This window comes from Anabrus simplex, chromosome 4 (genome assembly GCF_040414725.1).
Source record: "Anabrus simplex isolate iqAnaSimp1 chromosome 4, ASM4041472v1, whole genome shotgun sequence".
In the NCBI taxonomy this organism is placed as follows: Eukaryota; Metazoa; Arthropoda; class Insecta; order Orthoptera; family Tettigoniidae; genus Anabrus; species Anabrus simplex.
The window spans coordinates 414,281,071-415,434,503 of NC_090268.1; the positions used below are offsets into that span (position 1 = coordinate 414,281,071).

At 39.5% G+C, this 1,153,433-nt stretch overlaps 5 protein-coding genes across 23 annotated transcripts; 2 read left to right on the forward strand and 3 right to left on the reverse strand.

Moving 5' to 3' along the window:
- Positions 1-23,581: 23,581 nt before the first annotated feature.
- On the forward strand, positions 23,582-354,231 carry kon (chondroitin sulfate proteoglycan 4-like protein). The gene is made up of 15 exons (XM_068227423.1): positions 23,582-23,951; positions 147,412-147,575; positions 195,614-195,756; positions 229,697-229,886; positions 246,488-246,603; positions 252,768-253,359; positions 257,330-257,593; positions 258,646-258,843; positions 266,895-267,470; positions 275,431-276,957; positions 279,711-280,220; positions 303,433-303,625; positions 311,071-311,226; positions 338,590-338,999; positions 352,243-354,231. Exons 1-15 carry the CDS (start codon positions 23,582-23,584, stop codon positions 354,229-354,231), a joined length of 7,398 nt encoding a protein of 2,465 aa, XP_068083524.1.
- A 24,063-nt stretch (positions 354,232-378,294) lies between these two features.
- On the reverse strand, positions 378,295-496,347 carry CPT2 (Carnitine palmitoyltransferase 2). Of its 4 annotated transcripts, none has more exons than XM_067145874.2 (13): positions 496,227-496,347; positions 482,801-482,856; positions 482,666-482,709; positions 480,775-481,173; positions 475,642-475,783; positions 461,980-462,136; positions 443,145-443,415; positions 432,001-432,197; positions 421,675-421,844; positions 411,344-411,457; positions 395,407-395,518; positions 395,125-395,317; positions 378,295-382,887 (listed from the first exon to the last, which is right to left on the reverse strand). In XM_067145874.2, the coding sequence occupies exons 2-13, from the start codon at positions 482,834-482,836 to the stop codon at positions 382,755-382,757; spliced, it is 1,968 nt and encodes a 655-aa protein (XP_067001975.1). In that variant the 5' UTR covers positions 482,837-482,856; positions 496,227-496,347; the 3' UTR covers positions 378,295-382,754. The 4 variants fall into 4 exon arrangements, with proteins under 4 accessions (XP_067001975.1, XP_067001974.1, XP_067001976.1 ...); XM_067145873.2 differs by having other exon boundaries at positions 495,998-496,265; XM_067145875.2 differs by lacking the exon at positions 496,227-496,347 and adding an exon at positions 488,277-488,286.
- A 9,192-nt stretch (positions 496,348-505,539) lies between these two features.
- pch2 (pachytene checkpoint 2 protein) lies at positions 505,540-677,162 on the forward strand. Of its 2 annotated transcripts, XM_067145887.2 has the most exons (9): positions 505,540-505,918; positions 506,002-506,158; positions 542,188-542,382; positions 580,851-581,078; positions 630,214-630,407; positions 654,287-654,440; positions 654,739-654,851; positions 676,281-676,449; positions 676,695-677,162. In XM_067145887.2, exons 1-9 carry the CDS (start codon positions 505,875-505,877, stop codon positions 676,695-676,697), a joined length of 1,257 nt encoding a protein of 418 aa, XP_067001988.1. In that variant the 5' UTR covers positions 505,540-505,874; the 3' UTR covers positions 676,698-677,162. The 2 variants fall into 2 exon arrangements, with proteins under 2 accessions (XP_067001988.1, XP_067001989.1); XM_067145888.2 differs by lacking the exon at positions 542,188-542,382.
- Rift (Riboflavin transporter) lies at positions 629,802-885,870 on the reverse strand. 9 transcript variants are annotated; one of them, XM_067145886.2, is made up of 3 exons: positions 762,118-762,301; positions 749,087-750,416; positions 629,802-629,895 (listed from the first exon to the last, which is right to left on the reverse strand). In XM_067145886.2, the coding sequence occupies exons 1-3, from the start codon at positions 762,150-762,152 to the stop codon at positions 629,887-629,889; spliced, it is 1,374 nt and encodes a 457-aa protein (XP_067001987.2). In that variant the 5' UTR covers positions 762,153-762,301; the 3' UTR covers positions 629,802-629,886. The 9 variants fall into 9 exon arrangements, with proteins under 9 accessions (XP_067001987.2, XP_067001981.1, XP_067001982.1 ...); XM_067145880.2 differs by lacking the exons at positions 629,802-629,895; positions 762,118-762,301 and adding exons at positions 709,655-717,984; positions 885,753-885,870; XM_067145881.2 differs by lacking the exons at positions 629,802-629,895; positions 762,118-762,301 and adding exons at positions 709,655-717,984; positions 885,508-885,742.
- Positions 885,871-996,371: 110,501 nt separating this feature from the next.
- On the reverse strand, positions 996,372-1,123,196 carry Dhod (dihydroorotate dehydrogenase 2). Of its 7 annotated transcripts, none has more exons than XM_067145893.2 (7): positions 1,123,007-1,123,196; positions 1,122,496-1,122,567; positions 1,112,611-1,112,820; positions 1,088,123-1,088,322; positions 1,062,480-1,063,172; positions 1,016,493-1,016,564; positions 998,008-998,143 (listed from the first exon to the last, which is right to left on the reverse strand). In XM_067145893.2, the coding sequence occupies exons 2-6, from the start codon at positions 1,122,505-1,122,507 to the stop codon at positions 1,016,507-1,016,509; spliced, it is 1,173 nt and encodes a 390-aa protein (XP_067001994.2). In that variant the 5' UTR covers positions 1,122,508-1,122,567; positions 1,123,007-1,123,196; the 3' UTR covers positions 998,008-998,143; positions 1,016,493-1,016,506. The 7 variants fall into 7 exon arrangements, with proteins under 7 accessions (XP_067001991.1, XP_067001990.1, XP_067001992.1 ...); XM_067145894.2 differs by lacking the exon at positions 1,123,007-1,123,196 and adding an exon at positions 1,122,695-1,122,980; XM_067145895.2 differs by lacking the exon at positions 1,016,493-1,016,564 and having other exon boundaries at positions 998,017-998,143.
- Positions 1,123,197-1,153,433: the final 30,237 nt, after the last annotated feature.

The following is a 1,153,433-nucleotide window of genomic DNA, read 5'->3' on the forward strand; positions in this document are numbered from 1 at the left end:
GCTTCACATTTCTACCGCACAAAGCTTCCATTCCGTCACTAACCAAGTTACATATTTTTATTATTCTCATGTCAGAAGAATACTTACACAGTTACAACAATCTTAACATTTTTGACCAAAACTTGGCTGCCTCAAAGTAGATCAACATCTATGAAAAAACATGAACACTGAAACACGTGCTTGACGGTTTGATATTCTCCACATTCGCACTTGATCATGTCGGCATTTATGTAGCCCCACCTCGCCAACTGATCCCCGACCTGCACATTCCTCACCTCAGCCTTCGTATTCAAGGCAGTCTGTTAGTTCTGCACTTGTTCAGAGAAAACTCTTCGTTCGTTCGTAATCTGTTTTCCCTCCAGGGTCGGCTTTTTCCTCGGACTTAGCGAGGGATCCCACCTCTACCGCCTCAAGAGCAGTGTCCTGGAGCTTCAGACTCTGGGTTGGGGGATACAACTGGGGAGGATGAACAGTACTCGCCCAGACGACCTCACCTGCTATACTGAACAGGGGCCTTGTCGGAGGATGGGAAGTTTGGAAGGGATAGACAAGGAAGAGGGAAGGAAGCGGCCGTGGACTTAAGTTAGGTACCATCGCGACATTTGCCTGGAGGAGAAGTGGGAAACCACCGAAAAACACTTCCAGGATGGCTGAGGAGGGAATCGAACCCCCCTCTACTCAGTTGACCTCCCGAGGCTGAGTAAACCCCGTTCCAGGCCTCGTACCACTTTTCAAATTTCGTGGCAGAGCCGGGAATCGAAGCCGGGCCTCTGGGGGTGGCAGCTAATCACACTAACCACTACACCACAGAAGCGGACCAGAGAAAACTCTTCCTAGACTTAAGTCTCTGCACGGAAGGTTCAATGTCCTTGTAGCGGATTCGTACTTTCATGCTTCACTTTGGATTTCTCTTTGTTCGAATAGGGTGATGGTAAAGCCTTTCGACTGGAGTCAACTTTAAGCAGCCTTTTATTAATCTGTAGGTCTCGTTGAGAGCTACGTCCAACTGTGTGGCACGAGTTGAATAGTACCAGACTGGGCGTGTGTACTTTCCAGCAGAATAACAGAATAACAGAGTAACAGAGAATGCCACTGCCGAAGATCCAACAGTTTGAGGTTGTGTACCCAATTGTTATCCAACCAATTTTCTCACTAGATTATTCCTGGTTGAAACTTTCAACTTGCAGTTCACACAGCGTTCCTTGAATGTGAGAGCTCTGTCAGGGGTAACTTCCAGGTGTTTTAGTGTGTCTCAATTTTTCAGCTTAATATATGACCATATTACCTTCAGCCTTGATTATAGGTTTTCTTGTTCCTTAGGTCGAAGGCACGCACTTGTGTCTTAGCACGGTTCATTAGCTCCATATGTGAATCGCTGGTAGAGTGCCTCCAGATTCCGAGATCACGGGTTCAAACCCGACAGGAGTTGGAATTTTTGAAGGTTGAAAAGAAGTCCATAAGGCACTACATGCGGAATGATGTCGCCGTGTAAAAGATCTCTGGTAGTATATTTCACGTTTACATAACAAAATTAATAAAAACTGAGCCAATGGTTGTCCAAGAGACGTCTGGGCTGTCTGTCATTTGGTAGAGTATAAGGGAGCATCAACATTGAGACGGAGGTAGCCTAAATGGAGCCAAATACAAATTCCTGCACAAGGTCTTCTTGCATCGTGAGTCCTGAGATTGTTTGACGGCGGCGCAAAGAGCTCTTCACCGTTCTGTATCCTGGGCAAGTTTCTTCAGACTTGTGTAAGAGTGACAGTTGGTGTCCTTCATGATCTGGTCTATGTATTACAACCTCGCTCTTTCTCTCCACAGATCCTTCAAGAATTATTGCCTTCAACTTTCTTCCACGCCTTATAACATCGACAGATTCCTTCTCTTGCAAATTAGGTTCCACAAGCACCTTATGCAGTATCACTTCGTCCGTCACTTTGTCCATTCAAGAAAGTCTTAAGATCCTCTGATAACTCCACATTTCAGTGGCTGTAATAATTTTTCTCGCAGCTAACCTGAGTGTTCAGGTCTCACTTCCGTATGGCAGCACACTCCATACAGAGTGACTTTTAGGTGCTTGTCCATGCTGCTTCAGGTGAAGACGTTACTCCTCCTCTTAAAGGAAGAATTAGGTTGGTTTATTTGGATCAAAATCTCATTCTTTGACGAAACAAACCATGTTATCCTGCATCCCACATATGTGAAAGCCTCCACGTTTTCCAGTTAGTATATGTGCCGTGTCTGCTTCCCACAAGAAATTTAATATTCATGTTTTTAATGTACATATTAAAGATGTTGAAAAAGGGTCCATCTTCTCCAGGAACCTTATCAGATCCTGATCACTTTTAACCAGCACAACGATGTCATTGCGAATCTCAGCCAGGTTACTTTCTCTCCTTGGATCTTTACTCCTCCTTTCTCCTGAAGCCATACTATTATTACATGGCACAATATTTATTTATATCGTGCCAGATTCAGAGTTACATACATACATATAACGATGTACAAAAATGTCTGCAGAAAAGATGAAAAGAAATAAAATTAAACCGTGCACCAAAGGTTCATACTGTGGTGCACCAGAAATTAGCAACGTCGAATATGTTCTTTATCGCCTCAAGCAGCTCTTTCTCAGTACATATGGCAGGAAAAAGATGGCAATCTAACAGATGGGCCGTAGTCTGCCCTTCACTACAGGCACACGAAAGAGAACCCACCGAATATCCCCACTTGTGCACATTGGTCTTGCACCTAGCAACACACAAGTGCAAGTCGTCCTGTACTTCATATGTCCGGCTGGTAATTCTTCATGAAGTGTTTTCCATTGTCCAAGATGCTCAACCCTAGCTCGCCACAAAGTGAGTCTTGCTTGCTGTTGTGTTCCTTCAAGTTTCTGTAGGGTCTTCAAGAGAGTTTTGCGTGAACTTAACCGTGAGGGTGCTGGTTGGAGTCCAAACAGTGGATAGACTTGGGATTTTAATGATGTGGTCTTATCCTGCTACCTCGAGTCGGATATCAGGAGATGCGATGCCAGTTAGAGAGTGTTATATACAAGGAACTTAGTATACAGTAACACAACATAAAGTTTATTGCTTCAATAGTTTTTTACAGTACTAGCTGATGTACCCGTGCTTCGCTACGGAATTCTCAGAAAGACTGGCTTTGTGGTTTTCCTACCTGAAGTCGTCAGAAGGAATGTAGTGATTAAAAGCAATGTTATATAAAATACTCGATCAAATTAATAAACCGCACATTTTCGCACTTTTAACGAACAGTACTACGGTGCCGATCTAACAGTCCAAAGTTCCAGTGCTGCAATGACCAGACCACAGACAGCCGTGAACACTTCTCTGCCATTATTCCGTTAAATATGCACACTGCTCATTCCAATCAGTGCCTCAGAGTAGGAATTGAATAGCTCGAATGCTATGATGAACCAGTTTGTTATGTATCAGTAGTATCAGAAATGTATCTAACTCCCCAGCAACTTCCCGCCAATTTTCAGGCAGGCTGTTATACTCGGTACGACCGGGTGAGTTGGCTGTGCGGTTAGGGGTGCATAGCTGTGAGCTTGGATCCGGGAGGTAGTGGGTTCGAACTCCACTGTCGACAGCCCTGAAGATGGTATTCCGTGGTCTCCAATTTTCACACCAGAAAAATGCTGGGACTGTAACGTAATTAACGTAGGGGCGGCTTCCTTCCCACTCCTAGCCCTTTCGTATCCCATCGTCGCCATGAGTCCTATCTGTGTCGGCGCGACGTAGAGCAAATTTTTAAAAAAACTCGGTATACAGCAGTAATCCCATCTATCGGAGATGAATGGCAACAGAGACACAAAGCAAATCACAACAAACAATGGTCAATGTAAAGTTATTGTTGGTCAATGTTATGAGCTTTCTGTATTGTAGGCCTTCACATTCAGTTTTCTTTCGACTCTGTAATATGTACCACGTTATCCCTGGTAGCCACTTTGTTCTCGGTGTTCAGGCAATATTTTCTATTTATTTATTTATTTATTTATTTATTTATTTATTTATTTATTTATTTATTTATTTATTTATTTATTTATTTATTAGTGTCTTTTTACAGTGGCGAAGTTTCTATAAGAAAGTGTGTGGTCTAAAGTAAACCCGAGATATGCCCGGCCCCACGGTGTAGGGGGCAACGCGTCCGCCTCTTACCCGGCAGCCCCGGGTTCGATTCCCGACCGGGTCAGGCGGTTTTAATTGTAATTATTAATATCCCTGGCCTGGGGACTGGGTGTTTGTGACGTCCTTAATCTTCCTTTCCTCACATTCAACATTCCACCCTACCACCATTCCAATCACACGCAGGTTCATACAATATGGTGCCAGTAGGTGCAAAAGATCCACATGGGTCAATGCCCCGAACAAATAGCATTTAAATAGCATATCGTGAAGTATCACAATATGTCAGCTTGATCCCTCCGCATGTGATGTTCAGGAATCTAGCAGCCTGTTTACCCTTCAAATGGAAAACACAAGTTTGGGTTTTTGCGGAAAGCCTCCACGAAAGGTTGTATATCACTTCGAGATTGTACATCTGGATGTCTCCTGGGCAATGCACTAGGACATTTCCTAGACGGCTGATTCTCTCACACCAGAAGCAAAGACGTCGTATGGCACAATTAAAGAATATCTGTAAAGATAGGACAGTTACATTGAATATTAAGGAAAGTCTAATCCACTCACTTGTATTATCGATCTTCCTGTATGGATGTGAAAGTTGGACCGTAAAAGCTAAAGATACAAACCGAATCAGCACCTTCGAAATGTAGTGCTGGAGAAGGATGTTGAAAATACCATTGATAGCCAGGCGAACGATTGATTCTCCCACCCAGGAAGATGGAATTCATGACAGTTTATGCCAAGTTATTCACCAGTGAGTCTTGCAATTCTTTGGTCACATTATGAGGAGAAGGGATGATAACCAGGGAAAATTAACGGTCGAAAGAAAATTTTATGGCAAAAGGTCATGAGGACAAGTTGCAAAACGATGGTTTAATAAAATAAGACAGATCACTAACTTACCATAGAGAACTACTGTCCGGAAGACGAAAGATCGAAAGAATGGCCCCAACTTAGGAGAGTAACAATAACGTTCGTGGGTCACGATACTCATTCGTGAGTGCAACGACTAGAAAGAGATTATTATTATTATTATTATTATTATTATTATTATTATTATTATTATTATTATTATTATTATTATGTTAAATAATCCTGTTACTATCTCATTGCTTTCTCTCCATACCTTGGTATCATCCCCATCACGAGGATCCGATGTCTAGGTTGCTACGACCTTTTGAACAGCAATCATCATGAGTTCATGATCATTATCAGTCTGAAATGCGTGCATTGCTTCGCGGAGTGTGGCAACTACCTGAAACGTGAACGCCAGGAAGAGCGGAGCAGTGTCAAGCACTGTCGTTATCAAGTTCTAACAAAACTTAAGTGAGAGAGCCGCCTACAGGGCCATTATTAGTAAACGAGGCCTTTGGGAAACTAAGTTTGTGCTTCGCAGTAAATCAGCCGAACAGAGCGCATCTTACTCCTAAATCAAACAGGGTTGAACAGAGAACGTCTTGCACACGTGGAACAAATTATTATTCCGATATCTTTTACAAATTAAGGAAACCTCTGTTACCTGGGATAGACTGACATTAAACATTCACCTGTCATGATTCACAACTCAAAGTTCAGAAGAGAAGTACAGATAGCAACTTCGCGTGATCCCTCTTGTTATACAGGGAAAGGCAACCCTAAAAGCTCTTACACGCGACACAATCTGTTGGGCCCCATCTGCATGGATGACCATTCATGGAAAGCTTCTAAAATCGACATTTAATCACATTAGTACTAGTAATTATTTCCCCAGTAATAACCACTTCTAGTCGAATAGTTTCTCTTTCGCATCGATTTCGGTGTCAAAATGTCAATAAAATTCCTATTTTTTGAAACTACGCGGAAGGTGCGAAATCTGAAAGTAATGGTGGGGGGGGGGGGAGGAGGATCGTAGGGCTTAACCATTAGTGTTTATTTCAGGCAGGGGACGGGGTGTATAATCCTCCAAAAGCAAAAGCAAAGTCACCTCCGAACAGGCCATAAAGGCCCTTGGAGGAGTGGAAGGTAAAGGCTTCCACCTGATGGGGTAGAGTGGTTAGCTCTACGCTTGGCCGCCTTTGCCCCCAGGAATTAACCTAGTACTCATTTTTGGTGTAGGCTGAGTGAACCTCAGGGCCATATGCACCTCCGGAAGTGGAAATCTCGTTTCTTAAATTTTACGACTTCCTGACGGGGATTCGAACCCACGTCCTTCCGGGCGAATCGAGCACGCCTTTACCGCCTCGGCCAGGCAGCCCCCAGTAAGTAAAATATCCCCTCCCCCAGAAAATTGTACATTTTAAATATTTTTGATTGGATTGTGTTGTTATAACAAGAATGGAAAGTTATTCCGTTTGTACGCTCCTTAAGTGAATGTTGTCCTATTGGCTACCTATCGGAAACGCCCTCTCCAGGAAGTACGGAAGTGGTATAAGCAAGAGCTGCTTAGAGAGGTGACAAGGGAGAAGAGCTTCAAGCCCGGGTTTCGGATAGGCTTGCGAAAGTGAAACAGGAACAATAGGCTGCAGGTGCGGAGTTGTCATTGTTACGTTGCTTTGTTGCTCAAGGTCTTCAGCCATTTTATTATTTCTATATTATGTGTACTATTGCTGTTTCTTTTATTCCGACTCATTGGCTGAATGGTCAGCGTTGAGGTCTTCGGTTCAGAGGGTCCCGGGTTTGATTCCCGGCCTTATCGGGGATTTTAACAGTGTGTGATTAATTCTTCTGGCTGGGGGACTGGGTGTTTGTGTTTGTTCCAACACTTTCCTCTTCATATTCAGACAACACACTACACTACCAACCAGCACAGAAACACGTAATAGTAATTACATCCTTCCATATAAGGTTGGCGTCGGGAAGGGCGTCCGGCCGTAAAACAGGGCTAAATCCACATGTTCGACACAGTTCGCACCCGCGACCCCGTAGGTGTGGGAAAAGTGTTACAAGAAGAAGAAGATTGCTGTCGATTTTATGAAAATGTACGCAGTAAAAAACATTACTTTCAGTAATATATGTATTCTACATTTTCATCATTATTTTAAATGAAAGACCACCCCTCCCGGGCAATTTTAGTGGGGAGGAACCTTTGAGATAAGATCGTTGGTGTAGGGGGGAGCCCTACCCTTCCCCCCGCGATTTCGCTCCCTGATTGATGCGTGTTTTCAGAGCAGAGTAAGCCAGCCAGCCCTCTGCAGAAGCTAGGGACCGTACAGATCGGGGTCTCCAGGCTTGTCGGGATCGGACGGGCCGACATAAATCATGTCGGGTGATTGGTTGAGGCTATCTCATAGTCTCTCAACTCACTACAGACATTCTATCAGATTCGCGGGAACAAAAATCAGCCTAGTGTTTTAAATAATGTAGATTATTATTATTATTATTATTATTATTATTATTATTATTATTATTATTATTATTATTATTATTATTATTATTATGTTAAATACATTCTGTTACTACGTATATTATCTATATATTATGACGGGTTTAGGGTGGTTGTGCTATTCATGGCTGAGTTGGTATCAATTACCTCACCACCGGAGAGAATAAAAGAGAAACGAAGCAATTAGGTCCAGTAGAACGGACGGACGGATTTGCCAAAGCTTTTTTTAGTAAACTCTTTTAATATATCGATTATTCCAATCGATTTTTGAAACTTTCTGCGAATGGATAGTGACACTTTCAATGAACTATTCTAGATCTTGGCGCCTCTAATAAAGAAACAGCGCACTGTAACGAGGGGAGATGTGGGTGACACATGCTAGGCGGCGGCGAGATAATTGATACCAACTCGGCCGTGTGTAGGACAACCACCCTATGCCCGTAATATTAAAAGAAGCGTTTTGACTGATAGGGCTGGAGGGAGCAGCATTGCACGGTATTGCCACATTCCTACATTTCTTTCTCCTTCCCTTCGCTTCCGGCTCACGTTTTGTTCAGACCACTGTGTTCTGTAGTACGTAACTCAGAAGTGAGAAGTCTGGCAAACTACAAGCAACATGAGCCGACCAGCAGGCTTATGTCCATGGCGACCGCAGAGGGTGAGGCCACCCACGTTTCCGTGCCAACCATACCACCTACTCCCTCTTCCCCACCCACACAAGCAGTAAACGGACATAGCTCTAAGAACAGTCAGAACGCATCTTTCAATATAAAGACTATGCACACAACAAAGAAACAGCGCTGTCGTTTTTATGAGAAAGTGCACAGTAAAAACCATTACTTTCAGTAATGTATGTGTTCCACATTTTCATCATTATTTTAAAATGAAAGACCCCCACTCCCGGGCTATTTTAGTGGGGAGGAACCTTTGAGATAAGATCGCCGGTGAATCATGAGACATTGATAGGTCTCTAGGTTCAGCCAACTTTGAGTAATCATAAAATCAGAAATGATCACTCCAATAATTACATGCTGAGGCTTACAATGCATTCTATACTAAGTAGGCTGCTAAGCGACTAACACTTTCTTTAATATTCTGATACGTGATTTTCATCCTTAGTAATGTGATTGTAAATAGCCATATTTGATTACTACTTTCCAAGCCAGAGAGTATACACTTCCTCTGATCACGGAAGAATACTATTCGCTGCTAGATACTCTTTGATTCTTTAATCTTTCCCAGCTTCCAGATATATTCAACAGATGGCAGAAGGTTCCTAATAACTTATATGCTGCTAAGAGAAAAAATGTCTACATACAAACAGACTCCATCATAACATACGCTTTAGACATTATCTGGGAACACCTATCGAAGGATAACCTAGCTACACTAGAAAGAGTGAAGGCCATGTAACTTAAACAATTCTCTGAGCGGCAAAAAACGTTCCTTCGAGACTGACCTATGCGCTAACAAGACAACCGTTATAGATAGAAGAACTGCAATTGAAAATACACTACGACACAATACCAAGCTTCACATCAAGAAATGCAGGATAAAAAAGCGAAAATATGGATATATTTTTTACCAACTGCAACACATCATAACGCGCTTCTTATCAAATGTTCATAAAACCATCGAAAAGGGCAGGCAAACAATATGACTATGATAGGGATAACAAGACAAGTTATCTGATCTGTTTATAACAAATGCTTCAGAGCAGTACGGGTCCTCTAGTAATAATAATAATAATAATAATAATAATAATAATAATAATAATAATAATAATAATAATAATAATAATAATAATAATAATAATGTTGGCTTTACGTCCAGCTATCTACTTTTACGGTTTTCGGAGATGCCGAAGTGCCGGAATTTAGTCCAGCCATAGTTCCTTAACGTGTCAGTAAATCTACTGACGCGAAACTGACGTATTTGAGTAGCTTCAAATACCACCGGACTGAGCCAGGATCGAACATGCCAAATTGGGGTCAGAAGGCCAGCTCCTCAACCCGACAAAATCGATTGGATCTACTCCTTTAATTATATTTGAATGACTATTTTTTCTCTGTAATTATCACTTGTTAGTGTAGTCGACTTCAGTGACAACAAAATCAGTATCAATCAATCAATCAATCAGTCAATCAATACTGATCTGCATTTAGGGCAGCCGCCCAGGTGGCAGATTCCCTATAGTTGTTTTCGTAGCTTTTTCCTAAATGATTTCAAAGAAATTGGAAATCCATTGAACATCTCCCTTGGTAAGCCATTCCAATCCCTAACTCCCCTTCCTATAAATGAATATTTGCCCCAGTTTGTCCTCTTGGATTCCAACTTTATTTTCATATTGTGATGTTTCCTACTTTTATAAACACCACTCAAACTTATTCGTCTACTAATGTCATTCCACGCCATCTCTCCGCTGACAGCTCGGAACATACCACTCAATCGAGCAACTCTCCTTCTTTCTCTCAATTCTTCCCAGCCCAAACTTTGCAACATATTTGTAACGCTACTCTTTTGTCGGAAATCACCAAGAACAAATCGAGCTCCTTTTCTTTGGATTTTTTCCAGTTCTTGAATCAGGTAATCCTGGTAAGGGTCCCATACACTGGAACCATATTCGAGTTGGGGTCTTACCAGAGACTTATATGACCTCTCCTTTACAGCCTTACTACAACCCCTAAACACCCTCATAACCATGTGCAGAGATCTGTACCCTTTATTTACAATCCCATTTATGTGATTACCCCAATGAAGATCTTTCCTTATATTAACACCTAGAATGCAGGTCCTATTTTTTGAAACAGAGAGAATGAAGGAAACATGATGACGCGTGTTTTCAGAACAGAGTGAGCTAGCTTTCTGCTAGATTGAGTCGTGTGGAGAGCAGCGCCCAATTTACGGCGCCAACTGTCTAGCAGGTCGGAGCCAACAAACGGTGTCGTGTGTAGGTCCCTTAACGCTCAGGGGAGCTCACGCACTAGAGCAAGTCTCGATTTACCGACAGCGCACGCGACCTCACTCAGGAGAGCCGTAACATGATGCAACCGACGAATTATTGCACTGAGTAGCTTTTGAAAATATTCACCATTCGTATCCGATAATAATAATAATAATAATAATAATAATAATAATAATAATAATAATAATAATAATAATAATAATAATAATAATAATCGTAAATATAATTTTGTCCGCCTCTGTGGTGTAGTGGTTAGTGTGATTAGCTGCCACCCCCCGAGGCCCGGGTTCGATTCCCGGCTCTGCCGCGAAATTTGAAAAGTGGTACGAGGGCTGGAACGGGGTCCACTCAGCCTCGGGAGGTCAACTGAGTAGAGGTGGGTTCGATTCCCACCTCAGCCATCCTGGAAGTGGTTTTCCGTGCTTTCCCACTTCTCCTCCAGGCAAATGCCGGGATGGTACCTAACTTAAGGCCACGGCCGCTTCCTTCCCTCTTCCTTGTCTATCCCTTCCAATCTTCCCATCCCCCACCAAGGCCCCTGTTCAGTATAGCAGGTGAGGCCGCCCGGGCGAGGTACTGATCATTCTCCCCAGTTGTATCCCCCGATCCGATGTCTGAAGCTCCAGGGCACTGCCCTTGAGGCGGTAGAGGTGGGATCCTTCGTTAAGTCCGAGGAAAAAGCCAACCCTGGACAATAAACAGATTAAGAAAGAAGAAATATAATTTTAACAGTAATAATAGCCGAAAGAAAATAGCAGTAAATATTTCTTATACTAATTTTTGACTGAGAAGACCGACGTCAGGCTCCAAACCCGTGCTGTACTTGCTGGTTGTACCATTTGGAGATGCGTTTAGGGATGATCAGCCTCTGTGGTGTAGTGGTTATTGTGATTAGCTGCCACCCCAGGAGGCTCAGGTTCGATTCCCGGCTATGCCACGAAATTTGAAATGTGGAACGAGGGCTGGAACGGAGTCCACTCAGCCTCGGGAGGTCAAATGACTAGAGGGGGGTTCGATTCCCACCTCAGCCAGCTTCGAAGTGGTTTTCTGTGGTTTCCGACTTCTCCTCCAGGCAAATGCCGGGATGGTACCTAACTTAAGACCACGGTCGCTTCCTTCCCTCATCTTTTTCTATCCCTTCCGATCTTCCCATCCCACTACACGCCCCCCCTGTTCGGCATAGCAGGTGAGGCCACCTGGGCGAAGTACTGGTTCTCCTTCCCAGTTTTATCCCCCGACACAAAGTCCCATGCTCCAGGACACTGCCCTTGAAGTGGTAAAGGTGGGATCCATCGCTGAGTCCGAGGGAAAACCAATCATGGAGGCTAAAAACGGATAAAGAAGGAAACATTATTATCATGACCTTTTCAGGGGGAACGCGGGGGCACGCGTACCCCTCAAACATCTGAACACTGTTTAAGAAATAAATATTGATTCATTTCTATCTAGTCCGGCAAATATAACTTCCGACTTGAAAGTTCATCGAACAGCTGACGTCAGCGCGCTGTTCAGAACAGCTGGAGAAGATTTCGAGTGATCTTCGAATAAAATCTACTTATCGAATCAGTTTCTCTTGGTCGATAACTCGGCACTAAGCAGCAGAATTGAAACATTAGGCCATATTATTATTTGCTCGACTAAAGCTTTATAAGTGCTGCTTTATTGGAAGGAATTCTACTCTTTTAGGCAAAAACAAGTATTTTAGTGCCGTATGTTGGCTGTACAGTTAATGTAGGTACTGGCGATCACTGGATTTTGTCTGATGTGATACTGGTGCCTTCCAATTATCTTGAGTATGCGATTTGTTATATGGTTTGCATTTACGAGCAAATTAAATTTTGAATTTCTTAAGGGCATGTGTAACTTTAAAGAACAAGAAAAGTATTAGACTGTGTTGATAATCTGAACACCTGAACAGAAACGATTTGAGGAATACCCAATGTCCCTCCTGCCCCTTTTGAACACTATGAACAGCTTCCCAATTTCGACAAGTTAAATGTGAAAGAGGCTTCTCACGAATGAACTTGATCATGACTCCAACAAGAGCACCATTGCATCTGAATACAGTAGCAAATCTTATGTCCATCAAGTTGGTTGACCCTCCACGAAGAATTTTCAAACCTGTGGATTACGTGAATTCATGGTTCCTGAAAGGAAGACATCTGGTGACCGACAAGAAAAGCAAGGAAAGGAAGGGTGAATATGGCAGTGATCACCCTCTTTTAACAGTGTGGAATTTACTATGAACATGTCAACAAAATGAGACACTACCACAGTGCTTATATTAATGTGTTCCCTTAATTTTAAAATGTAAAATGATTAGAAATAATGATTTCAATTACCACTTTGACAGGTTGACCACAAATAAAATAGCGACCGGGAGAGTTGGCCGTGCGGTTAGGAGCGCGCAGCTGTGACCTCGAATCCGGGAGATAGTGGGTTCGAACCCCACTGTCGACAGCCCTGAAGATGGTTTTCCGTGGTTTCCCATTTTCACACCAGGCAAATGCTGGGGATGTACCTTAATTAAGGCCGGGGCCGCTTCCTTCCCATTCCCAGGCCTTCCCTGTCCCATCGTCGCCATAAAACCTATCTGTGTCGGTGCGACGTAAAGCAACTAGCAAAAAAAAAAAAAAAAAAAAAAAAAAAAGCGTAATGAATTTTTCTATAAACATCTCAGTCAGAAAAGTGATAACCGGAGTGTGCGAAGCAAAGCAAAGTCATCTCCGCACAGGCCATGAAGGCCCGTGGAGGGGTGGAAGGTAAAGGTCTCCACCATCCGTAGCCTCGGCACTTGATGGGATAGAGTGGTTACCTTTGCCCCCAGGAATTAACCTGGTACTCATTTTTGGTATAGTCTGAGTGAATCTCAGGGCCTTGTGCACCTCTCATTTCTTAAATTTTACGACTTCCTGACGGGAATTCGAAGCCACGTCCTTCCGAGAAAACCGAGCTCGCCTTTACCGTCTCGGCCAGGCAGCCCCTAACCGGAGTGTGCATAATTGCCGAAATTTATTAGATCGTGATATTTTGCCGACTACAACTGATTTTTTAGAAAAAAATAAGCACTGATTATTACTATTAGTTTCTCTTTCGTTTCGACCGTCTATAGACCACGTTTGACAATGCAGTATTTCTAGCCTTTTCATTCTTTCTCCTATGTTCTCCTTGTATTCTTCTGCATATGCCTTCGCTGGCGAGATATAGTGTTTACAGTGCACTATGTGTTCTGGAATGGGCTATATCAAATTTGTTACTTTCATTGACTTGTCTCACTCTCATCCTTGGCTTTGACTATATGAAAGTGACTGAGGTATGAGCTATGCTAGTAGTACCATTCCTTATACAGCCAGTTCCTGTAATGAATGCTGTGAAAATATCGCTTATAGGGTCGGTTGGTGCATGCATTCAGTGGGCTTGGCAGACTGGCCCGGTGAAGAAAGCAACGGAAAACTACCTCACTCCTCATTTCCCTAGTACGCCTCTTCAGTGACGTCTAGGCTATTTATGACAGCTGTTGGCGGAGCTGTGGAGGATCAAACCAGCATTCGGGCTGAATACCCAACATACATTCTTCTGTATAGGATCTCCCTTTCCTTACTAGTGTTTCCTCAGTTTCCTGGAAACCGCGGGATATTTTGACGAGTTGTCTAAATCGATTTCTGTCTATGATATCTTCTGTAACCCCCATGTTAGTCGAGACGTACCTCAGTTCTCGAAACTATTTCAGTTGCGTCTTCCTCTTCCTGAAGAATTCGGAGATTCTTTTCGTGAGTCCGTTACTGTCCAACCTCAGCAAGTGTTCATAGAACTGTAACCTTCCCTTCCTCATCAGTTCAACCACTCCTTCTGTTCTTTGATACAGTTCTTGTTACATTATTATTATTATTATTATTATTATTATTATTATTATTATTATTATTATTATTATTATTATTATTATTAATAATATTATTATTATTATTATCATTATCATTATTATTATTATTATTATTATTATTATTATTATTATTATTATTATTATTATTATTATTATTTTGCTTGGTGGGGTCGTAGCTTCGAACTGTGTCGAACTTGGCTCTGTTTTACGTCCGGATGCCCTTCCTACCGCCAATCCTATTTGGAGGGATGTGGTCACCATGGTGTGTTTTATGTGGTAGTTCGTAGTGTAATGTATTGCGAGTGTATGAAGACGAGAGTATTGAGAAGAACATAAACACTTAGTCCCTTGGACAGACGAATTAACGATGAGCGATAAAAATCCCCAAATTACCCGGGAATCAAATCCGTGACCCTATGAACCGAAGGCAACGACGCTGACACTACTTATCCAAGGAGTCTGACATATATTATTATTATTATTATTATTATTATTATTATTATTATTATTATTATTATTATTATTATTATTATTATTATTATTATTATTATTATTATTATAATATTTGTTTTACGTCGTACACACTACGACAGGTCATACAAAGGGGTGGGATAGGGCTAAGACTGAAAAGAAAGCGAGATAGTGGCTTGAATTGAGGCTGCTCTGAAAGTGAGGAAACGTCAGAAAACCATCTTCAGGGAACAGTGCATCCAACTCAAATATATATTTTTTTAATTCAAGCTGCTTCACGTCGCACCGACACAGATAGGTCCTATGGCGACGATCGCATAGAAAAGGGCTAGAAACGGGGAGGAAGCAACTGGGGTCTTAATTAAGATACAGCCCCAGCATTTGCCTGGTGTGAAAATGAGAAAGAACGGAAAATCATCTTCAGTGCTGCCAACGGTAGGGTTCGAACCCACTACCTCCCAAATGCAAGCTCACATCTGTGTGCCCCAAATCGCACGGCCAGCTTGCTCGGTAAAAAAACTCGATTATTATTATTATTATTGATGATGATGATGATGCTTGTTGTTTAAAGGGGCCTAACATCGAAGGTCATGGGCCCCATTATTATTATTATTATTATTATTGTTATTATTATTGTTATTATTATTATTATTATTATTATTATTATTATTATTATTATTATTATTATTATTATTATTATTATTATTATTATTATTATTATTATTATTATTTTACCGGGAGGTACACCTCAACACCGCACATTTAAAAGAAGCGCCTTAAGGAACACTATCTATCGACAACTCTTGAAACCGCTAATGCATAAAGTTGGGACATTGATCAGAAGATGTCACTACTGAATAACTGAGTAATACTTTATTTTAAAGTTTCCTAACCTGATTGGATTTATTTGTTTTGTTTTGGTGTATTCTTCGTTAAACCATGGGAAATTGTTCATAAAACTGAGGTAACTGAAGGAATAGTTGACCACAAGGCTGTAATAACGGATGTAAGACTCGTACCAAAAATGCTTAATAAGAGGGTCACACAAGACAATAAATTACACAGAAAGTTGATGAATTTGGAACTTACTTTAAAATCGCAATTCAGTTGTTGGTCAAGTGAAGGGAGTAATGTGGATACACTTTGGGCTAAGTTTAAAGGAATCATTTGGCAAGGAGAGAAGAGATTTGTACCGGTTAAGAAGGGTAAAATGACCTCAGAGCCTGTTTATTATACAAGGGAAATAAGAAAATGTAGAATAGTAAACAGGAAAACCAAAAAGGGTACGGAGAATAAAGAAACTAGAAAACAGTTAATGAGGGAACTGAATAGAGTGAAAAAGGAAGCAAAAGAGAATTATATGAATGGCATAATTCAAGAGGGTAATGACCACGAAGGGAAATGGAGAAAGATTTATTCATATATTAGGAATCAAAAAGGAATCCAAATTCCTACACCGGTGGGAGAAGGGGGTGAACACTATTTAACAGATACTGAGAAAGCAAATCTATTTAGTAGGGAATTCAGAGATTCAGTAGAAGATTGTCAGGAGTTGGAAACCGTAACAGAAGATAGAGAGGGAGAGACACAAAAGGAAACGAGAAGCTTCTCATTCTCAAATGAAGATATTTTCAGAGAAATTGAACTGCTTCATCAAGGAAAAACAGGAGGAAGTGATCAAATTATTGGGGAGGTATTAAAGACAATGGGGTGATACATAGTGCCTTATTTAAAATTTCTCTTTGACTTTGTCATAAATAATAGTGCAATACCAAAGGAAAGGAAGGAATCTATAATAATACCAATTTATAAAGGAAAGAGTGATAAAAGGAAACCAGAGAACTACAGACCAATCAGCCTGACCAGTATAGTTTGTAAAATACTGGAGAGATTAATAGCAAAGTACACCAGAGGGATATGTGATAATAAAAATTGGTTCATGAGGACCCAGTATGGATTTAGAAAGAAATTTTCTTGTGAGGCACAACTGGTGGGATTTCAGCAGGACATATCAGATCAATTGGATTCAGGAGGCCAGTTAGATTGCATAGCCATAGATCTTTCCAAAGCCTTTGATAGAGTGGAACATGGAATATTATTAAAGAAATTGGAGGAAATAGGATTGGACGTAAGGGTTATACGTTGGATAAGAACATTTCCAAAATTCAAGGGTTCAGAAAGTCAAGGTAGGAAATAATCTATCACAAGAAGAGAAAGTTTGGAAGGGAATTGCACAGGGTAGTATAATCGGTCCGTTACTTTTCTTAATATACGCAAATGATTTAGGGAACAATATAACATCAAAAATAAGATTGTATGCAGATGACATAATTGTTTATAGGGAAATAAATAATATTGAGGATTGTTCAGAATTACAAAGGGACCTTGAGAGTATCCATCAATGGATTGAAGAAAATAATATGAAGGTTAATGGAGGCAAATCAACTGTTACAACATTTACAAACAGGAGCTTTAAAACTGAATTTGAATATAGTTTGGATGAGGTAGTTATCCCAAAAGGTGGCAAGTGCGAATACTTAGTTGTGAGATTTGAAAGTAATTTGCACTAGAAGGGTCATGTTGATGACATTGTTGGGAAAGTATACAGATCGTTACATGTCATAATGAGGCTACTTAAAGGATGCAACAAAGAATTAAAAGAAAAAGGTTATTTAAGTATGGTTCGTCCATTATTGGGACATGCAAACAGTGTTTGAGATCCTCACCAAGAATACCTAATAAAAGAAATGCATAGTGTGCAGAGGAAAGCAGCAAGATTTGTAACAGGGGATTTCAGTAGGAAAAAGTAGTGTATCAGAAATGTTAGAGGAACTTGGGTGGGAAACTTTAAGTAAGAGAAGGGAGAAAACTAGTCTTATAGAATTATATAGAGCATATACAGGAGAAGAAGAATGGGGAGAAATCCGTGAGAGGCTTCAGTTGGAAAACAATTATATTGGCAGAACTGACCGCAAGTATAAAATTAGAAGGATTTTAAGCATAAGCGATTGGGGTAAATTTTCATTCATTGAGAAGGGAGTGAAGGAGTGGAACAGTTTACCAGGGGTACTGTTTGATTCTTTTCCAAAATCTGTACAGATATTCAAGAAGAGAATAAACAGGAAAAGAGAAAATAAATGAAATGTTGGAGGGCATTCGACCAGTGCAGGCTACTGTAAATAAAAAAATGTATGTGAATAAATTAATTCCATCCCCTGGTCTATGGAGTTCAGACAGCCGTAGTAGGGAACTGTCTGTAGGGGTGAAGTACAGTGGGGACTTCGAGGGCCCTGGGACCGCTACGGTAGCTGTGAAGGCCCTTCAAGAACTCTGAAAAGTAGTGGGAAAAGGGGCTCTGGTTAAGACGCAGCAGGTCGTTATGCTACTTAGGTTCCAAAATGAGTAAAAAATTAATAAATTAATGCAATGCAAATTTTAATCTTATACCAGTTGTAGAGTATTATTTGAAGTAATTCCACATACTGTATATGAGTTGACTATGTTTGTAAGTACAGGAGGTATTATAAGTAGAATTTTGTAAACAATATAAATTTATTAAGGATGAGTTCTGTGTTTAATAGAAAAAATTGTTAGTGTAAATTGTATAATATTGTATTCTAGGAAAATTTTCTTCTTCTCTTGTTAATTTAAAATTTAGTGCTTGACAATAATGTATTTTAGTGTACCATTTGCCACCGAGGTAGACACCTAATTTGCAAATAAAGAGATTTTGATTTGATTTTAATTTGACATCAAGAAGTTTTAACTTTTCTCCATAGATGTCTCACAAGGTGGTACAAGGTGGAAGAATGCGTAATTTAAAGAAGTTTTGTGTTTATAGGTCTTCTCAACTAAATTTACTTTCATTTATTTTGATACTTCAAGGTTTGCAACACTTCCTTCTCGTCCCGCCAGCTTTGATGTCTGGCCAATTAGAACATTTCTGTATTTATTTTTCTGCCAATCAGAGGCTTCTTGTAACTTTTTATTCTGCCAATAAAAATGAGAGGATGTGTCCGGATTTAGTCCAGAGCCTTCTCGAACCCTCCCCTCGGGTATATAAGCCGCGGCTTTTTCAAGTTACCTTGTCTTATTGATCGTCGGAGTTCTGAGTGTGTGTGTTAAGACAGGAGGCATTCTTCGGCAGGCAGAACATCAGCCCAGGTAATGGCTACCAGTTTTCTATCTCTGTAGCTATCGCCGCAAACTTACCTGAGGGGAAGGTTCTGATCTTTAACTATGTAACCACCTGTTTTCTAAAATGTAAACTTTCTTTCGGCTAATGTAAAATTTCATAAAAGACTTAAACTGGGTGACAGGAAAGAAGAAGTCATTACGATTTGGCATCCCTATGGTCTGGCGAGAGCAACAGGATCATACAGAAAACTGCTACTTCTGTAACTCTGCTCTGGGATGCTCAATGAGTTTGAAGTTACATTTTTTACATTCTCACCTTGACTTTTTTCCTCCAAACCTGGGTGCTGTAAGTGAGGAACAGGGTGAAAGGTTCCAACAGGGTATAAAGGACATGGCACGACGAGACCAGGGAACTTGGGATGTTCGTATGATGGCCGACTACTGCTGGATGCTTCACCGTGAGCACATAGAAATGCCCCATTAGAGGAAAAGCAGGGGCCACGCCATGACAACTAAGAAAGCACGGAATGAATTACGTTAGAGCATGTTTTTATCATATTCTCTGTATGCATCTGTTCACTGTGTGCATATTTCAATATGTTGTTGGTTTAAACTTGTAGTCTAGTTCAGCATGATTCGTGTGCCATATATATATGTACTACTTCAATATGTGATATCATTATTGACAAAGTATACTTTTTGTGCCAAAACTGTGGGTGATACGATATTTTTCAGTGTCATTTTTGGATTCAGGAGGCAGAAATACGTAAAGTATACCTACTTTTGTGAAAAAAGTTTTTTCCCTGTAGCATAGTGTTATTATTATTAAACCAGTTTACCGACCAGGGTTTCAGCGACGGTTCCCACCTCTACCACCTCAAGAGCAGCGTCCTGGAGCCTGAGACTTTTGGCTGGGGATATAACTGGGGAGGGGGAGAAGGACCAGTACCTCGCCCAGGTGGCCTCACCTGCTATGCTGAACAGGGCCCTTGTGGAGGATAGGAAGAGTGGAAGGGATAGGCAAGGAAGAGGGAACGAAGCGACCGTAGGCTTGAGTTAGGTACCATACCGGCATTTGTCTGGAGAAGAAGTGCGAAACCACGGAAAACCACTTCCAGGATGCCTGTAGTTGGAATCGAACCCCCTCTATTTAGTTGACCTCCCGAGGCTGAGTGGATCCCGTTCTAGTCCTCGTACCACTTTACAAAGTTCGTGGCAGAGCCGGAAAATGAACTCGGCCTTCCGGGGATGGCAGCTAATCACACTAACCACTACATCACAGAGACGGACTATTATTATTATTATTATTATTTATCATTATTATTATTAAAATTTAATGTACTGAAGAGGGATATTTTGACTGCGCGGGAGATTTTCTGCGACCTCTGCCTTTCCTGGGACCTGGCAACACTGCTGTTGAAAACTGCGAGGACGTGTTTTTCACTATCCTTTTCCCTCGAGCGTTTCGTTCAACATTTATCATGCTCGTCGACGACGGGCACGACAGCTAGTACTGTAGATAATAAAATAATGACTGGAGCCAGTACTTCCGTGACATGCCATATTTTTATGCTGCCCTCATTCTACAAGCTTAAGTTAAATTGAGTTTATTTCTAACTTTTTAACACGATAATAGGTTTTTATTGGTCGTATAAATAAACATGACCTATATGGTCCACAGTTTGCTGTCCTCCCCTACAATCACAAATTATGTTCATTTGTGTAGTATGGCTTAATATCCACCCTGGCCACTTTTGAAACGGTTTAATATTCTCCGTTCGCAGAAATTCTTGATGATGATGACTGACTATTATTATTATTATTATTATTATTATTATTATTATTATTATTATTATTATTATTATTATTATTATTATTATTATTATTATTATTATTTGATTTACTGGAACGTTGAAGAACTCCTGCGAATAAATACTCCGGCACTTCGGCGTCTCCGCAAACCGTAAAAGTAGTTAATGGGACGTGAAATCAGTAACATTATTATTATGTACAGATTTCTGCCGATCGGCCTTGCCTACACCCACCTTACCCCTCCCAAACATTCTCTGTTCAGTGGTCCCAACGGCACTGTTACTAGGTAGGAATTTTGAGTAGTCAGTGACTCTGTTAACACAACCCTCTGCAGGGAAGAAAAGTTGGACATTTTCCCTTTTTCCCCCTTCATAATCCTTTCAACTTCCCTTGGAGTGAGGTGTGAATTAAATACAGCTTGCTAGAAAAACTTAAGTTCCCAGGAGGGAACTATAATTTAATATCCGACAACAGAATAGCATTACGAAAAATTTGCGAAGTTTGGGCTGGGAAGACTTAGAAGAAAGGAGACGAGCTGCTCGACTAAGTGGTATGTTCCGAGGTGTCAGTGGACATATGGCGTGGAATGACATTTTTAGACGAATAAGTCTGAGCGGTGTTTTTAAAAGCAGGAAAGATCATATAATAAAGATAAACTTGGAATTCAAGAGGACAAATTGGGGCAAATATTCGTCTATAGGAGAAAGAGTTAGGGATGGGAATAACTTACCAAGGGAGATGTTCAATAATTTTCAAAATTCTTTGCAATTATTTAAGAAAAGGCTAGTTAAACAACAGATAGGGAATCTGCCATCTGGGCGACTGCCCTAAATGCAAATCAGTGGTGATTGATTGATTGATTGATTGATTGATTGATTGATTGATTGATTGATTGATTGATTGATTGATTGATTGATTGATTGATTGATTGATTGATTGATTGATTGATTGATTGATTGATTGATTGATTGATTGATTGATTGATTGATTGATTGATTGATTGATTGATTGATTGATTGATTGATTGATTGATTGATTGATTGATTGATTGATTGATTGATTGATTGATTGATTGATTGATTGATTGATTGATTGATTGATTGATTGATTGATTGATTGATTGATTGATTGATTGATTGATTGATTGATTGATTGATTGATTGATTGATTGATTGATTGATTGATTGATTGATTGATTGATTGATTGATTGATTGATTGATTGATTGATTGATTGATTGATTGATTGATTGATTGATTGATTGATTGATTGATTGATTGATTGATTGATTGATTGATTGATTGCGAATATTAAAAGTATTCAAACTCTTCCCGTCTTTTCAACCATGATATTACCAGCGTTTCGCCTCAGTGTGGCAGCGGGCTTTTCAGTTGGATTACCACGCTTTTTCAAGATGTTGGCGGCTAGTGCGCCATAGTGCCAGTACTACAAGCCTGCTTTATGTTGTGACGTTGCGCTAGGGGAGATGTATACCTCAATTTTTTATGGAGTGAATAGTCTGCTGTGGCCAATAGTGTTAATAGTCATCATTGTTTTGCTAGAAAGATGGAGGAAAATTATCTCTAAGTAATTTTTGGGCAATATTTGATTTCTTTTGAGTCATATTTCCTAGGTTTGCGTCATATTTTGGTATCTCTTAGGACATATTTGTAGATCCGAGCGAGTTGGCCGTGCGGCTAGCGGTGCGCAGCTGTGAGCTTGCATTCGGGAGATAGTGGTTTCGAACTCCACTATCGGCATCCCTGAAGATCGTTTTCCGTGGTTTCCCATTTTATACCAGGCAAATGTGGAGCTGTGCGTTAATTAAGGCCACGTCCACTTCCTTCCCACTCTTAGGCCTTTCCTATTTCATCGTCGCCATAAGACCTATCTCTATGAGTGCGACGTAAAAGCAATTTTTAAAAATACATATATTTTTTTTAATCTGCAGATTTTAAGTCCTTGAAATCCTAACCCTAATAAAGACTAACTAGAAATCAATATGCAGCAACCATCTACACTCATTTGCATAACAAGCAAAAAACAAAACAAAAACAACCTCAGCATGAGTGGATCATGTGAGTACGACGAAGGTTGTCACTTAGTATCGTCTACACTGACATGTCTCTCATTTGCGATTAATGCTGATTTCATGCGCGAAAGTGCAACTAGGTGGCGTAAATATCTCTCCCTCATTCATACATGTATGGCGTCGAATAAGTCCTCACTATCAGTGTGAGCCACTGAACTACTAGTAGTATTCCCCGGTGGTACATTCGACAAGCTTTTGACTAGTTTCAAAGAGGCCGCATTATCAGAGTTGTTTCAGCAAATTAGTCGCCTCCCGAACCGTTCTGACTACGGTGTGCGTCAGTGTTGGACTCAATGGAAACGTAAGAGTACACACGTGCATCGAGAATGCGCCAGTCGACCCCAACAGACCATCAGCATGGAAATTCGTTTCATAGTACGACAGGATGTAAGCACTCCATGGGCATCGCTGCGCGCCGTTGAGAGACATGTCACGGCAGCTAGAGATATGCCTGTGTGCATCAGTACTATTTCCAGGCGGCAAGCTGGATAGATTCTATCGTCACGGTGTCCCATACGATATCCGCCATTGCGATACGTTTGACGTTTGACTTTTGCCACGAACAGACAGCAAGGCAGCTTGCGGATTGGCAACGAGTGATATTCAGCGACGAATACACACGACCGCCGAAATAGATACTGGAGACGTTCTGGCCAGTGCAGTAAACCACGCTGTATTGTAGAGCGACACACCGCCCCAGTGAAACGTGTAATTATACGATGACTGAAGGAATTCAAACGGAACTCAAATATCGTGGCGATCCTGCAGAAAATTATGCGACCGTATGTCCTTCATTTCGTGGTGCAGCTCGACAACCCCATTCATCACACGGTACGGGTATCTTTCTGGCCTGCCTTCGTGATGACAGCATGATCCCTTGGCCATTAAAGTCTCCAGACCTCTCGTCCATCGAGAAAGTTTTGACTGGACAGCAAATTCAGCTAGTGGCAAATGGGGCAGATTTAGTAAGTCAGTTGTGCCAACTGTGGCAGAATCTTCTACAGGAGAACATCCGACGTCTATATGCCTCCATGCCTGACCGTATCACCGCATGCCAAGGGTGGTCCAACACCGTACCACTTGCATCCGGCAAGTGTCCCTTACTCTTGTTCTGGTACAACATTTCGATTCTTTCTTTATACTACCATGTTCAGTGCCTGTGCCTCTGTAATGGCTCGTTGGTGCGCATATACATGTGCAAATGAGTGCATTTCCCAAATGCATATGGACAGACAAATGAAAATGAAAAACTATAACCTATTTTCCAGTCAGTGACCTGGTCAGGGATGGAATGAATGAAGCTCCGATCTTGCGGCGAGGTAGGAACTGTGCCGGCTGCAGAGGCCTGTTGCACTCCACTGGGGCAATGATTAATGACTGACAGATGAAATTAAATGATAATGGAGAGTGTTGCTAGAATGAAAGATGACAGGGAAAACCGGAGTACCCGGAGAAAAACCTGTACCGTCTCCGCTTTATCCAGCAGAAATCTCACATGGAGTGTCCGAGATTTGAACCACGGAACCCAACGCTGAGAGGCTGACGTGCTGCCGCCTGAGCCACGGGGCTTCATATGGACAGAAAAAATAAAATCAATAATAATGTGGAACTCAGAATGGGGTAAAAATAAGTTGCGCGAAGAATGCCCGCATGTTGGACTGCTTAGCCAACGCAGATGACATCGCCCTGGTAACAGACACCCTCACACAGCCAGGAAGTGGAAAAACTAAAAAAATGTTGCGGGCAAAACAGGATTAAATATTTCCTTTGAAAAACAGAATCCATAAACTCAAACAAAGCAGATGGCACTACAGGATTGTGTCTCAGTTAGGGACATCTATCGCGTTCATAAATTTAAATGCCTAGGAGAAATATTTGCTCTCAATGGAAATGAAAGGGAGGCATTCGAAAAGAGAAAAGACACATACAAGTCCAAGTCCATCTCCATTAAATCCAAATTAAAACATCAGTGCACAGTGGTTAGAACGGAGTGCCTTTGTGGAGCGGAAACACTGACAAAGATGGGAGATTCAGACCGTGTAAAAGGGAAAGAAGATTCCTTCGAAAAATCTTGGGTCCGAAGAAGTCGTAAAATTATCACCATAAAATCCGGTTGAAATCGAACCATAGACAAAATTAAGTCGACGGTGAGGAAAAGCAGACTGACTTTTTATGAACACACCAAAACAGAACCTCTCAAACGCCCAAAATCTCACGCGTGCAAACAGAGGCGCAGAGTTTCTGTGTACCGTCCATCGGTCCGACTCGGCTAATCTCGGTTAAGCTCGGCCCAACCCTGCTCGAGAGGTGGAGCGTGCGACAGAGGCAAAGCTAAAGAGTGGGACAGCGCTATTACTCAAAATCCTCTGGTCAACCTACAGAAATGCTCTTTTGCATCTTGCGCCGAGCAATGCACCGATGTATGCTCTTTGAGAGGCACTGCGTTAAAAGGATGAATGAAGGAGGCCTTGGTGGCTCACACAGATGCACGAGGACCTAGAAGAAGTGAATGTCAAGGTGGAAGAGATACAGAACAGAAGAACGTTTAAGAAAAAGGCTGCGAGAGTGAGGAATGCACCCGAAAAACCACTGGCCAAGCCACGGGATATTTCGGAGGAAGAGCGAGAAAGGAGAACTATACCGGGTGATTCACCTTTGTAAGTTGTCCACCTCAAATACATTCTGTTTTTAACTTATTAAATTGGATGAAGGGACTCACAAAGAACTGTCCTATTCCTCTCGATCACAAACGTTATTACCGAGAAACAGGTAAAGACTTTGTTTTTCTAAGGGACTATACTAATTTCACCCCATAGAATAACTAAGAATAGAGCGAGAAATTCAGTGATGTGCATACTTTACAAAACATACGAGTATTTTCGGACATATAAAAGGGTTCGAAATCTGTGGGCATTAGACAGAAAAAGATGCGCCACTCGCTGTGATGTCCAGTGTATTGGCCTCCTGCATGACTAACGCTTTGTTGATATACGCACATACAGTACGTATTCCATACATAGCATATTGTGACGATATTGTGCAGCCAAAATGTTCGATGGTCAGTCATACAGGTAAGAATAAAATTAGAAGAGACGTTCACAAGGAACTGCACTCAGGTTCATAAAAACCAGAACACCTTGAAAGACTAGAGGTATAATATTCGCAGGACATGTGCAGTAGTATGTTCTGAAGAAATGTTTAGCGTTTGAACAATGTCGGCCCTTAGGTTCAAGGTTCACGTCGATACATCGGCGCACCACCAACGACTGGTAGAATGCGCCTGTCACTATAAACCTAAGGTAATGGATCAGTGTGACTTGAGCAGACGTGCAGGAAGCCTCGCACACATATGCGAGAACCGTACCATCAAATGAGTGAGTTTGAAAGTGGGCGCATTATTGGCATGAGAGAACGTGATGCATCCATCCGCGAAATTGCTGCTCATGTGGGACGAAGTGTTTCGGCAGTGCCACGGGTGTGTTCAGAATGGTTCACGGAAAGCCGTAGAACACGGCGAGAAGAGTCTGGTCGCACAATCCAGACGACCCCCGAAAAGATCAACTCCTCATAACAACAAGAAATAACAGTTAATGAGCTCTTCAGCTCCCACAACAACAGTGACTTGAAGTCAAGAATCAGGTACAAGCAAGGGCGCCCATACCCAGAAGCAAGGTGGGGCCGCCCCCCACCCCCTAGCTCACAGAGAAAGGCAAAAATCTAGTCTAGTCAGGTGTTTTCCTTTCAATAAAATGATTTAAAAGTCAGTATTACGTAGAAGCTGTAGTACCGTTCCCCACCAACAGGCAGGGGATACCGTGGGTTATTCTACCATAGAATACAAGTCGCCATTTATCTTCCATAATATTAAAAATACTACGTACCCCCAGTGCTTGCCCCCCCCCCCTACAAACTGTCATATGGGCGCTGATGGGTAAAAGAATTGGTTAGAATTATCAACCAGATAATAGATCAGGGATGAGCATTGTAGCTCTGAAAGTACACTATTTTTATAAGAGAACATTTGCTCCAATCACTTACATTCTAGGAGACTGAGCTCCAAAATTTACTACAGTCCAGCCTCTCAGAGGCACAAGCTTCTTACAGAATTGCTGCTAGAGGCTTTACGTCGCACCGACACAGATAGGTCTTATGGCGACGATGGGATAGGAAAGGCCTAGGAGTTGGAAGGAAGCGGCCGTGGCCTTAATTAAGGTACAGCCCCAGCATTTGCCTGGTGTGAAAATGGGAAACCACGGAAAACCATTTTCAGGGCTGCCGATAGTGGGATTCGAACCTACTATCTCCCGGATGCAAGCTCACAGCCGCGCGCCTCTACACGCACGGCCAACTCGCCCGGTCTTACAGAATTACTCCAGATAAACTTCACATACTGTGTTCATAGTCACTTCTGCTCAACGGTCATTTACACATTTGTCTATCGGTAATTACACTTTACACGGGGGGAATGCCTGCCCATACTAAATGGCCTTAATGCAAAAGTAAAAGGTTTAAGACAATCGGCCATGAACAAAAGGCTAGGAGGCGAAACTCTTGCACTCCTTTTGAAAAAACACTTAAAATCCTAAATGGGCTTATGGTCTGAAGTTACAGAGGCTATACCACAGAGGAGTGACTAGATGCGGAATATTAAGTACTAAAGCAGTGTGAAGAATTGAGAGGTTTAGAAAATCTTAGTCACCCCATACCAAGTTGAATGGGAATTAACAGAGGGTGAACACTCTTCATTCCATAAATTACATGTTTCCCAGCAGGGATTTGAACAAAGTCCTCACACTTGCGGAGAATTTACATTTAAATGGTTATTTTAGAACCTTACATTAAATAAAGAAGTTTGAAACCTTCGCCTCAAGTTGTCTCCCTGGAGCTATCACATGTTAAGAGATGTGTACCATTACCTCGAGTTGTAGGGCCTTCCGAATGTGGGCCTACAGTCCCTGCCTCTTTATTACGCCATACACACACTGCACCGGAGCGATGAAGATGACAATACGGCCCCAAAGCGCCCAGCTTTTGTAGCATCTGAGAGGGGAAAATTCCCGAACTCTCTTGAAGCCGTAGGAATGTCGACAACTTTAGCAAATGAAAAAAACAATCTACAAAACTTAAGCTTTACAAACACTGAAAATTTAAAATTCTCTTAAAAAGTAATAGTCCGTAATCCCGCCAGAGGAGGCACATAGGCCGATAATAGAGACATCTAATGGTTAAAAGTACAAAAATCTTGAATGATATTAGGTCGGGATTCACCACACAGATGGTCTTCTCGAAGGTGCGCAGTTCAACGGGACGGAGCAGGTGTACCCCCGGTACAGTTCTATTGGGTGAAATTGGTATATTCCCATTTAAAAAACAAAGTTGCTACCGGTTTCTCGGTAATTACGTATGTAATCTGGAGGAATAGGACAGTATTTTATGAGCTCCTTAATACAATTTAAGAATCTGAAAACGGGAGTTTTATAAATTTAACGAATCAGAAGATCTTTCAGATGGACTGCTTAGCTGAATCACCCTGCATATTAACATGCACGAAGAAGAACTACCATTTGTCAGGAAGTTTATATATCTGGGTTCACACGTACAGAGTGATGCAGGACTGCAGGATGAAATACAGCATAATGGATGGATAAAGTGGAAGAAATAGAGTGGAGTACTGCGAGATAAGAAGGTCAGCTGCAAGATGAAAGGAAAGCTCTACGAATTTGTGCTGAGATCTGCGATGCTTTATAGTGCAGCAACTTGGCCGATCATAAAATCCCAAGAGAGAAATTTGGAAGTGGCAGAAATGAGTATGCTAAGATGGATGAGTGGAGTTACAATTAAAAGGATAGAATAAGGAGAGATTACATCAGAGGATCAATGGAATTGGGACCCATAGGAAAGAAGGTTCAAGAAAGTAGGCTAAGATGGTATGGACATGTGCTAAGAAAAGGGGAGGACTACGTGGGGAAAAGAGTTGGAAATCGGAAATCTGAAGAGTCAATGATGAGAGGAAGACCAAAAGTGAGATTGAAAGACAAGGTAGAAGGGGATCTAAGAGAAAACAGGTTGACGGAGGAATCATTGGATGGACATTTGTGGAGGAGAAGAATCCAACAAAGCAAAGTTGACCCTACGTGACGTGTGGCAAGGCTGAGATAAGGAAGAAGAATACCGAGAAAGGAGAAGCCAAAGACTTAAAAAGATGTTTGGTGAGAGTGCGAAGAGAAGAACATTAGTCTGCATGACAGAAGAGTAGGTAGATTTGGCCCACAGACGTCATTATCGAAGAATGAATGAATTAATTAATGTGATAATTGCATATAGTTTTAAGAATACTAACTTAGAGATAAAGGCCATTTCTATTTACATCGAACCGAACAGAAATGTTGAAAGATGATGGCTATTAATGAGAATTACATCAGCTGACGTGTGGAATACAGTCACCACCCCGCTAACTCCAGTCATTGATCTTGGGGCCTACTGTAACTAATTTCCTGTGTTCTATGAGTCTATACTTTAGTAAGTGGAAAGTAACAATTTGTCTCTCGTTACGGGGAGGAGATTGTAATGGTAGTAATTCCATTAAATAGGGCAATCCATCAAATTACCTGCACATTCGTGAATAAAATGAGCGTGAGCCGAGCTCTTAATGAATTCATGTTCATATTTCTACTGAAAGGGCTGCAATCTACGGATGACAGCTTAGCATGTAATCATTTTGCATTGATTTATTCTGAGAAGCTCTTCTGCACTCATTCTGAAGTACTTATTTAAGTACTGCTGTGAGAGTCTATACTTCCCAACCGCTAACATCAGGGGACCAGCACGTTAGTAATTGCACTTTTACATCAGTTTATATTACAATAATGTTTCAAAAGGTATTATTTATTTATTTATTTATTTATTTATTATTTATTTATTTATTTATTTATTTATTTATTTATTTATTTATTTATTTATTTATTTATTTATTTATTTATTTATTTATTTATTTATTTATTTATTTATTTATTTATTTATTTATTTATTTATTTATTTATTTATTTATTTATTTATTTATTTATTTATTTATTTATTTATTTATTTATTTATTTATTTATTTCGCTGGGACCATCAAGGACCACGTTAAGTCTTGTTGCATTTGACACTGAACTTGGCCTTCTTTAGAGCCCAAATTTCCCTAATTCTTTGTGAGTGGGCCTGCAAGACTAAAATGGCAATGGGTAGGACACGTAGCTCGACAAGACTACAACAGGTGGACCTCTAGGATTGTTCACTGGAGACCATGGGGACACAAGAGAGGCATTGGAAGACCCCTGAAGAGATGGCTCGACGACATAAAGCTGTTGGCTGGAACACGCTGGTTCCAAGTGGCTCAAGACCGAAGACGATGGAAGCACATGGAAGAGGCCTATATCCAGCAGTGGATTGAAATAGGCTAGAAAAGAAGAAGAAGAAGAAGAAGAAGGGCCTGCTTACGCTCCTCTGTCCAAGGGGCACCGTGTCTTCTCTTCGGTTGCTCCTCTCGGTTTAGCCCGTTCGTCAATATTTATTTATTTATTTATTTATTTATTTATTTATTTATTTATTTATTTATTTATTTATTTATTTATTTATTTATTTATTTATTCGCTAATTATCCAACTAGGGACCACGATAATTGGCATTTATTCAAGTTTCGTTTGATCCAGCAGCTTGCTGTGTCGAGCGCCGCATTTATCCGACCACTTTACACCATTTGTCCATTCTTCTTCTCGGAAAGTCCCAAAACTTGTTTTGAAAATGTCGCGTTAGAATGTGTATTCTGGTAGTCGGCCTATTTCTTTGAGGACTTTCTTGACGGTAAAGTACCAAGAAATTGTTTTTGCCTTTGAGTCAAAATTGTTAAAAAAGCGTTTTGTCCATCGTGGGTCATCCATCCGTCATAGATGATCGTCTAAGTGAATTCAGCGTTCACACATTATGTTCGTGATCTTCTGAATCTTCTTGTCTGGATTTTCTTATGCCGATCCCGTTTTTGTAGTTTGGGCCAAGTATGTTATGGAGAAATATTTCTCTCTTCGTTGTTCTAACTTGACGAGCGCACATTTCTGTGAGAGGATAGGGCATTCTGACGCATGGGGAGATACCGGCTTGACGAGAGTGTTGTAATGAGGAGTTTTTGTTTTTCATAGGAAAGAACCCTTTGTTATAGATACTGCACTGAGTGACCATAAGTCATGGGAAGACACTGAATGTGGTGTTAATAACGAGTTGCTCCTCCGCGAGCCCTCAAAACGGCAGCAATACGGCAAGGCATCACCTCTACAAGGTGTTGGAATCGTTCTGGAGGGATCTGGACTCACGCCCTTGCACTGCTACCCACAGTTGGTCTTGTGCTGTTGGTGTGGGGTTCATGGAGCGTGTGCCAGCATCGACAACATCCCATAAATGCCCCATTGGACTAAGATCGGGAGATCTGGAGGGCCAATGCATGATCGTAACTTCACTGTAGTACTCCTCCAACCACATGCGTGCCAGCATAGAGTGGTGATATGGCGCATTGGGCTGTTGAAACATGGCATCCCCATCAGGGTACTCTAGGGCCAGAAAGGGATACCATCTGGTCTGAAGGAATGTCCACGTAAAGTGCACCTGTCAGCGCTCCCTGCAGTCGGACAATGGGGCCTAGCAAGGTAGTTAGAGTAAGAGGTAGGGATCACGCGCAGGTCTCCCCACCACGCTTGGCCGTCGATGACGTCAGCGTGAACCCTCAGCGCCTTGTCTTCTGTATGAGGTAGGCTAATACACAGCTGTAAGCTATCCTGTTTTAGCCACAAGTTAGAGATAAGAGAACTTCATTGACATTTTAACATCACCTAACAAAAGGCAATCCACTTCACTATTACGAGAGTAATAATAGGAGATCAAATACAGTGTGAATCCAGCAGCGTTTCTGAAGTATTTCGATCTGTATACAAGGTTGTAACAATGCTAAGACTATGATCCCAGTGGAATGGCCATTCCATATGTTCATGTTCTTAACACCCATGATAACAGTAACAAGGAGCTCTAATTGTTACAGACTCGAACATTAAAGCTTGATGACTGCAAGAAATATGTCCGTTGTTACAAGCAATATTGGGAAACTATATACACTGTCAACAACACAAACAGCAAATGTTAGGAAACTGTCCACAGAAAGGTACAGTAAATGTTCTCCTCCAAGTGCCAGGAACTGACAAATTCCACGTTAACAATATATAGGCCATATAAATTAATGAGCCTGTATACTAACATTCTTAGCACTGGTTTCATATACAACATAATAAATTGCCTTTCATAAAAAAAATAACAGGCTTGTTATTCACAAAGAATAATGCTGATATTTAAAAAAAAAGAATATCAAACACACGTATCCAAAGCATCAGTGGAATTTCTTTGCTTTTCTTTCTTTATCGGTATTGTATTAACTGAAACCCGGTCTCCATTCGAATAAAAGATCGGCTTCTCACGAAGCAACTTGCAAGCTCATAAATTTCGGGGAATTTCTTCTTCAGGATATCCGTAAGGTTTGTGATGATGTTAGAACCCTCTTTCAGTTCTTTCCCGAGCTCGATAGATGCAGTTGCTTAAGTGCGGCCAGTATCCAGTATTCGGGAGGTAGTGGGTTCGAACTCCAGCCCTGAAAATGGTTTTCCGTGGTTTCCCATTTGCACACCAAGAAAATTCTGGGGCTGTAGCTTAATTAAGGCCACGGACGCTTCCTTCCCACTCCTAGCCCTTTTCTGTCCCATCGTCGCCGTAAGACCTGTGCCTGTGCAACGTAAAGCAACCTGCAAAAAAAATGGAACTCTTATTGAAATCTAATTTCCACCCCTTGTAGTTTGACCTGTTTTCTCTCCGTAATCGCTTTCTATGTCGAGGTTCTTCTTCTTTACCATAAAAGCTACAATACAGCCAGTGAAGTTTTCAAGCAGCTCATCACGATCCTTGGTTTCACGACTGTCCTCGAGCTGTTTTACTAGCTCTTCAAGGGCTTAAACGAACCCTTGCTCATTCTCCGGTGAAGAATTGGATGTTGTGGGCTCAACGCTGGCCTTAGACTGGCACACGATATCCGAGTTTTGATCGAGTTCATCAGTAGCATGTAACATATTTGGGCGTAGTGTTTCATAATATTCCGGAGAACAGATGTAATTTCTTATCGCCTCGGAAGCATTGAGGGTAAGAAGCAATGATCTCACCTTTCGCGTCACAGCTGTCGAAAGAGGATGGTCATAAAGCCTTCCGAACCCTCGAAGAGGAGAAAGATAGCTTTCGATAATGACTTGATTACTTCTGTCACCATTTATTTAGGTCAGTGGCTTTAGGTAATACACGAAAGTGTATGTTTCGTTCCTTCGCGTGCCTGCTATGATTTGTGCAGCCTGCAATGGCATGACAAAGCATACTGAAAAGTGTACACTATTACTGCTTTTTACGTTTTATCACATAAAATAAACACACACGGTGTCTTATACACCACAGAAGCTAGCTTCTGCGTGTACAGCGATTCTTATTCGAACTACCTCTACCTCATTCAGAGCAGATTCAACGCGAGGGTCCTGCGTGACGTCACAGCTCTGCTTTGCTGCTGCGCACCTCTCTCGTGATCCCTACCTCGTTTTCTACGTACCTTGGGGGCCTAGTTGCGGTCATTATAAAGCCGCCTCCCGCCTGGACACAGCCTTGTTGACACACAGGATCCGTAGCTTCATGGGGCACATGCCATACTCCCACACGTCCATCAGCTCGCTACAACTGCAACCCGGATTCATCGGACCATACCACACACCGCCATGTTCCATGGTCCATTGCCGATGTTCGCGGGCCCATGCACGTCGTTGAGTTCTGTGTTGAAGTGTCAGCAAAGGGATACGAGTTGGTCGTCGGCTGGTGAAGCCTATGCGGTGCAGTTCTCTCCTTATATTCCTGACAGAAATGGGTTCCTGACTCCCAGCATTCAATTGGGCAGCGGTCTGGCTCACAGAATCCCGTCGGGCGACCAATATGCTTGACGGAGGCGACGTGATGTCCGTTCGTTAAACACCTGTGGTCTTCCCCTGCTACGGTTTACGCGGATGGTAACATTCTCCCTGCGATATTGAAGATCCACCCTCGACGTTGTTGACCTCGGCAACCCGAATTCGCGTGTAATCACCGCAATGCTATGACGCATGCGCCGTGCGCCGATGATCATCTCAGGTTTAAAGTCTCTTAACTCGCGACGTGTTACCATCTTCACGACACTGTTGTCTGTGACAGACTGCTCAGCTACGCCGAAGCTAGCCGCAACGTTCAGGGGCCATACACGGCACAGTTTCTAATGGGACACTCCCGTGACTTTTGTCCACTCAGTGCATGTTCATGGTAGCTTGGAAAGCTACTTTCAACTTTTTTCTTTGCTCCGGCTGCTAAGGCGACTGTATTTAGTTCGTATGATTGCAGCCATTCACCAAGGTACTTAAACTTATGTACACCGTTTATTGTTCCATACTTGGTGTTCAGATTGCTCGTGTTGTGTTTGATGTTTAGCGTTATTTCCGTCTTTTCATGGATATCCGCAAGCCTGTTTCTTCGGCTACTCCTTTCAGCACGTTAATTTCTTCTCTCGCTGATTATTATTATTATTATTATTATTATTATTATTATTATTATTATTATTATTATTATTATTATTATTATTATTATTATTATTATCTAATTCGCCGGGCTCATCAAGGACCACGTTAAGTCTTGTTGCATTTGACACTGAACTTGGCCTTCTTTAGAGCCCAAATTTCCCTCATTCTTTGTGAGTGGGCCTGCTTACGCTCCTCTGTCCAAGGAGCACCGTGTCTTCTCTTCGGTTGCTCGTCTCGGTTTAGCCCGTTCGTCAATATTTTCTTGCGGAAGAGATCTCTGTTAAGAGCGTCTTCAGCTGAGATATGTAGCATTTGCAGGTCTTCTTTGGTATTTCTAAACCAGGGAATTGTGGTTTTGGGGTTTGAATCAAAAAAGTGAAAGATTTCTTTAGTTAAATTTCTTCCGTCCATTCTTTTCAGATGACCGTAAAATCGTGCCCTTTTCTTTCTGATTGTGTCGGTAATTTTCTCTATTTTGCTGTCGACTTCCTTGTCGGATCTCTTTTGATGAATTCCATTTCTGTACTTTGATCCCAAGATTCCTCTCACAATTTTGCGTTCTCTTTTCTCCAGTTCTTCAAGGAGTCCTTTGTTGGCATTTAGAGACAGAGTTTCGGCTGCAGAACTGTTTCATAGTGACGTATCTTGGTGTTTGGGGAAAGGCATTTTTTGTTGTAGATTGTGCGGGATGTTTGGTAGGCTATTTCCAGTTTGCGTACTCGCTCCTGAAGTGCTTCTTTGTCCAGTCCATTTTTCATGATGATCTCACCCAGGTATTTGAATTTGTCTACTCGGGTGATGTCCCCGTATTTTGTATGGAGTTTTGGTGGAGCCTCTTTGATGTTAGTCATTACTTCTGTTTTCTCAAACGATATCTGCAAACCAGTTTGTTCGGCAATTTCCTTTAAAATTTCAACTTGAGCTCTAGTGGTTTCTATGTCGTTTGAGAGAACAGCAATATCATCAGCAAATGCTAAGCAGTCTGTTGCGATCCCCTTTGATTTGGTTCCTATTCTCAGTGGACTGTAGTTGGTTTCCTTTAATCTCACCCGCCAGGTTCTGATGATCTTTTCAAGAACACAGTTGAAGAGTATCGGGGATAGCCCATCACCTTGTCGGATTCCTGTTTTGATGTCAAAGGAATGCGAGAGACATCCGTGGAACTTCACCTTGGATTTTGTATCGGTCAGGGTGGCTCTAATTAATGCCAGCAGTTTCAAATCAACTCCAAATTCATTTAAGATGTTTAGCAGGACTTCCCGGTCAATGGAGTCGTACGCTTTCTTAAAGTCCACAAAGACAGACACATACTGCTTGGACCTTAGTGTACAATATCTGATGATCGTTTTGAGATTTTGGATCTGTTCAGCTGTTGAGCGACCTTTTCTGAACCCTCCTTGGTATTCACCTATTTGATGTTCGACTTGTGCTTCCAAACGCTCCAGGATGGCAAGTGATAGAATTTTGTAAGTCACAGGTAGCAAAGATATTCCTCTGTAGTTGTTGATGTTTTTCAAGCTGCCTTTTTCGTGTAATGGATGGATCAAAGCTATTTTCCAATCTTCGGGTAGGGTCTCCTTGTTCCAAATTTCTTCTATTTGCTTTCGCAAGATATCAAGTGATTCTTCTGGGGCATATTTCCATAGTTCTGCTACTACTGAGTCTTCCCCCGGCGCTTTGTTATTTTTGAGACGGGCAATGTGGCGCTTGATTTCATCTCTGTCGGGTGGTCTGGAATCTGGGTACCTGAGTAAGGGTTCCTTGGTCTCAATGGCGCTTTGCGGTTTAGAGCAATTAAGTAAATTCTTGAAGTAATCTGCCAGAATGCTGCAATTTTCTTCATTTGCCGTCGCCAGAGTACCGTCCTTTCGCTCAAAGCATAGAGATGATGGTTTATAGCCAGTGAGTTTGCGTTCGAAGGCTCTGTAGTACTCTCTGCTTTCATTCTTCCTAAAGTTTTGTTCTATATTTTCAATGAGAGATTTTTCGTATTTACGTTTCTCAGTTCTGAACACCCTAGCTGCTTGGGCACGTTGGGTTTTGTAGGTTTCCCAATCATTTTCTGATTTCGTAGAGTAGTACTGTTTCCACGCATTGAGTCTTTCTTGGAGGACTGATTCGCAGGTACCATTCCACCAGGCATGCTTTTTGCTTCTCTTGATTTCTGCAACGTCTTTGGCGGCCTCAACAAGGAGACTTTTGGCGTTGTTAAAGTCACAGTCATTTGGTCTAGCCTTCTCCTGGAACTCCTCGACCCTTTGCCGAAGTTTATCATTGTCAAAGCCTGTGATCTGTTTGGTTGTCTTCCTTGTGTTTGCGGGAATTGGTTTGAATTTGATAAGAGACATATAATGATCTGAGGCCACATTGATGTATTTCTTTACCTTGACATTCATAATCTCAGGGCTGTTTCTCCTAGAGATTGCAACATGATCAGTTTGGAACTCTCCGAGAGCTTGGACGGGAGACCGCCAAGTCATTTGCTTTCTGGGTAGATGGCGAAAGTGGGTCGACATGACCTGCAGGTTGTGATTTTCGCAAATGGACACCAGTCGTTTGCCGTTGGGATTAGTTCTCTTGTGAGCAGGGTAATTTCCTATAACTTTCTTGTATTTCTGTTCACGACCTAGTTGGGTATTGAAGTCACCCAAAAGAAGCTTGACATGGTGTTTGGGGATTTTGTTTAATTTTTCATCCAGTAGGTCCCAGAAATTATCAACTTGGTCTGGATCAGAATTGTTCTTATCGTTTGTCGGAGCATGTGCGTTAACTAAGGCGTAGGTTTTGTTCGCGCACTTAATTGTGAGTATAGACAATCTGTTATTCACTGGTTCGAAATTTGCAGCCGATTTAAGGATCTTGGTTCTAACAGCAAACGCGGTTCCAAGCATCACGGCTCCAATGAGGATTCCCCTTTGCGCTTAGCTCTTGAAAAATGGGTAGCCTTCGGATTCAAAAATCTCTTCATCTGGGTACCTTGTTTCCTGTAGGGCCATTATGGATATCTGATTTTAGTGAAGAGCTTTGGTGAGGGTTTTCAGCTTGCAGTTTGTGTAAGTGAATTTATGTTGAAAGTTGGTAGAAAGGTTTTAGATTTTGGTCTGAGTTTTTGACTCTTCGGGGTACACCGAGACGCTCCGACTCGTCTCTTGCATGATGTCGAGTCTCCCCCAGAATCCGAACGAGACTCGGGTATGTTTCTTGAAATGTTGTGCCATCATGCTTTTTGACTTGACTTTGCTTTGGACGGGTACTAATTCTTTTACAACTAGGGTTGTTAGCCCTATAGGTTGCCTCAAGATGTTTTCTGGCTTCTGGTCATTTACCAGTCTTCGCCGTAATCCTGGCAAGGGACCAGTTTTTTTTTTTTCACGGTGGTATTTTATTTCCCTACTACCCTCTGACTCTGCTGGCGGCAGAGCCAGCGAGCTTCCCCAATTCCAATGGGACGTGCCCGATGGAGGTAACCGGTAAATCCCCACACGGGTGTTATTATTATTATTATTATTATTATTATTATTATTATTATTATTATTATTATTATTATTATTATTATTATTATTATTATTATTATTATTATTATTATTATTATTATTTAGAAAGTCAAGGAGCCTATTCCACGGGAATACTAAGCGAAGCTACATCAATAATGATGTATATTAAACATTTGTATTTGTTAAGTGGATGTTTAAGGATAGTTGCTTTAGGCTGAAGGCAATCCAAACTGCACATTATGATTTCCGTTTTATGGTGGTGTTGAAAGTTATTGGTAAGGCGTAGCTATTTTGAAAAGAAATTTCGATTAGTAGATGAACAGATCCCAGGGAGTTCCGTCGTGTTTCCCAAAGAGAGGTTGACAGCAATTGCAGCAGGAAATATAGTTTCATCCACTACCGAAGGTCGATGTCCATGGAGAGCCTTAAGGGTAGGACAGCCATTGTTGAGTCTAATCATATCTTGAAGGGGTCCATAAAAGGGCATCCGCAAGCTACACTATATACGTCAAGATCTCAATATATTATATACTGTACTTTATACGGAGGTTCCAAGTTGTAAAATAAACTGCACCAATCTGTAGGCTGAATACGTGATAGACAATAGATAGATATTAAAGTAAATTCAGCCATAGGAAGAAAGATACGAGCAGCAACAACTTGGAAGGGCAGAACTCCGTGAAAATAAGGCATATTTCGATGTGACGAATACTGAAATGAAATGGTGTATGGTTTCTAGTGCCGGGAGTTCGGTTCGCCAAGTGCAGATCTCTCGATTTGACACCCGTAGGCGACCTGCTCATCGTGATGAAGGTGAAATTATGATGAAGACGACATATACACCCAGCCCCCATGCCAGCCAATGACGGTTAAAATTCCCGATCCGGCCGGGAATCGAACCCGGCACCCCTGTGACCAAAGTTCAGCACGCTAACCATTTAGCCATGGAGCAGGACGTAACGAATACTGTTGTCCACTAGCACATAAATGCATCACCTCTATCTGATCGCACAACAGTATATCGAGGATAAACAACTTTTAGTCCGCCTCTGTGGTGTAGTGGTTAGTGTGATTAGCTGCCACCCCCAGAGGCCCGGGTTTGATTCCCGGCTCTGCCACGAAATTTGAAAAGCGGTACGAGGCCTGGAACGGGGTCCACTCAGCCTCGGGAGGTCAACTGAGTAGAGGGGTTTCGATTCCCACCTCAGCCATCCTGGAAATGGTTTTCCGTGGTTTCCCACTTCCCCTCAAGGCAAAGGCCGGGATGGTACCTAACTTAAGGCCAAGGCCGCATCCTTCCCTCTTCCTTTTCTATCCCTTCCAAACTTCCCATCCTCCGACAAGGCCCCTGTTCAGCATAGCAGGTGAGGCCGCCTGGGCGACGTACTGGTCATCCTCCCCAGTAGTATCCCCAGACCCAGAGTCTGAAGCTCCAGGACACTGCCCTTGAGGCGGTAGAGGTGGGACCCTCGCTGAGTCAGAGGAAAAAACCGACCCTGGAGGAACAGATTACGAACGAACGAACAACTTTTATATCTGCGTGAATTACACTAATAAATTTCGTGTTGCGTTCCGTATTTATTTATACATACATATATACATACATACATATATACATACATACATACATACATACATACATACATTATCATTATAGACTCATGCCTTTCAGCGTTCAGTCTGCAAGCCTCTTTGAATTTACTAAACGTCGCCACAATCCTCGATTTGCAACTAGTGTTGTGGCCTCATTTATTTCTATACCTCTTATCTTTAAATCGTTAGAAACAGAGTCTAACCATCGTCGTCTTTGTCTACCTCTACTTCTCTTACCCTCCATAGCAGAGTCCATTATCCTCCTAGGTAACCTCTCCTCCTCCATTCGCCTCACATGACCCCACCCCCGAAGCCGGTTTATGCGTACAGCTTCATCCATCGAGTTCATTCCTAAATTAGCCTTTATCGCCTTATTCCGAGTACCCTCCTGCCCTTGTTCCCACCTGGTTGTACCAGGTTGCTACTCTCATGTCTGTTACTTCTAACTTATGAATAAGATATCCTGAGTCCACCCAGCTTTCGCTCCCGTAAAGCAAAGTTGGACTGAAAACAGGCCGATGTAAAGATAGTTTCGTCTGGGAGCTCACTTTCTTTTTACAGAATACTGTTGATCGCAGCAGCGAGCTCACTGCATTAGCTTTACGACACCTTGATTCAATGTCACTTACTATATTACCATCCTGGGAGAACACACAACCTAAATACTTGAAATTATCGACATGTTCTAGCTTTGTATCACCCATCTGAAATTCAATTCTCTTGAATTTCTTACCTACTGACATCAATTTAGTCTTCGAGAGGCAAATATTCATACCATACTCATTGCACCTATTTTCTAGTTCCAAGATATTACACTGTAGGCTTTCGGCACAATCTGCAATTAAGACCAAATCGTCAGCATAGGCCAGACTGCTTACTACATTTCCACCTAACTGAATCCCTCCCTGCAATTTTATACCTTTCAGCAGATGATCCATGTAAACTACGAACAGCAAAGGTGAAAGATTACAGCCTTGTCTAACCCCTGTAAGTACCCTGAACCAAGAACTCATTCTACCATCAATTCTCACTGAAGCCCAATTGTCAACATAAATGCCTTTGATTGCTTTTAATAATCTGCCTTTAATTCCATAGTCCCCTAGTATGGCAAACATCTTTTCCCTCGGTACCCTGTCATATGCTTTCTCTAGATCTACGAAACATAAAATCAACTGCCTATTCTTCTCGTAGCATTTTTCAATTACCTGGCGCATGCTGAAAATTTGATCCTGACAGCCTCTCTGTGGTCTGAAACCACACTGGTTTTCATCCAACTTCCTCTCAACGACTGATCTCACCCTCCCTTCCAAGATGCCAGTGAATACTTTGCCTGGTATACTAATCAATGAGATACCTCGATATCTGTTGCAATCCTTCCTGTTCCCTTGCTTATAGATAGGTGCAATTACTGCTTTTGCCCAATCTGAAGGTACCTCACTAACACTCCATGCTAATTTTACTACTCTATGAAGCCATTTCATCCCTGCCTTCCCACTATACTTCACCATTTCAGGTCTAATTTCATCTATTCCTGCTGCCTTATGACAATGGAGTTTATTTACTATCCTTTCCACTTCCTCAAGCATAATTTCACCAACATCATTTTCCTCCTCCCCAAGAGCTTGGGTGTTCACAACACCACCCGGGTGATTTCCTTTTACATTGAGAAGATGTTCAAAATATTCCCTCCACCTCTCCAGTGATTTCCTGGGATCTATTATGAGTTCACCTGAATTACTCAAAACACTGTTCATTTCCTTTTTTCCTCCCTTCCTAAGATTCTTCATTACTGTCCAGAAAGGTTTCCCTGCTGCTTGACCTAGCCTTTCCAGGTTGTTACCAAAATCTTCCCATGACTTCTTTTTGGATTCAACAACTATTTGTTTCGCTCTGTTTCTTTCATCTACGTACAAATACCTGTCTGCCTCGGCCCTTGTTTGGAGCCATTTCTGATAAGGCTTCTTTTTACGTTTACAGGCTGCTCTCACTTCATCATTCCACCAAGATGTTCGCCTTTTCCCATCTTTACACACAGTTGTTCCTAGGCATTCCCTTGCTGTTTCTACTACAGCATCCCTGTATGCCACCCATTCACTTTCTATATCCTGAACCTGCTTACTGTCTACTGTTCGATACCTCTCACTAATCATATCCATCTACTTCCGTCTAATTTCCTCGTCCTAGAGATTTTCTACCCTTATTCGTTTGCAGACAGATTTCACTTTCTCTACCCTAGGCCTAGAGATGCTTAGTTCACTACAGATCAGATAGTGGTCTGTATCATCGAAAAATCCCCGGAAAACTCGTACATTCCTAACAGACTTCCTGAATTCGAAGTCTGTTAAGATATAGTCTATTATGGATCTGGTACCCCTAGCCTCCCATGTGTAGCGGTGAATAGCCTTATGCTTGAAGAATGTATTCGTAACAGCTAAACCCATACTAGCACAGAAGTCCAGCAAACGCTTCCCATTCCCATTAGCTTCCATATCTTCCCCACTTTTACCAATCACCCTTTCGTATCCTTCAGTTCTATTCCCAATTCTCGCATTGAAATCGCCCATTAGCACTATTATATCCTTGCTGTTGACCCTGACCACGATGTCACTCAACGCTTCATAAAACTTGTCAACTTCATCCTCATCTGCACCCTCACATGGTATATACACGGACACAATTCTAGTCCTAATTCCTCCAACTGACAAATCTACCCACATCATTCGCTCATTTATGCGCCTGACAGAAACTATGTTCCGTGCGATGGTATTCCTGATAAAGAGCCCTACCCCAGACTCTGCCCTTCCCTTTCTAACACCCGTCAAGTACACTTTATAATCTCCTATTTCTTCCTCGTTATCTTCTCTTACCCGACTATCACTTTCTCCTAGCACATCCAGATGCATCCTCTTTGCTGACTTAGCCAGTTCTACTTTCTTTCTTCCATAAGCCCCATTAATATTGATAGCTCCCCATCGAATTCCATTTCGTTCGCCAAGTTGTTTCCAAGGAGTCCCTCGCCTGTCAAATGGGAGTGGGACTCCGTTACTCCCATAGGTCCGAAGCTTGCTTAAAATGTTCTGAGCTCGGTAGATTCATGAAGCAGGATGTTGCCCTACTTGCACATAGTCCAAGTGAGGATCTCTCCTCTAACGGGTTATGGACTACCGGTGAATTGTATAGTCCTAGCCGCCTGAGCACAAGGGGGGCCATGACTCCTATTTCATGCCCACTCCCATTCCATAGCAACTGGTATCCCGACTCTCAGGACCACTTACTAGGCCACTCAGCCGTTGACCATGGTTCACGAACTAGGACGTGACTACAGTAACCCACAAACATGAATAATTAATATAAAATGTCTTTAATAAGTAATTTTACTGATCAAATCCACGTAATTCACACTTTATACCAACGTTTTTATCGATCATGTTTCGGTCCTATTTGGACATTTATCAGCTATCAGCGTTGAATAAATATTGATTATTAACATTGCCTTAGTTATTAATAGCCTATGGGGCATTTTCTTCTGACGCCGCTTGTGTATTCCATACAGAATGGAGATTTATGAAATTCAACTTCGTATTTGTGTACTATCGCATGTTCATGTATTGAATAACGTATTCATGATGGTAAATAATCACATCATCTTAACAATATGTAGTAGCCACAGGCCAGTATGCAGTAACCAAAGGCAACAATAAAAACGTATTCACATAATAATATTCCCCGTATGTGTATAAAACTGCACTATTAAAATTATAAAAGTATTCAACAAAACATATGCTGGGTGTTGTGTTCATTTCGCTACAACATAAAATTGAGTATCAGGTCTATTCTTATCTAAATATGTCAGAAATGTGCATGATTTATGCAAGAAGAATACAACAGTATCGTAAGTATGCAAATATATGAGCCATAAAACTTCACAAATGGAAACAGAAAGCCTTCGGTTTCCGTGTCATATGTGAAAGCAAACTAATTATTCATTTGCATTTACATTCAGCGCCTATTCATAACCTTTGTTATTCCTCTGGGTGTTAGAGAGCTGGTCGATCAATGCGGTGAGCTGGAGTGCACAGTAGTCGCCTCGCTCTCGTTTGACCAACTTGCCATTTAGTCTAACGATCCGAACGTGGTAGTTAAAAACGAGCAGAAAGCAAAGTTGTGTCCACACAGGCCCTGGAAGGTAAAAGCCTCCACTATCCACAACCTCGACTGGAACAGGAAGGTTAGCTCTATATCCTAGCGCCTTTGTCATCAGATATTACACCTATACTGGATTTTTCTTTTTCCTTTTTTTTTGCTAGTTGCTTTACGTCGCACCGACACAGATAGGTCTTATGGCGACGATGGGAAAGGAAAGGGCTAGGAGTGGGAAGGAAGCGGCCGTGGCCTTAATTAAGGTACAGCCCCAGAATTTGCCTGGTGTTAAAATGGGAAACCACGGAAAACAATTTTCAGGGCTGCCGACAGTGGGGTTCGAACCTACCATCTCCCGAATACTGGATACTGGCCGCACTTAAGCGACTGCAGCGATCGAGCTCGGTGATACTGGATTACGCTGAAAGAACTTATGGAACATATGTGAACATGAATATGCTTTGGGTCTGGGAGTCTGTCTGGAAATAGTGTAAGCAATTTGTGGTGGACAAATCTGCGCGTGCAAGAAAACGACACAATCTTACGTCGTATTGATGGAAGAACTACGCCATTTTGGTGGACGGAAAGACTTGTTTTTGGAATACGTTGATGTTCGACGTAGTAGACCTCTAAAGAGAGTCTATAAACAAAGCAATGGCGAATAATTTTAATGGGAAATCATTAACTTAAATTCTGAGCACTGCAGAAGGAAGAGAAAATTATTTATTGGACATAAAATCATGCGACCTCTACCAATAGCAGGTCCTATTCTATTTTCTCATAATGGCATAGTTATCTTCTTCGCAGCACCGTGACTTCCTGATTCCGTACACCAAAGTGGCGTCGTTCTACCGTCCATTGTCTATCACTGTTTACGATTTATTTTTGTGCCCTTGTTGGTAACGCCAAAAACTTAGAAGAAGTGCTGGAGCTAGGTAATTAGTGATGGGCAGAATCGATTGCTGTGCAACCGAGAATATTTAAGAATCGAAACTTGCATTCGAAACCATGTTCTCGAATCCTACATAACTCGTGTAATGGTACGAGTATATACTTAAGATGTCTTCGAATGTTTCTCTCAGACTGAAGAAAGACAAGTTCTTGAATAGAATCTTACTGATTGAGGTTATACGCTAATATCAGTTCAGTTCTTTGTGGTGCTGGAGCCTGTGGCTTGGAATTTGTTTGGAACGAAGAGCAGGTTTTATGAAATGGTTGCTGGTTTACCACAGATGAACTGCTGTGACTGCTACATGGTTGTGAGTTTAATTCCAATGGTACTACTACTAGATGGCTGTGATAGCGTAATAATACACATTATCAGTTTATTTGCTAGTGGCTTTACGTCGCACCGACACAGACAGGTCCCTGCCGGGCTGAGTGGCTCAGACGGTTGAGGCACTGGCTTTCTGACCCCAACTTGGCAGGTTCGATCCTGGCTCAGTCCGGTGGTATTTGAAGGTGCTCAAATACGTCAGCCTCGTGTCAGTAGATTTACTGGCACGTAAAAGAACTCCTGCGGGACTAAATTCCGGCACCTCGGCGTCTCCGAAGACCGTAAAAGTAGTTAATGGGACGTAAAGCAAATAACATCATCATCAGGCAGGTCTTATGGCGACGATGGGATAAGAAAGGCCTAGGAGTTGGAAGGAAGCAGCCTTGGCCTTAATAAGGGTGGTGTGAAAATGGGAAGCCACGGAAAAAGATCTTCAGGGCTGCCGACAGTGGGATATGAACCCACTATCTCCCGGATGCAAGCTCACAGCCGTGTGCCCCAAACCGCACGGCCAACTCGCCGAGTCATTATCAAAATAATCAGATTCTGCACGCCTACTACATGGTTAAAACCAAGTTTGGCGAGGTCTTTTCAAGTACAATTGTAAGAGTTTAGTATTTCCTAAATATTTACGATACGTTTTACATACCTAACACGTCACATATTTTTGCTCTTCATGATTATTTGATCTTCAGATCTTCTCGAAACTGACCTCATTATGTATTATATGTATTAAATAGAAGCACTAAATAAATTTCAATAAGAAACTGATCTCAGTACGATAGAAATCGTTGTTCGTATCTGTTCGGACTTCAGAAAAAGACGGACTTAATGCTTTAACCACCAAATGTAGCAGACAGGAAGTAGATGAAAACAAGAGGAAAACTTTTGAAGCAATTTTCCTAATTACAAGTATATTACGTATAGAAAATCGAAAAATTCACAGTACATGCTTGAATATAATTCAGCTGTTGAGTTATTAAATAGTATGATGTACAGTAATTAGATATGTTTTGTCTAATATTGTTTCAGTGTTGACATCTTAATACATGATGCGCATTACTCTCTTTACCCACTGAATCCCCATCATTAATACAGAGCTAGTTCTGAATTACTGTTCTCAGATGTTGAATTAAAAGGGACAACGTCGTTTAGGGATAATCATTAGTGGATACCTCCAGCGGAAGTATTCGAATACTTCTACCACGGTTCGAGATATCTCGATAACTTGAAAGAATCGAATTCTTCGACATTTTGGTCTGAAATACTCTCATCACTATAGGTAATGAATGGTATCCGAGCAGTGCACTGTAGTAAGTAATATGATACGCTATAATATAAAAATTTTCAGAAGAACCACACATGGATTTAAAAGTAGGAGATACTAAAAGTCCAGTGTTAGAGCTAGTTAATGGTCTCATAAATAATAATATTTCTTCATCTATGTATATTACGCCAGTAGCATCATCTGTACGGTGCTATAATACAGGGCCTCTCAAACGTCCAAAATCTCACGCGTGCAAAACGAGGTGAAGAGGTTCTGTGCACCGTGCATCCGTCCGACTCAGCTCGTTTTGTCTGGGCTAATCTCGGCTCGGATGGCGGTGCGCTGCAGAGCGAGTGAGGAAGGGGGAAACAGGTGGAGCGAGCGAGACAGGCGTGGGGAAACAGAGAGAGATAGAACTATTGCTCAAAGTCGAGAAGTCTGGTTAACCTAGCGAAGTCGCCTTATACACCTTGTGCAGCGCAATGCACCGGTGCATGCACCCTGAGAGGCCGTGCTATAATAGAATGCAAGTTCTCAGTAGCACGTTGTTTGCCCCGTTATAATGTTTCTATCGATTTATTGGAACTCTTTGTCTCCCTTGTGGTGGAGTGAAAGTAGTAGCTCCTACATATCGTAAGAAGCTACTTGGAGGGAAACAAATAAAGAAACTATACTCGCTGTCTCTTCTTCTAAGCTCTAAAACATTTGTCCATTTTTCTGTTTCTTCGTGTAGCGGAGAAATTTGCAAAGCCTACACTTTTTTCCCCGAAGTGGGAGTTATATCCTCGTCGCACCTATAAAAACCACTACCGGAATGTGATAAATAGAACAATGACCAGAAAGGTTCTGTCATCTAAGGTTCAGTACTGCACGAACTCTAGCAACGAATTTTCGTTCTATGTGATACATGTGCTGCAGGTCAGTATTCCCGATAACGGTATTTCAAGGCGCAACGACAACATCCTAAATTTTATCAGATTGTGCTGGAAGTCTGCAATGTAATATCTTGGAGCATGAAAACAGATACAGTGAGTATAGCATGAATATTAGCATCTCCAAGTCAAAAAAGGAATGTAAATCAGGCAGAAAATAAAAAATAGTGCCAAATTTCTCTTTTAAAAAATCAATTGGTCATCAGTATGTCTTTCAATATCTTATTATTATTAATTATTATAATAAAAAAAGAATATCCACAGCCTGTTTCAAGTCATTCAACAGGGTCAGGAATGCAATGAATGAAGCCCCATCCAGCGGCGAGGATATGAATTGTGCCGGTTGCCGAAGCCTGTCGCATTCCTCTGGGGCAATGATTAATGAATGATTAATGAAATTGAATTATATTGGAGAGTGTTGTTGAAGATGACGGGGAAAACCGGAGTACCCGGAGAAAAACCTGTCCTCCCTCCGCTTTGTCCAGCACAAATCTCACATGGAGTAACCGGGATTTGAACCACAGAACCCAGCGATGAGAGGCCGGCGCGCTGTCGCGTGAGGCAGTGAGGTTCCTTATTATTATTATTATTATTATTATTATTATTATTATTATTATTATTATTATTATTATTATTATTTGGTTCATCAGTCCATAGACTGCTTTGATGCAACTCTCCGTGCCACCCTATCCTCTGCCAACCTCTTCACTTCTACATAACTACTACATCCCACATCTACTCTAATCCGTTTGTCATATTCATACCTTGGTCTACCCCTGCCGTTTCTACCGCCTAAACGTCACTCAAAATCAACGGAACAAGTCCTAGGTGTCTTAAGATGTGTCCTATCATTCTATCCCTTCTTCTTTCAATATATGAAACTCAAATTGAAAAGGGTGAATGTATTTATATCATTTCACAAAAGTAGCAACCAAGCAGTCGTGGCCATCCATCAGTACTTCACATCACAGCCTGCACAGTTGCTAGGTAACATCGCGTGGCACATTATGTATCGCTAAAATCGTGACGTAAATTTTCGATGACTTTCAGCCGTAAGATATATTATGTCCAAATCTTGAACAGTACTCCAAGTACCGGGCGAGTTGGCCGTGCTGTTAGGGGCGCGCAGCTGTGAGGTTGCATTCGGGAGATAGTGGCTTCTAACCCCACTGTTGGTTTTCTGTGGTTTCCCATTTTCACATCAGGCTGTACCTTAATAAAGGCCACGATCGATTCCTTCGCACTCCTAGCACTTTACTGTCCCGTCGTCGCCATAAGACCTTTCTGTGTTGGTGCGACGTAAGCAAGTTGTAACAAATACTAAGCCCTCGAGCCAGAAAAATTAACCAGATGAAATTAAAATCTCCGACCCAGTAGAAAACTGAACCCGGGACCACTGAACTGAATACCATTACGCTGACGATTCATCCAAGAAGCCGGACAAAGTCTAACTTAAGAAAGAATTCGACGAACGAAGTTGTGTGTATAAAATGACTTCGATAGATATGAGGGGGGGGGGGAAGAGGAAAATAGGCTACATAGCAGAATAATAGACTAGGTCATAGAGGGTAATAGAAGCAGAGGGAGACCAAAACAGCGATGGTTAAGGTCAGTTTTTAAGATTTGAAGATACGAGTTGAGGACTAAAGGATGACGATAAATAGAACCAACGCCCTTCTGAATAAGCAACATAGTCCTTCACCACAACCGGGCGAGTTGGCCGTGCGGTTAGGAGCGCGCAGCTGTAAGCTCTTTGAATCCCATTGTTGGTTTTACGTTGTTTCCAATTTTCACACCAGGCAATTGCTGGGGCTGTATCTTAATTAAGGCCATGGCCGCTTCCTTCGCATTCCTAGGCCTTTCTTGTCTCATCGTCGTCATAAGACCTATCTGTGTCGGTGCGACGTAAAGCAAATAGAAAAAAAACCTTCACCACATTGACACAACAGTATGTGGTAGTAAGTTCTTACTTATCCATTGTTTTTTCTGAGAATCCCAGATAAATAATACATTTGCCGCGTTATTGCTGCAACATCATATTAAGAAATTGTTTATTGATTCTTTTTCTTCTAAATAATAATAATAATAATAATAATAATTTTGCCTCCCACTAACTACTTTTACGGTTTTCGTAGACGCCGAGGTACCGGAATTTTGTCCCGCAAGAGTTCTCTTACGTGTCGTTATATCTACGAACATGAGGTTGGCGTATATGAGCACCTTCAAATGGCACCAGACTGAGCCGGGATCGAACCCGCCAATTTAATCTCAGAAAGTCACGGCTGTACCGTCTGGGCTACTTCCATTTATTTTTTCCTCATCTATGAAGCTTCGGACATCATATTCAACAGCCTTGGGGTACTTACGAGGAACCCTTCCAACTTGGACACCAGGAAAGCACATCGTTGTTGATGTTACTGATATAGTTGAAAACATCACCCAACACTCAACATACAGTTCTCTTACTCAATATTACCTGCTAATAGTAAAGCATGGCTGCAGGAGAACGATTTAAATATATTTTATCGTTGATTGGTGCGAGAAACATATCGTCACTGCTGGAACAAAACCTTGTATCCCACAATGCCCTTCCTACTCATTATTTTTCTTAAGACTGGTCACGCCTCCCAGCCACACATGGATATGCAGTACATCAGAACAATTTTCCTTGTGTTCATTTTCCTATGCTGTTGAATAAAACCATACAGTTCGGTGCTGTAGGAATGTATGTTTGCATGACGTATTTACGCACTCCTATAGTACAATGTATTTTAATTTTCCTCTATATACAGTCGAACCTCGATATCTCGAAGCTCCATGACTCGAATTTTCAGTATCTCGAAGTGACTTAAATTTCCCGCCCGTTTGTCCTATTCTTCACGTGTATTCACGGGCGCCCGCAAGGAGTGGCAACGGGGTGCGCTTGCCACCCCCCTCTCCCCCGCTGGACTTCTAAAACAGATTATTTCATAAACTGAACTTACTGACGGTCATCTAACATCTGTTATAACCGGAAATTTCTGTAAACAATTTAATGTTGCTGACGTTATATTGGCTTTTCAAGACGGAAATTTCTGTAAACATTTAATGTTGCTGACGTTAGATTGGCTCTTCAAGACGGAAATTTCTGTAAACAATTTAATGTTGCTGACGTTATATTGGCTTTTCAAGACGGAAATTTCTGTAAACAATTTAATGTTGCTGACGTTATATTGGTTTTTCAAGACGGAAATTTCTGTAAACAATTTAATGTTGCTGACATTATATTGGCTTTTCAAGACGGAAATTTCTGTAAACAATTTAATGTTGCTGACGTTATATTGGCTTTTCAAGACGGAAATTTCTGTAAACAATTTAATGTTGCTGACGTTATATTGGCTTTTCAAGACGGAAATTTCTGTAAACAATTTAATGTTGCTGACGTTATATTGGCTTTTCAAGACGGACATTTCTGTAAACAATTTAATGTTGCTGACGTTATATTGGCTTTTCAAGACGGACATTTCTGTAAACAATTTAATGTTGCTGACGTTATATTGGTTTTTCAAGACGGAAATTTCTGTAAACAATTTTATGTTGCTGACGTTATATTGGTTTTTCAAGAAAATATCATGCGGGCGCCCATGCGTGTATTTATTTTTCTATTACTCGAAATTCGGTTACACGAATTTTTCGATTTCTCGAAGCAAACATTTCCTCCTTGAAGCAAAAAGTACTCTGTCACTCGAATTTTGAGCGACATTAACTGTGCAATACTGCATTTGTGGTTCGTGAGGAACAGTTAACAAGTAAAGAAAGGGTTACACTGATGCTGGCAGCTAATATGACTGGAACCGAAAAACTAAAACTTCTAGTGATCGGAAATTCGGCGAAACCTCGCTGTTTCTCGGATGTGAATTAATTACCGGTCACGTACGAAAGCAACCCTCGGAGATCGCGGATGTTAAGCTCCATTTACGAATCTCGGCTGCGTGGTATTGACGAGAAGTTTCAACGTGAAGGGAGGAAACGTTAACCGTTACAAGCAGAAGAGACTAACGGATTTTTCCCAAAAGTGTTAAGGGAGATATGTTTCTTGTTTCAGGACTGTATGTAGGGTATTCTGTGTTCCAAAAAGTTACTATAACAAGTGTTATAATTAAAGTGATGCCGTAAAATAGAGTTTATTTGTGTGTTTTAAGTACGGTACTGTTAAAAATATTGTTTTCGTATAAACCCGTAGATACATTTGATTCAATTAAGTGCTTTACATGCTCAGTAACGATATTCTCTATATCTCGAAATTTCGATAACTCGAAATAGGTGATTCGATATATCGAGGTTCCACTGTAGTAGCATAGAAAAATGAACTCAACGAAATATGTTCTGGTGGACGTTATATCATGTGTGTCTGGGAGACGTGAGATGCCTTTCCCGCAGCAACGATATATCTCTAAATAGGAGATTGGAGTGCCGGACTGAGTGGCTAAGAGGTTAGAGAGCTGGACTTTTGAGCCTAAGTTAGTGGGTTCGATCCTGACCGACTCCGTTGGTACTTCAAGGTGTTCAAATACGGCAGCCTTGTATCGGTAGATTTAGTAGCACCTAAAAGATCCTGTCGGACAAAATTCCGGCACATTGGCGTCTTCGAAACCTGCGGAAGTAATTGGTGGAACGTAGAAATAATATCATTAAACTGTGTGTCAGTGTAGTGGAGGGGAGAACAGTATGCGTCAGGAGCAGAACAAGCATCCACTGCTCTAGCCAGAGGAAACGAACCTATGACGGTACAAAGACCATAACGCTGACCATCCAACCTCGGAGTCACACAGTCCAGAATTACAATCCTTGGTTTAGCCAGGAACTGAACCTGAAGTTTCTGGGTAAGAGACAGGCGTCTCCTCCCCACCCTCCATGGCGCTACAGCTCTTATGGGCCTTGGTCTACCAAGCGACCGCTGCTGAGCCCAAATGCCTGCAGACTGTAAGGCGAAGCGTGATCAACGTGACGAACCCCTTATTCTGAGTTGAATATTCGATCCTGGTTCAGTGCTGAGGTATATGAAGGTGCTCAAATACGTCAGTTCCTTATCGGTAGATTTAAAGGCACGTAAAAAAACTCCTGCCAGGGAAACTTCCAGCACCTCGGCGTCTCCGAAAACTGCAAAAGTAATTAGTGGGTCGTAAAACCAATAGCATTATTACTATCATTCTAGAAGGCCGAGGCCGCTATCACATGGTCAGGTAACTCCTCACTTGTCTTCACGTATGTTGAATGGACCTCGAACCAGCTCTCAGATCCGGGTAGAAGCTCTCGACCTGGCCAGGAATCGAACTCGGGGCTTCCAGGTAAGAAGCAACCTCACAACCCCTAGATCGCGAGGTCGGCTGAGGTAGACGCACGATTTGGCAATAGTAATATTCTTCTTCGTCTTCTCCTTCAGTATTCGGAAGATAGTAGGTTCGAACCCCACTGTTGGCAGCCCTGAAAATGGTTTTCCGTGGTTTCCCATTTTCACACCAGGCAAATGCTGGGGCTGTACCTTAATTAAGGCCACGGCCGCTTCCTTCCCACTCCTAGCCCTTCCCTGTCCCATCGTCGCCATAAGACCTATCTGTGTCGGTGTGACGTAAAGCAACTAGCAACAACGTCTTCTTCTTTCACTGTCCTTCAGACACCCTGGAGGCGTCGTGGGTGCGAACTATGTCACAAATGTGGAATTGGCCCTGATTTACGCCCGGATGCCCTTTCTGATGTCCGCCTTCAGTTGAGGGATCTATTCACTATTACACGTTTCTGTGGTAGTTGGTTATGCAGTGTATTGTCCATAAATGAAGAGGAGTGTACTGGGACAAAACGAGTACCCAGTCCCCGAACCAGAAGAATTAACCAGACGCTGTTAATATCACCAATCTGCTCGGGAATCGAACCTGTGTCGTCTGAACCGAAAGCCTCGATACTGGCCATTCATCCGAGAACCCAGACGTCAGTAATAATAATAATAATAATAATAATAATAATAATAATAATAATAATAATAAATGGAACCTCTGGCTGCGTGATTCTTATCGTTTGTTTCCTCTCTAGTCTTTTAAGGATTGTTGAACATAAACAAGGTATTATACTGCAGGTGTTATTAATGGAAGTTTACTCTGAAGGGTATGCTAATTTGTAGTTCGCTCCAGTTGGGGGGGGGGGGGTGAGTGCGTTAAACTTTCTCAATATTTCCCTCCATTATTTCATTAAAGTGGCAGGAGGTGCGCCTTGTAATTTGTAGTGTTGGGAACAGTGAAAGTTGATGAAAATTAGTAACAGTCCTCACACTCCTGGTAATTACGTGCGCATATATAAAAGTCTCTCTTACTAACTCATAGCTGAACCTTGGAGACAGGGGGTCAGACCCTTGAAGTGCTCCTTCTAAATATTAAACTAAAATGCTAATAAGGTTAATAATTAATTCTTGGAATAAATTTAGTCAACAAAGGCATTAGAATTATCGGTAGAAATTCGGTAACTATGCCACATGTTTCATAATATTATAACTCGCTTTTGCTCGTTGGGGCTCTGTCCCCTCAATACCTCTACGTTAGAAGTGGTCATTCGGAAAACTATTGTGATGAAACGGTACGTCGTACCGAGAAACGGATTGCGCCGCCATACCGTCCATTTATTTGCCTAAATGTTTGGTCCAATAATATTTTCACTTATATTCCCGATTTACAGCAATGATTGACGTAATCGTTTCGACCTGATCCAAATTACGTACGTTTTTCACAAGAGGAGAAGTTATTTTCCTCACCTAATGGACAGTTATAGTCTTGAAACCTGGTAGGCGTAACGTGCTTGAAACGATCAACATTTTGGTTTTTTGACGTTTTGTCATATCTCCTTCGGCTGTATCTTAGATAGCTTCAGAAACATAGATTAGGCTGAAATTGCATTACAGTTTCGGCATATTCCTTCCGTTTTCCCATAAATGTATCAAAGCTATAACGATGAAACTTGGTTTACGTATGGGCAATAGACGTAGTACGGGACGTGCCCAATTTCTTGATTCTATCTATCTTATAAATGTTTCAAGAAGTAAAATAATATATGGAAAAGAAGCAAAATTGAACCAAAATCGGAAAATGAAGCTCAATCTGTGGTAGAAGGAGTCGAGATACAACAAAAGTCACAGGATCAAAGTTGTAGGTCTCTTCATTTTATGATTGGAAAGTACTATCCGTTTTTGATAGCAATTACCGTTTAGCCACAAAGTACCTGGGAAACCAGCAGACGACCCAGCAAGCCACCGTCCAATTTCACTCCTCAGCGTTTGCTATAAAATTCTGGAACGCCTAATTTACAACAGAATATAGTGCACACTAGACAGCAGAATACCGCCAGAACAGGCTGGATTCAGGGAAAAACGAAGCTGTTGTGAGCAAGTCTTAGCTTCAATATCCTTTGTAGAATTAGGTTTCCAAAGAGGATTGAAAATATCCGTGGCTTTCATCGACTTAACTGCTGCGTATGATACAGTGTGGATTGATGGATTAATGTTGAAGACAAAATAAGCACTACCATGTAGAAGAGTCACTGCCCTGTTATCTACCATGTTAAGGAATCGTTATTTCATAGTGTGTTCAGGTGACAACATGAGCAAGTCGTACACCATCAAGAATGGCCTCCCTCAAGGATCTGTCTTAGCCCCATTGTTCTTCAACCTATATACAAGTGATGTACCAGAAACAATGTCCCGTAAGTTCTGCTCTGCTGATGACTCTGCCATAGCAATTTAAACTAACCATCTTGAAGAAGGAGAAGAAATCCTGACACAGGATCTACAAAAACTAGAAAACAATTTCAAACAATGGAGGCTTTGTCCAAACCCGTCAAAAACGGAGGTCACAGCTTTTCACGTTAACAATAGAATCTCCAAACAAGAGCTAAACATTACATTCTGCGGAAAAAGGGTGAGAAACAATCCTAACCCCAAATACCTGGGAGTTACTCTGGACCGCTCTCTGACTTACAGAAAACACCTCGAGAATACTGCAGGAAAACTTAGGACCAGGATTAACATAATTCGCAAACTAGCCGGCACAACATGGGTTGCTGATGCAAGTACTCTTCGTATGGCAAGCCTTGCACTGGTCTACTCTGTTGCCGAATACTGTGCACCGGTATGATATAGAAGTGCCCATGTCCACAGAGTGGATACTAAGCTCAATGAGACCTTAAGGATCGTAACGGGCACATTACGATCAACGCCTGTGCCATGGTTGCACGTACTGGCAAGTATACCTCGTCCACACCTGAGAAGACAACAAGCTGCTGCTGTCCTGACTTTAAACACCTTCCGATTCACTCAGTCCTGAGTAATCCACCAACCATGCGTCTAAAATCCAGGAAGCCTATTTGGGATGATAACATTATTAAGCGGCCAGGGCCTTTCAACATCAACAAAGTCTGGAAGGAAGGGTGGAGAGATTTCTCATCATCTCGTCAAATCCAATTAGATGATCCTTCCCAGCATGTTCCAGGAACTGATCTACCAAGAACTAAACCGCGTACGAACTGGTCATGGTAGGTGCAAAGCAACGCTGCACAAATGGGGATGGATAGATTCACCTGCTTGCGACTGCGGATCTCAAGAACAGGCGATGAACCTCATCATTCGGGAATGTCCACAGCTTAGATTCACAGGTGTTTGGAAAGATTTCATGAAAGTATCAACTCCAGCGCTTTCCTGGCTGAAGGGTCTTGATTATCATTTTTTAATTTATTACGTACATATTTGTGTTAAATAATGTAGATCATTTGTTCCATACGAAATATATATATATACACCTCGAAAGGAAGGTCTGCACCGTCGTTAAATTTTCCTTAATATTACGATATTTTTCGGAGCTAAAAAGATAAACATTGGAACCATTTAGAATTTCTCCGTCGGTTATAGGGTAACAGCCATAATTTTGCCAAATTTCAATTCTCTACCGCACCCGAATTTTGAGTCCGCCATTTTGTTTGGGAGGGTAAATATTAAAAATATGAACTTTATGGAATTGTTCCATGGGTTACAACCTAATAGCTATCAGAATGCCGCATTTGAAGTTCTTATGTCATCTGGAAGTGGGTAAACATTAATGTCATTGAGTAAGTGAGTCAGCCTTCTGGCTTTATATAATAGGGATGGATTTGGAATAGTACATCTCTTACATGGAATACCTTGTAGATGAGAGATGTGTTCACTGCGACAGCCGGGGATCCACGCCTCGGTCCCCAGAAATACATTTACTCTCATAACCTAACGTAATTTAGCACGCGCCATTCTCCATTGCTGAAGCACGCATTAGCATTTCCATTGGCTGAGACACAATCGGATTTGACGTCATTCCCAGCAATCAAATCAAATGCATACCCTTATCAACCCGCGCACAATAAAAACACAACTAATGCTGTTGTCACTAGCCGGACCTAACCAATCCAGACCAATGGTTTTGTCACTAACCGGACCGAATCAATCCAGACCAATATTTTGTCACTAGTCGGACCTACAGTAACTAATCCAGACCAATGGTTTTGTCACTAACTGGATCTAACCTGTCCAGATCAATGGATCTGTCACTAACCGGACCTAATCAATCCAGACCAATAGTTTGTCACTAGTCGCACCTACAGTAACTAATGCGGACCAATGGTTTGGTCACTAACTGGACCTAACCTATCCAGATCAATGGATCTGTCACTAACCGGACCTAATCAATCCAGACCAATAGTTTGTCACTAGTCGGACCTACAGTAACTAATCCAGACAAATGGTTTCGTCACTAACCAGACCTAACCAATCCAGACAATGGTGTTGTCACTAACCGGACCCAACCAATCCAGACTATGGTTTTGTCACTAACCAGTCGAAACCATTGGCTTCGTCACTAGCCCGAATGAAAAATTAAAGTTCAAGAGTTGGCAGCCTTGTGAACCAAACAATCACGTCGAGCGCGAGAAGTCCGCGAGGAAGAAACAAAGGACAGTGCAATCACGCCTAGATGTGGCGCAGCAGTTGAACTTATGCCGAATTATCCAGAATGTATATTGGCGCCAGACAGCAAACATTCGAACTGACAAAATGTCTATATGAAGAATGAGAATGAAAATCCACAGCCTGTCTCCAGTCATTCGACCGGGTCAGAAATGTAATGAATGAAGCCACATCTAGCGGCGAGGATAGGAATTGTGCCGACTGCCGAAGTCTGTCGCACTCCTCTGGGGCAATGATTAATGAATGATTAATGAAATGAAATGGTATTGGAGAGTGTTGCTGGAATGAATTATGACAGGGAAAACCGGAGTACCCGGAGAAAAACCTGTCCCGCCTCCGCTTTGTCCAGCACAAATCTCACGTTGAGTGACCGGGATTTGAACCACGGAACCAGTGGTGAGATGCCGGCGCACTGCCGCCTGAGCCACGAAGGCTTAACAAAATGTCTGTATCTGATATTAAAATTCGGATAGGTGTGCGACAAGGATGTAGACTGATCCCGGCCCCTCTTTGTTTAACCTTAGGCCAGTATTCAGATGGAATATTCCAAGAAACTTTTGAAGGTTCATGGCTCGGTGTAAAAGGTAGCTAAACTGCTAAACAAGATCAGTCTCGCCGGTGTTAATTGGGGACTTACATTCTTTTTATTCTTCCTGACGTTTTCCTATTACCTGTGATTGATCATATTTAGTGAATTCAGTCCAGTTTTATGGCTGAATGCCCTTCCCGACGCCAATCCTAAGTGGAGGGATGCATTCACTATTGCGTGTTTCTGTGGCGGTTTGTCGAGTGATGTGTTGTATGTGAATTAAGCGATGTTTATTAAGACGAGCCCAAGCACCTGGCCTGTCCGGAAGTCGAACCTGGAGTCCTCTGAAACAAAGGCCATTATGCTGATTATTCAGCCAAGAATCCGAACAGTTGGGACTTAACATCAGTGTAATAAAAACAAAAGTCATGGTCTTCAGCCATCAACCACATCGAGAGATATAAATAGCCAACAAATTGAAAGAAAGAATACCTTTCTTATTGTTGGCCGGTACTCTTACATGGCCTCCGAACGGGCTGTCTGAACGAGGCGGCAAAGGCGTGCTCGATTCACTCCAAAAGGCGTGGGTTCGATTCTCCGTGAGAAAGTCGAAAATTTAAGAAACGAGATTTCCACTTCCGGAGGTGTACACGGCCTAAGGTTCACTCAGCCTACAGCAAAAGGTGAGTACTAGGTTCTTTCCTGGGGACAAAGGCGGCCGGGCGTAGAGCTAACCACTGTGTCCCAGCAAGTGCCGAGGTTACGCATAGTGGAAGGAGTTTGGACAGCCCAAGTAGGGGACTGCCTGTAGGGGTGAAGTACAGTGGGGACTTCGAGGGCCCTGGGACCGCTACGGTAGCTGTGAAGGCCCTTCAGGAACTCTGAAAAGTGGTGGAAAAAGGGGCTCTGGTTAAGACGCAGCAGGTCGTTATGCTACTTAGGTTCCAAAATGGGTAAAATATAAATATGTAAATAAATTCAGTGTTAATTTTAATCTTATACCAGTTGTATAGTATTATTAGAAGTAATTTCACATACCGTACTGTATATGAGTTGACTATGTTTGTAAGATATTATAAGTAGAATTTTGTAAACAATATAAATTTATTAAGGATGATGTGTGTGTTTAACAGAAAAAATTATTAGCGTAAATTGTATAATATTGTATTCTAGGAAAATTTTCTTCGTCTCCTGTTAATTTAAAATTTAGTGCTTGACAATAATGTATTTAAGTGTACCATTTCCCACCGAGGTAGACACCTCATTTGCAAATAAAGAGATTTTGATTTGATTTGATTTTCCTTCCACCACTCCACGGTCATCTGTTCAAGATGTTCAGCCGGGCACAAGCACATCACTTGCACTGACAGTGTACATGTCAGATTAATTACAATCTTTTACAAAAACTGTTCAAAAGTTCTTCGTCCTGCTTCAACGCACGTTCTGCCACGACGTGTCATTGGCTGTTCGAGAATCCATGCGTGTGCTGGTGAGAGTACGCAGTATCCACCCGGGATCCAGCTGGAGTCTCATACACTCTGCTCTACACGAACGAAAATGTACTGCGTTTAGTCACAGCATGGACATTGTATTCTGACGTCCTTACATGTTTAACAGAATATGTTATACCAGGGACCCGCGCGAGAAATATCGCATGTACATAAAGTACGTGGTGCAGTAACCCCCTGGTGAACTTAGAAATACACAAATCAGTACAATATTAGACATTCTTACTTACCACTTAATGTAATCTTGGATATTTTAACATTTGTGGTATCCACTTGAACGGAAGCAAATGTAAGTGCATTACTATACTGACGAATGTTCCGAAAATAATTTTTGGTTTTACTATCATTCCTTTCTTAACTGATAATTACAGCATATTACAGTGACATAAACTGGCCGTCTCAGGGGCCAATATGTGAAGTGGACAGCAATGATGGTGCGTATTTTCCTACAGCAACAGTATTTGCAAATCGCACACTTCGTACATTTTTGTAAATTCATTTTAAAGATATTATCGATATTTATGAAATGAGAGTGCAAATCGTCACTGCTAATGTCTATTTTATTTCTTTTGAATGCTCATTTGTCACGATCGGTTACTTATGAGCGCCGCAAAAGGGATCTATACTACTGAAATAATATGTATGATTGGCTAGTATGTAAAGTACAGACAACATTCTTATATTACTTATACAGATTCAGTATTAATCAATCATCAATGATCTGCATTTATGGCTGTCGCCCAGCTGGCAGATTCCATGTCAATTGTTTACTTAGCTTTATCTTTGAAACATTTTCTAAGAACTTGGAAATTGATCGAACATTTCCTTTGATGATGTATTCCCGTCCCATACTCCCTGTCCTCTCAATGAATATTTGCTCCAGTTCATCCTCTTGAATTCCAGCGTTATCTTCACATCCTTCATCATTTGAAAAGCTTCGCTCAGGCTTATTCGTCTACTAATGTTATTCCACGTCAGAACTCCACTGACAGCTCGAAACATACCACATAGTCGAGCATCTCGTCTCCTTACTTCCAAGTCTTCCCAGCGCAAAGTTTACAACATATTCGTAACACTACTACTTTGTCGGAAATCACCCAGAACAAATCGTGCTACTTTCCTTTGATTTTTTCCAGTTCTCGTATCAGGTAGTCCTGGTGAGTGTTCCATACACTGGAGCCATACTCTAACTGGGGTCTTACCAGAGACACACGCCCTCTCGTTTACAAGCCCTAAATACTCTCATAACCATGTGAAGAGATCTGTATTCCTTCTTAACAGCCTCGTTAATATAATTACCCTACTGTTGCAGGACGATTTTATTCCTCGCACAGTCGATCAATACCACAAAGTAAGATGTGTATGCAAGCGTGTCGGCGAGTTAATCCAGTTTGGTTCCTTTCCCTTAATTTATTTTCAAAAATTGTATTTATTTTTTGTTCAATTTAAATGTAATACTTCCCAACCTCAATAAAGTATGCAAATTGATTGCAATCCTATTAGATATAATTATTCCATTGCACAAGGGCATGAACTTTAGAGGACTGTGGGCAGAATTTATTAGTTATATGAAATTTTAAAAAAGCAAACGACAACACAGTACTACAGTAGGACCTATATATAAATTAGAAAAGAACGCTAAATTTGAAAAAAAATTCTTAGTGCGACTCGGAGCACTAGTGACAAAGGTCGCGTGATAATTCTCTCCCCGTAAAAATTCTCAGACTGTTTCCAGTCATTCAACCGGGTCAGGAATGGAAAGAATGAAGCCCCCATCTAGTGGCGAGGATAGGAATTATGCCGACTGCCGAAGCTTGTCGCACTCCTCTGGAGCAATGATTAATGACTGACAAATTAAATGAAACGATATTGAAGAGTACTGCTGGAATGAAAGATGACGGGGAAACTTGAGTACCCGCAGAAAAACCTGTCCCATCTCTGCCTTGTCCACCACAAATCTCACATGGAGTGACCGGGATTTAAATTACAGAACCCGGCGGTGAGAGGTCGGCGCGCTGCCCTCTGAGCCACGGAACAATTCCCTCCCATTACCTTTCCAAATTCTTGTAGGAAATATCATAAGTTATGTTTCGGTAAAAGTGTACAATAATTAAATTGAAAATAGGCGACGCTTTTATTAACGGTTGAGATAGGGCACCTAGTGGCTGAGAAATCAGCTTAAGGGGGGAGACCTAGCTCAACACGGGAAAAAACAGGCCAATATTCATTCGATTGTTAAATATGCTACAAACGTTGTTGAAAAATTCTGCACGTATCCCAGTATTGGCATGCTTCCTAGCAATCAGAAGCAACTGCAATAATTTCAAAATTCCAATTATAACATCTTAAAATAAAATTTCCCGCCTTTTTAACAAAATATCACGGTTTCCTTCATAACTCTCTTACTGTTTTACGGATAATAACGATTTTTCAGGGTTTCCTCCCATAGTGTTGTACTACAATCTGTACCTCATTCAGGTCAATGGGATTTATATTAGATTTTATATAAAATATTTATTTTTAGTATTTTTCAGGTGCGCGGAATAACAACTCGACAAAAATATCTAAATCACAATCTATGTTAGTGATTGAGGTTCATTTTGTAGGTGGGGGTTTGATATACACTTTAAAAAAGGAAAAGTACGAAAATTCTTATACACTTGGAACTTATAAGGGAAACAGTGATATTTTGTTAAAAAGGCGGGAAATTTAATTTAAGATGTTATAATTGGAATTTTGAAATTATTGCAGTTGCTTCTGATTGCTAGGAAGCATGCCAATACTGGGACATGTGCAGAATTTTTCAACAACGTTTGTAGCATATTTAACAATCGAATGAATATTGGCCTGTTTTTTCCCGTGTTGAGCTAGGTCTCCCCCCTTAAGGAGGTAAGAGCTTAAACACCGTCACCATTTACCGGATTATTTACAGCTAAATTAATGATGTAACCTACAGTATATTTCGCTTTCACATTATTTACAGTTATTACTCTACAGAGCGATATAATTGACAAACGTGAGTTGTACCTCAAACCAGTTGCTCAAAATGACGGCCACCGTCAATGCAAGCTTGACATCGGCGTACGACAATCTGCAGCACCCTTTCAAATATTTCTGGCGTGTTTCGAATTACACCCCAGGCGACTAGAATCTTGACAACTAATTCCATGTCGGTTTAAAAAATACAAAAATCAGGGATAGTCATAGCCCACATCCCCTTAAGCTGGCTTCTCAAATGCTAAATTCCGTACCTCAAAATAAATTTTCGCCCGCTTTTACTGAAATATGAACAACAGTGTAAGGGTTTCTCAGTAGCTTCTTGCCACAAATTGAGGGCCTAGAACCGGCTACTTGGCCCTGTGTGCTTGTCAGCTGAAAAAAGGAAATAAGTTAAGCACTCGTTCAAGCATCCTAGGACAGGTTCTCCATTATTTCTGACTGAAGACAATCCTCAGAATGTTCCCTAATCTGAAGGCCTAGGCCGCAGGCCGTTTCCTTTCCAGTCCTGAACTAGGGTTGGTTCCCAAGTTTGCTAGTTGGTGCCGAACCATTTCGAGGAGACATCCCACAGGACTGCCGACAGTGGGATTCGAACCCACTGTCTCCCGGATGCAAGCTCACAGCCGCGCGCCTCTGACCGCTCAGCCAACTCGGCCGGTGGCCTGCAGATTACGAGGTGTGGTGTGGTCAGCACGACGAATCCTCTCGGCCGTTATTCTTGGCGTTGTAGACCGGGGTCGCTATCTCACCGTCAGACATCTCCTCAATTGTAATCACGTAGGCTGAGTGGCCCTTGAACCAGCCCTCAGATCTACGTAAAAATCCCTGAGCTCGACGAGAATCAAGCCCGGGGCCTCCGGGTAAGAGACAGGCACGCTACCCTACACCGCGGGGCCGACAAAATATTGTTGTACGCTATCAACATTAATTCCCTTATTTCGTAAACAAATGAGACGTTAATGAATTAAAGTATAAAATTATTTTCAGGTCGTGGATGGAGAAAATTAAAAAAGACGTGTTGCAAGAATGAATAGCCGGTTATACTGGCTTCTTTTAACCTTTCAATCCACTTGTTTATATTCTCTTGAAATTTCTTTTAGGTTTGGTTTTAACGCTGAAAGGCATAACAGTCTTTTAATGATAATGTATAATGTTGGTTTCAACGTTGCTCCTTAATTTGATGTAAATGTCGGAGTGAATATCCTTGAGGACACTAGTCAATTGGAATATATTGCGGTGCGGAGCGTAAAACTGCCCAATCAACTTGGCACTCTACCGTCATGATAGTTCATCATCATTAGTGTCAATCATTAAATTGGTTGACAGCAATTCTCCACGTTTTTCTACTCTGGGATTCGCTCTTCACTTGTTGCATCCAGCTCCGTTGATAATTTGACGAATGAATTCACCACAAACCATTGTTAAGTATAACTTCAGAGTGTGAACAGTAAGTCCACTTATATGGTACATATCTCAAAAGAGCAAGATTTGCTGGACATGTAATCAGAATGAATATGGAGAAAATGGCTAGAAGAGGTTTTTGTTTTTTTTGTTTTTTGCAAGTTGGTTTACGTCGCACCGAGAGACAGGAAGGAGGTAGGAGTAGGAAGGAAGCGGCCGTGTCCTTAATTAGGTACAACCCCAACATTTGCCTGGTGTGAATATGGGAAACCACGGAAAACCATCTTCAGAGCTGCCGACAGTGGGGTTCGAACCCACTATCTCCCGAATACTGGATACTGACCGCAATTAAGCGACTATCGAACTCGGTCTAGATGAGTATGGGAGACTACGGGTGCTTGACTTATTTCCTTTACTACCTAGGTGGAACATAGGGCCTCGACGAAATTTACTCCAGCTTATTCTATCTGCCGCCAATGCTTTAACATCTCTCCACGTATTGTTGACTGTAGCTATCTTCGTGTCTATGGTTCACTTCCAGGTAATCTTCTGTCTGTCTTGCCTGCGGATTCCAGCTTAATGCCTGCCTTGTGATACTTTCTTGTGGTCTTCTCAGGGTGTGCCCAATCCATCTCCATTCTTTTCTCATTATCTGTTGCTGCATGGGACCTTCACTTGTGACATCCCAATGATCTTTGTTTGAGATGGTCTTTGGCTGCCATATTGTTATAATACACCTCAAGCAACGATTTCATATAGGTCTGCAACCTCGTGGTAATGTCTTTGGTCACTTTTCATGTCTCACTTTCATACAGTAACACAGATTTAACATTTGAACTGAATATTCTTAGCTTCGTTTTTATGAGATGCTAAAAATTGTGATCTCCTAGATGTTTAGTTTTTAATGTTATGCCCAGCGACTGCTGCTCAGCCCGAAGGCCTGCAGATTACGAGGGTCCGTGTGGTCAGCACGACGCATCCTCTCGGCCGTTATTCTGGGCTTTCGAGACCGGGGCCGCCATCTCACCGTCAGATAGCTCCTCAATTCTAATCACGGAGGCTGAGTAGACCCCGAACCAGCCCTCAGGTCGAGAGAAAAATCCCTGGCCTGGCCGGTAATCGAACCCGGGGCCTCCGGGGAAAAGGCAGGCACGCTTCCCCTACACCACGGGGGCTGGCATTCTTTTTATTACATTTTGTATATTAATTGATACATTTTAAGTTACAGTGGCAGTTAGTTACAGCCAAAGGGACCTCTGGTCCTACTTGTAATTAACTTTAAGTAAATATATTTCTATTTCTGTGTCGGTGCGACGTAAAGAAACTTGTAAAAAAATATTACATGACTCATTTATCTATTTGTGTATTTCTAGCGCTGTTAAGGCAAATAATTGCCTGTCATAATAAAATAATATCAGTTTTATGTCCTATTGTGTTGTTGTGACTCGGACTTGTGGATACATTCTACATTTTATGTTTGTTAATATTTTTTGGTTTCTGTTGAAATGTATAGGTGGCATCATCAAAACTCGGTATAGTCGCAGATGTATCATACACGATATACCCCAGAATAACCTTTAAAACCCGATCGAAATAATTTTCCAAAATACTGTTTAATGTTGAAAACATTTCTTAGCAGACAAAATAGGGTCCCCATACTATGAAAAACGTATAATTAAGCAATTTACTCAACTGTGTCAAAAGTTGAAGCGCTAAAGGGCCCAGAAAGGTTTCAAGTTGTGAGTCTTGGATAGCTCTATAAAATTAGAAATAAATTCGAAAATTACTTCCATCCTAAATGCAATTCCAGAAAAGCAGCTTAAAATCGCTTCTTTTACTCGTTTTATTTGTTATTCAAATCCTAGCCTATTAACTTATTTACATAATTCTTTCTGCAATATGTTCCTTGCTTCAATACCCTCAGGCATTTTTTATTTTTTGAAATATGTCCATACCGAATGCAGTTATAAGAGCGTAAGTGAAACTCTGGATTGACTCACATTAACGCTCGTAGTGGTAGAAAAAGGCAAACAGCTAATCTAATCGACCGGATAACGATGATTAAGAAAAGGATTGTTTTAGGAATAAATAAACAATATATTCTGATACTTTATTATGTGTATGTGATTCACCTAAAATTCGTAGCTGATATCCCTAGCATGTTTTCAACATTGAGTTGCTTGCCTGAAGAACTATAACTGTGGATTTTTTACAGTATATCGTATTGTGCCCCTTAAAATCAAATTAAACAGAAAACAAACAGTGCTAATATTTAAATTTCCCACCACCATCACCGAAAAATTGTTTTGCAAATTTGTTTCCTAAGAGCCCATTAAACACAAAAAAAGTTTATTAAATGTCTAAATTTCACCTTGGTTCTTCAGAGGATAAACATATTGTAAATAGTTATGTAATATTAATAAAATTATATCATGCCGTATTTTTCCCCTTGAAATCAAATTAAACAGTTGGTAGTTGATACTTGGAACAAGTGAGTTTCTCTAAAACGGAATGAGTAAAATAATTTGTCTCTTTCGTTCGTCGGCTGGTGAACGGTGAATAGTCATAGATGACAGACTGAAAATATGGAAATTACGTGGCTTGCAATTCAATGTTCTAAAACTATGAGTAAATGAATTAAGCATGACAGTTTGTTCCATTTATTTTTACTTCTGAGAACGATTACTATTCAATACAATTGCCAAGGCTACGACCACAACAAACAGTTCAGTTAGGAATGTGTGAAGCTATCCGTAGAGAATTCCCTGACTATCTACTCACATTGGTCTTCCGGGCTGTTTATTGTTATAAATACAGAAGAATGAGTGGAGTAGGCTTTGGTTCTAACAGCAGCTACCTTTGACTAGACTTGCAGCTCTGCAATGGGGGAACAGTAGGCTTTGGTTCTAACAGCAGCTACCTTTGGCTAGACTTGCAGCTCTGCAATGGGGGAACAGTAGGCTTTGGTTCTAACAGCAGCTACCTTTGGCTAGACTTGCAGCTCTGCAATGGGGGAACAGTAGGCTTTGATTCTAACAGCAGCTACCTTTGACTAGACTTGCAGCTCTGCATTGGGGGAACGGAGAGGCTGGTCCCCACCGTTTGCTGTTCTGAAAATGGTTTCTATAGTTTTCCATTCTCCTGCACTAAGGCAAATGCCGGGATGGATCCTTTTATAGGCCACGCCACGAACCTACTACGCTGGCGTAGCAGGGGAAGAGGTGATACTCCCACGTGGTGCGTCCCAGGTGGCGGATAGGGGGGTCCTAACTGGCTTGCGGGCGGACTTGAGGGAAATAAAATACCTCTCACGGACCAAACACACAACCCTATTTTAGTGGGGGACGAAGAATTCACACACGGTATCTCCTGCCTGTCGTAAGAGGCGACTAAAAGGGGCGACCAAGGGATGATCAAATTAGAACTATGAAACTACTTGTGATTAGTACCACCACGCGGGGGACAACTTGGGTCGCTTTTACTTGCGCGTACTACCACTATGTTGGATACCAAATAGGTTTGTGATAAGTAGCAAACGAGAGCGCGACGGCTTTTACAGTACCTGTGATTAGTAGCACTATATGAGCGACACTATGGGATGAGGAAACCCATGGTTCTGGCTTGCCTATCATTACTATCCACTATATGAAGATAGTACGAGTCCCTGTGGTTAATACACTTAGGTGATGAACACCATATATTTGCGCTGACTGTAAATGGCGCCGCAATGTGCGAAACACAGTAGGTCTGTAATACATGTGCGAATTTCATTACCTGTGAGTAGTACCATAATGTGTGGAATACCGCGAGTGTACGCTACTCTTGATTAGTACCGCAACATGACAACTACCATGGTTCTACTTTCCTAGCGATAAGTACCATTGTGAGGAGCCGCTGACTTGGATATTGAACCCCTTTCGACTACAAGTATCATCGATTCAGTATTGTTCTATAGAAGCCATCCCTTGGTCAGTAATACTATTGTTCTACGCCATACCGGGCGAGTTGGGCGTGCGGTTAGGAGCGCGCAGCTGTGAACTCGTATGCGGGAGATAGTGGGTTCGAACCTCACTGTCGGCAGCCCTGAAAATGGTTTTCCGTGGTTTCCCATTTTCATACCAGGCAAATGGGGCTGTACCTTAATTAAGGCCACGGCCGCTTCCTTCCCATTCTCAGGCTTTTCCTGTCCCATCGTCGCCATAAGACCTATCTGTGTCGGTGTGACGTAAAACAACTAGCAAAAAAAAAAAAAGTTCTATGCCAACTTCTGTGCATGTGAGGCACTGTGGGTCGGTTCCACTGATCGTTTTAAATTCATATCAAACAATCCAATTTCTTCGTCCTCACGTTTTGAATTGTGGTCAGTGAATGTTTTTGGGCTTTTAATTTGTCATTTCATTTCGTCTCATTTCGTACCATTAGGGGCCGATGGCCCCTTTAAACAACAAGCATCATCATCATCATCATCATCATCATCATCATCATAGGCCATGTTCTCTTTCTCTCTTACTCTTCTTCCCCTGTGGGTGGGAGCGGTAGGATAACACCCACGGTATCCCCTGCCTGTCGTAACAGGTGACTAAAAGGGGCCCCAACGGTTCTGTACTTTGCTGCGTGGGTTGGCGACCACGGGGCCGTTATCTGAGTCCTGGCATTGCTTCTATTTACTTGTCCCAGGGTCCTGCCTTTCATATATCCTATCTGACCTCCCTTGGTCAACTCTTGTTCTTTTCCGACCGCGATGGTATTAGAGCACTCGAGGCCTAGGGAGTCTTTCGTGATACTTGCCTTTCTTTTGGATATAGCTTCATTCTTCAAAGCACAGCAGAGGTTGTCCAGTCTTAAAACATGAATCACCAACATCACTGAAGGCTTGCAAGGTGGAGCAAAGGATTAGTTGGTACCATATCTGTCATTAATTGCAGATAGATTAAGAGACAACGACAAAGGATTTGCTACCTTTTCTACCGGCCCAAAACTCATAGACATGCACGTTAAGGTCACGAGCCGACTGGCAGGCTCTGTATGCATGAAATACAGCTGTTGTGAGGGCTAGCTCGGGACATTACCAGATAGCGCAAGTCTGGAGGGGTGTACACGCATGCACAGTAATGGTGTGTCGATATAAACAAAGCGTGGAGTCCCCCCCACCTCCTCGCTTAACACACTGCTGCAGGTAGACAGCTCGCTACAAGACTGTTATGATTAAAATGGGCACAGTGGTGGATGTATAGCAATACACACAGTGCCTTCAGCACTACCCGCTCGCTCCCTTCCCCCTGTTTTGCAATACTGGAGTGTCCCTTAAAAGTATCCGTTCACTCCCTTCCCCTCATTTTCAGTACTGGAGTGGGAGAGTGTTGATTGTTTATGTCGGGACACCATTTCTGTGCATGCGTGTACATTACACATTCGTAACTACATTGTATGTATTCTTTCATATAAGAACATACATAATTAAATCTGTTCAACACGGCGTTTGCATAAAATACGCGAAACACAGTACTCTGTAATTACTGTGTATGTTCCAGGAAAATAAATAATTACTGCATAGGTTGGAACAATGAAGTACAAAATAAAAGACATAATTTTTTAGGGGCTTAACTATTCAACTCTCCTATGAGCAATTATGAAGTAGCATAATCCGAATACCATCCCGCTGCTTTATCGCTTCTGTGTCCGACTCGTTGGCTGAACGGTCAGCGTACTGGCCTTCGGTTCAGAGGGTCCCGGGTTCGATTCCCGGCCGGGTCGGGGATTTTAACCTTAATTGGTTAATTCCATTGGCACGGGGATTGGGTGTATGTGCTGTCTTCATCATCATTTCATCCTCATCACGACGCGCAGGTCGCCTACGGACGTCACATACAAAGACCTGCACCTGGCAAGCCGAACCCGTCCTGGGATATCCCGGCACTAAAAGCCATACGACATTTCATTTCATCGCTTCTGTAGCAAAACGTCATGTTTTTATCAAATTAGACAAGAAATCAGGCAAGCAACTCAATGTTGAAAACAACCTAGGGATAAGAGCACCGAATTTTAGGTAAATAAAATATAATAAAATATGAGAATGTATTTATTCCTAAAAATTGCAATCCTTTCCTTAATCACCGTTATCCGGTCGATTAGATTAGCAGTTAGCCGTTTTTTCTACTACTACGAGTGCTATTGTGAGTGAATGCAGAGTTTCACTTAAGCCCTTATACATAACTACATTCGGTGTGGTCATTTTCAAAAAATCAGAAAAACACCCGAAGGTATTGAACCAAGGAACACATTAAAGAAAAATTATGTAAATGAGTTAATAGGCTAGGATTTGAATCCAAAAAAGAAAAAAGAAAACGACCAAGCTCGATAGCTGGAGTCGCTTCAGTGCGGCCAGTATCCAATAATCGGGAGATAGTGGGTTCGAGCCCCACTGTCGGCAGCCCTGAAAATGGTTTTCCGTGGTTTCCCATTTTCACATCAGGCAAATGCCGGGGCTGTATCTTAATTAAGGCCACGGCCGCTTCCTTCCAATTCCTAGGCCTTTCCTGTCCCATCGTCGCCATAAGACCTATCTCTGTCGGTGCGACGTAAAGCAAATAGCAAACAAAACTATTAAATAAACAAGCAGTTTTAAGCTTTTTTCCGGAACTGCATTTAGGCCAGAAGTGATTTTTCGAATTTTTTTTTCTTTAGTTTGATAGAACTGATTGAGGAAATTGCTTAATTTTACGTTTTTTATGGTATGGGATCCCCTACTTTGTCTGGTAAGAAAGGTTTTCAACAGTAATATAGTGGACTGTTATAGAAGTAGCATCTCTTCAAGCAACCGTGTTGATACAAAAATACAAACAGTCCGTACGCCACACCCTATGTACCCCGTTTCAACCATGAAATATTGACCAAAACACGTAACTAGAGCCTGTAATTGATAGGCGTGTAGACCGCAGAGTCAGCAACGTGGGGAAGCAAAATCCGACTGAAACGAGGCGACTTACCTCCGCTTGCATAAGTATTTCTAGCATAGGGATTGCGCCTTTTTTTTTTTTTTTTTTTTTTTTTGCTACTTGTTTTACGTCGCACCGACACAGATAGGTCTTATGGCGACGATTGGACAGGGAAGGCTTAGGAGTGGGAAGGAATCGGCCGTGGCCTTAATTAAGGTACAGCCCCAGCATTTGCCTGGTGTGAAAATGGGAAACCACGGAAAACCATCTTCAGGGCTGGCGATAGTGGGGTTCGAACCGACTATCTCCCGAATACTGGATACTGGCCGCACTTAAGCGACTGCAGCTATCCAGCTCGGTGGCACTGCGGTTACCGCGGGCAGAATTTCACACCCGTATCGTACGGGAATGTACAGTACCTTTGTTTACAGCGAAGTGCTCCTAGCACGGTGTGCTGCGTCAGGATGTCTGCTTTTGATTTTCAGTACAGCTAGAGATCATCGGGTAAGTACGATGTGTAATATTAACTGGAATTCGGGGACCATTCAGGTTCTAGTTTACCAAGTTGCACAAGATCACTAAACTCAGGATGACCTGGATCGCGCTGCTTTTCGGGAAGGCACACGACAAACGCCGCGTGAGTAGACTAAAGGCGGGAAGACGAACACGCTACAAACACTTCTTCTCGCCAAGTATGAGTCAGCTAAGGCGTACAAAAATACCGAGGAGAAACCCGGCGTCATCGCGTCCGAAATAAAGTTAAGGCCAAGACAGGATGAGTGTGTGTCGCTCTGAGAAATGAATGAGGCTTCCGTACCAGTGGCAAGTCACGTGGAACGAAGTGAACATCGCTTTCTTGGAAGATTGCGGTGCTTGAGGTGCATCGTTTGACACATCTGGAAAATGATGAAGGAAGGAATTCCATCTCACACGTTAACCGAGGAAGCTAGGGCCATGGCTAGGAATTCTTCACCATACCCATCTTTACGTTTATTAACTCATAATGGCACAATGTTCTTGTTCGTCTCTCTCTCTCTCTCTCTGTCTCTTACCCATAAAAATCTTGAAGGTGAGGAATATTCAGTCTGTAACATATGGCAAAACTGGTGATTAATTCAATGTTGAAAACATATTTTAGCAAAGTAAAATTAAGCAATTTCCTCAATTGTGCCGAAAGTTGAAGGGCTAAAGGGCCCGGAAATAATTCAAAATGTTTGTCTTTGATGGCTCTATCAAACTAAAAAACAAATTTTGAAAATGCAGTTCCGGTAAAATCGCTTGTTTCTTTAACTTATTTACATAATTCTTTCTATAAAGTGTTACTTGGTTCAATACCCTCAGGCGATTTTGACTTTTTGAAAAATGTTCACACCGATTGTAGTTACAAGGGCCTAAGTGAAACACTGCATTGACTCACATTAGCGCTCATAGTGGTGCTTAAGTGAAACAATGCATTGACTCACATTAGCGCTCGTAGTGGTAGAAAAAGCAAACTGCTAATCTAATCGACCGGATAACGATGATTAAGAAAAGGATTGTAATTTTTAGGAATAAATAAGGAATATATTATCATACTTTATTATGTTTTCCTTACCCAGGATGTTTTCGACATTGAGTTGCTTGCTGTGGATTTTTTAATAGTAAATGCAACTGGGCAACCATCCGCTCTGAGCATTAATAAAAAGAGAAAAAAGGACGAGTCTGACACTTCGCGAAAAATGGATGTATCGGAAAATGAAAGGAAACGGCCACAAAGAGCATGAAAATGAGACTCCGTACGCTTGGCAAAGCTAACACCGTCGGGGTTGGAAAGAACAAGTGTTGACCAAACGTGGTCGGATAGGGGAGGGAGAGAGTGAGAAGTTTGGCACAAATAAGTGGAAGCAATGCCAGGACTCAGCTAAGGGAACCGTGGTCACCAACCCACGCTCCTAAGTTGATCCTCTATTTAGTCTCGTCTTACAACAGATAGGGGATTCCATCGTTCCATTCTACCGAGAACAAACGGCCATGTCCAGGATAAACCTTGTGCTTTATACAAACCTGCATAGGCCCCATCTAAGTCAGCAAACCACCCCAATATCCTGAGAATTTTGAGTACATACACTATCTATTTAATGGTATTGATAGGAGGGGGTTCAAGGTGGTGCTCTTGCATCCTCCCGTGGCTCATGAAGGGAAGTGGGTTGAAGTGAGAAAATAGGTTGTGTGTTATACAATTGAACAGAAATTCAGTGCTTGAATTTAATAATAATTAATTTAAAGTGTAGAATTGTGCGTGTCCGCCTCTGTGGTATAGTGGTTAGTGTGATTGAGGCCCGGGTTCGATTTCCGGTTCTGCCACGAAGTTTGAGAAGTGATACGAGGGCTGGAAGGGGGTCCACTCAGCCTCGGGAGGTCAACTGAGCAGAGAGGGTTCGATTCCCACCTCATCCATCCTCGAAGTGGTTTTGCGTGGTTTCCCACTTGACCTCCAGGCGAATGTCGAGATGGTACCTAACTTAAGGTCACGGCCGCTTTCTTCTCTCTTCCTTGCCTATCCCTTCCAATCTTCCCATCCCCCAGCCAGGCCCCTGTTCAGCATAGTAGGTGAGGCTGCCTGAGCGAGGTACTGGTCCTCCTCCCCCGTTGTATTCCCCGACCCAATGTCTCAGGCTCCAGGACAATGCCCTTGAGGCGGTAGAGGTGGGATCCCTTGCTGAGTCCGAGGGAAAACCAAGCCTGGAGGGTAAACCGATTAAGAAAGAAAGAAAGAAAGAAAGAATTTGTTGGTTAGATGTAATTTCTAGTAATACTTTGTTTTCGTGTATTTCTTTCTTATGTAATTTGTATTTTCATAGAATTTCGTTGCTATCTCATAATTCAAATGTATTTTATTATAATAAGTGGCACACTAAGACAGAGTTTACTTGAGGTATGGTGGCCAAATTATTTCCATTAACTTATCAATAATCAGTCATTTAGGAATGTCGCCCAGGTTGCAGATTCCCTATCAGTTGATTACGTAACATTTCTTAAATATTTTCCAACATTCCCTTTGATAAGTTATTCCCAGTGAAAGGATTTTTAAGGTGGAAAGTATGGTCAGAAAAAGTGGGAAGGGGAAGAAGGTTTTGAAAACTCATACAAAACGGTGTTGGTAAAGTCACTTTATTAAGGTTTAAACCAGTTAAGTGAAATTTATTTATCCCATTCGCTCGGTTCTAAAAGTTAATGAACATTTCAATGATCTTGACAATCAACTATAATATTTAGTTCGCAGACGACACATCGAAAAATGATGCCATCAATTTCAATAAATTGCATCGTCAATTCTTCTGAAAGTGCATACAACTTCCCCTTCTTACCCTTTCGCATGATTTTGTCTTGTCAAGTAATAGTTCTTGTCAGGACTGGTAAACACTAACGATGCCAAGAAGAGAGTATACAGTCGGTAAGTGGAGCCGTTAAATTCATGCCAGTAGTAACTGAACTTTGTTTAAATTGTTGCAGCATCATTGTTTATATATGACTTTGATTGTTAGGCAGATAAAAGTGGGGGGGGGGGAGGTGACAAAATGTAGTAATCTCACAAAAAAAGTGCAACAAATTGTGTTTATTTCGCTTCATGTCATGTACCCAAATGTGTGTGTATATATATTGAAAGTCAGTAACTCGCGAAATGCAGAGAGAGGGAACAGACGGGAGGAATTTAATGACCTCTCTCATGATTGCCCCAGAAAGAGCATGGAAAGTGGGGAGAAAACATGATGTATTATGCTTCAACCTATGACGATAGTACCGCGTGCACCGGGCGAGTTGGCCGTGCGGTTAGCGGCGCGCATCTGTAAGCTTGCATCCGGAAGATAGTGGGTTCGAACCCCACTGTCGGCAGCCCTGAAAATGGTTTTCCGTGGTTTCCCATTTTCACACCAGGCAAATGCTGTGGCTGCACCTTACTTAAGACCATGGTCGCCTCCTTCCCACTCCCTAGGCCTTTCCTATCCCATCGTCGCCATAAGACCTATCTGTGTCGGCGCGACGCAAAGCAAATAGCAAAAAAAGTTACGCGCGCCCTTCTCCGTGGCTAACTAGTTAACATGCTGGTCTTAATTCAAGGGATCCCGCGCTCGATTCGCAGCCTGGTCGGGTCTTGTGATTAGTTCTAGTTTCCTTAATGTTTTCTCAAGCCTTCCAAATATTTTACCTGGGGACAAATAACAGTGATCACGAACCGATAAATAATGTTCCAATTTTTCAAAACATAATTTGATTCAATATGCAGTAATGTAAACTCGTGTCCTCACCCCGAGGTGGTGCAGCTCTTTCCAGACACACCCCCAATGGAGGGGAGCTGCAAGTACCATTTCGACCACATACCAGCCATTCTGACATTCTTAAATTTCTGACAGTACGGGGAATCGAACCCGGGCCCCCAATAACGGCAGCTATAACACTAACCGTTACGCTACGGAAATCTGCAGTTAGTTTAGAAAACATCGTTTGTTCACTAAGGCCATTCTAGGAAATCTTTCACATTTCAACATGTATGTAAAATGTGGTCCGCCTCTGTGGCGTAGTGTAATTAGCTGCCACTCCCGGAGGCCCGTATTCTATTCCCGGCTTTGTCTCGAAATTTGAAAAGTGGTACGAAGGCAGGAACGGGGTCCATTCCATCGAACCCGGGGCCCTCTGAACTGAAGGCCAGTACACTGACCATTTAGGCAAGGGGCTAGACGGACAGCCGCTATATTATGAATACGATTTGCTATACAGGGTGGTCGATAGCAACGTAAACCGGATATGTGAGCCCAAGAAGGTTGGTCATACTGATAAATAATTTGACCGAATTAATTTGATACCTCGTGACGTCATTTTATGAGCTAGTCTAACACAAACACACCGAGGCGTACTTGCAATGGAGCGATACTGTCAGCTCAGAGCTCAGTGTTCAAATCCCTTACCGGGTGAAGTTTCTTTCTTCCATGGTGCTCACAGGCCGATGTTAAGCCACGTGAAGCTTCAGCAACACCGCCTCGCAATGTTCATTTCAATTCGCCTGAGAAAAGATTTGATTGACTAAGTTTAGCAGCTCATAAAATGGCAACGGTGCGAGATATCAGTATTTTTTAAAATTATTTATCAGTGTGACCAACCCTCTAACACTCACATAGGCCTACTCGGTTCACGTTGTTTGCGACCACCCTGTATATCCCAAGCATATGCGTATACTTCGTGTAATTCCGTACCAGTTGGCGCGAGCGCTTATGTAATAAGTCGTACGATTCCGTGCGGTTACAATTTGTGAAGCTCAAGTCTGAGAACTCTAAGGTGCCATGGTTCAACTCTATTCCAATTCCTCTTTCCATTGATAGCAAACACGATAATGTTTCAAAATATTTGGACCGAGCTCGATAGCTGCAGTCGCTTAAGTGCGGCCAGTATCCAGTAATCGGGAGATAGTGTGTTCGAGCCCCACTGTCGGTAGCCCTGAAGATAGTTTTCCGTGGTTTTCCATTTTCACACCAGGCAAATGCCAAGGGCTGTACCTTAATTATGGCCACGGCCGCTTCATTCCACTTTCTAGGCCTTTCCTATCCCATCGTCGCCATAAGACCTATCTGTGTCGGTGCGACGTAAAGCAAATAGCAAAATATTTGGTAATTTTCGTAATTCCATGCACCATGCAACTTATCGCCAAATTGTTCTAAGTCTGCGGCTCTTAAACCCACAGCCTGCTTCCAGTCAGTTGACTGGGTCATGAATGGGGTTGAATGAAGCCCCCATCTAGCGGCGAGGAAAGGTATTGTGCCGGCTGCCGAAGCCTGTAACAGTCCGCTGAGACAATGATTAATGAAATGAAATAATACTGGAGAGTATTTAAGGAATGAAAAATTACAGGGAAAACCGGACTAACCGGAGAAAAACCTGTCCCACCTGCGCTTTGTCCAGCACAAAGTTCACATGGAGTGACCAGAATCTGAGTCACGGAACCCAGAGTGAGAGACTGGCGCGCTATCTTCTGACCCACCGAGGCTCTGATGCACACATCTTGGATCGAAATTAACATTTAAATTATCTCAACTCTGTCCTCTAAGGTCGTAGAGTAACCATTATGTCACCACCACCTGGGACTTGAAGATTTTTAACAGCACTCTACTCGAAGGGTCAGAAATATTATTTTAGGAGGTCAAATTTACATTTCTTTTTAACTTTCCAAGAAATTTCGGGCCGCTCGCTAACCGTGTTATACTTTTCGGATTAGGACTATTTTGTTATTTAAACGTAAGCCGTTGAATCTTCTCTCTTCAGACATATTCAAGACCCTCGTAAGTCTTCTGATTTTGGGGTTAGTAATCACAAACCAAATCATGTAGCGGTAGCTCAAAATCGTCACTTGTTTAAAGAATCCTGCTCTTTTCACCGTGTACATAAGTTAGGCCCCGCGAGTGTCACATTTCATCTCGTGTTCGTACTGCATATCCAGTCAAACGGTCCCTCAACCGTTCGGATCGGATCACGTAATACGTAACCAACATTGTTATTTTTGACATGAATATGTCTTATGGCTGGGGTCATCCGCAAATCTGTGTAAAGTAACAAAATGTGTGACGGAAGTGGCGTCACATTAGTCGTTACCGTAGGCCTTGGTCGTCAAAGATGCTACAAGTTCTTTTGACGTAGAGTGACATAACATTGAGCTTCATTTATGGAAAGACATATCCATGATCATTAGCTTCTCGCAAAGGAAAAGTTTATTTTTTCATTATTCTGACTCCTTGGCTAAATGGTCAGCGTACTAGCCTTCGTTTCAGAGACTCTGGGTTTGATTTCCGGCCGGGTTGGGGATTTTAATTACGTGTGGTTAATTTCTCTGGCTTGTTTTCGTCCTAATACACTTCTCTTCATTCAGACACGACACGCCTCACTGCTAATCACCTCAGCAGCACGCGATCGTGAATACATCTCTCAGCGTAGAGTTGTCTTCAGGAAAAGCATCTGGCCGTAAAACTGGGCCAAATCGTGATGAAATGCCAACAACTCATCACAACTGGAGAAAAAAAGGTCGGAAAGAAGATGATTGTTATTGTTTTCAATTCACAGCCTCGCTCCGAACATATCTTCTGTTGAACTAGTCCGGAACATGGCCGCTGGGATGGATAGCTCAGATGGCAGAGCGCTGGCCTTCTGAACTCCAGGTTGGCGGGTTCGGTTCCAACTGATACCGGTGGTAATTGAAGGTGCTCAAACACGTCACCCTCCTGTCGGTAGATTTAGTGGCACGTTAAGGAATTCCTGCGGAACAAAATTCCGGCACCTCGTCATCTCCGAAAATCATACAAGTAGTTAGTGGTACGTAAAACAATTAACATTATTATCACACTCATGGCCAATCTGTCGCAGTAATCGAGAACATATTGCAGGGTCATCGATTCATTATCAATAAAGTAACAAGGCACTGTAAAAACTTAAGACTTAGACTTTGTAGTCGAACAAGAGCAGTCGTATGCATCTTCCATGTAATGGTACTGTAATTAAGAAGCTCGTATGAAAATTATCAAACTCGCTTACACTCACAAGCCCTGATTTCTATGCAGTAGTAAGTTAGAATGCAAACTTACCAAAGCGAGTATCAAGTAAGGTAGGGGACCCAAATTCCGTCCGTGCAAATAATTTCGTCCCCCTACGGATTTTCAGTTTGCACGGTTGAGACCTAATGTTTAGCCGGGCGCCCACGCGTAGCCTCATCCCGTTGTCTTGTTGTGAGAGTTGGTTGTGCGCACCATGTTTAGTTTCCGTGTACAATGAGGATTTATTTTTCATGATGAGCTGAGTTAGTGCAACATTCAAATTAAAAGCCTGTTATTCCTAGAGTGAGCACTGTATGCTTATGAAATACTGGACTGCAGTTCGTCCTGTGGTGTAGTTCCTGGCGCATAATCGCTACAGTGGTGGTTGGCGGGAGTTACTGTAGCGGCTATTATAATCAATCAGGGAATGTTCGTAATTTCACCCCCTTCATTTTATTTGTTATTTATTAAGTCTATTATTATTTTCAGATCGTAAAACGCAAGCAGTGGGATAAGGAGGTTATGAGAAGGGCTATTAAGTGAGGGACAAGATAATTCGTTACAAACGTACAAGTAAAGCGTTTAACATCCCAGGAGGAACACTGAAAGACTATGTTAAAAATACCAAGGAAACATTTTTCATAAATGTCCTTCAAGTAATTCATTATAGAGAAACTGTTTGGTAAGGTCAGAAAGGAAAAAATATATTTAAAATAATTGCACTCTTCATAAATTTGTGGGGGACGAAATTACGAACATATTTTGGTACCTTAGTTTTTGCAGTGTTTATGTTTATGCCAGTTACTGATTACCTTACGTGATAACGGTTTCATTGTTACTTGCCCGTAAGTGGAGAATATAGTCAATAATATATAAGCCAAATTCTAGCCTTGTCCGTAATATTCCTGAATTTCTACTACTCCAAATCTGCTAAAGGGACGAAATATGGGCCTTCTACGTTATATTCTAATCTGCACAACGGTTATGCCATGAGCTCTGCATAAACATTAGGGGTGCGGCCCATCAGAACCCCTAGAATTTATGTAACTCTTCCTACATTACTGAAGAGCGGACTAGATGACACATCCTAATAACCAAATTAGTTTGCATTCTAACCTATTACTGCATAAAAATCCTGCTCCGCTCCATTCAGCTGCCTCTTATCTGCAGAATGTTACGAACCATCAGTTATTACACCTCAGATGACTCCACCATTGCTGCCGAGTGTTTTACCGCTGGATGGTTCAGTAAAGAATGATCTCATACCAGAATGACAGAATTTTTTTGAGCGCCGTAGATTGATGTGTTCCGAGGGCTACAGTACACGGATTCCTGGCCACATCCGCGGTCGTTCATCTTCAACATTGTTATCATTATCACTGTGATAAATATCATCATATTTCTTCCAGAAACTCACATTTTGATGTTTACATTGTGCTACTGTCGGCCACATGTCACGTGTGAGTGAAATATATCCTTTTAGTAATATTAAAATGTTGATGGAGCTTGTCAAATGACTGTACATGACATTGTATTGTTTGATGGAGCCTGGTAAACGTTGCAGTGTCGTTCAGCGGGAATTTTATAGGCCGCAGAATATTTTGTTTCTCTTCGTATGGTGCTATATCTGCTCCTGGCTAAAAAATATTATACTACTACACCGCCATTTGCATTCTGCTCCTGCGTTCAGATCTCAGTCAGTGCATTCGAAATTGATTGTTGGACAGCATGCAGCGAGGATCGAGAATCAAACCCTGGGACTATTCATTTGACCGCGAGACCACACGCAGGATATCCAGTCAGATGGTATAAATATAACCCCATAAGTAGGCCTACAATTTGCATTCACATTCCACCGACACAGACGTCTTATGGCGATGATGCGACAAGGAAGGGCTAGGAGTTGGAAGGAAGTTACCGAGGCCTTAATTGAGGCACAGCCTGGTGTAAAAATTGTGAAAAACGGAAAACCATCTTCAGGTTTGCAGACGGTGGAGTTCGAACCCACTGTCTCCCGAATGCAAGCTGTTAGCTGCGTGACATCACAAGATGATTGAAATATTAAGAAGTATTAGTATAGATGATAAGGTTCTACGAATCATTGTCAACTTATTCTGGAATCAGACTGCTTCTGTTAGACTGGGAGAGGAAAATACGGAAGACGTACATATCCAACGGGGTGTACGACAGGGTTGTATAATGTCTCCATTGCTATTTAACATCTATTCCGAATATATCTTCAGGGAAGCATTGGATGATGTAAAAATGGGAGTGTTTTCAAATGGACAATGGATAAAAAAACATTCGATATGCGGAGACACTGTAATATTTGCAGATAGTTTAGAAAGTTTACAATATGTAATTGAAAGAGTAGCATTCACTAGCCATGGATACGGTCTTGACATTAATATAAAGAAAACCAAAATTATGGATATAAGTAAAACTTTATCCCTGCATGTCATCTAGTAATTGACCATAAACCTGTTGAACGAGTCCGGAAATTTACATATCTCGGCACCATCGTTAATGATCAATTGGATAGTTCCGTTGAAGCGAAGTCCCGCATTGGAAAAGCTAGGACTGTGTTCAACAAAATGGGAAAACTGTTTAAAAGTCGTGACTAAACACGAGTTACAAAAATGAGACTCCTTCGCTGCTATGTATTTTCTGTTCTCTACTACGGTGTTGAAACGTGGACTTTAACGAAGTCGCTCGGCAAAATATTAGAGGCCTTTGAGATGTGGCTGTACAGAAGAATGCTAAGAGTGTCATGGACAGATCATGTCACAAATGCAGAGGTCCTTCGAAGAATGAGAAGAAATAAGGAAGTACTGACCACTATAAAAACGAGAAAGCTACAATACCTCGATCACATCATGAGAAACAGAAGCAGATACCATCTATTGCAAGAAATCCTGCAAAGAAAGATACCTGGAAAGAGAGGTGTTGGCAGGAGACGAATCTACTGGCTATGAAACCTCAGAGACTGGACTCTCAAGACGTCGGTAGAGTTACTCCAGGCAGCTCACAACAGAGAAGACACAGCCAAGACGGTTGCCGACATCCGGAACGGATAGGGACTACAAGAAGAAGAAGAAGAAGAATAAGCTATGTGGCCCAAATCGCGCAGCCACTACGTCCAATGAGTTCACCCGAGTAGGTAACTTAGCTGTCTGCTCACTGGCATGAGAGCCCCCAGGGAGGCTTCGACTACTCGTATCCTCGGTGTACAACAACATGGTACAATCCAGGAAATAACTAAATATTAATTTAACAGATCGTGAGAACTTCAAATCTAAGATACAAATGACACAACACTGATTTTTTTTTTTTTTGCTAGTTGCTTTACGTCGCACCGACACAGATAGGTCTTATGGCGACGATGGGACAGGAAAGGGCTAGGAGTGGGAAGGAAGTGGCCGTGGCCTTAATAAAGTACAGCCCCCGCATTTGCCTGGTGTGAAAATGGGAAACATCGGAAAACCATTTTCGGGGCTGCCGACAGTGAATTAATACCGAACTCTATAGAGTAAAGAAAATGCAATTTCTAAGAAGCATTTTAAAACAGAATTTCTGTAAAGTACTTAATAGTTTACCTAATAGATAAGGTTGAGATCCGTATGGATCTTCCGCTTCACTTCTCTTCATGTACTGCTTGACGGGCATTTTTGTCATGTAAACCTTCAGAATGGTGTCTCAGTAAACCGTATAAGGAGTTACTGGGATGTAAAACTGATAACATTATTTACAACTTGAGAGTGGTCACTGACAAAAAATTTGGCTAGAACTTCCACATATTTCTTTAACGTTTGAATTAATGACTTTCCATACTTTCATCAGTCAGTCAGTCAGTCAGTCAATCAATCAATCAATCAATCAATCAATCAATCAATCAATCAATCAATCAGTCAATCAGTCAGTCAATCGGCCAATCAGTCACCACTGATCTGCATGTAGGGCTATCGCCTCCGTGACAGATTTCCTATCGGTTGTATACCTAGTCTTTTCTTAATGATATCAAGAATTTGGAAATGTATTGAACATCTCCCTTGATAAATTAAATACCGAGCTCGATAGCTGCAGTCGCTAAAGTGCGGCCAGTATCCAGTATTCGGGAGATAAAGTGTTCGAACCCCAATGTCGGCAGCCCTGAAGATGGTTTACCGTCGTTTCCCATTTTCACACCAGGCAAATGCTGGGGCTGTACCTTAATAAAGGCCACAGCCGCTTCCTTCCCATGCCTAGCCCTTTCCTGTCCCACCGTCGCCACAAGACCTATCTGTGTCTGTGCGACGTAAAGCAACTTGTAAAAAATTAATTTATTAAATTGAGGGAAATACTCGTTTATAAGAAGACGAGTATGGGACTGGGCTCTAATGTTATCCTCATATTATGATTTTTCCTTCCTTCAAAAACTCCACTCAAGCTTATGGTCTACTAATATCATTCGAATCTATCTCTCCGCTAACAACTCGCAACATTCTGCGTAGTCGAGCAGCTCGTCTCCTTAATTCCAAGTCTTCCTAGCCCTAAGTTTGCAACATTATTGGAATACTAGACCGACTCCTTTTTATGAAATCACCGGCAACAAATCGTGCCACTTTTCTTTTTCATACAGAGCGAGTTGGCCGTGCGGTTAGGGGCGCGCAGCTGTGAACTTGCATTCGCGAGATAGTGGGTTCGAACTCTAATGTTGGAAGCCCTGAAGATAGCCTTCCGTGGTTCCCCATTTTTTCACCAGGCAAATGCTGGGGCTGAACCTTAACTAAGGCCACGGGCGCTTTCTTTCCACTCCTAACCCTTTCCTATCCTAGCATCTCCATAAGACCTATCTGTGTCGGAGCGACGTAAAACAAATTTGTAAAACAGACTTATCTGCGTCGGTGCGACGTAAAGCTACTTATAAAAAAATACTTTCCATTTTTTCCAGTTCTCGAATCAAGTAAACCTCGTGAGGATCCCATACCCATATACTAGAACCATACTCTTATTGTGGTCTTAACACGCCCTCTCCTTTACATCCTTACTACAACCCTTGAATAACCTCATAACCAGGTTAAAATACCTGTAACCTTTTACGTTTACGATTACAGTTACATTATGTTGTCTTGGTTGTACGAAAAGAATCGATCATAACTGATCTCCAGGTAATGGTCATAGTGAATCGAATAGGTGGAATTGGGCCTGATGTAATGCAGTGAGAATGGCTCAATGAGACAGTTCGCCTTTCCTATGATTGGAGATTATAGTACTTCTCCGACATTGTGTAGAACGCTTGACGAGGCATCAATTCTGTGGCTTGGTTCTAAAAGGTCCAATGTCAAAAAACCTGTTTTTGAGCTATGAGCATTTGAAGTTTTGCTTATAGTTTTCCAATTATTTTTTTCAGCAACTAACTTTAAATAACTTTATACTTTCTTTGTGGAAGGCACCTTATTAAACGCTATTTTTTTCTATCGTATTCTTTAAAAATCGCCAGGTCACGGACAGAAATTTCACTGGAGCATTGATTGCTACATGGAGTGCTAATGAACATGGCTTTAGCCAAGATTAGTGCAAGTGCAACACATGCCACATATTGGATTTGTTCGTTACATAGCCGCACACATAGCAAAACAGATCGAGTGAATTTATGCAACCCCATAATGTCCACTGTCACTGAAGATAAAGAAGCAACCAATGAAAATATTCGGCTTTGCATGAAAAATAACGAAAAACTATTAAAACAATTCTAGATGAACACTGTTCCATGAAAAATATAACTTTGTCAGCATCTTCAAAATCTGACATGATAGAGCAAAACGGTTTTCTTATTTGAAATCAGAATGAAAAACTGCACCGGAAACAGTAAACATCATGTCAGATATCTAGTCCTTGTAGATCAGTGTAATTGTGCAATGTTCGATGGCATATTCTGAGGATTCAATCAGACTCCAGTATAACAGCTCTCACCTCTTGTTACATGCCAAGTAGGTATCCTGCCTTCTGAAGTACGTTTCTACCCGTGCATTTCCTCCACTGGAATTTATTTTTCCCCCATACAATGAAATCCTAGCTTTACGAGGGATGACATGGCTTTGTGAAGAAGACGCTATTATAGAGAAACAGTCGCAGTGCATTGGTTGTTAGGGGATCTCGTCTAACAAGCTGTCGGCTTTGTGAGGTGAAATCCTCTTTGAGTTGAGGCCAAGTATAGCATAATGGTGCAGATGTGATCCAGAGAGAAATACTGCACTTCCCATATCTGTTCTGTGTAATCATATGTTTATAGCCAATCGCAGTAATGGACAAGGAAATCTGATAGATTTATACTTTATGAATCGCTAGGCTGGAACTCTTGAACAATAGGAAAGAGGAAATTGGAACAATTTTTCTGAAATCAGCAGAAACAATTAATGTGCTTTATAATGAAGTACTCTGTAAACCTGACTTCCGCAGCTGAAACTACTGTGTGAAAAGTAATTGCAAATTCTAAATAATTATTATTATTCTCTTTCTTTCTTTCTTTCTTTCTTTCTTTCTTTCTTTCTTCGTTATGCCCAATTAAGGCGCTTGTTTTACCTTGGTAGCTTTGTTCTGACGGCTTCGCCTCTTAATCCTCCCCTCCCAACATATCTTCATGAAGCTGCTATGTTGTTTCCTTCGTTTTTCTGTCCACTGCTTTCAAATGGTGCTTTTAGCTTTCTTCTCGAATGTGTGATTTGTAACCAGAGTTCCGAAGGCTTCACAATTTCTTATGGTATCGTCAGTAGCGTTTGTTTCCTGTAAATCCTGCTTAATTTCTTCTAACCAGTTGATTTCCACCTTCTTTGAATTTATTATAGTAAATTGTTTTTAGTAAATTTAATACTGTTCATTCTACAGATGTGACCATAGAATTTCAAGCGTATCCTAGTACGGCATCAGTAAACTTACCTGTTCCTGTGTAGAGGTCTGTAGTTTTTCTTTTAATCCATGTGCCATTTACATGGGTGGTACCATACATTTTTCCAAGAATTTTTCGTCCTTACTTTCCGATATCATCAGCTTTAGAGTTTCATCCTAGGGATGTAGTTTCTGAGGCAGATAATGCTTCCGGCAAAACAACTGTTTTCAATGCCGAAGTTTCGCATTACGCGATGTGACTCGTTTATTGCAGTGATGCCAGGTACGCTTTCTGGGCTGCTTTTTCCGAATTGGCCTTTCTGTCCAGCCCAGGTGGTAATATGATTTCTCCGAGATATCTGAAGGAAGACACATGAAATTTTCCCTCATTATTATTATTCTCTCTTTTCATCGGTTCGTTTCGGCCTACTAGGGCCCACGGGGCTCGTCTTAACTCTTAGGTAGGCTCTTCTGATTTTTCTTGACCCAGTGCGCTTTCAATTTCTAGCTGTGTGCCTGCTTCCTCCAATCGATACAGCCAACTGTGGACTACGGTTACACAATCTACTTGCCTCTCTTTCTTAGACTTGCATCTTCTTGTTTACATTGTTAGCAAAGGTTTTTCAACCTCACGCTCCTTTTGAGCAGTTCTTCCACCGAGATGTTCCGTGGTTTAGCAGGTCATTTCTCTTGATCATACCTCAACCCCGCAACTTTCTTCCTAAAGATGATCCTCCTCATTATGTCCTCTGGTCTTATATCATTTACCTGCATGCCTTTGTGCACCTCCTTCAGCCAGCGGGGTTGAGATTGCTATTTTCCCTGTAAAGTGAGGGGAGCCTCCGTTGCTCAGCCGGCAGCGCGTCGGGCTCTCACCACTGGATACGGTGGTTCAAATTCCGGTCATTCCATGTGAGATTTGTGCTGGAAAAAACGGAGGCAGGACAGGTTTTTCTCCGGCTACTCCGGTTTTCTCCGTCATCTTTCATTCCAGCAACACTCTCCATTAACATTTCATCTGTCAGTCATTTATCATTGCTCCTGAGGAGGCACATTTCCTCTCCTCGCCGCTGGATGGGGGATTCATTTATTCCATTCCTGACCCTGTCGAATGACTGGAAACAGACTGTGGATTTTTTTCCTGTAAAGTGAGAGATTTGTGCGCCACTCTCTCCGGATTCATTCTCTTCAGATCATCATACAAGGTTAACTTCGTTTCTTCGTAACAATGATCTTTTCCATTCTCGTTCCTTGTTTGACCTCAGATGGAAAACAAAACCCTCGGGCATTTTCTCAGGACCCAAAAACTTTCTGAGGAACTTTCCTTCCTCTTTCTCGGTCGACATATTGCACCCTTGCTCACCGAGTGTCAACATCTGCCTCTGGCTCTTATAATGGTAAATTCTTCTATTCTGAACGGGTTCCGGTTTCTTCAGTCACTTGTTGACATGAATCGGCGGGTGGCATAAGAAAATCTAATTATTACTTGAAATAAAATTGAAGAAGTGGGTTAAAATGGATTTACTATTTAAACAATTAATACTAAGCTCAATAGATGTGAGGCATCGAATTAAAATTATCGACATTAATGAAACACCTGACAGAAATTTGACCCAAATGTGGATAAAATGAAGACCTTGGAAAAATTAGTTTTATTGTTATTGAGTTAACGTAAATTGCCACTGCCGGAATAGAATTCAATAACAGAAAATGAAAGGAGAAAACCTGAAGATTACTATCGGATTACAAGTAACGCCATTGTTCAATTCACTTGGTCCGTGAAGATTCATTTTCCGCAGCCGGACTCCGAATTTTTTTAAATAAGGTTATCCACCGATTATAAAACCACGTAGGATATCATCAGCCACCGGATGGACCCTTCATCAAACCTATAAAACCTCCGGTTATATTTGAACCGATTAGTTATACACAAAAAGGAATTTACTTCACAGGTTAACTTGCTCCTTGGCAAGACTTGGTGTTCCAAAATTCAATGTTATCAGTCGCTGATCTCTCTGTAAAAATGCATGATCGCACCATGGTGTATCACAACCAGACACCCAGAAATAAAGTTACTTTAATAATTATTTTAAATTATATAGAATACTGTTCCACTGAACTGCAATATTTATAAAAATAAAATAAAAACTTGAGTTTGTATTTAGCACACAAATAACTTTCAGATTATGTTACTTTATAAGGCTAATTTCGTCCGAAAGGACGTGGGTTCGAATCCCCGTCAGGAAGTCTTAAAATTTAAGAAACGAGATTTCCACTTCCGGAGGTGCATATGGCCCAGGTTAATTCCTGGGGACAAAGACGGCCGGGCATAGAGCTAACCACTCTACCCCACCACATGCCGAGGTTAACAATGGCGGAAGCCTTTACCTTCCACTCCTCCAAGGGCCTTCATGGCCTGTACGGAGGTGGCTTTGCTTTTCTTTTGATAATAGACTAATTTAAAATAAATAAACCAATAAGCACGGATATCCGAAGATTAATCTTATCGCTCACTGAATAATAATTAAATTAATTTAATCCGACCGTTAATTAACGGTACCAACAAAAAACACGAAAAAGTAACGTCAATGGACGGTGTCATAATAACCATCACCACATTGTCTATAGCAACTAACGCGAAATTATATTAAGCATGTTCTTCATTAAAATGTGAAAAACATAGTTCATTACAATAATCATGACCACTGCTGTGGTAAGAAACAAGGTGATACATCTCACTCATATAAAAGGAAGATTCGCTGTTCAGTTCAGTAATCACAACCATCAGCATGACCATTGGCAAAATGTGCTACTCAAAAACTATGATCAGTACTTTCAAAAACAGAATTTAATTTTATCTTAAACATTTAACTTCAGAGATCAACACCAATAAAAACCAACTAATGCACTATCATTGCAGACTAAACTGATCGTGTAATGGTTATCCACAAAATGTCAACTATCCCTGGAATAAACTAACCACTGGTTCTTGCAGACAGAGCTAACCATCTAATTGATCTAATGAATGTCGCTAAATCAAATAAACACTGATCATTGCAAACTGAACGGGACGTCTAATTTGACTGACAGCCAGCCCTGAAACAAACTAACTACAGATCATTGCAGGCTAAGTTGACTATCTGACTTGGATAATGATTAACGCCGAAAATAAACTGAACAATGATCATTGCAGACTAAACTGGATGTCTGACTTGGATAATGATTAACACTAAAAATAAACAGAATACTAATCCTTGCAGACTGAACTGAATGTTTGACATGGATAATGATTAACACTGAAAATAAATTCAACACTGATCATTGCAGACTAAACTTATCGTCTTATTTTGGTAACAACTATCATCAAAAATAAATTAGCTTTGGAAACTAGTGACCTCTCCAGTGCTGGATGTTAAATCATTGTTATTCGTCAAACATGGAATAATGACATGATAAATCATTCTTGCTTGGTTGTGTCTCTTAACCCTACAGTATTCTAATTATTACTTACGGTTCGAACCCCACTGTCGGCAGCCCTGAAAATGGTTTTCCGTGGTTTCCCATTTTCACACCAGGCAAATGCTGGGGCTGTACCTTAATTAAGGCCACGGCCGATTCCTTCCCACTCCTAGCCCTTCCCTGTCCCATCGTCGCCACAAGACCTATCTGTGTCGGTGCGACGTAAAGCAACTAGCAAAAAAAAAATTATTACTTACAACAAATTATCCCATGTGGTCGGCTATACCCAACCATCTTCAGTAAACACATGTGATTCAAAGCCACACTCACTGTCACGCGTAATTACACGAACACTAACAAAATTATACAAAATTAAATCTCACAACGAATATAACGAATCCACGAAACCAAATGAGAATCGAACCGATTCGATAAATAACGAAATCCAAATATTTATTCCAACATCAACGAACAAAATATTTCTTCTTCCCAGACTAAGATGTCCTCAATGAATGCCGCAAATCGAACATCCTTTAATCTTATTTAAATCCTAAAATGATATTGCCACATTTGTGGAATGCTAAAATGTAATATTAAACTTTCGTGTCCATCTGCAAAAAGCTTACGGATAACATTTTATTTCAGAATCGCAGACCGTTGGCTTCTCGCTTTCCTTGCCAGTTGAACCAATGACCTGAACACTTGAATCCCCTTGAAACAAGCCATACATCTCTCGTCCACCTGATGGTGGAAACATTCTCTCAACAAATTTTGTGACATCAAAATATCTTAGGTCACCTAGTGTTAGCCACAAAACATTTTCGCACCGAATCCGAACCACAGTGATGATAAATGCCGCATCTGACATCCCACTACGTACTTCCACGGGGCATTACTTCCCGAACTTCAAAATCATATCAGGGGTATTCTTATCCACGCTGCCTGAATAATTAAGACATAACCCAACAACAATTTTTACGTGATAAAATGTTTCACTGATTATTGATAAAAAGAAAAATGTTCCCAACACTCGGAATACTTTTATATTATTTATTTTTCCCATAAAATCTCAACATATACATTCTCTTACAACAAAACCACGGAGTATAGCCGATCTTTACCCGATAACTTCACGTATAAATTTTACAGCCCTTAACTGAAAATATGAGATTTGGATATCGGACCTCGCACACGATATTTCTGCCAATAACCACACAAGCTCCATCTTGACTCACAAAACAATCAATTATTTAGCAAACAAGAAAAACAAGCAAACAACACGATATCAGCCTGACACTTCGACCATTTTTTATGAAACATAACGACGCAGAATACACTTAAATAACACAACTTAAATAACACAATTCATGCCATTAACCTTGTTTGTTGAACGGTGGACGCCATCAGGCGAGGCAATTCGCCTGTGCTTATGACGCTTACCCCGTCATTACACTGCGCATGGACAACCTATTAAAAATTCTCCTCTCACTTTCTATCACACTAATAATTTACACTTGTATTTTACAACTTATTCATATTTTTTATTACAATAGAAACAAAATATTTTCTTCTGTGATGCAATTTTATATCTATCATTTTTCTTATTTTTACTTGGCACTTCGCAACATATATTTAATTTTACACTGCTTAATATTCTTCTCTGTTACTTGAAAACAGACTGGGCTCGTAGCTTGCACCCAGGATTAATATCTTATGGTTGACAGCGGATGACTTAGAATTATCATAAAAACCACATAAATTAGCACTTCTCTGTTACTTTAAAACAGACTGGGCTCTATACCTGCACCCAGGATTAATATGACCACTTCCACCAGCACTCGATATGCATTTTTTTTCACTTCCGCACAATTATTATGGATCATAGGCGAACGCAGATCCTAACTCGTAAACCGCCGGCAGTCGAATGAATGGCTACTGTTATGAGGTCCCTTTATACACCCAATTTTTGGCGCGAGGAGTGACAAGATTTATTGCGTACCATTTGGCATAATTTTCCATAATGATTAGAAAAATTCAAGGATCACGGATTTTCTGATTTCATAATTTTAATTTGCCTCTAAAAAGTCAAAAATGCTGAAGCGTGGGTCGAATAAATAATGTTCTCCCACTATGACGACATACGCGTGTGGCTTCGAATCTTCCCACGGCCTAACGCAATCTTTCCATCCTTGGCGAGAAGAGAATTGATAACATGATAATTTCTTCCAATTTACTGGACGTTCCACTGTACCAATCCAAGTTTTAATTTACATAATGGATAATCATCGTATTTTAGAAATTAGCCACGGGTATACTCGTATTCACCCGAAATTCTCCCCTACGATCTTATAAATCTGGATTCCTTTCCTGCCCAAAGAGATTACAATCCAACCTCAAAGCTCTTGTCTCGTGGATACGAAACGTGAAGAAGACACAGGGTAGTCCTCAAGTAATGATGCAAAAATGGATGCTCCTTTCCCAACAACATATCTCGCGGCTATGGTGGCTAGTAAGTTTAGGGGTCCCTTTTGAAGACTGCGAATGATGGTTTCAATATCTTCGATTTTGCTAGTGTTTCTGCAGCGTAAAGGCATTCCAGTCTGACTGCTACGAAGTAGTGTCTCTGTTTAGCCTATTAGGAGATGGATTTGGATCTGTAAGTATAATTACTCATTTTAAATACCAATTCCATCTTCCTTGCTCTCTCCCCTCGTTTCTTCCTATTCATTGTCATTCGGGGTAATGATCTCACCAAATGTTATGGTCTTCCGGACAATGCCATAAGCCGTCTTAATGCTGTGAGTGGAGTCTGACTTTTCCGAATCCATATACTCGGTCTTTTCAAAGGAAATCCGTACGCCCGTTTTAGCAGCTATTTCTTGAAGAAATTCCACCTCCTTTGCTGCTGTCTGAAGATTGTCTGCTAGGAGAAGAACATCGTCCGCGAAAGCCAAACAGTCAAAAGTGATTCCTGTGATTTTGCACCTTACTTTCACTCCATTTTGAAGATCACTTTCGGACAACTTTTTGCTCCACTCTCTGATTACCCTCTCCAAAACACAATTGAACAAGAGTGGGGGGAGACCATCTCCCCGCCTCAGGCCTGTTCTTATCCCAAACGGTTCCGACAGTTCACCCAGGAGCTATAATACTAATAATAATATCTACCGAAGGAAATTGAGAAAAACGTCGGCCTGCAGGTATCTTTTGAGAAGACAGAATACATGACCTGCAAAAAACAAGCACCAAAATCCATGGAGACAAAATATGGCAAAATTAAACGAGTATCACAATTTAAGTATCTTGGTGAAACAGTTCATTAAAATGTACTCGAAACAAAAGCCAATTAAATTAGATGCCAAAAGATGGAAACTGCTAATCGATTAACCCAAGATATAGGGGCAGGTCGGGAGGTATCGGACGGCGGCTGGTATCGGACAATTCACAGATGTCTTTGTTAGCAGCATGTGGCAGAACCTGTTTAGCTACTCTCAGGTCCGCCTGCATGTTTGAAGGGTGGGTACATCCTATTCGTCGAAAGGCAGGGTCGTTTATGAGTGGTGGTGTACTTTTGTCCTTTGTGTGATTTTCGGCCGGCACGGATTTACTTTTACCAAGAAGTAGCAGCAACAAGGATAAGTTGCATTGAAATTTAAGTACATTAGCAGAAGCAGTATTCCTTACTCTGTAATATCGTGGGTTTAGAATCAGTTTCTTTTCGAACGTTCTCGTTCAGTTCCAGTTCTTTCTTAAGGGAGTCATTCGGGTGGTATCGGACACGAAACTGGCGTGCGGTATCGGACACACAGGTTGCAGTTCCGTCCGCGTTACCGATAGTACTATCCTTTGTTTTAGGTAAGCATGGGGAAGATACGAGGATAATGGGAAGAAAGCAATATAATATTAGCCGTGAATAGTGTCAGGGACAATAGAATGGGTATTAGAGAAGCCAGTCAATGTTCCTCTGTTCCACAAAAGCACGTTAGATGATAGAAACAAAGCTCTTGAAGCTGGTAAAGAGATTCCAATAAAAGCGTGTACGGCGAACAGTGAGACTTTTCAGAGAACATTCTCAGATGAAGAAGAGAATGACCTGTACATGCATATCAAGGCCCCGACAGTCAGCTCATGCCACTCATCAAAACAGAATTTTTAAAACTTGTATATCAATTTGCTGAGGAATTGAGAGCTGAACATCGGTTTAATAAAACTAAAATGATGGCAGGAAAGACCCTTTTTATGATTTTATGAAGAGGCATTAAGGCCTCCGTTTGAGGACGGCTGAGTCTATCAGCTTGCAGCGAGCAGTAGGCTTCAACAAGGAGCAAGTGGACATATTTTTGATAAATTAAATGATCTTGTGACTAAATATTTGTTTAGTCCATCAAGAATCTTCAACGCTAATGAGTGTGATATTTTCAGAATGCCTAAACGTTAATTTGTTTTATTTTGAATGTGAAAAAAATAAATTTTTGTTAAAAAAGATTGACGTCCGATACCACCCTCCATTTTTCAAACCTACGAAAGTGTAATGACCTCCTTAATTTGTTAATATTGTCCGTGTTTTTAATTGTGATTAAATATATTCTAGTGAGTACGTTGATACAAGAATATAGATGCTTATAAAATGCATTACATGAATTTTTTCCTATTCCATAAACAAATTATGGCAGAAAAGTTAAACTATCCGATACCTCCCGACTTTCCCCTATATATAACAAAAAATGTATCTCCTAACACACAAAACTAAGACATTACAATACAGTCGTTAAATCAAAATGTCTTTATGGATCAGAAACGCTAATTCTAAACGGGAGAGCAGACATTGAAAAACATTGAGAAAAAAGAAAACAAAATCGTAAGAAAAATTGTAGGCCCAAAACTCACCGACGGACAATACTGACTTAGAGGCAGACAGGAAATCAAACCATACACAAATATTCACAATGACATTAATAAACGCAGGCTAAGATTCTATGGACATATTAAAAGAATGCGTCCAGACAGACTTACCAAACAAATAGTCGAATTTTATGAAAACAGGAGTAAAGCCGAAATTGACACACTGAAACGAATTGCCGAAATCAAAACATTCAGGAATTACACCAGCAGATGTCCAAAACAGGGTAATCTTCAGATCCAAAATTCACAAATAGCGAGTTGACCAAGAGGAAAGACCAAAGAAGAAGACTGGAACAACCTGGTCTGAAGACATAAAGGAAGCCAACAGTAAAATATTGAAAGAAATATGGGCACAAAGGAGGTAAAATGCACTCCTCTAAGTATGTTGCGTAGTCCTATATAATAATACTATCTGACCTCTGTCTTCCTTCGTGCAGAATACTGTTGATCGTAACTGCGAACTCACTGCATCACTGCGTTGGCTTTGGTGAACTTTGATTTAGTCTCACTTACTATACTAGCATCCTGGGAGAAAACACATCCTAAAAACTTGAAATGATCAGCCTGTTCCAGTTTTGTATTCCCTACCTGACATGCAGTTCGATTCACTTTCTCCCCTACTGACTTCTTGGAAAGGCTAATTTTCATGTCATACACACTCAATGAAATTATCGAATACAACATGATAGTATGAGAGAGAAGTTTCGACATTCAGTACTTTTATGATGTTACGGGGCTGCGGAATATATCCGGCCGGGCAGAGTGGCCCAGACGGTTGAGGCGCTGGGCTTCTTACCCCAACTTGGCAGGTTCGGTCCTGGCTCGGTCCGATGCTCAAATACGTCACCCTCGTGTTGCTAGATTTAGTGGCACGAAAAATAACTGCTGCGGAACAATATTCCGGCACCTCGGCGTCTCCGAAAACCGTCAAAATGTAGTTACTGGGACGTTGTTAGTATTATCAGAATATATCCTCATTATACCCAATGGTGCCGTCATCTTGGCAACCAAGGGGCCCCTAGCAGAGTCTGCCATTGCTTGTATTACTTGTGCCAGGCTCTTCACTGTGATATTTCTTATCTGACCTTCCTCGGTCAGTTCTTGTCTGTTCTCTTCTGTCCCTGGATGTTATTGGATTTGCGAGGCCTATGGTGTATTTCATTTACACATACATAGAGGCTCTTATTTATTTTGCCGATATCCCGTTCTTCGAAGAGGTCGACCTCTTCCGTTTGTTCCTCTGATTAGAGGATCATTTTATAGCTGCACTTGCTCTTAAACAGGCATGTCAAGGCTGACTAACAGCTCTACGTGCATCAGAAACAGTGTTACGAGCGTTTATCAGTAGCGATGGGAATTAAAGGCACGAATACGTTAGACTGCAAACGTATTTAAGCGAGGCGCAAGTGTCTGCTACCCGCATGACGATTCTGTAGTGAGATTTGCATAAATATTACCGATCTGACCTATCAGAACCCCTAAAATGTATGCAACTCACCTACATAACTTAACCGTCTAGATTACATTTGCACCTTGTTCAAATACGTTTGGATTCTAACGTATTCGTGCCTATAATTCCCATCTGCAAAGTCATCTCCGTACAGGCCATGAAGGCCCTTGGAGGAGTGTAAGGTAAAGGCTTCCACCATTGTTAAACTCGGCACGTGATGGGGTAGAGTGGTTAGCTCTATGCCCGGCCGCCTTTGCCCCCAAGAATTAACCTGGTACTCATTTTTTGTGTAGGCTGAGTGAACCTCAGGGTCATATGCACCTCCGGAAGTGGAAATCTCGTTTCTTAAATTTTAAGACTTTCTGACGGTGATTCGAACCTACATCCTTCCGAACCGAGCACGCCTTTACCGCCTCGGCCAGACAGCCCCTCATAACTACGATACTCCATGCAATACATATAAATCCTCTTAAGTCAGGACGCACATAATTAAATGTCTTCAACCCAGCGTTTGTATAAAATGTGTCGAACAATGTAATCACTGTGTACCGAAAAAATAAATGATTACTTTAAAGGTTGCCATACGTACTGAAGTACAGAATAATAGGTATTTACTTTTTAGGTAGCGAAGCAGAATAGTAGAGAATACTATACCGGGAAAGAAGCAAGACTGTTGTCAAATAGACATTAAGACTTTCGCATGAAGTAGTGGTCTTATTATGAGAAAACATGATTCACTTGAAAAGACCTTAATGCTGGGGAAGACTGATGGTAACAGGAGAAGAGGGCGACAACGGATGAGGTGGATTGATGGCATCAAAGGAAGCCACGGCTCTCAATTTAGAAAGACTTCGGAAAATAGTTCATGACAGGAAGAAATGGCGCACTTTGGTCTATGGGGTCACGGAGAGTCGAAAGCGACTAAACGACTAACAACAACAACAGTGGTCTTATAAGTCAGCACAGAAGACATAGTGAAAAGAGGACATGCACATGTAAAGTATGTGATAGAGAATTTCCAGCGGATAATAAGCTCAAGAACTTAAAAGACACGTCTACAACGTTGTGAGGAGAAGCAATGGAGGAACGAAATGTGCAAGAGTACACTTTCTCCAAGAAGAAATCTCAACTCTCCTTGGGGTACAATTGTCAATAATGTAATAATACGTTTTCGCGAATTGTTGACCTCGAAAGACACAATTGCATTCACTCGGAGGTGAGACTACACAAGTGTACAACATGCAGTAACACGTTCTCACGAAACAAACTAGGAAATAAACCAATATAATAATGCTCTTCAGGACCTGCACACCTGATGAGCTAAACTGAACATTGTCCCTCCATTGCAAAAAAATAAATAGGGATTTTTTTTGACATTGTTCCTGAAATCGTGGCAGTGAATCTCTAGTTGAGAAATGCGGCCAGTGTTCTGAGTCGTCGCTGTTTTACAGGACCATTTGAATGCTTCGTTATTGCTACCGTTACGATACGGCTGATCGCTCGCTCCAGTAATGTAGCCATTAGTTAAATGTAGTGCAGTAAGAATCGATCTTCTCTGTAAATGTCGCTATCGCTAATGTCTCGTGAGCTCTTTCATTAGCGGCGTGTTCGTGGAGAGGACTGAACATTAGCTGTAAGAGGTAATTTACCACGGCGAGGTGTGAATGTAGTACTGTATACCTATGAGATCTATTAGCAGCGCAGTTCGTGTTTCTTCCAGTGGTTCTCAAGTAAATAATAATAATAATAATAATAATAATAATAATAATAATAATAATAATAATAATAATAATAATGACCGCCTCTATGGTGTAGTGGTTAGTGTGATTAGCTGCCACCCCCGGAGGCCCGGGTTCGATTCCCGGCTCTGCCACGAAATTTGAAAAGTGGTACGAGAGCTGGAGCGGGGTCCACTCAGCGTCGGGAGTTCAATTGAGTAGAGGTGGGTTCGATTCCCACCTCAGCCATCCTGGAAGTGGTTTCCCGTGGTTTCCCCACTTCTCCTCCAGGCAAATGCCGGGATGGTACCTAACTTAAGGCCACGGCCGCTTTCTTCCCTCTTCCTTGTCTATCCCTTCCAATCATCCCATCCCCCACCAAGGCCTCTGTTCAGCATAGCAGATGAGGCCGCCTGGGCGAGGTACTGGTCATCCTCCCCAGTTGTATCCCAGACCCAATGCCTCACGCTCCAGGACACAGCCCTTGAGGCGGTAGAGGTGGGATCCCTCGCTGAGTCCAGGGAAAAGCCAACCCTGGAGGGTAAGCAGATTAAGAAAGAAATAATCATAATAATAATAATAATACTAATAATAATTTTACGGGGTATCTGCGGAACGCAGAGGTGGAAGAAGGTGCTGGTAGAATGGGTCTATCTACGATACCAAAAATTAAATTAAAACTTTAAAACAAAGGTTATATTTCTTTACAAATCACAAAACAATTTTTTTACAGTGAAAACAACAAAATCTCAGGTACAATGCCAATTTTGCTACAAGGGTGGAACACCCCAGAAAAGGGAATTTAACAGCTTCGGGCTTCAAGCCCCAGATTTACAAGTTCTGAGCTACCAGCTCTAGTTTACAAAATTTACAACGTCTGCAAAATCTCAATGTTTATGCAAGGACAGGAATATCCCAATTTAAGAGCACTTTGCTCCAACAAATTTACAGCCTTCCAGAGGCACCCCTCAATATTACAGATGAATTTAGAAATCACAGAACCGAGCTCGATAGCTGCAGTCGCTTAAGTGCGGCCAGTATCCAGTATTCGGGAGATAGTGGGTTCGAACCCCACTGTCGGCAGCCCTGAAGATGGTTTTCCGTGGTTTCCCATTTTCACACCAGGCTAATGCTGGGGCTGTACCTTAATTAAGGCCACGGCCGCTTCCTTCCCAGTCCTAGCCCGTTCCTGTCCTTCCGTCGCCGTAAGACCTATCTGTGTCGGTGCGACGTAAAGCCAATCGAAAAAAAAAAAAGAAATCACAGAAAAGAGCTTACATGCTCTCCCACTTTAACCAATTTGTTACAGCCCGCTTAAGCCAACATTACACAAAACCTTACCATCTCTGGCCTCTCTAGGCACAATTTACAATTTAAAATTTTTACACAGGGATATCAATTACCCAAACTACTGGGCCTTCGTGGAAAGAAGAACAGGTTAAATTTCTGGCCCGTACACACAATGAATGGAGGTGTACACTTGCACTCCTAGAAAATTAAAACTCTAATTGGGCTCTCGGCCCGATGATGCAGAGGCTAATCCCAAGCTATTGAGGTGACTCGAATGGTGATTAATCTAACACTTTACAGAAAAGAGAAAAGGTTGCAAAATCATAGTCACCTCAAATTAAATTGAAGTGGAACTCGAGAGGGTAACGCACTCTCTGTCCCCGATTTACAGTTTTAAGAATTTATGAAATTTTACATTAGCCGAAAGATGGTTTACATTTTAGAAAACAGGAGGTTACATAATTAGAAGTTTGAACCTTCTTCTCGTGTAAATCTCCGGAGCTAGCTACAGAAAAATAAGACTGGTGGATATTACCTTGGCTGATGGACTGCCTAGCGAAGAATGAGGTGCCCCACCTCCTTTCTTAATACACACTCTCTCAGAAATACGGCGATCAAAAGGCAAGGTACCCTGCAAGGCCGCAGCTTATATACGCGAGGGGACGGTTCTAGAGGGTTCTGGACTATTCCGGACACACCCTCTCAATGTTAATGGCAGAATCAAAAGTTACACCCAAAAACCAACAAGAAGCCTGTGATAGGCTGAAAAATAATTACAGAAAATTCCTTATTGGCCACATTCAAAAACTGACGGAATGAAAAAGAAGTGTTGCCAACCTAGAAATAACAAAATAAATGAAGGTTTAAAAAACAAAATATCCCAAAACTTCCTTAATTAATTAATTCTTTTACCTTGCACCGAGTGCAATACTTCAGTTTTTTATAATGACATCTATAGAGAAAATTTCAAACTTCTTGATGTATACCAAAATAAAACAAAATAAACCCAATCAGTTTAGGAAACTTAGGCCTGACAAACTTCTCAATTATTCAGTAGTGACATCTTCTGATTAATGTCCCAACTTCATGCAGTAGGTGTTTCACGTTTTGTTTGCTAGATAGAGTTCTTTAAGACGCTCCTTTTGAATGTGCGGAGTTAAGGTGTACCTCCAAAATTGCTAGGAACACATGTTGGTTCAATCGAAAGGGTAAAGCAGTTCAAATATTTGCGGGAAACAATCCAAGAAAATGCTATGGAAAAATCTGCTACAGAGGCAAGGAAACAAAAATGGAAAGAACATATGGTATAACAAAAAATACATACAAAAAATTGTTTATCTAAAAATCTTAAAATAAAGCACTGCAACACAGTTGTGAAACCAGAATACTTATATGCCAGCGAATGCTTAGTACTCAATTATAAACTTGAAATATTGGAAGTACTAGAAAGAAGAATTATAAGAAAAATATTAGGCCCTCTAAACGACAGAATTTTGGAAATTAAGAAATGATAACGAAATTTATCAGAACATAGAAAACATATCTATAACAGTACGGAAGAGGAGACAGAATTTTTTGGACATGTTTACAGAATGGACGACAGTAGACTAACCAAAAGATCTTCACGTAACTTTGGAAGAAAAAATCAACAACCACCTGGATTCAGGATATTAAAAAAGACGTGGAAAGAAACAAGATCAGAGAAGAACTAATGGAAAGATAAATTTTCAGGAAGAAAGTTTTAAAAATGGAAGGATTCCAAGGAAGTGAGACAAAGAAAACCGGCACAAAGTGGTCTGAAGAAAGAAAAATAAACATAGTGAAACAATGAAGGAATATTGGAAGAAAAGGAAGAAACAACAGCAAAGGATGAAGAATTGAAATTGGAACGTGGTACCTAGTAAGCCCTAACGCAAGAAGATGATGATGATGATGATGATGATGATGATGATGATGATGCTTGTTGTTTAAAGGGGCCTAACATCGAAGGTAATCGGCCCCTATAACGCAAGAAGAAGAAGAAGATCACCAAGTCCAACATAAGTACCTATAGTTTTTATTTCCTTCCCTTCAAACATCCAATTACCTCTTTCAACTTTGAACCTACGATCTTCGGATCTAGAAGCCGACACTGTACCACTGACGCAGACGGTTACAGATAGTCGTCCACCAGAGCAGCCCGATGTAGACGGGCATTGCCATTCACTAGTAGTGCTACGAATAAAACAGTGCATGTTTTATTACTCCAATGTATTTCAGGATGACCCAATAAATGTACACACACACAATTATATTTAACCGTGAATAGCAACACTTACTAATTGCTGTCTATTTATACACAGCGGGCGGGCGGTCCGGCTCATTATTACCCGAGAGGATTTTAATCCTATTCACAAGGCCGCCTTGCTTTCATTTTTCCAAGTTCAGTCCCCCTGCACAGCAACTGCGTGCAGACAGCTAGATTTGAACAAACACAGTGTTACTGGCTACACAACACATGATGACAGTTCCTTGGTTCGATTCTAGAAACAGTCTAGTAATTCACACCGTCACATGCACTGAACAATTAAACAGCAACCGCTCAACAGTATTCAACAGCAGGGCAATACTCACAACAGCGAGACTATTAACACAAATCCAATTACACCCACGGCGGTTCTCAGTCCACAGAAGTTCACATACACGCAGTACTGTAAGGCAGCAGTACACAGTCTTCTGTCCCGTACGCCGTCCTCAGCCCGACTACTTGCTGGACACTCCGAGACAACAACAGCCACAACTCCTCGTTTAGATCTTTGTTTGCTATTTGCTTTACGTCGCACCGACACATATAGGTCTTACGGCGACGACGGGACAGCAAGGGTCTAGGAGTGGGAAGGAAGCGGCCTTACGTTAGGTACCATCCCGGCATTTGCCTGGAGGAGAAGTGGTAAACCACGGAAAACCACTTCCAGGATGGCTAAGGAGGGAATGGAACCCCCCTCTACTCAGTTGACCTCCCGAGGCTGAGTGGACCCCGTTCCAGCCCTCGTACCACTTTTCAAATTTCGTAGCAGAGCCGGGAATCGAACCCGGGCCCCTGGGGGTGGCAGCTAATCACACTAACCACTACACCACAGAAGCGGACCTTAAGCTTTTCAGTTTAAGATTATGATTCGTAGACACAGTAAACTTGGTTTTAATTTCAAATTTGCCTACATTGTTTTCTTCAAATATTCCGTGGTCGCCGAGAAAGTTCATTGCGTGATTTGGTTCACATAGCTGTAAGATTGCATTCGGGGAATGGTGAGTTCGAACCCGATCATCAGCTACCCGTGGTTATATACAAATATTCCGGCTGCAACGTGCGCGACACACCTCAGGGACGAAGTTTCCAAGTAGCTGGAGAGATATTACACTGTTAAATTTCAGTCTTCATGACTTCTCCCTGTCGCTAGAAATCATAATATTTTTTTCTTCTTCAAGAATGATGGTGTCTCTCATGTGCGTCTGCTGGTTCTCAATGTTTGGCCGAATCGTCTGCAACAGTTCGAGAAAACAAGAGTTCGTAAAAGGTTGACATGAGAAAGTCACTGTTTATCTCTCAGTTATGTATTCATCTACACGCGTTTCTTCGTATTTTGTTTCATTAACGCACAATAATGCTGCAACAGCTACAACCACTATCGAACTTTTACGCTGGGCTGTAAATTAAAACTGGGCAATGTTACGTACTATTTTCAATTCCTTGTGAACTTCCCAGTTTGGAGTATGGTAACAGTAGAGCCAGTCGGGTTCGAGGTGGGGATTTACTTCGTGGACCGACTCGCCGACCGACTAGACTGTTAATTATTTACCCAAGTACCACCGAATCCACCCCACCAAGCATAGCGTAAGAAGCAAGAAACCTCGCCTCACTTCCTAAGAAATGGCCCAGCCTTCTCAACAGCCAGCCTAATAACCTAACAACAGCAAAATCCTCACCCAAAGTCAGCACATCCACAATAAACCAGCACCACCACAATCAACGAAGCACTGGAAACACCGGTAGCCGAGGCGGAAAATCAATAAAAGCTGCAATATCAAATGCTGTCTTTCTAAATTTCAAGTATCAATAAGTACAATACAATACAATACAATATTTATTGATGAACAACACAGGCGTTTAGCCCCAATACATGTTCCCAATAGAGTCTTACCTAAGCCACCCTACAACTAAATAAATAGCTGAATAAATAAACAAATAATATAATAATATAATAATAATAATAATAATAATAATAATAATATAATAAAATAATAATAATAAGGGAATAATAATAATAATAATAATAATAATATAATAAAATAATAATAAAGGAATAATAATATTAATAATCAACTGGCCAACGGTAGATTCCCTCTATGAACCGTTTGCCTTACTTGCAATATATCACATATGTGATCCCGGAGCAAGATTACACCTTCCACCAACTGTCCTTTCTTACTCAGCACATTCCCACACCGCCATTGTTTTTTCTGTTTGACCTACTCTGCTTTGGTGTGCTCAGGCCAACCATGCCTATGTTTACCTTCAGCATTTACATCAGCTTTATTGTTCCCTGACCTACTCCAAAATAAACTACCACAGCAACATTACACGAATACATACCAAACCAGCCAAAATAACAACAATATTCCGTCATTACATTCCAATCCACCATACCACAACTTTCACAAAACCTCGGTAATATTGCTTCATTTCATTTCATTCCGTCATACCACTCCATAATAACATTGAAATTTCGACTCCTAACTCCTACGAATTCAGCCGTAAATAAACCATCTCAATACCAAACCATACATCACCTCATAACCACATTTCCAACACCTCCTTTCTATATATACCACTTCTACTTCTCCGACAATTACACTCACCTTCTGCTTTCCACTATCTTATATCACCACTTCCAACTTCTCTAATTTCAATCTATTTAACAGACATATCACATATCATAACTTATTCAATTTACCATACACTCATACTCCTCCTATTACCCATCATAATTACCTACCGAAAACTCCATCTTCCACCAAACCAAAATTTACAAATAGCCAAATTACATTACTACAACTTCATACTTTTCCAACACCACATTTCAACATCCACAAATACCACCCACTCATATGCCATCATCACGAGTACACCCCCACTTCTCCATACCTTTCCAACACCACATTTCCACATTTACCACCTCTACTTCCAACACCACATTTCAGCCCTAGCACACACTCGTCATCACAACATTTAATAACTTACTTACTCGCTATATTACAAACAAACCAAAAATTTCAAACACCAATACAATATACCACCTCCCAACTCCCACGCAATCATCCGTAAATAAACCATCTCAATACACATAATAGCAAACCATACATCACCTAATCATAAATACTAGGCTATCAGCCCTAACACACACTCGTCTGCCATCACTCCGCATTTATACCAGTCACCAATACAATACAAAATGATAATAAACTCACCTGTTTCCAGCTCCAAAAATTAAATAGCCATCAACACCACATTTCAACCCTATAACATAGCATAACTTAAATACTAAGCCTTCAATACTTCCAACACTACACTTCACCCTCTTATACCACCATTTCTCCCACACCACATTTAAACTCTGTAACATATCATAATTTGCTCAATTTGCCATACACTCATATTCATCCTATTACCCATCATAATTACCTCCCGAAAACTCCATCTTCCACCGAACCAAAATTTACCAATAGCCAAATTACAACACTTATCCAACACCACATTTATCATCACTCCTCCAGCTCCAAATAACAACAAACTGCCATCCACCATATTATACCACCACTTCTCCAACACCATCTTTCAACCCTTTAACATATCATAACTTGTATACCACTTCTCCATCACAACATTTCAGCCTCCACGCCCTTAATTACTTACTTACTCACTATATTATTGTTTTTTACTACTTTTAACCTAGCTCTCATCATATTGTCCGTATATCTTCTATCTCTCCCTATGCTCAAACTCAAATTCTGTGCGAGGTACTCATAGGTTAACTTTGGTCTTACTTTTATACCCTGATCTTGTCTAACTACACCACTACACCCAGCTCTCTCGGCTTCTTGTTGCTCGTTCTCCTTTCCCTCATTACCCCTTTGTTCTTCAGCCTCTCTCCTGCATTGTCCGTCCACTGCTCTTTCCTTACCGTTGTTCGTACTTCCACTTAGCACCTCGCTCTGTCTCTCTTGACACTTTTCAGAACTACTTCCTATAATTACACTTACACTGTTACTTCTTGTATTTTGCCTATTCTCTCCACTACTCGCTGCACTGCTCCCTTCTTCTTCAGCCCGCTTTGCCTTCATCTCTAAGTCCATACTAATACTGATATCACTCCTCACTTTCCTACCTTTCGTTGCACTACTCACTTTTTCTTCGTCTTCTTTTATCCTCCTGTCTAAGTCAATCAGTCCATTTACAGTCCAAATTTTCTTCCAATTTCTGCCTGCTACCACTAGCTCTTGCCCTTTAATAGTCGCTCTCAAACCTTGATTTATTGCACGAATCTTATGTTTTCTAAGTATTTTCTCGTTCCTAATCGTCTCCCATCCAACGTCTCTCTTGATCCATATTTTCTCTCTCTGCATGTTACTCGCATTTCTTACCACAGCATCAGCCATCAACGTAGAAAACAGTTCTAGTTTGATAGGCCTTTTGCCCCTAATTTTTCCCACCCTCTGCACATCATCTATATCTACTTCACTAAAATTAAGTTTCAACTTCCCCTGTATTAAATCCACAACTTTGTAAGTTGTCAGTACTTTGTCTTCTCTCAACTCTTCAGGCACACCATAGATAAATAAGCACTTCTTTCTTCGATGTAAAGTATTTGCTTCCACTTCTATTTTCAGCTTCAAGTTTTCCTTTTCTATTCGTCCTATTTCTTCCCTTAATGCTGCCACTTCTCCGGTGTTATGTCTCACTTGTACTGTTATGCCTTCCGTTTTCTCTCTTAACCATACCTCCATTCTTTCAAATTCCCTGGTTTGTTCCTTAATCATATTTTTAATTTGCTCAAAAGGGCCAACTTCTTCCACCACCTCTTTTACAGCTCTTTTGAATGCGTCCATATTTTCCCTTTCTTCATTTCTACTAGGGGTCGGGCCTGGGTTCAATTCGACCCCCCCAATACATAGCAAAATTAAAATCACCGCCGCTGATAGCAATAATTCACCTTTTCTCTCCAAATCCATATAACACCTTCCTAATTTCATTTCTTCTTTCTTCATTCTTCCCTGCCATCCTCCTACCGTCGCCCTGTACTGCTCTATACTAATCATTGTCGGCACACTTCTCCACAACCTTCCAGCTCTCGGCACTTTCACCCACACCTCCCACTCCCGGGACCCTCCGCTCAACACGACCTCACTCGTCCGTGGCTTAGGCAAGACTGTCAAGTATCAATAACACCTGATACACATGAATATAAATATATTCTAGAACACAACCCAGCGACAGGGCCCGATACAGTTAAGCAACAAACATACAAATATTCCGGCTTGACCATCCGGGCTCGACCCCTGCCGCTGGTCCGAAAAAATTTAGATAACCTCCTAAACAGCCATGGCACGTGCCGAATAATGTTGCGTTTTAACCATATCTACAATTACAGTACACACAATACAGTAAAAACTCCACCATTTTATCCTTATTATTATTATTATTATTATTATTATTATTATTATTATTATTATTATTATTATTATTATTATTATCAACTTGTATATATTTATTCCTTTTATGCTTATTTTCACAAACAGGCCAGGTGAGGAGCGCGGCATAGCGCACCGGTATTGGCACCGCACAAGGCACCCCCTCGAGGGTGTCCAAACTGACATATGGAAAAGGAAAGTTATTCCCTGAGGTGTTAAATAGTAATTTTTTTTGTTTTTGCGTCCCACTAACTACTTTTGAAGGATTTCTGAGGCGCCGAGGTGCCGGAATTTCTCCCGCAGGAGTTCATTTTCGTGCCAGTAAATCTAACGACGCGCTGCTGACATATTTGAGCACCTTCAAGTACCACCAAATAAAAATTTTCAATAGAAATGTTAAATCAGTCCTTCTGTATGTTTGTGAAACTTGGAAGGTTACACGAACTATCACTAACCTCTTGCAGACATTTATAAACCGTTGCTTACGACGCATCATAAACATCAGATGGCCTGAAATTATATCCAGTGGAGAGCTATGGAGAACAACAAACCAAGTTCCAGTCGCAGTGGAAATCAAGAGGAGGAACTGGAAATGGGTACGTCATACATTGAGAAAGCCAGCGGGAGCTATAGAACGTACAGCATCGGAATGGAATTCGCAAGGGGCACGGAGGAAAGATCGTCCTAGGAAGACCTGGAGGAGGACTCTAGAGCAGGAGGCTCTTGAAGCAGGGAAGACTTGGAAGAAAGTTAAAGCATCGGCAAGTCGACGACCACAATGGAGACGTTTTCACGGATGCCCTATGTTCCAGTGGGAACGAGTGGAATTACGTCAAGTTAACTAAGTCAAATACCATCGGGCTGAGCCAGGATCGAACCTGACAAGTTGGGCTCAGAAGACCACCGTTCTACCGTCCGAGCTACTCAGCCTAGCGAAGGCATTCACATTAACAAGGTTGTAAATAAGGGTTGTAATTGTCTTCGTATGATTATGAGGGTACCTACGGGATGTAAAAGAGAGGGTGTGTAAGTTACTGGTAAACCCCAGTTAGAGTATGGTTCCAATGTATGGGACCCTGACCAGGATTACCTGATTCGAGAACCGGAAAGGATCCAAAGAAAAGCAGCGCAATTTGTTCTGGCGGATTTCCAACTAAAGAGTAGCGTTATGAAAATGTTGCGAATTTTGGATTGGGAAGACTTGGGAGTAAGGAGACGAGCTGATCGACTAAGCGGTATGTTCCAAGCTGTCAGTGGAGATATGACAGTAGTAGACGAATAGCTTGAATCGAGTTTTTAAAAGTAGGAAATCTTACAATATGATGATAAAGATGGAATTCAAGAGGACAGATCGGAAATCTAATAATGCAACAAGGGAGATGTTCGATAAATTTCCGATTTCTTTGAATTATTTAAGATAATAATGACGGCGTGTGGCCGAGTGCAGGTCTTTCGAGTTGACGCCGTGCAGGCGACCTGCGCGTGTGTGAGGATGTCGCCCTAGGATGATTTCTAATGCTGAAGACAGCACACATACCCAGCCATAGGAATTAACCAAGGAAACTTAAAATCCCCGACCCGGCCGGGAATCGAACCCGGGACCCTCTCGACCAAAGGCCAGCTCGCTAACCATTTAGCCATGGAGCTGGACAATTATTTAACATAAAGAACTGATAAAGGAATCTGCCACCTGAGTGACTGCCCTAAATGTTGATCACTGGTGACTGAATTAGTGGACTCGGTGTGGGATGTTATGGAGGAATTTTGAAGCCATTTAATTTTCATAAATCGTAACAGTTTAAAAAAGAAATATATATTTTTCTCTCTTCTTCGATGATGAAAGTCCACTGACACCATAGCAACTCTGAGAAGGTGACAGTGACACTGAATTCTTGTCTCACTTGTTCATAACATCAAATCACGATCATTGACAAGTTCATGCAGCGTAAACAATATTGTAGATGTATTCGCATGGCTTAAAGTGATTAAATAGAATCTGAGGATGTTCTTACAGAACGAAACATGTCATTCTTTGTTTATTAGTGCGCGTTTCTTTTACAGGTATTGTGACTTTTCACGAATCTCTTAGTTCAGGGTTCTTGATGTTAAAGCTGCGCCTCGGCCGGTATCAGCGAAGAAACATGAGTCTCTACTCAAGGGACGAGAAAGTTCATCGAGTTGGGTCACAGAATCATATGGTGGATTTATGTTGGTTCGACTGACGTGAGAAAACGATTGCTAATTACTATCCTAGTCTAGGTTATTATCATGACGTTCCTTATGCTATGAAAAAATGAGAACACCGAAAATATAACTTTCATGGAAGGATTTTCCGTTTAATGACTAAGAATATATTTTAAATAACAGCTACAACATTAATAAAATGAAAACAACACAAATGGATATAGAAGTAATTGAATGCACGTTAATTAAAAGAAAAGAGAATACCTAACTTCCAACTCTTGTTAATATCGCTTTTTATACTTCAATGATAGTATTGATTTTTTCGGAAAAAATCAAAAGAAATCAATATCTCAGTGCTGAAGGCTTAAAAATTAAAATTCAGTCCATCATTCACTACATTTTTGTCTTCAAACTGATGGTCAAAGATTGTTAATTCTTGTTGGCTTGGCACGCCTATTCTGACTCCAGTAAATGTCTCAACATCCCGTCATTATACTCAAATCATCGCTAAATTTGTTGAAAATGTATCTAACAACTTGAACACGCCGGTGATCTACGTTCATGATCATCATACAGGTCGAGAAAATGATCAAATAACATAAGACAACATCGTAATCTGTCAATCAACAACATTGAGCAAATAAGAAATGAACTCAATCTCTTCAGGGTTTCGCCAGCATCTGCACCTAAATAATGGATATTTGAAAATATAATCAACGCCAACTACAATGATTTCAAACTACGATGACTCTGCAGCTCTGGTATCCTCCGAGAAATCAACCTGTAAAACCACATCAGCTCTAAGCGTCAAACCTAATAGGTTATAAAAGAAATTCAGCTAGCAAGAGGAATTGATTTACTCACCGTATATGAATGAAAATCATACACATCCCTTGTGACATGGTTCTCAACTATGCAGTAATATAACTTCGTAAAGATCTCATGTCAATCCAATACTGTGCGCAAACATCTACATTGTATCTTATTAATATAATTTAGACCATCATACTATCAGTGTTCTCGAAATACCCTGAAGTATTATTATAAATACCGCCTCATGCCTAAATAATTACCATTCATTATAGCAATATCGAATCCACACGCATGACTAATTCTATTCCTACCACAATAAATTTCATCAGGACTTCTATAACGCATCATTCTATAACATGCATAACCCCAATGACACATTCACGACAATTCATATAACATCAACCATTTGCATATTTCGACGATCCTATCATAATAAACATTTCACCACATCATTCATATGTCATGCTCAACGAATTCTTATTTCATTAGGAAAATATATTCAGGCACTTCACGTTACGAAGACTACTAATCCCATCGCCGTATTAACGCAATATTATCGTAACAACGTCACAATTACATTCCCGAACACTGTACTCAACGTAAGAATATGATCGCTGATGACTCTAAATTACGCACATTATGATTATCAATTCCTTCTAATGTATTCGAACCACGAATTAGACTAAGATATATTCATAATGGCACTATTTAATACGAATGTTATCCATGCCAAAGTCTATCTGTATAACCTTGCTAGCGTTCGCTTAGATTTATATGACACAGTGCACAATATCTCGCGATTCAGGATCATTTACGACACGATTTTACAACACTCTTATCCACCGTGAAGCAATAATTGACAAGTGGAACGGTCGCCTTCAAGTTGTATAATTTGGCATGTCATAAATTGACATAAATAAAAACATACTACTCTACTTTAAAAAGCTGCTACATAGCGGGATAGTAAGACATTGACTTGGAATACTCATCCTTCGTCGGCTTCGTGAAGAAGACACCTCTCATTCACCAGCGTTTAAATTCTAACCATTGGTGTCCATCTCAGCTCTCGTCAGACCTTTCGAGATCCTATGGAAATTATTTGGTCATGCTGGGACTCATAAGGATCTCATAATCGTATCCATTGGTTGCTGGCTTCATGTTACCTGAAACTTATAATTATTCGTTAGAGTAAGGTTACATGCATTAATGTTATCTTATAAATAAAGTTGTTCGTGTCTGTTTGTCTGTTTATTTGTTTGTTCCACCATCACGTCGAAACGGCTGGATAGATCTCAACCAAACTTCATATTTAGAGCATACTCACCCCGGGGAAGGTTTTGATATGCATATCATATTAAAATCTTTGAAAAGACGGGGGTTTTATAGGAAAAATATAAAAATAATAGGCTAATATAGGCAAAATATCAAATTTGTCGTATAAGGACGAGACAAAGCTCAATTTAATCCTCTTGACGCAAAGAACAAAACTCGGTAAGCTCTACGGGCCCGAAAACCATGTTTTAAGGCCCTAAAACCAACCGTTACGGAGATATTGGCACCACACTACCCCTGCTCTAGGAATCGGATAAAGAAATGAACTGCCGTAACCATGGCAACGTCAGCTCCAGGATTCTAGAGCAGTGAGATTATGTGTGTACGTTTGGGAATAGCTGCCAACCAAAATTGGTACAAATAAGACTTAATATCTGGAAAAAATATACTGTTGTGTAAGGCACTCATAGGACTCCTTTGGGCGGGGATGGAAAGGGGGTGAAGTACGAGTATAAAAATCTTACTATATATAGAAATGGAAGTGTACGTGTAAATGACACATCTTCTCCTAAACCACTGGAGCAATTTCAACCAAACTTGGTACACGTATTACTTACTATCGGGAGACGATCACTGTGGGGGGTAAGCCATCCCTAGCGCCCTTAAGGGAGAGGGTCAGGGGGGGGGGGGTAGTTACAATAATAATCGAGAATAGTGTCGAATTCATAGTTTTCGGGGTCGCTGAGTTGAAAAGTAATACTCTTGAATTTTTAAAGTCCATCCCCCTTTTAGGTGGGAAGCAAAGGGGGGGGTGAGATATAGAAATAATTAAAAAACAGTTTCGAATCCATAGATTTCAGGGTCTCTGAGATGAATGGTATTACTCCGGATTTTTTGCAAGTCCAAGTGGGGAGCGTAGGGGGTGAGATATAAAATTAATCGAAAAACTACATATAAAAATATTATCTTCTTTTTCTTACTATATATATATAAATTGATGTATGTGTGTGCGTGGGTGTGTGGGTGTGTAAATGACACATCTCCTCCTAAACCACTGGAGCAATTTCACCAAACTTGGTACACTTATCAGTTAGTATGAGGAGACAAACCGCGTGAGGGTAAGACACCCCTAGCACCCTTATGGGCAGGGGGCGAGGGGGGTGGTATAAAAATAATCTAGAATATTATCGAATCCATATTTTTCGTGGTAGCTGAAATAATTAGTGACACTCCGATTTTTTTAAATTCATGTTCAGCCCCCTTTGGGGTGCCCGAGGAGCTCTGAACTTTGGAGCGTGGGTTGGCGACCACGGGGCCCTTAGCTGAGTCCTGGCATTGCTTCCACTTACTTGTGCCAGGCTCCTCACTTTCATCTATCCTACCCGACCTCCCTTGGTCAACTCTTGTTCTTTTCCGACCCCGACGCTGTTAGGTTTGCGAGGGCTAGGGAGTCTTTCATTTTCACGCCCTTCGTGGCCCTTGTCTTCCTTTGGCCGATATCTTCATTTTTCGAAGTGTCGGACCCCTTCCTTTTTTCCGTCTGATTAGTGTTATATAGAGGATGGTTGCCTAGTTGTACTTCCTCTGAAAACAATAATCACCACCACCACCCCTTTGGGGTGTGGGTGAGGGGGAGTGAGATATAAAAATAATCGAAAACAGTGTCGAATCTACAGTTTTCTGGGTCACTGAGATGAATGGTGACAATCCAGATTTTATATCTCTTAGTGGTGGAGGGCGGGAGGGGGACAGTCTCATTGACAGTTGAAATCCTGTACATCGTATCTATAGTGCGACGGCTAAATACATATAGTTATCACTTATTAATTTTTGACAGGATCAAATACTTCCCAGTCGATTCGAGCTTCCATAAGGACGAAGTTTTAGTCGAAAATTAAATAATCTAAAACTTGAAATCAAACACATCTAAATAATTTTAAAACTACATAATAGATCATAACATATCAATCTGCAAGTCAAAAAGGAATTCTATGAAAATTCACATCACACATAACTAACTGGTAATGCAAATCTTAAAGGTAAATATTCAGAAACTATCCTGGCAACGCCGGGTACTACAGCTAGTTTACAATATTCGCATACAACACTTGCCTTAGTATTATGATAAAACAAAATAAGTATTTTGTTGTACAAAGGTTACTCTCGTTATAATCTATCAATATCGTATTGTGATCTAACTTCTCGTCTGATTTCTTTCGCTCCGTGTGCAACGACTCTAATCCTCTTTGAGTTTTTAACAGAACTGAAGTCTACTCTTATTTTTAAAACAAAATCCCATACCACATTACAATAATAACAGCCGGTTTGCTTTGTTTAGCCTTCTCCCTATTTCCCAGCTTCCATAGGTTTTTGACAGTCAAACACTTGACTTCTTAATGCAGTGCGCTCTTGTATGATCATTTACGTCGGCAAAGGAATTCGTTTAACAATCTGCCACATAATGTTTTGGTTATCAATCGACAATTTCATTACCAGTCTCGATCATCGAGTCGTATCGGACTATATAAGCAGGATATGGCCCTCATATACAGATTTAATTTAGCCCGATTAATTCAACTCATTCCATGGCCTCCGATACATCTCAATCATTGATATTCTCGCCATTTATTCGCATTTAACAAACTTTACTTGAGGAAACTGCAATATTCACTTAATTCTGTATTACGTGCCATGACATCTCATTATCCGCCGTAATTTAACGAGATACCACGGGGTTCAGAGCTTGTCGTTTTTGCCGATACCTTCAGTCCGTTGCCTGTCGTTCATATAGTTGAGCGAGTGATTTAGGTTTATGACATACCTGGACGTATAGTAATCGGACATACGATTTCATTGATATTGATTTCACCATAAACTTCCAATATCTTCACCAACTCCAATCTGACATTCATTGGAAGGTTATAGTTTGTTATAGTGTTACATGTGCTATAATTAGTGAATTAATAATGAATAATTAATGAAAAGCGTTAAGTTTCATAAACTCTGTCAATACCGGATAGTATGGTTTCGCTCTTAACAAAATATTCTCAGAACATCACTTTCCAACTTATGTTCATTTTCACAAAACATATGTGTCCTAGTTATTTGGAGACGCCGAGGTGCCGGAATTTTGTCCCGCAGGACTTCTAATACGTGCAACTAAATCTGACGTATTTGAGCACCTTCAAATACCACCGGATTGAGTCAGGATCGAACCTACCAAGTTGGGGTCAGAAGGCCAGCGCCTCAACCGTCTGAACCACTCAGCCCACCATGTGTTCTAGTCTCTTCTACCATTCACAGAACAGGTGGTGGTGATTATTGGTTTAAGAGGAAATACAATTGGGCAACCATCGTCTATTAATACTAATCAGAGAGAATAATGGAAGGGCTCCAACACTTCGAGAAATGAAGGTATCGGTCAAAGAAAGACAAGAGTCACGAAGGGCGTGAAAATGTAAGGCTCCCAAGGCCCCGGAAACCTAATACCGTCGGGGTTGGAACAGGAAAAGAGTTGACCAAGGGAGGTCCGATAGGATAGAGGATAGTGAGGGATCTAGCACAAGTAAGTGGAAGCAGTGCTATACTCAGCTGGGAGAACCGTGGACGCCAACATAACGTTCCCAAGATAAGAGCGCTTGTTCCTCCTTTTAAGTTAGACAAGGGATACCGTGGGTGTTATTCTACCATCGCCACCCACCGAGGGTCTATCCCTAGAAGTTTGGCTACTGAATTTTGTTACTCCCGATACAAATTACTCTCAGACTTCCTCTCCCGATTGTAGAACTGAATCCTGAAACCTGTCATTGCCGAGTGTCTAAGCAGCTCTCATACACGTAACAATACAAGAACAGAAAAAGAAATTCAATGCTCGCACAAACCCTTGCGGCGGGATATAGAGGCCATTCACATCCTCTTGGTGGAGGCATTTTGCTAAAGCTTGGAATTGGATATCGATCGTAGGGAGCTAATGAGGGCCAAACAGCCGGCAGTGTTATCTGCAGCAAGGGAGTCATGACTGCGGTCGGACTCACGATTGCTGATCACATTCGTGTCTCACAAATATTATTTCTTCACATTCACTTACAAGGGACCAGTCTGGAATGGATCAAATACACTTCAAGGGAACTTGCGCGAATGACCAATTAACAAATTTTTAAGTTATTGATAATAATCGTGTTGTGATAAGTCAGGCTCTTTATCTGAATGCTCAGCTTTGAGGCCTTCGGGTCAGAAGGGCCGGGTTCATTTCCAGGATGGATCGTGGATTTTAATCGCATCTGGTTGTCCGGCTCCATGGCTAAATTGTTAACGTGCTGGCCTTTGGTCACAGGGGTCCAGGGTTCGATCCCCGGCAGTTTCGGGAATCTTAACCATAATTGGTTAATTTCGCTGGCACGGTGGCTGAGTGTATATGTCTTCATCATAATTTTATCCTCATGACGACGCGCAGGTCGCCTACGGGAGTCAAATCAAAAGACCTACACCTGGCGAGCCGAACTTGTCCTCGGACATTCCCGGCACTAAAAGCCATACGCCATTACGTTTCATTTCATCGCATCTGGTTAATTCCCCTGACTTGGAGAGTGGGTGTTTTGTGTTTGTCCCAACACACTCCTCTTCACCGAGCAAGTGGCCGCGCGGTTTGAGTCACGTAACTGTCACTTTGCATTTGGGAGATAGTGAATTCGACCCCACTGTCGGCAGCCCTGGAAATGGTTTTCCATGGTTTCCCATTTTCACACCAGGCAAATGCTGAGGCTGTACCTTATTAAGGCCACGGTCGCTTTCTTCCCACACCTTGCCCTTTCCTATCCCATCGTCGCCATAAGAACTGTCTGTGTAGGTGCGACGTGAAGCAGATTGTAAAAAAGTCCACTCCTCTTCATTTTCACACAACACAGTACATTACCATCCACCAAAGAAACGCATCCCTCCATATAGGATTGGTGCCAGGAAAGACATCCGGCCGTAAAACAGGGCTAAGTCAACATGTGCGACGCGGTGATTTGGGGGAAAAGCAGTAGAAAAAAAAGAAGAGTCGTTTTCCTGTAAAATCAACGGCAGTGTTACTATAAATTTCTGGGAAATAACCAGGCAGCTGGGAGAAGTTAGCTGATGATGCCTTGTATCTGAACTTAAAAATATAATGATTACTTCTGTTTTAGAGTTACGTAAAAGACTTCACACCAAAAATGAGATTTTGACAATAGGAATAGAACCCACGCTCTACAAACCCATTTCACTAACACACTCGATAAGCATGTGAACTCACGCCTAAAGTGCAGGCAACACAGCATACACTTGCAGAGCTCCATATCGCCCCTGAAGATTGTCGCCGTTGGTCGCTATGTACGTCCGTCAACGTCGGTATAGTTGCTGGAATCATTACTGAAGTATATTACCGGCCTGAGTAGCTCAGACGGTGTAGCGCTGGCTTATGAGTCCAACTTGGCGGGTTCGATCCTGGCTCCGTCCGGTGATATTTGAAAGTGCTCGAATACGTCATCCTCGTGTCGATAGATTTACTGGCACATTAAAGAACTCTTGTAGGACAAAATTCCGGCACCTCGGCGTCTCCTAAAACCATAAAATTAGTTATTGGGACGTATTATTATTATTATTATTATTATTATTATTATTATTATTATTATTATTATTATTATTATTATTATTACATTCGTTTACGGCCATTTGAGATCACGTTAAGCAACAATCACACATTACTGGAAGCCTTATTTTCAGCTCAAAATCGTTGCATTCTTTCTCTGTCCATTCTGTTAATTCAATTTCTGCTCGTCATGGAAGCCTCTGAAACTGTCGATCACTGATCTATACTTTGTTCTGTTTCGGATGTCTCCCCGATTTAATCCAGACTGCTCAAGATCCGTTAACCATTTGTCTGAAACTTTAGATCTATTGTCAAATGTTTTAAAATCCTGTTTTGTCAGCCTCTTCTCATCCATTCTAAGCAGATGTCCATAAGATTTGGGTCTTCTTTTCTTCAGTGAGTCATTCACTTTCTGTAAATTTCTCCCCCTCTTCGTAATCTATACTGGCCATCCACGATTTTTGGACCCATTATCTTGCGGACGACCTTCCTCTCAAATTCCTCGGCTTCTCTTCGTTCCAACATTCCTGTCATTCAGAGGCATTCACTAGCCATACAGACACTCTGTTATGATTACTGTATTTTAGTGTCTTAGTTTAGCTCGACTTGAGGTGGCTTTCCTCTAGTACAGAGCGCGTGTCCTAGGAAAAGCAGCGATCATCTTCTCTCGCCTGGTGTAGTTGGCTTCTCTCTCGCTAGTTCTCAGATGTACTCCGTGGTACTTGAACCCGTCATTCCTTTCTATCTTACCATGCTCTGTCTTCAAGTGGTTGTTTTGATATTGGTCATACATTTGTTTTTTTAGCAAATTTGGAGTCCTGCTTTATTTGCTTCCTGTTTTAGTATACCCTGCTCTGTAGCTGTGTTAGTGTTTCTAGACAGGATCGCGAGGTCACCTGCGAATGCAAGGCAGTTGATCTTTATGCCATTTTTTGATCCTCCAATATGTCTTGGTTGATCAGTCCTTTCTTGTCCAGTTCTTTTTACCGTTCGCGTATGATCTTCTCCAAAACACAGTTGAAGAGAACCGGAGATAGCCCATCACTTTGTCTGACCCCTGTTTTGATTTCAAACCCTATGGAGAGTTCCCTCATGACTTTTACTTTATTATATTTCTTTTTTTGCCAGTGGCTTTATGTCGCACCGACACAGATAGGTCTTACGGCGACGATGGGATAGGAAAGGCCTAGGAGCTTGAAGGAAGCAGCCGTGGCCTTAATTAAGGTACAGCCCCAGAATTTGCCTGGTGTGAAAATGAGAAACCACGGAAAACCATCTTCAGGGCTGCGGACAGTGGGATTCGAACCCACTATCTCCCGGATGCAAGCTCACAGCCGCGCGCTCCTAACCGCACGGCCAGCTCGCCCGGTATTATTATTATTATTGTTATTATTATTATTAAAATATATTGGCAAGAAGATCCTATACGACTGATCTTGTAGCAGTAATGATTTCTTCGGCGGAATGAAATCCACGCTCACGTAATTTTGCTTCCAAATGATAAACGAGAAGCGTTTCGTGATGGGAGAGGTCAGGTGAGCATGGAGGGTGTGTTAAACCAGTGACCTGTTGACTTGCCAGTTCCTCATGGATAAGCACTTGGACTGGCACTGTAGTGCAGCAAGAGTTGGTTCTTCCTAGACCACAGCTCAGGACGCTTACGACGAATTGAATCACGTAGAAGATGGAGGGTGGCCTGTTAGCTTGTTTCTGTTTACAATTTCTCACTGTGCGATGAATTGCATGTGCTCAGAATTCCTGTCGTGGTGATACGAGCGATGTCGGCTTCATCACCTCAAATGTTTTCCTAGCGGATTTGCTTAATTTTTGGCATAACTTAAAATTTGCCCGTTGTTTGAACTACGAAATTCTCAACTTCTCAATTCTCACAAGGATGGTCCTCTGTTGTGCACCACGAACACTATGTATGAATATATTTAAAAAATTAGATTTTTAATACTCCTGTATTGTTTATACTGCCTGCTGTCATTTCTTGATGGTTACAGTACTTTTGCATCCATCTCTTGGCACAGGCCAGAGCAAAGTGTAGCTTCCAGTGAAGCTGTGACAATATGGAAGCTGCTGGGGTATGGGTGGTGCTGATTAATGACATTCAGAGCACAACCAGTGTGTCTGAGTGTCATGAAAGGTGTTGCTCATAGGGTTAGTTGTGCTACAATAGCACTGTCTGACCCAGTGAGGAAAGCAATGGCAAACTACCTCACTCCTCATCTTGCCTAGTACGCCTCATTTTGGTACTGCCATTGGTTGTTGTGGTCTCCCTATAACTGCATAGCCTTTGGTGATGCTATTTGAGGATCCAACCAGCCTCTGGGCTGATGACAGATTGTTTATAATGGACGTTAAAATATTATGTATTATGAAATTTGGTCACGTAAACAGCGTGTATCATAACTATACTGACAAAAAATCAGGAAAGTTTTTCGTGTTATGTTAAGAACCATGGTGTAATGGGATTGGCGGATATTTGTTTTCGAGAAAATTAGATTACATTGTTACTTCCGGGCGTGCGATTCAAATTGACGAAATTGCCGCATTTAGTATGCCAGAGAGGCAGCCACTGTCTGTAGCTGTGCGTCAGGGGAGGGAAGGGAGGCGAAGATTCGAGGAGTGGGGAGTCTGCGCTCTGGTCAACCTAGCAAAGTCGTCTTATGCACCCGGGGGCTGGGTGTTTATGCTGTCCCCAACATCCCTGCAACTCACACACCACACATAACACTACCCTCCACCACAATAACAGACAGTTACTTACACATGGCAGATGCCGCCCACCCTCATTGGAGAGTCTGTCTTACAACGGCTGCACTCCGCTAGAAATAGCGACACGAAATTTAAATTTAAACCTTCTACTTCCAATATTCCACAAACACACGGCACATTCCCGCAAATTCACTTCACCAACTATACAATAAAAAAATTGTATTTGACATAAAGCTAGGTTATGATAACCTTCTATCAAAGCTTTGAAAATATATGACATTGTCAAGGTCTCTGATCCACTCACGGAAAATAAATAACCCAGCGCATGCCCTCTGCACTCTGTTCAGTAAACTCTGCGTGACAGAAGGACTGGTAGATTGTGTCAGCGTGGTCCACAAATGGTCGTATCGCTAATAATAATAATAATAATAATAATAATAATAAATTATTATTATAAGTGTGTGCGTCTACGCTTTAGTCCCGTTTCCTGACACGGAGTCGGGTGTGAGGCGAGGTGAAATTAAATGGCATGTTTTAATACCGGATGCCCTTCCTGACGCCAAACATATATGGACGGATGTATTCAATATTAGGTATTTTCTGTGGTGGTTTGCACTGTAGTGTGTAGATTAAGAGGCCACAAAACACTCAGGCCCTGAATTAAAGGAACCAGCCAGACGCGGCTAAAATCTCCGACCGGCCCGAGAATCGAATGCGGCTCCCTCTGAACCGAACACCAGTACGCTGACCACTCATCTAAGGATCCGGACAGAATCTAAATGAAACTAAGCGAGTCTAATGACTGAAGTGATCATTATATCACAGTTCTGAAGAACACGGACACAACACGAGAATGCCTATGGTGTGCTCAATGACGATGCAGCGAATATTCCATTTAGTATAAACTGATGCCTGCGAGTAAGGTTGATAAAAAAAGAAGGTCAAAGGCTATCGTGTACCTTTTAGAAGAGAATCCTTTGTTCTGCATAATCAAAGTAAAGTGCACCGTCGGCGGAAAGTTCAGGAGAATGTCTCAAAGAAACACGTTACTTTTAAAATGTGCCACCAGCTGTCTCTCATCTTTCAAGTTTACTTAATGTAACTTAGTTCGTACTTAAGCTTCAAGAGCCAATTAGAAATTCTGTGCAACTTGTGCATTTCGCTAGAAAATTAAATATGAGCTCATTAAACTGAATGTGGCATCCAGAGCAGCGCTAGATGTAACAGTTAAACGTTGGAAGCAGAATCTCTCTCTATTTAGTGATGTTGCAGTTAGCATTTTAAGATTAACCTGCATTAGCCCGCATATCCATTGAGACGCGTGGTCTGTGTGAGGTAAAGTTAAATGTCAATTCCATAATGGTCTCAATTGAACAGACGGGTGACTGGAACTTTGAACTTTTAGAGTTTTGATTGTATCATACATATTTGAATTTTTTTACGTTTACGGCCGTTAGAGATCACAATAACCAACATTTTGAGAAACTTTCTTTGCAGCCCAATATCGTTGCATTATCTTTTTGGTAGCCTGTTTCCTTTAGGATGTCCACCCGCTGTTTTGCTGTGCTTCTTCACGATCTTGATCTTGAGTCGGTATTTGGTTCTCTTAACAATGTCTTCACAGTTTAGTCCAATTTTTTTCAGATCTTCCTGACCTCCATGAACCACTTATCATATGGTTTAGGACTTCTTCTTCTTCTTCCTCTTTTCTTCAAGGGGTCTCTAAATATTAGTTCCTAATTAGAGTCGACCTCTAAGATCTCTTGCTACCATGTTTTCCTTCCTTCCCACCTAGATATACCTGCTCCCTTCACAAAGCTGCAGGTTGTCCTTATTGGGTCTTACTGAATTTTTCCTCTCTCTTCACCTGGTAGTCCTAGAGTGGAGAGTTGATTCTACCCAGCGAGCGACTCACATTCGAAAAGTATGTGTTCAGCTGATTCCTCTGCTTCATTGCATTTCCTACATATGTTGTCTCTTATTACTCCAATTCTATGTAGGTGTTTTATTTTCCGATGGCAGTGTGCTCTCAACAGTCCTACTACCCAGCTTATATTTTCTCTGCTGAGTTTCAACAGTTTTTTAGTATGATTCTTGTTTCGTCCTCTTATCAGTTCCTTTGCAAGCCTGTATCCTGGAGTATTTTTCCAGTTTTCCATTTGTTTCTTTTGTACCCATTTTCCTATGTAGTCTCAGACTTGTCAGTAGGAAATGCCGCATACAGGTTCTGGGCCTACAAAATGTGTTTCTGACCCGTTCCTGGCCAGTTTATCTGCCTTTTCATTTCCTTCTATACCTGTATGCCCTGGTACCCATATTATTTTGACAATGTTGTACTTTGAGAGCTACAGAAGTGAGTGGCAATACCAGACAATTCTGGATATTATCCGGACTGTCTCTAGTGCCCTAATGGCCGCTTGACTGTCCGTAAAAATGAAAATGTTCTTATTCATGTAGTTTATTTTCAGATGTTCTTCAAGACATGTTGTGATAGCTATCATTTCGGCTAGAAAGACTGTAGTGTGTTTGCCCAGGCTCATCTGAATTGATCTCTCAGGTATTCCCCCGTTGATCCTTCCTCCTATGCCATCCATAGTCTTTGAGCCATCAGTCCACCACACTATATCCTCCTTTTCAGTATTCCAGTTGTTGATATTCCAATCTTAGTTTTTTATTATCTGGGTCTCAAACGGTTTTTCAAAGTTGTACTTTGGTGGTTTAGGTCTACTATCAAGTATGGTAAAAGTTTTCTTAGTCAGCCGCTTGTCATCCATTATAAATAGGTGGCCTTAGAACTTGAGTCGTCGCTTCTTGATGGATTCCATCAGTCGTTCTGTTTTCTGATATAGTTCCTCTTACCTTGCAACCTGTATTGTCCAGCCACAATCTTTGGGCCCATTATCTTTCGAAGGATCTCCCTCTCAAACTTCTCAGCTTCTCTCAGACCAGCCTTTCCAATAACTCGGAGGCATTCACTTCCATAGAGACATTCGGGTTTAATCACCGTGTTGTAATGTCTGAGTTAAGCTTGCACTAATTTTTTTTTTCTTATACGGGTCGTGTTGTATGCGAAACGCTGCAGCCATCCTACCTCACCAAGGTGGTTTCAGAAAAGGAAGATCATGCATTGAGCAGATGTGATGTTTAAAAAGAGTTATGGAAAATTACACCTCAAAAGATCTGGTAGTCGTCTTTGTAGATTTTCAGAAATAGTACGATTCAGTCAGTCATAAAGTTTAATTGACATCTTGAGTGAATTTGGAGTGGATGACAAAATGACAGAAATTATCAAGCAGACCCTAACTCTCACCTGCTCTAAAGTAAAATTAATGGGTGAATTTTCCAAAGAGTTTGAAATTAAAACAGGAGTAAGTCAGGGTGATGGACTATCACCGACTCTCTTTAACTGCGTGTTGGAGTAGGTTATCCGTGAATGGGAAAAAGAATTTAACAAGAAACCAAGTATACAATGGTGCTTCAAAGAACGGTGTCAAGATCAACTGTCTAGCTTTTGCTGATGATTTAGCAATCCTTTCTAGAAACACAGATACAGCTGTAGAACATATAAATTTTTGAAACAACAAGCTGAAAAGGTTGGGCTTAGGTTCTCCTTTGAAAAACAAAGTACTTGGCTAATATCCCCACAGCTCCCCCAACAAATAAAGACAATTGAATGTTTTATTAGCCGGTCCCGTGGTGTAGGGGTAGCGTGCTTGCCTCTCGCCCGGAGGTCCCGGGTTCGATTCCCGACCAGGTCAGGGATTTTTCTCTCGACCTGAGGGCTGGTCCTAGGTCTACTCAGCCTACGTGATTAGAATTGAGGAGGTATCTGACGGTGAGATGGCGGCCCAGGTCTCGAAGCCCAGAATAACGGCCGAGTGGATGCGTCGTGCTGACCACATGGCTCCTCGTAATCTGCAGGCCTTCAGACTGAGCAGCGGTCACTGAGCAGGCCAAGGCCCTTTCAAGGGCGTTAAGTGCCGTGGGGTTTTGGGGGGGATATTTTATTAAAATTGACAAAAGAACATTCAAATTACACCATAAAAACATTTTAATTATACACACATCATTGTTGCAGTGTGACTCTTGGTTAAATAGTGAAATCACATGGAAATCGTGGCGACCTTAACAAATACACTCATGTCCATTCAAAAACAGAACACTTTGAAAGACTAGAGATAGGAAGTTCATATTCACAGGACATGTTCATTAGTATGTTCTGCAGAAACGATTAGCATTTCAGTCACCTAGGTTCAGCATGTGTCCTCTTGCCTAGTAGGCACTGGGTCCTCCAAGTGCACTGATAACTTGTTCCATGCTTGATAGCATGGACGTGTATCAGGCGCGAATGGCGTCCTGGTTATACAGCTATCCATGCTGCATTCACCTGGCTCCACAGTTCACGTTTGGTGGTTGGCGTTGGGTCACAGCGCCGCACCCGTCATTTCACCATATTCCACACATTTTCGATTGGCGACAAGTCCGGTGATCGGGCGGGCCAGGGCAAGTCTGACATCCTGTGACAACAAGAAGGCACGTGTTCGTGCAGCAACATGTGGTCGCGTATTTTCCTGCTGAAATATGGCGTCTGGGGTGTCGTGCAGAAAGGGTATGCCTACGAGTCGCAGGATGTCATTCACGAAAGTCAAACTGAACACAGTGCCCTGGACACGCACGAACTGTGATTTGTGGTTGTACCCAATAGCGTTGGCGCTGTATGTCTTCTGTGAATGCAGTCAATGTGATGCCTCTCCCCCTCTCTGCGGCGAACCGAAAGGCGGCCATCATTTTCAAACAAACAGAACCTGAATTCGTCCAAAAACACTATATGCTGCCAATCATATCCCCAGTGACGTCGTTCCATATACCATTGCAGTCTAGCATGTTTATGCACAATAGTCAAAGGTAGGCGGAGAATTGGACGACGTGCCGGTAACCCAGACCGTAATAAACGGCGACAGACTGTCACTCCTGATAGTGTACCATGTGTTACACTGTTGCACTGTTACTTCCGAGCTGAGGAGGACGCAGATATGCCCTCCAATGCCATTCGGATGTGGTGTCGATCTTCTCGGGGGTCGGTGTGTGTGGTGCAACCTGACCCATCTCATCGTATTCTACGGCCTTCTGTGAACCATTCTGTACACACCCGTTGCACTGCCGACACACTTCGTCCCACACCAGCAGCAATTTCCCGGATGGATACATCACGTTCTCTCATGCCAATAATGCGCCCTCTTTCAGACTCACTTTTTTTTTTTTTTTTTTTTTTTTTGCTAGTTGCTTTACGTCGCACCGACACAGATAGGTCTTATATCGACGATGGGACAAGGAAGGGCTAGGAGTGGGAAGGAAGCGGCCGTGGCCTTAATTAAGGTACAGCCCCAGCATTTGCCTGGTGTGAAAATGGGAAACCACGGAAAACCATTTTCAGGGCTGCCGACAGTGGGGTTCGAACCTACTATCTCCGTATCATATTTGGATTGGATGAAAACAGATGCATTTATTTGACTAGCGACTCTTCGATTCTTGATCCCGAACCGGAAGAGGGCGATATTATCTGCCATACACTGGAGGCATGTATTTCTAAAGATCCGACATGTCCCTTTCTTTGTTTTGCAGGTCTAACGCTGATGTATCGATGCTGTTAAGGAGGGGAAACCGATTCTGAGTCCTTGTTTGCGCTATTTGTTGCTTGCAGCTCATAAATTTCATTTTGGGTTCCGCATTGAGTTATAACGTTGTTGGACTCAGTTCTTAAAATGAATGTGTTGTTGTTGTTGTTGTTGTTGTTGTTGTTGTTGTTGTTGTTGTTGTTGTTACATCTTTCTTTATGTCGCACCGGCACAGATAGGTCTTATTGCGACGTAAAAAGAATTTATTATACAGTGCCAATTGTTCAATACTTAATCATAATGATTTTATTAAATATAGGACATGTCTCGGCCCTTTTGTGGCCGTCTTCAGCTAAAATAGGAATTATTTGGTCACTCAGAAAGGTGATACTGTATAAAGCTTTCCTATGCCCGAACTGCCTTCTACCAAAACAGTTAGTAATTTCAAAAATGTGTCTAATATAATCAGAAAGAATTCATTCCCAGAACTTACATGCAACACATAGCAACTGACTTGGCTGTAATTGTGTGCTTTCTGGTAATCAACCTTCTCTTTGTACACTGGGGTTAGTATAACAACTCTCCATTCATTTGGTATTGCTCCTTCAAGCACACAGTAATCAAATAGGTACTCAGATATGGTAATTTATCCCACCCCATTGTAATTATTATTATTAATACAAATTCCCCCATGAGGAGGCTGCCACAAGTGCAAAGTATACCGGTTACAAATTATTAATGTCTTCCAAATCATTGGTGAATTTTCTGGAATATTCCAGACAGAAAAGATAGCAAAGAACACGAGAAACAGAAATAAATTTGGAAATATAACATGATGTAAAACTCGTCAAATGCTATATAAATGATAGCGGAGTATGGTTATTAAACCTCTTATTGCAGCAGTGGTGATGTGAAGTCGTGTGCAGTTGAGGTCAAGACAATCCCACAGCTGTACAAGAAATTTAGGGATTGTGCCTCGAGCTCCGATCGTGAGTCCATGGACGGAAATGTTGTCTAGGTGATATTTGCTTTTATAATACTGTACGGTTGGCTGGTAAATCGACTGCTTTTCGGCGTCCACCTCTTCGGGCTGGCCAACGTGCGACTCGAAGCGTACTGTCCTTGCTTGCTAGCTGGTTGAAAGTCTATCATGTCAATAGGCCTGGCACTCCCATCGGTAGCTAAGCCAGAAACCTCTTCATGCAATGTGAAACCGTGATCTCTCACCACCACCACCACCACCACCACCACCACCCCCCACCCCCCTTGTGGGTTGGGACGCAGATGAAGAATACACCCAAGGTATCCCCTGTTTCACGTAAGAGGCTACTAAACGGGCTCTCCAACTTGGGAGCATGGGTTGGCGACCACAGTACCCTTATCTGAGTTCTGTCATTGCTTCTACTTACTTGTGGCAGTCTCCTGTCCGACCTCCCTTGGTCAACTTTTGTTCTTTTCCGACCCCGACGGTATTATGCGAGAAACACCACGGGGCTACGTTACCTAGGAGCAATATCATTATGTGTGGCGCACCACGGATCTGGGCGTTGCCTGTGATTAGTACCATCGTGTGCATTCCACCGTGGCGGAGGAACGTGCGCTCGGTTGCATACACTAGCGTCTAGCTAGAGTAGGTGCCGAGCGCTGCGCTCGAATGTGTTGGTTCCACTGTGTTCAGAATGGGTCTGCGCTACCTACAAGTAGGACCACTATGTGAGGAACACCATGGGCCTGTGTTGCCTGTGGGTGGTACCATTATGTGTGATACACCTTGGGTCTACATCGCCTTTTTTTTTTTGGTACCACTATATGAGCAACACCGTGAGTAGTGCTGTGTTTAGTACCACTAGGTGAGGAACACCATGAATCTGCGTTGCTTGTGAGAGGTGCCATTATGTGTGACACACCATGGGACCATGTAAGGAACACCATGAGTCTGCGTTACCTGTGATTAGTACATCGACATATAGGAGGAACACCATGGTTCTGATTTACCAGTGATTAATACCATTATGAGGGGCCGGTGACCTGGATCTTGGACCTCTTTAGATAATAACCATCATCCCAGTAATTAAGGCATTGTGAATTGGATCCACTGATTGTTCTGGTTTCACGATCAGTTTTCATCATCAGTTGTTGTAGATTCCAGTCAGTGGATACAGTTTAAAATTTTCATTTTCATTTTTTTGCACCTCGTACCGTTAGAGACCGATGACCTAGCTGTTAGGCCCTTTAAGCAATCATCATCGTCGTGATCTCTCAGAGAGTTCGCAATCATGTGCCGTATCGAATGATGGCGGGAGTTTCTCAATACCTCCCCGTGAGGACAGGCACCCAGGACATGGGCATGGGTTTCGTGGTCCCTGTGGCAACACAAACAGAGGGTGTTATGCTGGTGTGGGGGAAGCCCATGGGTTTGTGGTCTCCGTAGCAACACCGACAGAGGGTGTTATGCTGGTGTGGGGGAAGCCCATGGGTTTCGTGGTCCCTGTGGCAACACAAACAGAGGGTGTTATGCTGGTGTGGGGGAGGCCCATGGGTTTGTGGTCTCTGTAGCAACACCGACAGAGGGTGTTATGCTGGTGTGGGGGAAGCCCATGGGTTTGTGGTCTCCGTAGCAACACCGACAGAGGGTGTTATGCTGGTGTGGGGGAAGCCCATGGGTTTGTGGTCTCCGTAGCAACACCGACAGAGGGTGTTATGCTGGTGTGGGGGAAGCCCATGGGTTTGTGGTCTCCGTAGCAACACCGACAGAGGGTGTTATGCTGGTGTGGGGGAAGCCCATGGGTTTGTAGTCTCCGTAGCAACACCGACAGAGGGTGTTATGCTGGTGTGGGGGAAGCCCATGGGTTTGTGGTCTCTGTAGCAACACCGACAGAAGGTGTTATGCTGGTGTGGGGGAAGCCCATGGGTTTGTGGTCTCTGTAGCAACACCGACAGAGGGTGTTATGCTGATGTGAGGGAGGCCTTTTACAACAAAGGTCAATTCTGCATAGTATATTTTCAACACCGCTGTTAGAAAAACAGGACGATTCAAAGGCAATGGTAATAATATATCACCAATTCTTCAAACAGGGTTGATCGCACCAAGATTTTTACATAAACAAAATAGCAACGAGCAGAGTAACAGGAAGCAATACTGGGGGATAGAGGGAGAGGTTCCGTGGTAGGTACCCTATAAAAAAAAAGGACCAGCATTCGATAGCTCAGATAAACAACTATGTTAGAATAATAACTTTACACACTACACACAGATTAATATAGGATCTAAATAGGTCCAAGATAAACATGGATGAAGACCATTAATGCAATTCCTACTTTCATTAAGGAGAAGAAAGTTCGACAATTCACAAATAAGAGGGGAGTAAAAAGAACTACTAGCCAGGATTTCTTACAATTTTCAAAATAGTTCACACATTATCATATCATATAACAGACGTAAACTTTTCAAAGAACAACATTTTTCCATGACAACAATAATATTTGGCCACAATTTCAATCCAACACCTCCAGGGTGTTTTACAAAAGTCTGACAATCCAAGTGAAAGAGAGAGGGGAGGGAAAAGAGGAAGATAATAATAGCAAGGATAAGAGAGGAAAGTAAAATAGGAATCCGACTGCGCAAACTACAGAGAGTTCATCCACCCGTTACTGCCTTTGTTAAAAGCTTGAGTAAATTATGTCGACGATGGTCACCCTTAGTCCACATTAAAACTTTTCATGTTGTGAAAATTTGAATCAGGAGAAAATAGTAACAGTTCAGGCACAGATCAAAGCCTTCAATAAGTAGAGTAAATAAACAGCTAGCTAGCCTGAAGGGCTAATTTAGAGTTCCAAAAAATAGCATGTGGATTTTTTGTTCACCCAGATCCGACCATATTAAGTTTCCAGTTGGACGGAATAGAAATACGCAGCGCACGGCAAGCCGCACGTGGTCAGTGGCCCCTCCACTCACACACACTGTACACAAGTCGATGCCAGGCTGGTTAGACGAGCGAGCCCGTCCATTATACATACGCAAGGAAGCGAAGACTAGTATTTTCGAGAAGGTTTAAGTGACGTAGCAGATGACATAGGTAGTAAAAGGTGGACACAGAGCGACAGTCAGTATGCAGTGAGTTACGGGAGCGGAGAGACGGGTGAGCACAAAATATGATTAAACCAGTAATACGAGGAAGAGTAGATGGCAAAAGCAGGTTAGAATATTTAAAGTAGAAAGTAGATGATCCAGTAGAAGCGTAGATACGAAGATATTGCCGGAGTATGTAGAGACCTAGATGCGAAGATGATTCCAGAAACTCGTAGAAACGTAGATACAAAGGTTATGGCAGGAGCATGTTACACTGGGACCTTCGCGGCACCTGGCGAACGGCGCACACATTCGTGACCTCTCTCCATTCCCCACAGGATAATCCTCAGTGATCTCTTATCAGTTTGTTCCCTGACGTATATTCCTGGACTAAACCAACGCCCTTTCCTATGTGCGGCAGCTTCATCTATGACTGAACTTCTCTGTCTCGTAGTATCTGCCGGACCTTCCTTACATTGGGAAGATTGATACTTTTGGACATAACTTGATCATTCATTTCTATACCAAGATCTTGCAAACAAGTTAGACGTTCTTGCTCCAAGTTCCTAGTTTCATTAACATAGCCGTTAATATGCTGCAGTTTGGCTTCCCAGTTAGCGCAAAACAGACCGAGGGCTGTATACTTACTTTCGATATAAACCACGTGATCCGGAACGTCTGCAGGTTGTTGTAATATTTATTTGGTTCCTCTCTTTCATATTTTATCCGCGTCTGTCAGAAAAGTTTGAGGAGTCTTGCTTTTGGGAGTAACTTGGAGTGGGTAAATAAAAGTAGTTGATATTCAACTATTTAAAATTGAACATTTCTGATCGGATTGCACAAATGGTGAGCTAACAAGGGTGTCAATCTTGTTTTGCGTCTTGTCAAGTACAACTTGTGGATCCAGTTTAAGTTCATTAATGTAGTATATTACCAGAAATATTTCAAGTTCAGCTGTTTTTCTAGCTTTCAACTTTTGTTTATTTTTGTAAATATCTTTATTATCTGTATTATCATGGGTAAATATCAACACTTCACTAGTTTTTAACCCTTCTCTCCCTGGATATTGTCATTATATCCGACTCTGCTGACTAAATACTTCTGCCTTCGGTAAATTCTCACATATACACTCCCCTTGGTCATTTACGATTGCTGGAATGTCCTACAAACACCCAGTCCCCGAGCCAGAAGAATCAATCAGTCACGATTAAAACCCCCAACCGGGCCGAGAATCGAACCCTGGACCCTCTGAACCGAAGGCCTCAACGGTGACCATTCAGCCAAAGATGACTGCCAACACATCACTTTATAAAAAAAAATCCCTGCCTAAAAACAGTTGGGAACAATGTATATGCTCATAAATATAAACAACATCATCTTGGCGTATTCTTTTCCCATTTCGACAGAAAAGTGCACATATACGATACCAGTATCTGTATTTTATTCCGGAGTTTTATCGTTGCTACTTTTATTGAAGCGGCACTTTCAAGAGCCTCTTGGTCGTAAAAACAGCGCAATGGAAATACAGAAGATGTGGCCATTTTCTTATTAAATGAATTATCAGTCGATACTTCCAAAAACCAGAGAAAAAAGACGTTTTCTCGAATTGCTCATTGTAAATACAGTGCGTGACAAAGCTATGTCCGCAGCGAGGTGGGTACGCTAGGACACTCAGTTATACTCAGTTGCGTTGGCAACGGATCCCGCTAAACTTAGCGACATATTGTCGTTGCGCATGAGAAAACCGCCATGTGAAATAGTTCGCCTTAGAATTTTGGCCAGTAACGTTTTGTCATTTAATTCATCAATCAATCACTATCAGTACCTACTGATCTGCATTTAGGGCAGTCGCCCAGGTAGCAGATTCCCTATCTGTTGTTTTCCTAGCTTTTCCTTAAATGATTACAAAGAAATTGGAAATTTATTGAACATCTCCCTTGGTAAGATATTCCAATCCCTAACTCCCCTTCCTATGAACGAATATTTGCCCAAAATTGTCCTCTTGAATTCCAACTTTATCTTCATATTGTGATCTTTCCTTAAAGAAACCACTCAAACGTATTCGTCTACTAATGTCATTCCACACCATCTCTCCACTGACAGCTCGGAACGTACCACATAGTCGAGCAGCTCGTCTCCATTCTCCCAAGTCTTCCCAGCACAAGCTTTGCAACATTTTTTTAACGCTACTCTTTTGTCGGAGCCAACGGCCGTAGCCGTGTTGAAACATCGGATCCCGTGAGATCTCCGAAGTTAAGCAACATTGGCGTGGTCAGGAGTTGGATGGGTTGCCACGCGCTGTTGGTGGGGGTAAGGGAATGGAGGAGCGGAAAGGAACTGGCCACCCTACCGCACGTAAACTCCGGCTCAGGAACACCTCTGCGGAGGTTCGGACCTGCCTTCGGGCATAATAACCCTTACCTTACCTTTTGTCGGAAATCACCCAAAGCAAATCGAGCTGCTTTTCTTTGCATATTTTTCCAGTTCTTGGTGAGGGTCCCATACACGGGAACCATACTGTAGATTAGAGAATTATATGCCCTCTCCTTTACATGCTTACTACAACCCATAAACACCCTCATAACCATGTGCAGAGATCTGTACCCTTTATTTACAATCCCATTTAATGTTCAACACTGTACAATTTCAAACATTTTTGCTCGTATTATATAGGCTGAAGCCGAACTTCGCTGACCAGCTTTCGAAGGTTATTCAGGGATATCTTCTGAGTATATTGGTGTAAGGGACCCGTGGTCTCCGGTGGCTCGTTATAGAGTAATAAGGATTTATTCGGTTTGTTACCGCAATCATAACCACTTATTAATACGTATACAACTAAGCTGAAATGCTGTTCATTTCAAGGATAGTACCTGCTTGAGGTACAAGGTCAATACTCCGTTGCCTTGTTGTTGCGACGGTAAGATTCGAACCCACAGTCTCGAGAATGCAAGCTCACAGCTGCGCGACCCTAACCGCACGGCTAACTCGCTCGGTATGGAAGTTCTTAAGTACACATTATATTGTAAGTATAATTATTACAGAGGTGTGAACATTATTAGACTCAACATTTTTTATTTATTTCCATTGTCCCATTACGTATTGCTTGCCTTCTACTACTGAAATGTTTTCATTTCTCCCCTGAAGGGGGAGGCGGGCCTCTTAGACGGTGACGCCGTTTACTTGCCTGTCCATTGAAATCTTTTTATGCTACAGTGGATCTGCTTTACGTGTTACTTGTTGTCAGTTTAAAGTAAATTATAGAGCACAAGTTACATTTTCTTCCAATGACATTGTCAATCGATTCCTTCATCAATAAACTCTTCTTCTTCTTCTTCTTCTTTTCCTACCGCTTTTCCCACACCTGTGGGGTCGCGGGTGCGATCTGTGTCGCACATGTGGATTTGGCCCTGTTTTACGGCCGGATGCCCTTCCTGACGCCAACCCTATATGGAGGGATGTAATCACTATTGCGTGTTTCTGTGGTGGTTGGTAGTGTAATGTGTTGTGTGAATATGAGGAGGAGAGTGTTGGGACGGACACAAACACCCAGTCCCCAAGCCAGAAGAATTAATCAGAAGCGATTAAAATCCCCGACCCGGCCGGGAATCGAACCCGGGACCCTCTGAACCGAAGGTCAGTTCGCTGACCATTCAGCCAACGAGTCGGACCATCAATAAACTCTAATGTTGAGAATTATTAATTTCTCTTCGGAGTGTAATTAAATAAAATGGAATTACATGAAGTGGTTCTGCTATATTTTGCTGTTAGTTGATCGCTCGTATAATTCACTGTGCTTTGTACTATTTACTGTCCAAATTCTTGGAAATTGATGTTGTAGGATTAGCAGCACACCAAACAGAAATATATAATCTTAACCTAATATTTTTAAAAATACGAATAATTCAGTATTTCACAAACTTTAGTAAGTTGGATGATTATTTGACTGAAAGGGAGTTCTGTGAAACAAATTAGAAAGACAAGTGGGGGCAAAAACTAAAATTAAGACTTTTTTCGTTCTTTTCCTCTGAGTCTAATAATTTTCACACCTCTGTAAAATCAATATGTTTGTTCATACTTAAATAGATGTTACATAAAGGGATTACAGATAATAAACATTCTTACTGCATAAATGAATCTTCTTTCTTCTACCGAGCAAGTGCCCGCCTGGTTTAGGTCACGTATCTATCAGCATGCATTCGGGACGTAGTGGGCTTGAACCCCACTGTCGGCAGCCCTGAAGATGATTCTCCGTGGTTTCCCATTTTCACACCAGGAAAATGCTAGGGTTGTAACTTAATTAATGCCACAGCCGCTTCCTTCCCACTCCTAGGCCTTTCCTGTCCCATCGTCGCCGTAAGACCTATGTGTGTCAGTGCGACGTAAATCAAAATTGTAAAAAAAAGAAGGTAAATGTATACATATCAGCATAAAGTGGTTATTATGATGCCTTTATTTTGAATTTTGACCGAGCTCGAAAGCTGCAGTCGCTTAAGTGCGGCCAGTATCCAGTATTCGGGAGATAGTGGGTTCGAAACCCACTGTCGGCAGCTCTGAAGATGGTTTTCCGTGGTTTCCCATTTTCACACCAGGAAAATGCTAGGTTTGTAACTTAATTAATGCCACGGCCGCTTCCTTCCCACTCCTAGGCCTTTCCTGTCCCATCGTCGCCGCAAGACCTGTCTGTGACGGTGCGACGTAAAGCAACTTGCAAAAAAAAATTATTTTGAATTCATATTACAAATGAGTTTAGAGCCTCTGTGGCTCAGGCGGCAGCACGCCGGCCTCTCACCACTGGGGTCCGTGGCTCAAATCCTGGTCACTCCGTGTGGGATTTGTGCTGGACAAAGCGGAGGCGGGACATGTTTTCCTTCGGGTACTCCAGGATTTTCCTGTCATCTTTCAATCCAGCAACACTCTCCAATATCATTTCATTTCATCTGTCAATCATTAATCATTGCTCCAGAGCAGCGCGACAGACTTCGGTAGCCCGCACAGTTCCTATCCTGACCGCTAGAGGGAGCTTCATTCATTCCAGGAATGAATGGAAACAGGCTGAGGATTTTCATTGAGTTTCTTTTTCAAATACAGTGAAATCTCGATATCTCGAACCTCCATTACTCGAATTTTCAGTATCTCGAAGTAACGGCCGTTTGTCCTATTCTTCACTCGAAATTCGGTTACACGAATTTCTCGATTTCTCGAAGCAAACATTCCCTCCTTTGAAGCAAAAAATACTCTGTAACTCAAATTTTGAACAACATTAACTGCGCAACACTGCATTTGTGATTTGTGAGGAAAATTTAACAAGTAAAGAAAGGGTTACAGTGATGCTGGGAGCTAATATGACGGCAAGCGAAAAAAAAACTTCTAATATTCGGAAAATCGGCGAAGCCTCGCTGTTTCACGAGTGTGAATTAACTACCGGTCACGTACGAAAGCAACCCCCGAAGTCGCGGATGCCAAGCTCCATTTACGAATTTTGGCTGCGTGGTACTGACGAGAAATTTCAACTTGAAGGGAGCAAACGTTAACAGTAGCAACCGGAAGAAACTAACGGATTCTTTCCGAAGGTGTTAACCGAGGTACGTTTCTTGTTTCACTACTGAATGCACTGTATCCTGTCTTCTAAAAAGTTACTATAATAAGGGTTATAATTATAATGATGCCGTAAAATAGAGTTTGTTTGTATATCTTTAAATACCGTTAAAAATAATGTATTCGGTACAAGTCTGTAATACATATGATTCAATTATGTGCTATACCTGCCCAAAAACGGTATTCTCTGTATCTCTAAATTTCGATAAGTCGAAATAAAATGTAGCCCCCGAGGTGATTTGACATATCGAGGTCCCACTGTATTTCATATTCTCCATGATTATTGTTGCTGTAGAAGCGTAAGAGAGGACCTTGAGTCCTAACTTCTCCACTGAAATGAAATGGCGTATGGCTTATAGTGCCGGGAGTGTCCGAGGACAAGTTCGGCTCGCCAGATGCAGGTCTTTCGATGTGACTCCCGTAGGCGACCTGCGCGTCGTGATGAGGATGAAATGATGATGAAGACGACACGTACACCCAGCCCCTGTGCCAGCGAAATTAACCAATTAAGGTTAAAATTCCCGACCCTGCCGGAAATCGAACCCGGGACCCCTGTGACCAAAGGCCAGCACGCTAACCATTTAGCCATGGATCCGGACAACTTCTCCACTAATAAAGACAAATATAAAATCACATATATTTCATTTCCAGAGCAAAGTATTCTTATCTAACGGTGCGGTGGACTCTTTAAAATGAAAATAATCACAGCATTTGTGAATGAATGAGGGCTCAGATCTCGCAGAGTGTCTTCCGTAATTAATCATTCATCCCTTTAAAGAAGAAATCTTTGAAAGGATCTTTCTGTGCTCCTTCATCGGTTTCCGACTTGCTCTTTCATTAAAGATAGTGCGGCTCTAGGGACCACAGATACTGTATCTCTTAATTACAACCAATCACGACATCACAGCGCGTAAATCAATGAACGTTCATTAATGCAATCCAATTATCGTGTCACATTATTATTAACTCATATCCGTAGTGTTGGTCTCACAACTCGCGTGGCACTGGCCTGTCTCTGCAACCGGCGTGCAATATCGCATCAGTGTATGTGCAGGCTCTTCCAGTCCACCAGACTTTTAAAGTTTCCTCCTTCTTCTTCTTCTTCTTCTTCTTCTTCTTCTTCTTCTTCTTCTTCTTCTTCTTCTCTCATCTAATGGACAGCTTTTGAACTCAAATTGTTCGGTTTAATCCCGTAAAAATAAAGCGGCCTCCAATGGGAAGAAATTCCGGCACCTCGACGTCTCCCGAAAACCGTGCAAGTAGTTGTATCTATGTTCAGTCTTCAGCCCTAAGGCTGGTTGGATCCTCAACAGCTCCGCCGTCAGCTGTCATAGATGGCCTAGGCATCACTGAAGAGGCGTACTAGGGAAATGAGGAGTGAGGTAGTTTCCCGTTGCTTTTCTCACCGAGCCAGAAGTTGCTATTACATATCAGCCTGCCAAGCCCACTGAAATGCATGCACCAACCGACCCTATGAGCAACATTTTCACACCATTCATAGCAGGGACTGGCTACAGGAGGAATGGCATTACTAGCATCGCTCGTACCTTAGTCACTTTCATATTGTCAAAGTCAAGTATAAGACAAAGACAGATCAATGAAAGTAACAAAATTACTCTAGCCCATACCAGAAGACATAGTGCACTGTAAACACTAGGTCGTGCCAGCAAAGGCAAGCAAGTAGTTAGTGTAAAGTAAAAACCAATTAAATTATTTCTTCTTCTTCTTCTTCTTCTTCTTCTTCTTCTTCGTAGTGGGCATGATAGCTGAGTGAAGTCATCCCTGATTTCTCACCAAGGCGGCTATAGTTCGAATCCAAGTCAAGTGTATGTAGCATTATAAAAGTGAAATGTCAAATTCTTGTGGTTCAGGTTTTACGTGAAGGTGTAGGTCCTTGACTATAATCATGATATCAACAGCCACATTCAACAACAGGCTTTCTTCATTGTTTCCTTATCTTCTATAGCCTATTCTGATCCTTCTCTAAAACATTCTTGCATTTGCCCTTGTACAGTGCCCACCTTTTCCACCCTCACCCTCCAAATGTCTACCAATCTGTCTCCGCGTCAACCAATCAGAGTAATTCGGAGATCCCTTGTTCAACTTCTATAAGATAAGGCTTCTCTCTGTCCGTACATATGTACCTGTGTGTCGGCGTTCCGTTGTAACTTCAGAATCGCTTGATATACTACTACACAAGTTTTCATTTTGTCCCTGATTGAGACGGTGGGCGTCTAGACTGTAAGGCCGACCCTCAGACAGGGAGATTTCATTCTTTGAAGGAGATGTTCGGAGAAGGAGAGGGGATTGGTGACTGTGGCCTAGACTAGGCATTCCCCTTAGTTCAGGAGAAAGGAAAACCACGAAAATCCATTCTGAGGTAGCCGGCGGTGGGGATCAGCCCCCTCCGTCTCCCGAATACAGAGGAGTATAGCCACGGTAGAGCTGTGGCCACCGTACGGCCGAAAACGACTCTATATCTGTTAGCAAAGATTTAAACTAGAGGTCTGGCGCTTCAAAAGATCATTCTATTGGCAGGGTAGTTCGCTAGATCTAGATTAAGATTGACGAAAACAGTTAAAGACCGACGCCTGTCATGGTTGAACCATGCCCTACGCCATTCACCTATATCCGAAATTATAGCAGAGAGTTCCATTACCGGAAATAAACCAAGAGAAAAACCAAGGAAAACAATAATGTAACAATGTTATTAGTTTTATGTCCCACTAACTACTTATGCAGTTTTCGGAGACGGCGATGTGCCGGAATGTTGTCCCGCAGGAGTTCTTTTACGTGTCAGTAAATCTACCTACACGAGGCTGACATATTTGAGCATCTTCAAATACCACCAGACTGAGCCAGGATCGAACCTGTCAAATTGGGCTCAGGAGGCCAACACTCTATCGCCTGAGCTACTTTAGCCCGGCCGTTTATAAAACAGATGAAGGACACGGGCACAAATAATTACGTAACAATGATGAGAGCTGCCAACGATCGCGCCACTGGAGAAATTCCATGGCAACGGAGTGGTCTTATCAGCGTTGCCAACCATACATTTACGGTTTTCAGTCCTCTATGTGCGGTGTACGGTTCGAATCTCAAACCCTACGCATTACATGTGGTACTGCGAAAGTTTTAAATGAGCATTTGTTTGTTATTGGAAATATTACGATCTTTATGCATTTTTGTCTCCTCTTTGAACATACGTCATTTTCTGGATATTATGAAGTGGCCTCCATTTCTCTACTAGGGGATTCCCAAGCTTTGAATATTTTGGTTCACCTCTGAGCTGGTTTCAGACTATCCAATGATGCGTCTGTATAGTGTGACATGTGTCTCACTCTGCTGCTGGGATTGCACTACTTCAAATTTTATCAACTGTAGATGTTGTATACCGTGTTCACAGCCACACTCTTTAATTAGATCACACCGAACTCCGTCAGTCCTTTCTTAATCAGCCATTGAAAATGTGAAGTATGGTGTAACATCAAACGGGTAACCGTGCAGCATCTAGTTGTAAATTTTATGGATAATGCGATTTTGTCGCTCCTAAGAGTAATATTGTGATGCACTTACAAATGCTTCTGCGTGACGGCGCAGTGCTTCAGTTTTGTATGGGTGAGCTTACCATGTGTTAATTATGTTAATAAATTACATAAATAAATAAAGTTAGTGTTCACTTCTGATTCAGAAAGTGAAGCAGATCCTTCGACACAAAAAGCTTTCAGTTAAAACACCCAGAAGTAAAGAAAAGTACAGACAGTCGTGGGAGAGTATAACGAATGGTTGCGTCCTGATCCAACACGTGAGGATAGAGCAAAGTGTAAGGTTTCTAACGTGACATTTGTCTCGGAATTCAGTAAAATTAAAATACACAACAAAAGCGAAAGCACATCAAAAGCATTAAGGTTGTGTCCGTTACCCGTAAAAGCAATTTCAAGGGCGTTTTCAACAAAGAGACTAAATTAGCGAGTGCAGAAATAAAACTCTCGGGGTTTTTCGCGGAACAATATACTGTTATGGACCATTTACAACGTACTAAAACAGGCATTTCCTATTTTTATTTGATAAAATTGCTATTGCTAATATTCTATGCATTTTAGTGTATTTGGGTGAAAATCAGCACCGCACTGGACGGTTTTACGTTAAAGAATACGGTGTATTTATAATTTCTGTACGGTATTTCAATTTTCGGAGGTTGGCAATGTTGGGTCTTATAGGCCCGAGTAAAAGCTGGTATCTTGGTCTAAAGCCTATGAACCGAGATAACGGTTACATTTGTATTCACCGACGACATTATCTCGGATAATAGGTATTACCTTGGTTTAAAATTTTACCGGAGAAAAGGTTGGCCTATAAAGTAGGAAATCTACGATAATAGCGTTCCCAAGATGACGGCTCGTAGACGCTGGAAGAGAAAATCTGAGCGACGAGGAATATGACCAAAATTATCCAATAAAAGTTCTAGGTGGATAAAATTAACGCTCTGCATACTTTGAGGACTACGATGACACTGTCATTCTTATTCATGATCGAACATAACCTGGAATTCCTAACCACATAGTTAGGCCTAAGGTGAATTTTTGATTATATCTTGTATGGTACACGACTGAGTATGACTTTTTAATGAACGACTAAGGAATATTGCTTATTTTAGTGAAATATATAATTTGTAGGCTATAATTTGTTTTCTTATTCTCTATGATGTTAATGCTTTCTTCCCACAAAATTCATCAATATTCCTGCTCTTGGAACGTCATATTAGTATTTTTGTGTTCGTTTCTGGTCAATAGCGGACATAATTTATGCAAACAGCGAATGTAATTAAAAACGTGTTTACATTTCGATAGTGGAGGCAGCACGTAATCATCTGTTTCCCGTGCGTCACTATGAAAAATGTAAGGTTCAAATTCAGATTAAAACGAAAACTTAGTTTTGGTAAACTGAGGTGGGGGGGGGGGGGTGTAGAAATAAGCGTTATCCGAGATAATGACATTATACGAGTTTTGGAAATTTAAGATTTAGGCCCGTATTTCCAAAACTCGATAATGTCGTTATCTCGCATAACGCTTAATTCTGTATTACTAACTCACGGAAAACAAATGACTACATGCGGCCGCCACTATCGAAATGTAAACAAGTTTTGATTTCATTCGGAGTTTGCAAATAATCTATCATAAATTATGTCCTCTACTGACCAGACACGAAGAAGGAACCCCAATATGACTTTCCAAGAGAATGAATTGTTATTGAATTTGGTGACAGAAAGCTTTAACATAATCGAGAATAAGAAAACAAATTGTAGCCTACACATTGTATATTTCGCTCAAAAATAAGTTAGTATTCCTTAATTATTGATTTAAAAGTCACCCAGTCGTGTACCGTACAAGATATAAGCTACGAGAATTCATCTTAGGCCTATCTTTGTGTTGGGAATTCTAGGTTATGTTCGATCATGGATAACATTGACAATGTCGAAGTTTTACATAACCTAAAATGTATTTCAAAATTAGTGGCATCGTAGTCTTCAAAGTATGTAGCACGTTTATTTTATCCACCTAGGACGTTTTATTGCATAATCTTGGTTATATTCCTCGTCGCTGTGATTTTATCTTTCAGTCGAATACTCCAGCAGTCTACGGGCTGCCATCTTGAAAGGCTGTTATCTTAGATTTCCTGTTTCACCGGCCAAACTTACCCCGGGAAAATTTTAAACCGATATAATAACCGTTATTCGAGATAATGTAGTTGATGAATACAAATGTCACTACTATATCGGTTTTCTTAGAGGTGGTAGTGGTGATTATTGTTTTAAGAGGAAGTACAACTAGGCAACCATCTTCTATATAACATTAATCAGAGAGAAAAAATGGAAGGGGTCCGACACTTCGAAAAATGAAGGTATCGGCCAAAGGAAGACAAGGGCCACGAAGGGCGTGAAAATGAAAGACACGCTAGAACAAGAGTTGACCAAGAGAGGTCGGATAGGATAGATGAAAGTGAGGAGCCTGGCACAAGTAAGTGGAAGCAATGCCATGACTCAGCTAGGGCCCCGTGGTCGCCAACCCACGCTCCAAATTTCAGAGCCCTTTCGGCAGTTTTCTTAGATTTAAACCCAGATATAGTTTTTACTCGTGTTAGTGAATACGAGCCTTAGGACTGAAAACAAGAAAGGAAAAGATTAACAGCCTTTCCTTAGTGTAATCTGGCTTCGTTCTCTAGTCCTTGTCTATTCCCGTGATCGATATAATCGATAAAAGGTTGTCCCTACTTTACCGCTAGTGATCTCTCACGTGTAGACAGCAGTTCATCCAACATTCATGCAAAGCGGCCATCGCAAGAGGGGGGAATTATGTAACATACAGTCCGGTATCGCCCGAGTATGAGAATAGACTAACAGGATGAACTCCCTACAGTTGGTCCCACGAGACTTGGAGTCTGACGTTTGAGCGGTGAAAGCAGTAACTACGAAATACGCTGCGTTGTCATAGTTACCTTCATATCACCCTTTCATACAGGCTAAGTATTTAATAGTCCGACTCGTTGGCTGAATGGTCAGCGTACTGGCCTTCGTTTCAGAGGGCCCCGGGTTCGATTCCCGGCCGGGTCGGGGATTTTAACCTTCATTGGTTAATTCCAATGGCCCTGGAACTGAGTGTTTGTGCTGTCCGCAACATCCCTGCAACTCACACACCACACATAACATTATCCTCCACCACAATAACACGCAGTTACCTACACATGGCAGATGCCGCCCACTTTCATTGGAGGGTCTGCCTTACAAGGGTTGCACTCGGCTAGAAATAGCCAGACGAAATTAATAATTAAAAGTATTTAATAAAACATGTAGACTTAACGCAATTCAATAAACTTTGACCCGTTCCTAAGATCATGCTAATAATTCCAGCATTTAAGATAGAACACGTCACTGCTGATAAATATGAGATTTCACAATGACCATCAAAATCAACTATTTCTGACGGTAACCACAACAAATTCAAATATTCAATACAGAATAGAACTGTGCAACTTTCAACTGATTAACTTACAAAACATTAAATAACAACGAAAATAATATTCAGAAAACAAGCACGTAAATACATAAAGCAGCAACAAGTAACACAGCTAACACAGTAACACTCCAAATAATATCTCAAAAGCGACTGAGAACAAGCCAACCCACGTCGTGATAGCTTCCTTAAATGTGGCATCGCTGTTATCGTTGCCATAGCAACCGAGCATTTTCGAGCAGCGTTAGTCAACTTTTTCTCGCCGGTGGCGTTAAACGTCCGACTCCAACTCTCGTAGGCCTCAGTATACGTACACTAGTGGGCTACGTTAAGGATGAAACAGGTTTCCATTGGTTGCATCTCGCAGCGGTCATCTAGTTGTGAAGAAAATCTTACCACAGGAAACATGTAACGTAGAAAAATGACGATGGAAACAGCACATAACAGACGAGCGAATTTACAACGCGGTATGAGTTGTGTAACTTAAAGCTTGTATTTGGGTGATGGTAGATTCGAATTCCACCATAAGCAACACTTATGATAATATTCCGTGGTTTCCGATTTTCACGGCAGGTAAATCGTAGGGCTGTACTTTAAATTAAGGTCGTGGTTGCTAGCCCTTTCTCGTCCTTGCGTCGCCAAAAAATCTTCGATGTGTTAGTGCGACGTTAAACCACTAGCCAAAAAGAAGAAAAGAGATAAGAAGCTGGAGTTGGCCTCTCGACCGACTCGAAACACCTACAACAAGTTATGCTTGTCACGAAATCTGAATTTAAAACACTCAACAAGTTATTTATGTTAGCGTATTCATGTTGAAAGCATTTCTCAGCACACAAAGTAGGGGTCCGCATACTACGAAAAACGTAAAATGAAGCAATTTCCTCAATTGTGCCCAACGTCGAAGGGCACGGAAATTTTTCAAATTGTGGGCCTTGGATAGTTCTATCAAACTTTAAAAAAACAAATTTCGAAAAATCACTTCCGGCTTAAATGCAGTTCCATAAAAAAAGACAAAGACACCTCCGGACAGGACATGAAGGCCCTTGGAGTAGTGGAAGGTAAAGGCTTCCACCATTGTTAACCGCGGCACGTGATGGGGTAGAGTGTTTAGCTCTACGCCCGGCCGCCTTTGACCCCACGAATTAACCTGGTACTCATTTTTGGTGTAGGCTGAGTGAACCTCAGAGCCATATGCACCTTCGGAAGTGGAAATCTCTTTTCTTAAATTTTACGACTTCCTGGCGGGGATTCGAACCCACGTCCTTCCGGGCGAACCGAGCACGCCTTTACCGCCTCGGCCAGGTAGCCCATACAGCTCCATAAAAACAGTCTAAAATCGCTTGTTTCTTTACTCGTTTTTGCTTTGATCCAAATCCTAGCCAAATTAACTTATTTACATAACTATTTCTGCAGTGTGTTCCTTCGTTCAATACCCTCAGGATCTTTTTGATTCTTTGAAAAATGTCCACACCAAATGTAGTTATAATGATTTAAGTGAAATTCTGCATTCACTTGCCTTAGCGCTTGTAGTGGTATAAAAAGGCAAAATGCTATGATCTAATCGACCGGATAACGATGATTAAGGAAAGGATTGTAATTTTGAGGAATAAATGAAGAATATATTCTCATACTTTATTATAATTTATTTACCTAAAATTCGTAGCTCATATTTCTAGGATGTTTTCGACATTGAGTTGCTTGCCTGAAAGGCAAGAACTGTGGATTTTTTGGTTCTTTTTATTCAGGACTGGTGCAGTCTCAAAATATCCGAACATGAAATTGACAGAAATCAGTATCAAAATATCCGAAAAGTGTAGGTACCTACATAGGCGACAGGGACTTGGAAAAAAAAACATTTTCAAGTTTTCTAGCTGGGTGCTCGTATTTCGCTACGGTGTGGGTGAATTTTTATTCACTTTATTTAAAGGATATTTACGACTTCTTCGACGATCAGTTGCAGGACAATCCGCAGATGTCACTTATTCTGTGAAATCGTCATGGGAAACGACACCGAAGAAACAATCTCACTGAAGGATGGAATTCTAAGTTCAACCATCTGTTAAAAGTACCTTGCCCCGCCAAAAAGAGCTGGTATCTTGCTTGAAAGAAAAGAACAAGCTGAAACATCTGATTTTCAAATAGCCAGGACTGATATGAAACTTGAAGTTTCGAAGAGAAGGAAGAAATGTAGCTTTTTAGATGAAAGAAACAAAATGTCTACAGGTAAATATGAAGAAACTGAAGACATCGAAATTATGTTAGAGTCTCTTACGTCATCAAACTGGACTAAAACCCGGGGCAACATTCTGAAGAAGAATTTTTGAGTAATTTCTTAGTAAAATTGGAAAATAATTAAGATTCTGCGTATGTGAGAAAGCAATAGCTCCATTTAAAAATGGAACTAGGCCTAACTGAGTCTACTGAGCCGTGCCGTATGTGTTTGTGCGAGGCTATACGGCAAGCCTACCTTAAGATTGAGAAGAGAGCACGCAGTTCCGGCTGTATTGTATTACTGCGTGTTTATAATAATAATAATAATTGATGCGGGGTTTCCGTAGTTTACAGAGGTGAAAGAAGGTGCAGGCATAAATGGTTCAAGATAGAACAATCAGAAGATTGATTTAAAACTTTAAATGTATGGTTATGTTTCTTCCTCATTTTTCATCATCATCATCTGTTTACCCTCCAGGTTCGGCTTTTCCCTCGGACTCAGCGAGGGATCCCACCTCTACCGCCTTAAGGGCAGTGTCCTGGAGCTTCAGACTCTTGGTCGGGGATACAACTGGGGAGTATGACCAGTACCTCGCCCAGGCGGCCTCACCTGCTATGCTGAACAGGGGCCTAGTAAGGGGATGGGAAGATTGGAAGGGATAGGCAAGGATGAGGGAAGGAAGCGGCCGTGGCCTTAAGTTAGGTACCATCCCGGCATTCGCCTGGAGGTGAAGTGGGAAACCACGGAAAACCACTTCGAGGATGGCTGAGGTTGGAATCGAACCCACCTCTACTCAGTTGACCTCGCGAGGCTGAGTGGACCCCGTTCCAGCCCTCGTACCACTTTTCAAATTTCGTGGCAGAGCCGGGAATCGAACCCGGGCCTCCGGGGGTGGCAGCTAATCACGCTAACCACTACACCACAGAGGCGGCTTCCTCATTTTTCAGAAATAAAACTTTACAAAATTCAGGTACCAAATTTTACTTACAAGCTAACTGAACAGCTTTTAGAAAATCGAATAACAAAGCTTTGAGCTTGAAGCTCCACAATTATTCATGAGCACTGCGGCTCCTTTCAAAAAATAGTAAAAGAGACGAACCTCCCATTTTCTTTTACCACACAAGGAGACAGAGTATTCAAAATACCCAGTGATTCAAGAGCACCATCTGCTCTACAAAATTACTTACCGAGCTCGATAGCTGCAGTCGCTTAAGTTGGGCCAGTCCCCAGTGATCGGGAGATAGTGGGTTCGAGCCCCACTGTCGGCAGCCCTGAAGATGGTTTTCCGTGGTTTCCCATTTTCACACCAGGCAAATGCCGGGGCTGTACCTTAATTAAGGCCATGGCCGCTTCCTTCCAATTCCTAGGCCTTTCCTATCCCATCGTCGCCGTAAGACATATCTGTGTCGGTGCGACGTAAAGCAAATAGCAAATAAAAAAAATTACTTAAGAGAACACTCTCCAAACATTACAACGTTACGACCTCCCAAAGGCATCATTCAATATTTACACTAATATGTGAATAGAGAGAGCCTCTATGCTCTACACATTTTACATTTATGAATCTATTTCCAGAAATATCCAGGCCTATCAAAGGCTCAATCTACATTTTACAAAATCCAAGAGTAGGCACTGTCTTATGTGCTCAACAGTCTACCTTTTTACACAAAAGAAATGACACGGGGGTATAGAGTACTCATTCTACCAGACCTTTGTGGAAAAACAACAGGTTCAATTACTGGCCCAAAAATAAAAATCAAGTTGAGGCGAACACTTGCACTCCTAGAAAATTACAATCAAATGGTTAAAACCCTATTTGGGATCGTGGTCCGAAGTTACAGAGGCTAAGCATATTACTACTGAGGTGAAAATTTAAGCTACTTACAGAAAACGGTTACAAGGTCATAGTCACCTCAAAGTCAAGTTGATAGGGAACGCGAGAGGGTGTCACCTCTCTATTCCCGGATTTCGGCTAAGTTCTTTTGACTAGTTTGAAAGTCACATTTTAGAAAATTACAGTTACATTAGTAAAGTTTGGAAACGTTCCCCTCGAGCTAGCCTTCAAAGACTGTAGGACTGCCATTACCTTTAGCTGCTGGACTGCTTGATGAAGGACGAGGCCCCCGCCTCCTTAATAACCACACACACACTAAACTGGAGCGATGAATAAGACAATCGGGTCTAAAAATGTGTTAGCTTTTATACCTGAGAATAAAGATCCAGAAAACTCTGAGCTAAGGCCCGACACAGCCCCAATTTCCATTGGGTAATGACATAGGTACAAGATGAATATTATTGGTAGAAAAATACATACACAAAATTTCCTATTGATCAATATTTGAAGTTGGCGGAAAGAGGTAGAAGTGTTGTAAACTTTAACATACCAAAAACAAGGAAAAATCACTTCCGGCTTAAATGCAGTTCCATAAAAAAGCCCGGCCGCCTTTGCCCCCAGGAATTAACCTGGTACTCATTTTTGGTGTAGGCTGAGTGAACCTCGGAGCCATATGCACCTCCGGAAGTGGAAATCTCGTTTCTTAAATTTTACGACTTCCCGGCGGGGATTCGAACCCACGTCCTTCCGGGCGAACCGAGCACGCCTTTACCACCTCGGCCAGGCAGCCCCTGCAGTTCCATAAAAAACAGTCTAAAATCGCTTGTTTCTTTACTCGTTTTCGCTTTGATCCAAATCCTAGCCTAATTAACTTATTTACATAACTATTTCTGCAGTGTATTCCTTCGTTCAATACCCTCACTCTGAGCTCCGTGCCTTTGAACGGATCACAAATCTCCAGTATAAAAGCCAGGTAAATAAAATAAATAAATAGCCTTGTGGGTCCCCTAAGGGCTATGGGCTCCTACAGTGCAGGGAGAGTGCTCAGTTCAGCTCATCAGGTGAGCAGGTCCTGAAGAGCATTATTATATTGGTCATTTCCTAGTTTGTTTTGTGAAAACGTATTGTTGCATGTTGTAGTCACACCCTCGAATGGATGCAAACTTCCATAGCTTCTCCTTCCAATGTTGTAGACGTTTCTTTTAAGTTTGATAGAACTATCCAAACCCACAATTTGAAAAATTTCCGAGCCCCTTAGCCCTCCGTTCGAAATTCTCTGTGACATATTTTACATTCTTACATTAGCCTGCTTCCCTTGATACTCTGAAATCGAATCTCGGCTGCGAATCCCGGCTGCCGTTTATCTGACAGTCCGCCGGTTCGAGCGTTGGGGAGGTCGGTACACGACAATGGGATTACCTGATTCAAGAACTGGAAAAAATCCAAAGAAAAGCAGCTCGATTTGTTCTTGGTGATTTCCTACAAAAGAATAGGGTTACAAAAATTTTGCAAAGTTTGGGCTGGGAAGAATTGGGAGAAATGGTATGTTCGGAGCTGTCAGCGGAGGGATGGCGTGGAATGACATTAGTAGACGAATAAAAGTGAGTAGCGTCTTTAAAAGTAGGAAAGATCGCAGTATGAAGATAAAGTTTAAATTCAAGAGGACAAACTGGGGCAAATATTCATTTATAGGAAGGGGAGTTAGGGATTGGAATAACTTACCAAGGGAAATGTTCAATAAATTTCCAATTTCTTTGAAATCATTTAAGAAAAGGCTAGGAAAACAACAGATCGGGAATCTGCCACCTGGGCGACTGTCCTAAATGCAGATCAGTATTGATTGATTGACTGATAACAGTTTCATTCACCATCATTCAGTTCGTCTTCATCAGATCCTCAACTGAGGTTGGCATCAGGAAGAACATCCAGCTGTAAAACATGTAATCATCTTACCTCATGCCCGACCCCGTATCAGGAAACGGGACTAAGGAGCAGACATACACACAATTCGACATCGTCTGCGAAAACTGGCAACAAACCACACGTATGGTAGGTTATTGCAAGATATTGTTGCAGATAACTGATGGGCCTGTGAAATTGCAGCAACAAACTCAATAGTACGGAGGTGAGAATCGATCTATTGATCATGAGCTGGTGAAGCGGCGAGCTTGCTCGTAACTTGTTGTGGGAATGTGTCGCGTTATGGTCCTGTGAAGCGCTCCCGAAATATTCAAAATTCCTTTATGTCGAAACTGAGTTGCGCCTTGCTATTTGAAGTGGCGAACGTTCTCCCCATGAATATTCAGAACGGAACAAATCGGTGGGGATACGATGGCAAAATTGTTAGTTCAGGAAACAGTTTATTACCTGTCTTCTTCACCTCTGAGATGAAAATCCTCAGCCTGTTTCCAGTCAATCGACCGGGTCAGGAATGTAATGAATAAAGCCCCTGCCTAGCAGCGAGGATAGGGATTGTGCCGGCTGCCGAAGCCCATCGCACTCCTCTGGGGCAATGATTAATGACTGACAGATGAAATGATATTGTAGAATGCTGCTGGAGTGAAAGTTGACAGGGAAAATCGGAGTACCCGGAGAAAAACCTGTCGTGCCTTTGATTTGTCCAGCACAAATCTTACAAGGAGTGCCCGAGATTTGAACCACGGAACCCAGTAGTGAGAGCCTGACGCGCTGCCGCCTGAGCCATGGAGGCTTTCACCTCTGATATGACAGAGAAAAACTTTTTGTATTAGATTTCTTGCTACTCGGTCCACATAGCTTTTAACTGGAGATCTTGAGGTTGATTTCCAAGAGTGTTGATCATATTTTCTAAGATGTATTTAGAAACAGCTGTTTCAAGAGAATTTTAGGTAATGTATTAGGAAATTGTGAACTTGTTTTGTTTATACCACTCTGTTTTCGTGTGTTTCAGCCTCGTTCTACGGAGCCAGTTACATCTCATATCCGCTACAAGATGCTAAGAGCACGACAGACCTTGCACTCAAGTTCCGCACCAGACGCGCAGACGCCATGTTGTTCCTGGCAGCTGGACGTACGGATTACTGCTTGGTGCGTCTGGAGACTGGGCGGGTCAAAGTAAGTACCCTACCGCACTGAATATGTCTACTTTTACAGTTTGTTTTACATTGCACCGACACAAACAGGTCTTATGGTGACGATGGAATAGGAAAAGTCTAGGAGCGGGAAGGAAGCGACCGTCTTAACTGGGAATATAGAGAGTCTGGTTGTATAGGACCCGGTACATCATTTTTTCCACATTGAGCGCGTGAAAAAGGAGGAACACTAATTTCTCATGTACCGCCTGTGGGTGGGGGACGCAGACACCCACGGTATTCCCTTCCTGTCGTAAGAGGTGACTAAAAGGGGCGATCAAAAGGGGTGATGAAATTAGAACCATGAGACTACTTGTGATTAGTACCACCATGTGAGAAACACCATGGATCTTCGTTACCTAGGAGTAGTACCCTTATGTGAGAAACACCACGGATCTGTGTTGCCTGTGGGTGGTACTATAATGTGTGATACGCCGTGGGTTTGCATTGCCTATGAGTAGTACCATTAGGTGAGCGGTCCAAGGAAATACGTAGCCTGTGATTAGTTCCACTATGTGAGGAACACCACGGGAATACCGGGGCCCGTGATTAGTCCCACTATGCGAGGAGCACCATGGGTCTGCATTGCTTGCGAGTGGTGCCCTTATGTGAGGAACACCACGGGTCTGTGTTGCCTCTGATTAGTACCACTATGTGAGGAACACCATGGGTCTGCGTTTCCTGAGAGTAGTACCATTATGTGAAGAACACCATGGGTCTTTGTTGCCTGTGGGTAGTAATACGCCGTGGGTTTGCATTGCCTATGATACTACCTCCAGGTGAGCGGCACCAAGAGTATACGTGGCCTGTGATTAGTTCCACTATGCGAGGAGCACCATGGGTCTGCGTTGCTTGCGAGTGGTGCCCTTATGTGAGAAACACCACGGATTTGTGTTGCCTGCAAGTGGTGCCATTATGTGCGACATATCATGGGTCTGCATTTCCTGTAATTAGTAGCACCATGACCATGAGTCTACGCTACCTGCGATTAGTACCACTAGGAACACCATGGTTCTGCATTACCAGTACTATTATGAGGGGCCGGTGACCTGGATTTTGGACCCCTTTTTATAACAAATATCATATCTGAAAAGAAGGCATTGTAAATTGGATCCACTGATTGTTTTGGATTCATGGTCATCTTTGCATCGTCATTCGTTTTATATTTTAGTTCGTAAATATATGTTAAAGTTTCAGTTATCGTTGCACCTCGTACCATTAGGGGCCGATGACCTATTTGTTAGGCCCCTCTAAACAACCAACTAAGGTCAGATAGGAGCCTAACGGAAGTCTTCTTCTTCTGCTTCTACCGCTTTTCCCACACTTGTGGGGTCGCGGGTGCGAACTGTGTCACTCATGTGGATTTGGTCTTGTTTTACGGCCGAATGCCCTTGCTGACGCCAACCCTATGTGGGGGGGATATAATCATTATTGCGTATTGCGTATTTTTGTGGTATTTGGTAGTGTAGTGTGTTGTCTGAATATGAAGAGGAAAGTGTTGGGGCAAACACAAACTCAGTCCCCGGACCAGAAGACTTAATCAAAGGGGATTAATTCCCCGACCTGGCCGGGAATTGAACCCGGGACCCTCTGGACCGAAGGCCTCAACGCTGACCATTCAGCCAATGAGTCGGACAGGAGCCTAACGGAAGTAAGTGGATATAACGTCGGACTGCTAGGAGACCTGTTGTTAAAGAAAAAGCAAGCAATTTGTACCTGCATTTAAACTACAATTTTAACCAGCGTGAATGAAGTTATTTATAGCTTAGACAGTAGTGCTTTATTCCCCGACTTTACATACCGATTGTCATTAAATTCTGTTTCTCCATTTTTACGTGGCTCGGCATCGATACAGACTTAGTATCAAAAATCGAAATCCATGAATATCTCTTTTATCATAGCCGGTACGGTAAAAATGTGTAAGACACAAACGATCGGAAATTTAATTCTAATTCTAACTTTAATTGTTTAGGATTTATCGATAGGACCATTATTGGTATAGATTTTTGACAATTGAATTTTAGGCCTTCCTCTGAACTACCACTTCACTCAGCGTGAATAGAATTATGTATAGCCTACAGTATATTGTAGTGTCTTATTCCCCGACTTTACGTACAGAGTTTCATAAAATTATCTTCAACCATTTTCTCGTGAACCGCGCACATACATACATACATACATACATACATACAGACAGACAGACAGACATGACGCAAAATTAAAAGGTGCATATCCCTGTCACTGTGAACACGACAGATACAGAAATACCATTCTTTTTTAATTCTGAACAATGTAGAGACAAAACTCTTTATTTTATACAAGAAGCCAAAGTAGGAAATTCATTGCAGAAACCGTGCCTTAGATTGTGATCGGACTAAAGTGGATGTACCCTATTTAGTCCAGTAGCTAATAAAAAAGCACTTACTCTTGAGAACAGCATTTAGTTTATTGCAAAAAATGCAGTTTTATTATATTAAAATGTGAAATTCATATTCCAAACAATCACACTGCTGATCTTCATTTATTTGTTTGTCATCTTCTTCATAGTTTTTATTATCCTACAGCAGGTTCCTGTACCACTATTTAATGTCATCAAAGATTGTGAATGATTACCCCTCTCCTTTAAAAAACAAAATCACTTTCTTCATATCAATCAATCACTACTGATCAGCATTTAGGGAAGTCGCCCAGGTGCCAGATTCTCTACCTGTTGTTTTCCTAGCCTTTTCTTAAATGATTTCAAAGAAATTGGAAACTTATTGAACATCTCCCTTGGTAAGTTACTCCAATCCCTAACTCTCCTTCCTGTAAATTAATATTTGCCCCAATCTGTCCCCTTGAATTCCAACTTTACCTTCATATTGTGATATTTCCTACTTTTAAAGATGCCTCTCAAACTTATTCGTCTACTAATGTCATTTCACGCCATCTCTCCGCTAACAGCTCGGAACATACCGCTTAGTCGAGCAGCTCGTCTCCTTTCTCCCAATTCTTTCCAGCCCAAACTTTGCAACATTTTTGTAACGCTACTCTTTTGTCGGAAATCACCCAGAACAAATCGAACTGCTTTTCTTTGGATTTTTCCAGTTCTTGAATCAGGTAATCCTGGTGAGGGTTCCATACACTGGAACCACACTCTAGTTAGGGTCTTACCAGAGACTTATATGCCCTCTCCTTTACATCATTACTACATCCCATAAACACCCTCATAACCATGTGCAGAGATACGTACCCTTTATTTACAATCCCATTTATGTGATTACCCCAATGAAGATCTTTCGTTATATTAACACCTAATACTTACAATGATCCCCAAAAGGAACTTTCACCCCGTCAACGCAGTAATTAAATCTGAGAGGACTTTCCCTGTTTGTGAAACTCACAACCTGACTTTTAACCCCGTTTATCAACAGACCACTGCCTGCTGTCCATCTCACAACATTATCGAGGTCACGTTGCAGTTGCTCACAGTCTTGTAACTTATTTATTACTCTGTACAGAATAACATCATCCGCAAAAAGCCTTATATCTGATTCCACTTCTTAACTCATATCATTGATATATATATAAGAAAACATAAGGTCCAATAATACTGCCTTGAGTAATTCCCCTCTTAATTATTACAGGGTCAGATAAAGCTTCCGCCTACTCTAATACTCTGAGATCCATTTTCTAGATATATCGCAACCCATTCAATCACTCTTTTGTCAAGTCCAATTGCATTCATTTTTGCCAGTAGTCTCCCATGATCCACCCTATCAAATTCTTTTGACAGGTCAATCGCGACACAGTCCATTTGACCTGAATCCAGGATATCTGCTATATCTTGCTGGAATCCTACAAGTTGAGCTTCAGTGGAATAACCTTTCCTAAAACCGAACTGCCTGCTATCGAACCAATTTTTAATTTCGCAAATATGTCTAATATAATCAGAAAGAATGCCTTCCCAAAGCTTACATGCAACGGATGTCAAACTTACTGGCCTGTCATTTTCAGCTTTATGGCTATCACCCTTTCCTTTATACACAGGGGTTACTATAGCAACTCTCCATCCATTTGGTATAGTTCCTTCAACCAAACAATAATTAAATAATTTAGATATGGTACTTCAGTATATCCCAACCCATTGTCTAGTATATCCCCAAAACTCTTATCAATTCCAGCCGCTTTTCTAGTTTTCAACTTTTGTATCTTATTGTAAATGTCATTGTTATCATATGTAAATGTTAATACTTCTTTAGCATTGATCACCTCCTCTATCTGGACATTGTCCTTGTAACCAACAATCTTTACATACTGCTGACTGAATACTTCTGCCTTTTGAAGATCCTCACGTACAGACTCCCCTTGTTCATTAATGATCCCTGGAATATCCTTCTTGGAACCTCTTTCTGCCTTAAAGTACCTATACATACCCTACCATTTTTCACTAAAATTTGTATGACTGCCAATTATGCTTGCCATCATGTTATCCTTAGCTCCCTTCTTTGCTAGATTCAATTTCCTAGCAAGTTCCTTCAATTTCTCCTTTCTTCCACCGTCATTTCTAACTATTTCTTCGGCATTGATATAGACTTGGCATCAAAAATCGAAATCTATGAATATCTCGTTTATCATAGCCGGTACGGTAAAAATGTATGGAACACAAATGATCGGATATTTAATTCTATATAACTTTGTGTATTTTTTATCGATAGGACCATAATGTTAAAGATTTTTGACAATTGAATTTTAGGCCCTCCGCTAAACTACCATTTCACTCATCGTGATTAAAATCATGTATAGCCTACATTGCAGTGTCTTATTACCCGACTTTACGTACAGAGTTTCATAAAATTCTCTTCAGCCATTTTCTCGTGATCCGCGTACATACATACAGGCAGACAGACAGACAGACAGACAGACAGACAGACAGACAGACAGAGATGACAGAAAATTAAAAGATGCATTTGATTGTTACTGTGAACACGACAGATACAGAAATACTTTTTTTTAATTCTGAACAATGTATATTTTATACAAGAAGCCAAATTAGGAACTTCATTGCAGAAACCGTGCCTTAGATTGTGATCAGACCACAGTGGATGTACCCTATTTAGTCCAGTAGCTAATACAGAAGCACTTACTCTTGAGAACAGCATTTAGTTTATTGCAAAAAAAAAAGCAGTTTTATTATATTAAAATGTGAAATTCATATTCCAAACAATCACACTGCTGATCTTCATTTATTTGCTCGTCATCTTCTTCATAGTTTTTATTATCCTACTGCAGGTTTCTGTACCACTATTTAATGTCTTCAATGATTGTGGATGATTTCCTGCTCTCCTTACAAAAACAAAATCACTTTCTTTTCTGAATACACTAATTCCTTCAAAGTATTTTACTTGAATAATGTTTGTCTCATTTGTCCTTTTTCATGAAATATCCTGTTGTTTTTCTAATAACATAGCTGGAAACTATTTTTCAGAAAATAAGAAGGTACTCGGATATTTGTCTGCAGAATGAATGCGATGAGAGTTCCTAGCCGCCCTCACACATGCAGATTATACCGAGAGTCGGTGCATTTTATCGCCCCCACAATCCTCGCGGACGCATATTTGGAAGTTAAAACTTCATTCGTATCTGGGACTCGGTTATAGTCTCGCAACCAAAGAATAAAGGAATATGGGTGCATAAGCACTCCACTGACAGATCTTATACTTCAAATAAACCGAAGAGAATTCATCCAGTTCTAGCCTAACTGACTAATGCAGCAAAATCTTGTATTGGTGACGACCATGTAAAGAATGGGTGCGCTTTGTCGCCCCGAAATACTCTCGGACTCGCACATATACCCAATACTTATTTCCTGACATTTCCGAGGGACTGAACCTCTGGGCTGTCACCCCGAGGACATCATCAAATACGATGAGGGGATGTTGCTTCCTTGGCATAAGACAGGGAGCTTTTATAGCGGTGACGGCCCCTCCCCGCCGTCACCCGTGGCGACCATCCAAAACGTCGGTGCGCTTTGTCGCCTCCGGAATCCTTTCGGACACACACCGCCCCTGTGAATGCTTATGTCGTTGCTTTTTCTACCCCTAAGAGAACAACTGAGCAAGCATCATAGTGGTGATGGCACCTCCCCACTTATACCCGTGGCGACCATCCAGATAGTTGGTGCGCTTTGTCGCCTCCGGAATCCTTTCGGACACACACCGCCCCTATGAATGCTTGTGTCGTTGCTTCTTCTAGCCCTAAGAGAACAATTGAGCAAGCATCCATAGTGATGACGGCGCCTCCCCGCCAATACCCATGGTGACCATCCAGATTGTTGGTGCGCTTTGTCGCCTCCGGTATCCTTTCGGACGCGCACCGCCCCTATGAATGTTTGCTTCGCTGTTCCCTACCAGAACACAAAATTCTTCACTTCTTATATAAAATGAATGCGGACTGCACAGTAAGCGACCTATTACGCTAACATGTCTCTGTCTTGTAGGTATTATTGTTAACCGTAAAACATCGAATTGGTTCTGACTTGAGAGCAGAATGAAAGCTTCTCCTAATCCTGCTATTTCCTATGAGAACTTAATAACATATAACTCGAAGGAATAACGTCGTAAGAACCGAAAACTGAGTTTATCTCGTATATTATAATTATTGTTTTTCATCAGAGAATTGATGATATAGGCAGTGAAATACACTCCTCTGGCAGTCCACTCTGAATATATGTACATTTTAGGATATCTAGCGTCACTATCTCATTCAGGTCGATGATGCATCACGCTCAATTAATATAAATATAATAACATTGTATGTATTAAAATCTATCTTATTGCACACAATAATATATTTTGTTGTAATAATAGGTTAGTGCGTTTCCTTAGAAACGGTTTCGTTATTTCAAACTTTAAAAAACTGACCATAATTATTTTCAGTAATTCAAAACGCTGTCTTAATCATATGAAGGTCATATTACGGCTTTCACGGGCCCAAACGTCCATACATATTTATCGCATGTAATCGAAACATCTACAAGGAATGTACCTTCAAATACCACATACAATCGTAAATTACATTTTACATAATATGTAGGGTTTGAGTTATCCTTTATTGCGGTTATACCCCGACAGTATTAGGGTTGCGAGGCCTAGAGAGTCTTTAATTTTCACGCCCTTCGTGTCCCTGGTCTTCGTTTGGCCGATACCTTCATTTTAGAAATTTCGGATTCCTTCAATTTTCCCCTCTGATTAGTGTTAATACGGGATGGTTAGGTCAAGTTACTTCCTCAGTCACCACCACTACTTTATTACGGTTAATTTAAAGAAGCATCAACTGGCATACATTTCGGTAATAACCTGTTTATGTAAATCTTTGATATTAACGAATATCACAAAAGTAATTAACTACGTTGGTAGAGAATCACTATTCTGTTCCATTCTCTTGCGGGTACAACTATTTCAAGATCTAAAACAGGGAGTCCTTAACCTGACCCAGGGGCTCTAAACTTTGGAGCATCGTCGCCATAAGACCTGTCTGTGTCGGTGCGACGTAAAGCCACTAGCAAAAAAAAAAAAAAAACTTTGGAGCGTGGGTTGGCGACCACGACGCCCTTACCTGAGTCCTGGCATTGCTTCCACTTACTTGTGCCAAGCTCCTCACTTTCATCTATTCTATCCGACCTCCCTTGGTCAACTCTTGTTGTTTTCAGACCTCGACGATATTCCATATGGAGGTCTAGGGAGTCTTTCATTTTCATGCCCTTCGTGGCCCTTGTCTTCCTTTGGTCGATACCTTCATTTTTGAAGTCTCAGACCACTTCTATTTTTTCTCTCTGATTACTATTATATAGAGGATGGTTGCTTAGTTGTACTTCCTCTTAAAACAATAATCACCACCACCACACCACCTTAACCTGAGCTGCGTGGATGATCTTCAGGGGTTCCTTGAAAGTCACATAAAAATTTAACATTTTCATTGATTATAATTTTGTTTTAGTTTTTTCAGTGCATGGTAATAGTATCATACTTTATTAAATAATAAAAACTGTTAAAAGTCAGGTTATATTAAATAACTAGCTACGGTATTCTACATTTATACAGATTTCTACGTAATTACTGTACACTTAAGATTGTATTAAGCTGCATGTCTCTTAGCGTTATCTGAGAAATACCACGGGAGGTCCCCATACGTTGTTTCTGATGTAAGGTAAGCGTCGGGGAGTTTTGATGATAATGGCAGGCCACGTTCCCTGCTGCCACTCACAATCGAGTTCGTAGGTTTCTACTATAAAGGCAGGATCACTCATCTACTGCCATTCACAATCGACATGGGGAGTTTTCATAATAAAGACAAGCCCCACTCCTAATGCCAGCCAGTCGAATTGGGGGCCCCAGGGGCTCTGAACTTTGGAGCGTAGGTTGGCAACCACGGGGCCCTCAGCTGAGTTCTGGCATTGCTTCCACTTACTTGTGCCGGGCTCCTCACTTTCATCTATCCTATCCGACCTCTCTTGGTCAACTCTTGTTCTTTTCCGACCCCGACGCTATTAGGTTTCCGAGGGCTAGGGAATCTTTCATTTTCATGCCCTTCGTGGCCCTTGTCTTCCTTTGGCCCATACCTTCATTTTTGGAAGTGACGGACCCCTTCCATTTTTCCCTTTGATTTGTGTTATATAGAGGATGCTTGCCTAGTTGTACTTCCTCTTTAAACAATAATCACCACCACCACCAGTCGAGTTGGGGAGATTTGATTATAATCGAGAAATAGAACTCTACCTAACGTACAAGGGATCTAGATACGACAAAAAATTACAGGACCAAAGTTGTAGAATTCTCCAAATTAAGCCGCGATTGTGCTATCTGTTTTGTGATACGACTTACCGTTTAGCCAGCAATTATCCCGAAACGAAAGTCTACACCGTCATTAAAATTGCCTCCATAACTCGATATTTTTCTGTGCCCAGAACTTACACATTTGAACACCTTGGAATTCTTCCTGAAAGGAAAGTGTTCAGATTGCGGGATTAGCACTCGCGTACATAGGAAGAAATTAAGGAAGAAGGTAATACACTTAAGAAAGTTGACATTAATTGAAGATAGGATAATAACTGAGGACGGCAGTATAGGGGAAATACGTAAATACAAAGTGGATGTATTGGAAAATGAAATGTCCCTCAGTAAATTGTGATGATATGAGTGAGAGATTTAAGAAAGCGGTAACAGAGGAGAAATTTAGGTGTAGGAATTCTTAGGTAATCAGAGAAGAAGATGACTTATAGTGTTATTACTTAAGCCTAAGGCAGAGGCAAGAAATGAAAGCAGAAAACGGAAGTAGAAGCGTAATGCTGTAAAAATGTACCAAATGCCAGAAAACGCCTTATGGCGTGAAATAGTGAGTACTCTGTGGTACTGTTCAAATATTAACAGCCCCCGCTAGTGCTATTCGAAGACTATTGTAACCTCCACTGGTATTCCGCAAATATCCCGCAGGTGGTGGTGGTGGTGGTGGTGGTGGTGGTGGTGGTGGTGGTGGTGGTGGTGGTGGTGATTATTGTTTTAAGAGGAAGTACAACTAGGCAACCATCCTCTATATAACACTAATCAGAGAGAAAAATGGAAGAGATCTGACACTTCAAAAAATGAAGATATCGGCCAAAGACAGACAAGGGCCACGAAGGGCGTGACAATGAAAGACACCCTAGCCCTCGCAAACCTAATAACGTCGGGGTCGGAAAGAACAAGAGTTGACCAAGAGAGGTCGGATAGGATACAGGAAAGTGAGGACCCTAGCACAAGTAAGTGGAAGCAATGCCACGAGTAAGCTAAGAGCCCCGTAGTCGCCAACACAAGCTCCAAAGTTCAGAGCCCCTAGGGCCCCTTTTAGTCGCCACTTACGAAAGGCAGGGGATACCGTGGGTGTCATTCTACCGCCCCCACCCACAGGGGGTATCCCGCAGAATGGCAGTTTGACGTCTCTCTCGTTTTCTATCCAACCAACAACCACGAATCTAAGGAATGATAACGAAAATGGCATTACGTTATTTCCCTGCTGGCAAGCAACCATAGACGTTGCAATGGTAACCGGTAGGTTCGTTGTCGGTCTGCAAGGGTGTCCGTCATCCAACGCAGAATATGAAACCCGCAGAAAATAGTAATTTTCTCCGTCATTTGAAGAGTAAGCGAAATTATGTAGATGACAAAAATTAAAAATGAAGAGGCGGTTTACGAGGTACATATAATAGACAGATTTTACAGAAAATAAATACCGTATGAGAAAATATCGAATAACTCGTGTGATCTCCCTATAAACGTCCAGTTTGTTCTGTGATTTTTAAATCACATGCACATAAAAACCTGCTCCTGGATAGTGGTGGGTGGTGGTGATTATTGTTTTAAGAGGAAGTACAACTAGGCAACCATCCTCTATATAACACTAATCAGAGAGAAAAATGGAAGGGGTCTGACACTTCGAAAAATGAAGGTATCGGCCAAAGGAAGACAAGGGTCAGGAAGGGCATGAAAATGAAAGACTCCCTAGGCCTCCATACGTAATACCCTCGGGGTCTGAAAAGAACAAGAGTTGACCAAGTGAGGTTGGATAGGATAGATGAAAGTGAGGAGCCTGGCGCAAGTAAGTGGAAGCAATGCCAGGACTCAGCTAAGGGCCCCGTGATCGGCAACCCACGCTCCAAATTTCAGAGCCCCTGAGGCCCCTTTTAGTCGCTTCTTACGACAGGCAGGAGATACCGTGGGTGTTATTCTACCGCCCCCACCCACAGGGGGTGCTCCTGGATGAGTGTACTCTAAATATGAAGTTTGGTCGAGATATATCCAGCCGTTTTGCCTTGATGGTGGAACAGACAGACGGACACGAAAGCTAAAAACCATTGATACGGTCTTTAGTTGACCTAAATCGGATAAATATCTGAAAAATTGGCAAAACAAACGAAATTACAAACATGGGACCCTCTACAACTTTATGGTAAGTTTTAGTGCAAACTCAAACAGCCTGCCTGGTGGCCATGGCCGTTCAGCTGTCTAGTCTACATGGTCTGACGCTGTGGTTGCCAGTTCGAGTCCCTTCGGTGGAAAAAATGTTGGCAAAAATGTTGGCCGGCTCTGTACAAGAGGTGGAAGAATACAGTTAAAAAATAGATTCCGTTATAAAAGTCAGATACAATTCCGAAACTTGCCCGCAGTCTTCATATTGAGTGAGGGCATAGGACGATTGATTGATTGATTGATTGATTGATTGATTGATTGATTGATTGATTGATTGATTGATTGATTGATTGATTGATTGATTGATTGATTGATTGATTGATTGATTGATTGATTGATTGATTGATTGATTGATTGATTGATTGATTGATTGATTGATTGATTGATTGATTGATTGATTGATTGATTGATTGATTGATTGATTGATTGATTGATTGATTGATTGATTGATTGATTGATTGATTGATTGATTGATTGATTGATTGATTGATTGATTGATTGATTGATTGATTGATTGATTGATTGATTGATTGATTGATTGATTGATTGATTGATTGATTGATTGATTGATTGATTGATTGATTGATTGATTGATTGATTGATTGATTGATTGATTGATTGATTGATTGATTGATTGATTGATTGATTGATTGATTGATTGATTGATTGATTGATTGATTGATTGATTGATTGATTGATTGATTGATTGATTGATTGATTGATTGATTGATTGATTGATTGATTGATTGATTGATTGATTGATTGATTGATTGATTGATTGATTGATTGATTGATTGATTGATTGATTGATTGATTGATTGATTGATTGATTGATTGATTGATTGATTGATTGATTGATTGATTGATTGATTGATTGATTGATTGATTGATTGATTGATTGATTGATTGATTGATTGATTGATTGATTGATTGATTGATTGATTGATTGATTGATTGATTGATTGATTGATTGATTGATTGATTGATTGATTGATTGATTGATTGATTGATTGATTGATTGATTGATTGATTGATTGATTGATTGATTGATTGATTGATTGATTGATTGATTGATTGATTGATTGATTGATTGATTGATTGATTGATTGATTGATTGATTGATTGATTGATTGATTGATTGATTGATTGATTGATTGATTGATTGATTGATTGATTGATTGGAGACGTTAACCCTTCAACAAACCCGTTGGTGTTATTCGAGAGAAGTAGGCTATGTATTAACACCGGGTTTCAACCTCTCCATACCGTACCTCATTATTCTCATCACCACCACCTCACAGTCAGACTCGTGAGTCGCCCGCGGGCGTCAAACAGAAAGATCTGCGCCAGGCGAGCCGAACTTTTTCTCGGAAGCTCCCGGTATTAAGTCTAAAGCCTACCCGGCGTTCTCAGGTTTATTTTATATACCTTACAACCGTTTCCTTTAAAGACTTTAATATTATGTTTTTCTTTATGTTCTAGTCCAGATCCATGGCTAAATGGTTAGCGTGCTGGCCTTTGGTCACAGGGGTCCCGGGTTCGATTCCCGGCGGGGTCGGGAATTTTAACCATCATTGGTTAATTTCTCCGGCACGGGGGCTGGGTATATATGTCGTCTTCATCATCATTTCGTCCTTATCACGACGCGCAGTTCGCCTACGGGTGTCAAATCTAAAGACCTGCACCTGGCGAGCCGAACATGTCCCTGGACACTCCCGGCACGAAAAGCCATACGGCATTTCATTTACGTTCTAGATTACAAAGAACAGTACTCTTCCAAAATGAAACATAGCTAAAGTAGAGACTTGACACGTGAAGGAAACTGTATACTTACATGACAGAGCCCTCTTCAGTACTCCTACGCCCGGCACTAAAAGCCATAAAACGAAATCAAACCCCATGGCGCAACAACAGCGAAGGATCATGTCCTACAAAAGCGACCGCTCTTCAGCCCGCAGGCTTGCAGATTATGAGGTGTCGTGTGGTCTGCACGACGAATCCTCTCGGCTGTTATTCCTGGCTTTCTAAACCGGGGCCCGTATCTCAACGTCAGATAGTTCCTCAATTGTAATCACGTAAGATGAGTGGACCTCGAACCAGCCCTTTGTCCAAATCTTTGTCCTGGCCGGGAATTGAACCCGGGACCTCCATCCAAGAGGCAAGCACGGTACCCCTACACTATAAGACATAACGCTAAGTGAAATAAGTACTGTCTCAGTACTACTGTGACGTACCAGTACGCCTCCCATGCTCCCAGTGCTCCATACCGAAGCCATAAAGCAGTAGAGGGGTAGCAAAAAGGAGGAAATGTATCCAGTGACGTACCGGTACGGTATTTGTACATATCTTGACATGATTGCTGTCATTCCTGGGTGGAGCACAGAGCACATACAAGAGCTCCCTCTCCCTTTGACTCACTTTGCTGCTACTGTATTAATGGTCGCTCAGTACTTCCTAACCGTCACCTCCTTTACTTCCTCTTTGTAAATATATGTTATATCCTGCTTTATTGCAACATTACATTGTTATGCAGTGGCATAGATATGACTTTTCCTTGGGGGGAGTAAGAAGAAGATACACGCGCAGGTCGCCTACGGGTGTCAAATCAAAAGACCTGCACCTGGCGAGCCGAACCCGTTCTGGGATCTCCCGGCACTAAAAGTCATACGCCACTTCATAATAATAATAATAATAATAATAATAATAATAATAATAATAATAATAATAAATACAGGATGGACTGAACGACGAGAGGATGAAGAGATATTGGGAAGAGAAGAAAAGAAGCCCAAAAAAAAGTGCTAATAAGTGCAAACGCGCTCCTTAGTTGGGCATAATGAATCAACAAAGAATAATACGTCCGCCTCTGTGTTGTAGTGGTTAGTGTAATTAGCTGCCACTCCCGGAGGCCCGGGTTCGATTCCCAGCTCCGTCCAAAATTTGAAAAGTGGTACGAGGACTAGAACGGAATCCACTCAGCCTCGGGAGGTCAACTGAGTAGAGGTGGGTTCGATTCCCACCTCAGCCATCCTGGAAGTGGTTTTCCGTGGTTTCCCATCCTCCAGGCAAATGCCGAATGGTACCTAACTCAAGGCCACGGCCGCTTCCTGCCCTCTTCCTTGTCTATCCCTTCCAATCTGCCCACTTTCCCCCCGCAATGCCCCTATTCAGCATAGCAAGTGAGGCCGCCTGGGCGAGGTACTGGTCATCCTCTCCAGTTGTATCCCAGACCCAGAGTCTGAAGCTCCAGCACACTGCTGTTGTGGCGGTAGAGGTGGGATCCCTCGCTGAGTCCGAGGGAAAAACCGACCATGGAGAGCAAACAGATAAAGAAGAAGAAAGAATAATACATAGGTCTGTAGTAAAACACATTTTAAATGGACGTTTTGCAAATAGAAGTTTTTATTGTTTTCTTTCTTTCTTTCTTTCTTTCTTTCTTTTTTCTTTCTTAATCCGTTTACCTTCCATGGTTGGTTTTCCCTCAGACTCAGCGAGGGATCCCACCTCTACCGCCCTATGCCAGTGTCCTGGAACGTGAGAATTCGGGTCAGAGGATACGACTGGGAAAGAGAACTAGTACCTCGCCCAGGCGGCCCCACTTGCTATGCTGAACAGGGGCCTTGTGGGAGGATGGGAAGATCAGAAGGGATAGACAAGGAAGAGGGAAGGAAGCGGCCGTGGCCTTAAGTTAGGTACCATCCCGGCATTTGCCTGGAGGATGGGAAACCACGGAAAACCTCTTCCAGGATGGCTGAGGTGGGAATCGAACCCACCTCTACTCAGCTGACCTCCCGAGGCTGAGTGGATTCCGTTCCAGTCCTCGTACCACTTTTCAAATTTCGGGTAGAGCCGGGAATCGAACCCGGTCCTCCGGGAGTGGCAGATGATGACACTAACCACCACACCACAGATTTTTTTTTTTATTTTTACCGTCGTAAAATTATAAATGTATCCATGAGTACCGGTACAAGCGCCTCATGGGCGGGGGGGGGGGTATATATCTCCCTTATCCCCGTCTTATATACACCACTGTTGTTATGTTTAAATGACCTGACAACGCAATTTATTATTGCATTATTAAACTGAACATAACATGGGCAATGTGCAGTAAATGTACATTTTAAATGTTTTAACATTCGAGAAATCTAAGTCTCAAATTATAATCTGATAATCTGATTATAATCTGATAATCTTTGCTTTGGTTTGCATTCATTCAACATTGAAAATAGTTGATTGTAGACATAGACTTATGTCGAGCCGAAGATGTTCAACACTACTGCAGCAAACTCGTGCAGACAGGGAGATCGTTTTCGAGGAAAATATTTGTGTCTGTATTTTTGATCACACGGCACATCGATTGACTACAGTAACTGAATATTTTGTAGCCAAGATTTGAAAATTAAATTTTAAAAAATCATTAAATAAATCAATCGATCCATCACCACTGATCTGCATTTAGGACTGTTATCCAAGTAGCGGATGGTGGTGGTGATTATTGTTTGAAGAGGACGTAAAACTAGGCACCGTCCTCTATATAACACTAATAAGAGGGGGAAATGGAAGGGATCTGACACTTCGAAAAATGAAGATATCGGCCAAAAGAAGACAAGGGCCACGAAGGGCGTGAAAATGAAAGACTCCCTAGCCCTCGCAAACCTAATAGCGTCGGGGTCGGAAAAGAACAAGAGTTGACCAAGGATAGATGAAAGTGAGGAGTCTGGCACAAGTAAGTGGGAGCAATGCCAAGACGCAGCTAAGGGCCCCGTGGTCGCCAATCCACGCTCCATAATACAGAACCCCTGGGGCCCCATTTAGTCGCCTCATACGACAGGCAGGGGATACCGTGGGTATTATTCTACCGCCCCCACCCACAGGGGGAATCCAGGTAGCAGATTCCATACCAATTGTTACCTACCAGGTGTATGCATGTCTTTTCAGGTTTCGCGAAGAGATGGCGCCAGGCGAACAGTATGCTGCGTACGAATTTGACACATACGTCAGTTTGTTCGTCTGACATTAACCTACCAACACATACAATTTGAGTCCGCCAAACACTAGGGTCTGTGTTTATCGTTTAGTGATTATACCCTATGTCGACGTCTGTGCCTGAAAAAGAACATTTGCGGCACGCATTGCTTTTCCTATTTAATCAAAAGAAAAATGCTGGGGAAAGTCATTTGCTGGTAGAAACATATGGTGAACACGCTCCATCGATTAGAGACATGATTTCAACAATTTAAATATGGTGATTTCAATGTGAAAGACAGTGCGCGCTCTGGATGATGACCCAACTCAAACTCAACAGCCATTGGCACAAGCATTAAATGTGTTACACGAACCAATCAGCAGACGTTTACGAGCAAGATTAGTAAACTCGGTAAATGGGCCCCACGCGATATGAATGAATCGCTGGTGGGACCAGAGCGGTATTGTGTATTATGAACTCTTGACGCCCGGCGAAACAGTTAATGCAGAACGCTATCGCCAACAAATTATTAATTTAAATCACGCATTGATCGAAAGACGATCGTAATGGCCGGAAGACATGGAAAAGTGATTTTGTTACACGACAATTCGCTGTCTCACACAGCAAAACCAGCTACATCTCCGTAACACCACTCTTTTGTTGCAAATCACCCAGAACAAGTTTTGCTGCTTTCCTTTGAATCTTGACCAGTTCTCATATCAAGTAATTTTGGTGCGAGTCCCATACACTTGAACCACTCTCTAATCGTGGTCTAACCAGAGACCAGAGAGGATGTAAAGGAGAGGGCGTATCAGTCTCCAGTAAGACCCCAATTAGAGTATGGTTCTAGTGAATGGAGCCCTCATCAGGATGACTGTTAGCATAACAAGATGGCGTTTCTACATGCATCTTCTCCACCTATTATAATGTGCTCAAATCAAGAAAGTGAACTGAGGGTAAGTGGCTCAAAAGCATCGTGCCGACTAGGTATGCGGCTCAGATCTGGGGCTGCGAATTAGTGACTGCATTGTGACAGAATTTTTTCTACTTGTTTAACGTCGCACTCACACCGAAGGTTTTCGATGACGGAAGGAAGGGAAAGGACTAAGAGTGGGAAGGAAGCGACCGTGACCTTAATAAAGGTACAGCCTAGTGTGTAAGTGAGAAACCACGCAAAATCATCTTCAAGGCTGCTGACGGTAGAATTTGAACCCACTAAGTCCCAAATGCCAACTCACACCTGCGCTACCCTAACCGCACGGCCAACTCACTTGGTGCAGAATTTCCTGTTTGAAGGATAAAGTTCTCTTTTTACATAAAAGAGAAGAGACTGGAATGTGATCAACGTTCACTACAGGTTCGCTTCCGTAGAATAAAAGGAGAAGTGACTGTGTGAGGAGATTGTTCATTCATTTATGCACGAACACGATTCGACCATGGAATCATTCATTCTATTCAATTCATCCATTCGCCCATTCATTAAATTCAATGTATCCATTCATTCATGTAACTCTATCGCAAGTTGGTAGCTATCCGTGACTGGGAGAGAGGATTTTTATTTTTTATATAGTTCTTTCATTCATCCACTCAATCATGAATACTCTGTCCCCAGGTGGTGACTATCCGTGACTTGGTGACAAGAGTGTTTATTCATTCATTACCGGGCTGAGTGACTCAGACGGTTGAGGCGATAGATTTTTGGCCCCAATTTGGCATGTAGATCCTGACTCAGCCCGGTGGTATTCGAAGGTGCTCAAATACGTGAGCCTCGTGTCGCTAGATTTACTGACACGTAAAATAATCCTGCAGGACTAAATTCCGGGACCTGGGCGTCTCCGCAATCAGTAAATTTAGTTAGTGGGACGTAAAATCATCATCATTATTATTAGTAGTAGTAGTAGTAGTATTAGTATTATTATTATTATCCATCCACCAGCACAATTCAACCATGAAATCATTCACTCACCAATTCATATTGTGCCCCATAATGCCTTCGTCAACGTCAGGTCAATGCTGAAATCTGACCAAGTACGTTATAGTTACCAATACACTCACCGCCAGATGAAACACTTTGGCACATAGCTTACCTGCTCAATAATCCTCTTCATCAGCTCCGGCGTAACAGCAATCGTCAGGGAGTGTCGGATAAGCAAAGGGTCAACGAAATAATTAAATTTAGTGAAGAGGAATAAAAAATGAGCAGGTCATGTACAGATCTAACCAAACTAACAACGTTTGAGCTGCATCTTCGGTTTTAACAAACTGGTATATTACAATAAACTAAAATTCTGATAATGAACAAATATCCAATGAAATTTACATAACTGGCATAACTGTCATAAACAAATCTAACTGATTTCTTGACATCAACGGGTAACTCAATTGATGTTATAAACTGTGTGGAGGAGATGTCTTGCATCTTCGAAACATCTGGCACTGCAACAAGCAGCATAATGGTTACGTCAAATGAAATGAATGGAATCATAAATCTGCTCGTAGGCAACTCATATCTACAAAGAACATAATCTATTTCTAAAGTGAATCTATACCTCAGTGCTCATAATTACCCTACAAGTTCTAAACAAGCATCCAATAAACACTTTACTCTCTGGGAATCGATCGCGAGACTTTCGCAAGTACAACAACCATATGACATTAAATGAAATGAGAAGAACATATTTACATCATGCAGATATATATATGAATAGTTATGTGCCTCTTTGAATGACACTGACAATCGTGTAAATATCGTCTACCGGACCCTAATATCAAAAGGTCACTGCTCTCCCGTCTTCTTGACAGACAAACACACAGTTTCCACCTTCAGACTTTCGTGTCATGACGCCAGAAACGACCCACATTTGGCCCTTCAACACCTCGGCTTCTTGTATAAACTGAGCATCCATTCCTTTCTGCCATAAATATCTCCCTCGGCTGACAGCAAGTAAACAGATACAAGGGGCGACTCTCCCCTCTCTCTCCGGCCCATGAATCTACCATTGCCCTCATTATAATGCAGTTACAATAGGCCCTTTTATTCCTTGGAGTTCAAATTCAACACTCTAGCACAGATAAAACTGAAATATAACAGGCCCGTTCATTAATTATCACTGGTGCTCTCTGCGGCACATTCGTATACATAACCTGGCCTTCTTATCGGCACTCACATTCACAAATTACTACGTAACTATTATTTCTCCTGCTATTTAGGGCCTCAACGCAATACTCTGGGCATAATAACATTATTCCTCATTTCTTATGGGCTTCCAACGACATGAGTTGCTCAGCGTAATACAAAAATCCGAGTGTATTCAAGAGATATAGAAGATATTAGGCTTTCTTCATTTGACAAATAACATTACAGGCTAACCTGCTCATGCACTATGCTAGTTCCTAAACTGCCTGTCTTGGTTACACTTATATAAGACCGCATAGGTCCCGGTGAAATGAAAATACACGAGCTAAATTCCCTACCTTGAACACAATATCTCTGCAATAATGACATTAACGAAACAAAAGAGAATAACAACATGCAAATATAAACTATCTAGCTAAGCTTGAGTCCTGGGCATAAATTCTATTTACACGGGCATTCATATCCCAACCTATTTACATATTGGCGGAAAGCCAAATCTACCTACAGCTGACCTAACCATTATCATACTGCTGCATGCTTAAACGATGGAATTATCTGACCTGTGCCTGATGATATAACTGAACAGTCCCGCTGTGGACATTGCGAATTTACGCCATCATGTTGACGTTAGAAGCTGGTGACAGCACTCGTGGTTCGACGACTGGTGACATCCTGGCTGGCTGTGATGTTCTCGGCAACTCGTTCAGGTGGCTTGATTATCGCCTCCTCGATGTCGTGATGATTGGACGTCGCTGATGGTCCTCGTTCACACCTCGATGCCGTGAAGAATGCTCTGCAGCTTCGGTCCCAATTACCGCTTCAACGCGCCGGATGAGCAGTGTCCAGTCCACTCGTGATGTAGGAGAAACTGTAAGGAAAATCAGATTATAATGTGTCCTCAGTTCGATGCGTATATCTCCCCTCTAACCTTTTCTTTTAATCCCGTAATATCAGGTCACATTCTGAGTGTTATCCTTGTAAGACAGTTACTCAATTCTCACTGTAATTTACTTTATTCATGACCACTCTTTCTACTGACCGAATTGAATTAATATCGATCTTATAAGCCTATACTAGTATGTGCTATTCGTTTAGGACAATATAAGCCTCAGATTATGCAATGTGACTATGCGTGAACACCATTACTAGCAGCAGAATATTCTCACAGGAAAACAGGTCAACACTTGCTGTACAAAGTTCTGATCTCTAATATAACTGGTTATTACTTACACTTCCCAAATATAAGGTGAACTGTGACTGCGTTGCTTGTAGATAAAGGCGGTCTTCTCTTCCCTGAGTAGCGGCGTGACAGACACCTATCTGACAGCGATACACACAGTGAATGACTCTCGCGCGCTCGGCAGTCGTATATATTAGCGATCTCACATCTACCCTACCAAGCTCTACGTGTGTGGGCTCCATGCGCGCGCCCGCGGCGTGGAAAATTTCTCCCACGATATGTATATTAATTACTCATACCTTTATTGTGATAACTACTAGAGCCATGCAGCATATCAAAATTTTCAGAAAAATATCCTGAATGTAGTTCTTGTATCCAATCCTCTGCATTCATCTTGTAGTCGAAGATATTGAATAAATTATTTTCCCTCCAACCTAAACTTCCCGCGATATCTCACGGAGCTGCGTGCGTCCCGAGCTGCAGGTGAAGAGGTTCGCTGGGGTAATACATTTTAATGAGCATGTAGAAACTTCAGCTCGCTTCTGACGCTAAGTTCTCACGAAAATCGCGCAATCCCAGCTACTATTACACAATAAAATGCCACCCAAGGCGCTTTCTTTGTGGTCTCATACAATTCCCATAATTATTATTAAATCAACATTCTTTGACCATGAACAGAATGGTTCAGTATAGGCACTCAGTAATTCTTTCAATAATTCAGTTCATTCAAAATCTATGTTGTAATTGTAGGATTACCCTATAAAGACTGATAATACAAAAGTCAGCACTAATACAACTTAGGGAGAGTAAGATATACGTTTGTCCTGAACTACATAACTCTGTTAACGTCTAGGACAAAATAAATAAATCAACTCTAAACAAAAAACTACAATGTAGGAACTGGATTGAAATAGCTTTAGGACCCGTGGTGCTCTGCAGCATTCGTTATGAACAGATCAGGTAACTCGTCTTGATATGACTGTCGTATTCATAGTTTTACCTGCCCTTGTAAATGGTTTTATGAACATTTAATAAGAAGCGCGTTTGATATGCCGCAGTTCGTAGTCAGAATTCATCCATTCTGACGTCATCATGTCGTTTGTTTGGTAAAAATCCATCCGTATATTAGCTTCTTTTCATCCTGCAGTTCTTGATGTAAATCTGGTATTGTGTCGTAGAAGGCAATGGTATTTTTAATCGCAGTTCTTCTATGTGTGAGTTCATAGGTTAGTCTCAAAGGAGCGTTTTTCGCCAGGCAGAGAACTTTTTTAAGATACATGCATTTACTCTTCTAGCTAGGTTATCCTCAGACAAGTGTTGCCAGTTAATGTCTAAGGCATATCTCATAGTCATGATGGCCTTTGTACGTAGACATTTTCTCTTAGCAGCATGTAAGTTATTAGGAACGCTCTGCCATCTGTTGAATATATTTGAAAGCTGGAAAAGGTTAGAAAATCAAATAGTATCTAGCAGATAATAGTATTCTTCCGTGATCAGGGGAAGTGCTCTCCGGCTTGACAGGTAGTAATCAAACATGGCTGCATGTAATGACATTGCTAAGGATGAAAATCACATGTATCAGTGGGAAGTATTAGTCGCTTAGCAACCGGCTAAGTGCAGAATATATTGCGTTTTAGGGTAAACTTCGCCTGCAATTGTTGGAGTGATCATTTAATGATTTGATTTTATGATTGCTCAAAGTTGGCTAATAAATGTATTTCCGTCGACCTTTCAAGAAATGCAAGATTTTTACGATACTATTGAGACGATTTGGAATATTTTAGTACAACTCCCTCTTATTAAAGGGCTTGAGTTTTGTGATATATACACGTTAGCGTTATTAATGTTTAATGTTGTAATAGGGAAACGAATACATGTATCAAAACACATTTTGGATTGCAATTAATGATTACTGCGTCCTCAGTTTCAGGTGATCCAAAACTGGAGGATAGGAGTACCGTATTTTATTCTATTCTATTCTATTCTATTCTATTCTATTCTATTCTATTCTATTCTATTGCCTCAAAACACTGCCTGAAGCAACCCGTTCATGATTTAAACCTTCCCGCAATGATTATTTTGAAACAGAATCTATCAAAAACTATTTACATGTGAACTAAAAAGGAGCAGGTCCAAAATAATTCAGGGTGACTAACGGCATTTACCCTTTTGTTCACTCCGCTTGAAGATAATTCCTTTTTCCCCGCACTGTCAGCAGCTGCTCTGTTCCTTTTGTTTTGCTTGTTGCGGCTCTGAAAAAGTAATTACTTTTTCTCTAAATATAGCAGTAATGTAGAAATCCCTTTTTTAAAACCCGGAACGGGCCGACCTAGGATCAATAATATGGCAGTGACCTCTGCGGGCGGGGTATAGAAACGTAGCTCTGCTTCCTTGTCGGCGCTCTTTTTTGTAAGGGTAGAAACGGGCTCAGCGTCCTCGCACCATATGTGGTTCATACGACGACATCATTAGCTTTCATTTAACTTTCACTGGGCAAGTTGGTTAGCAGCTGTGAGCTTGCATCCGGGAGATAGTGACTTCGAGCTCCACTGACGGTAGCCCTGAAGATGGTTTTCCGTGGTTTCCCATTTTTCACACCAAGCAAACGCAGGGGCTGTACCTTAATTAAGGCCACGGCCGCTTCCTACCCAGTTCTAAGCCTTTCCTATCCTATCGTCGCCATAAGACCTATCTGTGTCGGTGCGACGTGAAACAAATTGTAAAAATAATTAACCATATGTCAGTTTGGACACCCCGTAGGGGGTGCCTAGTGCGGTGCCAGTACCGGTGCGCTATGCCGCGCTCCTCACCTGGCCTGTTTGTGAAAAGTATAAAAAGAATAAATATATAGAAGTTTATAATAATAATAATAAGAAGAAGAAGAAGAATGGTGGAATTTTAACTGTATTGTGGGTGCGGTTGTGTGTAATATGGTTAATCATAACGTTATTGACCGTATTGACCATGGCTAGGTGTTAATAAAAATTTCTAAATTGTTTTTGAGCCAGCGGTAAGGGCAAGGCCAGGGTGGTCACCCATCCAAACCTTAGCCACGCCCGTTGTTACTTTGATTCAACCGGGCCTTACCGCTGGATTGTTTTGCTAGAATAAAATTTTTATTCACGAGTATCGGCCGTTTGAGATACTTTAAATTTAGAAAAACAGCATATGAAGTTGCAGCTTTTTTGAATATCCGCCTCGACTTCCGGTTGTTTAGAGTGCTTCTTTAATTGTTGTAGTCTGAATTTTTAGGAGATTGTACTGGTTTTGATTGGGTGCTTTGGCTGTGTTAAGGTATAGGTGGACTTGATAGGCTAGAAGGTTGCTTTTAGGAAGTGAGAAATTTCATGATTCTTGCTCTTGTCTTGGTGGGGAAAAATGACTTGGTGGGGGCGGTTACTGGGGGGTGGTATGGTTTTGCGGGGTGGGCGTGGGTAGTGATCCGGTTTGGGTTGAAATTAGGTTGAGTAGGAAGAGCTGTAGGAGTGCGGTTATATCTGGAGTGGGCGGTGCTGGGTGAGTAGTCATGGGTCCTGGGTTCGGTTGCTTAGGTGGTGGGGTCGGTAGGTTGAGAAGTGGGGGTGGTTGGGTGGTATGATGCAAGTGTCTGGATAGTCTGTAATGTGCTTTAATTGCGCTCTTGATGTATGGGCAGCCAGAAAACATGGCGGCATGACTGCCTTGGCAGTTGACACACCTCGCCTGAGCTCGTGGTACCTCGCAATCTGTGTGGCGGTGAGAACCACCACACCTATTGCATCTGGTAGATTTAGAGCAGGAATTTGCTACGTGGTTTAATTCCAGGCAATTAAAGCACTGTGTGATGAGGGATGAGTGTGTAGGTGTCTGGGTTCGATGTTTCTCTCGAGACTACTAAGCTGCGTCAGTGTTGTGTTGTTGAGCCGCTCACTGTTTGCAACCGCTGACTTGTTGTTGCTGATGATGATGATGTTGTTATTGTTGTTCTAGTTAATGAATCATTAAAGTAGCTGAGGAATTATTTTGTTTTCATCCCTCTCTGCCTGTATTTGTGAAATCCACCTGCATGATAATTCGTGTGTTTGTAGTAGTCAGGGGCGTAGCCAAAGAGGTGTTTCTGGGGGTTAGCGCACACACACATGGAAATTTCACCAAAAAAGAAAGAAAATGACAATAAACATTTACAAGCATAATTGAGGACCAAAGAGAAAGTGCCAGAAACATGTTTTCGCGTAAACGCCAATAATAGAGTTCCCGATGGTACTTTCACCTTTGTCTACCAAAGGATTACCTACGGCCTTAGACGTGCAAGAATAATATAGGTCTTTTCTGCTCTGATGGCAGTCGGCTACATTCTGACAGGGGAAGCGGGGAGCGGGGGGCCGACCAAACCAGAACGACGCGTGAGGCCATTACGGGAAAGAGACATAGGCCACTACCACAACATTGCCAGGAGTGTCCGCGCGCGCGTTAAAAGTGTGTTGAAATCCACATAACCATGAAATACAGAGCTTCGTATGTTATAGTTCGCGTATGGCCTGTGGATGAGTATTATTACTTTTATTTATTTATTTTATTATATTTTTGATGTAGTAAGATGCAAGTTAATTAATAATTAATAATAATACGGTACCTTATTCCAGCTGAAGTATCCGTGTTACAGCACTCCGACACTCATCATCATCACCAGGGCTGTCACCGGAAATATCCTCGTCACTCGACACCTCACTGTGGCTGTCGTCTCACAGATTTACTGTATGATGATATCCTTGACCGTGCCCAATAGGGAGCGTGCACGGCCGCTCTTAGCGCCTCTAGCGGAAGAAATCGGCAACGTTTTGGTGATCTTGTCTTGAGCGGTCAGTCCAGGCTGTGTAACTGTGGGTGTGAAATTGTGGTGGTAGTAGTAGTGTATCAAAATGCCTAAATCAAATAGAAACTGTTGTGCAGTGAACTGCCACAACACACAAAGAAACACGCATGGAAAAGGAATTACATTTCACACATTTCCTGGTCGTCCATGGGAATCGGACAGACGCAGGACGTCTATTTCGGCTATGGGAAGAATAAAGCAGGTACAGTGCCTTATTTCATTTGTGACGTAAATCACACATTTCATATCACACATTTAAAACATGCCAGGTGTGCCAAGTCAAGAACACGTTCATTTAAGTACACTTTGGAATAGTACAGTTCATTTCAAATATGCATTGCAGCAGGATCGTATGTGTACATTCAAGTCCTTCCATGTGCACGTGTCTTGACTACGCCCAATATTTATAATAATAATAATAATAATAATAATAATAATAATAATAATAATAATAATAATAATAATAATAATAATAATAATAATAATAATAATAATAATAATAATAATAATAATAATAATAATATCGGTAATAATAATAAATGTTTTCCTGCATTTCAGTGCAGATGGAACTCCATGGAAACCCACCAAATGATTCTTCATTTGCAGTGAACATTTTGTTGGAGGAAAGCCAAGTAATATTGAAAATCGTCCATCATATATACCATCTGTGTCTTGACTACGCCAAATATTTATTATAATAATAATAATAATAATAATAATAATAATAATAATAATAATAATAATAATAATAATAATAATAATAATAATAATGTTTTCCTGCGTTTCAGTGCAGATGGAACTCCATGGAAACCCACCAAATGCTCCGTCATTTGCAGTGAACATTTTGTTGAAGGAAAGCCAAGATATATTGAAAATCATCCATATATATATATATAGGTTACACACACACCATCTGTATTTCATGAGAGCTATAAGAAGAAACCGAAAAGAGAATGTGATGTATCCCGATTTGAAAGAGCGAGTAGACGAATGAAATGCTGAAATATACATACGTCTTCTAATAATACGTCTTCTAATCAGGAAACTCATGAATTTATTGTGAAAAATGAGTGTGAAAAACTACATAAGTCGGTGCAAGCAGCATTTGAGACTGAAGCAACGACTTTCGAATTCACTTGTGTTTTTAGTGGGAATGATGTAGGCACACAGTACAACTCAAGCACAGTACCTCCAAGGATTTCGGAGAAGGTGACTAAAGTTTTGAACACCCCACTGGACATATGCAGAGGATTTCATGGATACCAGAGGAGATAAAGTGAGGCACAGTTGAAGGATTTAAGAAGTGTTTCATTTAAAACATTCAGTTTTTCCTTTTTTCTTTCTTTCTTTCTTTCTTTCTTTCTTTCTTTCTTTCTTTCTTTCTTTCTTTCTTTCTAAAGTGTCTATAAATATAAGTAATAACGACGTCCGTTTACTCTTTTTAATGAAAATGAAATTGGGTATAACCTTTGCTGCCTTGGCAGTCATACTTGGTGTATATCGGACTACTGCTGCGCGAATATTTTTACTGCTCTCGGAGTAGTCAAGAAACGCACTTCTAATTTTATTTTCTCGCCTAGCAAACTATCCGTGTAAAATACTTTGCCTCGCGCTTTTAAAACATTTTATCCTGATGCACGAGTTATAATAGATTGCACAGAAATGAAATCAGAAACGCCAGCAAGAATAGATGAGATATGTTACATGTATCCTTCCTACAAGTAACGTTATACATTTAAATTTCTATTAGCTGTGGCCCCAAACGGAACTATTGTTTTTGTTTCCTCTTTTTATGGTGGAAGAACTGGTGATACTTTTATTGTTAACAATTCAGGCTTTCTAAATCTTTTGAGTGAAGGGGACGTTATATTAGCCGAAGAAGCATTCCCAGGTATTAAAACACACTCATCTCATTCTTTACTTGTTATGCCGCCTTTTCTTCACAGTGGGAGATTTACAGAAGATGAAGTGTTACAAACTCAGAGTGTAGCAAGTGTGCGAATTCATGTTGAAAGATGCATATAGAGGGTGACAATTTTCGAAATCTAGAAAAATATCCTCAAGATCTGTTTCCGTATATCAGCTACATTGTTTACGTAGCCTATGTGCTAGCAAATTTCTTGCCATCAATAATAAAGAACGTAGAACTGTAACACATGGCCACTGTCAACTAGTTTCTGCACTTTATTCACTGTTGACTTGCGACTATTTTGGAAGTGTTTGTACTCAAACCCATATTATAATACAACTTTCATAGCACTACTTCATATCTTGAAGAGAAGATGCAACGATATTTTTTGCCGCAACTATGACGCAAGTCTTCACTTCAGCGGAACGCACTCTCACCGTATTAATTCTCGGAACTCCGCCAGAGCGCTCTGTTACTAGTACCGTGCACGCTCCCCATAGCATGTCCCGTTTGTAATCGTCCACTTGTTGAAATTTTTCAGTATGTGACACACAAGCCTCCCACTCCTGTTCGGTTACTTTATCCAGCTCCTCTTCCATGAAAGATTGGACGTCAGCTAGTTCGAACGTTTTCTTCCTTTTCCCTACAGCAGTTTTAACGTCTCCCCAGTTCGGCCCCGCGGTGTAGGGGGCAACGCGTCTGCCTGTCAACCGGCGGCCCCGGGTTCGATGCCCGGCCGAGTCAGGAGTTTCTAATTGTAAATGATTAATATCCCTGGCCTGGGGACTGGGTGTTTGTGTCGCCCTTAACGTTCCTCTCCTCACATTCGACACTCCGCAATTCCACTTACACGCAGGTTCCTATCTTATGGTGAAAGTAGTGGATAAAGAACTACAGAGGTCGACGCCACGAACAAATATCTTTTTTTTTTATCTCCCCAGCTCTATGGGGTTATATCAGTGATAGGGTGGCAGGCGAACAACCGTATGACCCCTTCTGCCAGCAAGTGTATCAATTTCGTACATGTTTACCTTTGGCTTGGCTAGTTTCACAAGAGACAACAGTTCGACTCTGGCGTGATTGCTGTCATGAGGAATATTCCTAGCAGATAACCACGATATAATATCAGCTTTTCGTGTGTTCGTTGTAGGGATTCGTTTTAGCTGTACTGAATGATAGCTGGCATTGTCCATTACAATCACTGCGTCTTTGATGTTCCCTTCATCAAGAGCGTCTAAAAACTCAAAAAAAAACACTCTTTAAAAACCATAGCGTTCATATCAGTGTGGTAGTCATCACTGATCGATTTCATCTTTGGCCTGAAAACCAATTTATATTCCTATAGAAAACCAGTGTGACTGAAACCTACGTGACAAACGATAATTCGTCCACCTTTCCCCACAGGAACTTTTAAACCTCCTGTACCACCTTTATCTTGCCAGGTTTTCGTTTGAGCGTAATTCTGATGAATGTGTCATCTAAATAAAATACATGGGGCGAAGGGTCGCTATTCCTCAGAAGATGCATTTTTCTCAAAACCGTTACTCTAATTGTTACTATATCGGCTCTCTCCACTAAAAATCTTCTCCTGTCGTTGCTTTTTTTATACCGGAACACCTAGACTTCAGTTTCCTCCACAATGAAGTAACTCCCCATTGAAAGTTTATATCTCTTTCTACATCACCACGCAATGTGTTCAGTGTCGGGTATTCACCCTTTACGTAATTACTGAGGAGAGTTCTTCTTATTACATCTTTATGGAATCCGTCGATTGCCTTTGTTATACAGTTTCTTTTGATTCGTTTGCGCGGTGATTGAAATGAGATGGAACCAGCTGACTCGGTACTGTCTTTACCTTCCTTTACTATACGCTGAACGGTTCGCGTACTAACTTGACAAGCTTCCGACACTTTCTGCTACGCTTTATATACACTCGTTAAAGGGCCATTATTTTCTGCTTCTTTTTGAAAATATTCATGAACATTGCTGATCATTTTTCTAACTTGGCTCCTTATCTCCTTCCTCTTCGCCATTGTAAAATATATAGAACAACATAGAACAACGCAAATAGAAACAATAGAATAGAAACAAACTAACGTCACATCACATGCCACGAACACGCTAATCGATGAATGTAATGAACAAAACGCGGCAAGAATTACTCATAAAACAAGAATAATCCTAAAACAAACTCGTCAGACAAGCTCTTTGTAATACCCACACGCACACTGTAAGACTACTCGGCAACACAGCAGTTCGTAGAGCGAAGTGAGCGCGGCAAACTCCCCGGACGACTGAGTAGTTCCGTTGCCTACGAGATGCATCTCGTAGGCAACGGTAGTTCTCAGTGCCACCGCTAGACGATCTTTTGTCTGATTGGACAGTGACATACTGCCCGCACCCCAATCAATCAATCAATCAATCACTACTGATCTGCATTTAGGGCAGTTGCCCAGGTGGCAAATTCCCTATCTGTTGTCTTCCCAGCCTTTTCCTAAATTATTGCAAAGAAATTGGAAATTTATTGAACATCTCCCTTGGTAAGTTATTTCATTCCCTAACTCCCCTTCCTTTAAACCCCACTTCCCCTGACAGCATGTAGGCCGCACGCCATCAGAGCAGAAAAGACCTATACATCCAATACAATTTATATAATTACATAACAATATTTACTTCTATAAATTTAATTTCTTTAATTAAGTGGCTCAGGAATTAGAGAATACATGAGTGATAGTACACTGACGCAATAGACAGCAGAGAAGAATTGCAGTGCGAGACGCTGGCACACTCACCCTTCTCCACCAAACTGGGCACATTGGACTGTGGCTCTACCTGTTGAACTTCCTACCAACCTCAGGAACATGCACAAGCTACCACCATATGCGGCATGGCTATTACATCCCCTTATTACAAAAGAAATCATATTTCGGCACTTTCGCCCTTTTCCATTTTTGGTCCTCAAGTGTACTGCAGAAACAACAGATCTATTGAATCTATATTCTAGGAAGCCTCGAGAGTTGGATTTACGATTCATTGTAAAACTGTTGGTTGACCTTGATCGTATTGTTCTTGATCTGTATTTTAATGTAAGATTTTGTAGTGTACTGCAGTCTGAATATCATCATTCACTTGTATCACTGTAGTGTCCGACTCGTTGGCTGAACGGTCAGCGTACTGGCCTTCGGTTCCGAGGGTCCCGGGTTCGATTCCCGGCCGGGTCGGGGATTTTAACCTTAATTGGTTAATACCAATGGCACGGGGGCTGGGTGTATGTGTTGTCTTCATCATCATTTCATCCTCATCACAACGCGCAGGTCGCCTGGCGAGCCGAACCCGTCCTGGGATATCCCGGCACTAAAAGCCATACGACATTTCATTTCATCACTGTAGTCATTATGACAAGTATTGCACGTGCGCACTGCACACGCACAAGCACCTTCATTGTGTAACTATAGTCCCCCCCCCCAATCCGTCGATCCAAGCTACGCTACCGGTAGTAGTGTTGGCTACCGAATGCATGATTCGAAGCAGTGTATCGATTCATTCAAGTGTTCGAGTGAATCGATCCAAAGGAACGGCGAGCTCACGGCACACGATTCAGCTTACTCTCAGCGGACAGTGATGAGTGGCGCACTCACGACTCACTAGCGGACACTGGACGTTGGAGGGGAGCCGAGCTTCCGCTGCAGCGAGACAGTGAATCATGGCACACCGTAAGAATCGCGTGCAAACACGGCTCAGTGAGACACAAGATACACACGGCCCCTTATCGGCACACTGGACACTGGCGGAGAGCCGAGCTTCCGCTGCAGCGAGACATATAGTGAGCCATGGCACACCGAAAGGATCGTACGCAGTCACGGATCAGTGAGACACAACACACACACACACACACACACACACACACACACACACGGTTCATTATCGGTACACTGGACATCGGCGGGGAGCCGAACTTCCTCTGAAGCAATACATACACAGCCATGGTACAATGAAAGAATCGTATGCTGTAATGGACTCTCGAGCTCAGCCCGTTTGAAAATAATACCCACTTGCATTCACTGTCCTCTTCTTACAGGGAGGTTTAAATAATAGATGGATTTATTTGCAGTGTTGAAAAGGTCGTCAAAACATAATTCTAAAGTAACTAGTAAGTAGGTAGGCTATTAGGTTATACTATTTATTAGTTTAATGAATCTTAGTATTATAACTTAGTTGACATTTGGCAATTAATTAAACTCGACTCTAGCCTGCCCTATGACTATGAGTCATGTTCATGACCACTCAAAAGTACCTGTTTTATATTGGGAAGAACGGCTCAGTATTCTCTCAGTTCGTATATCACATCGTTGCACAATACTTCAATCATATGTGGACAGTAAGTGAGCCGACTGACGCAATAACTTAAACCAACAGTATGTTGAATCAGAAAACCAGTGGACTACTGTACATCTCGGGTAGCCAATACAAAATATGACGATTTAAAAAAGCCTCTGCTGATAGAAAAATACATACTTTCAAAAATGACTGAGCGAGTTGGATTTGCGGTTAGCATCGCGTAGCTATGCGCTTGCATTCGGGGGATGGTGGGTTCGAATCCCACCTTCGGCAGCCGTTAAGATGGTTTTCCGTAGTTTCTTTATGTTTTCTTTCTTTATTCTTTATTATTTTTCTCCAGATCTACAGTAAAAAAATACCCATTTGATCTGATAAATGAGAAAAATAACAATGTCCAGCTTATAGCCAGAATAAACTAAAATGAAATGAACAACAGATGTTGATATGTGGTTCATGAACAACTCCTTATCGGAGATCCAATGGCCATGGGACTACGGCAGTAAACGGCACATGTAGTTTACAAACCTACATCTCTACAATGACAAACAGGCAAAATAAAAATGGCAAAATAGAATGGCAAACTTTAATACAATAAGGCAAACTAAAATGAAACGTGCCGCTGATAGAGGTAAAACTAAAATGGCAATGAGCGACTGATGCTGATAACCAGTTGACTTAATAAAGTTGCGCACCCGCTGGAGTTACGTAACATTAACCGTGACCCAGATTTGCTTGCCTGAGTAAGCCAGTCTGGCAACACAATTTCACTCCTGGCGAACCCCGGCAAGATCACGTTTTCTGCTGAGTGCGCTGATTTTTCTGTTTACACAGGATAGTCCTCTACCATTTAAATTTCTTAATGTCTCTACTACACTTACTAAATCTGCTGAGCTGTCCTATCTCTATTACCACACAAGCACTGCACTATTTAGAGTTCCAACTTCATACTCAATTGCGCAGTAAGAAAGCAGTCCAACGTTTCGAACTCTTAAACTAAATACTCTGCGAAACAAACTTACTCAATATCTACCCCCACACTGGAGATTAAATTTACTATACAGACATAGCACTCACCTTCATACTCAGTTGCGCAATAAGAAAGCCATCCAATGTTTCCAACCCTTTAACTAAATACTCTGTGAAACAACATTGCTCTAAATCATCCCCAAAAATAAAATTTACTATACAGAATTATATCACCATATACCAACTTAACTATAAACATGTCTCCACGTCACACTTCACCAATACGTTCACTCTATAACTACCACCGTGTGCCATCACACCACCTCATTCACCTCCTCTATTTAACCATAAGCATTGCACCAATAACTTCACCCTCCAAACACTAACAAACCTACATCTCTACAATGACAAACAGACAAAATTAAAATGGCAAAATAGAATGGCAAACTTTAATACAATAAGGCAAACTAAAATGGCACGTGCCGCTGATAGAGGCGGGTGAAGTTATCGGTGCAATGCTTATGGTTAAAGAGAGGAGGTGAATGAGGTGGTGTGATAGCACACGGTGGTAGTTGTTGTAGAGTGAACGTATTGGTGAAGTGTGACGTGGAGACATGGTATATGGTGACATAATACCACATTTACCTTAACAGTCCAAATACATCACTCCCGTCTCTACATTCAATTACCATTGAATGACTTCTTCACTCTTAGCTTACTAACAATTAATACACATTCAAGACACTAGGCCTTTCATATACAATTACCTCTTAACAACCCAAGGCAACTCAAATATACACATATCGCCACTTACTAATCGCTCTCACTTATAACTCCAAATCACATTTCACCAATAATTTCTTCATCCAAACCAAAACCGCCATATAACACTATCTCCTAAACATGACCAAATACCATTTGCTAATTTCAACTTGAACCACTGCTATACGGTCTTATTCACTTGAATACCATAATACTTTCACGCTTTTCTCCACCCAACCACCACATAACCTAACAACACCCTTACCGAAGCAAAACCGATTACACCACTCTTAATCTCCACCTTAAATAGCAATTCAATGACTTCCTCACTCTTAGCTCACTTACAGTTAATACTGTACACACATTGAATTACTTCCTTGTATCATTTCTCATTATACTATCTACACAGGACACTAGGCATTTCACATACACTAACCTCTACACTTTTCTCCACCCACATTTACCGTAACAGTCCAATTTCATCACTTCCAACTCTACATTAAATTACCATTAAATGACTTCTTCACTCTTTGCATACTATCAATTAATACACCAAGACACTAAATATTCCATATACAAGCACAACTCCAAATCCCATTTCACCAATAATTTCACAATCACTATCAACGTCTCTATTTACTCTAATACTGTACTCTTGTATCCAGTGCATCTGCTCTGATAATTCACCACTCACACTACTACCAAATACCACTTGCTAATTTCAACTTACACACCACAAACCAACTACACCTTACACAACTAACATAAAGATACCACTCTCACTCCTTATATTGTCACCCTACCTTCTGCGACAATTCTCTTACTTCTTGCTGACTTTATTAGCGCTTTTACTTCTTGTAACAATACCCTCATCATTTCCTCTTACTCCCCACATGTAACTTAAAGCTTCTGCTCCCCCATCGTTCCAGTACCGCTCTACTCTCTTCCAGGTTGCCTCTGAACATTCCTTTCTCCTCTGTGCCTCCGTTTCTTCACTGTTTCCACTCTGGTGACTTCCCTTGTTTCTAGCTGTGACCATATCTTTATCCCTGGACCTTCCTATTCTCTCCCCATTATCCACTACTCCTTCCTTATCACTGTTTATGAACACATTTTCCCTTGGCACCTCTCCCTGTCTTTCTTCGCACAGCTCACTGTTTCTTTTGGTATTGACCTTACTGCCTTCCCCGTCTTCTCCAGTATTAACTTCCCTATCTTCCCCACTAATCACTATACTCCTCTCCGTTACTTCGTCTTGTTTTATCTTCCTTTCTAGGTCCAGCAATTTATTCACAGACCATATTCTATTCCAGCTGGCGTTTGACACTACTAGTTCCTGTCCTCTGATAACTGCTCTTAATCCTTAGTGTCTAGCTCGTATCATACGTTTTTTGAGAATTTTTGCATTCCTGATCGCTTTACTTCGCACGTCCCTCTTCATCGTATTTTTTTCCCTCTGCACGTTGCTCGCATTTCCAACCACAATATCGGTCATCGACGTAGAAAACAGTTGTACTTTAATAGGCCGGTTACCTCTAACGCTACCAACTCTCTGCACATCGTCTATGTCCACTTCGCTAAAGTTAATTTTCATTTTCCCCAGAATTAGGTCCAGCACTTTATAAATTGTGAGCATTTTGTCCTCCATTTTCTCCTCTGGCACACCATATATACACTGACTGACAGAGCAAATGCAACACCAAGAAGGAGTGGTCAGAACTTTATGCCAATTTCAGGGTAGACTGACGTCACTGAGGTATGCTCATGATTTGAAATGCGCCGCTGTGCTGCGCACGTAGCGAACGATAAATGGGACACGGCGTTGGCGAATGGCCCACTTCGTACCGTGATTTCTCAGCCGACAGTCATTGTAGAACGTGTTGTCGTGTGCCACAGAACACGTGTATAGCTAAGAATGCCAGGCCGCCGTCAACGGAGGCATTTCCAGCAGACAGACGACTTTACGAGGGGTATGGTGATCGGGCTGAGAAGGGCAGGTTGGTCGCTTCGTCAAATCGCAGCCGATACCCATAGGGATGTGTCCACGGTGCAGCGCCTGTGGCGAATATGGTTGGCGCAGGGACATGTGGCACGTGCGAGGGGTCCAGGCGCAGCCCGAGTGACGTCAGCACGCGAGGATCGGCGCATCCGCCGCCAAGCGGTGGCAACCCCGCACGCCACGTCAACCGCCATTCTTCAGCATGTGCAAGACACCCTGGCTGTTCCAATATCGACCAGAACAATTTCCCGTCGATTGGTTGAAGGAGGCCTGCACTCCCGGCGTCCGCTCAGAAGACTACCATTGACTCCACAGCATAGACGTGCATGCCTGGCATGGTGCCGGGCTAGAGCGACTTGGATGAGGGAATGGCGGAACGTCGTGTTCTCCAATGAGACACGCTTCTGTTCTGTCAGTGATAGTCACCGCAGACGAGTGTGGCGTCGGCGTGGAGAAAGGTCAAATCCGGCAGTAACTGTGGAGCGCCCTACTGCTAGACAACGCGGCATCATGGTTTGGGGCGCTATTGCGTATGATTCCACGTCACCTCTAGTGCGTATTCAAGGCACGTTAAATGCCCACCGCTACGTGCAGCATGTGTTGCGGCCGGTGGCACTCCCGTACCTTCAGGGGCTGCCCAATGCTCTGTTTCAGCAGGATAATGCCCGCCCACACACTGCTCGCATCTCCTAACAGGCTCTACGAGGTGTACAGATGATTCCGTGGCCAGCGTACTCTCCGGATCTCTCACCAATCGAACACGTGTGGTATCTCATTGGACGCCGTTTGCAAACTCTGCCCCAGCCTCGTACGGACGACCAACTGTGGCAAATGGTTGACAGAGAATGGAGAACCATCCCTCAGGACACCATCCGCATTCTTATTGACTCTGTACCTCGACGTGTTTCTGCGTGCATCGCCGCTCGCGGTGGTCCTACATCCTACTGAGTCGATGCCGTGCGCATTGTGTAACCTGCATATCGGTTTGAAATAAACATCAATTATTCGTCCGTGCCGTCTCTGTTTTTTTCCCCAACTTTCATCCCTTTCGAACCACTCCTCCTTGGTGTTGCATTGTCACTGTCAGTCAGTGTAAATAGGCACTCCTTCCTGCGATTTAGAGTGTTGGCTTCCACTTCTGCTTTAAGTTTCAGCGTCTCCTCTAGTCGTCCTATTTTTTGCCTTAATGCTACAACTTCTTCGGCATTTTTCCTCACTTGAAATGTTGTGTCGTCTGCCCTTTCTCGGAACCATCCCTTCATTTTTTCGAGCTTCCTCGTTTGCTCTTGTATCATGTTTTTGAGTTGCTCAAAGGGGCAGACTTCTACAACCACCTCTTTTACAACTCTTCTGATTGCTTCCATGTCTTCTCAACTCATATTTCCACTGGAAGTCGGACCTGGGTTCAACTCAACTCCCCCAATCCATAGCAATACTATAATCACCGCCGCTGTCAGCATTAATTCTCCTTTCGTTCCCATTTCCATTCTACACCCTCCTGGTTTTACTTCTTCTTTCTTCCCTGCCATCTTCCTATGATCGCCCTGTATTACTCCACACCAATCATTGTCAGTAAACTCTTCACTTCTTTCCTGCACTCAGCACCTGCGCTCCCCTCTCGCTCTCCCGGGACCCACCACTTAACACGTCTGCGCTGGTCAGTGGCTTAGGCTGTACTGTTTTCCGTAGTTTCCCCATTTTCACACCAGAAAATGCTGGGACTGTACCTTAATTAAGGCCATGGCTGCTACCTTCCTAACCCCAGACCTTTCCCTTCCTGCGTCGCCGGAAACCTTCGATGTATTAGAGTGACTAGCGTTTTTGTTTTCTAAGAAAGGAGTTCATAGTATGAAGACCAGATGGCAGCAGCGAGCACTGAATGCTGTTGCTGCTGTCTTACCAGTACATACTACGCAGATGCAGTAGGAGCGGTGACGCTAATGTGCCGTGAATCGGATCACTGTATCGATTCAGTAACGTGAACGGAATCAAATGAACCGATTCGGTAAAATAAATCGAATGTCCCATCACTAACCGGTAGTAGTAGTAGTAGTAGTAGTAGTTCGGAATGTCATTCTGCATACGGCATGGGTGCCCACATGACAGAGTCTAGAGGGGGGCCCAGACCTGGGGGTACGAGTAATTTTAATATTTTGGAAGATAAATGGCGATTTGTATTCTGCGGTAGAATAACCCACGGTATCCGCTGCCTGTCGGTGGTTGACGGTACTACCGCTTTACGTAATACTGACTGTTAAATCATTTTTTGAAAGGAAAACGCGTGACTACACTAGATTTTTGCCTTTCCCTGAGAGCTATGCCAGCAATAAAAAAACGTCTCTCACAAAAGTTCGTCCGAGTATATCCGGGAGTAAAAGGACGTTGAAGAGTGGCAACCTGGCAACACTGTAACCACATGTAGGGTAACTATCTCTGTCAGAACACACACTAGTTGTGATGTACAGTTGGTGCAGTGGATAGAGTTATGGGCTGGCATGCACAAGTTCGAGGGTTCGATCCTGGGTTGAGTTGCACTTTTTTATTTGCTCATTTCCATCGGATATTACATACTGTAATACAGTAAGACACCGTTTCTTAGGTCACATGTATCCTACATTTTCAAAATGTAGTAACGCTGAACACGTTGTAACGCACCGAGTAGATGAAATGGTACGAATAAATTCACGCCCACGACGTGGAAAGGGCGTCTTTCAAAGCTGACCAATGAAAACGAATGTTCGTGCCTTTCTAGGATCGTAGTATGTAAGTGCAAATGGTTTCTAGAGGACCCGCTGCAATCGCTGTTGACGATTAAGATGCCAGATACCGAGATACTATACCACCTGGACTACATTTACGAAATAAAAAACATACGCCTCAAACCAGGATCGACCCCTCAACCTCCTGCATGCTAACCCAAAACTCTATCCACTGCACCAACTGCACAGCACGGCTAATATATGCTGACAGAGGTAGTTACCCTACATGTGGTTACAGTTTTGCCAGATTGCCACTCTTCAATGTCCTTTTTCTTCCGGATATACTCGCAGGACGAACTTTTGTGAGAGACATTTTTTTATTGCTGGCATGTGAGGAGTCGCGATGCGACGCCCGAGTGCGCAAATTTCGCTTCGCCCTGTATATAAGAAAACATGAAGGTCCAATAATACTGCCTTGAGGAATCCCCCTCTTAATTATTACAGGGTCAGATAAAGATTCGCCTACTCTAATTCTCTGAGTTCTATTTTCTAGAAATATAGCCACCCATTCAGTCACTCTTTTGTCTAGTCAAATTCCACTCATTTTTGCCAGTAGTCTCCCATGATCTACCCTATCAAATGCCATAGATAAGTCAATCTCGATACAGTCCATTTGACTTCCTGAATCCAGGACATCTACATCTTGCTGGAATCCTACAAGTTGAGCTTTGGGGGAATAACCTCTCCTAAACGCGAACTGTCTTCTATTCCCTGGCATTTTTAGGTGACTGGTGGTAAACTGTATACAGTTTATCAAGGAAAGATTTGAAGTGGTTTACATGTGAGGGGAATTTTTGACTCACATCATCGCTTACGGAAATCTCTAGCCTATGACTGGCACAGTGCCAGAACAATATATTGGAAACTGTTGTTTTATTAAAGTAATTACACCCTTCTTCTTTCCCACTATTACTGCAGTCCCATCAGTTGAGACTGCATTATGTTTCAGAAAGTCTTCATTGAACCCCAGTGGTTCCAAATATGTCATCAATGCACTAAATATAGGCTACCTCGCAATTCGATAATTCACCCCAAAAAATGTTGGTTAGCTGATCCATATCTGGAATAAAATTGTTGTCCTCAAGTACACTATCAGTGATGACAGCTGACTGAGTGTAATACTTTCATCTGTAAGGAGGGCAATTTTACTATTCCCATGCTATATGAGAAACAATATTTATGGATGTGTTACCTGAATGAATAATGCGGACCCATATAACACTACTCAAATCCTGCACGTCAATTTCAGTTTCGAAATCGTGAAAGGCTTGATTTTCTCAACTACTGTATATGCCGTTCGAAATACATTGGCAGTTATTTCCTTTTCTCTTTCGAAAGCTTTAACGCATGTAGTTTCCAAAGTCTTCAGTCTTGCTGCTTTTAACATTTTAAACTGCAGCCTGATGAGCTGAACTCTCTTTATGTTTAAATATTTTCTTGCGTAGAGAAAGCATTTGCTGACATTTATTTTCAGTTCCAGCAGTTGCACAAATAGAAACTGAAACCCAGTGCTGTGAAATGTTCATCCCTCGTGATGTGCTTTCAGTTCGCAAGTCGCCAACTTCTTTATAAATTTTGAGGCCAAGTTTCTTATTTTTTACCACCAACCATTCGTACTTACTGCAAAATTCCAGATTTTTTTCAAAATCCCAACATTCAGGAATGTATTCCGTCCCACTGTTACACGCGGCTGAAAGCTCTTTGTTGTGGTCTCCTTTTGCATCACCACACGACACTGCTGGCGTTTTCCCGTCATTGTTTACGTTCGAATAATTAACTTCCAGCTCGTTCGATGCCTGAGTGTAAAATAGTTTGTTAGTTTCTTCGTCCTTCAAAACTAACCACACACACACCCAAACTAACAACCTAACTTGCCACCAAACACTAGCTTATGTACTTACAAGAATGAAACTTCCTTTTTTCACGATTGTTAGAGTACCGTATATACTATCAAATCGTTTCTGTTCAGGTGTTCAGACTACCAACACAATTTGCCTTCTTTAAAGTTACATCATCATCATTATCATCATCATCAACAACATCATCATCCTAAACCATCTCCAGTTTCCCGGGTGTGGTATATGAGCCTCCTCCATCTCATCCTGCCCTTGTACCATTCCTCCTCCACCAACTTGACCCAATCATGACCTCTCAGCAGTACATCGTTCTTAACCAAATCTATCCATTTCCTTCGTGGCCTTCCCACGGGTCGTCTTCCTTCTACTTTTCTGTCAAATTCCTTTCTTACTGTTCTGTTAACTGGCATCCTCTTCATGTGACCAAACCACTTCAGTCTTGATATCTGAATCTTATTGAGGAGAGAATAATCTATTCCTACTTCTTCTCTAATTTTCTCATTCCTAATCTTGTCTTTCCTGGTTTTCTGGATCATAGTGCGTAGGAATTTCATTTCAGCTGCCTGGAGTTTGGAATTATCTCTATTGGTCAGTGTTGTGGTTTCGAGACTGTATGTAAGAATTGGTGTATAATAGGACTTGTACAATGTCATTTTTGTTTTCATAGGTATTTGCTCATCCCACAGCAGGTGTCTTACCTGGTGGTGGAATTGTGTTGCCTTGTTGATTCGATTGTTCACCTCATGTTTTGCTAGGTTGTCATTTGATAGAACGCTACCCAAGTATTTGAAAACTGGAACGCAGTCCAGTTGGGCTTCATTTAACATGATTATTGGTTCTGCTCCTTCCCCATACACTTTTATCACCATCATCTTGGTCTTACTGATGTTTAATCCAAATTTTTTAAACTCCTCATTCCAGCTTTGCATTCTCTTTCCCAATTCCTCTTCTGAGTCACTCCAGATCGCAACATCATCTGCAAATGTGAAGGCTTTGATATCTCCATGTTCTTTCATTACTACATCCATCACAATAACAAATAGAAGTGGTGACAATGAGCTGCCCTGCTGCATTCCTCTCTTTGTTTCAAACCAGTCCCACAAACCACGTCCTACTTGAATACAACTATTCCCACTATACAACATTTTTACTTTGTCTATGAGGCTGTCTCGCACTTGAAGTTCTTTCATGCATTGCCAAATTCTTTCCCTTGGTACACTGTCGTAGGCTTTCTCAATGTCCAAAAATATTAGAAATAAAGGCTTGTTCTTCTCCCAGTATTTTTCCATTAGCATCCTAATTGCAAATATAAGGTCTGTAGTTGACCTTCCTGGTCTAAACCCATACGGTAATGCTCTTCCTCCAAAATTGGTTCAATAATATCTCTGATTCTGGTCTCTATTATTTTTTCCAATATTTTCAGGACATGAGAGTGGTATGTAATACCACGATAATTAGTACATTTTCGTCGGCTTCCTTTCTTGAACAGAGGTACAATTATGCCCATCTTCCAGTCCTCAGGAATAGTATTTTCCTCCCATATCTTGTTGAGCAGTCTATAGAGCCATTGGATTCCTGGAATTCCCATCCCTTTCAGCATATCTGCACTTAGTTCGTCTATGCCCACATGCCGTTCAAAATTCAAAATCTAATCACGAAAGATACACCGCTTTTCAAAGAAACCATGCAACAAATCACATACTCAAGAAAATTGAAAGGCACCGGTATCACATCAGACAAAAGCCAGCGATCGAAAGTATCTACATTAACTGCACAGCCAGCATACGGCACCAGAATACTTATTTTTTCCTAAACGAGTAAAATTTATGCGAATAAGGTAGCAATTACAAAGCTTTAGTCAAGTAGATAATTATTATTATCGTATGGCATTTACAAGCATAATCTGTAAAAATATACAATTAACATACACATTAAAATATAGAGGTAATTAAACCAGAATGTCCAGCTTCGACAACCAGTCCACTGCACTTGGTGTCAATTCATGCAGAGTCCGTAAACCGTCCTTAAATGCTGACAGTGGACAGCTCTCAACAACATGAAGCAATGTCTGCTTCTCAGCACCACACTCACACGCAGCACTTTCACAATATCCCCACTTTTTCATCATATATCGGCACCTGCCGTGGCCTGTTCTGAAACGGTTGAGTTTTGACCACTCATGTCGAGGAAGATCGAAACCTGGCACTTTCTTCGTTGGGTCTTTAATCAGAAAGGCGTTAGTGGGTGGACATTGTTCCCATAGCTGTCTCCATTCTGCTGTTACACTGAATTTTTCATAGGAGTGTAGATCAGTCCAGAGTGGATTCCTGGATTTTAACCTCATCACAGGTGGATCTCGTAAGGCATTGAACAAAAGTGAGTTCCTGTGTGCAAAGGTCTTCTTGAGCAACTGTACTTTTGCTGCTTTTCTCCTCAGATCTGGAGGAGCAATGTTTGCTAAAACAGGCAGCCACTGAGTAGGAGTCGACCTCACTGTACCAGTAACAACTCTCATGGTTTCATTGAGCTGTACGTCAATCTTGCTCGAATGTACGCTGTTTTCCCACACAGGAGCGCAGTACTCACCAGCCGAGTATACTAGAGAAAGTGAAGCAGTGCGAAGAGTGTTTGCATCTGCACCCCAGTTGCTGCCCGCTAGTTTATGCAGTAGATTTACTCTTGTACTCAGCTTCTTTGACAAATTCGAGCAATGCTGTTTGAACGACAAGGACCGATCCAGTGTGACACCCAGATATTTTGGGAAGAAGTTGTGGGAGACTTCTGTTCCGTTAAAAAGCACATGTAGCTTCCGATTAGCTTCCATGTTATGCAAGTGGAATGCTGTTACTTCCGTTTTACTAGGATTTGGTTGGAGTCTCCATTTGTGAAAATAGTCACACATGGTAGCTAGGTCCTCTGTAAGTACATCCTCACAGTGTGCCAAATCCGTACTCTGAGTAATTAAAGCTAGATCATCTGCAAACTGTATCTTCTTTGAAGTTGTTCTTGGCAGGTCATGGATGTAAAGATTGAATAGAATGGGAGATAAAACTGCCCTGCTGAAAGTTACAGACGACATGAGACGCGCTATGGACGAAAGGCAGGTGACGTTACTTACACTTCTTGATTTTAGCAGCGCTTTTGACACAGTAAATATAGACGTACTGGTTGCTAAATTGAAATCGCTTCACCTTGAACAGACAGCCCTAGAATTCTTTCTCTCATATCTTACGGAACGAAAACAACGCGTAATTATTCAGAATAGGTCATCCGAATGGGTAATGAAATTTTCAGGAGTACCACAAGGCTCTGTACTTGGACCACTTCTCTTTGTTATCTATATTAACGATATATCGACACGGCTAAGACACTGTAAATACCACTTGTATGCTGACGATCTGCAGATCTATTACCATTCCAAAATTTCAGACATCAATCAAGCAATAGGTTATATGAACTCTGACTTAAATAATATCTGTGCATACGCTCATGAAAACTGTATTTTAATTAATCCATCAAAATCTAAAGCTATTATTGTTGGGCAAACGAAACAAATCAGTGCGGCAAAAAACAAAAACATTCCTCCACTAACTTTATCTGGTAAAATTATTCCGTACGAAAACTCGGTAAGAAATCTTGGGGTAATTATAAACGAGAATCTTAACTGGGGAGAGCACATTACAAATATCTGTAGAAAAGTGTACGCGTCCCTTCACCCACTAAAATATCATCAAAATATGCTGCCACTAAACATGAGAATTAGGCTTATAAATACTCTTATCCTCCCTATATTTTCCTACTGTGACGTAGTACTAATTGATGCCACGAGAGAACAACTAAACCGATTACAACGTGCTATGAATTCGTGTATTAGATTTATATTTTCCTTACGCTATGATGTTCATGTTACCCCTTATTATCGACAACTTTCCCTTCTAAAATTTGAACAATATAGAAACCTCCACGTGGCAGTATTAATCTTTCGAGTATTAAAAGAGAATATCCCATACTACTTATCTTCACAACTCAATTTCCTATCCTCTTTCCACCAGCATAATACACGCTCTGGCAGTACACTTGCTATCCCTCTCAGCAGGTCAGCAGCATTCAGCCGTTCCTTTGTTGCAAATGGAGCTAGAATATGGAATTCTCTCCCCCACAACATTAGAGCCATACAATCCTTAAATTCCTTCAAGTTGTCTTGCCGTGAGCATCTCCTCGATATGTGCCGCCAGGCTGAATGAATCTGGCAGAGTGAATGTGTGTATGAATGTACGTTTACTGTGCTTAGGGTATTTAGTGTCAATCAACTTTTAATTTGTAACGATAGTTTAAGACATGACTAAGAATATTTATAGAGTTTATGTTATTTTGTTTCTAGTTTGTAATGGTAGTTTTAAGATAAGATTATGAATATTGCTCTCAGATGTACTATGTTAATGAAGTGTGGTTAAGTGTAAGAGAGGACCATGAGTCCTAACTTCGCCACTACAAATAAAGGCAAATATAATAATATAATAATAATAATAAACCATTATTTAGAGATCTCCACCTGCTTCTTTCACCATTCAGAAATACAGCAAGTCGACGGTTGGATAACATGTTGTTTAGTAAGCATGCTAGCTTCTGACAAGGGATAACTTGAACAAACTTAAGCAACAGTCCCTCTCTCCAGACCGTATCATAGGCTGATGTAAGGTCGACAAAAGCTGCAGCAGTCTTCAGTCTTTTCTGGAATCCTGCTTCAATCTCTGTTGTCAGTGTTAACACCTGATCACAACAACTACGATTCTTTCTGAAACCCCCTTGCTCAACTGGGATGACTCTTTCTATTGCTTCCTGGATACGGTTAAGTATCATTCTTTCAAGCATCTTGTAGATTACACTAAGGAGTGAAATTGGTCGATAATGTGAAGCATCAGTTCCTTCCTTTCCTGGTTTCAAGACTGCAATTACTTTGGCTTGTTTTAACAACTTAGGTAATTTACCAGTTCGTAGAATTTCATTGAAGAAGTTGACTAGCCATTGTTTTGTACCAGGGCCTATGGCCTTCAGAAACTCCGGATAGATTTTATCCAGACCCGCAGCTTTATTTATCTTTATCTTGGATAGAGCCTTGTCCAGTTCTTCAGTACTGAAGTCACAGGAATACTCCGGATGGGATGTCAACTGTGATCTTCTCGTTCTTAGTTGCTTCTTAACACTCCTTGCGTGTACCTTGTCCATCTTCGCTCTAGAGATTTGTGTCAGTCTGGAGGCAATGGTGTTTGGGTTCATTGGCAAACTTCTGCGTTTCATTGTAGGGTCACTACCAAGTTTTCTAATGAGGTTCCAGGCTTTACGACTAGAGTGTGTGAAGTCTATCTCTGCTGTAGTTCTGTGCCACTTCTCTCTCCTAGATTTATTTAGAGCCCTTAGCAACTCATCAGCTGTTGTTTTATTAGGAGAGTTCTGATATTCGGTGTAGAGCTGATTACATTCTTCTGACCATCCTGGTATATACGTCTTGCGATATCCCCGGGAAATGAACTTCCTAGCATTAGCTTTTATGGCGTTGACAAATCTATTGTAATTTTCAGGAACTGGTCGTATCCACTGTACAGTGTTATCAAGTCCTTCTGCAAATTTATCCCACTTTGCTAGTCGAAAATTCCAACGAGGTTGTGGTACTGAAGACACAAGAGGGATCTCAGTGCCATAGTAAATAATAACTGGTCTGTGTTGACTGTGAGGAAAGGAACTGATGACCTTTCGTTGTACCATGTGATGATTCTCAGGAGTTGACTGTGACACTACGCACAGGTCAGGAGAATAATCATTTAGCCACCTGCCAGAATGAAATGTGCCAGGATGTTTAGCATTGTAAACGAGTTGTAGGGAGTTTGCTTCAATCCAGTTATTTAGGTTGGACCCATTGTCATTTTCAAATTCGTATCCCCATGCTGGGCTATGACTATTGAAATCCCCGACGTACAAAACAGGGTGATCAAAAACTTTTAATGAACAGCTGGACCAACTGACTGCTGGTGGTTTATAGATATTCACAACAGTAATGCCTGAGATTTCCACTGCCAGGACAGAGATATCTGTTGAGTTGTCTTCATAAACAACTTTAAAATCAGTTAACTGGGATCTGATGTAAGTTGCGATCCCATAACGTTCATCATTGATTGCTCCAGCAAGATTGTAACCACCTATTTTTCCTCTTCTGTAGAGATCTTCACTGTCACTGGTATGTGTTTCCTGTAGTGCTATCAAATCCACGTTGTTCTCCAGCATAAGGCGAGACAGATACTGACTCTTTGGTGGTGATATGGATTCGATATTTAAGTGACAAATGCGGAGATTGTTACCAAGTCTGATCGACAAGTGTTCTGGTTGGTCCTGAAAAGGATAATAATATGGCCTAACGATTCGATACTGCTGCTTACTGCCGAGTTGCCGACCAAGAAAAACTGATTCGATAGGTCACTTTAAATCTAAGATTATTCGAAATATTTTCCAGCTGTTGTGAACAGCGCGTTCACCCCAGCTGATCGATGAACTTTCAAGTAGGAAATTATTTTTGCCGGACTAGATAGAAATGTACCAATATTTTTTTTTCTTAAACAGTCTTCAAATATTTAAGGGTTCGCGTGCCCCCTCGTTACCCCTGAAAAAAGCTCTAATCAAGACAATGGAACATCTGATATGTGCCGATTTGTTATTATATCAAATATTACTAAGCATAGTTCAGCTATTTCAGTGAGATAGCCTATGGAGTGATAACATGTTAAAGTTTGGTTGAAATCTTAGTAGATTCATTTTGTAGAAAATTACAACCCAATAGCGTATATTCATAACTATAAATGAGAAAATAATAGTCTACTTCATTCAGGAACTCACAAACTTCGATTGATGTCTAATGTTGTGTATTTCGGTATCAATACAAGACAGCAGATCAAATTTAGACTCCATATAGCAAATGATGTGGCTGTGTGAACTATGGATAAGTTTACGAACAAATTTGCAAGTAGTTTCTGAATTACAGTGGCGAGCTGAGTTTCTTCAAAATAATATTCTTCCTGCGAATAGCAATTGTCTTCCATACAATTTGTATTATTTTAGAAGTTTCTGGTAGATGTCCTGGCACAATCCGCTGCCGTCATCCAAACTGGGGAGAGAATGAAACTCTTAGTCATGTGTTAGGATACTGCCGCAAAGGAGAATTGCTCTAGAACACCTGTCATCACAGAGTGAGGGCAACCTTAACCTCTTCACTGGGAGATTTGAAGTGGAGAGTTTATAAAGAATACACTGCATCTCTTCCATGGGGTCCAATAGAAGAGCAGATATTGTTGCCATCCACCAATAGACTCGAACAGCTGTTATTTTTGATCCAACCATCCGGTTCGAAAGAGACTTATCCCAGGCCAGGAAGTTGATCAGGAAAAGAAGAACATTTATGAACCATGCATCGCATATCTGAGTGAGAGTCATAACATTCGCCCAGAAAAATTGTTCGTGATGGGTCTGCTATTTGGAAGCGGAGGCAGTGTACCTAAACATACGTGGGCAATATTGAAAAAGCTTGGAATCCAGCACACGACTTTGGAAAAAAATTATAGTGGACATTTTAAAAGATTCGGTCACAATCTTAAATCATTTCAATCACTACTGATCTGCATTTAGGACAGCCACCCAGGTGGCAGATTCCCTATCTGTTGTTTTCCTAGCCTTTTCTTAAATGATTCCGAAGAAATTGGAAATTTATTGATCACCTCGCTTGGTAAGATATTCCAATCCCTAACTCCCCTTCCTATAAACGAATATTTGCCCTAATTTGTCCTCTTGAATTCCAAATTCATCTTCATATTGTGATCTTTCCTACTTTAAAGACACCACTCAAACTTATTCGTCTACTAATGTCATTCCACGCCATCTCTCCACTGACAGCTTGAACATACCACTTTTAAATGATAAATCATCTAGTGTTTCCTTTCTGTACTATAATTTTAATATGTTCAGTAATCATCGCCTAAATTGTAAAAATGTAGGATCCTTGTGGTCATTCACGCTTTGTGAACTGGCGTTTTTGTAAATATATATATATATACAGATAAGTCAGTGCATCAGGTAACGAAATGAAGGATTTGTACATATCATTGTGTATTTTATTCATTATAATTTAGTTCCAGAAGTTTCAATTCAGTGAAGAACTATCTAGCTCATATTAATTCATATTAATTATTATTCTTATTTTCTATTGAGGGTAAATCGACCTTTAATATTTTGGCTCATTGGTATGCACAGTTAACATAATTTGTCTCATTGCAGGTCCATATCAATGTGGGGGCCGGTGAGCGGGAAGTTGTCTCGCCTAAAGGTTTACGACTCGACGACCTGACGTGGCACGAGATTGTCATCACCAGAAGTGATGCTGCCTTCACTCTTAAGGTTGATTCCATTCATGTTGTAAAGTAAGTACGACTGGTTTGAGTATCTAGCTGTAAAGAAACTCTGGCAGGATAGTAAATCTACTGTTTGACAATTGATTATATATTCTGTCTATAACATTTTATTACTCACTGTATTGAATTTAATGTCTGTATGTGACAGTTTCATATACACACAAAGTTCACTTCAGCACGGAACAGGCAGGAAAGCCAGGCTCCTTTAAATACGTCATAAAATATGTAATTACAATCAGTGATGAAGAGGCATGTGCTGCATGAGCTTCCTTAACCCAGGAGTGCCACAAGTTGCTCGAGCATCAGAGATTGCTCATGGATGTTTCCTCCGGGATGGTCGAAACAAGGGACGTAACTAACAGGCTCACAGAGCCCGCCGTGTGGGGGCGCGGGGGAGGGGGTGAGCACGAAGTTATTCTACAGTATAAGCCTCTACACACGACCCAATCTGCTGGGCCCGATCTGCATAGTCCCTGCAGATTGGGTGGTGTGTAGGCTTGTCGGAACCGGTCGAGCCGAGATAACTCATGTCGGGTGGTTGATCGGGGCGAGTACACAATCTCCCAACTCACTATAGCGACACTTTGCAAGTTGGGTCGTGTGTAAGGCGGTTGTACAACTCGAGCCGATTTGTCATCAGATGTCTCGCGGCCGCTTAGTACGTATTACGTACGGTATTAATTGAGTGCAGTGAGTAGAGTAGTTCAATTATATTAGTAGATTATTACAATCGATGATGTCGGAAAAGGAGAAAGAGCTCTGGAAGGAGATTTTGGAACTATGCAAAGACATGCCCTCTCTGTGGGATATTTCAAGTTGCAATTACCTCAGTAGAGATATGCGCATTCAAGTGTTAGAAATTTTACTTAATAAATATAAACTGGTCGATGAGGATGGCTGCACTAAATTGCAAATCATCGTAACTCGCTCCGGTCGCTAAAAATCTTAACCACGATTAATCGCTTTTGAATACTCACTGTTTCCCTCATTACAGTGTCTTGTTCCTTAGCTGTCAGTAGAGAGATGGCGTGGAATGACGTTAGTAGACGAATAAGTTTGAGTGGTGTCTTTAAAAGTAGGAAAGATCACAATATGAAAATAAAGTTGGAATTCAAGAGGACAAATTGGGGCAAATATTCGTTTATAGGAAGGGGAGTTAGGGATTGGAATAACTTCCCAAGGGAGATGTTCAATAAATTTCCAATTTCTTTGTAATAATTTCAGATAAGGCTAGGAAAACAACAGATAGGGGATCTTCCACCTGGGCGACTGCCCTGAATACAGATCAGGATTGATTGATTGATTGATTGATTGATTGATTGATTGATTGATTGATTGATTGATTGATTGATTGATTGATTGATTGATTGATTGATTGATTGATTGATTGATTGATTGATTGATTGATTGATTGATTGATTGATTGATTGATTGATTGATTGATTGATTGATTGATTGATTGATTGATTGATTGATTGATTGATTGATTGATTGATTGATTGATTGATTGATTGATTGATTGATTGATTGATTGATTGATTGATTGATTGATTGATTGATTGATTGATTGATTGATTGATTGATTGATTGATTGATTGATTGATTGATTGATTGATTGATTGATTGATTGATTGATTGATTGATTGATTGATTGATTGATTGATTGATTGATTGATTGATTGATTGATTGATTGATTGATTGATTGATTGATTGATTGATTGATTGATTGATTGATTGATTGATTGATTGATTGATTGATTGATTGATTGATTGATTGATTGATTGATTGATTGATTGATTGATTGATTGATTGATTGATTGATTGATTGATTGATTGATTGATTGATTGATTGATTGATTGATTGATTGATTGATTGATTGATTGATTGATTGATTGATTGATTGATTGATTGATTGATTGATTGATTGATTGATTGATTGATTGATTGATTGATTGATTGATTGATTGATTGATTGATTGATTGATTGATTGATTGATTGATTGATTGATTGATTGATTGATTGATTGATTGATTGATTGATTGATTGATTGATTGATTGATTGATTGATTGATTGATTGATTGATTGATTGATTGATTGATTGATTGATTGATTGATTGATTGATTGATTGATTGATTGATTGATTGATTGATTGATTGATTGATTGATTGATTGATTGATTGATTGATTGATTGATTGATTGATTGATTGATTGATTGATTGATTGATTGATTGATTGATTGATTGATTGATTGATTGATTGATTGATTGATTGATTGATTGATTGATTGATTGATTGATTGATTGATTCTCCACCATATCGAGAGGTTCACTGAAAGAGTCTATACCAAATCGTAGAAGGTTTCTAAAATCGAATCGTTGTAGTAATATTTGTATGACTAAATTCTTTCCTCTGCAATAACCAATTTTTGGCCCAATATTTTCTCTTTCGTGTCTACTTCAGTGACAACAAAGTCAATGCAATTCCTATTTTTTTAAACATAATGAAGAAGCCATGATCACGCACGTTTTCAGAGCAGAGCGAGCCAGACAGCGTACTGCAGATCGGGCCCAGCAGATTGTATCGTGTGGAGAGCAGCACCCGATTTACCGCGTCAGCTACTCAGCAGATCAGACCCAGCAGATTGTATTGTGTGGAGAGCAGCACCCGATTTACCGCGTCAGCTACCCAGCAGATCTGACCCAGCAGATTGGGTCGTGTGTGCAGTACAGTAGGCCCTACACCTGAATACGTAATTTCATTTACATTTGAAATGCAATCAGCGAGCGTATTCTGTGCCGAATTAAATTTTGCATTGGAAAAATAATGTTCTTGTTTTTGTATTGAGGTAACATATAATCATTATCTACGTACAGAAGTGATTTACGTTGCACATGATGGTGGAACTCTATTAGAATGTTGCGTATACTGATGTGACAGAGGGTTGATACAATTTGGTGAATTCCCGAGCTGTGTAGGCTGTTAACAAGCAACTGGGCTAGGATGGGATGGAACATACACGTCCTAGCATAAAAATATTAAGGCAGTGAACCTGATCGTCAGTCAGCGTTGTTAAGTCCCCCGAGGTACTTCCCCGCATTTATTGTAGGTTGCAGGCTCGGATCACATCACCTCTCCCCTCCTATTGAACTCAAAACTCACGCTTGATTTTATTGTATCATTCAAAGGAAATTTAGAATCAGATCAGGAAGATAATTCACAGACAATTGTGGTCAGTTCAGCTGGTTCCATGTTTGGCGTGTCGTTTGAAAGTTCCGGGGAATGCAATGCAATGTCTGTGTTAGTGACATTTCAGCACAGAATGATTTTTGAAGATTGTGTTAATGATATATCACAACAGAGTGATTTTCAAACTGATAGTGCGTAAAGTATAATGGATAGGCCTACTGACGAGGCCTGTACAATGGTGAGATAAACAAAGATTTGAAAATAAAAAATGTCGGACCTTTTAACTGTAAACAAATTGGCAGAACTTCTGAGAGCTGAAAACTCGGTTATCGCTAGTAGTGTCCCTGATTTGTGTACATTTCTGCGACTTTATCTCACTTTACCGGTCATAGCAGCATCCGCCGAGCGATCGTTCAGCAAACTATATGTCTTTTCACGAGAGTTTAATCCTGATGTAAACATGGTATGTTCACGCCTCCGCCAAAGAAAAAATTGTGATTCGCTGAGCGTGCAGTACCGACCTCCACCCCTTCAACGTCTCGTGTTCGGACGTACAGGGCTGCGCATCGCATACGACAACAGTGCGAAGATCTGAACTTCTGAATAAACGACTAAACCTGGATTCTGTTCACTTAGTGTATTGAACACATTCACAATGCACTATGGTCACTTCTGTGCGGTTTTCCTCTTTTGTGCTTCACTACACGCGACGGTCTTACCTCTTGCTCCATTTCTCTCACTATGAATACCGACACTGACTGCTGCTGCAAGATGCAACACCGTATCTCCACGCTATACAGCTTGGGACTTACCCTCACTACAAGAAGACTTCCTGTATTACAGTATTCTCACGGGGTCTCTTCCCGCATCGCGCTCACTTGTTTCTCTCCCTGGCCGTGACCACCGAACGCCCTGGCCGCCTTCTGCGTGACGTCATGTGATATGAGACAGCGCTCGCCCGTCTTGCTGACACGTATTACCACTTCAGTCTAAAATGGTCATAACGTCTGAAGCATTCATGCAAATAATGTCCTGACAAGGTTATTGTAGTCCTTATAAAATACTGGAGGAGGTCAAACAATTTATTTTGATGAGGAACTCGAGGATAATATCGAAATATTTATTTAATTTTGAGGAGTTTTTAATACCACGGACTGTAGCATAAAATCGCTTCTAGAGGGCAGCCGGTTGGAAATAGGTATGCGCCATCACGGACTTTTTTGTAGAGGTTTCTATGCTCTACAATTCGTACGCTTACACTTGGGGTCTATCGTTGATGGGTTACGCAGCGTAAGCCAAGAAAGCAAGTGACCGACCGGCCGACATTTTTGTCTATTTCTACGTATTTACCGTATATCGGATCACGGATACTGTATTATTTCACGAGCCTCGAAATATATTCAGAAATATAAGTTATTAACACATAATAATGTTAATGTTATTGGTTTTACGTCCCACGAACTATGTATTTGAGCACCTTCACTACCGGACTGAGACAGGATCGAACCTGCCAAGTTGGGCTAAGAAGGCCAGCGCTCTACCATCTGAGTTGCTACTCAGCCCAGCTATTAGCACGTGAACAGTGCTCGTGTTGTCAGTGTCTGAAGTACACTGTACTGATTAAAATGCAGTCAACGTATTATGGAAACGTGTGTGGTGCTATAAATTGTCGGCACGTAAAAGAACTCGGCACCTCGAGTCTCAGAAAACCGTAAATGTTGTTAGAGAGACGTAACACAAATAGCATTATTATTATTATTATTATTATTATTATTATTATTATTATTATTATTATTATTATTATTATTATTATTATTATTATTATTATTTTGCATATTATAAAGACAATAACGACAACAACCAACATAGCCAGTCAGTTTGCTGTTGTGATGGCATAACAATGCTTCCTCGTCAGCAACGCTTGGTTGTTGATACACTTTGTAATAAACCCTTGAATATCTCCATTATTGTAGCTCGTACGGTAAAAAGTTGTCAGATATAAATGTCTGAATGAAAATCATATTATCTATAATTATTGTTATGTGCTAATAGCCGGGCCGAGTAGCAGCTCAGATGGTAGAGCCCAACTTGGCAGGTTCGATCCTGTCTCAGTCCGGGGGTGAAGGTGCTCAAATACATAGTTAGTGGGACGTAAAATCCATTAACATTATTATGTGCTAATAACTTATATTTCTGAATATACTTCGTAGCTCGTGAAATAATACAGTATCCGTGATCCGACATACAGTCAGTACGAAGAAAGAGACAAAACTGTCGTGCGAGAAGAGACATGTTACTGGATCTCGGTTATTTCAAAAGGGAGCCTCACACATCCCAGACATGAGTGGTTAAAAAACATAGCATAATTCGAAATTTCATATGGTGTGTTTCACGGTAAGACTGTATCCAGATGCAAAAACGTAATGAAAACTCTTATTTCTATTATTAAGTCAAAATTTCTAGTATTCCATGACAAAATAATTTGTCTCTACGTAAGGACCAGGACATCTAGGACATTTATTAGGATATGGCATTTTAATGCAATGAGTAAGGAGCTAGCACTGAGAAATATGCCAATAAGAAGTCTAAGCTTTGGGCTGGGTCATCAAGTTATTAAGTCTCCTGACACGTACGTTTTAATCTTCTTATAAATAAAGTTGTTCGTGTCTGTTTGTCTGTTTGTCTGTTCCACCATCACGTCGAAACGGCTGGATAGATCTCAACCAGACTCTGGGATGGGTTTAAAGAAATTGTTGAGGAATGCAAAAACAGGTTTGTACCTTTAAGGAATGGTAAAGACCCACCTTATTATAATAGAGAAATAAAGAGACTAAGAAGGAGGTGCAGACTGGAAAGAAATAGAGTTAGAAATGGCTGTGGAAGTAAGGAGAAATTGAAGGAACTTACTAGAAAATTGAATCTAGCAAAGAAGGCAGCTAAGGATAACATGATGGCAAGCATAATTGACAGTCATACAAATTTTAGTGAAAAATGGAAAGGTATGTATAGGTATTTTAAGGCAGAAACAGGTTCCAAGAAGGACATTCCAGGAATAATTAAAGAACAAGGGGAGTGTGTATGTGAGGATCTTCAAAAGGCAGAAGTATTCAGTCAGCAGTATGTAAAGATTGTTGGTTACAAGGATAATGTCGAGATAGTGGAAGAGACTAAGACCAAAGAAGTAATAAAATTTACGTATGATAACAATGACATTTACAATAAGATACAAAAGTTGAAAACTAGAAAAGCGGCTGGAATTGATCAGATTTCTGGGGATATACTAAAGACAATGGGTTGGGATATTACACCCTACCGGGCGTCGAATGGATGACCCACGCATAAGAATGCCTCCACGTAACGGGGTAAACACCCACGGATGAGATTGGATTGAAGAGCGGGTCGAATTGCTTAACGAGCTTCGGACCGCTCCCCTTCCTACTTTCTGTGCCGGCCCGGCAGCCTGAGCACTTGGGGAAGTGGTACGTTCAAGAAAAACAAAAACAACAACTACTTAAGATGGAGTCTTATGTCTATAATATGAAAGTAGGATCTCTGGGTTCAAATGCCTATTGGATACTGCTTAACACTGCTACAAATGACAAGAACCATTTAATAGGGGTACGAATGCAAATTTATTCAAATATGACAATTTAAAAAGGTTGATACAGCTCTATACAATGACTCTCCACATATGGGAGGAAAAGAAAATAATAATCATTTTAAAATACGAATCGCCCATGGGCGTCGTCTGCATAACGGTATGATTGAGGTTTTGCGACTTGCTATCGTTCATTTTTTTCTCATTAATTCATACCGTTCATGACATTTGTACATTATTCTGTCGATCACACCGTGAGATGAACTGATGTCCCGATACACAAATATTACTAGCTGTTCTAAGCACGAACATAACCGGGGCCTACGCTACATAATATCATATTAAAAGACACATTTGCACAAACAAACACAAATACCATTTTTGCTAAACCCCGGACTTCTCATCTGTCACCAAGACCAAACAACGTGCACATAGGTTCTGTTTGAACTCAAAAATATGTGCACATCATTACGAAACATACACAAAACATATGGATATATACACTTCATGCACTCAGGAGAACCATTCCTAGAAAGAAACAACATGGTTATCACTGTCTCCGGCCCAAAGCGCAAGCGTGAATCAGCTCGCTCATGGGCGCCACCATAATCCGGCGTCGAACTGGCAGACTCCCGACCGAGAGGTACTGTGGGTTTCTGTAGATACCGAGAATAGCGACAATCTCATCTCGCCGGATATCTGGGGGAATCCCTATTCATTTATTAAATACCTTTTAAAAGAAGTTACCGTGATATTATCATTATACAAGTATTCTTAGCTAAGCCATATAACCCAAACAGAAGAACGTGAGCAGACCAGGCTCCAAGCCCTAACACAATGCGAGACGGGACCCTTTTGTCCCGATGGCGAGAGCTAGACCTTCACAAAAAATAAAGGAGGCCGGTCATTCACTTCGCACGGCCATTCAGATTCTTCTCTCCCTCAAACGTCACCTTCTCGTCTCAGGGACACATCCACGGCCCATTTTATTTGTTTATTCATATTATTGTGGAATTCCCACGAAATACTCTTTTATTCTCTCTCATTATTATCGCTGAGCGCCGGCTATGGGCACAATCATTTCTAACTCATTTCATCGTAAATTACTCGGGCATTCAGCCGTCCCACTATGTCTCGTATCGCGTATCTTATTCCCTTGGGCCTAGGGCTCTCATGGCTCCTCGTTCATACCACATAAATACACTTATATTTAAACCTTCTGACCAAAGATTAGGGATGGGCCTCACCCCGGCTATAGATTAAAAGAAAAACTCTCCAAACCATTATGGCCAATTAATCAAAATCACGGGAGACCTGCACATGGTCCCTCACCTATCTAGATCACACAGTATGTACCTCTCCCGGTCGGGATTTTCTTCATTCTTGATGTACATGCACGGATTATATCTGTAAGCTAGGCATGCATTATCTGACTGACCCATGAGTTTCCCTGGCATATTTGACAACCTCGTGGGACAGTGACTACCAATATTTCGACATGTTTCCCTGCTTGCCAACACTATTTTTCCAACCGCCCCTACGGGAAACTCGAATATTCTCCTAACCTTGTTCCCATATTTGCTAGGACCTTCTACATTTTACTAAAAATATAACCCTCACGATAAGCTAATCATTAAGAAAGAAATATGAGTCGTCCGGGAATTTAGCCCCTTGAATTTTACTTCAACATTATAAAAATCAATAAAAATTCCGTATAGGACATGCATTAACTTACAACATTTGATATTTACAAAAGAACGCTAATCCTATCCCCGGGTTATGTCATGCTTAGAAATTAAATTTGGACATCACTCATCTGTTTGGTGGCCGTTGTCTCTTCCGCCACGGGAGACCCATGGTGAAGTTCTTAGTACTCCATGACCACTCGGCAGGTGGCGGGCGTGCAGTCCTTCATCCCTGGTCCATTCAAGTCCGACATCCTGGGAAACTCGTCACAGCTGAAATCTTACAGTAATCCAATTGGGTAACACTTTTACACTCGTCACACGTCCTCTATTTCAGAGCTTACACCCGCGTTCACAGTAAGAATCGGGTAGCTCACGAGACTCGAGCCCCTGATTCGAAGTAACACTTTGGGTGACACCTAATTATGAATTTCACTGACTCATTAAACCGGCAGTTTCTCAGCCGAATTCTAATACTTGTTCGAAAATTATGCTCGCGGTTTTTACTAGTTTGACACGTAGCACAGAAACGATTCACCTAGGCTCGTTTGGCCTCCCGTTCACTACACAAAGGCTTTTGTACAAGGGTTTCTGACTGTAACTGGAGCACCGCGGGACGCAGTGTCCGTCTCACGACCCGTGAAAGAACAACTGTCTCTACAATGGCCTGCCCGGCTTATATTATCTTACCCGCCGGAAGCTCGGGGGCGTCAACGTTCACGGTTCATTAAGAACAAGAGCTCCTTTCGTACCAAGAATTGACGATATTTGAATAGTGCATCTTGTAGCCCTCTGTCTCCTCTTTCATTTGAGCCAGGCGTGCCGGATCTCCGATCAGCAGTTTTTATGTAATTTGCTTCCCGCCTTTGATTAATTCATAGCGTCCTCTGGGGGGTGGAGCTACCTCCTAAGCGCGATTCTTGGCGTGGGTGACGCCGCTATGTCCACATGTGTTAGCGATATGTTACATCTTGACAGCTGGTGACCTCATTTCTTCCCCTGCATAAGTTATTACATATTTTTAGTCTGGAGAACGCAGAAAATTCCGCTCTATTCAATGGTGTGTCTCACATAATTTTCCTATGTCTGGATAAAAATATCGCCCCGTTTTACGCGACGTTGGCACCCGTGACATGTGCATAAAAAACCGGAAGTTCCTTATGTTCGTTTGGAACTCTGGGAAGCTAGGCCCCACCTCGGGGCGTATCTGACTACTCCAGCATCGCGTCCCCTTTCTATCTCTCTCTGCACGTTGAGAGCGTATTTCCGCGAGGGCTTGGCTGTTCCTTTGTCTTTCCATTGTCTGGCAAGTGCTCTTTTCGCGGGTTCCATTCTGGCAGGACGCCGCTCGATCCCCTTCGCCCATACTGCTACCACTGACGCGACCTTTAGGAGTAATTTTAATGGAGTAGAAAAGCCCATATCATTCCCATGGAGCTGTACAGGACACTGTACGGTTTCATTCTCCTCCTACTTCATCAAAGAAAAATCACGAACTCGGGATTTTTCTTTCCCTTTAAACTGTCTCGGAAAATAGTCACTGGTGATGGTCGCGTAACTTGCGGACCTTCTCGGTCAACTCTGTGTTCTCCAGTTGTATCTGGTAGCATAGATTAATTAAAGCGTTCCTAAGACCGGTCCTCTCAGAACATTCTGGACAATCTTCACAGGCTGATGCCTCGGACTCGCTCCCTTCTTCCAAAACAATGTGATTCACGGCATCATCTTCTTCATCGGCTTCCATTTCTTCCATTGGATCCGGGTTGTCCTCGTCATCCTCGGCTTCTCCTGCTTCTTCTTCCTCCGGACCTTCTTCAGGGTGTTGTCCTGGGGCGTGGTACAGTTTGAGATTTGCAGCATTGTAAGTGGCCTCTGTTCTTCCATCCATTGACTGTACTTTGTAGGCATTATTCTCTAGGTTCTGGATTATCCTATACGGCCCGATGTAAAGTTCTGCAAACTTGTGGTAGTACTTCCTCGGAGGGTCGGACATGGCTGGTCGTTTGACTAAAACTAGTTCTCCCACACGAAGTGGCCGATGAAATCTCCGGTTTCGATGACGTCTGAGCCTCTTCTCTGCCTGGGCTTTGAGATGGTCCAAAGCTATCCTCACACGAAGTTCAGCCGAAGGCCTGGGATCTTCTGGGCACTGTAGCACGCGGTGCCACGGTCTCTCTGGTTCCTGATCAAAATGTACCGCTATCGGGATCTGCCCCGTAGATTCATGAATCGTCCCGTTGATGCACTCCATGATGATTGGAAGAACATCAACCCATCGCCAATGCTGTCTGGCACAATAAACTCTGCAAAATTTCGCTATTTCGCGCATGATCCTTTCTGATGGATTGGACTCGGGATGCCTAATAGAACTGAAGACATGCTGGATTTGGAGTTGCTCGATCTCGCGTTTGAACATGGCGGACGTGAACTGAGACCCATGGTCACTCAATATCTTATCTGGCTTTCCCATAGATGGAATGATCTTATTTCGGATCTGTGTCAGTACCGACCTGGAATTTGCCTTCTGTACTGGGCACAGCATCACATACTTCGAGAAAACATCTACGCAGACCAAAATGAATTGTAACCCTCTAATTGCCTTGGGTAAGGGCCCGTAAAAGTCTATCGCAAATAGCTCTCGTGGCTTCTCTGGCAACAGCGGCTTAGGTGGTTGCCGCAGGAGATAGGTATTTGGTTTGATTCGTTGACAAGTATCACATGTTGTCAACACGGTCCTAATCATCCGCCTCATTCTCGGCCAGACAAAGGTCTCCTGTAGTGTCGAGGTAACTTTATCGATTCCCGCGTGACCGATGGAATGATGTGCGAGCCAAATCAGTTCCACTTGCAGCACGGGCGGAACAACAATACGGTACTTCGTATGATCTTCATCGATGAACTGGTGAAGGATCCCGTTGAAATAGTTATATTTTGGTGCCTGCCTCTCACTCTCCTGGTATTCAGGCGTTCCTGCTGGTATCCTCTTTCGGAAGAAATCGATCAACCGTCTGGTTGCGGGCCAATTCTCTTGCTCTTCTCCGATGCGTTGCAGCCTGTCCAACGTCTCACGGTCGCCCCCGCTCAACTCTATGTGATGAAGAACTGGGACTTCCGGTTCGGGGTTTCGGCTTAATGCGTCGGCAATCACGTTGTCCTTTCCTGCACAATGTTCGATCTCTAAGTCGAACTGTTGGATGAATAACGTCCAGCGGTTTACTCTCTCGGATGCCATCGTCGACTTCAAAGCGAAGGTCAAAGCTTTATGGTCTGTCCGCAGCACGACCGGGAATCCGTATATATACTTCCTCCAGTGACTGAGGGCTGTAACAATTGCCAACATCTCTAATTCCGTGACGGTATACTGGCATTCATGAGCCCGAAGTCTACGACTCATGAACGCGATGTAGTTTCTGCGTTTTTCCTGATCCGGCGTCTCCTGGTACAATACCGCCCCTACACCTATCATGGATGCATCGGTTTGGACTACGAATTTGCTCGAAAAGTCGGGGTACCCAAGCTTGATGCTGTTGGCAAGTAATTCCTTTGTCCTTTGGAAAGCTTCGTCACAGTTTGAATCCCATTTCCATCTATTATTCTTCTTCAGGAGGTCCTGAAGAGGAGCTACCGCCTCAGTATAACTGGGGCAATGATCGGCGAAAAACCCGCAGATTCCCAAAAACTGCCTGATGTGTTTGACTCGTGTTGGTTTGGGGAAATTTTGAATAGCTTGAATCTTAACGGGGTTCGGAGTGACACCCTCCGAATCTATGACGTGTCCCAGGAACAAAATGCTTTTCTGGCAAAAGTTCGACTTATCCAAATTAACTTTGAAGTTGTTTTTATTCAATTCTGCTAATAACAGGTTCAAGTGTTCCAAATGCTCCTCCAGAGTCTCGCTCGCAATCAAAATGTCGTCCACATAACGCACCGTAAAGTTCTTCACCTGCTCGCCCAAATTCCTATCAAGTGCCCTTATCAAGGCCGATCCCGCGTTCTTGACGCCGAACGGCAAACGGTTGTAGACGTACGTCTGTCCGTCAAACATGAATCCCGTCAGTACCTTGGATTCCCCTGACAACTCAATGTGGTGGTAGGACGATCTCAAGTCGACCCCAGAAAAATAATTTTTGTGACTAAATTTCTTCAAAATATCCTTAATGTTTGGTGCCCTATCGTACTCTGGTACCAATCGCTCGTTAATGGCACGTGCGTCTAGGCACACCCTCAGCGAACCGTTCGTCTTCTCCACGATGACTAAAGGGTTTAAGAATGGCGTCGGAGACTTGGAAATTAACTGGTTTTCTTCCATATCCTTGATGATAGGTCGGACCTTGGCATAATGTTTCTCGGGAATCGGGTACGGATTCCGTCGAAAAGGTTCCCAACTTGTGACGACGAAATTGTATTTGAAATTCGAAATTTTTCCCGGTTGTGACCCAAATGCATCGCGGTGGCGTTCCAAGATTTCTTTCAGTCTAACTCTTCCCTCTTCACCTATCATTGCTTTATTAATTTTCGATAGCACTGCCTCCTCAAATGTCGGTTCTTCCTCTTCCTGTTCCAAGTTCGCAACCATTCTCTCGAGTCCGATTATTATCTCTTCTTCCTGATGTTTCCCATCCAGACTCTGATCAGGACGGACTTCCTCGTTGTAGGTCACTTGGGTAGTCCAAATCCTCTCATCGACTACGCAGTCTCCAGTTTCGTTTAGTTTCACCCCTTCGGAATGCATGTTGATCTCGAGCCTGATCTCATTTCGGTGCATGTCGATAACTGCCTTATAGTCCCTCCAGAAGTCGGCGCCTAATATAATGTTGTATTCCATCTTCTCGAGGATGATAAATGGGTGTGAAGTAATGGCTTCTCCGATCTGCAATTCTAAATAAACCTGAGCTTTGCACACTGTTGTGCGATCTGGGATGATTCCTCGTACCTTCATGTTAGAGACTGGTAATAATGGGATCTGCTCCTTCGATTGGATTTCCCGTATGAGCGTTCTAGATACGACGCTTACGCTGGCTCCCGTGTCTACAAGAGAGCGCACGCGCAATCCATTAGCTCTTATGTACACCACTGGTAATTCCCTGATAATCCTCTTATTCTGTCGGTGTGCGTCTTCGATCAAATCCTCGGGTTGGATCACCCACGCAGCTATGGTAACTGACGTCCTCTGTGAATCGAAAGAATGGTTGCTCCCCGAACCGCAGGCTATCTCCTCACTGGTTAGGCGAAATTTTTTTTTTGCGCTCCGGAGCTACTGGCATACTCCGGAGCATGAGGGTTCAACTCTCTTCCACGTCCTTCCTTCTTGTGGGCTTGCAGTTGCAGCCTTTCTGCCCCTTCGCACATTCCCGCGGCGGCCATACCCTGTATGGGTCTCTGCCACTTGTCAATACCGGGCGGCGTGTTTCGCAGTTGTTCCACATACTGTCGTGATTCATTCCTGCGATCTCGGATGTACTCTTCCCTTCTTCCTGGTCGTTGCCCTGTCGACCGTTGTCCGCTCGGTCCCCAATTCTGGTACGGCCTCCTCCGCTGTCCATACTGGCGATACCGAAGCCTTGGTCCCTGATTCATCCTCTCACGGGGTCCTGGTTCGCGGGTGTTCCAGCCCTCCTGGTATTCCCGTTTCGGTCCATTCCATGTCTGGGGACCCCAATCACTCCTAATTCTCGAGGGGTACATCTCCCGAACTTCATTCGTACTAGTCCCCTGGTTCTTCCTTTTCGGTGGGCTTTCATCCTGAGCTAAGTCGACAACATGGACTGCCTCGCTATGGCGATGTCGCGCCTGCATTCCACTCGTTTGATCGAGCTGCCTCAATATTTGTTCGGCATCGACCGCATTTCGGACATTCGCCGCTATGAGCACCTTCTGTACTTCCGGTGGGAGCTGTTTCCCGATGGCGGAAATCAACTCTAGCTCTGTGGGAGGACTATCCAGTTCTTTAAACTTCAACAACTGGCCCACGAAGTACTCGCAGAAACGGGTCTGCCCTGCACCCGAATACCTTCGCGAATACAATTCTAGCCTCAAATTCTGTTGCGTCTCGATCCCCCAATACTTCTCGAGGAAGCGCCGCCGGAACTCCTCATACCCATCGAAACAATATTTGAACGCCCGGTACCAGACCAAAGGCTGATCCGTTAAGTACCGTTCGACTACTCTCAGTTTTCGGTCCGCTGGAACTCGATGATCAATGAAGTATTGGTCTACCTCAGCAAGGAAACCTTTCGGGGTAAGATGAGTGTTTGACCCGAATTTCTTCGGCTCGTCATTCGTCATCCGGAGGAGATTATATACCGGAATTGCTCCACTCTCTTGCGGGGTCGATTGTCCCCGAGGTGCATTATGCACTTGTGCATTTTCATTTCCCTGCGAAATGTCAACGTTGGCCTCGTGACCAATACTGCTGGGCGGACTCACTCTGTCAACGCTATCCTGCTTCTTGAGGATCGATCGCATCACGATCTCCCCTCTCGCCTCTTGGAACTTTAACAACTCGACCTCCTCCCGGATCTCCTTAATAAGCTCCGTGTGGACTTCTACTTGGACGGCAGCCTTGTGAGTCTTGTTGCCCCACTCTTCCACCTGTCGGTTCAGGCCTTGGATTTTCCCTCGGACTTCTTCTTGTTCCGCTTCCATCTCTTCGGTCACCTCCTTCCGAAGCTCCATCACTTCTCCATGGGCCTGAGTCTGGACTTCCTTGAGCTTAGCGGTCGCAATATCCTGCACTTGGGTCAGGCGGTCACTGACCTCCTTCGCCACCTTGTCGAGGGCCTCCGTCGTCTGTGTCCTTAGTTCTCGGACTTCCGTCTTGGCCTCCTGCATGTCTCTTGCAACATCCTCTACGCGGGTGCTCACCTTCTCCATTTCTTCCTCGCACGCGCTTACCCTAGTGTCTGTCACGTCGATCCTATTCGTCACCCTAATCTCCACTTGCTTTAATTGCTGGATGACGTCTTCCAACTTCCCCTCTAACGCCTCAGTCATCTTTGCCTCCAGCCTCGCGGCGTTCTCGTCGCTACGTTCACGACCTAATCTCACATCCTCTGCGAGCTCGTCTAACGAAGCCTTATTCGTAGCCGCCTGAGCCTGGCAAAGCTCTGCCTGCGTGTCAAACTGCGCCTTAAAGCCTGCTGCCTGTTTGCCTAATTGTTCTTCGAAATGTTCCTTTAAACCTTCCTCGTGTTTTGCCAATAATTGGCACATCATTTCCCTCATGACCTCCACGTCCATATTAGATTCTATCTTGGAGAAAGCGGATCTCCCGTGGGCAGAAAATTGACCACCGGTGATCGACAGAAAGCATAGATGCATTCAAAAAAAAAAAATATATATATATATATATATTTTTTTTAAATATAAATTTCAGCGTGACCTAACTTTACTCGAAATTCCAACAAATCAATCCAAACTGGGCCTACAAACGGCTTGTGTCACGCCCCCTACCATATTAATGTCATAATTCATTGTATAGGAAATTTCGTCATATCATTTGACAATAATAATAACAATAATAATGCTGATTCTACGTTAGCCCTTTTATCCTGGAATAAGTTTTCCGGTCACGCGCGCGGCCTACCGTGGGCTCGATTTTACGTATGCCGGAAACATGGCATACCCCAGTCACTAATGAATGTTATCACCTTGAGATTGGTAAGATGACGTTAGCAGACAATTACCCGTCTCAAACTGGCAACATCGCATCCGTCACTGCGCAAAAATTAGAGCCTGGGTTGAGGTACCCTGCTCTATCCGCGGTGTCTAAAGCCCTCTCGAAAAAATATTTATATTTGCCAAATGTTGTTACCTCAGCGCACAATCTTTGGCCGATACCCGTAACTGGCGAAATTTGAAGAATTTTGCCGGCCGTTTTAACCTCACACTGAGAGAACCATAACATTATCTCCCAACGAACTGACAACTTCATAGTCTGTCCCGGGTATCCATTTTGAATTTATGAGCGACACTCATGCGGATTTCCACTTAAACTGGACACATGATTTTTCTGTTCTTGTCATTTTCCTATCCTACTTATTATTCACGTCGCTCCCTTTCATGGCTGATCTTGTGTGAGTTATCATCACGAATTGTGACTTACGCACACCCGTACGATGACCATGACAGTCCTGCTGAGTATCACACAATCTGAACAACCCTTGCAGTATCCAATTTATAATTATGAATCTTAGCACTTCGGACATGTGCTTAACGTCTCCATCCGTTCGGTTACGTGGCGGGTATTCCATTCCAAATCATTGCCAACCCGTTCGATACCAAATGTAATCAGATTGTGGCACGAACCTGGCAATTTGACTCCATCATAGCACACTATCCTCCCTGTGGGTGGCCTATCTATTACTCACAATGCTCCAGCGTACACTATAAACAATGCCCTGCCACGAAGGGCGCCAAGTATACACCCTACCGGGCGTCGAATGGATGACCCACGCATAAGAATGCCTCCACGTAACGGGGTAAACACCCACGGATGAGATTGGATTGAAGAGCGGGTCGAATTGCTTAACGAGCTTCGGACCGCTCCCCTTCCTACTTTCTGTGCCGGCCCGGCAGCCTGAGCACTTGGGGAAGTGGTACGTTCAAGAAAAACAAAAACAACAACTACTTAAGATGGAGTCTTATGTCTATAATATGAAAGTAGGATCTCTGGGTTCAAATGCCTATTGGATACTGCTTAACACTGCTACAAATGACAAGAACCATTTAATAGGGGTACGAATGCAAATTTATTCAAATATGACAATTTAAAAAGGTTGATACAGCTCTATACAATGACTCTCCACATATGGGAGGAAAAGAAAATAATAATCATTTTAAAATACGAATCGCCCATGGGCGTCGTCTGCATAACGGTATGATTGAGGTTTTGCGACTTGCTATCGTTCATTTTTTTCTCATTAATTCATACCGTTCATGACATTTGTACATTATTCTGTCGATCACACCGTGAGATGAACTGATGTCCCGATACACAAATATTACTAGCTGTTCTAAGCACGAACATAACCGGGGCCTACGCTACATAATATCATATTAAAAGACACATTTGCACAAACAAACACAAATACCATTTTTGCTAAACCCCGGACTTCTCATCTGTCACCAAGACCAAACAACGTGCACATAGGTTCTGTTTGAACTCAAAAATATGTGCACATCATTACGAAACATACACAAAACATATGGATATATACACTTCATGCACTCAGGAGAACCATTCCTAGAAAGAAACAACATGGTTATCACTGTCTCCGGCCCAAAGCGCAAGCGTGAATCAGCTCGCTCATGGGCGCCACCATAATCCGGCGTCGAACTGGCAGACTCCCGACCGAGAGGTACTGTGGGTTTCTGTAGATACCGAGAATAGCGACAATCTCATCTCGCCGGATATCTGGGGGAATCCCTATTCATTTATTAAATACCTTTTAAAAGAAGTTACCGTGATATTATCATTATACAAGTATTCTTAGCTAAGCCATATAACCCAAACAGAAGAACGTGAGCAGACCAGGCTCCAAGCCCTAACACAATGCGAGACGGGACCCTTTTGTCCCGATGGCGAGAGCTAGACCTTCACAAAAAATAAAGGAGGCCGGTCATTCACTTCGCACGGCCATTCAGATTCTTCTCTCCCTCAAACGTCACCTTCTCGTCTCAGGGACACATCCACGGCCCATTTTATTTGTTTATTCATATTATTGTGGAATTCCCACGAAATACTCTTTTATTCTCTCTCATTATTATCGCTGAGCGCCGGCTATGGGCACAATCATTTCTAACTCATTTCATCGTAAATTACTCGGGCATTCAGCCGTCCCACTATGTCTCGTATCGCGTATCTTATTCCCTTGGGCCTAGGGCTCTCATGGCTCCTCGTTCATACCACATAAATACACTTATATTTAAACCTTCTGACCAAAGATTAGGGATGGGCCTCACCCCGGCTATAGATTAAAAGAAAAACTCTCCAAACCATTATGGCCAATTAATCAAAATCACGGGAGACCTGCACATGGTCCCTCACCTATCTAGATCACACAGTATGTACCTCTCCCGGTCGGGATTTTCTTCATTCTTGATGTACATGCACGGATTATATCTGTAAGCTAGGCATGCATTATCTGACTGACCCATGAGTTTCCCTGGCATATTTGACAACCTCGTGGGACAGTGACTACCAATATTTCGACATGTTTCCCTGCTTGCCAACACTATTTTTCCAACCGCCCCTACGGGAAACTCGAATATTCTCCTAACCTTGTTCCCATATTTGCTAGGACCTTCTACATTTTACTAAAAATATAACCCTCACGATAAGCTAATCATTAAGAAAGAAATATGAGTCGTCCGGGAATTTAGCCCCTTGAATTTTACTTCAACATTATAAAAATCAATAAAAATTCCGTATAGGACATGCATTAACTTACAACATTTGATATTTACAAAAGAACGCTAATCCTATCCCCGGGTTATGTCATGCTTAGAAATTAAATTTGGACATCACTCATCTGTTTGGTGGCCGTTGTCTCTTCCGCCACGGGAGACCCATGGTGAAGTTCTTAGTACTCCATGACCACTCGGCAGGTGGCGGGCGTGCAGTCCTTCATCCCTGGTCCATTCAAGTCCGACATCCTGGGAAACTCGTCACAGCTGAAATCTTACAGTAATCCAATTGGGTAACACTTTTACACTCGTCACACGTCCTCTATTTCAGAGCTTACACCCGCGTTCACAGTAAGAATCGGGTAGCTCACGAGACTCGAGCCCCTGATTCGAAGTAACACTTTGGGTGACACCTAATTATGAATTTCACTGACTCATTAAACCGGCAGTTTCTCAGCCGAATTCTAATACTTGTTCGAAAATTATGCTCGCGGTTTTTACTAGTTTGACACGCAGCACAGAAACGATTCACCTAGGCTCGTTTGGCCTCCCGTTCACTACACAAAGGCTTTTGTACAAGGGTTTCTGACTGTAACTGGAGCACCGCGGGACGCAGTGTCCGTCTCACGACCCGTGAAAGAACAACTGTCTCTACAATGGCCTGCCCGGCTTATATTATCTTACCCGCCGGAAGCTCGGGGGCGTCAACGTTCACGGTTCATTAAGAACAAGAGCTCCTTTCGTACCAAGAATTGACGATATTTGAATAGTGCATCTTGTAGCCCTCTGTCTCCTCTTTCATTTGAGCCAGGCGTGCCGGATCTCCGATCAGCAGTTTTTATGTAATTTGCTTCCCGCCTTTGATTAATTCATAGCGTCCTCTGGGGGGTGGAGCTACCTCCTAAGCGCGATTCTTGGCGTGGGTGACGCCGCTATGTCCACATGTGTTAGCGATATGTTACATCTTGACAGCTGGTGACCTCATTTCTTCCCCTGCATAAGTTATTACATATTTTTAGTCTGGAGAACGCAGAAAATTCCGCTCTATTCAATGGTGTGTCTCACATAATTTTCCTATGTCTGGATAAAAATATCGCCCCGTTTTACGCGACGTTGGCACCCGTGACATGTGCATAAAAAACCGGAAGTTCCTTATGTTCGTTTGGAACTCTGGGAAGCTAGGCCCCACCTCGGGGCGTATCTGACTACTCCAGCATCGCGTCCCCTTTCTATCTCTCTCTGCACGTTGAGAGCGTATTTCCGCGAGGGCTTGGCTGTTCCTTTGTCTTTCCATTGTCTGGCAAGTGCTCTTTTCGCGGGTTCCATTCTGGCAGGACGCCGCTCGATCCCCTTCGCCCATACTGCTACCACTGACGCGACCTTTAGGAGTAATTTTAATGGAGTAGAAAAGCCCATATCATTCCCATGGAGCTGTACAGGACACTGTACGGTTTCAATATAGTACCATATCTGAAGTACTTATTTGATTATTGTTTGGCCGAAGGAGCTATACCAGATGAATGGAGAGTTGCTATAGTAGCCCCTGTGTATAAAGGAAAGGGTGATAGACATAAAGCTGAAAATTACAGGCCAGTAAGTTTGACATGCATTGTATGTAAGCTTTGGGAAGGCATTCTTTCTGATTATATTAGACAAGTTTGTGAAATTAATAACTGGTTCGATAGAAGGCAATTCGGTTTTAGGAAAGGTTATTCCACTGAAGCTCAACTTGTAGGATTCCAGCAAGATATAGCAGATATCTTGGATTCTGGAGGTCAAATGGACTGTATCGCGATTGACATGTCTAAAGCATTTGATAAGGTGGATCATGGGAGACTACTGGCAAAAATGAGTGCAATTGGACTAGACAAAAGAGTGACTGAATGGGTTGCTATATTTCTAGAAAACAGATCTCAGAGAGTTAGAGTAGGTGAAGCTTTGTCTGACCCTGTAATAGTTGAGAGGGGAGTTCCTCAGGGCAGTGTTATCGGACCTTTATGTTTTCTTATATATATAAATGATATGAGTAAAGGAGTGGAATCGGAGGTAAGGCTTTTTGCGGATGATGTTATTCTCTATAGAGTGATAAATAAGTTACAAGATTGTGAGCAACTGCAACGTGACCTCGAAAATATTGTGAGATGGACAGCAGGCAATGGTATGTTGATAAACGGGGCTAAAAGTCAGGTTGTGAGTTTTACAAATAGGAAAAGTCCTCTCAGTTTTAATTACTGCGTTGATGGGGTGAAAGTTCCTTTTGGGGATCATTGTAAGTATCTAGGTGTTAATATAAGGAAAGATCTTCACTGGGGTAATCACATAAATGGGATTGTAAATAAAGGGTACCGATCTCTGCACATGGTTATGAGGGTGTTTAGGGGTTGTAGTAAGGATGTAAAGGAGAGTGCATATAAGTCTCTGGTAAGACCCCAACTAGAATATGGTTCCAGTGTATGGGACCCTCACCAGGATTACCTGATTCAAGAACTGGAAAAAATCCAAAGAAGAGCAGCTCGATTTGTTGTGGGTGATTTCCGGCAAAAGAGTAGCGTTACAAAAATGTTGCAATATTTGGGTTGGGAAGAATTGAGAGAAAGAAGAAGAGCTGCTCGACTAAGTGGTATGTTCCGAGCTGTCAGCGGAGAGATGGCGTGAAATGACATTAGTAGACGAATAGGTTTGAATGGCGTCTATAAAAGTAGGAAAGATCACAATATGAAGATAAAGTTGGAATTCAAGAGGACAAACTGGGGCAAATATTCATTTAAAGGAAGGGGAGTTAGGGATTGGAATAACTTACCAAGGGAGATGTTCAATAAATTTCCAATTTCTTTGAAATCATTTCGGAAAAGGCTAGGAAAGCAACAGATAGGGAATCTGCCACCTGGGCGACTGCCCTAAATGCAGATCAGTATTGATTGAACCAAACTTCATATTTAGAGTATACTGACCCCGGGGAAGGTTTCGATATGCATATCATTTTAAAATCTTTGAAAAGACGGGGGTTTTATAGGAAAAACGGTTTTCCTCCATTTTCTCTTATACTATTATAGGCAAAAATATCGAATTTGTCGTATAAGGACGAGACAAAGCTCAATTTAATCCTCTTGACGCAAAGAACAAAACTCGGTAGGCCCTACGGGCCCGAAAACCATGTTTGAAGGCCCTAAAACCAACCGTTACGGAGATATTGGCACCACACTACCCCTGCTCTAGGAATCGGATAAAGAGCTCTAGGAATCGGATAAAGAAATGAACTGCCGTAACCATGGCAACGTCAGCTCCAGGATTCTAGAGCAGTGAGATTATGCATGTACGTTTGGGCATAGCTGCCAACCAAAATTTGTACAAATAAGACTTAATATCTGGAAAAAATATACTGTTGTGTAAGGCACTCATAGGACTCCTTTGGGCGGGAATGGAAAGGGGGTGAAGTACGAGTGTAAAAATCTTACTATATATAGAAATGGAAGTGTGTGTGTAAATGACACATCTCCAACTAAACCACTGGAGCAATTTCAACCAAACTTGGTACACGTATCACTTACTATCGGGAGACGAGCACTGTGGGGGTTAAGCCATCCCTAGCGCCCTTAAGGGAAAGGGTCAGGGGGAGTAGTTACAATAATAATCGAGAATAGTGTCGAATTCATAGTTTTCGGGGTCACTGAGTTGAAAAGTAATACTCTAGAAAATTTTAAAAGTCCAGCCCCCTTTTAGGTGGGGAGCAAAGGGGGGGGGGGTGGGGGGTGAGATATAGAAATAATTAAAAACAGTTTCGAATCCATAGATTTCAGGGTCTCTGAGATGAATAGTATTACTCCGGATTTTTTTGCAAATCCAAGTGGGGAGCGAAGGGGGTGAGATATAAAATTTATCGAAAAACTACATATAAAAATGTTATCTTCTTCTTACTATATATAAAAATTGATGTATGTGTGTGCGTGGGTGTGGGTATGTATATGACACATCTCCTCCTAAACTACTGGAGCAATTTCACCAAACGTGGTACACTTATCAATTAGTATCAGGAGACAAACCGCGTGAGGGTAAGACACCCCTAGCACCCTTATGGGCATGGGGCGAGGGGGGGGGGTGGTATAAAAATAATCTTATAAATAAAGTTGTTCGTTTCTGTTTGTTTGTTTGTTTGTTTGTTTGTTTGTTTGTTTGTTTGTTTGTTTGTTTGTTTGTTTGTTTGTTTGTTTGTTTGTTTGTTTGTTTGTTTGTTTGGCTTAAGTGCGGCCTGTATCCAGTATTCGGGAGATAGTAGGTTCGAACCCCACTGTCGGCAGCCCTGAAAATGGTTTTCCGTGGTTTCCCATTTTCACACCAGGCAAATGCTGGGGCTGTACCTTAATTAAGGCCACGGCCGATTCCTTCCAACTCCTATCCCTTCCCTGTCCCATCGTCGCCATAAGACCTATCTGTGTCGGTGCGACGTAAAGCAACTAGCAAAATAAAATAAAAATGTTTGTTTGTTCCACCATTACGTCGAAAGGGCTGGATAGATCTCAACCAAACTTCATATTTAGATTATACTCACCCCGGGGAAGGTTTTGATGTGCATATTATTTTACATTCTTTGAAAAGACCGGGGTTTTATAGGAAAACCACAACGGTTTTCCTCCATTTTCTCTTATACTATTGATTTTCTGCAAACTCTGTGGACCGTATGTGAAAGGTCTCTTCATCATAAACAACTTTCGTTATGTTCATAATTTACCTTACTCTTCAAATGACGGAGAAATTTACTATTTTCTGCCGATACCATGCTCGGCATTGAGTGACCGACAGAGCGATAACGAATATATGGGTTACCATGGCAACGTCTCTGACTGCTTGCCAGCAGGGAAGTAACGTATTGCCATTTTCCTCATCATTCCTTTAAATTCGTGGTTGTTCCTTGGGTAGAAAGCAAGAGAGTCGTCAATCGGCCATTCTGCGGGATATTGGCGGAATATCATTGGAGGTTATAACCGTCATCGAATAGCTTAAGTAATAACACAAATATTCATCTTCTTATCTGATTACCTAAGAATCCCTGCGCCTAAATTTCTCTCCGATTACCGCTTTCTTATATCCATAACTCACACCAGCATAATTTATTGAGGAGCATTTGATTTTCCAATACATTCACTTGGTATTTATATATTTGTCGTCATCCGGATGTCCTCAGTTATAATCCATTTTCTATTAATTTCAACTTACTAAACTGTATTATTTTCTTCCTTAATTACCACGTATGTATGCGAGTGCTAATCCCAAATGCTGTACACTCTTTCCTTTGAGGAAATATTCTAAGCTATGCAAATGTATAACTTTTGGCCCAGGAAAATTCCGAAATATGGATGCAATTTTAACGGCGGTGCAGAACTTCATTTCGGGGTAATTGGTGGCTAATCAGTAAGTCGTATCACAAGTCACAAAGCAAATGGCGTTTCATTTTGGAGAGATCTACAACTTTTGTCCTATGACTTTTCGTCGTATTTCTATCCCTAATACATTAAATACAAGTTGATTTTGTACTTTTACACGTATATGTTATCATTTGGCACACTTATGGGAAAGGTAGAATCATGACATTCGGCACGCACATTGACATGACCATTGGCAATGTTATAGCTAAATTTTATGATTCTAGCTGTCACATGAGAATCAAAAATATAAAGTAGCATCCATAAACTGTACAAGATTTCACCCCATTCAATGACTCTAACTCAATCTAACCCATGAATATAGGAGATACGAGAAGATGTCATAGGACCAACCACGTAGAGCACTGAAAGGGGCGTCTGATGGTGAAGTCCGTTTGTAGATACGTCGTACAGTTACAAAGCAGTAACTATCGAAATAAGGTCTGCACTTCTAGAGTGTGTCTGTACATTGACAATTTTGGCGAAATTTCCGTACAGTTATTCGTTTCAGGTGTAATAATGACCATCTGCATATATTCAGTTTTGGTGTCTGTCTGTTTGTTTGTCTGTTTGTCTATAACTTGGAAACTACTGGATATATTTCCACCAAACTTGATATTTAGAATCCACCTGTCCTTTGGTAGGTTTTAGGGCAAATATTGTTTCTAAATCCCTGAATTGACTGGGGGATTATACGAAACCGAAACCGTCATTTTGCATTCTCACAAAATATAGACAACCAAACTTAATGTAAATTTACCTGCCTTCATGGAAATTCATTTTTAAGCCTTTTTCCTCATGTTCATCATTTCAATACGAGGATTAATAAGGGAGATATCATTAACGGACCGTTTTCCGGTACAAGTCCCACCGGACTTAACTCAAGAGCGGGTGCGTGTAAAGCGTAGGGCCTATGTTTTACAACTTGAAAACTACTGAAGATATTTGAGTCAAACTTTACATTAACATCCACCTGTCAAACGCTACGTGTTAATCGTCAATAACATTTCATGTTCCCGGAATGGACTGGCGGTTTGTAGGGAACCGAAATGGTGATTTTACTCTTACACAATATATACAATACAAGACCAGCCTGACTGGAAATCGACCATACGTGATGGAATTCCATCTCTAAAACTTTTTTTAATGTGCAGTTTTTCGACAGGAGGATTAATAAGGGAGATATCATAAACGGTCCGTTTTTCCGGTTAAGTCCAGCGGATATAGCCCACAAGGTGTTGTACGTGGAGCAGGTTCCTTATTTATCTATGTAAATAAAATCGTAACTACTGTGTGCCTGTACATTGACTATTTTGTCGAAATTTTCGTACAGCTACACGCTTAAGGGGTAATAATGATCATCTGCATATTTTTTGGTTTAGTTTCTTGAAAGTCCTACTTTTTACACTTCTCACCGAAAACCCAGATTGCGGCATAATCTGCCAGTCGAGAAAGAAAACTGAAATTTGGCAAAATTTTACGTTTTAGCCTGTAACGGGAGGAAAACTTACAAGAGCTTTAAATTTTTCCCTTTCTATCCCGAAGAATATCGAAATATGGAGGCAATTTTAATGATGGTGCAGACCTTCGGGAAGTATTATCACATAACGGATGGCACAATCCCCGTTCAATTTGGAGTGATCTACAACCTTGGTCTTACGACTTTTTGTCGTATTTATATCCATTTTACGTTTGATTTTTCTCTATTTCTCGATGTTAAGTAAAGTTGTACTTTTCACATACATAATTCATACCTTCCATCACTTAGAGGAAAGATAGAATCATCATACTCTACACGAAAATTGGTCCACCCAGTAGCCACATGTGAGCCAAATGCTATGTATGTAGCTGTCACTTAATTATCCGAAAAGCAATGCAATGTGAGATAATCTTACACAAATTTTACCCTATTCCAAGTTTCTAACTCAATCTGACCCATGAATAGATGAGATATCATAAGACCAGCAATTTAGGCCGCTAAATCCGGCGTCTTATGGTACAATCCTTTCTCGATATGATGTACCGTTTAGAAGCAGTTAATCTGTAAATGAAGGTCTGCAATATTGTAAACAAGCACATACTTTCGTATGTCGAACTATATATATTCACTGATGTCGATTTTGTAGCGATCGAGAAAGGGTGTGTCTGCTATTGTAATCAGTACTCCGCACACCGACTATGACTGGCAGTAGGAATGGAGTCCTTCTCCAATTCCTGTGTAACTGGCATTAATGAGGCAGGCCTACCATTGTAATGAATAATTCACTTCTCGATTTGACTTTCAGAAGACAAGGGAGCATGCAGCATACAGTCTTTGGCTGTAGGCAAGCGTTCCCGCGGTTATAAACAGATGTACCCATCTAAAATGTGACTGGCATTAGGCATACTGGCCTGCTATTTTGATGGAAATTCATCAACTTGGTGTGACTGGCAGGAAGCTAGCTGGCAGTTGGAAAAGGGGCCTATCATTATAATGATAACTGCACAACTCAATTTTGACTGGTTGTAGGGAAGTTTCCTGCCATTATAATAAAAACTCTTCAATTTGTAATATGTCTGGAAGTAGGAAAGGGGGGCTGCCATTGTAACGGAAACTCCCCAAATCGATTGTGACCGCGCAGTAGGCAATGGGGCCTGCAAATCCGTAACAAGCACTTTACACTGGAAACAACGTATGGGGACCTCTCCATATTGTTACTCGGATAACGCTAAGAGACATGCTATTTTAAAACAATCTTAGTTACTGCATGTACAGTATTTACTTCAATATTCGTATACAATGCAGAATACCGTAGCGAAGCACGGGTACATTTGCTAGTAATTTAATATAATTCCATAAAGATGTCGATATGATGTATGTTTTCTTATGCCATTTGATATAAATATTTACTTCATCAGGAAATAAATTAATTATTTTGAGTTGCATGGCAATATTTTTTTTTTTTTTTTTTTTTTTTTTTTCATCATGTTATATGTCATGTATTTGATAGTTGATGTTCTGCCTGCTCAGCATGTGACGATATTTAACGCATTTTCACGTTTTTAAATCTATTGGAAGTGCCGTTACTTATCGAATCGGACTAAACCAGACTATTATTTGATGAAAGATTGAGATGTTTCACAGGCACGAGAACTCACAGGCTTGCTGTACTGCGACTGTGTACCTTACTCGCTATCGTTCATATCGCGTGACGTCTTAGCGCTCCAGCCAATGGAAGCTTCAACCGCCGGAGTAGCCTACCTAGTATTCTAGTTACCTTGCTGTATTACACTACGCCTTGTGCCTACATTTCTCGTTATATAATTACTATTTTATATGTAAATATATACCAGGTGGCTCCCGGACGCCGTACTTTCTACTTATGAATGTCCCGCATGCATAAGTGATAAGTGGGTGTCTACCACTTACTTTTAACAGGGGAACGACTGCCAGCGGGCAGGTTACGTCAGAATATGAAGAGATAAGAAACAGAGTCACACTCGCAGCATGTTACTCAGCGTTCCCGGTCGAATGCACCCCTTGCATTAGTAAACATCGTTTTCGACCGCATACTTCTAGGCTGGTGCATGGTACAGCCGCACTATATTTACTGTCTGTATCGACAATGGCTAGTGTGTTCAGCAGCGATGAATACACATACATTACTTTTAACTGGACTGCCAGGTCGGAATGCAACCGAAGCTCCAAACAGACATATGCCGTCTACACAAGTATTTCACCGAACAGTACCGTGTTTGTTTCATACAAGCAACTCTTTTATCGCGTGGAATGTCTACACGTGTATAAATTAACACGTTATTAAATTTCCTTTTCTGCATCTTTGGCGTGTTACCAAACAGTTGCGGCGATTAGAGGGTGGGGCGAGAAGGGAACGTCGCCCCCGCCCCTCGCCACTTTGTGGAGTAAACATTACATATTCACTTTAGCCACCTGGAACTAGGAATTTTTTTTTTTTTTTTTTTTTTTTGCTAATTGCTTTACGTCGCACCGACACAGATAGGACTTATGGCGACGATGGGATAGGAAAGGCCTAGGAGTTGGAAGGAAGCGGCCGTGGCCTTAATTAAGGTGCAGCACCAGCATTTGCGTGGTGTGAAAATGGGAAACCACGGAAAACCATCTTCAAGGCTGCCCACAGTGGGATTCGAACCCACGATCTCCCGGATGCAAGCTCACAGCCAATTAGTTTTAAAAGAAACGTTATCTGTACAAGCCTTTGTGTCTTATCTGCTAATTCTTTCCTTTATGTTCTTTAATTTTATTAACATAATGTTTGGCGGAAATAAGCACCAAATGCTGTTCGTCGCGGCTAACCGATTTGTATAGCGCTACGGCAAGTAGTGGAGACTTTGCATGTGCTGTGGGGAAGGGTAGTAGGGGTATAATGTTTTTGCCAAGGTCGTGGACACTGAGTTATAATTCACCCGTATGACGCACGCATTCGTCAGTCTGGCAGCCTCTTCAGTGTCTGTTAGTTCCTTAGTGTGTATTAAAATACTAAATAACTTTTAATTGCATGATCATGCCGTACTTCTATTTAATTGTACCTGCTGAGCTAGCCGTGGAGTTAGGGCCGCGCAGCTGCGAGCTTTCACCCGGGTGATAGTGGTTTCGAATCCCACTGCCGGCAGCCCTGAAGACGGTTTTCCATGGTTTCCCATTTTCACACCAGGCAAATGCTGGGGCAGGTCACCTATGGATGTCAATTCAAAAGAATTGTACCTGGCAAGCTGAACTTGTCCTTGGACACTTCCGGCACTAAAAGCCATATGCCATTCCATTATTTCATGGTGCAGTTACGGTTTCCACAGGGTATGTACTGGGACTAACATTTTTTAACTTAAAAAGCCTAAGCTAAACTGAATGAGCAAAATTTTGCAGGTATTTTACCGTCGTCAAAGTTTTACAGTTTCACTCGCTTATTGAACCTAGATACTGCAACAACAAACGAGGGAAAATATTCGTCATGACGTACCATATACCATTCATGAAAAATGCCACTGAACTCGCGAAAACTTCACATATAATCCAAGAGAACGCTATCAAAATTCACAGTATACCACCATTACAACCACACCCACTCGCACAGAGCAACCAAATATGGAATTCTTGTATTTTGCACTTTGCTCTGTGTTAATGCTGAGCAACCTAAATACTTTTCCATGTGCATCGAAAAGTATACTCTTCACCTGCCATCAGTGAATTGCTCCCAAAAACTTCATACATACTGAAACGAAAAAATGAAATAAATACATTTATTACAATTGATTTCATAAAATGGCTATTTTTATTAGCAAGACTATGTGCAAGTGGCTATAATATTTTTTCTTGTAGCCTCTTGTGTGTGGCACTGAACACTTTGAGTGTTAGCTATTACAGCTAACATGTACCTAAGCTAGCTGCTCCACCACCATTAAGACGCTGTGAATCTCAAGCGAGGACAACAGCAATCACCCCGCCTCCCCAAGATAAGAAGCCTTAATGGGTATGCATCAACCAAGTGATTTGAACTTCACTGGGGTAGCTCTGTAGTATAGGCTTAGCCTCTGCAACTTCAGGCCATAAGCCCATTTAGGATTTTAAGTGTTTTTCAAAAGGAGTGCAAGAGTTTCGCCTCCTAGCCTTTTGTTCATGGCCGATCGTCTGAAACTTTTTTTTTTTTTTCACATTAAGGCCATTTAAAATGGGCACTCATTGCCCCTGTTTAAATTTTCATTATTTATAGACAAGTGTAGAACAGACTGTCGAGCAGAAATGACAGTGTAGACAGTTTTTGAAATTTTTCTAACATAATTTGGTAAAAAGCTCGTGCCTCTGAGAGGCTGGACTGTAGTAAGTTTTGGAGCTCGGTTTCCTAGGACATAAGTGAGTGGAGTAAATATGCTGTTGTAAAATAGTGTACGTTTAGAGCTACAATGCTCATTCCTTGTAAACTATTGTGTCAAAAATCTTCTCTATTGTACCTGATTTGTGAGTACTGCAAAAGAAGGCACCTATTTAATGAAACTAATACTGTACGTATTACTTCTGTAATGATTAGAATGATTAGACTACAATATACACTGTTGTTTGGAGAAAGCAAAACCCTAAGACCCAGAGTTGTAAAGACAATGCAATTTATTCCACAGATTAGGGACATGACAAGACACAAATGATTACAATCACAGGCATGTACATGCACGATGACTGTGGAACTACAGTACGGTTTAACGCCACCACACACAACAATCAGAGCCGCTGGACGTCGTGGCATGGAATGTAAGAGCGCCTGAATATGCTACTGGAGAATACTCTGCCACGCAGTTTGTAGGCCCGTCCACAAATCATCAACAGTGGCTGCAGGAGGACATGAACGAACAAGTTGCCGACCGACCATATTCCAGACATATTCGATGGGCGACCTGTCAGACGAATGGGCAGACTAGGGAAGCAGTGATATCCGTCATTCTTCGTAGAAGTCTTGCGCATTCCTTGCCACATGCAGCCGGGCATTTTCCTGCTGGAATATGGCGTGTGGAATGTCCTACAGGAGGAGCAGTGCCTCGGGCTGTAAAACCTCGCTGATGTAGTGGTAGCTGTTCAGATTTCCCTCAGGAAGTAGCAGGCGAGATCACATGTTATAGGCAATGGTGCCCCAAACCATCATACCTGGCGTATGCCCGTTATGCCGCTGAACAATACAGTCCGCCAGATTGCGTTCACCATGGCGGTGTCTAACATGTATGTAGCCATCACTGTAGGACAAGTTGAAGCGGGACTCATCTGAAAGCAGTACGTTCTGCCCCTCGGCACGCCAGTCTCGGTGTTCATGTGCCCATTGCAGTCTGCAGCGTTGGTGGTTGCTGGTCAATAGAATGGACGGAATGGCATGCGTGCCACCCGTCCAGCCCTCAGAAGACGGCATCAAACTGTCGATGCAGAAATGTCCACACCCATTGCAGTGCTTGAACATCGAACTAGCACTGTGCACGACACTGTTCTGTCCATTACGGCCAAGCTGACAAGAAGTCGGTCATCTCGTGCTGTGGTCACATTGTGTTTCCCAGTACCCTGTCGATGCTGTGTACGGCCCTGTTCTCTCTTCTCTCTACTGGTTCCACATACGCCTCATGTTGAAGCTGCATGTTCTGAACAAGCCGCAGTGTCATGGAACGACAGGCCCACCTTCCAGAGCCCAATCATTCTGCCCTGTTTGAACGCACTTGAATGCTGATATTCAACCCTCTGATGTCAGTGAGGCATAGTGGCAGCTGGGTACACTTTTCGACTTCGTATGACGGCCCCACACAACTGAGCATTTGCATAACACTGATCTGGTTGGTCACACACAGGAGGGCACTGCTGGCCCCACGTGCACGCTCATCATCATCATCATCATCATTTCCCTTTATCCAGCTGTAGCCGAGTAGGGGAAAATATGGTTCCTCTCCACTTTCTTCGGTCTTTCCACCACTCCTCCTCCAACACTGAGTCCAAGTCCAGGTTTCTTTCTATAATGCTGCGTTGGATGGTATCCTTCCATTTCAATCGTGGTCGTCCACGGCCTCTACTTCCTTGGATTTGCATTTCCATCACCTTTGTTGGCATTCTTTCGTCGCTCATTCGCTGTATGTGCCCAAACCATCTTAGTCGGCTCTTCTCTATTCTATCATTCATTTTTTCCACTCCAATTTCTTCCCGGATTTTCTCATTCCTTATTTTGTCTCTTCTACTCTTCTGTATTATACTCCTCAAGAACTTAATTTCGGCTGCCTGTATTTGACTCTCATCCTTCTTTGTCAATGTCCAAGTTTCTGCTCCGTAAGTTGTTATGGGTACGTAATACATCTTGCATATAGTATCCTTTGCTTCCGTTGGCACATCTTTGTCCCATAACATGTTTCTTACACTATGATAGAAACAACTTCCAGCTTGAATCCTTTCACTAATCTCAGCATCCAGTCGAGCATTCTCCATTAATTCACTCCCCAGGTATTTAAACGTTTCCACTACTTCCAGGGGCTTGTCTGCAAGTCTAATCTGACCTTTCCCTTCTTTCTCCCCTCTAGTCATAGCAAGAGTTTTACTCTTTTCTACACTTATTTTCAATCCACATTCTTCAATCTTACCATTCACCACATTCAACTGTTCTTGAACCTTCCTGTCGTCTTCTCCCCAAATCACAATATCATCTGCAAATAACATCATGTTCATTTCTCTTCCTCCAAATGCTGCTTTTGCTGTTCTCATGATGTCATCCATTACTATTGTAAACAGGATTGGTGGTAGAACACTTCCCTGTCTCAGCCCACTAGTTATTTTGAACCAACTTGTCCTGCCAACTTGTGTTTGCACGCAACTACAACATTCCTTATACAATGCCATGATCATTTTTATTAATCCCTGTCCAATTCCTTTTTGCACCAGCCTGTCCCAAACTTTCGTCCTGGGGACACTGTCATATGCCTTTTCAATGTCAATGAATGTCATCACCATATCATTCCCATACTCCCAATGCTTTTCCATTAGTTGTCTCATAATGAAGATGGGCCACGTGCACGCTATCTCTCCGAAATTTAAACCACTTATTATGGTTCCACTGTTCGAGTCATTCCCTGATTTTGGTGTGTTTGAGACCATTGCTTCTGAGTGTTTCACTTTCTCCAAACAGCAGTGTATTTTGAATATAAAGTTGAGTTAAGGGTGCCTCTGCCATACCTTCATTCATTGTTGTCATTTGCTCTTTCAGCTGCATGTGTGTTCAGAGAATTATTTGCCAAATTTATGATATGATAATTATTTGGAAAAGCTAATTCACTTTGCAAAATAAAGACTGGATGAAATAAGTCATGAACATCCCATAGAAAGGTTTTTACTGACTGTTAGTTCAAAACTAACTCAATCAATCAATCAATCAATCAATCAATCAATCAATCAATCAATCAATCAATCAATCAATCAATCTATCAATCAATCTATCAATCAATCAACCAATCAATCAATCGGTCGCCACTGATCTACATTTAGGGCAGTCGTCCAGGTGGCAGCTTCCCAATCTCTTGTTTACCTAGTCTTTTCTTAACTAACTGCAAAGAATTTGGAAATTTATCAAGCATCACCCTTGGTAAATGAATGTGCTGAGCGAGAACAAAGTTGTTGAGTGACTATTGTAAAACCTAGTTTATTATCTAATGCCCATATGGGTGAACCTTTCTTCTTAATAATAATAATAATAATAATAATAATAATAATAATAATAATAATAATAATAATAATAATAAATGAATATTTGCCCCAATTTGTCCTTTTGAATTCCAACTTTATCTTCATATTGTGATCTTTCCTGCTTTTAAAAACACCACTCAAACTCATTCGTCTACTAATGTCATTCCATGCCATCTTTCCACTGATAACTAAGAAATGTCTTTGAATATTTCTCCATAGTCTACAGCTCTGACGACCTCTGCTACATTATATTTTACTAGATGACTCCAAATTTGTATGAATCATTGTAAACATGTCCTGACTAAGTGTAATATTTTTTTGTCATATGTTGGTACAGATATACATCTAAGAATATTTTCCTGAAACTAGATTTATTTATGTGTGCTAAATTGCTTATAAATTAACACTTGAAATACAATAAATGAATGCGAATTCTGTTTTCAGGGAGAAACTTCCTGGGAGGTTCTTTGAGTTGAACATCCACTACGGACTGTTCCTGGGTGGCCAGGGAGACTTCTCAGAACTTTTTCTCGGGCACTTGGACAATCTCCGTGGTTGCCTGGCGGATGTGCGTTACAATGGAGTGAACGTCCTGGCTCGGGCTCGTGAAAGAATCGGTCAGGTCGATGTTCAGGTCAGTTTGAGAATTCCCTTACTTACGAGATTTTAGAGCTATAAGTAGCTATAAGTAACCTATTATGACTGTGAAAATTAATTCATCTCTCTGCACAATCACCATCAAGGTCAGTGGTCAAGACTTTGTGAAAACTAACAACTTCCATATTTGAAATCTGTCTGCACAGTGATGGTGATATTGATCAGAAAGTGTGTGTAAGAGTAATTCAACGTGACTTAGATAGAAAGGATTCACGGGAGTACCTACTGAGCAATAGGCATATGTCGGTCCACCTTACATGAAAGGTGTATTGCATTATGGTTCATCTGGTCGCTTATAATGGGGCTGAGAGCTGGCGAGCAATAAGTAGTGTTGAGCATCCTCTACATCAGTGGTATTCAAAGTGTGGTACATGTACCACTAGGAGTACATGGAGTCCTCTCAAGAATACACAAATTTATCGTAGCTTCTAACTATTTTCAGTGATCATTTCAGAAAAGAATTCAGTCTATTCATTTCCAATAAAATCTTGTTTTGATTTAGTGTTTTTTGTTACCAGTACACAGAATCCCCTTTCTGAACTATTAATTTTAAAATATGTGTCAGCTTATACCTTCCATTGACTAGGTATGTAATAATGCTTAGGCCTGACCCTCGTGGAGCGACCAGCTGTGATTTGCTTGATATTCCCAACCTCACTGGGTCCTTAATCTCAGTTTAACTTGTGGCTCTTAGAGTGTGGAACTTTGGTTTTATTTGGTATATATTTGTTCTAATTTACATATGAAAATTGTGGTGGGTTTATTTACATGCGAAAATGTTAGCAATTGTTAGTTGGAAGGTTGTGGGTGGGTCTTGACAGGGCATGCAGTATTTAAAAATTTTGAAGTGAGTAGGGAAGGTTGTTGCTGTACAGTTCATCATCATCATCATCATCATCATCATCATCATCATCATCATCATCATCATCATCATCATTTCCCTTTATCCAGCTGTAGCCGGGAAGGGGCAAATATGGTTCCTCTCCACTTTCTTCGGTCTTTCCACCACTCCTCCTCCAACACTGTGTCCCAGTCCAGGTTTCTTTCTATAATGCTGCATTGGATGGTATCCTTCCATCTCAATCATGGTCGTCCACGGCCTCTACTTCCTTGGATTTGCATTTCCATCACCTTTTTTGGCATTCTTTCATCGCTCATCCGCTTTATGTGCCCAAACCATCTTAGTTGGCTCTTCTCTATTCTATCATTCATTTTTTCCACTCCAATTTCTTCCCAGATTTTCTCATTCCTTATTTTGTCTCTTCTACTCTTCTGTATCATACTCCTCAAGAACTTCATTTCAGCTGCCTGTATTCGACTCTCATCCTTCTTTGTCAATGTCCAAGTTTCTGCTCCGTAAGTTGTTATGGGTACGTAATACATCTTGCATATAGTATCCTTTGCTTCCGTTGGCACATCTTTGTCCCATAACATGTTTCTTAAACTATGATAGAAACAACTTCCAGCTTGAATCCTTTCACTAATCTCAGCATCCAGTCGAGCATTCTCTATTAATTCACTCCCCAGGTATTTAAACGTTTCCACTACTTCCAGGGGCTTGTCTGCAAGTCTAATCTAACCTTTCCCTTCTTTCTCCCCTCTAGTCATAACAAGAGTTTTACTCTTTTCTACACTTATTTTCAATCCACATTCTTCAATCTTACCATTCACCACATTCAACTGTTCTTGAACCTTCCTGTCGTCTTCTCCCCAAATCACAATATCATCTGCAAATAACATCATGTTCATTTCTCTTCCTCCATATGCTGCTTTTGCTGTTCTCATGATGTCATCCATTACTATTGTAAACAGGATTGGTGGTAGAACACTTCCCTGTCTCAGCCCACTAGTTATTTTGAACCAACTTGTCCTGCCAACTTGTGTTTGCACGCAACTACAACATTCCTTATACAATGCCATGATCATTTTTATTAATCCCTGTCCAATTCCTTTTTGCACCAGACTGTCCCAAACTTTTGTCCTGGGGACACTGTCATATGCCTTTTCAATGTCAATGAAGGTCATCACCATACCATTCCCGTACTCCCAATGCTTTTCCATTAGTTGTCTCATAATGAAAATGGGCTCTATTGTTGACCTTCCACTTCTGAAACCAAACTGATTTTCCTGTATCTGATTCTCAACCCTCAACCTTATTCTATTTTCCAGTATCCTTTCCATTATCTTAGCAACATGAGATATTAGAGTAATTCCCCTGTAGTTCTTCAAAACTTTCTTATCACCTTTCTTGAAAATTGGGATAATTATTCCTTTTTTGCCAATCCTCAGGGACCTCCTTATTCTCCCAGACATTCCTGAGAACTCGATATGTCTACTGCAGGCCTACAGCTCCAGCTGCCTTTATTATCTCCACTGAAATTTCATCTATTCTAGCAGTTTTTCCATTCTTCATCTTTCTTACTGCCATTTCAATTTCATTCATTGTAATTTCTTTATCCATTTCTTCATCAACTAATTGCCTTTCCTGGTCTTCCACTGAATGACTGTCATCCATTCTTATGTTCAGCAGCTTCTGAAAATACTCTCTCCATCTATTTCTTATTTCTTCTGGCTTTGTACTGTACAGTTATTTACAATTATGTACAGTGGTGCTGTGTTTTAGTGTGATTAGCTTACTTCCTTTGGTATTTACAATATTTACATGGTATTTATATTTGAACTGAATATCTTACTTCCAAAGGTATTTACAATAAGTACAGTATTTACATGATATTCTGTGTTTGTGTTTTCTATTGTGCAATATTTACAAGTGGTTTTATGGAGGTGTATTTCTTAAGGGGGTTTAGTCGTTAATTAGGGTTTTAGGGTGTTTATAACTGTAGTACACACCTTCGTCCATTTCATGGTGTTGCTGTATTAGGGGATTAGTGTGTTCTTGGTCTGAGTGGTAGAAATGTTTGGCAGCCTTTTTGATTTCTTCCTTGATAGAGGTAATCTTTAACTGTCTGTGGATTTCTGTATTCCCTAGATGGTAGGGGGCATTAACGATCAGTTGCAGGACTTTGTTTTTGAATTTTTGCAATTTTAACACTCCTTGGCTGTGCCCCATACTATGGATGCATACAGTGTTACAGTCCGAAGTAGTTGTTTTTGTATATTAGGATCTTGTTCTTTACGTCTTTTGTTAATGAGGCATTCAATAGATCTGACCGCTTTCTGGAATTTATCAAGGATATAATTGAAGTGTGATTTATATTGGAGTGTGCAGTCTAAGATTACACCTAGGTACTGTATTTGGCCTCGGTTGACTACTGAATTTCTTCGCCGATAAATTGAAGTTTGGTTTGGGGCTTTCTTTCATATCTAGCGGTGTAATATACTGTGGTCGATTTGGTGGGGTTGGTCTTAATCCTCCGCATACGGCACCAAATTTCTAGGTGTGCTATGGCAAGCTGCAGATCTCTTATTACAATTTGCGATTGGAAAGATGCATTAATGCAGTCAGTGTATAGTGCTAACTCTGTTTTTTGGGTGGTTGGAATGTCTAAGCAGTAGAGCAGGTACAGGTATGGCCCCATTATGGACCCTTGGGGTACACTGGCCCTCACTGTTTTTAGGCCTGACATTCCACCTAATATTTCAATGTAGAACTGTTGATTTGTTAGGTAGTTAATATCAACATAAATGGTCAATTATTGGACATTATAAATTTTCCAGCTGTCTAATAATGGACCGTTTATATTGGTATTATACATTTACTCATTTGGGAATCAACATCTTATCATGTTAGGTAGTTGGCGATAAGGTTCCAGTAAAATTTTTGTAGTCCTTTCTGGCTCATGCTGCATTGCTCTTTTCAAATTTTCTGTTTCGAAATCCACTCATTCATTTCAATATTTTTCAGTAGCAGTGTATATAATCATACTCGTGTATATATCGTTGCCAGGCAATGAAAACCTTGTAATTCCACTCACGAGAAGACCACATTTCTCCATCTGTCTTGTTAAGGCTTGCCGCATTGCCTGAGAACGGAACAAAAGACTCCAACGGTTGAATAACTGGGCAATCATTAAAGAATGAAAATGCCACGAACAGTTCTCCGGCCATTGTTGACCGCTCAGTTTTGGGCTTCTTCCGTAAACTTTACTCCGAAGGAATTACAAGGCTTCCTTTGCCCGGCGATGATTCAATACATTATTGTAATTATTGGAGATCTTGGTGGTGTAGCGGCTTAGCTGCTTGCCTGTCATCCCGGCGACTTTGGTTTGATTTCTGGTGTTGCTGAGGTGGGATTTTCATTCCATGGTGTCAGGAAGGGCATTCAGTCTTAAATCTCTGCCACAACTCTTTCATGCATCAGTGCATGCAGGGACATCGAGCAAGCGGGATAAGCTGCCGAAGATGATGATGATCATGATGATGATGATGATAGTAATTGTTGCATTAATAATTATACTCGTGATGATGTTTAATATTATTTGGCATCCAGCAACAATCATTTGTTATTTCTGGTATAATCATAATATACCATACTTCAGGGGTACAAAGGTAAAATAATTGGATTTTGGGGGTATACCAACCGAAAAGTTTGATTGAAAAGGTTATTCTTGTACAGGCCAAGAACTCCCTTAGAGAAATGGAAGATAAAAGCTTCCACTACCCATAACCTTGGCACTGAGGGGAATATCTATACATGGCTGCCTTTCCCAGAGGAATTAACCTGGTACTCTTTTTTGGCATAGGTCAAGTGAACCTTAGGGACGTGTACATCTCTAGAGTGAAAATCCTGTTTCTAATGTCTTTGACCATCTCTGTTCCTTTCTGTATTATATCTCTTCCCTTTTCCTGTGTTTGTCTGGCTTCCTTCTTATCCTACACTTCCCACATCAAAACCAAAAATTTTTCGTGATCAAGGGCGTATGCAGAGGAAATACTGGGGGGAAAATTGCCCCCCATCTGCCCCGCAATTTTGAAGTTTAGAACTTGTGATTAATTGTGGCAATCATATCAATGAAGATTTTTAGGTGGCTCGTTGTTTTGTTTTAATTTGAACTACGTATTTACCAACAATGTTTTAATACTTCCATTAGTAAATATAAATTGCCGGGCTGAGTGGCTCAGTCGGTTGTGGCGCAGGCCTTCTGACCCCAACTTGGCAGGTTCGATCCTGGCTTAGTCCGGTGGTATTTGAGGGTGCTAAATTCTGTCATCCTCGTGTTGGTAGATTTACTGGCACGTAAAAAAACTCCTGCGGGACTAAATTCTGGCACCTCAGCATGTCCGAAAACCATAAAAATAGTTAGTGAGATGTAAAGCAAATAACATTATTATTATTAATAAATATGTATTTTTTCTTCTAAAAGCAATCATTCTGAACCAGTGGATTTCATTTCTGCACTTAACATTTTGTGACTGAAATTTTCCCAATGCATAGAGTACTGAAACTGTTTGCTGTCTTACTACAACCATTCTGATGTTGAACTGTTCTACGTAATAAATGACGATGATGTAATTAAAGGTTTCTTCTGTTTCTTAAAATTTGCTTCAAGTTAGAATATTGACAGTTAATTTATTAAAATTGTTGTTCCTCTTCGTGTAAAATCTTCTATAATATCAGAGTTTACAAATGTAGATTAAATTAATTTTAATGCCGGCCAGACCATTGAGTGGAAATGTTGCGCGACATGAAATCTAGAAGGAAACAAAAAATTACTAACATGAATATTAACACAAGGAAAGAAAGATGTAGGGAAAGAAAAACCATATAGATAAAAATATAGAAAAAGAGACATAAAACTCACATTCAACAGCTCTGTGTTTGCGTCATATCATAACTGTACTCTGTCAATGTCAGACACATTCTGACTTCATCATGCTACAGCAAGCAAGTCTTTCATCTAATGATGTTTCAGGATGCACCTATTTTAATTTAAAAGTTTATTTATATTTAATTTATGTGTCCAGGATATCAATTTCACATAGTTAAATACAGAAATCTGTAAGTATACAAACTAACACTAAGCTGGTAGCTTCAATACTAAGATTTATTAGCTACGCGCTAAACTACACAAGACTATACAAAACTTTTGCTCATAACACACACTTACACAGTTTGCGCTCTCTCTCTCCCTTAGTTTCTCACTTGTTCTCACACTACACAGTTTCACATCCACACACAAGGTCCCACGTCGTATGGCTACACGTTCTCTCCTTCGCCGACAGTCCGCACTGTAGCACACTAGTCCGATAATCACGGCAGTTCACATACTTCACTACACTGTCATGTCGCTCACGACTGAACCACACCAACTTCTAACTCAGTCTAACTCTCACTCCTGCAGGCAGGTCGTTCCTCTCTTATATACCTGCGCTGGCCCTTCTGGAATCATCCGGATGCTCGATGGATCCAGGAACAACACGAGATGGAAGACTCTAGATTAATCATGGAGTCATTTCCATACTCCTCTGCTACGGGACTGCGAGCGGAAGCGAGTGGGGCTGGCCTAGCACTTAAGCGCTGCTTGTGATCGGCGCGGTTGAAGCGTAAGGCGTGGGCCTATACGTTGCCGGGCCAGGCCCATAGCCAGTTGGCATGGCGGACGCCATAACCATTACAGTATACCACATGAATGCAAATTGTACTCATGTTTTGCAACTTTCAATACATTAATTTTAAGTTATTTCTAGACAGCTGAAGATGGCCTAAAATGGCTGAAACATGTACTGTTGTTCTAATGATGTTTTACAACTTTGAATTGTAAATAAACTTACATGTATTGACTAAGTGCAACCAGTACACTAGTTTTTCAACTTATATAATTGTCAATACAGATCCAAAATGAAATTTATGTCATCTATTTGCTTACATAAGTGACTGATGGGAATGAGTTCTTGTTAATTAGTCATTCATGATGACGTTGTTCCCCCTCCAGTTTTTGGAGGTTGATAAAAAGTAAACATTTCCCATATCATGTGTTTCTTTTTCTTTCATGGCCATATATGCACTCATAAAACGGGCACTCTCCGGGTCGTCTCGCCTGACTCGGAGAGAGTATGTACGACATCCTTGCACTAGTTATTATTTATAAATTTCATTTTCCGTATTGACAGACTCAAAGTATAGATAAGAAATGTGTTTTTCCACCATTCAATACACAATTTATTTTAATAGATTAAGCTAGTACCGGTTTCGGCTCTTTAACGGCCATCATCAGCTAGTACATGTTTTGTTTTAGCCATTAGACAATACACAAGTTGTTATTGTATTAGGCATCCGGATGTCTAATGGGGGATGGAATAATAGCATATAATTAAAATATCAGTGGTCAGGTTAAAAAGTTATAAATAGAGCATGAGTATGTAAAACATATTAAAAACACACAGGTCACAATATATAACATTTAAAAAGTTTCAACACATTAAAATTGTACGTATAGGTAGACACTTGTTAAAATTTTCCAATTTATGTTATATGGATTCCATTCTTCTGTCCTCTGTGCAGATCCTTCTAAGTAATGTTGATTTTAGTTGCGTAGGGTAATCTTCGAGGACATTTTGAAACTAGTGTACGTCTTATTGATGTGGGCCTTTGTCATGATGAAATTTCGTTATGTTATATATCCCAACTTGTGATATACTATGGCAAGTTTCAATACAGCAAACAGCAGGTCTCGAGCATGTATTTAGAAGTAGTCGGTGGTAACACTTCTCTCGTCTATGTTTGTTCTTGTAGTCTGTAAAGATAAAGTGATATAAGTATGCCGGTAGTGTGTGCATGAAGGAATGCCTAGTGTATGTATGGAAAGAGTACTTACTATAGTTGTTGTGGAAGTCTTGTGCTGATGTGTTTGAAGGCTTGTTGTGTTCTACTGCGAGTGAGTCTGGGGCTCATATTAGCTGTGGAGGGGAATGTAGGTGGAGGGGAAGAAGGAGTGGCCGTTGGAGAAGTAGGGGCGGGGTCAGGCTTGTGATTCGTTGGTTTGTTAGAGCGTGTGTTTACTATTTTGAGATAATCATTCTTTAATATCGGAATGGCTTTGTCAAAAATAATGCTGGTTTTTTCATTAATATCATTAATGTTATGATTGGGGTTGGCGTACTGGTCTAAAGAAATGTAGAAATCTTCGGTTATGTTGAGCAGGGGGCCCTTGGAGTTTATATTTAGTATCGTCATGTCGTTGTTGATGTTTGTGAAACTATGCTTGGATTCTTCTACATGTTGGCCTATTGATGAGAAATGGTTATGTTTTACTGCATTTACATGTTCATTGTAGCGGATGGTGAAGTTTCTGCCTGTACGTCCTATGTAACTTATGTCACAGTTGTTACATTTGATACGGTAGACACCTGATTGGTTGTATTTATTGTTATTATTGACTGTTTTAGTGTTATGTATAATGTTGGTACTATTGTGTGTGGTTTTGAATACTGTTTTTATGTTGTGCTTCTTGAAAATATTAGTTATAGTATATATGTGGGTGTTGTTGAAGGTAAATAGAGCATAGTCTTTTTTGGGTTTGGCTGTTTTTGCTGGGCTAGATCATATTTTGAGCAACACCAATTCCAGTGGGTAGATGGTGGGGACATAAATGCTTCATATGCTGCTTTATCCAGATACATTCAAAGTGGTCTTGACTATGCATCGACAGTTAGAAAATTTCATCATCAAAATGCAAACACCATTCTGAATGCATGGTGCACACCAGAACTTGCATCACTCTGCAGGCATAAAGCACTTCTCTACAGTAAATTGAGAAAACACCCACACAACAGTATAATTAAAGAAGAATATAAAAGTTACTGCAATAGAGTTACAACCCTGAAAAGGACTCTCAAGAAGTCGTACTATGATAATCAATTTAAAAACAATCTACACAACACTAAACACACCTGGCAACTCATAAACGAAGTTCTTGGTAAACCTTCAAAGTCAACAATCAATATTACACGTATCAAGCTAGGGAATGAATGTTTTGAAGACAAAAGTGACATTTGTAATGCCCTGAATAATAATTTTATCTCAGTCCCTGCAACACTATCTTCAAATATTGTTCCACATCCTGAACATACTGCTACAATCAATAATCATCCTAATTTCAACATCAAAAAGGCTTTCACGGCCGCAGATCTTATAATCATCTTATAACCATGTCCTCCAGAAGAAGTGTCTACAATAATCAATTCTCTCAAACATGCTCGCTCAGTTGCTAGTGATGGTATTTCCAGTAAACTTCTCAAAATCTGTAATCGAGCACTCTCTGGTCCAATATCTGAATTTATCAACTGCTCTTTGGCAAAAGGCATTGTCCCTGATTCATTAAAGATCTCTAGAGTGGTTCCTATACACAAACAGAATGATAGATCCGACCCTGGAAACTACCGACCCATCTCAATACCACCTGAATTATCTAAAATCTTAGAAACTGTTGTCAAAGTTAGGCTTATTAGTTACCTCGAAAAATGCAATTATTTTTTCCAGATTTCAATATGGCTTCAGAGAAAAGGCTGGGGTGAATCCTACCTTAATGGACATTATAATTGAGCTTCAAAATTATATTGATAAAGGTTACAAGATTGCTGGGCTGTTTATTGATTTAAAAAAGGCTTTTGATACTGTTAGCCATGAACTTATGATATACAAACTGGAAAAGGCAGGTGTGAGAGGTCCCTTGCTGCTCTGGTTTAAGGATTTCTTATCAAATCGACAACAATATGTTCAGATTGGCATGAATAAAAGTGAGCTACAAATGATCTGCTTTGGTGTACCACAAGGTTCCATATTGGGTCCAATTTTGTTTCTTATATATATTAATGACATAGCCCTGTGTTCTTTTAAGGGTAAAATATCACTTTTGGCAGATGATACTTCACTGTTCTATTCATCAAATTCTGAAGATGAAATAGTTGCAGATATCCAGCATGACTGTTATATCTTAGATGAATGGCTGAGAAAAAATCTTCTAACAGCCAATTACTCAAAAACTGTCTGTATGATGTTCGATAAATCACAAAATGACCTAAATGCAACTACAAATATATTATTTGGCACTACGAAGTTGAAATGGGTTAAAGAAGTTAAATATCTTGGACTAATAATTGATAGTGCCCTCTCCTGGACACCTCATATATTAAACGTAAAAAATAAAATCTCTGTCTTGGTTGGTATCATTGGCAAGATTAAGTACCTACTAACAATTGACACTCTTCGTCTAATTTATTTCACAATGATACAATCTCGACTTTCTTACTTGTGTTTCATTTGGGGCAAAGCAACCCAAAATAACTTAAATACTTTGGAGGTCTTACAAAACAGGGTTATTAGATTTATGTATGGATTTCATCAACTATATTCTCGAAATAAATGTACTCTGAAACAAATATATTACCTCTTAAGAAATTAATCTCATTAAACGCATCACTTCTTATTCATAAAGTCTTGCATAACAAAATGTTCACCAACTCTGAATTTCCTAAAGTCACTGACATCCATTCATATAAGACAAGGCAAAAAAATAAATTACATGTTCATCAAAATTATACAACAAGGTTTGGCACTAAGGGAGTGCAACACTTACTAATATCTGAATATAACAGCATTCCTGACAACATAGCAATCATCTCTAAAGGCCGGTCTCCACTGATTAACATTTAACAACAACATGTTAAATGTTAAAAGTGTTAAATGTTAATTGGTGACACCATCAACATATTAAATGTTAAATGTTGAATACTGTTTCATTTAACATTGTGTCCACACTTAATAAACATGTTAAACTTAACTTTCTTGTTTATATGTAGGTAGTTCATCATATCAGTATGTGGTAATAAATTTAAGTGGTGTATAATATTTTCAAACAAGGACAATGGACTCAGATGAAAAAGTTTTGGCCTTTGTTATTGCCACTGTTGCTTCTTGTTATGATTTTCAAATGCAGTTTTATTAGACACATTTCCTCCCCTCATCCTGCTGATTGCTTCAAAAGCAAGATACTATGAAGTATAAACTTCGTTCGTTCCCGCCCTTCGACTTCAGACTTTTTCTGGTTTTTTGCAATACTCGACTGTACTGGGAGCGGAGGTACGCTAGGTTTTTTTCGATGCACTGGCGGGAATAATTATAATATAGAGTTCCCGGAAACTGTCGGCTTTCTTCGCTTTATCTCTGTATTCCTTTGATGAGACATCCTACAAACAAGGCCTTTCTATTATATCATTAATTAAGTCCAAAGGAATCTTGCTCCACTCCATTTCTGACTATAAATTTTAGTATAGTGCAGACAGAACGACACGCGTACGCATACCGGTACTGGTACTGTATTTGTAGCTTATAACAAAGAGAATGAGTGTTGCGGAGTGTTGTAACTATAATCCTACTTCACGAGAAGCACGTCGTTTGCGTCGTTTGGCTATCTGTTGACATGTAAACGGCAAGGAAGTTGCCGAAGCTGTGCCAACATCTCACGAACAACGAATTGACTTGACATGTTTTCCACTTGGAGCGGAAAACACGCCAACATGTTAAAAGTGTTAACCTCAACATTCTGAGTTAACATGCAAAGTCAATTGGAAGACACAGTCACAATATACATGTCAATTGTAACATGTTAAATTTAACATGTTGGTGTTAAATGTTAATCAGTGGAGACCGGCCTTAAAACTGTGCCATTTCGTAATAAGCTTAAGAAGTACCTGTTAGGCACTATAAATGTGTAACAGTTATTTCTCTGATATTTTCATTTCCAAATCTTAAAAGTCAAAAAGTTGTTCCTCATGTATTGTTACTCTGATGATAATCCACTTAATATAATCCTATCCATTAGATAAATTGTGATACTTAAAGTATATGTAAAACCACTATTATTACTCTTTCACTTTTAGACCTTATGTGTTAATCCACCATTGTTGTGATTATCTATGTATTGTTCCTCTTGACAGAGCTCTTGCTCTCTGGAACCCTATTTATCAATAAATAAATAAATAAATAAATAAATAAAAATAAAATAAAAAGGTTGTGATTTTATTTTGTGAATGATTTTGTTGACCATTTCTTTGCTGTATCCGTTGTGTTTAGCTATGTCGTGGATTAACTTCAATTCATTATTTTGGTCTTCTGTTGTCATTGGGATGTTAAAGGCTCTATAAATCATACCGTACTATAATAGGCTGCTCTTTTATGTGTATTGGGATGAATGGAGTCATTTTTTATGGTATTTGAGGTGTGTGTGGGTTTCCTGTAGATCTTGTAAGATAAGTGGTTGTCGTGTCTGGTTATTGTTAAGTCTAGGTAATTTAGTGCACGGTTATTTTCGGTTTCTTTGGTGAATTTAATTTGGGGATCTAGAGTGTTAAGCTTATCTAGTATAGTATGTGCGTCAGTGGATCTATTATCTAAAACTACGAAGACATCGTCAACAAATCTGCACCAAAAATGTATATTCTCTATTTCTTTGATTGACGTGTATTCTAGGTTATCTATGTATATTTCTGCTAATATTCCGGAGGCAGGAGACCCCATAGGTAGGCCTTGTTGCTGATAAATGGTATCGTGAAATCTGAAATAGTTATTGTTTATGGCGAATTCAAGTAAGTTTATGAATTCGTTTATTTCTAAGGTGCTCAAGTTGCTATTGTTTTTTAGGTTAGATTCTATTATTTTGATTGTTTGTTTAACAGGAATGTTAGGGTACATATTTATTATGTCAAATGAAGCAAGGGTATGGTGTTGTTCGATCTTTAGCTCTTTGGTTCTGTTGCAAAAATCTATTGAGTTTAGTACCGGTATTGTTTTGTTTGCTAAAAATGTATATTGCTTTTTTAATTTTTTTTGGATGAATTGCGATAATTTGTAGGTTGGACTGGCTCTATAATTTATAATAGGTCTCATAGGTACGTCTTCCTTATGTATTTTTGGGTAGGCTTTCGCGGTCGGTAATTGGGGGTTCATTGTTATGAGTTTAGCAGATTCAGTTTCGGTGAGAAGAAAATGTGTGTTTTTAAGTAAAATTTTTAAATTCCTTTGTATGTTATTGGTTGGATCTCGGCGTTTAATAGAAAAAGTATTGTCTTGGAAACATTTTTTAGTCTTTGTTATGTATTCATTTTTATCCATAATGACCGTAGTGTTGCCTTTGTCGGCCTTCGTTACTAGTAGATTGTTCTGTTTTATTTTATTTTTAAGTTTGTTTAAGTTCGATCTATTGGTGGTATTCATGTTTGGGTTATTATTGTGGACGCTATTGATGTATTGCGGGATCTTTCTACTGATTTCGTGTCTTGCTTCGTCTCGTATGTCATATGGGATCTTTTGTAAAGCAAGTTCTGTTTCGGTAATGGTAGTTATAATATTCTGGTAGGATGATGCATTACCCCAGTTGTGTTTGGGTCCCCTGTTCAATATATCCGTTTCTACGTCGTCAAATACGGTTTGCGTAAGATTTTTTTTTTTTTTTGCGTAAGATTCCATCCGCCTATAAAAAAATCTTACGCAAACCGTATTTGACGACGTAGAAACGGATATATTGAACAGGGGACCCAAACACAACTGGGGTAATGCATCATCCTACCAGAATATTATAACTACCATTACCGAAACAGAACTTGCTTTACAAAAGATCCCATATGACATACGAGACGAAGCAAGACACGAAATCAATAGAAAGATCCCGCAATACATCAATAGCGTCCACAATAATAACCCAAACATGAATACCACCAATAGATCGAACTTAAACAAACTTAAAAATAAAATAAAACAGAACAATCTACTAGTAACGAAGGCCGACAAAGGCAACACTACGGTCATTATGGATAAAAATGAATACATAACAAAGACTAAAAAATGTTTCCAAGACAATACTTTTTCTATTAAACGCCGAGATCCAACCAATAACATACAAAGGAATTTAAAAATTTTACTTAAAAACACACATTTTCTTCTCACCGAAACTGAATCTGCTAAACTCATAACAATGAACCCCCAATTACCGACCGCGAAAGCCTACCCAAAAATACATAAAGAAGACGTACCTATGAGACCTATTATAAATTATAGAGCCAGTCCAACCTACAAATTATCGCAATTCATCCAAAAAAAATTTAAATAAGCACTATACATTTTTAGTAAACAAAACAATACTAAACTCAATAGATTTTTGCAACAGAACCAAAGACTTAAGATCGAACAACACCATACCCTTGCTTCATTTGACATAATAAATATGTACCCTAACATTCCTGTTAAACAAACAATCATAATAAGAGAATCTAACCTAAAAAACAATAGCAACTTGAGCACCTTAGAAATAAACGAATTCATAAACTTACTTGAATTCGCCATAAACAATAACTATTTCAGATTTCACGATACCATTTATCAGCAACAAGGCCTACCTATGGGGTCTCCTGCCTCCGGAATATTAGCAGAAATATACATAGATAACCTAGAATACACGTCAATCAAAGAAATAGAGAATATACATTTTTGGTGCAGATTTGTTGACGATGTCTTCGTAGTTTTAGATAATAGATCCACTGACGCACATACTATACTAGATAAGCTTAACACTCTAGATCCCCAAATTAAATTCACCAAAGAAACCGAAAATAACCGTGCACTAAATTACCTAGACTTAACAATAACCAGACACGACAACCACTTATCTTACAAGATCTACAGGAAACCCACACACACCTCAAATACCATAAAAAATGACTCCATTCATCCCAATACACATAAAAGAGCAGCCTATTATAGTACGGTATGATTTATAGAGCCTTTAACATCCCAATGACAACAGAAGACCAAAATAATGAATTGAAGTTAATCCACGACATAGCTAAACACAACGGATACAGCAAAGAAATGGTCAACAAAATCATTCACAAAATAAAATCACAACCTAAAACTAAATTAGCAAAAACAGCCAAACCCAAAAAAGACTATGCTCTATTTACCTTCAACAACACCCACATATATACTATAACTAATATTTTCAAGAAGCACAACATAAAAACAGTATTCAAAACCACACACAATAGTACCAACATTATACATAACACTAAAACAGTCAATAATAACAATAAATACAACCAATCAGGTGTCTACCGTATCAAATGTAACAACTGTGACATAAGTTACATAGGACGTACAGGCAGAAACTTCACCATCCGCTACAATGAACATGTAAATGCAGTAAAACATAACCATTTCTCATCAATAGGCCAACATGTAGAAGAATCCAAGCATAGTTTCACAAACATCAACAACGACATGACGATACTAAATATAAACTCCAAGGGCCCCCTGCTCAACATAACCGAAGATTTCTACATTTCTTTAGACCAGTACGCCAACCCCAATCATAACATTAATGATATTAATGAAAAAACCAGCATTATTTTTGACAAAGCCATTCCGATATTAAAGAATGATTATCTCAAAATAGTAAACACACGCTCTAACAAACCAACGAATCACAAGCCTGACCCCGCCCCTACTTCTCCAACGGCCACTCCTTCTTCCCCTCCACCTACATTCCCCTCCACAGCTAATATGAGCCCCAGACTCACTCGCAGTAGAACACAACAAGGCTTCAAACACATCAGCACAAGACTTCCACAACAACTATAGTAAGTACTCTTTCCATACACACACTAGGCATTCCTTCATGCACACACTACCGGCATACTTATATCACTTTATCTTTACAGACTACAAGAACAAACATAGACGAGAGAAGTGTTACCACCGACTACTTCTAAATACATGCTCGAGACCTGCTGTTTGCTGTATTGAAACTTGCCATAGTATATCACAAGTTGGGATATATAACATAACGAAATTTCATCATGACAAAGGCCCACATCAATAAGACGTACACTAGTTTCAAAATGTCCTCGAAGATTACCCTACGCAACTAAAATCAACATTACTTAGAAGGATCTGCACAGAGGACAGAAGAATGGAATCCATATAACATAAATTGGAAAATTTTAACAAGTGTCTACCTATACGTACAATTTTAATGTGTTGAAACTTTTTAAATGTTATATATTGTGACCTGTGTGTTTTTAATATGTTTTACATACTCATGCTCTATTTATAACTTTTTAACCTGACCACTGATATTTTAATTATATGCTATTATTCCATCCCCCATTAGACATCCGGATGCCTAATACAATAACAACTTGTGTATTGTCTAATGGCTAAAACAAAACATGTACTAGCTGATGATGGCCGTTAAAGAGCCGAAACCAGTACTAGCTTAATCTATTAAAATAAATTGTGTATTGAATGGTGGAAAAACACATTTCTTATCTATACATCCTTGCACTAGATCCAGCAGCACTTCATTTTTCTTTAGAACAGCCTGAACTGTTTGTTTCCATGTTGCCTTGAGAGTTGCTCTGCCTCTCTTCAGCTGTACTAGATGGTGTTCATCACCTCTTCTGACCTGGCTGTACCAACGGAGTTATCTTATGTCACGTGTTTAATAGAGTTACTGTGTTCCCTGTGAATATTCAGTTGCTCATTCAATTGCCTTTTTCACTGTAAATTTACAATTTTTATATTACTGTGTTTAGTTCTCCACCGGATTTTCTCTATATTTTCTTCAGGGCATTACTTGGACGTGTGCTCCAGAGTTTGATGCTGGTATGGACAAAGATATCAGCTTTGTTGAAGATGGTGCTTTCATGGCTCTTCCAAATGTCATATCTAGGACTGGAGTAAGGTACGTATTCATACACTCCTTTGTTAGATGAGTGGAACCCAGTGCTTTATCCTGTAATTCCATTTAGCAATGATAGGATGAGTACACAATACTCTTCTTGCAGTCTGCCCTCAAGCCAAACATGATAAATAGTCAACTGAGTCAAGTCACTGTGGCACCAAGTTTGGTGAGGCAGGGGGGGGAGCAGAGTACCATTTTGCCCCACCAAAACTTCTCCTTGTAGATGTTAAGTCCCTTAAAATATGGAGTATGGTAGTTTTTGGAGGCTGCTGAGACATTAAATCTGGAGAAGGTGGTAGATGATTTTATATCAAAAAATGAGATTAGAAAGCAGGAATTCCTTCAGAGAACTATATCTCCCAATGGAGACTGTTCAGGTGGTGAAGCTTTGCACATTCCATATCATGAAATGCATAATGTACAATATGGTAATATGATATTTATTAAGAAAATGTATTTATGAAGCAAGTACATACATTTTTACTTGTGATTATTTTTTATAGTTTTGTACATAAAACATTCCTTCAAAATATATGTTCTATTTATGAATCAAGTCCTATTTTTCTGTTTACTTGTGAATATTATTGAAAACTCCATACATAAGACTCGTTCAAAAATGTATTTGAGAAACAAGCTTATTATTGTTCTGGTTTTTTTCCCGTTTGTAAATATTGTTATTATATAGGAATGTTTGCATTAACAGTTGTTTCCCATTTCACATGCCTGTGTTCATGTTAATCATGTCTCCCCAATAATTACCCAAAGTCGGCAAATTATTTGTTTTCACCTGTAGAAATAGCCTTGGAAGCATATATACATGTGTACTATATTCTGAATTGTACCTGTTATCTGCTTTATTATTATTTGTGTCCAAGTACGGATAAGGCAATACGGCTTGTGTCTAAATGTTAAGAAGACTGAGGAGTATCTGGAAACTAACCTGAGAACATCTGCCGTTACAATCAATGGTCAAGACTTAGTGAAAACTAACTGCTTCCAATATTTAGGATCTTTCCTGCAAAGTGACAGTGGTACTGATCAGAACATGCAGGCTAGAGTGAATGCAGCATGGTTTAGATGGAGAAGAATCACAGGAGCTGCGTGCGATAGGCATGTGCCAGTCCACCTCAAATCAAAGATGTACCACACTATAGTTCGTCCAGCGGTGTTGTATGGGGTCGAGACCTGGTCTGTCACCTAATGTTCCGAGTGCCCTCTGCACACCATGGAGATGTTTATGTTATGTTGGTCTCTTGGAGTTCCACTCCTTAATCACATAACCAACGACACAATCCAGTAGAGGATGGAAGTTGTTCTCATTCGAGAAAAAATGCAAGAAGGGCATCTGAGATGGTATGACCATATCCTGAAAGTGGCAAATGATACCATTGCCTGCGATATGTACAACTTCACGTAAGCGCCCACGAAGAAGGCTGAGACAACAATGGCAAGACACCCTAGCTACTGACATGAAGATTGGTCAGCTGACACCAAATGTGGCATCTGATCACTTCAAAATGGTGTTTGTCAATCTGAAGAGCAAACCCTGTGGGAAAATTCTAAGTTGAAGAAGACTATATTCTGAATTGAGCTTATAAATTACTGTTTGACCCATGTTTATTAAACTCCGTGTTACGACTTTTGTGAATGGACGTATTTATAATGCACTATGTAAGATGTGTGCAGAAACTGATAGAAGTGATGTTCTCAAAATAATATAATACTAGGTCAGTTAAAAGTTGATGTACCAGCTGCTAAAGACAGGTTCAAGCCACTTCATTGTTCAGCTAAAAAATGTTTAATAAACTGCCATCAGATATAAAAGAACTACCATTCAATATAATATATATTCAACAATAAACTAAATAAAGTGGTTAATCATGCATCCCTTTAACTCAGTGCTGGAATATTTTGAAATTAACATATTTTTTATAAATTAAAACTGCATATTGTTCCAAATTGTGTATGTACATTTATGGTTTTATTTTCTTTGTCAGTGTCTATTGTGTGTAACACACTTAATTACTGAATAAATTCTATTATATTATATTCCATGCTTGACTGGGTGGTTTTGTAATAACAGAGATGAGTGGCAGTGAAAGAAACAGAACAAACCTCAATTAACAATTGTCAGTTAGTCAAACGATATTATTGATTAGTGACTTATGATGTTACAGATCTATCACTCCTGTAAAACATGTCTAATAAAGTATGTTACTGTGTTGATTGTAGAAGTGTGTCCAACTCCTGTCAAATTTCTCTATGGGGTCGCGTATGAGGTGAGATGAAATCTGTCGTGGCAGGTTTTTATGCCCAGATTCCCTTCCTGATGTCAACCTCATAAGAGGAGTTAATGAGATGAAATGAATGACCTGATATATGATAGTAGAAAGGGAGAGCGTATAACCTGGTGCTGACACATAGCCTACTCCTGTCAGATAGCACTAATGAGTCTGCTCAAGCCTTAACGTCCCCATGCAACAGACGAATCACCGTCAACAACGTCATATGCCCTCACTCCATATAAGCACTGCGGAGAGGTTTGGAATTTAATCCGGGCTTTCAGCACGCAATCTAGTGATTAGAAATTGTATACCACCACCTACCCTACCCTGCCAGCTAGCATTCTGGTGGTGAAAATTATTTCAACCAACGAGACTCGAACTGGCTAACCACGGTGCCAGACCATTTAGACTTCAATGCCTTAATGACCGTGGCCACCAGGTGGGCTATGTGTACAACACTGTAAATATAATTAGTAGGGCTAGGGTTTTGGTATGTACCTTGGAGCTTGAAAGAAGATACTGTCCCAGCATTTTCCCTGTGGGTGTGGAATATATATATATATATATATATATCTCAAAGGCATCTTCGGATTTATAATAATAATAATAATAATAATAATAATAATAATAATAATAATAATAATAAAACTAACCCCATGGCACTACAGCCCTGAAGGGCCTTGGCCCACCAAGCGACCGCTGCTCAGCCCGAAGGCCTGCAGTTATGAGGTGTCATGTGGTCAGCACAACAAATCCTCTCGGCTGTTATTCTTGACTTTCAAGACCGGAATAATAATAATAATAATAATAATAATAATAATAATAATAATAATAATAATAATAATAATAATTGTTGTTGTTGTTTTCCTAGCCTTTTCTTAAATGATTTCAAAGAAATTGGAAATTTATTGAACATCTCCCTTGGTAAGTTATTCCAATCCCTAACTCCCCTTCCTATAAATGAATATTTGCCCCAGTTTGTCCTCTTGAATTCCAACTTTATGTTTAGCTACTTATAAAATAGGAAGCAAAATCACTGCAGATGGCAAAGTTCAGCCTACATAAGGGCCAGAATTGTACAGGCAAAGGTAGTCTTTTACACGAAGAGGGTGCTGCTTATGTCAAGGAATCTAGATGCAGATAACAAAAAGAAATCCATGGAGTGTGGCCTTGTATGGCTTGGAAACATGAACTATAGGTGCATGCCATTGGGGATGTCTGGAGGCATTTGAGATGTGGTGATGGAGGAGAATATTCAGTTTTGTTGTCTACCCCCCCCCACCTCACTATATTCCCCAGATCCCCAGCCCCCCCTCCCCCAGTTTCTAATTCCCAATCCCCAATCACCATTACTGCTATGTTCTTTCATCTAAGGTTTAATACCATATTGTTCAAACTATAGCAAAGATTTCTCTGACAGCATTTTTAAGATAGGTACAAGGTTTTCATGGGGATTTTTAAGTTATTTCACACACACACACACACACTCTCTCTCTCTCTCTCTCTCTCTCTCTCTCTCTCTCTCTCTCTCTCTCTCTCTCTTGTGGATTGTGCAGTTTGGAAGTTGCTCCAGTTCCTATTATATTCATTTATACTTTAGTCTTTCAGAGAATTTGTACATTAATATAATTACCGATATTATTTGGTCTCTTGACACTTTTAGGATATTTTCTCTGGAAATTCCATAAAGATTCAGATTAGATATTCATTATCCTTTTGATTACTACACTTATACTGAGTCATTCACTATTTCACCTATTAAAAATCCTACATATGTACTGATATGTTTAAGGAGATTTTTACTTCCTTATTAATCGATCAGTCATTACTGATCTGCATTTAGGGCAGTTGCCCAGGTGGCAGATTCCCTATCTGTTGTTTTCCTAGCCTTTTCTTAAATGATTGCAAAGAAATTGGAAAATTATCGAACATTTCCCTTGGTAAGTTATTCCAATCCCTAAGTCCCTTTCCTATAAATGAATATTTGACCCAATTTGTCCTCTTGAATTACAAGTTTATCTTCATATTGTGATCTCACCAAACGTATGATGATATCTGCAATATGGCAGTAAAAACATTTCTCTCTCTGCTTCTGAACACTCCATACATGGGAAACATTAATAATAATGTCTGAAGCCTCTGTAACTGACCATAAATTTGTAAGCAACAGTAGCAGGTTAAAATCACTTACTAAAACAAAATGAAACTTTTTCGAGTCATAATTAGTGCCAAGTCAGATGGTGACAAAAATGACAGCAGGATATTTGTTGAACCAAACTCAAGAGAGAATATAGAATCTTTTATTTTAATCAAACATTGCTTCAGGTGATCATAAGACATTACAAATCCTGAAATATCCACATCCTTTGCTGTGTTTATTATTGAAGACTCTTTATCGGTGCCAAGCCCATATGTTTAAAAGTCCTTAAAATGTTAAACAAGGGATGGTCAAATAATGCTATATTCGTTCCAATTGACTTTATACTACATAGACTTAGCCTGTATTTTTAAAAGATGAATGGATGTTTGAAGGTTCTTGCAGGTTGGGTTAGCATTGGATCTTATCAACATAATGTCATACGAAGGGCATTTAATCTAGGCCAAGAAGCTGAATCAGGCTTTCAAGATGGCTGTCATTGAATTATTCCTTGCTGTAGATGTTCAGCTCAATTATCATTCAAGCAATGGAAAGGCAAACATAAAAGTGACCGGGTGAGTTGGCCATGCGGTTAGGGTTGTGCGGCTGTGAGCTTGCATCTGGGGGATAGTGGGTTCGAATCCCACTGTCGGCAGCCCTAAAGATGATTTTCCATGGTTTCCCATTTTCACACCAGGCAAATTCTGGAGCTGTACCTTAATTAAGGCCACGGCCGCTTCATTCCAACACCTAGGCCTTTCCTATCCCATCGTCGCCATAAGACCTATCTGTGCCAGTGCGATGTAAAGCCACTAGCAATTAAAAACATTTAAAAAAATAAAAGTGATGAGACAAATCATATAACAGGATGCTCCACTACTGTTTTTCACTTCAAATTTCTTTTAACTAGCTGAATATAGCAATAGGCAAGGTGAATAACAATAAAGGGCACATGGGGGAATGTGCAATGTGTCCCATGCTGTAATAAGGTCTGAGGAAGCAACACCAAGTTGTTGTTTGTAATTGAACTAACCCCATTTGTCACATATGTAGTTGATTGTTGGCCGTCGTATTCAATGATGTAATTATATCCACAATCACACATGCAACACTGGTGAAAAGGAGTATCAAAATGTGTGCATTTTCAAATGTGGCACCAACAATCTGATTGTTGAAGATATAGCGAGGATAATGTGTCAGAGACTGTATGTTGACTATCATCAGTGACACAAGGTATGAGTCCTACGTAGCCTGTATCTTCTTCACCTTCGGGCTACTAAGTCCTGTCTGCACCACATTTGAAAACATTTGAAAAGGACACTGAAATCATACAAGAATAAGGATAATCACCGCATCATTATTACACTACTGTCTTAACATAGATGGGTTCTGTCCTCATGAATACCAATTCTTCTACCTGTATTTCTTCTCAGGTTGAGAGGTCTTAGAAATTGTAGTGATAACTGTATGTAGATATATTTTAGACTATGCTTTATCTGGTTTTTCTCCTACTAGATTACTAACGTGCTATAAAATTTTACAACATAAATTTCAGGTATTCAAACAAAGACAGAAATTCTAAACATAAAAACAGATTTGGAAGAATATAGAGTGGCTCTGCTGTGAATAAGTCTTTTCTGCCCTATCATAGAAAAGATCACTTCCTTTCTCAGTTTATCTTACCCAGATAGAAAAATAAATACAGTATGCAATGAATCATAAGGAAAAATTGTATGTTTCAGATGGCACTTAGACATGAAGACCTCCTCTCAGCGTGGTGTACTGTTGTACAACACAGGACTTACCTCTCAGTCGGACTTTGTGGGAGTAGAACTGTTAAACGGTCGTATCCGCCTCTTGATGAACAAAGGAAATGGTCCTACAGAACTTCAGAATGAACAGACAGTATCAGATGGCAAGTGGCATTCTGTTGTGGTGCAATTCAATCCAACATTCATGGAGATTAGTGTGGATGGGACAGCGGTAAGCCTTAGGTTACCCCAGGGAGGCAACCGCTATTTGGACCTGGCAGAGACTGTTTATGTTGGTGGCATTGAATTAAATAAACGATCACGAGCTTTAAACCAAGGTATCCTGACCGCTAACACAGGGTTCAAGGGTTGTCTGCGAAATATGGATGTGGAAAATCAGAGACTTGGGATACCAAATGCTCGCATCACTCAGGGCATCCTGCCGGACTGCGTGTGGGAGTATCCCTGCTCCCAACAGCCATGCGTGACTGGAGCTCAGTGTTTACAGCAGGGAGTTGATTCTTTCCGCTGTGAATGTGACCAGCCACTCTGTGTCAAACCCGACTACAGCTCCACATACAAGGTACAGCCATGATAAATGGGAATGTAGACTCCTATGCTGACATTTGAATGGTTTGGAATGGAATGGATAGCTAAATTGCTATTTCAGATTCTAAAAGTCTCATTTCAGATGCCTATTTTGTTATGAAACAATTGCTGTATTTACTTGTGTATATCTCATCCCTGCACATATCTCACACTGTTTGGTCTTCAAGTATCAATGTAAATGGGTCAAGTATACACCCTGTACCACACATGTTCATGCACAGTTAAAGTTCTAACAGTCTTCCCTTGTTTAGATGAGAGGCAGGTACATCTTGATAGTATTGAATGATCCTCAGGTATTCCCTGGCCTAATGAACTAGATGGAATGTCACACTGTTAGACAGTCTGTAATTTCAGTATAGCATTATATGTGTTAGATACATGTTGTAAGATTGATTGCAGCATATTTTCTTCCCAATAATTTGCTTTAGAGCATGACTTAGCTTGTCAGTGAGTTACAGAAGAGCATTCAAATGTTTTGCAAGTTTAAAACTCGAGTAATTAAATTCACAGAGAAAAACAGTAATTGCACATTGATTAAATATTTAAACACCTGTCTTGAAACATACTAAAATGGAATGTATTATATGAAAGTACAATGCTTTATTAACTTTTAAAAATATGTTAGTTTTAATCAAGTTCATCTTCCTAATTTCAGACATATTTTTAAACTTTAATTTTTTAAGGAAAAAGTGTGAGATATACATGAGTAAATATAGTATTAGAATTTTTTAATGAACTTTAATTATGTTTACATTCATAAGTAGTTAAATACTATATGGTAATTTTAAAAATAGTTCACAAAAATATTTTTGAAATTAGTCCATTGATTGATCCAATACAGCTTTCTTTGTACATTGGACTCCTCCTGCCATTGTTAATCCAACTCCTGTGTGCCCTCTCACCCCTTCCCTTCCTTTCTCTCAACATCTCATTATTTTGTTATCCCCGTCAAAACCAACATGAATGAGTTTCTTATTTTGCAAGATTTATCCCATGAATCCCTTTTGTATCTTGGACAGATTTGACATCTTCTCCTCTCACCAACTTGGTTTGGTATCTGTTTATTTGTGATTTAATTTACCCCTCTCAGCTCTGCAAGTAAAGAGAAAGCTGTGAGTAAACTTACTATGATGGCGAGTCAAATGAAAACCTTTAAAGTGGAACAAAAATTTCAAATGCCATGCCTGGTTGTGTCTATCGGGAGAATGGTTATGCAGGCTTAATGAATATCCTATAGGCAGGAACCCTGTCCAGACAAGCAAACATCATCAGTGTACCAGTGTTACAATGGTCTCCCCACTTTACACATGCACAAAAGGACAGCAGCGGTCTGTTATTTGGTTTTGAGTTGTGAAGATGTGAAACTTATTCACATTTATCAGTGAATGGTAATGCAGCATGGTGATACCTATCACAGTAGGAACATGAGAATATTTTGCCCCGTATGCCTGTGAACAGTTGTGACCATCCACGACCTTCATTTTGAATGCCTTCTATATCCACTGTATTAACCAGACCTTGCCTCTAGTGACTTGGACCACTCAAGGGAAAACTGGGAGGACGAAGTTGGTGCACAAGTGTGTTAGCAAACAAAGAATTTTTTCCAAAGGAATCCATGCACTTTGTAAGTGGTGGATGACTTGTATTGAATACAACAGAGACTACGTAAAAAAAGATACAGTTGTGTACCATTTACTTAATAAAATAAATTGAAACAAATATTTAAGGTTTTCACTTGACTTGCCTTTCTATATGAAATAAAAATAACTATGAACAAAATATTTGTTAAGCTATTTTCAACTTCCAGCAATGTATATACAAGTGTTTCATAACTATACTGAAAAAAAATCAGGGTTATTCTTCGTGTTATGTTAAGAATGATGGTGCAATCAGATTCTTGGAGAAAATTAGGTTACTTTGTAACTTTTGGGCACATGATACAAATTGACGAACTCGCCATATTTGCTGTCCCAGAGCACAAGCTGCTGCCATGCTTCAGGAAAGAGAAGTGAAGGGAGGGGAAGTGGGGTGTAAGATGGAGACAGAGATGATGCTCCGTGCATATGCGCAAGTTTCTTTCTTCAACTTGCATAGGATTATATTTGTCTCTTACAGCCAATATCCACAGTTTTTTTATTAAACAGCCTTAACTGCACACAGAATACAAGAACAGAAATGTCAGTCAAAGAATGCACCAGATGGTTTTTTCTCTTGTCTGTTGGTCGTAGTAACATTCTTTATTATTTAACATGCTCAAAGATGCAACGCTGCCACCCCTCAATTGGTATTCTTTCACTCACAACATTGTAAATGGAATGAAATAATGAACAAAGGAAACAATATGCCCAATGGTTTTAACAGTAGATGTTCAATATGCTCCCCTCCTACTTTGATGCACATTTCACAATGGTGTAGTAGTAACCTTTGGACTTGTTCGGCCCCACAGTGTAGGGGCAACGCATCCGCCTGTCACCTGGTGGCCCCGGATTCAATTCCCAACCGGGACGGGGGTTTTTAATTGGAAATGATAAATATCCCTGGCCTGGGGACTGGGTGTTTGTGTCGCCCTTAACGTTCCTTTCCTCACATTCAACACTTTACACTTCCACCATTTCCAAATACACGCAGGTTCCTCACATATGGTGTAAGTAGGGGCAAAAGATCTTTCTAGGTCAACGCCCCGAACAAATAGCTTTTTTTTTTAAACCTTTGGACTCTATTCAGGATGTGTGGTGTGTCGCAAATGACCTGGAAATCTGCCTGTATTATTGGTACAAGTACATCATCTCTTTCTACGGGGCTCGCAAAGTAGTCAATTTGTGCAAAAATCTGTACACTGCCTACTGGGGCTGGGAAGCGACTATGCAAAACAAACTGTCCACTTCATGGCCGTATCAATGAGTATAATCAACAAATTAATCTAAAAAGCCACCTAATCGATACTTTATTTCTTTTGCCTTTGGCAAACTTAAAAATACATTAACAAACACAGTACATGTTTTGACCACTTAGTGGTCATCTTCAGCTGTATATAAAAAATAAAAATAAAAAATCTTAGATGATAACATTTAAAAGCAAGCACATTGGATCTTAAAACTATATCCCATGGGAATCCAAAAACTATTGTACTATATGCTTTAAATGAAATGGAAGATGGGGGGGGGGTTGGGGGTAAGGAGATTTATGTGAATGATACTTAAATTACAGTATCGTTTACAATTGTGTTTAAAAACTTAAATGATGAAAAACATATTTAAAATATTTAAAAGCGTCTATGGTAAAATTCTTTTTGATAACATTAGGTGGCGTGAATAAAAAGTTCGTGTTTGTAATAATCTTCAGGCATTTGTGAGAAAAATTATAACTTAATTAAAATTCGCGTCTGTGGTGATGTTAAACACTTTGTTTTTAATAAACATACTTTAAAATATTCTAAAGTGTCTATGGTAAGGCACTTATTCAAAAACACTTGTGCTTGAATGAAAGTTTATGTCATATGCACCAGTCTTCATGTATTTATCGTTTATATTTAATAACTTCCTTGAGTGATATTCTTGTTGATTTGAAAAACAAACGAGAAATTTGTGCATTTGCACCAAACATTACCTCTGTCTGCCACTTCCATCTTCTCCTCCTTTCCCTTCTCTCCCCCTTACCCCCACCCCCCCAATGCACAGCTACAGACAGTGGCTGGCTCTCTGGCATAGTAAATACGGCAAGTTCGTCAGTTTGAATCATGTCCCCGGAAGTAACAAAGTAATCTCATTTTCTCTCAAAAAATTTTCCGCCAATCCGACTGAACCATACCATTGTTCTTAACATATCACGAAGAGTATCTCTGATTTTTTTGTCGATTTACTATAAGCACACTTCATATATTGAATTTAAAATATAACATTTAAACAGTGGAAACAAGATCATGAAATCAGTAATGTTTGCGTCAGGTATTCTCCAAGCCGACACTGCCTCTAGACCTTGAGATTCTTGTACTTACTCCACTTCATGTGGCTGAAGGAGACAACACTCTCATCACAACCAAGAACATAGACATTGTGTTGGACTATCCAAAGTTCGGAGTCCGTGACTCCGGCGTCCTGCTTCATGTGGTGGAGCCACCTCGCAATGGGCGACTGGCAGTTGAAGTCTGGGAAAGAGGAGGTAGTAATCCAAGACTGGCATTTACAATGCTAGATCTCGCCAAGGATAAGGTGAGATGCTTTGCAATTGTAAAGACATTGCTTCTTTTAGAAGGAGTCCATTTGGTAGTGTATAGAGGCCTTGGTTATTTGAGCTTTTAAATTTGCTCTCTCTCTCTCCTTCTTAATGCACCATCTACTTGTACTGATTGGCCATTGTTCATTTTTTTAAAATCTGGTCCTATTCAAGTTGAAGTTGAAGTTCACTGCAACATAAAATAAGACTGATCCACACCACAGGAGGATGTTTATCCTAATTTAAATGTTTTTATGCACTTTGTTATATGTGACACATAATTTGGTTCTCACTACATCAAGACCTTGTGTATCAACACATCAAATAACAATTTTAAGACTTTAATGATTAGCTTAACCACACCCGGGCGACTGGAGTGGAACATTGATGATGATGATGAGTGATTAGCTTGTCAGAATATGTGTGATGTTTTATAAATTGATAGATGCATTTTCTGTTCATATTTTAATCCAATGTTTCTTTTTAGATAAATATTTTGGTTTAATAAAAATTGTTTCAGACAAACATTATTTCCTTTACTGCATAAAACCTGAATCTGAAAGGAAAATTTTAGGATTCCTATTTTTAAAATTGAGTTGACCTTGAAATGACCTTGAAAACATTTATGAAATAAAATGAACCCCTCAAATAAAAAAATATTTGCTATTAATTGGTTTCTTGAAAATGTGTTGCTTTCAAGATACACAGCTGGAAATATTTTAAGGGATAATGTGTATATATGTATATGTTTTTTGTTTGTTAATGTAAAGTAATCTTTCACTCTGCATTATTCTGATCCAGCTTCATTTAATTCAAAGGTGGCATTCAGTCCTATTATGAAAAAAATGTGTGTTTGTTTGTTTGTTTGTTTGTTTGTTTGTTTGTTTTCATACGCTACCTATGTTATAGATGAGATAACTAAAACTATAATATTATTAGTTAAAGAAACACAGAGCAATAACTCATCAGGCTAAATGTGGATGACGGAGCACAAACAGAACACACATGTCATTCAGAAATAAATGGTATTCATGTCTTTCTGTTGAAGGTTCGCTACTTGCATGATGGCTCAGAGAATCTCCAAGACAGTATCATGTTTGAACTGGAACTATCAGCAGGCACAGGATTTATTCTTCCCAGCTACCTGCAAGGACGACACAGATTTGTGTTGCCTGTCAATATCACACCTGTGAATGACCCACCATCACTTACTCTACCTGCAGGGAAAGTGCTTCGACTGGCACAAGTGAGATTTATTATTACTGGCATGGGTAATTGCATCATTCACTGAAATGATTCAGCCTCAACTGAAGTATCTCTTTATTTTCTTGTTGCATGTGGATGTCTGCATCAAGTAAAAAATCCAGAATTCATAACCTGTAAGGTGACAAGATGATTATGGATAAAGAATGACCCTTGAAAAGAATGGCACTTTATTTTCTTTGTTCATTCAGAGAAGACTATTTACCTTGTCAGTTAAGAATAGTTCTCAGTGACATGGAAGGGAGTAAGAAGGACCCTTCATAAGAATGAATTGGTTGTAGGCTGATAGGCAATTTAACAATTGGTAATTTCTGCTGCATAAATGCCCACAGTAATGAATATGGTGCAGGTGCAGGAATCAAATCCTTCAAAGGTGAAGCAGATCTGTTTGCACTAGGATGTTCATTGGGGAACATTTGTTATGGTAGATATGAAGGGTTCAAAATGAATGTTTTGCTGGTAATTGTTGGCCTTAATATGGACCATGGTTTGGATAGGACACCAGCAGATGGAGAGATTGATAACCAGGTAGTATATGACATATATAAAATTTATAAAACTTGAATTTAGTCAGTGAAGGAACAAAGGCTTTCCAGGTTAGAAAGATCTAAACTATGAACCTCCAAGAAGCTAAAGGAGTTCCCTGATATTGGAAGACATGTCGTTAGACATGTCGGGAAAGTGTCTGGAGGAAAGGGTACCAGGGTAGAGTGTTATTCAGGAATTCGGTTAAGGCAGATGTTGAGGAAAGTAGAAGAGAAGGAGGAGGAAAGGGAGAAGGTGGTAGTGTTTCATGTTGGTACTAACAACATAAGACAAGCAGGTATAAGTACCAACATAGTTGGGGTTGTGTGGGACCTGGTAAATGCAGCACAGGTGTTTAAGGAAGCGGAGTTTGTTATCAGTGGAATGCTGAGGGATACTGACTGGAAGGTGATTGAGGATTTAAATGAGACTATGGAGTGCGTATGTGGGAAACTGGGAGTGAGATTTCTAGATCCTAACAAGTGGGTAGGAGGTAGGGATCTGTGCTCAGATGGCATTCACTTAAACCACAATGGTACATATAAGTTAAGGAAACAGGGCGGCCTAGGGAGTGGTGTTAAGGGAACAGGGAACTGGAAGTCAAGTAGGGATGAAATAAAAGTGCTAGTTCTCAGCTGCAGAAGAATTGTAAAAAAAAAAAAAAAATAGAATTAAGCAATTGAATAGATTACCAGATATTGTAATAGGAGTTGAATCATGGCTGAGAACTGATATAATGGATGCAGAAATTTTCTCACAGAACTGGAGGGTGTATCCTAGATATAGGATACAAATGGTAGGAGGGGTGTATTCATTCTGGTGAAAGAAGAATTTGTAGGCTACAAAAAAGTTAAAGATGACAAACATGAAATTCTAGGTGTAAGGCTCATCTCTAAAGCTAATAGGCAACTTGACCAGAAAAGGGTAGCACAGATGCTGATTCAGAATTATTTGATAAGATAATCAGCTATGTGGGAAACAATAAGGAAAGGAACAAGATTGCAGCGGGTGATCTCAATTTACCAAATGTCAATTGGGAAGGTAATGCGAACGACAGGAAGCATGACCAACAAATGGCAAATAAGTTAATATGGGAAGGGCATCTGATTCAGAAAGTGATGGAACCAACTAGACATTCTGGATGTGGTGCTGGCAAAACCAGATGAGCTCTATAGAGAAACCAAAGTGATAGATGGTATTAGTGATCATGAAGCTGTTCTTGTGGTAGTTAAAAATAAATGTGAAAGAAAGGAAGATATTAAAATCAGAAGTATTAGGCAATACCATATGGCTGATAAAACAGGCATGAGGGAGTTTTTAATAAGCCACTATAATCGGTGGAAAACGGTAAATAAAAATGTAAATGGACTCTGGGATGGGATTAAAGCAATTGCTGAGGAATGTGAAAATAGGTTTGTACCTTTAAAGGTGGTAAGGAATGGTAAAGATCCACTATATTATAACAGAGAAGTAAAGAGACTAAGAAGGAGGTGCAGGTTGGAAAGAAATAGATTTAGAAATGGCTGTGGAAGTAAGGAGAAATTGAAGGAAACTAGCAAAATTGAATCTAGCAAAGAAGTCAGCTAAGGAAAACATGATGGCAAGCATAATTGGCGGACGTATAAATTTTAGTGAAAAATGGAAGAGTATGTATAGGTACTTTAAGGCAGAAACAGGTTCCAAGAAGGATATTCCAGGAATCATTAATGAACAAGGGGAGTGTGTATGTGAGGATCTTTCAAAAGGCAGAAGTATTCAGTCAGCAGTATGTAAAGATTGTTGGTTACAAGGGTAATGGTCAGATGGAGGAGGTGACTAATACTAAAGAAGTATTAAAATTTACCTATGACAACAATGACATTCAGTAAGATACAAAAGTTGAAAACTAGAAAAGAAGCTGGAATTGATAAGGTTTCAGGGCATATATAAAGACAATGGGTAGAGATATACTACCATATCTGAAGTACATAGGTGGATCAAAAGATTAGTTGCACTAATGCACCACAACAGCACGCTGAGTGTCGCAAACGTGGGCACAGCGGAGAAAGGGACAGTCACTGCCCACACATCTGTTAAGCAGGTCGCTGTGGTGTCTCGTCTAGTATTGTGTGAATAGCGGCCAAATGCAGTGGCGCATCAACTGGACGTTTACTCCAAATATGAGGTGCGTGCGACAATCCAATTCCTATGGGCCAAAAGGAAGAATTGCACGGACATTCATCGTGAAATTAGTGCTGTGTATGGGGACCAGGCCATTTCTCGGCAAGGTATTGTAAAGTGGTGTCAGCAATTCGGAGCCGGACACATGGATATCACGGTCAACCATCGCGAAGGCAGGCCCGCAACGTCCAGGAGCTTCTGATAAGTTCACCTGCATACACCCCAGCGTCAGTGGGTAGGGTCTGACACATCCCACTCTGAAGAGTCTAGTGTCAGACCTAAGACGAAACGCTGGTTAATAGAGCAAACGCCGGAAAAGCCATCCATCTAATTTTGATCTGATTTTTGATATGCTCTATTGGTGGAAAAGAATCTAATTCCCTTCATGGGAACTTAGAATTTCCATTTGCAGCTGAACATGTCGTATGGCAGTGTTTCGCCATTGTTCACGAGGACCTTGGATATTGTAAGCTGTGTCAAAGATGGATCCCACGTCTTCTCACCGATGAGCACAAGGGACAACGTTACCAATCCTCTCTGGCATTTTTGCAATGCTATGCCGCAGATGGCAATGGGTTTCTGTGGCAAATCGTCACAGGTGACGAAACATGGGTCCACCACTTCACCCCCGAAACGAAGAGAACATCAATGGAATGGGTGCACCCCTCATCACCACATCGAAAGAAGGCCAGGGTTCAACCTTCAGCCGGTAAGGTTATGGCGACAGTGTTCTTTGACATGGAGGGTTTGCTGCACGTGGAATTCATGCCGAAAGGAACGACAATCAACGTGGCGTCATATTGTCAAACGTTGCACAGGTTGCGCAAAGCGATTGAAGAGAAGCGCCGGTGTGATTTTGTTGCACAATAACGCAACACCTCACAAAGCCCGCCAAACGAGAGAACTGCTCCAGCGTTTCAAGTGAGACGTCTGGTAACATCCACCCTACAGTCCCAACCTAGCGCCATGTGACTTTCATCTGTTCAGTAAGCTCAAAACGGAACTCGGTGGTCGATGTTTCCAGACCGATGAGGACGTGAAATCCGCTGTCTCCGAGTGGTTGCAGAACGCTGGAGGAAATTTCTATTCATCCGGCATCGACAAGTTGGTTGTGCGTTCGCAGAAATGTTTTGAGTCTCTTGGAAACTATGTGGAAAAGTGACATTACGGTGTATGTCGTTATAGTCGTGTTGCTGTTGTATAGGTGGTGCAATAAATGGCCATAACTGGGAAGTGCAACTTATTTTCTGATGTGCCCTCGTACTTATTTGATTATTGTTTGCATGAAGGAACTATACCAAATGAATGGAGAGTTGCTATAGTAGCCCCTGTGTATAAAGGAAAGGGTGATAGACATAAAGCTGAAAATTACAGGCCAGTCAGTTTGACATGCATTGTATGTAAACTTTGGGAAAGCATTCTTTCTGATTATATAAGACATGTTTGCAAATTTAATAACTGGTTTGATAGAAGGCAGTTTGAGTTTAGATAAGGTTATTTCACTGAAGCTCAACTTTTAGGATTCCAGCAAGATATAGCAGATATCCTGGATTCAGGAGGTCAATTGGACTGTATTGCGATTGACCTGTCTAAGGCATTTGATATGGTAGATCATGGGAGACTACAGGCAAAAATGAGTGCAATTGGACTTGACAAAAGAATGACTGAATGGGTGCCTCTGTTTCTAGAAAAATAGATCTCAGAGAATTAGAGTAGGTGAAGCTTTATCTGTCCCTGTAATAATTAAGAGGGGAATTACTCAAGGCAGTATTATTGGACCTTTATGTTTTCTTATATATATATAAATGATATGAGTAAAGAAGTGGAATCAGAGGTAAGGCTTTTTGCAGATGATGTTATTCTCTATAGAGTAATAAAAAAGTTACAAGATTGTGAGCAACTGCAAAATGACCTTGATAATGTTGTAAGATGGACAGTAGGCAATGGCATGCTGATAAATGGGGTTAAAAGTCAGGTTGTGATTTTCACAAATAGAAAAAGTCCTCGCAGTTTTAATTACCGAGTCGATGGGGTGAAAGTTCCCTTTGGGGATCATTGGAAACACCTAGGTATTAATATAAGGAAAGATCTTCATTGGGGTAATCACATAAATATGATTGTAAATGAAGGGTAGAGATCTCTGCACATTGTTATGAGGGCATTTAGGGGTTGTAGTAAGAATGTAAAGGAGAGGGCATATAAGTCTCGGGTAAGACCCCAACTAGAGTATGGTTCCAGTGTGTGGGACCCTCACCAGGATTACTTGATTCAAGAACTGGAAAAAATCCAAAGAAAAGCAGCTCAATTTGTTCTGGGCAATTTCCGACAAAAGAGTAGTGTTACAAAAATGTTGCAAAGTTTGGGCTGGGAAGACTTGGGAGAAAGGAGACGAGCTGCTTGACTAAGTAGTATGTGTAGAATTCTAAAAAATTTATTTTGTCACCTATACAATACATTAGAAATTTTAAACATTTAGTCCTTTATTATTATTTCCATATCACACATGTTTCGCCCTTCTTTGAGGGTATCATCAGTCATAGTACTACCTCAAGGGATAAATCAGGTACCTGATTTGTAATTAAATTGTAGATACTAAGATATTATGTTCCGAGCTGTCATTGGAGAGATGGCGTGGGAGGACATCAGTAGACGAATAAGTTTGAGTGGTGTCTTTAAAAGTAGGAAAGGTCACAATATGAAAATAAAGTTGGAATTCAAGGGGACAAAGATAGATAGATAGATGGACGGACGGACGGACGGACGGATGTCCTATCTCTTTATCTGCAGCCTCTGCGTGACTACATACACCAAAGGGGAATTGGTATATGCAACGCTTGAAGCTTGTGACCTGGCAAAGCACTGGTCACAGTGTATTTAATTTGCATTCACCTCCAGTTTATGAATATTCATCATGTTTATAGTACCAGTTTTTAACTACTTTTTTCTCTGACTTGATTAAATATATCTACGACTTCAGCTTCAATGTATAGGCTTTTTAATTTGTTGCCTGTAGGCTGCCTGCATGTCAGTTTTGATATTCTGTTTTACTATACTAGATGCCATAGAAACTATTGCATGTCCTATTGCTAAGTTTTATAATTAATTTTGTTCATTAAACACCAGATGTTTGATAAGAGATCTTTTACATGCCGACATCATACAAAATGGAGTATCAAATGAACTTCTTTCTACCCTTCAAAAATCTAATTACCAGTGGCAGCTTACGACATAATTTTTAGAGGACTCACAACATTTTTGTTTACGTCCCAAATGTACCGAAATATAATGCAAATTAGTAAAAAATAACATACCTAGATCATTTCACTAAAGGTACTTCGTATGATCTCTTCTCTATTCATAATATGGTAGAACCCCTATAACTGAGGATCCATTTCATCTGAGACTAATCTGTGAGTGTACAAAATGTTTTCATTCCGAATGCTGGTGGGGTAAGGTGAGTGTTCTAGAGCATGACATCTTCTGTCAAGCCACGAGATGTATTGCAGTGAAGGTGAGAGGGAAGCAGCCGTGGCCTATAAACAGAATTGTTCCGGTATTTGTCTTAGTGAGGAGAATGAAAACAACGGAAAACCATTCTCAGGACAGCCGGTGGTCGAACCAGCCGCTGCCTCCCAAATGCAGAGGTATTCGAAGGTAGCTGAAGCTACTCTGCTCGGTGAAAGTAAACTTTGCTACAGTGCTGTACTTAGCGAATGTTAAAAGATGTGAGCACTGTTCTTGGTTTTCACAAAGCACAAAGTTCAGCTAGATATGACAAAAAGCATAAAATTTATGTGCCCACATTTACCAGTACTCAGATTAATTCTTGAAACGATTCTCTGCACACAACGTCAAGCAAACATCTTCCCATGGTTACAAACACCTGTCCAGAATAACTAGGGAAATCTTCTGGATAGGTAATGCAATAGTAACTTCTGGGAGGCTGCAGCTAACAGTAGATAGGGGAGATGATGGACCCTTGTGGTCAAGTGTAAGACTACAGTATCTCAGTTAGATGGTAAGGTACATACCTTACCGTGCTCCTCGCTTATGGGGATATCTATGACATCATCTAGATGCGCATGCGTATAGTCTTCACGATTGTAGCACAAAATCCAGTGTGCTCCCTGCATTGTCAGTCAAAATGAACACCTGTCAGTGTAATGGAGCTTTGATGTAAGTCAAATTCTTTGAACGATTGATGAAATCAGTTGATACAGATGTTAATTCCAATAACGGACCAACTATATTGGTATTATGATGAAATCAGGTCGAAACAAAGGAATAATTTTAAATTATAAATGAATGCAGGAATATGGATGAGACTGTTGAATGCTAATTAGTTTATTAATATATCACCTATTCAATACATAACATATTGAATTAGCATCCTACAGTATAGTATCTTCAATACGGATCCATAATGATATTTATCACTTGCAATATGCATGAGAACTGGGTGTTCATGTGCTAATGTGCTTTAGGGAACTCTCTGCTGCTGCTAACTACTTTAGCCTGGTTTGAACCCACAGTCTTGGGATCTGAAGACTGACACTCTATGACTTATCCAGAGAGGGAACTTACTAAGACATAATTTTGAATGATATTGAAAATAGATTAAAGTTTCTGAGGTTTTAAAATACTTATTTGTTTCAATGTATATATTCCGTTTTGTTTAGTTGCATCTCCAGGAAGCATTGAAGTGAGCGTAAGTTCTTTGAAGCATGGTCTTATCCACCCTCCAACCTTACAGGTCCACCCTCTAAGTGTCACAGGTGGACATTTTCGAAATAAGCATTGCTACCAAATATCTTTCCTCCTCCACAATAGCTAGTATCTTAAGAAGTATGCATGTGTTTTAGTTCTCTTGAATGCTTTTAGGACTTCACATAACTCTAAGATTATTGCGGAAGCCTGAATTTAATTTTATTAATGTGTATATGAATAGATGTCTTTCTGTAGAAATGATCAGCTTAGCAACAACTTGCTACTAGAAGCCTGGAACTCCCCCTGTCCTAATACCCTTTACGGTGTGCATTGAAACAATTAGTAACATTATTTGTCCAGGAACATTAGCTATCCATTTAGCAGCTAATATAATTTCTGGTCACCTCCTTTAAACCCTTCTTGGTAATAATGGTCCCTCGTTAGTCCTCTCAACACTTTCTATTCGTGGGAAGCAAGTGTTCCACTACAACTCAAAGGCTGCTTGCTATATTAGACAAAGTTGTTTAATTTACTGAATGACTACCTGTCTATATTTCTCTATAATTCTGTATGTCTAAATATTCCCTAAATTTCTACTTCAATTTTATTAAACTCTTACTTTCCTCTGATATGTTTGTGTAGGGAACAAAGAAGATTCTGACTCCTGATGTACTACATGCAGAAGATCCTGACAGTCCTAATGCAGACCTTGTATATACAGTATTGAGCCAAGGAGGTGACGAGAAAGGGTTCATAGAACGAATTCAGAACCCAGGGAAGCCTGTAGACAGCTTCACTCAGTTGGAAATCGACCAGGGGCTGGTAGCATACGTTCATCGTGGCGAGGCAAATGGAAATTCAAGGATAGCATTGCAGGTGTCAGATGGCATAGAGACAAGTTCTGCAGGCTTCCTGCGTGTGTCTGCATTTCCTCTTCAGCTGAGACTAGTCAACAACACTGGGCTCATTATAACTCATAAAGCAGCAGCTCGAATCACAGCAAGTAATCTGACCTTCACAACGAATGCGGAAGATCCTAACCTAGACATACGGTATGAAGTAGTCAAGCCTACTCAGTTCGGTCACCTCCAGCGACTGCGAGGAGCTGGGAGTGAAGCCCAGTGGCAGACCATTGATCACTTCATGAGTCATCAGTTAAACAGAGACCAGATACGATACATTCATACTTCTGGAAATCCATCCCATGATGAGTTTAAAGTAAGTAGCTAGAAATGATTACATTCCTTGTGTTCTCTTAATTATTACTAGTCCTGAGAATTATATGAACTAAAACACTTAAGATATGGTATACACGTAAATATGCTCTTAATAATCTCAAGATATTCAGTTAAATAAGCACTTAAAACTGAAACTTTCCAGTGTAACGTTGAATTATTTAGTGCTATTTCCTTTTACTAACCTAACATGACTATGTTATTTCTTATATCATACTCATAAAAAATTGAAATCGTAAGCCTATATCAAAGCTGGCTTTTGAAATGACTTTATTTCTATTTGTATGTATACATCTTAGTCCCATTTTTCATATAGGATCAGGGATGACGTGAGATTAATTTATATGGCATGCTTTTTTTGTGGTCAAATGGTCTTCCTGACCCCAACCTTGGTTGAAATGACTGAAGACAGTGAAGACAATGGCCCAAATGGTGGTAGTGGTGCATACTTAACTGAGGTTTCCCTTTATTGTTGGATAACAGAAGGGTAAGGGTGGAGTTGCACTTAACAAGGAAGGAATTTTCTTTACTTCATAACAACACAGATAGGTCTCATGGGGAAAATGGGGTAGGAAAGGACTAGGAGTGTGAAGGAAGCATTATTCGTGGTTTAATAGTGTGTTTTCCTTGTTTAATAGTATGTTTTTTACAAGTATATTACAGTGTAATATTTATATTGAACTTGTGTGTTTGGCAGACTGAAAAGCTTGTAAGTTACATTTAACTGAGTCAAGACTGGAAAATATGGCTTCCTTCTTAACAAAATATTTGCCTGGAAGTGAAAATGTCAAACCATAGAAAACCATTCTCAGTATAGCCAACAGTGGCATTTGAAGCCACATGTCTCTCAAATACAGAGCTTGGCCATAGTACATTAACACAATCAGCCACACCACTCGGTGATTTGATTTATATTTCATTAATCAAAATAAATATGTGACAATCACTAGACAGCATTTCAAAGTTTTGGAAATACAACTTTAAGGTTAAGGTTTAAGGTTTAAGAACAGCATTTTATCTGCAACCACTCAACACAATTGAAGACTGATGAGAAATATAAAAATATTAATAAACAAATAAATAGGCCTATATCCTTATTTGTTACATTTTTGGCAAAAAAAAGTAACACTTCCATCATTTGTAAGGCCAATTGTGATACAAGCATTTTTTAGCACATTTATCTCTCAGCATCTTCGCTTCACTTCCTGACTGATGTGATGAGTTTGCAGGTATCAGAAGACAGTGGCTCAAATGGGGGGTGGTGCATACTTAATTGAGGATTTTACCCTTTTTTGTTCGATAACAGTGAGGGTGGAGTTTCATTTTTTTTTACTTCGAACTTATGGAGAAAAAGAGCCTCCGTGGCTCAGACGGCAGCGCGTTGGTCTCTCACCGCTGGATACCGTGCTTCAAATCCTGGTCACTTCATGTGAGATTTGTGCTGGACAAAGCGGAGGCGGGACAGGTTTTTCTCCGGGTACTCCGGTTTTCCCTGTCACCTTTCATTCCAGCAACACTCTCCATTCTCATTTCATTGCATCTATCAGTCATTAATAAATCACTTTGGGAGTGGTGACCCCATCGTACTAACAGCCTATATCTGCTTCATTCATGACATTCCTGCCCCGGTCAATGACTGGAAAACAGGTTGTAGGTTTTTCACTTATGGGGAAAATGAGATAGAAAAAGCTAGCAGTGTGAAGGAAGCAGCCATGGCCTCGATTAAGGTACAGCCCCAGCATATGCTTCATGTGAAAATGGTGAAACCACGAAAAACCATATTCAGGGCTGTCGACAGTGGGGTTCAAACCCACTATCTCCCAAATGTAAGCTGACAGCCATGTGACCCAAATCATGCAGCCACTTGCTCTATAGAAGAATTTGGAATGATGAGGACAGTTCTTATTTATTTTAACGTGGGAAATGTTTTTGCTCCTTTGTGTTTTCATGTTTGTCCTTACCACCTTTTCTATTTTTTCTCTCTTCCTAAACTGACCTGTTTTTTATTATATTTTTTTTTAATAATTGGCTTTATGTCTTACCAGCACAGATATGTCTTATGGCGACAATGGGACAGGAAAGGGCTAGGATTGGGAAGGAAGTGGCAGTGACCTTAACTAAGGTACAACATATGCCTGGAGTGAAAATGGGCAAAAATGGAAAACCATCTTTATGCTGCCAACAGTGGGATTTGAACCCACTATCTCCCAAATGCGAACTGATAACTATGTGACTTAAACTATACAGTCACTTGCTTGTTAAAACTGACCTGTCATTGTGTTGAACCTTCCATATGTTCCTATATTTCTATGCATGATTTGAGAATAAAGAAACAGGTGATCTAAATTGATGGTTTGAAATCAGCTAATGACTGCAGAAATGTTGGTCTTGAAAACTATTTGACTATAATGAAGCAGAGTACCTTGCTGTAGAGAATCCATACTACCTGAAGCAAAAACAGAGTGCCCTTAGAAATAAAAATTAAATTCCCCATTCTTCAGATGTATGCATGAACCAATTATGCTAATATGGTCAACACATGCAAGAATCACATTTAGCTGTTTGTTGTTGAATAGTTATCCTCTAGAAATTCTCAAGAAATTTTCTTCAACTTGTTCTAGTTGTTCCTGAGGTCGCTGGAGCCACCCTGGCTCAATCTGGGTTTTGGCTGAGAGTTTAAGACCATATGGCCTTCTGATACCATGTCACTTTATTAGGTGCAAATTTTACTCTAAGATCCATTGGAATTTGAACTTTGGTTGCCAGGGAGGGAAGGTCAACAACTAAACCACTGTGCTAATTGTGCCCCCTTCTACAAGCTTTTCTAAAATCCTAAAATTTAGTCAGCTTATGAGATGAAGTATGGTATATTGTTAAATTCCTTCATTCTAAAAGGTAATGACTGTAAGTAAAAGAATGGTCACAGGAATTGTTATAGGTATTATAACTGAATCACATTTACAGTTTTTGATTATTTGTCAGTTCTATTTGATAGAGCATTGACTTTGAAAATTTTTGGATTAACATTGAATTGACTGATGTTAAAAAAGAAAACACTGAACTTGAGGTAGAGTCATCAGCAAGTTCAGTAAGATTACTTCTAGTGAACTATTACTCTGGTCATCTGGGTCAGGCTGTGAATCAAGGATATCCACAGTTGTCTATCTCTCCACCTCTCCCTTCCTTCCTCCAGTAGTTCTTCTACTTTTACTCCTCTCCTTCACTGTATCCATCCACCTCTTTCTGGGCCTTCCCATTGTCTTCCTCCTATTATTTTGTCTGTAAATACTCACTCTGGAACTCTATCCTCTTCCATTCTCATCATGTGCCCATACCATTTCAGCTTGCTGGTCTCTATATTGTCTTGCAGATTAGGGAATAGAGTTTTCTCTGATTTGTACCTTTCTGACCTTATCCCTTCATGTCCTCCCCATTATTCCTCTAAAACTCAGCTTCTTGGATTCTGCTTTCATCGGTAAAACTGACCTGTTATTGTGTTCAACCTGTCATGTGTTCCTATATTTCTATACATGATTTGAGAATAAAGAAACAGGTGATCTAAATTGATGGATTGGGATCAGCTAATGGCTGCAGAAATGCTGTCCATGTGCCCCCTGCATATGTCAAAATTTGTTTGTAATAAACTGAGTGCTAGTAGAAGAACTATCTAGAAATTATCCATGGTAATTGTTCTTTGCCTTTGAATGCTTTAGAAACTGTCAACTTAATTTCATTAGTTAGATTATTATTATTATTATTATTATTATTATTATTATTATTATTATTATTATTATTATTATTATTATTATTATTGTGTTGTTGTTGTTGTTGTTGCTGTTGCTGTTGCTGCTGCTGTTGTTGTTGTTGTTGTAATGTAAAGGTGCAGACTCTTCCTCTTTTAAGCTACTGTAATGTTAATATTATAATGCCCAGTTTCATCAACAGTTGTTACTAAGTTACTTAACAAGTCATTAAAGCAATTTAACATTCAAATGACCAAAACTGTGTTCCATCAACAAATGTTAACAATTTGCTAAACAATGCGTTATGCTCCATCATCTTAAATGTCTAACAGTTGTTAACAGTTCCAAAATGGCTGCTGTAAATCATGTCGATTTGCTGTATTTAGATTTTTTAAGAGTATTTATGACAGAAGAAAGGTTTTGCAATGTTTAGACTTTGAAATTTGGCAGATGGAGAATTTTGTTTGAAGCTATAGAATATAGAAAACAATAATTAGGAAGTTGATGAAATTTGAGTTAGCTTATACAGGGTGTGTCTAAATTATGGTATACTGGCAAAAAATCATGGATGCTCTTCATGTTATATAAAGAAGGATGGCGCAATCGAATTGGCGGAGACAATTTTTCTTTTCGAAAAAATGAGCGTACGTTATTACTTCTGGGCACGCGATTCAAAATTGACGAACTCACTGTATTTGCTGTGCCAGAGCTCATACTGCTGCCCACTGCTGTGCTTCAGAGAAGGGAGGGGAAGTGGGATGAGAGTGCTCCGTATGAATACACACATTTCTTCATTCAACTCACGCTGAATTGCCCTTGTCTCTTACAGGCAGTATCCACAGTTTGTTAATTAAACAGCCGTAATTGCACACACAGTAATTTAAGACACTCAGTGCACCCAATCATTTCTGCTCTCGTCTGTTGGTCTCGATGTATTCACAAAGATGTACACACAAAATGCTGTCAATTATGTATACCATACTGTTTTATTTACAAGTTATTTACACACATTCTGTACACATGTACTAATGAACTGCCATCTTGAAACAAACACTTGACTGCACAGAATAAGAAGACTGCAACACTTGCATGTCAACCAACTACCAACCCAACAAAGTTTACATACTTGACTTCAAACACTCAACTAACACGACTTCCACAAGTCTCATTAAGACAACTCAATTCTACCCTCAAGACTGCCTTGTTATATAAGTTGCCTGGCCAGGCTTCTAAAAGAATATGACACAACATGTTTTCTCATAAATTCTAGAGTCTCCAATAGCCTATTTACAATGTAAGGGAGTTTCTACACAATTTGAGTCACACATTGTGTTGTTCTAGACTATTACAGTGTTGCACAATATTGCAATAGATTATACATTATATATATAGGTAATAATAAATTATATACCATTAATTACGTGTTTTTCCATTAAATAGACTCATATTAATATATATACAGCAGATGTTTCATGACATAACCTCACAAATAATACGATCATGATTACATCAAATAAAGTTCTTACACAACTATGTAAACAACTTCATGGCCACAACTCACTAGTAATAATAATAATAATAATAATAATAATAATAATAATAATAATAATAATAATAATAATAATAATAATAATAATAATAATAATAATAATAATAATTCCATTATTTACCCATGGGTTAAAGAATATTTTTTCCAAATGATATTAGTCTATTACACTTGCATCAGTCTCAGTAATGTTCTTTATTATTTAAAATGCACAAAGATGCATCACTGCCCCACATAATCATACATTCATTTACTCACAACATTGTAAAAGGAATGGAATACTGAATGAAAGAAACAATGCACCCAATGGTTTGATTACAGTAAATGTTCAATATTTTCCCCTTTCTACTTTGATCTTCACGTAACAAGAAGAGTCCATGGGAGTTAAACTGGCCCACCAGGGCTTACCCATCTCGCTGGATAATGATAATTTAAGTGCTGTGTGACACGGCAAGTGAAATGCAGAGGAGTGCCATTACGACACAGCCAAATTCGCTGCTGAATATCCAGATGAACATCTTCCAATAAACCAGACAGTGATTCTACCAAGAAACGGTAGCATTCCTTTCTGTTCAGGCAAGGAGGAAGGACATGCAGCCCAAATAAGTAGTCACCAATAATGCCAGCCCAAATATTGGCACTAAACCAATACTAAAACATGTGCACTACTGTCACACAAGGGTTTTCTTCCGCCCTCTGTCGCTTGCCAGTGGGCATGAAGTTTGAATGATGAGATTGGCGGCAATTAGGGATTCGGACGCCATAAATCAGTGCAGCTTCAAAACTGCCTCTGTGGATCAGTGGTAGAGTGTCGGCCTCCAGATCCCCACATAGTAGGTTCAAACCCGGCAGAGGTTGTCGGACTTTTGAAGTGTGGAAAAAGTGCATTCGACACTCCAAGTCGTACGATGTCAGCCTGTAAAAGATCTCTGGTGACACATTTGGTGTTTTCCCAACAAAATTAATTAAATCTCAGCCATAGACACCCAAGAGAGTTTTGGTTTATTCAGTCTGCCATCTAGTAGGCCTAGAGTCAAACAAGACATCGAAATTGATAAGCAGACAGCCAGATGGCATCAAATTGAAATGTGTGCACACGGTAGCCGAGGCCATAGGATTATTATTATTAGTGCAACTTCTCTCCCTTGCCATTTGCTGCGCCATAGGCTAGGTGCATGTCAGCCATTTCTTCACTGGTCTACTGAAATGGAGCCATTCTCACCAATTTACACCACAGACTTCGTAGCCAATATGGACAGAACAGCCTACTGGGGCTGGGAAGGAACTGCACTAATTGAACGAGAAACTTGTGCAATCACACGGAGTATTATCACTCCATTTCCCCTCCCTTCACTGAAGCACAGCAGTTGGCAGTGGTATGCATTCTGGTGCAGAAAATACGGTGAGTTTGTTGATTTGAACTGTGTGCCCAGAAGTAATGTAGCAGGCTCATTTCCTAAAAACGAAAAATTTTCTCTCTCAATCTGATTGCACCATCATTCTTTACATAAGACAAAGAACATCCCTGATTCTTTTGTCGGTATAATTTAGATGCACTCTGTATATTCCATGAGCAGGTGCTACTTCTTTATCTCATACTGAAAACACTGATTTTTTTTGGTTTTATGCTACTGGGTCTTTTGTGTAATGTTTGGAGGCATCACTGGGATTTCAAAAGCTCCAGTTAGTAGGATTGTTACTAGAGTTTCTGCAGCTGGAGCATCCATGAGAGGAGGCTATCTAACATTGCCTTTGGTAGAAGAATGTTAATGGATTATCCATGAATTCTATAAAGTGCACCGTTCTCCTGTTAATGGATTATCCATGAGTTCTATGAAGTGCACCATTCTCCATGCTAGACATTGTACACACACAGAAATTCAATCATCTATAGGCAATAGAACTGAAATATGTCACAATCAGTAGGATTACTTATCGTTTCTTGTTTGAATGATCAGTGATCCTAGACTCAAAAGTAAGGGATATACAGCAGTTGCTAGATCACCAGGGTCGATGATCTTAGATGTTAGGTCCCTTTAAACAACAAGCATTATCATCATCATCATCAGATCACTAGATTCTGTGTACAACAGTGCAATATTTGACAATTCTCTCACCAGAGCACAGTTTGAAAAGTAGGTGCAGTTAATTAAGGAATCCTGATAGGTGATAGTGGATACCCTTTCAGAAAGTATCTTCAGAGTCTTCACATATCCTTTAACTAAAAGCAAGAGCTCAATACAATCATAATACAGCACAAAAGAGGGCACAGAACTGTGGGAAAAGAATGATAGGAGTCTGAAGAAGATGATTTTTCATTCCAAGTTTGGAATTGCAAATCAAACATCAGACAACTTTAATAATTATTGTGGTGACAGCTGTGTATTACAGCTGTAATCAAACAGAAGTGCATCGAAGCTACTCAAAAACTGCATGGTCTGCCTCTTGATTCTTATTGTTCACTAACCTTGTGAGAGTTAGCTAACATTTCTCAGGTAAAATTTGAAAAAACATGAGAATCTAACATATTGTTTAATTCTGAACACAGTATTATCAAACAACTTGTTTGTATTCATTTAACAACTGTCAAAGAAACTGAGCATAAGTGTCACATTATTAACCAGTTCTGATCAAAATATTTCTTCTTTGTTCAGTTCAAGGTGTCTGTAATGGAAGTGCAGAATCCAACAGTATACGACTTCAGAATTACCTTCACTGAACTGAGGCTGGCTTTAGTTCACAATTATGAACTGCAACTAAATGGAACACGTGAAGCACTATTGACTGAGAAATATCTAGAGTACAGGACTAAACCTTTACCCAGTGACAGTTCTCGTATAGTGTATCATCTCTTGAGACCTCCAAGATATGGAGCCTTGCACACTAGTAGTGCAAAGCATCGTCGACTGCAAAATGGGGACAGCTTTACTCAGCAGGACCTGGAGATGGGTCGCCTGAGGTATCGACTGCACCGCAAGGCATATTCTCACGTCAGGGATGATTTCACCTTCCATGTGTCTGCTCCAGATTGTGAAACTGAATCTGGTACATTTACTCTGCTGCACGTTCCATCAGGGAAAACCAAGGAGGAGGTACGAGCCACACTCGAGAGGCTCCAAGTATCAGAGGGAGGACGCCAAGCTGTCCTTCGTACCCACTTAGACCTAGAAACTGATGGTATTACAGAGCTCATGTATAATGTCACCCATGGTCCTCATCATGGAAGACTTGATGTAATGGACGTTGGTCTAGTTACTGTTCTCCGTAAAAATACCTTGTACTTCTCATCGAGGGAGCTTCTAACCGAGCGTGTTTTTTATATTCATGATGACTCTGAAACTCGACGTGATTCTTTCCATTTTGTTGCACTGTCTAGTGAAGAGGAAGACTTTCAATATGTGGGAGTGTTCCATGTGGATGTACTTTTGAAGAATGACAACACACCAGTGAGAGCTGTCGACAAAGTGTTCCATATTGTCACAGGTGGGGAAAAATTACTCACAGGCCGGGACTTAAGGTACTCAGATGCTGATATCGATACTCAACCCAGTGACATTGTTTACACTCGACGTGGAATTCCCAATGGTGGGATCTATCAAGCAACAGATCCTTCTGTGCCCTTGTTCGAGTTTTCACAGGATGATCTCGACAACAACCGTGTTTTGTTCCGCCATGAAGGTGAAGAATATGGTAAAGTCGGTCTGTGGATCACAGATGGCCAGTTTTATGCGAATGGCATTTTGGAAGTTCGAGCTTCTCCTCCTTTTGTGGAAGTAGCAAATAATACTGGTCTGATAGTCCAACATGGTGGCTCTGCCTCTTTGACTCTTGCAAACCTGAGTGCCGACACAAACCTCAATCTGTGGGGAGAGCAGATTGTGTATGAAGTGTTGGAAGGTCCTAGCCATGGTCATCTCCAATTGGAACATCACCCCAAATCTCTGAACCGCTTCACAGAGGTGGACCTTCAGCAGGGACATCTCTTTTACTATCATGATGGAGGAGCGTTCTACAACGATCATTTCCGTTTTCGAATTGATGCTGGAGGGACAACCATTGATGGCAAGTTCAGCATCAGAGTGTTTCCTGCCAGCTACTGGGAGCCTCTTATTGTTGCCAACAATCATTCTTTACATGTGGAGGAATCTACCAGTGTTGTAATAACATCATCTGCTCTCAAGGTAGGTGCACCTTCCACCACTGGCATGTTTGACTTTCTTTATCAACATCGCAGTCATTATAGTGTTATGCTTTTCAGCATTTCAGTCTGGAACCCTCTCTGAACTAACTTTGTGCCTCCACAGACCTTTATTTTTAACTAGTTCTGTGGCCTCGCTTAATTCTACACCCTTGGTCATTAAACCATTAAAAGCTGAGTCTAGTGATCATTGCTTTGGTCTCCCTCCACTTCTCTTAACCTCCAAGGCCAAGCCCATTACTCTCCCAGGTAACCTGCCCTCCTCCAACCAGGAATCCTGATAGGTGATAGTGGATACCCTTTCAGAAAGTATCTTCAGTGCCTTCACATATCCTTTATCTAAAAACAAGAGCTCAATACAATCATAATACAGCACAAAAGAGGGCACAGAACTGTGGGAAAAGCTGGTGTATGCATACAGCTCTATCCATCTAATTTATTCCTAACTTAGCCTTTATCTCATTCAGAATACCCTCCTACCAATGTTCCTCCCTGTTGGAACCAGGAATCATTCTCACTACCTTCATGTGTGTTACCTCCAACTTATGAGCTGAGTCCACCCAGCTCTCACTTCTGCACAACAAAATTAGTCTGAAAACAGATAGTTTGTCTGAGAACTTTCTTTATCTTACTAAAAAAATACAATTCCACAATGATTCATCAGTAGGTAATCTGTAATATAAGGAGTAATGAAACTCCTGGGTAAAAGTTCAGAAATGAATTCCTCATATCAGGGGTGTAGCCAAGGGTGGGGGAGGGGGGGTACTGGGGGTTAGACCCTCACCCCATGGAAATTTTCCAAAAGAAAATAAACAGAAACTGAAAATAAACAAGTGAAAATCGACTCAATGTGTTGGCTCTTTTGAACATTCACAAAGACGTAATTGTAAAACCAACAGATCTCTTGATTCTATGTTCTAAGAAGCCTCAAAAGTTGAACTTTAGATTGTAATCTGAACATACCATTTGCTGTAAAACTATTCACCTTGACCATTTTGTTCTTGTTCTGTATTTTAATGTGAGAATTTGTAGTGTACTGCAATCTGAATATCAACATAATTCACTTGTATCGTATCCTTATAATGAGACTCATGTATGCGCGCACCACACTCACACAAGCACCTCCATTATGTTTTATCATCATTTTGTAACTATATCCCCGCCATCGGCCAGTCCTGACTACACTACTGCTTTATATAAATAGAACAGAAGAATGTTACAGCAATCTGGGTCTGGAAATGCATAATTGCTGAGTTATATGTAGTACACTTTTCTGCTGGAATGAAAGTGATGTTTACCAAGACACATCTTCAACAACCTCAAATGATTTCTGTAGTAGTAGTTGTAATTGTAGCAGTAATGGTGCTCTTGCACAATTCAGCTTTTCTGCCTGCAGGTAGGCTAACTCTATACTCATTATCATAAGCACTGAATAGCTGAAGGCAGACTTTTGCTAGGCCCCTATGCTCTCTTGATTTAAACATACTGGACGTTTTCCTGTGGCTGTACTTGAACCATTTTGTGTATTTGACTGGTGTGGATGATGTTGCAGCTCTCTGTGAGTGAAGTGTGCCTGCCTGTTAGACAGTACTCGTTACACCACGAATTTGCAAGCATGTTCAGAACAAGTGGCTGTGGGGAGGCAAAGAGGAGGGGGGCAGAGAGAAAAGTTAAATTTTGATTCCATTTTAGCCACCTGAAATAGGGAATTATACAAAAAGCAATTTATACAAACCCTGTTATCACCTAATTCTTTCCTTTAATTTCTTTAATTATTTAATTATACAAAAAGCAATTTATACAAACCCTGTTATCACCTAATTCTTTCCTTTAATTTCTTTAATTATTAAAAATGTACTTAGCAGAAATATGCACAAAATGTCATTTGTTGCGGCTACCCTATTTGTACAGCACCACAGGAAGTAGCAAAGACTCGCACACTAACATGTAGCATGTGCTGTGAGGAAGGGTAGCAGGAGTATATTTTTGCCAAGATCATGGACCCTCTTGCTGCTCACATTTGTCAGTCTGGCAGTATCACTCAGTCAATGTGTCTGTGTAATTCTATCTAGTCTCTGTTGCTTTGTTAGTGTGTAGTCAAGTATTAAATGAGACTTTTTAAATTCTATAATCATGTTGTACTTCTATCTAATTGTAATACAAGTGTAATTGTTCTTTTGGTGAGAGTCTTATTGTATAATATTGAATCAAAATCTCAAAAATCTATTATTAGCACACTTAAGTTGGTAAATTGTCAAGCCTTTACCTCTCTGTCAAAATTCACTCAAAGAACATGGTACGAATAACATTTTTTTTTTAAAATTTGAATTATACCAGTACTCTCCCCTGCTATATCCCCCAAACCCGGGTACTTTTTGTAGTGTATATATGTTCATGCATCTCCACTTCTAATTCCCAATCACCACTATTGTTCAGAACACAATGCAAGGACAAGCAGAGGCCTGTATTCTGTTTGGAGGCAGACATTTTAAACATTTCATAGACATTTCAACAGTATTAAAGATATATTCAGTGCAACATCTTTCATGACACATGTTAACAAATATATTTGTGACTAATAAAGTCTGATAACCCATTTATTATGCATTTCTAGACCCATATTATCATCATCTTTTACTCTCCTTTCTATATGAGGAATCCACTCCTGAAGTTTTGCCCAGGGGTTTCATCTCACCTTATAAAATAAATCACATTTGTTTCTGATATCTGATGCAGGTGATGCACCCGCAAATCCCGGCGACAGACATCACGTATATTGTCGTGGAACCTCCTCTGTATGGTTACCTGGAGGTGGAGCCTGTGTTAGATATTGTAGAAGACCAGGGGGACTTGGAGGAGCCGCGACCCAGTTCAGTGAACGTGTTTGAGCAGTCGTTGGTGAACGAGGGTCGGTTGCATTACATACAGGCAACAGCCAACCAGACTCGTGATCAGTTCGTTATTGACGTCACTAATGGTATATCGTGGCTTCGAGGACTCCAGGTGAACATTGTCATCATTCCAGAGTGGCTGTACATCGGAGGAGGAGAAATACGAGTCGTCGAGGGAGACACTGTCACACTCTCACCAAGTCTGCTACCAGTACTAACAGAGTATTACAAGGGGCGAGTTACAGAGTACAGAGTTCTCAATTTCCCTCAAGCAGGAGTACTTCAGTATTCCAGGGAGCCTGGTCAGCAGCTTCAGAAGTTCACTGCTGCCCAGCTTAAAGCAGGCCTATTACAGGTGAGTGTTTAAACTTGTCAAAAACATGTCATGAGTTGTATAGGCTTTCAAAAGTTAGCTACCAATTAAATATGAGAGGGAAAATTGTTAATGAAGTATTTTATCAGAACAGATGTCTCCTTATCCATGGTGATTTGTACAATTAAACTCCAATCTTACATCATGTGAACTTAATTTATTAGATTTTATGACGACATTTAACCAATCGTGTATCTAACAGTTGGAGTGACAAACAATGTGCCAACAGTCATACATTTGACCATTAGAGATTGTATGAGTGTAGTTGTATTTTCATATTTCACAACCAAATCATGGCTGATGGTTCACTGTATGATCTATGATATGTTAAAGTGACACACAAGCAATGTAACAGCATTTAACTATATCTAACTGTCAAATAGCATCACTAATTGTACACATTACCAATGTATACTGTATTTCCACTCCATATTTCATAGCCAAATATAACTGACAGTTCACCATTGTGTTTTGTATTACCTACTACATTTTGAATATGCTAGCATGTTCAAAGTTGGTCAACACTAAACATCAGAATGTAAATACCACATCTTATTATGTATTATACAGTTTGATTTCTAGATTATCTCACTATTGTCCATATTATCATATTATTGTCATCAGTAGTTATTATTAAGTGTTCTAGGTTAAGACTGGTTAAGTGTAAGAAAGGGAGTACATCCCTAACTTTGCCAGGATAAATAAAACATATTACTTACTTACTTTACAAGGGGAATTCCTCAAGGCAGTATTATTGGACCTTTATGTTTTCTTCTATATATATAAATGAAATGAGTAAAAAAGTGGAAACAGAGCTAAGGCTTTTTTGCAGATGATGTTATTCTGTGTAGAATAATAAGTTACAAGATTGTGAGCAACTGCAAAGTGACCTCAGTAATGTTATGCGATGGACAGTACGCAATGGTATGATGATAAACAGGGTTAAAAGTCCTCTGAGTTTTAATTACTGCGTTGATGGGGTGAAAGTTCCGTTTTCGGGATCATTGTAAGTACATAGGTGTTAATAAAAGGAAAGATCTTCATTGGGGTAATCATTAAATGGGATTCTAAATAAAGGTGCAGATCTCCGCACATGGTTATGAGGGTGTTTAGGGATTGTAATAAGGATGTAAAGCAGAGGGCATATAAGTCTCTGCTAAGACCCCAAATAAGAGTATGGTTTCAGTGTATGGGAACCTCACCAGGATTACTTGATTCAAAAACTGGAAAAAATCCAAAGAAACGCAGCTCGATTTGTTCTGGATGATATCCGACAAAAGAGTAGTGCTACAAAAATGTTGCAAAGTTTGGGGTGGGAAAACTTGGGAGAAAGGAGATGAGCTGCTTGACTAAGTGGTATGTTCTGAGCTGTCAGTGGAGAGATGGCACGGAATGACATTAGTAGTTTGAGTGGTGTCTTTTTAAAAGTATGAAAGATCACAATATGAAGATAAAGTTGGAATTCAAGAGAACAAATTGGGGCAAATATTTGTTTATAGGATGGGGAGTTAGAAATTGTAGTAACTTACCAAGGGAGTTGTTCAATAAATTTCCAATTTCTTTGCAATCATTTAAGAAAAGGCTAGGAAAACAACAGACAGGGAGTCTGCCGCCTGAGCGACTGCCCTAAATGGAGATCAGTAGTGACTGATGATGACCTCAACTCGGGTTGAAACTAATCCCATATCCATGTATATGTATAGATGTAAATACCCTAATTGAGTGATTTAGTAAATAAATTTGCATTGATTAGGTAGATCTAACCCCATACCACAGAAGTATTTTATTGCAAGAAAATGTAGAATGATGAAGGCTAACTTTCTTTCTTTTTCTTTCCTTTCTTTTTATAGTGGACTGTAACTATAGTTATAGTTTTGACGTAGTTAATCTATAACTGTTAGGTTCTTCAGTCTGTCAAAACTAATTTATGATTATATCAAATTTAGTTTTTTAAAAATGCCTGAAAAAGAAAACATTTTCAGATATAATCTGTTGTTAATTGTCAATGCATTGCCCCGCATTGCACTCCTAAGTAGATCAGTGAGGGGAGAAGGACCCCATGAGGAGTATTTTATTACTAAATAAATTATAACATTTCAACACTTATTGGAAGAGTGAACACATGTCTTAACATAAATGGTTTCACACCTCTTAATAATATTCAACAATTCATAAAAATAATAATTAAAATTATGTACGCTTCTGTCGTGTAGTGATTAGTGTGATCGGTTGCCACCCCCAGAGCCCCCAGGTTCAATTCCCGGCTCAGCCACGAAATTTGAAAAGTGGTATGAAGGCTGGAATGGGAATGAATATTTGCTTCAATTTGTCAGGTTTTTTTTTTACAATCTGCTTTACATCACACTGACAGGGATAGGTCTTATGGCGACGATGAGATAGGAAAGGGCTAGTAGTGGGAAGGAAGCAACCATGGCCTTAATTAAGGTACAGCCACATGAAACCATCTTCGGGACTGCTGACAGTGGGGTTCAAACCTACTATCTCCCGAATGCAAGCCATGATCCCAACCGCATAGTTAACTCGCTCACTCCACAAAAAAAGACATTTGATGAATACCATGCTGGTTCCATATTGACTTTTTTGTTAATGGAATACTATATTTTTTCCACCATACAATATTTAGGGGCAATTGAACAGTGGAAAATATATAATACTCTATTTCAAGGAAACATAGTAAACATAGTAAACATAGTAAACATAGAAGGCATGACATTGAATAAAGAGGCCATATTACAGAAAATATGCCACACACACACACACACACATGCAACATTCTTTGTGTTCAGGAAACTCATAAAAGTAGTACACAAAACCAACCAAAAGTACCCACTTATTGCCGAGAGACCTCACGGAAAATATGGCAGTGCCATTTTTGCAAGCCCTGAACTCAATATACTATCAACCTCCGTTTCTGAAGATGATGATATAGAACTGATATCTATAGAATTATCAAACTGTATGATAATGTCAGTTTATAAACCACCAAATGTTCCATTTCACTTTTCCCAGTCTGTTAATCTTCTAGGAAGTAGGATCCATTTTGTTATGGCATACTTCAATAGCCACAGCTCCATTTGGGGATATAGAGATGACAACAAGGATTAGCTGTTATAAATTGGGCTGAAATGAATCACTTGTCTTTAATTCATGACAGCAAGCTTCTACCGTCCTTCAATTGTGGCAGATGGAGACGTGGATACAATCCTGATATCATATTTTTTAGTGATATCATATCCCATCAATGTGTAAAGGAAGTCTGTGAACCTATTGCTTGTACTCAGCACGACCAATTAAGTGTCAGGTGCGGTTAGACCTCAAATAATACCCTTTCGAAGAAGGTAAAATTTTCAGAAAGCTGACTGGTATAACTTCACCGAGAGTCTAGATGAAGCGATCTTGAACTCTGATCCAAGTTCAGAATCATGTGATGAGTTCACTGATGCTATCAAGAAATGTTCACACAAGTCAATCCCATGTGGTTGCAGAACACAGTACATACAAGGTTTAGATCCTTGTGCAGTAAAAGATCTGGAAAAGTACATTTCGCTTTTTGAAGTGGATCCTTTTACTAAAGAAACAATACAGGCTGGCAATAAACTGATAGCGACTGTTGGTAAATTGAAAAGGGGACGTTGGATTAATTTGATGGAAGAATTGGATATTACAATTGGATATGTCGCAGAGCAGCATGAAAGCCTGGAGACTACTAAAACGTTTGAATAATGACCCCACCAAGGCATCTGTTCATTATAATGTATCTCCAAATGAAATCGCCCATCAGCTTTTGTTGAATGGCAAAGTTAAACGCAGAGCTAGACCACCAAAATTTCTAAGGAACATTGAAGTTGAAACCTGTGAAATATCCAAACCTTTTGTTTTTGAAGAGCTGGAAAATGCCACCAAGATGTGTCAGAACAGAAAAGCACCTGGTCTAGATGACATTCTAATAGAGCAAATTAAACATTTTGGAAATGCTACCAGAAAATGGATACTCCAACTCTTTAATAACTGCCTGGAGCGCTGTCACATTCCAAAAATCTGGAGGAAGGCAAGAGTAGTTGCTATCCTTAAACCTGGCAAGGACCCTAATGACCCTAAGAACTTTCGACCAATCTCCCTTTTGTGTCATCTCTACAAGATCTTTGAAAGAATGCTTCTTAATCATCTTGCGCCATCTGTGGAGCCTTTCTTAATCTCAGAGCAAGCTGGTTTTAGGCCAGGAATGAACTGTACTGCACAAGTAGTAAACCTAACACAGTATATAGAAGATGGTTTTCAAACCCAAAAAATCATAGGAGTAACGTTTGTAGACCTTTCTTGTGCCTATGACATTGTACAACATCAAATCTTGTTACAAAAACTGTACAGCCTTATAAAGGATTTCAAGCTTACCAGAATTGTTGCTGCCCTTTTACAGAACTGACGATTCTTTGTAGACTTTCAGGGTCAGCGAAGTTGATGGAGAATGCAAAAGAATGGTCCTCTTCAAGGAAGTGTGCTAGCTCCCTTACTTTTCAATATATTTACCAACGACCAGCCACATCCACCTCATACTAAAAGCTTCCTATACACCGATGATCTGGCCGTGGCTGCTCAGAGTGAATGCTTTGAAAGAGTAGAAAACAATCTCATTTCAGCATTGGATATTTTGTCTCACTACTATGAGACCAATAATCTCAAACCAAACCCATATAAACTCAAGTATGTGCTTTCCATCTGAAGAACAAATTAGCCTCAAGGAAGCTGCAAGTGAAGTGGAAGGACAAAGTTCTAGAACATAATTACACACCGAAATACTTGGGTGCTATTTTGGATTGTTCTCTAACTTACAGAGAGCACTGTTCAAACATCAAGGCAAAGGTCTCCTCTCAGAACTCCCTGCTCCATAAAGTGACAGGTTCAAAGTGGGGCGCCCACCCTCATACGTTGACAAGAGGCTTAGCACTTTGTTACTCAGCAGGGGAGTATGCTAGTCCCGTTTGGTATAAATCCACAAATGCCAGAAAGGTCGATGTTGCCCTGAATGAAATATGCAGACATATTACAGGATGTCTGAAAACATCACCAACAGACAAATTGTACTCCCTTGCAGAAATAGCCCCTCCTGAGATCAGACGCGAAGTAGCTGCAAATGTGGAGAGGTTAAGGGCTTCTACCAGCTCAGCCCACCCCCTACATGGACACAAACTACCACCAACTTGATTAAAGTCCAGGAACAGTTTTATGCACTCCTCATCTCCAACTAGTGCAGACGCAAGGAAGACCAGACTTCTACTCTGGAATCAGAAGATCCCTTTTTATCCAGAATGCTTAAAATTGGAGGAAAAGCTTCCCCCTGGTCATGAAGAAACCTGGACTACTGAACAGACTAAGACCAGGCTTTGGAAGATCAAAGGACAATATGAAGAAATAGGGCCTCCTGAAGGGCGATCAGACCCCATACGAATGAGGCGTGATACAAACGACAAGGCACCTTATTAATTGCCCTCTATGCCCTGTTAAATTTACAGAACTTGATCTGGCACAGGCCAGTATCAGTGCTGTTAACGTGGCCAAATTCTGGGCCGATATTTTGTAAATAACTGATTAATTTTATGTAATATTGTAATTTAATATATTTTATCTAATTTACATCTGTAATCTATATTGTGCTTCTGACACGAATAAATTAAATTAAATTTTATTAAGCAGTGTGTTCTGAGCTGTGGAATGATATTAGTAGATGAATAAGTGGAGTTTTTAAAAGTAGGAAAAGTCATAATATGAAGATGAAATTGAAATTCAAGAGGACAAATTGAGGCAAATATTAATTGTAGGAAGAGGAATTTGTCATTACATGTAACTCTTCCAATCTTCTTGAACTAATGTACTAATGTACTGCATTCAGAAAGTCACACAAGTTTCTTTGTTTCATCTGTGGAAGAGGTAGGTCGGTCGGTCGGTCAATTCTCTTCCCAGCCATTCTTCTCTCAAGAATATTGCAGATGAAGTTGCTGTGCCATACAATATGACCAATGAACTTTCTTTTCATGGTTTCACTGAAGAGGCTTCTCTTGTCTCCTACTTGGCAGAGTACTTCATCATTGCTTTGTCTTTTCTGTCCAGCTTGTGCAGTTCATTTTCGTCCATGTCCACATTTCTCCTGCCTCTAGCCTTCCATTTTTCTTGTTTGTTTGTTCAGTGTCCCAGCTTTTACTCCCATAGAGAAGAATCAATCAATCACTGCTGATATGCATTTCAAAGAAATTGGAAATTTATTGAACATCTTCCTTGGTAAGTTATTCCAATCCCTAACTCCCCTTCTTATAAACTAATATTTGCCCCAATTTGTCCTCTTGAATTCCAACTTTATCTTCATATTGTGATCTTTCCTACTTTTAAAGACACCACTCAAACTTATTCATGTACTAATGTCATTCCATGCCATCTCTCCACTGACAACTCTGAACATACCACTTATGATAAAGATGTTGATTCCCATAGGCAATCTGAAATATTTGTTCTGAATGAGTAAATTTATAATACCAATATAGTTGGTCCGTTATTGGACATTATAAATTTTCCAGCTAACTTATTCCTGGTATATACGTTATGCACTAGCCATGCGTCTTGGAGGGTGTGCTATTTACCAACTGATGAGCCCAACTTAGTACCCTGGGGCAAAATGCTGGCAACCAGCAATTAGTTAGCTGGAAAATTTATTATGTCCAATAACGGACCAACTATACTGGTATTACATACCACTTAGTCGAGCAGCTCGTCTTCTTTTTCCCAAGTCTTCCCAGCCCAAACTTTGCAACATTTTTGTAACGCTACTCTTTTGTCGGAAATCGCCCAGAACAAAATCGAGCTGCTTTTCTTTGGATTTTTTCTAGTTCTTGAATCAAGTAATCCTGGTGAGATTCCCATACACTGGAACCATACTCTGTTTGGGGTTTTACCAGAGACTTATATGCCCTCTGCTTTACAACCTTACTACAACAGCTAAACACTCTCATAACCATGTGCAGAGATCTGTCCCCTTTATTTACAATCCCATTTTTGTGATTACCCCAATGAAGATTGATTGATTACGCCAAACAAACATTTAAAATAATCATTAATATTTTAAACTAATTGTTGTACCTCTTATTGATGGGACAGTCATTTATCATGAATATGATTACATTTTTTTCATCCTTCATGTTGTTTCTTCCTTCCACTGGTTTTTTGTGATGTACTCACTTCCTGCCTCTCTCTGGCCCTTTGTACTTTTACCTTTTTTTTTTTTTTAATTATTGCTGCTCCTGAATTGATCTCTCCCTTCTGGTATAGAAACCAAATATGAGGTTAATATTCAAGAAGATTTGCAAAGCCTTTAAAACATTGCTGGGATGATCTCCGTGAAGTCGGTTATCAGCTTTTAGACTTTCATCCCCCCTGTGTGTGAGGATGATAGAATACATCCATAGTATCTCTTGCCTGTTATGGAAGTCAACTAAGAGAGGACAAAGGGGCTTTCATCTTGGGAGCAAGGGTTGACAATCATGGGTTCTCTAGCTGAGTCCAGCATTGCTTCCACTTACTCGAGTCATACTCTTCACCTTCATCATTCCTATCTGACCTCGATTTACAAGGCCTAGGGAGTCATTTTCACGCCCTTCATGGCCCCTCATATTCTTTTCCGATATCTTCATATTTTAAAGTGTTAAAGCTCTCCCATTTTCCTTCTGAATAGAGTTAATAGAGCATAGTTGCCCAGTTGTACTTTCTCGTAAAATAATAATCACCACCACTTCACCTCTTGAATTTTCTCAGGTCTGCCGCTGATTTTTCCTTATATTTCACTGCATTAGGTGTATAGAACTAAAAAATTTGTAAATATTATTCTAAATAAATTTTGTCAAGGGCTATTTTCATGTAAAATTAACAGTGAAAGACATACATTAAGTTTTTTGTTTTGGGATCCCTCTGAACCCTCATTCCTGCAGAATTTGTTTGAACAATATAAAGCTAAGTTCTTACTTGTCCACGTCTGAAACTTAAATATGTAGCAAGTTCCATGAAAATCCACTCTTCCATTGTCCCATGATTCTGGAACAGATAAAAATTAAACTAAACCCAACATTACTTGTTATGTCTAGCATAAAAACCTAGTACAGTAAAACGAGCTCAAAGCAAAACTGGAATAAAGCAGAAACTTGTCCATTGCGGAATATTCTCCCAGTCCTGGTGAAGCTTACTGTGTTATAATGTTCTTACTTTTGTATAATTCGGTATCTCCTCAATGTGGAAATGAAAACAGAAACAAAAACTGTAAGAACCCTTTAAAATCTACTTGTACAATGTCAGTGGCGGCTCGTTTGGGAGGCGCTAAGGCGCGCGCCCCCCACGGGGTTCCATTAAATTAGGGAATTTTAATCTTAAATGTTAACAAGCGAAATATTTTACTATTATTATCAAGGGCGCGAGTTGTACTGTACTGCGGCCCGATGCGCTGCTGGCCCGGCGCAGGAGGGCGCTCTCTCAGAGCGGACCAAATACTCCGAGTCTCGCTTGACTGGCCTTGAGGGAGCCAATCAGAGGCACAGTAGAGATGCGCTGTTCTAACGGAGATTCCGGCGCGTTTCTGCCGCGGCCCATGGTTGCAGCCAACCTACCCGAAACATTGCTGATTTGATTTCTATTTAACAGGGGTCAGTTTGTGCCATTTCTCTCCTAAAACTAGGAACTATTTTACTGAGGCACTTACCTGAGTTAAATGTGCCGGTGTAGTCTTGTAGTTTTTAGGATTATTAACCAACGAAACGAGTAACGACTGTAACTACTGTCTCCTCGCACTTGACTCATGTTGGCCATACTCACTGGAGAGCGCGATGTTTAGCTGTGTGTTGATGAATGATCTCGTGCGGTGACTGTGACGAGGTGAAATTAGGAGAAAGGTTGTGATTTATATGTAGGCGTAGTGTTATGTTTGCATTTCGTACAGTATGATTACCATCGAACATATTAAAGAACTAACGTTTTCTTCTCTTTCTATCGAGAAGAAAGTCGAACTGAAGGAGTGTGGTAGGCCGACACCAGACTTCTCGTTGAAAAGACCGGAGACCAAAGGAAATGAAAATAGAGCTTTCCAAAGACAAATTAATTCTCCTGACGTATATAATAAGAACGCGCGGATATGTGGAAGTGATATCTCAGAAACCTTTTACTGCATTCCTTGCCTGCTATTCTCCCGTTCTGGGAAAGGAGATAAATGGATCACCACAGGGGTGATATCAATAGTACCATGGACTTTGAAATGCTTGGTAAAGTCAATGTCGTGTCTTGTTTGAGTGATCACTACAGCGAAACTATTCGTAAACGTAATTCGATCGTGGACAAGAACAGGAAAATGTTAATAATAATAATAATAATAATAATAATAATAATAATAATACAAACAAAAGCGGACATGAAGAACGCACAAATTCAACCCGAAGACATTTTGAATCGAAACATATATAGAAAGAAAATTGACACGTGGGAAGTTACTCCAGAGAATGAAGTACCAAAAAGAGCAGGTACCAAATGGACGTAAGAAAGGAAGAGGATCTTTAGTCAACAGATAAAAGCATATCATAAATAAAGCTTCGTGTGTTCCAAAAGGGACCATTCACGCATAATAATAATAATAATAATAATAATAATAATAATAATAATAATAATAATAATAATAATAATATATGCATTGCACCGTATAGTGTTCGAAGTGTGTATCTTGATGACGTGGTTTGAAGAACTTGAGATATATTATGGAATTATGAAACTAAGGCGCGCCCCCCAATGCTCATATCCACGAGCCGCCACTGTACAATGTGAAAAATATTAGGAACTCATGATACTTGTGTATTTCTGGTGTTGGTATGATCAATGTCACTGTTGGATAAACTGATGCATGTGTTTGAAGAGAGTGATAATACAGATTGTGGAAAGAATGAAGTGCTTGAAACATGTCGACAATATACTGCTTGTGTCAAGCAAGAAACATTCCCTGCGAGGCAGAGAACTTCATTCAAAGTGATGAACAACTTAACAACACACTATATTTTCAGATCGGCTACAGCCTGTCTAGCAGTGAGAAAGGCTAAGAAAGAGGAGAAGATGGAAGAAGAAGGAGACAAGCAAGAAAATGAAGATCAAAACAAGATTCAAAGACACGAACAGGCCCACAGTGCTCTTGTGATGTAAAGCAATTTGCCGTTACATATAACTCTTCCAATCTTCTTGAACTAATGTATTCATTCAGAAAAACATGATTAGAAAGAAGAGGACACAAGTTTCTCTGTTTGATCTGTAGAAGAAAGCTTAGTATTGTGAAGTATTGTATAGAGTTTTACAATGGAAATAAGTTTAAGGAGCATGTATCCAGTGTTCTGAAATAATGTAATATAGTTTCGTGATAGTGCCAAAATGATATACTGTGCCCTGGTGGGGGTGTGATAGGCGTCATTCAATTGTAATTAATTATTGAGGAAAATATATTTCATGTTCAGAAGCAAGAATATCTTACTTTACATATTGTAAGTACAGACCAGGCCGAGATGGTATTGTGCAACCTGCCACAGACTGTTGTCTCCACTAAGATTAAGAAATACAATGGCCAGCAGAATTAGAATTCTCAGAAATTGTAACAGGGGGAAGAGACAGGCATGAGTTATTTGAAAGTCAGTACAAGGGTTTCAGAGCCGGGGGCAAAATTATAGTGCGATACACCAGATGGGCCGTGTGCAGACTTCCTAGAAATGACGTCAGGGGAACTCCAAGGTACTAGCGAGAGCTGAACGCAAAGTTGGTATTTAAAGAAAAAAATATGAAACTTCTCAGTCCCGCGTGAGCTTGGACCAATCGTAAAATTCGCAAACCAGAAGCAGGTATGACAACTTTGTATTGTAAGAAGCACTGTCAACGTTAACTCCACGGATTAAATTTATAGAAATAAGTGGATTATCAGTTCGAGATAAGGTGAAATTTAGAAGCCTAACCATATAATAAAAGTTATTGATTGAGGGAGATTGACTGGTGTAATTCTGAAAATTCATGGACGCTATCCGTTGATTGGCTGCAGGCAAGAAACGCTACAAAAGGGTGTGAAATCCTAGCCTGAGATACAGGAGCTAAATTCACGATTATATCAATTACCAGCGAACGATATTATTTGAGAATTGGCATAGAGCTAAAATAACATATAATTACATCAGTGGATCTCAAGTTTAAGCCACTGGCTAGGCCGCAAATAGTGGTATGAGGATATTGGAACTTCCTGCCCTAATATGACCTCTCATGAACTCGGAGGAGAGGGGAGTCGAATATAAATACGGGGTCGTGGAGACGGAGGTATCTGACTTGTGAAGAGTTGTTCGAGCCGTTACTACGCCAGGGTGCGTACTGACTTGTGATAAATTGTTCATGCTGTTACTACGCCAGTACGTATGTGTAGTCACTCGTGGAATATTGTTTGAGGCATTATAATGTTACATAGCACGGTGAACCATGACGTGAAGTAGTCCATATTACAGTCTTCAACAGTATACCAGCAGGAGTTCGAATATATACAGAACTCATTAAATCAACACCTACGGATAGGAGTGTGAGGTTCCATATCAAGAATAGGAAGTATGTTATGTGAGAACAGTCGTGGGTGTTCGACGGAATTTCACCAAGTAAACAGTCAATTAATAACTGATACCTGGTCAGCTACGTGAACATGAGACGGGAGAAATCGAGTGCGCGCCGGGCCGCTGAAAGTGATACCAAGGTATTACGTGTTCCTAGTGTCCGGGAAAGGAACGAATAATGTATATTTACATTAAGTGGACTAGATTAAAAGCCAAGAGTGTTAAATTTATATGTTAAAGTTAGAGTGTAAATTATTACAAATGCAAAGGTTATTTGTTTTGTTTTTATAAGATTTAAAATGTGTAAGAATAAAAAGTGTCAAGGATTACCTCTTCAAGCTGGCATGAATACCAGTAGGATGCAGTGCTAAAACTCGGATGGGGCTAGGCTCCTCGTCTGGTTTAGCAAACTACAGGCTGAGATGAGTACCCCTTAATATATATTTGTAGATTGCTATCGTTAGTGGGAGGAAATCATATTCTTCTATTATGGTAATTTGATTGTGAAACGAACTGTTTCCGGCTCATATAAATTCAGAGATAGATAAACAAAGGGACAAATTAATATGTACACAATTAGATCAAGCAGCCATCATAATTTTGATTATTTAATAGAGTAGAGTAGCATTGATTTGTTTATTCAAGTGCTTGAATTGTTTGAAATTATATGGAGCACGTTTCACGTAAAGATAAGATTAATATTCATTTTCGAAGTGCTCAAATGTGGTTTTCAGTTGTCGGAAACTTTATAGATATTAAGGCATGTTGTAAGATTATCCAGAGGTAAAGCATGCCAAGTGATTTTAATGGTTGTGGGACGGAATGAAGTCCATTGAATTGTCTGTAATTATCAATAATTATTTGTGCCGCGAAGTTTCGCCAGTGGACAGAAATATAATAATCAGTAAAAGTATCAGAGTGATAAATGAACATGGGTAATGTGTAAATGCGTGTTTATAGTAATGCTTTGTGAATAATGGCACGGGCCTAAGTTGATGGAATGATTGCAAGTTAAAGTAATTTCAATGTGGAGATGACATGTGGCGTGTATACTTTAATTCGGGCAGTAAACTTGATTTTAACCTTAATTGTTGATTTAACGATTTTGGACTCCATAATAATCATAAATATTTGTTTAAAAGTGATGGAGGCACTTGCATATAATGGTCACGCTATGTTGACAGCCCAGAGTGGTTTGAGCCAAATTTTGAGATCGGAAGTCATGCGGGACGAAAATCCGGCATGAGGTGAGAATTGACCCGTACTGTTTTTGCTGATGAAATAGATATATCTCGATGCTTACGTCGATATAATATGCCGATTCGGTGACATGAGTGGCAGGAGTCCACGCACCGAAGATTAATGAATGAATTAAATGTTTGAAGAGTTCCAGTAGAATAAATGGACTTCAAAAAGAAATGGAAGGAATAATTTAGCACTTGCAGAGATTGGAGGTATTTGCCCAACTGCAAGGTGCCATGGGAGTTGAAATTTGTCTTGGGAGGACATGGTATTCCCATAAATTACCGACAGTACGAAAATAAGGTTGCGGGTTCGAATACCTTTATTATGTCCCGAGCAATATGAAATCGGATCTTGGTGGTTCATATTTGGGAGTTAACATATTTGACTAAGTTCTAAAGATTGAAATTAAAATATAAAATTTCGAAATAATAATAATTATAATAATAATAATATTCCAATGTCTTAATTGATTAAGTGCCAAACTAGATCGGAATTGCAAAAAGGGGTTATGCGTTAAACATAATAATAGGTAACTGCCATGTAACAATTAAAATTAAAATATAGAATTTTCAAACTAATAATAATAATAATAATAATAATAATAATAATAATAATAATAATAATAATAATAATAATAATTAGGGATGTGGCGCCCCCATCGCCCAGTGGGAAACCACTGCAATCAGCCACTCGAGTACTGGCGGGAGAACCGAAGTATGGGTTATGGAGGAAATGCCATCTTGAGTCGAACACCAGGCTCTCTCTAAGGCTTACAACATTGGAAGTAACTTGGTCGATGTAAAACTACACCGACCCCAAACTACAAGTTTTCAACTGCAAAGCATGGAGGAAAATTCAACAGGAAATTGTACCCCAGGTGGTAACCAATCCACCGTCGCCTTGAGTGACGCAAGCAGGCCTTCGGATTCTGGGGAGCCTGCACCTACAAGCAAGGAGGTATCGGAGACTCCTAGGAACAAAATCAGCTACAAACACTGAAATTATTTTGTTACCTTCAATGCCAACTGCCTCTTGAAAGTTGGTAAACTCAAACATCTTACGGATGTCCTCTCCCATCATGAAATCCTAATTACAGCAATTTAAGAGTCAAGGTTTACTGATGAACATGCGTTTGAATCACAAGGTTATAGAATCTTCAAAGGGAAAACTGGCAAACGTGTGATGAAAACTGTTCCACACCTTGGTACAGGATTTATTGTCAGTAGGAAAATTATTGATTCAGTCACTGATTTCAGTTCTCCTAACAGCAGGGTCTCGATGCTTAGCTTTCAGAGTATGAACAACGTACACACGCTTGTGAACGTACATGCACCAATCAACCAGGCAAACAAGAAAGACCCAAAGGAACAGACAAATTCTGGGAGGACCTGGAAGATGTTATATCAAAAATTCCTGACAAACACTTGGAGACTTCAATGCCCAGATTGGCAAAGAAAGGAAATTCCAAAATATCTTTGGAAACTATCCAGCCCACAGACGAACCAACCGAAATGGGGAAAGGCTTATAGAGCTTTGTAAGGCATTCAACAGCCTTCAAACATCTACCGAGAAAACAAAAGACATGGATATCACTAAATCCTCACTTGGGAGAATTTCAAATAGATCATGTTGCCGTTGCACGAAAAGCAACACAAGAGATCCAAAATGTTAAAGTCCAGAGAAGTGCTAACCTTGACTTAGACCACTATCTATCCAAGATCAAAATTAAGCTTCATCCAAGAAACACCAAAAGAGTTAAGAAAAAGAAAACTAGCAAATTTGATACAGAAAAGCTGAAAACCAGCGAAGAATACACCCAGAAACTTCAGTCTTTGGACACAGAAAATTGGGAACAACTGAAAAATGCCATTGTTGAAATGGCTGAGGAGACAGTATTGCTAAAGAAACCAAAGAAGCATCCATGGTGGACTCAAGAATGTGATGAAGCCATAACACAAAGACAAATCGCTTGGCAAAGATGGAATTCCCTGAAGAATCCAGAAAGATATGAAGACTTTCTGGAGGCTAGGAAACATGCAGTGAAAGTGGTCCGCCAAGTAAAGCGCGCATTTGACAAAAACCAACTGACACAGATCGAGCAGGACTTCAGTAAGAATAATACTAGGGATTTCTATAGAACCTTCAAAAGCAACCTCACCAAGTACACCCCACCAAGTCTACATTTCCGAGATCACAATGGAAAAGTTGCCTACAACGACAAGCATAACTGCCAAATCTTGGCTAAATATTTTGAATCTCTTCTTAACTGCGAAGAACCAGAATCAGAATTCACCTTTGAAGAATCCAGACATCCCAACCCAGACTCTTCTCCCCCCACAAAAGAGGAAATCAAACAGATAATTACATCATTAAAGAACAACAAAGCATCTGGAGAAGAGGCAATAATTGCTGAACTCTGGAAGTCTGCAGGTGAAAAGGCGATCGATAAACTAACTGAGATCATTCGTGAGATCTGGGAAACAGAGAAGTTCCCAAATGATTGGACAGCAGCCCTGATTCATCCCCTACATAAGAAAGGTGACAAAACAGATGTAAGCAACTATCGCGGCATCTCCCTTCTCTCAGTAACATACAAAATTCTCTCCAAAGCCCTTAAAACTCGGGCAGAAGAGCAACTTGATTCACAGTTGGGTGAATACCAAGGAGGCTTTAGAAAAGGACGATCTTGTGCAGAGCAGATCATGAACCTTAAGTCTGTCCTGTCGTACCTAAAATCCAGGAATAAGAATTTTGTAGTTACTTTTGTTGACTTCCAAAAAGCCTACGACTCCATAGATCGACACACACTCCTCCGCATTCTGAAGGAAATGGGCTTAGACAACAAAACGAGAGCTATCATTTAACAGACCTTAACCAGCACTACGTCCAGTGTGAAATTCAGGGGAGAAATTTCGAACGTCTTCGAAATCAAGACTGGTGTTAGGCAAGGGGATAGAATATCACCACTTCTCTTCAATTGCGTTCTGGAGAAAATCATTCGGGAATGGCGCAAGGAGATGTGCAAGGAAGAGGTTGAGAATGGCCTTAGAATAGGATATAAGAAAGATAATCTTATCATAGACTGCCTAGCTTTTGCAGATGACCTAGCGATCTTTTCTGATTCCCTAGATACTGCTGAAAAAGAAATTAACTAGCTGAGAATCCAAGCAGCAAAAGCTGGCCTCCAAATCTCTTTCCAAAAAACAGAGTTCATAACCAACATCAAGCCAGCTCCCAGAGAGCTCATTGTGGAACAGGGAAAAATCAAGCAGGTGGAAAAGTTTAAGTACTTAGGCGAGTGGATAGTACCTAACAACTCTGAGAAAGAAGCAATTATGTGCAGAATCAACAAGATGGAGGTGGCATATCAGCTGACTAGGAATGTCTACAACAAAAGATCAGTGTTCATCAATGCCAAGCTTAGGCATTATTGTTCGGTTGTACGCCCGGAAGCACTGTACGCAGCAGAATGCCTTGCAATGAACAGAAAAGGTCTGATGGAGAAGCTAGAAGCTAAAGAAAGAAAAATCCTGAGAGAGATTCTTGGACCAATCAAAGAAAATGGTGAGTACAGTAGGGTTGGGCACTATGTCCCTGTTTCGGCACAAGGTGCCAGTGCACAGTTATGTTCCGCTGTTCCAGAACACCGAGTGTCAATTGTTCCGAAACATTCTCAAGCGAGCCGGAGACACTGACTCGCTGTCCCATCAGAAGCGCCACTATGCACTTCACTGCCTTTCGCCTACTAGTTGAACTGTGCAGCGGGCGCATGGGACGCGCGACTGTAACTGCACAGTGTAGAGAGAACTTCGAGAGGCAACATTACATGGTCCGCGCCAGTGGGAACTGGGAGTGTGCCTGTACGGAACGTGCTGTGTGATGTGTGCCTGTGTGTAGTTATGGCCATGGTCCATCATAAAGCTGCAGGGAACGTGAACGAACAGTCAGAACACTGAAATTCGCGCTCAATAATCACGTTAAAGGCTGCTTTTAGGTTAAGATTTTTCCGGTCAATATAAAATACACATAACACGGTTACAATGGCAGTGCAGGTGTTTAAAAGTAACCAATTCAAGAATATTTTCACCAGTTGAATGTATTGGCCTGTATTGTGAGTAATTAGTGAGTAATTCATATCTCGAAAATTTCCCTCAACACTTACTCGGGGATTGACGTTAAACATTAATTTGGACTTTAAGGAAACTTTTAAGCCCAAGAAAAATATGGGTCGTTGCTTTGGAATTAAAAATATAACTGGATGAATACATTGTTGTACTTTCGTACTGTTAGGCCGGGCGCACATTGAGAAGCAGTTGGGCGCAGAGCAGGGAAGAGCAGAGCAGAACAGCGCGAAGCTTACGAAATTGCGAAGTGGACGTGAGCGCACATTGCCACGCAGGGTCTCGTCGGTTTTCAGAAATAACATGTTTTCTTTAGACTCTGTGATACTGGGGCATCCAGTATAAAGAGGCTCTTTTTTCTTTTTCTTCAAGCAATCGCGATTTTTCTCATTTTGTTAGTCATCTTCACAATTTCCCTTGTGCTGATGGCAACGCGGTTATTCAGCTTAAGACAATTGCAATAGAAACAACCACCTTCGCCAGTTTACAAGACTGAACAATATTTCTATGTTACCGATGTTCAGCGTTCATATGGACTAAGCAAAGAATTTAATTCATGATTATTTTTTATATTTTTTACGTCGCACCAACACAGATAGGTCTTATGGCAATGATGGAATAGGAAAGGGCTAGGAATGGGAAGGAAGCGACCGAGGCCTTAATTAAGGTACAGCCCCCCAGCATTAGCCTGGTGTGAAAATGGGAAACCACGGTAAACTATCTTCATGGTTGCCGACAGTGGGGTTCGAACCCCCTATCTCCCGAATGCAAGCTCATAGCAAGGCGATCCTAACCGCAAAACCAACTTGCATGGTAAATTCATTAATAGGATTACAGTGGGGGAGAGGGAAAAATATGTATTTACAAATGTACTGCTAGATTTTCATCTAGTTGTCACAAGACACAAGATACTAAAATCAATCAACATTGACAATCTGTTGTGAACGCATTTGCATTTATATTTGACAAGACATGATGAATGATTTTCCGTATTTATCTCTTCACATAAATGTGATGGTGGATGACGGCGACGGAGTCGGCGATGATGCTCTCCATAATCAGCATTAGATCTATGTCTTAAATTCTATACGTTGCGAGAACTTGGGTCACGGATTGTTTCATAGATATATGAGGATTACATTCTTTTGTTTGCTGTTTGTTTAACGTTGCACTAACATATCAAAGGTTTTCGGCGACGGAAGAAGGGTGGAAGATTGGGAAGGTAGCGGACGTGGCCTTAATTAAGGTACAGCCCCAGCATTTGCCTAGTGTGAAAATAGGAAACCACGGTAAACCATCTTCAGGGCTGCCGACAGTGGGGTTTGAACCCACTATCTCCCGAATGCAAGCTCACAGAGGCGCGACCCTAACCGCACGGCCACTTGCTCGGCGGATTACATTTTAGGCCTTTCTCTAAACTACCTTGTTACGCAGCGTGAATAAAATGATTTATAGCCTAGACTGTAGTACCTTATTCCCCGAATTTACATACCGATTTTCATTAAATTCTGTTCAGCCATTTTCTCACGTACATACATACATACATACATACATACATACATACATACATACATACATACATACATACATACATACATACATACATACATACATACATACTGCATTGCAGTTCACATGATTCACATTGTACCTACAAAACATGGTGAGACTGAATGGCTGTGGTAATTTTCTCCTCCATTTCTTAACTAACTGCGTGACACGTGCGCAGGAAACTGTATTTCGAAGACTGCGCGTGGTAGGCGGAAGTAGGTGCAGAACTGGCCTGCTCTGCTCTGTCCTGCCCTGTCTGTCAACTTGCGATGGTGCAATGATTTGTGTGGATTACAAAAATCTGCTCTGTGCTGCACTGCTTTAGCTGCTTCGCCTGCGTCCCAATGTGCCTTATGCTCTCTGCACTTCGAATTCCTTCCCTCTCAACTTCCATTTACTTTCTTCAATATCTCGAAAATTTCCCTCAACACTTTATCGGGGATTGACGTTAAAAATTAATTTGGACTTTAAGGAAACTTTTAAGCCCAAGAAAAATATGGGTCATCGCTTTGGAATTAAAGATATAACTGGATGAAAAAATGTTGACACTCCAACACAGGGCGGCACACAGCCGGTATCGACAGGCAGACAGCCAAGGCCAACTAATCTATGTAGTACGGCCTTGGCACATGACGTTCGGTTCAGGCACATTCCAGCTGAAGCGGAGCATGTCCTGTTGCCTCTCGAAGTTCTCTCTAGGATGCAGTTACAGTCCTGTGTCCTGTGTCCCGTGTCTTGGCACTCTGTACCGAAACACTCCGCCTCAAGTTCCTAATGTTGCGGAACAAGTGAATGTTCCGGTCTGCCCAACTCTAGAGTACAGGAGATGACACAACAGCGATCTGTACCAGCATATGGAGAGGATAACGGACACGATTCGGAAAAGGAGGATTAATTTTTATGGCCATATAGCACGCATGAGCACACATAGACAGACCAATAGGATCCTTTCCTACTTTCTTAACAAGAAAACCAAGGGACCCTGGTTTATCGAAGTTGAAAAAGACCTTCAAGAAAAAGGAATCACACTTGAAGACATCCAGAAACGTGCTCCTCTCCAGAAAAAGCTCCAGGGATACAAGAGGTTCCAAGAAAGGCCAAAGTTGAAAACAGGCAAGAAGTGGAGTGATGAAAGAAAGGAGGCTCACAGAACGAGAATGCGTGAGTACTGGGGAAGAATTAAAGCTCAAGGATGCAAACGGTTGAAATAACGTGGTCCACAGCAGGCCGAAATGAAGAAAGAATAATAATAATAATAATGTGAATAAGAATTTATTATATTATTTCTGAGAATAATAATAGTTGTGGGAATTGAAATTGAAAATTAGAATTTTCAAACTAATAATTATCATTATTATAATAATTTAAATAAGAAGAAGAATAAGAAGAAGAATTTCTTAAATTATTTTTGATAATAATAATAATAATAATAATAATAATAATAATAATAATAATAATAATAATAATAATAATAGTGAAAAATGAAATTGAAACATTAAATCAATGAGGATTACAGGTTACGATAATCATGATCTCTACCACTACTACTACTACTACTACTACTACTACTACTACTTACTTTCAAGTTAAGGGATCGAAGAAGCTTAATGATATCACGAAAATGGTGTGGAACTATAATTGGGAAACTTTTAAAATTGCAATCGAGTGGATGTCACAAACTGTAGATACAGTGCAACATACTCTAAAAGATGTAACTGCTGTTCTTAAAGATGCTTGTAGGACCAGCCGATTGAGGGGATCTACAAAATATAAAACACGAGTCCCTTACTGGTGGAAAATGCTGGTCAAAAATGCTTTTAACACTGCTTCTTGGAGCATTATTTTGAGAGAACTTCATAGGATGAACATTTCTCAGTATCTACAACAAATAATCGTTAAGTACTTCAAAGGACGAAGAATACGATTTCATGATTTAGAAGATCTTGAAATGAGTGCTGGCATTCCACAGGGATCTGTCCTAGGACCCACCTTGTGGAACATTCTATATGATGGTGTCTTACGCCTGCAGCTGACAAAAGGGACAACATCTATTGGTTATGCAGATGACCTTGCAATAGTGGTAATAGCAGAGAATGTAGAAGAACTGACCTTCCGAGTAAATGAATCACTGAGATGAGTTAACCTTTGGATGGTAAATAATAAGTTGAGATTGGCTCCACATAAGACTGAGGCTGTAATTTTGAAAGGTTCCAGGAATTGGAAAAATGTCTGTTTCTTATTAAATGATACAGAGATTATCCCAGGAAAGTCTGTACGATACCTTGGGGTTCTTATTGATAGGAATTGCACATTTGGTGCACATGTGAAGGCAGTAACCCAAAAGGCAGAGAAGAAGGCATCGGCATTAGCCAGACTTATGCCTAACATCGAGGGACCATGAACAGTTAAGAGACAGATTATGTGCTCTGCAGTATATTCCATTTTACTTTATGCTGCACCTATCTGGCACAATGCACTCAGGAGGAAGATTCACCGAAGAGCTATGGAAAGAGTACAGAGGAAAATGCTGCTCAGAGTTACCTGTGCATATCGAACTGTTTCGACAGCAGCTTTACAAGTTGTAGCTGCCAGTATTCCCATTGACCTCCTCGTTGTAGAGAGAAAACTTTGGCATGAAACGGGTGCAACTATATCTGCTGAAGAAAAGAAAGCCTCGAGGAACCAACTCTTACTAGACTGGCAAGACCGATGGGATGGCACAACCGATGTTGGCCAATGGACAAAAAAGCTAATACCCAACATAGGAGACTGGCTTAAATGTAGACATCGGCAGGTAGATTACTATCTGTCGCAGATCCTGACAGGACATGGAAGATTCGGCGTATACGCCATGAAGATGGGAAAGACGCAGGGAGATGGTTGTCGGTACTGTTCTGAAAGGGATACAGTAAAACACACTTTTTTCTACTGTGTTCGATGGGAAGAAGAACGAAGGAAAGCCTGCCAACAACTTGGCCGACGACTCACGCCAGGGAATCTGGTTCAGATTATGTTAGAGAGCCCGTCTGCCTGGAACACAGTAGAGGCAATGGCGACAAGCATTATGGGGATGAAGGAGAAAGAAGAGAAAGGAAGAACTTATACATCACTCCATTCTGATGTCATGCCGACAAGCAGTTCCAGAATGGTCTACTACTACTACTACTGCTGCTGCTACTACTACTACTACTACTACTTTAATTTTTTTTTTTTTTTTTCGGATGATGATGTTGAATGATACTAGGGAAGTCAGCTGGCGAAATAACGTAGTAATGTCAAGTTGTTGTAAATAATAAGTTGATATTTGTAATGTGACGGCAAATCCCTACATCTGGACCATTAGGTTAGAGTCTCTTGGTCGTTTCCTTCAGTTAACGATTAGCATATCTTGGTTAGGAACCCGGGAAGAGTTTTGTGGTGTCCCGGGTTGGTCTCATCTCAATAAAAGTGGAGGCGATGACATGATTCATGTGATCGCGCCTACTTGGCCAACAGGTAATTGGTCCATGACAACTGACACCTTCAGAAAGCAACGGTTCCACCACCCAAATGGATGGGTGGTCAAAAGTGTAAAATATTATGTAAAATTTTCAGGAATGATTTGCCAAACAACCGGCAAATTAAGGGTCAACGAATTTTGTTGTGTGTAATTTTTTTCAATTTAATAAAATGCTCCTTTAGCATTTGCAAGGAAACAGTCCCAGGTTCTTGTTCTTGTAGCATAGTAAACCCTTGGTGACCGTTTAAATATCCGTCCCCATTCCTAGGACGGAGCCTTCATATTTTTCCCTTTGATCTGATTTAAAATATTTTCTATGTGCTTTTTTTATGATGAGCCTTAAAGTTAATGATTAGAGTGTCCCGTTCAACCCTGTAGTACTGATTGCATGGCGCCCATACATTTAATTGGAGATCTTATATCTTCATAATTTTTTTTATTGTTTATTAGTTGCGATAGATTCGGACCGTAACACCCCCTGAGATAAATGCTGGTTGGGACTCAGGCTTTGAGCGGGTACAATACTGTGTATAATATTTTATAATACTGTATACTGTCTTATGTTTTGTGTAACGGTGGTGGTGACTGGTGTTTTAAGGCAAAAGAAAGCAATGTTTTGTGTAATGCAAAAACTTGTCTACTTCGGAAAACAATTTTGGTTCCTTGCAATTCCTCTTTGAGCAGTTTTTACTGTATCAGGTTCATCATCCATCTCCCTCATCCAGTTCCCACCAAACTCGGTATCTGATTGATACTCAAAACTTACAGACTGAAAAATGATGTTTCATATATATATATATATATAGAGAGAGAGAGAAAGAGAGAGAGAGAGAGAGAGAGAGAGAGAGAGAGAGAGAGAGAGAGAGAGAGAGAGAGAGAGATTGAGATGTACTAATTCCCTGCTCCTGTTATTTAAGCATAATAAATTGATAGGAATAATGTGTTGTTTTAGAAACCAACGTCACACTAATTTCTTTTTTATTTGATACAATATTATATTATTCATATGAATAACATTTATAGGTATAGCAATTTGGGTATGAAAGTATTTTATGAAGTAGCTTCCAGGACGTCAGATCATTTTGATTCTGAACATCACCACCTGCTTGTTCTTCACTTAGTACCAACATGATGGCAGTGAGACTTTGAGGGACCAGTTTGTGGTGATGGGTCTGGCCGGAGAGAAGAAGAGTGCCCCCGCCACACTTAAAGTCCTCGTAACTCCCGTGAACGACGAGCCTCCTTTCCTTGTCAACAACACTGGAATGAGGATGTGGGAGGGATCCATATCCACCATCACATCTTCACAACTCGGTATGTGCAGTCCTTGGTTCTCTTCTAGCCCTTATCAATAGAGAGGTTTGAAATATCCAGAAAACCATAATTTGAAGTATTAGTTAAGTTACATTTAAAAATTTATTTTAACTTCCAAAATTAAGTTCAAAACTAAGTGTATTTTATAATACTAATTATTATTTATTTTTTAAATATTACTTAATTTATAATATTACTACAATAATTATATTTGGTTGTTGGATGCGCTTATGAATGGTTGGCTGTTGAGTGAGCTCTTGCATTATTGTAGTGATAAAATAGTTAAAACCTATTGAAACTGTTTAAATATTTTTGTGTGTGTATGTTTTTTTTTTTTCATTTAGTGCTATTTATATATTGGTGTTTAGTGCTTGTTGGTAGATATTGGGAGTAGTGATATTTATTTGAATTTTATAACAAGGAATTCAGTTGATGTTGGGTAGATTACATTTTCTAGGTTAAGTAGGCTAGCTAGGTGTACCTTGTTTTGAATTTAGGTTTAGGAAATACTTTAGGTAATAATATTAACTTTTAAAGCAATATTTTTAAATATCTGTAGATTCGTTAGAATAATACTTACATAGGCAGATTATCACAAGGAGTTGTAACTCATTGTAAATTCCGCCGAAACTTTTCCGATATATCATGTAGATATCCATTCAAACTATCACGAAGGTAATAATTTATTAAATTAAATAACACAATACATCTATAAACTTCAATTTAAAAAGAGAGAGAATACACAGTAATTTCACTGGATAATTACGGTACTTAACAGTTTTAGGATTGTTGATGATTCTATTAGAATTCTATTAGAATTGTTGACGATTGTTGCTACATGCACATGGTAGTTGTGTAAATAAATACAAAATCAGCTCATTACTTTATTCTGATAATTTGTAGTCTTAGTTCCCTGCATACTTTGTACTTTCCACCTTCATTTATTCATCGAGTAAAAGTTAATAATCAAATTCCTATATCGCAATAATATTGCAGTTCAAGCCCTCAGTGTAGTTTTGAGAGAAATTATTGTAGACAACCTCTTATGTTTCAGCATTTAAGGACACTTTTATTCTCTGTCCCACGTAGTAGGGAAAATAATTGTAATCCACCAGTGGTAAAAATTCATATAACCACATTTCAGCTGAGAATTGTGGTGTAGATACAATATATTTAGATAGTACCGTATTTTGCCTGCTATATTCATGTGTATCTTTCATGTGTATCTATTAGAGCATAGTACTAATAATAACCTGTATAAGCATTTAGCTTTGTTGGTAATCTTTGAGTATAGTAGTTCTTGCAAAATTCAAACTTGCAATTTTCATTTCTGTTTATGCTTAGTGGTGACATACGGTATGGGTATTGTAATTAGGATACGTCTGAACATAGTTTAAAATTATTGTAGTGTACTGTACAGTGGTATACGAGTAATATCTTATTAGAATTTAGTGTGCTTATTTTATTATTGTAAAATATTTGTGTAGTACCTGTATAGTAGAGGTATCCATAGAAACTCTCTTACTAAAATTCTGTTGTTGTAATTAGGATAGGCTTAATTGCAATTTAGAATTGTGCAATTCTTGTGTATTCCTTTCAGTATTCAGTAATTAACAGCAGTTTTTATCCTGTTAGGGTGTTGTATGATAAAAGTAGAGTTCGACTAAGTAGTATCGTAGTGTAGTCGTATATTAATTACCTTATTGTCGTGTGATCTTTGAGTACTATCCCACACAATATATCCCTCCATTAATTTTTTTGCACATAAGTTATTTTATTTTTCCTTTTCTTTTCATTTTTTTTTCCATAAGGAGTGGCTAAGGAGTGCAAGTGTAGGAACTGTGGGTATGGCAAGGCATTGAGGGGTATGAGGGAGGAGTTGAAGAGTTTGATGAAGATAATTAGGATTCTCACAGAAGACAAAAAGGAAGATAGACCTCCTTCAAACAATGTACAGTTTACAGTAGGTGTACAAGAGGGAGAGGAAGGAAAAGGGGGAGTTGTAGAAGACGGGTGGTCTAAAGTTCTAAGGGGAAGGAGATTGCAGGCTAAAGGCTCTATTCAGGATCAGAATTCAGGACTGCTGTCTGTCCAAAATCGGTATGAATCACTCCAGGTAGAACAACAGAGGGAAGATGAGGAACAGGGAACTGTTGCTGAGATGTGTTGAAGTAGGAGGAAGGGAAAAGGTAGGAAAGGGAAATGTAGAGTAGAGGATAGGAAAAGACAGGTAGAACAGGGTCATGGGAAGGAGAAAAGGGAGGAGGAAGTAGCTTCTGCAGCTATCAGGAAAGATAGGGCTAACCAGGAGGGGAGGGGATCAAATGAGGTGGCTAGAGTTGAGGCTCTGGTCATGGGGGATTCCATCGTTAGACATGTGAGGAAACTGTGTGGAGGAAAGGGAACCAGGGTAGAGTGTTATCCACAAATTAGGTTGAGGCAGATGCTGTGGAAAGTAGAAGAGAGGAAGGAAGGGAAGGAGAAGGTGGTAGTGTTTCACGTTGGTACAAACAATGTAAGGCAAGCTGATATAAGTACCAACATAGTTGGGGATGTGTGGGATCTGGTAATGCAGCACAGGTGGAATTTAAGGAAGCAGAGATTGTTATCAGTGGAATACCGTGTAGGAGGGATACTGACTGGAGAATGATTAGGGATTTAAATGAGACTATGGAGTGGGTATGTGAAAAACTGGGAGTGAAATTTCTAGATCCTAATGGGTGGGTAGGAGATAGGGATCTGCGCTCATATGGCTTTCACTTAAACCACAGTGGTACGTATAAGTTAGGAAATTTGCTTGGAAGGGTAATAGGGAGGTAAATTCAGGGAAACGGGGTTGTCTAGGGAGTGGTGATAAGGGTACAGAGATCTGGAAGTCAAGTAGGGATGACATAAAAATGTTAGTGTTGAACTGTAGAAGTATTGTAAAGAAAGGACTAGAATTAATTTAATAGATGTATACTTACCATATATTGTAATAGGAGTTGAATCAGGCTAAGAAATGATATAATGGATGCAGAAATTTTCTCACGGAACTGGAGTGTGTATGGTAGAGATAGGATAGGAATGGTAGATGGGGCAGTGAACAAAAAATTAGTAAGCTACGAAAAAGTTAAAGATGACAAACATGAAATTCTAGTGTAAGGCACATTTCTAAAAATAATAGGCAACTTGATGTCTTTGGAGTGTACAGACCGGGAAAGGGTAGCACTGACACTGATTCAGAGTTATTTGGTAAGATAATAAACTTCACTAATCGGGCCGATGACCTTAGATGTTAGGCCCCTTTAAACAACAAGCATCCTCATCAACAAGGAACTTCACTAAAATATAGTGAGAGCAGAGAGAGTGCCAACTGGTGTAATTGTGTGTTCTGCGTAATGTGTTATCAATTAGTAACCAATAAACCTTAATCTTAAAATTTAATGCTACCAGTGTTGTGTTTTTATTATCACCCCCAACACATCACAATAAAGAAATCTGGTACAAAGTATTCAAATAAACTGTGAACTGTAAACTGACTGATGCATATTCTATTTCACTTGTAAAAATACAACTTCTCAGTAGCTCTAGGAAGAATTGCTGTAACACAAATCACAAACAAAATTTGTACTCTTGCATTTCCTGCATTCTTATTTTGATAGTCATCCACTTCCAGTTGTGCTGGTGAATGTTGTGCATCTACATCTTATGGATGGTCCTTAGGATGATTCATCATCTTTTTCTTCTGCTGTGTAAGGACAAAATGTTTTCAGACTCTGCTGGAGGTCTGTGGGCATTCCAACAGTGTTCGTACTTCTTCGGGGAATTTCTTCAATCACCAGTTCGTGGGACAGGAACAGTCTTCTCCGCATTCATTCTAATCCAATACTGAGGTAGATAACCTGGGCATTCATACTGCTTTTATTCAGCACTGTGTAAAGTATGGCCATCAGCCATTGCTTGATTTTTCAATATACAGTGCATCGAAATAACAGACATTTTGTCTGTAGTTTCAGCTCCTCCCTTTGTTGCACAATAGAAGGTAAGTATGTTTGGTTTGTGTTTCTCTCCAGAATCCATTGATTTATCATTATGAAGTGTGGACACAACAATGACATTCCTGTATTGTCTTGGGATGTATGACACTAAGGTAGTTCCCTTATTGAAGCCAAACATGATAGTACATTATTGTCTACCTTTGGTAGCAACAAACTATAGTCTCTCTCTCTTCAGTGTATCAAGAAAAGACAAGATTTTTTCTGTTTAGTTCCTCGACAAGATCCAGGTCACTGAATCAGTTATCCACAGTTATGTTATGACCAGAACTGAATCAACCAATCATTGAACTACTTCAGTTGGCTTGTAACTAATCATGAAATGCCCTTAAGTTTGCTTCCCATTATAAATTTTGAAATTATAGAAATAAAAAATTCTTGAATCAACAAGAACATAAATTTTTATTCCATATTTGTTTGGTTCTGATGGTATGTACTGTCAAAAAGGGTATCTACCATCAACATCCAGAAGCATTCAGTCAATTGTTATGTTTTCCCCAAGACAGTAACTGCTCTGTCAGTTGAGGACAAAAGTGGTAAAAGATATCATGAAATGGAGCAAGCTGATCTTCTGCTTTTCTTGCTACCCTTGTATCACAATCATTAAAACATAGGCATTGTATGAGAGTCTTAAGCCTTTTACTAGTCATCAAAAGACCAAATTTTTTGATTCCATCACATTACTCTTCCAAAGTTCCTCAAGAATATGTCTGTTTTCTCTGTAGGCCCCTGCTAGATACAGTAATCTTATGAACACCCTTATTTCTATAACATCCATGGTTTTTATGTCCCTTTCTCTGGAAAAATGATCTTTAATGTTTTCTATGTACGTACCGTATTGATTCATGTACAGTATCTAACGAGGACTACCAGTGGGATGTATTCTTATAAAAAAGAGGAATCCACAACAAACCATAATTTTCATGGGGAAAATATTAGTGTGGTTATCTTAAACAAAAAAAAACAAAAAAAATCAGTCTATTTACTGCCACATCATCATTTGTAGAGGTTATGGTATATTGCATTTACTCATATGAATTGAATAAAAATGATAGCAATAGAACAGAAATTCATACTGTATCTTATTACACAAAAGCATATTAGGAATTCAATAATAATAATAATAATAATAATAATAATAATAATAATAATAATAATAATAATAATAATAATAATAATAATAATAATAATAATAATAAAAAATTGAACATTGCTGATAGCATTTATTTATAGGTTACTGTATAGTAATAAACTTAAAAGCTGTCCACATTTTTGAGATATTTCTCTTGCAATCTTCTTGTACACTGCTGTTTTATTCATTTTATTGTTTTACTGTATGGAAACTACTGAATATCGGCAGGGATGTGTCTCATACTTAGTAATTAATACATACATAACATACCTTGGTCATTTTTTGTTTTGATTCCCAGCAATCTCAATATGACTAGCGGCCTAGCGCGCACCATTAATACTCAAACGAATTCAACGAATTCAATCACTCAAATTCCATTAGTCAGTTCTGTCACAGATTTCGTAGTTCTTGGAATGTTTAGAATACGTCCTAATTCATTTGCAAGACTTTTGAAAACTTCTCAAGACTTTTCAAGTATTCCAAGTGATTTGACAAGTAGATTTGTGAAGTAATGAAAATACTTGTGATGTCTTAAATTTGACAAAAATTTGATCATTTACGACAGATTTTATATTTACCCACTGCATTCCTTTTCTCCTTTTATGTTTGTCCTGTGTATTTTTACCAACTGTATTCCTCTTTATTTTTCTATCTGTTCCCTTTTCCTGTATCTATCAGGCTTTCTTCCCTGGATCAAGACCAAACGCTTATCAAAGAGGTCCCTCAATGAGTGCTGATGCCCATCCTCCTGATGAAATTCAGAAGTAGAGCTGAGCTTGACTGGGTCTGAAAATAGATGGATGTAGAAAGACTGAGACTGATGAGGAGAGAGCCTATCTATTCTAAATTATCAGAGTATGAAGATGAGGAGATTGTCCTTATCTCCTCTTTCTGTTGCTCCCTCTTCCCACAATGACATGATATTGTCGATTTCATCTTGTGTTTATCCTATTATCTCTCTCTCTTTCCCTATGACTAGATCTTTCATACTGTGAAATTAAATGGCATTTGGCTTTTAGTGCCGGGAGTGTCCGAGGACAAGTTCGGCTCGCCAGATGCAGGTCTTCTGATTTGACTGATGCGACCTACGCATCGTGATGAAGATGAAATTATGATGAAGACGACACATACACCCAGTCCCCGTGCCAGCGAAATTAACTAATTATGGTTAAAATTCCCAACCCTGCCAGGAATCAAATCTAGGACCCCTGTGAGCAAAGGAGCACACTAACCATTTAACCATGGAGCTAGACTATCATACTGTATTGAAATAGTACTGTGGCTAATCTCCTTTAGTAACCTATTCAACAAAGCAATCTAATATAAAACCCTCACTGTGGTGTTGATATATAATGGTATGTAGCCTCCGAAGAGGCCTGGTAGAGGTCTTTTGGGTTGATGCCATATAAGCGACCTGGGGATGTATGAGGATGGTGCCGTACCTATGATGAATTCTAATAATGAAGATGGCACATACATCAAGCCACTAAGCCATCGGAATTAACCAATGAAGGTTAAATTCCCTGACCCGGATTGGAATTAAACCTAGGACCCTCTGAACCAAAGGCCAGCGTGCTAACCATTTAGCCATGCAGCCAGACTATGGTGTTGAATCTGCTATCTGTGCCTCAAAGTCGCGGCAGCTTGCAGGTACAGCACGAGTAACTACACTAATCTACAAACATTAGTCGTGATAAACAGTGCAAGCTCTCTGAAAGAGATGCATGTGTTCATTACTCAGTACTTATGGCAGATGTGTAACTAAAGTGCAATTGCACTGCCAATTTAAAACTTCACAGCAGTATCTTATTTCACAAGAATCACTACGGACAGAACCAATGTTTATTATAAGGCCTTGAGACTTGAGATCAACGCATGCACAATAGCCATATTTACTCACCGCACCCCTTTAACCCCCATGCACGCGACTTCTCATCAGACGACCATAGTACAAAGACAGCATGAACTGTAGTTTGTCAAGAATACAGTTTTAGCAACTAAGCCTCTCTATTGATTGTTGGTGTTGAATGAAATCTTGATCCTCATGTTCAATGCTCTCATCATCATCATCATCATCATCGCTTTTCAATTCCAGTTTCCTGGGTGTGGTATACAAGTGCTTGCCATCTCCCCCTGTCTTCATACATCTTCTGTTCCAGGACATCTTCCCATCTAAGACATCTCTCCTCCACATGTGATTTTACTGCCTCTATCCAGCATTCTCTTCACTAATATGTTTCAGCTTGTAATCCTTGTTTGTATCTGTTATCTTTCAGCTGCTGTTGACAAGGATACTGCCCCTGAGAATTTGACTTTCAGCGTGTTTTCTCCACGAAGAGGATATGTAGCTTTCGTGTCTGCTCCAAGCATTCCAATCCAAAAGTTCACTCAATCACAGATCAACAATAACATGATCACCTTTGTTCATAAAGGTAAGTATTCTTAAAGGATAGCTTCCCGTAAAATGTCATTTAATACTGCACCCGCCCATGTAGCGGTCAGTGCCAAGTTATCCCGGTAGCTCGATTTCTTCTCAGGGTATTCCAATTTCCGCTCATAAAATCTGTGATTTTATATTGTTAATTATTTTACGTGGTTTTGGATGAGAATCAGTCCGCTGGGATACGCATCACGGGAGTATCTACACGCTCAAGTAAGAACCTGTGGCTGATAACTTCAAAAGAATCTCTTTCCATATGTGGAACTAATCAATTGCTTATATCTACAAAACTTATTAACTAACTTACAAACTAGCCGTTACCCAAACAGAAATTAAGACACAGTCACTTACTAAAAGAAAAATATAAGATTATTTATTGAATAAATAATGTTCAATGTAAGATAAAGTGAAATCTGGGTAGTAATATCTGAATAATATTAAAGCATGAAGGATTAGAGTCAGCGCTGGCTCAAATAAAATAAAATAATTAAGGCTTAAAATATTTACATTCTTTCTTATTTAATATTCAAATTCTTATTAATATTTACTTCAATATTCGTAGCCATGTTCCGAAAAGTAATTGATTTTCCCCAATTATATTCAAGAGATCACTGAGCAATCACAGTATCAATAAAAATACTCGTTGTGAATACGGTCACGCTAATTATTTAAATTATTCTCACAACATTTAAGTCATTTGGCTGAGATAAAAATGAATGGTTTGCTACTTGAAACGTAATAAAATTAAATGGGAAAAAGTCAGATTGTAAATGTAAATCTGCTCATATCTTCACGTAAGTATTTCCCAAACAAACTCTTGCGTGAGTATTAAATCGTAAAAGTGTTCTCTAACTTTTCCATTCATAAATTTGAACTCTGATTATTTGGTCACATATATCGAGTACGCACAAATAACAATTTACGGGCTAAGACAATACCTCCCTAAAGCCTACGACATATGGCTCCTAACCAACCATTATCATATTCATCATATTTAAAATACTTCAATTGAAATCATTACTGCGTGAAAAGAAATAAACATCTATCTAACTATTCAAGTAGTTTCCAATCCACACACTCCTCTATCAACGGCTCAATGTGCTTTAGCTAACTGCTCTTTCTCAAGATTTCATATGTATACGAGCTACTCAACTTGTATGGACAGTATAGAATGAAATTATTACGTATTATACTGTAACGTCAGCGCACCAAAGAATATCAGATGTATACTAAGTCATGAGCCTAGTGAACCGTATATTAAGGTACTCTCTTATACTTGGTACCTGCCATTTACCAATATCAGATAAATACAACTGTTACGATACACAATTCTACCATAATACATGTCAATCTTACCTTAAGATGGTCATCTGCGCGATGTTCACACTTTGACATATTCTTTCCAATATGGCACAGAAACTCACTTCGTAATTCTAACACAACGTTTCCTCGTCGAATAGCAATTCTTACTCTTTCCGTAGAATATAAACAAACCTCTATACTTCAACTATTCATCAATATACTCCAATAAATAATCACATTTCAACGCCATTCCAATATACATTAACATAACACCGGCATACATATTGCCGTATGCATATAGCCAATTACACCCAAAACTATATGCCAAACGTTCTAGAATTGCCTTGTAAAATACGCATTTAATAACCTTTATCTTAAAAACAGCAGTTTGAGTTCAATGCCCTCTTTCTATGAAGAAAGGAATACGTAACTTGAAAATATTCATCTGTATCGCGCAGGTAATTCGTGACGTAATCTATGTACAGGTAAGCGAGATTAATCGAAATTTCACTAGTTAAATAGACTCATTGCTACTAGGTCTTCACAAGTAACACTTCTTTCTTTTATTCAAGCTAATTTCTACTGTATGTATGCAAGTGCGGTAGCCTGTATATGTCATAATAGAATTCTAAATCTAGACTTCCATCTTATCTTATAGCCTTAAATATCTCACACTTCACTTTATATTTCACACACGTTCTTAATTAATTCATAAATATCACCAAATATTCAGCACATGCCGAGTTAGATTGAGGGTGTAGATTACAAGAAACTACTCTACTAAAGAAATGTATGGACTTAGCTCGTCAGTTGCTACGATTGGTCTGGTTGTTGCTCCAATCCTCGGTTGTAGTTAGACCCTCCGACAGGATCTGGATCTCTGGTTGGATAGCGTCTTCCTGGTCATCAGCTGGTCACATGGCTCGCCGGTCCACTCCTCATCGTCCGGTCTTTTGGCTGGCCGGTGCTCATCCTCATCATCATGTCCACTGGTTGGCCGGTCCAATCATCATCAGCTGGTCTTCTGGCTCGACGGTGCATATCCCCAGTTCAGTCCATCATGTAGATTTAGCAGACAGTCATCATTTCAAATCTGCAGACAACGAAGAAAATTCCTTTTGCGGAGCAATCAGTCATGATATATTCCATATTTCTATTACTTATTGTAAACGACGAAGTTTTCTTCGGTTGGAATAATTTCTCCGTAAATATATATTAAGTTTACTACCACAGTGGTAACTATCTTCTCTTATGAAATTATCAGTTCTGCAATATGGTGAGTCCCTTTTTCTTCAATCGTGGAGTGGTTGCTCACGGATCCAAGTCAGACGTATCTCACCACAAGTTATTTATTTATATAATTTTCGTCTCTTTTCTTAGCATACGCCGGTGAATTATTTAATCGTATGTTATCGCCGATTGTAAATAGTTAATATCTTCTCTGTAGTTTAGAATATTCTTCAAATGTGTAGCTTCGCTCATATCTGCGTCTTACTTCTGCGGATGCAATTTTTAGAGTATATTCTTAAACAATCCTTCCGCTGCTATATTTTTTTTTAAACAATTCAAAATGAGCCTCTACTGTTCTGCAGTGTCTTCCAAATCAGTCCGTTCCGTGATGTACATAGCCTCCTATATGCTGTATTAATAAGAAGTTCATTGCCTTAGTAGATCGCATGGGCCGTACCTTCCTACGCTGCCATTTTGTAACTGGTCTACGAGATGCGAATGGGCACAATACTGATATTCCATCTTTATCTATGAATAACAGCTGTTAATGAATGAATTTAAAAAACTATCTCAGAAGTCTCTGCAAAATTAAATGAAGAAGTGGAGACAAGTCACTTTCACTATTGACTGATAAGAACATCTTGTCTGAAGTAGGGATTTTAGTTTCCTAAAAAATAATTTGTAACCTTCTGCAAAACAATTTCCTTCATGAAGGAATCATATCTCTTAAATAATAGTATCACCCTTTACTTGAGAACCCTATTTTCCCAGCAGGTTTTCATTCCTTTTTCATGCAGTAATGCTCATAAGAGAAATACCAGTTGGCTCTGTCACTAACTTCATTGTCTCCTTGAGAGAGCACCTGGATTTAATTTACAAAATTTGTACATTTAATACACTTTGATTTTCCCCACTTTTCAATGGATTTAATGTTTCACATGAGAAGGTTCAGGCTACTATATAATAGTAGTTTTTTAATTTTTATTTTCTTTACAATTTGCTTTACGGTGACAATGGGATAGGAAAGGACTAGGAGTGGGAAGAAAACGGCCTTGGCCTTAATTAAGGAATAGATCTCTGGTGTAAAAATGGGAAACCATAGAAAACCATCTTCAGGGCTGCCTTGTATGGTATGGTGTACACACATATGAAAGTATGACACTGACACAAGCCAACGTATGTTCCTCATCACCGGATGTTTCATTCCAGGCTTGTGTCAGTGTTATACTTTCATATGTGTGTACACCTGTTAAGTTATGCGACTCCCTCTCAGACTGATGCTGATGGTTCCGTCAGCTTCTGCTTTGAATGCTAGTGCTGTACCGCATACAGTGAGCCATCTGGTGACGAATGAACGTACCACTTCCACTTCTGTGATTAACGTCTAAATTCAAACTTCGTTCTTGGAGAAGTCTTCCTCATGAACAGTCAAGATTTTCCCCTGAAGACGCAGAGCAAAGTTCTCTGCAAAACATAAAGAATTTCACCTTCTTTTCTTGATATGGCATAAGCCCCAAAATCTGTATCGTGTCTATTTTAGTGTTATTATCATGAAAAAGACATAATAGTGTATTTTGAACTTCTAGTGTTCTACTGCTCGTTTATAATCATGTAACACTGGAGCATACCACTCGGTTGCTGTGGAGTGCCATATGGGTTTGTGACATCCTGCGGAATCGAGTGCTCGCATGGGATTCAGCGCTAATCCAGACAACCCTCGCACACGACACTACGTGATAGTCATGCTAAACATTTAAACTCCGATATAATTGATTCAATTATGATGACAATAATGAAGATTTATCATTTAAATAAACAGATTTAAAGTATTTACATTTTAACTTGGAGGACCCAATGACTTTAATATGTACTAGCAAATGTACCCGTGCTTCGCTACGGTATTCTGCATTGTATACGAATATTGAAGTAAATACTGTACATGCAGTAAATAAGATTGTTTTAAAATAGCATGTCTCTTAGCGTTATCCGAGAAACAATATGCAGAGGTCCCCATACGTTGTTTCCAGTGTAAAGTGCTTGTTACGGATTTGTGATGATAACGACAGGCTCACTTCCCTACTGCGATTCACAATCGAGTTGGGAAGTTTACATTATAATTGCAGGCCCCATTGCCTACTGCGCGGTCACAATCTATTTGGGGAGTTTCCGTTACAATTGCAGGCCCCCTTTCCTACCTCCAGACATATTACAAATTGAAGAGTTTTTATTATAATGGCAGGAAACTTCCCTACAACCAGTCAAAATTGAGTTGTGCAGTTATCATTATAATGATAGGCCCCTTTTCCAACTGCCAGCCAGCTTCCTGCCAGTCACACCAAGTTGATGAGTTTCCATCAAAATAGCAGGCCAGTATGCATAATGCCAGTCACATTTTAGATGGGTACATCTGTTTATAACTGCGGGAACGCTTGCCTACAGCCAAAGACTGTATGCTGCATGCTCCCTTGCCTTCTGAAAGTCAAATCGAGAAGTGAATTATTCATTACAATGGTAGGCCTGCCTCATTAATGCCAGTTACACAGGAATTGGAGAAGGACTCCATTCCTACTGCCAGTCATAGTCGGTGTGCGGAGTACTGATTACAATAGCAGACACACCCTTTCTCGATCGCTACAAAATCGACATCAGTGAATATATATAGTTCGACATACGAAAGTATGTGCTTGTTTACAATATTGCAGACCTTCATTTACAGATTAACTGCTTCTAAACGGTACATCATATCGAGAAAAGATTGTACCATAAGACGCCGGATTTAGCGGCCTAAATTGCTGGTCATATGATATCTCATCTATTCATGGGTCAGATTGAGTTAGAAACTTGGGTAAAATTTGTGTAAGATTATCTCACATTGCATTGCTTTTCGGATAATTAAGTGACAGCTACATACATAGCATTTGGCTCACATATGGCTACTGGGTGGACCAATTTTCGTGTAGAGTATGATGATTCTATCTTTCCTCTAAGTGATGGAAGGTATGAATTATGTATGTGAAAAGTACTACTTTACTTAAGATCGAGAAATAGAGAAAAGTCAAACGTAAAATGGATATAAATACGACAAAAAGTCGTACGACCAAGGTTGTAGATCACTCCAAATTGAACGGGGATTGTGCCATCCGTTATGTGATGATACTTCCCGAAGGTCTGCACCATCATTAAAATTGCCTCCATATTTCGATGTTCTTCGGGATAGAAAGGGAAAAATTTAAAGCTCTTGGAAGTTTTCCGCCCGTTACAGGCTAAGTCGTAAAATTTTGCCAAATTTCAGTTTTCTTTCTCGACTGGCAGATTATGCCGCAATCTGGGTTTTCAGTGAGAAGTGTAAAAAGTAGAACTTTCAAGATACTAAACCAAAAAATATGCAGATGATCATTATTACCCCTTAAGCGTGTAGCTGTACGAAAATTTCGACAAAATAGTCTATGTACAGGCACACAGTAGTTACGATTTCATTTACATAGATAAATAAGGAACCTGCTCCACGTACAACACCTTTTGGGCTATATCCGCTGGACTTAACCGGAAAAACGGACCGTTTATGATATCTCCCTTATTAATCCTCCTGTCGAAAAAATGCACATGAAAAAAAGTTTTAGAGATGGAATTCCATCATGTTTGGTCGATTTCCAGTCAGGTTGGTCTTGTACTGTATATATTCTGGAAGAGTAAAATCACCATTTCGGTTCCCTATAAACCGCCAGTCCATTCCGGGAACATGAAATGTTATTGACGATTAACACCTACCGTTGGACAGGTGGATGTTAATATAAAGTTTGACTCAAATATCTTCAGTAGTTTTCAAGTTGTAAAACATACGCTTTACACGCACCCGCTCTTGAGTTAAGTCCGGTGGGACTTGTACCGGAAAACGGTCCGTTAATGATATCTCCCTTATTAATCCTCGTATTGAAATGATGCACATGAGGAAAAAGGCCTAGAAATGAATTTCCATTACGGCAGCTAAATTTACATTAAGTTTGGTTGCAAAATGACGGTTTCGGTTTCGTATAATCCCCCAGTCAATTCAGGGATTCAGAAACAATACTTGCCCTAAAACCTACCAAAGGACAGATGGATTCTAAATATCAAGTTTGGTGGAAATATATCCAGTAGTTTCCAAGTTTTAGACAAACAGACAAACAAACAAACAGACAGACACCAAAACAGAATATATGCAGATGGTCATTATTACACCTGAAACGGATAACTGTACGGAAATTTCGCCAAAATTGTCAATGTACAGACATACTCTAGAAGTGTAGACCTTTATTTCGATAGTTACTGCTTTGCAACTGTACGACGTATCTACAAACGGACTTCACCATCAGACGCCCCTTTCAGTGCTCTACATGGTTGGTCCTATGACATCTTCTCGTATCTCCTTTATTTATGGGTTAGATTGAGTTAGAGTCATTGAATGGGGTGAAATCTTGTACAGTTTATGGATGCTACTTTATATTTTTGATTCTCATGTGACAGCTAGAATCATAAAATTTGGCTATAACATTGCCAATGGTCATGTCAATGTGCGTGCCGAATGTCATGATTCTACCTTTCCTATAAGTGTGCCAAATGATAACATATACGTGTAAAAGTACAAAATCAACTTGTGTTTAATGTATTAGGGATAGAAATACGACGAAAAGTCACAGGACAAAAGTTGTAGATCTCTCCAAAATGAAACGCAATTTGCTTTGTGACTTTTGATACGACTTACTGATTAGCCACCAATTACCCCGAAACGAAGGTCTGCACCGCCGTTAAAATTGCATCCATATTTCGGAATTTTCCTGGGCCAGAAGTTATACATTTGCATAGCTTAGAATATTTCCTCAAAGGAAAGAGTGTACAGCATTCGGGATTAGCACTCGCATACATACGTGGTAATTAAGGAAGAAAGTAATACAGTTTAGTAAGTTGAAATTAATAGAAAATAGATTATAACAGAGGACATCCGGATGACGACAAATATATAAATACCAAGTGAATGTATTGGAAAATCAAATGCTCCTCAATAAATTATGCCGGAGTGAGTTATGGATATAAGAAAGCGGTAATCGGAGAGAAATTTAGGCGCAGGGATTCTTAGGTAATCAGATAAGAAGATGAATATTTGTGTTATTACTTATGCTATTCGAGGACGGTTATAACCTCCAATGATATTCCGCCAATATCCCGCAGAATGGCCGATTGACGACTCTCTTGCTTTCTACCCAAGGAACAACCACGAATTTAAAGGAATGATGAGGAAAATGACAATACGTTACTTCCCTGCTGGCAAGCAGTCAGAGACGTTGCCATGGTAACCCATATATTCGTTATTGCTCTGTCGGTCCCTCAATGCCGAGCATGGTATCGGCAGAAAATAGTAAATTTCTCCGTCATTTGAAGAGTAAGGTAAATTATGAACACAACGAAAGTTGTTTGTGATGAAGAGACCTTTCACATACGGTCCACAGAGTTTGCAGAAAATCAATAGTATAAGAGAAAATGGAGGAAGACCGTTGTGGTTTTCCTATAGACCCCCGTCTTTTCAAAGATTTTAAAATGATATGCATATCGAAACCTTCCCCGGGGTGAGTATACTCTAAATATGAAGTTTGGTTGAGATCTATCCAGCCCTTTCGACGTGATGGTGGAACAAACAAACATTTTTATTCTTTTTATTTTGCTAGTTGCTTTACGTCGCACCGACACAGATAGGTCTTATGGCGACGATGGGACAGGGAAGGGATAGGAGTTGGAAGGAATCGGCCGTGGCCTTAATTAAGGTACAGCCCCAGCATTTGCCTGGTGTGAAAATGGGAAACCACGGAAAACCATTTTCAGAGCTGCCGACAGTGGGGTTCGAACCTACTATCTCCCGAATACTGGATATTGGCCGCACTTAAGCCAAACAAACAAACAAACAAACAAACAAACAAACAGACAAACAGAAACGAACAACTTTATTTATAAGATTATTTTTATACCACTCCCCTTGCCCCCTGCCAAAAGGGTGCTAGGGGTGTCTTACCCTCACACGGTTTGTCTCCTGATACTAATTGATAAGTGTACCACGTTTGGTGAAATTGCTCCAGTGGTTTAGGAGGAGATGTGTCATATACACACCCACACCCACACACCCACGCACACACATACATCAATTTTTATATATAGTAAGAAGAAGAAGATAATATTTTTATATGTAGTTTTTCGATTAATTTTATATCTCACCCCCTTCGCTCCCCACTTGGATTTGCAAAAAATCCGGAGTAATACTATTCATCTCAGAGACCCTGAAATCTATGGATTCGAAACTGTTTTTAATTATTTCTATATCTCACCCCACCCCCCCACCCTTTGCTCCCAACCTAAAAGGGGGCTGGATTTTAAAAAAATTCTAGAGTATCACTTTTCAACTCAGCGACCCCGAAAACTATGAATTCGACACTATTCTCGATTATTATTGTAACTACCACCCCCCTGACCCTCTCCCTTAAGGGCGCTAGGGATGGCTTACCCCCCACAGTGATCGTCTCCCGATAGTAAGTGATTCGTGTACCAAGTTTGGTTGAAATTGCTCCAGTGGTTTAGTTGGAGATGTGTCATTTACACACACACTTCCATTTCTATATATAGTAAGATTTTTACACTCGTTCTTCACCCCCTTTCCATCCCCGCCCAAAGGAGTCCTATGAGTGCCGTACACAACAGTATATTTTTTTCCCAGATATTAAGTCTTATTTGTACCTATTTTGGTTGACAGCTATGCCCAAACGTACATGCATAATCTCACTGCTCTAGAATCCTGGAGCTGACGTTGCCATGGTTACAGCAGTTCATTTCTTTATCCGATTCCTAGAGCAGGGGTAGTGTGGTGCCAATATCTCCGTAACGGTTGGTTTTAGGGCCTTAAAACATGGTTTTCGGGCCCATAGGGCTTACCGAGTTTTGTTCTTTGCGTCAAGAGGATTAAATTGAGCTTTGTCTCGTCCTTATACGACAAATTCGATATTTTGCCTATAATAGTATAAGAGAAAATGGAGGAAAACCGTTTTTCCTATAAAACCCCCGTCTTTTCAAAGATTTTAAAATGATATGCATATCGAAACCTTCCCCGGGGTCAGTATACTCTAAATATGAAGTTTGGTTGAGATCTATCCAGCCGTTTCGACGTGATGGTGGAACAGACAAACAGACAGACAAACAGAAACAATTTTATTTATATAGATTAATATTATGTAACTTGCCACATATCTAGGTTATATTAGCCGGGCGGTCTGTAAAAATGGCAGGGTGGTGCGCCCATTAAACCTCGGGAGAACACTGCTTAAGGATGTTGTCAAATCTCAGTGGAATAAATTTGATTATAGGCTCCGTGCGCTGATGGGAGAAATGCACCGCTGCGCTGCGAGTGGCGAACATTGCTAATGTGTTTCACCGTGCACATATCCACTGTCGTCTCACCGCGTGCTGCCATGGCCGACTAAATAATAACAGTGGAATTTCATAGTGTTTTATGCAACAACAATTGGCCACATTATTCCAAACTTGCATAAAGTGGTCATGTAATAAATTTACAAGAAAAACAGTTCTCAGGAAGTTGCAACTGAGCAATAACTGCAAATGTAATCAGAAAGAAAATAATATTGGTTGCCTAGATATCCTACCATTTCACGATACAGGCAACGTATTAATTTATGCATTTGTAGTGGTGATAACAAGATTAGTGTTCATATACACATTCAACAATGCTGTCTTCAGAAAAATATCCTTGGTCTATTTCTAATATGATATCATGTTAGTGTAGGTTATTGTTACTAGGGAGGCAATTAATTTTAAAATTTAATTTTAATTAGTTTTAAATATAACCATGTTTTATAAGGAACGCCTTGGTAACAATCATTATTTCATGAAGGCGAATAGTTGTTTCCAAGAAATGTAACCATATTTCAGCTGTTGCTTATGCATTCTGCTTAGAACATGTCACCTCGCGTACTGATCGACCATGTGAATAGTCTCGACCTCGCATCTCAAACGTAGGGAAAGAGAACTACAACAGGGGGAAGAGAGTAGAGGAACTTTTTCTGGTAAAAAGGCTCAAGCTTGATGTCGGACCTATTGAAATTCCTGATATTGAAACTGCATGTACCCTATAAAAAATTATGCATGAGAAGAAAAGTTCAGAATCACTTAAATTTACCAATAAGTGATTATTTATATTGTGTCTCTGTATTTATAATATGATCAAGTCCACTGCTGTAATATAATGGTTGGCACTACTAGCTGCCTTCCTCGGGGGCCCGGGCTTGAATCCTGACACTGCCAGAAACTGGTATGTGGTTAAAACGGTGCATGCAGCTCATTTCAATTAGGGGTGTGCTTGAAAAGAAATGCACCACCTTGGGATGAGGACATAAATTCACGGATGTAAAAGGCGGTATTTCTGTGAGCTATTAATATTGCGTAATGAAGGCCTATATGTATAATTATAATTATTTGTCTATTGCCTTTCCAAATCCATTTCATTAGGTTGTAACAGAATACTATAAAATTGCACACTTTGGTCTGTAGTACAGCATTGTTGTTGTTGTTGTTATTATTATTATTATTATTATTATTATTATTATTATTATTATTATTATTATTATTATTATTATTATTATTATTATACTGGGAGGTACACCTCTACACTGCACATTTAAATCTTGTGCCAATAAGAACTCCTCTACAGGAGAAGCACTGAACTTGAAACTAGACCTACTTAAACTTTTACTCAGAAGATGTCACCACCTTAATTTTGTGATTGTGAAGTTTCCAGTACTGTATAAAATTCTGCGTGTTTTGTTTACCATTTATCAAGAAGTTTGGACTTTCTGCAACAGATGTCACTACAAAAACTATGATCATGCAGCCTGGTGCGAAGTGAAGGAACTTTATTTGAAGAAATTTTGTATTCATAAGTTTGTTCTTTACTAAATTATGTTCATTCATTTTTGGGTTGGCGATATTGATCTTTTCTTTCCGCCAGTTTTGAATTCAGCCAATCCCTAATTTCTGTAATTAATTTTTGGCCTATCACAGGCTTCTTCTTCGATTTGGTGTGTAACTTTATGCTAGCCAATAAAAGTAAGAGGGTGTGGCTTGATTATTCATGAAAGGTCTCGAACTTTCCCCGAGGGTTTATAAAATGCGGATTTTCACGGCTCTTGGCCACTTGATCAACATCTAACTAAGTGTGTGTGTGTGTGTGTGAAGCAGGAGGCGGGTGGTGCCTCTTTCATCAGGCAGCAGTTCTTCAGCAAGGTAATGGCCATTTAACATCTTTATTTCTTGCTAGCTCAGCAGTTTAACCCGCAGGAAAGGTCCGAAACTTTTACCATGTAACCTACTTTTCTAAAAGTGTAATTTTCTGCCGGCTTATGTAAAACCTTCATAAAATCTGTAACTGTAATTCGGGGATAGAGAGTGATTCACCCTCTCGAGCTCCCCTTCATATTGATTTGAGGTGACTACGTTTTGTAACTGGTTTTCTTCCTTTCTGTAATGTCTTAAATTATTCTTATACGAGTCACCTCCATAGTTTGGGAATAGCCCCTGTTTCATCGGCCTAGTGCCTTTTAGGTTTTAAGAATGCATATTTAGGAGTGCAAGTACACGCCTCCATTCATCTTGGTGTTTCTGGCCATTTACTTAACCTGTTCTTTTTCTGCTAAGGCCCAGTAGGTTGGGTACGAGATACCCCTGTTTCATTTGTGTAAGTTGTGCCTTGATGGCAAGTAATTGCAAAGTCTAATATTGCCTTGAATAGGCTTGAAAAACTGAGAGCGTGTCAGCTCTTTTCTAGTGTTGTAAAAATGCCTCTGGGAGGCCTGATATTGTAATTGCTGGAGCAACAGCTCCGTGTTTTAGGGGATTTCTGCCCTTAAGTAAAGTTATGATCTTTGTAAATTTGAGCGTGTAGCTCAGGAAATGTAAGCGAGGGGCTCGAAGCCCAGGACTTGTAGAATTCACTACCTTGTATTTTACTTGACTCATTTCTAACTTGCCTATGGGACATGTTATATTGTTATTCGTTGATTTTTGAAATTCTAAAAAAGAAAAGAAAATATAACCTTTATTAAAGTTTTAAATTCCATTCTTGACTTTGTAGTTAGACCCGTTCACCCCGGCACCTTCTTTCACCTCTGCGTTCCACAGGTAACCCCGTAACAATTATTATTATTATTCATTCATTCATATCATTTTTGCCCTTATGGACAGTGTTTGAACTCGAATATCTCATGATGACACAATTTTCACTTCTTTCTCTTCTTCCTCTTCTCTTCCCAAAATCTCTTCATCCTTTGGCTGTGCTCCTGTTTTCTTTGTTCTGTCCACAATGTTCCTGTCATCTTCTTCTTCTTCTTCTTCTCATTTACTATAAATTTTGTATTCCTAATTTTGTTTCTGAATTCTTTTCTGTCTCCTATCATTTGCCTGTTGATCCCCACCTGCCTTAAGTCTTCCTCTATTTCATGATACAAATTTGTTTTCTTGCTTGAACTGTTTACTACATCAAAGATTTTCTTTGTAAGTCTGTTGCTGTCCATTCTCTGAATGTGCCCATAAAAAGTTAGTCTGCATTTCCTGATCATGTCTGCGAGTCTGTCAGTGTGCTGGTACAGCTCTTCAGTAGGTCGTTTCATCCATATGCCATTTCTGTGTATTGGTCCAAATATTTTTCTGAGAATTTTACATTTATTTTTTCTGTCTCTATGATGCCTGATGCTCCAATTGTGGTCGGTATTATTATTATTATTATTATTATTATTATTATTATTATTATTATTATTATTATTATTATTATTATTATTATTATTACACTGACTGACAGAGCAAATGCAACACCAAGGAGCAGTGGTTCGAAAGGGATGAAAGTTGGGGAAAAACAGAGACGGCACGGACGAATAATTGATGTTTATTTCAAACCGATATGCAGGTTACACAATGCGCACGGCATCGACTCAGTAGGATGTAGGACCACCGCGAGCGGCGATGCACGCAGAAACACGTCGAGGTACAGAGTCAATAAGAGTGCAGATGGTGTCCTGAGGGATGGTTCTCCATTCTCTGTCAACCATTTGCCACAGTTGGTCGTCCGTACGAGGCTGGGGCAGAGTTTGCAAACGGCGTCCAATGAGATCCCACACGTGTTCGATTGGTGAGAGATCCGGAGAGTACGCTGGCCACGGAAGCATCTGTACACCTCGTAGAGCCTGTTGGGAGATGCGAGCAGTGTGTGGGCGGGCATTATCCTGCTGAAACAGAGCATTGGGCAGCCCCTGAAGGTACGGGAGTGCCACCGGCCACAGCACATGCTGCACGTAGCGGTGGGCATTTAACGTGCCTTGAATATGCACTAGAGGTGACGTGGAATCATACGCAATAGCGCCCCAAACCATGATGCCGCGTTGTCTAGCGGTAGGGCACTCCACAGTTACTGCCAGATTTGACCTTTCTCCACGCCGACACCACACTCGTCTGCGGTGACTATCACTGACAGAACAGAAGCGTGACTCATCGGAGAACACGACGTTCCGCCATTCCCTCATCCAAGTCGCTCTAGCCCGGCACCATGCCAGGCGTGCATGTCTATGCTGTGGAGTCAATGGTAGTCTTCTGAGCGGACGCCGGGAGTGCAGGCCTCCTTCAACCAATCGACGGGAAATTGTTCTGGTCGATATTGGAACAGCCAGGGTGTCTTGCACATGCTGAAGAATGGCGGTTGACGTGGCGTGCGGGGCTGCCACCGCTTGGCGGCGGATGCGCCGATCCTCGCGTGCTGACGTCACTCGGGCTGCGCCTGGACCCCTCGCACGTGCCACATGTCCCTGCGCCAACCATCTTCGCCACAGGCGCTGCACCGTGGACACATCCCTATGGGTATCGGCTGCGATTTGACGAAGCGACCAACCTGCCCTTCTCAGCCCGAGCACCATACCCCTCGTAAAGTCGTCTGTCTGCTGGAAATGCCTCCGTTGACGGCGGCCTGGCATTCTTAGCTATACACGTGTCCTGTGGCACACGACAACACGTTCTACAATGACTGTCGGCTGAGAAATCACGGTACGAAGTGGGCCATTCGCCAACGCCGTGTCCCATTTATCGTTCACTACGTGCGCAGCACAGCGGCGCATTTCACATCATGAGCATACCTCAGTGACGTCAGTCTACCCTGCAATTGGCATAAAGTTCTGACCACTCCTTCTTGGTGTTGCATTTGCTCTGTCAGTCAGTGTATTATTATTATTGTTGTTATTATTATTATTATTATTATTATTATTATTATTATTATTATTATTATTATTATTATTATTATTATTATTATTATTATTATTATTATTATTATTATTATTATACTGGCTATAATTAAGACTATGACAATATAATACAATGTGTATCTATTATGATGTGTATGCTCTAAAAGAGATGGCCTACTTCAGATCGCTTTGCAGATATAACATTGCTATAATAATTTAATTTTAATTGTTAACCTATTTGTAAAATGGTTCAAATACATGTTGTAAAGAGTTATTTTGTATTAATTAAAATGTATAAATCCCGACTTACTTCTTGCAATTTACTGCTATGACCCACCGTCTTTAAAAAATGCATTTCATGAGGTCGTGAAGAAAACCTTTGTATCACAGTATCTATTAATGCAGCCAACAACAAGCATATAGTTCTGCCCGAACGTTATGACATTAAAAAATAATCATCTGAAGACAACATTGTAAAATTCTTCTTCTTCTTCTACTTATTCTCCTTCTTGATTTATTTATTGGGTTCCACTTTCATGTTATACCCAGCCACTAGTCGTTTTATCAAGTAAAGCCAAAACTATGAACGATGATATATTCATTGTAAAGAGGGCGGATATGAAATTAGCTGAAAAAAAAAACATACTTAGGTATCTTATACTGTGTCAAAAGCAAAACAAAACAAAACTTGGGAGAAAAAAAAAAAAAGAGCACGTATAGGGACACAAGGTTACATCACGGTGGCTATCTACATCACAAACACGACCGGATCGGCACATAGGGAATATGGTCTTAAAATCTAATAATGGCTTCAGACAAAAACGTAGACAGGGATTCAGCTATAGAGGGCCACTGTAAAATGATTGAATATTTGTATGTAAATGTCACACATATTCGAGCTTCTTATTGTCACCTGTTGATGAAGGTGCCCCTAAGTAGTTCTCGTAATTTCCACCCGCAGCAGCACATTGCTATACGCACGGAGCCTACAGTTGTGAGCATCTGGTATATGTCTTACAGTGCTACGGTATTTGTAATAATTACTTTCCCAATTTTGCAGAAAAACTTTCCAGTAAGTTATTCAGGCAAGCCTACGAAAGGAATTGAAAGCTCAGTTTAAACTAACTATTCTTTTCTAAAAGTCAGAAAATACCTACCTGTATCTTTAAGACAGCTGGTATGTCACGAGTAGTGAATATTCTGAAGACATTTCTTAAAATCATTTTATTATCCTGCATGAATTATACTTTAATAGTTACAGAAGGAAAATGGAAAGTTTTGTTATACTTTTTTAAGATGCTTGTGTAAAATCATTACATGAAATGAGTAATAATAAAAGTCAGTTATACACATTTTCAGTTCTCTCTATATTTTTCTCCAGTATGTGACAGATGATAGAAAAGTAATAAGAATGTGGTAGAAAAATGGTGATGACATTCCTTGCAGTAGAAATGGCAGGCAATAGCCTCCCCAGAGCAACAGTATGGAAAATCATGAAGAAGAAAGGAACTGTAAAACAGTAATTGAATGCATGCAAGCAATCTGCAACATTTGTTGCAGCAGACTCCAAATCCCTGTGGGTAGGACAGAAATTATGATAAGCATGGAAGAAAACGAGATAATGATGTTGACTAGAGGAATGAGAGAAAAGAAACATACATACATACATACACACATTATCATTATAGACTGTTATGCCTTTCAGCGTTCAGTCTGCAAGCCTCTGAGAATTTACTAAACGTCACCACAATCCTCGATTTGCAACTAGTGTTGTGGCCTCATTCAGTTCTATACCTCTTATCTTTAAATCGTTAGAAACCGAGTCTAACCATCATCGTCTTGGTCTCCCTCTATTTCTCTTACCCTCCATAGCAGAGTCCATTATTCTCCTAGGTAACCTATCCTCATCCATTCACATCACATGACCCCACCACCGAAGCCGGTTTATGCGTACAGCTTCATCCATCAAGTTCATTCCTAAATTAGCCTTTATCTCCTCATTCCGAGTACCCTCCTGCCATTGTTCCCACCTGTTTGTACCAGAAATCATTCTTGCTACTTTCCTGTCTGTTACTTCTAACTTATGAATAAGATATCCTGAGTCCACCCAGCTTTCACTCCCGTAAAGCAAAGGTGGTCTGAAAACAGACCGATGTAAAGATAGTTTTGTCTGGGAGCTGACTTCCTTCTTACAGAATACTGCTGATCGCAACTGTGAGCTCACTGCATTAGCTTTACTACACCTTGATTCAATCTCACTTAGTATATTACCATCCTGAGAGAACACACAACCTAAATACTTGAAATTATCGACCTGTTCTAGCTTTGTATCACCAATCTGACATTCAATTCCATTGAATTTCTTACCTCCTGACATCAATTTAGTCTTCGAGAGGCTAATTTTCATACCATACTCATTGCACCTATCTTCAAGTTCCAAGATATTAGACTGCAGGCTTTCGGCACAATCTGCCATTAAGACCAAGTCGTCAGCATAGGCCAAACTACTTACTACATTTCCACCTAACTGAATCCCTCCCTGCCATGTTATGCCTTTCAGCAGATGATCCATGTACAGTAAACTACGAACAGCACAGGTGAAAGATTACGGCCTTGTCTAACCCCTGTAAGTACCCTGAACCAGGAACTCATTCTACCATCAATTCTCAGTGAAGCCCAATTGTCAACATAAATGCCTTTGATTGATTTTTATAATCTACCTTTAATTCCATAGTCCTCCAGTATAGTGAACATCTTTTCCCTCTGTACCCTGTCATATGCTTTCTCTAGATCTACTAAACATAAACACAACTGCCTATTCCTCTCGTAGCATTTTTCAATTACCTGGCGCATACTGAAAATCTGATCCTGACAGCCTCTCTGTGGTCTGAAACCACACTGGTTTTCATCCAACTTCCTCTCAACGACTGATCGCACCCTCCCTTCCAAGATGCCAGTGAATACTTTGCCTGGTATACTAATCAATGAGATACCTCGATAGTTGTTGCAATCCTTCCTGTTCCCTTGCTTATAGATAGGTGCAATTACTGCTTTTGTCCAATCTGAAGGTACCTTACCAATACTCAATGCTAATTTTACTAATCTATGAAGCCATTTCATCCCTACCTTCCCACTATCCTTCACCATTTCAGGTCTAAGTTAATCTATTCCTGCTGTCTTGTGACAATGGAGTTTTTTTACCATCCTTTCCACTTCCTCGAGCATAATTTCACCAACATCATTTTTCTCCTCCCCATGAGCTTGGCTGTTTGCAACACCACCAGGATGATTTCCTTTTACATTGAGAAGATGTTCAAAATATTCCCTCCATCTCTCCAGTGATTCCCTGGGATCTAATATGAGTTCACCTGAATTACTCAAAACACTGTTCATTTCCTTTTTCCTTCCCTTCCTAAGATTCTTTATTACTGTCCAGAAAGGTTTCCCTGCTGCTTGACCTAGCCATTCCAGGTTATTACCAAAATCTTCCCATGACTTGTTTGTGGATTTGACAACTATTTGTTTCGATGGTATCACAAACCATCACATTTAGTGTTGCCATCGATGCTTTCATGGCCTGTACTTATAGACATGATACTGTACAGGCTTTTGGGCTTATGCCGTGTCAAGAAAATAAGGTGAGAATTCTTTATGTTTTGCTGAGAACTGTGGTCTGCGTCCTCAGAAGAAATCTTGAATGTCCACGAGAAAGGCTTCTTAAACAATGACTCTTTAAAATTTAGACGTTATAATAGAAGTGGAAATGGTACGTTCATTCGCCACCAGATGGCTCCCAGGATGTGGCACAACGCTAGCGTTCAAAGCGGAAGCTGACCGAACCTTAGAATCAGTCTAAGCGGTTTACATAAATGTGTGTACGTAACATATGACATTGACAGGTGTATGATATAGACACAAGCCTGGAATGAAACATCTGGCGACGAGGAACGTAGGAATTTGGAAAACACCGAGACGATATAACAATAGTGAAAGGAGAGGGAAGGGAACTACCTACGTAAATTCTAAATGGCTGGCAACCAGGTATTACTTAATTAATAGCCACTGTCCCTTTTGAAATTGTTAGGATTTCTACATATTTCCACAGCTTCCCATATAATCCTGGACGTGTAGTGTCTAGTGTGGGTAAGAGCTCAAGCATCTTGGAACATGACATCATGACCCGACAATAGGGGGTGCTCAGCTATTGCCGATTTGTCTGGTTGGTTGAGACAAATATTACGTTCATATTCTTTGATACGGGTACCAATGGACCAGCATGTTTGGCCGATGTATACCTTACCGCAATACCCCAGGATGTATAAGTGGGGACAATTTGTCCTTGGTTTTACTCAGAGTGTGAGCAATTTTAGTAGCGGTGCCAAACACGGTTTTTGTATTATGTTTGCAGAGGACCTTGGCAATTCGATCTGTGGTGTTGTGAATGTAAGGCAAGTAGTCAGTTCCCTTCAGAAAAGAAGGCATCCATCTGACTCCATCCCCATAGTGAATTTTATTGAAGGATGTTGCTGATTTAGGTGGTTTAGAAATAGATGAAGTTTCTCAGGACCTTCTGTCCAGACCACAAATGCATCATCAACATACTTCCACCATATCATAGGTTTGACAAGCGCCAAAGCAATAGCCTTCTCCTGAAAATATTCCATAAAGAAATTAGCCACTATGGGCGAAAGTGGACTTCCCATAGCCACTCCGTCCATCTCTTCATAAAAATTCCCAACCCACAAGAAAAAGCTGGACGTCATGCAGTGGTAAAATAGCTTAGTAATGTCATCAGGGAACAGATGTTCAATGAGAGACATGACCGAGTCAATCACCACTTTAGTGAACAAGAACTCCACATCGAAACTCACCAAAAGTGCATTAGGTTGAAGGGTTATGGTTGACAGCTTGTTGATGAAATACTGAGAGTCCCTGACGTATGACTCAGTACATCCTATGTATGGCTGAAGCAATTTGCTTAAGTATTTAGCCAGAGCATATGTAGGGGAACCTATCGCACTAACAATAGGTCTGAGGTGAACATCTTTTTTTATGGATCTTAGGCAGTCCATATAATCTAGGTGGCACTGCATCCCCCGAGGACAGATGTTTTGCCTCCTCTTTTGGAATTGAAGATTGCCTTAAGAGCATCACGGTGGAGTTGGACCCACGAGTGGTGGGGTCACGTGAGCTCAGTCTGTAAACAGGTTCTGACAATATAGCCGAGATCTTATTCTTATACTCGTCAGTGTCCATAACCACTGTCGCATTACCTTTATCAGCTGAGAGAATGATCTGTTCAGAATCATCTCTAAGTTCCTTCAGAGCTCTCCTTTCGCCTCTTGTTAAATTGGGCGCGGGTACAACAGAAGACCTTATGAGTCTCACACATTTCTGTCTCAACTCCTCAGCCTCATCCGTAGGTAGTTTGTGGATGGCTGCCTCAACTGAAGTAATTATCTCCTCAGTGGGAATTCTAGAGGGAGCGACAGAAAAATTAAGACCCCTAGCTAGAACTGCCGTTTGGTTCTCGTCCAAGGATTTCTTGGAAAGATTGACGACAGTTTTACTAGCATTGAGGTTCGTGCGAGAGACCACCTGTTACTGAGCTAGACAGAGGAACTTTGATTTCTGTCTGAATGACACTTGGTTGAATTCTCGTTCAGCCTGTATAGCAGTAATGCGATCGAAAATCAACCACAATTCCCGCGAGAGAGTGTTGCTTCACAGCAGGTGTAAACGGAACAACTCTCAGGAGACTGAATCCAGTTCCTTACGAGTGTTATGCACTCTCGATCACAAGAGCCTTGCTAGTGCATTGATATATTCTTAACGTGAGCTTCAGCTTCACACAGTTGGAAATGATGTTATGGTCCCTGCATCTCAGTAGATGCACAAAGAAGAATAGACGTCTTTCTCCTTAATTTGCTGAATTTTGAAGCCTTCTTAAAAGTATCCTCCCCATAGAGGTTTTTAATGTTGCCATTGATGCTTTCATGGCCCGTATTTATAGACATGATACCGATTGACTCGGTCATGTCTCTCATTGAACACCTGTTCTCTGAGGACATTACTAAGCTATTTTACCACTGCATGACTTCCAGCTATTTCTTGTGGGGTGCGAATTTTTACGAACAGACGGATGGAGTGGCTATGGGAAGTCCACTTTCACCCATAGTGGCTAATTTCTTTATGGAGAATTTTGAGGAGGAGGCTATTGCTTCGGTGCCCGTTAAACCTGGAGGTATGTTGATGATGCATTTGTGGTCTGGACAGAAGGTCCTAAGAATCTTCATCTATTTCTAAACCACCTAAATCACCAACATCCTTCAATAAAATTCGCTATGGTGATGGAGTCGGACGGATGCCTTCCTTTCTTGGAAGCTCTAGTAAGAAAGAAACTGGACGGCTCCTTAGGACATACTGTCTATCATAAGCCTACCCACACAAATTGCTATCTTCATGCAGATTCTCACCACCATCCAGCACAAAAACAAGGCATTCTCACGACACTCGCCGAGAGGGCGAGGCGAATTTGTGATTGCGTGATAATTTGCTTATAATGAATTTGTGAGCCATCACATATCCAGGTGGAGATGGACACACTCAAAGTCGCGTTCAAGGGTAATGGTTACAGCAATTTGCAGATTCATAGAGCCCTGCATCCCAGAGAAACAACTAAGCAAAGCTCACAGAAGGAAGAAGTGAGGGGAACTGCTTGCTTGCCTTGCATTCACAACACCACAGATCGAATTGCCAAGGTCCTCCGCAAACAAAATATAAAAACCGTGTTTGGCACCGCCACTAAAATTGCTCACAGTCTGAGTAAAACCAAGGACAAATTGTCCCCACATTTACATCCTGTGGTATACAAAATTCCCTGTACTTGCGGTAAGGTATACATCGGCCAAACATGCCGGTCCATTGGTATCCGTATCAAAGAACACGAACATAATATTCGTCTCAACCAACCAGACAAATCAGCAATAGCTGAGCACGCTCTATCATCGGTTCATGATGTCATCTTCCAAGATGCTCGAGCTCTTACCCACACCAGACACTAGACGTCCAGGTTTATACAGGAAGCTCAGGAAATACGTAGAAATCCTAATAATTTCAACAGGGACACCGGCTATCAATTAAATAATACCTGGTTGCCAGCTATTAAGAATTTACGTAGGTAGTTCCCTTCCCTGTCCTTTCACTATTGTTATTTCATCTCGGTGTTTTCCAAATTTGTACGCTCCTCGTCGTCAGATGTTTCATTCCAGACTTGTGTCTACAACATACACCTGTCAATGTCATATGTTATGTACACACGTTTATGTGAACCACTTAGACTGATTCTATGGTTCGGTCAGCTTCCGCTTCGAACGCTAGCGTTGTGTCACGTCCTGGGAGCCATCTGGTGGTGAATGAACGTACCATTTCCAATTCTATAATAACATCTAAATTTTAAAGAGTCATTGTTTAAGAGGCCTTTATCATGGACAGTCGATAATTCTTCTGAGGACGCATAGCACAGTTCTCTGCGAAACGTAAAGAATTTTCACCTTATTTTCTTAACACGGCATAAGCCCAAAAGCCTATACAGTATCTGTCCATCGCACTTAGTATTTGTCTGCTATGCCGCTGAACAATGCAGGCTGCCAGATTGTGTTCACCATGGTAGCGTCGAACATGTATGTGGTCATCACTGTAGGACAGGTTGAAGCAGGACTCATCTGGAAATGCTACATTTTGCCACTCAGCACACCAGTGATAGCGTTCACGTGCCCATTGCACTCGGAGGCTTTTGTAGTTTCTGGACAGTGGAAATCAATGCAATGGCATGTTTTTAACAAGTCCAATGTCCGAGTCCATGGCTACATGATTAATGTACTGGCCTTAGGTCCAGAGGGTCCCGGGTTTGATTCCCGGCCGGGTTGGAGATTTTAACCTTAAATGGTTAATTCCCTTGGCTCTGGGACTGGGTGTTTGTGCTGTCCCCAACATCCCTGCAACTCACACACCACACATAACACTATCCTCCACCACAATAACACGCAGTTATCTACACATGGCAGATGCCGCCCACCCCCATCAGAGGGTCTGTCTTACAAGGGCTGAACTCTGCTAGAATTAGCCACGTGAAATTATTAGTCCACCAGTCCAATCTACAGCAGACTGCATCAAACTGTTGATGAAGACAGGTTGCAGTGCTCCAGCATTAAGCCATGGTTCATGGTGTGGGTTATTGTAGTCACGTCCTAGTCTGTGAACCATGGGCAACGGCTGAGTGGCCTAGTAAGTGGTCCTGAGAGTCAGGATACCAGTTGCTATGGAATGGGAGTGGGCATCTCGGACATATTCTGAGTCATGGCCCTCCTTGTGCTCAGGTAGCCAGGACTATACAATCCACTGGTGGTCCATAACCCGTTAGAGGAGAAATCTTCACTTGGACTATGTCTAAGTAGGGTAGGATCCTGCTTCATGAATTTACCAAGCTCAGAACATTTTAAGCAAGCCTCGGGCGTATGGGAGTAACAGAGTCCCACTCCCATTTGACAGGCGAGGGATTCCTTGGAAACAACGTGGCGAACAAACTGGAATTTAATGGGGAACTACCAATATTAATGGGGCTTATGGAAGAAAGAAAGTAGAAATGACTGAGTCAGCAAAGAGGATGCATCTGGATGTGCTAGGAGTAAGTGATATTCTAGTAAGGGGAGATAACGAGGAAGAGAGAGGAGATTATAAAGTGTACTTGAAGGATGTTAGAAAGGGAAGGGCTGTTTATCAGGAATACAATTGCACGCAACCTAGATTCTGTTAGACACGTAAATGAGCGAATGATGTGGGTAGATTTAGCAGTTGGAGGAATTAGGATGAGAATTGTCTCAGTTTATTCACCATGTGAGGGTGCAAATGAGGATGAAGTTGACAAGTTTTATGAAGCATTGAGTGACATCATGGTCAGGGTCAACAGCAAGAATAGAATGGTGCTAATGGGCGATTTCAATGGGAGAGTTGGAAACAGAACTCAAGGATATGAAGGGTGATGGGTAAATGTGGGGAAGATATGGAAGCTAATGGGAATGGGAAGCGTTTGCTGGACCTCTGTGCTAGTATGGGTTTAGCAATTACAAATATAATCTTCAAGCATAAGCCTATTCACTGCTACACATGGGAGGATAGGGGCACCAGATCCATAATAGACTGTATCTTACCCGACTTTGAATTCAGGAAATCTGTTAGGAATGTACGAGTTTTCCATGGATTTTTCGATGATACAGACCACTATCGGATCTGTAGTGAACTAAGTATCTATAGGCCTAGGGTAGAGAAAGTGAAATCTGTCTGCAAACGAATAAGAGTAGAATATCTCCAGGATGAGAAAATTAGGCAGAAGTACATGGATATGATTAGTGAGAAGTTTCGAACAGTAGACAGTAAGCAGTTCAGGTTACAGAAAGAGAATGGGTGGCATACAGAGATGCTGTAGTAGAAATAGCAAGGGAATGCCTAGGAACAACTGTGCGTAAAGAATGGAAAGGGGAACATCTTGGTGGAATGATGAAGTGAGAGCAGCTTGTAAACGTAAAAAGAAGGCTTATCAGAAATGGCTCCAAACAAGGGCCAAGGCGAACAGGGATTTGTATGTAGATGAAAGAAACAGAGCGAAACAAATAGTTGTTGAATCCAAAAAGAAGTCGTGGGAAGATTTTGGTAATAACCTGGAAAGGCTAGGTAAAGCAGCAGGGAAACCTTTCTGGACAGTAATAAAGATTCTTAGGAAGAAAGGAAAAAAGGAAACGAACAGTGTTTTGAGTAATGCAGGTGAACTCATAATAGATTCCAGGGCATCACTGGAGAGGTGGATGGAATATTTTGAACATCTTCTCAGCGTAAAAGGAAATCTTCCTGGTGGTGTTGCGAACAGCCAAGCTCATGGGGAGGAGGAAAATGATGTTGGTGAAATTACGCTTGAGGAAGTGGAAAGGATGATAAATAAACTCCATTGTCATAAAGCAGCAGGAATAGATGAAATTAGACCTGAAATTGTGTAGTGGGAAGGCAGGAATGAAATGGCTTCATAGAGTAGTAAGATTAGCATGGAGTTTTGGTAAGGTACCTTCAGATTGGACAAAAGCAGTAATTGCACCTATCTATAAGCAAGGGAACAGGAAGGATTGCAACAACTATCGAGGTATCTCATTGATTAGTATACCAGGCAAAGTATTCGCTGGAATCTTGGAAGAGAGGGTACGATCAGTAGCTGAGTGGAAGTCGGATGAAAACCAGTGTGGTTTCAAACCACAGAGGGGCTGTCAGGATCAGATTTTCAGTATGCGCCAGATAATTAAAAAATGCTACGAGAAGAATAGGCAGTTGTGTTTATGTTTCCTAGATCTAGAGAAAGCATATGACAGGTTCCAAGGGAAAAGATGTTCGCCATACTGGGGGACTATGGAATTAAAGGTAGATTATAAAAATCAATCAAAGGCATTTATGTTGACAATTGGGCTTCAGTGAGAATTGATGGTAGAATGAGTTCTTGATTCAGGGTACTTACAGGGGTTAGACAAGGGTGTAATCTTTCACCTTTGCTGTTCGTAGTTTACATGGATCATATGCTGAAAGGTAAAAATGGCAGGGAGGGATTCAGTTAGGTGGAAATGTAATAAGCATTCTGGCCTATGCTGATGACTTGGTCTTAATGGCAGATTGTGCCAAAAGCCTGCAGTGCAATATCTTGGGAACTTGAAAATAGGTGCAATGAGTATGGTTTGAAATTCAGACTTTCGAAGACTAAATTGATGTCAGTAGGTAAGAAATTCAACACAACTGATTGTCAGATTGGAGATACAAAGCTAGAACAGGTCGATAATTTCAAGTATTTAGGTTGTGTGTTCTCCCAGGATGGTAATATAGTAAGTGAGATTGAATCAAGGTGTAGTAAAGCTATTGCAGTAAGCTTGCAGTTGCGATCAACAGTATTCTGTAAGAAGGAAGTCAGCTCCCAGACGAAAATATCTTTACATCGGTCTGTTTTCAGACCACCTTTGCTTTACGGGAGTGAAAGCTGGGTGGACTCAGGATATCTTATTCATAAGTTAGAAGTAACAGACAGGAAAGTAGCAAGAATGATTTCTGGTACAAACAGGTGGGAACAATGGCAGGAGGGTATTCAGAATGAGGAGATAAAGGCTAATTTAGGAATGAACTCGAGGGATGCATAAACTAGCTTTGGTGATGGGGTCATGTGTGGCAAATGGATGAGGATAGGTTACCTAGGAGAATAATGGACTCTGTTATGGAGGGTAAGAGAAATAGAGGGAGACCTAGACGACAATGGTTAGACTCAGTTTCTAACGATTTAAAGATAAGAGGTATAGAACTAAATGAGGCCACAGCATTAGTTCCAAATAGAGGATTGTGGCGACGTTTAGTAAATTCACAGAGGTTTGCAGACTGAACTGAAAGACATAACACACTATAATGATAATGTATGTATGTATGTTGATGAAGTAGTACCGGTATGGTCCGTTTATGGCCATGCGGACAAGATGGCGGTCATCCCATGCTGTGGTCATGTTGCGTTGTCAGTACCCGCTCGTCACTGCGTGCAACCCTCTTCTGTCCACTGCTTCCACATATGCATCACTGTCGTAGCAGCATGTCCTACATGAGCCAAAACGTCACAGTATGACAAATCCTCCTGCCGGGGACCTATCATTCTGCCCTGTTTAAATTCATTCACATGCTGATATTCTACCCTTTGATGTCGACAAGGCATACTCGACCGACCGACCGACCGACCGACCAATACTGATATGCATTTAGAGTAGTCGCCCAGGTGACAGATTCCCTGTCTGTTGTTTTCCTAGCCTTTTCTTAAATGATTTCAAAGAAATTGGAATTTATTGAACATCTCCCTTGATAAGTTATTCCAATCCCTAACTCTCCTTCCTATAAATGATCTTTCCTACTTTTAAAGACACCGCTCAAACTGGGACTTAGTTTAGTGTTTCCACCTTGTTTGACAGTACTTCACTGACTACACCTGGCATAACACTGTCCTTGTCGGTCAACATGACAGGGCTCTGCTGTGCCTACATATGCCTCTATGCAATCGTAACCACTTACTGCTAGCACACTGTTCTACACATCTGATGAGTTTGGATTCGTTTGGGTGATTCTTTCTTGGTGTTGCAATGAAATGAAACATGTCAACAGCTGAATCTACTGACTGGCAGTTAAAGACTAAGATTAATATTTAAAACGTTATAATCTCCATTCAGAAATTAATAATAATAATTACTATATTGTTGTTGTACAAAACAATTCATGAATAGACCAGTACTTACATCTGATATTTTCAAAATGAGAAGTCAGATGGAACTGTGTGTTTTACCTCTAATGACTTTTGATTATCAGTCTCATAAAACCCTAAGTTCGCTTTCTAGCTATATCATGTGCAATGTGAGAGTCTGTGTGTCGCAAATGACTAACTCTCTTTCCTGTATATGTAGGAGGAAAAGGTGCAGGATTTGATCTGACTGTGAGTGATGGAGTGAAGACAGCTGGGCAACTCTCCTTCACAGTAAGTGCTTGCAAGGTACGACTGAAGCACGCGTCGGACAATCACCTCCATGTATTTCCTATGCGACGGCAGGCCATAACTCCTGCACAGCTACTAACAAAAGCTTCGGATCATACTCGGACGATCCTGTACACCGTAACCAGCCCGCCATCTCTCGGCCGTCTCATGATGGAATCCATACCTACAGGGAGTCCACAAGAGGCTGTCAACTTTACCCAGCGAGATATCAATGAGAGTCGCATTTTCTATGAGCATACACATCCATTCTTTGGTCTCTCTACTAATGACTCCCTGGTTTATGATGTTCGAGCAGACTTCACGGAACCCATTCTTGATCAGGTTTGTATTTTAAGCATTAATAATAGTTACTCTCTACTATGAGCCCTGATGATATGTCCTATTGCCCACTTCTGCTAACAACTTTAGAATGACCTGATTTATAAAAATACCATTAAAAGAAACAACACTGTGATGCATGAAAGAAGTGAATACAAATAAGAATACTTATGCAGAGAGGTAAGTGCAACATCTCTATGAATAAAATTTACCTTCCACCGGCACATTACAAAAATGATCATTTTGTTTGACTGAAGAACCTTCCCACGCCATATAATGACCTAAGAGATCACTACTTATAAATTGTATGTATAGTATGTTTGTTTGTTCTAGTATAAAGCGAAAATGACAGTATTTATTTATTTATTTATTTATTTATTTATTTATTTATTTATTTATTTATTTATTTATCATGATGACAAAGTATACACACAAAAAAGATACATTGTAAAAGTAATTGTGAGTTTATTACATAATGGTTGGTAAGCACATTTGACATACTGTATTGAACCGTACCCTGTCCTAAAAATTGGGCTATACTCAGAGGTAAGAGCATGTGGTGCTGTTTGGTAAAAATAGGCTACCAGAAAAATCTTAAAAATAACTTATAGTGAATAAGTATATGGACAGGAGTTATGATTACATTATTCTAATGAATAAGAACGCAAAATATCAGGGCTAGGATAGATTTATTCATCTCAAAACATAAATGTCAATCACACTAAAATCAAGCTAGATAAAATAATTAAACTGACGACCTCTAAAGGGTCAAAAATAACATATGCGCTGTGCGCATAAGTGACTATACATCAAAATAGTTACAAACAAATTACAGAACGATGAGGTATCAACCAGATAATGAACAAACAAACATAATTACAAGGGAAAACAAAAACAAAACAAAAACAAAACATGGATGATGTTACATTCGAGTGGTTTATTGCCTCAGCTAAGTTTTCTAAATCCATGCCCAAGGGCGAAAATATCTAAAACTGTCACTGTGATGCCACATTATCAAATAATATGCTAGTAGGCAAAATAAACTCGATACACACTCTGAAACAAATAATTCGGATATAAAAACAAATAAATGTCTAGTTAAGGCCATCCTAATACATCCCATCCAAAATGTACAGATTCTGAATATGCCCCGAGCCATATGCAAATTAGAACGGTTCAAAGACCATCGACCAGAAATTTAGCTTACGGGTTAAAATAACCAAAAATTAATCAACGTTGGTTATTATTAACAAGACATAAACACATAAGACAATAGACAAAACAGAAATATAAAAATCACACACACCAGATATCTGAAAATAATGACAAATAAAGTATACACTGCATGGTTGACTTATCAGGATAAAAATTCTGATAGGTGGGCGTTGTCATGTTGTGCCAAGCAAGGCACAAATACTTCTGTCCTTCATTCTTACTATCCTTGTGATCTGGTTACTATACACAGCTGTGACACACAAAAATATGCAGGATTGGCTGGCTAGGGGGCTGCAAGATCCTTGGAATTTAACGGTCTCGCCCCGTAAACATTCTCCTTGAAGGGCGACAAGCCATCAGCTGATCCTCTCTTTATCTAACGCTGGGGAGCACAAAACAAAACTTGGCCTTGGCAGGCACTAGTCTCCGTACACGAGAGACGAAACTCATTCTCAATAATGAAGCCCAGCTCCCACTTTCAAATAGCAAAAACAGAAACTAATTCACTCCTGGCAAATACATAGGGGCTTCCTACCTATCACAAACATATCTGGTTTCACTAGCCATTACAGACTCCACTGGCCTCGGGTTCGACCCTTACCATAATCAACTCAAAAAAGGCGCCTCTGGCCACTCAGCTAAATTCCCTAGTTGTCTCTCCTAGATTAGGCCCTTCATTTCTAAATACATAGGCATCTCTAGCCTCACAACACTTATAACATAGGATCGAACCTAAATGGTCCCAAAAATCTGCTTTCCCTGCATATTAAAAGATCTTATTACAAACAACGTTGATCACAGCTCTGTTGCACATCACGTTGTGGTTGCTAAAATACATGCTGCATGCATAGATACTTTTTAAAAAAAAGGAAAAACATCCTGTACTAATTCTGTAAAATAAAACTCTTACCCACGTGACATTAAAGGCAAATGGCCTCATTACTATGTGAGGACTCTATTCATAAATTCTCTACCATAAAGTGAAATAATGTGAAATACACAACTGAAAGACATGAAAACACAAAAACACACCTGTATCTATACTAACTCATCTCTTCAAACCCATCTATCTAACTTAAATGCACTAGTCCCAAGCTAGATCATGCACTTAGCTCTGAACACATTTACGTTATTGAAATTAAAGCAAACAATTGCCTCTCTGGCTTACATTCAAATATGCAAAAATATTTACTTGAAAAATCTAATCTGCCTAGTATATCTTTGATGGCTACAACATGCTAATGGACATTAGAAAACTTAGCTTTGATGACAGGTACCACCAGCGACACTCACATGACCGCTAGTGTCATTCGGGCCTTAGCCCGACATAGCAGCGGTCTCCTGGATTTGAAGCATCATCCTGTAGAGCCCAAAAAACGGCCATGATTGTCCTGAAGGTGCTGGACTCTCCTGCAATGTGGTCGTACTGGAACTCGTCTTCTTCACCGCTTCGTAGTGCTCATGCAGATGGATTCCACCCTTAATGATAGGCTGCGATTTGCTACAACCTGTGCAAAAATTTACAGTTCAATCATGCACCATTAAATTACGGGCACAAAGCCCGGGGGCAGTTATCAGTCCTTCACAGCAGCAAAATTAACAACGGAGCGCACTCGACATACATGCGATCAGCATACGCTACCCGAAAGTTTATTGCTAACGTAAATAATGTACATAAATGAGATAGCTTGTAGATACTGAGTGTACCACTCACAGTCAATAGTTAGCAACCTAACAGTTTCTTGCCAGCCTGCACTCTGGCGTCTACTCAGATTACGTTATTTTGGTAGAGGAAACTATCTAGTTCTTTATTTATAATTTCAAAGTCACATATTTAGATTAAAATTAAGCACTTACACTGTCCAGCTGATATTTCAATTATAAAGACTTGGCTCGCTTCTGGCAAGCGGCTAAATTTTAAAGTGTCTCAACGGACAAAGCGGATACATGACTGACACAGGTTGAATCAATATGGTCGAAAACATCACAAAGAAAAATGAGAGCTGCTCCCCCACCTCAGGTCCTTTTAAGGCCTCACACTCTTCTGTTACTCACGGGGATCTCTGTGCGATAATAGCTTCCGGTCCAACGACCAAGCAAGTTCAATTTAAGGTTATAAACTTCATTGCGCAAGGTTTTGTTTGGTTCCCTTTTGAATTGGGATTACTCCTTTGCACCACAACAAGATTCAATTTACCTCAAGATACATTCTACAGCTCTGACATCTTTTAACCTCCGTTCTGGACTTTTGAACAAAATTTCCCTCTGCGCAATGTTGATCCACATCTTCTAGAACCTAACAGAAACTCTGGACTTTGTTTATATCTGATTCAACCAATTTAAATGTGCAACTCCGTCAACTAGAGCTGTTTATTCTATTGGAGATAATAGTGATACTACTATGTTTTTTAAAGATTTTATTGTCACTTTTTAAATAATTTTGTCGTATCCTACTGTTCTCATTTATATGTATATCATTTTCACCCCATTTTTAGGCCATCATTTCACTGCATGAATCTGTTTTAGCAATATAATTTACACTTGTCTTGGCTTGGCTGATGATGGTTCTTAACAGAACCGAAACTAGTACCTAATAATATTGTAATGTTATTGTAAACATTGCAGGATTGGTATGTATTGAGAAGGTGGAAATAATTTTTTGTATTTACTTTACGTGTAAGCAAGTTCAAATCGGGCCACCAGTTTAAACGCAATACACATCAATTGGACATAATTAATCAAGATTATTCTACACAGGTGGACGATAATTCTAGTCTCGCCTTCTCCATAGCATAAAACTGTGGAATACGGCTCAGTGATGGGTACTTATTCTCAAGTTCCAATGAATTTACTCCTGGATAGTTGAGGTTGGTTATCCTGCCATCGCTGTTTGGCAGCTCTTGAAGTTTGAATCTCCCCACTCCAGCTTATGGTTGGTTGAAAATTCGAACTGGTGGACATAGCATCCTCACCTACCACACCACAACGGCTTGGTTCAAACTTGAAAAATAAACGTATATCCAGGCTTGGTATCGACTTCCTTCTAATGTAGGCGCAGTCAGCTATCTATTGACCTTTGTCCTTCTGCATGCAATGACACGTTTAAACAAAATCAACTCACAGTGTTGCTCATAATTAACTGGAGCATATGACGATATGTTTCAGTATGTTATTGCTTTACATAATATTAGCCTCATTCCGTATTGACAATGCTGAATTATAACAATATAAGTTTTTATTCATCCTCCTATTCAATACATATTTAAACCTCCTTGAGGGGCTTAAAAGGTCATATCAAAAAAAAAAAATCATACATGTTTCAACCCTATTTATGGGTCATCTACAGTTTTTATTTTTTAAAAATCAGCTTAAAAACTTTACAAAGGTACAAGTGTTACAATTTTATTTCATGTTTAGTTAAAATCTTTAAAACACAATGCAGAAAATCATTGAGCTTATTATACAAAAAGCTTATTGATTAAAATGGTGTAATTGAAAAAGTTAATACCGGGGGGAGTTGGCTGTACGGTTAGGAGCACGCAGCTGTGAGCTTGCATCCGGGAGATAGTGGGTTCAAACCCCACTGTTGGCAGCCCTGAAGATGGTTTTCCCTTCCTTCCCATTCCTAGGCCTTTCCTGTCCCATCGTCACCATAAAACCTATCTGTGTCAGTGCGACGTAAAGCAACTAGCAAAAAAAAAAGTTAATGTTCAATCTTTTAACGTATAAGGACATTGAATTGTCTTTTGAAATTAGCAACTATGGTTGTCTATGACTGTAATGTTGTGAGTTTGTAGTTCAGTCTAGGATTGCAAATTCTAAATGTACACATACTGTGGTACATGAACACATAATATACGTATAAGTTAATATATTGTTGCATTAAAAAGTTTGGAAGATATTGTTCTTCAGGATTTGGATTGAATGTTTTAAGGGCTCATATTTCTCCTTCTTCTTCTTTTATGACTGCATAGGATCACTTTAGTCAGTCCATCATTCAGGTCTCTTTGAAGGGATTGTTCAGGCTTTGGGGTCCTCCCATTACTTCTTCAGATGCTCCGATCTTCGTGCCCTTTCCTCAGTTGAAAATATGCATGTTGTTGGTTTGTTTCATGTAAGGGTAAAGTGGAGGTTTGTATTCTTGAGTTCTGTATTCACTTTTATCTTATTTGTGGTGTCTTCTGTTGTAAGGCCTATTTCCTTCAGATCCTCTCTTACTTCTCTGATCCATTTACTTCCTGTTGTGGTATTTTTTGAGATGAGATTGTGTTGTACTAGTTATTTCAGAAGTCTCGAATCCTGCATCCTCATTATATGTCCAAAGAATCCCAGTCTCCTCTTACGCATAGTATCTGTAATGGGTTCTAGCTCTTTGTTAGGTATTATCCACCACTGTCTATCTTTCTGGTATTTTTTGTTGATGCAGGTTCTTCCAATCCTCCTTTTCAATTTTCTGAAGTCTGTCAGTCTTTGATTGTTTATTCAGGTGAAAAAGTGTTTCTGCTGCATATGTAGCTTCCAGTTTTATAACTGTGTTGTAGTGTTTTATTTTTGCATTTAATAATAAACATTTATTTTTGTAGATATTCCATGTTAATTTTTGTGCTTTAGCTAATCTATTTCTTGTTTGGATTGAGATTTTTTCATTTAGGTTATGTGTTATTACTTCTCCAAGATATTTAAATTGAGTTACTATTTTGATTTTATTACCATTTATGGTAACTTCTTTTAGCTGTGTTGGTTTTGGGGGCATAATTTCTGTTTTTGCAAATGATATTTTGGGGCCAATTTTATTTGCAATGGTTTGAAGTTCTGATATCTGGGGTTTTGCTTCTTCTATGTCCACTGCTAGTAATGCTAAATCGTTGGCGAAACCCAGGCAATTTGTTTTGATTTTTTGGCCAATCTTTATTTTTGGGGGACATTTCCTAAACCATTCCCTCATTACCATTTCTAGAGCACAATTAAATAATAGTGGTGAGAGCCCATCTCGCTGCTGTAGTCCTTTAATTTCAAATTACTCTGATGTTTCACCCCTAAACTTCACTTTTGATTTGGTGTTAGTGAGAGTCAATTTTATCATGTTTATTAATTTGGGGTGTAGTCCAAGGTGGCTCATACTATATATCAGCACACCAATAAAAATCCTACTTCCAAATGTCATTCCATCTGTCTTTCAAGACTTTCCCCAGACACAAACAAACACATTCACATACAAGAAGGCCACATAAGAGGAAGGCTCAGAAGTGGGAAATGAAGCTGTAAGCTGTAAGAAAATTGAACTTCGTGAGAAACCAACCACATCTACATCCAGTGAAGAAAATTAACAAATAGAGCACAATTGTAATAAAAGATCATAAATGATATTACAGAATATACTTCAAGGAACTAGTGGTCTTTGAAGTGAATCTTTCTCATAAGTTCTATTAATGATATGGCCTTAATTTGTCACTGTTAAGTCATACACTATTACAAAGTGGTAGCATATAACTTATACATCGTAAAAATGATTTGACACTTATGGTGCTGAAACTAATAGTCTAAAAGTGGATTTTCTCACAGATTCCACTGATAATGGCCTTATTTTTGACACTGTTAAGTTATGCATTGTTACAATTGTGCTCTATTTGTTTGTTCATTAGTATGTAAATACATTCATACTTTTAGAATCCATATAAGAGGCACTACTTTAGCACTTGATCTTAAATATAATCATCTCATAATGGCCTATTAGATCATATTGTTTTATCATCTTTGCATTTACACATTAATTTTTAGCTTGTAATTTCATCTATTTTAACACAATGTCTTATTTAAAATGTTGTTTTAGGACAGTTTGACTTAATTGTGTAAATGTGTATTCACGGCTGATGATGACCCCGAGTAGGGTCGAAACTAGTATCATATTATAATGTAATGTAAACATCTGCATTGAAAATTTACTGTATTGAATAGGTGGAAAATCTAATTTTAAATAAATCATATGTAATCTCAGTTCAGTACGGACCAATTGGAATGTAATTCATAATTCTTCATGAGTCCATGAACAGAGATATTGTCTAGGTGATGTCTGTCTTTATAATAATTCATGGTTAGCTGGTAAATCGACTTCTTCTCGGCGTCCACCTCTTCGGCCTGGCCAATGTGCGACTCAAAGCATATATTGTGGGATCTAAGATTAGTCCTTGCTTGCTGGCTGGTTGAAAGGCTATCATGTCAATACACCTGTTACTCCCATCGGCATCTAGGACAGAAACTGCTTCGTGCACTGTTAAACTGTGATCTCTCAGCAAGTTTGCAATCATGTGTCATATTGAATGACGGCGGGAATTTCTCAATACCTCCCCGTGAGGACAGGCACCCAGGACATGGGCAAGCATTTCATATTCTCTGATCTATTTAATTTAATAGAGAAATGTACACTCAAGTTTGAGCATTAAATAAATTTCACATTTCAGTCTTTGCTATAGTCTGTTATTGTCCTGGTTCTTTCCGTGCAAGTTATGATGTGGTATCTACTACACTTCTGCCCACACAAAGTGCACTTACAATCTTCGTCTGGCTCATGGGACTTCTGGTTTACGCATATCTTGTGGTGAAACCCATGTATGGAGAGTCGTGTTATCACGTGGCGCTGTGTGTTGCACTCTCTAGTCCATCTATCGTCCGTCATCGCTGGTGAGGTGTAGTAGTCTAGGTCAATTTCACTTTTCTTCCTTTCCCTGATGTATACTAGTGCCCTGCTTGCTTCCATTGATTGTAGGTAGAATTGTGATCATAAGTCTTCTATGAAATATGTCTCCCGCATCATTTTGTATACCATCCGGGATGGCGCTGTCTTTCCAACTCGGGTAATCCTCTTCATGAACATTGCTTTTATTCTTTCTATTCTCATCAGGTCTCCAATCTTCAGCTTTTCCCACACGATCTCAATTCCATATGTTATCACTGGCGCTACTGTAGTCTTGAAAAGTCTCATCGCAGTGCTGATTGATAGGTTTGAAATGTTTTGGATGCTGTATGAGGCTCTGATTGCTGCTGCCGTTCTTTCTTGAATATGTATACCAAAGGACGCTGCTGTTGTCTGTAGTGTTATTCCCAAATATTTGTAATTTCGTACCTTTTGTAGTGGCTTTTGGTGTAATATTATGTTGTCTTTGGGCGTTAATTTCCCACCTTTTCTGTAGGTCATTTGTACTGTCTTTTCTTCATTTATCTGTAGGCTGTTTTCCTCCGCCCAGGTGTCTAGTCTGTGGACTACCCTTTGCACCTCCTCCTTTTCTTTCGCTCCGATCAGCATGTCATCTGCGTATAGGATCAGCTCTGCTTTTGATCCTTCCTCTACTATGCGGTTCATATCTGCTGTATAAATGTTGAAAAGTGTGGGACTCATGGGATCCCCTTGCATAACTCCGTTCGTCTGTATTATGTCTTCAGAAATTTCTACGTTGTTGTTTATTCGGATTATGTTCCTCTGTAGACATGCTTCAACTCTTCTCACTAGTGGGTCTCTCTCGCCGATTGTCAATTTCATTTTCTCGATTAGCTATCGTCTGTCGATTGAGTCGAATGCCTTCTTGAAATCAACAAATACCGCGTGATATTTCCCTCCTTTGTGTCTTAAGGCTTCTTCTACCTGATTTATTAGGTAGTTCACTGCCTGGAGTGCTCCTGCTTTTCATAAAACCGAATTGATTTTCTGGAATGTACCCACTGAAGGCTTCTAGTAATCTTTCATTTAGTATCTTCGTGAAAACTTTAAAGGATGCATTTTCAAATGCTACTCCTCTAAATGAGTCTAGTGATGTTCTGCTCCTCCTTTGAACAGTATCTTTAGAGTCGCTGTGTTCCATCCCTCTGGTATTTTCCCAGTCTATATACATTTGTTCATTAGGTCTTTCCACAGTTCTTCCATCTCGTCAAGTGAGTCTTTTAAGTGTTCCATGTAAATTTTGTCTGGTCCTGCGGATTTCTTGTTTCTCCCTCCTTGTATTGCTTTCCTAATTTCATACATTGTTATTGGCTCCAGAGCATGTGTGGGTTCTGCTGTTTCTATGTCATATGCTTGCTTCAGCCCTTCCTTATTCAGTATGTTCGAGAAATGATGTTTCCACTTCTCCATATGAATTTCTCCTGTTGCAATTGACGTCTTCTTTTTCAGTGCTATGTATGGGTCTGATTTTGCTTCCTCGGCTTGTTTCCTTCCTTGTTTCTCTCTGTATTTTCTTCTTTTTTTCTTTTTATTAGTTCTTTATATTTTTTCCTTTTCTCTGCATATGCTGTTAGGTCGTCTGGGCATCTGTATAATTTTGCTGCATTCAGGGCCTTTAGAGTTGCTTTTCTTTCCTTGTAACACTCTTGGTCAAACCAAGCTTGTGGATGTCTTCTTTCCTTTACTGTTATAGCTTTCATTATTACTTCGGTGGCTGTTTCTAGGGCTTCTTTTAGTCTTTCTTCTTTTATTAGGTTTCTCGCTTTCCCGATGTCTGCCTTGCTTTCTTCTATTGTTTCCCGCTGGATTTTTCTGGTATATATACTTGGCGTTTTTGCTTCCTTCCTCTTTTGTTGGATTTCCATACGTAGGCGTGTCATTATAGGTATGTGTTTCCTTATTGGTGCTGCCGATGAGTTCCATAGGCCTTCTTGTTTACACAATTGTAGTTGTACTCCTCTAAAAAACAGTAGGTCGATGGCGCTATGACCGTTCTGTGCAAAGTAGGTTGGTGTTTCTTTTTTGTTCGCTATTCTGAAGCCTTCTTCTTCCAGTGTCTCAAGAAGGATGCAAGTTTTGGTATTTTCTTTGTCTATCCTGTAGTTAAAATCTCCAGCAAGTATTACGTTCTTTTTTGCTTTCGTTTGTTCTATGGCTGTAGATATTTTATCCATTATGTTTTCTATAGGTGTATTTGGCTGAATGTAAATTCCTATTATTGTAATTTCTGATGTGATTATTGTGGCCATGTTTTCCTCCTTGATGATTCGCTTGATATCTCCCAGTTTCCCTTTTATGAAGATTGTAACTCCCCCTGCTGGTCTTCCTTCTGTCGGGGTTGCTAGCGGGTGTATACCATAGTAGCCTTGCAAGTCCATAGGTTCCGTGAGGAATGTCTCTGTCAGTATCATAACATCTGTGTCGTCTATTGTCTTCTGTGATATGTGGGGTATTGCATTTCTTATTCCCTCTACATTCCATAATAATACACTTATTTCCGTGCTTGACCGAGGTTCCTTCTTGTTTGACAATTAGGTGAGATGTTTACTGAAGTTCCACCCCTCGTTCTTCCTCCGGTCTCCTATCATATCTCCGAAAGCGAAATCTTCTGACTTTTATTCCCTGTGGCCAGAAATCCGCGCTCTGTGCATCTTCCAGATAGATGTATGGGAAACCGACCTTAAAAGCTTTTCTGTCTCCCAGTGTATGAAGTTCTTCACACTCTATGTGTCCTATAATGCCATTCCTTTCCAAGAATTTTCTTATATTTGTTGCAGTGGTGCTCTGTTTAAGCCGACCTACGTACAGCCATGCCATTTTTTCTGCCGCTTCTAGTTCACCGTCATCCTTTTGTCTTTGATTGGTTAAGGGCAATATGTTGTTCCATTCGTTTCTCGTTTCCCTTATTGTGTCTCTCTGGTGATTTTGATTCTTTTCTTTGCATGTACTGGTGCTTGTTTCATCGAATGCATTTTGTGCTGTCCTGACCGTGTGGTTTATTTCTGTTGTAGTTTTGCTTTTTAGTCTTTGGTTAATTTTTTGCTCAATTATTTGATCTAGCTTGTTTTCCAGGAATTCCATTATGTTTTCTAATTTCTCATTTACTGTTTCAACATTTATTGTCGTCTGCTTGACTATAGCGTTATTACGTTTCTTCCCTTGTGTTATTGGGAATGTGGGATTTGCTGCGTGTTGTATTCTTCCGTGGTGGTTTTCTTCATCATCAGCAGATGGTGTGCTATTCTGATTCTCAGTTGCACTTTCATTTATGCGGCCGAGAGATGTCCTCATGTTATTTGTTTTCCCGAATGTCTTCTAGGAATGATCTATACCCTCTATATCTATACTATCCGGATTGCTGCTCTCTCCGGTAGTTGGCGCCTTTGCCTGGTTGTCTTCCCCTCGTGTTTCTTTTGTTGCATCTATAGATGGCGCCACCTGTTTCGCGCTGCAGCTTTCGTCCCCTTCTTCTTCTTCTTCCAAGTCAATGCGATGTTTTCTAACCTCTACTGTTGTGTTTGCTTCGAAAATGTCCACACTATTTCCTGGCTTCACTTTTTCCTCTAATGCTTTTATATATTCTGTTATAGTACTCACTGCGTTCAGAATTTTATCTTTGGTGTCCTTCTTCATATATCCTCCCATTTCAGCTATATTTCTTAGTTTTTGTAGAGTGCTTTTTGCTTGCACTTCCATGACGTACTTCCATATACCATTTTGTAGAGCTAGTTAAGATCTATAAATCATTTTCTTAAAGTTTTTGTTCTATCTGCAATTGTTTGGGAATGCAGAACTTGTAAGCATCAAGGTCAAACATTTTTAGTTACTTTTTCTATTTTTTCTGCATGTGCCTTGTTTGAGTTTCTTTATAGTATATAGCCTAGTATTTAAGTTAAGAATGCACCTAAACATTCACCAAATTTCATTGAAATATTTCCTGCTATTTCTGAGTTACAGTGTCACAAACCCACAGCCAAACATTATTGTCACTTACAGTTCAATGACCGAAAACAAAATGGTTGCAATTCAAAATCCATGATTATTCCAGAGAAGAGCTTAATGTTTTAGCAGTTTACATCATTCCTTCTCAAAAATACACTTGTTACACAATTTTAATGAAAATTGCTTTGTAAATAGTTCTAATATCACTTATATAATCTACAAAAGAGTTACAACTCAAAATAACTCTTTCGAATTAAGCAAAGCAACTAATGTCAGAACATTGAAAATCATTAGAAGTGCTTCCTGGCATGAATACATTAGATTTTTTGTTGTAACACTTTTGTAGGTTGTAAAGCTCAAAATAAGATATATAAGGGGCAGTCAAATGGAAAACTGAACACCCACTACAACGTGACCAAGGTATGGTTTTATTCAAAAGAAATTACCAAAGGCATTAATACATTTATCCCACTGGGAGACGAGACAATCAATTCCAGTTTTGTAGAAAGAGGTAGGTCACTGATAGATCCACAACTGCACCCACTCTTGCACGTCCTCATCTGAATGAAACTGACATCCATGAATGTCTTTCTTCAGGTCACCAAAAATGTGAAAATCATGAGGGGAAAGATTCTGACTGTACGGAGGATGTTGAGGTGTTTCCCAACCGAATCTTTGAAGCATAAGAGTAATGGCTCAATGGGCTTGCCCTGGGCGCGCATCATCATCTCGGAATCTCCTATGCCACTCGTGCATACTCGTCATGGACATGCAGTGTTCACCATACACAGTAGATATGCGACAATGAGTTTCATGTATTCCAGCACCCTCAGCCACCAGAAAACGAACCACACTTCTCTGCTACTCTTTGTTAGTCTCCATTTCTACAGCTGGACAAACACACTAGACCAGTCCTTGTACCGACAAAGACATAACCCAACAACTGCGTTCACCTGTGAGTTGTCACTATGCACTTCTCCTACCACAGCATGGCAGTATCAATACTTAACAACAGTTTTGTCACCTTTTGTGCGGAATGTGTGTTATGGCGGGTGTTCGGTTTTCATTTGATTGCCCTATATACATTGATGGTAAAATATCAAAAATGCATTATTTTTTTTTCAAGTTGTAACCCTTTCGTTCTCAGCCACTGAGTTTTGTTATATGTACAGATAATGATCTTCCATTTCTGACATTTTAGATAGATACTCTACAAATTAAATATAGTTATACAATTGTCTGCACTATATTTATGTACTTATTTTTTCATTTCCAATACTGATATTTATGCAGTTTCATATATCATTTTATCTTTCCTCTTGATTTGTTAGCAAATTAAAAATATATGAGGATTTAATATTTGTTTTATCATTTCAGTATCTCCACATTGATATCTCAGTGTCATCTGGTGGATTGGACCAGTTTCTTGTGCTCACACCACTGGAAGTAGAGGAAGGTGGATCTGTGGTGGTCCGGTTCAACACTTCTGGTGTGGTGGACTTCTTGGAGACGCATGCAGATGTTGACATCCCAGGTGTCATGGTGCAGCTGTCAGCTTCCTTAATGCATGGAGAGCTTTGTGTAGCTGGGGAAGGAAATGCCACAAGCTTCACTCCAGCACAGATGGATGCAGGCGAGGTTGTGTACCAACACGACCACTCTGACACGCTGTACGATGAGCTGCAGTTCTCTCTACTGCTTGAACCTGGTGATGTTGTGCTCTGCAATGCAAGTCTGCCAATCACAGTGCATCCTATTAATGATCAACCATTCCATCTCATCACTCAAGCACCTCACATATCAGTGGTGCAAGGCCAGGCTAAGAACATCACGCAAGATGATCTGCTCACAGAAGACCCTGACACTCCTCCTGAAGAGATCATGTACATTCTTATAAACGGGCCCACACAAGGTCGCCTCACATTCAGAAACAACAGTATGAATGACTCTGTGATGATAGTGAAATTCACACAGGCAGACATTAATGCTGGTCATGTCATCTATGAACACTCGGGCCGTCTCCTGCCAGTTACCTTTTACTTCCGGGTATCAGATGGTCGTTTCAACCCAGAGTACACAGTTTTCAATGTCCATGTGCTCCCAGTGTCTTTGAACGTTACTGTTGGTACTCCTGTACTACTCCAGCAAGGCTCCAGTGTGGCAATGATAACCAGCGATCAGCTCATAACCGCCTCAAATGCTCGTCTTGATAATGTACATTACAACATTACACGTCCTCCTCAACATGGTATGATCTATGTGCATGATGTGGCTACTAAAGAGTTTGGGCAGCTGGATCTCGACAGCAAGAGAGTAATGTACATGCAGACAGACATGACTACTGCAAGTGATTCTTTTGAAGTGTCAGCTTGGTTGCCAGAGGGCACTGCAGTTGTTAATGGTTTAGAAGTAAAAGTGAATGTTGAACCACTGCTAAGAATTGGTAACTTCAGTCCAATTGCTGGAACAAAAACACGCATCAGTTTGGATGTTCTGGATGCCACACCTTTGGCAAAACTTACAAACAGCAACCCTAGTTTCCAAGTACTCCGTCACCCACGTCTTGGACGTATGAAGAAGATCATTCGTAGCTCTGGTGAAAAGCGTAACATGAAAGAACGTGAAGTGAAGCATTTTTCACATGAAGAAATTAAAAGTGGTGTAATTTACTATGTGGTAAGACAATTGCCAAAACAAGAATCAGATGGTGCTGAAGATAGTTTTCAATTCCTTTTAGCAGCATCCATCTTTCAGCCAGCCCTGGGGGAATTGAGGTTCAGAGTACGACCAGAATATGAGAGCGACATGTCAGTCGCTCCAACAATGACTGCCCCCTTACCCCCCAGAGCAGCGGGACCCAGAGATCCGGAGGGTCACGAGGGGGGTTTGTCCGTGGCTAGTCCCAACATGAGCAGTGACTATGTTCTGATTGTCAGCATGGTGTTAGGAGTGGTGGTGTTAGCTGTCCTTGTGATTGTGGTCGTCAAGTGCAGGTCGGTTCATGTAGGTCGCGAAGAATCACGAACCTGTAAGTCTGACCTGTCTGGTGTGCCGCCCGTCCCACTCCCACGGCCGCCCGATGACTTGCCGCCAACATCCCCTCGTCCTAAGCGGTTTGCATCTAATGGTTCACCTACTCCCGTGAACAATCCACTTCCAACACCAGCCGCCATGCTGCAGTGTAAAGTGATCCCATTAGAGCCCGTTGACTCTGTCGCTAGCTCAGAGCCAGACCTGAACTCAAGATACCCATACGGTGTCGCAGATGAGCCTGCTGAAGACTGGAGTAGTTATGATACGTCAGAACTTGCATACCCGCCCAGAACAACTAATCCCATGCTAAGACGTAACCAATACTGGGTATGAGAATTGCAGGTCAGTACCGTCCTGTAAAGACATCCCTGTGAACTTTAGGGAAAATACTGAACATTAACCAAAGAGACACTAAATTCTGGCTCTAAAACTGAATATAGCCTATATTGTGGAGTAATACTTGCAGCAGTTTTCTCAAGACAAGAAAGAAGTATAGCCCTATGTGACTGAGATCTCCAAACTTTTCAAATAAAAAAAGAAAGAGAGAAAGAAAGAATAAAAAATAATAATGTTAATAAATAATTAAATCTGTTACCAGTCACAACTTTTATTAATTTGTATTCCACAACATGTTTCATAGTTTATACTGTATAGTCAGGTGGTGAAATGGTGACATTTAATATTGTTGCTCTATTTGATACACACAGAGTATTCATCTTTCATTCAGCCCTGGGGGAGTTGAGAGTATGAGAGCAACATGTCACTGTTGATAAACTTGAGATGCTGCATTTATTCTTGTACTGACTTGTTTAAACCTATCAAAAACTAATGTACCACTAATATTTGTTTATTCATTGATATTGTAAACATGATATGAAGGTCTTTGAATTTGGGCTACACAAATGAAAATTATTGTATTGTTTTCTATTCTTTGATGTTGTAATTAAGTTAGACTTTGATGATTGCCGGATGAAGAAAAAGTATATTGTTCTCAAAACTTGTTTGATGAATAATACTTTCAGTAATAAAAAGTGTATTGACAAGTTGGATTAAACCATAATACTATTTTACATAGTGTTTAATAGGTTTACCGACATGTCAGTCGCTCCGACACTGACTGCCACTATTTCAGCACCTAAATGCATTGTGGAATATAAATGGGTAAAAACTGTGGCCGATAACAGTTTTAATTATTAGTAAAAAATTAATTGTCAAAGACAAGTCCGTCATTAAAACTTGGTAATTTTTAATAATAATGTTTTTGGTTTTACTTTTCACTACCTATTCTGACAGTTTTAGAAGAAACTTTTCAAATGACATATTCAGTACTGGTATCTGAAATACATTCCTAGATAACTGGAAAATTTAAAGTGCAACAAATACAGACCAACCATGAAGTTTATTACATGCAATTAAGGTAACTTTCCTAAAGAAACATTATATTGAATAAAACAATTTTTGACAATGACATAAATTCACACCAGAATTCCACAAGCAGTTTTAATATTTTGATAAAACAGTTACAAGACACCACAGGTTATTTCAATACATCACAATATGTAATTGAATCAGAATATTAGAACATAACATAATATTACTAGGTTTGAAATCTTAATGGGAAGGATTCATGTACACAATGAAAGAAAATATAAACTTGACAGAATCACTTTTAACATTTTTTAATGATCAATCAACAAGACATCAATCAATACTGATCTACATTTAGGGCAGTCACCCAGGTGGCAGATTCCCTATCTATGATAGTGTTAATCATAGATTTATAAACATCCCATATGCCTTGCTTATTCAGAGACAAATATTTAAATACCTCTTAAGTTTTTTTTTTCAATTTCATGTTCATTTATATTTATCCAACAGAGGTAACTGAAAAAGGAATAACTCTAATAATGTTTCAGTGATTTGACCACAAGTCATTGAATATGAAAAATAATACAGTTATGGCTCAGATTTACAACTTACTGAACAGAACTTACTAACAGAAAATCAATTTTATGTTATCAATTTATCAAGTCTAGAACTATGAAATACGAAATCATTTGAATGAAGTACACTCTCTTTTAATCTGTAAGGATGAGCTGATATTTTTTGTTTTTTAAATGATAATACTGTATATAATTTTTAATTCTGGTTTTGCAATGAACCAGAGAGCCTTTATTTGATCAACATGGTGTCAAAATGTTACCACCTCCTATTTATAATTTTAACAGTTGTTCAGAGATTACACTAAATTAAGATAAGGTTCATAAATCTTTTTGAAAAAATTGGCACATCCCTAATATTTAACATAGGCTTAGGCCAGGGGCCCCTAAAAGAATTGCAGAAAGATAAAACCTCTTACTGCCAATTTACAATCTTAATAATTTTATTATAATAGAAACAAATTAATAACTTTTTAAAATATTCACTTATAATATTATCATCTTATTTTATTTTTTATATACAAAGGTAAACTAGTGTTCCCATCCCATGGTGGTGCAGCTCTTTTGAGGCACAGCTTGAATGGCAGTAAACTACTGGGAATCAAACCCCTGCCTATTTAGTCTACAAATTCGTTTTTGGAAGAACAATTTCACAATTAGCATTGATTTCACTGTGTTTCTGGAAAGTCTTTTCTTTTCTCCAGTCATCCATGACGATCTTCACGAAAGAAAACTGTTTCCACAAATTTTCAGTGAATACACTCTTTCTTTTGGGCATTTCAGAACAGTTTCCTAAAGCACACTCCTATATCCACATTATGCTATGTAGCCTATGGCTGGAGTCATTACACCACAAAACAATGATAACATTATAGCCATTATAATATTAGAATGTACTGCACCACAATAAGCTTAAGCTCAGGTGCCTTGACAAATATATAAATGTAAAATATGTTTTAAAATCATTTATATGTATTGACTACCAATCTCAAACAGAGAAATTAAGGGTCTCAATACTCAACATAGTATTGGTAAACTCTGAATAGACACATTCTGCTAATTTCTGAATATAAACAGAAAAATCATGGAGGTTTTCTTATGTTCAAACCAGTGTCTATAACATAATTACTTTAAATTCGCACTGGGAAAAATTGAAAAATCAATAAATTTTCACATGCCTAACAATATACAGGACATTTTGGCATCCCAAGAAAGTTTTTCGGGACGAAGGGGTAAGGTTTAAAAAAATGGACAAACCCATATTATTTTAAGGGACGTACCTTTGATGAGATAGATTTTATTATTATGAAGCGAGATGAATAGGATGCTTGTTAATTTTTATTTTTATTTTTATGAATGACACAGGTCTTGCACTTACACTATTGAGAATGAAAAAAGATACAGAGGTATGAAACTGGGATCATCAGTGAACAAAATATCTTTAAGGGCAAGGAAGTGGATTTGAGTCCTAATAGAAGAGGCTGCTTTAAATATGAATAGTTTTCTTCATGATGAATGTTCACTTTGTATCATTCTACAACTAATTAATAAACTTCTGCCTTAGAATATCAGTACACTAATGACAAATGAAATTAACTGAAAAATATGAATGACATATTTCTTAATGTTCTAATGATGAAAATACAACAGTATATCCTGCAAGGTGGAGTCAAAGTGAAACCATACTTGGATTAAGTAATCTTTGCACTAACATAGCTTAAAGCTAGATTTGTATCGTTCATAAAATAGTCATCTTCCACACGATACTGTGATGCCACTACTGTCATGCCTACAATGCTTCCTAGAAGTTTCATCCTCAAACCTAGAACATAAATTAAATTTAGCCCAAAATATTAATACTGAATAACACCACCACCCTTGAAGCTTTAATTTAATATTTGTGGGCAAAATTAGGTAAGTTTCATAGAGTTATTCTTTTCTTGCAGGTTAATACTGTATATACTATTTGTCACCATCAATGGGTTATGGTTGGTCAAATTGGTGGAACTGTTGTTCTGGTGTAAAGGATAGTTCCTGTTGTACCATACTTTATTATTCTCATTCTCGACTCATTGTGGCCAATTAAGGAGCGCGTTTGAACTTATTTAGTACAATATTTCTTCTTTTCTTCCCAATCTCTTCATTCATTCATTCATTCATTCATTCATTCATTCACCGAGTTCCTTTCTACATTCTTCTCTCAATCCTGTATATTTTCTTTTAGGTTTCTCTGTAAATTTTTGTTTGATTACTAACCTTCTAAATGTTGTTCTAACTGAAATGGTTTCTTTGGTAACACCAATTTCTTGTAGCCTAGATCATTTATTTCCACTAAACAATTGTTGTGGGTTTTTTCATGGTTAGGTGTCAGTAGAATTTTAATTGACGTTTTCTAATTGTATCTGATTTTTTTTTTTTTTTTAACTTCTTGTGGTTTCTTTTTCATCCAAATTTCATTTTCATATTTTGGTCCTAGAATTTTTTATCTCTTGTTTTTCAATGCTTCTATTTGTGACCTGCCATCATTTATCGGAGTTTCTCTGTATTGATGACCCTGTTGTAGTCATAATTTTGCATGTTTCGACAGATTTTTTGTTGTATCTATTCCAGTGGTTTTAAGCTCTTTTTGCAGTTTAGCAGTTCTTTCTTTGTTTACTTTGTGATTTATCCTTTTAAAAAAGAAATGAGAGCTGTTGTTAAAACTATGAGTTTGGTCCATGACCTGGTTAATATAACAAGATTCTCAGTTGGATATTCCCAAATTTAATTTATTTTTGTCTCTCTTTTCAGTCATTAGGAAAACAATAACATTACCTAACAAATCATGTGCAGGAGTTATGGTGAACACAACTTGACAGAATATGGCAGACTGAATATGGCCGTAGACCTTTCATGATAGGAAACTGTCCGAAGCTGACAGTACGGTTAAATTTGTATACCACCTCTTAAATAACTTGTCTGAAAATATTAACTCACATTTGATACCTGATACAACTAAATACTGTATGGTTTGTTCTCTTACCCAGCTCTATGACTGAGTGGTCAGCGTCTTAGCCTTCAGTCCTCAGAGCTTCAAGTTCAATTGCTGGCCAGGTTGAGGGGTTTTAATCTTAAATGGTCTATTTCCTTCGGCTCAGAGAATGGGTGTTTGTGCTGTCACCACAATTCCTGCAACTCACACAGTACACACAACACTATCCTCCATCACAATAACAGGCACTTTCCCCACACACAGCAGACACCACCCACTTTTATCAGAGGATTTGTCTTACAAAGGCTGTACCAAGCTAGCAAAAGCAACATGAAATTTTATTTCCTTTACTTATGTAATTAAATAGTTTGGAGATCCCTATCATGTAAGCTACTGTATATATTTTTTCTTCTACATCTTGCAAAAATTGCAAGGTTGACTGAAAATATTGATTTCTTCAACTGCTCACAGTTTACATAGTAGCCTATTTACTGAATGATGTAGAAGCTCAGTGAAAAAAAAAAAAAAAAGAATTAACCACTGAATTCTGTCCTTGTCCTAAAGTTACTATTAAATAAACAAATGTAGTAGATGCCTTTCTTGTTATACTCTGTAAAGCTGTAATATTAATTTTCCACAAGTACAGAAATTCACAGTGATGAAGTTCAGTGACGTGATCTTTGGTGAAGTGTTCAAAAAATGTCTCCTGGGAATGACATGAGAAGTATACAGGATTAGTCACTGAAGTTGTTAGAGTCAAATAACATCCAATCCAATGAAGGTTAATGTATGCTGTTTTCATATTCTTATATGGTAGTAAACGGCTCATAAAATACTGTAATACGTTCTTCCATGAAATGATTAATAACAAAGAGATTGATAACAAGCTTTTCTTTTTAAATGGTACTATACTAATAACAACTGGCCTCATGGTCTACGCATAATGTGCTGCCTCTTACCCGGAGGCCCTGGGTTTGATTCCTGGCCAGGTCAGAAATTTTTACCTGGACCTGAGGGTTGGTTTGAGGTCTACTCAGCCTATGTGATTACAATTGAGGAATTATCTGACAGTGAGATAGCAACCCCAGTCTATGAAACCAAGAATAACAGCCAAGAGGGTTTGTCACACTGACCATACATCACCTTGTAATCTGCAGGTCTTTGGGCTATGTAGCAGTCGCTTGGTAGGCTAAAGCCCATCAGGGCTGTAGTGTCATGAAGGGGGGTATACTAATAATAGCTGGCATAAAATTTCAAACTGTATGAGTTCAAATTAGGAAGAATTCTCAAAGTCGGGCAATTATTGAAACAATGGTAATATTTTAGAATTCCTTTTGAGGGCCTGAACACAAGCTAACTTGCTTAGCATTCTGTAGTGCAAGGCTAGGCATTACATTCTGAAAGAGGACTGTGAATGCTCAAAAGTGTCCAATTTCTAAGTACCGTGTTCTGTTTCCACAACTGTATTTTTCTGACTCCTTAAACATGCCTTCATTGTAAAATTTATAATGCAACAAGAAAAGCTTTGCTAAGGTTCCTTTTAAACCATTTCTTATTTCTTTTGAAAACATAAATCATATTTTCCCTTATTTAATTAGCCTGTCCTACAGAAACTTTAGAAGCGAGCTGTGCATACCATTTATGAGATTTATTCACGACTGCCTACTTTGACACTGTATTGTCCCAGCAACAACAAGCATATGTAGTTAACACGTCCAGATTGTACTGTCTAGCCTTGTATGATTTGTCCCTGGTTCAAACCCTCAAACTGCATCTCAAAATACTGCTATTTTGAAAAGTAATTGCCCAATTTTGAAAATACTTACATCTTTGAACAATTTGAACTTTTATACCAGCTGTATTAATTAGTATGGTTCCACTTTTAAAATGAAGTTGGTATCAATATATCGGATACTAATCGTTCCATGTGAAAATGTAGTACATTATGTTGTACACCCTGTCCAACATATACGAATGTGAAACAGTATTTGGGTAACTTCAACAGATTAGAAGTTATTTAGCTCTGACAACTTAGGTAACTAACCCAGTGTAAAGACTTTCTCTCTCTCTCTCTTTAATGTAAAAGAGAAAGGATAAGGAGTTGTGCTCCACATTCAACAACAGTGTTTATCCTAGGAACAGGAGGTATCTGTAATCATGCACATATTAAGAAAAGACTTCAGTTAAGGAGCCAGAAGTCATATTTTAGGTGTTGTAACCTCAGCACCAACCTCAGAAAAGGAGGATCAATGAACCTGATATTACAGCACAACAAGCTACCGAAGACTGCAACAGCCCGTAACCTCTACAGCACTGTTAACAAGTGAGTGAGTGAGTGAGTGAGTAAGGGAACTTTTAAAAAACAATTGTTGAACAATGATCAAAACTCAGTTGACTGGTAGAGAAAGGACTACATGGGGTTAAGGGTTTTTTTTAGTACAAGATAAAAGTCCTGTGAACTGAAACAGAAACAATGCTCATGGAACTATAAAATAGATTATTTTCAGTGGCACAGAAAAGGATGTGTATGATATTAATGTTTCATATGTGGGAATTTCTGTACCATAACAAAATAATTTGTTACAATATTATATAAATGTTGTTTAGTGTATCTTAATTGAAACTAACCCAGCCTTTGAAGATGTGTTATCGGAATGTAACTATACGCCCTTTGGGGGAAAAATCAATGCAGACCTCCGTTTACTTAATTTGTACACAAAATGATGATATGATTGAGTTGAAGGAAATAAATACTTTATTTAGAAGGATCTTGATTTTAGAGTATGTGTATTTGGTTTAATGTAACTTGTAAATATTCTTGACTTTCTTTATGTTCCTGACCCTCACTGTGAGTAGACTTGTCAACCAAAGCCACAGCAACTTTCAGTGAATTACAGTGCTATGTATTTCCTTTTTTTAGTACATAATCACATAATTTTTCAATTTAATCATGAAAATTCATTAATGAAAACACATCACAAACCAACATTGAAAAATGATGTAATGGATACTAGCACACATTTATCCCTTTCAGACCTGAAAGAAAACTGGAGGTGTGAATTTTTGTTTGTACGTCAAGAACTGACTAAAATGCTCCTCAATACACATATTAATAGTTTATTTTACAAAATAAAAACTAACATCCGAAAAACAGGACCCACACAATTGTGCGTAACAAAATTCAAAACCTCGTTGTATCACGTACGATGGTGTAGCTTCAAAATTTACGTTCACTAACCAAAGTACACACTTCATTGAATATATTCCGGTATTCAGTAAAGCTTCTAGATTAATATAAACGCAGTAAATAAATACTTACTTTCGGCACTACTGCTTCCTGCCATCTCGCCGATCAACTGTGCTTTTTAAACTCTTCTTCCTTCGCCCTGGCGGTCAAGCGCATACTAAAATCAATTGAAATACACGCCACGTGTTCTGCACAATCACTGCAGTCCGGTGTAGCGCCGAAAAAACATCAAATACGGTCAGGGATAACTAAAATACGAACCCGCACAATTGTGCGTACTCGGTCTGAAAGGGTTAAGAACCGATATGCATCCATAACAGCCAGCAACCTTGCTTATGTCAGCATGATAATTAAGTTACATGAATTGCCCCCTTTTAATCATTTAATTGCTTACAGCTACTGTGGGTAAACACACGCAAAAATCTTCAGTCACCTTCTGTGTTATTATCTGAATCTTTCCAGATATTCCCCTTTCTTCATAATCCCACTATGTCAGAAGTCCTGGGATATATTCTCTTTATTTCATAGCCCCAGCTTTTTAAAAATCTTGATCAATCAATCAATCAATCAATCAATCAATCAATCAATCAATCAATCAATCAATCAATCAATCAATCAATCAATCAGTTGTTTACCTAGCTTCTTCTCGAGTGTTTTCAAAGAACTTTGAAATTTATTGAACATTTCCCTTGATAATTAATTCCAATCCCTTACTCCTCATCCTATAAATGAATATTTGCCCCAATTTGCCCTCTTGAATTCCAACTTTATCTTAATATTATGATCTTTCCTTCTTTGTGCTCAAGCTTTTCTGTCTACTCACGTCATTCCATGCCATCCCTCCACTGTCAGCTTGAAACTACACAGTCGAGCATCTCGTCTTCTTATTCCCAAGTCTTCCAATCCCAAACTTCGCAACATTTTTGTAACACTACTCCTTTGTCAGAAAGTCTGGAGTAAACGGTGCTGCGTTCCTGTGGATCTCTTCCAGTTCTCGTATCAAGTAGTCCTGGTGTGGGTCCCATACACAGGAACCATACTCTAACTGCCGTCTTTACCGGGCGAGTTGGCCGTGCGGTTAGGAGTGTGCAGCTGTGAGCTTGCATCCAGGAGATAGTGGGTTCGAACCGCACTGTCGGCAGCCCTGAAGGGGTTTTCCGTGGTTTCCCATTTTCACACCAGGCAAATACTGGGGCTGTTCCTTAATTGACGCCACGGCCGCTTCCTTCCCATTCCTAGGCCTTTCCTATCCCATCGTCGCCATAAGACCTATCTGTGTCGGTGCGACATAAAACAAACAGCAAAAAAAAAAGAAAAAAAACTGCCATCTTACCAGAGACTTATATGCCCTCTCCTTTACATACTTATTACAACCCCCAAAATAATCTCATAACAATGTGAAGAGATCTGTAACCTTTCTTGACAACTTTGTTAATATGATTATACCAAGGAAGATCATTCCTTATATTAACACCTAGCTATCTACAGCATTCCCCATGAGGTACTCACCCCATCAAAACTGTAATTGAAACTGAGAGGACTTTTCATCCCATTTACCATCATACCATCGTACACTTTCCATCTCAAAACATTGTCTAGGTTCGTCTGTGGTAGCTCACAATCCTGCAACTCATTTCTACTCTAGGCAATATAACATCATCTGCAAATAGCCTTATCTGTGATTCTGGTTCTTTACTCATATCATTTGTATACTGTATATAAGAAAACATAATAATTACAGGATCAGATATCACTTCACCTATTCTAATTCTCTGAGTTCTATCTCCTAGAAATGTAGCCACCCAACCATTCTTTTGTTCAGTCCAATAACCCTCATTTTCAACAGTAATCTCCCATGATCTACACTGTCAGAATCTTTGGATAGGTCAATAGTGATACTGTCCATTTGACCTCCTGAATCTAAATTATCAGCTACAGTATATCTTGCAGGAATCCTACAAGCTGAGCCTCATTGAAATAACCTTTCCTAAACTCGAACTGCCTTCTATCAAACCACGAAGTAATTTTCCAAACATGCCTAATATAATCAGAAAGAATGCTTTCCCACAGCTTACAAAGAACACATGCCAAGCTGACTGGCCTGTAATTATCCAATTTATGTTTGTGACCATTTGCTTTTGTACAATGGGGCTACTACTGCTACTCTCCATTCATTTAGCATCACTTCTTCATGCAAACAGTAATCAAATAAGTATTTCAGATACGGCACTATATTCCAATCCATAGCCTTTAAAATATCCCCAGAAGTCTTATTAATCCCAGCTACCATTATAGTTTTCAACTTTTGTATCTTTTTGTAAATGTGTTTATTATCATAGGTAAATTTCAGTAATTCACCAGTATTAGTCACTTCCTCTATCTACATTATCTTTATATCCAACTACCTATACATATTGCTGACTGAATACTTCTGCTTTATGTAAGTCTTCACATATACGAGGGAGTGTCAAAAATTAACCACAATGATATTACAGCAAAATACTGGCTACCTTTATTCAAATTCACTTACAGACCTTCAAAGTATTCTACCTCAGACACAATACAATGGTTCCAGTGTTCAATCCACTGTTCAAAACACTCCCTGAAGTCCTTTCTTGATAGTCTGTTGTGTATACCTGACATTGCACTTTGAAAATGATGACCGTGAAGTTCCTTTTTCACTGCAGGAAATAGGTAGAAGTCGCATGGTGCTAAGTTCAGTGAATAAGGTGGATGTGGCATCACCTCAATGTCCAATTTTGTTATTGTGTCTTGTGTCTTGATTGCCCAATGCGCAGGTGCATTGTCCTGGTGCAGAATCCATCCCGTTTGGGCAAAGTTTGGTCTTGTTTTCTGCAATTCTTCTTTTCAGTGGCCACTTTAACACTTCACAATAGTAATCAGCAGTAACAGTACATTGCTTTTTCACTACGCGATCATACACAATACCCTGCTTATCAAAAAAGACAAGGTGCATGACTTTCCCTGTATTTGACTGAATTTTGGCCTTTTTTGGGTCTTGGGCTGGAAGGATGTTTCCATTGGGCACTTTGCTGTTTTATCTCTGGGTCATAATGATAGAATCAGGACTCATCACATGTGATAACCCTGTCCAAAAAATCTGGTTCACGCTGAAGTCTGCCTTTCCATTCTTGACATGCCATCACACGGTGAGCCTTCTGTGACACCCACTTCGCTGAAACTTTTCTACGCCCTAGAACATTGCGCGTAACATCTTTGGCTGAACGATAGGAGATGTTTATCATTCCAGAAGTCTGTTCAATGGTTTTCAATGGTTAAATGGTGGTCTTCCCACAATATTACATCAATTGTGTTCATATTGATGCCAGTTTTCGAAGTTGAGCATCTTCTGGGGCGTGGAGCATCCTCAAGATCAGTTATACCCTCCTTAAAGCATTTGTGCCACTCAAAAACTAGCGTCTTTCCCATGGCTTCCTCTCTGTAAACTTACTGCAACATTTCCACTGTTTGTGTTGGAGTTTTGTCCAGGAGAACACCAAATCTACTCAAGCGTACTGCTGCGACTTGAGATCCATGTTGGGTACAGTAAACACTGCCTCATTCCTCACCTCTTTCCCTGCAATTGAGAAGACTGAGGCGAGTGACGTGCTTCGCACTATATCACTTAAGGTCAGACCTTTTCAGTACTACCACCTGCAAACTTCAGCGCTGGGTTATAGAAAAAAAAAAAAATCATTCTGGTTATTTTCTGACACCCCTTCACACAATACCCTTATTCATCAATGATCCATGCGAATGTCCTTCCTGGACCTTGTTTCAATCAATCACTACTGATATGCATTTACAGCAGTCGCCCAGGAGGCAGATTCCCTATCTGTTGTTTTCCTAGTCTTTTCTTAAGTGATTTCAAAGAAATTGGAAATTTACTGAACATCTCCCTTGGTAAGTTATTCCAATTCCTAACTCCCCTTCCTATAAACGAATATTTGCCCCAATTTGTCCCTTTGAATTCCAACTTCATCTTCATATTGTGATATTTCCTACTTTTAAAGACACCACTCAAACTTATTCGTCTACTAATGTCATTTCACGCCATCTCTCTGCTGACAGCTCGGAACATACCACTTATGACAAAGATGTTGATTCCCATAGGAAACCTGAAATATTTGTTATTGGTATTACATAGGCCTACCACTTAGTCAAGCAGCTCGTCTTCTTTCTCTCAAGTCTTCCCAGCCAAAACTTTGCAACAATTTTGGAACACTACTCTTTTGTCGGAAATCATCCAGAACAAATCGAGCTGCATTTCTTTTGATTTTTTCCAGTTCTTGAATTAAGTAATCCTGGTGAGGGCCTCATACACTGGAACCACACTTTATTTGGGGTCTTACCAGAGACTTACATGCCCTCTCCTTTATGTCCTTACTACAACCCCTAAACACCCTCATAACCATGTGCAGAGACCTGTACCCTTTATTTACAATCCATTTGTGATTACCTCAATGAAGATCTTTCCTTATATTTATACCTAGGTACTTACAGTTATCCCCACAAGGAACTTTTACCCCATCAATGCAGTAATTAAAACTGAGAGAACTTTTCCTATTTGTGAAACTTGCAACCTGACTTTTAACCCCGTTTATGGCCTGCTGTCCATCTCACAACATTATGGAGGTCATTTTGCAGTTGCTCACTATCTTGTAACTTATTTATTACTCTATACAGAATAACATCATCAGCAACAAGCCTTATTTCTGATTCCATTTCTTTACTCACATCATTTATATAAATATGAAAACATAAAGTTCCAGCAATACTGCCTTGAGGAATTCCCCTCTTAATTATTACAGGACCAGGCAAGTTGGCCATGCGGTTAGGGGCATGCGGCTGTGAGCTTGCATCCGGGAGATAGTGGGTTCAAGTCCCACTGTCGGCAGCCCGGAAGATGGTTTTCCGTGCTTTCCCATTTTCACACCAGGCAAATGCTGAGGCTGTACCTTAATTAAGGCCACGGCTGCTTCATTCCAACTCCTAGGCCTTTCCTATCCCATCGTCACCATAAGACCTATCTGTGTTGGTGCGACATAAAGCCACAAGCAAGCACAAAAAAAAAAAAAAAAAATTACAGGGTCAGATAAAGCTTTGCCAACTCTTAATTCTCCGAGATCTATTTTCTAGAAATATAGCAACCTATTCAGTCACTCTTTTGTCTAGCCCAGTTGCACTCATTTTTGCCAGTAGTCTCCCATCATCCACCCTATTAAATGCCTTAGACAGTTCAATCGTGATACAGTCCATTTGATCTCCTGAATCCAAGGTATCTGCTATACCTTGCTGGAATCCTACAAGTTGAGCTTCAGTGGAATAACCTTCCCAATGCCCGAACTGCCTTCTATTGAACCAGTTATTAATTTTGCAAACATGTCTAATATAATCGGAAAGAATGCTTTCCCAAAGCTTACTTGTAATGCATGTCAAACTTTTCAGCTTTATGTCTATCACCCTTCCCTTCGTACACATGGGCTACTATAGCAACTCTCCATTCATTTGGTATAGCTCCTTCATGCAAGTAATAATCAAATAAGTACTTCAGATCTGGTAGTATATCCCCAGAAATCTTATCAATTCCAGCTGCTTTTCTAGTTTTCAAATTTTGTATGTTATTGTAAATGACATTGTTATATACAGTAGGTAAATTTTAATATTTCTTTAGCATTAGTCCCCTCCTCTATCTGGACATTATCCTTGCAACCAACAATCTTTACATACTGCTGACTGAATACTCTGCCTTTTGAAGGTCCTCACATACACACTTCCCTTATTTATTAATGATTCCTGGAATGTCATTCTTGGAACCTGTTTCTGCCTTAGAGTACCTATACATACCCTTCCATTATTCACTAAAATTTGTATGACTGCTAATTATGCTTGCCATCATGTTATCCTTAGCTGACTTCTTTGCTAGATTCAATTTCCTAGTAAGATCCTTCAATTTCTCCTTACTTCCACAGCCATTTCTTCCTTTCCAATCTGCACTACCTTCTTAGTCTCTTTATTTCTCTGTTATAGTAAAGTGGGTCTTTACCATTCCTTACCACCTTTAAAGATGCAAACCTGTTTTCACATTCCTTCCAATTGCTTTAAACCCATCCCAGAGTCTGTTTATATTATTATTTACCATTTTCAACCTATCATAGTGACTTTTTAAAAACTCCCTCATGTCTGCTTTATCAGGCATATAGTCCTACTTTTTAAGGCCTTCCTTTCTATCACATTTATTTATAACTACGACAAGAACAGCTTCGTGATCACTAATACCATCTATTACTTCAGTTTCTCTATAGAGATCATATTGTTTTACCAGCACCACGTCCAGTATATTCTTCCCTCTAGTTGGTTCCATCACTTTCTGAATCAGCTGTCCTTTCCATATTAACTTATTTGCCATTTTTTTTGGTCATGTTTCCTGTCGTTCGCATTACCTTCCCAATTGACATTTGGTAAATTGAGATCTCCCATTACAATCACATTCCTTTCCATGTCATTTCCCACATAGCTGATTATCTTATCAAATAATTCTGAACAGCATCAGCGCTACCCTTTCACTGTCTGTACACTCCAAAGACATCAAGTTGCCTATTGTCTTTAGAAATGAGCCTTACACCTAGAATTTCATGTTTGTCACCTTTAGCTTTTTCGTAGCTTACAAATTCTTCTTTCACCAGAATGAACACTCCCCTCCCACCATTCCTATCCTATCTCTATGATACACACTCCAGAAGATCAGTAAGGCTACTGGCTAACACAACCATATCATCAGCAACGTGGATGGATTTAACAACCCATTGAATAGGTGGTTATGACACATCAACTCCTTGGTGCCCTCGCTAGCTGCAACAAATTGGGCTTCTCTTGTTGAAAGCGGCATTGAATCTTGAAGTTTGCTTGACCGAAGATTGGCATTCCTCGTTGAGTCATGAAAACGCTGCTGGTTGAACATCTTGACTGAACATCCTCCGCAAAGTCGGCGTCAGTGAAAGCTTCCAATTAAAAAGTCCGTTTGAATGATTTTCAATCTGCATCCTTAGGTCAGTTATTGAAGACAATGTAATTTTTAATTCCAAGTTCAGCTTTCTAAGGAATTTGTTGATTTCCCTCTAGTTATTTCTGGATACTAGTCCATTGTTGTACCGACCGACCGAGTAAAACCATTTGTTATACTTCCTTCAGAGTTGAGTTTTATGTGTGAAACCCACAATTCCTGACGACTTTAACATTTTCCAGATGACCCATGAGATCCCAAACACCATTTTCTCCTACAGAATCCATCTCTTCTGGCATAATTTCAAACCACAGCTCTCATGAGTCCGATGTCAAAGCCTCATGATTTAATTGTGGATCTTGGATTCTACTGTTGCCTTGGATGCAGATCCAGTCACATAATCCCCGATAGTCATTCATCCTGGCAGTCTTGTCACTCGTTTTGGCCATCCTTGATCAAAATTCCTCATTTACTCAATTCCATCTTCTTGCTTTTCTTCTTCACAATCTTCATCTTCAAATTCTTCCTCAGCTACCACATACTTGAAGATTTCTGACAAAGAGTATCTCCACATTTCTCTCTTTCAGGAACTTTTCTCACCTGCATACGAACAGAAACATTCAAGCATAATTTTTCAGGTTTAAAAATAAACATAGTGAGAATTTACAATTAATAAAATTTGAAGAAAAACAAGAAGACTGAGAAAATGAGCAATTTCAATCAAGGATGGTCAAAGTGAACAATGCATTTTCCTGCAGTCAAACTCTTTTTTGCCGTCACAACGCAATTATTTGACTGTATGTCCCATGGTGGCCTCATTCAAGAAGATTGTCAAGCAGTCCACAACTTCATTCTTTTGTTTGATAAAGAACACTATCAAAATATACTGAGGTTGTCTTTGAAACACATGAAATATCTCTCATCTCACAAATCATTCATTGACATGGGTCCATATACATCTGCATTTATTAAGACACCTACAATCTTTGATTGGCTGGAGTGCGAATTTGAAGGTTTCCAATGAGCCTTACCCAACGTGCATCCATCACAAAAACTTTCTGTCCTTGAAGCCTTGACCATAACATGCATTTTCTCCCAACATCTTGCAAATATGACACTTGTTCTAATGACCTAGCTTCTTGTTCCACAATTGAAGCAATTCGGTAGCAGACATGACACTGACTTGAACTGGGAATGACCACTCGCATGTTCATCTCTTGAGCATTGTTTTCCATGTCCCCATTGCCTACAATTCATTGCCCTTGAATAGACTTACATGTTTATTTATCATCATAACAGTTCAAATGCATTTTGTAGCACTTCTATATGAGAACAGATGATGCCCAACTCAGGAACATACCACACATTTTCCAGATAATCTGGTTACCAATTTCCATGAATTTGCAGTTTGACCAGTGGCATATACTGAGGGCTACCAAGGCTATCAGTGAAGCTCAAGCCTCCATTGAGAACGATGGGAGTCTAAAGCACATTATAATGTAAGCATCTGACATAATTTTTCCATTTAAACATCTTCAAAGCAGTGAGAAAAAACGTTGCACGTATTTCTGAGAGCAAGGCATCGGAAAATTATAATGCAGCCTAGACTCTCGTCCCTCTACCCTCGACTCACCCGTCATGGCTTGCTGCTGTATATCACATAGGAGCGGTGACCGGGGAGAAGAGGTGTGCAAGGCTTCGGTTCATCAGATCGCCACAGCTAACTATCAACCATGCGTTACCGCACTCAACACATATACTTCCTCACCTCATACTTCTGACTTAATCATATAGATAACAGAGTGTTGGTATTTCACTTCCATTTACTTTACATCCTTGTAGGAAGACACTGCAGGGCTGCTCTATAGTTTTCTTTTTATTGGTGATCTCCTAAAATGAAATGCAGTCTTTCAGATTTAGTGTTCTCTTTTGTTTGTTGGAATCGAAGCTGTGATCATGGGTCAGACACCCCCACTGATCTCCCGAGGAAGCTAATTAACCAATGAACGATGGGTACGACCGCTGCAAAATTCAATATTTTTATTAACTAGTACCAGTAATAATAATAATAATAATAATAATAATAATAATAATAATAATAATAATAATGGTGCATGGCATCTGTATAGGCTTGGTGGTGACCTAATGAGGATAAAATGAATGGCGAAGACATCATAAACACCCAGTCCCCAAGCCAGGGGAATTAACAGTATGAGGGTGTTTATTCTGAAAATTGAACTGAGGCCATCGGACCAAAGTCAAGCATTCTATCCATTTAGCCACAAAGCCGGACTTTAATTTGCTAAACGTTAGGCTACCTTCTCCACTGATCAGGGGTTGAGCATTGGCAGTAGCAGAGGCCAGGGCAGCCTTGACAACACAGCAGGCTTCTCAGTTGGCTATTGGCTGCAGCTCAATACGCTGAAGGCTTGACTCCACTAAACCAATCATCGAAAAGGGGTAACCTAAGTCTAGTGATAGCCCACGTCTTGATCCCAGCATATGCCACTGAGTTTGACAACAACATGTCTGCAACCATGAGCCAAGATTTTGCTTTTACCCATGCATTATTTCAAATGGAACAGGGCCAAAAATTTTCTTGATGCTAGAAAAATATTGTTTATTGGCAATCATATGATGACTTGCACCCAGTTCACACATCCAAGCAACTGATTGTGCAGGCTCACTCAATGCTGAAAAAGGTGTTTCTTTGTGCTCTTTATGGCTGTGATAACTATTTTTCATGTGACCCACCTTGTCACAAAAATAACACTGATGAACATTTAAAATAAAATGTACCTTTTTTGTCATTGTTTCTCTTTTTATACTTACCTTTTACTGAGACTTTGTATTTACTCCATGAATTCGACACAACAGCATACTCACCTGCAGAAACAGATGAATGAAGATGCTTTTCAATAGTATGCAACTTCTAGATCAAGTTGTTTGATGTCCTTTTGTAATCATCCACTGATTCCCAAATGTTGCTGAACTCTTGATATTTTGGTCCAATTGTTCCTAAAATCCTAGTGTGAAGTAGCTCAACAGAGAACCTCAATGATGAAACTCAGCATTCATGTCTGCAAATACCTTTTTCACCTTTGCCACATATGACGCTACATCACTGCTGGATCCTGTTGCAGTTTGAAAAATAAACAGTCACCAACAAACTTAGTCTTTGTATGATGCTTTCTTCTTCTTTTCCTAACCGTTTTCCCCACATGTGCGGGGTCGCAGGTACAAACTGTGTCGCACATGTGGATTTGGCCCTGTTTTACGGCCGAATGCCCTTCCTGCTGCCGACCCTATATGGAGGGATGTAATCACTATTGCATGTTTCTGTGGTGGTTGGTAGTGGAGTGTGTTGTGTGAATATGAAGAGGAGAGTGTAGGGACGGACACAAAAACTCAGCCCCGAGCCAGAAGAATTAATCAGAAGCGATTAAAGTCCCCGACCCGGCCGGGAATCGAACCTGCAACCCTCTGAACCGAAGGCCAGTACGCTGACCATTCAGCCGAGTCGGACTCTTTGTATGTTGCTTTGTTTGTAGATAATCTTTAATTTTCCCCATATTTCTCCATATTGCACCCACATAAGTTAGATCTAAAACCGACACTTGTTGATTCAGAGCACTCGCTATTGACGATGCCGCACTCTATCCCACTGCAAGTGAGCATCCTTCTCCTTTGTGCTAGGATTATTTGAGTCCTTAAATCCCAAACACTTACATGTACCATCAACGATGTTCATCAACTTGTACTATTCGCAGCACATGTTCATTTGCTGCTTCCACTCTGGCTCATCGACTGACCCACAGGATTATTAATTTTTCACTTTCAGGTTGGTTATTTTCAAACAATTTGTGCTTTTGATTATACTCTACACCATGATTCACCATGCCATGTTGTGATCAAATGTAACCTCAATCAAGTTGCTTTTAATGAATCACACTTATGGACTAACTTCGTGTACTTCTTGCATAACTTGGGTCCAGAGGAGAGAGCAGGAAAGGATATACACCAAACTAGAGTGGTAGCTGAGAGGCAAAATAACAGAGTGGGCCTGATAATTTAAAAACAACTGGGAGTATGTGGATATGGTAGAGTACATCAGCGACATGATAATGGAAAAGAATGAGAATGAGGAACAAAGTGAAGGACTTCATACAAGTGTATGCACCACAGACCATGAACAAAGAGGAGGATACTGAATTCCTGGAGAAACTAGAAAAGGAGATAACTGATATGGAAGTGATTATAATGGAACACTTAGATGCACAGGTGGGAAATGAAAGACAAGGAAGAAGTAATTGGACCATACGCATATGGAAAAAGGAATAAGGAAGGAGAGAAACTACTTGAGTTTAATGTGAGGAATGGAATGATTGTGGGCAACATATGGTTTTGGGAGAAAAACAGCAGGATATAGTTGTGCACATTACACACCTTGAGAATAAGAATACGAGTTTTCTGATGCCAAGAAATACCAGGCAAATGATTTGAGTGCAATTTTAACCATCACGACATCCCAAGCAGGCCAACCTAGTCTCACTTAACCTTGAATCGTTCGTAACAAAGTAACGGGAGAACAAGAGTATGGATCAAGACCAGGGTGGATGAATAAATAGTTCATGTTCAAAGTTGAAGAGGACAAAAAAAAAAAGATGCCTGACACGCACGCACACACACACACAAAAGCTTGGAACATTATGCAGCAGGCGTAGACCGGTAAAGATATAAAGTCAGTCTTTACTAGGAAATGGCACGCTCCCCATTAGCTGTTAGGTGAATACAAGTGCGCATATTGCAGTTTTTAAAACATTATTAATGTCAGTCATACCTCACGTCCATGTCCATCGCTCTGGAGCGAGAAGGAGATAAATTATATACACTGCTCCATAAGAGTAAAATAAAACAGTTGTAGTTCCACCCTCTACATCTCAATAGGGTATGACCGAAGTTGCAAATATATACCATAGTGCAGAGGGGGAGAAATAAGGGGAAGAAAAACTAGCACTTTCTTGAAGGTAATAGACACTACAGGAGCATGCACCAGTAGAAACAGCACTGACGCACAAGCTATAATAGACAAACTTAACACTCTAGATCCCCACATTAAATTCACCAAAGAAACCGAAAATAACCGTACACTAAATTACCTAGACTTAACAATAACCAAACACGACAACCACTTATCTTACAAGATCTACAGGAAACCCACACACACCTCAAATACCATAAAAAATGACTCCATTCATCCCAATACACAAAAAAGAGCAGCCTATTATAGTATGATTTATAGAGCTTTTAACATCCCAATGACAACAGAAGACCAAAACAATGAATTGAAGTTACTAATCCACGACATAGCTAAACATAACAGATACAGCAAAGAAATGGTCAATAAAATCATTCACAAAATAAAATCACAACCTAAAACTAAATTAGCAAAAACAACCAAACCCAAAAAAGACTATGCCCTATTTACCTTTAACAACACCCATATATATACTATAACAACATGAAAATAGCATTCAAAACCACACACAATAGTACCAACATTATACATAACACTAAAACAGTCAATAATAACAATAAATACCGTTACAACCAATCAGGTGTCTACCGTATCAAATGTAACAACTGTGACACAAGTTACATAGGACGTATAGGCAGAAACTTCACCATCCGCTACAATGAACATATAAATGCAGTAAAACATAACCATTTCTCATCAATAGGCCAACATGTAGAAGAATCCAAGCATAGTTTCACAAACATCAATAACGACATGACGATACTAAACATAAACTCCAAGGGCCCACTGCTCAACATAACCGAAGATTTCTACATTTCTTTAGACCAATACGCTAACCCCAATCATAACATTAATGATATTACTGAAAAAACCAGCATCATTTTTGACAAAGCCATTCCGGCATTAAAGAATGATTACCTCAAAATAATAAACACACGCTCCAACAAACCAACGAATCACAAGCCCGACCCTGCCCCTACTTCCCCAACAGCCACTCCTTCTTCCCCTCCACCTACATCCCCCTCCACAGCTAATATGAGCCCCAGACGCACTCGCAGTAGAACACAACAAGCCTTCAAACACATCGGCACAAGACTTCCACAACAACTAAAGTAAGTACTCTTTCCATACACACACCAGGCATTCCTTCATACATACACCATCGGTATACTTATATTACCTTATCTTTACAGACTACAATCACAAACGTAGACGAGAGAGGTGTTGCCACCAACTACTTCTAATTCAAACTCACGACCTGCTGTTTACTATATTAAAACTTACCAGAGTACATCACAAGTTGGAATATATAACACAATATAAAAAATTTCTTCATGACAAAGGTCCATATCAATATGACGCATACCACCTTCAGAACTTTCTCGAAGATTACCATACACAGCTAAAATCAACATAACATAAAAGCAAAGGAACTACACAGAAGATAGAAGAATGGAACCTATGTAACATGAACTAAAAAAAAAAAATACATTTTTAACAAGTGTCTACCTACACTTACCAAATTTTAATGTGTTAAAACTTTTTAAGTGTTTTATATTATGACCCATATGTTTTAATATGTCCTACATACTCATGTTCTAACTTATTGTAACTTTTTACCTTGACTACTGATATTTTAATTACATGCTACTGTATACATTTCCATCCCCCATTAGACATCTGGATGTCTAATACAATAACAACTTGTGAATTGTCTAATGGCTGGAAACAAATCATGTACTAGCTGATGATGGCCGTTAAAGAGCCGAAACCGGTACTAGTTTAATCTATTTAAAAAAAAAAATTTGTGTATTGATTGGTGGAAAAACACTTTTCTTATCTATACTTTGAATCTGTCAATATGGAAAATGAAATTTATAAATAATAGTAGAAACAGCTGTCCATCCGCATAGCGTGTGATGTCATCGGGATATCAGTTGACATGCAAAACAATTAGTTGACGATCGGCGGCCAATGTGAGTAGCAGAGAAGATGAAAGTTGTGTATGTGCAGCGTTTTTCCATTTCTTGGAAATATATCAGCAATGAGGCGAGTCCCTTACAACAAATATATTGCCAAAATTTCCATATTCTACATTCCTTATTTCATGGTGTTTGGATATTTTTTTCTGCCAGTATATATAATCTATTTGTTTCTTGCTTGTTCCTTGCAAATGAAACAAAAGAAAGGTTCAAGAGGATCCTGATTGTGATGGACAGAACTAGTTATGAACAGCATAAAGCAACTGCACCTGGACTAGAATGTGTCCAGAATTGTTTCAGGTTATTGCCACAGGTTCTAAGAACATAAATCAAAGAGTGTGCTAGGCCTTCTATCTTGGATTAACATCCATGCACTAGTTTATTCCCAAGCTTTTCTGAACACTTAGGAGAAAATTGTGGGGTGATTTGTATTGCAAATGTTTTTGCACCTGAAGGAGGTGTTAGTACAAGAATGAAATTAATGACTTTCAGTTTCTATAAAAAGGTGGTGTGCATAAACCATTACATCTGACCTAATTTTATATGTAATAACAATAATAAAAGATCATATAAGATGCATTACTATATTTTCAACAAATTATTTACAAACTTGAATAATATAAACAAAACTATTTACTGTATAAAAATATAAAGATATTTTATATTTACATCCACTGTATCTCAATAAATTGTATAACCATTTACTGTACTGGAAAGTTCATTTTGTTCATGATTACTGAATTATCAATAATGTAAAGATGACTAGCAAAAGCAATAACAAAGGTAGACTTCATTTGATGTAATAAACAAATCTTAAGAAACTACCTAACAGAAAACACAAGTGACACAACTATGTTTAAAAAAATCATAACTCGTTGACTGACTGATTAGGATGCACTGTTATAAAAAAAATTAGAAAATTTGCACTAAAATGCTGACAAAACAGATTTATATAACCTGAGTGATGAACAAAAAAAAAAAAATAATAATAATAACATTCTAGTTCACCTTCTTCCCACAAACGAGGCTAAAGGCTGTGCATAAATTTTTAAAAATATTCTTCCTCAAAACGGGCATTCCAGGGAGAATATAAAGAATAACAATTATAAAACATTCTGAAGAATATGGTTTAATATTTATAGACGATAACTATGATTATGATATGTATTTTAAATTCCATTTTTTTGACACAGAAAAGTCTGTACTTGCAGAATCGTAGTTGGGCTGATAAACATTACAAAAATACGAGATTAAAATCAAAATAATTTCTAGACGACATCTGCAACGACAATGATCTATATCTCATAGCAAAGAAGAGATTACTCTGTCTTTTAACAGGATCTGACCTTGCTTCAATATTATCAGGTAGTGCAGTAGCACCACCATCTTCATGTACTAAACTCGCTGCGCCGTGCCATGCGGCTTTGTCTCAACAAATACAAGGAAGCTCAACACTTTTCCTCAAATTAAATCTTGATGACATGAATTGCCTGAAATTTAAGAAACTTATTTATTGATCGACTGTGCTGTGATCCAATCATGAAATCCTAAGGATTAAGAGAAGAGGTGATTACCTATCCAACTCAAACCTCTTAGCTTGTGCAGTGACAAGTTTTTTTTTTATCATTTCAAAACAAAGTTTAAATCCTGGAATAAAAATAGCACACATGTGCAAGGAGCCAGAGAGACTGTTTTGTTGTTTTGTCCTTTAAAGCACCAATCACCAATGGGAGCAGATACCTAATTTTAAAAACTTTTAATTAAAATTATGAAAGTGTTATAGTAATGAACAAAGAGCAACAAGTGCCGTGAGGCTCAGTTGGACTCACATCAAAGTTTTCCCAATTTTGGACAGAAAATCACACTGCTTTCCCCAACACTCTTCTGCCACCTCTTAAAACAACATCACCACTTCCCAGTTACTAGACAAGTACATTAATCATTCTGTTATAGTTGCAAATGCACTTGAGGAGCATCCGGAACAGCCATCTCTAACTATAAAGATGTTTCTCAGGGTTCATTTTAGATTGTAGATGTATAGGAAGACTAAAGTTGTGATCCATCTGAAAACATAATTAATCTTTAAAAGAGAATCTTGCTCTTTATACTGAGTAATGATCAGGTGTGCTATCTGTTGAGTTCCACAGCAGGTAGGGTTGCCAGGCACACAATTTTTTAAAGAACAGTATGGCAATTTTCTCTCTTTTTTTTTGTTTGTTCTGCATAAGGTATAAAATAGGTAATATTCTTTGTTATTGCTGTTTTGATTCACAATCAGAATTATTTTTAAATAATGATTCAGACTGTAAAATAAATTATCTTCAAGTAACTACTTTCTAAAAAAAATTGTCTTTGTCTTGTTGATAGGTTGAGGTTTTAGATGGTTTAATTTGCTTCATTATCATAATGATTGCTAGTTTCCCTCGGAGTACGACACTGTAACATATGTAACATACATCATGCACTATCAATCAGGATTGCCAGATATTTGAAATAAAAATACGGGACAGATATGCAATCAGAAAATCAAAGAGACTCATATTGCAAGATTGCAACTTTCAGAATGATAAATCTATTATTGTATACTGTTATAGTTCAATGTAGTAATAAATTCATTCATTAAACTGGACTAAGACAGGGAAGTGTGTTGTCTCCACTCATATTTATAATGGTTATGGATGAAATTCTGAAGGAAGCGAAGGCAACATATAGAGGGGTTATGAAAATGATGTTTGCAGATTACATAGTGATCTGGGGAGTCAACAATACAGAAGTGCAAATCAAACTAGAGGCTTTAAATGATAATATTAAGAAATATGGTATGAAAATTAGTGTGGAGAAGATCAAAATAGTGGTGATAACAAGAGGAGAAAGAGAAGGAAAAGGAACTGTTAGTATTAGGGGATAAAACCTTGAGGTGGTTAATGCTTCAAATATTTGGGAAGTGAAATAATGCAAGATGCAAGGTTGGGTAAGGAGATCAGCAATAGGGTACAAGCGGGAAATACGTTCTACCAGAATATAAGGAACTTGGTGTGGAACAGAGAAGTTCCTATGAAATCTAAACAGATAATGTACAAGATGTACTATACTTCCATATTAACATATGTATCAGAGACGTGGACATTGACAGCAAAAGATGAGAGTAAAATTCAGGCCAGTGAGATGAAGTTCCTGAGGAGTATGGTAGAGAAGACTAGAAGAGACAGAGTAAGAAATATTAAGGCCAGAAAAGAGATAGGGGTAGAAAAACTGAGTGACAGGATGGGAAATAATAAATTGAGATGGTTTGGACTTGTTATGAGGATGGAGGAGGGAAGGATACCAAAACAAGTGCTGGAGGCTAAGATAGAAGGAAAGAGGGCAAGAGAGTGACCCAGAGCAAGATGGATTGACTCCGTCAAGAACAGCATAAGAAAAAGAAGATTGGACTGGAATAAAATTACTGAAGAGGAGTGGTGGAAGGAGAGACAACGGTGGAGAAGTACCATTAACACCCGACCTGGCAGGAGCTGGACAAAGGAAAATGAAAATAATGATGAAACTGAAATTTACATTTTATTTCATTGTACATTTCAGCTTTCAACATAGAAAACATCTACTGTTTCAGAATGTTATAGGGCCAATGGGCATTACAAAACCATGAAAGTTTAAAATTGAAATCATTTATAGATGACATGAGCAATGATAGTGTTCAATATCTCATTGCTAAGAGGAACGATCACTGTATCGTCTAACAAGAATCCGACCTCAGTACATCATCATGTGATGCAATAGTATCAAGTACTAAAATCACTGTGCCGTGCAGCTTACAAAAGTGTAGCTCTGGATTCCAATGTAGTATCATGTCATGTGAGTTGTCGTTTATTCGTCTCGGTGAGTTCTATAAGTATACGGTGGACAATATCAAATTGTGAACATTTGAAAAATTGTGGTGCAAAGAAGTTAGGAAAAATGTCTTTCATTCCTAAAATATCATGACATATGGATAGAAGGATGGTTTCAAAACAATAGAAAACACATTCTAGAGTGGCTTCTCAGAATTACAAAAATGTCCAAAATCACAAATGCTGAGTGTCAAAAGGCTTATCGAAAGCGTCTCGAAATTAAGGCAGACAACTATTGTGAGGCGAGCTCCACCATGCTGGAACCTCAAGTCGAGCATATCGCCATTGCTCCTAGAAAAACTTCTATGTGATAATATTTCAGTTTAGAACTCTGACCAGAAAGGTTCAGTATAGTATGAACTATTTCAACAAATTTTCATTGTAAGTGATACATGTGTTGTGGGTCTGCATTTCTCCCCTCAACACTGTCACATAACAATATTTTGAGGCTCAACGACAAAGCGTGCTGCCCCAGTGGTGGAAAATGACTTAGAATCATGGTCTTGAAGATGTGTAAATTTGTTTAGAATTACTAATATCCTAAATTAGTAAATATGATAAAATTAACTCTTACAGACACCAAATCAAAAGTGAAGTTCAGAGGCGAATTATCAGACCCATTCGAAGTAACTACTGGGTTACGGCAGGGTGATGGCTTATCACCATTACTATTTAATTGTGTACTAGAAATGGTAATGCGAGAATGGTTTAGGAAATGCCCTCCAAATATTAAAATAGAAAAATCCAAACAAATTGCCTTGATTTTGCGGATGACATGGCATTACTGGCCAAAGATTTAGATGAAGCAAAAACTCAAATATCAGAACTTCATACCATTGCAAATAAAATTGGCCTTAACATATAATTTGAGAAAACAGAAATTATGCTCCCAAAACCAACACCATTAAAAGAAATTCATATTAATGGTACTAAAATTAAAACTGTAACACAATTCAAATATCAAGGTGTGTTAATAACAAATAATTTAAATGAAAAACCTTCAATTCAGATAAGAGCAAACAAGAAGGGACAAAAACTAACCTGGGAAATTTACAAAAAGAAATGCTTATCCATTGATGCAAAAATCAAACATTACAATACAGTCATAAAGCCAGAAGCCACATATACCGCAGAAACATTCCATCTAAACAAACAATCCAAAACTGACAGATTACAGAGGACTGAAAGAAGAACTGGAAGAATTTGTATCAATAAAAGCTATCAAAAAGATGGGCAACGGCAAATAGTACCTAACAATGCTGTATATCAGAAATTAGAACCCATTACTGATATCACGTGCAAGAAAAGACTAGAGCACTTTGGTCACATCCTGAGAATGCCAGATTCATGACTTCTGAAACAGCTAGTGCAGTACAATCTTGTTTCAAAAAATACTTCAACTGGATTCAGATGGATAAAAGAAATGAGTGAGGATTTGAAAGAAATTGGCCTTACACCCGATGTCACTATGGATAAGAAAAAAGTAAACACAACCCTTAAAAATATGACTTTTCATTTTGCACTCACAAAGAAGAAAATCCCAACTAGAATATTCTCTACACAAGAAAGGGCTAGAATATCAACACGTATGAAGAAGTACTGGGAGGACCGCAAGGCTCGGACAGTTCCTACCAAGATTTTGACAAACCAAGGGGTTGATTAAAATAATTCAATGTGGTCTCAAAAGAAGAATATCTATTACATGGTACATTTTTTTAAACTTCTTTGTAGGTTCAAAATATGGTGAAATACGGACCAGTTGCAATTCCGGACAGGAGGTAAACTAGGCAAGGGGCATTTAGCAGGAATACAGTACTGCCCCATAACAAAAGGGATGCTTGGCAGTCCTGCTGTTAATGCTATTTACACATCTTTCCAAAAAGTGATGGCAATGCCGTTTGTCAAATGCAATATTGTCACTGCAAGGTTCATATGTGCTTATCCTCCATCAGAAGGATTGTTTCTAAGAATGCTACGTTAAGTATAGCTAAAAAGGGCAGTAAATATGTTAACTGATCAGTTTTAATTCATTGCAAGCTATGATGTGTGTATGTCTGACTGGCAATTAACCTAACATTAAGTAGTACAATAATTTTTTTATTTTTTATTTTTACTATTTGCTTTATATTATATGACACAGATAGATCCTATGGCGATGATGGGATAGGAAAGGGCTAGGAGTGGGAAGGAAGCGGCCATGGACTTAATTAAGATACATCCCCAGCATTTGCCTGATATGAAAATAGGAAACCATGGAAAACCATCTTCAGTGCTACTGACAGTAGGGTTCAAACTCACTATGTCCTGAATCCAAGCTCACCGCTGCGTGCTCCTAACCCCATGGATCACTCAATAGGTAGTACAAGTTTTGTTTCAGTAACATATGATATCATCGTTTTATTTAATGGAAATAATTCCCCACTGGATTCCAATCTCTGTAATTAGCTAATCATCTATTTTAGGCTTTAGTCCATGATAGTCATAAGTTTGTTCCTTATTTTCATTTTGAGAATCTGGCAACCCTAATAGCAGGTCGTAATAATTCAAGCAACCCAGACATAATTCATCTATTTCACTCATAGTCATCACCATCCTTAATCTTTCCATTTACCCATAATTCCCATATAGACCTCAAAAATAAATTAGCACAGAACTTGGTAGAGTTTACATTACAAATAAATACTATTAAAGGAGAAAAAAATAAATTAATAAAAGCTCCTAGTGGATGTCATCAAACTAAGACACACATGTACAGCTTCATTTAAGATTACTTTGCACGATGTAACACGTCATATATATCTTGAAATGATGATCGCAGACATTCAGTGAAGTCCTTTCCATCGCGATGAGGTGGGTAATTGCTTACTATAGTGCCAAGACGGTCCTTGAAAATACTGTATCTGTAACAACAAAAATGAAATTAGAAAAATGAGTAATGAAAAATGAAAACCTACAAACTGTTTTCCAGTCATTGACCGGGTCAGGGATGGAATGAATGAAGCAATATACGGGCTATCAGTACGATGGGGTCGCCACTCCCAAACTGATTTGTTAATGACTGATAGATGTATGAAATGAGAATGGAGAGTGTTGCTGGAATGAAAGATGATGACAGGGAAAACCTGTCCCGCCTCCGCTTTGTCCAGTACAAATCTCACATGGAGTGACCGGGATTTGAACCACGGAATCCAGCGGTGAGAGGCCGATGCGCTGCCGTCTGAGCCACAGAGGATTAGAAAAATGAGTGCTGAACTTTAATATAATATTTTTAGTCACTTATGGAGGTTAAAACATACTATTATCTCATCAACCAAAGTAGGAAAGTAATATACTCAAACATCAAATTAGATCTTTTATGGCAGGAGAATTGATATTATAGATATGAAAGGTATGAGGATGCTCACAGTTTGGACACCTGACGGTGTTGAATGGACATGATTAACTTCATAATAAACAATTTCAACAGATTTATGAACTGTTATCTTGTTTTCAATGACATCCCATTAATACAGGTGGCCAGATTTGGTAATAAAACAACTACATTCTACATTCATAATTCTGACATATAAAAGAAATGCCTGCAAAAAATCTGTTCATCTATATTAAGTATGAGGTGCATTTTTTTTTATAAGTACCATTTTTTTCAAAGAAACAAGCATTATTTTGAGAACATTTACTTTTCTTTGGTTTCTACACATCGTAAACTACTTTTCCACAAAGTCACCACCATTATCCAGGCATTTGTCATAATGGAGCACCAATTTTCATATGCCTCTGTCATAGAACAGATGACGCTTGTATTAAAAGCCATGTCTGTACTGTCTGTACTCTTTTAAGATCATCATCATCATCATCATCATCATCATCATCATCATCATCAAAACAATTGCCTACCACCATGTAACTCCTTCAGGTGAAGGAAAAAGATGGAAATGACTTGGTGCCAAATGAGGACTGTAGGGGGGAGAGGGTACTGCAATAATTGTTCCCAACCAAATGATGCGATGAAGTTCTGCGTTTGATTAGCTGTGTGCGGTCTGGCATTGTCATGAAGCAAGATAATTCCACAGGAAAACATTTTACACCACTTGTTCTGAATCGAACAATGCAGATTTTGTAGCGTCACAACGTATTCAAAGAACAAAATGCCTTATGTCTCACAAAAACTGTGCACATGATCTTTCAGGTTGAAACTTGTTTGTTTGAAACTCCTTCACTGCTGACGTTGAATGCCTCCACTCCAAGGATTGCTACTTTGATTCAGGTGTGATGTGGGATACCCATTCCCCGTCTCCTATAACACAATGGTTTAGCACATCATCTTCTTCACCATATCATGTGAGAACAGCCAATGCACTGCCCATTCATTAGTCTTGTGTTCTTCAGTGAGGTGTTTTGGCAATGACCATGCACACACTTTCCAAAATCCCATGCGATCTGTCAAAATATAATAGAGAACTTTGAACATTGTGGGAAAAGAACAGTGTGTGAAAAAATTGTGTACCACCTGTCCTCACTAACTTTTGCTTCACCTATACACACCAAATCCTCTGTGACGGCAGACAGTCGGCCACGAACGCAGATGTTAACGACCTTCAATGAACGTTCACAGCAATTTCCTCACCATTTCATCAGTCACTGCACTTTCAACTTTCACTATACATCTCACATACTTAGCAATGAATGTGAGCAGGTTTAATGTTTTGCGCATTCAAGAAATGAATGAATGTATCCCACAATCAGTGGAACATTTTAAACCCTTGCTACAAGATGACCACACTACATAAATTTCTCCAACATTGTATATAGCATGTCAACAGATGAAGGAAACCATTACAAATGCTTAACCCAATTCATCGTTGCCCATTAAAATCTCCAGCTGGCACAACCACGTTAATCAATAGGTGTTGTGATTGGAAAACCATTCATATCTTTGGTCATTTTATTTAATTCATTTTATGAAACCAATACTACAGCGATTGTAAATCTTTCCTCTACAGACATAGTATGTCAATATTTGAGGTATTATATTGATAGCTTTTTTAGAAGTTTCTTCTTTTTATTTAAGTTAGTTGCAAGATAATGCCAACAGTAGTTAAAAAAGTGTGTTCAGACTGTACAATGTACACAGCCAGACATTTTCGCTTGCCTTATGAAAGAAACCCATACAGAGTTTAATGCCAGCAATATCATTTCCTCATTTTGAATTAGATATGCTGACTAGCTCTCACTAAGAATTAAAAATGCAAGCAGATGCTATCTGACCCATTTACTTACCTTATAATAAACATACAGACCTATAAATAGCCCATGATATACAAATAATATGCCTTGAATATTTAGGTTAGATCACTATCACTCATAACTATGGCTTTGAGTCGAGGCGAGCTGAGCAGTTCGCAACATTTAGTGAGTGTTAGTGTCGTGAAAATTACAACATATTTTGTTGAAGATGTACTAAACAATGACAGTGATATTGATTTCAGCTTTGGGGATAGGCTAAAAGAGTGACATTTCATCGCGGAGAATCTATCAACAGACAAGGAAAAATATGCTAGCCAGTTAGCCATATCCTGCAAGGCACACTGGACTTGGTCAGAATGCAAGAAAAGTCTGATTATCTGAGGAGCAATAATATTTACTTGAAATACTGTACATACCAATAAAAGTACAATAAGTACATATAACACAATAATAAATAGGTATACCTTAAACATATAAGAATAAAAAAAGTCAGTAATGCTTCTCTGTCTGCCACAAGATGGGATTTTGAAACTATTCCCCCCCTACCAAACGTCCATAGGTGTCAAACAACAATTCTGTTCAAAGTACAAAAGAGCTAAACTGAAAGCCTGCTTGGAGTCTGCATGGGATACTCGACCATGAGACACATAGTTTTCAACCCTGTCTTCTTTTTTCAGTATCGTCTACACTCTGGATAACAGTTGCAGTGATATGATCGTTGTCTAGTTCTTCTTCCATTGTGCAGTGAACATCATTTCCAGAAAGCCACTCATCAATGTCGTTCATTTGAACATATCTATTTCCGGTAATATCGGCTCTTTAACCATTCAATTACCCCTTGATCCATAGGTTGTATGAGAGAAACAATGCTGGGTGGAAGAAATACAGCTTTCTCCCATTTTTAGTTCCTGTTCAGATGGATGCGATGACGCATATAACACCAAAATGGCACATACAGGGAGTTGTTTTGCATTCAAATGTCGTTCAACTGCAGGTGCCAAAAGGACCATGATTTAAAATGGCTACTGTCCATCCAGACCAATGTTTGATGGCGTAATACACTGGCAGGGATGACAAATTGATATTTTTGAATGCCCTCGTCATTTTTGATTTGCCAATTAAATTATAAAGAGCAGTAATTTAGGGTCACCATTAACATTGCTGCAAGTAGCAAAAGTCACTCTCCTTTGCGTCCCTTCCACAGTGTCTTTCCACGGGTGGCAAGAATTCTTTGAGCAAGTACCTTACAGCTCAGACCTGATTTATCTATATTACACACTTGATCGGGTGTTAAGTCATGTTCCTCAACAATTTCCTCAAACTGTGAAACAAATACACTTAATTTACATCATCAACTGAGAGCTTCTTGCCTGAAATCACCACATTTCAAATCCAGTGAAGTTTTCTCCAGTGATGCAACCAGCCTTCACTTGCAGTAAAATTATCATTTTCCTTCCAATTTGTTATTCAAAGCAAGCACCTTTTTCTTTATAATGGGGCCAGACAATGGAGTTCCTGTTCTTCTTTCCTGAGAAAACCACATCCAGAAAGCATGATCCAACAGTTCAGATTGAGGCTTTTTGAACATTTTACAATCCTCTTCCCATATAATCTATCACTGTATGAATTTCTACTTGTTTCCTATTCTTCCTCTAGTCCTTAATCCCAGTAATATTCACATCATCTACCACTTTCATCTGAAATTTTTTCAAGCACACTTAACTTCTCTTCTAAAATCAGTGAAACATGTTTATGTTTTTTGGTTGCCACAATGTAACGAGTACGCAAAATGAGAGCAAATTTATTCCAAAAAAAAAAAAAAAATTGTGTCAACACTGCTTTAATGATAAACACTCACAAAGCTTGATCATGCTTGCTTGTTGTTTTAAGGGGCCTAACATCGAAGGTCATCGGCCCCCACTCACTAAGCAAAGCATTAGAATGCAATCAATCAATCAATCAATCAATCAATCAATCAATCAATCAATCAATCTATCTTCTGCATTTAAGGCTGTTGCCCAGGTGGCAGATTCCCTATCAGTTGTTAACCTAGTCTTTTCTTAAATAATTGCAAAGAAGATGGATATTTATTGCCCTTGGTAAATTATTGTATCATCCCTAATTCTTGTTCCTATAAACAAATATTTGCCCCAATTTGTCCTCTTGAATTCCAACTTTATCTTCATATTATGATCTTTTCTAATTTAAAAAAACTCAATTAAAGCTAATTCATCTACTAATGTCATTCCATGCCATCTCTCTGCTGACAGCTTGGAACAAAGAATTGCAACATTTTCATAACACCTTTTGTTGGAAATAACGCAGGACAAATTGCGCTGCTTTCCTCTGGATCTTTTCCAGTTCCTGAATCAAGTAATCCTTGGTGAGGGTTCCATACATTGGTACCATACTCTAATTGGGGTCTATGCAGTGGCCTCCACTATCTGCTCTAGCCATGCATTTTGGTAGGTGTGCTAGTTATCAACTGATGAGCCCAAATTAGCACAATGGGCAAAACTCCTCACACACTAAATATAATCCCTAAATACACTCATAACCATATGAAGAGATCTCTTACCTATATTTACAATCCCATTAATGTGATTACTTCTTTATCTGTTTGCCCTCCAGGGTTGGTTTTTCCCTCTGACTCAGTGAGGTATCCCACCTCTACCACCTCAAGGGCAGTGTCCTGGAGCTTCAGATTCTGGGTCGGTGGATACAACTGGGGAGGATGACCAGTAACTCGTCCAGTCGGCCTCACCTGTTATGCGCAACAGGGACCTTGCGGGGGGATGGGAAGATTGGAAGGGATAGGCAAGGAAGAGGGAAGGAAGAGGGAAGGAAGCAGCCGTTGCTTTAAGTTAGATACCATCCCGACATTTGCCTGGAGGAGTAGTGGGAAACCATGGAAAACCACTTCCAGGATGGCTGAGGTGGGAATCGAACCCACCTCTACTCAGTTGACCTCCCAAGGCTGAGTGGACCCCGTTCCAGCCCTCGTACCACTTTTCAAATTTCGTGGCAGAGCCGGGAATCGAACCCGGGCCTCTGAGCGTGGCAGCTAATCACATTAACCACTACACCACAGAGGCAGACTAATGTGATTACCCCAGCGAAAATCTTTCCTTCCGTTAACACCTAGTTACAGTGGAACCTCAATTCTTCATCTTTGGAGGTACTACAGAAAAAAAAAAAAAGAGCATACAACACAGAATGGAAAATCCAAGAACGGATTAAAACCATCATCAATTTGGCTAAACATCACAATAATGAAATATGTATAATTATAATCTTACAAAAACTCGTACATAAATTACATGAGTTAAATATCTCAATACTTTGAATCAAGTTTTACCAGGGAAACTTTGTCACCTTGCCTTGAAAACTTCTTTTGGGTCAGCAACTTTCATGAGACGAGCTCATCAAAGAATAACACCAAATCAAGCAAGAATTTTTTTTTTTTTTTTTTTTTGCTATGGGCTTTACGTCGCACCGACACAGATAGGTCTTACGGCGACGATGGGATAGGAAAGGCCTAGGAGTTGGAAGGAAGCGGCCGTGGCCTTAATTAAGGTACAGCCCCAGCATTTGCCTGGTGTGAAAACGGGAAACCACGGAAAACCATCTTCAGGGCTGCCGATAGTGGGATTCGAACCTACTATCTCCCGGATGCAAGCTCACAACCGCGCGCCTCTACGCGCACGGCCAACTCGCCCGGTCAAGCAAGAATTGATCACAAGTAGTTTTTAGTTCTATAATCTAATAAAATAAAGCACAACCGATACATAAGTGTCAGATATAATGACAAAATCCCTTCTTTTCTATCCTTCCTTGTTATATGGTCACCAGTATACATAGTATGTTTCTGTAAGAGATGGATAAATTACCATTAGGCCTTCTCAACTTTTAAAGGTAAATGTTGTACTCGTGAATATGGTTTCAAATGCAAGTATCAATTCTCAAAAGTTTTTGAATAAGTTTTATTATTTGATTCTGTCTGTTACTAATCACAAGCCACAAACTGGGGCAAAAAATCTAGAAATGTCAGTTTCTTCATGACCTCCAACTCAGCTGTGAAGCACGTTCAGACATTCATTGCACAAGCCAGTACAGATGGGAAATGATACAAAATTTTTAAATGTTAGGCTGCCAATATAAAACGACTGCAGGTTTTATTAGGTCATTTTAACGTAAAAATCCCCGCCTTATATTTGGGGCAATATGGTAATATCCCAAGATCTTCCATGACTTTATATATGAGGCATCCAGAAGCAAAACGCTGTGAGTGCACCAGAACATTTTTTTTTTTTCAGGAAACACGAAAAAGTCTTACTTCCTTTGACTCGCAGATATGCAAAATTCCTTTTCATTGTAGATTTATATTTACTTACAGACTATTTTTATGACAATCTTTAAAATATTGGGGTTTTATTATTTTAGTTATTACCTAAAAATGTTTTAGATTCACCAAGTTTTGCTCCTGTTTTCATGGATCTAGGTAGGTTTGCTTCTGTAGAGATATTATCACAACGTAATTGGGAAGAAGATGCCTTAATGCTGGTTCAAATAACAAACTAAATTAGTTATTGACTACAAGTGTGTGATTACGTAGTATATGACATCAAATGATAGTCTGCAAGAAGTAAAAAGGCCGCAACCTTGCAAGTCCTGTCCTGTTCCATCGAAATTACACAGGCAACTCATTGTCTTCTGGATGAATTTCACACTCTGAGTCCTCCTCCGCATTGTTCACAGCTGTTTGAGAATCCATTTCTTATAGAAAACAAGATCTTCGTTTTCTTCCCAAGTCTCCCCGAAATGCTTTCTAAGCAGAAATCAATATCCCTAACTTTCACTTCCTTTAAGGCTCTTCCAATCTGGATAACATTCGGCTTCATAGCCGAGTAAGTTTTGCCACGTCTGCATATCCCTCTCCCTTCACCAGCGTCCATTCTGTAGGCCACTTCACCTCTTACTAGTGCGTTTCCGTGTTTACTGCTGGTGATCACAACCCTTTTTACAGAGTGCCACTGACCACAGGGCTTGACGACATCAGCAACTGCATCTTTCCAACACCGATTGACGACATCTGCTCCCAGCTGGAAAACTATTCCGTGATCCTTGAATACTTCATGGTACTCACTCGGTATTATGACAGTAACTTTCGACCTGAGAACTTTTTCTATTCGACCAAAAATTCTATCGGGTGGTAGAAAAGAATGTCCAACCATTGGATAGAAGATCTACACCCGTTTCACACTGACAGGAGCCTCTTGTGTTAGCCAAAAGCACAGCATACCCAGCACTGTATGGTTCTTGTTTTGCCCTACACAGCTGTCCAACGTTAGGTGGATGGTGTGGATGCCATTCAAATCTGTTGATGTTAACCTGTGATGCACATAGGACACAATCTCATTAGATCCCTTTGCAAAATCGGTTTCTTTCCAAGTATAAATAAAAGCATTTCCCTGGTTTTTCCACACACCTGATGGGCCTTGGCAGATCGTAAAATTGTACACATACATTTGGCGTATATAATAAGCACTTTGATCTTGCAACTTAGGCAATGTAAGGTTTTTCTGGCAATCAAATGTGAAGGTTATTTCACCATTGTCCTCAACTTTCAGTTCATCATAAGTTTTTGCCTTAGCTTTGTGCACAAGCTCAGAACTAACATCCATGAAGAAAAAAGCTTGTAAATAGCATTATTCAAACGCAGGACACCGTGTATATTAAGCTAGTTTTGCACCTGGAAACCACCTTAAGTAATGACGCTTGGTCAGGATACACCAAGTTCTGCTTCTTTATGATGAAAATGGATTCACTCAGTTTTCATTTGCAAACAGATGTGGATACACACACTTCTGCATCTGTAGGCTGTTTTCGGGGTGTGATTTAAAGTAGATGGAAGCAGTTTTGCTTGAGTTTTAAGGGTCTACTCAACAGACGACAGCATGGAGAACAAAATGGTGGCAACAACTCATTTTCGAGCAAAAGTGGATTTACTGCATTTTGCATCTGGACGCCTCATATGTAAGGTGCAGCTACTATTCAGGTCATGAGAACACAATTGTGTATAATGCCACATGGTGCCAGAAGATTGAGTGCATCAATGAAAACTGCAACAACTGTGAAAGGTTCACCTTAGGTAAACACATCAAAATGAGTAAAAGTGCAGAGAAACTACCAATAGAAACAGACCAATCATATTGGAATTATGAATTTACTCATTCCGGACAAATGTTTCAAGTTCCCTATGGGAAATCTATATTATCTGATCGCCTAGCAGGCATCATTTGTTTTAAAAGAGACCAAGTCTCTCACAATGCATTGGCACTGCCTGAGGGTCCAAGTAGCCTGTGCTGTGGCCTCCTCTATATACACTAGTCATGCGTGTTGGTAGGTGTTCTAGTTATCACCTGACAAGCCTAAATTGGCACAATGGAGCAAAACACTGGCAATCAAGAATGAAAGGAGGAAAATTTACAATTTCTAATAATGAACCAATAACACATTTCATAATTATACGACTCAACTACCATCTGCTCATGCGAGCCTGTTTTTATTTATTTCATGATAAAGTTGTAGTATCTTCGAGGTGCGGCCAGAATAGGTGCGTTCTACTTTCCCCTTTGAGAAAGACCACAAAGACACCAAACGAGAAGCATAATAGAAGCAGAGGCCATCACATGCCCTCAGGCTGGCCAGAAGGTCCCCAGTATGACTCACTCTAACTACTCTACACACTTCACAATTACACAACTCGATTACCATCTGCTTATGAGAGCCTGTTTTTATTTACTTCGTGATAAAGTAATATTATCTTCGAGGTGTGGCCAGAATAGGTGCGTTCTAGTTTCCCTTTTGAGAAAGTCCACGAAGACAGCAGACGAGAAGCATAATAGAAGCAGAGGCCATCACATGACCTCAGGCTGGCCAGGAGGTCTCCAGCATGACTCACTCATTCCATCCAGGAAATACCAAAGGGGACTACAAAGGGCTGACAGTTGCATGGCCATGCAACATTAGTAAAATCTGCTGTTAATGCTTAAAAGTGTGATACAGTGACATGATACAATTATGAAACAGCAAAATGGAGGAGAATGCACACTAGACATCCTTAATTCAAACCCCTTGTACACCTATTCCATATCACTACCAACAAGCATGAGAAGGTCCACCTATTCAATATGGTACTGATAGTAGAAATCATCAATACAGGCCAAAATGAAATTAATTTCATATCATCTATTCCATAGCCGAGGGGGTTAACCACTGAAGTGCTAGTCAGTCCATAGTACGTTCAGTGGTTTGAGCTCCATATTGCATAAATCTCTTTTCTTGTACATGAAGCTTCAGTTTTCACATATAGAGCAATTCTTGTCACATCTGACTGGTGAAACACCAGTACAGTAGAACCTCGATAATTCAAAATTGGTTAATTCAAAATGCCACCTAATTCAAAGAAGCTCTTGTTCCCAGAAACACGAGATATGGTTTTGTATATTATTTAAATTGTTTAATTCGAAATACGGGTAATTCGTAATTCGATGTACAATGTTGGCCCCTTTACCGAAATTCAGACTTTTAATTCGAAACTGCCTTTACATTCTAAAACAATAAGTTACAGAGTAATATGAATTCAAAATTTATCCGCGTCATGATAGAACGCGTCTTCCGGAATGTACAGGAGCAGCTTTCAGCACTTTCACACACTTCGGTGTTTCTACAGTGTGTTTCAAAATTGCTAAGTTTGAGTGAAATCGGAATTCTTTTGTATTCAACGTTTTAAGGAACGCCGTAATATCACACAGCAGGCAGTGTGTGGAGAAACAGAATCCGCGAACACTGGCGATGCTGACAGTTGACGAAAAAGCGTGGCTCATATAACCAAAAAAAGGAATGCATTTGCACAGGGGAACCAGCATAGTTTAACCTCGTCTTTGAATCGTGTGATATTTTTCTTTCGTTGCGTGAGGTTATGTTTGTCAGTGATTTATATAAGTGCATTATTTGAACATTGTTAATGCACCTTGTTGGATACATTTTGGAAATAGTTTTTTCCATGGCATTTAGAAGGTGAATCAAGGTGACTGCATGCATCAATGGGTTTTAGAATACTTTGTGACACGGCAAGGGTTTACATTTCTGAAGTACGAGAGAAGTGCCATAGCGGGAAATCGTACAAGGATAGAGTGACTGTATTGTGTTGTCATGCAGAAGGAAGTGAGAGACTTTCTCTCCTCGTCATAGGAAAGTTTGATTAGCCACGATGTTTTAAGGGCATCGGGTATTTTCTGTGCAAGTACAGGGTAAATGCATACATTACCGTAATCCAATGAATAAAGCACTTGCACATGGGAGCCAGCATAGATTTCTCCTCGTCTTTGAATCGTGCTTTTATTATTTTTTTTTTCCTTTCTTTCGTTGCAAAAGGTTATGTTTGTCAGTGAGTTATCCAAGTGCATTATTTGAATACGCTAAATGCACTTTCTTGGATGCATTTTGGAAATACTTTGTTTTTTCCATGGCATTTGAAAGGTTTAATAATAATAATGCTATTTGCTTTACGTCCCACTAACTACTTTTACGGTCTTCGGAGACGCCGAGGTGCCGGAATTTAGTCCCGCAGGAGTTCTTTTACGTGCCAGTAAATCTACCGACATGAGGCTGTCGTATTTGAGCACCTTCAAATACCACCGGACTGAGCCAGGATCGAACCTGCCAAGTTGGGGTTAGAAGGCCAGCGCCTTAACCGTCTGAGCCACTCAGCCCGGCACTGAAAAGTTTGAACTGTGAATCAAGGTTAACTGCATGCAGTAACGGGCCTTAGAATATTTTGTAACACGGCAAGCGTTGGCACTTCTGAATGGCGAATTGGCGGTTAATTCGAAATCACGTAATTCGAAGTCCGATTTTTTAGTCCCAACGACTTTGAATTAACAAGGTTTTACTGTATTTTAGTTCAGTTCACTACAGGGTGTAGGATACCTCTACAGAGGGCGATTTACTTTCAGGGACAGATGACTGAAAGATATAAAGAAGAGCATTGAGGCAAGAGAAGGGAACTGGACGACAGTGACAGAAAAGAGGTGGGGGCTGGACAGAAAATAATGGAGAGGATTATATTCCAAACAGAACAAGCCTGTGGTTGGAAATGCCTCCAGATGACGATGATACTCGTCGAAACACAGTCTAAAAGTATGTTGGCTATCAGCTTTACGAGAATAAACATGTGGTATTGCTATGCTCACTGCTTGTTTATTAACATGATACAACCTGTTTGTGTTAGCTATAAGGACAAATAAACAAAAGTTTGATACATCACTATGTCCTTGACATTCATTTTTTTTATTTGCATAACTACAGGGACTGATGTTTTCAGTTAATCTACATAGTGGGTGGTATAAAACTACATTATTAGGGGCAGGTGGTTCACTTGGTATAATTAGAGAACATCCGCACACTTTTAAAATCCATTTCTATTTATAATGAAACACACATTCATTTTGAGTTCTATAAGGCAGCTGGTATTGTCTCAAGATTTGAATGAAAGTAAAATATGATAATATATTTGAGAAATAGGAATATTCTTATGAGTAAGGATTATGTGGCAGTTCACAGTAACGAAGAGAATGGACGACGAAGACAAAAACAACATTACTGGTTTTACATACCACAAACTACTTGTACGATTTTCAGAGATGCTGAGGTGTTGGAAGTTTGTCCTGCAGGAGTTCTCTGCAATGCCAGTATTTGAGCACCTTTAAATACAATCTGACTGAGCCAGGATCGAGCCTGCCAACTTACCCTCAGAAGGTTAGTGTTCTATCATCTGAGCTACTTAGCCCCATGAGAGAAACTGGAAGAAAATGAAACAAACTACTTACGCAATGCCATAGCCATCCTTTACTACAGGACCAAATGCTCCAGCTATAACTGCATCAGAAGAAAGGGTTGATGTCGACAAAATGTTATGGTTTATGGAAGCATATGCTGGATCTTCAAATAATGTAGGCATAGGCCCTCCACGCTGTTCAGCAAGACGTCTTAATGCAAAAAGGTGCCTGTCGAAGCCTTGTCCTGAAAGATGAGAAAAAACACAACTACATTCTCCATCTGCTATAAACATACAATTCTCTGTATCAACAAAATAATAAGCTATAACAAACCCATAGCAGCATCCTTTGTAAGCTGGCCATGAACCTTAGAACAGTTGTCAATCATCTGTCGTAATTCTGCATTGCTTGGTTTGTTCTGTGCAGTGACAGCTTCACAGAATGCCTGTAAACATAAGAAAATGTACATTGATGAAAAAAGGTAAAAAATATTGAAGGAAAGAGCAATTTACGAGGGTTGGGGTATATCTTTTTCCCCTCTAATTTGCACAGTGCTACCATATAATGATCATATGTCCTGGAGAGCATGACAATCGTAGTACATGGGCACAACACAAGATGGCAGTGCATTGGACAGGTACATTGCACAGGGTGATGGGACTGCAGTACTGAGTCAGGCTGCAGGATAGATGCGACGTGTTAATTTTGGGACTGTGTATGAACCAGAGCTCCAACGTCAATCTGCAGAATGACAACATGGAGGATCACCATGAAGATGGAAGCTCTCGCAAAACACTTCTCCCATGAAGCAGATGGTCATTATGCCTTACAATGTCAGAAGTGTGATTGCATGTCACTTCGTTCCACATGGCGCAACGGTGACAGCAACATACTATGAGCCTTCTTACAGAGAGAGCGAGTTACATCGTGCCAGTAGGGACAAACACCTGAAACTTCTCAACAATATCATCCTTCTCCATGACATCGCCATACCGCATGCAACAGAGGCTGTACGGAGGCAACTTCAGTACTAGGGATGGGAAGTACTGGCCATACTAACATCAAAACTGGTATGGGAATGCCAAAGGATGTTAGATCAGCTGTGTGAGTTTAGCTCAGTTACCTTATTATGGGTTCCTGGGCACACAGGAATCAGTGGAAATGAAGAAGCTGACAAACTAGCGAAACAGGGCTCAATGGGTTCCTTCACAGGACCAGAGCCCTTCCTGGGAGTGTCACTCCGAAGTGTGAGACTGGCAATATCCCAATGGATAAACCAGTCTCACCTAGATATTTGGAAGAGGTTAACCATAGCAAGACAGGCACGTGAACTTATCAAAGGGCCTAGTCAAAGCTATAAAAAGGTCCTAATGAATTTGAATAGGACCAGAATGAGAATGGTAGTTGGACTGTTAACAGGCCACAATACCTTACAGAGACACCTACACATCATGAAAATCACCCAGGATCCGATGTGTAGAAGATGCGGCAAGGAGGAGGAGACCTCCGCGCATGTGTTATGTCAGTGCGAGGCTTTTGCAAACACTAGACATCGATACCTGGGCTCACATTTTGTGAGCCTGGAGGACATCAGGAACGCCAAAATCCGGACACTAGTATCCTTTATAGGAGCACTAGGTCTGGACTAGGCAAACCCGTTCAAGGGGCACAAAGGGTCTTCATAGACCTACGTGTGGAGCTCTGCAAAAACAGGACTCACCCATTTCTTATCTATCTATCTATCTATCTGGCCATACTGACTGGACCCATCTCCATGTGATTTTGACTACATCCCCAAAGTGAAAGATCCATTGCATGGAAGATGGTTTGGGGCACCAGAGGACAATGACAACGCTGCAAAACATGAGACCGCAAAATTTACACATGGACAATGTAGGAGACCACTCTCAGGGTTTACCGTAAAGGTAATAAACATTATGTAACACAAGGATTTCATACCAGGGGGAGCCAGCAGTGTGGTTAGGGGCGCATAGCTGTGAGCTTACATCCAGGAGACAGTGGGTTCGAACCCCATTGTCAGCAGCCCTGAAGATGTTTTTCCGTGGTTTCCCATTTTCACACCAGCTGGGGCTGTACCTTAATTAAGGCCACGGTCGTTTCCTTCCTACTCATAGCCCTTTCCTATCCCATCATCTCCATAAGACCTATCTGTGTTGGTGTGACATAAAGCAAATTGAAAAAAAAAATGGCTGACAGTTTCCTCTCCTCATTTTATATCCTACACCTGGTAAACCTATTTGGCATTATTCATAGCTACATTCCACAGCACCTTATGCTCCCCATTCCCATCTGTATATTTCCATTTGTCTGGAAGATCCTGTATTTGTGCAAAAACAATAGTTGGTCATTATGGCCTATCCTCATATTTAGACACCACTACTGTCATTTGCTGAGATTCTCCAAGATGCACAGTTTACAGTGTACTATCTCTTCTAGTATAGGCCAAAACAAGTTTTGTTAAGGAACAGTGGTCCCAGAGAATGCCAACAGAAGATTCCCCAGACTGTAATGCTGCCACTATAATTATTTTCACAAGAGTTTAATCCTGATGTAAATATGGTATGTCTACGCCTCCGCCAAAGAAAGAGTGGTGACTTGCTGAGTGTGTAGTACAGACCTCTACCCCATCAACATCTCGTGTTTGGATGTACAGTTCCATACATCGCATACAACAACACTGTGAGGATCTGAATTAACGACTAAACCTGGATTCTGTTCACTTAATTTATTGAACACATTCACAATGCACAGCCTATGGTCACTTCTGAGTGGTTTTCTTCGTGTGTGCTCCACTGCATGTTATAGTCCTACCTCTTGCTCCATTTCTCTCACTATGAATACTGACTCACTGACTACTGAAAGATGCAACACCTTACCTCCACGCTGTACAGATTGGGACTTTCCCCCAAAACAAGAAGGCATCCTGTATTACATCACGCTTTATGCCTTCATTTCTCATTATTTAAACACTATTTTATAAACAAGTATATGCAAATATATATATTATTGATTATGTACTCTTCCAAACTCTCTAAACGTAATAAAATAAAATTAATGCAACATTCTACTTTTCTTCGAGCTCGCATACAGTCAAGTGAGTGCGACGGTTGCTTCTCCAATGAAGTATGTCTATGTCCATGTGCAAAGGCACGAGATTAATCTCTTGTGAAAAGAAGTATACCAGCTTGTGTTCTACCACCAATTGTAGCAAGGTGCTTATTGCCCCACTGTTTCTTGCCTAACACATTCAATATCTACCCAGCCCTTTGTCCTGTCATGATATATTTTCAACACAGAAGCATCTGAACAGTTCACAAACTGTACTATTAATAGGAAACATGCTGTAGAAATGAAGAATTAGGAAAGAGTCTTTAAAAATTACCATTCGAATGCCACAATCCCTTTAAGTGCTGTCTGAAATTACAGTGCTGAAGTCACTTTAGCTTTAATTACTGTGTTGATGGAGTGAATGTACCTCATGGGGCGTTAATGCAAGAGTAGATCTTCATTGGGATAATCAGATTAACGATGTTGTAAATAAAGGTTAAATATTTAAAGATCCCTTCGTATGGTTATAACAGTATTTAGGGGTTGTAGCAAGGATGTAAAGGAGAGGGCTTGTAAGTCAATGGTAAGACCCCAATTAGAGTATGGGACGCACACCGGGATTACTTGAGGAATCAGCCAACAGAAGATAATCCAGCACATACTTCATAATCTTGGCCTGCCTGGAAAACCCTAATAGAATAAGAATTGGAATACCTGGAACCAAAGCTACACTGATGAGATGGGATATACACATAATACTGATTGCGACTGTGGTGCAATTCAAGATCTTGAGCATCTAGTTCACTGTCCAAACTGCCCTCTTGAAATTCAACTTGAAGACTTCATTACAGTTAGTGACAAAGTTATTGTGGCTGCTTCATACTGGAGTGCCTTCAGCATTTGAGGATACTTCGATATAATTGTCATCACCAGGATTACCCGATTTGACAACTGGAAAAGATCCACAGCAGCAGCACAGTTTGTTCTGACCAATTTCACACAAGAGTATTGTTATGAGAATGTTACAATTTTGGGGCTAGGAAATTTGGGAGAAAGGAGACAAGCTGATCGAATCAACAGTATGTTCTGAGTTGCCAGTAAAGAGATCGTATGAAATGACATCAGTAAACGAATAAGTTTCTTTTTTTTTTTTTTTTTTGCTAGTGGTTTAATGTTGCACTAACATATCACATGCTTTCAGCAATGCAAAGATGGGGAAGGGTTAGGATTGGGAAGGTAGTGGCTGTGCCCTTAATTAGGGTACAGCGCCGAATAGGTTTGAGTGGTGCTTTTAAAAGTAGGAAAGATCATTTTTAATCTTATTTTTCTAAATAATTTGCTTTAAGTTGTACTAACATAGACAGGTCTTATGGTGACAATGGGATAGGAAATGGCTAGCAGTAAGAAGAAAACAACCATGGCCTCAATTAAGGTACAGCCCCAGTATTTGCCTGGTGTGAAAATGAGAAACAATGGGAAACCATCTTCAGGGCTTCCAAAAGAGGGTTCGAACCCACTTTCTCCTGAATGCAAGCTGACAGTTATGTGACCCAAATCGCGCAGCCACTCACTTGGTAGGAAAGGTCACAATGTGTACCCTTCCAGCTGGCTTACCCTACTATCGATCTGTTCAACCTGTGCCAGTTTTGACCTGATGTTAATATCTGCTGCGTTAATCGATTGGTGATGTTGCTAATTTGGGATGAAATTTTGTCATCTACGGTTGAAATTTTCGATTCTAGGCATTGTTCTACTTTATAAACCTACATGTACACTTGTGATATTTGTCTGGTTAAAACTGTATTCGCTTGAGAAATTTTGTCTGAAATTTTGTCATTTACTTTCGAAATGTGGTCTGTAATCTGTTCTGTTAGACTGCAATTGTCGTCTGAAATTGTCTGAAAGTTTGTCATTTACTACTGAAATTTGGTCTGTTAAGGGGGAATTGATTATCTGTATCATGTTCGTTAACATAGAACACATTTTGGTAATATTTACCTCCTCTTCTGATGACGAATCTGGATGTTCGTCGACCTCGAAAAAAATAACTTTTCGGTATCTTCGCCTTTTTCGAAGAGATCTTCTCATAAGCGCGTCTGCAGTGATTTCTTCTTACCATTCGTCGGAAGATTTCTCTTGGCGAGTTCGTCTTTGAGTTGTTGTAGGGACATATTTTCTATTATCACTTGCATTTTGATCTATTTCGCACTTACAGTCTTATTCACTCGAAAATTATTCTTTTAAGTCCTGTCACGGTCGCCAAAGACACACACAAAATGTTGTCACTTGCGTACACGGTTTTTATTTACAATTACCTACACGTTACACATCAATAAATCACCATTTTTAACAACTGCCTATCACAAAGAATCAGACACCTAAGACTGCCATCTTTAAACAGTAGACTGCTACGGTAGCATGTCGGTATAAGCACAACAAGAGTTCACAGAAACAACTCCCGTTAAAAAAATAACTCCGCACCACCATCAAGACTGCCTTCTTATTTATGTGCCTGGCCAGGCTTCTAGAAGGATATGTCACAATATATCTTCTTGTGAATTCTAGAGCATCCAATAGCATAGTTACAATGTAAGGAAGGTTCTACATCGCTCTTGTCATACATTCTGGATATTACGGTGTGTTGCACAATACTGTAGTGGATTATACATCATATATACAGGCAATAATAAATTATACACCCATTAATTATGAATTCTTAAATTAACTAAACTCATATTAATATATATATATATACAGCACATGTGTATGCTGGATTTCCTCAAGGAGAGAAACCTGTCGAACTCAAACCAGCATGGCATCATTCCTGGAAAATCCTGCACAACACTTTTAACAAAAGTCATTGATGACTGGTAGTTTTCTTTGGTGCAGACGGATGTCTCACAAATAGACTTTGTGACTCTGGACTAGAGCAAAGCTTTTGACCAGATGTCACATCAAAGACTTCTGTTAAAACAACTATGGCATTCAGGGTAAACTGCTGGCATGGCTGAGGTCATGTTTGGTCGGTTGAACGCAATGTGCTGTGTACGGAAGAGCCAAATCAGACCAAACCACAATTACTTGTGGAGTAATTCAGGGCAATGTGATAGGGCCCCTCCTGTACACGATTTATGCTCTGGACTTACTGGATTGTATTGCAAGCTGTCCACTTCATGGCCGTATCGATGAGTATAATCAACGAATTAATCTAAAAAGCCACCTAATCGATACTTTATTTCTTTTGCCTTAGGCAAAATTAAAAATACATTAGCACACACAGAACATATTTCGACCACTTAGGGGTCATCTTCAGCTGTATATAAATATCTTAGATGAGAACATTTGGACAGTAAGCACATTAGATCTTAAAACTATGTCCCATGGAATCCTAAAAACTATTGTTCTAGGTGCTTTAAATGAAAAGGGAGGGTGGGGAGGTTGGGGGTAAGGAAGTATGTGTGAATGATACTTAAATTACAATTCGTGTCTACAATTGTGTTTAAAAACTTATATACTAAAGTACATATTTAAAATAATTAAAAGCGTCTATGGTGAAATACTTTTGTAATAACACTAGGTGGCATGAATAAAAAGTCAGTGTTTGCAACAATCTTCAGGCATTTGTGAGAAGAATACTTAATTAAAATTCGCATCTGCAGTGATGTTAAAAACCTTGTTTTCTAATAAACATACTTTGAAATATCCTAAAGCGTCTATGGTGAGGCACTTATTTTTTTTAAAAACATTTGTGCTTGAATAAAAGTCTATGTCATTGTATATCAGTCTTCAGGTATTTGTTGTTTATAATTTGTATTGAATATCTTCCTTAATTGTTGTTCTTATGGTCATGGTAAAAGGCCGTGTTGACTGTTTAACTTCCAAGAGTTGCTCTTTGGATTGTGGTAAAAGAATGTGTTGGCCATTTGACTTCCTAAAATCCTATGGTAGCTTCTGTTATATAAAATGACGGTCTTCTGATTAGGGTAGCTTGTCACATGATCTTATCTGGGAAATGTTTATTCCGTGTGTAGTAGACTACACTAGGTCATGCACAAAGGCTGATCCCCAGTGTTCTGGATCCATATTTGTTGTAGTACCTCATGACATGAAAATAACTTATATGCCTCAGTCTTGTTCCATGTGTATGTTCATTTACAATTCTATTTGTGGCTTCCAGTAATTTTCTTTAATTATGTTGTATATATACAGTTGTTTAACTCTCAAAAACCTTTCCTTCTGGTACATCCCTGTTAACATATCCTCACTTAAGCTAAATATTCCTCTGTTTTCATACCAAAAGAATGCTTTGACAATACGATTTTGTAACATTTGTACCATGTTTATGTCTGTAACAGAAGCTGATCCCCATACACTTACACCATATGATATAAGTGACTCAACAAGTGAATGATACACCATTTTTAAACTATCATGAGGTATTATATACTTAACCATTTGCATTTTTAACAAGCTTAGCCTCAGTCTTTCACATAACTTATTAATATGTTGCTTCCATGAAAAATATCTATTATTATACCTAAATATTTCATGTTATCAACTTCCTCTATTACATAGTCCCAATTGCATGATTTTCGTTCACCATCATGAAGGCACTGAACTGAATGGCCTGTTATTTTAATGTTTTCTCTCTGCATTTTTGGGGTAGTAATGTACAAGACTTTTGTTTTTGAAGTGTTAATTATTAGACCCTTATCATGGCACCATTTTTGAAAGTAGTTGTACTCCATTTGCAAATGCTTCTCTGCCACTTTTGGGTTTTTATGTACTGATACAATTAGTTTTTCATCTGCATACATGAAATATTTACAGTTTTTAAAACATGAGTTTATATCATTGACAAAAATAATATACAAAATGGGTCCTAGGATACTTCCTTTAATAGAAGTTATTTCTCCATATATATTATCAATTTTTACCCTATACATTCGGTCAGTCAGATAACTTTCAAAAACTTTTAGTGGTGTTCCCCTTACCCCAATTTTGCTTAAGACTGCAATAATTTTTTCATGGGAAATTGAATCAAATGCCTTTGAGAAATCAATAAACATAGCTAAAATGTGCATACCTTGATTTAGCTTTCATTCATATAGAATTTAACCACTAAAAATATATACATGTATTGAAAAGGTGGACACAATAATTTTAATCTTGAAAGAGTTTACTTATTGATTTAACTTCCCGTTGATCAAATTGGAGAATTTCTCAAGAAGATTACTTGTACCCTTGTGTTTTTGATAAGCAAATTGGTGTTCATCAATAATTTTAAATTTTTCTAAATATGAGATTAGATGATCAACAATGTATCTTTCAACTACTTTACCTATAGTTTGAAGAATAGATATCTGTCTATAGTTTTCATACTGTAAATGTGAACCATGCTTGTAAATAAGTCTCACTATGGCAGTCTTCAGATCCTTTGGGAAAATACCTGTGTCTATTATTTTATTGATTAGCTTCTGTATTACTGGTGTTATTATGTCTATGTTATCTTTCAGATGTTTAACTCTTAATTTATCCATGCCTGGTGATTTATTTATGTCCATTCCTTTAATTATTTTTGCTATATCTGCTGTACTTGCTAGTGGTAGGTAAAATGATGAAAGTCTCTCTGTATTAGGTAATGGTCTTCGTTGTACCCTACATTCATGTACTACCTTTTCTAGCTGTTCTGAAAATGTTTTTGAAAAGTTATCAACTATATTTTCTAGCGAGTCTTGCCTTCCTAAATAATGTCTTACCGTTTCTTCTATTGTCCATTTCGTTTTAGTCTTTAGCACATTATTTAATAGTTCCCAAGTTTTCTTCATGTCCCCTCTACAACTTTCAAACAGCAATCTGTAATACTTTCTTTTTGCTTTATGAATATCAGCTGTTATATCATTCCTCATTCTTTTATATAACCTTCTTAAATTTTCCTTATTTTCTGGATTTAAATTTGATGCATTTTTCCATCCTTTGAAAAGTCTGTCCCTTTCTTTGATTTTTTCTATTATAGCACCCGTCAGCCATGGTTGAGTGTCTTTCCTTCTCTTCTGGTTTTTTGTATCCTTCGTCTCATTAGTTGCCTTGTTAACTGCATTGCAAATCTTCATGTATGTATCATCTGAACTCATATTCTCATTAATTTCTTTTTCTGTTCTTAACATGGATTTACTCACCCTTTCCTGTTTGTTATCTATAACTTTCTGGAACATATTTATTACACCTAGTATCATGTGATATCTGTACAGTTATTATATAATGATCAGAAACTTTAGTCTGAATTACAGAAGAATCTCTTACATTTTTTGCATTCATAATCAATGCATGGTCAATGCAGGATTGTGTTAGTTTTCCATTTATATACTCTTCCCTTGTGAACTTGTTAATGCAATGAACTAACTGATGATCTGCTAACACATTATTGTACAAGGATGTGACTCTGCTGTCTTTCTGAATATCTATGTTCATGTCCCCAATAATTATTAAGCTTCTAGCATTCATACTTTGTAAATAAAGATCTAACTCCTCCACAAAATCCTTTGGACTATAGTCAGATGGTCTGTATACTGCCATAATGATCCCATATAGTGTTCCATTAATCCAAACTTTCCCTGATAAATTTTCAAACTGATTTGTTATAAATTTCTTTTCTTTAAATATGAACCCTTCTTTGATGAAAATAACTATTCCTCTACCCCTAGAAACATTTCTTATCTCTTTCATGCTCTGAGGGATACCTACTTCCCACTAATGCTTTTGTGAGATTAAACCCACTGGGATCTATAATTCCCACAAACAGTATGTGCTGTCATCTAGCGAAGAGTCCAGGAAACGTGAAAAAAATTATAGCAATGAAGTTCTTTGACTCGTGTGTCTGTCAAACATGGATATCTGACCAAGAAGGCTGTGAATTGATGTAAACAGAGCTGAAAGAGCGCAAAATTGAAGATTTTTCGTCCTTACTTCTGAAATCCGTGTACAGGTATGTTTTATTCAGTTTTTATGTATTGTCAGTTTATCTTTAAATGTGCTACCATCATATTAGGTCATAAATAATGAATATCTATAGAATTATAGCCCACTTAGTTAGTGGAAAATATATTACCATTAGTTTGCTCATATGCCATCAGCACGTGTTACCCAATTTTTATTACAAGCATATATACGTTTTAATTTTTATAAAAGATCCTATATTTATCTCTAAAGCATATATACTTAGTCACCTCAAGTATCAAACTATGTGGATCATTTATTATTATCCCAATATATTTTCCTTTATCATAACCTTTGTATAACGAATGTGAAATATTTTCAGATGGCTCAGAAAGGGTTGTCAGATCTACTATTACTGGAGACTTTGTATTCTCTTCCTGATGGTGATGACGATGCTGAGGAGGAACATGATGAAGGTGCAGTGGAAAAGATGGCTAATCTGTTTGAATTCAACTTGATGATACTTGAGGAATCCATTGATGAGTCCACAGCTGGTTATAGAGGGGAGACTCAACAAACTTGGAGTCACTGATCAGCTGACATTTAGGAAAGGATTGGCTCTAAAGCTAATTGACGGCTACATTCAAGAAAGCGGAGAGGTATAGTGGCATTCTAGGTACCAAAGTGAGGTGTTATTGGAGTACCTGATGACATTCGTCTGTCACAAGTAGGAATTCATATTCCAGCACAGGGCAAAGACTGGTGTATACGTAGGCAATGTAGTATAAAAATTGAGGAGAAACGCTAAAGATTATTTGTTTGGCTTGTCGAGTACCATTTTGTGCGGTCCCTTGTTTTGCTCATTTTCATGAGTAGTAAACTACCTACTAAACCAAAACATTCAGACTATCAGTATGCAGCACTATAAACATTACAGCGGTGGTTGAAAATTGATTACGATCTGCTTGTCAAGTTGTTACTCTTTTTTTTTTTGGAAATGTATTGGTTTTATGTTTGAGAATACATGTACATATATTACTGTGTTGTAATTGTTTATTTCTGAGCATCTCCATACCATAATTATCAATTTGAAATGCTAATGTAATCACAGCATTATAGCATGGAGGAGACCACTGGGACGTATACCTCCCACTAATTTTTTTCTCAGAAATGACTCACGGAAAAAATATAGACAACGTCCTGCTCCATTATATGGTTCCATTTATTGATGTTTAGCAGCAAATTTTGCTAAAAATATTAACAGAAATAATTTAGTCACGAAAGAGGTATTGAATAATGCATATAATAACTCATACTGCGCAATTTCTACTTCATTATTTATATTTATTTCACTAAATATTAGCACATCTACCAGTGGCCTGCTGTGTCTTAATATTATAACCATCTGATCCCAATATTTTCTAACTGATCTTATATTCATATGAAGTAGAGACATTTCACTTTCTTGTTTCTTTGTCATCTGTAGCCATTCATCACAATTATTGTATACCTTTGAGTCTAGTAATTAACTACAACTATCAATGTAACTAACATCCATAACTAAATTTAAGATACACTAGAGTAAAATTAAATATTGACACTTTCAGCCAGTTACTGGATTTTTTCAATGTCTTTTTTTGAAAGAATTCTTACCGGGGTAGTTTTCTCTTATTTTCTAGCGAACAGCTTTCCCTGCTTCACCCATACGTACTTCCATCCTTTGATGTCCGCCTGTCACCATGCCTCCCAGCAAAGATTAGCCATGTAAGGGGACAGTTGCTCCGTGACAAGTACCTTTCCTCCTTCAGTTGGTCCAATAATTTTGGAGTTAAGGATGGTCTTGCTTTTCCTTCTTGCGAGCATTAAGTCTCTCTTCTTCCTTGGTAGCTGAATTATGATGGGTTTGGGTACTCCTTTCCTGGTTGGAACTCTGTGTGCTGCATCTATTTCAGTTTTACGCAAAGGAACACCAAGTTCTGTTGCAATTCTGCATGCTATTTCTTCAACATCTTCCTCGTCTTTCTCTGGAATACCAAGTAGCAAAAGGTTTCTATTTCTGGAATATTGTTCAAGTTCTTGTATTCTAATTTCCTGTTCATGAATTATATCATCCTTTTCTTTGCATGCATCTGTTAAACACTCCACTTTCTTTTCCAACTCCTTTATCTGTTTAATCATGCTCTGCATTCCTGTCCTAATGTCCTCATACTGTTCTGACTTTTAACACTTTCCCTCAGTTCTTCCTTCATTTCATTCACTGCATCTTTCAAGTCAACAACTATTGTTAATTTATTGTTGATGTCTGTCAAGTCATCGTTTTTTTTTTAGCGTTACTGCTAGTGTCCACTTTCTTTCTGCATTCAGCACATCGCCATTTTGTCTTTTTTTCCTTGCTCATCGCAAGGTACGAATTTTCTTTCAGGGCGGAGCAATCCTAGTGCCATGCATTTCCGCACTCCTTGCACTCCACGTAGCCTCTGTCATTAGGCAGTTCGCACTCGCACGCTTTGCAGTATTCCATGACGTATACAGCAGCTGGCAATACTACAGTGTTTTGTTCCTCGTTCCTTACTCCGCCACTAGGATCTCTGATGTCATACATTAACTAAATGGCGACTTAAATTTTAACGAACTCAACAAGCAAGCAAACACAGTTTACCTCCCTGGAGGCACAAGAGTTGCACATCGCTGCAGCGGTACTCCTTAGATCTTTACTCTGATCCACTATCTATTATTATGATGGGCTCGCCACACCCAAAGGCATTTTATACCTAACTGCCAGGTTTCAATGAGGCCACCTCTAACCTGAAGAAGAGATGATGCCTGCTGGGTTTCAGTGGCATTTTCACCACTGGGGGACCAACACCCAACTAAAGGAGCTCCTCCGTCTTAAGCTGTTGGTTCCTTTAGAGAGCCGGGTTATTTACCGTCGAATCTGTAAATCACCTTTCAAAATGCTCAGAACTTGTTGGTTGATGGCATTAACTTGTTCTGCTACTTTCAGAAAGAGGAATTTAATTCACATTACGATGTGAAGGCAGTGTTCTTGCCACTTCAGACGTTTTAGTAGGTTATTATTTATCACTAAAAATAATGACTTATGCCTTTACTCACTAATAAACATCAAGACAAACATAACATAACCAACTAGCACTTCCCCTCCTCTCTCCACTGAACAGAGTTATTACTTATCTCCTCCCACTACATAGCAAGCCTCGACCGGAGCTTAGTCACTGGAGGTAATGGACGGTTAGCAGCTTAAAATAAGTACAGAAAACTTTCTCAAAATTATAAAGATGACAATTTTTCTCACTTACTCATATCATCACCAATCATTGACAAGTCTACGCAATGTAAACAATATTGTACAATACATATGGTTAAAAGTGATTCGACAGAATCTGAGGATGTTCTTGTAGAATAAAACATACCATTTGTTCTTTGTTCATTAGCAAGTTATTTTTTTACAAGTATGTTTAAGTGTTATATGCAGTGGAGGCGACTGGGGGGCAGTCACCCCCCACTTTGTGGAGAAAAATATTTTAATTCAGCCACCAAAAACTAGGAATTAAAAAAAAAAATTATACAAACCCTGTTGTCTTATCACCTAATTCTTTCCTTTAATTTTTTAATATTAAAAAATTACTTAGCAGAAAAATGCAGGAAATGTCATCTGGCACAGCTAACTGATTTAACGTAAGAAATTTCATTATTCGGTATTGAACTAAGAATTACAAATAAATAAAGTTTTGGTATTTCCACCTATTCAATACAAAATTTAATGCTGTATTCAACTACTACATTTATAAAATTATACAGTACTAGTTTCGACACATAATAGTGTCATCCTCAGCTGTAATTGAAAAATAGGCATACATACAATTCATAATAAGACTTAAAGTAAAGGGTGTGGAAAAACTATTTAAAACCGTTTTGAAAATATTAACACATTAAAAACATTTATAACAAGTGAAAAACTTGCAAGTCAGTTATATGTTAAAAGAGTTCATTAAGGTCTCTTTAGAGACAGCCGGTTGCGATGTTCTTGAATTTGTGCTCTTGATAAAATGCTGTGTTTCATTCATGTGTATAATGCAGCAATATCTTAAAAGTTGTGAAGGCTTGCAATTTTTATGTCCTAGGCTTATGAGGTGGAAAACATTCAGATGGCTTTTTAAGATCTTACTAGAGCGTATGTTTCTTAGTTCAATATAGAACCTGTAATGATATGAAACACCGTAAAAAACTTATGTTGGAATTGTCTGAATCTGTACAAGCTAAATGATAAAGATGAAATGTTTTTAAAGGGGGAAGACTCACCTCAAACTGCCGTAGCACGAACCTCCTGTTAGCCATACGCTATAACCGGCGAGACAGCATTGAGTGTGTGTTCGCAGTCAAGACGATGTTAGGAGGGGGGAATAGGGGCAGGCCGAGGCAGCGCATGTGGATCGTGCATGTGGGGAGAATCAGGTGGGCGTGGGCTGCAGAACGAATACCGAGAGAACTTATTGCGTATTATGCGTAAAATTAAATTCTTGTTTGGAATCTGGACTTTATTAAGAAACGTTATCAAAAAGTCTAAAAGGACTTTCGGAGTTTCAGAAATATCATTAAGATTAAGATTGGCATTAAAGTATTGGTCTATATGAATGTAGCATAATTCCGTAGCATCGAGTAATGGTCCTTTACTCAAAGATTCTAGTATTTGGATATCCTGTTCCAAATTTGTGAAATTATGTTTTAAATCTTGTATATGTTTTTCAATTACAGCTGAGGATGACACTATTATGTGTCGAAACTAGTACTGCATAATTATATAAATGTTGTAGTTGAATACAGCATTAAATTTTGTATTGAATAGGTGGAAATACCAAAACTTTATTTATTTGTTACAGCTAACTGATTCGTACAGTAGCACATCTAGTAGTGAAGATTCATGCAGCAGTCTATAGAAGCTCAATTACTATGTGATGACACAAAATCTTAGTTGTGCAATTTTGTACTGTATGGAGACACGTCCATGTGCTGCAGTATGACAGAAGGGAGGATCGTTCACTTCGGTAGTTGCTATCAAAGTGTTCTTTTTTTTTTTTTTTTTGCTAGTTGCTTTACATCGCACCGACACAGATAGGTCTTAAGGCGACGATGGGATAGGAAAGGCCCAGGGATTGGAAGGAAGCGGCTGTGGCCTTCATTAAGGTACAGCTCCGGCATTTGCCTGGTGTGAAAATGGGAAACCATGGAAAACCATCTTGAGGGCTGCCACAGTGGGGCTCGAACTCACTGCCTGGATACTGGTCGTGCTTAAGCAACTGCAGCTATCAAGCTCGGTAGTGTTCATATTGGGTCCAGGAGACTGTGTTATTATGATAAGACTTTATTTTGCTTCCAATAGTTCCCCTATATTCCTCTCGAAGCTCGGGGCTTCACACAGGTTTGTACCATCAGACAGTAATCGCACTTGTAGTATAGCATTGTCAAAGCATTCAACTTCTCAGAAGAGGATGTTCCAAAGTGAAATAGAAGATCAGTTTTTCTCTTCTGAACATAAAGAAGATATGAAGTGTTATATATATTACAGCATTATTCATGGGATATTACAAAGTTAACACAAGCGGGACTGTATTGCATGCTATACTGAATATACAGAACTGAAAGGTATTATTAATGTAATATTGCAAACAATATGCGAGGAGAACTAATATTAAAACATATATTTTTAGTTGTACGCTGGTAGTTGTAGGTACTTAAGTTGTGAAGTCAATAGTTAGATATAATTTACATTATATTCTTTATTGATTATTCACAAATATTTCTTTGTTATTACTTTCTAATCAATATCTACTATAATTCAGGAAAAATATTTCAATTTTGAGAATAAGTAAATTTATTCTCATCGGTCAGATGCATCCATTTAGAACCCATACACTTCTTGCTGTCTGTGCCACACGTGAACACAGTGAAGCCATGATGGCTATTTTGCAGGATGGATTTACAACAGAACTGGGGACTCAAGGCAGGTCTGGACACATTTGATGAGCTGAATTCCAAAGAAAATAAATTACCATAAAGTAAACAACTTACAGACACTTCTAAGTGGTGAAATGAAGACGGTTGAAGTTCCTATTATTGAAGAAACTTACCATCAATGCGACCTAGTGAATACAGAAAGAACTTTGCCAAGTTATATCACAGCTGGCACTTCTCATGACATTTCATATCATCACTGGCACTAAAGAGGTTAACAGCAAATACAACTGACCTTGGTAGCCAATGTACAGGGCCGCATAGTTTCTGTCCTCCCATGTTTAAAGGCTGCTGTACTGCAGGATTCATACGTTGCAACACATTTCCCAGCCTGCTTGTAAAATGCCAGCTGAAAATCAAAAGAAAACTTCATTATCAACTAGTACGATCCTGAATTTCTCTGATAAAATTTTGGTTATTTTATATAACTCTCTGGGATTTTTTTTTTCCAGCTCTATGCCATAATACACTGACTGACAGAGCAAATGCAACACCAAGAAGGAGTGGTTCGAAAGGGATGAAAGTTGCAGAAAAAACAGAGACGGCACGGACGAATAATTGATGTTTATTTCAAACCGATATGCAGGTTACACAATGCGCACGGCATCGACTCAGTAGGATGTAGGACCACCGCGAGCGGCGATGCACGCAGAAACACGTCGAGGTACAGAGTCAATAAGAGTGCGGATGGTGTCCTGAGGGATGGTTCTCCATTCTCTGTCAACCAATTGCCACAGTTGGTCGTCCGTACGAGGCTGGGGCAGAGTTTGCAAACGGCGTCCAATGAGATCCCACACGTGTTCGATTGGTGAGAGATCCGGAGAGTACGCTGGCCACGGAAGCATCTGTACACCTCGTAGAGCCTGTTGGGAGATGCGAGCAGTGTGTGGGCGGGCATTATCCTGCTGAAACAGAGCATTGGGCAGCCCCTGAAGGTACGGGAGTGCCACCGGCCGCAGCACATGCTGCACGTAGCGGTGGGCATTTAACGTGCCTTGAATACGCACTAGAGGTGACGTAGAATCATACGCAATAGCGCCCCAAACCATGATGCCGCCTTGTCTAGCGGTAGGGCGCTCCACAGTTACTGCCGGATTTGACCTTTCTCCACGCCGACGCCACACTCGTCTGCGGTGACTATCACTGACAGAACAGAAGCGTGACTCATCGGAGAACACGACGTTCCGCCATTCCCTCATCCAAGTCGCTCTAGCCCGGCACCATGCCAGGCGTGCACGTCTATGCTGTGGAGTCAATGGTAGTCTTCTGAGCGGACGCCGGGAGTGCAGGCCTTCTTCAACCAATCGACGGGAAATTGTTCTGGTCGATATTGGAACAGCCAGGGTGTCTTGCACATGCTGAAGAATGGCGGTTGACGTGGCGTGCGGGGCTGCCACCGCTTGGCGGCGGATGCGCCGATCCTCGCGTGCTGACGTCACTCGGGCTGCGCCTGGACCCCTCGCACGTGCCACATGTCCCTGCGCCAACCATCTTCGCCACAGGCGCTGCACCGTGGACACATCCCTATGGGTATCGGCTGCGATTTGACGAAGCGACCAACCTGCCCTTCTCAGCCCGATCACCATACCCCTCGTAAAGTCGTCTGTCTGCTGGAAATGCCTCCGTTGACGGCGGCCTGGCATTCTTAGCTATACACGTGTCCTGTGGCACACGACAACACGTTCTACAATGACTGTCGGCTGAGAAATCACGGTACGAATTGGGCCATTCGCCAACGCCGTGTCCCATTTATCGTTCGCTACGTGCGCAGCACAGCGGCGCATTTCACATCATGAGCATACCTCAGTGACGTCAGTCTACCCTGCAATTGGCATAAAGTTCTGACCACTCCTTCTTGGTGTTGCATTTGCTCTGTCAATCAGTGTATTATTGAATAAAATAAAATAAAAAGAGGTTGATAACAGGGATTGATAAGCAGAGAGCTAGAAGATGGCAGTGTATGGAGATGTGGAAATTGTCCTTGTCATTTTGCTGTTTCTACTTCTCCCTCTTTTCTTTCTCCCTCATACATACAGAGGGGGGCGGGTATTCATACTGGTGAAAGAAAAATTTGTAAGCTGCGACGTAAAGCCCCTAGCAAAAAAATAAATAAATAAATTGTAAGCTATGAAAAAGTTAAGGATGAGAAGCATGAAATTCTATGTGTAAGGCTCATCCCCAAAGATAATAGGCAAGTAGATGTTTTTGGGGTGAACAGACCTGGAAACGGTAGCAATAAAGCTCATGCAGAATTATTTTATAAGACAATCAACTATGTGGGGAACGATACAGAAAGGAATGTTATTGTAGCAGAGGATCCCAATTTACCCAACGTTACCTCAGAAAGCAATGTAAATGACAGAAAGCATGGTCAACAAAATGGTAAATAAGTTAGAAGACAGCTGAATCACATCTTCTAGCTCTCTGCTTATCAATCCCTGTTATCAACCTCTTTTTATTTTATTTTATTCAATAACATTATGGCATAGAGCTGGAAGTAAAATATTCTTGACGTGCCAAATCAAGACAGAGTAAGAGGGGAACAAGAAAAGGAATTTTATTTATTTATGGCTTTTAATGCCAGAGATGTCCGAGGACATGTTCGGCTCACCTGATGCAGGTCTTTCTATTTGACGCCCATGGGTGATCCACGCATCTGGATGTGGGATGATGATGATGATGATGATGATGACGATAATGAGATAGGGAGAGGGTGAAACCTGGTGTGGGCACATAGTCTACTCCTGTCGAATAACACCAAGGGGAGTGCTCAAAGCTTTACGTCTCCATCCGACGGACGAATCACCATCAACAGCGTCATATGCCCTCACTCCATATGGGAAGAGGTTTAAAATTTAATCCAGTCTTTTGACACATAGTCTAGTGATTTGAAATTGTATACCACCACCTCCTCTACCCTGCTGACCAACATTCTGATCACATAACACGATAATTTATATTATCCCATAGAGATCCTTTTCTCCTTTTCTGTTTGTCCTGTGTTCCTGATCATTTACTGTCTGTATTTATCTTATGTTTTCTCCCTTTTGCTCTACTCATCCAGCTTTTTTCTTATCCCACACTTTCCACATCAAGAAAGAAGATCTGTCAAGATGGCCCCTCGATGAAAGTTGATACCTGCCCTCCTGATGAAGCTGGGAAGCAGAAACAAGCTTGTTGGGAACTGAGAAGAGATGGTGATTGCCCTTTCCCTTTTTTGTTTTAGTGTGTGTCCTCTTGCTGCTGGTCCCTCTTTCCACACTGATCTGCCAATTTGTTCATCCTATTATGTTCCTTTTCTTGTTCCCTTCGCTTACTACATGTCTTGATCAGTCTGTCCATCCATCCATTCAGAGTGTATCAGTCATATGGTAAGACTACCAACTCGAAGCTGGCATATCCCAGAAACTTCAAATACCACCAGATTGAGCCAGGATCAAACCTGCCACCTTGAGCTCAGGAGGCCAGTGCTCTACCGCCTGAGCTACCCAACCCAGCACACACCTTCTAGAAGTTACAAGCTTCCCCAAGAGAATTTCTAGTAAATTAAGATTAATAAATATGGCTGTATGAAGTCTGATGATTTAATTAAATTGACTATAATATGCTACTTAACAGTCAAACTCAGCAGATAATGTGTATTACCTACATATTTTATAGCAACTGGAAAGAAACTGCACATGGTATTTTCCTGAATTTCCCTCTCTCACAGGGAATGAATGATGTTTTAAATATAAATTTAAGTCCCTGAATCATCAAGTAGTAGTAGTACCCATGAACTGCATTCATTTACCTGTCGTAGTAGGGATGGGAAACCTCATGGAGTAACTGTTCCTATTATGTACTTCCGTATTGGAGTTGTCATATTGTGGAAGTCAAATCACTGTTCCACCCCCAAGATAAGTTTTTCTCGGCTCACAACCATGTTTCCCATTTATTTCAACTTCTATAATCAGCTGCGTCAGTCTGTATTTGTCATTTCAGAAGATATGACTGAAATAGACTGCTTTCCTGCATTTTATGTGATTCCCCAGCATGATGGAATTACCCCTGGGATCTTCAACATTCTGTGATACATTCATATTTCAAAAGCCTGCAGAGCCCAGCCTTTGACACTGTAAAGCAGCACCCATGGCATATAAAACTCTTCTTGACATGTAACAAGTTTCAAATCAGGTATCAAGACTGCACAGAAGTTGGTTAACTTCAGAAACACACCTCTACCAAAGCCAATCCAGGTTTCTATTTCTAGATAGCGTTAGCCAGCATCCTACTTACTGGAAATGTGACAGCCTTTCAATGGCATTTCATTCAGCGTTGGTGATTTTCTGCTTGTTGATTATCATGAATTGTATTTCAATTGTTTATTTTAAGGAGGGACCCCACTGAGTTTTGTAAGATCTGCAATTTTATCTGATATTCACGATATTTCGAAAGTTAGTTTATGTTGTGAGCCAAGAAACTTTTTCTTGACTCTCTACTTTTTTTTTTTTTTTTTGCTTTACGTCGCACCGACACAGGTAGGTCTTATGGCGACGATGGGATAGGAAAGACCTAGGAATGGGAAGAAGCGGCCGTGGCCTTAATTAATGTACAGCCCCAGCATTTGCCTGGTGTGAAAATGGGAAACCACGGAAAATCATATTCAGGGCTGCTGACAGTGGGATTAGAACCTACTATCTCCCAAATGCAAGCTCACAGCTGCACGCTCCTAACCACACGGCCAATTCACCTGGTCTTTACTATCTGTGACAAGATTTTAATATGGTGGTCACAACAGACAGCAGCGAGATCACTCTTGTGATATTCTGTTGGAATATCTATGATCATCTGCAGGAATGAGCTTTTTCTTCTGTGAATTTTGCTAACCTGATTTTGTCTTACTATCCCGATGGAGGATTGTATTCCTTATATTGAACGTTACAATTCATAATCTGACTAGGATGAATGCTCCAATCACCTCTGTATTTGCATGGTATGTAAGCATAGTTCCTCATGGAAGGCTCATAATTTATACTTAGTAGTGTCTTAACCTTATGCAACGTTAATGTTTTCCTTCACATCTATGTGGGTGTATTGGCGGACATGATAACTTGAATTATCGTTTCCTTTTTTGCATTCCTTTATGTGAGGTGTTTTAGTCATTTCGATTTTATTCATTCTTTCATTATTCAGCCAGCCCATTCCAAGCTGCGGTGTCCTTGTTTTCCTTTATTTTCCTTTTGCGCTCCTTGTATCTTGATTATAAACAATGCAAGATATTTTGATGACATTTGGTTTTGTGCCTGTTTCTTTTATTTGCCATGGCTTACTGGAGACTTTTCTTTTTTGGTATGCACTGTCGGCTCAGTCAAGCGAGCTTCCGCTGCATATTCATCCACTCGTTCTGCCAAGGTATTATGAACCCATAAACTGCGTTCAGTTACCTGTTGCAGAAATATGAGTATTTGTACAGAAGTTAAGTGATGGGATTCTACCGCCTTATGAGATGATATGAGGAGCTACTCAATACTGGTGCTCTATTTATATGTGATAAGATTGTGTACCAAATCCAATATTTTCTGGTCTCCTTGCTTATCTCCCTACTTGTGTGATTGAGTTCTGAATGACTGTTAATGTCTTGCCTTGTTTCTAATATAATTCTTCGATTTTGTATGCCGATACATAACCTGTCCTTTCCTTTCGTGGGAGAACATTTTGTTATTGTGAAGTTAGGTAGAGGTAAACATTTTTCCTTTTCTTTGTTCACTGACCTTTTATTTTACTCCTTGTGGTGCTATGTCTGCCCCGTTCCAAAATAGGCTTTACACCAAACAGAGAATAATAACAACTGATTTCATGATGAACAACAAAGAAAGGCAAAGAGAAGGAGCTTAAATGAGATGAATAATTCGACGACGTCAATCACAAGAGTGATTTCAAGAAGGTAAATTCCAGGTGATAGGAATTCCCTCTTATAATCTTAAAACTCTGATAAATAAAGGAATCGAAAGTTCTTAAGTTCTAGCCTACTGCCAACCTTGTATCTTTTATCCTGTGTACACCTATGTTATCAATGAGTGTTCACGGGCCCTGCACCGCAATCTTATAATTATGTGTTTGTATATATTAGTAATAGAATTACTGAACTTCTTTTTCTCAATTTCATAAATCATGCCTTAATAAATATGAGTGACTTCATCTTATCATTTCTATCAAGTAGACTAATTTATTGGTGCTTAGTGTAGATTGTAAGAGCCTGGATCCGGGCGATTTTTGGTCCGTTCTCAACCACGATCACGGCCGTTTTATCTAACAATGTAGGTGCTGGGTAAAGTTGCCAAAGTTAAGATTATCATAAAATCTGGAACATTTTGGTGTCATAGTTTCAGATTTTTAACACATTTTATAAAAATAATTTGAATAAATTCAAAACATCCCTTGCAGACCATTTTTTGAGTTTTTACTTTAAAACTTTTTTGTGGTAGTTCTTAGGGGTATGTGAATAATAATTGGTAACTTATTATTATTTGAACAATCACATTACTGATGTTATTACAGAACTTTTTCTTTCACCTTTATGTATTCCTGTTTAGAAATTCTCAAATTTTCATATTTGACTCTAGATATCTTCTGTCTGATATCATTATTTTCCAAAATGGATACCAACTTGTATGCCTCTCACATGGTAATATAAGCATGCCAAGTTTGAAGACAATCAGGCAAAAACTGTTGCACTAACAACATTCTGAATACTGAAAAATAACATTTTGAGAAAAAGCTAATTTTGTATAAAATTACAGTAGCTGCATCAGAACTTCCAAGCACAATATATATCTCCTTCCTTAGTCCTTCTCCTCTCTTCAGGAACAGTTTTTAACATACTCTACTTATTAAGCCCTTACAGATAAAAATGTGTACCCCTAGCAGTAATGACCGATCTGTAAATGTTGAAAGATTAGAATAGTTTATACTAAAAATTATTTATATATTCCACTGAGCTAAGCCACATCACATACGAGCATTAAAGTATTAGCTCCAGTTAAGAAATATTGGTAAATATAACACACTGAACCCAATCTGAATTTTGAAGCTTGGAATATTCCTCAGCAAACGTAAACAAAAATATAAAGGACATGTGGTGGGCATTATCTGCCAGACATGATTGGTCGTCTATAACGGGGAACGGGTTAATTTGACTATTTGTAATGTTCCTCTGTGTACGTAACTACAGAAACTGTCCACAGATGACTAGGCCAGTATGCCAAGAATCGCTAGAAATTCAAAAGCGGAAATATGGAATATAGTGAAATTTAAAAATATTCATCGAGGAAGTGGGCGTGGCCTTGCAAAAAGGGTTTTAAATACCTCAGCAGGACATTTAAAAATGGCCACATATAAAAAAATTATATTGCCCTGTGCCCCGAGGAATGGGGTAATTTTTATGCCAAAACCTCAATTTTGGTTTTTGGATTCATTCATCATCATCATCATCATCATTTCTCCTTATCCAGCTCCTGCCGGCTTGGGGTATTTCTGGCACTTCTCCATCTTCCTCTTTCTTTCCAACATCCCTCTTCCACGATCTTGTCCCAGTCTAAATTTCGTCTTCTTATGCCGCTCTTCACTGATTCAATCCACCTTGTTCTATATCTTCCTCTTGTTCTCTTGCCCTCACACTTTGCCTCCAGCATCTGTCTTGGAATTATATTCTCCTCCATCCCCTTTACATGTTCAAACCACCTTATTTTATTCTTTTCAATTCTCTCATTTAGCTTTCCTATCCCAACTTCCTTCCTAACATCTTCGTCACCCACTCTGCCTTTCCTTATCTTTCCTACACTTCTTAAGAATTTCATCTCACTGGCTTGAATTCTACTCTCTTGCCTGCTAGTCGAAGTCCAAGTCTCAGCTACATAAGTCAGTATGGATGCATAGTACATTATCTCTTTACTTTCCCTTGGTACTTCTTTGCTCCAAACAAGTTTTCTTACACTTTGGTAGAATGCATTACCCTGCTGTACCCTCCTGCTAATCTCCAAGTCCACCTTAGCATTTTGCATTAATTCACTTCCTAGGTTTTTAAAGCTGTCCAGACTCTGACTTCCAGTTTTCACAGTGCCCTTTCCTTGCCTTTCCCCTCTCAACATCACCATAGTCTTGCTCTGATCTGTACTGATTTTCATGCCATACTCCTCAATTTTTCCGTTCAGTACATCTAGTTGTTATTGCACTTCTTTGCTGTTTTTCCCCCAGATCATCTGCAAATAATAGTATCTTCATCTCTTTATCTCCATAGGCTTCCTTTGTTTACTTTATAATTTTGTCCATGCCCATAATAAACAAAAGAAGTGATAGCACACTTCCTTGTTTTAATCCAGTCTTATTCCTAAACTATTTTGTCTTTCCAACTGGGGTCAGTACCCTGCTAACACAGTTGTTGTACATTGCCTGCACCATTTCTAACATTTCTCTTCCAAGTCTCTTTTCAGTCATGGTTTCCCAAACCTTCTCACTGGGGACACTATCATATGCATTTTTCTTTATCTATGAAAGTCATGACCAGATCCTTTCCATATCGGCCCATTCTGGACCAAAAGCTCAGTAGGGTCTCCCCTTAATACCAAACTCCTCACCTACTTCATTGCTTCTGTTCAAAAGGCATTGAAGATCTCCTAAACTACCAGCTAGTAAAACAGTGTTTATTTGCTTTGCATTGCATCTTTATTCCTTCACCAATTCTATCAAGGGTGATTTGAAGAATATCTTCAGAGAATAAGTTACAGACAGTTGGGAAAGAAGATACATCCTTGCTTCACACCCCTTTCTGTACCGTGACCTTTCCAGTAATGTGGTCTCTACTTTTAATTTGAATTGTCTGATTCCAGTACAGCTTCTTGATGATCTTGACAACTTTACTGTCTAGTCAAATATGTTCCAGCTGATGTATAAGAGTAGCCTACAGTAGAACCTCGATAATTTGAAATTGGTTAATTCAAAGTCCTGCCTAATTTGATGAAGCTCCTGTTCCCGGAAGCATCAGGTACAGTTTTGCATGTTATTTAAATTGTTTAATTCAGAATACGGATAATTCGTCATTCGGAGAATAATGTCGGTCCCATTACCGAAATTCAGACTTTTAATTCAAAAACTGCCTTTATATTTTAAAAAGTTTTCAGAGTAATTTAAATTCAAAATTTATCTGCGTCATTACAGAACACGTCTTCCAGAACGTGCTGGGGTAGATTTCAGTATTTTCACTCACTTCGGTGTGTCTACAGTACGTTTCATATTTGCTAAGTTCAAGTAAAATCATTAATTCTTTTGTATTCAGTGTACCGGGCGAGTTGGCCATGCGGTTAGAAGCGCACAGCTGTGAGCTCGCATCCGGGAGATAGTGGGTTCGAACCCCACTGCCGGCAGCCCTAAAGATGGTTTTCCATGGTTTCCCATTTTCACACCAGGCAAATGCTGGGGCTCTACCTTAATTAAGGCCACGGCCGCTTCCTTCCCATTCCTAGGCCTTTCCTCTCCCATCATCGCCATAAGACCTATCTGTGTCGGTGCGACGTAAAGCAAATAAATGTATTCAGCGCTTTAAGGAACACCATAATATCACTTAGCAGGCAGTGTGCAGAGAAGCAGAATCCGCGAACACCAGCGATGCCAACAGTTGGTGAAAAAGCATGGCTCATATAATCAATTTGTACGCACCAAATATTGTCAATGCCGATGAAACTGCATCATTTTTTCTAATGCCGAGCCCGAACGGACTTACGGTTTTATAGGAGGGAAGTGCCAGCTGGGAAATCGTACAAAGGGGGTCATTGCACTGTGTTGCAATGCACACAGAAGCGAGAGACTTCTTCCCTTCGCCATACGGAAGTTCAATAAGCCACGATGTTTTAAAGGTGTTGGGCACTTTCCGTGCAAGTACAGGACATCTAAAACACATTCAGTACAGTAATCCAATGAATAAAGGACATGCACAAGGGAGCCAGCATAATTTGTCCTCGTCTTTGAATCTTTCGATGCATGAGGTTATGTTTGCCAGTGATTTATTCAAGAGCATTATTTGAATAATATAAATGCACAGTTGGGAAAGAAGGTACATCCTTGCTTCATACCCCTTTCTGCACCGTGACCTTTCCAGTAATGTGGTCTCTACTTTTAATTTGAATTGTCTATACAGGTCTTAGAATATTTTTTGTTGCAGCAAGGGTTCGCATTCCTGAATTAAGAATGTGCGGTTAATTCGAAATCGTGTAATTCAAAGTCCGATTTTTGCGTCTCAACGACTTCGAATTAACAAGGTTTTACTGTATCATGTTTACCTTGTAAAAAGCTTTTCCATAATTAAAAGGAAGCAAAGACAGTTTTCTGGTTGTCGATGCATTCTTGAACTAAAACTCGGACAGCTATCAGGACGTCCCTAGTACTGGTTTTGGGCTCCTGCTATGCCTCATGGAAAGGAGAGACACAAATCATCATTATACACAGCCCTGTGTGTTATGGTGGTATAACAATGGTGGAGGCCCTAATTCCAGTGAAAATAATAAATGGAAAAAAGATTAATATTGCACGTACCTGAAATCCCAACTGCATGACAGAATCTGGACTAACTTGGTGATTCTTACAGACTTTCTTCCCAAAATTAAGAAATTCCATGATATTAAAATCCAGAGAGCTGTAGAATGCCTCATAAAGCTTCTTTGCTTCATTGACAGCATTACGAGCAGTGTCATCCAACTTGAAATCTGGTAAGAAAAACATCACAAACATTATCATAAGTACGTACTCAATTTCATGGTAACTTTTTTTTTTTTTTTGCAAGTTGCTTTACGTCGCACCAACACAGACAGGTCTTATGGCAACGATGGGACAGGAAGGAGCTAGGAGTGAGAAGGAAGTGGCCATGGCCTTTATTAGGTACAGCCCCAGCATTTGCCTGGTGTGAAAATGGGAAACCATGGAAAACCATCTTCAGGGCTGCCAACAGTGGGGCTCGAACCCACTATCTCCCGTATACTGGATACTGGCCGCAATTAAGCGAATGCAGCTATCGAGCTCGGTCATGGTAACATTTAAACATTATTATGCTCTTATAAGCTTTATAAGGCTTTTAACAAATTTCTTGTAAATCCAGAATAGTTTCATGATCAATGACGAAAAAAAATCTTCAGAGAGAACAAGGATACTAAATATTATGTATGCATCATCACATTTATCATTCACATTTCTATACACTTCTTAATTGAGATATTTACACTACATACCTTGGTTTATATTCCTTATTGCATTTGCACATCACATTTTGAAACACTTAAACTCTATTTTGTAAGGACTAGGTACCAACACCTGCCTCTCAATGTACATTCATACCAATTCACTTAGTGTGATCCCTAACCTCAAACTGTCACATGTATTCTACCCTATTAAGACTTATCTTTCATTTACAACATCAACTTCTCCTCATATCTGAATAAGCATTTCTGAATTATCAACTTTGAATAAACTCTTTTGATTCAGTTAACATGAGAACAGTTTCACCAATAGCTTCACTTAACCACAGTGTCTGAAGATCTTTGCCATGAAATAGTCTTGCAATATGTTTAGAAAGTCACAGTAGACTCAACAGTCACATTATCTAAAGCAGAAGGACCAAAGTCCAAACCTAGAAGCAGCATGACAAAATAATAATCAAAACAAGAATATCAATAGCAGAAACAATAGCATAATTACCAGCATAATAGACAGTAGAGAATCAGAATATCACTGAATAATGAGCATGTGTTACCTGCCCGTGCTAACTTAAATAGGCTCTAACCACATGACGGTAGCATCACCAAAATTCAACATGTAGACATGCTCTCCCTGACATATTTCCAGCACCTACTAGTCAACGAAATCTTCACTTTGATGAGTTATGATCTACAACATGTATATCCCAACTTCCCCCGGGCTTTCGAGCTGCTGACTTCAAACCATCTCTTCCGATTTGTCCACCATTTTCCCATGTTACACAATCTTGAGCAATCTCCACTACCATTCGATATGTAGGCTACAGATTTCCACCAAAGCTAATGAATTATACTAAATAACACAATATCTATTTTCCCCTATTTCATAATTATAAACCATTCTTACAAATTAACTTAATAAAATCATATGATTTTCACTCATTTACATAACAAATTACTTTGCAAAATTTCCCACTCTAACAAATCTGGGGTTTATACTCTTATATGGTTACAATAAGACAGAGCTCATCTTTAAAATTTCAGTTTGATTTGGCAGATATTTTCCACATAAAATACATAAACACATTGAGCCTAATTCCCAACTACATATGTTAGCAAATTCACTGAGATAGGCTAGTTCCACTGTTCAAAAATAGTGATCTACTGATACAAAGGGGATTTGATAGATCAACATCATAACTTTTAGGGGCCGTGATAGCCTGGTGGCATTGTCATTGGCTCCTCAACCAAGGCAGTTGTGGTTCAAACCCTGGCCAATACATATGGGATTTTTGAAGTCACAAGTCACGTCCCTGTGGTTTGGATGCCACAAAAAACTTTAGATCCTGTGGCTACGAGCACGATATCAACATTGCACATAATATATTTCATATTTGAGCCTGTATTGTCAAAAAGTAACAACTTGCAAAAATTTTAATTTATAATTCCACCTTTACAATACTGTAATCGTCTTTATTAATAAGATTACATTAAACTATATTGGTGATACATGTTTCGTCCTCTTATGGGACATCTTCAGTCACACATAAAACCATTGGAAATATGGTAAGGACACATTAAAATCAGTGAATAAAAAGTCTGTGAATCTTGTGAAGCGGCATATTAGCGTCTTGTCAATCTTGAATCTTACAATAGCACAACATGAACATTATGTGAAACATGAAGTCCAGTTATTGCACAGGTTAAAATGTCCTTAAATGAATACTTAATATAAAACAACATGAGTGGCTATGCGAATTTAATTAACCATAAAATTATCCTGACATTGTGCTATTTTTTTTTTGCTATTTGCTTTACGTCGCACCGACACAGATATGTCTTATGGCGACGATGGGATAGGAAAGGCCTAGGAAGTGGAAGGAAGCGGCCGTGGCCTTAATTAAGGTACAGCCCTGGCATTTGCCTGGTGTGAAAATGGGAAACCACGGAAAACCATCTTCAGGGCTGCCGACAGTGGTGCTCGAACCCACTATCTCCCGATTACTGGATATATATGTATTGACGTATTGACTAGGTGACAAAACAAACCTTTTAGCATCCTACATTCAGTATCTTCAATACGGATAACAATGATTTTTATCACTTACTGGATACTGGCCGCACTTAAGCGACTGCAGCTATCGAGCTCGGTCCTGACATTGTGAACAAAATGTGCATGTTCTTGAATTTGTACATAAAATAGTATAATATGATGCCACATTAAAATAGTTTCTTGTGATGAGTTGAAGAAAGGTGGACATATGTTGAATGACGCAAGTTGAACATGGTTGTGTTGTTGACAATATGGGCATTAAAAAGGGAAAAAATGAATGAACTAATCAAAAACTCTATGTGAAATGTACACTGTGTGCCCATATGGTCACTCACCTCCAAGCCCGTCCCTGTGCCGTCCACCTCACATCAAGTGTTGAAGCTAACTGAGTGCAGTCCTCGAAGGCCGTTGAGAACTGACTTGGGGGGGAGGTTGTGGGGAGTTTGATGTAAGAGGAGAGGTGTGAGGTAATGCATTACTTACGCACCTTTGTGTAAAGAATTTTATGATTATCTCCTCCAAAAGTATATTGATTTCTTCCAATATTTAATTCAGATTATAAATCGGGTTCATGGTGTGGGTTAATGTAGTCACGTCCCAGTTCGTGAACCATGGGCAACGGCTGAGTGGCATAGTAAGTGGTCCTGAGAGTCGGGATACCCGTTGCTATAGAATGGGAGAGGGCATCTCGGACATATTCTGACTCAGGGCCCTCCTTGTGCTCAGGCGGCTAGGACTATACAATCCACCGGTGGTCCATAACCCATTAGAGGAGAGATCCTCACTTGGACTATGTGTAAGTAGGGTAGCATCCTGCTTCATAAATTTACTGAGCTCAGAAAATTTTAAGCAAGCCTCGGACGTATGGGAGTAACAGAGTCCCACTCCCATTTGACAGGCGAGGGATTCTTGGGAAACAACTTGGCGAATGAAATGGAATTCGATGGGGAGCTATCAATATTAATGGGGCTTATAGAAGAAAGAAAGTAGAATTGGCTGAGTCAAAAAAGAGGATGCATCTGGATGTGCTAGGAGTAAGTGATATTCGGGTAAGAGGAGATAACGAGGAAGAGATAGGACATTATAAAGTGTACTTGATGGGTGTAAGAAAGGGAAGGGCAGAGTATGGGGTAGAGCTGTATCATGGATACCACTGCACGCAACATAGTTTCTGTTAGGCACGTAAATGAGCGGATGATGTGTGTAGATTTGGCAACTGGAGGAATTAGGACGAGAATTGTCTGTGTATTCACCATGTGAGGGTGCAGATGAGGATGAAGTTAACAAGTTTTATGAAGCATTGAGTGACATCGTGGTCAGGGTCAACAGCAAGGATAGAATAGTGCTAATGGGCAATTTCAATGCGAGAGTTGGAAATAGAACTGAAGGATACAAAAGGGTGATTGTTAAATGTAGGGAAGATATGGAAGCTAATGGGAATGGGAAGCGTTTGCTGGACTTCTGTGCTAGTACGGGATTAGAAGTTATGAATACATTCTTCAAGCATAATAAAGCTATTCACTGCTACACATGGGAGGCTAGGGGTACCAGATCCATAATAGACTATATGTTAACCAACTTCGAATTCAGGCAATCTGTTAAGAATGTAAGAGTTTTCCGTGAATTTTTCAATGATACAGACCACTATCTGATTTGTAGTGAACGAAGTATCTCAAGGCCTAGGGAAGAGAAAGTGAAATCTATCTGCAAACGAATAAGGGTAGAAAATCTCCAAGATAAGGAAATTACACTGAAGTGCATGGATATGATTAGTGAGAAGTTTCGAACAACAGACAGTAAGCAGGTTCAGGATATAGAAAGAGAATGGGTGGAATACAGGGATGCTGTAGAACAGTAGAAACAGCAAGGGAATGCCTAGGAACAACTGTGTGTAAAGATGGGAAAAGGCGAACATCTTGGTGGAATGATGAAGTGAGAGCAGCTTGTAAACGTAAAAAGAAGGCTCATCAGAAATGGCTGCAAACAAGGGCTGAGGTAGACAGGGATCTGTACGTAGATGAAAGAAACAGAGCGAAACAAATAGTTGTTGAATCCAAAAAGAAGTCATAGGAAAATTTTGGTAATAACCTCTAAAGGCTAGGTCGAGCAGCAGCGAAACCTTTCTGGACAGTAATGGAGAATCTTAGTGAAGGAGGGAAAATGGAAATGAACAGTGTTTTGAGTAATTCAGGTGAACTCATAATAGATCCCAGGGAATCACTGGAGAGGTGGAGGGAATATTTTGAACATCTGCTCAACATAAAAGGAAATATTCCTGATGGTGTTGCCAACACCCAAGCTCATGGGGAGGAGGAAAATGATGTTCATGAAATTACACTTGAGGAAGTAAAAAGGATGGTAAGTAAACTTCATTGTCATAAAGCAGCAGGAATAGATGATTAGACCTGAAATGGTGAAGTATAGTGGGAAGGCAGGGATGAAATGGCTTCATAGATTAGTAAGATTAGCATGGAGTTTTGGTAAGGTACCTTCAGATTGGACAAAAGCAGTAATTGCACCTATCTATGAGCAAGGAAACAGGAAGGATTGCAACAACTATCGATGTATCTCGTTGATTAGTATACCAGGCACAGTATTCACTGGCATCTTGGAACGGAGGGTGCGATCAGTCGTTGAGAGGAAGTTGGATGAAAACCAGTGTGGTTTCAGACCACAGAGAGGCTGTCAGGATCAGATTTTCAGTATGCGCCAGGTAATTGAAAAATGCTACAAGAGAAATAGGCAGTTGTGTTTATGTTTCGTAGATCTAGAGAAAGCATATGACAGGGTACAGAGGGAAAAGATGTTCGCCATACTGGGTGACAACGGAATTAAAGGTAGATTATTAAAATCAATCAAAGGCATTTATGTTGACAATTAGGCGTCAGAAAGAATTGATGATAGAATGAGTACTTGGTTCAGGGTACTTACAGGGGTTAGGCAAGGCTGTAATCTTTCACCTTTGCTGTTCGTAGTTTACATGGATCATATGCTGAAAGGTATAAAATGGCAGGGAGGGATCCAGTTAGGCGGAAATGTAGTAAGCAGTTTGGCCTATGCTGACGACTTGGTCTTAATGGCAGATTGTGCCAAAAGCCTGCAGTCTAATATCTTGGAATAGGTGCAATGAGTATGGTAAGAAAATTAGCCTTTCGAAGACTAAATTGATGTCAGTAGGTAAGAAATTCAACAGAACTGAATGTCAGATTGGTGACACAAAGTTAGAACAGGTCGAAAATTTCAAGTAATTAGGTTGTGTGTTCTCCCAGGGTGGTAATATAGTAAGTGAGATTGAATCAAGTTGTAGTAAAGCTAATGCACTGAGCTCGCAGTTGCAATCAACAGTATTCTGTAAGAAGGAAGTCAGCTCCCAGACGAAACTATCTTTACATCGGTCTGTTTTCAGACCAACTTTGCTTTATGGGAGCGAAAACTGGGTGGACTCAGGATATCTTATTCATAAGTTAGAAGTTACAGACATGAAAGTAGCAAGAATAATTGCTGGTACAAACAGGTGGGAACAATGACAGGAGGGTACTCAGAATGAGGAGATAAAGGCTAATTTAGGAATGAACTCGATGGATGAAGCTGTATGCATAAACCAGCTTTGGTGGTGGGGTCCTGTGAGGCGAATGGAGGAGGATAGGTTACCTAGGAGAATAATGGACTCTGTTATGGAGGGTAAGAGAAGTAGAGGTAGACCAAGATGATGATGGTTAGACTCAGTTTCTAATGATTTAAGAGATATAGAACTAAATGAGGCCACAGCACTAGTTGCAAATAGAGGATTGTGGCGACATTTAGTAAATTCACAGAGGCTTGCAGACTGAACGCTGAAAGGCATAACAGTCTACAATGATAATGTATGTATAAATCGAGTTGGATTCATGATCAATATTTATAAAAATGTTTTCAAAAATATTCAATGATTTCCTTTCTTACTTAACTGTAGAATTTGAAGGTCTTGTTTTACGTCCGTGAATGTACTGCATGATTGGTATAAACCATATGAGAACCCAATGACGAGAATCTGCCATATTTCAACGCATTAACATGTTCCTTAGCACTAATTTTGGCTCTCATTTATCAGGTCAATTATGGTTCCGCAATGAACTGGGAACTAAGGTTAAGTTATAAGGAGATCCCACCTTCCAATACTTGTCAATTTCTATATAATGGTTTTATTATTTACATGATATAATCCAGCTTAATCTCTAGGACATGTTTTGTTACGATTATGGAACATCTTCAGCTAAAAGATTTGACAAAATGGCAAGACAATTAAAATACATGTGATAGTTATGATGATAAAATCAGTTAAAAGCCCAGATTGAGAAACACACACACTATGAAAATATTTTACGTATGAAATTCTGGACAGCAAATAAGATAAATAGATGTCAATGAATAACAAATTAACAAATGCATTTCTCGAACAAAATTTCAACTTGCCACAATCCACTTAATTTCAACTCACGAGAAATGGGGTTAGATTTCGTTTACGTACCTCCATTGTAAAACACCAAAGAAATTCATTTACATCATTCTTGTACCCGTTTAGAAATGTTTCATATCTCAGTCGTAACTCTGAGTCACAATTTTTTGGATAATTTCGGGACTCATTTCATTTTATAGGTATGTACGTTGGCTGATTGGGGAAATGCTAGGATAGGCATCATTAGGTAACCTCAGAAGTTTGCATGGCACCCGAACTGGATAAACACCTATTATAGGTATAATATCTTCCCTAACAACACATTTGATATCAAATGATTAATGCACACAACACTACTATCACTTGCTTCGAAGTTTTCCCTATGAATGTACGTAACCAATTTACCTTAATACGCGGTCTTTTGAAAATCTGAGCACTGAAGATTTTGCTTTATAATTGGACTTACATCCAGGCACACAGCACATCGACCCATCTAATTCAACTATAAGCATACCCACAGGTAATTGAAAATATAAAGAAAACAAATTCTGAGAAGAATATGAGGACAATCACCTTACCATTGGAATTGTAAATATTCGGTAACAACGTGACTTAACAAATGTAAACAAACACATGCTACTGTAGCACTCCAAATGTCACCACTGTGGGCATTTCAATACGTCGGTTAAGGTCTGAGGTATTGTAGTTGGTCTTGACAATACAGTACAGTGACTATCCTTGTACGATTTCCTGCCATGGCACTTCTCTCCTAATACAGAAATGCCAACCCTTGCTACGTTAAAAAATATTCCAAGACCCATTAATGCATGCAGTCACCTTGATTCACAGTTTAAACCTTTCAAATGCCATGGAAATTATACATTTAAATTATTCAAATAATGCACTTGGATAAATCACTGGCAAATACAACCTCACGCAGTGAAAGTAAAAAACACACGATTCAAAGACAACGGCAAATGCTGGTTCCCTTGTGCAAAAGCTTTATTTTTTGTTTTATTGTACTGTTTGCATTATTAGATGCCTCGTACTTGCATGGAAAGTGCCCGACGCCCTTAAAACATCGTGACTTATCAAACTTTCCTATGATGAGGGGAAGATGTTTCGCTTCCGTGTGCATTGCAATAAAGTACAATAACCTCCCCAACCTCCCCACTCTTGTACGATTTTCCTGCAGGCACTTCTCTCCTTTAAGACTGTAAGTCCGTTTAGGCTCGGCATTAAAAAAAGTTTCATCGGCAACAACAATATTGTTCGGTGCAGATGCGAATTGATTATATGAGCCACACTTTTTCACCAACTGTCGGCATCACCAGTGTTCGCAGATTCTGCATCTCCGCACACTGCCTGCTAAGTGATATTGTGGCGTTTCTTAAAACACTGAACACAAAAGAATTATGATTTTACTTGAACTTAGAAAATATGAAGCACACTGTAGACATATCAAAGTGAATGAAAGTACGGAAAGCTACCACTGCACGTTCCGGAAGACGCGTTCTATCATGACGCGGATAAATTTTGAATTTAAATGAATCTGTAAAATAGTATGTTTTTTAAATGTAAAGGCAGTTTTGAATTAAAAGGTTGAATTTCAGTAATGGGACAGACATTGTTCTTCGAATTACGAATTATATGTATTTCAAATTAAACAATTTAAATAACATGCAAAACCGTACCACATGTTTCCCGGAACAAGAGCTTCAATTACATGTAAAAAGAGCTTCTTTGAATCAAGCGGGATTTTGAATTAACCGATTTCGAATTATCGAGGTTCTACTGTATATGACTTCTTTTGACCATTGTTTGTTCCTTTCCTATACTTATACTATGAAGCTATTTGTATACGAAGGATAGCTCTCAGAACATCAGTCACTTTCACTGGCATTCATTCAGTAGAACCATACGTATACCATCAATTTCCAGTTATGGTCCTTTTTCACACTGCAGTTTTATTTTCAATCTCACAACATTGTGTGCACCCTGTTCATATTTACAACTTGATACCATTCAAATTGAATTTTCTTCAAATTTCTATGTTGATTAACCCTTTCCGGCCCTTAGCGCCCGAAAGCGCCCGTCTGTTCATTTAGCCTTCCGGTCCTTAGCGCCCGAAAGCACCCGGCTGCATTATCTGCATTCGTCTGCGATCTGTGCGATAGTTTTTTTATTTTTCTCATCAGAGAAGTATTTATAAGGCATTTATGAATACGCAGTGCAATCTACAAGTCTTAGGGAATAAAGGAAGAGAGATAATCTGTTTTCACGATGCCTAGGCAACGGTCTTGAACTTCCGCAAGCGCGGGTCATCTGTTTCGTCCGTAAACATGACGGGATTGAATATCGCGTGTATTGAAACTGAGCTGAATATGGGCGAAAAAAGTAACACAGAATCCTTGAGTAGGGGAGCAGGTGAATTTTTAATGAGTGAATAATGTATCAACGAAGATAATTTTAGTGATAACAGTGATATGAATGAAAACGAATATCGATAAATCGGACCTGATGGCGATGCCACGGCAATTCAGGTAACAAAAATATCACGTTTCGTTACTCCGAATGATTAAATGGATGATGTTGAACCTGCGCATAATTCGGAAAGAGTATTAGGGGAAAGAGATTGTTTTTACCTATGTTAGGAGGAGAAAAACTATTCAGTGACATAGCCTATTGCGCATATTACAATGCAGCCTTCAAACAGTCGCATTTCGGTAAGATAAAACAGAATGGGAAGACCCTTGCCCAGATGGAATAAAATCTTATATACATGGGCATCATTCCACTTCCAAAATCAAGTGATTATTGGTTTTGAGGGATTCAGACAACATGGGAATGTGACAAATGCAGACTGTCGGGTGTCGAGTATCATGAGGAGGGGGGGGGGAACACATTATGACTAAATAAACAGAGAAATGGATGTGGTGGTATATTTTCTAATGTTATTGAAAATTTGAATTCATTGTGACCAATAGTTGTTACTCTACTTAACTTTTTCTGAAACAATACGGTCTGTTTCAGTTTTTGCTAAATAATAGGTTGAAACCTGGGGATAAACGGAGTGAAAATGCGGGCTGGAAAGGGTTAAGGAACCCTCCTAATCAAGAAAGTATGAAAAATAAAAAGGAATCTGTTTAATTTTTATCACCATTAACAACTCATTTTCCTCTTACCTAATCTTTGAACATGTTTGCTTGCATCAATATTGGATGGTTGTGTGTCCGGATGAATATAAGGCTTCTTGGAACTATCTTTGAATACATCTTGTAAGTACCGTAGTACTGCAACTCCATCTCCCCAGGAATGTTCAAAGTTTATAGCTGTAATACCATCCTTTGAAAACAACAAAGAGAAGGATTTATCAAACCACCTGGGGAAGAAAAAAAAAAAAGTTACAAGAGAGTTAACATCAAAGCAAGATGACCTGCAATAAAGACATTACCCATGTACAGACAAAAAAAGACACAGAAGATTAGAGCAACGAAAAATAACTCGCATTTCATCATCATTAGGAAGTGGATTTCTATTGCATTCAAATTCACATGCTGCTAAAGATGTTCTAGTAAGTTTTGCTGAGAGGGCTGTATAACTGGTAAGGGTTTTAAAGGCCATGCCAACGCTACAGTTGGCCGTGCAGTTACGGTTGCATAGTTGTGAGCTTGCATTCGAGAAAGGGTGGGTTCAAATCCCACCATCAGCAGTCTCAAAGATGGTTTCCCGTGATTTCCCACTTTCACACCAGGCCACAGCAACTGTCCTCCCAATCTTAGTCCTTTCCCATCCTTGCATTGCCAAAAATCTTCAGTGTTTTAGTGCAGGGAGAGGAGGGCCTTATGTTCATACTGCTCTTTAAATATAGGTGTTGTGGAGCCAGATGATACTTCCTTCTCGCTGAAATCTTTTACGGCATGAAAATCTGTTCCTTAGTCTTCTTCTACATGTATAACATTGTCTTTCTATCTACTTTTTAAATATTAACTTGATACCTGGTTTTCATACTGGATGGGGCTTTGAAAATATGAAAGTGCCTGAGGTATGAGCGATGCTAGTAATGCCATTCCTTATGCAGCCAGTCCCTGCTATGAATGGTGTGAAAATGTTGCTCATAGAGTCGGTTGGTGCATGCATTTCAGTGGGCTTGGCAGACTGATATGTAATAGCAACTTGAGGCTCAGTAAGGAAAGCAATGGGAAACTACCTCACTCCTCATTTTCCTAGTACGCCTCTTCAGTGATGCCCAGGCCATCTATGAGAGCTAATGGCAGAGCTGTTGAGGATCTAACCACCTTCAGGCTGCGGACTGAACATACACATACAAACTATTCTTAACAGGTTTTAAAAGCAATGAGCGACATCTTAGTCCTGATCTTTACTTAATATTCTTGGAGATATCTACAGTCGGAATAAGAAGTAATGAACACAGATCAATGGAAAACAATGTTAAAATTGATTAAAAGATAGGGACGACTGATGGCAAAATAGCTACGGATGATCAAAAATTCAATGTTATTTGCAAGACCCACAGAGAGAAGTTACCCAGCTATGTGATACTGTACAGGACAGGACCTACGGGGAGAGGCCATTGTCTGCGGTATTGAGTTCGACCAAAGTGACGCCATCAATGTTTGACGGAAATGTACTTGTGGCTGTTCGAGGCGGCCTGTTCTGCTAGCTGGAAGCGGACAAACCTACAGCCGTTGTTGTGGCTCGAGAGGGGATGCCCTCATTATCCTACAGACGTTACCAGAAGGCAGTCAGAGCAACTATACTGCGCTGCTAGCCCACTTCAATGAACAATATGGAGATCACCACCTCCAAAAGGCATACCAGACACAGTTTCAAACCAGATCTCAGAGGAGTATGAAGACTTTCCAAGAGTTTACGACAAATGTTATCCGTATACAGACAAGAGAGAGCCTCCGTGGCTCAGGCGGCAGCGCGCCGGCCTCTCATCGCTGGATTCTGTGGTTCAAATCCCGGTCACTCCATGTGAAATTTGTGCTGGACAAAGCGGAGGCGGGACAGGTTTTTTTCCGGGTACTCCGGTTTTCACTGTCATAATTCATTCCAGCAACACTCTCCAATATTATTTCATTTCATCTGTCATTCATGAATCATTGCCCCATAGGAGTGCGACAGGCTTCGGCAACCGGCACAATTCCTATCCTCGCCGCTAGATGGGGGCTTCATTCATTCCATTTCTGACCCGTTCGAATGACTGGAAACAGGCTGTCGATTTTTTTTTAAAATACAGACAAGAAATGTGTTCCACCTACCAATACTTTATTATTTATTATAAACGGATTTATGTCAGTACCGGTTTCGGCCCTCCACGGTCATCATCAGCTGGTATATTACAATATTGTAGCCATTAGACATACGTCACATGATTAGATCATCCGGATGTCTAATGGGGTTAAAAATAAAATATACTGTAGTAATGTTTTGTCTATGTGGGGTTAAAATAGTATCTATGATCAATGTGGCAGTGAAGGCTACAGTAAACTAAAACTTATTGAGTATACATTAGACATATTGAGCACATTAAACATTAAAATACATAAAGCACAGTATAAAACACTTGATAGGTTTAAACACACTAAAATATAAGGTACATGTATGTTAAAACACTTGTTAAAATTTTGAGAGTTCGTGTTGTGTGGAGTTCCTTCTTTAAGCTTCCTTATAGTTCTTGCACTTCTATGTCAATGTTAATTTAGTTGCATAAAGTGATCTTCCATAATATTCTATTTGGCTGATATATGTCATGTTAATTCGTGGTGAAAACCCTTGTCTTAAAAATTTTTCAAGTACTATTGTGATTCAACCGTTGATTTCAGTAAGTTTTGTGACAGACTGCAAAGTCTTGAGTTTTAAAAATTTTGATTAAAGGAGCTGTTGGTAGCGACACCTCTCTTGTCTGTATTCGTGTTGTAGATATTGCTGTTATTGTTGTTGTTGTGGAGATCGTGTAGCGTTGTGTTTGGAAGCTTGCTCCCTCTCGCGATGAGTGAAGTTCTTTTCGTATACCACTTTGATCGGTATTATAAATCTGTATATTTTCCATGGTATTCATTACGGACATTACCTCGTTGCAAAACTCATCACATTGTTCCTTCACGTCACCATCTGTATTCCAGGCTTTAGTGGTTACACATTTTGTTATTGCCTGTGAACCAAGATGGTGTCTCTGTTTAAACCGTGCAACCCATCCATGGATAGATCCAGTGAATCGAGTCAGTCCTATTTATTAATGGTTATGAATTTCATGTTTTTGGTCCGTATTGAACTGAGAATAATATATAAGTAATAATAATAACAACGTAAACGTTTCCACCTTTTCAATACTAAAATATATTCACAAAATTATAAATTACACGGTACTAGTTTTGACCCATCTAGGGGTCATCATCAGCCGTATTGGAGCAAAGATCACTTTTGGCGAAATCCTAAGAAAATGTTATTTTAAAGAATAACAAGTGAAATGAGATGTTATTATGGTAATAGTTAATAATACAAGGAATATACATACTAAGAGGTTTTTAACAAAGAATAAAGTATAAATGGGGTGTTGTAAAAATTATAATCATGGAAATCAGTAAGTTCTTGTATTGAAATGACATATATAAAATTATATATGGCTTAGGAAGAGGGCTTAAGGTGGGGCTGAAGGGTGCAGGAGAAAGTGTAATTGTCTTGGAAGAGTACCTTTGATTAAATTTAGGATTGAGTTTAGGTTGGCTGTATTATTGTTTCTGAGGAAAGTGATAAATAGATCGAAGAGTATGTTGGGTTTCTCTGAGATTTCATTGAGATTGTGACTGGCATTAAAGTATTGGTCTAGGTGTATGTAGTAATTTTCCATTATGTTGAGTAAGACATGGACATCCTCGTATTAGCAAACAAGGGCCCTCATAGCTGAAAATGAGAAAGAGATAGAGACCTCACTAAAGAAACTGAATGATCTACTAAAACTAAAATGTAATATGAAGGTTAACAAAACAAAAACCAAGATAATGAAATGTACTCCGGATGGTAAACAGGATGTTAATGTTTGGCTGGAAGGAGAAAAATTGACTCAAGTAAATCAGTTCAGTTATTTGGGAAGCATCATTACATCTGATGGGAGGTGTGAAAAGGACGTCCGTTCTCGAATAGCCCAGGCTAAAGAAGCTTTCAATAAAAAAAGAAGCCTATTGACCTCCAAGGCAATATCACTACCAGTAAGAAAGCATTTCATTAAGTGGTTCATTTGGAGCATTGCGACCTATGGCTCTGAAACCTGGACTCTATTAAAGGCTGATAAGAAAAGAATAAACGCATTTGAAATGTGGTGCTGGTGTCGAATGTTACGAATTCCCTGGACTCACAGGCTAACATATGAAGAAGTTCTCAAGAGAGCTGAAGAAACCATCAGTCTAGAGAAAATGATCGCAATAAGAAGATGTAGTTGGATAGGTCATTTACTCCGGCATTCATCATGGTGCACCACACTGCTTGAAGGGAAACTGGAAGGAAAGACTAGAAGAGGACGACCTAGAGCAGGGTTCCTCGATGGCATTAAAGGGCGACGTCCATATCAACTAATCAAGCAGCTGGCTCAGGATAGAAGGTCGTTGGACGAGGACAGTCTTGCTACCCACCAACCATCAGGTTGAGGAGAATGAGAGAGAGAGAGTGTGGTCTTAGGGTGGTGTATAAATATGTTAATTATCCATTCTATGAAAGAATTACTGCAACCGTTGAATTTAGCAATTGCACGAATAATGTTAAATTTGTTATTTAAATCTTTCTTGGACATCGGTATCTTGAAGGCACGATAAACTAGGCTACTGTAAGTTGCACGTTTATATACTTGCGGATGCAAAGAGTCTTGGCGAATAGTAGGCGCTGTTTGCGTGGGTTTTCTGAAAATCTTGTAGGATAAAGAGGTTGGGTGTCTGTTTATGGTCAAATCTAAGAAATTTATTGTTTTGTTAATTTCAGATTCGAGAGTAAACTTGATGTGAGGGTCAATGTTATTGAGATCGAGAAGAGTGGAAGCTGCGTTAGTAAATCCTTCATCCATATCAACATATCTGGCCCAAAAGACGATATTCGCAAAATTATTATTGCCGATTTTAGTGTATTCTAAAAAATACAGATAATTCTCCACTAAGATGCCTGAGGCCGGTGAACCCATTGCTAAACCGTCTTGTTGTCTTCATGAAAGTAAAAATATTATTAATAACAACCAAATTTGGAATAGAAATGAAGTTCTGGATTTCTAGTTTGCTTAAGTGACTGTGTTTATTTAAGGTATTTTCGATGAGAGGGAATAATTTTGTGGTCTGTATGCTGGGGTACATGTTCATGATGTCAAACGAGTGGACAGAATGATTGGGTTGGATGTCAAAATTATTTAGTTTTTCTATTAGTTCTAATAGCTATTAGAACCAACAATAGGAATGTTGAAATCCTACACAACTCTACTTCAGTGAACAAGTCTAATGGTTTTTCAAAATCAGGTGTTTATAGATTTAAATGCAACAATTGCAGTTCTTCGTATGTGGAGCACACCGGGATAAGTTTCATTATTAGATACTTAGAACACGTCAGTATCTTGAGATACAACAGGTTCTCGAAGGTAGGACAACACATGTATGATTACAAACACAGTTTTACTAACATAGAACAAGACATGGAAATGCTTGAAATAATAAACAAAGGACCTCTCCTCAATATAACCGAAAAATGTTTCGTACATCTGGACCAGTACTTCAACTTTAACCTTAATGATATTTTAGAGAAACCAAATATTCTATTTGACTTTCTCATTATCATTTTTTACAAATTTTAAGCCAGCAAACCAGTGTTCGATCTTTCATTCCGTGCACAGTATCTTTCCGCATCATTTACCCCTACTGCCTCACCCCTCAGCCCTGCGTTAAGATTGCCTCCTCCCCTCTCCCCACCCCACCCTTTTCCTCTCTCCTCACCCTGCCGCTCTTACTATCTTCCCTCGTACACATCTCCAAGTTCAGTTCCTCACTGCATGTCAAGCTTTTTATTTCGCTGTGCAAGGTGAGTCATATATTTACAGGGTGGCGCACGAATAGTTGACACATTTACTTTTAGAATAACAACTTTATTTTTCACCGAACACTAATGAAATTTTAGACACAGGTAGCTTGTACCCTGGAAATGCTCTTCACTATATCACATGTTCAATCTGGCCTCCACTGCTACCAACAACCTCTTCGAGATGAGTACGCATGTTTCTGACGACTTTACGGCACAGGTCTTCATGAATTTCAATGCAGAGCAGCACAAACTGAGCACGCATTTCCATGCGGCTTTGAGGTCTTGTCTGGTTTTTCTGTAGCCCAAAATCGCACATTTTCTTTATTAACTGCCCTCGTGAGTTGAAAATAGGCTTCATCAGAGAGCCAAGTGTTAAACAGTACTTGATCTTTACCTTGAGTCCATAATGCGTACTGCAATCTCTTCTGCCTGTGAAGATCTGTTAGACTGTGTAGAACAGTCATTTTGTACGTGTACAATTGAAGGTAACCGTGTAACATTCTTTGAACTGAACAGTGCAATATTCCACTTTCTCTTGAAGTTCGCCGTGTTGACTGGTGTGGGCTGCATGGCGACCCTCAGTGCAGCGATGTTTTCAGGAAACCGAACTGCTGGTGCACGTGGTCGCTTTTCTTCCTTCACACTGCCTTGTTCTTCAAAGTTTCTGTATAAGCGAAGGATGGTGTTCCTTGGTGGTGTCCACCTGAAATTCAGTTCGAAATTTTATTTGTGACACCATAACACTTTTCGATTTGCAATAAAAGATTACTGTCTTGGCGCGCTGCTGAACGGATAGTCGGCCGTGGTTGGCCATGGTAGAAAGCTCACTGGAATTCAGGCATTCGGAGACAAGGCAGCAGTGTCACCTCTACAGTTTTTTCCATGAAACAGGGAAGGTGTGCACAAAATTTGAACAACATAGTATATAAGTTGCATTTTATATTTTCTTTTCAAATGTGTCAACTATTCGTGCGCCACCCTGTATTTTTTCTGTCGTTCCCTTGCCTTTAAATTTTCTTAGCACTAATTTTGGCTCTCATTTATCAGGTCAACTATGGTTCCGCAATGAACTGGGAACTAAGGTTAAGTTATAAGGAGATTCCCACCTTCCAATACTTGTGAATTTCTATATAATGGTTTTATTATTTACATGATACAATCCAGCTTAATCGCTAGGACATGTTTTGTTCCGATTATGGAACATCTTCAGATAAAAGATTTGACAAAATGGCAAGACAATTAAAATACATGTGATAGTTATGATGATAAAATCAGTTAAAAGCCCATTTTGTCAAATCTTTTAGCTGAAGATGTTCCATAATCGGAACGAAACATGTCCTAGAGATTAAGCTGGATTATATCGTGTAATTAATAAAACCATTACATAGAAATTGACAAGTATTGGAAGGTGGGAATCTCCTTATAACTTAACCTTAGTTGTGTTGAGCCAATACAAGACAAAATATGAGATTTATAAGCTATGAACTGGGAACTCACACCAACTATTTTTTAAAACATTCTGACCTTCTCATGAAAACTTCGCCAGCACTTCAACATAAATTTCAAAGACATCATTGAATGTTAAGTGTATTTATATCTGTTGCAGAACTGCAAGCCTTTACATTCATCATGCTGGTGACTGATTTCAATTCTCTTCGCACCAAGATAAATATCTACAAACATTTTTATGACTTTTAAATGCTCCATTCTATTGTATTATACGTAAGTTCAAAAGTTTTAACATCAATTTGACTTACATCACAGGCAAGCTTATCTTGTTAACTAAGCATTTTATTTCTTCCATGTTTCATGTTGTGTGTTTGTACATTGGTTTTGTGATTTTTATTACCTTGCACTATTTGTGTTATCGACTGATGATGATCCAGATCTGGAGTCGAATCTAGCACCATGTGTAAACAACTTGTAATGTAAATCACATTACAAAATAATTTGTATTGAAAAGGTGAAACCATAAAATACATTCAATTTTAAAGTAATCTCAGTTCAATACGGGCCAATGTGAAATTCTTATCCCTCAAAAGACTGCATTCTCGGCAGTCTTTCTTCTTTCATCCACCTGGCATGTCCAAACCACCTCAATCTGTTCTGTTCCAGCTTGTCATTTAGTTTTTGCACATTTAACTCTTTTCATATGTCTTCATTTCTCACTCTATCCCTCCTTGTCTTCTGTACCATACTCCTTAGGAATTTCATTTTAGCTGCCTGAACTCTACTCTCATTTCTCGGAGTCATTGTCCAGGTTTCTGCTGCATATGTCATATACGTAAGTAATATCTCTTGTACATTAGTTCTTTAAGTTTCATTGACTCATCTTTATTCCATATTAATATCCATTATTACCATGAAATGATGCCTACTTGAAGGTCAAATAGTCAAGAAGATCCTTAGGAAATTTGAAAGTATTCATACATACATCACACACACATATATATGCCCTGTTGCATGGAAAGGAACCTAAATTCATTCTTTTTCAAAGAGATTTCAGATTTTGTGGTTCTAAAATAGGCATAAAGATACTGATCATTTAAAGAAAAGAGTACTTGCTTCTACATGCAATACTTCAGAAAATATTCATTATTGAATGTTGCTATTAAGAAAATTGTATTGTGAGAAAAATGCAGTTACAGCTATCACTAATTGTCTTACCGACTGTACAAAGCTTTCATGACATCGAGTGGCAAAGACTCGAACTGCAGCGTAACTTAGTTTGTTAAGAAGACCCATACGTAGCACAAGAAGTTAACGCACAGAAATGTAACTTTAACACCACAGACACTTTTGTTCAGCTATGCTGTAAAATTTCCATTGCCAAGTTTGAGTCCCCTTCTACGCAACGGGTCATATATATATATATATAGAGAGAGAGAGAGAGAGAGAGAGGGGAGGGGGAGGGAGGGGAGGGGGGAACAAGAAAAGGAGCACATAATAGGACAAATACAATGACAGGTTACTGTGTGAAGAGGGAGCAACAGAACAAGGAGGCAAGTACAAACATGAAAACACAAAAGGACTAGGGGCATCTTCACAAACTTGCCATCTTTGAAGAAATAGGTTCTCTCCTAATTAATTAATCAATCAATCATTGATTTGCACTTAAGGCTTTCTTAAACATTTTCAAATTACTTAGAAATTTATCAAACATTTACCTTGACAAATTATTTCAAACCTTACTCATCATCTGCCGACCCCGCGGTATAGGGGTAGCATGCCTGCCTTTTACCCAGAGTACCCGGGTTCAATTCCTGGCCAGGTCAGGGATTTTTACCTGGATCTGAGGGCTGATTCAAGATCCACTAAACCGACGTGATTACAACTGAGGAGCTATCTGACTGTGAGATGGCGGCCCCAGTCTAGGAAGCCAAGAATAACGGCCAAGAGGATTTGTTGTGCTGACCACACGACGCCTTATAATCTGCAGGCCTCTGGGCTGAGCAGCGGTCGCTTGGTAGGCCCTGCCCTTCAGAGCTCTTGTGCCATAGGATTTGGTTTACTCCTCATCCTATAAATGAATACTTACCCCAATTTGTCCAATCAAATTCCAACTTTATTTTCATATTATGATCTTCCCTGCTTTTAAAAGCTCCACTCAAGTTTATTTGCCTACTAAAGCCACCTCTCTACTGACAGCTCAAAACATACCACTTAGTTGGGCATCTCATCTCCTTACTCCCAAGTCTTCCCAACTTCCTTGATATCCACCTCTTCTCAGCCCCTAACAAGCTCATTTCTGCTTCTGAGCTTAATCACGAGGGCTAGCATCAACAATCATTGGGGGACCATCTTGATAGATATTCAGTTTTTATGCAAGAAGTATGGGAAAGCAGGATAAATACAGAGTGTTTCAAAAATACATGGCATAATTTCAAGGTTGGATTCCTCAAATACAGAGAATGAAAAAGGTCTATATAAACATGGGTCCGGAAACGCATACTTTTCGAGATATCAAGACTGTCATGGGCTACCTTGCATGTACTGATGTATTCGGATCATTACCCTTACAAGAGGTATCAGCTCATCTTCTGCCATACTACAGGCTTATGTTCGACGTTGCATCGAGTTATGAACACACTTGAATATGTTTGGTGTTGTACGTACTGTTTGAAAGGACCTCACAATTCTGCCATGAAGTGTTGCTTCATCCTCCACAACAGTCACGTACACCAAAGACTTTGCTTAAAGTCACACCAAGAAGTCCAACAGGATCAGGTGATCGTGGAGGCCAAAAAAGTATGCATTTCCGGGCTGTATTTATATATACTTTTTGCCCTTCTCTGTATGTGAGGAATCCAATTCTGAAATTATGCTGTGTATTTTTTAAACAACCTGTACAGAAAGAGGGAAGAAACATAAGTACAGGTGGTAACAGATTTGGAACACAGGACAAACACAAAAGGATTCCAATGGGATAATATAACTACTGGAAAGCAACAAACAAGTGTCAACTGACCGGTCACTGTGCTTGTCCTATTAGGTGTTCCATTTCTTGTCTTTCTCTCTCTTTCACTCTTCTTTTTCTACTTTGCCTTTTCCTTCTTCTTCCTCCTCCTCCTCCTCCTCTGCTGCTGCTGCTGCTTTTACGGCCTCATTGGACGATTTCAATCAATAATTTTCTGGTCATTTTCTTTGATAAGTTTTCTTTACGAACTGCCCAGTAGCTTTACATTTGTTCTGATCTTTTCTATCATTCCTCATCTGTAAATAACCTTTTTTCATTTTATGTCATCTGCCTATTTTTGGTTGAAATCTTATTCTTACGTTATACAGTTTCTTTAAATTTTCTGTTTTGTTTTGTAAATCATCCCAAGTTATTTCTAGTTCTTCCACATCCTCTCTAATTTCCTTAATCTATCCTACTTCCTGCTTCAGATTCCAGAGTTTCTCTATAATTTTTCTTGGTATCTGGTTTCTGGTGTCCTCGTAACGTGACCCAAAAAAGAGAAAGATCATCTTCTTCCGTATAGTATCTATGATGGGCTTCAGTTTTCTGTACACCACTTCTTCTGGCACTATCCACCAATTTCTTTTAATTATTTATGCATATTCTAGCTATTCTCTCTACTTCTAGGATTTTGTCGATTCTGCTCTCTCTGAGTGACACTCTATTTATATTTGACTTGATTTGGCACTTGTTTGTTAATTTCCAATACTTAAAAGTGTTTCTGTATCACTAATAATCCCATATGTAGTATTCTTCATAAGGAAAGAAAAAAGAACTGACTGAAAAAAAACTCACCGATTACAGCCATCCCCATGCAAGAAGTTTCTCACCATCAACATTCGATCATCTTTAAGTTCAACATCATCCAGACATATATTAAAAAAACTTGAATCAATCAGATTGAATACTTCAGAATTCCCTATACTTTCAAGGTGTTTTCTAGTCTGAGCCCAGCTGTCTCTGTTGCCAGCAGTAAGCACTCCAATAGGATACTCTGCTGGTGGAACATTGTCATGTGCAATGTATTTCATGCAGGCAAGGATGTCATTTGGTTTAAGTATATTCCCTGAAATGTACAAGAAAAATAACATTAAACATCATCCTCAAAATGAAAAGAAAAAGAAAAGCTAGAATATAATAGACACATATATCACTCAGTGTGGCTTCTCTTCCTTAACTTTCTTCTATTTTCAGCCTGTAATATACAGTTAAAATAGAGTTTAATCACATAAATCAAGGTGAAGGGCAGAGTTAACATATAACTAAGAATTATAAAGCAGATTTAGATATTATGTCATATAATTATTGAAGTCCTGTTCTCTAATTTCAGGAATAAGATTAAAGACAGGTTATTTGAGAGAGATAAGTTAACAACGTAATTTGTACTGATGATTCTTTTAATATATCAGGTTTGCAAACTTTTTTTTTTTTGGTAATCGATCTTTGCCAACTATAGACAACGTACCACAACTCCACATGATTTCAGTTTTCTTTGGTGCCAGTACTCCTTCAACATTATTACATAATCAACATTGTTGATTTTGTACAAAATTTTTTCAAATTTGTCTAAAATAATGTTTGTTTTATTAATGACTGTGCAAAGCGTGGTATAAGCAATTCCTAAATCTTCAGCTATTTCAAATTTATTTTTATGTGGATTATTGTCCATTTCTCAGATAAATTTTACTTTCTCATCCAGGGTGTAACTTTTCCTCTTTATGTTCTCCATGGCTGACTGACAGCAACATACGATTTCTACTGACTGACCTGCAGTTTTTATTACTCAATATGGCAAATGTCAGCTCTCAATGTAATTTTAATGTGTCTCGTCTAAATAATCTGCTTACAGTTAAAACAGAAAGGTATCCTATGTCTTGAACATGCGTCTCATGAATCTTTCAACAGTACCTTTATGCCACGCAGTCACTTTCGATGACCTCCTATACACCATCGCACCACACCCTTCCAATATCTGCAGTTGAAGCCCCCCTCCTCACCAACGATGTTAATTCTAATGGTCACATTTCTAACTCATCTGTATTCTGGTAGCATCGGGAAATTCATATGTCTACGGCATTATTTGAACCCTTGTTATGTGCAAATCAACTGTATTCCATGAACAGGTGTCTGCTTGTTTGTTATCTTTCTCTTTTTGTTAAAAGCTGCATGGTCAATTTCCACGACCTTCATTACACTACCACACCACATCCCTCCGACATCTACAGCTTACCATATAAATTATAAACAGGAGAGTTTTCCAACTATTCAGTACATAGTTGTATTTACAATGTTATTTACATTACATGGGACTAGTTTCAACCCTACTCGGGGTCATCATCAGCCATATTTAAACATACACAATATTTGATGAATTCCTAAAACATGTTTCTAAGCAGTAAGAACCTTATGAATATACAATTTACAATATGATGTGTGGTTGAATTAGGCAAGGTGCTATGGCGCTCAAAATGTTGCAAATGAGAGTGAAATATTACGAGTGACAGGTGGGCAATATATTACAAGTGCAATAAACACGCTAAAAAGTCTGGGTATAAAAGTACAAATGAGATGTTCTATGTTGCAGGTCAATGCTTTACTAAGCATTGTAAAAGGTCAATTTCAGTTGAATTTTAGACCCATGGTGTATCAGATGGAATTCAGTAGGTTCTGGTAATACATAACGGTTGTGGACCGAGTGCTATGGTAATAAGAATGAACACAATATAACATGACACATATAATAAAAGTATACAAGTATGTACAATGTCTGAGTAACAAATATGTAGATGATACTCTCTAGAAGAATCTGTGAAAAGTTGATTACATATACACTGTATCAGCTTAAGCAGAAAATTTGATACTTGGTGTATTAAGTAACCAAGCTATGTTGATATGGCTGCATGGTTGATTGTTGGAATTGTGCAGACTGAATATGTAGTTTTAGAATTCTTCTTGAGAAGAAAGTAGACACTGCGACCAGTCGCACACTACCAGCTAAGCCACACACACACGCGCGCGCGCGCGAGGTCCAATTTGTTTCCGCTATGAACTGAGAGTTCCACCCATTAATAGCACCACGCGCAGTGTCTACTGAATTCCATCTGATACACCATGGGTCTAAAATTCAACTGAAATTGACCTGCAACATAGAACATCTCATTTGTACTTTTATACCCAGACTTTTTAGCGTGTTTATTGCACTTGTAATATATTGCCCACCTGTCACTCGTAATATTTCACTCTCATTTGCAACATTTTGAGCGCCATAGCACCTTGCCTAATTCAACCACACATCATATTGTAAATTGTATATTCATAAGGTTCTTACTGCTTAGAAACATGTTTTAGGATTTCGTCAAATATTGTGTATGTTTAAATATGACTGATGATGACCCCGAATAAGGTTGAAACTAGTCCAATGTAATGTAAATAACATTGTAAATACAAGTATGTATTGAATACGTGGAAAACTCCTGTTTACAATTTATATGTTATCTTAGTTCAATACGGACCAACAACATGAAGTTCATAACCCTTGATCTACAGCTTAAGTTCCACTGCCAACAAAGCCAACTCCAATGCATCACATTTCTGACTTGGCTTGTGTTTTGATCACAGAAAACACATATGTCGGCAACATTATTTTCCTTGTTACGCACAAATAAATTGCATTTAATGAAAATTAATATATCATCATCCTCCTCCTTTCCCCCTTATTCAGCTCCTGCCAGGTCGGGCCATTTATAATACTTTTCCACCTTCCTCTCTCCTTCTACCATTCCTCTCCTACCATTTTGTCCCAGTCCAGGTTTCTTATTCTTGCATACCTCCTTATCGAATCAATCCACCTTTTTCTAGGTCTCCCTCTCACTTTTTTTTCCTCTAACTTGATCTCTATCATCCGTTTTGGCATTCTTTCCTCCCCCATTGTCTTTAAATGTCCAAACCATCTTAGTTTACACTTATTCTCTCACTTAAGTTTCCTGTTCTTACCTCCTTCCTCACATCTCTGTTTCTCAATCTGTCTTTCCTTGTGTTTCCTATCATACTTCTTAGGTATTTCATTTTGCTGGTTTGAATTCTATTGTCCTCCCTACTCATCACTGTCCAGGTCTCAGCCGCATAGGTCAATATAAATTAATATGAATGAAAATGAATACGTATAACACTGAATTACGTATAAATGGTTATGCACAAATAAGGTTTAATTAACGTGTCTTCAAGTTACATTTTGCCGAGACCTACATACATGAACATATAAAACAGAACTATGCGGAAATGACTGACATATAAACCAATCTGAACTGTATACAGAAGTACAGTAGAAGTCCGCTATAGCGCGTACGAGATATATCGAGAACCCCATTATAACTGTGACTATCACTCACTGATTTTACAGTATGAAACTGAATTCAAATGAAATACATATTAAAATATTCATGAAATAAAATGCTCAATCGTTGGACTATGTAATCACACTTAGTACTTACCTGATTACTTACACATACAGTAGTTGATGGGCGGCAGCTACAAATAGATGTACCGATAATAGAATGAGAGTCTTAAATATCTCGAGGGTGTGGGGTAATAAGTTTACTTGGACAGCATAACATATAGGTTCTGGGAAAAGGAAAGTGGCGTTCGGTTTCCGCATTAAAATGTGAGGTTATATGATCTACTATTGAAATGAAACAATCAATTAATTTGATACTAAACTAAATATATTCTTTAAAAATTGACTTAAGGGGCGACGTGAAATGGGCCCAAAATGTCAATTTTCAACTTATTTTTTATTTAATAGTAGAACTCACTGCCAATATGTTCCCAAAGTTTCAAAGAAGAAATCGCATCCGAAGTTCCTGAAAAATAATAATTAAATGCGTGACGAGACCTTACTGCCACACCCACTTTTGAAGCATCATTTCAATACTAGCTCGGTGAAGAACGATTCCATGGATTTCTTTCAAGCAAACTTGCACGGGATACATCTAGAAGGCTGTAATACATGCTCTTTGGTTTTATATATCATCTATGACTGTGTTCTGCATCTTAGAAACAATACCAAACCAGCTGCTTTGTTTATGAAGAAGCAAAAAATTCTTGTTTTGCCTTCTGCTACTGACGGAAATTTATGCAAGTGTTCGATTCTTTCATCATTCAATAATGCTATGGTCACAAAGAGTGTATAAAAGACCTGATAAACTGATTTTGCAGAAGTTAGTGAACCCAAGACGTGAGAAACAAACCAGGAATGAGGTTAGGTCCAAAGTAAGAACAGTATGGGATACATATTTTCACATGGTGTCAACAGATGAACAACCTACTTGTAATCTGTGCCACATTAGCTGCTGTAAATATCTATGAGCTCAGAGGGATAATAACCCCTACATCCACAAGCAGAGGCTTCCAAAATGTATCCTAGATGTTGTCAAGCTCACTTAAAGGCTTCTGGCCGATCCTGCACTCCTCAAAAATTATGTTCATGGCAATACCCAGAATCCAAATGAATCTTTACATTGACTCGTATGGAAACGATGCCCTAAAAACACATTTTCATCTGCTACAGTTATCAGAATTACAACGTATGGTACAGTTCTTGTATTTAAAGGCAAGAACTTAGTGAGGATGAAGGTATTAGAGAGAATGGGCTTTAAGGTAGGAATTTTCACTCAAGACTTCTTGAGAAATATAGATTTACAGCGCCCCTCTGCAGCTGAAAAGTCAGTTGAAGACCTGGTATAGCAAAGGAGGTAGAAAACAAGAAACCAGAAGAGAAGTCTTGAAGGTAAGGGTACAGTTCTGGAGCCTTTTAATAAACAGAATCGCAAGGAAAAAGCAAGTTCAACTTTAAAGCGCATTTTCTCAGAATCACCATTTCCATTTTTAAAGTACACCTTTCTCAGAAACTGGAAAAGATAGAGCCATGATTTTTGGTATCCCCATTGCTATGTATATAACAAACATATACACAGGGCCAAATCTTAATATCATTCCTGTAAGCCGAGATGTACAAGAAATAATACTGATTTTATATGGATATTTTTACAGTTTACAAAATAATTAAACATAATTAAATATCATTGTACTTAAAAATGCTTCTGTGGAGTTGTTTCTATACATATTAAAGTTACACTGTAAAATTTTCCTGACAATTTGTTGAAAAGTGTATGAGAAAATGGTACCTTTGTTGAACACGGCATCATAAAATTTATAAATTGCAAAACTCTTCAATTTATTTTGCTAAAGTTATGAAAAATAGTGGAGAGGTGCAGTTAGCCATTCTTAACCTCTATATTAAATTTCAGTTATGTACCTTACAAATTGTGGATTTGGTGAATGATTATATTTGCACATGTAATTTATGCACGTCCCCCCTTAAACGAGTGAGACTTACTGCGATAATTCAAAAGATAATATAAAACTCTGACATTATAACTGAAGGAAACTGTAGCCATCAAATTTGAAATCTTACTGACTGGAGATTTAAAAGTTGTACAAGAAATTTATCCCTCACTGTTCACTTGAATGTACCTCGAACATTCCGAGTGTTATTACGATGTATTCCTTTGAGTTGGTATCATCTATAGGTATCTCAAGCCTAATTTGGCGATGTATCCTTTTAGTTTCACAAGCAAGATATAGTATGGCTTGAAATTATATTTACACTTCACAATCAAATTTACAAGAAATCCACTGATAACTGTTAGTCTGCATTACGACGACTCAATATACGGCTGTCACCTAACTGACACAAGATTTCAACCGAACAGATGCACGAAACACACTCCGAACATATAATCCATTTGGTCACTGACGATTAGGTATCCATATCACTGTTCCCCATTCATCTCCTTCCACTTGACTCCAATTGACTTCATGGCAAGTTTTTCCATTCATCTCCTTCCAGCCAACGGCTTCCAAGCAACTGAACTATCCATCTGATTGACCGACTGAGGCATCTCCATCCAAATGACTATCCATCGACCAAGGCTCCATCCATTTGACTGACTCTATAGAAGACTAGTCCTTGTATATATAGACACTAGTTGTCACACCTACATAATCTCCAAAAATAGCAATGATGTCACTCCCACCCACCTCAAAGTGTTACAGGCTGTGTTGCAATAGCTTGAGGCAAACTAGGGATTCCCTAAATATTATGTCATCGCTAAATTCATACAGTGACAGAGCGATGACTTGACAGTTACTGTAATGGTATTGCACCATATGTTGCAATGTCAAAAGGTTTCACAAAACATATCCATATCTGATATTAGGCAGTTAGTCTCACTTTACATGATTTTGATGCTAATACATACACACATATATACACAATAAATTAATTGCAATAAAGCAAGTACTAATTAATTAATACATAGCAAAATCAGACTATAGCATTGAATCAAACAATAATATAACTTAATAGTCACAATAATAGTAATAATAATAATAATAACAACAACAATACAGATCATCATCATCTTCCTTCCAAGTATTGGGCCATGTGACCTGTTACGGTCTTGCATTTTACTTTTTGCAAGACTTGAAAGCAATCAAATGTTCTTCCGACGGGTTGCCAGCCTGAAGGAACAATACAGATATGATACAATAATAATAAGAAGAAGACAGATATAATAATAATAATAATAATAATAATAATAATAATAATAATAATAATAATAATAATAATAATAATAATAATAATAATAATAATAATAATAATAATTGGTACGGAGTTTTGGTGGACCAGCAGAGGTGAAAGAAGGTGCTGGGTGGAATAGGTCTCAACTACGAAATTAAAGTTAATTTAAAATTTAACAAAGGTTAAATTTTCTTTTCAAGATCAAGAAATAATAAGTACAACAGGCACCCAGTAGCATATCAACAGATTAAGAAAGTACAATTACAGTCTGTTACTGGATTTGGGCTTCGAGCCCCAGACTCACAATCCTTGAGCAATGAGCCCAACTTTACCTAAGTACAAAGTTCAACAAAGGGGCAGAAAACCCCAATCATGCCAAGGAGCACTTGCTCCCAATTACCCAGTAAAGCCTCCTTGAGGCACACAGAAAATCCACGATTAAGAAAGAGCAAACCTGCTCTCAAAGTTCAAGCCTATTCAAAGGCCACACCAAACTCCACCTTCAATCTGCCCTCCAGGCACACAAGAACAGGGGTAATAATACCCAACCTACTGAGGCCTATTCAGTAAAGAAACAGGTCAATTACATGGCCCAAAATTCTGAGTTGAATGGAGGCGTAGCTTGCACTCCTAATACACTGTTAAAACCTACTTGGCACTAGGCCGCATACACAAGGGCTAATCCCATACTACGGAGGTGACACGATAAGAAAACTTATTTACATTACGAAGGGAGGAAAAACGGAAATGAAAACGTAGTCACCTCAGAACTATATGAGTGGGAGCTCGAGAGGGTTAGGCACTCTCTATCCCAATTTATAGTTAAAGAGCCAAAATTTACCAAATGTCTAATACATTTTAAAGATAGGTTACATTAGAAAGGTTTCGAACCTGCCCCGCGGTTTAAACTGCTGAGCTAGTGAGAAATGAAGTTATAAAATGGCCATTACCTTACAGATGAACTGCTGCCCGAAGAAAGAGGCGCTTCCCGCCCCCTGCTACGTAATCACACAAGGAGAGATGTTACTGAAGTGGCCCCGAGACAAGAAAATCAGCAGTTTATATACCCTCGCGGAAAATTCGCGACGTTTCATGAATGATTACAACCCGTCCACAAAATTTCATTGGATAACAGCAAAAACTAATACACCAGATGAAGAAGAAACACCTTATTGGTGGAAAATTAATTACAGAAATTCCTGATTGGCTACATTCAAAACAGGCAGAAAGAAAGGATTATATTGCCAACCTACAACTGACAGAACAAAATTTAGTTAAGACAAAACTTATGAATACAAAATTTCTTCAGGAAGGTACATTCCTTTACACCAGAGTGCGATATTAGTTTTGGTAGAGACATCTGTTAGAGAATGTTCAAATTTCTTGATATGGAGCAAACAAACACACAGTTCAGAACACTTCAGAATTTACGGTAGTGACATCTTCCAAGAAACCTTTGAATTAGTACAGTTGGTTAAAGTTCAGGCGTTCTCCTGTAGAGGAGTTTCAACTGGCGCAATATTTGAATTAGCGGCGTGGAGGTGTACCGCCTGGTACAATAATAATAATAATAATAATAATAATAATAATAATAATAATAATAATAATAATAATAATAATAATAATAATAATAATGCAGATGAATGCTTGTAACGGGACTTGAACCGTTACACAATGTCAGTATTTTTCTGTCCCTCCAAAATTCCTATATTAAACTGCGTATTATCCTTCGGTCACAGCGAGAACTCTCATCACTGACGCATCCCTTATTATGAGCGATTAAGTGTGCGCAATTTCTTGCGTTATCGATATTTAATCACCCAGCCATTACATTGCATTTCCTCGCTATGTCCACTAGCAAGCTCTCCTGTCAACATTCGAAGGTGACATTGGAGTCGATTAGTAAAACCCGTCAACTGCTGTTCCATAAAGAAAAATGGAAATGAAAGATAACATTTTTTTGTAATAAATTTGTAAATAACGTGTCCTATAGCAGTTGTTAACTTGTTAAAAATAAAGGATGAATTAAACGATCACTTAAATTTAATGCTAAATACTGCAATTAAGTAAGACTGGGATACACGTCAAGATATAGCAGAGTGCATCAATGATTTCGGAGGTTAGTGTAGTATATTTTCTCACGTCTGGTTAAATTTCGGAAAGGCTATTATCATGTAAATTTATAGCGAGAAGGTTATCATTTCTCTACTGGTGCTTGAATTGTTTTTATGATACATACAGTACGATTAACTTAGGTTAGGTAACGCTGTTTGAATAAGAAAACTGAAACGTTTGCCACAAAATGCGATTGATCATCTTCAGAACGGTATTGTTTTCTTGCTATGTGCACGCGCGAGCTCTCTCGTCAACATTCGAAGGCGATGTTGGAGTTGATTAGTAATACCTGTCAACTGCCGTTCCGTAAATAAAATCAGAAATGAAAGAGGAGAACATGTTTTTGAAATAAATACGTAAATAACGTGATCGATAGCAGGTGTTCACTCGTTAGAAATAAAGGCAAAGTAAAAGATCGCTTAATTTTAATACTCTACATTGAAGTTAAGTAGGAATGCGGTACACCTCAAGATATGGTAGAGCGCATCACTGATTTCAGAGGTTAGATTATATTTTTTCGCGTCTTGTTAAATTTCAATAAGGCTATCCCCATCTAAAAATTTATAGCAAAAAGGTTATCACTTTTCTACTGGCGCTTGATGTATGTTTTCATGGTACATACGCGGTTAAGTTAGAATAGGTGACACTCTTTGATTAAGAAAACTGAAGCATTTGCCACAAAATGCGACCTATGGTATCGTTTTCTCGATATGTGTACTTGTCATAGGTTATAAACTTCATAATTATGATCCGTATTGAATTGTAAGTACAATATAATTATTAAATTAATGTAGTAATGGTCCACCTTTCAATACTATAATATGTAATATTCTAAACTACATTAATCAGGGACTAGTTTCAGCTGGGGCTGGCCAACTTCAGCCTTAATGTAAAACATATAATAACTAAACAAATGTACATGCACACAATTGACATAAAACAAATGAAACAAATATATACAAATTGACATTAAAAACTGGGATGAAATTATGTTTAAATTTGAAAATAAACTAGGTCCTAACATCTTGAGTATGCTCATCATTGAGACTATTTCAAGTATTAATTTATATACACAGAACTGTTAGTTCTAATACTGCTGATCATTAATAATTCAATAGTAAATGGAAACTGGTAAATGTTGATCCCACAGTTCATCACCAAATCTATTTGAGTGGTGTGTACTTGCAAACTTTCTCACTGATATTCTAATGTGATGTCGGAGTCAATTAGTAATATTCGTCGACTGCTGTTCTGTAAAAGAAAATTTTAAATGAAGGAAGATACCACATTTTCATAAAAAATGCATAAATAAACTGGTTGATAGCAGTTGTTAACTCATTAGAAATAATGGCTGATGAAAACGACGGTTTCATTTTACTACAGCCTGAAATTAAGCAAGAATGTGATACACCTCAAGATATGGCAGAATGCATCACTGATTTCAAACGATAATTTATATTTTCTCATGTCTAGTTAAATTTCGGAAAGACTATTCCCATGTACGTTAGTAGCGAGGAGGTATTCATTTCTCTACGTGCTTCAAATATGTTTTCATGATACATGTACGGTTAGGTTAGGTTAGGTGATGCTGTTTGAAGAAGAAAACTGAAACGTACGCCACAGAGGCCTCTGGAGTAATACAATAACTTTTTTCAGATTTAAATTAGGCATAAACCTTCATGCAGTATCGGATTTCAAAAAATAACAAACATAGTGTGGATATCATCCGTGAATACACAAGGTCTGAATGAACTGATTGCCACTTTATTCCGATTTGTATGGGTTTTGTCACAGGTGAACAATGTAGTTGAAAGTGGAAAGTGTTCATTGAAGTCTTCATTTTTCAAGTGTGGTAATATGTTTTATTTGCAATGACCTAACCTGTACAGTGTAATATTTGTAACATATGTATTTGTAAATAGTACATTTCAGTTCTGTACTTACTGGAAATATCTAGAAAATTGTTACATGGAATTTTTGAACAGGGTGTGTTGCCTTTTGTTGGTTATGTGTTCTAGAAGGCATTTTCTAACTATTCTGGAAATGGAAGATTCGCGAACGTGCGTATTCGAGAAGCTTAGTTAAAGTTCGCGACTGTAGTAGGAATTGTGATTGGTGAACCTAGGTGGGCATAGGTGGACTCGTGCATTCTGATTGGCTACTCCAAGGCCAGGGTTTACCTATATATAGAGAGCGAGGCAGCGTTCGTGATAATTCGGTCTGTCTTGTCGAGTCTTGGCCTGGTCTGCCTTAGTCTGTCTTGGTCTGAAGTTTTACGTCGTGTGCGACGCCTCGCTAACGGGATGGGCCACCTTCGGGTAAGCACTCTTGAATTCCGTTCCAGCTAAAATTTCCATAATGTTCGGTTGCTATTTCGTATAGGAGTCTGCCCTAGCCTAACCTAGATTCGCCAAATTAATTATTTATGACGCCTTAGCTTTTCAGCTGGACTTGCCGGTTTGTTTTCGAGGCATTCCCTTTTCTTGTTTCACTAAATATGTAGATTGTAGTTTAATATATTTACCTTGCGGTTTGCCTCTGGTAGTTCAGTGTCTCTTGCTAGAGTTTTGGAGAGTACGTTTACTTCACTGTAAATTGCATTGTACAACTGGATTTGTAACTAGATGTATAGTTGGTTTGAAATATTGAACTTGTACCAAGGTATTATCAAAGATCCTCTAAGTAATGGTATCACAGATAATATAATTCGTAAGTTGCAAGTTGGTGGATTTTGTTCGGAATGTATTTGTAAAATTTCACTTGTAAATAATATTTTTCAAATTTAAGGATCACGGCGAATTATTTCGGAAACCGCAACCTAAGCCATGTCCATGCCCTCGGTAGGTCGTAGTTCCTTCCACTTTCCTGGTTTATTGTTCTACTAGTTGGCCCTACTGATATTTACGTATGTTCCGCGTAATTTCAGCTAATGTTTCTCTGAGTGTGTAGTGGTTTCTGATATTGTGTAGTTGCTCTTACCTTCCCCCTTTGCTGTGTTTAGTGCTTTGTTTTGTGTAACCACTGTAGTAGCGGTTACAGGTTTTTGTAAATTTTTTTAACAAAAAATCTGATATAACGACAATCCGCTATAGTGAGTAGATTTTTCGCTGTTGTGAGGGGGAAAAGTTGGATCACAGACAGGAAAGCGAAACACACAGACCTGCATTAATGCTCATCCTAATAAGTGTTCCTTTTCATGTTCCCATCCTATCTTTTGTTCCTTTCCTATACAGTGAAACCTCGGAATGCGAGTAACTTGGTATACGAGTGTTTTGCAAGACGAGCAAACATTTTAAGTAAATTGTAACTTGATAAGCGAATGAGGTTCCACAATACGAGCGTCACGTGTGCCTAGGTTTTCCCCTCCCCTGTGTCTTTGTTGAATGGATGAACGAGGTCTTTGGTCCTGTGGTGAAGAAATACCTTTCAGAAAATAATCTGCCGCTCAAAGTCTTGCTGGTTATGGACAATGCTCCTGCTCATCCTCCAGGCCTTGAGGACGACTTACTGGAGGAATTCAAGTTCGTTAAGGTTATGTTCCTTCCTCCCAACACTACTCGACTATTCCAGCCTATGGATCAGCAAGTCATTTCGAACTTCAAAAAGCTATACACGAAAGCACTATTTCAGCAATGCTTTGAAGTGACCGAAGGAACAAACCTTACCCTCCGAGAGTTTGGGAGAAATCATTTCCCCGCCGTGAACTGCCTGAAGATCATCAATAAAGCCTGGGGTGGAGTCGCAAAGAGAACTCTCACTTCCCCCTGTGGAAAGCTGTGGGCTGACTGAGTTCTTGGATGTGACTGAGGGGATTGTTGGTGAAAATGAGCCGCCAATTGTCGATGAAATTGTGTCGTTAGAGAAGACCATGGGGTTGGAGGAGAATGACGTGGACATTCGAGAGTTGGTGGAAGAACATAGCCAGGAACTGTCCACCAACGAACTGATAGATGTGCATCGCGAGTAACAGGAGGAGGTTATAGAGGAGATCTCGCGCAAGGAAGAGGAGGAGGAAAAGTCAATGGAATCACTCACTTCAACTGAGATTCGGGAGAAGTGAAAAATGTGGGAAACGCTGCAATATTTTATAGAAAAACACCACCCGAATAAGGCAATAGCAGTACGAGTGATGAGTCAGTTCAGTGACAATGCAATGTCACATTTTCATGAAATCATCAAAAAGAGACAAAAGCAACAGTCATTGGACAGGTTCCTTGTTAAAGTTGCACGAAAATGAAACAATTCCAGTGAGCCAACAGATAGCAGTGATTCCGTTCGTGAAATTCGTGCTTCACAGTAACTCTTCTCCTGTAATCACTCGTCTCCCTCACACCAACAATGATTCTATTGTAAGGTAAAGTGCACTTTAATTTGTTTTACATTATATTTTGTTTTAGAAATGGTATGCGAATAAATATTTTTGTGTTGTGGACTAATCATCCGCGTTTCAATTGTTTCTTATGGGAAAACTTGCTTTGATATACGAGCGCTTTGGATTACAAGCATGTTGCCAGAACGAATTATGCTCGCAATCCAAGGTTCCACTGTACTTATATTCCTATCTTGCTATACACAATTGAATGTCATTTGTTTGTTCTTTTCACTTATATAGACTCTTTAGGAACTTTTTCTCCTTATGTGTTTGTTTACTGTCAACTTTACCTTATGTCTCACCCCTTTTCCTTTCCTCTTGCCCATTTTCCATACATTTTTTTTGTTACTGTACTTGTTTAACATTGCAATTACACATCTAAGATTTTTGGCTTCGGAGGGATGGGAAATGGTTAGGATTGGGAAAGTAGTGGCCATGGCCTAAATTAAGGTACAGTCCCAGCATTTTCCTGGTGTGAAAATGGGCAACCAGGAAAAACCATCTTTAGGGCTGATGATGGTGGGATCTGAACCCATTATCTCCCAAATGCAAGCTCACAACTGCGCGACCCTAACCGCACGGCCAACTCACACAGTTTCCCTAATGTCAAGATTAAAGATTTATCAAGATGTTTAAAGCCCACCCTCTTGATGATGCTGGAAAACAGAAACAAGCTTGTCGAGGGCTGAGAAGAAATGTAAACAGAACTGAGATTGGTAAGCAGAGAACCCATCTATGTGATAATGGCAGTATGTGAAAATGCTGAGCTTTTTCCCTGTCCTTTTACACTTTCTTGTTTGTCATTTATTCTTTCTCTTGCTCCGTCTCACGACTCTGACCAATCATGGTATTCATCCTACTGTGTGTTCCCATCTTCTTCTTTTTTTCTCTCTTTATGTCACACCAACACAAATAGGTCTTATGGCGATGATAGGATAGGAAAGGGAAGGAAGTAGCCATGGCCAAGGTACAGGTCCAGAATTTGCCTGGTGTGAAAATGGGAAACCATGGAAAACCATCTTCAGGGCTGCCGACGGTGGGATCTGAACCCACTATCTCCCAAATGCAAGCTCACAACTGCGCGACCCTAACCGCACGGCCAACTCGCACAGTTTTCCTAATATCAAAATTAAAGATCTATCAATATGGGATGGCCTCTCAACAAGTGTTTAAAGCCCATCCTCTTGATGACGCTGGAAAGCAGAAGCAAGCTTGTCAAGGGCTGAGAAGAAATGTAAGTAGAACTGAGATTGGTAAGGAGAGAACCCATCTACGTAAAAATGGCAGTGTGTGAAGATGCTGAGCTTTTTTCTTGTCCTTTTGCATTTTCTTGTCATCTATTCTTTCTCTTGCTCCCTCTCACTACACTGACCAATCATAGTATTTATCCTATTATGTGTTCCCATCATCTTTTTTTTTTTTTTTTTTTTTTTTTTGCTTTACGTTGCAACGACACAAATAGGTCTTATGGTGGAGACGGAATAGGAAAGGCTTAAATGGGAAGGAAGCGGCCATGGCCTTCTTAATTAAGATACAGCCCCAGCATTTGCCTGGTGTGAAAATGGAAAATGAGAAACCAAGGAAAACCACCTTCAGGGCTGCATCTTCCTATATAAGTTATGACTAGACATTCAGGCTATAATAGATCAAGAACTGAAATAAATTACATTTTGGATCCATATTATCAATTGTGTTATATGAGTTGAAAAACTAGTATATTGGTTCCATCAAATCAAATACCTGTAAGTTTATTTACAATTCAAAGTTGTAAAAACATCACATTAAAATAACAGAACATGTTTCGGCCGCATTAGGCTGCCTAGAATTAACTTAAAATTAATATACTTAAAGTTACAAAACATGAATAAAATTCACACTCATATGATATACGGTACTTATAAATTAAAATAAGTGCATGTTGAATCATCATCAGATGAAGAAGTCGCTAGATGTAATGTAATGTGATGAATTCAGAACAGTTCAGTCAGTTCAATAACATTGTTGTTCCACTTAATATATTTTACTGAATTCTACTGAATCAACTGTCATTATTTTTGCATGAAACGCATTTTAAGAACAGAAGAAACTTTTAATTACATCATCATTATTTTACATAGAACTGTTCTCTCTTCATCACCTGGTGTGAAAATGGAAAGCAACGGAAAACCATCTTCACAGCTGCCGATGGGATTCGAACCCACCATCTCCCAAATGCAAGCTTACGGCTACGCGACCCTAACCGCACAGCCAACTCACTCAGTCATAACCGACTACCATATCATCAATGGCAGTGAAGTAATTGAAACAATGGGCTCCTGTATAGTTTTCCAGCACCCTGGCTCTATGTCACCAACTTCCATAACAATGCTGCTGCTAGTATCTCAACCAAAACCTGCTTTCTTGAAGCAATGTTAAGATTGTTAGAGGCTCCATTGAATCGCATAATGTGGCAATGATATGCAGTGTCCAAACGAGATTGCTTGATGGGTCTGCTAGCTTCCATGTGTAGCAGCACACAGTGCATAACTGCTTTTCGGTATCTTTGCTTCAATATCTTAATGACTCCTAGGTCCTAGTACCAATACAGTATTAGACGGGAAAAAATCCTACCTTAATGTTTTTAACTGAGACCACTAGGACCAGCAGGACCGTAGTCCATAAACACAACAATCTTCCTGTTCTGGATCCCCATTTCGGCATCCAGAGCTTGCATTCATTCTTCAAATAGAGTACTTATCACTCAAGCTGACTTGTAACTGATGTATTTGTATGGTTAGGTCCTGTCATCTTTTAAAACAGCATGCTTTCAAGACTTCCCTGTTACCATTAGTGGTAGTTTTTCAGTCCCTTTGCGTGTGGGTGATAAAGGCAGAGTGGCAATAGCAATGTTGTCCTCAATGCACGTGTATTTGTCAAACAAGGAGTTCTACAATCCGAACTATTTAACTGGAAATTTTGAAGTGGGAAAAATGTATTATATCTTAATATGATATATCACGGAACCAAAAATATCACACGTCTTAGGTGGAAAATTTATTATACCGGATCTTCTTAACTGAGTTTTATTTCAGTAATCATACAAGTCCATCCAAACTGTATTCCTTAGTTTCAAAGTAATAAAAGTTATTTTCTGACTTATACACATACAACAGAAAGTGCAATAATAAAATCAACAATCGCTTGTAACGAAACAGAAAACTAACCTTTTGCTTGAAAATGGAAGAAATATGTTTTAAAACCCTGCTCAGAAAGTTCCTTTCAACAGAAGATAAATCATCAGCATATTAATCACTCAACTGAAGAGTTGGTTAGGAAATATTCTGTATTTTATCATGAAACCGCTACAGATTCCTCTATAATCAATGAAAATACAAATAGGCATGAAACAGCTACAGGTAGCAGAATGCCACTTAAACCAAGTACAGAACTTTAAGACATCTGACTAGTTATTAACATATTTGCTACGAGAAAATAACCACCATGCAGAACATAAGGAAGACAAGACCACACATAGGGACCTTGAGTCATAAGTGTGAAGAATACGAGATATTCTCTACTTATACAGAATGTATACAGGTTGTTCAACTGAAACATACAACACACAGCTGGCAACACTGCATTACATCCAAGAGGTGGAAGTATTTTTAGTAACAGCTAAGAACATGATCAATCTGAGACACAGAAAAAAGATGAAGCAATGTTTCTTTTTAATGGTTATGTTCAAACAAACATGGTTTGATTCAATTCTTGTGCAAAGAAGGTTCTCTGACTGGAAAAATTGTCGCAAAGTATGCTTGTGCTCCACAGCTACACATGTCAACACAACAAAGAACAGTCAGCGCTATTTTTGCTGGGGTCTTAAGAATCATCTGCCTTACAGCCAAGGTCTCTCACCTTATGACACTCACATCTTTGGTCTGCTGAAAAAAAAAAGCCCTAAAAAGAGTGATTCAACCAGCAACCAGTGTCCTTTGTTCTGGAAGGTATAGGAAAACTTGTTCAGCATTGGGACAGGTGTCTATACAGATTTCACCGAGAGAACCAGTCGTGATGTAAACATAAGCGCGTGCTTGGGTTAACGTTTATTGATTAGTGCTGCCGCGGGACACCTACGCGGAGACACGAAACTAGTTCGTTAGCCACATCGTCGCTAATGCGATCCTAGATGCAAAATATCCGAAATATAATTCCTCAAATAATTTAAGTCAGAGAAATATACAAAAAACTATTTGTATTCAATGTTATTTAAAATAAACAAGCATTTCAAATTGAAGAGCACGAGGGACGCATTCGCTCACGCTTGACCCGCCATTTTGTTAAGCTGTGAGCTTGGGAAGCAAGCAGTACAGTGCGTGAGTGAGTGAGTGAGTGAGACGTTACTTGTTCTTGTGCAATGTGGATCACCGAGTTGAGTTCGTTAAGCATCGCGAAGGGAAATCTTTGAAAAGTGGGGAGAAGGCAATTGCATTGAATGTGTTCCATAAATTTTGTAAGAAATACCCGACTTTAACTTTAAAGGATTTACGAAGCTGACATCCGATTTCACTTGTGTTTCGGAGTGGAGCATTAATACCGCACGCAGCGAACGACTGCACCAAGGATTGGTAAGAACACCTGGGAAATCGAAGAAGCGCTTACTTGGAAGGCGTTCGTCCTTTATCATATTCTGATTAGGTAAAGTACCGGTACTGTACATTTTATTGTTTTAATATTGCCTCTTCTAAGTTCCTCGCTAGAATTTTACTTGATTAGAATATTAAATGTGTGAAGTTTTACTTACATGCGCTGTTATGATTGATTTATTACGTATTTACGTTTCGGCCATAAATTCAAATCTATCTTTCTTTTCTGATATGTTAAATATCGAGATGCCATGTATCATTCATTGTTGTTTATTTTTCGCGGACAGTGAGTATAATTTGTGCCGTAATCCACAACACAATTGCCTGTCAACTACTGTACATGTTGACGTCAGTGGTATCCGACAACAGTCTATGTAGAGCTAATCCTGATGTAGTAGCCGCAGTCAAGCGAAGTAACGACAGTTTCAAGACTGCCCACGTGGTTCCTGCCATGTGTCCGGAACTAGCCCAGTGATTCTCCAATCAGCGTTTAGACCGCGGATGGATACATACGGATACACATTTTTCTTTGTTTACATCAGGTTCGGTTCTCTCGGTGACGGGAGAATAAATGGTGGGGTTGATTTTTTGTAGCCTCTTTCAAACTATGCTGTCATTCTGGTATAATGTATGTTGTCAAAATATATAGTGCAAGTCTCTAGACATCAGTCTTTTATTCAATGAAACAACCCTTATACGTTCCAAGGATTCAATATTGTGAGCATTGTTAAAGAACATTTTGTACGAGGAATAAAACAATCACAAACCAGCAGAGACAAAGACAAGGCCATACTTAGCAAAGGAGGAACATTCAGGACTTAGGTGAAGTAATGGTCCTCTCAATGGAAACATGACAAAGTTAAGAGCACAATATCTTACCATCTCTGTCAAGGACATCGAATATGTAGAAGTGCCCTTTTCTCATGACCAGTGTATGTTTGGCACTCTTGTTCTGAAAGAGACGATCTTTTCCTACCTCAGGGATTCTTGTGGCATTGAACAGGTTACCATACTGAGACATATCTAAAGGAAATGCCTGCAACATTAAGGACACTTATATCATGAACTTACCTAACAAATGCAAAAAACATGCCTTACCATGGGCTACTTGGAAAGAATGAGACAAGGAAATAGGTCACCACCAAGGTTCACTAGAATGACAGATCACCAATATGACATTAACAAAAGAGATTTGGAAAGATAAGAGGGAGAACATGAGATGATAATATTAAACCCAAAAATAATGTAAGAATGAGATAAGAAAATAGGTCACCAACCAGGTTCAATTTAATGACAGATCACCAATATGACATTAACAAAAGAGGTTTGGAAAGACTAGAGGGAGAACGCTGAGAAGATGACATTAAACTCAAAAGTAATGTAAGAATGAGACAAGGAAATAGGTCATCACCAAGGTTCACTAGAATGACAGATTACCAAGATGCCATTAACAAAACAGGTTGTAACTAAACTTGGAATGACAACAGGGAGAACATTAGAAGATGTTAAACTCAGAAGTTATGTTTCTTAATAACAATTTTCACCCTTTGAATTGACTGCAAACTAATATTACCAAACAAAGAAAACAAAACAAAACAAATTTAAACATTGTCACTCTTCAACATCAGAATACTCTCAATATACGGGGTGGGTGGGAAATAGCTCCCTTAGTTTTAAATGTCCATAAGTTTTTTGTTAACGAATATTTTCACACGGAACAAGTTGTGTTCGGTTCTCAGGACTATGAGAATGTGTGTACCACACTAAAATTCCACATTTGGCCCTGCGTTGTCGACCAAATGACGTAAACGTACTGGAATGTCATGTTTTTGAACAGATCCCACCAATCGTCTCCAATGATAACTCCTGAACATAATGGGGCTTCCATGGTCTCCAGACAAGGTCCTTCCTTAACACAATACACACTGTATGCCTGCTGATTCCACTCTCACGAGCTGCCTGGCGTGTTGATTTACCAGGACTGTGAGTAACTCCCTCACTGCCGCTACATTTTCTGGCGATCGCGCTACCGAAGATTGTCCTCTTCTTGGTTTATCCACAAGAAACCCAGTTGTCATTAGCTTGGTGTGACAATTCCTAATGGTTTTAGCATCAAGTGTGGCATGAGGACCATGAACACCCTGCCACCACCGCTGAACAAGGGCTACAGATCGCCACACTTCAACAGTGAAGCAACCTGGGCGTGCTCTTTTAAAGTCAACCTTCCTGCCATCTCGTTATTAACTGGAAGAAGATGCTACTGCAGGTCAGGGTATTCTCAGGGATACCGTAACAAAACAAAACAACTTTCATTAATAAATCTCAACAATTATAAAACTTATGGACATTTAAAATTAGGGAGCTACTTCCCACCCACCCACCCTGTACATTATCTTATATATGAGACAGGATCAAATGAAACCTATCCGGGCTTGACTGCTCATTCCACTGCGAGCACCTCAATGAGCAGTCACAACACGAGAGAGGGAGAGAACTATATACCAACATTCTACAATTAGAGCCAGTTGGTGTGCCTTGTTTGGCTGTGTGGACAGTGAGCAAATATGGCAGTGATTTCAAACTGTCAAAACAGTATGAATATGCCATGAAGTTCATTGTGAACTATTGAACTTCCTCGTTGCATTGATACTGAGTATTGTAAGAAATGTGTATTGAAGACTAAAGTGAAGAATTGGGCATGCTTTCTCCGGACAAAAGTAAACACACTGCCTAGGCAGGTGCATGCTGTCATAACTGATGTGCATAGTAAAAAATGCCGTATTGGAGAATCAGCAGAGGAGCTTATGTTTGCTTGTAACAGGGTTTGGCATATCTTTTGGCACAGTTCAGACTACTGTGAAGAAGATATTGTTATATTGAAAGTATATTTGTGTCCACAAGTTGCAAGAATCGTATAAGAAATATTAGTGAAGAAATTGTGAGAGGTTCTTAACCATCCTGATTTATGAGTTTCATTTTCGTATTGACAGATTACACATGTACAGATAAGAAAGGATTTCCACCCTATCAATACTGTTTATTGTAAGAATCCTTACAACAGCAATGGCTGTTACCTTCCCACCGTTCAGGACTCTCAAGAAATTTCCTAAGGGCAAATACTTCCACAATGATTACGAATTCAAGCTGTAGAACTGGAATGGTTCAAGCAGCAGCCACAAACCTTTTCGGAGAGTACATGATGCCTGGTTAAGTAGCTGGATGTGAGTGTGAATGTACGATAACTTTTCCTCTGAAAACGTTATTGCACTGCGGTTTTTGTTTGAGACTACTTTGCAATTTCATTGTATCGGTTTGCATTAATAAATGAGCCCAGGTGGGGACAGCATGAAGCAATGGAAATGTAATATGCTGCATAAAGCAAAAATGTTAGTAGATAAAAAAAAATTCTATATTTTTTGTAGAAAAAATGCAAATTAATGTTTGTTTTAAGTTTAGAAAAAGAAATTATTCAGACATTTATTGAAGTAAATGGACAGTTTATACCGGTAATTAAAAAATTTTCAGAATATATCAACATGGTCAAAATTCATTAAATTTGGTTACAAAATCCATAACTGCATACACTTCCTTACAACATAAATGGAGAACAATAAAGTTACCAGTTAAACAATTAAAAAGACGCACACAAAGAAAATATATTTACATTTGACCTAAATTTTCAGTCGATCCTTCTTCCATCATGAAGTACCAGATGATATTTTGAGGAACGGGGCGGAGGATGTACTGAAGAGGATGAAGAGTGACAAGGCTCCAGGCATGGATGAAGTGATAGTGGATATGCTCAGAGGCAGCTGAAGTGACTGGAATATGACAAAATGACTGAGAGTAGTTTGGAAAGAAAATAATATCTAGAGGACTGAAAGATGGTAATAACAGTATCTACTGATAACTTCGAGAAAAGAGAAAAAGAATTTCCTAAATTACAGAGGGATAACAACTGAGAAGCTAAAGAGCACAATTATATGAGAACAACCGACAGATGAAACTGGAAAGCAGAAGCAAGCTCACTGGATGCAGAGAAGAAATAGATGTAGAACTGATGAGGAGAGACCCAATCTATTTGGAGACTGCACTGTATGAAAATGTGAAGATTGTCCTTGCCCTTTTGTGTCTTCATATTTGCCATTGTTTCTTTTTCTACTGCTCCCTCTTTCAAAGCTGAACTATCATTGTGTTTATCTTATAACAAGTTTTTTCCCATGCTTCTATCTTTCTATATATGACTAGATATGAATAAAGAAAGAGTACCAACTCAGATTAGGCTTCTTCGTCTTCTTCTTCTTTTATGACCACATAGGATGACTTTAGTCAGTCCGTCGTTCAGGTCTCTTTGAAGGGATCGTTCGGGCTTTGCGGTCCCCCCAGTACTTCTTCAGACGCTCCGATCTTCGTGCCCTTTCGTCAGTTGAAAATATGCGTGCTGTTGGTTTATTTTGTGTAAGGGTAAAGCGGAGGTTTGTATTCTTGAGTTTTGTATTCATTTTTATCTTATTTGTGGTGTCTTCTGTTGTAAGGCCTATTTCCTTCAGATCCTCTCTTACTTCTCTGATCCTGTTGTGGTATTTTTTGAGACAAGATTGTGTTGTACTAGTTGTTTCAGAAGTCTTGAATCCTGCATCCTCATGATATGTCCAAATAATCCCACTCTCCTCTTACGCATAGTATCTGTAATGGGTTCTAGCTCTTTGTACACAACTTTGTTAGGTATTAACCACCACTGCCAACAGATTAGGCTACTGTATGAAACAAATAAAATGAAGAAGCTGAGGAAGAATCAGATCATGGCAGATTTACCTACTAATTAAGACTAGTGTAAGACAATAGGGCCTACTATGGAACATAATAATGGCAGAGGAATGGCAGAAAGTTAAAATACAATGGAAAGGAACCTTACCTGTTTCTGCCTGGATTCAACTGGATAAGGGGATATGATGATGATGATGATGATAAAAAATCAACTACACAAAGATATACAGTATGCTACACAATTATTTTAAACATACATTAAGATATTTCAAATCTAGACATTTACATATAACAATACCTTTTCCTGTTTCAATTGGTAGAGTGTAAAATAAAAAATAAGAGCTTTATTAAATTATTTTGATTCTTCCAAATATTTTAAATTATCCCCAAATTTTACTAGTAAAAATGTTTATACATTATACAGGGAGAAGCAGCAAAAAATTACAGCACTATGTAAGGGATCATGTGTGATTAGTTTCATTTTTCCGTATTGATGGTTTACAACTCACAGTTACAGAGTTTTCTGATGTTCCCACCTAATCAATACTACATATGTTCTAAATTTGATTTATTTACATCTAAATTTCAATACTAGTTTCAATCCATGGATCATCCTCAGCTCTTTACACTAGCAATTAAAATAGTACATTCACAATCATTAGAAACCACTTTCCTTAAGTTTGTCATATATTACAGTCTTACAATCTAATAAAACATCTGTTCATTTCACTGAGATATCTCTATCTGCCTCCTCTGTGAACCGTGTGACCCTGCCGCGATGGGGAGGCTTGCGTGTCCCAATGATGCAGATAGCCGAGCCGCAGGTGCAACCATATCCGATGGGTATCTGTTGAGAGACCAGACTCATGAATGGTTCATCGAAAGGGGGGTAGCAGCCTTTCGGTAGTTGCAAGGGCGGCAGTCTAGATGATTGACTGATAGGCCTTGTAATAATACTCAACATGGCTTAGCTGTGTTGATACTGCTACATGACTGAAAGCAACGGGAAACTACAGCCGTAACTACCTCCCGAGGACATGCAGCTCTCTCTGTATGAATGGTGTACTGATGATGGCTTCATCCCGGGTAAAATATTCCGGAGGTAAACTAGTCCCCCATTCGGATCTCCGGGTGGGGACTACACGAGAGGGGGCGATCGATCATCAGGAAGATGGATACTGATATTCTGCGAGTCGGAGCGTGGAATGTTAGAAGTTTGAATCGTTGTGGTAGGTTAGAGAACCTGAAAACGGAGATGGATAGGCTAAAGTTAGATGTAGTTGGTATAAGTGAAGTACGTTGGCAGGAAGAACAAGATTTTTGGTCAGGTAACTACCGAATTATCAACACAAAATCAAACAGGGGAAATGCAGGAGTCGGTTTAATAATGAATAATAAAATAGGGCAGCAGGTAAGCTACTACGACCAGCATAATGAAAGAATTATTGTCGTCAAGAAAGACATCAAACCAATGCCCACCACAATAGTGCAGGACTATATGCCTACGAGTTCAGCGGATGATGAAGAAATCGAAAGAATATATGAGGAGATAGAAGATTTAATACAATATGTAAAACGTGACGAGAATCTAATTGTGATGGGAGACTGGAATGCAGTGGTAGGCCAAGGAAGAGAAGGTAGTACAGTACGAGAATTTGGATTGGGACAACGGAACGAAAGAGGAAGTCGGCTGGTTGAATTCTGCACTGATCATAATTTAGTCCTTGCCAATACTTGGTTCAAACACCACAAACGACGGCTGTATACGTGGACGAGACCTGGAGACACTGGAAGGTATCAAATAGACTTCATTATGATTAGGCAGAGATTCAGAAACCAGGTGTTGGATTGCAAAACTTTTCCAGGAGCTGACATGGACTCTGACCACAACTTGTTGGTCATGAAATGCCATCTAAAGTTGAAGAAATTGAAGAAAGGAAAGAATGCAAAAAGATGGGATCTACACAAGTTGAAAGAAAAGAGTGTGAGGGATTGTTTCAAGGAACATGTTGCACAAGGACTAAATGAAAAGGCTGAAGGAAACACTATAGAGGAAGAGTGGAGAATCATGAAAAATGAAGTCAGTAGGGCTGCTGAAGAAATGTTAGGAAGGAAGAAAAGATCAACTAAGAATCAGTGGATAACTCAAGAGATACTAGACCTGATTGATGAACGACAAAAATACAAGAATGCTAGAAATGAAGAGGGCAGAAAAGAATACAGGTGATTAAAGAATCAAGTGGATAGAAAGTGCAAGGTAGATAAGGAAGAATGGCTGAAGGAGAAGTGCAAGGATGTCGAAGGCTGTATGGTCCTGGGAAAGGTAGATGCTGCATACAAGAAAATCAAGGAAACCTTTGGAGAAAGGAAATCTAGGTGTATGAATATTAAGAGCTCAGATGGAAAGCCACTTCTAGGGAAAGAAGACAAAGCAGAAAGATGGCAGGAGCATATCCAACAGTTGTACCAAGGTAGAGATGTAGATAATTTGGTTCTGGAACATGAAGAGGCTGTTGATGCTGATGAAATGGGAGACCCAATTTTGAGGTCAGAGTTTGACAGAGCTGTGAGTGACCTAAACAGGAACAAAGCACCTGGAATTGATGACATTCCCTCTGAATTACTGACTGCCTTAGGAGAAACCAGCACGGCAAGGTTATTTAATTTAGTGTGCACGATGTATGAGACAGGAGAAGTCCCATCCAATTTTCGGCAGAATGTTGTTATAACTATTCCCAAGAAAGCCGGTGCTGACAGGTGTGAAAACTACCGCACCACTAGTTTAGTATCTCATGCCTGCAAAATTTTAACACTTATTATTTACAGAAGAATGGAAAAACAAGTTGAAGCTGAGTTGGGAGAAGATCAATTTGGCTTCAGAAGAAATGTAGGAACACGTGAAGCAATCCTGACTTTACGTCTGATCTTAGAGGATCGAATCAAGAAAGACAAGCCCACGTACATGGCATTCGTAGATCTAGAAAAGGCATTCGATAATGTTGATTGGACCAAGCTATTTATGATTTTGAAGATGATAGGGATCAGATACCGAGAATGAAGAATTATCTACAATCTGTATAAAAATCAGTCTGCAGTGATAAGAATCGAGGGCTTTGAAAAAGAAGCAGCAATCCAGAAAGGGGTGAGGCAAGGCTGCAGTTTGTCCCCTCTACTTTTCAATGTTTACATAGAACAGGCAGTAAAGGAAATCAAAGAGAAATTTGGAAAGGGAATCACAGTCCAAGGAGAGGAAATCAAAACCTTGAGATTTGCCGATGATATTGTTATTTTATCTGAGACTGCAGAAGATCTCGAGAAGTTGCTGAATGGTATGGATGAAGTCTTGGGTAAGGAGTACCAGATGAAAATAAGTAAGTCCAAGACAAAAGTAATGGAGTGCAGTCGAACGAAGGCAGGTGATGTAGGAAACATTACATTAGGAAATGAAGTCTTAAAGGAAGTAGATGAATATTGTTACTTGGGTAGTAAAATAACTAACGATGGCAGAAGTAAGGAGGACATAAAATGCAGACTAGCACAAGCAAGGAAGAGCTTTCTTAAGAAAAGAAATCTGGTCACTTCGAACATTGATATCGGAATTAGAAAGATGTTTTTGAAAACTTTCGTCTGGAGCGTGGCATTGTATGGAAGTGAAACATGGACGATAACTAGCTCCGAAAGAAAGAGAATAGAAGCTTTTGAAATGTGGTGTTACAGAAGAATGCTGAAGGTGAGATGGATAGATCAAATCACGAATGAAGAGATACTGAATCGAATTGGTGAGAGGAGATCGATTTGGCTAAATTTGACGAGAAGAAGAGATAGAACGATAGGACACATCTTAAGACACCCAGGACTTGTTCAGTTGGTTTTTGAAGGAAGTGTAGGTGGTAAGAACGGCAGGGGTAGACCAAGGTATGAATATGACAAGCAGATTAGAGCAGATGTAGGATGCAATAATTACGTAGAAATGAAAAGGTTAGCACAGGATAAGGTGGCATGGAGAACTGCATCAAACCAGTCTAGGGACTGATGACTCAAACACAACATCTCTATCTGTTGAATGCGGAATCAAAACTCCGTCAGGATTATGTAATTGTGTTGTCTCAAAACACTCTTCTTGTTTTTTTTATAAAATTCACTATCTTAAAATCTGCCATTTATTTAATTTGTTCTTACTGTACTATGTTGACATATCTGTAAAATGGGGTTTCATGAAATTCGTTACACTAGTACATATATCTTTTATTTTGGCCTCGCAAACTTGATAGTAAGGCTAGGAGGGAACATCTTCAAATAGGTGGTCGGTTGCATAATTAATATAGCTTTAGTCGTGTGAAACACCTCCTTGTAGAGTAAATGTGTTTTGTGATGTCTGAAAATACAAAAAGAGATATTAGAAAGTGTCCTCATGGGCCGATTCCCAGCGGTCATGTTGCTAGTGCACTGAGTACTTACTGTTCCTTGTTTGCGGCAAGCTATTCTTTAGCGTGAGAGGGGACCTTGAACAAAATATCCACCCCAATCAAAACCTTAATGAAATAACTGACAGAACCAATATTCTCATCATCATCGGGTATCCTTCCAGTGGGCCGGGTAGGACTTTTGTGGACAATATGCCTCCATCAGTTCCTGTCATTATAGAGTTCCTCTCCTTTCACATCCTGCCGTGTTGTTCCTTTCTTGATAAGGTCTGCATTTATTTGGTCCAGCCACCCTCTTCTGGGACGTCCAACAGGTCTCCTTCCAGGTACTGCCATTTCCAAGTATTGCCCGGGGGTTCTAGTCTCTTCCATCTTTTGCACATGCCCACACCATTTCAACCGTGCAATGTATAGTCTTTCTTCCATCGTACACGTCACTTGCATGTCGTTTCTAATGCACTCATTTCTAATTCTCTCTCTTCTTGTTTTCTGCATAGCAGATTGTAAAAATTTCATTTCACATGCTTGCAGTAAGCTGATGTCTCTTTTCAATAACACACAGGTCTCTAACCTATATGTCATGATTGGCAGGAGGTAACATTTGAACACTGTTTGTTTGGCTTTTATGGGAACTGCTTTGTCCCACAGTAGATTTCGTACCTGATAGAAGAACATGGAACCTTTTGTCACTCTGTTCTGGATTTCCAATTTAATACTCCCCTTATTCGATACAATACTTCCAAGATAACTGAGGCTTTCTACACATTCAATTCTCTCTCCATGAAGTGTGAGGTCACATTTGCTAGGTGTTCTACTCAATTTCATTGCTACTGTTTTCTTCTTACTCACAGTTAACATATATTACTTAAATTTGTTGACCCAGCAATCTAATTTCCTTTGGACTTCTTGCTCTGCTTCTCCCCAAATGGCAACATCATCTGCAAACACTAATGCATTCAAATCTCCAGGTTCTGCAACTTTAATTTCTTTAATGATTACATCCATGAGTGCAAGGAAAAGTAGCGGGGATAGTGCACTGCCTTGTTGTACACCTCTCTTTGTTTGGAACCATTCAGATCTACCATTCCCTATTTGTACACTGCTTCCACAGTTTTCATATAGCAATTGGATCTTACGAATTAGAGAACTTGGAGCACCTAGTTTATACAGACATTCCCATATTTTGCTCCTTGGAACACTGTCATAGGCTTTTTCTATATCTAGGAACACTACTATCAGATCTTTCCCTTTTTCCCAGTACTTTTCCATTAGTTGTCTAACGGCAAAAAGATAGGTCTATTGTTCCTCTGTTGTTTCTGAAGCTGTGTTGTTCTTCAAACTGATGTTCTATCCTTGTTCTTAATCACTTCACTATAAAATGAAATGGCGTATGGCGTTTAGTGCCGGGAGTTTCCGAAGACAAGTTCGGCTCGCCAGGTGCAGGTCTTTTGATCTAACGCCCATAGGCGACCTGCGCATCGTGAAAAGGATGAAATGATGAAGACGACACATACACCCAGCCCCCGTGCCAGCAAAATTAACCAATGATAGTTAAAAGTCCCGAACCTGCTGGGAATCGAACCCGGGACCCCTGTGACCAAAGGCAGCATGCTAACCATTTAGCCATGCAGCCGAACATCTCTTCGCTATGATCTTTTCCAATATCTTGAGGCAGTGTGGTAGCAGGGTAATTACTCTGTAGTTTGTACACTTTCTTCTGCTTCCTTTCTTGAATACTGGTATGATCAATCCTTTTTTTCCATTTTTTTTCTTCTTCTATTTGCTTTACGTCGCACCGACACAAATATGTCTTACGGCGACGGTGGGATAGGACAGGCCTAGGAATTGGAAGGGAGCGGCCGTGGCCTTAATTAAGGTACAGCCCCGGCATTTGCCTGGTGTGAAAATGGGAAACCATGGAAAACCATCTTCAGGGCTGCCGGCAGTGGGGCTCGAACCCACTATCTCCCGATTACTGGACACTGGCCGCACTTAAGCGACTGCAGCTATCGAGCTCGTTTTTTTTTTTTTTTTTCCATTCACCTGGTATCTTATTTTCTCTCCAGATTACTCCTAGTGTTCGATGTAGCCACTGAAGACCTTGTAATCCATCTACTCCCAGTGATTTTCCTCCTTTCATGAGCTTCAGGGCATTTTCTGTTTCTGACCACATAATTGGTCTTTCTTCTTCTCCAATTTTGACAGGTTCATTGTTTTCGTGCTTCTCTTCTTCACTGCCATTTAACAATTTGTCGAAATAGTTTCCTATTTCTTCTCTGATGTTTTCTATATTCTGAATTAGGATTCCATCCTCTGTTTCAATTGCTTTAATATTCTCTTTGTCTGATCTCCCACTCTTCAATATTCCATACATCTTTTGATTCCCTTACGAGTCCTCCTCTAGTTTGTGTGTGAACATCTCCCAACTCTTATCCTTCTCCTCCTTCATAATTCTCTTCACTAATAATTTCTTATCTCTATATATTTGTTTGAGGTCGGCTATTTTTTTATTATCTTGTGGTAAGACACCTTGCATTTGTTTGTGCTTCTCAACATCTTTATGTTTCTTTGTGCCATATTTCGGTCTTTATTCCATATGATGCTATTATTCCTCTAATTAAAAACATTTATTTAAATAAAATCATCAATCAACACTGTAAACACACGCTTCAGCCCCTGCAACAGACGCCCTCTCCACCCTGCACTACTACTTCACCTTCCCCTCGTAACAATAATTCAAAGAAAAATATTTCCAATGATTGTGAACGTACTCTTTTAATCGTTAGTGTAACAAACTAAACAATTGGTTATTAGATTTTCCTACAGTGAATTTGTAAAAGTTTGAGAAGAGTGTTTTAATTCAACTAACAGCAATATGCTAGTGAAATGAAACATGGACAGTTATTAGATTTTAAGATTGTAATATATGACAAACTCAGGAAAGTGTTTTCTAATGATTGCAAATGTACTATTTTAATTGTTAGTGTAAGTGATCCATGGATCAAAACTAGTATTGAAATTTATATGTAAATAAATCAATTTTACAACATATATACAGTGAAACCTCATTAGTGCCTTCCTCATTAACACGTTTTCCCGCTTGTCATGTCATAAATTCGAGCTCCCAATTCTCATCGTATTGAATATATATAAAAATACCTCACTTATCGCATCACGAATTTTCACTGTTACTGCATAGTATGATCACATTTGTCCTAGCCCTGAAAATGTTACTGTATTTGTCATCCCTAGTGAAAGAAACGTGATTTCCAACTCGGGTAAGAGCCATCGCCACAGTTGCGTGATTACGGGTAACAGCCTTCCTGAACTTCACAGGATAAGTTGCACTTTCGGGGAGCAAGCCATTAACCTCAGGAATGTTCAGTTTTGCTTGCCGGTTAGCAGCAAGATTGACGAATAGCAGAGTGAGCCTATTTGTGGTTGTATTTCGCATTCCTTTCAGTGGGTAGAAATTTATTTTGTGATGAGTGGTAAAGTGAAGTGTAGCGAATATTTGTTGCGTGATACGGTAACCTATATCTGGAATAGAAACGTAATCGTGTGAAATTGACTAGTGTGGTGCATATTTGTCTTGTGATAGCCTAGTTATGGATACAGAAAATGTCATGAAATTCCTTAATAATGAAGACAAAATTAAAATCTGTCAGAAAGTGGACTTGCGTAAGCACGCAGAGGTCGCGAATGTTAAAACTTGCACTATAGTTTGCACTGTACCCGTGGATACACAACGTAAAATGCCCTCATGTCAGAAAAAATTATATCTAGTGTTTCCATATCCTTCTTGGATAGTTTTTATTCGTATATTCATTAGTAAGTTTTCTCGCTTAACACGTTCTTTTTCCTTGTCCCCTGCAGAAACGCCTTAATGAGGTTTCACTGCATTGATTAGGTGGGGATGTCAGAAAACTCTGTAACTGTGAGTCTATGTAAGGGATAATGGGAGAACAAATTGCCTGCAATCCATTGCTAGACTCATCAGTAACCTGTAGTGGCACAGGTGGATATTCACTTTTATTACGGAAGGCCTAAATAATAATTAAGTTGAAAACTACCTTTCACCAAAGCAGCTGTTGAAAATTATGTACTTCTTCTTTTCCTATCGCTTTTCCCACACCTGTAGGGTCGCGGGTGCGAACTGCGTCGCACATGTGGATTTGACCCTGTTTTACGGCCGGATGCCCTTCCTGACGCCAACCCTATATGGAGGGATGTAATCACTATTGCGTGTTTCTGTGGTGGTTGGTAGTATGGTATGTTGTCTGAATATGATGAGAAGAGTGTTGGGATGGACACATACACCCAGTCCCCAAGCCAGAAGAATTAATCAGAAGCGATTAAAATCTCAACCCGGCCGGGAATCGAACCCGGGACCCTCTGAACCGAAGGCCAGTATGCTGACCATTCAGCCAACGAGTCGGACTGTTGAAAATTATGTACACCATTCTCAAAATACATCAGCGTAAAAAAAAAAAACAAAATGCAGCATTTTCAGTGCCTGTAACACTGATCTTTATGAAATACCACACTCCTGTGCCAAATGGTGTGAAGATGTCCTCTGCCTGATATCCATTCTTGCTTGAATATTTCCAAGTTTCTCCTCTGTTAATACCATCTTATGTGGTTCTCTCTTTTTTGTTTAAAACAGACCCTGTTTCCTGCCATTCCCTGAATAAACTGATTATGCGTTGTCCCAAAGGCATTGCAGCACCATGGAAATAACTTTTCTGTTATCTGATTTCTTCTTTAGGAGAAATGTCTCAACTAGAAATTTCCATTGTCCAATACTATACATCACCATACTGATAGCTAACACATATGCTGTAATGTTCAACAAGTGTAGGAATAGAACACTAACGTGCGCTCAATAAGAATGCCACTCGTAAACTAAACATTCATTCCATATGCTATCCACTAACCACACTCAATGCGCTGCCCGGCAACACACTCTATCCCTGCCCACTAGGGAACAAAGCAAACATTCTCCCAGTCCACATGCATGACAGCACTGGCTTAAGTGTTGGTACCTTTCTGCTGCCTCTCCCTGTATTATCAGTCAGGTCTGTAATGTATCATGTTGTTTTAGCACTCCAAATGACACTCTACGATCTCAAGTATATAAATTTATGCTGAAAGAGTTTGGCCTATGGTGATGACTGCTTATGAAGGAAGACTGCTTTATGGTAAAACAAATTTAAAAGAATACTTAATGAGCTCTGGCCTCCTTCTAAAATAATAGCACAGCAGCCTATAAGAAATAAAGTGGTGATTGTTTTGAGGAGCCAAACAGTGCTACAACAAACAAACAGTAGTAAAAAAAAAAAGTACTTGCCTTAAACAAATATGCACCATACCATGAAATTGAAGAGGGCAATAGTCTAGTCACAGTTCTAAATGTATCTGTATCACTCTTCTTGGGGTTCAAATGAAAAACTTCCGGTTCTAGAATTTCTGCTCGAAGAGACTTCATAAACCTACAAGATATAGCAAAAATAGATAAAATAATGTAAAATTTACATAATTACAATTAGCTCAAATAATGGGAACACTAAACAAACACAAAAAATTTATTATTTACAAAATGATTCATCTTAAGCATACGCCTGAGATGATCAAACTACTACTTGGTAGCTGGTATAGCTTTATAAACTAAACCATTGAAAAGGGCATACAACAAGGCTGCATTTTGCTGCCAAGACTATTCAGTGCTTATGGCAAATTTATAATGAAGTGAATTTTGGAGTACTTCAAACAAGGCACGTTGATAGGTCAGATATTAACTAATCTGCAATATGCAGGACATGCTCCAGCTGATCACTACTGAAAGTGGTAACATTGGACTAGAGATAAATATGGAAAACACAAAGGTAATGATTGTCGACAGGGCTAATAAACTCCAAATGCAACATTTGCCACTACAAATTGAAGCCGTTAACCTTTTAAGTGCTCAGTTACCAGTTGACTGTCTGGTACCTCGGTGCTGAGTTATTTCATTCGAATGTCAAATTTTTTGTAGAAGCCTCAATTATTAACTTATCAGTGGGGTAATTACCTTAAAATGTTTATAAATGTTGGTTCTTTATAAATCTAAATGCAAATGGAAAATCATATAATATGTTCAATATTATTTTGAGAGAAAACAAAATTACACTTTTGTGCCCACGCGCACATTATCTTTATACAAAGTAAAAAGCCCAAAATAATATTATTTCCTAAATTCTGTACGCAACTAATACATGTAACTTCTTAGGTGTACATAAGTTGATATTTTAAAATAGTTTCTGAACCTGGAATGTGGTGATAGTTCAATGTTTTGTACTGGTGGTTTGTGATACCAATTTGTTCAACTATCTGCACCAACTCCAACAGCACAAAAAAGTTTAAATCAATGATTTTCGGGTTGTCATCAACTACTACTTGGCTCTCACAGTCTGTCACAGTTACTTGAAAGTCTGGTGGAGAAAAGTAATCCGTCCAGCATGAAAATAGTGATAAAATACTGTAGCTTTTGAACTCACCATAATTGTCTTCTTTTGTTTAGAAGGAGGCTCTGTTTCTTTCTCACATACTATGTTTCTGGCACTCTCTGTATCACTCTCAATTTCAAAATCGCTTAACAATTCATTAAAAATCATCATCTCCATCATCACTTTCCGCTGTGGTTAATACCTGAAAGATTCTTTGATCCGAAATAACATCGCTGCAAGAGCAACTGGATTGTTGTTCTGCCATGTTTGTTTACATCACAGATGAACCCCACAGACGTCTACAAAGAGCTCTGTAAGTTACTTCCCGAAGCTATAATCTGTGATCAATTAGTTCTACATAATGCTCAACAGATGACAGAACATGTCAGAGATCAAACTGGTACTCGAGAGTGAACCGGGAAACTCAAAAAGTTTAAGTTCTCGCGCACCGTCTATAGACGAGCATAGCAGTGCTGGACCAGCCGCGTTAGCCCATCTATAGGCGGGCGTAGCACTCATCGGGTTAATGAATTCAACTGCCTTGGATCATTAGTTTTAGCCAGGACAACAGTGAAGCAGAGATAAAGCGCCGTATAGCAATTGCCCGAAATGCAGAGGCGAACCTTGTGACAATATGGTCTGATCAACAGATTACAAAACACACAAAGAGACAACTTAAGGAACCGCTGGTGTTCAGCATTTTTCTCTACAGTGTATCATAGGCATCTCATATAAATTGGATAGATGACTTTGAAATGTGGTGCTGGCAGTGAATGCTGTGTAATCCTTGGGCAGCCAGAAGAACTAACATCTCCATTTTAAATGAACTAGATATTCAGCACAGGCTATCAACAATTAATACCAATATAATTGGTCCATTATTGGACATTATAAATTTTCCAGCTAACTCATTCCTGGTTGCCAGCGTTTCACCCCAGTGTGCTAAGTTGGGCTCATTCGCTGGTAAATAGCACACCCACCAAGATGCATGGCTAGTGCATACCATAGAGGCCACTGCGTAAGCTACTTGGAGCCACCGGCAGTGCCAATGCACTATGAGAGACTTCGTCTCATTTTCAAAAACTGATGCCTGCCTGGCCATCAGATGTTATAGATGTTGAGTCCCATAGGGAACCTGAAATATTTGTCCCGAATGAGTAAATTTATAATACCAATATAAATGGTCCATTATTGGACATTATAAATTAATTTGTAATTTATAATTATAATTTGTAATTTTTCTTAAAAACTACAATTAAGAGCAATCAGGATCCCCATTTATTATCTTTCAGGTTTGAGATTAAGGCTGAATATGCCCTTAAAAACAGGGCAAAACATGTCCCTACAATTTACTTAATAAGTTTTAATTCTTAATTAAAATTACTCTTTGGGTGGCGTGCACCATCTTGGAGTAAGTTACAACGGGAGTTTTACTCCGGAAGTAACGTCTGAGAGTTGAAGTACAATTTACTCTTTTAGTTACTACTATAGAAGGAGCGTTCGTTACTCGCGGAGTAGTGTTGTGTATCTTCTTTAAAGAAATCTAAATGGATAAGGTTATGTGCGATAGGAAATGGGGGAAAACCGTAAGCAAAAAAGATAAATGTTTGTTAATAGAGATAATGATGACTTATGCGAAGGATACAGGGTGTAAGAAACACAACATAAAGATGCTGGATAAGAAAATAAATTCATTGAAAGATGTGACAGAAGAATTCAATGCTTTGAGTGACGGAAAACGCAGTGAAGAGCAAGTTAAGATTCTGCGAAAGGACTTAAAAGCGAAGGCGGAAGCAAAGCACAAAGTCATGGACACGCAGGAAAAATTAAAACTGATGGTGGTTTCTTCATACAGATCGCCTACATCCACAGCAAAATTTTCCCATTTTCACACCAGGCAGATGCTGGATCTGTACCTTAAGGCCACGGCCGCTTCCCAATCCCTAGGCCTTTCCTATCCTATCGTTGCCATAAGACCTATCTGTGCCAGTGTAACGTTAAGCAAATTGAAAAACAAAAACATAAATACCTCTTCTGATTTCTGAAAAGTTCACCGTTGTCACCGAGAGGGCAAAAAATGGGAATATGCATGCAGACACAGTCAATTGCACCCACAATGTGTGGAAACCTGCCAACGTGAAGAATATCCTTTTATTTTATGAACAATCATCATCATTTGCAGGCTTACCTCCCTTTTAGCTTCAACTAGGGCTTTAACCACGCGATGAAAGATACGGCCAGCAGTTGTGCGGTAAACGTTAATTAGATCACCGGCAACTGTACTGAAATGTTCCGGTACGAAACACTCGTAGGGCACACAGCAACTGTAATTTGAGAGATACAACAAAATTAAGACAGGAATTCACCTGTAAGTGATCTCAAAGTAGATTTAGAAGGAAAGTAAAGGATTCCTTCCTAAAATCAAAAACGTTCCTGAAACTCTCCGTGTGCACATTATATGGCTCTTGCTTTCACGCACTATAGGCCTACACACTATTACATTTCCCATCGTTTTCTGCATCGAGATCATCAATATAATCTAAGTAATCCATAAACACGTTTGAAACGTCTTTCCTCTCATATATGGCAAGATATTATCATTAGTCAACAAGTCTAAACTTAGCTTACTCCATGCATGACGTGAGAGTAAATTCTAACCTATATTCGTGTGTTATTTACTTCTTTAGTAATATACTACAAGATGGTGCTCTTCAACATTTTACTCTTGTGGTAATTTAATCCAGGAGTATCTGAAAGGACTAAAATACTTCGGAAGTAATTTACTCTCGTATGGAAGTCGCCGAATGCTGACTTCAAGAGTACTTTACTCCGGAAGCAGAACTTACTCTTGGTTGGTGCACGCCACCCTTTATGTATTAAATAGGTGGAATTTAATAAACATTAATATTTCTTTGACTTAATTGTACAATTTAATATGGACCAAAATATGAGAATTATAATGCGTTAAGCTAATAACACTAACTGTTACGCTACAGAGGCTGACATTTGTGAACTTAAAGTGCCTCTGTGGTAAAGGTGTATGTAAGTGGATGAACGGCACCAGTGGGAATAATCATCACGGAAATAGCGGAGCTCCGCGCACCAGTGGTGTCCGAGGTGAATGTCTACCACGACAGTGCATAAAAACCAACAGACAGGCTACAGTGGAACAGCTTGCTGTCCAAATGAACCAGGGGCCATCTCAACATGTTTCTACATAACAGTTCAGAGAAACTCTATGAATGGGGCTCTGGAGTAGGAGGAAGGTGACTGCACTAATGCTAAAACCGGTCCTTCAACAAAAACTCAATTTGCTCAGCAGTATGGCGACTGGGCCACTCCTGGTTGGCAATGGGTAACCTCCTCCAATGAGTCACATTTTCAGCCAGATAGAACAGATGGATGTCAGCGTGTCCAACAAGAAACTTCAGAGAACCAACACCCAGCAACCGCTGCTGGATGAACATAATGTAGTAGGGGCAGTGTCATGGTCTGGAGATTGTTTTCATGGTATTCTCTAGGTCCCATCATTCACGTGGAAGGCACTCCTGATCAATATGGTTATGAATCCATCCTCAACGATCATGTCCACCTGTACGTGATGATCGTCTTTCCTCAGGGAGATGTGATCTTCTAGCAGGACAATAAGCCTTACCACACGGCTAGAAGTGTTCGCACTTGGCTGGAAGAGCACAATCAAAACTTCAATGTTCATCTCTGTTCCCCACCCCTCCAACAGCACCAATCTCAATCCAATTGAACACCTGTAGGACCACCTCGTTCATCATGTTCGCCATCTGTCTCCTCCGCCATGCAACTTTCAACAGTTGTGGGATGCACTACAGACAGCATGGCTCCAGATACCCATGGAGACCTATCAGCACCTGAGTCACTGCCAGCAAATCTAGCTGGTTACTCTAGATACTAGCAGGTGGTCATAATAATGTGATTTGACTGTGTATTTCAGAAAACAAGATGTATAATTATCACGAACTTACCTCAGTGATGAAATTAACATATTACTTGCTCTAATGACTTGATCGTTGTACTCTGGTTCAGGGTTGTTCATAATTACTATTAATGGATTATAGTTTATAGGTAGAGGTACCCGATCCCTCAAGTACATGTCGAACCATGGTTCGGAAATGTAACTTGTATGCTTGTTTTGTTTATCTATCTCCTTTAACTTCTCATGCAATTCCTTCCCTTCAGCTTCACGGAACTTTGAAACATGGTCTTTGGTCTTCTCAAACTCTCCCGATTTCAACAGTGGCTGCTGAGCTGCTAAATATCTTTCACAAGTCTTCTCAAGTTCTGGGATGGGGAGTCTTGGAAGTGAAGCTTGAAAATGAAATGTAGGCACTTTACTTCTTTGTATGTATTCATAGTCTTCAGAGCTGTAACAAAGAGAACAGTCATGAGAATTAATTATCTGTTCGAAGTTATTCATGGCTGCCTAAACTACAGCCTGAGGGACAACTCTAGCCCGTCAAGGCCTTTTCTGTGGCCCGCCTGAACTGAAGTTACTTTAATATCATGTATTTTTTAGTTTTGTTTCTAGTAGTTATAAAAGCGCATGCAAAATTACTCACCTAATGAGAAATGTGGAGCAAATATTTGTTACTTTATCATTTTCTATGTCTGGTGACATAATTTACCATGTAAAATTAAGGTGGCTAAGTCGTGGTCAAATTTTAGCAAGATTTTTTGCGCTGCAAGAGATAATATACTCATTTCTATGGAAGAAACGTCACATGTGTGAACTGTTAGGAGATCCTGTCTGGTTGTCCTGCCTAGCATTTCTAGTTGACAGGACCAACAATTGAATGATTTGAACCTGGTTTTACCCAGCAGAAGTAAACTTATTACTGAAGCATACTTTGCAGTTAAAACATTTCAGTTGGAACTGAAGTGTTTATCACTGTTAGCACCAAGCATTGCAGAACTGATTAATACATCATATTAACTCTTTTGAAAACATCAGCTAAAACCTCTTTTGCCAGGCTGATATTCTATGATATGTTACTTTCAAAATATTTTTGTTAAACTGTACATGAGACCCACGATCAATTACTTACGTTAATGTAACAAAACATTTGGACAGTTGTAGCTGCTCTACTGAACAGAATCGAGCAGTATGCAGTCTTTCCAGTATCTTGTGTTTGATGATGATGGTGATGATGACAATCACAATAATAATAATTATAATAATACAGTGAAATGTGCCCACACTGAGCAAGTGGCCATGCGGTTAGGGTCTTGTAGCTATCAGCTTGCATCTGGGAGATAGTGGGTTCGAACCCTACTGTCGGCAGCCCTGAAGATAGCTTTGCTTGGTTTCCCAAGTTCACATGAGGCAAATGCTGGGGCTGTAACTTAATAAAGGCCACGGACACTTCCTTCCCACTTCTAGCCCTTTCCTATGTCACCGTAAGACCTATCTGTGTCGGTGCAATGTAAAGCGGATTCTTAAAAAAAAAAAAAAAGCCACAATGGAACCTTTACACCGCGGAACACTGACCTTATTGGAAAGAATCCATGGTCCCATGATTCTGATGCCAAATTGTAGCAAATTTGGTCTACTTTAAAAGCATATAGAGTGACTAGACCGATCTGACCCTTCCTTCACCGAGATATTGAGCAAAACCTGAAAAAAGTCTGAACATTTCATGGTTTTTTGGGTACACCACCGCTCGCACAGCACTTTGGAAATTGCAAATCTGTTTTTTAAATATTGGTTTAGGTCCTAACAACATATACGAAATTCAGAACGACCCGACCTTTTGCAAGCACGACCCCCTTTACGACTGGACTAATATAATAATACGGAGAGCAATTAAAGTTCAAGAGTCAAAATAATATTCTGTCACTAAACAAAGGCATTCTTACCTTTTTAATCTTCGACACACTGAGAAGCAGGACTGTACATGAATCTGAAACCAAAAAAGGTAACATTTGAATTCAATTCATGACCAACCAGTTTTCAAGAAAAAAGAATTAGATACTTATAAGCATAAAACTTACATGTCTTTTTCTTGCCAGCAACTTTGTCAAGGTCATTTTCACTTGAAATATTTAAACTGAAACAAAAAAATAAGGAGCTGAAACTAAAGTGAGCTGATTAAAAAACAGACATAAAGGAAAACTGGGAATTAACTTGAGTGCCTTTAAAATGGAGTTCTGAGAATGAAAAGTATTGCAAAATAAAATGGCAGTTCAAGTACATATAAATATTGCAAATGTGCAAAATTCAAACAATCAATAATACTTTTTTTTGCAAGTTGTGTTACATTGCATCGACACAGACAGGTCTTATGGCGATGATGGGACAGGAAAGGGCTAGGAGTGAGAAGGAAGCAGCCATGGCCTTAATTAAGGTACAGCCCCAGCGTTTGCCTGTGTGAAAATGGGAAACCACGGAAAACCATTTTCAGGGCTGCCGACAGTGGGGTTCGAACTCACTATCTCCCGAATACTGGATACTGGCCGAGCTCGGTAACAATAATACCGATAATAATAATAATAATAATAATACTGATAATGGATATTTTAAAAGATTGTTCTGAAACAACACACTGTCAGCAGTCAATTAGGGATTTACATTACTTATATATATTGTATCCTGTAGTAACAAAACTGAATTGTTGCTCCTTTTCTTTCTTTTTTAATGTTCTTAATTACGTATATCTTTTCTTTCTGTGCACACAATCCATATCACTACCTGACCCAGGTGTTCAGCAGCCTTAATGTTCCCTGGCCATGGGCACAACAGATCTCTTGTTTCTCCTGTGCGGTACTCTCGAATGTTGTCAAACAAATATTTCGTCCATTTTGCAGTCATGCTTCTTACTTTCAACTTTTTTTGGTGGGTTCTGAGGGAGATTATATGCCTCACAAATCTCCACAATCACAGTTGGACCATCGAATTGTTTCGTTGACAAATAATGACCCTGGGCATATTCTTTTTCACCGTAAAATGACTGAAAGATGTGATCTGAGGAACTTTTATCCAACCATGAACAATGAACATAATATGTTGCCAATCATACATATGAGGCGTGTCTAAGTAAGGGCCATTTGAAAACTACACAACGAATATTGTGATCTTGTATTAGCAACATATTTTGTATTAATATAAGGTGGATCATTTGTACTCTGCTTTATTGTATGTTAGTTTCCTTTCAATACAGACCAAATATGGAAGTTTTTAATATTAAATACACAATGGAAGATGATTTTCAAACACCACATTTATTTGCAGATTCTACATACTTTATGACGGCGCTTGTATACAGTGTCAAATACAGAACGATATTTCATTGTATTGTGTTTTGCGGGAGTCTAGAAAGAAAAGAGAAGAGGTTTTGTCAAGAGTGAATGCAAAAGTAGGGGGTTAAACTGTCAGAAAATGCTCAACATAAGTACTTATTCCCACGTCCTTTGTTCCCTCAAATGGGCTGCATTCTGCATACGCATATGCATCTTGTTGACATTTGACTGATCACTATAGGTAATGAGGGCAGTCTGCTGTTGCTGGGAAGAGGGTAGGGGACCAGGAGAAAATAGGTGTGAGGGAGAAGCAATCACCTGTCATTACATGAAATAAATGTCTTTCCATTATTTAATACTGTAAAGTCATTTTTATAAAGTATATTGAATAAGTGGAACATTATAATTAATCTCTCAAGTATAGGATGAGAGTCTACTGTGCGAATTACAGGAATGTTGTGAACTGCACAAATACCCAGTCCCCAAGACAAGGAAATTAACCATTTACAATTAAAATCCCATGACCAAGCAAAGAATAAAACCAGGGGCACTGAGTCACAAAAACCAAGATGCTGATTACTCAGCCATAGAACTGGACATAGGTACATAACAAGCCTTGTGCATAATTTCTTTTAGCCTTAATTGCTACATACAGTATTTGTTCTTTAACATATTTTGCTCTTATAAGAAATTGTGTCGTCCTGCACAGGTGCATATACAGGAATTTTCTTTGCTTTTCAGGGTGTCCAAAATAAAATATATGGGTGTTTTAATAATCCAAATATTTTAGCATCTGACATAAATATAGGTTCCATATGAAGAGTTGTGAGAAGGCTAAAACTACTATTTTAAAGAATAGAAGTATATAAATTTCTTATTTGCTTTACCTACAGACACATCAACAGTTTTCAATTTCTGAACTATTTATCAGTTACAGCTGCAAAAGTCACAAATGTAGCTTTTCCAGCCTTTTGGCTATTTCCACTTTTATTCTATAACTCAGGGTAATTCTAATTGTTGATGCGGGCAGTTCTCCAACACCCTTTTTGATCAAACTATGGTTCACTTTGCAATAGTTTTTATGTAGGTACTACATTAAACAATTTTCTTAATTTTTTTAATGGTATTTAATCAGGGTTATAACAGAAGTTTCAGCTTCAGAGTCCCAAAATTCTGTCAAATGCATTTAAAGAGTAGCTAACATTGTACATTTTGCAAGTTTCTCTGATAGAAATGTTGGTTTCTGGAGAAGCCATAACTGCTCGAAGACATCCAAATCAACCTAGAACCTTTCTTCTCCGCAAGATCTTAAAAAACAAGAAAGAATGGCATTGTGTACCATCGTGTGTCTTCCAAGGTACAACAGGATGCACGTTTCAACAAACATGGCTCACCACTAAGTTATATCCAACTATCTTTACATACTGAAGCCTGAATATGTTTGCCTGTAATAATTAAGAGGAGAGTCCTGCAGGGCATTATTATTGGACCTTTACTTTCTTATATATACACTATGAGCAATGAACTGGAATCACAGATAATGCTATTTGCAGATGATTTTATACTGCACAGAGTAGAAAATGAGTTGTACGATTGTGAGCAACTGCAGCGGGACCTAGACAAAGTCGTGAGATCTACAACGGGCAACGATATGATGGTGAATGGGAGGAAAAATCAGGTTGGACGTTTCACCAAGAAGAAAAGTCCTCTCAGTTTTAATTACTGTGTTGATGGGGTGATAGTACTTCATGGGGTTATTTTAAGTACCTGGATTTAATATAAGGAATGGTGGGTAATCATATTAATGAGGTTGTTAAGAAAGGTTACAGATCTCCTCACATGGTTATGAGAGTATTTAAGGGTTGCAGTAGAAATGTAAAGGAGAGGGTGCATAAATCTCTGGTAAGACCCCAATTAAAGCATGATTCCAGTGTATGGGACCCACCCCAGGACTACTTGATACGAGAGCTGAGAAGATACCAATATAAATGGTCCATTATGGGACATTATAAGTTTTCCAGCTAACTCATTCCTGGTTGCCAGCGTTTCACCCCAGTGTGCTCAGTCGGGCTCATTAGTTGGTAAACAGAACACCCACCAAGACGCATGGCTAGTGCATACCGTGGAGGCCACAGCGTAGGCTATTTGGAGCCACCGGCAGTGCCAGTGCACTGTAAGAGACTTTGTCTCATTACCAAAAATTGATGCCTGCCTGGCCATCAGATGATATAGATGTTGATTCCCATAGGGAACCTGAAATTGGTATTATAAATTTACTCATTCAGGACAAATATTTCAGGTTCCCTATGGGAATCAACATCTATATCAGCTGGAGAAGATCCAAAGAAAAGCAGCATGATTTGTTCCGGGAGATGGTCGACAAAGGAGTTGTATTTTACAAAAATATAAACATTTAGTATATCCTCCTATTCAATACATTTTTTCATCTGCTAAGATGAAGTTTCTTTTTTGCTTCTACTCATTCAGCAGATGAAAAAAATGTACTGAATAGGAGGATATAATAAATGTTTATATTATTGTAAAAGGTTGGGTTTTTTTGGCGTCACACCGACACAGGCAGGTCTTGTGGCGACAATGGGATAGGAAAGGCTTAGGAATGGGAAGGAAGTGGCCATGGCCTTAATTAAGATACAGTCCCAGCATTTTCCTGGTGTGAAAATGGGAAACCACGGAAAATCATATTCAAGGCTGCCGACAGTGGGGTTCGAACCCACTATCTCCTGGATGCAAGCTGACAGCTGCGCGCTCCTAACCGCACGGCCAACTTGCCCGGTTTGTAAAAGTTTAACCATCACTATGGAATGAAGTTTATAACCTTTAAAGGAGTAGTGTTATGAAAATGTTGCAAACTTGTGGTGGTGGTGGTGGTGGTGGTTATTGGGCTAGGACGACTTAGGAGTAAGGAAACGAGGTGCTCGACTATCATTGATGGAGATCATATTAAATAATTGAAGTTGACATATGCATTTATTCACCAGATGATGAGAAACACATAGCTGGTGATTATAGTAACGAACTTAATATTGTTTCTGTCTTACAAAACATACAACATACAACATACAAAACTAAGTGAAATAATTACTTTTGATGCTAAACATTATCAATCAATCAATCAATCAATCAATCAATCAATCAATCAATCAATCAATCAATCAATCAATCAATCAATCAACAGTGATTTGATTAGGGTAGTCACCCAGGTATCACATTTTCTGTCAGTTGTTTACCTAGCCTTTTCTTAATTAATTTCAAAGAAAGTTGGAAATTTACAGAATGTTCCCCTTGGTTAAATTCTTCCAATACCTAACTTCCCTTCTTATAAATGAATGTTAACCCCAATTTGTTCTCCTGTATTCCAATTTTATCTTCATATAGTGATCTTTCTCTATCTTAAAAACACCACTCAAGCTTATTTGTCTACTAATGTCATTCTACATGATCTCTCCACTGACAGCTTGGAACATACTGCTTAGTCGAGCAGCTCATCTCCTTACTCACAAGAATTTTTTAATTTTTTTTTTTTTTTTTTTTTTTTACAAGCTACCTTACCTCACACCAACACAAACAGGTCTTATGGCGACGATGGGATAGGAAAGGGCTAGGAGTAGGAATAAAAAAGCCGTTGCCTTCAGGTATACCCCCAGCATTTGCCTGGTGTGAAACTGGGAGACGACGGAAAACTATCTTTAGGACTGCCGACAGTGGGGTTCGAACCCACTATCTCTCAAATGCAAACTTACAGCTGCGTGCTTCTAACCACACGGCCAATTCCCTCGGTTCAGTATTAGTGTTTAGTACATCCTGTACATTTTCTTGGTATCTCCTTCTTCCAAACTACTAGAATACATTCGCCTGTTGCACCCTTTTGCTTATCTCTATATCCAGCCTTGCATTTTGCATTGGTATGCTTCCCAAGTATCTGAAGCAAAATTTCAAGCTTCTGACCTCCAATATGTACAATATTCCTTTCCCAACTTCATTACCTCTTGTTAACTTTGCATTCTTTAGGTGAATTTTGACTAATATAAAAAATATCCAGTATGGCAAAAGTATCATGTTACTAACCTGCTGTCGGCCAATACACCACTCAGGAAGCACATTCCCATTAAGAGATGCATTGAAATTAAATCGACAGTAAAGGAAACCCAGAATACCAACACAACACCCACACTGGCGAGGAAAATCACTGAAAACAGGATGAAGAACTTACGGAAGGGTGCGGAGGAAGCGATGCACCACCTTAAAACCAACAACCTTGATCTGGCCGCGAAAACTACACAAGACAGCATTAGGTCAGTCACCGTCCCCTATAAGAAAAGAAATGCGAGGCCATGGCTAGACAGGGAATGCTATGAACTAAGACATATAATACTATAAGTCCTTCATAAAGTAAGACATAGCAGAGAAACAGAGGACATATAAAGAATACTCAATGAAACGAAAAAAGTACAAACTAATTCTAAAAGATAAAAAAAAAGGCATCATCAGGAACAAGAAGCAGAAAAATTAGTCAAAGAAAAAACAGAAAAAATTCCAGCAAACTACAACAATACAAATGGACATGTGGGAAAATTATTTCAATAACATCCTCAACCCGAAGTACACCACTACTCCGACCATAAGTGTATCAACACGAACAGGAAATCAACTAAAGTTGTTGGGTTTTTTTTTTATTTTTTTTTTTGCTAGTGGCTTTACGTCGCATTGACACACCAATCCCAATAACAACTTATGAGGTGAAACAAGCTATATCAAAAACCAAAAAGGAAAGCTGCTAGTCCTGATAAGATCTACACAATGAACTTATCAAGGCAACTGAAGACGTACTCCCAGACTGAGTTACTTAATGCATGTCTAGACAGTGCACAAATACCTGGATCTTGGAGAAGGTCCATAATAAAAATGATCTATAAACGGAATGGAGAGTGGTGGTGGTGGTGGTGATTATTGTTTTAAGAGGAAGTACAACTAGGCAACCATCCTCTATATAACATTAATCAGAGGGAAAAAGGGAACGGATCCGACACTTCGAAAAATGAAGATATCGGTCAAAGAAAGACAAGGGCCATGACGGGCGTGACAATGAAAGACTCCCTAGCCCTCGCAAACCTAATAGCGTCGGGGTCGGAAAAGAACAAGTGTTGACCAAGGTAGGTCAGATAGGATAGATGAAAGTGAGGAGCCTGGCACAAGTAAGTGGAAGCAATGCCAGGACTCAGCTGAGGGCCCCGTGGTCACCAACCCACGCTCCAAAGTTCAGAGCCCCTGGGGCCCCTTTTAGTCGCCTCTTACGACAGGCAGGGGATACCGTGGGTGTTATTCTACAGCCCCCACCCACAGGGGGAAAACGGAATGGAGATAACATGGACCCAAATTCATTTTGAGGCTAGAAAACAATGCTTTCAAGATCTTTATGAGGATAATCACGGACTGTTTAGTGAGGGAAATGGATCATCTCCTCCCTGAACGCCAGTATGGCTTCAGAAAACATCGCTCGACACTGCAGGCAATAACAAACCTAATACGTGAAATAGAACAGGCCTTAAGATTTCCAAAAGGAAAATACTACGCAGTATTCATTGACTACACAAAAGCTTTCGACACCCTGAACAGAAAAGTAGTGATTGAGAAACTAGCACAAATGATTGGAGAAACATACAGCATTACAATCCTTCTGAGAAACATCCTAAAATACAATATAGTTAACATAAATGATGGCATCTCACTTTCCCAAGTAATGCAGGGAGACCCAATTAGTCCAATACTATTCAACATTGCAACTGCAGACGTATCGAAAATCGTAAAAATGAGTAAAACAGTATCACAACACATATATGCTGAGGGCATGGTAATTGAGTCAACCAACTTGGAAGACCTTCAGGAAGTAGTGAACAAGCTGGAAACATGGGCAGAAGAAAACAAACTTCAGATAAACGAATCTAAGACAGTAATGATGATCTTCAGAAAAGGAGGAAGGGCTGCAACAAAGGACAAAATTAAATTTCAGAACAGAGACTTAAGCATAAAGAATTCCTTCAAATACATTGGAATCACTTTACAAACGACAATCAACTCCTACAGAATACACATAAAGGAAAGGGCATGCTGCAATAAGCCCAATTGCCACCTATGGCATCGAAATTATTTGGGAAAAGTTATCTATGGTTGATGTTAGGACTCTAGAGAAACTAAAAGCCAGATTTCTAAAGCGAGTATTAGGTGTACCTGCGAAGAACACGAAGTCCAGATTAGTGTATAAGCTTTGTAAAGATCCATTTTATATCTAGTGCTGCCATTCACAAGACGAATCGCGAAAATACTTGAAGAGAGAAGAATGAAATGGGCCCAAATCGGCCTCGAATTCTATGCCACAGACGCTATGTTGGAGCGGAAATGGACAGAAGCCAACTACGAACAGCAACATGTAGTTACAAGGATGGCAGTCCATGGCTTCCATCATAAGCTATGTGCGACTAAGCAATTCCATGAGGTGAATGATGAGTGTGTGAGCTCTCTATGTGAGGAAGTGTGTGATCGCTACCACATACTTAATGGAATAATAAAATGTGATATTTTAATGATAACACATTGTAAGTAGTATTGAACAGGTGGATAACCTTACCTCTGTTTTTGAATATACATACTTAAGTGCAAAAAAAAAAAAAAGAACAAGATCAATCAACAAGTACAGTAAAGACAAGTAACTGTTAATCTCTTTGTACATTTGTGTGCATTTCACTTATTAATTAAAATATGTTAAGAAAGCTTTTTCAAAATCTGCAAGGTATTTTGACAAAACCTAAGATGCCTGAAGAATTGCTAATTTAGTAGATTTGCTGTTTAGCTGTCTGCAAAAGGTAATGGAAAAAACAAACAATATTATCAAATTAAGTCATGTGTGGAGAAGTAGAAAGATGAATAGAAGTATATAATAGGATAAATATGACAGGTCTACGTTGGAAGAGGGAGGAACAGGAAAGGAGACAAGGACAAACATGAAAATAGGCCAAAGGCAATCATCCACATAGGCCTATTTAGACACCGCTTTCTTCAAATAAGGGAGGTTCTCATCTCATCAATCCTAATTCAACAGTTGTTTACCAGGAGATCCTTGAACCAAATATATCACCAACACGTTTAGTATATTATCAGAAAAAGTGGCAGAAATTGTCCCGATGGGAATTTTATGCAATTGATTGCATACGATGAGACTGCTCAACAAACAGATATTTGTATAAGATGTCATCATGATCCATAAGGGAGAGATGTTCCTTTATCAATGTCTGCTCTCCTCAGCTTTGTGTTGGTGTATTTCCATAACAGATCTTCAATAAAGTCATAAGAGGAATTGTTGGAGGGGCAACATGAAATCAAACTGTCAGGAACCCATTTATTTACTTTGTGTCAGAGTGTTGAAAAAACTTAAAAAAAAAAATAAGGTATTATATACAAATAAAACAAAGTACATTCTATGTCACAAAACATGTTTCACACAATGTCTGCCCAGAAATGGGCAACAGAAATTCCCTCTTCAGTGGCTTGAATCAAGTCTTGAAGTGTACAACGAACAGAGCAGGAATGACAGTCATACAGGTGTTGGGTAGTTTGTTGCTCCCCACAATCGCAGAAGTCTGACTGATCTTTCATATAACCCCATTTTTTCAGTTATCCTTGGATTTAACTACTCCATTCCTCAAACGATTCAGTGCCTTCCAGGTTGTCCATTCCAAATGATGACTGGAGGTGGAGATTCAGAAGGCACCATCCAAACAGAAAGATGCTCCATTTTTGCTCGCCACATATCACAACGTGCTGTTCTTGTTGGTTTATTCAGAGCCTTGGAGACATCGAGGAAACTTTTCCTGGACTTCAGTCTTCTGGGTGGAGGTTGATGTCCAAATAACAGGTGGTTGCTTGTGAGATCCACCTTCAAACTCTCTTGCCTTGCAAACACTTCTCGCCGAATGTCTGGAGGAGAAATACCAGCCAAGCAGTAGAGTTTGTCCACGGGAGTAGGTTTCAGACACCCAGTTACTATTCTACACGTTTCATTAACGGCTGCATCCACCCGCTTCATATGGGCTGACCTGAACCATACAGGACATGCATACTCAGCTGCAGAGAAACTCAGAGCAAGAGCTGAGGTTCTTAACAAAGTTGGATGGGCTCCCTATTTGCTTGAGCCAAGTTTACGGAGGATGTTATTTCGGGCTGAGACTTTCTGTCCAGAGTTAACACAGTGTTTCTTGTATGTTAAGGTCCGGTCTAAAGTGACACCCAGGTACCTTGGTGTAAAACAATGCTTCAGTTGCTTACCCGTTGAGAGAATAGAACATGAGATCCAAACAAACTGTTCTAATGTCCAACAGAATGCTATGGCACACTGTAGCTTAATGAGGACCTCCAATCATCATGGTTATTGGTACCGTAACCTAATGGCCTTTTTTTGCCAGATGAAGTAAATCATCTTCTAGCTTTGCATTGGAAGATTTTTCTGGATTTATCACAATCCGAGTGTAGGTGCGCGGAAAAATCCTGAGGAAGTGTTTAAGGCCCGCTCCCACCTAGTGGAATGGAATAGAATCGAAGAGAATTTGTTTTTAACATGTGTTTAAATTGGAGATAGAGATGGCGATCGCCATGAATCGAACTGAACGGAACAGGATTCTCTACCAAGAATATTTTTCGACTAGTGGAGAGGATGATATAGATGTTGAAACGCTGGCAACCAGGAATGAGTTAGCTGGAAAATTTATAATGTCCAATAATGGACCATTTATATTAGTGGAGAGGAATCGAACAGAATTATCAAGATTCATGCAACTTCGTAGACGGTTGGATCGAGATCTTTCAGAAGACCATTTGGCGGCAAATGTGTATCAGCTTCAGCTGGAAAGTCGGCTATTTTTTGGATACGGTCGGGAACGTTCTGTTTTGAGATTGTTTATTTAACTTGTTAATACCAGACATGGAAAAACTTATCAGTTTAGGTCAAAAATATAATTTCCTCTACTGCAAGACCCACAAGCATTACTGCAACAACATACAAAATAATGCCTGGGAGGAAATAAGCAAGGTTATGAAAAACCAAACTTATCAGAATATTCAATTTTGTGGTAGGTCACTGTAGTCTATATACAATTTATTTCATAATTTTTGTTGACTTCATCACAAAAATCATGTTATGTTGGAGTCCACATACAGTTTATCACTATGATAATTGACATCACATCTCACACGGGATGTATCTTTACATGTTTATTATATTTACAGTGAGCAATTTTGTAAGTGGCATTTCCCAGGTTTCAAACTGTCGCATATGTATTCCTAACAAATAGTAGGCTACTATATATGAAATTGCTCTGTTGTGACCGTGCGGTTAGGGTCGCGTAGGTATGAGTTTTTCTTCAGGAGATAGTGGGTTCAAAATCCACTGTCGGCAGCCCTGAAGATGGTTTTACGTGGTTTCCCCATTTTCACACCAGGCAAATACTGGGTCTGTACCTTAATTAATGCCACGGTCCTAGCCCTTTCCTATCCCATCGTCGCCATAAGACCTATCTGTGTCAGCGCGATGTAAAACAAATTGTAAAAAACAAAATAATAATGTTGAGGCTACCTCGATTAATGATTTCATCCTGCCAGGGGACGCAATCTACTGAATTAAAGTAGTTTTAAAAATGATCACGGCCCCATTGCATCTAAGGTAGCATTTGCTCCTGTAAAATTGCACTTTTCTGTTAAATTCTACTATCTGAAATAGTGTTCAGCTCCATGGCTAAATGGTTGGTGTGCTGGCCTTTGGTCATAGGGGTCCAGGGTTTGATTCCCAGCAGGGTCGGAGCTTTTAACCATCATTGGTTAATTTCGCTGGGACGGGGGCTGGGTGTATGTGTTGTCTTAATCATCCTTTCATCCTCATCACGACGCGCAGGTCGCCTACGGGCGTCAAATCAAAAGACCTGCACCTGGCGAGCCAAACATGTCCTCGGACACTCCCGGCACTAAAAGCCATACACCATTTCATATATTTGAAATAGTTATTGAAATAGCAATACAGTAATTCTGAAGTAAGCCTACCATTGAGACTTAGCTTCATCACGCAATAAACATTCAAATAAGTCTGTATACCCTCGTTTGGTTCTCTTGTTAACTTCATACACCCAGAAACTTCTCCGATCTCTCATAATTTTCTGCCTCCTTACACCTTCTATCAGACTGTCCAATGCAAGCCTGAAGATTCCCATAGAATCCTGTTCGATTTTGTTCCGCTAGATGTGAGCGGTCGAGTGGAAATTTTGGCTGTTCGGTTCGATTCGATTCCACTAGGTGGGAGTGAGCCTTTAGTTGCAGGAAGTAGGTATGGAGGTGAACCTTTGCTAGTATGGGACTGAATGAGCGTGCACCATGTCAAAAAGTAGGAAGGGGTTGTTATTACCTAGTAGGCCCTATAAGAAATTATATTCCAGTAAATAGGGAAGAAATATAGCATTGACACAGTGTTAGGCTTTTCAGTCAGTCAACACATGATAAACTTTAAAATTAATTGGGTAAGTGGTCAATATTAATATTATCATCGTCATCATCATACACATCATTATACTCTTACAAAAGGTTACAGATATACACAAACAGGAAAATGTCCCAGAATCAGGACTTGATCCATGCAATGACCTCCTCTTCCACTTGAAGTAGGGCCTGTAGCCTACCAGAAAAGTCCTTTGGGGCTTTTCTCTATCACAGTGGTGCCCCAAAACTTGCACCCACCATGCGGTATCATGCCACAGGAAAGCAACCACATCTGCCCAGTGCTCTATCAACCCTACACCACTATGATATTTGGAAAATCTGGTGAGAGTGAGAGATGAATGTACGCTGACATTCGAGGCAGGCGGTATTACGCAAAAGAAGTGTTTGTGGTAAAATTGGAATAATGAAGCAAAATCAGAGTTCACAGCCTTTAAAATCACACATAATATGATGACAAAAATAATATTATATATTTCACAATAACAATACTTTGAACAGATTCACATGTATTCACTCTTTTCAGCAAAACAAAGAACACTCAGACCAAAGACAAGACATAAATTAGTTTATTTACATTTGGACTGTACAATGTGTTGTATGTCTGGAACAAGAGTTTGCTATACAATCAACTGCATGGAGTTGCACAGGATAAAGTCTGTTAAAGCTGCACTTTATCGGGACTTGATCAACTTTCCAACAGAGAAGAAAACCGCTTGCATAAATAGATGGAACTGAACACTAAAAGAAGTTCTAGCAGCTTGCCTGTGCAGTTAAGGAAGTAGAAACTGTTCTATTCCCTTCACAAACAGTATCATATTTATTTAATCTGACATATGTTCCGGAACTACCAAATCAACTGGCTACTGTATATTTTCCAAAGACGCGGAGTTAATGCCCTGCAAATTGCAACAGTCTCGCAAACTTCGAATAGAGCACGAAACTGCCCTGTCATCATTTTTCTCTCCAATACCAAACTCACACGAGACATACAGCAATTTCACTGAAACTTGTGTTTCTTTGGTTGCTTCTATAAAATGCAAGACTATGAGGCGCCAACTAAACATCCCTACAGTTCATTCTAGGTTAAACATGAAAAAAAAAAAAAAAAAGATAGGTAAGATTCTTCTCATGTCAACAATTCGATGCCAAAAAATTAAACAAAATTTCAATATTCATCACCGAATACCTATAAATAATTACGGGTTAACTAAAATCTTCATTTTCTGTTGTCTAGTCATCTAATAAATTGTACGGTTTGGTTATGTTCAGTACAACAAAAGAATTACATAAAATACCCCCGGACTTGAATCTTGCTCTGAACCAATTAATGGAAAGTGTGGACAGCGCGTAGATACGCCTCCTCGCTGAAATTGAGGTTAATATTTGTTAAATTCTACGTACCCAAGTCCTGCTAAAAGGAGGTACAGTACTGGCACTGTACCGATGAGCGATAACCACTAGTGACCTACAGACCCTTGCCACAGGTACAGCCTATAATTTCATGATGGGTACCTGAAGAAAGCTTCGCTCTGATAAAACAATAGCAATCAAAGCTTCCTAATACATTTCATGAAAGAGCATAAAATGTTAATACTGAAGTTATTATTTCTTTACTTCTCCCAACCCTTACCAACAAGTCTACGAGATATACATAGGTGCGGGAGGTAGAGTTCGGTCATTCATGAACTAGTTCTAGTTCTTGCTTGCTTGCTTGATAGTGATGGGCGATATTTCACGAACTGTGATTTTTTCACCGATATCAAGAAATCACGAGTAACGACTGTTCCTTTCTACGCTATCACTGTGAACAGTCGAGATTTCTTTTTTTCTTTTCTTTCTTGATATTTGGTTGGGCTCTGTATGTAACTAACACCCAGTTCCAATACTTTGTAAATGAAACACTGTCAAACACTCAGAAACATGTAGTTATGGTGACGAAGAAATACTTTATCTCACAGTACAAAGATCACTGGTATGGGTGAACATCTACATCTTGTGGGTGTAAGTGTAATAGACATAGGAGTAAGCACGGGGACACAAGGTACTATATCTTCACGCCGAAGTGACCCATCTTGGCGTCTTCTACTTTGACATACGGAACGGGCCGACAATTGGGAAGGACAAAGGATAGCACACAACAACTAAAGGATCTAGTATTATGGATGGAGTAACACAATTGGAGGGGTAGAATGTATATATCGCGCAAAGTGTAGTGAAAGCTTATCAAGGACATGTGATATGACTAACGCCGTGTTACCCTAAACGTTCCTACCAAAGAGCATCTGACCTACCAACAGTCGAGATTTCACTTCAAGCAAGACCGACTACAATATATCAGACCTTAAAGCTACTATCAATTGGGAGGAAAATGGCGACTAAGTGGGCGAGCGTTTAAGACATGTGGTTGGTTCATATCCGTGTTTACATTCTGTTAAAGAGTGCTATTTTGATCGAGTTATTGAAGTATAAAGTATATGTTTGGTAAAATAGTAATCTATAACGGTTTATTAGTGTGCTGTTTTGTTAGGATTTTATATGATGGTATTTTTAATGTAATGTAATGTATAATAGTGTTTATATTGCCGTGCGTGCTGTATTTCACAAAATGGATCGTTCCTGCTGAGTTCGTGGTTGTATATCTAATTATACCGTTGCTGAAGCTTTTAAATTCCCTGAAGATAGATCTCTACAGGAGAAATCGATAAGGAATATTCACCGGGAAAATTGGAAGTCAAGGACCAAACTATCGTAGGCTGTGTGTGTAACCAAAATTTGTGGTTAGGGAAGATCTCTTTCCAACCGATAATGGTTAGCCTATTCGTTTTTGTTTTCTTATGCAGTCGGAGTAATTTAATGTAAGTTGACGATAAGTATTAGTTTCTATGTAAAATATAAGTGTGTGAGTGTATTTATATGGGTCAGTGGTCACTAGTTTCTGTAATTATACGCAGTCATGTGAGAATATGTTTGTTTTGATCGTGTTGTGAACCGGATTTAAATCGAACTATGGCAATGCCTCTCATACATCTATTCTTAAGTTCTCTAAGGAATAAAACATTAAGAGAGAAGTAGATTAGGAACATACATCGTGAATACAAAACAGTAGCGTGCATATGTCATCTGAGAGTAAGTCTGAGATTAGGGAAGACTATTTTTTTCTAATTCTAAATGGTGGACCTATTCGAATTCCTCGAGAAAAAATTCATTTAGATAGATGATAATTGATATGGTGATGTTCCTTCAGTGTCTATGTGCTTCAAAGTGTCGCGTGATTTAGATGCAATTGTATTTTGAAAGAATATGTGCTTGCCTGCGGGAACATTTGGCTAGATCTTGGTGTATAACAAAAATTATAGTGTGACAGATGGAGCAATCTGTACACTGATACACAGAAGAAATAGTGACTTGCAGGGATTAGCTTCGTTTACCAATACCTTCCCATTCATGCTGTGGATATCTGTTATCAAGCAGTCTACACCAAATTGACGCTCGTCCATGTAGGTTAAAGACATCATTGTTTAGAGTCAATAGAGTTGTTTTACTCATATTCTTCAATGGGGAAAATCCTATTATATCTTTAGTGTCTGAACGCTTCGTTGTTAAGTTTACCATCATGGTTGGAAGTGCTGCTATATCATATGTCATCACATGATTTAAGAGTTTCCAGTAAGGAAGGCTTAACATCACCGGGGCTGTTCATTGGGCTGGCATAATCATTTCGGGTGTACTTCATTTTCATCGAGTGTTGAACATTAGAAATTTTCCACCACTTCGAAACTAAGGCAACACGTTATGTTTCATAGTTCTTATGAGAGTGAATAAATTGAGGAATTTAGCACCTTAAATCATTTTTAAACATTCAAAATGATGTTATAAATATCATTTTAACAGTTTTATAATGTATTTCCATTTTGAATTTGATTTGATTTTGATCCAGCGAGGTGCAATCTAAGAGAAAACGTTATTTGACTAAGTGAAATTTCGAAATAATCAGCTTGTTGTTCTCCTTGCTGTGGGGCTGTCCATCTATTCTAGCAGAATGTGTGATTCTAGTTGATTATATGTGATGAGTACCTGTTCGCGAAGCGTTTTCATAGGTGCAACAGTGATTTTCCCCATGATGTTACATTTATCATTTTAAATTACCTACCACCGTTTGCAAAATATGTACGTGATCATTTCCTAATTTCTAGCGGATTGAACCAGATATTGTGTAGCTCTTTCAATGGTATCAACAGAAGCAATTTAATGTGACGCCGGGCTGAGTGGCTCAGACGGTTGAAGCTCTGGCCTTCTGACCCCAACTTGGCGGGTTTGATCCCGACTCAGTCCGGTAGTATTTGAAGGTGCTCAAATACGTCAGCCTCGTATCGGTAAATTTACTGGCAGGTAAAACAACTCCTGCGGGACTAAATTCCGACATCTCCGAAAATCGTGAGTTGGTTTATCGTCGAAATGAAGTTATTGCGTGCTACCCTAACGTTCATCAGTCGGCAGCTACTGCGCCCACGACGTCCACCATCTTGGTTTTGATATTACGGTCTGATATATTGTAGTCGGTCTTGCTTCAAGTGATCATCGTGCGCCCTCTTAACTCCATATACAGAACTAGAATGTTGCTACCTAAACTGTGACTGTGATCGATGTTGTGATCAGTCGTGATATCACGACATGTGCTGCCGCAACGGTATCCATGCGAAGCGATGCGTACAAGCAAATACAGTAGAGACAATACACGACACTTACGGATTTCGCCTTGCTAAAATGGGAGACAATTCGACGGTGGCGCTCCTAGTGACTTGACCTGAACAAATCGCGCTAAATTCAAATATCAATGGAAATGTATATACGGAAATGAACAAATAAATTACGTCTAGAAAGGCAGTGGTGTTGAGATATTAACTTCAAAGTTGCTAAAACAATTCTGGATAAATGAATGAAGAATTATTTAAAAGGTTATTATTCAAAGACTGAAATTAGACATATAAACAAGGTGTGAAATGGACTGCTGTGAAATGGCTAGATCTTTCATTTATGCATTACTTTTTTAGCTTTAGCATACCTGCCTGAAATCTTACGGTTGGATTTGTCTTTTTTCCTCATTTAAAAACAATGTATCATCACATTAAGACATTTGTCAATAAAAATATCGGAACATTCTTTACACATATGATGCAATGAATTAACATTTAATAGCTGGACAATTTTCCTCTTAACATGAAGCCTACTAACAGAAAGAAAATCTATAAAATCCCGGCTTTAATCTGAGAAGAGGGATAAAAGAGAGAAAAGTTCGAAAATGTTGTCGATAGTGATGCTTTGAGGAATATTTACGTACAATTAGAGTAAAAATGTAACATACCCTTGGCTGTATAGTCGAGGATTTTTAATGTCGCTGGCCTGGAAATGATCTGAACAGATCTTATAATTCTTATACAAGCCTTACGTCCCTTCTTTCTTGTACACTTTATCCAAATCGCTTCTGTGACATTTCAAAACCCACAGATCACACCTACAACAACACATCGGTATTGAAGGTTAACTGCTGCACTATACAATAAAATATGCGTATTATATTTTAAGCCCGTTAAAACATGGGTCGAGCAGGTCAGAAGATTATGAAGTACTATAAAAATCTCTGTCACTGGACGAATAGATATGCAAACACAATATTACTTATAGTAGGGCCCACGAGAGTTGAAGTCTGACAGGTGAGCGGCGAAAGCTGTAACTACGAAGTACGCTGCGTTGTCATAGTTACCTACATTTGCAGCCTAGCACCCTTTCAGACAGGCTGAGTGTTTAATAAAACATGTACGCCTAGGCCTAATACAATTCATTTACCTTGACCGGTTCCTAAGCTCGTGTTAATAATTCCAGCATTTAAGACAGAACACGACATTACCGATATATATAAAACATTTCATAATCACTAACAAAATCATCAGTTTCTGACAATAACCTCAACAAATGCACAGAATAGAACAACACTACCCACGTTGATAGATTTTTATTATTTAACTCCGATTGTTAACGGTACCTGTACAATTCAAAAATAATATACGGTATAATAAACACAATAGGAAGACGATACTTCATCGAGAAAAGAAATCAGTCAGAATATGAATGACAAAAGCGACTGAGAGCAAGCCAACCCACGTGGTGATAGCGTCCTAAAATGTTGCAACTCTGTTATCGTTGCCATAGCAACAAGCCATTTTCGAGCAGCGTTAGTCAACTTTTTCTCGCCGGTGGCGCTAAACGTCAGACTTCAACTCTCGTGGGCCCTACTTTACATGTTCTTGTCACGAGGGAACCTGAAGAACGAGCGCATTTTCCTCTACTTCGTAATTACTGCAGCCAAACACAGCAAATACCTTTCCCCTCATGTTGAGAGGAGATATCAAGGAATGACACACGCTACTATTTAATTATGTCAACTCACTGAAAACGCATAAATAACACCAAAAACTTCACACAAAAATACACGTGCTCTTATGACAGAATCAGTACCGTTCAGGTCTATCCGCTAGAGTGAGCTCCAATAGCTGTCCCTCGATATCTCGCTCAGTGTCGTGTATTGTCTCTACTGTATTTGGTTCAAGGAAGCAGCATCGCCATGATTACCAACAGTATGGACATTTGTTGATTTAATTTTTTAAGGACAACATATCGTCCAGTATATAATGTATTTGTAGGAACTGAGCACATTCCTCCCGAATATATTAACAACTGAAACACTTATAATCCTCGGCATCGCTTGCAATATCAGTTTCAGGAAATTGTCAGTTGACTCGCAGTATGGAATTATTTTTAAGCGCGCGCTCAAAAGAATCGTGGTACACGGGACTCTCCTAGAATAGTAACAAACATGTATTTCTCCTGTATTTTGGAATGCCCGGGGGCATATTGTCACTGAAGCTCAGTATTAGGAGGCAAGTTGACTGAAATGGCGTTTTCTAGAAAAAGGAAGAACAGTGACCTGTAGCAGTCCTTTAAAGAAGTGGATGAAAATTTCACAATATGTAATATGAGCAAACAGAAATTGTCTTAAAAAGAAGTACTTCAAATCTGAATAAACATTTGGAATGCGAGCACCTCTCACTTGCTTTGCCAGAAAGCAGTAGTCAACAATCGGCATGTATCTGATGATACAGACCTGGGATTTTAGACTCTAAAAAAATGTTTTAGGCACCTAAAATGGCTTTTTAAACAAGTAAATAGGTTTTTAAAAGAGAATATAGGCACTTCAAATATGCTTTAAAAATAGGCAGAAAATCGACTTTAAAATATGACAGTATAGACCTAAACTGTAATGTGATATTTTTTTTACGTTAAGTACAGTAATGTGGTATAGGCTACCCTTTCTAAATAGGAATAGTTGCAAAATGAAGGCATAATTAAACAGGCGTTTATTACAAACAACTATGGATTAGGAAACAAAAAATTTTCATCAGTACTGTACTAAAATTAAATTAAATGCGTAGTACTGGTATGCGTATTTATTTGTGAGGAACATTCCTACTGCACTTTTCAGTCGTAGTTTGCTTTACAGCACATAACAATAATCTTCTCCAAATTTTCCACAGAAAGGCTGCGTCTTTTGTCTGTTAAAACAATTTTTAAAGCAGAAAAAAATGTGCTCTACACTCACAGATGTTGGAGGGGCATAGCAAAATTTACCTACATTCTTCAGTTCAATTTCACTAGGTAGGTCTACTTTTCCCCATCCATTACCTGATATATCCTATCTTGCACTGAATTACCTAGATTCTTCTGCAATACACTAGCCCACCTGTCTTTTATTTTATCCCTTACTTTACCCCTAGTACTTTGTATAATATTCTCAGCTTCCTCAATTACAAAATATATCTGTTTGAGACTCTACTTTTCTTCCTATTTTTGTAATGATTGACTGGAAGAAATGAAAAATTTGCCTGAATATATGCAATGTCTCTCTGAACACTGGAATAATCCTTTAGCAGATCTTTGCCCATACGACACACATGCAGAGTTGTCTGTTAAAGGCATATTGTCTATCACAGATGTTCGATATAATACAGGGCAGCTTCCATTGAGGAACCCCAACGGCTGATGATTAGCTGTGGTGGAAAAGAATAGAGTGGAATTTCTCTCAGAAGATGGCTATTCTTGATGGAAGCTTACAGAACACTCTCTTCGTTGTTGAAATCAGATTATTTACTGCAGGCAACTTGGCCCTAACTATTTCTGTGAGTCTGTGCAAGGCATGGGCCATGCTAGTAACATGGACATTAAAGAAGGGTAGAAAGTTTTAACGAGAGGTAGAGTAGCAATCATGTAGGAAGCAGCATTGGAGACAAGGAGAAGGTCTTTATAATCATCAACACTCCCAGGATACAACAACTGGAACCCCTTGTTGATGATGTACACAATGCTTTGCTCTATTTTCTGAAGCTGCTTAGAACAAAGGAGAGCAGTAAATGCCAATTGGGTTCCAGTTTTCCTACTATAAGATTAGCAATGTACCTGCTCACAGAGTTGCCGGTTTTGTCCACATACAACCCTATGTAAGGACTCCCAATTATCCTCTGTGACTGGCAAAATTACCTCCTATATCTAAGTAGTTTTTCTTTAATGTAGATGTTGAAAGTATGTGTTGTTGGTGTATTTCTGTAAACAAATCCCTGAAAACATGACTATGCACAGAATTCCAGGGGATATTTTCAGCAACTAGGGCTCTAAACATATGAGCATAGAAACTACTGTGGATTGTGGGAGGTATACTTTGTGTGAGCAGAGTCTGTCCAGTGTTACTTTTCATGGTTGATTTTGCTTTGTGACTAGCACTATCAGCATGCTCTTGTGAAATCTAAAACACAATAATGTGATGAAAATTAGACTAAGATAGGGAATAGCTAATGAATAAAATTTGTAATTTTGAATTATTTCATTTAAACCACTACTACTCTAAAGTTAATTAAGAACAAGAACACTCCAGGCCTCGAAAGGTCTTGGCTTTCATTTACAGCTGCTGCGCAGCTCTAGGCTTGCAGATATTAGATAGCCGTGTGGTCAGCACGTCACATCCCTCAAGTGTATTTTCGTGCCTCTTAGATCGCTCCTCATTGTAGCTTCCCAATTGCCCTCACGCAGCTGGGTCAACGCCTTTCCATACCATATATTTTTATAAATTACTGCCGGTACTGGTATCTAGGGAAAGCTGCACTGGTATCGTTAACCTTACATTAGGTGGCTGGGAATAGTCATTCATCATTATATTTTTCACTTGTGCCAGATAAATGTGTAGAATTTCATTTCCTAGCACATACCAAATAATCGGTTACAGTATAAAACACGACTGTTACCAATGTTGATCCTATTTTTTCCTTGACATATTGGTTGAACTTCGGCATGTCTACAAAAAACGAATGTAAATAATAAAATGATTATGTTTGTACGCCTAGAAGTAAATTGGCAACGACCGTGTCTGTAATGCAACCAAAATGTAGGCTGTTTATTAAATGCAAACCCTTAGGTGGCTGATTTTCTTATAAATGTTTACACAGAGATAGCCTAGTCACAATAACAAGGCATTCTCTTGATCACAAGCTACAAATAGCAAGCACCAAGCAGCACGGACGATGCGGTGATTGTGATCACGTCACGACTAAAAATCACTGATATCAGAAAATCTAATGCTGAAGATGCCACACACACCCCAGCCCCCGAGCCACTGGAATTAACCAATTAACTAAATAGGCCCTACTTGCGTAAATAATAATAGTAATAAAAAGAGCAGTATATTGACACGGTTTTATACTGCTAGCAAAAGACTCGTAATGGAATCAATCTGCTTACCCTCCAGGGTTGGCTTTTCCCTCGGACTCAGTGAAGGATCCCACCTCTACCGCCTCAAGGGCAGTGTCCTGGAGCTTCAGACTTTGGGTCGGGGGGATGGAACTCGGGAGGGTGACCAGTACCTTGCCCAGGCGGCCTCACCTGCTATGCTGAACAGGGGCCTTGGAAGGGATAGACAAGGAAGGGTGAAGGAAGCTCCCAGCATTTGCCTGAAGGAGAAGTGGGAAACCACGGAAAACCACTTCCAGAATGGCTGAAGTGGGAATCGAACCCACGTCTACTCAGTTGACCTCCCGAGGCTGAGTGGACCCCGTTCCAGCCCTCGTACCACTTTTCAAATTTCGTAGCAGAGTCGGGAATCGTACCCGGGCCTCCGGCGTTAGCAGCTAATCACACTAACCACTACACCACAGAGGTGGACAATGGGATCTATGACAGCATATTATTCTGTTTTGTACCTTCACATTAACAGTACAGTGTCCCCAGATATTATATTAATTAGTATGTAATACTTCAAACCTTACGCTTACCATTTTCTGCAATGGTGTTTGAAGAGCTCTTGTTAGACGTCTCTGTGCTTGAATCCCTTCTCTTAATCATCGCTGAAATTAGCGGTTGTTTATAAGCTGGATAATCAGGGAAAGGGCTGGGTACAGATCCTGTTTTTAATTTTCGCGTTTTGCTGGTCACTTTGAAATCGTCATTTACGAAATGTAGACTGCAAACCACGGAATAATCAGAAGGAATCCATTTACTTCCCTTGCTGTTTCCTTCCCTCGATATAATACTTAATCACTTTCGACACAATTGTGTACTTGAAGGTATATCATGGAATGAAATATCACGGCATTCTGGTTTCCCTTTCTTTGATTTGCAGAAAGGCACGCAGCAGTACACTATTTTCACTGAAAACAAGTACAGTCTATCCTATTTCCCGCTATTTCAGTCCGACAGGTCTGGAGCCGGTCGGTGCTGTCACCTGCTGTGGGAATTTGTAAACGGAGTGTTTCATTTAGTGCCATGTTAAAATGTTGTAATGAGCAGGCAGTATAAGCCAGGTATAAGCAGCCATCGGATGCAGATCGAGCAGGCAGTGGTAAAAACCTTACGTGTATAATCTGTAATGATCTTTGGCCAATGTAAGGCGGGCTATGGAGTATTTTTGAAATTTCGTTCTTTAGTAATGCTAATTTCATAAAAGATTGAGAGAATAAATAATCGTTTAATGTATTAATTCATTTTGCTGTTGTGAAATGGAATATTGATGTTAATTTTAGGATAGGTAATATTCTGAGGCGTGAGGTTGCCTAACGTAGTGAATATGCAATTTCATTCAAACTTTCAAAACTTGAAACTTGTTTGAACTCGTGTGAAATTTAATTTGTCAAGAAGACGAATTGTTATAGTGTGTATAGGTGTGAAGGCATAGAACCTTGATATGGCTAATGTTCTTCACATTGAAATTCTTCAAAGATTGGACAGGTACATTTATTAGTTGTATTAGATGCATTTTGAAAGTATGGTATAATCTACGCTCATGTAACTAATTTCCCTTTTTGTTTCAGTGTTTTGTCGAAGCAAGAAATACTAAATTGTGTTCAAAATACCATCAACACAGGGCGTATTACACCGGGTCAATGTATTCAGACGTTTGAGGATCCGGTTTGCAGAGAGAACATTGAATCTATTATCGTTTCCGAAGTTAGTGAGGAAGACACAAAGGTAAGGTTTATTTTTAACTCCAGTAGCCTGCTATGCTGTTAGAGAAATATGGGCCTACTCCACCCCTTCAAATTTGAGAAGAATGGAATCATTGAAAGTTACCTACATTAAAAGAGCACTTCGGTTATCCAAAACTACCCAAACCAGTCCAGCGTATTTGCTAGCAGGCACAGTTTTCTTTGTTAAGGAGCTGACATTGAATTTGACCTTGGTATCTACCTCAGCAAATGATTTTCACATCCAGGACAGGGAATTAAAAGCCTTATTCATGGACTCAGGCTTCTTTTAGATGCCAGGCATGAACCGTGATGAATGGCAACAGTCAGATTTTGCTCTTCGACATGTGTACAACAGGATGGCCGTTCTTGGTTTCCACCATAGATTCTTCATTGTAAGAGGATATCACCAGCCAACAATTGAATGGATGAAAACCATAATGGTATAAGTGACATTTAAAAAACAATGAGTTAAGTGCAGGATGTAACTCCGGAAGGATGTATCCTTTCACCAGCAAAGAGATACAAGTGATAGCGGTAATATTCTGCACTCTAGTGATAGGTGGTATAACTACAAATAACATGATTTATACGAGTGTTAAGATGTTTAAATGCCTTTTTCTCTGAATGCTCAAAATGCTGCTTATACCGTTATGGTTTTCATCCATTCAATTCATAGTTTGTGTACACTCTGTAGTCAGATATGCGAGCAATATCATGTCTTTTTTTTTTTTTTAGTCATGCCAGATCCAATTTTTTGGTGTGCTATGCAGATAACATTTTTGAATGTTTTGTAATATCTTCATACACAGTTTATTTAATGAATATTTAGAAATAGCCTATAGGCTATATATGTAGCGGTTGAATGATTTAACTTACGGGGGTCCGAACAAGTGAGATCTCAGAATGTGTACAGTTCCATGTATGATGGTGTTAACTATGCCTTTTTAGTGCTGTTGGTAGGTAGCTCAAACGTTTTCCAGAATTCCATGAAGATGGCAAATATAGTGCTACGAGACCCAACCATTAGACCGATAATCTGATTTCATTCATCTGTGTGTGTGTGTGTATGTATGTATGTTGGGTATTCAGCCCGAAGGCTGGTTTGATCCTCCACAGTTCCACCAACAGCTGTCATAGTTAGCCTAGGCGTCACTGAAGAGGCATATTAGGGAAATGAGGAGTGAGGTAGTTTCCCGTTGCCTGTTTTTGTAGAACAGTGTGATGGGTGTGTGAAAATTCTGCTTCTCAAGGTGGAATTCAGTCGGCTGGCCGACATGATGCTTGAATTGATTGGTAGATCAGTAATGAAGTCTTTTTTGTCATTATCTCTAAGGTTAAGAATTTCATTCTTTGGGTTCTATATTGAATCAAGATTCACAATAAACAAAGAAAATAATAAGATCCACCTTTTCAATACTATATATTACGTGAAAATTTCTACATTTCTGTTAAATCATCACGTTTATAAACGTTTTGTACCAGTTTCGACAAAACTGTATGTCATCATCAGCCTAGGACAAATTATACAAAGACAATAAAATACATTGATCGTGACTCTTATAGTAATATCGTACTAGTATTTTAATTTGTATAATTTGTCCTAGGCTGATGATGACATATAGTTTTGTCCAAACTGGTACCAAAAGTTTATAAACGTGATGATTTAACAGAAATGTAGAAATTTTCACTTAATATATAGTATTGAAAAGGTGGATCTTGTTATTTTCTTTGTTTATTATCTCTAAGGACAATTATGTTTATTTTACTGCCTGTCGTAGAGAAACCGTGGACTTCATGAACATGCAAATTTTTACTGCTGTGTTCTTCTGAAATAAATTATTTTATTTTGTGACTTGAGTCTCATGGTACTTCCCCATAGGGGTAAAAACCCAGAACTTGAGCAAGTATTTCTTTCTCTCTGGTGCATCTACAACAGAGGTTTCCATCCTGATTTCTACCTTGAACAGTACACACTTTAGAAACATTTGATATCGTCTTCATTGCCTCCTGCCGTTCGCTACAAGAAAGTCCTTGGTGATGCCTAATCCACTTGTTGGCTGGAATGTACTCTGTATAGAGGTTTTCACTGATCCACTTGTGAGGCAAAGGTCGCAGAGTTGTCATTTCACGACTTCTTAGCCCTTGGCAGATTTTTCTTTGATTTGGAAGGCCACTGCCTTTATTTTTGAGAATCTGTTAATATCCGTGGCGTTGAGGGGGTGGCTCCTCCGTACCTGGTGGGTGTATTTAGGAAAGATAAAAAAAACTTATAGAAATGATGTGCAGTGAAATTGTACTGGTACCTTAAATAGATGAAAGGGGAGATCCTTCCTTTATGCTTGCCAAGGACCCACCATTCTGCCTTTAGTTGTATGTTACTTAAATAGAAGAATTAAAATCGAGACTATGTAAATCAGCTGAATGCCACCATTTGCTTTGTTCCTATTGGCTGGCCAAGTTTCATGCTGTGTTCCCGTTCGCTGGCCACGTTTCGTATTGCCTACAATAGAGCTCGCAGTGTGTCCGGTTACATGGCTGTCATGTTCGGTAAAAGTAAGAGAACCGCCAATTTGGAAATTGTCATGTCATGTACTGGATGTGAGCGCTCTACCCAATGGTTTTGTCGCTAGCCGGACCTAAACCAATTCAGACTTAGGGTATTGTCACACGGGATGTTAGAGCTCTGTGGAACGGTGTGCGGCCTTAACCTGCGGGAGGCTAGGCCCCCAGACCCTGTTGGCTTGCCTCAGCCCAAGGGTCTTGTCACTAGCCGGACCTAACCAATCTAGCCAAGTGATCTTGTCACTCTCTTGATGTAACAATCCAGATGTTGGCAAAGCCTGCTGAGTGTTGGATTCAGGAAGTCAAATGGATTGTACCGCGATTGACCTGTCTAAAGCATTTAATAGGGTGGATCATGGGAGACTACTGGCAAAAATGAGTGCAGTAGGACTAGACAAAAGTGTGACTGAATGGGTGGCTATATTTCTAGAAAATAGACCTTAGAGAATTAGAGTAAGATATTAGATTCATTCCGTATTGACGGTTTTCACTTTACAAATAAAAATTTAATGTGTCCTCCTTTTCAATACATAACATCACTCCATCAGTAGATGGAGTAATAAAAGTCATAAAATAAAATAAAAAGTATACTGACCGAGTTCGATAGCTGCAGTTGCTTAAGTGCAGCCAGTATCCAGTAATCGGGAGATAGTTGGTTCGAGCCTCACTGTCGGCAGCCCTGAAGATGGTTTTCTGTGGTTTCCCATTTTCACACCAGGCAAATGCCGGGGTTGTACCTTAATTAAGGCCACGGCCGTTTCCTTCCACTTCCTAGGTCTTTTCTATCCCATCATCGCCATAAGACATATCTGTGTCCGTGCGACGTAAAACAAATAGAAAAGAAAAAAAAAAAACCCACTGTCGGCAGCCCTGAAGATGGTTTTCCGTGTTTTCCCATTTTCACACCAGCCAAATGCTGGGGCTGGTCCTTAATTAAGGCCACGGCCGCTTCCTTCCCATTTCTAGGCCTTCCCTATCACATCGTTGCCATAAGACCTATCTGTGTCGGTGCGACGTAAAGAAAATAGGAAAAAGGTCTACTGATGGAATCATGTTATGTATTGAATGGGAGGACACATTAACTTTTCTTTTGTAAAGAGAATTAGACTAGGCGAAGCTTTATCTGACCCTGTAATAATTAAGAGGGGAATTGCTCAAGGCAGTATTATAGGACCTGTATGTTTTCTTATCGATATATATAAAATAAGAGTTTTGTCTGTACATTGCTCAGAATTTGAAAATAATGATATTTCTGTATCGGTCATGTCCATAGTAACAAGAAAATGCACTTTTTACTTTTCCGTAATTTCTGTCTGTCTGTATGTATGTATGTATGTACACGCATCACGAGAAAACGGTTGAAGAGAATTTAATGAAAATCGGTATGTGAAGTCAGGGTATGAGCCTCTACAATCTAGGCTATAAATTATTTTACACGCGCTGAGTGAAATGGTAGCTTAGGGGAAGGCCTAAAATTGAATTCTCAAATATTTATGCTATTAGTGGTCTAATCCTCCTCTGCGAACCATGTGACCTTGCCGCGGTGGGGAGGCTTGCGTGTCCCAATGATGCCGATAGCCGAGCCGCAGGTGCAACCATATCGGATGGGTATCTGTTGAGAGACCAGACTAACGAATGCCTCATCGAAAGGGCGGTAGCACCCTTTCGGTAGTTGCAAGGGCGGCAGTCTGGATGATTGACTGATACGGCCTTGTAATAATACTCAACATGGCTTAGCTGTGTTGATACTGCTACACGGCTGAAAGCAACGGGAAACTACAGCCGTAACTAACTCCCGGGGACATGCAGCTCTCTCTGTATGAATGATGTACTGATGATGGCTTCCTCCCGGGTAAAATATTCCGGAGGTAAACTAGTCCCCCATTCGGATCTCCGGGTGGGGACTACACGAGAGGGGGCGATCATCAGGAAGATGGATACTGACATTCTGCGAGTCGGAGCGTGGAATGTTAGAAGTTTGAATCGTTGTGGTAGGTTAGAGAATCTGAAAAGGGAGATGGATAGGCTAAAGTTAGATGTAGTTGGCATAGGTGAAGTACGTTGGCAGGAAGAACAAGATTTTTGGTCAGGCGACTACCGAATTATCAACACAAAATCAAACAGAGGAAATGCAGGAGTTGGTTTAATAATGAATAAGAAAATAGGGCAGGGGGTAAGCTACTACGACCAACATAGTGAAAGAAGTATTGTCGTCAAGATAGACACCAAACCAATGCCCACCACAATAGTGCAGGTCTATATGCCTACTAGTTCAGCGGATGATGAAGAAATCGAAAGAATATATGAGGAGATAGAAGATTTAATACAATATGTAAAACGTGATGGGAGACTGGAATGCAGTGGTAGGCCAAGGAAGAGAAGGTAGTACAGTGGGAGAATTTGGATTAGGACGAAGGAACGAAAGAGGAAGTCGTCTGGTTGAATTCTGCACTGATCATAATTTAGTCCTTGCCAATACTTGGTTCAAACACCACAAACGACGGCTGTATACGTGGACGAGACCTGGAGACACTGGAAGGTATCAAATAGACTTCATTATGATTAGGCAGAGATTCAGAAACCAGGTGTTGGATTGCAAAACTTTCCCAGGAGCAGACGTGGACTCTGACCACAACTTGTTGGTCATGAAATGCCATCTGAAGTTGAAGAAATTGAAGAAAGGAAAGAATGCAAAAAGATGGGATCTAGACAAGTTGAAAGAAAAGAATGTGAGGGATTGTTTCAAGGAACATGTTGCACAAGGACTAAATGAAAAGGCTGAAGGAAACACTATAGAGGAAGAGTGAAGAGTCATGAAAAATGAAGTCAGTAGGGCTGCTGAAGAAATGTTAGGAAGGAAGAAAAGATCAACTAAGAATCAGTGGATAACTCAGGAGATACTAGACCTGATTGATGAACGACGAAAATACAAGAATGCTAGAAATGAAGAGGGCAGAAAAGAATACAGGCGATTAAAGAATGAAGTGGATAGAAAGTGCAAGGCAGCTAAGGAAGAATGGCTGAAGGAGAAATGCAAGGATGTCGAAGGCTGTATGGTCCTGTTAAAGGTAGATGCTGCATACAAGAAAACCAAGGAAACCTTTGGAGAAAGGAAATCTAGGTGTATGAATATTAAGAGCTCAGATGGAAAACCACTTCTAGGGAAAGAAGACAAAGCAGAAAGACGGCAGGAGCATATCCAACAGTTGTATCAAGGTAAAGATGTAGATAATTTGGTTCTGGAACATGAAGAGGCTGTTGATGCTGATGAAAAGCGAGACCCAATTTTGAGGTCAGAGTTTGACAGAGCTGTGAGTGACCTCAATAGGAAGAAGGCACCTGGAATTGATGACATTCCCTCTGAATTACTGACTGCCTTAGGAGAAAACAGCATGGCAAGGTTATTTCATTTAGTGTGCAAGATGTATGAAACAGGAGAAGTCCCATCCGATTTTCAGCAGAATGTTGTTATACCTATTCCCAAGAAAGCCGGTGCTGACAGGTGTGAAAACTACCGCACCATTAGTTTAGTATCTCATGCCTGCAAAATTTTAACACGTATTATTTACAGAAGAATGGAAAAACAAGTTGAAGCTGAGTTGGGAGAAGATCAATTTGGCTTCAGAAGAAATGTAGGAACACGTGAAGCTATCCTGACTTTACGTCTGATCTTAGTGGATCGAATCAAGAAGGACAAGCCCACGTACATGGCATTCGTAGATCTAGAAAAGGCATTCGATAATGTTGATTGGACCAAGCTATTTATGATTATGATTCTGAAGATGATAGGGATCAGATACCGAGAACGAAGAATTATCTACAATCTGTATAAAAATCAGTCTACAGTGATAAGAATCGAGGGCTTTGAAAAAGAAGCAGCAATCCAGAAAGGAGTGAGACAAGGCTACAGTTTGTCCCCTCTCCTTTTCAATGTTTACATGGAACATGCAGTAAAGGAAATCAAAGAGAAATTTGGAAAGGGAATCACAGTCCAAGGAGAGGAAATCAAAACCTTGAGATTTGCCGATGATATTGTTATTTGATCTGAGAGTGCAGAAGATCTCGAAGTTGCTGAATGGTATGGATGAAGTCTTGGGTAAGGAGTACAAGATGAAAATAAATTGGTCCAAAACAAAAGTAATGGAGTGCAGTCGAACGAAGGCAGGTGATGCAGGAAATATTAGATAAGGAAATGAGATCTTAAAGGAAGTAGATGAATATTGTTACTTGGGTAGTAAAATAACTAACGATGGCAGAAGTAAGGAGGACATAAAATGCAGACTAGCACAAGCAAGGAAGAGCTTTCTTAAGAAAAGAAATTTGCTCACTTCAAACATTGATATCGGAATTAGAAAGATGTTTTTGAAAACTTTCGTGTGGAGCGTGGCATTGTATGGAAGTGAAACATGGACGATAACTGGCTCAGAAAGAAAGAGAATAGAAGCTTTTGAAATGTGGTGTTACAGAAGAATGCTGAAGGTGAGATGGATAGATCGAATCACGAATGGAGAGATACTGAATCGAATTGGTGAGAGGAGATCGATTTGGCTAAATTTGACGAGAAGAAGAGATAGAATGATAGGACACATCTTAAGACACCCAGGACTTGTTCAGTTGGTTTTTGAAGGAAGTGTAGGGGGTAAGAACGGTAGGGGTAGACCAAGATATGAATATGACAAGCAGATTAGAGCAGATGTAGGATGCAGTAGTTACGTAGAAATGAAAAGGTTAGCACATGATAGGGTGGCATGGAGAGCTGCATCAAACCAGTCTATGGACTGATGACTCAAACACGCACAGTGGTCTAATGAAAATCGGTATGTGAATTCGGGGGATGAGCCTCTACAATCTAGGTTATAAAACATTTTACTCACGCTGACTGAAATGGTAGTTTAGGGGAAGGCCTAAAATTGAATTCTCAACTATTTATGCTATTAGTCGTCGTATTTTAAAGAAAAGGGGTATGCAAAGTTGGGGAATAAATTGCTACAATCTAGGCTGTCAATGATTGTATTCACGCTGAGAAAAATGGTAGTTTAGGGGAAGGCCTAACATTTAATTCTCAAATATTGTTGTTGTTAGTAGTACTATCGTGACGAAAATTGGTATGCAAAGTCAGGAAATAAGTCGCTATAGTCTAGGCTGTAAATCATTTTATTCACGCTGAGTGAAATGGTAGTTTAGGGGAAGGCCTAAAATGTAATTCCCAAATATTTGTTATTAGAGGTGTAATCGATGAATGCTACATAACTAAGGTTATACAGTATTAAATTTCCTATTATTTATGTCTTATACATTGTTACCTCACTGATTATGATCACAAAGATATTCATGAATTTGGAGTTTTGTTACTACAGTAAGTCCATATCAGCGCCGAGTAACGAGAAAATGGGTAAACAGTATTTAATGAAAATCGGTATGTAAAGTCGGAGAATAAGAAACTACAGTTTACGGTATAAAATATTTTACAAATCACAGATTCGAAAGAAAACTAAATGTGTAGGCCTACAATATAGAAAGCTCATAACATTGATCAACAATAACATTACATTGACCATTGTTTGTCGTGATGTGCTTTGTGTCTTCTGTTGCCCCTCAACTCCGGTAGATAGGATTACTGCTGCGTACAGAGTATTTTTATTTGATTTACGTCGCACCGACATAAATAGGTTTTATGGCGACGATGGGATAGGAAAGGGCTAGGAGTGCCTTAGGCCTTAATTAAGGTACAGGCCCAGCATTTGACTGGTGTGAAAGTGGGAAACCACGGAATACCATCTTCAGCGCTGCCGACAATGGGGTTCGAATGCACTATCTCTCGGATGTAAGTTCACAGCTGCGCACCGCTAACCACACGGTCACCTCGCCCAGTCGTACAGAGTTTAACAGCCTGCCTGAATATTGATGGGAAGTAACTGGGGAGTTAGATAACGTTCTTATTTAGCATGCCATTCCCCTGGTTTATAAATTTTCTGATACTACTGGTACGTAACACACTGGATCATCATAGCATTTGGGCTATTCAATCCCTACTCTGAGGCACTGATTGGAATGAACAGTGTGCATATTTAGCGGAATAATGGCAGATGAGTGTTCATGGCAATCTGCGACCTGGTCATCCCAGCTCTGGAACTTTGGACTATTAGATTGGCACCGCAATCTAACCGCAGCACTGTTCGTTAAAAGTGATAAAACGTGCGGCTTTCCATTTGATCGAGTATTTTATATGATAGCATTGCTTTTAATCGTTACATTCATAGTTACGTTTTTGTAATTACCTATGTTGATTTCAGTTAGGAAAACCACAAAGTCAGTCTTTCTGAGAATCCCGTAGCGAAGCACGGGTACATCAGCTAGTGTATATATAAATGATATGAGTAAAGAGGTGGAATCAGAGATGAGGCTCTTTGTGGATGATGTTATTCTGTTTGCCTTTGCTGGCAGGACCTAGTGTTTACAGTGCACTCTGTCTTCTGGTATAGGCTAGAGCAATTCGGATGTATAGAACTAGCACCGATAGAGTGCACTGCTGTTGTACTGGGTAAGCACAATGCGCTCTTCATTTGTCTCCTGTGTACTCATGCCACAAAATATCCACAAATTTAAGTTGTTTAAATTGTTATTTTCCTGACTATATCGAGCTATTGCGGTGTTCCTCTTTGCATTTTTTTGCAAAAATGAGCGAACCCCATTTTCGTTTCACCAGTCTCCAAAAAATAAAGAAAAATGAGGAAGAAATGGTTACATGCTATTAGAAGGAAAAATTTTGGTGAGAAGAATCTGATCTGATCGAGAATATTAAAGTGTGTTCCTATTATTTTCAACCCGGTGACTTCACGAAAATGTTGTCGGGTAAGTGCGATTTATGAAGAGAAATAATTCCTATTTTCTACCTATACACTGATTAGGCATTTCGATAACAACAACCGAATTTATGCATTTTTATTTAGAGATGAGAGAGCAAGATTAAAACCGGGCGCCGTTCCATCGCTTTTTCCGTGGACCACGAACACAACAAAAACAAGGAAGAGGCTATGCACCTGAAAATTGCCGGATTACCATGATAAGCCTACAATATCGAAATATGCAGAAATCACCCCCTTTGTAGTACAGGAAGAAATTGTGAATATACCCGAAGAAGTGAAAGTAACATTTGTGACTCCCATTTTCAAAGACATCAGCACTCAAACAAATACTACAGGTAATTTGGTTGTTGAGCAAACAATGTGTAATCCTGATGCCATATTGCTTTATACAGTGTTTGTAGACGTCCAACACTGTAATTTGGTGTTTCCTGTTCTGGGAGAAAACATGTACAATTTACAGATATTCTGTCTTGAAGTCAGACTGTGTTTCTTCTTGACAGTTATGAAGCTAAGGACCAACAAATCTGACAAGGTACTAGGCCTTAACTTCGGAATCCATAAAACTACTGCCGGGAGAATATATAATGTTTAATTTCATGTACTGCCAGTTTAAAGAGTTGAACATTTGGCCTGATAGAGAAAATGTCGTTGAAAAGAGCCCCCTTGCTTTTAGAGAGAAATACCCCTCGACTAGAGTTATAACTGGTGCAGCTGAGATTATAATAGCAAAACTTGTTCAAAGGGCAAAGATTCCACTTTCATAGTGCTAACTGGCCTCAACCGTTTGGTTTATAAATTTTGGCTACATGTTTCTGAATACTGAATAATCCCACTCTTGAGGAAGTACTGCTGTAATGCATAGCTTACAGCTGCAATATGCTTACAACATGCCTTGGGGCCTGCTTCAGCAAAACATTCACATTCCCATATTAGATAAGGAAATGAGATCTTAAAGGAAGTAGATGAATATTGTTACTTGGGTAGTAAAATAACTAACGATGGCAGAAGTAAGGAGGACATAAAATGCAGACTAGCACAAGCAAGGAAGAGCTTTCTTAAGAAAAGAAATTTGCTCACTTCAAACATTGATATCGGAATTAGAAAGATGTTTTTGAAAACTTTCGTGTGGAGCGTGGCATTGTATGGAAGTGAAACATGGACGATAACTGGCTCAGAAAGAAAGAGAATAGAAGCTTTGAAATGTGGTGTTACAGAAGAATGCTGAAGGTGAGATGGATAGATCGAATCACGAATGGAGAGATACTGAATCGAATTGGTGAGAGGAGATCGATTTGGCTAAATTTGACGAGAAGAAGAGATAGAATGATAGGACACATCTTAAGACACCCAGGACTTGTTCAGTTGGTTTTTGAAGGAAGTGTAGGGGGTAAGAACGGTAGGGGTAGACCAAGATATGAATATGACAAGCAGATTAGAGCAGATGTAGGATGCAGTAGTTACGTAGAAATGAAAAGGTTAGCACATGATAGGGTGGCATGGAGAGCTGCATCAAACCAGTCTATGGACTGATGACTCAAACACGCACAGTGGTCTAATGAAAATCGGTATGTGAATTCGGGGGATGAGCCTCTACAATCTAGGTTATAAAACATTTTACTCACGCTGACTGAAATGGTAGTTTAGGGGAAGGCCTAAAATTGAATTCTCAACTATTTATGCTATTAGTCGTCGTCGTATTTTAAAGAAAAGGGGTATGCAAAGTTGGGGAATAAATTGCTACAATCTAGGCTGTCAATGATTGTATTCACGCTGAGAAAAATGGTAGTTTAGGGGAAGGCCTAACATTTAATTCTCAAATATTGTTGTTGTTAGTAGTACTATCGTGACGAAAATTGGTATGCAAAGTCAGGAAATAAGTCGCTATAGTCTAGGCTGTAAATCATTTTATTCACGCTGAGTGAAATGGTAGTTTAGGGGAAGGCCTAAAATGTAATTCCCAAATATTTGTTATTAGAGGTGTAATCGATGAATGCTACATAACTAAGGTTATACAGTATTAAATTTCCTATTATTTATGTCTTATACATTGTTACCTCACTGATTATGATCACAAAGATATTCATGAATTTGGAGTTTTGTTACTACAGTAAGTCCATATCAGCGCCGAGTAACGAGAAAATGGGTAAACAGTATTTAATGAAAATCGGTATGTAAAGTCGGAGAATAAGAAACTACAGTTTACGGTATAAAATATTTTACAAATCACAGATTCGAAAGAAAACTAAATGTGTAGGCCTACAATATAGAAAGCTCATAACATTGATCAACAATAACATTACATTGACCATTGTTTGTCGTGATGTGCTTTGTGTCTTCTGTTGCCCCTCAACTCCGGTAGATAGGATTACTGCTGCGTACAGAGTATTTTTATTTGATTTACGTCGCACCGACATAAATAGGTTTTATGGCGACGATGGGATAGGAAAGGGCTAGGAGTGCCTTAGGCCTTAATTAAGGTACAGGCCCAGCATTTGACTGGTGTGAAAGTGGGAAACCACGGAATACCATCTTCAGCGCTGCCGACAATGGGGTTCGAATGCACTATCTCTCGGATGTAAGTTCACAGCTGCGCACCGCTAACCACACGGTCACCTCGCCCAGTCGTACAGAGTTTAACAGCCTGCCTGAATATTGATGGGAAGTAACTGGGGAGTTAGATAACGTTCTTATTTAGCATGCCATTCCCCTGGTTTATAAATTTTCTGATACTACTGGTACGTAACACACTGGATCATCATAGCATTTGGGCTATTCAATCCCTACTCTGAGGCACTGATTGGAATGAACAGTGTGCATATTTAGCGGAATAATGGCAGATGAGTGTTCATGGCAATCTGCGACCTGGTCATCCCAGCTCTGGAACTTTGGACTATTAGATTGGCACCGCAATCTAACCGCAGCACTGTTCGTTAAAAGTGATAAAACGTGCGGCTTTCCATTTGATCGAGTATTTTATATGATAGCATTGCTTTTAATCGCTACATTCATAGTTACGTTTTTGTAATTACCTATGTTGATTTCAGTTAGGAAAACCACAAAGTCAGTCTTTCTGAGAATCCCGTAGCGAAGCACGGGTACATCAGCTAGTGTATATATAAATGATATGAGTAAAGAGGTGGAATCAGAGATGAGGCTCTTTGTGGATGATGTTATTCTGTTTGCCTTTGCTGGCAGGACCTAGTGTTTACAGTGCACTCTGTCTTCTGGTATAGGCTAGAGCAATTCGGATGTATAGAACTAGCACCGATAGAGTGCACTGCTGTTGTACTGGGTAAGCACAATGCGCTCTTCATTTGTCTCCTGTGTACTCATGCCACAAAATATCCACAAATTTAAGTTGTTTAAATTGTTATTTTCCTGACTATATCGAGCTATTGCGGTGTTCCTCTTTGCATTTTTTTGCAAAAATGAGCGAACCCCATTTTCGTTTCACCAGTCTCCAAAAAATAAAGAAAAATGAGGAAGAAATGGTTACATGCTATTAGAAGGAAAAATTTTGGTGAGAAGAATCTGATCGAGAATATTAAAGTGTGTTCCTATTATTTTCAACCCGGTGACTTCACGAAAATGTTGTCGGGTAAGTGCGATTTATGAAGAGAAATAATTCCTATTTTCTACCTATACACTGATTAGGCATTTCGATAACAACAACCGAATTTATGCATTTTTATTTAGAGATGAGAGAGCAAGATTAAAACCGGGCGCCGTTCCATCGCTTTTTCCGTGGACCACGAACACAACAAAAACAAGGAAGAGGCTATGCACCTGAAAATTGCCGGATTACCATGATAAGCCTACAATATCGAAATATGCAGAAATCACCCCCTTTGTAGTACAGGAAGAAATTGTGAATATACCCGAAGAAGTGAAAGTAACATTTGTGACTCCCATTTTCAAAGACATCAGCACTCAAACAAATACTACAGGTAATTTGGTTGTTGAGCAAACAATGTGTAATCCTGATGCCATATTGCTTTATACAGTGTTTGTAGACGTCCAACACTGTAATTTGGTGTTTCCTGTTCTGGGAGAAAACATGTACAATTTACAGATATTCTGTCTTGAAGTCAGACTGTGTTTCTTCTTGACAGTTATGAAGCTAAGGACCAACAAATCTGACAAGGTACTAGGCCTTAACTTCGGAATCCATAAAACTACTGCTGGGAGAATATATAATGTTTAATTTCATGTACTGCCAGTTTAAAGAGTTGAACATTTGGCCTGATAGAGAAAATGTCGTTGAAAAGAGCCCCCTTGCTTTTAGAGAGAAATACCCCTCGACTAGAGTTATAACTGGTGCAGCTGAGATTATAATAGCAAAACTTGTTCAAAGGGCAAAGATTCCACTTTCATAGTGCTAACTGGCCTCAACCGTTTGGTTTATAAATTTTGGCTACATGTTTCTGAATACTGAATAATCCCACTCTTGAGGAAGTACTGCTGTAATGCATAGCTTACAGCTGCAATATGCTTACAACATGCCTTGGGGCCTGCTTCAGCAAAACATTCACATTCCCCTCCTATAATGTCACCAGGTACTTCTAAAATAAGCTTCACATTATAGGTCTTATGTTTTGTGTACTCGGATTTCACAACACTGCGTTTTAGAATTTCACTCAGTTGAAATGAACCTTTTATAAACAAAACAAACTTTTCAATGAAAAGTCTGTATCCAGCATAATACAATGATTTGTAGTTGGAAACAGGTGCTCCATCTATTTCCGACTTTCCAAATACGAAATAATCCATCAAATAAAAATTTGTGATAGTGATCTTCACCTTCTGGCTGATGGTCAAATCTTCCAAGGAACCGGCACTGGGAAAGTCAAGAAATTCACATGCCTTTGGTGGTGGAGAAGGCTGTATCTGCAGTTTCATGTAAGCCATCAACCTTAAAAAAATACATGAATCGAAGCCTACAAGCAAGGGGAGCAAGTGCGTATTTAAATCTCTATTTATGATTTAAGTCTTGTGGAGGTATATTTATCAATGTACAATACTCAAGTGGGCCTTATTGTAATCTTTAGAAAAAGGCATGCTGACTCTGATAATAAAGCATGTTACAATTTTCTAATTACTGCTGTACTAATTCTCCCTTCCTCCCACTAGTTTTAGCTTCTCTGGTCCGTAACTCATTTTGCAGCTGTTTAACGCTTAAACGCTGAAAATCGTCTGTGATATACTAGGGGATATACCTATACAATTAATACAGTCTTGGAGTAAAAATAGAGAAGATACAATTGGCCTTAGCTCAGAAAACTGGGTCACATTCTATACATTACTTGCAGCTGACTGGGAGAAACATAAGACGATCGTCTTGCGCTCACCTGGTACTACACGAGCGCTATCTGGCGCAAACTTTCTCTGCCTACATCCCTATTTTGTTACTTTCATTGATCTGTCACTGTCTTATCCTTGGCTTTGATAATATGAAAGTGACTGAGGTATGAGCAATGCTCTGTCTTATCCTTGGCTTTGACAATATGAAAGTGACTGAGGTATGAGCAATGCTAGTAATGCCATTCCTTATGCAGCCAGTCCCTGCTATGAATGGTGTGAAAATGTTGCTCATAGGGTCGGTTGGTGCATGCATTTCACCAGGCTTGGCAGAAAGTTATGTAATAGCAATGGCTGTCTCGGTGAGGAAAGCAACAGGAAACTACCTCACTCCTCATTTTTCTAGTATGCCTCTTCAGTGATGCCTAGGCCATCTATGACAGCTGATCGCAGAACTGTTGAGGATCCAACCAGCCTTAGGGCTGAGGACTGAACATACATACATTATTCTGTATAGAGTAAAAAATAAGTTACGGTACAAAGATTTTAAGCAACTGCAAAATGACTTCGATGATGTGAGATGGACAGTAGGCAATAGTATGATGATAAATGGGGTTAAAAGTCAGGTTGTGAGTTTTACCAATAGAAAATTCCGCTCAGTTTTAATTGCTGCGCTGTTGGGGTGAAAGTTTCTTATGGGAATCATTGTAGGTACCTAGGTGTCATTGGGTAAACACATAAATGGGATTGTAAATAAAGGGTACAGATCTCTGCAAATGTTATGAGGGTGTTTTAGAGGTTGTAGTAAGGATGTGAAGTAGAGGACATATAATTCTCTGGTTCCATTGTATGCGATCCTCATCAGGATTAATTGATTTGAGAACTCGAAAAAATCCAAAGTAAAGCAGCTCGATTTGTTCTGGGTGATTTCTGACAGAAGAGTAGCGTTACAAAAACTGCAAAATTAGGGCTGTTAAGGCTTGGGGGGAGAAAGGAGACGAGCTGATCGACTAAGCGGTATGTCACCAACATAAATGGTCCGGTATTGGACATTATAAATTTTCCAGCTAACTCATTCCCGGTTGTCAGCGTTTCGCCCCAGTGTGATAAGTTGGGCTCAACAGTTGATAAATAGCACACCTACCAAAACGCATGGCTAGTGCATACCGTGGAGGCCACTGCGTAGGCTACTTGGAGCTATTGGCAGTGCTAATGCACTATGAGAAATTTTGTCTCATTACGAAAAATCTATGTCTGCCAGGCCATCAGATGATATAGGTGTTGATTCCCATAGGGAACCTGAAATATTTGTCCCGAATGAGTAAATTTATAATACCAACATAAATGGTCCGTTATTGGACATTATAAATTTTCCAGCTAACTCATTCCTGGTTGCAAGCATCTCACCTCAGTGTGCTAAGTTGGTATCATCAGTTTGTAAATAGCACACCTACCAAGACGCATGGCTAGTGCATACCGTGGAGGCCACTGCGTAGGCTACTTGGAGCTATTGGCAGTGCTAATGCACTATGAGAAATTTTGTCTCATTACGAAAAATCTATGTCTGCCAGGCCATCAGATGATATAGGTGTTGATTCCCATAGGGAACCTGAAATATTTGTCCCGAATCAGAATCAATCTATAGGCACCATGCAGATAGATCGAAATGCTACTACTAGCGCTACATATTGGCCCGTTCTGAAACAAGAGGTGAGGCGCAGTGCGAGAGTCTCAGTACAACGTGTGTAACATTCGAACAAGTGGCGGGCTTAAAGCGATTCAATTCGGGAATCTAAGTGAATCATCATGCAATAAAGGAAGAAACCTTGTTGTCAGTGGCCACGTGAACGGCGTTGAAGAGTTAATTTTGAATGGTTTCGGATACATCACAGGAAAAGTCACCCGACAAACATCAGGCAATTCGCCTTATATTGTGAAACTTGAGGTAGGCAAGTGTTAGGTAAAAATTTATATAGTTTATTTAGTAAGGATTAATTGATGCATGTTTGCTAAGTTGTACGCATTTTTATTTTGTGTTCAGGTTGACCAGAATCGTAATGTCTCTACCAGCGAATGTTCCTATCCTGCCGGCGCCAGAAGAACTTGCAAACGCGTAGCTGCGGTAGTGTATTATATAAATAACTAGCTGATGTACCCGTGCTTCGCTACGGAATTCTACATTGTGTACAGAATTCTAGGTTAGGTAGTGTACACGTTGTGAGCAAGATTGTATTATATTGCATAGCAACGTTACCCTGGAAACGCGACGGGGAAGTCACCAAACGTCTTTTCTCATATGAAGACTGGGTGAGGGAATTTTCATTGTGACGGTAGGTCTGCTTGCGTACTCTGTCACAATCAGGTTGGGGAGTTTTCATTATAATGGCAGACACTCACTCTCCACCTGCTTTTTTACATTCTCAGAAAGACTGCCTTAGTGGTTTTCCCAAGTGAAATGAACATAGGTCATTACAATGACGTCAGTAGGAATGGCGCGATTAAAAGTAATATGAAATACTCGATCAAATGAAAAACAACACATTTTCTCACTTTTAACGAACAGTACTATGCAGTCCGAAGTTCCAGAGCTAGAATGGCGAAGTCGCACAGCCTTGATCCGTGAACACTCTTCGTCTTTTTTCGTTCGGGGGGGGGGGGTCGCATAGCGGGGTGTCCCAGGAGGACAAATCTATGCCCTTTTACTAATCTCTTTCCTAGGAGTACCCCATGAGTCAGTAAATCTCATTTCACTACACTGGTGGAGGAAAAATTTATCTGACTTGGAGGCAAATTTTTCCTCCAAGCCAGAGGAGAAAACCCCTCTTCGCTGCTAATTTTGAACAAAATGAATGTAGAATTTAATAAAAGAGAAGAGGAAGACCCTTTTCTTAAGTAACATCTCTTTTCAGGTTTGAATTTTGAATTATTAATGAATTGTAGTGCCGTAATTTGGAATAGGTTTAAATTGTAATTCTAGACCAGGTCATACTACTATTACTAAGTGAGCCTCTGCCAAATCTGCACACTGCTCATTCAAAACAGCGCGCCCGAGTAGGGAGTGAATAGCTGGAATACTGATGAACCAGTGTGTTACGTACCAGCAGTATTAGACAATGTATGAACCAGAGGAATGGCATGCTAAAGAAAACAGTTTTGTAACTCCCCAGCTCTTTCCCGCCAATATTGATTCAGGCTGTTATACTCGGTACGCAACAGTAATCCAATCTATCAGAGTTAAGGGCACGATAAGAGGCAAAGAACATCACAACAAACAATGGTCAATGTAATGTTATTGTTGATCAATGGTATGCGCTTTCCATATTGTAGGCCTTCGCATTTAGTTTTCTTCCGCCTCTGAAATACTACTCTTATCACAGTCGGTACGGTAAAACTGAATAAAACATAAATGATCGGAAATTGTATTCTCTATAACTTTCGTTATGTAGTACTTTTCTATAGGAACAATAACAAAGGTATTTAAATATTAAATTTTAGGCGCCTACCCCTAAACTACCATTTCACCCAGGTTCAGTAAAATTGTTTATAGCTTAGACTACAGTTCTTTCTTCCCCGACTCTATATACTGATTTTCATTAAATTCTGTTCACTCATTTTCTCGTGGCTCGGCGTTGATGTGGACTTAGCAACAAAAATCGAAATTCATGAATATCAATGTTATCATAGTCGGTACGGTAAAATTGTATAAGACATAAATGATCGGAAATTTAATTCTATGTAACTTTAGTTATGTAGTATTTATTGACAGGACCACTTAAAATATAAATATTTGAGAATTGAATTTTAGGCCTTCCCCTAAACTACCATTTCACTCAGCGTGAATAAACTGATTTATAGCTTAGATTGTAGAGGCTCATCCACCGACTTTACATACCGATTTTCATTAAATTTTCTTCGGCCATTTTCAAGTGATGCGTGTACATACATACAGACGGACAGAAATTACGGAAAAGAAAAAAGTGCGTTTCCTTGTTACTGTGGACATGAACGATACAGAAATACAATTTTTTTCATAATCTGAGCAATGTACAGACAAAACTCTTATTTTATATATATAGATGAAAGTGTTGTCTCCAAAACGGACCATCCGCAACAGTGGGGAAATCCGAGCCCGAAAACAATGTCAGCATAAAAATATAGAAAAGGCAAACACGTAGAAGAACTGTTCGGTAAAGGGACTTTGAGGACATCCCCCTTCGAATTAACTGAGGATATTTTAAAACACATCCCTTGCAGTCTTTGTACAAAGCATCCAGCAGAAGCAAGTACTGAAATCGAACAATCGTGCAGGGCCGTAGTCACCTTATTGATAGACAGGGTAGTGAATGATGTGGAGAGAGAAGAATGTGAGGAAATTGTGACACAGCTATTACATTTACAAGTCTTTAACGACGTGCGCATGCCAGACAAATACACCTTTCGCACTGTGAGTGACGAAATGTTTTTTTACCAGCAAAGTGCAGGTTGATACAGATCGTATAATTAAAATCTCCATGGACACGCTATCACAATCAGTAAGCCCACGATGGTTTCAAGAAAAAAAGATATCTGCTAGCACGAAAGCAAATCGGATCAAAACTAGGCGACATAACTTTGATACATTAGCTCTCGCATTTGTAAATGAATCTCCAATTGGGGGAACAGTTAAAGACGGTTAAAGACTTATTGAAATTTTACATTAGCTGAAAGATGATTTACATTTTAGAAAAGTTTGTTACATAGTTAAAAATTCGGACCTTCCCCTCGGATAAGTTTGCAGATGTAGCTACAGAAAATAGGATTTAGGTGGCCATACCTGGCTCATGTACTGCCTGCCGAAGAATGAGGCATCCCGCCTCCTGCCTTAACAGACACACTCAGAAAGATGATAATCAGTTGACAAGGAAACTCGAAAAGCTGCAACTTATATACCCTCAGGGAAGGTTCAAGAGAATTCAGGACTAATCCGGACAATCCGTCTCAATTTTTATTGGCTAATTCAAAGTGAACAAGAAATGCGTGATTGGTTGAAAATTAATTACAAAAATTCATGATTGGCCAGATTCATAACTGGCGGAAAGAAAAAGAAGTGTTGCCAACCCCAAAATAAATGAACATAGATTCAGTTATGAAAACCTAGAAATACGAAACTACTTTAAGTTATAAGTTCTTCCACCTTGCACCAGAGTGCATGATCAGAGTTTTTGGTAGTGTCATCTGTGGAAAAATGTCCAAACTAATTGATGTATAGCAAAAACAAAACAAGGAGAAATTCAATCAGTTTAGGAAACTTCACAATAACACAATTACTTAATATTTCAGTAGTGACATTTTCCCATTAAAGTTCCAACTTCATGTAGTATCAGTTTCACATTTTGGTCAATAGAGGAGTTCATTAAGGCCCTTATTTTGAATGAGCGAAGTTGAGGTGTACCTCCCGGTACATTATTAGATGTCAATTGGGAAGGTAATGCGAATGACAGGAAGCATGACCAACAAATGGCAAATAAGTTAATGTGGGAAGGGCATTTGATTCAGAAAGTTATGGAACCAACTAGAGGGAAGAATATTCTGGATGTGGTGCTGGTAAAATCAGATGAACTCTATAGAGAAACCGAAGTAATAGATTGCGTTAGTGATTACGAAGCTGTTTTTGTGGTAGTTAAAAATAAATGTGAAAGAAGGGAAAATATTAAAATCAGGACTATTAGGCAGTACCATGTGGCTGATAAAACAGGCATGAGGGAGTTTAAAAAAGGTAACTATGATCAGTAGAAAACAGTAAATAAAAATGTAAACACTCTGGGATGGGTTTCAAGCAATTGTTGAGGAATATTAAAAATAGGTTTGTACCTTTAAAGGTGGTAAGGAATGATAAAGATCCACTATATTAGAAGTAAAGAGACTAAGGAGGAGGTGCAGGTTGGAAAGAAATAGAGTTAGAAATGGCTGTGGAAGTAAGAAGAAATTGAAGGAACTTACTAGGAAATTGAATCTAGCAAAGAAGTCAGCTAAGGATAACATGACCGAGCTCGATAGCTTCAGTCGCTTAAGTGCGGTCAGTATCCAGTATTCGGGAGATAGTAGGTCTGAACCCACTGTCGGCAGCCCTGAAGATGGTTTTCCGTGGTTTCCCATTTTCACACCAGGCAAATGCTGGGGCTGTACCTTAATTAAGGCCACGGCCGCTTCCTTCCCACTCCTAGTCCCTTCTTATCCCATCATCGCCATAAGACCTATCTGTGTCGGAGCGACGTAAAGCAACTTGCAAAAAGGATAACATGATGGTAAGCATAATTGATGGTCATACAAATTTTAGTGAGAAATGGAAGAGTATGTATAGGTTAAGGCAGAAACAGGTTCCAAGAAGGATATTCCAGGAATCATTAATGAACAAGGGGAGTGTGTATGCGACGATCTTCAAAAGACAGAAATATTCTGTCGGCAGTATGTAAAGATTGTTAGTTACAAGGATAATGGCCTGATAGAGGGGGGTGACTAATACTAAAGAAGTATTAAAATTTACCTATGAGAACAATGACATTTACAGTAAGATACAAAAGTTGAAAGCTAGAAAAGCAGCTGGAATTGATAAGGTTTCAGGGGATATACTAAAAGCAATTGGTTGGGATATAGTACCATATTGGAAGTACTAATTTGATTATTGTTTGCATGAAGGAGCTATACCAAATAAATGGAGAGTTGCTATAGTAGCCCCTGTATATAAAGGAAAGGGTGATAAACATAAAGCTGAAAATTACAGGCCAGTCAGTTTGACATGCATTGCATGTAAGCTTTGGGAAAGCATTCTTTCTGATTATATAAGACATGTTTGCAAAATTAAAAACTGGTTTGATAGAAGGCAGTTTGGGTTTAGGAAAAGTTATTCCACGGAAGCTCAACTTATAGGATTCCAGCAAGATATAGCAGATATACTGGATTCAGGGGGTCAATTGAACTGTATCGCGAGTGACCTATCTAAGGCATTTGATAGGGTAGATCATGGGAGACTACTGACAAAAATGAATGCAATTGGACTTGACAAAAGAGTGACCGAATGGGTGGCTATGTTTCTAGAAAATAGAACTCAGAGAATTAGGCGAAGCTTTATCTGTCCGTGTAGTAATTAAGATTGGAATTCCTCAAGGCAGTATTATTGGACCTTTGTTTTCTTATATATATCAATGATCTGTGTAATTAAGTGGAATTAGATATAAGGCTTTTTGCAGATGATGTAATTCTGTACAGAGTAATAAATAAGTTACAAGATTGTGAGCAACTGCAAAATTATTTCGATAATGTTGTGAGATGGACAGTAGGCAATGGTATGATGATAAACGGAGTTAAAAGTCAGGTTGTGAGTTTCACAAATAGGAAAAATCCTTTCAGTTTTAATTAGTGCATTGATGGGGTGAAAGGAACCCTTTGGGGATCATTGTAAGTAGTTAGGTCCTAATATAAGGAAAGATCTTCGTTCGGGTAATCACATAAATATCATTGTAAATAAAGGGTACAGATCTTTGCACATGGTTATGAGGGTATTTAGGGGTTGTAGTAAGGATGTAAATGGGAGGGCATATAAGTCTCTGGTAAGACCCTAACTAGAGTATGGTTCCTGTGTATGGGACCCTCACCGGGATTACTTGATTCGAGTACTGGAATAAAACCAAACAAAAAAAAAAAAAAACAGCTCGATTTGTTCTGGGTGATTTCTGACAGTAGAGTAGCGTTACAAAAATGTTGCTGCAAAGTTTGGACTGGAAAGACTTGGGAGAAAGAAGACAAGCTGCTCGACTAAGTGGTATGTAATACCAATATAATTGGTCCGTTATGGGACATTATACATCTTCCAGCTAACTCATTCCTAGTTGCCAGTGTTTCGTTCCAGTGTGTTAAGTTGGGCTCATCAGTTGGTAAATAGCATACCTACCAAGACGCATGACTAGTGCATACTGTGGAGGCCACTGCATAGGCTACTTGGAGCCACCGGCGGTGCCAGTGCACTTAAGTGGTTTGTTCCGAGCATTCAGTGGAGAGATGGCGTCTATGTATGATCATGTTTGTGACTCCGAAAGACATGTTGAGTATTACGTCATTCAGTACCTCTCCATTATTTGCCTATCTGTTATATTATGGTATGTTATCATTGATAATATAGTCAAGTTAGAAAATGAACAAACAATAGTCAGTAACAGAGTTACACTGACTAGCCTATATAGTAAGTAAGTAAGTAAGTAAGTAAGTAAGTAAGTAAATTCGTGCCCACCAGGCGAGTTGGCCGTTCGGTTATGGTGCGTGGCTGTGAGCTTGCATTACATGTAATAAATATCATTTTTGGTCCGTATTGATGATATTTGATTGAAATAATAACTTAATGTTAATGTTATTATTTCAATGTGAGCTTGCATCCGGGAGATAGTGGGTTCGAATCCCACTGTCGGCAGCCCTGAAGATGGCTTTCTGTGGTTTCCCATTTTCACACCAGGCAAATGCTGGGGCTGTACCTTACCTAAGGCCACGGCTGCTTCCTTCCAACCCCTAGGCCTTTGCTACCCCATCGTTGCCATAAGACCTATCTGTGTCAGTGCGAAGTAAAGCCACTAGCAAAAAAAGAAAAGTGTCCTCATGCCAAGGTAGTGCAGCTCTTTTCAGGCATACCCCCAGTGGAGGTGAGCTCCATGTACCTATTTAACCAGATGCCAGCCCTCCTGCCAATCTTACATTTCTGGCAGTATTGGGAATCAAACCCGGGCCATCCAAGGATGGTAGCTAGTAGTGCTAACCTTTATGCTACAGAAGTGGACACTGGCCTATATTAAAATATACTGCTGGAAAAGAATGATTCTACATCCTTAAGGACTGTGTTCAGTGGCACCAGGGTATATGTGTATACTGAGGGGTTGTGTTAGTTATTCATTAATCACGGACATCTGTGATCAGATGGCGCTCAGGAGGCCTGTCCATGATCACTCTGTTTTGACTCTGCAGGCAGTTGCTGTGCTGAGGTTGGAGGTAAGCAATATTTGCAACATTAATTCTAGGGTTCTAGGGTACAACTGTGCCCCGCTGACGAGTTCGTGCTCCTGTTGAACATTTGCAGCCATCTGAGCTGGATCACATTGTGGGCCTGCGGGCAGCTGGATGGATGTATCGACAGACTGCTGCACATGTTGGGCACTATGTATCGGTTGTGTGTCACTGTTTTCAGCAGTGGTCTGTATAACATTCCCACCCCTGTAGACTAGGTTCCGGACGTCCGCATAGTACAGATGCACGTCAAGATTGATGCAATTTCCGAGCAGTGGTGGCCAACCGAACATCATCCAGGAACGAAATCCGGTAACGTGTTGCACCTGCTATGGCACCAAGAACCATTGGGAACCACCTGCTTGCAGCAGGATAACGTTCACGTGTGCCTCTGCGCTGGCTACCACTGACACCATGATACCGCCAAGCACGGCTACTCTGGTGTCGTGAAGGAACCGACTAGAGAGGAGAATGGCACTCTGTTGTCTTCAGTGATGAGAGTAGGTTCTGTCTGTATGCAAGTGATGGACGTAAACTTGTACGGCGTGGAGCTGGTGAGCGGCCTATTTCAGAGTGCATTCACCTATGGCATCCAGGTCCCACCCCAGGCTTCATGGTGTGGGCGGGAGCATCAGTTACAATTCTCAGTCACAGTTGTTGTTTCTCAACATTGCACATGCTTTTGTCCCTGTGCTACTGCCATTTCTTCAACAAGAAGCGGATGTGCTTTTTCGGCAGGGCAGTGATTGTCCACGTACAGCTGTTGCAACACAACGTGCTCTAAGTAGTATACAACAATTGCCCTGGCCAGCAAGATCACCAGATCTCTCCCCAATTGAACACTTATGGGACATGATGAAGCAAGAAAGGTGCAAGATGCTTGGGGCAGTCTATTACAGAATGCCATTCGTCACCTTTGTGATCATTTGCACGCGTGAATACACTCCTGCATTGATGCCAGAGTGGGGTACACTGTGTATTGATGCAACTGTTTAAGCACCCTTTACTGTGACGTGTATTTCATTTGGTCTGAATTAGTAATCTACAATGATGAACTACCTGTCACATCGCTTGTGAATAAAATGACTTTGTCCTCGAGGATGTTGCATGTTTTTTTTTCCTGGCAGTGTATATTTCTGAGTGGTGCCTTTGCTTGCGAGACATAGTGTTTGCAGCACACTTCTGATGTGGGCTAGGACCAAGTTGTTACAATCTATGTACCCATGTATTCACCATGTTTTCTTGTGCCCCATATATCTCTTAAGATCTTTCTTTTCTTCTCTCTTGCCCAAAATTATTATTCTTTCTTTCTTTCTTTCTTCATTATGCTCAACTAAGGAGCACGGTTGAACTTATTTAGCTGATGTTGTTGCCTTTTTCTTCTCCCAAAATTTTTTCATATTCTCGCTGTGGCTTCTGACCAGGTTTTGTTGGTGGTAGCACTTGGATGATGTTTAAAGCAGTGATTGTCGACTTATTTTCTGAACTTAGATCTGTCTAACACAATGTCATCTGTGATGCCTATTTCCTGAAGATCTTTTCCACCTTCAAGCAACCAGTTGTTTTTTACTTTCATTGATAGGGCAAGGTTTGGAATTCTTTTGGTCAGTCTCTGGTTACTCATTCTGAGAATATGTCCATAAAATTTGAAACGTCTTTTCGTAAATGTGTATGAGATTTTCTGTGAATGTTGGTGCAGGTCATGAGATTTCCTTATCATCCAAATTTCCCAGGAACGGACTGGTCCAAAAATTTTCCTTAAGATTTTTCGTTCTTGCTTTTCTACATCTTTAATCAATGATCTGCACCCAATGATCATTGTCTCAGATGCATGTATTGCTTCAGGCTTGATTACAGTGTTATAATGTCTTAATTTTTCATTTTGCAATATAGATTTTTCATTGTGACTGCTAGTAGGGAAAAACTATAGTAGTCTGACGAGAAGTCTTATGGGTGCGGGGTAAAAGGTGCAAGGTGTAAACATGGCTGCCGTGCATGTTCCTATCTCAAGTCACAAGGCCTGACAATAAACATTGATTCTGTCCGTGGTGACTCTTGCAAACTGAGGTGGTGTCATGAAGTTTCAAAGTGATAGTGCAATATTGTGCTTTAGTTACATGTTTACTATAATTATTAAGTACTGCATAATGAACAGTTCAGTAAGGAATATGCATTGATTCAGAGAGCTGGCATTGTCGGCCTGTCACGACTAATGTTTGTAGCTTAGCATAGTATCTGTTACTCGCGCCATACCTACAAGCTGCCGCGACTTCTAGTCAGACGCAGATAGTAGCTCTGTAGTTATTTTTGTCAGTTTTATCCCCTTATGTAGTGGCCCAATGGGTGAATTAATGCACACTTCCAGTCTTCGGGAATAGTTTCACTGTTCCAGATATCTGTAAGAATTTTATGGATTTTCTGATCGAGATTTCGGCAATTATACCATCTTTTCCTGGAGCTTTGTTGTTTTTTAACTCGTGTATTATTTGTTTACTTGTTCTATTGTTGGAGGCTCTGAATCTGAATTTGGTTCTGATGTTTCAAAAGTGAGTTGGTCAGTAGGAGGTTCGCAGTTTAGAAGGTCTTTGAAATGATTGCCAAACGTTTACAGTTTTCTTCATTATCTGTTTCTAAATTCCCATCCAGTCGTTTAAAACATAGAGTTTGTGCCTTATAACTCATGAGTTCTTCTTTAAGGGTTCTGTAAAAGTTCCTAGTATTGTTTTTCGTGAACTCTTGCTCGATTTCTGCTAGTCTGATCTGACCATAGTGATGTTTTTAGAATCTTATAATTTTTGATGTCTCATCCTGGATTTTAATGAAGGCATGCCACTTCTCTGTCATTTTCTGCGAATTCCAGTCTTGCAATGCTTTCGTGCAGAGTTCTAACGCCTTATCCCAGGCATCGCTCCACCACTTATGTTTACATTTCCTTGGGGGCATGTAGTGCATTTGGCTGCTTTTACAAGTTTGTCTTTAAGTTCTGACCAACTAGTAGCATTTTGCTCAAATATATTGGCCAGGAAAGAGCTTGAGTTTTGCTTCAAAATCTTTGGATTGATTCGTGGGTTTTTGCTGTGATCTACATTTGGGTCTGTTAGGTTGAAACTTCACTTTCATTAGAGATAGTGTACCGGTTACGACCTGTACATGAATATTTTTTGAGTATAAATTACATTTAATTATCACGCGTGATGTTCTGAGCACGCCTGGTTTGTTTACCGTCAGCGGGGCAAGCAAACGAGTGAAGGACAGCTGTGAGCTGTGACGTAGCCACAGGGGCTAGTTAGACCACCCACCGGTCACACGTGTTCCCAGCCTGGACTCGTATATTCTAGACTCCACGTCACATCTTCTGGATTGTTCGACGGGGAAAATTTTGTAACTCCCGTAATAATTACGCTAGCGGCTTGAGCGATATGTCATCTTGTTTGGGATCTCCTGAACGTCGCAATGCTCGAGTTTGAAGTAAATCCATCGAGGGATTCAGGAGATATTCAGTCAAGCCGTATTGTGACGTAGACGTCCCGGATCGAATAAAAGGAGGGCCCACTGTAGCCTGTTCACTCAGTTACAGCTGAGTAGTCAGCGTGGATACTCTCGCTGCTACTATCGTCGTGTAGTGACAGTCCCGACGGGGAACTCTGTAATTTTCTAAGTATTCATAAAGTGAACTTGTATTTTTCTTCGAGTGTGGGAGAACGAATTCTTCCAAGTATTCTCAAGTGGACTTGCAATATTTCGAGTGTTAAAGAACATTTTCTAAGTCTTCATAATTGAACTTACAATATTTACGGGTGTTCGAGATTGGAATTTTTCCAATTATTCATGAAATGGACTTGTATTATTTACGTGTGTTAAATTCATAATTGGACTTGTATTATTTACGTATGTTAAAGAACGAATTCTTCATAAATTGAACCTGCCATATTTGCGAGTGTTAAGAAACTCATTCCTCTAATAAACTTGTGTTTTTCGTCCGTGTTCATTCAAAGACTTGTACCTTCGCCAGTGATGAACTTTAAATTTGGTCATAGTTTCATGAGAAGGGACTTGTGTTGTTTTTGCCAGTATTTATTCAGAGATGAGGACTTTGCTAGTGGTGAACTTTGAAAGTACTCACAATCCTCGTATACAGAGACATATAATTTTACGAGTGTTAAATTTTGAAAGTCTTGACGAATAATAACCAGTGACTTCGCTAATAGGTTAATCACCCAAGGTTTTCATGAACTCAGATTTATCAGTACTGCGAGTGACCTTGGAGACATCAACCCTCTCAGTCATGTTGGACTGAGGTAATAAATGATCATCTGCAACATCACCTGGATCATCGGGGTTCAACCTGGGCCTCGAAAGTTCGAGGCATCTCTACCTTCTACCAACCCAGACAGTCCAGCTGCTTCTGTACGGAGTCCCTGGAATCTTCTGGAACGTGTTCCAACCTGCTCGGCTTGGTGAACTGGAGAATCCGAGCCATATTATAGGACTATGTGGAAGACAGCTTATATCTACCTGGAGGTGATGTGCAATTTCATGTCTTATATGAATAAACTCATGTTCAGTCAATGTCAAAGTTTTCTTGTAGATAGGACCCTACCTCCTGTACCGAGCCCTAGCTACTAGTCACCCAGTTTTTGCCCTGAGAACTATATACTTGCTTACTTTAAAATATAATCTGAGAGTCGGGCTCTTTTACCGGTACAATAGGTGGTAATCAGATTCGATGATACCCTCCTTGACTTTCACATTCATGATCTTTTGGTTTCTCTCTGTAATAGCCACATGGTCTATCTGAAATTCTCCTAAATCGATGTTCGGGGACCTCCAGGTTGTTTTCTTCTGTGGGCGTGCTAGAAAATGAGTTAAATCAATAAATTTCATTGTTTGTCCGTTTGAACCAAGATTACAACTTTTATTATAATTTGGATCCACCTTATTCAATACATAAAAACTGTTGTTTAGATGAAATTACAACATATATTTCAATCAGAACTAGTTTCGATGGTCGTCTGCTTCATCATCAGCTGATAAAGGTTCTTGGAAAAATTGGCAATCACATAAGTTTATCTACGTCAAATTGAACACAATTTAAAACCATATTAACAACTTAAAACTGTGTTACAATTATACTTTTTCAAAGTCCATATTTTCTACAAGTTCGAGACTTGCGAGTCTTAAACCATAAATTGATGAAAACATATGCAAACTGGTTTGCTCACTTATAAAATAACGTGGATTTAAAAGAACAACTTAAAAATAAAATAATCTTGAAGAAACATTAGCTTTGTATATTCTGTAGTTGCGTGACTTGAAGTGATTTTCATCCGTATATCTGGTTTCTTGAAGAGCTAAAATTTGGATATTTAGTCTGTCCAACATGTCTGCTAATTCCTTCAATTTGCCAGTTTTGAGAAGTACATTGATGTTGATGGTGCCAAGAAAATGCTTTCATTCGGGACGAAGAGATTTGGGAAGCCCCAAAACATTCCTGCATGATTGCCAATTTTTCCAAGAACCTATATCAGCTGATGATGACGCAGACGGGCGTCGAAACTAGTTCTGATTGAAATATATGTTGTAATTTCATCTAAACAACAGTTTTTATGTATTGAATAAGGTGGATCCAAATTATAATCAAAGTTGTAGAAAATGAGTTGACATTGATGTTGATGGTGCCAAGAAAATGCTTTCATTCGGGACGAAGAGATTTGGGAAGCCCCAAAACATTCCTGCATGATTGGCAATTTTTCCAAGAACCTATATCAGCTGATGATGACGCAGACGGGCGTCGAAACTAGTTCTGATTGAAATATATGTTGTAATTTCATCTAAACAACAGTTTTTATGTATTGAATAAGGTGGATCCAAATTATAATCAAAGTTGTAGAAAATGAGTTGACATTAGTTTCAGATCAAAGGTCTCACAGAGGTTGAATAATTTTTCTCAATTTTTATTGGTTCCTTTATGGTCAGGGTAGAGTCTATGGTGGCTTTGTACTTCTTTTCTTTGCCTATTAGTGCATTGAAATTCCCCATCGAAATTTTGACATGATGATTAGGAATTTGGGCTACTGTTTTTTCAAGAAGTTCCCAGGATTCTTTCACCTTTTATGGGTCTTTTTGGTTCTAATTATTTGTAGGTGCATGAGCATTGATTATTGAGTAGGCTTTGTTCCCTCATTTGATTGCTAGCACTGAAATGTTTTTAGAGGGAGATGTGAAACTCATAACTGAATTTATGATATTCTTTCTTACTGCAAACCTGGTGCCAAATTGCAATGGTGTGTTAAGGACTGGAATTGCTGGTTTACCTTTGTATATTCTGTAGTTGCGTGACTTGAAGTGATTTTCATCCGTATATCTGGTTTCTTGAAGAGCTAAAATTTGGATATTTAGTCTGTCCAACATGTCTGCTAATTCCTTCAATTTGCCAGTTTTGAGAAGTACATTGATGTTGATGGTGCCAAGAAAATGCTTTCATTCGGGACGAAGAGATTTGGGAAGCCCCAAAACATTCCTGCATGATGTTCTCGGTCCCCCAGTGCAATCACTAGGGCCTGGGGTAGTTTCTTTGTCAGCTGACATTTCCAATCATGCTAAAAGGTTGAAGGTAATGGGGAGACCACCAATTGGCAATCCCGATGTTACAACTGAGGTAATGAGCCTTAGAGGTTGCTACAAGATGGTTTCTGGTTCTACAGCTTGTGCTTGTCAGCCGCCTCTAATATGTGTTTGGTCCGTGAGAGCTATTTTATTTTGCTCAAGTCTGCCGGCGTTAGGACACCAGGACACCCCTATCTGCCACCTGCAGTCTGCAATGTGCCACATGGGAATATCACCTCTCCCCCTGTTACGACAGCATAGTAGGTTTGTTTTTTTATTATTATTATTATTATTATTATTATTATTATTATTTATTCACTGGGGCCATTGAGGTTGACGTTAATTCTTGTTACATTTGGCAGTGTACTTTGCTTTCAAGTCCAGAATTCCCTTATTCTTTGTAAGACCTGCTTGCATTCCTCTGTCCAAGGGCCACCATGTCTTCTTTTTGGTTGTTTGTCTCAATTTAGCCCATTTGTCACTATCTTTTTTTTTTTTTTTTTAAGTGATCTCTGTCAGATTATCATCATCAACAGATTTAATAAGCCTGATACCCTCCTGTGGGTGGGTATGGTAGAATACATCTACAGTATTCCCTGCCTGTCATAACGGGGAACCAGGGACTCTGACCATGGTTCCACTAGCTTAGTCTGGTATTGCTTCCACTTACTAGTGCCAGTCTCCTCGTTTTCATCTCTCCTGTCTGACCTCCCTTGATCAACACTTGTTCCCTTCTGATCCCGACAGTATTAGGTTTGCGAGGCCTAGGGATTCTTTCATTTTCATGCCCTTCATGGCTCTTCCCTTTCTTTTGCTAGTAACTTCATTTTTCAAAGTGTTGGACTTCTTCCATTTTCCTTCGAAATGATATAGCATATGGCTTTTAGTGCCAGGAGCGTCCGAGGACAAGTCTGGCTCGCCATATGCAGGTGTTTTGATTTGACACCCGTAGGCGACCTGCGTATCATGAGGAGGATGAAATGATAATGAAGACGACATACACACCCAGCCCCCGTGCCAGCGGAATTAACCAATTATGGTTAAAATGCCCAAACCTGCCAGGAATCAAACTCGGGACCCTTGTGACCAAAGGCCAGAATGCTAACCATTTAGCCATGGAGCCGGACATTTTTCTTCTGATGAGTGTTAATAGGGGATGATTGCCCAGTTGTACTTCATTATAAAACAATAATCATTGATGCCCTAGCCTTTTCCTATCCTGTCATCACCATGAAACATCCCTTAGTTGGTACAGCATTAAACTACTAACCAAAAAAAAAAAAAAAAAAAAAAAAAAGAATTTATGTAAACTGCCAGTTGCAGTATTTTTATCTGCTGATAGGACAGTAACATTGTAGTCACTTGGACAGCCTCAAGTCAGATTCTAGAATCTTTGAATGTAGTTTCTTAGTACTGCTTCACTTGCATAATCCACTTGCAATTACACTATTTTCAAGTGACAATTTCATGTGTTGAGAGAATTATCTGGGGGAGGAAAGAATAGATGAGAAGAGTGCCTTACTGTGATGCCATGTATACAGTATAACATGAATTTTATAATACAGGATAATAATAACTTTATAATATAGATATAGCAGATATCTTGGATTCAGGAGGTCATATGGACGTTATTATGATTGACCTATCTAAGCCATTTGATAGGGTAGATCATGGGAGACTATTGGCAAAAATGAGTGCAATTGGACTAGACAAAAGAGTGATTGAATGGGTGGTTATATTTCTAGAAAATAGAACTCGGAGAATTAGAATAGGCGAAGCTTTAGGTGACTCTGTAATAATTAAGAGGGGAATGCCTCAATGCAGTATTATAGGACCTTTATGCTTTCTTATATATATATAAATGATATGGGTAAAGAAGTGGAATCAGAGATAAGGCTTTTTGCTGATGGTGTTATTCTGTATAGAGTAATAAATGTTACAATATTGTGAGCAACTGCAAAATGACTTCGATAATGTTGTGAGATGGACATAAATGGGGTTAAAAGTCAGGTTGGTGAGTTTTACAAATAGGAAAAGTCCTCTCAGTTTTAATTACTGCGTTGATGGGGTGAAAGTTCCTTTTGGGGATCATTGTAAGTAGGCCTACCTAGGTGTTAGTACAAGGAAAGATCTTCATTGGGGTAATCACATAAATGAGATTGTAAATAAAGGGTACAGATCTCTGTACATGGTTATGAGGATATTTATGGGTTGTAGCAAGGATGTAAAGGAGAGGGCATATAAATCTCTGGTAAGACTCCAACTAGGGTATGGTTCTAGTGTAGGGACCCTCACCAAGATTACTTGATTCAAGAACTGGAAAAATCCAAAGAAAAGCAGCTCGATTTGTTCTGGGTGATTTCCAACAAAAGAGTAGCATTACAAAAATGTTGTGAAGTTGGGCTGGGAAGACTTGGGAGAAAGGAGACGAGCTGCTCAACTAAGCGGTATGTAAAAGGTTTCAAACAAATTTATTAAACACCACCATTCCAATACTTTACAGTCTTTAAGGTTAAGATATAAATGTTAAAATGGGATCTGTTTCGCTTAAGCTTTGTAAGCATCTTCAGCCACACTTAATCTAAAGCTAAGTCAGGGCCCTGAACTGGGTATGTTCCGAACTGTCAGTGGAGAGATGGCGTGAAATGACGTTGTTGAGTCATCAGTCCATAGTGTGGTTTGATGTAGCCCTCCACACCACCCTATCCTGTGCTAACCTTTTCATTTCTACGTACCTATTGCATCCTACATCTGCTCTAATCTGCTTGTTGTATTCATACCTTGGTCTACCCCTACCGTTCATACCGTCTACACTTTCTTCAAAAACCATTTGAACAAGTCCTGGGTGTCTTATGATGTGTCCTATCATTCTATCTCTTCTTCTCGTCAAATTAGGCCAAATCAATCTCCTCTCACCAATTTGATTCAGTATCTCTTCATTCGTGATCTGATCTATCTATCTCACCTTCAGCATTCTTCTGTAACACCACATTTCAAAAGCTTATATTCTCTTTCTTTTTGATTTGGTTATCATCCATGTTTCACTTCCATTCAATGCCACACCCTGGTGAAAGTCTTCAGAAACATCTTTCTGATGCCTATATCAATGTTTGAAGTGAGCAGATTTCTTTTCTTAACCCGCGAGTGGTGGCTAGCCGAAATGTAACGTGAGTGGTCGCGTGTGAGCCCTTTCTCTCACATTAAAATAAATATGACATTTTTCACAGTTTTATGGGGCGTACGGCTGAAATTCACTACTGAAATGAAACGCAAGTTCTACCTTGTATATTTTAGATAAAAATGAAATGATTAGCTGTGAGAGAGAGAGATGGCGTATGGCTTTTAGCGCCGGGAGTGTCCGAGGACAAGTTTGGCTCGCCAGATGCAGGCCTTTCGATTTGACTCCTGTAGGCGACACATACACCCAGCCCCCGTGTCAGCGAAATTAACCAATTAAGGTTAAAATTTGTGACCCCACCAGGAATCGAACCCAGGACTTCTGTGACCTAAGGCCAGCACGCTAACCATTTAGCCATGGAGCCAGACATGATTAGCTGTTTATTAAAGACACAAATTACTACTTAAAATAACATATGCAATGTACATACAAATAACTTCCATCCTGAAGTTTTAAAAAATTAAAATCTCACACATGCATTATATCTAGTAATATTTATGTACAAAGCAAGGTTTCTGAACACCATAACATTTTCAAAAACAAGAAGTGCTCATAATACAAATACAAACGCGTACAACAGGAGTAAGTTTCCCGCTCCACTTCAAAATAACACCGTCATTAGTCGCGCGATGAGGGAAACTCTCACGCAGCGCGCACGGACACATAGGAACCTTTCTTCTGACTAGGGGTGGAGGTGCTTACCCTTCAAATGTGAATCGCTCTACTCATGACAGTTATAAACTCAGGTAGAAGAGGGAACAGTCACCTCCCTTTCATCACTGTGAAGTAATATCACAATAAAAAATAATACAAGAGAAAATCTCGTATAGCGACCACTCGCGGGTTCTCTTCCTTGCTTGTGCTAGTCTGCATTTTCTCTCTTCCTTACTTCTGTCATCATTTGTTATTTTAGTACCCAAGTAACAATATTCATAAGTTTGTGATGTTTTTAAAAGTAGGAAAGATCACAATATGAAGATAAAGTTGGAATTTAAGAAGACAAATTGGGGCAAATATTTGTTTATAGGAAGGGGAGTTAGGGATTGGAATAACTTACCAAGGAAGATGTTCAATAAATTTCTAATTCTTTACAGTATTTTAAGAAAAGGCTAGGAAAACAACGGGAATCTGCTACCTGGGCGACTGCCCTAAATCCAGATCAGTAGTGATTGATTGATTGATTGATTGATAATAATTTAATGAGACTGTGGAATCAATTGATATTTCTCCATATACAAGAGCACAGCTAACATATTCTTCTATGCACTAGTAAGGGATGAAAATTTAAATTAGTGGCAAATTCATTCTTAATGTGTTCATGAAGATGAAATTGCTTATTACTTCCAATTAAAATTTGACTTTCATTATTAATAAATACTAGGTAGGATAAAAAGATGGGAATATAGTTCCTTGCTGTGAATACTTCAGAGCTCCAGTTCACATCTACCTTCAGTGCATTGGTAAAGCTTTTGGAAGCACTGCTGAAAGCTATCTTGTACAACCTTCTGTAATATCTCCTGTGATGCTGCTTTTTCCGCATTGACTACTGTAAAGTGACATCACTTCAGATTTTTTTTCTTTTTCATTTTTTCATTCCTGGGATGAGCTGAAAGTTGCAGAGGGCTAAGGTGAGCAAATAAACAAGATGTGACAAACTCTTAGACCAGTAGTGATCAAGGTGCAGGCGCATGGAGAAGGTACTATTATCCAGTTCACCACATCTGGCTGCTTATGACAGATGGACTCCTGTACAACAAATTAATCAAATACAGCTCTTTGTTTAGTATTTTGCTTGTATCACATTTATTATCAGCAATAGAGTTTTGACCCTCGAGGACAGTCGATATTTTTTTCTGAGGACGCAGTTCATAGTTCCCTGCAAAACGTAATTTCACCTTATTTTCTTGACACGGCATAAGCCCAAAAGCCTATATCATGATTGCATTATTATGTGCTTTTGTTTTGCTGTTCACACGATAAAACCTTTTGAATATGGATGGGAGGGATGGTAAGATGCATTTCAGATTCTGCTACTTTAGCTACATGCTTGTGATTTTATTGGGTGTTTATAGTCCCAGAAGTTCATATTATATTTAGCCTGTTGACCTTATATTCCTTTTGCTCTCCTGAAGTTTGTTACTATAGAGAATTCCAGACTAGAATATCAGATTAGAGTGTGTGGAATTTTATTAGTATTAAGACCATCCTCACTTTTCTAATCTTGAGTTAAACAATACTTCATGGATTATTTTAAATTCAAGAGAGACTGTGAAAAGAAAAGGGTGGGGGGACATGGTTTCCTGCTAAGTAGACAGGAAGATTTATTAACTGTTTAAATGGGGCCTGTGTACACTGTTGGGCATAATATGACCTGTGGTAATGAGAATAAGTTATGCAGTATTTCTTGTTCTTTTATGAATAGGTTTATTTCATTACTTTGTTCTTACTGAATAATCTTGTAAAGACAAAATGTGTAAAACAGTAATGTTGTTGCAGAATCTTGACATGAACAAAATAGACGTGCAGTATCATGTATACCGGCTGGATGTAGATGGTCCACAGACAGAGACAATGGGACCCGATTCTGGTGATGGTGATGAAATTCCTGCATCAACGCACTGGATATTACCATCTTATGATTTACATGGTCTTTGGGAAAGTCTCGTATATGATTTCTCTGTTAAACAGAATGTAAGTAGTCTATATAATTATAATGAGTCTACATATAATGATATAAACATTTTTGAAAGACAGAAAGCTAAGAAGGAGAACAGAGACATACAAACACTAAACACATTGACATTTCTGTGTAGGTAGGAGAAACAAAAAGATGAGACAAGATCAAGTATGAAAATATGAAAGGATTAGAACAAACCCCTGCACCTTCACATACACATGACTTCTAGACATCCAATACTGAAATGGAGGATGATAATTTCAGTATTATGGAATGCTGCCTTTTAACATTAGAAAAATAATCTGTTCATTACTTGTTTTTTATAACTGGCTGAGTGAACCTCAGGTCTCATTCCTCATATACTCCAGTTATATAGCTTACTATTTCTTCTCTTCTCCATTGAGCTCGTTTCTGCTTCAGGGGTAAGGGTAGTGAGCTGGCAGTAGTAAGGGACTTTCTAGGCTGTCCCAGGTTCCTCAGCCATGTTTTAAAAAAATGAGTATCTGAAATACCATATTTTCTCGCATAATAAAGGTGAAAAACTTGGGTGTGTAAATTATGCAAGGAATTCAGATATATATAAAATTTGTATATATAATTTATTTACATTTAAGAGATACAACAAATGTATTATGCACAAAATTGTTTCAACTTCTGAACGGTTAAATAGATTACATTAGGCAAGTTGGGCACGGGGGGTTTGAAGTATGGATACTGGAAAATATTCTTTCCATTACGAGCTGACAGTACAACCTGAAGTGAAGTAAAATATGAAATGCTAAAGTACCAGTTACATTAAGGAATAATGACCAAAGAAAAAGTCTTACCTTTTATATAGGCTACCCCCTTTGACGTCGCTACCGGCACTGCAAGAAGAATTGCTGCTGCTCTCTCTATTCACATCTTTCCATAAGAAATCATCTTCACTACCATTTAACGTACTCAAGATTCCTGTTTTCTTGAAGCACTTTTCTATTACCTACAGAAAAATCATGTCCCAAGTGCATAATATCCACTTATAAAGGAGTCCCACAGTTGGTTTCCGAATCTTGCGTTTGGAGTAAGTTTGTTCACACTTTCCGCCATCCAGCACTAATGGAGTTATCGCACATTGTTTTTTAATGGTTTATTTATTGAAACATCCAAAGGTTGAAGTACCGATATTAATCCACCAGTATCACTGCCAAATCAGTTTTTATGGTTTCCAATAATTTCTACAAACTGTGGGTGAAAGTTGCAAAGAAATTGGGTGTTGATAGTGGTAAGTATTCATATTCAATTATTTATCTATACTAATGTATAAAGAGGTAAAGTTAGTTTGTATGTAATGGCTAATCTCGGGAACTACTGGACTGATTCTTAAAAAAAATATTTTACTAATGTCAATATTAATTATCCCTGAGGGACATGGACTGTATTTTATTTTCAAAACAATTCGAGGGGGGGCACTGGGGGAGATATAAAAATACTAGGCTAATGTAGGCGAAATATCGAATTTGTCATACAAGGACGAGACAAAGCTCAATTTAAGCCCCTTGACGCAAACAACAAACCATGGTAAGCGGGCCTGAAAACCATGTTTTAAGGCCCTAAAACCAACCATTATGGAGATATTGGCACCACACTACTCCTGCTCTAGGAATCGAATAAAGAAATGAACTGCCGTAACCATGGCAACGTCAGCTCCAGTATTCTTACAGCAGTGAGATTATCTACAATATATCACAAAAACCTAACATGTTACAGACATGAAAATTGGTATTTGGAATCTCCTTTAAAAATAAAAGAACACACATTTTTGTTTTCAGAAAATCCACTTAAGGGGTGAGGGCAGGGGGGGTAAAAAGAAGTGAGGAAGGAGTTGAATTCTTTATATGAGGATACATATATCTCAGAAATTGAAGATGTTACAGACATTAAAACTGATACTTGGAATCTCTTTTAAAAATAAATGAACATAAAAAAAATTGGGTGAGTTTTTTAAATGAGTTTTTTCTTCTATGGCTTTTCCCCCCACCTGCAGGTTTGCAGGTGCGAACTGTGTCACACATGTGGATTTGACCCTGTTTTATGGCTGGATGCCCTTCCTGATGCCAACCCCGTGTGTAGGGATGTAATTACTATTGCGTCTTCCTGTTGTGGTTGGTAATGTGGTGTGTTGAGTGAATATGAAGAGGAGAGTGTTGGAACAAACACGAGCAAGCTGTCCCCGAGCCAGATGAATTAATCACACATGATTAAAATCCCCGACCCAGCCTGGAGTTGAACCCGGCACCCTGTGAACTGAAGGTCTTAACGTTGACCAATCAGCCAAGGTGTGGGGCAGTTTTTAAATGAGTTTATCTACAGTATATCTCATAAACTTAGCATGTTACAGATGTGAAAATTGGTATTTGTAATCCCATTTAAAAATAAAGGAACACGTACTTTTTGTTTTCAGAAAATCAGCTTAAGCTGGAGATTGAAAATGGGTGAAGGAGGAATTGAATTCTCTTTATGAGGATACTTTTATCTCAAAAACTAAGATGTTACAAACGTGAAACTCGGTATTTGGAATCTCCTTTAGGAATAAAAAAAACTTTTTTTTTTTTTGACTTAAAAGAGGACTGTTTCTCATATGTAGAGTTCCATGTCGCATGTTCCAGATTTAGCTCTGCCAGTTGCTTGGTCATCTTAGCCCCAAAAGGCAATGCCACAAACGTGGCTTACGAAGAGGTTCTGGGGTAAATTAAATGCAATTTTTTGGTGAGTTTTTATACTTTAGGGATTTTCAGATAATATCTTAGTGCAGTACCGAGGAACAATGCATTTTTATCTACTTACTAAATCCTTGCGAGCGAAGCCGTGGGTAACAGCTAGTTTATAATAATTTCATTAACATGTGCAGCTCCTGTTGTAATATAAAATAAGAAGGAAATGAAAGAAGGCACGTGAAACTAAAAATACCTAACTTTTCTATCATTTGGTTTGTGTTCCCAGAAGTATACTACAGATTTGTCTCTGATCATGTAAGCAATAGTGACACTTTTGTTTTTGCCTAGTGAAGCAAATGTGGTGGGTGCACCACAGGTTTCTGATTGTCACTGTTGAGTTAAAATTGAAATAAATAAAGAGGTTCAACCTATTCAATACAAAAGAATAAGAAATGCAGTGATTACATTCTTATTCAATAATAAGTGGTACCAGATTCGACCCTAGTCAAGGTCATCATCAGCCGATTGAAACATGAAAAACAATGCATAGGAAAAATAGAATAAAATATCAAGTTCAATCCGGATCAGTAGAAGAGGCGATATAAAAATGACGGGGGTAGACACTGTAAAATTCAGAAGAAGTAAAATGTAACTCACTTAAAAGGAATAGTGCATAATTTTCTGAACAGCAGTATGGCACACGCAGCGTTAGGCAAAGTCTTATAATGTTTATGAAAAGCGGAGAACGGTTAAATGAGCTAGCTTGTATACACTGCCAGGCACAAAGTCATAACACAATCGAACACATATGAAGATCCATAATCGTGCTGAAGCTGAAGATGAGTAGATCAGTTGAAGTAACTTGCCAGCTCCCGGTAATCAGCGCAATATATTTAACATCAGGCACTGTAGTTTCAAACGCCAACGTAAAATGAAGAATAGCTTAAATGATGCAGTATTTGCTTCGGTCGCGGGAATGTAAGTATATATAGATACATATAATATAATTCAATGTGATTGAATAAGTAATTATGATCCTGTAGAATTTTTGGAACAGTTGACGTGAAAAAAACAATTGTGAAGAGAAAAAATATAGTAAAAGGCGCAATACCGGAAACAAATGAAAGCATCTATGCACATTGCACTATTTTTTAAAATGTAAAAAATTCAGGTCGTGATTGAAGTAGTCGAAGTCGGCGCAAGGCAAGAGTTAAATTTGAATGAGAAGAATTGTAGTTTTTCTTTTTTTTTTTTTCAGGTGAAAAGAAAAGATAGGATAAATTAATAGAGGAAGAGGAAAAGTGGAATAAGAGAAGAATAAAAGAGATTGCAGTTAAACGGTGTTGAGGAAGGATAAGATAGGGAGATGAAGGAGGGGTAGTTTAGGGTGGGTTATTGGAGGTAGAAAATGTGGGTAGGAACTTTGTAAGGCATGGAAAATAGAATTGGGGTTTTGAAATTTAGAATTTTTGAGAAGAAGAATTAGGAAGTCGAAAAGGATGTAGGGTTTTTCAGAAATGTTGTTTAAATTGAAATTAGGATTGAAGTATTGGTCAAGGTGAATAAAGCAATTTTCAGTAGTGTTTAAGAGGGGGCCTTTGTTAATGATTTTAAGTATTTTCATGTCTTTTTCAATGTTGGTGAAATTATGCTTGGAGTCTTGTATGTGTTGTCCTTTGGCGGAGAATCTGTTGTATTTAATGGTGTTGATATGTTCGGAGTATCTGATATTGAAGTTGCGGCCAGTTTGTCCGATGTAGGAGGAGCTGCAGTTGTTACATTTGAATCTGTATACTCCAGATATGGAAAAAGCATTAGATTTATTTAGTGATTTAGATAACTTGGTTTTAGGACGGTGTTTGAATTTGTTGATGATACGGTTTATGAAGGAGTTGTTAAAGCCATTGAATTTAGCGATGTTACGAATGGTGTTCAATTCATTGTTTAAAGACATAACAAAACCAACTGCATTTTCCACTTTCACTTTCACTCAAGATGCTCATAAAATAACTAATGTTTTTAAAAAACACAATATGAAAATTTCTTTTAGAACAAACAATAGAAATTTTGATATTTTACACAAATCTAAATCACAAACGGTAACAACCCATAGTACTGTTGTTAACCTATGTTAACCCTATCTTACGTTTGAAAAATGTGCACATATAGCACTACATATCAGTACTTTTAATGTAAAGAATTTATTTTAATAAGCTACCATATACCAATATTTTAGGTATAAAGAGTTCATTTTAACTAGATCATCCCATGCTTGTACAAGCGGCAAAAATAAACAATATAAACAAGGGATTGAACCCTTTCCCATCAGACTAACTGTAAACATTTCCAACTGGCTTTCATATTAGACTACAACTTTACAAATGGTAACAAACCATAGAACTAATGTCAAAAAATATAAACCCCATTTTAATATATAAAACAAGTACAGAAGGTACCACATACTTGTATTTTAGCATTAAGGATCTATTTTAACAATGTACTATATACCAGTATTTTAGTCATGAAGAATCTAAATTAACAAGGTTATTCTATGTTTCTTCCATTTGACCGAACAATAAAAAGTGAAATTTCATAACTTATATATAAGAATGTAACTAGGCTATTGACATTTCAAAAAAGCAGATATACAGTGACATACCTCAAACAACAGTATTTTTTGAAGACCCTACAATAGTCTCACTATTATCAATGTGCACAAATGCAAGAATAATTTTATTCTATACTTTGCATTATAAATTGTAATATGACAACATGTAACAAACAACATGTACTTTTAAACTAAAAATGTACACACTTTACCATTTCAGTAAGCAATTTGCCAGTGTTTTCATCAAATAGATAAATTATATTGAATATAATAATTTTGACACTGTATGTAAAGAAGTATAGGACCTATATATGCAATAATTTAGACATAGTGAGCCTATAAATCTCAATATGTTTTCAAACTAAGATGTACCCACCGACATTCTAAACACAAAAAATTTTTTTGACTCAATTGAATTAACTAAAAGATTAATATTTTATATGTGATGTTTTTGTATATATCTTTTTTATATGTATGTCAACTGAAGATGATCCCTTAGGGGTCGAAACCGGTCTTGACCTAATTTACCAATTTTGAAGTAAATAAATCTGTGTATTGATAAGGTGGTGACTTTTAAATTATCTTTATACTGTGATACTAATCAGTACGGAAATGAAGCTAATAGATTATAACATACCACTTAGTCGAGCAGCTCTTCTTCTTTCTCTCAATTCTTCCCAACCCAAACTTTGCAACATTTTTGTAACGCTACTCTTTTGTCGGAAATCACCCAGAACAAATCGAGCTGCTTTTCTTTGGATTTTTTCCAGTTCTTGAATCAGGTAATCCTAGTGAGGGTCCCATACACTGGAACCATACTCTAGTTGGGGTCTTACCAGAGACTTATATGCACTCTCCTTTACATTCTTACTACAACCCCTAAACACCCTCATAACCATGTGCAGAGATCTGTACCCATTTTTTACAATCCCATTTATGTGATTACCCCAATGAAGATCTTTCCTTATATTAACACCTAGATACTTACAATGATCCCCAAAAGGAACTTTCACCCCATCAACGCAGTAATTAAAACTGAGAGGACTTTTCCTATTTGTGAAAGTCACAACCTGACTTTTAACCCTGTTTATCAACATACCATTGCCTGCTGTCCATCTCACAACATTTTCGGGGTCACGTTGCAGTTCCTCACAATCTTGTAACTTATTTATCACTCTATAGAGAATAACATCATCCGCAAAACGCCTTACATCCGATTCCACTCCTTTACTCATATCATTTATATATATAAGAAAACATAAAGGTCCGATAATACTGCCTTGAGGAATTCCCCTCTTAATTATTACAGGGTCAGATAAAGTTTCACCTACTCTAATTCTCTGAGATCTATTTTCTAGAAATATAGCAACCCATTCGGTCACTCTTTTGTCTAGTCCAATTGCACTCATTTTTCCCAGTAGTCTCCCATGATCCACCTTATCAAATGCTTTAGACAGGTCAATCGCGATACAGTCCATTTGACCTCCAGAATCCAAGATATCTCCTATATCTTGCTGGAATCCTACAAGTTGAGCTTCAGTGGAATAACCTTTCCTAAAACCGAATTGCCTTCTATCGAACCAGTTATTAATTTCACAAACATGTCTAATATAATCAGAAAGAATGCCTTCCCAAAGTTTACATACAATGCATATCAAATTTACTGGCCTGTAATTTTCAGCTTTATGTCTATCACCCTTTCCTTTATACACAGGGGCTACTATAGCAACTCTCCAATCATCTGGTATAGCTCCTCCGACCAAACAATAATCAAATAAGTACTTCAGATATGGTACTATATCCCAACCCATTGTCTTTAGTATATCTCCACAAATCTGATCAATTCCAGCCACTTTTCTAGTTTTCAACTTATGTATCTTATTGCAAATGTCATTGTTATCATATGTAAATTTTATTACTTCTTTGGCCTTAGTCTCCTCCTCTATCTCGACATTATCCTTGTAACCAACAATCTTTACATACTGCTGACTGAATACTTCTGTCTTTTGAAGATCCTCACATACACACTCCCCTTGTTCATTAATTATTCCTGGAATGTCCTTCTTGGAACCTGTTTCTGCCTTAAAATACCTATACATACCCTTCCATTTTTCACTAAAATTTGAATGACTGCCAATTATGCTTGCCATCATGTTATCCTTAGCTGCCTTCTTTGCTAGATTCAATTTTCAAGTAAGTTCCTTCAATTTCTCCTTACTTCCACAGCCATTTCTAACTCTATTTCTTTCCAGTCTGCACCTCCTTGTTAGTCTCTTTATTTCTGTATTATAATAAGGTGGGTCTTTACCATTCCTTACCACCCTTAAAGGTACAAACCTGTTTTCGCATTCCTCAACAATTTCTTTAAACCCATCCCAGAGTCTGTTTACATTTTTATTTACCGTTTTCCATCGATCATAGTAACATTTTAGAAACTGCCTCATGCCTGCTTTATCAGCCATATGGTACTGCCTAACAGTCCTACTTTTAAGACCTTCCTTTCTATCACATTTATTTTTAACTACAACAAAAACAGCTTCATGATCACTAACACCATCTACTACTTCAGTTTCCCTATAGAGCTCATCTGGTTTTATCAGCACGACATCCAGGATATGTTTCCCTCTGGTTGGTTCCATCACTTTCTGAATCACCTGTCCTTCCCATATTAACTTATTTGCCATTTGTTGGTCATGCTTCCTGTCGTTTGCATTTCCTTCCCAATTGACATCTGGCAAATTCAGATCTCCCACTACAATCACATTTCTTTCCATGTCGTTTCCCACATAGCTGACTATCCTATCAAATAATTCCGAATCCGCGTCAGTGCTACCCCTTCCCGATTTGTACACTCCAGATATATCAAGTTGCCTATTATCTTTAGAAATGAGCCTTACACCTAGAATTTCATGTGTCTCATCTTTAACTTTTTCGTAGCTTACAAATTCTTCTTTCACCAGAATGAACAATCCCCCTCCCACCATTCCTATCCTATCTCTACGATACACACTCCAGTTCCGTGAGAAAATTTTTGCACCCATTATATCATTTCTCAGCCATGATTCAACTCCTATCACAATATCTGGTAAATATATATCTATTCCTTTCTTTACAATACTTCTACAGTTCAACACTAACAATTTTATGTCATCCCTACTTGATTTCCAGTTCCCTGTTCCCTTATCACCGCTCCCTAGGCCATCCCGTTTCCCTGAATGTACCTCCCTATTACCCTTCCAAACAAATTTCCTAACTTCTACGTACCACTGCGGTTTAAATGAAGGCCATCCGAGCGCAGATCCCTATCTCCTACCCACCCATTAGGATCTAGAAATTTCACTCCCAGTTTCCCACATACCCACTCCATAGTCTCATTAAAATCCCCAATCACCCTCCAGTCAGTATCCCTTCTACACAGTATTCCACTAATAACAATCTCCGCTTTCTTAAACTTCACCCGTGCTGCATTTACCAGATCCCACACATCTCCAACTATGTTGGTACTTATATCATCTTGCCTTACGTTGTTGGTACCAACGTGAAACACTACCACCTTCTCCTTCCCCTCCTCCCTCTCTTCTACTTTCCTCAACATCTGCCTCAACCTAATTCCTGGATAACATTCTACCCTGGTTCCCTTTCCTCCACACACACTTTCCCCAAGTGTCTAACGATGGAACCCCCCATGACCAGAGTCTCAACCCTACCCACCTCATTTGATCCCCTCCCCTCCTGGTCAGCCCTATCTTTCCTGATAGTTGCAGAAGCTACTTCTTCCTCCCTTTTCTCCTTCCCATGACCCTGTTCCACCTGTCTTTTCCTATCCTCTACTCTACATTTCCCTTTCCTACCTTTTCCCTTCCTCCTACTTCCACACATCTCAGCAACAGTTCCCTGTCCCTCATCTTCCCTCTGTTGTTCTACCTGGAGTGACTCGTACAGATTTCGCACAGACACCTGTCCTGAATTCTGATCCTGACTAGAGCCCTTAGCCTGCAATCTCCTTCCCCTTAGAAAATTAGACCATCTCTCTTCTACAACTCCTCCCTTTCCTTCCCCTCCCTCTTGTACACCTACTGTAACCTGTACATTGTTTGAGGGAGTCCTAATCTTCCTTCCTGTCTTCTGTGAGAATCCTAATTATCTCCCTCAAACTTTCCAACTCCTCCCTCATACCCCTCAATGCCTCGCCACACCCACAGTAAGTAAACTCGTGCTCCTTAGCCGTTCTTTACGGGGAAAAAAAATGAAATTAAAAATAAAATAACTTATTTGCATAAAATGAATGAACGAAGGGATATATTGTCTGGGATAGTACACAACAATAATTCTGCTCTTACAGGGAACAATTCATAAATCTAAACTAACCAATTATTTTTCAAGGAATAATTTGTTGGCTATACCAATTTTTAAAAATGATGTCCGAAAGAAGGTTCTTTCTCCTTCGGAAGTTTCTACATGTTTCTGATAACGAGGCATATCATAGGGAAGTACACCCAAAAATTTATGAAGTGAAACCAATTTTCAACAAACTATTATCTAAATTTAAAAACAATAAAACTGGGTCTCTATGCAGAACAAATACTTTCCAACCTACATGACCCTTCCATAGCAGTAGACTCATTTGTAGATATATGACCGTCCAGAATATAATTATCTATAATTATCTGTTTCATAGTTAAGAAATGTCACCTCCGTAGTGTAGGCCTACTGCAGCTCTGTTGACGTACAAATAGGTGAATAGTTTTGTGTCCGACCTACGCAATTGAAGCATGCATTAGTCATGCTATTTATGTCTGGTTTTTGTAGTTAAGAATGTCCGCCAGCGTAATGGTTAGCACAGTTAGCTGCCGTTCTTGGGGGCCTGAGTCCGATTCCCAGTACTGTATTGCCAGAGATTTAAGAAAGGCAGGAAAGTTGATATGCGGTAAAAAATGGTACATGCAGCTCCCCTTCATTGGGGGCTGCACCATCTCGGGATGAGGAAACGAGTTCACTTTAGTTAAGAAATATTCACGGTTGTTATTAATATAGCATGGGAGATCATTAACAAAGTAATAGTTTAATATCTCGTAACTTGGGCCAACATAGCCTACATAATCTTTGGAGAGAAGTAAGTTTTAAATGCAATAAAAACAGTCCAATCATAATGATTGTTTTACTTGCCAGCGTACCTAAAAAATAATAATAGTATTGATTTTACGTCCCCACTAACTACTTTTACGATTTTCGGAGATGCCAAACAGAACATATTATGCATTAATACAAAAAAATGTAGGCAACGAACGTGCGAAATTAAACGTTATGATAATAAAATGCATTACCACCACACCTGTAGATATCCATAAATGCGATAAGCTTTCTTGTTATTTATATTTATTCTTTCCGCCGTGGAACTTTGACTCTAGCCGGGCACTTAGCATACATAACCTAAACAGTGCGGTCTCTCTCATCTCAATTACAGCTGTTTACGTAAATCCTGATGTGATAAATATAGAGAACAAGCATGAGATATACGTAGAAATAAAGGTCTGGCTTTCAATAGCCACAGGTATCCAAAGAATGCTTCCAGTCACTATGTATTACATTCGGAAGTACAACTCTAACATACGCTAGTTATCAGCTGGTGGGTTGGCACGCTTTTTACAGCACGGCTTTATTCAGAAGGGGTGGCATCTGCTACATATACACCAACTGGGATTAACAGAGACCATTTCCAGAAACCATTTGTGAATAGATTCTCACCGTTTGGACTCTATAGTCGGGAACAAAACTAGTTTTTAAGTTGCAAAAAGACGAATACTCTTGATTGCCGTGAAGATGACGTCATTTGGAATGATGACACGCCGGTTGCAAGAAAGTTAGCGGCACAAGACGATAATTCAAATGAAAGCAATGATCAGGTTTACTGTGGGGTAGGCCTACTTCTTAACTGACCGACACGAATGACTGCCATTACATTCTTTTAAATGGAAATTTTAAGTTCCCATGGAGGGAATTAGATATTTTTCCACCAATAGAGCAAATCAAAAATCTGATAAAAAATTAGATGTTGGCTTTTCAGGCGTTTGCTCTATAAACCAGCGTTTCGTCTTTGGTCTGACACTAGACTCGTCAGAGTGGGATGTGTCAGACCCTACCCACTGACGCTGGGGTGTGTGCAGGTGAACTTATCAGAAGCCTATTTATGAGGCACAGTCTGATAACGCCTGAAAAGCGAACATCTAATTTTTGATCAGATTTTGGATATGCTCTATTGGTGGAAAAATATCTAATTCCCTCCATGGGAACTTAGAATTTCCATTTGGAATTGCTAGGCGGGCATTAATTCCATTGTGGAGTTTTATCTCCCATATGCAGTTATCAGACTGTGCCTCATAAATAGGCTTCTGATAAGTTCACCTGCATACACCCCAGCGTCAGTGGGTAGGGTCTGACACATCCCACTCTGACGAGTCTAGTGTCAGACCTAAGACGAAACGCTGGTTAATAGAGCAAACGCCTGAAAAGCCAACATCTAATTTCTGATTAGATTACATTCTTTTGTATTAATATTGCATAATACGATACCCTTATCCCTTGTCTCTACGGGGTCGAGTATGAAGTGAGATGAATTTTTGTAGCGAGTTTTTACGACCGAATGCCCTTCCTGACGTCAGCCTCATCAGAGGACTTAATGAGCTGAAACAAATGATGTGATTATGAGTAACTAAAACTGACTATATTTACTTTGTATTGCCCCCATCATGCCGGGCTCAGCTCGCCGGTGAGCGAGAGTCTCAGAGGTAGACCATTCGCTTATCGGCTGTGCAGAAAATTTTAAAGGCAGGATTAGATGAAGGACTACCGACAAATGAAAGGAAGCTAAAATAGGTTTATACATTTATTAAAAACTATCACTCTTCCAATAAACAATTAAATTTACAAAATCTGGGACTAATTCTTGAAAATCTCTTCTCCTCGTGCTATCGTCTATAAGGAATCTTGATCAAATTAAAGCTCAACGAATGTTCTTGTCCGTAATAATAATAATAATAATAATAATAATAATAATAGGGATCATTAATTTACTATAAACTGGATTGAAAATCAAAATACTATCTGGTATCACTCTCTCCAATAATGATAATTAAATTGCTTAAATTAAAATATTCCTGCTGGATCTCACTTAATTCTACAAGAAAATGATCATTTTCTTTCCCTTATTAAAATTATTGAAAAATGTTTAATTCAAGAAATTGTGGTTAATAAGTCTTCCTTAGACTTTCCCTTCATCAATCAATTCATTTTTATAATTATTAAGTGACTGAACTTCTCATAATTAATTCTTATTTGATCACATATCAACCTAAACGTTACTCGTTGTTATGCAGTAAGTGACTGTACAATAACTAAAAATTCAGCCTCGTGACATCAATCCACGGACGTTGCCTTCTCTTATTCAATTTATTTTAGTGAATTAGATCCTAATCTACCTTAAATTATAATAAAATCTTCTAAAGATTCATAATTCATCAAAGCACGGACACGCGAAAATAACGTAAATCGGTCAAAATTTGACGCGTGCAGTGGGGAACATCATCATAAAACCATTCAAGAAATTTCACAAAACACAGAATATAATCAAATCACACATCACACATTCACACATAGGTACACGACAATATTACAATATTATTTACACGAACACTAACCCATTATTATTAAATTTTGGATTTATTCCAAATTAGGGAAATCATTCTCTAGATGATAATATCATGTATATTCCAGGTATCGATCTAGGACGTGATGGAGTTGAGGTTATCAGTTTTATGCAGAAATTAATTATACAACGATGTTCAAGGGAATCTTTTAAATAGAAATCATTCAAAATAAGCAAGTAAAATACCTACAGTACAGGTCAAAATATTGGAATACGTGCTTACGGTACATGAGTTGTGGCATTTATTCTTATTCTCCTACTGTATCGTGGCTCTCGATTAATCTGCACTCAAGCTCGAAGAAATCATGTCCAGTGACACATTTCTTCCAAAAATGACTCTAATGGATGCATAAATTATCACACAAAATATAATGTCCATCTGCATGTCATAATCAAATTAATAGCACAGTAAAATATACGTATAATTCATCGTTACTCCGTCCGGAGGATGCCATGTTTCAGGCCTACTTTACATAAAGTGAGCACACGATAATTCTTTCCAAGAACAAACCAACATTAAACCCATGACCTTATTCAGATTTTAGCCCGTAATTAGGTTTAATTATTTTTACTCATTATTATTATTATTATTATTATTATTATTATTATTATATTTATTGACCGTGCCTAATCACACTTGCAAAGCTATCATACGAAATTATTCAGATGACTCTAAACGAACTAAAGTCCACAGAAATGTCGTATAATCGTAGAATGAAATTTGACACTTAGAAAAACACTAGAACACTGTCCTAATCCGTCTCAATTAATTTTCAAACTATTTCAAAATCATTCAAGATTAACGCGGAGGTCATTTACTTTTATTTCTCCTGCCGTCTTAAATTTTTAGGACAGTTGAGGTCTCTCTTGATGACATTCACTCTTATCTCTAACTAATAGAACCGAATACACATTCATTCCAGAGCACAAACTACCTCCCACCGAGGAAAGAAGAATGAAAAGTCAAACTACCGCTAAACTAATAGAAAATCTAAATGAATAAGGTAAGGCTACGTTTTACAGACATTTTACAGAAAGATAGAAAGATGAATTCTTAAAGATTACTCATGTGGCTGGTGTTAACTGGATTCTGGCTGATGACCTAGTACGTGGTCACATCACCTTCCATCGAACAAAGTCTTGCCCATGTCCGACGCCTTACATAATTAGTGACTAATAGAGGAGATGAAGGTGCACAGGAAACAGTAGGATTCATCTCGGAAAGGGATAGCCATCTTGAAGCGAGCTTGAACCAACGACCTTCCTTCTTCTGAGTTCTCGTAGAAAAGCTGAAACTAATAAAAGTCTTAGCAATAGTCCAGGATACACACGCGATGTTTAATAATTTGGAGATGGACACTTATCTTATGACAGTCATAAATAAATCGTAGAGAAGTTTTCCAAATGCCTGAATTGCAGTTTATTCAGTCCTCAGTGCCTTCTCTAATGCAAAGTCTCCCAGTAAAGCAAACGACGTCCAGTCTCGACCGTAGCTGCATTCAGAGTAACGCTCAAATCAAGTGTTCAGAAGTAAAAACCCTCTATAAAATTTCCTTTGGAATTACCATAAATTCACTGTCTTAAGACGGAGGTGTGCCTCTTGATTATATCTGATTGGTGGATCTGTTGCATTCCTGTGAAGGTTGTCATTTTTATTGGCTGCCCTAGTTTCACGTCACACGACCTTGCAATTATTGATCGATTATAATCACGCTGCCCACCCGATCATGTGGCACACACACATGTGTCTGAAGGACACCTAACAGGAATTTCACCCTGCTTCCTTGTTCTCTTGGTAGGTTGGGAAAACCGGTTCGCAGGCGGCTTGTTCACGCTAGCACGGGAGTGTAAAATCTCACCCTCCTGGCGATCGAAATAATGTTTCAACTCACTGATGAAATAAATCATTCTCCCTTAATAAATTATTTCCACTTTTGAAGGGGACAGTATGTAGGCCTAAAAGTCATGTTTTCATAATTTATTTTTAAATTTAGAAATACACAAGAACCTCGTTTATCCAACCCTCATTATTCCGGATCTCCGGTTTATCTGGATTGAAAACAACAAAAAATTATTTTAATTTGTACAGTACTTCTTTTACGGTGCTGACTCTTCTTGAATGTCTTTTAAGCCAAGGATTGTTAAGGAGAGGAATTGCAAGTAATTCGGCCACGGTCTATCAAAGATACCGTCCCGGCATTCGCCTGGAATTGAGAATGGGAAACCGTCGAAAACCATTCCCAGGACGGTCGAGGTGGGATTCGAACCCATGCTCTTCTGAATGCAATGCACTATTAATTCACTGATGGTGGATTCAAAAATGAAACCAGCACTCCATCAGAAGAAACAATGAGTCATGGAGAGGCAACAATGCAGCTGGACAAAATGATGGCCTATTTAGAATCCTTGACTGAAACCACACCGGCAGAACTGTTGTTAGTAAAACGTCTTTGTGATTGTGTTGCGCGCAAACACTATGCAAATGTAAAACAGAACTCACATTATTTTAGTGCATAAGACAGAGTCATAAATGTACAAAAAGTGTTCTGATATTTCTTTGTACAACTGAAAAAAGGTATTACTGTACAACTTATGTTAATAGATTATCTAACATGTACCATATTTGTTTTTTAGCTTTACCGGATTGTCCAGATTTTTGATAATCCGGATCAGTTCCGGTCCCACTTAATCCGGATATTCAAGGTTCTTGTGTACTGCCTTCCAACAAAAATAGCCAGTAAAACTTGGAATACATTCATAAGTTTGTTAAAAAATAGTGTTGAATGTTAACATGGACAATTTATAGCTCTTTATAGCCTAGAAGTCATGTGTTCACTGCACAAAATTTGAGGTTATTGCATATTGGACCTCCCCCCCTACTTTTCTTGGCTGTAAATGTGAATGAAATAAGGGGGGTCTAATACGTGAGTAAATATGGTGTCTGTCAATTTCTTTGGGTTCCCTAATGTTTTGCAATTCACCTCTAATTCCAGAATTGTACTTAGCTTCAGATCTGTCCTCCCCCCCCTGCATCCACGAACATCCCACTCGCTGTGTGAGAAACTATCATGGTTGCTTGCACTATTTTTTTTTTTGCTATTTGCTTTACGTCGCACCGACACAGATAGGTCTTGTGGCGACGACAGGACAGGAAAGGGCTAGGAGTGGGAAGGAAGCGGCCGTGGCCTTAATTAAGGTACAGCCCCAGCATTTGCCTGGTGTGAAAATTGGAAACCACGGAAAACCATTTTCAGGGCTGCCGACAGTGGGGTTCGAACCTACTATCTCCCGAATACTGGATACTGGCCGCACTTACGCGACTGCATGCACTACTTTTGACACTTTGGTCACTCTCACTCGAGTCACATGAAAAGTGATTGAGGAACCCCTTTCAGCACATGTTGAAGAACATGAGCCTGCAGTATTCTCTAATCACACAGATTCACTATTGCTAGGTTAAGATCCTTTAATAAATATGTAATTTTTATCACTGAGTTCTAACATTTCATGGATAGCATCACTGAGCAGATTTAGATGTGTCCTTGCCATGCATTACTAAAAACACAATTAAAATATACATACTACAGAAATAGTAAAACTAACTAAGCATTAATTTTGAAATAACCTAGAAAGCACGAAAGCAACTTACCCAACCAAGAAAATGTAATTCACACATTCAAACATTCACAAACACTCGGTTGGCATGACTGTACGGTATGTGTGGACATATATCCTTCTTGCACACAGCAACTATCGCTTCAAAAAGTCTGGTGTTTCCCCTGGCAGATGTAGCTTTGACCACAAAGTTCAATGTATGCCTATGGGATAGCAGCATAAGGCAGAGCTTGTCTTCAAAATTTCAGCCCAGTCTGGCAGATATAAAGCCAATAAAAAAATAATAAATATTGCATCGCCCACCAGGAAAGCAACAGTAGCACATGGCATACGCTGTATTTCCCACTGTATTGGTTAGCAGACACATACTAGGGTCGGTTACAATGCTAAGCAAATCGTGGGTAGTTTCGAAGACTCTGACGTTATAGTGGCTGAGAGTCCTACGGATAGAGATATCAATGCTACTGCTGAGCAAGAAGAAGAGAAAGATAATGATGCCCAACAAGACTTGCAAAAGTTGGAGCTGCATGACATGAGCACTCCCCCATACTGTCAGCTGACCATATGTTAAGCGCAGTGGCTATTCTTCGATCCTACATACTGAGCCAGTCAAATGTTAATGTTTTCACAGCAATAACTGTTGTTAAAAACTATGTGGGGGAAAAAAAAAAAAAAGCTTCAGAGTTAACAGATTTTTTCTCATGGTGTTAATAGAGATATTTATCTTATGTTGTATGTATTCTGTCTTCAACACATTGCTAGTGTTGTAATTAAAGTAATAAAATACTTTGAGTTTATTGTTATATGGTTAATTTTGATTTTCAAAATCTTCTTCTACTTGGAGGCTGCCTGAGACAAACAATGCACTAAAACAGTCCATGATCTCAGTAAAGTGGCTATGTTAGAGCACTTGATATCTATATCATGAAATAAAATTTATCTCCCGAGGTGATTCAAGATACCGAGGATTGACTATATATATCTATCTTTGTTCAGTTACAATTTGAAAACCCCTAGACAGATTTTTATGCAGTTTTCGCTGTTGTTTAGAGGATCTCCTGAGGAAGGTTTCCAAGTAGGCTTATTACTTGTTGAACTGTCATGAAAGAAAGCAGAGCAATAATGGTTTCTATGAAACAACTCGAAGAAAATGATGCCATGTCAAATTTCTTGGTGTACCGTATACTTCTTAAACCATTAAAGATACATACAAGCTATTTATGGACAGGAATTGTACAGCGTAACAAGTTGTACAAAAATATGCATGGGTCCCTACATACCTCTCTTTTCAAGTTTGTTATTGAAGCCATTTTCCTTCAATTTTGACTTAATTTACAACTTTGAGGTTCTTGAGTCTATCAAAACTAATTCCTTGTAAGTTAAGTTTAGAAAGTACCCGAAAAAGAAAACAAGACCCGATGATATTACATGATCTTTTTTTTTTTCTTCAGTAATTGAATAATCTGAAGAAATTTTTCTCCCAACCCCTTTCGTCCAATTTAAATTCTCCAGGCTTCTTTCCGTGGGAGTCTTTTTTCAAGAATGGATGTACAGAGACCATCCGCATTCATTATGTGAACTCAAACCAGCAATGTATTGCAGAATTAACCCGAACATCTTTGCAAAAAGTGTTGCAAAACATGCATAGCCATATAGAATTGTGCCTATGAGAAAACTGTGATTATTTCCATCATCTCTTATGAACTGGATCTGTGAAAAAAACCATGTGCAGAAACATGTTAGTGTTGTATATGTGCATTTATTATAATTTATCATTTTCAACACTTCAAGAATATTTCTGTCGTTGAAAATTTACTTTTCTTTACTTAACCTAAAGGTGTGTGTATGTGTGTGTGTGTGTGTCTGTGAATTATTATAATCACTAGATAAGTTTGTATTGTACAATTTTAGAAAAAATATCAGAAATTTAGAGTGTGCTGACTAATAAACATCCTATATCTGTAGGCTACTAAATTCTTGCAGATATTGATTCACTCCTGCAGTTTGCTTCTCTCCATCCTCTACTCTAACACTGTCAGTAACTAGTCAGCTGCATATGCTCTATTAAACTCAATTTTTATCTAAAAAGTGTGTAATCAGATTCTGATATGAGCCAACTGAACACACCAACATAGATACGGGTCAACTACAGTTCCGTGCGAATTAATCAGAATGTGGCAATAACATACACACTTTTCATTTATTTACATAACTTACATACATTTTACATCATTTACAACCAGTGGTTCATGGTGTTGGTTACTGCAGACATGTCCTAGTTCATGAACCATGGGCAACAGCACAATCCATCGGTGCTCCCTAACCCGTTAGAGGAGAGATCCTCACTTGGACTATGTGTAAGTAGGGTAGCATCCTGCTTCATGAATTTACAGAGCTCAGAACATTTTAAGCAAGCCTTGGACCTATGGGAGTAACGGAGTCCCACTCCCATTTGACAGGCGAGGGGCTCCTTGGAAACAACTTGGCGAACGAAATGGAATTTGATGGGGAGCTATCAATATTAATGGGGCTTATGGAAGAAAGAAAGTAGAACTGGCTGAGTCAGCAAAGAGGATACATCTGGATGTGATATTTGGGTAAGGCGAGATAACGAGTAAGAAATAGGAGATTATAAAATGTACTTGACGGCTGTTAAAAAGGGAAGGGCGGAGTGTGGGGTAGGACCGTTTATCAGGAATACTATTGCACGCATCATTGTTTCCGTTAGACATGTAAATGAGTGAATGATGTGGGTAGATTTGGCAGTGGGAGGAATTAGGACGAGAATTGTCTCAGTTTATTCACCATGTGAGGGTGCAGATGAGGATGAAGTTGACAAGTTTTATGAAACATTGAGTGACATCATAGTCAGGGTCAATAGAAAGGATAGGATAGTGCTAATGGGCAATTTCAATGCGAGAGTTGGAAATAGAACTGAAGGATATGAAAGGATGATTGGTAAATGTGGTGAAGATATGGAAGCCAATGGGAATAGTAAGCGTTTGCTGGACTTCTGCGCTAGTATGGTTTTAGCAGTTACTAATACATTCTTCAAGCATAAGGCTATTCACCGCTACACATGGGAGGCTAGGGGTACTAGATCTATAATAGACTATATCTTAACTGACTTCGAATTCAGGAAGTCTCTTAGGAATGTACAGGCTTTTCAGGGATTTTTGTATGATACAGACCACTGTCTGATCTGTAATGAACTAAGTATCTCTAGGCCTGGGATAGAGAAAGGGAAATCTGTCTGCAAAAGAATAAGTGTAGAAAATCTCCAGGACGAGGAAATTAGAAGTACATGGATATGATTAGTGAGAAGTTTCGAACAGTGGACAGTAAGTAGGTTCAGGATATAGAAAGAGAATGGGTGGCATACAGGGATGCTGTAGTGGAAACAACAAGGGAATGCCTAGGAAAGACTGTGTGTAAAGACGGGATAAAGCGAACATCTTGGTGGGATGATAAAGTGAGAGCAGCTTGTAAATGTACAAAGAAGGCTTATCAGAAATGGCTCCAAACAAGGGCCGATGCAGACAGGGACTTGTACATAGATGAAAGAAACAGAATGAAACAAATAGTTGTTGGATCCAAAAAGAAGTCTTGGGAAGATTTTGGTAATAACCTGGAAAGGCTAGGTCAAGCAGCAGGCAAACCTTTCTGGACAGTAATAAAGAATCTTAGGAAAGGAGGGAAAAAGGAAATGAACAGTGTTTTCAGTAATTTAGGTGAATTCATAATAAATCCCAGAGAATCACTGGACAGGTGGAGGGAATATTTTGAACATGTTCTCAATGTAAAAGGAAATCTTCCTAGTGGTGTCGCGAACAACCAAGCTCATGGGGAGGAAGAAAATGTTGGTGAAATAATGCTTGAGGAAGTGGAAAGGATGGTAAATAAACTCCAATGTCATAAAGCAGCAGGAATAGATGAAATTAGACCTGAAATGGTGAAGTATAGTGAGAAGGCAGGGATGAAATGGCTTCATAGAGTAGTAAGATTAGCATGGAATGTTGGTAAGGTACCTTCAGATTGGACAAAATCAGTAATTGCACCTATCTATAAGGAAGGGAATGGGAAGGATTGCAACAACTATAGAGGTATCTTATTGATTAATATACCAGGCAAAGTATTCACTGGCATCTTGGAAGGGAGAGTGCGATCAGTGGTTGAGAGGAAGTTGGATGAACACCATTGTGGTTTCAGACCACAGAGGAGCCGTCTGAGAGGAATAGACAGTTGTGTTTATGTTTCATAGATCTAGAAAAAGCATATGACAGGGTACAGATGGAAAAGATGTTCGCCATACTGAGGGACTGTGGAATAAAGGGTAGATTATTAAAATCAATCAAAGGCCTTTATGTTGACAATTAGGCTGCAGTGAGAATTGAGGGTAGAATGAGTTCTTGGTTCAGGGTACCTACAGGGGTTAGACAAGGCTGTAATCTTTCACCTTTTCTGTTCGTAGTTTACATGGATCATCTGATGAAAGGTATAAAGTGTCAGGCAGTGATTCAGTTAGGTGGAAATACAGTAAGCAGTCTGGCCTTTGTTGACGACTTGGTCTTAATGGCAGATTGTGCTGAAAGCCTGCAGTCTAATATCTTGGAACTTGAAAATAGGTGCAATGAGTATGGTAGGAGAATTAGCCTCTTGAAGACTAAATTGATGTCAGTAGGTAAGAAATTCAACAGAATTGAATTGAAAGTCATATTGGTGATACAAAGCTGGAACAGTTACATAATTTTAAGTATTTAGGTTGTGTGTTCTCCCAGGATGGTAATATAGTAAGTGAGATTGAATCAAGGTGTTGCAAAGCGAATGCAGTGAGTTCGCAGTTGTGATTAACAGTATTCTGTAAGATGTAAGTCAGCTCCCAGACAAAACTACCTTTACATCGGTCTGTTTTGAGACCAACTTTGCTTTATGGGAGTGAAAACTGGGTGGACTCAGGATATCTTATTCATAAGTTAAAAGTAACAGACATGAAAGTAGCGAGAATGATTGCTGGTATAAACAGGTGGAAACAATGGCAGGAGGGTACTCAGAACGAGGAGATAAAGGTTAAGTTAGGAATGAACTTAATGGATGAAGCTGTACACTTAAACTGCCTTCGGTGGTGGGGTCATGTGAGACGAATGGAAGAAGATAGCTTACCTAGAAGAATAATGGACTCTTGTATGGAGGTTAAGAGGAGTAGAGGGAGACCAAGACAATGATGGTTAGACTCAGTTTCTAACGGTTTAAAAATAAGAGGTATAGAACTAAATGAGGCCACAGCACTAGTTGCAAATAGAGGATTGTGGCAATGTTTAGTAAATTCACAGAGGCTCGCAGCCTGAACGCTGAAAGGCGTAACGGTCTATAATAATAATATATGTATGTACATAATAGATATCTCAAATACCTTCTAATAGCTAATATGTCGTTCTTTGTGTTTTATACGTTCTTTCACATGATTTGGCATTGATTCCACAAGCTTTGAGCACATATTTTCCAGTTCATCATCATGAAACCACACTGTAATTAGAGACTCTATCATGCGTACTTTGCTGGAACAGTCAAGTTTTGTGAGACTGCTTTTGCAAATAACCCAGAAGTTCTCTAAAACACGAATATTGTTCTCACTGGAAAATGTTTTCACTTTCTTGCTGAAAAATTCTATCACCGTCTGGAAACCTCTTCTGCAGCTCGGGAACAACTCTTCTTTGCAGTATTTGGATGTACTGGTCAGATTTCATCATCCCTTCAACTGGTACTAAGGGTCCCAATCCTTCACGCGTGAAACACCCCCAAAACATCTTGTGCATCCGGTCTTTTACGGTCTTTTGCAAATGATGTGAAGTTGTTGCCTCATTCGCTTGGTGCACATATTGAACCCTGTGCCCTTGTATTTGAAAATTACTCTCATCAGAGAAAAGAACTATCTTCCAGTCTTCAGTTGTCCAGTCCTGATGACTACTTGCCCACAAAAGACGTTTCTTGTGCATTTCTCCAGTTAGAAGGTGTTTATTTACAGGTTTGCAAGCTTTCCTTCCAGCAAACAGAAGTCTACATCAAACATTAGAAATGTGCTGATTCACTCCACTTTCTCTCTCCCAGTTCACATGTTAAGTCCACAGGAATTAGCCTAGGGTTTAATTTACTTCTGAGGAGATAACGGTTCCCAGTTGGCGTCATTTCCTTTTCCTGCCGCAGTGAAACTTATCCAGTTTGTTTGTACCGCTGAATAATTTTATTTATAGTGCCTAGACAGACACCAGATTTAGTAGGTAACTCTCTTTGTGTCATAGAAGTATTTGAGATGCTGTTATAATCGCGCTACACTTCCTGGAATCGTATCCATTGAAGAAATAGTTATTACTAACACCTCAAAAATCCTCCAAAGTGACTCACTTCGAAATAAATACCATTTTCATCCACAACTTTCTCCAAACAAATTAAACACTGAATAACAGTGCAAATAAGGTGTAGAGAGCACGGGAACTAAGAATTAGGGTATGCTTATGCTGCAGCTTCGCTGCTGGCACATTGCTAAGCCTCGCTGTTCGATGTCAGGTGATGATGAAACAAACCAATGGATCTCAATCGGTGCTTTTACCCTGGAGCTTGGCTTATCGTTACGCTACTTGCTGCTATCCTCACCACATTGATTTTCTCAAACATGTTTGTTTTTCGAGCCTGGCACATTGCCGGCCATCCTGTAACTTGGACTGTGATTGGTTCTTTCAAAGTCACCCACTCTCCCACTCTTCCTCTCTTCGCACTGTATACAGATGTTCTGTGATCACTTGCTATCTGAACCTGTCTTCAAATTAAATGCAATTTGCATCATCATAAGAGGTTCAAATAGGATAAATTGAGTGACGAGATGACGAACAGCCAGTAGACCTCGTTCTCCGTTTTATGAGGGATATTGTCCTGGTTTTTTTTTTTTTTTTTAAAGTGAAGTTTGTATTTGTTTTTAATTTTTCTTTTATTGTTAACTACTCCTTTATTCTATTGACTATGTGTTTTTAATTTGAATTAAACATATGGGTCCGAATGTTGGCCTACAGCTAAGAAGTATGAGCAGGTTGTACATGGTATTGGGACCTTTCCCATCAACTCCCATGGCTCATGGGACCATGTGACAATGCAAATTTACCCCGGCCGGGTCATGAACACATGGGACCATGCGCCACAGAAATTAACAGTCAAGGGACCTTTTCTGTTTAGTGACAAATGCTGCCTCATTTGGATTGAAATGACCAATTCGAACACATGAGAAGACAAATGCCCTATTTGATATAGCGAGGTCAACCACTACCCTTCCGTTCCAAAATATGAGCACAAGCCTCTCAAGAGCATGGTGTGTTCGCGGATATGAACTAGAACCAACTTATATAACTTATAGGCATAAAATGAACGGAAGAGATCAGGATGCTAATATCGGCAAAGATAGGCACAAATAAATTTTTCTAAAGGTTTAATTAGCTCTCGTTGAAACATACTTTACAGTCTACCATCTTGATGATTAAATTCATTAATCTTCAAAGATACATTTGACACTCAATAAAGCAAGAAGTGGTTATTTATACTAACTTCTTGATTATACTCATCGATACGGTCATGAAATGGACAACTTTTAATACTCAATAAAGCAACGGGAAATCAATTCCGTGCTGTCAATTAAACCGACTTTCGGTCCACATCTTCACAAGTGTGTCTATGTGGATTATTGAAATTATGGTATCAAATTTTACTTACTGACTAAACATTCCATACATATTAAGAACATGAGTGTCCCTTCTCTCCATTCAAATACTTTGAGGAAGGTTGAATTACCTTTCTAAGTTTTAACTTTGTATAATTGGTTTTGTTATTGATCAACCCTACAATTCATTCCGGCTGTTGAATACGACACAAAAATAATTTTACCCTTCTAAACTTCATCATAATAAAACATTTGACTATTTACAGTAATAAGTTATGACCTTGCGAATGCGCGATATTCCCATGGGAAGACTCCCAATTTACATCTTCAAAACACCAATTTACTCTGAGATTAGTCTTAGAGTGGCTGCCTAAATTAAATATAGTCTGAATGAATTATATGTAAAATATAGATTAAAATAAAGCAATACACAAATTCCACACAATCACAACATGATCCCGGGAATAAGAAAAGTAAACAGAACTCTGGTGGAAACAAATCACCACATTTGATAAACACCTACAGTACATGTCATAAGTGTCTCAACCCCTTCACTTGAAATAAACTACAAATGGATTCTCACGAAATCTAACTTCAATAAAACAATGATTATCTAAATATCATATTCAATCACTTCTACAACCTGGAAGAGAAAACATATAACACACACATTGGCTGCAATGTTATTTACACGTCGCTGTGTGACTCACGGACCTCATCGTGCCTGCAAGGTTCGAAGTGGTGGCCTCGGTTTTGACATCATTTGGGACCCTGTAAAAGAAATCCCTAGCTATTGCGTTCTTAGGGGTAACAATTAAATATTCCAATATTAGTTTTTTCATAACTTGTTACAAATGTGGAAACCAATTTAAAAATATATCGACTACTAAAGATAAATGCTGTATCTGAAAAATCTGCCTTTCTCCACCAGCCAGTACAGAGACCTCGGGCCGCCTGTCTTCCCCTGTAAACGTTCCTCAGCCTCGGGTAGACCGTCATAAATTATTTGGACAGGGCTCATGCCACGGGACAAAAACCTCTTTGAAACAAACATCTCCACAAATAAATACGTACTTAATGCATCATCAATGGCTCATTATTTCAACGCAATAAACTGACGCACTTATTATATGTTAAAATCAGCTTAGGCGTTCATTATATCCTATAAATTGAAACGGTAACGCCCTACGAGCATTCACGTTTCATTCTTTTATTAAGAGAAGCTCGCTAATACCCGACCGTAAGCTTGCGCCGAGCGCACTGGCATAATGGGAACTGCGAGCAAGTTCGCGACGTTCCAGAACACCGGCCAAGGACAAGCGACGTCACGCAGAAGGTTCCTTCGTGTTCCATTGCTGCATGAACGAAATATAAGCGAGTCGCCAGCCTGGGGTAAGGCAGAATGTAAGCAGAGAGCCTGCAGTAAAGCAGAGGGAGTGCGCGGTATGCGACGGCAGTGTGCTGAAGGCAGAGAGTGGAGTGAGTCGGCAGTAAGCCGTGAGTCAGCGAGTGTGTGCAAGTAAGCCGTCGCGACATAATTCGTCTCTCGATCCGGCTGTATATTTGAATTCATTTAAAGACTGTGTTCTCACATAAACTGTGCCAGCTTTGAATTCGTTTAAAGACTGTGTTCTTGCATTAATTGTGTCAGCTTTGAATTCGTTTAAAGACTGTATTCTCGCCAGCTTGAATTCATTTAAAAACTGTGTTCTCACATAAACTGTGCCAGCTTTGAATTCGTTTAAAGACTGTGTTCTTGCATTAATTGTGTCAGCTTTGAATTCGTTTAAAGACTGTGTTCTCGCCAGCTTGAATTCGTTTAAAGACTCTGTTCTCACATAAACTGTGCCAGCTTTGAATTCGTTTAAAGACTGTGTTCTTGCATTAATTGTGTCAGCTTTGAATTCGTTTAAAGACTGTGTTCTCGCCAGCTTGAATTCATTTAAAGACTGTGTTCTCACATAAACTGTGTCAGCTTTGAATTCGTTTAAAAACTGTGTTCTCGCATTAATTGTGTCAGCTTTATTTCATTTAAAGACTGTGTTCTTGCATTAACTGTGCCAGCATTGATTTCGTTCAAAGACTGTGTGAAAGCAGCGGTAGTATTTCTAGCCAGCCTCAATTTCATTTAAAGACTATGTCTATCCGTTGAACTGTGTTGCATTATGATCTTAAGTGCCAGTGTTAATCTGAAAATCACGACGCACGGGAATTTGGACTGTCATTTATTTCAACAAATGTATTATGCTGGTGGAGTACAGTGCAGAGACTGTACTCGATAAATTTAATTTTCTTTATGAAGTGCTTGATCACCGCACCTCGGAAGGTTCTAGATGGTTTCATTTGCGTATTATTCCAAATACGAACTGTGACTCTAACTTTATCCTTGCTACTGTGGGCGTGCTTCGCCATGACGTCAAATGTGGAAGCTCCACATTTCCCCGTTCCTGCCTCTAGTTCGAGTCATCAACACTAATACAAACACCAACGACGGAAGACAACGCCGACGCCGACCGCAAGACGACGCAGCCGCCGCGGGACAACGTCCTCTTCACGCCCTCAGGGACAAATCTACAATTCAGCTATAAAAGGTGACATAATTATTTGCCTATTTCTTGAATAAACTGAAGGATCCACTTAATCATGAATTTTTCTTTCACTACCCTTCTCTCTTACTCTCTTAGCATGGGCCGTACACGCCTTGTCGTTCCTCATGCTCTCCGATAAACTGAAGTACGGGCGTTCCTGTTACAAAATATTTCTCAATATCGTGCTGCTATATCATTTCAATATATCTCAATTTTACAGAAGGCCAGAGTTCAGACACAGTTTCCTACCTAGCATAGTTAACATGGTTTCCCCATCTCTCAGGCTAGCATTAACCATGTTCTCAAACAGAGATATAAGACTGTATATTTATAATGAAGTGAATCTATTTTCAGTAAAGTCAGCATCTACTATCAAACCAATTAAATAAATTTAATTAAAATAAGAGGAAAAAAATCACATGGGCCTAACTAATGTGGGAGGGTGGATTTCGAAACTGGGCACGAGGTATTCTTCACACACAGATCATCTACCCACTTATAATCTAACATGCAATAAGCTCTATAACTTTACATTATAGATAGAGTGCCCTAACTATCCACAGATTTTAAAAAAACACTGTCCGGGCACCGGTGAAGACCCTACCATCATATTATCCTAACTCATATTGAATAATTAATTCAGAGGAAAACTACTACCTTAACTCATCAAATTAAATAGATTTTCTTCACCTTTCCTATCGGCACTCTTGATCACAAATCTCCCCAGTACATGTTCATGCAATTAAATAAAATGGGCTAAAATACATGCAATTATCCTAACTTGTTCCCTTTCCAACTAACCTCCAGTAAGTAAGCTTAAAAAAAAATCCTACTGACCACTCTAAGCAAACAAATCTGATAATTTAATATTGATAACATGATACTAACCTATCCTTAACTTCACTATCTATTTACAAAGGGAATATTAGCATTACAAAGTCATAATTGGTACTCAACAGCCATTAGAAGTCCTCCATTGTCTAAGTCCGCAAGGGACCCGCCTGGTGAGTTTAGTCCATGGCTCCGCCTTGAAGGATCACAGATTCAAAACGTCCCTCGGTGAATCTTGATGTATCTATAGTCTTGAGTTCGTGAACACTAGAAAGATACTATTCACACCACGTTTCACTAATACTCTTTATCCACACGTCACAGTTAGAGCTTTCCTTATATAGTTATGATTGCGATCTTCCGCAGAATGAAAATTGCGGATTTGTTAATCTGATTCCGGTACAAAGAAGGTTACATCAATCAGATCAAACTAATACAACATCGCTGTTTTGACACTGCGATATTTAAAACAAAGAAAATCTGAAAATAACTTGACATTGGGTTGTTATGTTTTAAAACCCTGTCTCATATGTCTGTTTATATAATTATACAGTTTACTCACGCGCACACCACGGACTCTCTCTACTACAAGATATTAATCAAAGAACAGTTTTCTTCGTCCGACATTCGGCACTTCACCCCGTCACAATTTCACGATGCGAACGTACGGCATAGTCACGTAATTACGCAGTGCGTCGCGACTAATCCGGCATTCATACAGCATTGTCTCTAAAATTCAGTTTTCCACTGACGATACCCACAAGAAATTACACTATCTTTGCATTCCCATTTAGATCCATATTTTCTACACAAAGACACAGGAGAGTCCGATCACAAACGACCGTATGGTCACCTCATAGACTGCCTGCTGACTGACTAGCTACCCTCAAAGTGTGAGCATATATGGTCTCACATGGAGTGGGGGTTGGACAGAGGAACTCTCCCCCCACCATAAATTTGAGATCTCCAAATCCACCAAGTTTATGGAAATCAGCGATGCGGCAAATTGTGTGTCTCACCAATCACTGATACTAAATGTAATGCGGAATGCAAAACGATCAGTGGTTTAATAGTAATTCGGTCATCTAAATCAAGACCCCTGTTGGTTGTCTGCTTCACAGCTAGCGTCATGACGCCAGAGCATCTTACGTAATTTCTTTGAGACGTAATTTCATAAATTCTTCTTGAATGAATAAATTCTTGCTGTTACTTTGACATATGCTTCATGATTAATTTAAATGTTATTAACCCAAAAATACTTCTAAAATCACCTCCTCATGTAAGCTCTACTGTGAGTCGGCATTTGTTTTAGGGGCGGAGTCAGTAGAAACTATATTTTTTTGTCTTCCCTCTTCACGTGCACTCAGTTTGGGGATTTTATAAGCCAGGTTAGGCACCAGGCTGGCGAAGATGTTACGCAACATGATGCAACCGAGCTCCTGTACTGACAAACTCCAAGCATACATACTTCCCACATATATATCCGAATAAATATTCAGTGTGACGATACGGTCACAGTATGGAGATGAAAATGTTATGTTGGTCACTGGGTTTTATGCCTATTGCTCACGGTAAAATGTTTTGTAAAATTTGCTGTACAATTCATTTTATAAAATTTTGGGAAAAACAAGTTGTGTTGCTCACAGTAAAATTATTTTTAAAAATCTGTCGAAGCATCAGGATGGCCATCTATGAACTCACTTCTGAACTAAGATTTGTATGTGCTGCCATCTATCGATATTCTTTTTAAACCAAGAATCAGCTGTTCAACTTACAGTGTGTTTGAGAGTATGGCTCCAACAAACAAAACAAAACTTGCTGCTTTAGCCGCACTTATATGTTGTACAGTGGTAAAAAGCAAGAAAAGGAATGCCAGGAAATGCTGGACTTGGGATTGGATCAAAAGAAGAGAAGGTAGAGGATTGCTCTCCTAGGTCGAAAATTAGTTGAGGTTAGAAGACTAGCATTCATATAGGGATTCGGCGATTGTGTTTTATGCCTCTCTTCTTGCATTTCTGTTGTGGTAAAGTGGTGTTTTAACTTTGTACAAACAAGGATATTTCTGGTATTCGTCAGTAAAACACTAACAGCTTCCTTAGACCACCCTGATCCTGCCATTTTAGAAAGAAGTGTTTGTTTACAATCGAGCTTCACAATCTTCTCACGACGTAGCGCCAACATCATCGTGATGTCAGCTTTGCTGATTGGTTCGTTTCGTAAAATTAATTTTACGGAATAGAACATGTCCTATTTTATGAAAAGTTTTATCAAATGTTTCATAAAACTTGAATTTGACCGTAGGCAACAGAAATTTTATAAAATTAAATTATTGTACAATAAATTTGACAGAAAATTTTACCGTGAGCAACAGGCATTACAAGACTGGACCATGTCAGAAATTAAGATGCCCGAATGCGACTGGGAGTGGCACCTATCCCAGAGAATATCTGAGAAGCACGACTTAGATGGTATGGTCATGTTGTCCGAAGCCCTGCAGACTCAATGATACATCCGTCCAATTTGATCCTGGAGGTTCCCGATCCCAAGGTCGTCCCAAGAAGCAATGGTCGGTGTCTTCTAGGCATCACTGAAGGATGGAATGTTTAAAAGCAGATCCTGCACCAATGCGGGACTAAATGCTAGGAAAGAAGAAGAACATGATTTTATTATTTCAGTGCCTTATTAAATTTTATTACATTTTACTCCTTTTAATTTTAGAGGAAAATAAGGCATCGCAAATTAGATCCATTGGTTTTTTTTAAATTCATAATAATTTTCCTCATTGTTATCATTTTTTAACTTTTTTTTTTTTTTTTTTTTGGTATTTGCTTTACGTTGCACTGACACAGATAGGTTTTATGGCGACAATGGGTCAGGAAAGGCCTAGGAGAGAGAAGGAAGTGGCCATGCCCTTAATTAAGGTGTGAAAATGGGAAACCACGGAAAACCATCTTCAGGGCTGCCGACAGTATGGTTTGAACCCACTATCTCCCGGATGCAAGCTCACAACAGCTGCGCAACCTTAACCACACGGCAAACTCGACCGATTAATTATAACTTTTAATCCATTTCGTGTCATCTCTTACCATTACGGGGCCGATGACCTTGATTTTAGCCCGCTTTAAACAACAAGCATCATCATCTTCATATCAAACTGTGGAATGAATCGGCAAAAGAATGCGGAACGATTATGTCAACTTTGTTTTTTAAATTCTTGCTATTTAGGGGACCTCTATCATTAAAAGGAGGTGATTTAGATGAAATACCTCGTTTTTCATAGACAGTTCGACAGTTTAAAAAAATGCAAATAAATGTTATTTAGGACACCTAACTAGAGTCAAAGTGAGATACTCCATAACCCCTTATTTTATTATTCAAAAGTACACTATTAAATTATGAAATGAAGCATTTGTAACTTTATTTTCAATCAACTCTTGCTGTAGAAAAGCACTGAAAAATCCAGATGAGGCATTTTACACTTTTCATTACACATTATTTTACGATACACTCGCCAACAAAACTGTGACTCACGCGTTAAAAGCATTTCTGAATTTATTCTGCACTTCGAAAGTTGTGTTGTTCCCCCTTGACGGGGTAGCTCTTGGAAGTACGTCTTCGTAGTCCAAGTGTTCAGCCCCTCTATATCTATAATCACATTATGCAAAATAAAAACAGCCTTAACTATGAGTCCCGCTCTTTTGAATTTTTACTACAACTGAGAGCTGCCAGCAGCGTGTTCGCGGAACTGCTGCAGGGTAAAAGCTCCATGGCGAGCAGCCTGGTTAAAGTCAGCAGCGAGGTGCTAGGGCAAGCATCCATGTGCCAGCAGCGAAGCTGCAGCATAAACGTACTCTAAGTCACGTGTAGCACACTGCTGCTAACCATTGGGAAAATAATGAAAAAATTCCATAGTTCTGATTAATTCGCACGAGACTGTATGTTATGTCTTAATATGTGGTAGAGCATTCAGGATGTTGAGGACTTTGCGGGAATATCATTCCTGACTTAATGTATTCCATTCTGTACTACAATATATACTGTTTTCACTTCCATCAACGGGCTCGTAATCAATTCTACAGTACTTTTCCTGGCTTTCAATATTTTCGTAAATACTGTAACCATAATATATATATATTTTTTTTTTAGATAGAACTACAGTCTTGCTCTCTAGTCGTTCCACTCATGACTGAGTATCATGACCCAAGGAGTTTGTTGTTTCTTTTATAAGCTGATGCCATTCTGTATAAACTTGCGTTTTCCGAACAGTAATTCTCCATGGTATATCCATGATCTTTCTTACTTGATCAGCTCACCTTTTTGTGACCCATCTTTGTGACCTTGTGCCAGAAACTTTTACTTGGACAATTAATTTTTCCAGGTTGTCATCCTCTCTTCTCATAATGTGACCAAAGAATTGCAGGATTCTCTGGTACACAACTTGGCATAGACTTTCTTGTATTCCAATTTCCCGGATGACAGAATCATTTGTTAACCTGGCTGTCCACGGTATTAGCAACATCCTTCTACAATACCACACTTCAAAGGCGTTAATTCGGTTCCTGTCTTTATCTCTTATGGTCGAAGTTTCTCGTCCATACAGGAAGATCGAGAACACACTATAGTAAAGTCTCATTAATCCAGAAATCTGGTTACTCTGAACAAAAGCGGAAGAAAAATTCAATTTTGAAAGAAAACTGATTGTAATAGTACAAAGTAGTGAAAAAGAACAATGTTTAAATTCACTCAATTTGTTTTGCTTTTGAAAATAGCATATTCTATGGTACTTACATCAATTACTATGTACTGTATAGTACGTTTATTTATTTGGCATGTAATTCAGTAATTCTCTTTTGTCATAATTGCACACCATCAGTGTTTTACATTACAAATGAATGAAAACATTTTAAAAAATGAATTAAAGAAAGAAAAAGAAAAGTGATATGCCTAATGATCAGAATGACAAAGCAGGGGTAGGATAAATGTGGAATGGAACTGGACCGGGCTGTGGGAACGTAACATTTTATAGATGAGATTGGGAATGAATTTCTTAGATTCTGTTTATTAAATTAATAAAAATAAATACTGTACAACAAATCAATTATTTTAAAGTGATGAGAGTTTACTCTCACACTTAACGATAGGTCTCGTTTCCAAAAATCACGTAACAGTAATGAAAATTTCTGAAGAGTTATGAAGAGTAAAGAAATAAACCATTTTACATAAATAACCAGAAAAATATTATAGTATTAGAAAAATGAAACTATGTTTAATTATGGAGTATTTTGAAATGGTACCACCTTTGTTCATTACTTTTACCAAGACTACATCCAAAATTTAGATTTACATATACAGAAATGTACATCCTATCTAAGACAGACACTGTATCTGTAGCCATACGCTAAATAAATAAATAACCAAGCCACAGTATGAAGTGTTGGCAAACCATGACTGTGTTAATTGTAACAATGGGCTATTCCCGTTCTAATAAGTACAAGCAAACCAAGAAAAATATCTTTACACATAGAGAATTATATGAGCGTTGCTTGCCTCATAAAATGATTACAAGTAGTTGGGAAGACAATTACCTACACAAAATTATTTACACATCAGAATTTGAAACAATGAACTGGAAATTCATGCACCCCAAAAAATTTAATTGAAAGAAAACATTGAAGTGTGCAAAGGATATATATAATTTTTTACAATTTTGCTTTATGTCACACCGGCACAAATAGGTCTTATGGTGACGATGGGGTAAGAAAGGGCTAAGAGTTATAAGAAAGTGACCGTGGCCTTAATTAAGGTCTTGTGTAAAAATGGGAAATCACAGAAAACCATCTCCAGGGTTGCCAACAATGGGGTCGGAACTCACTTCCTCCCAAATGCAAGCTGATAGCTACATGACCCAAACTGCGCAGCCACTTGCTCAGTACGGAGGATAATCTTTCCCCATGAATCGGCTAAAAGTTTCCCAGTGGAGCAGACCACCTTGGAACACGTCTGGTTCCCAGAAAAGCAATCAAACTAGTGATGCCAAGCCAAGCTAAGCTAGGTGTCCAAGAGGAAGCAGTAGACATAAATTAGGGGTCAGCAATTTTTTGGCTTAGGGCTAATGAGCATGTAAGAATTTCAAACAGATCATACTCCATAATCAATCAAAATTCAGATTTCCATATATGGCAATATCCAATTATAGGGTCCAAGCTAAAAATAATTTTACACGAGCATTATTGGAAATATGAGTGGGAAAATAACTCATGCACGGTACCAGATGTCTTATAAGTATGCTTCACTATCTACATAATTTGCCAAGCTCAAGTTACATGTAATAGCACGACCAACTTGATGCGTCACTCTAGCTAGCTCCTTATCGGCCTTGACAAACGGGTCCACTTACTGTAATTGGAATAGTTGCACATCTCGACACATGGCACTGGCGGCCTCACTATTTGCAGCAGAAATGCATACTTCTTTATGGAAAAGATATTGACTTTGATTGCCGATTTATCATAATTTAGAGGTATGGAGAATGTTGCACAGGTTAATGCTGTTAAAATGATTAATCCTAAAGGTTACTTCCATTGATATTTGTCAAAATAATGTCGTGAAATGAAACTGTGGAGAGATGGAGTAATCCAGCTGATGTTTTGATGTTGACTACGATTGACGATTTATCGTAATTTAGGGAAAGAAGGAATATGTTACATCGACTAATAATGTTAAAATGATTAATCCTAAAGGCTACTTTCGATGATATTTGTCAAAATAACGTTGTGAAATCAAACTGTGGAGAGATGGAGTAGTCCAACTGACGTTCCTTAACTGTGAGGAATAATAGTAATCACTTTTATTATCCATAGCATTTTGGTACATAGCAGAACTTACCACAACACTTTTGTCTTCTGATATTAATTTTGAGATTAAGATTCATTATTCAATTAGAGCTTTAAAATTCTTCAAGTGCTGCTATCAGGAAGGGGGCTGGACAAAACATAAAAGTCCTTCTTTTTTCTATATTCGGTGTATGGTAACATAAATATTTTGACTCAAACATGCTTAAATTTTAATTCAATATATATAGTTTCAGATTATATTTCATTCATACCTTGCACTAGAATTTTAAATACCAGGCGAGTTGGCTGTGCGGTTAGGGGCGCACAGCTGTGAGCTTGCATCCGGGAGATAGTGGGTTCGAACCCCACTGTCGGCCGGCAGCCCTGAAGATGGTTTTCCGTGGTTTCCCATTTTCACACCAGTCTGTACTTTCATTAAAGCCACGGCTGATTCCTTCTCACTCCTATCCCACCGTCGCCATAAGAACTATCTGTGTCAATGCGACGTAAAACAAATTGCAAAAAAATAGGGTGACTTTTTAATACAAATTCAGCGAGAGAAAAGTATTTGGAGTAAATACATTTTAAACTGTTCATTGCACAGGTAACATTTCATACATTAATAGTTCATACAGAAATAGTTTCTATTTGTCAGTGTTTAAATGTTAAAGTTCAAATTATCTTGGATAAAAATGTGTTGTGTTGCTGTTATGTGGTAAAAATAACTGCGCCTAAAGGATTATTCAATGAAGGAAAATTTAGGGGTAATAAATACCCGATTAGCATGATTAGCTGCCACCCCAGGAGGCCTGGGTTTGATTCCCGGCTCTGCCACGAAATTTGAAAAGTTGTACGAGGGCTGGAACGGTGTTCGCTCAGCCTCCGGAGGTCATCTGAGTAGAGGGGGATTGATTCCTACCTCAGCCATCCTCGAAGTAATTTTCCATAGTTTCCCACTTCTCCTCTGGGCAAATGCGGGGATGGTACCTAACTTAAGGCCACGGCTGCTTCCTTTCCTCTTCCTAGGTCTATCCCTTCCAATCTTCCCATCCGCAACACAAGGCCCCTGTTCAGCATAGCAGTCGCGGCCGCCTGGGCGAGGTACTGGTCATCCTTCCCAGTTGTATTCCCCAATCCGAAGTCTCACACACCAGGACACTGCCGTTGAGGTGCTAGAGATGGGATGCCTCACGGAGTCCGAGGGAAAAACCAACCCTGGAGGGGTAAACAGATTAAGAAAGAAAGAGGATAATACCTGAAATAGAAATGGAAAACTATGGTGAAAGTGGTAACTGCTTTGAGCCACTCCGTAGTTTTGTCCTGGTCTACAGAGAATTCATGAAATGATAGTGCCCCTTTGCTCTTTTTCTTTTTTCCTGTTCGAAGTGCAAAAAGGCACACAGCAATACATATTCGAATATTTCCAAACAGAGTTAAAGAAAGTTAAATCATTACACAGTTAAAACAAGAATTAGCACATAAATTAAAATTCTTGTTTAGGATGAAGTTACAGCGAGATATCACTTTGAGCCACTCTTTACATGTGTTCCTGTTTGCAGAAAATTGCTGTTCGAAGTACAAAAAGGCGCACAATAATATCACATATTCCAAGATTTGTGACCATAGTTTAAAAAATAAAATCACCACACTACACAATAATAAATAAACTGATTAGCGCATAATTGTCAGCTATTACATAAAATAAATTTCATTGTAAAGTCCGTATTGTTGTACGTATACTTTAAGGTGGAAGTCAATTTTCCACCTTTACAATACCAAAAGTTTATTGTCTAATTATTTAAACAACATTATTTAAAATATGACGGGACATGTTTTGTCTAACTTGTAGACATCATCAGCCATAAAATATTCAAGAAAAAGCACAAAAAAGACAAGGACAGAATCAATGTCCTTGCCTATTTTTGACAGCTTAATCTTATAATTCAAGTAGGTGTTAGCTTTGTTTGCCTGGTTGGCATATCATTACATTAAATTTCATGAAATAATAATGTTGTTTAAAGAATTAGACAAACTTTTGGTATTGTAAAGGTGGAATATTGACTTAACCTTAAAGTACGACAATACAGACTTTACTATGAGCTGTTGACATACAATTCTTTGTCCAGTTCCATTGCCCTCGGTCCTTGGGGCCCCGGGTTTTATTCCCAGTAGAGTCAAGGAATTTTAATCTTAAACAGTTAATTTCCTACCAAGCAAGTGGCCGCGCATTTTGGGTCACGTAGCTATCAGCTTGCATTCGGGAGATAGTGGATTTGAACCCTGCTGTCGGCAGCCCTGAACATGATTTTCCATGGTTTCCCTTTCTCAGACCAGTCAAAGGCTGGGACTGTACATTAATTAAGGCCACGGTTGTTTCCTTCCCATTCCTAACCTTTACCTATCAAATTGTTGTCATAAAAACTATTTGTGTTAGTGTTACATACAGCAAATTGTAAAAAAAGTTAATTTCTTTGGTTTGGAGACTGGGTGTTTGTGCTGTCCCCATATTCCCTGCAGCTGTGTACACCACACACAATACTGCCCTCCACCACAGCAATTTGCAGTTTCCCATACCCCCCACCGTTATCGGAGGATCTGACTTAAAAGCAATAGCCACTTAAAATAATAATAATAATAATAATAATAATAATAATTATCATCATCATCATCATAATAGAATTCTTTCAGCTTCTTATGACATATAGAACTGTACTGTGCCCAAGAGTTCCTCTATTTCGATCACGCTTCGTAAATCCCCTATTCTTAGTAAATACTCCCTCCTCGGTAACCCATTCCCAACTCTAACAGAACAAAATGACTTAGGAGTGTTGTTTGACAGTAAATTGTTATTTGTCCCCCATATACAAAAGATCACCTCACGAGCAATATCACTTCTCGGTTTGTTGTATAGATTTTCTGACATCACCGATATCCACGCCCTCAGAGCCTACTATGTATCTTGCATCCTACCGATTGTTGAATTCGCGTCTCCCATTTGGTCTAGCTCTTCATCCACTAATCTGAATCACATTGACCGCGTGCAGACATTCTTCTGTGCCATTGTTAGAGCCAGAGTATCTTGAGCAGTAATCAGATACTGGATAAGTTAAACCTTCGCCCATTTAGTCGCAGGAAAGTAGCCAACCTTAGATTCCTACATAACGCTGTTAACGGTTCATTTTGTTCTCCTGAACCTGCATCCTTCTTTTCCCTACATGTTCCAACTTGCAAAACCAGGATTAATCCGCCCCTTCATATTCCGTATTCCTGCCTCTCTCTTGTTCAAAGAACTTTATTTATCCGCATACCAACCCTTCTTAACTCTCTATCTTCTGACAGGAACTTGGACGTTTTTTCTTCGTATGCCTCCTTTAATCGATTATTCCTTAACTTAACCTAGTTCATTTTCTTCACATTCCTTTTTCCTCTTCACATTGTTGTTCCCTCTTTTGTACATAATGTAATATTTATATTATTTTGTACTGTACTATACTGTTACTTATATGTTATATCTGTATTTATCTTACTGTGCCTAGCTATAAGTTACGCTCAATCTTTAATTTTCCTCATTGTTTCTTTTGCCTTTATGTTTTGTTGTTAATTGTGTCTCTACAGTTATTTTGTTAGTTTTCCCCCTCTATTTTTATCATTAGACATTTTTTTCCTCATTGTTCTTCCACTTTTATGTGTTTGCTTTGTTACTCCATTGGAAATATTTTTTCGTTGCGGAACTCTGTAATTTGACTTCTCGCTGTTTTGGTTTCCCAAATAAATAAATATTTCAGTTACAATATGGCAATGCAAATTTCATATTCATACACAAGAAATATGTAAAAAATGACTATGTGACAACTTTTATGTTCTGTGAATGGTATCCGTAGTTTCATTGAACATGTTCTTTCCTTTGTTGCAGTTGCTGGACTTCGTGGAAACAACATTGCTTTTCTCTGACCATGGAGTAAACACAAATTTTATTAGTTGGAACCGAGTTGTGTTATTGCACGGACCACCTGGAACTGGCAAAACTTCACTGTGCAGAGCACTAGCTCAGAAACTCTCCATTCGACTCGGCCATCGCTACTCACATGGCGAGCTGATTGAAGTGAACAGTCATAGTCTGTTTTCCAAATGGTTTTCGGAGGTTTGTTGAGAACTTTATGGAATTTGATGATAGTGGTGGACAAACTGACTCAAAAGGGTTGTCCACAGTCTAACTTGGAATTAGTATGTGACTGACAGTTTACTTTCAATTTACTGGAGAACCTCATGAGAAATGTTGAATGCCACTTTGTTGTGATAGTCCACGTATGATCTTTTCCTTGTGATTAATTTATCACCTAATTAATGGATTTTGGAAGAACAACTTGCTATTCATAGTCTCATAAGTATAGTATGTGCATTTCTTAACCTTCAGAGTGCTATTGACATCATGCATGGTACTACGCGTTAATGCTATTTACAAAACGGTTTGTTGCTACATGCGTGCCTTTTCAATTCCACGTTCCATATATTTCATACACTGTCATTTGAAAATAGACTTTCCTACTGCCTTTTGATAAGCTATAGAACAATGTGTTCAAAATATTTTTGGCCATGGAACACTTTCCGTTTAAGGGAATATATATGGAACCGTCATATTTAGAGGGAAAAAATGGCCATGGAACACCTTCTGTTTAAGGGAATATATATGGAACAGTCATACTCAGAGAAAAAATAATCATAATTTTCTTTGCAATAGCATAAGATAAATGTTACAGTTTTTGGAAAACACACTCAAGCCGTTTACATAATAAAAATTATTTTATGATGACCTAGCCTAGAGTTATGGTAATTTTTTGCGTAAGTGATAATTTTTTTCGAAAAGCATTTACCAAACGAATTTCATTTATAATACACAATAAAATTGTTGTTGTTTGAGTCATCAGTCCATAGACTGGTTTGATGCAGCCCTCCATGCCACCCTATCCTGTGCTAACCTTTTCATTTCTACATAACTATTGCATCCTACATCTGCTCTAATCTGCTTGTCATATTCATACCTTGGTCTACCCCTACCATTCTTACCACCTACACTTCCTTCAAAAACCAACTGAACAAGTCCTGGGTGATTTAAGATGTGTCCTATCATTCTATCTCTTCTTCTCATCAAATTTAGCCAAATCGATCTCCTCTCACTAATTCGATTCAGTATCTCTTCATTCGTGATTCGATCTATCCATCTCACCTTCAACATTCTTCTGTAACACCACATTTCAAAAGCTACTATTCTCTTTCTTTCTGAGCTAGTTATCGTCCATGTTTCACATCCATACAATGCCACGCTCCAGATGAAAGTCTTCAAAAACATCTTTCTAATTCCGATATCAATGTTTGAAGTGAGCAAATTTCTTTTCTTAAGAAAGCTCTTCCTTCTTTTGCTAGTCTGCATTTTATGTCCTCTTTACTTCTGCCATAGTTACTTATTTTACTACCCAAGTAACAATATTCATCTACTTCCTTTAAGACTTCATTTCCTAATCTAACATTTCCTACATGACCTGCCTTCGTTCGACTGCACTCCATTACTTTTGTTTTGGACTTATTTATTTTCATTTCGTACTCCTTACCCAAGACTTCATCCGTATCATTCAGCAACTTCTCGAGATCTTCTGCAGTCTCAGATAAAATAACAATATCATCGGCAAATCTCAAGGTTTTGATTTCCTCACCTTGGACTGTGATTCCCTTTCCAAATTTCTCTTTGATTTCCTTTACTGCCTGTTCTATGTAAACATTGAAAAGGAGAGGGGACAAACTGCAGCCTTGCCTCACTCCTTTCTGGATTGTTGCTTCTTTTTCAAAGCCCTCGATTCTTATCACTGCAGACTGATTTTTATACAGATTGTAGATAATTCTTCGTTCTCGGTATCTGATCCCCATCATCTTCAGAATCGTAAATAGCTTGGTCCAATCAACATTATCGAATGCCTTTTCTAGATCTACGAATGCCATGTACGTGGGCTTGTCCTTCTTGATTCGATCCTCTAAGATCAGACGTAAAGTCAGGATTGCTTCACGTGTGCCTACATTTCTTCTGAAGCCAAATTGATCTTCTCCCAACTCAGCTTCAACTTGTTTTTCCATTCTTCTGTACATAATACGTGTTAAAATTTTGCAGGCATGCGATACTAAACTAATGGTGCAGTAGTTTTCACACCTGTCAGCACCGGCTTTCTTGGGAATGGGTATAACAACATTCTGCCGAAAATCAGATGGGACTTCTCCTGTCTCATACATCTTGCACACTAAATGAAATAACCTTGCCATGCTGGTTTCTCGTAAGGCAGTCAGTAATTCAGAGGGAATGTCATCAATTCCAGGTGCCTTGTTCCTATTTAGGTCACTCACAGCTCTGTCAAACTCTGACCTCAAAATTGGGTCTCCCATTTCATCAGCTTCAACAGCCTCTTCATGTTCCAGAACCAAATTATCTAAATCTTTACCTTGATACAGCTGTTGGATATGCTCCTGCCATTTTTCTGCTTTGTCTTTCTCTAGAAGTGGCTTTCCATCTGAGCTCTTAATGTTCATACACCTTGATTTCCTTTCTCCAAAGGTTTCCTTAATTTTCCTGTATGCAGCATCTACCTTTCCCAAGACCATACAGCCTTCGACATCCTTGCACTTCTCCTTCAGCCATTCTTCCTTAGCTACCTTGCACTTCCTATCCACTTGCTTCGTTAATCGCCTATATTCTTTTCTGCCCTCTTCATTTCTAGCATTCTTGTATTTTCGTCGTTCATCAATCAGGTCTAGTATCTCCTGAGTTATCCACTGATTCTTAGTTGAGCTTTTCTTCCTTCCTAACATTTCTTCAGCAGCCCTACTGACTTCATTTTTCATGAGTCTCCCACTCTTCCTCTATAGTGTTTCCTTCAGCCATTTCATTTAGTCTTTTGCAACATGTTCCTTGAAACAATCCCTCACACTCTTTTCTTTCAACTTGTGTAGACCCCATCTTTTTGCATTCTTTCCTTTCTTCAATTTCTTCAACTTCAGATGGCATTTCATGACCAACAAGTTGTGGTCAGAGTCTACGTCTGCTCATGGGAAAGTTTTGCAATCCAACACCTGGTTTCTGAATCTCTGCCTAATCATAATGAAGACTATTTGATACCTTCCAGTGTCTCCAGGTCTCGTCCACGTATACAGCCATTTTTGTGGTGTTTGAACCAAGTATTGGCAAGGACTAAATTATGATCAGTGCAGAATTCAACCAGCCGACTTCCTCTTTCGTTCCTTTGTCCCAATCCATATTCTCCTACTGTACTACCTTCTCTTCCTTGGCCTACCACTGCATTCCAGTCTCCCATCACAATTAGATTCTCGTCACCTTTTACATATTGTATTAAATCTTCTATCTCCTCATATATTCTTTCGATTCTTTCGATTCTTTCATCATCCGCTGAACTAGTAGGCATATAGACCTGCACTATTGTGGTGGGCATTGGTTTGGTGTCTATCTTGACGACAATAATTCTTTCACTATGCTGGTCGTAGTAGCTTACCCTCTGCCCTATTTTCTTATTCATTGTTAAACCAACTCTTGCATTTCCCCTGTTTGATTTTGTGTTGATAATTCGGTAATCGCCTGACCAAAAATCTTGTTCTTCCTGCCAACGTACTTCACTTATACCAACTACATCTAACTTTAGCCTATCCATCTCCGTTTTCAGGTTCTCTAACCTACCACAACGATTCAAACTTCTAACATTCCACGCTCCGACTCGCAGAATGTCATTATCCATCTTCCTGATGATCGCCTCCTCTCGTGTAGTCCCCACCCGGAGATCCGAATGGGGGACTACTTTACCTCTGGAATATTTTACCCGGGAGGAAGCCATCATCAGTACATCATTCATACAGAGAGAGCTGCATGTCCTCGGGAGGTAGTTATGGCTGTAGTTTCCCGTTGCTTTCAGTCGTGTAGCAGTATCAACACAGCTAAGCCATGTTGAGTATTATTACGAGGCCGTATCAGTCAATCATCTAGACTGCCGCCCTTGCAACTACCGAAAGGCTGCTATCCCCCTTTCGATGAACCATTCGTTAGTCTGGTCTCTCAACAGATACCCATTCGATGTGGTTGCACCTGCAGCTCGGCTATCTGCATCATTGGGACACGCAAGCCTCCCCACCGTGGCAAGGTCACATGGTTCGCAGAGGAAATATAATCTGGAAATTCAGAGTGATTGATGTTTTTGCTGTTTACTGTCACAGATTGTCTTGAATTTGGGACTAATGGGTAACAACTGGATCCTCATGTCAGATGCGGCACTTAGCCTGTTTCTGTACTTTGTTTTCATTGAAGCATAGTCCGGCTCCATGGCTAAATGATTAGCATGCTGGCCTTTGGTCACAGGGGTCCTGGGTTCGATTCTCGTTAGGTAATGAAAATCATTTTCCCCGTATTGAAAGAATCTTAATATAATATAAGAACACTAATCATATTTGGCTGATTATCTGATCAATGATCAATATTTCTGACCGTAGTCAGGGTTTACCATTCCAGATGTGATCTGGAGGGATTCAATTGGTTTATAGGGAAAGTGAATCTATAATAGATATGATGATAAAAAGAAGAATTGCCTTTTTCTGTCATCTTTCTAGATTAAATGATAATAGGATAATAAAACAACTATTTAATTACTTTTGGAAAAGTAAAACAAAAAATAATTGGTTTAAAGAAGTTCAGAATGATTTAGAAGAGCTGAAGATTACAATGAAGCAAATTGAAAATAGAGAAGAAAAAAGAATTCTCAACAACAAACAAATAAGATTGTCATTAAAAACTGTACAACAGAAACAATATGTCATATCTGATGAAGAAAGGGCAGCCAGGTCAGCTGGAATGAAGAGGTTTTGGGAAAGGAAGAAGATGATGCAAGCTAAATCTTCAGTTAATTCTTTGTTAACAAAATGTATTTGGGTTTTGATTTAAGTGCTCCAATGTGGGCATAAACTATGTAATAAATAAATAAATAAATAATATAAGAAATTTATTTTAACTTCAACCTATTCAATGCAGTACAAGATGTTAACGTATTAGTTAAACATCGTTAAAATAGTTGAGACATGTTTCGCCCCTTCTGTGGGGCATCATCAGTCAAAATTCTACCAGACGTCCGGTTGGAAATTATAAAAATATGTTGCATGAGTGAATACATTAAAAAACATTTACAAGATCTTATCATTAACAAAATATCAAATTGATTTAAAAATGTTGCACTAGTGAACACGTTGATGAATTTTCACTTAAAACAAGGCCGTCATATGTACAATATTGACAATAATGGTAGGTTCAAGTCTTATTTGATGCTAAGTTCGAAGACAGTTTCAAATTTATATACTAATATTATGAATGAATGCAGAATACATATAATTACAATTGCTGTACACGTGTTTTACATTGTAAAATGTTGTGGAAAAGCATTCCAAAATTGTATTAATTTCCATTTTTAAAAAATTTATTTTGACCTCAATATTACGTTCCTGATGTACGGTCGTTTAATCAGAATTAACTTCAAGATGTGAAATTTTGTATGTGATATTATGACCAGGTCATGTAAAAATGTTGCATTACGTCGTAATTCAACTTGGGTGTCTATGTTGACTAATATTTAGACTCAAACAAATTAGTTCGCCGAAGTATCCATAGGCTAATCACCTCCTTTGGACACACTCTATGAAGACGGAGTGCCTTGTGCATGTAAACAACAGTTGATATTTGATTAAAAAATGAACCTAGGTTGTAACAAGTTAAAATAATGGCTTGAATGAGGGCGGTTGAAATGTCGTTAAATCTTCTCAATTGAATGGTGTTTTTAATTTTTTCCGTGTGTTTCAGTTTTTGGAATATGGGATGTCAGTTTATTGGTTGAATGGGTGACAGTCGAAACGTTGTGCGATGTAATTGATGTTGAGCTGTCTTTCGTATGTGAAAATCTTAAGTGTTGTTGGGCTGTTACCTTATTGCTAAGAGGTTTGTGGAACAGCCCTACAACACTTAAGATTTTTACATACGTAAGACAGCTCAACATCAATTACATCTCACAATGTTTCGACTGTCACCCGTTCTTGACTATTTTCACCATTTTGGTCCGTATTGACTTCTATACAAATTTCTATAAAATAATTTTCCGCCTTGTCAATACTTCATACACTTTATTCTATTTAATTACCGTACATGTACATGTTTCGAGAGCCTCCGCTCTCTTCCTCAGCGGTGCCAAATACTAATTATCTTAGGACTCTGGTTCATTGGTATCATATTTCAATTATATATTAAAATATATGAATTTTAAATTAGTTACAATATTACTCTAAGTTTTTCTTTTGCCTATTTACATTGTCATTTGTCACATATTTTACCAGAATTTTACCAATCATAAATGATAAAATCTAATTAAATTAATCTATGTTAATTTATGTCCTCATTAATATCTGAAAATAGTAACTCTTTCTTCATCTTCTATAAAATCTATAAAATTAGTCTCTATCCTGAATTATAAAATAACAATAATAAATAGCCACTTTGTAAATTACATTAATAAACTACATTTATGAAGTTAGTAATTTTCTAAAAATATTTCTTCTCTCTTCTTTCTTAACGTCTGCTTTAATTTTTTTTTTTTTTTTTTTTTTTAGACTTCTTATGAATCAGAATTTTCTCCTCTTACTCTCTTCCAATTCCTTAAATGAACAAAACCGAACAAATTCATTCCTTTAATTTATCCGCAAATTGAAATGATGTAAACCCAAACAATATGTCCTCCTTCCCTCCTTGTTACTACTTTGCTATTGGTTGCGCGATGATGTGCTTGTTGTTTCTAACCGTCAAATTCCTTTAAATAAACAAATTCAGTTCGTCTTGGTGATTAGCCCATGGATACTTTGGCGAACTGATTTGTTTGAGTCTAAATATAATTGGTCAATATAGACATCCAAGTTGTATTACGACATAATGCAACATTTTAAATGAGCTGGTCATAATAACACATACAAAATTTCACATCTTGAAGCTAATTCTGACTAAACTACATCAGGAACGTAATACAGCGACTAGTAGCAGCGAGCACAACAAGGTCACTGACAGCAGAGAGTAGAACACGTTTGTTTTCAAACTAGCACAAGTATATATTGAGAGCAAGGTTAAAATTTAACAACAAGACGAACTGAATTTGTTTATTTAAAGGAATTTGATGGTTAGAAACAACGAGCAGATCATCGTGCAACCAATAGCAAAGTAGCAACAAGGAGGGAAGGAGGACATATTGTTTGGGTTCAGACAAACATCACATCATTTCAATTTGCAGATAAATTAAAGGAATGAATTTGTTTGGTTTTGTTTATTTAAGGAATTGGGAGAGAGTAAGAGGAGAAAATTCTGATTCATAAAAAGTCTTAAAAAAAATTAAAGCAGACGTTAAGAAAGAAGAGAGAAGAAATATTTTAAAAAAATGACTAACTTCATAAATGTAGTTTATTAATTTATTTTATAATTCAGGATAGAGACTAATTTTATAGATTTTATAGAAGATGAAGAAAGAGTTACTATTTTCAGATATTAATAAGGACATAAATTAACATAGAGAGAGTAATTTCATTAGATTTTATCATTTATGATGGATAAAATTCTGGTAAAATATGTGACAAATGACAATGTAAATAGGTAAAAGAAAAACTTATAGTAATATTGTAACTAATTTAAAATTCATATATTTTAATATATAATTGAAATATGATACCAATGAACCAGAGTCCTAAGATAATTAGTATTTGGCACCGCTGAGGAAGAGAGCGGAGGCTCTCGAAACATGTACATGTACGGTAATTAAATAGAATAAAGTGTATAAAGTATTGACAAGGCGGAAAATTATTTTATAGAAATTTGTCACCCATTCAACCAATAAACTGACATCCCATATTCCAACAACTGAAACACATAGAAAAATTTAAAAACACTATTCAATTGGGAAGATTTAACGACATTTCAACCGCCCTCATTCAAGTCATTATTTTAACTTGTTACAACATAGGTTCATTTTTGAATCAAATATAAACTGTTGTTTACATGCACTAGGCACTCCGTCTTCATAGAGAGTGTCCAACGGAGGTGATTAGCCCATGGATACTTCGGCGAACTAATTTGTTTGAGTCTAAATATAATTAGTCAATATAGACATCCAAGATGAATTACGACATAATGCTACATTTTAAATGAGCTGGTCATAATATCACATACAAAATTTCACATCTTGAAGCTAATTCTGACTAAACTACATCAGGAACGTAATATTGAGGTCAAAATAAATTTTTTAAATGGAAATTAATACAAATTTGGAATGCTTTTCCACAACATTTTACAATGTAAAACACGTGTACAGCAATTGTAATTATATGTATTCTGCATTCATTCATAATATTTGTATGTAAATTTGAAACTGTCTTCGAACTTAGCATCAAATAAGACTTTAAACTACCATTATTATCAATATTGTACATATGACGGCCTTGTTTTAAGTGAAAATTCATCAACGTGTTTACTAGTGCTACATTTTTTAATCAATTTGATATTTTGTTAATGATACGATCTTGTAAATGTTTTTTAATGTATTCACTCATGCAACATATTTTTATAATTTCCAACCGGACGTCTGGTAGAATTTTGACTGATGATGCCCCACAGAAGGGGCGAAACATGTCTCAACTATTTTAACGATGTTTAACTAATACGTTAACATCTTGTACTGTATTCAATAGGTTGAAGTTAAAATAAATTTCTTATATTATTCTTGGCAGGGTCGGGAATTTTAACCATAATTGGTTAATTTCGCTGGCTCAAGGGCTGGGTGTATCCATCGTCTTCATCATCATTTCATCCTCATCACGACGCGCAGGTCGCCTACGACCGTCAAATCAAAAGACCTGCACCTGGCGAGCCGAACATGACCTCGGACACTCCCGGCACTAAAAGCCATATGTCATTTCATTTCATTGAAGCACAATATGAAAATTGTGTTTCACACAGATATATTGTCACAAAAGAAAGACAGTTTATGAATATCTATATATATAACATAAGAGTTTTGTCTGTACATTGCTCAGTATTTAAAAAGAATGGTATTTCTGTATCGGTCATGTCCACAGTAACAAGGAAATGCAACTTTTACTGTTCCGTAATTTCTGTCTGTCTGTCTGTCTGTATGTATGTATGTACATGCATCACGGGAAAATGGCTGAAGAGAATTTAATGAAAATCAGTATGTGAAGTCGGGGGATGAGCCGCTACAATCTAGACTATAAGTCATTTTACTCACACTGATTGAAATGGTAGTTTAGGGGAAGGCCTAAAATTGAATTCTCAAATATTTATATTATTAGTGGTCCTATCGATAAATACTACATAACTAAAGTTATACAGAATTAAATTTCTGATCATTTATGTCATATATTGTTACCATACTGGCTTTGTTAACACAGATATTCATGAATTTGTATTTTTGTTGCCAAGTCCATATCAACGCCGAGCCAAGAGAAAATGCGTTAACAGAATTTAATGAAAGTCGGTATATAGAGTCGGGGAATAAGAAACTACAGTCTAAGTTATAAACAATATTATTTGCCTTGTATGAAATTGTAGTTTAGGGGAAGGCACCTAGAATTTAATTCTTAAATACCTATGCTATTGGTGCTATCGAAAACTACTGCATAACAAATAGGAAATACAATTTCCGACCATTTATGTTTTATTCAATTTTACCATACCAACTATGATAAGACTGCTATTTCATAGTCGGAAGAAAACTAAATGTGAAGGCCTACAATATCGAAAGCGCATAACATTGATCAACAATAACATTACATTGACCATTGTTTGTGGTGATGTTCTTTGTCTCTTATGCTGCCGCTCAACTCCGATAGATAGGATTACTGCTGCGTACCGAGTATAACAGCCTGACTGAATATTGGCGGGAAATAGCTGGGGAGTTAGAAAACTTTCTTCTTTAGCATGCCATTACTCTGGTTCATACATTTTCTGATACCGTACTGCTGGTACGTAACTGACAGGTTCATCATAGTATTCCAGCTATTCGATCCCTACTCTGACGCGCTGTTTTGAATGAGCAGTGTGCACTCTTAAGGCAGAGCCTCACGTAGTAGTAGTAGTAGTAGTAGTAGTAGTACCTGGTCTAGAATTACAATCTAGGCACATTCCAAATGACAGCACCACAATTCACTAAATAACTCAAAATTCAACCCTGAAAAGAGCCGTTTCTTAAAAAGAGCTTCTTCATCTTCACTTTTATTAAATCCTACATTCTTTTTATATAAAATTAGCAGTGAAGAGGGGGTTTCCCCTCTGGCTTGGCGGAAAAAATTGCCACCAAGTCAGATAGATATTTCCGCCGCCAGTGTAGTAAATTGAGATTTTCCGACTCATCGGGTACTCCTAGGAAACAGATTAGTAAAAGGGCATAGTATTTGCTCTGGGACTCTCCACCATTCGAACCCCGCCCCCTCCGAAAAAAGACAGAGTGTTCAGGAATCACGGCTGTCTGCGGCCTGGTCGTTCCAGCTCTGGAACTTTGGACTGTTAGATCGGCAACGTAGTACTGTTCGTTATGAGTGAGAAAATGTGTGGTTTTTCATTTGATCGAATATTTCATGTGAAATCATTTCTTTTATTTGCGGCAATCCTGCTGACGTCATTGTAATGACCTATGTTCATTTCACTTGGGAAAACCACTAAGACAGTTTCTGAGGATGTAGAAAGGCAGGTGGAGAGTGATTGTCTGCCATTATAATGCAATTCCCCAACCTGATTGTGACTGATGGTAGGCAGGCGTTCATACCATTACAATGATAATTCCCTAATGGAGTCTTCAGATGAGAAAAGACGTTTGGTGATTTCTCCGTCGTGTTTTCATGGTAACGGTAAGAGCTATGCAATTTAATACAGTCTTGCTCACAACGTGTACTCTACCTAATCTACAATTCTGTATACAATGTAGAATTCTGTAGTGAAGCACGGTCACATCAGCTAGTCATTATATAATTCTGTATTGGTGTTAACTTCACTTTGGTGAAGTGGCTCACTGTGACTTCTTGTAGTGCTAGGATTGCTTTTTGAAATCCTCAGTAAATGTATGTTTTCTTGAGTGTTATGGCATCGGTTGGTGAAACATTCGTATTGCATCAACTTGAATATCTAGTTCACACTTATCCCCAGTATTGTCACTCTTGGTAGTACAGTATTTGGCTGAGTTTTATGTCTGTACAAATCTTGCATCTAGCAGTTGTCATGTGACTGTAGTAAAAAAAACATGGCAGCATCAAAATCAAAAACATTGCTAACTGAATCAGATATTTTACAAGCTCTTGGTGAGGGTAGTGACTTTAGTGAAATTGATGAAAATTACTCTGATGGTATTGAAAATCCAGGTGAGGCTGGAGGAAGTTTGGATAATTTGTCAGATGATGATATTCCATTGCAGACAACTGAAGTAGTGCTGTATGTGCGGCGACAGCAGAAAAGCGAGATCGATCTAGACATTGGTGTCCAGGATGTAATGTGGGAGTCCACGAAACATGCTGGGATCAATTAGAGCACTTCTTCAGAACAAGGAACACAAAAGGAAGAAAGCCCAGGAAGAGGAAATGGAATTAGAATAAGCTGCAAGAAACAAACTGAATGTTTTATTTTTCCCGTATTGTGACAAAGTGTTCTAGGAGTGCTAATTATGTGCAGATTTTCTTGAAACTTTCAGGGTTATTTCAGTATTGTATGGGGAACATTTTGTATATTTATTTTTTTGTTATGATATGTTTTGTGGAATTTCTCTTTGTGTTTTCAAGATAACTAAAATTCAAACCAACAAAAGGTTTGCTTTCTATAAAGGATCTTTAGTTCTAATGTTTTAATTTTTGATATGCCTTTTGATCATGAAACATATTTTTCTGATCAAAATGGCACATATATTGTTGGTTTCTGATAATATTTACCAATTTTATAAAATGTTTTCTAAACCAGTACAGTTTCAGCATTAATACCTGGCACTACAGAATATAGCATTGGCACTTGTAGGGTTAAAAGAAGATTCCACCTTCCAAAACTTAATTTATTAGCTAATCTGTTAACTTAACATAAATTTAGCTTAATGTCCTATCGTCTAATTACGAAAAGTCTGATTATAATAACTTAGTACATGTTTCTTTTCAATTCTGCGGAACATCTTCAGCTAAGGAAAAGCATACATTAGGAAAATTGTTATGAACAATTAAAATATTAAATCATGTAAAATTTTTGTCTAAAAAATGTTTTCGTCCAACATTGATAAAATATTGAAAGAAACACATGAAAGAGTATAGTGATGTTTAGGTCCATGAAGAGTTCACTGTAAGACTATTTTTGAGTGTTATCTTTTATTTTCTTCAAGGAGCAAGGCGCTGCTGTTGCTAACACGGCGTTGTAGTATAATAATATTTATGGCAAGTAAAGTGTTTGAATATAGAGTTGGCACTATTTGACTTACGGTCTGATGGAATTTTTAAGCTTTATGTGGACCTGGCAAAACTCCTCGAAACTGTAGTTGAGTTAAGTTTGATTGTACCAGCAGACAGCATGCGCACAGCGAACACAGTTGGACCAGCGTGAAGACTCCTTAATTACGTTTTATTATCCAATGATAACACTACAATCAAACCTTTGATAATAATTGAATCTGTACATTATAATGTCAATACCAGTAGTTTCCAATCTTTTTGAGACCATTGCTCTGCTGAACAGTATTCTTTCTGCTGCTCCCCTGTGGGATACCCCGTAAAAACTTGACATGTACTCTAAGAATCGGTGAAAAAAATACTAACCAATGTACAAGTAAAAAAAGTACTCGTACAAACACAGTGCAGTATGAAAAATCTTTAGTAAGTTACAAAGAATCAGAACAGATAATGTTCTTCTTTCTGTATTATTTTTAAAAATTGAAGACTGAAATGAAAGGTACAATATAAAAAGCAAAATATTATGGATAAAGTACATTTTCGATGCACAAATTTTTATCAGTGTGAAACCTGAGCTTGCTTGTTGTTACACAGCTTGCCAAATCTTGCCACTAATTGAGACCCAGCTGCTGTACTCTCATTTCCTTTCTCTTGAGCATGATAACACTGAAGATATTGATTCCTTTTGCAATCTCCTATCTCTTCATTATTTGTAAGTTTCATTTCCGTATTGTTTGGATGCACTTATATAGACAAAAAAGATATTCCACCTATCAATACTATTTATTATGAACAATTCACATCAGTACTGGTTTCAACTATTTATAGTCATCATCAGCTGATATATTACAATATTACAGCCATTAGACATTGATATGTGTCACAAAGATGTTATTGTTCATTAGAGCATTCAGATGTCTAATGGGGTTGTAGATATGTTTGTCAAATTGTTAGTGACTATATGTCCGGCTCCCTGGCTAAATGGTTAACGTGCTGGCCTTTGGCCACAGGGATCCCGGGTTTGATTCCCGGCAGGGCGGGGAATTTTAACTACCGTTGGTTGATTTCTCTGGCACGGGGTCTGGGTGTATGTGTTGTATTCATCATCATTTCATCCTCATCACGACACACAGGTTGCCTATGGGTATCAAATAGAAAGACCTGCACCTGGCAAGTCGAACATGTCCTCGGACACTCCTGCCACTAAAAGCCATACGCCATTCTATTTCATTTCAGTGACTATATGGGGTTAAAACTGTGTCCAAGACCAATATAGCAGTGGAAAGCTTAAGTAAATTAAAAATAATTTGTACGTATACATTAAACACATTAAAAAATACATGAGACATATGTATGAAACTCTTGATGAGTTTGAACACATTAAAATATAAAACATGTATGTAAAAAACACTTGGTAAATTTTTTTAAAAGTTCATGCCTTGTGAAGTTCTCTTTTCAGACTTCTTGTTGGTTCTTGTGTGTCTATGTTTATGTTGTTTGGTTGCATAAAACAATCCTTGAGAAGATCTATTTGACTAGTACATTTCATATGTGTTCATAGCGAAACCCATGTCGTAAGATGGTCAAGTATTTTTGTAGCTCAGCTATTGATGTATTTTGGTGAGCTTTTGAAGCAGACTGTAGTGTCTTGGATTTTAAATTCGATTAATATAAGTTGTTGGTAGCGACCTCCCTCTTGTCTGTATTCGTGTTTTAGAACTGCTTTTGTCTGTAAAGATAAGCTAGTATGAGTACAGTTGGAGTTTGAAGGAATGCCTGGAATTGTGTGTGGAAGTGAAATAGGTACTTACTGCTGTTGTTGTTGTGGTCGTGCAGCATTATGTTTAAGGGCTTGTTGCGTACTGCTACGAGTACGTCTGGGACTTATGATCACTGTAGTGAGGGATTTGGATGGAGGGGTAAGGGGAGTGGCTATTGTAGGAGTAGAGGTGGGGCTAGGCTTGTGATTCGTCAGTCTTTTGAGGCGTGCTGTGTTCTGTTTGTTTACTATTTTTAGCAAACAAAATAGTACAAAACTCAATAGAATTTTGCAATAGAACTAAAGAATTAAAGATTGAATAACACCATACCCTTGCTTCAATTTATATAACAAACATGTATCCAAACATTCCCACTAAACAAACAATGAAAATAATCAAATCCAACCTAAAAAAACAGCAATTTGAGCACGTTAGGAATAGAAGAATTCATGAATCTATTTGAATTTGCCATAAATAATAATTACTTCAAATTCCACAATACCATATACCACCAACAAGACCTACCTATGGGATCCCCTGCCTCTGGGATACTAGCAGAAATTTACATAGATCACCTAGAACACACGTCAGTCACTAAAATAGAGAATATATACTTTTGGTGCAGATTCGTTGAAGACATCTTTGTAATCATAAACAATAGATCCACTGACGCAAATACCATATTAGATAAACTCAGCACATTGGACCAAATAAAATTCACTGAAGAGACTGAAAATAATCGCACCTTAAATTACTTAGACCTGACAATAACTAAACACAACAACCATTTATCCTACAAAATCTATAGGAAACCTACACACACCTCAAATACAATAAAAATCGATTCCATTCACCCCAACACACACAAAAGAGCAGCTTACTATAGCATGGTATACAGAACCTTCAGCATACCAATGACAACAGGACCGAGCTCAATAGCTGCAGTCGCTTAAGTGCGGCCAGTATCCGGTAATTGGGAGATAGTGGGGAGATAGTGGGTTTGAGCCCAACTGTTGGCAGCCCTGAAGATGGTTTTCTGTGGTTTCCCATTTTCACACCAGGCCCGGGGCTGTACCTTAATTAAGACCACGGCCCCTTCCTTCCACTTCCCAGGCCTTTCCTATCCCATCGTCGCCATAAGACCTATCTGTGTCGGTGCGACGTAAAACAGCAAAAAATGACAACAGGAGATTTAAATAACGAACTAAAATTAATCCACGACATAGCCGAATACAATGGATACAGTGAAGAAATGGTCAACAAAATCATCTATAAGATTAAATTTCAATCCAAAACTAAATTAACAAAAATAGACAAACCCAAGATAGATTACGCCTTATTTACCTTCAACAATACCCACATATACACTATAATGTTTTTAAGAAGTACAACCTGAAAATAGCATTTAAAACCACACACAACAGCACCAGCACTATACACAACACCAGGACAGTCAACAATAACAATAAATACAACCAATCAGGAGTTAACCGTATTAAATGCAACAATTGTGAGACAAGCTGTATTGGACATACAGGCAGAGGCTTCGCAATCTGCTATAATGAACACATAAACGCAGTAAAACATAACCATTTTTCATCAATAGGCCAGCATGTAGAAGAATTCAAACATAGGTTCACGGACATCAAAGACGATATGAAAATATTAAACATAAATTCTAAAGGCCCCCTGCTTAACATAACTGAAGATTTCTATATTTCCCTGGACCAATATGCCAATCCTAATTACAACATTAATGATATTACGGAGAAAACCAGTATCATCTTCAGTAAAGTCATTCTGGCCTTAAAAAAATTACTATCTTAAAATAGTAAACAAACAGAACACAGCACATCTCAAAAGACTGACGAATCACAAGCCTAGCCCCACCCCTACCCCTACAATAGCCACTCCACTTACCCCTCCATCCAAACCCCTCACTACAGTGATCATAAGTCCCAGACGTACTCGTAGCAATACGCAACAAGCTCTTAAACATAACGCCGCACGACCACAACAACAGCAGCAGTAAGTACCTATTTCACTTCCACGCACAATTTCAGGCATTCCTTCAAACTCCAACTGTACTCATACTAGCTTATCTTTACAGACAAAAGCAGCTCTAAAACGCAAATACAGACAAGAGGGAGGTCGCTACCAACAACTTATATTAATCAAATTTAAAATCCAAGACACTACGGTCTGCTTCAAAAGCTCACCAGAATATGTACATCAATTGCTGAGCTACAAGAAAACTTGACCATCTTACGACATGGGTTTCGCTACGGACACATATGACATACACTAGTCAAATAGATCTTCTCAAGGATTGTTTTATGGAACCAAACAGCGTAAACATAGACGCACAAGAACCAACAAGAAGCCTGAAGAAAAACTTCACAAAGCATGAACTTTTAAAAAATTTTACCAAGTGTTTTTTACATACATGTTTTATATTTTAATGTGTTCAAACTCATCAAGTTGTTTCATATATATGTCTCATGTATTTTTCATGTGTTTAATGTATACATACAAATTGTTTTTAATTTACTTAAGCTTTCCACTGCTATATTGGTCTTAGACACAGTTTTAACCCCATATAGTCACTAACAATATGACAAACATATCTACAACCCCATTAGACATCCGAATGCTCTAACGAACAATAACATCTTTGTGGCACATATCAATGTCGAATAGTTGTAATATTTAATATATCAGCTGATGATGACTATAAATAGTCGAAATCTCTTCATAATAAATATTGATAGGTGGAACATCTTTCTTGTTTATATACGTATCTCCTATCTCTGCGAGTGTGGGTTTTCAGTAGTAGCCATCATAAAAACCAAGTAAAGATCAAGACTGTATGAAGATGCTGTGAAGCAATTACGTCTCTATGGATAGTGCAGTGGGTATATCTCAAATATTATTATAATATTTATAGATCCACCTGTTCAATACAATACAATATAATCCACTATTTCATGTGGTTAAAATTTATACATAATACATAAAAGTCAATGGTATATGTTTCACCCTTTTTTACGGGCATCGTCAGCCTATATCAATCTTAAAAATTAATGGATATGGAATCTCTTCAATCTTATAAACTATAGAGTAAAATGTTGGACAATGATTTCATAAAATATTATACTATAACGTCTAAAATAATGATATTGCACCAATGTACCGTATTTCACGGCATAATCGTCGCCACCGCGTAATCGTCGCATCCTTTATTTTCAATACAAAAATCGGACTTTAAACCTTTAATTACATAATCGTCGCACGTCCAAATTTTGTTCACTAATCTGGTTAAAAGGTAAATGGAACTGCAACGTAAGTTGCACATGAATGCGCAATTTAAATACGTGTATGGTTTATGGGCAATTTGGCAACACAGTCACGTTTGCGACATGTTGCACAACGTATAAATAAATAATACCGGTATATGTACGACGCATGGCTTACCGGTAGACTATCGGCAGTTTGACAACGTGGTCGCGAGACAGTGTACTATTTATTCACCACCTACATATTATGCTTACCGGTAGGCTATCGGCAGTTTGACAACGTGGTTGCGAGACAGTGTACTATTTATTCACCACCTACATATTATGAGTTCCCATTTGAAATACGTAAGGCTGTAAGTTATCGCTTATCGGCAACGTCGCCAGGAAATACCGGCTAGGTAGGTTGAATGGACCTCGAACCAGCCCTCAGATACAGGTAAAATTCCCTGACCCGGCCGTGAATTGAACCCGAGGCCTCCGTGTAAGAGGCAAGCACGCTACCCCTACACCATGGGGCCGACTCCTGTGTTATTGCGCACGAAGTGAAATCCAAGACGATAACGCAGATTTCCACGGAATTATTCAGCCGAATTATTTACGATGTCTCAGTTGTCATCGCTAGACTCTTATCTTACTACTACGTCATAAGTGTCCGGGCATGGGATGAAAACTTTTATCCAAGCAGTCAAGATAATTATTATCCAATGCTATTAAAGTTTTATTTTATAAACTCGTCAGTAATGTAATGTAAAATCATCAATAACTGGGAAGAAATATTAACCTAATTACCGTATGTTTAAAAGAAATTGAAAAAAATGAATGTTTGTTACTGATGTCTCGGAATACAGTCAACTATACAGTAGATCTACACCGCGCTAGCTAGAGCTCCGGTTTGCGAGCTTTGCGCAAGCGCAGTAGTGTGTCGCAACCAACGAGCTAAACTGATAAATTGTTGCATGCTTCCTTGCTGCCTAACAGTATTGGCTGCTCTGGAATGGACAGATCACAGATGCATTTATTTGTTTCAGATTTACGTGATTACTGTAGACATGTGTGCGTGAGAATTTAAGTTTTTAATTTGTATTTTGGGTGTTTGCAGAAATAATTTGTTTTAATAGTGAACAGTTACGGAAAGTCATTTATATCGCAAAACATTAACGTGTGAAGCATTTATAAGCGATTATGGGTAAATATAGAAACTATTCTGCAGGCTTCAAGCTAAGCGTAATTGCCTTCGCTGAACAGCACGGGAACAGAGCTGCAGAAATAAAATTTTCTGTGAGTGAAAAGTTACTGGCGGAAAGTAAAAAACAAGCTAAAAAGCACAAACCCTTCTAGACGCGCGTTTAGAGGTCCTAAAACAGGGAAGTTTCCTATAATTGACGAAGAAGTGTTTAGGTACGTCAGTGAAATACGCAACAATGGCTGCAGTGTATCCTATGAAATGTTACAAATTAAGGGACAGGAGGTAGCGCGCAAACACAACATACCGGTAACTCAGTTTAAGGCGACTCGTGGGTGGATTAAGAGGTTCATGCGACGACACAATCTGTCAGTGCGAAGGACAACACTAAGCCAAAAGTTGCCTGCTGATTACACGGACAAGATTGTAAATTTTCACCGATTTGTCATACGTTTGCGCAAGGAAACTTCGTACTTGCTTTCTCAAATCGGTAATGCCGATCAGACTCCAATCTTTTTTGATATGCCTCGCAACAGCACTATTGCGCTAAAAGGATCACGGAGTGTACTAATGAAAACCAGCGGTAGTAAGAAGTTGCGATGCAAGGCAATGCTAGCCATTACAGCTGACGGGAGAAAGTTCCGCCTTACATCATTTTCAAGAGGAAAACGATGCCTAAGAATATACAGTTTCCCCGTGGAATTCATGTACGAGTGCAACCAAAGGGTTGGATGGACGTAGAACTCATGCTGGGCTGGGTTTAAACTGTGTGGAATAGAAGACCTGGTGCACTACTAAAACAACCAGCTCTGCTTGTTTTAGATAGTTTCCGAGGTCACCTCGTGAACGAAGTGAAGCAAATTCTCACTACAAATAAGACACGACAGATAGTCATTCCTGGTGGCCTAACATCTGCTTTGCAGCCACTAGACGTATGTGTTAATAAACCCTTTAAAGACCACTTACGTCGATTTTACAACGAGTGGATGATGAGCGGCGATCAACAATTGACGCCCGCCGGAAATATCAGGCGTCCACCCTTGGACTTGTTATGCTCGTGGGTGAAGAAGAGTTGGGATCTTATACCACCTGAACTAGTCTCCAAGAGCTTCAAAAGGACTGGGATTTCGAATGCACTAGACGGTTCCGAAGATGACGCAGTGTGGCAGGGAGACGAAGAATCTGATACTGGTATTAACAGAGGCGAGGACGGCGCATCAGATAGCGAAACCTGCGATAGCGACACCGAAGATTTGGAATAAATTGCGTACCGGTAAGTCCGCATTTCACAACAAAGCGATAATTTTTTGCAAGTGTAATATTTTAACTTTAATACTCAAATTAATGACAAATTAACTTAATACGTTCATTTTTATTTTCAGGTTGGAAAAACGTTCGCCGAATTGTTGCGAAAAATTATGAATTTTGTTTTAGACTATTTTAATTATTTTGATGTATAAACGCGAGTATTACGTGCATCTGAAATTTGTATCAAATACAATTTAGTTATAAATACATTTTTTGAGTAATACAAATACTGGTATTAAATATTCATTGTATAATGGTCGCACCCTACAATTTTTTTCGAAACTTTTGGTATAAAAAGTGCGACGATTATGCCGTGAAATACGGTATGTTAAGCTGATGATGCCCATAAAAAAAGGGTGAAACATGTACCATTGACTTTTCTGTGTTATGTATAAATTTTAACCACATGAAATAGTGGACTATATTGTATTGTATTGAACAGGTGGATCTATAAATATTATAATAATATTTGAGATATACGTCAACTTCAATACGGAACCAAAATGAGAATAGTTACTTGTAACTTAGTACAGTGGGTCCAAACTGCATCTGGAGCTTTGCCATGGATGAGTACTTGTAGGCCACTGTAACGGCCCGACATTGAACGGCCACAATCAATGCACACACCGACACAATGAGCCCAGTTTATTTAATTTTCAACCACAAAATTGTCTGCAATTTTAAACAAGTGTTTACCTTTCGTACCTGCATGTATCTCCTGACACAAAAAAACCTACCATTTCATCTGTTCTGTTATCAACAAATCTCACATAACATATTAAATAAGCATCTCTATTGCAGTCTGTAGCCTCATCAAGCTGCAAACCAAAGTCCATCCCCCTCATTTTTTTTCTATAATCTGTTCATGATGTAATGGTACGGGGTGAGACGGAAGTGGAAGTACAAGCTAGACTACATCTTTGGCTTAAAGCTTTTAAAACGTTAGGTCTTAATATCAGCAAAACCAAGGCAGTTGGCTTGGTGATGAGTAGAAACTCTCCAACTGTTCATTTAAGAATTGGAGATGAGGAGATAGATATTGTAGACAACTTCCAGTACTTAGGTAGCGTTCTGTCCTCAGAAAATACTATACATCAAGAGATTAGCAACAGAATACAGAAAGCTTCCAAATTTAATCACACTGTACGCCAAATACTTTGGGATGAAACATTTCCCTTAGTTTCCAAGATCAGTTTGCACTAAATACGTATATCTGGTACCTATATTGATCTATGGTGTAGAAGCAGCAACACTTATTGGATCAAGGAAGAGTCATCTTCAGGCAACAGAAATGAAGTTCCTCCATTCTTGTCTACAAAAAACCCCACAAAAATGGATAAAATGAGGAATGTGGATATCTGACAGCAGCTTGGATTGGAAAGAAGCTTGCTGGAGACCGTAGAACTGAAGAGATCGTAATGATATAGTCACATGAAAAGAATGGATCCGACAGGATTCCTCGAGCATATTCGACCACAGTGTTGTGAGAAGAGACATATTGCAATTTTAGTTAATTAGAAAACTACTTCTTCCTTCAATAATGATTTTCCTCTCTTGGGAAGAGGTTGATGTGATTTCTAACCAAATTTTGGCTATAGTTTCTGAATTTAAACTTCTTGACATTACTACCACCTGTTTTTTCTTGTTTGCCAGTATAAACCAAAAGACCTAGTTTCCTTTTAGATTGTGGAGTGTACAGTTTATTAGCAGTCAAAGCAAAAATAATTTTAGAAAGTTTGGCTGCACACTATATGATTTCCATTCCCAGTAAGAATTGTGTATGTAATTGATGCCTGCCTCGTATTGTCTGCAGAATCATTGTAGGTGCTATGTCACGATCTACCAATATTTATGAGCTTCATGTGGTTAAAAAGATGGTTTCTGTGTTGTTGTGAACTCAAATTATGAAACTTCATAAATAATGATTCTTTGTACTCTTTACTAAATGTTTTACAATGGTACTTACACTTGCAAACACTGTCTTGGGAGGCTTCTTGACTCGAACATGCCTTCCTGACGAGGTAGTATAAGGCTTTCCATGGACTCTGTTGTCCTCTCAAGCTTGTTCCTGCTGTCTCTTATGAAATTATAATGCAATGAAAGCAGCAAGTGTATGTCATATACATGTGAATACCCCGTGCCATAGAATGTTATTGCACACGGTGGCTGGGCTCATACGGTTATATTATGTTATATACATCGCACCCAAATTTTAGGAAAGGCTTTAATATGTGTTTTATTTACAAGAAAGTAATTCTACATAATTGTGTGCTCAAAAACTGAATAAAATATACATTTGTTTTAAGAAACGTGTCTTAATCTTCACATGCTGTTGCAAAGCATCTGGGGCTCTACAAATAAGTTTTTTTTTTAAGTTATGTACGATTTTAATAATAATAATAATAATAATAATAATAATAATACCGTGCCCAGTGGGTAAGATCATGTGTAATGGTGCTGCGTCATTTGTTGGCTTATACAGAAGGACTGTACTACTTCTATGGCTTCCGAGGAATAATAGTGGTTCTACTTGTGGTGTTATAAATGAGTGAGTGTTATCTTGTGATTTTGTTGTTGTATATCAGGGTTAATATGAATTTCATGCCGTAAATGTCTGCCATCTTGGAAAATACGACAATTATTCCATAGATAACATGATCTAGAGTTGACATAACTGCACTCATTTTGTTTCTTTTGTTATCAATTCCATAGAAACCACGAATAAGATATGCTATATTCCTTTTACTATCAGCGTTGCCAAGGTCACACTGCCGGCCACTATTGTCAGCCATTTTTAAGCCTGGCAATGTGACGCATATGTATTGGACAGCATAATACATTATTACCTGGTCAGCTCACGTGGGGGTTTAGTTCCAAACTGAGTACGAACTAAGCATAACCCCTGCGTGAGACACTGGGATGGGGCCCTCAACCCCGACACGGCGCGTCCCAATGGCTAATAGGGAGAGGCTCCTGTAGATATATAGGACAAGTGTGAATAAGATGTAGTGAAATAAGCACTCGTGGATCAACTGAGGAAACTAGAACTGTGGTCAATGGCTTCGATGGCAGAAGAGGACATGGCTCAATGGCTGAGAGGGCGGAAGAACCAAAAATAAAATCCACCCCGCGTCTGACTCGGATCGAGCGGCGAAGTGGTCAGTGTCTGTTTACCTACTAGGTATGGCTGTATAGTTATGTTCCAGGCACTAGCAATCCCTGGTCCTAATTTCCCAGTGGAAACACTGGACCAATCTTTGATTACAAGCTATGATGATTTGTGAGAGTAAAATCAGCATTACCCCAAGTGGTAACCAATCCACCCGTCATGAGACGGCTACTGGGTATTCGGATTCTGGGGAACCCAGGCAATCACGAACACAGAGAAAGTCGGAGTTCTCTGGCAAGCTAACATCCAAAACCTTCACATACTTTGGCATGTTCAATGTAAATACCTTAGTCCAACCTGGTAAATTGCACAATCTTGTGACAGAACTAGATCAACAGAAAATCCAGATACTTGCCCTGCAGGAAACGAGTTTCACTGATGAGGACACAAATGATTATGGAAACTACCGGATCTTCAAGAGTAAAATGGACAGGAGAGTTGGTAAGGGAACTCCCTTACTAGGAATGGCCTTTATGGTACATAAAAGTATAGTAGGCTCCATAAAAGAAATCACTCCCATAAGCAACCGGCTCATGACAATGCGAATCCAATGTGCTAACAAGAAATATACAATAGTGAACGTACATGCACCCACTAACGTGGACAATAAAAAAGAACCGCAAAAAAACTGATGCATTCTGGGCTAAACTTGAGACATGGCAAAGAGTCCAAAAGAGGATACAAAAATTTTGCTGGGTGACTTTAACGCACAAATTGGTAAAGAAAAAGAACACCAGAAAACTGTTGGCAAATTCCCTGCTCACAAATTCACTAACAAAAACGGGTTGAGACTCATTGAATTGTGTCAACAAAACAATCTCTGAGAAAATCTCCACGGAAACAGAAGACCTGGAGGTCTCCCATTCCAGGGATCGGTGAATTTCAAATCTATCACATTGCCATCTCTCATCCCATGCAGAGAGAGGTACACGATGTACAGGTACACCGAGGAGCAAACGTCGATTCCAATCACTACCTGGTGAGAATAAAGGTAAAATTCACCCAGAAGAAAATTCATCATAAGAGGTCATACATACCGAAGTTTGACATGACTCAGATTGGAAACGCTAATCTGCAAGAAGTGTGGGAAAGGGAACATGCATGCACCTGGGAGAAATTCCACAACAAAATCATCCAGAAAGCTCAAGAGCAAATTCCCCTGAAAAAGAATACTAAACACCCTTGGTGGAATTCTGAATGTGAATGTGCCTTGAAGGAACGAAACGAAGCATTCCAGAAATACAACAGCAAGAAATCACCAGAAAACCAAACATATTTCAATGAAACCAGAAAACGAGTTGCCAAAATTATCAGGCAGGTCAAGAGAAAACACTTGAAGCAACAACTGGACTCGATTGAATATAACTTTTGTAACTACAACGTACAAGATTTCTACAGGGAATTCGGAGGACAAGTCCGTGGGTATGCTCCTCAAAACCTGGCTTTCATAAGATCAGGTGGAAAACTTGAACTCAGTAATCAGGAAAATTGTCAGGAACTAGCACTTTACTTCGCTGATCTCCTCAATTGTCCAGAGCCCCTCACAAGATTCCATCAAGAACCCCAAGGCATACTTTCCCAGAATCTCCACCACTGACAGAGGAAGAAATCCGCGGCCACATCCTCAAACTTAAAAACAATAGGACCTCCGGAGAAGATGGCATCATTGCGGAACTTCTGAAAAATCTTGGACCTAACTCCCTCAAGGAACTCACTCAAATCATTACAGATATCTGGCAATCGGAAGAATTACCTCAGGATTGGAAGTGTGCCCTCATCCACTCATTACACAAAAAGGGAGATGAGACTGACGTGAACAATTACAGGGGCAATTCTCTTCTCCAAGTAACATACGAAATTCTTTCAGCTTGCCTTTTGAAGAGAACGCAAGAACAACTTGAAAAAAAGTATTGGTGAATATCAAGCAGGCTTCCGCCCGGGTCGCTCGTGTGCAGAACAAATATTCAACTTGAAGGCAACTCTTAAATACAAAGCATTGAGGAACAAACCGGTCATCTGCATTTTTGTTGACTTCAGGAAAGTGCACGACTCGGTTGATCGACAGTCTTTCTTCGTTATTCTTGAGGAACTGGAGCTTGATTCCAAGACCCTCAACCTCATCGAGGCAACACTCACCGACACGATCTCCAAAGTTAAATTCATGGGGGAGATCTCTGAACCATTCCCGATTAAACCTGGCGTCCGACAAAGTGACGGCTTATCTCCGCTTCTTTTCAACCTCGTCCTAGACAAAGTCATCCGCAAGTGGGAGAAGGCATTGAAAGACATGGGATACTGGCGCCCCATACGACTAGGACGACCCAAAGATGGTATTGAGATATCATGCCTCACTTTTGCAGATGACCTTGCCATACTGACAGATGATGTAGTCACAGCCGTTAAACAAATTGAAACCCTTAGTGAATGTGCTGGAAAGGTTGGCCTACAAGTTTCCTTTGAAAAGACCAAGTTCTTCTGCTCAAAACTTGACATCCAAAATTTGAACACGACAATGGGCAAATCAACCGAGCACCACACTTCAAGTACTTGGGAGAAATACTTGAACCAACGGGAGGCAAGAAGGCTGCCCAGAAAATTCGCCTACAAAAATTTCGGAGAGCCTATGGTAGGGTTCACAACATACACAATAAATAGTGCTTGTCCCGCCATGCAAAGATCAGACACTGTAATACAGTAATCAAGCCCGAAGTCTTATATGCCAGTGAGACCCTTACACTAAATGGGAAAGGTGACCAAGAAAACATTTTAAAAGAAGAATCCTGAGGAAAATTCTCGGCCCCCGAAAAACAGAAGATGGATATAGACTGAGGTTCCGCAAAGTGATAGAAGAGCTTTCCAATATTGCAGCAGACATCCGCAAAAGACGTCTGAAATTTTATGGGCACGTTCACAGACTGCCGGCAAGTAGACTGACACACAAGATTCTCACCTACATAGAACATCTAAAAAATATTCCATGGGTACTGGGAGTGAAGAAGGATCTGGAAAAAGCCCATATGAACTCAACTGACACCGCGGACAGAAACCTCTACAGGAAAAAAATTAATGGATGGAAAGTGCAACCAGAGAACGAAGTGAAAAAGAAGACTGGAGCAAAGTGGACAGAAGAACGAAAAAGGATCTACGGAGAAAGGGTGAGAGCTGTTTGGCAACTCAGAAAACAGAATCATTAGAGCTCTGCGTGATCCATTGGGTCCATACGCACATAATAATAATAATAATAATAATAATAATAATAATAATAATGTTATTGGCTTTACAACCCAGTAACTAGTTTCACGGTTCTTGGAGACACCAAGGTGCCGGAATTTAGTCCCTTGGGAGTCCTTTTACATGCCAGTAAATCTAGACTCGAGGCTGACATATTTGAGTTCCTTCAAATACCACCAGACTGAGCCAGGATTGGACCTGCCAAGTTGGGTTCAGAAGGCTAGCGCTCAACCGTCTGATATGTATGATTTTTATAAATTTAAAGCGTGCAATAAAATATTAAAGTCAATCCAGTAATTGCATGCTCCTATACTTCTATTCAACATCACTTTCATCGATGTGATGCTGTATAGGCTTTTGGGCTTATGCCGAGTCAAGAAAATAAGGTGAAATTTTTTTCCGTTTTGCAGAGAACTGTGCTCTGCGCCATCAGAAGAAAATCTCGGCTGTCCACAAGAAAGGCTTCTTAAACAATGACTTTTTGAAATTTAGACGTTGTGGAAATGGTACATTCATTCGTCACCAGATAGCTCCCCGGACATGGCACAACGCTAGCATTTGAAGCGGAAGCTGGCAGAACCATCAGAATCAGTCTAAGAAGGTCACATAACATGTGTACGTAACATATGACATTGACACAAGCCTGGAATGGAACATCTGGCGGTGAGGAACGTACGAATTTGGAAAACACCAAGACGAAATAACAATAGTGAAGGTAAGGGAAGGGAACTACCTATGTAAATCCTTCATGGTTGGCAACCAGGTATTATTTAATTGATAGCCACTATCCCTGTTGAAATTATTAGGATTTCTACGTATTTCCACAGTTTCAAGTAAATTTCTTTCAAGAATAAAATTTACTGTGTCCAGCTATTGCATGACTTCCAGCTATTCCTTGTGGGGTGGGAATTTTTACGAACAGACGGACGGAGTGGCTATGGGAAGTCCACTTTCGCCCATAGTGGCTAATTTCTTATGGAGAATTTTGAGGAGGAGGCTATTGCTTCGGTGCCCGTTAAACCTGGAGGTATGTTGATGATGCATTTGTGGTCTGGACAGAAGGTCCTAAGAATCTTCATCTATTTCTAAACCACCTAAATCACCAACATCCTTCAATAAAATTCGCTATGGAGATGGAGTCGGACGGATGCCTTCCTTTCTTGGATGTTCTAGTAAGAAAAAAACTGGACGGCTCCTTAGGACATACCGTCTATCGTAAGCCTACCCACACAAATCGCTATCTTCATGCAGATTCTTATCACCATCCAGCACAAAAACAAGGCATTCTCACAACACTCCCCAAGAGGGTGAGACGAATTTGTGAGCCATCAGATATCCAGGTGGAGATGGACACGCTCAAAGTCACGTTCAAGGGTAATGGTTATAGCGATTTGCAGATTCATAAAGCCCTGCATCCCAGAGAAATGACCAAGCAAAGCTTACAGAAGGAAGAAGTGAAGGGAACTGCGTACTTGCCTTACATTCACAGCATCACAGATCGAATTGCCAAGGTCCTCCGCAAACACAATATAAAAGTTGTGTTTGGCACCGCCACTGAAATTGCTCACAGTCTGAGTAAAACCAAGGACAAATTGTCCCCACTTTTACATCCTGGGGTATACAAAATTCCCTGTAGTTGCGGTAAGGTACACATCGGCCAAACATGCCGGTCCATTGGTACCCGCATCAAGGAATATGAACGTAATATTTGTCTCAACCAGCCAGACAAATCGGCAATAGCTGAGCACGCTCTATCGTCGGGTCATGATGTCATGTTCGAAGATGTTCGAGCTCTTACCAACACTAGACACTACAGGCCCAGGATTATACGGGAAGCTGTGGAAATATGTAGAAATCCTAATAATTTCAACAGGGACACTGGCTATCAATTAAGTAATACCTGGTTGCCAGCCATTAAGGATTTACGTAGGTAGTTCCCTTCCCTTACCTTCACTATTGTTATTTTGTCTCTGTGTTTTCCAAATTCGTACGTTCCTCACTACCAGATGTTTCCTTCCAGGCTTGTGTCAATGTCATACACATGTCAATGTCAAATGTTAGGTACACATGTTATGTGACCTTCTTAGACTGATTCTGATGATTCTGTCAGCTTCCACTTCGAACGCTAGCGCTGTGCCAGTCCGGGGAGTCATCTGGTGATGAATGAACGTACCATTTCCACTTCCATTATAACATCTAAATTTCAAAAAGTCATTGTTTAAGAATCCTTTCTCGTGGACAGTCGAGATTTTATTCTGATGACGCAGAGCACAGTTCTCTGCGAAACGTAAAGAATTTCATCTTATTTTCTTGACACGGCATAAGCCCAAAAGCCTATACAGCATCATGTCTGTAAGTACGGGCCGTGAAAGCATCAATGGCAACATCACTTTCATTGTCATCATTAGCAGAAGAATCATATTTGTCATTCCCATCTTCCCATAGAGAGTCATCCTCAGTTCTTTCCAGTTGTACTTTCTCTTCAAACACTTACCACCACCACCGGGCAAATGTTTGTACTAGTACAAGTCATGCCTTGATGTGTATCACTGCACACCACAACACCAAAATCTTTAGCAACAACTTCTGTGCAGTACGAACATAATAGAACACACAAATACTATGCAATATACAACCAAAGCTAGATATCTGCCTTTAGACAACCACTTCCACTTTCAGTTCCTCACCAAATGTTACTTCCTCACCACTGCAGGCTGCAGTCCCCCTCGCATTCTGAATCGGACATCAGCATGTGTCTCCCTGCTTATTTTTGTGAACGTTTTCAGATATAATGCAAATAAATCACATTAAAAGTTCAGTGGTGTTCATGCAACATAAGTACCATGGTTACCGCTCGCATCGCCAATATCTACATGTGGTATGACTGTCCTATGTTTATTTCTCACACATGACTTGCAGATGACGTGATCGAGAGAAGCTCAACACTACCAGCCACTCTACTTAAGAACTAGGCCATCAGTGAGCATAGGGGTCTGGGGGTGTAAGGCCCCAAGTTAGAGCCACGAAGCGGCCTTAGGCCTCTAGTTACCTGAGGAAACACCATTGGTCTGCACTGATTAGGGTAGGGCCTGGACAAAGGCATTGGTCTGGATTGGTTAGTGTAGGAGCTGGACAAGACTGTTGGTGTGGATAGGCTAGGCTAGGGCCTAGACAAGACCGTGTTTTTTACTTCGCGGGTTGGCAACACTATGTGCTTCTAATCACTAATGGCAATGACGTAACAACGCATTTTACGTCAGCGAATAGCAATGCGCGTAGCCATTCCAGCAATGGAAAATGGCGTGTGCTACTCTTCGTTAGGTTATAAAAGTAAATGTACTTTTTGGGGTGGGTTGGTGGGTCCCTTAGCCATGGCAATAGACACATCTCTTTTCTAAAAGGAATTCCACGTAAGTTTTGTATGTTTTATTCTATCGTGACCCTAAGGGATGTACAACAGGCTGAGGACTTGGGTTCGGAGTTCTGGGAGCGTATAATCAGATTGGCAAATCTTAAATATCAATTATATTCTAACACTGAGAATATTCACACAAATATACAGTATATACAATAATACATACAGCATAAAATTTCTGACATCAATTACTCTCAATCCCTTCTCAACTTCAGATCTATGAGAAACTCTTTAAGTCTTTTTCCTAGTACACACAAAGATACATATAATACATATATTTACTGGTTGAATACTTAACTACAGAGTATAGCTGATTCTTGTACAGCCGACGTCTTCACTATTCTCTTCTTGCCTTCTCCTCCTCTGCGTAGATATCCCCTGGAACGCGTTACTCTTCACGGCGACGTGAGTTCTCCCAATTAAACTTGAGCTGCTAGTCTATAAGCTTATATTCCAACACCTACTTTGATAATCGGTGTGGAAAACCCTTGTGATTGTTCACCAACAAATCACACTGAGTTCGGGAGCCTGATATCCCTCTATCTTACTATCACTTTACGGCGTACTGCAACTGAATGCTAAGTCTACCAGCTCTCCAACAGTTCTCCCTAGTTGATTATTCACTTCTCTGCGCGATACTGCCCACCGTTGAACAGCCTCCTTCGAGGGATGAAAGTCAAAAAGCCTTGTTGTTTACAAGTTACCCAGTTATATAGTTTCATCTATTCTTCCTCGAATGATCCCACTGATTCCTATACCACCACCACAAGTCACTAGTTCACGTCATGACTGCACTGTTCTCTGATTGGTTCTTTCGCATGGAACCACCCAGTCACATTGTATCACACGCATTGTTCCAGAACACTTTGGAAACTGTTTCTATGCCCTTTACACGTGACTTTGTATATTTCCAACCCAAAAGAAGTGCGCATTTTAACTTACACAATGTTTCACAATATTGAGACACAAAGCTCTTGGCTTACGAGCTCCAAAGCAACATCGAATATTCTAAATCCTTCTTTGAGTTCCTCAGTTATTTCTCTTTATTACAATCGTTTATGAATTATGAGTTATGAACTTACACAAACTCTCCTGTAATTTCCCTTCATATATACATGCATTCATGTGCCTGCTACTTTTTAAATCACAGGCTTTCTACCCTGGAGGTCGCAAATTCGAATCCCATTCGAACTCGTTCGCTCTCTCGTTAATACGCGGAAGGCGCGTCGTGAGCCGTCGTTCACGACAATTCTACATCACCTCCTTATAAAACTTGCATGAACACGGCTGAATTTTTAACTAAATCACTGTATTAATGTTAAAAGAAAGAAGTCACACACTTAGGCTAATCACATAACACTCACTCAACACACCACGAACCTACTACGCTGGCGTAGCAGGGGGAGAGATGATACTCCCACGTGGCGTGTCCCAGGTGGCGGATAGGGGGTCCTAACCGGCTTGCCGGCGGACTTGAGGGAAATAAAATACCTCTCGCGGACCAAACACACTACCCCCTGTGGGTGGGGGACGCAGATGAAGAATACACCCACGGTATCCCCTGCCTGTCCTAAGAGGCGACTAAAAGGGGCCCAAGGGGCTCTCAACTTGGGAGTGTGGATTGGCGACCACGGGCCCCTTAGCCGAGTCCTGGCATTGCTTCCACTTACTTGTGCCAGGCTCCTCACTTTCGTCTATCCTGTACGAGCTCCCTTGGTCAACTCTTGTTCTTTTCCGACCCCAACGGTATTGGAGCATTCGAGGTCTAGGGAGTCTTTCCTTTTCATGCCCTTCGCGGTCCTTGCCTTTCTTCGTCCGTTACTTCATCTTTCGAAGTGACGGATCCCGTCTTTCTTCTTCTTTTCTCTCTCTCTTTACCTCCTGTGAGTGGGGGACGCAGATGAATAATACACTCACGGTATCTCCTGCCTGTTGTGAGAGGCGACTAAAAGGGGCGACCAAGGGATGATTGAATTAGAACCATGAAACAATTTTTTTCGTACCATCATGCGGGGAACACCATAGGTTGCCTGTACTTGCGAGTAGTACCACTATATTAGGTACGAAATAGGTTTGTGATTAGTAGCAGCCAAGAGCCTGGCCTGGGGTTTTACAGTACCCGTGCGTCGTACCCATGTGAGCAACACCGCGGGTCTGGGCATTGCCTGTTGAGTTGTACCACTATATGAGCGACACCGTGGGTCTGCGTTGCCTGTGATTAGTACCCACTATATGAGGAACACCACGGGATAGTGCGAGTCCCTGTGGTTAGTACACCGAGGTGAGGAACCTCATCGGTTTGCGTTGGCTATGAGTGGTGCCATTGTGTGAGAAACACCATAGGTTTGCGTTACCTATACGAAGTACAATACTTGTGAGTAGTACCATCTTGTGTGGAACACCGTGAGTCTTCGCTACTTTTGATTAGTACCCCAATATGACTTATACCATGGTTCTACTTTACTCGCGACATGTACCATTCTGTGGGGCCTTAGACGTGGATTTTGCACCCTGTAGACATCAAGCATCATTGTGCTTTATAAGTGGTCCCTTGAACTTTTTGTTATTTCATTTCGTACCATTAGGGGTCGATGACCTTGATGTTAGGCTCTTCTAAACAACAAGCATAATCATCATCATCACTCAACACAATACAAGTAAGCATCTGCGCTGATATAAAGTATAAAAAATGCACGCAACAAATAAATGCTATACATGACTTCTCTTCAAAAGAAATCACTGTATTAATGTTTAAAAAAATTGTACACGTACACTAATTCATCACATACTAGGTGTATGCATAAGTTTTTGCCATTTTTCAAATTCCTTTTTTGTTCATTCAAAATATTGGCCATCAGCTTCTACACACTTCAACCATCTTTCAGGTAAGTTATGAATACCATGCCAGAAAAACCGCTTGTCTTTTGTGTCAAACCATTCGTTGAGCCATTTTCCAACTTCCTTGAAATTGCAGAAGTGCTGCTCTGGGAGTGCGTGCCCCATTGATGCGAAGAGGTGGTAGTCAGGTGGCGCCAGGTCAGGGGAGTACGGCGGGTGCGGAAGGATGTCCTATCCAAGCTATTTCAATGTGTCTTTCACTGGTTTTGCTGTGTGAGACAGCGCATTGTCGTGTAACAAAATCACTTTGCCATGTCTTCTAGCACATTCCGGTCGTTTTTGATCGATGCATGATTTAAATTAATCATTTGTTGGCGATAGCATTGTGTATTAATGGTTTTGCCGAGCTTCAAGAGTTCATAATACACAATACCACTCTGGTCCCACCAGACATAAAGCATGGTCTTCTTGCCGAAGTGATTTGGCCTTCACCAGGTGACAGCCACGAATTTTTCGCTTTGGGTTTTCAAAATAAATCCATTTTTTTTCACAATTCACAATTCGGTACAGAAATGCTTTTCTTTCATGGCGTTGAAGCAGCAAGTGACTTTGCAATTTTCCATTTACCGAGTTTACTGATCTTCCCCATTGCTCGTAAACGTCTGCTGATTGCTTCTTGTGACACGTTTAATGCTTGTGCCAATTGCTGTTGAGTTTGAGTTAGGTCATCATTCTGTAATGTCTCCAGTTGCTTGTCTTCGCACTTTTGTGGTCTAGCAGAGCGCTCAGTGTCTTTCACATTGAAATCATCACATTTAAATTGCCGAAACAATGTCGCACATGTTCTAATCAATGGAGCGTGTTCACCATATGTTTCTACCAGCAAACGGTGACTTTCCACAGCCTTTTTGTTTTGATTAAATAAGAAAAGCAATGCGCGGCACAAATGTTCTTTTTCTGTCACAAACGTCAACATCACTGAACAATACATCACAGACACTAGTGTTTGGCGGACTCAACTTGTGTGTGTTGGTAGGTTGATGTCAGATGAACAAACTGAACTATGTGTCAAATTCATACGCTGTGTACTGTTCGCTGAAACTGGAAAAGACTTACGCATACACCTGGTCTGCATTTAGAGCAGTCGCCCAGGTGGCAGATTTCGTATTTGTTGTTTTCCTAGCCTTTTGAGGAAAGCAACTGGAAACTACCCCACTCCTAATTTCCCTAGTATGCCTCTTCAGTGACGCCTAGGCTATCTATGACATCTGTTGGCGGAACTGTGGTGGCTCAAACTAGCCTTTGGGCTGAATACCCAACACATTTCTTAAATGATTGCAAAGAAATTGGAAATATATTGAACATCTCCCTTGGTAAGTTACTCCAGTTCCTAACTCCCCTTCCTATAAACATATATTTGCCCCAATTTGTCCTCTTGAATTCCAGCTTTATCTTCATATTGTAATCTTTCCTACTTTTAAAGTCACCACTCAAATTTATTCGTCTACTGATGTTATTCCACGCCATCTCTTCACTGACAGCTCAGAAGATACCACTTAGTCGAGCAGCTTGTCTCCTTTCCCCAAGTCTTCCCAGCCCAAACTTCGCAACATTTTTGTAACGCTACTCTTTTGTCAGAAATCACCCAGAACAAATCGAGCTGCTTTTCTTTGGATTTTTTCCACTTCTTGAATCAAGTAATCCTGGTGAGGCTCCCATACACTGGAACCATACCCTATTTGGGGTCTTACCAGAGACTTATATGCCCTCTTCTTTACATCCTTACTACAACCCTTAAATACCTTTATCATGTGCAGAGATCTGTACCCTTTATCCACAATGATATTTATCTGATTACCCCAATGAAGTTCTTTCCTTATATTAACACTCACTCAGCACAAAATAAGTACGCACTGATATAAAGGCTAGAAAACAGATGCAAAAAATAATTACTGTAAATGACTCTACAAAAGATCACAGTATTAATGTTAAAGAAATAAATCACACACATAAGCTTATCATATAACTCTCACTCAACACAAGTAGGCACTGATTTAAAGCCTAAAAACACACATGCAACAAATAAACACTGTAGATGACTCCTCTACAGAAGTGAGCTGCCAGCCCTTCACAGAGTGAGGGACTACGTGATGCTTGTACCAGAGCAACACAAAAGAAGAGAAATGAAGGAAGGCAACTAAGCAATGGCTGTTCCTGCCATTGTGCTTCTTCCCTTTGGATACATTTATTAAAAAGGAAATAAATATTATGTAATTATTTGAATAACTCTCGGGCGAAAATGTCTCATCCTTTTTATCTGTCTTTCATAATACATTACAAAGTACAGTATAATAACCCTTAATCATGAGGAATTATGGGTGTCTTAGAGGGCGTGTGGTCCAACAGCAGCTGCTGAGGGAGACTGTGAAGGGGCACTACATTTTCACAAATTTATGTTCTTACTAGACACACACAATAAACAAATACATACCCGGATACACATCACACAATGTTAAATAATAGATTTTTACTCACCTACTTCACTGTCGTCTTCTTCATTTGAAGAGAAAATGTGGAATGGGATGTGGTGTCAGTTCAAAGAAGGCGGTGATCCAGACTCTTACCTCACTCAAATATCTTGAAGTTTAAATGTACAGTAACTACTGTCACTCAAGTATTTTGAACTATTTAAATGTAGGTACCTACTGTCACTGAAGTCTATCTGAAATTACGTTCGCAGCGCTATATACATTATCGAACAACCATTGGATGGCCGCGTAATCCTTAAGTCCATTCAAATTACTATACCGACTGATAGGCCTACTACTGAATCTATAGGATGAATGAAGTACAGTCAACTCGCCCTGGCCATAGAAATGAAGAATATGGCAGTGCCTTGTTCGGCGAAGACAGTGTTGTTCCTTTATTTGAACACGAATTCCATTCTTCTATGCCGTAAATACACAAACTTGGAAATGACTTTAACTTTAACTTTAACGTCAAAGTTAATCATCAACAAGTATAATTAAAGAACCACCTAATCGATACTTTATTTTTTTGTGTTGGGCAAAATTAAATATACATTATCACTCACAGAACATGTTTCGACCACTTAGTGGTCATCATCAGCTGTATAAGGAAAACTTAGATGAAAAATGTTGGGCAATAAGCACAAGCGTTAAAATTTAGGTTATGTCTTTGTGCACGACCTAGTGTAATAGCGATGTGACACGGTTTGATTGTTCGTGCAATCCACAGAAGAAAAGGGAAGTGTACTTGTGTCATCATCTAGTACGTCGTTTGAGGGAGGTGGGAGACTTAGCAGTGATTCTGCGACATCGTGCTTGATTATTTCATTTTTTGTCTTATTTGTTGTCTGTCAACCCATTCCATGTATTTACTGATGTGCTTGCATAAGAGGTCTTTTTGCTCATTCATTTCGTTAAGATTCCGTTCCCCATTTTCTAATTTATCAAGAATAATGTAGATGTTTTCTAGGTTGTTCATTAGTGTTCCTTTATTGATCTTATGATTTGAAGGTCCTGTTTGATATTAGTGAATTTGTGGTTCGCTTCTTTCATATGAGCTCCCATAGCAGAGAATCTTCTGTGTTTCTCTGCATTGACGTGTTCCTGATATCTAATTATGAAGCTCCTTCCGAATTGTCCCACATATGTTTTTTTTTTTTTTTACACTGAGTACATGTCAACTAACTACCTCACTCCTCATCTTGCCTAGTATGCCTCATTTTGGTGCTGCCATTGGTTTTTGGGGTTTCCTCATAACCGCATAACCTTTGGTGGTGCTATTTGAGGATCCAACCAGCCTCTGGGCTGATGACCTAACAGACAGACACATGTCAACTAATAAATGCCAGATTCTTGGAATTCATCATCTTGAAGTTTATTGGCTCTATTGTGATTAAAGAATCTATGTTTCATATTGTTTTTGGTTGAAAAAGCTACTTTGGTATTGCATTTCTTAAACAAATTTGTGATTTCATAAATCCTCGGGTTATTAAAGGTGAATTTAACATATCTCTTACGGTAGTCTTCTCTGATTGCTGTTCAAGTTTAATTTGTTATTGAAATTTGCATTGAGAGATGATTTTGTTGATGAATTTCAGACTGAAACCATTATGCAAGGCTTGTTGACGAATGTAAGATAGTTCCTTCTTTCTGTCATTTTTTGCTAATGGTATTTCAAAGGTCCTGTTGACAAAACTATAGTAAGCAGATTTCTTTTGTGAAATGGGATGTAAAGAATCATTATTTTTTGTGGTCAGTGTAAAAGTAGGTTTTCTGTAAATTTTAAACTGGAAAATGTTTTTTTTCCGAATTGTTTGAATATCTAGAAAATTTAGTATACCATCGTCTTCTTCATGTTCTTTTTAATGTTTATTTTAAAATGTTCAGTGTTTTAAAAGCTACCCATGTAATTTACATAACATAGAGGTGCTAAGTGTTATGAATTGCCCATAATTATTACAGATTTCACCTCGCTATTAGGGAGAAATTATTACAGAAAAGCGAAATTATCTCAGAAAAAAATTCTACAAAGAAAAGAATGTGTCAGGGATGCTAGCTTCTGAGCACACTAGTTGACCAGCATACGTATTCAAACGACACAAATTTATACAACTAAGCATTCTCTATTAACACTAGTCAAAGGGAAAAATTTGAAGGGGTCTGACACTTTGATAAATAAAGGTATTGACCAAAGAAAGGCAAAGGTCACGAAGGCCATGAAAATGAAAGCTTCCCTAGTAGTCCAGTCAAGATGTACATCTGTGCTTGCAAAAGGTCCAGTCGTCTGAATTTTTTATATGTTGTTAGGACCTAAACCAATATTAAAAAGCCAGATTTGCAATTTCCATGAAATTTTGGGACTTTTTTCAGGTTTTGCTCAATATCTCAGTGAAGGAAGGGTTTGACCGGTATCTTCACTCTATATACTTTTAAAGTAGACTAATTTGATACCAAGGGGAGCTCTATACAGTCATTGGTTCCCACAGTTCTTCGAAAAGAGACAATTTTTTCCAAAAAGTGAAATTTTTTCGAAATGGTCACTTATTTTGTAAAATATCTTCTAAAATACGCATCCTACGTCAAATATTATATGAAATGAACTTGTAGTAAATTAGCTTTCGTTTGAGAGCAGACTGGTACCTATAGGCCCAGCGGTTCTCTCAAAAATGGCAGATAACCAAAACTAGTCATAAGTGGGTTTGGGGGGGAAATGCAAATAAACTGTTCTCAGGTCCTTTTTATGGTTTTATTTATCAAACAGTTCCATTTTTATTGTTTAAAAAATTGCTTAATGAAAAAAGAAAAAGATACTATACGTATGGGGAATTATGTCATCTTCAGATATTGTTTTATATACCTACATACTAAAATGCTTGTACAAACGTCATGGTACCTACTATAAGGACAAATTACATTTACACAATAAAGGTAACTAATAAAAATGTAGGAATTGTGTTTTGGTTGCCTAATCATGCTTTTCTTTTTATCTTAGAAGGCCCGGGCTTGAGCTCGCACAAAGATGGTGTCTCGTTGGCTGTGATGGTCGCTTGAAGAGGCGCCCAGTCTGTAGTCAGGTCATCTTCATCGTCCGAGCATTTCAGTTCCACATTTGGGACGTTAATGCACAATTTACCACCGCATGACTGGCAGAGGACTGAGCATTGGAGCCCAGCCTTTCTGCACGAGCAGCTCCCAGAGCACTTTTTCTTGCATTTATATGAAATTTTTCGCAGAAGGGCAGGAGGAGCGGGATCCATGGTGGTGGGGATGAGGGAGAGTCCATGGGAAGAAAGCTTCCACCCCCAATCAGTGGGATTCAAGTTGACTCCCCGCCACTTCTGCACTAGGAGTTAGCATCTTGCTGCATGGTGGCCTGCGGCATCTTCTATCGGTGGCAAACGGGCGAGGTTTATGCTCGTTGAAGTGACAAACGTGTTATAACCTCAGGAAATTGAAAGTATCCCTCGCGATGTCACCCGCATATAGAGGCACAAAGCACTTGATGCGTACTTCTCTCATGGCTTGTGGGGTGGAGTCTGGCCGAAGGAAGATCTCCACTTGCTCAGCAAGAGGTTCACTCTTGCTCAGGAGTGTGGTGATTTTGGTCTTCCCTTGGCCAAACGGTGCTAAGGGGGTATCGCACCCGGTAAACGCGTGGGTGAATAGTACCGTCCCTGGTGATCACTGGGAGTCCTGGTGGTTGTAGGAGGTCGTAGAGTAGTGACAGCAACCAGCCTCGCCCTTTGTGCTCTTCTGAAAGCAGACGTTTCTCTTCAGCACCTAAACCGTTGAGAATAACGAGCAAATCGACGTATTCTTCAACTATAACGACCTGATCCGCTACTGTTCAATCAATCATTTACTACTGATCTGCATTTAGGGCAGTTGGCCAGGTGGCAGATTCCCTATCTTTTGTTTTCCTAGCCTTTTCTTAAATGATTGCAAAGAAATTGGAAATTTATTTAACATCTTCCTTGGTAAGTTATTCCAATCCCTAACTCCCCTTCCTATAAATGAATATTTTCCCCAATTTGTCCTCTTGAATTCCAACTTTATCTTCATATTGTGATCTTTCCTACTTTTAAAGTCACCACTCAAACTTATTCGTCTACTGATGTCCTCCCACGCCATCTGTCCACTGACAGCTCGGAACATACCGCTTAATCAAGCAGCTCGTCTCCTTTCTCCTAAGTCTTCCCAGCCCAAACTTTGCAACATTTTTGTAACGCCACTCTTTTGTCGGAAATCGCCCAGAACAAATCAAATCTTTTTGAAAGCACTGTCATGACGATCCCTCGATCCGCATCTTCTTCAGCAACAGCCACTTCTACTCCCTCCTTCTGAAAGACGTCACAAAGAAGAGTTATTAGGCGTCTCTTGTTGTTCTCATTGCCCGATACATGCTCTTGAGCAATTTGAATTACTGTGGATTCATCGAACGTCAATTCGTAGCTGGAATGAGCTGTGTGGCGCCGGAGTCGTTCCGCTGTTTTGGTGGGTTGTTTTTGTAGCATCTTCGGGGTAGCCGTCAGAAACGATGGAGACATTCTTCCCAAAGTGGTTACGGACGTAGATGGTATAACGCGCCAAAAGTGATCGAACTGTGCTCTTTCGCTGCCACACGACCTTGTGCAAGAGGTAGCCACCATCCAAAACGACGTGAGTGCAGGCATCTATCGGGGGGTGTCTGGAAAGAGGAGTGAAGGCAGAGTACAGAGTGGATTTTGTGCTCTTGCGCATCCCCTGTTCAGTGAACATAGACATCGGGAACAGGGCCAACTCATACTTGAAGTCTTCCTTTAAATCCTAAGGATATGTTAGTAAACCACTACTGACAGAAAGCAAACTGTCAGTTTTGGGAAATGGGGGATAGAGAACAAACCCGTTTTTGAGTTTTTCCACATCACTGTTATCTCGGACGATTCTAGAAGGTTTCATGCATACATGCTGCTCTCCAGTAGGATATGATATGCTGCAAAAACTTTCAAGTTCTTCACGTATGTTCACCAAAAGCACCATTCCTGTTGTCCATCTTGCCAGCACACTGTTGGAGATTCCCGTTCCTTGGGTCAACCCACCGCATAGCATAGCATCAGCTTCTGTTCATTTGTTAGGTCTGACCACAAACCAGACCAAAACTTGTCAGACCGGCGAATGGTGAATGATCCTTTAGTGAACATGTAGTATTCACTTTATCCATCAGATCTTGTAGAGCCATCATATCCTGAAGGTAGAGGTGCGCGCCCTTAGCGCACAAAAAATGTCTAGCTGAGTGGATAAAAGGGAGCATCTTGTGGACAGTGTACAAATGAAGGTTCCAATAAAAAAATAAAACCTTAGAAAGACGTGAGAGCGGTTTATTTGCATTTCCCCCCAAAACCCACTTATGACTGTTTTTGCTTATCTGCCATTTTTGAGAGAACCGCTGGGCCTACAGGTACCACTTTGGTCTCAAATGAAAGCTATTTAAATTTACTACAACGTCATTTCATATAATAGGTGACTGGGATGTGTATTTTAGAAGATATTTCACAAAATATGTGACCATTTTGAAAAAATTAACTTTTTGGAAAAAATAGCCTTTTTCGAAGAACTGTATCTTGGGAACCAATGGCTGTATAGAGCTTGCCCTGGTCTCAAATTGTAGCAAATTTAATCTACTTTAAAAGTGTGTAGAGCGACTATACTGGTCAGACCCTTACTTCATTGAGATATTGAGCAAAACCTGAAAAAAGTCTGAAAATTTCATGGTTTTTTGGGTACACCACCGCTCGCACAGCACTTTGGAAATTGCAAATCTGGTCTCTTAATATTGGTTTAGGTCCTAACAACATATACAAAATTCAGAACGACCGGACCTTTTGCAAGCACGACTCCCTTTTCATGTTTAACTTGACTAGACTATAGGCCTTGAATGCTCTAATACCATCAGGGTCAGAAAAGAACAAGAGTTAACCAAGGGAGGTCAGATAGGATAGATGAAAGTGAAGAGCCTGGCATGCTCCCTAGTTCAGAGTCCCTGGGGCCCCTTTTTGTCGCCTCTTACGACAAGCAGGGGTTACAGTGGGTGTTATGCTACTGTGCCTCCCACAGGAGGATTTGCTGCAGGAACGGGAATCTTATTCCTGAGTTTCTGAACAAGAACCCATATGTTTCTGTTATGAGCGTGTTTAGAAACTGGCACGCGCATTCATGCCAATTTCACCCCATATGTATACAAATGATACAGATTTATACAACTAAGCATCTTCTATGAACACTAGTCAGAGGGAAAAATTTGAAGAAAATGAAGGTATCGGACAAAGAAAGGCAAGGGCAACGGAGGCCATGAAAATGGAAGACTTCCTAGGCCCCAAATGCTCTAATTCTTGTTCTTTTCCAACCCCGACAGTATTGAAGCCTCTGTCATTGGCTACCAGCTTAAACAGATAGTGTATGTCAGCCATATGAGTGATACCAGACTTCCTTGCCAAATCCTTTACAGTAAACTCTGTCAGAAGACATTGTGAGGGCCTTCTGAAGTGTTACAAAGACCAATTAAAACATACCAGGCAGATAACAGAAATTGACTAGTAAACTTGGAGAATGTACTTGCTGAAAATTGTCCAGTTTGGTGCAGCACTGTTTCTACATCCATCAGTATGTTTGAAGAACACCCCAGACGTGAAATGGCCAAGTTTAGTGTCCAACACACAAGCTCTGTCAAAAATAAACCACTCCCTCCTCCGTCCATTCAGTACAATTTGTATTAACGCATGTCCTGCCTACACATGACTGAGCAAGTTGGCTATGGCATATGTGTTGTGTAATGCAAGTTTGCATTTTGGTGGTAGAAGGCTCGAATCCCACCATAATAGCCCTGAAGATGGCTTTCCGTAAAAAGTGCTGTATGGTCTCTGAACTTGGGAGTGCGTGTTGGCGACCAAGGGTTCACTTAGCTGACACTTGTTCTTTTCCAACTCCAATGGTATTAGGTTCCAAATCAATCAATCAATACTGATCTGCATTTAGGGCAGTCGCCCAGGTGGCAGATTCCCTATCTGTTGCTTTCCTAGCCTTTTCCGAAATGATTTCAAAGAAATTGGAAATTTATTGAACATCTCCCTTGGTAAGTTATTCCAATCCCTAACTCCCCTTCCTATAAATGAATATTTGCCCCAGTTTGTCCTCTTGAATTCCAACTTAATCTTCATATTGTGATCTTTCCTACTTTTATATACGCCATTCAAACCTATTTGTCTACTAATGTCATTCCACGCCATCTCTCCGCTGACAGCTCGGAACATACCACTTACATGTCATAAACCTCATTTTAGGTCCGTATTGAAAATTTTTTAACAGTTCAACAATAATGAAGGTGTTTCAATTTATTCCACCTATTCAATACTTATATTTTCACTTATAGTTGTTACATAATTAAATTCGTAGTTACATGGGACATGTTTCGCCCTCAATTAAGGGCATCTTCAGCCTAAATACAATAATCAAAAATACAACTAAATTAAAAGTGGAAGTTAAATACAATCATCAAAAATACAACTAAAATAAAAAGTGGAAGTTAAAAGTTTAGTCTGTTATTAAAATTCGGAACAATAAAAATGTGAAAAATGATAAAATAAAAAGATGCTAATGGAAAACTGTCTTATGATTAAACTATAATCTTGTCGGAGACTAAAACTTCTATTAAAATTCTAATTAAAACAGTTCATATAAAATATTGGAAAATCAAAGTGGTAGTAATAAAAAGCCAACGACATGAGGGCGTGTACACAAGCATAAACTTGATTGTCATGAATACAATCTTATCAAGGCTGCTGATGAAATTCGTAGCAAGTAAGATGTCACTAATAGTCAAGAAATCTTAAATAAATTAAATGAAATCGAACCTAATTTGAAATTCACGAGAGAGGACGAAGTCGATAACTCATTGAATTTTCTAGATATAACAGTTACGCGTAAGGTTAACACTTTTGATTTCCAAATATTTAGAAAACCGACACAATCATCTACAACTATAAACAATTCCTCTTTACACCCGAGTTCACATAAACAAGCATCTTTTCACAGTCTAATTTATAGAGCACTTAGAATCCCTCTATCTCCCAAGAATTTGAAGAAAGAATTAAATTATATTAGATACCTCGCTAAACAAAATGGTTTCAAAATAGAAATGATCAACAAATTAATCAATAAAATTAAGAACAAATTATCTACGAATCTGATACCAGAAAAGACCAAAAAAACTGAGTATGCTACATTCACTTTTAATAATCCAGCTATACACCAGATTACTAGCGTATTCAAGAAACATAATTTTAATATAGCTTTTAGAACTACTAATACTAACCAGTCCATATTCCTTAATCATAAAAAAGTTAATTATGATAAGAATCGTTATTTAGGATCGGGAGTATACAGACTTAAATGTACTCAGTGTAATTTTTCATATGTTGGACAGACTGGGAGAAATTTTATGACAAGATACATGGAACATGTTAACGCGGAAAAACATAGGAAATACTCAGCGATGAGTTTGCATATGAGGGAGACTGGTCACAGATTTGAATCCATAGAGAAAGACTTAGCGATAATTAGAAACATACAAAAAGGAAGAATGCTGAACGAATTAGAAAGTTTATACATCTATTTAGATCAGACGTACAATAAGCAAAAGAATCTCATTGAAACCACGGACAATAAAAGTATGCTACATGAATTAATGCCGGAATTATTAAAGTCAGTTAGTTCGAATAAATTTAGGATACCTAATATATTTAATTCTTCAAACCCTAATACTCCTCCCATACCTACAGATATTAGGCCTACTTCCAGCAATGCAGTTGACTCCGCCCCTTTGTCAGCCTCGTCACATTTGACTCCACCCATCCTCTCCTCCCTTCCGCACTCCCCTATTCCTTCCCCTCCGAGTTCACTACCGCCTCTGCAGCACAGTTATAACACCAGACTCAGAGCCAACAGATGGGCAGCAACCAACTCAACAGTAGTTAACAAATAACAACTTCCACTTACATGTAAGTCCTCATCTGTTTCAAAATTATGTAAGACTGAATTCTCTCCTTACGTTCAAATTCTTATTTCTTCTTTTCCTTCTCTTACAGAAAACTTATTTCTGCATCTGTTGACATTTTCTGGCAAGGATTCAGCCATTTTATTACCTACCGGTGCTAACGGCCTCTTACAATTTTTCAATAGACGCTTCTGCCTTACTTGCTACGAATTTCATCAGCAGCCTTGATAAGATTGTATTCATGACAATCAAGTTTATGCTTGTGTACACGCCCTCATGTCGTTGGCTTTTTATTACTACCACTTTGATTTTCCAATATTTTATATGAACTGTTTTAATTAGAATTTTAATAGAAGTTTTAGTCTCCGACAAGATTATAGTTTAATCATAAGACAGTTTTCCATTAGCATCTTTTTATTTTATCATTTTTCACATTTTTATTGTTCCGAATTTTAATAACAGACTAAACTTTTAACTTCCACTTTTTATTTTAGTTGTATTTTTGATGATTGTATTTAACTTCCACTTTTAATTTAGTTGTATTTTTGATTATTGTATTTAGGCTGAAGATGCCCTTAATTGAGGGCGAAACATGTCCCATGTAACTACGAATTTAATTATGTAACAACTATAAGTGAAAATATAAGTATTGAATAGGTGGAATAAATTGAAACACCTTTATTATTGTTGAACTGTTACATACCACTTAGTCGAGCAGCTCTTCTTCTTTCTCTCAGTTCTTCCCAACCCAAACATTGCAACATTTTTGTAACGCTACTCTTTTGTCAGAAATCACCCAGAACAAATCGAGCTGCTTTTCTTTGGATTTTTTCCAGTTCTTGAATCAGGTAATCCTGGTGAGGGTCCCATACACTGGAACCATACTCTAGTTGGGGTCTTACCAGAGACTTATATGCACTCTCCTTTACATCCTTACTACAACCCCTAAACACCCTCATAACCATGTGCAGAGATCGGTACCCTTTATTTACAATCCCATTTATGTGATTACCCCAATGAAGATCTTTCCTTATATTAACACCAAGATACTTACAATGATCCCCAAAAGGAACTTTCACCCCATCAACGCAGTAATTAAGACTGAGAGGACTTTTCCTATTTGTGAAACTCACAACCTGACTTTTAGCCCCGTTTATCAACATACCATTGCCTGCTGTCCATCTCACAATATTTTCGACGTCACGTTGCAGTTCCTCACAATCTTGTAACTTATTTATCACTCTATAGAGAATAACATCATCCGCAAAAAGCCTTACCTCCGATTCCACTCCTTTACTCATATCATTTATATATATAAGAAAACATAAAGGTCCGATAACACTGCCCTGAAGAACTCCCCTCTCAACTATTACAGGGTCAGACAAAGCTTCACCTACTCTAACTCTCTGAGATCTATTTTCTAGAAATATAGCAACCCATTCAGTCACTCTTTTGTCTAGTCCAATTGCACTCATTTTTGCCAGTAGTCTCCCATGATCCACCCTATCAAATGCTTTAGACATGTCAATCGCGATACAGTCCATTTGACCTCCAGAATCCAAGATATCTGCTGTATCTTGCTGGAATCCTACAAGTTGAGCTTCAGTGGAATAACCTTTCCTAAAACCGAATTGCCTTCTATCGAACCAGTTATTAATTTCACAAACATGTCTAATATAATCAGAAAGAATGCCTTCCCAAAGCTTACATACAATGCATGTCAAACTTACTGGCCTGTAATTTTCAGCTTTATGTCTATCACCCTTTCCTTTATACACAGGGGCTACTATAGCAACTCTCCATTCATCTGGTATAGCTCCTTTGGCCAAACAATAATCAAATAAGTACTTCAGATATGGTACTATATCCCAACCCATTGTCTTTAGTATATCCCCAGAAATCTGATCAATTCCAGGCGCTTTCCTAGTTTTCAACTTTTGTATCTTATTGTAAATGTCATTGTTATCATATGTAAATTTTATTACTTCTTTGGCCTTAGTCTCTTCCTCTATATCGACATTATCCTTGTAACCAACAATCTTTACATACTGCTGACTGAATACTTCTGCCTTTTGGAGATCCTCACATACACACTCCCCTTGTTCATTAATTATTCCTGGAATGTCCTTCTTGGAACCTGTTTCTGCCTTAAAATACCTATACATACCCTTCCATTTTTCACTAAAATTTGTATGACTGCCAATTATGCGTGCCATCATGTTATCCTTAGCTGCCTTCTTTGCTAGATTCAATTTTCTAGTAAGTTCCTTCAATTTCTCCTTACTTCCACAGCCATTTCTAACTCTATTTCTTTCCAGTCTGCACCTCCTTCTTAGTCTCTTTATTTCTCTATTATAATAAGGTGGGTCTTTACCATTCCTTACCACCCTTAAAGGTACAAACCTGTTTTTGCATTCCTCAACAATTTCTTTAAACCCATCCCAGAGTCTGTTTACATTTTTATTTACCGTTTTCCACCGATCATAGTTACTTTTTAGAAACTGCCTCATACCTGCTTTGTCAGCCATATGGTACTGCCTAACAGTCCTACTTTTAAGACCTTCCTTTCTATCACATTTGTTTTTAACTACCACAAAAACAGCTTCATGATCACTAATACCATCTATTACTTCAGTTTCCCTATAGAGCTCATCTGGTTTTATCAGCACCACATCCAAAATATTTTTCCCTCTGGTTGGTTCCATCACTTTCTGAATCAGCTGTCCTTCCCATATTAACTTATTTGCCATTTGTTGGTCATGCTTCCTGTCGTTCGCATTTCCTTCCCAATTGACATCTGGCAAATTCAGATCTCCCGCTACAATCACATTTCTTTCCATGTCGTTTCCCACATAGCTGACTATCCTATCAAATAATTCCGAATCCGCATCAGTGCTACCCTTTCCCGATCTGTACACTCCAAATATATCAAGTTGCCTATTGTCTTTAGAAATGAGCCTTACACCTAGAATTTCATGTGTCTCATCTTTAACTTTTTCGTAGCTTTCCAGGACCTAGGAAGTCTTTCATTTTCACACCCTTCATGGCCCGTGTCTTTTATATATATATATAACTTCATTTTTCAAGGTATCGGACCCTTTCAGTTTTTCCCTCTGATTAGTGTTAATAGAGGATGATTGCCCAGTTGAACTTTCTCTTAAAACAATAATCACTAAAACCTCCCTATTTTTAATGCCAGTGATTAATTAGTTTTAATTTCATCACCACGTATTAAAAAATTTAAGTAATTTGGATTCAAATAATAAGGCAAATGTGTAAGATTCTGTACTTTAACTAGAGGCTGCGGCCATTCTTCTCATTCTAGCCCTTTCCCATCCTGTAATTTCAACTGGATCTCTCACCAGAAAACGTTGAAAATCAACCCAAACTTTCCATGCAAAGTGTGTTAAATGCCTTTGTTGGCCCCAGTGACAATGTACTGTTGGTGCAGACATTGTAAAGAAGAATTTGCATCCTTCTTTTCTGAAGAGGGTACTTTGGTTTACTGCAACAGCATTCTGGAAGTTATGCTGAAACTATGAGCAACTCTCTATGACCCTACCCACTGGAGACTTTTTATTGATGGCTCCAGTACGTATTCTGTTAGGTCTACAATCAGGTTACACAAAGCACCCCTGCTGTCTTTGTGACTGGAAGTCGAGCAAGGTCACATCACTGGACCCAAAAGAAATCGGCATGTGGACAGTGGATCTTAAGCTCAAGAAACTTTTTTTTTTTTTTTTTTTTTTAATTTTAATTTTTTTAAAATAGAAAGGCTTATTGACAAGTCCAACAAATTGTTACCTCTGCTTCCTATTAAGCTAGGGCTTAAGAAGCAGTTCATTAAGGCTGTGAACAATGAAGGTGATGAATGCTTTCAGTACCTGGGTCATTGAGTCCAGGTATCAGTAATGTTGAAATCAAGTAGTGTATCTTCACAGGTCCAGATGTCAGAAAGCTTCTTTCTGATGGTAATTTTGAAGATGTTATGTGTGCAGCAGAATGATAGGCATGGAAAGCATTCCAGGATGTATTCAGAAACTTCCTTGGCAACACAAAGGGTCTAGACTACAAACAAATGTTTGACAGAATGCTTGTTACTTTCTAAGATTTAGGCTGCAGTATAAGCTTAGAGGTGCACGTATGACATTCACATCTGGACTATTTCCCTGAGAACCTAGGAATGCTGGGTGAAGAGCAAGGGGAATGATTCCACCAGGATCTAAGTGAAATGGCACAAGAACATGCTGGCAGATTACTACTTATTACTGAAGAGAGAAAATCTGAATACAGCTCACAAGCAAAGAGCAGTGCAAAGAAGCTTCTAAAAATAAGTCAAATCATAAAACTGAAGCCATGGATTTTCCATTCTAGAACATTTTACCAATAAAACAGTAAACAAAGAAGTATATACAGATGCTTTTAATACAGTATAGTGTTTTTCTTCAAATCTGTACACAGTACTGTGCATTATATATTTTTATAAATATAATTGTGTAATATAAGAGTGTTCAGATGAATAAAAATAAGAAGAAAAGCATTCCATACATGTGGTAATAGTATTAATCTATATTCGTAAGAGTCTTATACATTTATTTTATTTTGGAGAGAAACCTGATGTGATGGAGAAAAATTGGCTTTGGTTCCAGATTCAGCTTGCCTGAAATATAAAAATCTTATTTGAACATCATGAAATAATCAGAAAGTGTAAGTTTGCAGGCCAGTTTTATTAAATACAGTATGCAAACAGTATGCAACTGAGGCATGAAAATATTTACAGTCATTAATTAGTTTTAATTTCATCACCATGTCTCAAAACTTGAAGTACCGGTAATTCAGATTCAAATAAAAAGGCTGATTTATTTATTTATTTATTTATTGTGAACATAACAGGTCATTAGTCCTCATTGGTTTTCAGCCGTAAAATATTGAAATAAATTGCTGTATTGAGCTAATTTTATTTGTTTTATTGTTTTAGAGTGGAAAGTTGGTTATGAAAATGTTCATGGAGATACGAGAGTTGCTGGAGAATCCAAGGGCTCTTGTGTTCGTCTTGATTGACGAAGTTGAAAGTCTCACTCATGCTCGCCAATCGTCTTTAATGGGGACTGAGCCTTCCGACTCCATTCGAGTTGTAAATGCTCTTCTAACTCAAATTGATCAGTTACGAAGGTAATTTAAAATCCTGCTTGACTAACATTATAGTCTCTATCGGTTGCAAAATTCTTTCTTGTTTTTTTCCCCCAGGTTTGTTACCAGCCTGTACAAGTTATAGTTGATTCATTTATCCATATTGAGTAAAGTGTAATGTTGTGTTGGGAATTATATGCTCTAAGAGATTCCAAAATATGCACTAAAATATGCCCAAATATACATTTACATATGAACTAAAAGCTTTCATGCGGTAAGCTTACTGTTGTGTAGGATACATGAAAAAGACAAAATACTAGCAGTATAACACGAAATCTTCAAATATCTAATTGTAAATATAAACACGTTACACTAACACATTGTTCATAACCTTTCATACGGTTCAACCAAAACTTATTTCATAAATCCCTGAAATATAATAATTTTCTCCATATTTTCTGGTTCTAGCTTACTCCTGTTCATAGAAACATACATATTTACTGGCAAAATTCTGACTTTTTTGTCTTCTGATATTACAACCGAAAACTCTGATGCCAGTAATCGATTGAGGAAATATTTTACTGGCTAACTTAATTTCTATACAGCCTGGATGATGGCAGCATGATGCTGTTTGATGTTTTAAATTTATTACATGATATTTTTAACAAATACGCTCTGTTTTACTGCACAGTATTTCAGTTACACTGATTCATAAACCTCCACTACTGGCCTGTCATAGTATTGATTGAGTTTGGATGCCTGGTCTGAAAGGAAACTAAATCACTCAACATCTTGTTCCCTATATGCCAAATCCAATTGCACACAATTTCCACTGATGGCCTTCGTATTTTGTCTCCCAGAATAAGCCCGTGCACACTGTCAACCATCCAGTTATGATCCACCATACACAGGGTGTCCTTGAATGGCTTGTTTATGGATATATCCACAGGCTGCAGTATGGATGTTAGACCGCCAGAAATTACTGCCAGATCAGTCTTGATGTCGGTCAACAGCTGCTTCATGTTATCTGCTAAATATTCTCTAAAACTGTCCACGAGTAGAGCTGGGAGTCAAAGCAATGACCCAGGCAGGTTTCTCCCAACTGTACGAATCCAATCATTTACCAGGGATAGGTCCACCCAGCAGTTCTCTTGAACACAAACATGTTTTCCACTGGGAAGTTTCATCTTCAGCAATTTTAGTTTAAATATAACATACAGAGGTAGTTTCTTTCCATTCGCAGTTACCGCAAGCATGACTGTGCATCTTTGTTTCTCACTTCCTGTAGTCCGCACAGTAACACTTGATTTTTCCCTCTCTTCAGTGGTTCAGTTCTGAGGCACATCAAAATCCACTGATGCATGGTTGTTGATGCCTATTTATGAAAACAAGTACACCTTCTCTTTTAAAGTTTATAATTTGTTTGTTGTAGTCTTCTGGCATTCTTTGCTCAGTGATGTTCAGTGTCTCCATGAGAGGTTATTTTGCTTCATAAATCCATTCATCCAACCCTTGCTCACTGACAAACTGATTCTGTGCTTTGTGACCATCATACATGCCTTAAATTTCATCATTACATGGGTAACTACATATCCATCGCTACATTGAACCTGAAATGCTTGAAAGAAGAATACCGAATGATGGTGTGCACCAATCAACCTGGAAAACATCACAAATTTTGGACCAGAACGCCTACATCACGCAGGTGAACAGGAAGAGTGGTAGAAAACTATAAGCATCCTTACACAACGCTCTCTTACCGGGCGAGTTGGCCGTGCAGTTACGGGCGCGCAGCTGTGAGCTTTCATCCGGGAGAAAGTGGGTTCGAACCCCACTGTCGGCAGCCCTGAAAATGGTTTTCCGTAATTTCCCATTTTCAACCCAGGCAAATGGTGGGCGAATTCCTTCCCACTCTTAGACCTTTCCTATCCCATCGTCGCTATAAGACCTATCTTTGTCGGTGTGGCGTAAAGCAAGTTGTAAAAAAAAAACCACAAAGCCTTGCACCTACCACTAATGACCTTGAGGTAACTCGTTATCAGAGGAGCCAAGAAGGGGAAGAAATAAAGATGATTTTCAAGCTTTAGAGGAGTAGAGATTCATAACTACAACTGGGATGTGTGACATAAGATGGAATCGTTTTTCCTCTATTGCATCCTTGAGAAATTGGGATGTGTGAAATAAGCCAGAGCGAGAATTATTCCCATAAATACAAGTAGTTATGTACAGAGAAAAGTCCTTTCAAACATCAAAAGATAAAACAGGGCAATAAACTAAGATTAATAAGATGCCACCATCAGAATCTTTAAGTCCATTATTTTTTTACAAGGATATTTGTAAAATTCTGCTTCTCGTAATTGCTACGTTTTGCACTAGCCACATCCACATTTTTTATGTCGGCATCAAACCCGCTCAAACTTCCAGAATGCTCCACACTCCTTGTTTCCAATTGCTTGATACTATTGGATAGACTATGAAAATTTGATTTTACTTAATGTTGTTACACACTCTCTCTCTCTCTCTCTCTCTCTCTCTCTCTCTGCTTTGATTTAGTGATATATCCAGCCTCACCCTAATTGAGTCTTTTGCCTGAAACACTTCAATGAATATAAGAATTTATGTCAAAAGTAGATGAAAGCCCCCAGCTGCATTAAATGTCCCGCATAGCTCCTGATCAAATTCTTCTGCCACATTGGTTTTGGTGGCTTTCAAGTAGTTCTCATTGAATAACTGTTTCTAGTGGGTATTTAGTTTTCATGACCACACCATTCTTGAAATAAACTTTCAGCTTATTAGGTTGTGTTGAGTACATAATAGCACATGCTGAAGATATGTTAAGTACAGAAAGAAATGGCCATGTGGACACCAATGGGAATCAACACCCACATCCCCAACAAACCTTCTGATTTCATAATGGATGTTCTACCGATTGAGTTGTGACCTAATGGATGTTTTACCAATTGAGTTGTGGTGACCTAAATCACATTTGTTCTGTTGGAAAGGATCTGAGCTACTTCCAACGCATTTCCAGATGCACGATTGTCACCAGCTGTGGGCCAATTCAAGTTAATTCCATATTTACTCGAAAATCAGCCACCATTGCATATTAGCTGCATTCCTAATTTTTTACCAAAATATTTGCATAATTTTTTGCCCAACCATATCCAATTTACAGGCTTGCTGCAAGAATGTGCGTCTACAGTAACAAAAGGAAACAGACACTGCTTTGCAGAGTCGAATTCAACCATTGTTGAGCTTATTAGTAAATATTTTCTATAGGAAACGTTAACTGCTACACAGCTTCATTCAAGCTAAAAGTGGTAAAATTCACAGAAAAAATGGTAACAAAACATTGGCTGTGAGTTTTCTGTTCATAAAAAGCAAGTGAGGATTTGGAGAAAGCAGCAAGTGGAATTTAAAAATCACTAATTCATCCAGGCATGCTTTTTGTGGCCCAAAACAGGGCCAAGTTCCCAGGTGTTGAGGAAGTGTTGTTGGAATGGGATAGGGAAATACATAATTAACAGTTGCATTGTTTCCAATGAAAATGTTATAACTAAAACCAAGGAAAATTGCACATACCTATGATATTCCGGGAAACTTACTCCTGGTAAATTGCAGTTGGGTGACATGAGTTTATGTGGCATAATAACTTGTTAGTGTATCTTAAAATGTCCTGTGCTAAAAAACTGTACCAATAAAGTTACAGAGTTTCACAAGCATGTAATCTGGTTTAAGGCAGCAGAACTCGTACCGTATCTTGCAGATTGGCAATGCTGACCAAACCCCTGTGTATTGTGACATGCCAAGTAATACTACTGATTTTGAGAAGGGAGTGGCAAGTCTTCTAATTTAAACAGTAACGAAAAGTTACATTGTACACTAATGTTGGCCATTTCTGCAAATGGCCGTAAACTATCTTCGAATGATATAATATTTAAAGTCAAGACATTACTGAAGACCATCACATTTCCGACTGGTATCCACATACGTGCTCAAGTAAAAGGCTGGATGGATGAGAAAATGGATCTGACTGGGTGCGTTCTGTGTGGCAACGAAGACCTGGCATGCTGTTCTGAAAGCAGACCTTACTTGTGCTGGACAGCTTGAAGTGTGATAAACTGATATAACTTGAAAACAATATTCTCTCAACCATGGGTAAATAATGCAAGTATCAAGCTAGAATTATTATTATTATTATTATTATTATTATTATTATTATTATTATTATTATTATTATTATTACATCATATGTAGACATGATACGATAGCGTTGTTTGTGAGGTTATGTCATGAAACATGTGCTGTACATAAATATTTATGTGAGTTCAGTTAATGTAAATACCTGTAAATTAATATTATATAATTTATTATTACCTGTATATGATGTGTAATCCGCTACAGAATTGTGAAACACACTGTAACATCCAGAATGGCTGTAGATCAGACGAGAACAATGGAGAATATTCTGTACACTATATCTATGTATTAGGCACTCTAGAATTTACGAGAAGGTATTTTCATAACGCATCTCTCTAGAAGCCTGGCCAGGCACATATGAAAAAAGAGGTGGTCTTGATGGTAGAGACGGGTTATTGTTTAGTAAGTCATGGTTTAACAGGAGTTGTTCTGACCAGACGTGCGTCGTGCTAACGAGTGTTTGTAGCATGTGAATTGGTTTAGTAAAGTTGGTAGTTGACATGCAGTGGTTGCAGTCTCCATGTTGAAGTGATAGGCAATTGTTAAAATGGTGGCTTATTGATGTTCTCGGAGTGAAGTGTTTTGTTTATGTTACAGTGATAAAGGTTATGTATGTTTAATTTGTAAGTAATTGTAAATAAATCCATGTGCGCAAGTTGACAGCATTTTGTGTGCGTCATTGTGGTACATCAAGCTTTAGAGACTACCTTCTTGATGCTGTGAAGGAAGACCTTGGAGCTAATAAAACCGATCTTGGCTGTAATTCTGGACGGTGTTACATCAATCTTGCAACCTTTGGACACGTCAGTGAACAAACCATTTAAAGACCATTTGTGGTGAAAATATTCTGACTGGATGGGTGCTGGAAACCATGCTAAGTAGTAAGTATCCATCACTCCAGCTGATCTGTCAGTAGATCATTCAGTTTTGGGATAACACATTAGAAGCAATAGTCTTCAAGAGCTTCATGAAAACTGGGATTTCCAATGTGCACATCTGACAGCACTAAAGATGAAGCTATGTGGTCTGATGGAAATGGTAATGATTCAGGGAGTGATGTTTATGTAGATGAAAGTGAAACAGGCCACTCTGCTAATGATTTTGGGTAAACATTTATGTGCAATGCTTTTTAATGAACATGGTACTGTATGATTATATGTATTTTTTTCCTTCCAAGATTTTTAAAACCGGGTGAGTTGGCCGTGCGGTTAGGGGCGCGCAGCTGTGAGCTTGCATCCGGGAGATAGTGGGTTCGAATCCCACTGTCGGCAGCCTGAAGATGGTTTCCCATTTTCACACCAGGCAAATGCCGGGGCTGTACCTTAATTAAGGTCACAGCCGCTTCCTTTCCACTCGGTCTTTCCTATCCCATCGTCGCCAAAAGACCTCTCTGTGTCGGTGCGACGTAAAGCAAAATAAATTTTTTTAAATGTAAACAATATAGCCCCTCTGTAAGTGATAAGCCTACTGTGTTGGTGAATTATGAATGGAATAGAAACTAATTAATAGCCTCCTTGTACAGTATCAATCTTTCTACATGTTTTGTAAGTTTTTAAATAAAATCTTTTGAGTGTACGTTGAAGGTTAGGTCAAATGTTCCACCTTTACAATACTAAGATTCTTTATTAACTAAATATTTACATGATTTTTAATTATATCGGGACATGTTTCGTCTACCTTGTAGACATCATCAGCCATAAAAACTTTTGAGAAAAAGCTACAAGGACAAGGACAAAGTAACACATTAAAATAATTCGGATAACCGAATATGTCATTTAAAATGGTGAAGAATTCAGAACTGTTTTGAGCACAGCACTTAAGAATACAGTTGACATTAAAATTAAAATTGTCCACATGGGATGATACAGTAAAAACTTGCGTTAAAATTCTTCCTTTTTGTGTGATGTGTTAATATATAATATTCTGTTATGTCGTGAAGGCTTGATAATGAATTGCACAATGTTCATTCCAATAGGATAATAACGATGTATAAGAAAACCAGCGAGCATATGTTAAAGCCGTCTTATTGGTGTAGTATTGGCATTTCCTGTTGAGAAGTTAGGTGGAAAATTTGAACGTGATGACGTAATGTGGAATGTGCAGTAGAGTGCCCTAGAATAAGAAAGATAGCTGTTGTTAGTGTTAAAATAGGCAAGTTTTTGTGTCTTGAGATGTAAAGTAATGAGAAGTGCGGCACATCTGATTACTTACGTTCTCGCCTGTCTGACAGCGACTAGTTCAGTGTGGAAGCCTGTGGTTGACTGAGAGCGAACTATGGAGGTCGTGTGTGAAGGGAGCCGCCATGAGGGGAAATTAGGGGAAGGTTAGGATCAGTAGGCGGGAAGCCGTCACATGGAAGCTTGTTATTGGATTTGTTAAAGTAAGAACTATTGAGCAATGTCTCAAAAATTACGTTCGCAGTTTCGGAAATTTCATTTAAATTGTGAAAGGGATTGCATTTATGATCTATATTAATATAGATGTTTTCTAAAACATTGAGTAAAGTGCTTTTATTATGAAAATAAAGAATTTTTAAGTCCTGTTCTATGGAAGTGAAGGAATGATTGGATTCTGTCATGTGAGTACTCATGGCGGAGTACCTTCTATGTTTAGCGGCGTTGATATGTTCCTTATATCTAACTGAAAAGCCTCTTCCGGTTTGCCCAATGTAGCTCGCGGAACATTGGTTACACTTTAACTTATAAACGCCTGACCTATTATATTTATTCGTAGTGTTGTTAATTTTATGTTGGTTGTAAAAAAGATTAGTATTATTATTGACTGTTTTAAAAGCAATGTTGATCTTATGTTTCTTGAGGGTATTGGTGATATCATAAATCTTACTATTTGTATAAGTGAAAGTGGCATATTTGTCTGTTTTTCTTTTTGTTTCTCTAAGTAAAGTTGAACTGGATTTGTTAGTAACTTTATTGATTATCCTGTCAATGAAATGCCTACTAAAACCATTTTTACTCGCTATTAAGCGGATAAATTCAAGTTCTTTTTTACGATTAGCATTTGATAAAGGGACGTGAAAAGCTCTGTGGATTAAACTATAAAAGGTTGCTCTTTTTTGAGATTCCGGATGCGTTGAGTCTTGTCGAATAGTATTAATAGTTTGGGTGGGCTTCCTAAATATGGTATAAGAGAATTTGTTGGAGCTATTGTTAATAGTGACATCTAAGAAGTTTAATGAATTATTGACTTCCGCTTCGGAAGTAAACTTGATCCATGGATCAACTGCATTCAACTGTTCAAGAACGATATCACCGTTGGAGACGTTGTGATCTATTAAAGTAAATGTATCATCAACAAAGCGTGTCCAGAATACGATACCTTTAATTTTGTTAAGAATTTTGGAATTTTCCAAGTGGTCTAAATAAAATTCCAAAATTCTTAACAAAATTAAAGGTATCGTATTCTGGACACGCTTTGTTGATGATACATTTACTTTAATAGATCACAACGTCTCCAACGGTGATATCGTTCTTGAACAGTTGAATGCAGTTGATCCATGGATCAAGTTTACTTCCGAAGCGGAAGTCAATAATTCATTAAACTTCTTAGATGTCACTATTAACAATAGCTCCAACAAATTCTCTTATACCATATTTAGGAAGCCCACCCAAACTATTAATACTATTCGACAAGACTCAACGCATCCGGAATCTCAAAAAAGAGCAACCTTTTATAGTTTAATCCACAGAGCTTTTCACGTCCCTTTATCAAATGCTAATCGTAAAAAAGAACTTGAATTTATCCTCTTAATAGCGAGTAAAAATGGTTTTAGTAGGCATTTCATTGACAGGATAATCAATAAAGTTACTAACAAATCCAGTTCAACTTTACTTAGAGAAACAAAAAGAAAAACAGACAAATATGCCACTTTCACTTATACAAATAGTAAGATTTATGATATCACCAATACCCTCAAGAAACATAAGATCAACATTGCTTTTAAAACAGTCAATAATAATACTAATCTTTTTTACAACCAACATAAAATTAACAACACTACGAATAAATATAATAGGTCAGGCGTTTATAAGTTAAAGTGTAACCAATGTTCCGCGAGCTACATTGGGCAAACCGGAAGAGGCTTTTCAGTTAGATATAAGGAACATATCAACGCCGCTAAACATAGAAGGTACTCCGCCATGAGTACTCACATGACAGAATCCAATCATTCCTTCACTTCCATAGAACAGGACTTAAAAATTCTTTATTTTCATAATAAAAGCACTTTACTCAATGTTTTAGAAAACATCTATATTAATATAGATCATAAATGCAATCCCTTTCACAATTTAAATGAAATTTCCGAAACTGCGAACGTAATTTTTGAGGCATTGCTCAATAGTTCTTACTTTAACAAATCCAATAACAAGCTTCCATGTGACGGCTTCCCGCCTACTGATCCTAACCTTCCCCTAATTTCCCCTCATGGCGGCTCCCTTCACACACGACCTCCATAGTTCGCTCTCAGTCAACCACAGGCTTCCACACTGAACTAGTCGCTGTCAGACAGGCGAGAACGTAAGTAATCAGATGTGCCGCACTTCTCATTACTTTACATCTCAAGACACAAAAACTTGCCTATTTTAACACTAACAACAGCTATCTTCCTTATTCTAGGGCCCTCTACTGCACATTCCACATTACGTCATCACGTTCAAATTTTCCACCTAACTTCTCAACAGGAAATGCCAATACTACACCAATAAGACGGCTTTAACATATGCTCGCTGGTTTTCTTATACATCGTTATTATCCTATTGGAATGAACATTGTGCAATTCATTATCAAGCCTTCACGACATAACAGAATATTATATATTAACACATCACACAAAAAGGAAGAATTTTAACGCAAGTTTTTACTGTATCATCCCATGTGGACAATTTTAATTTTAATGTCAACTGTATTCTTAAGTGCTGTGCTCAAAACAGTTCTGAATTCTTCACCATTTTAAATGACATATTCGGTTATCCGAATTATTTTAATGTGTTACTTTGTCCTTGTCCTTGTAGCTTTTTCTCAAAAGTTTTTATGGCTGATGATGTCTACAAGGTAGACGAAACATGTCCCGATATAATTAAAAATCATGTAAATATTTAGTTAATAAAGAATCTTAGTATTGTAAAGGTGGAACATTTGACCTAACCTTCAACGTATACTCACGACAATACGGGCTTTATAATGAAGTTTATTTTATCTTTTGAGTGTATCGGTAAAATATTGTGTGAGGTAAGTTCAACAACACATGCTACATTACTCATTTCACACAGTATATATTGCTGTGTTAAACTTAACAATATTGATTTCTTTTGTTTGTTACTGATAACACCATATTAGTAACATGTGATGATCTTACATGCTCAGCACAGGAATGCGATTGAGCTCACAGTGGCCTTCACGATAAGGTGGAGGATGAATCGCTGACCAGGCACATACAAATCACCCAAGGCAGAAACACAGCGTGTGCATTTCCTAGAAGTTCACGTGTGGCTGACAGCAAATTTGACTTCTGATTTGCGGTTTATTGTAAAAATAAAAAGTATGGTTGAAGTAGATTACACTCGCCTTTTATCATGATTATGTGCAAGTAGGCTGGTCAAAACACACCGTACTTCGAGCATGTTCCCTGAGTAACTGTTTAAGTTTTGACTATTATCTCGCCATGTAGTGTAGTTTTTTGTTTGTTTTAAAGGCAGTACAGTAGAAGTCTGTTATAGCGAGAATTAATAATGGCGAAAAATTTACTCGCCGTAGCGGATTGTTGTTATATCCGATTTTTGTAAAAGTTGAAGGAAAACCCACACACATTAAAATCGGTATGGAACGGCAGTCGGCTTCTTCAAAACTTGTGTTTTTTTAGATTTCCAAACTACGGCTTACTCGTAAGTTATTTTTCTAATTCTGAGGTAACATGAATGCGTATTTTCAATTTCATTTGGAAAAATTTTAGTTGTATCACTCCAGTGGCTTCTGTGGCAAACGTTTCAATTTTCTAATTCAAACAGAGTCACCTAACGTAACTTAACCTCATATGTATCATGAAAATATATTTCGCTATAAATTACGCGGGAATAGTCTTTCCAAAATTTGACCAGATGTAAGAAAATACAGTGAAACTTCATAGTCCCGATTCACTTCGTATTAAATCTATTTGAAAATACCTCATTTATTGAGTCACAAATTTTCGTTATTACCATTCAGTACAATCACATTTTTCCCAGCCCTGAAAGAATTCTTTGTCATTCCTTGTGAAACGAACGTGAATACCAGCATAGATTAGAGCCCTCGCCACAGGAGGCAGGTCGGGGAAATTTAATGCGAAAACAGGAAATAGCCTTGAATTCCACTTCGGGAAGCAAGCCCTTAGCTTCAGGAAGGTTCAGTTTTGCTCTCCGGGTATCATTGATATTGCTGAGTAACCCAGTAAGCCTGTTTGTGCTTGTATTTTGCATTCCATTCAGATGTTAGAAATGTATTCTGTGTTGAGTGACACAGTGACAGGTAGAGAATATTTGTCGCGTGATAGACTATGTAAGGATTAGGAACATAATCACATAAAGTTGACTAGGCGTGGTGCATATTTGTCTTGTGGTAGCCCCGTTATAGATCTGAAAAAGTCGTGAAATCACTTAATAATGAGGACAAAAGCCAGGAAGTAGACGCGTATGTTGAAACTGGCACCTTCGGTTTTGACTCGAGTCGATCTAAGTGTTATCACATTCAAGATGACTGTCAAAATTCATTTCTCTCGCACATGGCCGAGTTTAACCTCCAAATTTGTGGTCGAAGAATGTGACCAGGAAACAATGTTTAACCCACTGGTCTGACATAAGGCTTCAGGTGACATTTGTTTCAGAAAGTGTGTGATCTGCAACAATGCGCTGATACTTTTATGAGATCCCACTGTAAACATTTTTATATATTTTGTTGTTAGGTGTTTTACACGCCTTATAACACACTATTTTTATTTAATAAGCCCCAGTGGAAAAGGTTTTCATATTTGTTCTCTCGTCTTTTTCACGCCTTTTTAATACTTTCATCGCATCTTTAGAAATGGTTGATAGCCTGTATCTTTCACTGTACCCGTGCATACATGATGTAGTAACCTGGGGTAATTTTTAACTTAACACAATTTAACACAAGATATTAAGGGGTTATATGTATGAATATGTTGTATATTTTATGTGTATTGCCAAGTTTCTCTTTACTGTCACGCAGCTGACGATGGCGCCGTAATTAGCACCAAAACTAGTACTGCAATTAAAGATATGTTGTAAAACATCTGACAACATTGTTTTTGTATTGAAAAAGGTGAAACCTGTATGATTTTATAATTAATTGAATGCACGCATGTTGGAAAAATAACATATAAAGTGTTTACATATTCGTGTTGGCTAGTTTTTATTCGGGTATTCAACAGTACATTTTCTTGCCTAACACATTATCTTTCCTTGTCCCCTGCAGAAATGCCTAAGGAGGTAATACTGAATAAACTAACCTCCAAAATCAACCATCCACTATGCGCCGTATTTTGGGCTGTATCACATTCTTGCTTAATTTCAGTACATAGTTTTAAGGGGGGCTGATGACCTTAGATGTTAGGCCCCTTTAAACAACAATCATCATCATCATCATAGTTTTAAAATTAAGCGATTGTTTACTTCAGCCTTTATTTCTAACGAGTTAACTACTGCTATGACCATGTTATTTACACATTTATTACGAAAATATGTTGTCTTTCATTTTGAATTGTGCTTATAGAATATCAGTCGACGGGTATTACTAATCAACTCCGATATTGCCTTCAAGTTCAAATGTTGATGGGAGTGTTTGCTAGTGCACATAGCGAAAAACCTACACTAGAGATGATCACATTGAGTATAATCGCCGGAGTGCATAAATATTGATAACAGAAAAAATTACTTACACTTAATCGCTTGTAATAATGGGTGCATCATTTATATGGTTCTCGCTGTAACTGAAGGCTAATACAAAGTATATTATAGGAATTTTCAAGAGACTGATAAAAGCTGTCATAACAGAGTTCTCGCTATATGCCGTACTCTCTATTGCAGACTTCTGCTGTAATTGGACTGAACACATACAGGCTGGATGGTATAAAATTGCAGTTAATATTTCCACAGTATGTTATGTAAAAAGCAACAGGACCACCGTCTGCTCCCAGTCTGATATCATCATGCGTAATGATACACAAATAAATTCCATCATCCTGAGATTGATAGCTGCATTATTAGTTAAAAGAATTTTATCAGTTCCACCTTTTCAATACAAAGTTTTGCAATGTCTTTAAATTACAAGTTAATTTGGTACTAGTTTTGACTTAAGGTCAAGGTCATCATCAGCCATAACGCAAATTGTACAATATATCAAATACTGTAGTCCAAAAACAATGTACAGTACAATAACATTAAAATGAACATGTGAGAGTTAAAACAGTGGCATCCGCTTGCCTTATTTTAATGTGTTGTGTGCACAATTTAATTGTTTAATATCATTGTGACCACCATTTATCTTCAGTTTTGACTTGTAATGGTACACTACAATATTCAAAATCTGTTTTAACTTTCACATGTTCTTTTTTTTTTGCTAGGGGCTTTACGTCGCACCGACACAGGTAGGTCTTATGGCGACGATGGGATAGAAAAGGCCTAGGAGTTGGAAGGAAGTGGCCGTGGCCTTAATTAAGGTACAGCCCCAGCATTTGCCTGGTGTGAAAATGGGAAACCACGGAAAACCATCTTCAGGGCTGCCGATAGTGAGATTCGAACCTACTATCTCCCGGATGCAAGCTCACAGCCGCGCGCCTCTACGCGCACGGCCAACTCGCCCGGTCAGGTTCATTTTAATGTCATTGTATTGTACATTGTTTTTAGACTATTTGATATATTTCGTGATAAGGCTGATGATGACCTTGACCTTAGGTCGAAACTAGTACAGAATTAAATTAACTTGTAATGTAAACACATTGTAAAACTTTGTATTGAAAAGGTGGAATTGATAAAATTCTTTTAACATTAATGTAATCACAGTTCAATACGGACCAATCAACATGAAGTTTATATCCCTTAATCGTTAGCTGCAGTCGCTTAAGTGTGGCCAGTATCCAGTATTCGGGAGATAGTGCGTTCGAACCCCACTGTCGGCAGCCCTGAAGGTGGTTTTCCTTGGTTTCCCATTTTTACATCAGGCAAATGCTGGGTCTGTACCTTAATTAAGGCCACGGCTGCATCCTTCCCACTTCTAGCCCTTCCCTGTCCCATCGTCGCCATAAGACCTATCTGTGTCGATGCGACGTAAAGCAACTTGTAATTTAAAAAAATCATCATGGCCTTTATTAAAGTCGTATTGAAATCATTGCTCATTTTTACTATGTTTGCATGCAATATTTACCATGCTTAATATGATGGTTGTTTTACTGATCTCAGCCCCTATTATAATGTATTAGTCAAAAGCTGTACTTGCAATAGTGCAGCATCTCTCTGTGATTGTATAAATTGCTCTCTAATAAATAGCTGTGATGTGCCCAGGTCTTTTAAAAATGTTGTCTGAAAGTCTGTATTTTAAGACCTTAAAATATTGGCCTAAAAAGTGCAGCCACTATGCGAGTAAATACGGTATTTATTTTTCACAGCTGCAATATACTTTAAATAAACTTTCAGCTTCCTAGGTTATGTTGAGTATATGAGTAGTACATGGTGAAGAGATTTTAAGTCCAGAAATGGCCAGCAGGGCTCCTGTGGGAATCAAACTCACAACCTTCCGATTTGTTATCAGATGCTTTACTGATTGAGCTACGGTGGTCTTGGTCATAGCTGTTCTACGACCACAACAAAATTTAAACATTACAAAGACATAAAACATCAGAATCATCATATAGGCCATGAAAATTTAATTTATTAGCATATGCAACTTAAAAACATTGAAATACAGTGGTTTGGTCATCAAAGATGTTTAACACTAGTGTTCTTTTACACACACAGGATGTAGGCTTCAAAATCATAATTAGAGCATTCATCTGAATTACAAAGGTGATGAATACTCCCAACATTCACCACATGAGGAACTTTGTTATCCTCATTGTCATTTTCATCATCTGAGCTGCTGTTATCACTTGGTTAAGAATCTGATTCACTAGTGTTCAACTACAATAGCTAGGAACGGGAAAAAGTAGCATCCCTTTTTATCAAAATCAAAATCTATTTTTACCAAAAATTATCTATGTTTTGAAAATTAACTAACATTTTCAGATAATTGGGGTGTTTTTTAATGAGATAAAACATGTCCACAGTCAACATTGTTTGTTAGGGTGCATAACAAATCAAAATGCTCAAATCCACAACAAAAATCACTGTTTGAATGAAAGCATTGTAATAAATTCGGCATTACCTTCCTTCAAATTGCACCTTCTCTCTGTAACCACTGTATTATAGTAGGATAAAGCACATGCGTTGTCAACATTGTTTGCTAGGGTCCACAATAAATCAAAACAAAATTTAGCAAATGCAGAGAACTCTGACTGCAGTTAATGCAAGCATGATATCACATCTTCCACCTATCTTCAGTTGATTTTGAATTGCAACTCCTTTTGTGAATTGATGCACCGAACAGTTTCTGACGCTCTGCTGCTTTCCCATTATTCAAGACTATATTTTTTTGATACATAGCTTGAAAAATTGTGACAAAATTATTGCGGTTAGTGTCTTTGACTTTCAAAGTCTGTAGCTTGCACTTTGAAGAGTGGTGGTGCTGATGATTATTGTTTTAAGAGGAAGTACAACTAGGCAACTATCCTCTATTAACACTAAATCAGAGAGAAAAAATGGAAGGGATCCGACACTTCAGAAATGAAGTTATCGACAAAAGAAAATGAAAATGAAGGACTTCCTAGGCCTCGATTGGTCTAATATCGTCGGGGTTGGAAAAGAACAAGAGTTGACCAAGGGAGGTTGGATAGAATGGATGAAAGTGAAGAGCTTGGCACAAGTAAGTGCAAACAATGCCAGGACTCAGCTAGAGCCCTGTAGTCGCCAACCCAGCTCCTAAGTTCAGAGCCCCTGGGGCCCCTTTTAGTCACCTCTTACGACAAGCATGGGATACCGTGGATGTTATTCTACCACCCCACCCACAGGGGGAGCACTTTGAAGAATGAGCCGCTTTTATGAAAATGTCTCTGCATGCAGTTTTCTTAAAGGAATGAGCTTGACCAATTCATTGTTGGTGCAGAAAAATTCCCATCACAAATTGCAGGAAAATTTATCTTAATGTTATGAAGTTTGGGGTACAGGAAATGAGAGGATGGATACTGATATCCCTCAAGTTCAGTCAGAAGCTCAACCTACTCAATTGCATAATCACTGACAAAAATAATTTGTGAATGAAGTCTATTTCACTTCTTGGTCAGTCAGATCCTTTAGGTAGTTAATGCCGCAGTTGTTAATGTCTTTCATATCAGACGACTTGAGAAATGTGGCGATGTGTTGAAAGTACCCATTTAAATGGAAGACAGCATCAAACCAGCTCTTCCACCTAGTAAGGACAGGTGAAGAAAAAAGCCTTGCCTCCTTTGAATCCCCACACTGACACTTTGAGGAGAGTAAATTCATTTATTAAAAAAATGTAGACTTCGCCATTGTTACCACATGATTCAAATCAGACATCACTATGATCCAAGAATTACCAACTAAGCTAAGCTTATATGCCCAGCACTGCACATGCTTAAGATGATCCCCTATAACCACTTGTAATCTCTGGCAGTGCGGTACCGAGAATCAAACTCAGACTCCCGAGAACGGCAGCTAATTGTGCTAACCATTATGCTGGCGGACATTTTAACTACAAAACACAGGCATATAGCATGACTGATGCATGCTTGCAATGCGCGGGTCAGACACGAGACCATTAACCTATTTTTGCGATGTCATCAGAGCTGCAGTAGGCCTACGCTACGGAGGCGGACACTTCTTAACTATAAAACACAGATGTACCGCATGACTTCGACGCCTGTTTTCATTGCATAGGTTGTATGGACAAAATTATTCACAAATTTGAGCGATGTCATTAGAGCTGCAATAAGACTTGTACCCGCTTCGAAGCAGAATCATAGTTCTTCTCTGACGAATTATGTTGGGGGTTGTTGTATGCAAGATTTATTTTTCTCATTTTCTTCATCTCGAAAAGCCAGGTAGGGTCTGACACGTGAGAGAGTAATATACGAGTAAATACAGTATCTGGAATCTGGGTTAGGATATTCTTGTCTGTAGTAAATTCTCTGAATTTATGCAGCGTCTTTTGCTACTCAAGATATTTTTTTAGATGTTTACACTGCCTGACAAAAAACTTGAAACACCCAGAAGAAATGGTCAGATGTAAATGTAACTTCGTACACGTATACACCATCAGCGGGTATGTAAATTATTAGAGTTGCAATTCTCTGTAACAGGTAGAACAGCCATCAGAGTACATTAGTGTTGTTACCAGGCCTGGTAGGGTATATAGGGGTGTGAACAGCATCAGATGTTGAGCGGTCACTTTGAAGGACACTGAGATGCTGTATACTTGTGTGACGCAGCGTTACCAGCACCTGACAGAGTTTAAAAGGGGCCTTATTGTGGATCTCCATTTGGTCGGCTGGTCGAATCATGCAGTATCCGGATTTATGGGGCATTCTGATCTGAGAGTGGCCCGATGTTGAAGTGCATGCGTACGTGAGGGTAGGCATACCTGTCGTCAAGATTCTGGTTGACCACGTCTGATCACCGCAAGCGAGGATTGCCATATTGTGTACCAAGCGAATCGTAACTCCTTCACATCTGTGTCTGTCATCCAAGAACAAGTAATGGACTCCCTGCAACATTCTGTGTCATCCTGCACCATTGGTCAGAGACTTACAGCAGCTGGACTAGGGAATTACCGTCCCATGGATAGGCTGTGTTTAGAGTGGTGCCATGACCGGGAAGCATGGATTGCTGATGAATGACGTTGCATTGTATTCAAATATGAACTGTAGTTCTGCACTACCCGGAGTCTGCGAGTATGACGGTGACCTGGGGAGAGGTCCCATTCTTCCATTGTTTTGGGGAGGCATGGGGGTGTTATGCCTGGTGTCATGGTGTGGGGAGCCTTTGGGTATGACTTCAGGTCATGGCTGGTGGTGCTTGAGGGAATTCGGATGGCACAACGGTACGTCACGGACATCCTACGTCCTCATGTGTTACCTCTCATGCGGCAGTATCATGGTGCCATTTTTCAACAGGACAATGCTCGTCCACACACGGCACGTGTCTCTATGAACTGTCTGCATGATATTGGGGTACTCCCATGGTCAGCAAGATCCCCAGACCTGTTCCTGATAGAATATATGTGGACTAGCTCGGACGCCAACTCCGCCCCAGTGCCAGTATCCAGGATATCAAGAACCAGTTACAACAGTTGTGGGCCAGCTTGCCTCAGGAGAGCATACAACGGCTTCATGACACCCTTCCCAACTGAATTAGTGCCTGCATTCATGTCAGAGAGGGTGCAAAGTCTTAATGAGTGGGCTCGTACTGCCAAGTTCTTTTGTAAATTTGATTTTTTTTTTAATTTTTCACTGAAATAACATGCTTAAAGTAAATACAAAATTTTAATATTCCACCTTCTCAATACTAAAAACTCATTTGATGTTTTTACAAAAACATTACAATGATATTAATAGGTACTAGTTTCGGTCCACTGTGGATCATCATCAGCCTAGCCAAATTACAACAGTAAAAGACATAGTGATAAAAATAGTGTGGAGAAATGAAAGAGGATCTAGAAGGATGGGATGGTGGTGGAATGACAGACAAAAGTGAAAAACCGTATTTGCGAATAATGATAAAAGTAACAGAAGTGTTCACATTGACAAGTAAAATCTTGTGAAGTCACGTAAAAACTCTTGATGAGATAGTCTTTGGTTGGCAGTTACTCCTGTGTTGCACGATTGACATATATAACTAAGTATATGCTTCTAGAAAGTTGTAGATGTAAGTTCCACTTTTGCGTAGAGGGAAGAATTGTCCGATGAGACCAGCACAAGATTAAAAGTTGACAAAGTTGAACATGTTCTATGGTGGAATGAAAAGCTTGCTGTGTTAAACAGAAGTAGTCTCAGTTCAATCGGGACCCCAATGAACCTGGGGAAAGAAGATAGTATTAACGCGAGTAATCGAATAGAGAACAAGCGAGGCACCGGAAAATATAAACGATGACTCACCTTGCGCTGCGTGGAACAAACTTGCTGTATTGAATGCAACTTACGGAGTGAGCGTAGCGCGGAGTAGATCAGCAGGAGAGGGGGTAGGTGAATACGGAGGGGAGGAATGACGTAAGTGGTGGAGGGTGGGAGGGATGCGAATGGTTCAAGGCGGGGTGGACGGGAGAGGAAGTGATGGTGTTTGTATTGTCGGGGGACCCTTAATTGACTTAAAGATAGAATTTTGAACGACCGATTTGTTTTTTCTGTAGTAAGTAATGAAAAGGTCAAATAAAATATTCGTTTCTCAGTTATTTCGTTAAGGTTATAGTTGGCATTAAAATATTGATCTAAATGAATGTAAAAGTTCTCTATTATATTGAGTAGAGGTCCTTTCTTAGCTATTTTGAGAATGTCCATGTCTGTTTCAATATTCGTGAATTTGTGGTTATAGTCGACCATATGTTGGTCGATAGCTGAGAATTTGTTGTATCTGACTGCATTGAAATGTTCTAAATATCTAATGTTGAAGCTCCGGCCGGTTTGCCCCACATAAGAAATATTAGAGTATGTATTACATTTAATCCTGTAGACGCCTGATTTTGTATACCTATTTATTTTATTAATATGTGATGTGTTATGTAAGATTTGTGTGTTATTGTTGTTGTTGGTTTTAAAGGCTATTTTCATACCTTTTTTCTTTAAAACATTGGTGATCTTGTGAATTCCATTGACGTAAGTAAAGATGGAAAAAGAGTCATGTTTAGGTGGTTCTTTTTTAAGTGTGGTCTTGGGGCGAAATTTATGTTTGTTAATGATGTTTTCTATGAAATGGCTATTGAAGCCATTGAATCTGGCAATGTAGCGGATATTATTCAATTCGGTATGAAGATCTTTTTTATTCATAGGAACGTTGAATGCTCTATGTACAAGACTGTTATATGTTGCTTTTTTGTGGGGGAGGGGGTGAGCTGAATCTTGTCGGATTGAAACGGCCGATTGGGTGGACTTTCTGTAGATCTTGTAGGTTAAAGATTCCTGTTGTCTAGTGATCGTAAGATCCAGAAAATTGATTTTTTGATCTACTTCCGACTCCAATGTGAATTTAATATGAGGATCGATGTTATTAAGTGTTTGAAGTGTGGTGTGAGCATCTTCCAAATTCTCGTTGATAATTACTAGGACATCGTCAACGTACCTAGCCCAAAGGAGGATATTGTCGAATTTATTGTTGATTTTAGTATTCTCGAGAAAGTCCAGATAGATTTCTGCGAGAATGCCTGATGCAGGTGAACCCATTGCCAGACTGTTTTGTTGATAGATGGTACCATTAAACGTACGAAAGTTGTTATTTACGACTAATTTTAACAATGTAATGAAATCTTGAATTTCCAATTTACTCAAATGACTGTTTTTGTGTAAGTTACTTTCGATGATGGGAATTAATTTAGAAATTGGAATGCTTGGGTACATGTTTACGATATCAAAGGAGTGAAGTGAGTAGTGAGGTTGCATGTTAAATTTATTAAGTTTGTCTATTAATTCAAAGGTATTTGTAACTGATTTATTGGATGAAAAACGGTAATTTTTGCTTAGGAACTTTTGAATAAATTGTGCAGTTTTATACAAAGGGCTCTGTCTGAAATTGATAATTGGACGAATGGGAGCACCTGCCTTATGAAATTTTTGGAAGAGCTCTAGCCGTAGGAAGCCCAGGGTTCATACTTATAAGCTGGCTTTTTTCATGTTCAGTGAGTAGGAAGGAGGAGTTTTTTAAGGTTTGTTTAAGGAGTCTTTGGACTTTTTGTGTGGGGTCTTTTTTAATTTTGGAAAAGGAACTATCTTTAAAGAAATCTGATGTTTTTACTGATATATTCATTCTTATCGATGATTACGGTCGTGTTGCCTTTATCGGCCTTGGTCACGATTAGGTCGTTGTCCTTAATGTTTTTTTGTTTTTTTTTGTTTAGGGTGTGCAGGAGCTTCAAATCGGTTTGTACATTCCTATTATTAGAATTGGCGGGAAAATTAGGTGAATTATTGCGAAAAAGGATGTTTAAGTTTCTTCTTGATGTCATATCTTAATTCATCGTGTACCGGGCGAGTTGGCCGTGCGTGTAGAGGCGCGCGGCTGTGAGCTTGCATCCGGGAGATAGTAGGTTCGAATCCCACTATCGGCAGCCCTGAATATGGTTTTCCGTGGTTTCCCATTTTCACACCAGGCAAATGCTGGGGCTGTACCTTAATTAAGGCCACGGCCGCTTCCTTCCAACTCCTAGGCCTTTCCTATCCCATCGTCACCATAAGACCTATCTGTGTCGGTGCGACGTAAAGCCCCTAGCAAAAAAAAAATTCATCTTGTGTGTCTAAAGGCGTTTTAGAGATAGCTAATTCCGATTCTGTTATCATTGTAATAATTGAATTGGTTGTGTTCAAATCGGGCCAGTTATGTTTGGGTCCCTTGGCTAAAATTCCTTCTTCATTTGGATTTAGGGGAGTATTGGATAGGTTGATTACGGGTGGATGAAAATGGTTACGATCGTCTGCTGGTCTACTATTGCGTCTAATTTGATAATCTTGCGATTTGGATCTCTTTAATTTCTCCAATTTATTATCCAAAGTATGTTGTTTCTTGGTTAAGTCTATAAATAATTTATCTTCAACTGATTGGAAGAAGATTGTCCAATGCACTTTAGATAACAATTTTGTTGCCGCAAGGTGGGACTGGTGTAGTTTGAGGTTAAGGAATGATTTTTTCCTATAAAGAAACTTGATTTCATCTTTCAACCAAATTTTATTAGTCTTAGTTTGAGGTTTGGAAGTTTGTGACGTGATACGATGTTTCTTTTTGTTGTGTCTTAAGAAATTTGGCGTTAAATCAAACCGAATGCACTGTTTGAGAAAATCTATGTCTTTGCCTAATTTGGCTATTTTCAACTTAATGCCTAGATATTGAAAGGCTTTGTGTTTAGCTTGGTTAGCGTCATCATTCAAAGTAATAAACTTCATTGTTAGGTTCCGTAAGTTCCGTAAGTTGCATTCAATACAGCAAGTTTGTTCCACGCAGCGCAAGGTGAGTCATCGTTTATATTTTCCGGTGCTTCGCTTGTTCTCTATTCGATTACTCGTGTTAATACTATCTTCTTTCCCCAGGTTCATTGGGGTCCCAATTGAACTGAGACTACTTCTGTTTAACACAGCAAGCTTTTCATACCACCATAGAACATGTTCAACTTTGTCAACTTTTAATCTTGTGCTGGTCTCATCGGACAATTCTTTCCTCTACGCAAAAGTGGAACTTACATCTACAACTTTCTAGAAGCATATACTTAGTTATATATGTCAATCGTGCAACACAGGAGTAACTGCCAACCAAAGACACTCTCATCAAGAGTTTTTACGTGACTTCACAAGATTTTTACTTGTCAATGTGAACACTTCTGTTACTTTTATCATTATTCACAAATATGGTTTTTCACTTTTGTCTGTCATTCCACCACCATCCCATCCTTCTAGATCCTCTCTCATTTCTCCACACTATTTTTATCACTATGTCTTTTACTGTTGTAATTTGGCTAGGCTGATGATGGTCCACAGTGGACCGAAACTAGTACCTATTAATATCATTGTAATGTTTTTGTAAAAACATCAAATGATTTTTTAGTATTGAGAAGGTGGAATATTAAAATTTTGTATTTACTTTAAGCATAGTCTCAACTCAATATGGAACCTAACAATGAAGTTTATTACTTCGACTGAAATAACATCACATACCCTCTCCACACATGAAGTTTCATTTTGTTTCCTCCTCCCCTTCTGGATGCTTCAATCTTTTTTTGTCAGACAGTGTATATAACACTTAAAATAATGTCTTAAAGATACTCTTTAGTCAGTACCATACCTTTATTTCATCAAAATAATTAACTTGCATTTAATCCCTAATACACAAAAATACATTATAACATGAAGAAGCAACATTATCCCTCCCTTCTCCATTGAACAGAACTACGGCCCACAGTGCTCCCCTTGCTCCTTTTACTCCCCTCCCCTTTCCACAGAACAGAGTTCATTGCCTACAGAATTTTCTGCTCACCCACTACTTAGCTACCAGCACTGGGCAAGGACACTGACCACAGTCCAGGCACAGTTACTGAAGGTACGATTGATTAGCAGTTTAGATAAGTACGGGAACATTTCTGGTAGTTAATAAGGTGACAGTTGAGGACTACTACGTATATATATGTTCAGTCTTCAGCCCTAAGGCTGGTTGGATCCTCAACAACTCCGCCATCAGCTGTCGGTGGCCTAGGCATCACTGAAGAGGCGTACTAGGGAAATGAGGAGTTAGGTAGTTTCCCGTTGCTTTCCTCAGGACTACTACAATCATTATTTGTTATTACTTGTTCATAATATTGTAACTCTCAATCATTAACAAGTTGCAAACAATAAACTTCATGTCTGTTCCATACTGACGTACAAACTCTTGGTTTCAATTCTTAAGAATTCTAATTTTTGGATCCATCTTCCAATACTGATAGACTAACACTCACAATTTAAGAGATAATGTAGTAATATTTTCTTTGGTACATGTTTCAACCTATTGTGGTCATCATCAGCCAAATACAATTAATAAAAAAATTGGATTAACAAAACATCTTAAAATCTATGAGTGAATGAATAAATTAATAAAATGAGTGTCATGAGTGGCTGAAAACATTATTTAAAAACACTCGGTAAAGTGTCTATCACCACATGCGAACACAGCTTGTCAAATTAGGCCAGTGGGTTAAGCATGGTTCCTAGGTACCATGTTACCCAATCTAATGTTGATCTCAGATGGCTACACTTTGAAGATAGTTGCACGCTACATGCTTTTAACTATACTATACCCTTAACTTACATTCCCTAATGTATCTATATGAACAGTTTCACAGTTCTTCAGAAAGCCATGAGAACAGTACTCCAGTGTTGTGACCATGTGAGTGGAACCAACTCCTTCTAAAGATCAAGGTATATAAAAACCTGGAAGTTTTAAATGAATGTGCTAAAAATATCTCCATGGGATGAGTTCATAAAATGACAGTCTTCTTCTTTTCCTCTTCTCCTCCTGAGAAGAATGTTAAAGAAGAGAGATGATTTGGAGATTTTAAATGGAATAGTAAAGGATGAATGCTAAAACAGAATATGATACTGGTATTAATGGAGAGAAAGGCTAAATAGAACCCAAATGAAAATGGATAGACACAGTTAGGAACAGCATAATGGAAATTGGTCTAAAACACAATCATGACTGAATATTAGTGGAAAGAGATAAAAGTAAATTGGCAAGGAACTATATAGTCATATCTGTGAAGCATATTTATTTACATGGAAGAGCAAAATCTTAGATGCTAAGTTTCTCATGTGATAGATGTCTTCTAGAAATATTCAACAGTATCACAACTTCATAGTTTTTAATTTTTTTCCACAGGTTTCCAAATGCAATTATTCTGACTACTTCCAACATAACAGATGCAATTGACCTTGCTTTCGTGGATAGAGCAGATATTAAGCAATATATAGGTCCACCATCTTTATTTGCCATTTATAAGATCTACCATTCCTGCATAAGTGAACTTCAACGGGTAACTATAGCTTCATTTGTTGTGATCTGTTTATTGTACTGACTCATTTTTAGTGTGACAGTTAATATTCTGCTAACTTTCATCTGATACTGTTCGAACTTAGCTACCCATTCATTCAGCCTAGTTTGTACCTCTACCTCTGTCTCTCCCCATTGTCATTAACAGTCAAAAATAAACTTGTGATATTAGTATTTATAGTGCTGGAGAAGTCTGGTACGCCCTTATACCTAATAGCCAATCATGAATAAATATTAAACATATCATGAATACCGTAATTAATTATGCTTTTCATTTGCAGACTGGTATTGTGGATAACAAAGATAGTGTTATGAGTCTTAGACTACTCCAATTGTCATCGTTCGATGAAAATGATAGAACACAACTCAGCCTTCAGCTTCTGGAAGTTGCTAGGTAAGCAGTTCTTTACTTAATAAGCCAGATTGCATTACAGCTTTTAAGGAATGTTGCCAGTTAGACTATACAGTAAAATGAGGTGGTGGTTTCAATGTTGGTTGTTAGCATTGTCACAATTAGAAATTGTTTGGCACTCCTGAATTTCAACAACAAAGTTTTGTTTTTGTGTCAACCAAGGAGAATTTGCTTCTCAAAGATGGATACCATGTTTACTGTGCTACACGTTATAAAATTCTCAAAGCTGTGGTCATGCTGGGAGAGGAAATGATGTTGACGTTATGCCTAAGGCAAAGCTGCCAGCTGTAGAACAAAAAATCTCACTAGAGACACTTGATATTTCTACCTAGCAAAGGAAACAAATATGTAAATAAGAAAAATAGGTACCGGGGAACAATTAAATCAAGCATTATCAAATTATTGTTTCTGGAAAAACTGTGACCTAATGAAATATTTAAAATATAAAATACCATATGTACTTAAACCTCATTCGCTGTATGGGAGTTATCTGAGGCAACATCATTTTTAGGATTGGAGACAGCATTCGTATTGACAATCAGGCAACAACTGCTAGTTCAGTGATGGAGATTTGTCTAGATGAGGTACTCCAGAACATTTTGTCTTCAGAGTCCAGACACTTGCGCCCCTGTAAGCACTGGCTAGTGATTATGGGGAAACAATTAGGTGTGTTTTGATCTTCTTCTCTCTTTCACAGCATGTTACAATATTCGCAACTCAAATTTGTATAACTGACTAGGATGCCGAAGTGAGACCACGTTTGTCATTTGTCGCAATGACAAAACTACTTGACCGCTGAAAATGGTACTTGCGCAAAATGTATATTTGGTTTGTATTTTCCTATTTCTTGATATGAAATGATATGCAGAATACAACTACACACAAACAGCATTAACCATGCGGAATATCCAACAATTAGAAGAAAGTTGTGTCATGTTAAATGATTAAATGCCCATACATACTGCCTCATGGCTTAAACAAGCTTAAGTGAATATAATTGAACTTACTTTGAGAGCAAAATATGGTTGTATTACGGCATAGTATCATCACAAATTTTTTTAGAAACATGATATTAGCTCCACGATAATATCTATGAGGGGCGTTCGACAAAAATATAAAGTGAGCTTAGGTCATTGTAAGTTGCAGCAATATTTCACAATGACTAGATATGAAAATGGTCCTACTTTCATTTAGCAGTATTGGTCCTACTTTCATTTAGCAGTATTGAGTAATCTGAATAATGGTGCTGCAAAATTCTGCAACTTTGCTGTGCCCCATAAACTTAAACATTTCACTTTGAATCACACAAGACATACAATTCTCATAATTTAATCATATTATTACCATGAGTATTATGATAAAGTTTGCTTTTGGCACTGCTACATCAATACAATATTGATATTGTTACAGATAAAACAGTCTGTTTTATTGGACTAATTTAATGTAATGGTGTGTACCTGGTCAGTACACACACACGCACACACACACACACAATTATATTTGAAATGAATGTCAACCGTGGCTATTTGCAAAGTCTCTAGTCTCCACAGTGGGTCTTTAGTTGGCTGGTATTTACCTGGAATGGGCAATCCCTTTGGAATCTTCATTGATTGCTTTCAACTTTCACTTGGCTTCACTCGCACTAGTCATTTCACACAACAGCTCTAATACAGACAGATTCAAACACACAGATATCTATCACGCAGCATGATGATGGTACACTTGGCCCAACTTCAGACAAGGTGACCATTCCATACACTGAACTACTCAACACATATCAGTCGACAGTACAATAACACAGCAGTAACTCAACAGCAATCACTAAATAAAGACAGCACTTCACTCCAACCCTTCTACACTCAACCAGCACTGACTCCAACACTCCTCAGTGACAACACTCTATCGTGTCCCTAGAATGGAACACAGGACAGCTATTCTGTCCAAGGATTGAACCTGATAAAGGAACATAGGAGGAATGATGGTGTAGCTGAATTATATTAAGTGATTAAGGTCATTAAATATAGTATAAAGTGAAAGTTGTAAAAAGGGAATGACAATATTGCAGCATTGAAGCAGTAAAGTTACTTTAGAGTTTAAGACTATGGTGTAATCAGTAAGACTTTGGCACTGGGTATGTAGAATCTGCGCAGAGGAATGCAGTAAATAGTCCAGTACTGTCCAACTGGCCATGACATAAATGAAGAATACCATGATTCAGCCCTCTGATTTGTATTCCTGAAGGTTCGAGAGTCTTACTCAATGATAAAGGAACTGTGAAGTTTTCCAGAAGCCATGAGGCTATAAAAGCAGGACCTCAGTAAAAACCTTCTCAATACTTTGTTTATAGTCGTTACTGGTTTGATAAATAGCTATTGACACTATGAATGACTTCACATTCAAGACGGAACATGTTTTAATACATCTGATTTTTCATTACACTTCTTTCCTCGCATAAAAGATGTACCCATGATTTTTTAAATAAAAATCGGGGGGGGGGGGGGGGAAAGCGCGTCTATTACATGGAAAAATAACTAGCAACACGAAGGAATGCCTGTCGTACAAAGTTGCCAAGACTGTACCTCAAGAAACATTATCTACCTTATATACGCAAATAACCCTGCACATATTTTTTCCAGAATTTATCAAAGATTAGCTGGAGTGCGCGGCTTATTTTAAATAAGGTTGGTACCGCTTTGCTTCAGTCAATCAATCAGTCAATACTAATCTGCATTTAGGGAAGTCGCCCAGGTGGCAGATTCCCTATCTGTTGTTTTCCTAGCCTTTTCTTAAATGATTTCAAAGAAATTGGAAGTTTATTGAACATCTCCCTTGGTAAGTTATTCCAATCCCTAACCCTCCTTCCTATAAATGAATATTTGCCCCAATTTGTCCTCTTGAATTCCAACTTCAAACAATTGACCCCGCTATTCTATAGTATTGTCCAGCTTCGGTCGCTATGGCATCAGCAGCACGTTAGAAGTGTGAACCACATGTTAAAGCGTACTTACAAGTTCTTGTTATCGCTCATTCATGGCTAAAGAAAAGCTTAGTATTATTGCGGATGCAGAGAACACTGGATGCTTCTAGGTGATCATGAAGAAAAGGCAGTGAATTTCCATTGCAACTTAATCAATTTTCACCGAGAACATTAACCCCTTTGAAATCAGGTTTTTGAAGCACTGGCATACCACACAATTTAGGCTTTCACACTCTTGTTAATGAACTGTATTATAAATTACTGAACAGGCACATAGCACTTTTTTTTTTTAAAGTGGCCTTGTTATGAATGAAGAAAGTGAAAAATCACAAAATCAAACATTTTTTTGTGTGTGGGCTATTCAAAATATTCTGGACACTGTTTTATTACAGTCTTTGTTGTGGTAAACAGTCCTTTTGGTTCTTCTTTTGGGCTGATTGTGTTAAGTTTGTCAATTTGAGGCTGGGAACTGTTATCACTGAAAAGAAGTACTGTAACAATAGATTTGCTTTATTGAATAGAACCAGCTTTTGGGTGGTTAGGCCGTGTGTATTTTGCAGAGTTTCGCCCAGACGTGCCATTTGGGCTCATCAGCTGGATTGGCACGCCCCTCCAGGACTCTGCTTAGCAGTGGCAGACCAAGCGCATGGTTCCGCCGTGTTAGCAAATAGGGATTGCTAACCTGCTAAAGGAGAAGTGAATTCTCTGTTTCCAAAAAATATTACTCCCCATGGAGTTAGAATATTGCTTTATTGAGATTACAGGACATAAGCTGAGGAACTATAAGACTGTAGATCAGTCAACTAGTACAGTATTCGTATTCTTCTATGGTATGTCTGTTTATATGTACCATTAGCATCATAATTCCTTTCACATTTACATCATTCCATTCTTGTACTGGGGATGAAGAGGGTTTACTTGATAATTATTTTCCACGAACTGTGCTCGAAACAAGCGGAGCATGTAATTCTTCTTTGTTACCATCACTTATTCCTTCACTCTTGATTGTGATATTTTTTGGAAGGAAGTCATCATCTTCGTCCGTATGGGAAAAATCAGAACCCTCACTTCCATCGTTCATCAAACACTTTATTACTATGTAGTACTACTTCAGCACGACTGTGAGGTGCCATGTTCGTCAGCTAGCAGTTGATTCCCAAAAACTGTACACCTTCACAAACTAAGTTTTCAGCACTTCCCATGAGGCTATGAACATTGCAAGCTCTATAAATGCCACCAATATACGTGGCAGCTAACGTGTGTTTTTGAATCATCGTTACATAAACAAGCAAAGATGTGACACTAGGAAGTGTGACACACAATATATGGCATTGTAATCATAGCGCCACTTACCAGAAGATGCAATATATTGTGCCGTGACGCTCGTTGGGTTAATATATACCATCACAAATTGATAATGTGGATCAAACACCAGTCTGTTTTGAATACTATGTACAGGAAGGGGAGAATCTAGTGTGATAAGAACTGGCAGCAGTGAAAAATTAAGGTGTATGGTCATGTTGTCGTTTAACTGGTGATGTACAAAAGCTATCACCTTATGTGATATTTAAAAAAAAACCATTCCAAAAGTATCAGTGAAAGGCATACTGGTGAGAGCAAATTCAAAAGGGTGAATGAACAGTGACCTTGTGGTTGACTGGATGATGAGTGTTTGGCAGTGTTGCCCAGTCACAAATTTCATTGTGATCTGTATTGACAGTTATCAGTTACAAAGTAAAATGTTAATTAGTTAATACTAGTATCCAGTTTGTTCTAAGAACATTTGTCATCCAAATCAAGAATCTATTTTGTCAAGTCAGTAACATGTTGACCACATTATAGTTAATATCTACATTTCTCCACATCTCAATTTCGAAATGTTCACATCCATTTGAAGGATTCAATCAAACCAAGGTCTGTGTTCTGTCTCAAAAATAAAAAGTAATTTGACATTCACATCCAAAGAACACAATGTTTCAAACAGGACGTTCTCATCAAGAAGCACTAATTATTACTAGTTTTCTAAGATGTGCAGTGTTTTAATATGCTTTTAGCCCCATTCCATGAACAACACACACATTTAACTTAAAACCACTTGAAAATTTACAACTTCCTTTATGTTAATCAATGTAACGAGTGCTTATAATACAACTGAGGATTCATGCACTCATCACCAAATTCATGTGGTGTATTTTAACACGACATTCAATTTTAAGAAACTTTAATTTTAAAAATTCCTAAGAAGGATCTATTATTTTATGTATGTACATTGATTTTAACATGACATTCCACTGTTTCCAAGGGACAGCTCTGCACTCTGACCGACCAAGCAGAGGAGGTGTGGCCGTGGGTCTATGCCTCTGCATTCGGGAGATGGAGAGGGGCTGGTCCCCACCATCGGCTGTCCTGAGAATGGTCTTCTGTGGTTTTTCCATTCTCCTGCACTAAAGCAAATGCTGGGACAGTTCCTAGTATAGGTCACGGCCTTCAACCCTATCACCTTCTCCAAACACCTTCTTCACTGTGTCAAATCTCCCTGGCCTGAGAGATAGCGTTACCATCTAGGAGGCCCGCCGTCCCCTTCAGGAATGGAATGCAGACTTTTAGTAGTACTGTAGTAGTAAAAGTGAAATGTTGGCGGATGCAGAGTGGGTCTCGGCCCATAAGTGGCACAACTGGTCTGTGGTCCGACAGCTCTGCGCTCAGACCGGTCAACCGATCAGAGGAGGGGTGCCCACGGCTCTACTGTAGCTCTGTGCCTCTGTATTCGGGAGTCGAAGAGGGGCTGGACCCCACCATCGGCTGTCCTGAGAATGATTTTCCATGGTTTTCCATTCTCTTGCACTATGGTGAATGCTGGAACAGTTCCTAGTATAGGCCACAGCTACCAAACCCCTCATCTTCTCCGAACACCTCCTTCACTGTGTCAAATCTCCCTGGCCTGAGAGACGGCATTACTATCTAGGAGGCCCGCTGTCCCCTACAGGAATGGAATTAAAACTTTTAGTAGTAGTAGTAGTAGTAGTAGTAGTAGTAGTAGTAGTAGTAGTAGTAGTAGTAGTAGTAGTAGTAGAAGTGAAACGTCGGCAGATGCAGCGTCAGTCTCGGCCCATAAGTGGCCACGACTGGTCCGTGGTCCGACAGCTCTGTGCTCTGACCGGTCAACCGATCAGAGGAGGGCTGGCCACGGCTCTACCCTAGCTCTGTGCCTCTGTATTCGGGAGTCGAAGAGGGGCTGGGCCCCACCGTCGGCTGTCCTGAGAATGATTTTCCGTGGTTTTCCATTCTCTTGCACTAAGGTGAATGTCAGGACAGTTCCTAGTATAAGCCACGGCCACCAACCCCCTCACCTTCTCCGATACAAATCTCCTGGCCTGAGAGACAGCGTCACTGCCTAGGAGGCCTGCCTCCCCCTTTTGGGGAGGAATGAAACTATTTAGTAGTAGTAGTAGTAGTAGTAGTAGTAGTAGTGAAATTTATAGACTTCAGTTTTCATTTCCATACCTCATGGTTGGCGAAAATGAAGTTCGTATGATGGCATGGCAAAAACTGAATGTACTCTGAGAAAGATCCCTCCCCTATCTCTAGCAGTTGGAATATAACTCAAATACAAGTTTGTATTGCTAGGCTAAATAACATGGTTCGATGGAGAAGATGGGGGCCGTAGAGAAACACTTTCACCTAACCAGTGAACAACTGATGAAAAATACGAGATCTCTCCAGACGCTGATAATGTTTGTAGAAGATGACGTCAGCAGCAAGGCAATGTGATGATTCAGGTATTTGTTATTTAATTATCGTATCCATTCTAGAGCCTCTCTATTGGCCTCTAGAAAATAAAAGGCAAATCAATCTCCAGGATAGGCTCTTCTGCTACACTCCTTTACAATATGTTCGATGGTTTGAAAAGGAGCACCACAGTCACACGTGGGGGGGATTGTATCTTTCCCCATTTATACAAGGACGCAGCACAGACTCCATGACCGCATCGAATCCTATTGAGGATGGTCCAAGTTTTTCTTGGGAGATCAAACCTCGAATTAGGTGGGAAGAAAGGCTAGAGATGCTCACCTGTTTTTGAGATCAATTCTTCCTTCCATTGGGCATAGGGTTTGAAATTGTTTTCTGTGAGCTTTTGAGCGAACTTAACTGGCGGATGTCTAGATTTCAGCCGGTTCTTCTGAAGGTCAGGAATATTGGAGTGGATGGGCAAGTCAGGGTTATCATTTATCTTGGAGTATTCTCTCAACAGTGCTTGTGCTATACGGAATGAAGGAGGCACGATGTTGCTCAAGATAGGAAGCCAGGTGGGTAGTAGCCTGAAATAATCCTCATTGTGTTGTTGAGCTTAGTGTCCACAAGTTTCACATGGCAGCTGTAGATCCACACAGAAGCATAATATTCTGCCGCAGAGAAAACTAAACCAAGGGCACAACATCTCAAGGTAGTTGCGGAAGCACCCCAGGTTGTACCATGCAGCTTCAGGTCAGGTGATTAATTAACATGTAGCTGGAGAGAAATGCAGTTCGTATGGCGTAAAAGGAAGCGATGTAGCATGATGCGAAGAAGTTTGAAGGTAGATGACAGATGAATGGTGCGTACGTAATATTACAGTAGCTGGGTGTGTGGGTTCATTGTTTATATGCGCTATTCTGACCCAAGGCAAAGCTAATCACCTCGGTAGTACATGCATACATACATACATACATACATACATACATACATACATACATACCCCACGTCATTCCATCTTAAGCGATGGGTCAGCGAACGAGGCTTCTCCACCACCTGCGGTCTCTGAACTTCTCTCCTTCTACCTTGGTAGTAGTTTTACTAAATATAGTCAATAGTAAAGTGTGCTACCATTCTGAGTAGTCATTTTAGTTTTAAAGAACCCTGCTGAACGATCCAACAGGATAACTGTTTTTAAAATGGACTTGAAAATGCTCCGTGGCCCTTATGAAAGGGTTCAACCGATGTTCCTCCAACGAAGTTGAGGTAACACTAGCAGAAATCAGGACCTCAAATATGTAAGGTACATGCACCCCATTAAGGTTTGCTGTAGCTGGTTGCTGCCCAACGTACTACAATTTCACACGTTATTTGTCACGGTACCTCAAACATGTTTACAGTACACACAGAAGGCCGATGTCCGAGACAGTGATTCTAAACCCAGATCAGGTTCAATACACTTTTGATAGGAGATATTTATTGTGACAATCAGTTTAACATCATCACTTGTAAGGTTGGTTGAGTAGGTCTGAGGTAAACATGGCAGGAGTACCATTCCTACTTCTGGCTGAATTTGAATTGTGACATTGTTAGGAGGAGGACGACAGGTGGATACCGCTGCCGCTTGTGCTGGAGTGACTCAGTGATATTTCCAGAGTTTGGAAAAAGTTGAGGGAGGGACAAATGGTTGCTGATTAATAATAATGGATGGCAAAACAATATGCAGAGATCAATATTTATTGCCAGCACGTTCTGGGCACACTGCCGCTGGCACCTCGTTCCGCCAGAATCTTCGGAGGGCCAGCAGAGTGAATGTGTCAGATCAGACAGTGCGAAATTGGCTGCGAAGTAGAGGACTATTATGAATGAGGCCTGTGCCAAAAGCTCCTGTTAAACCTCACAATAAGGCATCTCGTGTGAGGTGGGGAACAGCTCGTAGCCCACAGCATGAGGAACAGTGGAAGCATCTGTTCTTTTTTGATGAGGCCATTATAACCTTGCACCCATACAACAGGAGCATTGTAGGCTGGAGACTAAGAGAGATGAAATAAGCCGTTCATCATGGAACCCCAGCAGCAGCAGCAGCAACGGGGGTTCCATTATATTTCGGGGTGGAATCATGTTTGATCAATCTATGCTTCTGATTCCTATCCGAGGTAAGATGTTTTATCTGTTGTACAAGAACAATATCCTTCAACCTCCAGTTACAGGATTTGTTGCCACTGCGGCTAGAGCATTACGCTAGTGGATGAGAATGCTCGTGCCCATCGAGCCATTTCCTTGAGATGCGTGGCATACAGCGAATGGTGTGGCTGGCATATTCTGCAGGTATGAACTTTGTTGCACATGCATGGTGTGATTGAAGAGAGCAATTTCCCACCATCCTAATCCTCCTGCTACATTTCAGCAACTAACTGAAAATACTATCCAATAGTGAGGTAATCTACTACAAAACAAGTTTGTGTTCTTGTTGCATTTCTATTGCTTTTGCTTTACGGTTGTTTTTTGTTGTACCTATATCCTTCAGGTATATGTATATGCACAGCAAAATAACAAGTCCACTATTCCAAAAAAAAATTTGAGAATATTATTATATTTTAAGAACAAAACAAAATTATCTACACCAATGAGAGTTGAGGAAAGGGAGTATTTGATATTGAGTAATGCTTCACTAAGCTGGAATGCTTACTGATGTTTGTCCTAGGCATCCTTCTAGCAAGGAGGATTGGAGCACAGGGATAAACTATTACCATATTTATGCAAATAATCTCCACATATTTTTAAAAAAAATTTGAAGCATGAAATTCAGGTGCATGTTTTATTTGCGTCAAGGTTGGCAACATGCCCCTGGTTCACATAGTTTTCTATGGAAGAAAACTGCCCCCATATGTCATATTTAAACAAAAAACAATTCAGACTTTTAATTCAAACTGCCTTTGCATTTTAAAAAGATAGTTTTTACAGAGTAATTTAAATTCAAATTTTCTCGGCGTCATGATAGAATGCGTCTTCCAGAAAGTGCAGGGGTAGCTCTCTGCACTTTCCCTCGCTTCAGTGTGTCTACAGTGTGTTTCATAGTTGCCAAGTTCGAGTGAAATCATAATTCATTGGTATTCTGCATTTTAAGGAACGCTACAATGTCACCTAACAGGCAGTGTGTGGAGAAACAGAATCCGCGAACACTAGCGATTTCGTAAAAAGAGATTTGGTGGAAAAGCATGGCTCATAATTATAATCAATTTGTACACATCGAACAGTATTATCAGTGCTGATGAAAGTGCATTTTTTTGTAATACTGAGATCAGACGCACTTATTGTTTTAAAGGAGATGGCTGCACTGTACTGTGTTGCAATGCAGATCGAAGCAAGACTTCCTCCCCTCGTCATAGGAAAGTTCGATAAGCCACGATGTTTCTGTGCAAGTGCAAGGTATCTAAAAATGCATACGGTACAGTAATGTAATGAATAAAGCACTTGCACAGGGGAGCCAGCTTAGATTTCTCCTCATCATTGAATAATTTTTTTTGTTTTCTTCAGTTCCGTGAGGTTATGTTTGCCAGTGAGTTATCCAAGTGCATTATTTGAATACTGTAAATGCACCTTGTTGGATACAGTTTGAAAATGGTTCTTTTTTCCATGGCATTTGAAAGGTTTAAACTGTGAATCAATGTTAATTACATGCAGTAACGTGTCTTAAAATATTCTGTGATGCAACAAGGGTTGGCATTTCTGAATTACGATTTGGCGGTTAATTCGAAATCATGTCATTCAAAGTCACTTTTTGTGTACCTACGGCTTTGAATTAACGAGGTTTTACTGTATCGCAAAACTAACAAACGAGTTTGTAGGTGTGTCTGCTGCTTCAAGTATTTACATTGCACAAAAAGAATTATTCACCACTAGTCATGTTACTCTCCGAGTAAAAAGAGATTGCATGCGAGAAGTGTTTGACGTGGAGTGTGATGAATTTGTAAATAATTTAGGGGGGGATTCTAGTGATGCAAGAGAAAAAGAATCTTCCAATCTACAGCAAATGGAGAGATTAATGAAATACTGTACCTGTCATGTAGGAAGGCCTACTTGTTAATTTTCATGGTAAATATATTTTATAGCAGTGATAATGCATTTTTATCATCTTAAATATGTTCAGACAAAGTAGCTATATCCATCATGTTTATATTTGCATAAAGACCACGTGGAACTCTCAAGGAGTGACATGAAATATTTGTTTATGCCTACATTACTCTTTCGCTGGAAGGAATTTTATTTAATTTCATTTTTTTCACAATTATCCTTCCTAAAATTAGGGTGCAGCGATTATTCGATGGCAGGGATTATTCTTGTAAATACGGTAATTATTTTTTGGCTGTTAAAGGAGAACACAACACAAAAACACATATTTCGTTATTCATTGCTAAAGATGTATTATGGGAATGTAATAACAATGCCGTTAATCCGGTGCCTCTATGTCCAACCATTCTCAAGTTATGTGCGGAAGTAGTAACTGGTCGTGACGTCACTGCGCTGTAGAGTCTACCTGGCAGCCTTGACGCTGGGAGTAAACTCGCACAGTCATTTCCCGCACTCCATCTGCTACAGCCGTGTTCTTCTGTTGCCAGTGTTAGTGGGCTTATTTTTATTTATAATGGATGTAAATATCATTTGTCCGTATTAGTATGAGCCAGAACGAACAACGTTTACCGATGTCCATTCAGATAGCGATCTTGACGTGAATATGCTAAACGCTACAGGCCATGCCGGCACACGAATTTGGTGTAAATGTAATGAGTGTACCGTCATGGATACGGATGAAGAAGGTGTATGCTGTTGTGAATTAGACAATGTAAAAGCAGTGAAATCTGAGAAATTTATGTGTATAACAAGAAATCCCTCGTTTACAAGGCTTATTTTAGACCGTGAAGTATTGACAATGACAAGGCATAACATGAGCTTAAAAACAAAGAACATTCAAGTGTAAAAACTTCATGTTTATTCCGTATTGAACCGAGAATCTAATGGAAACAAGAGAGGTCCCCCTATTCAATACCATATAATGATATAAGAAAAATAAAAAACATTTTATTATACTCGGTACCGGTTTCGATGCTGGTGTGCATCATCATCAGCCAAAAATAAGAAAAATATACGTAGACAAAGTTACAATAAGCAATGCATAAAGTACATACAAATTTTACAAAACCGGCAAGACAAAATTAAAAAACGGGATCCATAAACATTAACCTATGACCTAAACTTAAAAAATAGCACCAACTGTCTTAAAACTGTGAATATACGTCCTCTTGATAAAAGTCCTCTGAATCTAAAAAAACATTAAACCATGTGCGAGCAGATTAAATTTGAGGACAAAAACCAATGCTTCACTAATCATAAAAGTCCAAGAGCATAATTTTAATTTTGTAAGAACATATGTATAAAAGGTTTTCTTGCTAAACATTCACTGAGTATTAGAGTAACCGGTGCAAGAATTAAAAAAACATTTTTCTATTGGTTAAAAATGGCTGTCATTAAAATAACACAACCAGTCGAAAAACGTAAGAACTTCCTATTTTGCGTGATAAAACATATGTCTTCTCTAACTTAGCTGCTTTCTTTAAGTATTAGATAGCAAGATCTTTTTAATGAAAATTGGCGGACGCCGTGTTTCCAGGGTACTGTTCTTGGTTCAAATTAGGACCTGAAGCAAATAAAAAAGAAAAGAAAGTCAAGAAAGGCTTTTTAAAAAAAATCTTGTTGTAAAAATTTTACGTGAATAAGAGACTCACCTCTGGGAACGTATATATTATGTGTTATTAGGGAAGACACTGAGAGCTGCAAGACACCGTGACCAATGCACCCGCGTTGGAGGGGAAGGGAGGGGGAAGCAGAACAAGGGAGGCACTGAGAAGGAGGAGGAGGGGCCCGGAGCCAATGGCAATGAAGGAAGGAGGGAAGAGGGAGGGGAATCATGCAGGGCAATGCGGCAAGAGGGCGTGGCGTGAGAACGTGGTTTTTTTTTATACTATGAAAAACTAATTTGCTATTGGAAGCTTTTCTGAGTCTGAGGAATGCTATTAAAAAATCGAACCGTACTCTTGGTTTCTCAGAAATATCATTAAGATTCAAACCAGAATTAAAGTATTGGTCCAGGTGAATAAATAAAAATGCCACATGACCTCCAAGAGGAAGTCAGATTTGATGTTAAAAAGCAACTTGAAAAAACTTTTCTTTCTGATAAACGTGCATTAGCCCCTAATAATAATAATAATAATAATAATAATAATAATAATAATAATAATAATAATAATAATAATAATAATAATACAGATCCTTATAAAGTAAATGAGAAAATTCAGGACTTCAAGAGGAAGGTATCTGCTAATAACCTTATCATCACAAAAGCTGATAAGGGCAATACTACCGTAGTTATGGATAAAACGGAGTATACACAGAAAACCAAAGCCTTTTTTAATAATGATTCTTTTTCAGTTATAAAGAAGGACCCTACACAAATCATTCAACGACAGCTAAAACAAGGATTCTTCCTTCCTTTTTACGGAACAAGAAAAACAAAAGTTAATAACCATGAACCCGAGTTTGCCGACAGCGAGATCACTTCCCAAGATTCACAAGGCCGGTGTCCCCATTCGACCTATTATAAATTACAGGCCCAGTCTTCTTTACAAGCTAGCGCAGTTTATTCAAACGTTTCTTGCAAAAAATTACAAGTTTTCTTCGAACAACTCGATTAAGAACACCACGGAATTAATAAATAAATTGGATAGTTTTGTTCTTTGTCCTTATCACACTATGCATTCTTTCGATATAGTTAACATGTTTCCCAGTATAAGTACCAAGGAGCTTCTCCTTATCATCAAGAAGAATCTTCTTGCAAATAGTCAACTAAGTAAACTGGAAGTTTTAAATTTTATGAGTCTTCTTAACTTGCTAATTACTTTACTTTTGATAATACCATTTATAAGCAGAATGGTCTGGCAATGGGGTCACTGGCCTCTGGGATTTTGGCGGAGATTTACTTAGACCACTTAGAAAATAATGCTATAAGCAAAAATTTAACCTTCAGTAATATTTATTTCTGGGACAGATTTGTGGACGATACCTTCGTAATTCTAGATGAACAGTCCACAGATTCAAAAGCTACTCTAGACAATCTTAACAGTTTAGATCAGAATATAAAGTTTACCTTAGAATCCGAGAATAATAATCGTTTAAATTTTTTGGACCTAACGGTTACTCGTTCAACTTTCTTCCTTTTCATATAATATCTATAGAAAGCCTACTCAGACTGCTAACACTATCAGGAACGATTCTTCCCATCCTCAGGCCCATAAAAATGCCACATATAATAGTCTGGTTGACAGAGCCTTTAGAGTTCCTATGTAGAAAAGAATCTGAATAAAGAATTAAGTTTAATCTGGGCGATAGCTAGAAACAATGGTTTTAAGAATGCTTTCATTGATAGAATTGTTAACAAGTTTAAGTGCCGTCCTAATACCACTCTTTCGAGAGAAAAATCCAAAGTTAATAATTTTTCGACTTTTACCTTTACAAATAAAATACACAGCATCACCAACATCTTCAAAAAACCTAACACTAAGATTTCTTACAGAACTAATAATAGAAGTATTGACATCCTGCATAACTCTACTTCATTAAATAGAAATAATGTTTTTCATAGTTCTGGAGTATACAGATTATGCTGCCATGACTGCAGCAGTTCTTATCTTGGACAAACAGGGCGTAACTTTAAAATTAGATACGCGGAACACGTTAATGCCGTTAAGTACAAGAGGTTTTCAGCAGTGGGGCAGCATATGAAAGATTTTCAACATAATTTGACCAGGATCTCACAGTTTTACAAGTTATTAATAAAGATACTTTGCTTGACATCACTGAGAGCTGTTTTATTCACCTGGACCAATACTTTAATGCTGGTTTGAATCTTAATGATATTTCTGAGAAACCAAGAGTACTGTTCGATTTTTTAATAGCGTTCCTCAGACTCAGAAAAGCTTCCAATAGCAAATTAGTTTTTCATAGTATACAAAAAACGTTCTCACACCACGCCCTCTCGCCGCATTGCCCTGCATGATTCCCCTCCCTCTTCCCTCCTTCCTTCATTGCCATTGGCTCCAGGCCCCTCCTCCTCCTTCTCAGTGCCTCCCTTGTTCTGCTTCCCCCTCCCTTCCCCTCCAACGCGGGTGCATTGGTCACGGTATCTTGCGGCTCTCAGTGTCTTCTCTAATAACACATAATATATACGCTCCCAGAGGCGAGTCTCTTATTCACGTAAAATTTTTACGACAAGATTTTTTTAAAAAGCCTTTCTTGACTTTCTTTTCTTTTTTATTTGCTTCAGGTCCTAATTTGAACCGAGAACAGTACCCTGGAAACACGGCGTCCGCCAATTTTCATTAAAAAGATCTTGCTATCTAATACTTAAAGAAAGCAGCTAAGTTAGAGAAGACATATGTTTTATCACGCAAAATAGGAAGTTCTTACATCTTTTGACTGGTTGTGTTATTTTAATGACAGCCATTTTTAACCAATAGAAAAATGGTTTCTTAATTCTTGCACCGGTTATTCTAATACTCAGTGAATGTTTAACAAGAAAACCTTTTATACATATGTTCTTACAAAATTAAAATTATGCTCTTGGACTTTTATGATTAGTGAAGCATTGGTTTTGTCCTCAAATTTAATCTGCTCGCACATGGTTTAATGTTTTTTAGGTTCAGAGGACTTTTATCAAGAGGACGTATTGTACTGTACCCAGGGGTAAATACCCTCTAGGACGATGCCTCCATTCCTGTATGAACGTCCGACTAACTCAGGGTTGGGCAGAGAGTGGGTTGGTTGTCGATTGGGTCAGGATAAAAAGTCGAAGTTCTACACCAAAATAGCAATCAATAACAGGAAATGGAGGTATAACACGAATGAGAAACAATCATAGGGGGTAAGATGGATTTATTAATAAATATCCCCGATCAAATCACACGAAAATAATAAAATCAAGAAAAATAAAATTTGTAAAAGAATGAACTCAAAGTATTGAAATAAGTCGAAATTAGAAACGTTAATTGAATGATTATACAAATTTGACATTAAAGAAAAGCAAGTTCAACAAAGAACATTTATATAAATCAAGACTGAATTTCTTCTTATAGTCCAATGTTTCTATTGTATGGCAACAAGTGTACGCAAACACTGCCATGTGGTATTTCCGTATGGAGTTTCACACTATCGCATCCCAACGATACGGTTTCAAAGTTAAGTTACTCCCGAGAGTCGCCGAAATTACAATTAAATAAAGTTACATTATACAGAAAAGTTACGACGAAAAGAAAAATAATTAAGACGCAATGGACGCTATGTAATTTATGCAAAATACTAGGGGCAAATCCTACACTATATTTACAACAATTCAAATAATCAAACTAAACATATATATACATCGGATATCGAGTAAAGTTTTAAATGCTACACTGCTTCTAATGTGAATCCCGGTTCACTACAAAAGATCTAGACAGAACTAGATAAACCAACAATATTTCAGCACTCGGGCTGTTCCCTTTAAAAACAACGAGACAAGGTATACAATCACAAATAACAATGTAAAAACCATCCTGTAAGGGAAAAACATATAAATAATCCTTGATATCATGAAGAAAGCAATGGGCAACATTGCCTCCTTCTGCTGCGTTTGAGCCCTCAACAGCGCTGTCATCCGTCATGTACTTCAGGGTAGATTACGAGCTGTAAAGAAATATTGAACTCCACTATGCTAAAGATTGGATTTTGTCTCCCGGGGCCGCCACAAGGAAATACTGTCTCCTTCGCACATACAGATAAACACAGGCCAGGAATCAGCTTGTCATGAGATAACGCCTTTCATCAGCTACACGGAAACTCATGTATATTCATTCCTTCTTAGCATGCTTGGGCCATTTAACAACATCAGACTCAATAGTCTGGAATTAACACTGTCCATTCTGATCACAATATACACTCAGAAGACACTAGGCAGGCACACACATCTGCACAATACTCTTTATCTTGTCAGGCATACAATCAGCCTGCACCAATACATTATAATTCAGCATGCAATTATTATCTCATTATTCCTCATGAATCCCACCGGCCTTTCCACATAATGAGACACAGTTCGAGTCCTTGGCAGACCATCAGGCAAACAGAATCCAACTTAACTTCAAAGATCTTATTTTAACGACGACGTTCTGCAGCTCCTTCTGGCAGCTTCTGTAAAACCATGCATCATGCAAAATAGCTATACCTGTCTCTCTGAATAACCGAAATAAAATAAACTCATACGTGTTTAACGTTGTATAAAAATGAACCTGTCGATCTAGCCCTTCTAGCATATATATAAGGAAAACTCGGAATATCCTACGCTAAGTAATATACACAAATAAACAACAACTGATCCTATCAATCCCTCATTTTCCCAAACATCTACTCATAAAGCAAAATGAAAATAAAATAAACATGCATTATTCTCGTATCCAAATCTATCATAGTAACAAAGTTAAACAAACACATGCCGTCAGGCTTACTTTACATGAAAATTAAAATTCTATCTACACTGCCCTAGTACCTTAACATAACTTACATATCATGCCATAAATAATACATGCGTCTTACTTTACATGACTCTTGGGAAACCAGGATAGCAGCTTACATCCCCACAGATTTAGGGATCTACTCCATGTTAATCACAGCATTAACATGTGTGAATGCACTTCCTTCCTCTGCAGGCGTATCCATCATCTTGCTGGAAAATAATCCACTGGAACACAGAAGACTATAGTTGATAATCTCTTCGCTGCTTAATGCTGCGAGCCGAAATACCCTTTCTTTTTACCAGATCAGCTAAACACACTGATTCACATATATATTACACACTTCACTTAAAGGGTAAAAATACAGTTTAAAAAGCAGCACACGATTCGGTACGGAAGTTCCACGCGAATACGCGCCCGTCGCGGAATAGTGAAACAATAGCACGTTTCCACTACACTTGTTACTCAGCGGTCACTGAAACACCATCTTTATCAATTGAAAGTAAACTCTGCCAAAATTATACTATTTCATTTACTTAAGTACAGTAAAATATTGCGACTGCACAATTTAAAGTATCAATGAGAACCAGTTACTATTGCTGGAATAACACCACGTTAATCACGATCACCAGTCACAGAGTTAATGCATCCGCACTGTTCAAATCTTTACCACAGAGATACAGAGTTAGTGCATCCTCACTGTTCAAATCTTTACCACGGACTGACGCTCTCCAGAGCTAAGGTTACTAAGGAGGCTTCGGTGACGCCAATAATACTGGGGTTCCCGGGTGTCTGAACCACCCACCAATCAGAGAGTTCGTCATATATGACACAATACTTATTGTAATATATTTACAAAACACAGCTCAAACACTAGCAAATCTCTTCCACCAATTTTTATAATACACTTCCAAATATATCTGACTTTAGAAACTGTGGAAAACCGATTACCTACAGAAACTGACATTATCCACAGAGCACGTTGGTCATCCTGGAATTTAGATTTGGCGCGGTGTAGCCTCCAAGTTTGCCAAATCCCTGAGTTCCCATTGGCTGAAATATCTTGCTTGGTCAGCATCTAATACACGTGTCGATCCTTGCCAACGCTTGGGTACGCTATCCTTTCTCACGGTCATACGGGAATATGAAGCAATATCCAGCGACTTACTGTCTTGCTCAACATCCGGTATCAACTATCTTGGGATACGATGCTTTAACATGTTAGACTGTAACTTTTATGAATAAATTTCACATATTTGGTCAAATAATATTCCAATTGTTATTATGGGCCGGCATGATATGGCTCAGTATATTCATAGTTTTAAGACAGTTGGTGCTATTTTTTAAGTTTAGGTCATAGGTTAATGTTTATGGATCCCGTTTTTAATTTGGTCTTGTCGGTTTTGTAAAATTTGTATGTACTTTATGCATTGTTTATTGTAACTTTGTCTATGTATATTTTTCTTATTTTTGGCTGATGATGATGCACACCAGCATCGAAACCGGTAATGAGTATAATAAAATGTTATAATTTTTCTTAAAACATTATATGGTATTGAATAGGTGGACATCTCTTGTTTCCATTAGACAACAAAGAACATGGCAAGGAAACGTTTACTGACAGCTTTAAATCCATCAAATAGAACTCGGGAGTTTTATTAGTTACAAACAGTTCACTTCGTGGGTAAATTCATGGACTGCGATTGGTAAAAAGAACAGAGTTGTCATACCATCATGTGTTGTCAACACCATAAGGAACACATTTCTGGAACCCGATGGCACCTATGTGGGCTTCAAGCTGTAAATGAAAAAATGAAATTAAAACAGTAGAATTATGTAAGAGTTTCCTAAGCTTGTTTGTATGATAAATATAGATAATGTATTATTTTGACATGGAGTATGGTACCACATTTATTGCTGTGAGAGAAATCGTGAGAAGTGCTTCTTGATCAGGTCGTCATTGGAAGGTCGAGGTATTAGAGCGATGTTTTTAGGCAGTGACAGATCCATTGCTTGATCTTCAGGTGAGGCTCTACTATAGTTAGTTTGCAAGAGATTTATTTTGTTCATTATTGCCTTCTTCCATCCATCGCTTGACGCTTCATATTTCTGTTTTATCACCCAGGCTCCTGTTGATTTTGAGTACTGAGTTTTGATACCAGCTTTCAATTTATTGATGTTCCAATTATAGTCCAATGCAGTAATCACTGACCTGAGCTTTAAGCCTCTGTACGAGAAATGAATTCTTTTAGGAGTGTATTTCAAACGAAGGTTGTGATAACTTTCTAGGCTTCTGGTGTGAACGTAGTGTTTTATATGTTCCACATCTTTTAAAAAAGGTTTGTCTAAAACTATTTTCTTCAAGGCTTCATATGAACTTGAATTTCCTTTAATGCACATTTTCTTTCTCTCTTCCTCCTCCATTAATGTATCGTGCTCACAGGCTTTCCATTCACTGTTTTCTAACCACTTATGCTCATTTTTTACGTGGTGCAAAATTGACGTAAATTTATCGATTAACACAGAACTGTTTTCATTACATGTTTGTGCTGCCCACCATAAATGATTATTTATACTGGCCTTCCACGCTTGAACTTCTGGATGATTTTTACCGAGAGCTTTCATCTTTTTCATTAGACTTTTTGATATGTGCCAAACATCAAATTCATGTTCAATATCAGGATACTGCGTTCTCAGTAAATACCTTACTCCTTTGTGTCTATCGGAAAGGAGGAGTTTTATATTACAATTTTCTTCCTGTACAATCTTCCTCATTGCGATTTCACACGCAGCCCTTTCAAGATCACATTTCACCATCACTCTCTGAACAAGTTCCAAATGAGCTATGCGGCCTGTATTTATATCCATTAGTGAATACACTAAATATTTGGCTGAAAATCCGGGAGAATCATACTGGCCATCTCCGGCTAACCAAATGGGTTTGGCATTGCTTTTCAAACAATCAATAACATTAGTCCTTTCTTGATCCCAAGTACCCTCCACTATTGGACCAGTTACTCTATGAATAATTCTATCATCTACAGTTCGTGACATCATATGTAAGTTAATGGACTTGCAGAATCAAACAGAATGTCTGACAACAATAATGCTGATGATATTAGGACATTTGCTTCCAGTTTCTTTCCTTCCATAGGTTGAGAATACCAACAGACTTTATTACCACAATCGCAAAGTGATTTTAAGCACAACATAGTCCCTTTAATGTAATGTGAAATGTTTTTCACTTTACTTTTACAAATGTAACAAATTTCAAAGAGTGTGAGCAAACTTGTCCCCGCTACAAAGAAATATGAACCTGTAATATGTACATCGTCCTGAGTGTGTTCGTTATCAGTATCTCTAATATAACTTTCACTGTCACTTTCATCTGGTTCATAGAAACTGTCATTCAACTGTTCTCCCATTACGTCACTGTTCAAGTCTGTGCCGGAAGTTGCAACGTCGAAGTATTTTCTAGCTATTTCACTTCCTAACTCACACTGTATTTCTACACTACATTCGTGTCTGTCTGGTGAAATATTTTCTCTCATATCATTCGGAACATTGTGTACATCATTATCGTTATCACTTCCGTTTAATACTGTGTCAACAAACTCCCTTCGTCTTTTAGCCTCATACCTTTCCGTCCTGCTCTTTTTAGTTTCTGACAAGTACTCCCACAGTGTATTTTGTGAAGTGGCTTCCGTATGAATTAGCATTCCTCCTTGAGAAGTATCTCCATCTGTCCTTAGTTCACCAGCCTACGGAGCGGCGCACAGCAAAAGCAAATATATAGTTGAACACTGTCCAAAACACTCTTTGATTCTGAGGCAACTTGATTTTTGTGTTGTGTTCTCCTTTAAACTGTCATTAGAAATGTGTTAATACATCCAAGTATAGATAAACTTGATGTTTAGAGGTATGACAGTGTACCTGTGCTGAAATATTTATATTGTGTTCTGTGTGTGTATTTTATTCAGAGAAAAAGTTTTTTTTAAATGTGTCACTTTATTTTGTTAGAATGGTTACATTCTTTCCCTACACTTCAACTTCCTGAAAGTGAATGGCATATGGTTAATGTGCTTATACTTGCTATGTCTTCAGGCAAAGCATAGGCTTGAGCGGACGGACATTACGGAAGATCCCTTTCTTAGCTCATGCCTACTTTCTACACACCACTCAGGTATCACTAGAGAAATTCATTGATGCTATGAAGAGGACAGTTACCAAGAACGTAACTGACTGTGAAAGTTTCAAGCGATCTGAATCAAAGGTAATTAATCTTTTTTCTGAATAAAATTCTATGTTATAGAATGTTGCATTTGGAATGAGATCTTATTGAAGCTTCAGCATAGTCTTCAATTTTGCTAAAAATTTCTTTCACCTCACTTCATTTGATTTATATATGTGAATTTGTTGTAAAATTCCAGTTACTCCATCCTGTTTCTTGTCCCTTATTCATTGCTTCATCCAGTAGATGAGAACTGTTATATGATTGAAATATTCTCTCATTTCCAGTGACAATCTAATCTGTGGGATCCTTGCTGAGAATAGTCGTTTGAGACTAGCCCAGCGTTAGTAAGTCTGATCATTAATGATTTTAATCTAGTTTATTTTCATCTTGCCAAACTGTACATATTGTATTATTGTAATGCATTTGTCTCCGCTGAGATTTTACCTGTAATTGGTCTCACTATGAACTGAGTGAAACACTGATTTATCATTTTGTATATATTGCTGAATTACTGTATGTATATACTTTATGACTGAAATATCAAGTATTTCTGCATTGTTGAACTGACTCATGAATTGATCAAATGTTCCCTGGTGATGTTGATCAGTACTGAATTATATTGTATTGTTAAAATATTAATAATATGTTTCCTGGAGATGTTGACTTCTTATATGTACATAAATTCACAGAATTCTTGTGTTTCATGGAAGATGTTAAACAGCTTTCTTAAAAATAAAGAATAAAGTATCTTATATTGTGTTCTTTATGTGGGTAAAGTCACAGAATTCGTGTGGTTCGTAGAGGATATACTACAGCCTTCTTTAAAAAAAAAAAAGATAAAGTATATAATTTGATTTGTATGGCAACTTTTCAGTTACAGTATTACATATATTACTCATTGTTAGAAAATTTGACTGTTTGAAATATTTATGCAATAGGAAGGACATGATGACTTTCATATTACAGAATGGGACTGAAACTGTCTTTACCCATCTTGATTTTTTTTTTTTTAAGCTTTACTGTATTCCGACGTGTAATAGAAGTAGAAAAGTAGTATCATAAAAATACAACTATTAATGTCTTAAATTTTTTCTCCATATATCACATCCTCATATACCTATCAACATTCAGTCTGCAAGCCTCTGTGAATAAAATGTAAGTGCCTCCTTAATCCTCATTATATTTTCCTCAGATGTTTTAGAAACTATTCACAGATTATTATTCACTTACACATTTCAATACTGTCATAAATGAAGTTTATTGCATGTATTTGCAGTGAAACCCTATATCATTTACACAGTATAACACGGCATATAGAACAGCAGCTTGATGTTTTGTCATATCCTCACCTGAGTATGAGCCTGCTGAGCAAAGGATCTTGTCATCTGTGAATTAAGTCGAGGTTGGATTTTAGGGGTTGGTTTCAAGAGGATAATTTGTGGACTTGGTTAAGTGTGATGTTAAGAATACCACTCGGATGTAATCCTCTGTATCCACATCTATGTACAATTTATATAATTGTAGAAAGCTTTCCTATTTTGACGATGATTCTTCTACTCTTGAAGGAGCTTCCAAGTTATCTACTGGTTATCTTTACATTTTATAAGTTAAAATGTTAACTTATGGACATACATTTCAGTGAACACATAAGACCAATAGAAAGGACAAATCCATTTAATAAGCATTTTTTTTGCTACTGCCTTTACGTTGCAAAGACACAGATAGGTCTTATGGCGACGATGGGATAGGAAAGGCCTAGGAGTTGGAAGGAAGCGGCCGCGGCCTTAATTAAGGTACAGCCCCACCCTTTGCCTGGTGTGAAAATGGGAAACCACAGAAAACCCTCTTCAGGGCTGCCGATAGTGGGATTCAAACCCATTATCTCCCGGATGCAAGTTCACAGCCGCTCGCCCCTAACCGCACGGCCAACTCGCCCAGTTTTTAATAGAGATGGGAGTTACATATCATAACACGATACTGTATCCTTTTCCATCAGTGTAAACTGTTCCAGAAATATTATGTTTCATCGGAGACCCTAATACAAAAGTAACTGTCTGAGCGAAACCAAGGGGAGGGTAGGTGGAACATTTGGCCATACATTTTAAGTATACGTACCAGAATACGGACTTTATAATGAAATTCATTTTATGCAATAACATACATCAGTTAAATAATTCTTATGGCCGGTTTCACCAAGCTTCGTTTATGAATTTAACTTTAACGATTCTTTATCGTCCATTTTTTCATTTCTTCGATGTCTGTTCACTTTGACAATCGTCAAACGAACGTCAAATTTGACGCAACAATTTTCAACCTTCAAAACATGACGATTCGTTTAAAATGGTGTGTCTGTGTTGTAAACACTGCAATGTTCAGTAGTAGTTGGAAAATAAAGAACTTTTTAAAAGTGTTTTAAGCATTTTGGCGTTTTACAGGAAGTGTTAAAGCATTTCACCAAAGTTATTTAGAAGATCACGAATGCGGGAGACAACTTTGATGCTGAATTACTGTATATAGAATTCCTGGTAAATCTGGGACCTGAACGTGCAATTCTTGACCGTAATGATCATTTCTTCTCAATGGATGACTTCAATTTCGTAACTAGGTACAGACTTTCCAAGAGGGTAGTACTGAAACTTTTAGAGCAAATTGAATATAGACTGGAATATCCTACTAATAGAAACCATCCATTAACACACATACAACTACTTTTAACTCTACATTTTTATGCTACTGGTTCTTTTCAATTGGTACTAGCAGATGTGAATAGGGTATCTAAATCAACAATTTGTCGCTATATTAAGAAAGTTTCTGCAGCATTTGTTTCCTTGAGACAGTTTTCCTGAAGGTGATGAAGCTCGTTCAGTTATTCGCGATTTTTATACGATAAGTAACTTCCCTGGAGCAATAGGCGCCATCGACTGTACACATTTACCTGTACTATCTCCTGGTGAGCATAATAGAGAGTTTTCCACAACAGGAAGTCCTATTTCTCAATGAATGTACGGATTATTTGTGATGCTAATTTATTAAGAAGGAATACTGTTGCTAGATGGCCTGGATCAGTTCATGACAGTTTTATTTTTGATAATTCTGAAATAAGAATGAAATTTGAGACTGGAAGAATCCAAGAAGGACATCTCCTAGGGCAGGGATGGTGAACCTATGCCACGCGTGTCATTAGGTGACACGTGAACACGATTTCGGTGGCACACCACATGCGCACATTAAAATTTGTATGTACGTTTTGTACTGTAGACTATAGGTACCTCAGGCATCGTATAGTCATAGTGTTTCAGGTTTAAGAAATACATACTGAAAATCTAAATTCTAGTTCCATTCGGACGTGCATTATGCCAACACTGCAACACTAATAGGTCAGGAAGTCAAAAGAAATAAATGTCAGATGCGGCCGACGAGCCATTCGCTCACCCACATCAGTGAATTAGTGAAGTTTGGCTTGTATGTGGTTGCCAGCATTGCGCAATCATTCTTAGTGAGTGACTGTTTATTGTTTTGAATTTTGTAAGACAAATAGTTGCAAAGAAATTATCCCAATTTCGAAATTTGGAGAAACTATCGCACTTTATTTCAAAACCTCATGTTGCACAAATGAGTCTCTTTTCTAAGTGGTTAGACATTGGTAGTTTAGAAATGAAGTTGACTGAATTTTAAGAAAGCATTTATGGGTGAAAATTTCGTACAACTTGATGAAGCATTAGTGAAAATCTAGTGTGCTGTTCATTATGAATACTCTCTCCAGAAGCCGGAGAACTTAATACTTGAACAGTGGAACATCTTCCCACAAAAGTTTTCGGCGCTACTTACTTTGTTTGGGTCATCTTACGTCTGCAAGCAGCTAATTTCTACTATGAATGTTATGAAGACAAGTTATGAAACTAACATAAATGACGTAGCTACGACGTATTTTTGCAGTATTGGAAAAATACGACCACAAAACATGCAATCACATGTCAAAATCAAAAAATCAAAATCTCTTTATTTGCAAATGAGGTGTCTACCTTGGTGGCAAATGGTACACTAAAATACATTATTGTCAAGCACTAAATATTAAATTAACAAGAGAAGAAAATTTTTCCTATAATACAATATTATACAATTTATGCTAACAATGTTTTCTATTAAACACACAGCTCATCCTTAATAAATTTATATTGTTTACAAAATTCTACTTATAATATCTCCTGTACTACTTACAAATATAGTCAACTGATATACAGTGTGTGGAATTACTTCAAATGATACTATACAACTGGTATAACATTAATATTTACATTGCATTTATTTATTTATTTACTTTTTTTTTTTTTTTTTTTTTACCCGTTCTGGATCCTAAGTAGCATAACGACCTGCTGCGTCTTAACCAGAGCCCCTTTTGCCACCACTTTTCAGAGTTCCTGAAGGGCCTTCACAGCTACCGTAGCGGTCCCAGGGCCCTCGAAGTCCCCACTGTACTTCACCCCTACAGGCAGTCCCCTACTTTGGCTGTCCAAACTCCTTAGACCAGGGGATGGAATTAATTTATTCACACATATTTTTTTTTTTTTTTACAATAACCTGCACTGGTCGAATGCCCTCTAACACTTCATTTATTTTCTCTGTTGCTGTTTATTCTCTTCTTGAATATCTGTACAGATTTTGGAAAAGGATCAAACACTACCCCTGGTAAACTGTTCCACTCCTTCACACCCTTCCCAATGAATGAAAATTTACCCCAATCGCTTCTGCTAAAATTCCTTCTAATTTTATATTTGTGGTCAGTCCTGCCGATATAATTATTTTCCAACTGAAGCCTCTCACGGATATCTCTCCATGCTCCTTCTCCTGTATAGGCTCTATATAATCCTGTAAGTCTAGTTTTCTCCCTTCTCTTACTTAAAGTTTCCCACCCAAGTTCCTTTAACATTTCTGATACACTACTCTTTCTCCTGAAATCCCCTGTTACAAATCTTGCTGCTTTCCTCTGCACACTATCTATTTCTTTTATTAGGTATTCTTGGTGAGGATCCCAAACACTGTTTGCATATTCCAATAATGGACGAACCATACTCAAGTAACTTTTTTCTTTTAATTCTTTGTTGCATCCTTTAAGTAGTCTCATTATGACATGTAATGATCTGTATGCTTTCCCAACAATGTCATCAATATGACCCTTCCAGTGCAAATTACTTTCAAATCTCACACCTAAGTATTTGCACTTGCCATCTTTTGGGATAACTACCTCATCCAAAGTATATTCAAATTCAGTTTTAAAGCTCCTGTTTGTAAAAGTTGTAACAGTTGATTTGCCTCCATTAACCTTCATATTATTTTCTTCAACCCATTGTTGGATACTTTCAAGGTCCCTTTGTAATTCTGAACAATCCTCAATGTTGTTTATTTCTCTATAAACAATTATGTCATCTGCATACAATCTTATTTTTGATGTTATATTGTTCCCTAAATCATTCGCGTATATTAAGAAAAGTAACGGACCGATTATACTACCCTGTGCAATTCCCTTCCAAACTTTCTCTTCCTGAGATACATTATTTCCTACTTTGACTTTCTGAACCCTTGAATTTAGAAATGCTTTTATCCAACGTGTAACCCTTACGTCCAATCCTATTCCCTCCAATTTCTTTAATAATATTCCATGTTCCACTCTATCAAAGGCTTTGGAAAGATCTATGGCTATGCAATCTAACTGACCTCCTGAATCCAACTGATCTGATATGTCCTGCTGAAATCCCACCAGTTGTGCCTCACAAGAAAATTTCTTTCTAAATCCATACTGGCTCCTCATGAACCAATTTTTATCATCACATATCCCTCTGATGTACTTCGATATTAAACTCTCCAGAATTTTACAAACTATACTGGTCAGGCTGATTGGTCTGTAGTTCTCCGGTTTCCTTTTATCACCCTTTCCTTTATAAATTGGTATTATTATAGATTCCTTCCATTCCTTTGGTATTACACCATTATTTATGACATAGTCAAAGAGAAATTTTAAATAAAGCACTATGTACCACCCCATTGTCTTTAATACCTCCCCAGTAATTTGATCACTTCCTGCAGCTTTTCCTTGCTGAAGCAGTTGGATTTCTCTGAAAATATCTTCGTTTGTGAATGAGAAGCTTCTTGTTTCCCTCTGTCTCTCTCCCTCTCTATCGTCTGTTTCGGTTTCCAACTCTTGACAATCATCTACTGAATCTCTAAATTCCCTACTAAATAGGTTTGTTTTCTCAGTATCTGTTAAATAGTGTTCACCCCCTTCTCCCACCATTGTAGGAATTTGGATACCTTTTCCTTTTTGATTCCTGATATATGAATACAGCTTTTCCCATTTCCCTTTGTGGTCATTACCCTCTTGAAGTATGCCATTCATATAATTCTCTTTTGCTCCCTTTTTCACTCTATTCAGTTCCCTCATTAGCTGTTTTCTAGTTTCTCTACTCTCCCTACCCTCTTTGATTTTCCTGTTTACTATTCTACATTTTCTTTTTAATTTTCTTATTTCCCTTGTATAATAAACAGGGTCTGAGGTCATTTTACCCTTCTTAACAGGTACAAATCTCTTCTCTCCTTCCCAAATAATTCCTTTAAATTTAGCCCAAAGTGTATCCACGTTACTCCCTTCACTTATCCAACAACTGAATTGTGATTTAAGGTAAGTCCCAAATTCATCAACTTTAGTTTTTCTGTACAATTTCTTGTCTTGTGTAACCCTCTTATTAAGCCTTTTTGGTACGAGTCCTACATCCATTATTACAGCCTTATGGTCTCCTATTCCTTCAATTACCTCAGTTTTATCAACAATTTCCCATGGTTTAACCAAGAATACATCTAGTAAGTTATTGAGACGAGTCGGTTCTTGTACTACTTGTGTAAATCCTCCCTCCCAAATTAACTTATTTGCCAGTTTCTGTTCATGGGCTTCACTTGCAGCTCCTTTCCATTCAACTTCAGGCAAATTTAGATCTCCCCCAATTATTACCATATCATTATTATTGTTTTTACGAGTATAATCTATTATTTTTTCAAAGATTTCCATGTCTCTTTCCTCTCTTCCAGGCCTGTATATTCCTATAATTCCCACCTCCTTCATATTATCACAAACTAAATTTATCCCTAATATTTCATCCCTTTCATCGGTAAACCATTCATGTGAACAGTAAGTTTCCTTCACCAGAATAAACACCCCCCTCCCTTTTTATCTCCTCGGTCTCTACGATAGACTGTGTACCCATCTGGAAATACTTCTCTATTACCCACCCCTTCTTTCAACCACGATTCCACTCCTATCACCACATCAGTCTCATAAGTTTCCATCAATGTACCGAATTTTAATTGTTTATTTACTACACTTTGACAGTTTACCAAGAGCAATCTCAGACCCCCTTCCTCCCTAAAACTTGACTGTTGCAATTGGGTAACTTGAAATTCCTTACTATCCTGAGTTTCTTTTTCTAGTTGACTGAACCAGCTTGAAGTACAGCTGGCTCTTTCTACTAGTTTTCCTGGTCAGTATTATAACTCAAGGGAGTTGCCTGTTTTACAGTACATATCTTAAGATTAATAAAATCTAGAACAATATTTGCTATCTTTCGTTTACCTGAATTGTTTAGATGGAGGCCATGTTTTGTATAACAGTATCTCTCAAAACTGCTGCATTCAATAACCTGAGTATTCCGAAGATGTTTACAAATTTTAACAATATCTGTATTGACCTTGTCCACTTCAATGTTCACACACGAGTCTCTACTCAAATCATGCCTGTGGGGCACGTTCACTACAAAAACGTTAGTGTGGGTCAGCTTCCCTAGTGTATGTTTAAGTTGTGATCTTACATTCTTGGCGTCACCGCGAGCTACGTCGTTCGTCCCAGCACTGCATCGCCGCTCCCGAAGTTCCTAGTTGCTGCTTCTACGTTTTCCACAACACTGCTGATAGAAGCTCCTGGATATATTTCTCCGGTTGCTGCTATATTCTCGTCGTTAATCACTCCCGCAATTCCCCTTCCTTGGCTATCACCAAACACAGCTACCTTCGCTGATTTAGGCCTAACTGGGTCTTGAATCTGAATTCTAGGCCTAAATTTTAAACTCGGCACGGCAACGGATCGCGATGATTTTGTTTCACGCGCGCGATCACTTTCTTCCAGGATTAAATTATTTAGGGCAGAAAACCTATTTCTAATGTTTATTTCCGGAAATTCAGTTGTAGATTTCTTCTTAGCCGGCCATCCACGAACTACTTGACACCACGTGCTCGAGTTTGTTACTTGTACCGGTATATCACTCGAAGAATGGTTAGTTCCAAATTCTAGCGATCGCAGTCTTTCTTTTAATTCTTGATTTTCAACTTTAAGAGTCTCATTGTCCTTTTTTAGAATGTTTATAATTTCTAATGCACTTTTATATTCCTCATCGACTGTTTTCGGTGCTTCGTCAACGCCGTCCCCAACAACAACATTCCGAACACACTGGTCACAAATCCAGTCAACATTTTCATTAGTTTTTACGTCTCTAGGGCAATTTCCGCACTTATAATGCCACCATCGATCACATGAATCACACAACATTCCATTTTTCACTAATTTTCGACATTTTCCGCACTTTTCGTCACATTTTACGGTTAATTTACTCGGAGAATAAAACACTACGTCGTCATTACCGGGCGCCATTTTGAAGTATTAGGTATTTTAAAATATATATGTAATAACATATTATGAAACATAATTTGGAATTAGGGAGTGGTCTGTGATGGCGGGGGTTGTAGCCATTACAAACAAAAATAACAAGTGGCACACTAGACAGTTGAGAATAATAATACAGACATAAAATGGCACAGTAGTTGGAAAAGGTTCGCCATCCCTGTCCTAGGGGATAATGAATATGGACTTACATATTTTTTTCTTACGCCATTCTTAAATCCACGAAATCAAGGCGAGGAAAACTACAACAGAGCCCATATTATGACAAGAAACACTATTGAACAACAATATGGAGTATGGAGAAGGAGATTTTCGACCTTATCACTGGGTTTTAAAAACATCACTAACAATATCTTTGTCTGTCATAGTGGCTACTGCTCTGCTACATTATTAAATTAAATAACACGATACGCCTGTAAACTTCGATTTAAAAAGAAGTTAAAGGGGAATACATGGTAATTTCACTGGATAATTACGGTACTTTACAGTTTTTGGATTGTTGATGATTGTTGCTACATTCCAACGAGATCAAAGAGTAGGGGCTACATGCACATGGTAGTTGTGTAAACAAATACAAAATAAGCTGATTACTGTATTCCGATAATTTGTTGTCTAAGGTCCCGACATACTTTGTACTGTAGTTTGTACTTTTGTTCATACATCGAGTAAAAGTTAATAAATTCCTATAGGACCTATCCCAATAATATTGCAGTTCAAGCCCCCGGCATAGTTTTGACAGAAATGATTGTAGATAACCTCTTATTTTTCAGCATTTAAGGACACTTTTATTCTTCATCCCGCATAGTAGGGAAAATAATAGTACCGGTAATCCACCAGCGGTAAAAATCATATAACCACATTTCAGTCGAGAATTGTAGTGTAGATACGGTAAATTTATATAGTACAGTATCTTACCTGCTATATTCGTGTGTATCTTTCATGTATATCTATTAGAGCATAGTACTAATAATAATCTGTCTAAGCATTTAGCTTTGTTGGTAATCTTTGAGTACAGTAGTTTGTGCAAATTTCAAACTTGCAATTTTAATTTCTGTTTGTGCTTAGTAGTGACATGGTACCGGTATTGTAATAAGGATACGTCTGAACGTAGTTTAAAATTATTGTAGTGTACTGTACAGTAGTATACGAGTAATATCTTATTAGAAATTAGTGTGCTTATTTTATTATTGTAAAATATTAGTGTAGTATAGTAGAGGTATCTGTAGAAACTCTCTTACTATAATTCTGTTGTTGTAATTAGGATAGGCTTAACTGCAGTATAGAATTGTGTAATTCTTGTGTATTCCTTTTGGTATTCAGTAATTAACAGCAGTTCTTATCTGTTAGGGTGTTGTAGGATAAAAATAGTGTACGACTAAGTAGTATTGTAGGTAGTAGTATATTAATTACCTTATTGTCATGTGATCTTTGAGTAACTTACTATCCTAGACTATTTCTTTCCATTCATTTTTTTTTTTGCACAAAAAGTTATTTTATTTTTCCTTTTCTTTTCATTTTTTCTTTTACGCGGAATGTTATAATGTAAATATTTTAAAACTTTATCTCAACTGTTCAATTGAACAATGTAAATACTGTATAGTTACCAACCTTTGACATTAATTTTTGGTTACAAATATTGACGCCGAACACTACACCTTTTCTCCCTTAATTGTTATAATGTAAATATTTTTAAACTTTATATTTTCCTATGATCGCGTCAACTGTTCTCCAGAGCACCACTGCCGAACTCTACTATTTTAATTTTACGCATTGGTGCTGACTTCTCATCTATAAACCTATATGTTCAACCATCACTTTTGTACAACTATTTCCCATACTTAATTTTTGTATGTGTATTAATAATATGTATTAATTTGTGCATGTCAACTACTAACCAGGTACCTGATTTTTTGCCTTGAGGTGATAATTTGACTGATGATGCCCTCAATGAAGGGCGAAACATGTCTCAAGTGGAATCAATAATAAATTCCTAATTTATAAAATTTATATGTATTGAATAGGTGATAAAACAAACCTTTTAGCATCCTAGATCTGAATTTACCAAATGTCAATTGGGAAGGAAATGAAAACGACATGAAGCATGACCAACAAATGGCAAATAAGCTAATATGGGAAAGACAGCTGATTCAGAAAGTGACGGAACCAACTAGAGGGAAAAATATCCTGGATGTGGTGCTGATAAAACCAGATGAGCTCTATAGAGAAACCAAAGTAACAGATGCTATTAGTGATCATGAAGCTGTTTTTGTCGTAGTTAAAAATAAATATGATAGAAAGGAAGGTTTTAAAAGTAGGACTATTAGGCAATACCATATGGCTGATAAAGCAGGCACGAGACAGTTTTTAAAAAGTATGATCGGTAGAAAACGGTAAATAAGAATGTAAACAGACTCTGGGATGGGTTTAAAGCAGTTGTTGAGGAATGTGAAAACAGATTTGTACCTTTAAAGGTGGTAAGGAATGGTAAAGACCCACCTTATTATAATAGAGAAAGAAACTAAGAAGGAGGTGCAGATTGGAAAGAAATAGAGTTAGAAATGGCTGTGGAAGTAGGGAGGAATTGAAGGAACTTACTAGGAAATTGAATCTAGCAAAGTCGGCAGCTAAGGATAATATGATGCCAAGCATAATTGGCAGTCATACAAATTTTAGCGAAAAATGGAAAGGTATGTATACAGTAGGTACTTTAAGGCAGAAACAGGTTCCAAGAAGGACATTCCAGGAATAATTAATGAACAAGGGGAGTGTGTATGTGAGGTTCTTCAAAAGGCAGAAGTATTCAGTCAGCTGTATGTAAAGATTGTTGGTTACAAGGATAATGTCCAGATGGAGGAGTTGACTAATGCTAAAGAAGTATTAAAATTTACATATTATAACAATGATATTTACAATAAGATACAAAAATTAAAAACTAGAAAAGCGGCTGGAATTGACAAGATTTTTTTTTTTTTTTTTTGCTAGGAGCTTTACGTCGCACCGACACAGATAGGTCTTATAGCGACGATGGGATAGGAAAGGCCTAGCAGTTGGAAGGAAGCGGCCGTGGCCTTAATTAAGGTACAGCCCCAGCATTTGCCTGGTGTGAAAATGGGAAACCACGGAAAACAATCTTCAGGGCTGCCGACAGTGGGATTCGAACCTACTGTCTCCCGGATGCAAGCTCACAGCCGCGCGCCTATACACGCACGGCCAACTCGCCCGGTGACAAGATTTCTGGGGATATACTAAAGACAATGGGTTGGGATATAGTACCATATCTGAAGTACTTATTTGATTATTGTTTGGTTGAAGGAGCTACACCAAATTAATGGAGAGTTGCTATAGTAGTCCCTGTGTATAAAGGAAAGGGTGATAGACATAAAGCTGAAAATTACAGGCCAGTAAGTTTGACATGCATTGTATGTAAGCTTTGGGAAGGCATTCTTTCTGATTATATTAGACATGTTTGTGAAATTAATAAGTGGTTCGATAGAAGGCAATTCGGTTTTTATTCCACGGAAGCTCAACTTGTAGGATTCTAGCAAGATATAGCAGTTATCTTGGATTCAGGAGGTCAAATGGACTGTATCACGATTGACCTGTCTTAAAGCATTTGATAGAGTGGATCATGGGAGACTACTGGTAAAAATGAGTGCAATTGGACTAGATAAAAGAGTGACTGAGTGGGTTGTTATATTTCTAGAAAATAGATCTCAGAGAATTAGAGTAGGTGAAGCTTTATCTGCCCCTGTAATAATTGAGAGGGGAATTCCTCAAGGCAGTATTATTGGACCTTTATGTTTTATATATATAAATGATATGTGTAAAGTGGAATCAGAGATAAGGCTTTTTGCAGGTGATGTTATTCTGTATAGAGTAATAAATAAGTTAGAAGATTGTGAGCAACTGCAACATGACCTCGATGATGTTCTGAGATGGACAGCAGTCAATGGTCTGATGATAAACGGGGTTAAAAGTCAGGTTGTGAGTTTCACAAATAGGAAAAGTCTTTGTCAGTTTTAATTACTGCGTTGATGGGGTGAAAATTCCTTTTGGGGATCATTGTAAGTATCTGGGTATTAATATAAGGAAAGATCTTCATAGAGGTAATCGCATAAATGGGATTGTAAATAAAGGATACAGATCTCTGCGCATGGTTATGAGGGTGTTCAGGGGTTGTAGTAAGGATGTAAAGGAGAGGGCATTTAAGTCTCTGGTGAGACCCCAACTAGAGTATGGTCCCAGTGTATGGGTCCCTCACCAGGATTACTTGATTCAAAAACTGGAAAAAATTCCAAAGAAAAGCAGCTCTATTTGTTCTGGGTGATTTCCAACAAAAGATTAGCTAATCACAAATACACAAGGAGTAATTTTAATACCACCTATTCAATTCAATACTATTCCACTATTGTGTGGTCAAATACACACAGAAATGACCAGAATTATAAAGGTACATGTTTCGCCCACTGTTTATTGGGCATCATCAGCCTCTTCAATCTTAAAACACACACTGGTCTGAGGAATCTTAACGAATTACATAAAACGTATTGATGAACACTTAATGGTGTTGATACTGTAGTTGCATAATGATTACAGCACAAAAAATATTGAATAGAAGTACACATACTAAAATCACTTTAAAAAATTAAAACGTTCGTCTAAAAGTAATTGTGTCACGTATTTTAAAAAATAATCCATGTCTGACACTGAAATGGATCTTATTGATAAAAAGCTTGAACAATATATTTCACGCCTGTGGAACAGAATATCAAAACCAAGGCTTCACAGGATAAGAATAGTACAATTAAGAGATACTGTGTTTGATGAAGTAGTAAACAGTTACATTAGGACATACGTTACATCTTGAGAATGATATGACAACATTGTTTACTACGGTCATCCACGTCTACACGAGGCATTGTCTGGTTACATAAAATTGTCATTTGACCTACCCTCTTTTATTGGATAATTTTAGCAGTGTTTTCAACATATTCTTCAATGTTTTTTAGCGCTTCTCGACATACTACTATCTTTATCCAACATTCCAAGATATCTTAATCTATAATACCTCCAATTCGACTACGTATTTTCATCCTAATTTGAAATATTAGACTTCAACTTCATCAAACACTGTTTCCTTTAATTGTTCTATTCTTATCCTGTGAAGCCTTGGGTTTGATAATTTGTTTCCCAGGCATGAAATATGTTGTTCAAGCTTTTTATCAATAAGATCCATTTCGGTGTCAGACATGGATTATTTTTTAAAATACAGTGTGACACAATTACTTTTAGATGAACGTTTTAATTTTTCAAAGTGGTATATTTACTTGTTCTATTCAATATTTTTTGTGCTGTAATCATTATGCAACCACAGTATCAACACCATTAAGTGTTCATCAATACGTTTTATGTAATTTGTTAAGATTCCTCAGACCAGTGTGTGTTTTAAGATTGAAGAAGCTGATGATGCCCAATAAATAGTGGGCAAAACATGTACCTTTATAATTCTGGTAATTTCTATGTGTATTTGACCACACAATAGTGGAATAGTATTGAATAGGTGGTACACACAATTGTGGAATAGTACTGAATAGGTGGTATTAAAATTACTTCTTGTGTAAACTTTGTGATTAGCTATTTTTCAATACAGAATAATGATGAGAATAATGGTTTGTAATAAAATAGAGCATTACAAAAATATTACGAAGTTTGGGCTGAGGCGAACTGGAAGAAAGAAGGCGAGCTGCTCGACTAAGTGGTATGTTACAAGTAATAAATCTCATTGTAGACCGTATTGGTCATCAGATTATGAACATTAAAATAAGAATAATAATTAACACCACCTTTCCAATACTTATCTTTCCTTATATTTAGGATATAAACATTACAATTGGTGTTGTACGTTGGGACATGTTTCGCTTAACTGTTGTAAGTATCATCAGCCGAAATAAATCTTAACCTAAAGTTAGGTCAGGGCCCCAAACCTAGTGTTTTAAAATATATGGTACCCTAAGATTCAACATTTACATTATAGAAAATCTTTCGAAAGCTTTCAGTTCTGCAGACCATACTCTGTTGCTCCATAAACTCTCTGAACTATTTAATATACATGGCAGTCTTCTGACCTTTAATGCTGGAAGAGCGTTGACTGGTCAGATTAGCCGCACTAGGGGGTCTGGTAAACGTCTGCCCGTTGCTACATGTGTTGTATCGGTGTGCTTGCTTGGGTGGAGAGTAAGTCAGGAGGGGAGGGATAGGCGCAACAATGAGAGTGCTAGAAGTTGACGGCGGAGTTGTATTATGGGGAGCGGGGGTAAGGTGGAATCTTTTATTACGACCAGAGGGATATTTAAAGGTTTATAATTGAAAATTTTTGTGAAATTATTATGATTTATATCAAAATTAGAGAGTAACTTGGGGACTTGTTCAGTTAACGGGCTGTTGTTCTCAGGGACATCATTCAAATCTATATATTAAAAAAAATGTAAGAAAACTAAAGTCAGTCAGTCTGGCCATTCTATCCGGTCGATTTCCTTCATTTTTTTTAAACTGAAAGGTATTCATGCATAGATTTGTCATCAGGTACTATAAATCACTTAACTTCCACCTTCCTCAAATTATTTGATTTTTCAATTTTTTGTCTCTTTGCAGCAGTCATATATTTGGTTCTAATTGAGGTACAGAGTTCGATTTGCCCTATGAACACTCAGTGGATCAAGCTCTTTCATTTCAGCTCTTAACTATTCAAATTGGTTGATTTTGAGGAAAGTTATGAGTGCACATTCAATTTGACGTCTCATTTCTTCAACAATTTTTCTCATTGAAGCAATCATATCTTTCGTTCTAATTTAGGTACGCAGTTTGTTTTGGTCTAAAAACACTCGGTAGATCAAGCACTTTCTTTTGAAGTAATAACTACTTAAATTCGTAGGTTCTGAGAAAAGTTATGAGTACGTTTGTCTCCATGATGAAGATCTTTGAAGGACTTTTTAACAGTTCGGCATGTAGTGTTGTTCCAAGGAACGTTTAATTCAGTTTCTTTGTGTGATGTATTTTCAAGTGTTTTGTTGACGTAATATTACATTCTGTTACCACAGCAGATCATGTGCTTTATTTCATTAACTCGAAACTTTGCAAATACATCCGTGAGGATAGTAACGAACAACATCATGCTTTGTACATTGTGGGCGGAGCCAGCGGGAAACTGCTAGTTATTATTATTGTTGTCCGGCTTCATGGCTAAATGGTTAGTGTGCTGGCCTTTGGTCCAGAGGGTCCCGGGTTCGATTCCCAGCTGGGTCGGCGATTTTAACTTAAATTGGTTAATTCCAATGGCTCGGGGGCTGGGTGTGTGTGGAGTATTCAGCATTAGAAATCATCCTAGGTAGGGCCCTCATCTTCACAGACATGCAGGTCGCCTAATAGGCCATCTACAAGGAAAAGACCCGCACCAGGCCTCTCCAGAGGCCATATGCCATTATTTATTATTTATTTATTTATTTATTTATTTATTTATTTATTTATTTATTTATTTATTTATTTATTTATTTATTTATTTATTTATTATTCAAATGATGATCAGGACCTCCACATTATTAAATATGTAAATAAAAGCAGCTTAATGACCGGATTGGAAAATACTTACATTTTTTTGGATCAACATTTTAATAACCTGTCAAGTATGACAATCTGTGACCTGCCCATAATGCTCAGGGTGTGGTGTTTTTGGTTATACATTCTGGAGTTGGTTTTGAAGTTTGTCTGCTTATGTTGTCACATTTCAAACAATTGAGACAGAGAGCTTGTGATCTCTAACTTAATCCAGTCATTGGCAGATAACTAGGGTGCAGATTTTGCTTATTGCCTGTTTTTTCCTTGGAAAGTGATAGAAATTCCTTGACCCCCCCCCCCCCCCCTCTCTCTCTCATCATTATACAGTACTCTCTCATAAGTTGATGCCATTTTGTGTGATCTTGCATCATCCAGATGGCGTGGTAAGTTAGTGATTTCTATTATTTGATCAACCCATCTTTTTGCGACTCGTCCTCTGATCTTTTGCCATAAACTCTTCCTTGGACAATTAGTTTTTCCAGGTTGTCGTCCTTTCTCCTCGTAATCCGAGTAAAGAATTGCAGGATTCTCTGGCACACAACTTGGTGTAGACTGTCTTGTACTCCGACTTCCTGGATGACAGAATAACTTGTTCGCCTGACTGTTCATGTTACTCACAACATCCTTGTCCAGCACCACATTTCAAAGGCACTGATTCAGTTTCTATCTTTAGCTTTTATGATCCTGGTCCAAATTTTGCATCCATACATGAAGATCAAAAAGAAGTGAGTGGACTAGTCTTTTCTTCGTGTTCAGTGTAATTGCTCTATCTTGCCAGAACATCTTTAATTTTGTCATAGCTAAACATCCCAGCAAAGTGTGACACCTGATTCTTTTTCACAGCGACCCGTATCCTCGATTATTGAACCTAGATCAATAAACTGACATACTCTCTGGACAGTGTTTAGGTGCTGTGGTAACTGAACTCTACACCGTTGTTCACTAATCATTAATTTTGTCTTGCTTCAATTAATCTCCATACCAAGATTGTGACTTTCATGTTGTACACGATCCATTATATCAGCAAGCTCCTATGTTATTGATTTTCTTCCCACCAATTGAGAATCCTTCTTTCTAGTTGTCAACAGTTGTCACCGTAGATGTTAAACAACTGAGATGATAAAAATGCATCCTGGTCTCACACCTTTAGAAACTCTGAAAGTTGATTATAATTCATCATCAATTCTTACTTTGACCAAGTTGTCACTGTACAAGCCTTTTATAAGTGAAATAAGATGAGGCCCACAACTTCAGTCCGCAAAATGCAATCAAAGGCCTTTTGCTAATCAACGAAGCACAGAAACAATGGAATATTGAATTATTGTGCCTTCTCAAACAAATGACAAATATTTAGCTGTTTCCTAGTTCCTCTATCCTTGACAGAGTCAGCCTGTTCTGACGGGAGCTGACATCTAATGCAAAGCTTCAGACGTTCGTTTATGATATTTTAGCGTGTTGGCGGGGTAGTATGATCAATTAACACTAGACTGGTAGCTTCAATACCAAGATTTATTAGCTACGCACTAAACTACACAAGACTACACACAACTTTTGCTCATAACACAAACTTACACAGTTCGCGCGTTCTCTCTCCCTTTCGTTTCTCACTTGTTCTCATACTACACAGTTTTACACTCACACACAAGGTCCCGCGTCGCACGGCTACACCATTCTCTCCTTCGCCGACATTCCACACTGTAGCACACTAGTCCGATAATCACGGCAGTTCACATACTTCACTACACTGGCAGTCGCTCACGACTGAACCACACAAACTTCTAACTCACTCTAACTCTCACTAACTCCAGGCAGGTCGTTCCTCTCTTATATACCTGTGCTGGCTCTTCTAGAATCATCCGGATGCTGGATGGATCCAGGAACATCGCGAGATGGAACACTCCAGATTAATCGTGGAGTCATTTCCATACGCCTCTGCTATGCGACCGCGAGCGGAAGCGAGTGGGGCTGGCCTAGCACTTAAGCGCTGCTAGTGATTGGCGCAGTTGAAGCGTAAGGGGTGGGTCTATACGGTGCCGAGCTTACCCTACTGCCAGTTCACATGGTGGACGCTATAACCATTACACTGCCCCTCCTCAAGGCTGCTCGTCCCGAACTGCTCCATGATACGGTGCCAAGCGATCCAGGTGAACAACCATCACCTTCCCTCGGGGAGGCCGCCGGATCCGGTAGACGATGTTGTTGATGCTGGTGACGATTGTATACGGGCCTTCCCATTGTGGCTGCAGTTTCGGTGACTTCCCTTTCGTCCGCACCGGGCGGTACTGCCACACTCTGTCACCTTCTTGGAAACCCGCAGAGTTCACGAGCATGTCATAGCGGGCTTTCATCCCGTCGCTGGCTACCCTTAGATGATGTCGGGCATAATCGTGGATGTCGTTGAGCCGATCCACCAACTCCCATGCATAGTCTGTCGCTGGTTGCTGCTGGTCTGGTGCAGACCCGAACATTAGATCGCATGGCAGGCGGAGCGCCCTTCCGGTTGGCAGGTGTCATGCTCGTCGTCTCATGGGTGAACGCTCGATAGGCCATCAAGAAGAAGGGGATCCTCTCGTCCCAGTCCTTCTGGTGCGCCGAACCACCTTCCTGAGGTGCTCTTAGACGGTTTTCAAAAAACGCTCCACCATACCATCTGACTGAGTGTGGAGAGACGTCGTACGTGTCTTCCGCACTCCTAAGCGTTGCAGAACCTCTTGCATCAACCTGGACTCAAAGTTTCTGCCTTGGTCGCTATTAAGTTCCCTCAGGACACCGAATCGACAGAAGAAGTTTTTGACCAAGGCGTCGGCCACTGTCGATGCCTCTTGGTTCGGGATGGCGTAGACCTCCGGCCACTTTGTAAAGTAGTCCATAGCCAGGAGTAGGTAACGGTTCCCAGCGTCAGATTCGGGGAATGGTCCAGCGACATCAATGGCGATCCTCTCGAATGGTGCTCCAACGTTGTACTGCATCATTTGGCCCCTACTCCTGGTACGTGGACCCTGGCTTGCCGTGCAGCTGTCGCATAGCTGGCACATCCTCTCAACATCGTTCCTCAAGTGCACCCAGTATTAACGCTGTCGGGCACGATCTAGTGTCTTATTCACTCCCTAGAGGCCGGCAGTAGCACCCGCATGCAACTCGGTCAGCACCTCTTTTCTCATGCTCCTGGAGATTATCAGCTGTGCAATGTGCTTCTTTCCGTTGGTTGATTCCCACGTGCGAGTAAGTACCCTGTCACTAACCACGAGAGACGACCACTGGGCCCAATACGCCTTATATGTTGGACTGCGTTCGGCGATGTCTTTCCGTTCCGGCCTCTGCTCCGACTCTACTTCTCGTAAGATCAGCCCGATGTCGTCGTCCTTCAGCTGCTCCCTCCTCAGGGCGTCTCGATCCCATCCTTCAGCGGCGGTGGCCCTCATGGCCCGGACGTCCACGATGCCTGCCTGTCTATCCACTTTCTGGCAGTGTGTACAGTTCGCACGGCACGGTCTTCTCGATAGAGTGTCGGCGTTGCAGTGCTTCTTTCCTTGTCGGTGCTCGGTGGTGAAGTACTCCTGAAAGCGTTGCACCCAGCGAGCTGTCTGACCTTCCAGGTTTCTGAAGCTTAGGAGCCAGGTCAATGCGGAGTGGTCGGCGCGCAGGCGGAAAGGCTGCCCGTATAGATACTTGTGGAAGTGCTCCAAGGTCTTCACGATGGCCAGCAATTCCCGACGCGTCACGCAGTAATTTCTCTCAGCTTTTGACAACGTCTTGCTGCAATAGGCGATCACCTTCTCCTCGCCGTCTTGCGCTTGTGACAGTATCCCACCAATTCCCACGTCGCTGGCGTCGGTATCGACGATGAACTTCTCCCCAGGCTTGGTATATCCGAGGATGGGTGCAGTACACAGCGACTCCTTCAGCTTCCGGAAGGCAGCCTCCTCCTCGCTTGACCATTGGAAAGACTTCCTCTCCTCGGTGAGCCATGTAAGAGGCTTTAAGATGTCTGCGTAGCCAGCTATAAATCTGTGGTAATACTGGCTGAGAAGACTTCTAACTTCTCCGGATCCATGGCTACTCCCTCCGATGACACGATGTGGCCCAGGTAGCGGACCTCCTTCTGGAACAGCTGGCATTTTCCGGGATTTACCTTTAGGTGAGCCCCACGTAGCCTCTCGAACACTTTCCACAGGTTCTCCACATGCTCTTTGAACATGCGTCCCACAATAATTATGTCATCCAGGTACACGAGGCAAGCGTCGTGAGTTAGCCCCCTCAGCACGGCCTCCATCAGTCGCTCGAAAGTCGCCGGCGCGTTGCAGAGGCCAAAGGGCATCACGGTGAACTGGTAGAGCACTTGGCCGGTTGAGAACGCCGTCTTCTCCTTGTCTTCCGGATGGAGCGCTACTTGCCAGTATCCAGACTTCAAGTGCAGAGTCAAAAACCACTGGGCCCAGATAACGTGTCCAGGGTGTCATCTATCCGAGGTAACGGGAAACAGTCCTTCTTCGTGACGTTGTTCAACTTCCGGTAATCGACGCAGAAATGGAGTTCACCGTTCTTTTTCTTCACCAGGACGACTGGCGATGACCACGGGCTGTTCAACTCCTCCATGACTCCCCACTGCTACATGTCATCTAGCATCTGGTCGATTTCCACCTTCTTCGCCAGGGGTACTCTACGAGGTGGCTGTCGGATTGGAGCGGCGTCGCCGGTGTTAATGCGATGGTACACTCTGTCCATCTTTCCGTAGTCACGTCCGGTAGCAGTGAAAATGTCCTGAATTTTATGGATTAGTTCCTTAACCTCCCTGAGCAGTCCCGCCTCTAAATGTTTCCAGGCGTCGGATATAATCTTCCAGAGCTTATCCAGTCCTTCGCCTGCTTCCAGGGTCTGTGCGTCTTCGTCATCCACTGGCATGATGCACGTACTGATTCATAAGTCCCGTGCTCAGTCCCGCCGGGTACCTTCTGCTCCCGCGACGTTAAATTCAATATTCGTACCGGCACACAGTTTCGTGCCGGAACAAGCATCCTGGCCAGGTAGAGTCCTTGATCGGTGGTCGTTGAACCGGGTTCCACGAGCACGCTGTCCCCTTGTATGGGTTCCTCTAACTGTGCCGTAACCATCACCTCGCTGTTGGCTGGTATCACTTTGTCACTGGCCAACGTTAACCGCGCTACTCGAGGTTGCGTCCCTAGGCGTCACCGCATTATCTCTTGTTTGCCGAGCCACAATACACATCGTCCCACGTCGACAGTCGCCTCGTATTTCCATAACGCATCTAGGTCTATGATGACCTCATCCGTGATGGCGGTGACAAAAGCCCAGACTCGTAGGCGTCGTTGTCCCAGCTTTAGTTGAAGTAGCGCCTCCTTTAACAGCTTATAAATCTCATATTTATTCCGTATTGGCTCAGCACAACTAAGGTTAAGTTATGAGTAGGTTCCCACCTTCCAGTACTTATCAATTTCTATATAATAGGTTTATTAATTACATAACATAAACCATATAATCTCTAGTACATGTTTCGTTCCGATTATGGAACATCTTCAGCTAAAATTTGACAAAATGGCAAGACAATTAAAATACATTGATGTTATGATGATACAAAAGCTAAAAGATATGATAAAATGGCACGAAGATTAAAACATATAATTATGATGATGAAATAAAGTTGGTTAAAAATTCAACAAGTCAGTGTTCAAATGACGAAGAAGAACTTTATCGCCGTTTTTAATTCGTCATTTGAACACTGACTTGTTGAATTTTTAACCAACATGAATGAACTTTATTTCATCATCATAATTATATGTTTTAATCTTCGTGCCATTTTATCATATCTTTTAGCTTTTGTATCATCATAACATCAATGTATTTTAATTGTCTTGCCATTTTGTCAAATTTTAGCTGAAGATGTTCCATAATCGGAACGAAACATGTACTAGAGATTATATGGTTTATGTTATGTAATTAATAAACCTATTATATAGAAATTGATAAGTATTGGAAGGTGGGAACCTACTCATAACTTAACCTTAGTTGCGCCTCCTTTAAGACGGGGATGGTGTCTCCTGAGGCGCTCCGCAGCAGATAAGGGCAGTGGGGTTCCCTCTCTGGCTGTCCCTCAGCGATGTCCGGCCTGGCGATGGTCAATGCCGCCCCCATGTCTATCGTGACTCAGCACGGCCTGTCTCTGAGCCACCCGTCGGCGATCAAGCTGTCGTCGCTCTGCTCGGTGACCACATTTAGCGTGAAACGAGGGGACGGTAGTGACGGTGCCGACAAGCCCCTCTCCTTGTCGGTCCTTACTCGTTTCACTGATCAGGGGCCACCTCCATACGGCAGTTCCTCCGGATGTGGCCACGCCCGCCGCAATTCCAATAGGTGATCTCGTTGGTACGTTGGCATCTCAACGGCGGCGTGCGTCGTTCTCCTGTAACGGCGCGGGTCTCCGGTGCGTCCTTGCTTCTCACGGCTCGTATTGTTGGTGACGGTGCCACTGTTCCCTTCACTGCCTCCACCGTCAGGGCAACCGCCAGGGCCTCTCTGAGGTCGTGCTCCCCGCTGAGCGTCAGCTTTTGACGGATCTCAGCGTCGTGCAGCCCATCAATGAATGTACAGGCTGCCTCCTGCTGAATGTGGTCCAGAGGCAGCCCATCCAGAGCCTTGTGGGCTAGCTGCTCCACATCTTGTGCGAATTTTTGCAGCGTCTCATTAGCGCGCTGGGTCCTCTTCCTCAGCTGGACTCGGTAGACGGCTGCGCCTGGTGGTCACCGTACTGGCTGTCGAGCGCTCTAACGATCTCGTCGTAAGTGGCACCCGGCTGAAGGCTGTGTAGTACTTCCGCTGCTGGTCCTTGCAGTGTGGCGATTAGGTACACGGCCCTTTCCTCCGATGTCCAACCGTTGTACCCGCACATGGTCTCGAATTGGGCCCAGAAGGTCCGCCAAGATGTTGTCCCGTCGAAGCGCGGGGGTTTTACTTTCCCGGCGCTGGAGCCGCTGTTGCTGCGGGTGGCCCTAGCACGAGTCTCCATGGCTGTCACTCTCGTACGCAGGGCACTTACTTCTTCCTTCAGGTCTCGAACCCCTGACTCCACAACCTGCGGTATTTCTTTGATCTGTTTTTCAACCAGTTCCTGTACCTGCGTAATGTCACTCTTCAATTTTCTTTCGAGAGAGCGCATTTCGTGTTCTAATTTACCTTGTCCACCCTTAAGTTCATTTAATTCCAGTTTCAGTTCGCTCTTGATTTCATCCTGTTTGGAGGAGAGTTCGGTGAACCTACCGAGGAGAGCCTGAAACTGTTCGCTATCCATTTTACGATTTACTAGAAATTCCTAGTTACGAAATTACTGCTACCAGTCGATCCCGATTCTGACAGCAGTTGTAACGAGTTGACGGGGTAGTATGATCAATTAACACTAGACTGGTAGCTTCAATACCAAGATTTATTAGCTACGCACTAAACTACACAAGACTACACACAACTTTTGCTCATAACACAAACTTACACAGTTCGCGCGCTCTCTCTCCCTTCGTTTCTCACTTGTTCTCATACTACACAGTTTTACACTCACACACAAGGTCCCGCGTCGCACGGCTACACATTCTCTCCTTCGCCGACAGTCCACACTGTAGCACACTAGTCCGATAATCACGGCAGTTCACATACTTCACTACACTGGCAGTCGCTCACGACTGAACCACATCAACATCTAACTCAGTCTAACTCTCACTAATTCTAGGCAGGTCGTTCCTCTCTTATATACCTGCGCTTCTTCTAGAATCATCCGGATGCTGGATGGATCCAGGAACATCGCGAGATGGAACACTCCAGATTAATCGTGGAGTCATTTCCATACTCCTCTGCTATGGGACCGCGAGTGGAAGCGAGTGGGGCTGGCCTAGCACTTAAGCGCTGCTAGTGATTGGCGCAGTTGAAGCGTAAGGGGTGGGTCTATACGGTGCCGGGCCGGGCCCACTGCCAGTTGACATGGCGGACGCTATAACCATTACAATATAAAGCAAAATTTTACTTGCATGTGATATTCGTGAGATGGTTTGGTAATTCCTGCAATTCCTTGCTGATCCCTTTTTGTAAAGTATGAAGATCCATAATAAACGTGGGATTGTAATACTGATTACATATTAAATTCCATGCTACCTTGAAATTTCTTGAGTTATTGAACCCATTGGAAACTTGGACTAACAGTGTAATTTTACACTTGGGCCTTTAGACACATTTTAAGTTATGAGGATTTTAGACAGAATATGAATGTCAAAATTCATGTTTGAATTTTATTGGATATAGTTTGTTGATAGTTTTATGTTAGATAGTAATAGTATTTTAGCAGGTCAGATATGCCTAAGTGGTTTTAAACCAGGAGCTGAAGAAGAGAATTTTTCCACATTCTCAAAACATGTATTAATATGTGTTAGACAATAAGTATGGTATTGTAGTGTATTGACTAGGCAGATCCATAAAAACAAAATATTGATTACAGTCAATGTGGACCAATATTGGCCATTATGGTCAAAATTACTGAAAGATTTTCAATTAATTTATGGGCTTTACCTGATAAACATAACAACAAGTAATAACAGCATTAGATACCAGAATTGTTGCACTGCCAAGAAAGAGAAATGCTAAAGATTGTTCAGATTGCAAAAGTATCTCGCCAGTCTCATACCTCAAAAATACTGATCACCATCATCAAAAATTGAATTAAATGAAAGTTAGAGCACTTTATGCATAAGAACCCGTTTGTATTTCAGTCAGCTGACAGGGAAGCAATTCAGGCATTACAACATTTAATTCTAGAGAGAAGACTTCAAAAGAGCAAGAAAGTATATGCAGCTTTCATTGAGTTAGAGAAAGCTTTTGACCATGTGGACTGGAAGCAGATTTTCCAAACAGTGAAATAGGTAGGACTTGATTGGAAGGATAGAATCTCAAACAAATTTTATACAGAATGCAGAACACTAATTTTGAAATCAACTGAACGAAGCAAGATCCTAAAATAAGAAGAGTTAGACAAAGCTTGTCCACTCCCTCTCCTCATCTGTTGAACATGTTCATCAAAGAAACCTTCATATCCATAAAGGGGGGCCGATGACCTAGCTGTTAGGCCCCTTTAAACAACAACAATCATCATCATATCCATAATGAAAAAAACAGCTAGAATCAAAATTAATGGTAAACAAGTACATTCCATAAGATTTGCTGATGATATTGCCATACTGGCAGAAACAGACAAAGGTATCCAGAGAATGTTAAACATCATCATCATCATTTATTCACTCCAGCAAGCCGGGTGCGGTTGTGTACAAGCCTCCTCCAGTTTGTCCTATCCATCCACAAATGCTGCTCATATATGCGATGCCAGTTCACATCTCTGATTTCAAGGTCCTTCAATATCTGTTTTTCCTAAACATCACGAGGTCTTCCTCTTGGTCTCTTCCCATAACATTGTGGTCAAAGTATGTTCGAGGAGTCCTGTGAGTTTCCATTCGTTTCATGTGACCATACCATTGCAGTCTCTTCACTTCTAGAGTCTCCAGCAAGCTTCTTTCCAATCCAAGCTGCTGTCGGATATCCACATTCCTTATTTCATCCATTTTTGTTTTTTGTAGATAAGAACGGAGGAACTTCATTTCTGTTGCCTGAAGACAACTCACTTTTGGTCCAGTAAGTGTTGCTGCTTCCAGGCCATACATCAATATAGGTACTAGATATATTTTGTACAAGGTGATCTTGGAAACTAACGGAAATGTTTCATCCCAAAGTATTTGACGTACAGCATAATAGAATTTGAAAGCTTTCTGTATTCTGTTGCTGATGTATGGTATTGTCTGATGACAGAACACTACCTAAATACTGGAAGTTGTCTACAATATCCATCTCCTCATCTCTAATTCTTAGATGAGCAGTTGGAAAGTTTCTACTCATCACCAAGCCAACTGTCTTCGTTTTGCTGATTTTGAGACCTAAGGTTGTAAAAGCTTCATGCCAGAGAACTAGTCTAGTTTGTACTTCTGCTTCTGTCTCATCCCATACCATTACATCATCAGCAAAAACCAGGGCATTAGTTGTTGGATCCTTTCTTTTAGCCGCTTTTAAAACTTCATCCATTACATTCTCTTTCAGATTCTATTTAGTACCCTGGTGAAGGACAACTTCTTTGCTGGACTCCACTCTTCATTTCGAACCAATCTGACCTTCCATCCTGGACCTGGACACAACACTTGGTTTCATCATATAATCGTTGTACTTGTGCTATGATGTCATCGGGCACTTTCTTATGTCTCAAACATTCCCATGTATGCCTGCGTGGTACATGGTCATATGCTTTCTCAATGTCCAGAAAAGCAGTACTTCTCATAGAGCATTCTGGTGGCAAAAATGAGGTCTATAGTTGATCTATGAGGTCTATATTCATGTTGTAGATTTCTTTCCTTCACCTTTTTTCAACAATGGGATGATGACTTCTTGCTTCCAGTCATTGGGTATTACATTCTCTTTCAGATTCTATTTAGTACCCTGTATATCCACTGTTGTCCAACCTTTCCTAGTGCTTTGATTATCTCAACACTTAATTCATCTGATCCAGTCGATGTGTTGTTTTTCAGCTTAGATATTGCTGTCTCTACTTCCAACCATGTCAGACTACTGGTATTTGTGCTGCCAAAATCATAAGGTTCATCATCTAATGGAGTGACATTTTCATAACAGTTCAGCAAAGTTAAGTGCCTTTGGAACTCCTGTAATATGTTGGTCTTATCCCTAGTCACCTCACCATTAGGAAGTTCTACAGATTGGATGGATTCATTTTGAGTTCTTCTATTCTTAACGATACTGTATAACAGTTTTTTATTTCTATCCTGCGTTATTTTGGTAATCATTCCACCCGGCAGTTTCTTTAGGTTTTCTTATTTGACTCTCGTCCACATACTTTTTCTGCTGTACCAACCAGAACCTTCTTTAAAGTATCCCATTCTTTATCTACCAATTTCAGTTCTTCTCTCAGCAACAACTTGCGGACACCTTCCCTGATTTCTTCCTTTACACCTGGCTCAGTTAGTCGCCAAGTTTTTATTTTTGGGACTCTTTTGTTACAGACTTTGGGAGGTCTTTTCTCTGCAATAACTGCAACCAACAGTCTATGGTCACCACCAAGGTCCTCACTTGGAATGACCTTGACATCATTGACATTTTCCCATACATTTTGATCTATCATAATATTATCTATTATTGTACCTATTTTATCATCCCAGCTATTTCTTTTGATTTTATGGGAGTCCCTTTTCTTGAACCAAGTGTTACTCACTATCAGGTTGTTTCTCATGCATAGATCTAGCATATATTCTCCCTCTTCATTTCTGTTTCCCATTCCATGAGGGCCCAGTGTGAATTCATATCCTGTTCGTTGTGAGCCAACCTGTGGCTTAAAATCACCCATTACAATTAGATTGTCATACTCAGTGTGTTCTTCCAAGTTATTAAGGAAGTTGGACTTTTCCTCTTTTGAGCATTCTACCTGTGGAGCATAGACTTGGATCACGTTTTACTTTTTCCCTCCTAAGTTCACAGATAACTTAATTATCCTTTCACTAACAAACTCAATTTCACTACAAGCAACTATGTCTTTATGTATTAAAAATCCTACTCCATTCTTGGACTCTACTTCATTTCCAGACCAGTAGAGACTATAGTCCAATCTGATATTCGTTTCGTTAAACATACTAGCAGAAACTTTAGCCAAATGGAATCTCAAAATTACTGCAAAGAAAACTAAAACTATGACATTATATAAATCCAGGCAAACACCTATAACAGGCATAAAAATTGGCCGTAATAAAATTGAACAGCTGAAACAGTTTTACAACGTTGGAAACCAAATTGCGAGTGACAGTCAGAGTCCACCAGAAGTCACGAGAACTTTCCAAGATAAAAAGCATTTGCTGGCCAACAAACAAATAGACTTTCGAACTCGGAAGACCTTTGTATGGAGCCATGTTATGAAAGCTGGACATTTGAAAAATGGGAAAAGAAAAGGTTAGGGGCATTTGAAGTGACGACGTGGAGGAGAATGGAGAGGATAAATTTGACCATCGCTGTCTGCAATCCTCATATGTCCCTTGCTGTCTTCCTCTCTGATGCAAACAGCTTAAACTCGTAATATCTTCTGACTTAAAGGTTTTCATTTATGTCCTTAACATGTTCAAATAATTCTGTTTTGCAAGCAGTTTTTTCAATAAAGATTGGAACTGCTATTTTACAAATCAGCTTGCTTCATTGCTCATTATGACTGCTGTCAGAAGATGAGGTGCAGATTAGCAAAGGGGATTTTTATCAATACAGGCAGAACAATTTCAGTCAAGGCTTCACACGCTACAAACTTTGCAACTTTGCACAAATATTCAAAACTTATGGTTATTATTCACACTAATTCTTGCGATCTTTGTTTGCATTTGTCCTTTATTTCTGTGTATGTGGGTTGATAATGAAAATAAGCATATCCTGCTCATGCTGAATATTACTGCCCTACAATGCATATAATTAATTACTTCCTGAAATATGTCTTAAGTGAAGAAATCTATTGAATCACTGTTAAGTGTTCTAGTTAGTACAACATGAAAAGCCAGAAGGTACTTGATACATTTAACGGTCGAAGTAGTAGTCAATAACATTTCTTTATACGTTTCCTTTCAAAAAACCTAGTAGCCTTATGTTCACTGCATTTCTTAATTTCAGCTAGGTACACCAGAAATTTATTTTCCAACCAAAATAGTCTCTTGCCGTTTATATCAGAAGAGTGCATTTTCTCTTTATGGTGACATGCATTAGTGCCAATAATATCATGAAGATCAAACTGTTTCTTTATGAATTTCAAAAAGTAATTGTTACACCGCAGTTCTAGAAAGCCTCTGCTTTCAGATGGGAAGAATTTTCCTTCAAATATTCCCGAGCAGTGATATACCTCTGTAGGGAATACTTCTTTACCTCTTTTTACATTCATCATCTCAAAGTTCAAAGGTGCAATGTGTTTCCTTGTTCGGAAAGGAATAGGCTTAATTATTTCCTTTGCATTTCATACAAGTTTTCTAGATGCCTTCCTTTTTTTCGTCACGTTCATCTATCACTGTATTTTCTAGATGAAAGTTATTAACATTCTTTTATATGTGGCACTGGTCAAAAGCTAGAATGTTGTTTTCCCTCCCAACATGTTTGCATTAGTTTTGTGATTGTTAGTAAGCAACCTCAATATTACAAAACCAGAAGCCTCCACTTTTTAATTACTGACATTGTTAAAGCATGAAGTTTGAGGCCAGAAAGTTCCTTTGAAAAGAAGTATGCCACATCTCAGTGTGCTCCTTGGTGGTAATTTGCCCTAGGGCTGGCAACTGTCAGATGCTTATCGCCCTTTCCCTTGTACACTGGGGTTACTATTACACCTCTCCATTCATTTGGTATCACTCCTTCATGCAAACAGTGTTCAAGTAATTACTTCAGTTATGGCACTATATCTCAACTCAATGCCTTCAATTTCCTCAGAAATCTTGTCAATTCCAGCTGCTATTCTGGCTTCCAACTTTTGTATATTTTTGTATATGTCTTCATTATCATAGGCAAATTTCAATAATTCACCAGTCTCCTTTCTCTGGACATTATCCTTATATCCAACTACCTATACATACTGCTGACTGTAAGTCCTCACATACACATATGCAGTCCCCTTGTTACCAGTTACCACTGGACATTAACAAGATAATTTGAAGTTCTATTAAAGAGATGTTTTTCTTACCAGTTGACATATCCAGCAGTATATTCTGTCAGGGAGAAAAGTCAAGAAGACTAAATTTAATTTGAACTACATGGGAAGCCATCCTCCAGCACTGTTATGTCAGTACAGCATTAATGAGAGCTGATAACACACACGTAAATGCAGTTCGGATGTTGGAAGATGAGTTAAAAACTTCATTTGATTGCCTCAACTTTCCTTCACCATCATAATTGACAAATTCTGGAAAGGACTGCATAACTGCGAGTTTGAAATTTAGAAATCTATGCCTGGAAGAGTTAATATTTGAGTACGATTTGCTATCTTCTTCTGACTCGTTACCCTCATAGCTCAGGAATCATGATCCTATGACTCAGTTACTTCTGACTATTCCTCTCTGTTTCAGCCGATGCTTCTCTGATAGAGATCTATAAAGGTATTCTGGTGAAGCATTTAATGTGGTCCAATCTTTTAATTACTGTTCTACCTGTGGTGTACTGTCTACCTTTGCTTGGATAACTAGTTTCTCAAGACTAGTTCCATATGTCCAAAGTATTGTAAAATGCAACATCGGCAAATTGTGGAGAGCCTCTGCTGAATATCTAGTTCTTTTAAAACGGAGATGTTAGTTCTTCTAGCTGTCCACAGAATATGGAGCACTCACCACCAGCACCACATTTCAAAAGCCTCTATCCGATTTAACTTATATCTGATGCCTTCATTGTCAATTGATTCAACACCATACAGAAAAATGTTGAACACCAGTATTTTCATAAATTGTTTCTTTGTGTGTTTTGTTATCTGTTTATCAAACCATATCTCCACATTGCTGACCTCGGCGTTTCAGCCAATTGTTATATGCCGCTTTATTTCTGCCTCACAGCTATCCTGGGTAGAATTTAATGATTAACAACTTTAATTTGTGGTGGCAAAAGTTGCAATTGGAGTGTGTTAGCCCTATCAACAATCATTAGTTTTGTTTTTTCCGTGTTTATCTCCAGTACTAAATTACCACTTTCAGTAGTGATCTGCTTGAACATGTCTCGAAGTTCAGCAACATCGTTGACCAATAGAGCCGTATCGTCAGCATATCACAGATTAGTTAACTTCTGACCTCCTATCAACATGCGCTCTTCAAAGTTCTCCGTAGGCATTGAGCAGTCTTAGCAACAGCCTTTTTACAGATTTTGATTCCTATAGGGAAACTGAAACATTTGTCCTGAATGAGTAAATTCATAATTGCAATTATAAATTTTCCAGCTAACTCATTCTTGGTTGCCAGCATTTTGCTCCATAGTGCCAATTTGGGCTCATCAATCAGTAACTAGCACATGTACTAAGATGGCTAGTACATGTAGTGGAGGCCATTGCACAAGCTACTTGGAGCCTCAGGCAGTGCCAATGCACTGTGGGAGACCTGGTCTATTTTACAAAAATTAATGCCTGCTAGGCCTTCCGTTATTGGAAATTTCCAACAACGGATCAATTATATTGGAATTATGAAATTACTCATTCAGAACAAGTATTTCAAGTTTCCTATGGGAATTAAAATCTATATCATCTGATGGCCTAGTAAGTTCTGTCAATCTTCCCGACAAAATGTTAAACATATAGTGATGTTGAGTACTTCCTGAACCTATGAAAATGAAGATTTAAGTCTAAATCATTCTTGGAAATACAGTGGAACCTTGGATTCCGAGCATAATTCGTTCCGGCAACATGCTTGTAATCCAAAGCGCTCGTATATCAAAGCAACTTTGCCCATAAGAAACAATTGAACACGGATGATTCGTCCACAACACAAAAATATTTATCCTCATACCATTCCTAAAACAAAATATAACATAAAACAAATTAAAGTGCACTTTTCCTTACAATAGAATCATTCTTGGTGTGAGGGAGACGAGAGATGAAATGAGAAGAGTTACTGCGTAGCATGAATTTCACTAACGGAATCACTGCTATCTGTTGGCTCTAAACGAGGAACCTGTCCAGTGACTGTTGCTTTTGCCTATTTTTGAGGATTTCATGAAATTGTGACATTGCATTGTCATTGAACTGATTCATCGCTCACACTGCTACAGCCTTATTGGGGTGGTGTTTTTCTACAAAATTTTGCACCGTTTCCTACATTTTGCACTTCTCCCGAATCTCAGTTGAAGTGAGAGATTCCATTGACTTTCCCTCCTCCTCTTCCCCGGACGAGATCTCCATAACCTTCTCCTGTTGTTCGCAATGCAGGTCCATCAGTTCGTTGGTGATCAGTTCCTGGATATGTTCTTCCACCAGCTCTTGAATGTCCACGTCATTCACCTCCAGCCCCATAGTCTTCCCTAAGGACACAATTTCATCATCAATCATCAATTTCCCCTCAAAGTAACATCCAAGAACACAGTCAGACCACAGCTTTCCCCAAGCGGAAGTAGGAGTTCTCCTGGTGACTCCATCCCAGGCTTTATCGATGATCTTCAGGCAGTTCACGATGGGGAAATGATTTCTCCCAAACTCTCCGAGGGTAAGGTTTGTTCCTTCGATCAATTCGAAGCATCGCTGAAATAGTGCTTTGGTGTATAGCTTCTTTAAAGATAACCCGGATTGGGGTCGAAACCAGTACCGCTTCCACTTATAATTAAATAGGAATGTAACTCTACATTTCGTATTTATTTGTACTGAATAGGTTGAACTACCTTATTTATTATTTCAATTTAATAGCTTCTTTAAGTTCGAAATGACTTGCTGATCCATAGGCTGGAGTAGTGGAGTAGTGTTGGGAGGAAGGAACTTAACCTTAACGAACTTGAATTGCTCCAGTAAGTCGTCCTCAAGGCCTTAAGGCCTGGAGGATGAGCAGGAGCATTGCCCATAACCAGCAAGACTTTGAGCAGCAGATTATTTTCTGAAAGGTATTTCTTCACTACAGGACCAAAGACCACGTTCATCTATTCAACAAACGTACAGGGTAGGGAAAAACGTAGGCACACATGACGCTCGTATTACGGAACCTCACTCGTTTACCAAGTTACAATTTATGTAAAATGTTTGCTCGTCTTGCAAAACACTCGTAGAACAAGTTACTCGCGTTCCGAGGTTTCACTGTATACAAGTTCATTTGGAAATGATGATAATTAAAATGTCTGCAGTTTTGTAAATAATTAAAAATTATTTATTTAGTTTCAACAAACTCAACCTATACATTTTATAAAAGTATAGGTGTACATAAAACGTTTCAACAAAATCGGATGATACATCTTCATAATGAGTATTGCACCAAAAAACAAAGATCTTACCAAGGCACTCAACAGTTATATCTCATAAAACAATTAACAAACATAAGATACATATTATTGCAGGTACATTAATATTCTGGGGCCTTCGATGAAAGTTTTATAAACCGAGAAACTCAGTTCTTTATATTTTCTGTCACTGACTGTACTATGAGGGATATCAAAGACAGAGGGAAGGCTTTTGGATGTCAAAAAAACATGTATACTGAGCAATTCGTTAGCAATGTAATCCTAATTTAGTGCTTTTTTTTAGGTCCGGTTTCATCAACACTTGTTAGTACTTAACAAGCTCTTAAATCATTTTAACATCCAATTTAACAAAATTTGTTTTTCATCAACAACTGTTAACGTCAACATCTGTTAAACTTCATATTAAAGTTAACATCTCTGTTTCCCATGTTAAATGGGTCTATGCGGAATTGCTCTATTTAGATCTTTAAAACAACAATCCTGATTGAAAGACTTCTAAGAAAATAAGCCATTTTCCTGGTGTATTAGGTGCAACGGATTGTAACAATCCAAACACCTGGAGGCAATAGGGCCAAAATATACTGTAATCGGAAGGGATAATTTTCTGTTAATGTTCAAAATGATCAGTGATCCTAACCTCCAAATCAGGGATATAGTTGCTAAGTGGCCTGGTTCTGTACACAACAGTACAATATGTAATAACTCCCATATCAGAACACAGTTTGAAGTGGGGACAATTAACGAAGGGAGTTTGGTAGGTGATAGTGGATAAGTATCTTTGAACCCCATACTTACATCCTGAAGGAAGACCTCAAAACCGTTACAAAGTAGGGCATAGCAGGACACAGAACTGCATGGAACGGGTGACAGGGGTCTGTTCTTAGCTTGGAATCACATAACCAATTCGATTAATAATTCCTTTTCGAAGGAGGAAAAACTAGAACCTCTATTCCTTTTCACTTCACGTGCCATATTTAACAGCTGTGTTCAAACAAAAGCACATTGGAGCGTGGTGTAAAACAGCATGTTTATGCCACTGCCTCCTTGATTCGCACCAGTTCGCAGTGTTGGGAGAATTAACAGCCAATTAGTTAACATTTTACAGGAAAAGTTTAAAGAAACTTAACTAATTAATTTTTAACTCTGTATTAACCAATTACTTGTTAGTATATAATTATTTAACAGGTGTTGATGAAACCGGGTCTTAATTTTTATATTCTTTGTAGGTCGTTAATAATAATATAATTTTATAACCATGTTTTTATGTAGGCTTTGTCTGCAACTGAATTAATTCTTTATGAATAATTAAAACTGTTACCAGTCACAATTTTTATTAAATGTTTTACTCCACAACGTGTTTTGTCTGGTGGTGAAATTATGACAGTATTGATATATATCTACAAAGGAATAAATAAATAAATAAATAAATAGTATATCTTTGAAAACAACTGTTTATGAATTTAGTTATGTTTAAGGAATCCAAAGAAGTTATGGGAAATAAATTTTAGACCTGATTTGTATGACTGCACATTAGTGTACTTAGAAGATTAAAGGGAGATCAAGTTGCTGGTCAGAAACATGCAGAGACATAATGAGCAATCATTTTTCTTTTCTTTCCAGCCATCTCAAAATGCAAACAGCTACCAAATGTTTGATCATATTTTTTTAAGCTGTATTTCTTGGCTGCATTCAAAGAAGTGTCCATGCATGAAATAAAAATGAAAAATGAAAAAATCCTCCAGTCCTGTTGCTGTGAGCTCTGTGTGTTTCTGCCTAGTACCATTGTGTGAGCTCACCTTTTAATCCTTACATGTAAAAAATACTGGTAACTGGTAACAGATTCAATTTTGAAACGTGTGAACAAAAAGTGAACAATATTGGGCACAAAATGTTTCATCTCTAGGTAAACACTAAATATTGGATTCACTGCATCAAAGTAACTTAAATCAGTTTACTCCCCAAGTCTTAACATACCTCAACTCCAGCAAAAGTACTTATTTAAGGTACTGTATTTCACGGCATTATAGGTGTTAAGAATTTTCCTTTCCTAAGCTTATTCATAAGCTTGACAGTGAAGTTCTTGTGGTCTTGGCATTTAATCAGTAAAGTATTAAAATAAAGGTGCACATTGTGAAATGCAGTCATCTCACATCCTGTTGCCAATGTACTGACAGTTTTTAAAATTCACTGCACAATAATAACTCACTGAAAATAATCACATATAGTTGTGAAGTCATCTCAACTAACGACTGTAATAAAATTTTACAGATTTTAGTATTTTAACAGTGTGTATTTCTACTGCATCACACATTTATTAGCCTCTGCTCATAATTTGTGCACCTCTTCCTTCCTGAGTATGCTAATAGCTTGAATCACCTGTATAAAGCAGGTAACTACCATATCAGATGTGTCTGTCGTTAGAGGCAGCTTCAAGTGATTTACTACAAATCACAAGAATATATTCCTATGATATACAAGATGATGTTTCATTAAGACCATACTGCCATACTGATATTTGTATTGTATTGTATAAGTACAGAAAATTGGTCATAAAATCAAATATTGAAACTTTTTTTTTCCTGCTATAGGAAAGCAGAAAATAAGTCCAAAAACTTTGATACATCTGAAATGTTAATAAACAGTCAAGTGAAGTCCAGCGATGCTAATAACATTTCATTTTGGTGTATGCACCCAAGACGAGTAGTGTTGTAGAAGAGTTTTTGGAAGAACTAGAACTAGAAGACAATAAAGTGGTAATAATTGAAGATACAAATGTTGGGATAAACCGATGAAGTAAAAAGGAGATACAGTAATTGGTCCCTTTGGATATGGAAAGACAGATTGCAGAAGAATATCTTCTAACAGACTTTTTTTTAAATGAGGAATGGTCTAATTGTGGGTAATACATGGTTCAGAAAGAACCGCCAAAAACTAACTAGGTATGGATGGAGAGCAAGGAAGACTAAAACAATGATCAATCTCATTTTAATGGAGAGAGAGAAATGTAGTCAGCTGAAAGATGTCACAGCTATGCCAAGAGAGGATTTTGAAGGAGGTTGAACAATGTTGTAGCTGAACTAAGCAAGAAAAAAATAAAGAAGGAAGCAAGGGTAAAATTTCAAGAAAATATGAAAATAATTCCCACAGCAGAGGTAAGCAATACAGAAGAAGAATGGGTGAATTTCAAACGTGGATTTGTGAAATGCGCAGAAGACACCTGCAGTAGAGTATCATGTAAAAAGAGGGAAAAAGGAGACACCCTGATGGAATGACAGAGTATGACAAGCAGCAATAGAGAAGCAAATGGCTTGGAGGAAGTGGAAAGGAAGCATAAATGCAGAGATAATCCACATGATAGCCGCCCCTATTAAGGAATCGGAAGATCAGCCTCCTAATCATTTCATATGAATGATATTTATTTTATCTGTTTGGATGTAAGCGGAGTTTGAGTTAAAACTCAAGATTAAAGTTATCAACCATCAGGCGGAATGGGAAAAGTATGAGTGCCTAATAAAGTACTATTTTTCTCGCGTAATTAACACACATTTTTGACGAAAAATACAGGTGAAAACTTCGCATGAGTACATTATTCAAGGAATTGAAATATTTTTAAAAAATTTCTTACAATTCATTTACATTTAAAGGATACATCAAATATACATGCAATTGGTTTAACTCATTTGCGGTTATCGTAATTTGGCATAAAATTCTGACGAGAGATTTTTCTGAAAAGTCAAATAGAGTACATTAGGTAAGTTGGACACACAGATTTGAAGTACCGACACTGGAAAATATTTTTCTCCTTATGAGCTGACAATAAGACCTGAAGTGAAATAAACATGAACCAATGAAAGTACAATTCACGTAATTACATAATATTGACATACCAGCAGAAAAAAAAATGTCCAACACGAAAAGGGCCGGGTATCGAAGGAGGGACCCTGCTAGATTTCCCCAAACCGTTCGTATCCAATCTTGTACGAATGACATGCTCATCCACTCTTTTTCCTCGATACGAACGTGGATCCCTTGTAGAAATTTTACTTTAGGCATTGTTTTTCGTTTTAGATCAACGTAAGATGTAAGTTTTCTGCTATCACCGTTACAGCAAGCATTACTTTTTCACTTCCGGTAATGCGTACGATAACACTGGATGTCCCTTTCTTATTGGTTGTTCGACTCAGTAGCATATGGAAACTGATTGGCGTCTGACGTGCGGTTCCTATTTGGGAGAGTGAATATACCTTAAACTTTACGCTTCTCAATCACAAAACTATGAAAATCAGTTACTTTTTGGTTGAAATCATTCAGTTTTTTTTCTTCATAATTTTGCTCGTCGTAAAGAAAGTCCATTTCTCTTCATAAAATTAATCATCCAGCCTCGGCTAACCTCCAAATTCGAGACACTGATTCAATGTGCAGCAGCTATTTCTTGTCCTTTAAAATACAGCATTTCGTGGGAAATGGCATTTACAACACCGCATAATGAAGTCATATTTAAGCAGATCCTCTTCTACTTCCGAAAACTTGCCGCTTTTTGATCTGTGGAATGCTTTGTGAGAATAAACTTGATGGTCACTTGAAGTGCACTTCTCTGTCATCGCGGTAGCGCACGTTGCATTTGGACATTGAATAGTTGCGGCCCGCTGCCCTGTTCCCATACGTTTCGGCGTAACTGATCACGTGAGTTTATATGATGCAGTATTACTTGAATACTTGCTCACTGTGGACTAACAAACAATTTTGAGATCACAGAAAACACACAACTCATAAAATATGTTTGTACCAGACTGGAATAGAACGTCACTATTCACTTCTGCACTGATTCCATCACTGAACAAGTGCAGTGGTATTTCCTACCAGCTGACAACAGCACGTTGCCCAGTATTTGGAATGCCCTGTTTCGCAATAGGAAGGTTGCTACCTGAGTAGTTGACATCTTTATTTCGAAACGCATCCGGAGTTGCGTGATGTCAAATACATGAACATTTCTTTTTCTCCACTTTGGACCCAAAAATATTAGGATGCATTAATTATGTAAGGGTGTCAATTATGCGAGAAAATATGGTATTACACAGAAACCAACAGGAAAGAGACTACAAGGAAGGCCTCAAAGAGGCAAATAAGACAGTTCAAATGCATTATATCAACATTAATCAGAGAAGGAGAGTCCAGTATAAACTGGTAAGTGCTCTAGAGGAAATGAGCGGAGGGCCTACTTTTGCTGAAAGATAGAAAGGATAAAAAAGAATAACCAAAGAACTCCCATCTAAAGTTTACACCTACATCTGCTCTGGTCATACTAGGTGCTGATAAAAGTATTGCAGTCATATTTCATCAGGAACATGTCGTTTAACAATAAACAAGTTGCATCACATTTTGTTACAACTGTACCACCTAACCCAAGGACGACAGCTGATACATTTCATTTTTCATGCACTAATTTTTTATTGTTCAACTGTACCAACCCTTGTAGCACAATTAAGACTAACTTCCTCCGAATATGATGAAACTAGTAATAAGCAGAATGTGTATAATGTGTTTACTTTCACTTGTATATCACATTTCTGCCTCTAATATCCAGATACATACTATGTCTATGTTGTTCCAACACTTCACAGCGTCCTTAACAGACTCAGTAATGGCTTACTTAGAACAATGCCTGCCTATGAAGTGGCTCTGTCCCAATATGAGGTCAATAGATCAAATCTTAGCCTTGAAAACTAATGGTAGCCACCCTGAGAAGACTCATCTTTCATTCACTCCAAGCATATAGGTAATAGTTTCTTTCAGGAAACTTCCAAAGCATCTTTGATTTCCAAGCCCCACCTATTAACAATTACAGTCCTACATAAAACTCTTGATATGCTTCACACACACATATAGCCCTATTTATCTGCGGAGAGTTTGCGCCACTCCGCTCATCCTGGCGGGTACTTCTAATTGTAGAGTACAGTCTGAACAGACCGATAATCAGTACACAAGTGTCTGACCGAGACTTCATGCCGTTACGGAGTTACTAACACACTGAGTCTGTTGGCGAATTTGGCAGCTCACTACATAAGCCCATTATTCCATCAAGCTCTTACTTCGTGTCTAGAGCATTAAAAGACCAAAACTCGTCAATAGTACCTTGAAGAACCTGTCGACGGTAGTATGTAGTCAGCGCCTCCCGGGTTGTAAATCTGGAGGGCGAAGGTTCTTCATTTCATTAACAATTAACATTGCTTGTGACCCTCTTCCATGGATGTCGATCGGAGTAGTGATAAACTTTGGCCTCTTCTTAGCCAATTTCACGGTCACCAGGCCCAGCAGCTGGATGTCAGTCCTAAGGTTGTCTAGGCTGTATTCCGCAGGCATCACCACATTCCCATTCATAAGTATAGGGTTGCCCGGGGCCCTGGTCCACTCTGTGGCTGATATGGGATTGTACTTATAAAAATTCTGTCTAACGACCGCTGGTGTAGCTCGGTCCACTGGAGCTGTGACTGTTCTTCTGAGATTAGAGTAAGTAATGGACTCCAGTGCTGGGAGGAATCGTCCATTAACTATCTTGTCCTTGGGAATTTGGCTCAAAACATCCTAAACCGTTATAGAACCGAATCAACGGCTCGGGAAGGACATTCACTGATCCCGCTACCTGCACTAGCGTCAGATCAGTATTAAAGCCTTAGCTTTCTATAGCGTATCTGAGCGTAACGCTATATTGGTCTACTAATCGTTGCATTTTGGCTTCAAATACTGCCAACCCCCACATGTTAGGCAGCATAGGTAGTAGCTATCGGCTCTGGTATTACAGTCGCAATGTTGAAGTAAAGCGTACAGTTGTTAAATCCTATGCTTCTTGTTGTTACAATCAATGAAATAGCTTGCGATGTACGCTGTGTTTCTATCTTAGCTAAAGTTTTAGTACTTTTTCCCATAGACAACTCTGATGTCAGGGCTTTGTTCACTGCGCTCATGGTCTGCATTTCTGTCTTCTCTCAGTGACTTTCCATGCGTATTATCTGATAGGCTTTTCCTGAACTGTTTCCTCCACGACATGGGGCAGAGCCGCGTCCTTTAAATTAATTCACTTCCGCGTTGAGATGCTTCTCTAAGCATTTGCCCTCTTTTGTGGAACATCTCAAGAGGTCCACTTTCATCGGTCGGTAGGCTGGCAAAGCCATCAGGATCCTGTCGTGTTGGACCAGTTGATGACGTAATTAATCCTGGAAAATTGGTAAGCAAATGGAATTTGCCCTGCTCTGATATCAGTGCAGAAACTGCATGTATTAATTATTTCTCCTATATGTGTGTATGAAGCATATCAAGAGTTTTATGTAGGAGTGTAATTGTTAAGAGGTGGGGCAAGAAATAATTAATACAGAATTCTTTGAGGGCTCCAAATAACAAGGATATTATTAGTAGCTGAAGCCTTGTGGAACTTATCACCAATGTTCTATGATTCTCTTAAATAAAATCCATATAAAATATAAACACAAGTCATAACTGAATGAGCAAATACAATTATTACAACACTCAACAGCACCATTAGTCACATTTTTTGGAAGTCTTTACAGTCCTATTTGGAATGGCAGCACGTCATTTACAGCTTGCTTTTTTAAAATTCACAACTGAGTTTCCTGCTTGATTTAAAGAAGCAGCAGAGAGATCTTCTTTTAATATTTCTAGATAAGTCTGATCATCTTCACAAATATAATCTTTAAAAAGAAAATGTTCCACACTTTCTAAACATTTACATCATGCAACTATCACATTCAAATAATGTGAATATACCACTCACTCATAACCTAAAATAAGTACTAACAAGAAAAAACTTAGCCATTTTATGTTGCTAACTTTAAAATCACATCCATTATAAGAGGTAACTAAGCAGAACGATCTCTGCAAATGAAGTGAAGAAACTATATTTATCATTTAGACATAAACAAGACAGAAAATAAAATTATATGATCCCCTTCTTGTAATACTGTGCTAGCTTGTGTTATTGGAATCTTGAGACTAATTTGAAATTATTGTCATCCACATGATGGAGTATAGGATGTAAATAAATGAGTGTAGTTAACAAGAAAAAATGTTACAATAGCTCCAAATGCTGATCCCATCTGCTGGACTGCACCACACCAGAAGAGAGCTCGACCAGGTTCTCGTCGAAAGAGGGAAGCTATCGACACCTTGATATACGAGATAAGTCCAGTAAATAACACCCATGACAAAACCTGGAAATGATAGGCGGCACAAATTAAATATTTGACTTTACATTGTGATAAACTACTGTTATGGTGGTGGTTACTGTTTTAAGGTGAAGCACAACTCAACTAGGCCAAATTCCCCCACCACCACCACCACCAAAAAAAAAAAAAAAAAACACTCGCCAGCAAAAGAAAGTGAAACACTACATATCTAAGACAAAATTTAATGTTATCAAACTTTGTATAAATCGAATATTATGACATTAAAACAATATTACAATGTATCTTAAGTTAATTAGTCCATTTGAGAGGAGTTTTAGCACAATAATTGAATAGGTTGGTGGAGAAAGGAATTTTCTAATTTTTCAGGAGAAGGAAAAAAATTATTTTGCCACCAAATTACAACAACTGTGTCCTCCTAAGTTTGTTTACGGCCTGTTTTAATGTAATAAACAGTTTTAAATAAAAATATAGTGCAACACATTTGAAAAATATCTTGAAAAAATAGACTTAATTCCTTTCTCCACTCGCTGGCAGTTTTCAAGCAAGAATTCTGTTTCTTTATTTTAAATACTACAAAAATATGTATTATATCTGTTTCCACTATTATTACAGTGACACTGGACATGCTGTTGACTGTTATATCCCCATATTCCTTAGGAGCATATATTCAATCAGTTTTCTATTTTTTCTTCAGTACTCATACCTGGTCACATGGAAGAAAGGAATGGTCTCTTTCTAGAAACTGGTAAACAATTTTTTTTGATAGTACTGACCAGTGTCACCTCCAGGCACATTATTATCAATGTACGATTTTTGTTTTGCCCAGGTGTTCTGTCTGAAAACAAGTGAAGTTCAGTTTTTCTGTGGACAAAATTTTAGTACAATGATGATGTATGAATGAACAATCCTCGTTTGCTTCCTTTTTTGCCTCACCCTTGTGATACAGATAAATAGTGGAATACTTAGTTTTGCGATCATAAATGCAAAAGCAGTTCACCCCCAACTGCTGTAAGTAAAATGCTATGTAGGCCCTACTATGTGGCAGACTTTTAGGCACCCTTGTTCTAACATGTACAGAATTGTTAAAAGGTACAGAGAAAACAGTATCTACAATAGGAGGCTCAGTTCTGGTCACAAGAGAAGCACTACTAGGTGCGATGATAGTTTTCTCATGATGCAAGTTCGTCATGATCGACACACAATGCTGTGGAGGCCAGAAATTGGTGGCACCAAGTATGGGATATGAATATCAATTGAATGACATTGAGAAGGAGGTTATATGAAGCAGATTTACAGTCCAAAAGGCATGCCACAGGACCTCTGCTTACACATGAGGACCGTGCCTCTCGGATACAATTTGCCTATGCCCATCACAACTGGATTGTACTGTAGAGCAGTGGAGTTCAGTGCTGTTTACAGGTGAATCCAGATTCTATTTGAGGGAACCAGGTAGAAGAGAGAGTTTGGAGAAGGCCCTGGGAACGTTAATCACCCTGCACTTTCTCTGCAAGGATACCATTCCATGGAGGCTCTGTCACAATCTGGGCTGGGATTACCTCTGATGCATCCGGCTCCATGGCTGAATGGTTAGCGTGCTGGCCTTTGGCCACAGGGGTCCCAGGTTCGATTCCTGGCAGGGTAGGGAATTTTAACCATAATTGGTTAATTCCGCTGGCACGGGGGCTGGGTGTACGTGTCGTCTTCATCATAATTTCATCCTCATCACGACGCGCGGGTCGCCTACGGGAGTCAAATCAAAAGACCTGCATCTGGCGAGCTGAACTTGTCCTCGGGCACTTCTGCCACTAAGAAAAAGCCATATGCCATTTCATTACCTCTGATGCACGCACATGGAGCTTGTGTTCGACAGTTGGTGCATGACAACGCTTGCTCACATGTTACCGTCTGCATGTGTGAGTACCTGGATGAAGTTGTGATTGAGCACATGGTGTGACCTACTTATAGTCCTGGCCTAAACCTAGAAGAGCATGTCTGGGATGTGCTTGGGAGATGTACTAGTTGTTGTTTCCCTGATAAACTGGCTCAACTTCGGGCTGCGCTCCAGGCATAATGGGAGCTTATACCACAAGAGAACATTTGAGACTGCATCGTGAGCATGCCTGATGGAATCACAGCTGTAACGGTGGCTGTCATTGATAATACCCATTACTGAGGCAATAGAAATGTGTTTATAAGTGGACAAATGGGCTATTGTACCATAAAACAGTGCAGAGCTCCAGGTTTCAACATTTCCAAATTTGTGTTGGTGCACTGTTGTGATTGTCACCATCAGTAATATTTCTCAATCATTATGCCAAAACCTTTCAAATTGGCTGATTAATTTAAGAGACACTGATATATTGTTGTAATGTTGTAGTATTTGAATTTACAAAGTTTCAAATGGACTAACATAAAAATTTGTCTGAAATATGTAGTGTTTCGCATTTTTTGCCGATCAGTGTAATAGTCACAAGGCTCACTTGGTTAGAAGGTGTATCCAATATAGTAAATCATACTGTCAATTAGCATTTTAGAATGTTTAGATGCATGATAATCTGAATCGGTAGATTTACTTCTGTATTACAGAATCATTTAAAGTACAAAATTAAGTTATATCAATATTTAACACAACAGGTTATTTAAAAATTCAAATTCAAAAAGGTGTAGGAAATAGTTGGTTACACAGTTGTGTAAGGAATGAAAACGGCTGTTGCATAATCTGAAAAACTTTGAAATGTCTTAATTACATAAAAACATAGACATTCATAAACAGTATTCCAATACAGAAAATAAATTGTAATTCTTTTTACCTAAACTTTTTAGGTACTGGTAATACATTGTGCTGTGTTGAAGCATTTTATTTTTGTACAGAGAAAAAACAGAATTCTAAACTGTGGATGGATGGATGGATGGACGGACGGACGGACGGACGGACGGACTAGTCCCCAGTCCAAAGACGTATCACTGCAGATGTGTACAAGTATGAGAAATAATATAGTTTTTCTCTTGCTTCCTGCACAAAGCAAGGCCAACTAGATAAACAGGCCATAAGGCTCCCCCTCCACTTCGGGCGCTACGTCATACTAGTCGCCGACCGCTTCACTCCTTGCCAGTGACTTGTAGGCTGATGTGAACCTCGCAGCAGTGAGGCTATCGATGGTATTGAATGATATAAACGTGTGTGAACATTGTGAATTATGGCCACGTCGTGTTGTATACCTGGTCGTAGAATCAACTACAGTTCAAAACAGCCTAATATTTCAGTGTCTAAATTTCCTACTGACTTGTTTTGCAAACAAAAGTGGATCATAGCCATCCATCAAGCCGAATTTGTCACTTCAGCGAGCTCAGTTGTGTGCATAAAACATTTCGATGAACGTTTCGTAATTAGGGAGGATTCTGTTAAAAGACCTGATGAGTCTATTTTAACTGTAAAACCTAACCATTTAAAACTCTCAAAAGACGCTATTCCTACGTTTGAAAATGTGCCTACCTACCTGTCTAAAAATCTTCCAACACCGAGCAAAACTCCTAATCAAAAACAAGAAGAAATTGAAAAAATGGGAAGAAGAAAGGAAGAAAGAAAGAAAGCTGCGGAAGAAGATGACGGGATCAAGGACTTCGAAGACGTTCAGGGTAATTTCAGTATTAAACGCCAGTTAGATTTCGACAAAGTTCTGGCAATTTTAACAGCCAAAGTCTCTGCATTTTAAAAATTTATATTGAGGAAAATATTCCGAAAATTGGTACTTCTTTAACATGAAACGAGGCTCTTGATTTTAAAGCCATTAAACATGATATTTTCATGAACGATAACCCTGATATACGTACATTAAGTGACGGGGGCAAGATATTAAAATGGTCAAATTTGAAAAGTATTTTTAACTTCCTGTTTAGTCCTGCTTGTAACTCAAAAGTGACCGTCCACGACAATATAGAAACTGTGCACAAAATAATCGATGAAAATGAAATTGATGAGTGTATCTTTACTGATAAATTAGAATTTTGTAAGGGACAGTTAAATTTAGCCTTTGCAAAAAAAGTATCTTACTCCTGTACACTAATAACATGATTCGCTTCAATATTTTTCGCATTTCCTGGGTCGTAAAAGAAGATAAAACAGTGAATGTTTCTTACAATGCCTCACCCGGTGTATTTACAGTCTTTATTGCAAAACTAGGCACGGGAAATTCAGGTATTGATGATTCACATTGGAATTACTTGAAAAGAAACTAAAATTGTTAAATGAGCATGAAAGATTTTGTAACTTGTTGAATGGAGTCTACTTAAATCCTAAGCTGAACTCTAAAGGAGGAAAGGCTTTTTTTTGCTAATGGCTTTACGTCGCACCGACACAGATAGGTCTTATGGCGACTATGGGATAGGAAAGGCCTAAGAGCTGGAAAGAAGCGCCCGTTGCTTTAATTAAGGCACAGCCCCAGCATTTGCCTGGTGTGAAAATGGGAAACCGCGGAAAACCATCTTCAGGGCTGCCGACAGTGGGATTCGAACCCACTATCTCCCGATGCAAGTTCACAGCCGCACGCCCCTAACTGCATGGCCAAATCGCCCGGTAGGAAGGAAGGTAGAGGGAGTTGCTTTTAGTAGTAAAAGTGGAGAAAATAACAGTACATTAGCTACAACTGCACAAACTTGTATGTTGTCATCCGGTCTTAAAAAAAATAAAGACATTGATTTGTTTCCATGTAACAACCTAACATGACATTTCTTAGAAGAACTAACTTTGCAAGTCTTTAAAGTATTAACAGATAGGTCTATAGGTTATAAGGTAGCATGCATAATTTCTGATAATAACAGTGTTAGTAGGAAAATATTTGAAAAGCTGTGCAAAAGCAATTTACAAAAAAACTTTTCTAAACCCATTTGACGAAACACAAAAACTAAATAAATAAATGTTTGATACTGTTCATTTATTTAAAAACGTAAGAAATAACTGGCTTAATCAAGCTGACAACTTACCCCGATTTTGACCAACCGAGCCAGACAAAAAATGTCTATCTGGGTCTATCTAATGCGGCCTTGGCTTGCTCCTGCCCTGAACCAAAAAGTGTTGTAACCAACACATTTAGAGCTACAAAATGTAAACCTGAATATTCATGTTTCTACTTGAGGATTCTCAGAGAAACATTCTGATTTCGCTTGACAACAATGTTCTGGAAAACGAAAACATGTTTAAAACTTGCAGTGATTGTAGAAGTAGTTTTAAACATATCGTTGACAAATGTATATACATCTTTTGTAATATATTATTGAATAACAAGAGAAAAGTTATCGTAGACAAACTCGTGGCTAAGAAGAAAAATCCTCAAGAAAAGAAAAATGTATAAACTAAAACCTTAGGAATTGTTAGGAAAGTTTTAAGTTGAAGCTTAATTTCTAAGAAAGGTTCGAGAATATTGTTGTGAATTGCCATCGTCATCATGTATTTGCTTAGTAACATTAAAACTATATTTATACGATTATGCGTTCTAATGTTTTGCATGAAACCATGTTCCGTTACAAATGACAGATGTCAGCTTAGTTTTACGTAAAGAAATGTACATAAACTGCCACGCCAGTTTTCTCCACACATAAAACTTGTGTAGTATACAAGCCTAAATAAAGCCACAATTGAAGGAGTGTTCAATTATATCGTTAAGGTTGAATAAATGAACAATATCATGGAGACAGTGAGAGCGGGCCGTACACTGCCATGCTGAACGCCAGCCACTCTTGTGACATCACGGTCCGAGCCTTGTGGCCTGTCTATCTAGTGCAGCCTTGCACAAAGCCAGGTGGTGCTGTTACGATCAGTCAGCCAAATTCACCAGCATACCCTAGAAGAAATATCCTCCTGTCAATCGTTTCAGGGACTGACTGCCTAAGGAATGGTATGGATAGTATCATTCATACTTCATTCTCTTTCACTTGACATAGTGTGGAAAGGTCACCAAACATAGAATATGCCTCCCAGAAGCATAACCAGCACTTGACGAAATCTGACGGGTCTCATTGGGGGTCTCCAGCAGACCAAGTGGTTGTATCGTACAACTGCCAGGTATTGGGGCGTCCGGATGTCCCAGTGGCCCAAGGTTGGAACCATTGGGTATAGGAAGACACCCACACATGATGTGAAGGTTCTATTCAACCAAGGCAGACCACACCAAGAAGGATTGCCACATTGTGCATCAAGCATTACACAACCTCATCCGGACAGTTATTGGACTTTGAAACATTCTATGTTATCTCGCACTCAGTCTCAACAACTGGCATCAGCAGAAGGGATTAACCATCCTATGCATAGGTTGCCATTAACACAAGAGCAGAAGCAGATGCTTTTGGACTGGTGCCATATCTGAACGCATGGAATGATGATGAGTGGAATCATATCATATTTAACTATTAATTTTTGTTCTGTTGTGGTCGTCTGATGAGCAGCCGCGTAGATAAGCATGGCTGTTGCGCACATGCCTATCTCAGGGCCTGACAGTAAACATCTGTTCTATCCATGGTGACTCTTGTGAATTGAGGTGATATTGTGAAGTTTCAAAGTGGTAGTGCAATGCAGTGATGGGATATTCAATTCATTTTAATGAATCGATTCATTTGATTCCATTCACATTACTGAATCGATACAATGAGCCGATTCACGGCTCAAAAGGGTCATCGATCCTACTGCATCTGTGTAGTGTGTACTGACAAGATAGCACCAACAACATTCCATGCTTGCTGCTGCCATCTGGTCTTCATTCTATGAACTGCTTTCCTATGCGTGATCTAACTTTCAGATTCAGTACTACACTTGCTTATTATATAATAGCACAAAACTTACGTAGTTAATAATAATAATTACTGACATAACTCAAATTTTATACATTACCTATTGGTTTTCCACAGTTCTCTAAAAGTCACAACTCTTTTATATATATAAGGCCCAGTTTCACAGTATACGCTTAAGCCTTGGATCGGGCTTAAGCGCGAGCTTAAACTCTGGACGAGTTTCACAGTGGGGAATGCAAGTGGTAAGCCGAGCTTATCTGTGACTGGCTTAAGCTGTATGAAACTGAGGTTTAAGCTAAGGATTCAGTTCAGATGGTAGAGCGCTGGCCTTCTTATAGCCCAACTTGGCAGGTTCGATCCTGTCTCAGTCCTGTGGTGAAGGTGCTCAAATTCATAGTTAGTGGGACGTAAAACCAATAACATTAAATAACTTATATTTCTGAATATATTTCGAAGCTTGTGAAATAATACAGTTTCCGTGTTCCGATATACAGTAAAAGAGACAAAAATGTCGGCCGGTCACTTGCTTTCTTGGCTTACGCTGCGTGAACCATCAACGATAGACCCCAAGTGTAAGTGTACGAATTGTAGAGCATAGAAACTTCTACAAAAAAGTCCGCGATGGTATATACCTATTTCCAACCATTTGCCCTCTAGAAGCGATTTTATGCTATACTCAGCGGTAAAAAATATAACTCCTTAACATTAAAGAAATATTTCGATATTATCCTCGAATTCCTCATCGAAATAAATTGTTTGACCTCCTCCAGTATTTTATAAGGATTACAACAACCTTGTCAGGATATTATTTGCATGAATGGTTCAGAAGTTATGGCCATTTTAGACTGTAGTGGTAATACATGTCAGCAGGACGGGCGAGTGACTTTTTTAAACTTCATTTTTGTTACTATTATTGGAATCACATTTTCCGTTCATTTTTCTAAATTATCTTGGCTGATAAACGATGTATAACCTACAAGTCAATCAGTCATAGGCTACGGATGTAAACCAAGATGAGAACTGAATCATTACGCATGCGCAAGCATTACCAACTTCGGACATGTTCAGCTTAGTAAAGCTGCACATGGTCCCCCTACTGTGAAACTCGTAGTGTTTAAGCCAAAGAGTAAGCCTTGCTTAAGCGGCATGCGTGGCTTACTAAAGCTTCGGCTTAAACTCAAACTGTGAAACCGGGCCTAAGTAGCCCCCCCCCCCCCCCCACACACACACACACACATATAAATAAAGAGTTTTGTCTGTACATTGCTCAGAACTTGAAAATAATGGTATTTCTGTATCGGTCCTGTCCATAGTAACAATAAAATGCACTTTTTACTTTTCCATAATTTATGTATGTATGTATGTACACGCATCACTAGAAAACGAGTAAAGAGAATGTAATGAAAATCGGTATGCAAAGTCGGGGAATAAGTCGCTACAATCTAAGCCATAAATAATTTTATTCGCACTGATAGAAGTGGTAGTTAAGGGGAAGGCCTAAAATTTAATTTTCAAATATTTATGTTATTAGTGGTCCTGTCTTAATAAAAATTGGTATGCAAAGTCGGGGAATAAGTCGCTACAATCTAGGCTGTAAATAATTTTATTCACGCTGAATGCAATGGTAGTTTAGGGGAAGGCCTAAAATTTAATTCTCCAATATTTATATTATTAGTGGTCGTATCGATAAATACTACGTAACCAAAGTTATATAGAATTAAATTTCCGACCATTCATGTCTTATACATTTTTACCGTACCGGCTATGATAGCACAGATATTCATGAATTTGTATTTTTGTTGCTAAGTCCATATCCACGCTGAACCACGAGAAAATGGGTTAACAGAAGTTAATGAAAATCAGTATATAAAGTTGGGGAATAAGAAACTACAGTCTAAGCTATAAACAATTTTATTCACCGTGGATGAAATTGTAGTTTAGGGGAAGGCACCTAAAATTTAATTTTTAAATACCTATGTTTTTTGACCTTTCAAAAAGTACTACATAACAAAAGTTACAGAGAATACAATTTCCGATCATTTATGTTTTATTCAGTTTTACCGTACCAACTATAAAGAAAAGTATTTCCCAGTCGGAAGAAAACTAAATGTGAAGGCCTACAATATCGAAAGCGTATAACATTGATCAACAATAATATTACATTGACCATTGTTTGTTGTGATGTTATTTGTCTCTTATGCTGCCTCTCAACTCCGATAGATGGGATTACTGCTGCGTACTGAGTATAATAGCCTGACTGAATATTGGCGGGAAATAGCAAGGGAGTTAGAAAACTTTCTTCTTTAGCATGCCATTCCTCTGGTTCATACATTTTCTGATACAGCTGGTACGTTACACGCTGGTTCTTCATAGTATTCAAGTTATTCGATCCCTACACTGACGTGCTGTTTTGAATGAGCAGTGTGCATACTTAAGGAAGGCAGAGGCTGACTTAGTAGTAGTAGTAGTAGTGATAGTGGTATGACTGGGTCTAGAATAACAATTTAGGCCTATTCCAAATTATAGTACACAATTCACTAAACAACTCAAAATTCAACCCTGAAAAGAGCCGTTTCTTAAGAAAAGCTTCTTCTCTTCACTTTTATTAAATTCTACATTCATTTTATTCCAAATTATCAGTGAAGTGGGGGTTTTTCCTCTGGCATGGAGGAAAAATTTGCCTCCAAGTCAGATAGATTTTTCCGCCACCAGTGTAGTGAATTGATATTTTCCGATTCATCGGGTAATCCTAGGAAACAGATTAGTAAAAGGGCATAGTTTTTGCCCTGGGAGTCTCCACTATTCAACCCTCTCCCCGCCAAAAAGACTAAGAGTATTCATGAATCACGGCTGTCTGCGGCTTGGTCATTCCAGCTCTGGAACTTTGGACTGTTAGATCGGCAGTGTAGTCCTGTTCGTTAAAAGTGAGAAAAGTGTTTCATTTGATTGAGTATTTCATATGAAAGCATTGCTTTTAATCATGCCATTCCTACTGACGTCATTGTAATGTATGTTTATTTCTGTTGGGAAAACCACTAAGACAGTCTTTCTGAGGATGTAAAAAGGCAGGTGGAGATTCAGTTAGTATGGAAATATCAAATTAAGAAATGAAGTCTTGAAGGAAGTTTTCTTCTGCACTAGTTATTGTTCATTCCGTGCAAGAAAATGAGCTGCCGCTTTGAACTGGAAGACTGATAAATGTAAGGCCAAACTACTGTACATACATAAATTATATGTGACTGCAACTGGTTGGCTTGGTGGACCCTTGCTACTGGCCAGTTGTCAGCCTACCTGCTCATGTTTGAGCATGCGCAGAATAGCAGGGACTGATAAGCTGGAGAGTCGGTTCAGTTTAACAGGAAGCAATATATCTATTTTGAGGGTTGTTTAAAAGAAAAGATAATAGCAATCTGTTCCTTACAGGAAAAAATCTGAAATCCTATCCACGTGTTAAAGCTTCCATGATTAAGATTTTTTTTTAAGGAAAAATCAATTCAAAAGGAGAAGAAATAGGTCAGTTTGTAATTGATTTAATTAATAGTAACTGAACAGGTGTTCATCGTTTTGTAGAAACATCTCTTAATATAAATGAAGGGTACACGGGAAAAAGGGGGAATGTCAATGTAAAACAAAAAATTAATTAACACTACCCATATATATTTTATGGTCAGGAGAATAGTTTAAGACAATGTCCAATCAAGTAAAGGGAACAGTCACGGAAATATAACAAGTTTCAGAATACATGTACAATTGATGAAAGGGGAATGTCACCACAGAACAAGAAATAAAAAGAGAATGTCAGCTTGGTATGTGTCAGCACTGTTTTCCATGACGCCAAGTTGAGTTATGGAGAAGAATCTCAACAGTCCTGTGTCATATGAAACCTACCGGAAAATATTCTGTAACAAATTTAATATAAGTTTTGGATATCCTTACACGGATACGTGCAGTACATGCAACACTTATGCAGCTAAGGTTAAAATTAGAATGTCAAAAATAGAATCGCTTAACAAAGATTGTGCAGAGCGTAAGGAAACTGAAGCTCAATTATATCACTTAGGCATTCAAAACAAACTGCATCTTAAAGAAGCTGAACAGTTTTATACAAGCAAATGACTTGCAAGGCTCACTTCCAAGAAAGATTTTGATAGGGAAGCAATAGCGATGGATTTCCAAAATAATTTATGCATACCTAATTTATCCATTAACGACGCGTATTGCCGTAGACAGCTCTACTGTTCTCCTTCAATATACATGTTTTGTCTAGCAGACACTTGGTATTCTATACATACCAAGAGATATTTGCACATAAAGCATCAGATGAAGTGTGTTCTATGTTACATCATTTTATATTTTGTGAACTTGGTGACAAGATAAAACACTTCACAATCTTCTGTGATTCTACATGTGGACAGAACAAGAACTGGACTGTTTTCAGATTCCTCTACTTGTAGTGCATCATGCCAAATGCCTCGATTCCGTGAAAATATTATTTCCAATTCGTGGGCACTTGTACTTAAGAGTGCGACAGAAACATTAATCAGAAATTTGCAACTGAAACGCCAAAAGACTGGGTGGATCATTTTAGGAGTGCCAGAAACAAGCCCTTCCCTTTCCATGTAATCAAAGTTGATCAACCAATGATTCATCAATGGACCACGTTTTTGACTCCCTTGTACAGAAAAGTTTGCCCTTTTAAAACTAGACCTATAAGGGAACTTGTCATCTCAAGTGAGCATCCAAAATTCATGGAATACAGAGACAGTTACAATGGCCATTGGGAAAGACCTGTTGTAAATGCTCCAAGACCAACTCCACACTTCCCAGAAACACCCGTTAGTGAGTTCGTTCTCCCAGAGTCATCTTATGAATGCAAGTACAAGCGTTAGTGTACATGAAGTTGCTCTACATTCGCAAACATGCTGGGAATATTGAGATTTTAAATGTGTAATTTATTTCTATTTCAGGTTTACCCATCTCTGCAGCAACAATCTGCAAGTCCTTAGATCATTTTGTGGACCAGAAGGAAGATCCTTCTTTGATGCACTTCCTCACTATTACCTGACAGGGTAATAATGTTATTTGTTAGGCTTTGTTAAAAGTGACATTCCTCTTTATTTCCGTGATAATGTGTTCATAAGACTGACATTCCCCTTTATTTTCATGACAAATGTGTATTTACTTCATTTGCCTTTTTTTTTTTTTTTTTTTTTTTTATCAAACTTAACTCTACATTTTTATTATTACCTATGTACAATACCAATACATTAGGCTAACCTCACATAATATTATACTTTATGCGGATGTATTATTGTAGACAGTATTAAAGGTTGAAACTTTCAAACTGAATTATCTCCGTTTGTAGAAAATATGACATCCCCCCTTTTTCCCGTGTACCCTTCAAATGAGAACAGTGATAGTGACAGTTGCAGTAATTTTGATCATGGAACTTTTTCCAACCACAAGTGACGACGAAGGACTGAGTTTGAGTCTCTTAACATGAATCCCCGTCCTTATTGGCTAATCAGTACAAGAGTCCCAGGCTTGTTTGCATCATATGGCGTGACTGGAGCATTATCTTCTTACAAGGAAAGTATCAAGTCGAAACACACCTCTCAATTCGTTGATTGACTCACCATGTAAGAAGACCACGTACAAAAGATGAACTGCGCTTTTTCCACTGCAACATCTCAAAATCGAAGTTGGAATCCTTGATGTCACACAACCAATGTAGCATGACTAGACATCCCTGTAGTGAGCAGGTGACAATGCAGTAAGCTGAACTGGAAAAGCAGTCTTTTGCTGTGTGCGTTTTAAAGACTGCTGCTCTTTAGGGATGAAAATAAAGCAGTGATGGAATGTTCGAAACGTAAGTCTTTTCTGACACCATACAAAATGAATAAGCACTTCATTGCCACACTGTTCCTCGCATATTTTATTCTTCATTTCCATGCACTATTTCACAGGTACTACGAACTCGGCAGGTCAATCTGTTACGTATTTCCCAGCAAACCTGAAATATTTACAAGTTGCTTTATGCCGCACCGACACAGGTAGTTCTTATGGTGATGATGGTATAGGAGTGGGAAGGAAGCTGCCATGGCCTTAAGGTACAGCCCCAGCATTTGCTTGGTGTGAAAATGGGAAACCATGGGAAAACCATCTTCAGGGCTGCTGACAGTGAGATTCGAGCCCACTTTCTCCGGAATGCAAGCTTACAGTTGCACACCTCTAACTGCATGGCAGACTTGCTCGGTCAGGAATATTTTATCGTGCCTATAGCTTTAGACGAGACCAATGAGAATGCAACTTGAACAAACCATTAAAATTGACAAGGAATGTTAACAATGTGCAACATTTCAGAGAAGCTGCACAGTTTCGGCCATGTAGCTGTTGGCATGCTTTCAGGAGATGGTGTGTTCAAATCCCACTATCAGCAGCCCCGAAGATGGTTTTCCATGGTTTTCCATTTTCATACCACCTTAATTAAGGCCAAGGTAGCTTTCCTACTCCTTGCAGTTTCCTATCCCATTGTTACCAAAAAAGTGTCCGAATTGGTGAAAAGTTCAGAAAAGCTGCAATGGTGAAGCATATTGGCTGTGAAAATATTTAAGGACATTTTCCTGGCCAGGATATTGCCGCTCAATTTCTGGACAAAAGACTGATGTAATTTTAGAGATTGTGTCAGAACTTGAAAGAAAAGGCCGGTGTCTCTGAAAGCCTTTTCTGATGCACAAATACAACTCGATGAGCTCAGTAGCTACTTAGCTTTAGATTTCAGACACAATAAAGATATATTCAGAGTTATTTTTTATAATCTCTTGGACAGATACAAATAATAATAGATGCACAATGTAATTATTTATTTAAAACTTTTGGATGATCATCTTTTGACAAAAGTTTCACAAAGAATCGCTCACTGCAGCCCTCTATTAAAAATAAAAAAAAAATGTTAGTACAAAAATATCCAGAAGTGAATATGTTTCTACAAACTATATTGAATCACTGACTGATTGACTAACTACTGATTTTTAGTCTAAGGGCCATATCAAGAACAAGACTTTGAGGCAAAGTCGACGTTGTCCCCACCAATGTCACCCTTTTCCTATTCATAGTCGAGACTTTGCAGAAGACTTTGGCCAAGACTTTCCTTCATAGCCGCCAATGGCCCATACTTTGACTTAACAAAATCGACTGTAGACAATGGCAGACATTCTAAACATAATCCGACCAAGCAAGCTGGCCATGCCGTTAGGGTCCCACAGCTGTGAGCTTGCATTCAGAAGACAATGGGTTTGAATCCCACTGTTGCCAGCATTAAAGATGGTTTCCTGTGGTTTCCCATTTTCACACGATGCAAATGCTGGGGCTGTACCTTAATTTAGGCCAAGGCTGCTACCTTCCTAATCCTAGCCCTTTCCCATCCCTCCATAGCTTCAATGGGTTATTGTGACGTTAAACAAGTAGGAAAATCCGGTTTGTAGAAGATCTTGAAGATGTCCAGGAGATTATGCAAGCTGCACATACTCTTTGAATTATACGAGATGTGCAAAACTCAACTGAGTTCTATAGAAAGATAAATTCAAAATTAAGTACAGATTCGATAAACAAATTGTATTTGGACATCTTTGTGATGTTCGAAGATGTACTAATGATAGAAAATCAAAGAGGACTACCTATTCCAATAATAATAATCGTATGGCCTCAGCTACCGTGTGCAAGCCTTTTAATTTGACGCCACCTGGCTGCTTGCTCCTCAGTTACGATGTTCCATTTTACTCTAGGCCTACTAGACAGCAGAGTAAACCGAATCTCTCTTGGACGTCTATTGCCAAGTTTTAATGAATTTTGTCGGGTAAGCACCAAATGTGTCACAAGAGATCTTTCACATGCCAACATCGTATGACATGAAGTGTCAAATGGACTTTTTTCCACCCTTCAAATATCCTACTACCTGTGCCAGTTTGAACCCGCTATCTCGGGATACAGAGGCTGACACTCTTAACAGTGATTCTCCAATGATACAACTACTAATTGCTTGAAGATATTATGCTATGGTAAGTATGAATTACTAGACTTATTAATTTATTATTAATTGTAATGCTTTAACACGTAACTGACTGAGGTTATGTTGCATGAATAAGCACAGTGTTCTAGTTATAGGTCTAATTTATTTGTTTAATTACAGGCAATTTTCAGCAAATTTCTGCTGACTTACGAAGTGTAAGCCAGCCAGCAGTCAACAGAATTATTAGAGGGGTATCTGTACTGACTGCCAGGAAAAGACCTCAGTTTGTTGAGTTTTCACAAGATGAAAATCTTTTCTTCTTCCATGGTTGTGCAAAAAAATTACCAAAAATTATGATATGCGAAACCTGACCAGAAATAACTAAAAATGCTTGACGGAAGCGGCTGCTTCTCTTGTTTTCTATTATTACTACAGATAGTATCATTGCCAACCTGAAATACAGTTCATAAAATCTTCACTTTGCAATGTCTTTTTCAGCTAAAGTCGACTTTGGAGAAAGTAGCGTCTATGAAACAGACTTACAGCAAAGTTGGATTTTCCTATCAGAGTAGACTTTGTAAAGTATTGTTCTTGAATTATGACCCTAATCAACCAACCTCCTTACTACAGTTTTGTAGCTCCTCTGTGGATCAGTGATAAACTCCATATTCCAATATTGAGGGTTCAAAACTGGTAGAAGTTGTCAAATGCTTTTTAAGATCTCTCACGACACATTTCGTGTTTAACCAACAAAATTATTTAAGTTGGCGATGGGTCGCTCAAACAGAGCTTCAGTATTTTTTTTCATTGTAAGTCCAAAATTATACATTAAAATTCATGGGCAGAGAGCCCAAATGGCATCAAATCAAGTATCTGCACACAGTAGCTGAGACCATACAATTATTATTACTGCAATTGATAGCTCTGGTGTTTATTGTTTGATGGGGAAGTGCATTTAGATAACCATCCCTGCCATACTACAGTTTTGTATGAAGTTATTCTGCTTGAATTATCACAATGAAAGAAAAGGCTTTTGAACCTTTTAATATTCTATTCTCTAAAGTTCTCAGCTCTAACTGTGTAAGCAAATAATTATCTGACTTTGTAAAACCTTTTAATATTCTATTCTCTAAAGTTCTCAGCTCTAACTGTGTAAGCAAATAATTATCTGACTTTGTAAACTAAGATATATTTTAATTTAGCATAAATATTATTTCTGAAGGTCAAGTTTCTTTAATGACAGATGAGAACAATATTTTTTTAAATGGTAATTTTGTAATTTTTTCTCATCTCAAGTACTTTGTACTACTTAAGGACTTGTTTCACTAAAGTAAGAAATAAAACAACACTGGTGGTGTATGGGAATGATCCTTCAAAGCACAAAACTTTAACTTTATTCTATAGAAACTATCCACTTCATGTCCATATTGATATGACAATCTAAGAATTCTTTAACCACCTAATTGATACCTTTATTTGCCTTTGGCAATTTTATAAAATCATTCATAGAACACATTTCATCTGCTTTGCAGACGTAATCAGCTATATTCACTTAGGTTTAGGTACAAAAAGATGAAAGTATACACAATATATTGTTCTCATAACAGCCTTGATCTCTTCTCATGAGAAACTTATAACTTTATCTGATGGGGGAAGGACAATGGTGGTGGGGTGTGATGAATTCCTCCCCCCTCCAACCCCCACATTACAATTTATTTTCCAAATAGTTTCCTACTTTGGAAATGCATTTGTCCCAGCGTATGGGCAGCTTTTTGATCATAAAAAGAACAGGGTCATGTTGCCAGCCAGTTGCCAGTCTTCCACACTCTCGTCATCTTCAAATCATTGCGCTCCTAGAGCTTTTTTAAGTGGTCCAAACAAATGGAAATCGCAGAGCGATAAATCTTGGCTATAAGGAGGATGATCCAGTGTAGTCCAGTGCATTTCCTGTAGCTTGGAGACAGAGCTGCAGTATCGGGCCGCGCATTGTCGAATCGGTTGGTCTCATCTTTTGGGGCGATATGCAACCCCCACCTTGTTCAACAGCTCGCAGTAGTAAGCAGCATTTTGTCGCTCATGCAAAAAAATCAATCAGGAAAATGCCTTGCCGATCGAAAAAAACAGTTGCAAGAACCTTGCCAGCTGACAGTCGAAGTCTTGACTTTCACTGGTGCTGCCTCCCCTTTCCTCCGTCCCTCCTTACACATACACGTCCTTGACAATGTTTGATCATCGAACTGTGCAGTCAATCTCTGGTAAATTTCCGCCACTATAACTCCTTCACGAGCAAGAAATTTTATAATTATGCGTTGCGCAGTGGAGGGGTGCACCTTTGCTCAGACATTGTGAGCGTTACTGGTGAAACGGCGGGAAATATCTAACAGCATGCTCTCCCCACTCCTAACGGTCCCACCTAAGCATAGCAGAAGTGCGGGGCCAGTCTTACGAACTGTTGAGGTTCAGGAACAAAAATCCAGTTTATATTTGATCGACTTTTGTAAGATTAATTCAGATACTCATGTTACCCATACTAAACTATTGTGATCTATTAGTTGACGTTACCGAGGAACAAACAAAGAAATTGCAGAAAGCAATGAACTCTTGCATCTGCTTTATTTTTTCATTAGTATACCACACGTCGCTCCCTATTACGAGACACTCAGCTGGTTAAAGATTGAGCAAATGGGATATTTACACATTGCTACACTCATTTTCCAACTTTTAAATGAAGCAACCCTGCAGTATCTTGCATCAGATCTTAGTTACGTCTCCTCTACTCATCAGCATTATTCGCTCTACAGTAACTCCTCTATACCCATAAATCGTATATCAGTGTATAACCGTGTCTGATGCCGGTTATGGAGTTCGCTCTCATTAGAATGACATTAGCCTCTTTTAGAAGATCTTGCTGGGATCTCCTCCCTAGTGCATAGCCAGGTTAATTGAATGCATGGGTGAATGTGAGAATTAATGACGTACTTAAGTATTTACATAAATTCATAAGTTACTTGTATTAAGACGCACGAAGTCATGTAGATCATTAGTTTCCAAACCAGTGGTGTATATTGTATTAAAACTTGTTTCTTCTTCAATACTGTTAGAATCATCATTATTACCCAATGCCATCTAGTTACACACAAAATGTTGTCAATATGTTGTTGTATATACCTTCTTTCACAGCAGATTGTTTGTTAAAAGCTCCTCTCCCCATCATCATAATCATTATCTTATTGATTTGTAATAAAAGACGATTCAACCTTTAGCAAAGAATGTGGTTAAGTGTAAGAGAGGGCCAAGAGCCTTTACCTTGCAACTTACAAAGGTATAAATAAATAATGTGACATAAATTTTCACACAAGAACATTCACTCCTACATTGTGTAAGAGACCTAGAATATTATGGTCAACAGTCCTGTGAACTCAGGATATAAGGAGTCTTACAACCAAATGGGAAGCACTAAGCTTTCGAAACCACAGTGGTCTAAAAACTGAGTAGTTTGAATCCAGACTGTTGTGTGTTATTTGTAGATATTTCTTCACTCCATCCAAATTTTGGGTCATTTTCCAATCTTACACCAATTACAGAGACAGGCTTAGACTTCACAATAACTTGAACTATCATCCTTCAGGCATTAACAATAGAACCGCAGCTGGGTCATTTGTGACCCAGCTGTTATTTCTTTCTTCCCTATGTTCTGTCAAAAGGAAAATAAATATCTGTAGCATGTGTACAGCCAAGGAATATTATGTATTCTCAACGCGTGCGTCGTGTGAAGTACCATTCGTACAAATAAATTATATGCAGCGTAATGTAAATCGTGTGTACTGATGTCAGATGAATGGTCTCTAAATATTGAGGAGATGGAAGCCTTTCTTGCTATACTGCACATTTGCGGTGTCATAGGAGCAGGGGCTTATAACTCGACTCATTATGGTCAGCAAAGTGGAGCAATCCTATTGCCCACTTATTCCTTATTTGCATGGTTAATATTCTACATCAAAATACATTATGAGTATTAAATTTCAAAAACAATATCCAGCACAGCGCAGGTACTGGTATATTCATTGGCTGTGACATTTGCTACACATAGTTTTTTTTTTTTTTTCAGAGTATAGAGAATAAAGAACTAACAGCTGGGTCACAAATGACCCAGCCGTGGTTCTAGTGTTAAAGAGACACAGAGCTAATGACTTACCTTCCTAGCCCTTAAAATGGCATTAAAAATCTGAATTATTACTTACATAAATGATAAACTAGAATATAAAGTTCTATCTTCTTCCTAGTATTTCCTGGTATTTTTGAGCCAGGTCTGTTCCTGACACGAACCCTGTGTGTGTGTGGAGGGATGTATTCACTATTGCATGTTTCAGTGGTTATTGATAATGTGGTGTGTAGAAGAAGAGATATTTATTATGACGAACACACTTCCATGCCAGAGGAATTAACCACACCATGGCCAGCTCGATAGTTTAGTTCCAGCCTCCAACTGGTGACAATCAATAAATCAATCAATCACCACTGATCTGCATTTAGGGCAGAAGACCAGCTGGTAATTTATCTTTTGTTTAACTGGTCTTTTCTTAACTAATTTCAAAGAACAGTATTTTTTCATTTTCAATTTAGTCATTTAAGTGTTTTGATGCTACCTCAGCCTTTTTACTTTACTTACATACGTTATTTCAGACGGTATCTGATTTTAAAGGTCCTTTTTCAAACCTCTTAACCAGGCGTGACAAGTTAATTCGTCTACCAATAGTTGTTGCTCAGTTGGGTAATGACGAGTTAACTCATCTAGAGATGTCAAAAACCGTTATCTGCTGGGCAGGACATGTTTTCTCATCTCTATATGTTGTTGAGTATAGTTCTATGACTGCTTTATAGATGTCAGTAGGTCCCAGACTTACTGCACGCCAATATTTCATTGCATTTTCTTGCATACATAATGGCTAAACATGCTCATTGGATGACTAAACTATTGTTCACATCACTGATTCTGATATAAGTTAGATAACAACTTTTCGGTTAGCAAGGATAACACAAGTGGTGAAACTCACTGTGAGCTTACTTCTGTACCATTTTAAATTGAGACTAATTGAAGAAAAATTATTTTGAAGATTGTCTTATAATTCTTTTTGTAACATCATGCACTGTACTGTAATTTACTTTTATTTTTCACGTTTTTTTCCTATATTATTATATAAGGCAAATTCATACAGTGTAATAATAATATGCCAGCCCACGACATAGGGGTAGCGTGCCTGCCTCTTACCTGGAGGTTCCAGATTCGATTCCCGGCCAGGTCAGGGATTTTTACCTGGATCCGAGGGCTGGTTTGAGGTCCACTCAGCTTATGTGTTTACAATTGAGGAGCTATCTGACGGTGAGATGGCGGCCCCAGTCTAGAAAGCCAAGAATAATGGCCATGAAGATTCATTGTGCTGACCATACGACACCTCATAATCTGCAGGCCTTCGGACTGAGCAGCAATCGCTTTGTAGGCCATGGCCCTTCAGGGCTGTTGTGCCATGGGGTTTGGTTTGGATTTTGGAAATAATAATGTTCCTGGTTACAACAGTGACATTGCTTTATTGCTTGTTTGATCTGCCAGATGCAGTCTCATTATAATGTGGTTGCAAGAAGTTAAATAAAATATTATGGTTTGAATTACTAAATGCAAATGAAAATAAACCACTTTTCACTTTGCAAAAATCAGATGATCGTAAATATGTGTCTTGGTCATGGCCATCCATCAGTAGGTGCTAATTTCAGATGACCACCAGCCATAAGACATAGTCTGCACGGTTGCTAGGGTTACACTTCCATCACACACTTTGTGATGTTAACTTGTACACTGCAAATTTTCAGATGACCCCAACCATATACACTGACTGACGGAGCAAATGCAACACCAAGAAGGAGTGGTCAGAACTTTATGCCAATTGCAGGGTAGACTGACGTCACTGAGGTATGCTCATGATGTGAAATGCGCCGCTGTGCTGCGCACGTAGCGAACGATAAATGGAACACGGCGTTGGCGAATGGCCCACTTCGTACCGTGATTTCTCAGCCGACAGTCATTGTAGAACGTGTTGTCGTGTGCCACAGGACACGTGTATAGCTAAGAATGCCAGGCCGCCGTCAACGGAGGCATTTCCAGCAGACAGACGACTTTACGAGGGGTATGGTGATCGGGCTGAGAAGGGCAGGTTGGTCGCTTCGTCAAATCGCAGCCGATACCCATAGGGATGTGTCCACGGTGCAGCGCCTGTGGCGAAGATGGTTGGCGCAGGGACATGTGGCACGTGCGAGGGGTCCAGGCGCAGCCCGAGTGACGTCAGCACGCGAGGATTGGCGCATCCGCCGCCAAGCGGTGGCAGCCCCGCACGCCACGTCAACCGCCATTTTTCAGCATGTGCAAGACACCCTGGCTGTTCCAATATCGACCAGAACAATTTCCCGTCGATTGGTTGAAGGAGGCCTGCACTCCCGGCGTCCGCTCAGAAGACTACCATTGACTCCACAGCATAGACGTGCACGCCTGGCATGGTGCCGGGCTAGAGCGACTTGGATGAGGGAATGGCGGAACGTCGTGTTCTCCGATGAGTCACGCTTCTGTTCTGTCAGTGATAGTCACCGCAGACGAGTGTGGCGTCGGCGTGGAGAAAGGTCAAATCCGGCAGTAACTGTGGAGCGCCCTACCACTAGACAACGCGGCATCATGGTTTGGGGCGCTATTGCGTATGATTTCACGTCGCCTCTAGTGCGTATTCAAGGCACGTTAAATGCCCACTGCTACGTGCAGCATGTGCTGCGGCCGGTGGCACTCCCGTACCTTCAGGGGCTGCCCAATGCTCTGTTTCAGCAGGATAATGCCCGCCCACACACTGCTCGCATCTCCCAACAGGCTCTACGAGGTGTACAGATGCTTCCGTGGCCAGCGTACTCTCCGGATCTCTCACCAATCGAACACGTGTGGGATCTCATTGGACGCCGTTTGCAAACTCTGCCCCAGCCTCGTACGGATGACCAACTGTGGCAAATGGTTGACAGAGAATGGAGAACCATCCCTCAGGACACCATCCGCACTCTTATTGACTCTGTACCTCGACGTGTTTCTGCGTGCATCGCCGCTCGCGGTGGTCCTACATCCTACTGAGTCGATGCCGTGCGCATTGTGTAACCTGCATATCAGTTTGAAATAAACATCAATTATTCGTCCGTGCCGTCTCTGTATTTTCCCCAACTTTCATCCCTTTCGAACCACTCCTTCTTGGTGTTGCATTTGCTCTGTCAGTCAGTGTATTTATGTCAAAATGGGCAGGACTAGATAACTCTTCTTCCACAAAGGCATGCATGCATAATGGGCGGGACAAGTTCCTTCGCCATTCGCGGAAGAATAATAGGCGTGACAAGGTAACTTGTTGCCCGCATCATGAAAATGGGCGTGACGGATTAACTCTTTTCCAGTCAAATTATAATTCTCCGCTACTAATGTTTGTTTCTCAGAGGAAACTCTCCAGTTAAGAGGTTAAGGAGGGGAAGTCATAGGAGTATTATTATAAACCTTTTAATATGAAAATTGAAGATGCTCTCAATTGTTGTAGAGAGAGGGAGGGGGTGTCGATGGCTGTTGTTTTATAATATCTGTCACATTTTGGGGAGTATTTTTGGTAAAAACTATTTAGAACTAATAATAATAATTCTGTGTACTCAACCAAGCATACAAGAATGACCTATAAGTAAGGATGGGAAATGAGAGCGAATGTCTCGAGAATCACGAAAACTTCTCGGTGCTTTTCTCACAAAGGCGTGCCTCATGAGATTCTTGGGAATATAAGCACGATTCTTACGTCACGGTTATGCAGTACATAGAGAACAACAGGCGTTGACATCTTGCCCAATGGGACAACAGGCTGAATCATGAATAATCATGAATGGAAGTTTGGTCTTCTGTTCACAGGGAATAATACACGAACAAGCTAGAAGGAGGTTTGCAACATCACACTTAACCCACGAAGAAAATCCATCAGTTTATTAAAGCCTAATCATTTGACTGGCATGAATGCAATACAGTACTTTTCGTGCACACTGATGGCTACCAAGAGGAAATCATGGGCCTGGGAATATTTCATGTATGTCCCAGAAAATAAACTACAATGTCATTCTTGTTCCCTTCTGTAGTTTTTGCGAATATGCATGTTATATGTAAATTAAATTTCTTACAAAATTGTACAAAATTATTTTGATATCCTCCTAGTCAATACTATAATATTTTACATTCAATTAAGACAAAACTTTACACATAGACATGTTTCGACGTGGCATTGGGTCATCCTCAGTAAGACATATACAGTATAATGAATTAAAAATATGAGACACACAAAATGAAATGTTAGTTAATAAGTTTTTTCTTAAAAAGCATGATGAAAAGTTAAAAACTGTGAGATGGTGATCATTAAAACAGTCTTGAGCTGGAAGTATTTTTGTTTCAATGTTTTTGTTGTCCCTTGGTGTGGTTCAACTAGATCTGTAAACTGTTGGCTTAGTTGTTATGTTCCGACATGGGCTGATATATAAGCATTATTGATGTTGAACCGTCTGATTTTTAGTCTGTAAAATGGATAATACAAATCGAATTAAGAGTTGAATAATGGTGACTAACAGGAAAAACATTTAAAGTAAGTTTAAAAGAATGAAAATTAATTTATGTTACGTGGCCCACTTGTATCACCCATGTTCTTCCTCCTCTCGACTGACTTGCTCCCGCAGTTGAGACGCAATACGTGTTGCTACGAGGAAGTGGAATGGGGAAATGGGGTGGGGCTTGCGGGAGAGTGTTGAGTATGTGGCATAATGGGGGCGGTGCCTGAAACTGAGTGTAATAATTGTGAGTTCCTGTTTTTTACTACAAATAATCGGAATTAAAGTTTCTCTTCATAATACGTTATTTACTTCATTTGTCTCGTTTAAGTCGAGGGCTGGGTTCTTATATTGATCCATGACGTGACTTATTTCCTTTAATTCCTTGTGGAACATAGGGCCTCGACGAAATTTCTCCAGCTTGTTCTATCTGCCGCCAATGCTTTCACCTCCCTCCATGTCTTGTTAATTCCAGCAATCTCCTTATCTATGGTTCTCTTCCAAGTAATCCTCGGTCTGCCTTGCGTGCGACTGCCTTGTAGATTCCAACTCAATGCCTGCCTTGTGATACTCTCTTGTGGTCTTCTCAGGGTGTGTCCAATCCATCTCCATTTTCTTCTCATTATCTGTTCCTCTATGGGACTTTGACTTGTGGCCTCCCAAAGGTCTTTGTTTGAGATAGTTATTGGCCACCATATTCTCATAATGTACCTCAAACACCGATTTATAAAAGTATGTAACCTTGTGGTAATGTCTTTGGTCACTTTCCAGGTCTCACTTCCATACAGTAACACAGATTTAACATTTGAGTTGAATATATTGATCCATACTAATATAAAAATTCTCTAAAATGTTGAGTAGTGGACCTTTTTGTCCACGTTGTAGAATTTTTAGATCTTGATCTATTGTGGTATAATTATGAATATAGTCTTTGTGGTAGTTACTCATGGCAGAGAAACAATTCTATTTTAAAGCGTTGCGGTGTTCTGTATATCTTATGAGGAAGTTCCTACCAGTTTGTCCGACGTAACTCGACCGGCATCCCTGGCATTCCAGTTTATATATCCCAGAATTTATTTATTTATTGCTAGTATTTACTGTGTGAGAGTTAAATACTATTCTTTTATTAGAGTTGCTGGTTTTGAAAGCAATTTTTAGGTTCTGTTTTCTTATGATGTTGGTGATTATGTGAATGTGGCAAATTTTTTTAAATCTTTGACTCTTTCGTCAAAGTACTTGTGGGCTTTTTAATATGTTTATTGGTTAGCTTATTTATAAATTTTGTGCTGAATCCATTGTTCAAGGCTATTTCGCGAATTGTTCTGATTTCTTTTTTCAAATTTTTCTTTTGGAGCAGGATTTTTAAAGCTCTTTCTAACATCCTATTGTTTGCAGCATTTTTATGAGCTTCAGGATGTAATGAACTTTGTTTCATGGTGTTAGCAGTGTAAGTTGGTTTCTGGTAAATGTTAAATGTCAGGTGATTATTCTTATGGCGTGATAACGTTATGTCTAAATAATTAAGCGGGTTATTGTTTCTCCATTTCCATAGTGAATTTAATATTTTGATTGAAACTGTTGAGTAGTTCCAAAATTTCCTTTCCTTCGTTAACGCTACTATCTATGATGGCTAGAACATCATCGATGTAACGTGTCCAGTATTTTATAGCTTTGATTTTATCTATGATATTTGTGTGTTCTGAGTGTTTCATATATATATTCGCCAAAATACTCCCATATGTAAACCTGTCTGCAAGTAGATTTTATTCTCATCTATTTCACCAATGCTTCATTTACTGAATTTGGTTAAATTATTCTGTATCAGATTTATAGTGGTTTTAATGGGGATGGAAATTCATCATGTGTGAGGACTGGGTGAGCTACAAGACTATTTTCATTTGAGCTTCGTATGCAAGGAGTTTGACTCCCCTTTCGCCCTTCAGGCTTCAGTAAGAACTCTAAATCTTCTTCTTTATTGTACTTTGCTTTCGCTCTTTCAATGTGAGAACTTAACCTCGGTCTATTAACAAATTAACTTTGTCGCACACTATTCTATGTGAAGATGTGGTCAAGAACTTGTGTTCTATTTAAATTCACCTAACTCAATTCTGTGGACCGTGTTCTTGTGGTTCCTTTCCATTTTAAAAGCAATAAAATACTGATGCAGGATTCAACCTCCTTTTCCCGGCCTCTCCCTTTCCTTCCCTGTTTGTTTTCCTAGGATAAATTTCTCTTTTATTGAATATTTGTGCTGGATGGATGTCTTTTTAACCTACCTTTGAGGTGAAATTAATTGAGGCTAATTTTCCTTGATCGTTTGATCTTTGTATCTTATCATGACTCTTGTAATTTCATGATTCTTGTTCTAATAGATTTGTTAGGGTTCTCAGATCAAAAATACATGTTATACCATATGTTGTTGAAATTAGCTTGTGTTGTCTGGGTTTTTTCTGTTTATTTTATGGTTTCCTATAATCATTACTTCTCTGTACCTACCACAGAGCCCTCAGGGTTCTCAGCACTGTCCTTGTGCTCTGCTGATACTGCAGTCGACCTTCTTTGAAATGTTTGAAGCAAGACCTGTCCATGCATTAGTGGTGTCCACTTATTGACTTAATCAGTTCCTATCTTTGACTTATACTACACATCAAAATATTATCATTTTTCTTATTCTTCTTGAATTTTGGCCATCTAAGGACCACGGAAAGTAACCCTGTGCATTCATCTTTCTTTTCTTGACTTCCAATAGTTCTTCATCCTTTCACTTTGCTGTTTCCTCCTCTCTTGTATCCAGATGTTATTATTACCTTTCATCTTTTCCTTATTCTGGAAGCCCTTCAAATTTTGTATCAACCTTCTGAAAGTTGTCCTGTCTTGTATTAATCATCTGCGTGTTCAAAATGGCGGAGCTCAGTCACAGTGTAAAGCGTGTGTCAAGGCAAACTCATAAATCTGCAAGATAAACAGCAGCTAAGTGCCATTCGTGACCTAATCTCGATAGATTCCTGAATGGAGTAATGAATACGAGAAGCAATTTCACGAACTTGGTAAGAGTGTGATAATTATTTATTACTCTGTTGTCGTCTATCATTCATTAAAGGGTCAAAGAATATAATACCTAGATCGCAAACCATTCAATATTGTCGGGCTGAGTGAATGTTTAACAATGTATTATATTCTTTGACACTAAATGATACATCAGGACACACTATAATGCATTCTTTCAGTGCATCATAGATCGCATCCAACACAGCCGACACAAACGTGGAAACTGAGTCCTCGGAACCTGATATAAAGATTACAAAGATCTGAGGCAGTCACAAGTCGCCAAGTACCGTTTTTTTTATATAAATGCTATTTGTGCGGGGCGTCAACCTAGAAAGATCTTTTGCTCCTACTTGCACCATATGTGAGGAACCTGCATGTATTTTGTAAATGGCAGAAGTGTAAAGTGTTGAATGTGAGGAAAGGAACTTTAAGTACGACACAAACACCCAGTCCCCAGGTCAGGGATATTAATCATTTACAATAAAGAAACCCTGAACCGGCCAGGAATCAAACCTGAGACCGTCGGGTGACAGGCGGACGCGTTGCCCCCCATACCGCGGGGCCGGACCGTCAAGTACCGTAGTTTCAGACGGGCAGTTGAAATACAATAATATCAACAGATTTCAATACAGATTAAAACATGAGATTAGTCACTTGCAAGGGCAGTTGAAGCCGCTCTCATATGTGTCGCGTTTCTGTATGTGTTCTTTAATCATCAGTAGAAGTTGATCGAATTCGATAGCAATGAGTTGTGTGTGATATTTAAATGTGCTTTCATCTTCCTCTAGAACTTCACGTAAAAAAAACATTTCAACGCACCGAATGCACTACGTCGTAGAATCCACTCTCGTGCCCACATATCTTTTTACTTTCTTTTTATTTTACCAACACTATTCACTACTCGACAATTAACATATCAGAACAGCCGATATCCCTTCCCTTACGAGGACCGCCATCTTAATTCAGAAGCGAGTACAACGTCGTGTGAACATCCATTACATGCGAGTAGCTGGCCAAGAGATGCGCATCCATCATGCTAGTCCACTAGAAAAATACTTCTGCCTGCTCACCTTATTTTCTCCACAAGTACTTCCAGGGGCACAATAACTTTCACTCACTCACACACACACACACACACACACACTCTCTCTCTCTCTCTCTCTTACTTAAAACTACAACATTATGCGTTAATGCCATCTCAGTAATGAGCAGGTATCAATGCTCGTTTTACATTAAACTAACAAGTTGTACCATTGTAGTAATAAATACTTTGCGTCCATTGTCACATAGCACAATGATGCGACCGTCCTGGCTCCCACCCAACACGATTTAAGCCTAAGTGATCACGTGCACGATTTAAGATATTTTTCCTGGTACCAGGATTAATCCTATCATATAAATTACATATACACAACAGATTCCACCTCTACCGCCTCAAGGGCAGTGTCCTGGAGCATGAGACATTTGATCGGGGATACACCTGGGGACGAGGACCAGTACCTCGCCCAAGCAGCGTTACCTGCTATGCTGAACAGGGACATGACATGTGGAGGATGTAAAGATTGGAAAGGATAGGCAGGGAAGAGGGAAGGAAGCAGCCATGGCTGTAAGGGATTTGCCTGGAGAAGAAGTGGGAAACCACGGAAAACCACTTGGAGGATGGCTGAGGGGGGAATCGAACCCTCTCTACTGAGTTGACCTCCTGAGGCTGAGTGGACCCCGTAAGAGGGTTAGGAATGAAACAACTCATTCAATTTGTGGGGTTTTTAAGACCATCTAAACTAGGTTTTGTTCTGTCATTCCTTTCTGTAAATAAGCATTTATGTTCATATGAATTAAATAAAGGGTCAAAGCAAATATTCTGTGTGTTCCAAGGCAGATAAACAAAAAATGCGGCCGCTTAAAATAATTTGAATGCCGTGCTTCGAGCAAGAAGTTTGTTGTAATTCGCAAACGCGCTCAAGAGAGCATTGTGGAGATTACACACAAATTCAGGCTTCCGAGGTCAACAGTGTTGAGAATGGATCTTCAATATTGCAGAGAGAATGTTATCATCCGTGTAAACCACCACACGGGAAGACCACAGGTGTTTTAACAAACGGACATCACGTCACTTCCACAGAACCATACTGGGCGCTCAACAGGCTACTGTGATTTAAAGATTAACTTCATTCATGTTTCCGTATTGAACTGAGATCCACGATAAGATATCTATTAGGTTCAACCTTTTCAATACTAATTAGGTACGTGTTTATGTTACAAATACCTTTTATTCAACTTGGGGACCGGTTTTAACATATATAATGTCATCAACAGCCATAAAATCACAAATATATAAGCAAAGACATAATCTGTAACTGACCATTCACACCATGGTGAATTGTAACTGACCGTTCACACCATGGTGAATGGTCAGTTACAGATTATGTCTTTGCTTACATATTTGTGATTTTATGGCTGATGATGACATATATGTCGAAACCGGTCCCCAAGTTGAATAAAAGGTATTTGAAACATAAACACGTACCTAATTAGTATTGAAAAGGTTGAACCTAATAGATATCTCATCGTTGAGGCTACTGTGAGTCAGATCACCACCCAGTTGAATTTTGGGGGTCAGGAACCCATTTCTACCAGGAGTGTAAGGAGACAACTGCAGTGCATAAACTTCACCAGCCAATGACCAACTCGTGTCCCTTTGCTGACACCTCGATACAGAGCTCAACGACATGGATGGTTCCGCAAACATCGGCAGTGGACTGTGGAATAGTGGCAGCGTGAGGTATGGTCCGATGAACACTGATTCCAGTTGTATCAAGCTGATGGGCCCCTAAGAGTGTGGCGTATGGCCTATAAAGCTATGGATCCTGTGTGTCAACAAGTTTGTGTCCAGGCAGGAGGTGGCTCATTTCTGGTCTGCGCGGCATTTTCATGGCCGCAATTAGGCTCCATTAAATTGAAATAAGAAATAAAATGGTTCATTTCTTATTTCAATTTAATTGTGATACAGTTCAATACGGAACATTATGAAATTTTTATCTTTAAATCAGGCCCCATTGTCCGGCTGCAGGGAGCGCTGACAAGTGCATGTTATGTGGACATTCTTTCAGACCATCTACACCTTTTTCTGGCACTAGAGTACCCTGATGGAGATGCCATGTTTCAACAGGACAATGCGCCATGTCACCACTCTGTGGTGGCACGCAAGTGGTTGAAGCATCACTCCAGTGAAGTTACGACCATGGATTAGTCCTCCAGATCCCCCAATCTTAATCCAATAGAGCATTTATGGGATGCCGGTGTACACTCCATGAACTTTGCACCAACTACACAAGACCAATTGTGGGTAGCAGTGCAAGATGCATACGTCTAAATCCCTCCAGAACGATTCTAACATCTTGTAGAGTTAATGCCTCGCCGTACTGCTGCTGTTCTGAGAGCTCGTGGAGGAGCAACTAATTATTAACATCACATTCAGTGTGTTCCCATAACTTTTGGCCACTCAGTATACAGCAGAATGTCAAATGTCCTGATCAGTCTTTGTGGATTTCAGGTTTTAGGTAGTGATGGATTCATGCAAAATGTTATGGAAGAATCTCAGGAAGTGGACAACGATGACGATAACAAGACTGGAAATGAACCAGAAACGGGACCTACTGCTGGTGAAGCCTTTGCCTGTTTTGAAACCACCTTAAAGTGGGTGGGAAAACTAACTGAATGTGATCCCGCACAGCTTCTTGCTATTAATGGTTATGAATTTCATGTTTTTGGTCCGTATTGAACTGAGAATAATATATAAGTAATAATAATAACAACGTAAACGTTTCCACCTTTTCAATACTAAAATATATTCACAAAATTATAAATTACACGGTACTAGTTTCGACCCATCTAGGGGTCATCATCAGCCGTATTGGAGCAAAAGTGATATTGAAAAGGTGGAAACGTTTACGTTGTTATTATTATTACTTATATATCAGCTTCTTGCTGTCAAGTGGATGCTAGCAATGGCTGATAGCAAAAGAATATCTGCCTAAAAGCAACTAACTTTGTTGGATATGTTAAAATAAATGAACATTATTTTACACCGTACATTTATAAGTAAAGATGTTTTCTGTAGTGCAATGTGAAGAGTTTCTAGTTTCATTATACTGTTGTATTTTTTTTAAATTGTGTTTTAAATATTTGAAACTTTTGTTCTTTAATTACCAGTATATAGGATCCTTTTGCAATTTCACTGTAAAGTAACATGTCTGACCCAATTATCTGTATTTCTGATATCCATATCACGTCAGTCCCCAATTACTCCAGAGTTGGAGTTCTGCTGTAATAATTAGGGTGGCTAACATGGTGCAACCTTCTTAGGCAGACCCTCTGTGGGAATGAGTTGCATCTATTGTGTGAAGTACTGCATGTAGGTGTAGTGGATTAATAGGTTGTGTGAGAGCTGCACAGAAGTGTAGAGATGACACGAAACAACCAATCCCTGAAACACAGGAGTTAACCCTCTTTGGTTAAAATCTCACTGACCAGCTGATGATTGAACTTAGCACCAAAGGCCAGTGGCTACTGCTCAGCTATGAAGCTGCACGCAAGCTTACATGAAACAAAAGAGAGTATAATTTCAGTACATATTTTAGTACCACTTACCACTAATGTTTCTCCCATCATAGTGCCAACCAGAGGAGGGGATGGGCTCAGAAGAGCTGTTGCTCCTATGTATGCTGAAATTAATGTACTAAAAGCAGTCAGGATAGAAATTGCTAGCAATGAGTTGTAAGGAATGAAAAATGCTAAAAAACATGCCATTGGATTGGCCATGCTTGAAAGAGTTGCAGATAAATGATATGCTGTGTTACCATACGGGAGGCATGAGTAAGACTGAATGCTGGGGAAGACTCCATTTCCAAATATACATACCCATGCTGCAAGGGCCAATAAGAAGCCATATGTAGGGCGAGGTAAATTTTTACTAGGGACAGATTCTGTTACAGCTGCTTGTGTTTCATTCTGAAGCCCTTCTTTCAGACTTTCATTTCCTTCATAAGGGATGTCTGAATCGCTTAGATGCATAGAAAGATTAACAGGAGGAATTGTGTCTACACCATAAGCAATAGAAAGTGGTGGATGTTGAGTTACAGGGGGGGATGCACTCTTATTTGAGTATCTTCTAGTCAACTCTGCCTGATAAGATGATACTTTCTCACTTTTACAAATTCGCAAGTTATTCAAGAGAAAGAATGCAATTGTGCTAAGACTCATAACTCCAAATAAGAAGAAAAAGAAAACTTCTGGTGAGAATCGTGGAGGTGGAGTGTATAATACAAGCTCTACAACTGTCGAGTTCGTTGTTTCATTGAAGAGAGTCCTATTTACACAGGATGGGTTTCCTCCCACTCCTTGGACCAGTGCCATGATACTAGGTAGAAAGCCACTGAGACCTTCACCAACAAAGTAAGATATGAGATATATTTCACGAAAATTGCTCATGAATGGCATGAAAAGAACAGAGCTTGTGCATCCAACAAGTGAAATAAAGAACTGCAAACAAAACAAGGAGGTACTATGTGGTTCCCCAGCAATAATAGTAGTCTCTTTATAAAGGAATGCCATTAACAGTAAGGCAGTCGATCCCATTATCAGAATGCAATAAATTATATGGCTATCTTGTAATCTTCCTGGGAAAAATTTGTGAGAGATAGTGTACAGAATAGGCCCGATGTTGCCAATCTGCACAATTACAGATAAGTAGGAAGGTAAGTTCCATTCCTCTGGCTGGGTCTGCACTAGCAAAGGCAGCTGTACAAACATCCCATTGACTGCCACCCATGCAGCTATACCAAATAAGATTGCCAATACATCAACAAGAAGTTTTCGATCACTCAGTTTTCTTCGACAGCTACACCAAGCAAAATATCTCATCCTGGGCTCTTCAATCTTGACCTTATGTGGATCTTTGGAGAGGAGAGAAGTTGTTTCACTGAAACAAAAGAAATTTTTAAGTTTTATAAATAATACTGCTACGTACTTTATTTTTACATAGACTTAACCAACAACTGTAGTCTCGACCTTAATCAAATTCTAACATGGAAAAGAGACTAAGGATGTTTATTTTATTTATTTTATTTTATTTATTTTTTTTCACACTGAAAAATCTTGTTTAATGTCACTTAAGAATTGCACTTCGTTTTGTTACACATGTTCTTGACCATGTCAAATACAGAAGATAACTTTAAAACTCTACCTGTGTTTAATCTTTATGCAAGAGACTTACTTCCCTCAAGAAAAGTCTTAATCTAATAACTTTCAGATAATGGCAGTTTATTTTTCTTTTTCACTATAGGTGATCTTTTTACATAATTCAGTCACCAATGACCTGCATTTAGGGCAGTCACCCAGGTAGTAGATAACCTATCAGCTGTTACCTACACTTTTCTTAAATAATTTTAAAGAATTTGGAAATTGCCGATCATCTCCCTGTTATTCGTCTACTAATGTTATACCTAGCCATCTCTCCACTAACAGAACGGAACATACCGCTTAGTCAAGCAGCTTGTCTCCTACTCCCAGGTCTTTCCCAGCTCAAAGTTTGCAACATTTTCATAACATTACTCTTTGGTCAAAAATCACCCAGAACATATACTGTGCTGGTTTTCTTTTAATTTTTTTTAGCTCTTGAATCAAGCAGTCCTGATAAGTATCCCATACACTGGTACCATACTCTAATTGTGGTCTTACCAGACACATATATGCTCTCTCCTTTACATCCTTACTACAACACCTAAACTTTACAATCCTGTTCATGTGATTACCCCAATGAAGATCTTTTCTTATATCTTTCAGCAGATATGAGTCTACGTACACGAAATTTAGAATAGGGTTGTTTAGGTCATCAGTCCATGGACTGGTTTGATGCAGCCCTCCATCCCACTCTATCCTGTGCAAACCTCTTCATTTCTACATAACTACAGGGTCTTTATTTATGCTTGGTAGGGATTTTCTCACTCGGCCGCTGGTGCGCGCGGTTTCTGGCACTTCCTGCAGTAGCTGAGAGCTGAGCTCCGAGATAGTAGGGTGTTCAATGAAGCTACTGCGTATTGTATGTCGTATTGTATAGTGTTTTATTGTGATTGTGTATAGAGCTGTAATGTATGTGAAATATTCGTTACATGAACGTGTATATCTGCACAATACTTACATTAAGTGCAGAAAATCGTGCGTTAGGACAAGACGAAAGTTTCAAGCAAAATTTCGTTATCTCCTTACTGAAGCGTGTTTGGTACAAGGATCATAAGTAAAAATCTGTGGCCCCCTTGTAGCCCAGATTTAACGGCAAGTTATTTTTATTTGTGGGGAATGTTAAAAAATGTAGTTTATGGGAACAACCCTCACACACTAGATAAACTTAAAGACAATATAAGAGCTGCAATTGCATCCATCTGTGGTGAAGAACTTGATAGAGTAACCGAAAACTTCATTAGGAGATGCCAATTATGTTTGGCAGTGCATGGGGAACATTTTCAGCATAAACTGTGAAAATGGTGAGTTAAATGCATGATAATGATTTTTGAGCATCAACTGTAAACATGGTGAGTAAAATGCACGATAATGATTTTGAGCACCGTATTCTGCCGTACATACGCACGTGTGGTAGCCGGCAACTGAAACGTCACTGGCGGCCAAGGTCGACTGAGAAAGTCCCTGCCAAGCAAAAATAAAAACCCTGTATTATGTCCTACATCTACTCTAATCTGTTTGTCGTATTCATACGTTCGTCTACCCCTTCCATTTTTAACACCTACACTTCCCTCAAAAACCAACTGAACAAGTTCTGGGTGTCTTAAGATGCGTCCTATCATTCTTTTCTTCTGGTCAAATGTTGCTAAATCATTCTCACACCAACTCAATTTAGTACCTCTTCATTCATAATCTGATCTGTCCATCCCACTTTCAGCATTTTTCTTTAACACCACATTTCAAAAGTTTCTATTCTCTTTCTTTCTGAGCTAGTTATCATCCATATTTCACTGCCATGCTCCAGACAAAAGTCTTCAAAACAATCTTTCTAATTCCTATATCAATGTTCGAAGTGAGCAAATTTCTTTTCTTAACCCGTGTGGGGTCGCGTCTGCTCGTTTCAACCATTTCTGGTTATTTTGATTAATCCTTCCACTAACACTTTATTTTACTTCCTACCCCTCAGTACCTTTCATTGGACTCGTCCACACTTCTGGTACACCACTGTTCTCCCTCTCCACTCCTTCAGTGAGTGACAAGCTGGCTATCCAATCGTTTCATTTGCACGCGACTCCTCATGTTACCTATTTATTTATTTATTGTATGGCATATATACATATATACAGAAACAAGAAAGCAAGTACATTATATTTTAATGTCCAAAGATGTTATCCATTCTAGAGCCTCTGTATTAGCCTCTAAAAAATCAAACCAATCTCCAGGGTAGGCTCTTCTGCTCCACTCCTTTACAATGTGTTCGATGGTTTGAAAAGGAGCACCACAGTCACACTCGGGGGATTGTAACTTTCCCCATTTATACAGGGACGCAGCACAGACACCATGACCACATCGAATCCTATTAAGGATGGTCCAAGTTCTTCTTGGGAGATCAGACCTCGAATTAGGTGGGAAGAAAGGCCAGAGATGTTCATCTGTTTTTGAGATCCAATCTTCCTTCCATTGGGCATAGGGGTTGAAATTGTCTTCTGTGAGCTTCTGAGCAAACTTAACTGGCGGATGTCTAGATTTCAACTGGTTCCTCTGAAGGTCAGGAATATTGGAGTAGATGGGCAAGTCAGGGTTCTCATTTATCTTGGAGTATTCTCTCAACAGGGCTTGTGCTCTATGGAATGAAGGAGGCAGGATGTTGCTCAAGACAGGAACCCAGTGGGTAGGAGTTGATCTTATTACACCTGAAATAATCCTCATTGTGTTGTTGAGTTGAGTGTCCAGAAGTTTCACATGGCAGCTGTTGATCCACACAGGAGCACAATATTCTGCCGCAGAGAAAACTAAACCAAGGGCAGAACATCTCAAGGTAGCTGCAGAAGCACCGAAGGTTGTACCACACAACTTCTGCAGAATGTTGTTACGACTCCTAATCTTTGCTGCTGTATTTACTAGATGTTGCCTGAAGAAGAGTGTCCAATCTAATGTTATACCTAAGTACTTTGGGTCATTATTGTGTCTGAGGACCTTACCGTTAAAAGACACTTGGAGAGTACAGTTTGCCATTTTGTTATTTAGATGAAAGCAGGACACCTCAGTTTTGCTGGTGTTTGGTTGGAGTATCCATTTCTGAAAATAGTCACTAAGAATGGAAAGGTCATCAGTTAAAATGTTCTCCATTTCTTTCAGGTTACTATGACTTGTAGCTAAAGCTATATCATCAGCATAGCAAAATTTTCTAGATTTCGTTGGTGGCAAATCTAATATATACAGATTGAACAGGAGAGGAGCCAAGACTGATCCTTGAGGGAGACCATTGTTCAATCTTCTCAGCTTGCTAGTCCTATTCCCTAGAACAACCTGAAAGAGTCTATTATTCAGCATGTTTCCAATTAATTGTACCGTGGTTTTGCATGGTAATACCTGAAGAAGTTTATACAGCAGCCCTTCTCTCCAAACCGTGTCATAAGCAGCAGAAAGATCCAGAAAAACAGCAGAGGTTTTCAACTGTTGCTGAAATCCTGCTTCAATGCATGTTGTGAGTGCAAGGACTTGGCCACAACAGCTACGATTCTGCCTAAAACCAGCTTGGTCAATAGGAATATGTTGATTAATTACAATGCTAATTCTGTTGTATAGTAGTCTTTCAAGGAGTTTATAGCAACAACTGAGGAGAGCAATTGGTCTGTAGCTTTGTGGTATATCTTTTGGTTTGCCAGGTTTCAATATGGCAAGGATTTTAGTCATCTTAAACTCCTTAGGAAGAACACCTATCTGAAGTATGTGGGTAAAGAAGCACGTCAACCACCTTCTCACATTCCGTCCCATATTTACGATAAATTCAGGATGTATTCCATCAAAACCTGGTGCCTTACCAACTTTCATGTCCTTTAATGCTGTATCAACCTCATCAATCGTGAAGGCTTCAGAGTACTCGGAAGAGGTTGGAGAGGTACATTTAAGTATCCTTAGGTTCTTTTTCACCGTTTTTGTATGTTTTTTAATCTTTAGTAACCCTTGAAGTTAAAACAATATGGGAGGCTATTTTGTTTGGTGAGATAGTTGACTTCTCTCTACCTCCTGTTGAGCTTCCTCCAAGTTTTCTCAGTAGGCTCCAGGCTTCTCTACTGGAATGAGAGAAATCCAAGTTACTAAATGTTTCTGTCCATTTCTGTCTACGATTTTCATCCAGACTCCGCAATAGCACCTCACCAGTCTTATGTGCACCTCTTTCAAGAAAATCTTTGTATAGGGCATCACTCTGTTCACTCCATCCAGGAATGTATTCTTTCCTGTAGCCTCTTCCGATGTGCTTTTTGGCTACAGATTTCACAAGCCCTACAAATCTCTGATAATTATCGCTGGTTGCCGGAATCCATCTGATGCATTTGTCCAGCTCTCCAGAGAATTTCGTCCAGTTTGCCTTTTTAAAGTTCCAGCATGGGCGTGGGAAAGATCTAATTAAGGGAACAGAGATGCCCATCTCAAGGAAAATTAGTCTGTGTTGACTATTTGGGAAGTCCCCCAAAACTTCTCTCATCATGGGTAGAGGGTTGCCAACAGAGTCACATGTGACGAAACAGAGGTCTGGGTTGGACTCTCGCTTCCAAGCAGCAGATCTAAACGTGCCTTTGTCTTTTGCATCAAATGTAAGATGTACATTTTGGTCTTCTGACCATTCTACTAAAGCTATGCCGCAAACATCGTTTCTTGCATATTTCTAAGTTTCATGATGGCTGTTGAAGTCGCCAGCATAGATAGTTGGGATGACTTGCATCTGGAAGATGGCCAGCAGATGGCTGGAGGTTTGTAGATATTTACGATGGTTACATCTTGCAGTTTTATTGTTACAGTATGAATATTATTAATTGTACTAGATGATATGAATTCAACCTGCTCCAAGTTGTTACGGGCACATGTAGCAATACCATATACATTGTCAAAGGTAGCACCAATAATACTATAACCATAAATCTTCCCTCTCTTGCTTAGTTCATCTTCTGTACCAGCATGTGTTTCTTGAATGAGTACCAGATCAATGTCATTATTACGTAGCAATTTTGACAAAACATCACACTTAGATCCACTGATACCTTCAGTATTCAGTTGGCAAATTTTAATACCATGTCCAAGTTTGAGTCATGTTACTTGTCTCCATTCTATTCAACCATGTGCGACTCATGGCGTAGACTTATTTATCATGCGGGAAGTGCACTGATATCCATTGTTGAGTAGAGAGAGAAGGAGCATTGTCTAGATGTGTGTTAACACATTGGAGACCAAGCCCGAGTATGTATCGGGTTGCGGTAACAGCGTAGATTGATCCGCACCCGAGGCTAACTCAGGCCCGCGAATTTATTACATTGTCAAGACAGCCAGAACGAGAATCAGGCGGGAACTATATATACCACTTTGTAGAACTTTCATAACAGCTATACCGTGCGCTTGATTCATCTGTCGTTTTCTCAAACTTATAGCAGCTTATATTTGCACGTGTTCGCTTCTAAACTCCATGCTTCCAGCTGCTCAAGGTGCGCGCTTTCAGAGTTTTGTTAACATCGTGTGAAGTGTTTAGTGATTTGTTTCTGCTATCATGAGTGGATCACATTGAATGAAAATGGAATTGTAGAAATGTTACAAGAGATTTTTGATGACAGTGGTTCAGAAGAAGAGGTAGATGATTCTGATCTAGACCCTGATTTTGAACTTTCATGTTAGTGATGAAGGTATTTAAAACCTTTTCTATCATATTCTACCCAGTTTTGACAATGGTGTACAATAATGCATATAGTTTTGAAACGCAGAGGAATAGCACTTATTTTGAGCATAAATATAACATAAAACACTATTGAATACAAACATATAATTTTCTTATATATAGCATTGATATGAATTACAGTTGGAAGAAATTAATTAATTAATTAATTAATGCAGCAATGTGACATACAGGACATGCAAAACTCAATCAGGCAAGAATTTGCACATGTAGCTCTTACGTTTTTGGACATGCTCAGGACAGTCTCATTTGATGCTCCAGTAGTAGTCTGCCATCGTATGCCTGTCCCATCGCTCTTGATAATGCTCTTCCATTGTCTTGAGGTTTTTATGTAAGCGTTACCCCTGCACATTGCTAACATCACTAAGGTTTTCAGGAAACTGATCACTGTGACCGATAGACCTTCTTAAACAACAAAAGGGACTAATCACCTCGCAGCCAAATAAGGGGTTCAACCTGATTTGATTCCGCTTATTTCACATTAAAAGATTCGTTGAATTCCCCACTTGGAACTTGTGATAACAGATTGCCAACACATGATAATAATGGTCGAAGACAACGTGAGGAAGTCCGTTGTGCTCACGCCGATTCACGCGACATTTTCATCTATATTCACAACATTTGTTTTTCAACCAACCCATCATGTGATTTCTACGTACCTTGTGTTCACGCCGATTCAAGCAACATTTTCATCTATCTTTACAACATTCGTTTTTCAACCAACCCATCATGTGATTTCTAAGTACCTGACTAGGTTTTAATCTGACGATTGATAAGATCATAGCTCGTAAATCCATACCAGCCCACTCTTATTGGAAAAAGCTGTTCCTAATTATAAGCATTCAAATGCCACCGTGTGAAGATTGTCATGATCTCAAACATTATACGAATGATCATTCATAGTAACTCACTGCAACATTTCCATTTCACTCACCTCATATGTATCTTAGCAATTTTATAGTAACCACTTGTTTTTAATAGACACAATATAGTCTTATTGACCGTTTTAAATTGTTTAAATTAGCTTTTTATCACAAAGTAATATTAGACCTTATGGAACATTTTATATTATATGACCTGGGTACAGGGCCCTGACCTATCTTTGGTTTAAGTCCTTTTCTAGCTGATGATGCTTACTAAGTATAAGTGAAACATGTCCTAGTTCTAACATCTGTATAATGGTTATACCCTAAATATAAGGACTGTTATGTATTGGAAAGGTGGTTTAATTAATGTTGTAATTCCTGAAGATTGTTTCTGTGGTTTCCCATTTTCACACCAGGCAAATGCTGCATCTGTAGGCCTACCTTAATAAAGGCCACAGCCGCTTCCTTTCCCCTCCTAGCCCTTTTCTCTCCCATCGTCGCCATAAGACCTATCTGAGTTGGTGCGGCATAAAGCAACTTGTAAAAAAAATTCATCACATATAAGGGATTGAATGTGAGGACCATCAAACACACCTGTTTTTCCTGAATGACAAACCAGGAAAAGCAGAAACATTGTATTGAAAATATTTTTTCATTAATCACACATTTTACGAATTGCTTCATCAAGCCAAGCTTGATATGAAGTGGGGAGAAGATGATGCTGTCTTGGCTGACAATAGGTTTATTCACAATATCTGGCAACCCTACTTCGAGAGTTTCATGTTCGGGCCACTCCTTCTGTGTCCAGTGTTTCTCCCAAGTGCGGCTATCCCACAAGCACAGGTAGCAAGGTTATTTCATGAAACCTTTCTGTTGTCCAAGGAGGAAGTTCACCATTTTATGATATACAAATGATCCAGTTATGGTCAGTAAGCTTATCATTGATTTGATGTCATGCCATCACTGAATTTGATAAAGATACTGATTCCCATAGGGAACCTGAAATATTAGTTCCAAATGAGTAAATTTATAATACCAATATATTTGGTTTTATATTATAAATTTTCCAGCTAACTCATTCCTGGTTGCCAGCATTTCGCCCCAGTGTGCCACGTTGGGCTCATCAAGCACTGCCGGTGGCTCCAAATGGCCTACGCAGTGGCCTCCACGGTATGCACTAGCCATGCGTCTTGGCGGGTGTGCCATTTACCAACTGATGAGCCCAACTTGGCACACTGGGGCAAAACGCTGGCAACCAAGAATGAGTTAGATGGAAAATTTATAATGTCCAATAACGGATGAACTACATTGGTATTATCACTGAATTTGTCACTCAATTCTTAATTGTTCTATTGTGTGAAATTAGTATATTCCCATTTTTTTAAAAACAGGTTCCTATCGGTTTTTCAGTAATTACATGCGTGATTGAGAGGAATAGAAGGGTATTTTATGAGCCCCTTAATACAGTTTAAGAATTTGAAAACAGAATGTCTATATCTTCAATGAATCGGAAGATATTTGAGGTGGACAACTTAGTTGAATCACCCTGTATATAAGAAAACACAACGGTCCAATAATACTGCCCTGTGAGACCACCTATTAATCATTAAAAGATCAGTTAATACTTCAACTGCTCTAATTGTCAGAGTTCTATTTTCTAGAAATTTAATCACCCATTCAATCACTTTTTTTTGTCTAGTCCAATAGCCCTCATTTTCATCAGTAATCTCCCATGGTCTACCCCATACCTTGCCAACCTGCGCTCATCGAGCCAGGGTGCTCGGCTCAGAGTAGTCCACAACAGCTGACTAGTCATTCTCCCGCACGCTCGCTCTGCTTCTCACTTAGAATCATTTGCACGCAGAGTTCGAGAGGTGATTGAAAGAGTGGAGGAAATGCATAGCGAACTGTTTTTATGACACCATTTTCCATCTTGCCTAAGAAGTTTTTAATGATTTTGTGAGATACTAATAATAGGCCCTAATCCTTTATTGAAAATGGTTTTAAATTCAAAATTATCAAAATGGTATTTGATTCAGTGGATTAAAATATAATTGATTTTTATAGTTTGCTTATAAATGTGTTAAAATCAGAAATAAAATTCTGTTTTGATTTTGGGAGACAACAAATATATGTTTATGAATAATCAATCACCTTTGTTTAAATGTTTAAAATGCTTTATTTTCATTTATTTTAAAAATCAATTAAGTCTGCTTTATGTTTAAATGCATGTTTATCGTGAGAATGTTAGGCGAGACGGGCGGTCTTTCCCACATTGCTCTTTGGGGTTAACAGCTGCCTGAACTTGCTGTTTAGTCACTCCGTCATATCTGTCTCGCTAGGGCAGTTATTCGGCTCACTTGCAAGTTAGCTGCCCTAGCCACCCGGTGAGCAGTTGAGCTGCAAAGGTATGGATCTAACTAACCTATCAAAAGCCTTGGATAGGTCAATAGCAATACAGTCCATTTTACCTGAATCAAAAATATCTGCTATATCTTGTTAGAATCCAACAGGTTGAGCTTCAATGGAATAACCTTTCTTAAACCCAGACTGCTTTCTATCAAACAAGTTAGCAATATTGCAAACACATCAAGCTGACTGGCCTGTAACTATCTGCTTTATGTTTGTCACCCTTTCCCTTGCACCGGGGCTACTACTGCAACTTTCCATTAATCCTCAGCAAGCAAGCGTCGTGACACTTGTGGATCATAACTGGTGTCGTGAGGTCCAGGGGACCTCTGGGACCTCACATGTTTAAGCCTGAATAAGGTTATCAGTTTCTGTAAAATGTCATTAGATCAACAATGAATTGCTGTATCATGAACTGCTTAAAGATACATAAAACATTTCTAATTGTTTAACTGCAACATGATTTATTCAAAAAACAAACTTAAGTGTAAACTAACAGATCTTACATTTGTAGCAGTACTTTTGAAACATATTTCACATTTGGAAAATTAAAATATATCCTACTATCCATTTCCACTTCTATTACAACGTCTAAGTTCAAAAAGTAATTGTTTAAGAAGCCTTTTTCGTGGACAGTCGAGATTTTCTTCTGATGACGCAGAGCACAGTTCTCTGCGAAACTTAAAGAAATTCACCTTAATTTCTTGACACAGCATAAGCCCAAAAGCCTACAGTATCATGCCTATATCCTACTCATAACACCGAAATGAAATAAGCAAGTCTGTTCTTTCCCCATTCGCTTCAATTCACTAAAATATCCTTTAATTTGAAGATCTCCTTAAAAAAATACACTACTGTATGATAATCAGTACTGTCATCATCAGAATCCTCTATGCCACTGGTGCATTCATCTAATACTGCTAACACATCCTCTTCAAAAGAAGCACTGCCATTACACAATTCTGATGGTCGGCTTGGTCATAATTATAACTACAAAACGACTTTTGTACAGCAAAAAAGAAAGTCTCACCAGAACAAATTTTACATAACCGGCATTGCAAGGTCCGGGAGACCACTCGAGTTATGTAGGCCTAGTTAGTATAACAGAGCACGTTCCGATGTTATCGCAGCAGATGCTGGAAGCTAACTGATTAGCTTGAAGGTACTGGGACTACCAGTCATTGCTCGAAAGGAATGGCACAGAACAAACAAAAAAACCTGCGGGAGGTTCCAGGGACGTCACGATACTTGCTGAGGGTTAATTTGCTATCGCTCCTTCATGCAAACCATAATCAGATTAGTATTTTAGATATGGTGCTATATCCATGTTCCACTGTATTTATAGTGAATGCATTTCTAAATACTACTGCCTTGATTACAATTACAAAAACTTCTGTAATAGTTCCATGTCCCCTAACTCAGTCTGTTATGATCACTTTTTACTTCAATGTCATCATTAAACTATGAATTGTATTCTGGAGAAGATAGATTTAATGCTTATAGTTAATACTATATTGATTACCGTACTCACTTTTTTTTTTACTTCCTACTGAATGAATTTTGTAACCGTGTCCCAGAATGTAGCCTACATTTGATAGTTCCAAGTAATTGTTTGGTGTGTGGAATTTTTCCTCTTCAATACTGATAGCAAGAGCAACTCTAGCTTAAGAACCACAGTCTAATGGCTTTTTAAGTCTGGAGTGCAGACCAGAATCTGAAACTGTAATTCAACACTTTTTTAAACAGAAGTCCTGAAACACATGCTTTAAGTAATTTAATGATATGCCTACATAGACTTTCTCCTGGAGAAGTCGCCAGAAATACTTCCACAGTAAATTCGAACGTCTTTATATAACCAATCGTATGAAATAGTCTGATGCAATGATACAGTTAACCTCAATGGAGAATCGAGTAACCCTTGTAAAGTTTTGTTCTACCTCTATTGGAGATATCTGCACAGTCATTTAAGAAGGAAGTAAGTCCCAATATTTCGTGACTTACGATTAACTAAAAGGTAATTTAACGCATGGACGGAAGTTTTACTACTTAGCAAAGACAACTTACATCCTGATCTTGTTTTGCTCCATACTTTCACAGTAAAATCCCGAGACGATATAGAAGAGAACGACTGCAAAAGGTGAGATCTTGATAATGTTCAAGTAGTCGGTTTCCGGGAATTCCTTGCACAACGGTATACGCAAAAAGTACAATACGAAAAGGATCTCAACTTCAAAGCGTAGTGTTCTGTGATTAACGATACGAGGACGGTGGTAATATAGTAAATTGCCCAAATATGACAGCCTCTTTTAGGTTAGAGGATATCATATTGCAAAGATCATGCTTCAAGGTGGAAACCTAACGACCGTCTTCATTCGCAACAAAGATTGGAACGTATATGAAACTAACGTACAACTAAGTACATGTATAGCGGAAATCTAGCTAACCTGTAGTATATTTCAGGTCTGTTTCCTCCCATCATTCCCTCTTTGCATGGAATTTCGGCAATGTTGCCAGGTGAACAGACGAAGATGAGAGGAAAAAGACTGTGTAGTAAGTTTCAAATTGTTGCAGCGTTAAGTTATATTTATGACAAATTCATTCAAGACTTAGCCCGTGCTACTATATAATATGGTGTATGAAAAATCCTTGAATATCCCCCTAATAAAATGCAGCATGAAACTAGTAGTACAGCAACGCAACGCAGGCCGAAGTGTTCGACAGTAATGAAGTCTTCAATTCTATTCTAGCCTGTTAGTCTTGCGTTGAATTTCATATTTATTATTTCTTCTACCGCATTCGTCTGATGGCCTTGCTGGAACCAAGGTCCCACACCGCCGGCTGCGCAGTAGCGTGTGATTGGGGGAAGAGATGGCCATGCGTGTTCCTCCATGTTGAGGGCACTCCTGGGCTCGCCGAAGAGATCGTAGTAAGGAATATTGTACCAGTAAAATAGCCCGACTTTATGAATTAATTTTAAAGTTAGCACGAAGTAGTTCTCAGGGCAATACTGGGTGATTCTAGCTAGGGCTTGGTACAGGAGGCAGGATCCTATAAAATACAGTAGAGACAATACGCGACACTGAGCGAGATATCGAGGGACAGCTATTGGAGCTCACTCTAGCGGATAGACCTGAACAGTACTGATTCTCTCATAAGAGCACGTGTATTTTTGTGTGAAGTTTTTGGTGTTATTTATGCGCTTTCAGTGAGCTGACATAATTAAATAGTAGCGTGTGTCATTCCTTGATATCTCCTCTCAACATGAGGGGAAAGGTATTTGCTGTGTTTGGCTGCAGTAATTACGAAGTAGAGAAAAATGCGCGGTCGTTCTTCAGGTTCCCTCGTGACAAGAACATGTAAGTAATATTGTGTTTTCATATATATTCTTCCAGTGACAGAGATTTTTATAGTACTTCATAATCTTCTGACCTGCTCGGCCCATATTTTAACTGGCATAAAATATAATACGCATATTTTATTCTATAGTGCAGCAGTTAACCTTCAATAACGATGTGTTGTAGGTGTGATCTGTGGGTTTTGAAATGTCACAGAAGTGATTTGGATAAGGTGTACAAGAAAGAAGGGACGTTACGCTTATATAAGAATTATAAGATCTGTTCAGATCATTTCCAGGCTAGCGACTTTAAAAATCTTCGACTATACAACCAAGGGTACCGGTATGTTACATTTTTACTCTAATTGTACGTAAATATTACTCAAAGCATCACTATCGACAACATTTTCATACTTTTCTTTCTTTAATCTCTCTTCTCAGATTAAAGCCGGAATTTTATAGTTTTTCTTTCTGTTAGTAGGCTTCATGTTAAGAGGAAAATTGTCCAGCTTTTAAATGTTAATTCATTGCATCATGTGTGTAAGGAATGTGCCGATATTTTTATTGACAAGTGTCTTAATGTGATCATACAATGTTTTTTAAATGTGAAAAAAGACAAATCCAGCCGTAAAATTTCAGGCAGGAATGCTAAAGCTAAAAAGTAACGCATAAATGAAAGATCAAGCAATTTCACAGCAGCCCATTTCATATCTTGTTTATGTGTCTACTTTCAGTCTTTGAATAATAACCGCCGGGCTGAGTGGCTCAGACGGTTAAGGCGCTGGCCTTCTAACCCCAACTTGGCAGGTTCGATCCTGGCTCAGTCCGGTGGTATTTGAAGGTGCTCAAATACGACAGCCCCGTGTCGGTAGATTTACTGGCACGTAAAAGAACTCCTGCGGGACTAAATTCCGGCACCTCGGCGTCTCCGAAGACCTTAAAAAAAGTAGTTAGTGGGACGTAAAACATATAACATTATTATTATTGAATAATAACCTTTTACATAATTCTTCATTCATCTATCCAGAATTGCTTTAGGAACTTTGAAGTTAATATCTCAGTACCACTTTCTTTCTAGACGTAATTTATTTATCCACTTCCGTATATACATTTCCATTGATATTTGAATTTAGCGCGATTTGTTCAGGTCAAGTCACTAGGAGCGCCACCGTCGAATTGTCTCCCATTTTAGCAATGCGAAATCCGTAAGTGTCGCGTAATGTCTCTACTGTATTTGATCCTATCTACAAGAAAAATTTTAAAGAGACTGAATAATAGTTTTTTATTCAGAAAATGCATTTCAAAGTACACATCACCTTACTGTTGATAGTCGCTTGTTTTCAGCATGACCCGTGCTCCCAGTTCACCAGGCTGAACGGGGCTGGAACACGTTCTGGAAGTTGCCAATATAGGGACCGTGCGTAACAACAAATTTTCGACCGCAGCGCCCCTAGCGGAAGAGACGATTATTCATCGGTAGGAGAAACAAAAGAATAATATCAGCTGTCGTTGTTTACTTATTGAAATGTGTTGTGAATACGTATAATTTGAATTAATCAGCTATGCCGAATGCTGTTATTATTGTGGGTTTTAAGAAAATTACCTATAGTTCACAGTATTTTATTAATTCTACTTTGAGGAAAGGAAGAGAGCTTAATGATAGCCATCACATATATCAGGTGGAAGAAAAACTTTCAAAAGAAGTATCTGGGTTATGTTTGAGAGAGACAAATGTTAGTCAAACCCCATATAATATTTTTGCTATTTGCTTTACGTTGCACCGACACAGATATGTCTTACGGCGACGATGGGATAGGAAAGGCCTAGGAAGTGGAAGGAAGCGGCCGTGGCCCTAATTAATGTACAGCCCCGGCATTTGCCTGGTGTGAAAATGGGAAACCACGGAAAACCATCTTCAGAGCTGCCGACAGTGGGGCTCGAACCCGGATACTGGCCGCACTTAAGCGACTGCAGCTATCGAGCTCGGTCCATATAATATTAACATCAAGGTAAGAATAAAGAATTTTCTTAATTTAGACACTTTTAATAATTTATAAATTTGTAATAATCTTAGTTTTAACATTATTAGCCTAAACATATAACCTTAATGTTCATTTTAATTTTGCTCTTTGATAGCTAGGTACCGTTACCTTGTTTATTTATATTTATTTATTTATTTATCTATTTATCTATCTATCTATCTATTTATTTATTTATTTAATTTATTTGTTGTTTTAGATTGACTGCAACAGAAACCTAGTGGAAGCTGTCTGCACTTGCAAGGCAGGTCTATCTGGAAGATGTAAACACATAGCTGCATTATGTGCTTATATTAACAGTGAAAGACAGCAGTCTCAAACTTCAGTTCTTCAGCAGTGGCATGCACCCAAAACCAGCATACAAAAGGAATTGTATTCAAAGAGAGAGTGCATTGCAGAAATATTCCATACAGCTCAAGATCTTACCCATTCTGATCAAAACACAAGTAGGCCTAATAGTGAAACAAATAAAAGTGAACTTTATAATAAAATTAAAAATATTGACTGTGTCTTCTCAGCTATATTAAAGGCTGAGTGTGAAGGAGAAAATTTTGCAATATGTGAGTCAGTGGTAAATATTATTGTAAATAATGCAGTTTATTTCAGTGACAATGAAGGATTAAAAGTTCTTATTAATGAATTAGAAACCCAGAATTATCAAAATATACACAATTTTTATTTTATTCAAAGACTATCAGAACTGAAAGCAAAACTATTTCCGGTTAATTATGTGCATAATTTTCCAAAGGAAGTGCAACAGTTCTATGAGATGAACATTAAAGTAAGCAAAGCACAGAAAATTCAAATTGCAATGTTTACAAAATCTCAATTGCAATGTAAACTTGGCACAAGCACAGAAACCTGAGAATATCTGCTAGCATAAAGCCACACAAAATTAAGACACTAAAAACCGGAATGTATGAACAGCTTGCAAAATCATTTGTGATGATTAAAGACATAAACACGCCAGCAGTTAAGTATGGGAGAAGTAAGGAAGAAACTGCTATTGCAGAATATTGTGATGTGTATAAGTGCAGTGTAAAACATGTTGGTCTGTTTATTCATGAAAAACAACCATGGCTCTGTTGTAGTCCTGATGGCATTGTGGAGGGACCTGATGGACTAAAATTGCTGGAAATTAAGTGCCCATTTTCATGTGCAGAAAAACCAATTATTGTTAGAAATGAGTGCAATGTGCCCTACCTTTTGTTGTCTCCATTGGGAGATATCACTTTGAAGGAGTCACACATTTATTATACACAGATTCAAGTGTCATTATACGTTTTGAACCTCAGATTATGTGACTTACTTGTGTATAGTCCCCTGAGAAGTGTAAATGTGAATGTCCAGAGAAATGAACATTATCTTGTGCAAGTCATTCGAACATTGGAAAGGTTTTATTTTGAACACTATATAACACTACTGTATGGGCTGCATGTACAGAACAGGCTACCAATAATGTAACATAATGTTTTGTAAGTTATAGTTTTCTTTGTGTCTATGTTTGTAATTTTATTATGGGAGAGTTTAAATTTACTAATATTCCAGCAACATGAACAATTTTGTCCACATGGGGCAATAAATCTATAGTAAATTTATTACAAAGTATTTTGTATATTTTCAGTCTCTGAATAGCTCGCTCCACATGAATACGCACTGATGCAATGTTATAAGTTGTGTCTATTTCTTCAGGAGAGAACTGAGGGTTAAATGCAAATGGTGGCATCACCATTATTGCATTTTTGCTTTCTATACATGTCTTTATCTGAGGGAAACTTTTATCAGACATTATAACATCACCAGGCTCTATATGATCAAGCAGACCAGAATTTACTGTAATATAGCTATCAGTGGCTCTACCTCCATAGCATCTAGAAAGAAAACGAATAGAACCAGAAGGTGTAAATGCCACAAGAAATTTCACAGTGAAACCATTTTTGTAGTGTGAAAACAGTAGAATTCCCTGTCGAACACTCATTGGCCTCTCACAGTGTATTTCAGTGCAATCAATAATGCATGCACAATCTTCATAATGGGCCTTGAAAGAATTAGGCATAGTCTTTCTGATACTGAACCTTTGTGGCCAGAAAATCCAAATAACTGCAATAGCAGAGAAAGTCAAGCCAAGTTTCATTTTCATTAGAAAGAGTAGTAACATGTTTTGCTTGGTAAGAGTGCATTTGTGACTTATTGTAGGTAACAGGGACAACAAAAGCTGGAACTCTGCTATTTTTACACCAGCTATGTCAAGCAAACTATTTTCATTGCCCTCTACAGACTTGTATCCACAAAATGAATTTTTCACTTGTATGAGGTCAACTCCAACACTATAGTCTCTCTTGAAACAAGTATCAGTCATTACATTCTTATTAATGTTAGGTACTGTTAAAATTGTCAGAGTTTCTGAATCACATTTTGAATTGTCACTGGGCAAATATAAATTACAAAATAGTACATTTACATTTCCCTGGTCATATGAAAATGGTAAATTATCAGTCTGAATACCTATACTACAAACAGTTTGGGGAGATTGTGATTCAGGAACAGAATTTATGTTTTCTTGCATTTTACTTTGTCTCCCTTTCTTCCTATTGTACCTGGCTGTCAGTTTCCTCTGTATTTCGTCCTCATTAGATCTTCCTGGTAACATATGCAAAGTAGGTTTATATCCAGGGCTATCAGGGTTTCTGGTAGGTGTTCCATCAATGAAGTGTCGGCTGCAGATTCTGGAATTTCTGGTAGGAACTCACGATTTTCCATCAGGTGTTGAACCTTTTAAAGATGTTATCCAAGCTTCCCTTCTGATCTTGTGGGCAGTTGCGGCTGGAAAATGAAAAAATTTCGTTCCTGGTGGGCTGTTTTCGTAGGTGTAATTACAACCGTACACAGAACAGTTCACGTGACATTTACTGCGTTTACCGGTACTGGTTCTATGAGTTTCGTTTATGCTTAGAGAATATGCTGAAGAAACCTATTCAAAACGTAGGCTACCTCAGTAAGCAATATGAACAGTCAAAGACTAGTACAATAAAAACACTATTTACTAACTCGATGGTGAAAGATGCTCCTACCGCTCCTACCAGTTACTTCAGATTAAGCCACGAGATGGCAGCACTCGCTGTACGCACGGTCCCTATTACGTTGAGATAAGGCCGGAACACTCAGGTCGGTTTGATATGAGTTTGAGTCTCGAACTTTCGACGTTCTGGACGATCTCCGACACTGTTGCGGGGTAATCACTCGTCACATAACTTACACGAATGTCCAAATTTAGAGTCCCCCGACACTTTGGTTTAACGGCACTGTTTCATTTAATGTGGTTGTGATATGCAGTCGAATTCACTCTTGATCTTGTAGATAGAATTTATGAGTTCACTAAAGATGAAGATGCGGGTAGCATCGAAATTTGAAGAAAATAAAGCACAGTTCATGAATAGAAATCATGAAACTGAAAATGGTTCACGCACTTGGCACAGTTCGTGGTCATTTTCCACTAAATAAAGGAGCACTTGACATTGAAAGAAATGTGTGACTGCTCTAGAGTTTATCAAAGGCACTGCTGTCAATCATGCAATAATACTAAACACTTTGACGAAGAATTAAGGTTGAAATGAAAAGCACAGTTCGTTGTTAGGCGCACTTGACATACAAAAAATTATAGGTGACAGTTCGGGAGTGTGTGTCGGTCACACACAGGTAATGTACACACTGTTCAGAAGAAATAATACACAATTTTGTTTGAATTGGATAAAGAACACAGTTTGAGTTCAGAGTGAAACTCTGGCGTCGTAGCACACGATTATGGTAATCACTCGCATTAACATTCATGTGAAAGTTCGAACACTTTCATAAATATCCTTGTTTATAAATGAAATTATGCTGACTGAGATTTAACAAAATGTCACAGTTAATAGTATAACGTAGTAGTGTCACACTGAAATTTATGATATGTGTTCAGAGATTAAGTTCTGCTGACTGAGACTTAAAAAGAAATATCACAGTTCCTACTATATCGCAGTAGTGTCACATTGTAATTAATAATCTTTGTTCAGAGACTAAGTTTCACACAGGTAACGTGGTAATAAACTCAGTTCCACAAGAACGAAATTAAGTTATATTGAGAAGTTTCTACACGCGCACAGAATATAAGTTATGCTTGACTGTTGTCACCTAAGTCCAATACACGACTTGTCATAATCAGAGTTCAAACACACGCACAGATGATACGTTCAACTTGAAGGATATAATCCAAGTCTACTACAAAGACTTTGAATAATTTGATCTTCAACACGCGCAAAAACTCTATGTTCAACTTCGACTAATAGACTCAGTGTCCATCACAAAGATTTGTTACTTTTTGTAGTTTAACACGCGCACAAATTATAAGTTAAACACGCCTTTCAGAGTTTAAGTCGCATAGATAGCCTCTGTCAGCACTTCGATGAACACTGCAGCGTGGAGAGTCAGGCTGGACACCCTGCTATGACTCTGTGATCGGATCTAGTGAGCTTAGCTTATAGTCAATTTTGGGCTCCTACGGCATCATATAACGTGATTTCTTTGAGGCTGATTATCTCACGAATCCCTCGACGGATTTCCTTGAGATTTGCAATTTGAGACGTTTATGTTATCCTCTTCAAAATGACGTATCGCTCGAGTCGCTGCGATTACTATAAGAGAAGTTTAGAACTGTTTTCCAATCGAATGTTCGCAAAAGCGTGACGTTCATATCCAGAACATACCAGGCCATGCAAGCTACACGTGGCCCTGCAGCTACCGGTACGTCACATACACAGCTGTCGGCGGCTCGCCTGCTCGCTCTTCCGAACGTAAACAAACCAAGTTTGCTCTGAACGTCTTGCGTGATGATGAAGTACAATTAATAGTCAAAAAATACGTACAGGTCGTAACAGGTACAATTTATGCATTATAACTTACATTAACACACGCATGAAAACGACTGCCGTTGTTATTATTTCTATGACACGAGATAACATGGTAACAACGAATGTTAATTAGGCACAGGGATTTTTTAAGGGGTAGCAATAGGAAACAGGAGATCGTCAGTTCAAACCAAAAACACTATTGTGCCAGGCAAAAGTTGTATACAGGGAAATAGTAATCCGAGGTCTGAAGCGGCAAAAGTGGGACGTGAAGTATGAAAGTCTGTGTGTTTTTTCACACTTATTATCGGTAAATGTCCGACAATGTCTCATTAAGGCCTCAGGGAAACTTAGCTATTCCCAAGTAATTGATAATGAAAGACACAGCCTACAGCAACTACCGTGCATGCATAAAAACTGAACACATTTTACATTGTTATCGAAAATCTCCACTAACATGTTTTAAATTAAGAGAACAGTCACCGAAAACAGAAAACATCGTAAATTGGTTCTTGAAATTTATAAACTTAAAAAAAGAGCACGTAGCTCACAGGCTTGTAATGAGCATTTTGGGCCTAGTAAAAATTTTCGGAAATAATATTTAACCATTCTTTTACTATAAAACAGGCGTGAAAAAAGAGAAATTAACACTTGCGGTATTTATGAAGATTATTTAAGATAATGTTTAATCATTTGAAGCAATACGTTGCCCTAAAAGTAGGCAGGTTTTATCAAACTTTATGAACCATACTTTACGGGTTCTAGGCCCATGTTTTTTCCAATTATACGGTCTAAGAAAAATATGCATATTGTTTTTCAGAATAGCTGTTTATTTCTTAAGAATTATCCCTCATTAAAGTGAAAAACGGCCAAGAATAAGAAGCCTACTTTCAAAATTCCATGTCCACAGGTTCTCTGTATCCACCGTCTTATAGTCTGCTTAATTCACGATTGTAGTAATTGAAAATAATTTGCGCAATTTGCTTTACGCCGCATGGACATAGATAGGTCTTATGGTGACGATGAGATAGGAAAGGTCTAGGAGTGGACAGTAAGAGGCCGTGGCCTTAATTAAGGTACAGCTCCAGCATTTGCCTGGTGTGAAAATGGGAAAACGACGGAAAACCATCTTCAGGACTGCCAACAGTGGGGTCTGAGCCTACTATCCCCCGAATGCAAGCTCACAGCTCAGTGTTCTCCCTAGGACCATTTTAGTGGGCGCAACGCCCTGCCGTTTCTACACACCGCCCGGCTAACATAACCTAGATACACGCTAATTACGTATTATTAATACATATTTAAATAATTTCTTGCTTCAAATTAAACTGTAAATATTATAAAACAGCCGTTTATTTAAATGATAAATCTTCATTATTGTTAGCATAATTGCATCAATTACATCAGAGTTTAAATGTTTAGCTAGACTATCGTAGTGTCATGCGTGAGAGGTGTTTGGATTAATGTGGAATCGCACGAGAGCACTCGATTCCTCATGACGTCAGAAACCCGCATGGCACTCCACATGCCCCGGTGTTTGATTATGAACGAGCAGTAGAACGCTAGAACATCGTGTTCGTGATAATAACACTAAAATAATTTACATGTCTGATATTACTGTTAATTCCCTCTGTGGATCAGTGGTAGAGATACTGGGTTCGAACCCGGCAGAGGTCGTCGGATTTTTGAAGGGCGACACTCCATGTCTTACGATGTCAGCATGTAAAAGATATCTGGTGACATATTTGCACTCGGTATCTGAGGTCATATTATTGTTAATGTCCTGAGAAGAATAAAACGAAACTTTTCTTATTAATTTTTTACGTAGTATTCTCCGCTCGGCAACTCATTCCTGCCATCCGGCTGACGAAAATTTCTAGGGAGAACACTGAGCTGCGTGACCGTAACCGCACGGCCATTTACTCGGTCGAAAATGATTTCATAACAGTTCAATTTCCACTCACTTATGTGAAGGCATACCAGAGAGTTTCACTTTCCAGTGATAAACAATGGTGAGCTCAGCGGGTGCGGTACAGAATGACAGCTCGGAAGAAGTTTAAGGAAGCAGATATTTTTATCAGTGTGATACTGTGTAGGAGGAATACTGAATGGAGGGTGAATGGGGATTTAAATGACACTATGGAATTGGTATGTGGGAAATTGGGAGTGAGATTTGCAGATCCTAATGGGTGGGTAGGAGATAGGGATCTACGCGCAGATGGCCTTAACTTGAACCGCAATGGTATATAATTTACCGGTACGAGGTTTGTTTGGAAGAGTTATAGGGAGGAATATTCAGGGAAACGGGGTGGGCCCGGGAGCGGTGATGACAGCATAGGAAGCATGAAGTCGAGTAACGATGACATAAAATTGTTGGTGTTAAACTGTAGAAGTATTGTAAAGAAAGGAATAGAATGAAGTCATTTGATATGTATTTACCAGATATTGTAATAGGAATTGAATCAATGCTGAGAAGTGATATTATGGATGCGGAAATGTTCACACGGAACTGGAGTGTTTATCGTAGAGACAGGTTAGGAACGATAGGAGAGGGAGTAGTTAAATTGGTGAAAGAAGAATTTGTATGCTACGAAGAAATTAAGTATGAGGAACATGAAATTCTAGGTGCAAGAGTCATCTCTAAAGACAATAGGCAATTTGATGTGTACAGACCTAGGAAGGCTGGCAATGACGCTGATGCAGAATTTTTTGATAAGAAAATCAGCTATGTGGGGAACGATACAGAGAGGAACGTTACTGTAGCGAGTGATCTGCACTTGTCAAATGTTAACTGGGAGGGGAATGCGAATGAAAGAACGCATGAACCGACAAATGGCGAGTAAGTTATTATGGGAAGGACAGCTGAATCAGAAAGTGGTGGAACCAACCAGGGGGAAAATATTCTAGAGGCGGTGCTGGTCAAACCAGATGAGTCCTTCAGGGAAACTGAAGTGATAAGTGGTATAAATGATCATGAAGCTGTCTTTGTCAGAGTTTAAAATGAATGTGGTAGAAAGGAATGTTGTAAATGTAGGACTATTAGGCTATACAATACAATAGCAAACACTCGAAAACTAGTAGGTTGGTCTTTCAATCAGAATTCCTCTTCATCTGTGAGTCCGTAGGTGACTGAACAGCGCAATACGGGAAGCACAGAATTTGCCGCAGGGATGGCAGATAGTCCCAAGTGAAGCAGCCATTGTTCTCCTTTTCGCCCTTTTTCCTTCCTTCGCTGCCTCTTATCGTTCGCTATTCGCCTACGGATTTCTTCGAAAAGTAGTGTGCTGCGATGAACTGAAGATCTCCAGGATGAATGGTTGAGGGCTAAGGTCTCCCAGTTGTTGACATCAATGTGGCACATCTTCATGTTAGCCTTAATTACATCCTCTGTGGGTCCGTGGTAGAGTGTCGGCCTCCGGATCCCAAGATAGCGGGTTCAAACCCGGCAGAGGTAGTCGGATTTTTGAAGGGCGGAAAAAAGTCCATTCGACACTCCATGTCGTACGATGTCGGCATGTAAAAGATCTCTGGTGATACATTTGGTATTTACCCGACAAAATTAATTAAATCTCAGCCATAGACGCCCAAGAGAGATCCGGTTTACTCTAGGTCCGCTAGATGGCAGACAGAGTAAACCGGAACGTCGAAATTGACGAGCAGAGAGCCAGATGGCGTCAAATCGAAATGTCTGCAAACGGTAGCTGAGGCCATACGATTATTATTATTATTATTATTATTATCCTTAAATCGCTTCCTCTGACCTCCCAAGCAGCGTTTACTCACTGTTAACTCAGAGTAAAATACTTGCTTGGAAATGCGATTGTCGGGCATGCGTATTACATGCCCTGTCCATCGTAGCTGACGTATTAAAACCGTGGCTTCTATACTGGTGGTCTGTGCCTCTTCAAGCACGCTGACATTTGCGCGTCTATCTTGCCAGGTTATATGCAAAATTCTCCTTAAACATCGCTCGTGATATTGTTCCAACGTTTTAATATGCCGCCTGTGGCACGTCCAGGATTCAGATCCACATAGTAAGCTGGGAACTACAATTGAATTGTATACGAGGATCTTTGTTGCAATGTTGACATCATGATTGCCAGATACTCGAACTAGTAGTTTGGCAAAGGATATTCCAGCACGGCATGATTCTAAACTGGATTATCTAAACTATATTAGCGCTTGGTGAATGGATGCTGCCAAGGTAAGGGAAGGAGTTTTCTACTTGAAGGTTCACTCCGTCGATGGAGACATTGATCTCTCTATGTCTTTCTCCAGGGGCTGGTTGATCGAGAATCCATGTCTTACTGGTATTCAGTTTGAGACCAACCTTTCTGTATGCAGTTGAAAAGACATTCATTATTAACACTCTTTCTTTTTCAGACTGAGTTACAACTGCATTATCATCAGCATACTGTAACTCGACTAATGCTGTAGAAAATGTACGAGTATTTGCCATTAGACGGCTCAAATTATACAGTTTTCCATCTAGTCTATAATTTATCTGTATTCCTGGAAGGAGAACGTCCTTAACTAGCTGCATAACAACGGCTGTATACAATGAGAACAAAGTGGGGGCAATCACACAGCCTTTGTTAACACCGATACGAAATGGCTCTCCAACAGAGTTGGTACCGATAAAAGCTGCCGTCATATCAGTGCAGAATAGTTTTAAGATGGAAATAAATGTCTGTAGAAAACCATACAATCCTAAAATCTTCCACAAAGCATCACGGTTTACAGAATCAAATGTCTTGCTGAGATCATTGAAGGCAATATAAAGAGGTCTGTTTTTGTCTGCATTTTTTCTGAAGCTGAGGAGCTGTGAATATCACATCCATGGTTCCCATAGAAGGCCTGACTCTACACTGACTCTCTGGTAGTATTTCCTCCACTAAGGGTAGTATACGATTTGCCAAAATTCGAGTACCTTTGCAAACATCGAAAGGAACATTGGAAAAGTGACGGAGGGGCAGTTAGGTTATGGAAGTAAGATGCAACAAGTGAGAAAGGAAAAGGAAGAGAACATTGTAGAGGAATCATCCGAAAATAGATTAGAAAATAGGAAAATGGATAGTGCTGTATTCACCGGAAGAATCAATGGAGAAACGCAAGAGGGACAGATGAGATATAAAGGGAGGATACAACAGTTGGGAAAGAAAAGAGACAATGGACGGCTATCCTCGGCAAGAAGAATAGCATGGATGTATGTGGGGAGATTTAAGCAGTCGACGACTGAAGAGGACATCAGATCTTACTTGGAGGAAAATGGAGTTATGGAGGTAACAGAATGTACAAGCTTGCCTAACAAAGGATATAGCAAAGCATTCAAACTTGGTGTACCTTTCTCTGAAAAAAAGGTACATGACGAACATTTCTGGCCAGAAGGCATCATTTTTCGCCGCTTTCAATTTTAATAGCAGGGGAAAGTCAGACAGATTCGAGTTGACTAACTCAGCTCTCATTAAAGTTTTAAAATTCAATCAATCAGTGAAACTTCGTGAATTAAGGTATATTTTATGGAATGTTGAGGAGTTGAATGGCGTATTGAGTGTAGTTACTGAAAAATTGTTTAGCCCTCTCGTGCGCACAAGCCTCATATGAGGTCCCAAAATTACGTTTCGTTTAGTGCGCCGTTTATTTAATATTGTTATGAATTTGTGGAAAATGACTCTGTTCTTCACTTTAGACCTCATGTGAGGGGTGATATTAGTTACAACTGTATCTATGAGATGACAGCACTTCCTTGCAGCGGCGAAGTTGTAGGCAGTTATGGCACTCTTGTTATTTGTGTGTTTCATATGGAGACTAAATTATTGAAATTGATACGTAAGTATATGCAACGGATAAGTAAAAATGTTTTCTATGGCAGAAAAGCATGCTCTTTACAATGGTATTAGTATTTTTATTGTACATGCAATTTATTACCATTATTTTGTGTAATAATATAGGGGCCTCATATGAGGTCTAAATGTACGAGAGGTTATGGTTTACGGTCATAACCTCAATTAGAACTACACCAAATTGTAGTGTTTTGGTGGAATTTTTGATGCAGACCAAGACAGACTACTAATGTTTCATGGCACATTTATCATATATTCTCATTTCTACAAATTTAGAACAAAATGGATGAAGAACCAGGGCCGCCTGTAGAAAATGTAGTCTTCACAACGAATGTCACAATATACTCTGCGCCCTGTCAGTAATACCTGACAATATGACATACAATCACTTTTGCGAGATACGGAAGTACTTGCACTTCATTGACAATCAGAACATTCCAGCAGACATCAATGATCGGCTTATATGTTTACGTCCTATAATTGACCATTTCTAGCACATCTTTAGATGTTCATCCCAGCCAGAAGAATTTTCATCAGTTGATGAGATGGTCCCTTTCAAAGGCCGATCAAAGCTGAAACAATGTATGAAGAGTAAATCCTAAAAATGGGGCTTCAAAATGTGGGTTTTAACCAGTTCCTCAGCATACATCCATAGCTTTGAGATCTATCAAGGAAAAGTCCAAAATGGTGAAGGTCATTCTGAAGTTGGAGCAGTTGGTGATGATGTTCTTAGGCTGTGTGAAGACGTGAATTTCAAAAGCCATAAGCTTTTGATAATCTGTTTACTTCGATTAATCTTCTTTAGAAACTTCTTGAAGATGGCATTTATGCTTCCAGAACTATCAGAGCTAACAGGCTTTGTGGTGCTGATCTCAAGCTGCGGTCTGTGAAAACCATGAAAAGGGAACCGAGAGGGTTGTACTCTGTTACGTCGCAGCCCAAAATCACAATAACCTGCTGGCATGATAATTCATTTTTACACGTAGCGTCTACATTTGCTGGAGCAGAACCTGTAGGTGTTGCTAAGAGATGGTGTCGAAAACTGTGCACAATCATTGAAATTCCACGACCATATTCCAACAGCATTTACAATTCCCAGATGGGTGGCGTACATCTAATGGACTTGCGCGTAGGTATTTATCGGCACACAACAAGGCACAATAGGGAGTACTTCAGAGTATTCCATTATCTACTGAATGCGGCCATTCTAAACTGTTGGATCCTCTGGACAATGAACCCAGATTGTGAGAAGCTGGATCTGTTAGAATTCAAGTCCTCAGTAACCACTTCTCTCATTTACATGGGAAGCAATCATCAACCCAAGAAAGGAAGACTCGCTACACAGACGCCACCAGCAACCAAAAAATGGTTGAAAGTGAAGGCTACCTATAAGCTGAGAAAGGATAGAAGTGCCACCTTCACGGTTATTCAAGGGAAACCAGGTATGTCTGCCTTCGCTGCCAATATGCCCTTTGTCCACAGTGTTTTGAGGAATTCCATGCAGGAAATAACAACAACAGCAGCCACTCCTTAATGCAAAATTTAGTTTGGTAAAACGTGCGTGTAAAACTGACATCCAGCGCACAGTATCTCCCAAGAAAATTATTCCTCAGTTTAGTTGTGTTGTGGTGTGTGTGGACTCCCTTCATGCACATAGGCCTCATATGAAGTCCGTGGAATTTTCAAAGAAAATCAACTATTATTTCTTTTTCTTTAACGTGATTTAATCCTGTAACCTTCCAATGAATAAAAAATCACGACAATATTTTTTTCACTTCAAACTGAAAATGCGTGCACGAGAGGGTTAGTACATATGACATAGTGATACTGACGGAACATTCATAACATCTTATCTGCGTGTGCAAGGAAAATATGCAGTGCATACTGTACCGGTTACGGCCTGTACATGCGTATTTTTTGATAATTAATTGCATTTAATCATCACGCGTAATAATCCGAGCAAGCCTGGTTTGTTTACATTCGGTGGAACGAGCGAGCGAGTCGAGGACAGCTGTGTGTGTGACGTGGCAGCAGGGGCAAGATAGATCACCCGCCTGACACGCCAAGTGTAGCTGGCCTGACCTGGTATGTTTTAGATTCAAGCGTCACACCTTCACGAACATTCGATTAAGAAAAATTAAAACTCCTCTAATAATTATGGTAGCGACTTGAGCGACATGTCATTTTGAAGGGAATCACATAAACGTCGCAAAGCGTGAATTTCAAGTAAATCCGTCGAGGGATTCGTGGGATAACCAGCTTCAAGTGATTACGCTATATGATGACGTAGAAGCCCCCAAACCGAATCAATCAGTACTGATCTGCATTTAGGGCAGTCGCCCAGGTGGCAGATTCCCTATCTGTTGCTTTCCTAGCCTTTTTCCCAATTGATTTCAAAGAAATTGGAAATTTATTGAACATCTCCCTTGGTAAGTTATTCCAGTCCCTAACTCCCCTTCCTATAAATGAATACTTGCCCCAGTTTGTCCTCTTGAATTCCAACATTATCTTCATATTGTGATCTTTCCTACTTTTATAAACGCCATTCAAACTTATTCGTCTACTAATGTCATTCCACGCCATCTCTCCGCTGACAGCTCGGAACATACCACTTAGTCGAGCAGCTCTTCTTCTTTCTCTCAATTCTTCCCAACCCAAACATTGCAACAGTTTTGTAACGCTACTCTTTTGTCGGAAATCACCCAGAACAAATCGAGCTGCTTTTCTTTGGATTTTTTCCAGTTCTTGAATCAGGTAATCCTGGTGAGGGTCCCATACACTGGAACCATACTCTAGATGGGGTCTTACCAGAGACATATATGCCCTCTCCTTTACATCCTTACTACAACCCATAATCACCCTCTTAACCATGTGCGGAGATCTGTACCCTTTATTTACAATCCCATTTATGTGATTACCCCAATGAAGATTTTTCCATGTATTAACACCTAGATACTTACAGTGATCCCCAAAAGGAACTTTCACCCCATCAACGCAGTAATTAAAACTGAGAGGACTTTTCCTATTTGTGAAACTTACAACCTGACTTTTCACCCCGTTTATCAACATACCATTGCCTGCTGTCCATCTCACAACATTTTCGAGGTCACGTTGCAGTTGCTCACAATCTTGTAACTTATTTATCACTCTATAGAGAATAACATCATCCGCAAAAAGCCTTACCTCCGATTCCACTCCTTTACTCATATCATTTATATATATAAGAAAACATAAAGGTCCGATAGTACTGCCTTGAGGAATTCCCCTCTTAATTATTACAGGGTCAGATAAAGCTTCACCTACGCTAATTCTCGGAGATTATTTTCTAGAAATATAACAACCCATTCAGTCACTCTTTTGTCTAGTCCAATTGCACTCATTTTTGTCAGTAGTCTCCCATGATCCACCCTATCAAATGCTTTAGACAGATCTATCGCGATACAGTCCATTTGACCTCCAGAATCCAAGATATCTGCTATATCTTGCTGGAATCCTACAAGTTGAGCTTCAGTGGAATAACCTTTCCTAAAAACGAATTGCCTTCTATCGAACCAGTTATTAATTTCACAAACATGTCTAATATAATCAGAAAGAATGACTTCCCAAAGCTTACATACAATGCATGTCAAACTTACTGGCCTGTAATTTTCAGCTTTATGTCTATCACCCTTTCCTTTATACACAGGGGCTACTATAGCAACTCTCCATTCATCTGGTATAGCTCCTCCGACCAAACAATAATCAAACAAGTACTTCAGATATGGCACTATATCCCAACCCATTGTCTTTAGTATATCCCCAGAAATCTGATCGATTCCAGCCGCTTTTCTAGTTTTCAACTTTTGTATCTTATTGTAAATGTCATTGTCATCATATGTAAATTTTATTACTTCTTTGGCCTTAGTCTCCTCCTCTATCTGGACATTATCCTTGTAACCAACAATCTTTACATACTGCTGACTGAATACTTCTGCCTTTTGAAGATCCTCACATACACACTCCCCTTGTTCATTAATTATTCCTGGAATGTCCTTCTTGGAACCTATTTCTGCCTTAAAATACCTATACATACCCTTCCATTTTTCACTAAAATTTGTATGACTGCCAATTATGCTTGCCATCATGTTATCCTTAGCTGCCTTCTTTGCTAGATTCAATTTTCTAGTAAGTTCCTTCAATTTCTCCTTACTTCCACAGCCATTTCTAACTCTATTTCTTTCCAGTCTGCACCTCCTTCTTAGTCTCTTTATTTCTCTATTATAATAAGGTGGGTCTTTACCATTCCTTACCACCCTTAATGGTACAAACCTGTTTTCGCATTTCTCAACAATTTCTTTAAACCCATCCCAGAGTCTGTTTACATTTTTATTTACCGTTTTCCACCGATCATAGTTACTTTTTAGAAACTGCCTCATGCCTGCTTTATCAGCCATATGGTACTGCCTAACAGTCCTACATTTAAGACCTTCCTTTCTATCACATTTATTTTAACTACCACAAAAACAGCTTCATGATCACTAATACCATCTATTACTTCAGTTTCTCTATAGAGCTCATCTGGTTTTATCAGCACCACATCCATGATATTTTTCCCTCTGGTTGGTTCCATCAATTTCTGAATCAGCTGTCCTTCCCATATTAACTTATTTGCCATTTGTTGGTCATGCTTCCTGTCGTTCGCATTTCCTTCCCAATTGACATCTGGCAAATTCAGATCTCCCGCTACAATCACATTTCTTTCCATGTCGTTTCCCACATAGCTGACTATCCTATCAAATAATTCCGAATCCGCGTCAGTGCTACCCTTTCCCGATCTGTACACTCCAAATATATCAAGTTGCCTATTATCTTTAGAAATGAGCCTTACACCTAGAATTTCATGTCTCATCTTTAACTTTTTCGTAGCTTACAAATTCTTCTTTCACCAGAATGAAAACTCCCCCTCCCACCTTGCCCATCCTATCTCTACGATACACACTCCAGTGCCGTGAGAAAATTTCTGCATCCATTATATCATTTCTCAGCCATGATTCAACTCTTATTACAATATCTGGTAAATATATATATATATTAAATTACTTAATTCTATTCCTTTCTTTACAATACTTCTACAGTTCAACACTAACAATTTTATGTCATCCCTACTTGATTTCCAGTTCCCTGTTCCCTTATCACCGCTCCCTAGGCCATCCCGTTTCCCTGAATGTACCTCCCTATTACCCTTCCAAACAAATTTCCTAACTTCTACGTACCACTGCGGTTTAAATGAAGGCCATCCGAGCGCAGATCCCTATCTCCTACCCACCCATTAGGATCTAGAAATTTCACTCCCAGTTTCCCACATACCCACTCCATAGTCTCATTTAAATCCCCAATCACCCTCCAGTCAGTATCCCTCCTACACAGTATTCCACTAATAACAATCTCCGCTTTCTTAAACTTCACCCGTGCTGCATTTACCAGATCCCACACATCTCCAACTATGTTGGTACTTATATCAGCTTGCCTTACGTTGTTGGTACCAACGTGAAACACTACCACCTCCTCCTTCCCCTCCTCCCTCTCTTCTACTTTCCTCAACATCTGCCTCAACCTAATTCCTGGATAACATTCTACCCTGGTTCCCTTTCCTCCACACACTTTCCCCACGTGTCTAACGATGGAATCTCCCATGACCAGAGCCTCAACCCTACCCACCTCATTTGATCCCCTCCCCTCCTGGTCAGCCCTATCTTTCCTGATAGCTGCAGAAGCTACTTCCTCCTCCCTTTTCTCCTTCCCATGACCCTGTTCCACCTGTCTTTTCCTATCCTCTACTCTACATTTCCCTTTCCTACCTTTTACCTTCCTCCTACTTCCACGCATCTCAGCAACAGTTCCCTGTCCCTCATCTTCCCTCTGTTGTTCTACCTGGAGTGACTCGTACCGATTTCGCACAGACACCTGTCCTGAATTCTGATCCTGAATAATGCCCTTAGCCTGCAATCTCCTTCCCCTTAGAACATTAGACCACCTGTCTTCTACAACTCCTCCCTTTCCTTCCCCTCCCTCTTGTACACCTACTGTAACCTGTACATTGTTTGAGGGAGTCCTATCTTCCTTCCTGTCTTCTGTGAGAATATAAGGAGGGCTCACTTTAGCCTGATCAGTCAGTCACAGCTGAGTATTCAGCCTGGCTCTACACGCTGCCGTAGTCGTCAGAGGCTATCTTCGAGTTACAGTCTTCATGCGGACTGAAACCATCACGGACATATGGGACTTATCAGTTGTGCGCGCGTGAACTCTAAAATTATTCAAAGTCTTTCTGAACATGGACTTATAATATCTGTGAGTGTTAAGGAACAAATTATTCTAAGTCTTTATGAACACTGACTTGTAACTTTTGCCAGTGATGAACTCTAAATTTCTTCAAAGTTTTTATTGACATTGACTTGTGATTTTCGCCAGTTATTATTCAAAGTCTTTTGTGGACATTGACTTGTAACTTTTGCCAGTGATGAACTCTAAAATTCTTCGAAGTCTTTATGAACACGGACTTGTCATTTTCGCGAGTGTTAAGGAACGAATTCTTTTAAGTCTTTATGGACATTGACTTGCGATTTTGCCAGTGGTGAGAAACCAATTATTCAAGGCCTTTATGAACTTTGACTTGTAAATTCTGCGAATGACGAAGAACATGTTTTCGATGTCTTTGTGGACATTGAGTCCATCAGCTACATTGGACTTTGGTGATGAGTGATTACCTGCAACATCGTCAGAGACCATCGGAGATCATCCAGAACATCGGCCCGGTGAGCTGGAGACCCGGACCATTAAAAGGACGATGTTGAAGACAACCCCTATCTACAATGAGGTGATGTGCAATTTGATATGCAATAAACTCTTATTCAATCTGATTAAAAATTTTCTTGTAGATAGGACCCTGCCTCCTGTACCAAGCCCTAGCTAGTGTCTATTCAGTTTCGTCCTGAGAACTATTTCATGCTTACGTAAAAATTAAAATCTTAAAGTCGGGCTCTTTTACTGGGACAATACTTCGCATCTGAAGGAGATAGAGGGCGGCCTAAAGGGGGAATTTCATGTCTTTTAAGCCCAGCCCTGTCCCCGTTCTAAGTAGTACATAAAACAGACAATCCCTTATTGGTTGAAACGACAATTTATTGGATAATCAGCGTATATTTTCAGCCAGAGTGGAAGTCATGCGAGATTATTCAAGAAATTAACACACCTCTTACACAAGTGGATGACAACAAACATCTGATTCTAGGGGGGGGGGGGCTATTTCAACTGCAGAATTGATGGATATCAGCACGAAAAAGCACGGACTGTTATTCAATATTTGGAGGAAGAAGGACTCACTCTGCACAATAAAAGAAATGAACAGACATACATAGGACCGGATGGAAGCAGTTGCATAAACCTTTTATTCAGTAACATTGAAAGGCAAAAGGAAAAAAACCAACGCTTTGCACGGAGTAATCATAAGGAAACACATCCCAGTGCAAATTACATTCGCAATAACAACTGAAATTTAAAGAGAAGCACCTCGGTAAACATCGTGGAGAAAGCTAGATATGGACAAACTAAATGGCAACGGGGTCAAAATACCTGCTATATTACACCTAATTAAGGACAGCAATAGATAAAGCACTGGAAAGAATAGAAGAAATCATTAAACACGCGATTATAAAGCAAGAGTCGCCCCCTATCAGGAAGGCGAGGCCTTGGCTCAATCGACTATGCTACTCCAAGAGGAAGGAAGCTATCGAAGCTTTACATAAAACAAGAAATTCAACTGTTTAAAACTTAAAGGAATATGCTGAGAAAAGAAGAATATATAAAACTACAATTAAGGAGGCAAAGAGACATTACAATCAGAGAGAAGAAGAAAACCTGATAGCACTAGCAAAGAAAGAACCATTTAAAATTTTGAAAGCGAAACAGCCCAAGTTTCCAAGACATCTACCAATACAATCATGGGAGGCACATTTTACTGGTATCCTGCAATCCTGAGATCCCAGACAGCAAAATAATAGAATAAATAATTCCTTACAAGTGGATCTATTCACAATAACTGAAATAGAAGAGATAATAATAAAAAGAAAAGCAAGACGGAAAAGCAGCTGGTCACGACTTGATTTTGTATGAGCATATCAAAGCAAGCTAGATGACACAGAAAGAGCCGATTTCAGAGTTATTGAATAAATGTCTAATTGAAGGAATTATACCCCACAGATGGAGACATCCCATATAAAAAATTCTGTATAAAGGAAAGGGAGAATTAAATGACCCAAACTCTTATCGTGGAATTGCGTTAGAAAGCACACTATTTACAATTTTCACAGAACGAATATCAAAAAGATTAGAAAAACTAGTTGAGCATTGCATCCCGGAAGAACAGTTCGGTTTCAGGACCGGAAGATCGACTCTTTATGCGATTAAATGTCTTGTTGAAGAAATAGATGTAGATGCAGAAGAAACACTTAGAATACCAAAAAGGAAGCTATATGCTGTTTTCATAGACTTTTCAAAAGCGTTTGACTCGGTTCGCAGGAGTCTGATATTGGAAAAGTTAGAAAACATCATAGGAGACCATTACACCTTGCGGATAATTAGAATATCTTATCAGAGAATTATGTCAGTGTGGACGATAATTTGTCAATATTGAAACCTATATTGCAGACTGTAGGAGTACTTCAAGGAGACCCTACCAGCCTTTTATTGTTTAATATAGTAACACATGATGTAGTACAAGCTACCGCCTCAGAACAAGTCAAGATACGTAGACGAAATGGTTTTGTTATCGCCGAATCTAGGACAATTACAGGAATCCCTGGACAAGCTAACTAAGTGGTCGGAAACGAATTAACTGTCAACAGAAATAAGACTGTAGGTATGATATTCAGAAGGGGAGGCAGAACCTCAAGCAAAGAAACCTTAACATGTGAAGACGTCAAAATTAACATAGTCAATAAGTGTAAATATTTAGGAATAACCATGCAGACCAGAGAGATAGTGTTCACGGAACACATCAGAGAGAGAACCATAGCCGGGATATTGGCAATCAACAGCATCAATCATTTAAACCAGATCTCTATTGACACCGCAAGGATTTTGTTTAGGGTGAAAATAACACCTGTGGTTATCTACGAAATACAACTCATTTGGGACTATCTTAGCAAAAATGACTTAAAAGAGCTGGAGAAGGTAAAAGCGATCTACCTAAAAAGATTTATAAGTGTATCAAAATTCACCCCATCTCGTTTAGCCTAGCATATGAAGTGACAAGAGAAAACATCTTTATTGAAGATCTTCGGATTTAGATGCAACTGCCTCACACTACGAGCTATGGAGACCTCTTGGACGAACTGAAGAGGAAGAAAGAAGAAATATGGGAACAATTCTACTCTACTGATGCGATGACAACGACAGAGTGGACAGATAGCGATTACGAATTGAGACATTCGGTGACGCGCTTTGCTGTTCACGGGTTTCATCATAATCGCTGCAAACGTAAGACGTATCACGTACAAGATCTGCAATGTGTGTGCTTGTGGTGTGGCGGGAGATGTGATAGATATCATGCCTCGCATTATCAGGAAAGAAATATGTCCTTGACTAAACTTGAATTCATGAGTATATCCTGTAATTACTTTTGGCCATTCGCCGCATTCGAGCAATAAGCTTTCCCAAGGAAGACAGTAATGATGTTCCCCGATAGTTATTACAGTATGTTTGATCACCTTTCTTAAATATTGGAAATATAAGACTATTCTGAAATCGGGAGGCATTTCTTCAGTGTTCCAAATTTTAACAATCAGTCCATGAAAGTGTCTTATGAGTTCCTCACCGCCTTTTATGAGAGCTTCTGCAGGTATACGATCAAGACCGATGGCCTTGTGGCGCCTTGCTTTATTAACAGCACGCTTAACCCCATCCAGCGTTTGTAGAAGGCCACGTTCTTCTTTGATGGGTGCTTGTTCTTTTGACGAAAAATGGTGTTAGTGATTGTTAAATCATGTTCAGCACATTTGGAGAGGAGTCGAATACCATCAGAGTTTTCACTGCCAATTCCATCCTTGCCAATGACACCATTCCATAAAATGTTTTCCTTGTCCACTCTGGCACCTGTTCATCAACAACTCATTCCTGATTAGACCTTTAAAATGCTATTTCCATCTATTCATGATGGAGAACTGATATTTTAGGAGTGTACTCCAGTCACTGGACCAGAGTGGATTTCTACCAAAGGTGGCGGGACTATAAACTGCTTTCGTGGCTTGGAAGAATTGTCGCGAATCTTTGTCTGCTAGATATTACAACTTTTTGTTTTGGCTGTCCACCATGCATTCTTGAGCACGGGTTCTTCTTTGGACATTTGCTTTGGCAAGACAAAAGGCTTTTTCCTTTGCGAGGCAGTTCATGTTCTCTCGCCACGCTTCCAAGACTTTTCTCTTCTCTGATATCAATGTTTCAATCTCTTCATCATTTTTATCAAACCAATCTTGATGTTTCTTGGTCTTATAACCCATGGTTTCTTTGCAAGCATGTCGAATAGTGGTCTTCAGGCTCTCCCAGTATTGGGTTACATCCTAGTGATACTCTTCCGACAGTGTCGAATGAAGCAGCCCTCTATATTGTAAGGCATATTCTGAAATCCCAAATTTCACGGTATCAAAAGCTTGTTTGCAGCAGTTCCATTGTTTTCTCCTCTGAGGGGATAGTGACAAATTCGTAACTGATCTGATAAGTCGATTACCTGTCCAGCAGTCATTCGCTCCCTTCATTGCTTTGGTGATAAAAACGTCGCGAAGATCTTTCTTGCGGACCACAATAACACGCAGTTACTTACACATGGCAGATGCCGCCCACCCTCATCGGAGGGTTTGCCCTACAAGGGCTGCACTCGGCTAGAAATATCCACACGAAATTATTATCAATGCGATGCCAGTGCTTCCATCTAGGATGCTGCCATGAAGATTTAAAGTTATTATTTTGGCGAAAAATGGTGTTACTGATTATTAAAATAATTATGTTCAGCACATTTGGAGAGGAGTCGAATACCATTAGAGTTTCACTGCATCGAGCTCGATAGCTGCAGTCGCTTAAGTGCGGCCAGTATCCAGTATTCGGGAAATAGTAGGTTCGAACCCTACTGACGGCAGCCCTGAAGATGGTTTTCCGTGGTTTCCCATTTTCATACAAGACAAATGCTGGGGCTGTAACTTAATTAAGGCCACGTCCGCTTCCTTGCCACTCCCAGCCCTTCCCTATCCCATCGTCGCCATAAGACCTATCTGTATCGGTGCGACGTAAAGCAACTAGCAAAAAAGTTTTCATTGCCATTTCCATCCTTCCCAATGACACCATTCCATACAACGTTTTCCTTGCCCACTCTGGCATTAAAATCGCCTAGTAACATTATTTTATCTTGTTGATTAATTTTTGACAGGATGCCATCCAGATCTGTATAAAATGATTCTTTGATGTCATCATCAGAATCTAGTGTGGGGGCAAATGCGCTAATCACCATATTGTTTGTTTAACCGAAATCTTAATCTCATAAGGCGTTCATCATGTCCGGTGGGAAGTTTTAACAATTCCTTGAGAAGAGTATTCTTGATAGCAAAGCCTACTCCGTGTAATCGGTGCTCACTGGTAGTTTTCCCCTTCCAAAAGAAGCTTTAACCTGCACCTTGTTCATTCAACTGACCTTCATCAGCAACACGGGTTTCCTGGAGTGTCTTATGTCAACGTAATATCTTCTTAATTCTCTACCCACTATAGTTGTTCTCCTTTCGGGTCTCTCAGTTGCGGGGTCATCATTGAGTGTTCTTACATTTCATGTTGCAAAGTATAATTTCTTATTTCTTCGACTGCTTCGACCATTAGTCGCGGCTATCTGATCGGGAATATTAGTGGCTGACTATGTTTAGGGAACCTTGCTTAGCCCCTTCCCCATGTGAGGTGAGCAAAGTGGACCCTAAATAGGCTACTCAGACGTAGATGCAGCAACCGAACTGCTCTACAGCCGCAACCCTAAGCAAGACGACCGATCACACAGCTACCGTCTACGTGCTAAGTTATCACCAGAAGCTTCCAGACATCGCAATCCTGCCCCCGTCGCAATTTCTTGATTGCCGCAGGACTTTTCGAAGAAGTCATACGTTGTTGGAAGACTGCTATGCGTGAATTCTTTGAGAGTGTTGCTGCACATCAACAAATGCACCTTACTTGATGACTAGCAAATATGCTCAGTGGCAAGCGGATGCAAGACGATTGAATGATTCCAAGTATCTTCATTTTTACAAAACCAGCACTACATATACACTCAAAATGGTACCAAATTAAACACTTTTCACACTGGATACCATTCTTCACTCGCTTCTTGTTTACACCACATTTATTCCCGATTATTTCGCAAGAGAACCGGGAGCTATCTTCACTTACATCCTTCGCTGACGCCATCTTGTATTCCTAATCACTGCAGCCTTCATTCGCCAATCCAATCGAGTAAGAACGCTCTTTTCGAACTACTGGTCCGCCGTTGAGCACTTCCTATGCTTTTGACCACATGCGGTTTACCCACCTTTAGGGGAAGTTTCCCACCCCAAGGGCAAGAAAGTGCCCTAACCACCACTAGCTCATAAGTAGCACCTTCACAGCCAGTCCGTCTGGCTTGACCTCAACCGCCTCTACAACCGTTGGGAAGCGAAGTGAGAGGTTCCTCCTCCGCTTGTTTGCCGTTGGGTCTCCAAGTGATGGATTCCAGTGTCATTTCCTCCACTGAGGGCACCATCCCCCCGCCCAAGGAAGCTCACCCGCCCGAAGCCGTTGGCCCCCTTAGGGAGTTAGGTTATTTACCACCGCCCAACACTCTGCGTTAGCATTTTTACAGCTGGGTGCCAGACCAGCCAACCCTCCTCCTTTCTCATTCCGGTCTTGGGACCGGACAACAGAGGAGTTCATATGGGCGATAAGAGAGAAATGAAAAAATTTTTAAAAAGCAATTATGATCAATTGAAAATCTATATACTGTATATAAAATACGAGTTTTGTCTGTACATTGCTCAGAATTTGAAAAGGATGATATTTCTGTATTGGTCATGTCCACAGTAACAAAGAAATGCACTGTCAAAAAAGCGCGTAAGCTTGTTTCCAAACAAGAGCATGTAGAATTTTTAAAAAATTGCCGCCACCACATAGAGGGCAGCACGGTGCCCTCTTGATTTAAGATGGCTGCTGTCATGTGGAATTGCCTGCCACCACAGGTATCTAGCTAAAGAGGGCAGCACGGTGCTCTCTGGATTAAAGATGGCTGCTATCAAAAAGCATTTTTCAAATTATCCGCCACCACATTTCAAAGGTAAGTAGTTAAAGAGAGCACCACTGTGCTCTATAGATTAAAGATGGCGGATGACAGCTGTCAAAAAGCACGTTGATTTGTTTACCGATTCTAATCTCGCGCTAGTGAGGTTAAGTTGGTAGCACTAAGGTTTAGGCCCGTTAAGATGGCAGCACTGCGGATGACAAGTGACGAATTTGCAGCTACTGCGATAAAGAGGGCAGCACAGTGCTCTGTGGTTTAAAGATGGCGGATGACAGCTGTCAAAAAACCACGTGGATTTGTTTATCTCACGCTAGTGAGGTTAAGTTGGTAGCACTAAGGTTTAGGCCCGCCAAGATGGCAGCACTGCCGATGACAGGTGATGAATTTGCAGCTACTGCGATAAAGAGGGCAGCACGGTGCTCTGTAGTTTAAGGATGGCGGATGACAGCTGTCAAAAAAGCACGTGGATTTGTTTATCTCACGCTAGTTAGGTTAAGTTGGTACTACTGAGGTTTAGGCCTGTCAAGATGGCAGTACTGAGGTTAGCGATGCGTTGTTGTCTGTCAAAAAGCACGTGGCTGTCAAAAACACGTGGATTTGTTTACCTCGCGCTAGTTAGGTTAAGTTGGTACTACTGAGGTTTAGGCCCGTCAAGATGGCAATACTGAGGTTAGCGATGCGTTGTTGTCGATGAGAGCTGTCAAAAAGCACGTGGTTTTGTTTACAAATTCAATTTTTCCGCGGGTGGTGGAGGAGACCTCTGGGAGGCCTCTGGATGTGGTGGTGGTGGAGGAGGCCTCTGGAAGGCCTCTGGCTGTGGTGGTGGGGAGGAGGCATCTGGGAGGCCTCTGGCTGTGGTGGTGGTGGAGGTGGCCTCTGGGAGCCTGCGGTGGGGGTGGCGGCCGAACTATCCTATTATACTACTAATAATGAATAAGAAAATAGGGCAGCGGGTAAGCTACCACGACCAGCATAGTGAAAGAATTATTGTCGTCAAGATAGACACCAAACCAATGCCCACCACTATAGTGCAGGTCTATATGCCTACTAGTTCAGCGGATGAAGAGGAAATCGAAAGAATATATGAAGAGATAGAAGATTTAATACAATATGTAAAAGGTGATGTGAATCTAATTGTGATGGGAGACTGGAATGCAGTGGTAGGCCAAGGAAGAGAAGGTAATACAGTAGGAGAATTTGGATTGGGACAAAGGAACGAAAGAGGAACTTGGCTGCTTGAATTCTGCACTGATCATAATTTAGTCCTTGCCAATACTTGGTTCAAACACCAAAAACGACGGCTTTATACATGGACGAAACCTGGAGACACTGGAAGGTATCAAATAGACTTCATTATGATTAGGCAGAGATTCAGAAACCAGGTGTTGAACTGCAAAACTTTCCCAGGAGCAGACGTGGACTCTGACCACAACTTGTTGGTCATGAAATGCCATCTGAAGTTGAAGAAATTGAAGAAAGGGAAGAATGCAAAAAGATGGCATCTAGACAAGTTGAAAGAAAAGAGTGTGAGGGATTGTTTCAAGGAACATGTTGCACAAGGGCTAAATGAAAAGGCTGAAGGAAACACAATAGAGGAAGAGTGGATAGTCATGAAAATGGAAGTCAGTAGGGCTGCTGAAGAGATGATAGGAAGGAAGAAAAGATCAACTAAGAATCAGTGGATAACTCAGGAGATAATAGACCTGATTGATGAACGACGAAAATACAAGAATGCTAGAAATGAAGAGGGCAGAAAAGAATACAGGCGATTAAAGAATCAAGTGGATAGAAAGTGCAAGGTAGATAAGGAAGAATGGCTGAAGGAGAAGTGCAAGGATGTCGAAGGTTGTATGGTCCTGGGAAAGGTAGATGCTGCATACAGGAAAATCAAGGAAACCTTTGGAGAAAGGAAATCTAGGTGTATGAATATTAAGAGCTCAGATGGAAAGCCCCTTCTAGGGAAAGAAGAAAAAGCAGAAAGATGGCAAGAACATATCCAACAGTTGTATCAGGGTAAAGATGTAGATAATTTGATTCGGGAACAAGAAGAAGCTGTTGATGCTGATGAAAAGCGAGACCCAATTTTGAGGTCAGAGTTTGACAGAGCTGTGAGTGACCTCAATAGGAAGAAGGCACCTGGAATTGATGACATTCCCTCTGAATTACTGACTGCCGTAGGAGAAAGCAGCATGGCAAGGTTATTCCATTTAGTGTGTAAGGAGAAGTCCCATCCGATTTTCGGCAGAATGTTGTTATACCTATTCCCAAGAAAGCCGGTGCTAACAGTTGTGAAAACTACCGCACCATTAGTTTAGTATCTCATGCCTGCAAAATGTTTACACGTATTATTTACAGAAGAATGGAAAAACAAGTTGAAGCTGAGTTGGGAGAAGATCAATTTGGCTTCAGAAGAAATTTAGGAACACGTGAAGCAATCCTGTCTTTACGTCTGATCTTAGAGGATCGAATCAAGAAGGACAAGATCTAGAAAAGGCATTCGATAATGTTGATTGGACCAAGCTATTTACGATTCTGAAGGTGATTGGGATCAGATACCGAGAACGAAGAATTATCTACAATCCGTATAAAAATCAGACTGCAGTTATAAGAATTGAGGGCTTTGAAAAAGAATTAGCAATCCAGAAAGGAGTGAGGCAAGGTTGCAGTTTGTCCCCACTCCCTTTCAATGTTTACATAGAACAGGCAGTAAAGGAAATCAAAGAGGAATTTGGAAATGGAATCACAATCCAAGGAGAGGAAATCAAAAACTTGAGATTTGCCGATGATATTGTTATTTTATCTGAGACTGGAGAAGATCTCGAAAAACTGCTGAATGGACAAAGTCTTGGGTAAGGAGTGCAAGATGAAAATAAATAAGTCCAAAACAAAAGTATGGAGTGGAGTCGAACGAAGGCAAGTGATGAAGGAAATATTAGATTAGGAAATGAAGATTTAAAGGAAGCAGATGAATATTGTTACTTGGGTAGTAAAATAACTAACGATGGCAGAAGTAAGGAGGACATAAAAATGCAAACTAGCACAAGCAAGGAAGATTTTTCTTAAGAAAAAGAATTTGCTCACTTCAAACATTGATATAGGAATTAGAAAGATGTTTTTGAAGACTTTTGTGTGGAGCGTGGCATTGTATGGAAGTGAAACATGGACGATAACTAGCTCAGAAAGAAAGAGAATAGAAGCTTTTGAAATGTGGTGTTCCACAGAAGAATGCTGAAGGTAAGATGATAGATCGAATCACGAATGAAGAGATACTGAATCGAATTGGCGAGAGGAGATCGATTTGGCTAAATTTGACAAGAAGAAGAGATAGAATGATAGGACACATCTTAAGACACCCAGAACTTGTGCAGTTGGTTTTTGAAGGAAGTGTAGATGGTAAGAACGGAAGGGGTAGACCAAGGTATGAATATGACAAGCAGATTAGAGCAGATGTAGGATGCATTAGTTACGTAGAAATTAAAAGGTTAGCACAGGATAGGATGGCATGGAGGGCTGCATCAAACCAGTCTATGGACTGATGACTCGAACAACAACATTGTTTGTACAAGTTTGCGACTTGGGTACATGCGGTACACGCAGGAACTTATCATCATACTGAATACCTAATGTGGTGCCGGAATTTAGCCCTGCAGGATTATCGCGTATTTTCTACCTGCACTTTACGTTCGATACCCCTGCAAGCCTAACGTTGCGGTGACCACGCATTAACCTCCCAGGACTTGTTCTGCAGGATTTCGCGTGTTATTAGAATTCCCCGAATACAGAAATAAATACCTACCTACACTTAAAGTTCCATAACCCTGCAGGCCTAACGTTGCGCTGACAACCTCCCAGGACTTGAAATGGTACTAGGGAGAGGGTGTAAGGCGTAAAGGGGTATCTGATAATGAAGGGGCATAGCTACGTTCCTCTTTTACATTCCCTTCTCCTTATTAATGCAAACATCATATGATTCCAATCAATAAATCACATGTCTTACAGTACTCTTCCTAGTCCTATCAGTACAATGTGTGGCCGCTATATCCCCTAGGATTTGATGCCAGACTAATCTTTTAAAACTTCTGCATGGAATAATACTTACCTGTAGCACAGTAAAAATTAATTTCCGCATAGGTGTACATATGTTCGTTGATGAAAGTAGAAATTAAATTCAGGTAATAGGAGTGGTGCTTCGCAACATGATACATAAAAATAATCTGGTACCAGAATTTAATACCGCAGGAGTTCGCGTATGATCTAATAAACATCCCGAACCTGGGAATTACAAAATCTTGAATAAAGACGTGTTTATTACTGGCGTTGTTAGAGAGCAAAGCGGTTAATGTGTGTTGCAACTAAAAGGCTCGCAAATTATGCCGAGAAGCAGTCAGGCAAAAGGGCACCTGCTCCTAACAAAAGGGCAAATGTTCAAAAAGAACACTTCCTCCTTATATGTAGGGCAAAAGGGCTACTATTCCTGACAAAAGGCTTCTCCTAGCAAAAGGGCAAAAGGGCTCTTCCTTACCTGTATGGCCAAAGAGCTCTTCATCCTGGCAAAAGGGCTCCTCCTCCCGGCAAAAGGGCAAAAGGAATTCTCCTTACAGTTAGCTCCATCCCTCCTCTTACAGATAGATGCTTTCCTGAATTGAACGCTTCGTTGTTCTCGTCGCGTAAGTTTTTCGATTGAGGAGAAAGCGGTAGGAGGAGGAGGCGGTAAGGAGAAGGTAATACTTTTTTCAGCATGCAAAAATATTGTAGGATAAGCAAATGGTGTATCCGACAAGACAAAACAGGTTCAAGCTAGTTATAGAATACAATTGTAAAAATATAGAATTGACATGCTGTATGTCTTCATCCGACAAGACAAAACATGTTGACTATTAAACAGAAAACTTTTATCGCTACTGTGCTTCGTCAAGACAAGTTACAATTAGCACACACTAGAACTGATTGTAGAACAAGACGAAACATGCTGGCTATCAGTGTTCAGAACAGAAAAACTTATAACGCAAAACATTACAAGATTAATCTCTCTGTTGATACAGTCGCACTCTTATGCAATCAGCGCGCACACATAGAATTTCAAATGTTGTATATCTCCATCCGACATACTTCATCTTAATCACTGCAGATAAAATGATTTTACTACTTTGCAGGGGATACCTTTGTCGTAAGGAGATAAATTTTGCGGGATTCGAACACATGCGACAGAAAATAATCTGTATAGATTTCGAACTCTGATTTAGTTACAATAGAAAAACATGGATTCAAACCCTGTTCTCTCATCGCAAACATGGAAACTGAAATTAAACATAACGCCTAGTGCTATAAGAAATACATTGATTACATTTAAGCCCCTAGCAGTCGAGCAAATTATCGGATAAACATGTAGCTTGAAATTTTAGTTCGGAAATATACTATTTGAATCTGTTGACATGGGTTACAAGCATGTAGCTCATGCGGAAAGTAAAATTAAACAGAACGCCTAGTGCTATAAGAAATAAAATGCTTACCTATAAGCCCCTAGCAGTCGAATAAATTATCGGATAAACATGTAATTTAAATTTCGGTACGGAAACATATTATTTCAATCTGTTAGCATGGGTTACAAGCACGTAGCTTATGCAGGAGAGGGCTACTATGCATGATGATTGCAAAATGCTGAACCGAAAAATAATCGTGCTACACACACGATAGGCAATGGAACCCAGGGGTCACGTCTTATCAGAAAGACAAATGGATGAAAGGACTCTTCCTCCTCCTCCTCCTCCTCCTGACCGCATCCTCCTCCTCCTCCTAGAGATAAAGGCTAATGGGCTAAAGGGCAAAAGGGCTCCTCCACTTCCTCTACCTTACCGCGACCTCCTCCTCCCAGAAAGAGTTAGCTGAAGTTGGTACATTTTGAACGGCAGCAACTCCGCCATAGATTCTTATCTGCAAGAGCGCTTCTACTTTGTTAGATGTAGCAAATTAATCTCTATTGGTAAATGGTTTATCTCTTCTAACTTCAAACTCGCGACGATGTGTAACTTCTATTGTTCATGATCAATGACTGTTTACAATGTATCTTACAGTAATGTAATCTATTGGTGTTGTGTATATCTATGGTTATTCTTCAATAAACAACTGCATTGAATGATCTATCAGACTTGTGGTTTTGTTATAGTCCTTCTGCTATGAGTAGTTACAACCTAAACTGCTTAACATTTGTATTGGTCTTACTACAAGTACGCGGAAAAGCTGATAACTGTCTCGTCCTAAAACGAAAAGGTTACCGTGCTAATGATCATGAGTTAAAACTAGTGATGGGCAACGCTGTCGCTCGAGACTCCCGAGACTGACGTTGCAGATTTCTAGACTCTCGCGAGAATCTCGAGACCGATTCTCCTGTAGTACGAGCTGTGCGACGTACTAGTAACTACGGGTGTAAACTTGATAGTATATCATCAGCAGCCATTGCGTGAAATAACGTTCTCATGTGGAATCTGTTACGAATTCTTTGGGGTGGATATCTTAGCTGAATAACCCTGCATAATTTGTGAATAACTGTAGATAGGATGTACACCTACTTGGATACTAGAGACATGCATTATTCAAACTTGAGGAAATATGTGTTTTGCTACATATGCAACCACCATTACACATGCGTGGAAGGTGTAATCTAAAATTCCCGAGTTTGCTCCAATTCTTTCGATAGGGGTGATGGGCAACGCTCTCGAGACCGATTCTCGTGAGCTGCGAGCTGTGCGACATCCTAGGAACTACGAGCGCAAGCTTCATAGTATATCATCAGCAGTTCTCATATGGAAACCTGTGTGACGATACATTTTGTCAAAAGCCTAGGAAAACACTTCATGTTGAACTATGAGCTACTTAATATCATTAACGAAAGTGAAAACAAGATGTCAGTATTTTAAACTGTTGAGGAGTTATTTCAGGTGGACTTCCTGGCTGAATAACCCGTATAATTTGTTGAAATGAAATGGCGTATGACTTTTAGTGCCGGGTGATCCCAGGACGGGTTTGGCTCGCCAGGTGCAGGTCTTCTGATTTGACACCCGTAGGAGACCTGCGCGTCGTGATGAGGATGAAATGATGAGGAAGCCAGCACATACACCTAGCCCAGTGCCAGGGAAATTAACCAATGATGGTTAAAATTCCGGACCCTGCCGGTAATCGAACCCGGGACCCCTGTGACCAACGGCCAGCACGCCAACCATTTAGCCATGGAGCCGGACTATAATGTGTTAATAACTGTAGATAGGATGCACATCTACCTGGATACCCCGCAGTCGTTGTCGACAGGGTAGCTTCTTGTGAATGCAGACCGGGCCGGAGGTGTTCTGTGACGATTCCTCTTCATTGATATTATGCGTATTTAGGTGCCGATCATCCCAGAAGTATTTCTGCCGAAATATTTTATTTCTTTTGAACAAGCAACACAGCGAGATGTGCTCTGTGACATCTCTTCAAAACAACCGACATCCACAACTTACGTTGCGTTTCGGACATCGTCTTTAAGTTGTCGCGTACAACTAGACAAACCGTTGTAACTATGCTGTATAATACTAATAAATACATAATGACTGAATAAATAGAATTATATCAATAAATAACATTTCTCAAGAACGTAATAAAATTAATAAACATATTTAATCGAAATGTCCGTAGTATGACCGCCAGAGTTCACCAGAATGGATCCCTCGAATTTAGATAGAGCATCGTAATTCTTTATATCCCAGGGCGTGTACATAATGCTGCGTACTGGTACATCTGCTTCAGGCCTTACCTAACCTTCTGAAAACGACTAAATAGGTAGGAACTGCACCTAGGTTCATCAATAACTCCACTGATTCTAAAATATCTAACTATATTCTTAATAAAATCCGTGCATGAGCACGTCATCAACACACCGAAATACATTTATAATACACAAACTAAAGATTGCTGGAAGACTCCATGTTTACAACAACAACAACAACAACAACAATGAAAACAGTGGGAAAACTAAAGCGAGAACTAAGCCACCATTTGTAGTTAGTTCGTTGAACAATGTACATATATGTATATAAGAACCCTTCACTGTCTCTGTATCAACACGACTTGCCGATTCTCATAATCGGCAGTTATAACATTACACAGATACTACACCTCGTAATACTGTATTCACAGACTTTACCACTTGCTGTAAGGATATATACATTTAAGCAACACACGCTTGTCGATCCTGAACATAAATTATGGAAAGTCTGAGATAGCTTTCACCAACATATAATGCCAGGCCGCCACAAGTGCTACAATACCTAATGCGTAAGCACTCCACAATTTGTCGATCAGCCACTTTCCACGAACATAAGAAGACTACGTTCCACGAATGTTTGAAGTCCAGTCCATTGTAGCAGTGTCACTCGAATACCGTATATCCAGTTTCACTCCCGTGTGTGTTAGCCCTCCTTCATCCCCGTACAGTGTCTGGTTCCCGCCGTTTGATCAACCTTTATAGACATCAGCATTTCCCTTCCTCTCACATGATACGTTTGGATTGATCCTCGCCAGCCAATCATGGTAGATCCTCTTGTCAAGACCACGCCGTGAACTCCTTCTTGGTCCCAAGACATAAACAAACACTCTGGGGTGTTTCATATGAGTTATAGAACTTTCCTAGTACAACAACAAGCTCATCGCATCAGACTGGGATATTTACATGACTCATGCAAAGTTTCCAAGTTCCAATATAGCAATGTTTTCCCAGCCGGTTGGTCAAAACCAATTACTCATACTACATATATGGAGACTCCCCAGCTTACAAATCTTAATGACAAAATATACAACTGAAATACTGACGGTAATAATAATAATAATAATAATAATAATAATAATAATAATAATAATAATAATAATAATAATAATAATAAATCGAATACTGACAATGATATCTCTCACCTCTACATATAGTGCGTGGGTATGATATATGTACTATCACACCGTCATATATCGAAATACGTAATTACGACGTGAATAATCTATAACATTGTAAGGAATTATTTCCTTCGTCACCAAAATATCGGTAAACACAAGCAGTGGTCATATGATATTGAATGTGGGGTCTGATAATGATATACACCTACCTGTCGAAAGAATTGGAGCAAACTCAAGCATTTTAGATTACTCGTTCCACTCCTGCGTAATGGTGATTACATATGCAGCTAGGCGCATGTTGCCTCCTCTCGATTCGAATAATGCATGCCTCTAGTATCCAGGTACGTGTACTTGCAGTAGCCGTCAGTTTTTGTACTTAGCCTATTTATTCGTGTACCTACCAGTGCATACAATGCCGGAATGCGTATCCTTTATAATTATGTTATATTGCGTCAAAACAGACCTCGGTAGAAATGAACGCCCTAGTCGGTTGTTGACACACTATTACGGAATGGAGAAGGTGCGTGGTGTGCTATTCGCAAACTCGGCACAAGCAGCATTTAGCTCCGACTACCTGTAGGCGTACGACACGCTGCTCGTCACACAATGCGGGGACAACGCTCTCATGATCTCTCGAAATTTCTCGCGAGAAATAGTGCTTGGGCTAGTCTCGAGAAATCTAGAGAAATATCGAGACCCCGTCTCAGACTGCCCATCAGTAGTTAAAACTTTGTGTCCAGAACCGAAGAAATTCATGTCACAATAAAAGGGAATGGAACCTACGGGTTACGTCTTATCAGAATTACCTAATAAAGAATAAAATCCCCGACCTATTAGTGGTGCACTGAGTTGAGTTTTTTTCACAGAAATCAGTATCTGCGTGATAGTTTTTAGTGTTTGGAACACTGTACTTTTCAAGATGGCAGCAGTGAGGTCAGCGATGTTCTATTGTCCTTAAAAGTGAGGTTTTGGCCCGTCAAGATGCTATCTGTCAAAAAGCACCTGGCTTTGTTTACAAACCAGAGCACGTGGTCGTGACGTCACGGTCACGTGGTATGCTGCGTCAGCACGCGAAATTTTAAAATCCACACCCACGTGGTTAGAACTTGTCAAAAGCACGAAGATTTTGAATTCAGTGCTCTACGTCGTTAATACCGCTAGAGCGTGTACACATCACCTATCGATTATGCATGCTTCGACTATCTTACTAAACTTTTTCCGCTAGAGTGTACAACGATCGCATATGTGTGCTGCTATCTTAGCACGACCTATGTGCACGAACTTACTTCGGTGTTAATATAAGGAATGATCTTCATGGAGTAAGCATATTAACGAAGCAGTCAAGAAAAATTACAGATGTCTTCACACGGTTATGAGAATATTTAGGCGCTGTGATAAGGATGTAAAGGAAAGGGAGTGTAAGTCTCTGTTAAGACCGCAGATAGAGTATGGTTCCAATGTATGGGCCGCTCACCAGAACTACTTGATACGAAAACTGGAAAAAATTCGAAAGAAAGCAGCACGATTTGTTCTGGGTGACTTCCGACAACGAAGTAGTGTTACTAAAATGTTGCAAACTCTGGGGTGGGAAGACTTGGTAGTAAGGAGACGAGATGTTCGGCTATGAGGTATGTTTCGAGCTGTCAGTGGTGAGTTGGCGTGGAACGACATAAGTAGAAGAAAAAGCTTTAGTGCAGATTTTAAAAGTAGGGAAGATTATTTTTAATGCTATTTGTTCGGGGCGTCGATCTATAGAGATATCTTGTTGAATGTGAGGAAAGGAACATTAAGGACGACACAAACACCCAGTCCCCAGGCCATAGATATTAATCATTTACAATTAAAAACCCCTGACCTAGCCGGGAATCGAACTCGGGGCCGCCGGGTTACAGGCGGACGCGTAGCCCCCTACACCGCGGGGCCGGAACAGGGAAGATCATAATTAATTAATTAATCGGTTGGTTGGTTGGTTGGTTGGTTGGTTGGTTGGTTGGTTGGTTGGTTGGTTGGTTGGTTGGTTGGTTGGTTGGTTGGTTGGTTGGTTGGTTGGTTGGTTGGTTGGTTGGTTGGTTGGTTGGTTGGTTGGTTGGTTGGTTGGTTGGTTGGTTGGTTGGTTGGTTGGTTGGTTGGTTGGTTGGTTGGTTGGTTGGTTGGTTGGTTGGTTGGTTGGTTGGTTGGTTGGTTGGTTGGTTGGTTGGTTGGTTGGTTGGTTGGTTGGTTGGTTGGTTGGTTGGTTGGTTGGTTGGTTGGTTGGTTGGTTGGTTGGTTGGTTGGTTGGTTGGTTGGTTGGTTGGTTGGTTGGTTGGTTGGTTGGTTGGTTGGTTGGTTGGTTGGTTGGTTGGTTGGTTGGTTGGTTGGTTGGTTGGTTGGTTGGTTGGTTGGTTGGTTGGTTGGTTGGTTGGTTGGTTGGTTGGTTGGTTGGTTGGTTGGTTGGTTGGTTGGTTGGTTGGTTGGTTGGTTGGTTGGTTGGTTGGTTGGTTGGTTGGTTGGTTGGTTGGTTGGTTGGTTGGTTGGTTGGTTGGTTGGTTGGTTGGTTGGTTGGTTGGTTGGTTGGTTGGTTGGTTGGTTGGTTGGTTGGTTGGTTGGTTGGTTGGTTGGTTGGTTGGTTGGTTGGTTGGTTGGTTGGTTGGTTGGTTGGTTGGTTGGTTGGTTGGTTGGTTGGTTGGTTGGTTGGTTGGTTGGTTGGTTGGTTGGTTGGTTGGTTGGTTGGTTGGTTGGTTGGTTGGTTGGTTGGTTGGTTGGTTGGTTGGTTGGTTGGTTGGTTGGTTGGTTGGTTGGTTGGTTGGTTGGTTGGTTGGTTGGTTGGTTGGTTGGTTGGTTGGTTGGTTGGTTGGTTGGTTGGTTGGTTGGTTGGTTGGTTGGTTGGTTGGTTGGTTGGTTGGTTGGTTGGTTGGTTGGTTGGTTGGTTGGTTGGTTGGTTGGTTGGTTGGTTGGTTGGTTGGTTGGTTGGTTGGTTGGTTGGTTGGTTGGTTGGTTGGTTGGTTGGTTGGTTGGTTGGTTGGTTGGTTGGTTGGTTGGTTGGTTGGTTGGTTGGTTGGTTGGTTGGTTGGTTGGTTGGTTGGTTGGTTGGTTGGTTGGTTGGTTGGTTGGTTGGTTGGTTGGTTGGTTGGTTGGTTGGTTGGTTGGTTGGTTGGTTGGTTGGTTGGTTGGTTGGTTGGTTGGTTGGTTGGTTGGTTGGTTGGTTGGTTGGTTGGTTGGTTGGTTGGTTGGTTGGTTGGTTGGTTGGTTGGTTGGTTGGTTGGTTGGTTGGTTGGTTGGTTGGTTGGTTGGTTGGTTGGTTGGTTGGTTGGTTGGTTGGTTGGTTGGTTGGTTGGTTGGTTGGTTGGTTGGTTGGTTGGTTGGTTGGTTGGTTGGTTGGTTGGTTGGTTGGTTGGTTGGTTGGTTGGTTGGTTGGTTGGTTGGTTGGTTGGTTGGTTGGTTGGTTGGTTGGTTGGTTGGTTGGTTGGTTGGTTGGTTGGTTGGTTGGTTGGTTGGTTGGTTGGTTGGTTGGTTGGTTGGTTGGTTGGTTGGTTGGTTGGTTGGTTGGTTGGTTGGTTGGTTGGTTGGTTGGTTGGTTGGTTGGTTGGTTGGTTGGTTGGTTGGTTGGTTGGTTGGTTGGTTGGTTGGTTGGTTGGTTGGTTGGTTGGTTGGTTGGTTGGTTGGTTGGTTGGTTGGTTGGTTGGTTGGTTGGTTGGTTGGTTGGTTGGTTGGTTGGTTGGTTGGTTGGTTGGTTGGTTGGTTGGTTGGTTGGTTGGTTGGTTGGTTGGTTGGTTGGTTGGTTGGTTGGTTGGTTGGTTGGTTGGTTGGTTGGTTGGTTGGTTGGTTGGTTGGTTGGTTGGTTGGTTGGTTGGTTGGTTGGTTGGTTGGTTGGTTGGTTGGTTGGTTGGTTGGTTGGTTGGTTGGTTGGTTGGTTGGTTGGTTGGTTGGTTGGTTGGTTGGTTGGTTGGTTGGTTGGTTGGTTGGTTGGTTGGTTGGTTGGTTGGTTGGTTGGTTGGTTGGTTGGTTGGTTGGTTGGTTGGTTGGTTGGTTGGTTGGTTGGTTGGTTGGTTGGTTGGTTGGTTGGTTGGTTGGTTGGTTGGTTGGTTGGTTGGTTGGTTGGTTGGTTGGTTGGTTGGTTGGTTGGTTGGTTGGTTGGTTGGTTGGTTGGTTGGTTGGTTGGTTGGTTGGTTGGTTGGTTGGTTGGTTGGTTGGTTGGTTGGTTGGTTGGTTGGTTGGTTGGTTGGTTGGTTGGTTGGTTGGTTGGTTGGTTGGTTGGTTGGTTGGTTGGTTGGTTGGTTGGTTGGTTGGTTGGTTGGTTGGTTGGTTGGTTGGTTGGTTGGTTGGTTGGTTGGTTGGTTGGTTGGTTGGTTGGTTGGTTGGTTGGTTGGTTGGTTGGTTGGTTGGTTGGTTGGTTGGTTGGTTGGTTGGTTGGTTGGTTGGTTGGTTGGTTGGTTGGTTGGTTGGTTGGTTGGTTGGTTGGTTGGTTGGTTGGTTGGTTGGTTGGTTGGTTGGTTGGTTGGTTGGTTGGTTGGTTGGTTGGTTGGTTGGTTGGTTGGTTGGTTGGTTGGTTGGTTGGTTGGTTGGTTGGTTGGTTGGTTGGTTGGTTGGTTGGTTGGTTGGTTGGTTGGTTGGTTGGTTGGTTGGTTGGTTGGTTGGTTGGTTGGTTGGTTGGTTGGTTGGTTGGTTGGTTGGTTGGTTGGTTGGTTGGTTGGTTGGTTGGTTGGTTGGTTGGTTGGTTGGTTGGTTGGTTGGTTGGTTGGTTGGTTGGTTGGTTGGTTGGTTGGTTGGTTGGTTGGTTGGTTGGTTGGTTGGTTGGTTGGTTGGTTGGTTGGTTGGTTGGTTGGTTGGTTGGTTGGTTGGTTGGTTGGTTGGTTGGTTGGTTGGTTGGTTGGTTGGTTGGTTGGTTGGTTGGTTGGTTGGTTGGTTGGTTGGTTGGTTGGTTGGTTGGTTGGTTGGTTGGTTGGTTGGTTGGTTGGTTGGTTGGTTGGTTGGTTGGTTGGTTGGTTGGTTGGTTGGTTGGTTGGTTGGTTGGTTGGTTGGTTGGTTGGTTGGTTGGTTGGTTGGTTGGTTGGTTGGTTGGTTGGTTGGTTGGTTGGTTGGTTGGTTGGTTGGTTGGTTGGTTGGTTGGTTGGTTGGTTGGTTGGTTGGTTGGTTGGTTGGTTGGTTGGTTGGTTGGTTGGTTGGTTGGTTGGTTGGTTGGTTGGTTGGTTGGTTGGTTGGTTGGTTGGTTGGTTGGTTGGTTGGTTGGTTGGTTGGTTGGTTGGTTGGTTGGTTGGTTGGTTGGTTGGTTGGTTGGTTGGTTGGTTGGTTGGTTGGTTGGTTGGTTGGTTGGTTGGTTGGTTGGTTGGTTGGTTGGTTGGTTGGTTGGTTGGTTGGTTGGTTGGTTGGTTGGTTGGTTGGTTGGTTGGTTGGTTGGTACAGTGAAATTAATCATGAAGGATCACATGTTTATATGAACGATTTTTGTATTTGTGGGTTTCACTATGCATTTTCTTCAATTATCATTTTGATGAATCGCAGTTTGATAAGAAGGGGATAGATGGACAGTAACACTCAAGTGGAATTCCGTCCCAAAAATGTTCGTAATCCACCCAAGTTTTTAAAATGTTGTAGGAAATCTTCCAAACAAAGGTATTTTAAAAAATAAATAACAAATGTAAAATGAAGTGTATATTAATACTACTCTTTCCCGCACACATTTTCACTCGGCTTTTCCCCTGGTTTTAACCTATTATTTAGGAAAAATTGAAGCAGGGCACATTGTATCAGATAAAGTTAAATATAATGAAAAGCATTGATCACAATGCATTAAAATTTTCAATAATATTAGAAAAGATGCCATCACATCCATTTCTCTCACAGAGTCATAAGGTTATAAGTTCAAACTAGTTATGGGCAGTCTGAGACGAGGTCTCGAGATTTCTCGGGATTTCTCGAGACTAGCGCAGGCACTGTTTCTCGCGAGAAATATCGAGAGATCTCGAGAGCGTTGTCCCCGCATCGTGCGCGAACAGCGTGTCGTAGGCCTACAGGTAGTTGGAGCTGAATGTTGTTTTTGCCGAGTATGCGAATAGCCAACCACGGGCCTTCTCCATTTCGTAAATACGTGTCAGCAAGCGACTATGGCGTTCATTTCTACCGAGGTCTATTTTGACGCAATATAACATAATTATAAATGATACGCATTCTCGCATTGTATGCACTGGTACGTACACGAATGATTGATTTAAGTACAGAATCTGATGGCTACTGTAGGTACACGTACCTGAATGCTAGAGGCGTGCATTATTCGAACTGGAGACGAGGCAAAATGCGCCTTGCTGCATATGCAATTGCCATTACGTATGAGTGGAATGTGTAATCTAAAACGCTTTAGTTTGCTCCTATTCTTTCGACAGGTAGGTGTACATCGTTATCAGACTGCTTGTGTTTATCGATAGTTTGGTGACGAAGGAAATAATTCCTTACAATGTTATAGAGTATTCGCTTCATAATCAGGTACTTCGATATATGACGGTGCAATGTGAAATTGTGTCTAGCTGTACGCGACAACTTGAAGACGATGTCCGAAACGCAACCGAAGTCGTGGATGTCGGTCATTTTGAAGAGATGTCACACAGCATAGCCCACCTTGTTGCTTATTCAAAATAAGTAAAATACGTCGCAGAAATACTTCTGGGATGATCCGACACTTTAAAACACATAATATAAATGAAGAGGAATAGTTACAGAACACCTCCGGCCCAGTCTGATTCACAAGGAGCTACCCTGCCGACTACGATTGTGAGGCATCCAGGTAGGTTTACATCTCAATAACAGTTATTAACAAATTATACGGGTTATTCAGCTAGGAAATCCACCTGACATAACTCGTGAACAGTTTAACATACTGGCATTCTGTCTACACTTTCGTTAATGGTATTAAGGAGCTCACAGTTCAACGTGCAGTGCTTTCCTAGGCTTTTGACAAAATGTATGTCACACACGTTTCCATATACTGTAGAACTGCTGATGATAACTATGAAGCTTACACTCGTAGTTACTGGAACGTCGCACAGCTCTCAGCACACGAGAATCGGTCTCGAGAGCCCTGCTGAAGGAATTGGAGCAAAGTTGGGCATTTTAGATTACACGTTCCACTCATGTGTAATGGGGGTTGCATATACAACAAGGCACATCTTCCCCGTCTCAGGATCGACTAATCACGCCTCTAGTATCCAAGCAGGTGTACCTCCTATCTACAAATTATGCATGGTTATTCAGCTAAGATGTCCACCCCAAATAAGTCGTGATCAGTTTAAGATACTGACATTCTGTTTTCACTTACGTTAATGGTATTAAGGGGTTCAGAGTTGAACATGCGGTACTTTTCCAGGCTTTTGACAAAATGTATTGGCTCACTTGTTTTCATATGAGAACATTATTTCACGCACTAACTGCCAATGATATACTATCAAGTTTACAGTCGTAGTTACTGGTACGTCGCACAGCTTTCACTACAGGAGGATCGGTCTCGACATTCTCGCGAGAGTCTCAAGATCTGTGTCGTCAGTCTCGAGAGTCGCGAGCGAGAGCGTTGCCCATCACTAGTTCAAAGCGGAATGATGCATATGTAGGCTATATCAACTTTAATTTCCTCTGAGCAAGTGTCCTCCCATTCTGCATCAATTTTACCGGAGTGTGCTTGTTTGAATGCTGCATGGATGTATTATGCAAATGGCTATGTCACTGAATTGTTTGTATCCTCCTAACATACCGTATGTAAAAAGTAATCCATTTCTCGTAATACTCTTTCGAAATTATGGACAGTTTCAACATCATCCATATAATCATTCGAGTAACGAAACGAAATGTTTGTGTTGTTTGAAATGCCGCGGCATCGCCATCAGGTCCGATTTCTCGAAATCTGTTTTATATCACTGTTAACACTAAAATTGTCTTCGTTGATATCTTACTCACTCTCTAAAAGTTCACCATCACCTCTGCTCAATGATTCTGTCTCACTTTCTTCGCCTATATCCAGCTCGGTTTCAATATCCGCAGTATACAATCCCGCCATGTTTACGAATAAAACAGCTAACCCACGCTCGCGGAAGTTCAGGACCGTTGCCTAGGCAACGTCAAGACAGATTATCGCTCTTCTTTTATTTCCCAAAACTTATAGATTGCACTGCGTGTTTATACACACTTCACTGCAGAAAAAATACAAAACTATCACATAGATCGCATACGTATGCAGATAATACAGCCGGGCGCTAAGGGCGGGAAAGGGTTATTCGTGTTTTCTTTTTCGAGTTAACTATGCAAGATAGGTCGTTTAGGACAAATTAAAGTAAGGAGCCTGGCACAAGTATGCTAAGTGACAAAAAGAGCCAGAACTCAGTTAAGCGTCACGTAGTCGCCAACGTGCTCCTCAAGGTTAAGAGACCCTGAGCCCCCTTTTAGTAACCTCATACGACTCCCACCCACAGAGCGTAAAGATAATGAAAGTCTATACAAACAGGTTCGCAGTTATCTACCGCTGGTGTTGTATCTACCATACTTACATCGTGTAGCCCCATATTCACATAATGTCTAAGTATTCTTCTTTTTTACAATTTGTTTTACGTCGCACCGATACAGATAGGTCTTATGGCGACGATGAGATAGGAAGGTCTAGGAGTGGGAAAGAAGCGACCGTGGCCGTAATTAAGGAACAGACCAAGAATTAGCCTGGTGTGAACAATGGGGAGACCACTGAAATCCATCTTCTGGCCTGCCAACAGTGTGGTTCGAACCCACTATATCCCGAATGCAAGTTGATAGCTACGTGACTCAAACCGCACAGCCATTTGTTCGGTCTTCTTATGATGATTACCTTGAACATTTTCTTGCCAAAAGCCAACTGAAGACTGTAGCCATACAAAGTATGATCACCAGTTTGCAAATGATGTTGACATAAACATAATATAGATGTCGGCTTTGTACTATATTGTGGGGATGTGGTAGAATACATCCACGGTATCCCTCGCCTGTCGTAAGGCACGACGCTTATACTGAAAGTCAACTCAAGAGCTTAGGAAAAGTATCCTTCCGCATGTGAGCACGTCCCCTGTTTCCCCCCTTACCGTCTGCGTTTTCCATCTCCGCCACAACCAGCTTATTATTAACGTCGTACGTCTATCTGACAAGTACTTCATTCTCAAATAGTGAAGCATCGAAAGAAATAATTTCCTTTCACACAGTTGTACTTTGATTACGTACCATACCTATTTATTCCTTTATTGACCGTGTAAAACCTACCGATTACTGATGAATGCCGAGGCAAAAGAAGCACGGTTTATTTTTATTTTTTAATGCAATTTGTGTAGGGCACATGAGGACTTACAACATAAGTATACTATTCCGCTCTCGTGCAACGACTGTCAGTGGCAGTTTCTCACAGTTCAACAAGCTGAAAACCCACCAATGACTGGGATTGCAAAATACAGTGTTTCCAGGAATGTTGTAAATATTGTGGTCTCTTCATTCGGAAGGTAAAAACGAACTCATGAACCCGTCACGACAACATTTCTTCAGATAGAGGGCAGTTACGAAGACGAAGTATAAATTATTATTATTATTATTATTATTATTATTATTATTATTATTATTATTATTATTATTATTTCGAGTACGCTAAGGATCCTATACCCATACCGTGTTAAGGCCCTTCCTGTTTTCCTTAAGGTGAGTGCATAGTTCGAACTCAGCTGACACATAGGACTACTGACGAACAGTCAAACGAACAAACCTTTTCTGTCACATAAATCTGGCATTCAGCTTAGCTGAGTTACGTTTTGTTTCACTTTCCTTATCGCCTTGATTGCTTGTTTACATAATTCAGACACTTTCTTAAAAGTAAATTTTCAGCGACTTTAGGGAGACGTATCGTCAGAAACACTCACGACATATATAAACAATAACAGGCCAGCATATAAGATATGGTACCACAAGAAAACATAAGAATTCCTCTAAATTCCGCGCGAGCCGCGTGATCAGTGTACGCAGAATCGCCGGTCAGCTGTGCGGCTTCTTTTTTACCACTTCTTCCACAGTCCACAGCGGATTTTCATTTCGTAGGCTACTGTAAACGTTCATAACAATGTGTTTATATATCCTACTTAAACCCTCCCCCCACTTTTATTAGCTTTAAAGTATTTCACTTGTGACTCAAGCGTCACCGCATCACCCACGTGTTGCTCACGGCTGGCAACCATTATGAATATTGAGCATGCTATTGCAGCCAATACTGCCAACAGTTTTCTTGGATCCATCTTCAACGCCGTAAAAATGATGCAAACTAAACAGCAATGGAATAAACCCGAACAAAGCTTAAAAGTACACAATGCAATAAGATATCAAACTCATGTTAAATAATTATTTATTTTGCTACATACACCACCGAGAATAATAACTATTTACAGCCATCTACGTATTTTCCATATTTTTACAGTGCAAAAATGTTTAATTGGTCAAGTCAGTTCACCAGAATATCTAACCAAACTTAGGGAAGCTCCTGACTGTAGCAACAAGCAACAAACATAGGAACTATTTACCGGTGTGGAAGCCTTTTCACTGACCAGAAGTCTGGCTAATATCAAAGGAACCGCTTAGGTCTTGAGTTGATTCTCAGTTGACGACCACAAGGCCCTTATCTGAGTCCTGGCACTGCTTCCACTTACTTGCGCCAGGGTCCTCACTTGTCTATCTTATTCGACGTCCCTTGGCCAACTCTTGTTCTTTTCCGACCCCGGCGGTATTAGATCAGTCGTAGTCTTAGGTGTTTTTCATTTTCACGAACTTCGTGGCCTTTGTCTTTCTTTGGAAAATACCTTCACTTTTCTAAGTGTCGGATCGCTTCAATTTTTTCCCTCTGATTAATGTTAATAGCGGATTGTTGCCCAGTTGTACTTCTTAAAACAATAATCACCAACACCACGAGCACTTTATACTACCCATAAATTAGTTAAGAGTAGCTGAGAACATAACTTGTTGTAAATGTGAAGAGTATTTTTGCCTCAGAACCAAAGAATTTAGCACATGCATTGACAACAACGGTTAGCAAACATAATTTAATACATTCGACTCAAGAGATATTCAATACTTGTCAGCATGTCGGTGTAACATTTTATAAACGCAGTACCGTTAACTACTTTCTTAACAAAGGAAATGCTGAAAGTAATTTACTACAACTGTCTTTACGTATTTTAAGTGCAATATTTCATGTATTCATAATATAACAGAAGTGGTTTCTCAAAGGACGAAATTTAGGTTCTATTAATTATCTTCCTATTCAAATAGCTGTGAATGTATTCATGTCATTTACGAGCCATACAGTTCGCACACATGAACAACAGATGCCACCGGGCGAGTTGGCCGTGCGCGTAGAGGCGCGCGGCTGTTAGCTTGCATCCGGGAGATAGTAGGTTCGAATCCCACTATCGGCAGCCCTGAAAATGGTTTTCCGTGGTTTCCCATTTTCACACCAGGCAAATGCTGGGGCTGTACCTTAATTAAGGCCACGGCCGCTTCCTTCCAACTCCTAGGCCTTTCCTATCCCATCGTCGCCATAAGACCTATGTGTGTCGGTGCGACGTAAAAAACCCCTAGCAACAGATGCCAATTTAAAATTCTACATGAAAAACAATTGTTCGTTTCTTTTTATGTTAGTGTTTGGTTCCTAAATCCTCTAAATTCGAATACATACGAGGCAACTAGTGGTGGCGATCGGTTGCAGTCAGCGACCGTGTTGATTCACGCAACTCCCCATTGACACTCGATAAAGTTATCTACGAGTGAGGGACTGATTCTGCTTGCTTTGCTAATCCAAAATAAAAATAAATTCAGGACAAGAATATGCAGATTCATCCTATGCTCTCAGGAAGACTGGAGAAAGGTCTTTATCACACTTTGTTTACCAGTCTGTGCGCGGACGAAAGAACATTTTTCAACTACTTCCGGATGTCTAAAAACCATCGTTTCATGAAATATTACGCCCACCATTACGCTCTGCCATGCTCTTCTTCGTTCCCTTTTGTTTCCATACTCATCTCTGAAGCGTAGCAAATCGCGTGTTGTTTTTCCACTTCATATATCAAGTCTTCCGTATTCCCTTGTTACCTTCTTTCCACGTTTGTTCTCATATCTGACAATGAACGTAGTAGTTTCGTTATCCACGACTTCCTCAATTACACGAATTGGACAGTAAAAAGTAGCGGCAACTAGTCGCACCGTGTGAAAGCTAACATTTCAAATAATGCTTTAAGAGTAGCGGCGATTCCAAGATGCATCTGGTAGGCCCCACCTGGACCCAGACCAGCGCAAATACTTCTTCAATCGGGCTAAATTGTTATACCTGGTAACGGCGCAGGGCTAGGATGTTGTGGTCCAGGTGGACCGAGCCACCTACAACCCGACGTCTCGTCCAGCCGCGGCCACCCGCGGGTCCAGCTGCACTCGGCCGGGAAGAGTACGCGGAACACGCGGAGCAAGACGCAAACAAGACAAGACGTAATAGGTCTCTTGCCTTGGGACATCGACGGACCTCTCCCCGCCAGCTCCTGAGGCAGACAACGTTATCCACTCTACAGTGGTCCCTTACAGGACTCCCGCCATTAGACAGCTAGATTCTTTTGTGAATTTCTATTTTATTTAATTCTTTGTTCCCAAAATTTTTGTATGTATCTTTGTTTGCAAGGGACAGTTTGTACGCCTACCCAGGCAGATTATGTCGATCATTGTATATATATATAAAATTAATTAAAGCACGGAGGAAGAGCACACTTCAGGTCTCCCTCGCTGGCCTTTCGCGGCTAACGCCCGAGCTGCTCCACTCTACACGCGATCACCCCACTCGGTATAAATACGGGTGGACGGAGCAGCTCGGGGTCAGTTGGTCGCGAGAGGTGCAGCAACTTAGCTGTATGTGTTATAAATACTGTTTTATCGATACCAGCATTGGAAGAGGATTCGACAGGGCGCAACATAGGCAAGCTGCTTTTGTCGCAGTTGCAATTAAATAAAGCGTCAATTAATAACTGTCTGACAATGCTCCTGTTATGACTGGACAGAAAAATGGAGGTCTAACAGTTTTGAAAGAAGCTCATCTGTATATTTTTGGTATGGGTTCAACTGCCATCTAATTAACTTGGCTGCTGCAACTTTACCAGTTAGAATTTATGAGATTCTTGTTGAAATTTTCTGTTACTTGGAGAAAAGTGCCAAAAGAAAATAACATCTTCAGAAATTTCAAGATATGGATGGAAAAGAAACAAAGAAGTTGTTCAAGCATGTGTGTACAAGATGATTATCCCTAGTCAGGTGTTTTGACATATTATTAGATCAGTGTGATCTACTTCTTCCACTTTTTAAGGATGAGGTGGTAGTGTGTGCTCCAAATAGTTCTGCCAATTTATCTTTTTTTATTCCCAAAGGACACAGTAGATCTGATGACAAACAAATGAAGATAGTTTGTGATCCCCCTCCTTCTCACTTTCTGCCAAAAACTGCATGTTCCTCCAAACTTGACTTACCTTTCCTCAGAATCGTGAATCCAACTACATCTCGTGAAGAAAAGCTGTTTTATATTTCTTTCCTCTGGCCTAATTAAGGAATTTTGTTCTTCTTTTTACATTGACTATCCCATCATTTGATAAGATCAATACAGTCCTTCAGAGTGCTTCCCCACATATTCATGTACCGGTACTGTTTAAATTAATGATTGATCTATTGAAACAGATGCTCACCAAGTTTGTGAAGCCACGTGTAGTTAAACGGTCTGCATTGCTTGATGTCCAGTATCACCCAACCCAGAATCAGAAGGATGATGAATAATTGGTCATTGGCATTCAAACCTCAAACTTATATAAGGCGCTATAAGATGAAGATAAATCTCTGTTTTTCTCGTCAGTCAGAAACTATTTCTGTGCTGCATGTGACTACATGGTTAACAAGTTCAATTTTAAGAACCATGTGCTAAAACATGCATATGCACTTGATGCCATTGAAGAAGCACAGTTTTCTTCTGTTAATTTCGTTTTGGAGAAGTTTCCTGTTATTTTGTGTAAAAGAGAAAATGAAACAAGAAGATGACGCTGTGAATGAACTCCACAGCCAGTTTGCGACTTTTCAGATAGACGACTTATCTAGTGTTGTAAGTAACCAAACTAGAAATGATTCAAAATAGGCACAGTTGTTGAATATCCGTGGAGCGGATGGACATTTTAATTATGACAGGATCTCTAGATTCATGCTGGCTGTTCTTACCATTACATAGTAATGCAGAGTGTGAACGAATGTTTAGCCTGATTAAGAGGAACAGGACACAGTTCAGGTTATCGATGTCCAATGGAACTCTGGAAGCTATTTCCATTTGAAGACCAGAAGTTCTGAAGCATGTTATGCAAACACATATTCTATTGGCTTTCTGAAAAAAAAAAAAAAAAAAAAAAAGCAGGTCACAACTTTAGCTGTTAAATCAGAATGAAGATATGAGTGTGGTGTGTGATGATGTAAATAATGTAACTAGTGTGCAGATAATTATGTGCGTCAACATACTCTTTACTTCAAAGTTTTAATTAGTCGTGTACACAAACAAAGTGCATTGGATAAGTAGATTTGATTGATGCGTTTTAAAGATACTTGTGTTACCGTAGTTAACTGAGGTGAAATATTTTGTCCCTTATAATGTCATCGGTTGCGTATATTGTTTTATATTAATGCTGTTAAACTTGTAATTATCTGGTGTGAAGAAAATGCATGAATTTTCTCGTGTTTCAACACATTTTGGTGCATTGGATTTCCGCGTATTTTGACGTACAGCGATTTTACTGGTAGGCCATTTGGGAAGTTGGCAGGTATAGTTGTGAACTAAACTGGAAATCAAGAAGGTACCGAAAATATATGAACTTCGGAACAAAACTTTTAAAGTAACAGATGTTGAGAAATTGCTGCATGACGCCATTGAGAGAGGACTGGATGAAATATAACCGACATGCAGAAGCCTTATAAGAAGAAGACTATCGTGTGTTCGTGATGTGGCCATTGAACTAATTGCAATACGTCTGACGAAAGATAGTTCAGGTGACTCAGACTCCCGTGACGAGTGAAGGAGGTCTTGCTTCTCTATTGCACCATCAGTATCAATGGAGGCGGAAATAAAGATAATCGGTGCAAAATGCTATGTTCCTCTTTTCTGTTGTATTCAATTCAGCGAATGCTTTAAGTTCTGTTTTAGTCTTTGATACTTTCTTTTATCATGCTCTATCCTTAACCGAATCGAAATTGACTTAAACTGTTGTATTTAATTGCATTACACGCCAAAAACTTAATATAGGCTGACCTAATTTTGATCACAAATTTCAAATTTGCTCTGCTTTAGTATCTTCATTGTTATGATAATTTATCCTTTCATGATTTTCCTGTACAGAAGAGAATATAATAACCTTTTCTTCCAGTTTCTCGGTAATTAGCCCATGTGCTTTTTACGACAAGATACTCTAGTAAATAATATAGCATAATCGTGTTTTAACGAAATATCACCATGCAGAAATTACTTCAATATATGTTTTAAAATTAATTTTAATTTTTATAGATGTGATTTTAATGCATTTTAAGTGTGAAGTCTATGTACTACATATTAGTTCTTCAGGCCACCCGTATGTACAAATGGCAGGTAATCACTTGCCTCAGGACTGGCGACGGTGTGGTTCGAACCCACTGTTCCCGAGTCTGGGAGTAGCTTCAACCTATTAACGCCCGTAGCTAAACACGTCAGTTCCTATAAGAACCTCTTTCTTTAAACAGCAAACTTCCTCGCGAAAATTAATTTTAAAAGTGACATATAGATATGTCACCTCTTAACCGGGACGGGCTTGATAACTTTTAAGCGCTTTTTTGTAGTGCAGAGCGAGAGAAACAGAAGGAGCATCAGCTCAACTGGACAACGCCGCACTGACTACCGGTGACCTTGAGATCTGCAATGTTGTGTACCGTATCATAATAACTTCTCTGCCACGACTGTACTTGTTGCAAGGATATGAGCATCCATAATAATTAGGTAATACCGCATTTAAATGCAGAAGATATAATGAAACTACAGTATGCACTAGTGTCTCCATGTGAACAACCATCCACGCGATTAATTTAATGAGGTGTGCTTCATAAAGTTAGTTGCGAACCCTAGTGTATTCATGTAAACTAGCCTTACAAATGGCCTTTTTAAGCTTTTTGAGTCGGCGACTTGTGTGGGATTTGGAAGAGAGAGGCCTCCTGACTATCTACTATCCGCTCTCTTCAGTCAGCGACCGTTCATCTGGTTAGGTTGAATAGTGCCATTCAGGAAGTCTTTCTTCGGAAGGACCACTTAGTCCTCGTGTTTTTGACTTAGAAAAGGCTTACGACACTACCAGGCGTAATGTAATTATCTCAAAGCTATATTAGTGGGGATTTCGGGGAAATCTAGAGCGTTTTATTGAGAATGTCATATCCCTCCGGATCTTTCGGGTCCGAGTAGGGTGTACGTATTCTCAGTATTTCGTCCAAGAAAATGAAATACCACAGGGACCTGTACTGAGTGTCTCACTGCTCGCGATGAACACCAACGGCTTAGTTGCCGCTGCTGGGCCCACAGTCGTTCTATCGCTATATGTAGACGATTTAGCTCCCATTTTAGGACTGGAAAGTGGCGGTTGTTGAGTGACAGCTACAGCAAGATATTAACCGAGTCGACAGATTGGCCCTACAACACGGTTTTCGATTTTCAGCGGCGAAACCCCAGTTTTACACTTCTACCGACGTCGGCTTGTGCATCCTGATCCAGAGCTCATCTTGCGAAATAGTGTCCTTCCAGTGGAAGTCTCATATTCGTCAGCTGAAGAGGTTTAATATGCTCAAGTTTCTCATTGGCTCTTTGAGGGGCTGAACGTGTAGTGCTACTACGTTTTTTCACGGCGACGGTTCTATCCTGAATGGACTGTGGTAGTGCGGCGTACGGCCAATCTTTTAGATAGTGTATATTTTAGTGGACATAGACTGGCAGCCGGAGCTTTCCGTACTAGACCGATTCCCATCCTACTCGCTAAATCGGGAGTTCCATCTTAATGAAGAAAGCGCTGGCAGAAACTCTTCACGCACGCTGCCAAAATTCGTGAATAACCGCATCTTCCAAGCTATCAATACCTCTTTAATAACCAATACCACTAGAGGTACCAAAACTGACTGAATGTCACACGGCCGGGTGGGATTCAAATTGATAGCTTGTGTCATGCGTTAGATGTGGCTATCGGTGGTTGTCTTAGGCTGACTCCTGACCTGCTACCTCCGGCCGGATATACGACTAGATCTATTCTGTGGATGCAAAGTGGACACTGATGTCTCTGTTCATCAGAAGTATTTCCAAGACTTCGTTAACCGGTATCCCCACGACATATCTTCACGGAGGTTCTAAGATAGAAGAAAGTGTTGGATCCTCTTTCGCCTCCCATGTTAGCACGAAGATATCGCTTCCTAGTATCTGTAGCGTATATACTGCGGAGCTGTTCGCCATCTTAGAAGTTATGCAGCTTTCGCCGGGTTACGAAAGAGGCCACTTCCTCGTGTGTACTGACTTGTTAAGTTATCTGCAGTCTATTGTTGCCTGTTTACCACAATGCCCACTCATGCAGCAGATTCATGACCGTCTAACCAGGTTGTGCGATGTTGGCACCAGAATCACAGATTATCTCCAAAATGTCATGCTTAAGTCTGTCTTAAATAGAAGAACATACTAGGTTTAGTGTAAATGAGGAGTAAAATTTAAAACCTGTTGGTAAATATTATTAAAACATGAATATGTGTACTGTACATACGGTACTCGCGATTAATTCATTCCACACACGTCTTTCTTGATTCACATTACACCTGAACGTGTAGTCACTTTTTTATTTGTTGAGGTCCAGGGACCATAGAGAGGACTACCAAGTGTTATGTGTACGAAGTCTCAGTAGGTTTATTGGGGTACGTAGACCCAGATTATCCTAGAAATGTCATGCTTAATTCTGTCTTAAATAGAAGAACATACTAGGTTTAGTGTAAATGAGGAGTAAAATTTAAAACCTGTTGGTAAATATTATTAAAACATGAATATGTGTACTGTACATACGGTACTCGCGATTAATTCGTTCCACACACGTCTTTCTTGATTCACATTACACTTGAACGTGTAGTCACTTTTTTATTTGTTGAGGTCCAGGGACCATAGAGAGGAATACCGAGTATTACGTGTACGAAGTCTCAGTAGGTTTATTGGGGTACGTAGACCCAGATTATCCTGGAAATGTCATGCTTAATAATGTCTTAAAGAGAAGATCATATTAGGTTTGGCGTAAATGAAAAGTAAAAGTTTGTACTATTTAGTAAGTATTAAAACACACACATGTATATCTGCTGCTATTTCGCTCTACTCACGATTTCCTTTATTGACACTGCGCTTGAACATGTCGTATTTTGTTACATGTTGTGGTCCAGGGCACATCGGAAGGAATACCCAGTATTATCTCTATGAAATCTCAATAGGTTTGTTGGGGTACGCCTCCCATTATTATTCCAGGAATGTTATGCTTAATTCTATCTTTGCCGGGCTGAGTGGCTCAGACGGTTGAGGCACTGGCTTTCTGACCCCAACTTGGCAGGTTCGATCCTGGCTCAGTCCGGTGGTAATTGAAGGTGCTCAATACGTCAGCCTCGTGTCGGTAGATTTACTGGCAGGTATAAGAACTCCTGTGGGACAAAATTCCGGCACCTCGGCGTCTCCAAAAACCGTAAACGTAGTTAGTGGGACGTAAATCAAATAACATTATTATTAATTCTGTCTTTAATAGATCATGCTATGTTCTGTGTAATAAGGAGTAAAATTTGGTACTGTTGGTAAAAATATTATTAAAGATAAAATGCATATGTCGATACCCGCGACTATTTCGCTGCACGCACAATGTCTTCAACTCCATGAAAGCACCAATGAATGTCGAGTAGTATGTCCGTGAGCCTGAGTGTTTGTGTCTATGACTGGCAGGGGCAGTTCAAAGCCGAAAATGGTGAAATTGGCGTTCTGTGTGTGATGTCTTTCTACAATTGAAGTTCTTTGCTTGATTATTATTTCTTGAAGTTTTCCAATCCTTCATGATCTGTTGACGTTTGCCCATAATTCGTTAATTTATATTGTACCGGAGGTACACCTGCTCCGTACACGTAAACTGAGTGCCTTTTAGAAGGCAATCTGTAAGGTGAACCTTGAACTGTCTATCAGAAGAAGTTTCAAACTTTATCTTCAGATGTCTCTACTGTCGACTTATGTGCCCCCTCTGGTGGGTGGATGGACAATTAATTTTCGAAGCAATTTGTAATTTCTAGGTTTAAAAAACTGAAATTTTTGTAGTTTCTTTTTTGTGTTCTAAGGTTACTAGGCCCTTCTATCTCTTCATTCTTCATGAAATTATTAGCCAATCAGAAATTTTGGATATTAATTCAATTAGCCAATCAAAATTGAGGGTGTGCACAGGCCTTCGGCCTAAAGTGTTCTAGAACCTTCCCCTCTGGTTTAAAACCTGGGAGTTTTTGGGCCATGTTGTTTTTCCATCGCTCCTGTTGAAAGGTTTAGTGTGCGTACGTAGTTAAGGCAGTGGGCAACCCTTGCCCGTCGTCGGAAGGCCCACCAGCTCAAGGTAATGGCAGACATCTTTTAATCATGTGATATTTTCAGAAAGCTGACTTGAGGGAAAGGTTTCAAAATTCTTTCTTAATGTAAAGTTCAATATCATCTTTTAAATGTAAATTTCAAACAAGTCTAAGGACTTGTTCTAACTTAGGGAATAAAGAGTGTCCACCCTCTTTTAATTTCCATTCAACTTGGTATTGGGTTGACTATGATTTTGTAAAACTTAAAAATGTATCTCCTCTTTTGGAACTTAATATTCTTCTCCATCTAGTGACGCTCTGTAGCACAGGCTTAGCCTCTGTAAAATTTTTTTTTTGCTAGGGGCTTTACGTCGCACCGACACAGATAGGTATTATGGCGACGATGGGATAGGAAAGGCCTAGGAGTTGGAAGGAAGCGGCCGTGGCTTTAATTAAGGTACAGCCCCAGCATTTGCCTGGTGTGAAAATGGGAAACCACGGAAAACCATCTTCAGGGCTGCCGATAGTGGGATTCGAACCTACTATCTCTCGGATGCAAGCTCACAGCCGCGCGCCTCTGCGCGCACGGCCAACTCGCTCGGTCCTCTGTAACTTAGGGCTATAAGTCAAAATAGGATATTAAGTGTTTGAAAGTGTATTTTCAAAGTAGTACAAGTGTTCGCCTCGCCTAATTTGGCTCTTTCTTTACCAGACAGTTATTATCTTTATGTTTAGACAGTGAAATTCGATGGATAGGATTCGTTCACGTAAATCATCGACTAATTAATGTGGTTGGATTTGTTTGGGAAAAAGTAGTAAATCTTGAACCTTTTCCTTTTGATCACTAAAGCCATGTATAATGGGCACTTCTTGCCTCTGTTAAATTTTAACTATTCCTATTCGAGTGTAAATCAAACTGTCGAGCGGGTAAGATAGTGAAAACAGTTTTGTATTGATCTAATCGAAATTTGGATTGGGAGCGCAGTCTTCTTGAATATTAATTGAATGGAGCAATGGTGCTCTTTTTAAAATCGTAATTTTGGAGCTACAAGCTCGTTTCTACAACTTATTGTGTTCCTGAACTTGATCTTCGTTTATATTTGAACCAACAAGCTCCTGATTTGTTGTTATTTACCGAAGTTTAAAATCTGAAAGATAAAATGGGAAAGAAATAAAATTGCTAATTTTAGTGTTTTTAAATTATGGTTCGATCTTTTCACTGTCCACCCATTCACCCCGGCACCTTTTTACACCTCTGCGTTCCACGGTATCCCCGTGACATACAGTATATAATTATTGGTTATTTGTGAAGTACATCATTTAGTCGTATGTCTTACAATTTTCGTCAAAATATGATCTTCCTCGCTAAATATTGCTATTATCTCCTCGATAATATTTACTTCCATTTTTCGGATTGAACTCTCCAGCTAGTCATGATGTACAAAGATATTTAGAATTCACAGGCATAGACATTCGTTGTTGCCAGTTTCCAAAAGACGACAATATGAAGGGCAATGCCGCAGAAGAAAGTCCTGTTCGCAGCGAAATAGTGGTCGTATATACATTTGTATATTTATCTCATAATAATCATATTTATTAATCCTCGCCTAATTTGGCTCTTTTTTTACCTTAAGACAGTTATTATCCTTATTTTTAGACAGTGAAATTCGATGGATGAGATTCGTTCACGTAAATCATCGACTAATTAATGTGCTTGGATTTATTTGGGAAAAAGTAGTACAATTTACTGATGCAGATTTCAGAGAGACGTCGTAACACAAAAATATTTTAATACTGATATAATTGTAGTTGGTGGAAGCAAAATACATGTCTCAACTGTAACCAGGTTAAAGTATAGAGTTACAAGTGAATTTGATTGCGAGTATTATTTCCGTGTAAATTATGCAATATAGTTACGTCCTGTTAGTGATAAGAAGTGTTAGCACAAATAAGTGGATATGCTTTAAATAACCCGCTACTGCCCAATGTGATGTTGAAGTCACACACCATTTGTATACATTTTCTACTTTTAGAATGCAATTGAGCCACTACTTTTCAGTGAAACTTTCAAGATACTGTATGGCTATCGTGAATTTCAACTATTTAGAGTTCAATAGTTACATCCATAAGCTACCAGAAAGCGCTAAATGTATCGTCGGAAGCATTTCACAAACACATGGTCGATAGTTAGTTTTACTCTTATGTTTTTTGATATTACTAACAAATTATATGCATTATAAAATAATATAGAAGCAAAGGTAAGCATCGTGAATACCAAATAATAGTGTAATACCAAAATAATGGAAGGAATCTATAATAATACCAATTTATAAAGGAAAGGGTGATAAAAGGAAACCAGAGAACTACAGACCAATCAGCCTGACCAGTATAGTTTGTAAAATACTGGAGAGATTAATAGCAAAGTACATCAGAGAGATATGTGATGATAAAAATTGGTTCATGAGGAGCCAGTATGGATTTAGACAGAAATTTTCTTGTGAGGCACAACTGGTGGGATTTCAGCAGGACATATTAGATCAGTTGGATTCAGGAGGCCAGTTAGATTGCATAGCCATAGATCTTTCCAAAGCCTTTGATAGAGTGGAACATGGAATATTATTAAAGAAATTGGAGGGAATAGGATTGGACGTAAGGGTTATACGTTGGATAAGAACATTTCTAAATTCAAGGGTTCAGAAATTCAAAGTAGGAAATAATATATCACAGGAAGAGAAAGTTTGGAAGGGAATTACACAAGGTAGTATAATCGGTCCGTTACTTTTCTTAATATACACAAATGATTTAGGGAACAATATAACATCAAACATAAGATTGTATGCAGATGACATAATTGTTTATAGGGAAATAAATAACATTGAGGATTGTTCAGAATTACAAAGAGACCTTGAGAGTATCCAACAACGGGTTTAAAAAATAATATGAAGGTTAATGGAGGCAAATCAACTGTTACAATATTTACAAACAGGAGCTTTAAAACTGAATTTGAATATACTTTGGATGAGGTAGTTATCCCAAAAGATGGCAAGTGCAAATACTTAGGTGTGAGATTTGAAAGTAATTTGCACTGGAATGGTCATGTTGATGACATTGTTGGGAAAGCACACAGATCGTTACATGTCATAATGAGGCTACTTAAAGGATGCAACAAAGAATTAAAAGAAAAAAGTTATTTAAGCATGGTTCGTCCATTATTGGAATATGCAAACAGTGTTTGGGATCCTCACCAAGAATACCTAATAAAAGAAATAGATAGTGTGCAGAAGAAAGCAGCAAGATTTGTAACAGGGGATTTCAGGAGAAACAGTAGTGTATCAGAAATGTTAGAGGAACTTGGGTGGGAAACTGTAAGTAAGAGAAGGGAGAAAACTAGACTTATAGGATTATGTAGAGCCTATACAGGAGAAGAAGCATGGGGAGAAATCCGTGAGAGGCTTCAGTTGGAAAATAATTATATCGGCGGAACTGACCACAAGTTTAAATTAGAAGGAATTTTAGCAGAAGCGACTGGGGTAAATTTCCATTCATTGGGAAGGGCATGAAGGAGTGGAACAGTTTACCAGGGGTAGTGTTTGATCCTTTTCCAAAATCTGTACAGATATTCAAGAAGAGAATAAACAGCAACAGGGAAAATAAATGAAATGTTAGAGGGCATTCGACCAGTGCAGGCTATTGTAAATAAAATATGTGTGTGAAAAAATTAATTCCATCCCCCTGGTCCACGGAGTTTGGACAGCCAAAGTAGGGGACTGCCTGTAGGGATGAAGTACGGTGGGGACTTTGAGGGCCCTGGGACCGCTACGGTAGCTGTGAAGGCCCTTCAGGAACTCTGAAAACTGGTGGCAAAAGGGGCTCTGGTTAATACGCAGGAGGTCGTTATGCTACTTAGATTCCAAAATGGGTAAAAAATAAATAAATGCAATCAATCAATCACTACTGATCTGCATTTAGGGCAGTCGCCCAGGTGGCAGATTCCCTATCTGTTGTTTTCCTAGCCTTTTCTTAAATGATTGCAATGTAAATGAGTGCAATTGGACTTGATAAAAGAGTGACTGAATGGGTGGCTCTGTTTCTAGAAAATAGAACTCAGAGAATTAGAGTAGGTAAAGCTTTATCTGTCCCTGTAAAAATTAAGAGGGGAATTCCTCAAGGCATCCTTACATCCTTAATACAACCCCTAAATACACTCATAACCATATGCAGAGATCTGTACCCTTTATTTACAATCATATTTATGTGATTACCCCAATGAAAATCTTCCCTTATATGTATACCTAGGTATTTACAATGTAAATTTTATTCTTATACCAGTGGCATAGTATTATTTGAAGTAATTCCACATACTGTATATGAGTTGACTCTGTTTGTAAGTATAGGAGATATTATAAGTAGAATTTTGTAAACAATATAAATTTATTAAGGATGATCTGTTTGTTTAATAGAAAAAATTGTTAGCATAAATTGTATATTATTGAATTCTAGAAAAATTTTCTTCTTCTCTTGTTAATTTAAAATTTAGTGCTTGACAATAATGTATTTTAGTGTATCATTTGCCACCGAGGTAGACACCTCATTTGCAAATAAAGAGATTTTGATTTGATTTGAAGCCCCACCACTGGTAAAGATACCATCGATTGGGACTCCTCTGGCTATGTCACGTATATTCGATTGATTACACTAACAACATATTCCTTCTATCCCAAGTTATAACTTGTTGCCATGAGGGTCTATTTGGTAAAAAATAAATGGTATGACCAAGTTAAAGCACAACCTTGTCAAGAAGGATGTACAAAAATCATCAATCAATGATTTTTAAAATAAGATTTATTTGATTTAAATCAGATTTGTTTACACTTTTACTAATCATCGATATTATTTTCAGATTTCTGTATGCATAATTGTTTATTAAGTACCTACAATGAACAATTGAATCTAAATTCTATGCCTTAATAACATTTAGGATTGGGGTATGATATATAAAAACATATTTTTAAATCAGTTTCTCTTTCTCGTGACTTATTCTTTTAAATAAAAAGCGCATGATACAAACTATTCTTTACACAAGCCCATTTCTAAACTAGTTCTTCATCTTCAGTCACATTTATCGCTTCATTATTTAATTGGTTATACAGAAACACATGCTTGGAAACTTTGTCTACATCAAGTCTGTTCCTTAACCTTGAAGGAACAACACCAAACATACAGAACACATGTTCTACACCTGTGGATGATGCTTTAGCTATTGAGAGTTGCAACCTTTTGCAGTCCTTATCAAGTATTCCATCTCTATAGTACAATTTTAGTCTTTTAATGGGCTATATTAAAATCGATACATGTTTCATCCCTAGCGGGACGTCATCAGTCGACACATGAATAACAGATCTTATAAAAATTGTCACATGGATGGTGGTACATATATACAGTAAAACATACATTTACTTTACGGATAAGAACGACGTATCAAATGTGAGTGCAACTTTGTGATAAAAATCTTGAGGAGTCTGTCCGTATGTTGAGCATAATTGATGTTGATGGACTGAGTTGTTCAAAAACGCGAAACGTTCTAATTTATAGGTGGATCATTTGTCTGGGACTGCCTGATTGTTGGCGGAGTGCTGCATCAGTAATCCCCTGGTCTAAAAATAGAAAACATGCTGGGATGCAAATGAAACACTTGCGCGTTGGGAACTTGGGTAAGCAGCATCTGGTTAGTCATGTCGTGTTCCGTATGAATCAATCCGGCTCCTCCAGGGTTACGACACTCACTGATTGCTGAGTTAGGAAGTTGTTCTGGCAGCGAACTGCTTGGGAAGGAGGAAAATTGGGGAGGATTGCTAAAGTGGTGCGTATTACAATACGGCTTAGCGCATGAAATTTATTTTATATAATAATATTACCAATTTGCCAATGATATTTTTTTGAGATTTCCACCTCTGCAAAGCAGAGACACCTTGCACCATGTCATTCGTGAGCATTGTTGGAATGAATGGTTGAGATTTTGCTTGACATTTTACATGTACCGGTATTGATAGAAATGAAGTTCCTCGTGCTTTTCCTGGGCAAATTGAAATGCACATTCATGCTTGGATGGATATAAAACTTATTTTGAGTTTCTTAATACTGAATGAATAATGAAAGCCAGAAAACGTGGAGCAGCCAATTCTTGATAAGTTAATAACATTTTGAAACATATTAGTTTTTGTGACATTAATTCCAGATTTCCTTATCACTTATAATTAATTCCTCCAAGCCATACCGTAGTATTTTTCTTCACTTTCACTGCTTGGCCAATGGTGCAGTCACTTCTCTGGATTACATCGAGTGCCAGTGCTATTGGTTTCAGCAAATTTAAAACTACTTCAGCATTCGATTTCTTTGAAGGTCACTAACCTATATCTTAATGGAAACTTGAGACATATCTCTATTTTCTTCACAAGTAATGGCCAGGTTTAAAGTAGGATAATCTTCACAAGAAGTGAACAGTTTTAATGTAAGATTGAAGGCAGCCAGACAACGCATTCCATCGAAATTCCTGAAGCAGGATTAGTGATTGCCGCCATTGTAACTTCCGAAAGGCTGCTACTCCCCTTTCAAGGAACCATTCGTTAGTCTGGTCTCTCAACAGATACCCATCCGGTATTTCTGCACCTGCGGCTCGGCTATCTGCTTCATTGGGACGTGCAAGCCTCCCCACCGCGGTAAGATCACATGGTTCGCAGGGGAGGACCTTGTTGGTACCAACGTGAAACGTTACAACGTTCTCCTTTTTCTCCCCTTCTCTTCTACTTTCCTCAACATCTGCCTTAACCTAAATCCTGGATAACACTCTACCCTGGATTCCCTTTCTTCCACACACTTTCCCCCACATGTCTAACAATGGAATCCCCCATGGCCAGAGCCTCAACCCTACCCATCTCATTTGAACCCCTCCCCTCGTGGTCAGCCCTATCTTTTCCGCCGGCTGTAGAAGCTACTTATTCCTTTTCTCCCTCCCATGAACCTGTTCCGGCTGTCTTTTCCTATCCTCTACTCTTTCCTACCTTTTCTTTTCCTCCTACTTCCACACTTCTCAGCTAGAGTTCCCTGTTCCTCATCTTCCCTCTGTTGTTCTACCTGCAGTGACTCATATCGATTTCTCACGGACACCTGTCCTGAATTCTGATCCTGAATAGAGCCCTAAGCCTACAATATCTTTTTCCTTAAAACATTAGGCCACCTGTCTTCTGCAATCCCCCCCACCTACTTTCCTTCCCATCCCTCTTTTACACCTACTTTATCTTGTACATAGTTTGAGGGAGGCCTACCTTCCTTCCTGTCCTCTGAGGAAATACTAATTATCTCCCTCAAACACAAACTCTCCAACTCCTTCCTCATACTCCTTAATGCCTGGCCACATCCACAGTTCCTACACTTGCACTCCTTAGCCATTCTTTAATGAAATAATGAAAATAAAATAAAAATAAAAAAACGTATTCTGTGCATTTCTGAATATGTGACTTCATTCTAGCAACTAATCCCTGCATTTCTACACCGCATGATTTGCGTTTAGCTTGCATGCCCTTTACACTTGAAGTGGGAAGTTTTTATATCTTTCAAAAACACTTCGTTAATAATCCCCCCTTGAAGTTCCGAATGGGGGACTATTTTACCTCCGGAATATTTTACCCTGGAGGAAGCAATAATCAGCACATCATTCATACAGAGAGAGCTGCATGCCCCCGGGAGTTAGTTACGGCTGTAGTTTCCCGTTTCTTTCAGTCGTGTAGCAGTATCAACACAGCTAAGCCATGCTGAGTATTATTACAAGACCATATCAGTCAATCGTCTATCCTCGCTATGCTGGATCCAGTTTTTGTCCCATTTTAAGTCGAAATTAAATTTCTTGCGACACTTTTACAAGCACAGTACAACATACTCAATACTACATTAGAAAATTACTACACTATCTCAAATAAACTTAGAGACAAGGTAAACAAAACAATTGGGAAAGGAGTTGGAACAGCCTGTCTTTCCTTATATTATTGCAAATAATTCATATGTGTAAATTAACGTTATTTCCACATAAACGTTACATGTGCGTCATCTAATGGCGTTTAGCTTCGCTTTTCACTTCAAGAAGCAAGTTACGTTTCAGTTCTTAATCAATACTCGCGAATTAAAGTCAACCGCAGGAACAACCACGGCTACATTCATTTAACTAACATCCGACCCACATGCAGGAAGAGCTCTATGTGTATTTATGTGTGACGGTGTTCTTGCCTTGCCAGTGAATATGCTTATTATTACGAGTTTTTTCTTGTTAATATTTAATCATTTAGCATTATTAATTAAGTAGGTGTTTCCTGTTTTGGCGTTCAGGGTGCAGTTAACTTTTTGTAAGTTAAACGTTCCATGTGATTTTACTTTAAATTTCAGATTGATGTCTCGTAGTCAACAACGCAAAGCTGATATTTTTCTACACTCGCCACTGGGGTGTTTAACTACACAACCTGAACTTTCATTCACATTTCGCTCAATCTTATTATCACAAAAATTATTTCAGCGAGAGTTACCAGGTGTATGCTTAAGTCTTTTCCGATTTCACTAAGAGATGCCGCCATCGAACAGTGCGCAGCGTATTAATTTGATACATACGTCAGTTTGTTGGTCTGACATTAACCTACCAATACACCAAAGTTGAGTCCGCCAAACACTAGCGTCTGTGTTGTGTCGTTCAGTGATCATGTCGATATTTGAGCCTGAAAAAGAACATTTGCGGCTCGCATTGCTTTTCTTACTTAATCCGGAGAAAAGGGCTCAGGAAGGTCATCGTTTGCTGGTAGAAACATATGATGAACACGCTCCGTCGATTAGAACATGTGAGACATGCTTTCGACAATTTAAACTTGGTGATTTCAATGTGAAAGACAGTGCGCGCGGTAGCGGTATTGTGTATTATGAACTCTTGAAGCCCGGCGAAATCGCTAATGCACAACGCTATCGCCAATAAATGATTAATTTAAATTTCGCATTGACCTAAAGACGAACGGAATGGCCCAGAAGACATGGCAAAGTGATTTTGTTACGCGACAATGCGCCGTCTCACACAGCAAAACCAGTGAAAGACACCTTGAAATCGTTTGGATGGGACATCCTTCCGCACCCGCCGTACTGCCCCGACCTGGTGCCATCTGACCATCACCTCTTCGCATCAATGGGGCACGCGCATACTGAGCAGCACTTCAACAATTTCGAGGGAGTTGGACAATGGCTCGACGAATGGTTTGCCGCAAAAGAAAAGCAGTTTATCTGGCATGATATTCATAAATTAGCTGAAAAATGGGCGAAGTGTGTAAAAGCCGATGGCCAACATTTTGAATAAATAAGAAATTAGTTTCCCTTGTAAGTTACGTGTTTTCTTTAACACAAAGAAAGGCCAAAACTTGTGCATATACCTGGTATATTTGGGCCCACGAAAATTGGAGTCTGACATTGAAGCGGCGAAAGCAGTAACTACGAAGTATGCTGTGTTGTCATAGTTACAGCCATCTGCGGCGTATCATTCTTTCATACAGGCTGAATATTTAAGCAAATAAGCAGGCCTGATGCAATTCAATAAACTTTGACCCGTTTCTAAGCTCGTGCTAATAATTCCAACATTTAAGACAGAATACGACTTGCCGATAAACGTGAGGTTTCATAATCAATAAACTGACGATAACCTCAACAAATGCACATGTTAAATAGAGAATAGAAGGCTTAACGTCTCCATCCGACGGTCGAAGTACTATCAACAACGCCATATGTCCTCACTCCATATGAACACTGGGAGAGGTTTGTAATTGAATCCAGACTTTTGGCACGCAATTGAGTGATTAGAAATTGCAGACCACCACCTCTCCTACCCTGCCGGCCAACATTCCCGTGGTGAAAATATTTTCCATCAGGAGGACTCCGAGCCGGCTAACAAAGGTGTCCGACCATAGAGACTTGACGGCCTAACAATCATGGCCACCAAGCGGGTTTTAGAAACCCATTATAGCGTTCAAGACAGATAAACAAGCAACAATGGAGACGGACAATGGTTAGGAGAGAACGTAGGTGTCCACTAAGCGCCTTCCAGCTAGCGCCTAGTTTCCCCTTGAGACAATCAATCAATCAATCAATCAATCAATCAATCAATCAATCAATCAATCAATCAATCAATCAATCAATCAATCAATCAATCAATCAATCAATCAATCAATCAATCAATCAATCAATCAAACACTACTGATCTGCATTTAGGACAGTCGCCCAGGTGGCAGATTCCCTATCTGTTTTTTCCTAGCCGTTTCTTAAATGATGGCAAAGAAATTGGAAATTTATTGAACATCTCCCTTGGTAAGTTATTCCGATCCCTAACTCCCCTTCCTATAAATGAATATTTGCCCCAATTTGTCCTCTTGAAATCCAACTTTATCTTCATATTGTGATCTTTCCTACTTTTAAAGACATCAGTCAAACATATTCGTCTACTGGTGTCATTCCACGCCATCTCTCCGCTGACAGCTCGGAACATAGCATTTAATCGAGCAGCTCGTCTTCTTTCTCCCGGTTCGTCCCAGCCCAAACTTTGCAACATTTTTGCAACGCTAATCTTTTGTCGGAAATCACCCGGAACAAATCGAGCTGCTTTTCTTTGGATTTTTTCCAGTTCTTGAATCAGGTAATTCTGGTGAGGGTCCCATACACTGGAACCATACTCTAGTTGGGGTCTTACCAGAGACTTATATGACCTCTCCTTTACAGCCTTACTACAACCCCTAAACACCCTCATAACCATGTGCAGAGATCTGTACCCTTTATTTACAATCCCATTTATGTGATTACCCCAATGAAGATCTTTCCTTATATTAACACCTAGATATTTACAATGATCCCCAAAAGGAACTTTCACTTTCACTTTTAACGAACGGTACTACGCTGCCGATATAACAGTCCAAAGTTCCAGAGCTGGAATGACCCAGCCGCAGACAGCCGTGATCGTTGAACACTCGTCGTCTTTTTCGGAGGGGGGTCGTCAAACAGTGGAGAGTCTCAGGGCAGAAACTATGCCCTTTTACTAATCCGTTTCCTAGGAGTACCCGTTGAGTCGGAAAACCTCAGTTCACTACACTGGCGGCGGAAAAATCTGTCTGACTTAGAGACAAACTTTTCTTCCAAGCCAGAGGAGAAACACCGTCTTCACTGTTAATTTGGAATAAAAGTGAAGAGGAAGAAGCTTTTCTTAAGAAACGGCTCTTTTCAGGGTTGAATTTTGAGTTATTTAGTGAATTGTGGTGGTATAATTTGGAATAGGCCTAAATTGTAATTCTAGACCAGGTCATACTACTACTACTACTACTACTACTACTACGCGAGTTTCTGCCTTCAGTGTGCACACTGCTCATTCAAAACAGCGCGTCAGAGTAGGGATCGAATAGCTGGAATATTATGATGAACCAGTGTGTTACGTACCAGCAGTATCAGAAAATGTATGAACCAGAGGAATGGCATGCTAAAGAAGAAAGTTTTCTAACTCCCCAGCCAGTCGATAGGACCAATAACATAGGTATGTGAAAATTAAATATTTTAGGCGCCTTCCCCTAAACTACAATTTCATTCAGCAAAATAAAATTGTTTATAGCTTAGACTGTATTTTCTTATTCCCCGGCTCTATATGCCAATTTTCAGTAAATTTTGTTAACCCATTTTCTCGTAGCTCGGCGCTGATATGGACTTAGCAACTAAAATATAAATTCATGAATATCTGTGTTATCGTACCCGGTACTGTAAAAATGTATAAGACATAAATGATCAGAAATTTAATTCTAGATAACTTTAGTTAGTTTTATCGATAGGACCACTAATAATATAAATATTCGAGAATTAAATTTTAGGTCATCCCCTAAACTACCATTTCACTTAGCGTGAGTAAAATGATTTATAGCCTAGATTGTAGCGGCTCATCCGGCGACTTTACATACCGATTTTCATTAAATTCTCTTTAGCCATTTTATCGTGATGAGTGTACATACATACATACATACATACATACAGACAGACAGACAGACAGACAGACAGACAGACAGACAGACAGACAGACAGACAGACAGACAGACAGACAGACAGACAGACGGACAGACAGACAGACAGAGACAGACAGACAGACAGACAGACAGCTAGACAGAAATTACGGAAAAGTAAAAAGTGCATTCCTTGTTACTGTGGACATGACAGATAAAGAAATACCATTCTTTTCAAATTCGATATATTGTACCCTGATGAGATAGGCTCTATCTTTCATGATTTGATTTTGATACGAGAAATACTGATAAATAGGAATATTAAATGAATACAGTGTCAGTTTTGTGTGGACGGGATAATTTCAACATAGCTAGACATATGGCGACTGTCCGTCGCCACAGTGTAAGCTTGTCATTAAGGGGAAAATGTTTCTTGGCCAGAAGATAAGAGGATTAAAGCTAGAGCTCACAACAACGAAGTAATGACTTCGAGGAAGTGAAAGAGTATATATTTCGGACCAAGGGCGAGCGGATGTATCACCAATACCGAGAATGTGACGTGCCAGTTTTCCCATGCCCGAGGCATTTGGTGTTGTCAACGTTACAAGGAAGAGATTTCAAACTAACCGAAGCGGTGTTGACCAATGAGAAAATTTATCATAGGCCCGCAGATAAACCAACATAAGAAAAACTCAGAGTGAACTCCAGTTAGCTTCTCCGATAACAATAATTAAATTATTCCAACCACATAATTGAATAGAGGGGATTTTTGTGATATCATTCCCATGTTGATTAATTGTAATCGTAATAAATTAAAGTAATGAATTCGTGGAAATGACCCACGCTATCTCGCCATTGGTCGAGATGAGCACGCCATCAGGGACGCCGAGTTAGCGCGCGAAAGGTGGAGGACAGAAATTAAGTGATATTTCCATGATCACCGAACGATAGGAGTTCAGAATACGACACATGAATGTGTATCGCCAGTGTATTAAGTAGGATAAAGCAAGAGATCCAAATCCGCCTGCATATGCCGATTTAGGATAACCAACCCCCCTCTCCAGGAGCTGACCGCGGATGACCCCGGCGGGAAATCATATCGTCCATAAAAGTCCAGAAGCGGACCTCACATCACTCAGTTCTTACCAGTCACCAGTCGTTATCGGTCACCAGTCGTGTCAGTCGTATGAAGTAGTTGAGACTCTGACACGTTGACTCTGTAAGTCAGTACCTTGGGACGCATTCGAAGTCAGTTAAAGCTGAAAGTACGTGAGTTATTAGGAGAATGGATACGAACAGTGAAATTATCCATAGTACCGAGTGTAAAAAACCAGTACAACTGTATGTTGAATTTAATAAATGTCATGTGATTGAATAATAAATAACTAACGGAACGCCGATAGTACCTTTGGAAGGCAGTGTGCGGAGCCTGAAGTAAACACCTCAAGATAGACGGTGAATAACTATCCGAGCAGGGAACCATAGGAGCTAGGCGATTATCAAGACGGCTTAGAAATAAACCAGGAAGTGCCGGTTGAAGACGCGATACGCGCCGTTCAAATGAACGACATTTCGTCGTAATGTGCCACGACGTGTGTTTCGGGCGTATATGAAGATTATATTGTGCGAGTGTCACGGGTCTAGGAGCACCTATAAGTGTTTTTTGTTATTAGTATTCCTGTGTAAAATAGTGTAATAAGGTATTAATCATGGGTAGTCACCCAGAAGTGTTTTATTGTGTTAAATTTGTATTGTGCGACATGATGGACGAGTAGATCACCATGGGGCCGTAAGGCCTATATCTCCTCCGCTACGAGACAATGGAATTCTACATAGGAATGAGTACACAATTTTGATATTGGGGGATGTTATCGCGACTAAACGGGGTTCAGTGTAAATTAATTATGGTTACTTAACATGGTCCGCTTCCCGAGTCCATGATTTTATTTTTTTGTTAGACGGACGAACTAATTTATATTAACGTAATAATGGGTTAGATTAATTAATTTGAGTATTTGTTTGTTGTATATAATGTAAATATGGGATATATTTCTTTCAATTAATGCATGCTGTTTGTAATACTTTGAATTAAGTTCATTTCAAGTGTTAAATTCTTTTTTTGTGCTAACCCATTTATTTGTATTTCATTCACTGCGGTGATCATTTGTATTTTAATTAGGAATAATTTCTATTAGACAGCCAGATTATGAAAGAGCCAGAGTATGTAAGATTTGTGTTGCGTACGGAAGGTCATTAAAATACTAATAATAATCATGTTTGTGAGTCGACATAGGAAAGTAAAATAATAATAATAATAATAATAATAATAATAATAATAATAATAATAATAATAATAATAATAATATTTGGGCGTGTGCAAGTTAAAGTATAATAATAATAATGACGGTGCTTCGCGAGTTAGCCAGTGCAAATATAATAATCAATGTGGAGATGACATGTAGCGTTAAAGACTTTCATTCGCGTAGTCAGTTTGATTTTACGTAAATTTTTGATTTTACGTTTTTGGACTTTAATTTAACCATTAAAATTTTGTTTAAAAGCGATATAGGCACGTGAATTAGAATGGTCACGATATGTTAAAAGCCCAGAATGATTTGAGCCCATATTTAGAGTTGGAAGTCATGAGGGACGAATATCCGGCGTGAAATAAATTGAGCCGTATTGTTTGTAATGATGAAATAGATGAGTCTCAAGGCCTAAGATGATATAAATGCATATGCCGGTGTTATTAGTGGTAGAATCCACGCACCGAGGATTATTTTATGAATTAAATGTTTGAAGAGTTCCGATGAAAGGAAATGGACTTCAAATTTGAAGGAATAGTTTAGCAATCGCCGGCATTGGAGGTATTTGCCCAGCCGCGATATGCCATAGGTAGTGAGATGTGTCTTGGGAGGACAGGTGTCCCCATATAAAATTAACGGCAGTACGAAAGTGAAGGTACGGTCCCGAATACCGTGTTGTCCCGACCGATATAAAGCAGATCTTAGTGGTTCATAACGGGATTTAACATATGTGACTAAATTCTAAAGAGTGGAAATTAAAATATCATCTTTCCATTTTTAATAATAATAATAAATAAAAACTAAGGTACTTTTTTGTTTTTGAAGAATTTATTTTTTTTATTTTGGACATAATAATGATGTTGGGAGTTGAAATGAAAGATTTGAGATTTTTAACTAATAATAATAATAATAATAATAATAATAATAATAATAATAATAATAATAATAAATAAAATATTTGAAGAAGGAGAAGAAGAATAACCAATGAAGCTACTTTTTTTTTAATTTTTGATGAAAATAATAAGAGCGAGAAGTTGAAGTATTATAGCAAGGATGATTACGGGTTACGATAATCACGATTTCCACTATTAATAATAATAATAATAATAATAATAATAATAATAATAATAATAATAATAATAATAATAATATTAATAATAATAATAATAATAATATTAATGAAAAGTTGAAGGAGCAGAAGATAAATAACTTGCAATAGTAATTTGAGAATAATAATTATGATGAAAGGAAATTAAGATATTTAATGGGCGATGATTCATTGTTACGAATATAATAATAATAATAATAATAATAATAATAATAATAATAATAATAATAATAATAATAATAATAATAATAATAATATTTATGAGGAAGCTGATCATTATATTGTGCGGATAAATTAGGAGGAAGAACGACCCTTCGTTTGAAACATCGGCAAGGGTTGGCATATAATCATCCCGGATGACAAATGATAATAATCAAATACAGGATTATAATTGAAATTAATGATAATAATAAAATTAATTGATGGTAGTCAAAGAATATGATAATGATCAGATAAAGAATGGTAATGATATTATTTAATAATCATAGGAGGATATGCTAGGGACAGTCATCCTGTGTCGAACTGCTCTGAACCAGATGTTGGGTTTTCACGGGGAGATTGTTAGCAGTAGATACGTAAATAACCCACGGACGGCACATGTTTTCATGGTCAGAGCATAGTAATGAACCTTTCCGTACGTCTTGTCGTATTGACAAGTGTAAATATTGAAATAGGCTTTGAGTTAATGAACTCTACCTGGCGTGTTTGTGAATCTGGAAATAATAGGCTAGAGTTTGTCCGTATTATAAATTCCCGTTTTTTCGAGGCGATAACATTTTCCAAGGTGGGTGTCCGGCTCACCAGAATGTACATACCGGAAGTGTCTCATGTCCAAACGGAACGAGGAGACGACAGTAAAAAGTTACTGTCGTGCCTTCGTCTCCGAAAGAAGATCTCCAGCGGTGAAACGTCCAATCATACGGATGTGAATTCGATCCCCAGTAACCAATTGGGGCGAATTCACCAGATGTTTTACACTACCAGAGTAGTGAGGTAAAATCCAAGTATTATGTCATTTATTTTTCAGGATTAAAGTGCCCCAATGTAAAATTGTCATCATGTGTAGTATGCAAAATAAGTGAATAAATTGCTCCTCATTGCAATTTAAATAGGAAACAGTTTCCATATCTTTTCATTGTAGGTAGTCCAGTATGCCCATGGAATTTAAGTTGTCACTTCCCAGTCCTATTGTGGAGTCAAGAATTTGATTCCATGAATGAGTCGTCCCCCGTAACCTTAAATTTTCATGCCCCGTTCATCCCTGTGTTCATTTGATGCGCCGATATATATTTTTTTGATTTTCTTTATATAATTTTTTTTATCGTTTTCGAACTGATCACCCCTGAGATAAATGCTAGTCTGGGACTCAGGAGGTGAGCGGGTGCATAATGGCGCCCAACGTAAAAGGGCCTATTGCATCATGTTTGAGCAACGTGTGACTTTATATCTTTTTACGCAAAAAAAACCATCTGAACTTTTTGTTGTATTAGCGACGATATCATGAGCGACCAGCTCAGTGCCCGATTTCATTATAAATAGGCCCAGTTGTTTAACTTAAATGTAAACCCAATCGGGATATTTAATTAAATTTTGACCGCATCACGGTTAAGTTAAATAGTGGTTTTAGATATGTCAAGTAGTAATTCATGTTAAAGTAAGGTTAGTTTCGAACGGGGCTAGACTTGATAATTATACAAGAGTAGTTATTGCTATAAAGGCTCATTAAATTAATAATTCCCTATTCTATGAAATTAAAATTTATTGTGATTTATTGTAGACTCCACATAAACATAACTATCCATGGGCAGGAATTTTATCTAGGCAAAATTTATTAGGAATACTGTATTTGGTAAATATGTGACTGAGAACCAGATTCAAGTATTAATAAAAAGATAATGGAACTGTGTAAGTTAAATTTAAATTATTTCAAGACAGGTGACTTCAAGTTTTCCATCGTTGTATTATCGATTGTTGTTGTTGTTATTGTCATGGTCTTGAGTGACTAATGATATGAATTTCCGGCATTATAAGCACGTGATGGCAATTAATATGCAAATTTGAATTACGTTATATAAATTATTCGCTATGTGACAGCGAAAAATATTGTTTTGGTTTTGAATTTGGAAAATTAAAATTTTAGAAAATAGTAACGAGGATATAACCGTATGATAGGGCCTAGACCCAAAATTGTCGTAATCGTGTGCGATAGGATGAGAGGCTGATCGGCCCTCTTTTCTCATTTGATATAATGTCAGACGAAGGTGGGGAGCGTCCCCAAGGTGAACAGTTAGAAGGACAGGGAGAGGTGAAAGCTCTCACTTTGGAAGACTTAATGCGAGTTATGGTTCTAAATAAACAAGAACTCACGGAACTGACATCGATAGTTCATGCCGATAGTGTTTCGACTAAACAGGAACTGACATCTATAGTTCAGGCCGCGAGTGTTTCACTAGAGCGTAAAATTGAGGCTAATAGACAGGAACTGACGGAACAAATAAATGCCGCTAATATTTCGTTAGAAATTAAAGTGGACAAGGTGCAGGCCGCATGTGAAATTAATAAAATGAAACTCACAGAACAAATAGCTGAGGTTCATGCCGCCAGTATATCACTAGGACAGGAATTACGGGACCGAATGACCCAAGTCCAGGAGGCGTGTCATTTCGCTAAGGACGAATTGAAAGGGCATATCGACTCTTGTATTATTAGTGTCAATGAAAAGGTTGACCGATTCAGGGATGAGGCGTTACTAGAACGTAATGAAATTAAGGAGAAATTAAAGGCCAGTATTCAGGAGATTTCAGCTCAGAGGTTGGTCGACCGCGAAGGTTTAAAGGCGCACATCGAAGAGGTGAGGGGTGAATGTCGCAAGGAAAACGATATCATCCGAAGCCACGTGGAAAGTAAAGGTGCACATACTGCAAATACTTTGGACAGGCACGAAAAGGGAATCGATGAGTTACGAGGTGAAACTGTTCGTACCCTAGTACTAGTAGCCGGTCTCAGAAATGAAATTCAGGATATAAAGACGAATTCGGAAGATCGTAGCCGTAGACTCACACAGTGTGAGGAGGCAAATATAGCATTGTTCAGAAAAACTGATGGGTTGGCGGAACAAAGCCAAACGATCGCTGACACAGAGGTCAGAATAGTGGAACAATTTAAGGTCCACACGGGGCAGAATTCAGTGTCCAAGCAAATGTCAGACAGTAATAGCGAAAGGCTGGATGAGATTAGAAAGGATCTGGAACAGGTCAAGGCCAGGTTAGAACAGCCAGGGTCACTTCAGGACTTCCATCTCCAGTACCGAGAGTTCGAGACCCCAGACAATCAGGGCTTTCATAAAAAGGAAGGCATGTCACAAGCCGATACGACCGGACTTAAGTTTGAAGTAGGAGACGGATCGTCATCATCATCAAATGCCCTTCCGACATCTGTGGTCCACGTCATCAAAATGTCAGACGACAAACCACCTAGATACGACGCTCGAGGACATATAACCCCTAAAGGCTTCATCCGCGAGATCACTAACTATATTAGTGAAAATAAAATTCCGGCGGAGCGGCAATTACGAACTGTAGAGAAGTTTTTGGACGGAGCACCTGCAATGTGGTTCAGGGCCTTCTTATACACATTCGAGGATTTCATGGGATTCCGACAGGCGTTTTTGCAAAAATTCTGGAGTATCCAAGAACAGCAAGATCTTACGTTGGAGTTGTATTCTAGACGTTATTCAACATCGTCCCTAACTAAATATTCAGAGTATTTCGTATCCCAATTTCATAAGATGCGGGAATTAGACAATCCGGTCAGTGAGACAGAACTCATTAGCGCTATCGGGAAGCAGTTACCATTTGAGGTCCAGCGGATGATGATTGCGTCGAATATTCAGACTGCAGTACAAGCGGAAGCTCTGTTACGTCAATTAGATCAGACCACGTATCACTCTAACCAGAGGCAACCCAGGCCTAGAGAGCAACAGATAAATAACGTCGAGAGGCAGACGGAAACTAGAACCATCAGTACTAGAAGTCAAGGAACGAGTACCGATCCAGAACCCAAGAGGATGTATGATCCAGGATGGAGACCCCGACAATGGAATCACCGAGGAGGATTCGCGGAAAGCAACCGGCAAATGAATCATGATAAATTCCGAGGAGAAAGGGGTACCGTGGATATCAAAGGGGAAGGAGCGAAACTCAGCCATACCACGGAAGAAATCACAGTAACCGAAGACCTTACACGGAGGAATCCCGTAGAGATATGGAGGATCGGCACCAAGAAACTCAGCAGTACATCGCTGAATTAAATAAGAGGAAATGGAAGGATGCTATCCAGAATCGAAGCCGTGAAGAGGAAGTTGGCGGCGCAGAAAGCTTGCCAATGCAACAGGCAAGGAATGACGGTGGAAATTTGAACCCGAATGCACCTACGTTCAACTCAGAACGAGTTCTTGGGGCGAAAAAAAAACGTCAATTTTTAAACGATAAATGGACCATCGCGGAAGTCGACACATGGATCGTGACTTCCGATGAATTAATCAATGACCCTGAAACACGGAGTTGTAAGGAGGTGAAGCGCTTACCAGTGATTTACACGAGGATTAGCCACTTAAGGGTACGCTCACTCATTGACACTGGAGCGAGCGTATCAGTCGTTTCGCAAATCCTGATAAACGAATTGCAATCAAATATAAATATTCCTATAATTCCGGTTTCTAACCTCAAAATTCGTGGTATAATCCCAGATAAATCCGTGGTGTGCAAAAATCAGGCCTTGTTGGATATAGAAATCGGTCAATCCACTTTCGCACATTCCTTCGTCATCATGAATAAAATAAATTATAACCTGATCATAGGGGCTGACTTCATGACTGAATACCACGCTGTAATCGACATGGGAGATAACTCCGTCAAATTTAGGCACGAGGCAGGTGTTGAGGATACCATTATGAATCCAGAGATAGAAAGGGAAGAATGTGAAGAAGTCTGGAGCACCGAAGTCGTTAAAGAAAAACCGATAGGGAAACCCTTAAGCTCTATGAAGGAAATGGAGGTTGAGGTGATGCCAGATGATCACGAATTATTTGCCGCAGATTTGCAAGAACAAGATGGAAGTTGTGAAAGGGCCATTGCAGCTAAGGTTAACGAAGCAATTATTGATCCAAATGAGAAGAAAATCTTAAGTGAAATCCTAGAGAAACATCGGGATACTTTCGGCACAAAACCGGGAAAAATTCAAAATTTTACCTACGAATTAAATGTAAATGACTGATCTCCATACAAGAAAAAGGTTTATCCAATTGCTGAGAAATTTTATCCGCAAGTTAGAGAAGCCATTAGTGATATGGAAGAGAGTGGGTTAATTTCAAAATCACCGACGCCATTTTTAAACCCACTGGTAGTGGTCAAGAAACCTGATGGTTCCGTGCGCATTTGCTTAGATGCGCGGGCCATAAATGAGAGGTTGGTTCCGGAGTATGAACAAGCCCCGGCAATCAAAGAAATCTTGAAGAAATTCCGAAGTATGGAATATTTTTCAACTTTCGATCTGACTGCATCCTTTCACCACATATTGTTGGAGGAAAAGTCCAAATTGTTCACCGGATTTTTATTTGACCAGCAAACTTACGTTTTTAATCGGCTCCCGTTCGGTATTAAAAATGCAGGATCAGTACTTATCCGAGCTCTCGACAGGAATCTGAGTCCGAAGGTCAAAGAAGCAACTATAAGATATGTGGACGACATCTTGGTAGCCACGGAGACGCTTTCAGAACACCTGGAAAACATCAATGAAGTTCTCACGGATTTAGGAAAGCATAACTTTAAGGTAAACTTATCGAAATCGCATTTCTGTCAGAAAGAAGTTTTGTTTTTGGGTCACCTCGTAGATGGAGAGGGTGTGCGGCCAAACCCGTTGAAAATTGAGGCGATTAGGATGTTTCCGAAGCCTACGAAGATCAAACATGTTCGGCAATTTCTCGGAATGTGTCAGTTCTTTGCCGACCATTGTCCGGATTACACTACAGTCGTCGCACCGTTGCAAGATCTCCTTAGAAAGAATAATCGCTGGAAGTGGGACCAGTCATGTGAAGAAGCCTTCGCGAAAACCAAACAGCGGTTATTACAAAATGTAAAACTAGGATATCCCGATTTCAACATCAAGTTCATTATTCAAACGGACGTCTCTACCATAGGCATAGGAGCCGTGCTACTCCAGGAAGATCCTAATGACTCAAGTAGGAAAACGTATATCGCGTTCATGAGCCGGAAATTACGGAAACATGAAGTGAAGTACACCATCACTGAATTAGAGATGTTGTCCATAGTCAGCGCTTTGCAATACTGGAAGAAGATTGTGTATGGTTTTCAGGTTGTAATTCGCACCGATCATAAAGCGCTAACATTTATAATGAAAACTAACATGGCAAGTGAAAGGGTCAGCCGATGGGCTTTATTCGTTCAACAGTTCGATTTGACCGTTGAACATTGCCCCGGGAAGCTAAATATTTTGGCGGACACTTTGAGCCGAAATCCAAACCCGGAGGAGGTCATGATTTACCGGATCGAGTTGATTGAGGAAGACCAAGAAGTCTTAGAAAATCTTAGGGAGATCGGGCAAATGCAGAAGAGAGACGGTTTCGACAACATGATGGTCGATTTCTTCACTAAGAAATTGCCACCAGATAGTCCACAGTTCGCGAGGGCGAACAAGTTGTCAGCTAATTACCATTACATAAACGGAATCCTACACAAGTTTGTGGATGATGATCACACGAAACTTCGGATCGTAGTACCGTCAGAGATGCAAATGCCGTTAGTAAACCATGTACATCGTGTCATTGGACATGGAGGTATTGGGAAGGTCTTGGCAACTCTTCAGGAGACTTTCGTGTGGGCCAAAATGAATCAAACGGTTCGAGATGTATTACGGACTTGTGATATCTGTCAGAGGATAAAACCGAACCCGTACCTACTCAAGCAATCTCCACGCGCTTTGCTACCCACAGAGCCACGGGAAACCTTCGCAATGGACCTATATGGGCCGTTACCAAAAGCCCGCAGGGGAAACCAGTTCATTCTCGTCAGTTTAGACGTATTTTCAAAATTTGTAGCACTATATCCACTGCAGAAAGCTAATTCCAAGACCGTTTTGAGAGGAATAACATCACACATAATTCCGAGAATGGGGAAGCCCAAGTTCATCCTTACTGATCATGGCAGTCAGTTCACTTCCGCTGCATTTGCGAATCAGTTGCAACAGCTAGACATTAAACACGTGCTAAGTTCGATTCGCCATTCCGAATCAAACACTTCAGAAAGGATTATGAGAGAGATCGCTAAATTCTGCCGAATCTATTGTTCAGAAGCACCTGGCGTTGGATTGACGTGGTGCCTATCATAGCTGAGCGCATTAACACCACGATCCACGAAGCGACGGGTCATATTCCTGAAGTGATACATTTCAATAGATATCCGACCAGGCCATGGCACGACGCGGTTGCATGTCCCACAGATCCCCGGGATTCAAACGAAATCTGTGTCAGGAAAACGCGAGAACACTTGGAAGCACAAGCCGAGCGCAGATTAAGGAGACTCAGGAATAAGCGATTCCACCGTCCATTGAGAGTTGGCGAATTGGTTCTAGTTAAGAAACCTGCAGTTTCTAATCCTGAACGCAAGGTGTACCACAAGTTTTGCCAGTTATTTGTGGGGCCTTACAAAATCATACATACTTATGAGAATAATTCATATAAGGTCCAGAGCTTGGATGGTAGCACTGAAAACGTGTATAACGCCGCCAATTTAAAGCTGTACCATACACCGGCAGATCAGAGAGAGGCTGAGGATGCACGAAACGAGGCAGAGGATGACCAAGAAGAAGATGAGGACGAAGGAGAGGATGATGAAGAAGAAGATGGAAGAGAAGAAGAAGTCCAACTGATCCATAGGCAAATAGAAGCAAGACCATGCCCAGAATGCGGAGAGATCGACAGTGATGTCCAAGATTTCGTTAACAGGATCCACCTGATTCAACGAGAGAATGAAGAATTGAGACTCAATAATCAGAATCTGCGGGACAAGATCAGTCACCATCGAAAAGGAACGAAAGCAGTAATCAAATCATGATGAAAGTATGATGCGGATATATAAAAAAATCTCATGATTATCACAAGATTTTTTTTACCGAGCAACAGGAAAATGTACCCTGATGAGATAGGCTCTATCTTTCATGATTTGATTTTGATACGAGAAATACTGATAAATAGGAATATTAAATGAATACAGTGTCAGTTTTGTGTGGACGGGATAATTTCAATATAGCTAGACATATCGCGACTGTCCGTCGCCACAGTGTAAGCTTGTCATTAAGGGGAAAATGTTTCTTGGCCAGAAGATAAGAGGATTAAAGCTAGAGCTCACAACAACGAAGTAATGACTTCGAGGAAGTGAAAGAGTATATATTTCGGACCAAGGGCGAGCGGATGTATCACCAATACCGAGAATGTGACGTGCCAGTTTTCCCACGCCCGAGGCATTTGGTGTTGTCAACGTTACAAGGAAGAGATTTCAAACTAACCGAAGCGGTGTTGACCAATGAGAAAATTTATCATAGGCCCGCAGATAAACCAACATAAGAAAAACTCAGAGTGAACTCCAGTTAGCTTCTCCGATAACAATAATTAAATTATTCCAACCACATAATTGAATAGAGGGGATTTTTGTGATATCATTCCCATGTTGATTAATTGTAATCGTAATAAATTAAAGTAATGAATTCGTGGAAATGACCCACGCTATCTCGCCACTGGTCGAGATGAGCACGCCATCAGGGACGCCGAGTTAGCGCGCGAAAGGTGGAGGACAGAAATTAAGTGATATTTCCATGATCACCGAACGATAGGAGTTCAGAATACGACACATGAATGTGTATCGCCAGTGTATTAAGTAGGATAAAGCAAGAGATCCAAATCCGCCTGCATATGCCGATTTAGGATAACCAACCCCCCTCTCCAGGAGCTGACCGCGGATGACCCCGGCGGGAAATCATATCGTCCATAAAAGTCCAGAAGCGGACCTCACATCACTCAGTTCTTACCAGTCACCAGTCGTTATCGGTCACCAGTCGTGTCAGTCGTATGAAGTAGTTGAGACTCTGACACGTTGACTCTGTAAGTCAGTACCTCGGGACGCATTCGAAGTCAGTTAAAGCTGAAAGTACGTGAGTTATTAGGAGAATGGATACGAACAGTGAAATTATCCATAGTACCGAGTGTAAAAAATCAGTACAACTGTATGTTGAATTTAATAAATATCATGTGATTGAATAATAAATAACTAACGGAACGCCGATAGTACCTTTGGAAGGCAGTGTGCGGAGCCTGAAGTAAACACCTCAAGATAGACGGTGAATAACTATCCGAGCAGGGAACCATAGGAGCTAGGCGATTATCAAGACGGCTTAGAAATAAACCAGGAAGTGCCGGTTGAAGACGCGATACGCGCCGGTTCAAATGAACGACATTTCGTCGTAATGTGCCACGACGTGTGTTTCGGGCGTATATGAAGATTATATTGTGCGAGTGTCAGGGGTCTAGGAGCACCTATAAGTGTTTTTTTTTGTTATTAGTATTCCTGTGTAAAATAGTGTAATAAGGTATTAATCATGGGTAGTCACCCAGAAGTGTTTTATTGTGTTAAATTTGTATTGTGCGACATGATGGACGAGTAGATCACCATGGGGCCGTAAGGCCTATATCTCCTCCGCTACGAGACAATGGAATTCTACATAGGAATGAGTACACAATTTTGATATTGGGGGATGTTATCGCGACTAAACGGGGTTCAGTGTAAATTAATTATGGTTACTTAACATGGTCCGCTTCCCGAGTCCATGATTTTATTTTTTTGTTAGACGGACGAACTAATTTATATTAACGTAATAATGGGTTAGATTAATTAATTTGAGTATTTGTTTGTTGTATATAATGTAAATATGGGATATATTTCTTTCAATTAATGCATGCTGTTTGTAATACTTTGAATTAAGTTCATTTCAAGTGTTAAATTCTTTTTTTGTGCTAACCCATTTATTTGAATTTCATTCACTGCGGTGATCATTTGTATTTTAATTAGGAATAATTTCTATTAGACAGCCAGATTATGAAAGAGCCAGAGTATGTAAGATTTGTGTTGCGTACGGAAGGTCATTAAAATACTAATAATAATCATGTTTGTGAGTCGACATAGGAAAGTAAAATAATAATAATAATAATAATAATAATAATAATAATAATAATAATAATAATAATATTTGGGCGTGTGCAAGTTAAAGTATAATAATAATAATGACGGTGCTTCGCGAGTTAGCCAGTGCAAATATAATAATCAATGTGGAGATGACATGTAGCGTTAAAGACTTTCATTCGCGTAGTCAGTTTGATTTTACGTAAATTTTTGATTTTACGTTTTTGGACTTTAATTTAACCATTAAAATTTTGTTTAAAAGCGATATAGGCACGTGAATTAGAATGGTCACGATATGTTAAAAGCCCAGAATGATTTGAGCCCATATTTAGAGTTGGAAGTCATGAGGGACGAATATCCGGCGTGAAATAAGTTGAGCCGTATTGTTTGTAATGATGAAATAGATGAGTCTCAAGGCCTAAGATGATATAAATGCATATGCCGGTGTTATTAGTGGTAGAATCCACGCACCGAGGATTATTTTATGAATTAAATGTTTGAAGAGTTCCGATGAAAGGAAATGGACTTCAAATTTGAAGGAATAGTTTAGCAATCGCCGGCATTGGAGGTATTTGCCCAGCCGCGATATGCCATAGGTTGTGAGATGTGTCTTGGGAGGACAGGTGTCCCCATATAAAATTAACGGCAGTACGAAAGTGAAGGTACGGTCCCGAATACCGTGTTGTCCCGACCGATATAAAGCAGATCTTAGTGGTTCATAACGGGATTTAACATATGTGACTAAATTCTAAAGAGTGGAAATTAAAATATCATCTTTCCATTTTTAATAATAATAATAATAATAATAAATAAAAACTAAGGTACTTTTTTTGTTTTTGAAGAATTTATTTTTTTATTTTGGACATAATAATGATGTTGGGAGTTGAAATGAAAGATTTGAGATTTTTAACTAATAATAATAATAAATAAAATATTTGAAGAAGGAGAAGAAGAATAACCAATGAAGCTACTTTTTTTTAATTTTTGATGAAAATAATAAGAGCGAGAAGTTGAAGTATTATAGCAAGGATGATTACGGGTTACGATAATCACGATTTCCACTATTAATAATAATAATAATAATAATAATAATAATAATAATAATAATAATAATAATAATAATAATAATAATAATAATATTAATAATAATAATAATAATAATATTAATGAAAAGTTGAAGGAGCAGAAGATAAATAACTTGCAATAGTAATTTGAGAATAATAATTATGATGAAAGGAAATTAAGATATTTAATGGGCGATGATTCATTGTTACGAATATAATAATAATAATAATAATAATAATAATAATAATAATAATAATATTTATGAGGAAGCTGATCATTATATTGTGCGGATAAATTAGGAGGAAGAACGACCCTTCGTTTGAAACATCGGCAAGGGTTGGCATATAATCATCCCGGATGACAAATGATAATAATCAAATACAGGATTATAATTGAAATTAATGATAATAATAAAATTAATTGATGGTAGTCAAAGAATATGATAATGATCAGATAAAGAATGGTAATGATATTATTTAATAATCATAGGAGGATATGCTAGGGACAGTCATCCTGTGTCGAACTGCTCTGAACCAGATGTTGGGTTTTCACGGGGAGATTGTTAGCAGTAGATACGTAAATAACCCACGGACGGCACATGTTTTCATGGTCAGAGCATAGTAATGAACCTTTCCGTACGTCTTGTCGTATTGACAAGTGTAAATATTGAAATAGGCTTTGAGTTAATGAACTCTACCTGGCGTGTTTGTGAATCTGGAAATAATAGGCTAGAGTTTGTCCGTATTATAAATTCCCGTTTTTTTCGAGGCGATAACATTTTCCAAGGTGGGTGTCCGGCTCACCAGAATGTACATACCGGAAGTGTCTCATGTCCAAACGGAACGAGGAGACGACAGTAAAAAGTTACTGTCGTGCCTTCGTCTCCGAAAGAAGATCTCCAGCGGTGAAACGTCCAATCATACGGATGTGAATTCGATCCCCAGTAACCAATTGGGGCGAATTCACCAGATGTTTTACACTACCAGAGTAGTGAGGTAAAATCCAAGTATTATGTCATTTATTTTTCAGGATTAAAGTGCCCCAATGTAAAATTGTCATCATGTGTAGTATGCAAAATAAGTGAATAAATTGCTCCTCATTGCAATTTAAATAGGAAACAGTTTCCATATCTTTTCATTGTAGGTAGTCCAGTATGCCCATGGAATTTAAGTTGTCACTTCCCAGTCCTATTGTGGAGTCAAAAATTTGTATCCATGAATGAGTCGTCCCCCGTAACCTTAAATTTTCATGCCCCGTTCATCCCTGTGTTCATTTGATGCGCCGATATATATTTTTTTGATTTTCTTTATATAATTTTTTTTATCGTTTTCGAACTGATCACCCCTGAGATAAATGCTAGTCTGGGACTCAGGAGGTGAGCGGGTGCAATATAGGCCTATAGATTTTAAAATGACAGTCGGATAAGTTAATGGGATCCCTCACGAATGGAACCTTATTCTTTTTATTTATTTTCTTCTTCTTCTTCTTCTTCTTCTTCCACACCTTACATCACATCCTGGTGGGGTAACGAGTTTCTAATGTACCGTAGCTTCAGTGTACAAGGGAAAGGGTGATAAACATAAAGCAGAAAATTATAAGGCATTCGGCTTGAGATACGTTGCATGTTGTTGTTTGTCCAACCCTTGCCCCGTTTCCCTACGGGGCGGGGTATGAGGTGAGATGAATCTGTCGTGGCGGGTTTTTATGACCGGATGCCCTTCCTGACGTCAACCTCGTGAGATGAGTTAATGAGAGTAAATGAATGACGTGATATATGATAGTACGGAGAGGGTGAAACCCGGTGTCGGCACATAGCCTACTCCTGTCCAACAGCACCAAGGGGCCTGCTCAAGGCTTAACGGACGGACGAATCACCATCAACAGCATCATATGCCCTCACTCCATATGAGCACTGGGGAAAGGTTTGGAATTTAATCCAGGCTTTTGGCACGCAACCTAGTGATTAGAAATTGTATACCACCACCTCCCCTATCCTCCCCCCCCCGGGCAACATTCTGATGGTGAAAATGTTTTCGACCAACGGGACTCGAACCGGCTAACCTCGGTGTCAGACCGTTTAGACTTCAGCGCCTTAACGATCATGGCCACCAGTCAGGCTGGGCTCTAATCTTAACGATATATAAGACAGAAACACTTGCAGAATAGTATAGATATGTTGCATGTAAGCTCTGGAAAAACATTATTCTTGATTATGTTGCACATGTTTGCGAAATTACTAACTGGTTCGATAGCGAAGTAGTTCGGGTTTCGGGAAAGGTTATTCCAGTGAGCATCATCGTACAGGTTTCCAGCAAGATAAAGCATAAGTTTATATTTTAGATTCAGGAGGTAAAATGGGCTGTACTGTATCGCTATTGACCTACTCAAGGCTTTTGGCAGGGCAAACCATGAGAGACTGCTGAAGACAATGAGGGCTATTGGACCAGATAAAATAATTGTTAAATTGATTTCTAAATTTGTAGAAAATGAAACTCTGATAATTAGAGAATATGAAGCATTATCTGATTCTGTAAGGATTAAGAGGTGGGAGAGAGGTCCCGCATAGCAGTATTATTGGGCCTTTTTGTGTTTATATATAAACTAGCAAGATACCCGTGCTTCGCTACGGTATTATACTGAAATTTATAATTGAATGCTTATTGTTTTAGATATATAATCTGAGAAAATTCGCGATCTGACTCGTTTTTTGCGAGAATCCACCAAAATTCCCGATCTGACTCGTTTTCTATTAGATTATGGCACGTTTCCTCCCATTTTTCAATCTTCCTTTCCAGCAATCGATTTCGTACTTCCCGGGCTAGGCTCAGGTATTCCTCCCGGTCAGTTGGGTCCGTAAATCTTTGCCATCTCTTCCTATAATCATTTTTAATATGGATAAAATCCTTCAGAAGATACGGCGTGGTGTCATATTGGGTGCCTTGGCGGCACTGAACCCGCGGCCGGACTGCATTCTTAGTCATTAGCCATCCAGGAGCCGTTTCTAGCGCGGATCGCACATTTGACGACGGTCCGGAACATTATTATTATTATTATTATTATTATTATTATTATTATTATTATTATTATTATTATTATTATTATTATGTGTTGCTGGAATGAATGATGACAGGGAAAACCGGAGTATCCTGAGAAAAACCTGTCCCGCCTCCGTTTTGTCCAGCACGAATGTCACATGGAGTGACCGGGATTTGAACCACGGAACCCAGCTGTGAGAGGCCGGCGCCCTGCCGCCTGAGCAACGGAGGATCCTTATAAGTACATTAAGGACAGTAAAATCAATTGGCCTCACCTCCTTTTACACCCCACCGCCGTTAAATTTATTTACCGCCAACCCCCCCCCCCAAAAAAAATTAAAAGAAGGCGTGTGTCTTTAAGTTTAAAGGAGATTCCAAACACCAATGTTCACGTCTATTACCTCCAGTTTTGAGATATATGTATACCCATAAAAATAATTCACTTTTTTCATTACATTTCACACTGCTCCCCCCCCCCCCCCATGTGAATTTTCCCGCAATAAATACTTGTTTGTTTAATAGTAAAGGATCTTCTAAATACCAATTATCGCGACTCTAACTTCTTCAGTTTTTGATTTATGTGTCCACATGGAAGGAATTCAACTCCTTTACACTCCCGCCCCCAAAAATGGTTTCCCCCCAAAACGCATTTTTCTTTGTTTTTAAAGGAGATCCAAATACGAATTTTCACGTCTGTAACAACTTTAGTTTTATTAGATGTATGTATTCTCATACAATTAAGTCAATTAATTTTTCAATTCTTTCACCCCCCCACCCCCTTCATTGGATTTTCCGAGAATACGTGTTTCTTTACTTTTAAAGCAGATTGCAAATATCAAATTTCACGTCTATAACCTCTTCATTTTTGAGATATCAGTAGCCTAATTAAAGGATTCAACACCATTTTCAGTCACTTTTACCCCCCCCCCTCCAACCAAGTGGTATTCCCGAAAAGTAAAAATACACGTTTCTTTATGTTTAATAGAAATAAAAAACCATTTTTCACTTCTGTAACATGTTAAGTTTTTTTAGATTTACCGTAAAAGTTCTCATTTAAAAATTTCACCCCTTTTGAGTTCCCCTTAAGTGGAGTTTCCAAAAACAAATCACCTATGTTTCTTTACATTTACAGGAGATTCCAAACACCCACTTTTTACGTCTGTAACATTTTACGTTTCCAAGATATTCTGTAGATATAGTCTTTCAAAAAATTCACCCCAATTTGTCACTCCTATTTAACCGCCATTAATTGGATTTTCCAAAAACTAAAACAAAATACGTGTTTCTTTATTTTTAAAGGAGATCCCTTATACAAATTTTCAGTTCTGTAATATCTTCCGTTTCTGAGATATATGTATCCTCATTAAAGGCATTCAACCCATTTTTCACCCTTGTACACCCCTCCTATTGGGATTTACAGGAAACAAAAAATACGCGTTTCTTTATTTTTAGAGGAGATTCTAACTACCAATTTTTACATCTGTAAATTTTAAAGTTTTAAGATGTAGACACACTCATTTTAAAAAATTCACCCCCTTTTTCACCCCACAATATTTGGATTTTCCAAAAACGAAAAAATACGCGTTTCTTTACTTTTAAAGTAGATCCCAAATACCAATTTTCAGGTCTGTAATATCTTCAGGTTCTGAAATATAAGTAGCCTCATTAAAGGCATTCAACCCATTATTCACCCTTTTACAGCCTTCCTATTGGGATTTTCCGAAAACAAAAAAACACGTGTTTCTTTATTTTTAAATTCTAAATTCTAAATACCAATTTTCACATCTGTAAACTTTTAAAATTTTCATATGTAGATACACTCATTTTAGAAATTCACACCCCTTTTCACCCCCCCCCCCCCCAAATACCTGTTTCTTTGTTATTTTTAAGTAGATCCCAAATACCAATTTTCAGGTCTGTAATATCTTCAGGTTCTGAAATATAATTAGCCTCATTAAAGGCATTTAACATATTTTCACCCTTTTCCACCCTTCCTATTGGGATTTTCCGAAAACAAAAATATACGTGTTTCTTTATTTTTAAAGGAGATTCTAAATACTAATTTTTACATCTATAAACTTTAAAAGTTTTGTGATATATATACATACACTCATTTTAGAAATTCACCCCCTTCTCACCCCCCATTAATTGGATTTTCCAAAAACAAAAAATACGTGGTTCTTTATTTTTAAAGGAGATACAAAACACCAATTTTCAGGTCTGTAATATCTTCATTTTCTGAGATATAAGTATCCTCATTAAATGCATTCAACCCCTTTTTCGCCCCCTTTCCTCCTTTCCTATTAGGATTTTCCAAAAACAAAATAATAGGTGTTTCTTTATTTTTAATGAAGAGACTAAATACCAATTTTTACATTTGTAAACTTTAAAAGTTTTGAGATATAGATACATTCATTTTAAAATTTCACCCCCATTTTCACCCCCTTAGCGACGGAATATCCAAAAATCCTCTCTTAGCGAGCACCTACATCTTAATATGTATGTATCTCCAAAATTTCATTTCATTATGTCCAGTAGTTTTGGCTCGGCGATGATGAATCAGTCAGTCAGTCAGTCAGGACAAGCTATTTTATATATATAGATAATATAAATAACTAGCTGATGTACTCGTGCTTCGCTACGGGATTCTCAGAAAGACTGACTTTGTGGTTTTCCTAACTGAAAAGTCAACATAGGTCATTACAAAATCGTCAGTAGGAATGCAGCGATTAAAAGCAATGTTATCATATAAAATACTCGATCAAATGAAAAACCGCACATTTTCTCACTTTTAACGAATAGTACTACGGTGCCGATCTAACAGCCCAAAGTTCCAGAGCTGGAATGACCAGTTCGCAGACAGCCGTGAACACCCTAGAGCATGAATACTACTGGATATATGATCGAAGGTGAACACTCCTCTGCCATTATTCCATTAAATTTGCACAATGCTCATTTCGATCAGTGCCTCAGAGTAGGGATTGAATAGCTCGAATGCTACGATGAACCAGTGTGTTACGTAACAGTAGTATCAGAAAATGTATGAACCGGAGGAATGGCATGCTAAAGAAGAAAATCATCTAATTCCCCAGCTACTTCTCCCCAATATTCAGGCAGGCTGTTACACTCGGTACGACCGGGCGAGTTGGCCGTGTGGTTAGGGGCGTGCAGCTGTGAGCTTGCATCCGAGAGATAGTGGATTCGACCCCCACTGTCGGCAGCCCTGAAATAGTATTCCGTGTTTTCCCATTTTCACACCAGGCAAATGCTGGGGCTATACCTTAATTAACGCCAAGGCTGCTTCCTTCACACTCCTAGCCCTTTCCTATCCCACCGTCGCCATAAGACCTATCTGTGTCGGTGTGACGTAAAGCAAATCTATATATATAAAATAAGAGTTTTGTCTGTACATTGCTCAGAATTTGAAAATAATGGTATTTCTGTATCGGTCATGTCCATAGTAACATGAAAATGCACTTTTTACTTTTCCGTAATTTCTGTCTGTCTGTCTGTCTGTCTGTCTGTATGTATGTACACGCATCACGAGAAAACGGTTGAAGAGAATTTAATGGAAATCGGTATGTGAAGCCGGGGGATGAGCCTCTACAATCTAGGCTATAAATCATTTTGCTCACGCTGAGTGAAATGGTAGTTTAGGGGAAGGCCTAAAATTGAATTCTCAACTATTTATGCTATTAGTGGTCTAATGAAAATCGGTACGTGAAGTCCGGGGATGAGCCTCTACAATCTAGGCTATAAATCATTTTACTCACACTGAGTGAAATGGTAGTTTAGGGGAAGGCCTAAAATTGAATTATCAACTATTTATGTTATTAGTGGTCGTATTTTAAAGAAAATGGGTATGCAAAGTTGGGGAATAAGTTGCTACAATCTAGGCTATCAATAATTGTATTCACGCTGAGAAAAATGGTAGTTTAGGGGAAGGCGTAAAATTCAATTCTCAAATATTGTTGTTATTAGTAGTCCTATTTTGATGAAAATCGGTATGCAAAGTCAGGAAATAAGTCACTATAGTCTAGGCTGTAAATTATTTTATTCACGCTGAGTGAAATGGTAGTTTAGGGGAAGGCCTAAAATGTAATTCTCAAATATTTCTTATTAGAGGTGTAATCGATGAATGCTACATAACTAAGGTTATATAGTATTAAATTTCCTATTATTCATGTCTTATACATTGTTACCGTACTGGCTATGATCAAAAAGATATTCATGAATTTGGATTTTTGTTACTAAGTCCATATCAGCGCCGAGTTACGAGAAAATGGGTAAACAGTATTTAATGAAAATCGGTATGTACAGTCGGTGAATAAGAAACTACAGTTTATGGTATAAAATATTTTACAAATCACAGAGTCGAAGGAAAACTAAATGTGAAGGCCTACAATATAGAAAGCTCATAACATTGATCAACAATAACATTACATTGACCATTGTTTGTCGTGATGTGCTTTGTGTCTTCTGTTGCCCTTCATCTCCGATAGATAGGATTACTGCTGCGTACAGAGTATTTTTTATTTGATTTACGTTGCACCGACATAGATAGGTTTTATGGCGACGATGGGATAGGAAAGGGCTAGGAGTGCCTTAGGCCTTAATTAAGGTACAGGCCCAGCATTTGACTGGTGTGAAAGTGGGAAACCACGGAATACCATCTTTAGTGCTGCTAACAATGGAGTTCGAATCCATTTGCAAGCTCACAGCTGCGCACCACTAACCACACGGTCAACTCGCCCAGTCGTACAGTGTGTAACAGCCTGTCTGAATATTGATGGGAAGTAGCTGGGGAGTTAGATAACTTTCTTCTTTAGCATGCCATTCCCCTGGTTTATAAATTTTCTGATACTACTGGTACGTAACACACTGGATCATCATAGCATTCGGGCTATTCAGTCCCTACTCTGAGGCACTGATTGGAATGAACAGTGTACATATTTAGAGGAATAATGACAGATGAGTGTTCATGGCAATCTGCGGCCTGGTCATCCCAACTCTGGAACTTTGGACTATTAGATTGGCACCGCAATCTAACCGCAGCACTGTTCGTTAAAAGTGATAAAACGCGCGGTATTCCATTTGATCGAGTATTTTATATGATAGCATTGCTTTTAATCGCTACATTCATACTTACGTTTTTGTAATGACCTACGTTGATTTCAGGTTAGGAAAACCACAAAGTCAGTCTTTCTGAGAATCCCGTAGCGAAGCACGGGTACATCAACTAGTTTTAAAATATACTCGGTGCGCACCAGTAATCCTATATATCGGAGATGAGTGGCAACAGAAGACACAAAGCACATCACAACAAACAATGGTTAATGTAATGTTATTGTTGATCAATGTTATTACCTTTCTATATTTAGACCTTCACATTTAGTTTTCTTTCAACTCTGTAATATTAGGGCATCTTATAAAATTATTTATGACATAGACTGTAGTTCTTTATTCTCCGACTTTACATACCGATTTTCATTAAATTATGTTTACCCATTTTCTCGTGACTCGGCGTTGATGTGGACTTAGTAACAAAAATCCAAATTCATTAATATCTCTGTGATCATAGCCAGTACGGTAACAATGCATAAGATATAATATAAATGATCGGAAATTTAATACTATATTTAGCTTTAGTTATGTTATTTATCGATACGACCACTAATAACACAAATATTTGAGAATTAAATTGTAGGCCTTCCCCTAAACTACCATTTTACTCAGCGTGAATAAAATTATTTATGGCGTAGATTATAGCGACTTGTTCTCCGACTTTGCATGCCGATTTTCATCAAGAGAAGACCACTAATAGCATAAATATTTGAGAATTAAATGTTAGACCTTCCCGAAACTACAATTTTTCTCAGCGTGAAAGCAATTATTTATAGCCTAGATTGTAGCGACTTATTCCCCTACTTTGCCTACCGATTTTCATTAAGATACGACCACTAATGACATAAATATTTGGGAATTAATTTTAGGCTTTCCCCGACTTTGCAAACTGATTTCCATTACGATACGACCACTAATAACATAAATAATTGAGGATTTTTTTTTTTTTTTTTTTTTTTTTGCAAGTTGCTTTACGTCGCACCGACACAGATAGGTCTTATGGCGAGGATGATTACATTTTAGGCCTTCTCCTAAACTACAATTTCACTCAGCGCGAATAAAATTATTTATGGCCTACATTGTAGCGACTTATTCCCCGACTTTGTATACCGATTTTCATTAAGTTCTCTTCAGCCGTTTTCTCGTGATGTGCTTACATAGTACAGACAGACGGACAGAAATTACGGAATTTTAAAAAAAAGCATTTCCTTGTCACTGTGGACACGACTGATACAGAAATACCATCCTTTTTAAATTCTGAGCAATGTACGGTCAAAACTCTTATTATATATATATTATATAAATGATATAAGTAAAAACTGAAATTACAGGTTGTTTGCAGATTACTTTATAGGCTACTATATAGAGCAGTAAATAAGTTACAGGATTGTGAGCTAGCGCAAGACGACCTCGAGACAGACAGCAGGCAATGGTATGATAGTAAACGGGATGAAAAGTGATTAGAAATTGCAGTCAGGTTGAAAGTTTCACAGAGAAGAAAAGTCCTCTCAGTTTTAATTACTGTGTTGATGGGGTGAATGTACCTCACGGGGATCACTGTAAGTCCTTAGGTGTGTATATAAATTACGTTAACGAGGTTGTAAATAAAGATTATAGATCTCTTCATATGCTTGAGAGAATATTTCGTGGTAGTAGTAAGCATGTAAACGAGAGGGCGTATAAAGTCCCTGGTAAGACCCCAATTAGAGTATGGTTCCAGTGTATGGGACCCACACCAGGATTACTTGATACGAGAACTGGAAAAGATCCAAAGGAAAGTAGCACGATTTGTTCTGGGTGATTTCCGAGCAAAGAGTAGTGTTACGAAAATGTTGCAAACTTTGGACTTTGTTTGGGAGTAAGGAGACCAGCTGCTCGACTAAGTGGTATGTTCCGAGCTGTCACTGGAGATGGCGTGGAATGACATTAGTAGGTGAATAAGTTTGATTGGAGCTTTAAAAATGTAGGTAAGCTTATAATATGAAAATAAAGTTGGAATTGAAGAGGACAAACTGAAGGAAATATTTATTTATAACAGGGCCTCTCAGGGTGCATGCACCAGTGCATTGCACAGTGCGCGGTGCAAAAGATGACTTCGCTTGGTTGACCAGAGTGCAGAGACCTACTCCTCGATTTGGAGCAACAGCGCTGTCTCTCTATTTTCCCTGTCTCCCTCTTCCTCACTTGCTCCGTAGGGCTCCAAATCCGAGCTTAGCCGAGTAGCCCAGAGACGAAGCGTTAGTCCGAGCCGAGCCCAGTGGGAGCGATGCACTGTGCACAGGAACTCTGCGCCTCAGTTTGTACACGTGAGATTTTGGGCGTTTGAGGGCCTAGTTTAAAGGAAGACGAATAAGGGATGCATCAAGGGTAATGTTGGATAAGTTGGATAATTTAAGAAAAGACTGGGTAAACAACTGATAGGGAATCTGCAAACTGGGCGACAGTCCTAAATGCTGATCAATGATGATTAATCCCATGTGAAGGGATCTATTCTATGTTACGTGTTTCTGTAGTGATTGGCTGTGTGTGTGTGTGTGTGTGTGTGTGTGTGTGTGAAGAGAAGTGTGTTGGGACAAATACCCAGTCCCCGAGTCAGAGGAATTAACCAGATGTGACCCCGACCCACCCGGGATTTCTTGAACCGAAGCTCCAAACGCTGATCTTTCAGCCAAAGAGTCGAATAATAATAATAATAATAATAATAATAATAATAATAATAATAATAATAATAATAATCAGCATCATCTAATGACCTGAGCTTCGCTGTGCAGACATTGTAATTGGACGGCATTTAGGCTGTGTGCGCATCAAGTTCCACGTTCCATTTCACTCTACGAGATGGCACAGTAAACCAAGTCTCTGTGGGCAATCTATTGCTGAGTTTTAAATTAATTTTATCGTGTAAACACCAAACGTGTCACTACAAATCTTTTACATCCCGACATCATGTGGCATGGAGTGTCGAGTGGACTTTTTCCGCCATTAAGAATCCGACTACATTATCGCAAATTCACAGAGGGAAAAACCTTAAAGCGATCCTTTTAATGATCACATGCATGTAGGCTAGTTTATTGTAATTACCAATGTATCTACATTGACGAAATCCGAAAGAAAATTAAAAGAAAGGGATACCAGTATTTTTAGTGAAGTTCTCCAATAACATAAGTAGGCAATAGGCATTTGCAAATGATGCATGTTAAATATTCATCCTGAAGTCTGTTTGGTTCCTCAAATAGCACCACCATAGATTACACAGTAATTGTGAAACCGCGACGACCGTTGGCGGCGCAATAATGAGGCATACAAGACACGATTACGAGTGAGGTAGTTTTCCATTGTTTTCCTTACTGAGCCAGATAGTGCTATTGCAGCATGACTAGTCCTATGAGTAGCACGTTTCATAACACGCAGACGCAATGGTCGTACTCCTAATGCCTTTACTCAGCATCAAGCTTAGTATTCTGAGGCCGGGCTGAGTGGCTCAGACGGTTGAGGCGCTGGCCTTCTGACCCCAGCTTGATCCTGGCTCATTCCGGTAGTATTTGAAGGTGCTCAAAGACGTCAGCCTCGTGTCGATAGATTTATTGGCACGTAAAAAGAAGTCCTGCGGGACTAAATTCCGGCACCTCGGCGTCTCCAAAAATCTTGAAAGTAGTTAGTGAGACGTAAAGCCAATAACATTATTATTGTTATAGTATTATAAGAGGTTGCCCACAAAAGGGGTTTTTGCGTTTCGACGGCTTCGGCTACGCTCAGATTTTGACATCACGGAGAGTCCCGCTTTGCCGAGTCTGTGCAGTAACGTGTGAGTTTCTTTAACACGTCAAAGTGAATTGTAGTTTTGCTTTTATAATTTCATGCTGTTTTCTGTGAGTTAGCGACTAGTCCTGTGCTGGTGAATAGCTGCTTTTTTATTTCAATGTTATTCTGAGTTCGATTTGACGATTTAAGTCTCGGATTGCATTTAAACATGCCTGGTATGAAGTGTACAGTTGCTGTGTGCAATAACAGCAGGGCGAAAACCAGGAAGTGCCCCTTCAAAAGTCACATCAAATACTTCAGTTTCCCAGAAAATGAGGAGTTAAGAAAGTAATGAATCCAAGAATGGAAAGTGATGGAAAATGGAACGCGGATTCGTGCCAGGTGTATTCCGAACATTTTTCTGACAGCGATTTTGAATGGGATCTAAAGACCGAATTCTTAGGGCTTCCCCCAAAAGTATGCTTAACAAACATGCTGTTCCTTATGTAAATTTGGATGTTTTGCATAGCATAGAACAAGTGTCACATTACAGAGTAAGAGTGAAGGAAAAGAACGATAAAAATGGCTGAATAATTGTTAAAAGATTCAGAACTTAACATGACGGTTGCAAGTTCCCCACTTCCTCCAGCCACTCCACCTTCCCAGGTCTATGCTAATACTATAGCTCTGATTGAAGAAATTGCCAGATGACAGCTAACGATATCCTTAAACTGAAATCAGAGGCAGCGGAAGTACATCAACACTGCGTGTTCATAAGTAATTTACACAAGAAGTTAATTAAATGTAGGGAGTTGAAACATTCTGTTCAGAACATCTGCATGAAACTAGTGAAGGTTCTGCAAGGAATTTTCACTGAAAATCAAATAAATATCCTCACAAACTAGCATAAACGCGTGAATTGGACCGATAAAGACATATCGGCGGCTTTCACTTTAAAGTATCTAGGGAAGAAAACTTACTTTTATAATAGACAAAAACTGCATTCCCCTCTGCCTGGACTTTCAACGCTGCAGAAATAAGCTTCCAAAAATTGGCATACGAAATGGAAGTGGAATCCTGGAAGATGTTCTGCATATGATGAAAATATCTGCTGCCTCGTGTAGAGATAACGAGAAAATTGCAGTCCTTCGGTTCAACAAATTTAGCGTCAAAAGTACTTTCGAATATGATCTGAAGATTGAAATCCTATATCCCAGTTCACAATTGCAAGCTATGGTGAGAGGAATGTTCAATAAGTGGAAGCAAGTAATTTACGCTGATTTCGATAAAAAGGACAAAAGACATGCTAGACAACTTGGTTTCACGTCTTTCAAAAATAGCGTGTTACTGTGACATAGGTGCAGGGAATCATGGCTTGTGAATGACTGAATGAGTGAATGCTGAAATGTTACAATAATATTTGAAATATATGTTGAAATGAAATGGCGTATGGCTTTTAGTACCGGGAGTGTCCGAGGACATGTTCGGCTCGCCAGGTGCAGGTCTTTTGATTTGACTCCCGTAGGCGACCTGCGCGTCGTGATGAGGATGAAATGAGGATGAAGACAACACATACACCCAGCCCCCGTGGCGTAGGAATTAACCAATTAAGGTTAAAAGCCACGACCCGGCCGGGAATCGAACCCGGGACCTTCTGAACCGAAGGCCAGTACGCTGACCGTTCAGCCAACGAGTCCGACAAAATATATGTTACATACCCAACACACACATGATATGGCGTTATATAAACTAGACCTACATATGAATGAGGGGCTGCCTGGCCGAGGCGGTAAAGGCGTACTCGGTTTGCCCGGAAGGACGTGGGTTCGAATCCCCGTCAGGAAGTCGTAAAATTTAAGAAATGAGATTTCCACTTCCGCAGGTGCATATGGCCCTGAGGTTCACTCAGCCTACAGGTTAATTCCTGGGGGCAAAGGCGGGCGGGCGTAGAGCCAACCACTCTACCCCGTCAAGTGTCGAGGTTACGAATAGTGGAAGCCTTTACCTTCCACCACTCCCAGGGCCTTCATGGCCTGTACGGAGATGACTTTGCTTTGCTTTACATATGAATGGACGAAGACAATGAACAGAGTCCCCCCTCCTAGTCACAGATGACCACCAACTGTCCAACTGTGGGAGAGAGAGCAACTGTCCACTGCAATCATCACAATCACATGCATCTAGTGCTGCTAGTTTTAGGAAATACCAAACCTATTCCTACCACATATGAACGAACGAAAACTGCGATCAGACCTCCGCCTCCCCCCGTCCTCAGTCACGGGGAGAGAACATCCGCCCGCCGCAACAATTGCACTCAGTTACAACCATTATCATTATTTTTTGGAAAATATTAAACATATTTGTACGACATATGACCGATAATAATAATGGCGTATGGCCTCCGAAGAGGCCTGGTGCAGGTCTTTTTCTAGTAGACGGCATATTAGGCGACCTGCATGTCTATGAAGATGAGGGCCCTACCTAGGATGATTTTTAATGTTGAATACGCCACACACACCCAGCCCCCGAGCCATTGGAATTAACCAATTAAGGTTAAAATCCCCGACTCGGCCGGGAATCGAACCCGGGACTCTCTGAACCGAAGGCCAGTACGCTGAACATTCAGCCAACGAGTCGGACATATGACCGATGGAAACGACGAACAGAAACCCCCAGTCACTGATGATCACCAAGCTGCGGGCGAGACCATCCATTCGAACATCGCAATCATCGCTATCACATGCCATTGGTGTTGTTCGTTTTCAACAAGCACCAAACTTATTCCGACTAACAAACTGCCATAATACATGATTAAAATATAATTTATTGCTAGAGTACATATTCTCTGACCGTTATATATGTACCGGGCGGTACACCTCCACTCCGCTAATTTAAAATGTGCGCCTGTGGAAACTCCTCTGCTGGAGGAAGTCTGAACTTTATTTACCCTATTAATTTTCTAGTTTCTCAGAAGATGTCACCACCGGGAAATTTTTGAGTTTGTGAACTGTGTCATTTTCGACGTACTTTTGTTTTACTTGAAGTAAGAAGTGTGAACTTTCTCTTCTAGAGGACACCACTGAAAAACTACAATAGTGCACCCTAGTGGGAAGAGAAATAACTGTTCTTTGGAGAAAATTTTATTTCAAAAGTTTGTTCTTTGTTAAACTTCTTTCTGTTATTGTTTAAGTTGGCTGTATACCCCTCTCTTTCCCCTTGTTTTGCATTTGACCAATCCCGAATTTCTGGTATTTATTTCTGACCAATCATAGGTATCTTCCCCCAACTTGAATATGTTTCTATACCCGAGCCAATAAAAAGTTTGTGGGAGGGTGTTTTCTTTCCCCTAACACCTAGAACCTTCCGCGAGAGGATATAAACTGCTGATTTTTGGGTCTCCGGGCCACTTCTGTTCCATCTTTCAGTGTATTAAGTACATAGCAGGAGGCGGGAAGCGCCTCTTTCTCCGGCAGTGGTCAACAACAAGGTAATGGCCGATTAATAAATTCTTTCTTTGCTAGCTCAGCAGTTTAACTCTCGGGGCGGGTGCGAAGCGTTCCTCCATGTAACCCTTTTCCTAAAATGTAACGATCTTTTCTTCTATTCTATTTTAAGCTGCATATTGGGATAGAGAGTGCTAACCCTCTCGAGCTCCCACTCACATTGTCTTGAGGTGAACTTATTTTCTTAACCTATTCTTCGATAATGTAAATCAAATTGCTCTTTTCTAAAGTCACCTCGGTAGTATGGGATTAGCCCTTGTATTAACGGCCTAGCGCCAAGTAGGTCTTAATCTAGTATATTAGGAGTGCAAGTTCGCCTCCTCTCAAATTGTTATTTTAGAGGTCATTTAATTAACATTCTTTTCGTTTAATAGACCTCAGTAGATTGGGTATTTTACCCCTGTTTATGTCCGTTGAGGACAGCTTGAAGGTGAAGTTTGGTGTGGCCTGGCCTGGGAGAGGCTTAAATTTGAGAGCGAGTGGCTCTTTTGAAAATTGTATGTTGTATGCCTCGAGGAGGCTTTTCAGTGTAATTTGGAGCAAGGGCTCCTAGGTATGAATGGGGTTTTCTGCCCCTCTGTTAAAACTTGTGTTTGGGGTAAAACTGAGCTGATTGCCCAAGCATTGTGAACTCGGGGCGCGAAGCCCAAATTCTGTAAATATTGTAACTACCTTATTTGACTTCCTATTGTGTACCTGCCATGCTTGTTACTTATTTATTTTGAAAAGAAAATATAACCGTATTAAATTTTAAATTTACCTTACAGGCACTATAATTTCGTAGCTTGAGATCCATTCACACCCGCACCTTCTTTCACCTCTACCTACCGCTAAAACACGGTAACAATATATATATATATTTGAAAGTTAGACAGCCTTATCCTTCTGAGCTATTTTCTGGATAGTACCGTAACGAAGTTATCCAGTCCAGGATACTTCTTCCTTAACTACATGTAATTTTCTCTGTTTTCACCTTTATATTTCTTTCCCCAAATACCTCTGATAATATTTTTTTTATTCCTCCAGGTTTCCTCCATTCTCTGTGTAATAGCTTAGCAAGTGTATAAAGTTCATGTTCATTTTCAATGTTACGTACCTCTTTCCCATCTATATATTTTTAGTTTCTTTACAGTCAGAATCAAGGCTTGTGGGAAGCATATGGAATCGATGAAACAAAAACATGGTTTTTGAACCCACGAACGCCAGAAAAAAGAAACCTTTCTGTTTGTATCAATGGCTTACAGTTCGAAGAGGGTCAGGAATAATACAAAACGTGGTTTCTTTAATATGTGCAAGTGATCCTAATTTAAGTAGTGATCTGGTAGCCACGTTTGTGAAAATGAAGACATATGCTCGTATAAAATGTTTAAACTAATGTGAGGAAAGAATGAAGCAAACGTGTCTACGTTATGGAGCGTAAAGCCAAGAGGGTGAAGAAACATACCAGTTAACGTAAGATTCATTTTATGGTACTAGCACTGCTGTTTATTCGTTCTTTCGTTCGCGTGATTGTTTATTGGTAATATGAATGAAGAAAAGAAAATGAAAATCCACAGCCTGTTTCCAGTCATCTGACCGGGTCAGGAATGGAATGAATGAATAAAACTCAATTTTGTTTTACTCAGAGTGGCTTATTGGGTTTCAGTTGCGCAGTGTCCAGGGTCATGTGACACGATTAGCTGTATTGTATTGTACGTACATTACTGGTCCGCCTCTGTGGTGTAGTGGTTAGCGTGATTAGCTGCCACCCCCGGAGGCCCGGATTCGATTCCCGGCTCTGCCACGAAATTTGAAAAGTGGTACGAGGGCTGGAACGGGGTCCACTCAGCCTCGGGAGGTCATCTGAGTAGAGGTGGGTTCGATTCCCATCTCAGCCATCCTGGAAGTGGTTTTCCGTGGTTTCCCACTTCTCCTCCAGGTGAATGCCGGGATGGTGCCTAACTTAAGGCCACGGCCGCTTCCTTCCCTCTTCCTTGCCTATCCCTTCCAATCTTCCCATCCCTCCACAAGGCCCCTGTTCAGCATAGCAGATGAGGCCGCCTGGGCGAGGTACTGGTCATACTCCCCAGTTGTATCCCCCGACCAAGAGTCTGAAGCTCCAGGACACTGCCCTTGAGGCGGTAGAGGTGGGATCCCTCGCTAAGTCCGAGGGAAAAACCGAACCTGGAGGGTAAACAGATGATGATGATGACGTACATTACTGTATTTGTTATTCGCTATTTCCAAAGTCATTTTGAGTAGGTAGAGAAGACACGCGATCTAATTATTGTCTGGTTAAAACGTGTCACAATCACAATCCCTGAACTGCATTGGGAAGCTCTCCTGCAATCAGAAGCGAACGACTTGCAGGAAGCAGGTCTCTCTCTGATTCTGATGTCACACTCGAACAGCTAATGACCGGGCCGATGACCTTCGATGTTAGGCCCCTTAAAACAACAAGCATCATCATCAGCTAATGACCACAAGGTAGCCGTTGTGGGTAACCTGAACCTTGACTCAGCATTTCCCATATCCCAGCGGCTTTCCTTTCACAACCATAACATACTGAGGCTTCAGCTGAAATTGCATTTTGCAATAATCTGTGCTAAGGTACAGGTGCAAAGATATTGCACCTATCAAAAAATAGCAACTGACGGCTGCAGATGGTATATACGTGATAAGATAATACCAGTTAAGTACAAATTACACTTCAGATAGCCTAATAATTAAACCAATAACAAACTTGTTAAGATGATATCGAGGTTAATGAAATTACGTGAGAGCTAATAGGAACCTACCTCGTTCACCACCCAGTGGCACGCCCTTCGAAGAAGGAACATGAAGAACATGCAGAGCTCAATGTCTGTACGTTGGACTTCTTCAAACTCGCACAGCAAGTTCTCTAACTCCCAATACAAAACTAATAAACAGGAAATGAATCACTAAACAGGTGCTAATTGTCATAACTGAAAAAGTATTGACTAGCAATAAATTAACAAAAAATATTATGTTATTAACTCTACCTAGAAGATATAATTCATTAGAATTCCTAACATTCACCTAAAACTATATAATAACGGTAAAGTGAGCTCAAGTTGGTGGCTTTGACCCCGCCTCAGTCAGGTAGTAATATTGAAGATGTCAGCGTCCTGTCAGCAAATTTTCCGGCACATAAAATAACTCCAGTAGGCATCTCGGAAAACTGTAAAAGCAGTTAATGGAATGTAAAACTATTATCATTATTATTATTACCGAGCTGAGTGGTTGCACTACGGCTATGGAGCCAAGCTACGCAAGCGGGAGACGCGTGGGTTCGAACCCCGCCGTCGGCTGTCCTGAGAATGGTTTTTTGTGCTTTCCCATTTTCACTTCTAGGCAAATGCCGGGGCAGCTTCTACTCATAGGCCACAGCTCATTCCTTCCACCTCCTTACCCAGTTTCATTCACCATTTCATTTCATCTTCATTAGCTCCTCAACAGGGGTCGCCCTTAGGAGTAGCATCCAGCCGTAAAAACGTGTGATATAAATTCATCTCAGTTCATCCCTGACACCGTATCAAGAAACGGGACAAGTAGCATACATGCATACAATTATTATTATTATTATTATTATTATTATTATTATTATTATTATTATTATTATTATTATTATTATTATTATTATTATTATTATTATATTTTATTATTATTATTCTCGTTTCGGTCTTCTATGGACCACGCTATTTCAACTGCTTTCTCCTACTATCTTTCACATTTGTCCAGTGTTCCCACATCCTTCTTCGGTAAGCATCCCTCCCTTCTTAGGTCCACTTCTTGCCAGTTTTCATTTTGGGTTCTGGTTGAAAACTCTTTACTTCTCCAAGTTTCTTCTTCAAAGAGTCACGTTCCAAGATGCCCTCATGTGAGATGCCCAGTTCTTTTAGGTCTTTTTCCACCTCTATAACTCGATAGCTGCAGTCGCTTAAGTGCGGTCAGTATCCAGTAATCGGGAGATAGCGGGTTCGAACCCCACTGTCGGCAGTCCTGAAGATGGTTTTCCGTGGTTTCCCATTTCACAACAGGAAAATGCTGGGGTTGTACCTTAATTAAGGCCACGACCGCTTCCTTCCCATTCCTAGACCTTTCCTATCCCATCGTCGCCATAAGACTTATCTGTGTCGGTGCGTCGTAAAGCAAATAGCAAAAAATATATATATCCACCTCTATAAACTAGATCCCTTAGGTTTTCTTTCCCGTAAAGTAGGCACAGATTCGATTCTTCTTCTTCTTCTTCTTCTTCTTATTATTATTATTATTATTGCCGGCCCCGCGGTGTAGCGGTAGCATTCCTGTCTCTTACCCGGATGCCTTGTATTCGATTCCCGGCCAGGTCAGGAATTTTTGTCTGTATCTAAGGGCTGATTCGAAGTGCGCTCAGTCTACGGCACGGGTGTCATATCAAAGCAAAGATTGCCCGCCCGCTGTAAGCGCAGTGGCTGTGCAAGAGAAGCTAAGTCGCTTCCCCTCAATCGGCTTGTACTTTCCCGAGTTGTTGACTCAGCACGCCTACCAATGGCAGGCTCCAGTTACCTGTTTCGGTCTACCGCACGAGTTAAGGCTTGAAACATTTACTGTAGCTGCATAGACTGTGAAATAAGAACTGACCCAGCAATTTGTTAGTGTGTGTTTGTGTACTTCTGTCAGCATGGTTGCTTGAAGAGATGCTTCTTTTATCACAGCCTGTTTTCTTTTGTTTGAGTTTATAAAAGTATGACGTTTTGCTACAGAAACGATATAGTATTCGTCATTATTCTACTTCATAATTGTTCATAGGAGAGCTGAGCAACGTGAAACAACGTGAACCGAGTATATGAGCGCTAGAGGGTTGGCCTCGTAAAGACCATTTGAATTCGCCCGCGAAGCGATCTGATTGGCTAACTGCACCAGCAGATAAAACGACAATGGCGCGATATATATATATATATATATTCCAATTATTTATCAGTATGACCAATCCTCTAACGCTCATATACCCGACTCACGTTGTTTCCGACCACCCAGTACATATTTGTTCTTCTTTACGTATTGCAACATTTAAAGAAGGGGTGGCCGTACCTTATGTGCTGAAGTGCTGCAGCACATTGCCTATTCGAAAAATATAATTACTTTAAAAATATTATCTACAATCAAATACATTGCATTAAAAAGATGTCAGCCAAAGAATAGGAAATGATTCAACTCCCCTCACAACCAGGTAACTACTCGTGCGGGTGGCTGTGCGATCACAGCTCAGCGAGAATTTCTAAGCTTTTAGCCAGAAACCAGGAACTCTGCCTTTTGCGCATGCGTGCCCAACTATTCCGATAGGCTGTGGAAACAACAGCCAAGACCGCCAAGACACCACAGCGATTCTTCGTTCGACCACAGAGAGGCAACACTTGCATTACGGCCGATATGAGAATGCGGCAGGCGGCACCCTCTTTATTCGGTGTTAGTATCGCTCAAAGCAAACGGGAAAGCAAAATACTGTAGAGCTGTTCCCACCTGGTCTTTTAATACCAAAGTGGATAGAATACTACCAACTTCCCTATTCCACAGCTACATTTGTAAATCGATGAACTATAAAAAATGTACTTTATATGTTGTCAAAATAAGGACATGATATTGTGATTTTCTTTAATTAAAAATGTCTAGTTTATAAATGTCACTATAAAAATATAACATGTAAATTTGCATTACGACGTTGCTGGTTTTATTTCATTGATGTTGGTAACATTGGGAAGTTCTGTTTTTGTGCGCTCACACCAAGTGTTTGAGTTCATGAATATCTTGCCATTGCAGGTGTTATTGTGTGTTTAATTATATAGTTCTAGAGCTTGTTTTTATGAGGAATGTGTATATGTATTGGGATTGTTTGCGTGTTTGTTCAGTGTGGAAAACTCAGTGGAGAACCTCTATAAAACCACATACCGGTATGGTTCTAAATTTTTTTTTATTTTTTGGAAGGGGGGATGGGTTACAGCACAACTGATTTTCTGCACCAGCCGCCACTGCTTTAAAGTAATTATTTATTTTCGTAGTACACGGTGATTACAAAGCATGTTGTTTCGCGCATTTTATAAAACGCCATATTGAATACATTTAATTATGCACGTCCTTATAAGAAAGAATATGTACATGTATCGTACGGAGTACCGTAGCTATGAAAGTGTAGGCTAATGTACTTTCCTCCAGACTTGCGCTTATCTGATAAGGTCCTGGGTCAGCGCTCCTAACAGCTGTTTTTCATGCACCCAGAACTGCCAGACAGCTCGTGATCTTGACGTGCCTGACCTGCGTAATTACAATTATTGAGTAGCTATCAGACGGTGCGATGAGTCAGCGGCCCCGGTCTAGAAAGCCAAGGATAACGGCCGAGAGGATTCGTCGTACCAACAAATGACATCTCGTAATCTGCAGGCCTTCTGACTGAATAGCGGTGTCTTGACAGGCCATGGCGTTTCGGGGCTTTTTCACCATGGAATTTATTATTATTATTATTATTATTATTATTATTATTATTATTATTATTATTATTATTATTAAAGGTTCATGATATGGGTTACTGTAGTCACGTCCTAGTTCGTGAACCATGGGCAACGACTGAGTGGCCTAGTAAGTGGCCCTGACAGTCGGGATACCAGTTGCTATGGAATGGGAGTGGGCATCTCGGACATATTCTGAGACATATGGCCCTCCTTGTGCTCGGGCGGCTAGGGCTATACAAGCCCCCAGTGGTCCCTAACCCGTTAGAGGAGGGATCCTTACTTGGACTATGTGTAAGTAGGATAGCATCCTGCTTCATGAATTTATCGACCACAGAACATTTTACGCAAGCCTCGGATCTATGGGAGTAACGGAGTCCCACTCCCATTTGACAGGCGAGGGACTCCTTGGAAACAACTTGGCGATGGAGGGAAAGAAAAGTAGAGGGAGACCAAGACGACGATGTTAGACTCACGATTTAAAGATAAGAGGTATAAAACTAAATGAGGTCACAGCACTAGTTGCAAATAGAGGATTGTGGTGACATTTAGTAAATTCACAGAGGCTTGCAGACTGAACGCTGAAAGGCATAACGGTCTATAATGATGATGTATGTTTGTATTTATTATTAGGGGTTATTATTATCTGGCTTCTTGACTGAGTAGTCGGTGTTGCAGCTTTAGGTTCAGAGGGTCCTGGATTTGATTCCCTGGCGAGTCGGGGATTTTTAACCGCGTCTGGTTAATTCTTGTGACTCAGGACTGGATATTTGTGCTAGTCTCAAAACTCGCCTACCGCACTACCAGAGACCACAGCAACAAGGAATGAAAATACATCCCGTCACAAACGGTTGGCGCCAGAAAGGACATCTGACCGTAAGCCAGGGCCAAGTCTACATGTGCGACCTCTCTAAAGTGTGAGAAAAGCGCCAGAAGAAGAAGAAAAAGAATAGTATATGTACTGTATATACCAGTACGTAGAAGCTGGTGGGGGCGAGTTTGGTGGTGGTGAGTTTGTTTTAAGAGGAAATACAACTACAGACTCCTATTAACACTAATGAAAATGAAAATCCACAGCCTGTTTTCCAGTCATTGACCGGGTCAGGAAAGGAATGAATGAAGCCTCCCTCTAGCGGCGAGAATAGGAGTTGTGCCGGCTGCCGAAGCCTGTCGCACTTCTCTGGGGTAATGATTAATGACTGACAGATGAAATGAAAATGATATTGGAGAGTGTTGCTGGAATGAAAGATGACAAGGAAAGTCGAAGTACCCGGAGAAAAACCTGTCCTACCTCCGCTTTGTCCAGCACAAATCTCACAAGGAGTGACCGGGATTTGAGCCATGGAACTCAGCGGTGAGAGGCTGGCGCGCTGCCGCCTGAGCCACGGAAGCTTCTTCTATTAACACTAATAAGAGGGAAAAAATAGAAAGGGTCTGACACTTCGGAAAAAGAAGGTATCGGCAAATGAAAGATTAGCGCCACGAAAGGGGTGAAAATGACACTCCCTACGCCTCAATACCTAATACCGTCGGGATCGGTAAATAATAAGGTTGTCTACGGCAGGTCGGATAGGTAGATGAAAGTGAGGAGCTTGGCACAAGTAAGGACCCCGTGGTCGCCAACCCATGCTGTTAAGTTAAGAGCCTCTGCGGCCCCATTTACTCGCCTCTTAGGGCAGGCAGCCGATACCGTGGGTGTTATTCTTCCGCCCCTAACCACAGGAGGATATCTGAAATTAGCGTCATCAATTTCCCGACACCATGGTAACCAGTTTTCGTCTATGTATACGAGGTCAGTAGCGTCATCTACTCACTGTGCGCTTTTTGGCTGTAACTAAGTGCTTGAGAAAATGTCGTGTGAAGTGAGCCCCGTTCTACTCTTCAGTCCGGACAACGAACTCACTCAGGGCCTTGGAATACGAGACAGGCACGCTATCTCTACACCACAGGGCTGAATAATAATAATAATAATAATAATAATAATAATAATAATAATAATAATAATAATAATAATAATAATAATAATAATAATAATAATAATAATAATAATGTTACGTGTCAGCCTCGTGGTAGCCCCTTTTGGTACTTTCAGGAAGGGGCTGGTGACTCAGATGACCTGGAATCTCCCAGCCAGCTTGTGGGGTGGGGCCGGCCTTTCCCTGAATTCTTCTCGTCGGCCGGCTTACCTGTTAGTTTCTCGGAGATTCGACGGAAATGTTCTGCCTCTAGTGACATCGTGAAATTTCTGGCTCAAATCACGTGAGCTATACTGTAAAATCGAGGCTAGCCGGGGACAGTCAGTCAGTCAGAGCTCGACTCGGAGTGACAGTTGGGCTCCGAGGTGGAGTCAGTGTGACACTCAGTGAATTGGGGTTCGCTGGCTGGGCTGAGGGCGATAGAGGTGTTGGCTGTCGCTAATGTCCCACCGAGGTCTGAACCAGGAGCTGCTGTTGTGGTGTCGGAGAGACCAGTGTGTGTGTGGACTGGAAACAGCGGAACGGAAGACTGCAATGTGTGTTCGTGTATTTCTGTGGACTGAGGGTAAATGGACCTGTGTTGATGTTCGCTGTTGTGAGTATCGTTCTGCTGTTGAATACTGTTGAGCTGTTTAGTTGTTCACTGCATGTGACTGTTTTAATTACTGGACTGTCTGTGGAATCGAACCAACGAATTGACATTGTGTGTCGTGTAGCCAGCGGCACTGTGTTCAAATCCAGCGGTCTACGCACAGCGGCTGTAGGAGGTGACCGGACTTGGGGAAGTGAAAGTAAGGATTACAGCCGTCCTCAGGTATATAATTCCAACCGGCCGGGACTCCCTGGTGTGTGTACAGAAGATATATTTGTAAATACACAGAAATGGGTAAGTGTGGCCATTCACAGCTGGTTAGAATTGTGTGTGTGCATTTATTAGGTCATACTGAAATAAATTAGAGTAGGTACTGGTAATGAAACAGATGGAGTTTTATTCGTAACAAAAATAATTACGAGGTCTAGATTGTCTTTCATTTTCTCACAATTCATGAGCCTTACCATTCTTTTTTTTGGATACATTCAATTTTCTTTCGATATATCGGAACTATTTATTTCCCCTGTGGGTGGAGTCTCTCTACCCCCTCCATGTCGTACGAGGCTACTAAGAGGGAAAAAGAAAACAAGAATCTGTACTCGCTCTCTCATCTTGTAAGCCACAAACATAACCATATTTCCATGTAGCGGAAATGAAATGAAATGGCGTATGGCTTTTAGTGCCGGCAGTGTCCGAGGTCATGTTCGGCTCGCCAGGTGCAAGTCTTTCGATTTTACGCCCGTACGCGACCTGCGCGCCGCGATGAGGATGAAATGATGGTGAAGACAACACATACACCCAGCCCCCGTGCTAGAGATATTAACCAATGATGATTAACATTTACGACCCTGCCGGGAATCGAACTCGGGACCCCTGTGATCAAAGGCCAGCACGCTAACTATTTAGTCATGGAGCCGGACAACATAACCATGAGTCCATACTTTTCCATGTAGCGGAGAAAATGTGCGACTGTAAGTTTTCTTAAAAGGAAGTATAATGAGACACCCATAAGCTCTTAACTCTGATCAACAGAGGGAAAGGAAGAGATCCGATCCTTAGGGCCATTTTCTCCAAATGAGTTTAAACTAGGTTTATTTTAAACGAATTTAAGTCCGAGTTTAAACTGGCATCTATTTTCCCCACATTAGTTTAAACTTTGTATCAAGTTTAAACTTGATTCAAAATTAAATCTTGTGCATTGCAGGTTTAAACTGCTGTTTATGTTAAACCTTCGTGACGTCATATAAATATATCTGTGTAAATACTAGTAAATGGGTTAGTTTTGACGTTAGTTTTGACTACGAATGTTACAATATTTAGTTAATACTGAACGTAGGCCTACTAAAATCATAACACAGTATTGACATTAGAACAATGGAAGAATTTATTGACATTTTCGATGAAATAGAAAATAATGAATTTGATGTGCAAGTAAGGTTAAGAACTGTTGGAACAAGACTTGATCATTTTGAAAAATGGGATGAAATAGAGGTTGTTTTCTTTTCTCATATATTTAGAATTCATAAGCGAACAGCAAACATTGTCTTGCATCAAATAAAGGATGCAGTTAAAACGCCAACTGCACGAAATAATGCTATTTCGCCAGAAGCAATGTTTCTGGTTGCTTTAAGATATTTTGCTGTAGGCAGAAGAATTAATGTATTATCAAAAGAAACGGCAGAGATCAAGAACCAACCAAAGGAGATTCGCATAGAAAGGATGAGAGCAGGGATCCTAGAACACGTAAGAACAAGTAGAAGAAGTCTCAGCTATGTTTCCCATGGTCATGAACCCACACTTTGTCAAATGAGAGCCCCGGTGAGCCTTATGACGGGGAGGGAGGATGGTGCGGATCTCGCAGAGAATGTTTCCATTGTGCCTGTTACTGTGGTTGGCCAGCAGCAGTGGCGGCGATCAGGGATGTCGAAGGGGGGCTGGGGTGGGTAGGTGCCCGCCCTCCATTTTCTGGACAAAAAATTAAATGTGTATTCTATTTTAGCCGCCTGAAACTAGGAATCATAAAAAGAAAGTTTGTATAAACCACGCTGTCTTTTCATTAATTCCTTCCTTTAATTTCTTTAATTACTAAGAAAAATCCTTAGAGGAAATACGCACAAAATGTCGTTCGTCGCGGTTAACCGAATTGTACAGGGCCGGTGTCGTAAAACTTGCGCCGTGGTCATTAATCATTCTAGGATCCCATTAGCCAGAGGTCTTAGGGAAGTTTCTTGTTTCAGAATGTGACAGTGTCCAGTGCCTACTTACCCCTTATCGGGGTTTTCAAAATATTATTTCTGATTTCTTCATCTTTATATCAGCATCACTGTTTGAAACAATTTCATTTGTCATGTATTAATCTTTTATACACAGGGGAATGCGACAGGTCTCGCCAGGGCACACTATTTCCTTTCCTTGGCAGTAGCTATGGTTCATTCTTGACCCCTATCACTTCATAAGGGGTATTCGCTATCATTTCATTTGCCATCCATTGATCTTTGTCCGGAAAAGCACGACAGACCTCGAATTCGGCAGCATTTTCTTCCTTTAGTGGTATTTCATCCTTCATCCATTCTATTCCTGACCCTGTCAGTTACCTACAAACAGGCTGTGGATATTCTTCATAAGACTGAAAAGTTGATTCCATGTTTCCACACATGGTTTGCAAATATAGTCAAACTACGTAGTTATACACATTTCACCCACTGATATAAATACGATGCAGGTCTTTTACATGTGCAAGAAACTAACATAGATAGAGTGAATAACATTTTATATACATTAATTAGCAATTACCCGCGGATTCGCTCGCGTGGATTTTGTAATTTGAAGAAAGTAATCGTTCCTCAGCATTGTACTAAGACATTACCGGTATCTGAAAATTCATAAAGTATAAAATCTCACCCAAAAATTGAGTTTCATTTACCCCAGAAATGCTTTGTAAACCATGTTTGCGGCATTACCTTTTGCGGCTAATACGACCGTGTGACATAGAACTGTACATGCGAGAAACAGTCTCCTCTTAAGTCGAAAAATTAAATACATGTTTCTTTATGTTTAAAGGAGATTCCAAATACCTAATCCCACAACTGTAACATCTTCAGTTTTTGAGATATACAAAAGTATCCCCATATAAATAATTCAACCCGTCGATCAGTCCTTCCTCCACTCCTACCCCATCTAAGTGTATTTTCCGAAAATTGAATGGTGTTCCTTTATTTTTAAAGGAGGTTCCAAATACCAATTTTCACGTCTGTAACATCTTCAGCTTTTAAGATATAAGTATCCTCATAAAAATAATTCAACTATTTTTCGCTTCTTTTCACCCCCGTTAAGTGGCTTCTCCGAAAACAAAAAGGTACATTTTAAAGGACTCTAAAAATACCAAGTCTCTTGTCTCTAACATGTTAATTTTGACATATAATATACCGGTACTCATTTTAAAAATTTACCCGCTTTTCCAATTCTTTTCAGCCCATTAAACTGGATTTTCCGAAAACCAAAAAGTACGTGTTTAATTATTTTTCACGTATTTAGCATCTTCAGTTTTTGAGATATAAGTATCCTCATACAAATAATTTAACTGATTTTTCAATTCATTCACTTCCCTTAAGTGAAAGAAGATTCCAAATACAGTACAAATGCTCATGCCTCTTAACACCTTCAGTTTTTGAGTTATAAGTATCCTCATAAAAAGAATTCAACTTTTTTCACCCCAGCCCGTTAGGTTGATTTCCCCCACCCCTCCAAAAAGTGTGTGTTTCTTTATTTTTAAAGGAGATTCCAAATAAATATTTTCACGTGTGTAACCTTAAGTTTTTGAGATAGAAGTTTTTCCATAAAAGAATTAAATTTTTCACTTTCTCTCACCCTCCCCCATTAAGTCAGTTTTCCGAAAACCAAAAATACCCGTTTCTTTATTTATAAATGAACTTCCAAATGCCAATTACCACGACTGTAACATCTTCAGTATTGAGAGTTGGTTTTACCCCAAAAAATGCGTGTTTCTTTATTTTTAAAAGAGAAGCCAAACACTAATTTACACGTCTGTAACATCTTTAGTTTTTTAAGTATTCTCATGAAAGGAATTCAACTCCTTCTTCACTCCACCCCCGCCCGTTAAGTTGGTCCCCCCGCCCCATCCCCAAAAAGCGTGTTTCTTTATTTTTAAAGGAGATTCCAAATACCAGTTTTCACGTTTTAACATCTTTAGATTTTTTGGTATATACAATATATATATATATTCTCATACAAATAATTCAACTTATTTCTCAATTCTTCCCCCCCCCCCCCCTCCGTCAAGGCTTTTTTTCGGAAAACCAAAGAATACGTGTTTCCTTATGTTTAAAGGAGATTCCAAATACCAATGTTCAGGTCTGCAACATCTTAAATTTTTCAGGTATACTGTACTGTAGATATGCTAATTTTAAAAATTCACTCCCTTTTTTTCACTTCCTCTTAAGTGGATGTTCCGAAAAAATATTACCTTTCTTTACTTTTGCAGCAAGTTCCAAATACCAGTTTTCAAATCTGTAATATGTTACGTATCTTAGATACAGTGGCGGTTCGTGCATGAAGGGCTTTCGGGCGCCGCCCCGCCGCCTTTACTAAAACACGTAACATAATTTCACTCCGTAGCTGATTATATAAAGAGATGGACAATGTAGCAAAGTCTAACTTATGGTACTGTGTTATTCAGTTATTCAATGTTATCTTTATTGTTTTGGCTGTAAACGTTTCACTTTTTTTATTTTCAAAGACAAGGCAAAGGCTGTCTGACCGTGGCATCCGTTCAGCAAGCACGATGTTTTCTCTTTGATCCAGCACAATGTTTTCTCTTTAGACATTAGGCGGTCGGGTGCTGGCAGGAGAGCCCCCAGTAAGCTCCTAGAGTTTAACAAGAGTGAGAGGTGCGGGAGGAGCCTTGGAAGACGATTTGGGCTTGTCAGGGGAAGGAAGAGTGCAGGCGGGGTGTATGCTTAGAGCATTTAATACTTGAAGGTTATATGGGCTGTCCGGCAGAGCCCGTAGCAATGTCGCCAACCACTTTACAATGTACCTAGGCCTTTTCCCACACGTCTTACGTTAACTGTTGTTAGAGGTTAATTCCAAAACTGCTTACAAAACAATGGATTCCATTAGACTGACTATTTAAACAATTCAGCTCTAAAAATAAGCTAAAATAAATATTTAAAATCTAATCATAAGGTGACGGCACTATTTGTATGTTAGTCACATTTCTTTGAGATTTGAGGAAGCCGAAAGGAATTCTGGCGTGCATTGTTTATTTGTTCTCGTGAATGTCATTGTCGTTTGTGATCAGTGAAACAGGAGTAGCCGTGATTGCAGTAGCTGTTAGCCGGCTAATGTGTGTGTGTTTAAATGCCATTGTAGTGTAGTGTTGCTGTGCAAGTGTCCAGTAGATAAAACTACGGTACCATAATAGTTTAAATAACATTGTAAATTCTTCCTTCAGTTTTAAGTGTCGTTTTAATATCTTCATTCGTGTGTTTAGTACTTACCTGCCCATTTGAAAACTAAATGTTACAGTCTTAATTTAGGAAGACAAGGAAGATGAATTCTGAAAATAGTATTTTAAGTAGTGATGGGAATTTAAGTTTTGAACATAGGATAGAATTGAAGAAATTAGGGTCTTCTCGGCCGAATTTAAATATTGCACAAGAACAAAAATGCATATAGGCCTACTAGGAAGTTCAGTCCGTCACTTTATAAGCAGGCTGACTGGCTGTGCGGATGTCAGATAAAGAATGCGTTCTTCTGTTACTCTTGTTTAGCAATGAATGTCGTTGACGCTCCATGGACATCATTCGGGGTATCAGACATAAAACACCTAGGTGAAAAAGTGAAAAAGCATAAAATGAGCGAGAAACATATAAACGCTAGTATTGAATTTGCTATGCTTGGTAGAGTAGATATTCGATGCGAATTAGACAGCGCATACAGATTTAAAATTAAACAATCAAATGAACAGGTTTCGAAGAATCGATACATTCTTAGTAAATTAATTGATGCTATTAAGTTCTGTGGGAAGTTTGAACTAGCGCTCAGGGACCACGTCTGTCTGATAAACCAGGCATTTTTCGAGGTTTAGTCAATTTAATGTCAGAGCTAGACAGCACACTGAAAGAACATATCGAAAGAGCAAATAACAGAGTATTTGTTGGGTCATCTGATACCATACAGAACGAGCTTCTGAATTCAATCTATGCCGTGTGCCATCAAACGATTTCGGAAGAAATCTCTCAGACAAATTTTGTGGCAATTCAAGTTGATGAAACCACCGATTGTTCCACCTTATCTTAACTCGTTTTTGTTGTACGGTACGAGCTGGGTAGCAAAATAAATGAAAAATTCATAAGTTTTGTGTTGCCTGATAATCACTCAGCAGAAGTATTCTGGAGTATTCCAGGAGTTGAAAAAACTTAAGCTGGACCAAACTCCGGACAAAGTCATTGCGTAGACGTACGACGGCCATTCAGTAATGAGTGGAAGGCAGACTGGCGTTCAAGCAAGGGTCAAGGTCGTTTACAAAAACGCTCATTTTGTGCACTGCTACGCGCATCAATTAAATTTAATTGTTGAGCGATGCGCTACTCAGAATAAGCAGGTCAGGATCCTTTTTTAGTAATTTAGAAGGGTTTTCATATTTTTTTTTCAAAATCTGCGAAACGAACTGCTGTTTTGGACGAAGTGGTAAAAAGGCGCATCCCAAGAAATGCCACCAGAAGGTGGAACTTCAAGGCACGATGTGTAAGTACGGTTTTTATGTACAGAAATCTGATTTTCGCTACGTGATCGTTCTGCATCGGAAGAAGATACATACAGTGTTTAGCCAGTGTCATCGGATTATTATTATTATTATTATTATTATTATTATTATTATTATTATTATTATTATTATTATTATTATTATTGTTATTATATTTCATCTACTACTATCGTGGTGCTGGACAGTGAAAACTGGGCCGTTGGAAAGGGGTGGGGGGGGAGATGACGGCACAGCCCTGCCAGTGTAAAATGTCACGAACCGCCACTGCTTAGATAATTTGCAGATATAGTCTTTTTAAAAATTCACCTCGTTTGTCACTCCTGTTCACCCCCTATTCGTCGGATTATCCAAAAACACAAAAATACGCGTTTCTTTATTTTCAAAGGAGATTCCAAATTCCAATTTTCACGTCTGTAACATATTAAATTTTTAAGATAAAAGTCTCCTCATAGAAGGTGATCAACTCCTTTTCCCCCATTTTCACCCCCCTTAATGGGATGTTCTGAAAAAAATACGTGTTTATTTTTAAAGGAGATTCCAAATACCAATTTTTACGTCTGTAAGCTTTCGAGTTTTTGAGATATAGATATCCTCATTTTAAAAATTCACCCCCCCCTTTTCGCCCCCTCAGCGACGGAATGTCCAAAAATCCTACCTTAGTGAGCACCTACACCCTAATATAAATGTATCCCGAAAATTTCATTTCTTTATGTCCAGAAGTTTTGGCTCGACGATGATGAATCAGTCAGTCAGTCAGTCAGTCAGTCAGTCAGTCAGTACATGTTATTTTATATATATAGACTAGCAATTACCCGCGGCTTCGCTCGCGTGGATTTCGTAATTTGATCAAAGCAATCGTTCCTCGGCATTGTACTAAGACATTATCTGAAAATTCCTAAGGTATAAAAAACCCAAAAATTGAGTTTCATTTATCCCAGAAATTATTTGTAAAACATGCTTGTGGAATTACCTTTTGAGGCTAAGACGACCATGCAACATAGAACTGTACATATGAGAAACAGTCTTTTCCCAAGTTGAAAAAATAAGTACATGTTTCTTTATTTTTAAAGGAGTTTCCGAATATCTATTCCCACATCTGTAAAATCTTCAGTTTTTGAGATATACATAAGTATCTCCAGAAAGGAATTCAACCCCTTGATCAGTCCTTCCCCCACCCTCATCCCCATCTAAGTGTACTTTCGGAAAACAAAAATACATGTCACTTTATTTTTAAAGGAGATTCCAAGTACTGTACCAATTTTCACGTCTGTAACATCGTCAGTTTTAAGATATAAGTATCCTCATAAAAAAATAATTCAACTATTTGTAACTTCTTTTCATCCCCTGTTAAGAGCCTTCTCCGATAACAAAAAGGTACAGGTTCCTGTATTTTTAAAGGACTTCTAAATACCAGGTTTCTTGTCCCTAACATGTTAAGTTTTTTACATATAGTGTAGATTTACCGGTTCTCATTTTAAAAATTCATCCGCTTTTCCAATTCTTTTCAGCACCTTAACTGGATTTTCCGAAAACATTATTTTAAAGGAGATTTCAAGTACCAGTTTTCATACCTGTACGACTGCAACATCTTCAGTTTTTGAGATAAATGTGTACTCATAAGAATAATTAAACTTCTTCTTCTTCTTCTTCTTCTTTACTTCTCTCCACCCCTCTCCCGCCTTAAGTGGACTTTCCGAAAACATAAACACGTGTTTCTTTATTTTCAAAGGATATTAAAAATACCAATTTACACGTCTGTAACATCTTCAGTTTTTGAGATATAAGTATACACATAAAAGTAATTCAACTCCTTTTCACCCCTCCCCCCTTCCTACTCGTTAAGTTGATTCCCCCCTCCCCAAAAGTGCGTGTTTCCTTATTTTTAAAGGAGATTCCAAATATCACGTCTTTAACATCTTCAGTTTTTGAGATATAAGTATCCTCACACAAAGAATTCAACTAATTTTTCAATTCATTCACCGCTTAAGTGGGTTTTCCGAAGACAAAAGAACTCGTGTTTCTTTACTTTGAAGGAAGATTCCAAATACAAATGTTCATGCCTCTAACATCTTCAATTTTTGAGATATAAGTATCCTAATAAAAATAATTATTTTCCTTTATCACCCCAGCCCGTTAAGTTGGTCCCCCTCCAAAAAAATGCGCATTTCTTTATTTTTAATGTGATTCCAAATACAAATTTTCACGTATGAAACCTTAAGCATTTGAGATATGAGTTCCTCCATAATTAATTTTTATCACTTCCTTGCACACTCCCCACTCAAGTGAATTTTCCAAAAACAAGCAGTACCCGTTTCTTTAAAAGAGCTTCCAAATACCAATTATCACGACTGTAACATCTTCAGTTTTTGAAATATATGTATCCTTGTAAAAGGAATTCATCGCCGTTTTCTCCCCTCACCCCCACCCCCTACCAAGTTGATCCCCCCACCAAATGCGTGTTTCTTTATTTTTAAAGGAGATTCCAAATACCAGTTTTCAGGTTTGTAACATCTTTAGGCATACACATAATTCAACTAATTTTCAATTCTTTCAGCCCCCCGTCCTCCTCGTTAAGGTGTTTTTCCGAAAACCAAAGAATACGAATTTCTTTATTTTTAAAGGAGACTCCAAATACCAATTTTCACGTCTGCAACATGTCAAGTTTCTGAGGTATACTGTAGATACGCTACTTTAAAAATTTCATCCCCTTTTTCAGTTCCCCTTAAGTGAATTTTCCAAAAAAAATATTTTTCTTTACAATTACAGGATATTCCAAATACCAATTTCAAATCTGTAATGTGTTACGTGTCTGAGATAATTTGCAGATATAGTCTTTTTTTAAATTCACCCAGTTTGTCACTGCTGTTCACCCCTTCTTCGGATTATCCAAAAACATAAAAATACGTTTCTTTATTTTCAAAGGAGATTCCAAATTTCAATTTTCGTGTCTGTAACATATTCAATTTTTGAGATATAAGTCTTCCCCTTTTTCACCCCCCCCTTAATGGGATTTTCCGAAAACAAAAAATACGCGTTTCTTTATTTTTTAAAGGAGATTCCAAATACCAATGTTTACGTCTGTAAACTTTTAAGTTTTGAGCTATAGATATCCCTATTTTAAAAATTCACCACCCTTTCACACCCTTAGCGATGGAATTTCCAAAAATCCTCCCTAAGCGAGCACCTGCTTGTTAATATGATTGTATCCCCAAAATTTCATTTCTTTATGTTCAGTAGTTTTGGCTCGGCGATGATGAGTCAGTCAGTCAGTCAGTCAGTCAGTCAGTCAGTCAGTCAGTCAGTCAGTCAGTCAGGTGTTTAGAAATGATCTACTGGAAACAGGTTAAAATTAAATGGAACGACTGACCGAATTCTCTTCGTAAAAATTGCTCTACTTATTTTTAAATTGTCAGGAGTACAATTTGTTGTATGATCTAGTATTCCCTCTCGAATAGTAAATAGTTAGGAGCCATTTAAAATATCTGAATAAATATTAAATTTTCACGACCGCCTTGAACTCTAAATAAACTTTCAATGTATTCGGCACATATCGAAGAGTTATTAAAAACAGAACAAAAATGGTGTTCCGAAAATTTACGTTGAAAGTTTATTTCGAGTAAAGTATTTTAGTTTTATGGGAAAATGTTCTCAGGGAGAGTTACTTTGAATCAAGCGCCACAGAGATGTCAGAACAATCATCGCTAATTCCATTCGTCTCAAATATCTCTACGTGTATGAATAAGTACACTACATCACTGATGGAGGCAGCGATTGCAGCATTGGTGCAGGATAGACGAAAGAGTGTAGAATAAATTATCGATTTAACTGTACTGTTTGAAACTTAGATCTCGCAGCCAGCTGAAGTTGATGTTCAAAAGAAGGATATATATCAACAACAGTAACCGTTTCTTGCATCATAATACATTATAATCTAAAGCAGGTAGATGTCGCTGATTTCTTCTTTGGTGCAAGGAGGAATATCCCTCGGTGCTTTGTGACGTGGTGGCAGACATGCAGTATAAGTTGCCAATGGTCCTTTAAGATCATATTGACATCTACATAATCAAGTATTCGACAGCAATACTTCAGCATTTAATAAGTTCGCTCGTCAAGTTTCCTTATTTTTGTAACGATCAGTTTCTAAAAATATTTCTTTATTTTGTATATCGAAATGTGTAAGCTATTCTGTGGCATCTGACAAACCTAAGATGTTAGGCCAGACAAATAAATAAATAAATAAATAAATAAATAAATAAATAAATAAATAAATAAATAAATAATGGAAACATGCCCAGTAGACGCTCAATTAGCACACCTTTCCAGAACATGTATGATAGAAAATTTTGCTTAAGTACTTTATCTCTTTTCCAGCCCTTGTACCCATTCCATAAATGAAGAATGTTTATTCAAAAAGCGCTATGTCCACCCTAAAAATGGCGCAGAAAAACGTAAGGAAACGTCTAAGTTAATTTTTTTACAACTTACTTTACGTCACACCGACACAGATAGGTCTTATGGCGACGATGGGATAGGATAGGCCTAGGAGTGGGAAGGAATCGGCCGTGGCCGTACAGCCCCAGCATTTGCCTGGTGTGAAAATGGGAAACCTCGGAAAATCATCTTCAGGGCTGTCGACAGTGGGACTCGTACCCACTATCTCCCGGATGCAAGCTCACAGCTGCGCGTCACATGGAACCTACCCATGATCGGATATGGTACTACTTTTAAGGAATTACATATTTCTGGTTTGGATTCGATAGTATTCAACTACTGCAATGCATGTGAACGAAATAATATTTCGTTATTTAAAGTGGGAATAACACCTTTTGAACTCCTCAAATGTATTTTTTTAATGGCCTATGGCATTTAGTGCCGGGAGTGTCCGAGGTTAAGTCAGGCTCGCCAGATGCAAGTCTTTTGATTTGACTCCCGTAGGCGACCTGCGCGTCGTGATGAGGATGAAATGATGATGAAGACGAAACATACACCCAGCCCCCATGTCAGCCAAATTAACCAATTGTGGTTAAAATTCCAGACCCTGCCGGGAATCGAACCCGGGACCCCTGTAACCAAACGTCAGCACGCTAACCATTTAGTCATTCAGCCGGACTGTATTTTTAAAGAAAATATTCAATAAGGTTTTCAGTTGCATAAGGACTATCAGTACAATCCTGTTAAGAGTTCATATATTTTCTTAAGAACTGGAGACCTAACATCAGCAACATTTCCCAAATATTATTATACTAGCAAATGTACCCGTGCTTCGCTACGGTATTCTACATTGTATACGGATATCGACGTAAAGACTGTGCGTGCAGTAAATTAGATTGTTTTAAAATTGCATGTCCCTTAGCCCTATCCGAGAAATAGCATGGGGAGGTCCCCATACGTTGTTTCCAATGTAAAGTGAGGGTTGCGGAGTTGTGATGATAACGGCAGGCTCACTTGCCTACTGCCATTCACAATCGAGTTGGCAAGTTTACATTATAATTGCAGGCCCCATTGCCTACTGCGCGGTCACAATCGATTTGGGGAGTTTTAGTTACAATGGCAGACCCATTTCCTACTTTCAGACAGATTACAGTTGAGGAGTTTTTATTATAATAGCGGGCAACTTCCCTACCACCAGTCAAAATTGAGTTGTGCAGTTATCATTATAATGACAGGCCCTTTTTACTGCTGCCAGCCAGCTTACTGCCAGTCACACAGAATTAGTGAGTTTCCATGAAAATAGCAGGCACTATGCCTAATGCTAGTCAAATTTTAGATTGGAACATTTGTTTATAATGGCGGGCACTCTGACCTAGAGCCAAACACAATACGGTACGGGACTTTCGAACAAAACTGCATGATCCCTTGCCTTCTGCAAGACAAATCGAGAAGCTAATTATTCATTAAAATGGTAGGCCCTCCTTACTAATGCCAGTTACACAGGAGTTGGAGAAGGACCCCATTCCTACTGCCAGCAGTCAAAGTCGGTGTAGGGAGTACTGATTACAATAGCAGACACACCCTTTCTCGATCGCTACAAATCGACATCAATGAATATATATATATATGGACATACGAAAGTATATGCATGTTTACAATATTGCAGACCTTCATTTACAGATTAACTGCTGCTAAACGGTACGTCATATTGACAAACGATTGTACCGGACGGCGCAGTATTTAGCGATCTAAATGGCTGGTCCTATGATGTTTTATAGCATCTCATCTATTCATGGGTCAGATTGAGTCAGAAACGTTGAATAGGTTGAAATTTGTGTAAGATTATCTTACATTGCATTACTTTTCGGATAATTATGTGACAGCATTTGGCTCACATATGGGTACTGGGTGGGCCAATGTTCGTGTAGAGTTTGATCATACTATCTTTCCTGTAAGTGATTGAAAGTATGAATTATATAGGTAAAGAATCCAAATTTACTAAAATCGAGAAATAGAGACGGATCTAACGTATAAGCGATACAGATACGACAAAAAGTCATAAGACCAAGGTTGAAGATCACTCCTAATTCAACGAAGATTGTGCCATCCGTCATGTGATAGGACTTACCGTTTATCCCACGAAATACCTCGAAACGAAGGTCTGCACCATCATTAAAATTGCTTACATATTTCGATATTCTTCGGGGATAAAAAATGAAAAAGTAAAGATCTGTGAAGTTTTTCATTCGTTACAGGCTGAAACGTATAATTTTGCCAAATTTCAATTTTCTTGCTTGTCTGGCAGATTATGCTGCAATCTGGAATTTGGGTGAGGGGGTAAAAATTATGACTTTCTGGAAATTAAACCAAAGAATATGCAAACGATCATCATTACCCCTCAAACGGGTATCTGTACGAAAATTTCACCAAAATAGTCAATGTACAGGCACACAAAGTCGCTACGATTTTATTTATATACATAGATAAGGAATCTGCTCCACGTACAAAACATTTTGGCTACGTCCGCTGGACTTAACCTGCAAAACCAACCATTCATAATATCTCACTTATTAATCCTCCTGTCGAAAAATTCACATGAGAACAAAAGTTTTAGAAATGGATTTCCATTAAGGATTGTAGATTTCGATTAATTTCGGATGTGCGTATTTTGAGGAAGTGCAAAATCATGGTTTCGGTTTCAGATAAACCCCAGTAAATTTAGGTATTCAGAAATAATATTGGCCCTAAAACCTACACAAGGACAGGTGGATTCTAAATATCAAGTTTGGTAGAAATATATTCAATAGTTTTCAAGTTATAAAAACTCATGCAATCAAACCGACAAACAGACACCAAAGTTAAGAAATATGCGGATGATCATTATTACAACTGAAACGGATAACAGTACAGAAATTCCGCCAAAATAGCCAATGTATAGACAGACGGTCGTTGCGATTATATTTATATAGATGACAGATAAGCATGGGCACGTTTGAGAGTGCAAACCTTCATTTCGAGATTTACTGCTCCTAAACGGTACATCATACCAACAAACGGTTTGCACCCTCAGACGTCCCTTTTATCGCTCTACATGTTCGATAGAGTTACGATATTTGAATGGGGTGAATTTTGGGTACATTTTCATGATTTTACATTATTTTTCACATACTTATGTGGAAGCTAGAATCATGAAATTGGGTTCGCATATAGCCATTGGTCGTGTCAATGTGCGTGCCAAATTCGATGACTCTACCTTTCCTATAAGTGTGTCAAACTAAGTAATACACGTGTAAAAAGCACAAAATTTACGAACCATCGAAATAAACAGCCAAATCTACTCTATAAGGGAGAGAGAGAGAGAGACGACAAAATATCACAGGACCAAAGTTGTAGATCACTCGAAATTGAACGGAGGTCGTGCCATCCGTTTTTGATAGGACTTACCGTTTAGTCGCGAAATACCTCGAAACGAAGGTCTGCACCGTCATTAAATTGCCTATATTTCGATATTATTCGGCATAAAAAGTGCAATATTTACAGATCGTCGAAGTTTTCCGTAGGTTACCGGCTAAAACGTATAAATTTGCTTAATTTCAATTTTTCAGCTCGTGTGGCAGATTGTGAGGCAATCTTGATTTTGGGCGGGGGGGGGGGGGGTAAAATTTAGGACTTCCAGGAAACTATAGCTAAAAAATATGCAGGTGGTCATTATTACCCCTTAAACGGAAAGCTGTACGAAAATTTCGCCAAAATAGTCAATGCACAGACACACGGTCGTTACGATATGATTTATCTAGATAGATAAGGAATCTGCTCCACGTATAACATCTTTTGCGCTATGTCCGCTAGACTTAGCCTGAAAACCGACCTTTCATGTTATCTCCCTTACTAATCCTCCCGTTGAAAAATGCATATGAGAAAAATAAATTAGAATTGGATTCCCAAACAGTTTGATCGATTTCCAGTCAGGTTGGTCTTGTACTTTATATATTGTGGGAGAGTCAAAATCACCATTTCGGTCCCCTATAAAATCCCAGTCCATTTCGGGAATTTGAAATGGTATAAACCTTAAAACCTACCCTTGGAGGGGTGGATGCTAAATATGAAGTTTGGTTCAAATATCTCAGTAGTTTTCAAGTTGTAAGAAATACGCTTTACGCGCACCCGCTCTTGCGTTAAGTCCGGTGGGACTTGTACCGAAAACGGTCCGTTAATGATATCTCCGTTATTAATCCTGGTATCGAAATGATGCACATGAGAAAAAAAAGGTTTAGAAATTAATTTCCATTAAGGCAGGCAGATTTCCATTAAGTTTGGTTGTGTATATTTTGAGGGAGTGCAAAATCACGGTTTCGGTTTCGTATAAACCCCCAATTAGTTCAGGGATTTAGAAACAATATTTGCCCTAAAACCTACCCAAGGACAGGTGGATTCTAAATATGAAGTTTGGTGGAAATATATCCAGTAGTTTTCAAGTTATAGAGAGACAAACAGACAAACAAACAAACAAACAAACAGACAGACAGACACCAAGGAAACCTACCTTTGGACAGATAGATGCTATATATAAAGTTTGGTTCAAATATCTTCAGTAGTTTTCAAGTTGTAAGAAATACGCTTTACTCGCACCCGCTAAGTCCGCTGGGATTTGTACCGAAAAACGGTCCGTTAATGATATCTCCCTTATTAAATCCTATTATCGAAATGATGCACATGAGAAAAAAAGGTTTAGACATTAATTTTCATTAAGGCAGGTAGATTTCCAATAAGTTCGGTTGTGTATATTTTGAGGGAGTGCAAAATCACGGTTTCGGTTTCGTAAAAATTCCCACTCAGTTCAGGGATTTAGAAACGATATTTGCCCTAAAACCTACCCAAGGACAGGTGGATTCTAAATATGAAGTTTGGAGGAAATATACTCAGTAGTTTTCAAGTTATAGAGAGACAAACAGACAAACAGACAAACAGACACCAAAGCTAAAAATGATGCAGATGGTCATTATTACACCTGAAACGGATAACTGTACAGAAATTTCACCAAAATAATCAATGTACAGACACACGGTCGTTACGATTTTATTTATATAGATAGAAGATTACGTCATTGTGGCTATACAAAGCCTCTGGATCGTTCTGCAGAGACTATGTAACAAAGTATCCAACAGAATTACTGAAAATTGATCAACCGTCATCTCGTATCTTATTACACATATCTACAGATAGCTCGTAAGAACAAAATTAATCTTTCCTAATGATAATTATTAAACTTAATACACAATTTGTTTTGGTACAACTTTGTTTTCCATTTTCAACCATAGGGACAGTTTTTTTCTCTCTTGTATAAACAAGCTTTTTTGTTGCGTATAAAATCTACATTATTTGTAAGTGACGATACGGTAAAGAACTATCATGGGATGCTCACCTTATGATTTGAGCAATTCCTTATCCTGTCTGGAATCAGCAGAATTTCGCATTGGCCACTTTAGCTGTGAAGTTTTGAACACCGCTATTGAAGAACCACTTCAACGAGAAGAGCGCACCACTTGTAGATACCGGTAATAAGAGGCTCTTAAAAGCTAATCCTATTACAACATTATAATAAAGCGTGAAACTGTAGCAAGATAAGGGTGCAATCTACTGTCCAAATGCACGAGCTCTGCCACTTACCTCGCCTCGACCATCATAATGTCTGTTCCATTGTTCCTCAGATCACGTCTGTAATTCTTATCTACAGAAGAAGCTAAATCCAACACAGCGATACATTGATGTGCGTGTTAGAGGAGACAAGGTCAACATGGAAGAGCAAAAAGTGTTATCAGTTACGGTAACTTGTTATCCAGAAATATCTCTATTGAAGATAAGTGGAGCTATGTTATCAGTTAATTTATTCGAGATTAAGTCACTGGTACGCTAGGATATGAGGGCTTTATTTTTAAATAAAATCTGAGTTGTTGCTGGCCCGCTCATGTAATGGTCTGTGGGAATATGGTTCAAGAGTGTTACACCTTTTGTCATCGCCGATAACGGCGTTAGTTCAGGGACCGGCGATGGCTGTGTGCAGGTGATAATCTCGTAGTGATGTTAATACCCATCCTCATTTTACTACACTGTAAACTCTTTGCTGCCAGGTCCATTTTCCAGTGGAACCTCGATAACTCGAACCTCCGCCCGTCTGTCCTATTCTTCACGTGTATTTATTTCTCTATTACTCGAAATTCTGTCACATGCATTTCTCGATTTCTCGAAGCAAACATTTCCTCCCTTAAAGCAAAAAAGTACTCTGTAACTCGAATTTCGTGCAACATTAACTGTGCATACGACATTTGTGGTTTGTCAGGAACAGTTAACAAGTAAATAAAGGATTACAGTGATGCTGGGAGCTAATATGACAGGAACCGAAAAACTAAAACTTCTAACGATCGGAAAATCGACGAACCTCGCTGTTTCTTGGATGTGAATTAATTGCCGGTCACATACGAAAGCAACCCCCGAAGTCGTGGATAACAAGCTCCCTCGGCTGCGTGGTATTGACGAGAAGTTTCAACGTGAAGGGAGGAAAGGTTAACAGTAACAAACAGGAGAGACTAACGGATTGTTTTTGAAAGGTGTCAACCGAGGTATGTTTCTTGTTTCACTACTGTATGCACTGTATCCTCTCTTCTAAAAAAAGTTACTGTAATAAGGGTTATAAAGTGATGCCGTAAAATAGAACTTGTTTTTATATTTTTAAATACTGTTAAAAAATGTTGTATTCAGTATAAGCCCCCCCCCCCCCCATATGATTCAATGATGTGCTATACATGCTCAGAAACGGTTCTCTGTATCTCGAAATTTCGATGACTCGAAATAAAATTTAGTTGCCGAAGTGATTCGAGATATCGAGGTATTTGAAGGAATGCAGCGTTTAAATAGGGTCTGCCTATAGAAGTTCTTCAATGTTTCCAATTACATTTCTTGCTATATCTGATAGCCGAAGACCACAACCGATTCTTCTATCGTAAATATTACCATTCCAACATAGCGATCACACAAAACGAATATCAAAATAAATTAGATGGATTAATGTGAAGGTTATCACATAATATGAGTCAGTCTATTAGGTAATCAACCCAGACGTTAATTGAATCCTCAACAAACACTACCAGGGTTTATGGTTATGGGAAACAGCAAACAAGATGAGTGAGGTAGTTTGCCATTGCTTTCTTCACAGTGCCAGTAAGACTGTAACACCTTTCATAACACGCAGACGTAGCCTACTAGCCGTGCTCCGAAAGTCATTACTCAGCACAGGGGCGCCGACTCCGGGGGTGCTACGTTACTCGAAAAACCTTCAAATTTTTTGTGAGGGTGCCCACTAAGAAAAATTTGAATAATTCATATAACTTTTTTTTATTTTATTAAGTACATCTGATTCATCTGATTCATAAACGGTAATTTATTGCAGAGGAAATTAAGTTTGTTAAAGATCGCTTTAACTACCGTATACCTGTTTTTGCATGTACACCAGAGCGTTCTTTTTCCGCCTTGCGAAGACTGAACTTACCTGCGCAGTGGCATGGCGCAAGGAAAATTGAACGACAATGCAATCATGCATGTCCTTAACAAGAAAAATAAACTGAACCTCGAAACTGTGGAGAACATTTTCATCAAACGATGGACTGCTCATAGGAACACTCTCCGCATGAGTGAGAATTGGAAATTCCGCAAAGATTTTATATTTTTTACTTACAGTTTCTCTTTTATTATTATACGAGGGGGGATAAAATGTAGATGGGGTTTTATTTTTTATTTAAATTCATTTACGAAAAACACAAGGCAATTACAGTTTATTTTTCCACACAGTTTCCTGCTTTGGAAATGCATTTGTCCCAGCGTATGGACAGCTTTTTGATGCCCTCATCGTAAAAAAGAACGGGAATGTGTCACCAATCAGTTGCGCACGAACTCTTCCACACTCTCGTCATCTTCAGACCGTTGCCCTCCTAGAGCTTCTTTAAGCGGTCCGAACAAATGGAAATCGTAGGGCGATAAGTCCGGGCTGTAAGGAGGATGATCAAGTGTAGTCCAGTGCATTTCCTGTAGCTTGAAGACTGTTAGAGCTGCGATAGTAGAGTAGCGTGATAAAAATGTTGCAAAGTTTGGGCTGGGAAGACTTGGGAGAAAGGAGACGAGCTGCTCGACTAAGTGGTATGTTCCGAGCTGTCAGTGGAGAGATGGCATGGAATGACATCAGCAGACGAATATTTGAGTGGTGTCTTTAAAAGTAGGAAGATAAAGTTGGAATTCAAGAGGACACACTGGGGCAAGTATTCGTTTATAGGGAGCAGAGTTAGGGATTGGAATAACTTACTAAGGGAGATGTTCAATAAATTTCCAATTTCATTGCAATCATTTAAGAAAAGGCTAGGAAAACAACAGATAGGGAATCTGCCACATAGGCGAAAGCCCTAAATGCAGATCAGTATTGATTGATTGATTGATTGATTTATTGATTGATTGATTGATTATGGGGCCGCGCATTGTCGAATCGGTTGGTCTTATCTTTTGCGGCAATATGCAACCCTCACCTTGTTCAACAGCTCTCAATAGTAAGCAGCATTGAGTGTGCATCGCTCATGCAAAAAATCAATCAGCAAAATGCCTCGCCGATCGAAAAAGCAAAACGGTTGCAAGAAACTTGCCAACTGACAGTCGACTCTTGGCTTTCGCTGGTGCTGCCTCCCCTTTTCTCCGCCATTCCTTTTACACACACGCGTCCTTGACAATGTTTGACCACCGAACTGCGCAATCAATCGCTGACTTGCAGATTGATATGTTACGATCTATTACGTAGTTTTAGAATTATTTAGATGTGTTTGATTTCAAGTTTTAGATTATTTAATTTACGGTTTGTTTTCAGATACTAAGTCATAAGTGTACCAAATTTGGTTGAAATCGCTCCAGTGCTTTTTTTTGCTAGGAGCTTTACGTCGCACCGACACAGATAGGTCTTATGGCGACGATGGGATAGGAAAGGCCCAGGAGTTGGAAGGAAGCGGCCGTGGCCTTAATTAAGGTACAGCCCCAGCATTTGCCTGGTGTGAAAATGGGAAACCACGGAAAACCATCTTCAGGGCTGCCGATAGTGGGATTCGAACCTACTATCTCCCGGATGCAAGCTCACAGCCGCCCGCCTCTACGCGCACGGCCAACTCGCCCGGTCCCAGTGGTTTAGGAGAAGATGTAATACATACATACATACATACATACATACATACATACATACATACATACATACAATGATATTTATGTATATTACTTTTATACTTCACCCCCTTTCCATCCCCACCCAAAGGAGTCCTATGAGTGTCTTACACAACAGTATATTTTTTCCAGTTAGTAAGTCATATGTGTACCAATTTTGGTTAGCAGCTATACCCACACGTACATGCATAATCTCGCTGCTCTAGTATCCTGGAGCTGACGTTGCCATGGTTACGGCAGTTCATTTCTCAACTCTATACAGTGTGCAAAATTGCGACAGGTGGCAGCACGCAGAATGTAGTGGAGTGACAAGAGGAGAATTTGACATTATCAAGAGGAAAAATTGTAAACTGACATGGTTATGTCCAGCTTGCAAGCTCAGAGTGCTAAAAACGTCAGAGACAGAAATGAAACTGATGGAAAAGTTAAAGACTCACATGGAAACGCTGCTAACCGGAATAAAAGTCGATATTGAGGGTATGCTAAGAGACCAGATCAAAAATACATTTTGTCAGGAAATGAAGAGGCATCTTCCACGACCTAATATGACCAAAACTAAAGCTCCTAAGCCTCCAGAGATAGCGTCGGGAATCGAGGATAACATTAATACAGATGCCTTAAATGAGGGAGAATCACAAATTTTCAAGAAGCCCATAAATGGAAACGAGAAAGTATCTGTATCTCAAGAAACAGATAAAGACCGCTCCAACGGAAGAGGAGGAAATACACAGTACCATTATCACAAGAGTGGATGAACAGAGACCGTCTACCAAAGTCACATACCGAAGGAAACGCAGGAGCAGCGAGGCCATTACTGGAACCAAGGAACCGGAACCAAATAGTCTTCGAGCTGGAGAACGAAGAGCCTGGCTATATGACGGGGGCGTACATCATTCGGTGAAGAGGGAAGACCTGATAGCCCATATAAATCAATGTGATATCACAGGGCAAATAGAATGTGAGCAACTTGAATCAGTGAGCTTCAACAAAGCATAGAAAATTGGTATCCCTTTTGACAAAAAAAAGTTGATATAAAAATCCGAAGCTTGGCCAAATGGTATCATAGTAAGACGTTATATTTTTTGGGAAATGGAGATGGGAAAGAAGTAGAGCATAGCGCAAAGGATGAGAGTGATACAATAAAGCTCTTAACAGGGAATGTAGAAGGTTTGACGACATTGCCCGATAAAATAGGGACACAGGAGCTATACTCCAATAATAGCCTAAGCGACGCCTTAGGCGACCCCATAAGCTTAATATTATGGAACGTAGAGGGACAAAGAAGCGCCCTAAACCAAATGCCAATGAATATTATAGACACGGACATTGTAATACTAGTAGAGAAGTCCTTAACAGATCCATTATCAATACAAGGATACTACACAACACACAGTCTGGCACTGCAAGGGGCAAAAGGACGAACCAGTGGAGGAATATCTTGCTTCGTAAAACCGGAACTAACTTCAATGAGAACTATATACAGAACACCGCACCTTTTGCTGGAAAAACCACGTTTACATCATTGATATGTGCATACTTTCAGCCAGATACCCAAGAAGACATCATAGTAGACTCACTAAAAGAAGCAGTAAACATTATAGGAAAGAACGAACCTCTCATCGTAGCAGGTGATCTAAACTGTCGCATAGACGTGCCAAATCAGAAAACACAACTGGTGAAAGAATACCTAGAATCTGAAGGACTCATGCTAGTAAACAAGCCAACGGAACCAACGTACATCTGTCACAACGGAGACAGTATCATAGATCTTGTCTTCGTAAACCATAAAATTAGCGTAAAATCTCTCCAAGTAATAGATGATAGGGCTGACCAGGAGGGGAGGGGATCAGATGAGGTGGGGAGGGATGAGGCTCTGGTCATGGGGGATTCCATCGTTAGACACGTGGGGAAAGTGTGTGGAGGAAAAGGAACCAGGGTAGAATGTTATCCAGGAATTAGGTTGAGGCAGATGTTGAGGAAAGTAGAAGAGAGGGAGGAGGGGAAGGAGAAGGTGGTAGTGTTTCACGTTGGTACCAACAACGTAAGGCAAGCTGATACTAGTACCAACATAGTTGGAGATGTGTGGGATCTGGTAAATGCAGCACGGGTGAAGTTTAAGAAAGCGGAGATTGTTATTAGTGGAATACTGTGTAGGAGGGATACTGACTGGAGGGTGATTGGGGATTTAAATGAGACTATGGAGTGGGTATGTGGGAAACTGGGAGTGAAATTTCTAGATCCTAATGGGTGGGTAGGAGATAGGGATCTGCGCTCAGATGGCCTTCATTTAAACCGCAGTGGTACATATAAGTTAGGAAATTTGTTTGGAAGGGTAATAGGGAGGTGCATTCAGGGAAACGGGATGACCTAGAGAGCGGTGATAAGGGAACAGGGAACTGGAAATCAAGTAGGGATGACATAAAATTGTTAGTGTTGAACTGTAGAAGTATTGTAAAGAAAGGAATAGAATTAAGTAATTTAATAGATATATATTTACCAGATATTGTAATAGGAGTTGAATCATGGCTGAGAAATGATATAATGGATGCAGATATTTTCTCACGGCACTGGAGTGTGTATCGTAGAGATAGGATAGCAATGGCGGGAGGGGGAGTGTTCATTCTGGTGAAAGAAGAATTTGTAAGCTACGAAAAAGTTAAAGATGAGACACATGAAATTCTAGGTGTAAGGCTCATTTCTAAAGATAATAGGCAACTTGATATATTTGGAGTGTACAGATCGGGAAAGGATAGCACTGACGCGGATTCGGAATTATTTGATAGGATAGTCAGCTATGTGGGAAACGACATGGAAAGAAATGTGATTGTAGCGGGAGATCTGAATTTGCCAGATGTCAATTGGGAAGGAAATGCGAACGACAGGAAGCATGACCAACAAATGGCAAATAAGTTAATATAGGAAGGACAGCTGATTCAGAAAGTGATGGAACCAACCAGACGGAAAAATATCCTGGATGTGGTGCTGATAAAACCAGATTAGCTCTATAGGGAAACTGAAGTAATAGACGGTATTAGTGATCATGAAGCTGTTTTTGTGGTAGTTAAAAATAAATGTGATAGAAAGGAAGGTCTTAAAAGTAGGACTGTTAGGCAGTACCATATGGCTGCTAAAGCAGGCATGAGGCAGTTTCTAAAAAGTAACTATGATCGATGGAAAACAGTAAATAAAAATGTAAACAGACTCTGGGATGGGTTTAAAGAAATTGTTGAGGAATGCGAAAACAGTTTTGTACCTTTAAGGGTGGTAAGGAATGGTAAAGACCCACCTTATTATAATAGAGAAGTAAAGAGACTAAGAAGGAGGTGCAGACTGGAAAGAAATAGAGTTAGAAATGGCTGTGGAAGTAAGGAGAAATTGAAGGAACTTACTAGAAAATTAAATCTAGCAAAGAAGGCAGTTAAGGATAACATGATGGCAAGCATAATTGGCAGTCATACAAATTTTAGTGAAAAATGGAAGGGTATGTATAGGTATTTTAAGGCAGAAACAGGTTCCAAGAAGGACATTCCAGGAATAATTAATGAACAAGGGGAGTGTGTATGTGAAGATCTTCAAAAGGCAGAACTATTCAGTCAGCAGTATGTAAAGATTGTTGGTTTCAAGGATAATGTCGAGATAGAGGAGGAGACTAAGGCCAAAGAAGTAATAAAATTTACATATGATAACAATGACATTTACAATAAGATACAAAAGTTGAAAACTAGAAAAGCGGCTGGAATTGATCAGATTTCTGGGGATATACTAAAGACAATGGGTTGGGATATAGTACCATATCTGAAGTACTTATTTGATTATTGTTTTGTCGGAGGAGCTATACCAGATGAATGGAGAGTTGCTATAGTAGCCCCTGTGTATAAAGGAAAGGGTGATAGACATAAAGCTGAAAATTACAGGCCAGTAAGTTTGACATGCATTGTATGTAAGCTTTGGGAAGGCATTCTTTCTGATTATATTAGACATGTTTGTGAAATTAATAACTGGTTCGATAGAAGGCAATTCGGTTTTAGGAAAGATTATTCCACGGAAGCTCAACTTGTAGGATTCCAGCAAGATATCTTTGATTCTGGAGGTCAAATGGACTGTATCGCGATTGACCTGTCTAAAGCATTTGATAGGGTGGATCATGGGAGACTACTGGCAAAAATGAGTGCAATTGGACTAGACAAAAGAGTACTGAATGGGTTGCTATATTTCTAGAAAATAGATCTCAGAGAGTTAGACTAGGTGAAGTTTTGTCTGACCCTGTAATAGTTGAGAGGGGAGTTCCTCAGGGCAGTGTTATCGGACCTTTATGTTTTCTTATATATATATATATATATATATATATATATATAAATGATATGAGTAAAGGAGTGGAATCGGAGGTAAGGCATTTTTCTGGGTGATGTTATTCTCTATAGAGTGATAAATAAGTTACAAGATTGTGAGCAACTGCAACGTGATCTCGAAAATGTTGTGAGATGGACAGCAGGCAATGGTATGTTGATAAACGGGGTTAAAAGTCAGGTTGTGAGTTTCACAAATCGGAAAAGTCCTCTCAGTTTTAATTACTGCGTTGATGGGGTGAAAGTTCCTTTTGGGGATCATTGTAAGTATCTAGGTGTTAATATAAGGGAAGATCTTCATTGGGGTAATCACATAAATGGGATTGTAAATAAAGGGTACCGATCTCTGCACATGGTTATGAGGGTGTTTAGGGGTTGTAGTAAGGATGTAAAGGAGAGGGCATATAAGTCTCTGGTAAGACCCCAACTAGAGTATGGTTCCAGTGTATGGGACCCTCACCAGGATTACCTGATTCAAGAACTGGAAAAAATCCAAAGAAAAGCAGCTCGATTTGTTCTGAGTGATTTCCGACAAAAGTGTAGCGTTACAAAAATGTTGCAATGTTTGGGTTGGGAAGAATTGAGAGAAAGAAGAAGAGCTGCTCGACTAAGTGGTATGTTCCGAGCTGTCAGCGGAGAGATGGCGTGGAATGACATTAGTAGACGAATAAGTTTGAAAGGCGTTTATAAAAGTAGGAAAGATCACAATGTGAAGATAAAGTTGGAATTCAGGAGGACAAACTGGGGCAAATATTCATTTATAGGAAGGGGAGTTAGGGATTGGAATAACTTACCAAGGGAGATGTTCAATAAATTTCCAATTTCTTTGAAATCATTTGGGAAAAGGCTAGGAAAGCAACAGATAGGGAATCTGCCACCTGGGCGACTGCCCTAAATGCAGATCAGTATTGATTGATTTTGATTGATGATTCACCAACGAACCCTATCAGAAAACACCTACCTATCAAGATAACTGTAACAGTGAAACACTTTGAACCGAAGAGCCAACATGTGAAGACTAAATGCAAAAGAGTAACCAATCTAACAGCCTTCCAGGAAATCGCTCCAACATTGGAAATTATTCAAAACGATATAACCAAAGGCAACATAAATGAGGCAACCCAGGAGATAGAAAAGGTAATACGAACGAAAATGGTAAAGATTTAGGACAGGACGAGGAAAGCAAAATCATATTTTGATCGAGAATGCTATATTCTTTGGAAAGATACTCTTATAGCTCTCCACAAAGCAAGGCGCGCATACAAAGAAAGCGAATTACATATCTACGCGATGAAGAGAAGAATATATAAGGCTTTATTAAAAGAAAAAATGGAGAAACATATAGATGACGAAGGAGAGAAACTCGTCGAAGAGACAAAAGTAAATCCGTTTATAGCTCTAAAACCAAGAAAGCCGCACTTCCCTCATGATATTTCCATAGAAGACTGGGAAGAACATTTTAGGAAAGTGCTGAACACGGACAACGTTTCTGCAACTACAGTGGATAATATCGTACATGGAGAACAAAACTCTTTCAGGACTTAACTACAGGCTGCTTTCAACAAGCTGAACATTTGAGCAGAGGACAATAAATTCAGAATTAATCGACAAAAGACGGTACAGATGATCTTCCGCAAGAGAGACAGAACAGCATTAAAAGAGGAAATTCACTATGAAAATGGAGGAGAAACTATGCCAATAGTAAATACATATTTGGGCATTGCATTACAGACGTCAGAAACTACTTATACCAGACACATCAAAGATAGAGTGGCTACGGCCGTAATAGCAATGAATGACATCTTGATCTTACGCAAACTTTCGGTTGAAGTCGCTATGAAATTGTTCCATGCAAAAATATCTCCGATAATGAGGTACGGACTAGAACTGATATGGGAACATCTCACTAAAGGAAAAGTTCGAGACATTGAAAGTGTAAAAGCAATCTACATGTAAAAGGTATTATGTTTGTCCAAATTCACTCCTTCAAGACTAGGTTACGAGCTGACAAGAGAACTCTTCTATACAGAAGAACTACGCCACAAACTATTATTGCCGTCTACAGATGCATTCAACCAGTTACAAACAGAGCTGCAAAACAAGAAGGGAGGTATATGGGTAACATTTTACACCACGGAGGCTATGATTGGATGAAGGCAAACTATGAACTCAGGCACGTAGTGACTAGATTAGCAACACACGGTTTTCATCATCGTGTGTGTGGTAACAAAACTTTTCACACCCCGAGAAAGCAATGTATATATGCACTGTGCGAGAAGACTTACAACTTATATCATGCTGTGACGTGTACTAAAAGACAGATGGAACTAACCAAATTCTGTTTGATGTAATTAGTCATGTAAACATATATTAATGGCCATTGGCTGCAGTAAAATCTTTATTATTTCTTTTATCCGATTCCTAGAGCAGGGGTAGTGTGGTGACAATATCTCCATAACGGTTGGTTTTAGGGTCTTAAAACATGGTTTTCGGGCTGGTAGGGTTTAGCGAGTTTTGTTCTTTGCATCAAGGGGCTTAAAATGAGCTTTTCCTCGTCCTTGTACAATAAATTCGATATTTCGCCTATATTAGCCTGTTATTTTTATATCGCCCCCCCCCCGTTGCACCCCCCTCAAATTGTTTTGAAAATTAAATACAGCCCATGTCCCTCAGGTATAATGTATATTTACATTAGTCTAAGAATTTTTAGAATCGGTCCAGTAGTTCCTGAGATTAGCCATTACATCATTACACTACATTGTATCTAGATGGCCGTGAGCAACGAACATGCAAAGCTTTATAGCTCAGCTGATAACGAAATCAAAATCATATTTGAAGTTCTAAATAGTGACAAAAAACTGGATAAGAAATGGGAACAAAATATGACTAACTCCGTGAGTAAACTTAAATCAGTATTAGCAAACTTACATGAGGAATTGATCAAACTGGAGAATACCTTAACCTCTACACCAGATCAACACGAACAACAAATCAACAAACACGAACAGGCGAACAGCCGCTTTATTCTGACACAGTATCATGCACTCATATAAATAAACAAAACATTAAGAAGACTAGAAAATAATGTAGTCTCTCCAAAGAACAAAGATACGGTAAAGAACTCCGAACAGACATTACGCCTATTGCAAGCTACAACTACAGTAAATCCAGTTCTCTATATGTAGGAGTAAATGAAGCGAAGAAAACTAGAAATGGAGTGTTATTCGAATTAAGGAATCATGATGAATGCACGAACCTAGTCAGTCGCATTCAAGAAACTTCCCCGGACCTGACGGCTATAACACCAAAGCACAAAAATCCCAGGCTCATCATTCATGGTATTGAAACAGACTTTGTGGAGGAGGACCTTGTGAACGCCATTAAAAAGCAGAACCCGTACATAAAGCAATACTTACTAGATCGTACGCAAGCCTTGGAGAAAAGATTTGTGAAGACAGTTCGGAGCGGCGAGTCCAACACCTCCTAGATAATAAAACCTAACAACAGCAGGGTGACGTCACGCTAAGGAGGCGATGACAATGCAGAGAAACGCGGAGCATGGTCAAACACAGACATGATTTTAATAATTTTTTTTGCAATGGAATAATTTATTTATTAACAAAGAGCGTTTTAATTTTAAAGGATATTGAATTATACCGTCGTTATTACCGTATTATAGCAACTCTGCCATTAAAGATAAACAGCACACAGTCGTAAAACACGACAGCATTTTACAATGTTAACTTACTTAGGTCGAATTGCTAACAGCACAACAGGAAGTTACAAACATATTTCAATTTAAATAGGCACTAAAATAAGCATTACATGATCTTAAAAGAAAACTAGCACGTATTATATATATAAATTTCTAGTGGCTCGTCTTATGGCGACGATTTGATAGGGAAGGCCTACTAGTTGGAAGGAAGCAGTCGTGCCCTTAATTATGGTACAGCCCCAGCATTTGCGTGGTGTGAAAATGGGAAACCACGGAAAACCATCTTCAGGGCTGCCGACAGTAGGATTCGAACCCACTTTCTCCCAGATCCAAGCTCACAGCCGCGCGCCCCTAACCGCACGGCTAACTCGCCCGGTACGTATCATATTAGCTTAGGCCTAACATCTAAGCTGATGTAGCGTCACTGGCAGTATTTGCACATGAGCCTACAATGTTTCTTCCATTGAAGTTCATGTATGGTTTAATGAGAATTTCATCTACTATCTATGTTGTAAATTTGTCATCCTGTTCAAAACCTTGAACTATATGTTTGCCAGGAAGTATGTGATACTGGACTACCATTCAGACTGGTGCCTACTCTTTTAAAAGTATTGATATGTGACAAAAATTAAATTGCTACTATGTCTCATAAATTTGCAAAAAAAAAACCGCACGGCGCAGCAGCCCTGAAGAGTCTTGGGCCACCAAGCAACCGCTGCTGAGCCCGAAGGTCTGCAGATTATGAGGTGTCTTGTGTTCGGCACGTCGAATCTTTCCGGCCGTTATCCTTAGCATACTAGACCGGAGCCGCTATATGGCGGTCAAACAGCTCGTCAAATGTAATCACGTAGGTTGAGTGAGCCTCGAACCAGCCCTCAGATCTAGGTAAAAATCACTGACTTGACCGGGAATCGAACCCCGGTTCTCCGGGTAAGAGGCAGGCACGATATCATTTCACCACAGGGCCGGCCATAAATTTTTAAGCATGAGGAGATATCAGACATAAGGTTGAACAAATAACAAGAAAATCATTAACATTTGTACTACCGGTAGTAATTTTGTCCACATATACATTAGGAATATTTTATACTTTACTAAAAAGCTCTTTAGAATAAAGGCCATGTCCTATTCCAATATGGTAGCCGTGTTGAAACATCGGATCCCGTCAGATCTCCGAAATTAAGCAACAATGGGCGTGGTCGAGAAGTGGATGGGTTGTCACGCGCTGTTGGTGGGGGTAAGGGAATGGAGGAGCGGAAAGGAACTGGCCACCCTACCGTACGTAAACTCCGGCTCAGGTACACCTCTGCGGAGGTTCGGACCTGCCTTCGGGCAGAACACCCCCCCCCCCCTTTTATGTACTAACCAAAGTTTTAACTGTGACTATTAAATTAACTGTGGGGGTCATCATCCTCGGTGTTCAATTTACCAAATCGGACTAAAATTAACTTATTTCTTGTATCATTCTGCACATTGTTACACTCATTCCTTCTAATGCAGCTACGAAGTTTTGTAACTAAAGAACATACCTTTATCGCATTTGTAGTACCGGTGGTAATTTTGTCCACATATACATTAGGAATATTTTATACTTTAATAAAACCTCTTTAGGATAAAGGCCATGTCCTATTCCAATATGGTATGCAGTATGGTTGCCTTGATGTATCCACGTACAGAAAAATTACTTACGGTACGTTCCCTTCATCACAGTACAACAACCATCAGGTAACAACATATTTATTGTACTTTTCAGCTGTGTATGATTGTTGATTGCAATTCTGTCTGTCTATGAGTTATGGTTGCTAATACTATCTTCAATGGCTTTGTTTTTTGCTTCTCTCTCTATTCTACTTTTTTTGCCTGGATCTTCCCTTCACCTGCCATAATGTGACGATACATATGATGGGCAGTTGGGAAAGATATAAGGCACTGCATTCTCTGACAATCATGGTCTTGGAAAAGGAGTAGTTAAAAGTTTTTCCTGAGGATCAGTACCAGTTACTTCCCATAAAATATCACCGACTTTGAAATGTCTGTGGCATACCTGTAAAATAATGTATCACCGTGAGCGAAATTCGTGCATTTACAGAGTGAATCGGCCTACACCAGCAGCTCTTGTAGGCCTATGTGGTGTGTTTTATTGCGTATAATAATAATAATAATAGTAATAATAATAACAATAATACCGTTGAAATAATGTATCCCATGATTGTGAGCTAACATAACCTTATATCTTTGAAAAGTAAATATGCCTACATATCACCAGCTGTTGCGTGTAGTTAAATAGTTACTCACATAATAGTTACTCACCATTGAGTAATTAGTAAATCTGTAGTCTGCCGCATAACCTCATCTTTCGGATACTTAATGCATGCACTTCGTTCGTTATCACTGTCGCAATTCTACTTAGAGTTGAGTATGCAACACGTCAGTACCATCACATACAACATTATTAGCAATTGGCACCATGAAACGAATTAGAACTCTTCTAATTTCAGCGTTACATGGCCAAACTCATTGCTGCCTTATTACTGAAGAGGTTCAAGCTTGCCTGCCGATGCTGACGTCACAGTATATTTCCAGAACGGTTGTGAGGCCTTATATCTAGGAGGTGTTGGACAGTCAGTATGGAGTGATAGAAGTGACGCCTAAAATCTACCATGCCGTGATGAAAGAAGATAAGCTATCGGCTACCAAAGGTGAATGTTAAAGACTATTTCCCTGACATATGTTGTAATTCTCAAAGATGCCTTATATGTTCAGAGGAACATACCGTAGATGTATGCCCCCGAACCACAACTGAATGTGCCAATTGCAAATCATATAACCAAAAGATCAGGAACAGAACATCTTTTCAAGCCATACATACAAATCACACAGCAACATCCTCACAGTGTCCAGCCTATATTAGAATCTAAACATAATTAAATCCAAGATTAATTATGGCTAAAATAACAGTACCGGTATATCAATATAACTTACACAGATTTCTTATTCCTACACAAGAATTACTTATTGACGCCGGAAATCTATCAGATACACAACACATCAAACTATTGTGCATTCAAGAACCATACACTGGAAGTAATGCTGTTAAGGGACTAGGCACGAATTTGAACATTCATTCTCCTGATCCATCGGAGCACAGAGTAAGATCTGCAATAGCTACAAATTATCCTAATGTTTTGAAGCTGGTACAGTTCTGTTGCCATGACTGTGTTGTAGTGTGAGTGAGTTGGCGGAGTACAACCCTATATGTGTGTAATGTATACCTCGATCCAGATTCCTTTGTCAATGCTTTGTGTAAATTGGATCTCATCTGTAAGTCACTAAACAGAAGTCAGTTACTGTTACTAGGAGATATAAATGCAAAACACCAAGTATGGGGGAGCCCCATTTCAGATAAAAAGGGAAAGAAGTTTTATGATTTTGTTGTACACATCGTCTTCATATACTAAATGACGGTACTACGCAACCTATAGCAGCTGCCTCTGTGGATCGGCGGTAGAGTGTCGGCCTCCGGATCCCAAGATAGCGGGTTCAAACCCGGCAGAGGTAGTCGGGTTTTTGAAGGGCGGAAAAAAGTCCATTCGACACTCCATGTCGTACGATGTCGGCATGTAAAAGATCTCTGGTGACACATTTGGTGTTTACCCGACAAAATTAGTTAAATCTCAGTCATAGACGCCCAAGAGAGTTTCGATTTACTCGGTCTGCCACCTAGTGGGGGCCAAGAGTAAAACGGAAAGTCGAAATTGACGAGCAGACAGCCAGATGGCGTCAGATTGAAATGTCTGCACACGGTAGCTGAGGCCATACGATTATTATTATTATTATCGCCGTGGTAACTCCGACAGCTTTATTGATATCCATTCTTTCAATTTTTTCTGATTGGATTAACAAAGACCCAACGACTGATCGTGGGCTAATTAAAACCGAAATTAGTGATACAAGATGTCCTCCTCTTATTCCTGAAAACGTTTATCATACACGTAAATTCAGAGCTCAAAATGTGAAGTGGTTCCATTTTGAATTATCTGCCAAACGAGTTCTCCAAAATTCAATTGAGAAATTGGAGGCTATCTCAACTGCACAAGAGTTAAATAACTTTACGCAAGATATCACACAACATAATGTAAATCTGTGCAAATCCCCACCTTCCTAAACAGTCACATAACCACTCAAAGAACTACTGGTGGACACCTCAACCTACAGCACTCCGAAATCGCTTTTTAGGTTAAGATATAATCTGCGTGAATAGGCGGAGTTGTACCACACGGTGTATAAAACGCTGAGGTGTTTCTTTCACAAAACTCAAACTCCGAAACTACAATAAATTAGGGGGTACGGTCTCCACCAAAATCTTCTAAATTTTCTTAATTGTGCAGGAACAATTCTTAATTTCTCGAAAAAAAGTAAAAATAGTTGTTGTTAAAATATAATCTGTGCACATAGACGACTTCATCTTTGGGTTATGGCCACCGTACTACTAAAGAAATCGTTATACACATCTCTTAATTAAAGACGAACATCAACCAATAATTAAAGATAAGAATACCATCTACCTTATTGATCTAACGTACTGCACATTTGGCATAAGGAAATGAATGCTTACAAATCTGTAACATCAAATTTTGGTTTATGTTTCCACCGACTTTGTTTTTATTCCGGATTTAAGATAGAGCCTATGCCCGTGACTTCTATTCGAAAGCATCCGTAGTACAGTGGGTAACGTAGCAGCCCCAGCCCGGAAATCCGAGGTTTGATCCTATTTTAATGCAAGTGTTTTTATCGTCACGTTGTCGGTGATATACTGGACGCGGTTTGATTTTCGTCCTCTTTCAGATCATTTTGGGATTCGAATCTGGGCACATTCATTACTATGCTCCCAACTTGATGGTCCGGCGTCTTTTCCCAAATTAATTTATTCAAGAGGCTTTTCTAATTCTCGTTCAGTCACTAATGAAGGCAATGAAGTCTTCATCTCCAAAACTGAAGGATTTGACGGGGGTGGGGGGAGGGAAATACTCGTAGATTTGAATTAATTGACTGCTTACTCAACAGGAGCTTCCTTGGTGTAAACTGTACAAAAATATTTAACTAACTTGGTAAATAATAATAATAATAATAATAATAATAATAATAATAATAATAATAATAATAATAATAATAATAATAATAATAATAATAATAATAATAATAATCGTATTGCCTCAGCTGACGTGTGCAGGTATTTTGATTTGACGTCATCTGGATGCTTGCTCGTCAATTTCGATGCCCCACAAACCAAATCTCTCTTGGGCACTTATGTCTGAGTTATAATTAATTTTGTCAGGTGAACACGAAATGTGCAACCAGAGATCTTTTACATGTCGACATCGTGAAGTGTGGATTCGTTGCCAGAGTTGCTGACTTGGGGTCATTTTCAATGCTATGGGATTAACCACGGCTGGTCTGTTTCGCCTTCGATGTTTAGGTTGTGAGTAGAGGCTGTTTCAGCAAATGCCGTACTTCATTGTATAAATATCCACACAGTATTGTCATCATCGTACTCGTCCTAAAATATTTCCATCGCGTTATTATCTTCTTCTTCTTTTTCTTGCTCTATGAAATTCAACTTCTGTACTGCGTTCCTCTTGGGTCTTTGGCTGACTGTTTTCCTACCATCTTCGAGAGCTCTTTTGAATGGAACTGATGTAATTGTTACAGATGATTTTCATTTGTTCCATTTATTTACTTTCCTCAGTAGACTTTTGGGCGGAAAACAATCTATTCCACGCTCCATGTCGTTCAGTCGGGGAGTATTAATAACGTTTCACATTTTCTTAGCGCCAGATGGGAGAGTTATTCACATACATGTGGCGAACAATAGCCCATGTTGTTTCTATATCAAGATTAGTTTCATAATCGAAGGCGATCATCAGCAATGAGAGATAAACGAGAGTTAATTGCATCTGTATACAATTACCGTGGGGTAAACGGCAGGTTACCTCGTTCCCGTAAGGTCTGTGGAAACAGCCATGCAGTGCTGTGTGACATCATTGCCAGCTGTACACCACAGCTATAGCAAAAATTTAGAATTATTTAGCTGTGCTGCTATAACTCAATGGTTGATCAGTTATTTAAAATAGCTTTATAAGTTGCGGTTGGTTTCTATCTATCTATATATATATTGTTACCGTGTTTTTGTGGTAGTTATGCGTGAAAGAAGGTGCGGGGTGGTGAACGGGTCTCAAGCTACTAAATTAAAATTAATTTAAAATTTAACCAGGTTATATTTTCTTTTCAAAAACAAAGAAATAACAAGCATGGCAGGTACAAAGTAGCAAATCAAAAGGGTAGTTACAATATTTACAGGATTTGGGCTTCGCGCCCTGACTTTACACTGCTTGGGCAATCAGCTCAGTTTTACCCCAAACACAAGTTTCAACAGAGGGGCAGAAAACCCCATTCATGCCTAGGAGCCCTTGCTCCAAATTACACTGAAAAACCTCCTCGAGGCATACAACACTCAATTTTCAAAAGAGCCACTCGCTCTCAAATTTAAGCCTCTCCCAGGCCACACCAAACTCCACCTTCAAGTTGTCCTCAACGGACATAAACACAGGGGTAAAATACCCAATCTACTGAGGTCTATTAAATGAAAAGCAGGTTAATTAAATGACCTCTAAAATAACAATTTGAGAGGAGGCGAACTTGCACTCCTAATACACTTTGATTAAGACCTACTTGGCACTAGGCCGTTAATACAAGGGCTAAACCCATACTAAAGAGGTGACTTAAGAAGAGCACAATTTGTTTTACGTTATCGAAGAATGGGTTGAGAAAAATAAGTTCACCTCAAAACAATATGAGGGTTAGCACTCTCTATCCCAGTATGTAGCTTTAAAAGAGAATAAATGAAAAGAGTAGTTACATTTAGGAAACGGTTACATGGTGGAAAGCTTAGAACCCGCCCCGAGAGTTAAACTGCTGAGCAAGCAAAGAAAAAAGTTATTAATCGGCCATTACCTTGTTGTTGACCGCTGCCGAGGAAAGAGGCGCTTCCCGCCTCCTGCTATGTACTTTATACACTGAAAGATGGAACAGAAGTGGCCCGGAGACCCTAAAATCAGCAGTTTATATCCTCTCGCAGAAGTTTCTAGGCGTTAGGGGAATGAAAACACCCTCCCGCACATTCTTTATTGGCTAGGGTACAGAAACATATCCAAGTTGGGGGAAGATACATCGGATTGGTCTGAAATAACTCAAAGAAATTCGGGATTGGATAAATCTAAAACAAGGGGAAAAAGAGGGGTATACAGCCAACTTAAACAATAACAGAAAGAAATTTAGCAAAGAACAAACATTTGAAATAAAATTTTCTCCAACAAAATAGTTCTTTGACTTCGCACTAGGTTGCACTATTGTAGATCTTCAGTAGTGTCCTCTAGAAGAGAAAGTTCACACTTCTTACTTCAAGCGAAACAAAAACACATCAAAAATGACACAGTTCAAAAACTCAAAGTTTTCCATGTGGTGACATCTTCAGAGAAAGTAGAGAATTAGTAGCGTAGATAAAGTTCAGACTTCCTCCAACAGATGAGTTTCAACAGGCGCACATTTTAAATTAGCGGAGTGGAGGTGTACCGCCCGGTACAGACCTCCCCCCCCCCCCCAAAAGTTCCTCCCGGGGTGACACATGAAATGTTTGAAAACAAGGTCCAAGTTTTGATGTAGATATGGAGATTAATTGCCAAAAAAAATTTTATAAGATTTTCTTAATTTGGTTTGATTCAGTTTCAAAATTTTGTTGTTGCAGGTGAAGTATAGTCTTTAAGTTTGTAGAAGTAGAATTCTGAAGATAAACTTTTAATACTCAAAGGTGATGAAAAATTTTGCAATGTCCACCAAATATTGCTGTTGAATTCCCAAGTGTAGTCATTGCTTATAGTAACTGTTCATGTAGTTGATGTTGATTAAGTTGAATGGCCAGACCGGCCGTTGCAGCTTGCGTCCAAAGGGAGGCCGCTCGGACCCCTCAAGTACCCTGAGATACCGCTCGCCCGCACTATGAGGGGAGCAGAGGTGTTGAAACACGCCGCGCCCGCGGTGAACATATACAGGCTGCGGGCAAGTAGCAGGTCGTGCGCCGCACATCAGCCTTGGCCGGGAGGAGAGCTCCGGCTCGCCGTGCACATGACGTCCTCACTGGAGAAGAGGGGGCCCGTCCTATGCCCCAGTTGCTGCACGGCGCCGCGCGGCTGCGGGGGCACTGAAACATTAAAGCTAGGCGGCAGAATTGTGTTGGACCATCATCTTTTTGAGGGCACAGGCTTGGTGAAGAGGTTGAGGGGTCAGCGGCGTGCAGATGTCCATGGCATTTAATATAATTCAGCCACAGTGTGTATTGGAGCAGGAGACGGGAGCGTGGTAATGGCCGAGGCAAGGACAGGATGGCAGTTTAACAAATCGGGGGAGGTTTGACACAAATGCTTACATATAAAACAAAATATTATAGAAGGGGCAGAAAGCCTTAAAAGTGAAACTCAAAAAAAAATATAACCTTCATATTCCTTTCAAAATAATATGAAGCAAGTTAACACGGAAATTACACCGGTTTCACCTGTGACAGGTGAACCCTAAATATCCTCTCGGTGGCTGGATTGCTTACTAACAACGTAACTGGCGTAAGAAAATCGAGAATGATACAAGGCCCATGAAATCTGGGGGCAAGCTTGCCCGCGGGAACAAAGTTCTTGACCATCACCTGGTCACCTACATTCAAAGGGGTGGGTCTCCGTCCACGATCATACCTTTCCCTAACCTTTTCATGAGATACCTTAAGATTGGCTTTAGCCTTCTTCCAAAGATCTTTAATATTATCCGGATCTATTGTCTCGGGTAGAATGTCACTCAGAGACCAGAGGTTAGAGAGCGGCGAGTTGGGAACAAACTTGAACATCAAAGAAGCTGGAGTAAATTTATGTGATTCATGAACCGCCGAATTCAAAGCAAAAGCTAACCAATGCAGGGACGTGTCCCACCTGGAATGATCATCATGATGATAGGCAATAAGTGCGGACCTGAGATTACGATTAACCCGTTCAGCCAGAGATGGTTGAGGGTAATAAGCAGAAGTAGTTACATGAGAGATGGATAAGTCAAAACAGAATTTACGAAATAAATTAGATGTAAAAGCCTTAGCATTATCAGATACAATATATTGGCACGGACCAAAAGAAGCAAAAATAGAATTTAGGCAAGTAATGGTGGACTGAGCGGTAGCCAGCTTAGTCGGAAATAACCAGGAAAGTATGGTAAAACCATCTACACATACAAAGATGAATTTGTTGGCATTTCCCTTCGACTGGGGGAAGGGTCCTACATAATCAATATACAGGCGTTCCATGGGGCGCGATGCTTGATGCGAAGACAAAAGGCCTACCTTGGTGGACATGGTAGGTTTACTGAGCAAACAAGATTTACAAGCTTTTACAAGTTCACGGATTTCACCGTCCATACCTTTCCAGATGAACATGTCACGAATCTTTTCACGAGTTTTAAATATTCCTAGATGCCCATCCAATGGGGTCTCATGATAATACTTGAAGATCATAGGTACAAGAACCGCTGGAACAACAACTTTCATCATCTTAGCATGCCTCGAAGGGCAACATAGAACACCATTCCTCAGAACATAAGGGACAACATGTTCCCCAGAAGAAAGGGTTTCCATTATCGGAGCCAGCGTCGGATCTTCACGTTGGTATTTCTCGATATCCCTAAAGAGCATGGGAGCATCTGTTAGGATGGCGTTAACCTCAGATAGTATGGACTCGGAAGGTGATGAACTGTCGACCGGTTCATGGGTCTCGACGTCGTTAGAAAACATACGGCTGAGTCCATCAGCAACAACATTTTCGGTACCTCTGATATGTCTAAAATCAAACTGGAAGGCAGAAATACGAATGGCCCAGCGGGCTATACGACCAGTACGACGCGGCCTACCTAAGACCCAGCTTAGGGCTTGATTATCTGTCTCCAGGTCGAATTTGACATGTTCCAGATAGAGACGGAACTTCTCTAAGGCGAATAAGACTGCCAAACCTTCGAGCTCATAGATGGAATACTTGGCTTCTTGAGCCGACAATGTCCTAGACGCATAGGCGATGGGTCGCCTCCCTAGTTCAGTCTCTTGAAGAAGGACTGCAGCTACTGCTGACGACGATGCGTCGGTTTGGACAATGAATTTCTTCGAGAAATCAGGCATAGCAAGTACAGGGGCATTACAAAGAGCTAATTTAAGGTCTTCAAAAGCGGCTTGTTGAGAAGGTCCCCACTCGAATTTGATGCCTTTCCTACGAAGAAGGTTTAAGGGCGCCGCTCTATTAGCGAAGTTAGGAATAAACTTCCTGAAGAAATTCACCATACCAATAAACCTGGCGATGCCTTTGATGTCCTTGGGAGGTTTAAAATCACGGATGGCCTGTGTTCTAGAATGATCGACGGCTACACCATCAGGTGACACAATATGCCCTAGGAAAGACATAGAGGGCTTAGCAAAGGCAACCTTCGGACAACTTAACAGTTAACCCAGCTTTACGAAGGCGATCGAGAACTTCTCGCAGATGATCTAGATGCTCTTCAAAAGTCTCTGAAAATACGACGACATCATCCAAGTAGTGATATAAGTACTCAAACTTGATGTCGGAGAAGACCCTATCTAGTAGCCTAGTGAGTACAGCTGCTCCCGTGGGAAGCCCGAAAGGCACGCGGTTGTATTCGTATAAATTCCAGTCCGTGGCAAACGCAGTAAGGTGTTTAGACTCTTCGGCAAGGGGAATTTGATTATAGGCCTGATTCAAGTCCAAGATAGTAAAGAACTTGGCCTTACGAAACCATGAAAAACAAGAATGAAGGTCGGGAAGGGGCACAGATTGTAACACCACCTTCCGATTGAGAGCCCTGTAATCAATTACAGGCCTGAAGCCTCCTTGGGGTTTCGGAACTAGAAAAATAGGCGAAGAATACGCCGACTTAGAGGGCCTAATAATACCATCCTTCAACATCTGATCGATGATTTCTTTTAGAGCCTTCATTTTAGGTGGAGATAGCCTATACGGTGGAAAACGGACAGGAATCGAATCCGTGACCTCAATTTTGTATTCGATCAGGTCAGTAACACCAAGAGTATCAGAGAACACCTCGAGAAACGACTGACACAATTTGCGAATATTATCAGCCTGCTCCTCAGGTAGATGTCTAAGGTCTAACAACATCTCATCCTGGGTAGACGAAATAGAAGAACATGATGCAGAATTACACTTTAATAGAGGGATATTACAATTAGAGGCAAATTTGAAAGTGCAAGACCTACTCTGAAGATCGAGCACAAGACCAGTGTGAGAAATAAAGTCTGCTCCCAATATAATGGGGCAAGACAAGTGCTTGGCCACAAACAATTTAACTTTCCATGTGAATTTAAAAATACGAATTTTGACATATAAGAAACCGAGAATTTCTAATGGAGAGGAATTAGCCGAAACGTATTGGATCGCCGACAAACAATAGTTAGGAAGCTTACAAACAGATTTCAATTTTGAATACCAATCAGCCGAAATAATAGAACAAACACTACCTGAATCAAAGAGAGCTGTTATAGGCTCGTTATTTAACTCAATTTTGAGAAAGGGGACCGGTGCGGGGGTATCCGCCGCAATCCTAAGACACTCTTTGGGACCTTCAAAAGATGAATTTGAAAATTGCTCGATCCCTGAATTTACAACCTGTTTACCAGGGGCTGAGTCTCGGGAAGATGGATTAGTCGACTCAGCCGAAGCCACTAGTCACTTTTTATTATTGGCATAGGTGGAATTTGCACCAGAAGTTGAGCAGGAGGGGGTGCTATTTGAATTGGGACAATTCTTGGCAATATGTGAGAAAGCCCCACATTTAAAACAGCCTTGTGCTGAACCAGCTCCATTATTTGCCCTACTAGTTTTGACCAATGGACATTTATTGCGAAGATGGTCAGGCGACCCGCAAGCATAACATTTACGGGGTGTGACTGGTCGGCGAGGTGGAGGCCGAGTATTACTAAACGAAGGAGGGGGTTCTTTTGCCACACGCAAAGAATCGGCGTACCTAACTCCTTCCGCTGAGACGGCCAACGCTTCAAGTTCAGAGAAAGTTTGCGGGCACGCCGCGAAACACAAGTATGACCTATAAGATGGTGAAATACCTTCCACAATAGCTTGTACAATTTGATCCTCAGGGAAGTGAAGAGCAAACACCCTAGTATAAAACTTAATGTCTTGTATGAAGTCAGCCAAGTTCTCATCCAAGCGCTGTACACGATAATAGTACTTCTGAATAAGGGAGGACCTGGCCCTAGCCGGGATGAAGTTAGCTAGCAAGTGGGCATGGAAATCCTCAATAGATGATTGCTCGGCAATGGATCTTACGATTTTATCAGAGAGAATACCAATAGCATACGGATAGATAATTTGCAAAATTTGACATGGCGAAAGAGAAAACACAAGGGCATGATCCTGAAATTCAACTAGAAATCTTAAAAATGAAATTACGTCACTGGTGGTATTAACCGAAAATTTAGAGATACCTCTGAGCAACATTGCCAATGGATGAGGCAAGCTACTGAACCCGGGTGACATAGTAGGTAAAGGTTTCAATGGCAAGGAAGTTAATTCAGAACGGATGTTACTCAACGATGCACGGCGTTCAGATTCGTTGTCCAATGGGGCAGAGATAGTTTGAGCGGCGATAGTTTTCCTATTAACTTCTCCCTTATGAGGCTCTTCCTCGCTACCTACATTCACTGGGGTGGGTAGATCGCTTTTGGGAGGAACCTCCCCTGTTAACAATTGAGTGACCTTGCTAGATAATTCAGACATATTTTCAAGCAGCGTACTAGCTTCCTTCTTCTGAACGTCATTCAACTTTAGAGACAACAGATCGTTAACTCTATTGGAAAAATGAAACAGCCTAGCTTGCACACGCTTAATTTGATTAGGAGAAGGATCATTTTTCATCAAAAAAACTAACTACAGAAGCTAGCCCAGTAATATTCTCCGTGATCGTCGAAAGAGAGTCGTCAATTTCTTTCTCTCCCAAATTGGGGATGGAAATGGGCAAATCAAGGGACTCTCTAAGCTTGTTTGTGTCAACTGCAACCGTGCCTCCAGATTGTACATTTCTAATAGTCAATTCATAGATTAACTCCTCCTTGCGCAAATAGTTAAGATGGAGAACATCGCGAGAGCCGGGCATGGTGACAGAACAATTTTGAAAAACTCAAAAAATTCCAGCAACTGAAAAAATAGTTAGAGTTCGAAATAAAACAATGTTTAGCCGTCAAAAGGGGCAAAATTGAGACCCATTCAACCACGCTCTGCTACCACTTGTTACCGTGTTTTTGTGGTAGTTATGCGTGAAAGAAGGTGCGGGGTGGTGAACGGGTCTCAAGCTACTAAATTAAAATTAATTTAAAATTTAACCAGGTTATATTTTCTTTTCAAAAACAAAGAAATAACAAGCATGGCAGGTACAAAGTAGCAAATCAAAAGGGTAGTTACAATATTTACAGGATTTGGGCTTCGCGCCCTGACTTTACACTGCTTGGGCAATCAGCTCAGTTTTACCCCAAACACAAGTTTCAACAGAGGGGCAGAAAACCCCATTCATGCCTAGGAGCCCTTGCTCCAAATTACACTGAAAAGCCTCCTCGAGGCATACAACACTCAATTTTCAAAAGAGCCACTCGCTCTCAAATTTAAGCCTCTCCCAGGCCACACCAAACTCCACCTTCAAGTTGTCCTCAACGGACATAAACACAGGGGTAAAATACCCAATCTACTGAGGTCTATTAAATGAAAAGCAGGTTAATTAAATGACCTCTAAAATAACAATTTGAGAGGAGGCGAACTTGCACTCCTAATACACTTTGATTAAGACCTACTTGGCACTAGGCCGTTAATACAAGGGCTAAACCCATACTAAAGAGGTGACTTAAGAAGAGCACAATTTGTTTTACGTTATCGAAGAATGGGTTGAGAAAAATAAGTTCACCTCAAAACAATATGAGGGTTAGCACTCTCTATCCCAGTATGTAGCTTTAAAAGAGAATAAATGAAAAGAGTAGTTACATTTAGGAAACGGTTACATGGTGGAAAGCTTAGAACCCGCCCCGAGAGTTAAACTGCTGAGCAAGCAAAGAAAAAAGTTATTAATCGGCCATTACCTTGTTGTTGACCGCTGCCGAGGAAAGAGGCGCTTCCCGCCTCCTGCTATGTACTTTATACACTGAAAGATGGAACAGAAGTGGCCCGGAGACCCTAAAATCAGCAGTTTATATCCTCTCGCAGAAGTTTCTAGGCGTTAGGGGAATGAAAACACCCTCCCGCACATTCTTTATTGGCTAGGGTACAGAAACATATCCAAGTTGGGGGAAGATACATCGGATTGGTCGGAAATAACTCAAAGAAATTCGGGATTGGATAAATCTAAAACAAGGGGAAAAAGAGGGGTATACAGCCAACTTAAACAATAACAGAAAGAAATTTAGCAAAGAACAAACATTTGAAATAAAATTTTCTCCAACAAAATAGTTCTTTGACTTCGCACTAGGTTGCACTATTGTTGATCTTCAGTAGTGTCCTCTAGAAGAGAAAGTTCACACTTCTTACTTCAAGCGAAACAAAAACACATCAAAAATGACACAGTTCAAAAACTCAAAGTTTTCCATGTGGTGACATCTTCAGAGAAAGTAGAGAATTAGTAGCGTAGATAAAGTTCAGACTTCCTCCAACAGAGGAGTTTCAACAGGCGCACATTTTAAATTAGCGGAGTGGAGGTGTACCGCCCGGTACATATATAATAAGAGTTTTGTCTGTACATTGCTCAGAATTTGAAAACAATGGTATTTTTGTATCGGTCATGTCCATAGTAACAAGGAAATGCACTTTTTGTTATAAACAATTTTATTCGCCCTGTATGAAATTGTAGTTTAGGGGAAGGCAAGTAAAATTTAATTTTGAAATACCTATGTTATTGGTCCTATCGAAAAGTACTGCATAACAAGTTATAGAGAATACAATTTCCGACCATTTATGTTTTATTCAATTTCACCGTACCGACTATCATAAAGAGTGGTATTTCAAAGTCGGAAGAAAACTAAATGTGAAGGCCTACAATACTGAAAGCGCATAACAATGATCAACAATAACATTACATTGACCATTGTTTGTGGTGATGTTCTTTGTCTCTTATGCTGCCGCTCAACTCGGATAGATGGGATTACTGCTGCGTACCGTGTATAACAGGCTGACGGCATATTGACGGGAAAGAGCTGGAGAGTTAGAGAACTTTCTTCTTTAGCGTGTCATTCCTCCGGTTCATACATTTTCTGATACCGTTCTGCTGGTACGTGACTCACTGGTTCATTATAGTATTCCAGCTATTCGATCCCCACTCTGACGTGCTGGTTTGAATGAGCAGTGTGCACTGTTAATGCAAAGGTTCACTTAGTAGTAGTAGTAGTAGTAGTAGTAATATGACCTGGTCTAGAATTACAATTTAGGCATATTCCAAATTATCGCACCACAATTCACTAAGTAACTCAAAATTCAACCCTGAAAAGAGCCGTTTCTTAAAAAGGGCTTCTTCCTCTTCACTTTTATTAAATTCTACATTCATTTTATTCAAAATGAGCAGGGAAGAGGGGGTTTCTCCTCTGGCTTGGAGGAAGAATTTGCCTCCAAATCAGATAGATTTTTCCGCCGCCAGTGTAGTGAATTGAGATTTTCCGACTCATTGGGTACTACTAGGAAACAGATTGGTAAAAGGGTGTAGCTTTTGCCCTGGGAATCTTCACTATTCGACCGCCACCCCCCACCCCACCCCCCGAAAAAAGACTAAGAGTGTTCAAGTATCACAGCTGTCTGCGGCCTGGTCATTCCAGCTCTGGAACTTTGGACTGTTAGAACGGCAGCATAGTATTGTTCGTTAAAAGTGAGAAAATGTGTGGTTTTTCATTTGATCGAGTATTTCATGTGAAATCATTGCTTTTACTCGCGCCATTCCTACTGACGTCATTCTAATAACCTATGTTCATTTCAGTTGGGAATACCACTAAGGCAGTCTTTCTGAGGATGTAAAAAGACAGATGGAGACGGAGTGTCTGCCATTATGGAGAAAACCCCAACCTGATTGTTAATGATGGTAGGCAAGCGGGCCTACCATTACAATGAAAATTCCCTAACGCAGTCTTCATATGAGAAAAGACGTTTGGTGATTTATCCGTCGCATTTCTAGGGTAACAGAAAGATCTATGCAATTTAATACAGTCTTGCTCACAACGTGTACTCTACCTAACCTACAGTTCTGTATACAATCTAGAATTCCGTAGCGTAGCACGGGTACATCAGCAAGTCTATATATATATATAATAAGAGTTTTGTCTGTACATTGCTCAGAATTTGAAAAGAATGGTATTTCTGTATCGGTCATGTCTACAGTAACGAGGAAATGCACTTTTTACTTTTCTGTAATTTCTGTCTGTCTGTCCTATCTGTCTGTATGTGTGTATGTACACGCATTATTAGAAAACGGCTAAAGAAAATTTAATGAAAATCGGTATGCAAAGTCGGGGAATAAGTCGCTACAATCTAAGTCATAAATCATTTTATTCACGCTGAATGAAATGGCAGTTCAGGGGAAGGCCTAAAATTTAATTCTCAAGTATTTATATAATTAGTGGTCGTACTGATAAATACTACATAACCGAAGTTATATCGAATTAAAATTTCCGACCATTTATGTCTTATAGATTTTTACCGTACTGGCTGTGATAATACAGATTTTCGTGAATTTGTATTTTTTGTTGTTAAGTCCATATCGACGCCGAGCCACAAGAAAATGGGTTAACATTATTTAATGAAAATCGGTATATAGAGTCGGGGAATAAGAAACTACAGTTCAGCTATAAAACATTTTATTTACAAAGGATAATTGTAGTTTTGGGGAAGGCGCCTAAAATTTAATATCTAAATAACTATGTTTTTAGTCCTATCGAAAAGTACTACATAACAAAAGTTAGAGAGAATAGAATTTCCGATCATTTATGTTTTATTCAGTTTTACCGTACCGACTATGATGAGTGGTATTTCAGAGTCGGAAAAAATAAATGTGAAGGCCTACAATAATATCTAAAGCGCATAATATTGACCAACAATCACATTGCATTGCATTGGCCATTGTTTGTTGTGATGTTATTTGTCTCTTATACTTCCTCTGAACTCCGATAGATGGGATTACTGCTGCGTAACGAATATAATAGCCTGACTGAATATTGGCGTGTAATAGCCGGGGAGTTAGAAAACTTTCTTCTTTAGCATACCATTCCTCTGGTTCATACGTTTTCTGATAGAGCTGGTACGTAACACACTGGTTCTTCATAGTATTCCAGTTTTTCGATCCCAACTCTGACGCGCTGTTTTGAATGAGCAGTGTGCGTACTTAAGGCAGAAGCTGACTTTGTAGTAGTAGTAGTAGTAGTAGTAGTATGGCCTGGTCTAGAATAACAATTTAGGCCTATTCCAAATTATAGCACCCAAATTCACTAAATAACTCAAAATTCAACCCTGAAAAGAGCCATTTGTTAAGAAAGCTTCTTCATCTTCACTTTTATTAAATTCTACATTCATTTTATTCCAAATTCCAGCGAAGAGGGTTTATCTCCTCTGGCTTGGAGGAAAAATTTGCCTCCAAGTCAGATAGATTTTTCCGCCGCCAGTGTAGTGAACTGATATTTTCCGACTCATCGGGTACTCCAAGGAAACAGATTAGTAAAAGGGCATAGTTTTTGCCTGGGGCTCTTCACTTTTCGACCCTCTCACCGCCGAAAAAAAAGACGAAGAATGTTCACGAACCACGGATGCCTGCGGCTTGGCCATTCCAGCCCTGGAACTTTGGATTGTTAGATCGGCGGTGTAGTTCTGTTCGTTAAAAGTGAGAAAATGTGTGGTGTTTCATTTGATCGAGTACCGGTATTTCATATGAAAGCATTGCTTTTAATCGCGCCATTCCTACCGACGTCATTGTAATATATGTTCATTTCAGTTGGGAAAACCACTAAGACAGTCTTTCTGAGGATGTAAAAAGGGAGGTGGAGAGTGCGTGTCTACCATTATAATGAAAACTACCTAACCTGATTGTGACTAATGGAATGGAAGCGGGTCTACCATTACAGTGAAAATTCCCTTAGTCTTCATATGAGGAAAGATGCTTGGTGCGTTCCCTGTCACGTTTCTAGGGTAACGTTAAGATCTATGCAATTTAATACAATCTTGCTCACAACGTGTACTCTAGAATTCCGTATACAATGTAGAATTCCGTTGCGAAGCACGGGTACGGCAGCTAGTATCTATATAAATAAAGTTGCAGGGGGTCCGCTGCCTGTAATTTCATTTATTTTGTCATTTTTTAAAAGATATTTACCCGTTTTAAGTCAGCTCAAGACCGAATCAGTAGTTTTTATTTTTCGTGTCTGTTTGTTCCACCATCATGGCAAAATGGCTGGATAAATCTCGACCAAACTTCATATTTAGAGTATACTCATCCAGGACCATATATATATGCATATGATTTTAAAATCACAGAATAGACTGGGTGTTTATAGGAAGACCAGAACAAGTTTTTTCAATTCTCTCCTATTCTATTGATTTTCTGTAAAAATCCGTAGACTACATGTGAAAGATACATTCATTTTAAACAAGTTTTGTTTTGTACATAATTTCGCTTACTCTTCAAATGACGGAGAAAATTATTATTTTCTGTGGGTTTCATGTTCTTCATTGAGTGACCGGCAACGAACCTAACGGTTACCATGGCAACGTCTTCAGCGGGTTGCCAGCAGGGAAGTAATTTAATGAGGTTTTCATCGTCATTCCTGCAAGCTCATGATTGTTCGTTGGATAGAAGGCAAGAGAGACGTCAAGCTGCCGTTCTGCGGCGCATTTCTCTCTTTATAATGAAAACTCCCCATCTCCATTGTGAATGGCATTAGTCAATTGAGCCTGCCGTTACAATAGAAATTCCCGAACTCGATTGTGAATAGCAATAGGAAAGGTAGCCTGCCATTATCATCAAAACTGTCCGGCTCAATACTAAATGGTTAGCGTGCTGGCCTTTGGTCACAGGGGTCCCGAGTTCGATTCTCGGCAGGGTCAGGAATTTTAACCATTATTGGTTTATTTCGCTGGCACGTGGGCTGGCTGTATGTGTCGTCTTCATCTTCATTTCATCCCCAGCACGAAGCGCAGGTCGCCTACGGGAGTCAAATCGAAAGACCTGCACCTGGCGAGCCGAACATGTCCTCGGACACTCCTGGCACTAAACGCCATACGCCATTTCATTTCATCATCGAAACTTCCCAACGTGCACAGTACATCGGAAGCAACGTATGCGGTCGTCCCAGTAGTTTTTTTCTCGGATAACGGTAAGAGACACGCAATTCAATATCATCTTTCTCACTGCGTGTACCAGTAGCGAAACCAGGATTTCAGTTGGGTGGGGGGACACTAAGGTAGGTCTTCATCCAGAAGTTTATTTTGATTTTAGGTGTCGAAACTCCCAGAGTTTAGGTAGTATAGAATACATAAAAAGGAAATAAGTGTCCTTGGATCCAAGTAAATTTGGTGGATTCGTGCGGATTCCGGATGCTAATAATAAGATACATTACATATAAAATGTTTAATAAAAGTACATTCGTACAAACTATTTGGTTGTCTGGACTCATTGGACAACAACCCCTGCCCCCGCCAACCTCTGTTATTCCCATTCCAACATAAGTGCAGTATTTCATATATTGTAATACAAGTGAAATCAATGCAAGTATAAATAGTTTGAGTAAAGATGCAATATTCCGGTTTAGAATAAATTCGGTAATTATATTGTAATATTCCTTAATGGTCATGTGATAGGCTATAAAGAAGTGAAATTTTGTACAAAACATGCAGCGAAGAAATACCTACACTGAAGAAAATGGAAATTGCAACACCCAGAAAGAGTGGTGATACATTGCTGCAATTGATCATGCAGGACGAATGTTCGGTTGTGAATTCGATGATTACATTTTCAGGTCCCTCTGACCGCAAGTTTGGACAACAATCAATACAGGATATGCCCACCACGAGCTGCAATACATTGATGAATTCGTCGAGACATGGAGTCAATAAGGCCCTGGATCGCTTCCTGAGGAATCGTGGCCCATGCTTGCTGTACTGCACGGGTCAGTTGTTCCAGAGTTGTGGGTGGCTGAGGACGGTTGGCCAGTTGTCGATCCATCAAGTCCCACACATGCTCAATAGGACTGGGGTCCGGGGATCTGGTGGGCCATTCTAAGGTAGTGATATCGTGGAGAGCTTCTCTGGAGATGCGTGCAGTGTGAATCCGGGCATTGTCCTGCTGAAATATCCCATTAGCAATGCTCGCCATCATAGGGACAACCACTGGATTGAGTACCCTATCAACGTACTGTCGAGCAGTCATAGTGCCCTCAACAAGCACTTATTGTGATTTCAGATTAAAGCCAATAGCTCACCAGACCGTAATGCTCGGTGTTGGCCCTGTGTGCCTCACGACAATCAGATCTGGGCGGCCCCTCTCCCCGGTACGTCGGCGCGCACGATTCCGGCGATCACTGCGGGCAAGACAGAAGCGCGATTCATCACTAAAGACGACCCTATGCCATTCGTCGACCCACGTCGATCTTTCTCGACACCAGGCCAGCCTTACACGTCGCTGTTGTGGGTTCAGTGGAACACCTTCTGCAGGGACACGGGCTCGTTAAGTCAGCTGCACGCAGGCGATTACCAACTGTTTGTTGTGTAACGTGGGGTGCCACAGCTGCTCGAATTTGCGCTGCTGTTGCATGGGGTTCCATCCGGGCCATCCGAATGATGCGTCGATCCTCTCTCACAATTGTCTGTCGCGCTGATCCTGTGCCAGGTCTACGAGTGTGGGTACCTTCATTTGACCACTGCTGCCATACACGTTGTACCGTAGGTGCCTGTCGGCCAACACGTGCAGCGACTGTCCTTATCGATAATCCAGCCTCACACAGCCCAATTATCCGAGCCCTCTCAAACGGCGTCAGTTGTTGATAGCGTGCTCTTCTCTGTCGTCGATGCATGTTTGACGGGGAACACTTCACTGCACAGACTGCAAGTCAACTACGCTACACCAGAGTCCGTATACTGGAGTTGATTCCTCCGCGACCAATCACGTGGGGACACCTGTAGAAACAATCCAATGGGTGTGAAACGTTGATCGTTTAAATATCTACATGGCATCGTTCCATATCTTGAAAATCAACACAAACAACCAATGCCTTCATGGTGCTGCAATTTCCATTTTTCTTAAGTGTACACATACATACAACCTTAATATAGGAGTATGGGTGTAGATATTTTGTTAGTCGGTAAAGAAGAATACATGTTACAACGTATGCTAGGTAGGGTTTACCTAGTCCTATTAGTTTCCCCTCGCAAACCTGGGTTGCAGAATATAGTAGTATAAAGTTACAGTTTTGTGACGCTAATATACATATGTATAATTTTTATTAACGTTCCAGAAACCAACGACCTGGCGTTGTTGCCATTTCAACACCGTTTTAAGGGTCACCGACCCAAGCCGGGATTTGAACCTGTAAACTCAGACTCTCAAGGACAGCGAACCAACTGAGCCACATGAAAAGGCGGCGTTTGTACTTTTTGTTTTAAATAGATGCAGTTAGTATTTGTACAAAGGTTTTATGAGGAGCATTTATTAAGATGTACATTTTCCAACTGTCCCAAATGCACGAGACGGGACGGAATAACTAACTGGAAGTTAAAGAGCCTTGCAGGGATGTCGCTTCCTTCTCTGCTCACTTTTCCAAACCACACACCGTGGCGTAACAGCCCCGAAGGGCCAATGCCTACCAAGCGACCGCTGTTCAGCTCGAAGGCCTGCAGATTACGCGGTGTCGTGTGATCAGCTTGACGAATCTTCTCGGCCGTTATTCTTGGCTTCCTAGACTGGGGGCGCTATCTCACCGTCAGATAGCTCCTCAATTCTAATCGCGTGGGCCGAGTGTACCTCGAACCAGACCTCAGATCCAGATTAAAATCCCTGACCTGGCCGGGAATCGAACCCGTGGCCTCCGGTAAGAGACAGGCATGCTACCCTTACATCGCGGGGTCGGCTGTTTACTTTTAGGTCTCCTTATTTTAGAATTTGACTTAAGGCATCCTGCATTCGATTCCCAGCACTGACAGAGTTAAGAAAGGCATGAGATGGGGGAAGATACAGCCTTGTTTGTAGGTGCAATAGAGTTGGCCTTGAGTCTCCCGTAATCGAAATATCTACGACTTGGAAGGTAGTCACCTTCACGGGGCGTAGTACCAAAGTGCTTTGTTTTAACAAGACAAATTAAATGAAGATTCTACTTCCTCACAAACGAAGAACGATAATATCAATTTTACGAACAGTTTCAATAATGCAGCCGATTTATGCTAAGGGTACAGAAGCTATGATTTCAATTGTTGGATATAATTACATGGTAACAATCAAAACCATCAATATCTACTGAAGATCCGTCACCGCACTCGGTAGGACCGGCTTTATTTTCATATTCACCGGGCGAGTTGACCGTGCGCTTAGGGGCGTACAGCTGTGAGCTTTGCATTCGGGAGATAGTGGCTTCGAACCCCAATGTCGGCAGCCCTAAAGATGATTTTCATTGGTTTCCCAATGTTATACCAGGCAAATGCTGGGGCTGTACCTTAATTAAGACCACGGCCGCTTCCTTCCCACTCATAGCCCTTTCCTTTCCCATCGTCGCCATGAGACCTACGGTGCGGTGTACAAGTGTGGTTCCAGTTTGGACATAAATAATGACAGATATGTCCGTCCAGAAAGTGAATAAGCGGATTAATGCTTTTGAAGCAACGATGAAGGACTTTGTGAGGCGCGCTATCAATTGTTATCCAGCTCTGAAAACCCCAGAGAAGAGTTCTTAGACTCGCTGAGTCAGGATTTTTCGAGACTTCCGAGGCGCCATCTCCTCCGAACTTGCCGTGCTGAAAGAAGAGCTATGCAAGTTAGCACGGCAGCTCGACCATAAAGAACTCATTGATGAAGGAGAGCAGTCCAGCCGTAGAAACGCCCTTCTAATCCATGGAGTCTCCGAGGGACCGCGGGAGGATATTTACGAGAAAGTGAGGGAAACTTTCCGAACGAAGTTGAACGTGGACTTCACGACGGAGAGCTTCGACCGATCGATAGGCCGAGTGTGGAAAGCGAAGCGGCTCCTGAAGCGCACAAAGGTACTCATTACCGAGTCCCTCACCAAAACCCGTAAGTGTATAGTAAACCTTACTAGGGATCACTTCGGGCAGACCCGCGCATGGACCCAAGACGGACGCATCATGATTCACCTTCCTGATGGGACGAAAAGATCCATCACCACTGTCGCGGAACTCGGCAGCATAAAAAATCTGCGAGATAACAGTGACAATTGAAATGAAACAGCACAGTTCGATAGTGTATTTGATTGTTATTCATACGTGTTTCTGTAAGTGTATTATGTGTGTGTGTGTGTGTGTGTGTGTGTGTGTGTGTGTGTGTGTGTGTGTGTTACCGGTAGTGTAAGCATTTATCAGGATGTCGAGGTAAGCATGCTATTTCTGTTATACTAGCGTTAACATTTTATTCAGCTGATCCAGAGCTCTGTACCCGACACTGACTTTGGCAACATCCCCCTCTCACCCCGTTACCTCTCATCAGACGTTTTCTCCTCAAACAAATGTTTACAGTGCTGCCATGTCAACGCACTCTCCTTGGTAGCTCACTTCCACAAAATTCAAGCCATAATGAGGGGAAATAATATCGATATTCTTGGTATTAGCGAAAGCTGGCTTACACCGAGCATACCCTCTGGTATGGTACAACTTGACCGGTATTCCCTCTTACGTCACGATGGATCCGATGGCAGAAGAGGAGATGGCATGGCCATGTACTGCAGAAACGACATAAAAAGCCGGGTAATATGTGTATCATCTAACAATGCACAACTAGGGCCAGAATTAATGTTTGTTGAAGTTATTATTAACCAACAGAAACTCCTTATAGTTATTGTATATAATCCGCCAAAAATAACAAATATGACTGAATTTGAATTTCGCTTACTTTACCTACTGCCTAGTTACGAGCATACCATTGCCATAGGTGACTTTAACACTACCGGTAACCTATTTACTAAAACGTACGAAACTAAACCATTTATTGAGACATTTTCTTCCTGTGAAAGATCATCCTCCGTTCAGAGCCTACCAATCACACTTGCACAGATAACTACGAAACACACACGCTTTTTGACCACATTGTGACAAATAACCAAAACAAAATTATAACTCACGGCCAGAATCCAGTCCCAGCCATCTCCACTCATGACCGTATCTAATTATCCTACTCCCTCCGAATGCTAAAATATAAACCTAAGTATGTTATTTCCAGAAACACAAAAGGCATTGATATGAACGAGTTAATCTACCCTGGAATGACATACCCGGTACTAATCTTGAACGATATACGCAAAAGTAGACAAGCTTAACTCAATTATAATCACTCTATACGATACATACGCACCTAAGCGAAAGGTAACAGTTACTCGCCCACCTCGTCCTTGGCTAAATACTGAAATTAAAAGCATGATGGCCCACCACGATGCACTTTACCGACGCTTTAAACGAACTTGTGACCATAGTGATTTCGAAAATTATCGGGTATTTAGAAATCGAGTTAAACAGCTCGTTAGAAACCGTAGAAAGGTTATTCCACTGAAGCTCAACTTGTAGGATTCCAGCAAGGTATAGCAGATATCTCGAATTCCGGAGGTCAAATGGATTGGATCGCAATTGACCTGCCTAAGGCATTTGATAGGGTGGATAATGGGAGACTACTAGCAAAAATGAGTGCAATTGGACTAGACAAAAGAGTGACTGAATGGGTTGCTATATTTCTAGAAAATAGATCTCAGAGAATTAGAGTAGGCGAAGCTTTATCTGACCCTGTAATAATTAAGAGGGGAATTCCTCAAGGCAGTGTTATTGGACCTTTATTTTTCTTATATATATATATATATATATATATATATATAAATGATATGAGTAAAGAAGTGGAATCAGAGGTTATTCTGTATAGAGAAATAAATAAGTTGCAAGATTGTAAGCAACTGCAAAATGACCTCGATAATGTTGTGAGATGGACAGTAGGCAATGGTAATTGGCTCAAGAGACATAACAAAATTACAGGAAACTGTAAATGACGTCCAAAATTGGTGCTCCGAAAACAAGCTGTTCATAAACATCTCAAAAACAGACACCATGGTGTTCAGGAAAGGAGAGAGAGTACCCGCCTCAGCAGAGACCTTCATTCGGGATAAAAAAATTAAAGATAGTATCTGACTTCAAATATTTAGGCATCACCCTGCAATCGAACGCATATTGTTTCACAAAACATGTCACAGAAAAGGCAACTCAAGCAATGATGGCAATGCATGAAATAAAAGACATTAGAGCACTTAGTCTGGAGACAGCAATGTTGCTATTCATAGTAAAAATTCTTCCAATAATGACTTATGGCATTGAAATTATTTGGACACATTTAACAACGAGGAACTTATCAACCTTGGAAAAGGTGAAAGCGAACTATATAAAGAAGGTGATAGGTGTATCAAAAACGACACGATCTAGACTTATATATCTCCTCGCAAGGGAATCATTTCTCATAGAAGATCTCAGGACAAGTATGCCACTACCGAACACCGGTGCATCAAAGAAATTGCTAGCAAATCTGACGGAGAAGAGAGAAGAAGTCCAACCAGACTTCTATGGCACAGGGGCAATGATAGATCGCTCGTGGACAAACGCTAATTTTGAATTAAGACATGTCATTACAAGATTAGCAGTTCACGGTTTCTATCACCTACTCTGCAAATCAAAACACTTCCATGACCCAAGTATAGACTGTGAGTGCAAACTATGTGGAAAAACGTGTGAACAGTACCACATTGAATTCTGTACAAGAAGAACAATGTCTATAAGTGATTATGCAAATATGTAACCCATCAATGTAACCTATATTCACTGTTATGGCTATTTGGATGCATTAAATATATTAAATAAACGGGGTAAATGAAAATGAAATGGCGTATGGCTGTTAGTGCCGGGAGTGTCCGAGGACATGTTCGGCTCGCCAGGTGCAGGTCTTTCGATTTGACACCCGTAGGTGACCTGCGCGTCGTGATGAGGATGAAATGATGATGAAGACGACACATACACCCAGCCCCAGTGCCAGTGAAATTAACCAATGATGGTTAAAATTCCTGATCCTGCCGGGAATCGAACCCGGGACCCCTGTGACCAAAGGCCAGCACGCTAACCATTTAGCCATGGAGCCGGACATAAACGGGGTTAAAAGTCAGGTTGTGAGTTTCACAAATAGGAAGTGTCCTCTCAGTTTTAATTACTGCGTTGATGGGGTAGAAGTTACTTTTGGGAATCATTGTAAATATCTAGGTGTTAATATAAGAAAAGATATTCATTGGGGTAATCACATAAATGGGATTGTAAATAAAGGTACAGATCTCTGCACATGGTTATGAGGGTGTGTAGAGGTTGTAGGAAGGATGTAAAGGAGAGGGCATATAAGTCTCTGGTAAGACCCCATTTAGAGTATGGATCCAGTGTATGGGACCCTCACCAGGATTACCTGATTCAAGAACTGGAAAAAATCCAAAGAAAAGCAGCTCGATTTGCTCTGGGTGATTTCCGAAAAAAGATTAGCGTTACAAAAATGTTGCAAAGTTTGAACTGGGAAATATTGGGAGAAAGAAGACGAGCTGCTCGAGTAAGCGTTATGTTCTGAGCTGTCAGCGGAGAGATGGCGTGGAATGACATTAGTAGACGAATAAGTCTGAGTGGTGTCTTTAAGAGTAGAGAGATCACAATATGAAGATAAAGTTGGAATTCAAGAGGACAAATTGGGGCAAATATTCATTTATAGGAAGTATAGTTAGGAATTGGAATAACTTACCAAGGGAGATGTTCAATAAATTTCCAATTTCTTTGAAATCATTTAAGAAAAGCCTAGGCAAACAACAGATAGGGAATCTGCCACCTGGGCGACTGCCCTAAATGCAGATCAGTATTGATTGATTGATACTTGCGAAACATGACTGCAAACATGAATTCTTGGTGTGCTTGGAACATGCTTCGTTCCTCAGGCATAGGAAAACCTCAGCAGCCACCTCATGTTCTAGACATACCACTCGATAAGTTAATGAGTTTTTTTACTGAAGATAGAACACCGCCTAATGTACTAAATCCCCCAAAGTACCAAACTCCGTAATGAACCCTTTACCTGACCAACAACATTTTACATTCCACCCCATAACTGCTAATAACGTTTAAAAAGTATTATATTCTATCAAATAAAAAGCAAGCGGAGTGGATGATATCCCTATAAATTTCTTACACAACATTATTGGTGTTGTTTTACCAATTATTACCGGTATTTTTAACTACTGCCTTATAAACGGAACCTTTCCTTCTTTATGGAAACTAGCCAATGTTATCCCTGTGCCTAAGAAACCTGACCTCTCCCAACCATACGACTACAGACTAATTTCTATTTTACCTGCCGTTTCCAAAGCACTCGAACGTCTGGTTCATGAGCAGGTGTGGAATATTTAAACAACCATTCTCTCCTAGACCCATTGCAATCTAGCTCAAGAGGGGACACAGCACAGCAACTGCCCTGCTCAAAGTGACTGAGGACATAGGACACGCAATGGACCGAAGACTGGTGACAATACTTACTCTCCTCGATTTCAGTAGCGCATTTGACACTATAAACATCCAGGCTCTATTAAACAAGATGCAATCTTGCTATTTCAATCAACGAACTATTAATTTCGTCTCATCGTACTGCACCTGTCCAGGGTTCCAGTGCATAATGATGTATCTTAATTGGATTATGAAGTGGCTGAAAGGATTTCTTTGATGAGACCCTCGAACAGACCCTGGATTCGAAGTCCATCACCCCTACTTGAGTCTTTACTCGGCTGGCTCAAGTGCTTGGGTATGTGGTATGTCCGGAAAGGGGCTTAAACTTTTTAATTCTAAGTATGGGGGAGGAGTCTCAGAGATTAGAGGAATACGAATATACTACTAAATGAGAAGGAAAATAATCTATTTTGTAAAAAATATTTTAATTAACTAAGGAAACACTTTTATAATACGCTACATAAAGATATGCCAAGATATTTATATATACATTACCTTGATTCATAAATTAGTTTTGAGCTTTGGATGTCTCTTTCTGTCTATCTCAGATACGCATCTATCACTTCACAACCCTCAAATCATTGAAAATACATTGAAAGGCCGTCCCCTTCCATAACTATTTAACACACGGAAGACCATATCATATAGCATATTAGAACATTTTATACAAATCTTTCACAAAGGCATATCTCCTTTACGGCATGAATTATTTCACTCAATTTATCATTCGATTTATATATCACGATGCCCTGAGATCATGTTAGCTGAGATTTACTACTAAATTCCTGAGCGCATTTTAAACACATGATAGTTATATCACATTGTCTACGTTAATGACCTTGTCTAACTTATCGTACGGAGTACTAACTCCCTCATAACGTATGCTTCACTGGGATTATCTATGCACTAATATTAGCATACAACATTTCAATTCAACAGTGTCTCTATAAACAATAAACATAGCAATCAACAACCAATATCTTACATCATATGACACATGGTAAACACTCACTACAAGAAATAACATAACACCCTGCATTGCATCTCCATGCAGAAAGCAGGATCTGGCACGATCCATCTCATTTGCCACTGGTGGGCGACAATCCTTGCCAGAATCCTGGACTTGAACCCAGGGAATTCGACATGTGGGGATGTCACAACCTGAAAACCCTATAGCGGTTTTTACTTTAATAAAACAAAATAATAGAAAGCTGGGAGGATTTCATTCATTTATCAAATCTGGGATCTATACGACGATGTCACTTTCTTGATTTATACATGTCTTCGTTATACTGGGAAGAAAAGAACGAACTGAAAGTATCTCCTTTTACAAAGTGGCAAACAAACTTCGCTAGAGCCTCCCCTGACTATTCCCTCATAAAACTGTCAGGCCAGTCGTCCCGCTCGATTTTTTTCCTTCCCCGCAAAGCAAAGCCTCATACTTTACCTGCTATTCTTAAATATCATCACAAAGATAATCTCTTTCTTCGACTCATTAACATTCTCAGCGTAACATTTTATACCAGCGTACATTTGGCCTCAATTATCTTATTCACGAGGCGGCATCCTACATCGCCTTAAATATACATATTCAACAGGGGAATTCACATATTTAAATGCCACTGTACTTTCAAAGTTACGAACTTACAAATCAGGTCCTGTCTTCTCGTTCCTCATATCCCGAGAACATGCATATTTAAACAGAAGATCTAATCCTCAGAATACTCTACATAATTCACTTACACCCCCACAGTTTACTTTTCGCTGTCTTGAAGTTTGCAGTCTTAAATCTATACAGGAGGAATTTCTACCACTATGTGACGTGTCAACCAGAATGAATAATCGGAAACTCTTATGATGAATCATAGCGTTTAATTATAACTTTAGGACGACTGGATCATACTACGAAAATTTATCCTTTTATATTACGTCACGTCACCTGTAAGTTATGCTAAGGCCGTATAAGTATCACGGAATATTCCCCCATAATGAATGAAATAAGTGGTTCAACAGCACGAAGAAAATCCCACAGAAAAATCTTACAAATAACTACAGTCCCTCTGAAACATCGTCATGGTCAAATAATATTCAAAGTATTTACATACAAGCTACTTGTTTATATGAATGTGACCCTAACTGTCATGCTAATAAGTTCAAAATGTACTTAGCACTCAGATATCTGCGATCAGCTTTCCTCAGGAAGCACAGCCATAGATTTAAGCTGCCATCAGCATGTCTTCACTTGCGGTGGCCCCCAGAATCGTCCTCTGTCGATTCACCTGCATGTTGGTTGAATCCTCGTCTGGCGCCGGAAGCTCTCGAATATCTCTGCTGCGTTGGCGTAACTGTACGGCGGACTGCTCACAGAAAGTCTTCAAACCCGACGCTCTCGGAGGTCAAATATGCAAATAAGGAAGAACTAATTTGTCATAAATGCATTAACTGTGTCATGCATTATAACTCTGTTATGTCTAGGGATACCCATGAACTCAAGCACCCTATCCCTATATCGGTATTTGTCCTGTAGCCCGATATTTACACTTTCATTAGCATATCTCAGTTCTCCACAAGTACTTTAATCTCGGAACACCACACACTTGCTGGTCACCGTCACAGGATATGAATGTTAGATCTTAATATTTTATTTATTACTGGTCATTAGTCGACCCACTCCATTTCACTAATCATTGATATGATATACAACTCAGAATAAGGAGAGTGCTCTCCGATCTACTGAAATGAAAGCTAATAAACCGCTCACTGTTATTGTAGGTTCAAACTTTACTGTAACACTGCTATCGAACTATCCTTGTATTGAATTACTTCCTTCATTTAACCTCATTTATACGATCATTTATATAACTCGTATAATTAGGCACAATCCACTACACTCACTCAGATCAATTTCGTAACTGCACACGTAATAATTCACTTCAATTGACCACCTCTTTTTTTTACAATCCTGTGCCGCTCTGACACATAATCAAAGTAAAAGCTTATCACGTACAGATCATTGCAAAGTGGACTAAAGACGTAACAAATATTTGGTACGCAGCGCACTGTCACTCACTATGTATTGTCATTTACCACTACACAATACTGTTCAATAAGAATCTTCACAATGTTAAACACTGAATATTGAAACTGAATGTTTACTAAAGAATGGGTCTGCTGATTGGACCGAATGCACTGAATATACTGCATATACTGCCTCCTAGCCACTAGCATTTATAGTGAGAAGCCTTATTTCTTGGAGAGGGAGTCAGACAACGCCCCCTTTTCCAACAACGATCAGTTGAAAGGTAGATTTAAAAGTTGAATTTTATATAAAATTGAAGCCTGTACTTCCTTCTTTCCACTGATCAACTTTCGTTCCGACTTCTTCGCGGGTTCGTCTGCAGTCATCAGAGCGTCAGTATCAATTCTCAGTGGGTGGAGTCTGTCTCCTGGGATTTTTATATTTTCCTGGTCCTGTCAGAGTCGAACATCTGGTTTCACTCTCCTAATACCATCAACTATCTGAATACTTCTTCTTCTTCTTCTTCTTCTTCTTCTTCTTCTTCTTCTTATTATTATTATTATTATTATTATTATTATTATTATGTAGCATGGCTCTCGACACGATAAATCCGCATAAAATCTCCTCATTCATCGAAGTCGTAACTCGAAATTAACCATCAAGTATTTCTGAGTTATTACTGTTAATATCATCGAAACAGTTGAAAGCTACGCATTGGTACCACTAGATATTTAGGGGAATACATGGGGTGATATTGTCTCATATGTTGAGACGACTTCTTTCAGGCTGTTTCGTGACCTCACTTCTCATCATGTGACACTTGTCTCGTTCCAGCTCTCTCGTTCAGAAAAAGAGCGAACTCCACGTACAGGCGCTTGTACTCCTTCTTTTTCCCAATTGCGTGCAACGAGAGGAGAGGCGCGCGACTCTACGACGTGCAGCTCGAGTCCAGGAACCGTCAAGAATATCCTCGTTTGGCGGCTATTTAACGTAGAGCTGCGCGGAAAACGGCATATTCTCTATGCAGGATGTCTCTATATACATGTGACGATGTCGTGAACGGTTACAGTACCTCAAAAATAGCGCGCAACGAATTATAACCCATGATCAAACCTCTAACTGGCTAACCAGGATGGAAGGCACGCCGCAGGGTAGTGTTTTAGGGCCTTTGCTCTTCATTTTGTGCATAAACGACATTTCATATAATTTAAAGAATTGTAGTTACCATCATTATGCGGACGACTTACAAATATACTGTCACTGTAAGACCTCTAATTTACCTCAAGCCATAACAGGCATCAATGCTGAACTTCAGCGACTTAATGCTTACTCCTTGAAAAATTCCCTCCTCTTTAACCCCTCCAAGACACAAGCAATCACTATTGGCCCTCAAAAATTGTTGACCACACTACGATACGAAACATTTTCTCCAGTCATACTGAATGGTAGAGTATTCCATTCAGCCAAACTGTGAGAAATCTTGGAGTGACAATGCACAAAACTTTAAATTGGTCTGAATATATTAAGAATGTGTGTAAAATATTTTCGATAATGTGAGAGTCAAACTTATACAAACACTAATGCTTCCCGTCCTCGACTACTGTGTCGTCATTCTTGTAGACGCAACAAAAGAGCAGACTTTGAAACTTCAGTAAGCGCTTAATTATTGCTTTAGGTTTGTATACAGTCTGAGTTATGATACACATGTCACCCCATACTATCACATATTTCATGCCTGAAACTTGACAAAGGACGAATGTATCACATACTGATACAGATATAAAGACTGCTCTCTGAAGACCGACCGCTATACATTTCATCCCAGCTTAAGTATTTGTCCTCCTTTCACAGCAGTAATACCCGCTCTGGTTCCTCCCTTTTTATAATATTAAGTAGTTTTGCGAATTTCGAACTTTAACGGTAATTTTCTTTTTTGATTGTGCTTGGTAATAACCTGTTGTAATTAGAATACGTCTGAAAGTAGTTTAAAATAAATTGTAGTGTATTGTAGTATCTGTACTTAGTCTGGACATAGTTTAAAATTATTGCAGTGTATTATAGTACCGTGTGTTTATTCTATTACTGTGAAATATTTGTGTAGTATAGTACCGTTTGTGTGGTATCTGTAGTAACTCTCTTACTAGAATTCTGTTATCGTAATTAAGGTAGACTTAACTGCAGTTAAGAATTGTGTAATTCTTGTGTATTATTCTGTTTCCAGTAATTAACAGCAATTTTCATCCTGTTAGCGTGTTGTAGGAATAAAAAATCGTACAGTTAAGTAGTATTGTAGTGTAGTAGTAGCCTATATTAATTAACTTACTGTCGTGTGATCTTTGTGAACTAACCTAGACAATATTTATTTCCTTTCATTTTTATTTTGCACAGAATAAGTTATTTTATTTTTCATTTTCATTTCATTATTTAGTAAAAGAATGGCTAAGGACTGCGAGTGTAGGAACTCTGGGTGTGGCTAGTCATTAAGGAGTATGAGGGAGGAGTTGTAGAGCTTAAGGGAGATAGTTAGGATTCTCTCAGAGGACAGGAAGGAAAGCAGGCCTCCCTCAAATAATGTACAGGATACAGCAGATGTAATAGAGGTATGGGAAGTAAAGGGGGGGATTGTAGAAGACAAGTGGTGCAACACTCCTTAACAATGATGGTAGAATGACATTCTGAAGAGAACGTCATAGGGAAGTGCGCACCAAGACAAATTAAAAAAAGGAAATGATTCTAAATAAATCAGATAATAACACATCAAATGTATATAGGGAAGCAAGGAAGCGAGGAAGAGGGCTAGAACCTACCCATAAAATAAAATTAGAGGAGGGGATCACTAGGAATTGCGAGGAATACACTCAAATGACACCAACTTTTAACATTTTAAAATAAATATATATACTTAAAAAAACTTTTACATATCATCAAATTAAAGAAATCTCTAGCCCCAGGTAAATAAAATGAACTTGGAGGAATGAAAATCTAAATAGAATCCATAAGAGTTGGTAAAATAAATAATTTAGGTATAAATAAAATTAATATACTTTAAAATAAAATCATTTCTTCTTTTTTAAAAGAAAATCCTGGTGCAACGGATAGCTTAAAACCTAACAAGTTACTAGTAAATATTTACGAACAAACTTAAAATTTTAATAAGAATAACAACAAATTACTTAATAGAGGGCTTCCGACACACCCTGGTGGAAGGATCATTCCCCGTAAAACCCACATAACGTAGATCAGACAACGCATCACAATACATTGAAACTCCACACAACAACCGACTAATATGTTAAACACATACCGCAAAGAAATTAAAATATCAACATAAACTATGAATTAAATCACCCAGCATAGTAGGCATGTAAAATAACAAAAACACGACCCGAAATAAATAATGTAATGAAGGCAGGACACGCAACCACAAGAAAGAAACCACACTATCTCGCCTCAATACCACAAACAATCCATCATTATATTCACAGCGGCACACACACGGACGCAAAATCCCAACGAGACAATAATGCCAAAATTTCAGTTGCGTAACTGTCAAACGACGATAAGATAAGATAAGATAAGATAAGATAAGCTAAGCAAATAACAATCAGAAGAGAAGATAAGGCCCAAGCTACGATCGCTCCACACTAGGGGTGCCCAAATCTTCAATTAAAACCTCAAACTTCACATTATTAAGGAACTACATCTTTGAAAATAATGAAATAAAACCACCCCCAGTAATGCAGAAATATACAATCCTAAACCCTAACTATACGTATCAAGCAAATAATAAAATCTACGAAATATCCTACTAATAATAACAAAACATTTTAAAAAAGGGTGGTGTTTTGTGCAAACGTAGTACTTAGGTTGGAACACGGGTAACAGGAGGCCGAAACACACAAAACGATGCACAAAAACAATATGAGAATCACAACATCAAAGAAAAGACGACAATGTACACCACATAAAACACAGCAAAACCGGCAATGAATAAGAAATTTACCAATCGAAAAAGCACACGTATCAAAAAAACTCAGGGAAAACACACGCAGATACACCAGAAATAAGAATAAACAAAAGGGAAACACGAAATTTAGAAAAAGCAAGGAAGAATTTAGACAGTTACCTAGAGGAAACAATGCATTACGCCGTTATACACCGCACACACTTCAAGTATGAACGCCATCACCAAACAGTGACATAATTTCAACTATAATAAATACACTCATAGGATACAGTAACACATCAAGAAAGTTATATACAGTAATAAATCCAAAAGGCGTACGTTCATGGTGACCAATTACGCTCAGGTAACCTCCTCGTGTCTCACCGAATTACTACGGCACTCACAAGTAACAAAAAAAACTTTACATATTAAACTCTAATGCACTTAAGATACTGCACAACACATTTTGTCCTCCTCGCTTGGCGAGGTATACCCTCCTTAATCAGCCGATACCGAGCGATTCAGTCATAATAATTTTATTACCAGCGCAGCCGTTAGACATGGCCACTAGCGTCCAGTCACGAGCAAGTCCAACAGCCGAAAGATACACTCCACACTTCGCCACATGGCGCGACAAAGTCTAACACCACTACACGCTCTTGCGGAGACCGCCAAAACCCACAAAGTAGTTGCTATGTACACACATAGATGGCGTAGAAGTCCATGTAGCTGTCCGCCATACAATGATACCCTGTAGAGGCACTACCAAATAGAAAACTATGTGACGAAAAGTCACAATTACCACGTTTAGACTGAATAGATGACCAATATGCTAACAGTGCAGGGCGCTCATGCATTAAAATAACCCAAGTCTACCAGATACAAGGTTTTAGTCATCCCATACTCCAAATGGTGTTGAATTCTAGTTTCATATAATCGTGGTATAATCACAGCACCGTACAATAACTAGGCCGTGAACACGAGGTCCATAGCGGAATTAAATAATTCACCAGAACGTACAAGTGCCGATAAGAGACACCATTTAAATATATGTCGCGTGGACAGTAGATTGTCCAAAGTATCAGACATAACAAGCGTATTTTGTTACATAACGCTTCTGTGGTCTAATGTTTTAAGGGGTAGGAGTTTGCAAGCAAAGGGCTCCATTCAGGATCAGAATTCAGGACAGGTGTCGGTGAGAAATCGGTAGGAGTCACTGCAGGTAGAACAACCGAGGGAGGATGAGGAACGGGGAACTGTTGCCGAGAAGTGTGGAAGTAGGAGAAAGGGAAGAGGTAGGAAAGGGAAATGTGGAGTAGTGGATAGGAAAAGACAGGTGGAAAAAGGGGTCATGGGATGGACAAAAGGGAGAAGTAGATTCTGCAGCTGTTAGGAAAGATAGGACTGACAAGGAGTGGAGGGGATCAAATGAGTTGGGTAGGGTTGAGGCTCTGGTCATGGGGGATTCCATCGTTAGACACGTGGGGAAAGTGTGTGGAGGAAACGGTACAAGGGTAGAGTGTTATCCAGGAATTACGTTAAGGCAAATGTTGAGGAAAGTAGAAGAGAAGGAGGAGGAAAATTAGAAGGTGGTAGTGTTTCACGTTGGTAGTAACAACGTAAGACAAGCAGGTATAAGTACCAACATAGTTGGCGATGTGTGGGACCTGGTAAGTGCAGCAGGGTGAAGTTTAAGGAAGCAGAGATTGTTATCAGTGGAATACTGTGTAGAAGAGATACTGATTGGAAGGTGATTGGGGATTTAAATGAGACTATGGAGTCCGTATGTGGGAAACTGGAAGTGAGATTTCTAGATCCTAATGGATGGGTAGGAGATAGGGATATGCGCTCAGATGGCCTTCACTTAAACCGCAGTGGCACATATAAGTTAGAAAATTTGTTTAAAAGGGTTATAGGGAGATACATTCAGGGAATTAGGGTGGCCTATGGAGCGGTGTTAAGGGAACAGGGAACTGGAAATCAAGTAGGGATGGCATAAAAATGTTAGTGCTCAACTGTAGAAGTATTGTAAAGAAAGGAATAGAATTAATTTAATAGATATATACTTACCAGATATTGTAATAGGACTTGAATCATGGCTCAGAAATGATATAATGGATGCAGAAATTTTCTCACGGTACTGGAGGGTGTATCGTAGAGATAGGATAGGTATGGTAGAAGGGGGAGTATTCGTTCTGGTGAAAGAAGAATTTGTAAGCTACGAAAAAGTTGAAGATGACAAATACGAAATTCTAGGGGTGAGGCTCATCTCTAAAAATAATAGGCAACTTGATGTCTTTGGAGTGTATAGACCAGGAAAGGGTAGTGCAGATGCTGATTCAGAATTATTTGATAAAATAATCAGCTATGTGGGAAATGATAAGGAATGGAACGTGATTGTAGCGGGTGATCTCAATTCACCAAATGTCAATTGGAAGATAATGTGAACGACAGGAAGCATGACCAACAAATGGCAAATAATATGGGAAGGCCACCTGATTCAGAAAGTGATGGAACCAACCAGAGGGAAGAATATTCTGGATGTGGTGCTGATAAAACCAACCAGATGAGCTCTATAGAGAAACCGAAGTAATAGATGGTATTAGTGATCATGAAGCTGTGTTTGTGGCAATTAAAAATAAATGTGAAAGAAAGGAAGATATTAAAATTAGGACTATTAGGCAAAACTATATGGCTGATAAAACAGGGATCCACCTGGCGAGTTGGCCGTGCGCGTAGAGGCGCACGGCTGTGAGCTTGCATCCGGGAGATAGTAGGTTCGAATCCCACTATCGGCAGCCCTGACGATGGTTTTCCGTGGTTTCCCATTTTCACAACAGGCAAATGCTGGGGCTGTACCTTAATTAAGGCCACGGCCGCTTCCTTCCAACTCCTAGGCCTTTCCTACCCCATCGTCGCCATAAGACCTATCTGAGTCGGTGCGACGTAAAGCCCCTAGCAAAAAACAGGGATGAGGGAGTTTTTTAATAAGTAGCTACCGAGCTAGATTGCTGCAGTCGCTTAAGTGCGGCCAGTATCCAGTATTCGGGAGATCGTGGGTTCGAACCCCACCGTCGGCAGCCCTGAAGATGGTTTTCCGTGGTTTCCCATTTTCACACCAGGAAAATGCTGGGGCTGTACCTTAATTAATGCCACGGTCGCTTCCTTCCCACTCCTAGCCCCTCCTTGCCTCATCGTCGCCATAAGACCTGTCCGTGTCGGTGCGACGTAAAGCAACTAGCAATAAGTAACTATGATCGGTGGAAAACGATAAATAAATAAAAATAAAGTAGTTGTTGAGGAATGTGAAAATAAGTTTGTACCTTTAAAGGTGGTAAGGAATGTCAAAGATCCACTATATTATAACAGGAAAATGAAATGAAATGTCGTATGGCTTTTAGTGCCGGGATATCCCAGGACGGGTTCGGTTCGCCAGGTGAAGGTCTTTCTATTTGACTCCCGTAGGCGACCTGCGCGTCGTGATGACGATGAAATGATGATGAAGACAACACATACACCCAGCTACCGTACCAGTGGAATTAACCAATTAAGGTTAAAATCCTTGTCCCGACCGGGAATCGAACCCGGTACCCTCTGAACCGAACGTCAGTACGCTGACCGTTCAGCCAACGAGTCGGACATTATAACAGGGAAGTAAAGAGACTAAGAAGGAGGTGCAGGTTGGAAAGAAAGAGAGTTAGAAATTGCTGTGCAAGTAAGGAGAAATTGAAGGAACTTACTAGGAAATTGAATCTAGCAAAGAAGTATGCTAAGGATAACATGATGGCAAGCATAATTCGTGGCCACACAAATTTTAGTGAAAAATGGAAGAGTATGTATAGGTACTTTAAGGCAGAAACAGGTTCAAAGAAGGACATTCAGAGAATCATTAATGAACAAGGGGAGTGTGTATGTGAGGATCTTCAAAAGGGAGAAGTATTCAGTCAGCAGTATGTACAGATTGTTGGTTACAAGAGAGAGGGGAGGTGACTAATACTAAAGAAGTATTAAAATTTACCGATGGCAGTAATGACATTTACAGTCTAAAAAACTAGAAAAGCAGCTGGAATGGATAAGGTTTCGGGGGATATACTAAAGACAATGGGTTGGAACATAGTACCATATCTAAAGTACTTGTTTGCTTATTGTTTGCCTGAAGGAACTTTACCAAATGAATGGAGAGTTGCTATAGTAGCCCCTGTATATAAAGGAAAGGGTGATAGACATAAAGTTGAAAATTACAGGCCAGTCAGTTTGACATGCATTGTATGTAAGCTTTGGGAAAGCATTCTGATTATATAAGACATGTTTGCGAAATTAATAACTGGTTTGATAGAAGGCAGTTTGGGTTTATGAAAGATTATTCCACTGAAGCCCAACTTGTAGGATTCCAGCAATATATAGCAGATATCCTGGATTCAGGAGGTCAATTGGACTGTATCGCGATTGACCTGTCTAAGGCGTTTGATAGGGTAGATCATGGGAGACTACTGGCAAAATTGAGTGCAATTGGACCTGACAAAAGAGTAACTGAATGGGTGGCTATGTTTCTAGAAAATAGAAATCAGAGAATTAGAGTAGGTGAAGCTTTATCTGTCCCTGTAATAATTAAGAGGGGGGTTTCTCAAGGCAGTATTGTATATATCAATGATATGTGTAAAGAAGTGTAATCAGAGGTAAGGTTTTTCGCAGATGACGTTATTCTGTACAGAGTAATACACTGACTGACAGAGCAAATGCAACACCAAGAAGGAGTGGTCAGAACTTTATGCCAATTGCAGGGTAGACTGACGTCACTGAGGTATGCTCATGATGTGAAATGCGCCGCAGTGCTGCGCACGTAGCAAACGATAAATGGGGCACGGCGTTGGCGAATGGCCCACTTCGTACCGTGATTTCTCAGCCGACAGTCATTTTAGAACGTGTTGTCGTGTGCCACAGGACACGTGTATAGCTAAGAATGCCAGGCCGCCGCCAACGGAGGCATTTCCAGCAGACAGACGACTTTACGAGGGGTATGGTGATCGGGCTGAGAAGGGCAGGTTGGTCGCTTCGTCAAATCGCAGCCGATACCCATAGGGATATGTCCACGGTGCAGCGCCTGTGGCGAAGATGTTTGGCGCAGGGACATGTGGCACGTGCGAGAGGTCCAGGCGCAGCCCGAGTGACGTCAGCACGCGAGGATCGGCGCATCCGCCGCCAAGCGGTGGCAGCCCCTCACGCCACGTCAACCGCCATTCTTCAGTATGTGCAAGACACCCTGGCTGTTCCAATATCGACCAGAACAATTTCCCGTCGATTGGTTGAAGGAGGCCTGCACTCCCGGCGGCCGCTCAGAAGACTACCATTGACTCCACAGCATAGACGTGCACGCCTGGCATGGTGCCGGGCTAGAGCGACTTGGATGAGGGAATGGCGGAACGTCGTGTTCTCCGATGAGTCACGCTTCTATTCTGTCAGTGATAGTCACCGCAGACGAGTGTGGCGTCGGCGTGGAGAAAGGTCAAATCCGGTAGTAACTGTGGAGCGCCCTACCGCTAGACAACGCGGCATCATTGTTTGGGGCACTATTGCGTATGATTCCACGTCACCTCTAGTGCGTATTCAAGGCACGTTAAATGCCCACCGCTACGTGCAGCATGTGCTGCGGCCGGTGGCACTCCCGTACCTTCAGGGGCTGCCCAATGCTCTGTTTCAGCAGGATAATGCCCGCCCACACACTGCTCGCATCTCCCAACAAGCTCTACGAGGTGTACAGATGCTTCCGTGGCCAGCGTACTCTCCGGATCTCTCACCAATCGAACACGTGTGGGATCTCATTGGTCGCCGTTTGCAAACTCTGCCCCAGCCTCGTACGGACGACCAACTATGGCAAATGGTTGACAGAGAATGGAGAACCATCCCTCAGGACACTATCCGCACTCTTATTGACTCTGTACCTCGACGTGTTTCTGCGTGCATCGCCGCTCGCGGTGGTCCTACATCCTACTGAGTCGATGCCGTGCGCATTGTGTAACCTGCATATCGGTTTGAAATAAACATCAATTATTCATCCGTGCCGTCTCTGTTTTTTCCCCAACTTTTCGAACCACTCCTCCTTGGTGTTGCATTGTCACTGTCAGTCAGTGTAAATAAGTTACAAGATTGTGAGCAACTGCAAAATGACCTCGATAATGTTGTGAGATGGACAGGAGGCAATGGAATGATGATAAACGGGGTTAAAAGTCAGGTTGTGCTTTTCACAAGTGGGAAAAGTGCTCTCAGTTTTAATTACTGCGTTGATGGGGTGAAAGTTCCCTTTGGGGATCATTGTATATACCTAGGTATTAATATAAGGAAAGATCTTCATTGGGGTAATCACATAAATATGATTGTAAATAAAGGGTACAGATCTCTGTACATGGTTATGAGGGTACTTAGGGGTTGTAGTAAGGATGTAAAGGAGAAAGCATATTTGTCTCTGGTGAGACCCCAACTAGTGAATGGTTCCAGTGTATGGGACCCTCACCAGGATTATTTGATTCAGGAACTAGAAAAAATCCAAAGAAAAGCAGTTCGATTTGTTATCGGCGATTTCCGACAAAAGAGTAGCGTTCCAAAATTGTTGCAAAGTTTGGGCTGGGAAGACTTGGGAGAAAGGAGACTAGCCGCTCGACTAAGTTAGTGATATGTGGTATGTTGAATTTCAAGAGGACAAATTGGGGCAAATAGTCGTTTATATGAAGGGAAGTTAGGGATTGGAATAACTTACCAAGGGAGATGTTCTATACATTTCCAATTTCTTTGCAATCATTTAAGAAAAGGCTAGGGAATCTGCCACCTGGGCGACTGCCCTAAATGCAGATCAGTACTTATTGATCAGATTGATTCCTGTTCACCGATCCTTTATGTACAACAATTCCTTTGTTGTGACGGGTTCTAGACTTTGGAATTCCCTGCCAGTCAGTGTCAGAAATACCACCTCATTACTTAAATCCATGACTGCTTGCCAGTAGTATAAGTGGGGGATTCTGCGGCCGCCACCGCCACCGGCTCTCCGCAGAGGCCTCTTCCACCACCGCCACCACACGCTGGCTAAGAGCGCGACCCTAACCTCACATCCGCCATCTTGGAGGGGCTTAACCTAACTTTTTATGCGTAAGAGAGCTAGCCTAACCTCATGGAAGGGCCTAACCTCAGTTTTACAGCTGGATGCCTTTCCTGACGCCGAAGAGCGCGACCCTCACATTACATGCGCTATCTTGGAGGGGCTTAACCTAACTTTTATGCGTAAGAAAGCTAGCCTAACCTCAGTTTTAAGGCTGATGCCCTTCCCGACGCCAATTATACAAGATGATGGCTATACATGGCTCCTTATGAGACACCGTCTAACCTCACACCCGCTATCTTGGAGGGGCTTAACCAAATTTTTGACGCACAAGGCAGCAAGCCTAAACTCATATAAAGGTCCTAACCTCAGTTTTACGACCGGGTGCCCTTCCCGGCACCAATTACACAAGATATCGGCTATACATGGCTCCTTATGAGACGCTTAAGGGTGCTTGCGCAAGTTGGTGGCTGCAAGATGGCGGCTATACATTGACTCTTATGAGACACCCTTGGGATGCTTGCGCAAGATGGCAGACACAAGATAGCGGCTATACATGGCTCCTTATGAGACGGCTTAAGGGTGCTTGCGCAAGATGGCGGCTGCTCTTATGAGACGGCTTAAGGGTGCATCCACAAAATAGCTGCTGCTCTTATGAGACGCCCTGAGGATGCTTGCGCAAGATGGCACACAAGATGGCGGTTATACACGGCTCCTTATGAGACGCCTTAAGGGTTCTTGCTCAAGATGGCTGCTGCTCTTATCAAGAAATCTGGCTAAGAGGCCAACGTGCCGTGCTAGAAACAACGGTTCGATTCATTAAATTTGGGGCTTAAATGCAAAATGTTAAATATCTCGAAAACGGTGCACCGTAGAGCAAAACGGACAAAATTTTTCTGCCTAATACGTGGGTTCGCAGCATCAGGAAAATTTTAGCATAAGAAAAAATAGTCTAATGGTGAGATCAACGATTCGGTTCCCACTTAGGCCCTTTGGCATTTGGTCTGTTTTAGCTTGTTATGTCGTGTCTTGAAACAAGTTTTTGTAACTTGATCAGGTCTTGGTATGGTAGAAAGTATAACGTACCATGCTGGTTCGATTTATAAAATTTGGGGCTTAAATGCAAAATGTTAAATATCTGGAAAACAGTGCGTCGTAGAGCAAAACGGACAACATTTTTCCGCCTTACGGCCACGTTCGCAATATCAGGAACATGATAGCATAAGAAAAAGTAGTCTAATGATGAGATCAACGGTGCGGTTCCTACTTAGGCCCTTTGGCGTTGGCAGCTATCTAACTATACAAGATGGCGGCTATATATAGCTTCTTGTGAGACGGCTTAAGGGTGCTTGCACAAGATGGCTGCCGCTCTTATGAGTTTCCCTGGGGATGCTTGCGCAAGATGGCGGCAATGCATAGCTTCTTATGAGGCTGCTTAAGGGTGCTTTCGCAAGACGGCGGTTGCTCTTTTGAGATGCCCTAGGGATGCTTGCGCAAGTTGGTAGCTATCTAATTACACAAGATGGCGGTTATACATAGGCTCTTGTGAATAAAGCTAGCTTAGAGGCTACTGCGCAAGATGGCGGCTGCTGTTATGCATGCTGGTTGAGGGCAATTTGAAATTCCACGTGCACTTGTTTGTAAACAAAGCTGCATTCTTTTTGACAGCGACCATCTTTAATCAACAGAGCATCGTGCTGCTATCTTTAGCTACTACCGTGAAATGTGATGGTGGTAATGTCCACGTGACAGCTGTCATCCGCCGCCTTTAATTAACAGAGCACCGAGCTGCCATCTTTAGCTACTACTTTTGAAATGTGGTGGCGACAACTTAAAAAAATCTACGTGGTTTTGATAGCTGTCAGCCGCCATCTTTAAACAACAACGCATCCTGCTACTATCCTTACGGCACTAAACCTCGTCGTGGTAGAGGGCGATTTAAAAATAATTCGCGCGCGTTTTTGACAGCCCCAATCTTTAATCAACAGAGCATCGTGCTGCTATCTTTACAGCACTAAACGTCATACCTCTGAAATGTGGTGGTGGGTAATTTAAAAAATTAAAGAACGCATACAACGCTAAACGTCATGAAGCGGCGTGTAATGTAGCTTCATCGAGAATAAAATACAAATAGTTCAACCGTAGTCAAGCGAACACTGATTTATTTTTAAAAAGCACACCTCTGCAAGAGATTTTTAATTCTCCCTTGTTGTCTAGGCCTGCTACAAGTTCTGTTACCAAGCACAAACTTCAAGATAAAGAAAGTCAAGGTCATGATTATGATAGTAAGGATAATGGTGTAGTATATAGTCGATCGAGTAGAACAGTAAAACTTTAGTGCATTCGCGAACCTAACCTCTCATCTACCATCTTGAAGGAGACTATCCTTAGTTTACGACAAGATGCCCTTCCCAACGCTAATTAGCACTTAGAGGTCACTACACAAGATGGTGGCTGCTGTTATGACCTTCCCCTCTGTTAAGGCATAAGTTTAAACATGCATCGCGAAGGCTAGAGTGAGCACCTGCTGCAGTGATGACGTCATTGTGCATGTTTATAAGTGATCATTTTCTCAAGAGTAAGGAGGCAAAGGAATGCAATAAATATCCATCATGAAAGCAAGAGTGTGCATGTGCTGCAGCGATGACGTCATCATAGTTGTGCATGTTTAGATTTGCCGATAACAAAAGAAGTGAATGAAACATAACAAAACTAGAATTGACACTGTACTCGATGCCGTTCACTTCAACATGCGTTCAGAACATTGTTTGATCACATTCAGATCACTAAATAAGTAATAACAAGACTAGAATCGAACACTGTACTCGACACAACACGTGTTTAGAACATGTCAGGGATACCTTTGTTCTAAGAATATCAGATTACCGCAAATTCGTTGTAGGGCTAAAGGGCTAATATGCTAAAGGGCTAATGGGCTAAAGGGCTAAAGGGCTAAAGGGCTAATGCGCTAAAGGCCTAATGGCTAGGGTGCCTCACCTCCCTTTATCCGGGCTTGAGACCGGCTCAACATCTAGAGACGGAGTTAACACCATAAGGAAGGGAGAATGTTGGAAAATAATCTATACGAATATAGCTACTCGATCGACTATATACTACACCATTATCCTTACTATCATAATCATGATCTTGCCTTTCTTTATCTTGAAGTTTGTGCTTGGTAACAGAACTTGTAGCAGGCCTAGACAACATGGGAGAATTAAAAATATCTTGCAGAGGTGTACTTTTTAAAAATAAATCAGTGTTCACTTGACTACGGTTGAGCTCTTTGTATTTTCTTCTCTATGCAACTACATTACACGCGGCTTCATGACGTTGAGCGTTGTATGCGTTCTTGAACTCTCTTCTACAATGTTTGCATTGAAAACTTGTCCTACATGGTATCTCATGAAGTCTCTTGTGATAGCTTCGGGAAAATGCTTTTCCACACTCTTTGCAAATATACCTATAAATAGGTTTTTCCATGACGGACTTTTATCTTCTGCTAACAGATTCTTCTTTAAATCTACTAGACACTTGTTTCTCTCTACTTCGATGATGCGAACAGCTTAGCAATTAAGAGTAAACTAACACAAAAGCGTATAACGAACGTAGCAACACTGCGGTTTAACCCCGTCAAGATAGCAGCAGTAAGGTTAGCGATGTTCTGTTGTTGGATCAGGACGAATAGAAATGAATAGTGTGACGACTCTCTCTGATTCACATGTTAACAGACACGGTGTAGATGTTCTCCGCCACCTGCAGCGCTGCTGTCGATAAAAGGGCCAAGTACGCGCGCTTTTCGTCGGCTTACTGTGGAAGTGTGCAAACAGTTTGTGGTCTTTTTCAGTAGTTTTATACATTCTCCATTTGTATAAGTGCAAAACTGGCATTAACTTTTCATGAATTGAAAAGTGAAAAAGATTATGCATTTGAGAAGTAGGACGTATACTTCGACATATGCTTCAATTTACTACCGCATGTGAATATGCCTAAAACTTGCATTGTCCCGGGTTGTAATTGGGGTTACAATAAACATTTGAATTATAAGTGTAATTTTTGTTTCACCCCCAAAAGATCCCACTCTGTTCTCAAAGTGGTCCAAGGCTATCCCACGTCAACATCTGCTTTTAAAGTGATAGTACCCTTAACATAATTTTCAGTCAGATTAGAGCCATGGCAAAAGCTGTTGTCAAAGAGAATACCTTTGATCAGCCGCAATTATCTTTTTTCTTTATTTGCTAGTTGCTTTACGTCGCACAAACACAGATAGGTCTTATAGCAACGATAGGATAGGAAAGGCCTAGGAGTTGGAAGGAAGCGGCCGTGGACTTAATTAACGTACAGCCCCAGAATTTGACTGGTGGGAAAATGGGAAACCACGGAAAACCATCTTCAGTGCTGCCGACAGTGGGATTCGAACCCATTATCTCCCGGATGCAAGCTCACAGCCGCTTGTCCCTAACCGTACGGCAAACTAGCTCGGTCCACCATCATCAAGTTGGGAAGATGAAAAAATAGCTCCTTTCACCAGTTCAAAAATTAATGTCATTCATCAGTTCTGTGGGTATATTGTTAAACATGCAAACGAAGTGATAGGCTGTAGAGCATATATTGGTTCTATGCAAAACAATACAGAGGAGGACCTAACAAGTCTAGAAGAATATTTTAACGCATCTAACTATCTTATTTATCCATCGAGTGAATTGTTATTGATGTTTACTCATGTAGAGGAAGTTGTTGTGAGAAATATTAGTGTACAAGAAGCATATGGGGTGAAATATTTCAAGAATGCCTGGATAGTTTACCTTCAATTACTATTTCTTATAGACTTGCGTCCTGTACTGAACATGCTCAGGACTTGGTACCAAAATTAATTTTTCATTACATACGATGCCGATTTTATTTCCGAACAAAAGAAGTACGGAAAGAAATGCAAGCTTGTACGACCGTAAAACATACCCGAAAAATGTTCAAGGTGTCCAACTGATGGGGTGAAGTGCTGATAAGATTCATTAACTTTAGCATGTTAATATATAATTTAACTTAAGTAGTTATGTAGGAATTACATATGTATGACATACCGGTACGTAACATCATGTGGGTGCCTGTCGAGTTTTAATGTGTTTATATTACGCAGGATGTACACTAACAGAAGAACATATTGTGTTCTTTAAGGTTATAGCTGATAATTGGAACTGAGTTTGATTTTGTGGTGAATTAATGAAATAGCTCTATACACACATACCCGTTTGACTTAAGACACTGACGAACCAATTTCAGAAGTAATGTTATTAAATCATTCCTAAATGTAAAATATTTCCTATGAATTTGTCACACATTACTTTTCAAACAAGGAACATTATAATCTTAATTTGCACGAAACACAGATCGCACATAAACACAGTCAACGGTCAGTAAAGAGAATGCACATTTCTGAAACATAACAATAATAAACACACGGTTTTAATAATTTATTTAAACGATAAATTCCGAATTAAGTCACATCAGATCTCATTTAAAATCACATGTTCAGGGAGAGCTGATCCCTGTTTACTTACACCAGAGCCGCGTAGTGTAAGAACATATCAAACAGCAGAAGTCGTCACACTATATACGGGCGGGACCTAGCTTTACTAGACCCGTCGCCTATATCCCTCACTGGCTCGCGGGCTGCGCCCAGTACTTCTCTCGTTACACGCAAGCCAGCAATGGCTATAAAAGGCGGGTGACGGGCGAGCACTGGGACAGTCTTGAGCCAGGGAAGGAGCAGGCAACTAGATGGCAACAGTGAGGTTAGCGATGGTCTATTGTCCTTAAAAGTGAGGTTAGGGTCCATCAAGTTGACAGCTGTTAAAAAACCCGTGGCTTTGTTTTCCAACAAGAGCACATGGTCGTGACTTCACGGTCGCATAGTATGCTACGTTAGCAAGCGATGTTCAAAAATCCACGCCCACATATTTAGAACTCGTTAAAAGCATAAAGATTTTAAATTCCATGCTCTACGTCGTTAAGAGCAGCATTAAGAATAGCTATGTTTAAGAATATAGTGAACATAGCAGTAGTAAGAATAACGATGTTTAAAAGCGTGTACGTATCACCTATCGATTTTGCATGCATCGAATATTTCTTCCACTAGAGTGTACAACGATCGCAATTGTGTGCTGCTACCTTAGCATAACCTATGTACAGTACATAAACTTAAAGCACAAATAATAGCTATATTTAAAAGCGTGTACACATCACGTATCGATGATGCATGCATCGATGATCGTACTAGGCTTCTTCCACTAGAACATGTAGCAATCGCATATGTGTATTGCTAACCTATGTGCACGAACTTAAAGCACAAAGAATAGCAATGTTTAAAAGCGTGTACACATCACGTATCGATGATGTACGCATCGACTATCGTACTAAACTTCTCCCGCTAGATTGTGCTAAAATCGTATAAGTGTAATGCTATCTTAACATAACCTATACGCACGAACTTAAAGCACAAATAATAGCGATGTTTAAAAATCTTGTGAACATAGACACAGCAGTAAGAATAGCAATGTTTAAAAGCGTGTACGCATCACCTATCGATAATAAATGCATCGACTATTATACTAAACTTATTCCACTAGAATGTACAACGATTGCATGTGTGTAGCATGACCTATGTGAGCGAGCGTAAAGCACAAAGAATAGCTATGCTTAAAAATATTGTGAACATAGCAGCTTCAAGAATAGCAAGGTATAAAAGCGTGTACACATCACCTATCAATAATGCATGCATTCCGCTAGAGTGTACAACGTTCGCATGTGCTTGTGCTGCTATCTTAGCATGGCCTATGTGCCATGTTTAAAAATCTTGTGAACATAGCAGCAGTAAGAATATCGATGTTTAAAAATCTTGCGAACATAGCAGCAGTAAGAATAGCAAGGTTTAAAAGCGTGTACACATCACCTATGATGATGCATGCATCTTCAATTAGAGCGTGAGACAATCGCTTGTGTCTGCTGCTATCTTAACATAACCTGTGTGCACGAACTTAAAGCACAAAGAATAGCTATGTGAAAAGTCTTGTGAACATAGCAGAGTTTTTACCACGTAGGCGTAGATTTTAAACTTCACGTGCTGACGTAGCATACTACGTGACCGTGACGTCACGACCGCGTGCTCTTGTTGGTAAATAAAGCCACGTGCTTTTTTAACAGCTGTCATCTTGATGGATCCTAACCTCACTTTTAAGGACAATGGAGCATCGCTAACCTCACTGTTGCCATCTTCACGGCGCTAAACATCAAGGCTGCCACCTTATGCATGTCGTAGCGCGGAATTTAAAATCCAACAACAGAACATCGCTAACCTTACTGCTGCTATCTTGACGGGGTTAAACCGCAGTGTTGCTACCTTGGTTATACGCTTTTGTGTTATTTTACTCTTAATTGCTAAGCTGTTCGCATCGTCGAAGTAGAGAGTAACAAGTGTCTAGTAGATTTAAAGAAGAATCTGTTAGCAGAAGATAAAAGTCCGTCATGGAAAAACCTATTTATAGGTATATTTGCAAAGAGTGTGGAAAAGCATTTTCCCGAAGCTATCACAAGAGACGTCATGAGATATCATGTAGGATAATTTTTCAATGCATACATTGTAGAAGAGAGATCAAGAATGCATACAACGCTCAACGTCATGAAACCGCGTGTAATGTAGCTTCATCGAGAAGAAAATACAAAGAGCTCAACCGTAGTCAAGCGAACACTGATTTATTTTTAAAAAGTACACCTCTTCAAGATATTTTTAATTCTCCCATGTTCTCTAGGCCTGCTACAAGTTCTGTTACCAAGCACAAACTTCAAGATAAAGATAGGCAAGATCATGATTATGATAGTAAGGATAGTAATGTTGATCAAAACAGTAGTAAAGGGAAAGTAAAAAAAAATATCTCAATGTTTCATTGCCATTACAGTTTGATGATTTTACTTTATTTTCTAAGCCTACTACACGTTCTGTCGCAGTGCAAACATCTCACGAGATGGGAGATGAAGAAGAAGAAAATTTCAACGCTTCATTGCTGTCGAAACAAGTTAAGTTTGTACCTAGAAACGCTACTGCTGAAGCACGTGTTACATCAAAACAAGTCCCTACACATCAACTGTCTGCATATAGGCTCAATCTTCACAACAAGCCTCTGTTACCCTATGTAGACATAAGATACTGTAAAGAACCCAACGTACTCGTAAAACGTTTGCAACTGCTAAGAGCCTATCATGATGCTGGTTACACAGAGTACAAAGCAGATATTTTTTGAAATAGAGCAAGAATTACGTCGTGCAGGTATTATTAAGTAACAGCTCTCTCTTCACAGTATAACAGCTTAAACACCTTCCTACGATCCCAGCGCTTACCCCCACCTAAGTCATCCTTCTGTACTATATAATCGATCGAGTAGCTATATTCGTATAGATTATTTTTCAACATTCTCCCTTCCTTAGAGTTTTAAATCCTTAACTCCGCCTCTAGATGTAGATCCGGTCTCAAGCCCGGATAAAGAGAGGAGAGGCACCCTAGCCCATTAGGCCTTTAGCCCATTAGGCCTTTAGCCCATTAGCCCTTTAGCCTATTAGCCCTTTAGCCTATTAGCCCTTTAGCCCCACAAGGAATGTTCGGTAATCTAATCTTCTTAGAACAAAGGTATCCCCTGACATGTTCTGAATACATGTTGTATTGAGTACAGTGTTCTATTCTAGTCTTGATCACTTATTTAGTGTTCTGAACACATCAATCAATGTTCTGATCACATGATGAAATTAACGACATCGAGTGCAGTCTTCCATTCTATTCTTGTTATGTTTCAATCACTTCTTTGTGATTCGCATGTCTAAACACGCATAATGATGTTATCGCAGCACACTCTTGCCTTCGCGATGCAGGTTTAAACTTGTTCGATAGAGATATAAAGCTATGCCTTGACATAGGAAGAAGCCTTAACAGCCTATATATAATCGCTATTGTTTAAAGATGACCGCTGATAGCTGTTAAAAAAGCACGAAGATTTTTTAAATTACCCACCACCACATTTCAAATGTATGATACTTAGTGCTGCAAAGATAGCAGCACGATGCTCTGTTGATTAAAGATGAGAGCTGTCACAAATTGCCTACTAGCACATTTCAAAAGTAGCAGCTGAAGATAGCAGCATGATGCGGTGTTCATTAAAGATGGCCGCTGTCAAAAAAGCACGTAGAATTTTTCAAATTACCCGCTACTACGTACCTAAGGTAGTAGCTAAAGATGGCAGCATGGTGCTCTGTTAATTAAAGATAGCAGCTGTTACGTAGATATTGCTGCCACCACATTTCAAAGCTAGTAGCTAAAGATGGCAGCACGATGCTTTCTTGATTAAAGAGGGCTACTGTCAAAAAAGCACGTGGAATTTTTCAAATTTCCCTCCACTGCATGCATAACAGAAGCCGCCATCTTGCGCAGTAGCCTCTAAGCTAGCTTTCATCATAATAGTAGCCGCCATCTTGTGCGAGCACTCCTAGACTGTCTCATAAGGAGCTGTGTATGGCCACCATCTTGTGTCCGCCATCTTGCGTAAGCATCCCTAAGGAGTCTAATAATTGCAGCAGTCATCTTGTGCAAGCGCCCTTAAGCAGTCTCATAAAAAGCTATGTATAGCCGCCATCTTGTAGCCACCATCTTGCGCAAGCATCCCTAGGGCTTCTCATAAGAGCAGCAGCCATCTTGTGCAAGCACCCTTAAGCCGTCTCATGAGAAGTTATGTATAGTCGCCATCTTGTAGAATTAGATAGCCGTCAGTGCCAAAGGGCCTAAGTAGGAACCGAACCGTTGATCTCATCATTAGACTACTTTTTTCTTATGCTATCATTTTCCTTATACTGCGAACCCACGTAATAGGCAGAAAAATTTTGTCCATTTTGCTCTACGACGCACCGTTTTTGAGAATTTTAACATTTTGCATTTAAGCCCCAAGTTTAATTAATCGAACCGTTGTTCCTAGCACGGCATTTTAGCCTCTAAGCTACCTTTCTTGATAAGAGCAGCAGCCATCTTGCGCAAGCACCCTTAAGGCGTCTCACAAGGAGCTGTGTATAACCGCCATCTTGTGTCCGCCATCTTGCGCAAGCATCCCTAGGGCGTCTCATAAGAGTCTATGTATAGCAGCCGTCTTGCAGCCACCATCTTGCGCAAGCGCCCTTAAGGAGTCTCATAAGGAGCCATGTATAGCCGCCATCTTGTGCAATTAGCGTCGAGAAGGGCATCCGGCCGTAAAACTGAGGTTAGGCCCTTCTATGAAGTTAGACTTGCTGTCTTGTGCGTTAAAAGTTGCGTTAAGCCTCTCTAAGATGGCGGATGTAAGGTTAGGTGGCGTCTTATAAGGAGCCATGTATAGCCGCCATCTTGTGCAATTGGCGTCGGGAAGAGCATTCGGTCGTAAAACTGAGGTTAGGCCCCTTCATAAGGTTAGGCTATCTCTCTTATGCATAAAAAGTTAAGTTAAGCCTTTCCAAGATAGCGGATGTGAGGTTAGGTTCGCGCTCTTAGACGTCAGGACGGGCATCCGGGCGTAAAAACTGAGGTTAAGCCCCTCCATAAGATTAGTCTAACTCCCTCACGCATAAAATGTTAGGTTGAGCCCCTCCAAGATGGCGGATGTGAGGTTAGGGTCGCGCTCTTAGCCAGCGTGAGGAGGAGGCCTCTCCCGAGAGCGTGTGGTGGCGGTGGTGGAGGAGGCCTCTGCGGAGAGCCGGTTGCGGTGGCGGCCGCAGAATCCCACAGTTATACCACTCTTGCTGAGACTATCTGCTGAATGCAGCTGACTAACTTATAACTGGATGATCGAATGAATGTGAATTAGAAAAGTGTAATGCATTTTTGCGTAGGTTATTATTTACTATGTAAATTATGTTCCTGCCTGTTGCCATTTCTTGATGGATGCAGTATTTTTGTACCCGTCAGTAGTATAATAGGCGGGTTCTGCCGCCACCTCCACCTCAGGCTCCCAGTGGCCACCTCCACCTCCACCTCAGCCAGAGGCCTCCCAGTGGCCACCTCCACCTCCACCTCAGCCAGAGGCCTCCCAGTGGCCACCTCCACCTCAGCCAGAGGCCTCCCAGTGGCCACCTCCACCTCCACCTCAGCCAGAGGCCTCCCAGTGGCCACCTCCACCTCCACCTCAGCCAGAGGCCTCCCAGTGGCCACCTCCACCTCAGCCAGAGGCCTCTTCCAGTGCTGCCAACTTAACCTAACTAGCGCGAAATTTGAATTTGTAAACAAAGCCACGTGCTTTTTGACAGACAACAACGCACCGCTAACCTCAGTACTGCCATCTTGACGGGCCTAAACCTCAGTAGTGCCAACTTAACCTCACTAGCGCGAGGTAAACAAAGCCACGTGCTTTTTGACAGCCACGTGCTTTTTGACAGATTTGTAAACAAAGCCACGTGCTTTTTGACAGCTGTCATCGACAACAACGCATCGCAAACCTCAGTACTACCATCTTGACGGGACTAAACCCCAGTAGTGCCAACTTAACCTAACTAGCATGAGGTAAACAAAGCCACGTGTTTTTTGACAGCCACGTGCTTTTTGACAGATTTGTAAACAAAGCCACGTGCTTTTTGACAGACAACAACGCATCGCTAACCTCAGTACTGCCATCTTGACGGGAATAAACCTCGGTGGTACCAACTTAACCTAACTAGCTCGAGATAAACAAAGCCACGTGCTTTTTGACAACCACGTGCTTTTTGACAGCTGTCATCCGCCATCTTTAAACTACAGAGCGCTGTGCTGCCCTCTTTCGTCACCTGTCATCGGCAGTGCAGCCATCTTGGCGGGCCTAAACCTTAGTGCTACCAACTTAACCTCACTAGCTCGAGATAAACAAATCCACGTGCTTTTTGACAGCTACGTGCTTTTTTGACAGCTGTCATCCGCCATCTTTAATCCATAGAGCACAGTGCTGCCCTCTTTAGCTACTTACCTTTGAAATGTGGTGGCGGATAATTTGAAAAAATGCTTTTTTGACAGCAGCCATCTTTGAGCGCCGTGCTACACTCTTTAGCTAGTTACCTTTGAAATGTGGTGGCAGGCAATTCCACATGACAGCAGTCATCTTTAATCAAGAGAGCACCGTGCTGCCCTCTATGTGGTGGCGGCAAATTGAAAAATTCTACATGCTCTTGTTTGGAAACAAACTCACGCGCTTTTTTGACAGCCGTCATCCGCCATCTTTAATCAACAGAGCACAGTGCTGTACTCTTTAGCTAGATACCTTTGAAATGTGGTGGCGGCAATTTGAAAAATTCTATGTGCTCTTGTTGGGAAACAAAGCCACGTGCTTTTTTGACAGCTGTCATCCGCCATCTTTAATCAATAGAGCACTGTGCTGCTATCATGCGGGCAATTTCGTCAGCTGTCATCCGCCATCTTTAGTCCAGAGAGAACAGTGCTGCACTCTATGTGGTGGCGGTAAATTCCACGTGCTTTACAAACCCATGTGCTTTTCTGACAGCTGTCATCCGCCATCTTTAATCTAGAGAGAACAGTGCTGCACTCTATGTGGTGGCGGTAAATTCCACGTGCTTTACAAACCTATGCGCTTTTCTGTCATCCACCATCTTTAATCTAGAGAGAACAGTGCTGCACTCTATGCGGTGGCGGCAAATTCTACGTGCTTTACAAACCTATGCGCTTTTCTGTCATCCACCATCTTTAATCTAGAGAGAACAGTGCTGCACTCTATGTGGTGGCGGCAAATTCTACGTGCTCTTATTTGGAAACAAATTCTACTCGCTCTTCAGCTGTCATCTACCATCTTTAATCAAGAGAGCACCGTGCTGCCCTCTTTGTGGTGGCGGATAATTTGAAAAAATTCTTTTCGACAAGCAGCCATCTTTAATCCAGAGAGAACAGTGCTGCCCTCTTTAGCTACTTACCTTTGAGGCGGTTAATTTGAAAAATTCTTTTCGACAAGCTGCCATCTTTAATCCAGAGAGAACAGTGCTGCCCTCTTTAGCTACTTACCTTTGAGGCGGTTAATTTGAAATATTCTATTTAACAAGCTGCCATCTTTAATGAAAAGAGCATCGTGGTGCTATCTTGCGGGTAATATTTTACGTCACAGCTGTCATCCACCATCTTGCATTGCTAACCTTAGTGCTGCCCTCTTTAGCTACTTACCTTTGAAACAAAAAAATCTATTTGACAAGCTGTCATCCGCCATCTTTAATCCAGAGAGAACAGTGCTGCACTCTATGTGGTGGCGGATAACTTGAAAAAATCTTTTTGACAAGCAGCCATCTTTAATCAACAGAGCACCGTGCTGACATCTTTAGCTACCGCCATCTTACATCGCTTACCTCGCTACTGCACTCTATGTGGTGGCGGTAAATTCGAACAAGTTTAATCACGCATCGGGAAAGCTAGAGTAAGCACGTGCTGCAGTGATGACGTCATCATGCATGTTGAGACTTGTCCGTTTTCTTAAGAGTAAGTCGGTGTAAAGGAATGTGGTAGCGGTAAATTCGAACAAGTATAAACATGCATCGGGAAAGCTAGAGTAAGCAAGTGCTGTTGTGATGACGTCATTGTGCATGTTTAGACCTGATCGTTTTTCTTAAGAGTAAGTCGGAGTAAAGCAATGCAATAAGTACAACATTTTTTGAATGCGATCAAATATTTATTTACAAATGTACTACAACAGTGTTCGTTTTTGCTGCTGACAAGGTTAGTGTGCTTCTTAACAACGTATGCTTCTGAAATGCCTCCTGCAACATTCAAATTAAACAAAGCATTTAGAAATATATTATACTAAGTATGTTATGCTTTACAGAGAAGATCATATACTTCTTACCTTGCTGTTATTCCTTTTCGGAATCATCATCATCATCATCATCATGAGGTACTAGAGAAAGTTCATTCATACACTGTGTACAGTGTTCAATCCTAGGATTTGGTCCATCCCAATCATCATCAGCATTTTCTCCTCGATGCTTGTAATGTCGTTCACAAGTTCTGCATAAAGCTACTTCGATTGACATCTTACTGTGTAGAGGAAGGATGTCCCAAAAATTATGTACGTAAGAGGCAGCGTACGTATATAAAAATCCTGGTGGTAAGTATTGAATAAGATGTTCCGGCATCGACGATCTACGTTTATAGAACATCTTAATAGCCTCACTCACTCGTGAAACATAAATAAGATGTTGCGTATGAGCATGCAAACAGCATGCACATTTACAGTTTTGTTCCATAGCGTACGATGTCGAAGCACACACTAATGAAAATGATAAAGATCTATTCTTATTTATAGTCTCGTAACAATATTCGTTAGCGGATGGTAAGTAACATCACTCATATGAATAATAAGACAATAGGCTGCTGTGTTAGCAGGAATGTTTTCAGATGTTTCAAATTCTAAACGAATATCAACTGGAGATTCTTTTATAGATTCTTCGTGATAAGAGCAGTCTATAACTACAATCGGTGCTTTATTTTTAAATTCTTGAGGTGTAAATAGCGGACGATCTTCTTTCTGATAATACGATGATTGAAATTTACAAAACATGTCATAGAGCATCCCAAACTTATTTTTCTCAAAGTTAATGTCGATGTTTTCGTAGGGATACGTAATTCCATTGAGATGTAGTCTAACGTGTCTTAATTTGCAGTGATCAAACAGTGAGCTATCTTTTTCGTGATTGAATTTACGATTAGTTTGAAATCCAAAAATAATGTACAAGGGCTTCTCAGTAAAACGTGATGTTTTAACAGCCCAGCTATGCTTGTTTGTAGGTGGTAACACAGGATATTCATGCAGCTCCCAACTTCTAAAACGTATAGGTAATGGTGTATCATTTTCTACAATCTTGAGCAATCGAAGTTTTTCACGATCAGATAAGGTTACATGTGGGATCCGCCACAGTATACGATGCAGTGTTATTTTCGATTCTACAGGTGTTTCTACTGCTTTAAGAGAATTGTAATCACTTCGATCACGGATTAGAATAAGCTCTTGTTTTACGTTGATTATAATACGTGTAAAGTCTTCTGCGAATCCAAAAATATGTTTCAGTGATAACATACCCGTAAAAGTTCCATCCTCATTAATCATCCAGTTGTTAGTAGCTTTTGGACACCATCCAGCCATCCGCAAAAGATTACTTTCTTCATCACAGAAAGAAGGGTAGAGTTTCATTGCGCTTGTAATACCAACATTCTTCGTTCGATCTATTTCAACATTATTTACTTCATATCGCGCTTCAGAAAAGAGAAAAGCTAGAGCATGGTTGTTTAGTTGTGAAGTGCTTGGTCCACTTCCATCAGACTTTTCTAATCGTCCTTCAATATAGAGGTAGCTTTCGTGTGGTAAGGTGTAAACATCTTGTTGATTAATAATAAAATGAATTTCATCATTGTTATTTAATCCAAACGTAAAAGGTTGATAGGAATGAAGCTCACTTCGTACTACACCTTCACGACTTTCTACTGTATTCGTAATGTCTAGCATTTCTTCCATTCTGTTGTAGTAGTGTATATCCTAAATCTTGGAGTATCTGCTTATGGGTATCTGTTAACTCGATGAGTCTCTGCACACATGTAGTATGTCTTCGGAATGTACACCGTGTTTTATAGATGGTTTTCATACTGGTTTAAGATGTAGTTTGTAAGCTACGTACGCGTGCTGATCTAAATGAATAAGCTGATTATGTTTATTTACAAGTCTAAGAGTAATGTTGCTAATGTGTTTTACAGACACAGGATGATAAAGAACTACTGCTGGTTTCTCACAAATAGTATATCCACGTTCCTCTGTAACAATAAAGTCGTGCAGGACGTGCGAAGGTTGTAGATTACTATTCAAGTCTGTAATAATATTACAAGTAATGTTCACATTATAATCATCGAAGAGTTTTATAGGTTGATCAGACTCGTAACGTACGTTCGGTAGGAGCTCCCTCGTTGAAAATCCAAGCAGTGATCCAATCGAATCAGGTTGTGATTTGAAGTCAATCTTAAATGATGATTCAATAACACATTTATGCGTAATGTTGCTTATAGTGATTGAGAACTTGTAATTATGATTACTAAAACTATCTTCCCCAAACTGATCAATTAACGTACTTTCAATATAGTCGTGAATATCATCTACTGTATAACTACCTGAGGGTAGTGTTAGCACATACTCATCGTAATAGAACTTGTTTAAACCATCACGCACATTATAGATTTTATTGTAGCATTCAAACGATACTAGTCCAAGACTATGCGGCTGATAACCAAGTTCGATTGGCGGATTAAAATAGATGGTTGTTTCAGGTCCTTCTCCACGTACAGCAAACGTTCTTTCACTGTTCGTCATCACGTAGATACTAATACACTTTCTCTATTGTCTGGGTTTGATATAAGAACATAAGACATAATCGTCCGCACATGCGTGTATTAAAGTTTTGCACACGGTTTTTATTGTAAACAATGTCTGCACTGCTTCCGAAATAACGTATGAGCTCAAAAGGAGGAGGTAAATCTCCATAGCTATCAAAATACCATACTTTAGATTTACGTTTTACATAAGCAACGTAATGAGTTCCAGGTCCACGACTGTCGTCCAAGTTAATTACGGCACTTTCACGTTCACGTGGACGTGCTGGTAGTTGATCGCGCATATACACTCCTCGAAAATAATGAATTCCTAGTTGTTTAGCAAACGTAAAAACTTCATCATGCGTTAGAGCTCGATATGGCAGTGCATTCAGTAGACGTTTTTTGGAGAAATGTAGATACCAAGCCCTTTCTTGTATGGCGCTAGCTTCATGTTCACACCTTTGCCTCGTAACGCAATTGCCTCCATCGTCTTTTTATGACGTTCACTCTCTTTCAACTGTTGTTTCGCTTCTTCTACAGCTTTGACAGTTCTCGCTACAGCACTAGCACCACCTAGCAATGACCCTAAAGCTGCTAAGCCAGCAAACAGCGCAGGAAGAAATCCTCCTCGTTTTGGTACAGGAATAATTCGCGCACGTTTACTAAATATTGCTCTGCACTTTGGAGAAATTCTCGCTCTTCCTGCGCGTAACGCCTTAGTAATAGCTACACGAGGATTGTATTCCCCTCGAATAGCTTTTTGCGCAGCCTTTATAACATCTTTCCATCCAACAGTTTTTACTTTCTTCTTCTTCTTCATGTCGTTTGGATATCGTTGTTTCACCATGCTGGACACGACTTTACTAGTCAAGAGCAAATCATAAACTAACCGTTGCCGCTTGTTTCGTTTAATATATATATTACTATTACGTACTTTATGATTCAGTTATCATGAAGATTATAAAGCAGCAAGACACGCTACCTGTTACCGACATTGTACCACATCTCTTACCTAGTTCTAGTACAACTACAAGAAAACGTCATGGAACGTTGTTTCCTTTTACTGTTCGATGTATTATATCAGGTCCGTCGGGATGCGGTAAAACAAATCTTTTACTCACACTTATTACTTCTGTAAATGGTGTACGCTTCGAGAATATTTACGTTTTCGCAAAGTCACTCTATCAGCCGCTATATACTATTCTACAAACTGTAATGCACGATCTAGTTAAAGATGGAATAAGATATTTTAAATTTAATTCACATGAGCAAGTACCATCACCAGACGATGTGCTTCCTAATTCTCTAATGATCTTTGATGATGTCGCAACAGAACAGCAAAACGTTATTCGTGCATTCTTTAGTATGGGTCGACATAAATATGTTGATTGCATCTATTTGTGCCAAACCTATTCTCGTGTGCCCAAGCAGTTGATACGCGACAACGCAAATGTTATTGTGCTTTTTCGGCAAGATGAGCGCAACATGCGACATGTGTATAACGATCATGTTAACACTGATATGACATTCGATGACTTTAAACGTATGTGTGCTAAATGTTGGTCATTACACCGTTACAGCTTTTTAGTTATTGATAAAGAAAGTGATGTACAGCATGGACGATATCGCATGGGTTTCGATCATTTTATATGCATTAACACAGAATTACAGTAACTACTTGATTAAAAACCACCATCATGTTAACATCTAGCAACGAGATCACAAAACATATCATCCAAGCTCGAAACAATATTCGACGGAAATTTAAAGAGCTTAAACGTATTCAAGCAGACACGGATTTATTTTTAAAAACACAACTAAGTACACCACTCAAAGAAATTTTTAATTCTACTTCATTACCGCAGTCTACTTCAAGTTTTGCTTCTATGCAAACATCATATCATAAAGAGAAGCATGAAGAAGAAAAGCATGAAGAAGATACGGAAGAGAAGAAGCAGGATGTAGATCAAGAAGAGGAAGATAAGGAAGAAGAAGAAGAAGAACTTAATGATGCATCACCATCTAAGCGTGTTGAGTTTTTAACTACAGATGTTATTGCAGAAACACCTACTACATCGACGCAAAATCTACCATCTTTGTCTGAGGTTATGATTACACCAGAGTATCGCAATCAGTTTAGAACTTTTATTCAAGATACCTATGGATCTCTCTTTGCACCTTATATAGAAAAACTTTTTACAGGACAAACTGACACTACCTATGGTATTCGCTACGAAGATGACTGTTTCCGGATAGGAAATTCAAATGTTAAGATTAATAGCAACAAACTCATTGTAAAAGGTGTTACCTATAAACCTACGAAAGGACTCTTAGAACTTCTTTTCTCACGAATACCTGACAAGGATATAATTTTACAAGATGATCTTAAAAAGTATAAAGCAATACTTTTTGCTACCGATGCAACACGACGTAATTACAAGAGAACAGAAGCTGTAAATCCGAATAAGAGTTACAAGTATCGTGAGTTTATTTCTAAGCTGTTTCCGACTGCACGTAGTCTAGACGTTATCTACAAGCCTTTGTTGCCGTATGTGGATGTAAGATACTGGAATGACCCAAACTTACTCGTTGAACGATTACAACTTTTAAGAGCATCGCAAGAGGCTGGTCACACGGGTCACGGATCAGAAATTCTAGAAATAGAAAGAGAACTACGTTATGCCGGTATTATTTTGTAATGGCTCGTCAAGAGAAGATCTCACCTGTAAAGGTAAACATCGCACATGAGTTACATAAACCAGCACGTCACACCTACTGTCGCAGACGCGTTATTACACGAGGAAAAGATGATCTCTGGCAAGCAGACTTAGTAGAAATGATTCCATATGCTTCTAGTAATAAGGGCTATAAGTATCTACTTACTGTTATCGATGTGTACTCAAAGTTTGCTTTTGCACAACCCGTGCGTTCTAAAACAGCAGCTCAAGTTAAAGAAGCATTTAAACATATTGTTGAAGAATCGAAACGCTGCCCAAGGCTTCTTCAAACTGATCAAGGTAAAGAGTTTTACAACAAGGATTTTTCTTCTTACCTCAAGTTACTTGGCATTCAACACTACTCTACGTTCAGTAATCTCAAGGCAAGTGTTGTAGAACGCTTTAATCGTACACTCAAAACAATGATGTGGCGAGAATTTACAGCGCAAGGTTCATATCGTTGGATTGATCTGCTACCTAGACTTTTATCTACCTACAACGATACACCTCATCGCACTATCGGAACAAAGCCACGTCTTGTTACAAAGAATACACCTCGTCTAGATGCTATTCATCTTGTAATCAAAACAGCTGATCCACGTCGCTATCGCTTTAAAGAAGGTGATTTCGTTCGCATCAGCAAACACAAGTCTATCTTTGCAAAAGGATACACACCTAACTGGAGCACTGAAATTTTTCAAATCAGAAGTGTTAAGCTTACTAATCCAGTTACGTATTTACTTCGCGATCTCAGAGGACAGCCTATTGAAGGAGGATTCTACATCGAAGAACTGCAGAAAACAAAATATCCTGATCACTATTTAGTTGAACGTGTTATTCGACGTCGTGGTAATAAACTGTATGTTAAATGGCTTGGTTTTAATAACAGCTTTAATTCATGGATTAATAAAGAGGATGTACTTTAAATCTTATGTGTGTTTTCTTTTAATCCTCTACGTTTCCTTTCTTCTAATTCACTAGGACATGCTGTAGGATTAAACAACACCTGTAATATGTTTTGACAATTCATATTTATTTTAGAATATATATACATACATTTTTATCCTTTGTTCATGTTACGGTCTTTGACACTCAGTTTTCGTTTTATTACACCAACAACGACAAGTGCTGCTATATTCTTCTGAGCAGCTAAAGCACTAGGTAATAACACATACACACACAGCATAACTTTACGAAGCAGATTTTAACAGCTACACGACATACTCTATGCAGGCAGCATGTAACTACATGTCAGGCGAACGTGTTCTAGGGCCGCAGGGGAGATGAAGCACGAAGAAAAGAAGATCAATCACTCTATTGATGAGTCCACGCCCAACATGCTTCCTCATCTTTCTCCCAGCACGTTTCTTCACCTTTTCCTTGTTTACTCTCTCCACAGCCATGATAAGTGTTTATAAGCGAAGACAACTCGTTAGTTTTAGGTCCGTGATACAGTTTAATTAGTTGACATGTACGGCACTGTCTCACAGAAGGTCTTCTAGCTAAACTCACGTGTTCATGATGTAAACTACACGTTTGAAGCTCTGACAAAACAGGATCTTGAGTCCACTCACGAGGCACCTTATCCCAAATCTTCTTTACAGCATTCGCAGCTACATTGACCAAAAATGCCTTTGGTAATGCATTTAACTCTTTTTCAGTAAAAGTGTTTAGTTTCTTTTTGCATGCATAAAACTTTACGATCGCCTTTTCAACTGCGTTACACTTAGTATCTGTTAGAAATGACATGATGTCTTTACTCTACAAATGTTTCTTTTACACTAAGGTTATTTCGACACTGCAGTTTACATATGTTGTTCACTTCCCGGCATGCACTGCGACACAACCAATCAAAGAGCATGCATACATGTTGTAAAGACTGTTTAGTTGTTTCTCTACTATGCTCTTTCGGAAGAGTTTTAAATGATGGGCACCCCAACTCATGCATGTCGATAACTTCACATGATGATGGTAGAAAATCACGCAACCATTCTTTCTTTTCACAACCCTTTAAAAGAACAAGATCTGCTCTTGACAAATGTGCATTCATCATTAAAGGTAGAAAACGATAAGGTATTCCTTTTTCTTCCCACTTCAAACCTAAATTGTTTTCAATCCACTGAGTCTGCTTTTTATCTTCATCTGTTTGCAAACAGTAAGGGAACGGTGGACTAAATACTAAACTAACAAGTTTTGGTGCCCACAACACACAGCAATCTAACACAGCCACCTCTTTAAACACAAACTTGTTTCCGTTTACTTTAAAGCCTTGCACATCAACTATTAATGTTTTCGTCATGTTTGCACTCCACACTCTATCACTGTTTCCCGAAGACTAAAGCTTTTAGTCAACGAACGGGTTTAAACATGCATGATGACGTCATCACTGCAGCACGTGCTTACTCTAGCTTTCCCGATGCGTGATTAAACTTGTTCGAATTTACCGCCACCACATAGATTGCAGCAGCGAGGTAAGCGATGTAAGATGGCGGTAGCTAAAGATGTCAGCACGGTGCTCTGTTGATTAAAGATGGCTGCTTGTCAAAAAGATTTTTTCAAGTTATCCGCCACCACATAGAGTGCAGCACTGTTCTCTCTGGATTAAAGATGGCGGATGACAGCTTGTCAAATAGATTTTTTGTTTCAAAGGTAAGTAGCTAAAGAGGGCAGCACTAAGGTTAGCAATGCAAGATGGTGGATGACAGCTGTGACGTAAAATATTACCCGCAAGATAGCACCACGATGCTCTTTTCATTAAAGATGGCAGCTTGTTAAATAGAATATTTCAAATTAACCGCCTCAAAGGTAAGTAGCTAAAGAGGGCAGCACTGTTCTCTCTGGATTAAAGATGGCTGCTTGTCGAAAAGAATTTTTTCAAATTATCCGCCACCACAAAGAGGGCAGCACGGTGCTCTCTTGATTAAAGATGGTAGATGACAGCTGAAGAGCGAGTAGAATTTGTTTCCAAATAAGAGCACGTAGAATTTGCCGCCACCACATAGAGTGCAGCACTGTTCTCTCTAGATTAAAGATGGTGGATGACAGAAAAGCGCATAGGTTTGTAAAGCACGTAGAATTTGCCGCCACCGCATAGAGTGCAGCACTGTTCTCTCTAGATTAAAGATGGTGGATGACAGAAAAGCGCATAGGTTTGTAAAGCACGTGGAATTTACCGCCACCACATAGAGTGCAGCACTGTTCTCTCTAGATTAAAGATGGCGGATGACAGCTGTCAGAAAAGCACATGGGTTTGTAAAGCACGTGGAATTTACCGCCACCACATAGAGTGCAGCACTGTTCTCTCTGGATTAAAGATGGCGGATGACAGCTGACGAAATTGCCCGCATGATAGCAGCACAGTGCTCTATTGATTAAAGATAGCGGATGACAGCTGTCAAAAAAGCACGTGGCTTTGTTTCCCAACAAGAGCACATAGAATTTTTCAAATTGCCGCCACCACATTTCAAAGGTATCTAGCTAAAGAGTACAGCACTGTGCTCTGTTGATTAAAGATGGCGGATGACGGCTGTCAAAAAAGCGCGTGAGTTTGTTTCCAAACAAGAGCATGTAGAATTTTTCAATTTGCCGCCACCACATAGAGGGCAGCACGGTGCTCTCTTGATTAAAGATGACTGCTGTCATGTGGAATTGCCTGCCACCACATTTCAAAGGTAACTAGCTAAAGAGTGTAGCACGGCGCTCAAAGATGGCTGCTGTCAAAAAAGCATTTTTTCAAATTATCCGCCACCACATTTCAAAGGTAAGTAGCTAAAGAGGGCAGCACTGTGCTCTATGGATTAAAGATGGCGGATGACACCTGTCAAAAAAGCACGTAGCTGTCAAAAAGCACGTGGATTTGTTTATCTCGAGCTAGTGAGGTTAAGTTGGTAGCACTAAGGTTTAGGCCCGCCAAGATGGCTGCACTGCCGATGACAGGTGACGAAAGAGGGCAGCACAGCGCTCTGTAGTTTAAAGATGGCGGATGACAGCTGTCAAAAAGCACGTGGTTGTCAAAAAGCACGTGGCTTTGTTTATCTCGAGCTAGTTAGGTTAAGTTGGTACCACCGAGGTTTATTCCCGTCAAGATGGCAGTACTGAGGTTAGCGATGCGTTGTTGTCTGTCAAAAAGCACGTGGCTTTGTTTACAAATCTGTCAAAAAGCACGTGGCTGTCAAAAAACACGTGGCTTTGTTTACCTCATGCTAGTTAGGTTAAGTTGGCACTACTGGGGTTTAGGCCCGTCAAGATGGTAGTACTGAGGTTTGCGATGCGTTGTTGTCGATGACAGCTGTCAAAAAGCACGTGGCTTTGTTTACAAATCTGTCAAAAAGCACGTGGCTGTCAAAAAGCACGTGGCTTTGTTTACCTCGCGCTAGTGAGGTTAAGTTGGCACTACTGGGGTTTAGGCCCGTCAAGATGGCAGTACTGAGGTTAGCGGTGCGTTGTTGTCTGTCAAAAGCACGTGGCTTTGTTTACAAATTCAAATTTCGCGCTAGTTAGGTTAAGTTGGCAGCACTGGAAGAGGCCTCTGGCTGAGGTGGAGGTGGCCACTGGGAGGCCTCTGGCTGAGGTGGAGGTGGAGGTGGCCACTGGGAGGCCTCTGGCTGAGGTGGAGGTGGAGGTGGCCACTGGGAGCCTGAGGTGGAGGTGGCGGCAGAACCCGCCTATTATACTACTCCCGTCTCATGGCACAGGCCAGAGCAAAGTGTAACTTCCACCGAAGTCCCAGTCTCATCCATGGCTGTGACAATATGGAAGCTGCTGGGGTATGGGTGGTGCTGAGTAATGACATTTGGGGCACAACTAGTGTCTGAGTGTTATGAAAGGTGTTGCTCATAGGATCAGTCGTGCTGCAGTGGCACCTTCTGGTCCAGTGAGGAAAACAAGGGCCAACTACCTCACTTCTCTTCTTGCCTAGTACGCCTCATTTGGGCTTTGTCATTGGTTTTTGCAGTTTCCCTATAACTGCATAACCTTTGGTGGTGCTATTTGAGGATCAAACCAGCCTCTGGGCTGATGACCTAACAGACAAATTATGTTCTCAAACTCTGCTCCCACTACAGTGGTTAAGTGTAAGAGAGGGTCAAGAGTCCTAACTTCGCCACTTACAGAGGCATTATAAATAAGTAAATAAATAAATAAATAAATAAATAAATAAATAAAGCAAATTCTAAATAAACAGAAAAATGCATAACCCCTTCCAAGGAAAATTCGTATCCCACGCACTGAAATTATTTTGTGGGTACGCCACTGCATCCACTCACCATTTAAGGTACAAAGTAAGCCGGAAGAATGGTTGGATACTCAAAATCCACCACCATAAATGATGGGGTTATGGCCGAAAAGTACTTAAGAAAGGCAAGGGACGGGATCTAGTGTTTAAAGTAGAATCCGAATCAATAGAACGTGACTTCCAATTTTAAAAATGTTGTATCAAATACAGTAGAGACAATACGCGAAACTTATGGATTTCCCCTTGCTAAAATGGGAGACAATTCGACGGTGGCACTCCTAGTGACTTGACCTGAACAAATCGCGCTAAATTCAAATATCAATGGAAATGTATATACGGAAATGGATAAATGAATTACGTCCTGAAAGAAAGTGGTATTGAGATATTAACTTCGAAGTTGCTAAAGCAATTGTGGATACATGAATGAAGAATTATTTAAAAGGTTATTATTCAAATACTGAAATTAGGCACATAAACAAGATATGAAATGGGCTGCTGTGAAATGGCTTGATCTTTCATTATGCATTACTTTTTTAGCTTTAGCATTCCTGCCTGAACTTTTACGGTTGGATTTGTCTTTTTTCTCATTTAAAAAGCATATTTTGATCACATTAAGACACTTGTCAATAAAAATATCGGCACATTCCTTACACACATGATGCAATGAATTAACATTTAAAAGCTGGACAATTTTCCTCTTAACACGAAGCCTACTAACAGAAAGAAAATCTATAAAATTCCGGCTTTAATCTGAGAAGAGAGATTAAAGAAAGAAAAGTATGAAAATGTTGTCGATAGTGATGCTTTGAGGAATATTTAGGTACAATTATAGTAAAAATGTAACATACCCTTGGCTGTATAGTCGAGGATTTTAAAAGTCGCTGGCCCGGAAATGATCTGAACAGATCTTATAATTCTTATATAAGGGTAACGTCCCTTCTTTCTTGTACACCTTATCCAAATCACTTCTATGACATTTCAAAACCCACAGATCACACCTACAACAACACATCGGTATTGAAGGTTAACTGGTGCACTATACAATAAAATATGCGTATTACATTTTATGCCAGTTAAAATATGGGTCGAGCAGGTCAGAAGATTATGAAGTACTATAAAAATCTCTGTCACTGGAAGAATATATATGAAAACACAATATTACTTACATGTTCTTGTCACGAGGGAACCTGAAGAACGACCGCGCATTTTTCTCTACTTCGTAATTACTGCAGCCAAACACAGCACATACCTTTGTCCTCATGTTGAGAGGAGATATCAAGGGATGACACACGCTACTATTTAATTATGTCAACTCACTGAAAATGCATAAATAACACCAAAAACGTTCACACAAAAATACACGTGCTCTTATGAGAGAATCAGTACTGTTCAGGTCTATCCGCTAGAGTGAACTCCAATAGCTGTCCCTCGATATCTCGCTCAGTGTCGCGTATTGTCTCTACTGTATTTGGTTTTATGCATCGACTGCGATTTAAGCCTCGGCCGTCTTGATGAGAAGATAGTACCATTGGAACTGAGTTATCACGCCTGCTAATTACAAAATAGTTACCCGCAATTTTAATAGTGTCATTTGAGGTCCCAATTAGTCCCCGGGCATTTGACAATATATATAGGCCTACCTATAGAACTTAGGCACACATCCACGATCTATCTTGCTACTGTTAGAATAAAAACCTTTTTTTATAACTTACCGAGGATGTACATAGTTTTGGCTTCTTTATGACAAAACGGTTCGCCTTCACAAACGTTACTTATATGGCACAAAATGAGCAACTAACGTGCAGATCACAATACTGCCACAGTCTTCCAAACACTGCAACTTAAATACAGCACATTTCTCAACCACGGTACAACTCCAGGATCTCTAGGATATTGCTGTTTCCTGGAACCGATGTACAAAAGCTGACACGATGTTGTATACGTAAGCTTGCTACTGTTGCTGGTCGTGGCCACCGTTATCTCGGTGGTCACGTTCCGGCGCCCTACTGAGTAATTCCGTGCTAACTGCCCTTTTCCTCATCTCTTGACATTTGTCAACACACGGTTATATTCCCAATACTGAGGCCTCTATACAGGGAAATATCCCCGCGCATCACAATCCGAAGTGTTTTTCTTTCATTCAAGCTCCTTCAAGCAGAACAGACATCGAGAATTATGTATGGCCCTACTGAGCCTTGCTAGTAGATTCTTTGTCGCTACGTTAATTTTACATTTCGGTGTAAGTTTCGAAGTTCTTTCGTACCGTACGTAAAACAACGGCTGACCCTCGCTATAATTTCAGGAAAACTTTTTGGTGGGGTCCGGCCCCCTGCCTCCCTTGGCTACGCCAGTAGCGTGTACAATAATTTACGTAGAAATCCGTATAATATAGAATACCGTAGCGAAGCAAGGGTACATTTGCCAGTCAATTATAATTTTTTTCTGTGTTATGCTTTAAGTCTATATGAATTTAAAATGAATGTACAATCCTACTACACTTCATTCTTATTTTACTATTAGCTCTATACAAATGCGATTTTTAGTTTCAAGTTATTATACCTTCTGATGAATGAACTCATTTTCCGTCTTTCAAAACACTATAAAAAGCTCATTCAAAAATACATAAACGCTAAAAATGGTAAATTTCAGACTTCAAGACTCAAAAATATCATCAGCCCTACATATAATCTTTCCTGTATATCTTTAATAGTAGTCGATCTACCAGCAAAATAATGGAATAAAAAAGTGACGATGTTAATTACTTTCATGTTCTTGTGGTGGTGACTATTGTTTTAAGAAGAAGTACAACTAGGCAACCATCCTCTATGTAACACTACTCAGAGAGGAAAAATGGAACAGATCCGACACGTCGAAAAATAAGGTATCGGCCAAAGAAAGACAAGGGCCACGAAGGGTGTGAAAATGAAAGACATCGTAGGCCTTGGGAACCTAATACCGTCGGGGCCGGAAGTGACCAAGAGTTGACCAATGAAGGTCGGATAGGATAGATGAAAGTGAGGAGCTGGCACAAGTAAATGGAAACAATGCCAATACACAAAAGGGCCCCGTGGTTGCCAACCCACGCTCCCAAGTTAAGAGAACCTGGGGCTTTCATGTTTTTGTATAACAATAAGATTCACAGGTTCTTACCGAAAGGAATGGGTTAATTTACGGCAACTGAATGATTATTTAAATTAAACATAATGAGCGAGAACTCAAGCCTGTACATATTACGTTAAAATTAGGTTAAATTGAACATGTTATTTATTATTGCTCCTGATATAAGGTGAGAGGGGAACATTTTATGTAGCTATTTAAGCGAGTATTTAGATTTTATGGGACATGCATGTGGACTCTCGGGTGGATGAAACCCTCGATAGGACCTGTATACCACGAAGGAAGTGTTCTGAATAACTGGACATAATATTATGGTTCAGTTTCTGGAAACTTGATATGTCGGACTTGTTTCTAAGGAAACGTACAAATTTATTATTGCCACAAAACGTATTAATGTATGAGCTATTGGCAGCTTGTAATACATGCGATACATAAGTAATCACTGTTTACTGAGCGTGCTGCATCATCTACAGGATTGAGGTAGTAATACTATTACAGTATCTGATATCCGTAAAGGAATATGTGTCCAGAATAGAATGCGAGAGCAGGAGTTTCACAGCCCAATTCAACAATCTTCCGGCAGGAAACAATGTATATACGAGAGAAACTCAATTCTTTCCTACGACCTTAATCCTTAGTGTAACATAATTTTAAGATCTGGTAGGAAATAATGGGAATGGGAGAAGCCTTCTTGCTGCTCTAAAGTCATCACAACACATTCGGCACACAGTCAACACCAAGACACGACAGAAACATACTATTGTTGAACAGGTCACTTACTGTGCAGTCCGCATTCAGTTAATATGTGAAGGGTAAGAAATGTTTTCGCTATTCCCCGTTCACCCAGCACGTATCCGTAAAGATTCCGGAGGCGATCCAGCGTGCTGACTCTCTGGATGGTTGCCACGGGTGATGGCGAGGGGGGGGGGGGCATCACTACGGGGAAGCCTGCTGCAATCGCAGCTGGTACTCCCCCACTCTACTTGTTAATATCGTCGGGGTGACAGCCGAACTCGACACGAGGTCACTGCTCCTCTGAACAGGGTGTTCTCTGTTTGGGGATTCAGTCCCGAGTGTTGGGAATGATTGAAACTTAGAGGATATTAACAAATAGGCGGGATGAGGTGCGCGTCCGAAAAGATTCCGGGGGCGACAAAGCGCATCGACTTACTGGATGGTCGCCACGGGTGATGGCGGGGAGAGGCCATCACCTCTATGAAAGCTTCCTGCGTTAGATCAAGGAAGCAAGACACCATCATCGTATTTGCTGGTGTCCTTGGGGAGACAGATGAACTCAAGATGCTATTTGATTTACGTCGCACCGACACAGATAGGTCTTATGGCGACGATGGGATAGGAAAGGCCTAGGAGTGGGAAGGAAGCGGCCGTGGCCTTAATTAAGGTATAGCCCCTGCAGTTGCCTGGTGTGAAAATGGAAAACCATCTTCAGGGCTGCCGACAGTAGGGCTCGAACCCACTATCTCCCGGATGTAAGCTCACGGCTGCGCGACTTTAACCGCACGGCCAACTCGCCCGGTGAACTCAAGATGAGGTCAAGGACTGTTGATCTGTTTTGAGGATCAGTCTGCGACCGAGTCGCGGGAACGACTGACACCTCGGAGGCAAAGTCCTGCACCCAGGCCCACCGCGCAGCACTTCAAACCCACGGGCTCCGGCAGCCCAGCCCGTGCAGTGCCGTTCTCTTCTGACTCGGCAGCGTACTGGCCCATAGCACTGGTCTCATACAGCCCACCGCAGTCCACCACACTGGGCGGGCTCAGTAGAATAACATTGAGTACTTCTCCACAATATCATGTGCGCCGTGCACAACGAAGTGTTCAGGTCACATTATTATTCGCATCATTCACTCTACGAATTCCCGTACGCTAATAACATATCCTAAAGTAGGCTAATCGCATTTCGAAATTAAACGGTAGAGATTTCTCCTGGACTGTAATAATAATAATAATAATAAAAACAGAAACTTTATTATAAACTAATATTCGTTTGCAATTGACATCAAGTTAACTGAAAATGAATCTAAATAACACGAAGCATATTCATAGGACTTCATTCGCGTTTACCTCAAAATAAAATACAAACAGAAACGACGTGCAATATGCCAACAACAAAAACAAACCTGAACATAGTTTTTACTTCGTGGGAGTAGTTTATTGGTCATTGTTAATGTCGTGGACTGGAATTATTGTGAATGGAAATAAAAGAATGGTTGTAGAAGAGACCGTCTTGCGTTGAGAATGAAGCCCGCTGAACTGAAATTTCTCTCTGAAGTTGATGCTTGCATACATATTACTTTCTTAGCGATCTGGTGAAATTTTGGATAGTTTTGTCCATTTGTTCTCCAATAGGACGCTATATCTACCTTCTTCCAATCCACAATTTTGCTTTAAATATCTTTCCAGTTCATCTGTTGGAATAGGAGCATCATGAACGTCAGTACAAGAAGAAAACTCGCTGGGCGAGTTGGCCGTGCGGTGAGGGGCGCGCAGCTGTGAGCTCGCATCCGGGAGATAGTGGGTTCGAATCCCACTGTCGGCAGCCCTGAAGATGGTTTTCCGTGGTTTTCCATTTTCACACCAGGCAAATGCTGGAGCTCTACCTTACTTAAGGCCACGGCCGCTTCCTTCCTATTCCTAGGCATTTCATGTCCCATCTGTGTCGGTGCGACGTAAAGCAAATAGCAAAAACAGAAGAAGGAAACTTCATTACTTTGGCAGTTGTGGCATAGTCGTGGAGTCTGATGACACGGAAACATTAGAATGCTCGTCATTCAAGCACACCTCGTTCATCGTAAGTTTTTTATCAAATCATAAAAAGACAAAATCAGTCCGACTCCTTTAATCTATACTAATATAATAAAGAGGGAGCACGAATTTTGTTAGTTTGTGTATATATGGAGGGTAATCTCAGAAACTACTGGGCCGATTCTAAAAATCCTTTTACTAATGTAAATATACATTATCCTTGAGGGACATGGACTTTATTTTATTTTCAAAACAATTCGAGGTGGGGGACGACGGGGGAGATATAAAAATTATAGGCTAATATAGGCGAAATATCGAATTTGTCGTGCAAGGACGAGACTAAGCTCATTTTAAGCCCCTTGACCCAAAGAACAAATCTCGAAGCCGTACGGGCCTGAAAACCATGATTTAAGGCCCTAAAACCGACCGTTATGGAGATATTGACACCACACTACCCCTGCTCTCGGAATCGGATAAGGAAATGAACTGCTGTAACCATGGCAGGATTCTACAGCAGCGAGATTATGCGTGTACGTTTGGACATAGCTGCCAACCAAAATTTGTACACATAATCCCTGAGCATATCTACAATATATCTCAAAAACTTAACATGATACAGACGTGAAGTGGTATTTATAATCTCTTTTAAAAATAAACAGACATGTATTATTTTGTTTTCGGAAAAGACACTTAAAGAGGGGGAGGTAAAAAGGACTGAAATCGGGTTGGCGTGAATTTTTAAGATGAGTATATCTACAGTATATCTCAAACACTGAACATGTTACAGATGTGAAAATTCATATTTTTAATATTTTAAAAACAAAAACCGTTATTATTTTGTTTTTTGAAAAACCACTTAACGGGGGGTGGGTAAAAGGGATTGAAAAGGGGGTTGAAATAATTTTGTTAGGGTACTGATATCTCAAAAGCTGAAGTTGTTACAGACGTAAAAATTTGTATTTAGAGTCTCTTTTAAAATGAAAGAAATACGTATTGTTTTGGTTTTGGAAAATCCACTTAAGGGGGATGAAAGGACTGAAATATTAGGTGAATTATTTGTATGAGGATACTTATATCTAAAAACCTAAAGATGTTGCAGAAGAGAAAATGGGTATTTGAAATCACCTTTAAAAATAAAAAACACTCATTTTGGGGGTAAAATAAACTTCGGAGGGGGGTTTGAAATAAGTGTTGAATTCTTTTCATGAGGATACAAATATATCGAGAACTGAAGATGTTACAGTCGTGATAATTGATATTTGGCAGCTCCTTTACCAATAAACACGTATTTTTGTTTTCGGAAAAACCACTTAAAGGACTGAAAATAATTGAAAAAGCAGATGAATTTTAAAAATGAGTACCGGTATATCTACAGTGTATGTCAAAAACTTTACATGTTACAAACATGGAACTTGGTACTTGGAATGTCCTTTATAAATAAAGAAACATCCCTCTCCTTTTGTTTTCGAAAAATCCACGTAGGGGGGGGGGGGTTGAGGAAGGGCTGATAAGGCGGTTGAATTCTTTTTACGCGGATACTTATATCTCAAAACCTGAAGATGTTACAGATGTGGAAATACGTATTTGTAATCTCCTTTAAAAATATTTTTTTACTTGAGAGAAGACGTTCTCACGTGTACAGTTCTATGTTGCATCGCATGGTATCTCAGCCCCAAAAGGCAATACCACAAACTTGGTTTGCAAAGAGTTTCTGGGTTAATGGAACTCAATTTTTCGGTGAGGTTTTATATTTCAGGGATTTTCAGATAATGTCCTAGTACAGTACCGAGGAACGATTACTTTTATCGGATTACGAAATCGACGCGAGAAGCCGCGGGTAACTGCTAGTTTGTACATAAAATTCACCGCAGATCGTACAGCACTCAAAATTAACGTATTTCCCATCACTGTTAACTGCAGGCTTGAATACCAACCAAATACGACTTTTAAGTTTAGGATCCAGTTCAGAAGTCTTGTATTGTGCGGTTTTAGTTTGTTTGTTGCTTCTTTTTTTTTACTTCACGATTTTTCTGCCACGGTTTCTTTTCTTTCGGAACTACAGTCCATATTCGTTTCCGATAACAGGATAGACGGAGAAGTCAAACTGAAAACCACAGCAAATTTGATCGGCTCCACTCGACCGTAATGCAACGCACTCCGCTGACACGCAGTACACTGTACACATTGAAGCAGTCAGCCCATAGAACTACCACAGCGCTGTACTTGGCTCACCACGTACGAATGACAGAGCGCTGCCCAGACCGATCCGTGCGATGACGTCACAGGCTTCGTATGTTCGAGCCTTTCAAAGCCCATTGCAGCCTCCTGCCGAAGCAGCTCATGGGCTGGGCCTCTCTGTAGGACTCAGCTCGGAGGCATCAGCAAATAAGCTTTGGGTACAGTCAAATACAGTGTAGACAATACACGACACTTTCGGATTTATCCTTGTTAAAGTGGGAAACAATTCGCAAGTGGCGCTCCTAGCGGCGTGACTAGGAATTTCGCGCTAAATTCAAATATCAATGGAAATTCATGTACGGAAATGGATAAATACATTACGTCTAGAAAGAAAGTATTAAGATGTTAACTTCTAAGTTTTTAAAGCAATTTTGGATAAATGGAAGAAGAATTATTTAACCTGTTATTACACTGAAGAAAATGGAAATTGCAACACCCAGAAGGAGTGGTGCTACATTGCTGCAGTTGAACATGCAGGACGAGTGTTCGGTCGTGCTTCGATGAATACACTTTCAGGTCCCTCTGACCGCAAGTTTGGACAATAATCAATACAGGATATGCCCACCACGAACTGCAATTCATTGATGAATTTGTTGAGGCATGGAGTCAATAAGGCCCTGGATCGCTTCCTGAGGAATTGTGGCCCATGATTGCTGCACTGTACGGGTCAGTTGTTCCAGAGTTATGGGTGGCTGAGGACGGTTGGCCAGTTGTCGACCCATCATGTCCCACACATGTTCAATAGGACTGGAGGTCCGGGGATCTGGCGGGCCATTATAAGGTTGTGATGTCGTGGAGAGCTTCTCTGGAGATGCATGCAGTGTTAACACTTTCCTACTGTATCACAGTAGGTAATGTCAGATGGAAATTAGCAAATAAACGATGCGCCTCAACCCAGGATCGAACCATCGACCTCCTGCATGCCAACCAAAAACTCTACCCACTGCACCAACTGTACAGCACGACGGGGACGTGCTGACAGCGGTAGTTACCCTACATATGGTTACAGTGTTGCCAGATTGCTACTCTTTAACGTCCGTTTTCTACCGGATATACTCGCAAGACGAAATTTTGTAAGAGACATTTTTTTATTGCTGGCATGTGAGGAGTCGCGCTGCGACGCCCGAGTGCGCGAATTACGCTTCACCTTGTATAGAATACACATCCATATTGACACGTAAGAAGAAAAGGAAAGGGGAAAACAAAAAAGAAAGAATCGCTGTCCCAAATAATTATCTGCCTGAAGAAGAATATCTTACCACACTTGGCTTTTATAAATGGTTGCGGCTCCCCGGAGTGCAGGGTGGGCCAATGACCTGCTCGTCTCGCTAGTAAAGCCTCCCCCATTCCACACACACAAAAATCACAAATAAGGGGTCAGTAGCCTGGTTTCTCTGCTTTCTGGACTAACTTCACAAAAGGGCTTTTAATCACGTCTTCTCTTGACAAACCAACAAGCCATAGAACAAATGAGGAACCAGTTCTCATTCTATATATCTGGCTCAACTAACTGACCACCACAGGCCTAATTTAGCTCATATAAAGTACTATACCGTGCTACTTCATACAATTACCATCGTATATACTTATGACGTGCTCTTGGTAGCCTCTAGGTCCAAGGTTCAAGTCCATGTTTGGCAGAGTAAAATGGAATCAAAGATTTTAATGGCACAGCCTACGATGTGGCTGAATTTTACCCGGAGTCAATCAAATAAATGCATGCATACAAATCATATTCAGGCAGCATGCAAACACTACGTTACGCAGACCTATCTATCTTTTCAAATAGAGAGAATGATAAACTACTCCAAAAAATCCTTACTTACAAGAAAAATTTTATCTGACGACAGACACTAAGGAATATACTGATCTAATATTCACTAAACCTTAAAAACCTTAGACCCTCTTCTTCCCACTACGTAACATACTCACGTTGCTATCTGCTACATAAATATTTATACTTCACAATATTAGTACTTTTAAAACCATCTTAATAAATAGCCTGATGGGCTATAATCATGTCATATACTACTATTTACAAATTTAACTACTACATTTCTGCGTAACGAACCCCCAATCCCAGCACATGCCTACAAATGCGGTTCACTTATCTGGCATTTGATGATCTCCTTATCCCTCTGTGAGGGTTAGGCTGTGCCTGCTCAGCCCATCATGGTAGCGATGTGATCCTGGGCCGATCCTCTGGGTCCAGTCTCCATGGGTAGCTCGTTCATGATGCCGTCTTCTGGAAGGATGGCTCGTCCATGAGGTCGTGTTCTTTCGGTTGTGGTCGGAAGGTCTCGTATCACTCGTCTCTCGAAACACGGCACAGGTCTTCACTAGAATGAAATGCCTAATTTATTAACAGCACATCACTCCTGGTACTTTTATTTAATTTTTGAGATAAAAATCAGTACTGGCGATCTGCGACGTTAAAATCAGTGTTCTCCTTTAGCTGCTTAACCGCGCACGAATGTATGTGGTCAATATACTTACTATCTGAAATCAGCAACTTAATCGGTCGAGTGAATTGTCATTTTCTCATGCTCGACTGATTCAGACTCACAAGTCTAGCGGGAATAACACAAATGGCTTTAGCTTATACTTGCACTTCTTCCGCACTTTGCAATATATTTGTGGGGTTACCCGTACCGCTTCATGATGAAGACTATATGTACGGCATTGTCCACAGTCGGTTAATCAGGCACTCGCGACCTCACTGTAAAGCGTCTAAATACCATCATACAATTAAATAATTACTGGAAAATATATAGATCACCGATGCACTGAATAAACGTTAGCACAACTGCACTAAAGTAATCACAGTCTTTGTCCCAAACAAAGGTTTCTGGCACAAATACAGACAGACACGCGACACGCACTAGCAGTAATCTCGCCATCGAATGAACAATCTCCCTCCATATCTCTCATCTCTTATAGGGAGCAAAAAGCGAAGCGACGTGAGGGAAAGTCCCTCGAAACACTCTTGAGTTTGGTATGCAGCCACTAAACAGTTTTCCACGGTGGTCGGATCATTACGTAGTTATTAATCGCGTTCCTTGTTAACAGCATTAAACATATCATTGGCTTCATAAAATTCTGGAGATAATTTCCATCTTTTTATTATCTGGAAAACCTTCAGATAGAGGAGATATCACTCAATTCTCGTGATGTGGTGAACCTGACTTAAAAATATTGTTAGGGTGGTATGGTGTTTCCCAAAACAAATTCTTATCTCTCTTTCCTTCTCCCACATATATCTGTTTCACTTGTGTATAACTACACCCTGCCTAGGGAATCACCTCCTGATTTCCCGCGTTCCATATGGCATCACGCCCTTACAGTTGGCGTCTTGTTGCGCAATATTATTTCTGCGTTAAATATCGCTTATTAATGAACGAACAGAATGGTACATTTGCTTCCCCACACACCAAAGAAAAATACGAAAAATCTATTTTTGTATTTTTCTTTACGTCTGATATTTAACGCTTAAGTGGCATTTTTCATTCTTTCGTAGACATCCTGTGAGGTTCCCATGGCTTGCGCCAATTATTCCTCACGTTCCTTCCTTACTTCGTCGTATGCATCCAACAGAGCTAAAATTTTTTTGATGTCCCAAACACTCATTGCATTCAACTTTAACTATTTCATTTATCGAACCACTCTGCGGCGAATCTTCTTCTCCTTTTACCATGTTGAGGGGTACTTCATTCTAATCATCATCGTGGTTTTCATTTTCACCGTCTTGTATCTCTACGAATTCTTCTGCGCCTGCTACGTCTTCTTCTTCTTCTTCTTCTTGTTCTTCTCCTTCTTCTTCTTCTTCTTCTTCATCATCTTCTTCATCTCTCTCTTCATTTTCTCTATTACCCTCGATTGGCAATTGTCCTGGGGGGAAATATATCTTAAGATTCGTAGAATTAAATACTTTCTCAATATATCCATCCAAACTTCGCAACCTGTAGGCATTGTTATCGTAACACTGAATTATACGATATAGTCCCACGTACAGTTCCGCAAACGTGTGATAAAACCTAGCTGACGGTTGACTGGAGGAAGGGCGCCGAATGAGAACTAATTCATTAACCCGTAATGGGCGGTGGAAACGCCTCCTTCTGGTCATTCTCATTCTACGTTCCGCCTGTGCTCTCAACTGTTCAGCAGTCTTCTCCACACACATCTCTCGTGACATTCTCGTGTCTGTGGGGCAAGAAATAACTCTCCCACGGTCGGCATAATTTCTAGGTTTCTTGCGTTCAATTATATTTTTATTTACAAGAAGTTATATCTAGGATACAATTAATTACATATTATACAATTTAGTCTCGGCCACTGTACTCTTGGTCTAATTTGTCTTCTATTTAGCTTTTAGCAATAGCAATCAATGACAAGGGCTATAATTTACTATCCCTAGCTTCACTTTCTTGAGCCTAGAGTTCAAAGTTTTCCGTTTTCTACCGGATTTCCCACAATATCGATCTTTCTTGCTCCGCGATTTGCTCTTACATCTTGCGCACGGTACCAGTAGCCATCTCATTCTTCTTCCATACAGCCGCCTTTCTCTTCTATGTCGTCTCATCTTCTTACTTGAACCTCGGTACGATTCGGAATAGCATCCTTTCATCGTAAGTTGCAGACCTTTCTTCTTTTTCTTCCTTCGGCTAGCATTTTTGTGTGGGGTAGACTGTTTTTCATATACTTTAGTCTGCCGTCATTTGTTGGCTGCGCTGTTTAGCTGGACTTCCTTCACGCCTTAACTCAACCTTGTCAGCCTTCGACTTCTTTCCACATTCTACTCCTTGGAGGCTGTTACCCTCATCTGTCACCGTTGCTACATTAGTCGTCTCAGACATGCTGGCGCGATTCTCCCCCTCGTTGGTTATATGAGTAGGTAAGGTCGCCTTGCCTTGCCTTTCTATCTCAACTGTGTTCTCGACATCCCTCATGCTAGCCATGCTACTTGGGTGTGTATTTTCAACTTTCTGACTTACTTGAAGTTCTAAGTCTGACATACTGGCAGTTATTTTCATCTCAGTTTGTTCTACTCGAATTTCTAGACCAGCCACTTTCGCTTTCGTCTTTTCTTCTATTCGTTCGATCCTGTCAACTACCTTCTCATATACTGATTCTCTCCTACAATCCATCTTCTTTTCCAATAATACCAAACCAGAACTAGTTTCATCTATCTCTCTCTTCACTTCATTCATGTCCGCAGCGTATGCCTTCAACCTTTTTTTCTACCATAATTTCATTACTAACCGTCCTTTCTTCTAGTATCTCAACCGCATTCTTTAATGTAACGATTTGTTCCCCTGTTTCATTTTTCATCTTTGACACTGGCCTCTTCAATTCCTGTGTATTTTCCAGGCAGCAAATGCACACTTTCTCCCTTTTCTCATCTAATTCCACGAGCCATGTCCGTGTCTGCTGATTGTCAGCCATTAACCGGTCTAATTTAGCATCAGTGTGTTCCTCTAATACCGTTAATTGTTCTTTCGTACGGGCTTCTTATCCTATTAACTGTTCCTCAGTTTTAATCATCTGTTTTTCACTCACATCAATAACCTGTGACTTTACAGAAGTTATCTGCATTTCTAATTCCACTTTCTGCTCCTCCCTAACCTTGGCAATCTGTGCCTTGATCTGTCCTTATTCCTCTTTCAACAACTCCCGCAAACCTTCTAACGTCAGCGACTTTTATTATAACGAGAATACGCCAACCATTCCAGAGAGAATTTCAGGTATTTCTCCGCCCGTCATCACCACTCTAAATTTCATTAAATGTATATCCATCGACTTATGCTTTGTCTTATCACATATAAACCACAAAAATAACTAAATTTTAAAATCCAACAAAATAACACATTACATAGCCTAATCCAAATAACAAGATGTTCATACATAGACGGCTTATTTCTTGATCGCAGTTCTGAAAGAAATCATCATCACTATGATTAAGAAAACCTTTTGTTACATTTGACACCAATTAAATGTACTAATATTCACCGTACTAATAACGCACTAAAATTCGAACAGATCCAGCACCAAACTATTGGTTAGTCTGTTCATGTTCCTCATTTTTCAAAGAAAAACGCATAACTAATACTCCATTTCATTCACACTCACTTTATATCCTACACAGGATACTAATAGCGTCTGCATATTATACTCTCGTCATACGCAATTAACAACAATTTGATATGCTACAATGGATATTATTATCGTCCCCTGTCGATACTCTCGCCACACGCTTATTGTGCGACAATTTAATATACCCTACAGAGCATAAAACAACAATGAATTATCGAACTTACCTGCTTACCTGTCGGTAAATAACTACACCAGCCTAGCTGCAGCCGGTAGACGGTCGATTTGCGGTTCTTGTGACGAGAGTATCATGGGACAAGGATACTACACTATTAAATTTTAATTACGGTAATGAGGAACACCATTATTATTTGACTCTTTATTAGACAAAGCATATTCGATAAAAAATGAAAAAAATTAGTTATCACAATACTGTTTTTACAATAGATCGCACTCGTGGTGCAAAGATAACTGCCATGAAGGCTTACATCTATAATTTTCACAAAATAGAATAAATGACGTTACAAAATGAAATTTCGTGATGATGTCGTACGTAGGAGTAGATAAGTGAACCAAAAATAGGCCCTTTATATGGAACAGCACCCATAGACCTATAAAATAAAATAAAAACATGATAATAGGATTAGAGATGTTTCGCAGAAATAAGGCTAGTATTAAAGGTTCCCTCATATTTTGGGGAAATATATATCGAAATAGAGCAACACTGCATGTTATAAACGCAGACTAAGATAAACTCAACGCTGAAGTTACACGTTACACGACCACATATAAAATGCATAGGGATGTGAACTCATATCCACTGAGTATTCTTTATACTCACTAGATAAACTAATAATCCTAATTCCTTAGTACCAAGATATAATATATAGAATACACATCCATATTGACACGTAAGAAGAAAAGAAAAGGGGAAAACAAAAAAGAAAGAATCGCTGTCCCAAATAATTATCTGCCTGAAGAAGAATATCTTACCACACTTGGCTTTTAGAAATGGCTGCGGCTCCCCGGAGTGCAGGGTGGGCCAATGACCTGCTCGTCTCGCTAGTAAAGCCTCCCCCATTCCACACAAAAAAAATCACAAATAAGGGGCCAGTAGCCTGGTTTCTCTGCTTTCTGGACTAACTTCACAAAAGGGCTTTTAATCACGTCTTCTCTTGACAAACCAACAAGCCATAGAACAAATGAGGAACCAATTCTGATTCTATATATCTGGCTCAACTAACTGACCACCACAGGCCTAATTTATCTCATATAAAGTACTATACCGTGCTACTTCATACAATTACCATCGTCTATACTTATGACGTGCTCTTGGTAGCCTCTAGGTCCAAGGTTCAAGTCCATGTTTGACAGAGTAAAACGGAATCAAAGATTTTAATGACACAGTCTACGATGTGGCTGAATTTCACCCGCAGTCGATCAAATAAATGCATGCATACGAATCATATTCAGGCAGCATGCAAACACTACGTTACGCAGATCTAACTATCCTTTCAAATTAAACTACTCCAAAAAATCCTTACTTACAAGAAAAATTTTATCTGACGACAGACACTAAGGAATATACTGATCTAATATTCACTAAACCTTAAAAACCTTAGAACCTCGTCTTCCCACCACGTAACATACTCACGTTGCTATCGGCTACATAAATATTTATACTTCACAATATTAGTACTTTTAAAACCATCTTAATAAATAGCCTGATGGGCTATAATCACGTCATATACTAATATTTACAAATTTAACTACTACATTTCTGCGTAACGAACCCCCAATCCCAGCACATGCCTACAAATACGATTCACTTATCTGGCATTTGATGACCTTATCCCTCTGTCAGGGTTAGGCCGTGCCTGCTCAGCCCATCATGGTAGCGATGTGATACTGGGTCGATCCTCTGGGCACAGTCTCCATGGGTAGCTCGTTCATGATGCCGTCTTCTGGAAGGATGGCTCGTTCATGAGGTCGTCTTCTTGCGGTTGTGGTCGGAAAGTCTCGTATCACTCGTCTCTCGAAACACAGCACAGGTCTTCACTAGAATGAATTGCCTAATTTATTAACAGCACATCACTCCCGGTACTTTTATTTAATTTTTGAGATAAAAATCAGTACTGGCGATCTGCGACGTTATAAATCATTGTTCCCCTTCAGCTGCTTAACCGCGCACGAATGTATTGTATTGTATTTAATTTCGTCCAACTGATCATACAGCGATATGGGACACGTCAATAATCATATTTACAGTAACAAAGGATAAAACAGTAATATACATGCCATGATAAATAAAGAGAAATATACAATGTGGTAAAGAGGCACAGATTTAAAAAAAGTGATACATAAGTTAATTTTCAAGAGCCAAGTATTCTTCAACAGAATAAAAACAATGGTTAGAAACAAATTTGAATAGTTCTTTCTTAAATTTTGAACATGGTTTTATCTGCTTAATGTAGTCTGGTAATTTATTAAATAAATGTACTCCTGCATAACTCAAACTTGATTCATATAGCTTAGTTTTGTGTGGTTCTATGTGCAGACTGTGTCTATTTCTAGTATTATATCTATGTACATCAGAGTTTATGGTGTAACAGTTTACATTCTCCTTCATATATACAAGTGTAAGGAAGATATAAAGGCTAGGCAATGGTAAAACAAAGTTTAAAGTATTTCTCGCAGCTTGTCCTTCTGCCGACACCGGCCATTCCTCTAATTATTTTCTTTTGTAACTTAAAGATGACTTCGCTATATCGTGAATTCCCCCAGTAAATGATTCCATAGGTTAGTATGGGATGGACATATGCAAAATACATAATTTGGCAAGCCTCTAAATTGGTCAATATTGAACCATTCAGTTCATGTTCAAATAGTCTGGATTTTAGCCTTAGATATTGGAATTGCATGAGACCACCATGAAAGTCATTGTACAGCAGTTTATTATATAAGAGAGTACAGATGGAGTATTTCTCTAGGGAACATAGCAGCAGTATCATTATGAAAATTCCAGAGACTCATAAAAGGAATTTATTACCCAAGCGAAGCTTCCTTATTAATAGTGTCGGACGCGCACCACTTCATGAATCTCGCTGGCTGGTTGTGTTTTGGAGGGAAGAAGAAATCAATTTAATATCTCCGGCTACAGAAGAGATGCACTGGATTTGATAAGAGAATTGCAACCTGCATAATTTCCGGTAAATTTTGATATGCGACACAGCTTTATTATAAGTGCATACGTTAAGTGAGGTACTTGTCACTCTTTGTGCGGGAGAAGCTTCCAGTCGCAGGCGCGGGTTATACAGAACCTACCACACACAAGCGTGGTAACGCCATCACCAGCCTGATTATAAATACACGACCGCCGAGCGCGTCAGATTCATTCATTGACTGTACGGCTGCTAGAACGAGGTCGTCACGCTGCGAGTCGGCATACAGAAGAGCGTCTTTACCTTCGAGCTGCATACACCTAGCACGATTGAATCTGGGGAAATGTAAGTAATCAGCATGGATAATTAAGCTGAATTATTGCTATTACATGCGCTGATCTGCTGTCATGAGAGGATGTGCTGCTAATAATTAGACTGTTTGACTAGTAGCTTCATATTACTTGAGGTCCACATTGTAACAAACGAAATACACGGATTAGTGTAGGCTCAGGTTATCTACTGTGTCAGGAAGTTCGGTCAGTGTGAAAGTCTAACATGAAACTGTTATCATGTCTTGTAAAGAGAACATTTATATATCAAGTCTATACTCTGAAAGTGACTTGGTCAAACGACCGCATGAGGTATGGTGGTAGTGGAAACAAGCATCGAATACGGACTGTGTGTAACAGACATTTCTTTACAGTTTTCCCTACATCAACCCAGTACGAGATACTGCCCATTTATATTGAGGAAGCGGTAACGGGAGCTGAAGAAGACAAGGAGTCCTCACGGCATCGGGAGTCGACCCAGGAACATCAGGCGCACCTGCTCATCACGACACCGAAGGGGACATCTTCCAACCACCGGAGAAGCTTCAGGAAATGTTCTCGCCAGCCAGAATGTCTCCAGTCATCAGCCCGTACATGCCACCAGCGTCGAAGTCTGTCATGATGCAGTAACTCCATCTGTCCAATGAGGGGCCGTTCCGATATGTCCACCTATCATTTCAGGTCAGAGCTTTCCAATTTGTAAGAAGCATGCAATGTTAAACTCCACAGGATAGGAACAAGGTTGGCCGTCAGCCAACATGTTAATTATGTTAGGGTAGATCGTTGTGTACAGTATAGCTATGCCCAGGACCCGAACTCAGTTAATTTAATTGTAGGTTGCATGTTTTTTATTCCTTGTTTGTGTGATAACTTTTCCATTCGGTATTATTATGATTGAGTACTTGTTGTCTCCACTTCTCATATCGGACCATTATGGTCATGGCGGCGGTGTCAAGCAGACAGATGTGGTTGATAGAGCAGCGTCAGGTACATATATTTGAGGTCTTATGTACTTTATTGGAGATCGTGACTTATCCCTTAAACTTACTCAGGTTAACGTGTCAGGGGGTGCGTGTCATCATGTTTGAGATATATGAGCATTGTGCAATTAACTGACTGTGCAAATTGAAGTAGAGAAAGCCTTAGCGCAGATTAATAATGTGTTATATGAGTTTGATATGCCTGGTAATGGCCAAGTAATGATAGCGCAGTGGATTGCGCCTTTGTACAGTAATGGATAAGCCCAGTGGAGGCAGCAGCGAGATTATGTTGTATTGATAATGAAAGAGATACGATTGCAAGTAGCCCATGCATGATTATGAGAGCGCTATGTGGGCCAGTTTCCGAGAGGGACAGTGAAAGTAAAATTCACCCTGCAGTCGGTTTCCCAGTCGTCAGCTGGAAGCTATTTATAGAAATAAAGTATGGCCGGCTCCTGTCACGTGCTGAGTGGAAATGAGGGAAGGAAGGTGTGTGACGTCACGACACAGGAATGCGGCAGTAAAAGCAGACTGCCGTCTGTTTAGTGTTTTAGGGAGACAACGACCTTATTGTTACGGTACTAGTAGAGATTGCATTTTCATTTGTATTGGTCATTTTATCCGACTAGCCCTTTATGTGTTGGTCATAGGACGATGCTGTTAGACTAGTATTTGTACAGATATCCGTTTAATACTCCATTACTTACCCTATTGTTACATGCTTGTTACAGCCATGATGTTTCGTGAAGGTGTTTTCTCGACCGCTGTGTTGTACTGGCTATCGACAGCTCCATACTTTATTAATCCCATGTATATTTGGACAGCTCTTATATTTGCATTTTATCAATATTGATTTTACTGTAATAAACCCCTTATTGTAAAACTTTGAATGCAGCAAAGTTTTCAGTTATTATTTTTGTAGGATCCACTCTTACCTTGCACTTTTTGGTATCCTCTTTATTTATCTAATTAGACCCTTGTTTATACCCTGATCCCCTGAATCATGCACTCCTGACCTGCTGAGAGTGGATACGCATCGCAAGGTAAGCTATGTGCCAAGCACACCCACTTTGGTGGACGTATTGATCACTATAATGCACTTGGTTCGATCTCGGCGTTTGCCTGATGGGAACCAAGGCATTATAGGGCACATAGTATTATGGCGCCGACACGTGTGGCCCGATATGTCCGTAAAGGGGGCGCGCACAGCCATAGATTTATGGCACAGGCCTACTGTGGAACCCGATATTGCCGTAATATATATGGTCACACAACCGTTGTTTTATTACGCCGTTGTTGTCCGTAAATAGGGTTATAGATCATAACTTATGTCGGTAAAAAGCAGAACCTGATATTTCTGTAAATGATGGTTATGCAAGATTTGATTTCAGGCATACGTTATGATCAGCTGCATTCAATCATGAGTAGTACAGGAATACCAAGATTGGTCTTTGATCTGTACGGTTAGCTTCGCGATTATTATGTGTGTCCAGTAGAGATTTGATATGATTGTATGACTTCCAATTCGGAGAGGTAGTTAGGTCTCATGGTTAGGATATGGATATAGGAGTTGGTGTTGCTTAGCCATTATGTAGTGTAGGATGATATTCTTATATTATGTGTGGTGATTTGACCTATAAGGTGTTTTGGTTAACAGGTGTATAGTCCATTAGTTTTATTTATTGCATGTTGGAGTTGGTGTCTCTATGCTTTATTTCATTTGTTGGAGAATTATGTGCTTGTGTTGTATATGTTTTGTATAATGTTGTTGTGCTCACGGTAATCTTGAGATGGAGAGATGTAAGGTTGCATTGGTGTAGCCTACTTATGCTTTGGAAGCTCTAAAATTTGGCAGTTAGGAGCATTTATTGCTAAATTATAGCTGAATGAAATTTATAGAAATTGAAATTTGATCGGTGACATGCGGAACGGCTCTTCGCCGGACCTCGTGACTAGTGAGTGTAGTATGTGGGTCAACATGAGAGGGGTGCTGAGGCACATAAGTGAACAATTGAGGGAACAATTTAAGGAAGAGGCGGCTAGGAATTGTGAACTACTTAAGGAACAGTTAGCTCAGAATAATGAGCGTTTGAATGAACAGTTTGGCGAACAATTCAAGGAACAGTGTGCCAAAAGCGCGGCACAGTTTGAAGCACTTAAAGAGGAGTTAGGTGTCATTAGAGGACAGGTGGTAGACGGGATAAGTCAACAGGGTTTAGCGGAACAGTTGGCTCAGAACAGTGAACATTTGAATGAGCAATTTAGTGAAATATTTAAAGAACAGGAGGCTAGGAACTCTGAACAGTTGAAGGAACTCAAAAAAACACTTAACTGAGCAATTCACGGAGAAATTTGCTGAGTGCGAGGAAAAAGTAACAAATACGGTGACGGAACAATTAGTGCACACAGAAACACGTGTATCGAACCAGATAACTGAGCTAAGAGAACACACTAGCGTTCGTTTGGAGCAATTGGCCTCAGAAAATGAAGCGACTAGGGAGACCTTAGCTGAATTAGATGCTAGAATAGAGAATGTGCGTCTATGCTGTGTTGCCACAACCGAGGAGTTGCGAAGACAGTTTGAGGAATCGCACAGGACGGCAGATAAACAGATTCGGGAAGTAAGGTGCAGTATCGATGGAATCGAACAGCGGATGGAAGAAAGGGACGCGGAGACGAAGACGGAATTTAAAACAGTCAAGGAAAATCTAATTGCAGTAGTAGTCAGGATGGATCACACGCAGGAAGAGGTAGAGAGGATAGAGAAGGAATTAGAACATCATATAGAAGTCAGGACACAAGAAGTAGTCGAAAAGTGGGAGAAAACCACGGAAAAAAATAAGGGGAAGATCGCGGGTTTGGAACTAGATCTCCAGCAGACCAGGAAGGAGGTTAGTGCAGAAGTACTGGGTTTGATCTGTAACCTTCATTTACTACTCAGTTTATGTGATGACCCCAATTACAATCTTTTCTTATATTAACATTGAGTTACACACTGTACATACAATCATCCCTATGAGGAACGTTCACTCCATCAATACGCTAGTTTGTGAATCTCGCAACCGGACTTTTCATTTAGCTTCTCATCATACCATCATGTGCTCTCCTCACAATATTGTACAGTTCTTTTTGCAGTCGCTCATAATCTTGTATCTTATTTTTTAGTCTATATAGTATAACATCATCCACAAAAAGCCTTGTCTCTGTCTTCAGTTCTTTACTTATATCATGTGTATACAGTGCTCTTTTTCATTTTTTACAGAAAAAGAGTGGTGGTACTGACTGGACCTTCTTCACAAAATGAATATCACAGGAGCTCCCACACTTAATTCATACTTTCAGATGTACCCTCTAATTCTCTTGATCACTGTTTATATCCCAAGCAGAATGTAATCTTTGCAGCCACCACACATCAACTTATCTGCCTGATTTGGGACTGGTGAGAGGTGGTCCATTTATTTCTATATACATGTGTGCAGAGGTTGTTTATTTTAATACAGATGATCTGGATGGTGTTAATATCAGGTTCATCTGCTGGTCCGACAACTTGTTTCCGGTTACATAAATATGAATTCATTCTTGAATTCGTCAGACCCTTAATTCTGTACTCGTTTAATATACCTAAGGTTGTGGGATCGAATCCCAGGACTGCTAGCTGGTATTGTGTTTAATTGTGAGAAACTCATGGCAGTACAACAGATATACTGACACATTGAGAAATTCCTTTTCAAAGGAAAATTCTTGCCCAATGACGTTTAGATCTATAGAGTTTGTGGTTAACGAGAAATTTCTAGATTGGCAGAGCAGTATGTGGTGGTGTATTGTCCAAATACCCATGACTAGGCTCCTATAGCATACTGAACCTTTTCTATAGAAATAGCTTTGATATAACTGTTTCTGAAAAACACTCACACCACCAGTCCTGTAACGTTTGTACCAAAGGTTGTGTTTACTAGCTCTGTAGCCATTCAAAATGCAACATGACCAACTTTGGCCTGCTTTAAGTAATCTTGCAGCACTTTTCAATGGGGCTCTCCATCTAAGGCAGGCTTCAGCTTGATTTTCGTTTGCAGCATTCCAATATACACGAAGTACCAGTATGTAATTATATTACTTTGGTTATTACCCAATGGATAACGCCGAGTGTGGAGCGACAGTAAATAACTCGACCCCCCATAAGGGCCAACGGGTTCGGGCGGATGAGCCCCTCTGGCTGGGGTGATGGTCCCCTCAGTGTAGGAAATGGCACTGGAATCCATCATTTGTATCTTTGGCCCAACGGCGAAATGGACGGAGGAACCTCCTTTTTGTGGTTCTCATCGGTGGTGGAGGCGGACGAGGTCATGCCAGATGGACTGTGAAGGCGCAACTCATTGGTATTTCGTGTCTGTGGCAGTCCGTTGCAGTCGTGGTACTAGAACCTGCATGTCGCATTTCATTTGGGCCGCAGGGTACAGTTTTGAGATCACAGTGTGTGGGTCAATTCCTTGCAAGTTGCGATCCACCTGAAACAAAATCCCGCTTGTAGCACTTTTTTCCTGCTGTTTCGCCCTTCAACTGAAGTCCAACGGCTATGGTATAAGGATGGTGGAGGCAGGTTTTTGGGTGAAACTAGAAGCCTCTAGTTTGGACCTGCAAGTTGGCAGCAGATGTGTGATGGTTGTCTTTCTGAGACCCCGTGACTACTCAGGAATTCGGTCCTCCATCTGTGTTTGGGCAGGCCTATTTAAGAACACCACTGCCCACTATGAATGGGGAAGGCCTAAGAAAATCTGGGCTAAACATCGGTAGTCACACTCTCAGCCAGCTGGGAGGCTGCACCCAGCAGGTCACCACTTATGCGGTTCAAAAACGAAGATTACCAAAACTTTGATTATAAGAACCTGGAATGTTCGAACCCTACTTGATTTGAAAGATGTTAAGAGACCTGAGAGAAGAACAGCGCTTGTCACCCATGAGCTTGGACGAATGAACATTGATATTGCTGCCTTAAGCGAAACCGGACTGCCCAGCGAAGGTAAACTTACAGAGTTCAGCTCAGGCTACACAATCTTCTGGAAGGAAAAGGATGGGGGCGAACACTGCATTCATGGTGTTGGATTTGCTGTGAAGACCACATTGGTGAATGTTTATCAGCTAAATTCAATCGCTGTCAGTAAAAGAATTATGACCCTCTGAATCCCACTCTCAGGAGCCAAATCTATGACATCTCTGCATATGCTCCCATCTTAGATGCTGATGTAGAAGCTAAAGACCAATTCTACAACCTGCTGAGCACTACCATCACCGAAGTACCACCAAGAGATAAACTCTTACTACTTGACAAATTCAACTCCAGAGTTGGTAATGATCACCAATTATGGGGCAATGTGATGGGAAAACATGGACTTGGCAACTGTAATGCCAATGGTCTACTGCTCCTACTCAGTTCTGCCTGCCTAATCGCTACAAGACCACTTGGATGCATCCTCGCTCAAAGCATTGGCACATCCTTGATTATATCATCATCAGGCAATGTGATAAAAAGGATGTCCTTGTTACAAGGACTGCAAGAAACGTCGATGACTGCTGGACAGATCATAAGCTCCTTTTTTGCCAATTGAGAATCTCAATCTGTCGCAAACCAAAAAGATCCATCCACAACCTGCCCAGAAAGAAATTTGATACTTCTAAACTTCAAATTGAAGCAATTGCTACAGATTACGGAAATGCAATCTCAAACAAACTGGCTAGTCATCCAGTCAGCAGTGATAGTACAAATCGGGAATGGGCCACGCTTCAGAAGGTCATCACTGAGTCAGCTGAGGAAACAATTGGTTTTGTGAAGGAAAAAAGACAAGACTGGTTTGATGAAAATAATTAAATAAAATGTCTGATCAATGCCAAACGGGAAGCCCATCTATCCTACCTTCAAGATCTGTCTTCCAATGTGAAGAAATCACATTTCTTGGAACTTAGAAGAAAATGTCAGGCATGAATTAAGGAAATCAAGAATAACTGGTGGCAACAAAAAGCTGAAGAACTGCAAAGACTATCTGATGCCCATGATCTGCAAAACTTCCATGCTGACAAAAAGGAGATATATGGTCCAATTCGATCTTCATTGGGGTCACTGAAGACTGCTGACAATCATTTTAACTGATAATGGAGAAATTTTAGAGCGTTGGAAGGAACATTTCTCTGCGCTTCTAAATCGTGCCTCCAATGTCACTGAGGACTTTCTTCATAATGTCCCTCAGCAGCCCTAACAACCATGGATGGCAGTTCCACCCACATACAGAGACTTCACCAAAATACTCAATCAACTAAAACCAATAGAGGCTCCTGGTCACATTCCTCCGGAACTGATACAAAATGGATTTATACCCTTGAAGACTAGACTTTTCACTCTCATCCTTTTGAATTGGGAAACTCGAGAAGTACCTGATGACTTGAAGAATGCTACCATCATCACTATCTTATGTAGGAACTGCTGTGGTATATCGCTTTTGTCAACTGCAGGTAAAATTCTCGCAAGGATTCAATTAAACCGGCTCAGAGTTATCTCAGAGAGGATTTTGCCTGTGTCTCAATGTGGTTTCCAAACCTCCAAAGGCACAACATATATGATCTTCTGTGCTAGACAACTCCAGGAAAAATGCAGAGAACAACAGCAGCCTCCGTATTTAGTTTTCTATGATCTGGAAAAAGCCTTTGATTCAGTACCAAGATCTGCTATGTGGAAAGTATTGAGACATTTTGGATGTCCTGAACGTTATGTGGAATTGGGTCAAGCTCTTCATGTTGGCATGTCTGGACAGGTTCTTCATGGTAACTCAGTTTCATTTGGTCCTGATTGCTCATGGATTGAAACAAGGCTGTGTGCTTTCTCCTACACTCTTGGCACTGTACATAGCTGCCATGCTGCATGAATCATCTGCAAACAACTTAGACATGGAGATTAAATTTTGTTTTGATGGAGGCCTTTTCAATCTGGCAAGACTTTGGTCCCAAAAATGTACTCTGGTTATCCATATGACAGAACTGCCGCAACTCCTGCAGAACTACAACAGTCAGTCAACTGCTTTAAAACTGCATGTGATCACTTTGGTCTTGCCATTAATGTGAAAAAAAACAAGGTACTTGCACAACCTGCCCCAGGATTAACTCTTCCTGAATTCAGTATCTCCATCTTAAGACATAACACTGGAACAGGCTGATCATTTTTCATATCTTGGAAGCATCTTGTCTAAACGGTGTACCTGCAAACAAGACGTTGATAAAAGAATTGGGGCTGCTCATGCAGCATTCGGACGATTAATGCACAGAGTCTTTATTGAATAACGACTTAAAACTGCATACTAAACTCATGGTGTACAAAGCTGTTGTCATTTCCACGCTGCTGTATGGCTGTGAAACTTGGACATTGTCCCCGTGATATCAAAAAACTTGAGCATTTCCACCAACAGAAAAAGAGATACATCTTGAATATTAAGTGACCAACACGGCAGTTCTTGACAAAGCGCAGCTAAATAGCATTGAGGCAACAATCATCGCTCATCAAATGAGATGGTTAGGCCATGTTCACCGCATGGGTAATACCAGGCTTCCCTGCCAAATTCTTTATAGTGAACTTTGCTCTGTCAGTAGACCTCATGGAGCCTCACTTAAGCGCTTTAAGGAGCAGCGTTAACACATCATGAAGAAAACTGGTATAAATATACAGACATGGGAAGAATGTACTGTGGACCGTTCACTGTGGTGGAACACTACATACACAGCTGTCAACTTGTTTGAAAGAGAACACCGCAGACATCAAGAGGCCAAGCTACAAGCAAGAAAATTCTGTTAATTACAACCTCACCCTCCTGCATCCATTCAGTGTGATTTGTGTGGGCGTATGTTTTATGTCATGATTAGTCTGTTTAGTCATCGCAAACACATCCATAAACCGAGTTGAATTGGTCAATGTATGCAAGAAGAAGTTAACTGTTGCCTATGTTGTTACTAGATATACAGCATAAGCAGCGATATTTCAAAATTAGTTTTGTTTTACATCATCCATGTAGTGGAGGATGAATCAAGGTACGGGGAAATTCATCACATTTCCTATAACAGCACTGAATGTGTAGCTATAACTTTCCCCGATATTTCAAAAATAAATGGTAACCATATGATAAAAGGATTATGTGACAAAATCTTTCATAACTGCGCAGCACGAAATTAATCAACCGCAGTATAGGCTTACCTCAGTAGCCATTTGAAATGCAACATGACACCAACTTCGGCCACTTTAAGGAATTTTGCAGGACTTCTTATTGGAGCCCTCCACTAGTGGCAGGCAGTCTTTAGCTTTTTTTCAACTTGTTTATTCCTTACACTATACAGACCCAGGATTCCTTTCCTCTTGTGGTCCTAGCCTTTTAGCACCTTTCACTTTTTCTCTCTTCCCTTTTCCTGTGTTCATCCAGCTTTCTTCTTATCCTACACTTTCCATATACATACATACATACATACATCCATCTTCATTATAGACTGTTATGCCTTTCAACATTCAGTCTGCAAGCCTCAAATTTATTAACTGCTGCCACAATCCTCTATTTCTAACTAGTTGTGTGGTCTCGTTTAGTTTTATTCCTCTTAACTTTGAATCATTAGAAATTGAGTCCAACCATCATCGTCTTGGTCTCCATCTACTTCTCTTACCCTCCATAAGAGAATACATTATTCTCCTAGGTAATCCATTTTCGTCCATTCCTCTTGCATGTCCCCACTACCAAAGCCAGTTTATGCGTACAGCTTCATTCATTTAATTCCTAACTTATCCTTTACCTCCTCATTCTGAGTACCCATCTGCCATTGTTCTAAAATGAGATACATTTTGAATATTAAGTGGGAGGACTATGTGAAGATGTTCTGAGTTCACCCAGCTTTCACTCCCATAAAGCAAAGTTGGTCTGAAAACAGACCGATATAAAAAATAGTTTCATCCAGGAGCTAACTTCCTTCTTACAAAACACTGTTGATTGCAACTGCGAGCTTACTGCATTAGCTTTGCTGCACTTTGTTTCAATCTCACTAATACTACCACCCTGGAACAACACACATCCTAAATACAGTACAACAGAATTGCAAGGAACAAAAACGAATTTCCGAATTAGTTTCCACATTACACAAGAGATTTTTGCCTTAAAACAGTAACTATTAATTTTTTGTTTTTGTTTACAACTTGCTTTACGTTGCACCGACACAGATAGGTCTTATGGCCTAGGAATAGGAAGAAAGTGGACGGGGCCTTAAGGTATAACCCCAGCATTTGCCTGGTGTGAAAATGGGAAACCATCTTCAGGGCTGCCGACAATGGGGTTCGAATCCACTATCTCCCGGATTTAAGCTCACAGATGCACGCCCCTAAATGCACGGCCAACTAGCCTAGTTTAAAAATATTATTTAGAGCTTACTTGTATCTGCCTATGCATGGTGCTCGGCTATCCACTGATTTGTTAATTATAATTATTATTAATAATAATGTTATTTGCTTTACGTCCCACTAACTACTTTTACGGTCTTTGGAGATGCCAAGATGCTGAAATTTAGTCCCACAGGAGTTCTTTTACGTGCCAGTAAATCTACCGACAAATACCACTGGACTGAGCCAGGATCGAACCTGCCAAGTTAGGGTTAGAAGGCCAGTGCCTTAACTGTCTGAGCCACTCAGCCCGGCATAATTATTGTTACTGCACTTATTACATACAGAATGATACACACTATATCATTTGACACTATCACAGCATTAAATCACACTATTTCAGAGCATTGGATATATGCTCTTTAAACGTATTTCCATCATAAAACTCTATACAATACTTCACAACACTAAGCTTTCTTCCACAGATCAAACAAAACTTGTTTCCTCTTTTTTCTAATTGTGTCTTTCTGAATGTAGTCCTGAGCTGAGTACATTAGTTCAAGAAGTTTGGAAGAGTTAGATGTAATGGCAAATTGCTCTACTTCACAAAAGCACTGTGGGCCTGTTTGTGGGTTCAGATCTTCATTTTCTTGCTCATCTCCTTCTTCTTTCATCTCCTCTTTCTCGGCCTTTCTCACTGTTAGAAGGGCTGTAGACGATTCGAAAATGTGGTGTGCCGTAAGTTGTTCATCAGTTCGAATGAAGTTCTCTGCCTCGCAACGAACGTTTCTTGCTTGACGCAAGATGGGTATTGCAGATGCGTTTTCAAGCACTTCATTTGTTCTACCATCCGTATGATCACTCTATCCAAACATGTGCGTCAGTTTGTCCAAACAATGACACTGATCATACCAGAACCAGAAATGTTCAAATATTATATGTAGACTGCATCAGTTTCTAATATTTTCTGCATTGTACAAGTAATGACATTTATAGTAAGATACAAAAGTTGAAAACTAGAAAAGCAGCTGGAATTGATAAGGTTTTGAGGGATATACTAAAGACAATGGGTTGAGATATAGTACCATATCTGAAGTACTTGTTTGATTATTGTTTGCATGAAGGAACTTTACCAAATGAATGGAGAGTTGCTATAGTAGCCCCTATATATAAAGGGAAGGGTAATAAACATACAGCTGAAAATTACAGGCCAGTCTGTTTGACATGCATTGTATGTAAGCTTTGGGAAAGCATTCTTTCTGATTATATTAGACATGTTTGCAAAATTAATAACTGGTTTGATAGAAGGCAGTTTGGGTTTAGGAAAGGTAATTCCACTGAAGCCCAACTTGTAGGATTCCAGCAAGATATAGCAGATATCCTGGATTCAGGAGGTCAATTGGACTGTATTACGATTGACTTATCTAAGGCATTTGATAGGGTAGATCATGGGAGATTACTGGCAAGAATGAGTGCAACTGGACTAGAAAAAAGAGTGACTGAATGGGTGGCTCTGTTTCTAGAAAATAGAACTCAGAGAATTAGAGTAGGTGAAGCTTTATCTGACCCTGTAAAAATTAAGAGGGGAATTCCTCAAGGCAGTATTATTGGACCTTTATGTTTTCTTATATTTATATATATATCAATGATATGTGTAAAGAAGTGGAATCAGATATAAGGCTTTTTGCAGATGATGTTATTCTGTACAAAGTAATAAATAAGTTGCAAGATTGTGAGCAACTGCAAAATGACCTTGATAATGTGAGATGGACAGTAGGGAATGGTATGATGATAAACAGGGATAAAAGTCAGGTTGTGAGTTTCACAAATAGGAAAAATCCTCTCAGTTTTAATTACTGCATTGATGGGGTGAAAGTTCCCTTTGGGGATCATTGTAAATACCTAGGTATTAATATAAGGAAAGATCTTCATTGGGGTAATCACATAAATATGATTGTAAATAAAGGGTACAGATCTCTGCACATGGTAATGTGAGTATTTAGGGGTTGTAGTAAGGATGTAAAGGAGAGAGTATATTTGTCTCTGGTGAGACCCCAACTAGAGTATGGTTCCAGTGTATGGGACCCTTACCAGGATTACTTGATTCAGGAACTGGAAAAAATCCAAAGAAAAGCAGCTCGATTTGTTCTGGGCGATTTCCGACAAAAGAGTAGCGTTCCAAAATTGTTGCAAAGTTTGGGCTGGGAAGACTTGGGAGAAAGGAGACGAGCTGCTCGACTAGGTGGTATGTGATTGGAATAATAACAGTAAGTTATTTATTAAATAGACCACCTAATCAATACAAAGTCAAGTCTTGGACGATTTACATAGATTTGTTAACTAATAGTGGTACATGTTTCGCCTTGTATGAAGGCGTCATCAGCCATTGTCTTAACCTTAGATTGAAAATAAGCGTCTAATTAACATGTAATAATGAAATTAATTTTAAAAATCTTGAAGAGATTTGAAGTAAAATAACATTAAAAATAACAATGATGGTTTAAAAATATACAATGTGATGAGTTACAGTGGTGGAAGTATTAACAAAATTAACATTAGGAGGCTGCTATAATAAGTACAATGGACAAAACAACAGACTGTTATACAACAAGTAGTAAGATTGCTATGAAAATAAAGTTGACTGTCTGCCGGTTACAATTAGACGATGGCAAAAAATCGTATATATTCAAAATAAAGAAGAGAGAATAAAAGTCGAAGGTTGGTCGAGAGATCCGAAGTTAATCATAATCTTGAAGATAAAAGACGAAAGTCAGAGGCATATGGTGAAGTTGTAGAACACACTGAGGATATGAAGTTGTAGAATAGAAGTTGAAGAACAGTTTTAAATTGGATCTCTATGGACCATCTCAAATTTGAAGCATTGCTCAAATGTTGCAAAAATGTGAGTTTGTTGAAATTGTAGTTGAATATATACTATTTTTCGCCATCGTCTAATTGTAACCGCCAGATAGTCAACTTTATTTTCATAGCAATCTTACTACTTGTTGTATAACAGTCTGTTGTTTTATCCATTGTACTTATTATAGCAGCCTCCTAATGTTAATTTTGTTAATACTTCCACCACTGTAACTCATCACATTGTATATTTTTAAACCCTCATTGTTATTTTTAATGCTATTTTACTTCAAATCTCTTCAAGATTTTAAAAATTCATTTCATTATTACATGTTAATTAGACACTTATTTTCAATCTAAGGTTAAGACAGTGGCTGATGATGCCTTCATAAAGGCAAAACATGTACCACTATTAGTTAACAAATCTATGTAAATCATCCAAGACTAGACTTTGTATTGATTAGGTGGTCTATTTAATAAATAACTTACTGTTATTATTCCAATCAAATATCATCAATACGGACCAAAAATTATATTTATTACATGTAATAAGTGGTATGTTCCGAGCTGTCAGTGGAAAGATGGCGTGGGAGGACATCAGTAGACGAATAAGTTTGGATGGTGTCTTTAAAAGTAGGAAAGATCACAATATGAAGATAAAGTTGGAATTCAAGAGGACAAATTGGGGCAAATATTCGTTTATAGGAAGGGGAGTTAGGGATTGGAATAACTTACGAAGGGAGATGTTCAATAAATTTCCAATTTCATTGCAATCATTTAAGAAAATGCTAGGGAAACAACAGATAGGGAATCTGCCACCTGGGCGACTGCCGTAAATGCAGATCAGTAGTGATTGATTGATATATTTTAAAGAATTCCTTCATTTTTCATTTCCAGTCATTGAGGAGATTCTGTATTGTACAAAACACTGTAAGCTTCGCCGGGACTGAGGAAATATTTCGTAGTGGACAAGTTTCCGCTTTAAGAATGCATTATGGTACTTGAAATTATCTACCTGTTTCAGCTTTGTATCCCCAATCTGACATTGAATTCTCTTGGATTTCTTATCTACTGACATCAATTTAGTCTTGGAAAGGCTAATTTTCATACCATACTCATCGCACCTATTTTCAAGTTTCAAGATATTAGACTGCAGGCTTTTGGCAACATTTGCCATTAAGACCAAGTCGTCAGCATAGGCCGAGCTGTTTACTACATTTTCACCAAACTGAATCCCTCCCTGCCACTTAATACCTTTTAGTAGATGATCCATGTGAACTATGAGCAACAAAGGAAAATATGTGAAGAAGACCTTGTTGAGGCTCGCCGTCCTAAAGAAGCTGGGAAGCAGAAACGAACTTGTCAGGGAGCTGAGCAGAAAGGGATTTCCAATAACAGATCATTTATACTAGAATTAAGAAACTGATTTGACAAGGAGAGGGCCAAATCTATTTGAAGAGAGCAGTGTAAGAAGATGTGGAGATGGTCCTAGTTCTTTTGTTTCACTTGGATTTCTCCTTCTTGTCACACTAACCTTGTCATTGTGTTTATCCAATTGCATATTTATGTTCATGTTATCTTTCTATATAGGGCCTGAAATACATACTTTGGAACTACACATTTCAGCCTTAATTAGACATGAGAGGAATTCATGATGATGATGAATTCCTAATTAATTGCATTAATGATATTGAACCTTTCAGTGTACCCCACAAGAATAAACATAAGAAAAGGCTTGCGAATACACACTGTTTATCACCTCATTAGGGAACAAATAATAAAACATTCTACAGTATAATAAAAATCTGTATTTACAAAATATTAGATCAACAGCAGACCCATTTCTCATACATATAAAGTATATGACAACATCCTCTGCATCTTATTTTACTTGATTTGGATCAACCTATTCGCCAGTTAGCCTGGACTGTCACTATACTTACAATTAACATCACTGACTGCAAATTAATTTCTTCCAAACAACTTTCATTGGCAAGTCTCATCTCTTATCACAGTGCACTTTTAAATAAATTAGACAAACATGGCCAGTCTTATCCATGATGCAATAAAACATTTCTAAGTCTGTATACATTGCATTTTATAAGTCTATTATTAATTAAAATTTCTACTTGAAGGCTGTTCATATCTCATATAAGAAAACTGGAATTTGGATTTTTAACACAAACATTTTATTTTTGAGCCTGAAGTCTATAAAAATAAAACACTCCTTGATCCTTATCCAGGCATAAAATTGGGATCAAGATAATTATAGTTGATGGTTCCCCCTGAAGCAGAGAAACTCTGAGGAAGATAATCTTTGTCAAACACTCCCACTTTATCACTATCACTGCCTCGAATAGTCACAATATGATGTGACAGTGGATGGGGATTGCTTGATTCTAACTGACTTACAACACAATCCGTACAGAAGTCCACAGACTGATCACTGCCGCAGTCAGAACAATGCCACCTGGTTCCAACTATGGGCTCCTCTTGACAAAAATCACACTTGAAACCTGTATGTTCTACCCGAGGCATCGTACCTTCCTTCTGTTTCTCTTTCAGAACACGCCGCAAGAGCTGCATTTGTTGATATCTGCTTTCTCCAGACAACTTCTCATTCAAACCTGACTGTTCATCATCAGAAACCACCTCTTCTTTAATATCAGTCTCAGGATTGTGAGAAGAGTAGTTAGGATTGGAACCAGTAGTCTCTTCATCAAATTCTGACATATATACTGGAACATCTTGACAAGGAAAAAATGTTGTGTGTCGAAACAGGAAATGATTATGTCTCTGATGACGATGATAAGATCTTTTTCTAATAGAGGATGGTTGCATTTTTGGAGCTCTTCCAGGAATGGGCATACCTGCTTTCTGAAGTTTGAGGAAATACTTCTGGACTCTACTACAAACTTGTTTGGGGGTTCGATTGCCAAGAGCAGCCGCAATCTTCTTCCACCTGTTTGCCTCCACCTCCTCCGAGGGGTAAAGAACAAGTAACTCTTCAAGACGACGCTGCTCTTCTGTAGTCCACGACTGATTGAAGGTCTCAGGTTTACTCTCATCAAACATCCGTCCCCTAACAAGTATTTTACACTTTTCTTTACTCGTTTCTTCGTCACACTTTCCACTACCATCCAAAGGTTTCACAGCATTTCGAGTTATTGGTCTTGTTGGTTCAGCAGGGAAACTAACACTGTATTTGGACCAGTCAATTTGCGGTACTTCAGCTATAACCTGAAGAACAGGAATATCTAGTTCTCCGTTTTGGAGCTTTTCAACAAACTGAAATGGATCTTTCAGGGCTTCCTCTTTAGCATCTAGAATTTTGTCTATGTCAGCAACAGCTCGAATTCTCTGTGCTTCTAAAACAGCCACTGTTTTCAGAAGATTCAAATAGTCTTTATTTCCCTTGAGAGCAACATGATCTGTTTCAAAATAAAAATCATCCTCGCCGTCAGGAAGTTCATTGATGCAGCTCTTGCTACTACTGGGGGAGCAGTCAACTGAATCACCAGACATCTTTAATTTGTGTTTGATCCTTTACTTCTAACTAACACCTGAAACAAGAGAATAATGGCAACAGCAAGTTAGTAATGAAATAATGACTTGAATATTACAGTGTAACACTGTATCAATAACGATAGAGGTTGCAAACTAAAACAAGGGAGTTATAAAAATATTCTATCATAAACAATATCTTTCTTTCTTAATCCGTTTACCCTCCAGTGTTGGTTTTTTCCTCAGAATCAGGGAGGGATCTCACCTCTACTGCATAGGCAGTGTCCTGGAGTGTGAGACTTTGGGTCAGGGATATAACTGGGGAGAAGCACCAGTACCTCACCCAGGAACTGGCTGTGGTCTTAAGTTAGGTACCATCCCGGGATTTGTCTGTAGGAAAAGTGGGAAACCATGGAAAACCACTTCGAGGATGGCTAAGGTGCCCTACTCAGTTGACCTCCCAATGCGAGTGGCCCCGTTCCAGCCCTCGTACCACTTTTTCAAATTTCGTGGCAGAGCCGAGAATCAAACCCAGGCCTGCAGGGGTGGCAGCTAATCACGCTAACCACCACACCACAGAGGTTTGGCATGAACAATATCACTAAACAAAAGTAAGTTAAAAATGGACTTCAATCTAAATCTGGAAATCAGCCCGCCTGGTGGCCATGATCGTTAAGGCGCTGAAGTCGAAAAACGGTCTAACACCGAGGTTAGCCGGTTCGAGTCCCGTTGGTCGAAAAAATTTTCACCATCAGAATGTTGGCCGGCAGGGTAGGGGAGGTGGTGGTATACAATTTCTAATCACTAGATTGCGTGCCAAAAGCCTGGATTAAATTCCAAACCTCTCCGCAGTGCTCATATGGAGTGAGGGCATATGACGCTGTTGATGGTGATTCGTCCGTCGGATGGGGACGTTAAGCCTTGAGCAGACCCCTTGGTGCTATTCGAGAGGAGTAGGCTATGTGCCGGCACCGGGTTTCACCCTCTCCCTACTATCATATATCACGTCATTCATTTCATCTCTCATTAACTCCTCTGATGAGGTTGACGTCAGGAAGGGCATCCGGTCATAAAAAAACCGCCACGACAAATTCATCTCACCTCATACCCGACCCCGTAGGGAAACGGGACAAGGGTTGGACAAACAATCTAAATCTGGAAATCCTTGCGGATTTCTTGCCAAAGAGCAATAACAGAACACCATGATGGACCTAGACAAGAGCTTCTTCATTTTTTCAACTCAAAATTGGAGAAAGCTATGTTGATAACCAAGTGAACATACAAGAAATGTACTATTTCTTTAACATACCAGGCTAAGTATCAACCTCAACCAAGTGCAGTAAAGAGATGGAGGACATCTTCCTCAGTCACTTCTACACAAGGAGTTCAAAAGTTAAATCCACCCGATTTTTTGAAGTGGTATCATTCTGACAATAACTAAGCCATGACAGAAAAAGAACTGTTTGAAGTGTCAATTTGCCATAGACCAAATCTTGTGATATCCCTGATAACATTAGTGTATGTTGTCAGACTCACTATAACATACACTACATTGGCCATTAATGACTGGACACCTCTTTAAAAGTAGATTGATCCCATACAACACTCACTCAGTCAGTTATGTCGTGAGCAATCAGTAGAAATGTTTACCAGCCACAGTTGTTGAAATGGGCGTAAGATGAAAGTTCAGCAAGGCTGAAACGGGCATGATTACCAGAGCCCACCGATTTGGTCATTCAATCCATGCAATTTCCGGCAAATGGGATACCATGTTCAACTGAGAGTGATGCAGTGACAAAATGGAAACACTGAGTAGTTATAAAAATCCATCTAGACCAAGAGAAAAAAAATGGTATGGAAAATGCCAACCTAGTCAACTGTCCCAGAAGAAATTTTAGTGATGCACTGGCATGATGCAGATGAAAGTGATGTCAGCACTGTATCTCATGCTACTGAACACACAGAACACGTGAACATGTCAGTGAAAATAGTGTAACTTCATTCTGCATTTCTGTGACTGTAGTAATTTTTGTTAGCCTTTGGGTGTGAAGTCTAGCCAAGCTGAGGAGTCCTCCAACAAAATAATTCCTGATCTTTACACCGGGGTTGTTTGTAGGAGTTTCATATAACATGGCAACCAAATATTGAGCAGTGTATGCTGGGACAAGCATGTATTCCCCTTTCAGTCTATGTAAGCCTACTTCATAATAAAAAGCATAAGAACACATGCATGCCTACTTCATAATAAAAAGCATAAGACCACATGCATGATGCCAGTGTGGCAAGAGAAAGCGACTGAAATGAGGAAATGTTTTCACACATTGGCTCTCTTCCTCAATAATCCCAGCTGTTCTGTTTCTTCTCAGAACCAATCAACTATCTGAGCTTCCTCAGGCAAGATGTCATCCATACTCATTACTGGGCTCTTTCTAAAGAGATTTTGTCTTGATGTAGGAGGTTTAGGGTAGGAAGATAAGACAGAAGAAAGAGAGCAGCAGAAGATATGTTTTCTTTTTGTGTTTTTAACACATCTGATAAGGTTAAGATAAATTTGTACAATATGCATTTATGACAATTCCGATTTTAATTTATGCATGTTATACTTGGACTAGACTTTCCACTATAAACAAAGTACTGTATATACACTGTACAGTGATTATGGTCATAGACTGGCTGCATAGTGTCACTGTTACACTACAGTGGATAGGTTATACCATGGGACAGTGCCATGGCAGTTTTTCACTCGTCCCAGCAAGAGGAAATTGTGTGCATAAAGTGTAAGCGGTATGTCAATGCGAGACACAGAACACAAGAATGTATCAATCTGAGCAATGAACAAGTATCAAGACCTGCCAAAAATTTAGTAAATCTGCTAGCAAAATGTTTCAGATAATTAAGCCAAAACTGTCATAACAGGAAAAACTGCAAAACGACAGTCAAAAGGCTATGCGATGCTTGACTCACTGGGAACTGTGCCCATGGAGTTCATCCCACAAGGAGCAGCAACTGTAAACAAAAACAGCTACAAGGAGATCCTTCGCCATTTGCACGATTCAATTTGTCAAAAGCAGGAGCTGTAGTGCAGCAAGAACTGGTTGTTGCTACAACATCCCTGGATTTCGCTATGGGCTTGCTCCAGAGGATTTCCTGGCACAGCAACATGCCGCCATATATTTACACCCTCCATTCTCACCTTGTCTTGCACCATGTGTTTTCTTCTCTTTCTTGGCTTGAAAGCAAGGCTACATAGGTAATTTCATTTTGCAGAGAACATCCCTGACATAAGAGCAGCCAGACGGTATTTTTCCTCTCAGTTTATTTCAGCACTGTTTTCAACAGCTACACAAACGTTGGTAAACATGCATGGTAGCCAATGGTGACTATACTGAGAGATGATGTGAAGCTGTATATATGTATGCCATGTTTTGTGACAACCTGCACTGTTGGCACTAAGCTATGAACTTGCTGACTGTGATAGCATGTTGGTAGTTTAATTCTCCTGAGAGTGACAGTAACTTGTTGCACCTTCATTCTGCCATAGTCCTCATCATAGAGAGCAAATGTGAATTTTAAACCTATGTAAATATAAGGTGTCTAATTAGTGTTAAGGATAGGTTATATCTCAATGTACCGAGCTCGATAGCTGCAGTCGCTTAATTGCGGCCAGTATCCAGTAGTCGGGAGATAGTGGGTTCGAGCCCCACTGTCGGCAGCCCTGAAGATGGTTTTCTGTGGTTTCCCATTTTCACACCAGGCAAATGCTGGGGCTGTACCTTAACTAAGGCCACGACCGCTTCCTTCCACCACCTAGGCCTTTCCTATCCCATCGTCGCCGTAAGACATATCTGTGTCGGTGCGACGTAAAGCAAATAGCAAAAAAAAAAAACCTCAATGTGTACACACCCATGAGCAACTGAATAAGAGATAGTTGCTGCAGTGGGGAAATGGTGCTGAGCTCTGTCAGGCGAATGTAATAGGAGGGCATAGCATATAACAGTGAGAACATCACACCTCAAATGGGCTGTGTGAGTAATAAATGACTATATGACGGGCAAGACACGAGACCTCAGTGCATTTGATCACGGCCAGATTGTCGGCAGCAGACTTATGGGCCACTCTTATCTCTTAAAAGTCGTGCAGGCACTGGGCTTTCCAAGGGCCACTGTATCAACAGTGTACTGTAAGTCAACTGTTGTGGTGTATGACGCGTTGATGACAGGGGTGACCATCAGCTAGCTTGGATCGTAAGAGCAGATAGGTGGGCCATAGCGTAGGAGATCACTTATCAATTCAATCCTGGAAAATAACGACATATGAGCAGGCATACCATTCAGAACCATCTTCTTGCTATGGGGTAAAGAAGCAAGCATACAATGAAGGTAACTCTGCTCAACACCTGTCACAAGGCACAACTGACATGGGCAGAGGAACACCGCTATTGGATGTTCGAAGTATGGAAAAAGGTTGCCATGACAGATGAGCCGAGGTACTAGTTGGTACACGCCGATGGCCGGGTATAAGTGTGTTGTCAACCATAAGGCAATGGATCCCTCTTACCAATAGGGTAAAGTTTAGGTTGGTGGTGTGGTAACCTTGAATGGGAAGTGTCCAGTGTGATGAATTGGGACCCTTCATATATCTGACAACATCCCTCACCGGTGAACGTTACAGCAACCTGCTGTAACCCCTTTATTCACCTCTAGCACACTGCAGGTAACCTGTACCTACAGCAAGACAATGCTCCAGCCCATCACTTCTGAACTGTGGCCAACTTGTTCGATGAGCCCTCCATGGATGTGAAGATGCTTGCCTGGCCCCAAAGGAAGCTTGAAATCAATCCCATTGAGTACATCTGGGATGCTATCAAGAAGGATGCGCATGACCTGGACCCTGCTCCAACAAATTTCCGTAGATTATGGGAGGCTATGCAGTGATCATGGATCAGTATGGTTCTTCACTGCTTCCAGCGTCTTGTGGATTCCATGCCACGCCATATCGCTCCTGTCATCAAGGTGAAAGGGTGTGCTACATGCCACTAACCAGGTATCTTTAATTCCACTGCTCATGAGAGTATAATACAACATGGTTGCTGAAAGTTGCCATGGTTTAGGTAAAAATTCTCATTTTGGGCTTTGTGACATGATATAGGGGAGCAGTTTAATTGATTCCTACTTCAAAAGGATGACCGACTACAGTACTGTAAAATGTCACTGTAACAAACACCAGTAAAATGAAATGTTCAGAATTGTGACATTTTTATGCCCCTTCCCTTTTTTCCCATTTAATGTGTGTCAAAACATTTCATTTTAACAAATTTCAAACTTCAAATATAACAAATTAAATTTTTTTGTCAATGTTGTAACTTTATTCTTTCAAAATATAATATAGCTGAAATTCATCCCATTTCATAACAAATATTTTTCTTGCATATTATTTTATAATTCAGAGAAAATATTATAGGTATTTTTCATACACGTATGTGTTTGGTCGAGCAGAGTATTGATCTGAAAGTAACCAACAAGCTCTGTGCATCCTTCAATGCAATCCTTACTAGTTTGTTTATTCACAGCATGTATTCATAATTTCACTTTAATTAGTAAAGCAACGTGTTTATATGTTTATTTATATTGATAAAAAGAACAGCAGTTTACAAAAATAAACAAACACTAAATAATTCTGGAAGTACAGAAAGGAGGAAAGAAAGGAGAGATGCCAATTTTTCTAAAACAGAAAAGAAAGAAAGAAAGAAAGAAAGAAAGAAAGAACATAATAATGACACCGATGCCCTTAGCCTACAGTAGAAGAAGATGAGGACTGCAGACTACAAGGAGGTGGACAAAGATGTTTTTAAGTGGTTTGCTGAAATGTGGGCCAAAAGCATCCCTCTAAATGGCCCACTGTTATGTAAGCATGCGCAATCCCTAACATATATGCTTGGGTTTCTGGAATTCATGGGGAGTACTAGTTGGCTTCATAGGTCCTAGAAAAGATATGACATTTCCCACAAAATTATACATGGTGAAGCTAACGATGCCCCAAAGGACGTTGTCTTCATGGTGGCTGGAGACTCTACTAGCTGCCTTCAAAGAATATTCTCCAGCAGATATTTATAACGCAAATGAGACTGCACAAACTCCATGAGGATGGACTGAGCCTCTCATAACTGGAAAGCTTGGGAAGCCAAGGTGTTTTAAGGAGCAGCAACATCTGCCCTGTGAATACATGCACTGCACATAGGTATGGATGACATCTGTGATATATGAAAAGTGGTTGTTGAGCCTGGAATGTTGGAAGAAGGCTGAAAAAAGGAGAATTCTTCCTATCATACACATTTGCTCTACTGACAATCATGTGCCTTGCCATTTGGAGCAAGTGAAAGTTTTATTCTTGCCTCCAAGTACTACCTCAATTTTCCAGCTGCTGGATCAGGGGATAATTCACACAGCAAAGCAGCATTACCAAGCTTATGTGGTCTGATGTATGTGAAATGTAATACTGCCTCGGAGAGACATTAATATCAAAATAGTAAAGCAATGCAGATTGTTAGTGCTGCAGTGATATATGCAGAAGACGACATAGAAAGTGAAGTGTTGGATGATGCAGAAATAGAACTTTTTTTTTTTTTTCAATTTGTTTTAAGTCACACTGACACAGACAGGTCTTTTGGCAACAACAGGATAGGAAAGACCTAGGAGTGGGAAGGAAGCGGCCGTGGCCTTAATTAAGGTGTGAAAATGGGAAACCACGGAAAACAATCTTCAGGGCTGCCAACAGTGGGGCTCGAACCCACTATCTCCCAGATGCAAGTTCACAGCTGCGCGCCCCTAACCGCATGGCCAACTCACCCGGTGAGATAAGAGAACTGGAACTGTTTGTGTGAAAAGTTGGATGTGCCACCAGGTGTGAGTATTACTAAGTCAACAAGGACAGTCATGTAACAGCGCAAAAACTAAATCACTAATGATGAAACTGTGGCAGACATTACCAGTTACAGAAATCCAAGTGGTGATGAGGTGGAGGAGGAAGATGTGCCTCAAAGTGATCGACCGAGTTTGACGCTTGTGCACGCAACAAATGTGACATGTAGTTTACAATATTTTCTTCTGTCACCAAGTGATGGGCCAGAGGGATACTAAAGTTACTGCCAGGTATGATTTATATCAACAAAATTTTGCAGTGATTTTCTCAGGTTACATACAATTTTTTTGGTTTCAGTTAAAAAAACTATTAAAGATAAGACAGTTGAAATAATTACCTGTAGTACTTCTAACCATCCTGGATCTAAAGCATATATTAACATAAGTGACCGGGTAAAGAATATTCTTTAATTATTTTTTTGCATAAACTAATTTGTGTTTGAATTTTTAAGACTGAAAAATAAAATTCCTAAAAATGAAAAGCTTGAGACCAAATGCACGTTGAGTCTTAAATGTAGTAAAGTTACATGTGTATGTTTAGAGCACTTTTAATATGAGAGTACCTAAAACTGAGGAAATTATAACATTGTCATGATACACTGTATATTAGCCCCTTAACATGAGAAAAAGAGACCATGACTTGGAATAAGCCACCATTCTATCCCTTTCTGGGAGAGAAAAGTCTCACTCCTGACAGCCACTGAAAGTTGCCATGGTCCACGTAAAATCACTCAATTTTGGCTTCCTGACATTACACAGAGGGGCAGTTTTCATTGTTTTTCACTTCAAAAGGATGATTAATACCATTTGAAATGGGTACTGTCCATGGATTTAGACAGAAAGACTCAAGATAACATGTTTGAACCTTGGCTTTCAAGATGCAGCTTCTGTGTTACATCATGGAGTGGACTTAAAACGCTACTCTATAATGGAAGGTTACTCTCCAAATTAATTTTCTTGGGTCTTGGTGACGTTATGTGAACTGGTTCTATCCTGTAAATTATGTGTCGATGACATTGTGGTCTTAAATTTTGGTTTTATCTGGGTCGTATTTTTATTTTCTGGGCATGTCTCCTGTGGGGACATTATGTTTGTATTTGTTGTGTTCTGTGTTAATGGTGATACGTTGGGTTTCTTCATTAATATGTGGTTTGGTGGGATCTTATTTTCCACTGGGGTGCTGTCAAAAGCTCTCGATTTACATCCAAATGCTTCCCTTTTCTGTATTAAATTTTAAATATAATTAATATTAAAATACTTCAGACATGTGTCTATTAATAATAATTATTAAGTTAAGCTGATGCATCAGTATATATATATATTTGGTAACAGAAAAGTACTATTTATTACAAATTTTATTTCATTTACATGAATTTTCATTTTACTTCTTAATGCTGTGTTGTTGTTTTTTTGCAAGTTTAATGATTCCTCTGAGTTATTTAATTTTTTTTTTTTAATTTTATGTATAATGGTAACCATTATTTATTAATTATATTTTTATTTTTATTTTATGAAAATTTTGGTGTCATTTTGATGTTGCATTGCCACGTAGTTCCTCGATCCCCCCCCCCCTCTCCTTCCATTATGGGTTGGTTCCAGTACTCTTACTTGTTTATTGTGTTATTATCTGATTTGTTATGAATTATTGCTCTTTCAATATTTGTCTTGCGTGCACACGTCCCTATGACGCAGGTCATTTATTCACTTTTTAAGGGGGTGTTGCATAGGCAGGTCACTGTGGTGTCGTCTAGTATTGTGTGAATAGCGGCCAAATGCAATGGCGCGTCAACTGGACGTTCACTCCAAATATGAAGTGCGTGCGACAATTCGATTCCTATGGGCCAAAAGGAAGAATTGCACAGACATTCACTGTGAAATTAGTGCTGTGTATGGGGAGCGGGCCATTTCCCGGCAAGGTATCGTAAAGTGGCATCAGCAATTCGAAGCCGGACGCATGGATATCACGGACAACCATCGCGAAGGCAGGCCCGCAACGTCCAGCACCCGTGCAAAGGTCAACAGTGTGAATGCGATCATTAGACAGAACCGGCGCATTAAACTGAGAGAAATCGCGACACAGCTGAACATTGCAAGTGATAAAAATCATTGTTATCCGTATTGAAGATACTGAATAGAGGATGCTAAAGGGTTTATTGTGTCACCTATTCAATACATATTACATTTAAACATTTAGGAATTTATTATTAATTCCATTTGAGACATGTTTCGCCCTTCATTAAGGGCATCATCAGTCAAATTACATCCTCAAGGCAAAAATTAGGTACCTGATTAGTAATTAAATTATAAACATTAAGATACATTACAATGGGAAAAATTAAGCAACCAAGAAAAACTTGTTCACAGGTGATGCAGTTAAACAATATAAGTTTATAGACATAGTAGTCGGCACAATGCGTAAAATCACTGGGTATTTTAGCAGAGTCCAGCAGTGGTGTTCCGAAGAATAATTGACACACTCATTAGAAAATCATAGGAAATTATAAAGTTTATACAAATATTTACATTGAAACAATCAGGGGAAAAAGGGTATAAAGTATCTGGCGTCAATGTTCGTAACATTAATTACTGCCGTTGGTTGAACAATTACAGGTTGACAGGGTAACTACACAGTAAATTTACAATACCCAATTGAACAGTTGAGAAATTACAGCTTATATACATATTTACAAGAGAGCAGCTTGGTGAGAAAGGGCATAAAGATGTCTAGCATCAAGTGCGTCCCGTTGTTTTAGTCGTTGGATGACGATTGCAGCATTAACACATCAGTGATATGCAGAGCGGTCCAACCTTAGTTTATAATCACAGGGGGCAGGGTGAATAGGTGACACAATAAACCCTTAGCATCCTACATACAGCTGAACATGTCGTATGGCAGTGTGTTCGCCACTGTTCACGAGGACCTTAGATATCGTAAGCTGTGTCAAAGATGGGTCCCACGTCTTCTCACCGATGAGCACAAGGGATAACATTCCCAATCCTCCCTGGCATTTTTGCAACGCTATGCCGCAGATGGCAACGGGTTTCTGTGGCGAATCATCACAGGCGACGAAACATGGGTCCACCACTTCAATCCCCCCCGAAACGAAGAGAACATCAATGGAATGGGTAAGCTGGTAAGCTTATGGCGACAGTGTTCTTTGACATGGAGGGTTTGCTGCATGTGGAATTCATGCCGAAAGGAACGACGATCAACCCGGCGTCGTATTGTCAAACGTTGCACCGGTTGCCTAAAGCAATTAAAGAAAAGCACCGGTGTGATTTTGTGATACGATAATGCAACACCTCACAAGGCCTGCCAAACGAGAGAACTGCTGCAGCGTTTCAAGTGAGAGGTCTGGCAACATCTACCCTACAGTCCCGACCTAGCGTCATGTGACTTTCATCTGTTCGGTAAGCTCAAAACAGAGCTCGGTGGTCGACGTTTCCAGACCGATGAGGAGGTGCAGGCCGCTGTCTCCGAGTGGTTCCAGAACACTGGAGGAAATTTCTATGCATCCAGCATCGACAAGTTGGTTGTGCGTTCACAGAAATGTTTGGAGTCTCTTGGAAACTATTTGGAAAAGTGACGTTACAGTGTATGTCGTTATAGTCATGTTGCTGTTGTATAGGTGGTGTAATAAATGACCATAACTGGGAAGTGCAACTTATTTTTTGATCTGCCCTCGTATATACAGTTATACTTATTTTTATTATTTGTTTTTTGAAAAGATCAGCTACTTTCCTGACAATCTGGGCTGCCACAAGGAAATAGTTTAATGCAAAACTATATTCTCAAACTAAAACACATAACAATAAATCTAAATTTACAAAAGAGTTAGTATACTATCAGTCAACGTCACAATAAAGAAATCTACAAAAAAATTCACTTCAAACTGTTAATACAAATACTAAAATTACACATTCAAAAAGGTGCACAAGCAGAGTCGGATACTACAGCTACTATCTTATAACAAGAATCACGATAACAACCACCACCAATGTTGCCATTTACGTTGTTACCATGAAAATTGAACAATACTTCCACGTTAGCGATGTTCGAAGGTGATGGACTGCATTAAAAATCTAAATGTGTGAATCTCTCTATGTCATAGCCCTGATGGTAAAAATGTATGAGAGGAAAATGACCCGAAATGGTAGTTTCCATAACCTTTGTGATGCACAGGTTTTAGAAATAAAAATTTCCAGACATGGTTGTTTGTGAAAAATATAATGATTGTGAATATCACCATTTTCATCTGTAAGGTAAAAGATTGAAAATTATATTTTACACAACTTTTATAATGTATAGTTTTAGATGTAGCTAATATTAACAGAGAAATGGGACACTTCCTGTTTTGGTCCCTTAATATTAGTACAATCAGCCTTTGTGAGCAGGGTTAACTTCCAATATGTAGCCAGGGGAACCTGACCCCTACAGAGTGCATCCCCAGGTGGTAGATAGGGGGTCCCTACAGTACGTAGTGCTGGTTGAAATACCCAATACAACCCGCGGACCAACAGGTAGCCCAATTCCTGGGGCTTTAAAATACTGGTACACCCTCCCTCCAGGAGTCATAAATATGATGGGCCCTTGCCCTGGGTTATGGGTGAAGACCTCAACGGCAACTACGGCTGAGAAGATGGACTACTTCAGTACGTTAGAGATGGCGGAAGGGGCAAACACGTAGTGCCTGTACTCCAGAGGAGCGGCTACAAAAGGCGTCTGACTCCATGTTATGTGCAGTCTAATTTGAACCTGACAGAAGGTAATAAAATGCCTTTGGGAGTGGCGAAACCATCGTACAAACAGCCTATAAAATGAGTGCGAGTGAATCAAGGCCTCAGAAAATGCTAGGGCGTCACCCTGAAGTGACGCGCAGTTCCCAGTGCTCTGGGGGAACTGTGAGAAGTGGGCTACTAGACATCACAAGAATCGGTACCATCAATGCCATGACTTTGAATGGCAAGGTAGAAGAACTGATAGAATAAATGGAGAAGAAAGACATAGCAAATGTTGGGAATAAGTGAGACAAAATGGAAGGGGAAAGGTCAAAAAGAATAGAAGAAAGGGTACAGATTATATTGGAGTGGAGGAAAGATGGTGTTGGTGTTATATTGGGAGAAGACTTAGCGCAATGTGTGGAAAAAATTGACCAAATCAGTGACAAGATAATTAAAGTTGGACTTGAGACTGGAATCAAGGATTTTATACAGGTTTAAGCACCCCAATCGGGGAATGCAGATAAATGTTTAGAAGAGTTTCTAGAAGAATTGGAAAGTTGTATTGAAGACAAAGAAGTTGTAATAATGGGAGACATGAATGCACATGTTGGAACAGACAGGGAAAAGAAGAGATAATTGGCCCCTATAGTTATGGAAACCAAGATGAAGAAGATTTGGTATTAGATTTTTGTAGAAGGAATGGATTAATTGTTGGCAATATGTGGGTTAGAAAAAAGATCTCACAAGGGGAGATAGAAAGACAAAGACAATGATTGATCTTATTCTGGTGGAGAAGGAGAATCGTAGACAACTGGAAGATGTGACAGCAATGCCATCAGCAGATTTTGAAGGAGACCATAAACTGGTGGTAGCCAAATTAAGACTTGGTAAAATAACGAAGTTAATAGAAAAAAGGGATGAAAGTTAAAAGAGAAAGAAATAAGGGAAAAGTTTCAAGAGGATCAGAAGAAAGAAATTCCCAAAAATGACGTGAACAGTGTGGAAGATGAATGGACATGTTTCAGAAATGGAATTTGTAAAGTGTGCAGTAAACACCTGTAGAAGACTATCATGGAGGAAAAAGGTAAAGGAGACTCCTTGGTGGAACAGCAGGTTAAAGGAAGCAGTTAAAAAGAAACAAATGGCTTGGAGGAAGCGGATAGGCAGCAATAGTGCAGAGAATTGGCAGAAATATAAATAAAGCCAAAAAGGTATGTAAGAAAGTAATACAAAAAGAGAAACGGAAGACTTGGGAAAGTTTCACAGAAACTTTACAGAAGGATATAAAGGGAAGTAAAAAGGTTTTGTATGGTTTGGTGAAGAACAGTTTACAAAATAGGAAAGATACAAAATTTGTAAAAACTGAAACAGGGCAGATATTGACACAAAGAGATGACATCCTAAAAAGATGGGAAGAATACTTCTCAGAATTGCTAAATATTAAATACCGTGAACTGGTAGATGAGAAGGAGCAGGAAGAAACAATGGGGAAAGAAGAACAAGAAAAGGAGATATCGATGTTAGAAATAGAGGAACCCATACAAAAGATGAAGAGCGCTAAAGCATCAGGAGTGGACGAGGTAACTACGGAAATGATAAAAGCAGCAGGACCAATAGGGCTACAGTGGCTGTTCAGATTATTTAGAATAATCTGGAGGAAGAAAGAGATCCCAGAAGAGTGGGGAAAGGGTTTAATTATCCCAATATTTAAAAAAAGTTATAAAAAGGAATGTAATAACTACAAAGGGATCACCCTTATTGCCCATGTAGCTATTTGAGAGAGTATTGGAAGGAAGACTGAGGAGGAAGCTAGAAGGAGAAATGGAAGAACAGTATGGTTTTAGGAAAGACAGAGATCAACGTTTGACCTGATCTTTACATTAAGACATATGATGGAGAAAAGATGGGAGTTTGGAAAAGACATAGTGATGACATTTATTGACATTAAGAAAGCTTATGACAGTGTGCCCAGATAGTTGGTATGGGACACATTAAGGAAAAAACAAATTAACAGAGTGGAAGTGCAAATGATAAAAGCTATGTACAAAAATTGTGTTAGTAGTGTGAAGACTAGTACAGGAAAAAGCAAAATGGTTTAAAGTTGAAAATGGTCTCCGACAGGGAAGTGTACTATCCCCCATACAATTCATCATTTAAAAAAAAATGCTATTTGTTCGGGGCGTCGACCTATAGAGATGTTTTTCCCCTATATTATTCATCATAGTCATGGATGAAATTCGTAAGGACATTAAACAGAGATTGGAAAGACAGGCAACAAAAGCCATGTTGTTTGCAGATGATATAGTAATATGGGGTGAGGATGAAATGGAAGTGCAAAAACAAGTAGGATGGAATCAAGAGATAGAAACATTTGGGATGAAAGTAAGCACAGAGAAAAGTAAAAGAATAGTGATGACAAGGGGAAGGAAGGAAGAGGAATAATAAAACTGAATGGTAAAATTCTGGAAGTCACTTGCGGCGGAAGAGTGGCACAAAGTGAAAGAATAAAATTCAAAGGCAGACACCTGGAAGTTGCACACATATATAAGTGCCTAGGAATTACACTTCAGACGACAGGGAGACCATTTAGAATCCATATCAAAGAAAAAGTGACAGCAGCTATTAGAGCCACCTACAGAATAAAGGAACTGCACAAACTCTCCCTAGAATCAGCAATGACAATATTCCATGCAGCAATAAGTCCGAGCATAACATATGGGGTCGAAATAATCTGGGAAAATCTATCATTAGCAGATCTAAGAACCATGGAGAAAGTCAAAGCAAGATACCTGAAAAGAGCTTTATGTCTCCCAATGAACACACAGTCAAGACTGGTATACATACTGCGCCGTTCCCGCGTCCAGGCAAGGACACAAGAGATCCAGACTAGCTCTAACTTCAATAAATCGGGTGACTGAGTTCTACGGGTGTGAGTTCCGCAACGGAAAAACAACCAGGTCAAACAACGGTATTCCCTAACTAACGCAGAAAGACATCTCTTACTCGTATTTAGCTAGGTACCATACTCATTAATTCTTAAGAAAATCGTCGTCGATCGTTACTACTACAATCTTACAACTAAACCTTATGCTAAGAACACAGAGAAAGAGTTTTTAGGTTTCACAATTCAAAATTTATTTAAATATTAAATCAGATATTCAAGCAATTAGTTCAAATTTTACTAATGAAGTAGCCTTAGTATTGACTGACTCATCGTCGACCTAGTAATCCATATCCGTCGATAACGTTGGAAAAATTACGTCTTTTCACTTCACCCTAAGTGATTGAATGTCTTCTCGGCTTACATAGCTTCCTTTCTTAATACTCATTCATCTCCGAAATCATCAATTAATATTGTAAATGACATGACACATGTGGGAAGATTCTTAAAAATAAACTGCCTTATCCTTCTCTTTCAATTCACCTAGCGAGTTGGGTGATGATTAAATAAATTAAATTGGATACAGCTACTAGTATTTACAAGTGCCTTCTTGGCAAGAAAATAAAACATGAAAATTATTTACATTAAAAATGTAGGATGCATCCACAGAAAAGAAAAGAAAACTCCTATCAACTATTATTTATAGTCCTTCTAGTTGTATTATTTTGAGAAATAAAGAAACACATGTGGACCTTCTGAGCCATTCTTCAGTCAAGAAATGGAGTTCTATTTGTTTAAGTCAACCGTCCTTGGACATCGCATCAGATTATGTTAACTAACACTCGATATTTATCCACAAAAAAACTATCACAGTACTTAAAATTCAACTGACTGATTGACTGTCCGTAGCTTTAAGACTATCAATGAGGATATTCTAAACTCTTCTTGCGTTGTTCTGACAAGTACACACATATAAGGTTTACGTCTTAAATATTGCTCTCTGCCTATTTAGTTGCTTTTTTTTTAGACACTCATATTTCCTTGTGTTACACATCATGAGCTAAGCTACGTCCATTGTAAGTCGTAATCATCCAATAAGTAACATCTTCGCAAGATTTAATTCATGAATTTAAGGTAATATGACCTTATCTTATTGACATAAACTACGTGCGTACGAAATGGCAAGAAACGTCATCACTCTGGTTCTACAAGGTTATAACAACACATGCTACCAATGGAAAATCTACTTAATCGGATGACAATATCTCCAGCTAAAAGAAATTGATTCTCCTTCGAAAACCTAGGTCACCAGCGATCGGCCTATAGATTGAAATTCATACAGAAGTGTAATTATTCAGTGAGTTCTCGAGATCTTCCTAAGCGAATCAGTGAAGGCTCCAAACTATCCAGAATAAACATTTGCTTCTCCAAGTAACTTAATATGGATAAAGAAACATTGCACTCGACGTCCTGAGATCATGTTCTGAGCTAGATAAAATGCGTAGGCTTAAAATCATTGCGTGGAATTGGCGAGAAATCAGTGATCTTCTCCATTATAACATTTGAAATCACGAGACCTTATTTCATGCAACTATGACTCTCTCTCGAAGAAACAATAACTACAACCATTATACATCATCAACAACTCTATATCATATTCATGACGCGATAATTATTACTCTTATTTCATATGACCACACTATCACTTCACCACGTAACTCATTACCTCAACTTGCACATGAACGTGCCGCGACATTACTAAAATGCCTACTTTATTTACTACAGTCATAGTACCAAATTTAACGTAACTTGGAATAGTCTACTGCCATTCCTTCATAACACAAATCCTATGCATGATCTCGTACAATTTGACGTTGCTCAAGTTTATGACACGCAGATATAAATGCCTACTTCATTCTTACACATCACTGGTAATAATAATAATAATAATAATAATTTTAGCGATCTCTTCACGCATGTCTCTGGAAAACATTACGAACGAACATCACTTGGTGACCACGCCTACAAATGGAATTGACGTTTCGTACAGATGAATACCTACTTCCAATGAATTTAGCTAGATGTTTGTTTACGCACTGTGTTCGCAACACTGAATATTACAAAGCAAAATAAAGAAAACAATATCTTCTTACTTACGAAAACGACTTGGACATTGGACTTAACTTTGCTCAAGATGGTCTCGGCGTTTCCTCCTCTCCGGTCATCTGAGACTATGAACTGGTCATCTGGTTCCTCCACAAGTGGTTGGGTACATCGTGGCTTCTCATCATCGCTCACTGGTCATCCGGGATAGCCAACATCGTCTCGCCTCGTCAGGATCCAAGCAGCATCGCCTTGCTTCCTTACAGACCCATGATGAAGACTCGTGCGTATGGAACAGAACAATGATAGAATGTTTGACTCATTGCTGACATTTTTTCAAGTACTATAGCTCTTGCGTTGCTCAGATTGTACAGGTTTTTACTGGAAAACAGTTAGATCAATAAATAGTCCAGAATTGTCTAAGACTTATATTCAGTATATTCTGATTCGAAAATAAATTTCTTTCCGCCGTCTTTTATCAGCTTAAATGCATTTAATTTACTGGTCCGTAAGTGTCTTTCAATGTTAACCGGTGTCGGGCAAATTTCATCAAGGGCTTGCGTCACTGCGTGACGTAGTTCCACAGTAGTATATCTTATCTCTTATTGTTTCTCGTATTAAATCTCTCGCGCGGCGTTTAAATCTTGATCTCTGCCAAATAGAGTGTAGTTGGGAACTAATCTTCGTTTCCAAATCTCCAATATATCGCTCCGCTGAATAATTCCTTTAAAATTGAGTTTCGCGTCCTGTTAATACACCGAAGTCAGATTAGATAGTCAAAGATGAGCATCTTTTTTCTTGAATAATGGTTTCAAATAATGTCCATCTGTCATTTTTTTCTGCGCCTTCTAAACGCGGCTATTACTGTAACCGACTGACGAAAAGACTTATAATTTGGCCCGTACTGACGTTAAATGTATTTTATTTGAGATTTTGACCGCAGAGACTCCATCTTTGTTGCTCTAGCTCTTATAAAGAATTGTGAAACGGCACAATACTAGCAAAGGAATCATATTACATCGAGGACCTGAGATGTAAACACTCACTACCAACCACACGCCAATACACACAGATTCTTGAAGAAAGAAGAAAGAAATGCAAAGAAATATGGCCAGTATTCTACACAACTGACGCCATGATGGAGAGAAAATGGACCAGCACAAATCAGGAGGTACGACATGTAGTAACAAGGTTGGCTATACATGGGTTCCACCACAAACTCTGTGCGACAGTGCACTATCACGAAGTTTGCGAGTGCACGCTATGTGGTAAAAGATGTGAGCGGTACCACATAGAGATATGCAGGAAAAGAACCAAAACAGTGACTGAGTACAGTAAAGAGACCTAAGTATAATATCTTAATATCACCAAGTGCTATATAAAGAATTTCCATGTATTAATGTATTAAATGTATTTATTATTATTATTATTATTATTATTATTATTATTATTACAGCTTCCCCCATGCGGAGGCTGCATTATCAAAATTCTGGAAGTGGTTAAAAGTTTCAACCACATGATGTACTTAAAAAAGGAGAAGAGTGGTGGAGAGACAGGCAGCGATGGAGGTCCTCGATTCACAAAAATAACCAGCTATACATACCAAAGATGAACTGTACCCACTTTTAATTTTTGTATACTTAACAAAAAATATTAAAATAAGTATGAGGCACAAATCTTAACTGTGCAGACAAAATTGTTATTACATTTACATAGATGTTTTAGTACATAACTTAGGCCAGCAATATCTCCTGTAGCTCTCTTATCCAAAAATCAAACAATTACCATTTTATGTCACGTTACTTCAGATAATTTCCTTTTCCAACAGCCTCTGCTACATTGAGAAAACCATCAGATCTGAAATAAAAATTAACCGATTTATTTTAATATTTTTAATAACAAGATTGCCAAAAGCAGGTAAAAACAGGCAACTAATTCAAGCTGGGAGGGGAAAATGGAGAGTATGCAAGGATACAAAAGACATACAAACAAAACAAGGCAATAAAAAGGATAGTGATGAAGGTTTTCATGGACATTTAATAAATTTTGTTATCCTCCAGTCTTTTAGGTTGTAGTTTGAAGAGTGTTGACAATTCCTCTACTGACCTGACAACACCTACAGACTAAGTACATGGCTGTAACCAAAAGAAAAATGCTGTAGAAAGATCTCCACATACTGAAACTGTCTGATATAAATTTGAAATTGTAAGTCCCAAACCAAACTCAAACACGATGGCACAACAGCCTCAGAGGGCCTTGACCTACCAAGCAACCACTGTTATAAGAAATAAATTGACAATACAATATATCAAGTAAATAATATTACATCAGTCTTGGGACTAGTTTCAGCCACATAGCGGCCATCTTCAGCCAAATAAAATTGAACAGATTATGTGATAACTAAAACATATGTACGCTATACCAGACAAAGACAATGTTGCAGGAATAATTATAATATAAAAATACATATAATAACAAAAATTATGGTTATGATCTTTCAGTTGAGTTAGGACCTCAGGCAAAGAAGTAAATCTGGAAATGATGGCCAGAAGCAGGAATGAATAAATATGCAAAAAAGAAATTTAAAAGGAGAAAAATTATTTATGAGACTAACCTCTGTCTGATGTAGAACAAACAATGACTTGCCGGAGGAAGCAGGCAATGTAAACAAAGGAGTAGGTAGGGAGAGGAGGAGACGGGTTAAATAAGAGGGGAGGGGAGGAGAGAAGGGCTGTCTAAGGTAGGGCTGAAGGATGTGGAAAGAAAGGCTGCTGCTGAGAGGGGAATTTAAAGAGATTATAAAAGAAAGAATTCTTTTTATCTGAGACATGATTACTAAAGATAGGAATTAAGAAGTCAAATAAAATGTTTGATTTCTCTGAAATTTCATTTAGATTGAAGTTAGAATTGAAAAACTGTTCCAGATGGATACAACAATTTTCTGTAATATTGAGCAGGGGGCCTTTTTGTATAACTTGGAGAATTTTCATGTCTTGGTTGATATTAGTGAACTAATGGTTAGTATCACCCATGTGCTGTCCCATGGCCGAAAATCTGTTACATTTCAGGGCGTTAACATGGTCTAAGTATCTTGTATGGAAGCTCCTACCTGTTTGCTGACGTAAGCTGTGTTACAATTCTTTCAATTGAGTCTATTACCCCTTCACACTCAGCCTATATGCAGGGGGTTGCTCGAAGAAGCTCGAACTAATTTCTGTGATTTTCCAACCAAATTACCAAAAATCAACACGTAAACAGTTTAATACATATTAAAATAAAATAAATCAAACTAATACAGGAAACTATGAGCATTTCAGAAATGAATATACCTTGGACGTATTATTATTGGTAAAGCAAAAAAAATAAAAAATAGAAACTCTGAAAATAAATTTTAGAAAATAAATTATGGTTTTCAATTACAGAAAGATCAGACATTAATGTATCTTTCTTCTTTACTCTTAGACCTGAAAGAAAGAAATTTAATTCTGAATAATTTGTTATCAATATGATGTGTGTGCTGTAATTCACTCATGAAGCATGGCACAAAGTTATTCATTGTACACCTAACTGTCATCGATGTCAGGTCCTTGTAATCTGATGCACGGTGAGCAGCTGTGAATGTATCACCTCCCACATAACGAGAATCACTTTCAGGAAAAGAAGGTCATTATTACTGTCTAAATCATCTGAAAATTCAAGGATATCATTTCATATATCTGGGCTGTGTGGTCACAGAAACTAATTGGCACTGTGCAGATATCACCAGGAAGGTGAGAAACAGGTTGGAATTTGAGACAAATTTTTGCCACTGAATAGGCAACTATTTTATGCTATCCTCGAAAAAAAGAACAACGTGTGTGCAGCCAGCTGCGCACGTACTCCTCTACCTGCATAATCATGAAATCACTTTCCTCTCAGTGATCCAAACAAGTGGTAGTCACAAGGTGACAAGTCTGTACTGTAAGCAGAATGTTCCAGAGGTGTCCAATGCATCTTCTCCAGTTTTTCCCACGTTACAACAGCAGTGTGTGGCTTGCATAATTGTGCAGAAGAACAACATCTCAGATTAGTTGGTGATATGCAGCTTTTGTCTCAACCAAAAGATGGCAGTAATAGGTTGCATTCACTGTCCTTCGTTCACGCAAGAAATCTACAAGCAAACTGCCCACATAATCCCATCCCCCAGTGGGTGGGGGCGGTAGATTAACACCCACGGTATCCCCTGCCTGTCATAAGAGGCAACTAAAAGGGGCCCCAGCGGCTCTGAACTTTTGAGCGTGGGTTGGCGACCACGGGGCACTTAGCTGAGTCCTGGCATTGCTTCCACTTACTTGTGCTAGGCTCCTCACTTTCATCCATCCTATCCGACCTCACTTGGTCAACTCTTGTTCTTTTCTGACCCCGATGCTATTAGGTATGCGAGGGCTAGGGAGTCTTTCATTTTCACGCCCTTCGTGGCCCTTGCCTTCCTTTGGCCAATATCTTCATTTTTCGAAGTGTCGGACCCCTTTCATTTTTCTCTCTGATTAGTGTTATATAGAGGATGGTTGCCTAGTTGTACTTCCTCTTAAAACAATAATCACCACCACCACCACCACATAATCCCAAAAAATAACAGTTGCAAGCCACTTTGCAGCAGAAAGGCGTGTTTTGGCCTTGACTGGGCCAGCTGCACCTTGTTCCCATCACTCCACGCTTGCTTGTTTTGAATCCACGGTGTAATGATGAACACACAGAAGTCACAATGCAACGCAAAAAATCACATCCTTCCTCCTCGTAGCGATTCAGACACCTCCGACAAACATCCTGGCAGAATTTTTGTTCATGGGTGAGATGAGGAATCCACAATGCAGACAATTTCTGAAGGTAGAGTTCATCATTGATGATGGCTCAAACACTTCCAAAGCTTATTCCTACGAGTGAAGCAATTTCAGAAATGTCTATGCGCCGATCTTCTTCAGTAAGGTCATGTACAGTACGAATGTTGTCTGCAGTAATGCTTGTCCATGGTTGTCTTTGGTGGGGCTCATTATCCACTTCTTCCTGTCCTGCCAAAAATTGTTTGTGCCATTCATACACCTGGGTCTTTGAAAGAGTTGCATCCTCAAACTGTGCACGGAACCTTCTAAAAATTTCCAAAGCTCTGGTGCCTTCTTTCGCTAGAAACTTGATGACGATGGGCTGCGCAACGGACGTATGTACCTCTTGTTTGCTCATGGCGTACTGAAGCGAGCGGTCATTCGGTGGTGTGTGACGCATCAAGATCCCTACTTTGGACATCCCCACTAACATCCTCTCAAAGTCCCACACATTTCCATTCGTTACCGGAACCACTAATTTTAAATTTCGGTTTATATTTGATGCACCTAGTATATTTCATACTGATCCGTATTGACAACTAATCAACATACACTATATTAAGGTAGGAAAGGGTCCACCTATTCAATACACGTCTTAAAATGATGTAAACTATGTTATCATGAAAACATCATATGGACTACTATCGAGCTAGAATTACGAAGTCCTCCTCGTCCATCACATTAACTATACATTGGCAAATTATTGAATAATGAACACCGTGAAACAAAACACTTTAAAATCTAGATTCCTTGATGACAATTATAAAAATATGCAGAGTAAAACCATTTTCCCTTCCCATTCATTGCTCTGCTTTATTCTTGAATTAAAATGATAAAAATCATCTAGTTGAATACTGCTATGTCAATGATATAAAATGAATCTAATTCTTGATGTGTTATTTTATGAGTTACTATTTGTAGAATATAATGTTTAATAATCTTGTTATACTGGCTGAGAGGGACATCTATAACACTGGATCTGTGGACTAAAGTGGCCCAGAAGATAGGCTTGTATTATTGTCAATATGGCTCAAATATATTGGTCAAAATAGATGTTTCCCTTGCACAGCTTTATATGTGTCTTGTAACTTCAATAACATACACCATATACCGAGCGAGTTGGCCAAGCGGTTAGGAGTGCGCAGCTGTGAGCTTGCATACAGAAGATAGTGGGTTTGAACCCCATTGTCAGCAGCCCTGAAGATGGATTTCCGTGGTTTCCCATTTTCACACTAGGCAAATGTTGGGGGTGTGCCTTAATTAAGGCCACGGCTGCTTCCTTCCCATTCCTAACACTTTCCTATCCCATCGTCACCATACAACATATCTGTGTCAGTGCAACGTAAAGCCAATTGTAATTTAATATATACTATAGTCTGTAAGAGATTTTGTTCTCTTTGCACATATTACTATATGATACTTCCTACAACTCTGTCCACATAGTACACATTGGCATTTTTCGTTCGGTTCATGGGATCTCTTATTCTTGTATATTTCATGGTGAAATCTATGGATTGCTGTTCTCTTTGTGACATGTCCCTTGGTTCTTGTACTTCATTTTTCCAGCTGTCATCCATCATGGCTGAAGAGGTGTAGAACTCTAATCCCATCTCTTTCTTCTTTTCTCTGGTATTGACTAGTTTCTGGTAGGGACCTGCAGGTGATAACCAGTGCTGTAGCCTGATGTCCTCTACAAAGTAAGTCTCCTTCGTGAGATCGTATACCAGTCGTGATGGTGCCGTTTTCCCGACTCCTAATACTCGTTTCATGAATATCGTCTAGACCTTTTCTATTCTTCTCAAGTCACTTATCTTAAGCAGAGATAATGAAGATCCATGCAAAAGTATTTGCTTTACGTCCCACTCACTACTCCTACGGTTTTTGGAGATGCCAAGGTGCTGGAATTTAATCCTACAGGAGTTCTTTTATGCGCCAATACATCTACCAACACAAAGTTGACATATCTCAGCATCTTCAAATACCACCTGACTGAGCCAGGATCTAACCTACCAAGTTGGGATCAGAAGGCCAGAGCCTCAACAGTCTGAGCCACTCAGTCTGGCTCCTCGCAAAAGATACAGAGTGTAAGGAAGATGACATAAAGATGCTGGGTAAGAAAAAAAACCCATGGAAAGTTGTGAGAGAAGAATTCAATACTTTGAGTGGTGGAAAATGCAGTAAAGAGCAACTTAAAATTCACAGGCTAAACTGTACGCTTAAAAAGAACAACAACAACAAAAAACAATGGACATGCAGGAAAAAAATTAAAACTGGTGGGGGTCCACTGCCAACATACATTGATGACGTATTGAAAATAATTGTACCGGGAGGTATACCTCTACGCCGCGCATTTAAATCTTGCGCCTAAAAGAACTCCTCTACAGGAGGAACAGTGAACTTTAAACTAGACCTACTTAAATTTTCCTCAAGAAGATGTCATTACCGTAATTTTTTTTATGGTGAAGTTTCCGGAACTGTATGAATTTCTACTTGTTTTTGTTTTCCATTCATCAAGAAGTTTGGACTTTCTGCAACAGATGTCACTACCAAAACTATGATCATGCACCCTGGTGCGAAGTGAAGGAACCCTTATTTGAAGAAATTTTGTATTCATAAGTTTGTTCTTTACTAAATTATGTCCATTCATTTTTGGGTTGGCAATACTGATCTTTTCTTTCCGCCAGTTTTGAATTCAGCCAATCCCTAATTTCTGTAATTAATTTTCAGCCTATCACAGGCTTCTTCTTCGATTTGGTGTGTAACTTTACGCTAGCCAATAAACGTAAGAGGGTGTGGCTTGATTATTCATGAAAGGTCTCAAACTTTCCCTGAGGGTTTATATACTGCGGATTTTCTCGGCTCTTGGCCATTTGATCAACATCTGAGAGTGTGTATGTGAAGCAGGAGGCGGGAGGTGCCTCTTTCATCAAGCAGCAGTTCTTCAGCAAGGTAATGGCCGTTTAACATCTTTATTTCTTGCTAGGTCCGCAGTTTAACCCGAGGGATAGGTCCAAAACTTTAATATGTAACCTACTTCTCTAAAATGTAAGTTCTGCCGGCTAATGTGAAAATTTCCTAAAATCTGTAACTGTAATTCGGGGATAGAGAGTGATTTACCCTCTCGAGCTCCCCTTCATATTGGTTTGAGGTGACTATGTTTTGTAACTGGTTTTCTTCCTTTTCGTAATGTCTTAAAATTATTCTTATACGAGTCACCTCCATAGTTCGGGAATAGCCCCTGTGTCATCGGCCTAGTGCCCTTTAGGTTTTAAGAAGTCACATCGAGGAGTGCAAGCATTCGCCTCCTTTCATTTTGTGTTCGGGCCATTTATTTAACTGTTATTTATTTTTCACAAAGGCCCTGTAGGTTGGGTACAAGATACCCCTGGTTCATTTTTGTAAGTTGTGCCTTGATGGCAAGTAATTGTACGGTTCTGATATTGCCTTGAATAGGCTTGAAAACACTGAGAGCGTGTCAGCTCTTTTCTAGTGTTGTAAAAGTGCCTCTGGGAGGCTTGATGTTAAAAATTGGGAGCAAGTGTTCCATGTATTGAGGGGTGTTCTGCCCTTACATAAAATGGTGATCTTTGTAAAGCTAAGTGTGTAGCTCAGGAATTGTTAAGTGAGGACTTGAAGCCCAAGTTCTGTTTATACCACCAATCTTGTCTTTACTAGACTTGTTTTTGCTGCCGGTACCTGTGACATTGTTACTTGTTGATTTTGTTTTAAAAGAGAAAAAATATAACCTTTGTTACAGTTTTAAATTAACTTTGATTTGGTAGTTAGACCCATTCACCTCAGCACCTCCTTTCACTTCTGCGTTCCACAGATATCCCGGAACAATAATAATTGAAACAATGCCCCATGTGTTCGAGGTATTATTCCTGTTTACAACAATGATAGTCCATTTATACTGGAATTATGAATTTACTCATTCAAGACAAATATTTTAGATTCCCTATGATAATCAATATCTATACCATCTGATGGCCAAGAGCACAGCTGCCAACTTTTAGAAATAAAAAATAGGAAGATTTTTTAATTCTTGGATTTCATCACATACAGTATATTGCGCCAGGGTCTAAGTGAAAAAAGGACAGGATAAAAGGCATACATATCTACAGTTACAAAGTGAATTGACCATTAAATTTAAAATCTTAAACTAAAAAACATAAAATGGTTACAAGAAAATGTACCTAATCACTTTCATTTATGACACATACATACAAATAATAATACAGTCGAACGTCAATATCTCGAACCTCCATTACCTCGAAGTAACTTCAATTTTCCGGCCCAATGAGCTAGAATATTCTAGCTCATTGTTCTGCACGTTTGTCCTATTCTTCACGTGTATTTATTTTTCTATTACTCAAAATTCGGTACCACGAATTTCTCGATTTCTCGAAGCAAACATTTCCTCCCTTGAAGCAAAAAATACTCTAAGTCGAATTTTGTGCAACATTAACTGTGCAATACGGCATTTGTGGTTTATGAGGAACAATTAACAAGTAAAGAAAGGGTTACAGTGAAGCTGGGAACTAAAATGACAGGAATTGAAAAACTCGAACTTCTAGTGATCGGAAAATCGGCAAAGCCTCGCTGTTTCTCGGGTGTCAATTTATTACCAGTCACGCACGAAAGCAAGCCCAGAAGTCACAGATGACAAGCTCCATTTACGAAACTCGGCTGCGCGGTATTGATGAGAAGTTTCAACGTGAAGGGAGGAAAGGTTAACTGCAGCAGATAGAAAGGACTAGCTTTTTTTTCCAAAGGTGTTAACGGAGCTATATTTTTTGTTTCACTACTGTATGTACTGTATCCTGTCTTCTAAAAAGTTACTATAATAAAGTGATGCCGTAAAATAGAGTTTCTTTGTATATTTGTAAGTAATGTTAAAAATAATGTATTCAGTAAAAGACCGTAGATACATATGATTCAATTATGTGTCATACATGTTCCAAATGGTATTCTCTATATTTCAAAATTTCGATAACTCGAAATAAAATTTATCTCCCGAGGTGATTCGAGATATCGAGGTTCCACTGTATTTATATCACACTGACACACGCAAAAAAACGCATAATAGTTTCCTTTATTACAATGTAAAATGAACGGAATTTTAATTTTTTAGGTTCCTATCTCTGAACACTTGGAAATAACGTTTGTTATGTCTTTTGGCCAAAACATAAAGATAAAATAGCAGATACTGTCACCGACACAACTCCCTAAAAAACATTCAACTCATTAAAATTATGAAGTAAGAATGAACAAAAATGCACTGAAATACGCGAAACCACAAAAATACCAAACAGATCAGTATGTCTCATATATTAATAACATACGACTTTGACAAGGGGAAAAGCACAGAAACGCTAGAAAACACGTGGCCTACAACTCCAACAGAATTATGCACAGAAACGATGTTAATAGTGCGCGAACCAAACAATACGAAACTCATTCTTTCGTAGGATGCTAAATGGTTTATTTTGTCACCTATTCAATACATATAAATTTTACATTTAGGAATTTATTATTAATTCCGCTTGTGACATTTCGCCCTTCATTGAGGGAATCATCAGTCAAATTACCTCCTCAAGGTAAAAATCAGGTACCTGATTAGTATTTAACATGCACAAATTAATACACATTACAATGGGAAAATTAAGTACGAGAAACTCCTGTACAATGGTGATGATTAAACAGTATAAGTTTAAAGAATAAGAAGTTGGCATCAATGCTTAAAATTACTGGGTAATTATAGCAGAGTTCAGCAGTGGTGCTCTGAAGAATAATTGATGCACTCATAGGAAATTATAAAGTTTATAAATTATTTACAGTATAACAGTCGGGGGGGCGGAAGGGTATAGTGCTCGGCGTCAATGTTTTTAACAAAAATTACTGCCAATGGTTGGTAACTATACAGTAAATTTACATTATACAATTGAAAGGTTGAGAATTTACAGTTTATATACATATTTACAAGAGAGCAGCTTGGTGAGCAAGGATATAAAAAAAGTCTATTACCAAGTGCGTCCCGTTGCTTTAATCGTTGGAAGATGATTGTAGCATTGACATATCAGATATATGCAGAGTGGTTTAATCTTAGTTAATAATCACAGGGGGCAGGGAAAATATTCCATAGCCAAATGAGGTTCTATAGGCATCAAACAGAAAGTTGTCTGGTTGAAGCACCGGGTTCGGTACGATGAACTGGTCAGCGTGGACGGAGATTCAATGGGTGTCATTGAGTAAACAGTACATTTGAATGGCAACAATGATGGCAGTTACTTGTAGGTAAATGTATTACTGGGAATATGTTGCAGGTTGAATCCTTCACTTTTTCTTAGTTGACTTCTTGTAGCTTGGAATGATGTATGAAAACATCGGTGTGAGATGCTGGTGAGACTTAAATTGATATTATTTCGTGAATGAATGTATGAAGGACCTCGGGACGAAGTTACAGTTTTTTGTTGCTGGTCTAGTGAAATAGAATGGAGTTGCTTATGCTATGAACTGCAGTGGAGAGATTAGAATGTATACGGTAACTATAGAGTCAGAGCGATGTAGCCGGGATGAGGCATCTCTTCATTTTGTCTGCGAAGAGAAGCCGTAGTAACACGCCATATTCGTGCCGATGTGCGCTGGAATTCTAGCGTGTTGTTGGAAGTTGTGTTGTATGAAGTGGAAGTTATCTGATGTGTCGTTGAGAGGCAATTTGTTGATGGATGTTGGTTGAAATATGCAGAGTGGTTGGTTGACTAGTCAGATCTTTAATATGCTGAGAAACACTACAATTGCCTAACAGGGAGGATCCAGCGTAGTCATCAGGATTACTGGGGCAGAGAAGCTTCCCTGCACAGTTACACTGCCTGTTACTGCGGATGGGCAGAAAGATCCTCCCTATGTAATTTTCAAGTGAAAAACAATTCCTAAAGGGAAATTTCCTTACGGTGTGCACATTCTTGTCCAAGACAAAGGATGGATGGCAGTGGATTGCATGAAGGATTGGTTGAGTGTTGTGTGGGGAAAACGACCTGGCCATCTCTTCAACCACAGGTCTCTCCTCGTTTTGGACAGTTTCTGTGGCCATCTTGTTGATTTTCAGCAAGAAATGATCAACCAGAAGACTGATACTGCAATAATTCCTGGTAGCTTGATGTCAGCCTTGCAGCCTCTTGATGTAAGCGTCAACAAGCCATTCAAAGACAACGTGCGGCGGGTATATTCTAAATGGATGGTGGGAGGTTCTCACACTCTTGACGCCTACTGGGAAGATCAAGAGGCCTTCACTAGAATTAATATTTACCTTTGCTGGTGAGATGTGGTGTTTACAATGCACTATGTCTTCTGGTATGGGCTAGAATAAATTTGTTACTTTCATTGACCTGTCTCAGTCTCATCCTTGACTTCGACAATATGAAAGTGACCAAGATATGAGCGATGCTAATAATACCATTCCTTATGCAGCCAGTTCCTGTTATGAATGGTATGAAAATATCCCTCATAGAGTCAGTTGGTGTATGCATTTCAATGGGCATGGCAGACTGATATGTAATACCAACTTCTGGCTTGGTGAGGAAAGCAACGGGAAATTACTCACCCCTCATTTCCCTGGTATGGCTCTTCAGTGATGCCTAGGATATATATGACAGCTGTTGGCGGAGCTGTGGAGGATCAAACCAGCCTTCGGGCTGAATACCCAACATACATACATACATACATACATACATACATACAGGTGAATCGTTTGTGCATGGGGACTGACTTCATAAGACAATACTGTGAAGAGTTTCAAGAAAACTGGCATTTCCAACGAACTAGATGGAACTGAAGATGACTGTATCTGGGAGATGGAAGAGAATGGGAGTGATTCATCCCAGACGACTTTGGACGAAAGCAACGATGAATAATGTGGTAAGTCTGTTTCGGCGAAGTGAAATATATATTAGAGTAGGCAACTTTACAGATTTTACCCAAATACAGTATTCTAATATATTTCAGGTATCTGGCTCCTATATTCAGCAAATTCTCATGTGATATTAACCTCTTCACTGCTGAGTTTCGATGAACAGGCAAACCCTCTGGGCTGGGCTTTTTTAAGGAAGCACTTTTTTGAGGTTGAAAATAAAGTAAAAAGGGGAGGGGGGAATTACACGAGTAACTACGGTATATTGGAATTACAAATTTACCAATTCAGGACAAATATTGCAAGTTACCTATGGGAATCAATATCTATATCATCAGATTGTTATCAAGTTGGCTTAGCTATTTAGGTCTAATTGTTAAGAAATCCTTTAAAATGTCCAACAGATTTTGTTTCCAGGTAAAGCCTGTTATACGCGGATTCGTTATCCGTGATTTCACATATACGTGATTTTGGTTTTTAAGTCTAATGCTGCCATCTGTTAACAGTATGGGGAAGCTGTAATTCCTTTTGGCTATTTGCTTTACGGTGCACCGACACAGATAGGTCTTATGGCGACGATGGGATAGGAAAGGCCTAGGAATGGAAAGGAAGCGGTTGTGGACTTCATCGAGGTACAGCCCCAGCATTTGCCTGGCGTGAAAATGGGAAACCACGGAAAACCATCTTCAGGGCTGCCGACAGTGGGGTTCGAAACCCACTATATCCCGGATGCAAGCTCACAGCTGCTTGCCCCTAACCGCACAGCCAACTCGCCCGGTCTAATTCTTTAAGGCAGATACAGACATGCGTGCTAAACTCTGTAACGTACACTACATCGCGCGCCAAGGTTAAACAGGGCAAGCGCATCTCTCTGCGCATCTTCTGTTGTATTTGTTGGGACGTAAATCATCAGTTCCGATCAGTAGAGCTGTGAAGTTGCACTTGATAGATTTCGTATTTAAAATGCCGGGTAAAACGAAAGAAAGTGTGTCCGTCGAAGGAAAGAAGCGTGTACCAAAGTCACATTCGTTAGAAACAAAGTTAGAAGTTTTGGATCAATATGAGAAAGGTGAGCGTGTTGTTGACATTTAGCATGTTTTGGGACTTTGTGAGTCCACCATGGGAACTATTCGTGACAATGCGGAATTAATTCAAAAAACTGCTCAATCATCTAACTTAAGTGTGACTAGAGTGACCAAATCTCGCTCGAAAGCGATGGAAAGAATGGATTGGATTGAGCATCACAACCAACAACATATGCCTCTCTCTGGAGCTGCTATTCAAGCTAAAGCCAAGAACTTGTATGCAGAGTTTAGTTTATTATTGTGTTTTTCAGTGTTAAACTTTTAAGTGTATAAAGTTTGCATTAAAATTTGTTTCATAAACATGATAATGGTTATTTTTTTACAAAAATACTAAGGATCTCTCCTATTTTAAATTTAATATGTGAGTAAACGGAAACCTAACCCTATATTTTACATATAAAATGACTCTCGATTTAAACTAATTTGGTATCCGCGGCAATTCCGCGTGTGATGTTTGGTACATCACAACATGTACCAAAATTATCGAACTGTGTAACCAATTGGAAAGATGTATATATTTAATTAGTGGTAGGTCATTTTTAATTATTATGTGTATATATATATTGCACCCGGAATGATCACATGCACGAGTCCATCCAGATGTTTCCAAAGGTCATGCATGCTATCTCCGCTATATGTTCTTTGGACCACGCAATGGTATTCGGAAGTAGTACGTTTTTCCATCCAACGTCTTTGACCAACATGAAGGGAATAAATATGGCCATCAAAAAGAACTTGGTTCTCTTTATTGCGTGAAACATCGTCTATACAACAAGTATAGTTTGTACGTTGGCAGAATGTCAAGAAGAACTTTGCTTGTGTGGAATATAGTTTTTACAACACGAAGACTTTATACGGCGAAGTATTTGTGAATTGTTAATCATTCGAAGTTTCGAGAAGGTTACGTTATGGAATAATGTCCTTACAGCATGAAGTGTTTATTCAATGTTAGATGTTCGAAACCTCAAGAAGATCGTCATAAAGGAGTGGAATAAATTTAAACATGTATTCATGAGTTCTATTTTTATTCGAGATAGCGGTGTCATCACATCGAATTGGACACTTGGCTGAATGGACTGCCGAATGCAGGGAAGTACGTAACAATTACTGTAAATATTCAGATGTTTTGTTAATAAGACATATTCTTTTTGTGTTTCATGAACCATGATACGAGTGTGTTGATTCTTAATATGGTATAGTCAAGATACTTTTTTCTCTTGTGCGAAGTGAGACATGTATATGTCAATTGCTGACAGATCGTCAAATTAAGTTTTTCGTTATGAGATTCATCATGCGGAAAGTGAGTGCGCTTAGGTATGCATAGTGGTAATGCAAAGTGGAAAACCGATACAATTAATTATTTCGGTGAAGAAGTTATCTTGTGTTAAGGCAATTATAACTTTACACCTTATGTTACTCATGGGAGTAGACATCGATCTTGGTCGAAGTGAGCGTTGTGTAATAGTGAAGCGCAATTCCTTACATTGATTTCATCACGGCAAGAGTTCATCGAGGATGAGGTAACATCTTATGATACGCAAGCTTTACGTGGTCCTCATTTTTCCTCCACCTGGGTTCGGCATGAGTAGAGTCCAAGGATGATCAACCAACCAGCAGCCTTTTCCAGCACCATTATGGAAGCTTAAATCATGGAGGGGAGCTGAAGGATAACTCAGGTCGTGAAGGACTTCCAAAAATGCCTAACTATGAGGTATGAATCATGGAGACCGCCATGACCACATGGTGGGTGCAGAAGACCAAATGTGAGCTTGTATCATTCTATTTATTACTCATTCCTAAAGTGAAATCATACTGGATTAAGTTGCCACAAATTCCAGCATAACTGTTGATTAGCCCATATGATGATAGTGATGATAATTTTTTTGTGGTATGAATTAAAATTGAGATGTTGATTTAACATGTATTTTCCAAGAAAGTTCTCAATGGATGTACTTTAGTGACAGTACAATGTAAATTTATTTTTAATAGGTTATGTAACATAAGTATATTTCTGAAGTACGTGTAGGAGTGATATCAGTGATTTAACCATGTTTGATCTGTTTTCTTAAGGTAAATATGCGGTAATGAATCATACAGTTCAAAGGTATTTAAATCAAACTGTAGTGAACCAAACTAGTAAATTATTAAACTACACACTTAAGTGACAGTGTGTGATAACAAAGAAAGAAACTTACTGGACATATGATAAAAGGGAAGTGAAGCCACATTTAAATATGAAACCTATATTTTATTTGATGGCGAGGTAAATTTATTACTTTCATTCTACTTAATTTACAACGCTTATGCCATAGCGCAGATGCCTGTTATGTTTAATGCAGGGCTGGATTTGTGAGGCAGTGCCATTTTCTTTTGTTATAGATCTTATTTGCTTTTCATAATATATATTTGTATTCTTGAATGTCGTTCTTTTCTTTCTAATTTAAACTATAATCCTCTCTTTGTGTATCTGGCCATCCTATGCACTCATTATCCTATTTTAAATCGTATCGACCCTAGATTTCATGCTCACCCATATTCCCATATCATTTTAGGGCACAATATAAAGGGTATTTAGTCATCCACTTAACATCATCATCTCATTTCTTTGTACCACGGCTATAACGTATTATGAACGAATACGTATTACATCATCATTCGTATTAATAGCTTGCAGTAAATTTCCAGTAGCCGAGGTCAGGTGACCAAATTCACCATGCTAATTTTAACCCATTACCAGGAAATGTATGTCATCAAGCTTGCAAGAAATCTTACCTTTTCCATACTCTGAAGAGACAGTTAAAGCCTACTTTTCGAAGTTCGCTACCTGACACTTTCGATTGCCCGGGAAAGTTTAACCTATGTAAATGGACGTTACGGAACAAGATGATGGATAGACAGCAACGGATAGGAGGAGGGATAGTACATCAGATCTTACTGGACCATGTGATATGGTTGAGGTGGGGAGACTTTGGAGCCTATATACATCAACGACAAGAGCTGGAGGGGGCTTTTCTATCGGACAATTCTAATCTATCATCAGAGGAGGGCTGTACGTCTTAGATCGGAGAAGGTCTTAACTGCTGAAGATCTTAACTTAGTTCACTTTGAATCTGAGTAGAGCACTATTCAAAATTACTCTCATTGAGACCTGATTATCTCAATGACGAGAGTCAAAGTCAACGAGAGACGGTTTTGACTGGTATAGGACAGGAGAAATTTTGTTATGTACTTAGTTATGCTACAGTTCTGTACTACAGAAGAATACAAGTGTATTCTCTCCATGAACGTAACCCAAGGTGGTTTTGCTATTGAAATTAGGACTCATTTCAACTTTATGTAAGGAGTACTGTAGGAAGTGTTAGTCAGGAAAGTCGTAGTACAACTAGTGGAATATGCACGAATCAGAAATAGGACTGGTACCAACAACGAGAGATGAGGACGCCTGTACGAGAGGTCCATCAAACATCACCTGCTACATAGATCGTATCCAGATAACAGAGTCTACAAATGGTGAGCTAATGGCATAAATTACTGCAAGTCTCCACGCAACAGTTCATTTTCTTAAATTTTATTTCATTCATTTTTTCTTTTGCTTCCGTAAATTCAGATTTTGTAAATACGATGCCACGTTTTTCATCCTAATAAATAGTTGTTTTAATTAGTATTTTCTGACATTCCTATTAATGATCCTTAACTTCCAAGTTAATGTGTACTTAATGGTTAGTGTTCCGTCACACCATCTCTGGGAATATTTATAGTCTCATTAGTATTATTATTATTAATAATTATCAACTATCGTCTTCAAGCCATAAGCTTGAAGGCTGGCGCCCATGAGATATTGTTTATGGAGAAGTATATGAGAGATTATTTCTTTATATTAAAATTAAGGTGACCCTCCACGTCACATATTATCACACATCTGTGGGCAAGAGTGGGTACGTCACATATTGTCGCCGCAAGAGTGGAGCTCGAAAACCATTAAGTACTTGTATAGAACGGCTGTAAAAAAGATAGAATCAGTATTTTGGGGGTATCTGTTGTGTATCCACAGTATATTTTTCTTGCGTGTTTGATTTTGGGAGTAGCATGGCTGAGCAAGAGGAGAAAGACATGCCACTGCATAGTGGGCACGTGCTGAAGGATAGTGCTTTTAGTAAAGATAGATAAGTGTGTAGAGGATGAAACAGATAATAGGAGCGAGGAAAACGAAGGAAATAAGAACAGGAATGACGAAGTTAAGATAGATTCAGACGATAGTACGATGGGGGGCAAGGCAGAGGTTAGCACTAACAATGAAAGTAATAATAATCAGTTACTAGAAATGATGCAGTTAATGTTAAGCAAAATAGAGGATAGTAAATCTGAAAGAAAAAAAGAAACAGAACAAAATAAATCTGAAATAAAAAAGAAAATGGAACAAAATAGATCCGAAATTAAAGAAAGGAATTGGAACAAACTAAATTCAAAATTAAAAATGAAGTAGAACAAACTAAACGCTAATTAAGAAAGGCATTGAATGAACACAAGGTCAAAGCAAATAAAAGGATGGACGAATATAGCAAAGTTACACAAATTAACATAAAGAAATAAATGAATTGGATTAAAGCCACTATATATATATTTATTAAATAATAAGGCCAAGCTTTCAGACAAATTGCATTGGCCTTCATCAGGGTGTGTGAAGTTTTGCCTTCAACAGTGAGCAAAGAAATTCTCCGAAGGAACGTGGAAGTCATGCCCATACTATCCACGGCCTACCCCACTAACTGGACTCAAGGAGCGTGGCACTGTGCCGTGGTGGTTGGGAGGGAAGTTACTGATTCACCGCCCTCTGTCGACAGTTTGAGAGCATCCCGCTGTGCCATGGTGATGTTATGCATGTATTTCTGCAGTACAGGTCTCCATGTATTTGATAACTTGAAGCCGTCTTCCCTGTTGATGTTATTTGGGCGCAGCTCTATCTCTACGGCTTCCCTCACAAGACGAGCATAGAAGTCTTTTAGAGGCGCAATGACCTTCGCCTGGTCAAAGAGGATTTCATGGTCTGTACTGTAGAAATGTTCTGCTATGGCAGACTGGCTTATAGCGTTCTCCGTGGAGGATGAAAGAACGACATTCTTTACCGAAGTAGAAAATGAAGGTAAATTATTTTTTCTTGATGTGTTAGTATACAAGAAGAACGATGGTACACTAGGTCATGCTATGTACAAGAAACCTACACATTCTGAAAGATACCTTCGTAAGTCTTCACATCACCACCCCTCCCAAAAAGCAGCTCTCCTTCGAATGTTAAATACTAGAGTGAATAATGTTGCAGACAAGATAACCGCTCGAATGCATTGAGAGAACTGACAACATCCATGAAGAAAAACGGCTATACATCAGGAGACATAACACGAGCTGTGAAGATCAAGGAGCCTAACTTGCATAGCACCAACCAGGACTACAGCAAAAAGAAAAAAGTATTCCTTCCTTACGTGGCAGGTATAAGTGACAATAGGGCGCATTCTTAAGAAGTACAATATAATTCCAGTTTTCACCGCAGACCAGAAGCTCAAATCCCTGTTTCGACCAGTCAAAGAAAAAACACGTCTTGAAACACCGGGCGTATATGAAATTCCATGTGGTTGCGTTTGTTCATATGTTGGCATGACAAAAAGGCTTGTTAGCACCAGGGTGAAAGAGCACATCAGGTCGGTAAAGAATGTCGCTCTTTCATCCTCCACGGAGAACGCTATAAGCCAGTCTGCCAAAGCAGAACATTTCTGCAGTACAGACCATGAAATCCTCTCTGACCAGGTGAGGGTCATCGCGCCTGTAACAGACTTCTATGCTCTTCTTGTGAGGGAAGCCATAGACATAAGAGCTGCGCCCAAATAACATCAACAGGGAAGACTGCTTCAATTTATCAAATACATGGAGACCTGTACTGCAGAAATACATGCATAACCCCACCATGGACCAGCGGGACGCACTCAAACTGTCGACAGAGGGCGGTGAATCAGTAACTTTCCTCCCAACCACCATAGCACAGCGCCACGATCCTTGAGTCCAGTTAGTGGGGTAGGCCGTGGATAGTATGGGCATGACTTCCACGTTCCTCGGAGAATTTCTTTGCTCACTGTCGGAGGCAAAACTTCACATGCCCTGATGAAGGCCAATGCAATTTGGCTGAAAGCTTGGCTTTATTATTAAATAAATGTATATATATTGGCTTTAATCCAGTTCATTTAATTCTTTATGCTGATACAATAAGCCACAAAAACCTACGTTCATTAGTTACACAAATTATTTAAACAAAATGAAAGATTTAACAAACAGATAGAGGAACAGAAAGAGACAACTAAACAAAACAAACAAGAGGTAGAAAAGACATTTGTAGAGCAGAGGAGTGAATTTTTGGAATTATCAAAAAAAAAAGAAAAAAAAGAAAGCAACAACACCAGAAAGGAGTTAGAGACACAGGTAACAAGTACTGATAATAAAGCTAAGACCCAAAAGGAAGAAATAAGAGAATTTAAAGAACAGGTACAAAACAATATCGATACGGTTAAGTGTATGATATGAGACAACACTAGGGAACAAAGAAAAGTTTGCGATGGTAGAAGGCAATACAGTGGAAATTAAGACGTTGAAAGATGTAGATAACCGCATAGCGATAGCAGAAACATGCATACAGCGAGAAGTAAGAGAAAGTCAAGGTAACATTGAGAGGCAAAGTCATGGAGGGATTTACAGTAAGGAAATAGAATTACCGAAAATTCAATGGATAACAAACTAACCCACTAGAATTTCTTAAGATAGTAGAAAAATGGTTTTGGAAACGGACTGAGAAGGGGTTTATGGACTGGGAAGAGGCAATCGATATTACTGATCATGCTTTTGTGGGAGAGATGCATTCCTGGTTTTCAGTCTATAAAAACAACATGAAAAGTCTGAAGGAATTTAAGACAAAGTTCACAGACAGATACTGGAACGAACACGTTCAAAACTGTGAGAGAGAAAGGGTAGTATTTGGGAAGTTCAAACATAATGAAGGCATCTCTATGACTGAGTATTTCCTGTCACATGTTATGATTTGCCAGAATTTAGACGGAATCACGGCTAATTCAGATGCAGTCAGATTACTGTTACGGCATTTTCCGGACAGGGTACTCAAGTCAGTGTACATGCAAAGTATTAAAACTATCCAGGAAATGGAGCAGTTATTAGGGAGTTTTGATGCATTAGGAAATATAGGGCATAGAACAGGAAACCCACATAATTTTGTTCCTCATAGTAGCTAAGGACAATAGGAGACAGCATAACTATCAGAATCGTAATCAGTTTCAGCCAAGGAATAATGGTAGGGGTGGATCACCTGAAAATAGAACGGGAAATGCCCAAAGAGATAGACGACAAGTTATTAATGAGCCAAGTGTAGGAGCGTGAGCACACCTTTAAACTAAATGCAGGCTGTAATGAAGGGTCAGAATTCTAGCCTTATCTGGAAGTAGTTAGAAATTGTGTTATGAAACTATTGCCATATAACCTAGATGTTAAGGAAGATCTTATGTATGAACCAGATCATAATTGAGATTCAGGTAATGAAGTGGTTATTCCTGTGGTTTAATTACAAGTATGGGGGGGGGGGGGGAATGTTAATACGTTAATTGATACAGGAAGTCAGAAATCATGTATTAGCTCAGAATGATATGATTCTTTAGTTAACCTGATGAGATCTACGCCCGTCTATAGACGGTGCGCGAAAATTTAAATTTTTTTTTAGTTTCCCGGTTCACTTTCGAGTGCGAGTTCGATCTCTGACATGTTCTGCCATCTGTTGGGCATTATGTAGAACTAACAGATCAGAGATTACAGCTTCGGGAAGTAACTTACAGAGCTTTTTGTAGATGTCTGTGGAGTTCATCTGTGATGTAAACAAACATGGCGGAACAACAATTTAGTTGGTTTTGCAGCGATGTTATTTCGGATCACAGAATCTTTCAGTTATCAACCACAGCGGAAAGTGATGATGGAGATAATCATTTTTAAGGAACTGTCAAGCGATTTTGAAAGTGAGACTGATAGAGAGTGTGCTGAAAATATTGTATGTGAGAGAGAAACAAAGCCTCCTTCTAAACGAAAGAAGAAAAACACAGTGAGTAAAAAAGCTATTTTATCACTAAATTCGTGGCGGATGGATTACTTTTCTTCACCAGTTTCAGGTAACTGTGACAGGATCTGAGGGCCAAGTAGTGTTTGACGACAACCCGAAAATCACAGATTTTTTAGAAACTTTTGTGCCAGTGGAGTTGGTGCAGATCATTGAACAAATTGGCATCACAAACAACCAGTAGAAAACATTAAACTTTCACCACATTCCAGGTTTGGAAAGTATTTTAAAATATCAACTTATATACTTCTAAGAAGTTACAGGTATTAGTTGCCTACAGATTTTGGGAAATAATATTATTTTGGGCTCTTTACTTTGTATAAAGATAATGCACGCATGGGCACATAAGTGTAATTTTGTTTCTTTCAAAATAATATTGAAGTGTAGGATTTTCCATTTGCATTTATATTTTTAAACAACCAACATTTATAAACATTTTAAGCTAATCAACCTACTGATAAGTTAAAAATTAAGGCTTCTACAAATTTTTTTACATACGAATGAAAAACTCAGCACTGAGGTACCAAACAGTCAACTAGTAAATCAGCACTTAAAAGGTTAAACAGGGTATTAAGATTGGAGAGATGCCTGTTAAGTCAACATTCATTATTACAGCTGTTGGTAAAAAGTCGAAAGAAATCTGCAAGCAAGTCGCGGTGCCAATTAGTATAAAGGGTTTAATTTCAGTACATGTATGTTTGGTTATTCATCACCTGGTATTTGATCTCATCTTGGGATGTGACTGGCTGACCTTAAAATCAGCCCAGTTAGATTACAAAGAAGCAATGGTAAATCTGAAGTGGGATAATAAGTATGTCAAACTCAAACTGAGAAATGGAATTCAGAGGAGAACTAATGTTTGTGCCATGTGGAGTGTTAGTGAGGTTTCTAGATATGAGGACAAACCCAGTGAGGGGTTTAATTTATGCCAGTTGTGCTTGAAAGAGGATCAGAAGGATGCCTTATTTGAAGCTGCGAGTAACAGTAAATTAGAGAAAGTCCAGAGGGACGAATTGTTGGTAGTGTTATGTGAAAACGCTGAGATTTTTTCTGAGAAACCCGGTAAAACACATGTTTATGAACATTCTTTTTCAGTGCTGGATGACTGTATTTACAGCGGGCCACTGTATGCTATACCACACAAATATGCCAAGGCAGTTGACGATCGGATACAAGCGGTGTTAGCCGATAGGGTGATTGAAGTGTCAAATAGCCCATATTTAAATTCTTTAATCGTGGTGCCCAAGGGTGATGGAAGCATGAGACTTTGTATTGACGTGAGAGTGATTAATAAATGTATTTGTGCTGACCAGTTAAAATCGCAGACAACTGAAGAGTTACTTCAGGGTGTTCAGGGTAAAAAATGGTTTTTATCTGTTGATTTAAGAAGTAGCTTTTGGCAAATCCCTTTGAGAGTACAGGACAAGCCTCTTACAGCATTTAGTCATAACTACAGCTTGTAACATTTTCAGCGCATTCCCTACGGGACGAAGACAAGTTCAGCAGCTTTAATTAGAACATTAAATATAGCATTAGGTGATGACACAAGGGATTTCGCCACAGTTTATATTGACGATCTGGTCATATCTTCTAGGATCTTTGAAGAGCACTTGTATCACTTAGAGACGGTTTTTATTAAGTTAGTGTGTGCTGGTTTTACTTTGAAGTTAGACAAGCGTGTTTTTGGTAGTATGCCACAAAATGAATTAGTGAGAGTTTTGGGGATCACCAAGGAGCCACAGTGTACTGCTGAATTTTATATAAGATTGGCCAGAGAAAATCTAGTAAAATCTGGCAACCTTCGAAAGAAGCAGCAAAAATGTAAGGTACTGGATGAATTTGAGGTAGGTGACCTTGTTCGTTTGAGAGTTCCCATGATGTTGAACAGTGAAGATATTCACAAAGTTTTTCCTTTTATATCAAGGACCTTATCATATACATAAGGTATACATACAGCAAGATGCTGTCAAGATGGTGTGTGTGTGTGTGTATGTGTGTATACGAGAGACATGAGTTCATTACAAGGTTATGTCTGTTCTCCTTATGTAATGCCATGTATAGGGTAATCTAGAATTTGATTTACTATAACAAGGATTATTAATATTGGAGATTAAGATTTGTAGATTCCCCGCAGATTATATGAAGTCATCCTAAAGACTTGCAATAATTGTACACTAGGCTAAAACCACGTGAATGTGTTAGTATACAGTAATAAAGTTTCATTATGAATCCACCTGTTCAATACATGAGATTAGTCACTTGCAATGAAATAGCCAACCAGGCTAATACAAACAAAAAGAATAGATATCTGAATCTCAAAATCAAAATCAGTAAGATATCCAAAGATATTTGGTTCTTGAAAGAATGTTTGAAATGTAAATTAGTACCTAGGTTTTTAAAATCTATACAAAGAAAAAACGTATAGATTTTATTAGGCATAGATATCAAGGATAATTAAATAAAAAACCACCTATTCAATACTTTCCACGTTTAATGTGGTTATTATCTACATGATTTTATGTAGACTTATTTGGTCAGGTACATGTTTCACCCATTATTTTGGGCATCTTCAGCCTGTGAACAACCTTTAGGTCAAGGTTTGGGACCTTTTTAACCAATATAAACATACTAATATATACAACATATACATTATATACAATATATACAAACATAAGTCAATACAGTAAAGTTTTTTGGTCCTAATCTATCTAATATGGAAAATGTCCAAAACTAAAATGGATCTTCTTTTCGGTGAAGAGGATTGTATATCGGGGTTTATGCCTGTCACCAGACACGATACGTCAAGTACTTAATATGATATAGGGGTCACATAAACCCCGATATACAATCCTCTTCACCGAAAAGAAGATCCATTTTAGTTTTGGACATTTTCCATATTAGATAGATTAGGACCAAAAAACTTTACTGTATTGACTTATGTTTGTATATATTGTATATAATGTATATGTTGTATATGTTGTATATATTAGTATGTTTATATTGGTTAAAAAGGTCCCAAACCTTGACCTAAAGGTTGTTTACAGGCTGAAGATGCCCAAAATAATGGGTGAAACATGTACCTGACCAAATAAGTATACATAAAATCATGTAGATAATAACCACATTAAACGTGGAAAGTATTGAATAGGTGGTTTTTTATTTAATTATCCTTGATATCTATGCCTAACGTCATCTTCAATACGGAACAATAATGAGAGTTGTTACTTGTAAAATAGATTTTATTAATCAATATTTAAATATAATGTATTGAACAGGTGGATTCATAATAAAACTTTATTACTGTATATCAACAGATTTCAATACGGATTAAAACATGAGATTAGTCACTTGCAATGTGTTAGTATGTGTGAAGACACAGTTGTACAGCAAGGACGTATAAAACACAGGAAAGAGTAATACGGTATATTTTGTTTATGTTAATTTTGTACAGATGTAAATTGTTGCATACACTGGATTCATTAAATCAGCAAGATATGATGAACATTTGAAAAAGTGAGACATCAGAAGCTCGCTAAGTTATAATATTGTGATTCTTTTTAGGAAATTTTGAAGTGTTAAATATTATCTGTTTTAATTAAGTTGTATGTGGAATCATCAAGATGACAGACAGACAGTTGTAGAAGACACCAAGATGTAAATTTTGTAAAATATTGTTTCATATGTTATGCTGTACAAGGAGGCAATGTAGGGCTGCTTTACACACAAGTGTAGAAATACAAGTGAAATGTAAGTGGCAGAGTGTAGGTGTGAGCCCTCAACTGAAGTGCCACTTGTTTCGGGCTCTTGGTGGTACGCCATTTTAAATTATTGTTTATATATAAATATATAGGGTATTTATCATCCATTTAACATCATCATCTTATTTTTTGTATCACGGCTATAACGTATTCTGAATGAACGACTTCTTGAGTGAAGTATTACATCATCATTCGTATTAACAGCTTGCAGTAAATTTCCAGTAGCCGAGGTCAGGAGACCGGACTCACCATGCTAATTTTAGCCCATTACCAGGAAACGTATGTCATCAAGCTTGCAAGAGATCTTACCTTTTCCATACTCTGAAGAGACGGTTATAGCCTTGTTAACGCCTACTTTTCGAAGTACAAATAAATAAAGTTTTGGTATTTCCACCTATTCAATACAAAATTTAATGCTGTATTCAACTACAACATTTATATAATTATACAGTACTAGTTTCGACACATAATAGTGTCATCCTCAGCTGTAATTGAAAAATAGGCATACATACAATTCATAATAAGACTTAAAGTAAAGGGTGTGGAAAAACTATTTAAAACTGTTTTGAAAATATTAACACATTAAAAACATTTATAACAAGTGAAAAACTTGCAAGTCAGTTATATGTTAAAAGAGTTCATTAAGGTCTCTTTATGGACAGCCGGTTGTGATGTTCTTGAATTTGTGCTCTTGATAAAATACTGTGTTTCATTCATGTGTATAATGCAGCAATATCTTAAAAGTTGTGAAGGCTTGCAATTTTTAGTTTATGTCCTAGGCTTATGAGGTGGAAAACATTCAGATGGCTTCTTAAGATCTTACTAGAGCGTATGTTTTTTAGTTCAATATGGAACCTGTAATGAAATGAAACGCCGTTAAAAAACTTATGTTGGAATTGTCTGAATCTGTACAACCTAAATGATAAAGATGAAATGTTTTTAAAGGGGGAAGACTCACCTCAAACTGCTGTGGGACGAACCTCCTGTTAGCCATACACTATGACCGGCGAGACAGCATTGAGTGCGTGTTCGCAGTCAGACGATGTTAAGAGGGAGGAGTAGGGGCGGGCCGAGGCGGCGCGTGTGGATTTCGCATGTGGGGAGAATCAGGTGGGAGTGGGCTGCAGAACGAATACCGAGAGAACTTATTGCGTATTATGCGTAAAATTAAATTCTTGTTTGGAATCTGGACTTTATTAAGAAATGTTATCAAAAAGTCGAAAAGGACTTTCGGAGTTTCAGAAATATCATTAAGATTAAGACTGGCAAAGTATTAGTCTATATGAATGTAGCATAATTCCGTAGCGTCGAGTAATGGTCCTTTACTCAAAGATTCTAGTGTTTGGATATCCTGTTCCAAATTTGTGAAATTATGTTTTAAATCATGTATATGTTGCCCGACAGCAGAAAATCTATTATATTTTACTGCGTTGACATGCTCGGCGTATCTAATCTTAAAGTTGCGCCCTGTTTGCCCTAGGTAGGCGCTGCCGCAATCATTGCATTGAAATCTGTAAACACCTGAACTTAGATAAGGGTTGGATTTATTTAAGGTAGCTGTGTTGTGTAAAACATCGGAACTTTTATTATCTGTTCGAAAAGAAATCTTTACATTGTTCTTTTTAAATATCTTGGTAACTCTATGAATGCTATTATTAAACGTAAAGGTTGAATAAGAATTATGACTTGATTTATCCCTAATGAGCTTAGTTCGCAGGCAATGTTTAATCTTACTGATTATGCCTTCAATAAAAGTCGTCTTGTAGCCGTTAGCATGAGATATTTTACGGATAATATTTAACTCTTTATTTAAATCGGTTTTTGACATTGGAATTCTAAAAGCGCGGTCTACTAGGCTGAAATAAGTGGGTCTTTTATGAACTTGTGAGTTACGCTGGTTTGTGTTGGCTTCCTATAGATGCTGAAAGAAAATGACGGGGGCTGTCTCTTAATAGTTAAATCCAAATAGTCAATTAATCCGTTATTTTCAGTCTCCAAGGTAAACTTGATGTGCGGGTCTATGTCATTGAGTTTATTTAAAGTGATCTTAGCATCTACTAGCCTTTCATCTAACACTACAAATACATCGTCTACATACCACGACCAATAGTGTATATTGTTGAACGTGTTGTTATTAATCCCGGAACCTTCCAAAAAATCCATATAGATTTCTGCAAGTATCCCTGAGGCGGGAGATTTTATTTATAAATCGTGTTGTCAAAAGTGAAATAATTGTTGTTGATTAACAACTTTAATAAACTCATAAAGTCCTGTATCTCTAGTTTACTAAGGTGACTAAGTTTTTAAATTTTTATATATGATCGGTATTATTTTACTGGTATTAACACTTGGGAACATGTTAACCACGTAGAACGAATGTATTGTGTGATATGGTTGTAGTTCAAAGTTACTCAAATTATTAACTAATTCAATGGTACTCTTAATTGATTTGTTAGCAATATCTATAATATTGTTTTAGAAATTTCTGAGTGAACTGTGCTACCTTGTAAAAAGGACTTGGTCTGTAATTAATTATCGGCCTAATGGGGATTCCGGTCTTGTGGATTTTTGGAAGGGCTTTTACTATTGGAAGCCCTGGGTTCATGTTAATTTGGTTTTTTCTTGTTCTGTAAATAGAAATTTTGTTTTCTTTAGCGTTTGTTTTAATTGTTTTTGAAGTATCTGTGTTGGGTCTTTCTTAGTCACTGTGAAAGTCTTATCTTCAAAAGAAGTTTTAGTCTTTTGAATGTAATCCGTCTTGTGCATGTTAACTGTCGTATTACCTTTATCCGCCTTGGCTACGATAAGTTCTTCATCTGTAATCTTCCTTTTAAGATCTATGAGGTGCTTTCCTTCGGTAAAGGTAGCTTCTGAATTGCCACCGGTTCTATTATTATTCGTGATGAAAATTTTTTCTAATTGTCTTTTTACATCTGTCCTAACATCGTCTTGCAAAACCTGTGGCATTTTTCGTATTGCTACTTCAGATTCTATCACTAATTTGGAAGCTATGTTGGCTAAGTTACCATTAGGCCAATTGTGTTTGGGCCCTTTAGACAGAATACTCGTTTCTAATTCATTTAAAACAATTTTAGATAAGTTAAGTAGAGGAGTATGGAATTGATTCATTGAATCTTTATTGGCATTATATTTAGGATTATTAGCGGGGGTTGTTTTGCTAGAGACTACTTCATTATGTAACATATTGAGTTTCTTTTCTAGTGTTGTTTGTTTGATATTAAGCAAATTGGTAAGCTTATCTTGAACCTGAGCTTGAAAAAGGTTCCATTGAGCCGTAGTGAGTAAGTTGTGGCCTTGAGGTGAGCCTCGTTCAGTTTCTGGTTTAAAAAGGATTTTTTCTTATGAAGAAACTTTAGTTCATTCTTTAACCATAACTTTTTAGGTTTTAAATGAACATCACTTTGGTGTTTAAGAACTTTATGTTTTCTGAAAAAACTCTTAAGGAATTTAGGGGTCAAATTCTGTGCAATACACTGTTTAATAAATTTTATGTCTTTGCCTATTTTTCCTACTTTGAATCTTAAGCCCATATATTGGTAGGCTGTGGTTTTTGCTTGGTGAGCTGCTTCATTTAACGTAAGAAATTTCATTATTCCGTATTGAACTAAGAATTACAAATAAATAACTAAATAAATAATAAATAACTAAATAAGTAAGATCTTAAGAAGCCATCTGAATGTTTTCCACCTCATAAGCCTAGGACATAAACTAAAAATTGCAAGCCTTCACAACTTTTAAGATATTGCTGCATTATACACATGAATGAAACACAGTATTTTATCAAGAGCACAAATTCAAGAACATTGCAACCGGCTGTCCATCGAGAGACCTTAATGAACTCTTAACATATAACTGACTTGCAAGTTTTTCACTTGTTATAAATGTTTTTAATGTGTTAATATTTTCAAAACAGTTTTAAATAGTTTTTCCACACCCTTTACTTTAAGTCTTATTATGAATTGTATGTATGCCTATTTTTCAATTACAGCTGAGTATGACACTATTATGTGTCGAAACTAGTACTGTATAATTATATAAATGTTGTAGTTGAATACAGCATTAAATTTTGTATTGAATAGGTGGAAATACCAAAACTTTATTTATTTGTAATTCTTAGTTCAATACGGAATAATGAAATTTTCTTACGTTAAATACTTTTTGAAGTTTGCTACCTGACGATTTGATTTCCCGGCAAAGTTCAACCTATGTAAATGGACGTTATGGAACAAGATGATGGATAAACAGCAACGGCTAGGAGAAGGGATAGTACATCAGATTTTACTGGACCATGTGATATGGTTGAGGGAGGGAGACTTTGGAGCCTATATATATCAACGACAAGAGCAGGAGGGGGCTTTTCTATCGGACAATTCTAATCTATCATCGAAGGAGGGCTGTACGTCTTACATCGGAGAAGGTCTTAACTGCTGAAGATCTTAACTTAGTTCACTTTGCATCTGAGTAGAGCACTACTCAAAATTACTCTCAGTGAGATCTGATTATCTCAATGACGAGAGTTAAAGTCAACGAGAGACCGGTTTTGACTGGTATAGGACAGGAGAAATTTTGTTATGTACTTAGTTACGCTACAGTTCTGTAATTACATAAAATCAGCTTCATGGTCCGTATCGCACTTTAACAGATTCACAACTAAGTACTGTATTTCCCGGCATAATCGTCGCATCCTTTATTTTCAATACAAAAATCGGACTTTAAACATTTATTTGCATAATCGTCGCATGTCCAAATTTTGTTTACCAATCTGGTTAAAAGGTAAATGGAACTGCAATGTAAGTTGCACATGAATGCACGATTTAAATACGCGTATGGTTTATGGGCAATTTGGTAACACAGTCACATTTGCGAGATGTTGCACAACGTATAAATAAATAATACCGGTATATGTACGACGCATGGCTTACCGGTAGGCTATCGGCAGTTTGACAATGTGGTCGCGAGACAGTGTACAATTTATTCACCACCTACATATTATGAGTTCTCATTTGAAATACATAAGGCTGTAAGTTATCGCTTATTGGCAACGTTGCCAGGAAATACCGGTACCAACACACACTTGTCTTCTAGAATTCTGCGTTATTACAACCAGCCGCCCCCTGGCACAACAGTCGCAAAGGACCTTGGCCTAGCAAGCGACCGCTGCTCAGCCCGAAGGCCTGCAGATTACGTGGTGTCTCACCGTCAGATACCAGTAGCTCCTCAATTGTAATCATGTAGGTTGAGTGGACCTCGAACCAGCCCTCAGACACAGGTAAAATTCCCTGACCCGGCCGTGAATTGAACCTGGGGCCTCCGTGTAAGAGGCAGGCATGCTACCCCTACACCATGGGGCCAGCTCCTATGTTGTGGCGCACAAAGTGAAATCCAAAACGATAACGCAGATTTCCACGGAATTATTCAGCTTACGGTCAGCCGAATTATTTACGATGTCTCAGTTATCATCTCTAGACTCTTATCTTACTACTACGTCATAAACTCATAAGTGTCCGGGCATGGGATGAAAACTTTTACCCAAGCAGTCAAAATAATTATTATCCAATGGTATTAAAGTTTTATTTTATAAACTCGTCAGTAATGTAATGTAAAATCATCAACAACTGGGAAGAAATATTAACCTAATTACCGTATGTTTAAAAGAAATTGAAAAAATGAATGTTTGTTACTGACGTCTCAGAACACGGTCACAGAACTACAGCTGATCCACACCGCGCTAGCTAGAGCGATGTATGACGACGTCCGTGCTGCGGTATGTGAGCTTTGCGCAAGCGCACTAGTGTGTCGCAACCAACGAGCTCAACTGATAAGAAATTGCTGCATGCTTCCTTGCTGCCTAACAGTATTGGCTGCTCTGGAATGGACAGATCACAGATGCATTTATTTGTTTGTGACTGACATGATGCGTGAGAATTTAAGTTTTTAATTTGTTTTTGGGGTGTTTGTAGAAATAATTTATTTTAATAGTGAACAATTACGGAAAGTCATTTATATTGCAAAACATTAACGTGTGAAGCATTTATAAGCGATTATGGGTAAATTTATAAACTATTCTGCGGGCTTCAAGCTAAATGTAATTGCCTTCGCTGAACAGCACGGGAACATAACTACAGAAAGAAAATGTTCAGTGACTGAAAAGTTGGTGCGTGACTGGAAGAAATTAAAAAACAAGCTAAAAAGCACAAACCCTTCTAGACGTGCGTTTAGAGGCCCTAAAACAGGGAAGTTTCCTATAATTGACAAAGAAGTGTTTATGTACGTCAATGAAATACGTAGCAATGGTTGCAGTGTATCATATGAAATGTTTTTTTTTTTTTTTTTTTTTTTTTTTGCTAGGGGCTTTACGTCGCACCGACACAGATAGGTCTTATGGCGACGATGGGATAGGAAAGGCCTAGGAGTTGGAAGGAAGCGGCCGTGGCCTTAATTAAGGTACAGCCCCAGCATTTGCCTGGTGCGAAAATGGGAAACCACGGAAAACCATCTTCAGGGCTGCCGATAGTGGGATTCGAACCTACTATCTCCCGGATGCAAGCTCACAGCCGCGCGCCTCTACGCGCACGGCCAACTCGCCCGGTCATATGAAATGTTACAAATTAAGGGACGGGAAGTAGCGCGCAAACACAACATAACTCAGTTTAAGGCGAGTCGTGGATGGATTAAGGGGTTTGTGCGACGACACAATCTGTCAGTGCGAAGGAGAACAACACTAAGCCAAAAGTTGCCTGCTGATTACACGGACAAGATTGTAAATTTTCACCGATTTGTCATATGTTTGCGCAAGGAAACTTCGTACTTGCTTTCTCAAATCAGTAATGCCGATCAGACTCCAATCTTTTTAGATATGCCTCGCAACAGCACTATTGCGCTAAAAGAATCACGGAGTGTATTAATGAAAACCAGCGGTAGTGTGAAGTTGCGATGCACGGCAATGCTAGCCATTACAGCTGACGGAAGAAAGTTGCCGCCTTACATCATTTTCAAGAGGAAAACGATGCCTAAGAATATACAGTTTTCCTGTGGAATTCATGTACGAGTGCAACCAAAGGGTTGGATGGACGTAGAACCCATGCTGGACTGGGTTAAAACTGTGTGGGATAGAAGACCCGGTGCACTACTAAAACAACCAGCTCTGCTTGTTTTAGATAGCTTCTGACGTCACCTCATGAACGAAGTGAAGCAACTTCTCAGTAAAAATAAGACACGACAGATAGTCATTCCTGGTGGCCTAACATCTGCTTTGCAGCCACTAGACGTATGTATTAATAAACCCTTTAAAGACCACTTACGTCGATTTACAACAAGTGGATGATGAGCAGCGATCAGCAATTGACGCCCGCTGGAAATATCAGGCGTCCACCCTTGGACTTGTTATGCTCGTGGGTGATGAAGAGTTGGGATCTTATACCACCTGAACTACAGTAGTCTCCAAGAGCTTCAAAAGGACTGGGATTTCGAATGCACTAGATGGATCCGAAGATGACGCAGTGTGGCAGAGAGACGAAGAATCTGATACTGGTATTAACAGCGGCGAGGACGGCGCATCAGATACCGAAACCTGCGATAGCGACACAGAAGATCTGGAATAAATTGTGTACCGGTAAGTCTGTATTTCACAACAAAGCGATAATTTTTTGCAAGTGTAATATTTTAACTTTAATACTCAAATTAATGACAATTAACCCTTAGTCCTCCCTTTCTTCCGAACACTCCTGCTTCTCCGCCTCCATTTAAGGATCTGCTTGCAGAGGGATATGTGACAGCACAAACATTTTGACACCATATTTATAAAAATCAACTAAATCAAACACAAAATAAATATAATACAAGTACAATACAGTATTCAGGTGCATCTTCAGTATTTTCAAACCTGAACTTTTTTTCAGAGAGTCACTTTTTGTCTGTAATAGTGCGTTGTGTGGAACTTCCCAAAACACTCGCCGGGATGTAATCCAGGCTTTTTCACAAGTATTGCTGAAAAACACAGTTTCACGTCGTAATTCAGGCTTACTGTTCACTGCCATATTTAGGATTTTGCCTATAAATGCTTTTAATTCAGGAAGATTAACATCTATCCACGACCTCCTAATAGACTCACGTGTCGGGGGGCGAAATCTTTTGAATGTTTACACCAGCATACTGGTTAGTCTCGCACAAAATTTCCGGCAATAACTCGTCAGTCATGAATAATTGGAAAAAGTCATGTTTACTCAACTTTGCGGTGGTTTATAACCTGACGTACCTGTGAATGGGCTTTTGAAGTAAAAGTCAGTGTCACAGTATTTCCTCCAGTCATCAGTAGATGCACCACCACTGCCATTTAGTATAATTTTCTCATTTTCAGGATTTTCATCATACAACTCACCAACACAATGTTGTTCCGCAATATCTTCCTCACCACTTAATTGAAAATCACTCTCACTATCGCTGAAATCAACGTCACTTTAACCTAAAAGTCCGACTATTTCTTTCTCATGCTGCTCGATCGACGCCGTGTTGCTAAGCAACGTTAGTTTGCAAACTCACATCGTCTACAAAGAATGTGCACAAAACCGGATTTCAAAGAGATTATAGCTATACATGGCTTCAAATTGTCGTCGAAGGTTGGCAGTAGCTTACTGTACCTGTAATACATTCACGCGTAACCCGAAAAAAGAGTTATATAGGGAAGAAAATCATGTCGGGCATTGCCCGGCATAGAATCTATGCGGGATATTATCATTGTCGGGCGTGGCCCGCTGTGTGAGTGCTAAGGGTTAACTTAATACGTTCATTTTTATTTTAAGGTTGGAAAGACGTTTGCCGAATTGTTGCGAATAATTATGAATTTTGTTTTAGACTATTTTAATTATTTTGATGTATAAACGCGGGTATTACGCGCATCTTAAATTTGTATGAAATACAATTTAGTTATAAATAAATATTTTGAGTAATACAAATACTAGTATTAAAAATTATTCGTATAATGGTCGCACCCTACTATTTTTTAAAAAATTTTGGTATAAAAAGTCCGACAATTATGCTGGGAAATATGGTATTTTTTATTTTCCACCTTGTCGATACATTAATTGCTTAAGGCAACTTATTGGTTAAAAGTGGCACAGGTTTCATATATTATTAACATCTTCAGCCACATAACATTGTTTAGATGAAAAATTCATATACAACAAAGTATCAATGCTTGAGAGGAATTGTCTTTAAAATTAACATAAGAAGATTAAATGACATCAAAAAGAAAAAAATACTCAGGAGAAAATATATAAATTATTTCTGCAATTGAAAGCAGTTGTCAAGGAAACACTTGTACAATAGTCCTTGTCAAGGAAACACTTGTACAATAGTCCATAGAGAATATGTCCTAATGAATATTCTTTTCTTAAAAAGCTCATGAAAAAAAGAGGGCAATTTATAAATTAAATTTATACATTTATAACTAACTGACGAAATGAAGAAATCTAGATTTCATAATGTGGCTCCTATTACTATTGCAGATGAAAATAACACTAATTCCTAGTTGTCAATTCTTTTTAAACCTGCTTTCCTCTGGAACAGTATCTCCTGTATTTTTTACGGTCTTGTGTCTGGTGTAGTAGTGATGCGTTCTTTCTTGTTCATGTACTTGAGGAGGTGGAGGAGTGGGGGATATTTTTTGTTTTACTTTTCCAAAAGTTGTTTTATTATCCTATTATTTAATCTAGAAAGATGACAGAAAAAGGCAATTCTTCTTTTTCTCATCGTATCTATTATAGATTCACTTTCCCTATAAACCACTGCATTAGGCAATAGTCTCCATTGTCCATCCACCTGATGTTTTTTATTAATGATTGTTCTGAGTATCCTTCTGTCAATCTTTTGCAGTTTATCAGTTGTTGCTTTGGTGTTCAATTTATGTTTCACAAGCATAAGTCGCTTCAGGTTTAATGACGGAACAGTAATGTTGAAGTTTAGCATTTATTGAAAGAGATTTTTTCTTGTACACTGGCCATGTAATTCATTGTGCTTTTTTTAACTTAAATGTTCTGTTGATGATTTTTCATCGGTGTTCCAAGTTATAATTTCACCAAGATCATCATCATCATCATCATTTCTCTTTATCCAGCTGTAGCCGGGTAGGGGCAAATATGGTTCCTCTCCACTTTCTTCGGTCTTTCCACCACTCCTCCTCCAACACTGTGTCCCAGTCCAGGTTTCTTTCTATAATGCTGCGTTGGATGGTATCCTTCCATCTCAATCGTGGTCGTCCATGGCCTCTCCTTCCTTGGATTTGCATTTCCATCACCTTTTTTGGCATTCTTTCGTCGCTCATTCGCTTTATGTGCCCAAACCATTTTAGTCGGCTCTTCTCTATTCTATCATTCATTTTTTCCACTCCAATTTCTTCCCGGATTTTCTCATTCCTTATTTTGTCTCGTCTACTCTTCTGTATCATACTCCTCAAGAATTTCATTTCGGCTGCCTGTATTCAACTCTCATCCTTCACCAAGATATTTAAACTTATTCACAATTTTAACTTGTTTGGTATTGGCTAAGGTAATGGTTGGTGCTGTAATAGGGAAGGTTAGCATTATTTCTGTTTTCTCATATGAAATTTGCAATCCAACTTTTCTTGCTATGTTATCAAGTTCTTCTATTTGCAATTTAGCTTCTTCCATATCATTAGCAAGTAGTGCAAGATCATCAGCGAATGCTAAACAATTGAGTCTTATTTTTCTGCCAATTTTGATGTTAGGTTGACAGATCTTATTCCATTCCCGCATGATTTTTTCCAACACACAATTAAACAATAATGGTGTGCCCGTTGCATTATTGGGACGTGTTCCAAAAAGGCGCCTACGGAAGGTATAGACCACTCAAGCTAAAAAAGAGTACATAACAAAGTCGTAACATTTAAACACAATAGGAGGCCATGACTTACTCGAAACTACTATATTACGAAGGCGGTGCAGAACAGAGTAAAGCCAAGTAAAATAGAAGAGATTATTGAGAAAAAAAGACTTGAAAAAATTAACTTGAGAGAAAAAGTAAACTGATATCGCTCTGTGGAAATAAGGAGATTACTAAGATTCTAGTAGAAATACCGAGGAAAAGCTTCGATAATAATGAAGAAGACGGTGAAACAACATATAAAAACACGGTGGAAGATATAAAATACACCGAGAATTATGAAAATTCATCCAAATATGTGTACTGATTGTCCAGAAGTACAAGATCAGTTATACTACGAAAACAGAAACTGGAAGCCGTAGGAAGAGGAAACGATAGCAGAGAATTACTGTATTAAAAGAGAAGACATGGAAGAAATAATATTTCTGAAATAATTTAAATTCTGAAGATTTGAGCAAGACTACTATTATTTTACGCGGACTCAGAGTATTGGATGATTATTTCACAAAAGGAGACTGAGAAAAAGATATCTTAAGAGAAATATTAATTTAACAAAAGTCTAAAATGAATATGTACTTCTCAGAAATATTTGATCTTATCGGCAGTTTTTCCAAGAAGATGATGGTCTGCTAAACACCCAGATGGACCGACCTGGAGGGAGATTAGGCATAGATATCAACTTCTTCAATACGGAACAATAATGAGAGTTGTTACTTGTAATCTGGAGGGAGATATCATCCGAGCAATTAAAACTACCCGAGATGAGAGGAGGATGTCGCCCAGCCAGATCAACCTAAGATGACGAATCCAGCCAGACATCGAACCATGGCCAGAGTACTAGCCATGTGACGAGTGGAAGCAGAGCAACTGAGGCCCAAGATGACGAAAGACGAGCCAAGTGTTTATAATAAGTAACATAATTCTTAATTCATATATTTTTGTGGCATATACGGTAGAATAGAATAGCCTAAGTATGAGATAATTAAGTGTGCAAGTGAAACGTTGATGTGAAGTGCATTATACTTAAGATACTAATGTTATATTAAGTCAGTATAGAATTAGAAGGATATCTCGTGGAGTATGGTTACATATTAACAAGTGATTCAACGAGGTAAATGAGAATACGGTTAAGAAGGAAAGTAACATAACAGCTGATTCCAAAGAGTGTCAAATGATGAATAATATCTATGAGTTTCGTAAGCCATCCAATCTTAGATTACGTCACTAGTGGATAGCGTATTGAGAAGTGATATTTAGAGTCAAGTTATTCCTTGTCGAATAATATTCTTAAAAGTACATATACAGTATTTAAGGTTATGCATCGTATTTTTAAAGCGAATTAGTCAATGATGGTTATGAATTTCATGTTTTTGGTCCGTATTGAACAATATATAAGTAATAATAATAATAATAACTTAAATGTTTCCACCTTTTCAATACAATGTATTCACAAGATTACAAAATTATACGGTACTAGTTTCGACCCATCTAGGGGTCATCATCAGCCGTATTGGAGCAAAGATCATTTGTGGCGAAATCCTAAGACAATATTATTTTTTTTTTTTTTTTTTTAGTCAATGGAAAAGAATATTTACGCGGAGAAAAACGTTATGTCTCAATAGTAGCAAATGATATAAAGAAGGTTATACATGTTGAGTATAGATATTGAGGACGTTAAAAGTGTATTAACTGAAGGTTATAAATGATAGTATGGAGTTTTATGAGATGATTTAAGTATAATATTACGCGTCGTGATAGTTAATGAGACATATATGTGATGAATAGATGTTAAATATGAATGGAACTGATGCAGTTAGACGATGCAAATACTGAAAAAGAATACACCGCGGGAGTAACTTATAATAAGGTATGGATGGTTAAAATTCATATACAGTTGAGAATTGAAGATGATATGATTGTAATTACAGCTGTTAATAGATAGATATATGTGTTTCGTGACGTATTCTCAGAAATATGAAATGTGAGGTAGGCAAGATGATATATGTAGCTGACGTACAAGCATAATACCGAGATGTTACACTGCAAATACTTGTTGAATTTCTTGCACATGTGATATATTTAAGATAAGCTTAACGGCTGAACGCATATTGAGCCAAGATGAAATGAATTAAGAATTATACAGGTAGGATAGGGAGATAAATTATTTTATATGTTGAGTATTATTTTACATTTTAAGCTAGAATTTTAAATGAGTAAATATTAGACTAGGAGCCATAATTTAAGTGGCAGTAGGGTCGAAAACCTTAGCACGTCAGTCGTCATAATGCTGTTCATCATAGTGATATTCGACGCTAACGAATTCAGATATTTAATATTTTCAAATGTGTAAATTATGTGGAGGAATCCTGAATTTTTCTTAATTATGATGTAATTGTGTCATATTAATGCAAATGAATGATTAACATAATTTTTCAAGGATAATTAGGGAAGATTTGACTTCATTTCAGAAACACTGAATTCACAATAACATGTTCATTTATTGATAAGCCAGCGCTGACTTAAACTTTAATTTCTACGGAATAATATTTATTTTTGAAACAATAATTATGGAGTTCATGAAGATATTTATTCTCATTTCTTTCAATAATTTATTAGGTTAATAAATATGTTTCTTCATTATTTTCATAATTCAATGAGTGATCATTTATAGTGGTAGATAGCAGACTGACTTAGTATGTAAGGTAATTTTTATGTGACTTGCGTTATGAAATTATGGTTGAAGATAAATTTGCGAATTTATGCAGTAAGGTGAAGATGTTCATCGGACAGTATCGCGTACGGTCGTTGGTTCTTTCTTGGAATTCACGTAAAACCTGACTTATAGAAAAATTAAACATTTTTCTTGCTGATGGATACCCTGAGACTACATCTGACTAGCCGGAGTGATAGCTGTGTCTCACCTGGACGCGGGTAGGGTGCAATGGTGAGAGTCCATCTCCCTGCCGAAGTCCAGTATTAATGTCAAGTGGCTTTGAGAGTTCATTTCTAAATCTGACTTTAGATTTAGTGTTCTTAAGGGTAATTCCAATAAGGCAAATAAGTTTTGGATGTATTATTATTATTGTTATTATTATTATTATTATTTCATCTATGATATTATTACTATTATTATTATTGTTCCATTCAATTTTACAATGCTTGTTGCTTGCATGATTGTAGTCAAATTGTTACGTGTATATATATATGTGTAGATTAACACTAAAAAAACATGTACAGTAAGAGTTGCTGTATATCAGATGTGGATGTAGTGTGTGCAATAACTTGTGACATTGTAATATTGCGAAATACTGCTGGAGTATCTGCCGAGTCATTGCTACGTCATCGTGAGCATTTAGCGGTGAGCTCACTTTCTTGAAGATACCTAGGGTGTCGCCGGCGGTTTCACTATAGGGTGTAACATTTGTCGCGAGGAGGGAGTAGATCATAGTTATTCCTGGAGATTGCGTAGGTGTGTCAACTAACGTCTATATAAGGTGGCTGCATATTGTAGCGTCAGTCATTAAGTGAACGAGATGGAGAAGCCTCAGTCAGTCATTAAGTCAACAGGAAGGAGAGGCCTCAGTCGGTCATTAGTCATTAGTTAAATGGAAGGTGAACAGTGAAGAAGTCAAATGGATAAGTGAACAGTCATTGAGTCAACAGGAAGGAGAGGCCTCAGTCAGTCATTAGTTATTAGTCAAGTGGATGGTGAACAGTGATGGAGTCAAGTGGAAGGTGAGATCTCATAATCTATAAGTTTCATTTCCGTATTGATTATATTCACAAATATGAAGATTTGAAGCTTCCACCTAATCAATACATATATTTATTATTATTGTTCTACAGTACCGGTTTTGACCTTGTGAAGGTCATCTTCAGCTGATAATCATAACATACAATTAAAACATCACAATAAGAATGTCACATGGTATGGGTGAAAACATAGTCATTACAATTGTTCTAGTTTAAATAATCACCTACAATAACTGATATAATAATTAAAAAGTTAACATTACTGTATGTACACGAATGATGTATGTTAAAAATACGTTTTCTTAAATTATAAAGGTGTCACATAGTATGGATAAAAACGTTATCAAATGTTTTTCGTGGACATTTCACAATTCAAGAATATTGTATATTCAATATATATCACCTGTGCATATAATAGTAGTGCAAAGTTTTAACTCTCATACCGATTAACGTAGACGAAGATAAGACAAAAAACATTTGATAACGTTTTTATCCATACTATGCGACACCTTTATAATTTAAGAAAATATATTTTAACATACATCATTCATGTACATACAGTAATGTTAACTTTTTAATTATCAGTTATTGTAGATGATTATTTAAACTAGAACAATTGTAATCACTATGTTTTCACCCATACCATGTGACATTCTTAGTGTGATGTTTTAATTGTATGTTATGATTGTCAGCTGAAGATGACCTTCACAAGGTCGAAACCGGTACTGTAGAACAATAATATATAAATATATGTATTGATTAGGTGGAAGCTTCAAATCTTCATATAGGTGAGACCTCAGTCGGTCAGTGCAGTTGGATAGGATAGGCTTGCCACGAAGTCATAGGATAGACTTTCCATGAAGTCATATAGGACAGACTTACCAAGAAGTCATCACATGGATACTTATTCGTCAGTGAAACAAAAAGGATCATCACCAAATTAGGCTTGATACATCTACAGCAAATACCAATTCAAAGGAACACGTCGTAATTACACTCAAAGTATTGAAGGTACAATCAAGTGAACTAGTGAGGGATAAATTTCATGTATAATTGTTAAATATCCAGTCAAGAAGAATTCAAACTCATGCCTAGTTTCTTTCAGTTGCAATGTCATAATTTTATATTCTCATCTGTTCTATCGCAGCAAGTCTTACTATTTTTTCTATACAATTTAAAGAATATATTTTGTTCTATCAAATGAATTTATCGTATTATTTCAATCACAGAATTAGAGAACCTCAAATTTAATGGGGAAACCGAACGCCAATCTCCTTTTCCCAGAACTTATATGATATGTTGTCAGAAGTAAGTTTATTACCTCGCACCCTAGAGATATTCAAGAATCTCGTTCTCTTATTGCTGCACTGAGTTGTAGCGGGCGCCCTTCAAATAACGTAAGTGTAAATAATCAGGTAAGAACCAAGTGTGAGTACAAGGTCCAACAATTGAGTATTTTATTTAATGAATATTAATTTTCATTTTTTTCAATTTAAATTAAGGTTAGTATGTTTGTAAAGCTAGTAAAGGAGTTAGGAACCTCTACAGTACGTCACATGCGGAGCGTAACTATCATGTATAACGAGGTCTACCTGTACTTGCTGTAACCTTGGGGATGAAGTCCAAACAATGAGAAGTACATTTCTTTGCCAACAGTTTACCACATAAAAGCTGTAACTGACAAATCTCTTAAAACTTAGCTGTGGCAAAATGCTCATGCCTGATCAAGACCATGACAGTAGATATAAGCAGCCAACGACAAGTTAAGGACAGCTTTTACTACGTTAAAAACAAGGAGATACAATTCTAATTCAGTTGAATTTTTCTTCAGTGCACTGAGTCAAAAGGGGCAAATGGCAAATAAGACTGGAAAACTGCTTCTCTTAGTATGACTACATGTATGCCTGTCTCTTAGTCCCATTTCAAGATATGGCATCGGGGATGAGGCGAGATGAAATTACACAGTGTAACGGTATGATCCCTGCTAGTATCCAGAGTAACCAAACTTCGAAGCATGGACAACAGACATGCTGACAGTGACTGACAGGTGCTGGTAGGTCTCCACAGGGATCTGGAGCCATTCTGTCTGCAGTGCATCCCGCAACTCTTGAAGGGTGCATGGTAGAGGAGACAGACGACTAACATAACGATCGAAGTGGTCCCACAGATATTCAATGGGATTGGGTTCGGGGTTGTTTGGGGGGCCAGGTATGAACTTTGAAGTCTTGATCATGCTCTTCCAGCCACATGTAGCCGTGTGGCAAGGTGCATTATCACGTACGGGGGACGTGATCGCGAAGGATGGATTCATAACCATAACGATCAAAAGTGCCTTCCACATGGATGATGGAACCAAGAGAATATCATGAGAACATTCCCCAGACTATAACAATGCCCCAACACCTTGTGTTCATCCAGCAATGGTTGCAGGGAGTTGATTCTACGACATTTCTTGCCAGACACGTTGACGTCTATGCATTCTATGCAGCTGAAAATGTGACTTGTCGGAGAAGGCCACCCGTTGCCAATCATCAGCAGTCCAGTCACCATACTGCTGGGCAAATTTCAGTCATTCTTCTCTTGCAGTGGAAACATGTCTGGATGTCTCCTGGTTTATTTGGATAGTGAGCTGTTCCACTGTAACCTGTTGGTTGGACTTCAAACACTGTCGTAGTCGACATTCACCACAGACATCAATCGCACGTGGAGCTCTGCAGTTTCCATGACAGTTATTCCGAATGGAACCATTCATCCAATCACAATACACCTTTACCACGAGGCACATGAACAGTTCACAAACGTCACCATTCCTGAAATGTGCCCCCCTTGGCCCAAAAGCCGATGATCATCCCTTTTTGCAACTCGATTAAATCACTTCCTTTACCCATGACAGTGAAAAGCTCAATATGTACAGCCAGCCTGTTGATTGCATTATATACCCCCTTCACTAGCCCATGTCATGGGGTACATGCTGTGGATGGTACTTCTAGCAGGTGGTCATAATAATGTGATTTGACTGTGTATCTGGCATGTTTTTATACCTCGATGCCCTTCCCGATGCCGACCTCAGCTGAGCAGCTAATGAAGATGAAAAGATGGTGAATGAAACAGGGTAAGGAAGTGGAAGGAATCGGTTGTGGATTATGTCCCAGCATTTGCCTTGAAGTGAAAATGGGAAACCATACAAAACCATTCTCACGACAGCTGAGAGTGGGGTTAACACACTTATCACCAGAATGCAAATTTGGCTTCATAACTGCACCATTTTAACACATAACCACTCTGCTCGATTCTTTTAGTATAAATAAAATTATTAGTTAAGAAGGAAGCCGTACATTTCCGTGTCAACTCAGTTAATGTAACTGTAAAGCTCTTCCATCTGTCAAACACTAATTATAACACCTATAAAACTATAAAAACACACTATTAAACAATAATAATAATGTTAATTATTTACGTCCCACTGACTACTTTTATGGTTTGCGGAGACGCCAAGGTGCCGGAATGTAGTCCTGCAGGAGTTCATTTACGTGCCAGTAAATCTACCGACATGAGACTGAGTATTTGAGTATTTTCAAATACCACTGGACTGAGCCAGGATTGAACCTGCCAAATTGGGGTCAGAAGGCCAGAGCCTCAACAGTCTGAGCCACTCAGCCCAGCACTATTAAACACAGAATGAAATGTTTCATAATTGAAAGAACATTATCAGATTCTATCAATTTACACTTCTTTTTTATGATTGATGAAAATTGTTCTTTTACAAATTTAGAAATATCTTATGTTGAAATTCTGCTTATACCGTTTAATACTTTAGAGTTGGAACTTATCTTAATGAAGTACTCCAGTAGTACGTCCTCTCTCCTTGCTAGTCCAACAAAGAGTGCAAGGGGGTCTAATGCTCTATCATTGGGTGAGGCCACCTGGCTAGTTTGTCGTAACTTTGTTATGACATGCTCCAGTAACATCAACTGTTACTTTAAAATGTACTTTTAATTTTAAATATTTACGTTTAAATACTTGAGATCCTGGAACTTATCTTAAAGATCTCTGCTGTTTGAAAAATTGTTACTCTGTCCTTATCATCTTTTCTCTTTCAAGTAGTTTATAAATTTATTTACTCAAAAGTTAGTTTTTGCAGACTGAAGAGCCTAACAGTTATAAATTAACTGAGTTGAAACTGAAAAGAGAGGGCTTCAGATTTAAAAAAAAACACCATGTCATTCTGTGTTTAATCCTTATGTTTTATAGTGTTGTAGGTGTCATAATTAGTGTTCGACAGACTGAAAAGCTTACATGAATAAAATAACGTAACAAAAAACTAGCCAGCCCATTAAATGTTCTTTAAAACAACCCCTATATAATTTAAAAAAAAAAAAAACATGACAATAATATCCACTGTCAGAGCCATTATAATCAACAGTCCGAGATCCAAGAAACTTGAGGTCTACAAGGAAATTTATTGTGTAGCAGTGATAGCAACCGTCGCATAGACATAATCGCCATTAACTGCAACAGAAGTTCAGGTGAAACAATAGATCCCACTATCTGATTTGAAGACTATTCCCAAAGGATTTGTAAAGTGTAGGGAAACATATAAATTGAAAAAATTTCAAGATCAGATTGTAACAACCATTATAAAATTTTCATTAGCAAACGTAGAGACACCATTTGTACAGATATCACAGCACTTCAAATTCCGCTATGAAGCTATGGTCGTAATACATTTCAAATTATTCCATACTGAATGTAAAATTGAATGTAAAACAAGACCTGAAAGGTTTCCACCTATTCAATACATTTTTTTATTGAAACTTAAAAGGTGCATTCTTCAAATTGCAAGAAAACGTTGACAATTTACACTAGAACAAGTGTGACTGTGATGAGAGGACATATTCTGCAATACACTCTGGCCCAGTTTCTTCAACGAATGTTACATGATAACCCAGCTGTTAAGCAGACTTAACACATAATTTAACAAAATGCCCGATTCATCAAGAATTGTAAACTCTAACAAATTCTTAATACTTGTGTTAAATTAACATGGCAGCAGCCCTCTGTTAGACCTCTTAACAGCTGTTAAAATTTCAAAATGGTAGCATGTAGAAGATGTAAGTTTGAAGCTTTACTGCTGTTTGAAGACTATTTATAAACTGAAGAAGGCAAAAGACGACCCATACTAAGAAAAAATTACTTTTTTAGAGTTATCAGAAGAAAGTTTTCTACAAAGATCTATTTACAAAGCCATAATGAACAAGGTACTAGAAGAAATTGAAAATAGGTTCAAGTTTCCCACAGATTGAAACTTATCATTGTCTCCAGTGCAGCAGTTGCTTATAGTCCTTAGATATTATGCTTCAGACTCTTCATGGGATTGTAGGTGACTATGTCTATGAGTGCAAGACAAAAGTGTGTAGAATTCTGCAAAGAATTCCTGCTTCCATTGCAGCATTAACAAGGCATTATATTATTTTCCCCTGCAGCAAAAGAATGCCCGAAAATTATTCAAGACATATCAATTATCACATTTTCCCGATGATGTAGGAGCCTTAGATTGCACCCATATAAGAATATATCGAATGCTGTGATATAACAGTCCGTTCTTTCATTTTTCAAGCACACTCGCATACTTTCAAATTAAATCTATAACATCATTTGTCTCGCATTCATCATAATAACGCTCTTGTTGCCTCTTACTTGACATGTTTATGTCTTAGCAGTCTCCGCTAACCATAACCTTAATAATGTCAACCATATGTGACAAAATACTATTTTCACATACCGCTAGGAGCACATTGTGTAAAGGAACAAAAGACACTCACTGCCAAACGCGTTCAGAAATCTCATGGAAATGTGTTAATTTGTCTCTATCAATTGTTTCATAACAAATGTTAGAAATGTGTTCATGAAACAGGATACGTTTAATCTAAGTGTAATAACAATTTATTTATTTTTATTTATTTATTTATTGACTTGTTTTATATGGCGGGACTAAGGCTATGAAGCCTGTTATTCTGTCCAACCATACATGAAGAGTTAAATATACACTAAGTTATCTACAATTTAATATCTTAATATCTTTTGTTTGCAAGATCTAGGCATAGAAACGAATGATCGAGTTATGTCCAAAAATAGCCATCTTCCCAACGTAAGGAAGGTCCGATAGATACTACGAGACAGAGAAGTTCAGTCATGGACGAAGTTGCCGCACAAAGGAAAGGGCGTTGGACTCTTCTAGGAATACACGCCAGGGAACAAATGGATAAGACATCACCGAGGCTTATCCTGTGCGGAATGGAGAGAGGCCATCAAGATGACAGCGAATGTGTGCGCCGTTTGCTCCATGCCAGGAAGGTCCCAGGACAACACCCTCTGTCGGCGCTGCCACAGAGAGCACGAAACTCTTGCCCATGTGCTGGGAGCCTGCCCTCACGGGGAGGTATTGAGAAATTCCCGCCATCATACAATACGACACATGATTGCGACCTCGCTGAGGGATCACGGTTTCACGGTGCACGAAGAGGTCGCTGGCCTAGCTACCGACGGGAGTATCACGACGTATTGACATGATAGCCTTTCAACCAGCTAGCAAGCAAGGACTAATCTTAAATCCCACAATACGCTTCGAGTCGAACGTTGGCCAGGCCGAAGAGGTGGACGCCGAAAAGAAGTCAATTTACCAGCCAACTGTAAACTACTATAAAGATAAATATCATCTAGACAATATTTCCGTCCATGGACTCATGATCGGAGCTCGAGGCACAATCCCTAAATTTCTTGTACAGCTATGGGATTCTCTCGGTCTCAGCCGGACACGACTTCACGACATCGCTATCGCCGCAATACGAGGTTCAGTGACCATACTCCCCAATCATCTATATAACATCTGAAGAACCGTATTGCAAATCTATTCCTGAGCCTTTTGGTGAATCTTCTACCTGGCACACTAGCAAAGTCAACAGTAACTTAGAAGACAAAATACTGTGTAGTCGACATGCTTTGTCCTTGTGGCAGCCTCCGTATGGGGGAAGTTGTAGTAATAATAATAATAATAATAATAATAATAATAATAATAATAATAATTAAATGTTTTAATTAACCTAATAACTTAGATATGATCTAATCCTACTATGTTATGAATAATTAGTATTTATTAACCAGGTCTGACAGAGTTTCTTAAAGCGGAGGTGGTTTGACACACTCCTAATTTCAGCAGGTAGGGAATTCCAAATGTTAGTTAACATTTGTTAAGTAAAATTTAACAGAGAGTTGAAGAAACCAGGCCTCAACCTTTCAAACACTCCCTTAGAAATCAATAAATCAACAAAAGCTTTACCTTAGATGCTCATCCAATTCTTTCTTGATTCGTGTCACTCGTGGTGGACCATGGTAAATAAATGAAGTATACAGCTGTATCAAAGAAGCCCCTGCACGAATCTTCTCATAAGCATCACGACCTGAGAATATGCCACCGACACCAATGATAGGAATCTGACCTTTAGTTAGTTTGTACATGTCCTCTATGAGCCTAGTAGAGGGCTCAGATAGTGGACGACCGCTCAAGCCACCTTCCTCGCCCACATTTTCGCTTTGAAGACTAGGCAGTCGTTCCACAGTGGTGTTAGAAATCACCAAGCCATCCACAGTACACTTCTTATCTTGAAGAACACTTGCTATATCTTTACGTTCCTCTTGAGTAAGATCAGGTGCTAACTTCAGCAGCAATGGTGGTTTCTTGGGTCCCGGGAGCTCATCACGAGCTGCTACTAAACCGGTTAAAAGTTCTCGTAGTTGCTGTTTCTTCTGCCATGTTCGCAAACCAGGTGTATTGGGACTGGATATATTTATAACCAAGTAATCTGCAACGTCTCCGAATTTCTTAATGCCTTTTACGTAATCACCCACAGGATCATCTGATAAACGATTCTTCCCAAGGTTGACTCCAATGACTCCCTTAAAATCATCTCTTGACCGAACTTTCTTCAATCGGTCGTAGACGACATCGTGGCCTTCACTATTAAATCCATACCTGAAAAAGGCAAATGTGTTATAGTGTTGATACTACATAAAGTGAAATATGGCAAGGCTTATAACTCAGATGTAATACTAAGCATCATTTAGATGAAAAGTTTCAATACTTAATTATTTTATAATTTATTAACTTCATAAGTATGTCCATTTATTTCAGATTAACCTTCCATGTAAAATGATATCATTAAATACTTTAATAAAAAAGTTGCCTTCATACTAAACATGAAAAATTACTTTTAAAAGCAGACACAAACCAAAAGTCAGGCTTGAGGAGTGGAAAGTTAACTGTCAGATGTTTGAAAGGCAAAGAGCTAATCTAGAGTTGATGTGAGAAGCGGAGTAAAAAGTTTATGTAGTAACTTAAAATTGCAGAAGTATAAAGCACTGAAAAGAAATACAGCAGAAATCCGTTATAGCGAGAATTCATAACGGCGAAAAATGTACTCGCTATTGCGGATTGTCGTTATATCAGATTTTTTGTAGAAGTCGGGAAAAACCTCATACACATTAAAATCATTAGGAAATGGCAACCAGTTTGTCCAAAACTTGCATTTTCGCGGATGATGTCCACACTACAGCTTATTTTTTTGGTAGTTTTCGAAATCCGATACTACGTGAAAGTGTGTTTAATTTCATTCTGAAAAAATTATAATATCACTCCAGAGGCTTCTGTCACAAAGTTTCAGTTTTCTTCTTCAAACGGCGTCCCCTAACCTAACCGTATATGTATCATGAAAACATATTTCAAGTGCATGTAGAGAAATGATAACCTCCTCGCTAAAAATTTACGAGGGAATAACCTTTCTGAAATTTAACTAGACGCAAGAAAATATAAACTATCCTCTGAAATCAGTAACGTACTCTGACATATCCTGAGGTGTATCACATTCTTACTTAATTTCAGTATAAATAACATTAAAATTAAGCGATCGTTTACTTCAGCTTTTATTTCTAACGAGTTAACAACTGCTATCGACTTTGAATGTCGGTGTGAGCTCGCAAGTGTACGTAGCGAGTAAACAATACCGAAGATGTTTGATCACATTTTGTGGCAAACGTTTCAGTTTTCTTATTCAAACAGCATTACCTAACCTAACTGTACTACATGTACAATAAAAACATATTTCAAGCGCTGGTAGAGAAATTATAACCTTCTCACTCTAAATTTACGTGGGAATAGCCTTTCCGAAATTCAACTAGATGTGAGAAATCAATGATGCACTCTGCCATATCTTGAGGTAAGTCCCAATCTTAATTGCAGTATTTAGCATTAAAATTAAGCGATCGTTTACTTAGCCTTTATTTCTAACTAGCTGAAAACTGATACCGCCACATTATTTACATATTTATTACAAAAACATGTTCTCATTTATTTCTAATTTTCTTTATGCAACAACAACAGCAGTTCACGGGTATTACTAATCGTCTCTGACATCGCCTTAGAATGTCGACCAGAGAGCTCGCAAGTGCACATAGCGAGAAAATGATACCGTACCGAAGATGATTCTTATACAAACAGCGTCACCTAACCTAACTTAAACGTACTATATGTATAATGAAAACATACTGAAAGCACCAGTAGAGAAACGACAACCTCCTCACTATAGATTTAGACGATAATAGCCTTTCTGACATTTAACCTGACGCGAGAAAATACAAAATAACTTCTTAAGTCAATGATGCACTCTGCCAATCTTGAGGTGTATCCTATTCTTACTTAACTGCAGTATTTAGCATTAAAATTAAGCAATCGTTTCATGTTGTCTTTCATTTCAAATTTTCTTTACGCAACAGCAGTCGACGGGTATTACGAATCAACTCCGACAGTGAATGTCAATGAGAAAGATCCCTAGAAGACAAAGCGAGGAAACAATACCGAAGATGATCGATCGCATGCAACATAATCGCTGGAGTGTATAAATAACGGCAATGGAAAAAATCATGCACGCTTAATCGCTTGTATTAACGGATGCATCAGTGAAAGGTCTCTCGCTGTAACTGAACGATAATAGTTTAATATAGGAATTTTGAAGGGACAGACAAAAACTGTCATCATAACGGGGTTCTCATTATATGCCGTACTCTCTATAGTGGCTTTCTACTGTAATGTAATAATATTTAAAAACTATCACTAATACCAATCATCTCCACTTTCTTAAACTTCACCCGGGCTGCATTTAGTAGATCCCACACATCCCCAACTATGTTGGTACTTATTATCTCCTTGCCTTACGTTTTCGGTACCAATGTGAAATAGTACCACCTTTTCCTTTTCCTCTACCTCCTCTTCTACTTTCCTCAAGACCTGCCTTAACCTAAATCCCGGATAACACTCTACCCTGGTTCCCTTTCTTCCACATGTCTAACAATGGAATGCCCTATGAAAAGAGCCTCAACCCTACCTACCTCATTTGATCCCCTTCCCTCGTGGTCAGTCATATCTTTCCTGACGGCTGCAGAAGCTACTTGCTACTTCCTCCTCCCTTTTCTCCTTTCCATTAGTCTGTTCCACCTTTCTTTTCCTATCCTCTATTCTACATTTCCCTTCCTACCTTTTCCTTTCCTCATACTTCCACACCCCTCAACTACAGTTCCCTGTTCTTCATTTTTCCTCTGTTGTTCTACTTGCAGTGACTCATACCGATTTCTCACAGACACCTGTCCTGAATTCTGCTCCTGAATAGAGCACTTAGCCTGATATGACCAAAATCTGATTTTTTTCGTTTTACGAGATGCTGGTAGTATTTCATGTGCTCCAGATTCCACCAAAAGGTGGAATAAATGGCAATGGAAAGTAATGATATGTTTGAGAATTACAGTTTATGGATGGCCAAAACATGTGTTCTATATATTAACTTTTGGCAGGATTATTTTGTTTTGTCAATACATGATACGTTTTGTTTATCTCATTGTAGATTTCCATTGTTGTTAAAAATGTTTCGTGTGTTTCTCACAACTTATTCTGATGCATTGCAGCTGAAAGCCATCCCTTATTGGAAATTAGTGAGAGTATCAGAACTATACCAGAAAAAAGAAAGAAAAAAATCAGGGATGCTCTTCGTGTTATATTAAGAATGATGGTGCAATTGGATTGGAGAGGAAACGTTTCTTTTTGAGAAAATGAAGTTACTTTCTTAGTTTCTGGTGTACGATTCAAACTGACAAACTTGCTGTATTTGCTGTGCCAGAGAACCAGCCACTGCCTGTTGCTGTGCATCAGAGGAACGAAGGGGAGGGAGGGGGAGTGGGAGACAGATGTAGTGCTCTGTGAGAATGGACAAGTTTCTCGTTCGTTTTGCATAGCTCCGTCCCAGCCCCAGTAGGCAGTGTACAGTTTGTTCTGCACAAGTTGACTACTATGCGAACCCCGCAGAAAGAGTAGATGAACTTGTATCAAGAATACAGGCAGCTTTCCAGGTCATTCGCAACACACACCACATCCTGAACAGAGTCCAAAGGTCACTACTACACCATTGTGAACTTTGCATCGAATTAGAAGGGTGTGTGTGTGTGCGCGCGCGCGTGTGTGTGCGTGCGTACGCATATATTGAACATCTGCTGAAATCAAACCACTGGGCATATTGTTTCCTTCATTCAGTATTTCATTCCACTTACAATGTTGTGAGTGAAGGAATATACAATCGTGAGGTGGCAACGTTGCATCTTCAAGCATGTTAAATAATAAAGAACATTACTGTGACCGACAGACGAGAGGAGAAAGGATCTGGTGCATTCCTTGACTGACAAGTGTCTTAATTACAGTGTATTCTTGTGTTGTGTGTGCAGTAATGGCTGCTTAATAAATGAACTGTGGATATTGCATGTAAGAGGCAAGAACAATCCTGTGCGAGATAAACAAGCAAATTTGTCGCTGTATCCATCGTACACTTCACTTCCCCTACCTCCCCTTATCTTCCCTGTAGCAAGGCAGTAGCTTATATTCTGGCAAAACAAATATGGCAAGTTCGGTCAGTCTGAATCGCGCACCTGGAAGTAAAAAATTAACCTTATTTTCTCAAAAAGAAACATTTTCTCCGCCAATCCGATTGCACCATCATTCTTAACCCCTCAGCGCCGACCTCTATACGTGGTATGGACCCTCTTTTCTTCCGTAGCCGCCGACCTCTATACGTGGTATAGACCCATACATGGTTTCACATTTACGGCTGTAGCACGAAGAGTTTTGGTGTTATAGATATGCAAATTGTTTTGTTTCCAAGAAGACATTTTCGGGTTTATCAGCGTTGTAAATAATTGAAAAATCGTTATAATGTAGTTGTTTTTGCAAGGATAATTATTTGTCAAATAAGTCTGAGCACTAATCTCTTGCTTTTTTAAAAGTCTGTTTGCTTCATTCTTTCCCACAGAATAAAATAAAGAAAAGATGATTTGAGAAGTTTGTCTTTTCGTGTGATGTTCTTTGCTCTATTTGTACATTGGGAGTGCGATTTATTTATTATATTTGTCTTTATTTCTCAGCTTGTAATATTTTCGTAACTCTCCACGAGCGCTCTGTGTAGGCATCACTTAGTGCTGCTTTCTGTCATACAATACGAGAACGAGTTGTTCATGGTATATATCTCGCTTGAAAGACAATATCTCGACCTTTTATCTGAAATATGTATCGAGTTGGTTTGTATCGTCAGTTTCGTCCTGTTGCTTTCGGTCTCGCTGCAGCTTCATCAGTCTGTGTGACGCACGGCGCTCAGCCGTGGTATGACTGACAGTAACGTGCTTGAAATACTGTATAATTCTGATAAAAGTTTAGTCGGAAGTAGTAGTGACAGTATAAGCAGCAGTGATAATGAAATAGATGATGTAGCAGTGGTAAATGATGAGAGTGACGATGAGGAGGAAACAGTACTTGTAAATTTCGTGTAAGAGACTAGATAATTATACAGGTCAAAGAGAAGTTTTCAACGGTGAATTCTGATTGCTAAATTCTCTAATAATAATCACACAGGTCACAGCGACAAATATTGAGCAATTACCTTATCGGGGTCAGCTGGTGAAAGGTGTGTTTACAAAATACACTCGCTCGGGAGGGGAACGAAATATTCAAGGCCGGCGCGCATCAGATAATACAGTTCCAAGGTTGCAGGAAAGGTATTTTATCAGGAAATTGCACCCAAGAGTTGGAAGTCCAAACCTCAGAGACATTGTATCCTGTGTTCAAAACATGGCGAAAAGAAGACGTCAGTGTACTGCTGCCAGGAGTGTGACTTGAGTCCCTGTCTCAAAGAGTGCTTCGAACTCTATCACACGGAACTAAATTACTAAGGAAATGTGAAACACTTCTGTAATTATCTACATGTACATAATTCTGTCATAAGGAATTCCAAATTTCGTGAAAATCGGGCTACTCTTATACTTGCAGTAACGCTTTAAGTGAATCGATGTATTTCAGTCGCGCGTAGTTGAAATCTCATCCGGCCGCGGGGTAGGAAGCTATTTAAATGGCTGCGACGCTGAGGGGTTAAAATAACACGAAGAGTATGGCTGATTTTTTGTTGGTATTGTTCTGATACATCCTATGGATCAAAAGTTTATGTTACCTGGTCATACCTATCTTGAGTGTGATGTGGAGCACGCCAGAACAGAACGAGCAAACAAGCACAATCCATTTGAAATAATGGTACCCGGAGACTGGTATAATTTTGCATGTTCTGTGAGAGGAAAGGTGACAATGAGAAGTTACTGAGATGGGACAGAATTACTTTTACTCTTATTCATATTTTCTGACAGATACTCATTAAATGGACAAAGGATACAGAAGGTAATACTGTGAAGTAGTTACAAATCAAAAGGCAGCACTATAAAGAACTCGGAATTATAGAATTTAAATACACCCTTGATTCAGATGTACCGTTTCAGGTTACGGAACTAATAATGGATAAAAGAGGAAGACTATCAAATATCCACCTTCCCCAAACTTACTTTGGGCCACCTCCTATCAATCAAAAGAAAAATGACCTTTTGTAACTGCTACTTCTCATCAGTCCAGAATGTCACAATCTCTATCAAACTTTAGCCACTAGTCATTCTGTACAAGATAATATTCTTCCATGTTCTGATTCATCATCATTGTCAGAAGTGAACTGAATCAGTATTTCCCCTCAACCTATGTCAAAACAAAAATATACTGAAGTTCGAAAGTTACAATGTTTTTCAGTAATAAGGTCAGAATTGGAGGTTTAAATATTGAAATTGATGGTAATATAGAAAATACAATTTCAGTCAGGATTATTGTGTTTGTATTAAAGTGTACATGGATTTGTTTAGAATATATCTTACAAATCACTTAATTTAACATGTCAAATATATAACATGCCTTCATGTACCAGAACTTGATACGTCAATGTATGCCCTTGTATGATACCATATGTGACAGTATACGGTATACTACCTGCAACTGTCTGGCCGAGGGTCTGGCGCCCGATACCAAACCAGGCAAACTAAGGGAAAACCAATAGCTGTGAGCAGAGGAGTTTTCTGGTTTTCCCTTAGAAGGTTGGATACAACAAGACCTTTGTGTGGTAAATAACACACATATTCATCAGCTGCTCCTTGCAGTGAGGCAGAGGACTGCAAAAGGCAAAGGCAAACCACCCTAAAGAAAATCCTCTAGTGTGTTAGACCTAGCAAGTCAGTACAGGAGTACAATGTAGTTGTTTTCAAAACGAAAACAAGCCTTGGAAAGAAACATTCTAAATGTCAACAATACTTCGTGTCCGACGTTCATTAAAGATGAAATGAAATGGCATATGGCTTTTAGTGCCAGGAGTGTCCGAGAACAAGTTCGGCTCGCCAGATGCAGGTCTTTTGATTTGACTCCCGTAGGCGACCTGCGCGTCGTGATGAGGATGAAATGATGATGAAGGCAACACTTACACCCAGCCCCCTGGCCAGCGAAATTAACCAATTATGGTTGAAATTCCTGACCCCGCCGGGAAATGAACCTAGGACCCCTGTGACCAAAGGCCAGCATGCTAACCATTTAGCCGGACTTCATTAAAGATGCACGAGAAGAACCAATCATAGAAACAAGCTTCGGATTGAAACCTTAAACATAATGACTGTAACTGGAAAATGAAACAAAATCACGCATTTAATGAACCGTAGACATATTCACATCCCTGGGCTAAGTGAAACCAAAGGTTGCAACACGAGAATGTTAGAGGAAGGATATAAATTATACTGGACTGGTAATCCTGCAGTGGCAAGGAATGGAGTTGGTTTTATACTCCATAAAGACATTGTTAGTGTAACAGACATCTCATTCATCAATGAGAGATTACTCAAAACTAGAATATGCCTAAATGGGGAAACTCAAACTGTGATCCCAGTAGGGTTGTAGTGACAACCAAAAAGCAAGATTTCTAGAAAAACTAGAGGACATCATTGATGAAGAGAACATAATGATAATTGGAGATTTTAATGCCCAGGTAGAAACTGATAGGTCAGGTTATGAAGGAATTATTGGTCCACATGGATTTGGTCCTCCTCTGCGAACCATGTGACCTTGCCGCGGTGGGGAGGCTTGCGTGTCCCAATGATGCAGATAGCCGAGCCGCAGGTGCAACCATATCGGATGGGTATCTGTTGAGACACCAGACTAACGAATGGTTCATCGAAAGGGGGGTAGCAGCCTTTCGGTAGTTGCAAGGGCGGCAGTCTAGATGATTGACTGATACGGCCTTGTAATAATACTCAACATGGCTTAGCTGTGTTGATACTTCTACACGGCTGAAAGCAACAGGAAACTACAGCCGTAACTACCTCCCGAGGACATGCAGCTCTCTCTGTATGAATGATGTACTGATGATGGCTTCCTCCCGGGTAAAATATTCCGGAGGTAAACTAGTCCCCCATTCGGATCTCCGGGTGGGGACTACACGAGAGGGGGCAATCATCAGGAAGATGGATACTGACATTCTGCGAGTCGGAGCGTGGAATGTTAGAAGTCTGAATCGTTGTGGTAGGTTAGAGAATCTGAAAAGGGAGATGGATAGGCTAAAGTTAGATGTAGTTGGTATAAGTGAAGTACGTTGGCAGGAAGAACAGGATTTTTGGTCAGGCGACTACCGAATTATCAACACGAAATCAAACGGGAAATGCAGGTGTTGGTTTAATAATGAATAAGAAAATAGGGCAGCGGGTAAGCTACTATGACCAGGGGCCTATTCCACGAACGAACTTTGCAACTTTTCACTTTGCACTTTGCACTTTTCAGTTCAGATTTTGTTCCACTATCGCTTTTCAGATTTAGCTTGCAAAGTGAAAAGTTAGAAATCTTTTCACTTTTCAAGCCTGTTATGTTCCTCTATTGGTACAGAAATGCAAAGTGCAAAGAAATGAAGTGAAAAGTTTTCATAAATCTTGCAAAGAGATGATTCCCTTTTCATATGTTAATTAACAAGTATGTACATTAGTTTCTCGGCGTAGAATTTGGTTTAGTGATATAAACACGTCACGACGTGAGCTTTTGTTAGCATCAAGTGAGGACAGTGATGAAGAATCCAATAATGGAACGTACAAAGACAGGATTAATTTTCATAACCTCACTTCGACGTAATAACGCGAGTGATTTCGTATTATCCCAAGAGGCTGACTATATTCTTGAAATGATCGGTAATTTATTGAAAGATAAAGAAGTAAATTCCTTTCCAAAAAAGAACAAATTCTTATGTTTACATTTTTTAGTAAATGGTAACCAGCTGTACTGTGTAACAGCAATGCATGGGACATCAAAATCAATTATTTGCAGAACTGTTACCAAAGTCGTAGATGTTATTGTAAATGTAATATTTGCTAACAGTACGTTGGCCTGATAATCCACTTAATATAGCGACGGGATTTCTAATGAAGGGTGAATGTCCTTCTGTGTGTGGATGTGTTGACGGTACTCTCGTTAACATTGATGTGTGTCATCATTTGAGAGGTTATCTTTAAAGTTGTCAAAAAAGGATGTCACGTTTCTCCTTGACAACTTCCAGCACAGACAGCTTCTTGTAATAACCTTTCTTTCCCACGATAAAAACTTAAACGGTACGACAATTATACCGCCAAGTTCACCGCGAAAAGTAAAGCATTAAAATCATAGAGTATTAGCCCTATACAGTTTGCTCATAGAATAAACTCGATCGGATCACTCATTCGCAAAGACTTTTCACTTTGCGAAGAAATTGAAAAGTACAGCCTAGTTCATGGTGGAACAGAAAGACTTTGCACTTTGCAAGAATTGAAAAGTGAAAAGTGCAAAGTTGAAAAGTTGCAAAGTTCGTTCGTTCGTGGAACAGGCCCCAGCATAGTGAAAGAATTGTCGTCGTCAAGATAGACACCAAACCAATGCCCACCACAATAGTGCAGGTCTATATGCCTACTAGTTCAGCGGATGATGAAGAAATTGAAAGAATATATGAGGAGATAGAAGATTTAATACAATATGTAAAAGGTGATGAGAATCTAATTGTGATGGGAGACTGGAATGCAGTGGTAGGCCAAGGAAGAGAAGGTAGTATAGTAGGAGAATTTGGATTGGGACAAAGGAACGAAAGAGGAAGTCGGCTGTTTGAATTCTGCACTGATCATAATTTAGTCCTTGCCAATACTTGGTTCAAACACCACAAACGACGGCTGTATACGTGGAAGAGACCAGGAGACACTGGGCGGTATCAAATAGACTTCATTATGATTAGGCAGAGATTCAGAAACCAGGTGTTGGATTGCAAAACTTTCCCAGGAGCAGCCGTGGACTCCGACCACAACTTGTTGGTCATGAAATGCCATCTGAAGTTGAAGAAATTGAAGAAAGGAAAGATGCAAAAAAGATGGGATCTAGACAAGTTGAAAGAAAAGAGTGTGAGGGATTGTTTCAAGGAACATGTTGCACAAGGGCTAAATGAAAAGGCTGAAGGAAACACTATAGAGGAAGAGTGGAGGGTCATGAAAAATGAAATCAGTAGGGCTGCTGAAGAAATGTTAGGAAGGAAGAAAAGATCAACTAAGAATGAGTGGATAACTCAGGAGATACTAGACCTGATTGATGAACGACGAAAATACAAGAACGCTAGAAATGAAGAGGGCAGAACAGAATACAGGCGATTAAAGAATCAAGTGGATAGAAAGTGCAAGGTAGATAAGGAAGAATGGCTGAAGGAGAAGTGCAAGGATGTCGAAGGCTGTATGGTCCTGGGAAAGGTAGATGCTGCATACAGAAAAATCAAGGAAACCTTTGGAGAAAGGAAATCTAGGTGCATGAATATTAAGAGCTCAGATGGAAAGCCACTTCTAGGGAAAGAAGACAAAGCAGAAAGATGGCAGGAGCATATCCAACAGTTGTATGAAGGTAAAGATGTAGATAATTTGGTTCTGGAACATGAAGAGGCTGTTGATGCTGATGAAATGGGAGACCCAATTTTGAGGTCAGAGTTTGACAGAGCTGTGAGTGACCTAAATAGGAACAAGGCACCTGGAATTGATGATATTCCCTCTGAATTACTGACTGCGTTAGGAGAAACCAGCTTGGCAAGGTTATTTCATTTAGTGTGCAAGATGTATGAGACAGGAGAAGTCCCATCCGATTTTCGGCAGAACGTTGTTATACCTATTCCCAAGAAAGCCGGTGCTGACAGGTGTGAAAACTACCGCACCATTAGTTTAGTATCTCATGCCTGCAAAATTTTAACACGTATTATTTACAGAAGAATGGAAAAACAAGTTGAAGCTGAGTTGGGAGAAGATCAATTTGGCTTCAGAAGAAATGTAGGAACACGTGAAGCAATCCTGACTTTACGTCTGATCTTAGAGGATCGAATCAAGAAGGACAAGCCCACGTACATGGCATTCGTAGATCTAGAAAAGGCATTTGATAATGTTGATTGGACCAAGCTATTTATGATTCTGAAGATTATAGGGATCAGATACCGAGAACGAAGAATTATCTACAATCTGTATAAAAATCAGTCTGCAGTGATAAGAATCGAGGGCTTTGAAAAAGAAGCAGCAATCCAGAAAGGAGTGAGGCAAGGCTGCAGTTTGTCCCCTCTCCTTTTCAATGTTTACATAGAACAGGCAGTAAAGGAAATCAAAGAGAAATTTGGAAAGGGAATCACAGTCCAAGGAGAGGACATCAAAACCTTGAGATTTGCCGATGATATTGTTATTTTATCTGAGACTGCAGAAGATCTCGAGAAGTTGCTGAATTACATGTTATAAACCTCATTTTAGGTCCGTATTGAAAATTTAACAGTTCAACAATGATAAAGGTGTTTTAATTTATTCCACCTATTCAATACTTATATTTTCACGTATAGTTGTTACATAATTAAATTACATGTCCCATGTAACTAAGAATTTAATTATGTAACAACTATACGTGAAAATATAAGTATTGAATAGGTGGAATAAATTAAAACACCTTTATCATTGTTGAACTGAGAAGTTGCTGAATGGTATGGATGAAGTCTTGGGTAAGGAGTACAAGATGAAAATAAATAAGTCCAAAACAAAAGTAATGGAGTGCAGTCGAACGAAGGCAGGTGATGTAGGAAATATTAGATTAGGAAATGAAGTCTTAAAGGAAGTAGATGAATATTGTTACTTGGGTAGTAAAATAACTAACGATGGCAGAAGTAAGGAGGACATAAAATGCAGACTAGCACAAGCAAGGAAGAGCTTTCTTAAGAAAAGAAATTTGCTCACTTCAAACATTGATATAGGAATTAGAAAGATGTTTTTGAAGATTTCGTGTGGAGCGTGGCATTGTATGGAAGTGAAACATGGACGATAACTAGCTCAGAAAGAAAGAGAATAGAAGCTTTTGAAATGTGGTGTTACAGAAGAATGCTGAAGGTGAGATGGATAAATAGAATCACGAATGAAGAGATACTGAATCAAATTGGCGAGAGGAGATTGATTTGGCTAAATTTGACGAGAAGAAGATATAGAATGATAGGACACATCTTAAGACACCCAGGACTTGTTCAGTTGGTTTTTGAAGGAAGTGTAGGTGGTAAGAACGGTAGGGGTAGACCAAGGTATGAATCTGACAAGCAGATTAGACCAGATGTAGGATGCAATAGTTATGTAGAAATGAAAAGGTTAGCACAGGATAGGTTGGTATGGAGAGCTGCATCAAACCAGTCTATGGACTGATGACTCAAACAACAACATGGATTTGGTAATGGAAATAAGGAGGGTAAACTTCTGCTTGATCTAAATCTTGGTGGAATGATAAAGTGAAAGCAGGCCTAATGAAACGGATTAAAGCCAAAAAAGCTCTTGACATGGCTAAGTCTGACAGAAGAATCAACTCATTATATTAGAAGAATCAACAACGACCGAACAGACAGCAATAAATTGGAAGAGATGGCAAAAGAATATAGATACAGGAAGTTGGAAGTCAAGAGAAATGTACGGGAAGAATTTACAACTTAACTGGAAGAAGACAGTAAAGGGAATATGAAAATGATATGATGAACCCGAGTGACTTAGGCCCATAGTCAGTCATGATTTGATCGGTAAAATAATATATGGTACATTTATTGAAATACAAAAGTGTAGTTGAAAATATTTCGTTTATGTAATGTCGAAATCAGAGCGAAGGAAGGACGACAGACTGGAGCCTGACGGATTAGCTCGACACGACAACTTTTAGCTACTTCACAGCAGGGAATATCATTAGTTGGCGAACAAGGAAATACAGAGTCCACAAATAAGTCTTGGTCAGAAAGAGGAAGGGGGAGAGTCATACAAAGGAAACTCACCACATGAGTAATACCTTGGGATATTTTTGGCAGGACGGAAATTCCGTGACCTCGTGGAAAATTACAGCGGCCGCGTGTACATTCGCTGGCCTAAGTTTGAGCAGGTGGAGAGTTAAATCACGTGACCGCTTGCCGGCCAATCGTAAAAATTTAATGGAAGGCTCAGGGATACCATCTTAAGGAATGATGGACGAGATATTTTCGTAACTACAAAAGTATTCAGTAATAAATTATTGTGAGTACACGGATGGATGTAATGAATTTATTAGATGTCACGCATGGAAAAATAATCAATAATTATTGGCAAATTAAATAAATTGAAGGCTGGATTTCTTGGAAACCAGACAGCTTGAATGTCATTGGCTGAAAGAAGACCACGTTGTAAGGGACGCTTACGAAGGCGCGAAATGTGAGGAGCTAAATCCACCCGTATCTCCTAAATCTGAGATCACCAGGAGTTCATATTTAATCCAGCAGATATGTTAGCGGAGTGGATTAATTTGATGTAAATTTTAACTTCCAATTCGGAGTGCGAGTACCGATATTAAAAATCCACCCCCTCCCTCAGGGGTATGACGTCAACGAATCCGCGGGAAAAAGGCTTCATCCATATATACGGGGCAAGGGATCCTCGCCAGCACACTTGAAGTGAATCTCGGGAGCTGAATTGACGGTCGCGGTACACTTGAATAGAATATCGGGAGCTGAACTGTTGGTCGCCGATAACTTAGAATTCTACGGACGTACAGTCATTTAGTGGCGCGAGCATCCGCCAGTGTTCGTAAAATGTGATCGCGCTCAAGTAACATGAACTAGAAATAGTTAACGTAGGACAGTGTTTGTCATTTATAAATATCAGTGATGTAAAGTAATTGCACTGCAAGGGAGTAGTATAAATTATATCAAATAAGTACGTACATAATAGACTGTGTGACGAACAGTACTTTAAGGAAGTAGTAGCCTGTACTTTGCTATATCGAACCGAAGTCATGAACACGTCAAGAGTGCCGTACGAAACAAACGTATCGCGATGGGCGTAAAAGTTGACACCTCGTCGTACGTGTCCAGGTCCATTGTGCGGTAGTTGGACGAAGATTAAATAGTGTAAATATTAAATTCTTGGGTCTAGGATAGTAATTTGTTATATCCAAGTTAAAGTATTCAGTGTTAACGTTGTAAATGGTGAAGGTTTGTGGTAATCAAGATATCAGTGTAAAATGGTAATGTGCCAGGAAATCTTTTGTGGAACTACGCCATCAAGAATGGAGGAGTAAAACGCAGAGAGGGGCCGGAGGAGCCTCTCATCTGCAAAGCTGTAATGGAATACCGATAACTAAGATGAGTACTAAACTGTAAATAATATTTGGGAAATGTTATCATGATGGGAAAAATGGGAATAATTTGATTATACTTGGTTACCTTCTGTAACAAGATGGGTCGCTTAACGACCCCATCCTAAATTTGTAGCACGGACAGTGGTAAATAATAATAATGTAAATAATCGGGTCTTTTATGTATTCAGTTTGTTGGAGATGTAAATTTGTATATATAGTGTAGTACGTTAAGTCATGCATGCATTCATATTTCTTTGTAGTCAATAAGTTTCTTTACATTTGATTTTGGTTATGATAGTTAAATAAGACCCGATATGTATTTTCTGTTTTGTCATTTTAACGAGCTATGTAATGACATGGAAGGAAAATCCAGCTTCGCCATACCAGTTGTGTTTTGTTGTAATTAATATGGTCATATTTCATAGTGAAGTTGTTAAATTTGTGAGATGCAATTAATATAATATTCAAAGTAAATCATATCTGGAGTGCTTAGTGCCAGAATAAATCGAGTTTGTAAAAGGGGTTATGCGTTAAACATATTACGAGTGGACTACCGTGTAACAGGCGAAAATTATTATTTTTTTAAATTAATAATAATAAATAAATAATATAACTACTTTTTTTGAAGAAGATATTTTTTTAAAAATAATTTGGATATAATAATAATTCATGTGATATTGGAATATTTAGTGAGCAGTGCGTAATAATAAATTTATGTGATCAGGTGTTGAGTTTATCGGGAATCATTTAATGATGGGAGGTCGTTTTTAATTCGGAATTAAAGTGCGTGGTAATTTAATTTGATCAATTAATAATATTGAAATGTAGATCGGTGCTAATAATCCGTACATGTTATGAACGTGTGGTTTAAATTACGGTCCAATATTTTTTTTTACGTATAAATGTCGTGTCTTAAAGTTGCGATTCATTAGCCGGAACACGTAGGACTAATATTACGAAACCATGATAGTCAAATTTTGGTAAATATAATTTCAAGATGTTACGATTATTTGTGGAGAATGAACTAAGGCGTAGATCAAAATGAGATAGAAAATGTGAGAGAATCTGCAGTCAGATAATAAAAGGTCGTACGATGTCAGAAATGAATAAATAAGTCAGTTGATAACTCTGTGAGAAATAAACGAATCAAGGAATATTGAGATAGGAAGGAAAATAAATTCCGTACGAGAGACACTTAGGATATTGATATGAGTGTAAAATGTACGGGCAGTGTCACAGAGAAATACTGAGTTACGCAGCGGGTAGAATTCGAACCCGTGACAGCATGTACGAAATAAATAGACTGCACAGCTATTCGTTGAGATACAACGGATCTAAGGATAATAAGAGTTCAGATTCCACATAAATGGTCGTATATTGTATTCATTGTAATGACGAGCGAGGACAATCATGATGTCGTGATAATAATAATAATAATAATAAATATTGCAGATAAAGGATTGGACCGCCTTAATTAAATAAGCGTTGATAAAGATGTTAAACGGGAATCTAAATGATAATATGCAACCGATAATAATAATAATAATAATAATAATAATGTAAGGACGATGTTAAATCACCGCGGTCAGATTAATAATAATTGTCATAATAGTAACAGTAATGATGTCGTTGGTTGATCAGTGAAATATTTGTAATTGCGACCGATATCTGTATATAATTTGGCGGAAGTGACCGGTCTATTAATAATAATAACCTCTTAAGTGACGTGAATAATAATAATAAAATCTTGAGTCACCTATTCATTAATAATAATAATAACCACGAGAGGGATATACTAATAATAACAGTAATAACGATTTGTGTTTGCATCCCACATAATAATGACGATATTAATCCAACGTGACAGTGCCAGGAACCGTTGATAATAATAATAATAATAATAATAATAATAATAATAATAATAATAATAATAATAATTTCAAGGATGATAATTTCATGAATATTATGACGATGGTGGAGTTAATTAGTTGGTGACAACATCCCTCTACTCTTATGTTGAATAATAAGTATGATAATATTAGAGTCATTTGGTACCTCGTTTTTGTACGGTTTCCGCATGGGACGATGTTACAGTAATACTTGGCGTGTTTGTTTACTTCGCTCGCGATGCGAGGGGGGCCATTGCCACGGTATTTCCCAACCGCTTCTCGTTATCTCATCTGTGGCAGTAGTCTGTTGACGCTACTTTGCAACATTTCAAATCACATGTAAATAAAATATAAATGCTGATTCAGTGGTATGGCATCAGCTGGATATCGTAAGATAGGAACTGTCCGTGGAATCCAGTTTTCGCATTTCATGAGAAACATTACCCAGTCCGAGCACCGGTCTCGGAAAAATGTATATAGCCGGAGTACGTCATCTTAGTTAAATCGGGAAGCCGACCGTAACATGGGTTATGCTCGGGCTCCCGATAGAAGGAAGCTATATCTTTGAACAACGGTTCGATTCAAATGGAATCGATCCGTAAATTATACCTCCAAAATGTCATTTTATTTCAGAAGCAACCCAGCAAGATATTGATACCACTTGCGGTATGGCAAGTGATTTGTGTATGTAACATGTGTGGAAATTTAAATGTCGTTGCCAAATGTATCAAAGTTTCATACGTCAGATGGCGTAATAAACCGCTCCTTCTGGCAATTATTTCAAAGGAAACCACTCTCATAATCTTTTTATTGTAGTTAGATGATGCCCTTTTTAAAGTAACAGTCACTTCCTAGTCCTATCATGGAGTCCTTAAATTCAAGTTTACAATCGAGCCTTCCCTATTTTAATTTTAATTGCTCCGTTCATCCCCGTGTTCTATTATGCCGTTATATATATATTTGATGACTTAAATAATGAACCGACACCCCTGAGATAAATGCTAGTCTGGGACTCGGGAGGTGGACGGGTGCAATATGGAATAGTAAAACGTAAAAGATCACATAAAGAAGCAATTACAGCTCTGAAGACAGCTTATGGGAATATAGTTCGCAATATGAAAGATATCAGGGATACAATGGGACAGTAGGCCTATTTTAACAAACTCCTAAATGGCCCTAATGAGATCTCTGTTGAGGATGTAGGACAGAAAACAATAGAGGAAGATATCCCAATTACATGAACAGAAGTAGAGCAGGCTCATAAGATGAGTAGTAAGTCAGCAGGAGCCGATGAAGTTACAGCTGACATGATTAAAGGTGCTGGTCCACCAGGAATACAGTGGCTGCATAGAGTTCTCAGAACAATATGGAAGGATAACAAAATACCTGAAGGCTGGACAAAAGGGATGATAACTAATATCTTTAAGAAAGGGAGTTGAAGGAAAAGTGAAAATTACAGAGGCATTACCCTCCTTTCACATGGCCTTACTTTTACAGTAACGTTACACACCTATTATGGGATGAGAAGGTTCCACAAAAATCATTGAAGCCAGAGTACGGGATATAATAGAGCCTATCTTAGAAGAGGAGCAAGATGGCTTTAGGGGTGAAAGAAGCACAACAGATCTGATATTTGCTTTGAGGATGTTGGCAGAAAAACACTGGGAAAGAGAAAGAAAAAGATCTAATTATTGTGTTTATGGACCTTGAAAATGCGTATGATAATGTTCCTAGATCAACTATTTGGAAAAGTCTAAGAAAACTACGTTATTAGGAAGATCCAAATGCTATATACTAATTGCAAAAGCTGTGTCAGTATTGGAGATCACTCTGAATGGTTAAATACAACCAAACAAGTATAACAGGGAAGTGCCTTATTAGTTCTTCTATTCATAGCAGTTATGGATACCATTTTAAAGGAACTAAAAGGAAAAGGTAATAAAGATCTCGCAGCACTATCTTTATCCACGGCAATAACGTTATTCCACACAGTAATATCACCTGTCTTGTCTTACGGATTGGAACTAATTTGGGACCATCTCAAACTCAGAGATCTCGAAAGGATAGAGAAAGTAAAAGCACGCGTTCTTAAATGTACTTTACGAGTTGGAAAATTGGCTCCATCACGTCTAGTGTATGAATTGGCCAAAGAAACTCTTTACCTTCAGGACCTCAGAATGAGACTCCATCTGCCATCTACTGGAGCTTACAATGAACTTCTAGGGCGCAGAAGGGAAGAAAAGAAAGGAAATCGACCCTGACTTTTATACCTCAGATGCCATGTTGGTGAGAAACTGGACCAAAGAAAATCAAGATCAAAGACATATCATAACACGACTCTCCATTCATGGTTTTCACCACAAGATATGCACAGTGAAGTCTTTTCATAATCCAGATGTTAACTGTATATGCGTTTTATGTGGCAAACAATGTGACAGGTATCACATCACAACTTGCAACAAGAGAATCATGTTGATAAGTGAATATTGTAAATCCTAATGCCCATTTGGGTGCCCTTTCTAATAATAATAAAGATCTTCAGGCTCTGGTGTTTGCAGTGATGTGGCAATATGGTATGAAACAGAGGAGGGAATGCAAAATAATCTGAATGCATGGTGTAAAAAGTTTGATGATTATGGAATGAAAATTAACCCATCAAAAGAAGTAGCATTGAAAATCAGCAAGCATAATACAGAATGCAACATAAAACTACAGGACCACCAAGCTGAAGTAGTACACCAATTCACATATTTAGGAAGCATAACGGCTAGTAATAAGGAGCGTCCGTGGCTCAGATGGCAGCGTGTCGGCCTCTCACCACTGGATACCGTGGTTCAAATCTTGTCACTGTCAACTTTCATTCCAGCAACACACTCCATTATCACTTCACAGTATTTATCAGTCATTAATAAATCACTTTGGGAGTGGCGACCCCATTGTACTAATAGCCTATATATGGTTCATTCATTACATCCCTGACCCTGTCAAAGACTGGAAAACAAGTTGTAGGTTTTCATTTTCAATCACTAGTAATAATAGAGTTGAGACAGAAATAACAAACAAAATAACCAAAGGCTCCAACTTTTACAGGATTGTTACACACCTACTATGGGATGAGAGGGTCCCACAAAAAACAAAAATGATCCTATAAGTCATATTTCATTTCCATCCTTACATATTCTCTGGAAACCTGCACACGAACATCAAAGGATTGTAGTAGGATTCAAGCCTGTGAAATGAAATTTCTTAGAACTGCCCTCCAGAAGACACCACTTGATCATGAGAAAAATGATGAGAACCGATCTAACCTAGGTCTAAATGAAGCAATGGAGGAAAGATTTAGGTCATCTAGACTCAAATGGTTTGGGCATGTTAAACGAGTGAACAGCACAAGGTTACCATGTGCTTATTTGGAAAAGAGAATAACAGGTAGAAGACCAGCTGGAAGATCAAGAAGAAGATGGATGGATCAACTGAGGGAAGTTGTGGAGAGAAGAGGATGGAATTGGGAATCTGTCATGGATAATAAATCCTTTTTGAATAGGCAACTTTGGAAGACGGTTGTTTTCAAACACCGCACCCAGCTTGCTGTAAGGGCAAACCGATGACGATGATGTCAATTCACTCTTACAAGTATCGATACAACATGTATTTACTGTGTTTTATAATATGTTTGTCTGAAAGCTCCTACAGTCTAAGGTTAATAAATTCAGTTATGTATTTTAGACTGCTGTGTAAAGTTTGAATTTCACTTCCTGAAAAAAATTTTTTTTGGACATATAAACTCCTGGCCTTTCACCACAGAATTCACAACTGAAATGTGGTTACATTATTATTACAGCTGGTGGATTACTACTATTTTCCCTATTACACGGGATGGAGATTAAAACTGTCCTTAAATGCTGAAATTGCGACCACACTTAGATGAGACATACAGTTACATGTCAATTGTTCAATGTTCAGCTAACTACTAAAGCATGTGCATAAACTGATTCTGCTGTATTAGAAAATGTTTGAAAACGTACCAACTCAGTTTTTTACTTTCTCCACTCTTATTATGCTTGGCATTACTTTAAATTCCTTAGGGATTGGAAGAGTCTAAAATATGCACAGTAGCTATCCCATAAGAAGCATACCTGACATCTCAACTCTCACATCACACTGACGTAAAAGCAATCAAAGGTAAGGAAGGTCCACCTATTCAATACACTTAATTTGATGTTTTTATGCTTTATTAATAATGGTACTAGTTTCAATCTCTTAATTAACGAGGCCATTTTCAGCCAAATATGCCGTAATCAATCAATCAATCAATCAATCAATCAATCAATCAATCAATCAATCAATCAATCAATCAATCACTACTGACCTGCGTTTATAGCAGTCGCCCAGGTGGCAGATTCCCTATCTGTTGTTTTTCTAGCCTTTTCTTAAATGATTGCAAAGAATTTGGAAATTTATTAAACATCTCCCTTAGTAAGTTATTTCAATCCCTAACTTCCCTCCCTATAAACGAACCAGAACAAATCTAGCTGCTTTTCTTTGGATTTTTTTCTCAGTTCTTGAATCAAGTAATCCTGGTAACTGTCCCATACACTGGGACCATACTCTAGACTAGAGACTTTTATGCCCTATCCTTTACATCCTTACTACAAACCCTAAATACCCTCATAACCATGTGCAGAGATCAGTACCCTTTATTTACAATCCCATTTATGTGATTACCCCAATGAAGATCTTTCCTTACATTAACACATAGGTACGTACAATGATCCCCATACGGAACTTTCACTCCATCAGCGCAGTAATTAAAACCGAGCTGACTTTTCCAATTTGTGAAACTCATAACTTGATTTTTAACCCTGTTTATCATCATACCATTGCCTACTGTCCATCTTACAACATCATTGAGGGCATTTTGCAGTAGCTCACAATCTTGTACTTTATGAAGGTCGATCAAATATAAACGGATTTTTATTCCTGAACATCAACAGTTGGTAGGAATGGCCCGCGCTTCTGCTATGCTTAGGCGGGCTCGTTAGGAGTGGGGAGAGCGTGCTGGTAGATATTTCCCGCCGTTTTGTCAGTAACGCCCACGATGTCGGAACAACAGGTACACCGCTTCACTGCGCAGCACATAATTATAAAATTTCTTGCTCGTGGAGGAGTTACAGTGGAGGGAATTTGCCAGAGAATGACTTCACAGTTCAGTGATCAAACATTGCCAAGGAGGCGTATGTTTACCTGGCATACAATGTTCAAGGAAGGACGAGATCGTGTGGAAAATCACCAACACAACCGCGCTGACCTCGGACCAGCATTACAGACGAAAACATTTGTGCGGGTAAAGACATTATCGACGACGATCGATGAGTGAGAGTATCAGAAATTACAGAACAAGTCGGAATCAGTTATGGGAGATGTCAAGCAATCATCAAAAACGACCTACAGTTCCGTAAAGTGTTCCAGATAGGTCCCTCGCCTTTTGACCGAAAATCTGAAGTTGAGACGTTTGGAGGCCTGTTAGAGGCTTACAGCAAGGTCTGCGGAAGAAGGTGATGCATTTTTGAGCCGGATGGTCACCTGCGACGAAACATGGGTCCAAAACTGCACTCCCGAATTCAAACAAGCCAGTAAGGAGTGGTGGAGGAAAGGGGAGGCAGCACCAGTGAAAGCCAGGACTCAACTGTCAGCTGGCAAGATCCATGCAACCGTTTTTTTCGATTAGCAAGGCATTTTGCTGATTGATTTTTTGCATAAGAGATGCACAATCAATGCCGCTTACTACTGCGAGCTGTTGAGAAAGGCGAGGTTTGCATAACGCTGCAAAAGACTAGATCAACCAATTCAATAGATCATCCTCCTCCTCGACAATGCACGGCCCCATACTGCAGCTCTGTCCCCAAGCTATAGGAAATGCACTGGAATACAGATGATCATCTTCCTCACAGCCTGGACTTATCGCCCTGCGATTTCCATTTGTTCGGACTGCTTAAAGAAGCTCTAGGAGGGAACGATTTGAAGATGATGAAAGTGTGGAAGACTTTGTGCGCAATTGGCTGGCGACACGACCCTGTTCTTTTTACGATGAGGGCATCAAAAAGCTGCCCATACACTGGGACAAATGCATTTCCAAAGCAGGAAACTATGTGGAAAAATAAATTGTAATTGCCTTGTGTTTTTCAATAAATGAATTTATATAAAAAATATAATCCTGTTTATATTTGATTCCCCCTTGTATTTATTACTCTGTACAGCATAACATCATGTGCAAGAAATCTTATCTCTGATTCTACTTCTTTACTCATATCATTTATATATAAAAGAAAACACAAAGGTCCAATAATACTGCCTTGAATTCTCATCTTAATTACTACAGGATCAGATAAAGCTTCACCTACTCTAATGCTCTGAATTCTATTTTCTAGAAATATTCAGTCAACCTTTTGTCTAGTCCAATTGCACCCATTTTTGCCAGTAGTCTCCCATGATTCTACCGTATCAAATACCTTAGTTATGTCAATCGCGACACAGTCCATTTGACCTCCTGAATCCAAGATATCTGCTACATCTTGCTGGAATCCTACAAGTTGAGCTTCAGTGGAATAACCTTTCCTAAACCCGAACTGCCTTCTAACGAACCAGTTATTAATTTCGCAAACATGTTTAATATAATCAGAAAGAATGCTTTCCCTAAACTTACATGCAATGCATTCCAAACTGACAGGCCTGTAATTTTCAGCTTTATGTCTATCATCCTTTCCTTTATACACAGGGTCTACTATAGTAACTCTCCATTAATTTGGTATAGCTCCTTCATGCAAACAATAATCATATAAATACTTCAGATATGGTACAACATCGCAACCCATTGTCTTTAGTATATCCCCAGAAATCTTATCAGTTCCGGCTGCTTTTCTAGTTTTCAACTTTCGTGGAAACAATATCAAGAAAAAACAATCACCAAATATAAAAGCGAAAAACTTGGTATGTCTTAAATATGTTGTTAAAGAAACATATTCAAAAGCACATTAAGTAATAACCAGGCTGATGTTGATCAACTACTGAATACAAAGTCCGGTGGGGCCTGTATGACAATTTATGTCGCCATGTTGGAATGACTACAATCTTAATTCATAAAATTGTGTGCGTGAATCTGTATAAGCGAACATAAAAGCTAACGCCTGATGGTGAGCAGATGGGGACATTTACACCATACTGAATCATTGACAGACAGATCCTTTCATCGCACCACAAGGTCCATAAATTCTCAAATCCGCGGATATCCACGAAGTTAGCGCCGTGGCAGATACAAACTGTATGGCAGTGAAGATAATTTTGCTGATAACATATAAATAATAATGTTTTACTGATTTTCACCCGTGTATACTATTGTTTGTGCATGCGTTTAACCGCCGAAGCGAGTACAAGCCACCCTTGACACTGGCATGGGAGAATAGTGATATATAAAGAGCCTTGAGACCATACAGCAGTAAATTTGATTTAAGCCTAACGGGCTCCTGCCCGCAATTAATGGAGGGAAGGAACTAAGATCAATAAGTCGGTAGTTATCGCAAGAGAAAATTCCTAATAAACCTGTGACTGTAGGGATTCTGGTACCAGGTATCAGGCCTATTGTATTATGTTAGCAGATCTACCCGTTTCAATACCTTGAGTGTATTACACTGTACTTACAATATCCGTGGATAACCACTCGCGGATGCGGATGAAGGAAGTGCGGATGCGGATATTATTTTGTATATCCATACAGGGCTATAGTCATAAGCTCCATCAGACTTTGTATTTACTAGTTGATCAACATCAGCCTGGGTAAGACTTAATGTGCTTTTGAACATGTTTCTTTGACAAACATATTTAAAACATACCAATATAAAAGCGAAAAACTTGGTATGTCTTAAATATGTTGTTAAAGAAACATATTCAAAAGCACATTAAGTATTAACCAGGCTGATGTTGATCAACTACTGAATACAAAGTCCGGTGGGGCCTGTATGACAATTTATGTCGCCATGTTAGGATGACTACAATCTTAATTCATAAAATATATTTGGTGATTGTTATTGCCTTGATATTGTTTCCATTATGGTATATATGGATGAAGATGACCTTATTAAGTAAGGTCAAAACTAGTCTCATTATTAATAAAGCATAGGAACATCAATTAAGTGTATTGAATAAGTGGACCTTCTCATCTCTGATAGTGATCAATTTGTCAATACGGATCCAAAATGAAACTCAATGTTTACTGATGTAAAAGGTTCAAGATACACATATCACAATTGGTACTACACCTAGAATATCGGTTGAGGCATAGAAACTACATGAAGAAATTGACTAAATAGTTAACATGGAGCTGAAATCATAATATACAAGATGAATAAAAGAAAAAGAATTATTTCCGAGAGGATCTTGGGTTTCGTCAATGTTAAATGCAGCAGAAGCTACCTATTTATTTACAGTGTGTGAACTGTTATTGGAGGAATAGCATGGAATGACATTAGTAGACAAATAAGTTTTTAAGTTTTTAAAGGTAGTTAAGTTGGAATTCAAGAGGACAAACTGGGGCAAATATTTATTTATAGGAAGAGGAATTAGGAGTTGGAATAATTTATCAAACGAGCTAGTCAATAAACTTACAACTTCTTTGAACTGATAGAGAATCTGCCACCCGCGCAGCAGTCATAAATGCAGATCAGTGGTGAATGATGATGATATATTAAATAGTTATAATTTATTTAGAATAAAATCTCAACATGAATTTTAACAGCAATTTTTGAAATGGTAACACTTGACAGAAAATGCCTCTAGGTTTCACTGAATGGAAATAATGAAAAACCATGGCTCTGTACTTCTTGCACATCACATCCACAGTATAATCAATGTTGCCAGAAATCCAACCAACATGAGCTAAAGAAGTGCACTGTGTATTATGCTTACCTGTTGATTATGGCTTCATCCTTTTCTAAGCGAAAAACCCTCGGCTTGTCATTGCCAGGTTGAGGAAATGGAGTAACAGAGCCAACTTCCACAAAACCAAGTCCAATCTTATGCAGGCCTTCCACAGCCTCTCCTTGCTTATCAAACCCAGCAGCTATACCAAGAGGATTACTGAAGTTCAGCTGCCATACCTTCGTTCTCTATAGTACAACATGATAGTTTAATGGCAGATACATGAAACAGTTGTGAATAACCTAAAAAAATCTTAAATGGTCCCAACAGATACACCGGGTGATCACTTCAGTGCTCTCCCCAGGACATTTTTAATGGGCGCACCGCCCTGCTACTTTCACTGACCACCCGGCTAAAACATAAGCTAGATATGTGCTCTTTATGTAATATTAATACATATTTAAGTCACTGGGTGCTCCAAATTAACGTGAATATACTGTAAAACTGTTTATTTTAATAATAAATCTTCATTATTGTTGGCATAATTGCATCGATTACATCAGAGTTTAAATGTTTAGCTTGACTATCACGTAGTGTCGTGCGCGAGCGATGTCTGGATTAGCGTGGAATCGCATGCGAACACTTGATTCCGCATGTCGTCACAAACCTGTAAGGCACTCCACAGCAACCGAATGGATGATTACGAACGAGCAGTAGAATACTAGAAGTTATGTCTTATTCATTATAACAACACTAAAATAGTTCAATTTTGCAGTTAATATTTACCTGCCTAATATTATTGTTAATAAACTGAGTGGAATACAATGAAATTTTATCATTAATTTTTTACGTCGTATTCCCCGCCTGTTTACTCATTCCTGCCACCTGGCTGACGAAAATTTCTGGGGAGAACACTGCACCTATGCCTACTTTTTAGTAAACATTTGCAACCTCCTCAAATAAAATGTGTCTTAGTCATTTTTTTTACAAGTTGTTTTACATCACTCTGACACAGACAGGTCTTACGGCGACGATGGGAAAGGAAATGACTAGGAGTGGGAAGGAAGCGGCCATGGCCATAATTAAGGTACAGTGCCCGGTGTGAAAATGGGAAACCACGAAAAAATCTTCAGGGCTGTCGACAGTGGAGTTCGAACCCACCATCTCCTGAATGGCCCCACTTAAGCGACTGCAGCTATCGAGCTCAGTGTCTTAGTCATATCTTATGCAACATCCTTTAGCAATTTTATATACATATAGTCTGGTATAACTTCCCTGTACAATGCAAAAAACTGTGCAAGAAGGAGCGAGACAGACCCTTTTTGAAAACACTGTACCCTTTTATGTAGAGCAGAGTCCACTTCTCCAATCAAATTTATGAATGTTACTGTACCATACCAACTATATTCATCCCTATAGCTGTCACTGGAGAATTATATATATGACTAGTCCACACAGCCATTCATTTTTTGAGAGAAGATGGCAGAGTGGTAACGCAGAAGATGTGATAGGATGTGAGCAAATTATAGATATGCCTATTCACTATCATACTGGACAGTAATGTCTCATTACAATTGAGAGAAACATGTCTTTTCAAACCTTGGTGTAAACTATGGCACGTAAATGATACACAGTGGATGTGATAACTTCTTCATCATCATCATCATCTTCATCATCGTTGACCATCTACAGTTGCTTGGGTGTGGTGTACGAGCCCCCTCCATCTTTGTTCATGAACCACTGTTCTCTCATAATCTTCTCCCAATCTTGTCCTCTCTCCTAGACATCTTTCTTCACAGGTCTGCCCATTTTCCTCTGGGTCTGCCCACTGGTCTTTTTCCTTTTACTTCTCTTTCGTATTCTCTTCTTGCAGTCCTGCTTGCACTCATCCTTCTTACATGGCCAAACCACTTGGCTTGCTTTCTGAATCCTCTGTAGTAGGGAGTCTCCTATCCCCACCTCCTCTCGCACTTTTTCAAGCTTATGCCATGTAATTACTACTTGTAGGATGTTCAATAAAGGCTTAAAACTGGGCCATAATGCTACAAAACACACCCTATGCAATTTTTGAAAGTGTAAACTTTTGGTCTCCTAGTGAATACGGAGTATAATGCGTAAACATGCACACTTTAAGTAGCTGTGAGGAAACAGTGATTTCTCAGAGCAGTAAGGATTTAAATTCTCCATTAGTTCTGACTAGGATTGGCAGGTGTCCCATTTCTTATAAAATTTCCCGTATCTGAAAGTCTGAAGCACTGTCCTGTTTTAATAGCATACGGGAAACCCTTTTGTCCCATATTACAACTCACTTCTACCACAGTTAAAATTAACTATTTACAGTAGCATTTGCCAATCCTGCATTTTGGTTGGTACGCCAAGGTTGTACACTCTCGCCGCTCCTTTTTAATATCTATTCTGACATCATTTTTAAAGAAACTTTGCATGATGTTGAACTGGGGGTGAAAGTAAATCGTGTTTTGATCAATAATATTAGATATCAGTGTTCTCCCTAGGCCCTTTCCAATAGGCCTTTTCACTGACCGCCCGGCTATCATAACCGTGCTAGTTACATAATATTTCAAGCGGCTTTACGTCGCACCGACACAGATAGGTCTTAAGACGACGATGGGTTAGGAAAGGGCTAGGAGTGGCAATGAAGCGGTCGTGTCCTTAATTAAGGTACAGCCCCAACATTTACCTAGTGTGAACATGAGAAACCATGCAAAACAAACTTAGGGGCTGCCGACAGTGGGGTTCGAACGCACTATCTCCCGAATGCAAGTTCACAGCTGTGCGCTCCTAACCACACGGCCAACTCGCACGGTTTACGTAATATTAATATATATTTGAGTCATTGTGTGTTCCAAATTTAAATTATTTAAATGAAAATTCTGTAATATTGTCAGCATAACTGCACAAGTTACATGTTTAGCTTATCAAGTAGTGTCATGCGTCAGCAGTGTCTGTATTAGCGTGGAATCGCATGCGAGCACTTGATTCTGTGGGACGTAACAAACTTGTCTGGCACTCCACAGCATCCGAGTGATTATGAACGAGTAGCAGAACACGAGAAATTCAAAATACTCTCTTAGGTTTTCTTCATAAAAACACTAAAATAGTTCAATTTTGCAGTTAATGTTTACCTGTCTAATATAAAACGAAATTTTATCACTAATTTTTTACGTAGTATTTCCCGCCCTGCTACTCATTTCTGCCACCCAGTAGACGAAAATTTCTGGGGAGAACACTGGATATGCAGATGACACTCAGATTCTGTGCAACACTACAGAAGGCCTTCAAGAACTCCTGAACAGAATCCATGTCAAAGGTTTACAGTATGGTCTCAATATAAATGTAGCAAAAACTAAGTTAATGGTATTTAGCAGAAATAGTAATGCAAATGTCATCTTGTCATTAAACAACCATAAAATAGAACAAGTCCACCAGTTCAAGTACCTCGGCAGCATAATAACAGACAGTATGGATTCAGATACGGAAATCAGATGCAGAATTGAGAACGCTAGATCTGCATTTCACAGGATGAGCTCTTTGTTCTGTAATAATCATCTGAATCTGAAGCTCAGACAGAGATTAATGAAGTGCTACATCTGGTCAGTACTGTTATATGGAGCAGAAACATGGACCTTAAAAGCCACAAGTATCAAACTACTTGCCACCTTTGAAATGTGGTTGCACAGAAGAATGCTTAGAATACCCTGGACAAATATGATAACAAACGAAGTCCTAAGGAAAGCTATGACGAAGCAAGAACTAATAACAACTATAAAAGTTTGCAAAATAGCTTATCTAGGCCACATATTAAGAGGATACAAATATGGCTTCATAAAACTCATTCTCCAGGGTAAAATAGAGGGCAAACGGCGAGTTGACAGACCAGAGATAACATGGTTACACAACATAAAGCAGTGGACCGGTGTTGAGACAACTGAGAGACTCTTCCGACTGGCAGAAGACAGAAAAACTTTCTCCTGAGTAATCGCCGACGTCTGGGCAACCGGATATGGCACTTGAAGAAGAAGAAGAATTCTTCACCTAGTGATTCTGCACCATGATCGAAATGTGTAGTAAGTGTGCAAACCGCCGGCGCTGAGCCTAGAGTGGGACTCGCAAGAGTGACACACAGAGGTATATGGTTGATGTCAACACAACAACGAAACTCTGTATTCTTTCATTTTCAAATGGTTTAGAAGAAATTATTAAAGCTGGCAGTTTGTGTTTTGCTATGGTGGGGTGAGAGTAAAAGTGTTCATACTAACGTTGTTATAATGTGTGATTCCCCGAAAGCAAAGAACAAAATACTTTGCGTTTATATGAAAAAATGGGAAGATCAGTTTAACAATATTTGTTTCAAGACAAAATGTGTTACTTGTAATCGGGTTTTCTCAATTGGACATAGAGGTGAAAGTTACTTTAAGTAACACATTTCGACTGTACTCCATAAACGTTTTGTGAGACAAACAACCACAGCCTCTAAAATAACAAATAACAAAGAAGGGAAATTTCGGGCGAATTAGCTGGGCAGTCAGGGCCGCGCAGCTGTGAGCTTGCATCCGGGAGATAGTGGGTTAGAACCCCAGTATCGGCAGCCCTGAAGATGGTTTTCAGTGGTTTCCCATTTTCACACCAGGCAAATGCTGGGGCTTTACATGTAATAAACCGCCAGACTATCAACTTTACTTTTATGCAATCTTACTACTTGTTGTATAACAATCTGTTGTTTTATCCATTGTACTTATTTTAGCACCCTTCTAATGTTAATTTTGTTAATACTTCCACTATTATATCTCATCACATTGTATTTTCAAACCATCATTGTTATTTTTTATGTTATTTTACTTCAAATCTCTTCAAGATTTTATAATTATTCATTTCATTACTACATGTTATTTAGACGCTTATTTTTAATTTAAGGTTAAGACTATGGCTGATGATGCCTTCAGAGAAGGCGAAACATGTACCACTATTAGCTAACAAATTTATGTAAATCATCCAAGACGATTTTGTATTGATTAGGTGGTCTAATAAATAACTTAATGTTATTATTTCATTCAAATGCTGGGGCTGACATAAAGCAGGTTGTAAAAAAAAAAAAAAAAAAGGGAAATTATGACAATAGTATCATTGCTGCTGAATTAGCATTCTGCTACCACAACGTTCGGCATAATCTAAGTTATAATAGTTCGACAGTGGCATGAAACTAATCACGTATGTTTTCACCAACGACTCTCCAATTGTGTCAAAATTAAGTTGGAGGGGCATGCAAATCCAACTGATGAGCCCAAATGGCACATCTGGACGGAACTCTGCAAACACACATGGCCTAACCACCCATAAGCTATTCCTGTGAGTTTTAGATCTGCAGCCATTTAAGTGTTTTTTTTTATTGTATCTCCGTGGGGAGTACATATTTTTTGGAAACGGAGAATTTACTTCTCTTTTGGCAGGTTAGCAATCCCTATTTGCTAACACGGCAGGACCACGCAGTTATCTGCCAATGTTAAGCAGAGTCTTGGAGGGGCATGCCAATCCAACTGACAAGCCCAAATGGCACGTCTGGGCAGAACTCTACAAATGCACACAGCCTAACTACCCAAAATATGGTTCTATTAGTGCGACTTTTGTGATACAATGTCAAAATTGAGGTCCAAGTTCATTTGTAGGAAAGATCATTTTTTTCGGTCAGGAAGTTAAGTCATTAATAGATTAAACCTTCTGAATGAAGTGAAATCTAACCTAAAGAGCTTCTACAATGTTGCTTAAGGAAGAAGGAAAGTTCATAGTCCTGAATTCTTCAAAAAAATATTTGGTCGGGAAGTTAAGTCATTAATAGATCAAACCTTCTAAATGAAGTGAAATCTAACTTAAAGAGCTTTTACAATGCTGCTTAAGGAAGACCATAAGCACATAGTCCTGAATTCATCAATTTGTCCCACCCTGATATATCCTTTCCTGACATGCAGTTTCTAGAAAATTGCACAGATATTTTTATCCGGTAGCGATAAAATGATTAAAAGTGCAACAAAGAAGATATTGCAGCTGCCGGCGGATACTCCAGATGGCATGCTGTACACCGAATAGAAATACATAGGACTCGCTCTTTTTAAAACCTCGTGCTAAGTCTACCTACAATGCATTAATGCCTCCAATATCTTGCTTAAGACTAAAAATCTACTCGTAGTTGCTTCGAGGGCCTCTCACGCGGAGAGTCAGGAATGTATAGAACGCCTCAAACTAACAAACACCGATATTCAGAAAATAACTGCCCAAGAACGGCCTGTATGATGCTAAGAAGATCCGTCAAGAGCTACGAGAACATGAATTCACCTTCTGGTGTTCACTATCACAAAAAGGGCTCGAACTACAACTTTACAAAAAGTCCACACCAGCAAACTCTTGGGTGCAAGATCATACTGGACTGTCTTGTAACGAGTGGAGAGAAGCTACAGTGTCACGTCCATGAGTCGAAGTAAGGACAGTAAAGGAGACGTTAGGTCTCGGAATTAAACACAGGACAGCTATTCTCTCCGAGAATCGAACCTATGTGTAGGAACGTAGGAGGAATAGTGTCTCTGAGTTGAAATAGATAATATAATTAATACAAATGTAAGGAAACATAATATTATAAAGAAGAAATCCTATTCTGTATATTGAGATGTATTGAGTTGTAGCAAGACATGGTGTAACCACAGGAGTAAACATGGAAAGTTAGAGTAGCGATGGAATGCACAAACAAGTGCAAGGTCCAGTATGTCCACTGACAAATAGGAATATTACCAAAGCCACGAGTTATTGTGGTATATAGGGGCTGTTTATGTAAGCCAGCTCTGGAGCTTTCCACAAGGTTAGGGTGTGGCGATACTGAGAGTATAAAAAGGACCGTAAGAGATAAACCGGGGCCTTTCGCCAGCCATCTTCCATCTAGAGAGCACCTCGATTCTCCGCTTGTTGAGGGGAGATGACTTCGTCATTATTAACATTCGTAAGTCCAGTATAGGACTTAGTTAGAATAGGAGGCTTATACATAGTATAAGATCAACTTTGTGATTCTTGCTGCTGGTCAATCAATCAATCAATCAATCAATCAATCAATCAATCAATCAATCAATCAATCAATCAATCAATCAATCAATCAATCGTTCAAATCATTCTTTGGCTGTATATATTGTAATTAGCCAGCATTAAATACTTTTGGAGAGAGAATCTACGATACTTCTTCACACGTAGCTGAATTATCCAGACTCCCTTACCACTCGGGAGCCAACAGACAACATTCTCATTAAAAGGTCGTGGGATCCATTCCGGGTCACGACAACACAGTTTAAAAAAATAAGGGAACATGTTTTTGAACGCATGCCATGCCCCACAAAACAATACCTCACACCCAGGTATATTACCAACTAAACCTTTCTTCTTTACTGTTGAAGTATACAAAAGAACACTGATGGATTCGCGTTTATTTTCAGAACACAAATGGAAATGTTCAAATAGGGCGAAAACAAAGTGATAATAGTCCTCCAGGGTGGATTTTTATCACAGTTGGAGAGCTTCAATATGGTGTCCATCCTCCACGAGCATTTATCACAGCTTGGCACCTACATACCAAGCTCTGTATAAGTCAACGGAGGTCACGTGTGGTATCAGGTCCCATTCTTCAATGAGAGCCTGTTTGAGGTCTTGGAGAATCTGTGGTGGAACATGACGCCCATAAACACTTCTGTCAAGCCTATCCCACTCATGCTCGATGAAATTAAGGTCGGGACTCACTGCTGGCCATTCTATCTCTCGAATGTCCAGTTCTCGCAAGAAAGCTCTGGTGATGCACGCTACATGAGCCCTGGCAATGTCGTGCAAGAGTACGAATTCAGGGCCAACACCGTATGCAGCAACCAACACATGCTGTAGCAGTATCTGCTAGATGTACCCTGCAGTGGTAAGATTACCACAGACAAGATCTGTACGCCATCACTACTGATGCCACCCCACACCATTACAGAACCTTGTCTGAATTGGCTGCCTTCCTGGACAACATTTGGCATGTACTGCTCACCACGGCGTCTCCATACACGTTGACGTCCATCACGCTAAGTCAGGGGAAATCTGGACTCGTCTGTGAACAACACAAGTCACCATCGGCGAAGTTGCTAGTTGACCTGGGTACGGGCAAACAGAAGGCGAGCTGCACAATGTTGCTGCGTTAAACGGGGCACTCGAACAGAACGCCTGGGTCATAAGGACACTTCTTTTAACCTGTTCCTTACGGTCTGGTCAGACACTGTGACTCCAGTGACCCTCCTGAGGTCTTGTTGCAGTTCTCTGGCAGTTGCTGAACGACGCCGCAATGCGGAGATGGTCAGATATCGGTCATCGGTTGTCACACGTCCACGACCTTATCCAACCAACCCTCCTTGTGAACTGGCCTGTCTCACTGCAGCGATTCCACAGCGTTGAATAACTGACAGAGACACACTGAGTTCCACAGCAAAATGACGAAAAGTCCATCCTTCCTGGATCAAAGTGATGGCCCTTGCGACTTGAATTTCATTAAGATGTCTCATGGGATGTGCTGGTTTATGTACAACGTGCTAAAATTACCACAGTAGTCTGTGTAACTCACGACGACACATGGACACACCGCTATTCACTTTGTTTTGAGGGGTCACCTGATAGTAAATGCATGGCTATGCCTACAGATGGAGTATAACTTTGATTTGACATACCCTGAGTAGCTACGGTCTCAAGGTATGCTGTACAACCACTGGAACCCCATCTATCAAATTAACGATCACATACCAGACGTTACCAAACATGTTCCACTAATTTTTTTGAACTGTGTATAAAAATGACTGCTAATGTTTCAGCGGTGCGCTCGGTGCCACGCAGATCCCTGGACAACAAGCTCTGTTGGTATTGCCACAGAGAGAAAGAAACTCTTTGTCATGTCCTGGGATTCTACAGACGTGGGGAGCTCCTAAGAAACACGCGGCACCACCAGATCAGATCCTTCATTGCCGTAGAACTGAGAAGAAGGGATTCAATGTACATGAAGAGGTACATGGATTTGCCATAAACGGTAGTTTGCAGAGAATTGACATCATAGCCTTTAAAGACAACAGTTCTCAAGGATTCATCGTAGATCCGACTGTCAGGTTCAAGCACCATAGCGGTCAGCGAGAGGAGGTCAATCTAGAAGAGATTAAAACATACAAACCCACTATCCCTTACTACAAATCTAAATACCACCTTCAGGAAATTGAAATAGGGATAATGGTCGGAGCTCGCGGTACTGTACCTCGTCATTTTGCCGCCACGTGGAAGCGCTTCCAACTCCAATGAAGCTTGTCCCTGAAATCGTGACTCTCATCCTCCGAGGCTCCATCAAGATCCTGAGACACCACCTCTACAGCTCTGAAATGCTGCACTAATTATACTGTTTATAATTTAGAGTTTTCTTCAATTAATGGAAGTATAAAAAAAAAAATTGATATGTTTTGCCTTGTTCTTAGTGGCAGCCTGTAAATACAGGAGGTTGTTCCTAAATAAATGGAAATGTATATATAATAAATTGTGCATATCAAATGTTATATGTGATCATAATTACTACTGATCTTAATTATTGCAACTCACATAGGATTGAAAGAAATGCATAAAATTATTCTACTAGCACAAAGTTTGAACCTCCAAACACAACACAACATTGGCCCAGTAACACCCTCAACCATGGAGAAATCTGTTGGAGCAGTTCTTATACCATAATATTTCAGTTTCGACACAGTTTCTGATAACACTTACAAACTTACTGGATGATAATGAGATGTTTTCATGTTAGATTATAAACTGTAGGTTGCATACATCCAAAGAAATAGGGGCAGGTGATTCACCCAGTATACTGCGACCACGTGCAGAAGTGCCAGAGCAAAAATATATGTTAATAGGGTTGTAAATAACAAAAAACAAGAAAAGGAAGAAACAGCTTACACTTTCTCCATTTTTATTAGGCATAGGTGAACAGGAATCGTACTGATGAAATAAGAATGTATTGACAAATTAGGATCTCATCCTTTCAAAAGCGTTATGTATGTAAGGAGGAAAAGAGGCAGAATGATTCATGGACACAAAGCAACATAAATATTGGAAAGGAAGAAACAAGTGTCAAGTGTATTCTTTTTCCATGTTCATCTCTTTATCGACACGTGGAAAGCAATATAAAAACATGTAAAACTTGCACCCGAAATTTTTATGAAAAGCAAGGTGCTATTTATGTGCTCTTCTCACAGAAATGAAGTGTAACCAAGGGTTTGTAATTATGCCCCGTTCACAGATTTAAATCATTATTCGAATGTGCGTTTATCTTAAAAAGTTATTTCAGTGCAGGCGGCAGTAATACGTTGTTTCATATCACCTGGTGAATTCGGTATGTCAGTAGGCTGGTAAGGATGATAGAGATGTCTTTTAGTTTTCCCTAGAGAAAAAAATTTAAAGGGGTCAAATCTGGTGAATGGACCGGCCAAGGCACAGGTCCCATTCATCCAATCCAACGATTTGGAAACAACTGGTGAAGACAAGCTATAGTGTGTCGTGCACTATGCACTGGACAGCCATCATGCTGATACAGGTTCCTCCTAATCTATCTGCAGTGGAGTGTCTTCTAGCATCTTTGGAAGTTTAGGAGGATGAGATACTTTTCAGAATCTAGTGTTCCTTCCATATAAAAAAGGGCCTACAGCAATTGATGATGCTATCCAATTCTCAAGATACAATTTTACGAAGTATGTAATAGTATTAAGTGTTGTTCTTTTAATTTTATGCCTATCTTTCAAGGAACTGAGGATGTCTCCATAAGAGACTAAACATGTAATATATGAGATATATGAGATAAAGTGTTGAGGGGCCCATGAGCTCATGGTTCACTGTTCCACACTACACAAATTCCATGGACGGTGATGTTCCACCTAACAAAGCCAATTATATACAGACCAACAGTGTATGTTTCGGAGTTTTACTTGGCTATGATTTGTAAATGTTGCTTCAACACTAAACAAGATACATGATAAATTTGGCATATCTTGTCTTTATGCATATGTAAAAAAGTCAACACAATACTCAAAATCATTTCCATTCAGCTCTTGATGAAGACAGACATGATACGGATGGAACTTATGGCGGTGGAGAACACTCTCTACACTTGTCTGACTCATGCCACTTCCTCATGCAATTGCACGGCAACTAATGTGCGGATCTATAGCAACAGCAGTTAGAACATTAATTTCAATCTCTTTTTTTTTTCTATTTGCTTTACGTCGCTTCGACACAGATAGGTCTTATGGCGACGATGGGACAGGGAGGGCCTAGGAGTGGGAGGGAAGCGGCCGTGGCCTTGATTAAGGTACAGCCCCAGCATTTGCCTGGTGTGAAAATGGGAAACCATGGAAAACCATCTTCAGGGCTGCTGACAGTGGGGCTCGAATCCACCATCTCCCGAATACTGCATATTGGCCGCACTTAAGCGACTGCAGCTATCGAGCTCGGTAATTTCACCCTCTTCTCCAGTCATTCCTTTCTCTTACATTTTCTAGGTGTTACACTTCCAGCTTCACGTAACGGGCTGAAGAGGTTCACAAATAATTGTCAAGATGGATGACGTCTATTGGTGATGATGATGCTTGGTGTTTAAAGGGGCGTAACATCTAGGTCATCGGCCCCTAATGGTATGACATGAGACGAAATGAATGTAAAATTAAAAGTACAAATTCCTCCGCTGACCAGATTTCAAAATGTGATGACGAAGAATGAATAGATGGAAATGAAGTTAAAACAATCAGTGGATCCGACCCGTAATGCCTCACATTCACAGAAACTGACATAAAACAAGAGTGTTACTGACCAAGGGACTGCTTCTATAGCATATTACTGAATCGATGATGCTTGCAGTCTAAAGGGGTCCAAAATCCAAGTCATCGGCCCCTCATAATGGTATTTATCGCTAGGAAAGTAGAACCATGGTATTTGCCATGTTGCGGTACTAATCAAAAGTAGCGTAGACTCGCGGTATTTCACACATTATGGTACTACTCACAGGTAAAGAAATTCGCACACGTAATACAGACCTATGGTGTTTTGCACATTGCGGCGCCATTTACAGGCAACGCAAACCTATGGTGTTCATCACAGAAGTGTACTTACCACAGGGACTTGTACTATCCTGTGGTGTTCCTCACAGAGTGGTTACTAATCATAGGCAAGCCAGAACCATGGTGTTGACTCACCTATGGTGTCGCTCATATAGTGGTACTAATCACAGGTACTGTAAAAGCTGGAAGCGCACTCTGTTGCTACTAATCACAAACCTATTTTGTACCTAACATAGCAGTACTACGCACAAGTAAAAGCGACCCATGGTGTTCCCCGCGTGTTGGTACTAAGTACAAGTAGTCTCATGGTCCTAATTTGATCATCCCTTGGTCACCCCTTTTAGTCGCATCTTATGATAGGCAGAGGATACCGTGGGTGTATTCTTCGTCTGCGTCCCCCACCCACAGGGGGTAGAGAGAGAGAAAAAAGAAAAAAGAAGGGAGCTGTCACTTCGAAAAATGAAGTAACGGACGAAGAAATGCAAGGGCCACGAAGCGCGTGAAAATGAAAGACTCCCTAGCCCTCGGAAACCTAATAGCGTCGGGGTCAGAAAAGAACAAGAAGTGACCAAGGAAGGTCGGACAGGATAGATGAAAGGGAGGAGCCTGGCACAAGGAAGTGGAAGTAATGCCAAACCGCTTACAACAGGCAGGGGATACCATGGGTGTATTCTTCATCTGCGTCCCCCACCCACAAGGGGTGATGCCTATTGGGATATCATTTCTTGTACAGAGCACAAGAACGAACAGCATTCTTACAGCATTGGTAAACACCATCTTCCAGCACATCCCACTTCTTGAACTATCACAAAGTAACTGAAGAGGAAGTCACAATGCAATTAGTGTACTGTAAAGGAAACAGTACCTAAAAACATCATAGCCCCATAACTAAGCAGCTGAATGGAGGAGACAACTGTTAATATTTACAATTTTCAAGTTTTATTTTGGTTACACTTTACTTCTGGAAAATGGCACATCAATAGCACCTTCCCTTTCATAAAGATTTGGGGTACAAGTTTTAGATGATTTGCCCTTATACAAAGACAGGAACATACAACACAATGATAGGTGGCCTGGCATTGTATTTATCCAATTACCTGTTCCTTTTCATCATTTATGCCGGCCTCGCAGTGTAGGAGTAGCGTGCCTGCCTCTTACCTGGAGGCCCCGGGTTTGATTTCCGGCAAGGTCAGGGAATTTTACCTGCATCAGAGGGCTAGTTCGAGGTCCACTCAGCCTACGTAATTACAACCGAGGAGCTATCTGACGGTGAGATGGTGACCTCGGTCTAGAAAGCCAAGAATAATGGCAGAGAGGATCCATCATACTGACCACACGACACCTCGTAATCTGCAGGCCTTCGGGCTGAGCAGCAGTCGCTTAGTAGGCTATAGCCCTTTGAGGTGGTTGCGCCATGCGGGGGGTGGTTCATCATTTATATTGACTGTTAGAATCCTTTTATCCTTTTGTGTTCCAATCTTTTACCACTTGTATTCCTCTTTATAATTTTTGTGTTTGTTTTCTTCTTATCAGACTGAGGATCTTTCAAGTGGTCCCTCAATGCGTGTTGACGCCCATCCTCCTGATGAAGGTAGGAAGCAAAAATGAGCTCAATCAATCACTACTGTCACTTGTTTGTTACTTCCCAATGATTATGTTCTAGCAGCAATAAGGTTTTATGAATTCTCCACAGTAACAGAGCAAATGAGCAACTTCTTCAATTTATCTGCGAGTGAAATCTAGTGTTAGTTTAAATATGATCACTATTTGTATGACTGTTATCCAGATTCACTCTTTATTTTTATTTTTACACAGAGACATTATGTTTTTAATTCTTAGTACCTTTAATAATAATAATTCTAGATTCTGTAAACAAGAAAAAAGTATGCAAACTACCCATTAAAAATTAATTTAATTATTACATCAGTAGACAGATATCGGTTGTCTTTAATGTGGAACATTACCAAGTGTTCATGCCTAGAATTCATTCAAAAATGTGAATGATATGATTTTTAGGTGGTGGGGGTGATTTCAAAAAGGCACAACAAAGGGATTACAAACTCTCCCTTGACAATAATTATGAGAAACAGTGTTAATACCTTGAGAATGAAGTTTTTGTTTGAGAGATGTGAAAATGAAAGACTCCCACGGGTTGAAAGTGAACAAGAGTTGACCAAGAAAGCTTGAATCTTGTTCAAAAAATAATTCCTGAAGCTGTAGTACTGTTATCCCTTACATCAGGGTTTCACACACTTTTTGTATCTGAGGATCCCTCACCAAATCGCATGCATGCCCAAGGATCCCTTAAACGTGGAACACAATTCAGTGAACAAAAGACACATTTTTGTAATGCTATCATGTTTAGTTTTATATTAAACACAAACCTTTTATTTATTTTCCTTTAAACTTTAATTTGACTTCATTTACAGTTCATAAATATACTTCCTAATTACATAAAAATTATAAAACAATGACACACTTGATTAATATTTACAACAGTCATCTGGAAACTTATTTGATAACAATGACTTGGTAAAGATTTGTTGGATCAATGAGACAGAGATAAGCGTAATCATTTGAGTCGAAGTTCAGCTTCTATATTACCTATGTTTCTTTACTTTGTTTTCATTTGTGTGAGAGGAGAAAATGTACACTCACACAAGTAAGTCATTAAACACAGTACTGCCTTTCTGGAAATGGCAGGGTATAGGGGATATGCATGGATATAGAAATAGATCAGAGTCGTGTAGATGCATTAGAGGGTCTTCATAGTCACAGGATACTTTGTTTTGTTGATATTCTTCAAAGGAGGGCAGTTTATATCCATTTTCCAAGAAGAGGTCTCTGATCCATGAGGTGTTCTCAATTAAAGGCACAAAATATTGTCTGAATGTGGATCCTACCAATTCCAGGTGTTTTTACCATATCACTTATTGTACACTGGTAGGATTTCCTTGCTTCCAGATAGAAATGCATAAAAGTGTAAGGAAAGAATCAAATTTGGTTTTACCAATTCGACGTGCTCATATATGGTACTCATTTTCTTTATTGCTCCATCAATTTTATCTTGGACTATGAAGAGACTTCAACGCTCAGATAGGCAAAGAAAGGAAACATAGAAAAGTCGTGGGAGATTACCCAGCACACAGAAGAATGAACAGAAATGGCGAAAGACTGATTGATTACTGTAGACAATTCAACCTGAAACTCATGTCCACATATTTCAAAGCTCCCCCAAAATTGAAGAAAACCTGGGTCTCTCCTAACACAATGTTGGGTGAATTTCAGATTGACCATGTTGCAATAACAGCACAAAACCAGAAAGAAATCCTAAATGTCAAAGTAAGGAAAAGCCTGAACATTGATTCGGATCACTATCTCTCTGAGATAAAAGTAAGATTCCAGCCGAATAGATCTAAACCGAGATAGCAAAGGAAGCCCAGGATCATTATAGAGACTCTGGAACAGAATAAATTGGAATACCAACAGAACCTCTCCAAACTAAGGATGACCAACTGGGATGAAATCAGAGACTCCATGAACAAAGCTGCTGAAGGTTTGGGGAATCCTCCAAGGAAGCGGAAACATAGATGGTGGAACGAAAAATGTGACGATGCATTAGAAAGTAGACTAAGGGCCTGGAAGAGATGGCATTCGAACAGCAACAGCGAGAACTTGGAAGACTTCAAGGAAGCAAGGAAGAGAACAGCTAGGACCATAAGAACAGAGAAGAGAAAATATGACAGGAATAGGATAGAGAAGATAGAAGAGGAATTTCAAAGGAACAACACCAGGGAGTTCTACAAAACCTTCAAAGAAGACCTAAAGGGATACACACCACCAAATCTGTGCTTCAGACGAACAGACGGTAGCATAGCAACAAATGATAAAGAAAACTGCCAGCTCTTGGCTAACTACTTCCAAACGCTGCTCAACTGTGAAGAACCGCATGAAAGATTGCCTGTCCTGAAACTATCCAATGAGAATCCAAATTCCAAACCACCAAGTCTAGATGAGATAAAATGTATAATCACAGAGCTTAAAAACAACAAAGCACGAGGGGAAGATGGCATTGTGGCAGAAATGTGGAAGATTGGAGAAGTGGTTGCATAAATAATACTGTTACAAGTGAACTATGTAGTGCGAGTGGAATGTATTTTTTTTTTTTAAGACTTTAATTGTAAAATATGATATTATGTTTTATTTATTATGACCTAACCTGTACTGTTATTTGTAGAGCATAAGATAACGTAATGACCTAACCTGTACTGTGTAAGATTGGTGACGTGCATTTGTAAATAGTAGAATTCTGTTCTATAGTTCCTGGAAAGATCCAGAAAGTTTCATAACTTTTGTACAGGGTGTGTTACTTTGTTTGTAATGTATTCTAGAAAATATTTCTGACTGTTCTGGAAATACGACATTCGCGATCAGGCGTATTCTAGAATGTTAGTCAAAGTTCACGATCGAAAGTAAGGTTGTGATTGGTGAGTCTAGGTGGCGATAGGGAACTCGTGCACGCTGATTGGCTGCCTCCAAGGCCAGAATTTCCTATATATAGTGAGCGAGGCAGTGTTCGAATGAATTCTGTATCCTGAATTCGGTCGGTCTTGGTCTATCTGCCTGCAAGCAGCCTAGCTAGTTGACGTCCCCCGGTTTCCGGGATGGCACACTCCTCGGGTAAGCACTCTTGAATTCCTTTCCTGCTAAAATTTTGGTAATGTTCCGATGTGCTTTTCATACACGAGTCTGCCCTAACCTCGCCTAGATTCACCAAATTAGTTACTTATGACGCCTTAGTTTTTCAGCTGGACTTAACTGTTCGTTTCCGAGGCATTCCCATTTCTTGTTTCACTAAAATATGTATATTGTAGTTTAATATTATTTCCCTTGGGGTTTGCCTCTGGTAGTTCTGTATCACTTGAGGTAAGCTAGACTTTGGATAACCTGTAAATTGCATTGTACTACTGCATTGGTAACTAGATGTATAGTTGTTTTGAAATTTGAATTTACACTGGTACGAAATAAGCTATGTATATCACTGAACTTATAGCTCGTAACTTGGAATGTATTTGTAAAATTATTTTGTAAATAATATTTTTCAAATCTAAGGATCACGGGGATTTATTTCGGAATCCGCTATCTAAGCCATGTCCATGCCTTTGGTAGGTTCCCAGCCCTTCCATCTTCCCGTTTTGTCGTTCACTAGTTGGCCCTACTGATATTTACGTACATGTTTTGTTGGAGATCCGAGTAATGACAGCTACTGTTTTTCCGAGTGTGTAGTGATTTCTTATATTGTGTAGTTTGCTCTTACCTTCCCCTTTTAACTCTGTTTGTGCCTTGTTTTGTGTTACCCCTGTAGTCTGAGGTAGCAAATACATCACCTCATAAAAGAGATTTGGAAAACTGAAAGGATTCCAAACGATTGGAAATGTGCGCTTATCCACCCACTCCACAAGAAAGGTAGCCGAATGGATATTAATAACTACAGAGGTATCTCTTTACTTTCAGTTGCGCACAAAATATTCTCCAAAGTGCTACTGAACAGGGTTGAAGAACAAATAGACTCCCTCATTGGAGAATACCTCAAGGGTATTCTAAGGACTAGAGCATTGAGGGGCCAGAACACAGTGGTAATCTTCGTCGATTTCCAAAAAGCATATGACTCAATTGACAGACAGACATTATTTAATATCCTAGAAGAGTTTGGAATCAATAGGAAAACGAGAGAAATAATAAAACAAACCCTGACAGACACCATCTCAAAAATTAAATTTGCTGGAGAAATCTCTGATCCATTCCAAATAAAGACAGGAGTCAGACAAGGAGATGGATTATCACCCATCCTGTTTAACATTGTATTGGAGAAAGTCATAAGAACCTGGGAAAACTCTCTGAAAGTAGAAGGCACACAGGGAATTCATCTTGGGCACAAGGGACAAAACTTGGAAATTAAATGTCTGGCTTTTGCTGATGATCCTGCTCTCTTAGCTCAAAACAGAGAGGGTGCCCAAAGGATGCTGGAGCTTCTTCATGACACTGCTAAGAAAACAGGTCTCAAAGTCTCCTACGAAAAGATGAAGTACATGGAGTACTGACATCAGGGAGAGAAAAGCATGGAAGTAAAGTGCAGAAAGGTTAGAAGAGTAGAAAAGTTTAAGTATTTGGGAGAACTGATCCAACCCAATGGACTAGACAAGGAGGCAAACAAGGAAAGAGCTAGAAAATTAGAACTGGCCTACAGACTGACACAGAACAGGTACAATAAACAGGCAATATCCTACAAAGCCAAAATTAAACACTACAACGCTGTTGTAAAACCAGAGGGGCTGTATGGTTCAGAATGCCTTATATTAAATAAAAAAAGGGGAACTTCAAGAAATTGAGAAGAAGGAAAGAAAAATTCTGAGGAAAATTCTTGGACCTCAGAAAACGACGGATGGTATGTGGAGGAAAAGGAGAAATGAGGATCTCTACAAGTATTCCGAAAAGATTACGGACACAATGCAAAAACAAAGACTGAAATTTTGCGGACATCTCGTCAGAATAAATGACAACCGCCTGACTAAAAGGATATTTAAATATATAATTGGATTGAGGTGGACAACAAAATGGGTGGAGGAGGTTAAGAAGGATGCAGAAGAAATTAAAATAACATCAGAATTGATCCTCAACAGAAAGAAATTTAGAACTCGAGTAGATGACCACAAATTCCATGAAGAGCAGCGGAAGAACAGGCCCAAATTTGTAATATCTGAGGAACAGAGAAACATAAGGAGTGAACGAATGAAGAAGTTCTGGGAAGAGAAAAGAAGAAGGCTGGCCAGAAAGCATTAAGTTTCACGCGGTCCACAGTTGGCCAAATTCGGAGGCAAGAAGAAGACTTGAATTCAGTTCATTCAAGTGACTGAATATGTCTGCTACATAAGCAAGTCTCATAAGCCATGAGAAATCCTTAAAGAAGTCTTTGAATAGCATATTGCGTCGAGAAGAAAAGGTCTATCTTCATCTCTCAGTTCAAACAAGCGAGTCAACATTTTGCTTCTCGACAATTATCAGGGGGCACACTTGACTGCGCTGGTGCAACTAGCTGTGTACCATACCAAACTACCAAAGAAGACACTCCATGCCATCTATCCCCCAAGACATAGTTACTAATTTTTTTTTGCAATTGGCTTTACTTTATAAGTTAAGAAATTCATTTTCCCGTATTGAACTGAGATTCACAATTAGAATTAAAAAGGTTCAACCTATTCAATACAAAATGTGTTGTACAAGGTGTTCACAACATATTATTTATTATTACTAGTACCGGTTTCGACGCTTCATGGCGTCATCAGCTAGAAATCACAAAGTGGGCAAAGTACATGTCATAAAAGTTGTATAGATAATACATACATTGCTAAGTACAAATGATAGGCTGTTTTCTCATTAAAAGCTAGAAGAATGATGTGTAAAATATGGTGATATAATATAACACATACAGGCGTTATAGTCTAATGAGCCAGGTGTGTATTGTGCAATAAAATTGGTCTGATGAATGAGAATAAAAGTCTTCATATGATAATAAAACGATGCAGTAAAATTGTCCACTCTTCTATTGTTGTTCAATGGAGACATATATAAGTCCAGGTCCAGTGTTGTATGCAGTTGGCACGACCATAAAATATTTGTCTAAGGCCGGGACACCTGACGTTGAGAGGTTGAATAAGGTTGATTTTTAAGGTTGTCTCAGCTCAACGTGGGTGGTGAAGCTTAAAAGGAACAAAAAACTAAGTTAATGAAATGGATAGCTATGAATGGGATCACGGCCGAGTATGATAGGAGATGAGACTCACCTTGTTTAGCGTGCTGGTTGTATGTTGTGAGAAGAGTTGTGGACGAGTGAGATGGGTGTAAGTTGAGCGAGTGTGAAGGTAGGGTGGGAGGAGCGGGAAGGGGAGGGGGAGAAGAAGAGAGGAATGGAATGGAAGGCGGAGTTCAAGGCGGGTCAGGGGGGTGGAGTGGCGGTGGTGTGGGACATAGAAGAGTGTTTTTGAGAGTGTAAAAGATCGATTTCTTCTCCGTGATTTTAATACCTCTAAAGACTTCGATTAGAAAATCGAAAAGGGTATTAGTTTTTTCTGAAATTTCATTAAGGTTTAGATTAGGATTGAAAAATTGATCTAAGTGAATAAAACAGTTTTCCGTAACATGGAGTAAAGGGCCTTTGTTTATGTTTTTGAGAATTTCTAGGTCTTGTTCTATGGTAGTGAAATTATGCTTTGAGTCATGTATGTGTTAGCCCATTGCAGAAAACCTATTATACTTAATGGCATTGACGTGTTCAAAGTATCTAACTTTGAAGCTTCTCCCGGTCTGTCCAATGTCTGAGGAAAAACAGTTATTGCATTGGAAACGGTACTGATTTTGCGTGAATGTCGGATTTGTTTATTGACTTGGTATTGTGAACTATATCCATATTTCTATTGTTGGTTCTGTACGATATTTTAATATTATGTTTCTTAAAGATGTTGGTTGCACTGTGTATGTTTTCATTAAAAGTGAAGGTGGCGTATAGGGCAGGGTTAAGTCTTTCTTTGGTTAATGTTGTCTTTAGTCTACGTTTACATTTGTTGATAACGCGTTCTATGAATGAAGAATTATAACCGTTATATTTAGTGATGGCACGTATGGTATTCAGTTCTTTCTTTAGGTTTTCCTTGGATAACGGTATTTTTAATGCACGGTCTACCATACTATAGTAAGTGGCGCACTTGTGTGCGTGTGGGATCTTTTCTGATAGTTGTCGCTGTTTGTGTTGGTTTTCTGTAGATATTATATTCTAGTGAAGAAGGAAGTCTCTTGATTGTGAGGTCTAAAACTAAAAATCTATATGAGGCACACCCTGAGACAGCGCACATACTTTCCAAAGCTCAATGGGACATATTCCAAACTAAACTCACGGAATAACTATTCCAAAATACTGGAGCAAAAGCAAGCAACACATGAGAAGAAACTTAATAACCTTAAGAATAACGCAAGGCCAATTACAAAAATTTCTAATAAATCGAGTACCCATAACCAAGAGTCTTTGATAGAACATTTTCACCCTCCAGTAGCTAACTTAACAAAAATAAAACTTTCAGACAAGGAAAATGATATCCTTGAAAAAGGACCAAAACACAATTGGCCATGTCCAAATAAGGTTAATATCGCTACCACACTAGTCATGGAGTATGAAACAGCTATAAATAAAATGCCTTTAGACTTACAAGATGAGGTCAGATTAGACGTTAAATGGACATTAAACAAAATCCATAACCTAAAAAACAAAAACAACACCAACTAATAGTAGTATACACAAAGAAACCTTCGCAGAATGAGAACACATTGCCAAACTCGCGAAGAAAATTAAAGATCACGACCTTATCATCACAAAAGCTGATAAGGGCAATACAACCGTTATCATGGATAAAAATTATTACATTGAAGAAACAAAAAGTTTTTTCAATAATGGCTCCTTCTCTATAGTTAAAAAAGATCCGACTCAGCAAATCCAACGTCTCCTAAAACAAACTTTAAAAAAATACATCATTTCTTTTCACAGAACAAGAAAAAATGCGATTAATTAACATGAATCCCGGTCTGCCTACCACCAAAGCTTTCCCCAAAATCCATAAGACCGGCGTCCCCATACGCCCCATCATTTCTAGCCCATTATACAAATTGGCCCAATTCATCCAAAAATTCCTTAGTAAAAATTATAAATTTCAGTTGAAAAAATCCGTAAAAAACACTACTGAATTAATCGGAGAACTACATAAATTTAAAATACAACCGTTCCACACCCTTCATTCATTTGATATCAATAACATGTATCCCAGTATTAAAATTAAAAGACTTCTTCCCATAATCCAAAATAACCTAAAAACATATAGTGAGCTACGTAAACTCAAGATCTAGGACTTCATGCAGGTCCTGAAACTAGTGATACACAACAACTACTTCACATTTGACAAATGTATATACCAACAATATGGACTGGCTATGGGGTCGCCGGCCTCAGGAATTTTGGCGGAGATATACATAGATTTCCTAAAAGACACGACAATTAATAACAATAATATTTTCTCAAACATACTTTTCTGGTCCAGATTTGTCGATGACAGTCTGGTTATTCTGGATGACAGAACGGTTAATGCAGCTACCACCCTTAACAATTTAAACAAGATTGATCCTAATATAAAATTTACATTGGAATCCGAGACCATTAACTCAATTTTTTAGACCTCACAATCAAGACTTCCTTCTTCAATAGAATATAATATCTACAGAAAACCAACACAAACAGCGACAACTATCAGAAAAGACTCCACACACCCACACAAGTGCGCTACTTACTATAGTATGGTAGACCGTGCATTAAAAATACCGTTATCCAAGGAAAACCTAAAGAAAGAACTGAATACCATACGTGCCATCGCTAAATATAACGGTTATAATTCTTCATTCATAGAACGCATTATCAACAAATATAAACGTAGACTAAAGACAACATTAACCAAAGAAAGACTTAACCCTGCCCTATACGCCACCTTCACTTTTAATGAAAACATACACAGTGTAACTAACATCTTTAAGAAACATAATATTAAGATATCGTACAGAACCAACAATAGAAATATGGATATAGTTCACAATACCAAGTCAATAAACAAATCCCACATTCACGCAAAATCAGGTGTTTACCGTTTCCAATGCAATAACTGTTTTTCCTCACACATTGGACAGACCGGGAGAAGCTTCAAAGTTAGATACTTAGAACACGTCAATGCCATTAAGTGTAATAGGTTTTCTGCAATAGGCCAACACATACATGACTCAAAGCATAATTTCACTACCATAGAACAAGACCTAGAAATTCTCAAAAACATATACAAAGGCCCTTTACTCCATGTTACAGAAAACTGTTTTATTCACTTAGATCAATTTTTCAATCCTAATCTAAACCTTAATGAAATTTCAGAAAAACCTAATATCCTTTTCGATTTTCTAATCGAAGTCTTTAGAGGTATTAAAATCACGGAGAAGAAATCGATCTTTTACGCTCTCCAAAACACTCTTCTATGTCACACACCACCGCCACTCCGCCCCACTGACCCGCCTTGAACTCCGCCTTCCATTCCATTCCTCTCTTCTTCTCCCCCTCCCCTTCCCGCTCCTCCCACCCTACCTTCACACTCACTCAACTTACCCACACCCATCTCACTCGTCCACAACTCTTCTCACAACATACAACCAGCACACTAAACAAGGTGAGTCTCATATCCTATCATACTCGGCCGCGATCCCATTCTTAGCTATCCATTTCATTAACTTAGTTTTTCTTCCTTTTAAGCTTCACCACCCACGTTGAGCTGAGACAACCTTAAAAATCAACCTTATTCAACCTCTCAACGTCAGGTGTCCCGGCCTTAGACAAATATTTTATGGTCGTGCCAACCACATACAACACTGGACCTGGACTTATATATGTCTCCATTGAACAACAATAGAAGAGTGGACAATTTTACTGCATCGTTTTATTAACATATGAAGACTTTTATTCTCATTCATCAGACCAATTTTATTGCACAATACACACCTGGCTCATTAGACTATAATGCCTGTATGTGTTATATTATATCACCATATTTTACACATCATTCTTCTAGCTTTTAATGAGAAAACAGCCTATCATTTGTACTTAGCAATGTATGTATTATCTATACAACTTTTATGACATGTACTTTGCCCACTTTGTGATTTCTAGCTGATGACGCCATGAAGCGTCGAAACCGGTACTAGTAATAATAAATAATATGTTGTGAACACCTTGTACAATACATTTTGTATAGAATAGGTTGAACCTTTTTAATTCTAATTGTGAATTGGCTTTACGTCACACTGACACAGATAGGTCTTATGGCGACAAAGGGATAGGAAAGGCCTAGGATTGGGAAGGAAGCGGCCGTGCCTTAATTAAGGTACAGCCCCAGCCTGGTGTGAAAATGGAAAACAACAGAAAACCATCTTCAGGGCTGCCAACAAAGGGGTTTGAACCCACTATATACCGGATGCAAGCTCACAGCTGCGCGCTCCTAACCGCACGGCCAACTCGCCCGGTGTTACTAAATTTAACTACAATAATCTATGAATTGTGTGTGTTCAATAAGATTTTACTCTTTAAGTATTTACAACTTAGATTATTACTGCTGACCCCTTGGATTATTGCCGCGGCCCCCCAGGGGTCTGTGGACCATAGTTTGGGAAAGACCGCCTTAGATGGAACAAGAGATTCTTCAATGCATTTAAAGAACCTGATATAATAAAAATATAAACACAAAGCAAACTCTCACTTACCAGTGAATCTGGATCTTTGAATTTACTTTGGCCAATGAGTCCAAACTTTGCTGCAGTCAATGCGATATTGTGTGAAGTCTCAGGGTCTAACTTATGCACCAGAGGTAAAACAAATTTCTCATGAAAGGGTTCACTTCCATTATAGATGCTGAGTGCCGAGAATACACTGAGGCCACCACTGCACACAAGAAGAGTTGACTTGAGTTTATTCTGGAAGTAGTACCAATATTATAAATAAGACAATTAATATATTGAAACTGTTGAAATACAAAATATAGGTGACTTTTGAAGGATTTACTCAAGTTCTCCTCTTTCAGTCTCCAATACAACTTCCTCAAATATGCATAAATTATATTTCAACTCCATGACATGAAAAGAAATTGCATATTTCATGATATACATTTCTTCCAATTTTCTTAGAAGAGACCGAATGTTATGAAACAGTGAAAAAAATAAACTCATGAACATAGTTGGATTTCAAATGTTAAATCTCACTACATAATATGCTTAACACTATGCGTCTGGCAGTAGTAATATTACTACCATGCGGTGCGCCCCCGAGTGCCACTGTTAGTAATACTACTACCACGAAGTTTGAAATTCAGTCACTCGTAAACTATTAATGTTATTGAATTAGTTTTTGTTTTAACTTATTGACAATTTCATTTGCTATTGATAGGTGGTGTTATCGATCAATAGTGATTGGTGGTGCAACATTGGGACAAAGTTCCAAAGCCATGTGCGCTCAGCCAGATCTTACCTAACTGCTGACATTCGCACTCCTCGCACTCTGGTTCGATAAGCTCAAATTTATGCGCGCATGTTCTAATGATGGATTATATGACTTCACAGATTTAGAATGAAATTGTAGTGAGTCAACACTCTGCAATCGTCTCTCAAGTAGTCAATTTATGCTCTATATTGACCCAGTACAAGTAAAGGAAATCCTACTCTTGCATGCAGCCCACGGATAAGTGAACAAATTATTACGGGAATTGTAAAAGATTCTGATTCTGATCTATATGAAAATGAGTTTAGAGTTTAAATCACGCCGGCACAGGATGGGGACGCTATCTTGACTCGTCCGGGCTCACAGTGTTAAGGTAGTTAACCGCAATAGGCATTCTTTGAATAAGTTCATAGCATTTTGAGAAACACTGAATCTCTCCCCTGGACAATGTTACATTTGGTCATAGTTCAGCAAAATCATTGCTAGCATCTTGACAGGACAGTCATAGTTCTCAACCCACTCCATCCAAGAGAGGTTTTCAGTCAGCAAAGTTATGTCCCAGTACACTGTGTTCCTCAGTACTGTCTAGCTTGTGATCACAAAATTTAGCGTACGTAAAACCGCAGCATATGCTTATGCTACTTTACAAAGGTGAAAAATGAGAGTATCCTCAATACATCACATATTCCATCATTAGACAGAGTAAACAAATTCAAACATGTTTCAGCTCGTTTGAGCCATCTTCAGTGAAAAATGAGGGGGATTGAAATAATTTACATAATATAAGTTAAAAAATGCCAAAAAAACATAATGAAGGAGCAAATGAAAAAACAAACAAAAGAGAGCCTAGATGGAAACAAAATTAGCACAAATATACAATATTTACATCAATATGCGGAGCAAAAAACAACTCACTGCGACAAAATTCAGTGAAACAGGTCACTTTTACCTGGACGTCAATCTTCAAACATGGACTTCACATCAAAGGGTAGGTACCCAAACCCCCAAAATGGTTAATTCTATTAAAATAACGACCATGCCATCGTGTAGAACGTGTTTTCTTTACCCCAGCAGTGCACCTAACTCAAATTCGTAAAAAATTGACTTAGTCACTTCTGCCTGAATGCCGACGATTTAATATTAAAACACTACTTAATCTACTTTTAGATGACTCATTCTAAGTTACACTGATACGTTGTGGTGTTAAAATGTGCTTGAATGAGAAATGCTAAAGTCTCAAACAACACACAGAAGAATATAAACATAAATTTTCTAACATTGAAAGCGATATGGAAATTCTAAGTATAAATTCTAAGGGCCCTTTGCTCAATATAGAGGAATTTTATATCAATACTAGGAAATGTACCTGTGCTTCGACACGGTATTCTACATTATATGCGGATTTCTCCATAAATTACTGTAAAGACAGTGAGTAAGATTATATTAAATTGCATGTCTCTTAGCGCTATCCGAAAAACAAAACAGGGAGTACGCCATACATTGTTTCCGATGTAAGGTAGGCATGGGGGAAGTTTTGACGATAATGGCATAATAATCACAATCGAGTTCGGGAGTTTCTACTATAACGGCAGGCTCACTTCGCAACCGCCATTCACAGTTGAGATGGAGTTTTCATTATAAAGAAATGCCCCTTTTCATTATTGCCAGTCACAATTGAGTTGGAAATATTTGATTATAATCGAGAAATGCAGCGCTATCTAACGTATCAACAATCAAAATACAACAATAAATCATAGGACCATAGCTGTAGATCTCTCCAAATTGAACTGCAATTGTGCTACCAGTTTTGTAATACAACTTACCATTTAGAAAAAAACCACCCCGAAACGAAGGTCTGCACAGTCATTAAAATGCATTCATACTTCAATATTTTCTGGGACCAAAAGTTATACACTTGAACAGCCTGGGTTTTTTCATCAAAGAACAGTGTCCAGGTTTTGGGACTAGCAATTGCTTACATATGGATAAATTAAGGAAGAAAGTAATACAGTTAAGTTGAAATTAATAGGAAATGGGATTATAACTGAGGACAGTCGGATAGGACAAATACATAAATATCAAGTGGATGTATTGGAAAATAAAATACCCCTCAATAAATTGTGATGGTATGAGTTACAACTATAAGAAGGCGGCAACAGAGGAGAAATTTAGGTGCATGGATTAATAATTAATGTTATTTGCTTTACATCCCACTAACTACTTTTTAAGGTCTTCGGAGACGCCGAGGTGCCGGAATTTAGTCCCGCAGGAGTTCTTTTACGTGCCAGTAAATCTACCGACACGGGGCTTTCGTATTTGAGCACCTTCAAATACCACCAGACTGAGCCAGGATCGAACCTGCCAAGTTGGGGTTAGAAGGCCAGTGCCTTAACCATCTGAGCCACTCAGCCCGGCAGGTGCATGGATTCTTAGATAAACAGATAGAGAGGATGACTTAAACCGGCAAGGCAGAGGCAAGAAATTAAAGTGGAAAACATGATGATTGATGTTTGTTGTTTAAAGGGACCTAACATCGAGGTCATCGGCCCCTAATGGTACGAAATGAGACTAAATGAGATGACAAATTAAAAGTCCAAAATCCTCCACTGACCAGAATTCAAATCGAGGACGAAAAATGAATGGATGGATATGAATTTAAAACGATCAGTGGATCAGATCCACAGTGCCTCACATGCACAGAAGCTTGCACAAAACAACAGTATTACGGACCAAGGGACTGCTTCTATAGCATGATGCTGAATCGATTCTGCTTGTTGTCGAAACGGGTCCAAAATCCAAGTCATCGGCCCATCATAATGGTATTTATAGCTAGAAATGTAGAACCATGGTATTTGTCATGTTGCGGTACTAATCAAGAGTAGCGTAGATTCACGGTATTTCCACACATTATAGTACTACTCACAGGTAATGAAATTCGCACATGTATTACAGACCTACTGTGTTTTGCACATTGCGGCACCACTGACAGGCAACGCAAACCTATGATGTTCATCACCTAAGTGTACTAACCACAGGGATTGTACTATCCCGTGGTGTTCCTCATATAGTGGGTAATAATCACAGGCAAGCCAGAACCATGGGTTCCATCATCCCATGGTGTTGATCATATAGTGCTACTAATCACAGGTACTGTAAAAGCCGTCGCGCTCTCGTTTGCTACTAATCACAAACCTATTTTGTACCTAATATAGTGGTACTACACGCAAGGAAAAGCGACCCATCGTGTTCTCCACGGGGTGGTACTAATCACGAGTAGTTTCATGGTACTAATTTTATCATCCCTTGGTCGCCCCTTTTAGTCGTCTCTTATGACAGGCAGGGGATGCCGTGGGTGTATTCTTCGTTTGCATCCCCCACCCACAGGGGGTAGGCAAGGAGAAAAAAGAAGAAAAAATTAGTGATCCGTCACTTCAAAAAATAAAGTAATGGACAAAGAAAGGCAAGGGCCATGAAGGGCGAGAGAATGAAAGACTCCCTAGGCCTCGAATGCCCTAATACCGTCAGGGTCGGAAAAGAACAAGAGTTGACCAAGGGAGGTCGGGCAGGATAGATGAAAGTGAGGAGCCTGGCACAAATAAGTGGAACCAATGCCAGGACTCAGCTAAGGGCCCCGTGGTCACCAACTCACGCTCCCAAGTCGAGAGCCCTTGGGGCCCCTTTTAGTCGCCTCTTACGATAGGCAGGGGATACTGTGGGTGTATTCTTCATCTGCGGCCCCCACTCACAGGGGGTAAAGCGGAAAACAGGAGTAGAATAGAAATACAGTAAAAATGATAGCAAATACCAGAAGACACCTTATGGTGTGAAATAATGGGCTACACTCTGCAGTACTGTTCAAATATTAACAACGCCCCTTAGTGCTATCCGAGGACAATTGTAACCTCCAACGGTATTCCGCCAATATCCTGCAAAATGGCCAATTAACATCTCTCTTGCTTTCTACCCAAGGAACGAGTTTACAGGAATGATGACAAAAATGGCAATATGTCATTTCCCTGCTGGCAAGCAGTCAGAGACGTTGCCATGGTAACCTGTAGGTTTGTTGTCGGTCTATTGGGCACTCAATGCAGAGCATGAGACCCACAGAAAATAGTATGTTTCTCCGTCATTTGAAGAGTAAGCAAAATTATGTTCATAACAAAAGTTTCTATCAAAGGGTAGGAAGTGTCCACCTATTCAATACTATTAGTTGAATTGAATAGGTGGACTCTTCCTACCCTATGATAGTGATCAATTGTCAATATGGACCATAATAAAATTCATAACTTATAACAAAAGTTGTTTATAATGAAGGGACATTTCATATATAGTCCACAGATTTTACAGAAAATCAATGGTGTAAGAGAAAATGGAAGAAAACTTCTGGTTTTCCTATAAACCCCCATCTATTCAGACATTTTTTAAGTCATATGCATATCGAAACCTTCCACGGGATGAGCATACTCTAAATCTATCCAGCTGTTTCGCCGTGATGGTGGAAAAGACAAACAGACACGAAAAATAAAAACCACTCGTACGGTCTTGAGTTGACCTGAAACGGATCGATATCTGAAAAATTGGCAAAACAAACCAAATTACAGACAGCGGACCCCTCACAACTTTATTTATATAGACGGATCAATATGCCAAACCAAATTTTAATCTTAACAAAATAAAAGGAAAAAACAAAAACAAATATCCTTTCCAATAACACCATCCCTCCCTCAGAAAACATTTACTTAAAGAGAGTCAATACACAGAAACAAGAACACACAACCAAGACTCCGAAGGGGATATGCCCCCTCCTACCCCAGCCCATCCCCAAGCACTCTCCCTTGCTCCACCACCTTTCCCCTCCACTGCCGCAATAGCCAGCCCCCATCATACACGAAGCAGTGCACGGCGCGCTCCTGACAAGTACATAGGTGACAGGATAGACGCAGTAAGAAAGTAAGTAACATGCATATGCAATATTTTTATAACATGTTTCACAGACATTCTTTAACAGAAAAACTCTTTTCTTTCTTCTATTTAGATAATCTAACACAGCACAATTCTCCAACAGATTGCAATTATGAAGAAGGGAACATTTTCACCATTCCACTTCAGATAATGAGGCATTAAACTTCAACAACTTGACCTTGAGCAAACTACATGAAGATTTTAAATTTATTCACCCCTTCAAAGCACACAACTCGCACCTGTTTTATTGTAGAAGTCAAAGTATGCTAAAAAATCAAGTCATGTGATACTTTGTAACATTTAGAAATAAGACGTTTTAAAAACTTAAAATAAGAGTACTTAACATTGTAATACAGAAATCAAAAGAATGAGTGTGTATTTGAACATGATCAGTGACATCATAATGAACTGTTGAACAATTTTAAACACTTACATTTCTCATCCAAGCACATTTTAACACCACAACGTACCAATGTAACTTAGAATTAGTCAACTAAAACTAGAATAAGTAATGTTTTAATATTAAGTTAGGCTATATGTTATTTTAAAAAAAGATCAAAGTTCTTCAGCAGATGAAGATGACCCACACATAGGGTCGAAACCGGTACTGTAATGTAAAATGTTGCAAGCACCTTATAATAAATAATAGTATTGATTAGTTGGAAAGTTCAATATTTATACTTGTGTGTTTGAACATCATTTTTTATTATTGGAATTATCAATACGGGACATAAAGATAACAGATTATGATATGTGGTATGTTTCGAGCTGTCAGTGGTGAATTGGCATGGAATTACATAAATAGAAAAATAAGCTTGAGTGGAACTTATAAAAGTAGGAAAGATCATAATATGAAGACAAAGTTGGAATTCAAGAGGACAGATTGGGGCAAATATTTATTTATAGGACGAGGAGTACGGGATTGGAATAAGTTATCATCAAGGGAAATGTTTGATAAATTTCCAAGTTTGTTGAAAATAATTAAGAAAAAAACTAAGTAAACAATTATAAATAAATGTAAATATGAGGTAAACAATTGATAGGGAATCTGCCATCTGGGCTACCACCCTAAATGCAGATCATTGATGACTGAATTGAAAAAAAAAAAACCCAGCATGAACCCATGTACAGCTGCCTCAGCAATCATGGTTAGGTAGGTTTCCTGTATAAACATTAGTAAAACAACAGTATTTACACACAATTTAACACATGTAACAATACATTCAATGATAGAGATAAAGGTTAAGTGTTAATAATAGTGACTATCATAACTAGGAAGCTACAATAAAAATAGTGTTCTTGGGAAATATTTGAAGGCTTCCAATTCGAGAAACCATCACAAAATTAACTTGTGATGAAATCCTGACTTTGAATTATCCAAATTTAAGCACGAAAATGCAAATTAAATAGCCTACAATTTTTTGGCTTGATTAGAATAGGAATTTCAAGGGGAATAAACTTTCATTCGAATTATCCAATTTTATAATTATTCAATGTCAAATTTACCAGAGTCCACTGTATTTAGTATATTCCAGTGTTTAAAACTACAAGCTTACCATAGACTTCCATGGTCTTAATGAACTCAAATCTAAGTTAAACATCTGATTCCTTTAGCAATTATGCCGTATATATCGACAGGCACAGGCTACTGCCTACACTTTCTTCCCATCGTATTTACCGATTTCTAAGAGGTGCTGGTGGTAATTATTTTTTTAAGAGGAAGGACAACTGGGCAACCATCCTCTATTAACACTACTCGGAAGGAAAGAAAAATAGAAGTGGTCCAACACTCCGAAAAGTGAAGCTAACAGCTAAAGAAAGACAAGGGCCAAGAAGGGTGTAAAAACGAAAGACACCCTAGGCCTCGACACCTAATACCTTCGGGGTCAGAAAAGAACACGAGTTGACCAAGGGAGGTAGGATAAAATAGAGAAAACCGAGCTCGATAGCTGCAGTCGCTTAAGTGCGGCCAGTATCCAGTATTCGGGAGATAGTAGGTTCGAACCCCACTGTCGGCAGCCCTGAAAATGGTTTTCCGTGGTTTCCCATTTTCACACCAGGCAAATGCTGGGGCTATACCTTAATTAAGGCCACGGCCGCTTCCTTCCCACTCCTAGTTCTTCCCTGTCCCATCGTCGCCGTAAGACCTATCTGTGTCGGCGCGACGTAAAGCAACTAGCAAAAAAAAAAAAAAAGTGAGAAGCCTGGCACACGTAAGTGGAAGCAATGCCAAGACTCAACTAAGGGCCCTGTCAACCCACGCTCCCACATTAAGAGCCCGAGACTCCTTTTAGTCTCCTCTTACGACAGGTAAGAGATACCGTGGATGTTATACTACCGCTCCCACAAACAGGGGAACGAGTTCTAAGAAACTACTTCACATTAATTAACTCCTGCTATGAGAGTTAAACATTTTTCCTAGTTTCAGGTGCCGTATAGAACGCAATACCACAAGAAGTTGCTACTGTAATGTAGTGTGAACTAAATGAGAGCAGTGAAACACAACTGCCAAAACCAACGATCAGGTTTATTTCTCCTTCAGATTATGGATAATGTTAAAAGAAAAGGGTCCATTAGATTACACAGTCTGAAAAGCAAACGAAGAATGATAAATCAAGTACGTGTTTTATTTAGATTGATTCTTTCGCAGGCCTGGATAAGACATATTTCTTTTTTATATCATATGAAAAGCAGATTAACTGCATGACTTCACAAAGACTTTGCTCCACTTCTTGAGAAGTGAACATCTTTGCAAAACATTAAGTATTCCTAAAGTTTGTCCTATTTCAAGTGGCATAAACTCAAAAGAGTGGCATGTCAACTGAAATCCTGAAGCACACCAACAGCTTCAACCATAAGGGGGAATCTGAACGGGTAAACAAAGCCTGGTTTCCAGTTTTGAAAGCTCTAAATCCTAAAGGACACGATAGCCACGGCAGACCAGAAGAAAGCAACGGGTGATCAGCTGCCTGTCTCCGCAAGGCAGGTCAATGTACACCGGGCTCCCTAACGCTTCAACCATTGGCCGAAGAACAGCCAATCAGCGACCCCCCTCCCCCCCAACCACCACGGCGGCCAATAGGCAAGCAGCGTACCGTATCCTGCACTATATAATGAGGTGGAATTACAACAGCACTTCATTCCACTGAGAGCTTCACTGCTAACGAAGTCAGTCGGAACCACTGACAATGCCGAACGCAGTCTTCGGTGAAACGTCGGGACAGTCAGTCGCTCCTGGACCACGGCCTACAAGCCCGAAAAACGCTGACATGATTTGTAACGCCAGCCGTGAAAACCTCAATTGCTACATGTTAACTTAGTGTTTATTTAACAACACAACTGCCAATATCTGATAACACTCCCCCTACATAACTTTACCCGATAATGAACAAGGAATAAGTAACTAAATTAGAGCAATAAAAATATACTCGTACCATTAAATGTTGAGACATCATTTTGACAACTTCACGAAGTTAATTTCAGAAGTTAGTGTTGTTCAACTCCACATCCTGATTTGCCTTCTTATGGTCACATGCAGGTAATAAAATATTCTGTAACTTCTGCATCTGAGGTTTCATGATACATCTTTAGATCATCAGTAATATGATTTTAATTGAACTTACAAAAACCCTGGTGCAGATAATGACCGAGTAAAGCACCCAATAAACTCCTAAGGAACACTAGAAATTGCAGAATAGGCTCAAAATTCAAAGGCTGTAAATTTCAGTGGTGAAATTGGTCAATCGAACTGCAACCTTCAAGAATTTAACATGCCCATATTTAATCAAGGTCAAGACACGATCAGGAATACATGCCTTAGTTTCAACAAGTTCCTTATACTTCTACAGACGTAAGAATAATTATCGCCATAAGAAGTTCATCTCCGGGAAATCCCATAGGTTGTTTTCTCAAGTATGCATCAACAACATGGAGTATGATACACCTTATCAACAATCTGCAATTGGTTGAGAGAGTGTATGTAGTTTAAAAGGGCAAAACAAAGGGAGTCCTAAAAGTCACAGCTATTCCAAGTTATAGTATTATACGTAGGACAGTACCAGTACTCCATTCTGCATCATTTGAAACAAGAGTAATATAACAATTCTGATTCTAAATAAAGCAAACCCAATCAAATCTCTAGGGCAGAAACAAGGAGAATGTTGCAATATAAAGAAGAGTATGTAAAGACCTACCAATGCTGGCATGACTGTTCCAACTATGATGCACTCAATGCATTTATTACTGTGAGATGGAGCCTATCCCACCTGAAAAAAATGAACAGCATAAAGACGGAGAATCGTAACTAAAATGAAATAAAACAGTCTTTAATGATAACTGGGATTATAGCGAAATATGGCTATATAAATATAGGCTACTGAAAAAGTGAATCACCTAATTTTTCCATCTCAAAGAACAATTTAAGACAATTAAGTTAACTGCTTCATAAAATCGTAGTTCACACTGATGTTTATAAAAATTAAGAATACAAGCCGCAAATGAACAATGTGTGTGAAACAATGTCACGAAGTCCAACACCTGGTAGAAACACAAGTGACGAGTGACACGGGTAAATTTTTTTTATCAAATACAACCAAGTCTCTCAAATAACATGTCGAGTGGAGTGTTTGTAAAAAAAAAGTCCGTCTGAGAATAAGTACAACTCCCTCTTTCATACGTCAAGATATGCCAATAAAGAACACTTACTTCAATATTTCCTATTTCTTTCAATAAAATCACGCGCAATTAACACAATATTAAAACTATCACTTTAATTTATAGAAAAATAGTTTCACTTCACTATCAGATAGCGAAAACTATTTTAAATTCTTAACCATTCATTTTATAACCTACAAGTTACGACAAGTAATCATTCGCAAACACACCGAAACCCACGATGGACCAGCGATGGACAGTATAATCACGGCAGAGAAAACAAACAATAATTGACATGCGCCTCTGACAGCGCCATTCATTCTCTTTGAAAGCCACAATATAAGGTAAAAAAAATGGCGGCAGTGTATGGTGTTTCATATATTACATTAATAACATTTTACTAAATAACGTCCTGTTTCGGCTAAGTTAACCTGGGAAGGACAGCTGAATCAGAGAGTGATGGAACCAGTTAGCGGGAAGAATATTCTGGATGTGGTGCTGTAAAAACCGGGTGAATTCTATAGAGAAACGAAGCTGTTTTTTGTCATAGTTAAAAATAAATATGATAGAAAGGAAAATCGTAAAGGTAGGAATATTAGACAGAACCATGTGGCTGATATGCCTTTGCTGACAGGACCTAGTGTTTACAGTGCACTATGTCTTCTGGTATAGGCTAGAGCAATTTTGTTACCGTACTTTCATAGTTCTGTCTCTGTCTTACCTTGGCTTTGACAATATGAAAGTGACTGAGATATGAGCGATGCTAGTAATGCCAATCTTTATGCAGCCAATCCCTGCTATGAATGGTGTGAAAATGTTGTTCGTAGGGTCGGTTGGTGTATGCATTGTTACTGCATATATCGCATTAACAATATATTTAATTAATTTTATAACATATTTGTGTTTAACTTACATTATTGTAGTATTTATTTATATTTCTTGAAATTGTGAATAGAGGGCAGCACTTGGCTTCCGGGACTGTTTTCTGGCGCCAGTGACTGGCGAGAAAAGGAAGAAGCGCGTCAGACAGGCCGCTAGTAACATGTGGAGACAACAGTCTCACAAAATACTAGCACAACAGTGCTAACGTTTCAGGTGCAGCCAAACCAATGGCACAATACAATTAGGAACACAAGTGTAAAGCATATTTCTAGTGTTAATTTGTGTCAGCACGTACCGCATGTGTAAATATAATTGTATATGTATAAGAAGTACGTACAGTACTAGTGCGTTTTGTAGTTCACGTACATCTGAATATATAAGTGACTTGTGTGCTCTAAATGTTTTATATACTGTATTGCCTTAATAACATTTAAGTGGTCCTCCGAAAGTGTAATTCATTGTTTTATGTGTGGTTATAATACGCGACCTCCAGAGGTAAAGTTTTGATCGGAAATAATACAACATTTTCATCTCGGTCAAACATTTTGGTCCTCCGGGCCGGATACTTCGAGCTTTCATTTTATGTGACAACAAACATAGTGCATTTACAGTGACTGGATTATACCGATAATATATTGTGATGTATCGTGGTGCAATTTATGACCCAATTCGCCACAGGGCTGATTTACGCGCGAACTCACGCCGCTAAATCAGAGCTACCAACCGCGCCGGTCAAATCTTCCGCGCTGTGGAATACAACCTGTGGACTGTTGGCAGTAGCAACCCTGAGCCATATCAAGATGGCTCCTTGATGACAACAACTACTTCCCACACCTTACAAGGTCAGATCCAATTCATATCTTTATTCCTATCCTTTCATTATGGCAGAGGAGAGTATTAAAATTCTAATACGCAAACGAGGTGTAATAAAGGGCAGCGTAACACGTATTAAAAACTTCGTAGATGGGTTTAACAGTGAGCAGGGAATTGTGGCTATTATCTCTCGTAGGGAAAGTTTAGAGGAATTGAAACAAAGGTATGAGGACATTCAATCCCAGCTAGAAATCAGTGAGGAGGGAGAAACATACGAAGCAGATAGAGAAATATTTGAAGACACATATCATCAGATAAAGGTCGACATAGACAGAATAATCACCCAGCATGAAATAACAGGTCTTTCCAGACACTCCAGTCAAGGGAATATCTCAGTAAGCAATAATTACAATGGGGCGCACATCAAATTACCTACTATTACACTGGAACCATTTGGAGGCGAGTACGAAGACTGGAGAGGATTTCACGATTCCTTTGTATCTATGATCCATAACAATCAAGATTTGCATGATATACAGAAATTTCACTACCTAATTAGCAGTCTAAGAAACGAACCTCTTTCAATTGCACAAAGTCTCCCTCTATCTGCTGAAAACTACAGCATAGTTTGGCAAAGGTTAATAGACAGGTTTCAAAACAACAAATTAATTTCGTCAATCCACATTAAACGGATATTAGAGCAAGACTCAATCCAGAAAGAGAATGCCAATTCTCTCAGAGAGGCTATAAACACAAGTCAGGCCAATGTAAAAGCATTACAAGCCCTTGACTTAGATGTTTCAATTGAAGATTTATTATTGTCACAATTGTTAATCAACAAACTAGACCCAGCTACTAGGAAGGCATGGGAAATACACACTTCAGGTTCTGAGTTAGAATCTCTGGAGGTGTTGTGGACATTTTTAGAAAAGAGATGTTTAGCACTTGAGGCAATCAAGCCAGGTACTCAAGTTCAACATATTAAACAGTCGATTAGATCTACACCCAAACATCAAGTAAGCAATGTGCATGCTAGTGTTAATTACCAATGTGTACTCTGCAAGGGCTCACATTACCTATTTAAGTGCGAGTCCTTCAAAAGGCTCAATGTCCATGAGAGACATAATGTTGTGAGAGATTACAAATTATGCTTTAACTGCTTGGGCAGTAATCATAATTTCAATCAGTGCCAATCAGGCTCGTGCAAGATGTGCGGAAAGTATCACAATTCACTATTGCATGATGACACCAGACGTGACCGCAGCAAGCCAATGCTTAGCTCACGGGAAACAGAGAGAGAACACAGCTCACCCCAAGCAGTAGCTAATCACACAACCCGTTCAACAGATGTTACTCACTGCGCTGTCAAGGAATCCGATCTGTCTACAGTCTTGATATCAACAGCGATAGTCAAGGTTAAAGACATTCACGGTAATATGCATGAGGCTAGATGTCTTTTGGATTCAGGTTCTCAGACAAATTTCGTGAGCGAAGAACTAGCTCAATTATTACGTCTAAGAAAACAAAAACATGTTACACCAGTAACTGGAATTAACGGTGCAGGAGTTCAAACCTCACACTGCATTACAGTTTATTTGCAATCTGCGGTCAGCCCTTTCAATATAGATGCCACATGCTTAGTGCTACCAAAGATTACAAACAATTTGCCAAGTAGAAAAATCGACATTTCAAGATGGAATCTACCCACCAATATAAAATATGCCGACAGAAATTTCCACATTCCAAGCAAGATCGATTTGCTACTCTGTGCAGACATATTCTTTAAGGTTATATTGGAGGGCAAGAAAACTCGTGATGGGTATCCAACATTGCAGAATACGAAACTGGGTTGGGTAGTAGCTGGCCAGGCACCCATACAACACCAAGGGGAACATGCAACATCACTATTCATCCAGGTAGACCAATTAGACACACACCTTAAAAGATTCTGGGAAATAGAAGAACTAAATATGCCACCAATCACCAAAGAAGAAAGAGATTGCGAAGAACCCTTCACTAAGAACACAACGCGAGATGCTACAGGAAGGTTCCGAGTTCGACTGCCACTTAAACAGACTTCATCGCTGTTAGGGAATTCATACCCTCAGGCAGTAGTGAGATTCTACAGTATTGAGAAGAAACTTAATCGTGATCCCAAATTAAGAGAAGAATATTCAGCATTCATGAATGAATATCTGAAACTTGGCCACATGAAACCGGTACCCACGTGCACTGAAGATGGAGGATACTTCATGCCACATCATGCCGTATTCAAACCAACAAGTACCAGCACTAAAACTCGTGTTGTCTTTGATGCGTCTGCTAAGACTGACAGTGGCGTATCTTTGAATGACAAGTTACTCGTAGGTCCTACCATACAAGACGACCTGCATTCTATTGAACTACGTTTCAGATCACACAAGATTGCTCTTGTCGCAGATATTACAAAAATGTATCGACAAATACAAGTTGACAACAAGGACATGAAACTACAACGAATACTATGGAGAAACACTAGCACCGAACCTCTCCAGTGTTATGAACTCACGACAGTTACTTACGGTACGGCAAGTGCTCCCTTTCTCGCTGTGAGGTGTTTGAAACAGTTAGCCGATGACGAGTCAAAGGAATTTCCACAAGCAGCAGCTGTCCTTAGAAAGGATTTTTATGTTGATGACCTCCTAACCGGAGCCAGTACTGAATCAGAAGCCATTCGTTTACAGCAAGAATTAGAGACATTACTGTTAAGAGGGAGATTTGAACTTAAGAAATGGTGTTCTAACAGCAGTAAGGTCATGTCAAAAATACCAGAAGAAAATAGAGAAACCAAATCACCACTTCAACTCGACAATGCAGACACAGTAAGAACATTGGGAATACTCTGGCACCCTTCTACGGACCAGTTTCAATTCGACATAACTGTTAAAAGGGTTTCCCATGCAACCAAGAGAAGTGTACTCTCAACTATTGCTGCAATTTTTGACCCTCTGGGCTTATTGGGTCCAGTTATTCTCTCATGCAAGGTCTTCATGCAACAACTCTGGACCTTTCAATTAAAATGGGATCAAGACCTGCCGAGTCAGCTTCTTAACACTTGGAATGCTATTTACTCGCAATTACCAGAACTTAACGACATCAAAATTGACAGGTACATTTTAAGTAAGACTAAAGTTGTAAATTGTGAATTACATGGTTTCTGCGACGCCTCTGAACGTGCTTACGGGGCTTGCGTGTACATTCGTACCACAGATGAAGAAGGGCTTATTTCATGCAATTTGATGTGTTCTAAATCAAGAGTCGCCCCACTTAAACAATTGTCAATTCCACGCTTAGAATTGTGCGGCGCTCTCCTGTTAGCAAGATTACTTAAGCGAACGTTCACGAGTCTCAACCTGGATGTAAGTACTATTCATGCGTGGACAGACTCTACAATTGTCTTACAATGGATTGCGTCACCGTCGACGAGGTGGAAAACATTCGTCGCCAACCGGGTCTCTGAAATCCAGGACACGGCAGAAAACTGCACATGGCATCATGTATCTACACAAGAGAAACCAGCTGACATATTGTCACGAGGAAGCGAGCCTCAAGCATTAAAATCACATGACCTCTGGTGGCATGGACCGTCCTGGTTGTGCCAGCCTGAAGAATTATGGCCAATCAGTACTGCAGAATGTACCTCAGAAGCACTTGAAGCCAAACCCACCTACATGTGCAATCAACAGCTGCGATAATGAAGACATCACTACACGGTTTTCCTCGTTATCAAGAATGAAACGTGTCTTTGCGTACTGTAAAAGGTTCATCTACAATTTACAGCACTCACATGCGAATATTACAGGAAATCTAAGCACGGAAGAATGCTGTCATGTTTACACTATGAGTGTTTGGCTGTTGTTATGGTGATCTTTGGAAAAAAAAAACAAGTATGGCGGACGGACTGTAATGTGTGAAATTGTATTTTCGTAATATAGTGTTTATTTTATAGCAGTTGTGAGTGTTTATTATGTGATCAACTGGTTATACCTATACCGGGTAGGCATAGGTCCCTAACAAATTGTGGCGACCCTGCCAGGATACGTATTAATTTACACGACTTGAAGATTGTGTTGAAATGGAGAAGGTAACGAAAGCTCGGAGGCCGGTTAGAGCAACTTTTACGAAAACGTACAATTTGCTCTTGCAAAATTTAAGTCAAGAAATACAAGACGGCATTCATGAAGACACGTTGCAATCCTTGATAAATAAATTGGAAAGGTTAGGAAAGGAACTGGCACCGTTGGACGAAAAGGTGTTAGATTTGTTGCTGGAAAGAGAAGGAGACGACGAGTATGACCGTGAGTACGAATCTATAGACAGTTTTAGAGACAAATTAGATGATGCAAGACAAAAATATGCCCTGTGGTTACAAGCTAATAATGCCAATGTGTTGGAAGTAGTGTCAGGTAGATCAACTGTATCAGCTGAGAGTAAAACCAAAAGGCAATTGAAATTACCAAAGATAGAACTCGTGAAATTCGATGGAGAGGTTAGGAATTGGTTGGAATTTTGGGGACAATTTCGGCGCATCCATGAGGACTCTGAAATTGAGGATGAAGATAAATTTCAATACCTAATCCAGTCCACGAAGGTTGATAGCCGAGCTAGAGATTTAGTTACCAGTTTCCCCCCCCACTGCTGAAAATTACTCTAAGGCTGTAGAATCCCTTAAGGGTAGGTTTGGAAGAGAAGATTTATTGACCGAATTCTATGTCAGGGAGCTCATAAGTCTTGTAGTAAAAAATGTTTCTCAGACAAGGGAGAAGCCTATGCTTGCTAGCTTATACGACAAGTTAGAAGCACAGCTGAGAGCTTTAGAATCAATAGGCGTTACTCGAGATAAGTACGGCTCGATGCTCTTTCCGTTAGTAGAATCTTGCTTGCCTGAGGAAGTATTACGTGTCTGGATGAGGAGTTCATCAACGACTAAAACGGATCAGGATAATGGACATGCTGACAAACTGACCGCGTTACTTGGTTTTCTGAAGGGTGAAGTAGAGAGTGAAGAGAGAATTACATTCGCTCAAGCTGGTTTTGGACTATCTAATAAATGGAGGAGTGCTAAGATTAAAGAACGGGAGCGGGAGGAGCAAGGTTTAGCTACTGCTAGTGTACTTTTCGCTGGAAAAGGAAACAGTTTGGAGTGTGTCTTCTGTAATAAATCGCATGACAGCAAAGGGTGTCATCTGGCTCAAGAATTGAACTTAAGAGATAAACATAAAAGGTTGTCAGAGAATAAAGCTTGTTTTTCATGTCTGAAGGTGGGACATAAGGCTGCTAATTGCATTACGAAACTAAAATGTCTCGTGTGAATTGATAAACATGAGGCTATTATGTGTCCCAAATTAGATGTAAATAAAGGGGGTTATAAGGGTGATGAGAAGAACCAAGAATGGGGCTCAAAGTTGTCAGGTGGCCCAACTGTAACACTTAACACCCAAACCAGTAATATTTCTGAAGTACTGTTACAAACTCTTGTAGTTAGGTTAAATCATCAAGGAAAAGAAAGAACTGTACGGGCATTGCTGGATACAGGCTCGCAGAGATCCTATCTATTGGAGAAAACTGCCGTGGAAATGGGGTATATTCCATCAAAGACTGAAAAAATTGAACACAAGCTTTTTGGGGGTGCTTCAATCGGTGCAAACGATCATAACCTGTATGAGATAGCCATTGTAAACCTACGTCATTCAATTTCTCAAAACATTAAGGTGCTGGGACAAAAGGTAATTTGTGGTACAATCCCACGTTTAAAAGGGGGTCCTTGGATGGATGAGATCAGAGAAAAGAAAATTTGGCTCTCTGATTATGGTCCAGAGCCATCGGAGATTGAGTTACTCATTGGTGCAGACATCGTGGGAAGTTTATTGACCGGGGAAACGGTCAAGTTGAGGTCTGGTTTGGTTGCTGTTAGGACCACATTTGGTTGGACAGTGATGGGACAGCTCTGGAAGACAACTGAGAACTCTAACACAGTGTCTATGGTGAACTCTCTGTTTGTGAGAACGGCTTCTTTGGGTGAACTATGGAACTTGGAAAGCATAGGAATTTGTGATCCGACCGAGACGTTGTCGAAGAAGGAGATTGAAATGGCAACATTGAAACATTTCCAAGAAAATGTTAAGATAGATGAGGAAGGACGATATGCAGTCGCGCTTCCATGGAAAGAAGATCAGCAGCTATTGTCAGACAACAAGGATGTTGCATTAAAAAGACTGGTTTCTACAACACACCGCTTAATCAAGGAAGAAAATTTCGAGAAGTACAAGCAGGTGCTCCATGACTGGCAAGATGAAGGGATAATTGAAGAAGTTGGCCAAGAAAGCTCTCAGGATGCTGGGTACTTTATACCACACAGAGGAGTTTTTAAGGAAGGATCGACTACAGCAGTGAGGCCGGTGTTTGATGCTTCATATAAATCGAAAGGAGGACTTTCACTCAACGACTGTCTGGAGAAGGGACCTAATCTATTAGAAGTAATTCCATCTATTTTGAACCGGTTCCATTTAAACAGGCTTGGCGTGATCTCAGACATAAAGAAGGCCTTTCTTCAAATCGCAGTCGCTGAAAGGGATCGAAACTTTTTGAAATTCCTGTGGTGGGAGAATTTTGCTGAGGGAACTCTTAAAATATACCGCCACAAACGGGTTGTTTTTGGAGTTAACTGCAGTCCGTTTCTACTTGGAGCGTTATTGGATCTTCATTTAAAGAACAATTCGTGCTTCCGTGAAACCGCAGATAAACTGAGAACATCTCTGTATGTGGACAACTGCGTCACTTCCGTGAACACAGAAGAAGAACTTAAACAATTTGTGGATGAGTCGAGGGAGCTACTGTTGCAAGGAAAATTTGACCTAAGAGGGTGGGAGTACACCAGGTTGACTCTGGAGGATGAAGTACCTAAAGTGACACCTGTTTTGGGTTTGTTGTGGGACCCCGTAGCTGATCTTTTGTCATGTAAAATGGTGAAGTTGAATGACTCTGATGTTCTCACAAGGAGGACAGTTTTGTCAATGACTCAAAGTATTTTTGACCCAATTGGTTTTACGTGTCCGGTTTCCATTGTACCTAAGATTTTACTACAGGAAAGTTGGAGAGAGAAAGTAAGTTGGGATAGTCCGTTAAGTGAAGACACCCAAATCAAATTCAATAAGTGGTTGAAGGAGTTGTCCTCTGTTGCTGAAATTAAAGTGCCTAGAAGATTTTCTAGTTGTGAGGACAAATCGTCATGGAGTATGCATGTATTTTGTGATGCCAGTCAAGTGGCTTATGCAGCCGTTATTTTTTTAAGATCTTTCAATGGAAAAGAGTTTGAAGTGCGACTGGTCGCAGCAAAATCAAGGGTAGCCCCCTTAAAGAAAATAACGATACCGAGACTGGAGTTATTAGCCTGCACTATAGGCTCACGTCTCGCTTTTTCTGTGAAAGAAAGTTTGAATCTGACGGACATCCCGGAGTACTATTAGAGTGACTCTTCTTCTGTGCTATGTTGGATAAGAAGAGAGGAAGCTTGGGGAGTGTTCGTCACTAACAGAGTGAAGGAAATTAGATTATTATCTAATCCTAAGTGTTGGTTTCATCTACCAGGCACAGACAACCCAGCAGACCTACCTTCGAGAGGTTGCTCTGCTTCGCAGCTGATTTCTTCTCGTTGGTGGGAGGGACCCGCTTGGTTAAAGTTGGAAGAGAACAGGTGGCCATCGCGCATTGTAGAAATTAATGAAGAGGAGGTCAATGCAGAAAGAAAAAAGGCCTTGTTACGACTACTATGCTTGTCTCGCAGGGAAAGCAGTGGTATTTAAGATTCTTTTCTCAGTATTCAAGAATCGTCAGAATGGTGGCCTGGATGCTGCGGTTCATCAACAATGCGAGAAAGGACGTAGAGCAGAATGTTGCTTCTGAATTGGATTGTTTGGAAATTTCAATGGCGGAGAGACGACTGTTGAAAATTGTTCAAGAAGAGAACTTTACTGAAAGGGACAACCAACAAACATTGTGCCTTTTCAAAGACCAGCTGGGCCTCGTCAGGGTTAAGACAAAAATCACCAACAGGAAGGATGAATACGATTTCCGTACACCTGTTTTATTGCCATCAAATCACCCTCTGACTGAGGTGATAATCAGAGAACACCATTTGAGAGCTTCTCATGCTGGTGTTCAGATTCTACTCGCCATACTGCGGGAGCACTACTGGATACCAAAGGGAAGAAGAACAATTCGCAAAGTCATCAGGAAATGTATACAATGTAGAAGATTCGAAATGAAAAAATCAGTTCCTGAAACGCCAGCCCTTCCAGAAGATCGTGTAAGAGATGCAGGTGTATTTGAAGTGGTAGGAGTCGATCTTGCCGGACCACTATTTCTAAAATCCAAAGACAAGGCTTGGATTGTGATATTCACATGTGCAGTTGTTAGAGCAGTCCAGTTTGAACTAGTAATGACTTTGTCGACTACAGGGTTTTTACTTGCCCTTAGGCGCTTCATAGCCGACGAGGCAGGCCTCGTGTGATTTATAGTGACAATGGGACAAATTTTGCTGGGGCTAACAAATTGTTCGGCAACATTGATTGGAAAAAAATAGGTGCGGAAACATCGGTTACTAGAATCGAGTGGAAGTTTAGTCCTCCTTCAGCTCCTTGGTGGGGTGGATTCTGGGAGCGCATTGTGCAAATGGTCAAGAAACTATTAAGGCGTGTTTTAGGCAAGGCTATCTTGACATATGAGGAACTGTTGACTGTTATTGCTGATTGTGAATCCGTAATTAACTCCAGACCCCTCACCTACATTTCAGAAAGTCGTGATGAATTGGTGCCTCTAACTCCGTCAATGTTTCTTCAGGACATTCCCATGGTTGGTACTCCAGATTTAGACAAACTAGATCAGGTCAGTCTCTCAAGAAGATTTCAGTACCTTCAACAGTTGAGGAATGAACTGAGGAGAAGATTCCGACTGGAATATCTGGGTAGCCTTCTGTGCTGTCCATCGGGCAAGGAGCCTGATCGGCATTGGAAGGTAGGAGATGTGGTCATCATTGGTAGTGATGACAAGAGAAGAATCGACTGGCCCCTGGGGAGAGTGACAGCTATATTTCCAGGTAAAGACAAAGTGATCAGGGTAGTTCGAGTGAAGACATCCTCAGGAGAACTCATCCGTCCTACGAGGCACCTTTATCCATTGGAGGTTGAAGGTGGGAGTGAGGAGATGGCCTTACCCAGTGATACGGTTCCTGAGACATTAAGTCTCGGCAGCCGCAACTTCGCCAGGAGTGGAAGAAGAGTTAAAATACCTTCTCGCCTCTGTCTGTAAACATTGTGTTTTGATTGGTATCAAAAGGTGGGAGTATGTCATGTTTACACTATGAGTGTTTGGCTGTTGTTATGGTGATCTTTGGAAAAAAAAACAAGTATGGCGGACGGACTGTAATGTGTGAAATTGTATTTTCGTAATATAGTGTTTATTTTATAGCAGTTGTGAGTGTTTATTATGTGATCAACTGGTTATACCTATACCGGGTAGGCATAGGTCCCTAACAAATGCAACAATGCACTACTTTGCTGTGTACGATATATTCAACACCAGGAATTTCAGAAGGAAATTCAATATCTTCAACTGAAAAAAGAAGTTGACAAGAGAAGTCAGTTAAAATCTCTCGCTCCATTTCTTGATAAAGATGAGTGTCTCAGAGTGGGCGGGCGATTACGTAATGCAGACGCAGCATATGACCAGAAACATCAGATTATATTACCAGCGCATCACCATGTCACGAAATTAATTATTCGTGACGAACACTTAAGATTACTACATGCTAGCACACAGCTACTAGTTGCATCACTTAGAATGAAGTATTGGATTCCTCACGCCAGGACAACTGTCAAAGGTGTCATTCGCAAATGTGTGACATGTTACAGGTTCAAGGCCGAGAGCTCATCGCAATTGATGGGCCAGCTGCCTGCTGAAAGAGTTAAACCCACTCGTCCTTTCCTATATAGCAGTGTAGACTTTGCGGGACCCTTCTTCATTAAACAAGGTTCTCCACGTAGTAACACGAGAGTAAAATGCTACGTTGCACTTTTTGTCTGCTTAGCCACCAAGGCCATTCACTTGGAACTTGTAAGCAATTTAACCACCGAAGCCTTCATTGCTGCCTTAAGGAGAATGATAGCCCGGAGAGGAAAGGTACTTCAACTTCACAGTGACAATGGTTCATCATTCATCGGAGCCAGAAATCAACTTCGAGAACTTAACAAATTATTCCAATCAGAGCAACACCAACGTGAAATTGATAATGTTGGAATCCAAGAAGGATTTACCTGGAAATTCATTCCTCCACGAGCACCAAATTTCGGAGGTCTTTGGGAAGCTGGGGTGAAATCTATGAAATTTCACCTTACTAGAATCACCAAGCACGCTCACTTGACATTCGAAGAAATGACTACTCTTCTCTGTCAGATTGAATCCATTTTAAATTCACGTCCAATCACTCTCCTGAACAATGACCCAAATGACACCTCTTATCTTTCACCCGGACATTTCCTGATAGGAGAACCCATGATGGCCATACCTGAACCAGACCTAACCTTATCAAATACTTCAAGGCTTTCCAGGTGGAATCATCTTCAAAAAATGAAGGGACATTTTTGGAACAGGTGGTCATCCGACTATCTGGGCAGCTTGCAGCAACGCATGAGATGGAGGTCAGCACAGCCCAGTGTATCTACAGGAACTGTTGTCCTAATTAAGGAGGACAACACTCCACCATTGGACTGGAGACTAGGCATCATTGAGCAAACATTTCCAGGCAAGGGCGGGTTGGTGAGAGTCGTTGATGTCCGTACACCCACAGGAGTTTATAGGAGACCTGTGTGCAAATTATGCCCACTCCCAATTGACTAGTGACCTCAGTGTAGTGCGTCGTCCATATTTTCTTGTGTATTTGTGCATATGTATTTATCTTTGCCTTGACAGTTTTTTCTTTTTTGAGACAGAACTCAATGCATTACTTGTTTTATTTTCAGGGTATTTAATTTCATTGTTATTGCATTTCATTTGTAAAATGTGAGCACATTTTAAGTGGGCCGGTATGTTACTGCATATATCGCATTAACAATATATTTAATTAATTTTATAACATATTTGTGTTTAACTTACATTATTGTAGTATTTATTTATATTTCTTGAAATTGTGAATAGAGGGCAGCACTTGGCTTCCGGGACTGTTTTCTGGCGCCAGTGACTGGCGAGAAAAGGAAGAAGCGCGTCAGACAGGCCGCTAGTAACATGTGGAGACAACAGTCTCACAAAATACTAGCACAACAGTGCTAACGTTTCAGGTGCAGCCAAACCATTGGCACAATACAATTAGGAACACAAGTGTAAAGCATATTTCTAGTGTTAATTTGTGTCAGTACGTACCGCATGTGTAAATATAATTGTATATGTATAAGAAGTACGTGCAGTACTAGTGCGTTTTGTAGTTCACGTACATCTGAATATATAAGTGATTTGTGTGCTCTAAATGTTTTATATACTGTATTGCCTTAATAACATTTAAGTGGTCCTCCGAAAGTGTAATTCATTGTTTTATGTGTGGTTATAATACGCGACCTCCAGAGGTAAAGTTTTGATCGGAAATAATACAACATTTTCATCTCGGTCAAACATGCATTTCAGTGGGTTTGGCAGAGTGATATGTAATAGCAACTCTGGCTCGGTGAGGAAAGCAACGGGAAACTACGTCACTCCTCATTTCCCTAGTACGCCTCTTCAATGATGCCTAGGCCATCTTTGACAGATGATGGCAGAGCTGTTGAGGATCCCACCAGTGAATCAGAGAGTGATGGAACCAGTTAGCGGGAAGAATATTCTGGATGTGGTGCTGTAAAAACCGGGTGAGTTCTATAGAGAAACGAAGCTGTTTTCTGTCATAGTTAAAAATAAATATGATAGAAATGATATGATAAAAAAGTAAAAACGGTAAATAAAAATGTAAATAGACGGTGGGATAAGTTTAAAGCAGTTGGGAGGAATGTAAAAAATCAGGTATGGTCCTTAAAAGGTACCTAGTAAAGCATGGTAAACATCCGCTATCTTATAACAGAGTAGTGAAGAGACGGAGGCGGGGAAGCAGGTTGGAAAGAAATAGGGCTAGAAATGGTTGTGGAAGTATGAAGAAATTGAAGCAACTTACTAGGAAATTGAATCTAGCGAAGACAACTGAAGCAAGACCGACTTCAATCCTGAGAACGTAATATTACTCTCGATCGTTCAAAGAATCGAGTAGCCGGATGTGTTGGAAATGTGGGTTTGTTTTGGTTTGTTGTTATCGTATGTAGTGAGTGTAATTTCATTAAAGTTGACGGGGCCCTGCAAGCCCTACATAAAGCGAGACATAGCGGAGAAACAGAGGACATTAAATAACACTCAGTGAAACGAAAAAAGTACAAACTCACTCCATGAGATAAAAAACGGTCATCAGGAACAAGAAGCAGAAAAATTAGTCGAAGAGGCGAACAGAGACCCGTTCGTTGTCTTAAAACGGAACAAAGTCCAGCAAACCACGACAATACAAATGGACGTGTGGGAAAAACATTTCAATAACATCCTCAACCTGAAGTACACCACTCCAATCACAAGTGTATCAACACGAATAGGAAGTCAACCAAAGTTGCACCCAATCCCAATAACGACTCGTGAGGTGAAACAAGCCATATCAAAAACGAAAAGCAGGAAAGCTGCTGGACCTGATGGGATCTACAAAGAACTTATCAAGGCAACCGAAGACGTACTCCTAGAAGTGTGGACAGAGTTTTTTTACGCGTGTCTAGACAGCGCACAAATACCTGGATCTTGGAGGAGGTCCATGATAAAAATAATCTATAAAGGAAAAGGAGACGACATGGACCCAAACTCATTTAGAGGCATCGCCCTAGAAAATAATACTTTCAAGATCTTTATGAGGATAATCAGGGACCGATTAGTAAGGGAAACAGACCGTCTCCTCCCTGAACGTCAGTATGGCTTCAGAAAACATCGCTCGAAACTGCAGGCAATAACGAACCTAATAAGTGTAATAGAACAGGCCTTAAGATTTCCAAAAGGAAAATACTACGCAGTATTCATCGACTACACCCTAAACAGAAAAGTAGTGATTGAGAAACGAGCATAAATGATTGGAGAAACACACAGCATTACAGTCCTTCTGAAGAACATCCCAGAATACAACATAGTCAATATAAGTAATGGCATCTCTCCCAATATATTTACCAGACCAATGGAGTAATGCAAGGAGACCCATTAGTCTAATACTGTTCAACATTGCAACTGAAGACGCATCGAAAATAGTACAATTCAGTGAAACAGTATCACAACACATATATGCTGACGACATGGTAATTGGGTCATCGAACCTGGAAGACCTTCAGGAAGTAGTGAAGAAGCTGGAAACATGGGCAGAAGAAAATTATCTGCAGCTAAACGAATCTAAGACAGTCATGATGATCTTCAGGAAAGGAGGAAGAGCTGGAACAAAGGACAAAATTAAATTCCAGAACAGAGACGTAAACAAAACGAATTCCTTCAAACACCTTGGAATAATCCTTCAAACGACAATCAAGTCCTACAGAATGTACATAAAGGAAAGGGCAACAACAACCATCAAAGCGACATACAGAATTGAAGACCTCCAAAAACTAGCTTTAAAAACAGCAATAGAGCTATTTCATGCAGCAATAAGCCAAATTGCCACCTATGGCATTGAAATTATTTGGGAAAAGTTATCTGTGGCTGACCTTAGGACTCTAGAGAAACTAAAAGCCAGATTTCTAAAACGAGTATTAGGTGTGCCTACGAAAACTAAGTCCAGATTAGTGTACGAACTTTGTAAAGAGCCATTCGATATTGAGGATCTAAGACTCAATCTAGTTCTGCCATTCACAAGACAAAGCGCAAAGATAATTAAAGAGAGAAGAATGGAACGAGCCTAAATCGAGCTCGAATTCTATGCCACCGACGCCATGCTGGAGCGAAAATGGACAGAAGCGAACTACGAACAGCGACATGTAGTTACAAGGATGGCAGTCCACGGCTTCCACAGTAAGCTATGTGCGACTAAGGCCGCGTGCACACCGAGCGCGCTTCGCATAGTGTGTCGCGTGTTGCTCAACGCTAAGCGTCACGCTAAGCATAACCAGTGCTTTCTTCCTAAGCCAGGTGTTCACACAGCCAGCGCTGTGCTGCGCTGAACGCTTACCTTACAGCTAAGCGAAGCGCCAGACAACGCGCAGTGTTGGTTAATTGCTTAGCGTTACCTAGCTGGTTCTGAATCTATGGAAGAAGAAACTATTCATGCAGTGTTTCAAAGAGAAGAAATATGGAACCCAAGACACAAAAACTATAAAAATGTAACTGTTTTGCAAAATAAGTGGACTTACGTATCTACAACAGTTTTATCGCATTCCTACAGTAAACATATACAATAATATTACTTCTATTGGCACACTTTACTGGGCTTAACATTGTGACAGGATGAAATTGCGTATGGATTTTAGTGTCGGAAGTGTCCGAGGAGAAGTTCGGCTTGCCAGGTGCAGGTCTTTTGAATTGACTCCCGTAGGTAACCTGCGTCGTGATGAGGATGAAATGATTATGAATACACACATACACCCAGCCCCCGTGCCAATGGAATTTACTAATTATGATTACAATTCCCGACACTGCCGGGAATCGAACCCGGGACTCCTGTGACCAAAGGCCAGTACGGTAACCATTTAGCCATATAGCCGGACACTTTGTGACAAAGTGCATAGAATCTATAATTTTGCAAATGGAGGGTGGTAACATGAAGAATATCACTCTGCAGGCTAGGAGTGGGTTTGGAAGTAAATATAATATTTGTCACACATTTACTTCACTTTTGTTACGATGATAAATTGTATATGCTAATTGTAACATTATTGTAAAATACTACTTATACTTATTATATAAAGAGCGTGATTTAGCAGGAAATTTAATTTCCACGTGTTTGCTGCACGGTGCTCCTGGACAATTGGGAAAATTGAATTTCTCCCAAGACTTCTCTGCTACTTGTCGCCACATTTCAGTTGTAGGGTCTGGAAGGTCAAAGGTATTTTTTGTCATTCTTAAGTAATCATAAAATTTATCGCGATAAAGTCTTGCATCTCTGTACAAACGATGGAATTCTCCGAAAGTAATTCGTTCTTCATTAAATTCATGAATCCACTTTCGATTCTTCTTTCTAATTTTTAATTTTAGGTAACTGTTATCCATCAGTAAACTGTTTCTAGTGTAATTGGATAACGGCATTAGTTTGTGACGACCCTAAAACGCCTCGCGCCAAACTAAGCTGAGAGCATGGCGTAGAGTTTTCGGTGTGAACAGCAAGTACGTCTTGTGCTATGCATAGCATTTCACGCTACACGCGACACACTATGCGAAGCGCGCTCGGTGTGCGCGCGGCCTAAGCGATTCCATGAGGTGAACGACGAGTGTGTGTGCTCTCTATGCGAGGAAGTGTGTGATCGCTACCACATACTTAAGTGCAAAAAAGGACAAAATCAATAAACGAGTACAGTAAAGACAAATAACTATTAAACTCTTTGCACATTTGTGCGCATTTCACTTACTTTTTGAGTCCTGGCATTGCTTCCACTTGTGCCAGGCTTCTTAATTTCACCTAACCCGTCCCACCCCCCTTGGCCAACTCTTGATCTTTTACGATCCTGACGGTAATAGAACACTCGAAGCCTAGGGAGTCTCATTTTCACGCCCTTTGTGGTCCTTGTATATCTTTGGCCGATACCTTCATTTTAGAAGTGTCGGATCCTTTCCATTGTTCTTCTGTGATTAGTGTTATATAGAGGATGGATGCCTAGCTGTACTTTCTCTTAAAACAATAATCACCACAATCTCCCAGGCGGAGATAATATCCCTGCTGACACCACATGCTCTGGAATTGCAGATATTACGTTGCGAACAAGTATTTCATACGAATATATACCTAAGTCACAACAGAACCATAAAGAATTGGAAAGTCTTAAAAACAGAAACCAATTCATTGAAATTCACCACCGCGGTTTTATCTGATGGATCTAAGTTGCTTTGTGATAATTCTACCGAAAAGCTCAGGCGGTACATCCTGCCATCCTACAGAGAGGTTTCCAACGCATTGCATGACTTAGCTCACCCCGCCATCAAAGAACGGTGGACTTAATACGACAGCGCTTTGTTTGGCCTTCACTGAAACAAGATGTAAAACTGTGGGCATAAACGTACATTCCTTGTCAAAGAGCAAAAGTTTTAAAACATACAAATAGTGATACCGGTATTGAAACTTTCAGACAAGTCAGTGATCACTTCTCACATTCGTGTGAACATAGTAGGACCACTGTCTTTTTCAAGGCTTCACATACCTACTTACGATGATAGACAAATTCACACATTGGCCAGAAGCAGTGCCACTAAAGGTCATTACTGCAGAATCTGCTGTTAGTATCTCTTGTCATCAAGGATTACACGTTCCTAAATTCATCACCACCGACATAGGACGACAGTTCGATTGCCAGCTGTACACCCACTTCACAAGTGCTTTGGGAATACACCACATAAAAACTACTGCTTACCATCCCGCTTCCAATGGGAAAGTCGAACGCTGACATCTCAATCGAAAGGCTGCCTTAAGAGCTCGCTCCTCAGATAACTGGGTCAACAAATTACTTGCCATCTTAATGGTCTTCCGTGCATATGTGATTCCAGAATACAATATCACACCAGCAGGAATGACTCTCGGTGTTAATTCAAACTTCCAGCTGTTTTCTTTGATTCAACACCAATGTCCTGCGACATTCCTTCTTTTGTCTTCAACATGAGGCAGCACATAGCCTCACTGAAGCCAATCAACATTCGACATCACTCTGCAAAATCTATCTTCATCCACCCAGAACTTATGACAACTTCTCATGTATTTATCAGACAAGATGCAGTTAGAAAACCTCTCCAACCTATTTACAATGGACCGTATCTTGTAACCAAATGTTCTGAAAGAACTTCACTCTAGAAACGCTGTCAACAGACAGTCTCAATCGACAGATTTAAACCGAAATTTTCTACTGCATAACGTGGAACCTACACCACTCAAGTCCTCAATGCCAGCGTAACTCAGATCTTTGATCAACCCTGGAGATAGCCATCAGTTCAGAAAGCGGATTACACGTTCTGGTCGCACAGTGCGCTTCCCAAGTCGATTTATCCACGTTATCACTGGAGAGGGAGAAGTATGTGGCGGCCAGTGATTCATGAACTATTGAACACCTTGACTAGTGTAGTTTGTTCCATAATTGGCAAATATACTAATTTTAATGAAACATGGAAGGATATATATAGGTACAGGTTCCAAGAAGGACATTCCAGGAATCATTACGAACAAGTGGAGTGTGTATGTGAGGATCTTCAAAAGGCTGAAGTAATCAGTCAGCAGTATGTAAAGATTGTTGGTTAAAAGAATAATGTCTCGATAGAGGAGGTGACTAATACTAAAGAAGTATTAACATTTACCTCTGATAACAACGATATTTACAAAAAGATACAAAATTTGGAAACTAGAAAAGCGAATGGAATTGATAAGATTCTGGGGATATGCCTGAAACAATTGGTTGGGATATAGTACCATATCTGAAGTGCTTATTTGATTAATGTTTCCTTGAATGTGCTATATCAAAAGAATGGAGAGTTGCTATAGTAGCCCCTGTGTATTAAGGAAAGGGTGATGGACATAAAGATGAAAATTAAAGGCTAGTCAGTTCGATATGTATTGCATGTAAGCTTTGGGAAAACATTCTTTCCGATTATATTAGACATGTTTGTGAAATTAATAACTGGTTCGATAGAAGGCAGTTTGGGTTTTGGAAAGGTTATTCCACTGAAGCTCAACTTGTAGGATTCCAGCAAGATATAGCGGATATCCTGGATTCAGGAGGTCAATTGGACTGTATCGCGATTGACCTATCTAAGACACTTGATAGGGTAGATCATGGGGAACTACTGGCAAAAATGAGTGCAATTGGACTAGACAAAAGAGTGACTGAATGGGTGGCTATATTTATAGAAAATAGCTCTCAGAGAATTAGAGTAGGCGAAGCTTTATCCGATCCTGTAATAATTAAGAGGAGAAATCCTCAAAGCAGTATTATTTGACCTTTTTGTGGGTGGAGGCGGTAGAATAACACACACGGTATCGCCTTCCTGTAGTAATAGGCGACTAAAAGGGGCCACAAGGGCTCTGAACGTTGGAGCGTGGATTGGCGACCACGGGGCCTTTAGCTGAGTCCTGACATTGTACCAGGCTCCTCACTTGCATCTATACTATCCTACCTCTCTTGGTCAACTCTTGTTCTTTTCTGACCCCCGAAGCTATTAGGTTTGCGAGAGCTAGGGAGTCTTTCATTTTCACGCTCTTCGTGGTCCTTGTCTTCCTTTGGTCGATATCTTCATTTTTCGAAGATTGCTTGGAGTACCAGTCATTTCTGGAAACAATTACAGCTAATCACAGAACGACACGATAGCCAAATAAATGTAGGGACAGAGCCGTACTTCCTCGGCTCTCCGTTTAAGCGAATTTTGTAGGTGAACGGAAGCAGTATGTGGTGTGGAAAAGTGCAGATCTCTGGAATTTGTGTCAGGGTTCGAATTGAGACCAGTTTTTAATTGATATCGTTGTGTATATCAGAATAATATTAAAAATGGGTCGTCATCCTAATAAAGCTAGCAGTGGTAGTGCCAGCAGTGGTGCCAACGAAATCGAACAGGCGGTGAGAAAGGTACCTACTGGACGAGGCCGTGCTCTCCGAACGCTTCGTGGAAAGTATTGTAAGTGCAGTGGCGAGACAGGTGACGGAAATTGTAGTGAAAGAACTTGAACGTAGTCTCCAGTTCAATGCCGAATTGGTGAATGACCTAAACAAAAAACTTGAGTGCCGCGAAAGAGAAATAAAACATCTCAAAGAAGAAATTGAGGCGAAGTGCGACTCCCTGGAACAGTACCAAAGGAGGTCAAGTTTACGTCTGTTTGGTATTGCTGAAAGTGAGGGTGAGAACACAGACGACATTGTTGTGAGCCTCTGCAATAAACTGGAGGCCAAGGTAACCAAAACTGACATTGACAGGAGCCACAGAGTAGGACCGAAGGTGCCTTGAAAACCTCGGTCCATCATTGTGAACTTCACGTCCTTCCGCTCCAGGCAAGAGGTTTTCACACGGAAGCGCCAACTGAAAGAACATCTACCACGTTACGGGAAGACTTGACTGCAACTCGTCTAGCAATTCTGAAGGCAGCCATCACTGTTCATGGGCTGAGGAACACTTGGACTGATCACGGGGATATTATAATTAAGTTGGCAGATGGTACAAGGCGTCGTATCAACCGCATGTGTGATATTCCTAGACTGTAATCTGCAAACATTACCATATCAATACAGAACTACATTCGCTTTTAATGCGAGTACCGAAATATTGTCTTCTCTTGCTTTCATAGAAGGAATACACTAGAGTTAAGTTTCACTTTCTCTTTCTCCTCTCTCTCTCCTCCCTCCCACCCATTCACTCAATCTCCCATAACACACTTCCTATCACATTTTTTACTATATCAGGTATCTGTTTTCCAAGTATAACATAGCTAATTAGAACCCTCTAATTTAAAATTAGACTCATTTGTGTGATTTACCTTGTATAATATTGTTTGTAGTGTATTCTGTCATTGTCATTAGCTTTGCACTGTCTTTTATTTCTCCAGTAATCAGTATTACTTGAACTGTATTTGACCGTAGTCCTCTCGTTAGTTCTGTTTTAGTTTTCATTTTCTGTGCCGAAGTTAGCATACCTTTTAACACAACAAGGACATGCTTCTGACGACAGCAGGCCTAAGCGCATTCATTTAATTCCATCCCCTTACCCCCCTGTTCGGTTAACAGCTCCCTTCAATCACATAGCTGCTAGAGCAAACCCACGTCCTCTTTCAGCCGCTACAATCTTGAAGAAAACCGTGGAACAATTTCCAAGAGCTCTTAATGTTTCTCACTATAATGTCCAGGCTTTGCTCTCCCAAACGCGCATGGATGAAATGCATAACCTGTTTTCTTCGCGCCAGTTCCATGCAAGTCTTATGCCTGAAACTTGGCTGAGCAGCAAATGCCCCAATTCAGCTGTTGACATAGACGGGTACGTCCTTCTACGAAATGACCGCGAGGGCAAAGGCGGTGGAGGGGTGGCTGCTTATGTTGCCAGAGACCTCAACCCTCAAGTAATTAGCTATTCACCTTCAGTGTATGAACGTAAACCAGAGCTTTTCTTTGTAGATATAACATTGTTTAGAACGAAATGCTTGCTAGGCGTGGTTTACAAGCCTCCGAAAGTAGCGTGTTTGACCGACCTTGAGACTGAAATACTAAACCTTCTGCCAGCCTATGAACACGTTATTATAATGGGAGATTTCAACACAAATTTGTTACGACAGTACCGCAGCTTCAACTCGACAGTTTCGTAACATTTTCGAAGCATGTAACATGACAATTACCTCTCGGACCAACCCACCACACTAATGGCAGTCACACTCTTCTCGCTCTAATAATAGCAAACAATTCAGCGAAAAGAGTGCAACATGGACAAACATCAGCCCCGGGGCTATCTAGACATGACATAATCTATCTGTCCTACCAATTACAAACTCCGAAACCAAGGTCGAAAATATTACCATTCAGGGACCTCGGACGAATTTACGCAGATAAATTAGAAGAAGTTGCTCTTTCATGCCGTGGATAGAGATAAATCGCGCCTATAATGTAGACAAAATGGTCTCAACATTTAATAACCTAGTAACGCAACTCAACGACCGGCACGCCCCAGTGCGTACGGTAAAAGTCTCCAGAGTTCCTAAACCGTAGATAGATGACGAAATTCGCCACTTAACGGCTAAACGAGACGCTGCTCATAGACGATACAAGCACTACCCAACGGAAGTGAACCACCAGACTTATAAAACACTGCGTAATAGAACGACTTCTAAAATTCGAAGCGCTAGACTACGTTACGCCCATAACTTGATTAAACCTGACGTACGCCCTGCGACGATGTTGAAATCTATGAAATATTTTGGCATCAATAACCAGAAATCTAACGCAGAACTAAATGTTAACGTAGATGAATTTAACGACCATTTCATCTCGCCAACGGGATTTAATCCGGTCGTAAAGGAGAAAACTATTAATACATATGATAATATGCCATCTCCACAAAGAGATCAATTTTACTTCAGTCACGTCACACCGCAAGAAGTGATTGACTCAGTAACACGCATCAAGACCAGGGCTAGGGGCGTAGATAATATAGGCCATGAAATGCTCATGAAAATTCTCCACCACATCACTTATCCATTGGTGAATATCTTTAATTACTCACTGCTACAGGGGACTTATCCGGAAATATGGAAAATGGCCATAGTTCGCCCGCTTCCGAAAATAAGACTGGCGAAGGACGTCAGTGACTAACGGCCGATTAGCATCTTATGCATACTCTCAAAAGCTTTAGAATTCATAACTCACAAGCAAGTTACCAACTATCTTACTCAACACAATCTCCTCGATATCCACCAGTCCAGCTTTAGACCGAGACACAGCACTTGCAGTGCATTAACACATGTGATTGATGACATAAGGCAAGCTATGGACAACAAACAACTGACAGTTCTAGCGTTATTGGACTTTAGTAAAGCTTTCGACACTGTTGACAGAGACATACTTATATCCAAATTAAATAGTTTAAATTCCTCCGCAAGTGCACTCCAGTGGATCAGATCCTATCTCACCGGTCGCCGACAGTGTGTACTTAATAATAACAATGAATATTCAAATTGGCGTACGGTTGACGTAGTAATACAACAAGGATCTATACTGGGCCCCCTATTTTTCTCTTTGTATATAAATGGCATAGCCTCCGGATTCAAACACTGTAAATACCACTTATACGCTGACGACCTACAGATATATATACACAGCAATCCCGAAAACCTACACTCATAAACACGTCACCTGAATGAAGACTTGATGACCATAGATATATGGGCCAGAAATCACGGGTTAAAATTAAACCCATCAAAATCCCAGGCAATAATTATTGGTTTCCCTAAATTACTTTGCAAACTCAATCGAACAGCGTTACCACAGTGGTCCTCCCATACAGTATAGCCAAAATGTAAGAAATCTTGGTATAATATGTGACGAACATCTGTCCTGGTCTGGCCAAACTATATCTGTGTGTAGCAAAATATACGGAACGCTACACTGTCTCAGTAAATTCAAATTCACTTTCCCTTTTAAACTAAAGAAAATTCTTGTTGAATCACTCGCATTACCTCATTTTGATTATTGCGATATAGGGTAGTTTATAACAACGTAGGAGTAGACTAGGGAAGGAAATTACAGTGTGCTCAGAATGCTTGTGTAAGATTTATCTGTGGACTTCGTTACGCTGACCATATCACACCGTCTTACACGCGGCTCGGGTGGCTTCGCCTGCAAGAACGACGCACACTTCATACTCTTTGCTTTTTGCATAATATTCTTAAAAATTCTCAACCAGTCTATCTCCGTGATCGCATGAAGCTCCTCTCCACAGACCATAACAAAAATACCCGATCCTGCAGCACCAAGTGTTGATCCCTTCCTGTACACAGAACAGCAATTTACACGAAATCATTCACCGTTACCGCAGCCCGACAATGGAACCTCTTACCAGTGGACGTCAGAAGCATGTCCAGCAGCTCAGCTTTTAAACATGCCTGTGTCGAATTACTAGGTAAACATGCATGAGTCATTAAATTATGACCTGAAAACACCTCCTCCTACCGCCTCTCCATCATTATTTCCCTCTCCCTTTCACAGATCTTCTTATTTTTCTTCATCACTTCCTTCTTCTTACTAATCCTTCTCTTCCCCTCTCAACTGAAGGCGATATTTCGGTGTACTGTAGAAATGTATATATTTTCTAAACTTTCTCTTAAGTAGTAGTTATAGTACTCATTATTCATATATTTTAATGTACTCTACGTAAGGTTTGTACTATATAGATGATATGATTTTTTAAAGTGTGATTACTTTTGTCAATACTATTACTGTTATTATTGTCAATATTATCATATTATTGTCATCAGTAGTTATTGTTAAGTGTTCTAGCTTAAGACTGGTTAAGTGTAAGAAAGGTCGTACATTCCTAACTTTGCCAGGATAAACAAATTATTATTATTATTATTATTATTATTATTATTATTATTATTATTATTATTATTATTATTATTATTATTATTATTATTATTATTATTATTATTATTATTATTATTATTGCTACAGACTTCACGAACCTCGAAGTTAAGTGTTTTCATCGACTTAATAATTCCACGTGGTTAGACTTGACAACTTTTCTAAGACTGTTTTGTGTCAGTTTCAGCTACCTTCCGAGTTTTCCAGAGAGAAGAGGTCCTCTACAGATCACAATATCCAGCCACATCTGGATGTCTCATCAATTTACAAGAGGAGCAAGCATTTCATCTGAGAAAATGGACTTTGCCGTCGTCATGCTGTTCTAAATGTAGACACTTTCTAACCTAAGGGAGAACAAGTCCCGGACGCCCAACATGTGAGCAGTTTTCGACCATCGAGGGAGATCGAGTCGCATCGGAGAATTTAAGTACATTTTGTAACATTTTACTGTCCATCTATGTAGAAGTAATTTGTGCCTCTTGGTTTGAATTAGTATTTCTTTTTTTTCGCTAGTTGTTTTACGTCGCACCGACAAAGATAGGTCTTACGGCGACGATAGGACAGGAAAGGGCTAGGAGTGCGAAGGAAGCGGCCGTGGCCTTAATGAAGGTACAGCCCCAGCATTTGCCTGGTGTGAAAATGGGAAACCACGGAAAACCATTTTCAGGGCTGCCGACAGTGGGGTTCGAACCTACTATCTCCCGAATACTGGATACTGGCCGCACTTAAGCGACTGCAGCTATCGAGCTCGGTGAATCAGTATTTCTATTAGATTAGTGTAACATTGCAATATTTTTCATTTTCATTCTCTTGAAGTCATGGTAGTGTAGTTACGCTGTGTATGAATGCTATTTGGTCCTTCATAGTGTAGTTAGTTATGGAGTGTCTTCTGATATTCATTCGAATCCATGCAAATGTTTAAACCTATTATTTAAAAATAATGGGCACATCCGATTAAAGATAATTTAATTTGAACGATCTTTGATTTGTGAACTCGTGTGGGAGAGAAATTTGTCACGTCTTATTTGACAGAATTTCAATGTAATTCTTATCGGATGCGTTTCAGTGAAATTAGGTAGGTTAGTGTCATCTAATACAATATTATATTCAGACTTATGGCATAACTAATAATAAAAAAAACAAAGTAATTTCATCTCCGTAGGCCCTAGGAGTGGTGGAAGGTAAAGGCTTCCACTATTCGTAACCTCGGCACGTGATGCGGTAGAGTGGTTAGCTCTAGCCCGGCTGCCTTTGCCCCCAGAAATTACCTGGTACTCAAATTGATGTAGGCTGAGTGAACCTCAGGGCCATATGCACCTCCAGAAATGGAAATATCCTTTCTTAAATTTTACGACTTCCTGACGGAGATTCCAACCCACGTCCTTCCGGACATAACTAATAATCACCTCTGACAATAATAATAATAATAATAATAATAATAATAATAATAATAATAATAATAATAATAATAATAATAATAATAATAATAATAATAATAATAATAATAATAATAATAATTGTTATTATTATTTTTTTCGACCAGGTTAAGTGAGAGATTAATGGTCTTGAGTAACAATAGTTGTTCCGGGGTTATCCGTGGAAGGCAGATGTGAAAGAATGCTGATGGGATTGGGTCTATCTACGATAGTCAAAAATTAATTAAAAACGTTAAAATAAAGGTTATATTTCTTTTTAGATCTTAAATTTTAACAGAACTATTCACTTGGTGAAAGAACAAGGTTTCGGACACAGAGCAATTTGGGTACAAAACAGAGAAACCAAAGAATTGGTAGTTTACAATCTTGAGCCTCAAGCTCATAATTTTCAAGGTCCCCACATCGCAAATGTTGTGTTTAGTTAGATAGACAAGGAGAGATATCTCCCAAAACACAATTTTCAAGAGCACTTTGCACCAATGGTTACAAATTACGGACTTCCAAAGTCACCACTCAATAGTACACAAATATCTATTACATTACCACTAAAGAGCCTACATGCTCTACAAATTCTACCAAGGAGACTGCGCTCCTGAACTCTTATTACGGCCCACTCAAGGCAACCACTAACTATTACATTTGCACAATACTTTATAATTTCTGGCCTCTCTAGACACAACTTATATTTGACGAGGTAGTAGCAGTTGTATTTAAGAAACAATCCAGGGGTATCGAGTACCCATACTGCCGAACCTTCGTGAATATAACAGGTTAAATTACTGGCCCAAACTCAAAAATGTATGGAGGCGTACACTTGCGCTCCTAGAAATGAAGGTTAAAACCCTACTTGGGCTTGCAGCCCGACGTTGCAGAGGCTAATCCCACACTACTGAGATGACTAGAAGGACAAGTTAATTTATGATTTACAAGAGAAAAACCGTTACAAAATCGTAGTAACCTCGAGATTAATTGAGGGGGAATTCAAGAGGGTAACGCACTCTCTATCCCCGATTTACAGTTTAAATCCTTAGGAACTGAAATTTTACACGAAAGAGAAGAAAGCTTACATTTTAGGAAATTGACTGTTACATAGGTAAAGATTGGAAACTTCCGCACGGGTCAGCTTGCGGAGATAACTACTTCGATGGAAAATCTGTTGGCCATTACCTTACCTGATGTTCTGCCTGCTGAAGACTGAGGCCACCGCCTCCTGTCTTAACACACACACACTCAGTAAGACGACGTTCAGAAAGATAGGTTAACTCGAAAAAGCGTCAGCTTTTATAACCGAGAGGAAGTTTCGAGAAGGTTCTGGACTAAATCCATACACGCCCTCTCATTTTATTGGATAAACAAAAAGTAGCAAGAAGCCTATGATTGGCTGAAAAATAAATACAGAAAATTTGTGATTGGCCAGACTCCAACAGTGGCGGGATGGGTAAGAAGTACCAAAAATAAGGAAAGTCAGTTCAGTTCAGGAAACCTATAAACACAAAACTTCTTTAAATTTCTAGTTATTTCACTTTGCACCAAAGTGCATGACCTCAGTTCGTTCATAGAGACATCTATGGAGAAAAGACCAAATTTCTTGAAATACTTGTTGCAACCAGTGAAACACCAAAATAAAACAATTAAATCCAGTCAGTTTAGGAAACTTTAAAATATGATAGCGTTCTTCAAGGCGCTTCATTTTAATGTACGGGGTTGAGGTGTACCTCCCAGTACAGGCCTCCCCCACAAAGGTCCTTCCCTGGCGTAACACAGACAAAAAAGAAGAATTTTTTTTTTTGTATTTCACAGATGGCAACATTTCCCACCGGGCGATTTGGCCGTGCGGTTAGGAGCGCGCAGCTGTGAGCTCGCATCCTAGAGATAGTGGGTTCGAACCCCACTGTCGGCATCCCTGAAAATCGTTTTCCGTGGTTTCCCATTTTCACACCAGGCAAATGCTGTGGCTGTACCTTAATTAAGACCACAGCCGCTTCCTTCCCATTCCTAAGCCTTTCCTGTCCCATCGTCGCCATAAGACCTATCTGTGTCGGTGCGACGTAAAGCAACTAGCAAGAAAAAAGCAAAATTTCTGGCTGAAAGGTCATTTTAGAGAAAAATACTTTGAAACCCCATCCTGAAGTCTTCCCGCAGTAGTCTAAATTCATGGTGCCTAGTTCAAGTATGACGGCAAGGTTGGCCGTCGCCGCCGATACCAGGGTGGTGTCCTCTCCATCTACTATGAGAGGGGTTGTCATGGTAATGGTCGCCGCAGACCAGATGTAGAAGTACAGTTCCAAGATGGGTTGGCGGTAGAGTTACCGCACCTCAGTCCTTGCCAGGAAGATGGAGCTGCGGCGCGCCGTTCAGAAGGATACCTGACTAGAGTAGAGTGAGCCCTTACCCCACGCCGATATCGCTCGCGAGATGTTGAGACACGGCCGCCAACGGCTGAGAGGGCACTGAAACAATAATTAACTCGGCGACAGAGATTTTTTGCAGGTGGTAAAGAGGCGGGCGGCATCGAAGGTGAGTGTGTGTTAGTAGGCCGGGATTTGGCGAGGGGGGGGGGGCAGGTAATGGCCCCCAGGCTATGGACAACTGGAAACCCTTATTGGAGGGGAAGGTTGTACAAATCTACTTATAAATATGAATTTCTTATGATCGGGGCAGAAGACTTCAATATTATAAACATCCTTTGTCTAATCGATTAAGATACCGGACCATAAGTGTAAGGAATATAACCCTTTTTTACTGCCAAAATTTAGTGGCCTATATACTGGTACAAGGAATTTATATAGGTTTCACCCTAGAAAGCTGAACTCTAAATGTCCTCTCCGTGGCTGAGTTGCTGACCAATAAAATGACCGGGGTTAGGAAATCCAAAATGATACACGGCCCATGAAATCTGGGGGCAACCTTGCCTGCAGGTACAAAATGTCTGAGCATGACCTGATCTCCGACTTTTAAACTGGTGAGCCTCCGTCCACGATCATATCTTTCTCTAACTTTTTAATGAGAAGCGTTAAGATTACTTTTACCCTTCTTCCATAGATCTCTAATATTATCGGGATCTATTGTCTCTGGTAATATGTCATTAAGTGACCAAAGATGGCGTATTGGGAACAAACTTAAACATGAGAGATGCCTAAGTGAACTTGTGGGACTCATGAACAGCCAAATTTAGAGCAAACGCTAACCAATGCAGGGAAGTATCCCGCCTGGAATGATCTTCATGATGAAAGGCAATTAAAGCAGATCGAAGATTACGATTGACCCGCTCAGCCAGAGACGGTTGAGAGTAATAAGCGGAGGTTCACAGTCTAGCTCGAGCGGTCGAGGAGAGAGGTTGCGTAGTGAAGTGCGTGCTGTAAACATGGTCGGCATTGAACAGTACCGGGCCGCTATTGGGAAATGGCAGGCAAGGCAGAAGAAGGAGACCAGGAATGGCTTGGTGATAAGTACGGACGGATTAAAAATGAGTGAAGCGGTGCTGGTAGTGACAGTGAAAGCGGTGCTACTGGTTATTGGGGGGGGGGTGGAAGTAAACCCAGGCCCAAATACCAGTGGAAAATATAGTACGGAGGATTTGGCCGCACTCAGGGTGGTTGTAAGTGAAGTTATGCAGGAAAAGTGTCAATGGGACAAGGTGCAGGAAATAAAGGACATGATGGAGGAGCAGAGAACGGAGATAGGGAACATGAAGAAATGGCTTGAAACGAAGACAGAGGAATCGAGCAGGAGAGTGGACAATAATGAGAAAGAAATCGAGTTATTGAGAGGGGAAGTGAAACATCTGAAAGAGGAGGTGATGAAGATGAAGAAAGAAGCGGAGGGCTACAGGCAGGAGAGGTTGGAGAAAGCCATATTTATATATGGAGTTGAGGAAGGGGCGAGGGAGAGCAAGATTGAACTGATATTTAAGGTGGTGGAAGTTTTACGTGATTCAATGAAGATAAACTTTTGTCAGATAGGCATAGACGATGTAGAGAGAATTGGTAA

What these genes read in the sequence shown, in the direction of transcription:
- kon (XM_068227423.1), top strand. Translation starts at nt 23,582, where the DNA reads ATGACTGAAGGAATTCAAACGGAACTCAAATATCGTGGCGATCCTGCA. An exon ending in TGGAGACTGGGCGGGTCAAA is followed by an intron (nt 147,576 to 195,613) that starts GTAAGTACCCTA and finishes GTCTCATTGCAG; the next exon opens with GTCCATATCAATGTGGGGGC. An exon ending in TAACATCATCTGCTCTCAAG is followed by an intron (nt 276,958 to 279,710) that starts GTAGGTGCACCT and finishes TATCTGATGCAG; the next exon opens with GTGATGCACCCGCAAATCCC.
- CPT2 (XM_067145874.2), bottom strand. Translation starts at nt 482,836, where the DNA reads ATGACCTTGACAAAGTTGCTGGCAAGAAAAAGACAT. An exon ending in CCTGTACATTGGCTACCAAG is followed by an intron (nt 395,519 to 411,343) that starts GTCAGTTGTATT and finishes TTATGTTTACAG; the next exon opens with GCATTCTGTGAAGCTGTCAC. An exon ending in TACAAAGGATGCTGCTATGG is followed by an intron (nt 395,318 to 395,406) that starts GTTTGTTATAGC and finishes CTCATCTTTCAG; the next exon opens with GACAAGGCTTCGACAGGCAC.
- pch2 (XM_067145887.2), top strand. Translation starts at nt 505,875, where the DNA reads ATGGCTAATGTTCTTCACATTGAAATTCTTCAAAGATTGGACAG. An exon ending in TTAGTGAGGAAGACACAAAG is followed by an intron (nt 506,159 to 542,187) that starts GTAAGGTTTATT and finishes ATGTTGTTGCAG; the next exon opens with AATCTTGACATGAACAAAAT. An exon ending in CAGCTTCTGGAAGTTGCTAG is followed by an intron (nt 654,852 to 676,280) that starts GTAAGCAGTTCT and finishes CTATGTCTTCAG; the next exon opens with GCAAAGCATAGGCTTGAGCG.
- Rift (XM_067145878.2), bottom strand. Translation starts at nt 762,152, where the DNA reads ATGATGGGAGGAAACAGACCTGAAATATACTACAG. An exon ending in AGACCTGAAATATACTACAG is followed by an intron (nt 750,417 to 762,117) that starts GTTAGCTAGATT and finishes CTTTTGTTTCAG; the next exon opens with TGAAACAACTTCTCTCCTCT. An exon ending in TGATGGGAGAAACATTAGTG is followed by an intron (nt 717,985 to 749,086) that starts GTAAGTGGTACT and finishes TATCATTTCCAG; the next exon opens with GTTTTGTCATGGGTGTTATT.
- Dhod (XM_067145890.2), bottom strand. Translation starts at nt 998,105, where the DNA reads ATGTCTGGTGATTCAGTTGACTGCTCCCCCAGTAGTAGCAAGAGCTGC.